Genomic DNA, 951,934 nt, shown 5'->3' on the forward strand with positions numbered 1-951,934 from the left:
TTTTCGTCTCTTGGATTGCCTCAGCTCTGCCCTTTGTCTTCCTGCTTCCGCCTGCCCGCTTTCCTTACCTCGTTCTTGCTGCTGGGCTTCCCGTTATCAGGACCCCGTTTTTGCTTACTGGACTCCTTTTGCCTAGCGACTTGAACACTACAACATGTGGCGGCTTGACCTTCCGATTTTGTCTCCACGTTGCCTGCACGCTGCCAACCCATTTCTGCATACCGGACTGCCTCTGACCTCTGACTTATGATTCTGTCCTTCATTGCTCGAACGTTACCAGACCCATTAAACCTATGTCAGGACTAGCAGACTGTCCTACTGGATTGACCATGGGGTCTGTAATGTCCTCCCCTTCACTTGAATAACAGAGCTCCCCCAAGGTACCTTCCTCCTCCTCACCTGATGAAGTGGAGTAGTTCAGCTTCTTCCTTCGGGGGTGTCGTGCTTGAGACTTCTTTTTTGTGAGCAGATAGGGTCTGCCTCAAAAGGAAGCCACCGTGACTCTTATGTAGAGAAATTCATGATGAGTTCTCTCCGCGACAGCCAGATACGTTTCAGGGGAAAAAGCCACAAGGGCACAAAAAACCCCTCGATGTATAGATGAGGACTGTCGAATGGCTGGTCCGCAATGATGAAACTTGCAGAGATGGAATGTAGATTCACCGGAGGAGTAAATCAAAAGTCGGACGAGTATAGCGGAAAAACAACTGCAATGTAAATAAACGTTGCTGGAGGAGGAGTGATAAGGAAACAGGAAGCAAAAACTAACCGGGAGGAAGGATCAGAATAGGAAAAAAAAACTAAGGAATACGGGAATAACAGGGAAAGGAAAGAAGCAAGGGAGGAAAGGATTACTGGAAGGTAATAAGGGGCGGGCAAAATGACTGCAGAAGGGAACACAGTAACGAGCGCTAGCAACATGGAGAAACAACAGTTGCAACGCGCTGAGCCGTCGCAATTCAAAAGATGAAATACTCGACTAGTGACCATGTTGGAAGAAAGACTAGACCGCAAAAGGCGTTTCCAAAGAAACATGGCGGAACAGTCTAAAGGCGTCTGAGTTTCCACCTCCGCCAGACTCGCCAATTGCCTGTGGCCATGACACCCTAATGGATTTCTTCTGCCTGCTCCTACTTCCATCTTTGTGCCTTGCTTGGGACCAATCCTTCCACAAGGAACCCACTAGCCGCCCTACCTGCAGAAATACCAGCCTCCTTAACCAACTCCTTTGGACCCTTGGAACCTATTTCTCAGGGACCCGCCTCCGACATCAACCGCTCTGGAGAATCAAAGACTAGAGACCTTTTGCTACACTCCTAGGTGTCCTCGTGCCGTCGGATTAGGCTGTGGATATTGGGACTTGCTGGAAATACTCTCAGGCGTCCTCGTGTCGTCGGGGTTGGGCTTTGGACCTTTGAACCTGGGATCACAGAAAGACTGCAAAACACCTAATGGTAAGAACCATTGCCCTTCCATGTATATTGTACTTTGAGACTACTTATGCTTAGGTTCCTCAAAAGGTTCTTGTTTTGTTCTTGTACTTGCTTGATTAGGGATTCTCCGGACCCCACTGAGGATACCTCCACTACCCTTCTGTGAAGTCAGCACTGACTGTTGCCATTCAGGTTGGTGAAGTTCTAGTATTCTGATACTTCTGGTCATACGCCAATACCAACAGTACTGATCCTGGTTTCTTCTCTGTTGGTCCCAGTTGGCCTCAACGGGTGTGGGTGTCTCCTCTTCCAACTATTTGATCCTTCTGTCTGTAACTTTTACACAGCAGAAGGTTACAGTTGTGGGAAGAATTCTTCAGCAACTCTCAGGGTTTTGCAACCGGTGCTCTAGTTGCGTTTGCATCCCAGCTGTGAGTCCTAACACAAACAAAAACCATGCCTATTCCCCCTGCGGGGGGCTACTGCAATATGACACCCGGGATTTACCCGACCTAGGGTTGCAATGGGAGGTTAACACGTTTCGATAACTGGGGATAAATGTAGCCCATACGCCAGAACACATGCACACCAGGAATACCGTCAGGGTGGTGGAGGGGGTGAAGCAATCCATGATATTCTCGGGGAGATTACCACTGTCTCTTTTGGGACGGATCACATTAGTGAGAATTATAGTATTACCATGACTGCTGTGCCCTTTTGCAAATGTACACTATTAAATACCTGCTGGCTTCTTTCATCGACTGGACACTATGCTTGGAGAGTTCCTGTGGGGCCAGAGCAGACAGAAAATGACCCTGACCACTCTATGTATGCCATTTGGGGACGGGGTAGTGCAGCTCCCGCATCTGGAACTTTATTACTTGCCAGCACAACTGCAATATGTGGCATGCTGGCTATCGGATGACCCTACTATGGAACTAGGGTTGCTGCAAGAACTCATCCATCCGGCGTTACTGAAAGAGGCCCTATGGGTGGCGGATAGTTGTGGCGGCCACCAGACACTGGTGGTTAATCTTGGGAGGCAGGTTTGGGCTACGGAATATAAGACTCAAAGGGCCTCATTCCGAGTCCGGTGGTAACCCTGCCGGTGCTACTGGCGGGTTGCCACTGGACTCGGAATGAATTACTGGCATCGGACTTCTGGGCGCCACCGGGCCATTTGAAGTCCGGTTGCTGGACAGTCAGGCGCCGGTAATTTTGTTAGTCCCCATTCCCATAGAGTCCTACAGTGCTAACGGTGCAGGTACATCAGTGAAAACACTGCGTGCCGGTGCCGTCCCGCCCGCCTGGTCTGACCTGCCGGGCGGGAGGGAGGGCACCCACCCGGCACACTTATAATGAGGAGATGGATTTGGGGCAGGAGTTGAATGATGCCCAGTGGAACGCTGCCTTTCTCTTTGTCAAAAGGGTCTCACGCAATGCTCGATTTTGCCTCTTACAATTGAATTTTATTCACAGAACCTTCACGCCTTGAAACACTTGTGTAGAGGCGTGTTATCAATGCCATATCATATCATATCATACATGACACCCAACACAATTGGTAGATTCAACCCTTGTCTGTCTTCCCTCTGTTCCCCCTCCCTTACCGCGTCGCGCCTTGAAACACTTGTGTAGAGGCGTGTTATCAATGCCATATCATATCATATCATACATGACACCCAACACAATTGGTAGATTCAACCCTTGTCTGTCTTCCCTCTGTTCCCCCTCCCTTACCGCGTCGCGCCTTGAAACACTTGTGTAGAGGCGTGTTATCAATGCCATATCATATCATATCATACATGACACCCAACACAATTGGTAGATTCAACCCTTGTCTGTCTTCCCTCTGTTCCCCCTCCCTTACCGCGTCGCGCCTTGAAACACTTGTGTAGAGGCGTGTTATCAATGCCATATCATATCATATCATACATGACACCCAACACAATTGGTAGATTCAACCCTTGTCTGTCTTCCCTCTGTTCCCCCTCCCTTACCGCGTCGCGCCTTGAAACACTTGTGTAGAGGCGTGTTATCAATGCCATATCATATCATATCATACATGACACCCAACACAATTGGTAGATTCAACCCTTGTCTGTCTTCCCTCTGTTCCCCCTCCCTTACCGCGTCGCGCCTTGAAACACTTGTGTAGAGGCGTGTTATCAATGCCATATCATATCATATCATACATGACACCCAACACAATTGGTAGATTCAACCCTTGTCTGTCTTCCCTCTGTTCCCCCTCCCTTACCGCGTCGCGCCTTGAAACACTTGTGTAGAGGCGTGTTATCAATGCCATATCATATCATATCATACATGACACCCAACACAATTGGTAGATTCAACCCTTGTCTGTCTTCCCTCTGTTCCCCCTCCCTTACCGCGTCGCGCCTTGAAACACTTGTGTAGAGGCGTGTTATCAATGCCATATCATATCATATCATACATGACACCCAACACAATTGATAGATTCAACCCTTGTCTGTCTTCCCTCTGTTCCCCCTCCCTTACCGCGTCGCGCCTTGAAACACTTGTGTAGAGGCGTGTTATCAATGCCATATCATATCATATCATACATGACACCCAACACAATTGGTAGATTCAACCCTTGTGTGTCGTATGCCTGTTCATGGTGTGGTGTGAACGGGGCATACACGATTCATATGTTTGGAACGGCACGCAGGTGCAAGCCTTTTGGTATCAGGTTAAAGTAGCTTGTGGTAAGGCGGGGGTCACGCGCTATGGATGGGAGCCGGCAAAATACTTGTTAGGGGCATACCCCAGGCCTGAAAAATACAGACATGTGCATAAATGTATGGATCTGGCATGCATATTGGCTAAGCAGCGCATAGCAATGGCCTGGAGGTCAAAGGGTTTGTGGCATAAGGACTTTGTGAGATGGAGCGAGGAGAAACAACTGCGGGGCACCGGGCCCAGAGAGCCGGGGTTAGGGAGACCACAGATAATATTGCGGCATGGAACTCCCTCCTACTGGCGTTGTTCCATCCATCAGATGACAAACCCCAGTGATTGTAAAGCCACTATGCTCATTGTTCCTATATGAGTCTAAGCCCCTATCTGTGGGTAACCTCCTTGCATGACCTCAGTTGCTCATCTGTTTCAAATGGGATCGTTATGAGGACCGCTCATGGACTACGGAGACACTGTGAATGATAGCTAATCCCTGGCTAACCACTGACCTATAAGCGCCTAGATGCCAGGTTTTTGTCAAATGTTTGTTTCCTGTTTTGATTTGTTTTCATACACTATGTAAAACATAACTTATTCACACTGTTGATGGATCACTTATACTATGGTTTTTTGCTTTGGGATTACGTATGTCAATAAAAAAGATTTTAAAATAAATGCTGATGGGCTTGGTCCAGCGTTCTTTGAGTGGCTTTGCAGCGCCTGTTCTCTGAATCAGGCTATGGCATCCTTAGCCCCCCACCTCCGATCTTTCCGTTCTGTAGTATCCAGCGGGGTCTGCTTCAGCGACATGCTAGAAGTTGTGGATGGGGGTCTGAATCCGAGCACTTTGGCACCGGGTTCTTCCAGCTTCAATGGCTGCTTCTTCAGCCCACCTGAGAAGCGCCTCTAGGGACTGCAGTTGGGTGGGCTAGATAGCTTGGTTATCTTTGAGGCACAGGACATTGGGTAGCAGGTAGTCAGCATGACCCCTTCGTTTGAGGGCTTTTCTCTCACCAGTGAGCCTAGTTCATTGGACATAGATCATAGTGGGGGGTCCAAGTCTTAGGAGCCCTGGCCTTCTTTCCTGCTTCTTTGGGGGGTACAAGCCCTGGTGCTCAATCGTCACCCCCGACCCTGGCAGCACTTTGAATCCCTTCGGTTCCCCCTTTCAACAGTTGGGGAGTTCCTCTCTTGGACCGCTCAGCAGATGTCAGTGGAGTGTTCTTGGGTCGGGGTCCTTCTGGAAGACTCTTTCTGATCATCTAGCTCTGGCAATAGGGTTGTGGTTGTTTCCCTTTCATGTAGTGGGGAGTGCTGGGGCCATGTCTTGCTCGGTTGCTCCTCGGGGCTCGGCAAGATGAGAGTTGGCCTACGGTTGCTTTCCTCCCTGGTCTTTCTCTGGATTTTATGTGGGGGTCCTGGGTTTGGACTGTTCAAGCCTAGGGCTGTAGGTCTGTTGAATGGTCTGCATACAGGTCCGTTCATTGCGCGTGGATTCTGACCCCTCTCCTGTTGGTCTCTGTGAGGGATGTCTTCCACGCCTCCCTTTCTCTTGCATGGGGCGGGGGGGGGGGAGGGGATGCTTGTGACTCTCATGGGATGGCTACAGCTCCCGTTATGCTTGGTAGAGGTCATTCCTTTGCAGTCCAAGTATTTTGTGGGTCTGATCTTTAAGTTTTTGGTATGCTTCATAGAGTAAGTACAGTGATGAGGAAGGGGGATGTGGAGGTTATGCTCGGATTACAGTTGGGTAATCTTTATTACTCCTAGTCATGCTCTTCTTTGTCACAGCACTGACTGACACAGCACTGACTCCCTCCCCGGTGGTACGATCATCTTAGTTCCTTTGGTTTAGACAGCTGGATTTTGGGATTGGTCAGGTGCTTTATGCCCCCGGCTATTTGGGGAGGGGCTAAAAAAAGAAGAATCTTTGAGAAGGGGTTCTGTCAGAAGGCGGAGCGGCTTCATAGAGTAGGACGAGGAGTGATGAAGATTAACGGTAAGTAGTCTGAGCATTTCACTCCAAGGTGTGGACATCTCTCCTCCTGGCTAGCTGCTGTAGACATGGAGGAAGGGCACCCGGGAGCACCTGCCTGCTATTTGCATAGCAGATTGGGGGGCCATTGACTGCGCTCTGCCCTACTGACTTGTCACGGCCCCTAGTGCAACTCTTTTGGTTTAATTATCTTAATTATCTAAGCTGTTATAGAGGGGAGATGAGAACCAGTTGATCCCAAAAGCCAATTAGGCAAGCAATGGGAGGCTGAATTAGCAACCAGCAGCGATCAGGCAGCCAATCATGTTGCCCGGTTTCATGCACATTACCTACAGGTACATGCATGTGTTTTGCACAACCTGATGGGCTGCTTGGCCTTTCACAACCACCCATACCACCCACTCTGCTAAAACACCCCTCCCCTCCAGCAGCAGCCCACCCACATGGCACTTCTACCTACCTGTCCTTCCTCCTCCAACTAATGCCATCCTCCCCACCGCATAGGCGCCTCCCATTGAGACTCAAGGAGGACTGCACCACCTGTGCCTGTGTGTCATTATTCCTCACCCTCCTATTCCTCATCCCAGTCTATACATTATGAGGAGTGTCAGCCCAATAAAGATAGTTAGCCATTTGGGCAACTCAGTCTTGTCAGTTTTCTTCTGTCTCAGTTGATGATGTGGTGGGAACGGTCTGTGGCCTGTTGGCGATGGTCTCAATTGGCAATGGACATAGTGGAGTTACCCCTTCTTGGCTGGAAGTTTTGGGTGTTCTTTCTCTTCCTGCTGGGCCTCAGTGGTTGTGATGCCTGCCATTGACATATATTTTTGTTTTTTGATCTCTGCCTGGTATGTTGTCTTATTGTGGTGTTAGTTTCATGGACGACTTTTTTGAGCGGTTTGTTTTGTTGTGCCTACGGTGGACAGTGGCAAGATTTTTCTAGATACGGGTGCCTATCCCACGTGTGGGTCTCTTTGCACATTTTCCACGCAGTGGCTGGCTGGAGGTCCCCTTTTTGTTTGACGGTTCTGGGTGGTGGTTGCAGTGTTTTTCAATTCCTACACTCGAGATTAATGGCGATGGTCTGTGTTGCCACTCTAGTAACTGGTTCTCTTAATTCAAGTTGAGCTTGCTAGGTCCTCAAAGTACAGACTGGCACGAGCAAGATGGAATGAGGAGGTAATTCCCCTATTACTTACCGGTAATCTTCATTGCTCCAAGTCCTCATCTTCCTCGTCCCAGTCTTCTTTCCTTGCTCCCTCCCCTGAGGCTTGTGCATTTAACTAAGATTGGGCTTGAGGTGTGCAGAATGGGGTGAGGACGGACTGGGTATACATATAGCCCACCCTCCAGGTGTGGCTGGAGCTACAAAGGAGAAAAGGAAAAAAACTTTTCCTTTAAGCTGTTAAACAATGGTCTGTCTGGGGCCGACGCCCCTCATAATGTATTGACTGGGATGAGGAAGATGAGGACTTGGAGTAATGAAGATTAGCGGAAAGCAATCGTGGCGTTTCCCTGGTGGCCATTTCTGTGCGTGGGCCTTATAGTGCTCTGTGTGGAAGCAGAAGTTGCACACGTGCTGCCGTGGTCTGCGTTTTCACACAAAATGAAGCTCTATTTGTACCCCGGACGTAGGGCCAGGGTGGCAATAGTGATGACGCTGCCTTAATTCAGCCTAATAACTTGCGCGACGGTCCCTTACCAACCCGCTTGGCCTACCAAACACTCGACCATGGCTATAGTTTCATGGAGCAGCACGTGAGCCTATCAGTGTGGCCGCACAAAGAGCAGCTCCAGCAAAGGGAGGAGGACAGCAGGAAAAATCATGCATAGCAGGAAAGCATACTGCATGCATGCCACGTGACCATTATTTCCATCAGGGCAACATCAATATGTCTTGCTTTCATTAGTCACCAAGAACAGCACAATGCTAGAGGTTACAATTGTAGGCAGTTTACACAGTTTTCAGTGTGATTTGGATTTAATTGTCATTATGAATAAGGTTTTTGGACAGTATACTCTGAATTTACTTCATGGTCTACGGCTTCGTTCTACCAGTTTGGCAAGAATGGGCACAACAGACATTAGGAATGTGTCCCCGTTGCGTAAGTGCCTGGGATCCACAAATTACTTGAACTATGTGTTGGGCAGCTTTGAGGATAGGGATCAATCTACGCCTGGTCTTCATATACAGAAGAACATTTTCATTTGTCAAACCATGTTTCCAAATCCTAATTCTAGCTGGCAACAGTGCTCTCTGCAAGGAAGCGGTCCTGTGAAAGGAAGCGATCCTGTGAATCAAGCAGCAGAGCTCTCTGCAATGGGAGATTCAGGAAATGAGGCAACAGTGCTCTCTGCAAGGAAGCGGTCCTGTGAATCAAGCAGCAGAGCTCTCTGCAATGGGAGATTCAGGAAATGAGGCAACAGTGCTCTCTGCAAGGAAGCGGTCCTGTGAAAGGAAGCGATCCTGTGAATCAAGCAGCAGAGCTCTCTGCAATGGGAGATTCAGGAAATGAGGCAACAGTGCTCTCTGCAAGGAAGCGGTCCTGTGAATCAAGCAGCAGAGCTCTCTGCAATGGGAGATTCAGGAAATGAGGCAACAGTGCTCTCTGCAAGGAAGCGGTCCTGTGAAAGGAAGCGGTCCTGTGAATCAAGCAGCAGAGCTCTCTGCAATGGGAGATTCAGGAAATGAGGCAACAGTGCTCTCTGCAAGGAAGCGGTCCTGTGAATCAAGCAGCAGAGCTCTCTGCAATGGGAGATTCAGGAAATGAGGCAACAGTGCTCTCTGCAAGGAAGGGGTCCTGTGAAACAAGCAGCAGAGCTCTCTGCAATGGCAGATTCAGGAAATGAGGCAACAGTGCTCTCTGCAAGGAAGGGGTCCAGTGAATGAAGCAGCAGAGCTCTCTGCAATGGCAGATTCAGGAAATGAGGCAACAGTGCTCTCTGCAAGGTAGGGGTCCAGTGAATCAAGCAGCAGAGCTCCCTGCAATGGCAGATTCAGGAAATGAGGCAACAGTGCTCTCTGCAAGAAAGTGGTCCTGTGAATCAGGCAGCAGAGCTCTCCGCAATGGCAGATTCAGGAAATGAGGCAACAGTGCTCTCTGCAAGGAAGGGGTCTTGTGAATCAAGCAGCAGACCTCCCTGAAATGGCAGATTCAGGAAATGAGGCAACAGTGCTCTCTGCAAGGAAGCGGTCCAGTGAATCAAGCAGCAGAGCTCCCTGCAATGGCAGATTCAGGAAATGAGGCAACAGTGCTCTCCGCAAGAAAGGGGTCCTGTGAATCAGGCAGCAGAGCTCTCTTCAATGGCAGATTCAGGAAATGAGGCAACAGTGCTCTCCGCAAGGAAGGGGTCCAGTGAATCAAGCAGCAGAGCTCTCTACAATGGCAGATTCAGGAAATGAGGCAAGAGTGCTCTCCGCAAGGAAGGGGCCCTGTGAATCAAGCAGCTGAGCTCTATACAATGGGAGATTCAGGAAATGAGGCAACGGTGCTCTATACAATGGGAGATTCAGGAAATGAGGCAACGGTGCTCTTTGCAAGGATCAAGCAGCTGAGCTCTCTACAATGGGAGATTCAGGAAATGTGGCAACAGTGCTCTCTGCCAGGAAGGACCCTGCTCTCTGCAGGGAAGGGGTCCAGTGAATTAAGCAGCAGGTCTCCCTACAATGGCAGATTCAGGAAAAGAAGCAACAGTGCTCTCTGCAAGGAAGGGGTCCAGTGAATCAAGCAGCAGGGCTCCTACAATGGCAGATTCAGGAAAAGAGGCAACAGTGCTCTCTGCAAGGAAGGGGTCCAGTGAATTAAGCAGCAGGGCTCTCTACAATGGCAGATTCAGGAAATGAGGCAACAGTGCTCTCCGCAAGGAAGGGGTCCAGTGAATCAAGCAGCAGAGCTCTCTACTATGGCAGATTCAGGAAAAGAGGCAACAGTGCTCTCTGCAAGGAAGGGGTCCAGTGAATCAAGCAGCAGAGCTCCCTACAATGACAGATTCAGGAGGCAACAGTGGCATATTCAGGAAAAGAGGCAACAGTGCTCTCTGCAAGGACGGACCCTGCTCTCTGCAACGAAGGGGTCCAGTGAATCAAGCAGCAGAGCTCCCTACAATTGCAGATTCAGGAGGCAACAATGGCAGATTCAGGAAAAGAGGAAACAGTGCTCTCTGCAAGGAGGGGGCCAGTGAATCAAGCAGCAGAGCTCTCTACTATGGCAGATTCAGGAAAAGAGGCAACAGTGCTCTCTGCAAGGAAGGGGGCCAGTGAATCAAGCAGCTGAGCTCTCTACAATGGCAAATTCAGGAAATGAGGCACCAGTGCTCTCCGCAAGGAAGGGGTCCAGTGAATCAAGCAGCAGAGCTCTCTACTATGGCAGATTCAGGAAAAGAGGCAACAGTGCTCTCTGCAAGGAAGGGGTCCAGTGAATCAAGCAGCAGAGCACTCTACAATGGCAGATTCAGGAAATGAGGCAACAGTGCTCTCCGTAAGGAAGGGGTCCAGTGAATCAAGCAGCAGAGCTCTCTACAATGGGTGATTCAGGAAATGAGGCAACAGTGCTCTCCGCAAGGAAGGGGTCCAGTGAATCAAGCAGCAGAGCTCTCTATTATGGGAGATTCAGGAAATGAGGCAACAGTGCTCTCCGCAAGGAAGGGGTCCAGTGAATCAAGCAGCAGAGCTCTCTACTATGGGAGATTCAGGAAATGAGGCAACAGCGCTCTCCGCAATGAAGGGGTCCAGTGAATCAAGCAGCTGAGCTCTCTACAATGGCAGATTCAGGAAATGAGGCAACAGTGCTCTCTGCAGGGAAGGGGTCAGGAAATGAGGCAACAGTGCTCTCTGCAAGGAAGGGGTCCAGTGAATCAAGCAGCAGAGCTCTCCACAATGGCAGATTCAGGAAAAGAGGCAACAGTGCTCTCTGCAAGGAAGGGGTCAGGTGAATCAAGCAGCAGAGCTCTCCACAATGGCAGATTCAGGAAAAGAGGCAACATTGCTCTCTGCAAGGAAGGGGTCCAGTGAATCAAGCAGCAGAGCTCTCTGCAATGGCAGATTCAGGAAATGAGGCAACAGTGCTCTCTGCAAGGAAGGGGTCCTGTGAATCAGGCAGCAGAGTTCTCTATAATGGGAGATTCAGGAAATGAGGCAACAGTGCTCTCTGCAAGGAAGGGGTCCTGTGAATCAAGCAGCAGAGCTCTGTGAAATGGCAGATTCAGGAAATGAGGCAACAGTGTTCTCTGCAAGGAAGGGGTCCTGTGAATAAGGCAGCAGAGCTCCCTACAATGGCAGATTCAGGAAATGAGGCAACAGTGCTCTCTGCAAGAAAGGGGTCCTGTGAATCAAGCAACAGTGCGCTCTACAAGGTGAGATCCAGTAAATCTAGCAATGGTGCTCTGTACAGGGGGACATCCACTAAACCAAGCAATGATACTCTATACAAAGGGGATTCCGTAAATCAAGCAGCAGTGCTCTTTAGAATGGGGGATCGAGTAAATGAAGCAACAGTGCTCTCTACAAAGTAAATCCAGCAGTGGTGTTCTTTACAAGCGGACATACACTTTTGGATCAAGCAATAATGCTTTTTTTACTTTTTATTTTTTATTTATTTGTGTTTGGCTCACATGAACCTTTACAAATACATATTCTTATATAACAGTAGAAATACAAAATTTACAAAACTTGTTAAATGCAGAGCAGATTAAAAACTAACAAACGCAATCATCTTTATACTTTTGTTATGTTAAGTCACGCCCATGATGCGGCCACCGCCGGTCATAGGGGGTTTCACACAACACTGGAAATCTTAAGAGAGGTTGCATACTGGCCACACATGGGGCAGGACCTCGACCAATACTTGAAGGGGTGCCTTGTGTGTGCACAGTTTCAGCCATCATCCCTCACACACCATGCGCCTCTCCAAAAGAGGGGGATGACACTGCCATGGTCAGATTTGCAAATCGACTTTGTAGGCCCTGTAATTCGCTCGTCTAGAGGAAACAAGTACATGTTGACCGTTACATACTTGTTTACCAAGTGGGTGGAATGTCTCCCGGCCCCAAACTGCAAGGCAGAAACAGCAGCTGCCCTGATGATTAACCGCATCTTTTCCCATTTTGGTCTACCTCAAAGGATTAAGTCAGACAGAGGTAGCCACTTCACCAGTGAAGTAATGACAAAGATGTGGGAGATACTGGGGGTTAAAAGGAAGCTACACATTGCTTACAGGCCAGCTTCTTCTGGAGCAGTGGAGAGATACAACCGAACCATTGTGAGCATATTAAAAAAATTTGTGGCAGATTCTGGGCCAAGTTGGGATATCCGATTACCTCTGGTCCTAATGGCCATCAGATCTACCCCTTCATCTGCAACTAAAATGTCACCATTTGAGTTGATGACCGGATGCAAGATGGTGCTTCCCCAGCATTTGCTCTACAGGACCCAAGAGCAGACACTGATAAATGCCTCCACAACTCATGAGTATGTGGAGAATTTAAGGAAACACCTCCAACATGCTTTTGCCTATGCTCAGCGGAATCTAGAAAGATCAGCTGAGAGTATGAAAACGCACTATGATTTGAAAACCACCAGGAAGGAATATGATGTGGGAGACCGGGTCTATCTATACAATTTCCAAAGGAACCAGGCCAAATAGCAAAACTGTTTGCCTACATGGAAGGGACCCTTTGAAATTATAGACAAGATCTCCCCTGTTGCCTACAAAATCCGCATCCCCAAAGGTAATTTGGCAGAAGGGGAAGATAAGTGGGTCCATATTAATCAGCTGAAGTGTTGCCATCCCAGGCACACTCTGCAGCAACTAGAGGAGTCCTCTGCAATACCAGAGGGGGCCGCTCCAGAGTAATTCAGTTCCAACCCTAAAATATCCCATATGTAGTCTCTAAAATATTATGACGCTTGTAAGCCACTGTCTCTGAATTATATCTTGTTTTTAAAAATTGGAATGCTACGTCTATTAAAGTATAAAATGTATATGTCGCCCCACTATATCAATAGTGGGGGAGAAATGTCTATGAATAGGTATTGCCGCTTTCCTTTGTCGTCCTAGGAGAAAGAAAACATGGAGACTGACCACGGAAGGCGACCTGGGGACCGGGAGCGAAGATCCGAGGGGCCCGGGGTACCACCCAATCCTCCCATCAGGACCAGCTAGGAGAACTGATTGATCGACTGGAGGGAGGAAAAGATGCTGAACTGTGCCATCTATGGAATTGGAAGAAGAGGAGGCGAACATCCCAGATCTTGCGAGTTCCATCAGTGAAAGGACAGAATGACCATCGCAAGAGGGGGGGCTTGTGGGATGTTTTTACCCATGCATCCAAGCCCTACCATAAAACTGTGCAGTACTGGCATGGAAAACATCATGATGGGCAGAACTCCCCAGAGAGTGCACAGGGAAAACATGAAGAATAGGCTGCCACCCATTTTTGCCTATGTTGTGAGCACAGGAGGGCACTGCCTAAAACCACCATTGGGCTACACACACAGTAGCCTGAAACCATTGGGAATGGCAATGCTGATTGCCAAAAAGCAACTCAGAACTGTGGGGAATTCATTTTCTTAATCCCAAAAATGGTTGCAATACCGGTACTCACCACTATCAGAAAGCCGGCATTTTAAAACCACCAGACTTTTGTGTAAAACTGAACAGAGGAACCCAAACCAGACCAAGGAAAGACTTGCTAAGAGGTGGATACAATGTAGAACTATATTCTGAAATGACTTGAAGGAAGTAATTATTTAATGTATAGGTAAAAATTGTAAGTTTGATTTAAACTGGGAACTAAAGTGAGATTTAGCTGAATTCTGCCTGACAACTACCCCCAACAGGAGAAACCTGCTCAGCCACTCTTCCCAGGCCTAGCTGCATCCTGCTTCCCCACCAAAAGGAGTTGACACCTCTCTGATTGAATTACCTGGGGACTGCAAGAAACTGAACAATGGACTCAGGCAAATGTTATATTGGGGGGGCCATAAAGTGGCTTCCTCTTGGGAGAAGTGGGAGGAGAAGTGCGTCTGGGAGCCACCCGAGCTGGAGGCGGGGGCAGACAGAAGCTTCCCCCATGTGCTTTGGAACCTAAACCACACCCATCTGGGCCAGAGCATAATTTTAAAAAGATAGATAACTCATAGTGCGGACTTGTCAGAATTATATAAGTAATATCATTATTCTTGTGATTTTTCTGTGCACGTTTTAAGAGGCGTTAGGACCCTGTGGTGTATTCTGGGGGGTTGCTAGCGGAAAATAGGGTCTCACTCCAAATGTCTGTATGTTAAAAATCTGACACTTCATCAATTAATGTCCATACTCCTTGCGCACATGTGTGTAATTTTTGGTAAATGTCCGATATTGGTAAACCAGTCAAAAAGCGCAAAATGTTGTCATTTTTGAATGCAAGCCCCCAGGAAGATCAGAGGCGGACAAGCATGGACCATAAGGAATATATAATGTGTACATGTAATTTCAACAAATTGTGTATCTGGGAAATATGTATTTGAATCAAATATAGATTTGTGGGCAAATTGACCTGGGGAGGATCCTCTGACCCATAAACAGACCTCATCACTCTGACTCACATTTCCTTCCCCCAATCATGGGAGAGGGGAGAATTGGGCCAATGACAAGTAGAGAGGGGCAGGCTCAGTTATGCCACGCACACACCCACTTCCAAAAGACATAAAAAGAGACTGCTGGGACAGGTAGAGACATTCAATTCCATTTTCTGCGGGACGCTCTGCAGGGAGACTCCAGACTTCACATCCATCAATCTTCAGAGACCAGAAATTTACTTCAGAACTTAAAGCAAGGGCCTAAACCCACAAACTGAGAACTCTTCTCAGCAGGCCTCAGCATCCTTAAAATCATTTGCAAACTATTCCACAGCTGGGCGAGCTGTCTGAATTCTTTTGCCAAGAACTTTTGCCAGTACCCAGAAAGCAGTGTTACATCCAGAATCCACTTGATCCGGACCGGAAAGCAGAGCAGTATCCAGAACCAGAGGCCGCTGTATCCAGAGAGGCTAGACCAGCAGAACAGAGCTGACCCAGACCGCTGTGAGCAGAACCAGAGATCCGGATCGCTGTGAGCAGAACCGGTGCCTGATTGACCCGCCGAGCAGACAGAACCGCCACCGGACGTGTTGACCAGATCCGTGACGAGGCCTAGTTCAAATTTAAATTGTGAGTACCTAGCAGAACTGTGCAGAACCAATCTCTTAGTTAAAATAATCTAATTCAAGCTATTTTAACCTAAGTAGAACTGCCTCCTAGAAATCGTGTCATCTGTCATTTTTAAAGCTGCACAACTGTGACCTGTCAATTCTGCAGCTGCAAGCTGTCACCTGTCATTTTGAGTTTTACTTTAAATCCGAAAATCGACCTTTATTAAATCGTCCGTATCTCTGGAACAGTTTGGGCTAGGAACGAAATGTAACTTTCATTTGTTTTACGCACTCGCAAAATTTACCGCGATTTGCGATTTTGGCTCAATTTCTCCACTTGTCAAAATAGCAGCTCCATTCTTTCCTTTGTTAAAAATCCGTTTGCAACCTGGTAATAACTCATAGAGCATTGCTAAAGTGAGCCTGAACTAATACCAACAAGCATCTCTCACTCACCCTGAATCTCTAGAGGGAATTAAAATCAGTTAGCACATTTTCCCATCCATTGCCATCACATTTAAAATCATTTTGGGCCTGTGTTTCAAAATTCTGCCTGTTTCCTCTAAGCTTGCTGGGGGGGAACTGAATTCCATATTGTATTTGATTGTATTCCTGAAGACTGTGTGTGTTATTTCCATCTCCTTGCATTGCATATAGGGGGGTGAATTGCCACCAGGGGAAAAGTGAACACATTATTTCTTGTGAAACCATATCAGTTTATTTTCTGTACTGCATTTCATTCATCATTGCGTTTCCTTGAACCATATAAAGCATTCTTTCCCACCTTATTCTTCTGTTCCTATTCATAAGTTACCTCTTGCTGATTACTGCTCATATTCACAAGTGTAATATCCATTATCAATTTATTTATAGAAGTGTGATATATATATATATATTGTTTAAATTTTCAAATAAACCTTTTAATTTGCAAACCAAAGCTACTTCTTGGCTCAGTGGGGTCAGGGGGATTCTAAGAGGGGGGTGTTATATAAGGGTTGTCATCCAGAGTACTGAACTGGACATAAAAATACATCAATAAGGGTTTTCCTCAGCATCCCAGACTAGGCATTGACTTAGCTGTAGTGTTGATTGAATATCGCTTAACAGCTCGAGGACTCCTTAAGTAGGGAAACAGAGCGGCAAGCAGGAAGGCACCAGGTGGGCGGGGCTTGCTAAGTGGTGAAAAAGAGCGGGTGCTACTCGTTTAAAGTCTCTTTGTTTCTGTTCTCCATCGGGCTGCTCGCTTTTTGTTGGTTGTATTCTCTGTTGTTTTGATTGATCTATCATCGCATTAAGCAGTTTGCGTTGTTTAGTTTCTAATTTGTTTTTTTCTTCCAAGTGAGCTCTTTTTTCTTGTAGCGTTACGAATAGGGAGGTATTGCTAAACACACCTTCTAGTATATCTTTCCACGGGCTGTGTGCGATTCCTCTTGATTTTCTTGACTTTCCATCTCTAGCAAACTGTTGTTCTTGTGCACTGAAAAGAGCAATGGGGAAGCTTGTTTACTATCAATAAATTCATTCAGGTCAGCTTCCCTGATGGTAATGGCTGTGATGAATTGTCAGGCTCCTTCATGTTGTTTCTTCGATTCAGGGGCCCTGTTCTTGTCTGGGAGTTCACTTTGCCTGGCTTCTTTTATCTTAGTTTCAAATGGTTTGAGGTTCCGAATGAAATTGCGTGACGCATCATTTGATGTCGCCTTCGAGTTGGGCACATTTTTGGTCTTTTTATTTTGATTCTCAGGTTGAATCTTTTTTTTAATTATCTGGTCTTTTTTTTCTAGCTCCCAGGTCTTTCTATTTTGAGTCATTTAAATTCTCTGTGTTGAATAGCGGGAACAGATCTTTATTTTGTTTAGAGATTTCTTTCTCCTCTACATGACCTGTTAAAGTATTGATCATAATAGGGTGCTTTCCATGACTGTTCTCAATGTGCACTGATAGATTTGTATCTGCAGCTTCCTCGCTTGAATTAATCTGCGTCGATATTTTGGACGCTCTCGCAGTATGATTTAAGCATGGACTTGCCACCTCTTTTCCTCTTGCGAGCTCTCGCTCCATGGGCTGATGCTACTGATTACGTTCCATAGAAGTGCTTTTTTCTTGGGTCGTGTTGCTTTGTTTATTGGTTTCAGTTTGTAAGAGATTGATGGTAGCACTGAAACAATGTAAAACAGATATTTTGTCTTCTCGTGCGTCCTCCATCAGATCAATGAGAGTCTTGAATATAACATTTTCCAAATCTTTTTCTCTAGCTCTCCTTTCGTTTGTGGTTTAAAGGTAGGCTTCTACATATATCAATTTAGACTGCATTAGGGCCAGCAGGGTGGTTTGATCTTTTCGTGGAGAGCTTCATAAAGCTTGAGGAATGGTGCTAGAGTTATTGTTAGCATCGAACCGACTGCTGCTTGCATGTTTGCACATAGCTCAGTATTTGCCTGGTGGAAATTCTGGAAGCAGCCTCTTGTCCGTTTTCCCCTGTTTTCTGCTTTGGAGATGCTTTGTTTAGAAAACTTTCTTCGTCTTCAGTCTCGCTCTCTGACGATAAGGAGGGAGCACTTTGGTCTGTTCCTTGCGTTCTTTTTGCTCTTTCACGTGGATGGCTCACATGAAGTGAGCTTTTAGTGCCAGATCGATCATTCCTCGAATTCTGGACTATTTGGCGAAGTACATTCTTCCACTTTGTAGGGTTGGATTTTTTTTCAGGTGCCATTTGCAAGGTTGATTTATTGGAGTCCACCTCTATGATGCTACGCTTGGCTCTCCTATGTTGAGGGGTGGAGGTTTTAGATGGTTGTTGAAAATCCTCCAAGTGACCCTCTTCTTGGTCATTACTGTTTAGAATTAGGTTTTGGGTCCTGTCTTGCTTACTCATTTCATTTCTCGAGCAGGTTTCACTCCTTATCTTCTCTTGCCGTGCATCCTGTCGCACTGTGGTGTTTATGACGTTAGTGCCCAGAGGGACCTTTTGGGCCATGATGTTCGTTGAAGGCTCGTGATTGTGTAAGAACACTACCAGTTCACAGCGCCCCAAAACTAGCAATAGCTCAAGGTCAGACACTTTGTGACCCCTTTGCTGTTCACCGCTTGTCATTTTGGTATTGTCTTGACTTGTCTCAATGTTACTTTTTTTCTTATAAAGGGCCATTTTATTGATTTTATTTCTGTTAAGGAGTTGGCTCTAGGTCTAATTCTTTGGCCATGTATTTGCTTTTGTAACATGCCTGTGCTAGTAAGTATGTTCATGGATGTTATGGTTTGGTCCAATGCAGGCACTTTGCATATGGGGCCCTTTACTTCCCTTATGGAATGTTTTCAGTGTATCTCGGTTCAAGGTATTCTGAGTTTTTGCTGGAGTTAGTAACTTTACTGCTACTATTTATTCTCCATCTTTTAGGTAACTAGTAGCTTGTGGTGGCTGATGATTTTGTTGGGGTTCTGAAAAGTCGCCCAGGGCATCTACATATATTGGCGAGTCCAGGCTGTCTCGATATTGGCAAGCGTTTTTGAACTCCTGTATGTCACTTACAGCAGACTTTTCTAGGTTAAAGCGTGCTTCCTCGCCTGGCAGACAGAATACTTCCTCCACTTCCTCCGCGCGGCTTCACACCCCTCTCCCCCCGCACTCCCAAGATGATTCAGCTAGCAGCCATCGTTTCACTCGACACTCCCAACTGCGCATGCACGTACCTCTCGAACAGCCGCCCCGCCAACGGCGACCGCGAAGGACCAGCGCAGAGAGCAGAGATTTCGCTCCTTGTATCAACACCGCAGGCAACAGGTGAAGGAAGGGTGAGTTGGTAGGGTAGTGATGGTCTGAATTGCACATACCTTTGTCTTTAGCCGAAGCTTTGTCCATATAAAGGTCATGAGGTGGTCACAGGCTTCCTTGCTCTCTTGGCTCCGTAATATCGGAGCAAGCTTCTACTTCAGCTCCACTCCTCTCCAGTGGTGTCGGGGTGCTCCGCTGCTCAGTGGCATTCATTATATGCATTTCTTCTTCCTCGCAGTCTATGCCCGCACCATTTTCCCTCACGCCCGGCAACTTTGTGCGACTCCGTGTGTAGGGGGCCTGAGTATTTGGAATGTTTAGACTACTTTCCATAACACCCCTCAGCACCCGCATTTGCGAACACTCTGCAAACACTCCGCGGACGCTCCACGTCCAAAGTGTGGTTTTCAAACACAGGGTGCGCCTCCAACAACAGCAACAGAAGAGTTACTGAATCCAGCAGGGTGTCTCACAGTCCACAGGTCAACACACTCTGCAAACACTCCGCAGACCCTCTGCTTCTGGAGTGTGGTTTTCAAACACAGGACCCCCCTCCTACAACAGCAACAGAAGAGTTACTGAATCCAGCAGGGTGTCTCACAGTCCACAGGTCAACACACTCTGCAAACACTCCAATACAATAAAATTATACAATACATAAAACAAAAATAATTTACCTAAACCAACAGAATAAGAATAAAACACCAAAAGTTAATATTCCTAAAAAACACAGGACCATCTGTTTAAAAATCAAAACCATAATGTTCCTAAAAATGCAAGATAAGAATAAGACACATCAGCAAAGGTTAATATCCCTATAAAATCAAGTATTCCTAACACCGAGATTAAAAGTTCATTCTTAAAGGAGCAGCAAAACAAAGAAATCGTTTCAATGGTGTTCTACATCTACTTGAATCAGAAGGTAACAAATTCTCATAGTAATATGAATTAAGGTAATCAATGTTCCAGCTCATATAGCTTTACTTGAATCACTGTTAAGAATCGTGTGAAAGATTGTGTCAATTGCCGGTCAAGTGGCATAGCGAGTAGGAGTGTTCGCTTTGACATCGGTGCAGAGCTTGCTAACACAGGTTCGAATCCCGGCAGGGCCAAACTCCGCCTTTCATCCTTCCGAGGTCGATAAATGAGCACCACACACCGCGGGTAATAATAAGCAGCGCTCAGATACCTGAGGGTTCGTAGCGCTATATAAGTGCCAAATTATTATTATTATTATTATAGAATAAGGGACTGTTGGGTGCCCCACATGCATTCCATCGACAACATTTCACCGGAAAATCAAGAATCAGAACAGAAATATTTGCCAATGTATATTTGTCTTTGGTTTTCCCATATATCACAGAATATCACAAGATTTTTTAGCATTTCTGGGACATCAAACCTCTTACAGAATCTACAAGAACCGTCAGATGTTGCATCCTTTGAATTGTGCCAATGCTTCAACCGAACATTTGTGTTGAATAAATCTAATTTAAATCTAAGATAAAGGTTTCTGGCCTTGTTGCAAGGAAAAACTTTCAAGTAAGATAGGCGAGGAAGTTGCTTATGGCTAAAGCCTGCAAATTCATGATAAGATTTATACGCAGCATTAGAATCAATGATGTTCGCCCAGTCGAGTTCAAAGTACCTTTTTTTTTTACAATACTATCAGTTGAAGTATATATTGCATTTTTGTAGCAAATCGAACGACTGAAGCAGGATATGCATTATACAACATTTTTGCAAGGTCTTCATATAAGAAATTCATTGGAGGGCAAAACATTTTAGAATAATTCATTAGCATCCTCCAGTAAAATTTCGAGGCCAGGGAATTAAGACCAAGCTCATGCAAAAAAATGGAATTGGGTAATGAAATCGGAAGCCCTAATACTGATTTCCAAATTTTCCCTTGCAATTTGTTCAGTATTTTACTTAGAACCAGCAAACAAAGATCCAATCCGAGTAGTATGATTGCTTCAATCTTTAAGACGTGAGAATCTATTATAGGAAGTAGCGAGAATTTGCAGTACTTGTGATATATGATTTTCATTTGCAAAATCAATTGAATAACCTTAATATTTAAGGTCTTTTCCCACATTGAAAAAGAGGTAGAATCGCAAAATCTCCCATTCAAATCTGCAGATTTTTTTCTTGTTGGAGAATACAATGATATTGGATTTTGTGGGATTAATTACAATATTATGTGGCATGGCATATGAGGTAAATAGTCTAAGTTTATTTTGCAGTCCGTAAGGAGTACGATCAAACAGAATAACATTGGCTGCGAAAGCAAGCCAATGTATCCTGAAGCCTCCACGTTTTACTGGAAATATATCTGGACTGTCCCAAATTTTGTCAATGTCACATACATACAAATTAAAGAGAATTGCAGCAAGATTGCAACCTTGTTTGACTCCAATTTCTGTTAGAATGGGATCCATCAAAAGGCCAGATCGATTGATGCGAACTCTATAACTGGTTTGGTCATGTAATAGCGCTATCATTCCAACAATATAGTCAGGTATGCCATATGTTAACATTTTCTGCCAAAGAATCGCTCTTATTACACTATCAAAAGCTGCAGACATATCCAGCGATCCCATGTAGATCGGGCCGCATTGAGTGTTATGTGAGGTTTCTAGAAGGTGAGCAAGGGTGGTGGTATTCAAAGTAGTGCCCATCGAATTCCGGAATCCTACTGGAAATCGAGACAGCAGTTGTTTGGTTGTAAAAACTGCTCAAGTTCATATAGTAGGAGGGTGGCAAATACCTTCGCAGAAACATTGATGAGAGAAATAGGTCGACTAATGGGCCCTTTCTTATGTAGTGCAATAATAATAGCCATTACCCATGAAGGAGGAATAATCTTAGGTTCAAAAATCAAATCAAATCTTTGTTTTAATGTTTTAGCCCAGAAAAACGGGTCATCCTTCAAGACACATGGAGGTAAGCCATCTGCCCCTGTGGCCTTGGGGAACTTCAATATTTGTATTGCCCATTGCAGATCTACCAGTGACCAAGGACATTTCAATGGAATATTTGAGGCAAGGGAGTTTATGTCAGCTGGAAAAAAGCCATTTGGTACGGTGTACATAGTTTTAACATATTGTGACCAAACATCCCCCGAAATGGCAGCTTCAAAAGATGAAAATGTGCTACCAGTTGGTTTTCTCATTATTGTCCTGATATATTTAACATAACCAAAACATGATCTCCCATCTTTGTAAAGGTTATCTGCCAGAAGTCGAGCACATTTTATCCTTTTGAGCTGGTTTTTATATTGTGATCAAAGTTTTTTTTGCAGTACTAAAAGGAGGACAAACTGACAGCTCCTTTTTTAGCCGCTCTAATGCCCTTGTTTCTAAGGGATTAAAGTTAACAATTTCTTTGTTGTATTTTTTTAGGATGCACGTTACGCAGAATCATCTGCTCCTGCTTAGCTAGATGATGAAGGTGAGATTCTATCATCTGCCTGTTCCATTTTTCCACACTCTCCATAGACACTCTCAGTGATCTAGGATCATGTAATACCTGGAAGTCACAATTAACCAAATAAGATAACTGCCTGCATAATTTAGGGTTCCAACGTATTGAGAGAGAATGCCTATGCAGTTCAACTAAAGACAACGCCGGAGAACAGATATGTTAATAGTAGTTTGCAAAAGCATGTGATCTCTTGTACCGAGATGAATTATGCAAATAGGCAAGCTAGCACCAATCAAGTTGCGTGACACCCCATGTAGTCAATCAAGGAACTGGAAGGCCCTCTCTTCCATGTAAAATGCAATTGTTCAAATGCAATAGGAATAATATGAATATTCCAAGCAGCTAAAAATTTGATCCAACACAAGCCTCTATAATAAGACGATGAATTATGGTTTTTTTTGTCCAGAGTCCTGTTTGACCACATTCGTTCTTTGATTATAGAGTTGAAATCACCACCAATAATGATCTCATATTCAGGATTACGTATCAAAGCTTCTTGTAGTATTAAATTCAAATTTACAAATATAGATGCCTGAGAGTTGGAATTTGGGTTCCAATTCAATGAAATAATTAGGAAGTGAAGCGGTGGAACTTGATTGTTGCTAGCCTCAATAGCCAGTAAGTCATCGGATGAGTAGATAAGGTGGGTAGACATTCATATGCTATTATGAACCAAGATGGCAAGGCCACCCGACGGACGTCCTAAGGGGCTGCGTTTAGCCGGATGACAAAATTATGTAAACCCATCTAGGTTGATTTCTTTTAGAGCCATGGTTTCCTGTATGAGAACAATACAAGACATATATAAAGACTGATATGAGGAATGCAAATTAAAAAGGTTTCTAAAGCCACAGCAGTTCCAACATAAGATGGACAAGGAAATATGTTATGACTGTCCGTGAGTAGGATCATAGGAAGAGACCGTTTTCATATAGGGCTCCAGCCATGCTAATCCTTTTATGGCATTCGCAAATGTAGCTAATTGCATTAACATTGCTTGTTTAAGGGAGTGATTGAGGTGCCTGCCTGTCCCATATTACCATTAATAGGAGTAGAGGGTGGTTGAAATTCAAGAAAACTAGAGGAGTCTTGCATGTTCGCAAATGCGTATAATTCATAACCAAGCAAGGTAAAATTAGCCCTTTGGTCCCACAACATTTTGAATATAATTTGTGATTTAATTTTACAAAGAATACGATTGTTATTATGCAATGAAAGTTTTATCCATTCGAGGTCATCTGAGATTAAACTGCAATGGGAGGGAATTTGTTGAAATATTTTAAGGAGCTGAGAACGATTAACTAGATTGTTTCCATTTAAGACTACATCGCTAGTCCACCCAATAATACATTTCATACCATTAGGTACCTCAGCAACAGTGAGCGGTTGGGCAGGAACAAGGGGAGGCTGATTCCTGTTCTTAAAGTGCTTCTATGTTAGGGGATACAGAGGGCATTTTCTCAACTTCCTCACAATTTATATCGGAGGTCGCGCCAAGATTTACTGGAATACCTGACATCATATTCTGACATAAAACAGGCAACCGTGTATCGTTTGAGCCTATAGGATGTAAACCAATTTGGTTAACAAGTGTAGCAACAGTCTGTGTAGCAAGATCCCAAGAAAGTGGTCTGTACACAAACCCTCATAACAGGTCCCACCAGGGAATACCAAGTAGTCGACCCAGTCTCAATAATCTCACCTAGAGTGGATTTTGTATTTTGCGTTAATTTATAGAAGTTAGATAGGTTAGACTGTTTCAAAACTCCACGTTGGGAGTTTGTAAAAACAGTAGATGGAGTCTGCCTACCAACTACAGCCACTGGTGCGGATTTAACATTCTGGTCTGACGGGAGTAGGGATCCTGTTGATTTTGATAGCGTCCTGATGTAGGTGTCAGAGTGATGATCTTGTTTCAGAATGTCACCACCCTTAACATGCAATAGGACTTTAACCTCATCATCTAACTGATTTAGGTCGAGGACTGGGTCGTCTGAAGACAAGATGCAAGCATTTAGGTGGATCCAGTAAATCAAGCAACGGTGCTCGCTGCAAGGGGAGAGCAGTAAATCAGGCAGCTTTGCTGTCTACAACAAGGGGGACCAGAGAATCAAACAATAGTGCCCTGAGGAAGGGGGGGGGTGAGTTAGTGAATCAAAAACAGTGCTCTCTACAATGGGAGACTCAGTAAATGAAGCAACAGTGCTCTCTGCAGGGTGGGATCCAGTAAATCAAGCAGCAGTGTGCTCTACAATGGGAGATCCAGTAAATGAAGCAACAGTGCTCGCTACAGGTGATATCCAGTAATTCCATTAATGGTGCTCTGTACAAGGGGACTTCCACTAAATCAAGCAATGGTGCTTTCTACAAATGGGGATCCAGTAAATCAGGCAACTTTGCTCTCTATAAGGAAGGGGGGGTCCAGTGAATCAAGTGAATCAGTGAATCAAGTAATAGTACCCTTAGCAGGGAGGGTGGGGGTCCAGTGAATCAAGCAACAGTGCTCTCTACAAAGGCGGATACATTTATTCAAGTAACAGTGTTCTCTATAAGGGGAGATCCACTAAATCAATCAATGGTGCTTTCTACAAAGGGGGTCCAGTAAATCAAGCAATGTTGCTCTCTACAAAGGGGGTCCAGTAAATCAAGAAATGGCACTCTTTACAAGGGGGCATCCATTAAATGGTGTTCGCTGCAAAGGGATCCTGTAAATTGAGCAACAGTGCCTTCTGCACGGATGGTATCCAGTGAATCAAGCAACAGTGCCCTCTAAAAGTGGAGATCCACTAAATCAGTTAATGTTGCTTTCTTTACTTTTTACTTTACTTTAATTGATTTGTATAGCGTGGCCATAGACCCGAAGGTGTCAGGGCGCTACAAGACAAATAACAATTACACAAGAACAAAAAGGAGGTCACACGCAGAAAAACAGAAATAAGAGAAGTAAGATCTGTTCACTGACATATAGCAACTAGTTAGTTGGCATCTTGGAACGAATAAGAGATGTTGGGAGTTAGATCTCAGAGCTCTTATATTAGTTCTGGTGGTAAAAAATTGTTGTAAGTAATCCAGCATTTTGCCCTGTAGCGATTTATATATAGTCATCAGGGTTCTGAACCGGATTCTAGACTCCACTGGCAACCAGTGTAGGGCCCGTCTAGCTGATGTGATTTGGTCTCTACGCTTAAGTTTCATAACAACTCTAACAGCGCTATTTTTACACATTTGAAGTTAATTAAGGCTAGTTTTTTCCAATCCTAGTAGCAGACTTGAGCAATTTTGGAGCCTATTATAGCTCTAGCAATAGTCTCTGTATTTTCTTGAGATATAAAAGGTCTTAGGTGTGCTAGTACTTTTATATAAACGGCACATGAAGAGACTAAGCTGCTCACATGTTGCTTCATCGATAGTCTCTGGTCAAACGTAACACCTAGCGTTTTCACTTTTTTTAGCAGAATGATGGTTTCATCTCCCATCTGAAAACTATCATAGCTAGGACCAAGTCTTTTTAATATCTGTGAGGAGTCGATAACAAGAAGTTCCGTTTTAGATTTATTTCATGCTAGCTTATTTATGACCATCCAAGATTCGATGATGGCAAAGACTTTTTGAATGGCCAATTCATCCACGTCATGTGAACCAAGTAATGGGATGTCACATTGCGTGTCATCCGCATAATTTGTGAATATATTGTTCTCATGATATAACATGGCAAATAATGGAGCCGTAAAGATGTTATAAAAACATGGGGAGGTACAGGCCCCTTGTGGAACACCACAAGCAGTCGTAATGGGCTCAGACTCTGCCGTACCACAAAACACCCTGCTGTATCGATTATTGAGAAAAGAGGAGACCCAATCAATTGCGTTAGATGAGAAGTTAGCGACCTCGAACAACCTGGTGGACATGAGTTCATGATCCACCAGGTCGAATGCTGCAGAGAGATCCAGCAACATTAGTAAAGAAGCCTCATTGTGATCCATGCGGGTTAATAACTTAGCTTTAAGTTCTAATAAAGCAATTTCAGTACCAAAGCCAACACGAAATCCAGACTGATGATCATTAAGGATAGGATATTTATTAAGATGTTCAGATATCTGAATATAGGCCACACAATCAAGGATCTTAAGCAAGAAGGCAGTATTGGTGATAGGCCAATAATTGTTAGGAAGATCCACTGATAGACCTGGCTTCTTTAAAATTTCTACAAAGAGGGATCCAGTAAACCAAGAAAAGGTGTTCTCTGCAGGGACAGGTCAGTAAATTAGGCAATTTTGCTCTATACAAGCTGGGGGGTCCAGTGAATCAAGCAATAGTGCCCTAAGCAACCAGGGACGGTGGAGTCCAGTAAATTAAGCAATGGTCCTCTCCACAAAGTAAGATGCATTAAATCAAGCAATGGTGCTTTGTACAATGGGGATCCAATAAATCAAGAAATGGCACTCTTTACAAGGGGGCATCCATTAAAAGGTGCTCGCTGCAAAGGGATCCAGTAAATTGAGCAACAGTGCCTTCTGCAAGGATGGTGTCCAGTGAATCAAGCAACAGTGCCCTCTAAAAGGGGAGATCCAGTAAATCAAGTGACAATGCTTTGTACGGTGGGAAATCCAATAAATCAAGCAATTTTACTCCCTATAAAGGGGGGTCCAGTAAATCAAGCAACAGTGCTCTCTACAAGGAGGGATCCAGTGAATCAAGCAACAGTGTCCTCTAAAAGAGTAAATCAAATGATGGTGCTTTGTACAGTGGGGATCCAGTAAATCAAGCAACAGTGCTCTCTACAAGGGGATCCAGAAAATCAAGTGATGGTGCTTTTTACAGTGGGGATCCAATAAATCAAGCAATGTTACTCTCTACAAAAGGGGGAGGGAGGTCCAGTAAACTAAGCAACAGTACTCTCTATAAAGGAGATCCAGTAAATGAAGTAACAGTCCTCTGTACAAGGGGGTTTACAGTACATCATGTAACTGTGCTCTCTACAAGGGGGGATACAGTGAATCAAGCAACAGGCCCTCTAAAAGGGGAGATGCAGGTAAATCAAGCAACAGTGCTTTGTACAGTGGGGATCCAGTTTATCAAGCAACAGTGCTCTCTACAAGGGGATCAATAAATCAAGCTATGGTACTTTGTACAGTGGGGATGCAATACATCAAGCAATGTTACTCTCTACAAAGAGGGTTCCAGTAAATCAAGCAACAGTAATCTCTATAAGGGGGATACAGTAAATTAAGTAACAGTCCACTGTAAAAGTGGATCCAGTGAATCAAGTAACTGTGCTCTCTACAAGGGAAGATCTGCTAAATCAAGCAATATTGAGACCAATCTCTCCATGCTTTTGTCCCATCAAATTATAGAACTTCCACTTAAGTTCTAAGGGGCATCTATGTTCATCCTGAATTCCCATAAGTAATCGTTGTAGGCTCTGCCCACTCCTACTGTTCCTATTGATTTTATGGGACAAAAGCAAGGAGAGAGTGGCCTCAATATGTTACATAAAGAGCTATTGAAGTTTAATTTCACATATGAAAAAAGGTTTGGCAAAGAGCTGAACCAATACATAAGATGTGCCCGTAGGAGAATGGGTGTGTCTTGCAAGGCTCTTCTCAAAGAGTTCTTCGGTAAGAGTATGATAGGGGTATAATTGTGCGGTTTCTCAATGAGACTTGGGTAAATACCAGAGTAATCTAATTGTCTACACCTGATTAACGTCCGTTAAGTTTCCTTTGCAGTTGGAGCTACAAACCAATTTGTGCTCAAAGTCATTTCTTGTCATACCACAGAAGTCCCACGCACTAGGCACCACTTCTTTCTTCACTTCCCAACAGGCGGCAGCTTCTTTTGGAACTCGCCGTGATGTGGTTGAGCAGGGCCCGCGCTGCCTCCATGAAGACCGCCTTGATGCCCTCCTGGTTCAGCGCCGAGCACTCCATGTACTTGACGGCGTGGATCTGTTGGGAGAGGCTGGTACCTTGCTGCTGGGTGATGGGCGCCTGGTTCTGCTCCTTGAGCTTCTTCACGATCTCCGCATTGTCCCGTAGATCTTTCTTGGTGCCCACCAGCAGGATGGGCACTTTCGGGCAGTGCTTAGAGACCTCTGGGTGCCACTTCAGCTTCACGTTCTCGTAAGACGGAGGGCTGGCGATGGAGGAGCAGAGGATCAAGATGATCGCCCCGTGGTAGCAGAGTACCCTCAGCCGTTCATACTAATCCTAACCATGTGTGTCCCAGAGCTATAGGTCGACAGTCCTGCCACGCACTTCGATCTTGACGCTGCAGTTGGTAAAGCAGGGGTAATAGTCTGGGAAGCCATTTTGCATATAGCAAATCAGGAGGCAGAATTTGCCCACATCTGCGTCTCCCACCACCACGCAGTTGGCACTCTGCATCCCGTCTTCATCCCGGCAACCTGTAGCACAACAGAAAGGGTTGTGTAGACAAAGGGTTAGTGCGTTTTGCCATTTTTCATTCTCTTTATGGTCCTCCCACCTGCCCACATCTTCCTGATCGCAAAGGGTGGTTGTATATATTGGTCAGTGACAGGGTCTCAAAGACAAAATATGCAATGCCATCACTTCTCAATGGTTAATGCAAAAACACGTCTGCAGGGGCGCTTAAAGTTAGAGCAGTGTAAACAAGTTCCAAGCCAATGAAAGCATGCTCACATAACTGGTAAAATAAAGTAGGGTCAAGTTCACAAAACAATCTCTTATTCCTTAGTGGGATTTAACTTGCACATCAAAATGGAAATCAAGTGTAACAGGCGATCTGATATGGGGTAACTTGCTGTGGAGAAACTTACTATGTGTCAAACAGCAAAAAAAGATAATTATTTTAGAAAAAAAAATATTACAAACTTATTATTTCTCTTTTCAGTATTTTCCCAGCACTTATCATTACTTAGACATTTAAATGCACTATCATTAATTCCTCATATTCATAACTTACACCTGGAATGTTCAGGCGTAATTTAAGTGTGCTCAGAAACATTTCTAAGACGTTGACACGTGTTTCTGTGGAAATATGTAAAGCTACACTATTGTGGTGTGTACTGAGGCGTGGTGACTCCGGGTAAGCGTGTAAAGGCAGCGCCTTCTTTATTGTATCAAGTGCAGGACAGGCAGCAGTACAGATGCAAGTTAGATGTTGAGGGAAGCCGGCACCACCAGCCAGGCAGGTCCTCCTAACTCAGCACCGAAGGCTCAACCGCCTAGAATGGAACACAGCTAAACTCTGTCCTTGCATTCTGACCTGTCATAGGGTTCCACAGCATCACAAGTATGAGGTCACAGGATGGTGACAACAAGACACCTCAACATATAACCCATTCAGGCTAGCACTCGGCACACCCAAAACTTCCTAACAAACCCCTGGAGACCCCACGTTTGCTGGCTTTGGAGTAAGGAAAAGTGTGATAAGCTACATTTTCAAGGTGTACGTTGAAACTTACTCCTGGGAATGGGTTTGTGAAGCAGCCCAAAATAGTTGTCTTACTGACCTGGAAATCAAAAGAAAACCCAGCACTTATGTTATAGAGTAACACACTACCGAGAATGAACACAGCCAAATGACCTGTTCTATGGGATATACATGGTTGCTGTTGGTACTCTTGTTCAGGAGAGAATTGCCTAGCATTGCCCTGCCCAAGTGGGTGGGACCAGACTGATATGCAAATTGTAATAATCATTTATATAGCGCCCTTTCCCCATTTGTATGGTCTCAATGCGCTTTGTGGTTGGAACGCTCTCTGGGACCGAAGTCCATGTATGGGAGATTTTAAGAGTTAAGTTTAAGATGCGAGCGTGCATTCTGCTAGAACTTAGGACTGTTGGCTAGGCCCCAGTAAGCAGCCCTGAGGTCAGGCACATGGGTGGGTGCTGTTGGTGGATAGAGCGCTAGTGCAGGAGATTCGATGTGTGCCCAGCTAGACCGAAATTTTTCATAGGTTGTCGCTGTATACTAATGGCAGAGGTGTTGAGGTACGTCAAGGGTTTCAGTGTTGACGGTTATGCGAGCTGATAGACCGGATTAGCCTAGCCATAACTGCATTCCAGAGTGCATGGATGGGGAGCCGTGCCTGCGGCATGTGCCCACAGACATGGTGCGAGATATACATACCTTAGTCTCGGACAGATTTTCGTTCAGTGTCGTTTTCTTAGGTCTCCCAAGCTGATAAATTGGTTGTTCGAGTGCATCTTTGGTGTTGTTAGCATACTACCTTGGTGGAGGACGTGGCTGGTGTCTTTCTTTGCGTGCAATAGGAAATAAATGAAATTAAGAAGATCTTGCCACCTATGGCCGAGACCAGTTGCATTGTTTCTGTCCCTGAAGGAAATAACTGACTAAGTGCTTCTTAGTGTGTCTCTGTTCTTACCCCCACAGCTATTAAAGGAATAGTGCGCTCAAAATTTTTATGGGCTTAAAAGACGGGGAATAATAAAAAAAGAAAATAATAAACATCTTTTTAATTAAAGTTTCTATGTAAAATGTTTCACGCATAATGTTCAAACCCCTTTAAAATCAAGCACTAGGAGGCGTCCATTTTGTGAAATGGACGAGCCTCCTGTGATTGAGTTAATCTCTGCCCTTGTGGCACTAAAGAAACAAAAGCCACCTGCTGGTAACTTTTATTACAGCAGCTGCTTTTTGCTTCATTAGTGAGCAGAGGCAGAGAGGATGGGGCAGCGGCACCTATTGGGCGCCCTATGGTTCACAGCGCTATTTGAGGAAATTCCTTGAACAGCAAGGCCTTCCTTTCTGTCCAGAACTGGGATTGTGATGGAGCCATTTGGAGGTAGGACCACTATGGTGTTCCATAGTGCAGGTGCAGCATTGTTTGTGTCCACTCTCCCATTACTGCGCCTTCTGGAAGTAAGCTGGCCTCTGGAAGGACTAGATGTCCAGCTAGCTAGGGTGCCATTTGGGTGGACACAGCCATGCATGTGTATGTATTTAAATAATGATCCTGCTTGGTGAGGACAGCCGATGTACCTCCCTCCACAGAGCGTGGGAGATAGGTGGACTTTTCTGATACTGGCCATTAGCCTTCCTGAGGCATGATGCATAGCTTCGAGTGGTGCTGTGAAGTGGATGCCAGAGAGGAATGTGTTTTCATCAAGGTGTCGTAGCACCTGGGTTTATGTGGTTGCCTGAACTCCAAGGGAGAACAGAAAAATGTCATTTTTCATATCAATGTCAGTCGAAACCAGGACTTGCGGACAGTTCCGACGATGTGATATTTAAAGGAGGAGTCACAGTCAGGGAAGAAGCCTAGTGATTTGGAGTTTAGGACTAGTGTTAGTGTTGCACCCTTCCAGACCCATGTGTTTCGATGGCTAGCTTGACGAGAAGCACAAACTCAGTTTTCATTGGGTTAAGTTTTAAACATGTGCTTGTCATCCAGAATTCAATGAGTTTAAGAGAGCCTTTCAGCTTTGGGAGTCGGGGTGTCTTCTACATGGCTGACCTTCAAGTACAGTTGTGTACCATCTGCTTATTGATTCACAGTGATGTTTGGGTAATTGGAGAGAGAGCCTAGAGGATCTGTGTAGATGTTATGTTAAAGATTCTTATACCGCGCACTGTCGCCATTTGCATGGTTTCTTGGCGCTCTGGCAGATCTGTAAAGCAAGAGGGTTGGGGTAAGCTAGCAGGACATAGCAGGAAAAAGGTGCAAGAGATCTGGGATGTGCCGAGCATAGGTATGTTTATCGGTTGGTCGCTGTCATCTGCTGTTGTGCAAGGCTATGTGTGGTTTGTTTCGTTGTGGTGTGGTGTAGTGAAGTTTGTGTGGCTTGTTGTGCCGTAGAGGTATGGTGCTGTTTAGTTAGGAGTTTGAGAGGTGTATGCAGAAGGATGTTTTTTTTTAGTAGGGTTGGTTAGTGGCGGTGCCTTATTGTACACCGTCCGTTTTGATTGACTGTAGCATGTATCCCTTCCCCTGCCGTGTTTTCTGGTTTGCTATACTTGCATTTCCTATGTTGTGTGCAGGAGAGTGGATCCTCAAAGGGCTACATCTTCCCCTCCAGTATATTTTCGGTGTGCCGCAATTACCACCCCGACGGGTTCCTCGTGATTGGGATGTGTTCCCCAGGCGTAGTGGTCCATTAGTTCCGATCTGTGCGCCTCTTTCTCCCCTTTTTAAGCAATGCTTTGTATCAGTGGTCCAATAAGTCAGACCCATCCCTCTCCCCTGTTTCCTGTTTGACCCTCTATCTGGAGGGGTACACCAAGGGCTCCTTCCCATTCAGACTGCTCTCTTCTTTCCTGCACTTCATTCTGGTTCAGCTTACTCTCCAGTCTTTCTCCGTTGTGTGTTAATTTAATGGCGAGTCGATGTTGTTCATTCATTTTCCGCCCATTCAGAGTTGAAGGTGGTCCTTCATAGTTCGTATTTCTCTGCAGAGGGAGTTCCAAAGTTTTACGGCTAAGCAGGAGAATGCTAATCTCATATACGGCTTAGGTGTTTAGGTTCTAGGCAGATGTTGTCCCTGGATCGGAGTGTTCTAGTCTGCTTGTAGACAGCGATTTGCTTTTGTAAGAATTCCACTCCTAGACCCTGGATTGCTCTGTGTGTTGTGCTCATAGTTTTGCAGGTGATTCATTTTTTGACTGGGAGCCAATGTAGAATCCTTAGCTCTGGAGTGATGTGGCCCCTTCCCAAGAGTTTGAGGAGAAGTCTGGCAGCTGCATTCTGTATTAGTTGCAGTTTCCTCACTAAGTAGTCCGGCATTCCGAGGTATATGTTGCTGGAGTAGTCTATCCTGGACATGATGAGGGAGATGATGGCTTGTGTTTTGTGCATGAAGGAGAGGAATGGCAGAATCTTTTTGACGGTGTGTAGATGGAAGAAGCGTTTCTTAATTACCGCGTTTAGTTGCGGTTCTAAGGTTAGCTCGTTGTCAATTAGGATTCCAAGGTTTTTGACAATTTTGGATAGTATGGGTGCTGCTCCCAGTTATGTGGGCCATGGGATGTACTGTTTGCATCCTTGGTTGTTGGATGTAATCAGGATTACCGTCTTGTCCAGGTTGTTAGTTTTCATCCATTGGTGGAGTTCTATTAGGCAGTTCATTAGCGCTGTGTTCTCCTCTTGTTCATTGCTGAATTTGTAGATGATTTGGGTATCGTCTGCGTAGTTGTAGCAGGTGCAGCCATGTCTTTTGATGAGGTTGATTAGTGGCATCATATAGATGTTGAAGAGGAGCGGGGATAATTATGATCCTGTTGGTACTCCACAGGTGGTGTCCTGCAGTGAGGATTGGAATGGTCTTACCCCTTCTAGTCTCTTTATGAAGATTTTATGGTTGACTGTGTCAAATGCTGCAGAGAGGTCGAGTAGTATCATGCTGAATTTGTTTTGGAGTCTGCGTTGGTTTTTAGGTCGTCCCATACAGAGAGAAGTGCAGTCTCCCTCCCTCAGATGGGTCTGAAGCCAACTTGTGCCTGGTCCAGTTTTTGGTTGTTTTCCACATATTGCGCTCTTTGTTCGTAGACATAGGTCTCTAGTAGTTTTGCTGGATAGGGGATGTTTGAGAGCAGTCTGTAGTTTGAGAGGTCTTCCACATCGCCCGTTGTGTCTTTGAGGAGTGGTTTCATGTAGGCAGATTTGAATTCCCACTGTACTCTCCCCGTTAAGAGTAATAGGTTGAAAAGGTAATGGTAGCATTCCGAAGGTGTTCCCTGTGTAAGGATTGATTTATAGATGTCTGGTGGGTTGGGGTCCATTGTGGAGCCTGCCTTGCTGCTTTTAATCACCTGTCTGATGAGTTTTTCTCTTGACCTTTGGGTGAAACTGTTCAGTCTGTTCTGTGGACCCAGGATAGGTAGGGAAGGGGGCTTTGTCTGGTTAATAGGTGCACTTTTTATGATCTGGTCTATGTTGTTGATTTTATTCTTAAAGTGATCTGCAAGATCATTGCATAGTTTCTGTGAAGGCACTGATGTGTTATTGCATCCAGTGGGATTTCTTATCTTGTTTTTTTTTAATTTATTTTTTATTTAGGTGCTTTAACTTAATTTAAGTATTTCACTTTCAAAGAAAATAAAAAAAGTAAAATAAAAAAGCAAAATGAGTTCTCCTCACACAGGGGGCTCGCCCCAGGGCCATTGCTTATGGTCTCATGAATAGTTCAAATCATTTCCCCAAGGCAAATGTCAAGGTGATGATTAGGGAAGTCCTTTCCCCCTGGATGAATAATGTCCACTGTCCCTCAGCTGAGATTGTTTTGCTCTCTTCAAAAAACGTGCCCAGAATCTGTGCTCTAAGTCCTGTGACAGCTCTGCAGAATAGCAAGAGGAGTTTCAATGTTTATTTTTCACCCACCTTGCAAAGTCTACATCTGTCACTGCTTTCACCTGTTTTCTTCCTCTATCGTCAAACCTTTAGAGTAGGGTATAGGTTCATCCTGAATCTCATGTATTGTGACCTAAGGGTGGCACTAGGGCATTTTCTCAGATATTTTGAAAGGGTATTGAAAGACTTCCCCGCCGAGACACCATCCGTGTATATTAACCTGTTGTGTTTGATCTTGAGTCACAAGTCGCCAGACCTTTTCTTTGTATCAATGCTGGGTTGGCCAACAATTGAACCTCCATTGTATCAAGACTATTTAGGACTTCCAAACAGGCACATTTCCAGGTGCAGAGGGGTTGATCGTGTCCCGTTTCAAGTGCTCCTTTTAACAAGGAGAAGCCTCTTGGTGGTGTTATCAATAGGCATTTCTGGTACAGCGCCAAGCTCTTCCATTATACTAGCACCATTAACGAAATCAAGCCTAGTTCTCGAAGAATCACTATTGGGACTCAGTTGGGCAGGTACTGCGCTTTTATCCAAAAGAGACTTTCCAGAGCATTCCACACCTTAGCAGGAAGGCCCACTGAGGCCACCACCCCATATGTGAAGATAGGCGCGACCTTCATTTTATAGAAGGTCACCACGGGCATGACTGACAACTTGCCATAATTTTACGGGAGCAATCTGCCTTGTGATGCGAGGGCTTTGGCTTTATTCCGTAGCATAGCTTCCGAGGGGGCATCTCTCAGAGCTGTATTGATGGCCACTCCTAGGTATAAGAACTAGTCGACCAGGGGCGGCTCGTCCATAATGGGCGAGGGGGCGTCGACCCACTGGGTCTTGGCCCCCTCTAAACCCATTATGGAGGAGCCAACTGCGAGAAACCTGAAGGTGTCCCACCTGCTAGTCCCCGGAGATCTGTCATCCAGGTGGCCAGGACAAGGCCATCGCTTTTAGATCCAGTCCCTGAGGGTGGACCAGTGGGCAAGGGATCACTTGGATGGGGGATCTGTGGAGAGTGGAAGTTGGACACCGACAGGTGAGAAGCGGTAACCCCTTCCCTATAAAACCTTTTCCCCATCCTACCCCATAGGATATGGAAAAGTTCTACCCCCAACCCCCTTTTCCAAGACAAACACCTTCTTACACTATGAAAGACAACAAACTAACACCAGAGCCGTTTACCTGACATGTCCCAACACAAGGGTCAGGCAGAGTCAGGCAATTGACAATAAGTACGCACACTTGACAGCCCTTTCCCTTCCCAACAGGGATAAAAGGCGGAGCAGAAGAGCACACTTTAAGCAAGGCCGAACGCTCAAGGAAACAGCCATTCTGGACCTTCAGTTCAAACGGAGGAGAAATCTGGAGATCTGGAGGGATCTGTGGTATGAGAGTGCATGATGGGTGATGGTGTAAATGAAAGAGTGCTTGCAGTGCGTATGTTGTCTAAATGTGTGTGTTTGTGTGTTCATGTATTTATTTAAATATGTGTATGGATGCTTGTATGCTTGTGTTTTGAGTGAGTGCATGATGGATGTTCGTGTGAATGAATGAGTGCTTGCTGTGTCTAGGTTGTGTGTTTATGTTTTGTAAATGTGTGTGTTTGTATGGTTATTTATTATTTATATCTGTGTTTGGATGCATGTATGCTTGTGTTTTTGAGTGAGCGCATGATGGGTGCACGTGATTGTGAATGAGACAGCGAGTGTTTGCTGTGTGTATGTTGTGTATGTTGTGTAAGTGTGTGTGTGTGTGTGTGTGTGTGTGTGTTTGTGCTGGTCCAAGATGATTTTGGCTAGTGGGGGTAGGAGGATTGTACAACAAAGGCATTTTAAAAATGCCTTTGTTGCACAAAACCCTCCCCACTGGCCATAATCAGCTCTCTGTCTGAGGTGCTGTGGGGCCCAGAGGACAGGGATGGCATTATTTTACTGGACATCTATCATAGATGCACCTTGCCCCCCTGCGCCTTGCATACACACATAATCACTTTGTTTGTGTGCCCGTGGTTGACGCTGTGAGGCCTAGGTGACAGGCATGGTATTTTCTTTACTGGACAAGATGTCTACTAAAAATACCATACCTACCCCTTTGGTCCCCCAGCACATTGCATACACACATAATCACTTTGATTGTATGCGTGTTTGGTGCTGTGAGGCCCAAGGGACAGACATGGTATTTCTTTAATGGACATCTATGATAGATGTCCAGCAAAAAATACCTTCCCCGCTCCCTCGTCCCCCAGTGTCTGACATACACACATAACCACATTGATTGTGTGCATGTGTGAGGAGCTCAGGACCCATCTACGATAGATGGCCAATAAAAAAACATGCTTTACCCCAGTGCCCCCCAGCACCTCGCAATCACACATAATCACATTCATCATTATTGTGATTATGTCTGACTGCAAGTCACTGGCACACCATAGAGTAGGCATGGCATGTTTTACTGTGCATGCTTGATAAAGCAAGCATGAAAAGTGTTATTATGTTGCTAGACTTGCATTTTAATGCAGTCTGTCTTGCTATTTCTTATTGTGGTATGACATTTTGTACTGGGCATCTTTGGTAAAGCAAGCATGATAGTGTTATTATGAAGCAAGACTGGCATTATTTTATGCAACCAGTCTAGCCATTTCTTACTGAGGCATGACATTTTGGATTAGGCATCTTTAGTAAAACAAGCATAAGTGTTATTATGTAGCTAGACCGGCATTCCAATGAAGCCATGCTAGTCATTTCTTATTGTGGTATGACATTTTGTATTAGGCATCTTTGGTAAAGCAAGCATGATAAGTGTTATTACGAAGCACGATATAAAGCTCTGAGTTCCCATGATGACTGACATCTCTTGATGTTCCAGTTGTTCCTTTAATGAGTTTCCAGTACATCTTTTATGTTTCTTACGTCAAGTTCATCTGAGCTCCAGGCAAACATGCACCGGCATCCTCCCAGGTAGGCTACATCTCACCAACTCGCTCACTCAGAACTCTCAACCATACAACAACATTCTCACCAGCAAGATTCCATGTCACTCACTCAGCATTCTACTCATTCTGCAAAGACAACATGGAAACCTAAATCACTACATATCTCTCTTCCTTACACAACAACAACAACGCCTACCAAAACTGGTCACACTCACAACACACAGTACACACACACACTCCAACACATGCGCGTGCATCTCAACCACAAGAACTATCACCACACCCGTACAACCTGAACGTGTCACCAGTTCAAATGGTACCATAACGCAATACTAACAATGCCCCTCCCCTTTTCTACACAGTAAAGTAAGGACACCTACCAATGAACATTGTACCACTAGCAATCAATCTTCAACAGCTCAGGTATCTCTCTAACCTATCTCCTCCTCTACCACACCAAAACTATAACCAATACTAACCTCATAGCCACACCACACACACATCTCCGAGCTGTGCACCAGACACCAAAGAACAAGGCTGGGCATTCCCAACACTCGAGTGAAACGACACAATAACACATTGGACCCTAAGGTACCTATGCCACACCCCCACTTCGTCGCCTGTGTCCTAAAGATCCACCTAAAGACCAAACACAACTATGAGAAAGCATCATCACACACAACATATAAATAAATACATCACTTTCACCAGAACAACAGTACTCTTCTTACACTCAGCCACCCATAACTTCACAGCCAAATAAATACACAACACTATGATGTGCACCTCACACTCAAAGAACCAGGTTGGCTGTTCCAAACGTCAGAGTGAAACAACATCCAAACAGCACAAACAGTGCGATATTGCCACCCCTTATCCGTCACCTGTGTTCCTTAAAACAAACAAAACCAACACCACTGCTCCGAAGAACCACTTAGAACACACCATGCACTAGGCCACCAAGCACACAACTACAAAAATCACCAAAATGCTAAAACTCTAGCACACCACAAAGACTCCCACATGCAGATCACTGCACTGCAACAAGCTAACACTGCTTAAAATTAATAACATTTCTGCAAAACTCTAACAAATATTAAAGGTCTTACTAAGCTTCTTAGCTGTCATCAAACTTATAGTCCCACCTGCAAAGGAAAAAATTAGTAAGCATGTTCCATTTATCACATTTTCTGTGCCATGTACTATAACTATATCAGTCCACTTTGCCTATTGCATTGAAAAGTCCATCTGTGAAAAGAACATGTGTTAAACACATCTGCTTCAAAAAACTAACATTGCTCACATCAAATATATGTCTCTCAACAAAGGCCACAGAACCACACTCTCCCATCCAGTGTACATTCTCTCATAAGTGATCATGTTGCAATTATAGTGTCAAAATATCACCACTATCACAGGCGTCACATGACAATTAAAACACAACATGTTAACTTAAACTCTGTTGCATGCTATCTAATGCACCCATATAACCAAAAGTAATTATGTAGCCCTGTTCCTTCTCCTGCAAAGTAATTCTGTAGCCATGTTCCTTCTCCTGCCATCTCCATCCATAGGAAAAAGTACCTTAGGGGACACAGCTCCGATTTGCAATGGGCTCTAAACTCCACCAAATTCACTTTTGACTCTCATAGAAACACAGTTCTCATTGTGGGCACCTAGCCCCTCTGCCAGAGAGCAGCGGTCCCCTAGTCACTCCTTGTCACAGCTCAGGCTCAAAGCCTCTCCCAATGCTGCGGTCTTGGGCTCCAAACCACTCAGTTGCACAGCATGACCTCTGGATTCTTCAATCCACAGGCGCAGTTTAGGCTCCAAGCCTCTCCTACTGCTGCTGCCCCGGGCTCCAAGCCCCTCAGCTGCACAACATGACCTTCGGATTCTTCAATCCCCAGGCGCCGCTTAGGCTCCAAGCCTCTCCTATTGCTACTGCCATGGGCTTCCAGCCCTCCATGTCGCAGCTTTGGGTTACCAAACCCCTTCAAGACAGTCAATGGGCCCTCAGCCTTGCCACTGTTGCTATGCCAGTCTCTTGGCCCTCTGAGTTTAACCTGTCCAACTACCGGTTAGACCTTCCAACCCAGATGGCTCTTGCATGGCACAGATCACTACATCCTGCGCCAGCGGCCCCAGCGCTGAGCCCTACTGCGCCTAAAGCCAATAAGCGCCTGCCCTACCAGGCAGTGTCTTCTTCTTGGTTTGGGGGGCGGTGCATGTGCCATCCTCAGTGCTGTCCCCCCAGCACAGCCTCGTCACCAATACAAGCTCTGGGTTCCCATTGATGACTCTGACATCTCTTGATGTTCCAGTTGTCCCTTTAATGAGTTTCCAGTACATCTTTTATGTTTCTTATGTCAAGTTCATCAGGGCTCAAGGCAAACATGCACCGGCATCCTCCCAGGTAGGTTACATCTCACCAACTCTCTCACTCAGAACTCTCATCGCCTGATGTTAGAACGAATCGACTCTTCCGACGACTTAATTCTAAATCGCCACAATGTGCTTTGGCTGTGTCATCTGATCCCCAGCCTGAGAGCAATCGAATCGGAAGATCTGAAAATTGAGGAATTGTTCAACGAAAAGAAAAACGATGCTGTGATTCTACACTTACAGTCCAAGCTCATAGCAGATGCGCTGCTCGACGCTGGATCGATGCTGATGTCTCTGGGGTTCGATATAGCCAAAGCTGATGGTGGAGTCTGGCTTGTAGCTCCCAAAGAGGTGGCCTGCAGCAAAATAGACCTTGCAGCCAGCCGGAATCCAGAACAGGAAATGGAAAACAGAACTGCAATTGTCGCGACAGAGGTTCTTGGGTCCCGAACTCACTGCATCTCCGAACGTTCAGCGTCTTTCCACACGGGCGAACTGATAAGAATAACAGTTCATGGAATGGTGAGCCCACTCACCCCACGAGATGACGCGAAGACTGAAGACACTATGATCTACAAAGCCGACGACTGGTCCTGGCCAGTGGTCGAAGTCTACGAAAAGAAATAGTGGAACTTTGTTCCCTGCTGGCCTGCACCCACTCCCTACAAACCCCATCACCACGTCCCCTCCCACACACAATACACCCCCCCAAACACTTGCACCTGCTGTTTAAGGGAACGTTCGGTGCAGTGCACTGAAAGTGCAAGTTTCAACTTCTTCCTACACTTTTATTTTAAAACGAAACCATTCCGGAATAAAAGTATAGGAGCTGTGAAAGGTAATTTAAAAAAGTAGAGCAGCACCGCTCCCGACCACTCCCGCCCACTTCGACCACTGGTCCTGGCTGGCTGCAACCTTAAATATTGAACCAAAGAAGTAACGCCAGGACCTGGGGGCCAACAGCGTCTGCACTATGGGCTCTTGGAACACCAGAGGTTTCATGCACCTGTTCGAAACATTGTGGGCCACTGACTTACACCTCTTGTGTTTACAAGAAACTTGGCTAACACAAAGTCCGCTTCTGGAAGGGTTCGAAGTAGCAACTAACCCAGCGATAAAGCAGCCTAAGGGCAGACCTATGGCTGGACTTCTTTTGGCTGTAAGAAAAGCGTGTGGACTCCGGATCCTGAATTCCCGCAACCCATCACCATTCATTCAGGTCTCTACTATTAGTGTTCCAGAGAAAGGCAACAACAAAGACATACTCCTGCATGTCATCAACCTATACTGGAACCATCTGTCCAATGACGAGCTGATTTTCATTGATAAAGTAACAGCGTTGATCGATGAACTAATCATAAAGGACCAGCCGATGGACTTAATCTTATGTGGAGACCTAAACATTGTCTGTATTCCAAACACAGACCGAACGGATGGCAAGAATAGGGGCCTCAGCAAACGCGAACAGGCTGCGTCCCAATGGGGTTTGGAAAAGGACCTTTGTGGGTTTTCAATGCTCAATGGTAATACGGCAGGCGACATTCCGGCCTGCCCAACGTGGAGACGACTTGAACAAAACTCGGTTCTCGATTACATATTTGTATCCGAAAACATCCACAAGAGATCGATGAAATTAGAAGTTATCAAAATGAAGCACAGTGACCACGACATGGTACAACTTTCTATTGACTACTTCACCCCTTGTGCTCAAGCATGCTGGCCGTTCCCGGTGATTACGGGCTCTGGTAGGATACGACTAAACCTCCTGGATGTAGAAGTAGCTCCCATCACAAACAACTTCCAGCAGGCATCGGAGTCCTTGGAATACCAACACCTCTTGGCCAACTTTGAAGAACGCAAACACGACTGAAACACGTCGAGTTCCGGCCAAAACATAAATCTGACGTGATCGTTCAACAACGAAAAAGAGCCATGCGGCAAGAACTAAGGAAGCTAAAAGGTCTAAGCAATGCCTCCGCGCGAGAGAGCAAAAGGATGATTAAACAAAAACACAGGAACTGGCTTAAAACACACACAGCCACTATGCTGCAAAATGACTCGGTAGACATGTTGCTAAAAATGGCTGGCAAAAACTCAGCCGACTACTGGAGACTGATAAACAACATCATGACACCTCAACATGCTTTACAGGCCAATGCAGTCACAGAAGCAGAATGGGCCAAGTTCTACATAAACTTATTTCGCGGAGATGCATCAACCACACCTTGGGAACCCACAATGCTAAACCAATGGGACCTTGTGTTTGAGCGAGATGACATACTACACGCAATCAAAAACGTGCGTGAATCTTGAGCTCCCGGGCCCGACGGATTAACAAACTATACGATTAAGAGAAATCCAGAACTCTGGACAGACTTCTGTGTAACTCTGTTTGACAGAGTCATCAAGTGTCGATCTACCCCCAAGTCTTGGGAAAGTTCTGTGGTGGTCCCAATTTTTAAAAAAGGGGACCGAACCAATCCAAAAAACTATAGACCTATAGCGCTCCTCGACGTCTTGGGGAAGATCTATGCCACCCTTCTACAACAAAAACTCTGAAAATGGGCCAAAGTTTCCAATCACGTAGACCCTAGACAAGCTGTGTTTGTAAAAGGGGTTGGATCGGTCTAAATTTGCTATTGCTGAACCTATTAAAGATGGAAGCAATTAGATCCAACTCTAAAATCTACCTGGCCCTGATAGATCTGTCACACGCGTTTGACAGCATGAACAGAGAGATGCTGTGGAAAAAACTCACCAGATGGAACTGTCCTCCCAGTATAGTGGAAGCAATTCGTGAACTGCATACGGGCACCTCCATCAAGATCTGCTTGGATGCGAAAGGCACGCTGTCTGCCCCTATCAGTACACATAAGGGTGTGAAACAAGGCTGTCCTTTGGCAGCCATCATCTTCAACCTTTTCATATCCGATGTAAATAAGATTTTCAACGCTGCAGGCACGTTTCCTCCAAGACTTCATGGATCACCCATTGACTACCTGGTCTACGCTGATTATCTTATTCTGATAGATCTGACTCCCATAGGTCTTCAGCGAAAACTGAACCTTCTTGACACCTAAATAACATTGAATGGGCTTCACATTAATAAACAAAAATGTGAAATCTTAATTCTTGAGAAACTACAAGGAATTAGTGGCCGAAGAAAGAAGTTCAGTTGGTGCATCGCTAATGATCAACTGTAAAAAATACCACATACCTAGGTATGAGGATCAGCGCCAATAGAAACGATGCCCCATGGGTCGAAATTACGAAAAGTAAGTGCCGGCAGATGGCATGTCAAGCATCCTTGATCAATAGAAAATTCGGGAAATTCTCATTAAAACCAATCATTACGTTTTTCCAGCAAAATGTTGTTCCAGCTCTAATTTATGGCGGTGAAAATGCCTTTGGTTGCACAAGTGATCAGTGGAATTCACTAGAAAACATATTCTGGTCACGAGTCCTACAGCTACCTAAGGGCACCTCAACTGTATGCCTACGGTACGAATTGGGTCTCATTTCAATCCATGCAAGAGTTACATGGAACCTACTGAGCTTGTTCAGAAAAACGATGTTGAAAGCTCCAGTGGCACAATTCCAAATACTGCACAAGCCCGATAGCGACAAAGCATACACCATCCTTTCCAAATGGAATCTCCTTTGTCAAGAAACCTTAAAGGAGTATGACATCAACCTTCAAACGCTAACAGAAAACTCCGATCTGGCAAAGTTGAAGATTTGGAGAGCAGACTGGATCAACACCTGCGATCTAAGAGCGAAATCAAAACTGATGCATGAGGTCCCGGGAGAGGCTAAAGCCTACGGCCAGCAACACACCCATCTAACCCGCCTTCTGGACCAGCATGCAAGATCCTTGTACATGTGCTTCAGGCTAAACATGTCGGCAACGAAAGAACGATTGGGTACTTGGTCGAAGTATGCTGAACACAACCTCACGTGCAGATTTTGTGGCAAAGACAAGGAGACCCTAAAACATCTGACGGTGTATTGTCAGGCATTCCAGCAACAAAGAGGAATCCACTTTGGGCCGATGATCAACGAGGGCCACCTTACGTGTGCTGAAGACTGGTGGGAAGTCCTCTTTGAGGGGTCTAACAGAGCAGCCTTATTCGCACTAATAAACTTTCTTCGAGTGCTAAAAGGCTGCTTAGAGGAGCAGAAAGTAAACTCAGGGTCTAAATAAAACTAGTGAAACTTGGCACATGAGTTATTGGACCTGTAACTGACTATGATGTGCCAACTATGACCACAGGCTTGATAATCTGAAGAGGAGGGAGGGAGGGATGGGGAAAATGTTGTTTTGTTCTCTTTTTTAAAGGTTTGAATAAACCAAATAAAAATAAAAAATAAAAAAGAACTCTCATCCATACAACTACATTCTCACCAGCAAGATTCCATGTCACTCACTCAGCATTCTACTCATTCTGCAAAGACAACATGGAAACCTAAATCACTACACAAGACTAGCATTTCTTATGCTACCAGTCTAGCCGTTTCCTACTGAGGCATGATCTTTTGTATTGGGCATCTTTGATAAAGCAAGCAGGACCAGTGGTATTATTCTTACTGTGGCATGACATTTTGCATTAGGCACCTTTAGTAAAACAAGCAAAAGTGTTATTATGTATCCAGACTGGCATTTCAATGCAGCCAGTTCAGTCATTTCGTATTGTGCTATGACATTTTGTATTGGGCATCGTTGATAAAGCAAGCATGATAAGTGTTATTATGAAGCAAGACCGTCACTTTTATGCACTTAGTCTGGCCATTTCTTATTGCGGTATGACATTTTGTGATGGGCATCTTTGATAAAGCAAGCATGATAAGTACTATTATGTAGTTTGACTGCATTTTAGTACATCCAGTTTGGATATGTTTTCATACTTTGGCATACATTTTTAATGGTAAAGCCACCTGGGGTATGTTCTTATGTGGGGATACTGCCATACATTGGTAGAACAAACCTGGACATGTTTTCTTATTGTATCATTACTGGCATTGTGCACAAAGCAAACCTGAGTAGGTTCTTATATGGGAATAATAGAGTACATTGTTGCAGTCAGCATGGAAATGGATGGGCACAGCCAGTGCGAAAATGTTCTATACTGGCACATATTGTGGTAAAAGGCATCATGAAAATGTGTTGGAGAGATGCTGCTCTGCACTGCTGGTGACTTGCATCTATTGGATTTTTTTCATGAGTTACCCTGTACAACCCAATTGTAAACTGTTTGGCCTTTTACCCAATTGTTCTGAAAAGTGTGTTCTAAAATGCACCATTTTCACCTATTATTTAAAAAATGATTATCGGGGGGAGAACTCCCCTTGAGTGTTGCGGGCTCCCTCGCTACGCTCGTTTGCTCTGCCATATCAGGGACAAATATTTATGCCCCTCCAGTTAAAAAATTCACCAGCCGCCACTGGAGTCGACTCTGGTCAGTCTTTCGTTATTCAAATGCCACAATGATATGTTAAATTTCCTACCTACAGCAAACTGCAATATCAGAATGCTTGATTTCCCCACGTTGATTTTTAGGGCATTGTTCTCACTGTAGGTGTGTAGAGCATTCAGCGTTGCAGGCCTACTGAAGTTTGGTACATTAAGACATATAGTAGGTGATCCAGTGGTACTCCTGCGATGAGCAGCGGGAAGCTCCTGACTCTCTTCAGAGCTTCTGGCAGGTCGGATATAAATACATTAAACAAAGCCGCAGCCAGAGGGCAACCCTGTTTCAACCCTCTTGATGTCTTGATTGCACGAGATAGTGTGCCCCTTTGGTCCAGCTTTATTTGGAGAAAAGTTCCAGTATGGAGAACTCTGATGGCTTCCAAAATGTCATTTGGGCATTGCCACCTCTTCAGTTTACGCCAGAGTAGATCCCCATCAATAGAATCAAAAGCTGTGGTCAGATCGATAAAAGCTAGATATATTTTGCTCTTTATCTTGAGAACTTGGGCTTTCATAAGGTTTAACAAGAAGAGGTTCAATGAAGTCCCAATCTCCCTGACAAAGCCTAACTGCCACAAGTCGAAATGGCCCAATCTGCTTGTCCATTCATCTAGTTCTCTTAGAGCCAGATTGGGGGGGGTATCTTTGCTACGAGGACTAGAAGTGTGATAGGTCTGTATTTTCCCAGGTCTGACCTATCACCCTTCTTAAAGATCGGAACCACAATAGAGCACCTCCAGGAGTTCGGCACCTGCCTTCTTTTGATTTCTTTGAACAATGTTCTCAGAAAGCCAGTCCATAGTTCTGGTTCCTCCTTTAGAAACATCTTGGACAGGCCGTAAGGGCCAGGTGCTCTTGAACTGCTCGCTTTATAAATACACTGCAGGATTTCTTTTCCATCAGTCGGGATATGCCACGTTTTCCCGGTGTATCCCACTCCTCGCTCATACACCAAGCTTCCTAGACTAAACAATCTGGTGAAATATTCAATCCACAAGAATTCTGTCACTGCATTGCTCTGGAGAGCCTCCTGAAGGTTGTTTATCAAGTTTATCATCTTCCAGATGTCACCCGTATTCTTGGTTGATATCCTTTGTAGCATTTTCTCTGAATCTTCCTGAAACTATTGGTTTTATGACCCATGAGCCAGTTTTTAAATTGTTATTTCCGTCTAGTCGCCAAATTGGCATAGCCTAGTTTACTTCCTGCTTTTATCCCCTTTAGGTCTGCACTCAGCTTTTTCCCTTTTGCGACTAATTCTGTGCCATAGGAGTGTCTATGGAAGAATTTTGGTTTATTCCCCATTTTCCAAGCTTCTACGAAGGTTCTTAGAAGTTTAGGCGTCCATCTTTTAGCAGTGTTTGAAATAAAGTTACTGTACTGGGTCGTTAGAAGCAGTAGGTCAGATCTGCTTATTCTTAAGCAATTTGTTCCCTGAGTGATCTCCATGCGAAATGGGTAGATTCCATTCAGTGGTTTGGTGCTCATCGTACATGTGAGTTTCAGGATGTTATAATCACTATGTGTCATCGGTATTACCTCCATTGACAAAATTTGGTGATGAAAGTTCTCTGACACATAGAAAGAGTCCCCTCGTTTCCATGTCGGACATGCTGGAATGTCACCCCTGGTTTGGCCATTAATCATGTGCAAGTCTCGTATACCTGCTTCTTCTGACCAAATAGCTCCGTTTTTCCGATTCTGTTAAATTCATGTTTTCTTCCCATCTAGAAATTGTTATTTTTTCTGGATGGTCATATGAAAGTCCCCACATATCATAATTATCGGATCTTCCAACGCTTAAGGAGCGTTTCGATCAAATCAGTGATCCCCTCTATGAAAGATGTATTACTAATTACAGGTGGGTTCCAATATATATCGCAAATGATCAGCCAGTTTCCAGTTTTTCTAAGCCGGCCACTCATCCAAAGCTTTAGTACAGGGATGTAGGGGTTTGATTCCACATTTTAATTTTTTCAATGTTAACCGCCCCGACAATGGTCTACCCCTCGGCCCTTTCCTAGCTGGATTAAAGGAAGCCACAAATCCGTCCAAGAGTGGTGTTGTTCTTAGCCAAGCCTTTTGTAAACACATAATTTCATACTTATCCCACATTAGCTCTTCATTTGTGAATAGGAGCCCAAAGCCTCTGGTGCTCCAGCATCTTATAACCCCCTCCTCTTGGATTTCGTGTTTTGATAGTTAAGGCCTCTTATTTGAGTTGCAAGTGCTTCGGCCAACCAATACCAGGATTCAAGCTTGTCATCGCTTAAATCATTTTTCTGATGTTATGTGACTTCACTTTTTACTGCAGTAGATTTCCCCACTGTGATTCTCTGATGAGTTTTAACAGTCTTCCTTCTCCCCCCCCCCTTGGATCATAAGGCTGGCCTTGGTTTCTCTTTGGGGGCAGGCAAGGTTTTGTCTCCTTTTTCTGAGGCAGTTTTTCCCCCTCTTGCCGTCTAGCGGCCACTCTCATCTCCTCTAGGTTTCCCATCAGATGAAACCCCAGGGGCAGGAAGAGTAGGGCCTCATCTAGAATTGCTTGCTTGGTCAAGTTGGATTCTAAAGTGACTGCTGCTTTATCTAAACGGTCCTCCTTGAGGAATTCCACCCTTGCAATGGCCCTAGACCTTAATAGTCTTAGTCTGGGTATATGGTGGAGCAGTCTTAAGACATTTTTCCTATTCAATATCATGCCGTCATCGATGTGGAAGATTCTTTCTAAGATTATACACCGATCTTCATCCCCTGGCGTCATTCCTCCATCACCAGTGTTTCTCCTTAGACCACCTGGTTTAAGAGCCTTATCGTTCTTTCAGGCTCAGTGTTAGTCCTCACAGATTGGGCTTTCAGGGGCCTAGTTTTTATCATTATAGCCTTAAAGCCCTCTTTCTCTGAAGCTAATATCAGGCGTTTTTATTCAAGGGTTTTAAAGTCCTAAAAATATTCCACAACCCTTCCACCCCTAGAATCCTCCTTGTTATTTATTGAGAGGTACTTCTAGCCCTCTACCTGTTCAACCAGCCCTCTAGGGCTGTGAGTTTCATAATCGTCTCTAGTTTCCTCCTCACCTGAGTATACCAAGAGCTCCAGTAACTCGTCCCTCGTTTATTCCTATTGAGGGGAGTCCATTAGCTCTTCCTTTAAGGAAGGCTCCTGAACCAAATTCTGTCGGATGGTGGTTGCTTTATCTTCACACGCCGTTCTTTGTGACTCCAGAGGCTTTTCCAAATCGTTGCCCATGTTCTTTCTTGGGCTCAGAGGAGTACTTAGGTTCTTGAACAAATAGCAGGATTCATTAATTTCCATTTGGCATTTTTTTGTTTACCGTCCAGGGGTGCCGATTGCTGAGGTGGTTCCCTCCCCTCCCCCCATTTGCTTTTTTTTGTTTTTCATTTTAACCCTAAAAACATTGGGTACTCTTTGATCTTTTTTTACAAGTGGGAGATCAGTGATGTTGCAACTGTCCTCCTCCTGCTCCAATGTTAGGCACCCCTTGACCCTCTGATCATCATCAATCTCTAAAACTATAGGGGATCTTTGATCCATGACGATCCCCAAGTTAATGTTGACTGGGACTATAAATGTTTTTTTCAGTTTGGGAAGTTTTCCAGGAAACATCCTTTGACAGGCTTGTCATTCCAGCTATAACAGGAAGTTGGGTTAGCTGTTCTTGCACATCCCGGACTGGAGTTTTTAGACCCCCCTACAGATATTGATTGTAATTGCTCCTGTAAATTGGGGAGTCTCGACACAATGTTTAACCCATTATTCAGTAAGGGAGGAGCACCCACAAGTCCCTGAGCGCCTCCATCTTCTCTCGCTCTTGATAGCCTTCTTTGCTTCTTATCCTCTGTTATAGGGTCTAGGATGCTACGCAATATCGCTGTAATTTGTTCCCTGTTTTTATCCAGTTTATCTTGTATTGTATCTTATGCTTACACAAAGACCATCTTGGAGTGGAGCATAGCTGTCCAAGTAGACTGATCTTTCAATTGGTCATGAATTGTTTCGTAATGTTTTATAAAAGGGGCCAGAGTTATGGATAACACCGCCACTGTACCAGCATTTATCCCTGACCAACATGAGCCCTTATTAAGTTCATTGATGTCCACCCCTAATTCCACCTGAGTATTTATGGTAGTAGTGGGGCCATTGGGCAGCGTATTTGATGATGGGTTAAAGGGGTCCTGGGAGCCTCCACTCCCAGTGTCATTTCCTCGACGTTTCCTGGGATTGCCAAGACTTAAATTTGCCATCATTATTCATTGTTTCATCCTGGTGGGATCCACACTCATTGCGGGCTCCAGTCTTGATGTGATTCTCAACTTTCCAGTTTATCCCAGGCCTTGCGGTCACTGGGTAGTTTGAATCCCTGTCAGGCAGCCGCTGGTCTTTGTACCATTGCATAAAGGCCCCTTCCTCCAGATCTATGCCGGAAGTACTACTTGCCTTCTTGGTAATCGCGACGGGTATATTCGTGCAAGATTTCCCCACATGTAGTACCAGCAAGTTCCAGGTTTCCAAGAGGGCAGAGTCTTCAACTTCTGTGCCAAAGTCAATTATTTTCATTTCGTTGGGGGCTTGACGAATGCTCACTTTTACCTCCAGTTAAGGGTGTTCTGCATTGAAATCTTTTACTGCCCATTCTCCCCTCAATCTCCAATCGAGTTGGTTTCCAACAGTTGGCCCCTTTGGAAGGGATACCAGAGGGAAGAGTGAAGTACCCCTCCCCCCTTTTGCGTCTCCCTGAGACTGTGGGGGTCCATTGTTGATCACCTCCCCTAGGGTTACCCATGTCACCCTTAATAGGCATGCACCTAAGGGCTTGCGTCCGTAGGGTGATTTGGATAGTGACCTTTTCCAATCTTTCAACTTCCATGTACTGGGTCTAACTAGCAGCTAACTGCAGACAACTGCTACCACTCTGCTCCGCGAAGGCGCATAGATTTTAAATCTCCTCCCAGTGGCCAGTGATTGATAGTGAAAGCAGAGTCACAGCCACAGTAGAACATTGCAGACAACTGCTACCACTCTGCTACAACTCTGCTTCGCTCCCTGAAGGTGCAGGGATTTCAAATCTCCTCCCAGTGGCCAGTGATTGATAGTGAAAGCAGACTCACAGCCACAGTAGAACGTTGCAGACAACTGCTACAACTCTGCTTCGCTCCCTGAAGGTGCAGGGATTTCAAATCTCCTCCCAGTGGCCAGTGATTGATAGTGAAAGAAGACTCACACGACTCTGCTTATCTTGTTTTTGATGTTCTTTCTGAGTGTTGGTGTCTTATGTGATCCGATCATCATAGTATTTCTTTTTTGCTTTAAGGATTTACTTTTTGGATGCTCCGATTTGTTTTTGACAAATTATTCTTTTGGTTTGGTCGTAGTTTTTCCTCCATTCTTGTTCTAGTTTCTGTTTGTTTTCATTTTTTATTGTGTTAGTTTAATATAACACTTTTACAAGAAAGTATCCCACGTTTCCCTTTCATTCATTAATGTCTGAAGTTTCATCTAACATGACCAAACGAGAGAGCTAGGCTTCTTTTGATTTTTTTATTCAATCCTGTTAAGGATGTCTTTTAATCTGCAACCCTTTTCAGCTCAGGGGGATTCCCCGCATAGGGTCCATTTCTAGGACCTTGTTCATGATGTTCACAATAGAAAGGACTCAAGCAACCTTTTCTCCATCTGTTAGAGCAATCCACCAGAATCCTCCAGGCACAGCAAGGGAACACGCTTAATCAAGGCACCGAAATGTAATGTTCTCAACTCGGCAAATCCAAGACAAATGGGCAGAAGATGTTTTAAATACTCTATTTGTTCGGTTTCTGCGCAGAACCGACACTGGCTTGTAGTTTTCCTATCTCACCGAGATCTTGTGACTAATATTTCGTTCATTGGGAGAAAGTTTAGTGTTATCCGCCTGTACTGGTTTCTGAAGTGAGAGTTCGGAAATTGTCTGAGATATTTAGGATGAAAGCCCAATGTTCTTACTTCATGGTCCAACTGATGTTGCAATTTATAAGTTAAAGCTTGGTCCAGAGTTGTTATCCAGTACAGTTCACATAATTTCTTTTTTACTCTACCTGGGTTTGTAAGGAGCTTCTTATCAGTACAGCCTATCTGGTGTAGTTTTAAGACGTTTGCACTCACCCAATTATTTAGCGGTACGTTTGGACCTTGACCCATCTCCTTATTAATCATTTCAAAAATGTGTGGTCTTGCCACTCCTACACATTTCCCATATAGTGAGAGTATTGTCCACTCCACGGCTGCTTGTAGGGAGGGTATACCCATTTCTCTTCTCAGAATGGACATGGGTAAGGATCGAGGAACTCTCATGACCTTCTTCCAAATGATCCCCTCTAACCACAACCATAATTTAGGGGGTATCTTCAAGATTGCCTCTGAGGCATAGGTCAGAGTTGGCACGACTTTCATTTTGTAAACGTCCTGGCCTGGGATTAATGTAAAATGCCCATATTTCCGATTTAAACTACAGGCCTGACTCGCAAAGGCTTTTGCTTTGTTATTCAGAAAATCCACCAGCAGGGCCTCAGAATCACTGTTGTTAATCCAAGTTCCTAGATATTTGAAGGTTGATACTTGTTCGATCTTTGTGTGCCCCAGATACCTTGCGAAAGTATGGATTTTTTGGTTTTCTCAAAGACAAGCATTTTCTCTATGTTGATCTGGAGCTCGTTCTCCTCCACGTAATTACTTAGTTGGTCAAGCTGACGCTGAAGAACCACTGGGGTTTGATCTAGTAAAACTAGGTCATCAGTGTATAGTAAAATCTACCAAGCTGAGGACCACCAAAATGTGGAGGAATAGATTTTGCCATGTCCAGTGCACCACTGACATCGGCCAAGAAGAAATTAAGGAGCTCCAATGCTAGAGGGCAGCCCTGCTTTAACCCTCTAGAAGTTTGTATTTCTGCTGATAGGAGGCCTGATTGCTTCAATCTCATTCTCTTCGATGTGTTCAAATGTAGTGTTCTCAAAGGGCGAGAATAATTTGTTTTGGCCAATTTGCCACACAATCGATTACGGCCCACCTGGTCGAACGCCTGGACAAGGTCGGTGAAAGCCAGGAAAATCATGGTCTTGCCCTCCCATACCTTTGCTTTCAAGCTGCTCAATATCAAAATGCTGGCACCCGTGCCAGCCCCTCGTCGAAACCCCATTTGGAAATGGTTGTTACAACCATGAGTCTTCAACAAACTAGTAATTTGGGATAGAAGAAAGGAACCAAAGATCTTACCGATAACATCAAGAAGAGTGATTGGGCGGCAGTTCTTAGGATCTTCCCTATCACCCTTCTTGAATATCGGCACCACAATAGCTCTCCTCTGTGAATCTGGTATTGTTCGAGTTTCCAGGATACGTTCCAGGGGGCGTTTAATAAACCCAGCCGACTCCTTCAGATGTTCTTTTAATGTTGCATTACTGAGACCATCTGTCCCTGGGGCAGGCTAGCCAGACAGCTTCTGTATTTTCATCCTTATGCTATCCATATCAAATGGGTGCATTCTTCACAGTTGTGTCTATTGTTAGTTTTCCAAATTCTTTATACAAGGAGCTGAAGTGAGCAATCCAGACATCTTACTGAGATGCTATTTATTTGAGAAATAAATGTCAGTGTTCCCCAAGGAGGAGTTAATGGGAGAGCAAAAGTCTCCAAGTCGTCTACCGCATACTATTCTCAACACCGATTCTGCGTCATGTTGGTAGAGATTGTGTCTTTAGGCAAAAAGCCATTTTTGATCGTTCCTTCATGCTATTTTAGCTTCAAGCGTGTCCTCTTATTTCTTCGCTTGCCTCGCTCGTTGGTTTATCTGCCTCATTGCCTTCCTTTGTTCCACTATCCTTGCATCAAAGGCGTGCAATGCTGTTGGTTGTCTTTTGCTTCCTGCATGGTTACTAGTGGTGAAGCATGCAAATAGAGGTAAATAATCAACTGTAGGTGCCCTCTCGGCTGACTCCATCTCCGTGTATAATTCAGAGAAGTTCTTCGAGAGATTTGCAATTGCCATTTTAGACAGCCTCAATCTTGTGTGTCCATTACAGGTCTCTGCAGGTTGCTCCCATAGATGGACAGGCCCCTGGAGTTCTGCCTCCCATGTCATTCCTAACAGTGTGTGGTCACTATGGTTTGCCTCTATTACTCTAAACAATTGGACAGCTGCCAGAAAAGTACCTGAGACAAGAATATAATCGAGCACAGCCTTTTTCTCCTCACATTTCCAAGTCACGCGAGGGGGAGTGTCCTGTGCCATGTTGCCAGTGCAAGGATCGGTCTGCCATTAAAGATTTTAACATTCGGCTTCTTATATCAGACGGGGCAAGATTCAGGTCATCCTCCAAGATGCCTAGTCCTAGTTTACAAGTTGCATTTATGTCTCAATAGAATATGAGGCAAATGGCTTCTTGGTTGTTGAATGCATCATTGATTAAAGTTCCCACAAGGTTCATAAAGGGTTTGTTCGTAATGGCCGTTGGGTTCCAGTAAAGATCTATAATAGCCAATCATGTTGGCTTAGGCTGGCGTGAATCCCTCACCGCAGGAGACAATTCTACAACAATTTCCTGGGCAAAAAGGTTCAAGAACACCATTCTAGCCATCTTCAGGCCACTGCCTGATTTATTTGCAGTCAAAAGTCCAGAAGAAGGTCTGCCCTTAGGTCCCTTAGTTGCAGAGCTCAGAAATAGTTCAAATCCATCCAAAGATGGTTTCTGGCAAAGCAAGGTCTCTTGGAGACACACTAAACCGTAGTCTCCTAGATTCACGTCGCTTTTAGTTGTTAGGTGTGTGAAGCCTCTCGTATTCCATGAAGCCATCTTTAATCGCCTGTGGGCCATTTCTCCTAACGGCTATGTGGTCTGCTTGGGATCCAAGCCCCCTGATAACCATGACCATGAGTATTTACCAAGGTCGTTACTTTCGTTAATCCTAGGGGCCAAGATCTGTCTTCTTGGCTGAAGGGGGTTTTCTACCTGGAAAGTGATAGTAAGGTTTGTTTTTTCCTGCACCAAGTGGTCCGGGCAACACTTTTGGGGTAGTAGGCGAAACCCTGTTGGGTTACACTTTCAATCCATTTCGGTTTGTTGGATTGTCTCTCGTTATAGTGACTTGTCTTCCTTTTTTCTTTTGTTCGATCGGAAGTCAGCGATTTGAAGTTTCATGGACATTCTCTTCCTTTTCTCCTCCAGGGTGTGGAATACGGGGGGAATACATTCTATGAACGAAATTCTCTTTGAATAAGTAATGTATTTGTATTTGTATTTATTGTGCTTCTATAGCGCTTTAATCCAAAACACTTTACATTATAACAACAAGATACATAGAAATGTATAACAGTAGAAGCAATTTACAAGACATGAATCAAACCAATAAAAAACTAGTTAGGGCAATTAACCTGTGAGGGTAAGTAAGGGAAGGAGGTGGGGTGAGGAAGAGAAGGCGGAGGGAACAGAGAGGGTGTTAGGATGAAGAGGTAAGGAGGGAGAGGTAAGGTTGAGGGGAAGAAAGGAGCGGGTAGGGAGAGGCAAATAGGGGAAGAAGTGAGGGAAGAGAGAGAGAGATGAGAGATGTAAAGAGTATCAGGGAGGGGAATGGAGAAGGAAAGATTTCAAGGAAGAACGGAAGGAGGAAAAGGTGGGGATGGAACTGATGGAGAGAGGTAGGCAGTTCCAATGTAGAGGGGCTAGGAGCTGAAAGGAGCGGAAACGTGAGGAGGCACATGGGGAAGGGAGGACGGTGAGAAGGAAGAGATCAACAGATCGAAGGGAGCGGGAAGGGGTGTAGAAAGAGATGAGAGAGGAGAGATAAGGGGGTGCAAGATCATGGAGAGATTTAAAGACAAGACAGAGGAAATGAAATTTAAGTTGGGAGTGGAAGGGAAGCCAACCAACGTAAGAAAGCAAAGAGGAAATGGAGTCGTGAGGAGCAAGGAGACAGCGGGTGCGGGTGGCTGAGTGGTAGTGGGATTTTAGGGGGCGAGATGAGATGCAGGGAGTCCAAAGAGGATAGAGGAACAATAGAAGAGGCGAGAGAAAATGAGGGAGGATATTAAAAGTTTAGTGGTGTGGAAGGTGAGAGAGGACCGGACTTTGCAAATGTTGGAAAGGTGGTAGCGGCAGGCACGAGAGGAAAGAGAAATATGGTGGGAAAAAGAAAGGGAGGAAGAAATATCCCAAATTCTTTGTATTTGCCTCTAGTTGATTTTGTACCTACTCAGTCCACTTCATTGACCAATTCAGCAATAACGATGCCGTTATCTGTTGAGCTTACTGCCTGAGGCCCCCCCACTATAGCACTCTCTGAGACTGAGGCTCGTCCCAGTCCAAGGGCCTTAGCTGTGTCTGCAAGGACTGGTCTTTAGAAAGCTTGTCCTAGTTTACTGCATGACTTCTTGCTGTGCTGGAATCTTCGAGTAAGTTCTTAGACCTGGTTTCTATGCCTGTTATGAACCCCTCAACATATGACAATTTTGTGTGGACCATCACCAAAAGGGTGGTGTGGCCCTTCAAAGTGTTGTTTAGTGACTCGTAGTGTCACTAAAGTCTTTGGTCTCATAAAGACTAAATTTAAGTAAATCACTCCTTGGAACACAACATCAGACAGACTAAACTTTAAACTTTTTCTGGCTCCGAACGTGACCCTGAAGATGTTGATGAGTTCAGTTGGTGCCTTATAGAAGCAGGGCCTTGGATTCCAACTCTTAAGTGAGCGCTCGAGCTTACTCCTTTAACCCTAACTTTTCAGGAACTTCCCTCCTGTTCCGGTGACTCCACTGTGACGTTGAGGTTGTATTCCAGCTATCTATTTCTGGATTAGGTCTGCTTTTTCGTCTAGGTCAGTTGCTTCCAAGGTTGCGATCGACCGCTTTGAGGATTCTAGTTGTTCTTCCAAGTTGCTCTTTTTGACACTATTCCAATTTCCTTTCCTGATTGAGGGGTACTTTAGGGGCTGTTTGGATGGTTTTGATGGTAGTTGGAAAACGAACGGTATAATGAGGTGGTCGCTCCTTGGTATTTGTATTGGTGGCGCAGTTGAGATTTCTTTTGTTGGCGAAGATTGCATCAAGAGTGTGTCCTACCGAGTGTGTCGCTCCCCATCACCATCTGCCACAGTCTCATTGTCTCAAGCTGCTTAGTTAATGATTTCTGTGAGTTTGCATTTTCTTCTTCGAATCATATGTTGCACTCCATGAGGAGGATCAGGTGATCATGTTAGATGCTATAGATGACTGGTGATATGATGGAGCCTTGGGGGACTCCCTTTCAACTGGATGGTAATGATCTAAAGCTCCTTCCCACCCGGACTATGTAGTGTCTGTCTGACAGGTCGAGGCACAGTCTGTGAACCGCACCTGTGTACCGATTGGATGAGAAGAGTTGTGTGTGTCAAGTGATGCAGCAAGGTTGGGCAGGACTATGAGACCAGGCTATTCGAGGCAGCGTCCAACTGCATTGTCGCTGTTGCGATGCTGCGTCCTGGCCTGAACCCTGACTGGCAGTTGTGTGGTAGATCCTGTTGACTAGTTGTGTGTGCAGTTGGAGTTGTTTTCAAATAGCTCTCCCAGGAAGCAAAAGTTTGTGATTGAGTGGTAATTTGTGAGAACCTCTGGATCTAGATTGGCTTTTTGAGATGCGGGCATATTAGGCCTGTAAGAGTGATGTGAGGGTGTATCCCGTGCGAGGGATGAAGTGGCAGGAGCGCTTCGAACTTCATTGATGTGATGATGGAGGACGGGAGGATGTCATCTCTGCATGTGGTGTGTCTGACCGAAGTAAAGATAGCATAAAATGAAGTGTAAAAGTAGTGTAAACAGCTAATGTTATATCCCCTGTACATTTCAAGACATATCTAAAATGACCATCACATGAGAGAGACTAAACTTTTACAGCAATGCTTCATAGACCTCCACTAACATTTCCCACATTGGCAATGGTGCACCACACAGACAGCACATCTTGGAACAAGACCACCCTTTGCAATGCACCTCACCTATGTGCGGACTTTCAAAATATTTAGCGTTTACTCGCACAGTTGGCGAAAAATAGTTGGTAGATGCTCCAAACATAGCCTAAAATATCATTAACTTTGCTTTCTGGCAGGATGGGGGGCAGGTGGCGTGAGAGAGGCGGGTTGGTGGCCAGGTGGAGTTAGGGTGGGAGGTTGGTGGTGGGCAGATGAGTTACAGAGGGAGGTTGATGGGCAGATGGTGGGCAGGTGGAGTGAGAGATGCAGGTTGCTGGTCAGGTGGTGGGCAGGTGGAGTTAGAGAGGGAGGTTGGTGGGCAGATGAGAGAGTGAGAGAGGCAGGATGGTGGGCAGGTGGAGTTAGAGAGGGAGACTGGTTGGCAGTGGGTGGCCAGGTGAGAGAGTGAGAGATATAGGATGGTGGGCAGGTGTAGTTAGAGAGGGAGGTTGATGGACAGGGGATGTTCAGGTGAGTGTGAGATTCAGGATGGTGGGCAAGTGGAGTAAAAGAGGCAGGATGATGGGCAGGTGATGTGAGAGGCGGGATGGTGTGCAGGTTTAGTGTGAGACAGGATGGTGGGCAGGTGGAGTTGGGGAGGGAGGTTGGTTGGCAGGGGGTGAACAGGTGAGAGATACAGGATGGTGGGCAGGTGGAGTGAGATGCAGGATGGTGGGCAGGTGGTGTAAGCGACAGGTCGGTGGGCATGTGTTGGGCAGGTGGAGTGAGAGAGGCAGGATGGTGGGCAGGTGGAGTGAGAGGCAGGATGGTGGGCAGGCGGAGTTTGGTTAGGAGTGGGTAGGTGGAATTGAAGAGGGAGGTTGGCTGGCAGGGGTGGCAGGGTGAGAAATACAGGATGGTGGGCAGGTGGAGTGAGAGGCAGGATGGTGGGCAGGTGGAATTAGAGAGGGAGGTTGGTTGGCAGGGGGTGGCCGGGCGAGAGAGTGAGAAACACAGGATGGTTGGCAGGAGAAGTTAGAGGCAGGAAGGTGGGCAGGTGGAGCGGGAGATGCAGGATGGTGGGCAGGGGGGCCGAGAGGCAATATGGTGGCAAGGTGGAGTTAAAGAGGCAGGGTGGTGGGCAGGTGGTGTAAGAGAGGAAGTCAAAACACATATACAGGTTAAAGTAAAAAAGGGTTTTACTTTTATGCAAAAATGTTTAACGTAAATAAAGTGTGTCCACCTTTTATTAGTCTCTCACTGGAGTCAAGCTTTTGACCATCACAAACGTCGGTAAGCCATTTTTAAAATGTATTATTCAGAACTACTGCAGAGTTTTTTGTGACATGAGTAGGATCTACACAGGTAGTTGGTAGACGAAGATGCTTTGTGCAGAGAATACAGCTGTACACTGAATGGCAAAGCGTTTGCCATGCAAACAGGCTTTTAACTGTGAGAAAAAATAAATTCCCAGAAAGAGGCCTCTATATGTTTCACATGAATCAAGCCTCTGAAATGTGAAGCAGCAGCCCCTCCAGCAGTGGGCGCCCCATGCCCATTAATGCTTCAGACCTTTGCTGATCATGATACCAAAGTCCTGTCTGCTAGGCAACCCTTATTTCTTCACTTCACAACAGGCGGCAGCTTCTTTTGGAACTCGCTTGGATGTGGTTCAGCGCGGCCCGCGCTGCCTCCATGAAGACCTCCTTGATGCCCTCCTGGTTCAGTGCAGAGAACTCCATGTACTTGACGGCGTGGATCTGCTTGGAGAGGTCGATCCCCTGCTGCTGGGTGATGGGTGCCCGGTTCTGCTCCAGAAGCTCTTTGATGACCTCTGCGTTGCCGTGTAGGTCATTCTTGGTGCCTACCAGCAGGATGGGCACATTGGGGCCATACTTGCAGACCTCTGGGTACCACTGGTGCTTGACATTCTGGTAAGATGTGGGGCTGGTGATGGAGAAGCAGATGATCCAGACCTTGACATTCTGGTAGCAGAGTATCCTTAGCCTGTCGTACTCCTCCTGGGGGGCTGTGTCCCAGAGGTGTAGACTGAAAGTACTGCCATCCACTGTGATTTCCACGATGGTGTCGCAGAAGCTGGGCCGGGTGTAGACGGGGAAAACATTTTTTGTGAAGCAAACCAGGAGGCAGGATTTCCCCACTTCACTGTCTCCTAGCAACACACACTTTGGAATCAGCATTGCTTCTCGAGTGGCTGCTGAGCTACTGAGCTACCACCACCACCTGTAGGGGAAGGAAGACACAGAGAAAAGCAGCTGTAGAAGAAAGGAAAGGGCATTTTGGCATCATCTTGATCTCATATAATTTTCAGCTCACTCCCCACTTCCTCCTAACCCGTCAGGCCTTATACATTTCTAGGCTAATCATGGTCTCACAAAACAGCAAGAGGGCAGATCCCAGAAACACACTTGAATATATTCACAGAGCTGCCTGTCGTCAGTGCAAATGAGAACCACTGGGGAGAGGAGATGGACACATGGTACTTGGTTCAGTAGCAGGTGCAAAGCTGGACACTAGAAAATATGCCCACCATGGGTGTAATTTTAGGGGGGGACAAGGGTGTGTGTCCTCCCAACTTTCGTGGCACACCATTTTGTCCCCATTCATTTGGCAGGATCACCTTTTCCTTTAAATGTCATGTCCCCCCCAACATTTTCAGCAAAGTTACTCCAATGATGCCCACATATTATGGAATAATCATTGTGTCTTTTGGGGTTTGGAGTAATCAGTAACTGCACATGGGTCGATTCCTAAAGAGGAATCCTACGGGGCAGGAGAAGTTAAAAGGCTAGTAGAACCACAGCCTGTCACTGTGCTCCCAGACTTTAGGGCTTAACTCTGCTGTTTCTCTGGTTCTCTGCACGCGGCTAGATGCCCTTGGTCTTGTTTTTTTGGGCTTTATATATATAAATACATACATATACCAAGTCTTTTTAAGAGTTATTATTAACCTTTTTTGTTAAACTAAATAGAACGCGTCAGGATGGCAGTGCCTCCAAGTGTAAGGGTGCAATGTGTGGGAAGGCACCGTCTCTCAACGGATGTATACGAATTGACCTTTTCACAACTGATCGTGGGTGAGTTGCCTTTTCACATTTGATGGTGAACTGAAGGTCAATTAGGACATATGTGTGGGGGGAAACCCCCCGGAACTCCCCACTCAATCCAAAGCCCCCCGCGTCCCCCTACCCAATCCCATTATATTATTTATTACCCCAAGCCCACCCCAGACATATATATATATATATATATATATATAAAGTAAAATAAAGGTAAAGGTCAATTGTGCAGAAGGTGAATTAGGACCACTATTATTAGGTCAATTAGGACAAAAGGTTAATTGTAAAAGGTCAATTTGGCTAATACCCTCTCAACAAATGGTCAACAGAACAGGGTTTCCTCCATCTTGAGCCAATAGAAATGTTTAGTCTCACCAAGTTCCAGAAATGAAAACAAATCAATCCAAGTCAGGTAACGGGTGACGCAAAAAGTGTTCCAAACGTTCCTCCAAGTTCAACAAAAGATAAAGGGGCCAATCAAATGGTTCTCTCCTCAAGGGAGATGTCATCTCTCCTCCCGGTGTAGGAGCGATGGTGATCATCCAGTCCTCTGACACTTGGCTCGAGGCATACATTTTTTCATGGCTCTCGGGCAGCCAACTAATGGCGTGCCCTCTTGCTTCTTGTTTTCTGCCAGGGGAATTGCTTGGGGCAATCTCTGGTAGGCCAGTTAGACTTTCTACCATGATGGGCCCAGGTTTGCACTTCTGGGTTGGTCTGGTGAACTTTGGTGGGGTCTTACCTTCCACCCACTTCTCCTCATAGCCTTCTCCTGGGACCCCTCTTGCACCCCGACTTCTTCTAATCTGTGGTTCCTTTCCCCCAGCATAGTCATGCTATCTGGTTCTGACACCGGTTTCTATCCCCTCCCCGGGATCATCATGGTTTTCTGGGTGCCCTCTAGCTTTGCTAGCAGTCATTTCCTAATTCTCTACCCTGCCTTAGATGACCCAACTCTATCCACCTCTCTAACTGTTCAGGCTCTTGTGTCTTGCCCTGATGGTACCCCATTTCTTCCTTCTGCCAACACCACCTCCTCTGTGGTTGCCTCTCCGTGTCACTTTAATCTTCTCTTACCTGCAAGTCTTCTCCTTTCTTGCCTCTACACCAAACCTCTCCTCCTAGCTCCCTAGAACAGATCTCTAATGTTGTCTCCTTCAACATATCACTCTCCTCCATGGTTGCCTTCCAAGTAAGGCTTCTCACCTGCACAATAGTTATCTCCTCCTCCTTCCAGATGGTAGCCCCACTTCCTCTCCAAAGTGATACCACTTCCTCTCCAAGGTGATACCCCTCTGTCTCTGCTGCCAACCAATTCCTTTCTCTCTCTCTCTCTCTCTCCAACAAGCCAGGATTTCCCTCCTTCTTCCCACGGGTACTACTCCCCTCCTCTAACACAACAAGTTCTTACGCCAACCCAATTCCTCTGCCCTCTCTATATTATGCTTCTACCTCCTTACCACATTACCAATATGTCCTCCTACCTAGTCTCTGCTGTCACATTCCCCTAGAACAAAGGATCCAGGGCATGGGCCGTCATTGTTGTTTTCTGCTCTCCTCGTGCCGGCCCTCCCAAAGCTTGCCACTGACTGATTGGTCAGGCAGGTTTTTAAAGGCCTACATCTCATCCACTTGGGTGGTGTTTAATGATATAGGTTGTTCTTGGACTGTGTGGAGGCTGGGCTGGCCTTTGATTGGGCCATGTGTTTGAGGTCATGCGCTCTGCAAAGGGGCTGGCTGGAGATTATATTATATTATTTAACAAGGCGAGCCGCTATTTGTTAAATCTTAATGGCACTGGAAATGCAGGGTTTCTCCTTGCACCCCCCTGAATGATCTTCTGATGTTGCCATCTCAGAATGGAGTCTCTTTATCTGGCAGATCAGAATCAGGAGACAGACAAGGAAGCATGATCCTGAAATACCCTTATTCTTTCTTTAACATAATAACATAAAAAGGCCTAAGCTCTTCTTAAGCATCAGAGTCTAAGCCCTATTCTAAAATGAAACAAGTAAAAAGGTTCTTGTCAGGATGTCTTACTTAAATGAAGGCCTCAGTCCAGAATCCTATTCTAACCTAACTATTTTACCTACTTCTAAAAAGGACAGTACACATACAGCCCATACGATACTCTGGGACATTGCCCGATGAAAGGGATGTCTGATGGCTTCTGACCCACACCCATTTTGGCTCTTTATCATAGGCCCTTGCCTAGCCTATGGTCACAGTTCCAGTTTATATAGAGTTTGTGTAATGATGGAGAGCTGTCCCGGGACTCCAAGTAGGTCTTTCTCAGCTTTTCCTTCACATGCAAGTCTCACAGTCCTCCTCCATTTTTGGGGAGACTTTCATCTCTCTTGCGTCTCTCTTCCCCTCCCACACAACCCCCAGTCTGGGGTTCTCTCCATCTCTTCCTCTCCAATCTGGGGCTCTACTTCTTCTTGTTCCCACTCTAGGATTCTTTACTCCTTTCCCCATACGGAGGCCATGATCTTTTCCATGCCCCACGCGGGGGCAGGTCCCTTTCTTTCTCCCCCTTTGGGGATCAGCCATTCCTTCCCCATCCTAGGGCAGGTCCCTTTCTTTCTCCCCCCTCTGGGGATCAGCCATTCCTTCCCCACACTGGGGCTTGCCTTTTTCTTATTTGCCATCTTGGTGTCTCTGCTCTCTCTCCCCACTCAAGGGTTTCTCTCTGTCTTAGTCCCCACACTGGGGCACCTCTATTCTTCCCCCACTCTGGGGTTACTCATTTTCTTGCATCCCACTCTGGAACTGTTATGTTCTCTCCCCATTCCGTGGCTCTTTCCCCCACTCCAGGGTTCCTTTCTCTCTTGCTCCCCACTCAGGAGCTTCTCTGTTCGATCCCTGCTCCAGGGCTCTTTTCACTCACTCTGGGTTTTCTCTCTCTCCTGCTGCCATCTCTAGGGATTTTCTGTTCTTTCCATGTCCTGGGTCTCTTTTCCCCCTACTTTGGGTTTTCTCTCTCTCTTGCTCGACACTCTAAGGCCTATCTGTTCTTTCTCAGCTCTGGGGCTCACCCCCCCCCCCACTTTGGGTTTTCTTTTTCTTTTGCTCCCCACTCTGGGGCTTCTCTGTTCAATCCCCACTCTGGGCTTTCTCTTTGTCTTTCACCTTGCCACCCTCCTCCAGTTCCTCGGAAGCCACTGCGTACCTGTTCCTGTGGAGCAGTGCTCCCTGGGAGGCGGCTCTCCATTTACAGCAGAGCCGCATACATGACTTGTCAACTGGACTCTGCATCCACGGGTGATGACTCCTCTTTCCTGCTTGCTTGACGCGGGGCTCTCCACGCTCCTTCTCCACAGAGCGTTGCCTCAGGCGTCTGAGATACTCCTTCCTTGTGGCTACACCAGACGGCCCCTGTTCTCATCTGCGGCATATGGCTACACTTGCATGGTGCATGCCACCGGCTGGGACGCAGCACCTGGAGTTCTCCCTCACCTAACAGCCACACCTATATGTGCTGTGGCGCAATTGTACTCTGCAGACATCGTGGAATCTTCCTCCTGATTGGCTCCTTCAATGATGCTCCCCTTCGAGGATGATCCCTTCGTCTCTGTCGCTGTCTTAAGTGAATACTGGCTAAGGTTTGGAGTTAGTCATTGAAAAGGGGCTTAGAGGATTCGCATACCCTGTAGTAACTACATAGCATATAAAGAGGTTAGTGATTGGGGGGGGGGTTGAATGGGATTTTCCTGTCCCCTAAGGAGACGTCACCTCCAAAGGGCCAGCTTAACCGGTCCCTAGTGGGTGTTAAGTGTAGTGCGCTCCCCTCCCTAGTCTCAAAGGGGTTGTCTCCCACTTGGGGAGAGATGACAAACTCTTTGGCATAATGAGGATACTGTGGCAAATCTCATCAGTGGTCTACAATTCCTCCAGGAAGCATGGGAACCCCATTGTGTACCCATTTTAGCTCCTGCAATGGTTACCGGAGTGGAAGAACAATGAATGTTTAATTCAATCAGCCTGCAGGAGATGACAGTGTGTTGCTTTCTCTTCTATGTCTTTCTAACTTGCAACAATGTATTTGCAAGGATCCTCTGAACAGCGTGTTACCCGCAGACATGTAAAAGTGATTTCCTCTGGCAATGTTGCCAGAGGTATAAATGTATCTAACCAATTGTATTTGGATTCAAAATGTTGTAACTTTTTTCCAGTTAGGGTGATTTTCTTCTTGCAAATCTCACCCTCTCTGTCCTGATCCTCCCAGTACTAAGGCTGCACTCACTGGGATTTGTTCATTGACTCTGAAGGTGAGTGAGACTTTGTTATCTCTCTCCCGTCCTACATTTGCTTCTGTTCTGGGAACACTGGACCCTTCTTTTAAGGTTGCAGTTTGGGGAGACATGTCCCCTTAGTTTTGGCTATCATGCTTTCCTATGGCAGCACCCTCCACCTTATATGGTGTGATAATCCCTTTTGCAATGTTGTTTTGGATTCACTGATGAGTCCCTAGACCTGTCAGCGCAGGAGTGGTCATCATCCTTTTGTGACTTTTGTATGTTACTGTTTGCAGCACCAGCCATCTTCCATGGAGTGCTGTAAGGACAGTTCTCTTTATCCTTTTGCCTTAAGCCTTATGCCTGGAGAGGTGGAGGAGGGCCCCCTTTCTTCTTGCTCCTCGGCGGCCTTCTTGCAAGAAGCCCGGGAAGGCTCTTCTTCTTGTGTATGCCGCAGGAAGTAGGGAGGGGCCTGTATTCCTCCATTCAACATTCCGCCAGGGCTCGTATGTTGCTGGCCAGATTCTGAGAGGCAGGCTGTCCACTACTGTATAGCCGCCTCCAAATTCGAATGTTGCAAAGTGTCCCTATTAGAGACTGGGATCGTCCCAGCCCCTTTTCTGGATATAAGGAGATGAGCTGAAACCAGGAACCACAACGACCACTGGAGACGAAGAGACCTGAAGAAGACTAGACAGAGGGACGCTGCAGAACTGCTACAGAAACCAGCCTTGGCTCAGATAAAGCACTGCATTGCGAACCATGACCTTGTAATCGACAGGGAAGACTTCTATGAGGTGCCTTCCTCCCGAAGACTGGTGGGACCAACCGGCCACCGGTCCTGCTAGGGGTACTTTGTCTGTTTTGGGTCATGTGAGGGTGCATCTTTGCCTTTCCTCTGCAAGGCCTGCAAGCAGCTGTTCATTGTTGCAAGTACTTCCAGCTGACCTAACAGCAGTAACTCTTTGTGTGAATCCTTGAGGCTCTGCTGGGCCTCTGGAAATCCACTGTGCTGTGCTTGTGTAGTAGGAACATATGCTGTAGGAGCGTGTGTCCTAGGAGTGCAAGTAGTAAGAGTGTTATTAGTGTAGATACCCAAATTGTTTATTTTACACATGTACATTGTGTAGGGTTTACATTTGAGTTTTACAGTTTGTACTTTAATGTGCACAAACTGTACAAAGAGGCATATGAGTTTTACAGTGTGACCATTACACAAAGCTTGTTGTGAAATGTTGTGGTGTGAGGATGTTTTGAAATAATGAGTGTTGTAGGAGTGTGTAGACAGAGGGTTTCTTGTAAGAGAACATGAGGTTGGAAAGTGTGTTATAGGAGCATGTTTCCTAAGAGTGTGTGTCAAAGGTGTGCGTGTTGTAGGAGTACTTGTTGAAGGAGTGCACGTTGTAACAGTGTGTGTTGTAAAACCATTTTTGTAGAAGCATGTGATGTAGTAGTGTGTGGTAAAATGGTGTGTTGTAGGAGCGTGTGTTATAGGAGCGCGTGTTGTACGAGCATTTGTCATAGGTGCACATGCCGTAGTTCCTCTTTTTGTAGAAGCATGTGTTGTAGAGTGTGTGCTGTAGTACCACATGTCATAGGACTGCATGTCGTAGGATTATGTGGGAAGACGGTGTGTTGTAGGAGCGTGTGTTATAGGAGCGCGTGTTGTACGAGCATTTGTCATAGGTGCACATGCCATAGTTCCTCTTTTTGTAGAAGCATGTGTTGTAGAGTGTGTGCTGTAGTACCACATGTCGTAGGACTGCATGTCGTTGGATTATTTGGGAAGACGGTGTGTTGTAGGAGCGTGTGTTATAGGAGCGCGTGTTGTACGAGCATTTGTCATAGGTGCACATGCCATAGTTCCTCTTTTTGTAGAAGCATGTGTTGTAGAGTGTGTGCTGTAGTACCACATGTCATAGGACTGCATGTCGTAGGATTATGTGGTAAGAGGGTGTTGGAGGAGCACTTGTCCTAGTAGCACTTGTTGTAGGAGCATGTGCTTTAGAGCGCTTATTGTAAGAGTGTGTGTCAAACAACTGTGTGCCATAGAAGCATGTGTCCTAGGAGTGTGTGTAGTAAGAATGTTACAACGTAAGTGAGACGAATCCCAGGACATCGTCGCTGCTTCCATGGGGAAGAGTCCCTTCCCATGCGACCACAGAGGTTAGATCGCTCAGCGAGTGGATCTCGTGGGGAGGGAAATCCCTCATGGGACCTGTAACGATGGCCCTGGGAGAAGGCAGTATCCATTTACCCACTTGCCGTGCGCACTCACCTCATCCACCCTTTAGGTCCCTCGAGTTCCCCATACTGCTATATGTTTATTTATTTTATTTTTATTTATTGGTTATTTGAAATGTGCCTATAATGGGGGTCATTACGAGGTTGGAGGTAATGGAAAGATGATGCTGGTAAAGGATTACCGGCATCGCATACCGCTCCGGTCTATTCCGACCTAAGAACCCGGTATTAGAGGCACCGCTAATAGCGGCAAGGGTGCGGGCACGCGGCCCTTCAGGCCGGAAATACCAGGATGCCGGTAGCACAGGTGGAGTCAATGGAGTCTGGGCCAGCACAAAAGGAGCACACCCACACACCACACCCCTTCCCACACCAAAACGATACCACTAGTAGTAGCAATACTGGGGATGGAGGACATGCTTGCATTGATACACCAGCAACAACAACAACAGCAGGCACCACAGAGGAGACGCAGGAGGAGAAGGAGGGTGAGACAGGCCCAGCAAGTCCCACCAGTACAGGCAGAGGCACCCACCACTCCCTGGCATCAGAGCCAGTCCATACAACCTAACTCCTGAGAAGATCCACACCCTGTACCGCCTGGACCGGGACACCTTCACCACCATAGTGGACATGATAAACGTCGACAGCGTCAGCCTGATTGAAATCCACACTGCCATCCCCCTCTACAGAAGGTAGTGTCTGTGCACCACTTCCTGGCCACAGGTACCTACCAGCACGCAGTGTGCCAACTGCATGGCATATCACAACCTCTCCTTCCATGCATGCTGACCCAAGTGCTGGATGCCCTCCTGAAGCACGCACACAACCACATATACCTACCACGGACTGGCCAGGAGCTCGCTGACACTAAAGTTGGCTTACATGCAGTGGCAGGCATGGCCAATTGCATCAGTGCCCTCTACTGCACCCATGCTGAATTGGTGGTCCCACATTCCATAGAGGTTGAGTACCGAAATCACAAGCAATACCACTTCATCAATGTGCAGATGGTATGTGATTCCAGCAAGATCACCACACATTGTTGTGTCCGATATCCCGGATCCACACATGATGCATTGGTGCTGCAGAATTCCTTGCTACCCCGCTACATGGAGCGACATGCTGGACGACGTGCCTGGCTACTCGGTAAGTCGCGCGACAGGCCCATGGCAGTGCAGTTGGGGGGCAGGGGGCGGTGAATACTCCACCTCGGTGTGATTGGGAGGTGAATGGAGACAGCACATACAGCATAACACTGTGGACCTACAATTTCCGACCTGAACGAGACCCAACAATGCCTTACATTAGACCAATGGTTCACACCAATGACGATACTCCATACGTAGAAGCAGGCCACATCCCTCAACACGTCCACTGCACATCAACTGAGCATACCCTCTGCGACACAATCCAGCAACATGCAGTGAGTATGCCTAACGCACATGAATGCAGCAAAGCACAACACAGGACATCTGCAAGAGCATGCAAGTGAACACCCTGCAACATCTGGACTATCCACACCTGCAGACCATTGTCAAGCACATATTGCGACAAATGTACCTTTATGCATACATCCAGGGACATGTGCATTTCAACACCAAATAACTGCAGCCATGACAGTGATTACTACAGGTGTAATGCCACAAATTGAGTCACACATACCTCATTGTGCTCCCATGCAGGTGACGGTGGCTATCCCTTGAATCCGTGGCTCCTCACCCCTGTTCGGATCCCGCAGGCCAGGCACGAAGAGGAGTACAATCGGGTTCATACCCGTACCCATGTTGTGATCGAGCAGACCTTTGGCCTGTTGAAGGCACGTTTCCGCTGCCTCGGCAGGTCTGTGGATAAGATCACCATGGTCTGTGCTATACTGCTCAACATGTGCATCCGCTGCAACTTACCCCTGCCACCTGACATTGACCAGCAACCACCGGGTGAAGATGGGGATGCGGATGATGAAGGATAAGAGTAGTACATCAGCCATGTGCCAATGCCCATGAGGGGTGTGCTGTGCGCCAATCAGTGATGGACATTTACCTTTGATGTATTGTGATGAAGAGGGTGCATCAATTCACACTCGCTGTGCACTGGGTTTGGGGGACTCTGGGCAATGTACACTGTTTGGCATTAAATTCTATCACACTCAATAAGCAAAGTCCAGTCATGTTATATGTTTCCAAATGAGATGTAATTATCAATATAACTATTTACATAGATGAACAGCCCACCCACGATGCAACTGAGTCTACCCACCCACCCCCGTCCCCTCCACCACCCTCCACCACTCATCCCTCTAACCCCCCCACAACCCTTAACACCCCCATCCCTTAACTCCCCCACACACCCACATCCCGGCACACATTATGAGTTCTAACAGCCTCCATCCCGCATGTCTGTCCGGCTACAGTCGGCCCCTTTTGCATGGAGGCTGTGGCTCCCCTGGCTGGCGCATGGTGCGTAGCGACCTACGCACTGGGCTTGTCTGAGCTGAGTTTACAGGGTACTGCTCGTGGATGGCAGGGGTTGTGACTCGGCAGGTGCTGCAGGGCATTGTGCCATGGTGGCAGCCAAATGTGTGAGTGCCTGGGTGACTGATTCCATGCCCTGGCGCACCCGCCTAGCAACGCGGTTCACAGCACGGGTGAGTGCCTGTGTGCTGTCACAGTGGGCCTGGCGTGTGGCTTCCCCAACTGTGATGAATTGTCGCAACATCTCGTCCATGGACTGCTGACGCTCCTCCATGCGGGTGATGCGGGCCTCTAGGTCACGTATGTCATTGACTGCTGGTGGTCGCAATGGAGCTGGAGTTGGACTGATTTGAGGGCTGAATACGGGTCCTGTCATCTCCTCCCCGGAGCTACCACCAAACGACCCATGTCCCAGGGAGTGCTGTGGTGTATGCCCCATGGATGGTGTTCCCTCAGTGTCCTCCGACATGCATTGCCCTGCCTTGTCAGCCTCGTCCTGTTGGACATCATCCTCTGCACTATTTGTTGCGGATTGTGCCACCTACTCTGTGTCACTAGTGGGCGGTGACTGAGGAACATCACCATTGCTGGCCGTTGGTGTACCCTCCTGGTCCACATGAGCTGCCTGCAGTGGTGCACGCATCGTTTGGTCTGTGGGCTTGGGAGCCGGTGTGCCTTGTGGTAGGTGTGCAGTGATGGCACCCAATTTCCCAGGCCGGTGCACATTCTCATGTGTCGGGGGTGGATGCTCCTCAGGTCCTATGTCCTGTGACCCCTGTTTATCAGACCGCTGTGGCATGGGGTGGTGGTTTTCATCCGCCCGGCCCTTGACGTGGACGGCCTGGTGCCATCATCTTCCCCTCTGCTTCTGCCTGGTGCTGTTGGCTTTGTTTCTGCAGTGGGCCTGTCATCGCTGTCTGATACTGTGCCTGTGTGGGATGGAGAGGCAGAGCATAAGTCATGGGTGTAGGGACATCCAACATATTGATCTAAGTACATTTTGGGTCCTGTGCATTGCTGTCTGCATGTTGGAGGGGCAGACATGGTGCTTACAGGTGTTGGGTGTGTGGTGCAGTGTCTATGCGTCCTTCTAGCGCATCCATGTTGTGCATGCAGTTTGCTTGGTGGATTATGGGTGTGTCGTGGATTGCGTGCGGTGTATATGCCTCAGGGTGTGTGTGCCATGTGATGTGTCTCTAGGGCTCTGGTGTACACTTGGTCGTGGAGAGGTCTGCACCATGCAGTGGGATGTGACACTGGTGGGGCCTGCTTCTCTGCAGTGCTGCATGTGTGTGTCTGCAAGCTCATGGTACTTGAGTTTGGAATTGGACACTGGTGGTTTGTGTCAGTGGGTTTAGTTGCGTGTGTCCGTGACAGGTGTGTGGCATTTCTGTTGGGCAGTCATTAGGTGGGTGGTGATGGGCAATGTACTTGCTGTCATCAACTTGGCATTTGGACTCAGCCATTGGATTTGGGTTGGTTGTGTGTGTTCACTTTTGTGTAGTGCCAACGCTCACCTTCGTCAGCCGATGATGTCACTCCTGTCTCAGCACGCCTCACCCCTTCAATGGCCTCCATGTGTATCAGGGAGCAGCACGTTTCCTCCCACTGTACTAGTTTGATGGGCGTGGATGGTTCGCTTCATGTTGCCTGGGCCTGCTGACGGTTGGTAGTCAGTATGTTGCGGACACGCAGTCACAGGTCGTCCCACCTTTTCTGGCATTCTTTTGTACTACGTGTAGTTGTCCCCACTGCGGACACCTTCTGGGCCACCTCCTCCCAGATCTGTTTCTTCTTCATTTGTGTCTCACAGCGCAGGTCTGTGCTGAACACCACATCTGCATGCTGGGCCAGGGTGTCAGCCAGCATGTTTAGCTCCTCGTCGCAGAAACGTTGTTTGCGCAGACGAGGTGTGCCTTTGAGGGTGGACTGTGTCATTTTCTGGCAGGCCGGGATCTCGGTTTAGGATTTCAGTGCCTGTAGCCATGGGATTGCAATGAATTGTGATTTTCAAGATGGCCGACGTGCGATTTCCTGTTCCGGCGCGATGACGTTACTTCTGGTTCCGTTTATAAGCGGGCACCACTATTAGTGGGCACCGCTTATAACGGTGCCCGCTAATGCCATATCCATTGATGCCGGTAGTGCTGTCTGCGCTTTCTATGATGCTGCTAAGGGCCATTTTTGGGACTTTAGCGGCATGCCGGTAATGTAGTTACCGGCATGGCGCAAAGCCTATGCACGCAAACTCGTAATTTCCCTCTATTAGCAGGCTCTTTACTACACGGACACGGTATTTGCTCCATTCCGGTAAGGACTGTTACTTCCCTCCAACCTCGTAATGACCCCCAATGTGTTTCAAGGTGCAACAAGACAAAAGTGGGGGGAGGGAGACAAAACAAAAACGGTCCTACTAGGCCTTGTGACATTCGGATTGTGCAAGTGCAGTAAACAAGAAATGCGGGGGAGATGGGAGGGGGAAATGCTGGTCAGGGTGGGAAGGCCCATGGGTTAAAGAGTGCCAGGGGAGGCCAGGTGAACAGAGCCAGGGGAATGCAAAGAGTGCAGTGGAGATCCACGTCCAAAGTGCAAGGTACGGGCTGGAAGGGCTCAAGGTGTGCAGCGCCAGTCAGGCTAGTGCAGGGGAGGGGGTCCGGAAGGGCAAGTGCAGGCTTGGGGAAAAGAGGGTCAGGGGAGACCAAGTGCAGGGGTAAACTGGATGAGGAGGGCCTGGTGCCCTGTAAGTATCTGAAAGAACAAGGCAGCCAGTCAAGAGGTAGAGGGGGGACACTATCAGGGAGGGGGAGAGGGATTGAGGAAGAGAAAAGGAGGGTCTTGAGAAGCTTTCGGAACTTAAGGAGATCTGGCTCAAGTGTGGGAGGAGCAGTGAGGCCATTCCAGAGGGAAACAGCTCCGGAGGAGAGAGATCTACCCCCCCCCAACTCTCTGCTTGGAAAAACTTCTGATCTGCAGAGAGTTGGAGCTAGAAGACTGAAGGGCTGTAGCAGGGAGATATTTAGGGAGAGAGTTGGATGTAGCGGGGTCCCAGGCCCCAGAAAGCCTTGTGGATGATGCAGAGGGTCTTGAACTTGATCCTTGCAACAACCGGGAGCCAGTGGAGAGATTTTAGGACTGGAGGGATGCGGCCCCTGGGTTTGACGCCAAGATAAGTCTTGCAGTCCTGTTCTGGATTAGTTGAAGGGGGTGAAGGAAGTAGCTAGGCAGATTGATGAAGAGGATGTTGCAGTAATCCAACCTGGAGAGGACCAGAGCGCTGGAGACACTGTGTTTCTGGGGGAAGGTGAGGAAAGGGAGAATGCCTCTGAGGAGGTGCGGCTAAAAATGGGCCTTCTTGGCAAGGTCCGTTATAAGAGGAGAGAAGGAGAGAGAGAGGAGTCGAAGATGACACCAAGGTTTTTTGCCTCCCAGATTCAGTCTTAGTGGCATTAAGGCAGAGATCATTAGTTGTGCACCATGCCTGAATAGCAGACAGACAGTAAGGAATGAGAGAGGAAGAGACAGAAGAGAGAAGCTTGAAGGAGTGCTGCGTGTCATCCACATAACACTGGAAGCTAGAAGACAAGGCAGAGATCAAATGGGCTAGAGGGGCAAGGTAGATGTTGAAAAGCCAAAAGGTGAGAGGATAGAGCCCTGAGGGACACCACAGGTGGAGTGTGAGATGGAAGAGAGAAAAGGACACAGATGAACCTGGGAAGGTCGGTCAGAGAAGGAGGCTAACTAGTCCAGAGCCAGGTCTGTGATGCCAAGGGTATCATGGAGCCAATTTATAAGGGTGGCATGATTGACCATATCAAAAGGCAGAGGAAAGGTCAAGAAGGATGAGGATGGAAGGCGAGTTGGAATTGAGATTGGAGAGCAAGTCTTCACGGTTGTTCAGGAGTGCAGTTTCCGTGCCTCTGGCAGCTCTGAAGCCACACTGGTGTTCGGGAAGACAATCAACAGATTCAGTGTGGTGGATAAGCTGGGAGATGGCCAGCTTCTCCAAGAGTTTGCCCAGGAAGGGGCTGATGGAGATAGGACAGTAGTTAGCCGGACAGGAAGGGGCGGCAGAAGGCTTTTTGAGGAGAGGGTGCACAAAGGAGTGCTTGAGGAGTAACAGGAAAGATCCAGTGGAAAAGGAATGATTGTATAAATCAGCCGAGACTGGTGCTAGGGAGACAACGGGACAAGGAGAGTGAGGACAGGATGTCCTGGGTTTTAGTAATTAATTGGGAGGCCAGTGGAGTGCACAGGGACAGGGAAGGCAGAGGAGAAACGGAGACTGCAGCAGGATTGGCGACTTCCTTGACGATTTTGAAAAGTTCAGCCGAGTTGTTAGTGGCCCCAGACATTCAGGTCTGGATATAGGCCCTCTTCCTCAAGCAGATGGTAAGTCTGTATTGCCTTTGGAGCAGGTGGCAGGCCAGTTTGTCAGAAGATGTGCTCAAAGCATGCCATGTCTGCTCAGCAGGTCTGCACTTGCATTTCAGAGAGGCCAGGCCGCAGTCATACCATGTGTTGCGATAGCAGGCAGGCTTCATGCGGATCCTCATGACAGGGGCGAGGATGTCGAGAGTGTTTGAGATGGAGTGTTGAAGGTTAGTAAGGGTTGTGTCAGAGTGAGAGTCAGAGGCAGGAGTTGGAGGGGGAATGAAGCTGGCGGCAAAAGCAGCAACTGCAACTCACTTCATAGGTCAAATGACAGAGGAGACTGGCAGTGCGGGTGGGTGCTTTGCCGGGGGACCCACAAGGTTCAGGTGAGAGGACAGTAGAGCATTATCAGACCATGAGAGAGGAACAGTGAGAGGGTTGGAGATAGGGATGTCAGCAGAGATGAGAGCATCCAAGGTGTGTCCGTCTGAGTGCGTCAGACCGGAGGGAAACATTTATTTTATTTGTATTTATTTATTGTGCATTTGTAAGGCGCTTATACATATAATTAAATTGTATCATGTTATATTAAAGCAGAGGGTATCCTTGATAAGACTGGGAAACAAGCTGGATGCAAAAGAATACTGAGACGAAGAAGATTGAACTAGGAGGCGGAGTCCCACCGCAGAACCAACACACACGTTACAGCTGTCAAGAGGCAGCTTTGATCGTAAAAAGGGAAGATGGACTCAATGGTCCAAGCCAGCCCTGGAGGAAAATGAAACGAGACACTCATCCCGTGGCAGGGGATCTGAAGGCTGAGATCCAGGATGCCGAGAGTTGTGGCAACCAGAGAGATTCAGGCAAGGTGGGCCTGGCCAGCGGCAGGAAGGAAAACAGCCAGGCCGGCAGAAATAGAGCAAGAAGGAAGGTGCGGGCAGCCGGAGACGTGAGGGAGAATCCAGAGTGGTTGAACTGCTAGGAGAAGGACAACGCCGAGCGCGGCCACAGCAGAGAATCTCCGCTCCGCCACCCGAAGAGACCGGAGACCGCCCCGAGGATTCCCAAAGGTAGGGAAAAGGTTGGACCGGTGGCTAGGGCATTATGGGAGCTGGAGAAGCTGAAAACCCACAAAGGTATATCCCAAAGAGCCCAAAGAAATACAATTGGCATTTTATTTGATACACGTTGTGAACCACACAAACATATCCTGAAGAGCACAAGGGAATACAAGAGGCATTACATTTGATACAAAAGTTGTAAACTACGTAAACACATCCAGGGAGCACAAGGGGATGAAAACAGCCTTTCCCAGAGTAACAAGAACTTTGTAAAGCAGATAACCCCATCCCAAAGACCACAGAGGATAACAGGGAGAGTACTCAAGCTGACATCAACATTAGGAAGACAAATATGTGGAAGAGGGCCTGGGCACTAAGTAAAGAAGGGAAGAAAATCCCACAGAAGCAGAATAAGTGTCTGGGACCCACATGGAAGCGGAGAAACCCTGCCAGTGTACAGTACGGTCTGGGACCCAAATGGAATCGGGCAAGGACCATCAGTCTAAGGGTTAGTGAACCAGACTTGGCATACCTGATAAAAGACTGGAAAAGTTAATTTTGTTTAAAAGACAGGAATAGAGGTTCCCTCCAGGGGATTAGAGAACTGTGTGTTTTTTAAAGGTTTTCCCTCCAGAAGATTGGGGAACAGTATGTTGCTTATGAAAAATGTTCCCTCCAGGAGAAGGGAGAACTGATTTCTTTTAAGGTTTAGTAACTCAAGCGGAGAGAGAGGTTCCCTCCAATGGGAGGAGAACCATGTTTTGTTTAAACAGACAGAGGAAAAGGATTCTGCCAGAAGATTTGAGGAACTGTATTACATTCACAAGTAGGAGCAAGTAGGAGCAAGATTCAAGGAAGAGGTGTCTCCTAGGAGTTTGAGAAACAGTGTTTTTTGTTGATTTGAAGATACAAGCAATAAACATGTAACCATATATTCTTTGTACAAGAACAGTGCCTTGGAGCCTACATCCAGAGTGAGAGGGGCCTCTTTCTGGGTAAATAGGACATCCAGTTTTTCGTTAGTTAGTTGAAAGTGTAAAGGACGGAAATAGATTTAGACACAGGACAGTGGACATTTACTTTACGGACATCCTGACTAGGTCCTTAGTATTTTTGTTGAGGTGGGGCCATCCCTCATAGTAAATAGGGCAGGATAGTCTTTTTTTCTCCTTTTGATGATGTCAATAAAAGTTTATATCAACCAATATGCCACCTTTGTGTCAGACTCGTTATCTCACATATGTACATGTAGGCTTTTAATGTGAATTTTACAGTTTTCACTTTAATCTACATGAACTGTATGAAGAGGTGTAGGAGTTTTACAGTTTGTACATTACGCAATTTAAAACTGCTGAAAACTGACATTAAATGTAGCCCTCACTTTCATGTAAGTTTTCAGGAGATTACAATTGTGTAATGTACAAACTGTAAAACTCCAACGTCTCTTTATACATTTCGGCCACATTAATTGCATCTAATAACATGATTTTGATGTCCGTTTTTAGAAGATGCAATGGCGTAATTTATAAACTATGAATTTTATACGTTGTTAGCACAGTCTATATTAGAGATGCACATTCAATCTGGTTGCTCCAAATACAGATCGAGCATGTTTCAGAGGAACGTGTGTCGTATGAGCATGTGTTATAGCAGGGCACATCATAGTGGCAGATCTCATAGGCACACTTGTAGGAGTGTGTGTTGTAACAGTGTGTTGTAGGGCCATGTGTGTGATAAGAGGGTGTTGTAAGAGTGTGTGACATTTTTTTAAAATCATTTATTTAATGCGCACATAGCCGGTGGGCATCTAGGAACTGGTTATAGTGTTACAAGTATAGTTGTGATGAGAGGTACATGAGGTAGAGAAAAAGAAACGTTATTTAATTAAACAGGTGGGTTTTACTTTTCTTCCTGAAGAGGTAGTATGACGGTTCATTCTGCAGAGATGCTGGATCCACCCGCGCTTTTGCAGTTGAATCTGGGAGTGATGAGACAGTCCCTATAAGTAGATCTTCGGGCTATTGCTGAGGTGTGTCTTGTCAGTTTGTGTGCGAGGTAAGTAGGGCATCATTCGATAGACAGCAGTGGGCAATAGACAGGACCTTGAAGTTGATTCTGTCTTTGACTGGGAGCCAGTGGCCAGGTTTGCTAGCTTCTGAGATGTGGTCGTATTTGCCAATGTCCAGTGCAACTTGGAGGGAATTATTTGAAGTTTGATCAAGTTGTTTTCTGAAGTACTGCACATAAGAGCATATGTTATGTTAAGTTATCTTGCATTTGTATAGCGCCTACTACCATAGTTCATATCATTAAAGTGCTTTTGCCTGTCAAAGAGGCAAAGGAGGAGTATGATAGAACATTCAGTAGTGGTAGGATGGAGAAAAGTCGGGCACATTGTTGTGTAGTGAAGCAGGTAAACTTGATGAAGAAAGAAGAACACATCTGCGAGAGCCACACTGTTTATCAATTAAAAGTGGACAAAGTTCATATGAGATAGAGTGAGCAAGTCTCTAGAGGCCAAAAGGTGCAATGGCACCCTGCATAATTAAATCAAATAGCAGTATATGAAAGGCTGAAATGGACAACTTTGTGATCTTTTCACTTGTGAATAAGAAGTTGAAAACAAAGCCTATTCATTAGAGCTTCAAGCTAAGATAGTGGTGTGCTCACCTTCCCTTGAATGTTCCAGGACAGTGAGCGGGCACAAGATCAACTACAAACTGAAGACTTTGGCTTGTGGCCTACCGATGAGAGATGATGGACTAATTGGGAAAATGGGGAGTAGTCTGATGGTCTGATGGGATTCAAACACCTATGTTTTGTTTCACGTACGTGCTGCTAAGGAGCTATAAGTTCAAGGTTGGGATAGCATGCCAACCAATCAGTGGGGCTAGGGGCACTCTAACACACCAGGAGCCAATCCACTGTTATTTTGTACGCTATAATCAGTACTGTATGCATTTAGAGGTAGGTCAAGGCGTGCCCTACAGACAAGGGGTAGCCAATGAAGAACTTCTCTTTATATGTTCTATAAGTAAATATGTTCCCTTCACCAATCCCTACCCTTCACAGGTTTTGTATTTTGCCACATAGAATGACGTCATAGATGACGCATATTGAGGTGTAAGACCTCCATGTAATCAAATTGCTGTGTGAGTGTACACACATCAGTCCGATGGTTGTCATGTCTCCCGTATTATTAAACTGAGAATAAAGTAGTGCTTTGCCATATTCCTTAAGCCTGTCTGGTTATTTGGTTTGTGACCATTATTGTAATTCCATCTAGCACAAGAGACGCTTCAAGGTGCTACAGCACAGTGGGGATGAAGGCGAGGAATAGGTAAGGTGCTCAGGAAAGCATGAGAAGGAAAAAGTGGAAGAGCTATGTGGACAATTGGACCGATTTTATCGAGTGAAAAGAAGTGTATTCTACGGAGCATAGTGCCAAAATGAGAAATAGCTAGAAAGGTGGTGTTCGCTGCACCAGGGGGTGTGCATGGAATGTACTCACTGCATGGTGAGCTGGGGCACGGTGAAACCATTCCCAACACAACACAGGCGGAAAAGCCCTTCTACCTACTTCCCTAGGCCCCTAACTAAATTTGGCAGGGGTTGTATGACAGAAATTCGAAGTTGTCAATTTTTGCAACAGCGCCCTGAAAAGTGAGCAAAAACCCTTGAATGTTTTGGTTTCCTCATTCATGTCTGTCATGGTTACCAAAACCCTAGGGTTGTGTGCATGGTGCTTAAAAACAGCAAGCCTGTCTGTGGCTTAGCCATGGATGAGCATATATGTCATAGGAGCGCGGGTCATAGGATCTTGTGTAGTAGGAACTCGTTATAAGCGTGTATGATGTTGGGGCACGCGTCGTAGGAGGGTGTGGTAAGAGGATGTGTTGTTGGAGCACGTGTTGTAGGACCACTTGTCAATGGACCATTTGTTGTAGGTGCATATGTAGTCAGTTCACATGTCGTAGGCTCACTTACCGTAGAAGCGTGTCTTGTAGGAGAATATTTGGGTCGATTTCCTTTTTCCTATGGCAAAACACCATGTTAAAACGCAGTCAAAGTAAACATTGTTTAAACGTTGAAGCCGCTAATGTAAAATGATTTTGCATGCACAGGCAGCTGCCTAGAAATATCACTGTAGAATATTTTCAGATATATTCATGGAAGGGTGAGAAAGTTATTCAAAAAATTCATTTTCTGAAACTCCATAGAGACTTTGTTTTTAACCCTAACTATGCCTTGTACCAGCAAGAAGGCATACTATGTGCTTAACCTCTTTTCTCCCTACTTGGGTGAATGCATTTATTGTCTATATCACTGCTTGGGATTCTAAAATAGTGTGTGAGCCATAGGGTTACCCAACTGTGAGTTTTTCTCGGGAGGATAGCCCAGGGGCAACGTGCTCGCCTTAGAAACAAGACGTCTTGGAAGAACACAGAGCAACACAGGTTCAATCCCGGGTCCGCGCTTAGAAACCGCTGGGTATTAAGCGTGTTATAAATAACCAATTACAATTGTATATAAGTGCTAAAGTATTTTACTTACCTTGAAATATTTAAAGTGTGCCTTGGTGTAGTATTGTAACAAATGAGTGTTCTTTTTTATAACATACCTGTGTGGGTCTGTGTGGCTCTTTTCATTATCAAGTCTTCAAAGTGTACTACATCCCAGTGCCCCCTTCCTCCTTAATTCAGCCTTTCTGCAGATGGCACACCTGTATCATGGCCTAAGTCAGGGGTCTGCAAGCTGCCGTTCTCCAGATGTTTTGGACTGTAACAACCATGTTCCCACTCAATTGACTATGCTGGCTATGGCTAATAGGAGTAGTAGTCAAACATATCTGGAGAGCCACATGTTGCACAGCCCTGTTCTGTAGTGCTGGCTCATTTTAAGCTTCTACCAGACTTCTTGGTATATTTTATTCCTTGGTTCCAAAAGAAGCCTCCACCTGGATATTAACATGCAGGTCACACCTTGTCTTTGCAGGGAACCTCATCTTCCTTCCAATTCTGATAACAATAACAATTTTGATAATATATATACATATACAATATATATATTTTGAACGGACTGTGTGCGATGCCGTTGAGCTGTAGGCTGTGCTCCGCAAATCCTTTTTATCTCACGTATGTGGAACATATCCCACTCATAGGATTCAATGGTAAAATCACATGTGCCATTGAGTCCTGTGGGCAGAGGGATTCGATTTGTTAGGGGGCAATGTACCAGCTGGGGAGATGATGTAGGAGCTTCTGTGGGCCCTAGAGATGCATGTATAGGTAGATGAGGGGGGTAGGGTAAGTGTGTAAAAGTTAGGGTTTGAACATTAGCACACTAGGAAGACATAGTAAAAAGATATCCATTCATCGTGGGGAACAGAAGTCTTTTTACTATGTCTATGTCTGTGCTTAATGTAATACAGTGCAAGCCCTAATTTACGCATGTTTTCAGCATTGAAAGGGTATCAACAAGGTATGTGGGCTTGATTAACATACCCTTTGTAAAATGACAGCCTATTTTGAATATTTAAAATAAAGCTCATATACCCAAGGAATAAAGTTCTTTCTATTATATCTATGCTTAATGTAATTCAGTGTATATTCTTACATGGAAAAGGGTGGCATATTGTGGCAAAACATTCACAGGTGTGCTGTTACAGATGCAATTACTGGCATGATCAGGCAAAGCTATCAGAGGTGTGCCCTTACAGGGGAAACATTTTGGGCCTGATTCATGGAACGTTTTCCTATGGGATTGCGCCATTATGAAACACTTTAATGAATCAGGCCCTTTGTATGTTGGGGCAAAGTCATCACATGTGTATTCTTACAGGGGCAAATGCTGGCATGCTGAGACAAAGCCAGCAAAGTAGCGTTACTAAAGGGGCAAATCCTGGTCATATTTTGGCAAATCCAACACAGGTGTGTCCTTACTGGGGCTCCACCTATCATTATTTTGTCAAAGCTAACACGAATGGGCTCTTATACGGGAAGGAAGGATGGCTCAGGGGCAATGTGTTTGTCTTGCAAGCAACACAGGTTCAAATCCCGATCCTGCACTTAGAAACCACTCGCTGGTATTAAGCACGTTATAAATGAACAATAAAATAATGAAAAAAATAAAATAGTGGCATTCAACACTTTATATCAACAAAACGTTTCCTCTAACAGCAGAGCACCCATTTGTTTTTCGGCATGCAGAGCGCATGTTTAAACTGTGCAGAATCACCCGTTTCTCTTCGCCCTTGTTTTTTACGCTGATATACTCTCCATTGCACCCCATCAATGACCAGTAATGATACATAACCAGCAATTCAAAAATGTAGTTTTTTTATAACTGAAACTTTTTTGCCTCCACTGGTGGCATTGACTCTTGGATTAAAGGTTATCTTAACACTTTTCTTTTGCCTATGCCATCTTCACCTACATTTATTCATTTTCTTTCACCCGAGCCGTGGCGGTTGACTGGTCGCCTTTCATTCATTAGTTTTATTTGATTTTTGTGTTGCTTCTTTATTTGAATTATTTATCAAGGGTTTTCCTTGGTTCCTTGTACGCCGTTGTTACGGTGGGAGGTGGTCTGGCTTGCAGAGCACTTCAGGGCCCGTGCCCGGTTGATGCTGTTTCATGTTTCCATTATTCCAGCACGCATTCCGCTAGACAGTCTTTCCTCTCTGCCCTTTTCTCAGGAGGGAGGGGTCTGGTCTTGGCGATACTATGTGCCTACATAAGGAAACCGATCCCTGGAAACGCAGCGGGTGGGCGCAGCGGGCCCGCACATATCGTGCCAAAGTTAAGCCATCTATGCCCATCCGGGCATCAGATGGGCCAGGGGCCGATAACCCACTGCCGCTGCCCTCTTTATTTCATATACACACTCTTAGTTGCTTCAGGTAGCTCCTTCTGACCTGGTTTTTCCAACTGCGTGGGCTATCCCCAAGCAGGTATGTGATTCAACCACCTCACACGTGGGTACAGATAAACACAAATGTTTGATGTTCAATGCCCACTCTTTTCCAGCCCATGCGCCCGATTGTCATGAATTATTACGTGATCTTGGCCCGATTTATGTCTGATCGCGGAAACTTGGCGTTGAGACTCCTTTGGGCCTGCACGTGTGCAGTCCCTGCCTCCTAACTAGAACATTCTACATGCATAGAGGGCTTCCTCTCATCCTGGTCGTGGCCTTCCCGTGGTCTTCCAGTCCAATTTGAATTCCTTGCCCCTCACCCGTGACATTATTATGGAGGCCATGCTTATCTGTGTCTCCATATCTGCTTCTAAATCACTGCACCTCCCTCTGGTTTATCGGCCTCCTGGGCATGATTTGCAGTTCTGCTTGGCCTTTCTCAACCTCACAGCAGATCTACAACATCGCTTTGTTGATTTCTTCATATTGGATGACTTCAATCTAAACTCCATTCAGATATCTGCTGACTTGCTGGGTAGTTTATTATCCGCCATGTCCGATCTCGCTCTTCAACAACTAGTCATAGGTCCCACTCAAGTTTTAGGTAACACACATCATACATTTTTTCATCCACTTCTCTCATTAGGACATTTCGATCTTTTAAAGTACTTTGGACTGAACACTTTGTTATACTTTTTAAATTTTATTTCCACCGCCTTCTGTTTTGGCTGTCTTGCCCCAACCATCTAAGCATAAATGTCACTCTTGATTTAACTACAGTCTTGGATTCTATCACTACCTCCTGAACCACTACTAATTGTGATTTGGTTCAGCCTATGTCATCTTTTAACAATACAGCTAACCAACTAGCCCCTTTAAGAACATCTAAACCACATGCTCGTTTGTCAGAGCCCTGGTTTTCCTCCGATCTGGCCGTATTGCAGCTCCGCCGTCAGCAAGCAGAGAGGAAATGGCGCTTGAACTATTGTTCTACAGCTAAAGCTCTATTACATGAGGCTACTCGTACATACCACCCGGCTATCTTTGAGGTCAAGCGCCGCTATTTTACCAATCAGATTGATGCTTCTCTAAACCAGCCTAAGGAACATTGTCAAATTGTTTGGTCCCTTTCCTCTTGCACAACTATTTCCAATTCAGTTTTGCCCTCTCTGGCGTTATGCGAGTCGCGATTAGCCTTAGTTTAAACAAGATTGATCTAATTCGGCAAAACATTTCTTCTTCGAATATGAATCTCGCGGCCCCCATTGGACCTATTTCTTTGTCAATTTCCTCTCGCTCTTGGATGTAATTTCCTTTGCTTATTTCTAATGGCATTATTCAAGCTACTAATAGGTTAAAGTCAGCCTCCGCTTCACATCCCATTCCTCTGTCTATTATTAAATCTATTATGCTGGAAATCACCGCTTTGGTGACTGATGCAGTGAATCATTTGTTTGCCACGAGTTTTCTCCCGTCTGTTTTAAAACATGCTCTTGTCATTCCGCTAATAAAAGAACCTTCTCTTGACCCCTTGCTACCTGATGACTATTGTCTCATTTCTCTTCTCCTCTGGCTTTCAGAACTTTTTTCAATCTGGTTTTCACCCTGGCCATGGTACTGTCTTGGTTTTGGTTTCAGTGGTGGACGACCTAGCCCGGATTTCTGACCAGGGTGGCATTTGTGCGCTGATTCTTCTTGATCTATCAGCTGCATTCGATACCATCAACCATGCCATCCTGGTTGACCGATTAGCCGTGGCTGGGATTTCAGGCTCGACATTGGCCTGGTTTTGTTCCTTCTTAACTGACAGCTCTCAGTCTCTCTCTTTACCTCCTTTCTGTTCTTCTTCCATTCCCGTTCCCTGCAGAGTCCCCCAGGGCTCTGCTCTTTCTCCAATTCTGTTTAATGCATATGTGCAACCCAGCTCATCCATCCCTATGACTTCTGCTGCTACACCTATGACACTCAGATTGTGGTTCCGCTTCATCTTGCCCAATCTGAGGTCGCCCTCAGGTTTAAGACAGGCCTCAAATTGAATTTTGAGAAACCCATGGTTTTAGTGATTGGTCCTCCATCGGCGGTTTCCTTCTGGACGCCCGACTTCTGGCCTCTCACCCTCTGTCCTTTCCCTCAACCTGCCCCGGTTATTAAAGATGTAGGCATTAAAAATCTGTGCATCCCTTTCTATGGAAAAACAAATCAGCTCGGCCTATCAAACAGGCCACTTTAAAATCAAAGTGCTGTGGAAGGTTCTTCCCTTCCTGCCATCTCATCAGCGAGCTCCCGCTCTTTTTTTTGGCCCAGCCATACAAAAAAAATTAAATGTACAAAAGTAAAACATAATATCTAACAGATCTTGAAAGTCTCTGTGTTTTTTTAACAAGAACTGTACACATTAATACATAAAATAGTGATCTAACTTAGCCCCCACTGGACAAAATCCATTCAGACTTTGCAGCGAAACAGCACCAAACTGAACCATGATGTCATCATTGTGGTCATAGGCTGCGCAATAGGGGGCGCGGAATTAAAGTGGTTTTAGCTAAATTTCAGGGGTCTTGTTGCATTAAGTTCTCACCTTAACGTCCCGCAAACAAAAGTTTTTCCCTTGAAAATATATATATATACACACATGGATTTGGTCTAATCGACCAATGTGTACAACCAAATTATAGAGTAGATAGTCTGTGTACTAAAAACATACCAATTGAGACTTGCTAAGCTGCCTGGCCAGGAGTGGCTTGGGGGGTTTTCTAATACGGTTTGCGTTCTTCTCGCCAGGCTGGACTCAGTCTGCCTGGGCCTCCCATTTGGTCTCCAGTGACTATCTTATGGCATGCCCCAATGATCCACAATCTGGCCACTCCTGTTCAACCTTTACAACCAGCCTCTGACGGTGCTCATCCACTTCTAGTTCTTTTGGTTTTATATAGTATGCTGATGACACTCAGAACCTTCCTCAATGAAATCCTCAACACTTTTACCATGTACCTCCAGTTTATGGAATGCCTGTAGCCATTGGTTTGTGGCTACGCACCCATGGTCGTAACGCAAAGAGCGATGAAATTGGGATACTGGTAGCTTGTGGCAGCTCAGAGCTATCAAACACTTCCCTTTGACCATTTTCTGGCCTCTAGACATGTCCCTAGCCCTTCTCCCTGTATGAGGAACTCCAGAGTGAAATATGGTTCCAGACTATCTCTTGCACCCGGTAACAGACACTTTCTAGTTTAGGTCTTTCTTCAACTTAAGCACCTTAAACCAGTTCTTTCTCTCCTTCGCCACATACTTAGAGCCCCTGTGGTTTCCACCACAGTCTAGCTGCAATGTTCTGTACTTGGGTTTACTGGACCAGCTCCTCCAGTCACAGAGAGGAGGGTCACTGGTTCTGGGTTCCAAGATCACAAGCCTCTACTGCTCAGAGCCCATCACTGGATCCCTGTAAATTGTGTATTGATTACGTAAGTGTTTTTTAGGGCAGCACATGTCACCTCCGCAGCCACTTCAAGGTGCTTGTTTGCCAGGGTGATAGCATGGAGGCGAAGGTTTGAGCCGTGTGTTGATTAGCCATCATGATTGCATGAGCAGACGAAAAAGCTTTTCTTCTGGAGTTTGAAGGGGAGCAACCAGAAGGATAATCGTCAATTGGTGGAGAGTCTGGTCTTGCAGACTATGGGGTTGCTCCCGATCTGGTCAGCTAGGGTAAACTGCTATCCTTCAATCAACCTGTCCGCTAACACCAATACCACGTAGAGATGGAACAGTGGATGGTTATCTCAAACCTGTGCATGTGTGCACATATGTACACAGGCATATGAGTGAATAGTAACTACAGGCCAAGGAACCTTACCAAGGGCACCCGTTGTTCTATGAGCTGGCTCCTTTCTTCTGGAACTGTCAATTAAAACTTGGCTGCCTGCTGGATCATTAAGCTCTCACTCTGGTACACCGCTTGCTTTCAAATTCAGCAGACTGGTGCTCCATTGTGACCTTTCTCGACTCTTATTCAAGAACTTCCTCTTCCAGTGCCTCTCCAAACCTGTGTGTGTTTGGCAAATTATGGTTTCCTGATTTAAAGATCCTGTCAATTTCTCTCCTGAAAGTTTCAATGGTCCAAATCTGCCCAGCGGTTTTCGTGCTACAGCTGTTCAAAAACTGCACTTTTTCTCTTAGGGAAAACTGAGCTGTGAAACTGTGGCGTTCTGTTTTCTTAATAAATGTTTCCTTTTATACCATTTTGTTCCCAAAATTTGCAGTTTGATGGTCAGGGGGATTGATAAACAACTTGTTGTGAAGGTGGTTTCACCCAAATCCATCCAACATATCAAAGGTTATTAGCAATGGAACTTTGAGAAAATGGCTGCTTTTTCAAATTCTGAAATGCCTCTCTGCTACAAAGCACCATGGGGGGAGATATAGCTTTTTATATTTTTGGGAGAAGGGAGAAAATATTTTTAAAACTACTGGACGGAATAACCCCAGACCCCTCCCTGATAATGAGTCAACATGTCGTGCCCCAGTTGTTTCGTACCTGGTCCAATTCCATCCTACGGTCTTGGCTGGGCACTGGAGCAAAATGTGGACTTTCTCATCTATGGGAAAATTAATGGGGACTGGGCTGGAACAGCATTTTTTTACTTTCTTAATAACCTTTTTATTTTTTAATGGATCTTTCCCAAAATGTTCACTTGGTGGGGTGGGGGGGCACAGTGGGGGCATAGCTACAATTCTGTTTGCAAATTGTCAGCCAAATCCATCATACCTGTCAAATGTTTAGCAATTCATTTTTCGGGTTTCCTATGGAACTCAATACTCAATTATAGTGCAGCGACCACCATACTATAATATAGAAAACGGTGCCACTATCGTAACACCATAGTGAAAAATTCAACATGACACTTTACATGGGAAACGGACAAATGAGTTTCCGATGCAACTTTCCCTTGTAAATACCATCAAACTCTGGTTATCCTTACTGCCACTCATGATCTGGCGGCAATTGCAGCAATGCTAGTGATGGTAAGGCACAGCTAGTCCCCGTTCTTCGAGTCGATAAGGCACAGTTAGTCCCCGTTCTTCGAGTCCATAAGGCACAGTTTGTCCCCATTCTTTGGGTCCATAAGGCACAGTTAGTCCCGGTTCTTCGAGTCCAAAAGGCACAGTTAGTCCCCATTCTTCAAGTCCATAAGGCACAGTTAGTCCCCATTCTTTGGGTCCATAAGGCACAGTTAGTCCCCATTCTTTGGGTCCATAAGGCACAGTTAGTCCCGGTTCTTCGAGTCCAAAAGGCACAGTTAGTCCCGGTTCTTCGAGTCCAAAAGGCACAGTTAGTCCCGGTTCTTCGAGTCCAAAAGGCACAGTTAGTCCCCATTCTTCAAGTCCATAAGGCACAGTTAGTCCCCGTTCTTCGAGTCCATAAGGCACAGTTAGTCCCCATTCTTTGGGTCCATAAGGCACAGTTAGTCCCAGTTCTTCGAGTCCAAAAGGCACAGTTAGTCCCCATTCTTCAAGTCCATAAGGCACAGTTAGTCCCCGTTCTTCGAGTCCATAAGGCACAGTTAGTCCCCGTTCTTTGGGTCCATAAGGCACAGTTAGTCCCCGTTCTTTGGGTCCATAAGGCACAGTTAGTCCCCGTTCTTTGGGTCCATAAGGCACAGTTAGTCCCCGTTCTTCGAGTCCAAAAGGCACAGTTAGTCCCCATTCTTTGGGTCCATAAGGCACAGTTAGTCCCCGTTCTTCGAGTCCATAAGGCACAGTTAGTCCCCATTCTTTGGGTCCATAAGGCACAGTTAGTCCCGGTTCTTCGAGTCCAAAAGGCACAGTTAGTCCCCATTCTTCAAGTCCATAAGGCACAGTTAGTCCCCCTTCTTCGAGTCCATAAGGCACAGTTAGTCCCCGTTCTTCGAGTCCATAAGGCACAGTTAGTCCCCGTTCTTCGAGTCCATAAGGCACAGTTAGTCCCCGTTCTTTGGGTCCATAAGGCACAGTTAGTCCCCGTTCTTTGGGTCCATAAGGCACAGTTAGTCCCCGTTCTTCGAGTCCAAAAGGCACAGTTAGTCCCCATTCTTCAAGTCCATAAGGCAGTTTGTCCCCGTTCTTCGAGTCCGTCATATCCCATTGGGGATTTGGAGGATTTACCATGCGTGCTAATTCTGCCCCCGGTAAACCCTCCATTTTTTAGAGGTAAATTGGAGGAGCCACCTCCAGCACCACGCTCCTCCTCCACGTCACCACCAACCTCATAGATCTGCACTGCGGCAAAAGTGAAGGTAAATAATAATTTGCTGTTGAAATGGCGCTTTTGCCAAAGTGATGTACATGGAACATTACTCACATACATTATTACTACCCATCCGATGGAAAGATGCAGGGCTGAGTTGGCCTTGCTGGGAGTCAACACTCTGACCTGCATATAACACACAAGTGGCAGCAGCAAGTGCTCAACCCGCTGAGCTATCTTAACAGGGAATTACCGCCACTTACAAACACTCACTCATCAAATGTTATCTCGCTCTAAGAAAAACTTCAGCTGTCACCTTGAATATTTGCTAGTTTGGGTGAATACTATAGAAGATCGAAGAGCAAAAACCTCAGAAGTCACCTATTTGTGATTTAATTGTGATTGCTTGCTGGTCTTTCGCACATGGCTTATGCAAAGGATTGGCGTCTTTTTCCCAGTTTCCCCCCCATCATTTGGATTACAGAGAGGTACAAGCCAGCCGAACCGCTCAGGGATATCTCACAAGATATGCCAAATATGCCTAGAAAATGATGCCAATAGCTGCACATGTCGGGAGTACCTGGGCATGCAATGGCAGTGTCTGGCAGACTCCTATCCAATTCTCATACCAAATCCGAAAACGTTACCTTTGCCAATGTGCTATTTAATTGGCAGAAACAATGTTGTGATAGAATGGGCATCTGGTGAGGCAGGATAGCGCATGCATTTTTGATTTTATTGAATACAATGAATGAGGGTAATTCTGCTGCCAAACAGGTGGTCTACTATTCAGAACCCCCTTTCAGAAATGCTCCATTCCAAAATATAGTGCACACATGTGCCTTTGCTGAAACAGCCTACAGGTGCCCTCAACCTCAGGTTTGAAGTGGCACAGGGCAGGTTCAAATGGCACACATGTATTCTTGGCAGGTGGTGAGGCAGTTCCTGAAGTCCGAGCTGGCTTTTAGTCTTCTACACCTGTTATCCAAATTATGATAATGGTATGCCTTAGTCTGTCTGTTGGCATGGCAATCTTTAAATATAAGCCTTGTCTAGTTGTGACTGTGGCCTGGTGACTGATAAAAGCACACAATTAGACAGCCACAGCAATTAGATATCACACAAGTGTCCGCTTTGTGAGCAGGGCCAGCTAAGATAGGACTGATGTGAATAGGCGACCCATTGATTCTTTCCACTTCAGCCATGTGGAACAAATGCCAGGATACTGCCCCTGTGAACGTCCTGCAGGGCAGGTAGCACCTTACCCCAGGGCACAGGAGCTACCCACAGGAAGTCTCCTGGGAACCTTGCTTCAAAGACACGCACTGATGAAACAAAGGTCTCCCTCACACCAGGATATTGACCTGTGGAGCTTGTTGACATCAGCAGGAATGGAAAGGGGCAGAGTTACAGTAGCCAGAGAGCAGATGTGAGCTATCTTGATGTATTGAAGGCCTCTCTTCCCTTTTTCTGTCCCCTCCATTACACCAGAGTCAAGGTACTCTGGGTGCGATGTCATAAGGCAAAGGGTAATTGTTACAACCACTTGGATTGGATCCCTTGCAGCAGGCCTGATTTGGACCAATACCCTGTGACATTTTGCCTTTAACAAGGACCTGGGCACCCCCTCATTCTTTGATTAATATTTGGACTTCTAAAAGGACAGGAATGATTCACTGAACCTCTGTTGGACGTACCACCTACTTCAAAGTCCTCTGACACAAAGGTGAAAATTGAAGCCATTTAAGGCACAAGAGAGTTCTGTCCCCGAACCACCCCATGGTAATAGGGTGAGGGAGGGCTGAACTGCTGTGGACCTAGGCCACTATCGGCTGCACTGGAACTAGGATCCTCCCACTGGAGGTGAAGGTTCCTCTATAGGTGCCAGTCAGACACCCTTCATTGGGATTACAGACCAGAAGTGCTCACTCACCTTGTCCTGGAGCCCCTAGATTGGGGCTACAAGCAACCAAAAAACTTCCATGGTATCCAAGCTGGTGCACGTGAACTGCCAGAGTCCTCTCCGAACTTGACGCCCAACAGCCTCCGCATGACCAGGTTCCATTCAACACTGTTGCTGAAGCCCCACCTTCTCCTCATCGGAGACACACTGGTCACCAGGTTTATTGAGATACAAACCGACAATGATGTAATACTCCGAAGCTATGTTCAGCCAGCTGAGCCCGAGCACTGCCGAAGGCCAGTCTCTGCTTTCCTGCACCAAGGCTGTTGGGTGTTTGAGCGCTGTTGACCCGACATATCACCTGGCATGCACAGTTCTTTGATCCAGAAGCCATTGCTGCTGTTGAACAGCACTGCATCTTTAGACCTGGCACTGCCACTCCCAGGCTGGTGACGAAAGCACCCAGACTCCCCGGTTTGATGCTGTTAAGCACCCAAGGCAAGAACATATGGTACTGTGAAGACGCCATGCCCCCAGGTCCACTTTTGGGACCATTGTGACTTTTAAGCCCTTCTTCTCTACCAGTTTCTTTAAAAGTTATCCTTTGAAGAGTGGCATTGTGCCAGTCTTGTGCCTGAACCACCCTGCTCATCTACTGAGAGTGCCCTTTAAAAGAAAGTCTGCATTCTCGGTCTTCTTTTGCAGAGATGTTTTTTAGTGGTTTCTGATTAGTTGTTTGCATTTTATTGTTTCATAAACAGTCTATGTTTCAATAGAACCTTGATTGGACATTCTTTTATTTTGGAACCAATGTATTTGCGTTGCTTGGCCTGCTAGTGTTATCAGCTCACACCCCTGCTAAAGATGTTGCCTGCGCTATCACACAAGGCAAACGGAGGTATACCTTTTTGGGATGTGCCGATTTCACCTTCATGATTGAGTCACTGCTGGTTTAGTAGTAGTGTGGGACTGAGTATATGGTTTCGCGAATAGTACGCTCTATACTCCTGGAAAGCACTATTTATTTTCTCCGAAATGGCAATAATAATCATTTATCAAGCTACACCCCCATCCTGTGCAACCTCATAAACATCAAAATCAGACTGATCCCCGACCCTCATGCAATTCAGGAAAGAAATCAAGACCTTCCTTTTCAAGCCGTCCCTTCTTCACACCATGTATGAGAGACCCCCCCTCCGAAGCCACCCGCCCTGGTATCCCCCTAGTGTCTCGGGAGGATAGCTCAGGGGAAGCAAGACGACGCAGAGCAACGCTGGTTCGATCCCCGGGTACGCCCTTAGAAACTTCTGGGTATTAAGCGCGTTAAAAATAACAAATTAACCTTTGCCTCTCCACATGTTTTGTACTACAGGTCCCATAAGCCCTAGCCTGTATAGTCAATGGTGAGGGAGCATGCAATTTGTAGTCCAAAACATCTAAGGAGCCAGAGGTTGCAGACCCCCGAATCTAAAACATGCCCTACCTATGTACAGAACTTTTCCCAAAAAATAAAACACCATTTGCTTTAACGGCGCATTATGAATACCCAATAAGTAAAATAAATAAATAAATGTACAAGGGAAAATATAACAAATATTAAACCAACTGAACAGTAGTTATGTTACTAGCCCTATCAAGTTGTATCGTGTCAGGCATTCAGCTAGTCCTGGGTTTTTGGCACGCGTCACTTTGCATTGTGGTAGTCGTAGTTTTACTTTCCCTAATATGACTATTAGCCCAACAATGGCAAGTGTGGTACTTGACGTTTTACTTTTCGAATACATGTACGGTACTAAAACTATTAGCAGTCTAAGTGCACCGAGCGTCATGCCGTATCTCGGCCACCAAGACTCAACCCATTGAGCTATCTTACCCGCAGAAAACAAGCAGAAGATGCAGAGGGGCAGCCGCGGATCACCTCTCACACGCTTCTGCGGGGGGAGAGTGGGTGGGTCTCTCTGTTCTGCTCCGGGTCAGAGCTCCTGACTTCGCTGCTTGTGAATCTCGGGTGCTCCACCTCCCTCCCTGTAGAAGGGGGAGGTACAAGGCCTCACGCAACAGGAAATCTGCACAAGGAGACAACAAACGCCGTGCCCTGAGTAATTTCGTGAACGAGGGATTGCCTTCTGCCGCACGCCCAGTACGGAGAGGGAACATGGGAGGGCAGCGAGACAAGTCTGGTGGCCAATTCACTCACTACACATATGCCAACCTGCCCAATTTCTTTCAGATGACGAGTGTCCTGTGTCCAATACTGTTTTTATTTTCTTTTTATTCTGGAACATTCAGTCCTTATTTTCCCACTGTCAATCTAGAATGGAAATTGAAAAAATGGACTGGACAAGCGACATTTCTAGTACTGGCTGCCCCTCTTGAATAAATACATTGTGCGATTGTGGGCATGAAATAACATTCTCTGTGCCAAGCGACAAAACTCTCCATCAATCCTGAGACTGACTTGTGTGACAGGGATGTGACCCTGCCAATCGGGGGATGGGGACTCCTCTCAACCTGGGGCAGGAGGCCTACAAGTGTGCTTTCCAGAGCCAGTCCTGCCCCAGAGGACGGTGAGGGAAATTTGGAGGGGCCCAGTCTCGGTCCCTTCTACCAGTTCCTGATTAAATGTAATTAGTACAACTACTTGCCCCATACCTGCTGTGCAACATGCTGTCCAGTGTTCTTTCTATTTTTTCCTCTGTAGGGCCAGCATTCCTTGCGACAGAGACCTGCTCTTGCAGCTCCCCAGTGAGAGAGGTGTCGATGAGCCGAGCAGCAGCAGACTACGCAAAGCAAATCAGCAATCCGACAGTCCAGTAAACCCGAAGCAAACTCTAAAATTGACTAAGATTTTACCAGGAAGCCATAGCAGAAAGCCGGCGGACCCACATAAGAAAAGGGGGTCAGGGCTTAAGTCTTGTTTTATGCTCTGTAATGCCCATTACCTGGACCCTGGGGAAAGGGAGGGCAGCCATGGAGCAAAGGAACCCGCTGACGAGGAGGACGAATGGAGAGAGAGGAAGGAGGATAAAAAGGTCATGTCAGTGTGGGTTGTTTGGGTGAGGTCAAAGGCGGACCAAGAGACCAAGCGGAGAAAGCCCCGTGCAGTGGAGCGTGGAGGAGCACCACAGAGAACATGTGAAGGTGAGGTACTGGTTGGTGAGAGAAAGTTGTACTTGGCTGTGAGAGTGCGTGTAAGGTTAGTGAGTGAGACTAAAGGAGACTGCAGGGGTGTGAGAGGGATTGGTTGGAAAAGGTGACTGGTAGACTGAACAGAGGGTGTCCGTTGGAGAAGTGTGGTTGGAGTGTAGAGTAGTGGGAGGAGAGGGTAGTGGGGAATAGTGGCAGTGGGAGGTGAGAGTAGTGGAGAATATTAGGAGGGGAGAGTAGTGAGAGGAGGGGAGTAGAAGAGTGGTAGGAGATGAGAGTAGTAGAGAGAGGGGTAGTAGTAAGTAGAAGAGAGTGAGAAAGAACATTGAACGGACAGAAGAGGAAGTAAGTAGAGACGGGGAGACAGTGGACAGAAGAGAAGGGAGGAGAGTACATGGGAGGGGACTAGAGAGAAAATATCAGGGCAAGGAGTACCAAGGCATGAGAGGAAAGGCCACATGGATCCTGGGCAATTGGAAGGCACCTTTTCCATTTCCCAAATCATTGTTATTCTTGTGGGACCCCTGGATAGGATGCACCTAGAAGACCCCACAGGGAGTCAGCTGGTAAAGGTGTTTTCCTTTTTGCCCTCACGGTCAGCTATTACATAGTAGGGGTCACCGATCTCTAGTGACCATTTTGGGGATTAGGGACGCCTGGGCTAGGGGTGGCGCTGCCCACCGGAGACGAGAGGGATTTTAATAAAGACCCTTGAACTGTCTTTGAGAGTTGGTGTGTTCTTGAGGCCCCCTGCCACACTTATAACACAATGGATGGTTCATGAGAGGACCAAGAATAATTCTTTGCTAGCCATACCCATTAGACACCGGCCATTACCAACAGTAAGTGTCACATCACGCTGTCCTACAAAACAAGCCCACCTCTTGATAATTAACCTCCCAGTTATGTGTGGACTTTATAAAGGGAAGCAACGGAGTGCTGTAGACACAACCAGAGGGTCACAAGGATGGTGCAGGGGAAGCAGAGAAGCAGGGGATTGGGATAACACCAGAAGGGGAGGAATAGGGTTGACTGGAGCAATCAGCGATTGGCTGGATGTCTGTTGAAGATTAGGGCCTTCAATTCTTCCAGAGGTGTAACATGGATGAGTGAGTGGTGTTAACTTGCTCCAGAGGCAGGGCACATGGCACACAAAGAGATGTTTCCTGTCATTCTCTGACTTGCGCTTCTTGGTTTCCAGCATGCCAGTGGTGTGGCTTCTCGAGGACACCACAAACCAACCACCAACCTAAGCCCCACCCACTCTAAAGGATTTATTCACCCAAAGCCAAACATGTCAGCTAAGAAGGTTGTCATTGTCCAGCCTCACCTCCACACCCCACATAATAAAGAATCTGGTATAATTATAATAATAAATTAGCATTTATATAGCGCTACGAACCCTCAGGCATCTGAGCGCTGCTTATTATTACCCACGGTTTGTGGTGCTCATTTATTGACCTTGGAAGGATGAATGGCTGAGTTTGGCCAAGCCGGGTTTCGAAGCTGCGTTGGCAGGCTCTGCACAGATGTCTAAGCGAGCGCTCTACTCGCTCTGCTATCGGGCCGGTTATATGAAATAAACAATCGGGGCTTAAACAATGACACCACAGCATGGGGAGCAAGCGTCCTACACAGCAAGCATTTGTCCTGCCCCATTGATTTATAGGCCCCTTTCAGTCTCTGTATAACCCCCATTCCACCTCAGGGACAGCCCACCTTATGCACAAGGTGGGTGAACCCCTTCCAGGTCGTGACCACATGTCAAGAACCACCAGGGATCATTCAACGTGGATCCCCATTAGCTCTCTCAACCATAAACCTCGCTCCCCCCCCTTTGTCATAGTCCATTGTCAAGGGCAGTATTCCAAAGGCCGTCACACATGTACAACACTAGTCATACCTTCTTTGTTCTGGACTCCGAGGATCTATTGCTTCTGCACTGGTGGGCAAACATCGAATATTCAGCTAGTCCGACAGTGCTGAGGGTCTGACTGTCTATGAGTTTAACGAAATGACTTCCACCCGCAAGCGTACAGGCGTGAGCAGTGACTAAATCGCCTACTCAACCCTCAAACTGCTACAAAACAAGGGTGATCCCAATCATGAAGGTAAAACAGGCACATATGAGAGATATACCTCCTTAGGCTTTTGTGGTAACACGGGCCAAAGGTAGGCTATACTCTCAAGAGGGGTGTCAATATTATTCAGAAGCGACTCAAACAACATAGTACAACAGTCCAAAATAAAGGGAATGCCCAATCAGAGAACAGAATATGCATAGCTAAGTTTCGGTATATTTAACCGAAAATTATTTTATCGCAGGAAAGCGCTAGAAAAAAAGCTGACCGCATGCAACATCTGGCCGTATTATGTACGGCATGGCATTGCGGAAATGCAAGAAATGTGCTTCGTTCCACCAGCATTTATAAAAAGGGAATAGTGAAGCTTAAAGTAAACTTACTGTGATTGTTAGCTGTGTTTTGGGCTAGTTGCATACGCGATCGGCCATAAGAATGATGCAATGGCAAGTGAAAGTGAAGCATGAACCGGAAGCAAAAATGAAATTAGAAGAACGGATGCAGCAATGAAATCTCACGAGATTTTGTAGAAATAATGTTACGATCAATGCTATGAGGAAAAAGCTAACGAAAACGTTGTCGGACATGAAATGAACGCGCGCCCATTGAATCGATTGCTTTTTCATGTGGATACATTTAACGTTAGCAAACAAATAAGAAAGGTAAGTCTGAATTGTAAAGTGATGTATCTTGGGAGTGGTTAATAACTCAGGCAGGATTCTCAGGAACCACTCCAAAGCCAGGGTTATTAAAAGGTAAGTCTTCTTTATTGTTACAGTATAGTAGGAAAGGTGAGACAGGAGATCAGGTGATGTGCTTCTGCTTTCCTTGGCTCTCTCCCTGCTAGTCCCCAACCGTCCATCCTGGAACCCTCACACTCACCCCATTCCAGGCCTCACACGAACACTTCAAGCTCCACTGCCCACTCACACAGACAGACAGCTCACATAGCAGATAGCATACTAACACTAACCTACATCTAGGCACTAGGTTACAACATAAAGCCACCTGTAACGTTTGGTTCACTTTTCATCAAATGAATGACAACAATGACAAAACAATGCGTGGAAAAAAGATTCAATCACTTGCCTATTATTACTGTTTTTTTAGCAGTCCGTTAGGTAAATCCACTAGTGCTTACCCGTGAAAAAGATGTTCTCTGCATTTTTTAGTCGAGCATCACAAGTAATTATTTAATTGTAAGCCACATTAACATTGTATGAAGCATGTGAAAATAAGGACACAGACAACGATTTGTTAAGTGTTTTACTGTATGTATGAGAATATTCTAACTGCAAACCATGGCTTAAAGTAGTAAAAGTTAAAAGAAAGGAAAACATTGAAGTGCAAATATAACAGCTCACTAAAAAATATTAATTCATTTGTTTAGGTAAAGAACGTAATGGAAAAGGCAGTTTACCTTGTCTTTACCAGCGGGAAAGAACAGTTGAAAAAGAATGGCTATATTTACAATTTGGAAAGATTTAAAGGCAAAAAGAAATGATGGAAATGCATTGAATATAGGAAAATGAATTGTAGAGGAAGAGCAATAACTACTGGGGAAAATATTGAAAAAACAAAAGAACATAACCATGCACCAAACATTGCTAAAATCGAAGTGAAAGAAAAGATACTAGAGTTGGAAATAGAGGCTAAATCAGAAGAATGTACTATTGGACAATTAGACAGGTATTAGGGGAGATCCCATCCCATTTGGCTGGCGGGATGCCCTTTAAGAACTTACTAAAAAAAAAAGAATACTGTACCAGAGGAATTTGGAATCTAGATTACCAATCATCCTGAAAAAAGTGGGAGATGTGGAAATACCAAAAAGCTTACAGAGAACTTTACAGGGTGAAATATTCATGCATTTCGATAGCAAAACAATGGATAACAGATACATTATTTTTGCGACAAATCAAAACTTAAGAGATTTAGAAATAAGCAAAAACTGGATGCTAGACGGAACTTTCAAATGTTGTCCCAAACCATTCATACAGTTGTACAGTGTGCATGGAGAAGTTGATAAATAATTGTTTTCACTAGTATACATATTAATGAGAGAAAAAGGGGGAAAAACTAGGGAAGTGTTTAACAAACTGAAAGAAGAATGCCCAACGCAGAGAAAGAGGGGAAAATATGCTCAATGGACTACAAAATGGTGGCAATAAAAGCAATGAAACAAATATTCCCTATGAAGCCAATACAGGGCTGCTATTTTCACTACAGTCAAGCCCTGTGGTGCAACCTACAGAAACATGGGCTTCAAACAAAATATAGTGAGGATAGTGAATTTCAACATCACATCCAAAAAACTATGTGTATTAGCCTTCATATTGAAAGAGAAAGTAGTGGAAGCATATATGACAATAATTATATAACCATATTACATAAGAAATGAGAATGAAATGAACACACTATTAAATTACTATGAAGAAACATGGATTGGTGGCCAAACCCATTTTGGACAGAAACTTCCCAAGATTAAAATTGACTATTGGAATTGTTTTTCAGCAATAATAAATGGATCGTCAAAAAACGAACAATAAACTTGAAGGGTGGCATCATAGCCTAAATGTGACAATGAATCATGCAACACCTACATTGTGGGAGTTTTTGAGCAAGGGTTACAAGAAAACTTGATATTTCAAAAAATGAGTGGTCAAAATCTGCAGAAAAACAAAACCAAAAGTGTGCAAAACATAAAAAAACTAAAAGCAATTGCAGAAAAGTATGAAACATTAACCATTTCTGATTACTTATCAGGAATGGCCTTCTCAGTAAACTTCATTACAATGTAAATGAAGGAAGACAAAAAAAAAGAAAAAGAAATGATTGCAAATGAAGAATTATATTTTGAATTTATTTTAAATGTTATAATCTGAATTGTTAAGAAATATTGATAAATAAAGAATTCATATATTTTGTTTCACACAGCATCTGTTTTAATTTAAAGAAAAAAGAAAACAAGAAAAACAAGATATAAAGCAAAGCAAGTGAAAATCATACAAACAAAAAAGGTCATCAGGTCAAATATTTTAGGTCAAATAGGTTAATACCCATAACTAGGAAGATGCAGCAGTCTGGATAGTGAATCAGGGGGGAAAGGCAAGTAATAACTACAATATTCTTAAAAAGGATAGTGCAAAAATGGATTAAAGTGACCTGGCCAGTTTCTAGGACCCAACGAAGGACCAAGGGGGCAGTTATCAGTCAATAATTGCTTCTGTGGTGCTTGGCAGTTCAATGGTGTCACAACTGGCTTTTCGTCACTGTCCGTGTGGTTTGAATAAGGCTCGAATGCGCTGATCTCATTGTCCAAGATGGAGAATAGGTGTCAAGCCTGGGTCAAGCTGAAGTTCATTGTGGCTTGAAGAAGTGTAGGTCATGAGGGCCACAAGGGTCAGTGGGACGGTAGGTTCGAAGGTGAAGATGCTGTTGAATGGATGTGCAGTCTGATGCAGCATTGAGGGTTGGGATTCGATGAGGCCACCAGGATCAGTTTGACTGTCGAATATCGACAGTGAAGATGCTGGTGGTTTGAAGGGTGGTTCGAAAGCGGCGGGTGCAAAGATGGGAGCTTCAAGTTTTAGTTAGGCATTGATGTGTGCAGCTGCCACGGTGCGATTCCAGAACAGCGGCGGGAAGATCGGTCAAGTGAAAAGGCAGCTACGGATTGTCCTGGTGGTACACAGCTTGAATCACAGTTCGAAGCGGATCATTGGAAAAAACACAGGGATCCTGGTTGTCTTGACTCCCAGGTTTCTTTGAGTCCCAATGCAAGGACTCTAGGATAAGATTTAGTCCTTGTTCTCTGGTTCCCACCACGGCGAGGCTGGCACACACCTTCAGGTGTCCTGCAACACAGTGAGGTCCCGGATACTGTTGTGGCTGGCAGAGAGGCAGGTCTTGCTCCAGCAGCAGGTCAACCCCCAATTTGCCCTAGGGCTGGTTAAGGAGCAGATCTTCACTTCCGACACAGGGCTCTGGAAAGTCAACTCACCCAAGAGAGATCCAATGAATTCTTCTTCAGGTTGTTGGTCATGAGTGAATTACAGAAGGAGTGGGAGACCCCTTCTTGTAAAGGAAACAAAAGTCTATGGGTGATTGGAGAAAGGCAAGCCTGCTTTAGGGGTCCATTGGGGGACATTGCACCCAAAGTGCTTTGTGCTACAGGAAGTGGAAGGGGCTGGATGGAAAGATAGAGGTAGAAAGAAACAAGATGGCGGAACCTTCCTCCAGCTGTAAGGAGCTCCCCCTGGCTACTCTAAATCCATCCTCTTCCCTTTCCAATAGAATCAAAGCCCTTGTGGTATGCAGCACCCTGGTGAGAGTGAAGCCTGTGGCCCCAAAGGGCCCGGCTAGTAGAGGCTACCTTCTTGTCCCCTAAGGCACCCTAGAAATAAAGACGCATCACCAGGGTATATACAATATTTTATTAGATGTAGTGTGTGTGCGTTTCTTTTTCTGTGTGTGTGTATATGTGTTTCTAAAGTGGAATAGTCTACCCAGACCACCAGGGGGCTGAATGGAATGTTTAAGAAAGGAAAACAGGAGAGCAAAGAAATAGAGCTCCTCTGCCCAAAAATGGGCTGGGCAAGAGAGAAAAGAATCCTGAGAGGACTGAAAAAACTAAGGAAACAATGAATCCAGTGCACACCTACTCTTTCGTATGAATTGTAAAAGTGATTTGGGTGCAGAGGAGGTAACACAACCCTGACACTGGGTTTTACAAACAATCATACAGACAAAATAGTATCCTAATATTAGGACTTCCCTGTCCCATGCACACCTTTGTGCTGTATATACAGCCAACAATTGTATGACACAGACACATTTCCAGATGTCAGACAGATACAACATTGAATAATTCACACTCCAGTCTCCAGAATGTATACAAGCTTCTTTTACTTGTTTAGAACAGGGCCCAACGTGTTTTTGGGGAAACCCCCCTTCTTCTGGAGTAAAACTGTAACTACAATAGATAATCATTCCATTCCATTAATGAAAATCAAGTCAGTGCCTCATTACAAGTTTGGCGGTAGCCTTTCCAGAAAAACCAGCAGGCTGCCGCCAAACATGCAATTTTTCCGGCACCCACGAATGGGCAATTACCGGGTCATTACGGCCCAGCCGGACCCGGAAATTGCCCATTCGCGGGCGCCGGAATTAAATGCTACCCATTCCCATTTGAGCCCCATAGGGCTCAAGGGGAACGGGGAGGTCGGATGCAGCGGCACCATTCATAATGGTGCCGGTCAGGGTACACTTTTTTCAGAAGGTGGACTCAGTCCCCCCCAGATAAAATGAGAAACATGTAATGCCTTTTCTGAATATATTTAATGTCTTCTTTGATTTTATGAAATAAAGCCGACCTTGGGGCTTGAACCGCAGTTGTCAGGATTGCAGGCCAGACACTTCACCACTGCACCATATAACGTGATGAAAAATAGCAAACAACTAAAGGTGAAATGTCTCATTTCGGTACTGCATGTTCCAGGGAAAACATTGGTGTTGGTTCTTGGAGTTTAAAACATGCACAACTTTTAACGTTTTCAAAAACACTATTAGAAGAAAATATCCTCTCTTAGTTTTGTGTGTGTGTTGATTTTATGAAAGGCAAATGCCATTCGTCCTGTGCTATGTGGGTGGTTATGCAGAGCCAATTTAATGAAATGTGTATATTTCACGTTGGAATGCTAATTTCTGGCGATGTCACATCCCATTGTGTTTGTTGATGAGTCCCCCCACTTTTATTTTTAGGACTTGACCCCTGGTGCCGGTGCATCCGACATGCTCTGCTCGCGGGTGCCGTTCCGCCCGCCAGATCAGACCTGGCGGGAGAGAAGGCACCCAAGAGCAGAACTACGTTACCGTCAAGCTTACCGGTACTGTAGTTACCAGACTGGCAAACTTGCCATGAGGCCCAGTGTTTTCTAATGATACAAACAAGTTTATAAATAGAAGAAATATTTCATGCCCATTGCATGCGACCGAGTTAACCAATGTCACAATCGTGAAAAAGTCAGTAACCAGTGTGCAGGTAAAACCTATCCACGAAATCTCCTGTACTAAGTAAAGAATTCATTGGTGTACATCCCATTCATAAAGAAAAAAATCATACTCCCCTTGTGTAGAAAAAGCACTATCACCAGTGTGTTAACCACGAACCAATACCCCTGTGGTGAACAGATGAAAGCTGGATGTAAAGTCAGAGGATAGAACGAAAGAAGTCAAACGACCCAATTGGTTACAGAAAAGTAACTTACCTCAAAAGTAAAAGCACAATCTATCCAAGACGATAAGCCATAAACAGAAGTGGCACACATCTAGATAAAACAAAACCCAAATCCAGAAACCCTCATATGTGATCCAGAGACCCTGTCTATGGACAACAATTCAACAAACATACCTTCATGGTATCGGCCAGTCAGGTACTCTACCCCTCATTTCAGTAACAAAGCTCCAGATAGCCGAACAGCCATGGCAGATAAAAGGAAAACACCCAAACAATGTTTTAGAGAAAATGTTCATCTAATCTGTGCCAACTTTGGTGACTATTTGCTAAAGAATGCGTGTCCCTAAAATCAGGAATTCACACTGAATAGCTGTGCCTATCCAAATGTTCAACCCAATATCCGAGGTCGATATGTCTCAAGTCCTTCCCTGTCAATGAACATTGAGCAGCCGGAACAATAAACAGTGAGAACCTTGAAGTAGCTTATACCGCATTCTCAATAGTTAACACAGAATATCCAGTGCACAACAGGAACGCCATACAATATACTAAAAGTCTGTAAATGCTTACCCTCTCTAAACCGCTCTCAGAACACGTCTCATCGAACCTGCTAGTGAAGGGTTTGCATAGGTCCAGGGGAGTTGCTAGGTCTGGAAAAGACCCGGGGCTAAGCTGATGTCAGAACTGTTGGGACTGGGGGCTAGCTAGTCTTTTGGCTGTAGCTCCTGAGATTCTATCCGGGGCTACAACCAAAAGATCAGGGGCTATAGCCCCCTTAGCCCCCCCCCCCCCTAGCAACACCCCTGCATAGGTCTCTTACCGCCTAAATAGTAGACTGCTGTAAACCCAGATAGCCCATTGAGTGAAGCCCACAGTGCATCCTGTGTGGGTAAACATAGAGAATGGACAATCGATCCCCATAGCTATCCAATGCCCAAGTGAAAGCTACAACCTCACAACGATATTAACCGAACTGGACATACCACTAAACCTCTCATCTAAGTATTTGCTCTCTCTAAAAGAGAATTGTTAACTTTATCAACTGAAAATCCCAGGCCTGTGCCACCCCTGGTAGACTGACACAAATCACCAGTGCCCGTCTAGGGAAACTAGTAAATGCTCTAGTAGAATATCTCAGCAAACATGGAACCATGATCAACAATGACCTCATCATAAATAATGGGGAACAGGGTTCAAGTATGCTAATGTCACTGTGATCTGTATGCGAAGCCACATGGATGCCACATGTAACGGGAAGAGGTTGAGTGAGGACATTAATAGTAAGTTAGATTAGTATCAAAAGAAAAAAAAATCAAGAAATAAACAAAAAACAAAATATGAAAAAAGTATAATTAGTACTGGTTGTGATGTTGGGGAATTACCCAGCTGTATAGAAGTAGAATAAGCATAGTGTAATCTGTACTGTAATGCTAATTTAACCACATGTCGTCGACAAGCAGCTATAGCAAAATCTTTATGCTCACTTATGCACATCAAAACCAAATGAATATATCTTCTGAAGTTAATGGCAATCAGACTCATACAGAGTCATCCATCTAATCTATGAGCCGATATAGATGGGTGGTTCAAAAATATCATACAATTAGACAATAATCGGACTCCCGTGAGACATCTATCCATTGTTTATACAAGATTACATAAATAATTCACAATGATCATATTTAATGAAGACCAACAACACAAGGTCACAGGTAGCAAGACATTTCCAGGAGAAACAGCACAACAACTGATTGGGAGGGTTTGTTGGGTAGGACTGATGAACATCCAGTTCCCAACAGTTTTATCATGTGGTGTTTGGAGACTGCCCTCACTAAGAACTTCTTTAAATGCCAAGATCAATTCTTTCAACTGGTAGAAGGTAGCGCCATGGGCCGGCCATGGCCCACAATCTTGCGATTGTATACATCAACATGTTTGATAAAATTACCATCTATAGTGACACCAAGCCTTCAACTAACAACATAATTACTTGGCTACACTATATTGATGATATTTTGATTATATGGACAGGTTCCAGTGACATGGCTTTGGAGTTTGTTGAATTGCTAAATGTACAGAATAGATTTTTGAAATGTAGTCATTCTATGAGAGCAGTGAATGTGAATTTCCTCTCAACATCACCATTTATAATTCTGAAGGGTCTCTATTGATTCGTCTGTACCATAAATTAATCAACAAGAATACCTTACTTTAATATCAGAGCCATCATGCCATGCATGTCAAAAACAACCCTCCTTGCGGGACAATTTTTATGCCTAAGAAGAAACGGTAGTACCAGACAATCCTTTAAAAGTGAGGCCACTTATTTGAGCAACAAGTTACGAACCAGAGGTTATCCCAAAAAACTGGTTTAGCAATCCATGAAATGAGCTCACAACAATAACCGGGATACATTACTTGATGAAAATCTGATCAGAGAGCGTACATCGTCGAGATTGGTGTTTGTTAATACCTGTACCAATATGTCATATAAAATTAATTCCTCTATTAACAAAAATTGAGGAAGTGTTTTGATAAATATGTACCTGCACCATTGAACCATTGGTGGCTCATAAGAAAGCACCAATATTAGAAATCTGGTGATACACAATTACATAGAGTTTGGTCTTGGCAAACAACGCACCATTACTGATCTGTGGGGACAGGATCCTCTTATCGGGCACCATAGATGCGAGTCCTGTTCTGTGTGTGAGCTAACCATGAATACACAAACTGGGATTGACCAATGTGTGGCCATTGAAGGATTCCACCAACTGTAATACAGCTAATGTAGTGTATATAATTAAATGTCCATTCGATATGAGGTACATAGGAAAAACCAACCGCGAGTGCAAGACACACATTCTTGAACACAGGAGATGCCTCAGAAATCAGATTGAAACAGCACCACTAGTGAAACAATTTATGACTAAGGGACAATCTTACCTGACCTCTGATGGGTTGCGCTGTATTAAGTTGAGCGTCCCGAGGACGAGGCGTACCTGTATCTCCAGGAGTCTTGCGTGCCGAGGTAGCCAGGTCGTGGTAGAGGTAGACAAGTAGCTGGTGAAGTCTTCCGCAAATGAAGAAAAGTGACGCAAAGAACCGACCCCGGACCCGTCCTGTAATACAGGATTGAACTGGGGCCAGCTCCTGACGCCACGAATGACACTTCCCAATATTAACGTGGCGCCAGAACAGTGCAAGCACTGATAGGGAAGGTCGTAGATGTTACTGGCAAATACTGGCAAAGTATTCCAAGCAGCTATCCAGGGTGGTGAAAGTTCAAGGTAGCCAGTACAGGTAAGCAGAATGTTCAAGGTACCTAAATGCGAGTAGCAGCAAGTCCAAGGTACCAATGCAGGTAAACAGTAAGCCCCAAGGTACCGGTGCAGGTAAGCAGTGAGTCCAAGGCACCAATGCAGGATAAAGAACAGAGATCCACAGAAGCCAGAGAAGCGGACCAGGACCACAGGAACCCAAGCAGGAGGCGGGCAACTCAGGCAAATCGAAAAGGAGCAGGAAGGGGAACCAGGGGGGGGGGGTTCCAGGGAACACAGGAGAACAGGTAAGGGGAAGAAGAAGCAGTAAGGCAGCCCTGACTAGAGGAGGAACAGGAGAGGACCCAGCCCAGGACCAGGACCCAAGAACCGAAGGAACAGGGAAGCGAAGCGGGAGGAAACCAACCGCGTTGAGACGCAGTGAAGAACAAAATCGGATCGCTTAAGTAGCGGTCCTGTGTGAAACCCAGGCTTGAACGGCGCTGCAATGCGCATGCGCGAACGGGTGCCTCCGCGCGAACGAGGCTTGGAACGCAAGCTCGCTCGAACAGCTACGTGAACGGCACCCGTGCCCTACACGGGTCAGGACAGAGAGACTCCGCCGGGGAAATGTGCTCAGAGCAGTGCGTTGTCTCCACAACCTGAGACGTGGGTACAACTGCCAGGAACCAGAACGCCCCCTAGGGCCCCGTCGCCCCGCACAGGTAGGTGTTCTAACACTATGCTCCCCACCAGAAAGACCCGGAGCACCCGGTTTCCAGGGATTCCTACGAACAAAATTCACGCATCAGACGGGGAGCATGAATGTTCTCACAAGGCTCCCAAGTACGATCACAAGCAGGGTAACCCTTCCAGTCCACCAAAAACTGAAGCCTACCCCGAGAGAAACGGGAGTCACAAATCTCCTGCACCTCAAATTCCAGAGTGCCCCCAACATCTATAGCCGCAGGTCGGGGATGTGAACGACCGTACGGATCAGACCGGAATGGCTTAAAGAGGGACAGATGGAAGACGGGGTGAATCCGCCAAGACTGCGGCAGATCCAATTTGAATGCCACAGAGGAAATTCGTCTGACCACCCGGAATGGTCCCAGAAAACAGGGTGCTAATTTAGTCGGGAGATTGTGTACTGGTAAATTCTTAGAAGAGAGCCATACCATGTCTCCAACCTGGAATGCTGGCTCACTACTCCTTTTCTTGTCCGCCTGTGCCTTCATACTCTCACGTGCCTTAGCGAGGGCTCCCGTGGCCTGGACCTGATTCTTCTGAATGTCAGCAACCATCTGGTCCGCAGAAGGAACTGTGCTGGAAGGAACAGGATGAAATGGAATCAACTTGGGATGAAGGCCTGAGGAACAATAAAAAGGACTCATTCCAGTGGCAGAGTGTTCAGAGTTGTTATAAGCCACCTCCGCTAGGTCCAGATGTTTTGCCCAGTTGGATTGAGAAGCATTGGAAAACCAGCGTAAGTATTGCTCCAAAGTCTGATTAGTTCGCTCAGTCAGGCCGTTGGATTGTGGATGATAGCCGGAACTGAGAGCACGCTGGATTCCCAAGTGACGACAAAGTTGCTTCCAAAAGGCAGAAATGAACTGAGATCCGCGGTCTGAAATAATCTTCTCAGGAAGTCCATGCAAGCGATAAACAGAATGTAAAAAGGCCTGGGCCATACTACCGGCTGAAGGCACCTTCTGGAATGGAATGAAATGGGCCAACTTAGAAAAACAATCGATGACCACCATGATGCAAGTATATCCTTCCGAGGGAGGGAGGTCCACAATAAAATCGGTGGCAATAGTATGCCAAGGATAAGGTGCTCTCTCGTTGGGTTGGAGAAGTCCAATAGGTTTCTTTCGTGGAATCTTGACCTGGGCACACACTAGGCAACATTCCACATACTCCCTTGTCTGCCTAGCCCATCCTGGCCACCAAAATTGGCGAGAAATCAGTTCCTGGGTGGATCGAATGCCGCAATGTCCCCCAATCCTAGAATCGTGTAAAGCTTGCAGGACGGCAGTCCGAAGTACCTCAGTGGGAAGGTATAACCGATTATGAAAGAAGAGTAGGCCACCGTTCTCCCTCATTAGAGGGTGTTGTAGAAGTAAGGAATATTTGGGATCCTTTAAAGTGTCCTGTAGGATGGTATCCAAGCATTGAGATGTAACCAACAAGAAGTGTTTAGAAGGAAGTAATTGTTGAGCTCGATGATCCAGTTCAACGTTGTTCTCCAAAGAGCGAGAGAGAGCGTCAGCCTTCGAGTTGCGTGACTGAGGAATGTAAGAAATCGTGAAATCGTATTGGGAGAAGAACAAGGCCCAACGAGCCAAACGAGAAGTACGATACTGTAATGAGCGTAGATATTGTAGGTTCCGGTGATCAGTGCGTACTTCCACTGAGAATCTTCCCCCCAGAAGATGGTGACGCCATTCCTCAAATGCAGCCTTTATGGCCAAAAGCTCCTTTTCAATGATTGCATAATTTCGTTCACTGGATGTTAACTTCCGGGAATAATAGGCAACAGGAACCTCCAACCCTGTCTGTGGATCGTCTTGAAGTAGGACAGCCCCAACAGCAAAATCGGAAGCATCTGCCTCCACGATGAATGGCCTGTTCTCATCAGGATGATGTAAAATCGGGGAAGTACTGTATGCCTCCTTAAGTTGCTTGAAAGCACTGGTCGCTGCTGAATTCCATATGAACAGAGTCTTACTGCTAGTCAAATCTGACAAAGGAGCGGTTACTTCAGAATAGGCGGGTATGAAGCGCCGGTAGAAGTTGGCGAATCCTAAGAAACGCTGAAGAGATTTCAAATCATAAGGCTGTCTCCATTCCTGAATCGCCCGTACCTTGGCTGGATCCATGTGTATTCCAGATTCGCTAATGACATAACCAAGAAATTCAATGCTACTCTGATGAAAGTGACATTTCTCGGCCTTGGCATATAAATGATTATGATGTAACCGACCAAGAACCTCCTTCACATGATGTAGATGTTCCTCTTTCTCCTTGGAGAATATCAATATATCATCAAGATATACCCATACGGATACTCCAATCAGATCCGAGAAAATGTCATCCATAAGGCGTTGAAAAACGGCCGGAGCGTTGCACAGACCAAACGGCATTACGCGATACTCAAAATGCCCTGCTGGTGTCTTAAAGGCCGTTTTCCATTTGTCGCCGGGTTTGATACGTACTAAATGGTATGCCCCTCGAAGATCCAATTTAGAAAATATTCGGGCATTCCGCAAAGATTCCATAATGTTGCGTATCAAAGGCAGCGGATATCGATCCTTTTGTGTGATGTCGTTTAACTGCCTATAATCCACACAAGGCCGTAAAGTGCCCTCCTTCTTTTTCACAAAGAACAAAGGGAATCCCGCAGGTGACTTAGAAGGTGTTATATAACCTTTCTGAAGACAGTCATCCAAGTATTCTTGCAGAACTTCTCTTTCGTGGGGTGATAAGGAATACAATTTGCCATGGGGAATTACTGCATTGGGCAGTAGTTCTATGGCACAATCAAAGGCTCTGTGGGGTGGCAAAAGGAATGGTACCAGGTTCAGAAAAGACCTCATGGTACTCATCGTAGTCAGAAGGTACTGAAGACAAGGTACACACTCGGAGCGGTCCTGATCCTTCCGTCTGAGTGGCAATGGTAGAAGATTTGGTACTAAGTCCGAAGGTACAACAATCCCGACCACATCGATTGGAAGCGAAGGTCAAGGTACGGGAGGCCCAATCAATAATGGGGTTATGATGTAATAGCCACGGTAACCCCAAAATTATCGGATATGAGGGTGATTTAATCACATCAAGAGAAATCAATTCACGGTGTTCAGCAATCTGTAGCTGTAGAATTCCGGTATGTTGACGGACCGGACCGGAGGCCAAAGGGGTTCCATTGATTACCTCCACCAGAGTAGCACAACCTTTATCAAGCAGAGGTATCCCGTTCTTCTTGGAAAATTCAAAGTCCACATAATTACCTGAGGCTCCACAATCCAGAAGACCCAATACTGTCACTGATTTACTGTGCCAGGTAACCCTGATCTGAAGAGCCATAAGGGCCACCGGAGTCATGGGTGGATGGGTCGTCACAGGAATGGGAAGGACTGAAGAGATCGAAGGGCCTGTCACTGCCTTCCTCAACCGTGACAGGCCTATTAGTTTTCCAATTTCTTGATTGGTCGCAATGGACAAGTACTGAGAAAATGTCCGGCAGTACCACAATACAAACAGAGACGGAGATTTCTCCTGCGTTTCTTCTCGGCCTCCGATAATGGTCCTCTTAGTGCCCCTAGCTGCATTGGTTCTAGACCCATCTCCGAACTGACAGGTACGCCTCCAGCCTGAGGAAGAGGTCTGGGATAGAACCTCTCTAGCCGACGTCTCTCACCTCTTCGTTCAGCCAGGCGATGGTCAATACGTAGGACCTGCTCCTGGAGTAACTGCAGTGTATCAGGTTCGGGTATGTGAAGTAACTCGTCCTTATATTCTTCTCTTAAACCACGTCTGAACAGAGTCTTTTGCGTTACTTCGGGCCATTGTGAGTCCGTAGCCAATTGGCGGAACCGGCTTATATAAGTGATAATATCGCTGGATCCCTGTCTTAAATCCATCAACTGATTCTGTGCCGTAGCCACCAAATTGGGAGACTGAAACACCTCCAAAAATGCTTTCTCGAATGCCACAAAATCATTAAGAATGGGGCTGTTAGCAGACACCAAAGGAGCAGCCCAAGCCAAAGCATTTCCAGTTAGATTTCCCAAGATGTAGCCAATTTTAGCCCTTTCTTGTGTAAAATGTGATGCCCGGAACAAAAAATGTATCCTGCAATGGTTGCAGAATTCTGGCACACGCCTAGGATCACCATCAAACTTCATGGGTACGGTAGTAGCCATTGGTGTCTCTACTTGTGGATTAGCAGGGGTGCCTTGCATGACCATCTGGCGGAGATTGAGATTCTCCTGACGTAATGCCGCCATCTCAGCTCTTAAGGCTCTGACCTCATCATGGATCTCCTGGGATTCCTCCATCTTAGTTTCAGAACTGGGGGTAAGGCGTCTCAATCTGTTAAGTTGAGCGTCCCGAGGACGAGGCGTACCTGTATCTCCAGGAGTCTTGCGTGCCGAGGTAGCCAGGTCGTGGTAGGGGTAGACAAGTAGCTGGTGAAGTCTTCCGCAAATGAAGAAAAGTGACGCAAAGAACCGACCCCGGACCCGTCCTGTAGTACAGGATTGCACTGGGGCCAGCTCCTGACGCCACAAATGACACTTCCCAATATTAACGTGGCGCCAGAACAGTGCAAGCACTGATAGGGAAGGTCATAGATGTTACTGGCAAATACTGGCAAAGTATTCCAAGCAGCTATCCAGGGTGGTGAAAGTTCAAGGTAGCCAGTACAGGTAAGCAGAATGTTCAAGGTACCTAAATGCGAGTAGCAGCAAGTCCAAGGTACCAATGCAGGTAAACAGTAAGCCCCAAGGTACCGGTGCAGGTAAGCAGTGAGTCCAAGGCACCAATGCAGGATAAAGAACAGAGATCCACAGAAGCCAGAGAAGCGGACCAGGACCACAGGAACCCAAGCAGGAGGCGGGCAACTCAGGCAAATCGAAAAGAAGCAGGAAGGGGAACCAGGGGGGGAGGTTCCAGGGAATACAGGAGAACAGGTAAGGGGAAGAAGAAGCAGTAAGGCAGCCCTGACTAGAGGAGGAACAGGAGAGGACCCAGCCCAGGACCAGGACCAGGACCCAAGAACCCAAGGAACAGGGAAGCGAAGCGGGAGGAAACCAACCACGTTGAGACGCGGTGAAGAACAAAATCGGATCGCTTAAGTAGCGGTCCTGTGTGAAACCCAGGCTTGAACCGCGCTGCAATGCGCATGCGCGAACGGGTGCCGCCGCGCGAACGAGGCTTGGAACGCAAGCTCGCTCGAACAGCTACGTGAACGGCACCCGTGCCCTACACGGGTCAGGACAGAGAGACTCCGCCGGGGAAATGTGCTCAGAGCAGTGCGTCGTCTCTACAACCTGAGACGTGGGTACAACTGCCAGGAACCAGCACGCCCCCTAGGGCCCCGTCGCCCCACACAGGTAGGTGTTCTAACACGCTGATGAGGATAAGGAGTCCTAGTGAGACGGTTATCAATCGCAAACTATTACAACTAGAACAGAAACATATTCTCTGGACTAAAAGCCACAGTGTGGGGCTCAATGACAACATTGAATGGCACCAAGCATAGAAGGAGTATTGCTCAGTATGTGTGCCGTTCCCATGCCGGGTGCCATTAGCCATGTGTGACCGTTCTGGGAACTGATTGAAGGTCCGTTATACTCATTCAGGTGGTTACGTTATCCAATGTTGTAGTCATTGTGTGAGGGGTCATTAACACGAGGCGGACAACTGCTTGTAGTTTTCTCAACTTTAGACATTTTATCAAAGTTACACTCAGATGAACAAGTCTTGCTTGCCCTACTCTATCAGGGAGTTTCCTAACTAGTTAAAGGCTAAGGGGAAAACTCCTTACATAGACAAACTGGCCCTTATACTAAACAACAAAGCATTCAAAGGTAAACAATACAACAATATAAAGCAATAACCAAGACATGCACAGTCTATAGAGGACCTTCACCTGTCCTAGGTAAATCCCTTCCCCTGGATTTCAAAGTCAGCTTCAAGAAAATGTTCAAAGGAAAAGAAAAGTCTTGAACCAATTCTTGTACGTTCCAAGGTGAGACAAAAGTTCATCAAACACAAATCCACTGGCAATGGTTCTTCAGCTTTCAGTTGAAAGGATCCCCTTCCAATTCCTGCTAAGAAAATAGCACCAATGGTAATCCTGGATATCCTCATTCCAGGATTATTTGACACAGTTCAGTTAAAGGGTTAACAATATCTTCTTCTACGACTCTACAATTGGTTAGGACCTCTGCAGTACCTTTGGTATAATTGTCAGGATGCATCTCTTTGGGCTGTTGCTTTCTTCTGGACAACCACCAGTCTACTACTGCTACCGTGAAATAGTTCCCTCTTGGATCACAGTAGTCTACTCCTTCAACCAACGTTAATGTAACACCCGCTGACAGTTTTATACAGCACCACAGTTCAGGTACTTCTGCCTCAACTGGAGACTTCAGGATTATTAGGCAATTAAAGACAAGACTCTTCGACCTCTACAGGAATGCAAGACACTTTTCCTTCCTATGCTCCTAGAAAAGGGGAGCCTCTTTGGCTCTTCTGTCTGCTTTACTGACAGAAGTGAAAAATGCCTCTGCTTCAAGACCAACTCTCTATTACCTTCAGCATTTTTGTAATTTTATTTACAAGAACCCGGTACCCTTCCCCAACTTTGTTCCCCCTTACTAGGTTTCAGTAATTACCCTGAAGCTGTATTTCCACTTTTACAGCCTCAGGTAACAATGTCACACTTGTATCAGAGGGCACCGAACCTTTAACAACTTTGTAGATCAGATGGACAGATCTAAATAGGGCTCGATCCACTTTGGAAAGGGCTTGGCTCTTGGCTCCGGGTTAATGCTTATTCTTCTAGTCAGCACAACATCTTCTGAACTTAAAGAGTAATTGTTTCGAGTTCTACATGCTTCAGTCTTCAAAGGAAAAACAGATTTGGGTATACCCGGCAACTCTTTAAGAAAGATCTTCAACCTTAAAGGATTGCAAATGTTTGCCATATAATATCACAGAGACAGGTAAAACATCCTTTCAGGACATACAATTGGCCTCACACGACTTCCCTTTGATGCTGCTTTCACTTCTAACACTTAGAAAAGTTACTGGTATTCTTTTCCGAAATGGGTTTCAGCAAGTGTTCCCTCTTCAATTAGGGACATGCGACCAGTCCGTTAACAGCAAATGATTCAACAATGGAAAATAATTGACTACTCTTTCCACGCCAGCACTGTTGCTCTCACTAATATTGCACGCGTTACATTCCCAGTGTCAAAGAGAATTTCTACATCGACAAACTGTTTATATTTGCTTGTAAACTTCTGCAAGTGACTTCAGAAGGGTAAGTTACTGGCAAGGCTTTCTGTGTGAATCTGAAAGCCAAGCTTCACGCAACGGCTCCAGAAACACTGTGGTTGCAGACTGTGACCTCTTCAACTGCTGCTACTGCTTCGGGCCACTCTTGAGACCCACACCCTTCTGCAGCACGGGTGTTTGGGGTCTGGCCACGCCAATGGGGACTCTCCTTCACATCTCTGTCCCACGGCTTGCCTTCTGCTACTGGCCTCGGGCATCACACGGTCACGGCTCTGCAATCACAGCTACTCTACACACATGGGGAAAACTCCTCTCTCAACACTTCTTCCTCAGTGCAGGCACAGCAATGCAGGGTTTGAAACCACAGGACCCTCTCAGAGCTTGCAGGTGAAATATGCTGTCTCCACGTTCCGGCGTCCTTTTTGTGATCACACCTCCTCGCAAATTCCCATTCCTGTGCTCTTTTACTGCTACTCCCACTGCCAGCCTTCCAACCCCTGCTACAGCACCTTCTCCGGCTCCTTTCTTGCTGCAGCCTTTTAGGCCTCTCAGGTTTGGCAACTGGCTTCAGGTGTGAGCCATTTGTTTCAATTGTCTGACCCTGGCAAAGGCTATCAGGCTCAATTGCCCGACTACAACATCTACATGCCTCCTCAACCCTCTTCTTCATCTCATTTCCTATAGGATTCTAGGACATGTAGTCTACTACATCAAAGTTAGGTTTTCCTACCTCTTTAGCAGTTTTAAGGGTAGATTTAATTCCCTAACTACTTTTAACAGAGGTGTTGTAGGCCTTAACTTTATCAGAGGAAGATGCTGTAGAGAAGTCAACACTTAGGCTTTTCCTTATTCTGTACCCTTGGTATTGAGGAGGGCATTTGTTTTTAGAAACCAAAATGAATCTTTCTTTTTGTATACTAGGTTTGGGTGTTAGATTTTACCACCTTAGATTTAATAGGAGGTTGAGATAATTAAAATGACAGTAAGCCATATCCTCTTCTGGTGCAGTGATAAGCGTCTCCATATCAGAAGAGAAATACTGTGTCTCATCCCACGTATTCTCCCCACTTCCCTGGGCCTTGTCTCCACCCAGGTGATCCTCCTGCAGTACACGACCCCTAGGGTTGGGATCAAGAAGCGCCTGCTTTCCCCTGGTCGCCTGGGAGGAGACTTTAGGCAGTGCTTTAGTGAGGGATCCACCCGATTCTTCACATCATGTAGGAAACATAGATAGCGACGCTGCTAAGAAATTGAATTGGTCCATGCTGTGGTTACTAGTCGAACGTTTCACCCATGGATGTGATTACTATGTTGTGCATTTGGGGTCGTCATAATAACATATTACTCTACTCCATGTTACCTTTATAATGCAGTTGCGCCTCATTGGTTTGTGTTAGAACTATCATTTGTTGTGCTTGGAGATATTTAGGTGTTTGCTACCCAAGCTTGAGAGGCAAGACTGATGGGGACGATGGGTACTTTTATCCATGTTGCGAACGTGAGGTCTAGTTGTTCTGACGATTCACGTCGCAGATTCTAAAGACCCATCACGTGTATTCTCACATGACTTAGCAGGCTGGTCTTATCACGGGTGTTTTTCAGACCGCATAAGGCAGTTTGGAGATGCAGGGAGAGCCACGGTTCCTTCCTCAGTCCAGTGGTTTCTGGAGATCAAATCCAGGGTCTCAGGGACAAGGCAAGTCCTTTTGTTAACGTTAATGTTGATGTTAAAGGATATTTGTACCGTGCACTATCATCACCGGAGTTGTCCCCTGGTGCACTGGCCGCTCTGAAAAGGGAAGGGGGGGAGAGTTTGTGGGAATAAGCGGGAAAAGAGAGTAGTTCTTACTGCACACCCCAGTAAAAACGGTTTTAGGGAAACACTTGTAGGGTTCTTACACCCCTAGTACGTAGGTTCTTGGGTACCAGTGTCTCATTTTCAGAGTGCCTGCTAACAGCAGCATCACCCCAAATGTGCCCTTTGTGATTGGTAGGGAGAAGAGCCTTCCTCTTCCATGGAGTTTTCTGTTTTCCCCTCTATGACATCGGACATTGTAATAGACTGGGTCAGGATTTCCTCTCATTATAAAGTAAAATGACACAGTGGATTGGTCCAAAGCAATCCTGTTTTCAGGGTCCAATCCTGGCTATTGTAATAAGCACCCTTTACCTTCTGATGTCTTACCCATAGTGATTGGTCAGCAGGGAGTGGGGAAGGGGAAGGAGGTGTAGGGAGCCCCAGCAGAATTCAATGTGGCAGAACCTTCTCGTTGGCCTAGACCTCTCCTGCGGGCTACTTTAACTCCCCCATTCCCACGGCGCCTCCCGCAGAGGGTTTTTGTACCCTTCAGGAAGGTGTCGGCCTTCCTCTCCAGCAGACTAATGTCTGGAGACCCGAAGAAGGACAAGGATAAGTTCTTTGAGACCACTATAGGAGGTGGTTCAACAGATTATAAAAGCTCCACTATTAATGAATGGCGCTATTTTACATGTGTAAATGGTAATGGTGAAAACTGAACAGGGAGAATGGACTGGCAAAAAAAAAGCTGTAGAATATTGGAAAGACCTGCGCCCCTAAATTGGCCGGGTTGTGTGGTACACATGGAGGAACAGTGAGGATGTGGCAGATCGTGGGGGAGGGAATTTTCATCATCACAGTGAACGGCAAAATAAATTCAAAATTGTTTGTCTTCTCCACTGGGATTCAGTTTCCTTCCATGGGACGCCAAGTCGCTCCCCCACCCCCAGTCAAGCCTTTGTGAAGTCTGCAGCAGAGCAGCTGGGCTGGGGCACGACACCTTCATTTTACATTATATTTTTCCATTCGTTTTTTCCCTTTGCTTCCTTAACTGGCACATTGGTTTAAGCTTTGCAAAAGCAAAGATGACCCGTGTCATTGCAGCTATGCCTACATGGGGCGGCTATTAGTTTTCAGCTATTAGATGGTGCTGTAAGCGCTGCCTATGAGCCAAAACTATTGCCATGTAAATGTGATTAGAAAAGAGGATGTGAGGAGGGACACGCCGCTTGTGTCATTTGGTGATTTTCAAACACAAAGGAGTTGAAGGAGGGCACTATGTGTCGTTTCTGTGCGTTAATTATACAATCGTATTGCAATTGTTGAAGTTTTAGCCTGGGGCTACCAGTCTATATAGGTCCTATGGCATAAGGACCCAAAATTATGACCAAAGAAAAATAGAGTGAATTGACTCTATTAGGACTGGTGCTCTCAGTTTGCCCAAGGGACTAAATGAAGAAATAAACTATATGTGTTACCTATGAATAGCCACTTTGTGGATCAGCATCGTTGTCCTCTTCTAATCCAGTATCACTATCCTGTCATAATTTGATTTTGGCCTAACTGTATCTACAGCCCCCTTTTTTGAGTTGACCCTTACATGTGCCTTTGCAATTTTCCTATCTTGCTTACTGATCATTGACTCCCTCCCTTCCTTCCAGACAAGGTATTCATGCCATAACTTTCCCATTTTGTTTGTAGAGTATTGACTCCTTCCCATCCCCCTAGACATTGAACTGGCCCCCTATTTGGTTTCAACCTCTGCCCGCATTAATACCTTTGACAACTTGTCCTAACATCGGGTCCTCCTCTAAGACAATTTTTTGACACCTGGGTATAGTAGACACCCCGCTTTTAAGATGTGTATCACTTTAACTACTAAGGACCTGTTTTCACTGCATTCTCGTATTGCGCTATCAAGATGTGTACCTCTTTAACTATCCAGTACTGGTTTTCACTGCATTCATGCAATGCACAACAAGATTTTTCACCACACACAGGCGTTCGACCGCCGATGAACAACATCCAGTACTACTTCATTAAGGACAGCGTAGTCATGGTGACAGTCCCGCCTTCTGTGCATACACAGAGGTGGGACCCAAGGCGTACGTGTTGCCACACAACGCTTTTGGATCCCCATGGCAATGCATTAATTCTGCTCCCGTCATTTGCGCTTGCGCCCCTGCAGACGCATTTGACCAGCACGGAGCAATTTTGCTGAGTAACGGTAAGAGTGTGTCTCGCGCTCCAGTTTAGAATGTGCCGAGTGATATACCTCAGTCTGATAACTTTTCACATAACATTAACAGGTATACTCAGATTGGACACTTCTTCTACGGGACCCAGAGCCCTTTGAACCATAAGGTACTTTTAACTAATTACCTAATTGCCACACGGTTTAAGTGAATATCGCAAGACGAGTAACATTACCAATCTCTAATAAAGATTTCTCTTTTCTGTTTTTCCTATTCACCACCGCACTGTTGGAACATTTAAAAACACATCTTGGAACGGGTATGTGTGATTGCATGCGTTTGTTTTTGGAATTACTGTCAAATGATTATTTTATGATTATGTTGATTCATTGTTTTGAAATAGAGAACGATTAGGCATAATGAAATAATTGTACGGCCCTGAGAAAGGTTTTAATAACCAAAATGCATTGGCAAACGTACATAGAATTCGAGCCAATATCTTTATTCCAGGCCTCATTGAATATGAAGTAGAATATTCAAGAAAGTCGACACAGCAATTAGATGTGAAATAAAAATATATTATTTAAGAAAATGATGCGCAGTTTCTAATTTGAATCTGCACGAAAATACGAACATACATTGCAAAAGTGGACATTCCCTATTTTTAGGGCAAACTGAGAGCACCAGTCCTAATAGAGTCAATTCACTCCATTTTTCTTTGGTCATTTGGTGATTTTCCCACCCATTGCCTCCCCATGGCCATCCTAGCCCCAATTGCCATTCCTACCACACATAACCCTGGGATCTCTGTGAGATAGCTATGTCCTTTTGAGAGAGTGCAAGTGGTCTTTCTAAACCACCTTCTGAAAGGTAATGGCTTAATTGCAGCTGTAAAGCAGCTTCAGGTGTAATACAAATGTCTTCACCAAGTGTGCCTTCAGCCACTTGATTTATTAGCAAAATGTGGCTTCTTGCATCTGTTCCTTGCACTGAATTCAAGTTAAAACAAGCATTTTGTCTACTGTTAAAGCATAGCATTTCTTAGGCATATGCCAGGCATTTCCATAATATGCCCAGGTACCACTACCAGCACATTTGCCAGCTACTGCTTTCTCATGGTCAGGTGGCACCATTAGGGCAGTGACTGGAAAATGTAGATCCCATGCCTACACACAAACCAAAACTGTTGGCTTTGCTAATGATTGTTTCCTTTACACTCTTTTTTTAAATGTGTTTTTATTAAATTTGTATAGCGCACAAACAGCCCTTGGGCATCGAGACACTGTTACTTGCGGGGAACTTAGTTACAAGGTGGGCACATATGGGAAATGCATTTACAAATAGCACATTAATACATTAGGGTACATAGTCGATATATAAGTACATTTTGAGGCTTACTAGCTTGTGCAGATGATCGTGGGGTACCTCAGGTGAAGAGCACAGTTTTCCTGGCTTTACGGAATGCCATGACTCCAAGCTTTGCTATTCCCCTATACATCAGGACTTGGACTCGCAGAATATAAATGAAAAACCAGGACCGGAGGAGCATCCTCAGAAGGGTACGGTCCAAGCTGAAGATTCACAGTTCGCTCAGTTCTGCACATGGAAACAATGGAATGGCTTCTGTTCAAACCTGCCTGCCCAAACAAACCCCCCAGATTCACGTCATACAATGCCACGCCCGCCCTCATGTAAGACTCTGCACACCGGGTAAAGGTAAAAGAATGATTTCAGGAACCTCAATATTATATGCAGTGTCCCCAGCATGGATTCACTTAAAATTGGACATCAAGTAAGTGGTGTTTTTGAACTTGACTTACACATGTTGCCTACCCTGCAATGCACTGCGTTAGCATACATTTTTCTCTTTGTTGTGCTCCAGTAGGACACAAGGATGCATTATGGTTAATGCAGTCCACAGCTTTCACCCTCTGAAGGAACGTGATCCTTTGAATTTATCATTGAAAGAAACTCCTGCCCTCTGCATCTACCAGAGACGGTAACGAATATATTTCCCTAGCATTACATTTCAGTGGTTTGCTCATATGAATGTAGATGTATCTAATCTCTCGACACATTGTGTTTGATTTGTTTGTCTATAGCTGCGGATTCACTCAGATGACGAACTTGTGCGACTGTGCCCATTAAAGTCCAAATCAAACTGCCCTCCACACTTCAAAGAAATGAACATAAGGTTAGTAGCATTCTTACTCCTTTTTTCAAGTACCTGCCTGTACTGTATGATTCAGCAGAAAGCCTTTTAGACAATTTTCTAAGTCTAGTTCCTAAATCTGGCTCTTTTATTTGCTTGTAGGTCTCACAGATCCGATGCATCCCGATAGTTGATTACCTTTGCCAATCGTTTGCGTCCTGAAGACGGGTCCCGGGACTCCACTAGTAAAATTTGGACTATCAAAGTGTTGTCCCTTGCCTCAGAAACACATTTGAGTGTAGACACTGTCAATCCATGTTTTGCAAATGTCTGTACATGTTTTATGTCACTGCTACTAACATCACGTCACCACAAAATGCATATTGCTTGCATTTGACACAGAAACAGCCGAGATTGTGGGTTTGATTTCATCGGTCATATTCTCTGTTTTTTGTTCTTCAAGTAACGCCAGTAAATATCAGTGTTTTAAATGTTTTTTATGTGAAAAAAGTATCTGAGATATTATAAAATATTTTTTTTTTTGATAGGTGGCCTTTTGGTTGAATATGTAATTTGGTGATATTGAATATCATTTTGCGAGTAGGTTACCTACAACTGCAGTGTGGCTGAGGTGGGTAGCTAGTGGTGTCCCCTGCTGTTTTTCTAAGACTCTGCACACCTGCCACGCACCCGCACGCTGCGCACTCAAGACTCCACCCTCATGTGACACACAAAATAAAACACAGCGCTGTTACTTGGTCTCTTGGTCAGGACGACAGATATGGGTGTGATTCTAGCGCGACGCGGGGTCTCTGCCCACACCTGAATGTGATTGGTCTGTTTGTAGCCAATCACACGAAGGCATGGGTGGTACTGCCGTGAATCACGGAGACTCTGCCCTCTTCCTCGAAGAGCATGGAAAGCCGGAGTCTGCTTCCGTTCCATGCATTTGTACTGGGAATCCACGGTTTGGTTTGTTCATTTTCTGATGCTATGTGAAAGTGGTCTCATGGTCTCTGCTGCCATCTAGCGGACAAAAATAAAGGCACATACGCCCTTCGTTTGAAGCATTAGAGATATATATTAAAAACGTATTGTAGGGGATCCGATTTATGCGTTTCCCGGTGTGTGCCCAAATATAGGAAGTAACATCACCAGTAGTTATATGCCCGGTGTGTGCCCAAATATAGGAAGTAACATCACCAGTAGTTATATGCCCGGTGTGTGCCCAAATATAGGAAGTGACATCACCAGTAGTTATATGACTGCATTTGCACGTAGTCGCAAACTTGGTGCAAAGGGCTCTGGGGGAAGGGAGGGTGCAGAACAGTATAAACATTGGCTAGCATGTACTGCATATACTAAAGTAAAGTAAGAAGGAGATGCAATCCTTCCAGTTGCATTGCAGTGAGTCATCACTGCCCCTACTCTACACCTCTGTAATCATTCAGGTTGTAGTAACCCTCAAAAGGCAGAGCAGCACAACTAGGATGGGAGAACGAAATGCTCGCTAAACAGAAGACACAGCTGCAAGCTGGAGTACCACCACCAACACCCGAAAAAAGTTCCCCATTCAAGGGAAAACAAGTAAAGGAGTTTCCAGATTAAAAGGGACATCAGTACTTTGTCATGATGTACATCATACCATTCATACCGCAGCATGACCATCACCCCAATAGACCGTATTGCTGCACCAGAAGGACCCTCTGGAAGTTAGTCACTGTAGTGCAAGAGACACTACTACCCCCGAGAACCGGGCAGACTTACTATTGGACAGCAATATTGTTTTGGGTCCTCCTTCTGTGTGAAGTGGTGATATCTTATCCACATGACTGGGACTCCGGGGAGGTATCGGCTGAGCAGCAGGTCCGGTAATCAGTTAGTCCCTAAAAGATTAATTTACATCCCACCCTTTAATCATCCCGCTGCCAAATGCTTTCTATGACTATTTATTTTCACCCTGAATGGCTTAAAAACTAAATGCCCAGTGAAAAGCTATCAAGTTTATTTTTGCAATCATAATAGGCCTTAAGATTACCAGGCTTTTATGTTCACCTTTCACCTCGCGCCATCTAAATTTATTTTAGCGCGAAAATCAGGCAGTTTACCAACCTTATTTGCCACAATGACGTTTACATTTCCCCCTTCACTTTCCTAATTAGTCCGTAAAACACCCCGTTTACACAATGTCCACAGTTTAATGGACCAGAAAACTCAAGGGACTGGTCCCATGCCTCTTCACAGCTTGTTCTGTACAGAGAAATACATAAATATTAATACCACAATGAACCTATTAAGTTTAAATATGTGTTTGTGCTGCATTGACCTGCAGCCACATAATGTAACCCGTCAAGGTGCTTTATAACCAAAATGCTTCTCCATATCTTCCTGGAATCCTCCCACAATGGCAAACTGCATGAAGGCCCCAGCGCACCCTTGGATGACATCCCTCAGATTTGAATCGCCTTAAATACCGCATAAATAAGCCATCGCCTAAATAACACTAATCATATGCGCACAGCCTTTAATAAGCTATAACCAGGTGAGGGGGTGCAGACAGCGCGGCGCATTGTCGTCCCAGTTCCTGTTCCTTTTAGCTTCCTTAAAAACAAGGGTGGGCTGGTTTATAGGTAACTCTGGAGATTTCCCAGTAGGCATCTGCACCCTGGGCTTCTTTTGGTGGTATTTCAACAATTTCCCATAGGAAAAGGGTTGGGCTTGGTGCAAATTAGTAATACAGGGGCACTTCAATCATTTATTGCAGGGCCTCTTTTGGTTCTTAATCCACCCCTGCTTAAAAAAAAAAAACCTGCTCTCCTTGCATATTATGCCAGCCTTACAAGAAACGTCGCTGAAAAGCGTGTTTTTTGTCAAACCCCACCTATCGCTGCACCAAAAGGAGGCAAATGGCTATGGAACTCAAAACACCGGCATGTGAAATGTTCCTTTCTGAATGGAAAGTGTATTTGTAACCTCCACCAGCGGGGCCACAGCTTCTGTGAGTAGTTCAGACTCGAGGGAACTGCAGGGTCACCCCATGCAAAAAGAAAGCTGCACAAATGTGCCGCTTTCTTTTTCCGACCAACGCATCAGTAATCTACCCCCCACGCTGAAATACTGCATTACCTCCACGTCCACTATTCCTCGTCCCAGTACTTACTTCATGAGGCACCCGCCTCCGACACAGGACCTTCTTCTATTTCTTTAAATCCCTATAACTCCTCCCCCACATCCATGTCACTCAGTTTAAATTTCTCCTGCCTCTGGCAGGTTGGACTTTTTCTTCCCGGTGCGGGGCACCAGGGAGCACCGATTGCTGGCCCCCTGGGGGGGGCTGTGTGGCGGGGCAACTCGGCTCCCTCAGGTGCGGCACTGCTCCTGGGCCCCCTGCAGGGCTTGGGGTCACAGTTGAGCTGGATTGCCTCGCTCGGTTCTTTGCTGGGCTCCGGACCTCAGCGTGAGCATTGTGTCCCGGGTCCTGCACGGCCCAGGGGAAGGTAAGGAGAGGGGAGGACTGGGCTTGGTGTTTTTCCCCTCTCCTCCTGTTTTGGCCATCTTGATTCGACTTGGCAGTGTGGGCTAGCCTTCCCTTTTGTTGTGAGGCCTCTCTGCTTCTTGTCGTGGGGTGACAGTGGCAGAGAGTCTTTGGGAGTGCGGGGGCTCTGTTCTGTCGCGGGCATGTCACATACCACCCGCTCCTCAGACACACACAGCACAGGATGCACCGGATGTTGGCTGCATTATCTGGGGGAAGGTAAGGAGAGGGGAGGACTGTGCTTGATGTTTTCCCCTCTCTTGCTGGTATGGCCATTTTGACTCCTTCAACATGCCGTTTTCCTCGTGCTTTGTGTGCACATCTTTATTGGAAATGATGGCAAGCACTTGGCAGTATGGGCTAGCCTTCCTTTTTTGTTGTGAGGACTCTCTGCTTCTTGTCGTGGGGTGACTGTGACAGAGTATTTGAAAGTGCGGGGCTCTGTTCTGTCACAGACATGTCACATACCACCAGCTCCTCAGACACACACAGCCCAGTATGCACCGGATGTTGGCTGCATTCCTTGCGTGCTGCCTGTGAATACGGCGCAGATTTTGGACACATCTGCAAGCGGCCGGAAGGGTACCGGCCTGGCATAGTCTACACTTCGGGTTCGAGTCTCAGCGGTGCTGACTCGGTCCTTCATCCTTCCTAGACCGATGCATTGGAACGATTTAGAGCATGGGGCTACCAGCTACTGGATACAGGGCTCAAGCCACCTCTCAGTCATGTGGTGTGTTAGTGGTGTGTTTGGGTCTGTGCTAGCTATGGACGCAGACTCCTTGTCCTGTCCTCTTCCTCTAAACTGCGCAAGGGAAAGTCAAAGGAGTTGATTTGCTTTTCCCTTGTCCGGCATGGGATTATGGAAAATGATCATGGAAGTAACGGCCATGCAGGGGGTTCCCAGTGTCTCTTCTTTTAGGCCCTAGGTCCTCCGGTGCTGACGTGTTGCTTTCACGCCGCCTCTCAGACTTGTGGGAAGTGATAGGGCACATGGTGGCACATGTCTGTGCTTAGAGGGGTTCTCAGAGCCCCTGGTGCCGGTGGAGGGGGATGTCACTTCAGTGGGTTTTCCAGTATAGGCATACCTCAGGTAGGGGGTTGCCCTTGATGTCGGCTATCCGGGATGGATTGCTTTGCCCCGCTTTGTGACAGTACTCTGCCCTTTTGACGCCAGCCTGGTGGCTCCTCTGTCGGCTGAGGGGGCCATAGTCTGCTGGACTTCTGGCCTGTCCAGTATCTTCCTTTTGATAGGTCAAATCTTTTTGTGGGCTGACAAGCATGCTGTTATATTGTGGCGCAGGCCCGTTTCAACGTCCTGTGATTTCCCTCTGGTGCAAGTGCAGTGGCTGGCGGTTTTCCCTGGCTCCTCGTCTCTATCTTCTCGGAGGTGTATGGGACCGGTGGGGTTCGGCTTCCTGGGTAATGGGCTCCTTCTGGAGGGGGTATCAGTTGCCGTTCCTGTCTCCTCCTGTCCAGGTTTGCATGGTTAGGACTTTGGTACCCAGCTCACGGTCCAAGTAGTTGGCCATGGGATCCGTTCTCTCCGAACGGTTGTTGTGGGTTACCGTCTTGCCCGTTCCTCTCCCTGTTCAGGGTCAAGTTTTCTACTTGCGGGTGTTCCTGGTCCCTATGCCTTCTAGGATGTGTCACCTGCTTATGGGTCTCAAGACCCTGCACTGCTTGTCCGGACGTCTGGGGAGAGCGTACTCTGGATGTTGTGCAGGGGGGGCGCTTGCTGGCTGTTCTGGGCTGGGTTCTCAGAAGGCAGTATGTCTCGACTCACCTGTTGCTGAAGTTACGGGGCACGTGGCGTCTTGCATGTTTTCCAGTTCCTTGAGCCTGTCTTCGGTTACGTCTCCTGGTGTCTTATACTCTCTCCCACTGGCTCCCGACATCTCGACTTTCGTAGTTTTGTTTTCAGTGTCCCCAGCGCTGCGAGTGTCCCTGCTATGGTGGCGGGGGGTTTCAGGTCTACAGGCTGAGGTGTGCATGGTCCTTCCTCCTGTGACCTCTCCTACTACCAACACCAGCAGAAAGGGTATACATTGGGGGTCCTCTCAGCTCAAGGGTTGTGAGATCTGGGGAGAGCCGGTGATCATCCAATTGGCAAGAGTTGTGCCATTGTGCAAGCTCTGGTGTACTTCGAGGAGTTGCTGGACGGTCGGCGGTTTTTGGTCCGATCGGACAATACGACGGCCTTGGCATATGTGAACTGCAAAAGGGGTTCCGGCTGTTCCTTGAATGCTCTGGCAGCGCTGATAGGCACCTGGGAGGAATCTCATCTGGTGTATCTGCTGGCCTCACGTATCAGAAGGGTGGACAATGTTCAAGCGGATCTTCTCAGATGCCGGTTTTCACTCCTCTGCAGAACTGGTCCTGTTGGCCCAGGTCTTTGCGGTGACCTGTGTCAGATTAGGGTCCTTGGTTCTAGACCTGTTTGCATCCCCGGCCTCAGCAGAAGTTCCCCTCTTCTGCTCTCAGTTTCAGGTTGAGGGGATTGGTGGATGGACGCCCTCTCTGTACAGTGGCCTTGGGGTTTTCCTTTATGCCTTTCCGCCTATTCCCCTTCTGCCCCGGGTGGTTTGGCGCATCTGAGTGTCCAGGGTGACTGTGTTGTTGTTAGCTCTGTTCTGGTGCCGCCGGAGTTGGCTCCCCTCTCTGTTGGAGCTTCGTTCCTAGGAACCTTGGCTGGTTCCGAGGTGGCCGTGTCCCCTTCAAGGGGATCTGCGGTTAGAATTCCACCGGATGCAATGGGCGGTGTGGCTATTGCTCAGTCTAGGTTGATATCTCAGGGGTTCTCAGATCCTGTAGTTGAGTCCAAATGGATGCTCTTAGACCCTCCACTCTGAAGGTGTTAGGCAGGCATTGGGGCCATTTCCGAGACTGGTATGGGCAGTCTGGGATCCCTCCCCTGCGTTCTGGCCTCTGCTATCCTTCGGTTCCTCCAGGAGGGGTTTTGACAGGGGCCTGGCAGTTTTTCCAGGCTTCGCTCTCAGCGGGCCTCCATGAAATTCCTTTTGGGGGACTCTGACGGTCACTTGGATGGGGAGGTGTTGGTGGGGAAGTTGATCCAGGGTTTTTCTTCTTCTCTTCCTTGTGCTGATAAAGGGTTTTCCTTTTGGGATCTCCCTCTTGTATTACGGTTCCTTCACGGGCCTCCTTTTGAGCCCATTTCCGAGATTGATATCAAACCTCTTACACTGAAATCTGCTTTTCTTATTGCCCTCACTTCTGCCCGTAGGCTTGGGGAGATTGGGGCTCTCTTATGTCACGCTCCTTCCTGAGGGTGCTGCCAGACTCGGTGGTGCCGGGGTGTGGTCCGAAGTTTCTCCCTTCAGTTGTCTCTCGGGTTTCACACCTCTCAGGGTCTGGTTCTCCCTGACTTCTTTCATGATCCAAGAACGCCTGAGGAGGTGGCTCGGCTTAACATTGATGTCCGGCGGAACGCGTTGGAGTATTTGGCTTGGTTTGCCTTTTCCACCAATCTGATAGTCTTCTGATTGCTTGTGGTCTGGCTGGGGCTGGGCATAACGCATCTGTGGTTTCCATTTTCCGGTGGTTCCGGGTTGTGATCTCTAGGGCCTATGTGGCTTCTGGCCTGCCTGTGCCCGCGCACGATCAGGGGCGGACCGCCAGGGGTTTGGCGGCTTCCTGGGCCAATGCAAGGAGGGTTTTTCTCTGCAAGAGATTTGTATGGCTGCCGCCTTGGCTGGTCTAGGCATTTTCATCAACCGCTATGGGTTGAGTTTCTCCCACTCGGGGGTTGGTTCCTTCGTGGTTGGAGTTTTTGTCTGTGGGGATGTGATTTAAGAGTTATTGTGGGTGTGTTTTGCTGCACTGTTTTTGGCTCTGTCTCATTGGGACCTTTTCCCCTTTGATGCTTTGGTATACCTCATGAAGTAAGTACTGGGACGAGGAAGAGTGGACGTGGAGGTAATGCTCTGATTACTTACCGCTAATCTTCATTACTCCTAGTCCTACTCTTCCTCATCACAGTACTGACGACCCTCCTCACCCTCCCTGCGGGGAAGGTCCCATGCTCCGGCTTGGTAATATGAAACTGAGTGACATGGATGTGGGGGAAGAGTTATAGGGATTTAAAGAAATAGAAGAAGGTCCTGTGTCGGAGGCGGGTGCCTCATGAAGTAAGTACTGTGACGAGGAAGAGTAGGACTAGGAGTAATGAAGATTACCGGTAAGTAATCAGAGCATCACTGCTTATGGACCTAAAACAGTGAGGCAAATGCATGAAAATGCTCAGCAATGTTGTGCCACCACCCATGTTTGCAAGTGTTTTCCAATTGCACGCAGTTCTGAACATATTAGCAGCAGCAGGTCAGTAGTTCAAAATGGATTGTGTTCATCTGTGACGTGCAGGATTACTTAAACGAGTGCAGAAACATGTAAGCATCCTAGCACGAGCTTCTATGACGGGGACAGGAAATAATGCATCTCTTCTCTGCGGCCGGGGGGTGCTCAGCCCCGACTTCATTCTGCCGGCAGGTGCCCGTAGTACTCGGCGCCCCTGCACAGTGGTCTGATACAGCGCAGCTTCTGCCACTTTGGTAGCCTCTTGGTGCATGTTCTGAAAGAGGGGATGGGGGGGTGGGTTAATGGGAAGAGGGTCAGAGCCCTGTGCAAACCCTAATGATGCTTGCGTGCCGTAAGTCCCCAACTCTTGACTTGTGTAATGGTATGCCAGTAATCTTCATTACTCCTAGTCATACTCTTCCCGGTCACAGTACTTACCGCAAGAGGCCCCCGCCTCCGACACAAGACCTTCTTCTATTTCTTATTTTCTGTAAAACTCCTTCCCTTTACCCAAAACCCTCAGTTTATTATAACCAAGCCGGAGCATGGGACCCTCCCCACAGGGAGGGAGAGGAGGGACGTCAGTACTGTGCCGAGGAAGAGGACTAGGAGTAATGAAGATTACCGATACGTAATCAGAGCATTACCTCCACATACACTCTTCCTCGTCCCAGTACTTACCTCATGAGGTATACCAGAGCAGCAACATGGAGAGCTCCCAATAAGACACATAGACAGAAGTGCAGGAAATAAAGCACAACTTTAATGACCCCAACGTTCCAACGGACCCCAAAAAAATCATCCCCAGAGGGGGACATATTAAACCGTTAGTGGCTGATCGCCCAGGTGGCAGCCCTTAAAATCTCCTCAAGAGAAACCCCCTGCGTATCCACCCAGGGAGCAGCCATACCCCTGGTAGAAAGACCCTGAAAGTGGTCAGTCACAAGCAAGCTCGAAGCCACATAAGCCATGGTAATGACTGTACGGATCCAATGGCTAATGGAAACCACAGAGGCCTTCCACCCCGCTTGGATATCTGTACACTCATCAGAGAGAACTCAAGTACGTTTTGCTACCAGCATGCATATGGCGATGTAGCCACTGGTCTGGAAGATGGGGTGGTACGTGGCATAATGGGTAGAAGTGTTGTTCCGTTGCCACAGAGATCTCCATGGCTCCACTTTGGCTCCCTCTCCGACAAGTTTCCCAGTTCCATTTGTGATAACTTGAGCTAGTCCTGCTTTTTGCTCTCAATTTCATCCTGGAACTTGTAGTTTCGTTTTTCCCACTGCAAGGAAGGGCCTACAAGTCCCAGCATGCAGTGCAGAAAGAACACAGTCAGCATACATGGGGGGGAGGGTTGTTGCTATCAACCATTGATGTCCTGCGCTTGGTGAGGGTTGTCGACTGTCAGGCAGAGGATTGGAATATGAGAAGAAATTTGGGTTGTGGAAACCCAACTCCAGCTAAGGACAGCGCCAAGTTTAAAGAATACTCCACACAAAGGAATGGTGAAAAGACGTCGACGCTCACGGACAGACTCGTCACTTGCGAGGTGGGATTTAACCCATGACCAGGGCAACCAACAATCTCCAATAAGACTAATTTTGAATGTGACATCCATTAGCCCTGATTGAAAAAGGCGGGGTTATCACCGAAACACGTGTCTCATATAGGGCACTTCAATTACACTTTGAACTTTTCACCATTCCTTTGTGTGGAGTATTCTTTAAGCTTGGCGCTGCCCTTAGGTGGCGTTGGGTTTCCACAACCTGAATTTCTTCTCAGAAAGAACACAGCACTGGCTCGCAGATTCCGCGTGGAACTGGGACACTTGGCGGCTACGGAGAGCAGGCACGCTGGTAGCAGACGATGGGCTGTAGTGCTCCTAAGAATGTATGTGGTGGACGGTGGAAATAGGAAACGGTAAGAAGGTTAGTATGGGGTGTGAATGGGGGTTGTGGCCTGGGCTGATGGCAGGGCTGGACTGGGAACTAAAAGAGGCCCTGGAAATAATTACTGGCTGATGGTATTTATCAGAAAGGGGGGGGAGGGGTCTGGTCTTGGCTGTCCTTGGTTGTGTTTTTATGTTCCTTGTTGGGCTGTGGTGGTTCAAGGGCAGCGACGTCCTGTGCGCGCGGATTTTGAGCGAGACCAACCTGTAGGGTTTGTCTAACTGGCAGGTGTAGTAGTGATATTAGAGATTAGAGTAGACTAGAGGACTTCAAATCTGGTTTCCGATTAAAGTTGCCACCCGCACTCAGTCCTTACCATATTTTTCGAGCTCTGTCTGATTGACAGACAATGTATCCGGGTATTCTACGTCTCCTGGGCAGCAGTCAAGACTCAGGGTGTTGCAGAAGGAGCGTTTACATCTCTATTGTCACAGAAGGGCAGTGGCAGATTTAAGACAAAGGGCCCCGTGGGCAGCACGTGATAAAGGGCCCAAGATGGGTTGGTCATAGAGGCAGATCTTAGGGTGAGCGAAGTTAATTGTGATCACGAGTGCGGAATGGCAAACTTTAGGAACAAAAGCAATTTTTTATAATGTTGGCTTTATTGCGGGAATGTGTTAATTTATTCACGTCTAGCCCATGATGTGTTTGGTCTACTTGGAATAAACTGGGAGGTGAAATGGAAAAACAGCAAATGGCCATCATCTTACGTGATGCCTTTTGTTTAAAGTTCCTTCTGGGCATGGAAGGGTTGTGTATTTGCCCCGCCACCCATTGACACCCAGAGTAGAAATTCTCACCAGGGGGAAAGGCCTGGCTATGGGGAGGCAACTGCTGCTCAGGTGGAGATAATGGGCCCTTGTAAATGGTGGGAGACCACCAACTGCCTATTCACAAGAGGGCACATCGCAAACCTGTTAGTTATGCATTTCTTTGGCATCACTTGAGACACCCCCCTCCCCCCCCCCCCCGCATTCATTAAGAGCAGTTAGGGCACTTCTATGCATAGTGAACTTGGCAGCCCCTCCACTTTAATGGATTCATTGCTCAGTCAGTGTTTACACAGAACACGCGGGGCCCCATGAGCGCTGCTGCCTCTGCCTGACTGTGAAAACAAATGGGAAGGAAGGGAATGGGGGGAGGGGCCCGGTCGCCGTTTGTCTGCCTAGCGACCGCTAAATCCGCCCCTGCAGAAGGGCTGCCCAATAGGCAGCAGCGAATGAAAACTGTGCCACGCCCACCTTCAGTGTCCATTTCATGTTTCAACTCTTTATGCAAAGTGCTAACGTAGGGGCTGTTACATTTGATGGCCCATATGCATTTGCAAGGCAAGTCCAGGAAGCAGGTTTACCAAACTATTTAGCTTATTTGTGAAAGAAGAGGTCAATTTTATATTCATAGAAATGTACAAGTCTGTCTGCTCACTTGAAAGGGCAACAAAAATGTACTTTGTTTTTCAAAACTGCACACTTTATTTACACCTATGCAAAACTATGTGCTGGATGTCTGCTTTAAAAATGAAAAAAACAAGCAACCTTTATTAATACAACTAACCCACAGCAGGCTTCATACAACTCCACGTTGCAATGTCACGTGTGAAGGGAAACCCAGGGCTGCCCCCTTTTTTGCATACCGTCACTTACAGCCCTGCCATGGTAAACGAAAAGCAACACTACAAATACCAGAATGCAGAGAAACACTCAGCCCAGAATGCACCACTCACACCTGACTGACATCACGTGAGGGAATACACATGTCTGCTTCACAGCCGCTAGATGGAGTAAGTGAGCAGCAGTGGGTAAGAAGCTGACTAGTCACTGCTCATTTGTATTTGATTTGCAGACATTTAGGAAAAGCCGCACTACAAGTCCCAGAATGCAAACTGCTGTAGAATGAACAACCAAGGCTGGATTGGGCGGTGTGAGACACGTTATGGGGCCACTTATCGATGCCTAGCGCTTTGTTGGGATGTAGACCCCTCTCTGTACATATATAAGGCTAATCAATTTCATGTGAGAGTTACACCGTCCATGGCCTCCAGGCCCTTTCAAGCTTAAGCCGTCACTTGTAGATCTGTATTTCCATTGGGGAAAGTGAACTTCAGTTAAGGGAGCAAGTTATCAATAATATTGCTGGACGATATGCTTATCAAAGCGTAACAACAAAGATGCAATGGGGAGATTTAATAACAGGCCAGTTTATATCAAAGGCTAGGAGAAACGGGGAAAAGTTAGTCGCAAGTCAGTGTACTTGGCTCACTCTCTCATCTCTTCTGACAAAATAAATACGATTCTCTTGGAAATATTACCTGGTAGGATTTTATAACTGACCTAGGACTCCAAAATGTTGGTAGAGATTGGGAAGAGTCAGCTTAATGTTAGATTTGCCCAGCTTTGAAACTTTATTGTTTCTATAAAATTAATTTGGTTGGGCAATACTGGCAATATTTCTTAAAAATTGCAGCAGACCCTTTTGTTATAGGTGTGCACTTTATAAAATGGTTGCAGAATAACTCTCACCTTTTCTCCCTACTAATTTCTTTCGGAGTATTGACTTGGTGGGTTAACGTGCCAGCTGCAGTGATTTATGTGAAGCCTGCAGCTAGATCAAAACTGCAGGTTCTTAACCCATGGAGCTATTATAAGGATTTACTGGCTTTCAAAGCTTAGAACAAAGCTTTTAGAAATATTTTTACAGCTACCTTTAAAACTACTACTAAAAAATCGAAATTAAAAGATCATTGTTGTTTTATTGATCTGGCAAGATACCCAAGTGGGTTAATGCACATCTTGATAGAACAGCTTGATACAGACTTGCCTAACCTCTGGGATTGGCCCAGTGACTCGGAGATTTTGAGACATTCCTGAGGAGAGAGGGACACCTATGGATTTCTGGTGTGCACAGATAAGCCGTCTCCGTGCGGGAGGGGGAATAAAGCTATAGAGCTTTGATCCCTAACCGGGAATCAAACCTATACACTGCACAGTGTCATCAGAAACATTCTTCTAATTGAGCTATGTCACATGTACACATTGAGGTCTAGTCCATAAGTGGTGGATTGGTCTCAAATCCTAGCTTCATCATCTAAGTAAAGTGTGTGATCCTGGGCAAATCAGTTTATCCAGTCGCTCTATAGTTAAGGTGAAACCCATCATTCATAGGAAGTGTGAAAATGCTATGGTTAATAACTTGTGAGCCGTAGGACAGATGAGCACGGAATTTGTCATTCCTAATCTGGGGACTGCTCCCTCCCTCCCCTCAGCCCCTCAGAGCTGGAAAAATGTGTGCAAATCTGTGTTATGGTTCAAAGGCTATAAAGTGTCAAAAAAAGTCTCTTTTTTTTTTCTTTTTTCCAGTCATTTTCCCATAGGTAAAATATCAAATTTTTCCTGCTAACTGCAGGACAGATTTGTGCCAAATAAGAGACAAATTGGGAATAAAGCACTGGAAAGAAATCCTTTTTTTGTTTGGCAGAAATCGGTGCAGTAGTTCTTTTTCATTTGGCGTAGAGCAGGGTGCCCATGTGCCAGAAATGGTAGTCATATCTCCCATGATGCATTGCTGGTGCCAAGCTTTTTCATTTCTGGAAATCCACCACTACCTGATTGAAGAATCAAGTTCTAGAATCGATTTTGGAGCTCCCCAGAATAGGGTGTAGATAGGGCAGTTTTGAGGCCAGTGAGCATGTGGGCAGGGAAAAAAGGATGATTTGTGAGGGTTTGGGACTTAGGGATAGCATTGTAATTTTTTTAACAAATGTTTTTTCAAGTACGAGACTCGGCACGAAAGGCAAAGAAAAATAAAAAAATAAAAAAAAGAGTAAATTCTTTGAAACTAAAATAGATGCAGCAATCACTGTGATTGTTTGTTAGGGGAAGAGGAGTATTTTTATTTAATTTAGGAAGCAATCTTAGTTTTTCGATATATACAACATTACAGGGATTGCTTCCTAAATTAACTTAAAATGAGTGGGAGAGGGCTATTAGGGGGCTACTAGGGTTTTGGGGATGGTAAATATGTGAAAAAAGCTTATATTTGCTTAATTAGTTAAAAGGAAAGAATGTGGAAAGCCGATGCTTGTCTACTATAGCCTTTGTTTTGAATGGACAAACTTTCCATGTGACTTAACAGTGAAGATATCGATTCATGCCTGACATCAGCAGGGAAGATATGTACATGAGCGTACTTCCCTCTTCTTCGTCACAGTATCTAGTTAATAATCCTACCTCCACTCCTACATCCCTCTTCCTCGTCCCAGTATTACATTTAATCTTACCTATATACCCCCAGGCCCCTCTTCCTCGTCCCAGTACCTAATATGTAATCTGATTTGAACTCCTAAATCCCTCAACTTCGTCCCAGTACACAATCGTAAACGTACCTTTACCCCCACATCTCTCATCTACCGCGCCTCACTCTTCCTCATCAGCCCCCACCATCACCACCACACTCTTCCTCTTCACAGTACTGCACTACCACCATGTCTCTCTTCCTCGTCACAGTCCCGCACTACCACCACCCCATTCTTCCTCTTTACATTACCCACTACCACCAATTCACTCTTCCTTGTAACAGTCCCCCACTACAGCCATCTCACTATTACTCATCACAGTCCCCCACTACAACCATCTCACTATTACTCATCACAGTCCCCCACTACAGCCATCTCACTATTACTCATCACAGTCCCCCACTACAGCCATCTCACTATTACTCATCACAGTCCCCCACTACAGCCATCTCACTATTACTCATCACAGTCCCCCACTACAACCATCTCACTATTACTCATCACAGTCCCCCACTACAGCCATCTCAATTTCCCTCATCACAGTCCCCCACTACAGCCATCTCAATTTCCCTCATCACAGTCCCCCACTACAGCCATCTCACTATTACTCATCATAGTCCCCCACTACAGCCATCTCACTATTACTCATCACAGTCCCCCACTACAACCATCTCACTATTACTCATCACAGTCCCCCACTACAGCCATCTCAATTTCCCTCATCACAGTCCCCCACTACAGCCATCTCAATTTCCCTCATCACAGTCCCCCACTACAGCCATCTCACTATTACTCATCACAGTCCCCCACTACAGCCATCTCAATTTCCCTCATCACAGTCCCCCACTACAGCCATCTCACTATTACTCATCACAGTCCCCCACTACAGCCATCTCACTATTACTCATCACAGTCCCCCACTACAGCCATCTCAATTTCCCTCATCACAGTCCCCCACTACAGCCATCTCAACTTCCCTCATCACAGTCCCCCACTACAGCCATCTCAATTTCCCTCATCACAGTCCCCCACTACAGCCATCTCACTATTACTCATCACAGTCCCCCACTACAGCCATCTCACTATTACTCATCACAGTCCCCCACTACAGCCATCTCAATTTCCCTCATCCCAGTCCCCCACTACAGCCATCTCAATTTCCCTCATCACAGTCCCCCACTACAGCCATCTCACTATTACTCATCACAGTCCCCCACTACAGCCATCTCACTATTACTCATCACAGTCCCCCACTACAGCCATCTCACTATTACGCATCACAGTCCCCCACTACAGCCATCTCACTATTACTCATCACAGTCCCCCACTACAGCCATCTCACTATTACTCATCACAGTCCCCCACTACAGCCATCTCACTATTACTCATCACAGTCCCCCACTACAGCCATCTCACTATTACTCATCACAGTCCCCCACTACAGCCATCTCACTATTACTCATCACAGTCCCCCACTACAGCCATCTCACTATTACTCATCACAGTCCCCCGCTACAGCCATCTCACTATTACTCATCACAGTCCCCCACTAAAGCCATCTTAATTTCCCTCATCACAGTCCCCCACTACAGCCATCTCACTATTACTCATCACAGTCCCCCACTACAGCCATCTCACTATTACTCATCACAGTCCCCCACTACAGCCATCTCACTATTACTCATCACAGTCCCCCACTACAACCATCTCACTATTACTCATCACAGTCCCCCACTACAGCCATCTCACTATTACTCATCACAGTCCCCCACTACAGCCATCTCACTATTACTCATCACAGTCCCCCACTACAGCCATCTCATTATTACTCATCACAGTCCCCCACTACCGCCATCTCACTATTACTCATCCCAGTCCCCCACTACAGCCATCTCACTATTACTCATCACAGTACACCATTACTAGTCCCTTATCTAGTGGACACATAAAATGATGCAATACCTGATATACTGATGTCCCATAGCTGAAGAACAGATATTGATTACAAATTGTATGAAATCAGTTATGTTATCAGAAGAAAAGACAGATTTAACGGTGTTGGGGGGGTGTAGTTAACAAAACCCTTCAACAATCTGATGCAGCAAAACCCTTGAAATTCAGTGGAAAAAAACATTAGTTCAAGTGATGTTAAGGTGCCGATTTATTGCAACAAAAGCCCTGAAATTGGGCTGATGTTGGAAGCTCTGCCACAGTAACTAAGAGGCCCCCATTTTGTAGCCCCTGAACATACTGATAATTACGTCACTTAAGGCATTATCCATGACATCACTGGCGCAGCAGATCCAGCATGAAAGTAAGAGAGATGCACCGTATACTCTAGTACCTTTATCACTCTGTTCTAAAACATTCCCCTATGCAAAGTAAACATTTTGGTAGAGTTGAGAAAGAAATAAACCTTTCCCACCCCCCTTGGCGCTTTAGAGTAAGGTGGATACCATAACCACACTTGCAATGTACCAGGGGGAAGGAGGCAGTGATAAAAAAAACTCTGCACAGACCCAATATTAAATATAAATGCATAGATTTAGATGCCATTTTTGGAGTTATGGTAGATACATTCGGCCCTGCATGGCTGCACAGTAAGCAGATACCTGACAAAGAAACCTGAACAGGCCCACGCCTGATGGTTGAAAGACCTGCACTGCTAATTCCCATAGAAACTTCTCTTTGTGCCTTAAATGTTGCAAACACTTGTTATCCCAGAAAGGAATGCACCCTGCAAGGCCGCAAGACAGCACCGGGTGCCTCACTGTGTGCATCCATCATAGCCAGGCCATAAGCAGAGCTCGAGCCCCCACCCAGCCCACCAGGAGTTATGGCACCCACAACTGCCCCAGTCCAAGACCCCTTAATTCTGCGATAATAGGTGATCTCAGACCACCAATCATAAACACAGTGGTCATAAGAGACCTGAAAGAACACAACCATTTCAGCTTATTTCATAATGACACACTTTGTAGTAGGAGGTACAAGGAGGAATAAATTATAGTCCAAAGCGAGGGTGGAAGCCTTGGGTGCAGAGAGAGCGATATGAACTGAGTGAAGAATGTGTGGAATAGAATAATCTTGTGCCAACCCCTGTGCCAGTCCCCGAGTTTACCAGGTGCACGCCATAATGATAGGGTAGCAATATCTTCTAATAGTAACTAATGAGGAATGTGATCTTCAATCCCTGGAGAGATGAGCCCAGCTGACCCCACGTGATGGAAGACGGACGGACAGGGCTGGGACCAATTGCAGCTTGGCATCCCCTATGGAGCAGGCCGCCCATGTATAGGGTCTCACCAACCAGCCATGCAGATTCTTACTGTATGTATGATGTAGTAATAACGATGTGTTGCTTTATAATCTTCTGCTTGTACTATTTTTCAGCAGAACAGTCTTGAGTAGCAGAGTTCTTTGCTAGCACACTTATTTTTTGTGCTATTGAAACGTGTTGTCCGTGCGAGAAATCTCTTGGCCTTTTTCCCTAGTGCGTTGTATGTTTTCTGGTGTGAACTTGAGGGGCATGCATGCCTTCATTAGTACAATTATTACTTTGCACCAGATTACCAAATAATACAACATACATGGGAAAGAAGAGTTTCCAAAATCATTGTTTCTTCAAATTTCAGACTTTTCACTTACTGTTCACATAACAAATGAAAAGGTAGGCCTTGACCATGCCAAATGGTAAAGGTTAGGGAAGGTGGCCTGCAAGGGTCAACAATGTTACAAAACATTTTTATGTTGTGAGGGCACATGCTTATCAGGACTAGAGTAGTTTATGTACTAGACAGAAGAAGGCTCTAATCATTTTAGTGACTTGCTTTGAAACTGGTAATCCGCTACATGTTTTGGACTATGTGGGGTACATTTACCCACTCAGCAGAATTCCCCTCCATCACCAATCTGCACTTCAGCAGTTACCAGCAAAATGGCTGCACTGGCTCTGCAGACCACCATTCCCTTGCATCAAAACTGCGTTTTGCAGCTACCAAAAATTATGGCTGCACTGTTGTTGCCAAACACTTATGGGGCAAGATGGAACATGGAACACCCGAGAAAGGCTGCCAGTGTGTTCCTTATTTGCACCCAAGAAAAGAATTGACAAGCAGCGCTGCTCTGCTGCTAGCTAAAATGTTCCCATTGAAAAAGGAAATGTTTGACATTTAAAATGACTGTGCTCTTGTCCGCCGTTTTCAACAGTACACAGTTTTGTTCAGTGAGACCCAGCTATGTCCATCCATATTCAGGTTGTACTTCAGGAAGAGGGGGCATTTCTCAATGAATGACAGGCTGCGCCAGGCAAGATCTATGAAATAACAAAGAAACTTCACTCTCAGCAGTACGGAAAAACGCTTGACATTTGGCTACAAAATATCCCAGATAAACTCTTCAAAAGAAGCACTGTCTCTCTGTGCTTTTGTAATTGTCAGCAGACCTTTGACTTGAATAGATTGCTATTATGACCTGTCCTTAGTCATAGGGTTCACTCATCAAGGACACTCAGGATACTCAGGGCAGGTACACTTAGTGGTTACTTTATTAGGCTTTTTTTGTTACAGGATCAGATGTCATCAAGTCATTGAGATATCAAGAGGATCAGGGACAAAGCCCACTGGCTCCCACCACCCAGGCTAACATACTCTAACTGCCTGGGTTAGAACCAATTCAAGTCTAAACATTCTAACCTCACACTCAATACTCACAACCAACATTCTGCAGATGACCTCAGTCCTGGAACAGATATAGGAAGAAGGGCCAACCCTAACAATTGCTGTGTGAGAGAAATTGACTAGGGCTGCAAATAATGTTTGGAATGTAGATGTAAGAAACAAAATGCATTGGAAGTGGCAGCCAAAGTAAAATTCACGACGTGTAAAAATGGTTGCTTTTTGCAAACAAGAAAATGTCTGTTTAAAAGTAAATTGTTGGATTAAGGCCTTATCCTTGCATAGAAGGGTGAGGAGGGTTTGTTTTAAAATATATGTAGGATATTTATTCCCAACAGATTTGCTTCTGGTTCAGGAAAGAAAAAGAAAATCTACTGTGAAGCCACAGAACAGGTTTCTTTCCTGGTCTGGCTTCAAAGGACATTTGCTTCCCGAGAACACGGCCTGCCTCCCCTCAAGGGGACCAGCATCTGGAAACTATGAATAAACCAAGGGGGAGAATGTAACACGGACGTCAGATTTTCTGGCATTCTGCAGCTAAGAGACAAAGGATTTCCAGGACACTTAGGTGAGACTTTGTGAACAGCACCGCCCCTCAACATCAACCGGGGACCCTCAAGGCAAACTCCAGAGCAACCTTGGAAGTTATGCCCTTATTTGGGAGACAATGCTAGCCATTTGGGGCAAAAGACTGTTTTGAATTAATAAACTTTAAATCTTTATTTCTGCAACCGGACAACGCAGTAATGCGAGAGTTTAATGGTTTTAATATGATTTTTGGGGCATTAAAACAAGATATTGTGGCGTTCCCTAGCATGTAGGGGATGCAAATGGTAGAATAATGCCATTCATGGGAAAAGTGTTCATGGGATAACTTCGAAATTTAATGAAAACATGCTCTGTGATAATAGGTACACCTGTATAAAAGTGCAGAATTGTAAGTGGAATATTTCCTGCTGAAAAGCACAAAAGATTATTAGAGGGATGAAACAATGTCATACAGACCTGGGAGTTGGACTGCCATGCTCTGTATGAAATATGTCATTTGTCTATGTGATTTGCAAGAGTGCCACAACTGTAAAAATGTGCAATCCATGTAAGAACTGATTTTTGGCAAATGTAACTGTGGGATGGCTCTATACCTCATAAAAACACACCCCATAAAACTGAGTTCCATCCTTCAGTCCAATCTGCTTCTAGGAAGGAGGCAACATACATAGGCTGACCTATCCAGTTGTTAGAGGCATGTCCAGCCTAAGCCTGCCCCAACAATAAATCCTGTGATGTCACCCACCTTATAAAAGGTGGAAGCTCACAGAGACAAAGGGACACACTCTTCTGAATTTTCCAGCTCCTGCGTATCCAGACATTCCATATTCATACGGCCAGACTCCAGATTCCTGATTTTACTGCCAGGCCAAAGAATAGCTGACCCTATCCAGGCAGGACCATTGATCCAGAAAAAGAAACCCCATAACAAAATCCCACTAACTCAGGGAGAAAGGGGGGAAAGCTGTGGTATCCTTTTTGAGAGTATCCTGTGACCAGACTGGCTTTTTGCCCCACTACCTGCATGCCAGCTGTACCCTCCAGTGACCAGGCAGGCCCAGCTGTTTGCTTCTTGGAGAGCCCCGCTACGGTGACCACTAACCAGCTATTGCCTTGGTGTCCAGAAACCCGGTTGGATGTCCCAAATCTCAAACTCAAGTGCAGATGTGAGTATCACCCCATCTCATAGCAACACATATCCTACCCCATCTTGATACCTTGTCTTTGTGCCACTCTCTAAATAATCCCATCAATACCCTGATAACTTTTTTCCAACTGTCCAAATTCTCGGTGCATCCTGTCCTTGATTTCCAAGTGTTAATGCCATTCTTCCACTCATTTCCGTCATTTGTAAGTCCTTAGTAATATGTTAATTAAATAAGTTAATTCTCCCCAAAAAGAGGCACCCTGCTTGAAGGGTTACAACTGCAGCGTAACAGGTGGCGTTCCTCTTTTCTAACCACTAAATCTAGTTTAAGTGAAACTTGTCCTTTCCTTTCTAAACCGATTTTCTCTGTTAACTGCTTTTATTTTTAAAACCAAATTTACTTTCCCCTTGATAACCTCATCCTGTCATTAAGTTAGACTGACTCTTTCACTTGCATATTATCCCTGTGATGTGCATCTGTCATCCAGCATAAAAACTGCATTCCAATTCTGTCTATTTCACACGTTTTTCAAACCGTTTTTGACATTTAAATCTGTGAAAGAAAGCAACATTTCGATGCGTGTGATTTTGGCTGCACTGTGTTGTCACTTCAAAGTTGATTTTTGAACTGTATGCCCTTTGTTGGTACCTTGCCTTGTATTTTCAATTGTTCTTACATCTCTGATACTGTTATAACTCATATTTACCTCATGTATTCAAATGCACATGTGAATTAATTATTTACCAATTCTGAGCATTATTTATACAATTGCAAAGGTTTTTGAATCCGATTGTGTCTCTCATTTCATGGGGGAAGGTCGGATTTTAGTTCTGTTTGTTGCCTAGTGTACCTGACTCCTTGCTGCTCCTTTCTATGCACTCAAAATTCGATTAATAGGGGTATGAGGGAGCATTGCAGAAGGAAATCTTAACTCCGGTGCTATCTGCCTGAACAGCGAAATTGCTCCCATTCATTTGTGCTTTGGATAGGTTATAGTAGGTCAAATAAGTGTATTCTATCATTGTACAGTGTAATTATCCCCCATTGGTGATTGCAGCCCAATATTACATTTGTGTGATTTTCTTTGAATTTAAAATAAATAAATATTGTGTTACCACCCACCGGCCGGGTTCATGGTCCATTGTGACCCGGCGGATTTGTAAAAGGCGATGTGAGACGGGTTGGGTGCCAGCTCAATCCAAATTCTAGGAAATAAAGAAAAATTATTTTAACTGTGCGCTACCTCCGAGGCTAAGGGCATGAGTCCTGGTCTGGTGTGTGATGCCCTATTGGAATCCTTAACAGATTGGGGGCTGTTGCCGGAAATTGAGAATTGTGTATTCACCCATGGCAGCTTAACACAGCAGGCTAACTTTCAAGGTAGTGATACTTTGTATGGCTAGAAAGCTGTAAAAAGCACCTCCCCAAACATAGACCCTAAGTTCCAGGCCTGTGTATAAAATTAAAACAAAATCAACCCCAAACTAGACAAAAAGCAATAGCACACAGGTTACCATATAAATAAATTAATAAAGAAACAACACTTTCCAAAATGACCAGTGTAGAGATAAATATGGCCAGGGAGCACCTTGTGCGTAAATTATTTGTCAGAGGGGAATGGCAGCAGCATGATGAGGTAGTCTGGCTAGAAGAGATGATGCAACAGGTCACCGCCATGGACATGGATATGTAGCAGGACGGTAGCCTATTACATCAAGCTTTCAGTGAGTTGCACATGACTTTGAAAATTAAAGAGGAGCAGATTAAAAGAATCATAGCCTACATGTATCTCCATATGGGAGTGATGTAGGCAAAACATGAAGAAAACAGAACCCTTGCACAAAACCAATCTGAACTCTTAACTCAAATCCAGACTGAGCTAAAATTGTTGGAAGAAAAATTGCAAAAGAGCCAAGATTCTGGGGTTGGATTGGAAAATTACATTAAACAGCTAAAGAAGGACTTGGCTCTACAACAACAGGATAAATCTTACCAGGGGGCCAATAAGGTGCATTAAAAGTAGAGCGTCAGGAAAAGGTTGACTCTACGGAAGAGAGTCAACAGAAGCTGAATTAACAAATAAAATATAACAGGGCCTGTTCAAAGCAGATAATTACTTTACAAAAACAGGTTGACAAATTGGAAGGGGAGAGTAATGAATTAATAAGTAGAGAGCTTCACCTCCGGACAGACTTTGATCAAGAACGCTAGAAACTAAATACTATCAAGCAACAAAGGGATGACCTGGCTGAACAGAGGGGAACCCTAAAACAGGAAAAAGATGGCCTATGTAAGGAAGTGTGCAACCTAAAAACAGAACTACAGAAAAGAGAGTTAGGACTCCAGAAACTAAATGAACTAAAAGTAGAATATGAAAAGTTATTGGAGCATGCCAGACGAGCAGAAGGTGCTCTGGAAGAAAACACCCAAACTAAAAATGTGCAAACTCAGGAGGTGAATCTCCTGCAACAAAAATTGTTTGGTTGTTCCCAAACCATACAGGCAGCACAAAAAAGACAATGAGGCCCTATGTGAGGAGAACAATGGACTCCATAAACAGGTGGCAGCTCAAGAGCAGGTAATAGAGGCCAGTCAAGCCCTAATAGCGGAGCTAAAAGCTTAGATCTTTGCCTACTATCAAGAGGTAAGGGCAGAGAAGGAGAAACGAGGGAGGTTAGAAAAAGAGTGTGCTAGATTAAATCCAAACTGGAGGGACCCTGAACAAGTAGAGAGGGAAAGGGCAACCCCTGATCACAGTGTGATGCCCTCTGTACTAAGGGCTTCAAACCCACTTACCAATTTGTATCTCCAAAGCACTGCTGACTTCATGTCTACCGGTTCACATGAGCCAGAAACCATGAGGCAGTCAGAATTAAATAGGCCTAGCCTGATGGAACTGACAGGTCAGCGCCCCTCAGAAATTGATGGGTGGGCATCCCTGTATAGATGAAAAATATCAGGGCTGATGTCTCTGACCAGGAAGCCTCCTATGAGGAGAAAATCAGGGAATTAGACCTACAAAAGCACTATCTCCAAAAGGACCATTCGGTTAAATTGCAGAAAAACAGCAACAAATGAGGTCCCAAAAGAACATTCTGAAATCCTCTGCCAACCCTGGAAGCAGGGAGGAGTCAGAAGACTACTCTCCTGTGTGCCACAGGGGAGAAGAAACTAGGCCCCACGGTTCTGCGAGCCCCTCACAAAATCAGGGAGCACCTAGAAGATCATGCGGGGACCTCAAACAGTAGCGCCTCTGAGTCTGAGGGTGAGTGGAATCAGGGGACGCGGAAAAAGAAGGAAACTAAACAAAAGAGAGTACTGGTGAAAGACCCCATTAGGCAGATCAAGGCTATTAGGAATTTCATAAGACTGTACCATAAGAATGCAAAATATATTGTTTGGGAGCATTTGGAACTCTATGAACAAATGATGGACACTTATCACATTAAAGATAGCCAGAACTGCATAGATTATGCCAAATGGAGGTTCTCTCTGGAGTACTCCAGCTTCTTTGCTGGACTGGAAGACGAAAACCATTCAAGATGGTCCACCTACAAGGCAGCCATCTTGAAGCACTTTTCCAACCACAGAAAACCCCAAGAGGCTCTCAAAGCGGCCTACAATTTGCAATGTGGAGAAGATCAGGGCTCCACGAGAATTTGTGCAGGAATAAAAAACGTTTTTTTTCACAAACTACCAGGAGGGTGCGCACGGATAGTAGAGAGTTTATAACTACCTACTTTCATGCGCTCCCAAAATACAGAATGACTGTCATGATCTCTGCTTCCAAAAGATCAGGACTTGCCCGACTCCCTTGGAAGCAGACCCATAACCCCGGTTCCGAGTGCCAGCCAGTCCCAATTGGGACCTTTTGGACCCTGTCCTGGCGCCAGTTGCACCAGGCTCATAAAGATGCCCAGTCCCAGCGCTGGAAGCGCCGGGCTCATAATGCTTGGGTGGACTTACCTGCAGCAGACCATGCTGCTTACTTACCTGCCAGTTGAACCCCTGATCCTCTTCTGTTTGGGACTACTTTTCCTGTTGGGTGGGGCAGGAGCCACTCCCTAGGTTCAGAACACTGGAACTCTTCTGGAAAGCAGGAACTCTTTTCTTACCTAGGCGTGGCTGTGGAAGGAGACACCTAAGCACTACAGGAGGCTATTTAAACCACACCCGATGGATGAATCTTGCTTTGCGTTATTCTGCATTCTCTGCAGCAGAACGCTCATCGTGTCTTCTGCTTCTGATCCTGGGTCTAAGGGAACAAAGGCTTACCATCCTGGAATCCAGTCTTCAGCAGCACCTGTAAAGACAAAGAAAGAACAGGTTAGCACTACGGTCTTCAGTGGCAGTGCATCTCTTACCTGGTCCATCGGCTGTCACCAACGCCTCGCGCTGCATTCCGGCATCTGAAAGACAAAGGCTTACCTACTCTTCGCATGCTCCGGAGGTCTTCGCACTGCATTCTGGCATCTGAAAGACAAAAGCTTACCAGCTCTTCGCACGCTCCGGAGGCCTTCGGCGCTGCATCTCGCATCTGAAAGACAAAAGAAGGTGCGTTTAAAGACATTGGGCAACTTTATTACTCACGTGCCATTACTCCTTCCCACGCCGAATCCAGTGGGTATTCCAGCACCCTTCAGCTTCTCTAAAGCTCCGAACTTGTACCTGCAAGATAAAAGGGACAGTTAGTGCGCATCGTGAAGCAGGCTACAAGCGCTTACTTACGTGCTTCCAGGCGCTTCTATTCCTCACGCGGGTTCGATCCTCAACTCTCATCAGCCCGCCATCCGCCATCGCCGGAACCCTGCAAAACAAGAGATATCATTACAAAAGACTTTTGACATTTGAAGTGCCCAGAACTTACCGTTCGTGCAGTTAACGACGGACAGCAGTCCTCTGAGGTCAAGAGGCCTGCACACTTATCCAGTGAAGAAACTGGTTACGGCACCCTGCCCCGAGGCAGATGGAGAGCTCGGCGTTCACTTACCTAAGGTGAGGGTGTTAACCTTTGGGGTTCTACAGGAGAAGAGAAAGGGAAAAGGAGAGAGGCACCCAATAACCCCAGTTCATTAATCCCATATTTTCTATCTGCAGACATCTTACTCTTCGAGTCAGACATACAGTGCACAGAGGTCCAGCCCAAAGAGCCAACCGTGTGTTACACATCACCTTTGAAGATACGGTATTCGCCCAGTCAAGACCGGCGCCTCTGCGGGAATCAGGTGAGCGTTACAGAACGCAAAGACCATCGCAAAACTCCCACCCAGGCGCTATGGAAACCTCGGATACCGACCAGCTAGCCCAGTTACTTGGGGAACTAAGAGCAGAAGTGCATGCAGCCCGTCAGGAAACGAATGCTCTAAGAAGGGAACTGATTATTTCCAAGGAGCGAACAGACGATCTCGCTAGACAATTGCTACAGTCACAAGCCGGACAAACTCCGTTACCCGCATCAGCGGCAAATCTTCCTTCAACATCCTCTACGAACCCAGTGCAGATCAACCTACCTGGGAATGTACCTCTGGCTCCGCCCGAACGATTTTCTGGTGACCCAAAGAGGTTTGCAGTATTTATTAATCAGTGCCAGTTGCACTTCTTATGCCGGCCAGCAGCCTTTCCAACTGATCAAGCTAAGGTAGCTTTCGTGCTTTCGTACCTTAGTGGCAATGCGGCAGACTGGTCGATCCCTCTAGTTAATCAAGATGATCCGGTTCTCCATGATTTTCAAGCTTTTCAGCTCAGTATGGAAAAACTGTTTGCAAGACATTCACAGGGGCAGGCCTTGGACAATGAGCTCCTTTCATTGCGACAGGGTAATCAAGACCTTTTGGCTTATATTGCGTCTTTCAACAGACTGATAGTGGAAACTCGATGGCCTGAGGACAAAAGGATTACGCTGTTTTATAGAGGTCTACGTGGAGAGCTCAAAGATGTGTTAGCCCAAGTAGTGAATCCTCCGCAAGACTGTTTGGACTATATTGACTTAGTCGTTCAAATTGACCACAGACTGCAGAACAGGAAGGCCGATCGTTCCAAGTTTGATGCTCGAGTATTTTCCAAACCACCAACTTCTACCAAAGGAGTAGACTCCGGGGAACCCATGCAAATAGGGGGCCTGAAAGGACCACTAACACAAAAGGAGCGGGAAAGGAGAAAACAGCTGCAATTATGCCTCTATTGCGGAAACTCGGGGCACTTTCTTCGAGACTGTCCGGTGAAACCAGCCAAGAAGGCAGTAGGAGCTGCAGTTACCAGGGTCACAAACTCTGAGCAGGGAAACAACCTCGCCCGACAAGAATAGAGGTCCTCTTGCCGAGCATTAAAACCAGTTCCGTGACCTCGCATTTCGTGATACCTATGGTCCTCATTAGCCCTGAACATCCGGATCGATTACATGCGATTGAAGCTTACGTCGACAGCGGTGCCATCGGCAATTATGTGGATCATGAAATGGTTTTGAGGATGAATCTGACTCTTTGTCCAAAGGCTGTAAAGGACGTCATTACTACGGTGGATGGTACGGAGATAGCCTCCGGACCAGTAACGCATACCACCCAAGAAGTGACGCTAGTAAGTCAAGATGGACACCATGAGAAGATCGTGTTCGATGTGATCAAGGCCCCTCAGTTCCAGATTATTCTAGGAATTCCTTGGTTAGAGAAGCACAATCCTCAGATCGATTGGCGAGCAAGAACGGTTCAGTTTCCAGAATGTGTCTCTACTTGTCACCCTCGACCTGGTGTTGCACTGGCAGCAATTTCCTCGGAGGCTCCTCAGTTACCTCCTGAATACCTAGAATTCCAAGACGTTTTCCGGAAGGATCAGGCTAACTCTCTACCTCCTCATAGGTCTTATGACTGCCAGATAGACCTGATACCTGGATCTACTCCTCCTTGTAGTAGAATTTATGCCCTCACCGAGCCTGAGAATCTTCACCTCCGACAATACCTGGATCAATACCTAGCAAATGGGTTTATTCGTCCTTCCAAGTCCCCTGCTTCCTCAGCTTTGTTCTTTGTTCCAAAAAAAGAAGGGGACCTTAGAACTTGTATAGATTATCGCGCCCTGAACCAGATCACCGTTAAGAATAGATATCCGTTACCTTTGATCCCTGAACTCCTGGACCAAGTCAGAAAAGCATGCATATATACAAAGCTGGATCTTAGAGGAGCCTACCACTTGGTACGAGTAAAAGAGGGCGATGAATGGAAGACGGCCTTCCGCACCAAGTATGGGCTATTTGAATATCAGGTCATGCCCTTCGGACTTTGCAATGCCCCGGCCGCCTTTCAATATTTTATGAACGATGTCCTCAGAGAGCTCATAGATGTGTGTGTTGTTGTTTACATTGACGACATCCTCGTTTATTCTTCATCGGAAACTGAACATCGGAAACACGTGAAAATGGTCCTCGAGAGATTGCGTCAACACAAACTTTTCGCTAAATTGGAAAAATGTGTTTTCAACGTGACTGAAGTTGAATTCTTGGGATTCATATTATCACCTAGCGGAGTGCGTATGGATTCAAAGAAGGTCGATGCAATTCTCAAATGGCCATCGCCATCCTCCGTAAAAGGTGTTCAAAGCATGTTAGGCTTCGCTAACTTTTACCGCAGGTTTATCCCCGAATTCTCTCGAATAGTCCAGCCCATCACCGCCTTGTTAAAGAAAAACAAACGTTTTGAATGGTCTACCGAGGCGGAACAAGGTTTCCAGAATTTGAAGACTAGATTTATCTCTGCACCGATCTTAAAACATCCTCGCCCAGAACTCCCCTACATCGTTGAAACTGATGCTTCGAGCCTTGCCATGGGGGCAGTTCTATCACAAAAGGACCCAGTAACCAATCAGTTGCATCCCGTGGCATTTTGGTCCCGCAAATTCTCGCCTCCTGAAATCAATTACACTATTACTGATAAGGAACTTCTAGCTATCAGGTCCGCCTTTAAGGCTTGACGGCATTATCTTCTGGGGGCCCGACACACCGTTACTGTGATTACAGATCACCGAAACCTGCAATATTTGAAAACCGCAACAGCTCAATCCTCTAGGCAACTCCGTTGGGCACTATTCTTTGCCGAGTTTGACTTCATAATTACCTATCGACCTGGTACAAAAAACGGTAAAGCTGATGCCCTTTCTCGGATGGGAGTGGAAGAACATTTGATCAATCCTAAACCTGTACCTATCATTCCCGAACAAAGAATTCTAGGTGTAATCGCCACACAATCCATAGAGGAAGTTAAGGATAAAGCCAGGCTACTGGTAACTCCAGCAGACATACAGAATTGGCATCTGCAGGGAAAGGACTTTACGGTGAAGGACAACCTATTATATTTCCAAGAACGGTTATACCTGCCCAGCACAGATTTACAGAAAAAGGTAATCTCTTGTTATCACGATTCTTTAATGGAAGGACATCCCGGTATGACCAAGACCTCGGAAAAGATCAAGCGCTACTTCTGGTGGCCGTCTTGGAAAAAAGATATCAGAGACTTTATAATGTCCTGTGGAGTATGCGCCCAAAACAAGAGTCAAAAGGAAAAACCAGCCGGCCTCTTACGCCCTATTGACATCCCGCCTCGCCCTTGGCATACGCTTTCTATGGACTTCATCACCGATCTACCTCCATGCTCCGGATACAATACGATCCTAGTAATCGTGGACCTATTCTCCAAGATGGCGCATTTCATTCCACTCAAAGGCTTACCAACAGCAGCAACTCTGGCCCGAGAATTTCTCGAAAACATCGTCCGACTGCACGGTTTTCCTTCAGTTCTAATTTCGGATCGAGGTAGTCAATTTATTTCTCATTTTTGGCGAAGTTGCTGTCGGTCGGCTCAAATTGATGTGAGACTTTCGACCAGCCACCACTCTCAAACCGACGGACAAACCGAGAGGACCAATCAAACTCTGGAACAGTATTTGCGCTGCATGCTACAACAAACTGAAAAAACTTGGAAAGATATCCTTTGGATAGCCGAATATGCCTACAATAACTCTGTCCACTCGGGAACTGGGAAGACCCCGTTTTTTCTTTTATACGGTAGTCACCCTCGAACCTCGGAGTTGGATCCACTCCAAGATCTTGGAACACCAGCAGTAGACCACCTGCATTCTACAATCACCCAAGCCTTTAAGGAAGCCGTTTCTCACCTTCAAAGGGTTAAAGAACAATACAAGAAAGGAGCAGACCAACATCGGAAGGAAGCCCCCCAATATCAAGTAGGAGATCAAGTCTGGTTATCCACCAAATATCTACCTCTAAAAGGACCACGCACATTCAACCCAAGATACCTTGGTCCCTATTCCATCACTACCATAGTAAATCCAGTAGCGGTCAAGTTGGACTTGCCCCCTCACATGAAGATACATCCGGTCTTCCACGTCTCTCTATTAAAACCCGTGCAACCTCAAACCCGACTAACTACATCTCCAAAACCTATTCTAGTTGATGGAGAACTCGAGTTTGAAGTCAAAAGCATCCTGGATTCCAAGATCTCCAAATCTAAACTATTTTACCTGATTGACTGGAAAGGCTACGGTCCCCAAGAAAGATCCTGGGAACCTGCAGAATATGTCCACGCGCCTCGTCTAATCAAAAGATTTCATCGAACATTTCCTAACAAGCCCAAACCCCCAGAGAAGCCCGGTTTGGGAGGGGCCTTGAGGGGGGGTGCTGTCATGATCTCTGCTTCCAAAAGATCAGGACTTGCCCGACTCCCTTGGAAGCAGACCCATAACCCCGGTTCCGAGTGCCAGCCAGTCCCAATTGGGACCTTTTGGACCCTGTCCTGGCGCCAGTGGCACCAGGCTCATAAAGATGCCCAGTCCCAGCGCTGGAAGCACCGGGCTCATAATGCTTGGGTGGACTTACCTGCAGCAGACCATGCTGCTTACTTACCTGCCAGTTGAACCCCTGATCCTCTTCTGTTTGGGACTACTTTTCCTGTTGGGTGGGGCAGGAGCCACTCCCTAGGTTCAGAACACTGGAACTCTTCTGGAAAGCAGGAACTCTTTTCTTACCTAGGCGTGGCTGTGGAAGGAGACACCTAAGCACTACAGGAGGCTATTTAAACCACACCCGATGGATGAATCTTGCTTTGCGTTATTCTGCATTCTCTGCAGCAGAACGCTCATCGTGTCTTCTGCTTCTGATCCTGGGCCTAAGGGAACAAAGGCTTACCATCCTGGAATCCAGTCTTCAGCAGCACCTGTAAAGACAAAGAAAGAACAGGTTAGCACTACGGTCTTCAGTGGCAGCGCATCTCTTACCTGGTCCATCGGCTGTCACCAACGCCTCGCGCTGCATTCCGGCATCTGAAAGACAAAGGCTTACCTACTCTTTGCATGCTCCGGAGGTCTTCGCACTGCATTCCGGCATCTGAAAGACAAAAGCTTACCAGCTCTTCGCACGCTCCGGAGGCCTTCGGCGCTGCATCTCGCATCTGAAAGACAAAAGAAGGTGCGTTTAAAGACATTGGGCAACTTTATTACTCATGTGCCATTACTCCTTCCCACGCCGAATCCAGTGGGTATTCCAGCACCCTTCAGCTTCTCTAAAGCTCCGAACTTGTACCTGCAAGATAAAAGGGACAGTTAGTGCGCATCGTGAAGCAGGCTACAAGCGCTTACTTACGTGCTTCCAGGCGCTTCTATTCCTCACGCGGGTTCGATCCTCAACTCTCATCAGCCCGCCATCCGCCATCGCCGGAACCCTGCAAAACAAGAGATATCATTACAAAAGACTTTTAAGACATTTGAAGTGCCCAGAACTTACCGTTCGTGCAGTTAACGACGGACAGCAGTCCTCTGAGGTCAAGAGGCCTGCACCCTTATCCAGTGAAGAAACTGGTTACGGCACCCTGCCCCGAGGCAGATGGAGAGCTCGGCGTTCACTTACCTAAGGTGAGGGTGTTAACCTTTGGGGTTCTACAGGAGAAGAGAAAGGGAAGAGGAGAGAGGCACCCAATAACCCCAGTTCATTAATCCCATATTTTCTATCTGCAGACATCTTAGTCTTCGAGTCAGACATACAGTGCACAGAGGTCCAGCCCAAAGAGCCAACCGTGTGTTACACATCACCTTTGAAGATACGGCATTCACCCAGACAAGACCGGCGCCTCTGCGGGAATCAGGTGAGCGTTACAATGACCCAGCTGGTGAGGGATTTTCATGATAAAAGGATCCTGGACTGTGTAATAGAGCAGGCTACCCGGATCTATGAGGTCCAAAAACCTGCAGAAAATATAAATCAGATAAAAAAAACCCAAACCAACCAAAGCCCCTGCTGCTGCTAAAGTGGTGGAGGTGAAGGTTTCCCCAATTTTGAACCTAGAAATGTGGGGGTCTAAAAATGTACCTACCCAAAACCAGCCAAGTCAGAGGCAAAGAAGACCTCCTGGCCAAACAGCAACATGTGGCAGTCAGGGAGGTAACCCCACCAGTGGGACCCCTAACTCTCCTGATTACATAAGTCCCAGATACAAGGGCAACCGGCCTTTTTTAGGGTATGTATGGACTCCCCTAGCTCAAGGGGGGAGATCCAACCAGGTAAGTATTTTACCAGGAAACTTCCCTCCTAACTTCCCTACGGAGGGCAGTAATCCCTCAAATCCTGGGTTAAGTTACTTTCCCCAGTATCCACAAAACCCCAACCTGCAGGACAACCCTCCTTTCTTTCACTAGACTACCCAATTCGGGGGAGAGGAGGCCAAGGGCAGAGGGTTACCAAAATCCCCAATAACCAGGGTACTCCAGGAGAAGGGATAGTTACTCTTCCCGTGAACCACCTAGGTATAAACAGAGACCCCTGTACCAGATGGAACGGGTGTCCGAACTGGAGTGCCAGGTCCAGAACCTAACGCAGGATCTGAGTCACATGTTGCGGGCTCAGCAGAACCCTCAGCTGAACATGGTGGCCCAGAACCCCTCAAACCAAGGATCTGGCACCCCAGAATAATGACGGGGAGAGAACCCCATTAATTCACAGGTTCCAGAGGAGGAGGCACGGGGGAAGAGGGATGTAAAGCTCTAGAGGAAGCTTCCTTCCTCACCCGTGAAAAGAACCTGGATACACCGGAACCGGAACTAAAATCCCTTGCCCCGAAAATCTGCAACCCAGGGAACAGAGTGTGGGTAGGAGAAATAAAGACATAAAACAGGCCCATATTGTGGAGGAAGTTAGTGTCATTCAGTTTGAAGGGGATGAATCCTAAGAGGATTCTGGGGAAAAAAATCTTCTCCTTCAGGGATGGGGGAATTCCTCCAAAGATAAATGGGTCCCAAGAGATCGGAATGAAGACTGGGTGGGTGTGGTGACTGATTCAGAGCCACCCATCCCTGAACCCCAGAATTGTCATCCTGAGAAAAAAATATTAATGAAGGGATCCTCCCCACAAATTGGTTCTAGTGACTGCCACCAGGTAAGAGGGGGCAGCATAGAGCTAAGGGAAACAGGGGATTCCAAAATCCCATCTATTTCAGGATGCCCACTTTTTATTACATATTCCCAGACTTCGGCACAGAACATTGTCCAAAACTCCACCGTGTCAGAGTCCAAAACAAAGAAATTGACCACCCAGCTTGCCCAAAATGCCCATTACCTTTGCCCGCTTGAGGAGAAGGATGGGAGATTTTATGCCCCGTTCAAGTGTAAGGTCTATATGCATTTTCAGCACTGGTGGATACTGTATCCCAAGCTACTCTCCTGTCAAGAAGGGCCTTTGAGCAGCTCAATTCGGGAAGGGGGAGAGACACCAGATCCCTCTCACCCCTCTTCCTGGAGAACTCCAGAACTTCGGCGGAAATGAAATTCCTGTCGAGGGGACAGCGGATTTGGAAATAAAAATTGGCCGACATAAGGTGAAACACCCGGTCATAGTCGTGACTCCAGAAGCAACCCCCTGTCTATTAGGGAATGCAGGTTATCTCCCCTAATAGACTGTGTGAACAAGGTCCTCTGGACTCAGACTAACCGGCCAATAAAATTAAAACAAAGTGTCAACCATGTTAGTTTAAATGGCACATGCCACATGGTTGAACACAAATCTGATCATATTGAGTTTCATTTCCAGAATAATCAAATACCTGACGTGACAGTAATTGCTGTAGGACAACAAACTGGTGATGGGAACACCTCTCCGTTCCTGAAATTCAACCTTCCTTCCAGTTTCAAGTGGCATTCCACACTGGAAGGAAATACATCGAAATTTTATACCAATTCACAATCTGAAAGTACCAATTCTATAGTCAAAAGTGATGAGAAATCAGCTCAAAATTTAGCTGACATTCAGAAAATTAGAGAACAGCTGTTCCTCCCTATACAGTTAAATGAGGGGACCAACGCCTGAACAACGGAAAGAGCTTAATCAGGAAGCCATGTTCAGAAAGATCCTAAAAGATTCAATCATTCCCACATTTAAATTGATTGATAAATGGGAAATGGGCCTTGAAACTCCCAATTTCAAACATCTCCTGCCTAGCAGGTCTATGCCCAAAATTTCTATAGGTGACAAAAGCATAGAACATAATTTTTGGGTCGTGCAAGATGCCCCTGCTGCTGTAACGCTCACCTGGTATCCACGGGGACGTCACTCAGCCTGTTCTGACCTCTTACGACCTCGAACCTTTCCCTGGAATCTACTCGGCTGGAGACTGGGACTGAAACACTATTGTCTCTGTGTGCTTGAACACCTCCTGCCCCGGGGTCCAACCCTTCCCTTTGATCCACAGCTCACCTTGTTTTCTTGGAAAGTGTGCTCTCCATCCTGCTTTCAGCGCAGGGGCGCGTTGATTGATGCAGGCTCGTTGCTGCCTAGTTACTTCACTGGCAAGAGTCAGACAGGTAAGTATAATGAGTCTTTTGAACAGTTCCTTAACTTTGTTACTGTCCTTCCTTAGATGATGGCCGGCGTCCGGGGATGGCGACGTGCTGCTGAGATGAGTAGCACTGAAGGTGAGTGAGAGGGCGAGGCGCGATGCGTCCCTTTCGTATTTGTATTGAACTGAGTTCTTTTTCTGTGTCTTTTAGGTGCTGTGACGTTTTCAGCGTGGATGCCGGTTATGAAGAAAAAATGCGGTGAGTAAGCGCGGAATGCGGTGCCTCTAGATGTTTCCACACTAACCTGGAGTGTCTTTTCCCTCTTGCAGATGGATGAGAAGTTCCAGAGACAGAGTTCCCCCAGAGCGGCTGGGATTCAGGTAAGCATTTGAAGCTCGTACAGTCTATAAAAATAAGCGAAGACTTGCTGAATGCTTACTAATGCCTTTTTTTCTGTTCTTTTCCCTTTTCCTTAGGAAGCAGCATGCCGGGATGGGAATGACACCGCCGAAGATGCCCACAGAACAGAAAAAGCAATGAATGATGGGCAGAACGGTGTTCTTGTTCTTGCAGGAGCTGAGCGCAGAAGAAAGATGCAGGCCTACTGGAGACCGATCCGAACACGGTGAGTGTCACGCTGCAGGTGCAGGAAACACAAAGCATGTTTCTCAGCATGGGCATGGCTTAAATAGTCTCTGGGTACCCCAGGTGTCTCTGGGCTGAACCACACCCAAAAGACTGGACTGCACATGCAGTTCTGGGAACCAAACTATGTGGGGGCATCCATCTTGTCCCCATCAAAGCACTACAAGTCCAATCCCCAATGTTATCCTATGTGAATGAGTCTGGTGCCACAAGCGTCAAGTCTGACTCCAAGTGGGTCTTTGGAGGGATGGAGAGGCCCTTGAGGGCCATGCAGGTGATTGTAGCCTGGCTCCAGCCTGACATCTTGGAGGGCTGGGGACATGAGGGGCAGGAATCATGACAGCTGCATTCTATTTAGGCAGTGACATTCTCAATTGGTTTGCAATTAATTTGGATCTTACATATTAGAAGGTTCGGTCCCGACTAAGGGGCAATCCCATGGGCTTTGATGATTCTGAAAAAGCATTTTGGTCAGCCCAGTTGCTGCCGTATGCAGTTGAAGTTCAAATTGGAGAGGAGGTCACTATCCCATGACGGACCCGAAAATTCCCACTTGAATTAAAAATTAAAAGAGGATAGAAATTACAAAATCCTAACGCATATGTACATCTCAATGCCCATCTCCAACGGCAGAGGTTAGGGTTAAACACAACCCCATTAGTCAATGTAGAACACAACACCATTCCAATATTGATGGATAACAGCGACCCTAGGAGTATCACTCCGGGCGAAGGCACTATTATTGGATTGGCGGCTGATGACCAACATTTTTCCATGGATCTAGGAAATTAACTGATAGGACCAATCCCCAATGACGGTTATGATAATGACAATGACGATGACATACCACCAGACAGGCTCTTCACCTGGCAAGGGGGCTTTTCCTGGTGTACTCTTCCTGCCCTTACGGGGAGGAAGAAGTGACCTCTGACATCAGGCAGGATGAGGTGATCTTCCAGGTCCACAATGACTGCCTCTCCTTCCTGAAACCCTCTGTCCAGGTCAATACTCTAACCAGAGACCTCTCCACCCAGCTGGAGGAGGCCACAGTGATAACGAAACCCAAAGTCTTTCCAGGCTTCAAGCAAATGGTTGAAGAGCGGGTCTACCTTGCTGATGCCTGTGAGACTGGGGAGCAAAGGCATAAGTTGGAACAGATGTTCTTAGATTTTCAAGATCTCTTTGCTGTGGACTCGTACGACTGCGGTCGCACCAAGATCCATACTACCACAATTCCCACAGACCCTTGAATGACCCCAGTGTTTGTGAAGCAATATCGCTTGCCTCTCACATCTACGGAGTCCCTGACAGAAATAATTAAAAATTTAGAGTCCTGTGGGACAATTCGTCCAGTCCACAGCACTTTTAATAATCCGGTGCTGTGGATTTTAAAACCAATTGGCTAATGGAGACTTTGCGCAGACCTTAAAGAGCTAAACAAACAGGTCCACATGTCCTGATGGCCTCTTCCCTACATTGACCAAGGGCTGGCCCAGATCCAGTGGTCCAAGGTATAAACTGCTATTGACATGACAAATGGATACTGAACCGTGCCCGTCAGTAGGGAGGACCAATACAAGCTGGCCTTCACCTTCGTGGGGCAGCAGTACACGTGGATCCAGACTACATAAACTCCGGCAACAAATTCAACATCCTCTTGCATAAGGCCATGCCCTACTTGGGTGAAAGGGGTAACCTGGCCTATGTGGACGATGTCCTGATAAAAAGCTCAACTGTGGAGGAACACATAGCGGAAATCTGTTATGTTCTGACCCAGTTGAGGGTTGACGGAGCAAAACTGTCCTTCCAGAAGGCGCAGTGGTGCAAGACCCGTGTTAACTTCTTGGGACATGAAATAACTCCTGAAGGTCTATGTTACCAGGAGAGGAAAGTGGAAGCACTCCTAAAACTAAAAGACCCCACAACTCTGCATGACCTAAGAAGCCTCCTTGGACTGACTAATTACGGTAGGAAGTTCATTGAGGATTACGCAGAGGTCACAAGACCCCTGATCCATCTGTTGAAGGGGGGGATCAAGTGGGAGTGGGGTCCAGAACAAGCCGAGGCAATAAAGCAACTCAAAAGAAGTCTCTCACAAGCACCTTGTCTAGCCTACCCCTTCAAAAACAAGTAGTTCTTCTTGGAGACAGGGTTCTCGAATACATGCTTGACAGCAGTATTATATCAAAAGCATGACAAAGTCAATAAAGTCATCTCCTATGCAAGTAAGACTTTATCCTCTGTGGAGGAAAAATTCAACAATTCTGAGAAGGCACTCCTGGCAATTTGTGTGGGCATGGAAAAATGACCGCCCATTCATCCAGTGGAACACATAATAGTGGAGACTTCACACCAGCCGTTGCAATACCTCCAAAGCAACAGAATCCAGGCCGGAAATGTAAGTAATTCCAGAATTACTTCCTGGATTCTGCCCATGCAAGGCTTTCCTGTGGAGGTCAGATATGGCTGACTTGCATGATTGTGCCACAGAAAACTGTTTCGAGGACGAAAGTCTTAAAACCCAGGAAGGGTACCTGAATTCCCTGCACAAAGTCTATGAAGAAGACAAGTGCTCGGGAATGCCCACAGTTTATGTGGACGGGTGCTCCTACCATATTGACAATGGGGAAAAGGAACTGGTGGCCGGCGTTCGGAATGCCTGGGTGAATGATGCCCCAGAGCCCTCCGCTGAGTAAAATAAAATAAAAATAATTTTTAAAAAATCGGTCCCCGCGGTAGTTAGGTGGTGGAGTTGATGGAAGTTCATCAGGCCACCCTCATTGCCATCCAACACCAACTCCACGAACTGGTCACAATCACCGACTCAGATTATGTCCGGAAAGTTCGTGGAGTACCTGGTTAATTGGAAAACCAGAGGCATGATGTGTGCTAATAACAAACCACTTAAACATGGCAAGCTAATTCAAAATATTGATGATCTGGTCACCTCTAATGGGATGACTATCTATTGGAAAAAGATTAAGGGTCATTCCAGAATAGAGGGGCCAGATAAAACTGGTAACGACTTAGCTGATCAGCTGGTCCAAACCAGAGCCATCCAGGGGGGGATCTCCTTGAGATCGCGTACCTGTTGGGGGAAATCAAGGTCGCTGCTGTCACTAGGTCCCAGACAAATGCTCACAATAAACTCTCAACTGCCCGGTGGAGAAAGGAGACCCCAGATGCTGATTTAATCACGGCACAAAAAGGGGATCCGATTATTGGGAAATGTTATCAACACATTGAGGACCCTAAGAAATGTCCTCTGACGGATACCGATTACATTGGGAAAGAGGACCTCAGGGTGTTGATGGAAGTGTCCCAAAATGTTCGGAATCCAAGACGGTTTGTTGGTAAGGAGATCCATCTCTGGATGTGACCAGTGGGTGGTACGCACCTCATTCCGAAGCCTGATGCTAAGTCACGTCCATGACGCATGATGCTGTTTCTTTTGATTATTGAAATAAATGTCATGATCTGAACAGTCTCTAAAATCAAATGGGCTGGCTTTGTTTCCAAATATGGGCAGTCTTTCCCACCCCCAGCCACATGTCAGGCTCTGGTCAGCTTAGCCCAGGGCTGCCATGGATTTGCCTTTGATCTTAGTCAGTTGAAGCTGAGGAGAGGTGTCAACAGGAATTTACACCTCTGTGCCAGGGCAGTCCATTGTGTCATGCCACAGCAATGCCGCTCCGTCTGATGAGGTCACTAGATTCTCCACCTTGGCCCATTCATACTTTGTGGGGGAGATTCCTGTACCAGGAAGGTTTAGTGCCTTTGAATTTCCTGCCAGGCCCTTTTATTCTGCTGTTTTCGAACAAACATTTTTTTCTTACTTTCTTTCACAAAACAAAGTCTTTTTGGGAATAAATATCATGTATAATTCAGAGCAAACCCCAATTTCCCATCACATTTCCATGCAAGCACAGGGCCTCATTTTAACATTTCACTTTCAAAAGGCATTTTCTTGCTTGGCAAAAGCACCATTTAACACATGGGTTAGTTTTTCTTGGATGTCACTTTACAAATGCAGTTTTTCCTCGCATTTTTATTCTGAACGTTTGCATAGCCCTAGTCAATTTCTAATACACAGAAATCTTCTCAACACAAGGGTTCTTTGAAACTGACATGAAGCAAAAGGAGAAAGAGAGCTTTTTGTGAAGAGTTTGGAATGTGTTAGATTGTTGCAAAAGTAAAACGCTTGCCGTACGGCCTTGAGTGAATTTCTCTCTGCCATTTCCCAGATTTTTCTTGCCACATAATGCCTTTCAGGGAGGACTGCCCTCCTTTGCTGCTGTATAGCCTGAAGATAGATGGGCATGAATGTGTCTTATCTGGAACCAAACTGTGTAATGTTGAAGGATGAAAAATAGCACCAGTGAGAGAGCCATTTTAAACGCAGAACATTTCCTTTTTGTTAGTTTAAAGTTTTAAGCTGGCAGTATAGCAGCGCTGCCTTTGAATTCTTTTCTTTGGCGCACATGAAGAAAATACTTGCAGAAACTCTCTGGGTGTTCTATGTTTCATCTCGCCCCTAGGTGCCTGGCAAAGACAGCGCAGCCATTATTTCTGTAGCTGCAAAACACAGTTTTGTTGCAAGGGAATAGTGCTCAGCAGAGCCAGCGCTGCCATTCTGCTTGTGACTGCTGAAAATGCAGTTTGGTGATGTAGTGGTGTTCTGCTGGGCTGATAAATGTACCCCACAACCCCACCTCAACCACTTCACCTGCATTGCCTATATGTTGGGAGCCAGGATGTGAGACACGCGCGGTGCCAGTGAAAATACTGATACCCAAGTGAATCCTGGAGGCAAGGTTCCCATTAAGAAAACTGTACCTGCATACAAGAAAATATGATGGCTGTCTGAATGAAATCCCAGAAGAAGCAGAGCAAATGAACGAACAAGACGAATGGTAACATCACACAATACAGAGTTGATGTAACTAGAACAGATGCAGGGACTAGAGAATGCAGATATTCTCCAAGGCATCAAATAAGTATGCCTGACCTTTTCTTTTTTACTTAATGTTGCAGGAAGCCCGGGTCCTGGAGGCAGCAGCACCGGGGGTTATCATGCCCTCACTTTGAAGAGCCATAATCGTGGTTTTTCTCCCTCCTCCTTGGGTAAGATGTGTGTGTTTGGAGGGGAGTTAGTTCCTGGTCTCCTGAACAAAACATTGTGGCATCACTACAAAGACCAGAATTCCTTGAGACTAATTAAACAAGCAATTGGCAACAGCTGAATATAAACACAGCCTCCCTGAAGAGAGTTGGAGACTCGAAAGTACTTGGAGGAGCAGAAATATTGTGCATATGAACTGGCAGTTGGGATTTAACCCTGGTATATTTCTTTTTGAACATTTTGTGGCAGTTGGGATTTAACCCTGTTATTTTCAAACATTGCTGGGATCAAACCCTGTTATTACTAGTTTGAGGATTAAAGACTGGGAACTAGAGTGCGCGCCTGACCTTTTCTTTTTTGCATCAAATAAGTATCAATGATAAGTGACATCTTGGGATCCTTGGGATCAAGGTGAAGAAGCTTATCCCATAAAATGGATGAAGAAATGCAGTTAGTTTACACATATACAGATGCAAAAGAAACACAAGCAGACAAAGTATTCTTAAGGCTGCCTTTGTAATGAATAGATTGCGGCATGCGCCATTATATACATATATGCATTATTTATTTATTTAATACACATATGGCAAAGAATACTTTCTATATACAACATGTAATACATTAACAAATAATAACTCGTTGTTTATCAACAATTGCTGATTTACAGATGTATTGCATCTTTTGCAATTATCCCACAGAAATTCATCGTATATCACAACTTAAAATACATACTACTGTTAAAAACAGTTATGTCTATTAAAACCACATTAAATCAATAATCTGTATAATTTCAGCACATTTGCAATAAAAAGTTACAATATAAAAAATCAAATTAATATCACAACCATTATGAAAGGTCGGCCATATCATTGTGAGGTCTGCCATATGTATACTATTATTATATGCCTTAAAATATTTCCAGCGTTACTCCTGCAGACTTTCACATTTTATCAATAATGTTCTAAACTCTCAACAGTCTCTGTTCCGCACAACCGACAATAGCGTATACGACGCTGAATCTGCCACCGAGCACCCTGCGTCAATAAGGCAGCACTTATGTGAAATTTAAGCCTTACATATTGCTTTGCAATGGCGCTGTTAGGAAAGGCCTTTATGTATAATGGCATAGTGTCTCTCATTTCAATGTAGTCACAGAATAAGGTGTAGTTTTGCCTGAGAGCAGACTAATTAAATACTGTTCTCTACTATGGTCAATAGGTTTTTTTCTAAAGGCAGTTCTTCCTAAAATAAACAGTGCCATCCTGTCTCATACCACAACATCCTACTTGCCATTTCATACAAGTGTGGAACATCTTACCCAGAGTACCCAGTGTGAGATTGTTATCTAGATCAAAAAGGCTGCCACGAAGGCACCAATCATTGCAGCAGGTCCAATTTTTAACAATTTATCACAAAATAGAATTGTTTTTTTTGTTCCATCATACACAATCACTTACAAGGGGAGGAAGCCCGGTATACTGCTGTCTAATTGAGATTAGCAGTGTATACTTTGTCTAGATCCGGGAGGATAAGAGTCAGTGTATATGGAGACAAAGTTAAAACACAGGTACTAGAGGTGCCAAGCCTTAGCACTCTTAGTAAAACGACATGAGGGACCAGATGTAGTTAAAAGGATATGTCAAATTTTTAATAACGAAAACATCGTAAATTTTTAAAACGTTCAATTGGATTAATTGGTCAGGATTACAAAAACGTATTATTAATATCACTTCTAATGTATAAGACCACACAACAATAGGAAATGCGTAACGGGCTTAGATACCCAGTTTACAAAGATGTTATTCACAAAATACGACCACTATAAGATTTACGATGTTTTCGTTATTAAAAATTTGACATATCCTTTTAACTACATCTGGTCCCTCATGTCGTTTTACTAAGAGTGCTAATGCTTGGCACCTCTAGTACCTGTGTTTTACCTTTGTCTCCATATACACTGGCCATCATACACAATGCCAGCTAATTCAAACTCAAGATACAATAGTTCAATTGGTGTTGTCGGGGGTAGCCCAAGCAACTTGCGTAATACTTTTGCTTCATATTTTCTTAGGGAATCTAAATAATTTCCGCCCCATATTTCCACACCAAAAAACAGAATTTTCGTCTGGTAAAGTAGTCACACTGTCTGAAATGACATCCCACATTCTTTCATTACGAAGAGATTTATCATGTGAACCACTGCATGACATTTACATTTGATTGTTTCACAGTTCTTGCCCCATCTAAGATTGCTTTGTATATGTAGACCTAGATATTTGTAACTATCAACATTCTCGATCCTCTTATCATTCAGAATGCATCGATAGTTTCTTCGGCTACAGGGTTTTGGGGTAAAAAACATCGTCTTGCTCTTCTCGATGTTTATTACCAATCCATTTAGGCTTGCATATTTCCCAAGTGATTCAACAAGACTCTGTAACCCCCTTGGAGTGTGGTGGACCAACACCAAGTCATCGGCGTAGGCTAGCCAGCTTAGTGAATGGCAACCTACTTTGACCGGACATAGAAGAGGATTAAGAAATTCCTGTCCCATATCAGACAAATACAAATTAAAAAGGGTGGCTGCAACCACGCACCCTTGCTTTACTCCACATTTGGTTGTGGATGGGGCACATAGATTGCCATTGCCATCCAATCTTATTCTCACCGTAATGTCAGTATAAAGGAGCATTAACATCTTCAGCAGCCCAGCCAGTATGTTCCATGGCAAAAGTTGTTTTCATAGCTGTCCCCGAAGCACTGTATCAAACGCGGCTGAAAAGTCTATGAAGGCTGCGCATACTTTGACATTCCTACGCACACATGCGTTTTCAATCGAGGAAACCAGTATGAGTAGATGATATGCCGTGTTGGATTGATTAACAAACCCCATCTGATTAAGTGGCAAAATCCCATTTATGTCAATCCAGGTATTCAACTCAATCAACAACACTTTTCCTAATAATGTAGAGGGCACATCTAGCATCGCCAGCATACGATAGTTGGCTGCCAGATTCCCAGGGCCTTTCTTATGTAACGGCAGTATTTCGCTTTCTCTCCAAGTCAGAGGTATAACTCCCACGATGCCGATGTGGACGAAAAGCAAATATAGCCCATGGGCCCATAGATCCGGGTTATGTCTAATCACACCATTGCAAGGACACGGAATTGGTGAACAGGCATGGACACCCATGGCCTCTGCCTGAACGATGATAAGACTGAGTTGATAATCTTGGGCACTCATTCCAACATTAAAAAACTAGGCCAAGAATTTTCCTCATTTAATGTTGACGGGAATATCATCCAAGTCTCCAAGGAAGTAAAAACCCTTGGATTCTACCTTGATTCCACTTTGTCATTTGATAAACAGGTAAAATCCCTGGCCTCCACCACGGCCTACACTTGCAAGCCGATAAGAGCTGGTAAACCATTCCTCTCCAATGACAGCTGCCTGATCCTGGCCAGAGCCTTAATACTTTCTAGAATTGACTACTGTAATGCCCTATAGAGTGGAGCTAACAAAACCACCATCCGGTGGTTACAAACGTTACAAAATAACGCCTTGAGAGGAGCACTCGGCATAAACAAAAGAACCCATATCTTCTCCATCAGACGCCAACATAAATGGCTGTCTACTGATAACAAAACACAGCTAAAGATGCTATCTCTGACCCACAAAGCTCTGAATAACGCTGCCCCTAGTTACCGTCTAGACAAACTTCATATGAAAATCTCTCCCAGACCAACCAGGGCTGGCAACGCTAACTGCCTCGCAATACCTAGATACAGGCTTACCATGATCGGTGCAAATGGCTTCCCAGTGAAGGCAGCCAAAATCTGTAACCTACTGCCGCAAGACCTGAGAGTTGATCAACCGTACCTACACTTCAGAACAAATATAACTAAACATATCTCCACTGACCCTCAGTCGCTCACCACCTGACGCGGCCCACCCCCACATGCCCTTGGTGTCATTGCTTAGATGACTACGTGTTACCTAATCTAGTGTAATACTAACGTATTGTAAATACCTAGCGTAATATCTGGTAAATTCCACTCTTGTATATTGTATATTCTGTATCTATGTGAGATTTATATATGTATATTGGATAATGTATAACTGTTTTATTCTGTAACCTGTAAGCTTTGCATCTTTCTTATCTCTGCGCCCTGTTACCCACGGGTCTGGTGCTCATAAAAAGTGAATAAACAAATAAACAGTCTGGCCAAGAGGTATGGGATTTGTTTAAATGTCTGATGATGTTAGCTATATCATACGGGTCGATTGGCATATCCATTTTTCGTTACCTAGAGGGAAGGTCACATCTTTATTACTCGCACCCAGGGTTTTCCCAATGTGTGCTTCCCACTCAAGTTCGTTAACACCAATGGTGAGAAGACCGCGTGGTTGAGCACTTCGCATTAATTCCCCAAAACGATTGGTATCCTTTTCTAGTGCAAGCAACGCAATGTCCTTCCATTTGTTCCTATTCTGAGTTTTTTTGGATTCAGATAGCCATTGGCTGTGTTGCCATTTAAGAGATCTAATATAATGGGCAACTTCGCAAGATGTATAAGGTCCGAGTTGATGGTATGTGACATTACGAATTGCATTCTTAAGCTCTCATTTAGCTTCTGCTATTTTTGGGTCATAATCAATTCGAGAGTTATATTGTTTATTGCTCATTTCAGCTGTGCTTTTATAATTACGTATCTCCAAAGATGCTTCTTTAATATTGGCAACCATTTTTACAAAAGTAGAAAAATGTCTACTCTCTTGTTCTCATTATTAGGGTTATCATAGGTACCATTAAATGTAGTAATAAGCAAATGTGATAAGTTGGTCGATTTTCCGATCATTCCATCAAATTCGATTCCCTTGTAAATTTGTGGAGATGTTTCCATTTAGCGCAGTTAGTGTTAACTGATTACTTTTGTCTATCGATTTAAGCAACACACATAGTGGAAAGTGCTTGCTTTCACTACGGTGTAAGATCACCATATCCTTAATGTAGTTGATCCCAATTTTATTCACAAATATGTAGTCAAGTGTTGCGGCTGACTTACCACATACACGGGAATAGCCCATCGGGATGTCGCCTATGCAGTTCCCATTTAGTCTCATCATAGTGTACTCTTCCATTAGGGAATCCCATTTCTTACCGTGCCTAATGGCGGCACTTGCTGTGATTGCAGGTTTTGAGTGGAGATTATCACCATGAGTGAAGCTTGCTACTTCAATAAAGGCATTGAAGTCACCTACTATTAATTTGGGGACTGGTTTATGATGTTTTTTCAGAATAGTTCCAACCATTGCTACTTTCATATCTGTGGCACGATTCATCGGTGGATCGTGTACATTTATTAATATTAGATTGGTTGTTCCAAGGGACAGTTTTGTTGCTAATACCGTTGGTACAGTACCCTGAGGTTCTTCAAGGTGCAGCGCCAGATATCATTAAACCGCCCTTCCGTCTCCCCTTAGGCCCTTTGGACGCAGTTTTAACAATAGTTGTAAGTCCATCGAAACTGACAACACAAGGAGAGACTGGGGTAGTTTAATGACTCAAGGGTTTATCCCCAAAAGAACCCCATAGACATTTGTTAACTACATAACCCTCTAGTCTCTGGGTTTTCTCCTACATAACCCTCTAGTCTCTGGGTTTTCTCCTTACAGACTAAAAGGTCATGCAGACAGTTCATCAAACAAATAAAGAACTGTCAAACATTCCTATACCTTAAATGTAAACGTTTTTAATTGTATTAACCACAATGTGTGTAATTCATTTAAAGCACATAAAAATACATTGTACAAATTCATATTACAATTACAATCTAAAATACAATATAAAATCTAACAAACTACATTAAAACACATAGGGCCTCATCACGAGTTTGGCGGTAATGCAGCGGTTTTCCCGTCGAACGTAAATAGCGCTAACGCCAATCCCCCCGGCGGATAATCCACCAGATCACGAGTTTTCGTGCACATGCACAGGGACATGGCGGTAGCGCAAATAGCGTGCAACGGGTAGAACCCGTAAATCCGGCGCAACGTGCGCTACCGCCATATTGCGCTAATAGCGCGCGCCATGAGCGTGCGCTATTAGCGCGCGGGAAACGCGTCACCGCCGGAACGGGAAACAAAGCAGCGGCCATCTTGGAAATCACAATCCGTCGGATATCACAGACCCTGGAAGCCATCCACCCCATTGAACACCAAATCATGTCACAGGAGTGACCTAGGGGCAAGTCTGCCCTGGACAGGATGAGAAAGCCCAAATTTAGCAACCAGGAGCTGGCTGTACTGGTGGAGGAGGCAGAGATCCATCATGATGAGCTACAGCAGCGCAAAACCAGTGGCCAGCGCAGAGCACAGATTTGGCGCAACATCAGCCAAAGGGTCACTGCAGTTGGGCGCGTGCCCCGAGATGGGGAGGATTGCTGCAAGCGCCTCAACGACCTGCGTGTGAGAGTCCGCGGCATCCTCTCACAGCACAGGAGTGCTAGCAGGGGCACTGGAGGAGGGCCACCACCACCCCCACCCGAATTCACACCTTTGGAGAAGAAGATGAGTGCCCTGATTGACATCAGCACCATCGAGGGAATTGGTGGAGCGGAGGCAGGCACTGACATTGATCCGACTGCAGGTGAGTCCCACCCCAAATGCATGCAACTGAAGGTACCACACATTCAGACCCTGAGTGAATGAATGTGAAGAAATGCGTGTGAGGCACTGCAGACACCCATAAGTGACCCCTTGATCCATTGAAACATAGTGCTGCCTAGACTAACCTGCACGTGCAGTGCATCAATAGAAGGGGCAGGGGATAGACATCCATAGCCATGGGACAGCTACGTACAGTGTGAGTGTGCAAGAATACACCCCCAGGACCATGAGCACAGTGCAACCCAACCCCGCATGTAATCTTGTCACATAAACATTCCCATGCAGTGTACATCCACACTCACACCAAGCACCACATGGCGACTGAACAAAATGCAAGTTGAATGCATGATTGATACTGTCTCCAAGCCCACTTGATGGCATGAACTGCTTGATGATACTAATGTAGGTTGCCTTGAGATCAAACCACACCCTATGTACCCCACAGGCACACGGCAAACCCCACGGGATGAAGATGATGGGGAGGAGGCCACACCATCACGGCGCCCGAGGCAGCGAGCCTCCACCAGCACCACCACCCCACAAAGGGGCTGCACGGAAGGGAACTGATGCAGCCCACCTCCCACTTCAGCACAACGCAGCCCTACCAGACTGCTGCAGCACCCACATACCCGCAGGGAGTCCACGGCCAGCTCGCCCCAAGCCACCAGGCATAGCCCCAATGCAGAGGTACTCACCTGTGGATCGGAGCCCGACGTGGGATTGGCACCTCCACGTGCGCATTAGGCAGGACGTCTGCATTCACCCAGAAGCAGTGACGCTGAAGGGAGGGTCACACCACAGGGGACCCCAGGACCAGGCACACAGCTAGCACAAACCCCACCTGTGCATGTGCGTCGTGTCCGCACACCACAGCCAGACCAAGACACGCCATCATATGGTAGCCCTGAAGACTGGCACTCAGAGCCCGGCAGCCCAATCCCAGCCGGCAACATGTCCCCATGCAGGCCCCCCCCCCAACAGCGCACAAGTGGCAGGCTGGAACTTGCCACACCAGGGGTACCCTTTATCACGGGGACAGCAGTGATGGGCCGACTGGACGTGATCAAGGCCAAACAGGCCAAAGTTGAATCTATGGCCAAGGTGCACAGCCGGCACATCAAGGCCATCAGTGCATCCATATGGCATGGATGCAAGTACATGGCGCGCGACAATGCGCGCACACGCAGAGTGGTAGAGAAATGCACCGCAGCCCTGACAGGGTTTGGACAAAGGGTGAGGGAGTTGTGCGAGGCAGTGTCAGCACTTGCCAAGCAGACAAGGGAGGGGAACAACCTTCTCCGACAGCACATGCAGGCAACCGGGTCAGTCCCTTCAACCTCCACTACACCCACAGAGGGATCCCTTGAACCCTCTCCTAGGCTCTGTTCAATGCGCCACCTGAGGTCACACACACCAGAGGGGCCTGGACAAGGAAAGCGCCCATGACCATCCTAGTCGGACATGGCATCGTTGTGGGTGCCCTGATAACAAACATGCACCTACCTGCACTGTTATGGGGAGTTCACTGGGGGGAGGGGGGTTTGTTACACTGAGAATAAATCACATTTCAAAAATCACAAAGCATGGACAGTAGTGATTGTGAAAAAGTGCTATTTAATGTTGAAGTGACATTTGTTAATTGTAGCCGTCACCCGTTTAAAAAAAAAAAACATCAATCAATCCCTGTCTCGCGAACCTCCCCTCCCTCAGCCCAACCCTTTGTGCACGTGCAACACCTTCAGGCACGTCATCACCTTCACTCCCATCCTCAGGTGGCTGCACATGAGCATCAGGGGGCAGTGGCACAATACTGCGACAGCAGATGTTGTGCAGCATGGCACATGTCAGCACAATTTTTCCAACTTTTTCTGGTGCATACATCAATGCCCCTCCCGTACGGTCTAGGCACCGGAAGCGTGCCTTCAGCAGTCCAAATACCCTCTCCACGCAGATCCGTGTACGAGCATGGGCAAGGTTGTATGCCCGCTCCGCTGCAGTGTGTGGATGACGCACAGGGGTTATGAGCCATGTGTACTGGAGATATCCAGAATCACCTGCAGGGGAGAGAAAGCAGGTTTGGGGACAAGGTAAGTTCAGTGGGTGTACAGAGCTCAGTCATCAGTGTCATTTTGCTATACTTGTCATTTGGTCAATAACATTGTGGAGTGTGCTGTGCTACAAGCAGCATTAAATCAATGAGGTACTCACAACTTGGTACGCCTCTGTTTCAGTATGTAACAGTACTCATTCACTTGTCACTGGGTAAGGGGGCCCATCCATCTGCTTGTGCATGCGAGAAGTGGCTACCTCATGTGTCATTGCCATTCCCTTTGGCTGATGTTGCATTTGCTGGTTGTCACTATTCTGTACTGTTCTCCATGCATTTCCTTGGCCATTCAGGGGACAGGGTTTGTGGGATGTACATTGGCATTACTCAGGCTACTTATGTGTGGTGCATTTGTGGATGTGGCGACTTTTGTGTTACATTTGCATGACTGTCGGGGGGCAGGGTGGGATGTCTGTACTGTGTCAGTCTTGGGAGACATAGTCCTACTCACACAGGAGGCTTTGTGGTGGGAGGCCTTCCATATGTCACTATGCTGCCACATGTATTTTACACCCTGAATGGGTGTGTTCTGCTGTGTTGGACATGTCCAAGGTTTCACGTGCAAGGTGCTTGATTGGAAATGCTGCACTGATGGTGCTGCCTATTGTCATTCAGGGATTTCATTGTGTATGACCAGCACCATCAGTTGTGGATTAACATGTATTATGGTATACATTTGTACTCACCCAGCAGCCATGTGTTTTGCCCTCGGTGCCTTTCCATGTACGCTGGCAGGGTACTGTTGCGCAGGACCATGGAGTCGTGGGTGGATCCTGGGTTTCACAGCAGTGGCTGAAGGTGAGGTCAGGACCTCATGTCATCTGCACATTGAGGAAATTGTACTGTTTCCGGTTTCTGTAGGCTGCCTCATGTGCCTGGGCTGGTACGAGTGCTACATGTGTGCATTCCAGGGCTGCTATTACATTCTGGACTTGGGCAATGGCATGGAATGGACCCTTCAGCTGGTGCACCTGTGCCTGTGTGGCTGGCAATACCATGTGCTCATTCACATGATTCAACAGTGCATCCAGCACCTGTCCCAGCATGGCACTGAATGTGGACTGGGCCATGCCATGCATCATGGCAACGGTGTGTTGGTAGCTGCCAGTCCCCAGGAATTGTAGCACAGACACGAGCTTCACTAGCGGAGGTACTGCTCTGTCGATGGCTATGCTGCTGCCGATGTCAGCCTGGATTGTGTCCAGCAACTGGGTGATGGTTGCCCTGTCCAGCAGATATTCAGTCACCATCTGGCCATCAGTCAGGGTCCAGGGTGTTGGCCTGACCCTGGGGATGGCTGGCCGCCTTACTGGTGCTGCTCTCCTCCTTCTCCTCATCCCCACCACCCCATGCACTCCCAGGGCCCTGGCCTGGTTGGCTGGCCTCTGTAGTTCCAGGTGCAGCAGGTAGAAGTCCACATCAAGGCTCCCGGCTCCAAATGGCAGCATGGTGTTTGGAAGTGTGTGTTGTGCATGGGTGGGTCCTTTGTAGGCCTCTGATTTGCATTGGGTTCACCTCGGCCCTTATTGCTGTCTCCTCCCTGCTCCTGCTGGTGTTATGGTGTAGGGGAGGGTGTGTAGTGCATGGGTGGCTCCTTTGTAGGCCTCTGATTTGCAGTGGGTCCACCTGGGCCCTCATTGCTGTCTCCTCCCTGCTCCTGCTGGTGTAATGGGGTTGGGGAGGGTGTTTTGTGCATGGATGGGTCCTTTGTAGGCCTCTGATTTGCATTGCTTCCACCTGGGCCCTCATTGCTGTCTCCTCCCTGCTTCTGCTGGTGTTATGGTGTTGGGGAGGGTGTGTTGTGCATGGGTGGGTCCTTTGTAGGCCTCTGATTTGCATTGGTTTCACCTGGGCCCTTATTGCTGTCTCCTCCCTGCTCCTACTGGTGGAATGGTGTTGGGGAGGGTGTGTTGTGCATGGGTGAGTCCTTTGTAGGCCTCTGATTTGCATTGGTTTCACCTGGGTCCTTATTGCTGTCTCCTGCCTGCTCCTGCTGGTGTAATGGTGTTGGGGAGGGTGTGTTGTGCATGGGTGGGTCCCTTGTAGGCCTCCGATTTGCAGTGGGTCCACCTGGGCCCTCATTGCTGTCTCCTCCCTGCTCCTGCTGGTGTAATGGGGTTGGGGAGGGTGTGTTGTGCATGGGTGGGTCCTTTGTAGGCCTCTGATTTGCATTGCTTCCACCTGGGCCCTCATTGCTGTCTCCTCCCTACTCCTGCTGGTGGAATGGTGTTGGGGAGGGTGTGTTGTGCAGGGGTGGGTCCTTTGTAGGCCTCTGATTTGCATTGGTTTCACCTGGGCCCTTATTGCTGTCTCCTCCCTGCTCCTGCCGGTGTAATGCTGTTGGGGAGGGTGTGTTGTGCATGGGTGGGTCCTTTGTAGGCCTCTGATTTGCATTGGTTTTACCTGGGCCCTTATTGCTGTCTCCTCCCTGCTCCTACTGGTGGAATGGTTTTGGGGAGGGTGTGTTGTGCATGGGTTGGTCCTTTGTAGGCTTCTGATTTGCATTGCTTCCACCTGGGCCCTCATTGCTGTCTCTTCCCTGCTCCTGCTGGTGTAATGGTGTTGGGGAGGGTGTGTTGTGCATGGGTGAGTCCTTTGTAGGCCTCTGATTTGCATTGGTTTCACCTGGGTCCTTATTGCTGTCTCCTCCCTGCTCCTGCTGGTGTAATGGTGTTGGGGAGGGTGTGTTGTGCATGGGTGGGTCCTTTGTAGGTCTCTGATTTGCATTGGATTCACCTGGGTCCTTATTGCTGTCTCCTCCCTGCTCCTGCTGGTATAATGGTGTTGGGGAGGGTGTGTTGTGCATGGGTGGGTCCTTTGCAGGTCTCTGATTTGCATTGGTTTCACCTGGGTCCTTATTGCTGTCTCCTCCCTGCTCCTGCTGGTGTAATGGTGTTGGGGAGGGTGTGTTGTTCATGGGTGGGTCCTTTGTAGGCCTCTGATTTGCATTGGTTCCACCTGGGCCCTTATTGCTGTGCCCTGTGTTCTTTTACCTCCAGCTTTTTGCTGGGTGTATTTTCGGCGGATTATCCACCGCTTTTCTGGTGCTAATTGCGCCTACGCCAGACTCGTGATTGCAATGTTTTAGCGTGAATGGTTACTGTCGCTTTTACAGCCGACGCTTGTACAGCCGGCTGTACTTGCGCCGGCTGTAATGGCGGCGGCGATATTTAGACTCGTGATCCGACGGACCAGTAAAATCGGCGCTGATAGCATTACCGCCGATTTTAAGGGTTACCGCCGACTCGTGATGAGGCCCATAGTGTGCAAGGAATAACAACCACAGGTTGACTACAACCCATAAAGTGCAAAATACATAACCTGTGTTGGATTGCAGATAAAGTGCAGATAATTCTTGCAATGTTTTTATCTTCTCATGAATGGGAACAATTGAGCGAATCCCTTTGTGCAACAAGGGTTCTAACACAATTTAATAATTAATTCAATACACTGTTGATCAGTACAGCGTTCATTAAGCCCAACATGTTTCATTCTGCATTTAGTTATACATATTCAACCAGAACTTCTTCAGAGGACCAACAGCTCTAGATTATTAAGCACTCAATCTTGAGGTAGTGGGAATCGCCACCTCTATTGCAGCATATACGTCCAGACACTAAAGGAGAAAACACAGATCTATAGCTATCATTAGTACTGCTGTCTTACTTATCCTAACCACATAGGTATACAACTAGACCTTGGATAGGCTTACCAAAATTCTTAAACTTTATCTTCATTAACCGGTAAGGAGTGAATGTCGTCTAAATAGACCACAACCTAATGGGGTAACATGGCTCACGGTCAGGTGGTCCAACAAACCGTATGTATTACAAACATCTTACAATCTATTCGGTCACATACTGTTAACACAGTTTTTGCATTCGTTCTAAATTCTTTCTCACAGCAACCTAATGCGACTGCACTTCACACTCAACTACGTGTGAATGTATACAGATCTACACCAGGTCTACACCAGTTTTACTATCCATGATATCATTGTGGTCTTTTCACTTCTCCCCATGAGCAACATATGAGCAACATATTAAGCTGTCCGTCCTCGTCGCCATTGTGGTCATAACGTCCACACTCATCTATTACATTCTGACAATATATTGTTCACTAATACGTTTTAGCTATCAAGTGCTCAATTTACCTTATCCACTTGTCTCATCGACCTTAATATGCATTTAACTGCAGCATGATGGATCCCGACCGGTCCTCTGCTACGTGTTATCATGCATCCGAATCTCAGCTGCACCACATAACCTGCTCAGCGCTGCGCGTCACTGTCAAAATGCAAGAAAAGCACAGACCCAACATACGTGATGAAACCATTCACTTAAAATCAGTCAAATGCTTAAGGCATCAGGGCTCCTATAGCCCATAGGTTTTCCACGGCCGTGTGACACAAAACAAATGGCTGATTACTTAGTTCAAGGTGGAGACACAATCGTTGGTAACTAGATCCACTCCCTCGCCACATACGTCACGTCGTACGGCACCTCACTCTAGACAGCAGCTGCGTCGTACAGTGCACGCTGCTGTTTATAAAGGGCCTTCATCGCAGGAGGAATCAAAATACGCCCCTTACTAATAATGTACACCTGCTGTGCCACATTCTATCTGCCTTCAGTGATCCTACACAGTAACAACCGCGCCCTACCTTACAAAACAAAAAGGTTGGTCGCGCTCATTGCTTCCGACCATGCAAATAAGTGATGTGCTAAAAATCATTACTCTTAAGTTTCACACAAAAATTAGCTCCTGTTTAAATTTGAGATTCACATGCACTAGTAACACAACGTCACAGTAATGGTAAGTTCTGTTTTCACTTGTGTCAATACAACGGGCTCCATCATAAATTCTGCCATTCGACCAGTTCGTTAAGACCGGTTTCTGATGAGTTACACAAAACATTTTAACTACTGCTCTCTTCTATATAACAATTAAGCAGTAGATACGCCATTCAGCATCATAGGGATTTGCAGTAATACAGTCCATTCCAAGGCTTCACTATGTTCCATTGCTAAAAAATGGCTAAATAATGGAGCTGTTAGCACTTTATTCTTAATACAGCTACGGTGCTCGGAAATTCTCACCTTTACTTTCCGCTTGGTCATGCCAATATATATTTTCGGGCATGTGCACCACATCGCGTAGACAACATTACTTGAATTACAATTTGTAAATTGGCTTTGTAACCACAATTGTTTTAAACCAATAAACCCTTCTGTTGTCCTGCTAGTGGATTTACAATTGCTACACAACCCACATGGTGAATGGCCAGTTCATTTAGGCATCCCCCATAATTCTGTAATGCTTCTCTGTTGTGCACCACCAAGGGAGATGTCGTTCTTAGTTAGTAATTCTTTCAAATTGGCCACTCTTTTGAAAGCACACAAAGGTGTTTTCAAGGGGAATTCACCAACATGCAAGATGTGCCAATTTCTCTTAATAATTTTCACAATGTTATTTGATAACAGTGTGTAAGTACTAACAAACACAATACCCGTGTTCTCTGAGTGTCTTGTTTTATACTGTAGGAGAGCCTCCCAATTATTATTAATCGATCTCTTCAATGCATGTTTGACGATTGCTTTAGGATGCTGTCTTTTCCTCAACTTCTGACTCAGGCTGCTCGCTTCAGCTAAAAAAGTTGTATTCTGCAAGTCATTTCGTTTCAACCGTACAAACTGACCAAATAGCAAGTTTTCCCTGGTATTCCTAGGGTGGTAACTGTCAAATGGAAGAAGGGAGTTCCGATCTGTCGGCTTATGAAAAGGCTTCACTTGTAAGGTTTTGTTGGTTTTATCTACCCATAATGTGACGTCCAAAAAATTGACGTCACAATTGCTCTGTGTTGAGGTAAACTTTAAGTAGTGATTCTGTTGCTTAATCCAAAACATTGAATTCTCCAAACGAAACTAATGAGCCACCCCACACAACCAAAATATCATCAATGAAGCGTCTCCATAACGCAATTTGATGGAAGAAGGGATTCAAGATGTTATAAATCGTATGTAGTTCGAAAGATTCTACATATAAGTTGGCTGCTGATGGTGCTACTGGGGACCCCATGGCTGTTCCATGGATCTAATGGTACAATTTCCTGTTAAAATTGAAATATTTTCAGTAAGCGCTAATTCAGCACACCAAAGTACAAAACTATTTGGAGTAATCCCATCCAGCCTTTTGGAGAGTAACACTTCTTCCAGTACACTCAATGTCTCATGTTGAGGTATACAAGTGTATAATGACACTATGTCCAAACTAATCAACAGTTGCTTCGTATGGTCGAAGTGCATCCCTTCAACCATGTTGATAATTTCAGTAGTATCTTGTACATAAGAAAACATGGTTGTGACAAATGGTTTTAGAGACTGATCAGTGAACTTCAAGAGTGGCTCCAATAACGACCCTGTCCCTGACACAATTGGACAGCCCAGAGGATCTATTAAGGACTTGTGAATCTTGGGGAGGTTGTAAAAGTTTGGAATATTGGGTTTCACCACCAGTAAACACTAATATTCCTGCTGGCAAATCCAGCATCTACCCAATGCTTTTTCCACTTTCTCCTGAATCACAGCCGAAAGTCTAGGAGTCAGGTCGTCAAAAATCTGCTGGTAAAACAAGTTATCATCAAGCTGGAGGTTACATTCAGTAATATACTTATCTCTGTTGAGCATTACTACTGCTCCACCTTTACCAGCCTTGCGGATTATGACTTATTTGTTATTGTTGCGATCCATGCCCCTGACCCCTTCAGGTATAACAGCCCCCTGACAGCAGTGGGGCTAAAGCCCTTCACACTGGCCACAAGGGCCTTATAACTCCATCTGAAACATACATGGAGTGAGTCCTGGCGCCTTTGGCGCCAGGCTCATTATCAGGAATAAAGCAATGCCAGTTTTGGACCTTAATCCAACATGGAGGCCTATTACACAGCTCAGTTCCTTAGAACCAAGCCATGTGGTCTAGTGTTTTGAGTGTTGCTGTGCCTATAACTACTTGGCCTGGAACTACTTTACCTAGGTTATTTAAACCACACCCAAACAGCAGAACACGCTTCGTGCTATTCTGCACTCCTGCAGCGTAACACTCACCCTGACCAGCTCCTACTCATCTGCTTCTCCGGTGGCCCGATCTTGAAGCCCTAGATCCAGATTCCATTAATAACCTGGAAAAACAAGAACAGCATTAGCGAGCAAGAACACTTACCTGTGAAGTAACCAGCCTTGAATCCATCCTGCGCTTCGCTTACCTCTCCCATCTTCGGAGTTTGCCGCAACCTGCAAAGGTAAAGAAACAAGCGCAGCATTAATAATAATTCTTACCTGGGCAAGCAGCGAGTCCTGGCAGCACCCTGCGCTTCTCTTACCTCGCCCATTTCCGGGTTTCACCGCAACCTGCAAGGGAGAAGGAACAAGGTCAGCATTAACAAAGCACTTACCTGGGCAAGCAGCGCTTCGATAGCTCATCACTCCGGAACATCCCGCAAACTGTACAAAAAAGAGAAGAGAACACAGGTTAGCAATTAACACCAATATACAGCCCAGCACTCCGCGCATCAATAAATCACCGTGGTCTTCGCCATCAGCGCTGAAACTCCGAGATCGCAACCATCCCTGTGAAAACAAAAAGAGACATTGTTAGGGAACAGCGTAGTGGAGCAAGATGCTGAGAAGACAAAGAAAATGGAGGGAAAGAAAGAGAACATAAAGACGGAAAAGACATTATAACTGGAAGACAGCAAGCAGAGTCGGAGTCACAGCAGGTCTGGACCCGACATAAGGGTACACGGACCAGTGAAGCAACAAGGTCCACATAACGCCTGCACCAATCACACGCCCCTGCACAGAGATGCAGGACGGAGAGTTCAACGCACAAAAACCTAAGCTGAGCAATAACCCCAAGGGAGGGGATTTGGACCAGAGGGAGGCGGGAGTCCACCCACCACAGAACCAGTATCTTAACCCTCCATTATCCTGTTATAGGCGCTACCCAATGTCTGGCACATAACCAAGCCGAGAGGGGTCCAGGATAGCACTTAAACCTCAATCCAGTATTGCGTGGCGCCCCCGTGGATACCAGGTGAGCATAACAGTTATTTGATAAACTTGTCACTGCACTCCTTCCTGCATTACTAAGATTTTGAAAAATGCCCTGTGATGTTTGATGTTCCAGCTGATGTAAATCATGCCATACTCTCTTAGCAAATACTATGGCTTCTGGTGAATAAGTAGCTACATGGGGACAAAACACAGACCGATTCCGCAACTCGCTCTTATTGTGTTTGGAATTATAATCCTTATTATGAAAAAAATTGCTGAAGATGTATTTTTCGCAATAGTTGTTCAATCTCTACTCTGATAAGGAATTTGTCGTGGTGGGACGAGGCACAAAGCCTAATCCTCTATTGAGGACTGCTACCTCATCGACACTATATACGTTGATAGTGTTAAGTATTTCAATCAGGCACACACCCAGGTCTCGCCTAGCATGTAGTGCGCAATGAAACACTTATTTGTTAGTGTCTATAAGTTCTGAATGATATACCACTCATATCACACCCTTCTCAAAATACCCCAAGGTCACAGTGTAGCAGGAATCAGGCTAGTTTGTAAAGGTAAAGATGTATTTATTTATTTAATATTCAAATCACGCATACATTTTAATATATGTATAGATCTGGGGCAGCAATCACCTAGCGGTGACAATACAATTAAAAAATAAGTAAAGCAATTGAATTCACTTATAGTAATGTAGAATAGAAAACAAGGGGAAAAGAACAGTTTTGGTTTGTGAACAGATAGCATTTAGGTTAATATTTCCCCCTGAAATGTTCTGAAGACACAAATGAGCAATCCTACACAGATGTAATTAATCAACAGATATTCAGAAATGGAAGACAATGGGCCTCAGTCTGACTTGGGCGGTAAGGGTTAACGGTCACTGGTAATGATGCCGGTGCCGGAAAACCCTTAACGCCCAATTCTGAGGTCCCTTAGTGGGTCCCAGCAGGAACGGGTGGTCAGACCACACGTTCTCTGCGGTTCCCGTTAAGGGACCTTGGTGTTAATAACGGTACTGCAACTTGCGGTACCGTTATTAGTGCCTTCCACATTCCCATTGAGCATGGTAATGGGGAATGGTACTTGGCATGGGGACTTACCGGGTACTCCAGGGTCAGAATGACCCGGTAAGTCCCCATTCTGCCAGACTGGACCCGGACCCGGTTTGGGAGGCATCCATGGTGCTAATAGCACCATGGCTACCGCCCAACTCGGAATGACCCCCAATGTCTAGAATTTAAATGCAATCTTCCCTCCCCAAACAAGAAAGAAAACTGTTTTTGGAGGTTGACACTTTTAAACTTACAGTTGCAAATGTCTTTATAAAACAAGGCAAAAGGGTGCAAAAATGCTTAAATTGAAAAAAATTCTTAGGAAAGCAACACTAAACAGGTCCTAACGAACATGAGCTACCAGCTAAACAACAGTACACACTTTAAATCAGGATGGGATGGAAGAAGCACTTTGAATGGAAAAAAACACGTGGAAACTTTTGAAAACTGCAAATTCGCGGCAAAGTTTTACTATGCAATTTTTTGATAAAAACTGGTCAAATATACTGTTCTGTAATAAACTAAAGAAGTTATAGAGGTTTTAGTGAGAGGCGTTTTTGAAAAATAGGCACAGACAAAAGCAGATATTCGGTTTTAAAAATGACAGATAGGTTTGATTATACTATATTAATGACTATGAAAAAGAGGATGCCACACATGAATCTTCACAGTTACGTGGCCACCGTAACCCTTCATGTGGTGGAAACTCGATTTCTTTCTGGGATTTCCATTAGTTACTCAAAATCACTAATGACTTATGGTTTTATAACACAGATGAGAGATCAGTGCAAGAATGGTTCTGACAAAATTAAGGTTCTGAAATTAAAGATGGGTTGGTTTGAGATTGGGATAAGACAATGCAAATCTACTATGGGTCACTGTTCTTCATATTTATACTTACAGTCCCTTGTCATTAAAATTGGAAAGTCAAAGTTCTGGTCATCGGATCGGGTCTACCAGCAGCAAGGCATTTCTGGCGGGATTGGATCAGCAAGGCGGTTCTGGTCAATTTTGGATTGCACCTCAGACTGGATTTGGATGGGCCCTTCTGGTCACTGGACACGGTAGATAGCAGGATGCAAGTTTCAGCATGCAAGCCTTAATGGTAGCAAGCCAGACTGAATCAGAATTAAATCCCTTCAAGTTTTGGATGGTTGAATTTGGGTCTAGCTAGCAAGAGTTCAGCAATGCTAAAGTCTGGATTATGCAAAGAAATCTGGAGTAAGCTACAAGGTGAAGAGTTCTGGATAGAATGAAGAAGTCAGGAACAAGACGCTGCGCGGAAATCTGGATGTGTTCTGCAAGCAGTGTGTCCCGTGTGTACTGAAGTTCCTATATTTATCTTATCAAGTGACATCACAAAGTTTATGGGGTGGGCAGAACTTCAAAACACACCCCCACGGCTGTGACTGGCCACAGGCACTTGCCTTGTTTTGGTTGGCAGTCAGAACAGAGCTGTCATCTTTACGATGGGATTTAGGAACTTCCACATTGAATTTGACCAAAACTTAACTTTTGGACAAATGTACATTCCTAAAATGATGTCTCCTAATAAAATCGGACGTATACATTGCTTATTTGATGGGTTATATTTACATTCAATCCCCATCTCTGTGCGAGCTGTCTTTCTCATTCTATGGAATTTTATCAATTTGAATCACAACAGTTTGGATTAATAATTTCTAATTCAGTACATCTCTGGGCGCTTATCACTGGATCATGTATATACAATCTTAGGCTTGCAACATTAATAGTTCTGCTACAATTATGGTTTTTCTGTAACTTTGGTCCCTTAAGTGGTACAGGGTTCAACAATGTCTTCAAAGCAAAAGCCTGAAAATAGGTTAACATCTACCAATTTTCAGATGTATCCTTCTTTAGGTGGCACAGTTAAAGAGTTTCAAACTTAACCACAAATAAAGATTTAAACATCAAAGTTTCTTTGAACAGAGTTTTTTTTCTCTCCTTTCAACAAACAACAGCTGTCAGATCCCTTTGGTCAGGGTGGGGTCTAGAGGGAAGCATCCTGCCCATCCCCTGCAGAGGTCCATGCTCAGCCTGTCCTTTGTTCTTGGCTCAGCCTAAAGACGAATGTCTAATGAAGTCTATAGTGTTCCTTGTTGTCAATATGCGGGTACCATTAAGGCTTCCTGTATCCAGGGGATGTCAAACTGAAGTGTCAAACTTTCCCAGGCTGGCCACTGTCCAATCAGAAGTAAGTAGTTACTTAACTCCAATACTGGGTTGCTTAAATTCACAATAAAGTCTTTCCTTTAACACATATAAAAATCAGCACAGTTTATAAGGGATTTGGACATTTAAAAGAATTAAGCCCTTCACAAACATACTTTAAACAGGCGAATCTTGTAATTTCTTCAGGAAAAAGAAAGACGTTTAAACTGGGTTTGACATCTAGTTTTCTTATGCAGCTGTCAGGCTGTGAGCCCTGGATTCCTCTGACTGCACTGGATGATCAGTGTTTCCAGCAAACTTTTCCTTTCAGTGGCTCACTGGGAAAATGACTTAAATTAGTGCCAAGACAGCACTTTGAAGATTGCAATGGATTAAGAAAACTGGATTTTAAATGCATTTTCGGATTTTAGCCCTTTCGTGGCCTTGCTTCTTGTGACAGGTGACAGCACCCACTGACATTTAGTGATTCCTGTTTTTACAACACCTTTGTGATTTATGAACCCTGCACAGTTTTGCAGATTTGATGTGCACAGGGTTTAACGCCTCCATTTTTGGCAGTTTCTCTCCCCCATTGGCAAAGGGATGTAGTAGGTCGCATTGGCATGGGTTGAAATATCCCACAATAGGTTGACTAGTAAGGATGGTTGCTGCGTGTCTGTCTTTCGGCATACTCCCAATTGTCCAGAGGAGCACGATGTTCTGAAAAAGATGCAGAAGTGGAGGTTGCGGAGGGCTGTTGTTGTTGTGGAGGTGGAGAGCCAGCATTATACTGTTTACCTACAAACCCTCTTCTTCTTTGCCGTGTATTTCTGCCACTTTCCCTCTGAAATCTCCCTCTATTCCTAAACACTCTTTGTCCTCTCTGGTTATAGGAACCATCATCACTGGAACTTCCTGAACTGTGGGAAATATTGCCGAATCTCACTTGCTGCTGTTTAATAGGAGCTCCCTGTTGGTTGGCAAAGGGATCATATCCAATTTTTGTATAATGGAACGCTTTCTCATGCGAGAACTGGAACAGATCGTTTTTCGTTCGAGCAATCCTGTCTTTTGTACAGAGCCTGCTCAACATGCTCACAGAGCCATGTCTCCTGTAATGCGACCAGCGAATAGTTGCTTATATAAAATATGAGGCCTCTGTCACTAAATATGTGAGCAAATCCTCTGGTGTTCCAAGACATGAACATATGAATGTCAGCAAGACATTTGCCCAAAACGATTTTTAAAGATTGACAGGAGCCGTTGCCAGTACCCACTTTCAACATCGTGGGTATCTGGAGGGGCTATAGGTGCCTGTTGTTGGCTCACAGGCAACTCTTTTTTTCTAGCAACAGTATCACTGTGATCAGATGTATCCATCATCGATCCATTTGTGCGAGCACTGATTCTGTGACTGCATTGATGCATGCAGCAAGGGTTTACAGGGGTAGCTTTCCCATTTATTTTGCTAATGTCATTAGGGTTATTCGTGATTTTCGTTGATGATATTCTTATCTTTTGCATTTGTTTTTCCATTGTCTCTGATGACTTAGTCGCCGGGATGTGTGTGGCAATACTTAAGTAGCCCATTTTAAATAACGCATCCTGATATAACAGTACATATAACAGTACATATCTAATAGTTCATTTGCCTTAAAACAGACATTTGAGATGTTATGGTGGCTATGATCTACTTGATAGACGAGTGCTATACCATCCGATACTATTACTCGCAAAGATGCAATATTATGGAATAAGTTGAGGATTGCTAACCTATTCAATGGAGGAGCATAGCCATTTGACGGCAGGGCTTGTAGTTGCAGTACCTTTAGAGAGTTGGCCTTATGATGTATCCTTTCTATTTTCAGGGTTAATATTGGCTGCTGAGGTTTGACGATTTAGAGGTGCCCATAATTCAGTAATTGGCTTCTGTGCAAGGTGTCTATCGTTCATAGAATTCACATTTCGAGGCTTACTACAGCATCATGAATTACCACACAGTTGTTTTGATGTGAGCTGTGTTTCCAGCTCTCTGCAAGGGCACGGTGCTACTAGAAGCATCTGTGTCACTCACTGCTATACCAAATGTCACTAGCGGAGTGGCTAACGCAGTTGCATTTGCTTTAACCTGCTGCTTATCACGTGGCCGTTTAGCATACATTACTGCCTGGGATACAACTTTTGTTTTCCTTTGTTGATTTGAGGATGTTTTTATACTTTGTGTTGATGTCTTTTTTGGGACACCTAATTAGGCAGTAAATATATGGGGTGCAGGATATACCTTGTCATTTGCATTAATTGCACTAAAGTCTGTTTTTGTAGCTTAATCATGCATAGTTTTCCTTCCTAGGTTTATGCTTTTATGCAACAGTATTAGGGATAAACAATGGATGTTTCCACTACGCGTTATAGCAGAGTTGGACTAAAAATTGAAGGCCTCATCTTCAGTGTGGTGCAGTAAGAAAACACATGAATTCAAAGTGAATCTCAGAAAGACGAGGCTGAATGAACCATGAAGTCAAGCCAAGTTCTTATCAGGATGAAGTTAACTAGCATTGGATACAAAATCGTGTGAAAGAACAGCTCCTGTTCAGAAGTCATGAACAAAACACGAAAGCCATCAGAGGTCTATTAAAAAAATTGTATTTTAAAGACAGTAAAAGGCCGAAATCATGGTCTACAGTCACGTGGAAGGATGAGGTTGGACGAGCAAGATGTTCACACCTACGCATGACGGCAGAGCATGCCTTCACTCCCCTGATTCTCCACAGTACTGAACAAACTCAAGGCCGAGCTTCAAAGCCTAATTGACTACACTGAGCACTGAGGTGATATTAGATTGATATGCTAATTGGTGGGAAGCTGGGGTAAGACGAGCTCCCCAGCATCTGGAAGTCTGATCTGCGTGCTGCTAGACATAGGTTAAAAAGTACTGACGAAGGTTAGAGTGCCAACCAATTGTAGGGAACAGCGAAATTAAGGGTCCTATAGTTTGTGTAGCCAATGGGATGTCGTGTATTAAGTGACGTTCATAGTGCCCATTTTGAGGGAAGGGCTTAGTTATCCCACCCAATGTTAAGAAGCCTATCACTTTCACTTACTATCCCATACTAGTATAGATTGTATATGTAGATGTTCACTCAGAGCCTATCATAGTTAGTAATAGGTTCTGTAGTTTGCCACGTAGGATGACGTTGGTAATGACGCAGGTCAATGTCAATGATGACAAGTTTTGAATATAAAAGTAGTTTTTTATTACTTTCGTTGAGTAAGAGGATTGACAAATTCGTAGATGTTCGTTATGCTCCCTGTTTTAGACAATTGAAAATAAAACAGTTATCCTTTTTACTTACTGACTCATTTTGATTATTGATGTTGAGTAACTTCTGCATCCCCATCCATCTCTAGGGTGATTGCTACTCACCTTAAAGGGCTGAGGTTATTCAGTTCATATTCGATCGTACCCGAAGGAGCGATCGTGCTGCGAAGGGCAGGCAACTGTGAGGGATAGTGAGCAATGAAGTGAACGTGACCAGGAAAGGAGAGGAGAATTCACAACGTAAGTATGAATTTACAGAGTGCTCGCTTTCAGGAGTAGCGACGCACAGCTTCCAAGACTGGAGTCCCAGATAACGTCTTGCTTGGCATTCAGGGGCGGAGCAAGGACAGAGAAACTCAGATAGGCTGCATTGCAGTCTGCGTGCAGAGGGGCCATCTTGGGGGAACAAGTGGAAACCAATCCAATAGGCCTCCACCGGTTCCACAGGGACCAACGTGTCCTAGGAAACATGACAACCTCGAGTTGTGCAATTTCTGCGGTATCCTCCAGTTGAGTGAAGAGATCTCTTGTTATGGTGTTGGCCTGGACAGGAGGTTTCAAGGAGGGAAGGTAGTCACTGTTGACTTGAAATACCTTCTCATCCTTCCTGATGTCACAGGTTACCTCTTCCCCACCATAAGGGCATGACGACTACACCAAGAAATTCCCCCCTTGCTAGGTGAAAATCTTCTCCGTAGGTATATCATCGGCACAATTGTAACATTCATTTGGGATCTGTCCCATGATCTCATTCCCTACGTCAATGGAAAAATGTTGGGCATAAACCACCATTCTAATAATGGTGTCTCCGCCCCAAATTGATATTTCTAGGGTTGCTGCTATCCACAAATATTCAAATGGTGTCGTATTCTAGGTCAACAAGTGGTATCGGGTTCAGATGCAACCCTTGCTGTTGGAGGTGATCATTCAAATTTATATAAGCGTCCTGTTTTGTGATGTTCTGTCCTTTATTCTTAGGGGAATTGTGAATTGTCGTACCAGTCCTGGGATAGTGACCTCTTCTCTCGTTTAAACTTCAACTGCATACGGCAGCAATTGGGCTGACCAAAATGCTTTCTCAGGGTCATCAAAGCCCATGGTGCTGCCTCCCAGTCGGGACCAGACTTTGTAATTAATTAGGTCCAAATTAATTGCAAACTGATTGAGAATGTCACTACCTAAGTTAAAGGTGGGACATCTCTGACAGGCCAGCAATTAAGATCTATGCTGTTGTCGCCAATGGACATTTTTAGCATGCACCTGCTAGGGAGAAGATGTTTGGAATTTGGAGTTTCCAGGCCCATTTCCCACTTATTAATCAAATGGGAATGGTCTGATCTTTTGGGAGTTTCATGAATAATGCTTCGATGATGAAGCTTTTTCCATTATTCTGGCATACTCTGGCGAGGACAGGCTCCCCTGCTCCCTTACCCGAATGGGGAAAAACAGATGTTCACCCTTTTTCTGGATGTCATTCAAACTCTGAGCTGGTTTTTCATCATCTTTTGTCATGGGGTTTGGGTTTTCTTCAGATTGTGGATCGGTATAAAGTTTTAGGGTATGTCCTTCCAGTGTGGAATGCCACTTAGAACTGGGAGGAAGGTGGATTTTCAAAAATGGAGAAGGGTCCCATCACCAGTTTGTTCTCCTACTGAAATAACAGTGATGTCCGGGACTTGGTTGTTCCTAACGTGGAATTCGATTTGGTCAGACTGCTGTTCAATCATGTGGCATGTGCCATTTAGACTTTCGTAATGTGTGCTTTGTTTCAGTTTGATTGGCCAGTTAGTCTGTGTCCAGAGGATCTTGTTCACACAGTCAAACAGGGGTGACAACCTCAGGAGGAGGTCATTCCCCAGGAGACAAGGTGTGCCCTCTGGAGTGGTGAAAATCACTGGTTGTTTCACCCTATATCGCCCAATTTTGATCTCCAGATCCGCAGTCCCCTAGACGGAAATGTCATTCCCGTCAAGGTTTTGGAGTTGTCCAGGAAGAGGTATGAGGGGAATTTGGTGACTCTGCCCTCCTTCCTGAATTCATTTGGTCAAATGCCTTTTTGGACAGAAGGGTGGCTTGGGATCCAGAATCCACCAGCGCTGAAAATGCACATTGGCCCTATACCTAGATGGATGCATAGAATCTGCCTTCTCTCTCTTCAAGGGGGCAAAGAAAATTTGCATTTTGAGCCAGCTTGCCAGTTAGTTTCTTTATTTTGAACTCTGACTCTGTGTGATCTTGGGCAGTTTTCTGTGTCGGAGTCTGAGAATCTGTAAAGAAAATTTGGCACCCAGATATTTGTGGGATTGGGAGATCCTCTTTTTCCCCTGAGTCTTTGCGCCCCCCCCCTCCTTTTCCTGGAGCCAGTCACTTGAACAGGTTTGGGGGGAGTATCCCTCATTTATTGTAGAGTCATCTGTGTGACATGGCTGGGATTCAGGAATTGGTTGTTCTGCGTCTGTTTCCATACTTACCCAATCTATGTTAGGGTCTTTTGGGAGCCATTTTTCCTTGGGAGGAATCCCCCATCCCTGAAAGAGAAGATTCTCTTCCCTGAATCCTCCAGGGGTTCTTCCCCTTCACACTGGATGATGAGGACTTCCTCCACGAAATGGGTTTTCTTTGTCCCTTGGTTTCTCCTACTTACCCTCTGTTCCCTGGGTTCCAGCTTTTCGGGCGTAGGAGATTTGGGTTCAGGTTCAGAGGTCTCTAGGGGGTTTTCAGGGGTGAGAAAGGAAGTTTCCTCTAGGGCTTTGCATCTCCCTTCGCCCCAGGCCTCCTCCTCTGGAACCTGTTGGTTGTCAGGGTTTTCTCGCTCTCATTGCTCCGGGGTACCAGACCCTGAGTTTGAGCTGTTCTGAGCTGCCATGTTCATTTGAGGGCCCTGCTAAGCCCTGAACATGCGACTCAGGTCTTGGGTCAGACTTTGGACCTGGTGCTCCAGTTGTGAGATCCTCTACCTTTGCTGCTCTTGGGAAGGGTAGCTGTCCCTTCTCCCGGAGTAGCTCGGGTATTGATGGTTTCCCAGGTAGCCCTCCATCCTTGGTCTCCCTTCTCCCTGATTTGGGGGTCTAGAGTCCTGAAAGCCGGGAGAGAGAGGAGGATTTTTCTGCAAGTTGGGGTTTGGAGGGTACCTGGGAAAGAAACTTAAGTTTGAGGGTGAAATATTTCTTCACTCCTGACGGAAGTTTTGAGGGAAGGTTTCTGGGGCCGTACCTACCTGCTTTAACACCCCTCCCCCTTGTGCCGGGGGAGTCCATAAATACCCCAAGATGGGTATGTTACCCTTGTATCTCTGGCTAATGTAGGTGTCAGAGTCAATGACGCATTTGTTGTATACCCTGCCTGGTTACCACCCAGTTGGGATTGATCAGAGGGTCTCCTCTGCCTCTCATGTGACTTATTAGAGGAAGGAGTATTTGTATGCCCCCCATTTCTAAGTCCTCTGCCACCTTCACAGCAGCAGGAGTGGTTGATGGTTTGGAATTTTTAGGATTCTTTTTTATCTACTGGCTTTTGGACTTCATAGCTCCAGGTAGCTTGTTCTATTACCAAATCCAGGGTCCTTTGCTCATGGAAGTCCCTAAATGGGTCATTAAATACTTAGGGAGGGCATGAAAATAAGTATTAATGAACTCCCTACTATTGGCTCGCACCTGTCTAGAGGTCTCGGCAAATGCCTGCTTCAGTTCTTGCACAAACTCTCTAGGTGCCTGGTCCTCTCTGCACTGTAGGTTGTAGGCTGCCTTGCGGGCCTCCTGAGGGTTCCTGTGCACAGAGAAGTGCTTCAAGATGGCCGCCTTATAGGCAGAACACCTTTGATGATCTTGATCCTCCAGCCCAGCAAAGAAGCTGGAGTATTCCGAGGAGAATGTCCATTTGACAAACTCCATGGAATTGTGATCATTTTGTAAGCCAAATGATATCATCTGGTCATACAGGTCCAGATACTCCCATACTGAGTATTTAGCATTTTTGTGGTAGGGAGCCATGAAGCTTCTGGTGGCTTTGATCTGCCGAATTGGGTCTTTTACAAAAATTCTCTTCTGTTTGGCAACCTTCTTTTTCCGCCGCACCTGAGTCCATTCGCCCTCAGACTCAGAGCTGCTACTATTTGTGGTCCAGTCCCTGTCCTCTAGGTGCTCCCTGCCTCCCTGAGACTGGAAATAGCTCCCAGAATGACGGGGTCTGGTCTCTTCTCCCCCGTGGTGCACTGGGCTCTCTGGGTCACTTCCTTTGGTCTCCCCCTTTTGCACAAGGGAGTACTCATCTTCCTCTTCCCTTCTCCCGGGTGTGGTGCAGAACTCCCCCCATGCCACCAACTGGGTGAAGGTTTTCAAGATGCTCTTTTGAAGCCTGGACTCTGATCCTTCTCTCCTTCTCTGTCTGCAAAGAGGACCAAGTGGTCCGTTTGTAGTTTATGTTTCTGCCAGTCTAACTCCCTGATCCTGTCATCATAGGAGCCCTCCTGGTCAGAGGTATTTGCTGGTGTATTTTTCAATGTGGATAAAGAGGAATATCCATCAATATCTGCTAGGGACTGGCCTTCCGGCTCAGTTATACTTGGCCTTATTGTGTCCAGCTGCCCCATGTTTCTCTGTTTTTGTAAATTGGCAGGCATGAGGTTAGCAGCAGCCTGCGCATAAAATGTGGTGAGATGGCTTGAGGGCCCTGGTAAAGGGGACATCACACCATGGTCAGGGGGTTGCCCTTCCATACACTAACTGTTCGGGGCGCCTCAAAGCCAGATTGTATCCAGCCATTTCCTTCTCCAATCCCTCTAATTTATCTTACTCCGCCCTGATCTCTTGATGATATATAGGGGCCTGAGCTTTGAGCTCTGCTACCAGGGCTTGAGTAGCTTCTATGACCCTGCTTTTTGTCACTACTTGGCCACTGAGTGCCTTGTTCTCCTCACAAAGGGACACATTTTCCCTCTGTGTGGCCTGTATTATCTGGGAATACTCAGCCCCCTTCTTTTGCAGGAGACTAATCTCCTCACGTTGTGCACTTTTGGTCTGTGTTGCTTGCTCTAAATCGAACTCTGCTTGCCTCACATGTCCCTTTAATTTTTCATTTTCTACCCTCATGTCAGTCCGTTCCTGAAAACATGGCTCACTTTTCTCTTTAACTGGCACACTTACTGACACAGGGCAGTTTTTTCCTGACACAATGTGTTATTTTGTTCGCAGAGGTGATCTCTTTTCCGTTTCATAGCACTCAAATTCTGGCGCTCCTGATCAAATGCCAACTGGGAATGGACCTCCCTTATAGCCAATCGGCTATTCTCCTTTTTCAATTGCTTAATCTGCAGTTGAAATGTACATATGTCCTCTAAGCAGGCTCTATTGTGCACCACTTGTTGACTCAATTTTAGTTGACTCTCTTTCAGGTTCTCAACACCTTCTTGACACTCCTCTCTCAGTGCAGAAAATGTGGACTCTTGTTCTAAATTTTGTTTTCTGCTGTGCGGCTAACTCGTCCTTTAGCTGCTGAATGATGTTTTCTAATTTTAACTCTGAATTTTGACTCTGTTGCACTTTCTCCTCTACTTGCTTCAACTCTATCTGTGCTTGATCCAGCAGCTCAGATTGATTTTCTTTTACAGAGGCTACACTCTCCTGGTATCGTTCTTCCATGATCATCATATGGAAGTACATATATGACGTGAGGTGGCCCATTTTAATTTGCTCCTCGCTGGTGATCTGTGTCATATGAAAATCTGTCAGGGCCTGAGGTAACAGGTCATTATCTTGCCACTACACACATTTATAGAGGTAATCTCCTGTATCCTGGCTGAACTCTTTAAAATTGCAAGGAATTGGCCAATCCTGCTGCAGTCTCTATCTCTCCTGTCCCTTGCCAGGCCCTCTGCACAGCACTGGCTTCTCGCTTCATCTCTAAAACTCAGAACATCCTGTCCTCACTCTCCTCTTCTCTCCTCCCTCTACTCCCTGCTTTTCCTCTGGCCCTTCTGCAGCCACCTGTCCTCCGTTCTTCGCTGCCTTTCCCCTGTTCTCCGCAGACGAGGTTTCTAGACAAGTCCGATCTATGAAAGTCTCGTCAAAACAGGTTCACCCCTGTTCTTCCAAAACCATCAAGGACCACATTGACTCCCTGGCTTCTGCCCTGGCCCACTTCTGCAACCACTCCTTCGCCACTGGAGTCTTTCCATCCCTCCTGAAGCACTCCCTTGTGCACCCTCTTCTTAAGAAACCCTCTTCCGAACCCTCCTGCCCGACTAACTATTGCCCAATCTCCGTCACTCCCTCCCTGGGCAAACTCTTAGAGAAACTGGCCATCTCCCAGCTTAATCTCCACACTGAATCTGTTGGTTGTCTTTATGACCATCAGTTTGGCTTCAGAGCTGCCAGAAGCATGGAAACTACTCTCCTGAACATCTGTGAAGACCTGCTCTCCAAATTTGATTCTAACACCTCCTGTGTCCTCATCTTGCTTGATCTCTCTTCTGCCTTTCACATGGTCAATCATGCCATCTTGTTCAAAGGTCTCTGTGATAACCTGGGTATCACCAGTCAGGCCCTAGCGTGGCTGAATTCTTTCCTCTCTGACTGACCCTCCCAGGTCCACCTTGGGTCCTTCCTCTCTGCTATCTTTTTCTCTACCTGTTGTGTACACCAGGGGTCTACCCTCTCTCCCTGGTTGTTCAACCTATACCTGCCACTTCTTTCCCACCGCATTGCCGCTCTCTGCCCCAACTTTCAGTGCTATGCGGATGACACTCAGCTCATTTTCAGGCTACCTTTGGCCACCTCTTCTCTGTCTCTCATCTCAGACTGTGTGTCTGCTATCCAGGAGTGGTGTGCCGCCAATGACCTCTACCTTAATGCCAGTTAAGACTGAGATTGTCCTCATCGGCACACCCACTCCCTCCTTTCCTGTCGCTCTCTGGCTGGCCTCTCTTGGCCCTCCTTCTGCTCCTACCGGCGAGGCCAAAAACCTCGGTTCATCTTCGACTCCACACTCTCCTTCTCTCCTCTCATCTCAGACGTCTCTAAGAAGTCAGACTACCAGCTGCACCTCCTCAGAGGTATTCTACCTTTCCTTTCCTTCCTCCAGATGCTCACTGTCTCCAGAGCTCTGGTTCTCTCTAGGCTGGACTACTGCAACAGCCTCTTTCTAAATCTGCCTGCCTCTACTCTCCGCCCTCTGCAACTCAACCAGAACAGGACTCCGAGACTTGTCTTTGGCCTCAAGCCCAGGGATCGTATCTCTCCAGGACTCAAATCTCTGCACTGGCTCCCAGTGGATGCGAGGATCAAGTTCAAAACCCTCTGCATTGTCTACAAAGCCTTCTGGGACCTGGGACCTCAATACCTTCAACTCTCTCTTCCTAAATATCTTCCCTGTCGAGCTCTTTGCTCCTCCGCCTCCAATTCCCTTAGGGTCAGTCGCTTCTCCAAGCAACAAGTTTTTGGTAGATCTCTTTCTTCGGCTGGGACCTCCCTATGGAACACCCTCCCTGAAACTGGAGGAGAACTATCTCCGGTTCCGGAAGCACCTCAAAACCTTTCTCTTTGCTTCTGCCTTTTCTCCTCCTCTCCCCTGCTGAATTCCTGGCTCAAACTGAATGTGCATTGATTACCTGGCCACCCTCTGTTCTTGGGCCCAGGTCCCTCTCGCGCCAGTCACACACTCCTGCACTGCCTGCCTGGCAACCACCACACTTGATGACTGTTTCTGTATCCCTACAGTCCCACTACCAGCACTTGACACCTGATGTCTGCACTTAACTTTGCACTTGCCACCTGCTAGCTGTTACTTTACTTATTGTTATTATTCTATGCCCATGTACTGCACTGTCCCTTCCCCCTCCCCCCGCACTTTTCCCCTTCCCCCATCCCATGCACTTGCGCAATCTGAATGACACCTGGCCTAGTAGGATCGTTGTCTGTCCTCCCTTTGTTCCTCCTCCCTTGCCTCGTCACGCCTTGAAACACTTGTGTATAGGTGCGTTATAAATGCCATATCATATCATATCATATATATCATATCATATCATTCTAGATTGCCACGCTTCATCCTCTTGTTCTACCCATTCACCTTTGATAAACAGTTTGGATAGAAGGTGCTTCCTAGCCATGTTAATTTCTATGCTGCTAATCATAAAATGTGTTCTGCAACTGATAGGTTCTCTATGCAAGGGCAAAATCCCCACCCTGCTCCTCCTTAGTTTGTATTCATAACAATGATATGATCTGATATGGCATTTACAACGCGCCTATATTCAAGTGTTTCAAGGTGCGATGAGGCAAGGGAGGGGGAACAGAGAGAAGACAGACAATGATCTTACTAGGCCCGGTGTCAGTCAGATCGTGCAAGTGCATGGGAAGGGGGAATGGGAAAAGTGTGGTGGGCAGGGAGGGGAAAGTGCAGTACATGGGATAATAGAATAAATAAGATAAATAAAAAACGGCCAGCTGGTGGCAAGTGCAAGGTAAGTGCAGGCATAAATGCTGGACATAAGTAGAGCAATCATTGGCAAAGCCAACAGTTTTCACTTTTTGTCTAGCCATTGGATTGGTATTTGATTTATTGATTGATTGATTGATTGAGAATTTATTGAGTGCAACACTACAAGTTACCAGACTTGGTAACAATGTACTCACTGATTATTTTCATGTATACAAACAGCCCTGAAACCCAGGGCACAAGTTTGGAAATCGCCTTCACAATGCAACCCAGCTTTCTATCCACTAAATGTAACAATACCTTCAATGTCTAGTCTGCTGTGCTGCACTGCCACGAGCGAAAACACTTCCGCAATCCCGGCTTACGAGCCTCCAATTTATCGTGGTTTATTACACAACACACGGGAGACAGGGATCTCCATCCCCTACAATGAATGTGGCACACAATAAAAATGCTATGATTTGTATACTTTAGGTCCTTTTTGAGAAGGGCTCCAACCCGTCTCGTACACAATCCTAACAAATAACCCATGCCTAAATAGACTAGGAACTAGGCTTGTGTGTATTAAGAAGGTATTTATTAATTTATTATTTAGGTAAAATTAGAATAAACAGCTTACATCAGCCACCAATGTTGTGACAACACAAAGACAAATATCATTTTTGGTCAAGCAGCACACTAAGATAACTCAAAAATATACAGTGACAAGAATTTCCATTTACTTCTCCCACTATTGCAATCGGAGAATAGTTCGGAAAACACACCAAGAAAATGAATGCAAACAAACAGGAAAGTGAAGGTACATAGACCTATGCTTTGGTTGCAGGAACCCTCACCCCGTCCCCCAAACATCCACCAGGCATGTCTCTTTTGGATGGATGTAAGTGGCAAGGAGTGGGAACACAAGGGAAAATCAGATTTTGGATATTGTTCACAGAACAATATGGGGAGCAGGCAAAGAAGGGCAAAATTTGTTTTTAGAGCTCAGAGAAGAATTTATTTTAAATTATCTATCACAATTGCTATGGGAAAGAACTGAAGGGGAGGGAATCCGTTCTGCTTACACTTAAAAGACAGGCAGGGCGTTATAGATTATCAGTCAGCACACAATGGGAAAATCGTATTTTGAAAGACTTGATCACAAAACAATAAAGAGGAGACAGGGATGCAAGGAGAACATTTGATTTGCCACCCCTGGCAGTAACAAACAGGTTTTCTAGGTTTATGGTCAGAACAGGAATTGGAAAACCAATTTTGGGAGGTTTAACACAATTTCAATGGGGAAAGAAAACTGCAAATGGAAATTCGTTTTTTACTTCACAGTGGGGAACTAGGGACAGAATGGGAAAATGGGAACAATTTTGTTTTGCCTTACAATGGTGAAATAGGAACAGAATGGAAAAATGGGAACAATTTCGTTTTGCCTTATTATGAGACACACATGGAAACATGGTTTTTTGAAGTCAGTTCTTTTGCAAATCTTTAGGACTATATTGGCTCACAAAACACTGAGAAAAGATTGTTGGTTTCGAATTCCACCAATACAGATCCTGTGGATTCAATGGGGGAATTAATTGATTTATTTTGACAAATATACTAAGGATCTACACAGGCAAATGAGGATTTTTCAATGGGACAATGACTGAAATACACAGGCAAACAAGGGATTCTTCAATGGGGAAATGACTGAAATATACAGGCAAATGGGGATTTTGAAATGGGGAATTATCTAATGCGAAGCTACAAGAATACCGGGCTAACAGACTCTATGGTTTTAGGAGTTTAGTTCTACGTGCAGGAGAGGTCTGGACTGGACTTCAGGGAGCATCGGGACACTGCTGGAACAGCAAACAGGGGTCAGTCATTGTCTTTGCTGAGTCCTCCAAGGGGTCCTAGGTTAGCTTCTAAATCTCCTGGCTCAACTGCAAGCTAGGGGCCTCTTACTGCTGGGATGCTTCTCCAGATTTCGTCAGCAGATCATCTCCAGGGTTAGTGGGAAAAGCCCTGCTCTGAGGTGGGCTTACTTAGTTATAGGGTACATGACATCACAAATGTGTCATAGTTCCCACAGAAGGGAGTGGTTACTGTTCCAGTAACCCACACACACCTGTGTGCTGATAGGTCTAGAAAATGTGAGAGTGCATTGGGACACCAGGGGAGGAGACCACTTAATCATCTTACTTCGACAAGGGGCTTGGTCAGGTTTGGGGACATAGAAATCTTACTGCATGACAAGTGCCCTTAATCTCCATGTTTTGACACATATGAATGCATTTTTTAATACTATATTTTAATGCAAGTAATAAGCCTCGTCAGGTGTCTGTGCATCATTCTGTGCAAAGATACCGTTTTTCTTCATTTACTCCAGAATTATATCAGTGAAAAATATGGCCATTGGTGGGCAGCATATCAATCGTAGTGGGCCCGCTTTAATCAACTTTTTATAACTCTCAACTTCACAAGGAGGGCCACATTATGTTTTCATTAATAACTTTAGCTGCATTGATCCCACAAACATCATTTTGGGATGACCAGAAGGGGTTAGCTGACACCTTTCCAGGAATCCCGTAACAACTATTGTGGGATAAATATAAGTGATTTTACATGATGAAATGGATTTCCTCTCATTTTACACAATGGACAGCCAAAACAGCTCCTTGGCTCTGGCCCCCACCTTCCTGGAGCACATGACATCAGCAGAGAGGTCTGTGTTTAGATTAGCCTGCTCCTTCCAAGGGCTAACGACCACTAATGCATTTTTTATGGGTTTGTGTGACCTGAATCTCATAAATGCTGTGGACCAGAACTGTCTTATCTTGTCCAGCCTGTGGATTCGATCTCAGAGCCTCTTATTATTTGTATTTTTAAGGGAAGCACTCATGTTTGAAGTTACAGGCCTCTCTAGGTCTCCAAGACAACCAAGGGAAGGAATTCAGTTTCACATCTGAAGAAATCACCAAGCAGCCCACGGCCTTCCCCCACTCAGCCAAATTGCCTGCCAACTCACATTTTACCTTTAAATACGCTTTTTAGAAGCATAAATGATGTCAAGAAAGACATCATTATTACATTTTGAGGGCCTTAGTGAACATCTTGCTTTACAGATTGTCACTTTGGTGGCAACATCAAAATGTCATTTTGATGATTTCACCCATGAAAGGACTCCATTTTACTGCAGCTGCGCATCTTTTTAGTTTAAAGAGAAAAACGCAATTACTCATTTTATGTAATATTCATGAAAGAAAGTGCTCTGCTTCACTGCTACACACAATGCTGACATCCCATTGAGGGTTCTGTGGACTGCTGTTTCCTGGACAGATCATTCCAGCTCTTCACTCTTCAAGAATTTGTCAAACCTTGCCACATGTCTTCCCCTTATGCCAGGCAGTTGGCATCTTTAAGTGTCTTGAACTTTTGAGTCCCAATTTCACCCCTTTTTGTTTTGATTTCATAGGCCGCATTTTCCACATTATTTCAGGGCAGGCCTTTTTTCTTAGGGGCATGTACCCCAAGAAGTCTAGCCTTTTTATTTCTCGCATCCAGGGGCTATTTCATCCCCACAGGAACCCCGTAGGGCTGAGGTTGCCTTGCCGGTAGTGTGTGATGAGGCTGCAGGGGCTCAGTGCCATTTAACTCTGCCCCAGCCTCACTCACGCTGAGGTGAGCGCTTCTCCATGTGTGTGCCCGGGCCAAGAGAGAGGTGAATCCTGTGTGCTGCATAACCAGAGCTCAAAAAGAAAAAGGGAAACAGACTGGATTGCGATCCGTGGTCTGAGCTGAAAACAAGAGGAAGGGAATCCTGGCCGCTCCGTGAGTTGGAGCTGGAAAAAAAAGAAAATTTTTCTCCTGTACGCTCTGTGACTGGAGCTGAAGGTTAAAGGGGGGGGGGAGCTGAAGTAGTGATTGTGGCGTGCTCTGTGAACGGAGCTTGAATAAAACCAAAAGAAGGTGATTCGGTGTGCTCTGTGACCAGAGCTGGTAAAGAAAAAAAAAAGAGAGATTTTGTGCGCTCCGTGTTTGGAGCGAAAACAACAAAAAGGTGAACTAATGATTTTGGCACACTCTGTCAACTGAGCGAAAAGAGAAAATAATGAGGACAGCAGTTGCTTAGAGCCTGCCAGACACGGCTGTGTTTTCTGATACAGGTACGGGAGCGTCTGTAAGGGTTGCAGCTCCACAGTGGACTGCTCTTGCGCCCTGGTCAGTGGCAGTGCACCCATCAGATGAAAACAAATATAACATAAAGCAAATAGGGATCAAGAAAGAAAGTAAGAGTTTCTCTGGATACATAGGAAATGGTGGGCTCAGGCTATTTCCTGCAATTCGCCCACACACCTGCAATGCCCCGATCCCGTTGGGAGATCTATGCAGAGTAACGTGCCAGAGTAAGGCATCGAGGACGCAGTCGTCTATTAGTAGCTGCCCAAGCATAATCCATATGTCCCCTGTGTGGTGCTCACATACCAACTGGCCCCATCAGAGCCTCCGGCATTGCCCCATTGGTTGATGAAGATGAGGAGGTGCCTGTAGCTGGCAGAAAGCCTTGCCAACAAGGATCACTTGCCTTGTTAGCTGTGTTTGTTGTATATGGGGCCCGATCCAGCCTTGGGCCTCGGTGGACCTCATGGGTCAAAAGACTCGAACCTTATTTTGAGGCTGTTGAGATGAATGAATGTGCGAAACAACCTACCATGCTGCACTCCGTGGACCCAGCGGACCAAAAGCTGTTCAAAACACTTCGGCCCAGAGACAACTCCTACACTGCTGCGGTCTAGGCGCTCAATGAATACTTTACTCCCATGGTCGATCTAGATTATAAGCGATTCAGGCTGAGGTCAGCGAGACAGAATATGGGCGAGAGCCTTGATGCGTTTCACGAGAGATTGGGACATCTTGCATTGTCCTGTGCAGTAGGCAATGAGGAGGAAGAAATCAGGCACCAGATAATCTTTGCGGACAACTCTGCCAAAATGAGGAGACAGATCCTTAGGGAGCAAGGTAAAATCCCAGCAAGAATCCTGGAGATGGGGCAATGCCATGAGCTCGCAGATTCATGTTAAAGATGGAAGAAGTTTGTGCCCTAGTGAAAACGCAAGGAGGTAAGACTGTCAGGAAGAGTGAATAGCCCAGAAAAGATGCTGGCGTAGGACGCGCCCCACCCTGCCCAGAGTGTGGATGGGTCCTACCACATGTACATAAATGTCCTGCCAAAGGCCACACATGTGGAAGGTGCAGAATGGCTAGCCATTTCGCAAAGTTTTGTCGAACCCGGTCATTGGCCACCCCATCGAGAGAATATGCCAGACCGAGAGCCTGGGCACTATCAGCAAGTCTGTTGTTCACATCGCGCCAACAGCAAGGGAAAATTCTATGTGGGAAGAAGATATAGAAGTCTTCTTCCTTTTCGGTGTACAAGAGTGTTAGGAAAGATTTCATTTTATATGACACCTGGCCTAATTTTCCCTCCAGTTGTACACCCCCAAACGTTTTGCTGCTGTTTAAATACCTTAGTCGGACTTTGCAAGTGGAGCACAGCCTTCAGCTGCACTCTTCTGGGCTTTCGCTCACTTTTCATGGGGAAACTGACATGCACTTAAGACAGTCGGTACTGGGAGACTTTGTTTCCCTTAGTTCTTTTCCAATGTTGCAACTTTTCTGCAACATTTAACAAGTGCACAATGAGTACAGTGTACTTGGGTCTCATAGTCATTTCCAAAGACCCTAGATACTCTCGTAGGACTTTTTGCGAGATGTGCAGATGTGTCATGGACAGGGCTGGTGGTAGCTTATCTTTTCATGTAATTTTAACCCTTCCCTGCCATTTTAACCGTGCTTACTGCATTTGGCATGAATAGGTGGCCTGGCTCCAAAATGGCCATGCCACGAGGTTCTTTGTCTTGTCCTTTGGCCATCTTGCCCCTTTGCCTTTACCAGGTCGCGTCGACCTGGGTCAGTCCTTATTTGGTCATGCAGTTTCCTGCAGAATGCCAAGCTTTCGTGGGCTTCTGCATGCCTTGTGTGTGTGCCTTTAGGATATGGGCTGGGTGTCTGTCCCCAATACACATCCTGGGTGCCAGAGAGTCTGGAGTGTGGTGAATGCCTGGGACCAATGTGGTCCATGATTGGTCCATGTATGGAGTGTGTGTTTGTGAGCAGAACTCTCATTGGGTCCTCTCCATTAGACGCAAAGGGAACTTTGGATAAGAGGAGGCTGAAAACACCCATACCATGTCGATCTCTGGCGTTCTCACTGAACGAAGGATAGGATCCAAGTATCCTGAAACTAAGAAGCCGAGTCGAGGAACTGCTGGTGAACAACTGAAAGGTTTGGCACCCTGAGCCCGCTTTCATCCCATGGGACCCCTCTGCATCTGGTCGTCCTAGAAGGTCTGCAAAGACGCTTCAACCCATTGGAATAGTGAGACCAACTATTCTCTGCACCTTCACCAAAAACTGCAAGTAAACCTCAGAAGTGTCCCTGGGCGAACCAGTGGACTGGCCAGCTTATGCAGGACCTTTGTTCTGTGTCCGCCGTCGTTTCGAGGAGGTCCTCGAAACTAGGTATACTGATAGCTCTGTGTCCCCGGCACCCTCACACTGAATTTCGAACACTTGGCATTCCCGGGTCTGAAGTGAGACAAGTGTGCCGGGACCGGAGTAAACGTGGTTACCGTGTTGCAAAGGCTGCGGCGACAATCTTTGCAGGTGCGCTGCATCTGTGACCTTCTTGCCCCTGAAGCCTGCTGCAGTGAAACTGGCCTGATCCCTCCACCAGGAGTGGAGAAATCGTCACTGTCCTGTTTGGGAATCATCGCTGTATCTTCGGAACTGAAAGCCGCATAGACGTCCTGTTTGTCGCATTTGAACCTGCAACCGCAGTGGACCCAACTGGCGAAGTTTGGTCCGGAGTGCGCCTGGGGCCGGTGAGTAACCCTAACCTTAACCAGTGGCCTATAACACCTCCATCTGTTTTTACGCACAAGAGGCCCCTGGGGGTCCCTCTCCTTTCCACTGCTAGTGCGAACTATTCCCGAACCTTGGAATCACCTCTGCCTTCAAGTGGAGGCCCGCCTCGAATAGTGGGAATCTATTCTTCATCGCCTCACCCACCTTCCTGAGCTGCTAGAGACCCCTGAAGAGACCCCGTTTTGCCCATTGGAACAACCGCGTGCACCTGCACTACATGTACTATTGAGCATAAGGCTCCTCTCTTCTTAGGGTTTGGACTGCTTCTTAGTTAGATGTGTGTTTGATGTTGAAGGGGACTAAAGACTATCTGCACTGTCTATTGTCCTTCCCCTCTAGGTTGTGAACATATTTCGTGCCATTTAACACTTTAGACCCCAATGGTCTTGTATATATCTTGTATTGATTGTGTTGTGTTGGTTTGATAGTATTGCTGTGATTCTTTTACTGTGTGTTGAGTTACAAAGGCCTTGTAATAAAAGTGTTTATATTTTTAATATATACACCTGTCTGGGAGTAATTTGTAAGTGTCCTTGCTCTCTGTCCTCATTGAGGTCTTTCAGTCACCCTCACCTCTCCTGAGACTTAGTCTTGACCGCAGACCATAGCTACCTTGATTGGTCTGGCTTGTCCAGAGGTTACCCTGTTCCAAGAAACTAGGCTGGCCTTCTGAACATCTGCCCACCAGGTCAGAGTTCAGAAACATGTCTTAACAAAGAGGACAAGCAGGAGTTTAGACAGCCCATGTCTGAAGACTGCAGCTCTCTAAAAATAACCACCTGTGGTGAAACATCCAGCAAAGAACTGGTCACCATCTCTGAACTATGGAACAAGCCTACCATCAAAGACATGCTGATCAAAGGCACACTGTGGCCAATTGTTTATGTGGAGGACGAAAAGGAGAACCCCTATAGGGTTAAATGCTACCATGGCATGGGTGATGGACAGATGAAACATTTGGGATGGGAGCTCCATCCGGCGACTGAGTAAAGACCCCACAAGATGAACTGAGCGATGAATTTTACCCAGCATTAGAGAACCCAGTCCTGACCCAGGGAAGGGTCAAACAAGTTCCAGGGAAGAAGTGTCGAGGACCACCAGTTTAGTCACAGGGCTGTTGTCCCAGATAGGTGGCGAGATGGAAGCAAGGACTGGAATGCACCCACCGCTGTGATGTTGGTTAATATGTTCCATAAATGTGGTTATTTGTTGTTGTTAATTTGTTGTTCTGAAAAAGGAGGAGTGTGGTGATCTCCACTTTAAGAATGTGAGCCATGACCACGTCATGGCATGCTCCAAATAAAAGGAGCCTTCTGCTGGCACGTGCAGTATTACGGCGGCAGACCCCATGAATGGTGCATCCGTGTCCGGCTCATTCTTGTGGTTGACGCTGTGTGATCACAGCACTGTGTTTGTGTACTCTGTGTGATCACAGATCTATTGCTGTTATAAGTTGGCGTGATCATGGCACCCCTGCTGCCCGTGTGGTCACAGCAGCATCATCCCCCTCGTATGCATAGCTCCCACCCTTTTGTGTCACCAAGGCTGGTGAAACACACAGATTTTCTTTTAGGCGGGCGAGAGCCCATAGAAGTGAATGGGCGTATGAGGAACTTGGCGGGTGATTCAGCTGCTTGCAAGGCGGGTGACACCTGCCAAAAGCGGGTGAGTTGAGAGCTATGCGTAGGTGCAAAAATGTTATACAAGTGCACACCTAGTTTTTTCTATGTGTATAGGTAGTTTAGGGTTAGTAGTGAGGTGCAGAGGAGTGTATAGCCTCCCTGACACTAGGTTGCATTAGTCCAAAACAGAAAGAAAGAGTGTCCACGCTCTGCGGAACACTAGTGTCCCCTGCACACTCTGGGTTTTGGCTAATGACAAATAATAATTAATCATTGATTAGTCTGGACTGATGTCTGTTGATCCAGTGATTGTAGAATGCAGAGTATCCACTTATAACATTTGTGCTCAAAATAATTTCATGGAATCAATTGTACATTTTTCTCAAAAATTGCATTCATACATTTTCATACACAAAATAATAAAATGTTGACAAAATGTTCTACAATAATCAATTCATATTGTCTAATTCACATAAATCAATATATGTCATTATTCCAACACATAACAATGAGTTCTACGCGTTTCGGGAATTCTGTTCCCTTCGTCAGGAGCGCTATTTCATCTAATGTTCACATTTCTTATTCATTCTTGTGATTCACTCAGCGGAATCTGTGTAACAAGGTGAGAAAAGACACCAAATGAGGTGTAGTAGCTGTATCCATCTTCGTGGTCAAACGTCATTTATAATTATCACCAGTCGTATAATTGTTCCCTACGTCTCATGGGTGCTCTTTGGAGACCCCTATGTGGGTGTTGGAGTGGTTTCAAGCGATTAAGGAAGACTTTTCCCTCAATACGTCTTGGCCTGGGGAATGGAGTTTCAGAACCAGATAATGAAATGAGTTCCAAACTTCGTTAGAAGAGATACTGTACTTAAGAACATGGATATTATGCTGTCATGGTTCTCCAAAATCCTACCTGATGGCAAGCGTTGTGCCTAGAAATCTTCAGTTATATTCTCATAAAGATCACCATCTGGACTCTATGTGCAGACTGCAGTATGATTATTCACTTCTTTTCATCACCAAAATCATCAAACAATTGAAGGTTTTTCAATAAGGCGTAATGAGTGCGTTCTTTGAGTATTCATCTGTTGTCTATGTGACTCTATGTAAGGGGGGCTTACCTATAACAGCACGCTTTCTCCTTTTCAATTGAAGGATCAGTTCTATTACAGTGGGGATTGTCGGGTAGGAAGGAATCAGCAGTTGCTCACTGCAAGTCTAAAGAAGTCTATATAATCAGGGCCATCTTAAGCACTTTTGGGGCCCTGGGCACTGACAACTTTGGGGCCCCCTCCACTAAACCAAAGGAATTTAGGGATCAAGAATACTGGTCACGCCACCGGCCCCCACCCATCGTGCTCACAACCTATAGGTAGATATGCTGTCTATCATGTTTACTCCCTTTAAGTCCCCTTACCTTCTTCATTCTTGCTCTACTCAGAATGATAAACAAATAGCATTTGAAGACCAACATTAGCAGTCTACAAAGATGTTACTGTTCTAGTACATACAGGATAATTTTTATCAATAATATCCAGGACGGTATGCATCCTGAAGTATTAATGTAGGACTGTATGTAAAAGGTACATGTAACCCATAATAGACACATAACTCACATTAGCTGCCTCACAGAATGCAAAAGTGCTCATGCATGTATAAAGGAGACCAATCGGAAGGAAGGAGAAAGCTACACATACCATAGCATGGATAGTGGATGCAGATTAGAAGCCACCAGGAAGGTGTCTTTATCCAGACAGAATGAGAGGTGGGATATGGTTTTCAAATAGTGTTGCCATTAGATATCAAAGGAACAAATGCTTGTGCTGTGCAATATAAATATGTTCACTATTAAAGTGGAAGCAACCCTCTAGCCAGTGAAACCATGAATAAGGCTTTTATGAAGATCATACCATGAGAATGAGATCACTCTGACAATTTTTAAAGGTTTAGGGACTGCCAATATAAGATTAAATGAGATGCCCAGGATCACGCATTGCTTAAGGGTGAAGGGGTAAAGCTGGGATGTGTGCCAACTCTGCAATTTCTGCATTTGAACACTTTCTTTTCCAGTTCTTACCATGAACTAAAACAATCTCATTTTATACAAATGGACTTGGGAAGTGCACAAATCACATTACCAAACATGATCATTTTTTAACAAAATATTCTAGAAGGGTATTATGCAAAATGGGAGTGGTTCTAGCTTCATTCTCTCCATCATCAAGGGAACTATATAAGTACCAGCTTACCAATCGATGTGATTTAAAACATTTTATCTGGGTTTTTCTTTTGTATTTTAAAGCTTTAAATAGTTGCAAAACAATGGCTTGTGATATTTTCATTCATAAACGTGCATAAAAACCTTTGTCTATTAACAAAAAGCAAACAGTTTTTGGTGTCAAACAAGCAGACCTTAAAATCAGCTTGCCTAAGGCCTGCAACATCTGGTCCGCTCCCTTCTGTCTACCAACCCTTCCACTCAAATGGCCTACATAAGAAGAAAGACCAATTAATAGCCTAAACGATATCAGCAGCATGCAAGAAGGCAAACCTCAAAGAATACAGCAAAATAATGTAAGATATATTAGATGATTTGACCAGGATCACTGTATCGTCTGCTGGCACAGCCAGGATACAAGCATGAACACTTGTTCCATAGTTTTGAATTTGGATACTTATTCACCTCTTGGACTAAGGACCTCATTACAACTCAGGCAGTAAGGGGTTTACGGCGCCGTAAACAGCGCCGACCCTTACCGCCTGAGTACGAGGTCCCTTAGCGCCATGGCGGATTTAACACCTGCTTTTAGCAGGTGTTAATATCCATGGCGCTAAGGGACCATGTTGTTAATTACGCCACCGTAATTTACGGTGGCGTAATTAACGCCTTCCCCACTCCCATTATGCCCTATGGGGCAAAAATGGGAATGGGGAAGGGTAAATGGGGATTGGGGATTTACCGCCCCGCCGACCTCGGAATGGGGCGGTAAGTCCGCCTACCACCATGGCGTAAACATAGTTTACGCCATGGTGGTAAAGTCACGGCCCAGGCGGTAACTTACCGCCTGGGTCGTAATGAGGCCCTAAGAGTTTATGCCATCATTGGAGGAGATTGCCTAGGTTTTACAACACTCCATCTGAACTAATTTCTAGACCTTCACCATATGGATGATACATTCGTTTTTATTGCAACCCCTATCTGGTGCAGGCACATTGCTGATACCAGCAGATGCTGTTCTGCAAAACCAAGTACATATGCAGGCAGGTTTATAAACTTCAGACATAGGAAAGGCTCTGCCAGCCTTGCTGAAATGTGATATTCCTATTTTGCATATGAATACATATCTCTGAAATGGGTGCTTCACACACTGAGCTAACTTCTGAACCATTGTGGCACGCAATTTATCAATATGCATTTCACTGTTGTCTATTGCACATGATCGACATAATTCCCACAAGGAAGAAAGAATGCTACAGAGTTGTGCCGCAAGGAACACACAACCTATGTATACCACAGTGAACACAGAAAGCAATACATGATGCGATCAAGGCAGAATGTACTTGTCAAAACAGAAAGGCAATGGTTTAGAGCCGCAGCAGCACCCCATAAAATATCCTGACGTGTGCTATTTAAGACTGGTGAACAATGGAATCTTACTTTAGATCAGGCAGCCTTGTGGGCCCCCTCCAAGGTGGGGGCCCTGGGCAAGTGCCCCTTTTGCCCTCCCATAAAAACGTCTCTGTATATAATAGAAATAGAGTAAATATGGCATGGTCAGGAAGTGCCGCAGTGCAAAGCCTATTTTCTGTCTAGTGTGAGCTGTAACGCTCGCTTACCTCTTGTATCGGGAACCTTCCCTGCCGTATTCGGGAGTCTACTTGTGCAATCGATGGTGGCAGTAGCACGGCAAAGATGTTAAAAAGAATCTGGGGGAACGGGTTAGTGATGCTGCCGCACGTCCGAGCGGTGACGTCAGATGTAAACAAATGACATCACTGCACGGCGGCCGCGTGTGTTCATCATACCATGTTGATAAATTCAGGAACAGTAAAACGTTGGGACACGATGGGGTACAGATTATAAGGGTGGGCGTCCCAAGGGTACCCATGCTCACACTCTAAACCCTGGACAATGGAATTACTCGTTTCACAGTAGCTGTGGGTAATATTGATGTTAGTGCTCTTTGCCTTCTTTACAATACAAATGTACATTGAATAAAGACCATTTCTCTAGACGACAATTTCAGGTATTGTAAATGCACAATATCCCTTGTTTCATGCCGTGAGCGTACAAGGCTATATATCTACTAAAACATATATAAACATTGTCACGTTGATGTCTCCATGGACACGGGGAGGCGGGTAGTTGGAGTTAGGGAAGTGACGGGCTGGGGGAGGAGGGGAGGGGCATAGTTATGTAGAGTTCAATAAAGAAGGTTGTGAATGCACACACTCCGTGTTGGTGTATAATTTGGAGTGCCTCATCATTCCGGCCAGGCCTACCCACGACTGCAACACTGGCAACTAGTTGGGCTGCCTTGTAGCCGGTGCACAGCATGTGAGAGCGGAGGCAAGAGCGGTCGCCTGGAGGCACCGCTCACCGGCATTGACGCAGGAAAACAGCACAGCGTGGCCGTGCACCCTAAGCGCAGGTGTGCCAGGAGGGCTGTGTGTCTGCCGACCCGTGCCGCAGCAGAGAGTGACAGAGCGCAGCAGGGAAGCCGCATCCTCATCCCCAGGCCGTGGCGGTGATCAGAGGAGGCTGCACACAACGTATTGAGACAGCCCATGCCCTGAATGAAGGCCGAGGGCCACAAATACCCATGGGGAGCGGCAAGTGAGGCCCACAACAGCGGATCCGCCTAGGGTCAATAGGCCCCACTGAGAGCGACATTATCATTGGATGGTGCTTGTGCCTTGGGAAGGCGGCCATCCCATCAAGAAGGGAGCCTGCAGGGGCTGTCAGACACAAGAGGCACCCCCATACACACGAGGACCTCAGTGAAAGGGTCATCCTGAATTTATAGCAAGCAAATGGACAATGTCGGGTCAAGATGACAACCAAGGGGCACAAGCCCTGGGTCAAGGACCACCAGCGCAAGGCCCACAGGTGCTGGATCACGCCCCATATCGCCTGCCGGAAATGCTGGCAGCCCAGATGCCAGGTGCATTTGATGTTACTGACACTACCAACATGGGTCCCAGGTGGACCAGGTGGATAAGAGACTTTGATCTATACATGGGGCCACAGGCCCATAGTTAATGCACGACAAATATGTCTTTTGAAACTGGCAGTGAGCTCTGCGACACGCGACATCATCGACGAGATGCCTCCCGACTCCATCGACTCCATTCAAGACCTGAAAGACGCTTTGGCAGCCTACTTCACCCCACACACCAATGTGGACTATGAGAGGCATCTCTTTCACAGCACCAAGCAAATCAAAGGTGAGACCATGGGCGCCTATGTGATGTGATTACACACAAAAATGAAGCATTGTGACTTTGCTAACTATTCCAACACTGAGGCATTACGATCACAAATTATAGCAGGGTGTGAGTCTCAGACATTCAGGAGGAAACTACTGCAGAAAGCATGCACATTGGATGAGGTACTAGCACTGGCCCGAGCCGAGAGGGCCATAGACTCACAGGTGGAGAGCTTTAACAACCCCACTCCAGGTGAGAACATTCATAGACTCCAATTAGAGAGGAGGTCGGAGGAGCTATTTTGCTACAAATGCGGGTTTGAATACCCCCATGACAGAGTCTGCCCAGCCATCGGCCAGCGCTGCGCTACGTGTGGAGAAGAAGGTCCCTTCAAATCGGTCTGCAGAATCTTCCGAGACAAAGGGAGGGACCGTGCTAGAGTCACACCACCTAGACCCAAAGTGAAAACCAACCCTCCATCAGGGGACCACCCTGGAATCCCATCTCAAGGGTCATCAAGTCAGCCACACCCAGAGAAAGAGACTTGGGAGAAGACAGGCAAAGAAGAGACAATAGAGAAAGGAGAAGATACGTCATGCACACGAGGCCGGAGCGCAGGTCAAGACGCCACATGCGTTATCTAGTGGAACAGTCACCATCTGACTCCGATCCCAGTTCATTGGGAAGTGACCAAAAGACATGTATGCACTGGCCAATCCCACCGCCACAGCACAGAGTCCCGCCCTGATCATCAAGTTGAATGAGCAACCAACTGAATTCCTCATCGATACCGGGGCCAGGGTGAACGTGGTCAATGAAAATGTATTCAACGAGCTGCCCCAAAAGCCAAAACTGAGCCCCGCAACAGTGGACATATATGCTTATGGCACAAAGACACCCCTTAAATGCCTAGGACAGTTTGACGGACTTTGCCGATACAAGGGGCACGAGAGAAAGATGCCAATCCACTTTCTGGCGCCTGAAACAGACAGTGGCTGTGTCTTAAGTTTTAAAGCAGCTGCTGATATGGGACTCATCCACATTCTGTATAATATCATGGTCCACAAGTATATTGACCCTGTCGAGATGATCATCAACCTCTATCCTCGCATATTCCGGGGCATCGGAAAACTAAAAAACAGACAAATAAAGCTTCATGTAGACAAATCTATACGCCCTGTGGGATGTATTTATCCACGCATCCAAGCCCTACCTCAAAACTGTGCAGTACTGACATGGAAAACATCATGATGGCCAGAGCTTCCCAGAAAATGCACAGGGAAATGCATGAAGAATAGGCTGCCACTCATTTTTGCCGATGTTATGGGCACAGAAGGACACTGCCTAAAACCACCAGTGGACTACCCACACAGTAGTCTGAAACCATTGGGAATGGCAATGCTGATTGCCAAAAGCAAACCCATAACTGTTGGGAATTCATTTTCTTAAATCCCAAAAAGGGGTGCAGTACCAGTACTCACCACTATCCAAAAGCCGGCCGTTTAAAACCACCAGATTTTGTAGAAAACTGAATAAATGAACCCAAAACATGCCAATGAAAGACATTTTAAGAGGTGGATCCAATGTAAAGTTATATTCTGAAGTGACTTGAAGGTTTATAACAAGACTGGCTGAGCTGTGGATTTCAGCAGTTTAAGTAAATTTGGACTGAAAGACACTAAAAAAATCTAAATGTTTAAATTGACTGAGTGACCTACTTTTGAGTGTCACATAGGTTGCAATTGTTTAAATGTCATAGTTTTAAACTTAGAATCAGCCTTCTAGCTGCATATGTGAAAATGTTTAGTTTTATTTGAATGCAGAAACTGGGGAACAGAAATGACATGTAGCTAAAAACTGGCTTAAAGAGATTCCAATTTGCCTGGCAACTACCCCCATCAGGAGTGAAACTTGAGTCACAGCTGTGTTCCCAGGCCTAGCTGCCCTTTTGCTGCTCACACCAAAAGGGATATGACACTTCCCTGATTGAATTACCTGGGCTCTGCAGGAAATTGAACAAAGCCCTGTCCTGACTCAGGCAAATGTTTTATTGGCGGGAGTCGTAAATGGAGCTTCCTCTTGGCAGAAGCTGGGAGGGGCAGGGTCTCTGAGCTTGGCAGAAACTGGAAAGACTGGTTTCTGTACCATGTGACATGAAAAGACACACCTCTATGGCCAGAATATGGTTTTAGAAAAAGATGAATAACTCATAGAGCGGACTTGTGAAAATTTTATAAATGACACCATAATTCTTGTGATTTTTCTGCCCACATTTTAAGAGGTTTTTAGAACCGGTGGCATGTTCAGGGGGGTTTTAGCGGAAAAGAGGATATTACTCAAAATGTGTGCATGTGAAAAATCTGACACTTCATCAACTAATGTCCATACTCCTTGCGCACATGTGTGTAAATTTGGGGTAATGTCCGGTATTGCAAACCAGTTAAAAAGTGCAAAATATTGCCATTTCTGAATGCAAGCCCCCAGGAAGAGCAGCGTTGGAACAGGGTATACCTCCTGTAATGCATGATGGGTGCATATGATTTTAAAACAATATGTACCTCTGCAAATATGTATTTGGTTCAAATCTAGATTTGTGTGCAAGTTGACAGGAGGAGTGGACTTTCTGCAGGCTGTAAAATGACATCACTCTGACACTACCTAGCTCCCCCAATCAGGGGAGGAATGAAAGCTTGGCCAATGATAAGTGGAGAGGGGCTGGCTAGTGATGCTGCTCACACACACCCATTTTAAAAACACATAAAAGCAGAGAGACAGGACAGATAGGGACCTTCAAATCCATTTGCAGCTGGAAGCTCTGCCGGGAAAATCCATACTTTACCTCCATCAACCTTCAGAGACCCAGACCAGACCAGCAGAGTAGAGCTGACCTGTTAGCAGAACCAGAGAGAGCTGACCCAGATCACTGTGAAGTGCAGAGACCAGAGTCCAGTCCTAACCCTGACGAGATCCGTGGCAAGGCATATTTCTAAATATAGTGTGAGTACCTAGAAAACTGTGCAGAACCAATCTCTTAGTTAAAATAATATAATTCAATCCTATTTTAATCTAAGTAGAACTGTCTCCTAACTGTCACCTGTCATTTGTAAAGCTGTCACCTGTCATTTTCTAGTTGCAAGCTGCACTTGTCTTTTTGATTGAACTTTAAAATTTCAAATCTGAAAAACGACCTTTATTTAATCGCTCATATCTCCGTAACCGTTTGTGCTAGAGACTTGCAGTAACTTTCATCTGGAAGCTGAGATCCTAGGCTTTCATAGGACCCCAAAACGATATTGATAGCCCTTGTATTTCTTCTGTAATAGCGCCCGGCGCATTCGCGAATTTTGCCGCGATTTGAAAATTTCTCCACTTGCAAAAAGATAGCTGCTTTTGCTTTCCTCTGAAAAAAATCGTTTGCCTCATAAAAACTATTCCTGAATCATTGCAAGAGTGAGCCTGGACTAATATTAACTAGATACCACTCACCCTGAACCTCTAGAGGGAATTAAAAGCATTTTAGCATATTTTTTTTCTTCATTTCCAGCACATTTAAAAGCATTTGGGCCTGTGTTTTCAACTTCTGTAGTCTAAGTTGCTGGGTGAACTGAATTACATTTGAATTGCATTTCTGAGAATTGTGTGCCTTCCTTCCATTTCCTTGCATTGCATAAAAGGGGGGGTGAATTGTTCAAGAAAGTGATTATATTGTCTTTTGCTGAAATCCTATCAAGTTATTTTCTGTACTGCATTTCATTCCACATTGCATCCATTTGAAACCATAAAAGTATTGTTGCTATCTTATCCATTTCATGTCAACTCCTTAGTGATTATCAAGAAGTGTGCTAGTGCCAGATTCTCCGTTGTTAATCTTTATCATCTCAGATTAAGTGTGATATTCAATTATTAATTTATTATAAAGTCTGATATATATATCTATTGTTTAAATTATCAAATAAACCTTTTAACTTGCAAAACAGAACTACTTCTTGGCTCAGTGGGGTCAGGAGGATTCCAAGAGAGGGGTGTTATATAGGGGTAGTCATCCAGAACGCATGAACTGGACATAAAGATATATCAATAAGGGTTTTCATTCAGTATTATAGACTAGGCGTTGACTTAGCTGTAGTGTTGAATTGAATCCTCTTACAAATTGGGGGCTCGTGCCGGACGTTTGGATTAGATCTATCACTTGTGCAGATTAATACAGCGTGCCAGCTGACCAGATACACATATCCGGTCGGAGCACACGCTGTGTTACGCTGTAAAGCACTTCTCAAAGGAACGCTCTAAGAAAAAGGTCTGTTTTGCAAAAATAAAATACAAACTTCTGTAAGTCAGGACAGAGACCAATCTCTAGAATGACGATCTTAGTAGACGTGAAAATAGCCAGAGAGCACTTCTTACATAAGTTATTTGTGAGAGGTGAGTGGACTCACCAGGACCAAACAGTCTGGTTGCAGGCCATCACACCCCAAATCACGGAAACAGGGTCAGATATATGAAGAGACCAGGGTCCCTTACATGTGGCCCTGAGTGAACTATATATGTCCTCTAAGGCCAAGGATGAGCACAACAAGATTGCCAGGGTAGCGGCATATTTATATTTACATATGGGAGCCATGCAGGACAAATGTGCTGAAGGCCAAGATCTGGCGAGTAGGCAACTGCTGGCATTACAGAAGGCCCAATCTGAGCTGGACTCTTCTGAGCAGAGGCTGCTCAGGAGCCAGGAGTCAGAAAATGACAGTAGGCAGTATATCATTAAAATAAAAGAGGACATGGATATACTGCAACAGGAAAAGGCTGACCAGGATACTAGATTTCTGGCCCTGCAGAAGGAGCACCGAGACAGTTTGGACTCCTTACTGCAGAGCCAGAAAAAGCTGGAGCAACAATTAGACTTTAACAGGGCATGCACGGAGCAGGTAGCCACCCTGCAAAGTCATCTAGATAGAGTGAAGGCAGAGAGCAACAAGCTGATTTTGAAAGATCTGGATGCCCAGGCAGAGTTTGATGATGAACGCCAGAAAGTGGGTGCCTTTCAAAGGCAGAGGGACGACCTGGCGGCACAAATGCAGGCTCTTAGTCAGGAAAGAGACGCCTTAGGCCAGGAAGTCTGCCATTTAAAAAGAAAAATGGAAGAAAATCACCTGGCCCACCAGGGACTGGGTGACCTCCAAAAAGAAAACCAGAACTTGGTAGAGCACACCAGAAGGGTGGAAGAGGCTCTGGCAAGAAAGGAGCAGGCCAGTAGGGATGGGACTCAGGAGGTAAACCTCCTGCAGCAAAGACTGGCCCAGTTCTCCAGGACCAACCAGGAAGCACAGAGGGAAAATGAGGCCCTCTGTCAACACAATGATAGGCTCCAACAACAAGTAGCGATGCAGGAGAGACTGATAGAGTCTAGTAAGGCCTTAACTGAGGAACTGAAGGCACAAATGCAGGCTCTTGCATTGCAACAGGGAGCAGGGGCGGATAGAGATGAGGTTCGCTGGGAAAGGGAAGCTCCGGAGCATAACCTCAGGAGCCCTAGTACCAGAGGCCCTCATACCTCCCAGTCCCTGGACTCTACCACCCCCATGTCCCCTGGCGCACATGAGCACAGGGCCACAGGGATGGCAGATTACTATCCAGCTAAAAGTATGGGGCTCATAGGCCAGTACCACTCAGGAATGGAGGGGTGGGCATCCGGGTATGGGCACCCAAGTACAGTACAGTTCAGTGGGGAACCCCAGGAGAGTAGGCCCCTTAAGGGCATCCTGAAAACCTCTGCCCAGTTAGGTCAGTGGGGGGGGGTACCCAGCAAATCCTGGCAGCAAGGAGGGATCTGAAGACTCCTCTGAGCGGTACAGGACACAGGAGACCAGGTCCCCACATTCTGCCAGCCATTTCCAGGCTCGCAGAATCCGGGAAAACCTGGAAGAACAGACGGGAACCTCTGGGAGCAGTGCCTCTGAGTCAGAGGATGAATGGACAAGGGTTACCCGAACCAAAAAGGCCAATAAGGCAAAAAGGGCCTTGCTTAAGGACCCCTTAAAGCAGATTAAGGCGATCAGGAGCGTCATCACGCCTTACCATAAGAACGCTAAGTATTCTGTTTGGGAACACTTGGAGCTCTATGAGCAAATGATGGAGACTTTTCATTTGAAGGACAGCCAAAGCTGTATCCAATATGTAAAGTGGACATTCTCCCCAGAGTACTCCAGTTTCTTTGCAGGGCTGGAGGACCAAAATCATTCCAGGTGGTCCACCTATAGGGCGGCCATATTAAAACATTTTTCTGTTCACAGAAATCCCCAAGAGGCTCGCAAGGCAGCCTACAATTTACAATGTGGGGAGGATCAGGCCCCACAAGAATTTGTGCAGGAGTTAAAGCGTGCTTTTGCACAGACCACAAGAAGGGTGCGCACGGATAGCAGAGAATTTATTAATACGTTTTTCCATGCCTTGCCCAAATACATAATGACCCAGCTCGTGAGGGATTTTCACGAGAAAAGATCTTTAGACTGGGTCATTGAACAGGTTACCCGGATCTATGAGGTGCAGAAACCGGTAGATAGCAAAAGTAATGCCCAGAAAAACCCCAAAGCCAACAGCATCCCTGCTGCTGCCAAGGTGGCAGAGGTAAAGGTCACCCCCGTTTTGGATTTGGAGATGGGGGGGCCTAAAAACCTACCTGCACCTAATAATGCTAGGCCCAGAAGGTCCTCGGGCCAGTCACAGACAGGGAGCCAAGGAGGCAGCCCCACCAATGGGGTCCCTCGCTCTCCTGATTATGTAAGTCCCCGTTACAAGGGAAATCGACCCATCCTGGGTTATGTGTGGACTCCTCCAGCCCAAGGGGGGGGATCCAGCCAAGCACCTAACCCAGGGAACTTCCCTCCTAACTTCCCACCGGAGGGCAGAAATTCTCCAAACCCTGGGCAGAACTTCTTCCCCTGGTATCCACCCAACTTCCAGCCCCAAAACCATCCATCCTTCTTTCCCCAATTCCCTGAGCCCAGACCACTGAATCCGGGAGAGGGGAGGCCAAGGGTGGAGGGGTACCCAAATCTTCCCAACCCGGGGTATTACCAGAGGAGGGACAGCTACCCTTCCCGGGATCAGCCCAGGGGAGAAAACAGGGCCCCGTATCAGCCTGAGCGGGTTTCCCAGTTAGAGCGCCAGGTTCAAAACATGGCGCGGGATCTGGGTCACATACTGAGGGCTCAGCAGAACCCTCAGATGGGCATGCCGGCGCAGAACGCACCCAACTCTGGACCTGGTGCCCCAGAACAATGACGGGGGCAGCACCCCGATAACTCACCGGTTCCCAGGGAGGAGGCACAAAGGGGAGGGGGGTGTAAAGCCTTGGAGGAAGCTTCCTTCCTCACTTGTAAACAGCCCCTGGAAACCCAGGAACCGGAAACAAAATCTCTTGCCCCTGAAAGTCTGCCTCGTAAGGAGCAGAGGGGGGGTAGGAGAAACAAAAGACCCAAACAGACTCAGTTTGAGGAGGAGGTACAGATATTCCAATTTGAGGGAGAGGGATCCTCAGAGGATCCTGGGAAAAGGATCTTCTCCTTCAGAGAGGGGGGAAACTCCTCCCAAAGAAAAATGGGTCCCTAGGGATGCAAATCCAGACTGGGGAGATGTGGAGACTGAGCTACCGCCGCCCACTATCTCATCCCAGAACCAACAGCAAGAAAATCCCCTGGTTCAAACCCATCCTGATGACTGCCTCCAAAAAGGGGGGGGCGGCCCGGAACCGGAGCCAGGGGAACCCACAATGGCTCTGATCTCCAGTTGCCAACGTTCTCTTTCAGATTCCCAAGGCTCTCCACAGAATTCTGCCCAAATTTCTTCTCTTGCAATGTCTAAAACCAGAAAGTTAGCCCACCAGTTGTCCAAAAATGTGCATTATCTGTGCCCCCTTGAGGAGAAGGAGGGAAGATACTATGCCCCGGTACAAGTACAGGGGCAGGGTACAATCTTGGCACTGGTGGACACTGGATCTCAAGCTACCCTTCTGTCCAGAAGGGCCTTTGACGAACTGAATGCAGGAAGGGGAGAGAATTACCAAATTCCTCTCACCTCTCTTCCTGGACAACTGCAGAACTTTGACGGGAAGGTAATTCCCGTTGAGGGGACTGCAGACTTGGACATTAAGATCGGGCGACACAAGTTGAAACACCCAGTCATAGTTGTGACTCCAGAGGGCACCCCTTGTTTACTAGGGAATGACCTCCTGAGAAGGTTGTCACCCCTAATAGATTGCGTAAACAAGGACCTCTGGACCCAGACTAGCCGACCAATAAAATTAAAACAGAGTGTCAACCATGTTAGTTTAAACGGCACATGCCACATGGTTGAACAAAAATCTGACCAAGTAGAATTTCACTTCCAGAATAGCCAAATTCCAGACGTGACAGTAATAGCAGTAGGACAACAGACTGGTGATAGGGGGTCCTCTCTATTTCTGAAAATCAACCTTCCTTCCAGTTTAAGGTGGTATTCCACACTGGAAGGAAACACCCTGAAATTCTTTACTAATCCACAATCAGAAACTCCCACTCCTACAGTCCAGAAAGATGTGAAATCAGCTCAGAGCCTGGCTGATATTCAGCAAATTGGAGAGCAGTTGTTCATCCCTGTTCAGTTAAATGATGGGAAGGACTCTGTTCTCGCTCGAGTGTGTGTGAACAACGGTAAGAGCTTCATCAGCGAAGCCATGTTCCGCCAACTCCCAAAAGATCCAGCCATTCCCACCTTCAAACTGATAGACAAATGGGAAATGGACCTGGAAGCACCTAATTCCAAACATCTCCTGCCAAGCAGGTGTATGCTCAAAATCTCCATTGGCAACAAGAGCATAGTCCACAATTGTTGGGTCGTGCGAGACGTCCCTGCCGCCTTTTACTTAGGCAGTGACATTCTCAATCGCTTCGCCATTAGTTTGGACCTAATAAACTTCAAAGCTTGGTCCCGATTAGCGGATAATCCCATGGGCTTTGATGATCCAGAAAAAGCATTTAGGTCAGCTCAATTGCTACCTTATGCAGTTGAAATTCAGATCAAAGAGGAAGTCACCATCCCAGAAAGGACCCGACAATTCTCCCTGGAAGTGAAAGTTAAAAGAGGACAATATTTGCAAAACCCTGATGCTTACATACATCTAAATGCTTCTCTCCAACAGCAAGGGTTGGGGGTAAACCCAACACCATTAGTCAACATAGAACATGACACCATTCCAATAGAGGTGGATAACAGCCACTTAAAGAGTATTACTCTAGCCGCATGCACCATTATTGGAATGGCGGTTGATGACCGACATTTTTCCATCGACTTAGTAAATGAACTGTTAGGACCAACCCCCAAGGACTGTTTTGACAGTGACAGTGAGGACAATACAACACCAGACAGGATTTTTACCCGGCATGGGGGGAACTTCCTGGTGTACACTTCCTGCCCCTATGGTAAGGAAGATGTGACTTGTGACTTCAGGAGGGATGAGGTGATTTTCCAGGTCCATGAGGGCTGCCTTTCCCACCTGAAGCCTCCAGTCCAAATCAGCACTCTGACCAGGGACTTCTCCACCCAGCTGGAGGAGGCCGCTGAAATAGCCAAACCAGAAGTCTTTCCAGGCTTCAGGCAGATGGTGGAAGAGAGAGTCAACCTAGCTGACGCCTGTGTGACTCTGGAACAAAAGCAAAAGTTGAAACAAGTTTTCTTGGATTTCCAAGATCTCTTTTCGGTAGACTCATATGACTGTGGTCGCACTGACATCCACACAACAACAATCCCCACGGACCCTGGCATGACTCCAGTGTTTGTGAAGCAATATCGCTTGCCTCTCGCATCAATGGAGTCCCTTACTGAAATAATTAAGAACCTTGAGTCCAGGGGAATAATCCGTCCCATCCACAGCACCTTCAATAATCCGGTGCTGGGAATATTGAAACCAAACGGCCAGTGGAGACTCTGCGCCGACCTCAGGGAGCTCAACAAACGGGTCCATACTTCCCGATGGCCTATGCCCTACATTGACCAAGGGCTGGCCCAGATCCAGGGGTCACAGGTATTCACTGCAATAGACCTGACCAATGGATACTGGACCGTGCCGGTCAGTAGGGAGGACCAATACAAGCTGGCTTTTACCTTTGGGGGCCAGCAGTACACCTGGACCCGGACTCCCTTCGGATACCTCAACTCCGGCAATGAATTCAACATTTTTCTACACAAGGCCATGCCCGACCTGGGTGCGAGGGGTAACCTGGCTTATGTAGATGATGTCCTCATCAAAAGTTCATCTGTGGAGGAACACATAGCGGGGATCCGTTATGTTCTGACGCAGTTGAGGGCCGCCGGAGCAAAACTTTCCTTTCAGAAAGCACAGTGGTGTAGAACCCGTGTTAATTTCTTGGGGCATGAGATTACTCCTCAGGGTCTCTGTCCCCAGGAAAAGAAAGTGGAAGCACTTCAGAAACTGAAAGACCCCACAACTCTGCGGGAACTAAGGAGCCTCCTTGGACTGACTAATTACAGCAGAAAGTTCATTGAGGGCTACGCAGAGATCACCAGACCCCTGATTCATCTCCTGAAGGGGGGGTCAAGTGGGAATGGGGTCCAGAACAAGCCGAGGCAGTAAAACAACTCAAAAGAAGCCTCTCACAAGCGCCCTGCCTAGCTTACCCTGTCAGAAACAAGGAGTTCTTCCTGGAGACAGGGTTCTCTAATACGTGCTTGACGGCAGTATTATACCAAAAGCATGACAAGGTCAATAAAGTAATCTCCTATGCGAGCAAAACTTTATCTTCTGTGGAGGAAAAATTCAACGATTGTGAGAAGGCACTCCTGGCAACGGTGTGGGCATTGAAGAATTACCGCCCGTTTATCCAGGGGGAACACATCATAGTGGAGACTCCACACCAGCCTCTGCAATATCTCCAAAGTGACAGAATCCGGGCCGGAAATGTGAGTAATTCCCGAATTACTTCCTGGATTCTGTCAATGCAAGGCTTTCCTGTGGAGGTCCGATATGGCCAAAACAAGAAGAGTCCCCTCGCGCAAGGTCTGGCTGACTTGCATGATTGTGCCAGAGAAAACTGTCTCGAGGACGAAAGTCTAAAAATAAAGAACAACACGGAGGCATACCTTAATTCCCCACACAAAGTCTTTGAAGAAGACAAGTGTGAGGGAATGCCCACTGTGTATGTGGATGGATGCTCTTACCATTTTGACAACGATGGGGAGAAAGAACTGGTGGCCGGCGTAGGGAATGCATGGGTGAATGAGTCCCCAGAACCCTCTGCTGGATACAAAATTGGTCCCCGAAGTAGTCAGGTGGCAGAATTGATGGCTGTGCATCAAGCCATCCTCACTGCTGTCCAGCATCAACTCCACGAACTGGTCATAATCACAGATTCGGATTATGTACGGAACGGGTTCGTGGAGCACCTGGTTAATTGGAAAACCAGAGGCATGTTATGTGCTAACAACAAACCCTTGAAACATGGGAAGTTGATCCAAAACATTGATGATCTGGTCACCTCGAATGAGATGACCATCTATTGGAAAAAGATCAAGGGTCATTCCAAAGTAGAGGGACCAGACAAAACTGGAAACGACTTAGCTGATCAGCTGGCCAAAACCAGGGCCATCCAAGGGGATCTAATTGAGATTGAGTCCCTGTTGGGGGAAATCCAGGTCACTGCTATCACTAGGTCCCAGACAAATGCTCACAACAACCTTTCAATTGCACAATGGAGTAAGGAGACCCCTGATGCTGATTTGATTACAGCTCAGAAGGGGGATCCAGTTATTGGTAAGTTTTACCAACACCTTGAGGACCCTGAGAACTTTCCCCTGACGGATACCGATTACATTGGGAAAGAGGACCTAAGAGTGTTGATGAAATGTCCAAAAATGTTCCGGATCCAAGACGGTTTGTTGGTAAGGAAATCCAAAGCTGGCCACGATCAGTGGGTGGTTCCTAACTCATTCCGAAGCCTGATGTTAAGTCACGCCCATGATGCGGCCACCGCCGGTCATAGGGGGTTTCACACAACATTGGAAATCTTAAGAGAGGTTGCATACTGGCCACACATGGGGCAGGACCTCGACCAATACTTGAAGGGGTGTCTTGTGTGTGCACAATTTCAGCCATCATCCCTCACGCACCGTGCGCCTCTTCAAAAGCGGGGGATGACACTGCCATGGTCAGATTTACAAATCGACTTTGTAGGCCCCGTGATTCGCTCTGCTAGGGGGAATAAGTACATGTTGACTGTGACATGCTTGTTTACCAAGTGGGTGGAATGTCTCCCAGCCCCAAATTGCAAGGCAGAAACGGCAGCCGCCTTGATGATTAACCACATCTTTTCCCGTTTTGGTCTACCTCAAAGGATTGAGTCAGACAGGGGTAGCCACTTCACCAGTGAAGTAATGACAAAGATGTGGGAGATACTGGGGGTCAAAAGGAAGTTGCATATTGCTTATAGACCAGCTTCTTCTGGGGCAGTAGAGAGATATAACCGAACCATTGTGAGCATATTAAAGAAGTTTGTGGCAGATTCTGGGCCAAGTTGGGACATCCGATTACCTCTGGTCCTAATGGCCATCAGATCTACCCCTTCATCTGCAACCAAAATGTCACCATTTGAGTTGATGACTGGGCGCAAGATGGTGCTTCCGCAGCATTTGCTCTACAGGACCCAAGAGCAGACACTAATAAATGCCTCCACTACTCATGAGTATGTGGAGAATTTAAGGAAACACCTCCAACATGCTTTTGCTTACGCTCAGCGGAATCTAGAAAGATCGGCTGATAGCATGAAGACCCACTATGACCTGAAGACTTCCAGGAAGGAATATCAGGTGGGGGACCGGGTCTATCTATACAATTTCCAAAGAAACCAGGCAAAACAGCGGAAATTCTTGCCTACATGGAAGGGACCCTTTGAGATCATCGATAAGATCTCCCCTGTGGCCTACAAAATCCACATCCCCAAAGGTCCTTTGGCAGAGGGGGAAGACAAGTGGGTTCACATAAACCAGTTGAAATGTTGCCATCCCAGGCACACTCTGCAACAACTGGAGGAATCCACTGGAATCCTAGCGGGTACTGTCTCAGACTAATTCAGTTCCAATCATAAAACATACCACATCGAGTCTCTAAAATATTGTGATTTGCATGAAACTGTCTCTTAGTTATACTGTTCTTTTTTCAAAATAAGAATGTAATGTTTCGTTATGATGAAATGCATATGCTGCCCCACTATCTCAACAGTGGTGGAAATGTCCATGAATAGGTATTGCCGCTCTTCCTTTGTCGTCCTAGGAGAAAGAAAACCTTGAGACGGGCCAAGGACGACGATCCGGAGACCGGGAGCAGAGACGCAACGGGCCCGGGGTACCGCCCAATTTTCCCATCAGGACCGGCGAGGAGAACCGATCGATCCGACCGGATGGAGAAAAAGATGCTGAACTGTGCCATCTATTGGAAGAAGATGAGGAAACATCCCAGGTCTTGCGAGTCCCATTCGTGAAACAGAATGGCCATCGCAAGAGGGGGGCTTGTGGGATGTATATATCCACGCATCCAAGCCCTACCTCAAAACTGTGCAGTACTGACATGGAAAACATCATGATGGCCAGAGCTTCCCAGAAAATGCACAGGGAAATGCATGAAGAATAGGCTGCCACTCATTTTTGCCGATGTTATGGGCACAGAAGGACACTGCCTAAAATCACCAGTGGACTACCCACACAGTAGTCTGAAACCATTGGGAATGGCAATGCTGATTGCCAAAAGCAAACCCATAACTGTTGGGAATTCATTTTCTTAAATCCCAAAAAGGGGTGCAGTACCAGTATTCACCACTATCCAAAAGCCGGCGTTTTAAAACCACCAGATTTTGTAGAAAACTGAATAAATGAACCCAAAACATGCCAATGAAAGACATTTTAAGAGGTGGATCCAATGTAAAGTTATATTCTGAAGTGACTTGAAGGTTTATAACAAGACTGGCTGAGCTGTGGATTTCAGCAGTTTAAGTAAATTTGGACTGAAAGACACTAAAAAAATCTAAATGTTTAAATTGACTGAGTGACCTACTTTTGAGTGTCACATAGGTTGCAATTGTTTAAATGTCATAGTTTTAAACTTAGAATCAGCCTTCTAGCTGCATATGTGAAAATGTTTAGTTTTATTTGAATGCAGAAACTGGGGAACAAAAATGACATGTAGCTAAAAACTGGCTTAAAGAGATTCCAATTTGCCTGGCAACTACCCCCATCAGGAGTGAAACTTGAGTCACAGCTGTGTTCCCAGGCCTAGCTGCCCTTTTGCTGCTCACACCAAAAGGGATATGACACTTCCCTGATTGAATTACCTGGGCTCTGCAGGAAATTGAACAAAGCCCTGTCCTGACTCAGGCAAATGTTTTATTGGCGGGAGTCGTAAATGGAGCTTCCTCTTGGCAGAAGCTGGGAGGGGCAGGGTCTCTGAGCTTGGCAGAAACTGGAAAGACTGGTTTCTGTACCATGTGACATGAAAAGACACACCTCTATGGCCAGAATATGGTTTTAGAAAAAGATGAATAACTCATAGAGCAGACTTGTGAAAATTTTATAAATGACACCATAATTCTTGTGATTTTTCTGCCCACATTTTAAGAGGTTTTTTGAACCGGTGGCATGTTCAGGGGGGTTTTAGCGGAAAAGAGGATATTACTCAAAATGTGTGCATGTGAAAAATCTGACACTTCATCAACTAATGTCCATACTCCTTGCGCACATGTGTGTAAATTTGGGGTAATGTCCGGTATTGCAAACCAGTTAAAAAGTGCAAAATATTGCCATTTCTGAATGCAAGCCCCCAGGAAGAGCAGCGTTGGAACAGGGTATACCTCCTGTAATGCATGATGGGTGCATATGATTTTAAAACAATATGTACCTCTGCAAATATGTATTTGGTTCAAATCTAGATTTGTGTGCAAGTTGACAGGAGGAGTGGACTTTCTGCAGGCTGTAAAATGACATCACTCTGACACAACCTAGCTCCCCCAATCAGGGGAGAAATGAAAGCTTGGCCAATGATAAGTGGAGAGGGGCTGGCTAGTGATGCTGCTCACACACACCCATTTTAAAAACACAAAAAAGCAGAGAGACAGGACAGATAGGGACCTTCAAATCCATTTGCAGCTGGAAGCTCTGCCGGGAAAATCCATACTTTACCTCCATCAATCTTCAGAGACCCAGACCAGACCAGCAGAGTAGAGCTGACCTGTTAGCAGAACCAGAGAGAGCTGACCCAGATCACTGTGAAGTGCAGAGACCAGAGTCCAGTCCTAACCCTGACCAGATCCGTGGCAAGGCATATTTCTAAATATAGTGTGAGTACCTAGAAAACTGTGCAGAACCAATCTCTTAGTTAAAATAATATAATTCAATCCTATTTTAATCTAAGTAGAACTGTCTCCTAACTGTCACCTGTCATTTGTAAAGCTGTCACCTGTCATTTTCTAGTTGCAAGCTGCACTTGTCTTTTTGAACTTTAAAATTTCAAATCTGAAAAACGACCTTTATTTAATCGCTCATATCTCCGTAACCGTTTGTGCTAGAGACTTGCAGTAACTTTCATCTGGAAGCTGAGATCCTAGGCTTTCATAGGACCCCAAAACGATATTGATAGCCCTTGTATTTCTTCTGTAATAGCGCCCGGCGCATTCGCGAATTTTGCCGCGATTTGAAAATTTCTCCACTTGCAAAAAGATAGCTGCTTTTGCTTTCCTCTGGAAAAAATCGTTTGCCTCATAAAAACTATCCCTGAATCATTGCAAGAGTGAGCCTGGACTAATATTAACTAGATACCACTCACCCTGAACCTCTAGAGGGAATTAAAAGCATTTTAGCATATTTTTTTTCTTCATTTCCAGCACATTTAAAAGCATTTGGGCCTGTGTTTTCAACTTCTGTAGTCTAAGTTGCTGGGTGAACTGAATTACATTTGAATTGCATTTCTGAGAATTGTGTGCCTTCCTTCCATTTCCTTGCATTGCATAAAAGGGGGGGTGAATTGTTCAAGAAAGTGATTACATTGTCTTTTGCTGAAATCCTATCAAGTTATTTTCTGTACTGCATTTCATTCCACATTGCATCCATTTGAAACCATAAAAGTATTGTTGCTATCTTATCCATTTCATGTCAACTCCTTAGTGATTATCAAGAAGTGTGCTAGTGCCAGATTCTCCGTTGTTAATCTTTATCATCTCAGATTAAGTGTGATATTCAATTATTAATTTATTATAAAGTCTGATATATATATCTATTGTTTAAATTATCAAATAAACCTTTTAACTTGCAAAACAGAACTACTTCTTGGCTCAGTGGGGTCAGGAGGATTCCAAGAGAGGGGTGTTATATAGGGGTAGTCATCCAGAACGCATGAACTTGACATAAAGATATATCAATAAGGGTTTTCATTCAGTATTATAGACTAGGCGTTGACTTAGCTGTAGTGTTGAATTGAATCCTCTTACAGCCCCATAGCGCAACACTAAAGAGGGTTCCCTGTCAACATCCATAAGAAGGTGGAAGATGAGTTGCACAAATCGCTTGAGCAGGACATTATTGAACCTCCTGCTGGTCTCACTGCCTGGGTGTCCCCAATAGTGCCTGTTCCCAAGAAAGCATCGGAAGCAATTCGGCTATGCGTGGACTATAGTGATGATATCCTGATCTTCGGCACAGATGTCAATAAACATGATGAAGCCCTGGTGAAAGTGTGCAAAGCATTAGAAGCAGCAAATCTTACCTTAAACCGTGACAAGTGCGAGTTCCAGAAGAGCACGCTGAGATTCTTCGGACACATCTTTTTGGAGACGGGCATGACACCAGACCCCGAAAAGGTGGCTGCACTGAACGAGACCTCACCCCCGGCAAATGTGTCAGAGCAGTGCTCTTTCTTGGGGCTAGCTAGCTACTGCACACGCTACATCAGGGACTTTGCTACAGTAAGTGAGCCACTAAGACTCCTAACCATCCAAGACGCCCCTTACAATGGATGGATAAGTGCCAGAAAGCCTTTGAAATCATCAGAGAGAGAGAGTCGCCAAGGCAGAAAAAATGTCCTATTATGACCCCAGCCACTAGACTGAACTAACGGTAGATGCAAGTCCCGTGTGACTGGGGGCTATACTGGCTCAAGTGGACCCAGGAGACCCCTCGCAAACTCATTCTTGCGTACGCCAGCAGAAGCCTCTCCACCACCGAGCAGGCCTACTCCCAGGCTAAAAAGGAGGGGCTCGCTGTGATATGGGTGTGTGAGCACTTCCACCTGTTCCTATATGGCAAACCCTTTTCGGGTCATCACGATCATCAAGCTCTCCTATTCTTACATGGCAATCCACAGGCAAAGATGTCACCCCGAATAGCCAGATGGGGGCGACGACTGCAGGACTACGCCTTTGAGAGTGTTCATCGGCCAGGGAAAGGGGAAAACCCTGCAGACTTTCATTCCAGAAGGCCCTGAGAGGGGTGCACGCCAGAACCTTCAGTTGCAGACATATGTACCTTCGATACCTCATACACCAAACCACCCCAGAGGGGATAGACCCCAAAATGATTGCTCGAGAAACGGAAAATGACACTGCTTGACAAATCATTTGCGAGGTTCTCAACTCTGGCATGTGGAGGAGGGCTACAGAGAGAGGGAGAGCCGCGGGAGACCCGCTGCGTACAGAGGTAGAAAGCCTAGTCCATGTGAAGGACAAACTGGCGCTCTCAGACGGTCACCTCCTTCTGAAAGACTGCAAGCTAGTTTAGTTTAGTTTAGTTTATTATTTGTATAGCGCCGCCTGGCCCTAGGGCATCCAGGCGCTTGCGATGAATACAACAAGAGTAATGAATACAACAAGAATAATGCAGCAGAAATGTACAAATCGATTACATATTTACAAATTTACAGTCTTGGTGCATGCTAGTGCGGTAGGGCTAGGCAGTTTCTTTGGATAGAAGCCAAGTTTTGGTGTTGTGTCTAAATCTGTGAAAGGACGGTTCTGATCTCAGCTCGAGTGGAAGTGAATTCCAAAGTTTGGAGGCAAGCACGGGGAAGCTGGAGCCACCTGCTTTTTGGAGCTTAAATCTTGGGATATTTAAGCAGTGTGTTTGAGCTGATCTGGTAGGGCGCGCTGTGGTGTGGTGCTTGAGGTTGTTGGATAGGTATCTGGGTGCTTGGTTAGCTAGGCATTTGTGTGTGAGTGAGATGGTTTTATATTCAATTCTTTGTGGTATGGATAGCCAATGGCAGGTGCGTCTGGCGTCCGAGATGTGTTCTTGTTTGGGTATGTTCAGGGCTGCTCGCAAGGCGTTGTTTTGTATGACTTGTAGTTTGTTGATGTTTTTCTGACTGGTTCCCAAGTATAGCGCATTGCAGTAGTCAACTTTGGAAAGGACTAGCGCTCTGGCTAAGGTGATGCAGTTGGATGGTGAGAGGTAAGGTCTGCTGGCATTGATAAGTTTACAAGTGTAAGCAGTGGCTGATGAGATGGAATTGATCTGTCTTGTCAGTGTGAGGGAGGAGTCGAGGTAGATTCCTAGGGTTTTGACGCTGTTAGAGACGATGATGTTATTGCCGTCTATAGTGAATGCTTGATAGAGTTTGTCGAGTTTATTAAGTCTGGGTTGGGAACCTAGGAGAAGAAGCTCGGTCTTGTCGTCATTAAGGCATAGGCCATGCTTGGCCATCCATTCTTGGATAATGGAATACATGTTGTTGAGAGCAGTGAGGTCGGTGGAGTAGTCGCCTGTTAAAGGGATCAGTATTTGGGTGTCATCTGCGTAGTTGGTGTAGATGACACCCAAGCGGTCCAGTATGTCAAAGAGGGGTTTCGTGAATACATTGTATAGAGTGGGGGAGACGCAGGAGCCCTGGGGGACACCGCAAGTGACTGGGGCTGGGATGGCAGAGGCTGTGGGTGCGAAGACTCTCATGGATCTGTTGTTAAGGAAGGAATGGATCCATGCGTTGGCGTTATCTGAAAATTTGGCTGCTGAGGATAGATGTTTGCAGAGGATGTCGTGGTTGACCAGGTCGAAGGCGGCCGATAAGTCAAGGAGGAGAAGGAGGGCTAGTTTACCATTGTCTTTAATGTTGTCCATCTGTGTCTTAAGGTCAATCAGGGCGGTCTCAGTGCCGTGTTTGGGGCGGAATCCTGATTGTCTGAGTCCTAGTAAGTTATTTTTCTCGAGGTGGTTCTGTATCTGGAGATAGGCAGCTCTGTCGAGGATTTTTAGTAGGAAGGGTACAGTCGTTATGGGTCTGTAGTTGGTGGGGACATTAGGGTCAAGGGTGGGCTTCTTAAGTAAAGGAAGAACCCAGGAGTCCTTGAGGTTGTTGGGCACTATGTTGGAGGTGAAAGATGCGTTGATGAGGGAGGTGATGAAGGGAGCAAGTTGTTTGGCAGCATCTTTAATGATAGGGGCTGGGCAAGTGTCGCCTTGGCATTTGGACGGTTTAAGAGAGTAGATTATTTCTTCAACCTCTTTAATGGTTATGGTGGAAAACTCAAAGAGGTTATTGTCATCATTTTGGGGGGTGGTGTGGGTGTGTGTAGAGGGGGTGATGTTATCGGAGAGGGTGAGGCTTTCTTTCTTAGTCAGGATTTTGGCTTGTAGCGTGGCAATTTTGCCTAGGAGTGCTTCCTGGATGTTCGTGCACCAGTGGATGTCTTTGTTGCAAGTGTCTGGAATGGGGGAGGGTGATTCGAGTTCTCTCAGGATATTGAAGAGCTCTTTGGTATTAGATTTGGCGTTGCTGATTCTTTCATTGTACATGTTTTTTTTAGACTGGATGATGGCTGATTTATAGATGTTCGATGCTAGTGCGTAGGATGTCTTATTAATAGTGGATGGTGACTGTTTCCATGCTAATTCAGCTTGTCTTTTGGCTTTGCGGAGTGTTTTTAGTTTGGGGGTGAACCAGGAATTGAGGTGTGCTCGTGGTTTGGCTTTCCGAAGCTTGAGTGGTGCTATGGTATTTATGGCCTTAAGGATAGTTGTGTTGTATAAATCTACTAATTCAGTAGGGTTGGTCATGGTGGGTGAGAAGTCGATGATGGGTTGGAGTAGCGGGAGGAGTTTCTCTAGTGTGATATTTTTGTTGTTTCTTGTGAGTGTGGGTGGGGCATTGGAGGAGGGCCCTGGTGTTTGAGTGCCTTTGTTGATGGTGAAGGTAATAAGGTGGTGATCGGTCCAGGCGCATGGAGTGTTGGTGAGGATGGTAGTGTTGCAATTGAGGTCAGCTATCCAGTCAAGGATGCGGCCTTTGTTATGTGTGGGTTGTGCGATATGGTGGGTGAGTCCTAATTCTGAAATAGTGTTGGCGATAGTGTGAGCTTAGTCATCTTTCTCATCATTGAGACCTAGATTAAAGTCTCCTAGGATGAGTAGTCGAGAGTTAGGTTTGATATTGTTAGAGAGTAGAAGGGCTATGTCGTCATTAAAGGATAGTATGGGGCCTGGCGGTCTGTAGATGAGGTGGATGGTGATAGTGCTTGTGTGCGTTGTGGATAGTTTGAGGGTGAGTAATTCCGCTGATGTCAGTGATTGGTTTTGTATGTGTCTAATGTTGATGGAACTTTTTGCAATAACGGCTACTCCACCACCTTTAGCTGTTTGTCTGTCTGCACGGTAGATGGTATAGTCATTGGGTATAGCAAGTGATAGAGAAGGGCCAGATGCTGGGTGGAGCCAGGTCTCTGTAATAGCTATGAAGTCGAGATCATTGACGGTAATAATGTCGGCAATGTCTAAGGCATGGGCGACTACAGATCTCGCATTGATGAGTGCACCTTTAATGGTTTCGGTGGTGATGCATGATTTTTTGGTGTGGGTGCAGGAGGAGGGTGCGATCAGGCCGTGTGATATCTGGTCTGTCGGAAGTGTAGGGCATGTGCAGTGAGGGGCAGATTTGGTTAAGGTTATGTTTTGTTTGTTGCCTAGATTGGGGAAGGATGCGGGTGTGTGTGTTCTGGATCTGAGTCGGGTGAATCTCGATAATCCTGAGCAGGGATAGGATCTGCTGGTAGTGAGGTTCGTGATAGTGGGTTGGCCGATGGGAGTAGTTTGTGATGCTTCTTGGGGGCTGGGGGTGTCTGCTATGCGATGAGAGTCAATGGAGGAGGTAGGCTGGAAGGGGTTGATGTTGGGTAGGAAGGGGGTGGGGCAGGGTATGGGATAATGTCTGGGGCAGGCTAGTCTGCTGAGGCCGTTGGGGTGTAAGCGAAAGTGTGACCCTGTACAAGGGGTGTCATGGGGGACCAGGCAGAATGGGAACATAATGAGGAAGGTCCAGGTTATCATGTCTGAGTTTAGAGGGAACTGACGCACAAAATCGTCAGAGAGAAGCTAGTGCGCAATGTTAGTACACAATGGTGCTGCAGTGAGGGTACTAGCGCAGAGAATCGGAGAAATGCTAGTGCACAGTGCTGATACCCAGTACTAATACGCAGTGTACTCTAGGCGACCATAAGGCATTACACAATGTCACAGTAGTCTCTAAGCGACCATAAGGCACTACACAATGTCACAGTAGTCTCTAAGCGACCATAAGGCACAACACAATGTCACAGTAGTCTCTAAGCGACCATAAGGCACTACACAATGTTACAGTGGTCTCTAAGCGACCATAAGGCACTACACAATGTTACAGTAGTCTCTAAGCGACCATAAGGCACAACACAAGTGGTCACAGTGGTCTCTACGCGACCGTAAGGCACTGCACAATGTTACAGTGGTCTCTAAGCGACCATAAGGCACTACGCAATGTCACAGTAGTCTCTAAGCGACCATAAGGCACAACACAGGTGGTCACAGTGGTCTCTACGCGACTATAAGGCACTACACAATGTTACAGTGGTCTCTAAGCGACCATAAGGCACAACACAATGTCACAGTAGTCTCTAAGCGACCATAAGACACTACACAATGTCACAGTAGTCTCTAAGCGACCATAAGGCACAACACAAGTGGTCACAGTAGTCTCTAGGCAACCATAAGGCACTACACAATGTTACAGTGGTCTCTAAGCGACCATAAGGCACTACACAATGTCACAGTAGTCTCTAGGCGACCATAAGGCACAACACAAGTGGTCATAGTGGTCTCTAAGCGACCATAAGGCACTACACAATGTGAGCAGTAGTCTGTGTTATACCGTACTGCGAGAACAGGGTTCAGTGAAGGCTTGAAACAGTTCAGGTTGCTGGCTGGAACAGTTGAAAAGATTGCTGTAAGGGGCGGTATGTTTACCCCAGAGGAGATGGGCAGGGGATCTAGCCCTATGCTCGGTGGTGTATACAGGCTAGAGATAGGCACAGTGCACAGTGCCTTCGAGGTGGGCCGGTTCGGAACCTGCTGGCTTGTGGTTGGCTCCCAATAGAGGAGAGGGGCCAATCACGATGTTTGCAGGGTAGCGGGGCCGGATGGAGGGCTAAAGATGCGGCGGACAGCCATCTTTAAATGGTGTGAACCTCGGGGCTTCGATTGGTGGCTGGATGCACTTTGAGTGCATTAATGGGGCAGATCCTGGCAGGAAGGACCGCACTGGGCAACGCTGGAGCAGTGCGGATATTACTAAATAATTTGCCGCGTGTGCACGCTCGTGCTGTAGCTAGGGACTCGTGACATACCTGGTGTCAGCAGCTCCAGCAGTAGATGGAAGGAGCTCCTGCTCATGGTGGCTCTGGATTGGTAAGGGCAGAGTTTCTGGCCCCTAGCTCCTGTGGCTCCGAACAGGCACCCAACAGGCCTTAGAATGGCCTTCGAGCTGGCCGCCGGCGTAATCCGCCTGCCGGCGGTTCCAGCTGATGAAATTGAGGCTCAGCCTCGGTTTCACGCCGCGCTGCGCCCGGCATGGGCGAGTCAGGCGCCGTGTGGGGACAGGGTCAGGCAGGCCCTGTCCGAGTTCCCCGCTCGGCGCGTGGTTCCTCTGCTGGGCTGGTGGTGCTGGGGGGGCTCCTGCCCTCGCCCCAAGATGAGGAAGGATGGAATGGGGGGTTAGCAGGCACCCAACAGGCCTTAGAATGGCCTTCGAGCTGGCCGCCGGCGTAATCCGCCTGCCGGCGGTTCCAGCTGATGAAATTGAGGCTCAGCCTCGGTTTCACGCCGCGCTGCGCCCGGCATGGGCGAGTCAGGCGCCGTGTGGGGACAGGGTCAGGCAGGCCCTGTCCGAGTTCCCCGCTCGGCGCGTGGTTCCTCTGCTGGGCTGGTGGTGCTGGGGGGGCTCCTGCCCTCGCCCCAAGATGAGGAAGGATGGAATAGTGATTCCACCATCCCTACGGGCGAAAGTCATTGAGCTCGCCCATGAAAATCACAGAGGAATGGTGTCAACCAAGCGCATACTTTGCCAGAAAGTCTGGTTCCCCAACATGAACTCCATGGTAGAGGAAACTCTGTAGTCATGCCCCACGTGCAGCCTCAGTACTCCCAGCCGACACCCGGAGCCTTTGAACATGTCTGAGCTCCCTCAGGTAATATGGGAAGCTGTGGCACCCGATTTCTTTGGGCCCATTGAAGGAGGGAAATATGGACTTGCAGTAATGAACGAATACTCCTGGTACCTGGAGTACCCAACTAATATAATCGACGGCAGCCCATCATGTCATACCCGTGCCCAATCGCATCTTTCCCGCCTATGGGATTCCAAGAGTACTCAAAACAGACAATGGACCCCCATTCAATGGACAGCAGTTCACACAATGTTCAAACTACATGTGTTTTCACCATCGCAAGATAACTCCCTTATGGCCTCAGGCCAATGGCATGATAGAACGCTTCATGGCCAACTTGAAGGAGCGCTCCAAATAGCCAAGCTCACTGGGCAGCCACATGAACAAGTATTGAATCAACTAATGAGGGACTATAGGGGCACTCCCTATAGCTCTACTGGGAAAACACCAGCTGAAGTGATGTTTGGGAGAGACATCCAAACAAGAATCTCACAAGCCAAGAAAGCCAACAACTCCCCTGACCTGGATAGGGAAATGAGGGAATGTGATGATGCTGCAAAGGAATGCATGAAAGCATATGCAGACCTGCACAGAGGAGCGCAGGTGCCCCAGATTGAGGTGGGAGACGTTGTAGCCGTAAAACAACCACAGGCTCATAAGCACACGTCCATCTTCCAAGAGGAGCCTTTGCTAGTCACTCACAAGAAGGGATCGATGATCACCGCGCAAGGCACGGGAAATCCCATCACCCGAAATTCATCCCACTTCAAGGGAATCCCATCGATAGGGTCACGACGATTAAGTGGGCGAGAGGTTGCCCCCATTGACTACGCCTCCGATGATCCATATCAAGGAGATCAGGGAGACACAGAGGACTCAGATCCAGAAAGTCCCTTGGCCTGCGAGGCTAGCGGATGTCCTCCAGAACCCATCAGCTCACATCCACAATGGGCTCGGAACAAGCCTCGCCGGTGGATTGAAGAGATGGGTTAGCAAGCCCCACCAGACGACCACCTGTTGTGAATGGCTGGTGACTGTTTAAAATGGGGGGAGATGTCTCCATGAACACAAGTGTTATGTCCTGGTCGGGGGGCACCCAGAAGACCGTGGGCTGTGGTCATGCAGCACAGTTGTGGGCAGGGATTACCCGGCATATGTCGGGAGCACCCGGTGTGACATCTAGGCTGGAGGCACCCAGCTTGCAGCTCCAGACTTGGGCCACCCAGTCAGCCCATGAGCACACAGGCTTGTACCAGGTAGAGTTGCCCAGCAGGGGCTCTACTGGCCTGGCAGGCAGCTTGGGTAGACGCTGTTGCCCAGCAGGGGCACCATCATGGTGGAGGGCCTGGCAGGGCAGGCCCTCAAGCCACTATGCAGTACCAGCAGGGTGCTGCTGAATCAAGACGCAGCACACCATAGTTGCATACTCCAGGACTGCATGTGACCTCAGCAACAAACGCCTGTGTTGCCCAGCAGGGGCACCGGCTTGTACCAGGTAGAGTTGCCGAGCAGGAGCTCTACTGACCTGGCAGGAAGCCAGGGTAGACAGCGTTACCCAGCGGGGTGCCGTCATGGTGGCAGGCCCTCAAGCAACAACGCAGCAACATAGCACCAGCATGTTGCTGCTGAATCAAGACGCAGCACACCATAGTTGCATAATCCAGGACTGCATGCGCGGGTGTCTGCCCATTCCTTTTTATTGAATATGGTCACGTGGCTACTGCCACGAGCTCCTGGGAGATACCATGCTCCCAAGAGGGGTGACACATTACAATGGGGAGGCGGGTAGTTGGAATAAGGGAAGTGACGCAGGGGAAGGGAAGTGACGGGCTGGGGTGGGGGGGAGGGGCAGAGTTATGTAGAGTTCAATAAAGAATGTTGTGAATGCACACGCTCTGTGTTGATGTATAATTTGGAGTGCGTCATCATTTCGGCCAGGCCCACCGCAACACACATGTATTTCAATCATCCTTCTGTTTCTGTTGCAGATGAAGCCTGTCTTTATACAGTTAGTTGACACATTGTGAACATAGCTTAATAGCATAGCATAATAGCATAGCATAGCATAATAGAACGCTTATTCCAGTATGACCCATGAGGCAAAAATGTGGGGTTTAAGGAGCATGACTCATGGAGGCAAAAATGTGGGGTTTAAGGAAGATAGGAATACAATTGTAACCCGGCAACCAAAAGGGAACATCATGCAGCAAATCAGTGGTTATTTTACATTACAAAGAACATGATACAACTAAAATGTCATGAGGGAATCGAAAAGGCACTTCAAGCAAAAATGAAATGGCGATAAAGCAGCAAGTAAAAAAAATGTAAGTCAGTGAGTGAGTCAAAGGGTAGTGCGAGGTTTCTCTTGCGTAGCCCTTGGGCGTCGTTGTGTGCGTCGGGCCTGTTTCGGGCCTCTTTCCTGGCGGTGGGGCTTGTCCTCGTAGCTGGGTCTGGAGGTGAAGGAGGGGGAGAGGGGCCGCACTGAGAGGAGGGCTCAGGGGAGGAGGAGGAGGAGGAGGCGGAGGCGGAGGCGGGAGAGGAAGCAGCAGCTTTGTCGCAGTCCCGAGGCCGCCGCCTGTCCTGACAGCCGGAGCAGAGCCACCGGGGGCAGGAAACCAGCGCAAGCCCTGCTTAAGAGGGGCAGCTCGGGGCGAGACAGCCTGCCAGAGAAGTGACAGCCCCGGCCCGGAAGAGACAGCGGCCCCCGGGACCGGAGGAGACAGTGCCAGCCCGCAACACATCCGCAGGACAGAGACTGCTGCCGCCCCAGGGAAGAGACAGGCAACTGTCGCACTGGGTGCAATAGCGACTGCTGCCCCCAGGGTGAAGAAGAGACTGCTGCCCCCAGGGTGAAGAAGAGACTGCTGCCCCCAGGGTGAAGAAGAGACTGCTGCCCCAGCGTGAGAGGAGACAGCTGCGCCGGATTGGTTGAGAGTGCTGCTCCAGAGTGCCAAGAGACTGCTGAGCCCAACTCATAAGTCTTATGCCACAGGCTGAGAAGAGGCTGGTTGGCATTGCAAATAGTGCCACCCCGGCAGAAGATTGCAGATAATCCACAGGCGTGAGATTGCAGGGCACGCGCCACTCGCTTCCGGGGGAAATTGGGGTATATACCCGTGTCTTGGTGCAAGTCTGAAAGGAGCTCGTGGCAGAGGTGTTGCAAGGCTCCAGGTCGGCAGGGTCTCCGCTCCAGTGGCTCTTCACTGTGCAGCTGCTTGAAAGGGATCTGGAAGACACATGATGGGTGCTCAATGAGGGACCTGTGTGTGACAGCCTCAAGTCACTCAAAACCCTGTGCGTGACTCGCCCATGCAAAGTGCAGGGGTGGTGGTAGGCCAAGGAAGTCGCTGTGCTCTCTGAACCCACAGGAGACCAGGCCCACTGATGCACACGCAATAGGATCATCAGGTCACTGAAGGGTGTACGTCATCGGGGTGTGAAATCCTCTAGTGGAATGAGGCAGCACCACTGTGGCATCATTAAAAAGTGGTAATGCCATGTTCTCGTCATAACTGAGACCTACATGCACACGGATATCCACCAACTTATCCTTGCACGTCATGCCGCAGAACTAATACCGGACTGTGTGTACCGCTGGGCTGCGACGTGTGGGCCACAACTAGAGTGAGACCACTTCCGATGACTATCGTGACACGACTATGCGCAGAGGGCAGGTGGAGTAACCGGAGAGCCCTGCGTCACCCAATAAGCCAAGGCCTTTGATTGACACTGGGCTGTGTGACCTGTCAGTGGGCCAGCAAGACGAACCTGTTGCTGGTTCTTTGGAAGATATGCAACCTTCTCCTTGGCACTTCGGCGCGGCGCATTGAGGTTTACAGGGATCGGAATGTGCGTCCCTGTTTGCACAGGGAAATAACATGGTTACACAAATAAAGTGCCAGTTTTGAATTCCAGAAAGTCGGTGGGTCCTTCAGAATTTATAAAAAAAAAAAACTTGGAAAAACCTTTACTGGATCTAACAGTATTGTGCACTCTGTTTAATTGTGGTGCCACTGTAGATACATTTGGCACAGAGAAGTTTGCCTACCAACGGTTGCCTTTTTAACAACATTTTGAGTGTTGGATCCTCCCTCGTCTGACATTTTGAAAAAGACAAGATTATGCAGTAAATTTTCTTTTGGGGCTTAGCCCCATTAAATCGAATTTGAGAAAAAGGTTAAAATGATATGCTGCATGCCATGTTGGGTACCTTGTTACGGTACATAAAGGGAGAACAACTTTGTAGTGGCGTTGGACAAATTGTGTTGGCTCCTAGTTAAATTAGGCCTTGACCCAGGATACTGCTATCTTGACACCTCTTCAATATCCCTGGTTGTGAAGGCAATATCCAGGAACCATTACAGACAAATTGGAGACGGATGCTGAAAGAGGATTAACTCACATCAGGGGGATAAAGGCTTCGCTATCTGGTGCAGCACAAAATGGATCTGTGCTCCAGAGTGGCGGTGTGGGTTCTTTGCCTCTCCCTCCTTCATCAGGGCGAAGGCGATAAGCCTCCCAGCTTATCGGACACTGACGAGTCTGCTGTCGCAGGTAAGGAAGGTTGGTCTGTCTTCTTGGCTATGTCTATGTTTTATTGCACCCGGGAGAGGAAGTGGGGAGACGTGCATGGTTTGGCTTGGGTTCAGGGTATCTAGCTGAACCAGTTTTGGGACAGGTCTTGGCGCTACGCCAAGCGTTTCTATAGAATTGCCCTCCCTGAACACCTCTTCCTCCCCCCCCCCCCCCCCAACTCCCTCATATGTTCTTGTAGGGTGATGCACAGAGTGTATCCAGTGTTTTAATCAGGTAAGATATTTTGAGTTACACTTTAGTTGGATAATATTTGACCCCTGGTGCTCTGGGCGTGTAGAGAACTGAGGGGGCAAGTGACTTTATACCAGGCTACTAGCTTGGCATTTGTATCCCACAGACCATCCTAATCTATTTAAAATGAATGCAAGACCAAGCAATGCACAGAAGCCAGCATTCTTTTTGCAACAGTGACCCAAACATTGCTCCATAATCAATGTTAGGGTCATACATTTGTATAATCGTTTCATCATGGTGACACTTGGAGCGCTCAGGTGAAGTGTTCCGGCCGAGTTTCCCGTCTCTTCTCGGCCTGCAGCAGCACATGGGGCCAAGTGTTGTCAGTGCTTGACTGCTGTAGTCTTCCGCCTGCTGGGCTCTTAATGCTGAATGACTGGCAGGCGCTCGTTTATGTCACAGAAACCCAACTGGTTCAGAGGACTCTGTGGCCCAGGTGAACCTGGAGCTCTGTCCCAGATGCAGAGGGGTGGAAATGGAGTTGTTTGAAGTAGAGGGGGAAGCTCGCAGGTAGTCGCTTAAATGGTTAAGATGTTGTGCAAGTTCCTGCCTTTTTTAAGCTCACCAGTCGGCATGCTTTCTTTTTCAATACTCGTAAGTGCATTTTCGCGTTCTAAAAGATGCACTTCAACTACCAGAATGCAAAGTGAGAGCCAGAAAGCGAGCATTGGCTGAGCGCTGTGCATGGGACATATTTATATCCGTGTAAATCTCTTCTACGGGTTATACCCCTCTTGTCTTCACCGTTTCTTAGTCGCTGCCGTTTTTTGTTAGAATTATGGAAATAATATGTGCGGGCCCACAATAAATCCTAACCCGGCATGAGGTTTAGTTGGCATTTGAGATGAGCGGTTCAGACTGCACTACGGTTGGTCTTTTGGATTTTGTTTATGCTGGAGACTGTTCTACCCTTGTGCTCACGTGAGCTTTTAGCTCTGAGGTTCAAACGTGGAGCTCCTCTGCTAATGACCCTACTGCTGCTAATGACCCTACTGCTAGGCCTACTGCAGTCCACAATAAAGGGGGCTCGAAAGGAGATGCTTTAAACATGTAACTACCAGAGCGTTTTAAGGCCTAGCTGGGGCTGCGTTACCTTTGTTAGCATAATTGACCTAAAAACCTTTGACAACATTTTTGTTGACCTTTTTTTCAGCCAAATTTAATTAAATATATATATGGGGTGGGTAAGGGTATAGATTAGGTTGAAGGGAGGGTGCGTGGGGTCTCAGCCCGCATTTTAGACCAAAAACAGGTCAAATCAATTCGATCAAATGTGGTTAGGGCAAATAGACCCAAACCGCGTTACCTGTACACCAGGGTTTGGGGAGCCAGCTTCTCCCACGGACTGAGTTGGCAGCTATGACCGTTGTGGTGAATGCTGCTAGCAGGATTCCAGAGTCAAAGACCACCTGCCTGTGACCCCACATAGCTGCTCTTGCTTTACCCTTCTCACTGTACTCTTCTAATAATTGTGTCCGTATTGGCATAACCTCTTGCTGTCCAGTGCTCTGTTGCTCCCTACCTACCTAGGTTACGCTGCATAAAACCCACTGCATGCATATGTTGCAGCTCCTGCTGGCCATATAGCACTGTTGCAGGATTTCTGCAATAGGGGGCTGGGGAGAAAGAGTTGTGTTGATATGTTGCATTGAAGGGCAACCCCACTGTGGGCCGAAAGACTTGATGCATAACTGGTATTCGGTGTTCGCGCCCCTCCCCTCCCCCCCCCTCCCCTCCCCTCCCCCTCTTTTTGTGGCATTTCAAATGTTCCCATAGGAAAAGGGTGGGCTTGCTGAACATGTGTAATATGGGGCCACTTTGGAAAATATTCCCAGGATGTCGTTTAATTCCCTTTCCGCCCCTCGAATCAGGACGTTTTATGGTTCTAGCACTCGTCCCACCTTTAGGCGTTTATGTCCTGTTTGTGGCCATTCCTTCGGGGTTGCTGGGGTGCCAGATAGCAGCTCTGTGGGGCATGGTTCCGCAGGTTTGGTAAATGGTGGCATTAGAGTGTCGGGTGCAGTAGAGTGTGTTGCTCCATTGGTGATGCACAGGACACGCTACTGTTAGACCCGACAGCCATGCAAGTTGAATGTGTCCTGTTCAGGGCACTGCTACCACGGAAGCCGCTTGCTGGAGTGCGAGCTTTATCAATTCTGCAATTCACAGGCGCATGGCTTTGCCGGCAGGGTGCACCAGCTCTGTACATGCTGCAATGGCTCCTGCCTTTGCCTGGTTGGGCCCCTGACCCCCTCCCAGTACAAGGTCATTCATGGGCGCTGTTGAGCTGCCCTTCTGCCGGCGGCTGTGCACTCTCGGTGGTGGTCGGGAACTATATGCCCTTCCGTGCCGGGCCCCTTTCTTTCACACCATGAATGATGCCTGCGGAGCCTGCCCCTGTATTCCCTTCCCTATACAGGCTCGAGAACCTTGCTACTTGCACGCCCCCCTCCCACAGCACATGTGCTGCGGTACACAATGCCGAGGGTACGGTTTGTGGCAGTCATTTCTGGCTATTTTACCGCCCTACTACAAATGAGTGGTGCGGTTCTTGTTCCTGACCCCAACTGGAAGCACTGGGAGAATTGCATAAGAGGAAGTGCCAATCATGTTTGTTTGTTTGGGGGTGCTCCCACATATGGTTGTGACCACTTTTGTAGTAAAGGGGAGGGCCTTCTTTCATTCTCTCAATAGAAGATGGCAACGGGTTGCCACCAAATGTAGTGGTTCAGACCTGAGATGTGGGCATCGGTCGCACGCGGCAGATGAGTTTTCTGCTTTTGGTTGTTGGTGCGTAACGATACCTATTGATTGAATCCATTTACTGCGGGCGGACATGAGTTCTCAGCCGTGAGTGACTCTTGATCGCCACGGGTCTGGCTTGCATTTGGAAGGCTTCTCTGCCAAGCGCCTGATCTCCCCGCTCTGCATGTTGGTGGCATCGCGTGCAGGCGGCAGATTTCCTGCAACGTGGCATGCTCGAGGCCTTGAATGACGTCATGAGTAGACTGGATATTCAGTCAACAGGGCAACGGAGGACGCTTTGTGCTGCTTGGTGCAATCTTACATCGGGAGAGCTGGGTAAATGCAGGCGGGTTGGTAGTCTAGGCGCTGCATGCAGGGGAGAATACATGGGGGTTGGGGGACTTAATGTGCTTGGCTTCTCTCATGTTGAGTGGAAAGGAAACCGTCCATGATCTCGGGCGTGCTACGTCAAGGCGTGCGCATTTCTCCAGGGGCTGCGCATGCTACGGGAGACCTCACACAATGTTCATTAAATGGTTGTAAATTAGTCGCACACAGCGCAGCACTGCACATGCTGGCAACTGCTGGTGTTTCTTCGACACACACTTTATTTGAGGCTGTGCTTTTCTAAAACTGGGCTACAGCAGACACCACAGTCTGGGGATTAAAGCATTGGGAGGGGGGGGGGGCTCCGATTGTCTGACTAGTTGCTGCTTCTAGTAAGTGTTCATTACTGCTAATGTGCACTGCCTTTCAAAGCCCAGGTTGGAATGTGAATCTCCTTCTTGCAAAGTAAATTGAATCTGAAAGTAACCCTCTTTTTGAAATTTTGGACTGGTGACTTGACTGTAATATTAGCTTATTACATGCACACAATCGTGCTCGTCTATATTTCTGGGCACTGTATGTCCTTCATATCATTTATGGCAACAAGTTGCTTGCATGCATGCAACAAACAATTACTACAAGCAGGTGATGTTATCAGTGTGGATCACATGCCTGATAAGAGTTTGCTACTAGTGTATCCTGCATGTACACACGTGGATTTATTTTGTTTGCTTTTTATTCTGACCAATGTATTTCTGGAAATATCAGCTGGGACTCACGTTCTCTTTTTTTTAATTGTTAAGTTGGTCACTTGGGAGGAGCGCCTGATAGTTGGATTTTTCCATAATCGATTTGATCACACATGCTCGTGTGTGCTGTCTTTACATCTTGAAAGTAGAATAGCCCGTAGGTCAGTTTAGAGCAACCTCATGTTGTCCGGTATGGTCTCGTATCGGGCATGAAGCCATCGGCTAGTCCTATTTCAGGCTCTCTTCACATTACATCACGCCCTTGCAGTCTTTCCTTTATGATGTGAACTAACTTGTATGGTGCAGTACAAGTAAGGGAAGACGCTGTGTGCTTAAAGAAGCTTCGACTGGAGTATGCAGCGTGCATGCTGCAAGCTGTTTCATTACCACCCGCTTGTCCCTAGTGGTGCTATGTGGGCAGTGGTGAGTGGCATTACTAGCTTTCGTGGGCTTTTGCCTTTTATTACCCTAGGACTTCCTCTTTCACCATATCCCTCACGAGCTGACGCCTTGACAGTTTCATAAAACCTCATACCTAAAGGTTTCGTTTCCTTTGCCGTGACATCCACAGCTCCTCCCTTTCCTTTTACCTTTAGGTTTATGGGGTGAAGACATCATGACACATCCTGCCATTTTATTCTGTGAGTAACTAGAGGTTTGACCATGCCTGGGTGTGGCAAACATGGAGCTATTAGGGTGTCCCTTTCATATATTGTGGCACGCGGTAATGTGGGGCTTGGGGACATTGTTGGGCTGTGCGAGCACTTTGTGGTCGCTCAGAATAAGCCCTTGTGTGGCCCTAGCAGCAGGCTTTTGCATTGGACTAGCAACACATGCCTGTCTGGCCCTAGCAGCAGGCTTTACAATGGACGAGCAACACCTGTTCATGTGGCCCTAGCAGCAGGCTTTGACATGGTCAAGCAACACCCTTGTGTCGGCCTAGCAGCAGGCTTTTACACTGCACAAGCAATACATGCTCATGCGGCCCTAGCAGCAGGCTTTACAACGGACTAGCCACACATGCTCATGTGGCCCTAGCAGCAGGCTTTACAATGGACGAGCAACACCTGTTCATGTGGCCCTAGCAGCAGGCTTTGACGTGGTCAAGCAACACCCTTGTGTCACCCTAGCAGCAGGCTTTACAACGGACTAGCCACACATGCTCATGTGGCCCTAGCAGCAGGCTTTACAATGGACGAGCAACACCTGCTCATGTGGCCCTAGCAGCAGGCTTTTACACTGCACAAGCAATACATGCTCATGCGGCCCTAGCAGCAGGCTTTACAATGGACGAGCAACACCTGCTCATGTGGCCCTAGCAGCAGGCTTTGACATGGCCAAGCAACACCCTTGTGTCGCCCTAGCAGTAGGCTTTTACACTGCACAAGCAATACATGCTCATGCGGCCCTAGCAGCAGGCTTTTCAACGGACTAGCCACACATGCTCATGTGGCCCTAGCAGCAGGCTTTACAATGGACGAGCAACACCTGCTCATGTGGCCCTAGCAGCAGGCTTTACAATGGACGAGCAACACCTGCTCATGTGGCCCTAGCAGCAGGCTTTTACACTGCACAAGCAATACATGCTCATGCGGCCCTAGCAGCAGGCTTTACAATGGACGAGCAACACCTGCTCATGTGGCCCTAGCAGCAGGCTTTTACACTGCACAAGCAATACATGCTCATGTGGCCCTAGCAGCAGGCTTTACAATGGACGAGCAACACCTGTTCACGTGGCCCTAGCAGCAGGCTTTACAACGGACTAGCCACACATGCTCATGTGGCCCTAGCAGCAGGCTTTACAATGGACGAGCAACACCTGTTCATGTGGCCCTAGCAGCAGGCTTTGACGTGGTCAATCAACACCCTTGTGTCACCCTAGCAGCAGGCTTTACAACAGACTAGCCACACATGCTTGTGTGGCCCTAGCTGCAGGCTTTAGTGAGCTGGCAGCACAGCAGGGGAGGTACTAGCGCAGCAACCCTATGGCCATGAAGAGTACTTGGGCTTTTTTGTTCAGTGAGATGTTGAAAGGTTCGGGTTTATGAACTTTTGAGTCCCCCGGTACTCGAGGATCTCTATATTTCTATGTTTCTGCTTGCCTGCCAGAGGGGGGGCTGCATGTTCATGAGTTGATGGATACACATTATTGCTCCACTGGGCAGAGAATGAAAAGTGAATGGTCTGTGCTAGGAAGCCATTGTATTTTCTTATTTTGTAGGCCATATTGTAGCCTCGAGAGGATAGCTAGGGGACTATGCGCTCGTCTTGGAAGCATGACTATGCAGAGCAACAAAGGTTCGATCCCCGGTTCCGCACTTAGAAACCTCTGGGTATTAAGCGTGTTATAAAAAAACGATAATATTGACAGCCACACTGCTACTAATTCCCATCCCTGATATTCATTTGATCTTCCGTGGAGGTGTAGCTTGCCCAGGATTCACCTTGTGATGTTGTGACGAATCAACTTCCGGGGCACCAATGTTCCAAGCATGAAAATCGGTTTCTAAACCATCCATCAGCCCCACACCCCTAGTACACCAGAAGAGATCTGAACAGATTGGAAACACAAGCAAATTATAAACCTCCTTGTCCAATTTTGGTAACGTGGACGGAATGGCAGGCTTATCTCGGCAAGGTCACAGCGAAAATACAATTTTAGCCAATGATAAAGGGGACTGTCCTATCAAGGTTGTATACAAATATCTACTTTAGTATTATCACAACAGACCGGTCTAGCACTCTACAAAATACAACCCACCCTGTAAAAGAATGCAGAGGAAAGACCTTTTCATGAAGGAAAAGGGATGCACTCTGGATACTGACAGGTGGATAGTCTGTAAAGTAATTAATCGCAATAGTTCAGATACTTGGTTTCAGCACATAAGGACCAATTGGTCATAAAATGTCATGGGGGCCTTCGGAGAAGGACCAGGGGGACAGAACCATAATGTACCCTTTTGCTTGTAGTAGTTCTTGGTGCTCGACAGGGTCAAGTCGGTTTCTGGGTGCTTTGCAGCTTCTGCGACAGAGTTCAAGATGGGTGACAGTTGCGGGTATCAGGCGGCAGGCAGTTCCGCAAGCGAGGCTGGACGGACAGCTGCAGGTTTGGCTACAGGGCGACTCTGGGTCAGGAATCGTCATCTCAGTGCTGGTTGGCGGGTCTGAAGCACTGGTCGACTGCGGCGTGATAGGTCAGTGGTGCAGTCGGTTGCAGCTCGAGGGGCTTGACTGACCCAGAAAATGTCCCTTAAGGCAGATTGGTTGATGCCTGTCGCTGCACTCCTCCTAGCTTTTTCACTTGACTTGTGTCGTCCTTTACGGCGGATGGCCCAAAGCTGAGGAGAGTGTTGCAGGCATAGCCTTGTCCTTGCTTTGGTTCAGAGACTCTCTGGCACTTTGCACCTAGGAAGCTTGCTTGTCGAGCCTAGCAGGGCACACTGTGTGCTGGCTTTTGTGCCGGTTCTGCAGCTGCTGGAAGGTCCTCGGGATTCAGGATCTCCCTCTGTTCACCAGCAGATGTTTAGGGGAGGAATCTTGCTTCCCTCTTTGGAAATCCTGGCCTTTCTTCACTGGCGGAAGCTGTAAGGCCGACTGTACCTTCAGCCAGGGTCCAAATTAGTTATTTTGTTACTCCTTGCGATGTCTTCAGATGATCTGCCAAAAGAGGGACTCAACCCTCCTTAATGAACCATTCCTTGGTCCCCACCAACATTCTTCTGTTATGTGTGAGGTCCTAACCATAGTGCTTTTCAACAGGCAAGGTAAAGAGGTGAAAACATGTACCATGAAGTCCCACCCATTGTCCTGTCTGTTGTGGATCAAAGGGTCTCTCTGATTAATTGAACTGTCTGCGGTTCCTGATTACAGGCAGGTCTCCCTTGAAGTTGTGGTGAGAACAGACTTTCTGTCTCCATCAAATAGCATATTCCCACCCTCTGAATGGGGTTGCCCTGCAGCGGTTGCCTAGTGTAAACGCATTTGTGCCGGACATGACACTTCACTGCCCTTGATACTGAGGGTCTGGAGCTGGCTTCAGGTTGACACAGTGCACATCAACGGTTTTTAGGGGTTTTCCTGTCTTTAGCTAACATCTCCAGTTAGGCCCCATGTGGGCCTGTTTGAAGTATGCTCTATTAGTCTGCTAATTCTGTTTTAATTCCTGCAGGGCCCACAAAGGATAGGGCAGATCATTGGAGCCTTTGTTATTTAATTAGGCTGGTCATGGCAGGGGAAAGGTTTTGCTCTCCGCCTTTTGACATGCCTTGATGTTCTCTGTTCCACCAAAATCTGACGGGGGCGGGGGGGAGGTTAAGGGGGGTGGCGCATGTAGCCTGTGTCCACCAAGAGTACAACGGTCTGTGTTTGTCGTGCAGTGAGCATAGAAGAATGAATGCTGGTTATCCCCACACATTTTCCGTGGTTGATCTACCATCATTCAATTTCATCCACAATTTTTTAAAAACCAGTGCGGATGGTTGAATTCCTCACAGATGTGCAGGTTGGACACAGATAATTAGAGCAGGGACATAACTGCCCCGCCCCATCTTGCCGGCCTTTGTGCAACTATGTATTGTATGACTTTAAGATGAGGTTTTGCCCAAAGCCTGCCTCTCCAATGAACGCCCTCCTGCACGTGTTCGTGAGGTTGTCTAGATTTGCTGTGGGATTTGATGTTCTCCCTTTCGAATAGAGCAGCTGTCTGCAGTGCAGAGCTGTATGATTGAAGAAGTTGCTGGCAATTTCTGCGTGAGTTATTGTGGTCATGCATGAAACGCCACCCTGTGGATCCTGTGACAACATCTGCCAGGCGGGTCCCATTGCAGGTCTCGCTTTGGTCCCCTGGAGCTCGGGTAATGGCTCGTCAGTGAGCCCCCACCAACTGAAAAGCCATTTCTTGATCTAAGGTGTTGTACTCTCCAGACTCCTTTCCTTAAAATACCATATTTGTATTTCTGCTTGACTGCCCTCTTGTGCACCCCTGGCAGACCCACAGGCTGCCTCCCCACCTATACGAGTGTTTACATCATGTGCTCTTAAGATGCCGTCTCCAGTTTGTTATGTGAAAGTAGGTTTTTTCTGTTGTTGGTACCTTGCCACTGTCATGCGCTAATGCAATGTGCGCAGCGGTAGCCTCTGCCATGCCTCCCTCCCCCACCCCCCAAGCCGTTTGAACGGTGCAGTTTGAGGAGCTCTTAATATTTATTGCACCGGGTGGCCCTGTCTGCACTGCAGGGCTGTGAATGGCCAGTCTTTCAGCAGCGTGCTTTCCTGGGCTCCGTGCCAACGCATTCTAACAAGCTTGCCCTTTACACTAAGCAGCCCGAATAGTGCTCGTTCTGACCAAATGAAGTTTCAATGAGAAATCAAATGTGCCCCTTTTCTAGGCCTGGCTCAAGACACTTCTGGATCCCTAATGCCAACGACCTTTAGTTGATCTAAGAATGTAAGAATGGTGGTCCATGTCTGGCTTTAATGCAGAATGCCACAGACCCTAAGCCGGGTTTGCCTGTTCATTATTCACTGCACATATCCTGTGCCCTCTGTGGCTAGAATGCAATTAATGGACAGACCTCTTTGGATGCACTGAAGTGCGCTAGCAGGTCGGGGACGTCTCATCCCTCTCTTGCACCCCATGAAACCCCAGACAGGCACGGGATGGTGTAGGAGGTTTGGGTCTATTTGACCTAATCAAATTTGATCGAATTTATTTGACCTTCTTTCCTGTCTTAAATGCGGGGGGAGACCCCCGCAACCCCCCGTCTCGCCCCCCCACACTTCCCCTAAACCTAATCCATGCCCTTACCCAATATATATATATATATATATATATATTAAAATTTGACCGCAAAAAGGTCAAAATAATTCGATCAAATGTTTTGGGTCCATTATGCAAATACCGGTGTAGGATAGGGTGGCTGACTGGCATCGAGGTATGAAGGGGGAGTGAGACCATGGCACTATGTGTGCCCAGAACAAGGGGATCTCGCAGATTAAGCTGGAGGAGCGGCGCAGGGCAGTCGTGTTTGGCAGTTCCACTGCTGGCGCCGCCTTTGTTTCCTGGGCAGTAGATGGCTTGACTGCAGGTGAAGTGCTGGAGTGGGGAATGCCGGCTAAGCCCCCCAGGGACTGCTCAGGCTTGCCCTACTACGCTCTTGGACACCAGGAGAAACCATTCTGCATTCCACCGCCTCGGCCAAAGGACCGCGAGCTCCCTGTGCCAACGCTGTGCTGCCTGCCTCATTAAATCCCCTCTTAATGAAGTGTAATCTTCTCATGGCAGGGAGGTGCCCCCCCCCCCACAACTTGATTAGAACGCCGTTCCAGGTACCCGGCGTGAGATGTGCTGCCCTTTTGCCGTGTGTGCAGGATTGGCGTCAGTCAATGAGCAGGCATATTAAACTTCACATTTTCCCGATGTGAATGGTTTCTGCTTGTGGCATGTTCTAAAATAAGTGCATATTCTGTCTGGCTGGGGCACACCATTTGCAGCTTTTTTGCAATCACAAACACCACTGCTCTTTTATTTAAGAACATGCTGAAAATCGGAGCGCTGTAGTATCGATGCTACTCCACAGAATGAGGGCCCTCGGCGGTTCATATGCAGGTCGGCAGCACGGTCACCTTCTGAACAGAACTAGGATGTGCAAACTGGGGTTGAGCCCCGGCGCTTAGACGCTGGAGGATTCCCCCAGTGCTGTCTAAAGATGCAAAGTGCTAGGCCACGTGTGTTCTGTACAACTTGTAAGACCTTGACACGTTTCCTGTTCGGCCGGGATTCTTTCTCACCCTGCCACTGGTCCTCTGCTTCTAAGAAATGCTTCTCTTTATGGTTGGAGGGGTTTTCACGAGTCGGCTCTACGTTTTGAGGCTACATTTACCCAATATTTCGGGCATGTGTGCACCATTTCTATCCATTGTTTAATTCCCAGGTCGGGGCTGAATTGGGCCGTGAGCGTTCATATGTATCGGGCAGCTCAGGCCATGGTGGAGAAACATTTTAAGCCTCTTTGCCACAGATCAAGGGATCCACAAAGCTCAGATGAATAAGGTCTTAAGCGGGTGAGTGATCCACAATGATGCGGTGGGAGTATGACCTGAAACACAGGGGGGAGTCTCGAACAACAGAGCGACTGGCGCAAGGGACAAGTAAACAAGGGGGGCGTCCTACCACTTATATGTTGGACATACTCTAAATCATGTATGTAACACTTTATCTTGTGAGTAGCTGCAGTAAGCCTCCGCAGAAACCTACCCTTCAGGAGGTTTAAAGTAGATGTTAAATATCCAGGCTCGGGGTATAAACCTTGTACCAAAATTTCATGTTGCTTGACTCTTCAGGAAGTTAGTCAAAAAAAGCACTTTTATTTATGTTACCATGTATTGGTGCAATAATGACGTTTCTTCATGTATTAATCACAGGCAGTATTTAAATCTGCTGTTGTAAACATTGAATAAGGCACGTTTTACTGTTTTTCTCAAAGATAATTGTGCATTCAAGACAATGACATATGTTAGTGATACAATCATAAGTGCCAAAGAGAAAATATGCCACATAACCATATAGTTGCACTTCAGTGCTGATGCATAACATTTTGCTATAATCAGTTCTTATAGTACACGATTTAGCATGTTTTAGCAAAGAAACCCATTAATAACTGAAGTATTTGTGTGTGTGTGTGTCATATTTCTAAACCTGACACAGGTCGTATTCTGCAGACAAGGTAGTGACCAATCCTGGGTCTTCGTCAGGTTATTGTTCCCTCAGTGTTGTCTGGACTATATAAAAAAAAAAAAACTGTTGGGGCTGTGTCCATGGACGTTTCGGCTGCATATGAGGCTGCCTTCTTCTGGGCCACTGATCGTGTCCCTCTTGTCGGAGCACCCCGGCGGTGGCGCGTCGTTAGGTTTGTTCTCTGGTACAAGGGACGCGACTGTGATGAGGACCAGGGTCCTGAGGCCAAAGTTACAACAGTTTGTGGTCGGGATTGGGTTTTTTCCTGACGGGGTGTACAATGTTACTCCCATTTTTCTGGTTCTCGTAGATTGGGGAACCCCAGGGTAGCAGTTGCTGGTGGATGGTGGCCCTCTTGGCTTTTACTTACCGGGCTTTCAGATGGGCTGCAATTTCTCTCGCGTCTGTCCACAGTTTCTTAACCTGGACTTCAGTATTTGGCACTACCTTTCTTCCCTATCCTCTGACCTCGTAATTTCTTTCTTTCTCTTGTTCCCCACCCTCCTCCTTGAACTACTCTGCCCCTCCTCCAACACCTTCTTCTTCTTCTTCCCTTTCTTTCCCCTGCCTTCTTTCTTCTCTCTTGGTCTTGCCTCATTTTCACTTGTCTTGCTTTCCTTTCTCCCACCTCCTTCCACCCTCCTTTCCTAGTGCTCTCTAAATGCACCACCACACTGCTAAGCAACTCCAAACTTTCTTTTCTGCGCTGGTAATTGGGACTTGCACTTTTCAGTTGGACAGCTGTGTTTTGGGAATACATGGGGGTCGTGCCCCCCACCCCCGGCCCATGTAAGACTCCATGGAGGTCGGCCAGCGGCTCTGTGGGCAAAGTATTAAACCTGAGGCTGCCATCTTGAACTCAAGCGCAGCTATCATGGCGGCTTCCTCCCACTGCCATGGTTCCGCCCAGCTGCATGTAGATTGATGGCTCTTTGAGTTGCTGCTCGCATGTAGTCCTGGTCTCTCCTCGGGCTTTCAAAAGTTGATGGGTCCAAATGTTGAACGGCTGTGTTTTTCATTCCTGAAAGCTGACATTTGCTGAAATAATATAAATAATGTATTGCGCCCTTCTGCCACTATTGGTGGCCTCCCTGTGCAGGGCTGTGGGGGGTGTTGTTCATTAGTGGGGTAGTGGGAGAGGTGGTATTAATAGGTGTAGGTCAGAAGTACCCGGTTCTTGTGCCAGTTTGCTTATTATGGGTTTGTTGGAGAAATGTGAGTGTTATCCACCTGCGTGATGTGGGCTTGCCTTCCTTTCCGCTAGCAGAATTTGTAGCCTCTCAAGGGGCTGTGTGTGGTGGGTTGCCTAAATGGAGTATTCTTGCTTGTTCTTTAGTAATACACCTGGGAGTGTGGTTGCAAATGCACCAGCCAGCTATGTGTTCAGCATTCACTGTGCGCTACATGTTTTAGGTTTAACGAGAACTTGTAGCAAGGATTGGACCCCGCCCTTACCATGCATCATGCACTCAAGTATACTGATTTATCAATTCTAGGGTGCTTTTGGCACTTCGCTTTTTTTTTTTTTGTCAGGCTGTCACCCATGAGCACACATCAGAAGCACACCCCCGGAAGATGCCTGGGACTCTGCTGAATCCCAAGGATTGGGTCCTGGCTTCACCATGTGACATTGGCTCCTCCCCTATATCTCATAAAGATGGCTACCAAGCGAAGGGTAATTGGCAAAGAGTGCACATGTTAGCCTGGCTTGCCTCCCTCCTTGCCTCCTCCGTAGAATGGCTGCTGCCGTGGCCTTCAAGTGCTCTTAAACCCCCGATCCCTCAAACCAAAATCCTACCCATAAACATCACTGCCTGGCCTACAAACAGCTGACTTTCAAGCACCCTTATCTACGTCACCGCTGGATAATTTCTAGTGGTGGATTTGTATTTTGTTTGCTGCTGAGCTTTTTAGGCGTGTGCTACTGGCCTACAGTGCTTTTGTCATTGGTTTCTATGGATCTGCTATGCAATAATTGCTGCCATACTGTGCAGTCATTGAGTTGCCCGATAGGGTGCGGTTTTCTTGATTAACTTCTCCAAACCTGCCCTGGAGTTGATAGCCATCGCCCTTTGACTGTGCGCTCTTCTGACCTTGTGGTAGTTCGACTACTTGCCAAAGCTTGTTGCACCCTTGCAACTCGCACGTGGATCTGAAGGTCCCTCCACAGGTCCCTGCACACTCTCCCTATCCTATCCGCAGGCCTCTTGCCCACTGTGTACATGGACTTCCCTCCTGGCCTGAGGGGGTCTACATGTTCTTTCATTGCTGGCCTCAAGAGCACGCGGCAATAGTTCTTTTCCCTCCACTGCTGTCCCGCGTGCTCCTTCACTGCTGTCCCGCGTGCTCCTTCACTGCTGTCCCGCGTGCTCCTTCACTGCTGTCCCGCGTGCTCCTTCACTGCTGTCCCGCGTGCTCCTTCACTGCTGTCCCGCGTGCTCCTTCACTGCTGTCCCGCGTGCTCCTTCACTGCTGTCCCGCGTGCTCCTTCACTGCTGTCCCGCGTGCTCCTTCACTGCTGTCCCGCGTGCTCCTTCACTGCTGTCCCGCGTGCTCCTTCACTGCTGTCCCGCTTGCTCCTTCACCACTCCCCTTCTCCCCTCACGTTTCTCTTTCTTTGTGGGAAAGCTCCTCCTTAAAGTGGCATGCCGCCTTCTCATTCCTCCTTCACGCCAGGATAGTTTTATCTTTGAGTCCCTCCGAGGCAACAATTTTTGTAAAAATGTTTTTGTTTTAATATATTTTTATGTTTTTTAGCCATTGCACTTTCCCTATGACTGCTGCTCTAGAACTTACTGTATCATTGTCACCATTGCCCCTTTTATTGCTTACCTTCTTTCATTCTGTTCTTCTCCGGCAGTAATTTACTGCCCATCTGCCCCTTCCATCTTTGGCTTGCACCACTCGGTCGTCTCCATTGCATTACAGTGCTGCCATCATCCAGGTTTGTGTACGAATGTATTTCAGAAGCCGCCTGGGGCCCCACACTGCACTGGCTGTAATCCATCACCCAGAAATCATTGTGAAAAACATCGAAAATCAACATTTTTCTACTAAATGTCTCCTTGTTGCTTCTACACCACAGTGCATTCATATTCCTGTATCATTTTACACCATGGAAAGACAAAGTAACACTATTACACCTTTAAATGCCAGTCATTCTTGGCAGCCACGTGCATTTGGCGGTAGTAGCCGAGGATGGTGGGTGGGGCGAGGTTTTGGAAATGCAGAGGGAAGACCCCTTGATCAGGTGAAATGGCGAGGGCAAGGTTGTGGCAGGGGAAAGGCATCACCTAGATGCTGAAATGATTACATTGCGCTACATCTAGGAGGAAGATTACCCTGACATTGCCTGGCACCAAACCTGCTGATTCCTGCCCCTACCCACGCAAGCACTTATCTCCTGGGTTCTCTTTCAGCTTGTTCTGTTAAGCAGTAAAATCCAACGTTTGCCTGTTAGTGTTCAATCTAAGCATTCTGCTAGGAGTGCAGGCATCAACATTTGCTCTAGTAATTGGCGAGTGATCATTGACTTTTAGCGAGCAAGAAATGATTTGCATTGTATATGTGGGCAATTTGGGGGCCATGTGACTTTTTATCCTTGGCTAGTAGCTTACAAATTGACATTTTTGTCCCAGTGTCATTTGCAGGTGTAAATAAGCGACTGGTGTAAATAAAAATATCTTGACCAAGTATGTCTTCAGTAGATGATTTATATCTGTGCTGTGAAGTGAAGTCCAGTTATAAAGAATCCTCGAGAAAGCCAATGCTTCTGGCATGCGCCTAGGCATTAGATGGGCATTTTCGAGGCACTGCTATCGGGTACCCGCACCGTTTCCCAACTGCTGCCTCCTAAAGACCAGGCAGTGGCATTGTCGCAGCGCCTGGCAACTGCCTAAACAAACGCCAAAACGTTCCGTTTTGCCAATGCTTGTCTTTTTATTTGTGTTCCCCTTCAAGCCCTGGTTCTTGATACGTCGATTTGCAAGCATCACCTGGAGGTGGCCGTTTTAAATGTCATGGCACTTTAAGTGATACCCGTTTTTGTATCTGCTGGTTTATTAGTTATATGATTTCTAAGGATACTAATTGGGCCTTTTTGAGGAAGCACTCTGGGAATGTTCATTTCCTCTATGGTGTTTTTTCGTTTCCCTTTCCTGATGTTTGTGCAGCTCCCACCATTGCCTTATCCGGGATGCTCCTCTGGCACGCTTGGGCAGCGCCTGGAGTAACTAAGCACCCACAGATAACCTTTTCACACATCTGGATTGCATTGCCTGCAGAAGTACAGGAAACTGTGTCTTGTAAAAGACTACGACCAGCTGTAGACCAACAGCAGTGTCCCTGAGGGTTGCATGACCATTAGGTTAGAAACGGTTTAAAATGGCGCTTTGCCAGATTCTCCACCTAGTTATGACCCGAGGATCTCCTTTACCGTTCTTGCTGAAACGTACACAGCACGGTCGGGAAACGTGTTAGTGGTAAAACGCGTTTGCTTCGCTTTTTGAACAGGGCAGGGACATTAATCTCCTGCAAAAGCAGTTCCTTTATATTTTAGCAAGTGACGACTTTGCATAATGTCTAACCAGGGTTTAAAAATCATTTGATAAAGAGGGCCAAGACTGTATAGCCTTTTCACCAACTATCCCATGCCCTTTTACTGTGACTTTCTATATTCACGCCAGGGTGGGTCAATTTATTGGCTCTGTTCGACCATCCAACTTGAGCTCTCTCTGCAACCCCCTTTCACATTTCTCTGCCTATGCTCCCATGCTATCACCTTCCCAATGTCCCGCAACCCTTGCCCCCTTAACTCTGTTTTTTTCGGTTCCTTCAGTACAGTGCTGGAAATGGACACCATTTACTGGAGGAACTCGCCCCCACGCCTGTTTCACGCAAACTGTTTCACGCAAACATCAGGGGGGTGGTTTCTGAGGCGAGTGCAGGACTGGCGCTGGATTGTCAGTGGTGTGGGTGGAACGGGGGTGGAGCTAAATTCGAATGATGTGCATTCCCTGAATATAGGATGCAGGCTGTTTTGCATAAAAACATAGTGCATTTTGGGAACATAAGAATTACCAATTTATCAGACGCGTCTGTGCTAGTCATTCTAACGTGCGTTCCTTCGGAGCATGCAATGCACACTGGGTATGGTGCTCATCTCCTCGGTCCGCAGAGTCCCCCTGACAGTAACATGTGCGGAGACGGTTTCAGTGTTTGAATTTGGGCTGTGGAGCAAGGGACGACTTTCTGATGTCCGATGCAGTCTGTGAAGTCGTTACACGCTGCGGCTGCGCTGCATGCATAGAAACACTGTGTCTGGCACTGTGTCTGGCACTGTGTCTCTGTGCCACATGCTTTGCAATCTTTTCCTTATGTGCCCGATGCTCCAAGCTCCAGCTTTGGGTTCCCTGCCACGGCCAGGGGGAGCTGTCAATAAAACAGCTCTTCTTCCCTGGTCCCCGACACGCGTGGTGAAGCTGGAACACCTTCAGGAAGACACTGCCGCCCCTCTTGGCATGTGGGGAGGTGCAGGAGAGCGCCCTTCGCGTTTCTGGGCCTGCAGTGCCACCACCGGCATTGGCAAAGCGGAGGAAAAACATGCAGCCAGCCCTGGAGTGCATCCCCAGCTACTTGCTGCACCCGAGGGAGTGCGCAGGGCCGGCTCGCCCATAATGGGTGGCAGGAGCACCACTGTACCACATGCAGTCTTCTGCCAGCGTGTTGGTGTGGCCGGACACCTGCCGTGTGCGATGACTTCTTGGTTAGACAGTCCACGCTGTAGCTGCGCAGTGGGAGGCTAGCGGTTGCACAGACCTTTGATTCACGGTTTAGTTGGTTCTGCGTGTGTGGTTGGGATGCAGTCGCTGCTCCGAGCGGTTTCCGTAACTGCAAATGTATCTTTCCAGGATTACTGACATGAATTCCTTTTCTGGTGGAACGGTATTTATTCAGAGAAGTCGCCACGTGCGCAATCTTGGGTTCACGTTTCATTGAGCTCACGCATAATCTGATGCCCGTCTCCATCTGTTCCTAATGTTTAATGGTGGGGTATGCTTGCTGACATGCTCATGCCTTCTCTCTGAGTTCATGTGTTCCCTCCGTGGCGTGGAAATATGTGAAGGGGTAAGGCTCTCTCTTGTACCGCACCACCGCTCATTCCCACTTCCTGAGATGTTTGTTTTAGTTAATGGGAACCTTACTATTGCTGAGCTGGCGTTGCCTGGACTACATTTTGGCTCATGGAGTAAAACAGACCTCATTTTTGCTTGCTCAGCCTTTTTTATGCGCAGTTGGCAAATGTGCAGATGTCTACGGAGGGGGAAAGTGAATTTTAGCATTAAGCTGGCCTCCAATCAAAAAGGGAGATATTCTCGTCAATGCTTTGCTTTAAGTGCATTCAGAATGAGTGACTAAAATATGCTAACTTTTCCTTTGCACCCAACCTGAGCTCCGTGGAGTATATTTCTGTACAATAAAATGATGGCTATGTAGCAAAGTTCCTGGCAGGTTTTTCTTAGAAGCCTCTAGGCAAGTATTGTCCAGTCTAGGTAAGATCAGAGGAAAGTCAGCACCAGAACGATACCTTGTTTGAGTTCCTGCTTGCATCCACCATTTTCCTTACGCTCTAAAAAAGAAGACCACGAGTTACGCAGTGTTGGATAGCGAGCTCACCGTTTGCCTGATGTGATAATCGCCTGTACTTTCGGCTGGTTTTTCTGGGTTTTGGACTGTTTTTCTTCTTAACCAAGCTTAACCTAGTGTCTTCACGGCAGAGGGCGTCCGTTGTTGTGCTCTGCCTTAAGAGCCACTTATTTTGTCATGTGGCTAGGTTTGTGGTGGCCGTTTCTTTGTGCAATGAGGCTTCTACCTCAGAGAAACCATTTTGCCTCATTGGCGTCCTTTTTGATCCGCTTCTCCATGGACGAATTGATTTAGTTTGCCTAAAAGCCCTGAGGGGTCACACGTGTATCTCTGGTCCCTCTTTGTGTGTGTTTGTGGGAGGAAGTTGCTGTATTTGGTAAATGTTGCCTGTATTCCAGGATGGGGGGCTGTATCCAGCCTGAATCCAGTTCTGTCTGGTGTATGCAGATGCCTGTTGGGATGGCGTGTTCTGTCAACATCTGTTTGAATGTTGCATGGTGTGTGATTGGGTTCTGTTTTCACTTGCTGCCTTCTGAGGGGTTATAAAAGCGAGCCTTCTTACCCAGACGCCATGCCTACTGCTGGAACTGTGTACTTGCACTCTTGGAAGGCCTGCGGCCATAACGGACTTGAGCTCCACCGAATCAGAAGGCGGAGTTCTGCCCCTGCAGATGGAACCAGACTTCTGCCCTCCTTCCCCCTGATCCAAAGGGGACCACTGGATCACCTCTCCTACTCCCACGCCTCGTCTGCCTGAAGCTCCTGACTGTGAGTGCATCACTGGAATCCAGAAATGAGAGACACGTCGTTGCGAGAGCCCGGAGAGACTGCACCATCTAGACCTGAGATCTTTATCCAAGGACGCCTGGACCATACCCCTTCCATATGGTCTTCCAAAGCTGACCCCATTCCCGGAAGACTAATCCTGAGCCCGAAGTTGATGCAGGTTTCCTCCATCACTCACTACCACTGACTGCAGCTACCTCGCCCTTTCTGTTCCCTTTGTTTTGGACCTTCAATCCAGGGAGGGTGATGGAATCTTGAATCATTCTTGGCAAGAGTCTTGGCTTGCCTCCTGCATTGGTGTCATCGCTGGATCCTTCAGTGCCCACTGAAGAATGTCCAGAGAGACCGCTCCTGGAAACCGCTCAACGGGCATCTGCAAAACTGCTTCTTGCAGCCGGTGTATTGCTCTTCTGTCTCTCCAGCCCTTCTGGAGGTCCTTTATTCAGAAAGATCTACCTTTGGGGGGCCCTCATCCACGCCAAGGGCCGCCTGTGGCTTAAACACCACCAGAACTGCAGCAACTGCTTTTTTTAGATACTTTCCTGCAAAATGTAGCTATTCACGGAAACACCTGCCTAGAGCCACACAAACTGGTTGCCTTTGCCCACTCTAAAAAGTCTTTACTGCACTCGATAGGAAAGCATCTTACTTACCTACAACTGCATTTTCTGCTCTAGGAAAGTATTTTTAGGGCTCTCGAAAACATTCTGCTTACCGGTTACAAGGTTGCATATTTGTTTTCTATAGTTTACCTGGTTCTATGTTGTTACATCACGAGAGATTTTTTTTCAATTCGTTTTTTGCTGAAAGGATTTTACTCTGAAAAACTCAACATTGTTTTTTTATATTAAGAGGGTGTCCCCCTCCAGCCCCTTCTCCTATTATTTACTTCCTATTTCCCCCTACCTCTTACATCTCATTACTGCCCGCCCCAACCCCTATATTTTTCGATGAGTTCTTTTGTTGAAAACGTTTCAGTAAAAACTCATCGCAAAATATAATGGCGATGTAACAATGTCATAGCATTTACCTACCTATGAATGTAGTGTTTTATCTCTTGTTTCATATATTTAAAAAACTTAGGTTTTTATAAACGTCTAGTGTGTGGAAATCTCTCATTGGGTTTTGGAAGTGTGTGTACTGTACCTTTTTTTTTTTTTTTTTTTTTTTTGGTATTGCCTCTCTCACGCCCTTCAAGTTGATCCCGGGCTGCTCCGTCACTGCCACGTGGAGAGCCTGCTGAAACCTGAGGGAGTCCCTGATACCCAAGGAAGGAAGGAAGGAAGACTTCACTAAAAAGAGTCTGTCCGTAGGGCTTGAGGTAACTCTCCACGACGTACAATAATGCCAATTTTGAGCCAGGACAAAGAGCAAAATTCAGCATCATAACGAAACTGGAAGCCTTGTGGTGGCCTTGCAGCAATTAACAAAGTCATGTAAAGAAATTGGCATTGATACAGTGCCCATTTCCTTTGTAGGGGTCTGCAGGTGCTGATGCTTGCCATAGTGGGTGATGGGTTGCAACACCTTGTTCTTTGGTGGGAAGATGGGGTGGGGTGATTGAGAGGGCATTGGAGAAAATTGTCTTTTTGGAAGAGGAACATTTCTTAGACAGTACACAATCGGGATTCCTCCCACAACACAGCACAGCACAGACACAACAGTTATTTATATTAGTTTAAAAAATCCTGAACTACGAATTGGAGGCAACCCGGCTGCCCTGATCCTCTTAGATCCATCCTCAGTATTTGATACTGTGAAGCACAGTAGGTTCTAAAGATCTCTGGCTCTGCGCTAGCTTGGTTGAAGTCATTTGTTTGTATTATTATTTTTTCTTTTACAGAACGACCTCTGAGGGTCCAGCTGGGCAATTTGTTTCTTTTCGTCAGCCCTTATCCAGTGGGATGCCACAGGGGTCGGCTCCGCTCTCATCTCCCCTACATTTTTATATTTCGTATATTCTCTCTGGCACAACTAATTGAGAAGAAAGGACTGCTCTGCCAGCTGTATGCTGAGAATAAGCACATTTTGTTTGACCTTCACCGTGATTCTAATGATGGCCAACCTGTGGAAGAGTGTGTAGGCGTTGTGCATCGATGCATGCAAAATAATGTTCTATACCTGAATGGTGACAAAACGGAAATGTTATAGTTGTGCAGGGTGGCACACTCCTGTCTACCTTTTGTATGGCCCGCAGGGCTTGGAGCCCCTCCTCTACCGCTGGAGTCGGTCAGACACTTGGGTGTAGTTTTTGATGATTCATTGAATTGTTGTTTCCTATGCACAGCCCCTCTACTTGGATATTTCTAAGAACCCACTGCTCTTTTTATACATTTTTTGCAGATAAATACTGAAAGGAAAGAGTGATTTCCTTCAGTAAAAACTGCAAAGTGGGAGCCTTCATTGTAAGCAAATCCAGTGCGACTCGTGTTGGGAGTGGACTGATGTGCACTCCGGGCTGTTTCTTATGAAACGAGCTCCCATTTGCTTTTCGAAAGTGCTCTTCATTAGCCGCTTTTACATTCAGTTTTAAACCACACATGTTGTCTTTTGATGTACCGTAATTCCATGTAGAGTGTTCTTTGTTGTTTTTCTCGTTTGTGTCTATGGTGGGTATAAGCTGGGTCTTTTAATGCACAGGGTAAGCCAGAACATTGAAAGACCAGGTAGGAGTTTGTATATTGTTTCTTTTATAATCCAGAGCAGTTTAACAATAACGCAGAATTTGACCACAGCTGCAGCCAGCGAGCAGGCAGAGGAAGATCAGGATTGCAGCAGAGGAAATATGTTGCTGCCTAGCATGCCAAACGGGATAGTTTTGGTGCCCTTGGACTTTTCATACTCGCACCCAGGAAAGACGGTCTGACCAATCAGAATATGCTTTTCCTGGGCGCGATTCTGCTTTCATCGCCCGCTGCGGTTAAGAAAAAACCATCCAAAAAAAATGCCCACTGCCATTAAAATGGAAAAGGAACTATGGGTGTGTGGGTTGCAGGTGTTTCTTAATAAATGCGCTATGTAACTTCAGTGCGACTCACTGACCCGAATTCACCACCCTGCCTAGATGAAAACATGCAGCTACGTGGAGATGGTCTGTATTTCTCCTAGAGCTACTTGTTTTTCACGCTACAGTTTTTTTTGCTAAGTGTGAATCATTGCAAATTGGGATTATGTTTGAGTTACTCTCTGCAGACTCCTATCCCAAGGACCATCTAGTTCCAGGAAGGGCCGTGACTTATCCATGCTTTGCCTTTTTATCTCTAGTGAGGCATCTCGCAGCAATGCTGGCAAAACGTGGAGGATAGATGGAAAGTCGGGGTGCAATAGGGAGTACTGGGTTTGACTGGGCCAGTGGCAGTGCAGCGGGGATGCCTGTAAGCAGCTGGGTGGCGTGCAAGACATGCAAAAGCTGAGCAGAGCCATGAAGCCTTTGGCTTCATCTTTTGGGTGGCATCTTGCTATGGGCAGGGCAGCCTTCTGTGCTTTTACTGCATGGCCGCCTCAACGAGCTGAACTGGCTATTCCTTCAAGCGTGCATCATGTTCAAGGCTGGCTGCATCACCTACCAAGCAGTCCTCCTTCTAGTTGCCACCACTGGAGGCCAGCGCACCACCAGAATACTTGACCTCACCAAGCTGGGGGGCCCGTCTTTTGCTGCTTTGCTCCCTATTAGTCTCGGAAGGATAGCTCAGCGGCAACGTGCTCGCCTTGGAAACAAAACGACATGGAGGAACACAGGTTTGATTCCCCGGGTCCGCGCTTAGAAACTTCACGTTATTTATAACGCGCTTAATACCCAATCGTATATTGTATCATTTCTAAAACAAGTTGCCAGTACAGAGAAGATGGGCTCCCTTCACCCGACACTTCAGGAAGGACTTGACCCTATCTTTCACCCAGTCCGTATTGCTCCCCCTGTAGAGCCCCTACTCCACCTACCCAATCGGGCTCCTCTGGTACCCACGCACCCTACTTGTAACCCGCTGGATGGGTGCCCTTTTGCTGCTGCTTCCCAGTTGCACTTTATAAATCCCTGTCATACACTGTACGTCTGTTGCTGGTGCCTGCTAATCCTCTCACAGGTGAGCGATAGCACTGTCTTTTGTTGGAGCACCCCTTTGCCGTCTGCAGGCCGGCCTGGATGCCATTGCAAAGTGCTGCCTTCTGCCCCCAAGTCAGTGGCTGGCACTGCCGCCGACTGCACATCGGTGTCCTTAATACCGAGGAAGAGTGCACTGTAAGGTTCCATCCAGGGCATGACCAGGGCGTGCATGGCTTCCTGCAGTTGGTGGGCGCAGAGGTGGTAGCTTGAGCTTATCCACCAGCTTTAAGGTGGCAAAGCACAGTCGTGTGATTTCTGCTTGTGCTCTGCCAATGAGAGCTGAGAGTTAAAGCCACCCCTCCAGTAATCTGCGTGGTTCTGAGTAGGGACCCAGTGCTGGTAATGTGTTCTCTTCACAACGTTAGATAAACTCGTCTAAGAATTGTAGATTAAGTGTATAACAGTGGACGCCAGCCAGAGGGCTGGCTGCACTTCTAAAATACATGTCATTATATTGAAACAGGTTAACGTGTGTACCTGATCGTGAGCGGCCACGCCACATATTGAAAATACAAACCATTGGGTTTGAGTACGCCAGCATCTACTTGACTAAGGTCAGAGTTTTGTTCACATAACTCGCATATAAACATCTCGCATGCTTTCTCGGCTTAGTCACCATGAGGATAAACTCTCGTTCTAAGCGGTTTGTAAATGTCACTCGTCTTTGAAAGTCTAACTTGTTAAGTTACAACACTATTACTATCAGGCACTATAGCATTTACACAACCGAAAAGGAACTGCTTAGCACACACGCCAACACCCGAGGTGTATTAGTATATCTATAGTTGAACGAGAAGTGGGGCACTTTTCTAGTAGGCAATCATATGCGTATTGGAAGATAAAAAGCTGAATAATTACATGTTTTTATGAGAGAGCTTCTGCATATCCTTGTTTCTTTCTCTCTTTCTGTGTTTATGACGTATGTCTTTATGTACGTGGGTACCCTGTTGTTTCAATATATTGTTTGATTTTATTTGTGATACATTTGATTTGGTTGTTTTTTTCTGCACAATTGGATTAACCAATACCTATGGTTGATGTTTGGCTATAATTCTGGTTAGACAGGCCCTAATGAAGGACTGTAGAGTCCGAAATGCATTGGCCATAATGGGTTGTTTTGCCCATCAGAAAAGCGACTGCTTACTGTTACTTTGAATAAATCACTGAATTTAAGAATCAAAGATTCGCGAAAGTTGATTATTAGAACACTAATCTCCTTTGAAATCCAATCGGGATATAAGGGTTGTGCAGCCCACACCGCAGGCAATACTGCCCAGGTCTTTTTTTCACACAGTTCATTCTCTTTGTGCTGACGCACGGTAGCACGATTTAGTGGGCTGCACCCCAAAAAACAGCAGCATCTGCTTACAAGCTCTCACGTAAAATAACAATAACCAGCGGTGCCCGCTCCAGTTCTCAGTTCTCTCTCAATGTGTTCTCTTCAGTCATTCTGTCCTCTAAACCTTCCACCCTTACTCGTAAAACTGATTTTCTTTTGTTTTTTTTTTTACCATCCACTACTGAGTGCTGATGTGCCGTCAGATACAACCTCTGCATATTATTTCAGTTTGAGATGCTCAGCCAGTAAATAAAAGTACATTTTGTTCCTATTTAGACAGCCAGCTGGCACCCATTCCCTATTAAATGAAACGGAGGCATGCGCTGGTCGTTGTAGGTCTACTGTGGTGTTGCTTCGTTTCATGCCATCTGTGGCAAAGGAGACCACGGTGTCTGAGCAGTGCTATGAGCATTGGAAATGAGAGGAGCTATGACGGAGCCGTGGCGTGACTTGGCAGGTGTGATGAAGTCACATGGCCCTGTCCCTTTGAGGTGAATACCCAGGCTCCTTCCACGTTCCCGTCACCAAACCCTCCAAGACATCATTAAAATCCACTGTATGTCTCGTAAAGTTTTAAAACCATTTTCGAGGCCTATGGGGCAAAGGTATACCCTGGCAGGGGATTTTACAAACCAGAGCAAAGGGCAAAAAAGGCTCAGGATATCTTCTACCCGCCCCACCCCCCTCACCCTACCCCGCAACATCAAGGGAGGTACGGTGGGATCACACCAGCACATGCAATACAGGATTTAAACCCTCTTAGCTGCAGAAAGGGAAGCTTCTTGCACATATTAAAGCGGGTCGGGAAACTGCTACAGGTGTGCCTGACCTTTAAAACAGAGGTAAACAACAAACACAATAGTACACATCCCTCGCCGGAAGTTAATGAGGAGAAGTGCTTACACTGTAGACCTTTCGACCCGTTTACATTCTGGAGATGTTTCTGGGAGTCCTGTGGCAGAGAGGGGGAGAGGAGTTTTGTAAGAGTGTTTATTGGATGAGGAAAGATCTGCAAGGTAGAGGAGAGAAGGAAAGGTTGCTGGTGGAGGAAGGACTGGGTCTTGGAGTGACCAAGCGGGATCCAAGAGGAGTGGTCATGGGAGAGATTAGTGTGCTAGCAGGGAGGTGGGTGGGGGGGGGGTGGAAGTGGAAGGAAGGAAAGGTAATGTAAAGGTGTGCCAGAGAACCGGGGGTTCGCACTACAAAATCCCAGCTTAGCAGAGAACCCAGGGCCCAGCGAACCCTCCCATGGCAATGGACCCTGCACTACAAAATCCCAGCTTAGCAGAGAACCCAGGGCCCAGCGAACCCTCCCATGGCAATGGACCCTCTCTTCAGTAACAGTGGTGGAGATACGTGGATCGAGGGGGTAAGGAAGAGAAGACCAGAGACGTATGGAGGGGTAGAGATGCGGAGGACCACCTCCAGGGGACTGCCAACCTGGGCCTGTAAAGTGGTATGGCCTCTGCTTTGTGGGATGTTTTTATCCACGCATCCAAGCCCTACCTCAAAACTGTGCAGTACTGACATGGAAAACATCACATCATGATGGCCAGAGCTTCCCAGAAAATGCACAGGGAAATGCATGAAGAATAGGCTGCTACTCATTTTTGCCGATGTTATGGGCACAGAAGGACACTGCCTAAAACCACCAGTGGACTACCCACACAGTAGTCTGAAACCATTGGGAATGGCTATGCTGATTGCCAAAAGCAAACCCATAACTGTTGGGAATTCATTTTCTTAAATCCCAAAAAGGGGTGCAGTACCAGTACTCACCACTATCAGAAAACCGGCGTTTTAAAACAACACCAGATTTTACTTTTTTGTAGAAAACTGAATAAATGAACCCAAAGCAAGCCAAAGAAAGACTTACTGAGAGGTGGATCCAATGTAAAGTTATATTCTGAAGTGACTTGAAGGTTTATAACAAGACTGGCTGAGCTGTGGATTTCAGCAGTTTAAGTAAATTTGGACTGAAAGACACTAAAAATCTAAATGTTTAAAAGAAATGAGTGACCTACTTTGAGTGTCACATAGGTTGCAATTGTTTAAATGTCATAGTTTTAAACTTAGAATCAGCATCCTAGCTGCATATGTAAAAAAAATGTCTTGACATGTAGCTAAAAACTGGCTTAAAGAGATTCCAATTTTGCCTGGCAACTACCCCCCATCAGGAGTGAAACTTGAGTCACAGCTGTGTTCCCAGGCCTATCTGCCTTTTGCTGGCCACACTAAGGATATGCCATCTCTTTGATAATTGAATTAAGGGGAGCCCCCACAGAATACAGGAGCTCTGAACAATGCAACCCCCTTCACCCAGGCAGATGGTTTATTGCAGATGTCGTAAATGGAGCTTCCTCCTGGAAGTAAAGGGGAGGAGCACTGCCTGTGAGAGCAAGCTGGCTTGGCAGAACTGGAAAAACCAGAAATTCAACCTTGTGCTGGGGGGAAACCACACCCCTTTGGGGCCAGAACATAACTCTAAAAAGATGGATCATTCATAGAGCGGACATGTGAAAATTTTATAAATGATACCATAATTCTTGTGATTTTTCTGCCCACATTTTAAGAGGTTTTTAGAACCGGTGGCATGTTCAGGGGGGTTTTAGCGGAAAAGAGGATATTACTCAAAATGTGTGCATGTGAAAAATCTGACACTTATTTCATTCCCCCAATCAAGTGGAAGCGGATGAAGTGGCCAATGAAAAGGGGAGAGGGGTAGGGCCTAGGAAGCTGCCCTCTCCACCCATTTTCAAAACACATAAAAGCAGACAGGCAGGACAGATAGGGACCTTCAAATACATTTGCAGCTGGAAGCTCTGCCGGAAAATCCATACTTTACCTCCATCAACCTCCAGAGAGCCAACATAGAGACTTCAATCTATCCACCTTCAGAGACCCAGACCAGACCAGCAGAGTAGAGCTGACCCAGATCACTGTGAAGTGCAGAGACCAGAGTCCAGTCTAAAACCTGACCAGATTCGTGGCGAGGCCCATTTAATTCAAGAATATAGTGTGAGTACCTAGCAAACTGTGCAGAACCAATCTCTTAGTTAAAATAATATAATTCAATCTATTAAATCTAAGTAGAACTGCCTCCTAACTGTCACCTGTCATTTGCAAAGCTGTCACCTGCCATTTTCTAGTTGCTAGCTGTCACTTGTCTTTTTGAACTTTAAAATTTCAAATCTGAAAAACGACCTTTATTTAATCGCTCATATCTCCGTGACCGTTTGTGCTAGAGACTTGCAGTAACTTTCCTCAGAAAGCTGGGAATCGTGGTTTTTCTACGAACCTAGAACCACATTCCTACCCCATATAGTTTTGCCGCAATCGTGAAAAACGCACTCGCGGATTTTGCCGCGATTTGCAAATTTCTCAACGTGTGAAACAGCAGTTTTCTTGCTTTCATTTGCCAACAATTCGTTTAACCTGCCAATCATTCCTGAATCCTTGCTAAAGTGAGCCTGAACTCATCCCAAGTATATTTCACTCACCCTGAACCTCCTAGAGGGAATTAAAAGCATTTTAGTATATTTTTTTTCTTCATTGCCAGCACATTTAAAAGCATTTGGGCCTGTGTTTTCAACTTCTGTAGTCTAAGTTGCTGGGTGAACTGAATTACATTTGAATTGCATTTCTGAGAATTGTGTGCCTTCCTTCCATTTCCTTGCATCGCATAAAAGGGGGGGTGAATGTAATTTTCTGTACTGCATTTCATTCCACATTGCATCCATTTGAAACCATAAAAGTATTGTTGCTATTTTATCCATCCTATAACCACTCATCATTGATTATAAAGAAGTGTGCTAGTGCCAGATTCTCTGTTGTTAATCTTTATCATATCAGATTAAGTGTGCTATTCAATTATTAATTTATTCTAAAGTGTGATATATATATCTATTGTTTAAATTATCAAATAAACCTTTTAACTTGCAAAACAGAACTACTTCTTGGCTCAGTGGGGTCAGGAGGATTCCAAGAGAGGGGTGTTATATAGGGGTAGTCATCCAGAACGCATGAACTGGACATAAAGATATATCAATAAGGGTTTTCATTCAGTATTATAGACTAGGCGTTGACTTAGCTGTAGTGTTGAATTGAATCCTCTTACAGCTTAAAGACCCCAAGAGCAGGTCCTAGAATGATCCTTACCGGGAGCAGTGGCCTGCCATCTGATGGGATTGGCAAGGTAGTAAAAAGAATTGCCACCAATGACCTGACTGGACTGCTCAATGGAAAAAACCTTCAAGAATAGGCAAGGGACATTGGAATGTGGAGGGACTAGCAGGCACCTAAGAGGGTATCAGGTAATATTATCCCCATATATATATGGTCGCCGTACATAATATCGCCGGGAAAAGCTTGTGGCGATATTATATGGGTGACCATATATATGGGGACAGGGGCAAAAAAAAAGAAGATTGGGGTTTGCGGGGGTGTCCGGAGAGACTGCACCATCTAGACCTGAGATCTTTATCCAAGGACGCCTGGACCATACCCCTTCCATATGGTCTTCCAAAGCTGACCCCATTCCCGGAAGACTAATCCTGAGCCCGAAGTTGATGCAGGTTTCCTCCATCACTCACTACCACTGACTGCAGCTACCTCGCCCTTTCTGTTCCCTTTGTTTTGGACCTTCAATCCAGGGAGGGTGATGGAATCTTGAATCATTCTTGGCAAGAGTCTTGGCTTGCCTCCTGCATTGGTGTCATCGCTGGATCCTTCAGTGCCCACTGAAGAATGTCCAGAGAGACCGCTCCTGGAAACCGCTCAACGGGCATCTGCAAAACTGCTTCTTGCAGCCGGTGTATTGCTCTTCTGTCTCTCCAGCCCTTCTGGAGGTCCTTTATTCAGAAAGATCTACCTTTGGGGGGCCCTCATCCACGCCAAGGGCCGCCTGTGGCTTAAACACCACCAGAACTGCAGCAACTGCTTTTTTTAGATACTTTCCTGCAAAATGTAGCTATTCACGGAAACACCTGCCTAGAGCCACACAAACTGGTTGCCTTTGCCCACTCTAAAAAGTCTTTACTGCACTCGATAGGAAAGCATCTTACTTACCTACAACTGCATTTTCTGCTCTAGGAAAGTATTTTTAGGGCTCTCGAAAACATTCTGCTTACCGGTTACAAGGTTGCATATTTGTTTTCTATAGTTTACCTGGTTCTATGTTGTTACATCACGAGAGATTTTTTTTCAATTCGTTTTTTGCTGAAAGGATTTTACTCTGAAAAACTCAACATTGTTTTTTTATATTAAGAGGGTGTCCCCCTCCAGCCCCTTCTCCTATTATTTACTTCCTATTTCCCCCTACCTCTTACATCTCATTACTGCCCGCCCCAACCCCTATATTTTTCGATGAGTTCTTTTGTTGAAAACGTTTCAGTAAAAACTCATCGCAAAATATAATGGCGATGTAACAATGTCATAGCATTTACCTACCTATGAATGTAGTGTTTTATCTCTTGTTTCATATATTTAAAAAACTTAGGTTTTTATAAACGTCTAGTGTGTGGAAATCTCTCATTGGGTTTTGGAAGTGTGTGTACTGTACCTTTTTTTTTTTTTTTTTTTGGTATTGCCTCTCTCACGCCCTTCAAGTTGATCCCGGGCTGCTCCGTCACTGCCACGTGGAGAGCCTGCTGAAACCTGAGGGAGTCCCTGATACCCAAGGAAGGAAGATTTCACTAAAAAGAGTCTGTCCGTAGGGCTTGAGGTAACTCTCCACGACGTACAATAATGCCAATTTTGAGCCAGGACAAAGAGCAAAATTCAGCATCATAACGAAACTGGAAGCCTTGTGGTGGCCTTGCAGCAATTAACAAAGTCATGTAAAGAAATTGGCATTGATACAGTGCCCATTTCCTTTGTAGGGGTCTGCAGGTGCTGATGCTTGCCATAGTGGGTGATGGGTTGCAACACCTTGTTCTTTGGTGGGAAGATGGGGTGGGGTGATTGAGAGGGCATTGGAGAAAATTGTCTTTTTGGAAGAGGAACATTTCTTAGACAGTACACAATCGGGATTCCTCCCACAACACAGCACAGCACAGACACAACAGTTATTTATATTAGTTTAAAAAATCCTGAACTACGAATTGGAGGCAACCCGGCTGCCCTGATCCTCTTAGATCCATCCTCAGTATTTGATACTGTGAAGCACAGTAGGTTCTAAAGATCTCTGGCTCTGCGCTAGCTTGGTTGAAGTCATTTGTTTGTATTATTATTTTTTCTTTTACAGAACGACCTCTGAGGGTCCAGCTGGGCAATTTGTTTCTTTTCGTCAGCCCTTATCCAGTGGGATGCCACAGGGGTCGGCTCCGCTCTCATCTCCCCTACATTTTTATATTTCGTATATTCTCTCTGGCACAACTAATTGAGAAGAAAGGACTGCTCTGCCAGCTGTATGCTGAGAATAAGCACATTTTGTTTGACCTTCACCGTGATTCTAATGATGGCCAACCTGTGGAAGAGTGTGTAGGCGTTGTGCATCGATGCATGCAAAATAATGTTCTATACCTGAATGGTGACAAAACGGAAATGTTATAGTTGTGCAGGGTGGCACACTCCTGTCTACCTTTTGTATGGCCCGCAGGGCTTGGAGCCCCTCCTCTACCGCTGGAGTCGGTCAGACACTTGGGTGTAGTTTTTGATGATTCATTGAATTGTTGTTTCCTATGCACAGCCCCTCTACTTGGATATTTCTAAGAACCCACTGCTCTTTTTATACATTTTTTGCAGATAAATACTGAAAGGAAAGAGTGATTTCCTTCAGTAAAAACTGCAAAGTGGGAGCCTTCATTGTAAGCAAATCCAGTGCGACTCGTGTTGGGAGTGGACTGATGTGCACTCCGGGCTGTTTCTTATGAAACGAGCTCCCATTTGCTTTTCGAAAGTGCTCTTCATTAGCCGCTTTTACATTCAGTTTTAAACCACACATGTTGTCTTTTGATGTACCGTAATTCCATGTAGAGTGTTCTTTGTTGTTTTTCTCGTTTGTGTCTATGGTGGGTATAAGCTGGGTCTTTTAATGCACAGGGTAAGCCAGAACATTGAAAGACCAGGTAGGAGTTTGTATATTGTTTCTTTTATAATCCAGAGCAGTTTAACAATAACGCAGAATTTGACCACAGCTGCAGCCAGCGAGCAGGCAGAGGAAGATCAGGATTGCAGCAGAGGAAATATGTTGCTGCCTAGCATGCCAAACGGGATAGTTTTGGTGCCCTTGGACTTTTCATACTCGCACCCAGGAAAGACGGTCTGACCAATCAGAATATGCTTTTCCTGGGCGCGATTCTGCTTTCATCGCCCGCTGCGGTTAAGAAAAAACCATCCAAAAAAAATGCCCACTGCCATTAAAATGGAAAAGGAACTATGGGTGTGTGGGTTGCAGGTGTTTCTTAATAAATGCGCTATGTAACTTCAGTGCGACTCACTGACCCGAATTCACCACCCTGCCTAGATGAAAACATGCAGCTACGTGGAGATGGTCTGTATTTCTCCTAGAGCTACTTGTTTTTCACGCTACAGTTTTTTTTGCTAAGTGTGAATCATTGCAAATTGGGATTATGTTTGAGTTACTCTCTGCAGACTCCTATCCCAAGGACCATCTAGTTCCAGGAAGGGCCGTGACTTATCCATGCTTTGCCTTTTTATCTCTAGTGAGGCATCTCGCAGCAATGCTGGCAAAACGTGGAGGATAGATGGAAAGTCGGGGTGCAATAGGGAGTACTGGGTTTGACTGGGCCAGTGGCAGTGCAGCGGGGATGCCTGTAAGCAGCTGGGTGGCGTGCAAGACATGCAAAAGCTGAGCAGAGCCATGAAGCCTTTGGCTTCATCTTTTGGGTGGCATCTTGCTATGGGCAGGGCAGCCTTCTGTGCTTTTACTGCATGGCCGCCTCAACGAGCTGAACTGGCTATTCCTTCAAGCGTGCATCATGTTCAAGGCTGGCTGCATCACCTACCAAGCAGTCCTCCTTCTAGTTGCCACCACTGGAGGCCAGCGCACCACCAGAATACTTGACCTCACCAAGCTGGGGGGCCCGTCTTTTGCTGCTTTGCTCCCTATTAGTCTCGGAAGGATAGCTCAGCGGCAACGTGCTCGCCTTGGAAACAAAACGACATGGAGGAACACAGGTTTGATTCCCCGGGTCCGCGCTTAGAAACTTCACGTTATTTATAACGCGCTTAATACCCAATCGTATATTGTATCATTTCTAAAACAAGTTGCCAGTACAGAGAAGATGGGCTCCCTTCACCCGACACTTCAGGAAGGACTTGACCCTATCTTTCACCCAGTCCGTATTGCTCCCCCTGTAGAGCCCCTACTCCACCTACCCAATCGGGCTCCTCTGGTACCCACGCACCCTACTTGTAACCCGCTGGATGGGTGCCCTTTTGCTGCTGCTTCCCAGTTGCACTTTATAAATCCCTGTCATACACTGTACGTCTGTTGCTGGTGCCTGCTAATCCTCTCACAGGTGAGCGATAGCACTGTCTTTTGTTGGAGCACCCCTTTGCCGTCTGCAGGCCGGCCTGGATGCCATTGCAAAGTGCTGCCTTCTGCCCCCAAGTCAGTGGCTGGCACTGCCGCCGACTGCACATCGGTGTCCTTAATACCGAGGAAGAGTGCACTGTAAGGTTCCATCCAGGGCATGACCAGGGCGTGCATGGCTTCCTGCAGTTGGTGGGCGCAGAGGTGGTAGCTTGAGCTTATCCACCAGCTTTAAGGTGGCAAAGCACAGTCGTGTGATTTCTGCTTGTGCTCTGCCAATGAGAGCTGAGAGTTAAAGCCACCCCTCCAGTAATCTGCGTGGTTCTGAGTAGGGACCCAGTGCTGGTAATGTGTTCTCTTCACAACGTTAGATAAACTCGTCTAAGAATTGTAGATTAAGTGTATAACAGTGGACGCCAGCCAGAGGGCTGGCTGCACTTCTAAAATACATGTCATTATATTGAAACAGGTTAACGTGTGTACCTGATCGTGAGCGGCCACGCCACATATTGAAAATACAAACCATTGGGTTTGAGTACGCCAGCATCTACTTGACTAAGGTCAGAGTTTTGTTCACATAACTCGCATATAAACATCTCGCATGCTTTCTCGGCTTAGTCACCATGAGGATAAACTCTCGTTCTAAGCGGTTTGTAAATGTCACTCGTCTTTGAAAGTCTAACTTGTTAAGTTACAACACTATTACTATCAGGCACTATAGCATTTACACAACCGAAAAGGAACTGCTTAGCACACACGCCAACACCCGAGGTGTATTAGTATATCTATAGTTGAACGAGAAGTGGGGCACTTTTCTAGTAGGCAATCATATGCGTATTGGAAGATAAAAAGCTGAATAATTACATGTTTTTATGAGAGAGCTTCTGCATATCCTTGTTTCTTTCTCTCTTTCTGTGTTTATGACGTATGTCTTTATGTACGTGGGTACCCTGTTGTTTCAATATATTTTTTTTTGATTTTATTTGTGATACATTTGATTTGGTTGTTTTTTTCTGCACAATTGGATTAACCAATACCTATGGTTGATGTTTGGCTATAATTCTGGTTAGACAGGCCCTAATGAAGGACTGTAGAGTCCGAAATGCATTGGCCATAATGGGTTGTTTTGCCCATCAGAAAAGCGACTGCTTACTGTTACTTTGAATAAATCACTGAATTTAAGAATCAAAGATTCGCGAAAGTTGATTATTAGAACACTAATCTCCTTTGAAATCCAATCGGGATATAAGGGTTGTGCAGCCCACACCGCAGGCAATACTGCCCAGGTCTTTTTTTCACACAGTTCATTCTCTTTGTGCTGACGCACGGTAGCACGATTTAGTGGGCTGCACCCCAAAAAACAGCAGCATCTGCTTACAAGCTCTCACGTAAAATAACAATAACCAGCGGTGCCCGCTCCAGTTCTCAGTTCTCTCTCAATGTGTTCTCTTCAGTCATTCTGTCCTCTAAACCTTCCACCCTTACTCGTAAAACTGATTTTCTTTTGTTTTTTTTTTTACCATCCACTACTGAGTGCTGATGTGCCGTCAGATACAACCTCTGCATATTATTTCAGTTTGAGATGCTCAGCCAGTAAATAAAAGTACATTTTGTTCCTATTTAGACAGCCAGCTGGCACCCATTCCCTATTAAATGAAACGGAGGCATGCGCTGGTCGTTGTAGGTCTACTGTGGTGTTGCTTCGTTTCATGCCATCTGTGGCAAAGGAGACCACGGTGTCTGAGCAGTGCTATGAGCATTGGAAATGAGAGGAGCTATGACGGAGCCGTGGCGTGACTTGGCAGGTGTGATGAAGTCACATGGCCCTGTCCCTTTGAGGTGAATACCCAGGCTCCTTCCACGTTCCCGTCACCAAACCCTCCAAGACATCATTAAAATCCACTGTATGTCTCGTAAAGTTTTAAAACCATTTTCGAGGCCTATGGGGCAAAGGTATACCCTGGCAGGGGATTTTACAAACCAGAGCAAAGGGCAAAAAAGGCTCAGGATATCTTCTACCCGCCCCACCCCCCTCACCCTACCCCGCAACATCAAGGGAGGTACGGTGGGATCACACCAGCACATGCAATACAGGATTTAAACCCTCTTAGCTGCAGAAAGGGAAGCTTCTTGCACATATTAAAGCGGGTCGGGAAACTGCTACAGGTGTGCCTGACCTTTAAAACAGAGGTAAACAACAAACACAATAGTACACATCCCTCGCCGGAAGTTAATGAGGAGAAGTGCTTACACTGTAGACCTTTCGACCCGTTTACATTCTGGAGATGTTTCTGGGAGTCCTGTGGCAGAGAGGGGGAGAGGAGTTTTGTAAGAGTGTTTATTGGATGAGGAAAGATCTGCAAGGTAGAGGAGAGAAGGAAAGGTTGCTGGTGGAGGAAGGACTGGGTCTTGGAGTGACCAAGCGGGATCCAAGAGGAGTGGTCATGGGAGAGATTAGTGTGCTAGCAGGGAGGTGGGTGGGGGGGGGGTGGAAGTGGAAGGAAGGAAAGGTAATGTAAAGGTGTGCCAGAGAACCGGGGGTTCGCACTACAAAATCCCAGCTTAGCAGAGAACCCAGGGCCCAGCGAACCCTCCCATGGCAATGGACCCTGCACTACAAAATCCCAGCTTAGCAGAGAACCCAGGGCCCAGCGAACCCTCCCATGGCAATGGACCCTCTCTTCAGTAACAGTGGTGGAGATACGTGGATCGAGGGGGTAAGGAAGAGAAGACCAGAGACGTATGGAGGGGTAGAGATGCGGAGGACCACCTCCAGGGGACTGCCAACCTGGGCCTGTAAAGTGGTATGGCCTCTGCTTTGTGGGATGTTTTTATCCACGCATCCAAGCCCTACCTCAAAACTGTGCAGTACTGACATGGAAAACATCACATCATGATGGCCAGAGCTTCCCAGAAAATGCACAGGGAAATGCATGAAGAATAGGCTGCTACTCATTTTTGCCGATGTTATGGGCACAGAAGGACACTGCCTAAAACCACCAGTGGACTACCCACACAGTAGTCTGAAACCATTGGGAATGGCTATGCTGATTGCCAAAAGCAAACCCATAACTGTTGGGAATTCATTTTCTTAAATCCCAAAAAGGGGTGCAGTACCAGTACTCACCACTATCAGAAAACCGGCGTTTTAAAACAACACCAGATTTTACTTTTTTGTAGAAAACTGAATAAATGAACCCAAAGCAAGCCAAAGAAAGACTTACTGAGAGGTGGATCCAATGTAAAGTTATATTCTGAAGTGACTTGAAGGTTTATAACAAGACTGGCTGAGCTGTGGATTTCAGCAGTTTAAGTAAATTTGGACTGAAAGACACTAAAAATCTAAATGTTTAAAAGAAATGAGTGACCTACTTTGAGTGTCACATAGGTTGCAATTGTTTAAATGTCATAGTTTTAAACTTAGAATCAGCATCCTAGCTGCATATGTAAAAAAAATGTCTTGACATGTAGCTAAAAACTGGCTTAAAGAGATTCCAATTTTGCCTGGCAACTACCCCCCATCAGGAGTGAAACTTGAGTCACAGCTGTGTTCCCAGGCCTATCTGCCTTTTGCTGGCCACACTAAGGATATGCCATCTCTTTGATAATTGAATTAAGGGGAGCCCCCACAGAATACAGGAGCTCTGAACAATGCAACCCCCTTCACCCAGGCAGATGGTTTATTGCAGATGTCGTAAATGGAGCTTCCTCCTGGAAGTAAAGGGGAGGAGCACTGCCTGTGAGAGCAAGCTGGCTTGGCAGAACTGGAAAAACCAGAAATTCAACCTTGTGCTGGGGGGAAACCACACCCCTTTGGGGCCAGAACATAACTCTAAAAAGATGGATCATTCATAGAGCGGACATGTGAAAATTTTATAAATGATACCATAATTCTTGTGATTTTTCTGCCCACATTTTAAGAGGTTTTTAGAACCGGTGGCATGTTCAGGGGGGTTTTAGCGGAAAAGAGGATATTACTCAAAATGTGTGCATGTGAAAAATCTGACACTTATTTCATTCCCCCAATCAAGTGGAAGCGGATGAAGTGGCCAATGAAAAGGGGAGAGGGGTAGGGCCTAGGAAGCTGCCCTCTCCACCCATTTTCAAAACACATAAAAGCAGACAGGCAGGACAGATAGGGACCTTCAAATACATTTGCAGCTGGAAGCTCTGCCGGAAAATCCATACTTTACCTCCATCAACCTCCAGAGAGCCAACATAGAGACTTCAATCTATCCACCTTCAGAGACCCAGACCAGACCAGCAGAGTAGAGCTGACCCAGATCACTGTGAAGTGCAGAGACCAGAGTCCAGTCTAAAACCTGACCAGATTCGTGGCGAGGCCCATTTAATTCAAGAATATAGTGTGAGTACCTAGCAAACTGTGCAGAACCAATCTCTTAGTTAAAATAATATAATTCAATCTATTAAATCTAAGTAGAACTGCCTCCTAACTGTCACCTGTCATTTGCAAAGCTGTCACCTGCCATTTTCTAGTTGCTAGCTGTCACTTGTCTTTTTGAACTTTAAAATTTCAAATCTGAAAAACGACCTTTATTTAATCGCTCATATCTCCGTGACCGTTTGTGCTAGAGACTTGCAGTAACTTTCCTCAGAAAGCTGGGAATCGTGGTTTTTCTACGAACCTAGAACCACATTCCTACCCCATATAGTTTTGCCGCAATCGTGAAAAACGCACTCGCGGATTTTGCCGCGATTTGCAAATTTCTCAACGTGTGAAACAGCAGTTTTCTTGCTTTCATTTGCCAACAATTCGTTTAACCTGCCAATCATTCCTGAATCCTTGCTAAAGTGAGCCTGAACTCATCCCAAGTATATTTCACTCACCCTGAACCTCCTAGAGGGAATTAAAAGCATTTTAGTATATTTTTTTTCTTCATTGCCAGCACATTTAAAAGCATTTGGGCCTGTGTTTTCAACTTCTGTAGTCTAAGTTGCTGGGTGAACTGAATTACATTTGAATTGCATTTCTGAGAATTGTGTGCCTTCCTTCCATTTCCTTGCATCGCATAAAAGGGGGGGTGAATGTAATTTTCTGTACTGCATTTCATTCCACATTGCATCCATTTGAAACCATAAAAGTATTGTTGCTATTTTATCCATCCTATAACCACTCATCATTGATTATAAAGAAGTGTGCTAGTGCCAGATTCTCTGTTGTTAATCTTTATCATATCAGATTAAGTGTGCTATTCAATTATTAATTTATTCTAAAGTGTGATATATATATCTATTGTTTAAATTATCAAATAAACCTTTTAACTTGCAAAACAGAACTACTTCTTGGCTCAGTGGGGTCAGGAGGATTCCAAGAGAGGGGTGTTATATAGGGGTAGTCATCCAGAACGCATGAACTGGACATAAAGATATATCAATAAGGGTTTTCATTCAGTATTATAGACTAGGCGTTGACTTAGCTGTAGTGTTGAATTGAATCCTCTTACAGCTTAAAGACCCCAAGAGCAGGTCCTAGAATGATCCTTACCGGGAGCAGTGGCCTGCCATCTGATGGGATTGGCAAGGTAGTAAAAAGAATTGCCACCAATGACCTGACTGGACTGCTCAATGGAAAAAACCTTCAAGAATAGGCAAGGGACATTGGAATGTGGAGGGACTAGCAGGCACCTAAGAGGGTATCAGGTAATATTATCCCCATATATATATGGTCGCCGTACATAATATCGCCGGGAAAAGCTTGTGGCGATATTATATGGGTGACCATATATATGGGGACAGGGGCAAAAAAAAAGAAGATTGGGGTTTGCGGGGGTGTCCCCCCGCATGTTCCATGCAATAATGTTGCCACAAAAAACGACAATTTTTCTGCGATATTTTTGCATGGCGAGATTTTTGTGGCGACATTATTACATGGAACCAAGAGAGATTGTTACACCAAAAGGACGGGTGCACATTTAATTGCAAGTTTAAATCCACATGTAAACTCTGTGTCCACAAAATGACGTAATAGGAAAGTAAGCTCCTGTCCTCCGGAACCCTTTCTGTTAAAATGGCTCTTGGTCCTCATGAGGGGGGTTAGGGTCCTGAGCCTCTACCTCCTTGTTGGTGGCATTACCACCGGGCAGTCCACTCACTCCAGCCTTGCAGTATTGCCCAGAATGCTATTTCCTATCACCTTTTTACCTTTTCACTCTGCGTTTAAACTACATTGCTGACAAAGGTCAATAGCTTTTTGAAATTGCTCATTTACAGTTTCAGCTACCTGCTGGCTGCCTTTTTTCTTTGCTCTGCCTTCCAGAGGCTAATAAAACTGTCCTGTGATAATCTGCAGCTTCTCTTAGTAAGGCAGGCAGGCAGGCAGACAGAGACACACAGACACACACACACACACGCACACACACACACACACAGAGACACACAGACACAGAGAAAGAGACACTGACACAGAGAGAGACACTGACACAGAGAGAGAGACAGACTGAGAGAGAGAGACAGACGGAGAGAGACACACACAGAGAGAGACACAGACACAGAGACACACAGACAGAGGGAGAGACACACAGACAGAGGGAGAGACACACAGACAGAGGGAGAGACACACAGACAGAGGGAGAGACACACAGACAGAGGGAGAGACACACAGACAGAGGGAGACACACAGACACAGAGGGAGACACGCAGACGGAGACGGAGACGCAGACGGAGACGCAGACGGAGACGGAGACACAGACGGAGACACAGACGGAGACGGAGACACAGAGAGAGAGACACACAGACACAGAGAGAGAGAGACACACAGACACAGACACAGAGAGACACAGACACAGAGAGACACAGACACAGAGAGACACAGACACGGAGAGACACAGACACAGAGAGAGACAGACACAGAGAGAGACAGACACAGAGAGACACAGACACGAGAGAGACACAGACACGAGAGAGACACAGACACGAGAGAGACAGAGACACGAGAGAGACAGAGACACGAGAGAGACAGAGACACGAGAGAGACAGAGACACGAGAGAGACAGAGACACGAGAGAGACAGAGACACAGAGAGACACAGACACGAGAGAGACAGACAGACCGACGCACATACACACAGACACTATGAAGCTGCAGAGTGGGGCTAATGGTATGTGCATATTCTCCAGGGGGCTACCCGTGTTTACAAACTAAAGGCTGTGTCACTTTTAATGTGTACGTGCTGGCCAAAGGCTGAGCCTTTTTTTTTTTAAAGGTGCTAACTTATCACACAGTGTTACCCGACTTTCACCTCTTTGGAGTGGGACAGTGCATTTAGCTTGGAGAGTAATGAGGTGCAGTGTGGGTGCCAATGTTATGCACCCTCAGTGATCAAGCCAGGGAAATAGCCCACTGGAGTTTGCAGTAGGAGCCCTCTCCGTTATACTCTATGCATCACACAGCTGATTCAAACATGATTTTCCAGCTGTGGGCAAAGGGTGGGGACCCAAACATCTTGAAATATGCCCCCTACGCATCTTCCATCCAATTTTAGTAAGCTTCATGAATTGCTATTACATTGATGCTGAATTCTGCATCGGGGTGGAGTCCCAACCATAATGTCATTTGTTCATAGCTACATCGGGGATCAAAAGGAAGATTTGATGAGCAGGAGCTGAAAGCAGCTCCTGGGTATCCAGCATTAACCAGTGACCAGGAGCTACCACTGGGAAAGGAGGAGCTAGTACTAAGTGTTCCACAAATCTAACTTCCACATACGAGGCAAACATATAATGTTGTCCTTTATGACCCATTATGCTGTATAGATGTGTCCTAATGGTTATTTATAGATTGACCTAATTGCACAAAGTTCCATTCACATAGGTGTGTTTGTTCGGCAGCAGTTGGACTAGGGAGTCAAAGGTAGCTCTTAGAAGCCTGTGGTATGAAGCTAACTAGGCTTACTCTAGGATATAGACAGGAGCTAAAGCTTCCTAGCTTCCCTCATTGTTGAACCGTGCCACACTATTTACATGCCAAAACGTGTGTATGAAATCCCTACTTATTCCACACCACATGTGTATCCCACACTGTTTGTGCTTCTTTGTGGTTACATTTACTTTGATGAACCTGCAGAGAGTGTTTGGCCAGTCCAGTGGTATTCGGCTTGTGCCCATTCTAAAAGCAAATGGAGATCCTTCTCCTGGGGGATCGATGCAGGCACATTGACCCTTTCCTCATAACGGGAACAGTTCCAATATTTGCACTCGTTCTCGGAGGCCTACTCTCTGCCAAAGTAAAGCAAAGCAAAATGTGACCTTGTAACCGCGCGTTCTTGCGTTTTGACTCTGCAACTGGACATTGCGAGCTCTTTGAGCTGGTGTGTGTCTGGCGGAGGCCTTGCCTTGCGGGTTTGAGCCTCCAGTTTGGAGGCCGGTGCCCTTCATTGCGTTTATGGTCACTGGGGGATTCCTATTGAGGACACCCATTTTTCAAGCTCCGGCCTTCCCTTTTACAAACCCTTTTAATATTCTGCTCTCTTCCAGTTCATCCGACTCCCAGGATGCTTTGCTTTGTGGCAGGAGAGTGTATGGCTGAGCATTGTGTCCCTGGAACTGGGAGTCCTGTCTCTGGTAGGTGAGCCTACTGAACCGTCATGTCTCCATCTCAAAGGCAAGCCTTTCAGAAAGAACTCGGTGCACAGACTACTCCACCAGGAGAACAATGACCCCTGGGCCTCGGGCGTTGCCCGGGGCGGGGGGTCGCATTACGAGCTGTGCAACATACAGTGCCCGCGTGCGGCACGCTTAACTGCTTTCCCACATTGCTTTCATTGGTGTGTATTTTTCGCACACTGCAGAAAAAGCTAGCCTTGAATTATCACGCATAGATTCCAAACCTGAGAAAAGCAGCCAGAACCTGGAATACAAAGGCGGGATTTAATAAGTATCGTCGTCGAAACTTGCATGGAAGAATTTCAACGTGTCCTAAATAAATTCCTTTAGAGCACCGCGGAGTGGTTCCAGTCTAGCAGTGGCCGTACGCCCCCCTCTCTGCTGCCATTGCCACTGAGATTCACTCCCCATTGTGCACTACACACATGAACACGCGCTCACAGTCTCCACATGACCCCATGTGAACGCACGGAGACCTAGAGAGGCCCCCGGGGCCCGGGCAATCCATGACCTGCAGGACGAGGGGGACATAAGCTCGCCCTCGGCCGCAGAATAGAGACGGGCCACGCCCTGCGCGGTTTATTGAGCTCCCTGCCAGATGTTTGTTTAGGAAACGCCGCGTTGCCTTCATAACCATTAGCCAAGAACAGGGCGGAAGGGAACACGAGGCCCATCTGTTTAATTGACTGGCTCGGCGTGCACACCTTGCCGGCGCGTGATGTCACGTCTCTGGCACGCTTTCAATGCACGGCATGGTGAGAGTGTCCAGGCCTAGTTGTGCATGGGACTGCTTTGGCTTTGACCTTACGGGGTGCTTGAGGGAGTGGCATAGACGGTACAGGGTAGTATTTAGGCAGGGTCGGACTGGAACAAGAAATAGTCCCGGACACCCCAAAAAAAGTGGTCCACCCCTCGTCTCACGACCCTTGACCTCTGATGACATCACCGGAAGTGATGTCATTTGACCACACCCCAAAGTGGCATCCCGACATTTCACCTCTTGACAAAACATCAAGTGGCATGACATAGCATTGTTCCTAAGTACACTACGAAAAATATGGTTATGATTTCACTAATGTGATATACATTTCATACAAGAATGGATCCCCATATGTATCATTAATATCTGTGTGTATAGATCCATATTGTCAAATTACTGTGAATGTAAGCAGACGTCCAAGGCCAAATGATATTTTATTGTATAGCACTTACGCTTAAGCTCTTTTTTATAGAACAACTATGCATACAATATCACCCAGCCTGTGTTGGTACTCATTTATCAACCTAAGAAGGATGAAAGGCTGAGATTGCCTTGCTGGCATTCGAGCCTGCAGATCACACACACATCGCAGCAGTGCGCCCTCAACCCACTGAGCTATCATATCGGATACAGTAAAATTAGCAATAATTCTGTAGTGGATACTATTAATCTGGTAACTGAGCTTTAACAGCAGACCAGTCAAGTTCATCTGCAGGTCTGGTGCAAAGTTGGCCACATGTCAAGCCTGCGTGGGTCTACTTTCAGGCTTCAGAGTTTGGCAAAATAGGGAAAGCAGCACACTCACAGGACATCCTGTGCTCGTTACCTCATACATTCAAACCTCCTGAACAGCATGTCAGGGAGATGGGAAAGATAGACACATTACAACAACGCATTTGTTGTGGCACAATGAAGTCAATGGCCGCTTGATGTGCTATGGTCAAATATTTCCACACTGTACAGAAGCTTTTAGGCACAAGGATTTTGTCAAGTGACCGAGGACACAGAGATGGAATGTCTTGTGATGATCGTAACAGACAACGGCAGAAATAAAACCATGCTATTACTGCAACTTGCAAAAGGCAAAATACATAGTCCGAAATGGATGCTTATTCTACTCTAAAATTGGTCATTTATCACTAATATTACTAATACATATTTATCACTAATAAAACAGCAGAGCCCCCTGGAGTGGCTTCACAGTGACAGCCGCTGGCCCCGCGGCGGCCCCGGCCCATCAGCTTTGCACGCTGCAGCTGCATGTGAATGATGCATGCATCACTTATGATGCACACATCATGCATGCAAATCAATCATCAAAGCAAGGTAACATGTGCTGCCCTGCTTTGATGAATTATGCTGTTGCAGGTGTTATTTATTATTATTTTTTTTTTGTTGTTGTCCAAACCAGCCCAGGTGTGGGCAGAAACCAGCCCCCACTCCCCAGGGATTATTTCGGCCTGGCCACGGGCCGAGAGGCTGAGGGGCCAATCCGACCCTGTATTGAGGCACCATCTAGGTTCGAAATTGCTGGGAGCTCAGGGGTATTTAGCTCCTGCTTCTATGCCTGGTTAGCCTGGTTAGCTTGGCACCAACAGCTCCCAGGAGCTACTTTTGGCTGCCGAAGCCATCTGGTGCCATTCAAACATACCTGTATTTCAGGATATGTATTAAGAAGCATTTAAAACCTCATGGATTGCATAAAGTAGGCAAAAGGTTCAAGTTTGCATCTCGCCTAAAAGTTAGGTTTGCAGCATGCTATGTACGAGCTCCTGCCTACGAGGTGATGCCCGATACCCAGGTGCTCGTTTTAGCTCCTGCTCATGTAATCTGAATTTTGTTCCCACTTGACGAAGCGGAAACCGTATTAAAGGAGGCAAAAGGCAACAAGGGTGACGTGAGCTGAAATGGCAGCCCAGATACATGGTGAAAGAGGGGATGAGAAAGTGAGGCACCATAGTTCATTTAGAAATACAACTCAGTTGGTGACACAAGTCCATGGGGGGAAAAAAAGACCTAGAGCGCCTGCTGGGGGCAATAACCCAGATAGTAGCCCAAGTCGGATATTACCCGGCAGCAGAGTTGGAATGTTGGTCTTCTACAGCACACACCCTGGCCGTAGCCAGACTTCACCATGTATCAGAGTTTTGCTGTTGGTCTGCTGGACTCGATGACCCAGATCCTGGCCCAAGCCAGGCATCAAACTGTAGCAGCCTTTGGCTGTTGACCTATGGGTGGGCTACAGCCCAGACCCTGGCAAGAGGCAGTGGCGCTAAAGGAAAGCACACAAGACGAGCCTGTTGTGGGCTCCTGGCCAGCAGGGTGAGCCTTGGCTGGTGGGTGAGTGATTGCATCAGTCTGATCAGCACCCTAGCCGGGGAGAGGGCCATGGTTCATGCTGGGAACAGTGTTCCTCCTAGCTTTGGTGGACATTAAAAGAAGTTTGGCTGGTCGGCAGATATTGCCGCAATCTTCACAAGAGTCCACTTCTGTCTGTACAAGAGAACCTCCTGCTAGAGTGGATATGTGACTGCAGGAATTGGTTGGGCGCAAGGTCCTACTTCATTTAGTTAAACAGATTTATTTCGGGTTTTCACCATTAACAATAGATACAAAATACAAGCTACAGCACAACATAATTGAATGTAAAAACAAGTTAACATTTCCTCACCAAACGTTTAAAAGCTTCAGAAGTATAATGACATCTTTTTTTAAAAAAAAATAATTGTATATTTTCTAAAAAACCTTTACAAAAAAATAAACATCAAATTAGAGAAAGTACAAAAAGACCTTTTTCAAAAAAGAGCTCTAAATCATTAATAAAATGCACATCTACACAAAATTCACTGCATCGAGACCTTCGTGATGTTAGCAATAAAATGCTTTTTGAACTGTGGGGAACTTTGCAGTGCAATCTTGGGTCTCCTGATGAGTGAACCCCGGATGCTTTCTGTTACACCTCCATTCGGGCACTCGCTGGCTAGCGATCCTTCTCGAGTTGCATCGAATCTACGCGCCTTTATACATCCGCTGTCCTGGTGACATCGTGAAGGCGTTCGATCTTCTACATGTGTTGCGATTGGTCTCTTAATCCCACAGCATCACACCTGTTGTGTTGCTATTCACATGTTCGTAGTAGTGGGATTGTTTTATTTGTGTGTGTGTGTGTCTATATAGGAGCACCGCAGTCCTGAGAAAAAGTGCTTTTGCTCTGAATTTCTTTTTATTCTCCTAAGTCCCCCGCCTTCTGCTCATTGGTGTCCTTGCTTGCGAGGCATGTTCTTCAGTGAGGCAAACGCATTCTTTCCTGTTATACTGAATGTTGCCTTGAAAGTTGCAGCGAGATCATGTGGGCAGTCCAGGTCGCCTCTAACCTGTAATTTAAATGGCCTGCTGTCAGGACGAGGTGGGGGGGTCTGTACTTCCGCTCTCTATATGGCAGAGGAAAGGCACAGAGGACCCCAGCCAAGATTCTCTGATATGGTAACGATGGACGAGCAATCAAGGCCTAGCTTCTCAGGAGGTGATGCAGGCTGGTTCTTAAGTACAGTGTATCCCCAAGCCCCCACAAAGGAATGTCCACACACTGTATTACTGAAAACACAGTCTTTATATAATTAATATTCAAAGGTTATGTACACTTATCACAATAATGCACTTTGTGCTCCGGAAAATCAACAATGGTAAATATCTACAATTCTAAAGTGGTACCACTAATATTCGATTAGGTGCATCAACAAGGCGGTGAAAATGCCACACGGATCAATAGCAATGAAACCAGCAATAGAGAGAAGAGAGAAAGCAGACGGATGAAACAATAGGCAGACGACTGGTCCTTGCTACTGGACACAGCTCTGAGTGGAGATCCCCCCCACCTGGGCAACCTGTAAAATAACGATATATAAAACAAGCCCAGTCCATATATTGTTCAAGAGTCTCGTTCTCTCCTACAATGTTTTACCCCCCCAATGTACCTGGTGGAGTAGAGTTCGTCGGCGAGGCGTCGACCGATCCTTCTGGAGTGACTCCCTTTAAGGCAGGAGCCACGGATCGTCGAGAGGCGTCGCGGACTCGGGGGTTCGGTGTCGGGGAATCGGCGGCCCTTCTTGAATGTCGCCCCTTTCAAGCGGGAGACACGGGGCGCCGAACGTCCGACCGTGAACCGGGTAGAACTACGTCGATGAGGCAGCAGGCTTTGATCCGAGCGGTGCTCGTCGACGACAGAGCGTTGGCGTCCTGCAAGGAAGAGGCGTGCGGGGCACCTCGGTGACGATAGTTCTGGACCGCAAAGAGATGAAGAAGAACTGTGGCCCAGCAAGGGCGTCGAGTCGTCGGCGTCTCTGCGGCCTTTGGGTGGCGGGAAACCCACCGGTGGATACTCCTCGGCGCGTCGACGGTCAGGCCTTCTCCCACAGGAGACGGCACGGCGATGCAGACGAGAGCGTCCGTTGATCAAGTTAAAGTTCTTAGGCAAACGGGAGCACGGCGGCTCCGGTCGGCGACGGCGGTCGTCGACAGTGGCGGACAACAGTCCGGGCGCTTCGCTTTGGGATTCCTCAGCAGTCCCCGTATCGGGTCGGCAGCCTGTCGTAGGTCTGTCTACCAGGGAGCGTTGGCAAAGGTCAGCTGTGCACGATGGTCCCTCGTAGCTCGGGAAGAGGGCGCCTTACCAGGTCCTCTCTGGGTCAGTCCTTGGAGACACAGCAGCCTTTAGATCGTGAAGGAGAGCCACGGCAATCCTTCTCTTCCAGCAGGGCCTCAAGGTCAAGCGTCAGTTACTCCAGTTACTCGTCGTAGTGGACTTCAGCTTCCGAACGTTCCTGAACGTTCCTGAACAATTTCCAGTGGTGAGAGGTCCCCAGATATACTATTCTGTCTCTCATCCACACTGCTGGCACACACACTGCAGCCAATCACGCAGAAGGGCATTCATGCAGTCAGTCAGCCAATCAGGCACACAGTGCATTCAGGCCACACTCCTCCCTTTCAGACACTCACAACAAGGAATGTGGATTGGGACAAGTACCCAGCCATTCAACACTACACACTGCATTCAGGCCAGTTTCGGGCAGGGCTGTCTCAGTCTTTGTCTCACATGCCAGAAACCAGACAACCACAACAAGGAGTGCATATTGGTCACACACTCCATTCACCCAGGTCCCACCCACAGGAGGTACCCACAACATACAGTCAGCGGGAAGGCTCCAGTAAGTCTAGCTGGGCCTTCACAACAACACCATATACGGAACTTCCACCCAACAGCCAGTCAGGGGGAAGGGACAGAGTCAGGGCTTCCCAGGACTTTGGGAAAACAAGGTATCAGGGGATAGAAAGCAAGAGGCCACCGGGGCCATCTTGTTTCCTATCACGAATCAACTGATTCTAATGGCAGGGCCGGGGTACCCCAAAATGGCGGATACCCAGCGCACCTGTCAAATTCAGCATGTAGCTGCCACCAGCCCATACCCGGCTCTGTGGGCCACCCACGGGTGCCCAAAAACATACACTAGGGGCTTAGGGTTGTACCCCTACCCATGGGTGCCATAAGGGTATCCCATGGGTCTGTTCACCAAACCAAAAGAGAGAGCTGCACCGCCAGGAGTCCCGCATGGACTTCTGCGCGGAAAACACGACAGAACACACGATAAGAACAGAAAAAGGACAAGGATACGGAGGCCCTGTCCCTCCGATGCATTTCCAGCATCACACCTGGGTACATTGTTTCTGATTCCCAGTACCTCTGTTTTCAACATTAATCATGTCAATTATAATGGATTGATCTGGTGGTTCCATGTGATCCGATAGGGGCCTCATTCAGACCTACCTAGGGTCGTGGTCCACATGTTTCAGAAACACTGGTGTATTCAGGTAGCTTAATTTCCTCATCATGTGACTACTTTAAAACCACCAGAGGAGCAGAGCTCTGTGGCTACCCCATGTCGGGCAGGAATAACCACCCAGCCCCGTTTCCTCTTTGCATTCTGGGACTTGTGCCTTTTGTTTATGCCATTTTAAAAGCAGGACTGCAAGTAAAGAAATTACTCTGCCTGACTAGCGGCAACTCTGGTCCACCTGGGATACGCCTTCCATTGATTGGCTTGTTCACTGCGTATTCTTGATGCCTCAGCAAGATCACCAACATTCCCCACTTGTTCTAATGGTGTTACCTTAGAACAAGCATGTCCTCTTCTTGCAGTTTTGTGTCATTCTCTGCCAGAATTCTGAAATGTTTATAACCAGCCATTCAGATAAGCGATGTACTGGCCACTTTTACCCCATGCAAACAGTCAACTACTTTCAGCAAGAGCAAGCCAGTACAAATACTCCCGGCAAGGAACACAAGAACTTTCCCCAATTCCACCCCCATAGCTCCATGGATATGTTGCCATCAGTGGTACCGGAGTCCAGGATTAGACGAAAGGGGCAAGGCGGGTACCGATTCCTTTCATTCCTTGTGGTTTGAAGTGCAGAGCCTTGCACTAATGCCCTTTGGATGTCCATCGCCACCCCAACACCACTGTTGACCCCTCCTTGCTGCGTGCCCACGCTGGCATGAAGCTGCTATTTGCCACCCATACGTGTGGATCGTCGTGTGGTTGCATTGATGCTGTGTTCATTGGTGAGATCCTACAGTGTGTGCATTGCACTCGGGCATACATGGCTGCAGTTATTCCAAGGCCTGTGGAGCTCTCTAATCCCGCTATTCTAGTACAGTTACTTGGAGACCATTAAGGCACGTTATCCGAGAGGCGCTTAATGCGTGCACCGCAGATTGAATCGGCACTAGGTTTGGTGAGGCTGAGATGAGAGGTCTGAGAATGGGCGAGGTTGATCGAGAGCACATAGAACGCCGGTTGAGGTAGTTCCCATCCTTGGCCACCAGGGACGCAACTAGACTGCGTTTCCTAATCTGTGGACCGGTAGGGGAGGGGCTACCTTAAGAGACTTCATTGGGGCGTGGCAAGTTTCCTTGTATGGTGTCCCATTTGTTGTCCCAAAGGAATATTTGTGGGAGTGAGTGTGAAATGTAATGCACACTGGGCCGATGACATTGTCAAAAACATGATGGACTTTGAATACAAAATGCACTTTTTGATGGCGGCTGCCAGCATGGCAATGCTGTGGCTTTGATCCGGTGAGTGCTTGGCTCTGTGAGTTGGTAGGTGCATGGAATATATCCAGCTGCATTGTACCATACTCCATTCCATGTCTGATGGGCGCTAAAGTTGCAGTGACTCTGCAGCGCCATTTGGAAGTTAGAAGGGAGGCCCCAGGAAACTGATTAGATGCTGTGAGCCCTGAATGTGTGCCGTGAAACAGCCTCCCGAAGCCTCACACATTTTGACACACGAAGACAAATGTCTACACTAAATTTCCCTAAAACACCACAAACCCACCACACATACACCAAGACAACTCTCCACATTCTTTAATTTAAAAAACACTCTGACAACTCGAGCCACCACAAACCATTTACGTTGGCAGCCTGGAGTGCACATCAACCAATGTTCTAGTCACGAAACAGCTAAAACGTCCACACACCCTTATCTTTTGACCTCTGCACACACCAGCGCCGAAATCCAGCATCCTTGCCATGATACTGTTATTTCCCCACCCCTCCACTTACAGATCCTTAAGCTGTAAACCATTGAGAAACCTGTGCAATGCGAGACTCAACCTAGCATACCCGGGCAGCTTCGGCCATTCTCATTTGGGATTGCACTCAGGAAGGCCCAGTGACATTCTGTGACTGGCAGCAATAACGCAGGAACGCCAGCCTGATGTACTGTACTATAATCTCCGGTGCAGTGGCTGGCTGATGAGGCGATATATATGCCTGCCAAATTGCATTAGATGGGAACTGAGGGAGGGTCACTGCAACAATAATGCAATTTGTAGGTGAAGACTTTGGGGGGGGGGCTGTAAAAGAGGAGCACGAGGAGATACCATTTTGTCCCTAAAACCATGAAATCTGCTCTCTTGTAAGGCTTTGTTTATTTTTTCTTTAGTGCAGATTTCATCACTTCTACAGGCTTCTATTTTTGCAGTTAAGTCAAAGTGAAATTAAATGATTTGCCCTGATTCACACAATTTGGTTAAGTAGTTATCCCAGAATTTTAACCCACTCTGCAATTTGCGTGACATTTTGAGCTCTACTCTGTGCAAATATTTAGGTTTTGGCTTTCAAGGACTACAATAACATGGTCCTATTGTGTTTCAAGTAAACATATGCAAATCTCATTGTAAAGCAACTTGGCAATATGCAAATGCGTATAGAAACAAGTTAAGCCTAAAAAATGTCATTGCACCTTCATTATGAATGGAATATTATAAGTCCTAGAATGTACAGTGAGCTGGTAGGCTTTTTCTCCTTATTGACACTCGCTGGTATAGTGGTAACAGCAGGGGATACATGCATGCAGGTGCGTAATGTTCTTTTAGATCTCTCCATGCCTCTAGGCACATTGTTGGAATAATTATAGTTGTGTCGCCAACGGTTCATTAAGGGAAATTGGGGAAAAGAATAGGAAAACCTGAGATGTAACGCCAACAGAATGCTTAAAGGGATGGTCTAGTAAACATTTTTATTTAAAAAATAGATAGGCCACATAAAAAAAAATACTAGCATCCTCCGTTTTAAAACTTCCTATGTAAAATTTTGAGCTATTCAAGCTCAAAATTCGAAAAAGCAAGCACAGGGGCGCCGCCATTTTGTGAAATGGAGGCCCTCCTGTGCTGGCTTTTGCTTTTGCGGCACTAATGAAGGAAAAGCCAGCCAGCTGTAGTAAACAAAGTCTACCGCTGGGTGGCTTTCCCTTCATTAGTGCCGGGACTCGGAGGACGCGGACCGGAGACCAGAGCAGGAAAGCTGCAGCTGAATCTCAGTAAGTGCTATTTATTTTTTTTACAAAAAATAAGCACTAGCTGAGGAGCCCGGAAAACTTAGAAATAAAACCGCAGCTTTAAAAACGTTGTATTTATGTTTGCGGTCGCTTTGGAAGCGACCGCAAACATAAATACAACGTTATTGTGTTGGAAAACGCTGCGGTTTTTCGTTCCAAGTTTCTCAGGCTCCTCCGGCTCAGAGGAGCCTGAGAAACTTGGAAAGAAAAACCGCAGCGTTTTCCAACACAACCGCAAAAGCCAGCACAGGAGGGCCTCCATTTCACAAAATTTTACATAGGAAGTTTTAAAACGGAGGATGCTAGTATATTTTATTTTATGTGGCCTATCTATTTTTTAAATAAAAATTTTTACTAGACCATCCCTTTAATTTATCTCAATGGGTGAATGTTCATGTATTGTTACTATACATAAAAACACACCCTGGAGAACTGATCTTGTTTAGCAGCCAACATAGAGCAAACTCACCGCCCACCCGCGTTCCTAGGGCTACTAGGCAAAACAATGTAATTTCTCTGAGCACCCTGGACCCACGGTGCCAATACTGTTGAACCCATATGCAGCAGACATACATATGTTGTTGTGCGGGATGTGCGTCATGCCTTACGGCCCTTGCCTTCTCCCCCCTGAAAGATTACACCACAACAATTTGGTCAAGTGTTGGCAATAAAAGGGCGTAGGATTTTTATTGATACAAGTATGGTTATAGGAACATAAACAATACACGTTATCATAATAATCATTTTGGGCACCGGGTCCAGAGGTAACCCCCTCTAGCCCGTGCCGCCACTCACTGGCAGGTTCCCGGCTGTGCGTGTTCCCCCAAAAGTTTGCTTATTTGCAGCCCCTGGTAGCTAAGGTGGGGAAGATTTCTCTAAAGAAATGTTCCATGCCCTATTCTGATAGTTGGGTTCCATCCTTGTGGAAAAGGTCAGGGTCCCCAATGTTATGAATGGGTGTTTTATGAACCCCAAGCCCTTGGCAAAGCAGAATTTCTCCAATCCTCTGTTCAATTTCCTTTTGGAAATGTCCACTGCCTTGTAACTGATGGCCCCCTGCCATTTTCTTCTAGGCAGGATTGAAGAGAAATAGATTTCTGTGTCCCTCCAAGTGTGGGAAATGCCTGATAACAAGGTGCAAATTTCTTCATGTAAGTTTTTCCTTCCTACGGACACTAGATCGTTACCCCCTAGATGTAATATCAGGAATTCCGGCGGGTCACTGTATGCAACCGGGTCTGCTAGTTTGTCATGGATGTCCGCCCACAGGAGGCCTCTGTAAACCCACCAGGATGCAATGGTGTTTCTAAATGGAGGGCCCTCCTTGGTTTCTTCAGCCCATCGCCCTGTCCTGAGCACGAACGAGGGTCCAACTATCCATGCTGACCGCAGTGGGGCCTTCCCTCCATCTGGTGTCTCAGTGGTTTGAGGGGAAGAGACAAAATGGGGGTAGGGTGGAAGGAACTAAATTAGTTCTGGTCTGACGTATCTTTTGTAACAATCTGACTTCCAACCCCCTATGCTCTTGAGTTGCTGGGTACTCAGCCCTCCCTGCCATGCAGAGGTCGCGGCCCCAATTCTAAAAGAGTGGGTGCCGAAATCCTTTGGATCCCATCCCGCCTTGCTAATCGCTTTATTCAGTACCCCTTTAAACTGATAGCAGCTTAGAGCTGAGGAGTCTATATGAATTAAAAATCTTCCCCCAACTTTGGGCCTTTGTGCGTAATAGAGATTAGTGATGCACACTGGACAGTTTGGCGCATCGTCAATGCAACAAATGTTAATTGTTCTTTTGGCCACGGTTTTTGACTGCTGTATCTCTATGTTGACGCTGTCCTGTCTAACCCTGGTCTCCATGATGCCCAAGCCATTGTTGGCCTTGGTGCTGGATGCGATGAGTTCTCCTATTCGAAAAGCCCCAAAGTATGCCAGAAAAAATGCTGTTTTAAATAACAAAATCTCGTATGGATGAAAACATATGCTTTCTAGTAGGTTGGTTATTATTACCAGTTTGTCAAAATCTAAAGGGCGGCGGGTGTCTACCTAGTGTCCCTATATTTTGCCCCAGCCTTTCATTGCGTATGAGATTAAGGCGCTCTGGGTAGGATCTGAGTCACCCCGTAGCTTTGAGAAATAAGACATTGCTACCATGTGTCTTTTAGCCCAATCTTTTTTTAAACCCCTGATCGTGTGCCCACTTCAAAAAGATTTCTATATCTTTTATGGTTATTAATTCTACATGATTCATACCGGTTGCTCTAAAAAAACGTTTTCAAGCACTTACTGTACTGTGGTGCGGTGGTGTTGGCCAGCGCTTTTTCTGCCATCTCTGCTAGTAACCCCGTGGCAGAGTTCTGGTTTTCTGTTGGCAGCAAACTGCTGACACCCGTTTCTGAGGTGCCTGGTCTTTGTTGTGCATCCTAGCCTTGGCCCTCTGGCGATGGCGTTGATGCGATTCCTTTCAGTTTCCCATCGTCGACCAACTGTCTGCCAGTATTACCGTCATCAGTTCCTATGCGTGTGGTGCTAGCTCCCGGAATCTTGTCCACTGAAAGCGAGAGAAAGCGTCTGCAATGTTATTATCTACGCCAATGATATGCTTGGCTTTGACAACAATGTTTTCTTGCAGAGTGACTGTTGCAATGGCTCGTAGGACTTTAAGCACTAGCTGGCATTTTGTGGTTCTTCTGTTCAAGATGCCTACTACCGCCATGTTGTCACACCAAACCAAAAGTTTTGTGTTCGCTTGCTGCCTGCCCCAGATGCGTATGGTTAACCAGATGGGAAATATTTCCAGCAGGGTGATGTTCTTTGTCCACCCTGCCATTTGCCATGACTTGGGCCACTGCCCAGCCACCCTTTCCGTGTCTAATATCACCCCAAAACCCCTGCTCCCGGCTGCATCTGTGAAGAAGACCCTTTTTGCCCATGTGTTCAATGGCGTGTGCCAAACCGTGGTCCCATTGAAGTTTTTCAGGAAATTCATCCATACTTTTAGGTCTGCCTTCACCTCTTTGCCCATCCGGATATGTAGGTGGGGTTTGGTGCATGCCTTGGTCTTAAATTCCAGGCTTCTGGAAAATACCCTCCCTTGTGGGATGATTCTGGCTGCAAAGCTGAGACTGCCTGCCAGTGATTGTATTTCTATTAGTGCCTTTGTTCCTGGTGCTCAGTTCTTGGATTTTCTTCAGGAGTTCTGCTACCTTGGTTTGTGGGATTCTGCATACCCCACTGCAGAATCTATCTCTATACCCAGAAAGATAATGTTTGTGGATGGCTTGGTTGTCTTCTCTGGTGCCAAAGGGATGCCCCATTGGGCGGCCATCCCTTCCAACTCCGCCGGGGCCCTCTTGCATTCTCCTGAGTCTGCTGGTCCTATTACCATGAAGACATCGAGGTAATGGACTACCCTGGCCCCTGGTAGTTGTTTTCTTAAATGCCCACTGAAAAAATGGCCTGAACTGCTCAAAAAGGGCGCAAGTCACTGCGCACTCCATGGGGAGGCATCTGTCGACATAACATTTATTTTTGAAGGTAAACCCTAGCCATTGCTGTGAAACTGGGTGAACTGGTAGGAGCCTGAAAGCAGATTCAATGTCCAGTTTGGCCATCAGGGCATTCCTACCACAGTCCTGTACAAGCCTCACTGCTTCCTGGAAATGTGTGTAGGAAACTGCAGATTCAGTGTGGGGAATGCCGTTGTTCATTGATTTGGCCTTTTGGGTATGACAGGTGGTGAATTAACCTCATTTTACCAGGTTCTTTTTTGGGATCCAGGCCTTGGGTCGACACTAGGTATTCTGAAAAAGGCATGGAGTCCCATGGCCCTGCGATCCTGCCCAGGCGTAACTCTTTCTCTGTTTTGTTTTTTTACCATCTCTGGGTTGTCCCTGGCCGACTTTAGGTTTCTTGGGATATTACGGTACCCTGTTCCCATAAAAGGAATGACAAAACCCCATTCGAAACCCTGCTGGATTGCCATGCTGGTTTCCCTGTCTGGGTAGCTCATTAATGCATAGCTGAAATTGTTAGGGTTGATGGGGGTTGTGCCTGGTTTTAACACTGCAGTTGCTATGTTATCACCAATCACCTGTATGTTTGGTTAGTAGTCTGTTGTTGGCTGGACCGGGTTGTTGCTAATCTTTTGTATTTTTGGATGGGCGTCTGGTGCAATTGAGTGATCGCCGTTGCAGTTCGTGCAGGTGTGCTTACACCGACAATCCTTCCCCCATGTGCATAGGTTTTTGCTAAAGTTTCTGCATGGAATATTGGCTTTGGAAAGGTGCCGGTTTTTGTTCTGTCTGTGGGCATTTGACTATGCCGCCCATGGCTGGTTTCTCCGAAAGGGCTGCTCCCCTTTCTTATATTTTTCACTGTCAGCACTTCTGTGCCCTTGTGAATTTCTATTGGTCTTGGAAGTAGCTTGGCAGCCTCCTCTTCCGATGGAGGTTTGGCATTTAATATGTATAAATCATTCTGCACCTCATCCCATTCTATGGCTGGCCTCTCCGACATACTCCGTCTGAATCTATCATATGCCAACCAGCTTTGACCTTTTTGTGCAATTTTAACTTCTCTGACCTTGTCCATGTAAGCCCATAGTTTGGCACCATCGGCGGGAAATTGTTCGAGCAATATGGTGGCTAAAATGGCAAAGGATTTCAACCAATTGTCCGAGTTTTGTTCTACCTGGGCGTTTCTGGCTATCGTCTTTTCCTCTATTTTTTTTTTTTTAGAATCCCTAACGGCATCCCTCCCCCTTGCGTTGGGCTTCTATTAGTGAAAAGATTTCGATAAACTCTTTTACCCATATAGCCTCTTTGATTGTAATGTCAATGTTCCATGCTAGACATCTTTTGTATCTATTGAGAATTTCTGTATGAAAAGATTTAAACTTGAGGTCCAGTTGGGCGGTGCTGATCATCAGAATATCAGATGTGCTGTGGCTGTTTGCTTCTGGCTGCCCTGCTATGCTTGTATTGGGGGCTGCCCACGCTTTTAGTGCACCTGCCAGGTCTGGTGCTGCTGTTGCCGCTATGGGTGCTTGTGTACCTATGGCTGCTGGCGTTGGTGGGGCTGTTGTTGTATGGGTCAGAGCTGTTATTGTATTAGCGGGGGCCACAGCTGTAGGCAATAATGTGGGGGGTCTGCAACTATTATGGGTTCCACCGGTACGTTGAGGGTTGGTGGCCCATTTGTGTCTTTGGGAAGTTGTTGCCCCCCCCTAATTTTGAGTAACATTTGTTGCATCACACTCAGGTTTTCGTATAGTTTTGGCAATTTTATCCCTTTATTACCTTTTCCCGAGGCCTCTGCTGATTTTCTTCTCTTTGGTGGTGCGGGATTCTCTTTGCGGCCGCTTGGCATGGGCACCCCTTCCTTCGGCAGGCCAAATAGATTCTCTCTGACCCAGGCCCAACCATAGTGTTCTGCTGCCTCTGTTGCCGCCAGTAGGTGAGGCGATTTGGGTTTCAGTGGCGGGATGAAAGGTTCCTGCGGTTTCCATTTGGGAGCTATTTAGTTTCTTGAAAGAATGTAGCAAGTCGCTGCGGCGCCGGGTTATTTCCTTGGAGCCCTTCACTCCCCGGGGGCTTGGCGTGTACTTCACACCTTCCCAGGCCTGCACAAACGCTCCTCTTCCTCGAGGGCACTGCCGTGTTTCTTCAGGCAAATCGGAGGGGAAGTTATAGTCTGTTTCCTTCTGCCCAAAGCAAAGCGAAGTTCTCAGAACAGGCCAATGTTCTGTTTAGAGTTTTAGCTGTGACATCGCATACACGGCGAATACCGCTCGCAGAAATACCAATGATGCTGAGTGCACAGCAAACATTGGCAGTGAAAATAGTAAGTAAAAGACCAAGAGGAAGAAAGAAAAAGAGCAGGAAGATGCCGAGTCAACAGCGAACTTCCAGTTACTGTTTGGGTCCCCCTGCAGGGTCGACAAAACAGTTTGTTTTAGGAGCTGCTCACAGCTCATTATATAAGCCCCAGAGAGGCCGTGAATCTTTGTACTGTGTGGGGGGCTGCGCACCAACCCCCCCCCCAGGCCAGCCTGCGGCTGACTAATTTGGCCCCCTCACCCCCTCAGGGGGGATCCCCCTGTACTACCCTGCCTAGGTATCTAGGGTCTCCAGGGTGCATCGCACCCATATATTCTCCTGGAAGGGTGAGTTATTTATTACCTCACCCTTCCTGCGCTTTGATTTGCCAGACCCTGCTGACTGTCTCCCTTATCTGAGAGACAGAGAGAGGCGCTGACCTTGGAGGAGGGCTGCTGCCCCTCTCTCGAGCCTGCTGCCATGTAACATCAGTTAACTGGCCTCGCCTTGGGTGGCCCGGCGGCTTTACCCAGTACTTGGGTTCATCAGAAATCTCGACCAGTCTTGATTCTGGGAGTTTCTTGTGAGTGGCCACCTATTTGTATTTGTAGGCTCACTATGCCCATGCTTCTATTCTGGCATCCTGTGCGAGTCAATCTGTGAACCGATGGCAGGACCATCAATGTCACAGCACTCAGACTTAACCAACTAGTGTAAGTTAGGCCAGGATGCTAAGTCATCTGGGTAATGAGAGGCTTGTGTACAGTGACATGCAGGTTCAAGCATCTCCATATTGCCATGCGACCATTGGTGTGCCCTGCTCCGTGCCACTTGGCTTTGTAAGGTTCACACACTACAGACTGATGGCTGTTTGTCTTCCTCTTCTCTTTGCTTCAGGAGGAAGATCAGACGGAGGACCTTGCCCTTGTCCTCTCCACCTTTTAATGTACATCAGGGCCACCTTGGTCATTGGACACTGTGGGGGGGGGGGTTCAGAATGCGAGGCGGACAACTGGATAAAGGTTTTTACCAAGTAGCCATTTTATTAACTTATAAGGGTGTGATAAAAACACCTCACTGTCCCTAACCTAAAGAGGATTTCCCTGCCTATCAAACTAAGATTAAAGTGAAACTCTCTAACAAAGCAATCTGTCTCTCACACTTATGCATACATCAAACTCATCAAGGTATTAAATGGCAATATAGGTTTAACAAAATGACGGTAACCACGTATCCTTGTAACCAGGGGTTGCAGCCCCTTCCCCAGGACTTTTCAGATCAAAGTTCAAAATAAGAAAGTTCCCTTTTAATAGCCAAGCTCTGTCCTCAATACAACTCACAGTTCTCTCCTTCCAATAGTCTTTCACTTGGCATTTGGCAAATGAAAAAGTATGAATCTCCACATTCATAGTCCATATTTGGACATAAATTCTCATCCTTGAAAAATAAACATTCAACAACAATGTTTTCAGAATGGTTTTGATCCCAGTCTCTACATTGAAAAGGAAATAGTTCTACAATTCATTTTCATCACCAACAGTGTTTTGGTCCGGATGGTTTTCACCACAGTTCATCAAGTACCTTGTTGGCCATGCCACTTTCTTTCATTCTCGGCCTCCAACACCAATGCAGTACTTCAAGGTCTTCCTCCTGGTCCACTAATCTGCCAGGACTACCACCAATAATCCCTTTCCTGGTGTATACTCTCCTGTCAGGATAAAAACTCCTAACTCTGCTACAAGTACTCGGTGCTGAGGCTTGCTTCAAACGTTTAGAACATTCTTTAACTTTCTACAACATTGAGGTTTACACACACCTTCTTCTGTGAGGATGCAATACACATTGGTGATGTTTGTTCCACTGATGTATTTGCCACATGCAATGCAGGTTCTGTTCCTCTCCTCCTTGATTTCCCACTTTCACACCAAGTAACTGCTGGCAATATCTCTGTGACACTTGCACTTCTTTGGTTTAGGCAATGCTTGTTGTTGTCTTGCTTATTTATTGCCTCTTCTTCCCTCTGGGAATAATGGTTACGATCTTTTTGCAATATTGTTCTCTTTACTTTGCCAATGTTGGTTATAGTCTTTTTGAAGGATTGCCCCTCTTTACTTTGACAATACGGGTTCCTCTGCACTTCAGGTTTTCAACCTCGAGGACCCTCTCAGCACTGACATCCTCTTTAAGCTCTGCAGCGCCCTCGTTACTAATGGCCTGCACCTGAAGGTGCTCTATATATATTCAAAGGTCTGAGGGTGATTTCCCCGCCCCCACCCCTGTACCAAATACAGTGGAGTCCTGGTCCAGGGTTGTTTGATGGATCTGTCATAGCCCACACTAAGGACAAGCGAACACTCCACAGTTTTACATGTTCAGCTTTGTCATTTGGTTATCAGTTGATCGAAATGTAAATTTGCTAGCAATACATGTTTTGGTCAGAAAAGAACATTGACTAAAAGTTGTTGTTTTTTTAACTACAAGTAGGGTATTTATTTGAATTTTTTAGAACGGTTGTCATACAGTTTAAAGCATTTGGAAAATTGCAATACATCTTCTGAGATGGTGTTTCCTCATAGGCTATCATAGTCCATTGATTGTCCTCCTCAATCTTTAAACAGCCCCAATGTGGGGTTAATTACCGGTCAGGTAATGGCTATGGGGGAGTGTTCCAGGCTGAGTGGTGCAAGGGCCTTCATGTGAGCCACAGAGCCATTATCTGACTGGTAATGCCACCCACATGACTCCATCGAGGGGTTTATAACTCTTAGCACCCTGGCATGATTTCCAGGTTTCTAATGGCTTTTTTTTTTTAAGTTGAGAAACAGCAGGCTACCGTATCTCACGTTAAAGGCTAAGGGAATTATTTGGTCCCTTCTTCCTTTCCATGGCAGCCATTTTCAGGAGAGTGGACAGATGGATGCTGGCGTGAGGCAAGGTAACTGTGTGCATGGTTTGCTTGAAGTGTGATGGGTGGGTTGTTCCTGATGTGACGGGATAGGAGGTGAGGGCAGCCGGACACATTAAGAGAGGTCTTGGAGCGCAGGCAATAATATGAGGAGGCTTGAAAGGTCCGCTTTTCCTCATTGGTTGGCCGGCACCATGAGGCCCCTCCCAGGTGCTATATTTCTGTGAAGCGTGGCTAACTTCCTGTAGGACATGTTCATCTATTCTCTGGGAGCGATAGGATATCATAATTTCTGCAGTGATGCTCCTGACCTTTGCGAGTAACCCCTCCATCGTGACGTTGATGATGCGCCAGCCCTGGGCATCCAGAATTCAATGACCTTTGTTTTGTCTTCAACTTTTTAACCTAAAAGAAAGGCCGAATTTTTCTAAGCTTTTCTAAGCTGGTACATGTAGGGGTTTTGTTGTCGTGCAGTGCCAGGATGAGTGGAGGAGGGCCAAGGGGGGTCGGGGGGAATGCAAATGTTAGGGGAGTACAGGTGGAATATATAAAGAAAATATATTTTAAAAACACAATTTGCAAAATATAATGGGTTATTACGAAATATAATGGACCTCTCTGCAGCTCATCAAATACTAGAACATGGAAATGATCTAAAAACACTGCTGCTTTGTGACCATGAGATTCCCACACCACCGTGCACTGCTGCTGTGGGTTCTCCTCACTCCCACTGACGGCAGTAAGAGGACATTCTGCAGCGAATGCACTGCTCCCTTAGGGGATTGTACCGTACATTGCAGCATGTTCATGCTTAATCGTTTTCTAAAATGGGTCATTTTTGTATCCCCAGTAGGATGCAGACATTTCCAAATGCGACTAATGCAACCTGCTTTGTAATGAAATGATCTTAGTTTTCCATGTTCAACTCTTCCTTCTGTTTCAGGGTATGGTGTGCCACTGCACCCTAACTAGTCAGCCTCCCATGCTGCTGTTGGGGATACCGTGCCCGTGTGAGGCTGTAGGCATCATCGTGTGACTGCTTTCATTTGTGTGGGCGGCAATCTTGAAGCCATGTCTATACCACTAGAGTGCATGTCCTTTTTGCCATGCGGCCCTTGGCGTAACTGCTTCTTGGTAAGTTTCTTGGAAACGTTTTGATGAGTTATACCCTTAGGGGGTGGGGGATGTTGGCTCAGGGGCAGCAGGTTTGTCTTGGAAGTAAGACAACACAGGTTCGAATCCCGATCCAGCGCTTACAAACCAATCTCTGCTGTTAAGCGCGTTATAAGAGAACAATTATAATTATACACAGGCAACTTAGTCTTGTGTAGAATGGAAACTTTTTCAAACTCTCCAATTAGGGTTTTCATCTATTGGCCTGGCGAGGCAGCTCCTCCAGCCTGTGTGACAGAGGGTGCACTGATAGATGAAGTTTGATCATCCTTGCGTGAATGTTTGACATTATTCTTCCAAATTGTTTTAGCGACTTATGCAATCTTAGTGACGTTCGAGACTCCTCCATAAGTAGATTGCCTCTGTGGCATCGGAGGATCCAGCAACCATGCATTGCCTATTAATCCTTCTTTATTAGATTCCAGGGGATACCATTATATTGTACCTAGCATTAATTGTGAACTCATTGGTGGATCCCATGCCAGGACGAGGCTAGTATTGACATCCGTACATTGAGAAAACTCTGATCGATGTCTTATCTACCTTCAAATTCATTTGATAACTTTTAGGGGTTTTGTAGCATAATCCTATACCCATCCGGTCTGTGAGGAATTTGACCATCCGCACGGTGGGTGTGCACTCGCCCCTGCTTTTTAAAAATGTTTAATTAAATTGAATGATGGTAGATCAACCTCCGGAAAATGATGTGTGGGGATAATCTGCACACATTTTCCTATGTTCACTGCACGAAATACACATAGACCTGTGCACTTTTGGGTGGACACAGCCTATGGGCGCTGTCCCCCCTGTCCTATTTAGTTGGAACATGACTGTCAGGATTCCATGGTATATTTCTAGAGTTTCAAAGGTTCACAATCTTAAGACACACTTATCATACCAATCTCATAGACCTCAATTACTTACATACTTGATTTAGAAATCATCATTTAACAATAAAACCTTTGGACGTAATTCTATTTAGAAGTATGATCAAGTTATTTTTTATTATTAATTAAAAGAATTGTACAAAAACTTCCTTAAGATTTCAGGAATCACTTCTTTCCCCAAGGCAAGATGGAGGGTTAGTACAGCAACAGTTATTGGAGGAAAACATTGATGAGGTAGTTTGGAATTTTGAACCGAGTTCTAAACTGCCTTTCATTTTAGTTGCCTTTGTGGCAGGTTGCAGTCTCTTTGGCTCTGAGAGAAGATTTAAGAAAAATCTATAATTTACTTATATTAAGAAGAATTATCAATTCCAGACTTCAGAAAAGAAAGACTTATATTCAAGGATTCTTAGAAGACAAGAAGTTACAGAAGAAGCAAGCTAAGTTATTCAAATATTGAAGATATATTACATGGAGTGAAATTCGTTGTCTTTTTAAAAGAAAAAACAAATGTTCATAGACAAGAAAGAACTGTATTTATTTAGAAGTTATTTGTTACAATCTGCCGTTATATTCTGCAATTGCAAGTTATTTTTTGTTAGTTTTGATCTACGCGCGATGCTAATCTAATTACTAACTAACGCGCGGTTTGTTCTAAAACTATTTAATATATATATATATATAGAGGTTGAGTTATATTTTTATCCAACTCTATATATTTTAGTCACGAGCGCGAGCGTATCTTGTGCCTCGCGTTTGTCGTTAGTATTAAGGTTAGAGAAAAGAACTTTACGTTTTTTACGTACTACTTGTACGCGTCATCTCAACTCTGGAAAATAGTGCTCGGAGCGGCTCGTACTTCAAGAATTTAGCGTCAGTTCCTGTGTAGCTCTTAGTCAAGGAAACGAAGCGTCGGCAAGTGCGCGGTTCGTTCATTTATTTAAGGAATAGTGCGTCGGATGGATGCGTGGTTCGTTTGGCGTCGGATGGATGTGCGGTTCGTTTAATATTGCAGATACATCGGAGGGATGCGCGGTATCTTCTGAAGGATTAAAAAACATTTATTTATGCGCAATTCTAAAGTTATAAGTTCTCCAATGATAAAGACTGTTCTCAGAGAAAATATGTGAGTGAGAGAGTTTGGCAGCAATGACATTCTATTGATACTATTGAAAAGAAGATGTGTCTGACGTTTAGGAAATCCAAGAAAGTTTACACATAAATGAGTTTCCAAGAAATACAGAATTAATTGTTTCAACATCATCAGAAAAAAATGCCTATCAGCACACAAGCATAGGCAACAGGTATTTCAAAAAGAAAGTAAATAAGAGAGAGACAGAATTATTGATCAGTTATACATAATATATATATGCTATTGTTTTTTCCCTTAGATTTCACAGACACTGAAGAGAGAAATATCCAGTACCAGAGAGCATCAGACATCAGTGTTATCCAGTGAAGATCTGTCTTTGTTTTGTTCTCCAATTCCCCTTTTCCCTTTGGGTTTGCCAGCTTGGTAGGTTTATCTTCTTAGAGACTATTGGGCAGGCATACTTGGGGGGGGGGGGGGGGGGGGGGGGTCTGGTGGGCCAGCATCATTCCTGCAGGAAGATTCGAGATTGGACCTGACAATGACAGCCACGAGTGCATCAAAGCATCTCAGAAGAGGGAAGGCAAAAACATCCTCCTGCCATGACCAGTCTAATTACCTATCAAAGGCTCCATGGATCCGCCCTTTCCTTTGTTAGTTGCTGGTGGCAGCCTCGCATAATAATCATAGTTAATTCAAACAGGCCCACAGAAGACCTGGTTGCAGGACTAACAAAGGACAGGGAACCCTCAACAACCTTTGATATGCACTGTCAACCTGAAGCCAGCTCCTGGCTCACCGTATCAAGGGCAGTGACTTGTCATGTCTGGGACAGCTACTTAAAGTTGTCATTCTGGCAGGGGCATCCCATTCAGAAGGTACAAGTATGTGATTTGGTGGCAACCAAAAGTCTGGTCTCGCCGCAGCTTCAAGGGAGACCTGCCGCTTTAATCGGGAGCCACAGAGCGCTGCATTAACTAGAGAGACCCTTTGATCCACAACAGACAGGAAAGACAGGTGGGACTTAGTATTAAAATTACGAGTTATTTTTTGTTAGTTTTGATCTACGCGCGATGCTAATCTAATTACTAACTAACGCGTGGTTTGTTCTAAAACTATTTAATATATATATATATATATATATATATATATATATATATATATATATATATATATATATAATGTTGAGTTATATTTTTATCCAACTCTATATATTTTAGTCACGAGCGCGAGCGTATCTTTTGCCTCGCGTTCGTCGTTAGTATTAAGGTTAGAGAAAAGAACCTTACGTTTTTTACGTACTACATGTACGCGTCATCTCAACTCCGGAAAATAGTGCTCGGAGCGGCTCGTACTTCAAGAATTTAGCGTTGGTTCCTGTGTAGCTCTTAGTCAAGGAAACGAAGCGTCGGCAAGTGCGCGGTTCGTTCATTTATTTAAGGAATAGTGCGTCGGATGGATGCGCGGTTCGTTTAATATTGCAGATACGTCGGAGGGATGCGCGGTATCTTCTGAAGGATTAAAAAACATTTATTTATGCGCAATTCTAAAGTTATAAGTTGTCCAATGATAAAGACTGTTCTCGAAGAAAATATTTGAGCGAGAGAGTTTGGCAGCAATGACATTCTATTGATACTATTGATACTATTGAAAAGAAGATTTGTCTGAAGTTTAGGAAATCCAAGAAAGTTTACACATAAATGAGTTTCCAAGAAATACAGAATTAATTGTTTCAACATCATCAGAAAAAAATGCCTATCAGCACACAAGCATAGGCAACAGGTATTTCAAAAAGAAAGTAAATAAGAGAGAGAGAGACAGAATTATTGATCAGTTATACATAATATATATATATAAATATATATATGCTATTGTTTTTTCGCTTAGATTTCACAGACACTGAAGAGAGAAATATCCAGTACCAGAGAGCATCAGACATCAGTGTTATCCAGTGAAGATCTGTCTTTGTTTTGTTCTCCAATTCCCCTTTCCCCTTGGGTTTGCCAGCTTGTTAGTTTTATCTTCTTAGAGACTATTGGGCAGGCATACTTGGGGGCGGGGGGGGTCTGGTGGGCCAGCATCATTCCTGCAGGAAGATTCAAGATTGGACCTGACAGAATGAAAGGCCCACGTAATTAAATCCTGCTGAGTGATGATGGACACCGAGTCAGAGTTTAGTCTGGGAGCAATAGGAAAGATGTTAATGGAAATCAAAGAAGACTTAAGGTTAGCCAAAAGTGAGACTTTAACCTTGGGACTTAGAATGGAAGAATTAAGTAGTTTGGTGCATAGATCAGAAATGCCAGGACCATCAAAGGTTAGCCAGAACATAGATCGAGAACCCCCAGTCTTGTATCCTGAGTTAGAATAAAAAATGCAAATAGTTGACAGAGAAGAGAGAAAAAATATACATTTAACTCCCGGAATTTCATTGGTTTCTACTCCATTAGCGCCCCCAGAAAAATTTGGTGGAGATCATAGAAAGTTGAAAACGTTTTTAATGCAATGCGAGCTACACTTTTTGTGTAGACCAGAAGCTTTTCCTACTGGAACAGCTAAGGTGGATTTCTTAATTTCTTATTTGACTGGGGAGGCTTCAGCTTGGTCAGTGCCTTTAGTAGAAAAAGGAGCTAATGAAATAAGTGATTGCAAAATGTTTAAGGAAGAATTCAGCAAAATGTTCGATAGAAGAACCTCATCCTTGTGTGTTGATAGTGAGTTATTGGAGTTACGACAGGGTAACACAGAATTGGTGACTTATATAACTCAATTTAGATCACTTGTACAGGAGAGTGAGTGGCCAGAAGAGAAAAGGGCTTCCATTTTTTATAGAGGTCTACAATAGTAGAGACTACAATAGCGTTGACTACAATAGTAGAGAGACCAAAAGTTTGTGAGGATTAAATTTCTTTAGTGATTCAATTAGACCAAAGGTTATTTGAGAGGAGATCTGAAAAACGAAAAAAAATTTCTGGAGGTAGAGTTTGGAATAGAAGTGATCGTCTCAAGATAGAACAGAATTCAGGAAAGGAAGTTAAAGGACAGGTAATTGAAAGTAAGGTCAGAGGACCTTTAACTAAAGAAGAAAAGGAGAGACGACGTAGGGAGAAATTGTGTTTATATTGTGGAGATGGAACACATTTTGTAGAAAGATGTCCACGTGCTCCAAAACATTTTTCAACCAACACAGGAAAAGGACAAGTGGTGGCGAATACCATCCAATCAGCAGTACCACATATCACTTTAAATGTATCCTTATTTTAGGAAGGTAAGATAAGGTGTGGTGGTCCGTGTGTGATTGACTGTGGGGCCACTGGGAACTTCATGGATTTGGCTTTAGCAAAAAGATTAGGAGTGCCTGTATTTTCTAAAGGAATTCCTGAACAAGTGAGGGCAGTGGATGGTACTCAATTAACATCTGGTTTGATTACACAAATGACGGATATTATAAGAATGAAAATTGGTGAGAAACATGATGAGGACATAGTATTTGAATTCATTGATGCACCACAGTTACAAATAATCTTAGGTATGCCCTGGTTAACATTACACAATCCAAACATTGATTGGGGAAGAACAGTTGAATTCAAGTCCGAATTTTGTAGAGAACAATGTTTGATATTTCAGGATCAGATTCAAGAGGAAAAATCAATGGTTCAGGGAATTTGTTTAGCTGCAGGTGTAGTGCAGGAACATTTCATAGGCGCTGTTTCAGGAAACTTACCTGATTGTTATCAGGAGTTCAAAGATGTTTTTGATGAACAAGTAGCTAGTGAATTACCACCACATCGTTCATTTGATTGTAAAATTGATTTAGAAGATGGTGCACCCATTCCGTGTGGACGTGTTTATGCATTGACTGAGAGAGAGAATGAATATTTGAAAGAATATTTGGATGGGAATTTAGCCAAAGGTTTTATTAGACATTCTCAGTCCCCGGCTGCATCACCATTATTTTTTGTTCCCAAAAAAGACAAAACCTTGAGGGCATGCATTGATTATAGAGCGCTAAATAAGATCACTATTAAAAATAGATACCCCTTACCATTGATCTCAGTGATGCTTGATAGGATTCAAGGTGCAAAAATCTTTACTAAATTGGATCTTAGAGGAGCATATCACTTAGTAAGAATAAGAGAAGGGGATAATTGGAAAACAGCATTTAGAACCCGTTATGGTCTATTTGAGTATCAAGTCATGCCATTTGGTCTTTGTAATGCTCCTGCTGCATTTCAATTCCTTATCAATCAAGTTCTTCGAGAGTTTCTAGATGTGTTTGTAGTGGTATACATAGATGATATTCTGATATTTTCCAAAGTCTTAAAGGAACACAAAGAACATGTTAGTAAAGTATTAATTAAATTAAGAGAAAATCAATTGTTCGCAAAACTAGAGAAAAGTCAATTTCACACTGAAAGAGTAGAATTTTTAGGATTTTTTATCTCCTGAAGGATTGGAAATGGATTCTGCTAAGGTAAAAGCTGTTAGAGATTGGCCTCAGCCTAACTCAGTGAAAGACTTACAAAGTTTTATCGGATTTGCGAATTTTTATTGCAGATTCATACAAGAATTTTCTCAAATTATTTCCCCGATAACTAGATTACTAAAAAAGGGAGTAAAGTTCGAATGGACTAAAGAAGCTGAAGAGGCGTTTCAATTTTTAAAAGATAAGTTTGTGACGGGTCCAATCCTATTGCACCCTGATGTGGAGGAACCATTTTTTCTGGAAGCAGACGCCTCAGATTGTGCTATGGTGGCTGTTATCACAACGACATAGAGTAACTGGACAACTTCATCCTGTAGCATTTTTTTCTAAAAGTTTTTCTTCTGCTGAAAGAAATTATACAATTTCTGATCGAGAATTGTTGGCGATTAAGGCTGCTTTTATAGAGTGGAGACACTATCTTTTGGGTGCCAGACATCGAGTTACTGTTTTGACGGACCACAGGAATTTAACATTTCTTCGCTCTGCAAGAACTCTAACTCCAAGACAATTACGTTGGTCATTGTATTTTGCTGAATATGATTTTGTCATCTTATTTAAACCTGGACGTCAAAATGGGAAAGCAGATGCTCTATCTCGATGTATTCCAGGTAGTTTGAAGAATAACCCTTGTGCACCAACGTCTTTACTTTCTGAGAAAAATTTTGTTATTGCAGCAACTGAGAAAATTCAAGATTTTCGTGAATCTATTCTGTCATTATGGACGGAAGAAGAAGTTTTGAAATGGGTGTCAGAAGATTCAGAACGTCAGATAAAAGAAGGTTTACCTTTTGTAGGGACACGGTTGTATTTACCATCTGAAGAATTGAGGATGAAAGCATTGAAAGATTGTCATGATTCACCTTTGGCTGGGCATCCTGGAATCAAGAAAACATTTTACTATTTGCAAAGAGAGTTTTCGTGGGAAAGAAAGCGAGAAGATGCTGAGGAGTATGTTAAAACCTGTGAAGTTTGCATTCGTTCCAAGTCAGATCATCAAAAGGCGGCAGGGTTGTTGGTTCCACTCACTATTCCACCTCGTCCGTGGCATACAGTGTCTATGGATTATATAGTAGATTTACCACCTGATAAAGGTTATAAAACTATTCTTGTGGTGGTAGATGTTTTTTCCAAAGCAGCACATTTTATTCCCATCAAAGGAGCAGCTACAGCAACTTCTTTGGCTCAGGCATTTTTGCAAAATATAGTCAAATTACATGGGTTACCTAGTCATGTAATTTCAGATCGAGGTTCGCAATTTGTCTCGAAATTTTGGCAGGCATTTTGCAAAGAGTTGAAGATTGAGGTCAATTTAACAACAAGTTATCATCCTGAGGGTAACGGTCAAACTGAGAGAGTGAACCAAGAATTGGAGAAATACATTAGATGTTATCTAGGTTCTGGTCAAGGGTGGTTGGAATTACTTTGGTTAGCAGAGTTTTGCTATAATAATTCTACTAAAGAATCAACTTCTATGTCCCCATTTTTTATCAATCAAGGGTTTCATCCACGTTTTCTGAGGGGTATGGTTTTGAATGAAGTAGAAGTGCCAGAGGTTGAAGCTACATTAGAATCTTTGGGACAAAATTTGAAATGTGCAGTTCAGTCTCTGGAGAAAAGTAAATTAGCCTATAAAAAATTTGCTGATAGAAAATGTCGAAAAGAACCAGAGTATGAGGTGGGAGATCGGGTATGGTTGTCCACAAAAAATGTGTCATTAAAAGGGAGGAATACATTTAGTCCACGTTATATTGGGCCTTTTGAAGTGGAACATGTTTATTCTCCAGTTTCAGTTAAGTTGAAATTACCATCAGGACTAAAAATTCACCCAACATTTCATGTAAATGTGTTAGTTATGTAGAAATGACACAAGAATAAGTGATTCCCCCGGGCCTGTATTTGCTGAAGATGAAAATGAATACGAAGTTCAAGCTATGTTAGATTCTAGAATAGTGCGAGGTCAACTTCAATATTTAGTGGATTGGAAAGGTTATGGACCAGAAGAAAGATCATGGGAAAAGGTAACTAATGTACATCCCCTAGGTTGGTTAGAAAATTTCATCGTTTACATCCTGATAAAGTTGGCCCTGGGACAGGGCATTACAGAGGGGGTAATGTCAGGATTCCATGGTATATTTCTAGAGTTTCAAAGGTTCACAATCTTAAAAGACACACTGTTATCATACCAATCTCATAGACATCAATTACTTACATACTTGATTTAGAAATCATCATTCAACAATAAAACCTTTTGGACGTAATTCTATTTAGAAGTATGATCAAGTTATTTTTTATTATTAATTAAAAAAAATTGTACAAAAACTTCCTTAATAAGATTTCAGGAATCACTTCTTTCCCCAAGGCAAGATGGAGGGTTAGTACAGCAACAGTGATTGGAGGAAAACATTGATGAGGTAGTTTGGAATTTTGAACAGAGTTCTAAACTGCCTTTCATTTTAGTTGCCTTTGTGGCAGGTTGCAGTCTCTTTAGCTCTGAGAGAAGATTTAAGAAAAAATCTATAATTTACTTATATTAAGAAGAATTATCAATTCCAGACTTCAGAAAAGAAAGACTTATATTCAAGTGATTCTTAGAAGACAAGAAGTTACAGAAGAAGCAAGCTAATTTATTCAAATATTGAAGATATATTACATGGAGTGAAATTCGTTGTCTTTTTAAAAGAAAAAACTAATGTTCATAGACAAGAAAGAACTGTATTTATTTAGAAGTTATTTGTTACAATCTGCTGTTATATTCTGCAATTGCAAGTTATTTTTTGTTAGTTTTGATCTACGCGCGATGCTAATCTAATTACTAACTAACGCGCGGTTTGTTCTAAAACTATTTAATATATATATATATATAGAGGTTGAGTTATATTTTTATCCAACTCTATATATTTTAGTCACGAGCGCGAGCGTATCTTGTGCCTCGCGTTTGTCGTTAGTATTAAGGTTAGAGAAAAGAACTTTACGTTTTTTACGTACTACTTGTACGCGTCATCTCAACTCTGGAAAATAGTGCTCGGAGCGGCTCGTACTTCAAGAATTTAGCGTCAGTTCCTGTGTAGCTCTTAGTCAAGGAAACGAAGCGTCGGCAAGTGCGCGGTTCGTTCATTTATTTAAGGAATAGTGCGTCGGATGGATGCGTGGTTCGTTTGGCGTCGGATGGATGTGCGGTTCGTTTAATATTGCAGATACATCGGAGGGATGCGCGGTATCTTCTGAAGGATTAAAAAACATTTATTTATGCGCAATTCTAAAGTTATAAGTTCTCCAATGATAAAGACTGTTCTCAGAGAAAATATGTGAGAGAGAGAGTTTGGCAGCAATGACATTCTATTGATACTATTGAAAAGAAGATGTGTCTGACGTTTAGGAAATCCAAGAAAGTTTACACATAAATGAGTTTCCAAGAAATACAGAATTAATTGTTTCAACATCATCAGAAAAAAATGCCTATCAGCACACAAGCATAGGCAACAGGTATTTCAAAAAGAAAGTAAATAAGAGAGAGACAGAATTATTGATCAGTTATACATAATATATATATGCTATTGTTTTTTCCCTTAGATTTCACAGACACTGAAGAGAGAAATATCCAGTACCAGAGAGCATCAGACATCAGTGTTATCCAGTGAAGATCTGTCTTTGTTTTGTTCTCCAATTCCCCTTTTCCCTTTGGGTTTGCCAGCTTGGTAGGTTTATCTTCTTAGAGACTATTGGGCAGGCATACTTGGGGAGGGGGGGGGGGTCTGGTGGGCCAGCATCATTCCTGCAGGAAGATTCGAGATTGGACCTGACAATGACAGCCACGAGTGCATCAAAGCATCTCAGAAGAGGGAAGGCAAAAACATCCTCCTGCCATGACCAGTCTAATTACCTATCAAAGGCTCCATGGATCCGCCCTTTCCTTTGTTAGTTGCTGGTGGCAGCCTCGCATAATAATCATAGTTAATTCAAACAGGCCCACAGAAGACCTGGTTGCAGGACTAACAAAGGACAGGGAACCCTCAACAACCTTTGATATGCACTGTCAACCTGAAGCCAGCTCCTGGCTCACCGTATCAAGGGCAGTGACTTGTCATGTCTGGGACAGCTACTTAAAGTTGTCATTCTGGCAGGGGCATCCCATTCAGAAGGTACAAGTATGTGATTTGGTGGCAACCAAAAGTCTGGTCTCGCCGCAGCTTCAAGGGAGACCTGCCGCTTTAATCGGGAGCCACAGAGCGCTGCATTAACTAGAGAGACCCTTTGATCCACAACAGACAGGAAAGACAGGTGGGACTTAGTATTACATGTTTACACTCCTTTACCTTTTCTGTTGCTAAGCACTCTGGTTATGACCTCATCCATACAGGAGATTGCTTGTGGGGACCCAGGATTGGTTCATTAAGGTAGGTCTAGCCTACACCAATCACTGTGACCCATTTGGCTTTAACAGTGGGCTGAGCCCCTCTTTTGGGCTGATCATCTGAGGATATTGCAAGGAGTAAGAAAGAACTCATATGGACCCTGGCTGAATTGAGTCTGCCTTACAACGTCCACCATTAAAGGAAGACCAGGATTTCCAAAAAGGGAAGCTAGATCCTTCCCCCAAACATCTCCCAGGGAACAGAGGGAGATACTGAATCCAGAGTACCCTCCAGCAGCTCCAGAACTGGTACCCAGCCAGCACACAGCATGCCCTGCTAGGCTCTGCAAGCAAGCTTCCAGGGTGGGAAGTGCCCAAGTCTGTCTGAACCAAACCAAGGACAAGGCTGTTGCCTGCAACACTCTCCTCAGCTTTGGGCCACCCGCCTTCAAGGATGACACAATGCCGGTGAACAAGCTAGGAGGAGTGCATCGAAAAGCATCAACCAGTGCCCTGAGACCGACTCGACCCTGTCGAGTACCAAGAACTTCTACAAGCACAAGGTACATTGTGGTTCTGTCCCCCTGGTCCTTCTCCAAAGGCCCTGGTGACATTTTACGACCCATTGCTCTCTTTGTGCTGAAACCAAGTATCCTTGAACTATTGCGATTAATTACTTTACTGAATACCCTCATGCCGGTATCAAGAGTGAATCCCCTTTCATTCTTGCAACTGTCTGTCCTCTGAATTCCTTTACAGGGTGGGTTGTATTTTGTAGTGTGCTAGAACTGTCCGTTGAATAATGATAAAGTAGATAATGTTATACAACCTTGACTGAACAGCACCTATCATTGGGTAATTGTATTTTCACTGTGTTGCAACTAACCAACGATCCAGGACCTTGCAGAGATGAGCCTGCCGTTCCGTCCACGTTAACAAAATTGGACAAGGATGTTTATAATTTGCTTGTGTTTCCAATCTGTTTGGATCCCTTCTGGTGTACTAGAGGTGTGAGGCTGATAGATGGTTTAGAAACTGATATTCATCCCTGGCCCACTGGTGCACCGGAAGTTGATTCGTCACAAGGTCACTTTCAAGTGTTAAGGATACAGGATGGTTGAGAAGAGGGATGGCCGTGCTTGACACTCTGGAGCTGTAGGGAGTCCAGAACAGGCACGAGGCTCTTCTAGACTTCAGGTTGTTGGCCTCTTCGAGAAACCAGCAGGTTTGGGGTGGGAAGCATTCTGTGTCTGGTTTGGATAGGTCTGGTTGACTACATATATTCCCTGCTTGGTTGCCTGGCAGGGGTTATTGTCTGGACACAGCAGAAACGTCTTAGATTTAAAAAGACTGAGTTTATTCTGATCGACTAGGCAACACTGCAAGTTGTGGTTGTACTCCTATAGCCCGTCCCCTTTACTCCATACTTGTGGGATGTTCTGTCTTTCGGGACTGGATCTGAACACATTTTGGTAGCATCCCCAAAAACATTATTTTTTTGTTTTTATTTGTTCTATTTTTTTTTTTTTCTTGTTTACACTTAAGGCTCTAGCCCCGTCTTCATGAGCCCCGCCCAGCGCATTGCCCTTCAGTCCTTTTTGATCTTTTAAGGCTGGTAAACATATTGGCAATTAAAGGTAACTTTTAGAGGGGACGGCGGGTGAGCGTATGGAGGAAAGTGGACTATGGACTAGGCGTAGTTTAGTCGCTGCGGTGAGTAACTTTTTTGAAACTTCACTGCGGCGACCCATGCCTATCCATGACCTGCATCTGAAGTTTGTAAGTGTGAAGTGTTGTTTGGATTATAGCTTACGTATGCTTCGAAGGTTGCAAGTGCTTCTCTCTGCCTCAATCTTCATGGATGCATTGGGCCACCTCACATCAAATGAGATCTTTTTGGGTGTTTGTAGGAGTTATTTGTTCCATTGGATAAGAGCTGGCTATGGAGGTCTTGGAGCCTCTATACTTCACCCATGCAGTTTAGTGAATTTGTACCACATTCACAATGCCAACGATATGTGTAACCCGACTTTATGCCCTTTTTCTCTGTTAATATTGTGAAATGAGGCGTGTCACCCGCTAGTCCCTGTTGATCTGTTGTTCAGGTGGCCAGGACACGGCCATCACTTTTGGATCCAGTTCGGGAGGATCTCCTTGGTAAGGGGTCTTCGGGGAGTGGGCCGCCGGATGGCAAGATGCCGTATCCCTCCCCCTACAACACCTTTACCCCATCCTACCACATAGGATATGTGGCAACCCTACCCCCGAACCCCTTTCCCTTCTCCAGCACTTTCACATGGACAGCCCGCTCTGGGAGAAAACACTCACACCCGAGCAGTGTACCTCACGTGTCCCGCTACTATGGCCAGGCGAAGTCTGTCAATTACTGACGATCACTCACACCTGACTTCCATTAAATGTCCCCACATGGATAAAAGCCGGAGCCCAAGAGCACTCTGAGCGAGGCAAAGCACACAAAGGAACATCTGTTTCGAGTTTGCAGCTGAACGAGGGGAGACAGATGGCAAACCCAGAAGGGTTCATAAGAAGGGAAATACCCCTGACCTTTTCGGCAAGACGCTGTTACTTTCAAGAAACCTTCAAGGCAGAAAGCGTATGTCCAGGAAACCAGACTGAAGAATCCTGCATTGTGTGTTGAAGGTATTGAGAGCCCTCCTGTGTAACTAACCAAGGCGGTGAGGAGCAGCAGCATATTTGGCTCCAAGAAAAAGTGTCAGAGAGATCAACACAGCCGGTGAGTTGGGGAGACAGATACAACACTGGTCTGTAAGGTTGCAAGTGGCAATATTGTATAACGTGCACTGAAACGAACGTTGTTGAACGTGTGTGATGAAAGATGCGAGTAAAGCTAAACTGCTGATGAATGTTGATGGGAAGTATAGCTTAGTGGCAACATGCTCGTCTTGGAAGCAAGACAACGCAGAGCAACACAGATTCGAATCCTGGGTCCGCGCTTAGAAATTTATCGGTATTAAGCGTGTTATAAATGGCCAATTATAAATTATTATACAATGTTTGAACTTAAGAAGGCAAGATACAATACCATTGACAGAGTTGTCTGACACTGTGAATTGGTTCAATCGAAGGTCTCTAAGGTATCCCACCAAGGGAAATGAAGGTATAGGATTGAAAACAATCATGTGAAGTGAATTGAAGTGGTCCTGTGACGGTTTAAGCAAAACCCATCGCACATTCTAAAGTCTTTGATTTTGGTAAAAAGGGGATCCGAACCTGAAGGAGGGAGGTCCATGGTCCGAGCCCAAACGAGGGACACCAAATGTAAACATTGAGATATCAAGAGCATCCAAGCCCAAACGAAGGAGATCTGTGGTCCGAGCCCGAACGAGGGATACCAAGTGTGAACATTGTGATAAAAGCAGGTTTCAGCCTGATGAGGGAGACCCGCAGTGAACACTGAAAGCGTGAACTTGTGAATGTAAAAATCCTGATAGGAATGGAACTTTGAAACTTTGTTTGTTACGACAGGCCCTCTGCAGTAAGTCTGTTATTGGAAATGAGGCTTTGACAGAAGGCACTGATGGCTGAACTGTATCCTTGTGGCTAAGAAGCCAGAGTGTGTGCTAAGCTCAAACATGCCTCCTTGCCCCGTGCCTAAAGCGTGGGGAAGGGAAGCCAACTGCTCAACCACCCTGACATATTATTTCTTTAACACTTTTTTTCTTTTTGCATGCACCACCATTGTCCCACACTCTTCTGTATTTAGAAATAAGGATTGGCAATAGGTTTATTAGTATGGGCCCTTTTTATTTGACAAGAGACTTAACTAGGACTCCGATATTTTTTTGTGGTCGTAGCTTGCTTCCATCCTTCGATTTAGGTTTAGATGGGCGTTCAACCAATCCATTTGAAGTTCAATAAACTCCCTTGAACTGTGATCACTTGTATCTGTCTTCACTGTTTTGATACCTTGCCTTCCTTACACACCACATTCACTCTTAAGCCTCTCTCAATGAGGTGCCCATTAACTAATGTCTCCATGCTGTGGAAATGGTAGCTGGATGCCTTTACTGGCAAAGCACATCTAACACAAGGTGCCAAAACCACCAGTGGTCAAAATCTGCATCGAACATGTGACACTGAAGTCAAAGTTTCGTTTGTTCATTTTTATCCGTCTAATGCCACCGTTTTCTTGCGGTTTTGCCTTTACATTATTGGGTATGGATTTTGCCCACTTGGCTGCAGTGATCTCTTTGACCCTACTTTCACATATCTGCACTGACTTCTTGTAAGGATGGGAGGGTGGGCCTTCAAGATGGCCTCCAGTGGGAAGCTCTCTCCAGTGCCGTATGCGGATGCCGTCTCCTGTTTATCGTTTAAGATGGCTAACTTCACTTCATGCCATCGCTCAAAGCTGAGCTCATGTATTTTTCTAACTGTCACATGTATCCACTTTCTTTTACAGTTTGCTCAAGTGATGGGCAGAGTTGTCTGCGTTTGTTAGAATGCATTATAGTGTTGCATGATACCTGGTAAAGCCCGAGGGGGATTGATAGCAAATCTATTTACTTTGCTGACAACAGATTAGTGTTTTAGCAATTAACTAAGGAAATCTGGCAGGAAAGTAGGGGAAATAATCTTGGAATCAATTGTGTGATGAGATGGCTTTCTTTTCCAAACCGGGCTGGGCCCTGGAACCCTCTAAATAGTAAAAATTGAGCTTGAAAAAGATCCTAATTAATATTTATGCATGAAGTGTACACATAATGTGGAGCGCATTTGCATTTTCTTTTCGTTTATTCTGAGAACACAACTGGAATGTCACTGCTCATTGTGTTGCCCAGGCCCAAGTCTAATGATATCCAAGTGATTGTCACTTGGAGTCCGTCTTGCCTAACTTTTCTGCCTCTTTGCTGAGAAGAAATCCGATCGCTATGGAAGGGAGAGGCGAAAGGACCTTGGGGACTACCACACGTGCAGCGTCATTGCGCATGCGTGGGGCGGGGATCTTTGTCGCCAAGCATTTTAGTGCATGATTATTTAAACCTAGCACAGCTGATATCTGGTCTGAATGCTCATACGCACAGGTTCTGCTTATACCTTGAATTTGGAGAGCTCTTGATGAAAAGGCGGGTTGGGTGCAGATGTTCGTGGTAAATGAATAACTGTTACTGTATATTCATTTAAGTTTGTATTTGTCTCTTCCCTCGAGCTTCATTACTTTGAAAGCTTTTCAGCCATGACCCTCAAGTGCATCAAGAGGTGTTTTGTGCAGCATCTCCGTGAGCTAAATACTCAAAATAAAATATATGTCGTCTTTGGCTGACAAATTCATGTTTAAAATGACCCTGTTCTGAGCATTGGATGTGACTCTCCAGATGTCATGGACGACGACTGCCATCAGCTCAGTTATGTATCTGGGATTAATACTGTGCACTGGTGCTGCTTGCGTGGTCCCCAGGCCTAGTGGCGGATGTGGGACTCGCGGGAGTCAGGAAGGGTAACGTTGCTTCTTGGAAGTACCTTGAGACCTGGGTGTGGGTCTTAGTGTAGGTGGTCTCTTCTCGTCCTGAGCACAGAGGCGTTTGTGTTCCAGGAGGAGTGCTTGTGCGGTGGTAAGATGGATCGGCCGGAGGGGTGGGGGTATTGAAGTTGGTGGTAGAGTTGTGGTATGGTGACTGATCTTTGACCTGCATTTAGTACATTTTGGTGTTAAGGTTGAAGATCTTGGCGCAGAGATTAGTGAAGGGGGCCTGGTAGGCGGCTTACAGTGTGAGTTGGGTGCATCCACGGTAGATTGCCGGGGTGGGGGTCTAAGCAAGGTTTAGGGGATTCCTTTGGGAGGGAGTTTCAGCGTTTCTGGATCCAGTGGAGTCGACCCGTTTCGCTTGGCGCAGACTCCAGGGTTGGAATCGCTGACCTCTCCCAGCGACTGCAGACCCAATCCATGCTTTCAGGGGGGTGTTGACTGATCGTGAAGAGTTGCAGCGCTGCCGTGTGGAACGCAGCCTTTCCTGGGGAAATGTAACCCTGGGTTCCCTTTCAGAACTAAAAGGGGAAACTATTTAGAACACCAACGAGTTGTTTCCAACACCGGGAATTGCTGCAACGTTTTAATTGCGAGCGTCCCTGGGGGCAGCCCAGCACAACGAGCAGATCCGAAATGCTGCACACTTAAACCATCGGGGGAAAGTAAAAGCAGGCCGTTCCTCGCAGCCCATCGGCGATGGTCCGAGTGTTTAGGTGCCCCTCAATTCCTCCCTTGAGAATACGGCGGGTCACGCCCCATTGTCTTATTGAGGCAGGCTTGGAGCCAGTAATGAAGTGTTCTAGTTACTGGCAACCTGTGCACACATCTATAAAACTATACAAGCTGCGCTAACTGCCAAGAGTACATGCACCCTTATAAATCCTCGTTCACCAATTGAAGTGCGTTTGCAGCCGCAACTAATTAAGCTGACCTTGAATTAATGGTAGTCCATTGGACAGCGGAGGAGACCCCTCGCCTCCTGTAGCAACAAGATTACCCCTGCCCGCTACCACCCACATATCCTCCAGCAAGGGGCTTGTATCAGGGGTCAACTGTTCGGTATTGTAGGGCGCCAGTGATGGACCCAGAGAGGTGGATCTTTCTTCCCTGGGGTGCCTCAGCGCCCCCAGTTCATTATCGCAGGTATCTCGTAGTTCCATAGTCTCCATAACATTGAAACGGTATTGGAAATCAATGGGGGCGGGGCTTTTCCACTGTAAATGCCCATCACTGTCGGCCCCTTTGCTGTCTGGCCGGAAGCCACGCATCGGCAAACCATCCCTCTCTGGGGCTGACCGTATTTTCATTTGCAAGCTTCCACCCTCGAACACTAATCATAATTGGTTATTTATAATCTGCTTAATACCCGGAGGTTTCTAAGCGCGGATCGAATGTGTGTTGCTCCTGTTTTGCTTCCAAGGCGAGCGCGTTGCCCCCGAGCTATTCTCCAGAGACTGGAGTGCTTCTGTTCCTTCTTCATGTAGTCATGGAACAGCTCAGTCATGTTCTGCCCCTTTTAGGGCAGGGGACTATGACGTGCACGGAGCAGACGTATATTGCATTTTACAGTTTGTAGAAAGAAGCATTTTGGGGCTTTGGGCATTTGAAGCACTCTCATGCCTTTTCCCCTGTTTGCTAGCTTTTCAATATAACCCTGCCCTCTCAAGGCCTACACTCCACTCTGAATCCAAAGTTTTCAATGCAGCCGGGTCCCCCACCCCCCTCCCGTTTCAGTCATATTTGAAACTCGGCGGGGGGGGAGGGGGTATGCGAGTACAGCCTTGCACCCCTCCACTAGTATTTGGAGACGGCAGCAGGTGGAAGCATTCAACCCTCATGAGATGGGGCTTCCTTTCCTCTGCTCCCTCCTTACTCTCTGTATCTCTCGTTCTCTAGTTCCTACAGCGGTTCCCATGGCTCTCTGGGCGCCGTTACTTGTTCGGAGTGGGCTCCAAAACAGGGTGTGGAGCTGGGCTACACAGATGGACCAGCGCTCCATGCGCAGGGCACACAACTCATTTCATGGATTCACGGGTGGCAGGAGTTGGGAGGTGATCAGGCAGAGCTTGTTGGGTCATCTCATTTTATGGATTCACGGGTGGCAGGAGTTGGGAAATGATCAGGCAGAGCTTGTTGGGTCATCTCATTTTATGGATTCACAGGTGGCAGGAGTTGGGAGGTGATCAGGCAGAGCTTGTTGGGTCATCTCATTTTATTGATTCACGGGTGGCAGGAGTGGGGAGGTGATCAGGCAGAGCGTGTTGGGTCATCTCATTTTATGGATTCACGGGTGGCAGGAGTTGGGAGGTGATCAGGCAGAGCTTGTTGGGTCATCTCATTTTATGGATTCACGGGTGGCAGGAGTTGGGAGGTGCTCAGGCAGAGCTTGTTGGGTCATCTCATTTTATGGATTCACGGGTGGCAGGAGTTGGGAGGTGATCAGGCAGAGCGTGTTGGGTCATCTCATTTTATGGATTCACGGGTGGCAGGAGTTGGGAGGTGATCAGGCAGAGCTTGTTGGGTCATCTCATTTCATAGATTCTTCTTCTGTATGACACATGGGAAGCCTCTGATCGAAGTTACTAAACTTTTACCCATAAAAGAAAAAGCAAACTGGGAAAGAATTCGGCCAGTCGTTGATTCCAGGACACATTGGAGGAAGGCTGGGCCCTTGTCTGTAATGGACGACTGTAGTGATGTATATTGGGCTGCCAGACCACATTCTCAAACACCTTCAGCTGGCTCAGTTCCTTCAAAGGGCTGCCTAGATCACACCTGGTCCAAACCTAGCTGCCAGTGCACCATACACACTGTACATCATTCTAGCTGCCAGTTAAGAATGGAAATATGTCCCTGTGAGGAGCCGTAGATCTAATATCTCGGGCCGCCTCTGTTCCCATTGCTAAAACAAAAGCGGTATGCAAACGGGCAAAGGTTTGGTTGGTGGTCTTATGGCACGCTCTGCAATAACTTCCTAGAGCACATGCCACTCCAAAACAAACGGCTCCATTACAGGTAAACACTGAAAACGCATCTGTTACTGAAGACCCATCTTCGCCTTGGTTCTAATATGTGAAATATATATTGACCGGTCCTTGACCCTGCCAGGAGGGTGTATAACGTAAGGTCCATGCAGGTCACTTTAACTTCAGCTGGTTAGCCCACTTCAAGCAGCTCTTATCAAATGAATTTGCACATGACCTTGGGAGTCTCTTCTATCTCTTGATCACTGTCCCCTTTTCGCCCCTTTCCCATCGTAGTGTTCTAACGCGGACTACAATATAGTACAGTCATTGTTGAATAAGAGAAATTGGGTCACTGGAGAAACTAGCACTAAAGGTGTAGAGAAAGGTGCTGGCAGATAATTCTGGGGGTCCCAATTCTCTGCGAAACCTAACTTAGATTGATGCCATTGCCACAAATTGCCTGAGTGTATCCCCTCCCCCGCCCATCCCCCCCTATAAACTGGCCCATCAGAAACGCTTACTTTAGCTTCTAGACCTTGTCATTGCATTAATGGATGGATGGATTGTGCTGTTCCCATCCCGTTTGCAAAGGCCTTGTGAGGCGAATGTGAAGCCTCTGTGTGTGCCGCGTGAAATGCCGCAATGCATTGGTGCATTGGGCGGTGTGTTTGCAGAGTACATTCTTATAGGGAATATTTCTTTTGTATGACCCCTTGAAGTTGATGTTCAGTTGAGACATCGGAACATGGATATCGTTAGGCGACAGTCGCGCTTCAGGCTTCGTTGGTTTCATCTGCTTCAAGAGCCCCGAGCAGGAGGTATGTGTCCGTGGCTGTTGAACAGGTTTGGCGGAGGGACTGCCTTTGGCTTGCTAAATGATGCGGTCTCTGGATCATCTCTCTTCTTAGCCATTTATGGGAAAGGGAGGGTATACCCGAACCTGAGAATTGTGCCTCGGGTGACCAGATGGGCCGGAATTAGGCCCTCTGCACCCCCTTTTCTTTTTTGTTTAATCTAAAAACGCTCTTTTCGGTTTTGTAACAAAGTCAGGGTGACCGTTGTCAGAATCACTGGTGTAATGCATGAATAGTTCTTTATTGGTCAATTCTCAAACAAATTGTAGCAATTTTACATTAAGCTGCTGGGAGATGGTCTCGAACTCTCAAACTTTTGGTTTACAGCAAACTGACTGACCGTGCCACAGAGACTACTTCTGTGAGGGCTTTGTGCCAAGAGCTAGTTGCATTGCTTTGAACATGTTTTCAGTCATAACCAAATGTACACAGTTACAATCTAAGGGGAAATGACTGGACCCACCGCCCGCCCATTATCCTGCTAATGATGTGTACCATGGTAGTCTTTCAAATTCATGTCCTACTTTGATTGGTGGGCCTGTTGTGTTTTTTTTTCTTTTTAAAATCTGGTCACCTTAATGGTGTCAAGTCTCATAGTGCGGTCTCCGCATAAAGACCTGCAGGTGGGTGGTGGGGCTGGGATATGGGTTAGGAACATGGCAGGGGCCACTGTTGGCCACTGGTTCAGGGTATTGGCTTACTTTCCGCATGCTGCCGTTAGGGAGAACCGGCTGTAGTCCATACGCTTCGTCTCTTCCCCACCAAACACCTCCCCTTCACATAATAAACGCCCCCTGCAACAATCTCGACATCTAAATACTGTAATGTTGACATTCGTTTTCCACACACACCTCGGTTTCTAGGAATGGGTTAATGACAGATTCCTGCTAAGAAAGAATGCAGCACAGTACCACTTGAGCTTACAAAGAATGTGCTCCTGCCCTCTGCTGCCCCCCCCCTGCCTTTCAGGCAAACTGCCTTTTGTACTTGTAGAGCCAGTTTGCCCCGTGTAAAAATGACATGCCTGCATTCCTTGAAGAGAGTGAGCCTCCCCTGCTCGAAGTCATGAACTTGGCCATCTTACAGTGGCAGTCCTTGTAGCAATCAAGGCCTTGTTTTGTTTAACCTTAGCAACACTTGTTTTGTCCTTGATATTTGTGGAAAAAAAACGTTTGGCCGCAGATTCGGAAAGAAATTAAATTGCATTTAAAATGGTTGGCTCAAAGCGATCAGCAGACTTCCTGTGGCAATATTGCTAACTCGACCCCATAAATTCAGCAACCCCCTTTACTTTATTACCAAACTTCCAAAAATACCAGCTCTAAGTCCCAAACCTTTCCTGGGCATTCTCTGACCCGTGCCAATCGCCTGGACCTATCTGCTTACCGGGGGACGCCGTGGCATACTCCATAATGTAAGGTTTCGGGGAAGCTGCGAGTCTGCAATGCTGGCCCGTGCTGCCCCTGCCCCTTAGGCCTCCGACGGCCGAGGCCCCTTTCCTTTAATATTTCTAATATTTCGGGTTTCACTCGTCTTCTAATCGGTTGTGAGACCACGTGTTGGACTTATGACAAACATGAAATAGAACTGGCGGGAAGAAACCCTGCTTGAATGGAGGATGGGGAGGGCGGGTTTTTCGACAGGAACTGCCTGACCCAACCCTTGATCTCCAGCTTTTTTGTGCTGAGCTATCCCCTGATTGGCTTGCAGACTCGTGCTTTTATGACCTTGGTCAATTCGGGGTCACAAGGTTTTCCCTGGGATTCTTTGAATTTGGCAACTGACTGCTTCTTGGCTGGAACTGGTAGTGGCAGAGCGTATCCCCCCCTTTCTGTTTATTCTTCCTCCGCTCTGACCCCTGGAGTTCTATCACTGCCTGGAACATCGTTTTCATGTAGTTTTGGCTGTTATGTGCTGCTAATGAGCCACCTATAAGCCGAAACTATTGCATTTGGGTACAGCTTGGGAGAAATGGCATATGAGGAGGGTTACAAAGCTTGTAGGTATTCATTCCAGGGGGTGCTGCGCATTTACCCACCCATTGACTGCCTATGGCCATGTTAATCCTTATATGTATTTCCATGTACTTTCTGCCCCTCCCCACAAAAAAAACACATCTGCCCAGGATCTCTTTGAGATAGCTTTATCAAGCCGGACCATCAGACATTGAGCTCGAAGTGCCTGCCAGTGTTTGTTTAAACAAGCAATCTCCTGAAAGTGTATGACTTCATTGGAGCTGTAAGCACGCTACTGGTGCACGCTACTGGTGTAACAAAAATGTCTTAACCAGGTCTGTCTTCAGCCATGCGATTTTATAAGCGCCTCCATGCCCTTCAAGGAAGTCCTATTAAAAACGAGCATTGGCAAAGCCAATAGTTTTGTCTTGTGTATTTGTATCAGGCATTTGCCAGGCACTGCTGTTAGATGCCCAATCACGCGCACCTCTTTGCAGCTGCTGCCATCCAAAGCCAGTTAATACCACTACGCCTGGAGCATTCCTACACAAAAGCCCATGCCAGTGCTTTATTCTGGTTTGGGGTGGTTTGGGACTTCTCGCATTCACTTTGCCGAGCAGGGATGCAGGTGTAGCGGGGCCGGCATGAGTTGCAGGCACAGAGACCAGATTGGCTCCCGCAGTTTGTAAAATGTAAGACTGCACACATGGGCCTCTGCCGATTAGCCTCCATGTATCTGGGAGGCGAGCTTAGGAGAGTCCTTGCAAAATTACTTGCCACATGTACCTTTGCAGTGATGTGTTGAGACTTGGCAAGGCCGGAGCCAAACCACGCTGCCCACTTTGTGAATTAAGAATGCTTTTAAAATCCCGGTTACGGTGCGACATCGTGAATAATATAACAGTTGGGGAAACACGAACAATCTTCATGGATTGCACCTTGTTACATTGCTAATAAATCTGGCATCATGCGGCGGTTCTTGGGGGCTGCTGCGCTTGGTCCTGCTGTAAAGAGTCCGCTTAGTGCGCAATGCCATGTGCAGCCGCCCGATGCCCGGAGCTGATGGCCGTTGCATGCATGTTGCAGTATCCATGCGCATGTTGTGCAGGGAGTGGGGCGGCAGCGCCTGCGCCGGATGCCGTGAAGCCCCGTGCATTTTCTGCAATATGCCCATTCATTCTTTTCCTTAACGTGTCTTTTTGTTTGTGGGGTGGGTGGGCGAGGTCCATTTTCTTTTAGCCCTACGTTTAAAAGGCACTCTCCCAGGGACGTAATTTCACCAAAATGCCAGGGGTAGCGGAAGTGACAACACATGACCCTTGACCCCCCTGATGACATCACGGGAAGTGATGTCATTTGACCCACCCCGAAGTGATATCGCAGGAAGCGATGGAACACAACCTTTCACCCTTGACAAAACAGGGAGTGACATCACATAGCATTGTACATTACGAAAACTATGGTTCCGATATCACTATAATGTGATGTACATTTCATGCAACAATGGGTCGCCCTAGGTAGCGTTAAGATCAGTGTGTATAGGCCCCTATTACCAAATTACTGTGAATGCAAGCAGACGTCCATAACCAAATGATGTGTTATTATAAAGCACTTACGCTTAAGCGCTTTATATAGAACAAATATACACCCAATATCATCCAACCTGTGGCGGTACTCATCGACCCCAGAAGGATGAAAGGCTGAGTTGAGGCGTTTAAGAACAGACTAAATCAGTGACTCACCCCCTGAATTGTGCCTGAAATAAACCTTTAATGAGTCTAGCAAATTATTGTATAGAATTCCAGAAAGAGACATTATTTGGTATTCCTATTCTTTCTTATTTAGGGTCAGTGCTGAAAGTGTTAGACTTGTGGCACGACTGTTCTTATTTTTCTTCTTCTTATTTTTTTTTTTAAGGGCTTGAACAAGAAAGCCAGCCACTCCAGGAGTTTGTATTTCAAAAAACGAAAAAAAAAAACGTAAACATTTTTTTTTTTTTTTTTTTAGAGGTCGCAAGGGAGACTCAGAGGGGGCAGTTGCGACCCCTGGCGACCACTAAATGACGTCCCTGCACTCTCCTTTATAACCCCACCACCTCGTTGCTTTTTTGGTGTGTACATTTTGGTAAACGTAGTGGCGCTTTTTAAAATGTGTTTAGGATTTGCAACTTTTTCATAGAGACATGGTGTATCTTCGTTGTGTAAAGCCTCTGGTAGTAACATTGAGGGCTGCCCAGGGGGTGAAAGGACATGGCTTTTGTCCATCTCTTCCCCCCAATAATGACTGCATGCGATCACGCGCCTGGGAAGCCCAACGAGGCCCGAGTTATAACGGCACCCTGCAGTGATCTGCTGAGCCATGTTATGCAAGGCTCAGCAGCGACCTGATCTTTCAAGCAGAGCCCTGCCCTTCATGGGCGCTATAACCTGAGGGGCGGGCCGACCTAGTCAGTAACGGCCTGCCGCCCAAGTTAGGAGCCTGATCAAAGTGATGGCCCCTTAATGTGGGCCCCCGCGGCTGTTCCCAGCAGCAGTCGGGCCGCCGCTCAGGTTTATATCGCCATTAGAACCTGTGTAGATCCTACGCGTTTGCTAAGGGTGAGTAGAACTATGGCGCCGTGCTCCATTTTCGGAGTCCGTGTTCTGTGTTGATGACCATGATATCATCAACACGGAAACTGACAACAAAAAGGGCGCACAGCGCTGATCCAGATTTTTTATTTTTAGGTTCGACTCCTCTTTTAGCCCCCGTGTAGGATCTACAGAGGTGCTAATGCGTGCAAGGGAAGCGGGATGGGAAGGAGGAGCGGGGAAGGGAATGGGGTACTGGCCAGCAGCACTAGGGCAGCTTGGAAAGCGTGCTTGTACCATACAATGCAGCCCGTGTTCCGAGCATCCTGATTGGCCAGCGACTCTTTCTAAGGTGCTAATGCCAGTTATTAGAGACTGTGTGTTTCCCAGTCTCCAAAAGTAGCTTCAGCTCAATGGACTATTGCAACATGCTCTCCCTGATCTAACTACTGGGCGTGGAAATGCTGGATCTGGAAAATGCTTTGCCCAGTCTACCCCCCAGGGCAGGGACGCGCTGGATCTGGAAAATGCTTTGCCCAGTCTACCCCCCCAGGGCAGGGACGCGCTGGATCTGGAAAATGCTTTGCCCAGTCTACCCCAAGGGCAGGGACGCGCTGGATCTGGAAAATGCTTTGCCCAGTCTACCCCCAGGGCAGGGACGCGCTGGATCTGGAAAATGCTTTGCCCAGTCTACACCCCAGGGCAGGGATGCGCTGGATCTGGAAAATGCTTTGCCCAGTCTACCCCCCAGGACAGGGACGCACTGGATCTGAAAATGCTCTGCCCAGTCTAGCTTTTGGGCTGGGCATCACTGGATCTGGAAAAGCTCTGCCCAGTCTAGCTTTTGGGCAGGGCATCACTTGATCTGGAACATGCTCTGCCCAGTCTAGCTCTTGGGCAGCACTGGATCTGGAAAATGCTCTGCCCAGTCTAGCTTTTGGGCAGGGCATCACTTGATCTGGAACATGCCCTGCCCAGTCTAGCTCTTGGGCAGCACTGGATCTGGAACATGCTCTGCCCAGTCTAGCTCTTGGGCAGTACTGGATCTGGAAAATGCTCTGCCCAGTCTACCCCCCAGGGCAGGGACGCGCTGCATCTGAAAATGCCCTGCCCAGTCTAGCTTTTGGGCAGGGCATCACTTGATCTGGAACATGCTCTGCCCAGTCTAGCTCTTGGGCAGCACTGGATCTGGAACATGCTCTGCCCAGTCTAGCTCTTGGGCAGCACTGGATCTGGAACATGCTCTGCTCAGTCTAGCTCTTGGGCAGGGCTGGATCTGGAACATGCTCTGCCCAGTCTAGTTTTTGGGCAGCACTGGATCTGGAAAATGCTCTGCCCAGTCTAGCTTTTGGGCAGGGCATCACTTGATCTGGAACATGCCCTGCCCAGTCTAGCTCTTGGGCAGCACTGGATCTGGAACATGCTCTGCCCAGTCTAGCTCTTGGGCAGCACTGGATCTGGAACATGCTCTGTCCAGTCTAGCTCTTGGGCAGCGCTGGATCTGGGAAATCTCAGCCTGGTCTAGCGCCTGAGCACGGACGTGCTGGGTCTGTATGGATTTGTTTTCCTGAGAGCGCTTTATTTGGGTTTTTAATACAGTCGTTGCTCTGATGCCCTCTCGTACTAACGAGTATTTCAACGGAGGAGGGGAAGCTTTAAAGGGCTGCATTTTTAGGACGTTTTATTGGGGTCGGCCAGTCAGAAGCGTGTCGTGGCACGAGGGTTAGGAGCCATTTATTGGACTTCGCGTCATGTAAACCATTTTATTGCATTCTTAAAGAAGCTCTGACCTCGCTTTTTGTGCTCTCCGCCTAGACCAAATCGGCACGCTCATACACTGCTCCGTATCCCACCGTGGGCGAATGCGGGGAGCTGGGGGGGGGGGGGGGGTGGAGCCATGCTCCAGTGCACGCTTTTGCAGGAGGGCGGCCCAGTTCCACCCCCACTGGCGTCTCTGATTGGTTTTAATGACAACAGGTGCATAGAGTTCAGTTCGGGTGACGTTCATTTAAACATATCCAAGCGTGCATTGGGCAAGCGTTCCGCCGTCCAGCACCAGGTTGTAGTCCTTTTTGGGCGCTACACTTCAGTTTCTGAAACATTTATTTTCGTTGGCCACGTTTTCAAACCTTCTTGCTGCAGTATGTATGTCTTCTGTTACACTTATGGTGTTTGCTGACCCTTCACACACATTCAATCTTTAATATGCAAAACATGTGTAGCCACTAAACCTTTTCCCGCACCCATCACACCATGCAGCTCTCCTCGAGCTGGGTGAGCGGGCTTCGCTAGTGTCTTTCTTGGACAGGCAACGCGCAGTGCAGAAAACTGGAGGCCCGAGGTCGAGGTGAGGGCCCGTCACACTGCAGAGCCGGGGGCAGGTACTGGGGCGGGCAGCGGCAGTGCCCGGGATATAGCGGCAGGGCAGAGTGATTCACAGGAACCTCCCAACAGTTTGAGAAGGTGCAGCACCAGGGTGAGGCCATGAAGCAGCGGTCTGACCTACTTCCCTGTGGGTGGATTTGGGGACAGGGCGAAAGGGTGCTGCGCAGCGGATTTTAAAATCTTGCTTCTAATTCAATTATGGTCTAAACGGGTGTGGTTTTGTTTTTTAAGAGCAGGGATACAGTAGCAGTTCTTAAGCCCGTCTTTATTTACATTTAGTTCAGCTTGTTGGGCCAATGTGTGTCTTCTAATAGCCTCAATGTCTTGGAAGGTTGCCAGGTGTGGAAAGTTGCCTTGACGATCTATGCCAGGGCTACCTCCCTTTTTTAAGTTAGCTGTGCCTAAAGAAAATGTGCTCTCTTGCCCAAACAATACATGCTAGCATTGCCACTGTAAAACATTTTGATGGCTTGTGCCCACACACCATCAGGAGGCTTCTGGCAACACTATTTCACGACAACCACTCCACTAAACCGATTGGCTTTGCCTATGAGTTGAGATATAGGGTCTGTTTAGGGTGACCAGATTAAAAAAGTAAAAAACCGGGACCGGGCAACTACCATAAAAGTAGGACTACCTCTTGAAAGTGGCTGTTAAGGCACTACACTTTAGTAGTGGTTGGAGGAGAAGGGGGGGTTTGTGTTACTGTTCAAATAAACCCATATTATAATTAATTTATCACAAACTAACACTATCATAAAATACAGCATTTCTTCTGTGCCAGATTGTGCATTCCTGCCTGTCGGCTATGAAGACTGACTACCAAAAACCGGGACCACCGCAGTTTCCAATGGAAACATAATCTTGAGAAAGGGGGACAGAGCAGCAAAAACCGGGACAGTCCCGGAAAAACCGGGATGTCTGGTCACCCTCGGTCTGTTTGAAGTGGATTGGTCACTTGCTTTGAATAAACTTACGATCACAGTGCTCTTTAGTGCACAGAACTCTGTGATCTAGACCCGTTTTATGCGATTGAGGGGTGTGTTTTGAGATGAGCGTATGACATATGGTCTTAGCGACAAGTTAAGAACCTTGGGTTTTAAGTATTGGCTGTGAAAGTACGCTTGAGGCGTCGTGCTATGTTACTGGGTCGCCCACGTGAGAACAGAATTCTTTTTTTAAGATCATACTTGCAGAAGAAGCCCATACAGGAAAGTACCTGCGTGTTCACTGTAGGTTTAATCTAACCAAATATCAGTAACTGACAACAGCATGGGAGGAAGAATACTCTTCTACAATGATTGATTGGGACTGTCCCTTTGTTTTTTGGCCCGCGTATGGTTTGGTTTAGCACCTACCTTGGGACCAACAGGCCTGGAGTTTCAGCCAGCTGGCCGGACTGAGCTCTTTACCCCCTCGAAGCCCATAGTGCCATTGGAGGGCGTGGCGTAACAAGGGTTACTGCTGTTTATTATTTGTGTTATTTTGCGAGGCCTGAGAAAGGTCCCTGCATATCTTCAAATAAGATGGATTGAAGTATCAAGAGATTCAAATTCTAGATCAAAAAACTCTTTGGAGAAGTTTAAAAGTAGATGATCTTTCAGATGCTCGATAGCGACTGTACCCAAATCTACTGGGGTCTTGCATAGCTCCGAATGAAGTGGTCGCTGCTGAGGCTTCGATTAAACTTGTAGGTCTCGATCATTTAATTCCTATTTGCACATGGAAGGCGTTATCGGAATGCAGTCAGTAAGTACTGGAATTGACTGCATTCTCATCTCAAGCAGAGCAGGAAATGAAAAGCAGTTCTCCGACACAGAACATTAACCGGAGCTAAAACTGCAAACACATAGCTTGCCTGAACAACCATGTTCCAGGAAGGGGCAAGAAATTCCTGTTACTATTCTACAAACTGGTCTTCATGAAGCTATGTCGTACAAAACAATGCCCTCACTTGTCGTCCCTTCAATGTGACAGGCACCATCTAATTAAACAACCCAAAGTGAAAGCTAGACAATGTTAAAAAAAAAAATGCTTTTAGCCTCCTATACAGAAACCATTCATTTTTAGATTACGCCAAATGTATGCTTATATTAAAAACTGGTCTAGAACAAACTAGTTAACACAAAAAATGCTTACCAATTAAACACAATTTTGTAATTGCTACAAGGAGCTCTAGATTGTTATTTGCATTCTGTGTTATTAGCTTTGTGGTCTTCAGGTCGTGCCATTGCTGCTTGGAATAATGACCCTTCCTTTGCTTTATCTCGACCAGAACTTTTATTCCATAATAATGACCTCTCCCTCTGTTTTATAAGGCTGTCTTGTATTGGGTTATCGTAAAACCTGTTATTTGAATTGCAATGAAACATGTGAACTGCAATTTAAAGTGCTACATGTTATTTTACGATTGGGGTGTAGGGGCATGAGAAACAGCCACTCCTTTTGCGGCTGCGTGCCTGTATACTGATTTGTGCTTTGGCTTGAGATGAGAAGGTAGCCTGGACATTGCCTAATGAAATGACCACAGCTATTTGACTAAGACCTGCCTCTGCAATGGGGGATCATACCTGTATTGTGGAAGCCCGGCTAATGTGGTCTCCGTGATAGACCCCAGAAGACCCTGATGCCACATTGAAATAGCCTTTCTACAGAGTAATATGTGAACATCTTTAATGTTAAAAGATGGTGCTGAGAAACTTGATTGAAAAACGTTGCCTCTCAAATAAAGAATTTGTATCTGAGACATAAGTGCAATAAAACCCAACCGTTAAAATAAAACATTAAAAAAATACAGGCAATGTACTTAAACATATGACTCACTTAAACCCGACCCCCCTACCCCCTCAAAACGAAAATGGTCACCAATAGTTAATTCCGACAACAGCTCCTCTGCAATAGTCAGCGTTATTCTAAAGTAGCCAGTCTTGTGATTGGTGCGCTGGTTTGTTTGGCTTAGTTTGACTCTACTATTTGATTAAGCCGAACAATATGGGCTCTGACTTTAAACTGTCTTTTTTGTTCCTCATCAGTGTCTCTTTTTTATGTTTGTCACCTTTGATCCACAAAAGTAACGACCACCAGATAGATGTGTGCCCATGTCCTACACAATTGTATGTGGCTGGACCATGCGGCATGGGATCACCGTATTTTGAAATCGCGGAACCCTACCTTGCGTATTCCACCCTATCGTAACTTGTCCATAGACAGGGGAGGGGGCACCCTTGCTCCTCCTTTACCCTCCTCTCGCTCCACATTTATAATTTCTCTCTGGACTGCCTAAATCCACCCTTGCTCCTCTAAGCTTAGTTCTTCACTCTACAGCTAGGCTGATCTCTATGGCCAGGAGGTGTGACCACATCACAGCAGTGTTACGGCTTCTTCCTAAGGGGATTCCATTCAAGTTTCCCAACTCCCCTATGGATACATGTCTCTGCTTCCAGCTATCGATCCGAGAAGCTACATCGCTAGGCTGGTGCAGCGAGACTGTCGGCAAGGATGTGCAAGGGCAGGTGAGTACCACATTTGCAATGTGTACAGCTTCAAAGTTTGGTTTCTCAGGGAATGCTTCAGTTTTACCATAACTTATTTTGGGGGTATGAGGATCCGTATCTCGCATTTTTTAAGAAAAAATGATTGCACATGGAAGCAAATTAATTTCTATTTTGTAGCTATTTCATGCATTTGGTTAGTCCTGTAATTCAACGTAAAATCGTTTTGTAAATGGCAATTTCTGACAGGTTGGTGGCCTCTTGGTGCTACATTAATGTTGACGTTGATGTTGGAAGCAGCCCACAATGTAATAGTGTGGATATGGCCAGCTAGAAATCCCAGAAAGGAAGCTCTCACTGCTTTCGGCTGCGTACAGGTTCTAATCACATATTCGAATCACGACCGGGCCGATAAAAGGATTTTAATTAGTCCTGGGTTGATATGCAAGGTATCATTTAATTGGCTAATAGCTGTTATTTAAATCAGATTGAAATCACAGTAAAAGTATTGGCAAATGCAGTCTAGAGAGCCATTGTGTGATCAATTTCCATACTGACCACAGACAGATATGTATGTTTGGTTGGAATGGAAAGGAAGATGCAGGTGGGTGGTGAGGGAAGGGAGGTACGAGCCAAGGGGGGCATGGGGACTGGAGGAAAACATTGCCAAAATAGAAATAAACAGCTCATATCTCAGGGAGCTGCAAAAATAGGCATTTCGCATTTCTGACATGCCTCCAATGTGCTTAGAAGAGTTTCCAGTGACTAAAGTCTGTGCAGCGCTGTGCAAAGAGCAGGTGGTCAGTAAAGCGAGCGGTTTTCTGGTTCACACTACTACTGCCATCTGTTAACACAGCTCGGTGACTGCAGTTCTGGAAAATGGCTGCAACGGGTGGTTTATATGCAAGAGGAGCCAGGTCTCCAAAGGACTCCATGATTCCTCCTACATTTGCTTTCAGGGTCCATTGCCTGTTTGGGCAGCCGCTTCAGGCTGCCCATGTAGCCCACATACTGAAAGTCATCCTAAGCAGGAAGTGTCTTCGGGGTCACCCATTTCTCCCTGCTATAGAACTGGCCACTCTGGGCTGAGCGGCCTTCAGTGCTGTGTTTTAGGCTCACTTGCCCTTACATTGTTGGCTGAAAGATTGCCCTCCCTGCTACTCGGTGCTGTGATGTCAACTCACTGTGACATAAAGCGCTATGCGCTATGTTAGCAACATGCTTGCCACAGCCTTATGTGGGGGGGGACCATTCTACCAAAGCAGCCCCATCAGAGAAACCATGAGCTGTGCAGGTACTACTCTGCGAGGCAATATATTATAGACTATTTCTCCTCTTGCTGAGTGTCAGGCTTGCGGCATAACCTAGAAGGCACCCCCAGATCCATAGCAGCCCATCCTATGCTTTGGTTCTCCAACAACCTTTCAAACACTCTAGCAGTCCACATCTGGCACCACAGCCCCTAAAGACTATTCCAGACCTTTCCCTGTGGAACATGTTAACTGTTTGGATATCCCTGAGGCGTCGCAGTGGCGACTCTCTGGACACCCACTATGGTGGAGCGTGGTACAATATCAAATAAAACCTCTAAAACACAAAAGGCCCAGAACATCTGTCATAAACAGTTGTGTTCTCTTGCTTAGCCCCGCCATCAGTGCTTTGAGACCGCTGGAAAGCCTTTTGTGGATATGATAGGTTAATTATAACGCGCTTAATACTCTGAGGTTTCAAAGCGCGGACTCGGGGATGGAACCTGAGTTGCGCCGTGTTGTCTTTCTTCCAAGGCGAGCATGTTGCCCTTGAGCTATCCTCCCGAGACATGCAAGTAAGCGACCTAACCGTGTGTGCTTCCTTGCCCTGTTCTTGTGAATGCTTTCCACCATCCCCTCAGAATACTGACCTGGCCGGCAGGTGGGGGGGCTGTTTGGCACTTACACACCTTCCTGTTTGCAGTGTCAATTGATTTCCCATTTGTTCCACGTTAGGGCAGGACATGGCACCTTGAAATGGAAAGGATGGAGGCGATTATGGCATTTGGTGGTGTGGAGTATATGTGTGTGTGACGGGGTATGTTATGTAATGCTGTGTCTGCTTCAGCCTTCTATTTAACACACAGAAAGCTGCATGCTTTGCTTTCTCGGGTATCCCCTTGAAGGATGGTGGTATTGACAGAATGAGGGAACATGCTCTTCTCTCTGCTGCTTTGCTTGTCTTTAACTTGGAACATTGTCTTCCTTCAAAATGTTGCTGTTGCTACCGAAGGCCATTTTCGGTTTTTGAATCTGTTTTGCTCATTTTTCGTTTTGTCTACCTGTATGTTTACTTAACTCCCTTCCGTGTTCTGAAGATAAAAGCGGGTTAGTTACACACGCATGTTTTGTCATGTGGAATTGTACAAGCGTGACCAGAGCTGTGAACCTGCAGGAAGGTGACACGTAGCACTCCACCCTCCAAATAATTAAATGGTCATTCTGCACACAGCACCTTTCTGGCATTTCTGGCTCAACACCTCCATCAGGGGGCTCGGCTTAACGAGAACCTCTCTGGCCTTTTACAGGAGGTTTCCAATATGATTATCTGGTTAGTAGCCACCACAACTGCTAGGAACTCTTCAGCACACCTCGAGTCCATCACACATCTGCAACCTACTTAATGTAATGCCACCATCACACTGGTAATGGCCTACCTAAAAGTCCTGTCTGCCAGAAAGGGAAGCTCCCATCCCTTTTTTTCTTAACGTTTTCTTCTCATCAAAACTCTGGACACCGTTCATTCGTGCCAACAATTGCTGTTATTCACCGTTATGTTTCTATTTCTGTCCATGTTTTTAATTACGTCTGTACATTTTTATCTCCTTTGCTTTTTCTACGCTGCCCCTTTACCGCACTTTCTTTTCACCGGAGTCTGGGGGCCACCGTGGACGGGTCACACTTTTCCTTTTTAAGGACACGGTTCTGTGGTTTAAGACCACTGTGGTGGTGATGTGCACAGTATAGAAGACAGATGACCTTATCGGTCTCCCGACTTCAGCCTTCTCCCTCTGTTAACGAAACAGAAAAGCATGCCCTCATTTTATTCTTACAGTTCATTTAGAAAGTTCTCAAGGAAAAGCATTTCAAAGCCTCTCCAGTGAAATGTATGGGTACAATGAATTCTAGGGGCTCCTTCCTTGGCCTCCTAGGAGGTGGGCAGAAAAGCTGCCCCCTTCCCCCCGTTATCTCGCGCTAGCCCTCATTTGCATGCTGAATATTTTCAGAAATATCCTCTTCGTTGCAGCAGGAACGGAGCTAATTTGTTGCACGGAAATGGCGCTAGGCCTGCAATTACACTTGAGCCCTTGTCATAATATTGTGCTAACAGATGACTCATTTAATCTAGCACTTTTGAACATTAACATAGTGTCTGGAATGTGAATACGATTTACTCTCGGTTTTCTTTGTAGCGCTTTTTAAGGTTCTGGTGGGTGTCGATCTGCGGGGTGTACACCTGTGATATGCACAAGTAGAGGGAGCGCTTTGCTGCCTGGTGTAGTCTTCATTCTGTGTGTACCCCTTTATTCTTTCGCCCCCTTCCTTCATGCGTGTAGGTGATCCTGCTCGCAGGGACAGGACCAGATTGAAAGGAAGTGGCACTATGGACTAGTACAGTAGTGACTGCAGTGAGCCCATCTCTGAGCCTTTTCGTGGAATCTTTGACGCAGACATGCATGTATGTGTCCGTCTGCAAGGGACTTTTCTTGGGGCTCCAGGATTCCTTGTAAAATTTCCAGTGGTGTCAGAGGGCACTGGGATTTTGGGGTGAACAGTGAGTGGTATAAGTAGCATAGAAAAGGAGGGTAACCACTGTAAGGCCTCACACGGGAAGATGGTGTCCAGTTTTGAAACCCCTCTCTTAAAAGTACGAATCTAGATTGCTGTAATTTGGCACTTTCTAAATCTTCAAAATGAAATAAAACTGCTTTGAAGTGCTTATCAGATTAGATTGATGCTTGAGGTGGGACCTAAGCTATGTATGGTGCAAGGTCTGCATCAGAAATGTTAGGTGCAGAGAGTTTAATTGCCTCAGTTCTGCTACAGTAGAGGTGGCTGGGATGGATCACCCGATTTGTGGTTTTTGTAGCCCTTGCCCAGGCACCCCAATGAGTCGAGGATCTTGGGTAATAAGCGGATGTCCCAGCAGGAGAGTTCCAGGGGTGCGGTCGCAAAAAGATGACTGCCCCCTGCCAAAGACAGAGTTAGCGAGCAGGATGGATGGCGTGTCAGTCTTCGTTCATAGTTCCTTTCTGTGTGTCTGGAATATTGACCCTACTTCTTAATCGCCACTTCAGGGTTGCCCGGTTAGGATTAGGTGCCAATTTCCCACTTTTATACACTTAAGTCAGACAAGTCTTCCAGCCGTGTGCGATTGCTCTGCAGGCGTGCCTACTTGGTATCCCAGAAGCTGGCAGAGGGCCACTTCTGTCATTTCAAATGCATGCCCGCCACCTTTGGTGGCGCTGATGAAAAGGGATTGAAAAGGATGGGATCTGATTGCCTGTGGGCATGGTTCATATCAACAATCCTTGTGCTTGGGTAATCTGGCCCTGTTGTGGGTCCACCAGGGTCCGACTCCCCGAGCACACAGACTGCTCCTCCAACCCCAAAGGTGAAGGGCCTGGAGGAGAACTTGGCTTGCACCAATGCAGAGGCAGTCAGTGGGGCAGAGCCGTGCTAAATGCTGCCTCCACTATTAAGCCAATCCGGCTCCACACCCAGGGCACAGTGCCCTTGGAAGAGACTTGCTACTAACCTCTACACTGTGGCAGGATGGGATTTCAACCTGAACACAATCATCGGACTATGTTTGTTTAAAGAATTGCGGTTTCTTTTTTGTTTACTTTTCATTAGGAAATACAAAACATGGTGTTCCTCATACAATTCCACAAAGTTCCACCAATCTGCACCAAATTATGCACATTTGCCTGTTAGGACCCTCCGGATGTCACTGACTACATGACATTTGGACATCCCACCCCTTTCCCTGACTCTGCTCACGTGAGATGGTTGCCTAAAAGCAGCATAACATCTGGGTGGTCCTAGAAGGACCAGACAGAGCTCTTGTCAAGCATCTCAAGGGGAGGAACAAAACTCGAGGTCCCTACGGGACCCTGAAAACCAAAAAAAAAAAAATAATTCCACACCATTCCACCTATATGCACCAAATGTTGCACAGTTACTGTTGGGACCCTCTGGACGTCACTGGCTACCTAACATTTGGACAGCCCTCATTTTTGGATAGCCCACACCTTTTGGATAGCCCACCCTTTCACCGTTTCCCAGCCCTGGCAGGGCTCATTTATGTCTGAGGTTATTTGCGGGATATGTCCCTAATGGCATTCTCCCCTTTTTTCTTTTCCCCCTCCCACTCCTTGCTCTTCCAAATACAGGGCAACCTCCTTTTTGAATACAAGAGATTCACCATAACCAGTAGAAGAAATTAGTAAGCTTTGTCTGAAGAGGATTAAACTTGCTCACGAACAGGACACACATGTAGGTAGATTCCTCCTTCTTTAGCCTCTTAGCTGCTTTATATTTGCCTAGGCCGTGTGGTAAGATGGATGGATGGATCCTTCAAGGACGGCACTGCAGCCTCGGGTAAGGGATGTCATTTACTAGTTGCTAGTTGCGTGTAGGTAGGCACAGGTATATTTGGGGACACAAGTAGGAGCAATACTTAAGGAGACATCCACCGGCATATTCTCTCTCTCTCTCTCTCTCTCTCTCTCTCTCTCTCTCTCTCTCTCTCTCTCTCTCTGGCTCTCTCTCTCTCTCTGGCTCTCTCTCTCTCTCTCTCTCTCTCTCTCTCTCTCTGGCTCTCTCTCTCTCTCTCTGGCTCTCTCTCTCTCTCTCTCTGGCTCTCTCTCTCTCTCTGGCTCTCATCACCCAAGTACACAACATTCTCTCAGCACACAGTAAGTATCCAAGCATTCATTGCATTCCAAGCTCACATAGCAACAGGAGGGAAAGCAAACCAACTTACAACATCGTGCCGTCCACTTGTTAGTAGTATGGCAGATTTCTACCCTACAAATCTGGTAAATAAACTAGATGTGTGTCTTTTTCACACTGGTGTTAACCGACCCTTTACCACTCGAATGATTGAGTAGGTGATTGCTGAGCATTGTACTTAATGGCCGATGTTTGTTTGCTTTGTTTTACAGAACACTGTCATTCTTACTTCTGTCGGCCCTTTGAGACCATACAGCATGCCAGCCGCAGTGAACCAAACGAGGATCGCTGAACTGCTGGCACTTTAGGGCGCCAGTCCCTACACTGCCAAAGGGGGACCCTGAGAAGGCCTGATCCTGCCCCTCACTTTGGCTCGCCCTCAAGCCCTCGTCTGTTAGTGGGATGTCTGGATGGCGAGTCCACTACCCTGTGCGTGCTACCAGTTTCCTGTTAGTATCCCATGGGTAGTGTGAGGACTTTGCCCATCATACACCAGTGCCAGGCTCTTCTGGGAATGGCCTGCATATGCTTCTCCATCGCCAACTGCCTGCCTCTGCTGCAGCTCTCTCTGCGTTACGTTAACACGAGTAGCAAAGGCACTTCAGCTGCTAGGAGCCCTGCCCTTCACAAGAAGAGCAGCTGCGGTGAGGGTGTGAGGAAGACACAAGTGGAACTGGGACTGTATTAGGCCACGTCCCAGAGAGTATGATTTTTAAAACTGATCTTGGACCTTATTTTGACCCTCACGGTGATTGTCGCAATGTTTACGTATTGTTGTAAGCCACTTCCAAAATGTTCTCGGAGGCTTCTTTTTTTGTTCCTGAACTCTTTCCAACAACCGAATGAAATTTTTTTATGACAGATGGCCTGCCATTGCAAAAACATAAGTCTTTTTGTTATTTTACTGCTGTGCAATGCAGACCAAACGCATAGTACCAGTGCAAGCAATGGGCACGCGAATGTTTAATCTAAGCAGTTATAGGCGCATCTCTTTCCCTCGTGCTCTTTCTTGCTCCCGCACACTCTGCCTCCAACGCTGCTTTAAACACTTGTATATGCTTAGCCACAATATACACCCATGCAGCCTTCTACCCAGCAGACAGGCTGGCCAGACAGAACCCAAGGTCGCGCTGTCCAAATCAAACGCTCAAGCGTCTATTCAAAGCCCACACACGCTGGCTGCCCTTCTGCTCGGCCTTCTCATCGGAACAGAGCCGGGAGACCCCATTACCCAAGTCACACAGACTGGACGATGTCCTCGCCTGAGCATACCCCAGTGTAGGCAGCCTCCCCCCCCCCCCAGTGTTGCTCTGAAGTAGAAAGCTTGAGTCTCATCTTCATCCCCAAACTATTTCCGAAGGTATCCTTTCCAACAAAATATTTTAATTATTTATTAAAATGTTTATAATGCGTCAACCGCCCGTAGGCCTGAGAGCGCACACATAAAACGTGATGGGACAAACACCGACTGCTTCTTCATTCAGATCTGAATCTGGAGGGTGGATAATTTGCTACAGCCAGTGCTCTGTGTGGACTGTCCACTAGATCTGTTCCCACCCGGGGTCTTGAACCAGTGCTGCGTGTGGACTGTCCACTAGCTCTGTTCCCACCCGGGGTCTTGAACCAGTGCTCTGTGTGGACTGTCCACTAGATCTGTTCCCACCCGGGGTCTTGAACCAGTGCTCTGTGTGGACTGTCCACTAGATCTGTTCCCACCCGGGGTCTTGAACCAGTGCTCTGTGTGGACTGTCCACTAGATCTGTTCCCACCCGGGGTCTTGAACCAGTGCTCTGTGTGGACTGTCCACTAGATCTGTTCCCACCCGGGGTCTTGAACCAGTGCTCTGTGTGGACTGTCCACTAGATCCGTTCCCACCAGGGGTCTTGAACCAGTGCTGTGTGTGGACTGTCCGAAAGATCTGGTCACACCCGGGGTCTTCAACCAGTGCTGCGTGTGCACTGTCCGAAAGATCTGGTCACACCCGGAGTCTTGAACCAGTGCTCTGTGTGGACTGTCCACTAGATCCGTTCCCACCAGGGGTCTTGAACCAGTGCTCTGTGTGGACTGTCCACTAGATCCGTTCCCACCAGGGGTCTTGAACCAGTGCTGTGTGTGGACTGTCCGAAAGATCTGGTCACACCCGGGGTCTTCAACCAGTGCTGCGTGTGCACTGTCCGAAAGATCTGGTCACACCCAGAGTCTTGAACCAGTGCTGTGTGTGGACTGTCCGAAAGATCTGGTCACACCCGGGGTCTTGAACCAGTGCTGCGTGTGCACTGTCCGAAAGATCTGGTCACACCCAGAGTCTTGAACCAGTGCTGTGTGTGGACTGTCCAAAAGATCTGGTCGCACCCGGGGTCTTGAACCAGTGCTGCGTGTGGACTGTCCGATAGATCCGTTCCCACCCGAGGTCTTGAACCAGTGCTGCGTGTGGACTGTCCGATAGATCCGTTCCCTCCCGGGGTCTTGAACCAGTGCTGCATGTGGACTGTCCGATAGATCTGTTCCCACCCGGGGTCTTCAACCAGTGCTGCGTGTGGACTGTCCGATAGATCTGTTCCCACCCGGGGTCTTCAACCAGTGCTGCGTGTGGACTGTCTGATAGATCTGTTCCCACCTGGGGTCTTCAGCCATTGCTGCGTGTGGACTGTCCGAAAGATCTGGTCACACCCGGGGTCTTGAACCAGTGCTGCGTGTGGACTGTCCGATAGATCCGTTCCCACCCGGGGTCTTGAACCAGTGCTGCGTGTGGACTGTCCGATAGATCCGTTCCCTCCCGGGGTCTTGAACCAGTGCTGCATGTGGACTGTCCGATAGATCTGTTCCCACCCGGGGTCTTCAACCAGTGCTGCGTGTGGACTGTCTGATAGATCTGTTCCCACCTGGGGTCTTCAATCATTGCTGCGTGTGGACTGTCCGATAGATCTGTTCGCACCCGGGTTCTTCAACCAGTGCTGCGTGTGGACTGTCCGATAGATCTGTTCGCACCCGGGTTCTTCAACCAGTGCTGCGTGTGGACTGTCCGATAGATCTGTTCACACCTGGGTTCTGATTGTCTGATCCATTCAGTCAGGGCTCTTTACCCAGTGCTTTGCTGTGTTATAGACCTATTCACAGCAGGGTTCTTGAACCCAGTGCTGTATGTGTGTGCACAGTCTGATAGACCCATTCACACCAGGGTTCTTGTGAGGAATTCGACCACCCCGTGGTGGGCGTGGGATCGCCTGGGTTTTTGCCATTAAGTAAATGGATGATGGTAGACCTGCCTCAAGAAAATGTGTGGGACTAATCCACACACGTTTTCCTGAGCTCCCACCCATTGCTCCACATAAGATTTGGAAGCATGAGTATTTTACTCCCTATTTTTTAAAGTTGGGAGTAAAATGATTTTTTATAGATTACAAATATAAGTCGAATTCCCAATGGGAGTATTTTATCTGCGAGTATAATGATGATTTAACTGAAGCCTGATAAAATATATATATATATTTTTATTTTTTTATTTTTTATTTGTGACTACTACGTGCACTACTAGCCCAACATATCCATGGAGCCGTGTGGGTGAAAGCAGGGGCACCAAGCTCTACCTGTTCGTTTCTTGATTTTTGTTGGGAGTATTTTTCATTAAATTATTCTGGCTAGCATATCCATGGGCAGTCTAACACTGTCCTTTATCGAGTCCAAAATAGCAGCCGTACCCTTGGCAAGCATTCTAGATTTTAACAACCCAGTATTACCAACAGTACTCCTATGGTTAAGCTTCAGGCATTGAAGTGAAAAGTGTCAATTCATCTGGAATCTTGAGAAGCATCTGAAAGACAATAGCAATACTTCATTTCGGAAAGTACATAATTTCCACCAAAGTAGATGGAAAAACATCCGTTCTACATATTGGAGGACATCTTTTCTTTGTATTAAATAACTCTGATTAAAAAATACAATCTAAAACACAAACTGAACAACTATACACATGAGATTTAAAAGATCAAGGGGAACACATCTTCATTGTGCCTAATAAACATTTTGCAACTGCAAAACATATCAAAGTTTCATTTAGCATTAATAGAAGGAGTCAAATTGCTGCACCAGCTTATAATTATTGATAGTTATCCCAGTGGGATTGTGACTTGCTTAATAAAAAGAGACCATTTCCTCATTCAACACTTTATACATTTAGCTTTTCAGGTTTGCCATTTAATGCATAGAAGAAAGTTGAAGGTACGTTCCTCTAGTAAAGCTCCTCGGAGTTATCCCCTGGATTCAGGCAATTGGTTCCTAAGTGCTTTAGCTCCTCTGAGCAAAGTTTGTTGCTTGAGATCACAATCAGTATGTATCAAAGCTTAAATCATTGTTGTGTCCAAAAGGGCTTTCATGAAATGTGTGTTGAAATGTGGGGATTCTCCTTGTAAGGTGGAATGCCCAGAGAGACACTGTTGTACTGGATTTGACAGTCCTGTGTTTTGTGTGCTTAGCGCTGATCCTGCTCCCTCCATTTCAACACAAATTTGCTGAGCCCTTTTGGAAAAATGATTTGAGCTTTGATACTTAATAATTGTGATCGCAAGCAACAAACCTATTGAGATGTGGGCATAATCCTTCCAGAAGAGCCACCTTAATACAGTGGTGAAACGCGTGTAGAGGAATACTAAAGGAATATGTAGAAACGTATCTTTTCTGTATGAAGAGGCAACTCTGAGGAGCTAAAACACTTAGGAACCCTTTTCTTGAATCCAGAGGAAATGTACCTTCAACTTTCTTCTATGTATTTAATGGCAAACCTGAAGAGCTAAGTGTATACATTGATCGCTCTCAAGGCCGTTAAAGTTGAATTAGTACAGCACATCCAATGTGGAGTTTTTTTCTTTCTTTTTATTAAACAAGCCACAACCCCACTAGGATAACTATCGAAATCTATAAGCTGGCGCAGCGATTTGACTCCCAAGTATTACTGACCTTGCAATGGATATTGGGCAGACACAATAGTAGAGGCAAACTTGCAACAGTACCAATTAAAATAATTCAACTATCAGATCTCCTTCGCCATAGGTTTTAGTTATGGCTGCAATTTTGTGTTTACTTTTAATAGAAGTGTATGTGCTCGTCTAAAATCCTATTTCCTCAGAACCGCGTGCGCCGACCAATAGTGCATTGAAAGAGCTTTTAGTTTGAGGTGCGTGTGAAAACGAATGCTTAGTCCAATGTAAGTTTGAGCTCCAGATAAGATTTTGGAGGTGGGAGCCTTTTACAACCTATTTTTATTATTGGAGAGTAAATGCAATTTCAAGAGTAAAAATGGGGTTTCTCCTTTGCAAGAAGGTAAAAAGTGTGGGACAGCCCATGGTTTCCAATTCTGAGCTTGTCACACCACAACTGCAATCACACATAGGCCACCTAGCATGCAACACAAAGGATGATACTTCAAGCCAAGCTCTTAAATATTGGAGTACCAAGATGTGCAACAGCCACAATCCATTACCACAAACAAATGTGCACACAGGCTGTCTCTGTCCCTAAGCCAAACGTGCCCCTTATCTGCAGCAGCATGAAGGCAGTGGCCGGGGTCACTGTGCGCCCAGTCGAGGTGGCGGATCCAGAGATTATGGGGCGTGCGTGTGTAGAGCCCGGCGAGAACACAATAGGTTAGAGTGCCAAACATGGGCCCTGCTGGCAAAAGGCACACGCCAAGCATCTTGTCTCGCCACCTCCCCCAACACAAAGCCCGTGTCTAGTGTTGCAATCATACCATCTGTGACACGGAGATGAAATCACACACTGGTTCTAAGAGGTGTAGCTGGGATTTGACCACAGTGCGCACTTTAACACATTTATATCATTTCAAGTATAGACTATATGTGGTCCAGTGTGTAAATGGCTTACTGCTAGAATAACACTCTTTCGCACTTCTAAGGAGGGCATTCTCCACTCACTGTGGATCTGCCTCCCCTTCCCCCCAACTGAAAAACGTTCTAGTTGGTGTGCTCTGCGGATAGGCGACGCGTTCAAAGGGATTGTATCACTATTTCCCTGCGAGCAAACAAAGGCACTAATCTGTGTTGCAATTAGTGGATTAGTAAGAACAGCACAATAACTACTACTATTATGGTACAAAGAAAGGTAGCTTTGCTTTTCTTAGGGGGGGGGTGGGTTTCAATATATTTATCTTGAAAGGGGTAATTTCAGTCAGAACAGCATTTTATGTGAGGAAATGGGGGAAATGTTTAAATGCAGTACTGACCTTTAGGAATGCATACTGTTTTTTTTTCTTCCAAAATGTGTGTGTAATTCTGCGCGCCATGGATTAGTGACAGATGTGCATCGCTGCGCGTTTTAACCAATGCTCTCATTCATTAGTGAGGGTGCTTTTCAGCTCGAAATGCGAAACTTTTCTATTTTTAATAGTTGAATTCCACATTAATTTCAACGTCCAGCACAGAGCATTACAACGCGAATAAATGATCTACAGATCACCCCAGGTGAATTTTGTTGATGAGGCTGGAAATCAGGGCCACGTGTTTTTCTACGGTAACATGGGATCCTTGGATATCGTTTTGAGTGTCTGGCCACCACTACAGTGCTTTACACCCCCCTCAACCGCCCCCCCCCACCTCATAAACCTCTCTATGGGGAAAGCAAGCCTTGAGGGAGAAACCCTGCCATAAACATTTATTACCCCAGAGCAAGGGAGCGCGCCCACCTTTGGCAAGCATTCCCCAAAGAGAACCAAACGAACAAACCCCCCCTCCCCGCCAGTTTCACAATGAAGGGGCACAGGAGATGCAGCCCGTTTCCGGATGGGGGGGGGGCAGTGAAAAACCATGAACCATGTAATTAGCCAAGACTGAGACATGCAGGCAGATGGGGTTGTGGGGTGCGACGGGTGTTCGTGTCGGCCTCAGAAACAGAAAGCAGTCCAAACGAATGTGTGTGCGGCATCCCCCGATCACACATGTGCAAGATATTGAGGGTGTGCTCAGTGGCTGTGAGCCAGAATGCTACAGGGCGCCACTAGGCTTCAGTGGGGATGAAGCGGTAGGAACAGCAAGAAACCCCTGCGGCTAATGGCATTACTATAGACCTATGGGAGAGAGGAAGTGAGCAACACGCTTGCAGCTGAGGGGTTTCTGCTCTCGTGTGGCATGTGGGACAGCATGGTGTAGAAGGAAGGAAGGAAGGAGGCAGGCAAACTTCTGTGTTGTGCCCGTTTCTCCTCTCTGCATGTTGACCGACACCCACACCCAGAATGCTTTTGTGTCTCCAACCTGCTGAAACCCTTATGGTGAACGACTATTGGTGCGGGATTACGATTGGCAGACGACTGTTTACACACAGCTCCGCCATGGCCGAATTCCTTCCATTCTGCACCGGTGGGAGCCGCCTTGCAGCCAGAGCCCTATAAACCGCACACACCTGGGGTCGCCCCACAGTTCTCTGGTTACCTATGCCACTCGTCACAGAGGACTGGCACATGTACAGCAAGTTATTTGCTTACACCCTCTTACCACCGCCACCCCCCGCCCCCCCCGCCATCCCAAAATACCATTTTATGACAAGATAGCACACTAAGGGCGTTACCGAACACAACAAATGTCCCTTTTACACTTAATCAAGTGTCCAAAATGTTCGGGTATCCAATGAACTAACCAGCCCCACCCCCCTTCTCTGGATTTTATTTTTTGCCCCCCCCTATTTTACGCAGTCTCCTTTTTTGCAAGCGGCATCACCCAATATCCAAGCCACTACCTGCTCCTGGCCGGTGTCCTGTGTGCTGTAGACAGCTGTTCCGCTCTTGTGTCGCCTGACTTCAACAGTCACATTGGGTGCTGACGCCGCAGCAAACTGTCGGTGTATACAACATTAAACCTATTCCAGTATAGGATCGGCCTAATGGACAGGGGTCGACGTTGGAATTTTTGGAGAAGGAGCTGGAAGGACCCCCTGGGTGTTGGGATTTTCACGACCTGGGAACTGTTGTCTCATGAATGGGTTCTCTGGGTGCTGTGCGTTTAATGCATGTCTTAAAATAAATGAGTAGCGATGGGAGCAACGCAGACCATGGAAAAGGTGCCACCTTTCTGTAGTGATTTGCCATTGATGGAGGCTCATATGTCAGAGTAGCTGCTCTTGAGTGCCTGAAAGGTCAGGATGCACCCTAGAATGCACATGGCGTGAGCCTCTTTCTGCTGCTAGAGTGGCCTGTCGTTCGCTCTCCCGCTGACGCCTCATTGGTGTCGATGCCCAGTCTCTTGACATGTTGCCTCACGTGCCTTTCCCTTTTTATTTCCTCTTTACTGTTCTTTCCTTTGACTCCTCCTGTCTTGCCACTCCCTCTCATTTAGTCATTACCCGTCTGTAAGGCTCATAATGTCACTGCAGCGCCCTGTTACTGCCTCGATCTCGATGGCTGTCTCACTGCTTCACCCCTGCTCTGTGATGCCACCTCGCGCACTGCCTCTCTGCTGCTGGAAATGAAGACTTTACACATGGTGTGCCTGCCACAAGCTGAACTTTCACACGAGCGCTTTTAGTTTATTACTGTGCCTTCAATGGCTTCCAGACCCGTCTAACGCTCCCTCATACACAGAATAAGCAGAACTTGGATCTGAAGTTGAGGTCGAAAATATTAAAGTGCATTAGCTGGATATACAATGCCTTAGTACCTGCTCATCTATATATATATCTATATATCTATAGATATAATAAATATATATATAGTGCAATTTAGATAATAATCTACTCCTTTATGGGAGTTCCAGTTCGGCCTGACTGGCACCTCTAGTTGCCAATAGTTAGACCCCAATTAGTTGCATGCATGTATATACAAATGATCTTTATGTGTATATAGAATTATTTGGTGTATTTTATTTAAATTAAGAATCGCATAATGATCGCATTGGAGCGATAAATGGGGGAGGGGGGAATTTGAACATGTGATTCATTCAGGAAGCTTCCACCGCCATTGAAGAATGGAAGTCCGATTGGATTGGGAATTCTTTCCATGGAAGAACTCGTCTATGATCTCTGCTTGCCTCCTTCCAAATAGAATTGCTCCGGGAAGTGCAACACAATTAGTGAATGTATTTACATTTAATATACCTTAAGGACGCTAATAATACAGCTGAATATAAAAGAGCATTGTCTCCATAGGGCCGAGTTTGTGTGGCAGCCGAGTACGACTCCAGCAATGCCCTTCACTGTACTTGAAATGTCTCTCTAGCGCACCAAATTCCCTAGTTGCTTTACTTCTCGGTGAACTCCCTCTGTGACTCCCTTTACTCTCGAGGGTAGATGGCTGAGCTGCTTTTGCGTTCCTCCTCCCTCTGGTTGCTGTCGAGGCCTCTCTTCTTTTTCCTGAAGGATCCCTTGGGTCCCTGAGTGCTGGTGATCCGGGCTTCAACAGGACCGCTCTCCTGCCTTCAGCCATCTTGTCTTTCTCCAGATAGGTACACTGTGCGCATTGCTTTTCTCTCCCCAAGTACACCCCTGCCCCCCAAGTGTATTCCCTTCAACTGTAGTATATGTGGGTCTGCTTTCTCAGCTAATTCTGATGAAGATGGTTTACTCATGAGTTTTAAGTCTTACCTTAAAAGGTGGGTGCACTGCTTTTCGCTTTCTCTAGATATGGATGGTTTTTCGGGTACGTTTGGTCACAATGGCCATGATGAAGTGCCACTTTGTAGCATAGTATATGCATTGTGTAAAAACAAAACCATTACACATTTTAGGCCAGAAATACCTATTAAGGGAACTCGTGGGTTCATCAAAATGAGTTGATGCACCGCCTAAAAAGCTGTGGAAAGATCAAGTAACTCAAAAGGTTGAGTGCAGAGCAGAGGCGAGAGAAATTGGATAGCAAAGAAAGAGCAGTTTTGGTTGTGTGTAAATATCGGAAACCAGAAGTGCCGGAGTCAACAAAAGGGCAACATTGAAATGAAAAGCAAAAAAGGTTGAACATTCTAGGGAACAGAGGGATTAAGAGGATATTTAGGAGAGGGATGAAGACTGCTTGCTTAGGGGAGGTGGGGAAGGAAGGCACCTGATCTAGACTGGAACAGCGGGTGGGGGCTTGCGATGTGGGGAGCGGGTTATAAGATGTTTGGTGGTAAGTACAGAGAGGTGGAACCGATGGAGGGGGCGCGTGGGGGGCGGCGGGTAGGGAAATGAAAGTAAAGTAGATATTGCCAAAATTAGGTGATGTAAGAGTGGAGACAGTGGAATGATTGATGGATGGTGAATTAAGGGTCGGTTGAGACCAATACACATACCCGTGCTGAAAATCTCGGTGCAAGCTCCTAGCCAGCCATAAAAAGTCACTTGCCACCTCAATTCTACATATACATAGAGCCCACCATTTTATACTCTCCAAGAGTCAATTGCCACTAGCCAATGGCTACTGGCGGGTGCACATTTTGACCCTGCGCTTATGACGGAGAATAGAAAGAAACCTTGAGATGAGCTTGTGAACTGCGGCATTATTGCATGTTGTCAAGTGCTATTATCAGCACACTTGCATGAACTGGAAGTGTCCAGGTCTAGGACAGAATGGGCTTCCCCACAGGGTCCTGCAGAGCCGGTGTAAAGATGGGGCGATCCAAGGAAGAACTAAACGGCGGCTCCTGACAAGTAGAAGGTACACTTGATATGATAGGTTATTTATAACGCACTTCATACCCAGAGGTTTCTAAGCGAGGACCCGGGGATCGAACCTGTGTTGCTCTGCGTCCTCTTGCATCCAAGGTGAGCGCATTGCCCCTGAGCTATCCTCCCAAGACTTCATTCATAAGCGGAGGCCCGCACGGTCTAAAGTGATCAACATGTGTATGCCTTTTGTGAGGAAGACTGTCCGATCCGTGCCCCTTGCCGGCTAGAGTGGTCTTCTGGACACGTTTCTACTGAAGATTTCCTTTTTGAAGAGCAGGCCCGAGGCCACGTGCCAAAGCTGTTAATTGCAAATGTTCGCATTCATTGGCTGTTGGATTACCCCACGAGCCCAGAGAGCAACCTATTTGTATTTTGCCTCCCAGGACCGAGTTCAGGTCATCGGTGCCAAAGCATTCAGCATTTTTCTGGGACGTCTTGTCCTATGGGGAAGCCTGGGTGAAGGTATGATGAACAGTGTATCCTACTTTCGCCTCTCGCTTGGGGTGAGTGCAGCGTGTCTGAATGCGGTGGTGTTAGGGCTCCAGAAAAGAATGTGACTATTTTACCACTTACTTTGGGAATTTGGGAGACCGATTTAGTTCATTCCCAACTGGCGTTGTATTCTGCAGGTAAAAAATATGTTAATTCGAAAGAGTATGCAATTTTCTTGCAATATAATAATTTTTTGTAGCTAGCAATGCACATGAAAGATGCATTTTTATGAGCTAGGTCGTGCAGGTGGTATAAAGGGCCATGCATATGCGTATCCCTTGCTCCTCGTTTCTTTTTTTGTGGGAGTATTGGCCCAATTTTGGGGCGTACATCGCTCATCTGGAACCCAGTGGGTTCTAAAGAGGAATGACCCAAATAGCGGTTTTAGGGCATTGGACAGCAATTAAAGTTGGTTGCAAGGCCTGGTACTCTAGACTCCCCATCCCTCACAGGAAACCAACTATACACGCATGTGACAACATGGCGGCTGGCCCACAAGATCATGTTGGCACCTTCTGGGAACAGAATACGACAGCACACAGACATAGTGGAACCGGCCAAATGGCCTACTATGTTGTCCCTTCCCAGCCCCTCCCAAGATGCAACTAGACCTGTCGGCACTCTTCGTCCAATCCCACCTTCTATTTATTTGTGGGCAGATCTACACATCGGGGACAGGACTTCAGCAGTTTTTTCGGCAGAAAAAAGATTGACCTCAGATGATGGACGGGTGTGGCCGTGTGCATGTACCCGCTGTGTGTGCGGTTGTGCTCCTCCAGGTGCTGCCCCACGCCTAGTCCCTCCAGTCATTTTCTTCTTGTCGTTCGGACAGATGCACTTCTTTCCACTTTTCCCCCTCCAGTTCCCCAGTGTTGCGGCGGGCCTTTGCATCCGCTTATGCTGGGTAAAACTGTTATTTCCAGCTGTGCCAGTTGTGACCAGCAGGTTCCCAGGGCAGACTCTCACTCAATGTGCCTGGGGTGTTGAGAGCCACAGCACCGTTTTGACCACTGTTGCTCCTGTCATGCTTTTTCCATTGGATCATTGGGCAGATGTCTTCTAGGCAGGAAAGGTCTTTTTTCCCCCCTGCCACCGCCTCAGCATTTGAAGAACTTCTTGGCGCTCAAGTGTCAGAAGGGTAAGCAATCTCCCATTTTTTGTACCCCAATGTTGTGCCGGATCCCTAGGCCTCATCATTGACACCCACCTATCATTCACACACCACATATAGCTGCCGTTGCTGAATCATGAAACCTACAGGTATGCTTTCCTACGCAAGTTAAGACGTGGCCTTCACCCTTGATGACTTCTGTTCCACTGGCCAGCATTAGCTCTCAAGATAGATGTGGTATCTTGAACACATGAATATGACGTGTGTGTGCAAGCTGGGCCTCCTAGAATGTTGGGTGGAATGTGGAGTGTTGGAGGCCTGGGGGCTCCGAGCTGGACGGTTGGGGACTTGGGGGGAGGGGGGGTATGGAAAGGGACCAGGGCAGATGCTGAAGACCTTCTCTCCCACCTCTATGAACTGTGGCTATGTAACTAAGAGAATAAAGCATCTTGTGTGTTCGTACTCAACTGGGCCAGCCTGGTTCCTGCTCCTTGTCATTCCTGATCCAGGGAAGATCTTGCTAGAGAGCAAGATACATGATTGGACTATGGAAATGCAATCCTCCATGCACTTGCCAAAAAACACCCTACCTCCCCAACAAGCCATACAGAATGCAGCAGCAAGACACCACGCCCCGGCTCTCCCATGGCTCCACTGGCTTCCCATACTCCAGAGAATTACTTTCAAAGGACTCTGCCTCAAATACAAGACCATCCACCTTAAAACCAGATCCTACCTTCACAACAAGTGTACACCCATTACCCACAGAAACGCAATAAGAGCCAACCCAAACCTCCTTCACATTCCACTCTGCAAGCTAACCTGCACACAGAAACAAGCCTTTACTTCACCCTTCGGGCACCCACAGCCTGGAACACCTTCTCATCCTACATCCGTATTGGTATAGCACCTCATCACCTTCCTCAGAAGCCTTTTTCCCCCCACATATAATCCAGCCAGACCACCTCCTCTGCTATTCTTTCTCTATGCGATTCTTAGTCTTTTACGACAACATTGTAAATTCATTTTCACCCCCTCCCCTTTGACCTTTTTATAAAGTGCTCCGAGACTCTCGGAGTAGAGCCAGCACTGTGACAAAGTTTAACGATAACAATATGAGGCAGATCCCAGTACAAAAAATCGTAAAATGTCTGACTTTACGAACTCTGTATAACATACCGGGTTAATGGAGAAGTGTCTTCTGGTATCACACAAACGTGTTTATGTATTTAATTGGCAGGGGAGCTGCGGCTTCTTGTCTTTGGGAGTTGGGTCTGGGAAGTGCTAGATCGAGGATCTAGGTGTAAATATTGATTTTGTTTTTTTTTACTGTGCGGTCGAAAACCTCGAATTTAAAACGCCGCATTATATTTTTTTGTCTAAATTCGTAAAGTCGAGGTTTTCTACCTCGCAGTAATTGTCTGCGATATAATATGGCGATACCTAGTTCAGTTTGGCTTGATTTGTGCTTTGTGGGGGACACGCACTGGGGTTGTGTGGGTGCAGTGGTAGTCAACCAAAGCTGTTCTGATTCAGGGATTGAAAGTAAAAGTTTGAGTGGGAGGTAAAAGCAGCTCCTGGGTGTCCAGCTGTGCCCAGTGAGCAGGACCCACCTCTGTATCCACCTCCCGGGGAAAGAACGCTGCAAATCGGACTGCCACAGACTGCACACCAATACGCTTCCCAAAATATGTCGAACTTATTATGCCAAACCGACGGAGGCAAAGTGGGCCTGGGGGGTGGGGAGGAGCTCCCGGAAGCTGTTGCCATCAGGCTAAACCGGCTCTCCTATCTTTGACGCAGAAAGCTGCTCCAAGCAGTTTCTGATCTGTGGTAAGTCATGGTTGGGATGCAGGTGTGTAAAATGGGGGTATTAAGGACACTGATCGTTTGTAGTGTTTGCAAAGAGTGCCGCTGGGAGAGCTTTACATGCTTCTTTTAAGGCAGTGCAGTGTTTTTCTGATATTTGGGTGACTGCAGGGCCACTCGATGTGTGTTTTTTGTTTTTGTGTCCTGGTCACAGCCAGCGTAAAGGTGTGATTTCCATCAACTCCCCCCCCCCCCCCGCTCGTGGGCTGGTTTTGTTCGACTGGTTTGCAAATTCGCCAAATGTTGTTTGTTTATGATTTCTTTTATTTGAGGCACACTCATTTTAAAGAGGCATGGCCATGACTTTGGGTTTGTAGAATGGTTGGTCTTCATGGGTGAGAAGGAATGGATGTTGATTATAGAACATTAAGCTCCATTTCCAACACACATGCCTTTGCCATGCAAGGTCCTTTGAGGTAACCTCGTGTGTAGGGACCGCCTCCGTCTTGGCCAGAGCTGGCAGGGTGGCTCACTTGGAAAGATGTCTGCACTGCACTGCACTGCACTGCAGCCCATGCTCCCGTTTCACTCCCGCTTTTCTGCATGTGAAGCGATTCCTTTGATAGTTAATCTTCCAGGCCACCTGCACACTTGCTTGCCTCCTTTTACAGGTATCTGATGCTTAAGTGCGGTTTATTAAATTGGAGTGGCCCAAATACAACTCCCAGAATGCATCCTTTCTTACATGAAATCCCAAGACTGGAAAAGTGGTGTCCCGTAGACATGGAGTCACCTAGTAACCTTACATATGCCCCCGCTGGAGACCGCTAGTGCCCGGGGGGCTTTGTTGGGTGAGGAAGTGGGAGCAGCTGTTGCTTGGGTGCTGCGGGCCTGACATTGCAAGGGCCCCCATGTGAGTAGCTATTACTGGAGCAGCCTGTGCTCCCATACCAAGCCGGCCTCCCCGTTTGTGTTCACGCTAGGCTGGGTGAGTCTGCCCTGCTGGGTTGTTTTTCATCTTGTGGTTATTTTCGTGCTCCCGGCCTAACAAGGTGAAATGCCTGAGATGTTTCTCCAGTGCCCGGTGGCCAGACTACAAGGAAGTGGGTGCGTGCCACGTTGGCTTGGTGACCAACAGTGAGAGCTTGAACACCCTGGTCACTAGATGACTCCATGATGCCACTTTTCCAGTATTCTGCTTCCGTTTATTAAACGGGTGCATTCTGGAACCGATCTTTCCGGCTTATAGCGGAAACGCTAGGGGAAAGATCAATGAACACCTTGAATTTGAACCAACTTCCGATACATCTCAGAGCATAACTTGCGATGCCTTTAACGCGGCCCTGAGGAGACAAATTATAGTTTGGAAAGCCCAAGGGTAGAAACAATTGAGGCAGATGGATCCCAAATTGGAAGAGGAACTAAAGTCAATCATAAAAGCAATTGAAAATATCCCCACAAGAACGAATCTAAGGGCCTATAGGGGCACAAGAGGTCAAATAGAGCTCCTAGAGATTAAGTGGGTGGAAAAAGCGCTATTAAACATGAAGCAAAGATATTATTAAAAGTGAATAAAGCGGCCCACCTTCTGGAGAGAATCGTAAGGGAATGAGTAGCAGCTCGGACATTAGAACTGCTTAGAGATCTGGAGGGGAAAAGAAAGTACAGAATACTCAGCATTAATGAGAAAATTCAATATATATTATACAACCCTTTACTCATCGGACTCGCCCTGTTCCAGCACAAATACTTGGACCCCTTACATATTGAAAAGATCTCTCCATGGGAGAAGAAAAATCTAGAAGTGGACATCACCGAAGAGGAAATATTGGAAACCATTAAAAAGCTCCCGGTGAATAAAGCTCAGTGACCAGCACTTTTTTTTGTAAACCAATGGCAAGACCCTGGCTCCAAGATTGACAATTATTTAACACCTTCAAATCATCAGGAGAAAAAACGCCCTCCATGGAACAGGCAAAAGTAGTCCTGGCCCCTAAACTGAAGAAAGATTCCCTAAACCCCTCCATCCAATCAATCTTAGTTGATCATGGCCTTACCCAAAAAGTCTTAGCCCCCACACATATAAAAGGACGGACATTAGATTGGATAGCTAACCGAAACTGCGACACTACCATCTCCAATATTTTACTACAAACGTGGACTGACCACCACCTCATCTGCTTCTCTTCCACCATAGAGCCTCCTAAACTAGATAAGGTTGAAACAGCTCTACCTATGCCTACTAGAAGTAAAAAAAGAAATTGCAGCTGAAAAACTACTTCCACTCCTCCTACCAGCCCTCACCGCTAGCGCTATCAATTCTGACCCTAATATGCTAGTTGAGACATTTAACAATACTATGTCCAAAGCCTTGGATACTATTTCCCCTATCAAACGAGAATCTCATCTTAACTCATGGTTCACCCCCCACCTCAAAGAATTACGGATCCAAAAACGTAAACTCCAAGCTATTTGGAGACCTACACCTTCAGCTGAGAATAAAACCTTATTCAACAACCTTGCCAAAAAATATAAGAAAGAAATAATCCAAACTAAAAAGAATACATTTAATGAGGGAATTAGCAAAGCCAACTCTAATTCCAAAGAACTCTTCTCCATCCTCCGGGAAATGGAAAACCCAATCACACCTGTAGATAATGTCCCTAAGGACAAACATTGGTGCACCAGCATCCAAAATGCTTTAGCTAATAAAATCACAACCCTACAAAGGAAAATTGCAAAGAAGAAGAGTATCCTTGAACTCCACCGGAACCCATACTTCCCACATGGCAGATGCACCTAGTACAGTCACTCAAAGTAACTGCAAACCATTTAGATTTTCCAACATATCCATACTGGAAACTGAAAAGGTGATATTATCCCTGAAACCATTCAACTGCCAAGGTGACAGCTGCCCAGCACAAGTTATTAAGGATGCAGCTAGAGACCTAGCACCCTTTATTTCTAAAATTAATAAATTCCTCCTTCAGATCCAGTACCATATCCACCAACCTTAAAGAATCATGGGTTCTGCCTCTCCTTAAAAAACAGACCCTTGATCCAGCCATCCTGACCAATTATAGGCCCATTACCACGGTCCCATTTCTCCTCAAAATCATTGACCGAGTAGCCTACCGCCAGATCCAAAATAATCTGGAGACAAACCAACTACTAGGATCACGCAAATCTGGATTCAGAACACTACATGGTACTGAAACTGCCCTAATCGACCTTAAGACACAAATCGACGAGTTAAAGGACAAAGGTAAAACAGCTATGCTCCTCCTCCTTGACTTATCGGCGGCCTTCGACCTAGTGGACCATGCAGTGTTATGCAACCATCTGGCGCCTGCTGCCCATTTCTCAAGTGAAACTATAGCCTGGGTACAATTTTTCCTAGACAACCGTACGATCAGTGTGTTCTCCCCATTAGCCTCAGCAGACCCAATACATATCCCATGTGGCGTCCCGCAAGGTTCATGTGTCTCTCCCACAATGTACAATATGTTCACTAAGCCACTCTTCGACAAACTTGACAGATTGGAGGTAACCTACACCAATTATGCAGACGATGCACAGATCCTCATACCACTATCTGGCAACTTTGTTGAAGACACAGCTCTAGTAAACAAGATTTACCTCCTCATTCAGGCATGGATGGCCTCTCACGGCCTCTGCCTGAACAAAGATAAAACAGAGATACTGATCCTGGGTTCCAACTCCAACCTCAAAAAACTCAGCCCCAACTACCGCGCCTTCAATATAGACGGCAATATAATCAAAGTGGCAACAGAGGTAAAAACACTAGGTTTCTATCTTGACTCCACCTTATCTCTCAAAAAACAAGTCAATTCCCTGGCTTCCTCCACATGCAAATTAATCCGGGCCTGCAGAGCTTACTTGTCTAAAACCAATTGTATCACACTAGCCAGTGCCCTATTAATGTCCAAATTGGATTACTGTAACACCCTATATGCGGGCGCTAATAAAACTGTCACAAACAAACTACAAATATTGCAGAACAACGCTCTTAGAGCAGCCCTGGACATACCCCGTAGAGCACACATATCCAACATCAGGAAAGACAATCACTGGTTAAAAATCAGTGACAGAGTTCTCCTTAAAACGCTATCTCTCACACATAAAGGTCTGAACAACACTGTGCCCCCATACATTTCGGCTAGACTGACCAGAAAATCCTCTATTCGCCGCACCAGAGCCTCTAATCACCCCCTACTTCAAACTCGCAGATTTAGACTAAAGCAGGTGGAGCAAGCTTCCCTGCTCGATCTGCCTGTGCCTGGAATGTACTCCCTACGGCATTGAGAGCTATTCTACCCTACTCTAGATTCAGATGTAAAGTGAAAAGTTGGCTCTGGATTAACGACATCTAACTTACTGAACCCGGTGCTATCACGGCGCATAACTACCTTGATTCTGACACCTGATTATCTGATTTGATCTGATTATATGACACCTGACCAATGACAGAGATTCGCACTTTGTATCTCATGTATACTTGTATATTTGTTTTGTATATATGATAGTAGCTCACATAATGTATCGTCTATATGTATCATCTATATGTATGCAACCTAAGCTTAAGTATTCTTGTAACTGCTGCGCCCGGCTACCGCTGGGTTTGGAGCGCATTATCAAATAATAAACTAAACTAAACTAAAGATCCGTGCTTGCGTGGCTTATATCTACCCATTGCTATGATTAACATAGATGCAAAGATCTACAGGAACATTCTAGCAGACAGATTAGAATTGCTACTGCCATCTTGTAGAGAAAGTATCTAAGACAGGAATCCCAGCACTTCTCCTCTCCCTCGATGCCGAGAAGACTTACTATCGGGTATAGTGGTCCTTTTTGTTTTTTTCAATCCCTTGCAATATATGGGCTTCGGAGTGAAATGCTTTGTAATGGTGCAAGTGAACTACCAATCTCCTTGGATTCAGTTATCGGTAAATGGACAATTGTCGGAACAAATATATACAAAAGGGGGAACTAAACAAGGATGGCCTTTGTCCTTGCTCTTATTCGGAATATATTTGAGACCTTTTATTAGTCCCTATTCGGGCGATAGAAGGCATGCAAGGAATACCATTTTGGGGGATAAGAATATATCGGTGTTCGCTGGTGCTGACTGATCCAGTTCACTCTTTTACCTCTGTCATTCAGGAATTAAAGGACTTTGGAGAGGTGGCAGGACTTAAACTGAACTTAATTAAATCTGAAATACTCAGCATCTCTGTTGGGGGAGACTTGCTGGAGAGAGAACAGGTGCTCGCCTTTCCAATGGACCATAGGTGGCATAACCTATTTGGGGATTTTTATCAGGAAATCACTTGAGTCAGTTTATGGAGCGAATTATGTTCCTTTAAAGCAGATCTCCAAAGATGAGGCCCCTTTCTGTCTCTTGGGTAGGCCAGCATCCATTAAAATGGTGATGTTGCAGAGGATTTTGTTTCTTCCAAGCTTTACCTGTACTCTTGTTTAAAACGTTTTTGAAAGCTTTGAAATAGGTTTCGAAGTGTTGAAAGTGAATTAGGAAAGTGCTTTTAAATAAATTACTTTCTGTATTGGCAATTAAAGTTAATTTGAGCAGCTTAAATATAGTGACGGGTTAAAGAGCAGCCACACGAGTGTGTGTGCTACTCTATAGCGTGGCTTATTTCTCTCGCCTTTCCCTACAGGAGTTAGACTCAGTAAATAAAGTACCACAGTAGACAAAGGGGGTGGGTGTGGTGAATTGCCAAGCCTTTGATCCCCAGCAGATTGTGGCGTTTACATTCCCAGCTCTGCTCACATGCAATTCCATTTCGCAAAGAAACGCCAAGTCTCATCTAACCAGGAGAACAAAAGCAGATGCTACTAGTTGGTGGCAAGCTACGCTTTATTAACCCCCACCACTTCAACAAAGGCAAAGTATTTTATTAGTGGCAAAGTGTGAATGCCAGAACTGTCCAGTGAGTGGATGGGTTACAGGTTAAACGCTCTAGGTTGATGACCTGTTTCTAAAAACTGTTATCACAGCGCTTCGAAGCTGCAGGATTCGGCATTCAGGCTTTACAAGAGCACACATTATTATTCATAATGATTGCACATTGTCTTTACATTTATAGACGGTCTATACATAATCGGTGCTGGGGTGTAAATGGAACTGACTATTTTACTGCATTTTCCTTTTTCCATTTGGTCGATCCCCTTCCGGGTCAGAGTTAATTTGACACCGGCTAGCTCGGTAGATGATCAGTGCCCTAGACAGCGGTGTTGCTAGGTTTGTCAAAGATCTGGGGCTACACTAATGTCCAGACTGTCAGGACTCGGGGCTAGCTAGTCTTTTGGTTGTAGCCCCTGAGCTTCTTTTCTGGCCTACAACCAAGAGGCCCAGGGCTATAGCCCCCTCAGGACGCCCCCAGCACTGCCTCTGGCCCTAGAGCTGGAGTGCTGTCCCGTTCATCCTGCGGTTCTGGCGATATAGAGTATGCTAAAGGCTCGGGATCGGGTGCCAGGGATGATGCCCTACTCTGCCGGCTCGTCAATGACCCAGTGAGGGTTTGTATTTTTCTCCAGTTCATGTGGTGGGGAAGGGGCTGTGCGAGGTCGTTTGCCTTGCTTGTTTTTGCTTGTTTTTGCTTGTTTTTGCTTGCTTTTGCTTGCTTTTGCTTGCTTTTGCTTGCTTTTGCTTGTTTTTGCTTGCTTTTGCTTGCAGCTGCATTGCAGCTGTTTCCGTTACAGTCTCCGTGGCACTCGGCCCACTTTGGCCGTATGTAACTAAGTCTTAATAGCAATACCACGTACGCAATAGTCTTCCCAGAATGTTTGGGTGGGAGGTTGCTTAATGGGGAAGGCACTCGTGCATTACTCAGTTTGCTAATGGGTTTTTCCTCCCAACACACTCGGCATCTAAGCAAATTTCCAGCAGAAATAGATTCCAACTCCTTGTTTCCAGACCCAAAAAAGGCTGGGAATCCATATTTGGTGGAGGGCCAGCCCACTTCTCGCAAATCAAATTTCTCTAGACATTGCACCGAGGCCCCCGTCTGGCGCAGGTGAGGGCCATTTCCATTCTTGGGAGTGGACTTTAGCTGAATCTGGTCTGCCCTCTTCCATGACTTTACTATTGTTGTTTCTACTCTACTTTCAAACCCGTTTCGCTCCCTCATGTAGGCCTGAGATTATGGAACAGATTCTGGCATGCTGCTGCAAGGATGGGGGGTTAGTTACCACCCTTTCTGTTCTCACCAAGAAGCACCCCCCACAGGTCCATTTGGGGACATTGCATTCCATTGAAGTGTTCATTTCACTACACTTGATGAGTGTCATGCAGGTGTTACACCGGTGGAGGTATAATTCTGCTCTAAAGCGCACATTTTTGGTAAAGATTGGCAATTTTTTATCATCCCTAAATTTCGGCATTTAGCGGCATCAAAGGTCCCAAACAGGAAAAACAAAACCTGAAACATTTGGTGCGTGCTGAACCAGTGTCCAACTTGCGGTCACATTTAGGACTGTCCCCAATCAAAGGACATTACCCATGTGGGGGTTGTGCAGCTTAGAAATTCACACGGACAACATTAAATTTTCAAGTTAAACGCAGAGAATGGCAGCTCAATTTCCATAACACGTGTAAAAGCTGCAATGTCATGCATGTAATACCATGTCTGCGCCGTGACCTGTATGCAGGCAAGACTTCGCGACCAATCGAGACTACAATTACAGAGATCGGAACAAAAACCTGCACAGCACCACTAGTGGAACATGTTCTACTGGTGGGACACAGTAAGGACGGAATAGTTTGGTGGGTTATTGAAAAGGTCGGTGCAGTGGACAAGACGAGCATTGAACATATTCTGGCTCACAAAGAGCCATATTGGATGTACACCATTGAAAGTTGCAAAAATGGTTTACATTACCAGCAAGAGTGGCATCCTTTGGGCTGCATTTAGTTATTTCTCTCCTTTCATAATCTAACCTATCGGCATTATGGAGTGTATTGTCCTGCTTTTTTGGATTATTTGGGGCATTTCTGACATTGTGTATGTGTTTTTTATTTTTTTGTGTGCATCAATCTATTTGTTTTGCATCAATCTAACTGTTTGATAGATGGGCACGTTGGCGAATTTTAGGTGACTTAACGTGGATTGATTTATGAAATTGAACATATGCCCTTCTTGCAGGCGTTGATGTTATTAATTTGACTAGGGTTCAAGAAACCCTAGGTCTTCCATGCGGGATACTTAATCCGAAAGTTAGCCTCTAATGGAACAGGTTGCACGCAAATGAATTTTGAGCTATGTTTATTGACATAGCAAGCACATAAAGTGTGTTGTAATGTGTCTTACAAGCTGAGTGGATGACATCACTGCTGAATGGAATGTAGTGATGTCAGTGTGAGAGGAGTGTTGGTGTGTGAGGGTTCTAAGCTTGGCAGTTGGAGTTATGCTGATTTGGAAAGGACATGCCAATGTTTTGTTCCTGGCTTTGAACTACAATAAATCTACTTAATAACTTACCTGCTTGCTCGGGTGTTCATCAGCTTCCAAGTTATTACACTACATAGCAAGCACATAAAGTGCACTTTCCCGGTGCCGTGTGGGTGCTTCTATAAGGGGGAACTAACTTATTAGCGTGTCCTTCTTCTGTTGGGTTCTACTTTCAGAAAAGTTGCCTAAAAGTTTTGAGAATCCTCCTCCATAAAAAGTTAGTTGGGAGTCATTCATGGTGAGACCGGAGACCATTGCAAAAACTGATGTTCTATCGGTGCAGTTACAAGAAAGCGGGGAAACGAGTAGCGTCCTTTCTATTTTGGTTTTGTTAGGTCTGGTTGAGCGAATTCAAGCCAACCGGATCCACGCACTTCTGAAAGGTGAGTCAGTAAGCGCGGTTCCTGTCTTGGGACTGATTGAAGCATACCGACATCAAGCAAGGTCATGTCTTAATTTTACATGTGAGCGGTCATTCCTGAAGAAAACGCTGCCAACTTAGTATTGGAGATATGTTGAAACTAGGACGAAGGTGGAAACTGGAAGACCCTTACAAGAGCCCAGACAATAATATATATATATATATATAAAACGCTCTCATCGAGTAGCCTGTGGGTTATCTATGTTTTTCTACTCGGGTTTCGGTTCAATTGATGTGTTGGACCCAAATCGACCGAGTCATGAGGTGATAATTATTGTATTTGCACATTATGTTCAGTTGTCTATATACGGGGACCTTGATATGAACGGGATGTTGTACTTTATGACGTTGATGGTTTGTGATGTGATATCATGTATTCCTTAATTGTATGTGATGCTGTGAAAGGAATGGTGTGTTGCTAGTCTGGGAGCCAGCTCAGACGGCTTGAATGTGATTTCATATGGATCATTGCACCGTGATTCCGCCCCCTTCCGCCGGGCCCGGGAAGGGCTGCTCCGTGCTCTGCCGAGCATGGCTGCAGATTGGGCTGAGATATCCCCGTTTCACTGACCGCTTCTTCTGCCCCATAACTAACAGTTATGGGAACCAGATACAGACAAGCTGTTCCGCATGTCCTGGCCCCTCCCGGGGACACCAACGCGATAACATGCCTTTGCAGAATGTCTTGGTGGTCTTCCTGGAAAGATTAGCTCTGGGAGCACAAAAATGCCTCATTACGGGCACTCGGACACTGCTAATTAAATGTGCCCTTGCTTCCCAATGCCATAAAGCGAACCCAATAATGAGCCGCCTTATACGGGGTTGCTTTTATGAAATGGTAATATTGCAGCTGAAACTAAAATAGAATACTGCCTTTGGGCAGGAGTTGAAAATACCTTTTAGAAGCGAGGGTGAGAGGAGCGTAGACTTGACTGGTACTAGCGGTGGGCTGCTTGAAGATGCTCAGAACAGACTGGTGTGTTTTACTGTTGGCAACCCATTGCCTGCATTAAGACCTGGGGACCATTCTAACCTCGGCTGGTACTAGCGGTGGGCTGCTTGAAGATGCTCAGAACAGACTGGCGTTTTTTACTGTTGGCAACACATTGCCTGCATTAAGACCTGGGGACCATTCTAGCCTCGGCTGGTACTAGCGGTGGCTGCTTGAAGATGCTCAGAAGAGACTGGTGTGTTTTACTGTTGGCAACCCATTGTCTGCATTAAGACTTAGGGACCATTCTAGCCTCGGCTGGTACTAGCGGTGGCTGCTTGAAGATGCTCAGAAGAGACTGGTGTGTTTTACTGTTGGCAACCCATTGCCTGCATTAAGACCTGGGGACCATTCTAGCCTCGGCTGGTACTAGCGGTGGGCTGCTTGACGATGCTCAGAACAGACTGGTGTGTTTTACTGTTGGCAACCCATTGCCTGCATTAAGATTTAGGGACCATTCTAGCCTTGGCTGGTACTAGCGGTGGCTGCTTGAAGATGCTCAGAAGAGACTGGTGTGTTTTACTGTTGGCAACCCATTGCCTGCATTAAGACCTGGGGACCATTCTAGCCTCGGCTGGTACTAGCGGTGGGCTGCTTGAAGATGCCCAGAACAGACTGGTGTGTTTTACTGTTGGCAACCCATTGCCTGCATTAAGACCTAGGGACCATTCGAGCCTCGGCTGGTACTAGCGGTGGGCTCCTTGAAGATGCCCAGAACAGACTGGTGTGTTTTACTGTTGGCAACCCATCGTCTGCATTAAGACCTAGGGACCATACTTGGACCTACCCACAGTCCCTGTACCCGCTCACAAAGCATACCCGTCCCTGCACCTTGCCACAGTTCAAATACCTTCCTACACCTTGTGCCGTCCCACGCTTCATGCACCTGCCTTCAGTCCCTATACGTGCCCACAATGAGTTCTACCTCGATTGTAAAAAGCATCTGAGAAAGTGCCCTGGCCAGCTTGTGTTGTGGGGGAGTACCCCAGTCTCGCATGCCCAATGGGCCATGCAGTGTCGTGGGTGCATTGTCGCCCTAGCCTTGCATGGCCAGTTAGGCACTTTTTTTGTGAAGGGGTGCGCTTGGCAATCCTTGCTAGGAAGGCACGCCCAGGATGCCGAAATTCTGCCATGCAGCAGGCGCAGGAACCAGGACTCTGGCAGGGGTGTCCATTGACGGTTCACTTATGTCTTTACCCGCTGCCTGTGCAGTGCGAGCCACACTGGAGTGCTTGTGGTGGTGGTGGTGGTGGTGGTGGTGGTGGTGGTGGCGGCATAGAGCAATAGAACGGCTGGCTCGTATACTTTGGATACTGCCTGCAAAGTGCTGTTATGGCTAACATGCAAACAATTGGGGAGGCAAGTGCACTGTCTTGACTTGACCCACCCGTGCCCACATCCTTCCAGCAGCTCCATAGCTGCACAGCATCACTTATGTTGGACTGGCAGCACTCGGGCCTAGCTGCAATATTCCATGGGTTGCCCGACTTCCCCACGTCCTCTCCAGAGTTTGCTTCTCTGACCCGGGACTGCTGCACTTGGTTTTTCTTCTAGTCCGTTTTCTGGAGAGGAACCGTAAAGCGCCCTGATGCAGCACACACAGACGCACACTTGAGTGTCTCTCAGTGTTTTGAAGCAGACCTCGGCAGTGTGTAACTGAAGGCCCATGTCCAGTACAGCACATACCTGCCTAACCTCCGGATATTTCCCGGAGACTCCGATCTCAGGAATTTTGGTGAGGGACAGCTTTCACTGATTGCTTTTTTTGTGTTATGTTTGCAGGACTGCGACGCCTCGGACTCCCAGCTTGAGTGTGGCTTTGTCTCTGCAGCAATGACTGTAACGCTTCCAGCGCATTGGCAAAAAGAAGGCAGGTGAAGCAAAATAACACGCGTTTCTTTTGCTTTCGTTCTTTTTGCCCAGGTTAGGCTGGACTCAGCCCCATTGAACCACAGCCATCAGGTTTGCAGGCTGGACAACTCACCACTGCACTACATAACATGATGAAAAACGACTAAGGTGAAATATATTTTCAGTAGTGCAAAATTCAGGGAAAACCTTTGCATTGGTTCTTGGAGTTTACATGCGCACATTTTAACGTGTGGATTTTATGGAAGGCAGATGCATTTTGCCCTATGCAATGTGGTGGTTGTGAAAGGGCAATTTAATGAAATGTGCAAATTTCAATATGAACTGCAAATTTCTGACGTCACATCACATTACAACAGAGTTTACCTTTTTGACATGTGGGCGGAGCCATGTGAAAATGGGCGGAGTTTTGGGTGACTGTGGGCTGGGCATAAATCTCAGGAATTTTGATTTTCAAATGTAGGCAGTTATGGTACAGCAGCACCAATCGGCAGTCCTCGCACGCCAGGGAGGCCGGGTTTCCTCTTCATCCATCCCTGTAAATGGAGTATTCCCCAAGAGGGACTCAAAGCCACGTACGCACGCCCCGACACACGGGCAGCGGTGCCATCTCAGCCCTGCCACATGCACCGTGTCCTGGAGCCAGCCGGAGCCTTAATTGCTGCCGAGCTCAGGACCCACCTGTCCCTTACTGTGCAGATGAACATGCAGCTGGCGGTCAGTGGGTCTTACCAATAGGCAGCCATCCCACGGTGGCGTGTTTGCACAATTTCTGGCCTTTGGGATTGGCTCTGCCCGTACCAGTGTTTCTTAACCGACACTGCTGTGAAACCGCATCCACCCCCCTGTCCACCACGACCCTTTGCCATTTCCTGGGCCGGACTTCCTTCTACAGCATCTCGCAAGCACACAGGAAGCCTGCATGTTATCTGTGTGTGTGATGTGTGACAGCGGAAGTGCCAGTGGCTTGCAGCAGCCGCACCAGTGTTTTCGTGGCTGCTGGGATACTGTGGCCTCGGGGCTGGAAAGGCAGCCCTGGAATGCCTGGGGTTCAGTTATGTTGCTGGCATTTTAACATGTAGCTGTTATTAAGCCCTTACGCCACCACTAGCAGGACTTCCTCACCTTATCAAGGAACGTTCGCACGGACAGGCAAGTTCCGGACAAAGTTCACCTACATCCCGGCAGCACCAACACTGATGGCAAAGACTGGCCAAGCCAAGATCTTTAAAAGCTGGCCAAAAAGAACAAGCGTTGGCAATGCCAACAGTTTGGGCTTTTGTGTAAGCATGGGAAAGGCATTTGCCTGACACTGTCGTAGTGGACAGGGTCACCGACTCCAGGTTTTCCTGTGGGGTGCAGCTCCTGAAGAAAAAAAAAGTCCCATTTAAAGTATAGGGACTTTTACGCAGATGGCCTTTCCCGGCGGGGTGCCCGAGCCCCAGAGCACCCCAGTACTTGGCACCCCTGGTAGTGGAATTAATTGCCCATTGGTGGTAGCTGCTGCAAAATGGTGCGAATACCCGGGCATGTAATAGCAGTGCCTGGCAAATAGCTCATACTGAATGCAAACCAAAACTGTTGGCTTTGCCAATGCTTGTATTTAACAGGACTTCACCGAAGGACCTGCATAGTGCTTATAAATCGAGCGACTGAAGGCAGGCCTGGCTATTACATTTTTGTTATACACGTAGCACGTTTACAGCTCCAATTAAGTCATGTACTCTCAGAAGACTACTTGGAAAAAACACTGGCAGGCACTTAGCACAACCTTTGATGGTGTTAGGCTTCATGAAGCTAGCTCTACGAGATCCAAGAAGGATGTTTGGGATAGGGAGGGGCAGAAAGTGGGTGGGACTGGCCATAGGGATTAGCATGGCCGGGGGCAGTCATGGGTGGTAAATGGCTAAAGCGCATCTACAAGCTTTGCGTCCCCCCTCGAATGCCATTTCTCCCTAGATGTACTCTAGTGCCATTTTATTTTCAGCTTATAGATGTTACTTTAGCTCCACCTAATTGTCAAAACTAAAAATGGCCACCTGTATATCAGACAGGCTCTGCAAGAAACCTCTAAATTCGAAGATTCCAGAACAGAGAAAGAGGACAACCTTTCCTGGCTCTACCTTCAGAACCACATGTGATTGTGGGTCCGGAAGTGGACGCGCCTATTGTAATTTGAGACCGTTTTCATTCATAATGGTATTGTTTTTCTTCTTGTTTTGGTAGTATTATACCTGGTAGCAAGAAACCTACAGATGATTATTCTTAAAGCTGTTCGATTACTGAACACATTCACAGTATCTCTTGTGGTCCTTTTCAATTCCAACTTCAAGTTCGCCGTGGCCCTGCACGAGCAGGCCATCCAGTCCTGGTTTTGCATGGAATTATAGTATTTTTAGTTTTTCTGAATTTCAAATGGGAAATAAACTACTAGTCCCACAATCCAAAGGGGGCGGGGGAGGACTGGGTGGCCTTTTCGCGTATGGTTACCGGAAACTTGTGAGAGCTAGGCAACTCTGAAACAGCATGAACTGTGAATTTTAATCTCTGAAGTCACCCCTAGGGCTCCAGGTATCTTTAGTCCTTCTTTCTCGGTTCCATTGGTGCTCGCTCCAGGGTTGCGTCACGTTCCCACAATCCAGAACTCTAATATCCACCTACCTGGCTAATATCGAGGCCAGTGCAGTGATTGGACCGGTAGGGGGTAGAGTGGGGTGGGGGGGCACGACCTTCATGTTTGAAGCAGAGTAATACCTGCTTGCACCTCTTGAACCCATTGGGGTTTGGCCATCCTATTCGGGTAGGTGAGGATGCGACCCCGTTACAGTATTCCAGGTGAGACGCAAACGTGGCATGGTGGGAGAAGCACCTGACCATAATTCCAATAGAAGCAACTGCTTAGAAGGCATAAGCGTAGCTCTGATTCTGGGCTAGAGCCAAGGTGATGCTCCGGGTCCTCTGCCAAAGCAAGAGTTTGTGCAGAGGGAATCCATGAGGGTGTCAGAAAAGCAAATGGGAGACGCGTCTGGATTCGGCTTCGGACTCTGGCCTACAGCACATGTGGATGTGGTAAAGGATTCATGGATCGGTTACAGATTTGGTCAACAGCGTTGCGTCCTGCAACTTTCCATAGGACTGCATGCATGTGTGGCTCAAACGGCATAGTGTGAGAATATTCCAACATCCAGCTTACAGTATAATTGACATCACCCCTAAACTTAGAGGTGGGTGAGGTTTTAACTCCTAGCTATTGAGCTACTCTGTAGTTTGAATGGGCAATGGCACACTGTGCCATCCAAAGAAACCTATGTGAGATTGTCTGTTTAGGGGGCGCTTGGATAGATATGCAAGCTGTTTAAAGAAGCATTGCGCGGTCTGTATAATGGACAGAAAAGTATCATTTTAATTTCGTGGCAGCTAGATTTGCATATAGTAGCTCCTCAGTCCTAAGTCAGAACCCCTGCTTTGGGGATGATGCCCCAAACACAAGAGCTGCTTGCAACATGTGCACATGAAATGTTGCCTTCTGCCTACATTATCCTGGCTACATTATCCTGGCTGATAGAGTGGCATTAACCGGGAGATCTATGTTTTAGACCACCAAGTCGTGTTCTAACGGGGGCATGCCTGCTCTATCTATTTGCCATATGACCCAATGCGCGGCATGCTTCAGTAAGAACGACGCGGAAGGAGTGCTGGAATTCAGCTCCTGTCCAGCATGGGTTCTTCAGGACTAGGTCTTTCATAGATTCACATGCATTCAATGCTTCGCCGTTGTTCATGCTGGAAATCATTTCTTATAAAGTTTTGTTATGCAGCTTCTCCACCTTGTTTCAGTCCCCTTTGTCTAGACCAGTGAGAGTGAGAGGCTTAGACTCCACGCGCAGAATCCTGTTCAGATTTATTACCTTATGTCGTTTTGTAGGATGTTTTAATCGGGTGACATCCAATTTGGGGGAATTTTCCACCTTCCTCAGACCAGGCGGGTACAATTTTTATTTATTGAATAAAGTTCTTTTAATGAACCTGGGAGAGCCAATTTATTAATATTGATTCCAATCAGTCTCCCTCCCGACTTTCAGAACAGTAGACACGTAGGGCTACACAGAAGGTCTTTTTATTAATAAAAGAGAAATAGTGAAATCCATTTAAACATAAACAAATTATGCATCTATGAAATTCCAGTTCACGGATCAAAACAGCATCTACATGAAAATAAACTTTTAAAGCACATGCATCATATGTACATTTGGTTTAGCCTAAGCACACATCCACCATGCGTTGAACAGTGCATGATGGCTGTGCATAAAAGGGTCATTTTCTAGAAATCCAAATATCCCTGCCTATCTAAATCTTTTTTCTTATTTAAACATTTCCTGCATGAGAAGCACTTACAAAATGAAAGTGTATGTTAGCTAAACTCCCTTCAGTGGTGTTGCTATTGCATTCATGTACAAAAGTGTATCTTTCTCATTTTCAATGGGCAATTTAAAGGTGTGGGAATGGGCAGTGATGAATCATTCCTTTCCCACGTGTTTAAATGGATCAGCACCAATAAGTTGCTTGGTGATGTAACCCTCGGAACTGACTTAAATTACCTTATTTTTGTAGCTTTGCAGACAGTGAGATGACCCTTTAGCTCCCCATATAGCACTTCTGTGGTTGATTATACAGAGGAGGAGTCAGATCTCTGAGTATCCACACACCATAGGACCTATTCTATAACCTCTTTAATTCCAGAAGGACATATACTTCTGTAATATTCCCCTACGTCTCATGATTTACAGTCAATGTATATACTCCACCCCTTAGTGCTTACAAATGAAAGGGGCCGGGATTTCATGCATTTCCCCTTAAGAGTATTTTCCTCTTAACTAAATTTCCCCTTGCCGTTATACCTACAATTTCCTTTAGCTGTCTCACAGGCAGGTGGGTACCTCTTAAGGTCTGTTTTGGTTCTCCCCCTCTGGAAAAGTTGGGCACCAGTCAGCAAGGCAGTGTCGGCTTGCCCACCCAGCCTGGTCTCCTCCTTTCTGTATTGTGGCCTGTCGGCTATCTTTTGCACTAAAGAAGGACTGGGTCTGTAACTTCTGGTAGGCCTATTGCAGGGTACTGCTTGTAATCCAAAAATGTGTCCAAAAGGAAAGCATTCTATTCCATTCTGTTTTTTATTCTCCCCTCATCAATGAGTGAGTCTTTGTCCCGAATCTATGGCTCAGAACTTTTATAGAGCAGAAACCACTCCCTTTAGAGGTGTGTATAATTTGGTTCTTCTAATTGGTCAATGTATGTGATTGGACAGTGCTCCAAGGTGATGGCTCTCTAAACCATTCCATGCATACTAATTGGGCATATTAATGAAGAGGGCAGTCTGATGGGAGTAACTTCCAAACCCAGTTTACTTCCCATTTGATGAGATGTCATCTTCAAAATGTCTACATTAAAATTGTTTAGCTTTCTATAACCTTGTGTAACGGTTTATTGAGAAGCCACCCTTTACAAAGGGATGTCCTTCCTTCCCCACTTAAGGTGTGACACAACAAACTGTTTAACGGAGTCTTTTATCCAGCCCTACTTCAGACACATATCATGCCCCTTGGATCCCTCTCCCCTGAGTTAACAATGAGCCAAGACCCAGGCCGGTGTACGGGAAATATATTGGTATATTTATTCAAATAAAAGTATTATAAATTTGCATGAAAATGTCAAAAACCACTTTATCCGTGGCTCACAATCAACTTCTTATTACTCAAATCAATTACACAAATTAGTTAGCAAAACAGCCCACAAATCCCCATTCTCTACTTTCTACCACTTTCACTGCAAGAAATAAATACACTGATGAATAATGAAAGCAATTATGATGTACAGTTGTACGATTTTGATTTTCCGCAAGCTTAAAAGGCTAGCAGTAGGATTTCAAGATTGTTACTAATACATATTTATTTTATTTTTTATATGTGTAAAGCGCACTACAGCCCAAAGGCATTGAGGCGCTGTTGCAGAAAATGTCTTAGTTACAGGAAGCAGGCTTTGCTCATAGTTACAGGGAGCGAGGCCTACCAAAGTGCAGTATTGGTACATAGGTGAGTGTTATAATAAGCAATACTTTAGAAGAGCGGGTTACAGGCATGAGTAATGTAGCGCAAGTACAGAGGCAACAGCGTGTACGTTACAAGTATACGGCTTACAGTATATTGGTTATACAAAGAAGGCTATTTATATGGCAATTATGTTTTGACCCACACTTTTGGTTTAAAATAAACAGAAGTTGTTTTAGCAGTTTGTTTTTCAGACCCCCCTTACTTTGGTCTGTGTTGGAGAAGTCAGACGAACATTTGAATGGTTTAAGGGATTTTGGATTTCAGACCTCCCCTCTCCCGCCTCTTCCACTGAAAAGCCTGTGTTGTGGAAGCTAGATGAAAAGGTTGGGCTGATTTAAGAACAAAGACACCCCTCTTCTTTAAAGAAGTCTGGGTCAGCAGGACAAAAAGGATTTCCCAATTGAATTATAGGCTATAGTTTTCAGCACACACTGGGAAGTGAGCTTAGTTAATTTCGAATTCTAACAAAATTCACCCCGTAGTGTTTTGCCAAATGGGGAATTAAATTAATATTTTTAGTTAAATAGGCTAACGATCTACACAGTATTGCCCCCGACCCCTGGCCCCTATAAAGGCAAAGGATTCAAGGCAAGCAGACTCCCCCACCTTTTGGTTTCCCAGGGCTCAGTTCTACTTTCATAGAAAGCCTCTGTATTAAGTTCTGGAAAGCGAGCTGCATCTCGGGACACTCTGGAAAGATAGGGCAGGGGTCTGGCCACTCCACTCTCAAAGATGACATCCCGCTCTCCACCATAGGACCTGGTCAGCTTTGAGGCCCTCCTAGAAATAGACAGCTCCACCCAGTTGCACTCTCGGCAAGCTTCTCTGGTGTTTCCTTGAAGCTGTCAAATGGTAAATTTCAGCAGCCCTCTCTATCTGTCCGTCTGTGCCTGTGTGTCGTCGTTGTAGTGCAGTCCCCCTTGTAGCAGCAATGACACCACCAATTTTACAATCTTGGGGGACGTACCCTGCAATAATTCCCGCAACTGGGATTGAACAGTTACCCTTCTCTCTCTCCTCCCAAACCCAGCCTCCAATTCAGGATTCGTTTAGGGATCTGGAGCAACATATGGCAATTTCCATTTGTAATCGCCATTTGTTCCTTTCAAATTGTTGGCTAAAATTCGTTATGTATCACAACTTCATAATTTTACTAGCAACTGCCATAATATACATATTTCTGATTCAGCTTATCGTGGTGAATTAGGTCCGTAGCATGGCCATGTGGCACCTTTCTGCCATTTCCATAAAAAGCATAACAGTTATGAATATGTAAGTTATTATCCATATCCTTAATTTTATTCTCCACCCGCTCACCAACTCTCACATTTGGAACATGTTCAGATCAGCCAGAAACACATCTTAGATAGCCATCACAGTTCCCTGAGTCGCAGGTGGATGAATTTTATATCTCCAAAATCGCCTAGAAATTACCGAACAAAGTGGTAGATAACTGAAGAAAATGCATCTTGTGGATGTTGAAAAAAAGGCCTTAATGATAATAGTCCTTTTAAATTGTGAATCTTCACGTGAGACAAATGGCCCTGCTCCTGCCTTCTGGCCATTTGTTTTTACCAAATCAGCCTGTACCCAGAGTTTTTTTTTTTATCAGTCTTTGTGTTGAGAGGTTGCTCTTTGAATCTGCTGCCCCCATTTTCACACATATTAGTATTGCTCCAGCCAACGGGATGTTTTCTTGCAGTCAATGCCTTCAGAGCCAGCAGGTTTGGAGAACACTGAATTTAGGCACCTCTAGCAGAACACTTTATTGCAGTTGTTCATTAGATGGGAGATGGAACATCCAGACTGGCAGTGGGTGATTTCCTTGTGAGGTTTCCCACAGCCAGCAAAAGGGTTTGTCTTGGGCTGACATTTTTCCGTGAAAACAAAGTGGCTTTTCAAATATCACTGGTGTTTTATATGTGAAGCATATTATACATTGCTTTTTGTCAACCCACACATCGTGTCTTTTCCCTGGCATTTTCTGTTAGCAGTGATACATTTTCACACTTAAACTGCTTTCATTTGCACACACCTGTGCAAGCCGTTTTTTGTGTCACTGTTAAAAAGTTCCTGTTTTCCATGTGAAAGGGATCTTTGATTCCTCCTTCTTTTGTAAAATAAAATGCAGCTATTCCTTTGGCAATGACAAGTAGACCCCTTTTCCACATGGCTCTTCAATGTTACTTGGAAACAAAACAAAGGCCAAGGCTTATTTGTTTGTGTTTTTTAAAATCCTGCTGTTCAGGTGCAAGGGACTGCTGTTTGGGGCCTTTTAATGCACCCCACAATTGTATCATGATCTTGTTATAATCCGTTCATCACTCAGATGAGTCAAATGATGCGATGTTCATCTCTGCCTGACATATGGTGGATGAGTTACACATTTTGGCTTTTAGCACACTGATATATTTGTACACAAATATAGGGACGCTGCTACAGACGTTAGGATATAAATTACTGGTGGGCACCTTTTCTGCTTGAATATTTCCACATTCCCCTAATTAACATAATGAACACAATGTCACATTTAGTTTTACGTTCAGCTGATCAAGCTTTTCGCTCTAAACATTTTGTTTTTGAAATTTACTCTCTGACCTTTTGTTCAAATGTCACAAGTGATGGTGATTTCCAATATAAAATTGAAGAGATGTTTTTTTATCTTTTTTCAAAACTATTACATGGCTTCTCCAGTTTCTCTGCTAGGTAACATAACCTCTGTTATCAGTTTCTTTTGGAGCTGTGGGCTGGGGCGTTATGACTCCTGTGAAGGCTGTTGTCAGGTTAATGTTGTACTGCACACTCTTGCCACTTGTGTGGTCTCGATGCTCTGGCGGATCTTCAATTGAATGTTGGGGGGGTTTGTTAGTGGGATTGAGGGGGAGAGAGAGCAAGGGAGCTTTGATTTGCTGTTGGCAGCTTCAGTTCGGTGAAACCGGTCACTGAGCATTGGTGTGTATTTGGTTGGAAGCTCTTATGTGGTTTTGAGGTGTGATTGTGCATTGTTTGGTTTCATGTTTGGTATTGTGAAGTGTGTGCGGTTTGTGGTGTGGTAGAGGTCTGGTTGTGTTTAGTTCAGAGTTTGTGGCTGAGTATGCTGAGTGGTGAGTCTTATTGTTGGGGGTAGGAAATGTTTTGCTCCTAAGTGCGATACATTTCATGTCCCCAACAATCCACCGAAGTGTGATGCATTTCTTGGTGATTCATGGTGCGAGGTCTTTGAAGTTAGGCTGCTGGCAAGGTCATTTGTGAACTCAGTCCTGCCCCTTTGAGTGATCCCAAGACCTGGCTGCCCCTTTTGTCAGAAATCCAGTCTCTAAAACGGTTAAGTTCCTTCCCTCTGAAAGATGGGGGAGGGGGATTTGATTTCTTGCGCGGACCCCAGCAAAAAGGCCATTTCTTGTATATTTAAGTTCTTTAGCATAGACCCTTTTTCCAGTGGAATTTGTAATGAATACTATTTGTTTTGCTCTGCATGGTCTGGCTTCCTAAGAAATAATGCCAAACAGAGTCATACACTTTTATGGTTGACTTTAAAGCCAATATTCACTCTTTTCTCCTGGGAAAGCCTGCTGTTCCCACCCGCCGCTGTCTTGTTGTTCTGTTGCTATGAGTGGAAGGGGAGGAACACTATTTGGCTGTCCATGCCTGGTTTTATTCAGGTTGATTTCATTCACGATTGCAGCAGTTCCTGGCACCCAAAACGGAACAATGTTATAACGTTTTCTTTGTAATTGAAGTTCTGCCCATGGCTTATAAATTTGATATTTCTGTAGGTTTCTTTCTGCAAAGCTGGTTCCCAGTCCTGTAAAGGAAAATATACTAAATGCAAGGCCCTGATTTGGATTTTGCCTTACCTATCAAATGCTGTGATTTTCATCTCACATTGGACAATTCTTCAATAACAAAATATTGCTGGATTGTTCAAATAATGCCTTGTCAAATAATGTTCGACATCTTCTTTCGTTGTAAATGGGTTGTGAGCATCTCAAATATTCCTTGCACGTGTCCTTTGTTTTTTTTTTTTTATTTACGATGCTGAGCCCAGAGTGCAACTCGCATGTTTGTTTGAACTGGTGTTTTTTCTTTCTTTGCATCCCGTTCCTTTGCATAGATTTCCCTACAATGCATGTGGACCCTCTTCATGTTCTCATCACATTTTATTTACTCTTGTTTTAATTTTAGATGACATAAATAATGTTGTTGTTAAGACGGATTTCTGAACTCTGTCCTGGTGGCGCAGAAGTTCAGAAGGCCAACCTAATTACTTGGAACAGGGTAACCTCTGGACGAGCCAGACCAATCAAGGTAGCGATCGCGGCGGTCAAGACTAGGTCTCAAGAGGGGTGAGGGTGACTGAAAGCCCGCAATGAGCACACAAAGCAAGATCACTTACAAACTACTCCAAACAGTTGTTATATCAAAAATATATACACATTTATTTTAAGGCCTTTAAAACAATGACCGTAGCGAGAAAATCACAATATAACAATAGTAAACCAACACATACCATACCAATACAATATATATACAAATACAACAAGTCTCAAGCGTTATATGCACGAAATATGTAGTCCACCTAAAAGGGAAAGAAAACAGGCAGTGCGAAATAATGCTTTAGACTCAGTTCGCCTTCAGAGGCACCTAACTAGATGGAAGTCCGAACCCTGCGAAGAGTGGAGCCTTGTGCTCAAAAGTACCTGCACGCGCTGGTGCCAACGGGCAAAAGGAGAGTCTCTTCTAAGGAAATCAGGCAGTTCAGTTCAGTGCACAAATGAAGGAGAACAAGTTCCGCGACTCAAGCGCAGCCTCCACAGTGGGCAGAAGCAGAGCGCGAGTACGGAAAAGGGTGCTGTTTTACACAGCGGGGAAAAGCAATGGGCTCCTGCAGGAGGGCGACCAGATCCTAGCTATGCTACTCACCGGTCCCCGATGCAAGCAGACCCAGGCTTCTCCGCGTCAGTTTCAGCAGTTGGCAGGTTCAGAAGAGCAGGGAACGCCTCGTCGTCGTGTTGAGTAAAAAGACGTCCCAATCGAAGAAACCTGCACAGTTTGTTACCACAGCAGGGCAACAGAGCGGCCGTGTGTATCTGAGCCAAATGTACACTACTCACTTCCGACCTGGGAACGCCAAGTGTACGAAGCGTGTGAGAGTGACAAGGACTCGAAATACAACACAACCTGGCGGCGGTTACAGAGCAAGACTCCTGTGTAAGCTGGTCAGTCAGCTGGATGGCCCAGAGACGCTTCCGAAGGCTTACTGGCAGGAGATGATGAAGATGCCGAGAATAGCTGTTCCCGCTATTCCAAAGGTCGAAGTACCAGTACAGGCCTTCTGGTTCGATCAAAGGTGAAAAGGGTTTCACAAGGCGACAGCAGTGCAGAGGAGAAGTCCTTCAGCGGGTCACCAGCGATTCCTCGGTCCAGCCTCTTGGTTGCAGGATACTTGGCTCCTGTATTCCTTCGTTCGTGAGAACTCAGGAGATCGACATGGTAGTGGTGTTTCCAGCCCCCTCTTATCCACGGTTCCCTTCGCGCCAAAACGGAGGGGACCCAATGGGAGATCCGCTCATCAACGCTCACACCATTCGTGGACCAATCACGGACCACGGTGGCCCCAGGCATTCACACCACCCTAGACTCTCTGGCACCCAGGATGTGTATTGGGACCAGACATCCCAGCCCACACCCTGGAGGCGCACAAAAGACATGTAGAAGCCCGCGAAAGCATCCGTGTTTCGCGGGAAAGTACATGCCCAAATAAGGAAGGCCCCGGGTCGGCTCGACCTGGGGAAGGTGAAGGGAGCAAGACGGTCAGCGGACAGGACAAAGGAGCCTCGTGGTCTGGCCATTTTGGGAGCCAGGCCACCATTTTGGGTTAAGCGCAGAAAACGTGCTTAGAACGCCAAAAGGAGCTCAAAATACAAAGAAACGATCGCTGCCACCATTCCCGTCCCTGAATTACTTGCACCGATCAAATACAATCCTAAACGAGTATCTAGGGCCTGTAGAAGGCTAGAGACCCAAGAGAGCTGTAACTTAGCTTACAGTGCCCTCTTGTGTCATGTTGCACGAAAGCCGCAACATGATAAAAGAAACTACGGGAAACAGCGTTCCCCGGTACTGACTGTCTTAAGGGCATGTCAGTTTCCCCGTAAGAAAAGGAGCGAAAGCCCAGAGGAGTGCAGCAGAAGGCTGCACTTCTCTGGCAAAGTCAAGAACAAGGTGAAAAACAACAGCAAAAAGTTTAGGGGTTGCCACATGGAAGGAAAATTACCTACAATTACGAAATCTTTCCTAACACTCGCCCCTCCCAGACTATGGACAGGGGGAACTAATCCACCCCTGGATGAGTCTCTTGTTCAGGTCGGTTAAACATTCTGGACAACCCATCAGCATTGCTATGTTGGACACCTGGCCTATGCTCAATAGTGAAGTCGAAGCCTTGTAGACTTATGGACCACCTAAGCAACTTTGGATTCTCCCCCTTCATGTTCATTAGCCACTTTAAAGGCTTATGGTCAGTTTGCACAGTGAAGTGGGTCCCATAGAGGTAGGGCCTCAGCTTCCTTAGGGCCCACACAACAGAGAAACATTCTTTCTCTACCGTGGACCATCTGAGCTCTCCGTCCTTAAGCTGGCGGCTAATAAAACCAATAGGGTGTTCCTTACCCTCCTCATCTACTTGTGATAGTACAGCTCCTATCCCAGTGTCAGAGGCGTCCGTCTGCACGTTAAAAGGTATTTGATAATCAGGGGCCCTGAGGACAGGGGCCTGGCACAAGGAGTCTTTTAAGCCATTGAAGGCCTTCTCACACTCGTCGGTCCAAGTTACCTTCTTGGGTTTCTTCGGAGTTGTGAGGGCAGTCAGAGGAGCAGCTATGGTGCCATAGTCTGCCACAAAATTGCGGTAATACCCCGTGAGTCCTAAGAAGGCTCTCACTTGGGTTTGCGTAGTGGGGGTAGGCCAGTCTTGTACTGCTTGTACTTTACTGGGTAGAGGCTGTATCCTCCCTCCACCTACTTCATGTCCAAGGTAAACCACTGAGCCTTGTCCAATCTGGCATTTACTAGCCTTTATGGTCAGGTGTGCTTTCTGAAGAGCCTGGAGCACAATCCCGAGGTGTTTCACATGGTCTTCCCAGGTGGCACTGAAAACTGCTATATCGTCCAGATATGCAAGACAGAATTCGTCCAACCCATTCAACACATGATTCACAAGCCTCTGGAAAGTGGCAGGTGCATTCTTCAACCCGAACGGCATTACCCGGAATTGGTAAAGGCCGTCTGGAGTAGAAAATGCTGTCTTCTCCTTGGCATGTTCTGCTAAAGCTATTTGCCAATAGCCAGCAGTGAGGTCAAACGTGCTGAGGTACTTGGAGGCACCCAAAGTATCCACCAGCTCATCTGTTCGAGGCAAGGGGTGTGCATCTGTCTTGGTGACAGCATTCAGAGCCCTGTAATCCACGCAGAACCTCAATTCCGAAGTGCCTGCCTTTGGAACCAAAACCACAGGGCTGGACCAAGGACTACTAGAGGGTTCAATCACCCCAAGGTCTAACATCTTGTTGACCTCGGTCTTAATATAAGACCGTACTTTATCTGACATCCTGTATCCCCTACTTTTGGTAGGTACACTGTCTCCTGTGTCAATGTTATGTTTGCACCAAGGTGTCGAACCAGGCGACTGTGAAAACAGGGGGGAAAACTGCCTAAGCAAACTTTTCACCTCAGCCTGCTGATCAGAAGTCAGGTGAGGGGCCACTCGGACACCCTCAAAGGAGCTATCTGAAGGACCGCTTTGGAACAGGTCGGGGAGAGGTTCAGACTCCTCTTCCTCAACATCTGAAGCCAGTAGCAGTGCTGCGATTTCGACTCTTGGGACGAAAGCCTTCAGCCTATTTACGTGAAACACTTTTGGAGCCTGTACAGGCCTTCCAAGGTCCACTAAATAGTTAACCTCACCCAGGGGCTCCACCACTGTGTAAGGGCCTGACCATTTGTCCTGTAAAGCTCGAGGCCTTATGGGATTCATGATCAGGACTTGCTGACCAGGTGTAAAGTTGATGAGGGAAGCTTTCTGGTCGTACCAATGTTTCACCAGCGCTTGCCCTGCCTTCAATTTATCACTAGCCAAGCCCATCAGAAGTACCATCCGTTTTCTGAGCCCTAGCACATAATCAACTACGTTGGTAGTAACAGGGGGAGTGGGCATCTCCCATCCCTCTTTGACGATGGCTAAGGGTCCCCGTACGGGATGACCGAACAGAAGTTCGAAGGGGCTGAAGCCAACACCCTCCTGTGGTACCTCTCGGTAGGCAAACAGTAAGCATGAAACAAGAAGATCCCATTTTCTTCTCTGAGGCTCCTCCAGAGCCCCAATCATGCTCTTTAACGTCCTGTTGAAACGCCTCCCCAGACCATTGGTCTGGGGGTGGTATGCAGAAGGGAACCTGTAGGTGACCCCACATTCTTTCCACATAGCCTGCCTATACTTCGACATAAAGTTGCTGCCATGATCCGACACAACTTCTTTAGGGAAGCCAACCCTAGTAAATATGCCAAGTAAAGCTTTTGCAACTGACTTGGCAGTTACAGTTTTCAATGGGATGGCCTCAGGATATCTGGTTGCATGGTCGACCAGCACCAGGATAAACCTATTGCCTGAGGATGTTTGCGGGTCAAGGGGACCAACGATGTCGATCCCTACCCTTTCAAATGGTACCCCCACAACTGGGAGCGGTACCAACGGAGCTTGGATTGTCGCGCCAACCTTACCAGACAACTGGCAGGAGGCACAACTCCTGCAGTGACTTTCTACTTGCACCCCCATCTTGGGCCAGTAGAAGTGCATGGATAACCTTTGCTTGGTCCTCTTCATACCAAGGTGACCAGCAAGGGGAACTTCATGCGCCAACTGCAGGAGGAAGGGCCTAACAGCAAGGGGAACCACCAACCTCCTATGGTCTCCTTCTGTAGACTCTGTGGGCTCACTATACAGGAGTCCACCTTCCTGGTAAATCCTATGCATCCCAGGAGGTTCACCCTCAAGCTGGGAGCAGGCCTGTCTCCTTAGGCCTTCCAGAGATGGGCACTCACGTTGGCCTTTACTGAATTCGTCCCTATCAGGACCTCCTTCAACTAACAAGTCTTTTAGTTCAGGATGATCGTTGGGGTCAAATACTTCAGGCATCGCCACCTCCTCGTCAGGCCCGGGCGATTGACCAACTTCCTCCACCGCAGTGGTAGGCGAGCTCGGGGGAATATTCTCTTTCCCTCGTCTTGACTCGTCGACTCCTTTCGCCTTGGGTTTCCCCTTCGGCTGGGGCGGCGTATTGGTCTTGGCCAATGCTGCCCGTGCTTGAGACAGTGTGTAGGGTCTTTCGGCAGTGTCTCCTACGAGCCCTAAAGCTCTGAGATCATTACCTAACAAGACCTTTCCCGGGACGTTTCTCTGAATGCTCACTGGAATCCTGACTGCTGTACCATTTAAAGTAAGATTTACAGGTATTACTGGAAACATACGGAGGGGGCCGTCAGCCAACTTAGTGGGCATCAGAGTAGCTCTGGCAACTTCCTCTGAGTCTACCAAGGTAGAATCCACTACAGTGCGACTGCACCCACTATCCCTAAGAGCTGGAGTATCCACTCCATTGATCAGCACACTGTCTTTAAAGTAGTGCTTGGTATTATCCAGAATCCTAGCATAAGCCTCTGCGACTTTAGGCTCCCAGGAACCCAGGGACACTAAAACTACCTCAGCCTCTATCCCGCTGGGAAATGAGTCTGAGGAGAAGGATGCTCCTGTAATCTCTTCTTCCTCATAGGAGGAGAAGGCCAGATTAGCGGAGTGGACCCCCAAAGGTCTAACCTTACACCGGGGATCCCCCTTCACATGGTCAGTTGCTCCACAAGCAAAACAAGATCCATTGGGTCTGTTTACATAGGGAGGCTTATTGTAACCAGAGTTCTGTTTCGGAGGCTGACCTCCACTACCCTGCGAGTTCTCTTGTGTCTTACCCTTATTTTTCTTTTTGTGGCCCTTATGAGAAGAAGATTTAGCAGATTCTCCACCCTCCATATCTTTGGACTTTTTCCCTTCCTCCTGCTTACCAGGATGAGTTTTGTCCTTATGGGACACTCGATGTGACACCCATAAGTCTGCTGCAATGGCCAGCTTCTTAGGATCTATCTCCTTCGAATCGGCCAAATGCTGCTTAAGCTCCGGGGAAGAAGATGCAAAAATGTGTTCCAGCATGACAAGATTTATCATGCCTTCGAAGGTAGAAACCTTATAACCTTCGACCCAGCCAGTTAAGTTTTTCAAGGATTCAGTGACATAAGATACCCAAGTACCACCTTCCTTTTTCTTATACTCTCTGAAACGTTTCAAATATTGGGCCGGAGTCTTCCCAAACTTTAAAATGAGAGTTTGCTTTAACATTGCGAAATCAGCTCGCTCAGCCTTCGACATTTCCATAATGGCACTACAGCCAGAATGGGGCAGTCTGCTGAGTAACCAGGCAATCTTATCAGCATTGTCAACTTGTTGAACTTCGCATGCATACTCAAACGCATTCAGCCAGTCCATAATGTCATTCCTTTCTTCATACACACTGAGCAGATCTTTCGGAAACCGTGGATGAGAGGAGGCCCCAGACCCATGTCCAGGACCCTTGGACCCATTTGCAAACTGAAGCTTGGCCAGTTCCAACTGGTGATCCCTGTCTTTTTGTTTTTCTGCCTGTTCGATTTTTAGTTTGGCTATGCTGAATTCAAGCTCCTGCTGCCTAAACCGCAGCTCTTGCTTCTTGAATTCAAGCATAGCCTCCCCATCAGCACTGGCAGAGGAAACATTAGACATCTCGTCCTCCCTGTCCTCGTGGTCGCGATGGATCAGTGCAGCGGCAGAACCGTCGGTTCTACCAGTGAGAGCAGCCCCACCACCTTCCGCACTGTCCTCAGAAGTTATAGCGTCAAGCTGCGCTTCTTGCCACGCCACGATTCTTTGGATCATTTCCAATTTCGTGCCTTGAGAGGAAACACCTCTCTCCACACACATCTTTTTCAATGTTTCTGATTTGGAAGCATTTAAAGTTAACAAGGTATTTGTTTCCATACTGTTAGATAGGACTATGGCCTTTTTAAAGTTATACTACAACAACTCACTACGTGTCCTGGTTGGAATAACCCGAAATGCCTTAGTTCGTGCGCAACACTGGATACCTTCAGTCGTATCCCACCGCTGTACACCAATTTGTTAAGACGGATTTCTGAACTCTGTCCTGGTGGCGCAGAAGTTCAGAAGGCCAACCTAATTACTTGGAACAGGGTAACCTCTGGACGAGCCAGACCAATCAAGGTAGCGATCGCGGCGGTCAAGACTAGGTCTCAAGAGGGGTGAGGGTGACTGAAAGCCCGCAATGAGCACACAAAGCAAGATCACTTACAAACTACTCCAAACAGTTGTTATATCAAAAATATATACACATTTATTTTAAGGCCTTTAAAACAATGACCGTAGCGAGAAAATCACAATATAACAATAGTAAACCAACACATACCATACCAATACAATATATATACAAATACAACAAGTCTCAAGCGTTATATGCACGAAATATGTAGTCCACCTAAAAGGGAAAGAAAACAGGCAGTGCGAAATAATGCTTTAGACTCAGTTCGCCTTCAGAGGCACCTAACTAGATGGAAGTCCGAACCCTGCGAAGAGTGGAGCCTTGTGCTCAAAAGTACCTGCACGCGCTGGTGCCAACGGGCAAAAGGAGAGTCTCTTCTAAGGAAATCAGGCAGTTCAGTTCAGTGCACAAATGAAGGAGAACAAGTTCCGCGACTCAAGCGCAGCCTCCACAGTGGGCAGAAGCAGAGCGCGAGTACGGAAAAGGGTGCTGTTTTACACAGCGGGGAAAAGCAATGGGCTCCTGCAGGAGGGCGACCAGATCCTAGCTATGCTACTCACCGGTCCCTGATGCAAGCAGACCCAGGCTTCTCCGTGTCAGTTTCAGCAGCTGGCAGGTTCAGAAGAGCAGGGAACGCCTCGTCGTGTTGAGTAAAAAGACGTCCCAATCGAAGAAACCTGCACAGTTTGTTACCACAGCAGGGCAACGGAGCGGCCGTGTGTATCTGAGCCAAATGTACACTACTCACTTCCGACCTGGGAACGCCAAGTGTACGAAGCGTGTGAGAGTGACAAGGACTCGAAATACAACACAACCTGGCGGCGGTTACAGAGCAAGACTCCCGTGTAAGCTGGTCAGTCAGCTGGATGGCCCAGAGACGCTTCCGAAGGCTTACTGGCAGGAGATGATGAAGATGCCGAGAATAGCTGTTCCCGCTATTCCAAAGGTCGAAGTACCAGTACAGGCCTTCTGGTTCGATCAAAGGTGAAAAGGGTTTCACAAGGCGACAGCAGTGCAGAGGAGAAGTCCTTCAGCGGGTCACCAGCGATTCCCCGGTCCAGCCTCTTGGTTGCAGGATACTTGGCTCCTGTATTCCTTCGTTCGTGAGAACTCAGGAGATCGACATGGTAGTGGTGTTTCCAGCCCCCTCTTATCCACGGTTCCCTTCGCGCCAAAACGGAGGGGACCCAATGGGAGATCCGCTCATCAACGCTCACACCATTCGTGGACCAATCACGGACCACGGTGGCCCGAGGCATTCACACCACCCTAGACTCTCTGGCACCCAGGATGTGTATTGGGACCAGACATCCCAGCCCACACCCTGGAGGCGCACAAAAGACATGTAGAAGCCCGCGAAAGCATCCGTGTTTCGCGGGAAAGTACATGCCCAAAGAAGGAAGGCCCCGGGTCGGCTAAACCTGGTGAAGGTGAAGGGAGCAAGACGGTCAGCGGACAGGACAAAGGAGCCTCGTGGTCTGGCCATTTTGGGAGCCAGGCCACCATTTTGGGTTAAGCGCAGAAAACGTGCTTAGAACGCCAAAAGGAGCTCAAAATACAAAGAAACGATCGCTGCCACCATTCCCGTCCCTGAATTACTTGCACCGATCAAATACAATCCTAAACGAGTATCTAGGGCCTGTAGAAGGCTAGAGACCCAAGAGAGCTGTAACTTGGCTTACAGTGCCCTCTTGTGTCATGTTGCACGAAAGCCGCAACATGATAAAAGAAACTACGGGAAACAGCGTTCCCCGGTACTGACTGTCTTAAGGGTATGTCAGTTTCCCCGTAAGAAAAGGAGCGAAAGCCCAGAGGAGTGCAGCAGAAGGCTGCACTTCTCTGGCAAAGTCAAGAACAAGGTGAAAAACAACAGCAAAAAGTTTAGGGGTTGCCACATGGAAGGAAAATTACCTACAATTACGAAATCTTTCCTAACAGTTGTTGCCAAACAGCTTCATGCTGCGCTGTTGCACAGCTCCCCTGCTGCTTTCTGCACGTTTCCACTCCTTTTTCCTTGTACTGGAGTCCAGCCTTCACACCTGCTGACATGTCGGCATTTCAGTGCTGGTGGCTTGCTCTTTCCAGCAGAGGTTCTGGACTCCCTGTTGGCTGGGGCGGGGCTGTGTGTGTGTAGGCATGTTGTTGTAGGCCGAGTTGAAGCACGGTTTATGATATTTGGGAGGGGGGGGGATCAGGGTGTTCCAATGGGTGATCTTCTCCGCCTGCTCCGTGATTAGCTTAGCCTTGATCCAGTGACATTGGATTACATTGTCCTTGTGCTTTGAAGCCGATCCATTGAAACGGTGTGGCAATGCCTCAGGATCCAAAGGTTACGTGGAACCCATCCACCTTCTTTTCCACCCCCATTGCATGGCCGTTGCTGGTGTGACCGACCCAGGGAGGTGGATTTGCCCTTCTAACATCATGATCCTTCGAATACATCAATTGTCTGTTGTATTATTAGAGTTCCCATTCCATTCAACAGGTGCTCTTTGGGTCGGGTTCTCATCACCTCTGGCCAACCGGTTTATTCATTTTAAGCCCAAACCTTTAAGCACAATGTTTCAAGACGCTAGGATCTTCTCGGAAGCTATACAAGCAGCCATCCTTTGAGCTGTGCCGGCCAATCCAAATGCTGACACAGTGCCAAACCCCGATTGTCATGGGCAGGACCTCTGGAATTCTGCAGAGCACGGAAATGAATCCTGTGGGTGCTGGCAGATGGGCCCCCTTATTTAGAAGTAGGTGCTGTTGCTGTATGTATTGTTTTGCATCTTAATAATCAGCTTTGTAAATCATTGTGTGTATTAATTCGGCTGGCGTCCATTCCCCTCATGCCTGTAGCCCTAAACGTCTCTTTTCGCTGTACTTCTTTCGTTAAAATGTGTAAAATAATCCAGCTTCCTCTCCTTTGGAGGGTGAAGGGGGCTCTGGGTGAATCAATCGTTTTCCCGATATGTTCTCACCGAATCTAAATATTGTAGTTTTGCTATCTGCTATCCAGTACTTCCAAAACTTGGGATTTGTTTTTGAATATCTGTTTCACTGTAGCCTCCACTTCCATTTTTATGAGCTCCCTTAAAATGCTTGTTTCTCCTTTTGTGCCCTGGGCTTTAGTTTTTATAAATGGGCTCTTGACACCTCGGTGATCCGTTAGGCTTCTTTATGCAACAAAAGATGCGTCGGTCTTGGACCAGGGCTAATGGCCAAAGGCGTCAAATTAACCTATCTGGCATGTTCATGGCAGGTGTGTACACCTTTCCAGCCTGATTAGGGAGCTGTGCTGGATGAGGAATTGCGTTGCTCCTGCTTTGCAGTGGAAGCACCAAGCCTCGCCCACTACAGTCCCTGCAGAGCTTCTCTACTCCCAAGATGTCCTCCTTCTTCCTCAAGTTCTCCTCTTCTGTCCACGGCATGGCCATTCCTTGGAACGTGCCTTACCAGGTGTGCGTGTGTATATACACCTATGCACAGGATTCATAAACCGTGAGCCTAGCAAACCGAGAGTTCAAGCAAGAGCTAGGAGGAGGTGAGCGGCGGAAGAGCTTGGGGCTTTCCTGCCTAGAGCAGGGTCTGCAAGTTTAGGATGTGGTGATTGGGGTGGCATAGGTATTTCCTGAGGTAGCACTGCCATTGTAAACCCTTCTGGGTCTGCGGCAGTGGGTGAATCTATTCAGTGAAGGGCACTAACCTCTCCTTGAAATTGAGTGTAGCAAGGAAGCGCTAACCGATGTAGGTGCGTTCGGGGGTGAAAGTGGTTCATTTTCAGTGCCATTCCTTAGAAGAATAGGGTAAGCTCCCTGCAATTTACAAGGAATTCTCTAGGTTTACATAGGAGATGCTCCATTAGATGACAGGTCACCAAAATGTGCACAGACAACATGTTTAGAACACTGTAATGATTCCTGTGTCCACAACGTATGTACGTGTTGCCAAAGCACTACACGTTCATGAATCTGGGCCCTCAATTTAGCCGGCATTGCCAATGTAAATCACTTTCATGAAGCTGCATCCACAATAGCAACCAGCACTGGCCCTTTAAATTATTTTCATGAAGCTGTGCCGGTATAAGTTATGGTAAAGTCACCAGGTGCTCTGCTGGGTCTAAAAGGTCGGGACTGGCAGTGGATATTGGGGGGAGGGAGAGGGAAAAGGCAATATGGCTTTGCTGCTGAGTCAGCAGGTTAGAAGTACCCGGGTGCTGTGTGAAGTTATGTTTTTAGGTGGCCTATGTTTAGGGCATAGACATTTGTGCCCTGTTGGGAGCCTTGTGTGCCCGTGGTGCTGTGGTGCATTGACAGGGATGGTGGCAAGCAAGTTGGTTGTATATATGTAGAGTTCTGTTTGATGTTTGCGGTGGGGGCAGGAGGGAAGGCTAAATTGTAGTGTTTACGCGGCATAGTAGTGTTATAGTGTTTGGGCATGAAGAAAGGGGTGGGTGCACAAAATGTGTACAGTGGGCAAACCATATACGGTGCTAAGGAGCAACAGACAGTGGGGCCACAGTTAAACCAGGACAAACCATTCATACAGTGGTAGCCAACAATGGTGTAGCTATTCCCTCTCCCCCTCACTAAGAACACAAGGAGAGCCTGCTACACTGTGGTGGAGAACACCAAACCTTGCTGGTCTTCATTGGTGTCATTTCCTTAGTATAATCTTATCTTCATCTCATGATGAGGCTAAGCTAGCAGCGGGCCCGGCCATGCAAGTCCCATTCCAATTGGTGGTACATCTGTCCACTCACTTGCATCCTCGCCCACTGAAACACACTTGCATCGAATCTGACATTCTCTCGTTCACATTTACACACTGCAACATTTGCCTCACACTGACGCTCCAATGCACGCTCAGTCTGACACTGCATTCACATGCTTGCTTTCATCATCTCACTCCCATTCGTTGCCACCCTACGAAACCCTTTTAGCCACACTTATTCTCACACTTACACCCTTCCTCCCACACACGTATTGAATATCAAGATATTTATTTTTTTTGGTTCTCCAATATGCAATACAGGAATTGTCAGAACCAGAAATGTATAATGTTAGCAAGTAATGGACTCGCAAGCAGTCCTCACGCCTTGACCATCTGGAACTCAATCCCAGTAGAGGCTTGGAATGCCCCGTCATCCTCCAATTCTGGAAAACAATAAAATCAAGTCTCTTTCAACAATAGCTGCCGGACGAAGAAAAATCCTCTCGCCATCCACCGACAGTACTGCACTACCGCATGAAATGCCAAGGCCGGTACTGGCACCCTCCTGGTGTAAAGCACTCTGCTGCTCTAGAGCTGGAAATCACGCTATAAGCTATACCCATAAAATAAATACAAGTGAAGCTATAAATAACTGCGAATAAATGACTAGAATATATATGCATATTTGAATTGATGGCCTAAACAGATTGCTGTGGCAGGGCCCTCATTTGGATGATTAGGACAGCAGCATGGTGGCTGCGCGCCAAAGATGACATGGATGCTGAAACTCCGAGTGAACTGGCCAGTTGGCGTAGGAAGTAGGAGGGAATGCTGCGTGCTCGCGGGATGTATATGTAGCAGGTCCCCGGGATTGCCCAGCATCGGCATAAGAGACCTAGGGGCCTAATTCACAGAAGCGTGTTATAATGGCACAACCCTTTGGAAAAGGCTGTGTGGATCAGGGCCTAAGCTGCTGCAACTCCAATTTCCTCCTCCTCCCCCCTCCCTCCCCACTCCCCACCGAAAGAATGGCTGCAGGCAGGACTAGAGGGCTGCCTGCGGGGCAGGGGGGAGCACATTGCAGTCTGCACAGACCCACCAAATGGAAGCATCCGCATGAGTCTGTCCACCGTGCCACCCAGGTGTGCACCTCAAACACTCCCAAGCAGCGTACAGGAGGCATGCTGGCACTGCATGCCACTCGCATGAACCTGGGCCCTCAAAGTGTCGGCGTTGCCACTGCACGTCCTTTTGACGTTTAGACAGTCTACTGTAAGCTGGCATGTCACTTTAAATGTCTTTCATCACTCATCCCAGCCCCCAGTCCTTCGCTATGCCAACACATGGAAGCATCCACTCACAAAAGCACACACACCATCTCCTGCTCTCCCTCCCGGCCCCCCCCCCATGTTCGCTCCCCCTCCATTCCATCCACACTCACATGCAGCCTGTCACTCCTGCACAGATACACACAGGCGTGCTCACACACACCTGCATGCACTCGTTCATACGTTTGCACATACCCGTCACACTCACACGTGCACCAGTGAGGCTTCTCTTCGGGCAGAGGAGCAGGGTGGGCAGTGCTCACTGCAGCCTGGTTGCCTTGCCATCATGGGGACTGTGCTGGGCGCCGTGTGCACGCCTGAATGCTCAGTCCGTGGGTTGCTAGCCCTTTGGCAAGTTGGGGCGGGGGTGTCCACTGGCCCTGGAAAGTTGGACTAAGATGCGCGACTGCCAATGGGATCCCCAGTCCGTTCCATAAGTCTAGGACCTTGGACCCACAGGGTGTGCCTGAGTGTGGGTCCCTAAGGGGAGAATTCCCGGCTTCTCGTTCCTGCAGTGTTGTCTCTTCTGCTACTATGGCAACCCCCAGGGATGGCGAGTGGCTCGGCCATGTAGCATGGAGCTTAGTTTGCTCTGTGTCTGTAGGAAGCCAGTTGAAGATTATACAGGCTTGGAGGGGTATCCAGTGTAGCTCTCGGAAGGGTAGTGGTGCTGTGTTTCTCCATCTTCGCTCCTGTGGTGAGACCGGCTGCAGTGCCCCGGACTGTTCTTTGTGATTTCATCAAGGAGATTTGGTTAAATCTAAATCCATTCAATATTTATGTTTTTCTTTTTAAGCCGTTTGGCCGCAGATATATGCGAGGGGAGTCGCCCCACGCAGCCCTGCTCTGTCCCCCGCCTTAATTATTCCCCTTATATATTTGCGACCAAATTCGGCTGGAAAAAAATCGATGGATTTGGCTTCGACCAAATGTCCTCGGATGAAAGCTCGCGATCCCGCGCCGGCCAGCTTTCAGGTGGGGCCCTGAAGCAGGTCGGGGGCACAGGGAGGAGAGTGTGGCAAGTGACCGGGTTCGGGGGGGGGGGGGTGGGGGATGTGACTGGGATGGGGGCTTGATATTTCCCCGTGGTGCTGTCCATGATTAGGAGGAGGATTCAGCTCTGGATGTCATCGGGTTTTCCTTCTGTTGGGTGCTTTGCCAGCTGGCGGAGAGGCCGGACCTGGGATTGGGGGACCTGGATGTGGTGTTTGGAAATGATACCAGTAGGCTTTTCTGCCTCGGGCTTGAACTGGTGAATTGGGACCAGTGCCTAGAATATCCCTTGTTGGGAGGGTTGCCTGTTCTCTCAATACGCAAGTATTTCCTGGTGTTACTATGATCACATATATGTATTGCTGATTTAAGGCACCCATTGCAGGAAAGCTTTTTATTGTGGGATGGACTACCACTGCCCCAGCCGCATCTCCCCACTCTGCTCCCGCCTCCATCCACAACCTCTTTGGAATCATTTGCCATCCCCTGTAGAGACGCCCCTAGCAACTAAACGAATGTAAGAGGCCTTCAACGCCGGAACCTTGCTCCATCTGCCGGGGAGGATGCTAGGATGAAGGGTTGAGTCGGCCCATGTGGGATTTCAGGGTTGTGACCTGCTGACCACAGCTACATCTGTCCCTCGGTTCCTAGACCGAGTGCGATAGCTCAGTCAGTTAAGCGTCAACACATGCTTGCATCTGCCTGAAGTTCACGAATTGAGAACCGTGTCATTCGTTAATAACCTGCTATTTACAGTGCTGTGAATCGGCAAAAACGGAGGTAGCAGGTGCTACATAGTAAAGGGTATTCTCGTCATGAACCCACTGAGCTATCTCCGAGAAACCAACTGGATCCAAGGGATGGGGCTTCTGGTATTTTTATGAGGCCGCTACTAAAGGGAAGGCAGAGTTATTTTCATGGGAGAAATGACGCGGTGTACTTGCATGATACGGGCCGATGCGGGAACCGAGGAAAGGCTCCTTAGGAGAGCCTGTAAACGCGAAAAGCCGCTTTTTCTCCGGGTGAAATCAAGGTCTGTTTATACAGACTCCCCGAGAGCGCATTTTATGGCAGCCCCCTGTTTATTTGCGCGCTTCTCTGCTCGTGTAAATATTGCCATCTAGAGTTTTAGGGTTTGTTGAATTAAACTATTGATGTTAAGTCGGTCGCAGAGAATCCAGCGCAGGTGCCAAGACTGATAGAAGTTCAAAGAGCGGGGCTCCTTCCTTTGCTAAAAGCGCAGGCCGGCGTTTCCCGCCCCCCCCACCACATCCGCGTGTCAACCGCGGTAACTGCATGGGGCCGACTGCCCAAAATGAGCGCAGTGCCCTTCAGAACAAACCCAAAACAATCTGCTTTTCACTCTGGATAGGGATCGCAACCGAGAGACCGAACACAATAGCATAAGAATATATAGATGGTGTGAACACAGCCATTGTATGTTAGAGCAAAAAAGCTTGTATTACTCTGTATTTTTCTGACCATTAGTGTCCCTTCTTTCCATTTCTGTATGTATGGGACTTATAAAAGTGTATATGCCTGGCTCAGCTGCTTTGCTGCCCACCCGGTTCTTGGCGAGTTTCTTTCATTTGGTCCTCAGCTCCTCTAGCCCGTCACCCCTCGGAACCTGGGCTTCCTTGAACAGCTGCCAGGTAGCCAGCCCCACGTCATGTGAGACAACGTGAGGCAGTCGCTGTATTTCTCGTTGAATGCTGGGCCTGGTATTTGTGCAGCTCTTCCCTCTACAAGTATGGGCTAAAAGTACCAGTACGCAAAGGGAAAGTCCTGGTCTGGCTCATGGTGTCACACATGACACGTACGCACTTGGCAGCTCTGCCTGTGTGAGTTGCTCCTCTGGCCGTTCACTTCCTGGGAGTCACTCTACTCTGGTCAGTCACTCTTCTGGGCCTTGGTGGGTCACTGTCCTCTGGTCCTCCGCTCATCTGGTTCATCAGCCTTCTGGTCAATGGCTCCTTTGTGGGTTACTTCTCTGGTCTATCGTCTCTTTGATGCTTGGGATGTGGGTTTTGGATGGCTTTCTCACTTTGATAATTGATGGTGGACGATGCTAGTTCAGCCCTGGTTTTAACTTTGCATTCTAGGGCCATATTATAAATCTGGGACTGCAAGTACCAGAATGCACAGTTAAAACTAGGAGCAGAGTAGCACCTCTTGACTGGAGTGAGGATGTTGCCATGTATGTAATGTTACAATTGGAGTGTCTTTTAGGAGTCAGTGGGCAGTCTAGGCAATCGAAAAGCTTTTTCAGATGGTTACAAACATACACTTAAAAGTAAAATCACATGCGAACAAAGAAAACTCATAAATCCGATGTTATATTAAAAATGGTCGACCTCCATAAAAGCAGCTTTAAGAAACCTTCGAGATATAATGTGAGATTACGATGGAGTGATGGATAAATGTGTGTAGGAATGTGTGCCCGTGTTTAATCAGTTTAGGCGAAAGGTCACGTCCGATCAAAATTCTGACTAGAGTACATTGCAGTCCAGAGCGATTGCACAAGAGAGGACTGTTGGATACGAATGACTGCTGGGGTTTTGTCCGAGGGAGGGAGGGAGGGAGGGAGGGAGGGAGAGAAGAAGGGAGGGAGGGAGGGCTCTAAAATTATGACTTTAAAACTCGGATTCTAGGGGATGATGAACTCCCGGAGGATCCGAGTGTTTAGGTGGGGGGGGCATCTATTGCAGAGAAATTGATACTGAGAGGTTGCAAGTCGAAGTTCTCACCAGAAGTAGGTTTGGACGGATGACATGTTAAAATAAGCAGCGATGTAAAGAGTGATTTATGGTCCAGAGATAAAGCAGATCTGATTTAAGAAGATTTGGGGGGAGGAGGGGGAATTCCTGGATATGTATTGCCCCTATTATTAGGTAATTATTTTAGATGAGTGGGGGAAATTGGAGGGGGGGAGGGGTCTGTTATTTGTAATATTATAGTGGGATAGTTGTACAAATGATTTTGCTGTTCAAGTATAGTATAGTTCATGATTTATGACAATGACTTAAACAATGTAATTGTATTGGAATTAATAAATAATGGAATGTTGATATTATTGTATGTTTAAAATGAAAATAAAGAATAAAAAAAAAAACCTACAAAATGCCTGCAAACGGTGCAATCTTTTTCTGTGATTCCTTTTCTCGTAAGGTTCATGCTTTCCTGAGAAAAGTAGTTCAGGGCGACTGAGCACAATCTCCCAGTGCCAAAAGGAAACCTACATAAATGATGGCTAACATTTACTTTGATTTTGTTTTTTTCAGCAGTCGAAGTAGAACTTTTCGCAAATGCGTGTACATGTGGTTAAAAAAAAAAACATGAAAAGGGTTTTCTGTTGCACCTATAAATAAATAAATGTGCACGTCCTCGGGGCTAAATCATTATCCAGAGCGAACATCTTGGGTCAGCTTGCATTGCAAGGCAGACGTTTGAAACGAAGCTTGCTGATGTGGAAAGATCCATCTATTAAAACAAGGCTTGAGTCAAATACCCCTGAGGCCCTTTCAGGAGCCAAACACATGCTATAGCGGCAATGTTGAGTTCACCTGGGAGGGATTTGGTCGTTAGAAAGTCCACCAGGCTATTATTACCTACTAACCCACTATTATCACTCCCACGTCCCTGGCAAGCATGTTTGTGATGAGAAATGTTGACAATTTGGCTGTAGTTGGCCCTTATTTTCAGGAATAGAATGGTCTTCCACATAGCAGCACAGCAGACAGAAAAAAAGTTCTTGGATTTCTCTAGCACCAGAGGCTCCCATGCCATATGGCACTGCCGCCCTTGCCTTAGCTTTGTGAACTCGAAGCGCTTTATGCTTGGCTGCAAAGGAAAAACTCCCCCCTATGGCTTGTTACTCCCTAGTGTTTTGTTTCTCTACATGTGCAGTGTTGGTCTATTTTTCTGGAAAATGTACGCTCAAGTAATTGTATGATTTGACTCCATTTAAATTCCTGTTGACACTAAATCTCTGTATTTTTGACTGGCCCTTTTCTCCCATAGACTAGTACTGCTGATTCAGCAGGATTGCATGCCAGGACACCCGCCTCCTTTCATGTGTGTGGCATGTGTTCATCAGTCCCTGCAAGGAGAACAATGTGCTCCACATAATATCCATAAAGTGCAGGACATCCGCGTGTGTCCCGCGTAATGTTTTGAATGAAGAGTTAGTGAATACATTAAACAAAAGGGGGGCTAAGGCACAACCCTGTCTTGTCCCCCTCTTAGTCACTCTACCATCTTTGCCATATCCAACTATTGCATTGTTAACGATCACGCAGATTTATTGGAAAGCGGAGGAGGTCCTATGACGCTCCCATTTCTTCTAGAGTCTTCTATAGTGTCAAACACTTCGGCCAGATCCACAAATTTCAATAAAGTTCTCCTCTTTAATATTGATCTGGCTGCCAGCAAGTATAGGTTTAGACTCTGGAGATCCGTGCCCATGTCTGCCCTGAGCCTAGCTGTGTCATGGCCAAATTGTCATTTGCGTCAGCCCAATTTTCTGGTCTTTCCAAAATAACGTTGCCAAAAATGTGGAGAACGCATCATTGTCCAGTACAGATATTGGCCAATAGGTTCGCCAGGCTTAGTTTATTCCCTTTTTTGTAAATGGGACAAATACCCTTCTTCCAGTTTGCAGGGTACTGGTTTGTGTCAGTCATTATGTCAAAGCCCCCACTCCACACCCCTCCACCCCCCCAGTATAAGATAGGAACAGACATCAGATGGCACAAAGTCAGGCCCAGAACCTTTGCCAGTTCTCCTTGATGCTGGTGCCTTCTGGACTTCATTAGCATCAAAGGAGGTCCCGCGAAACTGACTAGAAACCAGGGGGGGGGAGGGGGCGGTGTGTGGGGGGAGGTTGCAGTGGTGGGGAGAGGGGGGCTTCATTGCATATTATAGCATCACGAGCATAAAAGCAGGAGAAAGGCTGCTGGGCATGGATGCAAGCAAATACATGTAAAACAACTGTGATGTGATTTTGCCAAAGTGAAAAAGGTTGTCCCCGTTTGTTGTTGGGTAGTAATTGCAGGTCGTTAAAGGGCTGCCATCACTCCTTCCCGGGACGTTCTGTGGACGGCGGCGTGTAATGGGCTGTGCCATCGAGCACAATTACACGCGCACAATTCTTCAAACCAGTGGACAAAAAACCGCAACAAGCGACCACTAAATATTTTAAGCGACTTTGGGAAAAAACAAGGTCAAAGTCGCTTATAATAGGTGGATATGCCAACTCAACCTGAAAGGGCACTGCTAGACCAGGGCCACTGGTGCTGTAATAGACCAGCTCGGAGGCAGGGGTGGCCGAAGGTCCTCGAGGCCCATTTCAGAACATATAATGGCCCTCCGTACCTTCACCTGAGGAACCCCAGCGCCAAATGGCGGCAAGGAAAATGCATTGGTGGGTGGTTTCAGAAGCAAGAAAGCAGTGGGCAAATGCTAAATCCGTTTTTTGGGGTCACAAGCACTTCGTGCCATTTGGCAACTCCTGTGTGTGGATTTGATTACACAATGCATTTAGAATGATGAATAGGGAGAATTCTGGGAATATGTTTCTCGTTCTTCGCACCATTGTTAATTTTTCCCTTTCTGGATTTCACATCTCCTAGAGCAGCGTGATGAAGACGTGGTTTAGGAATAATAAGGTTGCCCACAGTCTAAGGTTGTACCTTGGTTCTCTGGCAAAATCCCTTAGTAGAGCAAAGAGGGGGTGGGTAGGGTGGGGGGATGAGGATGGGGGAGCAGGGGGAGGGGTCTGTGTGATGTGCATATTATCAAGGGACATGCCTTGGTTCCCTGGCAAATCTCTCAGTAGAGCAGAACAGGTGGGGAATGGCAGACATATCAAGAGACGCGCCATGCTCCTCTTGCAAAATCCTTAGTAGAGCAAAGAGGGGGTGGGTAGGGTGGGAGGATGAGGATGGGGGAACGGGGGAAGGGGTCTGTGTGATGTGCATATTATCAAGGGACATGCCTTGGTTCCCTGGCAAATCTCTCAGTAGAGCAGAACAGGTGGGGAATGGCAGACATATCAAGAGACGCGCCATGCTCCTCTTGCAAAATCCTTAGTAGAGCAATGCAGGGTGTATGCAGGTCACAGGAACCTGTCTGTGCCGGGATTGTAGGGAAATCTATGCGAAGAAAAGTGTGCACAGAAAGTAAAAGCGGCAGTTTAAAAACCAACCCATGATCTGTGGCCTGCGCACAGCATCTAAAACATGACACGTGGGACTGCACAATGTTTGCAGTCCTCTACAATCCAAATGTATGTCCTAAGTAACTAACACGGCTTGAGATAAGTACCAGAAAGTATCCTGCAACTTTTATTAAAATGGAAAACTATCCCATCTGTTATAAGCACAGCATGTCGCACGAAAGGCAGAACACAAATCTGTGCCTTGCATTGTGTTTATTTCCTTTACTGGATTAAGAATCAATATTTTGAAACCTGCAGATGCTGAAAATATGTCTTTAAAAAGTCATTACATTGTAAAGAAATGTATAAATTTTCATGCTTTGTGAAAATGTAAGGGCGAAGTAGAAAAGGAAATGCAATTTTAAAAGCTGCAATTGTGAATGAAAGCAACCTGAATAAAGCTTGGCCTAAACCAGTCAAATGTCATTCAGTCCCCCCCAAGCTACAGTAAGAGGGGGAGACCTTGCCTTATCAAGGAAATGAAACTCCATGCGCTTGAAGCTGAACCATAAAAGTTGATGGATACTAGCTCACAGAGACATGCCTAGGTAATAAAAATAAAGGATGCCCATTCCCAAATTCTGCTTTAGGGTCTGTGTTAAAGGCCTTATCCCCTTTGCAGTGATCCTCTTTCATCTAATCTGATATCATAATCAGCCATGCCTTTCCTAAAGGAAGGAATTTAAGTTTTTGGGACTTGAGGCATGCCTCAAAGGGGCAGCCAAGTCTTGGAAGTCACCCAAGGAGCCTGACTGGAGTCAATAAAAAAAGCCCTGCCAGTTTAACTAAAAAGAACTTTCAACACGACCAAGCATTCACAGGGGGCATACAAGTCCCAGCCCTTTACTAACAGAATGGAACACCATATATTCTGTTGCTTAGCAGATTGGAGTTGATATAGAATATTTGCAAATAATTAAAAAATGCATTATTGAAATGACATTGGATTCTTATTTCTGTTGATAACTTTCACACAACATGTCAGAACTAATTTTTTAAACCATGTTCGGCTTCAACCGCTCTGTTACATGGCTATAAACCAACATTTTTTTGATGGTACCTTCATTATGTAAATCCGGGAATGTGGATATTGTCACACAAAAACAGTGCATGCCACGGATTTATATAGCCTAGTGTCTGTGCTGGATAGCCCATTATTCTGAGATGGAAAAACAATTTGTGTAATAAAGTATAATCGCCAAAAAGACAAAAATGTATAACTCATCCACTATAAATCGTGTTGATCAGATTGGCATAATTTAATTCACCTGAGTGAGGACAATCTGAAGAACCGATAGGTAATTTGATCACCTGCGTTGAATATGCTGTGTTGGAAAGTTACAAATGTATAATGCAGAAATCTCCCAAGATGACCATGCATCAAATGGGAGGAAAACTGGGTTTAGTAGTTACTCCTATCAGACTGCTCCTTCCTTAATATTCCCAATGACCACAGGTGGGGGGGGCGGGGTCAATTCAGTGTGATGTCACTTTTGGAACACTGTCCAATCACGTATATTCTCCAATTCGTTTAGATAAATGATACACCCCAAGGGGTGTGGTTTTTGCTCTTTAAAAGTTAAAACCACAGAATCTGGGACCATACTTGCTCAGTGACTGACTGATGGAGAGTAAGAAGGAGAGAACGGAAAGAAGAATGGAATATATTGCTTTCCTTTTGGGCCCTTTGTATGGATTACTAGCAGAGCACTGTACGAGGGTCCTTTTTGGCGTTAAAAGACCAAGGCCTTCTACAGTGGAAGGACAGCACACCGGTCCAAATACAGAAAGCGGGAGGCCAGGCTCTGTAGGGAATGTGATATATCTGATGGAGTAGTCACTGTTTTCCCGGTGGTGACCTCCTCCCATGTGGCCAGGGGACGTGAGCCGCCAACTGCCCCTAGGGTGGCTGTATGAGGGAGGATCACATGGGGAGGGGAGACAACCCCCAGGGAGATATCCTGACTTCATCAGTGAGAGGTAGTATCCCCATATCCCCTTTCAGGATGAATTCTCCCATTTGCTAACATCTAATGACCCATTGTGTTGTCTTTCCTCCTCCATCCATGGGTAGTAGTGAAAAGCTTTGGACCACCCCAAAGACCAACTCCCATCTAACCAGCCTTGTAAAATTATTAAATACACTTTTCCCAGTTCCACATACTCACCCTTCTTCCAAATCTAGTTTGACATTAAAACCTATTGCAAACATTTATACAGTATTCTCAAAAAGGGGCTACTATTCCCACAACACTGGGAGGAGGAAAAGGCGAGGAGTAACGATGATCACTTCACACCATCAGCAGTTGAGTCCTTCCTGTGAGGTTGGCATCATGGAAGGAGACACAGACAACAGATTCAATATATAACAAAATGCTTTTATGACGGTAAATGTCAGGATGGTGTAAGGTCTAACCTGCCCTATGCCAAGGTGGGATTTCCCTGCCTAAAGAAACTAAGGATAGTCTGTGTCAGAAAGTTCAACTTAAAAGTCTGCGTGTGTCCAAAACCTAAGCTTTCTCTCCCAACTAACATCAAAACAATGTGCAGAGATGTCAACCATAAATGAAACCGTGTTCAAAAGTAAAGTTCTGAGCTATTTCCAGCTTGTTTATTCTTCAGTTACTCTTCCTCAAGTACAAACAAATTCACCACAGGGCTCAAGTTACCTTCTCTTGAACTTAAGGTAATACAGTTCCACACCTTTCTCAGTATTCCCTTCCCCAAGTTCAATACAGTTTCCTTGTATTGAACCTGGGGAAGGGAAGCCCGAGCTGTGAAGCATTGTTGGAACTTCTCTGAAAGACGGAGCCTCAAGATATTCCTTTTTGTGGTAACTGGTGTATTGAACATCGGGAAGGGGACCATGAGACTGACTACAGCAGTTATCACAAAAAGGAATGTCTTGAGACTCCGTCTTTAAGACAAGTTCAATCAGTGTTTCACAGCTCAGGGTTCCTTTCCCCTAGCTTTAAATGCACCAATGGTAGTTTCCCTTTTCACACAAGAGTAGGTTTCCTTTTCAACACGTAGGGGTTCTCTGACCTGGGCACAGTTGTCAGACGACACAGTCCACTCATCACAGGTTGCGCAACCAGGCACCCTTGGTTCTCCTGCTCGTCCCCCCCTCCCTCATGCTTAGCTTCCTCCAAGTATATAGGTTACTGTCCTATAAGCATGGTTTTGGGGTTTTAGCAGTTTGATATGGAACAAACCAATCTCAAATGTAGTTTCAAAAACAAATAGTTTCTTTGACTTGACTTCAACTCTGCAGAGTCCTGTTTGCTATTTCTTTCAGTGCGTGATTCAAGATTAGCAGATTGTTGCTTTCTTTCAGTTCGTTATTCAATATTAGAAAATTGGTGCTTTCATTAACTTCATTATTCAATATTAGCAGTTTGGTGCTTTCTTGTGCCCCTTGCCTTTCCTTTGTTCAAATACCTTTACAGCTCCAACTTTACTCCCCTCGGTGCTGCTCACTACTTTCGCAGGCAACCGGAGCGACCCGGTCTCTGGGTAATTTCCCCAGAACTCACTGGTTATCGGCGTCTTCTTCCGATGTGTCAGGCTGCCTTTCTCCTCTGCTCTGGCTGCTGCTTCGGATTCCGTGCGCTCCGATTTCTGTGGAATTGGAGCTCGGCAGGCGCAGGCACCTTCAGTCCCTCTGCGAGGCCAGACTCAATGTCCTCTTTGCTCTGGCCTCGCTGCTGCTCCATTTGCTCCTTCACATGGGAGGCTCCACTCGGTTTGGGGATATCGACTGACGTCCCATCTGTATCTCTGGTCCCACCACGGCTGCCTCCTGTCTTCTGAGCATTCCTTATGGCCTCTGCCCAAGTTCCCCAGGTCTATCTCACTCCACTTCATGACTTCTCCTTTTATACACCTGTGGTTCTTCAATAGGCTGCAGGTGTATTCCATTATTCAATTTTGCTTGACTCTGATTAAAAGGACATGCCTGACCTTCATACCTTGCAGGCCTCTTCTTCGTCCCAGTATGAAAGTGGTGAAAGTGAGTGGTATTCATTACTCTCAGTTGTTTCTTCCTCATCTCAGTACTGTCCGGTACCCCAAGAGGAGGAGGAGGGGGGGGCTGATCTACAGTAACCCATAAAGGTCAGGGAAGGGTTAGACCGGTTGTCACTAAGATAAGGGGATACCATGTCTCATCCAAAGGTACCCCACTCCCAATCCTTTCCCTCCCCTTTCTAATACGTATGGGTTTATATCTCCTGTCCTCAGGGGAAATGAGGCAAGGGGAACATTATCCCATCACTGCCTCTGGGATAGGGGTTCCTTCCTGAAAGGAAAATGTGGAACACTGCGTCTTACCGAAGGACATTCCACTTCCAATCACCAAGGACCCTCTACCCAGGTGGTCCTCCCTCGCTTGTCCACCCCCAGGGTCCAGCACCACAAGCGATGGCCTTTCCTTGGCCACCTGTGTAGAGCATCCAAGGGCAGTAGGAGTGAGAATACCCTCCGGTTTCTCACATTCCCAAAATCCTATTGGCCCAAGCCAATATAAAAATGATTAAAGACTCTGGAGGTTTGGGAGGGATCATCCCTGGAGAACCTGGCTGCAGGAATCCTGTGCTGCTGGAGAAGGAAGGGTTGTATACTGCTTTGCCAAAAGAAGCCAGGGGTAACCCTTACCTCCCACCAACCTGGGGGGAGCTGGGAAGCACTGGAGGTGGCAAGGAGACCAGTTTACAACCTCCAGGAAGAAAAGGGAACCCTTGGGAATCAGCACAATGCCACAACCCAGAACAGACTGCAGTCTTCCCTCACTGAGGGGGAAACTGGAGAAAGACTTTCTTTGCCCCACTGAGATGAACCCCATTGAAGTTTATGAGAAGATGTCTGAAGGACTTTGCTGGCGTGAGAGAACTGGTCTTCTCGTGTGCTGCTGTTTGGGAGAAGTTGTCTTACCTCTCTGTGAGGTGTGTGGTCCCTGGAAGCATGGACCAGTGTGGCGGAGCCAAGGGGCTGTTGTGCGAAATGTTGTTCCGAGCAGGATGTGCCGCAGACACGTCTGGTACCAAGGGAAGATTTCTGGGCATTTCGCAACCAGAGAAAGCAACGTTTTACCTACCTGGACCTGAAGGAAGGAAGATGTGTTGACTGGAAGCCGCTAGAGGAACCAAAAAAACGACGTGAAAGCAGTCCAGAGTGGAAAGCAACAGGCAAAGCGTTGCAGTGCAAGTCAGAATGCGACTGAATACACCACACAGGGCTGGCAAGTCAACCCAAGCGAAGTGGAGACCCCGGGGAATTTCAGCGGCAGCGCCAAACACCGTTTGTAAACTTTAAAGCCACAGAGACATTAAGGAGACTGTTTGCAAACCAAGAGGGCATATTGCAAATACGAGCCCCATCCATATATGAGTGTATGGAATGCAGATAGGGGGAAACCAAGAGAGCATGTTGAATCAACCAGATATAGAGTACCAAAGAAGATGTATGCAATTGTGGAATTAGAAGAGGAACAGTTACCTATGAATGGAAGAAGACCTCGCAGGTGAGTAAACCAGCAAGTTGCAAATATACAGGAAGTCCCAAGAAAGGACTGTTTGTTGAACAAAAGGCGGAATGTTTGAAAGAAGGATCTACAAGGCTAAGGTGCTTTGTGTGTTTCTGGGTGCACAATCAATCCTTTTTGTTGCAAAGAACTGTTAGACCAAGAATCGTTGCCATAGTGTTGAAGAATCTAGGGGAAGGGAATCGCCCTCTGGAGCCAAGGTTGTTTTACCTTGGAGAACTTATATGTTGGAGCTGTTCTATTTTTCTTTTATGAACTATTTTTTGCAATCACCAGGTTAAAGACATTTCCCTTTTCACGTTAAAATTTGGTTTGTAGCGCGAGGGTCAGGATAGAATGTTTGGAGACAAGGATAGTTTTGATTTTGACATCCTGCACAGACAGATCCTTAGTTTTTGGTTTTAGGTAGGGAAATTACTCTTAGAGCAGGGTCACCGAGGCATTTCCCAACCCGATTTTATGTTCATAAAAGTCTTTAACCAAAAACCTGGCACGCTTGTGGCTGATTTCTGACTCCTCACAGGAAGCTGACCCACCTTGCTGACTGATGCCCACCTGTTCCTAGAGAGGGGGAATTGAGCCAGTGCTTAAGAGTGCCCAACTGTCAGTGAGAAAGCCAAAAGAAGCTGATGTAAATATGAAGGGGAAATAATGCAGAGTGGAGCGATAATATAATTGACAATAGATTAAACCCCCGCACCTGTCATTTGTAGGTACTGAGGCGTCTGGCACATCCGGGGAAATAGCATATGTGTTTCTAGAATTATAGATATATGAAATTGACTTTATTGGGGAGGGGAGGTGGGGGGTGTGTGTGTGTGTGTGTGTATGTATGTATATATGTATATATATATGTATATATATGTATATATATATATATATTGGAAGATCCATTGACTCCTTTTCTGTGCAATGCACAAGAACAGAAGAGCAAAGGACATCCGAGTGCGTACATGCCTAGAACAATAAAGGAATTGAAGTTATTTCCTGCTAACATCACCAAGTAGAGTTGTGTTATGTGTGCTGATCCATTCTAGAAAATGGGGAAAGGGTTATTAACTGCCACCTATTTTCCTGCCTTTTAGTTGCCCATTGAAGATGACAAATGAACACTTTCACATGGCAATGCAATACAAAAAAACACAGAAGGAAATTCAGCAAACATATATTTTTTTCTCTGGTAAGGGATTCACATGCAGGAAGGTTAAGTAGCTTGTCTTGCATGTGATTTTTCTAGAACGCGGTTTGAATTCCTGATGGGTTCACTGTGTGTGGGGGTGGGGCGATGTTTATTTGTAATGAATAAGAAGTAGAGAGATTTAGATGGGCACCGGTGTTTTGATTTCATTTGGTTTTGAATGGAATGATCATTTTAACCACACGCCCTCACAATGGGGATTCGTGCTCGGGAACATTCAAATGTACACATGGTGATGTGTGTGTTTGGAAAGTTCACTTTCATGATGTTGTTTTGATCAGTGAAGTTGGAATTTCATCGATGCATACTTTTTGCATATTTCAATTTATTCCATGTATTTCTATTTTTATTCATATGGACCTTCTGTGCAACCCTTCATGTTTCTTATCCCAAACGGGAAGGGAGGTTGTAGGGAATCAATATTGTTAAATTGGGGGTTCCAGGTTCATAAAAAGAACTTCATAACATGAAGGAAAATTGTGCACAGCTGGTTTGGGGTAGGTGGAAATTAGATGTCGCCCGATTAAAACGTCCTGCAGAATATGACTTTTTCCTTAAATCTATTGTCACCTGAAGCACTAATGATGGCAGTGCATTAACTCCTTCACGCTCAGTGCATGGAGCTGTACTGTAACTGAAGGTTCCATGTACACATGGACTGTGTTGTCCGCATGTTTGACATGCGGGTCCAAGGAACCTATTTGTTCTCGAGTACATTTTCACTAGAACTTGGAACCAGTAGAGCGTGTTCCTATGTTGTGCGAGTTTGTGATCCATGTTCAGAGATCTGCTTATTCATATTTTGAACAGTCTTTCCAACATAAAGCTCATCACATGGGAAATTTAATTGCAGTGATGCTACTTGTATTTTCTCCATTTAAGAATGGTCTCAAGTGTCATTGTATGAAAACCTGAGCACTGTTTTTGAATTGGTAGGCGTTACTTCTTCCCTTTTGGTTACTCCCACATTCGTTAAGGATTGTCATTTCTGAAGGGGGGTTGGGGCATGATATCTTTCAGGTTATTGCCCCTTTTGATGGCATACATATATCGCATGGACTAAACATGTTCCTGCTGGGTTACATTATATGGTGTGAGTGAGGGGTGCCAAAAAAAAGGACCGGATATAGATGCCACTTTTCCTTCTGCCATTGGGCTAGAGAGCTCCTCGACCACCAGCCCACCCCCCCTTAGACTTTGCCCACTCCCAGGAAGGTGCTGTATTGAAATTCCTGCTTGGTCACATCTGGGGGACCCCAACTGGATCTTTTGAAAAGTTGAGCCTTCTGAGACCAGCATTTTGAAAAGTAACCTGCAGTGGCGGGGTGAAAATGCGAGACGGTTGCCCTTTCCTTGAATGGGCTCAAATCCAAGTGTCCGGCGAAAGAAAAAGCAATCGGCTGCTGCGGGACAGAATGGAAAAGCACCAGAATCTGGGAACAGCACCCCGGGGTTACATCTGGTGCTTAGCAAAGGAGAAGGGGAGCAGAAATGTGGGATAAGTGGCGCGCGCCTCTGAGCCTTTCAGGCTCCTTTGCAACCTGCACTTACCTGCATGGGGCAGATCCAGGGCTGCAGTGAGCTCTCCTCGCCTTCCTTTCACAAACCGCCAAAGTCAGATGATGACATTGCTCTGTCATCAGTCCATCCACGAGATTACCTCACAGGTTAATGGGGTGTCTCCCCTTTATCAACTTATAATTGCTGGCCAATTGTCAGCTCGGTGAATTCATCGGAGTAAACTTGAATAGCGCTCGCTGCACCCACAGGTCTCTAGGCACTAGAGGCCTGGAGTTAGGCCGCATGTGACTGCAGTTTTACGGTTTTCCTCTCATTTCGTGCATTTTTCATTTGCTCTCTTCCCGTGACCAACCCGGCCCTAGGCACGGGCAGTCTGTGTGGCCGACCAGGGCCCCGCGGACATGGGGCCTCGCAGGCACCAACTGCCTGCTTCCAGCATAGAAAGAAATCTTTTTCAAAAGCTGCTGTCCTACCTCCATGTACGAGGCTTGGCTCCCTTTTTGTTTGTCCTGGTGAGGCAATGTGTCACCTTTCATCCTCCTGCTGCAACGCTCTCGAGACAAATACCCCCTTTGCAGCTGCCCACTAGGCTCTGCAGCCTCGTAAGCACTGCTTATCACTTTCTTTCTTAAAGCAGAGCTTTCCAAGTGGGAGCGATTTGCAAGTTATGGCCTATTTGGACAAGGCATTATTAACGTTTCCTTGTTAAGAACTACAAAGGGATATCTCTTTTTTGAAAGCACACACAAAGCACCAGTTGGCTGGCTACAATTTGTGCCTTCCTCGAGGACAATTAAACATATCACACACGTGTGAAAGAATCTGCCTTATTTTCACATTTTCATGTTTACCACGTCACAAAACGTTTATTTTAGGTATAATGTAACATTTTCCTCACATTATATATGAAACGTGCCTTTGTCAAACATTGAAAAACAAACCAGTAACCTTTTCCCACATGACTTTTTGTTACGAGTGTTTAATTCTTGAAAGTGCATTTTCAAAATCCACGGGCCATTTTTTGCCTTCTGCTGAATTGCATTCTGGTATTTGTAGTCTTCCATTCAAGGAGAGGGTGGGGGAGACAATGCCACAATTGTAAACTTTTTGCCTAGCATATTTCTATAAGGATTTATTTATTTGTGTGAGTACATTACTTTGGTTTGTGTACTTTTCACGTTCTCTTTATAAAACAGAGTATCATTAAAAGCCAAACATGAGGGTGAGAAGGGTAAGGATGAGAGGGCAAGTGAGTCCTGACTTATATGCCCAGGACGCAGCAAGAGAGGTTGCAAATCTAGAGACTGGAGGGGTTATTTTCTCTGCTTCTGGCCCTGTGCTGATTTTCAGGCCACATGTCGATGATGCATGTGGGTGGACAGTGTCCAGACACTTTTTTTCAGTGGGCCGACCCAACACCTTTTTAGGTGTTTTTGAGGTCCGCATTAAAAATGTTTGCTTGCTGAAGTGGTCGGCTACTAGAATGTCATCCCAGGTTGTCATGTTTCCAGTGCAGACACTTATTCACAATGCGACATAAATGTCATCAAAGTACACATCACCTGTCTGGTTCTTGTTTTCCTTGGAATATTTCATTATAAATTGTTTAGTTTAAAAAGGTGCACACCTTTTAAACCTGACAGCTTAGTTATTTGAAATTCTTTTTTCCAGTGCTGTTTAATTACTTTTTTTGAAAGGCAAACCCTGATTTATCTTGTGCACTTTCTTCTAAAGGGAAAGGTCAATTGAACTAAATTTGCATATTTCACTTTAAGATATAAGATATGTTCACTTACTGTGCATATAATAATTGGTGGCAACTTTTGATTTTTGCTATGGTGCAGGGATTCCAATACTGAGTGATGTGAGGGAGCTGTACCCATCCCATCCCCAGTTAGAAACACATTTTACAGCATATTTTGCACAGCAGGAATGGAAAAAAAGCATCTGATTTTACAGGAAGGTCTAAACACTTAACATCTCGGCAAGTCACCTAACGTGCAGCATTCTGCTATAGGATGCCCCTGCAACGTAGATTTGGCCTGTCAGGTGGTCCAATAATGAGGTTCTTTTCCAAGTGAGCAGCACGTGCTAATTTTGCAGGATGCATTCTAACACGTCACCAAGCCTGAACCCAGCAGGTGAGGAGACGGACCCCTACCACCACCAGTGATTTAGAGGAACATGGCAAGGAGAATGGGTGCACCCTCCACCCTCTGCCCCATATACTGAGCACCTATGCATATATTATTGAGCTCCCTGTCCGTGCCCCGACTTAAAAAAAAAAAAAAAAAAAAATGTTTAGGACTTGATCCCTGTTCATTTTGTTAACATTTGAAGACCTGAAAAATGCTTATGTCCCTGCCTCGAGACCTCCCAGGTAAATGGGCTCTATCACAGTATAAGGTATTCCTGCAGTAGACGCAATCTGCCCCGACTGCCCCAGGGCCAATCCCTGCCCTGACATGACATCCTTGGATCTATCTTGGCGTTTATTTCTTTTGACAGCCAAAATAATCCTCATCTGTAGCTTCGAAATAAAAGCATATTGCTAATTTGGATAATATGGCCAAATATATACACAATACAAATAAAAACAATTGTGAAACTTCTGCAAAAACAGCAGTTAACTTCACTTCACAAAATGCAATCACCATATTTTTGCAATGCCTTCCACAGTCAGATGGTGTTTTCAAACCTCTTTTTCAAAAAGACCTTTTACAAACAATATTTCTACCCGTTGCATCTGGGAAGAGATGTGTTCAGTCTGCAATCAGGAACTTGGTCTGAAATACCAGTTTCTCCACTTAAAGTGTGTGCTCTCCGCCAAATCCTTTTAGCTCACTAGCCCTCATCTTCCAACATTGTCTTTCTAATGTATTCAGATCCCACTCGGTCTTTGCTACTTCAAAAAAAAAAGTCGGACTCCTGATATTTCCACATAGGTAAATATTAATAGTGACCATTAATATAGTGGGCCTCCGTTTGTTTCTCTCCTGCCTTAGTCATGGCAATGTGTTTTTAATCTAACTTGCCCTGATACCGTTGCATATTGAAGATCTATAATATTTTCTGTAATATCACTAATGTCACTATTTATGCAAATAGGGGGGGGCACACACCTTTGGCCGCACAGTGCCACGCCAATCCTAGGGCCCCCTCTGCACACATATTCCCATCCGAATAACCGAAAGGGAACTTCAAGGCTATCCTAATGTGGGCGACAGACCACCTGTGCCCACCCGTGATACAAATATAATGTAATAGTCCAATTTCATCATGTTCTAAAGAGAGCGCAATGTTGAGAACATTCCGAAAGAGACAAACAAACAAACTGATAATGTTTTTGAATTTTCCAATACAGTTTGTAATTTGAAATTCCACAGACCTACGTGTTCGCTTCTGAATACCCCCGACAGTGCGGGGAAAGCCAGCGTGCCAGTAATTGCATTCCCAAAGACCGAAACGTGGAGCTGCCCCTTATTGTAGGTGATTGTCTTGATTGCTAGGTAGAAAGGTCGATTTAAGTCTTCTCTCCCCGTTCACCTGTACCTCCTTCCACTAGTCCAGGACCCCGGGGCGGCCTTGGCGGCGGGTAGCACACCGGGCAGTGCAACAAAAATGTGGCACAAACTGCATGCCCCTGGTCAATGCCAGGAGGGTGGTCCGGGGGGGCGGCGCCACATTGTGCCCGGCGCCAGCACGGGAGCGGGCTGCATTTCATTTCAATAGGGCGCCTTCTCCCCATAGCTGGCGTGGCGGGGGAGCTCATGGTGCTGCGGGCGGTCTCCCGGGCGGCCATGACCTAAGGCCGGCCCTGCCTGCACCTTTTAGTTCCTAGAAGTGGGAGTGACTGCACGCAGTGCTTCACACTCGGACAATGCGAGCCGGCATTATCGGCAAAGCCCGCTCTATAGCGCCACAGAATGTAAACCTGCGTGGGCTGTGCACACCCTTTAGCTAAACATTTGCCAATCGCAGGCGAAACGGTCCTGTTCAGTTACAGGCAAGTCCATTAGTATAGGTAGCGGGTGCAGGGGGGGGGGGGGGGGCATGACGGGCAGCTACTCGCTGGCCCGCTGGTTCCAGCATTCCGTGCTTACCCATCCACATGGCATCAGAGGGGCATTTCATGCAGACGCAGAGAAGCAAGCTCCATGCGCATGCAATGGTCCCAAGGCCTGAAGGTAAACTGGTGCAAAGGTGACCCAGGTAAAGGGGGGCGGTGGCAGCTGGAGGCTTTTTAAGGCAGATCTTTTCCCCGAATTTGCCCCTGCGAGCAAAGCGATCGACCCTTACCCAATTCTATGTACTTGGGCAAGGTTCTAACTTCAGAACATTTGTTTTAATACAAATCAAATGGCAGTGCCACAGGTGGGCACCAAATAATGTCATTTATAATGATTTGTCTTTTTTAAGAGCTATTTATTGTTCACTAGTCCATCGTGGGGCACAATATCTTTCACCAGGAGGTCATGTGGGCGTGGAAAAGACCAGGACACGCGGAAACACGTAACTCTGCACCGAGATAAACCTGCATTACGCGTGCAAAAAGCAAACCCATGCCCGGCCTTTGGGTGGAAGATTTTCTATCTATATTGTATACAATGGAAAAACTGCCAGTGTTGCCACTGTAAGAACACGCTCATGGAAAAAATGCCAGTGTTGCCACTGTAAGAACACGCTCATGAGGATGTTGCCCGGATGTTGCCAGTATTTGCCTCTTTTAAAAACATACCTGTGATGGCTTTTCGCCCAAAATGCCACAAGTTACCCCTGTAAGGATACACGTGTGGTGGCCTTACCCCAACATGCCACCATTTGCCCATGCAAGAAGAACATGCAATGTGTTTCATTCTGCATAGAGATAGTAGAAATACACCTCAGCGGACAGCACCATCGGAAAAGGTGCTATAATTCCACACAAGACTTAAGTAATGTCCATAATCAATCGCAAAAGCATTTGAAGACAATGCAAATTACGGCTTTCCCACCATTACATTAAACGGTCATAATAAAAAGACTCCTATTTTTACCACAGTCAACAGAAGTCCTTTTACTATGTCTGTTTAATTGGTATTGTCCTTTTACCCACATTCGTTTTTACGATGGGTGTTTTGACGCAGGAGTTTTTCCAAAAGACTCAATCTACATTTTTTTGGGAGTATTGGGGGTTGGGGGAACGACAAACAAAGGGTTGGGGGGTGGAATAAAAAAAATAGTTAAAGGGGGGGGGGGCTTGAAGGGACAACGCCCCCCCAAAGAGAATGCACAAACAATTGATTACATTTTTCGTAAAATGACATGGATCTGTTTCATTATGTTCAAACGTGAACTTTTTTTCTTGCCGCCCTTTCCCCGCTCACCCCGCTCGGCCCTCCCTTCCCTTTACATTCACATCCAGGGAACACAGTAGCTCCTGCACCAGCCTCTCCGGTCGGTCGGCACACTGTGATTCCTCGGCCCACAGGATTTAACAGGTGCTCGGATTGTCCCATTTAATGCAATGGCTGGGAAGATCGCCACCGGTGTGGGTAAGCAGAGTTTGGAAAACCACATACGGCTCAACAGCTTCACTCTTGCTGCCTAACAATGGGGCAAACAATGCATTTCATTGCACACATTCCGAGACAAATTAGGTGAAAAGTCAAACTATTTAGGAGCAGTTCACAACTGACATTTTCATGCTGCTTGTTTCTAAAGATAATGGAGGCCTAGCTCAATAAACGATGCCATCATTGCTGCTGTAAAACACATGCTCCTATTGTTTGTTGCCCTGTTGCTGTTAGTAATCTTCCCTCTAGTACTCCTTTGCTGGCCTTCCTTCCCTGCACCCAGATCACACCACCCACCCCGCCACAAACACACACCACACCCTGCTCAGACACACACACACACACACACACCCACACCCTGCTCAGACACACACCCTGCTCAGACACACACCACACCCTGCTCAGACACACACCACACCCTGCTCAGACACACACCACACCCTGCTCAAACACACACACACACACCCACCACACCCTGCTCAGAGACACACACACACACACACACACACACACACACACACACCCACACCCTGCTCAGACACACACCCACACCCTGCTCAGACACACACCACACCCTGCTCAGACACACACCACACCCTGCTCAAACACACACAAACACACACACACCCACCACACCCTGCTCAGACACACACACACACACACACACACCCACACCCTGCTCAGACACACACCCACACCCTGCTCAGACACACACCACACCCTGCTCAGACACACACCACACCCTGCTCAAACACACACACACACACCCTGCTCAGACACACACCACACCCTGCTCAAACACACACACACACACACCCTGCTCAGACACACACCACACACTGCTCACACACACACCCACCACACCTTGCTCAGACACACACACCCACCCTGCTCAGACACAGACACACAGACACACACACCCACCATGCTCAGACACACACACATCCTGCTCAGACACACACCCTGCTCAGACACACACCACACACACACACCCACCCACACCCACACACCCACACCCACCCACACCCACACACCCACACCCTGCTCAGACACACACCCACACCCTGCTCAGACACACACCCACACCCTGCTCAGACACACAGCACACCCTGCTCAAACACACACACCCACACCCTGCTCAGACACACACCACACCCTGCTCAGACACACACCACACCCTGCTCAGACACACACCACACCCTGCTCAAACACACGCACACCCCCACACCCTGCTCACACACACACACACACACACACACACACACACACACACACACACACACACACACACACTGCTCAGACACACACCCACACCCTGCTCAGACACACACCACACCCTGCTCAAACACCCACACCCTGCTCAGACACACACACCCTGCTCAGACACACCCACACACACACCACACCCTGCTCAGACACACACCACACCCTGCTCAGACACACACCACACCCTGCTCAAACACACGCACACCCCCACACCCTGCTCAGACCCACACCCCCACACACACACCCACACCCTGCTCAGACACACACCCACACCCTGCTCAGACACACACCACACCCTGCTCAAACACACACCCACACCCTGCTCAGACACACACCACACCCTGCTCAAACACACACACACCCACCACACCCTGCTCAGACACACACACACACACACACACACACACACACACACACCCTGCTCAGACACACACCACACCCTGCTCAAACACACGCACACCCCCACACCCTGCTCAGACACACACCACACCCTGCTCAAACACACACACCCACCACACCCTGCTCAGACACACACACCCCCACCCTACTCAGACACAGACACACACACCCACCATGCTCAGACACACACATCCTGCTCAGACACACACCCTGCTCACACACACACACACACACACACACACACACACACACACACACACACACACACACACACACACACACACCCTACTCAGACACACACCACACACAACACACCTTGCTCAGACACACACCACACACAACACACCCTGCTCAGACACACACACCCACCCTGCTCAGACACACACCCACCCTGCTCAGACACAGACACACAGACACACACACCCACCATGCTCAGACACACACATCCTGCTCAGACACACACCCTGCTCAGACACACACCACACACACAGACACCCTGCTCAGACACACACCACACACAACACACCCTGCTCAGACCCACGTTCATTCACCTGCATGCTCCGGCTCCATGTTGGAATGTTCATACATCTACCGCTGTACTAGCCCCCCACACTCCTGCCAGGTGGGGATTCTAGCCCTACTTAGGAGGACGTCTCCTGCATAAAGTGGGTCCCCTCACCTTCCCCTTTCCCTGCTTGTGCTCAGTCTGGGAATATTGTGACCCCGCGGCCCAGCCTGTTTCGGACTTGATGGGGGGGGGATGGGGTCAAGGTCCCCCTCTGCCTTACGGGACATGCATATTAGCTCCACCAGGAAACCATTTGTTCTGAACTTGTTAAGCCCATGCAGCACAAGCCGAGAACGAACTCTCTATTTCACATTCTTTACAAAGAGCCCGAATCCATGAGTGTCACGGGCCATGTTAGGTCGCCTCTCACTCATGGACAGCGTCCCTCTACAATGATGGGCGAAAGGTGGTTGGTCGCCTCATCCGCCCTTATAGGCCAGTAGTCGCTGTGGTAGAGTCTGCACAGGGCAACCTCAGAGCTGTGTTTACAACCAGGAAGTGTTTTTTTGAGTTCAAGCAAAGCACAAAAACCTTATTATGGGCATTTTAATGTTTTTAATGCAATCTGTTCTCAAGCCCCTGAGTATCCCCAGCATTTATTTTATTGATTTATATACGGGACGAACCATGCTCTTTTAATTACAATAGATAAGAAATCATATTTCAGGGAAAGCAGTGCGCTTCTTACAATGGGGTGAGTTTGAGGTACATTCTGACCAGGTTGTGGAGGGGAGTAAATGGAACAGTCAACGGGTAATACATAATTGGACATACATAGATTAAGGGCAACCACATTGGGCATATTTTTAAGTACAGGTAGGCGGTACAGCCAGCTGTGCTCGGGACGTGACCATGATGGGTGAAGTGCTAGAGTGGTGGCGGAGGAAGTGAGGGACAGACGGGTTAGTGGCGAGGGAAACATGTTAGCTAGCAGGCAGATGAGAGGCAGGTTAAGAGAGTAACTCTGAGGTAGGGGGTAGACTATTAGTTTGGTTTTGAAGAAATCCGTGTCCGTTTTTCGGATGTCCATGGGAAGAGATTTCCATGCACGTGGAGCAAGAAGGGAGAAGGAGCGGAAGCGAAAGGAATCACATGGAGGGCGAGGAGCCACAGGGGTAGTCGAGGCAGAGCAGAGATTACAAAAAGGATTGTAGAGTTGGAGAAAGGATGCTGGGTACAGTGGTGCCTTACAGTGGATAGATTTGTGAACCAGAAGAAGACCTTTTAATCTGGCCCGCTTTTGCATCGTCCGTCATCCAGCCTGGTGATGGTACGGGGAAGTAGGTGTGAAGCGAGGGAGTTCAAAGAGAGTCCTGGTAGAAAAGCTAATGATCTTATCGAGAGGACACAAAGCACAGCCATCCAGTTTAGAGAAGACGAGAGTGATGAAAGAAGGTGCCTCATTTACCTAACATTTAGGAGGTTGAGGGGAGCTGCTGTGGCAGGTGAATGCAGAGGAGGTCTGAGAAGGCTCACAGTTAATGCAGAGATTTCTATCTGAAGAAGGTAGGGTAGAGTGCCTGGTGGGAACTGGATAGACCGAGAAAGAGATGAGAGAGAGAGAGAGCTATTGGCAAGGAAGAAGAGCACCTCTGTTTTGGTAAAGTTTAACAATCGGAGAGCACAAAGCCATCCAATGTTTAATGACAGACAGTTGGACATTTGGATAGTGATCAGAGGAGAGTTCAGGAAAAGAGAAGAGGTGGGTGTCCTCTTCGAAGAGTTGATACGAGAACCCAAAGGAGGAGATGAACCATGAATTTGCATAAGTAGAAAGATGCTATTTATACCAATGGCATGGCTTTTTTCCCGAGTGCAAACTGCTTCTAAAGATTGTATTCATTAATATGGAAGAGAGATTCTCATTTTGTGGTCTTTCTGATCAGACCATTTCAAAACTTACCTTTTTGTCCTGATGCATTATTGCATTCATGCCCTTCCAAGTAGCCTACCATCCCCACCACAAATATATGTGTGGCGCTTTCATGACATGCTCCCTTGCTATGTTTTGTAATGCATCTGCCTGTGTAGTATTGAAAGATCTAGTGACCGGCAGCAGCTTCCAGGGCCTGCGCACTGGCTTCTTGACATAGTTTGAGGATTCACCTAGCAAACAAATATGATATGATATATTTTTTTTTCAGTAAATTGTATTGAATTTTCAAAAGTCAAGAGGTTGCCACATATAATCTAACCTGCAAAAATATATTAGGAATATGGCAAACAAAGAGTTTGCAGTCCGTTGTAGCTCCGGTCAAAGCATAAAGCAATAGTAAATGGAACTAAAAGCAAACAGTATTTGTCTCCTCAATTGGTGCATCCAACTCCTCTCAGGAACTGTGACGAATCAACTTCCGGGGCACCAGTGGTCCAGGGATGAAATATCGGTTTCTAAACCATCAATCAACCTCACACCTCTAGTACATCAGAAGGGATCCCAACAGATTGGAACACAAGTCAATTATAAAGCTCCTTGTACAATTTTTGGTGACGTGGATGGAATGGCAGGTTTGTCCCTGCAAGGCCGCCAATCTTTGGTTAGTTGCAACGCAGCGAGAACACATTCATTATCCAATGATAAAAGGGACTGTCCAGTCACGGTTGTATAAACATCTCTACTTTATTATTACTAAAACACAGTTCTAGCACACTACAAAATACCACCCACCCTGTAAAGGAACACAGAGGACAGACAGTTTCACAAAGGAAAGGGATGCACTCTGGATACTGACAGGAGGGTAGTTTGTAAAGTAATCAGTCTTACTGTTCAAGGTTATTTGGTTTCAGCACCAAGGAGCAAAGGGTTGTAACTTTCTCTAGGGGCCTTCAGAGAAGGACAGGGGGGTGGAACCACAATGTACCTGTTGCTTAGAAGTTCTTAATGCTAGACAGCGTCCAGGTGGTCGCAGGGTGCTTGGCAGCTCCTTAAACAGAGTTTGAAACGGGAGACAGCTGCAAGTATCAGGCGGCAGGCAGTTCGGCAAGCAAGGCTGGATGGACGGCTCCAGGCTGGCCTACACAGCTGCTCGGGGGCCAAGCATCGCTGTCTCTGTGCTGGTTGGCGGACATGGAGCACTGGTTGAGGCACCTCAGACGTCTCTCTTGACTGCGGGGTGACAGCAGTCAGTGGGGCAGTCGGTCGTGGTTCGAGGGCTCGACTGTCTCGAAAATTTCCTTAAAAGATGGATGCTGGTTGATGCTTGAGTGACACTCCTCCTAGCTTCTTTGCAGGGCTTGTGTTGTCCTTTCAAGGCATACGGCCCCAAGCTCAGGAGAGTGTTTGCAGGCAACGGCCTTGTCCTTAGTTCAGATACTCTCTGGCACTTGGCACCTAGAAAGCTTGCTGGCACAACCTAGCAGGGCGTGCTGTGTGCTGGCTGGGTACCGGTTCTAGAGCTGCTGGACGGTCCTCTGTGTCCGGTATCTCCCTCTATTCACTTGGAGATGTTTAAGGGAGCGATCTTCCTTCCCTCTTTGAACTCCTGGCCTTCCTTTAGTGGCAGAAGATGAAAGGTAGACTGTACCTTCAGCCTGGGTCTAAATGAGTCCTCCTTCTGGCTCCTTTCAAAGTCGTCAGATAATTTGCTAAGTGAGGGGTTCCGCCCTCTTTTACAGCCGAATGGGCCCCAGTGATTGGTGCAGGCTAAGCCTAATTTAAGGACCAGTCCTGGGTCCCCACCAACAATCATCTGTTATGCATGAGGTCAGGACCATAGTGCTTTGCAACAGGAAAAGGTAACGGGTGACAACATATACCCAAGTCCCACCCTTCCTGTCTGTCTCTCTGGTTAACTGAGCCCTTAGTAACTCTTGATTAAAGAGCAGGTCTCCCTTGAAGTAAGTGACGAGAGCCAACTTCCTGTCTCCCCGAAATCACATACCTCTCCCCTCTTAAAGGGGTCCCTCTGCAGGGGTTCCTACGGTAACTGATGGACACAGACATGCCATTCCCTCCCTTTCATACAGAGGAGTGGGAACTAGCTTCAAGTGAAACATTGCATACCAAACGGGTGTAGCCCCACGTTCCCTGTTGTCTGTCTGTTCCGGTAACTAAGCCTCTTCAGGCTTACCTCAATTATCTCTCATTAGTATGCACTGCCACTAGCCGGATTAGACAAAAGGAATGCAGATCCATGGAGCCTTTGATATTTAAATTAGGCTTCCCATGGCTGGAGGAAATTGTGCCTTCCCCCTTCTTGAGATGCTTTGATGTAACTGTGGCCGTCACATTCCAGCTGAATATGACAGGGGGCGACGGCGCCCATAGGCTGTGTCTTTCCGGAGTCCACGTGACTATGCATTTCGTGCGGTGAGTAGATAAAATGGGTGCGGAATGGCCACACACATTTTTGGAGGCTAATCTCCCATCCATTTTTATTAAAAATCAAAATGCCCAAGCGGGCGCACTCTCCCCGTGCGGATGGTCGAATTCCTCACAGGAACCATTCGATAATCTGAGCAAGCGCATCAAGTCCAGTAGGTCAGAGGCCCCTGTATCTGAGAATTTACCTTCACTGGTATATAATCATTTATAGTACTCCTAAAACACCCCATTAATCCCCTGATGCGATTAAGCTACCAGTTTGGTCATAAATATTCGCTATTGTTGACTGCAGAAGTTCCTGCTGTAGCAGCCGTGCTCCGCTTGATCCCCCTCACCATGGACACAGACCATGTATTGGCTATATTCAAACTTGGATAGTGCTGCTTGCAGCTTCTGATGATTCTGCAATTCAAGAGAGATTCTCCCCACCTGTAATCCCTTAGCCAGCTCCCCCTCCCCCTCACTTCCACTTGATTTAAGGAAATATTCAGCATTTCCCTCAGTCCCACAGATTTTGATGTGCCGACCCTCCCCCCACCCCTTTCATGGTCACTTTAAAGGCTTTGCACATTACCCCTATATCTTCGTCTGAGCCTTCATTCAAATCCAAAAGAAAGGTATCTCTTCACTCCTTAACGTCCGAAATGCAGTATCCTCCAAAGACTGTGCCCTTAATCTCCAGTGTGGTGTAGCCGGTTTCTGTGTCCGCAAACCAATGAAAGTATTCCCTCCCCAAAAATGATAATCTAGTCTGGGAAGAGAGCCATGAATGCACTAATAAAAGGAGGATCCTTCCTCGTCTCCATGAGATTTCCGCCACAATTCAACCAAATCCAGAATAGAAACGACCTTATTCAATTATACCGATGTCATTGGTTCAAGTGCCCATCTCTGGGTTTACAAGGCAATTAAATATCGGCACCTATGACCACTGGCTATCTTCAACACCAAAGTATTCCTGATTGTCTACATTTGGTGCATAGGAATGTATAATATTCCTTCCTCATTTCTTCCAACCTGCCTCTCCATATCAGAGTCCGACCCTCCAAATATCCCACTTTTCTTTCCATATTTTATCGGAACCCCCTTTTCCATCCATATCAAGACCCGTCTCGCATAGGAGCCGAGCACCATTTCCCCAGAATTTCGTCGTCTCAGATCTTCCAAATCTTGGCCCAGTAAGTGTGTTTCTTGTAGTAATGCCACCTGTATCCCATTCCATCTCATAAAAGTCACCACTTTGAATCTTTTCCTACTCTTACCCAGTCTCCGGTTTGACAAATCAAGGGAGTTCGTCCCTTTTCCCCCAGTGGGAGCCCCCCCCCCCCTGCAAGGCTAGGAAGATGAGCCCGCTCCACAACACCCTCCCTAGGGGTCGAAGCAAGTGGGAGCTCACCTGGAGAGACTCCCCCCTTAAGGGACAAGGACTCCCGTTCCTGTGAGGAACACCCGTAACCATTATAACATATGATGGCATATATGGGACCCTTAAAATGCCAATGACTTGCACGTTCCAAGACTTGGGTGAAGAGAAGGCCAATATATAACATCAATTTATAAAGAAGAAAGAGAATGTATCCCTTTTCCAATCGACTGAAACGAGTATGTTGAATAGCAAGTAAATGCCAAATAACTTGCATAGTGAGAAACGCATACGCAAGTAAGAGAGTCCACCCTTCCTGTGTAACACCTGAAGGAGGTGGACGAGAAGTGAGCCACGAAGCCCGCAACGTTAAAGCTTGCGCTGAACTGAATGAGGAGACGCCAGAGACGCGGCTTATCCCAGATGCAAGAAGCAGAAAGAGCTTGAGCCCAAAACGAGGTGATGGCATGACCACGAAGTGGCCCACAAACCAACGCCAATACTATCCCAAGAACGAAGCAGAAATCTAACCGGTTACCTGAAGGAACACCGGGACACCGCAGGAATGAGAGAGAATCCTAGGAAGAGGATGTCATTGACAGTGAGCTGATAGTAACGGGGAGCAGGAGAGAAACTTCCAGACAGCCGCAGAACCTGGAGACCTTCCCCTGAGCTGTTTAAGGTAACTGGAAGACCAGGAGACCAAAAGAGAATAGTTATTCAGTTGAAGAAACTCGTCCCAGTAAAAGTAAAGGCAATTTGAATACAATACTGATGAATTTCAATGCTTCTCTTTCTTCCATCAAAGCAATTTAAGTCCCTGAGAGGGAGAGAGAGCAACCTTGGATATAACTAACCTGGGAAAAGGAGAAAGTACCAAGCCTTCAACACAGAAAGAAGAGAACATAAGAGAAAAAGAATATTATGAATGGAAGTACAAAGAAGCCTTTAGGAACGATATTAATGTGAGAAAGAAGCTCATTGAAATCCCAGAGAGGCTGAACATGTACTTCATATATTCTTTCCTCAGCCATCGCCTAACCACATTGAAAGATCTCTGCTACTTTTCTTGTATAAAATCAGGGAATATCAGAATCCCGGCACTGCTCAGTACAAAATGCCCATTTCGGCACGCCTCTGGTAGGACTGCATCTTGATCGCGAACATTTCAGTTTGGCCACAATTGCCCTCGGCTGCGCTCTGGCCGTTGGTGTCCTTCCCTGCACTCTTAGCTCTCTCCACAGTGAACGGTTTGGACGGTCCCTTAAGACTCAAGGTCTCCAAAAGCAATTTCTCCACAAACAGTTCCACACTGTGGCCATCTTCTCACTCCAGTAGACCCACAATCCTAATATTGCACCTTCGGGATCTCCCCTCTGCATCTTCCACCTTATCCTTCACGGCACTTGTGTCCCCTGCCAGACCCTTCACCTGGTTATGCAGTTAAGCCAGCGCATCCTCCACATCACTGACTGACTTGCTCTACGACAGTGACCCTCCCTCACACCTTCCTCAAATCTGTCCGTACCAGGGATACATCCACTCCTACATCTTGGACTTTCCCCTCAGACATCATGGATTCCTGAATCGATGCCAGGAGCCCCTCCGTTGGAACACCCTCCATTGCCTTGCACCTGTCACTACCTCCATCATCCTCCACTGCTCCATGTCTACCATGTTTATTCTTGGCACCCACATACTGTTCCATTTTCTGTTGTCCTTTTAACCATACTAACCCTCCAATGTCAATGCCCTCCTGGCAGGGTGAACGAATAGCAGCAGTCCTCCCTCAATTGCCCCAAGTGCCCCTGGGCTCCCAGCAGAGCCCATCACCTTCCGTTTCCAGAAAGGACTCGGAAGGTTGTATCCTCCACAGTGTTAAAAGTATGCGGCCTAAGCCTGTTGGACACTTTCTTCCCCAGCACACCTAGCCTATTTTGCTCAGTGCCCTCCTTGTTTCACGCCCTGTCCAGAGCCATTGGCCCCTTCAGTTCCCACCAGGGCCCATCACTTTTGTTCCGTGTCTGCGATCAGCTGTCTTGTCCATTTGCAGGCAGACCCCAATTTCGTTTTCAACACGTAGCACTGCTCGGCTCTCCGCCAGGCCACGGAATGGCAGGCTGTTCCCACTGGTATTAAGATGTCCGCTATCACCGTTCTTCGGCAGTTACCACCTCTGTCTCATCGCCGGACCCCATAGCCTGCCATTGCGTGTATTCAATATTCCAGTCCCAGGTTAGTTCCCAGATATCCTTGCGCATACATCTTCTTCAACTCAAGTCAGCCGCTCTCGGGCTCTCCCCCTTGAGCTGCCTCTGTATCAGCGCGGACCCCGTCATGTTAGCTCCCGGGTCCTAGCTTTTCCATCCCTTCATGATGTGGGGAAGTGATCTGTACACTGCTTGGGTCTTTAGCGGTAGGTACCTGCACACTGACTACAGCCGAAATCTTTGTCCTCCTAGGCCTCCTGACAGCACCAGTAGAACCTTAGGCAATTCGTCAGGTGGGTAGACTGCTCTTGCTACCGGTCAAAATGGCGGCCAATTGTGAAAGATCTCTGCCCCTGCTCTGATTCTTGTTGTTCTTTGTGGCCTACGGCATCCTCCCCCGTGGTCAGGTAGTCCTTTTTGGTATTACTGTACCAAAATTCAGTACTTTGCCCGAGATAGTACCTGGATAGCCAGCGGTTAACCACCGAGCCCGCTATCCTCATGTCTTGCTAGTACGGCTCCTGGCCCCACCCTTCCATCTACACCATGATGAAAGGCAGAGAGCGACTATTTCTTGGTTTGCTTCCTAGAGACATCTATGATACTGCTGGAATTTAGAATGGATGTCCCTCAAGGTTGAGGGAGAACAAGATGGAGTGATGCGCAAGACATTTAGACTTCCAACGCATGGGCAACTAAGTAAGCATTTTAGGGAGACAGTATTTGGTTAGTAAGAGGGCCTCTCTTTTACCATTTTTCATTGTATCTGAAATATGCACATATTCTGTGAGGTTGTAGATTTGTGCTTAGTGAGGTTGTAGATTTGTGGTCAGTGAGGTTGTAGATTTGTGGTCAGTGAGGTTGTAGATTTGTGGTCAGTGAGGTTGTAGATTTGTGGTGATTTGTGGTTTGAGTAACCAATCGGTGTCAGCCACTTTGGGCTGACACTCCCTGTCTGATGTCCTCCTGCCTCCACTTCATGAGATCCCTCTCGTGTTGGCAGTGGGCACATGGAGGTGTTTTCCCGCAGGCATCTTTTGATACCTGGACCCTGGTTGGGTGTGCCGGATGCGCAGGGTTTATCTTGACGCAACCTGTTCTCAAGACAGTAAACACAAGCGATGATTGTTCGTGCTCTCAGTAGGCCCAGTGTTTCACAACATCTGTGAGATGCCGCAAGACCCCACTGTTGCATTTACAGATCCTTAAAGGGGACCTAAATAATTACATTACACCAAATGTGAATCATGAATTCACAGCTTCCACACCACAACTCAAGTTAAGTATAAAGGGAAAACAATGCGCAGTGTTGTTATGCAGTAAGGACACTTGTAAACCATTGTGTATTCCATCATTACTCCAGCAAAGAAGCACTGAAATCGTATGTCATTGCAGACTGTGAATCTTCCTTTTTTCAGAAAAACCTGCTAAAAAAGTTGTGTAGACGGGATGAGATTCTTACCATGGTACAGACTACTACAGGTACATGCACGCTGAATCCATTGAAGCTTAAAATGGTACATATGATGGCTGTTTCACTATGTCTAGTAAGTGATTCTTTGAATGAAATAATACTGGAAAAGGTGCTTTCGGTTTGGGTATGACTTCCTACATGAAGGCACGTGCCTTGCCATTGGACAATCCTGCAGCGCATGTGGCAGCGGAAGCCACTTTCAAGCAGTTGGTCGGCCCTGCCAGAATTCCCGCCCTCATACGACAGACGAATCCTCTGCACATCCCCAGACACCCGCCAAGGTGGGAAATGGAAAGAAGATACCCGCATAAACGATGTGGATGATCGCCACAACGCATGCATCGCTCGCCCGACCCCACATATGCATGCAAGCCGCGTCATAAACTGTAACTTGCATCCAAGTCTTAACAATATAACGACTGTGATTTGTCCTCGAGCAACAGAAGAAAGCGCGACTATGTATTCTCGTTATGGAGAAAGCGGGACTATGTATTCTCGTTATGGAGAAAGCGGGACTATGTATTCTCGTTATGGAGAATGCGGGACTATGTATTCTCGTTATGGAGAATGCGGGACTATGTATTCTCGTTATGAAGAAAGCGGGACTATGAAATTCAATGGCTACTGAACATTGGCCAATCCTGCTGCTGAAAATCAAGTCACCTTTTAGAATTCCCGATAACTGATGTTATTGTTGAAGTGGAATACACTATTCTGAAAAGGCCATCATATCTTCCCACCTCCACTCTTGACATTTTTCCATATGGTGTAGCCGGTATTTCCATGTGTCCAGGTATGTTGCCAGCTGCTTGTACGTACAACGAACATAATTCTAAGATTGACATAAATGGTGTATTCTTAACTTCAAAACTGAAATGTCAATAGGGCTAGTACATGACCGACACCTTGGTTATCGGCCATTGTCCCTGTTCCAAAAAAAGGATCAGAACTGCATTCAGTTGATACGAGAATCCAATCTAACGTTACAAAGGGAAAGACACCAGGTTTCAAAGATTACGGATACGATGCATCCCCTCCACGGTGCAAAGACTTTCTCGAAGCTCGACCTAAGCAAGGATTACCACCAATTCACTGGACCCGTCATCAAGATAAATAACCATTGTTGAATGGCTGTGGTTGTGTTTCTTCAGCAGCTGACATGTTTCAAGATGAAATTTGTAGCTGCATACTACATACCCCTGTTGGCCCCAACTACAGTAACCATATTTTGGTCTTTGCGACATCTCGAGCGCATGCCGCCACACTGCGTAGTGTATGCACGGCTTTCCAGGAAGCAACATAACCTTCTTCAGGCACCTCCGATCTAAGGAGGGTATGGAAACTGATCCTGAAGAAGTGTCGGCTCTAACTTCCACCGACTCCCAGTCCTAGGAATGTTTCTTTCCCGTACTCCTTCATGGAGCTGGGCAGTTGTTCTACAGGATACAGGACTTTGCCCCTGTTAGTGCCCCACTTCCACAACTGACCAAATGAGATCAGGAGTTTATGTTGACCCAGCGATGCCCACCTGGATTTGACAGAAGATGGCAAAGCTTCATGGCAGACTTTCGCATGGCTTATCTTGGCCCTGATTTGTGTAGCGACGTCACTGTGGATGCCAGGCCAGGTGTCCTGATTGCTATCGATGCCCAGTAGAGGCGGGGACCAAAACCCCCCCCTGAGAATTCTATTCTATGCTAGCAGGTGCCTCACTGTGACGGAACAAGCGGACTCGCAGGTGGTAAACAGTGTTTAGCATGTGAACACATTCACCTGTTTCTGTATGGCAAACAATTCACGGTCATCACTTATGAGGCCGTCCCAACCATATATGAGAACCCTAGGGAGAAGATGCCCCCTATGATCGCCAGCAGGGGCACAGCTTGACGAGTGAATTTGGACACACTCCACATTTCAGTTACAGAAGCTAATCATGCCCATTACTTATTTAGTCGTTCATAGATACATGAAGAAAATCTCTCACTGGACAGTTGCATTAACTACATTGTAAAAAAAAGCATGCCCTGAATCGATGCAGCGAACCGGCATTGAAAGTTAAACAAAAGCTGAACCAATGCTAGCCTTCATCGCCAATGTCTTCCATCCGGTAGATGGAAGGATGCCAGCCAAACAAAGAGTCACGATGAACGTGAGACTAGACCATGACATTCTGAAAACATTCCTACTAGCAGAAATTGAATGAAACTTGTCGGACTCCAGCAATCTACTGAAAAACAATCCAATATTATTCCCGCCATACTTGCTCCACAAAATCCTGGCACTGGCTCGCGAGGGCTATAGGGACATAGTGCCTACAATAAGGTTATTCGGGCAGAAGATTTGGCTTCTTAAATAGACTTTCAGGTTTAAAGAAATGCTTGTCAGATTGGTCGAAGAATTTCGTCACACATTTTCCCTAGAACCTATGCAGATGACGCTGCCCCCACCAGCTTTACTGGAGGAGTATGCAGTGCTTTTTTTTTCTTTAATTTTTTTTGTATGCCATTCACGTAGAAGCATACATGATGGCATCCACTGCTGCCACTTCAGTCTTGGCAGCGTTGGACAAGATATTTGCCACATATGGTATTCCGAAGACCATTAAATCTGACAGAGGTCCACCATTCAGTGATCCAGATTTCCGATTATTTGCAGAGTACCTCGCCTTGTAACTCCATTATGTAACACCCTTCCCCCTCACCCCCCTTGACCGGGAGCAAATGGGGCGGTAAAAGGTTTATTGGGCAACCTTGAAGGCACTGATCGATCTATCTTCTACCAAGAAGCCTACTGAGCAAGCCGTCTGCTAGCTTTTAAGGGTTTATTGCAACGAACTGTATGCATGTTTGTGAGTAGAGCAGTCTCTCGCCTTCTCACCATGCTGAGGGCCCTCAGCATCTCGGCCAATGACACTACGCACAAAGAACTCGCAAAGAAATATGCAGCTAGACCGAGAAGTTCACGCTTTGACGTCGGGGATGGCGTGCTGGCGAAGCAGCCCGTGACTCGGGGATATCCTTTCAATGTCAACCAGTCGCTGCCAATGGGCAAGGGCGACCTATCGTCCCAGAATGACCAGCAGATATCTTGTTACCATGCCTGGTCACCTGATTGATGGCATAGTGTCATCGGAAGACCATGAACTATGCCATGCCCCTGAGATTCATGTGCAAGCAGATGACTGGTTGTTGAGGCTGGCGCTCGGTCTCGAAGAGTAGGTTGGCAACTCACTGGATTGACGGAAGAAATGGAGTAATGCCATCTGTTTCCTGTTCGGTCAAGGGGACATGTCCTGTCCTAACATAGTCCTCCTTGTTAAATGGCTTGTGTTTGGACAGGAGGTAACGATGTAAAGGAAAGAGGGGCTTATGGGAAGGTTTGTGAAAATAGGAACTCAGTGAAGATAAACTATTGAACCGAACAGCACACAGTGGCGTCTTGCATTTTATTGATCAGGACATAGCAGGGCCTGGGTTTAAGTGGATGACCAAGGGGTGTCTTGCCAAAGGGCCAGTCAACCGGTTTCTGGAGAAGGCACTGCAGAAACAGCAATTTTCTAAAATGCATAGTTTTTTCAGTGTGGCTCCCGTGTCGTTCCAGGGCTCCCCATTCACATTCCGCACAACTTCTGCCGGAACATATGGGGTTCACTAAGTGGCCTCCTCTCCTGTGATGAGTGTTGCTAGGTGGCTAGCTGCTACTGCTTGAACGCACCCAATGTTCAGCTCAGTGCTGCTAGAATTGCATCCTACCGTGCTTGCAGCTCATGCCTTCACAGTTGTGCAGTTGCTGGTGAGGATGTGCTGCTGGGAAGTGTCCTCCCATCGGGGAATGCTAACCTAGCATTTTTGACCTGTGGGGGGGGGGTCTTTCCAGAAGGCACGCTTAAACCCTGGCCATTAAGCACATTCCCAACATCTCGCCTAGAATTAAAACCACGCCTTTTTATGAACGTATGCGCCCGTCTGTCTGTAACAGTAATCCTCATTGCCACACACGGGCCCCACCCAATAGGTCTTCATTCACTCATTCATCCACCGCATTTCCTGTGAGCACTACGCGCGTTTCGCAGTGATTCTAGATCTGAACGTTTGATTAGGACAATGTCAACATGGTGTGTGTTTTGGAAATCTGTGTGTAGTAGGTGCACGTGGGGGTACCATCTGTTAACCTGCTGGTCAGCTCACCATCCTCTTGGCTACAGACATCGAAACCGGTCGAGCAGACCTGTTGTGGCTCCTCCACAACACCTCACGATATCCCCAAGACAAAGAGGGGGTTCTAACAAACTGAACACCACAACCCAGAGAAGCATGGGTTATTGGCACACCACCAGAACCAGTGGGACTGTGCGGTTTTAAGACAAAAGCAAAACGGTTCATTGAAAAACAAAACTTCTCTTCCTTTTTTTACAAAGGTTTTTTTAGACTTTCTTTCTCTTTTAAGTTGGACAACCACCGGCATGCAACGAATCTTGAGGCACTAGGGTGAATAAAGCATTGGCTACGAAAATCCCAATGCCTTCAAACTTTTCATGCTAGCCAAAATTGCTTGGTTCATCACTACGAGATATAATTCCTCTCTCGTAGCAACCCACCACCTTGACGGTTGTCCTCCCATTCCCCCCTTTCCCTTTCCTTACAGGCTCCTGGTGCCGGCACCACAGGTGGGATACCAACCACATGTAAAGAGTTTTATCCAGTTGCTCCCTCCCTCCTAGACAAGGCACCACACGGTGGCCTGTCCACACTCGGGTCACCCAAGATACAATCGCCCTCCCTTCCACCTAATCCATCCCAGGTCTTTCCGTTTCTTCTGTGGTCCTCTACATTGGGGTCTGGAATGTAGCCCTTCTGGCTTACTGGAGAATGACCATGGTCTAAATCATCATAGCCTCTTTTCCTCTGTGGTCTTCTCCCATTGTGATCAATAGTGCGGCCCATCTAGCCCACCTGTGGACGACCACGACCTGATCCATCCCAGGTCTTTCTTTTTTCTGGGGGTTTGATGTCACTGGAGGGGCAGGGAGCAGTCACTTCAATCCAATGACCTATCGTTAATGATTGCTGCCAGGTTTGGTGTTGATGATTTTATTTTATTTATTGCACATCAGAGTTGTCATTTCGAACAAAAATGGCGCACAGAGAAAGCAAAACAGGTTGACTGGGCAGAAATCTCAGGGTAGGGTGCCTTTACAATAGGGGATATCCAAGTGGGAGTTTCCAGTTCACGTAGAGGTAAAATAATGAGACCCAGGCCAGATACTGGGAGTAGAGACAGACCTACATAAGATGGGCAGAAAGGGCCTAGAGTGGCTTAAACCAAACCCAACTGAGAGGGAAGTCGCGGAGGTCATGGCTCGAGGACAGCGATTGGTTGGGTTCTTTTTTGCATCGAGTCCTTGTTTTTCTTTTTTTTCTTTAAAGCCGTATGTGTCATCAAGTTATGGATTTAGGCAATCTGCTCAGTTTTGGATGCTGCAAGTATTGAAGAGCTACAGTAAAAATGGCGCTAGATGGACATAAAAACTCCTCCTCTGCTCTCCACATGCACAGAGCCCACCATTTCCTACTCGCAGAGGGTCAATCAATTCTCCCTCGCCAATGGCTAGCGGCAACTCTCTTACAGTGTATATACCCTTCTCTGATTTCACAGGAAATGAATTGGAGCTGTGCTGCGTTCAGTGAAACGGGTCCAAGTCGAATCTTACTGTGGAGTATTCTCCAGCACGCAGGCTGGCACAAGCCTTTCCCGAAGTCTCTAGTGGGGAGAGGGTAGACGTCAACTCACAATGTATGGTTGTTCAGTTGTCCTCACAAACAGAGGCGCTTTGTTCAAACCCTACCCAATGACCTTCTGGGACCCGCGCCATTTCCTTTTCTAGCCTTGAGTCGTGGGACGGATTTGGCAAAGTTTTGTGATTGTTTTTTCCTTTAAAGCAGTACGCTGATTACAGCTCTATCACACTGGTCAATATGAGTTTTATTTATTTGCTTTGTAAGCTTTGTATGTTCTTTGTAGGCTTTCATGTGTGTGTCATCTGAATTCAGAGATGCGAATGTACATAAAACGCATTACCCTGCATTTAAGAGTGGACTGTTCCAAAAAGAAATGTGCGTCGTTAATGGGTTTCGTGAAATAGTGTCTTTTATACCTGAAAAAATGCTCATGCTTCATTTTTTGAAGTATACTAAAGCTAAACATTTAGTGGTATCTCTTAATTTTGCAACAACTAAAAATAACCTGTGCATTAAGTTGCACTGAGTGTAGACTTTGTTTGGTATATTACCACCTTGATCCTGTTATTGACTGCAGCGGGGCCAATCGGTATGCTGGATAGGCGGTTAATAACTCATGGCAGCACTGGTACAACCCACTTTCTGAGCATTCCAAGTAATTCCACCATGGTGCTCACCTCTTCAGGACCTATGCTCCCACAGTCTTGCATCCAAACACTCCCCCCCCCCCCCCCCCCCCCGCTCTCGCCAGGGGCCTGGAATGTCCCTTGACTCCACCGGGTCCCTCGCTGTCCGACCGACCACCCCTCGGTGGACGCCTACCTATGATATGTCCAAGTGTTCATGTGTGGCCACTGACCGCTGAACGGAATTTGCTTTGTTGCCATTTTTGATTAGCAACTTTTGTTACTTTTGAGTTTTCTTTCTCTAACTTTGGTAGGGTGCACAAAACAATAAATAGAACTCCAATTAAGGGTGTTCATAGAGTCCAAGACCTTTGGGAGGAGAGGGGTCATGATAATGCCCTCCCCCCCCCCCCGGCTTCCTGTGCTCCGCTTTGCCTCCGATAGTAACTTGATGGCTAGCATTATCCCATGATCGGGAACCCACCGTGTGGTCTATAATACCTTAATTAGCCTTCAAACTACATGCCTGAGGTGTATCCCTTCTGCAGACCTCATTAGAAGGTCTGAGTTTGTTTCTTTCAGTGATTAGTTCTTAATTTACTTTTTAATTTTACTGGGAAAGTTGAGCTTTTCTGGGTTTGTATCATCTCACCCCGTGGAATGCCTGCTTGCTTCCCAAAGAGTCGATCCCCGCCATATGTCTTGAGGGCGGGGTTCGGGGCTTGCGGCCAACTGCAAAACTGGCAACTTGAGCAGAAAGTTTAATCGGCCAATCAGAGACCCTCTGTCATTCTAAAAAGGATGGGAGACCCTTTTAAAAGGGCCTGATTTCTTCCTGCTATTCTTTATGGTTTTTCTTTGGCTTTCGATTTAGGAGTGGACACGACAGACTCACAAATTGGCGGTTTTGGATGTGTTTCATAGAGCTTTTGATGAGTTTAGGAGTGTTTTGGAGACGTGTGTTAGTAGTTTGTGGTGCTTTTACGTTTCTTTATCCCAGTTTTTATCACATTTTGTCAGTGTGTTCTTTAAGCTCCCTCTCATCTCCACTTTTTAAACATGCTAAAAATAGAAAACAAAAGAATTTTCCTCTCATACTTTCTCCTCTTCCCGTTTACTTTCCCGCCAAGAATGTGAAAACACGAGACCAGTTTGCAACACACTTATTTTCCTGTGTTTGTAGAGAAACCCTGTTGAATGAACCGAAGAAGACTTATTGCGCTGTTCTCAGCCACCCTCCTACTGTTTGTGTGTTTTGAGAACCCTTTCTCATTGTGAGAGTCTTGTGTGAATCTCTCTGTCTCTCGCTTGTTTTGTGTTTTGTATACCTTGGGCACATTTGTGTTTTTCACTTTAAAATAAAAGGACATGTTGTCTTTGGTCTCAAAGACTTACTGGGGGGCAGAAGATTAGGGGCAGGATCGCTTCTCAGCTTGGTTGAGGCAGTCTGCAAGCAGTGGGCGACCTAGTCATAGGAGGGGCATAGTGGGGTTGAGGAGAGGGAGATGTTGGTTGTGCAAGGCATACATTAGTTTTCAAAAATTGATTAGCAGAATTTGCTAATTACAATCTTTTTGATTAGCAAACAAATGTAATTGATTAGCAATGTTGTACTCATACTCATATTTTAAATGTCACTAGAAATTATTTGTACCCAAGACATAACATTGGGAAAAAATACAGCATTTATATGTATCTCTGAAGTAATACATTAGTGCAATGAGGGCCTGTAAAATGTAAAGGATAGCTGCATAAATAAAATAGATATGATTAAAGTCTTTGAAAACATGTTTCACTGCAAGGCTCTGTGTGGGTGGGTGCCGTCAGTGTTGCACAGGGCAGTGTCCTTCAAATTGTATGCTTGACCCTTCATTTCCTGTGTACGGAGAAGTTCAGAACTTTCATAAAACCAAAAGGTTCACAATGTTAAAGGAAATTCAAAGCCTGAGACGTAGTATAGTTTTGCGGCAGGGAGGGTAATTGTGAACTTCACGTGGACAAGATGGCCCTTGCCTGTCATTGATATCAACTGTTTTCAGTATAGCGTTAATTACCACTTTCAGGGGGAGGGCAGGGCCGCTAACGGTCCTGATGCCAGTCGGGTAAGCACAAGCGCAGCATTCCAGCCCTGCGCATCCATGAAAGTGGTATTTATCGTTATTAGGACTCCCATCCAGTAGGTACAGCTGCAGATCTACTGCTGTACATACTGGATGGAACTATTGATCACTACTTTGCGTAAACGTCTAATTGGCTTTGAGTCTTCATTATGTAAGAGGAAATAAAGTAAGCGACTAAGCAGAGTGGATGGTGTAGCAGACAGAGAACTGGGCAAAATAGGTGAATGTTGTAGTTTTGCGGCCATCTCACTTTCAGGGGAGCTGGTAAACTGGGTAAAATGATAGGAAGACTGGGAACTTGAGCTCAGCTCATGGATTGAGCACCAGTTTCACAGATTGTGCAACCAGCAGGTCCCATAAACTAGGTTTGACATCAAAAGCATTTGGCCATGTGATCATGTACGTTTTCAAACGTTTTCACTTGTCAATATGATGCACTTTCCCAAACAGAATGAAATATAGTTGACACTATGTAATTTAGATACAATTACTTAAACCTTACTGAAAAACATGTAGACCATGCAGTGTCGCAATACTGTAATTATGCATTATTTAACAACTTGAATTTTTAGGAAGGGAATTGCAGTACTGTCTTTTAAAAAAGAAAAAAGATAACACTAGTCTTTGCCACCCAGGATATAGTTAGCTTAATAAAAGTAAAATCCAGATTACTCCTGGTTTGTAATTATTTGAAAAACTGAGACAATGTTTCTTGCCTAGCACTCCCACACAGGACTTTGGCAATTTTAATAGTGCAGCAGAAATCATCTCCACTCTCTCCCATTAGCCTCTTTTCACTTGCAGTGAACAGATACGAGGGTGGAAGGAGCCCTGAGGGCAATAGAGGAATGCCGGGTGAGGTGTTCTTTCATTGAATGAAGTGATTTAAGTGGCTAGCTGCGCTACACAAGTGTCAATTTAATTAGCAAACCTACAGAATTGCATAGCAAATTGCTATGGGAGGCTGCTTATTTTATGCCTTGTTGTGGATGAAGATTTTCACACTATTGCTAGTTCTATGGACAACATGAATTGCTGGATGCTCCATAATGGACTCGAGCTCAATCCAAATAAGACTCAAATATAATCTTAATAACTTGTTTATGGTTGCCCTCGCCACCTGATCATTTTGAACTGCCTACGAATTTGACCAACTCAATAAAGAATCTTGGGATTTTTTTGGTATGCTGATCTCGACATGTCGGGCCAGGTACCCGAAGTAGCTAAGTTACCTTTTGTAAATGAAATGTTGCCAGTTTCACAAGAGTCTCCCTTATGTACTCAAGAAAGATCCTGCCTGCGTGGTTGGTTTACTAATCGACTCATCCTGAAAATGGTAATGCTGTAGATGCGGGTATCCCCTTGTATCAATGACAACGTCTACAGGGAATTCAGCCCACAGCACTTGTTTCATCGTTGGTTTGTCCAAAAGTTATTCCGTCTTCTCCCTTCAAAAATCACTACATTGGCTACTAGTAGGCCAGAGGATATCTTCTAAGATCAAGTGTTTGGCCTTTGAAGCTCTTTATGCCGTTGCACCCAAGTACCTTGAAAGGAACATCAATTGGTATACACCATCTCTATCCTCCTACTGCTGCAGAATTGTAAATAAGCGGTGAGCATCATTGTTCAGCATATGCCTCCCTTCTATGGAACAAGCTCATGCAGCTATTCGAGCAATATCATCTCTTTATTCATTTGGAAAGCCTTAAAGAATCACTTATTCTGTTTTATTTAAATGTCCCTTATTCTTCGTCTGTTCAGATTCTTTCGTGCCACGATGCACTTTATTATTCCCGGCAGTTTGTTAGGACATTTTCAAAATCAAAATGAAGGTGGGCAGGCAGAGCATAAGGAAGAGGATGTGGCTACCATTCTGGAAGAGTTTGTGGTAGGTACATGCAAGTGTCAATCAAGGGGTACCTGCAGAAGGTGGGCGAGCAGCATGTCCCCGGAGTTGACGGGGGGGGGGGGGTGGTGGCTTAAGTGGTACTCCAGGAGCAGTAGCAAGAGGTAGCCATTTTTTATGTTAAATTGAATCTGGAAATAAAATGCAATTACTATTTCATTGCAATATCCTGTTTTTCATTCATTGTGGGTCAACGTAGTAACGTAGTGCAGTCTTGGGACATTTGGGACGTGTGATTTCAAGTGTAAGCATATATGTCAAATAGAAATCGTGGTTGGTTGTCGAGGTTACCCAAGAGGATTTACGATGATTGCAAAATTTTCTAGTGTACAGACACGTCTTAATGTCTATGGAAGGGAAGACTTTACTTCTAAATGGTCACCCTTTTGCCACTTCTTTTAATTATATGTAGCTGGCCACTTTACTTGATTGTCGTTCAGTGTCGGTACCAGCCATATGAAGGGGACTCGCAGCTTCGTGTCACAAAGGTTCAAACTACCAAATAACTCAACTTGGGACTGTTTGACCGAAGAGATTTTCAAGGGGGAGTCCAGAGGATGTGTCATTACTTCCAAACCAAGTTGTCCTGTCCAGTTTTTTTCCCCAAAGTCGATTCCAAAAATTCTAGAAAAAATCTATGCTGCTGGTGGGATGGAAATCGGTCTCTTGACTCCCAAGTTCAAGCTATGAAGAATCACATTTTTTTCCAATTGCACGAACAGAAAAGCATTAATACCTCTAAACGGGCTCAGATAGGTTCTTATATACAACATATGGATTAGTAATGGGTGTTCCAAGCCACCTGCTGGACCAGTTTCCAGTCTTGCAGAATGCAGCCATACATCGGATCTTTGGCATGGAACAACGTGTTCTGCGCACGGATCAGGTCTGCAAAGATCGTTGCGCTGGCTCACTATAAAAGCCAATTTAGCCGATCGCCTATCGGTTTATAAACCAACGATACCAGAATGCAATTCAGCCAAAGGATACAAAAGGGCTTCTAGGCTTTCTTTCAACACTATAAAAGACTCGTAACAAAACATAATGGGAAAAGGTAATCTCAGTGTTTACATGGTTTGACAAAGGCATGCTTCAAATATTGCCAGTGAAATGTGACCTTCTACAAAAAACAAAAAAAAACTTGCCACACCAAAAAGTGTACACATGAAAATTAGCCAGAGATAGTTTACAACTATTTTTGTTTTCAAAGAAGACAGATTTGGGCAACAAACTTTTGTTTGGGTGTGCTTTCAAAATAAAGTACCCCTTTTGAACGCCTTGTCCAAAACAACAATATGATATGCTATTTGTAATGTGTCTATACACAAGTGTTTCAAGGCGCAACTAGGCAAGGAAGGGGGGAGAAAAGGGGGACACAGGAGGAACAGAGGGAGGACACGATCTTACTAGGCCAAGTGACATCGAGATTGCGCAAAAGCAGGGCTATTGCTCATAAAAAGCTTCCACTTGAAACGCTCTGCTAAAAGAAAGAGCGTGATGATAAATCCTGAGGGTCCCACGGGGACTGAGGGGCTGCTGGCCCGCCACCTATAGGACACTTATCAAATGACATACGCATGGCACCAACTAGACTGGAGTTCGGGGTGCCAGCCCACGATCACCCCGAGGCTGTTCGAAATTAAGTTTGAATATTAAGCTTCAGTCGGTCTTATTAGAGAGCCTTGTGCGTTCTCGGGTCAGGAAACGTCCTGCGAAACTCATGGATTTTATATATACTTTTTACATAATGTAGGGTGTCTCATTTTTTTCAACCATTTTATGCTTGCATAAAGCCTTCTTTTAGGTGATGGGTCACTGTGGCCTGGCGTTAGTTTGACACCATCGTGCCTTTCTTAGTCCACGCTGGTGCGAAAACACTTGGCTCGCATTCAAACTGGCACTGTGTGGGTGTGCACACGGTCTGTCGCAATTGGCCTAGTGTGACAGAAAGCCTGAAGCATGCAGTCTGTGCCCCAGACATTCACCAACTGTTGGCAGCAGCTAACCCAGGGCCTGGGTTAAGTGATCCACGGGAGCAAGGAATAAGACCCTGGTTAGCGGCTTCATTTTCGGCCCCCTAATAACTAAAAGGGGTCACACACGGGCCTGAATGGCCTGCCATAGGATGCAAGTGCCTAGGTGCACTGTAAACGGGGCACACAGATTCTACCACAACAATCGCACCCCAAAATACTAGCACCAGTCTTTGTTTCATCTGAATATTCTTTTTTTTAAAAAAATATAAATAGTAAATCAAAAATTCAAGTTGGTCTCCTAACAGCATGCTTGGGAAATTAACATTATTTCTTAAAAATTAGTGCCTGCTACTTGCCTACAGAAAATAAAAATAATCTGCCTACTATCCTGTTGAGTAAGAATGCACAAGACATCCATGCATATGGGAACAAAATCAGAATAATTCTTCCAGATAACTATATTCAATAAACATTCACATTATCGCTGCTTGTCGGCTTCCATGAATTCTGTTTTAATCAGCAGTTATATTGCCGCCCTATCATTAAGGGGAATTCTACCATGCATAGGAAATGCAAACTTTCTCTGGCTATTTAACTTTTGAGCTGTAGGACAGATCAGCATGCCCTTTGACATTCCTGTCCTGGGGCCAGGAACCCCAGAACTGGAAAGTTTTGTGCAAATCCGTGTTACCACTCCAAAGACATGAAGGGTCGAAGGAAGTGTTTTTCACTTTTCCCTTCGTTTGGCCGCAGGGAAAATGTCAAATTTCTGCTCCCAGCGCACCGCCCAAATGGGTGCACGGATTTGCACCAAATAAACAAGTCGGGCACAAAGCGCTCGTAGGAAATCCTTTTTCGGTTTGGCTTTCATCCATCTAGAGTAAGGGTGCACCTGTACCCAAAGGTTGGATATATCTCCCATGATGCATGGCCGGTGCCAAGTTTCCTCATTTCTGCCATAATGCGGTTTCAGATTAAAGCTGTAGAGTCGTTTTTGGAAAGTGCCCTACAATGATATATGGAGCATACGCAGGGCAGTTTGGAGGTCAGGGAGCATGTGGGCAGGGTAGGAAAGCATGATTTGTGAAGGTTTAAGGCTTGGGGTTAGCATAGTTTCTTTGGTTAACATAGTTTTCTTTGTATTTTCAAGCATTTTGGAGTTTCGAGAATTGGAAGAAACAGCAAAAGAAAAGTAAATACTTCAACACTATAATACATAGAGATGTGACAATCCGTAGGATTAAGAGTATTTTAAAATAATTTATGAACTAATTTGTTTTTTAATAAATACAAAAATTACAGGGAATGCTTTCTAAATTAACTTAAAATGTGTGGGAGGAGGGTGTTAACGGGCATTGGAGGGCTAATAGTGTTTTGGGGTATTAACTATTTTAATACGTTTTATATTTGCTTACTTAGTTGAAAGGAGATTGTGTCATCGAGACGCAATGAAAGCAGTCATGTTTACTACAGCCTTTGTTTTGATTGGACAAGGTTTTCACTCGACTGAACAGTGAAGTTCCCGGTCCACTTCTGACATCAGCGGGGAAGATTTCTATATGATCGCACCGCTCTCTCCATCACAGAACATTACCTGAACCCCTACATCCCTCCTCCTCTGTGTACTGAATAGTAATCTTACCTATATACCCCATCACCCTTCCTCGTATCAGTCCCCCACTACCACCACCTCACTGTATCTCGCCGCAGTCCCACACCGCAGCCACATCAGTCTTCCTTGTCATAGTACTGCACTACCACCAACTCACTTTTCCTTGTCACTAGACCCCACTTCCACCACATTCTTCTTCCTCGTTGCAGTGCCACCATGTCACTTTTCTACAGCAGTCTCCCACGCCTCTCTTCCTCATCGCAGTCTCCCACTACAATCACTTCCCTCTTCCTTGCCACAGTGCCCACTACCACCGCCACACTCTTCCTCATTAGTACTCTACTACCGCCATCCCATTTCTCGTCACAGTCCTCCACTATCCCACTTCAATCTTCCTCATCACAGCCTCCCCACTACCCCACCTTACTCTTCCCCATCAGAGTACACCATTAGTAATCCCTCCTTAGTTAGTGATAAACCCAATGTTGCGTAGATTAAGAATGAATATTGATAACAAATGATACGACATTAGCTATGTTATCAGAAAAAAAACGGCAGAATTACAGGTGGTGGGAGTTATAGCAGAACAAAACCCTTGCAATTCAGTGAAAAACACTTTAGTTAAATTGATGTTACGGTGCTGATTTAATACAATAAAGCGCCTTAAATTGAGCTGGTGTTAGAAGCTATGCCACCTTAACGAGGAGGCCCCCTTTGTGCAGTCCCCAAGCACACTGATGACATTGCATATGAAATCACTGAAGACTGCCAGATTCCATCAGTGATGACATTTTATGGGAAATCGGGTAGAATGCCTCCTATGACCTCCTCAATTACCTTACAGGTAAGACCACCCCTTGGGAAACATGTTGGACTGCATTTGAAGATCTAGCACAGACACATTATACCCTGTCTTTTATGAAGGTCCGAAAACACCTGTCAAACATTTTAAATGATGTTTGGGGATCTAAAGAAAGTTGGTCTTGCACATAGCAATCTACAATTTCAGATTCAATACAGCAGAATTCTGCAACCTTTGCATCCCCAGAGGCTTTATATTGCAACTTCTAATAGCCCTACCCAGCATAGGCAAAGGTGAGGGGTCATGGGAGTCAGTCCCAGGCATTCTTAAACCCTGGAACTAAAACGATTGCAACTTTCATCCATCCAGTACATCTGCCACTCTATTCCTGGTAACATTGTTAACCTTTGCAGGAAATCTGCCCTAGTCACGGCCTAGCTCTTGGTTTGTTATACTAACAGTAAGTAGTCTGCCATATGTAGATAAGTTGATTTTGGAAACAGTTACTTTACATATATGATGTAATCATTCGTGGATGGGCGCACAGTCATAATTGTACCACCAACAGATTATTTTGCATAGGGGACTGTTTTTAGAACAGAGGACCTTATCGTGGTAAATGCTCATTCAATACAGAGTAACTCTGGCGTGTCAGAATGCCATGGTTGTAAATTGACCGTTTTTAAAAATGCAAACTTCAATTAAGCTTTGCACTTGAATGCACCATTATATGCAGAACCACACTTTTTTAATGTTGCATCTCTTATTTGCTCATGTGATCTACTGTAACAGTGATGTCACTTATGTCATATGTGATGTCATCAGTGTGCTTGGGGGCTGCACAATGGGGATCTCCTAGTTAAGGTCGCGTAGCTTCTAACACCAACCGAATTTCTCGTTTTTTTGTTGCATTAAATTGACACCTTAAAGTCACATCAACCAAAGTCCTTTTCACTGAGTTTCAAGGGTTTTGCTGCATCAGATTTTTTCACATGAACAGTGATACTCCTATGACCCGTCCCCTTTCCTCCATACTTGTGGGACATTCAGTCCTTCGGGACGGGACCAGAGCACTTCTGTCAAAAAGCATCAAAAATGTAAATGTTTGTCCTTCTGCTATTTCTACGCAAGTCCACAGCACGTGTCCGTAAACCCGCCTTCCTGAGCTCTGCCCGCGAATTGCCCTTCAGTCTGTTTCTCTGTGCGGTCGGGGCTGGACACACTAGCATCTCCGGGAATGTTTTCTTTTTATTCCCTTTGTCCTTCCTTCCTGCTTGGGTTCCACGGTCATCTTGTTCTCCGTCTAGCGCTCGGGTGGGCTTCTGCTTGCCCCTCCCCCCAACACCACCCTTCAACCGTCCCTTCCAGCGGCCTGGGTCACCCTCCCTCAGAGCTGAGGTACAGAAACTTCTAGATCTTAGAGCGGTGGAGCCTGTTCCCCTCAGGGAGCAAGGGGAGGGCTACTACTCCCGTCTGTTCAGTGCCCAAACCCAACCAGGCTGGCCTGCGCACTATCCTCTATCTTTCCCAGTTCAATCTTTCTCTTCTCCAAGAGAAATTCAAGATGATCACGGCCTGCCAGATAAAGACCTCTCTTCGGAAGAACGACTGGCTCAGCGTGTTAGATCTTCAGGCTGCATACATGCACATTCTGATTTGGAGCCTGCATCAGAAATATCTGAAGTTCTCCGTGGGAGCGGAAACACTTCCAGCTTTGTGTACTCTGTTATGGGCTCAGCTCTGCGCTGCTTGTCTTTACGAAGATGTCGGCCACTTTCCTCAGACTGAAGGGGGTTTATGTATATCCATACTTAGACGATTGGTTCCTGCGCAGTGCTTGCCCTCAGGCGGCTTTGACCAATCTTCAGTCTCTCCTTCAGCTCCTGTTCCAGCTCGGGCTGTTGGTGAACTGGTGGAAATCGTCCATGCCGGTCTCCAAGACCTGATCTTCCTGGGTTTCCATTGGAACACAGTCAGTACCAAGGTGTTCCTAACGGCGGACATGATTGCAGACCTATCACTCACGTGCTGGCTCTTCCTCCAATCCTCGCACATGACAGCCTGGTGGTTCCAAAGACTTCTGGGTCTCATGGCCTCTTGCGTGCTAGCTCTACCCCTTGCACGTCTGAGGATGAGGTGCACTCAGCTAGCACTCCAGAGCTGCTGGTCTCCGGCAACGGATCCAGATTCCAAGATGATTTCAATTCCATCCTGCATGACTGCGGATCTACAATGCTGGTCCTCGACCAACAGCCTTTCAGTGGAGGCCTCCTTCCAGGAGCCCTGCCCACAAGTGACTGTCACTACAGACTCCTCCCTTCTGGGGTGGGGAGCAACGTTGCATCACTTTGAAGTTTTAGACTCGTGGATGCCTCTGGACAGGCAGTTTCATATCAATTACCTGGAACTCCTATCTGTGTTCCTGGCGCTGAAAGCTTTCCAACCGTCTATCTCCAACAGTCTAGTCCGTATCCGCACTGACAATTCTGTGGCAATGTTTCACATCAACAAGCAGTGCAGCACCAAGTCACCCCTCCTTGTGGATCTTGCCAAACAAATTTGGGACTGGGCCATCCAGCACAAGGTCTTGCTCCAGGCTGTACACATCCCGGGTCACATCAATGTGATTGCAGATTTACTCAGTCGTCAGCCAGTTACGAGTGGGAATTGAACGGCGATGTCCTCCAACATTTTCCATCAATGGGGGACTCCAGAAGTGGACCTCTTAGCAACTTTGGCAAACGGGAAACTCTCTCTTTGTGTCCAGGGATGGGCTCGGAACGTTCTCCCTGTGAGACGCCCTCGAGATTCCATGGGACAACCTCAAGGCTTACGCTTTACCTTCATTGTCACTGATGCATCGATCACTCTGCAAGCTCGGGACTGCATCCAACTGCACTCTCCTGTTCATGGCTCCTTGGTGGCCAGCCATATTCTGGTTTTTGGAACTTCAGCATCTGTTGGTTGTTGCCCCGATCAGATTGCCACTGATACCCGACCTTCTTCAACAGAGTGATCACCTGCCGTGGCACCCCTCCCCTCAATCGTTAAGCTTGGCGGTCTGGTGCCTGGGTTCAGATCTTTAGCATTAGAGTTCAATCTGTCTGAAGACAATATGCGCATTGTCCAAGCGGCCAGGAAACCTTCTACGAGGGCCCAAAATAGAAGCAAATGGCTCCGTTTTTTCTTCCCGCCAGTGCACACTCCGCATCCCAAGTAGGATTTAAATGTGGTTCTTACCGCTTTATGCCATAAGCCGGTTGAACCCATTGCCACTACTCACCTTAAGTACCTTTCTAGGAAGGTTGCTTTCCTGATTGCAATAACATCCGCAAGGCGAGTAAGCGAGCTACAAGCTCTCACAGTGGAACACCCATTTCTCAGGCAAGTTTGTACTAGGTACTCATCCTTTTTTCCTGCCTAAGGTGGTTATGGATTTTCGTTTGAACCAATCGATCTCCTTGCCTGTGTTTTTCCCTAACCCAGCATCTGATGCTGAGGGTTTTGCATAACTTGGATGCCAGTTGAGCCTTGAAATTTTACCTCGATACGAGTTAATTGAGAGGTTCCTCACAGCTTTTTGTCACATTCAGTGATTCGAATGGAAAGCCAGCTACCAAGGCAACCATTTCCTTCTGGATTGCCTCGTGTATTTTAGAGGCCTCTAGCGTTCAAGGCCTTCAACCACTGAAGGGCATCCACGCACATCTTGTCTGAGGCAAAGCAACTGCTGTTGCCTTCTAAAAGTATGTCCCCTGGGAGTCCATAGCGAAGGTGGCTACATGGGGGTCCCCATCCGCTTTCTGTAAGTATTACTGTTTAGACCTGAGCTCCAGGGCTGATGCCCAATTTAGCTAGGCTGTCCTCAAAAACCTGTTTCACTGAAGGGATTTTTCCATCCACCCGTACTACCTCTGGTTGTGCTTGGGAATCTCCCACAAGTATGGAGGAAAGGGGACGGGACGTAGGCGTATAATAAAGTTACTCACAGTAGAGACTATCTTACTCCTAGTCCATAGTCCCCTTTCCTCCATACACCCACCCGCCGTCCCCTCTAAAAAGTATCCTCTATTATTGCTGAAAAGGTCTCAGACCTGGCGATAGAAAAGGACTGAAGGGCGATGTGTGGGGCGGAGCTCAGGAGAGTGTGGTTACGGCCACATGCAGTACCCCGCGTAAAAATAAAAGGAAACATTTTTAAAATTTGTCATGCTTTTTGACAAAAGTGCTCTGGTCCTGTCCCGAAGGACGGAATGTCCCACAAGCATGGAGGAAAGGGGACTATGCACTAGGAGTAAGATGGTCACTACGGTGAGAAACTTCATTCAACTAAATATATATATATATATATATATATATATATATATTTATTACATGACAGCCTGCAATAAATCTTATTCCAGGCTAGTTGTGACATCACAACTGTTCTGTAATAAGGGAATGACACAACAAATGCTCTGTAATCAGTTATTACGCTCAGTTGTGGCATCAAAATGCCTCCTCCTTCAGCCAGCAAAGGCCAGAACTCAAGATGCCACTGCTTGCAAAATAGTTTTCTGCAACACTTTATAGACATTAATTAACAAGGAACATTTTATGGCAGATTGTTTAATCTGTGCCCATTTGGAATTTAACACATACAGCATTTCATTGTTAGCACCTGCATTCATATGCATTCATTTTTAGGCAATTGAAATCGTGTTGTGGGGTTAGTACTTACATGCCAGGGGAGTGATTGGAAGGGTCAGGAGGTGGCGGGGTGGGGTGGGGGGGGGGCAGGAGACAGATCAGTCTCGCAGCAGTCCTTGAGCGAGTGCTTTCAGGAGAGAGATAACTGGTTGTAACATTGAAGCTGCACTAGAATAGTCGCATCACAATGCGTAAAGACGTTGGATGCCCCTACAGAAGTATGTTTGCCACTCCGCCACCATCTCTGAAGTTAGTGCCTTTGTACTGTGTTTGTGCAGAAAAATCGCCTCTCTGCATATTGCGCTTTAAAATGTACTATTTGATAGTTGGTCCCCACACCATACCTTGGGGTAGAACACTGGGGCGGCGCTTCCAAGTTTGGCCCGCCTGTTTTCTGAAGTGTCCCCTCCCATCACCAGTTACACCCCGCCGACCCACCTGTAATTTAGTTTTCAGTGCGCTCCGATCCACAGTGTCTACAATTCGCACATGGGACCCAATCACTATAGCTAAGGACACCTTGTGGGCTTACCCAACTGCTCAGAGGACGGCCAGCCCCTGGAGGGGGTGCTAGAGGTTCAGCCAGCATAGCGGGCTGCTTGGATAACCCCCCCACGCCCTCACCAGGCTACACAACGCCTCGCCTCTCCTGAGGGAGGCGGAAGGCGCCTTCCCTTGGGCCGGCCGAATGTTTAAAGCTTGGGGGCTGCTGGGACTGCTCCACTTTTTGCAGCCCTGGTCGAAGTCCGCAGCAGAAGGAGGTGCAGGGAAGGCGGGACGGTATCGCTTAAGAAGGAGGAAGGTTGCGATAAAAGGAGCACCAAGCAAGTGAGGTAGATATGGAATTATGGAGTAGAAGGGGCCGAGCGTCAGATGCGGTCCTCAGCGGGAGGCTCAGCCCTACCAGTGCCTCTTCCAAGGTGTTGGTTGTATGGCGGCCGCATGCCGCAGATTATGGTGGTCGGCTCGCCCGTACGATAAATCGGCAGGTATCGGGTGGCAGCCCTTTACAAGCGCGCGGATTTGAAATGTTGAGCCCGGGCAGTTCACACCAACTGGGCGGTTTGGTGGCCGTGCGTGCCTTCTCGAGTCATGGCAACTTGAAGAGTTTTTGTCCCAGGGTGGTCGCTGTGCTGTCTGGGTGGCTGCACAATTATAGTGCTCTATGTGGGGGTGATGGCCGCCGCGTATCTTTTTCACGGAGCTGTACGCTTTTCATTATCGAGGAGCACAATACGATCTGTTTCCAGGACTGTTGGGGTTGTGGTTAGCAGGTGCAGTGCTTTATGCGGCTGTTCTTTATGTGCGGCAGGGCTCAATTTGAGGGTACACGCGGGGGGGGGGGGGAGATGGAGTCCAGCCACTTTATTCAGAGGGTGGACTCAGTCCCCCCAGCTAAAATGAGAAACATTGAATGACCTCTTTGAATTTATAAATTTAAGATGACCTCGGGGATCAAACCGCAATCCAGGCACTTCACCACTACAGTATATAACTTGCTGAAAAATAACAAACTAAAGATGAAATGTCGCATTTCGGTACTGCAAGTCCCAGAGAAAACATTTGTATTGGTTCTTGGAGCTTAAAACATGCACACCTTTTACCGTTTTCAAAATCACTATTAGAGGAACATATCCTCTCTTGGTTTTGAGTGTGTTGATTTTATGAAAGGCAAATGCCATTCGTCCTGTGCAACTAGGATGGTTAGGCAAAGCCAATTTAATGAAATGTGCATTATTGCACCTTGATATGCTAATTTCTGGCGATGTCGCATTCCATTGCGTTTGTTGATGAGTTCCCCCCACTTTAAATTTTAGGACTTGGCCCCTGAGCGGGGCAGGTGTAGGTTTCCCTTACCTGTTTGCAGGACGGCGGGTCATTATTAAATGCAGTTGCGGGTGGGGCCGATGACGGGCGTGCGGAGCCATATGAATGTGTGTTTGTTGCCAGGGCGGGCGGCTCTCTGCGTTGGTCGGGTTGGGAAGGATGGAACCCATTGCTTTGCAAATGAAGGCGCTGGTTGTGCGCCATGTTCCTGTGCTGGGTTAATGGCCACGCGCCGCCATGGCCCGTGGGTGCAGTGGGGTACTGCGGCGGGCACCACGCCTCTCGTTCAGTGCCCAGCAGCAAAAACATGGAGGCTTTGGCACCAAATGCTCTGTAAGTACAGAGCAAAGAGGCTCGGTTTTTTCGTGCCATGTTCATATGCATGCAAACTGTGGTGTGAACGGGGGGCTTGCTCTGCAAATCTAGGTTGCAATGGAACCTGATCCGTTTTGTGCGGTGTTCTTAATGTGCATGCGCTCGGCCTGTCGCTTTTGCACCCACAGGAGCTCGCGTTTGGCGGGACATGGGGTCATCGTTGAATGCGGACTTCCTTTGTTTGCGGAGTGCCGTCCTCGCCTGCCAACAGGAGGGTGTACCCACAAGGGTTCAATGTTTTATTAGCACAGATGCATGTATTTTGCAGGGGGGGGGGCGAGGGGGAGGACAATCCTGTACCTTGTGGCTAGGTAGGCCAACCGTCCCGTATTTATTTTGCAGGACTTACCCGCATTGATGGGTCTTGTCCCAGGATTTGCAGGCACCCTCTGTGGGACGCCAAAAGTACTGACTTTGCCTTGACCCTGGCCTGATCAAAGCCCTTTCTGCCCTGAGCTCACACTTCTGTGTGATAGGTGAAGCTCAGGGCAGAAGAGCAGTTCTGGCAGGGTGCCAGGGTGTGCAGCATCTTAACACGTTGCTCTGTGTCAAGGGAGCATTACAGTGGCAGCAATTGGACATCAATAGGAGCCAGGGGGGATATTTGCAGGGACTTCAGTCCCTTAAGAAATGTGAAGTGGCAGTGCGGCATGCTGTGTTTGAAATGATTTTGAAAGTCAGGTGAGAATGTTTTGTCTCACATTAGTGTGCTTGGTGCTGCTGTGACCTTTCATGCAGGATGGGGGGAAATAAAGGTAAAGTCATACTCATTTTACTCAACATATTTCTATGACAATTTATATAGTGTAAGGTTAGTCTATTGTGAGATGCTCGTTTTTTTTTTGTATGTTATGTTAATGGTATTTATATAGCGCACCGTGATTCACGGAATTGGTCCCCAGGCGCTCTGGCGGATCTGCAAACGAGAAGGTGGGAAGGGTTAGTAAGGTGAAGAGGGAATAGGATAGTGAGAGGAGTGGTATACTGTTGGCAGCTTCAACTCGGTAGACACCGGGTGCTGAGCTTTGGTGGATCGTTGTCAGTCCGCGTGTGTTGTTGGTGTGGTTTATGTGTGTTGCGATGTGGTTAAGTGCCTGCAGCTTGTTGTGCGAGACACAGGTCACCCGAGGACAATAAAATATTGCTGCAAGCCCGGGAAATCAAAAGGGCTACCTTAAAAGGTGCTGTAGGACATTGTACTAACGGGGGCTGGGAATGCCCCCAATTTGTTTGCTTGACTCAAATAAATGTGATCTTTTGTTTCCAAAAAGTATATATTGTCTCTGGTTATTATTGGGAAAGTAATTATTGCCTCTGTGTCTCGGGTAGGGGATGGCCCCGTTAAGTGTGAGGTGCTGTGCGCTGCCTGCCATAAAAAACAAATCGGCTATCCGGAGAGTGCTACCGCATCACCCGCCATTGCCCTAGAGCACGCACACAAGCCGCACTGAAGGTGCTTTCACTGCAGCAATGGCGAAGGTCCTGAAGTTAGAAACATCAAATAAACCAATAATAAAATGAACGACAAAGCATTCCTGTCAAGAGGAAACAAAAAGGCTTCCAAGATGGCGCCCACGAACACAGCGTCAGAGACCGCGGTGGAAGAAAGGGGGTTGCAATGAATCTCCAGGCACTTACCAGGCATGGAGGTCCTCATTGAGGGCAGCGATTCAACGCTCAATAAAATGAACCGCTTACTTTTTTATGACTGTCCGCCTGAACGTTATTTTTTACTGCAACTAAAACACGCTTGCTGTGTAATGTCTCATGGCCACAGACTGGTCCAACTGAACCCGACGCATGCCATCTCTCGGAGAAAACCAGGCCAGAAAAAGGCGATCGGGGAATGCGGCCCATCTCTTCGATGGCCCCCTCATTCCCTAAAGTTTCTCTGAGGTTCAGCCTCGTTTCTCCTGCATTTTTCCGTGAGGATTTCACAAATGTATCCATTGGGCGCGTGGATTGTGGCCAAGGAAATCGCAGACTGCCACCTTTTTAACGCCGGAAGACTCGAAGGTTTCCAGGCACACCGACGCAATTTCAGGGTGCCACCCAGAATGAGGGCATGGCACGAACATGTGGGAGGCCAAGTTTTGCTGGTACCCAGTCAATTTAACGAAAACATTTCAGAGTGGTACATTTCAAAACCGACAATAAGACCGAAAACATTGAATACATGTATGTAGGGTAGTGGGTTAAGACGCAAGAAATGTGACCGATGGGAAGTGGTGGACAGCACGAAACATACTTTGAAAATGTGTACAAGGAAAAGACCAGAAGCGAGCAGCGAAGCGGAAAGCTCTGCAGGGAAGCCTGCTCCCAGGGAGCCTCCAGGCACCTAAAGGTCCTTTCTTCGAGGGCAATTAGGACATGTGAATGCATGTTTGTACCTTTTGACATGCGTGATATGATATTGCATTTATAACGCGTCTGTAGAAAAGTGTTTCTAGTGTTTCATGCATGTTGCCACCAGTTGCGTGTACAGGGAAATCAGCCTGGGTCCTAGAAAGTCTGGCTGGGTTTATACAGACTAACACTAAATACATCCACACAACAGCAAAGTCCCAGATTAAAGAGCACATATTGACTGCCTTAGTGGGCAGCATCTCTTAATCTACTAGGGGGGGCGGTCAACCCAGCTGGAGGGTCATTGCCCACCCACCCAAGCCTGGGGGTGGGCCCCAGGCTGTGCTCCATTCTTAAGCACTGGCTAGTAAATTCCTGCCAGCGTTTCCCCACAATGGTCTGGCCAGTCAGTACCTGGTGGGTTCCTCCGGCGGGAGCCCCCAAATACTACCCCTTCTAGGAGCAGATTTGTCCTAGAGTTGTGTGTGATGTTCTCTGGGTGTCACGCACATGTACTGCCTTTTTCCATTGGAGCGCTGGTGGAGGGGGGAGAAGTGGCTGCATTTGTTTGTCCCACACGCCCCATGCAAATGCGGTGCAGTTCTCCTGTGTCTGGGTTTTTCCACTGCCTACAAGCACCGCTTCTGCTCTGCCCATCCACACGCACAGCCAGGCAGGAACCACTGTCGGCGGCCCCCGGTATTTTACCAGCAGTGAAGTAATGCACGCACAGAAGCCTTGGGCCTGGAAAACCCGCGCAGAGATCGGGGGCGGTGCCAGGTAAGCCCACAAGAAGCCAGGCAAACCCCGAGTCTGGGCACAGATCCGTTTCCGAGAACGTCGTGCTTGCAACGCCCCTTCCCCACCCCCCCCCCCCCCGAAATGACAGCCCGCCAAGGACTCCGAAATGAAGCGAGTCTGTTACAAGGAAACGGGGGAAGGCGGCTCTGTCGCGTGGATCTACAGTGTGCAAACCAGTTTCACAGGAAACTCCACACTGCCTCTGGGGCGTTGACTGCACGCAGGTACAGTGCCAGTGTCCCCTGGGCTGGCGGTGCAGGGGCCGGTCTACTGGGCTGGGCCCAGTTGGCCGGCTGGGGAGTTATGGGCGGCGTTGCAGCAGGCAGGGAAATTGAGAGGGCACACACTCGGGGCTGGACTGGCCTACAGAGAACTCTGGAGATTTCCCAGTGGGCCTCTGCACCCGGGGCCTTTTTATGTATTTTATTTTCCCATTTTCCCATAGGAAAAGGCTTAGGCTTGCTCAAAATGTGTAATATGGAGCCCACTTAAAATTATTTCCAGGGCCTCTTTTGTTTCCCAGCCGAGCCCAGCCCTGCACCTACTCCACGTTGATGTATGTTAGGGAGTGTGAAATGTTGCTTAATGCCCACATTAGCTACTTCAGCAGGGACGGGAATGAGTTGGGCGAGGAAAAGAAAGCATCACCAACCCGTACAGTATTAGCTTAGATTACCTGAGGGTTTTTGTAAAATACTAAAGCACCTTGATTATAGCCTTCGTAGCGCTCTGGACTGCCAAAATGCATTGCTGCACAGGCTGGACTTAGCGAATCCGGACACGACGGAACACGTTGTGTCAGTGAAGTCCAGATGGCTGGCGTTCTCTTGGAGACTGTGGTGGCCCACCTTCGATCACCGAGGCAGGACACACCATGTGTCGGAATCACCCGACAAGGGTATTTTGGCTGCGGGCACACAGTGCGCCTGTTCCCTATCACCGGACGGATCACTCAGCTGGGGGCACCCAGCACGTGGCAGCCTTGGCCTTGGGAGCACCCAGGCCGGACTAACCCAGACAGGCCACGATCACGTGGCAAGACCCACACAACAATAATGCGACACAGACACAAGTTGCTGCTTCCTGGGGTTCTGCTGCACTGCCGTGTGTGTACCAGCAGAGCCCCTTTTATTAGAGAGGTGTCATGACTGTTGGGGGCCTGCTCCGGGTCACCGGGCAGGCCCCATGCTCATGTCGGGGTCACCCGAAGGGGTCCTTTAGGGCAGCGATCATGCTGCAGATTTGTGAGTGGGGGTCACCCCACCCTCTCCAGATCACCAGAGCTACCCACGTGGCCAGGGGCACCCAGAACACAACGGCCCCGGCTCTGGGGGCACCCAGGCCGGGGTCGCTACAGCCGCCATGATCACATGGCCAGTGGATCACCCTGGGACAGCGTTGCCCAGCAGGGGCACGGTCCTCGAGCTGGGCCCCGTCCATGGGCCCAGCGCATGCAGTGTGGCACCAGCATGGTGCACCAAGAACGACACTGGAGCCTTGTGATGGTCTGACTGACGAGCCGGAAACAGCTCGTATCTTTTATTGACTTGGTCACATGGGAAACCATGTGACCACTACACACACACTGGGAGAGACCATGTCCCCCTACAGGGGTGACATGCAACAATGACGATGTCCTGACGCTCTCTGACCTCCAAACACTAGACCCATACACAACAGAGACTAGCCCTTTCCCCTAGTGTAGAGGCCGCAGAGTGGGCGATGCAGGAGGTGCCAGGTCGGCTAGCAAAACAGGTGGCTAGAGGAAGCAGCTGCCTAAAACTGGCTGGGGGCGTGGAGCACGCCCCCCAGGCACCACAATGGGAAAGCAGAAGGGGCCACCGCAACTGTGCCAGATGGAGCCGTTAAGAAGGTCTGGGAGACTGGAGGAAGCAGCAACTCTTCTACTGCTTCATGCGACCCACCGACGCTGTTCGTTGAAACTCCTTATCCACCGCCTGCAAGCAGCTAGAAGCTGCTCCGCCCTGCTGCCCTCTTCATTCTGTACCTATCCCACCCTCCCTTTAAGATGGGAATTGGGGGTAGGGGGTTAGGCAGGTGGCGGTGGACCATGTGGTCATTTATTTACCCATCTTGGTGGGGACCCTGAGGCTGTATGGGCAGTGGCAAGAGCACAGGCTGCCTCTCCCTGGATGGCATAGGGCTGACGGGGGCGTCCAAAGGGGAGGTGGGGGTTGTCAGACGGGTGCCTCCTCTGATTTCTCCCCCCCCCAACATAGGGTATGGCGGGGAGTTCCTCAGAAATTTAGGGGGGGGACCTCACTGCGGTACAACACTTACTTAGGGGGCGGAGTTAGCGGTTCCACCTGGGACCACCTGTCACTCAGAGGAACCACTGTAAATATATGAATATGATTTGATAGCTATCTGTGATAATTATGCATTTTACCTTTCTAGGGTCACGTTTATAATTTGATGTATTGATTCTTTAGAAGTGTTAAATTACACGTGGCCATATAATTCCCGAGGAAGGTGTCTCTGTTTCTTCAGTTGTCTGGTTCTACCTCCCTGCCGAGCCCAGCGGCGCAGCCGATTGGTTGGAGATTTGGATGTGTCCACTATGCGTAATCCGGGTAGAAATGAAATGCTGATCAAGTCAATTATGTGAGAGCTGATTTAAGTGTCAGTAGGAACTATTTGCCATGGGTGGCAATTGCCGGTCGCATATTGACTGCATCACCATTGCAGCTATGGGGACAAGATAGCAGTGACTTACAGCACAGTATCATTCATATCAGGATATAAACCTGGCTAGAGGGATAGCGGATATAAACCTGGAACACAAGATGCTATCAAGCCCAGTAGTCTCGGGAACAGCCACGCAGGAGGAGGAAACGGGGGAACAGGTGTCTTGAATGTCCGCAGGGCGGTGGGTTGGGCCTCCCCCAATCACACCCCCCCACACTTTTTTCAGAGGCCAACTTGATATGCTAATTTCTGGTGACTCCACATTCAACTAATATGTTAATGACACCCCACCACTGTTTTATTTTTTCTAAGGACTTTGCCGCTGGATGTCTGTTACTCTCGCCATCGTCAGGAAGACTTTGGCTAGTTGGATGTCCCAAGAGAAGCCTATGGAAATCAGTTCACTGACGTCTTGGAGCAACATCGAGGTGGAAGTGGAGGCGAAAGCTGCCCCTCTACTGTCTCTGGGGATTGACCCCTTACCAGACAGTCATCCAGGTACGGATAGACATGGACTTCCGGGAAACGGACAAACTATGCTACTGCTGCCACCATCGTCGTCAAAAATCTGGGTGCAGAATTGAGGGCAAAAGAAAGGACTCAATAGTTGAAATGCAATTGCCCCACCGAAAGCCTCAGGAATGTCCGTTGCGGGGACCGTATAGGAATATGTAGGTACGCATCCTTCAGACCCACTGCCCAGGTCCAATCTCCCTCATGTAAGGCAGAGCAGATCTGTGCGGGGGTACTCATCTTGAACTTTTGAAGGGGAAGAAAAAGATTGAAATCCGCCAAGTCCACTATGGTCAGGAAGGCCTGCATGGCTTGCTTTTTGGCACTGAATAGATGGCAGTAGAAACCCTGTCCCGCCTCTGGACTGGACACCTCTGTAGTCTTCATCTTCAGAAGTTTGGAGATCTCTAGCCATAGAGAGGGAGACCCAGTGTGATTTAGAGGTGAGTGGGAAGGGGGAAAAGGAGGCAGAGGAAGCCTGACCTACCTCCTGGCAACTGACAACACCCAGGAATCTGATGCTCTGATCCTCCAGACATCCATGTGTAGGGAAATTCCCCTCCTCCCCCCACCACCACCCAACCGGAGTCCCATTGGACCTAGCCGCACCATCATTTTGAAGTCTTGTCAGCGGATGAAGTGGAAGAACTAGCGGAGGAGGCCTGGTATGAGAAAAAAACCTTTTGCAGATATTTTTTTCTGTTTCTTCCTTTGGGTGCTGGGCTACCTGTCCTGCATCCTCGCCTCTTGCTCCTTTAACCCCTGAAAGCCTGAGAAGGATCTGGAGCGTTGATCAGCTCTAAACGTTGCTGATAGTTTGGCTGAGGTTGGCTTTGTCAGCACAGATGCAGATTTTGTTGCGAGTGGTCTGGCTTTCTTTTTAGCTAGCTCCTCATCTGTTGTGCTATGGAACAGTTCTTTCCTGGCGAATGGCAGGTCCAGTAATTTGTCCTGTACCGCTTTGGTAAATTTGAGCTCATGAAGTCATGCCTGCCTGCCTGCACGCATCTGAGCCAATGGCTACACCCCTAACAGAAGTGTCTACGTGGTGTGCCGCCACTTCGAAGAGATCTTATGCGACCAGTCTGGCATCCGCCAAGCCACCAGGAAATTGAACTGCATGCTCAGGTGGCATGCATTTTTCAAATTCGGAGAGATCTTTGGTTTGCCGCTGTTTCATTAGCTTGCCTCCTGCTGCAGCGCTGAGTTCGCGGAGATCTTTATGCCAAGGGCTTCCAGCACATGGTCTTCTTTGATCAGCACTTGTGAGGCAGCTGAAAACGATAAGGGCCAGGAAAACATGGTACCACCTGCAACCACCAGCGCCGCAAGAAGATAAAGAGACTTCCTCAGACTGAAGTGGCCTGTGCCTGATGTCTTTTCTGTTATTGGTGGGCGTTACCATGTGAGGGTTAGCCCAGGACTTCCTTGCGTCCGCTAGGACGTCTTTCTGAAGCCCCATTACAGTTTTCTCTAACGTCTTAATGGACTGCGTCCCTGATAGCAGGCTTCCCTCTGAAGGTGGAGGCTCAGGTACAGGGATTTCGAGGAATCCCATTTGATCCCAGAGCCTCTCGTGAAAGGCTATTGCAGAAGACAGGATTTCCTCTCCCGCCTCGGCTGGATTAGGCTCCTCGGCTTCCTTTAGGTCTGCAGCCAGTGCCAGAGCAGGATCCTGGGCAGGAGTCATTAGTGGAGCCTATGCAGCTTGCAGCAGTGGTGGAAGGGCCTGTGGCTCCACTGGATGTGGAATAGATAATTCTGGAGTTTTCTGAATGATCTCCTTGAAGATATTGTTGAAATATTGTCTAATAGCACCCAAGTGCGTTAATATCTGCAACCTACTGAAGAAAGTTTTTTCCGACTGGCGTGACCTCTGCAGTTGAGGCAAAGGCTTCTGAGGTGGAATAGGCCTGGATCACGACTTTGTGGAGATTGGTTTCCAAGATGGTCCAGACAGCCGTGGATCCGCGTAATATAGCGGAGGAGAGAGGTGATGGGCAGAGGTGATGTTAGGGACAGACCACTGTACTTTAGGGATGAATGGATCACATTCTAAAAGGAGCTCTGGGTGAAGTCTCCCACAGATCCCCATTTCCCATACTATTCTAAATATATTCCTCTTTTCTCGTTAGACCATACTAAAATCCATGTTTATCCCCTTTCCAGCTACTGCATCGCTATTGCTCTTCTACATAAGCTTTTTATCATTCCCTTTTTCATCTCTGGGGGCCAGCCCTGGCTTTCAGCTGCTCATTCCTTGCTTTTTCCACAAGGATGAGATGCCAGCAAAAGGGACAGCAAAGCTGTATAGTCTGGTATGTAAGAAATGGCATGTGGGTGGCCCATTACTTCCAGTCCTTGACTATTGCGAGCAAGGGCTGGTCATACCTTCATACGCAGATGTCGCACAACCACTTTTTCTAGAATGTTTTCCACAATGAGGTTTGGGGGATGACAGTGAGGACTTTCTGCTTATGCTGTAAGAGATATCATTAGGATTCTTGGGATCGCTTCTTGCTCCAGAAAAAGAGATGTCAACGAATTAACTAAGTGGTGATAGTAACTAATGCTTCGGGGGGATTGGGTCCTCCGACGTATTCCATATCTATGACCGTAATCGCCACAGCTGTGTTGCTTCGGAAAATCTTTCTGCGTCGATGACGTCGATACGCTGCCCTCGAGGACCTCCTCTGACGGCCGACGCCACTGGATGTTATAAGTAGGAAGTACGACGTCCGTAGCCTCAGTTCTGTTTTTTTTCTGCAAACGTGTTCGCTTCGGAGATCTCGGCTCGCTTCGTCTCTTTGGAGTTTCTGTTCTTTTAGTTCTTCGAACCTGTTCATTTTGTGAAGTATTCTCTGGATGTCTTCCTCTTCTTCCACCCCACGTCCGGGCTACAAGAAGTGTGGCGACTGCGGGTCCAAGATGTCGGTGACGGACTCGCACGGCGCCTGCCTCTGGTGCCTCGGGAGGCCCACGACACCGATGATTGTGTCGACTGCCAGTCGCTTACGTCCAAGGCCTTGCGGGAACGTAAGAAGAAGCTGTCAGTCGGTAAGGTGTCCAAGTCCCGGAAGGCGAGGTCCACTGGGCTTTCGACGGACAAGTTCGAGGGGCAACTCTCTGCATTTTAGTCGTAAGTTTAGGGGGTCTCGGTCCCGGAGTGGGTCCCGCCACTCCTCTGCCTCTTCGAGGCACTCCCGGAAGCGCCCTCATCGGTCGCCTTCCCCGTCCTCATCCGAGGACTCCGCCCGTCGGCGGGTTTCTTATCCCACCAAGCGTTCACTCCGGAGGAATGGGCTTCCTTCGGGAAGAAAATGTTGGCGATTCTGATCTAACAGTAATGCACCGCAAAAGATGGATGCAGGCCGAAATCCGGAACAACAAGCAAGGGCCAAAGTCTGAAATAGTGGCAAAAAATATAGTTACGAAACAAGCATATAAAAATTGGCTAAAATGTCATACATTTTTATTATACCAGCAAGATGCGGAGGCCATGTTGAAAACCCTAATAATTAAGAACAGTGGTGAGTTTTGGCGGGTCATTAACCACATGGAAGCACCTCAAGAAGCTTTGCAAATATGCCCAGTAACTGAACTTGAGTGGGTAAACCACTTTTCAACACTTTACGACAAAGATCAGGGGCCACGGACTCTAATAGTGGTTGATACTACTCCATGGGACTTACAATTCTTGAGAGAAGATATTCGCGAGGTGATTAAGAAAGCCAAAAACTCTAGGGCTCCTGGCCCGGTTGGATTGTCGAATGTAATGATCAAACAGTTTCCAGATCTTTGGGCTGACTTATGTGTGGATTTATTCGCCAGAATAAGTATCGCTCGGCAATCGCCAAGTTCTTGGAAAACAGGGATCATTGTTCCAATTTTCAAAAAAGGTGACAGAAGGTCACCTCACAATTACCGGCCGGTAGCCTTACTTGATGTCCTAGGTAAGATTTACGCCACATTGCTAAAAAAAAATTGGTTATTTGGTCTGAAGCTGCAAAAAGAATTGACGAAAGGCAAACCGGTTTTGTTAAAAATGTTGGTTGCTCGCTGAATTTACTTATCTTGAACTTACTGAAATTAGAAGCACAACGCACAAACAGCAAAATCTACCTTGCATTTGTGGATTTCTCCAATGCTTTTGACATGATTGACCGAGAGCTTCTGTGGCAAAAGCTAGGCGGATGGGGTTGTCCGATTGGGTTATTATCAGCCATTAAGGAATTACACACGGACACATCGATCTCTATCCGCCTAGACCAATCGGGCTCTCTATCTGCTCAGATTAAAACGCACAAAGGAGTCAAACAGGGTTGCCCTTTGGCAGCAGCAATATTTAGCCTCTTCATCTCAGACATTGGTGACTCAATAGCATCTGTAAGGGCGTTTCCTCCGAAGCTCAACTTATCACCAATACATTGGATGTTGTACGCTGATGATTAAGTGATCTTGGACTTGACACCAATTGGTCTGCAACGCAAATTAGATGCTGTTCAAAGTTATGTAAATTCAAACAACTTAAAAATCAACACCACAAAAAGCGAAATCCTGATATTTCGTAGCTCAGGCATTACATTGAAATCCCTGGAGACAAAGTTTGTGTGGAAACTTGGCCAAGATAGGTTACGCATATCAAATAATGTGAAGTACTTGGGCATGATGATAAATATCAGTATTTGTGATGACCCTTGGATCCAAGAATCAAAGAGGAAATGTGGCCAGTTGGCATGCCAGGGCCTTTTGCTGCACAGGAAATTTGGAAGATTCTCGACACAACCTTTGAGAAACTTCTACGAACACAAAGTAGTATCGATCCTTATATATGGAGCTGAAAATGCCTTTGGATGCTCATTTAATCATTGGACATCGCTTGAACACATGTTTTGGACCAAAGCTTTAAGTCTGCCAATTGGAATTTCAACTGCATGTATAAGATATGAACTGGCGTTAATTTCTTTACAGGCACGGATCATCTGGAGCCAACTGGCCTTATATCGGAAAACTAGAGCTCAAGAAGGAATTCTGCAATTTAAGATAGTGCACAATGCAACCTCGCAGGGTTCTGATGTGGTCTCCTTCTGGATAAAACGTTGCGAAGATCTTTTACTTGCCTATAACATCAGTTTGGTTACCTTACACGGAAACCCTACGGCAGCAAAAGTAAAGATCTGGCGGGCAGACTGGGAATCTACGTGCAGGGAGCGACTTGCTTCAAGAGCAATGATAAACGCCCCGGCAGAAGCAAGAGGTTTCAACGTTTTACAAAAGTATCTGAAATTATTTCCAAATCCTAAAGCCCGCAGACTCTTCTTGCTGTTTCGTTTACACGCCTTCAGAACTAAAGAACGATACAGCCACTGGGCTTGCAATGCTGAAGCGATTTCTGTGTGTCGATGTTGTGAAAAAGAAGTGGAATCACTTAAACATTTGGTGCTGTCCTGCCCCGGATTAAAGGATATTCAATCAATCCACCTGGGTCGTTGGAATGATGATCATCAACTTTTGTGTGCAGAAGAATGGTGGATGAGTTTATGGAATGGTACTGATATGAAATTAATTTTGCCATTTACATCTTTTTTGGCTTCCATTGAAGAGAGGCTAAACATGGTTGGTCAAACTGCAGAACTGAGAGACCCCAAACAAACAAAGGGAGTGTCATATAAATTGACTTAGACTGGAACAAGAAGTTAAGGGAGGACGGGAGGGTGGAGTTGTTTGGGGTATTTTTATTTTTTTTTGCACTTGAGTTGATGGATTTGTTTTTGTCTTGAGAATTGTTGTATGTAATATTTTAAAGGTTTGAATATAAACCAATAAAATTATATATAAAAAAAAAAAAGAAATCAAAAAATGTTGCAGATTCTTGAATCGCAGGGCTCTGGTCCATCCGCGCCTCCGAGAGGGGTCGGTCGTGACCGTACTGGAGACACCGCTCATATGCCTTCGGGCTCGGGTGGTCGGCATGATTCGCGGGAGAGGTCCCGCTCGGACAAGAGGAATCGTTCCAGTTATGCCCGTTTCAGATCCTGGTCCTCGACGCGCTCGAGCCCATGTGCACCTGTGAAGTCTTCGAAGAAGACGCCGATGGCCCCGAGGTCGTCGACAGACTCTCTCGAGGCTCCGCCTCCGAGGAAGTCGTTGACGCCATCGGTGCCCAGGCTGTCGAAGGACACGCTCGGGGCTCCGCCCTCAAGGCCTGTGTCGAAGCCGTTGATGCTGTTGGCGCCGCGCTCGACGTCGACGCTGTTTCACTTGACACCCTCGACGCCTTTCGAGGCTGAGGTGTCGGAGGTACCCCGTGGAACGGGGGAACCCCCTAGAAAGGCTCTGGCCAAGGCAAAACATGTCTTTCTCCCTTATTCATTGCCCACTTTCCAGCCTATGGAGTATATTTCTGAGGTGGAAGAGGGTTCTGAAGATGGGTTGGTTCCAGACACGGTACCAGATGATTTTCTTTCTGGTCATAGCCAGATTGAGGACTTGCGTCAGTCACTGCATGACGCCAGTGGTTTGGACACCTCTCCGGAGGTGGAGTTTTGTAGGCCTGAGTCTGACACCCATGCCGAGTCATCGTACCGGCGCCTTATGTCGAGGGTCACGGACTACTTGGGGTGGTCGGCGCCCCCAGTTGATTTTGTGCAGGATGACCTGACGGATATCCTCGACCAAGGTCAACCCACTGACCCGGTACTGCCGTTCCATATGGCTCTGCAAAGAAGGGTGGCTGCGGCTTCGACTGCTCCGGAGAGTCTCCCGGCAGTGGGCAAGTCTTTGCCGCGAAAATACCGCCCAGCCAGTAGTGACCCCTGCTACTTGACCACACACCCCACTCCGGAGAGTTTGGTGGTGCAGGTGGCTACGGCCCCAGCAAAGCAGGCGTCGTATCATACCATCCCTCCTGATAGGGACAACAAGCGTTTTGATGGCTGGGCGAAGAAAGTGTTTTCTTCAGGGGGTATGGCTCTTCAGGCGGCCAACTCCGTATGTGCCTTGTCACGTTTCACACACACTATGTGGAACTGTATTTCATTAGCGGCTGAACATATTCCCGAAGGGGACGAACGGGATGGTTTTCTTGCTATTATTCAGGATGGCAAGGATGCCATGTGCGAGTCCGTTCAGTTGGGTTTGGACATGGCAGACTGTGTCAGCCGGTCCATGGCGGCGAGCACCGTGATACACGGGTTTGCGTGGTTGAGGAAGTCGGGGTTTGCTCCTGATGTGCAAGCCAGGCTCCTCAACATGCCCTTTGATGGTAAACATATTTTTGGCAGCAAGGCTGATGAGAGCCTTGAGAGGTTGCAGACCTCCAAAGCTGCAGCGAAGTCGTTGGGCGCTGCAGTCCGCCAACCTCCGCCTTTTCGTCCTAGGGGACAGCAGTGGAGGGGAGGTTCCTTTCGTTATTACTCATCCTTTAGTAAAGCGAGAGGTGCTGCAAGTCAAAGGGGCAACCGTAGGAGTGCCAGAGGTGGAAAACAAGGTACTCGAGGTGCCAAGGCCGCGCGAGCAGTTGCCTCTTTGCCCTGAGGCAACACCGCAGCCGCTTCTGCTCAGTCATGAGGCCCATGCTTCGCCGGTTGGGGGAAGGCTGGTGCAGCATCTGGTAGAATGGCGTGCCATTACTTCAGATGTGTGGGTTCTGGAGATCATAGCCCACAGCTAATGTCTTCCTTTCCGGCAGAGGCCTCACGACAATCCACCAGGGAATCTCTTTGAAGAGTCCGGGTCCGCTCCTTGCGCGGGAACTTCAATCCCTGCTGGAGAAAGGCGCCATAGAACTGGTGCCTGTAGCGGAGAGGAACAAGGGATGGTATGCCCCTTATTTTTTGATTTCGAAGAAAGATGGGGGATTGAGACCCATCATGGACATGCGCGGTTTGAACAAACTCCTCAGGAAGGACAAGTTCAAGATGGTTACTCTCTCTCAAGTCCTCCAGGCCCTTCAACTTCAGGACTGGTTGGTGTCACTTGACCTCAAGGACGCTTATTTTCTTATGCCGATCCATCCCAAGCACAAGAAGTACCTGAGGTTCGCGGTTGGCGACTCGCACTTTCAGTTTTGGGTCCTGCCGTTCGGATTGACCTCCGCCCCAAGTGTTTTCACCAAGCTCATGGTGGTGGTGGCAGCGTATCTCAGGAAAGGGTGTATTCACGTCTACCCCTACCTGGACGATTGGTTGATCAGGGCGCGCTCTCCCGAGCAAGTCCTGGATCATCTGTCCGTCACCTGCCACTCCCTTCACAGGCTGGGCTTCCCCTTCAACTTAAAGAAGTCCCACTTGACGCCAACTCAGCGGCTCCAGTACATCGGAGCAGTGCTCGACATGTCCCTGGGGCAGTGTTTTCCTCCCCAGGTGAGGGCTCATCACATTCTGCAGATGGTGCACGAGTTCCAACATGCCCAGAGTCTCCCTGCGTTCGAGTTCTTGAGATTGCTCGGCCTCATGGCATCCTGCATTCTTCTGGTGCCAGAGGCCAGGTTGCGGATGAGATCTTTGCAATGGGAACTCAAGCTCCAGTGGTCTCAGTCCTCCGGCAGGATGTCGGACCCTGTTCAGGTGCCATCCTCGGTTGCCCAGGACCTTCTGTGGTGGGCCGTCGAAGGCAATCTGAGGACTGGGGCTCCTTTTTGGCTACCCTGGCCGGAGGTGACGATCGTGACGGACGCATCCCTCATGGGATGGGAAGCTCATGCCAACGAGTTGACAGATAGCGGTCGTTGGTCTCCGTTGGAGTCCAGACTCCATATCAATCTGTTGGAGCTGAGCGCCGTCAGGCATGCCCTGAAGGCTTTTCTGCCGACTGTGCGAGGAAAGAATGTCCTGATTCTGATGGACAACACAGTGGCCATGCACTACCCCAACAAAAAGGGGGAGGCAGGGTCACTTCCTCTGTGCAGGGAGGCGATGCAGCTCTGGTTCTGGGCCATCCAGCAGGAAATTCCGATCTCAGCAGTTCATCTGGCCAGAGACGAAAACGAGACGGCGGACGCTCTGAGCAGGCAGAGAACGATCTCTCACGAGTGGGAGCTGGCTCAGGAGATTCTCGCCCTTTGGGGGACCCCTCAAGTGGATCTCTTTGCCTCCAGTGTCAACAGGAAGTGCAAAAGGTTCTGCTCGCGGGAATTTCCTCCAAGAGGAGCCTTAGGAGACGCGTTTGTAGTGGAGTGGTCCTTCCCACTGCTGTACGCGTTTCCTCCAGTCCCCGTCATTCCGCAAGTGCTGCGGAGGTTACGGAGGTTCGGTTCCCGGATGATCCTCATTGCTCCGGCATGGGCCAGGAGGACGTGGTACCCGGACCTTCTCGACTTGTCCATCTGCCCTACACGTCGTCTTCCCTACTGAGACGATCTGCTCTCACGGGAGGGGGGTCAGGTTCTCCATCTAGAGGTCAGATATCAACCTTCACGCTTGGCTTCTGAAAGGTTGAGGTATAAGGATTGGGACCTCCCTGAAGACGTGATGGAGGTGTTGCTCTCGGCCAGACGGCCGGCAACAAAGTCCCTGTACCGTTGCCGTTGGAGAAAGTTCTGCGACTGGTGCAGGGTTCAAAATGTGGATCCTTTTGGTGCAGGGTTCAGAATGTGGATCCTTTTTCATGTGACATTCCCATCGTTCTGTCTTTTTGCTTTCTTTGGCCCACAAGGGCCTGCAAGTGGATACCATCAAATGTTACCTGGCGGCGCTGTCTATATTTAAGCGCTCGTCTGAGGAGTGTTCTTATTTTAAAATTCCTTTAATATCTCAGTTTCTGAAAGGGCTCATTGTGTTCCGTCCGTCACCTTTCCCCGTGCCCGGTTGGGATTTGAACCTTGTTCTCAAGTTTCTGATGGGTGCTCCGTTTGAGCCTTTGCATTCATGCCCTTTGAGACTGTTAACTCTTAAAACTGTATTTTTGGTTGCGGTCACTTCCGCTCGCAGAGCGAGTGAGTTACAGGCACTTTCAGTTAAGCCACCCTTCACTGTTTCATAAAGACAGGGTTGTCCTTAGAGTTCGTCCTTCCTTTCTTCCGAAGGTGGTGTCGGAATTTCATTTAGGCCAGAAGGTTTTTCTTCCGGCGCTTTATCCTCCTCCACATCCTGGTAAGGAAGAGGAGAGGCTCCATAGGCTCGATCCTAGGAGAGCTTTAAGCTTTTATATTTCACGCATGTCCCGGGTCAGAGTGGACGATCAACTCTTCATTGGTTACGCTGGAAAGCGTCTGGGACAAGCTGTGACTAAGCAGACTTTGTCTCGCTGGATTATTCTGGTAATTTCTGAATGTTACCGCTTGGCGGGTAAGGACCCACCGGTCGGCTTGCGGGCCCATTCTACCAGGGGTATGGCTGCCTCTACTGCCCTACAGAGGGGTGTTCCTATTCGTAACCTCTGTGATGCAGCCACCTGGGCTTTGGTCCATACTTTTGTATGTCACTACTACCTCGATTCCATCCGTGGGCAGGATCTGGCCTTTGGCAAGGCGGTCCTTTGCTCCGCAATTTGATTGGGCATTCTAAATTTCTGTATTCTAAATTCTTTTCCCACCTCCTTGCATTGGTACTGCTTTGGGAGTCTGTCATAGATATGGAATACGTCGAAGGACCCAATTCCCTCGAAGAACAAGTTACTCTCTTACCTGGTAATGTAAGAGGATTCAATTCAGCACTACAGCCAAATTAACACCTAGTCTATAATACTGAATGAAAACCCTTATTGATATATCTTTAGGTCCAGTTCATGCGTTCTGGATGACTACCCTTGTATGACACCCCTCTCTTGGAATCCCCCTGACCCCACTGAGCCACGAAGTAGTTCTGTTTTGCAAGTTTAAAAGGTTTATTTGATAAATTAAAATATAGATATCACACTTTATAATAAATTAATAATTGAATATCACACTTAATCTGATATGGGAAATATTAACAACGGAGAATCTGGCACTAGCACACTTCTTTATAATGACTAATGAGTTAACATGAAATGGATAAGGTAGCACACTGGGAAATAGGAACAAAAGTATACTGTGGTAGAGGATGCTTTATGTAGCTCAGGTGGATGCAATATTCACTGAATGCAATACAGAAAATACTCAATGTGATTTCAACCCAACAATGTAATCACTTTCCTCTGGCAATCCCCTCCCCCCCCCTTGATGCAAGGCAAGGAAATGGAAGGAAAACACACAGTTCTCAGAAATGCAATCAACTGTAATTCAGTTCAATCCAGCAAGCTTTAGACGACAGAAAACAGATAGGAGTTTTTGAAATCACAGGCCCAAATTCTTTGATCTGTGCTAGCAATGGATGAGAAATATGCTGGAAACGCTTTTAATTCCCTTACAGAGGTTCAGGGTGAGTGGTATCTAGTTAATATTAGTCCAGGCTCACACTAGCAATGATGCAGGGATAGTTAGCAGGTTAAACGAATTTCTGGCCAATGGAAAGCAAACAGCAGCAGTTTTTACATGTGAAGAAATTGCAAATCGCGGTAAAATTCGCGGATGCGCCGAGCGCTATTACAAAGGAACCGCAAGGACTATCTCTACCGTTTTGGGGTCCTAGAAAAGCCTGGGATCTCAGCTTCCAAATGAAAGTTATTGCAAGTCTCTAGCCCAAACGGTTGCGGAGATATGAGTAATTTAGTAAAGGTCGTTTTTCAGATTTGAAATTTTAAAGTTCAAAAAGACACGTGCAGCTTTTGCAGCTAAAATGACAGGTGACAGTTAGGAGGCAGTTCTACTTAGGTTAAATAGATTGAATTATATGATTTTAACTAGGAGATTGGTTCTGCACAGTTTTCTAGGTACTCACACTATATTCTTGGGTGAAATGGGCCTCGCCATGGATCTGGTCAGGGTTTTAGACTGGGCTCTGGTCACTCTCTGGGCACAGCACGGCTTTCTCCCTCTGGTCTGGTCTCTTAGTTCTGGATAGATTGAAGTCTCTAGTTTGGCTTTCTGGAGGTTGATGGAGGTAAGTATGGATTTTTCCGGCAGAGCGTCCCGCTGCAAATGGATTTGGAAAAGTCCCTATCTGTCCTGTCTGTCTGCTTTTATGTGTTTAGAATGTGGGTGTGTTCTAGCATCACTGACCCTACCTCTCTCTCAGCTTCTAATTGGTCAAACTTCCATTCCTCCGCTTGATTGGCAAACTGAACTGTGAGTCAGATTGATGTCATTTTACAGCCTGCAGAAAGTCCACTCCTCCTGTCAACTTACACACAAATCTAGATTTGAAACAAATACATATTTGCAGAGGTACATATTGTTTTAAAATCATATGCACCCATCATGCATCACAGGAGGTATCCCCTGTTCAAACTCTGCTCTTCCTGGGAGCTTGCATTCAGAACTGGCACATATTTCACTTTTTAACTGCTTTTTCAATTTCCGACATGGACCCAACTTTACATACATGTGTGCAGGGGGTAGGGACATTAACTGATGAAGTTTCAGATTTTTAACATGCACACATTTAGAGTAATATCCACTTTTCCGCTAAAACCCCCCTGAACATACCACCGGTTCCTACCACGTCTTAAACTGTGGGCAGAAAAATCACAAGAATTATGGTATCATTTATAAAATTTTCACATGTCCGCTCTATGAGTTATTCATCTTTTTAAAGTTATGTTCTGGCTCCAAAGGGGTGTGGTTTACCCTCAGCACAAGGTTGAATTTCTGGTTCTTTCCAGTTCTGCCAAGCCAGCTTGCTCTCACAGGCAGTGCTCCTCCCAGCTCCTGCCAAGAGGAAGCTACAATTTACGACTGCGGTAATAAAAACCTTTGCCTGAGTGAAGAGGGCTTTGTTCACCCTCTTGCAGAGCACAGATAATTCAATTATCAGATAGATGGCATATCCTTAGCCTGGGCAGCAAAAGGAAGGTTGGCCTGGGAACACAGTGGTGACTCAAGTTTCACTGCTGATGGGATCCGTTGCTAGGCAAAATCAAGTTCCTTAAGCCAGACCTTCAGCTAACTTTTTGTTGCTTTTAAAATAACTTGTAATTTTACACATGCAGCTAGAATGCTGATTCTAAGTGCAAAACTATGACATTTCAACAGTTACAAAGGCATGTGACACCAAACATAGGTCACTCATTTAATTTAACATTTTCGATTTTGGTGGTTTTAAATCCAGTTGCAGTTAGGCTTAAGCTGCTGACTCCATAGCATTTTTGTTATAAGCATTGTTTTTGGGCTCTTCATTTCCCAGATTTTGTAGGCACACAAAACTCCATTCTGCCAAATGTCTGCTGGTGTTCAGTGAATATTTTGCACATGTTGCAAGGTTTGAAATAGGCATTTTGCTTGCCTTCAGAAAAACACACAGAGTGGTTTTAAAACGCCGGCTTTTGGATAGTGGTGAGTACTGGTACTGCACCCATTTTTGGGATTTAAGAAATGAATTCCCCACAATTCTAGGTTGCATTTGGCAATCAGCATTGCCATTCCCAATGGTTTCAGACTACTGTGCGGGTAGTCCAATGGTGGTTTTAAAGCGCTTTGAAGCTAACCGGCGCTACTGTTTTTCCTTTGGCAACCCATTTCCCTCATGGCAACCCGGCCTTTCATTCTCGCACTGGTGGGTGGCAAGTGAGGCAACCATTTTGGTGGGCGCACAAACTGCGCAGCTTTCCTGGATTTCAGCGCACATGTGGGTTTTCCGCCATCTTGAATTTTCTAAGCCCACAGCACCAAATGTTGTAGCAGGGTAGCTTAAACGTGGGTCAGGACACCCAACAAGTACGTTCATTCGATGGGATGGTCCGACGACGTATTCCATATCGCTCCCTCCCTGCCTTCCCCGCTACAGAATTTCTTATGCGATTGCAGCTTATGTTTCTGCAAGGCTTTGTGTGGTCAGACTGGCAGAAGACTGGTGCCCCACGTTCTGGGAAGGAACTACAACTGAGGCTACGGGCGTTGTGCGTCCTACTTATAACATCCAGTGACGTCGACCGTCGGAGGAGGTCCTCGAGAGCGGCATATAGATGTCATCGACGCAGGACGCAGACGCCGAAAGATTTTCCGAAGCAGCACAGCTGTGGTGATTACTGTCATAGATATGGAATACGTCGTCGGACCATCCCATCGAAAGAACGTTACCAGGTAAGAGAGTAACTTGTTCTACTATGAACACATTACTCCGCTTTTACACTGCGCCAATCACCACCATAGAGATTTTAACGCACTGAGTCTTTCCAGAAGTGTGCTAATTTTTCCCCCACCTGGGACATCCAGATCAGTCTGCAGAGGAAAGGGTTGAGCGGTGGGGGAAAGAGGGTACAGATAACACAACCATGGTGGTTGGTTGCTTGGGAGTATGTCAATCCAGCTAAAGGCTGTCGCAGAGCAGGACTGCAGAAATTAGGAGTTTAAACTCTAAAGTGTCTAAAGGAGAAGGGAATATTTGTGTGAGGGCAGTTTCAGACAAACAGATATTACTAAAAGTAGTGTGTAGTTGTGTGTTGAACTCAAGGTATGCTCAAGGAGCCCCTCGAGCATGTCATGTCGGCCTTAATTGCCCAGGAGTACCTATAATTTCTCCCACAAAACAAACCCCAGAATAGTCCTTCTATTACCGCCAAGCCAAATGACCAAGTCAAGAATAGATTGTAGGCCTTGCAAATTCTTTAAAATCCAGCTGCGTCTCTAGGCCGAGTTTACACACCAGACCCTAAGGTTAATTCACTCGACCCATGGCAATAGATGACAAAAAACTTTACATGTGCTTTCTGTAAAATTGTGCATTTCACCATGCATACACTTCATGTTTGTTGCACTGCTGCCAACAAGAGGCGAGCCACGCAAAGCAAAACTTTTATTTGGAATTTTAGGACATGTCAAATAAAAGTTTCGAACATCCCAGAATTTGCATTGTGCTCGCCAGCAAGGTCGAGTCGCATACAAATGGTATGCCACCTTCATAAAACTACTCGACAATGAGGGTGGCCGGGTAGATTGTGCGAGGCCTGCAGCGTAACAAGGTGAATGCAGAGACAAAATGTGTGGGGCAGATAACTGCCCTTCTGCAAGCAATGACGGCAGTCTGGCACTTTTTTGTGTGCCATGTTCTAGTGAGGTCAGCTCGTCTTTAGGTCGTGGGGCCATCGGTTTTTGAGGCCTTCCACAAGGTCTGCTCGTCATTCTTGGAACAGTAGAGAAATTTCCTTTCTCAATACGTAAGGGCAGGATTGTATTAGTGTGGAAAGCTGTCTTTCTATTGGGCCGAGCCTGGGCTCTTCTGGGAGTTAATAATCCAGCCTTGTTTACCCTTCTGAAATGGTGCTGTAGTTATGAGGACAGCACGCGGTTCTTCGTGGTTGTGGAGTCTGCTTAACCGGTTTAGATGTGCAGGTCTACCTGGGGCGTCGTGGCCCCGTTGCTGAAATGAGTGCCACTTGCACCCAGTATTTATTTATATGGGCGTTGTGTGGAGTGCTATTCGTCCGCTTGCTGCTGTCTCACAATACCTGCCAACCTTGTGCAAAGAAACATGATATTCATGTAAAATGATAAAGTATGTTATTATATAACCTGACTTTACACAACACATCAAGCTCGAATAATAAAATCAGCTTTGTCTAAAAAATGAAATTGGGTTATAAATAAATAAAACAAATGCTAACGAAAATTAGCAAAACTCCCACAAAAAACAGACTTGAGAAATTAGTATTTAAAAGGAAAATAAACAAGAGTATTCTAGGGTTCGATATCTATACAGTGAGGAAGATCAACAGGGGGTGTGTGTGTGGGGGCTGACGGGGTGATGGGTCAGGGAATTAAGACCCCCCACAAAATCAAATTGGTGTAGAATAAAAGCCGAATATCCTGTTAACACTTTTGACAAGGATTCACTTCGGTACAAGACACAAAGATCCTAACCGACCAACATCGCAGAACATGTTTCAGCAGTTAACCATGACACTCGGAAGGATAGCTTAAGGGCAACGTGCTCGCCTTGGAAGCAAGAGGACACAGAACAACACAGGCTCGAATCCCGGTTCCGCGCTTAGAAACCTCTGGGTATTAAGTGTGTTATAAATTACCTATGGTATGATATCCTATAGCAATGCTTGACGTAACATTGTTCAAATCTGGGCCAAGCATAGAAGAGCACAGCCACATAGCAAGAACACTGCATAACCTAGCACACCAGAAAAGCAATAATGTAACCCAGCATAAGGGCACTGCAAAGGTAGCATGTCGAAAATAAGATGGCGTGTACATGGGGACAAGGGCGGTGCCTAGCAAAATGGGGAAAAGAAGCTCCCGGAACCCTGCCCAAACAGCATCAACCTGTCATGCTCCCCATAGCACACATGGTAAATAGTAGAAATAAAAATAAAAAAAAACAAAAATAGCTCAGCTTTGATATACAAGTGGAAAAAATCAAACTAGAGCAAGAGGAACTCCTGGCCGCGTCCAGCATTGGTTGTAGCCAGGTGTCTAGGACACAGAAGACTCGGTATGATGATGCTTGGAGGTTGCAGAGCTGAAGTGTCCTCACATTAGGAAAGCAAACCCTCAAAGCTGGAAATAGCCGAATTAGCAGTGGGGGAGGGAGGGTGGAATCAGTTCTCTAAAAATTACATAATTTGCATAGCATTTTCTTTTTTAGTAAATCATTAATTGTTATTTTGGATTTATTCATTAAACGTGGTTTTTACTGTTTGCATAACTTTCAATGTAGAATTAATGGGCCTAGAACTCCTGGCATCTGATAAACACCCCCCCCCCCACCACCAAAATGTCTGATCATTTGAAGAGAAATTTAGGACATTTCTGTGGGGTTCGAAATGTATTGTCCAAACCGATCATAAACCACAGAGAGAATACAGAAGAAGGGACCAGACAACGTGTCCTCGAGGATTGGTGGTGGCCCTTTAGGGTTATGGATTTGATGTGGAATACGTCCCTGGAATTAAAAAATATATTTGCTGATTGCTTACTCGTCTTCTCACGAGTGGAGAGAATAGTGGGGAGAGTGGAGATCGAAGTGATGGGAATGAATGAGTGTGTGTGTTAAGTATTGCACAAACGCTGCTCTGCTCTATAAAGATGCGTGCAATGTGCGGACGAGGATGAAGCGGCGAGCATGCTTAGAAATGAGAGGAGGGAAAGGGGCACTATATCCAAGGCGTGTGTTGCAGGAACGAGCACGGGCTGTGCACCATTCAAGCGGAGCGGATGTACGTGATTATTTCTTATACAAAAATGCTGAATTCTAAAATCACCAATTCGACCTGCTCATAATGCAGTAATCCCGCACATCAAGCCCCGCCCTCTGTGCCCCCACCCCCTACCACCATGACTTACCTCTGCGGCCGACTAACCTGCATCTCCTCCCCACAGCTCTGTCGCTGCCACGCGAGCTCCGCCTCCCCATTGCGATGCAGAACTTCTGCTGCAGGCTGCTTTTTTCTTCTTTTTTTTAACTTTGTCAGTTGCTTCCCTTTTTAGGGATGCGAGGGGTGGGGGAGCGGGGGAGACACTGCCGCCACCCTGAATTCCCTTGGTCGAGTATGGGGAACATCCCCACAACCCCCACTGCCCTTAATCACATTTCTTTTAAAGCGGTTTTCAACCGTGCCGAATTCGGCATTTTCTTGCGTTCGGGTTTTAAGATTTGATTTTTCCATTTTATACAGTGGAGACTACGTCATGAGGGGTGAAAGGAAGAGGATTGTACACGTTGGGCAGGAGGGTCATCAAGGCATCACTAAGAGGAAACGGAATGTTTGTGCAGACTATTGGTGGCCTGGTTGTCACTTGGAGAAGGAGTAGTGAGCAACTGAATAGTGTGCACATTGAGTGAGAAGGGTCCCGTGACTATTGTCCCTATTCCCTGCATGCCTTGGGGAAGAGTACGTATGGGTATAGTGGGACCGATCCTAGTTGGTGGAGTACTTAAATATTGCACTGTTTTAATGGCTATATTATCAAAGTGGGTGGCCGTGAGAGTAACTACTGACGGACACGGGGTGCAGTTCAAGTCTAACGAGATGGCTGAGAAAGGCAAAGGTCATAGGTTCAGGTCTACATATCATCCCCAAACAAATGGGGTCACAGAAATATTTAGCAAGGTAAGGAAAGATTGTATTAGGTGGGTGTGGGCCAGCCATGAGCACTGGGAAATGACAGTTCAGGATAAGATGGTGGCTTATAGGGTTTCACCTCATGTCGCTACGGGAATGCCCCCTTTTGAGATGAGCAGCAGAAGGAAAACCAACAATAGGTTGTGTCCACCGTGGTTGGACAAAGCGAGCTGGGTTTGGGAGAATGTAGATGAAGCCACATCTGCCATCGGGGGAGCGCAGTTCTGCAGCGAGTGAGGTATGATGAGGGCAATGGATACGAGACGGTGAGTGGGTGAGAGTTACCCTTCCGGGTCCACTTAAGAATGGACCCATGAAGTGGTTCCAAACCGCATAAGGTGGTGGGATCTTACCATAAGTCTGGAATGTGAATAGAGGGGTGAAGCTGGAAAGGTGTGGGAAGAGCGATGAAGCCGGCGGTGCACATGGAAGTGCAGCTCAGGAGACTGTTCAGCCTGAAGCTGTGAGATCCGTTGGATTGGTGAGACGGCCTGCGTGTCTCGAGGATTTCGTGGTTTGTTGATGAACCGGAGGTGTGTAGTATGCTGGCAGCTACGGGTGGAATGGAGTGCAGGGTGGGAATGTGAATGTGGTGTTGGAAAGAGAATGCAGAGTGCAGAGTGAAGAGGAGACGTTGGAGGATTGATACGGAGAGGAGATGGATTCCTGTGCTGCTGGTGGGGTTTCAATGTAATGAACTGAAGGGGAAGCAAATAGCTTCTGAAATATAGCCTGCATGAAGGTGGTCATTACAATGGTCCTCGTGAAGTGCTGGGGAACACTATAAAAAACAATCACCATCCTGTCACCTTAAATAAAAGCTTATGTGACAGTAGCGCCATAGAGGCAGGCGCCAAGTGGTGCAAGGAGGTAGGACAATGGGAAGGATAAATAGCCATGCATGTGCTTCGCCTAGGCCTCGTTTGCTTTTATGCAAATATGTATAAAGATGCAAAAACGCAACGACAGAACTACAAACACAGCCGGAACGCAATGTAAAACCTTTGGTGGCAGAAATGCAATCGCACTATGCAAACAGCGCCTCTGCGTGTTACTCTGGTCTAACAGGGCATAGACATTGAGCGCTCACCCTGATGCGACCACCACCATTACCACGCTGTGACGTTACTCACCCTGCTTTTACATGACAGGTGCCCCTTACCCCTGGAATCTGCCTCCAGCACGTCTCACTTAGCATATAAATAAAATTACAATATTGAACCATCCAAGCTATTCTGAGCAAGGGACAGGGCAGCTGCTCTTTGTAATTAGCACAGCTTTGAAGGAAGCTAAAGCAGCTTGACATCATAGCAATGCTCCACTGGTCGCTCTCGCCCTCCGATATCATTATGGTTCAGTTCACTTAGTCCAGTTCCAATCCCTGCCACGTACCTGCATATTCCCACACCCTTTCTAAATGTCACTGAGTCGCCTACTGATGGAGCATTCTGTCAAATCACATTGAAAGGCAAGTAGAATGGGATAAGCCACCCAGCTGCTACAAGACGCACGAGGCAAGCAGCAGCTTGGTAAATCGGGCATCAGTCTTTAGACTACTGCTGCTTAAAACTAAAACTATACCCTGCAACCCAGATACCTAAAGGGCAAATAAAATCCAGCAACCACATAACTCAGACCTAGGCCTAGACAAACATGCTCTCAAGAGGTCTACGAAGATCAAATTACTCCCAAAGCCTTGTGCCGGCCTTGGAATACCTGTTTTCTGAAGGCCAAAAACATACAACAACCAACCAGACAAAGCCAAACCTTCCGAAGACCCCCATTCTGCTTCCAGATAAGCTGCACACCCAACTATTTTGCTCCCTACAATTAGGCCAGTTGCCCCAACCACGAAGAACTGGGAGCAATAGATATGCATGTGTTTTGCCCGGATCTGGCAGAAGTGTTCGCGGCAGAATTGACCATAGTCCATTTTGCTGCTAAACCAATTTTGCTGCGGCCAAACTCTGCATTTCTATGCCCCCCCTTAGGCCCCAATACATCGCCCCACCATACCTTTTGCACGTCCACTTCCTTCTCCTAACCTTGCAGCGTCAGTTCCGTCCCTCCTACGTAGGTCGTATCCGATGCCGCAGGTTCCCTTTTCTCCTTTTTTTTTTTTTTCGTCCACCGCCTCCAATCCTCAGGAAGTGGGGGATACCCCTGCAACCTCCCAAGGGCATTAATACCGAACATGGGGAGCGGGTGTGTAACGGTTTATTGAGAATCCACCCTCACCACAGGGAGTTCCTTCCCTCCCCACTCACGTGGTTATGCAACAAACTGTTAGCAGATTCTTTTTTAGCCCTATCTGGGACACACCTCATGCCCCTTCGATCCCTCTCCCCTGAGCTATCAATGAGCCAAGAACCAGGCCGGAGTATGGGAAATATATTGGTGTTTATTTAAATTAAAAGTAATAGAAATTGGAACGAAAATGTCAACAAAAAAAACGTTATCCGTGCCACAACACAAACATCGTCTCTCAGCATAAATAAATCACAAAGGTGAGTTAAAAAGAACACAATCACAATTCTTGCTTTCTGCAAATTTCACTTCACAAAATAATTACAATGATCAATAACAAAGGTACTTATGTAACGTTGTGCAATATTGATGTTCCTGCAAGCTTAAAAGGGTAGCAGTATGATTTCAAGATTCGTAAAAATACATATGACAATTATAATTTTGCCCACACTTTTGATTTAAAATAAACACAGGGTGTTTTTTATCGCTTTGTTTTTCAGACCCCCCCCCCCTTTGCTCTTACTTTGGTCTAGGTTGTCAAGTCAGACAGAAAAATAGGAATGCTTAGGGGAATTTCGGTTTTCAGACCCCTCTTACTGAAAGGCATGTGTTGCGGAAGCTGGATAGAAAAGAAAGGTTGGAGATATTTATGAACAAAGACACCCCTCTTCCTTAAAGAAGTCTGGGTCAGCTGGACAACAAGGATTACCCAATTAAATTGTAGGCTATAGTTTTCTGCGCACACTAGGAAGTGAGCTTTGTTAATTTCAAATTTTAACAAAATTCACCTGTAGTGTTCTGCCAAATGGGGAATTAATTAAATTAATATTTTTGGTTACATAGGCTAAGGACCCCCCCCACTATAAAGGGAAAGGATTCAAGGCAAGCAGACTCCCCCACCTTTTCTTTTCCCAGGGCTCAGTTCTACTTGCACAGCAAGCCTCTGTTTAAGGTTCAGTAAAGCCAGCTACATCTCTGCACACTATGGAAAGATAGTGCAGGGGTCTGGTCACTCCAGTCTCAAAGATGGCCTTCCACCCTTCACCACAGGACCCAGTCAGCTTTGAGGCCTTCCTAGAAATAGACAGCTCCACCCAGATACACTCTCAGCAATCTCCTCTGGTTTCCCCTTACAGCTGTCAGATGGTAAGTTTCACCGTCCTTCCCTATGGTCTCTGTGTCATCTCTGGCTGCCTGTCTTTCTTCTTTTTCTGTCCTTCTGTCCTAGTGCAGTTCCCCTTATATAGCAGCGATTACACCACCAATTTTACAATCTTGGGGAAGTACCCTGCAATAATCCCTGTCACTAAGATTGGACAGTTACCCTTCTCTCTCTCCTCTCAAACCCAGCCTCCAAGTCAGGATTGGTTCAAACCCAGCCTCCAAGTCAGGATTGGTTTAGGGGTATGGAGCAACATATGGCCATTCCCATTCGTCATCATCCTTTGTTCCCCTTTTGACTTTTTGGCAAAAACTAGTTATGTATCACAACTTCATAATTTTACTAGCAACTGCCAGACTAAACATATTTTCTTTTTCTGATAATCATGGGGAATTAGATATGCCGACCACCAAATCTGTATCATGTACCAAGGCCATGTGGCACCTTTTCTGCTGTTTCCCTGAAAAGCACAACAGTTTTGAATATGCAAGTTATTAAGCATATACCTAATTTCAATGTCCAACCGCTCACCAACTCTCACATTTGTAACCTGTCCAAATCAGCCAGAAACCTAGTTTAACTGGCCCTTACAGTTCCCAGAGTCACAGGAAGATGAATTTTATATCCTCAAAATCGCCTGGAAATTACATAAAACAATGGTACATAGATGAATCCATCCGCCTTTTGATGGCTGAGAAAAAAGCCTAAATGATAACAGTCATTTTAAATAAATTGTGAATGTTCATGTGGGACAAATGGTCCTGCTTCTGCTTCCAGCCATTTGTTTTCACTTGTTCAGCCTGTACCTTTATCAGTCTCCTTTGTGTTGGAACTTACTCTTTGAAGTGGGGTCCCCCATTTTCACACATATTAGTCGTGCTCCATCCAAGGATAACTTTTGCTTTCAGAGCCGGCAGGTCTGGAGAACACTGAATTTCGACGCCTTTAGCAGGACATTTTTATTGCGATTGGTCATTAGATGGGAGATGTGACATCCAGGCTGGAAGTGGGAGATGTCCTTGTGAAGTTTTGCCCACAACCAGCAAAAGGGTCTGCCTTGGGCTGACATTCTTTCCATGAAGACAAAGTGGCTGTTCAAATGTGAGTTTTGTGGGTGAAACATAATATACATTGCGCTTTGTCAACCCACACATCATGTTTTGCTTTCCTGACATTTTTCTGTGAGCAGTGATATTTTTTCACTTTTACTTTTTTCAAAAAACGTTTTTATTTGCACACACATGTGCAGCCCGTTTTTGTTTTCAATGTTTAAAAATCCTGTTTTCCGTGTGACAGGGATCTTTGATTCCTCCTTATTTTGTAAAATAAAATGCTACTTACCATTGGCAATGACCGGTGGGCCCCTTTCCAAATGGCTCTTTAATTTTACTTGAAAAACAAATGCCAGGCCATTTTTGTTTCAGTGTTTAAAATCTTGCTATTCATGTGAAAGGGACTTATGTTTGGGGTCTTTAAATGCACCCCACATGTGACACCCCTGCAACTCCCGCTCCCCATGTTTGGTATTGATTACCCAATTTGATCGAATCAAATCGACCAAATGGTACTGGCTGAATTCGGCTAGATGTAGCATTTGATCAGATTGGGTAATACCTTTTGCCCAACATGCCACCTGCACGGTTCATAACATCCATTTTATATAAAACTAAAATAAATGTTATGCAAACTATGCTGAGATTCCCAAAGCAGGGCGTAACATAGTTTTACCTAAAATTGTTATCTAGAGCAATAACCACCATTTCAGATGACTTAAATCCATACTTTCTTTTACAGAAAACACCACTTTGCAAGGCAAACTGAAATGGCTACTCCCTGTCCTGAAGGCGGTCTCCAACAGATTCATTTTTTGGCTGAAATGATTATCAATCCCTACACACAAACATACACCGTATGTTGCATGTTAGAGTTGGCTGTGCTTCACATTGAAACACTTAGTGCACGATTATTTCAGTGCCTTGTAGCTCCTGAGCCGAACTTGCAAGAAACCATCACTTGTGTCAACTAATAAAGGGCGCTCCTTTCTAGAGCCTGCGAGGCGTACTTTCCTACCCACACTTAAGTGAATACAATCTGATTCGGCTTTAGCACCAGTCCACCTTGACACGGTCACGTGGAGCACCCCTTAGACATAAAATGCAGTGAAAGAACCGAATTTAAGGCGGTAACGTTTTTCATAAAAATAGGAAGCCGGCAAATTGATTGTAAATATGGAATTCCATTTTGTTGCACTTATACCTTTTGGTTCGCCCGATGATTTGGACTACAACTCCCATCATCCTTAACTAGCATAGTCAATAGCCAGATATCATAGAAACTGTAGTTCGAAACATCTGGAGAGCCAAAGGTTGCAGACCCCTAACTAATGCATTATGGCAGGCCACCACGTTCACCTATTGAGCGTAGGACCAAGGTTTGCTTTTCTTGACACGTGACCCATCTATTAAAGGAAATGAGTGGACACTGGGCACCCACCAACCCACCCTCATGACTTTACAAAGAAAGATCCGGAATCATACTTGCATGCTGGCTAGAAAGCTCAAGTATCTGCGGTTAAACAGCCTAGAATGGTGGGGAGCTGCACACGTGCAGCGAACAGGAAGCTCGTTTCAGATCCGTTTCCTGTCGGAGCCAAAAAAGCACCACATATGAATGATTGCTGGCAGGGGTCCTCTACTACTGCACGGATACTTTCTGCTTCGTTACACATGCTGCACAGCAGCCTTCTGGTTGGCATTTGTTAGCGATTTCTCCAAATATATGTACTTTATTTCGAAAATGCTGGGAGCCATTTAGCTCCTTGTGCTAGCCTAGCCTAGGAGAGCCTGGTTGACTCAACACAATCCGTTACCAGGAGCTACTTTTGGCTCCCCAAGCCAGGTGGGGCTGTGACTTTAAATCTGTAGGTTTGACAATGTGCATAAACTTAGTGTTAGGACACATCTAGAATACATTTAAAGCATAATTGATCATATATCATTGAAAAAGTTATACATTTAATCTTTGATGGGAGTTGCATTTTCGGCTTTCTTCGCTCTCTCCCTGTACCATCCCTTCACCCTGATCTACCCCCACCCCCTGCAATTTTTGAAACTGCACTTGCAGGATCCGAATGTCACAAGGCCTAGTAGAACTGTTATTGTTTTATCCTCTGCCCCCCCCCGCCCTCTTTTTGTCTTGTGTTGCCTGGAAACACCTTTTGCTGTATAGGCACCCTACAAATGTTCAATTAAACCAACGACTACTGGTTCCCCAGAGATGGCTCCTGCCGAATACTCAGGATCTGCTTTTAGCGCCTGCTAGTCGCTTATTTCAATCCTATACGAGTGTAGGAGCACCATTGGCGCACCGTCGCTATGGAGTAGCCCTTTGGCGTAGCTGGCGTGCAATGCGATGGGAGAGGATTAGAAGGGGCAGCTTTCCAACGGAATGTGGGAGACTGTGAAATACTAAGGCCGGGCAGAAATTGATTGCTCGAAAAGAAGAAAGCATCGGTCACCCTTGGAGAAAACATGCAATTTGGAGTAGTTGGATGAAGAGAACAGAGGATACCTTACCAGAGGGGTAAGGAAGGCACCAGAGAGTTAAGGGATGGGTTGCGGGGCGAGGGAATGCAGGTATTTCAAAGTGAGGGGGGTTGATTTAAGGAGGTACGGGTTCTGTAATCAGGGTGCAAAATGTGCACTCGCCACTAGCCGTTGGATGTGATAAATGACTCTTGGCGAGTAAAATAAATGGTGTGTATGTGTAGAATTTGAGGTGGCAAGTGACTTTTTATGGCTTCTTAGTAGCTTGCAACTTCTCTTTTTTTACCCCTGCCTCAATGACCGTTTCTCCTGAATTGCAAACATACGGAAGGAAATAAAAACAGCACTATGCCGAAATGATAGATCAATAATTTAATATCCCCGTTACTTCCCCATTCAGCGTGTGTGTCATCCAGAAGGCTTGTGTTAGCTAAGCGGTGATGTAATGGAGAGAGAATTTTGGGAACAGAATATCTATTATGAAGACTGCAGCAGAATGAAAATGCAGCTGCCCACCTGGAAAGTGGCTGGAGAAATTGTGATTGTCCTATAGTACCGGGCTACTCTTCACTGGCCTCCATGGAAGTCGGAATCCAGCCAAGTGGTGCAGTGCATTGCTTGGAGGGCCAATCACCCTGCGGGTCCTCGCTTTGTTCTAGCCCGATTTCTCTTGATGATTCCACAGCGCCACCTCTGAGGAAAGGTGCAGGATGCAAAGCTACATACACTCTGAACCCTGGCTAGGGGAAACCTCCACAACCTCCTAAAGGGCCTATATGCCTCCCCCTTGCCTGCAGTGTACAGGGGCACTGTGGCGATGGATGCCCTTGCTCACACGGTAGAATATTCAATGCAGAAATGCCAAACGCCACATTTACATTCTGTATCGAGCCAGAGTCTGGGTCTTATTTTGCGTGGACTGCTCCCCAATGTTCAATCAGACGAGATCTTGCAACGTCTGGGAGCTAAGGTTCAGTATCACTCGGAGCACAGATGCTCAAGCAAGATGCCCTGACCCAAACGTGGATCAAGAGGGGGCTTGAAGTTAGTACTCACCCCGGAAGTAAATCCCCGATATATTTTCCGTGTAAGCGTTACAATGGCCAGGTCATTGCAAGTGAGGGAAATATGGTGGCAAGTTTTGTGTTGTGGTTGGTGCTTTTAATTGGGAGGAAACATCGAGGGTGGGCTGTAACAAAGATATTTGGCTTGAAGCGTGCAGCGTGTGACCCTAGGGGGCAGGTGGCTTAGGAAAGGGGCTGCCTGTCGAAAACATCATGAGAACCTGCAAACATGTATTTTGCGTCACTTAGTGAATGGTCCTAGGTGGGCTTGTGTCTATCCAGTCTGCATTTTGTAAATACATTGCAGTCTGAACAACTCTCTCAGTATAGAAACACTCCATTCATTAAGTAAATCACCCTAATTCTGTAAACGCATCTCTTTTGAGAAAGTAGAGTGGGACTTAAATCGCCAATGTCGGCTTCCCACTCGGGTGCATGAAATTAAAGAGTACTCTGGGAACATAAGAATGTGCACTTTATTTATGTTGTCCTTTGTAGAGCGCGCCCAGGCCCAGGCCCAGGGCATCTCCAGAAGGGATTCAAGCATGCAACCCTTCTGACTGCATAAGACAGTGGAGCTGGCGAGGAGTACATTGGTCTTAGCACTCGACCGAACAGTAAAACGTTTGCAAGCCATATGTACCCGTTCCATCCGCTTCAGTGTGTGTATGAGCCTAGGCTGTCCGATGTGAGCAGAGTCCTATTGCCAATTGCCCCGAACTGGTCCCGGTCATCTCCTCGTTCGGCCCTCGCACTCGGGCGTGAGGGCCCCTGAATACGTTGCTTCCTTTCTAGTTGGCCCTTCTCGCTCCTACCAATCCCTACAGCTGTTCCTGATCCTCAAGCAATGTATGTGGGGCCTGTACAGAATCTGAAGGAGCAAACGAGGATCATTTACAAGCGGTGAAAGCAGCTTGCTTGTAAATGAGGCGCACTCCCGCATAACGGGAGCACATGGGTAAAATCGCAAGGGATGGTTGCAGTTGGTGGAACCCGAGGGATCCCGGTATTGCAGACTGCGGGGCCCCGTCCCACTTAAAGTCGGTGCTGGGGAGATGAGCACATGACATATGTGAAAACCCAGTATGCTGGATGAAGTCCTGTGTCGTCCTGTTTCTTGGTCTGTGCTCTGTGACTTAAAGCCAGGAGCGGGCCTCGGCTGAGCAGCTCGTAACACGGGGACAGTGTGCGCGCCCACGCATGGGCGCAGAGACGTCAATCAAGTAGGGTCCTGTCCACGGGCGGGACGTTCCACACCGGAGCGCTGACTCAAGCCTGTGTTATTTGCCCCCGAGCACTCGGCGCTGTGCAGCCTGGCACGCGCAATGTGAGCGGGAGGGAATCGCCGAATGCACGACATGCCCACGCCGCGGGGCGGGCTGCATTTCTCTGGCTGCTTTTGTCTTGGAATGCACCGGATTTAGCTGGAGAATTGCCCCTTTAGGCTCCTGCTAGATTGCACTGTTGCTCCCCGCCCCTCCACCCCCATCCCCGCTGTTTGCACTTTTAAATGATGCCTCTTGGGGGTAGTCATTTTGCACCCTATAGTTTGGATGGAGCCCGTGATTCTGGCGCTGGCACTGCACTGTGCTGCCAGGGAACAGGGTTGACCAGTCCAATGCGGTAGGAAGCGTTTTTTTTTTTATTGGACAGCAGTGTATGTACCCAGTGACATGGGGAAATAATAGAATGGAAAGAAGACCTCTCACTAATCCTAAAACATCGCTGGAGAATGTGGGTAAACAATGGAAACACACACAGGGCCCTTGTACAGGCTTTCACAGAGTGAACTTCGCACTGCTGCAGGGACGAAGAGTGATGCTGTAGGATGAACACGGCTGCAAATCCAACTTGGCTTGTGCAGTCATTGCATATAGCTGGCATTGATAAACACGGTGCTTTGGCAATTTCTTGGGCACTACAGCTGTACCCTCTCGGGCACGCAGGGTGACCCACCCAAGGATAGTTGGGCAGTGCCCGCTTTTTCTGTGTTGCAACATGCAGTCGGCACCCCAGGGGAAGAAGAAAACGAATGAGTTCTCGTGTCACATGAGTGCGTGTAATGAGCGCCACTGAATGACACAGGACTGACTCTTTATATGATCTTTGACCATTAGTTCACTGCGGGTAGCCAGTCACAGAGCTGTGCAGTGATGGCAGAAGACATATTACGTTTAAAAGCTGGATAAGTTCGTAATTAGTGTGTCTCAAGGTTGCAGTGCCATCATTTCTCTGGTTTGGGGTAGTGCAGGTGCTGGTTTGGGAGGGGCCAACAATCTGTCTGCATGGCATCCACAATGGAGATTCAGGATTACTGGATATGGTTTGGTTAAATGCATAGGGGGCCTCAGGTTCACAGTACAGAATGCATGGTAGAGGCCCCACCATACAAGAGCTAACCATGTACGTTCACACCTAAAAGTCGCCCTGCCATATTTGGCTCAGTTGTGCTACGTTTGATGCATTTTCCATCCAAAAGTTCCTCTCTGCACCCCAAAAATGGTCCAATGACCTCCAAAAGTAGTACGTGGTCTGTATGCTTAAAATCCCAAGCGGATCTCGACCACGACTGCAGAAAATATCGCAAATCAAATTCTCCGAAAGGTAGTGCCTTGATTTCCTTCATCTCACTCAGTTAACTCTCACTGATCCCAAGATCTGCATAACTAAATTACTGTATAAACGGCATATGCAATTATGACTTGACAATCTTCTGCTATTACCATTGCTCTGGCTAGTGTTATGCGTATATTGCAACGGTAAACCATCCCATTTCCTTTCCGGAATTTTAGATACGTTTTCTGGCACACCATTTTTATTTAATGGAGTGGAGGCAGAGGGGCATTGCTTTTCAAAAATAATAAGCCAATTTCATAAAGCAGCTGTCCCTGCAAAGAACTTCCAAAATACGTTTGAGAAGAAAATGTGCAATTGAAAATGTGCCAGTTTCGAGTTAACTTACATAATGTTAGTATAATGTGCTTGGAACATCGGTGATGGCGTTCCAACAATTTAAAAATAACTGCTGCTGCTTATTGCCACCCCCAAGTGCTCCCTAACAGTGCTGGAAATGGGGAAAATGTATCTGAGGAACCCTCATCTTTGGAGGGGTGGGGCAATGTGAGAGGAGTGGGTGGGTCTGAGTGGCGTGGTTGCAGGTCAGGTCACACAATACAGTATCTCTTCATAGAGCACAATCCTGACAATTTACATAAAAACAAAGAGCATTATGGGAACATAAGTATGTCCAGAATTTTAAATTTGAAACCTGTATTATTGTGATTCAATAAGAAACCCTTTTGAGAGAATAAAGCAAGCTTGGGGTCTGCAGATTGAATTGGTCACACTACTCATCCTAGGAAAAAACATTCACTATATTGCAGGACATGTATGTTAGTCTGGATGCTACTACAAGTAAATTAGGCTTTGGCTGTTTCTGTTTTCAGTTGCCCATGCAGAGTCTACTGAAAGTGTCGGTTGAAACGTGGGTTGCTCCCACATGTGATAACTCGGCTTCAGGACTGATCTTGCCGGGAGTATCCTGTTCTTTAGCAGAGTTGGCACACACTCGCACAAGCAACCCACGCTTCATCGGGCAGACTGCTTTCACAAGACTTGTAGGCAAGCCCCAGAGTCTGGGGACAGGGCGGCAACACATGTGTAGTCCCTGCAAGTTGGTCCGCTGGTTGAGGTCGGACCCTAGATTCCATCTTTGCAGGACCTGAATGGCCAACAAAAATGATGCACGGCCTAGGGGCCTTTCTCCTTTCTCTAGGAAGAAGCTCTGAGGCCTAGTGATGCCAAGAGAAGGATCACAGGGAGATTACTGAGGCGGTGTAGCAACTGGCTGCACTGGGGGCTCAGTAGCGTTGCTTTCCATGACCTAACATGAAGGCCGCACCATGGGAGATCTGTAGTCAAGATGATCGGATGCCTTCGCTTGCCCAGTAATCCAGCATTGGCCTCGTCCTCGTGCAATTCATTTTGCTTCCTTGCTTCTGCTTAAGACTGATAGCAAACCGAATCATGAACTGCAATCAGACAGTATATACTACTTTTGTAATTTCTGCACCACTGACCCGCCTCGCCCCCTCGGTTCAACAACACGGCAGAACCCTGTGAACTGTAATGCACACTTCAGGTGGGAGGGGGGCAGAACAGGATTTATATCATAACGATGAGTGGACCTAAATGGGGGGGGGGGGGTAAATGACGATGTGGGAGGAGGAGTTTGGGAGAATATCTGAATACTTGAAGTGTCACTCCTTTCATATAAGCCAGAGTGATGATTATTTTCCTTTTAAATCCCAGCGGGCATTGGGTAGGGAAATCATAATTTATCGGTTGAGGTAATACTTGCCCCGAGGGCTCTCTAAATGGACATGTGCTGCAGGACTGCTGAGGCAGCACTTTCAGGATCTCTGGGGAGGAGGGGGAGGTGGGGCGTTTCTGGATGAAGGCCACCCAGTTGCCATTTTTCGGATCCTACCGGTTTCGATTGGTCCAAACAATAGATCTCTATTCTTCACCAGAAGGACATAAGGGGGCGGGGGCTCTGTCCCTCACGTGAAGAGGTGGGCACCGGACATGGTCCGACCAGAGTGACCGACCTGGGAGTAGAGGACCACGTGATGACGACAGACGGGATGGAAATGGAAGACAGACTTTGGAAATATACAAAGAGTGCTAATCTTACGTTGTGGTGGGCGGAGAAGTCAAAAGGACGAGACATGTATTGCAAGGAGCCAGACCATGAGGGAATATAAAGGGAAGGTGAATTGGAGGCAGGTTGGTTTAGCTTCGGTGGTAAGTTAGTCACCTGCTTACTATTTGTTGGTTTGAAAACCTCGAATAAATTGGATCTTGACTTGTTCATAATCAATGAGACTCCCTTTTTTTTAATCCTGTTTTTACATTGACAACCCTCCAATTATCATTTCAACCCTCCAACCCAGCCTGTAGAAATAAACTAACACTGGCAAAGCCAACAGTTTGGGCTTTTATTTAGGCACAGGATAGGCTTTTGTCAGGCATCGTCCTAATGGTGCTATCTGGCATAAGATGGCAGCAGCTGGCAAATGGTGCAAGCACCTGTCCATACACAGTCAGTCCGTGGCAAAAGTCATCTTCTACCTTAACAAAGGCAGAAACTGTTGATTTTGAGAATGCTTGTTTGTAACAGGACTACAGATGCAAGGACACACACATTGCTTATAAATCAAGTGGCTGAAGGCGCATTTGATTAAGGTATTATAACGGAAGGCGCACATTTATAACTGCAATTAAACCACTGACTTTTAGAAGATTGCTTAGAAATAACACAGGCACGGCCTATACAGCACAGTTTGATGTTACTATGTGATAGAGCTAGTCCAAAGAAATCACTGGGGAGTGTGTATAGGATATGGAGAAGCAGACAGTGGGTGGGAATGGCGACAGAGATTAGCATGGTCATTGGCAGTCAATGTGTGCTTAAAAAGCCAAACGCACACAACCTGTTCCCCCTCTCTCCCTCCTCACACCCCATCCCCCCCTCTCCCATTTGTACTTCAATGCAATAGTTTTGGCTTCCAGGTGGTGCTAAAGTGCCGGGGCAAAGCAGTGATAGAACGCTCGTGTCATTTTTCTTTCTACTGCAGTGGCGCAATCCCATGCCTGACTCTACCCCAACTCTGCTAGCATTCCTCATGCACTGTTCTTAAGAAACCTTTTGATTTCCTGAAAGGGCACATAACTACTAAACAAGATCTCCTCAAAAGTAGAGGCTAAGTTAGTAACTGCTCCTTCAGGTGACCTTGGCTTCGGTCTAATCCTGGATAGTCCATCGACCCTGGACACTATGCTCTCTACCAACACTCTAGCTCAGTGAGCTGCAAAACGTGAACAATGTGCTGAATGTCAGTCTGCACATCCGGCAATGAAGCGCACCAGAGGTGCAGCCTCTTGTAGCCAGGGCTGCTTCAAGTCCGCCAACCAGGAAAGACATTCAGGCATGAAAAAGACGACTCTCTGGTGGTCTGTTCACGAGATGCTGCCTGGTGCTGCTTGTCGCCTCTAAACCCCAAGTAGCTATATAAATGCACTCGTAGCGGGCATGTATGAGCAAACAAAAGTCCTCCGAACACAATTCTTTACATACACATGAAAGAGTCCTACACAATTGTCCACACAAACGCTAGAACAACCTTCTTAGAAAAAAACATTTTGATCCTCATTAAGAAATGTGCATAATTCACGAAAATCAAGAGAACTAGCCACTTGTTAAAAATAGAATATACATTTATGAATGGATCTCCAGACAGATCATCCAACACACGAAGACAGGCAATATTCAACACATCCCTCTCAATCATAAAGCACACCAAAGAATACAAGTGAAATATTTTAACGGAGAAATCCCATTAAATCTGGTTTGTGTGGCCATGGTGCAATTCAGTCTTGGCATGTGCCCTTTTATAGACCAGCGTGGCATTACACTGGTCTGCCAACTGCATCGAGCGAACACTTCTGAAGTTCTCAAAAAGTCGTTTCTTCTACGCCACCTTAAGTTTCGGCCATGTTAAAGTTAATTAATTATGTGATTAGTCCTTCCTCAGGGCGGAACAATGCTTCTAGATGATATATTCTGTATGAATGGTAGACTTGCAGTCCACCCCACCAAGCCTCCACCAAGCCTCCATTAATAAGTCCATGGCCCAACACGTATAAAATCATTAAAGGATGGAATCTCCATTCTCTTTCCGTTTGTAACAGGTCAATTAGCGTATTTGGTTTCCTGGCTTTCAGTGTTCCGTGAACAAGGCGCCTTTCGCAAGGGTAGCTGTACCCTTTGCATGTGTGGTCTGAAATGTCCCACAGACATTCCCTTAAATACGAAGAGGCTGAGTTGCCATATGGAAGTACTAATGAGGATTGGAGCCCGAATGGACATATCAGTCATGTGTGACTGGCTGCGCTCCAGCGGCCTTTCAGAGACTGGCCCGGTACAGTTTTCTGCCACCTCCAGCAAGCTTCTATTGCTTGAGACCGGATGTGGTCAAATGAATGAATTGGCGAGTGGTCTTGGGTGATCTGGGGGTTGAGGCCAAACTTCTGCCTTTTACCAGATTGCGTAATCCTGGGCCCATCCCTTTATCTTGCTGCACCAGAGCTAACTTTGGGAGCACTGTAAAGTGAGCAAATGTCAATAGGAGTAGAAGAGTGAATAAAAGCAGTGAAGTTCCATGTGTTCATTGTACTATTCCATTCAACTCTAGGCTGTTTTCCTTCTTTTATATTAAAGGGCCTATTTTTGCACACTGCCCGCACCATAGAGAACACGGAAGTGCGCCTATCGGTTGCACAGCTTCCCCGTTTGACCACAATGTGTCATGCAGGGAAAACAGCCTTATCTCCTTGTGCGCCAGTTTCCTCATAATTTGCCGGATTTGGAACACGTGTTCTTGAGCTAAACGTCGCACGCATAAAGCTGACCTGGACTGCTACATGGCATTTGAGAGTGGGACGGACTAGGCCCACCGCTTGAAGACCACTAGGGTGATGCTGTGCGCAGTATAAATGACAGATATCCTAGCATGAGGAGACGAGCTTATGTTATGTCAGGCTGAAAATGCTTGATGCAATATAGTCTTTTGAGAGTTTGCTGTACGTGCAGTAAGGGGGGATCCTCAAAACTGCCCGGCGCACGTCTTTTAGATGCAGGTCTGCTTCCCGAGGCAGTAGAACCAGGTTCCTTGGAAGCCACCAGTGGAGTAACTTTGCTGAAAATGTTGGGGGGGACATGACATCTGAAGAAAAGATGCCCCAGCCAAATGAATGGGGACAAAATGGTGTGCCATGAAAGTTGTAGGGGGACAAACACCCCTGTACCCCTTTAAAATTACACCCATGGAAGCCACTTGCACTAAAAGTCACCACTCTCCGAGGCTGACCGTTCCTTTGGTCGGTGTGGCCTTGTCGAAGAGATCGCTTGCAGCAGAGCCAAACACTATTTTTAGTAAAGTGGTTGATTATTAAGAAACCATCCAGCTGCTGCTGTAGTGTAGGAGGCAGCAGGACACAGGCAAAGCAAGGAAGGCCAACACGTTGCTTTATGTCGCTGCTTAGTGTGTAGATCGTGCCTGGCAGCATGGGACCGTGGTTCCTGGGACAGCTTCGGTTGCACAGCCAGAAGGACCGGGGTTTTGGCGAATTTGCTCGCCAGCAGCTTGCGGACAGCGCTGGAGTGGTCCAGGGAAAGGGTGTACATGTGCAACTATGGCAGATCTGTAGTCGCCAAGGCATGGTAGGATTATTCTCGCTGCCACATTGAACCGGGTAAAGATGGGCCACTCGCACACGGCCCCATAAGGGCATGAATCGCCGGAGGGGAACACGTCACAGTCGGCACCGGGGTCCGTTCCGCTACGGAGCTTATAGCTCACACACACCAACAGGGAAATGTAATGCACAGAGCTCCTTCAGACGGAAGAAAAACACTGATGTAGGGTTTGGTGGGCTGCAGAAGCAGCTTTTGGTGTGCGGAGGAGGGCAATAGGCTGGCAGCGGGAGGCTGAGCTGTGGGGCTCCCCTTGCTCCTCCACTGGCTCTGCCACTGGGGGTGCAAGATGGGCCTCAGGACTTAGAAGTTCTGTGAAGGGCAGGTTTCAGAGATGTATGGTGGTTATTGGTCCAGTGATTGGGGTCTGATGCCGGCCTAAGGCTCCTTCCTAATTAGGGCTGCATGGAAAGAGTCAACCATATAGAAAAACGTCTTTGACAATTAACACAGACCACGCAAAACTCTCAAGAGGAGGTCCTTTGTAATAAAAAGAAAGTGTTTGATCAACGAGTAACATTCCTCCTCCAGTCACTTCCCGTTGTCAGCTTGTTACTAAATGAGTGCTTTAAAGCGGCTTTTGAAAACGTGGCGCTACAAATACTTGTAACATAGCTTACATACACGCGAGCTACTTGTAGAGGGTAGTCCATTTCAGGACTGCCCACCACAGGGCAGTGGTTGGACTGTAACCTCTCTGTGATGGAAGAAGCCGTTTCGAGGGCAGTGTCGCAGCCCATCTGCCTGGTGGGTTTGGAATGATTTCTACTGGAACATGTCGGTTGTCTTGACTGTTCTACATGCATTTCCAGGACAGTTTGCAACCTTGCTCGTCTGCTCTCGCAGGCGCCACTTGATAAAGCGTGTTCCAAAACATTCCTACTACAGACTTCACAGCGGGAGACGGGAGGACGCCCTGGGCGCTTGCGTGAGGCCTCAAGGCTAGGAAGTATGAGCTGTGTAGGTTCTGGCGGGGCCGCAGACAACACCCGAGACCATTAATAGGAGCGAGCGGGAATGCCTGCACGTGGGATCTTCACACACAGCGTCATCGGTTATGCTCAGAATAAGACCTGCAGCCAATACTTCTCAGTGACATCACACACGTGATTGGACCCAAGCGGGGATGGCTTCCACACTGTGAAAAAAGTGGGGGGGGTGGGAATGCTGTCAAACCACATGTACCCTCAACGTGTATCCTGGAAATCACCAAAAGAGCAGGCAGAGCAACCTCTTCAGTCTTCACAACCATTTTTGGCCTGTCATCCTTTCCCCAAAGCAACCCAATGTTTAGCTTTCAACAATGCTCTTTTTGTTTAGAGGACTTGAAAAGTACACACATCATTAAAGTATTCCAGAAACATAGGAATCTTTATAGAAATGTTAAACGGAAAGCGTACAGCTAATCTTGCACACGGCGTGGAGAGGCGACGGAGGCTGCACAGCAAAGGATGGCGAGGTGGCGGGTTCCAAATTGAGGGGAGCTGCACGTTTTTTGGCTCTTGTTTGTGGTCTAGAAGAGACTGGTTAGCTTGACACCAACAGCTATCAGGAGCTACCTTTGGCTTTGCAGGCCAACTGATGCTGAACAAACCCACCTATGTGAATTTAACCCTGCGAGTTTGGGACAATCTATAAATACACAGGAAATACCCATACACCATTTAAAGCATAAGGGGTCATAAATTAAGGACAAAGTGATAGGTTTGCATTATGCAGAAGTTAGATTTGTGGAACGCCATGTACTAGCTTCTTGTTCCCGAGTGGTAGCCCGTGGTCACTGGTTAATGCTGGATACCCAGGAGCTGCTTTTAGCTCCTGCTCATCAAATCTTAATTTCGATCCCTGGGCTGGGCAATGGTGAGCAGGATGGGCAGAGCTTGGGGATGGAAAGCGATAAAGAAAAGAAAAGGAGAGGTGGAGACTTTGGAAATGAGAGGAAGGCAGTAGAATAGGGAGGAGGTGTAGGTCTGGGCAAGTTCCAGAAGCAGTTCTAAACATCTTTGATGCAGTGCCAAACTGAAGCACGCGTGCTCTGTGTTGAGGCATTTTGGTGGATTGCGCTCGCAGGGAAAAGCATCCGGGTCCAACATGAACGGGGAATGTCCATGCAAATACCTGCAGCATTTAGTCCCCAAAACAGCAGAAATGTAAGAAGTGAAACTGGAAAGATTGCCAGCTTGCTGAGATCAGGGCCAGGTATTGCGCAAACTGTGCACTTGCAGTCTGGTTAACCGTGCTGCGCTGTCTGGCACCAGAGGAGCGACATGACACAGGGGACTACTAGTGCACCGATGGGTGGCACATTGCAGGGGCGCAATGCTCGAATTTGTTCTTGCCCATTTGTTAAATGAAAAGTTGATGAGCTTGCATGTGTGGGCCCGGGGCCCCCTAGACGGACAAGTTCTGGGAAACGCCAGTATGAACCTGCACCAATACACAATTCCTCCAGATTTCATTCTTAGTATAACCCTCTCCCCCACAGTCTGAGGTCCTGAGCGCCTCCTTGAGTTCTCCCCCCTGAGTTTCTGTGCTCCCTTCTCCTCTTTCTAGGGCACCTTTCTGAGGGATCAATTCCTGTTGGTTTCTTGCTCCTGCTCAAGAACTGTAGCAAACTGAATGATGAACTCCCATGAAACAGTGTTTAGTACTTTTCTATCTCGTGAACCACCTAGCCCCCACAGAGCGACACATCACAACGCTCACAATCCCCAACCTCCATCTCACCCTGTAGAAATAAACCAGCGTTAGTAAAGTGAATGATGTAACTCATGGGATAGGCTTTCCCAGGCACTAGCATAATGATACTACTTGACCATAAGGTGACAACAGCTGGGAAAAGATGTGGGGTCCTGGACACATGATGCCAGTGCCTGGCAAATGCCCATCTACCACCGATACACAAGCTGCAGCTGTTGGCATTGCTAATGCTCATTTCTAGCATGACTTCAGTGCAAGGAACAGACATATTGCTTGTAAATCAAGTGGCTGATGGTATGATTGGGTAAGACATTTTTATTTCCCCAGGAGCTAATTTGCAGCTGCAATTAAGACATTTACCCTCAGAAGACAGAAAAATAAATAACACTGGCAGGCCCTGTACAATACCAAGTTTAATGATACTGCATGCTGGCGCTAGCTCCTAGAGATCCCTCTAGGGTGGCTTTCAGTGGGCCAGGGCCAGTTCGGGCACAACCCTGGCAGTCTCCAAAAAACTGCTCACAAACCGGGGCTCCCCCAAGTCCACCCGACGGGCGAAGCACTGAACAGACTCGATTCCTCCTGTTCCTCAGGAGTAAAGAGAGTGCGGGGGAGTAAGCAGATGGTGAGGCCCTGCCTAGAAAGGTGCGACTGCACGTAGCCCCCGGACACTCCGCTTGAGTATATTGCTTTGCAGGGACCTCCATTTCTCATCCGACTGAAGGCATTGGCAGAGGAGCAGGTAGTGGGTGGGACTGGCCACAGGGATTAGAAAGGCTTTGAGCAGTCAAGTGACAAGCACCCACATTCTGTGTTCCTCCTCCCGTTCCATCTCCCCTTCAATGTAATCCTTTGGGCTTCTATGCAGAGTCGTAGTCAGGATTGTCTAACAAGTGGGGTCTGAAGCAAATCTAGTTGGTCCCGCCAGAGTGATATTAACATCTGTAAATGCCCATACAGAGCTGCTTAGTGGGCATATATAGATTTTGGGTGGGCCTTGCCTGCTCAGGCCCTACCCTGTCTATGCCTCTGCTTCTATGAAGCACTAAAGTGCCACCTAATCGCCAAAATAAATGTTTAAAGAAAAGTGTGACGTGAATTTGTTTGGTGGGCTTTCCCTGTCCAGCTGACTCCACCCCAGCAGCCTTGTGGTAAAATTCCTAGTATCCCTGGAAGCAAGGCCCCCACTGTTTGGCTCAGAATCCTTGCTTTAAAGCTGAACACAGCCAGCCATTCATGCCACCCTACAACCCACCATATTTGCCATTTTCTGGTGTTGTAGATGACTCCGTGGTGGGCAGGGATCCGACTCGCCCACACCGGCCTTGACTGCTAATGGTACCACTTCCGGGAGCGCCTGGTTTCCGGTCTGCTGGACTCATGGGTTCCGGAGGTCCTATCGTGTTCGTAGCTCGGCCCAGGGCCCACGCCACCCCAGTCTCTCCTGCCCTTGCAGCTGAGAGAGTGGCGCAGAAACACGATCCACTCTTATACCACACAAATATGACCATCTCACACACCCATTCAATGGTCTCGCGTATTGCTCCACTCGGTGATACTCCTTTTACGAAACTGAGAGGTGAAGGGGTTGTGCGCATGCCCTCCTGATAGGGGTGTTGCTAGGTCTGGAGAAGATCCTGGGCTATGCTAATTCCGGGACTGTCGGGACTCGGGGCTAGCTGGCCTTTCGGTTGTAGACCCAGAGCTTCTATCGGGGGCTACAACCAAAAGACCTGAGTCTATATGAATACCCCCTCGCCCCCCCGCCTGCCCCTCCTCGATCTCCCTCCTAGCAACACCTCTGCCTCCTGATATTTGAACCAGTGACCTGCAGTTCTCTGGGCAGGCGCCAAATCCACTGAGCAATTTTACTGTCCTCTTCGGCCCAGTCTGTATTGTGTTAATCCGGGCAGTGAAGATTTCTTTTAATAGCACAGCCTGGGCTAGAGGCAGGGGTGGGCTGGTCAACAGGGAACTCTCGGTCACCCTCTACATCATGGGCCTTTATTTTACAAATGTTCCTATGGGGAAAGGGGTCGGGCGTGCTCAAAATGTGTAATATGGGGCCACTTTGAACATTATTTCTAGTGCCTTTTCTGGTTCCCAGTCCACCCCTGCCCAGACGGGCATCTGGTTATGTGCATCATTAGTCGATATGACGAATACACGTTGTGGTGGCGTTATGGCAGAACACAAATGCCCAACACCACTTTTTTTTACATAGCATAAGTGGACCGGACTGCTTTTGGTTCGTGTAGTTCTCTCTTGAAAGGAAACCAGGGCCGGCCCTAGAATTTGCGGTGCCCTGGGCGAGACATGATCTGCAAGCCCCCAATGTGTATATGTATTACATCAGTGACATCACAGAAAATGGAGGGCTCCTTGATATTCGAGGGGATTATGGGAAGTTACATTAAAGGAAGTGGCCAGGAGTAAGTCAAGAGTCAAACTTTGTGATGTTCAGTATATGAATGGCCACTGTAATTGTATATGGGTCGAGTAATGCTTTTTTAGAGGAGCCGACATTGTGAGCTGAATTGCTTCGAAGGACACCTCAGTTTGGCAGGTAAGGCAAAGTGAGATGAAACTATTTGCCCTGGAGCACCCATTTTCATTAAGTGGCAATTCAGGGATTTGAGACTGGTTGGCAACTTGGGCACTAAGAGCACTTCTCTTCACAGCTGTGGTTTATCTTGTTGATCACAGGTCCTGTTGCAACTTTGAGTTCTGTTACTGGGCATTTGTACTGCGCCTTTTTTGAAACTATTGGTATGATCTGAAAGCGCTGTGGGCTGAACACCCTCTGGGACCGTAGTCCTGGTCAGTGGAGAGAGTACAGTAGTCAGTAGTACTTGGGGGTGCACTCTGCAGGTTGGCAGCCAAGCCGAATGTTCGTGGTGGCTAGCTGCATTTTAATGCAGGGACTGGTGTGGGTGTTGTGTGGGATCAGTAGTATGTGTGTGTATGTGTGTGTGTGCGCACCAGGACCGGTTTGACTTGGTGGTAGCTGCATTCTGGCAGAGGTGGTGCTTGCAGTTAGGCGGATTCTTCGTGGCGGATAGCCGGGTTCTAAAGATTAAGGTGTTCACGGAGGAGTACAAGTAGATGTGCAGCTAAGCCGAATTAATCCAGGGGTATAGCTGCATTCTATAGTTTGTTGGTGCAGAGGGGACAGCCAGCATATTGGTGTGCGATTGAGTATCTGTGCAAATGGAGGTGGTCTCCTGTTGCTATTACCTTCCAGTGTCTGCCCAGGTAATTATTCTCCCTATTTTAGAGCTTCGGTGCTTTCGTACTCCCAGAGACCACCTCAGTCTGGTTTGGGGTTAGTTCTGTTTACCAAGCTTGGCCGTATCTTTCTCAGCATAACAGTATCCTCAGTGTTTAGTTGGCCGATTCCAAACCTTTACTGTGCCAAGCGATTTCAGGTCTATGGTAAGTAACTCCTGTGTCTTATTGAAGCTGCAATTGCTCATCGGTTAATGCTTTCTCGATGTGCAGTTACACCTAGTTGTGTTCCATCAGAGTTACGAGGACTGGCACTCGGTGAACCTGAGGGTCCAGCATCAAACCAGGCCATGATGTTGGTGTTGTGCCTGTCTGATAATCTTGTGTGCAGCGGAAGTTTGAGTGTTCCAGGTCTGGTGTATGGTTTGAGTATTCAGGCGACAGCCACCAGTGGAAAACGTCACCTTAGTTTGGATACTTTCTTATTGTGTTTTTCTCCCTCACTAAAACTGTTCTTGCAGCGGTTCAATTATTGCTTTTTGCAGATTCCAAAGACCTAATGGGCAGGGTCGGGAATGAGGCAGACGGAGCAAAGTGCCTCCACTGCAGGATTGCCCTAGCGTGTGGTCGGAGCAGAGCCTTATTTCTGTGGGAGGTCTTGAGGCAGCGCGACTAGGCAATTCTGCAGGCCTTCATTGGTTAACAAAATCAGCAGAGAGTCAGAATCGGGGAAAACAACCTCTCCCGGCCAGCAACCTCTCCTTGGACTTCCCTGAACCTGGGAACTGACCAATACCCACGTGCCCCCCAACCCCCCCATCTCTCCCTACTGTTTCCTTTCAACCGTACTCTTGCTTCATGGAGTCGTCTAGAACATTAAACGAATCGTAATAACTAGGTAGACGAATACTCGGCCAAATGGGTGTGTCAGAAAGAGTCGGATTGTAGCATTATTTTCCCAGATCATGAATTGAACACCACACACCGGAATACAGTTCCGCGTAGGGCTACAAAATGGCCTGTGGGGTTTCTAAATATTCTTTGAAGACTCGCAGCAAAGGATAATGCGTGAAAAGGTAACTTTGTTTTTCATTGTTTGACAAAAGCATGCGTCATATATGATGTGCGGAACATGTGACGTTCTACAAAAGAATAAACACTTTTTGCTGTGGCAAATTAGCATACATTAAAATAAAGGTGATGGTGCACAACTTTTTAATGTGTTGCATATTGTAATTGTCTTGAAAGCGGGCATGGATTTGGATAGCTCAACGGTGCTTTCTCTAGGATTTCCAGAATAAAAATGCCCCCATTGCAGTTCTGATCACCTAACCTACGGTCTTGTTGAAAAGAATGGTTACTAAAATAAAGCGTCACTCGGAAAAGAGAGTCTTAAGTACTCAAGTATTTTCAAGGCACCAGTGGGACCTGCTGTGCGCCATTTGCGTTGCCCGCCGGGGAAGTGGTGGTGGTGGTGGTGGTGGCAGTGGCGGTAGTGGTGATTGTGGCATGGCCTGGGGTGTACTTCTGGGTACCACAGTCTTTCTGGGGATTGGCAGGAAAGTCTCACGCTGGAAACAGCACAAAGCGCGCTCAAGTATTCCAGTTCCACGCCTGAGAAAGGTATCCAGTTCTCTGTTCTCCCGTGGAATTCTGGAACTTGTGGTATTGTATTTTCCATAAATAAAGGGACACGATTACCAGAATTCAAAGGAAACAAATAGGACTTTTTCGTGCATGGATCTGGTCATCTTGAGCGCTGCAGAGGCTCTTTGCGAGCACTCTTAGTTGCTATATATGTGGCAGTTCGTGCCTGCAGGGCCCTAGGAGTGTGGGTCCTCAGTGGCGGCCCAGACAGTCCATGCCATCAGAGAAACCTGATCAAGAAACATGTTTGCATTGGTTGAGAATGCCTTACAGAAGGCGGTTCGGGGTGGTAATCGAGGTCCTGGCATAAATGTGGATCGAGAAGACACCGAGTGTGCTTAAAATGCTGAAAAGGATGCTGCCTTTCAGTACTGCACCATACTTCACGGTGGCCCTTTCAGTACTGCACCAGAGGCGTCATTTCATGGTGACCCTCTCAGTACTGCACCAGAGGCGTCCTTTCATGGTGACCCTTTCAGTACTGCAGCAAAGGCGTCATTTCATAGGGACCCTTTCAGTACTGCATCAGAGGCGTCATTTCAAAGGGACCCTTTCAGTACTGCACCAGAGGCGTCATTTCATGGTGACCCTCTCAGTACTGCACCAGAGGCGTCCTTTCATGGTGACCCTTTCAGTACTGCAGCAAAGGCGTGATTTCACGGTGACACTTTCAGTAATGCACCAGGGGCGTCATTTCACGGTGACACGTTCAGTACTGTTATAATGTGTAATGGCTCTTGAGTGGAATTCTACCTCGTAGAATTCCACTCTTGTTCTGATGTCATGCTTGCAGGTTATGAGTTTAAGTGGAGAGCTGTAATGTAGGCTGAGCACTGCTGGGCTCAGGCTGGTTGCCGTTAAAGGATCTTCACTTACCTACAGTGTACGCTTCTTTATTACATACTGCAGCAGAGGCGTCATTTCATGGTGACCCTCTCAGTACTGCACCAGAGGCGTCATTTCATGGTGACCCTCTCAGTACTGCACCAGAGGTGTCATTTCATGGTGACCCTCTCAGTACTGCACCAGAGGCGTCATTTCATGGTGACCCTTTCAGTACTGCACCAGAGGCGTCATTTCATGGTGACCCTCTCAGTACTGCACCAGAGGCGTCATTTCACGGTGACACTTTCAGTACTGCACCAGAGGCGTCATTTCATGGTGACCCTCTCAGTACTGCACCAGAGGCGTCATTTCACGGTGACACTTTCAGTACTGCACCAGAGGCGTCATTTCCCGGCGGGAAGCAGGGAGTGCTGCCGTACCTTTATCAGTAGTTTGTCTGAAGCCGCCACAGCGGCTTTTCCGCCTGAGCCAGGGATGCGTGGCGCTCTCTTCCTAATAATCTCAAATTTTTTTCATTTCTGGACTTTCAGTCAAGCCAATTCTTTCTGGGAACCAATTGGTCTCCATTGTGGCCCTTGTAGTCTGGCGTCAGGGAGTGCAGAGGGTAATGCAAACATCAGCCTTCTCATGCTGTGCGCTGTGCACGCTTGTTTAAGTTGGCACGTGACGATGTGCAACGCGACTTGAGGCTTGGCAGAGGCCCAGTGCTCTACATCAGGATTTGGGGAAGAAAACTCGTGATGCGATGAGGCTTCTGCGATTGCTTTTAATTTAACCGAGGAGAAAGTTATGTTTATATGTATTCCTTTGAGTTGACTCGATGTGAAATGTGCTTGTAAGTGCGTCTAAAGTTGAAACCAGCTCTCGGATGTTGGCCAATAGCCATTGCTGCCAGCCACGCCTCTCTGGTATTTGCAGATCCCTGTAGACCTGCCCTTCATTCCTCTGCCGCCTGGCCTCCTGGTTCTCCTTTGCCGCCTCCCCCCCCCCCTGGTTCTCCTCTGCCGCCTGCCCCCCCCTGGTTCTCCTCTGCCGCCTGCCCCCCCCCCTGGTTCTCCTCTGCCGCCTGCTCCCCCCTGGTTCTCCTCTGCCGCCTGCCCCCCTCCTGGTTCTCCTCTGCCGCCTGCCCCCCTCCTGGTTCTCCTCTGCCGTCTGCCCCCCCCTGGTTCTCCTCTGCTGCCTGCCCCCCTGTTCTCCCCTGCTGCCTGCCAGCAAGAGGGGGGGAGGGCACCCCGCAGGCACCTGCCTCATGGAGTAGGAGCAGAATCAATGCGCATCCTGCAAGCGCATTCATTAGCTCCCTTCGGCGGGCTCTGGCCGACCACAGAGGGCAGTGCCACAGTTGAATGAATCGCGGGCTCCGTGTTGTGAAATCTCCTAAAGCGGCACAGGCCCCTGCTGTGACATCCCTGTGTATCCGAGCCCCCTGCTATCGCATCTCTGAGTGTATCGGACGCCCTGCTGTGACATCCCTGTGTATCCGAGCCCCCTGCTATCGCATCTGAGTGTATCAGACCCCCTGCCGTCACATCCCTGTGTATCCGAGCCCCCTGCTATCGCATCTGAGTGTATCAGACCCCCTGCTGTGACATCCCTGTGTATCCGAGCCCCCTGCTATCGCATCTGAGTGTATCAGACCCCCTGCCGTCACATCCCTGTGTATCCGAGCCCCTGCTATCGCATCTCTGAGTATCAGAGCCCCCTGCTATCGCATCTCTGAGTGTATCAGACCCCCTGCCGTCACATCCCTGTGTATCCGAGCCCCCTGCTATCGCATCTCTGAGTGTATCAGACCCCCTTCCGTCACATCCCTGTGTATCCGAGCCCCTGCTATCGCATCTCTGAGTGTATCAGACCCCCTGCCGTCACATCCCTGTGTATCCGAGCCCCCTGCTATCGCATCTCTGAGTGTATCAGACCCCCTGCCGTCACATCCCTGTGTATCCGAGCCCCCTGCTATCGCATCTGAGTGTATCAGACCCCCTGCCGTCACATCCCTGTGTATCCGAGCCCCCTGCTATCGCATCTCTGAGTGTATCAGACCCCCTGCCGTCACATCCCTGTGTATCCGAGCCCCCTGCTATCGCATCTGAGTGTATCAGACCCCCTGCCGTCACATCCCTGTGTATCCGAGCCCCTGCTATCGCATCTCTGAGTATCAGAGCCCCCTGCTATCGCATCTCTGAGTGTATCAGACCCCCTGCCGTCACATCCCTGTGTATCAGAGCCCCCTGCTATCGCATCTCTGAGTGTATCAGAGCCCCTGCCGTCACATCCCTGTGTATCCGAGCCCCCTGCTATCGCATCTGAGTGTATCAGACCCCCTGCCGTCACATCCCTGTGTATCCGAGCCCCCTGCTATCGCATCTCTGAGTGTATCAGACCCCCTGCCGTCACATCCCTGTGTATCCGAGCCCCCTGCTATCGCATCTCTGAGTGTATCAGACCCCCTGCTGTGACATCCCTGTGTATCCGAGCCTCCTGCTATCGCATCTCTGAGTGTATCAGACCCCCTGCTGTGACATCCCTGTGTATCAGAGCCCCCTGCTATCGCATCTCTGAGTGTATCGGACCCCCTGCTGTGACATCCCTGTGTATCCGAGCCCCCTATATCGCATCTCTGAGTGTATCAGACCCCCTGCCGTCACATCCCTGTGTATCCGAGCCCCCTGCTATCGCATCTGAGTGTATCGGACCCCCTGCCGTCACATCCCTGTGTATCCGAGCCCCCTGCTATCGCATCTCTGAGTGTATCAGACCCCCTGCCGTCACATCCCTGTGTATCCGAGCCCCCTGCTATCGCATCTCTGAGTATCAGAGCCCCCTGCTATCGCATCTCTGAGTGTATCAGACCCCCTGCCGTCACATCCCTGTGTATCCGAGCCCCCTGCTATCGCATCTGAGTGTATCGGACCCCCTGCCGTCACATCCATGTGTATCCGAGCCCCCTGCTATCGCATCTCTGAGTGTATCAGACCCCCTGCCGTCACATCCCTGTGTATCCGAGCCCCCTGCTATCGCATCTGAGTGTATCAGACCCCCTGCCGTCACATCCCTGTGTATCCGAGCCCCCTGCTATCGCATCTCTGAGTGTATCAGACCCCCTGCCGTCACATCCCTGTGTATCCGAGCCCCCTGCTATCGCATCTGAGTGTATCAGACCCCCTGCCGTCACATCCCTGTGTATCCGAGCCCCCTGCTATCGCATCTCTGAGTGTATCAGACCCCCTGCCGTCACATCCCTGTGTATCCGAGCCCCCTGCTATCGCATCTCTGAGTGTATCAGACCCCCTGCCGTCACATCCCTGTGTATCCGAGCCCCTGCTATCGCATCTCTGAGTATCAGAGCCCCCTGCTATCGCATCTCTGAGTGTATCAGACCCCCTGCCGTCACATCCCTGTGTATCCGAGCCCCCTGCTATCGCATCTGAGTGTATCAGACCCCCTGCCGTCACATCCCTGTGTATCCGAGCCCCTGCTATCGCATCTCTGAGTATCAGAGCCCCCTGCTATCGCATCTCTGAGTGTATCAGACCCCCTGCCGTCACATCCCTGTGTATCCGAGCCCCCTGCTATCGCATCTCTGAGTATCAGAGCCCCCTGCTATCGCATCTCTAAGTGTATCAGACCCCCTGCCGTCACATCCCTGTGTATCCGAGCCCCCTGCTATCGCATCTGAGTGTATCGGACCCCCTGCCGTCACATCCATGTGTATCCGAGCCCCCTGCTATCGCATCTGAGTGGATCAGACCCCCTGCGGTCACATCCCTGTGTATCCGAGCCCCCTGCTATCGCATCTCTGAGTGTATCAGACCCCCTGCCGTCACATCCCTGTGTATCCGAGCCCCCTGCTATCGCATCTGAGTGTATCGGACCCCCTGCCGTCACATCCATGTGTATCCGAGCCCCCTGCTATCGCATCTCTGAGTGTATCAGACCCCCTGCCGTCACATCCCTGTGTATCCGAGCCCCCTGCTATCGCATCTCTGAGTGTATCAGACCCCCTGCCGTCACATCCCTGTGTATCCGAGCCCCCTGCTATCGCATCTCTGAGTGTATCAGACCCCCTGCCGTCACATCCCTGTGTATCCGAGCCCCTGCTATCGCATCTCTGAGTATCAGAGCCCCCTGCTATCGCATCTCTGAGTGTATCAGACCCCCTGCCGTCACATCCCTGTGTATCCGAGCCCCCTGCTATCGCATCTCTGAGTGTATCAGACCCCCTGCCGTCACATCCCTGTGTATCCGAGCCCCCTGCTATCGCATCTGAGTGTATCAGACCCCCTGCCGTCACATCCCTGTGTATCCGAGCCCCCTGCTATCGCATCTGAGTGTATCAGACCCCCTGCCGTCACATCCCTGTGTATCCGAGCCCCTGCTATCGCATCTCTGAGTATCAGAGCCCCCTGCTATCGCATCTCTGAGTGTATCAGACCCCCTGCCGTCACATCCCTGTGTATCAGAGCCCCCTGCTATCGCATCTCTGAGTGTATCAGACCCCCTGCCATCACATCCCTGTGTATCCGAGCCCCTGCTAGCGCATCTCTGAGTATCAGAGCCCCTGCCGTCACATCCCTGTGTATCCGAGCCCCCTGCTATCGCATCTCTGAGTGTATCAGACCCCCTGCCGTCACATCCCTGTGTATCCGAGCCCCCTGCTATCGCATCTCTGAGTGTATCAGACCCCCTGCCGTCACATCCCTGTGTATCCGAGCCCCTGCTATCGCATCTGAGTATCAGAGCCCCCTGCTATCGCATCTCTGAGTGTATCAGACCCCCTGCCGTCACATCCCTGTGTATCCGAGCCCCTGCTATCGCATCTGAGTGTATCAGACCCCCTGCCGTCACATCCCTGTGTATCCGAGCCCCTGCTATCGCATCTCTGAGTGTATCAGACCCCCTGCCGTCACATCCCTGTGTATCCGAGCCCCTGCTATCGCATCTCTGAGTGTATCAGACCCCCTGCTGTCACATCCCTGTGTATCAGAGCCCCTGCTATCGCATCTCTGAGTGTATCAGACCCCCTGCTGTCACATCCCTGTGTATCGGAGCCCCCTGCTATGGCATCTGAGTGTATCAGACCCCCTGCCGTCACATCCCTGTGTATCCGAGCCCCCTGCTATCGCATCTGAGTGTATCAGACCTCCTGCCGTCACATCCCTGTGTATCCGAGCCCCCTGCTATCGCATCTCTGAGTGTATCAGACCCCCTGCCGTCACATCCCTGTGTATCCGAGCCCCTGCTATCGCATCTCTGAGTATCAGAGCCCCCTGCTATCGCATCTCTGAGTGTATCAGACCCCTGCCGTCACATCCCTGTGTATCCGAGCCCCTGCTATCGCATCTCTGAGTATCAGAGCCCCCTGCTATCGCATCTCTGAGTGTATCAGACCCCCTGCCGTCACATCCCTGTGTATCCGAGCCCCTGCTATCGCATCTCTGCGTGTATCAGACCCCCTGCCGTCACATCCCTGTGTATGCCTCCATTCTGGAAGAAACCATGCATGGGCAGGAAAACCTATTCTCTGGGGCTCACATCCGCCCGCCCGCCCACTCTGAACTCATGCAGTTGAGCACCAACCATTAGCCCCTGCAGTCACAGGCAGTCCATGGTCACCATCAATTCAGAAGATAAAACCATATCATTAGTACTCCATTCTCAGAAAAGTCAGAATGCCAACGAAATGATGTGTAAATTCTGTTTTGGGCCTTGCATGGCATTGTTTTTGCATTTTTACAACGTGTATGCATTTTGTGTCCCTTCCTATGATGTTACTACATGCAAAAATTGGAGGGGGCTCCACACTTTCTTTTGGCCTGGGGCCACAGCCCGCAGGGCCCTCTTCTGCTTCCTGGCCGCCTGGCCCTCCTCTCCTTCCTGGGCCTCCTCTGCTGCTTGCCCCCCTACTCCCGGCGCTCCTCTTCTGCTTGGCCTGGCCTCCCCTCCCCCCACCCTTCTCTGCTGCCTCCGCTTGGCCCTCCTCTGCTGCTTGGCCATCTGCCCTGCCCCCCTCCCCCCATGGCTACCTGGTCCTCCTTGAATGCTTAGTTGTTTATCAGAAATAGTTAGATGGGTTTCTCGAGGTCTGTTTTTGGGAAAGCAGCATTTGCAGACGTTCGCCTTTCTGTAGCTAATGTATGTTATGTTTTCTCCCTTCTTTCTAGTCCTTCCATATGAAAAAGTCAAATCCCCAAATCCGATGGCTCAGCTGGGGTTCCCCGGAATTCTAAGGGGGGGCGATCCTTCTTTTCTTCCACAAGGTGTGTACTTGTTCCTCTCTCTATTTCTTCCATCCCGCTCTTTCGCTGGCTTTCTCCACCCTCATCCTGTATTCTGTGGTGTGCTTATTGGTGTGTTTTGGGAGGAGGGGGAGGGGGAGGCGGTGGTGGTGTGTTGGTTGCGAGTCATTGGAACCACACTACATGCCTGCTTAGTGAGTTTAGCTTTTCTTGTTTCACCATCTCGTGGGAGAAAGCCAGTGCCTGTCTCCATCTTGCTCTGAACTGACTGCACGCTCACCTTTGTTTGGGATTGGGCCTGGGTAATGCAACTGCCTGGGTTTGTATTGGTTACTGTCTGTGCAACATAAGTCGCAGCCAAAAAAGTGATCCCAATTCTTGCATTTGCCGCAGAAACATCTCTAAATCTTACATGGCGAATTCGGGATCTTTCTGAAGGTCCGTTTTAGAAGAAACTATTATTTCTACCGAAAAACATTCCAATGCAATGATAAGGTTCGAATGGGGCGTACAATCTATGCAGCCACTAGTACTATGGACATCTCTGGCCTTATACCGGAAGTGCATCATGACTAATGCCCTGCCCCCGTTTTAAGATCTGCATCTCAGCAGTCTGGCGACTGGTTACTTAATAATTGGCACAGCAAATGTCGTAACTGGCTAGGTCAATTGAACACATCAGAAGAGACCCTAATATCGAACCCAAACAAAGCAAAATACATCATTCAGACACAAGCTTGGATAAACACAATGAACATAAACTATCCTTGCCTATAGATTTGGAATGTAAAGCAGTGGGAAAATGACCCTCTTAGCTGGCCAAATGTCCATCGTCAGAGTTGAGAGATCTTCTGATGCGATTGCGCCTGAACAGATTACCAACAAGACAGGTGTTGGGCATGCGAAATCAAATGGCAGGATCGGAACTGTGCTGTCGATTCTGTTGTAATCGGGAACGTGTGGAATCTTGGAAACCTCTGCTCCTAGCATGTAGTGCTTGTACTTCACCAAGGACGCTATTTTTGGCAGATTGACTTTAGCTGAATGGTGGCCATTGATATTAGTGGGAGAATTACATGTCGCTGACATTGGCGGGACTGACATTTTTTTAATATATTTTTACCAGTATTTAAATGTTTGAATCTGCCAAAGAATCATATTCAAGAAGACATTAGATATTATGTGATTTAACATGCAAATATGAAAAGTTTGTAATCCTAAATCATAATAAAATGCTAAAAAAAAATAAGTTGCATTAGACCGCTCTCATAGGACGCCGGAGACACGTAATAATGGACCCATGTCTGCGAAAGAGACAGGCGGCTAATATTTGAAGCTTTGATATATTGCTGTGTACAGTCGATATGTACCACATACAAACACACTACATGGACCCTTCTTCTTATTTACTCGCCGAATGCCTTCCAGGGGTGCTCCCCCTGCCATAGTCCATCGGTAGGCACAGTAAGCACGGTGCAGTCCCTATTGACCGAATGCGGAACTCCGTCAATTCCTGTTAATGTCACACATTCTGACTTAAGCAGAAGCCTTATAAGCAGCAGACATTTCCTACATCATTTTTAAAAAAAAGTTTAATTTTAATTTTTAAATTTTTTTACCACAAATGGCCTTCTAGACCCCGGGACGGGTCATTATTGCTCGGAGTAATGAACCACATGTATCGACCCCCATTTCGCCTCAAGAAATAACCTGAGGGATGGCCATTATTCTTCGACAATGATCAATCGCCATCTATAAGACTTTAATCAAATGAAGGTCTACATCTAGCAAAAGTGGCCCTCTGGTCATCAGTGTGGCAAATGCATGCACATTTTGCATTTTTTTTTGATATTGCTCACACAGCCCGGTGGCATAGATGCGGTGTTACAGGAACATGTCTTAGTTAAGTATTTATAACGCGCTTAATACCCAGAGGTTTCCAAGCGCAGACCCGGGGATCGAACCTGTGTTGCCTCGTGTGTGCTTGTTTCCAAGGCGAGCACGTTGCCGCTGAGCTATCCTCCCGAGACAACATGTGCAGAGCTTGTGAAATCTGTGTGGGCCCTCTATGTGAAGGTTTACTTTTTCTTTCAGTTTCCTGGAGGTCGGAACCATACCAGGCTTCGGGTAGCAGATAAGGGGTGCAGTTGGTCGCCTTAGCAATACTGATTCTGAACTGATCATTAGTCACTGCCCCGCCCACCCGCAAGGTGGTTCAGTTTGGTGGAGGATTGGATGGAGTAAGGCTACGAATACCAGGAAAAGCCTGAAACCGGTAATAGAAGTAATATTGGATATGCTTTGGCAAAATGTGGTGTTAAGTCGCCTGGACAAATAAAAAAAATATGGAGTAGGGAAGGTCAACACTGCAAAGAGTCACTAATATTAACTAATAATCCTGTGCGCGGCAGTCCCAATGCATTTGGTACTGACAGGAAATTTGGACTAATGATGCCCTTTCTAATTGCACCTTGATTGTCGATGAGCATCAGTGGTGGACCGAGTGGGGTAGGTACGGGGCCAGGGAGGGCAACTTGCCACCCCCCTGTGGCTCTTTGAGGAGCCAGACCGGGACATTTGGGAGCGGGACACCTCTCCCGTTCTGTGCCGAACGGGAAAGGTGTCCCGCTGGCAGGACAGTGAGGGTGCCGAGCAGGAGCACAGTGTTCCTGCTCAGCACCCTCATTGTCTTGGTAACGGGACACCTTTGCCCCAAGTGCTGCCGATCACTTTCTTCCTTCTAGTAGAGCATTTAACGTGGGAGCGATTTACGCGTGATGGCTCATTTAAGAGACCATTGTTTTGGACAAGACGTTCTCAACTGTTAAGAATTGCAAAGGAGACTTTTTATTTTGAAAGCACACGCAAAGTACAAGTTGGCTGCCTAAAATATATGCCCTCCTCCAGGACAGTTTTGTGTGCTATATTTAATTATCTGCCTTATTTTCACATGCTCATGTTTTACAAACCAAAAAGTGGCTTTTATAGGTAGAAAGTAAAGCTGCTCTCACATTATGAAGCACGACTTTGTCAACCGTTGAAAAACACAAACCGGTAACATTTTACCACATTACCTTTTGTTATGAGTCTTTTAAGTCTTGAAAGTACATTTTCAAAAGCCACAGGCCATTTTTTTTGCCTTCTGCTGAATTGCATTCTGGTATTTGTAGTATTTCATTCAAGGTTGCTGAAATAATGCCATAATTGTACACGTTTTGCCTCGCATATTTCTATAAGGAGTTACAGATTTGTGTAAGTAGTTTACTATAGTTTGTGTACTTTTTAGGTCCTCTTTATAAAACAGACCATTGTTGAAGGCCAAACATGGGCACGATGAGAGGGGAAGTGAGTCGTGAATATTTTCCCGGGGGGTGGCAACAGAGCTTGCAGTCCTGGAGACTGGAGGGGTTAATTTCCCTGCTTCTGCTGCTGTGTTGGTTTCGAGCTACACGTCAAGGATGCATGTGGGTGCGCTGCGTCCGCTCACTTTTTTCAGGGGGCAGACACAACCCCTGTTGGGATGTTTTGAGGCTGGCATTAAAAAAAGTTTGCTTGCCAAAGTGTTGGCCTACCTGGATTTCACCCCAGGTTGTCATGTTTCCACTACAGACGCTTCCCCCTAAAACCACATAGAAGTTGCATTAAAGCACATGTCTTATATTTGTATTTTCTTTTCCATGGAATATATATGATAAGGCATTTATAACGTGCCTATAGACCAGTGTTTTAAGGCGCGGCGAGGCAAGGGAAGTGGAACAGAGGGAGGACAGAGGCAACGATCTTACTAGGCCAAGTGACATTGCGATTGCACAAGTGCAGGGGCGAGGGGAGGGGTAAAATGCCAGGGGATGGGGTTTGGGGGGGGTGCAGTGCTGTACATGGATCAAACAACAACAAAAAGGGCAGGTGGCAGGTGCAAGGGCAAGTGCAGATAGCCAGTGTCCAATAAGTGCAGGTAGGGGGACTGTAGGGTTACATATACAGACCAAAGTGCAAGGGTTGCCAGGAGACAGTCCAGGTGTGCAACTGGGCGGGCAGGGACCTGGGCCCGAAATCAGAGGGGTAGCCAGGTGACCAGTGCAGTATCAGACATGAGATCAACAGGGGAGACGAAGGGAGAAGGCAGAAGCAAAGAGGGAAGGTCCTGGGGTGCTACCGGAACCGGAGATGGTTCTCCTCAAGTTTCAGAGAGGCTGTTCCAGAGGGAGTCCCCAGCCGAAAAAAGAGATCTAGCCCCACCTCGTTGCTTGGAGAAGCGTCTGACCCTGAGGGAGTTGGAGGTGAAAGAGAGCTCTTGTAGGAAGGTATTTATGAAGAGAGAGTTGGAGGTATTGAGGACCCAGGCCCCACAAGGCCTTGTGGACAATGCAGAGGGTCTTGAACTTAATCCGTACAGCCACTGGGAGCCAATGAAGAGATTTCAGTGGTGGAGAGATTCGATCCCTGGGCTTGAGGCCAAGGACAAGTCTTGCAGTCCTGTTCTGGATCAGTTCCAGAGGGCAGAGAGTAGAAGCAGGCAGATTTTTAAAAAACATTTTTAATTCTTTATTTCATTTAGTTTATACAAACTTTTTAAAATAAGAATGAAGGGCATCAAAAGGATGAGACAAGGTAAATCGATCAACAGAAAATCACAAACCCTTTGGATGTCCCCATCCCTCCCTTATCCCTGAATTTCTTTCAGTTCCGTTGGTTCCCTCTGCATAATGAACCTTCCTTGGGGCTTTTCTCTTGTTTTTTTCTGTTACCAGGACACATCCTACTTCACATCTTTGACACCATCCAACTGATTAACTGATTTCAGTCTGTTAGCATTACTTCCAGTTTACGCAAGAATTTATCAAACCATAGACGTCCTTTTCTCTTGGGTTAGCAAATTTCAACCACAACTCTTCTCCGCATAAGGTAGGGTATAGCCTTACCACTTGATTCAAATGTAACGTTCTCAAGGATTTCAACCCTACACAATATAGCGTTAGGTGTTTTAAGGTCTCTGGATGGTTTTCACAAAAATGACAGGTCAACATCAATTGCGTTTTTCTAAACCTCAGTTTTTGACTTACTCTTGTATCAAATAGATTAAGTCGAAATTTCATAAGTCTTTCGATAATTAGCATTTGGAGATTTAACCAAATATTGAGGGAGATTTCAGGTTTTTTTCCATCTTTTGCTGCATTTCCCATTAGATTGTAGCGGTTTCTGTCATCTACAGTCGAACACCAATCTCGTTCCCATAGTTTTTTTTTCACGTGAAGCAGATGTAGAAAGAGGTTGTTGCAGTAGTCCAGCCTAGAGAGAACCAGCGCTCTGGAGACAGTGAGCTTCTGGGGGAAGGAGAGGAAAGGATGAATACCTCTGAGGAGGTGCAGTTGGTAGTTTGACTTCTTAGAGACGTCAGAGATGGGAGGAGAAAAGGAGAGTGTGGAGTTGAAGAAGACCCAGAGGTTCATAGCCTCACAGATGGGAGCAGGAAGGGCCAAGGGAGGCCGGCCAGAGAGTGACAGGAAAGGAGGGTGCAGGTGTGCCGAAGAGGAGACTCTGTCTTACTGGCATTAAGGCAGAGATCATTGGCGGTTCACCACTCCTGGATAGCAGACAATCGGAGATGAGAGAACGAGAAGAGGTGGCAGAGGGTAGCCTGAAAAAGAGCTGAGTGTCATAAATTGTTGTATTTAAAAGGTGGGCACCTTTTTATACTTTGCCAGTATACTTATTAGAAATGATCCTCTTTGATAATTATTCTGGGTTGAATATTTTTTGAAAGGCAAATGCTCTTGTCCTGTTCACTTTTTTCTAAGGCATTGGTATTCAAACATTTTCATACCAAGCACCCCGTTCCCCCCCTTTGATTAAAAATATTGTTACCTATGGGTTGGCCTCCGTAGGGAACCCAAAGGATGTCTTGGGGGGGGGGGGGGGTGGGTGAGGTGGCGGGTGGAGGGGGCACGTTAAAGGTGACTGATTGTGATTTTAATAGAGCATTTAAGCAGTAGAATGAAGAGATGGATGTTGGGTAAGATGCTGCTTGCTTTAAAGGACTGTAGTGGGCCATTACAGAGGCATTGTGTGGCATGAATGAAGAGGTGAATTTAGGGTAGGGTGCTGCGTGGTTAAAAGGACTGATGGATCATTACAGAAGCATGGTGAGGCATAGGGTAAGGGGCTGCCTGGTTAAAGGGACTGTGGAGGGCATTGCAGAGGCATGGTGCGGCATAAATGAAGAGATGTATGTATGGTAATGTAACTGTTTATGGAGAGGCCACACTCAACACAGGGGAGTTCCTTCCCTCCCCAAGCAAGGTGTCACCCAACAAACTGTTAAATGTTGGTTCTTTTTATTCAGCCACATCTCCAATTCATCTAATACCCCTTGGATCCCTCCCACTGAGCTACCAATGAGTCAAGAACCAGGCCGGTGTACAGAAAAATATTTACATTTATTTGAATTAGATGTTACGAAACTCGCACTGAAATTTCAAACGCCACTTTATCCGTGGCACAACACAAACTTCTCAACATAAATCACAGAAGTGAGTTGAAAAGAACACAAATCACAATTCTTAACTTTCTACAAATTTCACTGCAAGAAATAATTAGCGCTGATCAGTGAACACAATTTGCAAATGTAGTGCTGTGAAGTTTTGATTTTTTTCCTGCATGCTTAAAAGGCTAGCAGTTTTGTTTTTCAGGATTGGACAAATGCATGTGGCAATTAGGATTTCACCAACACCTTTGGTTTAAAATAAACACAGGGTGATTTGGCAGTTTGTTTTTAAACCCCATCCCCCTTCTTTGGACTGGGTTGGGGAAGTATGACAGAAAAATTAGGATGATTGAAGAATTTTGGATTTCAGACCACCCTCCACTGTTGGGGAAAGTTGGACAATAAGAGTGGACTGATTTAAGAACAAAGACAACCCTCTTCCTTTAAGAAGTCGGGGTCAACAGGACAAAAAGGATTACCCACTTAAATTATAGGCAATAGTTTTTCAGCGCACACTGGGAAGTGAGATTTGTTAATTTAGAATTTTAACAAAAATCACCCCGTAGTGTTCTGCCAAAGGGAATTAATTAAATTAATATTTTTATTTAAATAGGTGAAGGATCTACAGCTTTCCCCCTCCCCCCACCCAATATAAAAAGGGAAATGATATAAGGCAAGCGGACGCCCCCACCCCACCGAACCCCCCACACTTTTGGTTTCCCAGGGCTCAGTTCTACCACATAGAAAGCCTCTTTTTAAAGTTCAGGAAAACCAGCTGCATTTCAGGTCCCTCTTGGAGGATAGGTCAGGGGTCTGGTCATACCCCTCTCAAGGATGGCCCCCAGCTCTTCACCATAAGAGCCCAGTAAGCTTTTTATGCCTCCCCAACAATGAACGGCTCTGCCCAGATCCAATTTTGATGTTCTTGTTTGGTGTTTGGCATCTGTCAGATGCTAAGTTTCAGCAGCCCTCCCCGATGGTAAATTTCAGCAGCTCTCTCTTCCTCATAGTGCATTCCCCCTTATATAGCAGCAATGACACTGTGAAGTTTACAGTCTTGGGTGAGTAGCTTGCAAGGGTTCTTGCAACTAGGATGAGACAATTACTCTTCTCTCTCCTCCCAACTCCAGCCCATCTCAACGGATTGGTTTAAGCGTTTGGAGCAGACTTGTGGCAGCTTCATTTGCAATTCCCATTTGTTCTCATGTCACATTTTTGGCGAAAACTAATGTGGCAAAACTTACTAGCGACTGCTATAATATATATATTTTCCTTTTGAGATGATCATGGGGAAGTAAATAAAACGACAGCCAGGTCCGCATCATTCTGCATTACTGTTTGGCAATTATTTGTCATTTTTTGCAAAAAGTATAGCCGTTGGGAACATGCAATTTACTCCCTATAGTCTTAATTTCACCCTCCACCAACTCCCAAATTTGGGATTTGTTCAGATCAGCCAGAAACACATTTTAGATGCCATTACAGTTAACTGAATCATAGGTGAATTAATTTTATATCACCAAAATTGCCTGGAAAATATCAAAAAAATTACACATAAAACAAATCCGACTTATGGTTGCTGAAAAAAAGGCCTAAATGATAATAGTCCTTTTAAATGAAGGGAGTCTTCATCTGTGCACGAATGAGCTTCCCTTCCCCCATTTGCCACTCTGGGCCAGCCTGTACTCAGGGTTCTTATTAGTGTCTTTGTGTTTAGAGTTTGCTCTTTGAAGTTGGAGTTTTAGCCTCACTTAATTGTAGCACCCATTTTCACACCTGCTACTTACATTTTGGTCATGCATCAGCCAAAGGATATTGTCTTGCAGAGGCAGCCCAGCCTTCAGGGACAACACCTTTCAGGCAGGCCACATTTGATTGCATTTGTAAAATAGCTGTGGGATGTAAACCAGATTTTCCGTGGGAGGAGTCCTTAGTGACATTTGTCCCACAGCAAGCAAAGGATTTGCCTCTGGCCTACAGAAACTTTTTCATGGGAACAAAGTGGGCTTTTGTTTTGAAATGTATGTTGGTGTTTTGCATGCAAAACTTAATATACCTTACTTTTTGCCAGCACACACCATGTCTTTTCCCTGACATTTTCATGTTAGCAGGGGTACATTTTTCATATTTAAACTGCTTTAACTTGCAAACGCGCATGCAAAGCCGTTTTTGGGTCAGTTTTTAAAAATCCTGCTTTTCATGTGTGAGGGACCGTTTGTGGCCTTTGATTACCCCCCACAGTAAGGTGCGGCTGGATTGTGGTTGGCCGTTCCAGAGGCACAGTGAAGTATGAGTAAAGGGGTGGGCATAGGGCTGGTGGGAAAGGGTGATGTGATATTGTCAGAGATGTTTGGGATGGTGATAGAAGGTGGGTTCTTACCTTGGATGTCGCTGGGGAGCTCGATGTTGAGGGGGCGTGTGCTCCTTGCCGCGTGTCAAGCCAGGACAGGAGTGACGAAAGCTAAAGCAGGAGCATGCTCCTAGGAACAAACATCTTTCATGTGCTTATGAAAAGCACTGGGGCCAACAGGACAATTAAAAGCGTCTCGGAAAGGTGCCCACGTTTGGAAGCCTGTGCTTTTTCTTGCCCGTAAATTGAGAGGTGGCAAGGGGGAAAGTGGTCCTGTCGGGCACAGAGGAGAAAGTGGGGTCCTTGCTGTCCAGAGGTCCTACTTAACTGATATGTACTGATATGTACAGGGAATTCTCCTCGAATTCTGGAAGAACACGGCTTTTGGCATATGGGTGTGGCACTCTCCAGTCGTTTTCTGCAGTTGATGGACTCTACAGCTTTAAACAGTATATTTTGATTAAAACATATGCTTTCAAAACTACAGAGTACATTCTTGCCCCAGCAGCAGCCCGATACATGTACATGTTCTCGAATAGCCAGATGGTAGCTAGTCCTACTAGTGATAACTGGACGAGTTTGGGGGCAGTGGGAATGGGTCTTCGCGCTGAATGCAGACTTTGATTACAGCCGGAAAGGGTGCGCCCCTAGTGTTTGGGGGATTTTCCTGCACGTTTAGGTCCCCACGCTTCTCCAAGAGGCCCGATCTCCCCTCTCACTCTCGCAACCGCTGGCTTTGCAGCCCCCCCTATTCATGCGGGTACTGTTGGGCCCATGCTTATAAGGGAAAGTACTCTTGGTTAAACAGCAGGACTGAATAAAGGCGCTCCTGGTGATACAGGGCCAGTTGCAGTCTCCCAGAGCCTGGCTTTGCGTGGGGGTCACTTTAGCAAGTGCTTATAGGGCACGGTTTCCCCCAGGATATAATGTATGTCTTGTTGCTGTTGCACCTTTGCACTCGCAGGACACGCTGAACCTGCTCTCCCTTTCTTTTGCAGAATTCTGCCGCATTGATGAACTCTTATGTAACAAGGAGGACGAGCTGCTAAGCTTCGAGGCAGTGATGAACATTCACAAGCAGATGGACGACGACGCCAACGGGAACGTCGACGTAGAGGAGAGTGATGAGGTGAGTTCTGGGGGGCTGAGGGGAGGAGGCACACCTCATGGCTTCACTCCTCCCCTCCCCATCACTTGCTATGATGCCGATTCATTGTCTTTCTTTCTTGGGTCTTTGCTCGCTTATGTTCTATGCCCCAGAAAGCACGCCTCAATGCCCTCTTCATGATCTCCCTGGGATCAGTGGCGCTGTTGCCTTTACCCCTCTGGCATGTCAATGGGGTGCCCTCGCAGTAGGTGCAGGTGTGCTGGGCATCCTCCAGCCATGCCAATCATGTGCTGCTCCTGCTCAGCTGCTTGGCGATGATCAACTGTGGCACACACCCAGGGGAGTATCCAGCATTGCAAGAGTGGGGCGGGGGTGTGGACGGTGGCGAGCCACGAAAGAAGTCTTACTTACCCCCCACCCCCCACAAATGCAGTGCACGCAATTCTAGATGCTCATTCGCGCCCACAAACTGGCCACCCCTGCCCCAATCTACTTTTTTGGTTACATTAATGGCAGTTGGTATTTTAACACACAACAAACACAATAAAACAGCAAATCATTACAGATGCAGGGAGCTCGCCTATTAGAGCTCTGTGGGGCAAAATACATACAAACCTCCTAATTTGCATATGGATTGCACCAACGGAAAGGACTTCACAGAAGAGGACGCCGCATCGGTCTTTGATAATTGGAGGCACCATGGAAGTGACTTTAGAATAAGTTGCCATAAGTAAGCCCAAGTGGCAAATAACCTTGTGGTGTAAAATTCTTAAATTGCACTATTGTTATATATGGAGCAACTCTATAGTCAAACCTTTTTAAAATAACATCATCATATATTCACACAAGCTCTGAAGTGAATCACTTACAGAGTTGCAGATAAGACAGTGTGATTAAATGATTTGCCCAGGATCACACTTTTTGGTTAAATGGTGAAACCGGGATGTGGACAATTTAAGCAAATGAGCCCATCTTCCCAGGATTTGGTTGATTCCGATATTTATTAAGGTTTCCCCTTTGCATTTCATGTGCTTAAATAGTACTTTATATGTAGCAATGCATTGGAAGCAAAGCACATCACATAATACACTATCCTTTCATAATTAGCTTTACATTATATACTTCATCATAGAAATATGTTGAGCAATAGGAGTATGGCTTTAGTTTTATTCCCCCCATCCTGCATGCTTAGTCGCAATAGCATCATGCAGGTTAATGTGAGCCTAACGCATCCCCCTTGGGTAAAGCCATGGTCCTTATCTCATAAAATCTGCAGCATTAGGCACCCTTTCCTTCTTACTGATGAGTAGCCCCACCCTCCCCATGTGCATTTCTCAAGGGACACAGGTCCCTGCTAAAAGTTACCCCTCCCTCCCATCAGCGCCTAATGACTCACATTGAAGTGCTTTGTTGACACAGAGCAACGTGAGAGCCCCTTTGCTGCTGCCCGGAGTTCCTTGGGACATTGTTCTGGCAGCGGGACACCTCTCCAATCGGAAAGGGTAAGGTGTCTCGATGACAATTCCTGGCAGGAATTGCTCAGCACACAATGTCCTCCCAGCGGGACACCTTTCCCGTTGAGCACCCTCAATGAGGTGCCAAACAGGCGAGGTGTCCCACTGACTAAAGTCCCGGCCAGGTTCTCAAAAGTGCCTGTGGGGGGGGGGGGAGCAGCTTGCTCCCGCTTGCCCCCCGCTCGGGACGCCACTGTAACGGTTCCATTTCATTTCATCGCGGGATGTTTTTTTCAGTGTTTTTTACTGCAATTTTTTTTTCTTGCAAAAAACCCATCACATTTTTTGTAATTATTTTTGGAAGGGTTCGCCTCAACCCCCCCATTTTCTAAAAAATTTGATGGGTTTTTTCGAAAAAATGTGCGGTAAAAAACCCCACGAAAAAACATCCCACAATGAAAAGACGTCGTACCACTGTAACCACCCTTCCCACGCATGCTCCTATATACAGTGCCACCTCCTCCCACCTAAAGTGACCTCTATTCTTTCATCCTTAAGTGGGGTACCCCTCTCTGCAATACACATCACCTTCTCTGAGTGTACAGCCGTACACCACACACCACCCCTTTTTACTTAGGTAATCCATCATTAGCACTACTAAACTCCTTATTTGACACAAAACACAGTCTCATTGTAGCCATTGCATTCCTTTGCTGTGAAGCAGCCACCCGTTCCACGGCTTGTACTGCAACTCTCCCCACTTCCAAACGCTGGTAAGAGTGTACTCGCGCACTGCAAGGTTTCCGTGAAACGCACACTTCCGGGCCACCAAAGATCTCCGCTTCCTAGGGCCATGCACTAAATCCAGCAGGTGGACACACTCATCCCATGGCTTACCCCACATCATAACCCATCTTTGTATAACCATTTGCATGTCATATTCAGCAGGCACTCCCACAAAATCTCTGTCTCGGGGCCACCTGTCCCACGTACATGCAGCATTGCTCTTCTCTGAAGACACGTACCCACTAATTCTCCCTGCACACCTTACACCCTATGCTACCGCACACACCTGCTCTTCCGGCTGTTCACATACTGTGCAACCCCTCCAAGGGCGGATGTGCTTGTATGGCACGTGCACGATCCGTACGCACCGCGCCTGAATATCGCCGTCTGTTCTTCCTCGTCTTCACTCCTAAATTGCACTGGAAAAACTGCAGAATCGCCGGGCCTATTTAATGGATCTCAAACTGTTAACTGTATTGTATGCACTTACTCTGCCTGTGCAGACTATTATCGTCTCAAAATATCAAGGGTTCTGAGCGACTGTTTTCCCCCATGTTCCCACCCTCCTTGAGCACTTTGAATCACTTGCCTGTGTGTAGGCACTTTATAAATAAACAATACCATGCCACTGTAGAACTATCCTGAATGCCAACCAGTTCAGGAACATGCTCATCTAGTCTGGCAGATAAATGATCTCCTCTGACTGACAGCGCATGCGCCAGGGGTTTCTTCTTCATGCTTAACATGAACCACACCCGCCCGCCCCCACCATAAAATGACGAAAACAAAACGACTGCCACGCACATGCCAGCGTTACTCCCTCGAACGCTGAAAATCTATGTAGTCGAAAGAGTTTCAATATTAGCCCTCTTTTGTGGCATGTGATTATTTACTTGCAGAGTCCATTGAAACCAATCGTGTCTTGTTCGCAAAATTAATGAGGTGTAGTATTTGCAAGACTGATGCCTGTAACTAAGTGATCTGTTATGCCACGTTCATTTATACCACGCACCGCAGCTGTTTTCATGGCCTCCAGGCGCTCATTGGCCATGGAGTACCAATTACAGCCTCTTCCAAACCTCCTTTGGTTCTAATTCTCAAAGAAGCAGGATATCAACTGGAATGTCATTACACTCTTGAACTACTGAAAAAAGTGGTCCATTGACTTCTGAAAAACAGATGACACCTGAGGTCAAACCAAAAGTGCTTCTCTAAGCTCCTCTTGCTATGCTTGCCGAAGACGTCTCTCTGAGCCAATCATGCTACTGGTTCATGCATGTTAGGGTGGAGGGGTGGCTCTTCTGCCTTGCACTCTCGGGAGTAAAGCAAGCACTTGACTCTTTTGTCAGCACAGAAGAGTACTGCCTCTCTGATAGTATTCAGAATGCTCTTTAATCCCCTGCTTGCAAGCACTAGCCAACATTTTCTCTTCATAAGTCCTCGCTCTTGATCTCACCCTGCACAGCATATGCAACACTGTTCCCCTACCCAGTCCTTCAACTGCATTGTATGCTTCTATTTTTTGAACTCTTCTAGCAATCTCTTCTTTGCACCTCTTGTGCCTTCCTTGTAGTCATTTGAATCCCAAAGACAATTCTGCCTCCTGTGGAGAAAGTGAATACCAAGGAGCCCATCAGGAGGGCTTACATAGCACAATACCGTCCTCTGTCCAAACCTAAACTGCCGAACTGGCCCCATCACTCTAAAAAAAGAGACAAAAGCTACTACAGATGTATACTCTGAATTCATTGGTTGTTGGGTGGTGTTGGACACCTCCCCTCTAAATGTATCCTGAAATCTCCTTCTCAGCTTCTTTACTCTGGTCACATTTCCAATACAAATCTAAAATGTTTTTAACAGATTAATTTTACTTTGAATGCATTATTCTGTGTATTTTAATTGAATCCGAATCCGTAAAGAAATGCTTTGTATAACAATTATATGTATCTGTAGTGCTCTTTTTCTCTTAAACATTAACCAATAAAACACAATAAAAAATACACAAATCTAAAAAGTCTTTTACAAAAGTTTCCGTTCACTGTCTTTATACTGCACAGAAAAATAACTGAGATCTTCATTTTAGAGTTTCATAGATCTTAGTCAAAACATTCCTGTTTTTTTTCATACACTCTTGACAACCTTTGCAAGTGTACTTCACCCTTTTTTTTTATTACATTTTATAGCAATGAGGCTAATTTTGTTAGCCCTTTTGGCTCTCGCCTTTGGACCAGTTCACCTTCTCGTTTGGGGTAATTTCTGGTAGTCTCCTGTGGACCTATGAATCCTGCTTCCCAGTGCTGATTAATGTTCTTTTGCTTTTCTAGAATAGTGTTGATCGTTTGGGCGACTCAGACCTCTGCGTATGAGCCATGTGCCACTTTTGGACCAAGTAGCCTGTCCGGCCACACCCTCATTGGGTCCCCTCCTCAGCTCTGTTTGTCTGGCAGCCAGTTCTTGGGTATAATCTTCTTGGACACTCCCCTTTTAGGGGGTGGGTTTCTCCTATGCTTTTTATTCTCGGGTTCCTTTAGTCTTGAGGGATTTTGGCTGCCCTTCATTAGATATCAGGCCAACGCCTTCACCTGGGCCTTTCCACACACGCTGGGCAACCTTTATACGTGTACTTCTCCCTTGTTTTATTAGGTTTTATAGCTTTGAAGTTCCTTTTTGTAACCCCTTTTTGGCTCTACCCTTTGGACCACTTCACTTGTTTGTGGTCATTTCTGGTGGTCTCCTGCGGACCTATGTATTCTGCTTCCCAGTGTTGGTTATAGTACTTTGGCTTTTCTAAATAGCTTTGATTATTTGGTCGACTCAGACCTCTATCTGTACTCTTTCTCTTGCGGTTGAACTAGTTTGTTCACCTAGGCCCCTCTCGGGTCTTCTCCTCTCCTCGGTTTGACGTACACCCACTTCTCGGGTATACTCAATCTCTCAACCTTGGGCTATTTTGCTTATGCTCTTTTATTATAGGGGTCCTTTCAGTACTCCAGATAAGATTTTGAGGTGGGAGTATTTTACTCCCTATTTTCATACTTTTACAGGAAATGCCATTTCAAGGGAGTACAAATGAGTATTCTCCTTTGAAACAAAGTAAAAAGTGTGTGTCATCCAGCCGACGCGTGCAAAAAGCCAACTGTATGGAAATTATTATCACGTGTCAGCAGTCCACACTGTGACAGTAAAGCAGGTTTCTCTCATAGTTAATAAAGCAGAGTGAAATGGCACCAGCTCACCAATGGCACTTTGAATGCACAGAATTTCCTGGTCAAATGTTTGCTGGACAGTAAGTGTCCATCTTTCAGAAGTCGGTAAATTATCGACTGAAGCAATACTAATTACAGTGCTTAGAAGTTGAAGGACGTCTGCATGAACCAATTCATAAAGTTTTATATACCTATCTGGATTACCTCTAAAAGGACATGTCTCGCTTAGTTTCTATTTCAGTTTCAAACGAAACCATTTAATTTGTGTTTTGTACAACGCTTGCACTGGCTGGAGAGCCAGGTTTTGAATGCTGGGATTGTAGTCTTGAAGATTGAAAGATGCTGTGCACCCTGTGATTGGTTTAATGACCATCACTCCAGGGCAAGCAAAGGCCTTGCTGCCGTTAACTAATTATAGTACCACATTGGCTGCAAGTCAAGGTTAGTGGATGTTTAGACATTCCATACTCATCTGTGCATCATATATGGCTTTGAGGTGCAAGTGTTTTACACAAGTGTTACATTGTAAGTGGAAAAATCATTTGCCTAAAATGCATGTGACAAGCAACCAAAACCTGACTAAACTTGAATATGAATAGAGCACATTACATTTGTAGAAAACCTTCTCCTATACATTAATGTGAATGAATGCACCACATGTATGCATCCTGAGGATAAGTGCACACAATGCAGGAATTTCGAAAAATACTTTTGTTTAATGCAGCCATGCATTCACTTGAAGCATACTTTGATTGTTACAAAAGATACTTCCAATGGTAACAGAGATTTCCACCTTATGACTAATGGAACCATAAAATGCTAGGAAAATAAATATGCATGCATAATGCCCCCCTCCATGCATCTGCAGACACAAAACACAGCTGAAGTTGAACAAAAGAAACCGTTAATTATCGAAATGTGTGCTATTTCTTTCTGAAAGTCTAAATGCACACAGATCAAATGTCTTGCTTTCAAGCTGTTTTTTTACGGTATGCAATTTCATTCAGGCAGATAACAATCAAGATGCTCTGGTTTCTGTCAAGTGACTTGACCTTTGCACTGCCCTATGCTCTCATCTAGCGCGTAAATGAAGCGCACAGAAAAATAAAAAGGTGTAGTTTTTACAATATTTTAATGTGTAAAAAGGCATGGGCCGACCCTTATCTGGGTGCCCGAGTCCCTTTGTTCGTGAGGGATATTGGTTCCCCTTCCTTGGGTCTTCTCCACCGCTTGGGTAAACTCACACCCACTTTTTGGGTACCCCTTCTGGCTCACCCTCTTTAGGAATTTCTCTTTTGCTCCGTCTTCTAGTATTCTCTTTAGTTGCGAGGGATTTTCCTTCACCTTCTTTATGGTGTCTTCACTGGGCTTGTCGGGCCTCTAAGTTATGGGATTCTGAACTTCCCTTAACTCGCTATGGAGTCAACTGCCCTCCTCCCTCTCTGGCTCACACACCATGTACCAGCTGTGTTGCAGTCTTCTCTACCGGGATGCTGGTTCCTTGCTTCCATCTTGTCGGGGGAGGAGGGTGGCTCTTGGATGGAGATCCAGGAACATTGCTCCTCCGGCGCTCATGGAATCAGCATTGCACGGGCTCTCTGCCCGCCATGTACGGGCTATGATCCTGCCTCCAGGCAGCATAGGCTCCACACGGCAGCATCCGCTCTTCGCGTCTCTCTTCAAGCTGATTGAATTCATGTCAGCTTTAGTCTCTCTATCAAGGCAAAGGTATGATTCCTTATTTGCGATCTTTTACGGTGAGAGACGATCGCGTTGACCATGGGATTTCAGCTTATGGGAGGGGTCTGCATCCGCACCAGCCATGGGAAAAGGCACTATTAAGTTAACATTTTCCTCTTTTCCCATACATTCTGAGAACACAGGACTGATCAGGTTTAGAGAGACCTTACAATCTTAGGAGATTGAGAGACCTTGTCCCATAAGGGGGAGTCACTCCCAGTGAGAGCCCGCTTGCCCAAACCACTAGGGAGAGGTTTGCATAGTAGGCTCACCTCCCTAGTCTCACAGGGGAAGGCTCATCCCTTGGGGAGATGGGTCGAATTCCCTGGATTTGATGCATTCCAAACAACTCTTGACTCCATTACTACATTATCATGATCCCACAGCAGTTGGATATAATTTCCTCGAATTTAAAATGTTTATCATACATCACCTTTCATGTTATGGTGCAAATTGACTCTGATTTTGCAAGTGCTGCCACCCCTTCAATCCCGACTTTCATAAATGTTCTCTAATTCTTTGCTCATTTTGGCGTTATTAGCCTATTGTTCCATGCACTGCCTGGGTGTTTCCTTTAAAAGCTGTGCGCTGATCAGCAAGGGTTTCACTTTCCTTCTTCTTGTTTTAATTGTTGACAACTTCAGATTCCATTGGACAACCTACCTGCACGGTGGTGACCTAGTCCTCGCAGCAGGAGGCCATGCAGCACCACATTGTGTAACTTGGCAAAAGCCAACTGTGAGTGGCAGACCGGGAACCAGTGACAGTGAAGAAACTGACATGCTTGCAGATGATGGTACTGATTGTGTGTGTGTAGGTGTGTGTATGCGCGCTTGCGCCATCTGTTGAGGGCGGGAAAGCCTCAGCTATTTTGAGGTTTTACGAATACAATTATCCAGATAATTCATTTTCTGAAAGTGAGGTCTGCTAATCAGATACCATTTTCATAACGAACCATGCCAAAAATCATAATGCATTCATGTTCCTTGCTGTGATTTTCTCCCGAAATCCCCAGTGCCTATCCTGCAGTGGCAACCGACCAGTTCAAAGTGTAGAAATATTTAAAATAATTAGTCAGCTTGGGCGGCACAACTCATTTCATGCCCCAATATACAGTTCCACCCCAAATTCTGGGCAATAAACAGTGTATTCTTCTGAATACATTTTGATTTTGAGAAGCCAAGTTAAATTTAAACCAAGGTGTTCTCCAGCTTTTTGCTAAAGAGATCACCATAATGTTACAGAATCTTAAATAATGAATCAACAATACAATTTTTAATGCCCTCCTATTCTATCTAGACAACACAATTTGCTTCAATGCTAGCATTTCCGTTTTTTATCCAGCGTATGGATTTACTGACATTCAAAAGCTCTTGATTTTCTCCAGTATTAAAACAAGTATGATATCGGAGTCCAATTACTTGAACAATTGACATCTAACAATACATGTTTGTTCCAATTGGTTCCCCTTTAGAAGTGTGAGGCTAAGAATGTATTGGTTATGTGTAGGTTATTTAAAGGTAGACAGTGACCATCTTACATATGATTCGGAAAGGTCTGTGTTTGGAAAATAATGCTCCTAATGATTTTTGCACTCTTCTCTGAACACGTGTTCAGTATTCTCGAATATGTACTTGCAGTTCCAAATGAACATGTGTGGGCAATTTTCAATGAACATGTGTGCTGCTTTCAGTCTAAACATGTGTGCAACTGTCAATCAATGTATGCACAGCTTCCAATGTTCTCGTGTGTGTAGTTTCCAGTCTACATATTTTTTGGGCTGGAGATTTACTATTCCAGTAAAATGTACAATGTTAAGTAATCTTTCACTGTCACATTACACATAGGTCTGCCTGTGCATTTAAACAAAGGACTATAGGGGTTTAATACTTGTCCCGATTTTTAAAGAATGGAATTAATCCTTTTTGCTAATTTCATTTATGCAAACATCTAATTTATGCCTAGGCTCCCATTAGACAATAGTGAGTCGTGAAAACACAATTGCTTTTGTGAGTCAGTGCGAACATGAGCCAAGGATTCTTTTTAATAGTGCTCAGTCTTAAAAAACAGTCTGTATTTAAGCTACAGCAAAATGCTGTGAATTTAAATTGCACCACTATATACAGATATGCATTGTCTTTTAAGGAAATGCCATCTTTCTTTATATTCAGTGTAAATTTGAGACACATGGCAACTAATCACACTGCACATTGTTCTTCATCACATTAACATTTCCCTTTAATTCACAGCCTCTTTGATTCTGGGGATTTTACCATTGACGTCTATAGGGTGAATTTGGCGTTACATTGGGGTTTTATTTACCTTTTTAAATGTGGCTTCTGATTTGGGGAAAATCAGCTTGGGCTCTGGCTCTGGAGCTGCCACACTCACCAAGGCCTTTGCTCTTCTGGCTGCTTGGAACCTAGGCTCACCTCTCAGTTCTCACTTGCCATCTCCTCTCAGTTGTTTCCAATAGTAATCTCCCAATCTTCTTTTCTTTACTAATATAATGCTTTTATATCTTCTTCAGCTCCTTCCCAGTCTTGTGACTAGGTGTCGTTTGCCACCAGTCCCTTGACTGCAAAAATATGTAAATATTTTGATTTTGTGACTTAATTTATGATGTTAATGTGTGAGATTAATACAATCTATATCACTGTAATCTACACATAAGTAGGAAGATTTCAAGACGTTAAATGCCCCGGTGTGTTGAACATTTTCAGAGATTAGTGTTTTTCCCATATATTTCAAAATGTTCAATGATACCCCATGCAACTTTTATATTGGGTGAAAATATATTTTCTATCTCGTGTTGTAACCTGCTTCCCTCACAGAGATCGATTTTTCAAATAATTACATTTTGGATTAAAACTGCCAACCATTAGCTTTCTATTGAAGATTTGAGAGGGAAGAAATGTGGTCTTCGGTCTGCAGATGTCCCTGTTGATCCTCCATCTTCTCTTTCCTGATGTGAAAATATATCAAGGCAAAGATTCTTTTGCTTTTGGTCATGGAGCTAGGATAAACTGTCATGTCTTCGGCTAATGGATTTCATGAGAGGCCTGAAATGATCTGTGTGATAGGTCTTTTTGAATCTGTCTTTTAGCCAGCATATGGCAGTGCTTTTATAAGGCATTGCTTTCAGAACCAGTTGCAGTATGATAGATCACATTAGTTCTGTGTGTCCTGTCTTGTGATGTCCATTCATGAGCCGGGAGAAAGGTTCATTTAAGTTGCCCCAAGCTAGATCAGTAATATATACAGGCATGTTCATTTCAAGGTTTAAATACATCTCAGCATTATTCGAAGTGAAAGCATGGCAAAAGGCATTGGTACTTTAAATGAGACTTCGTTTCTACCCTACATTTCACATTATTTTGGTTAAACACCATAGATAGCAAGTACAGTTGTTGAAAAGGAATACAGGTTTCATAATGTAGAATAGCAATTTCTTTTCTCAGTGCTAGGGACCCAGGACATCGCTATGATGAAATCCCGTACTTTTATATTTGTGTCTTGTTCTCCATTAAATATTCTGCAACCTGTTTGGGTCACGGCCCGACATTCGCATCACCCAGCCAGTCTCTATATTCAATTAAAAAGGCCTTGGCAATGGTTGCAGTTCGAAATTCACTTTTACACTGTTGAAAATGATTCTTAAGCATGCATATTTATATACACCTCACATTTTTGGAGGGTACGCTTTCATCATGGCAGCAAGCAAGATGTGCATTCAAACAGCAGGCACAATTTATGAATCGTGCCTCTCTCGCGCTTTCACAAAGTCTTTTCTCAGTTAACTTTATTTAAGGCCATTATTTGAGCTGCATCTTCTCTGACTAAAGTTCCCATGTGCATTTCTGAACAGCTGCTGAATGCAAAGTTTCAACAGGCAGAGCTGGCTTTTTAATCATCTGTATCTCTGATTCAAAACCTAATAATTGTGGTGGCAAGGGAAAATAAAATTGTAAGCCATGTCTAGTTATGTTGTGGCTGCTGAGGTTACACAATTATACAGCTACAGCATTTTGGATGTCATAGTACTTTGAACTTGGTGAAATTATTTTCTCATAACAGGGCTGGGTGTGCATTAGCTCTCTGGCGTGGAAGTACTCACAACAACCATGTGGGAAATGGCCCAGGTAGCTGCACCTTTGATCTACCTGAGGAAGGTTGACACCTTCCTGCAGGGCACATGGAACCAGCCCAGGAGGTCCCTGGGAACCGATGCGTCAAAGACTGCCCTGGCATGGTGATAGCCTTTACACACTAGGTTGCTAATTACTTGAGTCCTTTTGGAATTGGAAGACTGGGGAAGTGGGTACAGTTGGAGTATCCCTGAGGAGGCATTTAGTCCAGACAGTTGTTCCACCATCTTGGATTCAACTAGGGCTCCCTGAACATCCTTTACCCACTTCCTACAGATAAATCCCTCTGGGTAGGACATCCGAAGACAAAGGATACTAGATACTTTTTACAGCATCCTGGATTGGACCCCTGATAACAGGCTTTTATTTTGTACCAATCGGCTGCAGCAGTTTGCCTTCATAAGCGGTTACCCTGCCCGTAGTTGATTCATTTTTGGACTTCAAGACCAGAAGGATTTACCTTGAACTCCATTGGGGATAAATTCTGTTTGAATGTTCTCTGCCATAGAGGGGAAGATGGAAGGCTCCAAGGAAGACTAAAGCTCTTCTCCCTACCCACCCCAAAGGCATATTTGGGGTGAAATTTCTGAGGACAACCGTCTCTCTTCTGCCTGTGCACGGGAACCAGAATCCTGATCACAGGAGATTAAGGGCCAACTTTAGGTGCCACAGAAGCTTCCTGGAGTGGAAGTGCTGAAAAAAAGGACCTTCCTTGTTTCTGGAGACCTTGGACTGGGCCTCGCAGCAGCTCTGAATCCTGTTTACCACCTCCATATTCTTTTTTGAACTATCTTGACTCACCTCAAGCCAATGCAGGATCGGCACCATTGTTTTGGCACTCTACAAACTTTTGAACGCTTAACGCTTTTTGCTGATTTGACCCAATTAAGCTCATCGCTGACACAACGTCGCCGCCGGATCGCCACTCTGGAAGCCTGCAACTCGCTGCATCCCAAGCACTCGACCCAACAGAAGCATTGTCTCTATCTGACTCGACTCTGAAGTGATTGTCTTGCCCATCTTAAACACCTACTCGACCCAGTGGAGGCCTTGACTTGACCCGACTCAACCTGTGGGGAGCCATTGGGTCCACCAGTCACAAATGCAGACTCGATCTACAGAGAGCTATTAAGATGGCTTTCTAAACTCTGACCTGGTGGGAAGAGGTTTAGGAGGCCACCTTAGTTTAGTGCAACAGGTGGGCAGAGGTTTAGGAGGCCACCTTAGTTTAGTGCAACAGAGGGAACCTTCTGGAGAAGCCAGACCAATCATGGTAGGTTGGCATGCCAGCAAGACTAAGTCTCAGGAGGGGTTAGAGTGATCAGAAGCCCACAATGAGCACACACAGTAAAACTTCACAGAATACGCTTAGACAAGTGTATATATAAAATACATGTAGGCCTTAACAGATAAACAATATAGAGGAGGTCCCAAGTACGGGCCGCACTCCAACCGTCAATTTTGAAGTACCAGGAACGTTCATGCCAAAGTATGTGACGTATGATGAGCAAATATACCAGCACAGAGCCGCAGTGGGGCTCTGTCCAGTACCTATCAGAAGCACAGCACCTAGATTGTGGCAAGCGCCACCTATACATATCTACCTCAAAAGAAGCAGGTTATTTAAGTATACTTCCACTATCACTAGAAGCAGAATCAACCAAAAGTTACTAGAGGCCGCATGAGGAGAGCTTCATATTATATAAAAAAGGCATAAGCGAAACTCAGCCAAGACAAATCGTGCCAAAAACCCAAGGTCGTATCAGCTAAATTAGACGAACAGTAGCTACAATTAATGAATCAAGGAACAGAATATCCTGCTCAGAAAGGTCAAGATAAGAAAGCGAAGGCATGTGGTGGGAAAAACGAAAATCAAAACACACTAATTACATGGAGAATAAGGCAATTTTACAGTGTCTGAATCACGTGACCAGCCGAGCGAGAAGAAGTGAAACTTTCACACCCACTCATGGCGGAGTGCCATGCAAAGATATCAGAACTTTTTCCAGACAGAGATGCAGTCTCAAGCCCAACCACAGTGAAATAATTGACACATGACCACTGAAGTGATGATTGATTTTAGCAATTATTGGAGGAAGGCCGGTGGAGCTGACAGGCACCCTGCACCTGGCCGACCATTCTGTACGCTGCTAGGCAAAGTGGAAAAGTATGCGTGGGCTTGGTGCCAATCCAATCATAGTGGACCAAGTAATCTAGGGTCCTATAGTCAGTAGAACCAATGGGACGTCATACTTTTAGTGACGTTTACAGTAGCCATTTTTAAGGTAGGGCTTAGATGACCCACCTGACAGTGTTTACCCAATCCCCTTACTCCGTTACCATATACATATATAGTACCTATATTAAAGTTACCTTTCCTGAACCAATAGAATTGCATGCCAACTTTTAAGCGTTACACATCAGTGATGACAAGTTTTTAGTCTAAATTATGTGTTTTTTATGAAGTTCGTTGGAGTTGTGAAGTGAGAAGGAAGATCACGCATCCGCTGATATTCATGAAACTCCCTGTTTTTTGTACTTGTCATTAAACGGACTCCCTTTGCCAAACCATTGAGTTGTCATTATTGATTTGATGCTTGAGTATTGATCTGCATGCCCATCCATCTCACGGGTGCTGCTATTCCATCTTAAAGTGCTATTGGGTATCCCCCAGCTTTATGAGTCTGTTGGGGTCCTGGTGCACAACACAAATCACCCACAGTAATATAATACAGTTACCACACATGCCTTTCACTATTTAACATATATACAGTTATGTTTTGCCTAATGCGGTAAAGGGGGAAAAACAGCCACAACCTGCAACTGAAGGACATGTTAACACAAATATAGCATTAAGCATTTCTTCAGAGTCGATCTCTGACTTAAGCAGTCCAGCCCTACGAAGCGGGGAGCCTCATGCTGAAAAGTACAATACTGCTTTGAAAACGCATAGCTGTGCATAATGAGAGAAAGCAGGTCCTCTTCAGGGAGCTGTAGCAGTTCAGGAAGGGGCTTGAGGCGATGAAGAACAGTGTCATACTATGCAAAGAGGGTCTACCCGTGCAGATACAGCGACTTTGCTAACCCATATAAGGTGAGTGTATTTTCAGGGATTCTTGTGCGTAAAGAACAATGGCCGTGCCAGTGGGACACCCGTAAGTGATGCAAATACTCACCAGTCCTCGACACAGTCCAGGCCAAACTTTGGCAGTCTAGGCCAGGACGCTTGTAGGTTCAACCCCTGCAGTTACATGTCGCTCGGCTGTCAGCGGCTGCGGGACGGTACGATAGTCCGTCACCGGACAGTAGCCTTTTCTTAGCTCTCAATGAAGAAAGGAGGACAGTTAAGTGCAACACGTCTCAGGGTGTAGGGGGCAGGTAAGCAAGGCTCCTACGACAACTGTCACCACAGCAGGGCGACAAAGGGACCACAAATGCCCGCACTCTCTTAAATCGTGACCTAGAGGCTAAGACTACGAAATATGGCTGGAGAGGGCCCAGGAACACATGCTGGCGAATCCCTAAATCCAGAGTGTCAACCCGGGATTGTGGCGTTCCTAGGTGATACCCCGGGTTCCAGCTTGTCAGTTCGCTGGATGGCCCAGGAACACTTCTGAAGTGGCTCTATAGGAGAGTAATTGGGAAGTGCCAAGAGTAGTTGCTCCCACTACTCCAAAGGGTCTAACCGCCCTGGCAGGCCGCCAGTGATCGATGCAAAAACAGGGTCCGATGGGGCAACAGCGGGCTCAAGGCACCAAACCTTCGAGCATGTTTCTGACGGTTCCACAGGTGTGCTTTAGCATTTCAGGATACTTGGCTCCTTCTGTAGTTCAGTGTGATCTTCAGGTGATCGTCATGGAATGGATGCAGAGCCCCTTCCCTTATCAGAGATTCGTTTGGTGCTGAAATCTGGGATACCCAATTGAAGATCTGCTCTCATGAATGCATGCCAGACGTGAACCAATGATGGTACACATTGCTCCCAGTCATTCAGGTATACCAGACATAATGGCACCAGTAGTGGGGATTGGGATTAGACGGTCCTAATCCTCTTCCTGGGGACAAGCACACGTGACATGCAGGGGCCTGCGAAAGTTGCATTTTTCTCAGGAGGCCACATGCCCAGATAAAACATTCCCGGGTCTGCTCGACCTCGGGGGGAAAGCAAAGGGACAAAATGGCCAAAGGAAGGAACAAAAGACTTTGTGGCACTGCCCTTTTCGGCACTGGCCACAGTCTTGATCCCCCAACGTGATAAACGCGAGGTGGTTCATCAAAAAGAAGTCAAAATACTAAAGTAAACTGCTGCCACCAGTTCGTCCTAGACACACTTGCACAATCCCCAGAAAACCTTAGAGGGTGTCTAGCGGCATAAAACAAAAGGACCCCTATGCGTGGTACTGTAAGTTACTTGGCACATAGATAAAAAGTTACAAAGAAACGGCAATGTAGGCAAAGACTAAGGGAAACATAGTTTCCCAGCACTGACAGTCTGAAGGACGTGTCAGTTTCCCCATAACAGATGAGCAAAAGCCCAGAGGAGCACAGGTGAAAGCTGTGCTCCACTGGAAAAGTCAGGTTAGGTTAGCCAAACAAAAGCAAAAGGTTTGGGGGGGGTCCATAAATGGAGAGAAAATTGCACCTAAGGGAAATCTTTCCTTACAAGGGCCCAATCTCGAAGTGGCCTTGATGCCGACGCACAAATAGAACAGCGCAACTCAACAGTCTCCACAGCAGCTCTACTGCAGAAAAGCGCGAAGATGCCTGGTTCGATGCTTTCGAGCCACCAATATGAGCAATAAAGGTATTTTCAGTTGTCTTGCCCCATTAAAGGGCCTTGCTGACTCTTCACCCTTTCTCTTGATATTTGTTGAAATAATCAATTGCCTACATAACTGTCTTCACCCAGTGTTTACCAGTTGCTCTTAAAGTCTGCATTCTGTTTCCTTTGCAGATGTGGATCTGTAGTGTTTTAATTAGTTGTGTTCATAATTAGTTTTATCTAAATTCCTATTTTTATAGAGCCTTGGTTGGGCAGTCTTTTATTTTGGTACCCCTATACTATTGTTGTTTGTGTTGCATCTGTACCATTCCGCACTCCTCCTGAAGTGTATATTGTTCCCTCGGTGCACGTTACCAAACAAGGTGAAGGAGGTATACCTGTACAGGGCTTGCAAAATCTGCAAACCACTAGCATTGGCAAGTAGTTTTTATGCAGGGCGAGTACCATTTACATGATACTCGATCTTGCTGACTAGTACGGTGATGTTAGAAACTTATTTTTAATTTTTCACTTTGTTTGCAGTAAATGGCAAATACAGGTTTCACTGTGCATGCTTGTCAGCATTGCAGCAAATATGAAGTGTGCTTATGGTGACATCATTTTACAAAAAGCACTGGTAAATATGTTGGCACCATCATCTTGGGCAAGTGCATTTCTTTTCACCTGCCTGTAAGGTGTGCGGGTTTCACCTTTATGATTGGGATCACTGCTGCTGTAGCAGCAGTGTGGGGCTGAATTGGTGTTTTAGACACTACTCCTCCCAGTCCTCCTGCAGAGCAGTAGTCCTTTCATCACAGTGTGGCTGGCACCTGAAGAGATCCATAGTTCTAGTAAGAGGTTCTAAATTATAAGCCTGTACTTATCAACACCTGTTATTTAGTAGAGGCAAGGGTCCCCTCATCCATCAAAGGGCCTGATTCATAGAAGTATTTTATAATAGTGCAGTGCCATAGGAAAAGATTCTGTGAATCAGGCCCAAAATGTTTATTTTATTCTGACTTTTCTGGCTTCCAGTAGCTTTGACGTACTGGCTTTCAAGCGGGCGAGTGCTCTGGCTTACCTATTCTGGCATCAGGCCAATTGGGATCGTGATTGGACAGACTGACTGAAACATGACGCTGAGGAGATGAATGATTGGATAAGGTGCAAAGGTTTCGAAGAACCCCCAGTCTTTTAGAATATGGAAAAGGTTCAATTGAGGTTTGATGGCGCGTGTGGGTTTCTGCAGACCCCCCAACTGTTCCTTCATTTTTGTCCAGTTTTACCCCCATAGTGTGAGTTTAAAAAAACTCTAAAGCATTTCTTTTGGGAACTGTTTTTGTTAATCGGGGTGAAATCTGGCAACTTGACTCCGGGCACAAATCTTGATGGATTGCAATTATCTAGGTGTAGTGGTTATGTTAAACTTTCCGACCACGTCTGCTCTGTTAAGATTCGCTGGCTGTTTTCTGAATGGACTCTTATTTTTTTTTTATTGACGTATGCTGTTAACTGAAAAATCCATTTGAAATCAATCCATCTTCTGTAGGAACCCATTCCTTACATCTGTTTTCTAGCCATGTTTGTAATTGTATAATCCCTGCTGCTCCCACGTCTGCACATGTTTAACCAGGTTTGATATGTAGTTGCTCCTGCTTCTCTGGCCATGGAGCTTGTTGAGGGACTGCATTACCCAGGTGCACTGCGGTTGTGCTGATCAGTTGCATCAGTTGATGTTCACGCAGAGCTCAACTGACTTTCCGCCCGGTCAGAATCGGTTGGCCTTGTTCAGGTTGGAGTGGTGTATTATGCCTTCCATTTGCTAGAGCCAGCAGCTTAGATGCACTTTCTTATTTACCATTCCATGGGTACATTTTGCTTATTTGTCTGCCTGGACATCTAATTTGATCATGTTGTTTAAACGACAACGATTGCATTTGAATGAGGGTGGTGGTAGCAAGCCGACCAGGAATGGCTGACTCCTTGTGAGCTCCGCTCACCGGCTCCCATTAATCCAGGATGTATAGATTCCCAGGCTGCCTGACTGGTAGCAAGCGTGCACGCAGTGTGTGATTAAGGACTCCTCCCCCTCCCTCCCCTTGCTTCGGGAGGCAAATATTGTTACACAAAAAAGGGAAACGGGCTGAGGATTGTGCATCCTACCAGCCAACGTGGACAATAAGGTCTTTGCGAAGGTGCTGGCGAATTGACTTCTCCCCCTGATGCCAGGTCTTGTGCTAGCAGACTAGGCCGGCTTCATGGCTGGGAGTAACACGACATATGGCTTGCGTCAGCCATTCCTGGTCGGCTTGCTGCATCGTTTCTTTGGAGTCTTGGTGGCGCTGGAGCCCGAGGCACAGGCCGCCGTTATTTTTTTTCGGATGCTGAAAATGCATTAGACTCCGTCGGTCTGAATGGTCTTTCTTATTTGTGGTTCTCCGGAAGCTCAGACTCCGTGCCTGGTATATCTCTCTGGTCCCCCGTCTCTTTCAATCTGATGGCGAGAATCGTAGTGGGGCGGGGGCGGTCTGAGAGCTTTGACATGCGGCAGAGTTGCCCACTGTCCCTGCTGCTTTTTGCTCTGGCGATTGAGCCGTGGTTGCCACTTTGCGGGAGAGACATATACAGCAGGCACTGCAGCTGAGGCCAGATAGGCTGATGTATCCCTCCTATATGCAGATGGTGCAGCCTTCTTTCCCAGCGACCCAGAGCGCAATCTGGGCCCATTGATGCCGGAGGTGATTTAGGTTTGGGGAATTTTCGGGCCTGAGGATTAATCACAGCAAATCCGTGATCTTGCCTCTCACAGACAGGCCCGGGGAGTTCACAGATGAGTTTGGCCTTCAGTGGGGGTCTTTAGGGGTCCGGTACCTGGGTGTTGAGGTGTCACGCGACTGCGAGTACCTGCTCCAGGACAACTACGACAGGGCGGTTGGGTCTCTACAGGATAAGATGGCAAGGTGGCGGTTGCTCCCTCTCACTCTGATCGGGCGAATCTTGATTGTAAAAATGATTATGCTCTCCAAACTCCTTTATCTGTTTCTCAGCATTCCACTGCTTCTCCCTGCTGGTTTTTTTCTGTGGCTGCGGGGACTAGTGCTGGACCTCCTCTGGGAAGGGAGGTCAGCGAGGGTGGTGTACTCTGCACTGATGCAGTCCTACGAAAAGGAGGCTAGGCTTTGCCAGATCTAGACCGTTACTACTGGGCGGCGCAGGCACACTACCTGGCGCATTGGTATTCCGTCCAAGTCATCTGGCCTCATTTGCCAGTGGAAAGGGCGCTTTCTGCCCCAAATCTGCTATGCTCAGTGGTTCTCAGAGCTCCAAAATAGGCACTGGGCTTCCTGTGCATAGATGGTCACCTGCACTGCTGGAGGAAGGCGGCGTGTAAAATGCCATTGATATACTGTATTCACCTCTCTTAGCCGTTAGCCATTTGGCTGGGCTGGAGATCACCCAGGGGAGGGCATACCTTAAGTGGGTGGAGAAACTGGGGGTCGCAACCTTCAGGGATTCTTTTTGTTGATGGAGAGTTCCTATCACTGCAGCAGACGAAAGATAAGGGAGGGAGGACCCCCTTAGTAACTTTCATGTATTTCTGGGTGTGCAATGTCCATAAGGCAGAATTTTCATCGTTTCCCGACAGCCTCCCACCTGGGCACCGCTGCATTGGTGATCCAGTCGTAAGGAGAGGGCAGTCGGTCTCTCTGCTTTATAACAGCCTCATGGATGATCTTCCTCGGGAGTGGGGCGTGCCAAGGCAGCAGTGGGAGAGGGCCCTTGCGGATGAGGATTGGCTGTATGTGCTGCGTCAAACCCAAAAAGTATCCTTGAACTCTAGGTTTAAGCTGGCCCACTTTACTTTGTACATCAGGTCCATCATACCACGGCTTGCCTTCATGGACACTTTCAGCTACGCTGGACTCATGTGCTAGATGTAGGGCTGGTCAGGCGGGGTTCCTGCTCTTAGCCTGGTTCTGTGAGGACGTATCACGGTTCTGTGAGGACATTATTGCCAGTGTCTCTAGGATTACTGGGGAACGGCTAGAGCCTGATCCCCTGGTAGCGCTCCTGGGATGCACTAAGTCCCTGTCACGGGGGGGGGCTAGACGCCTGGCTGTGTTGCTCCTGCTGGTGGCTTGCAGGAGGGTGACGATAGCATGCCCATGGGCACCTGCCCAGTATGCAAATGTGGCTGTGGGATGTTGCATATTCTCATGACCTGGAGACAGCATTTATTCAGGCTCTACAACCTTGTCAGTCCGCCTGATGTCTAGGCACTGCATATTCAATATTTGATTACAGCGACTAACTGTTGTATGGTGATGTGGACAGCTTCTTTGCAATGTATCAAGCTATGGGTGGGGTCACTGTGGGACTGGTCTCCTTATTTATGTTGGTTTTAGTTTGTTCGTTGGTAAAATGCAAAAATAAAGTATTACAAAAATAAAAAAATATTGCATTTGAATAACAGTATTCAAACCATTCCAACACGCTTGTTAAATAAAGCATTGATTATTGGTATAGCTAAATATTTTCCTCTTAAGCAGTTTATATTTGCAATTGTTCTACCATGTTCTCCTAATTAGGAGCTGTGATGCAGTTTCCCTTTTTGAGATTAACATCCTTAAATGTATTACTCAAGATTATTCCTCTCCTAGACATGCTCCCAGGCCTGTCTCTTTACTAACTTCAAAATTTAGTTGTACATTGTTAATGATCAGATAAGTGGTTTCAGATGCTTGCATGATTGCAGATTGTTTCAAGTATTGATCTCAATATTACATTTTTGACCAAAATATGGCTTACTTTTGATAACACGACTGTATTACGTACGTTATTTTTTCATTTTTGGAGGTAAAAATCGAACCTTACACAATTTGGAGAAAAAAAGTAAAATTTTACAGACTAAAATAAACACCGAGATTTCCACATACAATGTACAACAATTAATACTTCTATAATTAAGCAAAATTGTTAAAAAAATACATAATATCCAGATAACATTTGATAAATACTCGGTTTCTGAAAATGTGTTATGTGCGTGAAATTTAACTATACAAATAATTCAGGTCAATTTTCTTTAAAATGTCTCTTAAACGTTCAACCACAGCCATACTTATCGATATCCATCTACCCTCTGTTATTCTAGACCATAAATTCCATGGGAGAACCGCGGAAGTATAATGTACTAACTTCCCTAGATGGAGAATTCTCTTTTGCATTACTACTGGTGAGAGGAATCTGAGTGCATCGTCCCTTTTCCCTTAACAGCCTCTTCTCAGGTGGCCAGGGAAAGGCCATTGCTATTAGATTCTGACCCGGGGGTTGGATATGCGAGAGAAAACTACTTGGGTGGAGGTGACTTGGGGAGGGAAGGTGAGACATGGTATTCCACTTTCCCTTGTCAGAATGAACCCTCACCCCCCCCCTGCCTTCATAGGTTGTCATGAACAAATGAGTATTATAAATCGAAACAAAGACGGTTGCCCCTAATTCAAATTTTTTATTTTGGTCAAAGTTATTCAGCCCCACAATTAATTGATACTACAGACTGTAGTGGGCTGCAACAAGGCACATTGATATGACCTAAGAAAGATATTTAATACACCATTGTATTGTATCTAAGATCAATAATGTGTCAGTGAGATGAATTGGCCCTATAGAACATACATAACAGATTCAAAATAAATTTGAAAAAAATATTGCATATTAATTTACAGACAACTTACCGTCTGGCTCTGAAAAGGCAAAATCAAGGATAGTCATCCGCCTTAGCCGTTTTAAATGATAAATCTGTTTGTTTGCTGCCTTTAGACAAATTCCAGGTCTACGTCCCAAGAATGGCACCACAAGCTGGCATATCTGCTTAACTGCTGAAACGTCCACGCCTAGCATCAGGCACCCACTGTGCGCATAGGGTGTGTGGTGCCATTCTTGGGACGCAGACCTAGGCTGTGTCCATAGGTGCAAGCAAACTGATGTATCATTGGCCGTTAATATCTGGACCTCCTAACAACTCCCTTATTGGCTAGATTTATACCGCTATGGGGGATGACTTTTTTTTTGCCTTTTCAAAACAGGGGAGTGGCCAGATGGTAATTTTGAAAGTGTAATCTTTTGATACATGTAATCTCTGTGGGGAATTGTGTTCCCTATTTTCTTCATGTTATTTTATTTTTGTATTATGTTATCTGTAAATGAATAAGCTCTATGCAATACTTTTTTCAAATTTATTTTGAATCTGTTGTATATATGTTCTATAGGGGCAATTGAATACCCCCATCTCACTGACGAATGTTTGGTCTTAGATGCAATACAATTGTTTATTTTGTATATTGATTATCCTTTTTATGTCTTATCAATGTGCCTTGTTCCAGCCCACTACAGTCTGTAGTATCCATAATTGTGGGGATAAATAACATTTACTAAAATTAGGGTTTTGGATGGTCCATTGGACTGGACAGACATGTCCCGCTAATAGATTCAACTATAGTCGGGCAAAGGACTTGCACCTGCAACCTGTTAAAGGTCCACGGGTGTATAAAATGAGAGACCAGCTTGAGAGGAGGAGGCAGACATGGAGCAGGCTGGAGAGGGGCTGGTGAAAAGGACACTGTGTGTTACAGAGAGGGGTGGGATAGGGACGCTGGGGCCTGAGCGTGCCACTGTTGGGTGGAGTCTCCTTTGTTGTGTCCACAGCCAGAGCTGTGGGACACTGAGGGCTCCTAACTGATGCAGGCTGCAGCAGCAAGGTTCGAAGGCAGCGAGCGCAGCTTACCGTAGCTCCTGAAGAGCTCAAGCGGAGTGAGGAGAACCCAAACAGAGTAAAGAAGATGCCCAGAGGAGCGGCCATATACCAGTGAGTGTGAGAAAGGAACACTCATAACGGGGAGCTCTGGGGCTGGAAAGGGGCATATGGAAATGCAACTGAAACCTATGTTAATGTTACGGAAAACGAATTGAGGAATTGTGAATACTGAGCAAGGTGAAAAGTAACTTGAGGATTGCAGCAAGAATGACTGAATACCGAACTGAAGGAAAGATATGAAAAGTGTATGAAAATACGGCACAAAGTTAAAGCAATTGATGAGCACTTATAAACTAAGTGAAAGCAAGTTATGAGTATTTATGAACTGAATGAAAAGCTAGTGTTGAAAAGGAATGGGCAATGTGAAAGCAAAGTGGTGGAAAAGGATGTACACCACGGAGTGAAAAACATGTTGTGATAAAGTCAAAAGACCGCCAAGGAGAAACAGCATTGAATGTTGACTGGGGACACAGATTTAGAAAAAAAATGCATTGGCAGGAAAGCCTGAAGGATTGTATGAGAGATAAGATATGCTAAGAAGAAGCTGAAATACGGAATGCTCCCAAAGATACAAAAGGTATAGGAAACACGTGGTGGCAAAACCAAGAGACAGTTAAAGAGAAACAGAATTAAGTGACAACTCATGATACTGGTGCATAATGAGAGAAGCTGGTAACAACGTGAAGGGGTTATCGGTTGCGTGACCTGTAATGGGTGGACTCTGTGGTCCGACATCTGCGCCTAGACCGAGTGACCCCTACTTGGCAAGATCCAAGATACAGAGGCTGTATTGTATAACGTGCTGAAGTAATTGAAGAAAAAAACAATCTGTATGAACTATTGGGAAACCTGGAAAGTTACAAAGCTGAACTGGAATTATTATTGAAAGCCAAGAGATTTTTGAACTGCTTGTAGTTTTGAATCTGGAATAGCTGACCTATTGGGGAAGGGAACCCTGAGGCCTTCTTTTGGAAATGTTTTGAACTTGGGGAAGGTGAAGCTGAAAAGCAAGCCAGGAGCTGAAAGAAGCTTGAAACTTCATTTTGGAACACTGGTTGTTTTGGTTACTTTTTCCTATCACTCACTAAAATGTCAAACACTTCATACATTTTCTTACTAACCGGACCCTTCTCCCATTCTCAGACAACGAGCTTTAGTATTCCAGTTTGCAAGTCTACTTGAAAATTGCTCTGACTCCAGAATGTTTGCTTAGCCTTCAGCGACCAGGAATCCCAGCAGTTCCTAATAATACAGTTTTTTCTGATTTGTTCTAAATTGCCGGATTCGAGTTCCTGCATTATTAACACCAATGTTCTTAACTTCCGGCTTACTCATATTTTTACATGTGTTGAGCGTGATTGCTTTTCCTTTATATTAAAATCTGTGATATCGCTTCTTTCCAATCCTGGTTAAAAAAAAGATAATCAATAGTTTGGTATGAAACGGGTACAAACCAGGTAGCTTTTTCTCCAAAACACGTATTAAACGTTACCATATTCCACCTAGCCATAAATTATAACCACATCTTTTTCCTCTTGAATCCTTTTTAATTTTAAGCAGCTTCTTGGGTATAATGGTAGAAATCGTAATATTATCATGACTGGTGCTTCTACCAACCACGTTGCCTGTAACATTATCTTATTTTGCTAAGAAAATGTTCTTTGATGGATCTAGGAAGCTATTAAAGCATCTAGTGTTCCAACATAACATGGACAGGTTACGAATTTTGGAAGTCTGGTCATTCAAAGTTTTGGAAGCCCGGACGTTGATGTGCTGAAGACCAGAAAAAACAGAGCCATGTCCAGTCAAAAACACTTCTCGATATTTGTATCAAGCACCACACATCTTGGACTCAACATATATATATATATATTACATTGCAGATTAGGACCCTTTTGCATAAACAAATCCCTCCCTCTGCCGAAGTCAGCCTCTTCCCTCATCCACGCTCTAGATTTATATATTTCAATTCCCTTTTGTCGAAGGTCTGATTGTGCTGAAAGGGTAAGGTTGTAAATTAGTTGTGAATGAAAGACACCTTACATCTTCCCAGGTCATTGTCATTATACAAATCTACAAACTTAATGTCTGAAGAACTGATCTCACTGAGCCCTGAAGACGACCTCAATAAGACCACTACACAAGCCCTGTTCAAGGGAATATCACCCTCTTCTCTAAAAATAGGCTCGAGATAGTCTTTGACATCTCACTGCTGTCATCCCACCCCATTTCTAATGAGTGGAAGTTCCTGGGGGCCTTCTTCAGCTCTGTGCCTGCCACATCATACTCTTCCCCCGTTCTCATATTGGCCCCACACCTGGTTTCTGATGTATCTAACAACTGATATTGTGTAGACACATCCTTCCTATTAACAAGACATTCCCTGCCCTAGATCTTTAGGACCTTCGACCAACGTTTGCGATGCCACTTCAACCAATGTTTGAGTTGCAACTGGTATGCCCATCATTTCTGCACCTTCGGCGCTAACAATAGCAGCATTTACACATTTAATAAGGTCACTCAGTGACTCGTCTACATCAGCACGTGGCAATTCTCTCAAAGAAGTCTCCTTAGTATTAAACAAACTGGGTAATCTTCTTATTCCTTTTGACTTTCCTTTTTTTTCCTGTCTGCCCAATGATTTACAATGACCCCTGTGAGAAACCAGAAGGTGTCTCACCCACTAGCCCCCAGGGATCTGTCATCCAGGTGCTCAGGACACAGCCATCGCTTATGAATCCAGTTCCTGGGGGTGGACCAGTGCGGGAGGATCACCTGGGTGAAGGTCTTCAGAGAATGGGAGTGGGACACCGGATAGTGAGACTGTTAGGGTTGCTTCCTCTAAGTGTGTGTTTGAGGTGTGTTTGTTTGTTGTAGGAAAGGAGGTGTTAGGGTTGGCTCTTATACTTGCATGTGTGCTGAGCCAGGATTGATGTCACCAGCAGAATGTAGGCTGTGAGTCTGGAGTGTGAGATTAGAATGTTTGGGGTTGAATGGGTTCTAACCCAGGCAGTTAGATTATGTGAGCCTGGGTGGTGGGAGCCAGTGGGCTCCTGTCCCTTTCCTCTTTATCTCCTAATAACTATGATGACATCTGATCCTTGTAACAGAAGAACCCTAATAAAGTAACCACTATGCGTACCTGGCCTGTGTATCCTGAGTGTCCCTTGGAGTGAACCCTATGACCAAGAGCCGGTCATAACAATTGGCGACGAGGATGGTCCAAGGTATCGTGAAGGAGGACCTTGATGTGGACAGCAAGTGAAGTATGACAGATACAGGTACCTGTGTGATGTCATGTGAGAGAGGAGAAGAGACTCTGCTGCGGGGGGTGCAGGCAAGAGGACAAGTGAATGAAAGGAGAGAGGGAGAGCCCACTGCCCCCCATAGACTGTTTGCGCCCACCACCCAGGGCTGTTTGAGCCAGTCCACCAGGGCTGGAAGGGACAGCCTGTCAGAGGAGACTCCTGGGAAGAAGGTAGAGTGTCCTGTTTGAGGCCAGGAGTCAATAGAGGCTGTCCAAGAGTCTGGAGAAATGGAAAGCACCCAGGGCTGGAAGGGACAGCCTGTCAGACGAGACCCCTGGGAAGAAGGGAGAGTGCCCTGTTTGAGGCCAGGAGTCATTAAAGGCTGTCCAAGAGTCTGGAGACATGGAAAGCACCCAGGGCTGTTTGAGTCAGCCACCAAGTACTGCTTTAGTCAGCCCCCAGGGCTGTTGCAGGCAGCCACCCAGGGGTGTCAGAAGCACCCTGCCCCATGGAGCCTGGGGCAAGGATGGCCTGTTGGAGTCTGCCAGGAGCAGGCCCCCTGGTACATGAGGAGACATTGGCAGGGTTGCATGAGGCTGCCCAAGTGTGCCACCATTTCCTGAGTGACTATGCCAGCATTATTTAAAAAGGGGAAGTGTAATTTCCATGCCAAGTAAGCGTAATTGTGCCTTTTATGCACCTGGAGGTTAAAGGTTTTAATGAGAATAGACGCTATGCTGATTTGGTCTGAGGTGGGGACCACGCAATGAGAAAATGGTTACTGTTTGGGTTTCGGTATGATAGTAGTTTTTGGGGATGATTAGTTTATGCTTGCAGAAGACATTTTGGAGTTTCATTTAAAAGTAAAATGTCATAATGGATTGAGCAACAATGTGGCAAGTAGTGACTGAAGAGTACTGTTGTGCATTAGTAGTGAATTAACATGAGAAGTATTAGTGAGAATGATGTTGCACTGAGAATAGGAGATGCATTTTATTTTAGATGTAACCATTTTGAGGCATTGCAGGTTGGTTTTAGAGTTGGCCCCAGTTGTCAACATGGACACTTAGGTCTCATTTAAAGTTGGTTTCCACATTTGTGTTGTGACAGGGGTTGTGTGTGAGTGGCATATATGAGGTTGATTGAGGTGGACAATCAAAGGGTGTTGATCCTATTATGCTTAGTATAACGTATTGAGGCATTGTAGGCGTGATGTTTTGTTTGTGCGTGTATGGATGTGCAACCCATGATGACTGCTAGAGTGACTGCAGTGCTCCTTAGCAGTTAACATTCTATGTGGGGGTTGTCTGTATTTTGAACATCCTGTGTTTCATGTGTGTGTTGGAGTAGTATGTGAATGTTTTAGTGTTGGTGCATGACCAGTGTTTGGTTTTGAAATCTTTTGGGGCTTTTTTTTGGAATGTGTTTTAATTGATGTACATGACCAGGGTTGGTCAGGGGACTCTGCGGAGTTGGAGGTGTTTGGTGTTTTGAGGCCCTGTGCGGTTAGTGATGTTACTAGTGGTAGGCTAGTATAGAAGCTAGTTGGAGCTTTGATGAATTGGTTAGTGACTCTGAGGGGTCCAGAGGTATCTAGTAGGAGACTAGTACCATAAGCTTTGCGAAGCTGTGTTGTTGTGATGATTGGTGGCTCTGAGGAGTTCACATGAAACTTAGTGAAGCTTTTATGTTGTTTTGGATTGTGGCTCTGCGGAGCAGTCCAGAGGCATCTAGCAGGGGACTAGTGCCTGAAGCTGTGTGAAGCTTCTATGTTGTTTTTGATGGTGTGTAGCTCTGCGGAGTTTACTTGAAGCTGTGTGAAGCTTTGATGTTTTTGGTGACCTTGGAGTTGTTAAGGTCCAGCGATTTCTTGGAATTCTGAAGCTGCAAGTGACATTGCATTTAGTGTTTTCTTTTAACTTTAGTTGACTTTTGGAATTGTTCTTGAGTCCGCTCTTGATTAATTTCAGAAGCCTGGCAACGTTTAATCTGCAGCTGTGTTCACTTTGGGGTGTTTATTTGGTTTTGAAGGGCTCATTTGTCTGGCCAACATTTGTAGCGTTATGCTGGTGGTGGTTGTTTAGTGACAGCTGGTTGCGTTTCTTTATTGGTGTGATGAGGTGAGTGACTGGTGATTAGGTGTGTCTGTGTTGCTTGAATTTTGGATTGGATTTGACAGCAGCATGAGTTGTGACTGTGGTTCTTGGTGACCCGGGTAGATTGTTTGGTTGTTAGTAAGTATCTTGCGCAGTTATGACAGTACCTGGTTTTTCCCAGTTTTGGGAGTTAGTACTCGGAAGTGGCAGTTCGAGGTTCCTTTGTGGCAGAGAGGAACGGAAGGAGCTTTGTGTTTGGTTGGTCTTGGTAGTGTTGTGGTTTGTTTGCCGAGGTGGGCGGTTAGTGCTCGAAAGTGGCAGTTTGAGGTTCCTTTGTGGCAGGGGGGAACGGAAGGTGATTTGTGATGTTTTGAATGGTTAGGAATGTTAGTTGTGGCGGCTGGGACTGTCATAGGATGTTAGTTACACCCGTTTGTTCAATCTCTGTGGTTAGCGGAACTCTGCTGAGAGTGAGGTGTGTCTTGCTGTTGTGAAAGAGTGTGTTGTTCTTTATGCAAGAGGAGGAGGTGTTAGGGTTGCTTCCTCTAAGTGTGTGTTTGAGGTGTGTTTGTTTGTTGTAGGAAAGGAGGTGTTAGGGTTGGCTCTTATACTTGCATGTGTGCTGAGCCAGGATTGATGTCACCAGCAGAATGTAGGCTGTGAGTCTGGAGTGTGAGATTAGAATGTTTGGGGTTGAATGGGTTCTAACCCAGGCAGTTAGATTATGTGAGCCTGGGTGGTGGGAGCCAGTGGGCTCCTGTCCCTTTCCTCTTTATCTCCTAATAACTATGATGACATCTGATCCTTGTAACAGAAGAACCCTAATAAAGTAACCACTATGCGTACCTGGCCTGTGTATCCTGAGTGTCCCTTGGAGTGAACCCTATGACCAAGAGCCGGTCATAACAGAGACGTGGTATCCCCTTCTCTGGAACACCTTTACCCCATCCTACCAGGTAGGAAATTTAAGAACTCTACCGCAGCCCCCTTTACAACACAAATACTTTCTCAAGGCAGCCTCATATGAGAGAAAACAGACTAACACCTGAGTAGTATACCAGACGTGTCCCAGTGCAATGGTCGGGCAAGCTCAGGCAATTACTGACGAATCTATACGATTACAGCGACCCCCATCACTGCCACCCAGAAATTGCAGTTTTTTTTGTATTCAACCCCTGTTACACCACATCTATATGCTGGGGGAGACCCCCTGCAGTCGTCCTACTTGCTTTATATACCATTTCCCCCCTATATATATATATATATATATATATTAGTGTAAAGAGGGTCAAAATAAATAACAAAGTCGACATTTTTGGGGGTCGCAGTGATGGGGGTGCAGTAATGGTTTAATCCCATTACTGACCATCACACACACCTGACTTCCATTAAGCTTCCCCACACAAATAAAAGGCGGAGCACGAGAGCACACTCTGAGCGAGGCAAAGCACACGAGGAAACAGCAGTTTCGAGACAGCAGCTGAACGAAAGAGTAAAGACGGCCACACAGAAGGGGATTGCGAGGAGGGAGTTTCCCCTGATCTTTTTTACAAGGAGCCGCTACTTTCGGGAGGCCTTGAGAATAGAATGTGTAAGACTGGGAAACCAGGCTGAAGAATCCTGCATTGTGTGTTGGAGATACCCTGGGCCCTCCCGCGTCAATCAAGGCGGGGAAAAGCGACAGCCACTGTGGTACCGTCCTTTGATCTAAGAACAAAGCAGCATCAGTGAATCAAGAAAGCCGGTGAGTTGGGGGAGACCGATACAAGACCGGTCTGTGTTGAAACCAAGGTAGCAAGCAGCAACTAAGTATGACGAGCACTGGAACGAACATTGTTAAAACGCATGTGATAAAAGACGCAAGTACATTTGAACTGCTGATGAGTGATTGAACTTTAAAAGCAAGATACAGTATCTTTGACAGAGGGGTCTGCACTGCGTGGGTGCTCAATCGAGAACTGAGAAAAAGGTTGTATCAAGAAGAGAAGGAGCAATTGTGAATTGAAGTGGTCCTGCGATGGGTCAAGCAAAAACCCGGGCACAGTCGAAAGTCTTTGGTTTTGATGAAGTAGAGAAATGTGGTCTGAGCCCAGCGCAGGGGGGCCCGGGTGAACAGTAAATCACCCGAGAAGATTTGTATGGGAAATACTAAGAAGAAAGTAACTTTAATGTTTATCGTGTTGCATCAGGCCCTCTGAAATAAGAGACTTTGAATGACAAAGAGACTTTGGCACAAAAAACCTTGATATTGATATTTTATTTCTATCGCGCTCATATACCAGTGTTTCAGAGCGCAACAAGGCAAGGGAGGGGAACAGGGCAGAACAAAACCACGATTTTCTTAGGCCCAGTGACATTGAGAACGCGCAAGTGCGTGGTATGATAGGCCCTGATGTTGAAGTTTTGAACTGCATCTTCGTTCAAGAGAAACCAGCGAGTGTGTTAAGCTCGAGTGTGCCGCCTTGTCCCGTGCTGAATACGTGGGGAAGGGAAGCCAATGGCTTGAATATCCGAACATATCGTTTCTTGAACACTTTTCTTTTGCATAACATTGTTCCACAGACTATTTGTATTTATGAGTAATGATTGGCAATAGGTTTATTAGTGTAGGCCCTTTTATTTTGACTCACTCGACTTGGACTGCCTTATTATTATTTGATGGTTGTAGCTTGCTCCCATCTTTAGATTTAGGATTGGATAGGCATTTTTCCAACCCGATTTAAGTCCAATAAACACCCCTGAACTGTGATCACTTGTGTCTGTCTTACTGTTTGGTACCATGCCTTCCTTACACCCCTCTCCCATTTCTTTTCATTCCTACTGCCCACAACTTCAATGTCAAGAGCTCAATGGGAAGGGGGCCTGGAATAGACACAACGTTAGGGCTTTTATTCTGCGCTTTTTTCCTTTTCTTCAACATTGCAATCGCAATTCTTGTGCCTCTTTGCTGACCTAAAGAGGTTGTAAAGACATTTTCCTGACCTATTCTTAGTAGAGCAAGCGCATCATGTCTGATTTGTAGGCTTTTTTGTTGATGGGATGCCGTTTAATGCATCTAATGTCTGGACACTCTCTTGCACAACAGAACTAGCAGTCTCATCACGTAGTTTATTAACAACTATCCGCTTCCTGAGCTGCACGTCCACAGTAACCATCTAATTTTTATCAGCCAAAGTCTCTTTAATGGAATTCCCCAATGATCGCAGTTCCATAAGGGCCCGTGTATGAGATCCTACTTCAAGCCCTAGATAGTTGTACAGTCGAACCAGGTATTGGGGCACCGAGTTTAGTGCTGAAAGGGAACTGCCATTAAATGAGCCCTTGGGTTGTTAAGAATCTTCCCCTGGAAACGGGAGTTAGGAACGGAGTTCCATCCCCTGTCTGCCCTACATTACTGCTGGTATCTCTCAGAACCTCACTCTATACAGAAAATAATAGGCAGTCGTGCAGTACCGCATAGCACCAACACCTTGCATTTCATCCCCAAGCTGTATGCATGCATTTAAAGGAGAGGTGCTGTTTAATTCAGCAGGGGCTTTAAGTTTGCTCATCTTAATGAGCTCCGGCTGAGACTCATTCACTAACCTCTCTTGATCGCCTTCCTTCTGTTGGACCTGTGTTGCTTTCACTGCTTCGCTATAAAGATTATGTGGAGCCTGAGGAAAACCTTAGTAATTTTCCTGGTCGAAGTCCCATATTGACATCGCCCTGCGATATAATGTTGGCCATTTCTTTGTCCAACGGAGTGTCTCCTCGGCTTCTAAAATGATCTCTTGCTGCGCCCCTCCATTCTTTGTAGAGGTATTTTTCAGGAATGGGACGCCTCCTTGATGGGGAGAATGTTCCAAGGTATGAAGGGCCAGGAAATTCTGCTGGTCCAATGACAGCGACTACACACCGCCCGAGCGGCACCACTCGATCAGGGGCTCACTAAGCAGCCTACAAATTGGCGAGGCAGCAGGCAAGTTGTAACGGGCGTGAGGTGTACGGATAAGAAAGTGGGGGCGTCCAACTCGCCCAACTGCTCCAACTGAACTTGTCTTCTCGGCATTGCTCTTACATAACTTAGTTCCAAAAATATTACTTTATTCAGGGCTAATTACGAGCTCAAGAGAGGGGGAAGCTTGGCAGTGCGCTGCCCAGCTCTCCTTGGACTTAACTGAGTCACTGTCATTGAAGTTCACAATAGATGATAACTCGATCATTACCGTACTTCTTTGCTACGGCCCTTTGGTTCCATCCGTCTCATTTTTTACTTGTTTCTCTGTACTACTTTCTTCTTAGACTCCGTTCACACCATCTGATCCTTGGAGACTATTCTTTGGGTGGATATTCCAACTGAAGGTGCGGAGTTGCTGGAAATGATCTCACTTTAGCATCAATGTTCTGCCACCGTGTCTGGATTCGGTCGTTACCAGACACATGGATCTGCAGTATGTTGATGCTGTCTTTGTTTCATTGTGTGACCTTGCCTTAAGGCCTTTCACAATGTCTTCTACCTCTTAGCCCTCCGTTCCCCAGCTAGGTTCCATAGGAAGGACTGGGAGGGCAAACAATACATTTCTGTGTCTCCTATGCCATAGAACACCCCTCAGGAGCTTGCTGTTCCTGAGCCACCCACCCTGTCTTGCATGACCTTTAATTCGCGGACTTCAGCTTTGCCTGAAGTCCTCTCAAATAAATCCTACGTGTAAAACAGCTCCTTGGCTAATTCAAGAACTTGGTTCTGAAGCAGAATCATAGAGGCCTGAGGGGAAAGTTGGGGGAATCCGGGAACCCTCTGACTGTCTTACTGAAGCTGACACTCTTGGTTGCTTACATTGCAAACACAAAGCCTTCCTGCAGGGGAAAATAATGCATTCTGGAATAGCCACAAATACCTGTTCACTAACACCGTCAGTGGGAAAATGTGGGTTGTGGAAAGCTTTCTTTTCCAATAAGCTTATTCATCCAAAACGAAAGCGTTGTGGGCCTCGGTCAAACGTGTCAACGGGCTCCCCCCCCCCCCCATTTCACCTCAAGGCTCCCCTCCCTTCTTTACATCTTCTCCACAGGACAGTCACCTTTGCTGGCTACTCTTCACCCGACTCCTAAATCATTGGATGTTATCCCTGCTCTTGTTAAGAGATAAGATGTTGAGGTTTTAGCACCTTGTCTGTCCAAGTGCATTAACCTTTCATTTCTCACTGGCTATGTGGCTATAGAGAAGAAGCTTTGAGTTTTAACTTTATCCCTTCTGAAAAAGCCTGGCTACGACCCTACAGTAATTTGTAATTTCCAACCCATTGCCCACCTGAGTGGACTTCTGCAGCCTTAGAGAAAAGATAGTAAGCCATTTCTAGACCATCTAGATGTTGCTCAGACTCTGGACCCTTTCAGATCTGGGTTTCGCCCCTGCAGGGGATGGAAACATCTCACCTGTCAGCCTGGAATGAGATCTTGATCCGGCAGATCATTGTCATCTCTCCCATGGTCTTTTAGATCTTGTGTTGCATTTTGCACTGGGAATCGCTTCCTGCTAGCTGCACAGCTTTCTCAGCTAGTTGGGGTTGTTGGTCTAGTTTTGGACTGGTTTCGGTCTTTTTTGGCTGATTGAGAACATCGGGTTCAGTTGGGCTTTTTTCAATCCTCTGCTACATGAGTGTCCTCTGGGGCGCCCTAGGGCCCCCCCTTTTTGGCCCTCCTTTGTTGACACGTATGTGCTCCCTCACTTGAACTGCTCGCTGTTCCACTCGTATAGATGGCACTCGGCTCCTGCGTTGGGTGGATGGCCTGGAGGATTTCACAACATTAGGTTTTGACGTTGATTGTGTAGAACATGGGTCTGCAACCTTTGGATCTCCAGATATTTTGGAATACAACTGCCTTCGCCCTTAGCCAGTATAGTCCATGATGAGAAATCATGGGAGTTGGAGTCCAAAACATCTGGAGAGCCCCATGTTGCAGATCCCCGATATAGAGGGATGGAGGCGAGTGCAAGCCCTGGTCCAAATGGGGCCTGCTTACTGTCCTTCCCGGGAGGCTGTAGGGAAAGAAATGAAAGCGCACGTGCACACCTGGCAATAGCCCTTCACATTTTTTTCAAATGGATTTTGTGATTGTCTATTTGGTTATGTGGAGGACACTGGAATTGCTGGGGACATGATGGGGAGGGATATCTGGAGTGCTGGGATTATTTTTTGTGTACCGGACACTCCTGCGGTATACACAGGCATCCACAGGCGGTGCAGAGAGAAGGTTGGTGGTCAGCTTTTGGAGGAGGAGAAGAGGCAGTCCAGTAAGCCTGGCTTCTGTGATTTGGGGGGGTGGGGGAGGGGACTACTTCCTCGGGTTGCCTACCTATCTCCTGTTCCTCGCGGGCCCCTATGCTGTTCAGACTGACTTCCTGACTGGTTACCCTTTCTAAACGCAATCTGGGGCCCTGTGTTTCCGCTTCCTACTTTCCTGAAACCCTTCTTTTGAGCTAAGCCCCATTGTAAGCACTTTATAATCTTGTGCTCGGAGGCGGTTTAGTTTTCTGAGCCAGTGGATGTCAGCGGCCCATTCTATGTAATCAAATCAAATTCCTTGATGCTAGTAATTTGTTTTTTGTTCCAGCAGCACGTAAACCTGGCGGATTCGCCCTCTTATTGCCCCAGTTTCCTGATCAATGTGGCGCGCCAGTGCGGGGGGGGGGCGGTTCTCTGCGTTGCGTTGCATTGTTGATACTATGCAAGTGCTGTTTGCACGTGGCACAGGGCTTTCACTTTTGTTCTGCTTAATAGAAACTGTGAGGCGTTGAGAGAAGTGGCTGCTCCTGGTGGTGCCGGGCTGTAGTTCGCTCACGGGGCCACTAAGGGCCTTCTATCGTGCCAGGGAATGGCTCGGAGCTGGCAGGCTGGCTGAAGAGCCAGACTCGTGCTGCAGGTATGGTCTCCAGCATCAGACTTTACCACAAATGACCAAGTCTAGCCGCCTTTCACTAGCCTGGAAGCACTTCCTCTGCACTCTAAGTTGCTAGATTTGCAATTGTTTTTAGCCACAACAAACGAACGCATTTATAATATTTCCCTATATTTTTGCTTTACTGATATTCTCTCATTTTGAGTTTTATTTGCTTGCGAAACCATTCAATTGCAAAACATACTATTTAATTTTATAAATTCAGATTCGAAAGCTAACAATTTTATAAGGAAAGGTTTTGTAGGTTCAAGTGGGTCCTTTCGTCAGCAGTACGTTATCTTAAGCTTTCTGCAAATCCTCCGAAATAAAATAAGTGTGTTTCATGTAGCCAAATGCTGTGCGAATCAGCCAGCAATGTAACACTTTGCTGGGTCCGGAGAGCATGTGCGTGAGAAGAGAGATGTGAGTGCGGCTAAAGGGGGGAGCACGATGAGTGAGGGAGTTGTGGAGGATGAAGCCATAGGTAAATGGGCAACCCCTCCTTCAGAGCAGGAAAGGGGGGCGGCTTCCAAGGAAGAAAATGGTTCTGGGTAAGAGCCACTCTGAAGAGAAAGGCGGCATCGGAAGGGGTTACGATCACAGGGCTTGGCCCAGGCAGTCTCCAGAAAGGGCTCCGGGGCCCTGCCGGGGCCAAACCTCGACTAGCCTTAGCCAGCCGACACCTCAGGCAGCAGCCCGTGCAGAGGCTGCCAGTTACATGAGCTGGCTGCAGGTGCCAACACTTCGCCTTTTCTTTTTTCTAAACCGAAGCACTGACCCCTGCAAGCAGTAGGTGTAACTGTATGGCAAAGACCTGTGCCTAAAGACATGGAAGCCTCCAAAATATTCCTGTCTCTTAAGTGCATTTCTTAAGCCTACTGTAATACCTTGCATTTGTCAACTTCCCCTTGAACTTAGCTGATCTGGAAAGCACAAAGGCCATGAGTGATTCCTTCCTTCCCCCGTAACTTCTCCTTGTACTCAGCGTCCCTTCAGTCACTGTATTGCAGTAGCGGCTGTATACATCCACACATAGTACAGTACATAAAGAGCCCATTCTTGCCACAATGTTTGCATGTTATGCCCTGCGCTACACATTAAAACTGCCAACTGGACTGCGTGCACACTTTCTTTTGGACCTGTTGTTGTTCCTTGACAGCCATACCTCCTCTCGTGGTGCTCCACCCGCTCTTCTCTTCCCTGTCCTTCCTTCTCCAGCTCACACTGCTGCCTCCATGGGTGCTCTTTAGCACCGCAGCACACTCTATAGGTTACACAGTTCTCCTCGTGGTAGCAATTGAAGCTTCTAAAGTGTGCTTCTGCTCACTCTTCCTGGAATTTTACAGCGATTTTGCATTCACATTTGACCCCTCGTACTCCGCAAACTAACACGTTGGCATAATCACACACAACACAGCCACGTTTAAATGTATCGCTGCATTGTCTAAACTAGATTACTGCAATGTGCTCATTAGGCTCATCCAACGCAAACCTTGCACAACTACAACTCCTACAAAATAAGCGCTGAGAGCAGCACTTGGCATCAAAAAAACCTGATCCTATCTCAAAGACTAGACGGGAAGGTCACTGGCGTCCTATTAAGGCAAGAATTCTCTTCAAAACTCTCTATCACGCACAAATGTTTAGCCAAGACAGCCCCCATGTACCTCAGCAACACAGTAACGCGAACACCTCGACAAGAACTCTGAGATCTAATAACAGCTCCCAACTCCGCGACCCACGCTTCAAACTCACGAGGGCAGGGGGGAGGAGTTTTCAGGTCTAAGCCCTAAAAACCTGCAACTCACTCCCAGTGATATTGAGAAGCGAACCATCGCACCCTAGATTTTAAAAAATCCTAAACTCCTGGCTTTTCAATAAAGACTAGGCCAACACTTGCTCATCCTGAGCAGTAACTGCACCGACCATTTTCTGTAAATAGATTTCTGCCTGGTCTCCAATAACCACTGTGTTACATATGTATTGTTTCTATCTGCTATTGCTGTGTAACTATTCTTTCACTGTAACCAGAGATGTTAAGCCTTCTGTAACCTACGCCGTGATAACTCAGGGTTTGGGCATATAACAAATACAATAATTAATTGTGAATGCACAGGACATCTTTCCAATATTCTCAGCAAAGTAATCTGCTCCTCTGATTATTACAGCTGTATACACCTCCGCTAATCTCATGATCCCTATCTTAAAAGGTGGTAAAGTAAAACATTCGAAGCCTGGCGCTTTTTTCTGGGCCCTTTTGGATGATACCCAAATTATTATTTTTTAAAAAATCAAACCTAAACACAAGCCCTGCCATGCTCAAAACAACTTACTAAGGCATTAGTGGAGACACCGGGCCTGCTGCAATTTGTCCTTCGCTACTGGGCTCCTACCGACACCCCTTAAAGAAGTAGTAATCAAAAAACGTTCTCATCCACAATTGAAAATCCAGTTTCAGACTGGCAATAGGCATTCAAACAACATTGCTGGATACGGGAGAAGACCTTCTGCCAAAACTGGACATTAAACGATCACTTGCAATCGTTCTTTTGGGGGTCTCAACTGTATATGACGGAGTGGACCATTCTATCCCCCTCTCTGTCCTCGGATCCTATGTAGGAATCTGGGGGCACTGCCCCGAAATGATAGTCAACTTCAAAGATGGTCCAGCGAGGGTGAGGAGGCCATTTCACAGCAACACTGTCCACTCTGTCTTTCAGAGTATCATATGGTTCCTTCCTCCTCGGAGAGCCTCATTGTGCAGCTTTACAGTATCCAGGCGTGGCCCCTCCCCGCCCCCCACGCACGTTCTAGTGCACAGTTGCTGAGGTTGAGCGGCAGGACTCTTCAAAACCATTTCCTCCTACAGAGGCTTTAGTCGTCCAGTAACTGCTTCTCTACCTTCACAAGCAGTCATGAAAACCTGATGGCCATCCTAGCCCCTCAGAAGGCCGTCAGGAGTCTTCGTTCCTTCACAAGAAGTCTGCCTTTGCCAACTTAGCACCCTAGCCCTTGAAGTAAGCCTCTGCACGAACCGGCACTCCTTGCTTCACTGTGTATAGCATATAAACTGCTACCCTCCTGGCCCCCTTAGCACTTGTCTAGCCCCTGCTGCCCCCCCTAGAAACCCCCTTTTTTCACTTGCTTCCTCTCCTCTTTACTTCTCTTCCCACCCTTGCATTTCGTATTACCCAAACCGGACCCCCCCCCCCTCACACTTCTTGTTACTGTACTTTCACGATCTGAATGTCACAAGGCCTAGTAGGACCGTTATTGTTATCTTTCTCCCCCCCCCCCCTCACTTTTTTTGTCTTGTGGCACCTTGAAATGCCATTTGTTTTATAGGCGCAGTACACATAACCAATAAACAGTGCTGTGAACAGGCCCCAGAGCCCACACTTGAGCTCCTGTGCACACTTTCCCAACAACAAATGCCCAGCTGTAAATCATGCCAACCTGCATGTTTTGGGCCAAGTGCCCATTGCACCACAGTCGGTCACTCCACTGTTTTTTCTCCTCGGCTCTTTTTCCTATGACCGAGAGCTCCTGCTTTCAGACAGGGCTCAAATGTGGCTTTAAATGGGGTTTCAGTGCACATTGAGACTCTCCCTTCGTCTCGTGCATGCCAAGGTGGAGTGTGACAATGTCACATTAGATGACCATCTGCAGAGGTAAGGGGGGGTGGTCTCTGGTACCTGGCGATGTCCGCAAGTGCTAGGGTGGGCTATCTGCACGCTGTATTTAGAGGATCTACTAGAGTCCCTCCCCACTTACCAACCTTGTTTTTTCTAACCCAGGAAGATCGAGCTAGGAATTAAGCGCTAACTACACATGGTTGAAGACAACCAGCGGTGCGGCAAGCCCACACTGTAACGCCCTGTGCAGATATTTTCATAATGACTGGTAGAGCCTCGCACCCTTTCAGATACTGATGCCGTTGTGTCTCTGCTCTCCTGGAAGAGCAGGAGCAATCCTGCTTTCCACGGGTCGGCAATGTACCCTTGGTGTGCCACCAGGGAACGCTTGCTCATTCATACATCACAGGCTGGATCTGGGTCCCAGACATTTATTTGCCAGTCACTTAACACTGCCATGCTCACTGATCCAGCCAGGCCCAACTGCAGAGGCTGGTGGCTTTCAGCAGTGCCACACGATTAGGAAACCACTTCCGCCTGACTTGAAGTTACTGGACCAGGGTTTGGAACCATGGGTCAGTGTCATTAGTGTCTGGTGGAGACCTAAACGCTAAAGGGGGAAAGACTGAAGCCCGGCGATGGCTCCGGGGCAACGCGCTTGCTCACCTTAGAAGCAAGATGACGAGGACCAACACAGGTTCGATCCCCGGTCCGCGCTTAGAAACCTCTGGGTATTAAGGGCGTTATAAATACCCAATTACGATATATACAATACTTGAGTACTTTGATTAAGAGACGGAGAAACCCCTGGATAGAGATGACGACGCAAGTGCCAATCCACAGACAAGGGGCAGGGGGTGTAGACGGAGCCAATCCCAGGGATTTTTAATAGGAGTCATTCAAAGCCCTAAGAGCTCGGGGGAGAGCAGCAGATGGCAGTCGGGGTAGAAATCCATGAAGGAGTGAGCCAGAAGCCTGCTGGGGGGTGGGGGGAATCTCTAATGGGCTCATGGAACAAAACGGTGACCAGAAATGGCAAATGCCTGCAGAGGGAGATCTCTCGGATCCTTGCTGGAGGCAGAGCCCAGGAAGGAGATACCCCAGCTTGCTGAAGGCTCGAGTCTAGGAGGGACTTGCAGATAATTACTCATCCTGACAATGACATAAGCAGAAAGGAAAACCGAATTGGTGGTAAGTGAAAGCTAATACCCCGGCAAGCGGGAAGACCGTCTTCCTGGCAAGTTATCTCCTGAAGGAAAGGGGGTGGTGAGAATAGCTGGAAGAATGTACCCACCATGACCATAAAGCAAGGGTGAACAGCAGCCAGACCAGAGGCAAACGAATATCTGTGCAAAGCAGAAACCCGAAACCAAGAAGAATAAATCAAGAACATGTCTGGGCGCTGTAACCCTGCGACCGAAGTCTGGAAGTGAGATGGGCACGATATGTTTTGTATATTTTTAAAATTGTTTTAGTTGAATTAATCAAACTTTCAATAAATACATTATTCAGTACTCAATTACATTCATGGTCTAGAAAAATTGATAAAAATAGATTTAGTATTACAGTATAAAACCAGTTGAGATTAAATAGAGATAAATTCATACTCAAAACTTGCAGTGACAATAAACACTCCACTGTTGCCAGTGAGACCGAGACACGATCCCCTGAAAACACATTTCCCATAATCGGTCAGAAGATTAATACAATCTTTCAAGAAATGCTGTAGGTACAACCTTTGCTGGATCAACAGGTTTTCACAGCTCACCAGCAAGTGCTTGAAACTCTCTGCATTGTTCATGTCTTTACAAAACCGGCAGATCCTCTCTTTCTGGGGGAGTCCTCAACCAAGTACGCAAAACCTCCCTAGTTGGCCAAAGATGTATGCAAAATCTCAAAAACAAGGCCTGGTGCTCGGCTGAGGGAAACTTTAAAAAAAAAAAGAAATGTTATTTTATTTCAACAAACCATACAAACCAAACTTGCAGTGCATACAATAACATTATAAATATACATCTCTGCAACATGTCCACTGCTTCTCCCCCCCCCCCCCTTACGAGCCTATTCCCTTCCGTGTTCTGTTGCTGCCTCCTGTGATGAGGATTCCTCCTCCATGTCTTCCGTTGGGTCTCGTGGTAACCCAAATAACTCCGCTATCAATTGTTTCCAGGCTATCGGGGTCTCAGCCTCTTCCACCTTCCCCCCCCACCATTACTTGCATCCTGCCATACCACAGTTTCCGCTTCGGCCCATTTCTGTAGATCTTTCCACCATGCTTCTAGTCTTGGTCTGTGGCATGCTTCTCCCCCCCCCATAGCAATTCTCCTCTTTGCAAGCGCATACGCTAAGTCCTTTAATTTACTCACATGCTTGAGTTTATGCGGTCTCGGAAACCCTCCCATCAAACAGGCCCATACCGTATCCACCACAATTTTGATTCCTTTTTTAGCCAACTTGTGCACCACCTCGCCCCAAAAACGCTCAATGACTGGGCATGACCAAAACATGTGCACTATTCCGGCATTTTCCTCATCACGTTTGGGGCATGCTTGTCATCCCACATTTTTTAATTTAGCTATTCTCTGGGGCCTCATATACGCCCTATGGGTTATGTACAGTTGTATCTGTTGCAGTCTTGCATTTCTCGACACTTTTTTGTGTTACCTTTGGGCTCGTTCTCACATCCCATCACCCATTAGGGCTCCTACTTCCTCTTCCCAGTCCCGTCTCTGTTGCGCCACTTCCTTCCCCACCTTGGACATCATCAACTCATATATTCTAGATTTCTTGTGTCCCCCCTCTGCAACGACGTATATCGTGTCTATAGTAGTGTTCGGTTCTTCTGCTAGTGCTAATTCGGACCATGTCTCCTTGATTTTACGCACCACCCTGTGGTCTGTAATATACTGGCCCGTATGTAACCCAGTTTCTTCCTCTAATATCGCAAAGTCCCTTATGTCCCCCTCCTGACATATATCGCCCATGGTTGCTATCCCCACCGGTTCCCAGTGTTTCCTAATCATCATCCTTAATTGCTGGTCTTTGCCGATCAACGCCACTAGTGGTACCTGCGGGGAGCACGGGAATGAATTCACCATCAGCTGGCAGGCCCTGCGCCATATCTTCCACCCTAGTAACATCATCTTTGGGTGCCTTCCATGTCTGCCTTAGGCAGCCACATCATTTCCTTTAGGAAGTATGGGGCACAGTCCTGTCGGAACAGCCTGGACTCCGAGGTTGACTCTTCAGAGATCCATTTAGCTACATATTGCAGCTGGCTTGCTATATAGTAAATCTCATAGTTCGGCAGTTTTATTCCCCCTTTTACGTATGAGTTTTGCAGCTTCCAAAGGGCTACCCTATTCCTCGTCCCATGCCAGAGGAAGTCACTGCACGTGCTCTCTATCTTGTCAAAGGTCCTCCTTGTTATAAGATACGGGATATTTCCAAAATAATGCAAGAGTCTCGGTAGGACCACCATTTTCAACATTGCCCCTTGCCCCATCATCGCTAGAGGTAGTTTCACCCAGAACTTCATACTATTTCCAATTTTCCTGATCGCTTCCTCTGTATTATACTGGTGTTCCTCTTCCACCGTATGGTATATATCTATTCCAAGATATCGGAACGTGCGCACCGGCCATGGTATCTGTAGTACCGGTAGCTGTTCTAGCGGGGCCCCTTTGTACCTGCCGAGTGGAAATATGGTAGGCTTTTGGGGGTTCACGGCTATGCGAGACAGCTTTGCATATCTCTCCATCACTTCCAGAATGTACTGCAGGTTTTCTTCTGGATGCCTTAAGTACAACAACATGCCATCCGCATACAAAGAGATTAGATGCGGTTCCCCTCCTACAGCAATGCCTATCGAGTCATACTGTTGCCTCAGGTATATGGCCAAGGGTTCCAGGGCAAGAATATACAACATAGGACCATGGGCATCCTTGCCTAGTACCTCTCCGAAGCTGCCACCTCTCTGATATCACCGACCCTGTTTTAACTCTAGCCAACAGAGCGCTATATAGCATCTTAGCCCACTGTAAGTACCCAGGCCCTATCCCATGGCCAGCCAGGGCCGCCATCAGCCACGGCCATTTGACCGAATCAAAGGCCTTTATTGCGTCTAGCGATACAATTGCCAGTTCGCCTTCATCTTCATTTGCATACTCAACAACTCGGTGGAGTCGCCTGAGATTGTTGGATATGTTCCTGTTTGGAACATAGCCAGTCTGGTCGGGATGTATTAGTTTAGCAATAACCCTCTTCATTCTGTTTGCCAAAACAGCCGTCAATATTTTACTGTCTTGGTTAAGCATTGACAGGGGTCTGTATAATCCACAGTTATGACCGAGCGTATTAGGTTTGGGCAGTGGTATAATTGTCGCTTCTCTGAGGGGCTCTGGCAGCCTACCCACTTCATACGCTTCATTCAACATTTCTAAAAGTAGAGGGAGCACTTCATCCTTATATGTCTTATAAAAATTTGCTTGGGAGTCCGTCAGTTCCTGGGGTCTTACTAGTAGGCAACTGTCTCACTACTTCTTCTAACTCCTCTAAGGTAACCGGGGCATCCAGCTCCTCCCGCTCTTCAGCACTAATCTGCGGAAGTCCTATATCTTCCAGTGTTTCTGCTATTTCTGTGCAGTCACTGTCCTCATCATCTCCATACAGGAGGCGATAATACTCCACAAATTCTTGGTTAACTCCCTCTTGGGTGTCCACTAAGCTCCCATCCTCCCTCGTTATTGTCCTGATTGTGGGCCTGGGGGTCTCACTTTTATATAGCCATGCCAGGACCATCCCTGGTTTATCCCCTCCCGCATGCTGTCTCTCCGTATACTTCTTATAATTAAGATTGCACAATCTCTCCCAGTGCCCCGCGCATTTCTGCTGCAGCTTAAGTATTCTTTCATTATCTTCCTTGGTGTTTCTTCCTTCCCTTAGTGCCCTTTCTAGTTCCCTCTCCGTATCTTGCAGTTCAGCCTGGATCCCTCCATGTAGCCCTTTGGACTTACCTATAGCTACTCCCCTCATCACCACTTTAAAGACCTCCCAAAGCATGCCTGCTGTCTTTACACTGCCAGTGTTTATCTCAGAATAGTTTATTTCCTCCCTCATATCCTCCCGGAAGATGATGTCTTTCAGCGCCTCTGCTCTGAGGCGCCATGTCGGGATCTTAGCCCTCGGGGGTCGATATTGCCATCTCAGGATTAGCGGCGAGTGGTCTGAGAGGACCCTCGCTTTGTATTCTGTTTCCGTTATCTCAGTCATTAAATCTTGCGTGGCAAACATATAATCCAATCTAGTGTGCAAATTTTGTTGAGCTGTGTAGTGCGAATACTGCCTCTACTGGGGGTGATGCGCCCTCCATACATCCACAAACCCCAAAACATCTTAACCGCTTATGCAGCGCTCTGGCGCCTGGGATGGGTCTGTCCGTTTTTCCATCTGACCTATCTACTATAGGGTTTAACACACAGTTGAAGTCTCCTCCCCAGATCACCGCCCCTCTCAAGCATGTACTAAGTTTGTTGCATAAGGTTCTGAAATATGCCGCTGTGTTTTGATTCGGGGCGTACATGTTTATAATGCTCATCTCCCTGTTTTCCACCAGTCCTCTCATCATGACCATCCTCCCGTCTGCCTCCACCGCGGACTGTAACAGTTGGAACGGGACATGTGGCGCCACCCAAATGATCACCCCCCTGGCAGAGGCCGAATATGATGCTCCCGCCACAGTGCCCTTCCATTTTTTCCGGATCATCTCCATCTTGTCTTGCGTAAGATGAGTCTCATGCAGCAGGGCTATGTCTACTTTCTGTCTGCGTAGGTATAGCATGACCTTATTCCTCTTTAGATAACTAGTGAGCCCTCTGACGTTCCAGGTAATTATTTTAAGATCCCCCCATGGCATATCAGGGTCCCTCTTCTTCCCCCACAAGTGCAGTCCATGACCAAACACATTCCCATTCTATGCAGGCTCGTCTCCCAACATGAACGTCCCCAAACAACAAAGACCCCAAACTTCCCCACCTCCCTCCCTTCCGCCTCCCTTCCCTGCCCCAACTCACTCCACTCCATTGCCTCCCACCCCAACACCCTACCCAACTGTCGCCCAACTCTATTCCTGGATCTCAGACACCCCCGCATCTAGCCCTTTTCTGGCAATTGCCTTTACTCACGGCTCAGCAGGGTGAGGTCGCCCTAGTGGCGGCCCTACTACTCTAACTCTTTGGGGTAGGTCATCTCCATCTTGCCACTCCCATTTGCTTCCATGTAAGGGCGCTTAATGCTGTCCAATTTACATTCACATTTAATATTCTAGTCCAACAAGTCCAAATATCTCTTATTTCAGTTTCCAATGTTATCTGTCCTCGGCCGCCTTTGTTACCCATGCGACAATCCCTTCATTTTTCACCAGGGCCCCCTCCTTCTCCATCCTTGCATTCTACATAACATGACCCCCTCACTTATCATGATCCTCGTGGTCTTTCTGCTCGCCTTGTTCCGGATAACCCTGCATATCCAGCCATGCCGCTGCGTCTTCTGGGGTATCGAAAAATTATACCTTACTCTTGTGCAGGACCTTGAGCTTTGCAGTATACAAAAGCATGTACTTGATTCCGGCCGTACGCATTCTCCTTTTGATCACCACATAGTTATAACGCTGTCTCTGTACCAACATGGTGTAGTCAGGGTATGCCGTAATGGTTGCAGATGCCCTTTTGATCGTTCCACCTTTGTGAAAGTCCTCCATGATCATCTCTTTATCTTTGCAGTTCAAGGTCTTTGCTATTATCGCCCGAGGGAGGGCTCCAGGTCGTGGTTTCCTCATTAGGGCCCTGTGCGCCCGTTCAACAGCAAATCCTTGGGAAAGTTTGTCAGCTCCTATTTCTTGCAGGATCAAATTCTCCACGTAGTCAGTGGGGTCCTGACCCTCCTCTCCCTCCGGTAGGCCGACCACCCGAATATTGCTCCGTCTCGCTCTCCCGTCCGCCTCCTCCACGCGGTTCTCCAAGTTGGCGACCTGTTGCTTCAGAATGTGGACTTCCTTTGCGTTACTTGTGCTGGTTTCTGTATTGGTTTTCACTGTACTTTCTAGGCCGCTTGTTCTTTCAGCCAGCGCTTTTACATCTTGACGCAACAGATTGACTTCTAGCCCAACCGCATCTATTTTGGTTTCCAAAGCAGTTCTTCAGTCCGCCATCGCTGTACCCCATGAGGCCTTCAACTCCGTAATGGCTGTTAGAATGAAATTATCCTCTTTTGTCGGGGATATCTCTGCAGGCGCGGCTGCTGCACCCTGTACCGGGGTGGTTGGAGTCTGTTGCGGCTTGGCAAAGATGTCCATGGTGGGTTGCTTACTCTTGGTCTTGCCTCCTCTCACCGACATTGTGCAGTCCTGCCTTTGTGCCGAGGCCCAGCTTTTCTGTAACGTGCGGGCCCTGCTTCCCCGTTCCTCCTCCTCCGTGGTTATAGCACGCTGTGGCACCGCCAGACCTGTGTGTCTCTTGTGCCTTATACCAGTCCACTTCTTGAGGGCTACACCTCTCGCTCTTGTAGGCAATCCGTTGCAGCTCACGCGCGCTGTGCTCGGCTCGTGCACTGTGTTGCGGACCGCTTGCAGCGAACCTGTTCTATAGCGCCAGTGCAGTTCTCTTAGCCGCAGTTGCTTCCCGCTTCACTTTCCACCCACTGCGCTCTCCTTGTGAACCTCTGTCTGCCGTTGGGCTGTTAGGCCTACCTCGGCCTCCTTTGTTCTGGCGCGCCGGCCATTTTGTCTGGGGTGTCGCACCGCAGCCACAAACTTTCAGTTGATCTTGCCAATCTTCCTGCAGTCATCGATGACTCAGCTCTCCATCAAACTTGCCCCTCGTCTTTACACATCCAATAGTATCATTTTGAGCACGAACATGCCTTTTTTAGCTTATTTTCATGCAGCATCATATCGGATCGTCGGGAGCAGCTCGGAAGACACGTCCTACTCCATGGCCGTCTAGCCACGTCCCCTGGCTGAGGGAAACTTAATCCGATAAGATGCAGGTCGATTAAAAGATTTAAACTTAATACTCTCCCTTTTAAAAGAGTCATACTCCATAGCTTGCGCCCACGTCGGTCTCGAATCATACTGCCACAATTTAAGCTTGGCTCTATCGGGATTAGTCAGAAGGTCTAGCGAGATATCTGCCTCAGCCACAGTCGAGAGATATCTGTGTTTCCACTCACGTAGAAGTATATCCTGATCAGAGCTGAGTAACAAGGTGATTGCAGCCAGTACCAAATTGTGTGAGTCTTCTGATAGCGTACATTTTCTATAAAAGGCCATGATGCGCCATACACAAATAATATTCAAAGATAGGAGACCCAATTTAAATCATATAACTTGTATGGGAAAACTAGATGGCAGACTCAGTACCTTCTTCCAAAAAATGCCCTCCAACCTGTTCCAAGACAGGCCCAGGTCTGAAAGCTTACATTCAGCTCCATACATCAGCATTGGAACAACCTTTTGCTGATAGAAGTTGAAGACTGGACTGTAAGAGAATTTCCCATGTTTTCTATGAATTATTAAGGCCTAGGAGGCAGCCAAGGTTGCTGTGTCGCAAAACCTGTACACGTGGGTCATCATCTATTCGGTTGTTCATGTTTATGCCCAAGTATCGATACTCGTTGACCATTTAAGAGCCATCTAAAAGAGCTGGTCTTGGGGACCCCTTTGCCTCTAAAAACGAGAATCTTAGCCTTCTCAACGTTAATAGTTAGATGGTTCTCGGCAACTGATTTTTCAAGAGCCAGTAACAAGGAGGCCTCTTGGCGTCTTGTCAAGTATCACAAGTTCGTTCACATACAAGAACCAAGGGAGGGGAAGACACTATATTCCTTAGATTGATGTCAATCGAGAAATGAACTGGGTGCTGTAACAACGAGTCTGTGGGTATTGATTGGCATGAGAAATCCTGACAGACATGGAGTGCTTTTATCCAATGAGTTCTCCATCCTAACATTTTGTATTGCTGTCATATTTTGGGGTTGAAGCACTAGGTCCAAAGCAGGACTTCATTTGGCTAAATGAGTTAGCTAAACGTGTTGAACTCTCTATGGTGGTTTCAAGTGTTCTTTGTGCTAGATCGCGTCAATAGCTTCAAGGAGGGCACGTGTGACGGACAGAAATATGGAGTCGTTTATTAGAGCAATCTCGCAAGCGATGTTCTGGCCACCAGTGTGTCTCGGTGCCTCCGTAGTAAGCAGCCCCAGTAGTCCATAAGAGCCTTTCCCTCCTGTCCCATGCACACATCACACTAACTTTCCCTTGACCCACCAGGATAGATTAACACGAGGGAGTAGGTGGCAGAAGCTTTCATCTTCTTTTCCAGGTGAATTTCCCATTGATGCACACTGTGGCTTAGCCTGAATCACACATCATGGGCACCTCGTCTCCATTCACCTCCCTTTTCTGAAATGAAGCCTGTGGTGCAGGGGGGAGGGGTTTGTTAGATTTTTTAATTGCATACTGCTTCTTGCTTACAATTAATGCACCATGACAATCAGTTGATGCAAGCCATATGGCTGTGAAGACTGAAATAATCCAGTTGGGGAATTGTTTCCAGTCCCCTCTCCTTCAGTCGGTACATCACTGAATATTTTAGGAATGGTGCCTGATGGCCACCTATCATTGGCACCACAGGTCTGAGAAGCGTCGACGTGGTCCCATTCCCTGCTCCGCGTTCTAAGGCACGTCCTTCCTCTTTTGAAGGATGCAGGTGACAGCTTCTATGGTCCCACCACGCCTGGACTACTGGAACAAGCTTCTTTTGGATGCCCTAAACATCTCACTCTTCAACTCCAAGTATGACAGGCTAGGTTGCCTTCTGTCAGCTCGGTGTTGATTCTGCGAGGCTACCGTTCTTATCCTAGGCAAACACGCTGGTTAAGATTTCCTTGGCTGGTGGTAACCTTGGGGGAGCAGTCAAGCTGAACTGTGAGGAGGAAAGTGGGGTAGGTAAGAATATACAAAGTAACACAGAATCACTTTGAAGTAAGATGTCCAAACGGCTTTATCTCCTAAAATGTTAAGTAAATGGCTTTGGGTGCAGTGCACTGGTAAGAATTGCAGTTCAGAAACGGCAGAGTAAATGTCAACTTGGATCTTTGAGGCAAAGTCTACACCCCTGTGAGGATAACCATGAGGAAAGATCTTGCCATCTACCCCTCCACATCCCAAAAATGAGCCTTGGCCAATCAGTCGGCCTACCGATGGATGGAGACATCCATTCACTTAGAAAATCTCCAACAACTCCATGTATAAATTAAATAATGTAGTAGAAAGGGCAGCTACCACAGTGAATGGCCGAGAAAACCTGATCTAGTTTGGGAAAGTCGCCACATAACCACGCCAGTGCTGATTCAGCAAGGAGGGTACATGATGTCAATCACGGTCGGGTGATCCACCATTTCAAAAGCCTTCAGCAATCTAGACCAATAGGCAGAGCTAGATCAACACAATCTGCAATCCTGAGGAGTTCACCCATGCCGTGTAGTGTAGCACTTCCTGTCTTGCAGCCCGGTCTATCCCTGTGGTGTAGCACTCTCTGTGCAGCCTGGTCTATCGCCCGTGCCAGTAGTGTAGCACTCTGTACTGCAGCCTGGCCTGTCGTCCATGCTGTGTAGTGTAGCACTCTCTCTACGGCTGCCTGGCATATCGCCCATGCCATGCAGCGTTGCGCTCCCTATACTGGTCCTTGGCCTATCGCCCATGCCGTGCAGTGTAGCACTCTCTGTACTGCAGCCTGGCCTGTCACCCATGCTGTGTAGTGCTTTCTGTACTGCAGCCTGGCCTATCGCCCATGCCGTGCAGTGTAGAACTCTGTACGGCAGCCCGGCCTATTGCCCATGCCTTTACAGTGTAGCACTCTCTGTACTGCAGCCCGTCCTATCGCCCATGCCGTGTAGTGCTCTCTGTATGGCAGCCCGGCCTATCGCTGATACTGTGCAGTGTAGCACTCTCTGTACGGCAGCCTGGCCTATCGCCCATGCTGTGCAGTGTAGCACTCTCTGTCCGGCTGCCCGGCCTATCGCCCATGCTGTGTAGTGTAGCACTCTGTACTGCAGCCTGGCCTTTTGCCCATGCCGTGCAGTGTAGCACTCTGTACGGTGGCCTATCGCCCATGCCATGTAGTGTAGCGCTCTTTACTGCAGCCTGGCCTATCACCTATGCTGTGTAGTGTAGCACTCTCTGTACTGCTGCCCAGCCTATCGTCCATGCCGTGCAGTGTAGCACTCTCTGTCCGGCAGCCTGGCCTATCGCCCATGCCGTGTAGTGTAGCGCTCTGTACTGCAGCCCGGCGTATCACCAATGCCGTGTAGTGTAGCACTCTGTACTGCAGCCTGGCCTATTGCCCATGCAGTGTAGTGCTCTCTGTACTGCAGCCTGGCCTATCGCCTATGCTGTGCAGTGCTCTCTGTACTGCAGCCCGGCCTATCGCCTATGCCGTGCAGTGTAGCACTCTCTGTACTGCAGCCCGGCCTATCGCCCATGCTGTGCAGAGCTCTTTGTATTGCAGTCCGGCCTTTCGCCCATGCTGTGCAGTGTAGCACTCGCTGCCCGGCCTATCGCCCATGCCGGGTAGTGTAGCTCTCTGTACTGCAGCCCAGCCTATCGCCCATGCCATGTAGTGCTCTCTGTACGGCAGCCCGGCCTATCGCTGATACTGTGCAGTGTAGCACTCTCTGTACGGCAGCCTGGCCTATCGCCCATGCTGTGCAGTGTAGCACTCTCTGTACGGCAGCCCGGTCTATCGCCCATGCCATGCAGTGTAGCACTCTGTACTGCAGCCTGGCCTTTTGCCCATGCCATGCAGTGCTCTCTGTACTGCAGCCTGGCCCGTGCAGTGTAGCACTCTGTACGGTGACCTATTGCTGATGCCGTGCAGTGTAGCTCTCTCTGTATGGCTACCCGGCCTATCGGTGATGCCGTGCAGTGTAGCACTCCCTCTACTGCAGCCTGGCCTATCACCCATGCCGTGCAGTGTAGTGCTCTCTGTAGGGCAGCCAGGCCTATCGGCCATGCCGTGTAGTGTAGCCCTCTCTGTACTGCAGCCCGGCCTTTTGGCAATTTGAAAATGTGCCTGAAAGGTTTTGTTTCCGGATTAGTGTTTGGAGATGGATAGAATCATCTCCCTCAGGATATTTGCGCCCAAGGAACTGAGATTGACCCTTCCCGTGCCTTAATCCAGGGGTATATCTCAGGCTTTCATAGACCCAACCTTCAGCCATTGAAAAGATATCTATAGTAAGCGCGAAGGCAGGGGATTATGTGGGTGCTACAAGGCTGGGGCACAGGTCATTTAAGAGAGTGTAGCAACAGCAGTGTCTGCTTGCTTTTTAAATACAAAACGTACAAATGCATGTTCCAAAAAGCTATGCGGAGTGTGGGGAGCCCAGGACTAGGTGAACATGTGCCCACTGGGCTCACGGACCCCTCCGCAACATAGCTCTGTTTTCTGGGGATACAGGGAGGGAGAAAGGTTTTGCATGACCTGGCTATTTTCATGTCTTTGTAGTTCTGCAGATGTCTCCTTCTTTACTTCCCTTGTGAGACCTTGGTCTGTCTTTGTGTTCACCCTCTGCCACCGGGACCAGGGAGGTAGCCGGCCCAGCGGCGGGCCTATTTTTGGGTCTGGCCCCGCTCCCACTGTTTGACAAAAACTGCATCAGATAATGTGTTTTTTCATGTAGATGTTCAGTAATTCAGTGTTTTAATGTGCAGTCAAATACCTTACCAAGTATAGACTCGAGGTCGGCAGGTTTGCAGTGCCATGGTCTGATCCGAGTCGTTCCTTAAAAAGCGGAACCATGTTGGCAGCGGTCCAGGCCTCTGACGCAATCGCTGTTTAGAAGGATTCCTGAAATAGTCGGGCAAGGGGTTAACCTCGATGTGTGGCCGTGCCTAGAAGCCAATGCATTCACCTGCACTTGATCAGCAGTGCACTGTACTGTGAACATTTGACAATAACAATAGTGTTAATTTTATATAGTGCCCTAGGCCCGATATCGCCTGCTTCTGGGCGCTGTTGTACCAGGTGGTATTGCCCAATTTAATGTCACTCACTCTATTGATGCAGGAGCTTCGCGAGCAGTGGGTGCTGTATAATTTCTGGCGAAGTGGAGAATGGAGCCCTGCTCCCAGGTCATCAATCTACATCACATCGCCTCCTTTTTCCCATATTGCACAGAAAAGAAAGGCACTGGGCTCTATGAACTACTCGTGCCTGATACAGGCCCACTTCACACCTCTGCAATATACTCTATCGCACTAAAGCTCCGTCGTTCCTGGCTCTATGAACGCAACCGTGGGCACAGGACCTTGTGTGGGTCTGTCCCATTCTTTCTTTATTTTATTTCTTGTAAAGCGCCACATGACCATGGGCCTGAAGGCGCATGATCGGCTACTTGCGTACCTTCTGCACGAAGGACACGTTCGTGTTGATGTCACTGTATGTCCTGATTCTGTTCTTATCTCGGCTCTTCTCCGGTTTTAAAACTGATGGCAGCCTATTCACCATCAATATTATGGGTGGTTTGAAAAAGGGGCTAGAAAAAGAACATTCTACCTGCAGTGGCTACTTCAGCTAAAAAAAAACCCTATGCACAGCATCACCTAGTATCCCTCACTGGAAGGTCACCACCAGGTCAGAGGCGCAAAGCAGTGCACTCTGGGTATTCAAGCATGCCCCAATGCTGCAGCCTCCAGGATGTAATCCTGCTAGGCATTGGTGCCCCACAAAGATGTGAAACGCATATGTGGTTGCTTGTTGCATCCTTGAGAGCTGGTGTGATAAAGCTATCTATAAAATAGCACTGCTGTTGCAAGACAATGACATTTTATTTATATGAATCAAAAGTAAGTTGTTAGCTAATTTGCATACCTGCAGTGCATTGCATTGTGGTTCTGATCTGAAGCTGGGCTTCCAGTTCTTTCTACTAGCTGGTGCCGTGCGTTTGTGGCTTTTTAGCTAAAATGGCATATTATACTATTGGCATTAACACCAATAGGAGATATTAAACAAATCTCACTGGATGCCCGTGAAGATGTGCCACACACCACTACCAACATAGCAGGTTAAAGGATCAATCACTGTCCGTCATTTAACCTTTTTATCATTGTGTTCAACTGTACATGTGTCTTTTGTATACCTATCATCGGGGTATTTCATAAAAAAACAAGCCATCTAGCATCTAAAGACTGGGAGAAAGGCAGAGGGGTGTTGCAGAGGTTTAATGTATTGGGCTGAGATGGTGGCTTTTGGGGGAATATAGTTGGTAGGTATTTCTTTCCCCTAAAGCTGTAGGCTTGCTACCAGCCTATAGTCTTCCCTTTCCCCACCCCCTTCTCACTGCCCCCTCTGTATTCATGGGTAATGCAGGAACCTGGCGAGAGGTCAACCAGCAAGAAAAGTGCCTGCATTTGGTGGTATGCAAGTTAGTTGACCAGTGTTTAGGACTGAATTCTACTCAGAATGGACCCTATCATCTTGGTAAGGGCTTGAAGGTAAGTGGGTAGCACAGTAATAGTATTTCATACATCGGGAGCTTCATGCAGGATAGTGAGTCTCCAACTCAAGCGCCTCTTAACATCCTTAACGGGCCTCCTCTCCAGGGACTCGCATCCAATAGAATAAAGATACCCCAGACTGCTAAATGTGGCTACTGGAATGTTTATTCCTGTGGCAAAGGTAAGGATTCAGTGATTCAAAGGGCCGCGTACCCAGACCTCACAACATTAAAAAAAAAAAAAAAATAAAGCAATCCCAGCGAGGTATTGACCACAGTGAGATTTAAACAAAATGTCATGGGAGTTAGACTTTAATACGAAATCATTTTCCTTCATCTGTTCATTTTTAGCAAATTATGTTCAGGAAGCAGTAGTTTCAGGAAACAAAAATATAAGTGACCATTGTTGAATTTTTCCAATGCAAGCGTTTTGCTGCATCATATCAAGGGGAAAGATTCACTCATTGCCACGCTCTCTCAGCAATGTATCAATTGGTTGGCGTTAACTTATTCCTTTATAGTGGAATGTGTTTTAACTTGTGTGGCAAGTCAGATTCAAGAGACAGACACTGTCATTTTCACAGGGATTATTTTATTTTTTCAGGGTTTTAAAGATCTGCCCTTTCCCTGATGTGCAGAGTGCTACCCTAGGAAAACTGAAGTGTGCTAGTCTGGATGGCCTACAAAGTCTGTCGTCCAGAAAACCTACTGTAGTATGGATTCTGTCCCGACCACTTTGAACATAAGAAAAGTTTAACATCAACACAAGAAGGTTCCTTCCCAACCAATAAATAGTGACTGACTTCTGACCCCCTCGTGACCTCTCCTAGTCACGGGTAGTGCAGGCTCTGGACCCTTTTCAGAGTTCCATTCACTAATACAAGTCTCATTTCCTTCTCTCCCAGGTCTTTAAGGCTATTCCAGCTCTAACATACTGGGCACGAGCGATTGTTAGTTTCGAATTCTAACCACCCTCATCCTGTGATTTTCTGTGTGGGGAATTAATTGATTTACTTTAATCACATATGCTAAGGATCTACATAGTTTGCCCTTTCTCCACGCTTTAATGGAAAGATTTAAGGATGTCTGCTCCCAACACAATGCAGTTTCAACAGATGGGTGGTTTTCTAATTTGGAAATGTTGGATTAAGATGTGCGAAGGGCCTACCCAGGTTCACCCCCTCTATCCACTAATGGAAAGAGATAAAGGCAAGTGGCTCTCCACACAATTGATGGCTTTGGGATATCTACTTACATGGGAGGCTGTGGTCGGGGGAAACAGCAGGGCTCCTCTGAGGACAGAACAGGTCTAGCCAAAGGCTTTCAGTCAGGAATTTTTCTCCTGCACCCAGACTCCTTCTGTTCCTCTGGTTTGGGTCCCCATCTAGCTTGTCTTATGTCCCAGCCACTGTCCCCATGTCTCCAATGCAAGGATTGAGGCATCTCTGCTAGTTGTTTCTCACAAGAGTCCAGCAGCAGCTTTCTCCTGGAATAATTACAAAAAGCTCAGTTTTAAAGCACAATTGCCTTCTTATAGGGCAAATGACATCACTATTTAATCAGAATTCCCGTGGTTTGGATTGGTTGGTTCTCTCCACCCACCTGTATGCTAATAGGACAAGGAGTTGAGGGGTGTGGGTTACGAAAGCTGAGGGAGGAGAAAGCTTTGTCATCCCAAACTAACATGTGGGTTTTGCATGTTTAAACTCTGAAAATCTATTAACATGGCAAGTACCCTGATTTTTCAAATCTTTACATGTATGGATATTTTTTTTTAAACTACATTTCAAGGCAAATCAGATGATGCTAATCTGAAGTCGGCAGGCCCTTCCTATGCAGAGGTACCGTTTTTTCTTTACTCAGGAGCTACATCAGTGAAAAATATGACACTATAGTCCCCATGTTACTTCAATGACTGATCACCTCACCAAATTTCAATTTTCTCAGAATTATGGAAAGAACTTAATCAGATTTTCCTTAACTTCCGTTGTGTTTTTCTCACAAATATTTTTTTGGGATGGTTCTAAAGCGATTTCTGTCATCTTTAATAAAAGTCTGGAACAAGGTTTGTGGCATATACGCTGCCCTTTTCATGCAATAAAATGTATTTCTCTATTAATTAAACCCCTGCCTCACTCACTTCCCTAGCCCCCATCTTTTCTTAGGTTTCGATTCCCAAATGCACTTACAGGGCATGTGGCATTGAGAGCATGTTGATTTTAGCTCTCCTCATGGCGTCAAAGGACTCTGCTTTTATGTGTGTTGTGACCTCAAGGTTGCTTCTGCTGAGCCAGCCTTATCTATTTCCACTGTGGTTCACATCTCGGGCTATGTATTTCTTTGTGTTTTTAAGCAATGAACCTGATAGATTGTTGACAACCAGACCTCCCTCTCTGGGACAAGCAGAGGAAAAGTCTTTGAGGTTAAAGTTCCAGTTCAGTAGAAACACCCAGCAGTACCCATACCTTTGAAAGTGCAGCTGTGATTCAACTGACTGTTTACCTTTTGACATTTTGCATGGCATGATGTTTAACCATTTGTATAGTAAATGACATTTAGACCTGTTGGTTACAACAATATACTTTTCTCCCACAATATTAACACAGATGCATTACACACAAATAGTCCAATTACAGAGAGCAACAGTGTTCACTTCTACCACAAGTAGGCCTCTCCTTGTCACACATGTCATTTTAATGTTGAAAGGTATGTGTTTTTATTAGTGACAAATGCACAGGGCTTGGTTTCACTTTAGATTTCTGGATCACAGTATTGTGTTGCATTGAAGATAATGTACATGCTGCTATCTGTCTCTTTAAGTAGAAACGGTAGCTTTCCATGCATTTAATAAAACAGCATTTTCAGCCACAGATGTCTTTTGCCATGCATTGGGCAAATCCAGCACTTTTAGTTTCCAAGGCACATTTTCCTTCACTTGAGCGCCTGTTCATTTTGGTAAAATTGAGAGGCCCATTTCTGTTCATGCCACTTTTCCTTAAGTCAGAAAAACGTTTTGGACTGGCCTGCATTTTCCAATGGATAGCATCAGTCAGCTTCCCTCTTGTATACAGGTCAGGCCTCTTTATTTAGGGGCTATATATTTTTCTCCACAAACTCTACTGGTGTACAGCAGGTCATGCACCCCTAGAATCATACACGGAAAGCTCTGGGAGTTTTCTCTTTGTCGGAGTGCATCATTTCACTTACTTTTCTTCACCAACTTTGGTTACGTTTTGGGGTTGTATCACATTTCCCATTTTGCTGCGTTTGTACAGTTGCCATCTTTCTCTCAAACGCGAAAGGACTTTTCCTTATGGTCTCCCATCATGGAGTCCTGTCCCTGGGCTCCTGTGCTCTGAGCTTCTTACTGGTGCAGCTTCATGGTAGTCGGCCTATGTTGCATTCTTCTAGCTTTTGTGACCTCTAAAGTGCCCCCTTCCTTCACTGCTTCGGGCCCCGTCTATCGCTAGAGGGTCTCCTTATTGACGCCAGGCCCTCCTAGTATCTGAGACCTTTCACCCCTCTCGCTCCTGGGTTTCCTTTTGGATAACTGGTACAAAATTCTCATTCTCTAGTCTCCTCATTATACTCTTCCACGATCTGGCTGCTGCCACATGCCTCACGCTCTCAAACCCTCTCACCTGCTTCGTTCCTTCCCAGCCTCTGGTACCTGTGCTTGTTTATGTGCCCTTACTCGCCGTCTCTGTTTCAGATGTTTTCCAACTGACTGCTGTGCTGCCCTTGTTCAGAATGTTCTGCTACTCAATGGCCTGCCTTCTCCCCAATTGACCACCCCTCTCTGGCTAAGTCTCCAACTCCTTAGCACATTTTATTTGCGGCTCCTGTCAGGTGTTTAACCACATGAAACTTGTAGTCCTCCAGGCTGAGATTACCCCCCCCCCCCACCCTGTTAGTCCACTGTTGGTAGTAGTTGTAGTCGCTATACAGCTGCCACCAACCAGGGAAGCCCTCACAGCTCCTGTAGGGAACTGGGAACCCGGTGGGCCCCCGAGCCTTGCTTGGGTTAATAAAGACCTTTCACAGCACATTCGGAATTGTATGCTCGATAAGGCCCTTGATTACGAAGTTGATGAAGCTGGAAGGAAAGCAGTACAAATGCAGGGTCCTCGCAACAGAAGTGACTGTCGCACAGACACACTAACTACCCGGATACTCTGTCTTTTGCGTGGAACCAGGAGAAAGATCAAGGGCTTTGTTTTTCTACAGCAATGGAGGGATTTTAACCTTGTGGCCATGCAGCTGAGAACCGCAATGGCTACCCATTTCTCAAGGAGAAGATGAGATCATTGTTCTTGTGTTGTGCTCTTCTCTTGAGAAGTAGAAAATCACTCCTCCCACAAGCCTGTGAAGGGAACATTTTCAAACCTTGCTTGCGAAGCAATAATCTGGAATCCAGATAAATTGGCATACTTTAGCTATGAACCCTTGCCAGCTCCAAAATGTTTGGGTACCCCTGTGCACAGACTGGCAAAGGCAGACAGCATATGTCTCTTGTCTCCCACAGTCTGATGACTCGCTTGGCAAAGAGCACAGTCATAAGGGCACCTGCTTGGGTGGGGGGGGGGCTATTATTACAGTTAAGGAGTAAATCGGTTATTCAATTCAATCAAGAGGGGCTTCTCGAATGCACGCTTTCTAGACAGTGCACTGGTGTATCTATCCTGCCCTTATTTGTTTATTTATTTGGTAATGCGCACCGAACCCTTGGGCAGCTGCGCGCAACACAGACAAGTATACTTGAAGCTTAGTTACAGCATCTGAATAGATACAGTGAATACAGATGAATTACTTATAATTAATTGTGTTGTTTGTTTTAGTAGCAAGCGTCTCCCTTTTCTCTGACGTCGCTCAGCCAAAGTGCCGTAGTTCCCATTCACTTTCTGTACTTTTTAGTTGGCTTTGCATGATGTGGGAGCCATCGGTTGCTTGCTGTGCTTTAATCGTGGGCTGTCCTTTGTTCGCACTGTAATGGGCGACCTTCTTTTCAGCTCAAGTGGTCAGCATCGCGCCAAAGATAAGCCACCATCTTGCGGGAAGTGCTCCCCCCCACCCCTCCCCTAAGGTCATTATAATAATGCACTCCCTCAGTCATCGCTTGGTGTCGTAGGAGCCCCCTTAATATCTCCCTTGGGGAAGAGTGGGGTCTTTATTGCGTTTCATGCTGGCCCATCTCTTCTCTGATGCCCACAAGGAGAGGGTGGCCTGCTGAGGGACCATGTGTTTACATTCTCGCAGTTCTTTTTTTTTCAAGGTGATTTTAATTTAGACTGACCTAATCCTCCATATGAAAGCATGTCCTGATCCCCAGGATTACTTAATTTTACTCGGCTTCGCTCCTTCCCTTCTAGTTTAGAACACGTGGAAAATCCTTGGTCTGTTTTACACTTTCCTACTGTTCCTTATAGTTGATTGGGTCTATTACTGGTCTCTTTAAACTCGGGCGCAACTTTAAAAAAAGACAAAGAAATCTAGCCACGATTGTGGAAGCATTATTTGAGAAACCATTGATGCCGTGGATTCTGCTATGCCAGAGCTTAACTTAAATGACTCCTGGGTCTTAATATTCTCCGTTGTGAAGAATGTTGAACTAAATTGGTCCCTGTTCCCTAAAGCATTCGTCTTTTACTCCCTCTGTAAAACAGTGGTAAATTTATCAGAAGAGCCCTACTGAGTTTCACCTCAAACCGTGCAGCACCCATATTGAATCTTAGAAATGAGCCATTCTGAAATCGGATGTGAACTGCCTTGCTGTGCAGCTAAATGCCGCTGCCAATAGGGCCAAGTCCTGTTGTCTTTATTAAAAACCCAGAAAGTCACAGTAAGAAAGCAGTTAATGTTTTCTTGACAGAGGGGCCACGTTTTCATTGTGGTTTCCCGTTAGTTACTCACAGCGGCTGAGTTCATATTAAGACCAATCAGGCCTGGACCGTGTCCACTCCTGTTTCTTGTGTCGAGAAGGCATCCAAAGTGAACTCCTATGAAGGCCTCATTTTCTCTCCGTTCCTCTTTTGCGAAAGCGAACTTCTCACTGTTGGTGACATGTTGGGGTTTGACGAATGTTTCTGGGAGCCAGATACTGTACCATACCATACCACGCCACTCACCAGGAAGGCATTCTTAGATCAGTGGCATTCTTTATGGGCATCACTTTGGCAGTTGCCCTGCACCACCTGTCCGCTTGGGTCTACTGGCAGCACTGATGCCCTGAACCACCTGTCCCCTTTCCAGTCTGGATTTGGGTCTGCTGGCAGCACTGATGCCCTGAACCACCTGTCCCCTTTCCAGTCTGGATTTGGGTCTGCTGGCAGCACTGATGCCCTGAACCACCGGTCCCCTTTCCAGTCTGGATTTGGGTCTGCTGGCAGCACTGATGCCCTGAACCACCTGTCCCCTTTCCAGTCTGGATTTGGGTCTGCTGGCAGCACTGATGCCCTGAACCACCTGTCCCCTTTCCAGTCTGGATTTGGGTCTGCTGGCAGCACTGATGCCCTGAACCACCGGTCCCCTTTCCAGTCTGGATTTGGGTCTGCTGGCAGCACTGATGCCCTGAACCACCGGTCCCCTTTCCAGTCTGCATTTGGGTCTACTGGCAGCACTGATGCCCTGAACCACCAGTCCCCTTTCCAGTCTGCATTTGGGTCTGCTGGCAGCACTGAAGCCCTGAACCACCGGTCCCCTTTCCAGTCTGGATTTGGGTCTGCTGGCAGCACTGATCCCCTGAACCACCTGTCCCCTTTCCAGTCTGGATTTGGGTCTGCTGGCAGCACTGATCCCCTGAACCACCGGTCCCCTTTCCAGTCTGGATTTGGGTCTGCTGGCAGCACTGATCCCCTGAACCACCGGTCCCCTTTCCAGTCTGCATTTGGGTCTGCTGGCAGCACTGATGCCCTGAACCACCGGTCCCCTTTCCAGTCTGCATTTGGGTCTGCTGGCAGCACTGATGCCCTGAACCACCGGTCCCCTTTCCAGTCTGCATTTGGGTCTACTGACTGAAGTCAACACTCTTTAGGAGCTGCATGATCTCTGTGGCCGGAAGTTGAGGTCATCTGCCCTTTGCTGTTAATTGACCTCTTATCAGCATTTGACAGGTTTGCGGAAAGGGTTTTGTGCTTGCCTACTTTTCCTGCTTCCTCTTTCTCATACAGCCAGCAAGTGGATTCAGAGTATGCCTGCGGTTCCAATGTTGATGTGCATTATGGGGCATTGCTGTGTTTATTGCATCGAGACCCTGCCGGCGGATCTAATTGAAGCTCTACCAACATCCAGCTGTTGCTGCAGTTTTAGATTCATGCTATTGTATGCCCTACTCCGGTCTTCCTGCCGACTAACCTCGAAGATCTCCAACCCCCTTACACTACACACAAACCCCCACCTCCCAAACAAGGCCACCACAGGCCTTGCCATTAGCACATCAACACCAACCAAGCCACGATTAATCTCTCCTTTTTAGCTCTGTCGCACTTTCCCACATCAGCGACTAACCAGACCCAAAGTGCTGAAGTCTATAAGATGTTGGGCTCTTCCCTATGCATAACATACTCCCAAGTTTCTTCCACCAAACCCAAAGAAAGCAGATTGGCACTCTGGTACTGGCTACTTCCGACCTGCACCCATCAACAGCACAGCAGTCTCAGCTGCCTTTCCCACTGTTCCACTAATGAAACCTTCTCTTCTATTACAGAGTCAAGCGCAGAGAGGACACCAATAGTGGCAGACATCCGTTATATAAGACCACTTGGATTACACGCCAACATTATCCATTCCATTTGGGAGACCCTAGACCAATCCTGGTTTTAACTTTGTGTTCTGCGACTTGCACTCCTGAATTTCTAAATTATTAACCCTGGGTTTCAAGTCCTTCAATGCAAAGCTACCACCATGACAGGATTATCATCTCCCACATGGAATGGATACATAAGGCATGTATGGCTTAAGCGTTAAGTGCTGAAATGCTTTGGGCTTTGGACATGGTTGGCCAATCATTTCTTAATGTATTATCTCGAAGAGTAATTTGTATTTTTGTCCAATCTTTACTCATTTGCACAATTCTACATTTTATCTTGTCTAATAAATGTTTGGGATTCTGATTAGATAGACACCAGTCCATGAGAATTAATTTCCGAATACTTGCCTCGACTGCCAGCTTCCATCTTTGCTTGTTTCCGCACTCAAATCTTGGTTCTCTGGCTCATTCACTGGTTATTTCTATGATGGTCTCTGTGAACTTGGTCTTGCCCCTCCATGATAAATCCACTCTCATTTGATTGTAGGTAATGATGTATGTTGCCTGCCAGGCACTTGTGCCAGGATTGTGCAGGTTGGATCTCATCACCCTAGTCTATGGAAGCACGGATCCAGCTCAAAATTGCTTGCGTGGCCCATGAAGTGTAACATGCCAGTACTCTGAGCTATCTTGCTAATGCACTGAACATTTCTGGGGGCTCTAGGATTCATAGATGTGGTATAGTAAGGGATGGCAAGCAAATATACCTGCCAAGCAATGTAACCGGTACCGCTCAGCCCTTGCTTCATCAATCCTGTACCCGACCAAAAGGCACCCCCTGAAGCAGGGCACATGTAAGGAGCTCTTAGCCACTGCTGGATAATCCAGCACGTTGCTGAAGTTGTCTTGGGCAGCCATGATGCAATCCCAGTCAGACATACTTTTGACCATTCAGGAGATGTGGCAGTTTAAAATCCTTGCAAGTGCATCTCACGCGGATCCCATCATTGTCATTCTTCTGAAGGGTTCCGTGTAAACGAGAAGATGAATGGTATTTGGGCCTTGCCAGTGGTTGATGATTATGGCAGTTGGCATGTCGGTCCATTGTGTGATTGGGTGGTGCACAGGTCATTAAGACAGAACTACATGACCACTAATGATTCTTTAAAAAAAAAAAAAAATATTTACAACTTCTCCAGCATGGAGTCTGGCATAGATTCACATGCTCCTGAATATTCCCCCTCGTCAGGCTGGGAATCATTGGTAAAAGAAAAGAGTTTCACTTCCAAACTGTGTTTCTCCTCCTAAACCAATCACTGTACTCTTGTTCATACTGCCCCCAGCCAATTACTGCCCTCTCTCTAAGCCTTTCCTCTGGCAGCCATCTTCAGATTTGGTAAGCACGTAAAGTGGCAGTGTGACAAGGAAGGGCCACAGAGGGGTAGGAGGGAGGGTTCGCATGTGAATCCATGCCAGACCCACGCAGGAGAACAACAGTTACAGGTAAGTAACTTGTTCCTTATCCAGTATGGGGTCTGGCATGGATTCACATGTGAATTAATAAAGAATACATAGCAGTACAACATTAGACAACCACGGGAGGTGGCAAGGCTCAACAGAAGCAATTACTCTTACCTCTGGAACCGGCTCACCTTCAAGCGAACAGGTTGCGTAGCACTGTTTGGCCGACCCTGGACTCCTCTCTGGAATCCATGTTGATGCATTAGTATCTCGTGAAGGTCTGCGTGGACCTCCAAGTAGCATCCCTGCAGATGTCCAGCAGAGGTACACCAGACAGGAATGCTGTCGTTGCAGCGAAGCTCTGGTGGAATGGGCTCTCGGACAGCCGGGCAGCTGTCGGTTCGCCAACCGATGAGAGTGCGTGATGCAGCCGGAGAGCCACCTTGAGATGGAAGCCTTGGACAAGGCCTTCCGATGGTTCACAGGGCCAAAGTTCACGAACAGTTGAGACGTCTTTCGAAAACTTTGTGCGTGCCACGTAGACCTTCAGAGCATGAGCAACATCCAGCGAGTTCAAAGTCCTTTCAGCCGATGACTAAGGTTTCGCAAAGAACACGGACAACACCAAAGGCTCCTTGAGGTGGAATTCCGACAGAACCTTTGGCATGAAGGAGGGGTGACCCCCCCTGGATTCTTTTAAAAAAATATATATGGCTGTTTGCAAGACAGGGCCTGGATCTGACCCACCATCCTGACAGAGGTGATCGCCACGAGGAAAGCCGTTTTCCACGAGAGGAACTTGAGAGGGGCCTGATGCATAGGCTCTAAGGGAGCTACCATGAGCCTCATCAGCACCAGGTTGATTTCCCACACCGGGCAGGGGCCTTCACCGGCAGGAACGATCTAAACAGTCATTTGGTCACACCGTCCCATGCAGTGGTCGAAGTGTACGAAAAGAAGTAGTGGAACTATGTTCCCTACTGGCCTGCACCGCTCCCCACAAACCCCATTGCCACACCCCTACCATTCTCAATACAAACCCCAACACCATGCACTTGCTGTTTAAGGGCATGTTCAGTGCAGTACACTGAAAGTGCAAGTTTCAACTTCTTCCTACACTTTTATTTTAAAACAAAACCGTTCTGGAACAGTTTCTTTTTAAAATAAAGTATAGGAACGGTAAAACTTATTTTAAAGAAGTATAGGAGCACCGCTCCCGACCGCTCCCACCCACTTCGACCACTGGTCCCATGAAGGAGCTCCTCAAAGAGATGATCGGCCTGGAGACCTGATGTAGCGAGAGATAGCCGCCAGATGCACCTTGATAAGAGGCATGGGTCAGCCTCGCCTTGGCTAAGGACAGCAAGTATGGAAGAATCTGTGGGGCCGTGACCCTCAGAGGGTTGATCTTCTGCGACGGGCACGACGTAGAGAAACGCTTCCACTAGTGTCCGTAGCACTTAAGAGTCGACGGCGCTCTGGCCTTGGCAAGGGCCTCCCTGCAGTCCACCAGAAAATTGTATCCTCCAAACTCTAGGGCTGCGGGGGCCAATCCCTCAGGTACAGCAATCTTGGGTCGTGGTGCAGGATTGTGCCTCCTTCTCTGGTGAGCAGATCCACGCCCACTGGCAGCTTGATCGGAGACGACGTTGACAAGCTGAGAATGTCGGGTACCAAATATGCCTCGGCCACGCCGGGGTGATGATTATCATCCTGCATTGGCACTGTTTGAGTTGATTGATGCCTCGCAGCAGCAGAGGCAACAGAGGGGTGGGAGGAATAGGGAAATGGGGGAGAGATTAAGGGGGCAAGGGAGGTTGGGCTTTGAGTGGGTGAGGTGAATACAGGTCTCAGAGCAAATGCCAAACAAAATCTGGATCAAGTGTATGAATTCCTGGTCGTTGATGCAGGAGAGTGTCCTTGGGAACCATGGAATGGGTCCACCGATGCAGAGTCTATTCTCTCCCCGCCTATTTAGTAACAGGAGAGGGAGCAATTAAACAGGGCAGGGGCGGCTTATGGGTTTTATCACTTTATTTTTCCCCAATCCGGACCACACACACAGGAGCTGTGTAGGGCGACAGTAAGGAAGCATTTAATACATGATTGGGTCGAGTGTGCGACAAGGCAAACATCAGATTTAGCCAGGAATAACAAAACATGCGTTTACCTGCAGTCGTGTTGTGTCTTCCCTGAACCATCCGAAAAGGGGGGGGTCTTGTTTGTTACACAAGATGGGTTCCAAGTACTAGAACAGCAGTAATACCAAGAAGGGAGTCGAGTGTACTTAATTTCAGGACAGGGTACTCCTTTACTTGATTCTGCACATAAAACAAAGTCAACTTTAGACAGCATATAAATGATGGCTCCGGGAGAGCTGAAAGGAAATGAAATCTTCAGAGAAGCAGTTTGAGCGTGGAACTACTAACCCAGAACAAGGAATCGAACATAAGATAAACATCTCAAAGACAACCCTCCTTATTACCTTACTAATTGCCTAAGGTTTGTAACATGAAAAAGGCATGGCCGGGTTCTTTGACTTAGGAAGTTTGCAAGACGCTGTGTGCTCTTGTCTCTGCTCTTTTATGCATGTTTGTCAGGATGACTTAGCATTTCCCGGCGGCCATCTTGGTGGAATACTAGCCCTGCAACAACTGAATACGACAGTGTCTCACTCAGCAGCCATATTGGATTCCAACGATCCATGCTTGTGTCACCAGAGCCACACCTAATGGTATTGAGTGGAACCAATGCAGGAAACGAATCGCGTGAAAGCAGGACAAATGGTGCTCATCATAAGATTCACCAGGGACCCCATGGGAGACCCTGGCAGCAGTGAATCCACATGGGCTGTCGCAACCTCCAAGGCAGCAAGGGGGAGGTTCGTCCATGAACCCTTACATCAAGGGAGCGGTGCTAGAGCGAGGAATAGAACCCAGGCTTATACTGGCCGTTACCAGCTGGTTTCCCAAGCCTCCTGATTGGCTTGCATCACTACCCTGGGCGATAGTATGGTGATGAGGCATCCTAGGTGGGCGGTGTCATCTGGTAATGACCCACCACGGAAGGTAATGGCCGGAGTGGCTTGAAGTAATTATGGCGGCAGCAGGCCCATTACCAGGTGTCTGACCCACCTTGGAGACCATTAACAGCGTTTCTGCAAGTACAGTGTGGGCAGAGGAAAAAATACATTGAAAATGAAAGCGGACTGGTGGCTGCTTGCCACCTGTGAGGGATGGCGGCTGCGAAGGTGGGGGAACAGTGCAGTGGCAAGAGGGCAAAAGGCCAGCTGAAGGAAAGAGCAAATTTGGCGTTGGGTAACATCCTATTGAGGGGTGGGGAAGCAAGGCACAGTGTAGGGAAAAGCACGAGAGGCAAGTGACAAGATAACAGCCAGGTTGGAACATGGCAGAGGCGGCAGTGAGGAAAGAAGGCCGGGAACACCCGCTTGCCTCTGCAGATAATGCACGCATTCCCCTGTTGTGATTGGCTCTAGCGCTACCACGTGGCACTCATTAATATTTATTTCCTTCATGCTGGCATTTTGCTTCCATACATGTGACATAGTTATCCATATGCAAGTGTTTGTCCACATCATGCATGGACATCAGCCCAAGCAGGATGTTTGTCAACGTTCGGAACATGTACGGCACTCTGGGGCCTCTGATTCAGGGTGGCCCTAGGTATTGCCCGTGCCAGGTTATGGACCTGGGGATGTTGGAAGCAACACAGCACCAGAGATCACCAGTATATTGTTGAGATCTGTTTCCAAAAGCCTGAGGGAATGCTGGGTCCATTTGCAGTTATAGAAAGAAGACCTTAAGTTCACATTATCAAGACGGCTCCTGGCTTGGAGCTGATGCCATACCGTGGTGGGCGAGGTTTGTGATGTGTTCTAGATACTTATTGTTCTAGCTTGGACGGTTTTTTGAACATACCCTCTTTCATTCAGTGGCTGACACATTGAATGTAAGCAGCCAGCGATGGCGTGGAGGTGCATCACAAAAGCTTTCTTTCATTCAGTTGGTGGCCACTGGCTAATTGCACAATGAGTGTGCAGTGCAACGGATACATAGATTTTAAATTGGTCGATACCAACAACATGTATAGTTTGTTCTGAGCAAACGTGGAGAAGAACAAAGCTCGATTTTACTGTGCTGTCATTTAGCCCCTTCAGGTGATGTTATAGAGTAACCTAGACTGCAAGACCAAGAAGGGACCTTTAATGTGGTGCTGGAGTGGTTATTTGTGGGAAAGTCTTTTTTTCCAGTTTGTATGTGCAGAGGAGGAGCTCCAATGACTGACCCGGCTGCCCTGAACACAGATAGCTACTTCCCACACGGAGTGCAGTGCAGGAGTGGTTATTTGTGGTTGTTTGGGGTTGATGGTGAGGCGACTACCTACTTCCTACCATTTCCTCGAGACACTCTGGTCTGGAAGCCTTGACTGGAATTGGAACGGGTAGCAGTGTAAATCACTACATAGTTAATTTCGTTGAGTGATAGCTTGGTTGACTTATTGCAATTGACTGTTGTGAACTGCGTAAACAATCGTGAAGGCACATAGGGGACGGAAATCGGGTCTCCCTAGGACAAGCTCACTGATTGGGAAGAAAATCAATAGCCCTCCTCTAAGTGGACTCCATGCTCAGTCGAATAATGCGGCTGATCAAACACAATTACAGGCTATTATGGAGTGTCATCAAGGGGAGAGACGGGAGAGACTTCAGCTGCTGCCAACAAGTCAGCCCCACCCAAGTACTGTCTCCTCACATAGTAGGGCCGTCGTTGTCTATCATGGAGACTATACCTATTGCGGCTAACAGTCAAGCTCCCCCGGCAGCACTCTATGAACAAGCAGTGGAGCAGAAGACCGAGGATGGGTTTAAAAATGGTTTGGCACCACCCCTTGAAGTGCTGAATGAGAAAACTGACTTGTTATCGCCTCCAATTGATAACAATTCCTTTTGTTTACAGCGGAATTCAGCAGGACCACCATAAAGGAATACTTTTTTGAACTCTTCGGCCGCACATAACAAAATAATTGGAATGCAACTCTCAGCAACTCTCGTCCTTTAGAAGTTGATTTCCACATCCAGTTCCTCAAGCTTGTATGATATTGAGAGTGATAGTGTGATCGGCAAAGCTCATAGTGTGGCTGTTGAGGCTGGACCCCTGCTTTTCTCCAGGTTCGGAGTAAGTTGGGGGCCGTGTGCAGACTACATTGAATGCGATTGCTTCATCTATCGAATCCATGCTCATTCTTTGCACAAACATGGCCAAGGAGCAGTACGAAATGAAAGTAATTCTGCCCAAGGTTGTGGATGTTATTTTGGACTTTCAAGAGAAGAACCACGTGCTCCCTGAGTTCGATCATCATGTTGAGGAGATTGCACCAGTGTGTGGAAAGAATGACCAGATTTTGGTAATGCAAATATCAGACTCCGATAAACTGATTGCAGGCACTCGGTGCTCGACTATTGATTGTACCAGTCAAACGAAGTTAACGTCATGTCAGAGCATGCAGAAAATGTACACAACCCACTGCTGTCTGACAATGAGGCTCAAGGCTCACAGAACAACAATAATGACAACACTCATCTACCTAATTCTAAGAATGATGTGATGAAGAAAAAGAGACTAGGTTGCCATTAACCTATACTTCGAGGAAAACTTGCTCGGCTGGGCATTAATGCAAAGCCTCAAGTGAGCCATATTTACCAGATATTTCGACTAGATTACACAAGCTCCTCCCAGATTATCTATGCATAATGCTTATTATTGGAAGAGTTATTTCCGCTGTCGACCAGTCCATTTATGAACAGAAGTTTCTTAATGGAGCTGTTTCATCGTATGCCTTCTCTTGGGCACATCAATAGGCAAGACATCACAAGAATTGTTCTTCCCGATATTTACAGTCCCACTAACTGGGTCATAATGGAATGTATAATGCCAGCTATCACAGCCCTATTGAGTCTTCAACACGAGTTTAAAAAAGATGGGATATCAACTGTTTGTGAGAAGCAAGTTGATAGTGCACCTGACTGACTCGTCTTCCTGTGTGAAGGACTTTACAGCTCCTATTACTTGTATACCAGATCACTCTAATTTGTTAGTTTCCTCTTCTAAACCTAGGGCTTCACATGCTGAACAGAAAATGACAAACTTCTGGTCGTTGGATACATTTAAACACACTTCCTATACTTATCCTGTATGATTCCCGAGAGTCTGGTCCAAATTAGTTGGACCTCTTGGAACTCTTGTGGTTTCAACTCGTTCATGAAAAATCCTGTAAGTCAAAAAATTCTATCACTGTTCGACGTATTTTTATTACAAGAGCACTGGCAGATTGATCTCTTTTAAATGGATGGATACAATATCATCTGTACTGCAGCCAAGCAGAACGCTAGAGGCCGCACTAAGGGTGGTCTGGCCCTAGGCGCAAGCGCTTTCTTACACAGAACACATAAGCTGAAAATTAAACCAATTGAAAATAGTTATCAGTCATTCTACATGATATTTTATTTGCAAACACCAGTTTTGATTATTAATATATACAGCCCTCCTGCGGGGAATACAGCAGTTCCATGTGCAGGAAAGTTGATGAGCTACTTGTCTATTGGTACAATCAATACCCTTTGGGGATGGTAGTTATTGCAAGGGACTTTAATGAGTAAATCCTTTTGAAAGATGGTGGTATTGCCGTTTTAGATATAGTTGACTCCATAAACTCACTGTCGTGCCCTATAGTTATTCTAAAGTTAATGAATGGAGTCAATCATTGGAAACCCATAATTTGGTATGCCTCAGTGCAAAGGTGAGAGGGGATTTACCTTTGGAAAATATGTGGACCTATGGCACATTTTCTTCTTGTATAGATTACGTGTTCAGCCAAGAATTATGGCCTCATTTTAGCTCCATTACACATATTCAACCTGATCTTAGTGATCATCTGTTATTAATTTGGGTATGCTCATTGGAAAGGATAGGTTGCCCTCTGGAAGATCATGTTCGAAAGTCTCGGTTAATATTCACGGCAATCGAATCTGTTGGTCAGAGACTAATATAGAGAAACGTAATTCTTTTCTTTGTAATCCTATATGGATTGAGGGTAGGTTGCCCTGCTATAGCTGGGACATGGGTATTATATTATCTCATCTCTTCGATCAATTGAAAGTATGCATAGTGAAAGATGGGTGGCAGAGGTCTGTGCATAGTCTTTTTGATGTAGTTATTCATCAAAGAAAGAAAGAACGAACCTTGGAGCGATCATACAGAAATTATGAAATGTCAAGACCGCTCGAGCACTGCCCGTTTGACACTCTTGGTCTCATTAACTACTAAGTATAAGAACTGGATACGTCAACATCGAAGCTGACTGCATATCGCCAAGTGGCAACATACGTTTAATTTACTTCACACCAACGATAATAGAACGTTTTGGTCATTCTTTAGGGCCTATTCGGCTGGTTTGTCTGTACAGGAATTGAATCCCATTCCTGAGGCATCTTGGTTTTCCTACATGGGATTATTGTATTGTGATTCTTCAATAACGTATCCTACGGCCCTCACTTGTCCAAATAATTTGTGAATGCAAAACGATTTTGAAGCTGAGGATATAGAAATGGTATTTAAGGGATTAAAGACCTCTAGGGCCCCTCGATTTGATGCCATACTTAATGTGGTGTGCAAAACAAATCCTTCTTTTTGGGCGAGGATGTTAGTTTTCTGGTATGAAAGGATATCAACATCTGGTCAGATACCTGATAGTTGGAGGGATTCCATATTGATTCCCGTCTATAAAAAAGGTGGGGCAACAGATCCCTCCAACTACAAGCTCCACGCGTTTGCTAAAAAAACGAACTAATTGGGGGGAAGGGACGGTCCGGTTACATACATTTCAAACTGGTTTCCGCAAGACACACAACACAGTTCATAATAATTGTGCTGTGCAGTACTTGCTTCATGTTACAATCTCATGTAAACAAAAGCTTTGTGCTTTGTCGAATTTCTCCAAAGCGTTTCATTTTCTCATCAAAGACCTTGGTATATATTTTCGCATTGGGGACTTGATCCAGTCTTACTGCACTATATAAAGGCTTTGTATAGTGATAACTGTGGTGTCCATACGCTTGACCCAAGAGGGAGAGATTGCGCACCAAATCAAAACTTAATGTTGGCCGAAAGCAGTGGTGTGTGCTTGAACCCCTCCTATTCAATCTATATGCTTCTGATTTAGACAGGAGTTTGATTGCCGTACAAAATGTTCCTCCACGTATTGGTAGACCGCAAGCACCAAGGCTAATGTACCTCACGCCAATCAGACTACAGCACTCTATTGATGCCTTAACCTCATGTGCCAGGTCTAATAATTTGAGTATTAACTCTACTAAAACCAATATTATGGTCCTTGGTAGTAAATCTAAATATCATGGCACATTTGTATAGAAACCGAATGATACCAACTTGGAAGTTGTTGACAGTTATATGCATTTGGGATTCCCTTTATGTGCCTCTCCAACCTACTCCTATTATGGTGACTATATCTCAGTTCGTCTATTAAAGAAATGGCTCTTAATAAAGCGATTTGTCACTAGTTCAGGTAGTATTAACCTGGAAGGCCTAATAAAAATACATGAAACTAGTATCATTCCAGGGTTAACTTTTGGCCTTGAACTATTATCAGAACCATATGTTCTGATTATATAACAGAACATATCATAACATATGTAGGTAGGGTGGATAGCTTCGAAGGGAAAATCCGTAAAGCTATCTTAAATGTACCTAAGGCAACTCCAGTGGAGACCCCAAGATGTGAATTGAGCCTACGTTCGCTACCGCTTTGGTTATTAAAACAATGTAAACTGTATGTTTCCTTAGGACACCTGACGATAACACATTAATGGGTATCGTAGCATCAAGGTTAGATGTAGATTTTCCTAACCATTTTTTTGCGGGCACTGATGGACACTGTTCTCCGACATTCTAATGATATCAACTTCTCAGTAAATAAGATATCCGAAATGTCGGATTATGTAAACCAACTCAAAAAGAAGACCTGGGCATGGGACAGAGCTGACACTATTCAAAAGTGAAGCAATAAACGGGGCTATTGTGAATATAGCCAGCAGGGATTTAATGTGAATAGTCCGTGTTCATATTTATTTAAAACGTGATGTAAAAGTGCGGAATTAATTTATCTTCGTCTGAATATTCTTCCTGCTATGGATACATTGGGAGTTGGTCTGGTCTACCATATGAAGACAGACTATATCGACTCTGTTAAACGTCTGTGGAAACAAAACACAGTTTTTTAATGTTTTGATTTAAAAGTGCAATATCTAAAGGCCTCTTCCTCATTTGTAAGCAAGTTCGTGAATATACAGGAAGATATATTCTGGGGCCCACAGTATAGTGCAGCCTCATTGGTTCTCGCTGGAGCAGGTTTTTATATATGGAAAGCTCTTGTTAGGCTCGTAGCTTTTTGACCTAAGTATGTATATTATATTGGGTTTTGTACTACAAGACCACAAAGGGACCTTTAATGGGATCTGGGCAACATTAATAGACGGCTTAAGAATGAAGCCATGAATACAAGAAGGGAATGTGCTGGTTGAACTCGTGAGGTATGGCCATGAATCGGGTTAGTCAACCCACTAATTGAACTCTGACCCAACAAATCAGTATGCTTTTACGTTGTGAAGGGTTTGTGTACTCATGATTGTAATTTGTCTTCCAGGTGTATGGCTTTTCTTTTCCTTTGTTCTTACACGTGTGTTGTAAAGTGCAATAACCACTATACCAAGAAGAGGCCTGTCACCTGAAAGAAGCGCTTGTGAATGTGCACCTGTCTACAGCTTTATTGTGGTGTTTATGCTGCCTCCCCTAGAACCTCCATGCATCTCAGATCCCATTACATCTATACATGCCAATGCTGGGGACAGTATTACTACAAAGGTGTAGTATGCACACCATTTACTACATTGACTGTCCCCGCCATTGGCATGTATAGATGTAATGGGATCTGAGATACATGGAGGTTCTACGGGAGGCAGTTGAAATGGACTTGACAGGAGAGAGCTACCTGGATGGATGCTAACAGTACAGCTCTCCTATGTACTACCTTAACCTGTAACTAAATAAAAGAAGTTTCCTTTTTTACTTCATGTCTCCTGTCCATGGGTATATGTCCTATCAGAGTTAATTCTACTATTGGATAGCCACATCTGGTGGCTCCTCCTGGGGCCACCTCTACATGTTTAAATCTACAATGTTGCCGGGTCGCAGGGAGACCATTGGCCCCTGAAACATATTCTATCTTCATGTGAAAGGTGACTCTGAATTGGGTAGAGTGGGTCCTCTCAGCCCTGGGACCCTGGACGATTACCAGGCAGAGTGTACCTTCTCAGGGCAGTGGGAATGAGCATAGACTGGCTGTGTTCCCTAATTTTGCCACCTATGTTCACGTAAGCCTGGGGGGGTGTATTCAATTATTCAGTTGGCATCTCGTGAACAACAGTTGTATCGTTCCACCTCTGATTTAGTGGGAACAGCTTCTCTCTGTCCACCTCGATTGAATGTGCTTTGTCTTGTTATTCTAGGTCACGTGTTGAGACCACGAAATGGAGCTCTCTTGCCTGTAATTATGAGGATTTTAGTCTAAATTTCTCGCAGGTTGTTTATCGCCTTGGTTACCAGGAATGTTCCGTCTCCACTCGTCCTTGGCTGGCTGCAGCGATCATGCCAGCCTTTCTATGTACTCGAAGATTGTCTCCCCTTCCTCATTTGTTTCAGTGGGCCTATAGCTTCCATATTTGTCCTTATGGCTTTTCCATGTTAGTGGCAGTCAAGCCTATGAAAGCTTGGCATAGGTATAATTTGGCATCTTGCGGGTCAGCTTTGGTGAGGAATGTGACCATATGTAGAGATATCTGCGTGTCTGTCCTCTACCCGCGTGAGTCCTAAGCATGTGTTTTGTGTCTATATGCAATAAGCTAATGCATGTTAGTTTTGCTTGGTAAATGGATAGCTATGTACTTTATGTTGAAGTGCAGCTATTTTGTGATGTCCGTGATGACGTCATTGATTTCTTGATTTGCGGTCAGTAGACTTGTTTGATTGATGGCATCCATCTCCTCCAGATCATCGACTGGGTATGGCCTGAATGGCTCTCTGAGAGAGTACAGTTTCTCACATCTGCGATACATCGCCGATGGCGGTGAAGGTCATCTGTTGTGCCTCAGTCTTTGGGCTGAGAGTTGAGTGGGGGTTATGAGGGCCATACGCGGACCTCAGGCTTCAGTATGCACACCCTTTACTACATTGACTGTCCCCACCTTTGGAATGTATAGATTTAATGCAACCTGAGATACATGGAGGTTTTACGGGAGGCAGTTGAAATGGAGTTGACAGGAGAGAGCTACCTGGATGAATGCTAACAGTACAGCTCTCCTATGTACTACCTTAACCTGTAACTAAATAAAAGAAGTTTCCTTTTATACTTCATATCTCGTGCCTCATCCTGTTGTATGAGAATACTTTTGTAGAGGCAGTGTGGGTGGGCTACATGTTCTGGCGGACCTGTCCCAGCTGACATCCAGGTCATATGTGACAGTGGCGGTCGTCAGGCCTAGCCGAAGTAGTGAAATCCTAGACTCAGCGGCCACCGGTGACGTCCGCTCCAGTTTTCCATGACTTTGGTTGTGCGCTGCTGTGATGCCCTAGCCATGCGCAGCACAGCAGCCTTTGTTGCTGGTCTTGGGGCCGAGTTAGGATTGCACACCCAGCAGACTACTTGGACCGCATCCCCACTTCCTCCTTAGCAGCTGCATTTCCACTCTCCGTGTGTCATGGCCCCTTCAGCCCCCCAATAGCCCTCCCTAGGGGAACCTGGTTGCTGTGTACATGCACACAGAGCTGTGCTAGCTAGTCCCAGCCGCCGCTGCTTCCTTCCGGGCAGGGGGGCTGCCGCCCCTTAGCAGTCCTTGGGGAGTGAGTGTTACGATGGCGTTCTGTTTAAGGAAAACAAAAAAAGGATATCACTTTTCCTTTCCATCTCCCTGTGCTAAATATACTGAGCAACAGCTGGGAGGGGGCAGGGGACGTGGACGGCCGAGGGGGTTGTGTGCAGTCGCCCTCAGCGACACACTGTGGTCACTGCGATGACATTGCAGCGGCGCCTGTGTAGGTCACAAGCTGGGAAGACGCTGGAGTGAGTCCTCCCAATGCTGCCTTGTTTATGTTGCAACTTTTGATCTTTTCCAAGCAGCAGGAAAGACGGGGGTTTCTGGGCGTGGTCAGATAGGGGGTTTGCCGCGTTGCAGTAGGAAACTCTGTAGCTAAAATGGAAAATGTATTTCTTGGCATAAATTCCTTAGAAACGGTGGTGACTAATTTTCTAATGTTTTATTTACTAGTATGCACCGAGTTAAAACATCCTTTGGCTAGGTTTGCTCTGGGATGGAAAATCGGCCTGCACACCCCCACTTTTTCAAATGCCAATTGTTATATTGTGTGTGTGTTTTGTGGTGTGTGTTTTGGTAACACTTTTAACAAAAGGTACTAGTCACATTAGACAACACTGCCGGCTGCACAGTGCATTAAGTGATCAAACTGGTCCCCATTTTACCAGGACACCACAATACTGGCTACCGGTTGGGGCGAGCCTTAATTTCTGTCTATGTTCAGACTCTCAGTTGTTTTCTGGTTGGTGGTGACATCACTTCAGCCACCCACGCCCCTCTCCCGCCGCACAAGAAAATGTATTCCCTTCCCAATTTTCCATGCCCTGCATCTCTCTGCCTGGCACATGCGTAGAGGAGACCTAGTTGTCTAGAGGAAGTTGAATCATTTATTTTATAAGTCGTCTGAGCAGACTGTGAACTTATTTCGGCTGCTGGTCCAGATGTGCGCTTGACTACTCTGCAAGGCCTAGTTGCTCCATTCACAGTTCCCCCGCCATTGAGCTGGACATCTGTGCCCTTTTTATACCCTCATCAAGGGTTTAATAGAGAGGTTCACATGACGCCAAGATCCGCAGGATAATAAATATCTTGCGTTGAGTAGAGAGAGAGATGGGGGGGCTGGGGCTGGTGGGGGAAGAGTCTGGATTTAAGAAGCCATGGACAGTGGCAGCAAGTAAGATTGCTTGCATCTGTGGTGGGGAAACGAGGTTGAGCAAATGGTGACATGGTGGCGCATGGATAAGAGGCTTTTGGGGGAGTCAGGAGATTTTGGGGTTATCTTAACCTTTCCAGACAGTGTGCGAAGCAGGGATCCATAGAAATTGTAGGTAAGCATATTTTTCACCCTACTTCAGGAATTTGGATGTAAAACAGTAGTTTTCATTTCAGACTGACATAATTATTGTTCTTGTAATCAAAACATTCATATTATTTTCATTGTATTTAATTTAGAAATGTAGAAGTGCTAAATTTAATTTGCTTTCGAGCGCGGGGGAGCCCAAAGGGAAGATGGTCGGGGGAGGCGTGGTCGGGAAGACAGTGTAAGGTGCAGGTTCATAGTGAGAAGAGCAAGCCATAATATTAATATAGAGGCAGAGGAACGTGCATCACCTTGCAGATGGAGTGAATTAACCCTCTTCCTGCATGGCAGGAGATTGTTCACTCCTGGGCGCCCTCTGTGTTTAATTTAGACCGAATACTCTGTTCCTTCTTGGACATGGTCACCTTCATGGTTCCAAATAATGTCCCACGCAAAACAAGAGGTGATGGCTGGAAGGTTTGGAATTAATCCCATCCTCTGGCATTGCTCTGGGCAACCCCCCAGACCATCGGTCTTCACCTGCCAAGCCATTACAATAGGGCAAGACCATATGCATATCGGGCTTGATCTCGCCCCAAAAGGGGCAGTCCAGCCTGAACCGCTTGGTCACATCCCTTCTGCACGAGACCACAAGCATCCCCAGACATGTTTCAGCCTAGTTGGGCCTCATCTGTGAGGAGTAGCTTGGGTCTCTAGGCTAACCAGCCATCACCTCTTTTGTTTTACCAAATAATGTCCCCAAATTGCAGCCACTTACCTTTTTAAAGATGTTTTTGCTAAACCACATGCCCGGCACATGACATATCCAAAGGGCTGTCCATTTTGGCCTTTGGGGTGTTTCTGGCACCCCACAAACTGTCCCATGTCCTTTTGAGAAAACTAAAGCTGATCTTAGACTGTTTAGTGCCGGAGCAGAGAGAGGGGTGCAGAAGGGAAAAGAGCATTGGTTCCTAGACCAAACACTAAGCAACTCACGCCTAAGATTGGTTATTCTGCTGATTGTAATATGCTGTGGAGAGATTCAGTGACTTCTGCTATCGACAGAGAACACACATTTGCATTGACGATTCTCCTGCAGAGGACACGGGTTTGTGTTCTGCTTTACAACTCTGTACCTGTACTGGACTCAAATTATATGGTATCTTCAACTATTTCCACTGCAAGTCTTTGTGTTTTTGCAATCTTGAAATGATTGACGGAGAGATGTTTCCTGTATGTTTTAAGGGTGGAGGAGGCGAGCTGAAATGATGGGCCAGCTAGAGATAAATATGTTTCCTGTATTGTTCCTGAGTTTGCAGGCAGCAGGTGCATGTAAGCAAGCATGTCTTGAAGCACAGGAAGCTGTGCATGCGTTCTTCCACAGTGACTGTATAAGCAATGGTGAAGAAGAGCGAGTGTGGAGTGTAGACGGCACCTCTGAGCGAGAAGACTTTGCTCCATCTGTACATTCCTCATCACCACCAAATGAGCATCCTGTGGAAATGCCTCTTGGTCCACATGAAGGAAGTTCAAGAGGCAAACCTTTGGAAGGAAGTGGTAGACCACGTGGAGGTGGGATGGCATGCTTATCTGATCCTCTCCAACCATGAACCTCTTGGTGATGCAGATACCTTGGAAGGCAGGAGTGGGGAGAACAGGCAGACTACTCCACAGTAAGTGGACTAAAGAGCAGCCAGAGGCACCGTTCATGAACCAAAGTTGAACTTTTCGGAGCTTCTCCTTTGGCGCAAGATGTTTTGGCACATCCCTTTTGCCATAGCCAGCAGGAGGCATGGGTCCATACACATCGGTATGGTTCGCTCAATTTACTTTCATTTTTTAAATGAAAATAATCTATACAGTTTTCAAAGGTCCACAAAGAAAGCTTTAATCACTTGGAACCATGATTCATATCCCGACCATGGCACCACCAAATTTACTTTTTCTTTTTAAAGCCACATAAATTTACGTTTTTAATTAATTTAAAATTGGTTTCCCCTCATTTAGCATGGGGGCGCTTTACAGAAGGCTGCAATGTCCCCCGCTAAATGCTGACATTTAGCAGCTATGTCAAAATCACCCTCTCGCCAAATGAGGGGGCTAAGTTGCTGTCCTGCAGCTGTGACTGCTCCAAATGGGGCACAGCGGCTAAAGTGGCACGCCGAAAGGCTTGTACCCAAACAGGGCTCAGCATGCATGAACATCTAACTCCAAAGTGGAGGACCAGGAAAGACCATGCTTGAGATACCTTATTCCCACTGAACCCTTTCTTAGCCTCATAATCCATGAAGCCAACAGAGAGACCCAGCGGGTAACCACACAATGGACTAGGAGCAACCGTAACAAATCAATCAGTGGAAGGACATTGAGATTAAAGAGTTCAAACCTATATTGGACTATGGCTTCTGGGGAGGGTGTACCGTAGATGACATGAAGTCCTGGCTAAACTTTGAGATTGAACTTCAGGGCCTCCTACTTCAGAGCAAGTATGAGCCTCAGAAGATTTAGTAAAGTCACATGGTTCATGACGTTTGATAATAGGGCAACACAGAGCGACTCCTAGAGCTACGGACAAGCTCTCAGCCTTGCAGAATATTTTGAATATGTTTGTGGAACAGCTACCCAAATGGTACACAATAGCGACATACTACACTGCTGGGAAGCATCTGGTGGAGTTCTGGGGGTCAGTGTCTGGCAAGCAAACCTGGCAAATATTATGGTGGTGCTACGATGCTGGGACGTCCTCTCCTCTTCGGGCATATGTTACCATAGGCAAACTGCCTAGAGCACCACCGGAAACACGGCTTGGAACTCCATTTACACACTGGGAGAATTAGTTGGGGTACAATATATTAACAAGTACTGAACTGACTGAAGCATCGGTAAGCATAGACTTACCTTATGTAGGTGCACTGAGAGAGTATATATACTATGCATCCCACCCAAGGTGCAGCCACATCCACATCAACAGAAGGACCCACTGTCGTCTCTCTTTGCTTTGTCTGTGGCCATACTTTGCTATCGATTGTTACTACATACAGTAACACTGTCGTGTATCTCTCCTCAGTGCATCAAGAGGTTGTCCATATGGCGTTTTAAAATCTGAAAGTGTAAACAAAGCGGGGTCGATATCCTTGACTTGTGAGAAACTTAATCTGTGATTTTAAAATTACCTTGTGGCCAGGGTAGTATGTTAATATGCTGAACATTGTAGCCATTAACTGCTCTGTGTTGTGGGTCTACAGACATCCTGAGTGGTAGAGGGGCAAATCTGAGAAAATGTATGTTCCTCAGGGCTCTCAGGAAAGAACGGCTACATCCTGAGATGCAGTAAGTATGCAAGACACACCAAATCTTAGTGCAGGCATCCAGTTTGATGCACATGGTATGGGTTATGTTATACCAACCTTTTCCTGCAACCTTACAATCGTGTATGATGTCGCGTCTGTGCTGGAGGAGTAGATAGACACGAGACAGTGTGCCTGGTATGAGAGGTTTTCTGAGCGCACTAAATCGCTGTCGTGAAGTACTCTTTGTGCCACTGGCTGTCCCCTCTCCAATGAGAAGATATTGCATCAAATGACGCAGAATGGATGGAATTTATTAAGTATTTAAGACCAAACACACAGGAAGTAAATGTAGTGCATGGGAAATTTGCAAACAAAGGGAGCTTGTCCAACAGGAGAGGTGCTGATTGAGGTTCCGCCTTGGACGTGGCTGATTGGAATCCCTCTTCAGAAGGCCTTTTCCAGAGGGAGGCTGATGCAGAAGCCTTCCCCAAGACAGATCATGTTTTCCATAGAAGGATTTTCAAAGCAGCGGGACAGTCTGGGAGCAGAGCAGCCAAGAGCTGTTGCTGTTCCTGCCTATCCTGTACCATTAAAAGGCAAACCAAAGGTTTACAGAACAACTAATGTGCGTTTTTATATATATAATGTCCCAGGAATTAGTTAAAACCCTTCATAGCAATTAAAAGTATTTTAGGAGAATCCTTTACCAGCGAGGCTACTGAATGGGGACTAGGCTGTATGGGAAACTTTGTGGTAGTGTATTTGAAATGGTATACTGTATCATGTTAGATTGTGAATGACACACAATGCTCTCTGAAAGTAGCTCATAAATCCCAGTTCTCACATGGACAATGTATGCCCACATTGTACAATGTTTCACAAATTTGCATGAGTTGGTAGACTGCTTGACCAGTAGACATCATAGTTTACATCAAGAGAGGAATCCTTTACAGAGCTCTACCCCTTAAACTGGAATAAGTATGCTAGTTTGTCCACTTTATCACCGAGAAAATGTCCCATTTTAAAAACCCATTTCTTTTTTCCAAATGCCATCGCGCAGAATAGAAAGACTGTGCCTTCAGTGGACTCCTGATGCTAAGTAGAGATGAAGTGTTGATTCAGGTTTTATCTCAAAGCTTTACTCTCACGCTTGTGCGACACTTGAAATAAACCTAGATTTTGTGCACTCAAAAAATAAAAGCATCCTTCCTAAACTGAAGATCAAATGGTCCAGCATTACACCCTGTATTTCATAAATATATGCACAGACTCGAAACCGACACTATCCCCCATGTACATTACAATTACCCTGAGAGTAAGAAAGTTATGTGAATCCAGTGTTTTTCGCTGATGCCAACTCTTGATGGTTGTAGAGAAAATTAAGCAAAATATATATTGTACATTTTGTTATGAGAATATTGAAAGGTGATGCTGACATGCTCCTGGAGATGATTACATGTATGTTGTCAAGAATAGTTATTTAGGTTTGATTGTATACAATTGTGTGTTATTGTGAATCTAATTATTATCCAGACAATAGCTGGCAGGGGGTGTTTCTTTTTTTCCTGTAGGCAAGCTGCCTGTTTTTGTAGAGAACATTGTGGTTGATTTCCCAAGCAAAACGTTAGGCAGTTACCATTATTATTGACTTATTATTAATTTAAATAAAGCAGAATATTCAGATCAGAAACGGCCTGTTTCTTGCCCCAGAATACTGGGGTGGGATTATCGTGGTGGGGGGGGTGTTAGATTGGGATGTTTATATCTGCAAAACAAATCAGAATTCTTTTTGTATTTTATAGATAGCATTATTTGCCATGGTAATGTAAAAGACTATTTGTTAATTGGTGAAAACAATTATTTTTATTTAATTTTTTAATATGTTTTAAAATAAATAAAACTCTTTTTGGTCTGGCCTGGTAGTGGCGAAGTATTCAAGACATTTCACGTTTCTTGCTTCAGAACAGTTCAGGTAAGTAACTCTTTTAAAACAGGATAGCATGAGGGTAGTACCTGGGTGTTTGGGAGGCTTGACGAATAAAAGGCATTAGTCCCTTGTCCCCAATGGGGAGCCACCCCCTTTGAGGCTAGGGAGGTGAGCCCCCTCCACAAGATCTGGGCAAGTGGGGCCTTACTGGGAGTGAGCTCCCCTCCCCCCCTTCACTTAGGGGACAAGGACTCTCGTTCCCATGAGGCACTCCCTAGACCAAGAACCAGATAAGCATATATGGGACTGCCTACTGGGAAGAAGAATGTAACATGAATGGTTGTAGGCAATGCTGAAGCAAAACCATCAGAGATCCTAAAAGGAGATGTCCCTTTAAGAGTCTTACACTTAACAGAGATGAGGAGAGAGAGTTTTGGATTCAGGGGAAGCCCCCTGATGTGATCGCCCCAAGACGGGGTGGAGTCGAGACTAGTTGTGGAGCCTGCGACTTTCAAACGGGTGAGGATCATCTAAGGGAGACTCCGAAAGACCGCCGAGCAAGGCACCAGGGAAACTGCTGCCTGAGAGAGAAGGGGTGTCCAGGACTCGGTGTGGCACAAGTATGCCAAAACCAGCACTACTTGGAGCGAGCAGAGCGCCCTGTCTGGGTCCAAAGAAGGAAGCAACCCGAGGGGAAGCAGAGCTCACAATGCCGGCAAAAGCCAAGCAGAAGGAAACCGAGCACTGAGAGGAATACCCGAGCGAGTGTCGAGCTGTTAGAAACCTGAACGTGATTCACCCGCTAGTCCCCGGGGATCTGTCTTACAGGTGGCCAGGACATGGCCATCGCTTTTGGATCCAGTTCCTGGGGTGGACGAGTGTGGGAGGATCACCTGGATGAGGCGGCTTTGGCGAGTGGAAGTGGGACACTGTACAGCGGGACGTGATATCCCTTTCCCTGTAACACCTTTTCCCCATCCTAGCAGGTAGGACACTTAGGAACTCAACCACCCGCACCCTTTTTCTGACATGAATACTGTCTCACGGACAGCTCACTATGAGAGAAAACGGACTAACACCTAAGCCGTAAACCTGACATGTCCCAATACAATAGTCAGGCAGGGTCATGCAACTACTAATCATTACACACACCTGACTTCCATCACACTTCCCCACACGGAAAAAAGGCGGAGCATGAAAGCTCACTCTGAGCCAGGCAAAAGCGCACAAGGAAGCACAGTTCCAACATGGCAATTCATTACAAGGCGAAAGACGGCAAAACCGGAGAGGGTTGCAAGGAGGGAAGTGCCCTTTACCTTTTCAGAGGAAAACCGTTATGTTTCTTATTCTAGAAGGCTCATGAAAGTAAGACCCGGAATCAAAGCTGAAGAAACCCGCGTTGTGCGTCGGAGGTACCCAGGGCTCTCCCGTGTCAATAGCCAAGGTGGGGAGGATTGTTTGCCGCTTTTTTGGCTCCTACAAAAAAGCAGCGCCAGTAAAATCAGCACAGCTGGTGAGTTGGGGCGACTGATACCAGACTGGTCTGTGTTAAAGCCAAGATTGCAAGCAGCAACATTGTATAGAGAAAACTGAAGAGAACAGTGTGTGCAGCGTATGTGACCAGCGACGCAAATATAACTAAACAGCAGATGAGTGACTGAACTTTTGAAGCCAAGATCGATACCGTAATCTGAGTTGTCCGGCACCACATGGATGCTCATTCGAAGGCCTCTGTTAGTTATCCAACTGAAAGGTGGTAAATGTGAAAAGGAATTGTGAAATTGAAGTGGTCCTGCAACGTGTTGAGTCAAACCCTGTGCACATTAGAAAGTCTGAGATAGTTGATGCAAACTGAAATTGGTTCGGACTTGGCTGAGGGAGACTAATTGTATTAAGAAGGGGGATCTGAGCCCGGGTGAGGGGGATCCGGGGTGAACCGGGAGTCACCCTAGAAAGAATATCCTATGAACATTGTGAAAGAGGATGTGAGCCTGGTTGACGGGGATGAGTACTTGTAAAAGGAAGAGAACTTTTTGTTTGTTTTATCGTATCAGGCCCTTTGCATGAAGAGACTTTGATAGGCAAAGAGACTTGGGCACAGAAGGCCCTATGCTAATGATTGAACTGTATCCTCGTGCTAAAGAAGCCAGAGATTGTGCTTCGCTCGACGGAACCGCCTTGTCCCGTGCTGAAAATGTGGGGAAGGGAAGCCAACTGCCTGAACATCCTGACATATCATTTTTGTGAACACTTCTTTCTTTTTCATAAACACTACCCCCATACTATTTGTATCTAGAGGTAAGGATTGGCAATAGGTTTTATAGTATAGCCTGTTTTATTTTGACAAGACACCCCTAGGACTGCATTATTTGATGGTAATAGATTGCGCCCCTCTGTACATGTAGGATTAGATAGGAGTTTATTATACCCTTGTTGAAAGTTCAGTAAACACCCTTGAACTGAGGTCACTTGTGTCTGCTTACTGTTGATAAAATTCCTTCCTTAGTGTCCTGCAAGGTTCCCGTACTCACCTGAAGGTACCGGGGAACACAGGAAAAGCAGGAGGCAACCGGGGAAGGAGCACATGAAGAGTACCACTCGTCCCAGTCATAAAGACGAGTCGAGAGGAACCAAATTGTTGAATTACCAATGCCAAAGGTGTCTACAGTCCCTAGCCAACAATCCTGTGAGGGGAATAACTGCATGAAGAGAGTAACTCTCATCTTTGTCCCAAAGATGAGACACAAGGACTAAAGTTGTTTAACTGGCAATGTGGAGAACTCCTAGAGCGAATACAAAATAAACCCAAATGGGTAATAGAGAGAGACTTGAGAGAAATACCCCGGGAGGAAGGGTTACAGCCTAATAAACCAACAGAGGAAGACTGAAGAAAACAGGACCCAAAGCTGTGTCTTAATAAATACAGCAACATAGTACAAAGAGCACATGAGAGTGAAGAGAAAATAATGAGGAGATCCCGAGAGAGAGGCATTTTACAAGGGGATCAAGTCCCCCATAATACTCAAGGGTGATTTGAGAAACCATAAGAACAATAAAATAAGAGACAACCGTGGGCAAAAGTATGTGAAGACTCATTGGCCACAGCATATCCTTTAAAAAAAAAAAGCACACAACCTAGGAATGTTGTCCAAATTTCAAAGAGCTCATGGATGCAGCACCCAGACTTTATTGAAGAAGATTCTAAAAGTTTGAAACAGGCGAAACAGACATTTCATCCAGAAACTATTGAAGAAGCCACCAACCCAAGAGAATAAGGATCTTCTCTTGGATGAGTTCAAATTGTTTATCTTTGTGATAGGGTCGCGTAGTTATGTTTGGACCGAGGACATATTAATGTAAGGACTTCCTAATGCCTGACATGCACCATTAGTTCCATTAGATAGGTAGGGTGGACCCTTTAGCGATAGGGAATGTTAGGCTGTATATTTAGAATTTAATTAAAAAATATTGTAAATAAAGTCGTCTTCTGGCAAACCAAAGAGGGTACTAGTAAAATAACAATGTTCATTGCACAAACAGTTGATAAATGCATGGCTGTGCCTCCCGGCTGGTTGGGTGGCAAGACAAAACGAGGATGAAGAAAGACTGAACTACTATATAGACAGTAGACTTCCATGCCATTGGTGCATACCCTCTTGCACTTCTCTTTTAAAAAGCTCAACACGTTGAGAATTTCTACTGATGGATAAGGGGTTGCAAAAACTTGCTCGCCCAGAAAGAGGTCATCCTCATTTAGACATTCAGATCGCCCCCACTTTGAGCCACCCACTGGGCAATGTGAAGGGCAAAGAAATGCTCATTCTGTTTAGAAAGCAGAACACTCAGATTGGTTTTCTAATGCGTCCAGTTTTGTTTACTATTGTGTGATTAAATGTTCTACCATTGACATGTTTTCTATTCCAAGTTTTCATATATAATTTACAAACATTTAATAGACTAAAGTTTGATGAAGTGTGTATCAAAAGCGACAATCAAATATGCATTGAATGTATCTGTGAGTTGGTCTTTTCTTTGGCACTGGTAATCATGGTGCAAAATGTGCACTAACAACGCACAGAAATCAAGCCAGCGGATATAAACAAGTCCACTATAAACAACACAATCCCACCAGTATTCGGGGCGGTCCCTCAATCAACCCCTCAGATCACTACACGTAATACATAGACAAGTTTATTTTCAAAAATGTATTTATTTTTCTTTATTTAATTAGAAACATTAAAATGATTATTAAATAGATCAGAGCTCATATCAGAGTAAGTATAAATATAGGACATACAGTTATACAACATAAATAAAGTGCAAAATGTGAAGAAAAATGCTAATATCACAATAGAGCTGCTGGGAACTTGTTGCCCAATTACAAGCTGGGTAATAATCACCATCGTCCAAAATAAGTCCAAGTCAATGTCGAAGGATAAAATCCACTCGAGAGAAGGGAATCCCTCGGGTGGAAAAAATCCTAGTCAACCGAATATAGTCAGGATGGTTTCGAAATGAATTCGAAGATGGATTAAATCCTGATAGTGGCAGCAAAAAAAGTCATTAGTTCCGAATCTAGCAGTTTGAACATTGCAATAGACAAGAAACTGAAAGGTCTTCACAAAAATAATATTCATAAACCCATAAAAAGTCTAACATGGGATGCTATACGTCAACTACTAAGGTGACATGCGAAATAAACCACAAATACGTAAAACAGTATTGTGAGCATGGCGCCTTAAACCAGGTAGTTTTCGATGGAAAACACATCTAGCTGGATTACAGATGATGTCCATCTTCGTCAGGAGGTAGCATTCCCGTATAAACATTCATGAAGATTCATCTGGGTCTTGAAATTACCTACACAAATGTTACAAATTAAAAAGAGACACTAAAAATGTATGTTCTCCAAACAGTGAAATAAAGAAAAAGAAGCGAGAAAATAGTAATGCTAACATCAAAGCAGCCTTTCATATAGGCCGCACAATCATTCATACATAATGACCATAAAAACAAGTGATCTGAGGATCCCGATGAAGGACCCGGTCCCCAACACTGGGTTGGGACGTGTATAGTGGCTAGTAGGGGAGAAAATCTAATTACCATGATCTCAGACCCTTTGGTGGTGGGCCCAGACGCCTGACAAAAAAGTCCAGGAAATAGCGATCCGGCCACACCAAAACAAATCACAATTGAATTAGATCTGTAAAAAATGAGAGAAAAGAAGGCCACAAATTGGTCATGAATTTCTCTGGTTAACAGATTCGAGCAAGATACAAGCAGCCAAAGAGAAAACCAGAAGTAGAAAAATAGATAAATATAACTCTAATGAAATAAACATACAAAAAAAATACATATGTATAGAAAAGAGGAGCCCAAAAATGGGACTGCCCATATGTTGAAGATAAATTAAAAGAAATTGAGAATTAAAGTGAAAGACACAAATGAGTGATGCAGTGGTATCCATAAAAATAAATAAAGGAAGATCCTGCACCCAAAGAAGAAGGATAGAACCAACATCATAGTTGTCATTATGCTCACCATTGATCAAGCCCAGATCTGTCAATCAAGAACCATCAACAGATGATTCCTTAATGTGTAGAACGACCTCAACTACATGTACAGAATCGGATGTCCGAAGGTTCCCCAGAAGGGTGAATCTCCAAATGTCATTAAAGGATAGGCGAAGTCTGTGGGGCAATAGAAAGTACAACAAACTAGTAAGACATCTGTAATGTCCCAAAGTATCACATACATAGAATGCAACACTGCGCTGTATGGAATCAAGTCATGAAGCATAATCTGAAAGTTCATGAAAAAACTGAACTTACATCAGTCCAAACAGGATCTGTGTGTCTGTTGTATAGTCTAAGTAGCAGTACTACAAGGTCCCAACATATAGGTAAATCCATATAGATGTTTGACCTAATCTTGAAAATGAGAAATAAAACAAAGCCAAAAGCGTAAAAGATTCCACCTAGCTACCCTTTCAAAGTTACTTACCTCAGCGGCAAAGGCCATAGACACCAAACCAGGAAGTCGGTAACCAAACTTCCTGTGTTGGCATTTGTCCGGGGTTAAATACGTCAATGGGCGTATCAGGACTGCCGTCTACAACGTCTCTAGTGGACGTGACTATTGACACAGAAAGGCATGTATAATCTCGGGCCACGTACCGTGCAATGGAAGGGAGCTGAATGGATGTAACCACGCCCCTGAAGGTATACAGGCGGCCCAGCCTTACCCGTTCCACCATGGGGTCAAGACAACAAAGGAAAAATAAAAATAAAGGAAAAAATAAGTTATAATGCACCCCATGCAGTGGTAGATCTCTACCAGTATAGAGGTAGACTTAACAATGGAATGCAACAGGCTAATAACACCTGAAAGCCGTATCGAAGGCACCAGGAATAACCAAAGCCTATAAAGGCGAGTCCAAAAGACGTCACGACATAGAGGATCTATTGAAATAGCGCATGCCATTCTTCATGGGCATTCAGGCCCAGTATATGGCTTTGGGTGTTAAATATCCACCACTGTTCCCTTCGGGACAAATTTGTGGCTATGGCATAATGGTCTGGTCCCGTAACTCTTAAGTTTTCACAGTCATGTTGGTGTTCAACAAAATGAGCAACTAAGGGAGAAGAAAGATTGCGAGTCCTGATTCTAGACTTGTGCTCAGAGATTCTCAGTTTAATAGGTCTAGAGGTTTTTCCTATATACGATTTATCACATGAACACATAATCACGTAAATCACGTTTTTAGAATTACACGTAGTGTGATCCCTCAGTTTCCAGACTCTGTGGTTAATGGTGACAGTGTTGGTCACTGTAGTAGATCCGCACTGACAAAAATTGCCACAGGGATAGTTGCCAGTAGCTCTTTCCATACCCCACATTTCAGTGATGGTTTTGGGTGCCTGGCTGGTCTGCAGTCTATCTGCCTGAGATAGCCAGCTCTTCAAATTCCTGCCCTTTTTGAATGCATACATGGGATGTTCCAAAATCGGGCATGTTCATTTGAAGTAAATGCCAATGCTTAGCAATAGTCTTCTTGATTTTGGCATGGTGGGTGTTGTAGGTCATGGCACAGACTATACGTGACTGGTTCTGGGTGGTGCGGATATTTTTAGTCAACAGGACTTCGCGATGTTGATATCTCGCCCTTTTACGGGACTGTCGCAATATGTGAGCTGGATAACCTCGCTGGGAAAGTCTGTTTTCTATGATGTTAGATTGGGACATAAAATCTTTCTTGTTGGTGCAGTTCCGCCTAGCCCTCAAAAATTGACCGTACGGAATACTTTCCCTTAAAGACTGCGGGAGAAAACTATCAAAGTGGAGGATAGTATTTCGATCCGTAGTCTTACGGAAAAGGTCCACAATGATAACACCATTCTGGTGTTGAGTATTAGATCCAGGAAAGAGATAGGAGATAGACGCACTGTCCACCGACATGGTAAACTTGAGATGGTCATTCAATGAGTTAATCCAAGTCAGGAATTCTTCATGATCTCCCGTCGTTTTGTCCCACACAATTATGATATCATCTATATATCTTTTATAAAAAAGAATAGATGACAAAAAGGGATTGGAGGTATCAAAGATAGAGACCTTCTCAAAAGCCCACATAAAAAGGGTTGCGTAATTGGGTACAAATGCTGCACCCATTGCGGTACCTTTGACTTGTAGGTAGAAACTTTCTTTAAACCTAAAGTAATTCTTGGTCAGGGCAATTTGGAGGAGATCCACAATGAATTCGCTTGGGACAAACTGCGGGTCATCTCTGAGATCCAAGAAACATTTTATAATGGGCAATGATTCTGACTGTGGGATATTCGAATAAAGGGATTCGACATCAAGAGTGATAAACAAGTTTTTGTCTGGATCAAACGGAAAATTTTCCAAATGGACAATAGCATCGGTGGTATCGGCCAGATAGGTCGGTGTACTGGCTGCCAATGGTTTGAGAAAATAATCAATGTATTTTCCCAAAGGTTCTAAGATAGAGCCACAAAGAGACACTATCGGTCTACCTGGAGGATTTAATATATTCTTGTGGATTTTTAACAAGATATAGAACAGAGGTATGCATGTTCCTTTACCAGTAAGAAATGAAAATTCTTTGGTACTAAGAATATCCGCATCTTTAGCCCGTGTGACCAGGGCTAAGATTTCACCTTGTATAGTCTCTGTAGGGTCCCCCTTGAGTTTAAGATAGAAGATCCCATTGTCCAATTGTCTAAGTACCTCTGAATCATAGAAAGTTGCGTCACAGTCTACCACTCCTCCACCTTTGTCTGCCTGTTTAACGATGATAGAAGTCTCTCTTTTAAGGTCTTGCAAGCAGGACCATTCTTTTTTAGAAAAGTTATAACATCAATTAGAAGTGGGATTAGCCTGTGCTGAGAAAATGGAATGGAAATCACGAAGAACGGCACGTTCAAAAGTGATCGTTTCGCTAGAGACCATCTGTGATGTGGGCATAAAAGTCGATTTGGGCCTGAACGGAGTATAGTTGTTTTCTAAATCACAGCCGTTTGTGCCAAAATGGTCTCTAAGCCGAATTTTTCTAAAAAAGCTCCGAAGTTCTAATTCAAAGTCCATCTGGCTTGGATTGCGCATAGGAATGAAAGAAAAACCTTTCTCATGTACTGCAGTTTCGTTGGTGGTAAGTATCCGTTTCGAGATGTTGTAAACTGCCGATGTGTTAGTTAACGTTGGTAAGACCTCCTTCTTGTCTGAAACATGTTCTCTATAGGCGGAGGTCCTACTTCGGCGGGAGGAAAAGGGAGGTTTGGGGGAGGAAAGGCCTGATAAGGGCCTTGGGGTACAAACATGGGCATCTGCATGTATTGTTGGTAAGGCCAATGTTGGCGTCCTCTTCTCCCTCTACGTGAGCCTCTATTCCATTGGCGACCTCTCGGGCCGCGTGTATTTTGGTTAGGAAATGAACCACTCCCGTCTGAGGAACTATCTGAAAAGGTAACTCTTTTTCTATAATGCTGCGGACCCTGATTAGGATGAGACGGATCATCCCAAAGGCCTGGACCCGCATAATCGGGACTCAGATACGGATAGGCAGATTCCTTAGAAAAAGTAGAAATGTCTTTCTTGAGTTTATCCATTTTTTTAGCAGTAGTAAGTTTGATACACTCTTTAGTATGCTTGTCTATTAGGTCAAGCTTTTCTTTGATATTAAGGATTGTCGTATCAAGGGCAAATACGGCTTCAGCTTCATCAATTTTTGCAGACGAGTATGCTTTTCTTGAGGGCCGTGTTGATGGTTAATAGCATCCAGTCTCGGCTGCATTTAGTACCTACCCCAGAGAAAGCTGTTTTATATTCTAGATCGTCGACAAAAAGACAGGGTTCGTTCCTCACTAGGAGTCCCTGTGGTATAATGTTTTTCTTGAGATATTCAGTCAGTAAGTGCCCGTGCATCTCGGTCCTAAATTTCTTCTTTTTCAGTTTAAGGATGCCTAACTGCATGTCCTATATTTATACTTACTCTTATATGAGCTCTGATCTATTTAATAATCATTTTAATGTTTCTAATTAAATAAAGAAAAATAAATACATTTTTCAAAAAAAACTTGTGTATGTATTACGTGTAGTGATCTGAGGGGTTGATTGAGGGACCGCCCCGAATATGGTGGGATTGTGTTGTTTATAGTGGACTTGTTTATATCCGCTGGATTGATTTCTGTGCCTTGTTTCTGGTTGTTTCCCCTCTTGCAAGCGATGTAGGGGGTACCCATCTATTGTATTGCTGCAAAATGTGCACTAGCCATTGGCTAGTGATAATTGACTCTTGATCAGTAATAAGTGCTATGCTGTGTACATGTATAGAATTCAGGTGACAAGTGCCTTTTTTTTTCATTGCTGGCTAGTAGCTTGCAGCTTGAAATGTTCACCCTGATTGATATTAATTTGCTTCTGTGATTGGCATACAACACTACTCGGGCCAATAGTAATAATAGATCAATTTAAATATCAAGAAGCCTTGCTGACTTAAAAGCAATGTAGTTACCTGTACCTTTGCTATTTGGCCAACAGGTCAGTGAGATTAGTGAAGTAGAGTGTGAGAACGGTAGCTTCTAGCCCAGTAGCTGACCTCTAATGGTCATGGCCATGGCAACTCCGGTCTGAGGTAGGTAAATTGGCAGATTGATGGGACCGCCACTTTTCCTCTTCCATCATTTTTTATGCGTCCAGGGACGTCATTTCACCAAAATGCCACGGGTAGCGGAAGTGACATCACATGACCCTTGACCTCTTATGATATCCCAGGAAGTGATGTAATTTGACCACACCCCAAGTGACATCACGAGAAGTGATGGCACATGACCTTCACCTGTGTTTCCAGCCAGAACATTCAAGCACACTATCACATTTCACCCACCATTCACTCACTCACACTCACTCACTCATACACCTTCTCTTGCATCCTCCACTCAGGCACACACCCACACAGAACATTCAAACACACACTATCGCATTTCTTCTCATTCACCCACCACTCACTGACGCATAGCACATACATTTGACACACACTTGACACATGCAAAATACACATCACATTTTTTTTTAAAGCCTTCTTAGCTGTTTTTCCAGCTTCGGTCCGTCACTCTAGGCCACCCACGGCTCCTCTGGGCTGCTCACAAACAGGAACCAGGAAGCTGGGAGAGCTTCTTGGTTCCTAACTATGAGCCACAAGGAAGCCGGAGGAGAAGGGGCTGGATCTGAACCTGGCATGTGACCCGTGCCACGGTCAACTAACCCTACTGAGCGCTTCCTACTTGCGCTGCAATCCCCGGCCCAGCCTTCACCCTGATGGGTGAGGTCAGGGCTTGCTCCACCCCAGACCTCGTTTGGTGATGGGGCCCCGCTACTCAAATGCCCAGGAGCTTCCATTTTAAAAAACAAAAAACAAAAAAAAAATGTTTTTCTGTTATCTCTGATGGACTGGCAATATCCTTGCGTTCTTACTCTTTGGGGGTGCAGCCTGTAGAAAACAGAATACAGGGGTGCCTTACATTCATGGACTTGGCCCACTCTTAAGGTGCTTAACCTCCGCTTCCCACCCTTCCTTCTTAAGCCATCCTAAATCGTACAGTCCCCCGTCTTCTCCCTTTTATAATCTACCTCCCACTCCTTCACCCAATGTGCGCCACATTTCTGGACTTCACTGCCTCCAGAAATCAAAAAGAACTTCTGGTCTCCAAGAATGCTCTAAAAATATTCCTCCTATCCAAGGAAGGGGCACAGGGGATGTACAGAACATTCATGGCTCCCATCTGCATTGAATCTAAAGGCCAGTAGCTTAACATATTATTTACCTGCATAAGATGTACGAAATGTATGTGGCCAGTCTGTGTTGTGCCCATTCCATGGTCCCATTGGTATCTTTCCGCCTCCACTCCCTGGCGTACAGCCTGGCCGGTTACCACTATGTCCTTTTGGAGCGCACCACGCGATTGCTTGCTCACTGTTGTACAGCGTTCAGAACATTTGGCTTCTTGTGGAATTGCAATCTGTGACTGTTGGAACTGTCCCAACCTGAGCCTGTTGTAACTCTGTGTGTTCCCTCCTTAGTTCCTGAGGGAAGACTTGAATTACCATGACCCGACCGTGAAGCACAGCACCTTCCATGGCGAGGACAAGCTGATCAGCGTGGAAGACCTGTGGCAGGCGTGGAAGACCTCAGAAGGTGAGGGGCCAGCATCCTCAACACACGCTTTCCAGGGAAAGTTCTGATCACAAGCACGATCTCGCTTCAAGTGGCATGTGTTCTATTTAATGTGACCAGCTTTGTTCAAGGCACACATTGCAACACGAAACAGTAGCTTGCCCTTTGTTTGTTTGTTTGAAGTTAAAGATGATTGGCTGTTCAAACGGATGAGGTTGGGCACAGAAGCAGCTTTGATTGATTGATTCTAGATGTGGTGTATTCTCTGGTACCCTTCCCCCCTTTTCATGCTTACTACGTTGAGGTCCTGGAAGACAGCAGAACACTGTGTATCTGCTCCTGTGAAGCCTTCTGAAGCTTCCAACCAGAAGTGTTTGCTGCTGTGCAGCTCTGAGCTACCTACCTTAGCCGCGAGTTGGACTAAGACTACAAGCCTCTATTTAGTTCTACTTAATGCTCGAGTGGAGTTTTTTTGTAAATCGTGTGCGTAGTTCTCGATTTTCAGTAAATGTTTCTGTGAATGTGTGTGCCCTGTAATGAAATAGGTACACAGGATCCTATTTATATGTACCACATCTTACTCCACCAATAGGAACATAGATTATATTATAAAAGAAGGATAAGATGGTAAACTTTCTCTACTTCCACCCCTCATTCTCCCCCAACGATTAGACACCTCTGACAGATTCTCCGGCACTACAGGTCTTGACAACATAGACTGCGTGCAACATTCCAAATTTCAAAAAACATTTTTGTTTAATACAGAATATTTAAATTAAAACATAAGATACTTCCCACACCTAACACAGTGTACAAAACTACCACTTTTACCTAATCTGAAATGGGTGTGTAATGAAATGACCAACTGTAACACATTCAATGTTGTGTATTTAATCACATGCCCCTGTGGCCTATATTATGTAGGCAAGACTAACAGACAATGTAAATTCTGTATGGTGGAACATCGGAGCTGCATCAGAAATCAAGTGATTGCAGCTCCTTTAGTGAAACATTTTCTTGATATGAAACATGGCTGCAATGACTTTACGTGGTTTATTTTGAAAAAGGTGCATGGCCATAGGAAAGCCGAGACAGACCAGAAATTATTGAACCTGGAACAAAAAATTATTTTTAAATTGCAAAGTAATGTTCTGGGGCTCAATGAGAGTATTGATTGACATCTGGTCAGCCAAACATAAATGTTTTTTGCAATCTGATTATTGTTTGCAATTTTGGCTGTGTTTTGAGATATTTTTTTAATTTTCCTTATTTTGTGCCATCTATTTTTGCAAAAATTTGACTGTCTGTTGCTTGATTTTTGCAATGCTGTGTCAATTTCTTTTGAATTGTTTTGTGCCCCCCAGTGCACTTTCTTCTCAACACTGCTTCCCCTTGTTGTTGGGTGGTTTGATGCAAAGATGGCCGCTAGTTTTTTCTTACCGGCTAGTACCTAACTGAAGAGTGTAGTCCTTCCTTAGTGTTCACTAGGAAGATTGCATGTAAAAGATGGCCGCTGTATTTAATCGAAAAGTATAGTCCTTTCTTAGTGTTTACTAGGAAGTGGTGAGCGTTTTGCTGCACTTGGTGAAAACACATGCTGGTGCTGCACGGTCTTCTTTCAAACCCCGCGAGTCATTAGCGAGGAGTTTGTTTGTCCTAATCTAGAGGTGAGCATGTTGTTCTTGAACTTTAGTAGCTACATTACTTTTAGTGATGTTGGGGGCTATTATCCCTTTTCTGCAGTTTTTTACTTACTGAACGTTGAGGTGTTGTGTACTATCTCTCACTACTTGGTCACGTTCAGCATGTTTTTACACATTTAATGGCTGTGAAGACCGCTGGTGTATGACACTACTGTTTGGAAGCATGAGCTCTAATGCATGACCTAGGCTGGGCTTGAAATGGTTTCTTTTCTTCCCCTTTTTTTACCCATTTGGGAGCCGTGGTGTATCGGTGCATTTGAATGCTCTTTGAGATGGTTGGTGACCGCCCTTCTTATATTACAGATTGGTTCTGCGTCCTCTTTTGTAATCATCTGCAGACTTGGTTGTCATTACAAGGGATTTCCTCCCCTTGCCCCACGTTGTGGGTGGCTTCACTTGCGTGAAGGTAATTTTTATTTAATATATCCTGAACAATTCATGACTGTTGTCCTGTAGTGATCTGTGGCTCATTGGTAGTGTGATGTGTCCTTTCTAGGTGTGACGATATTTTCGGCGGATTGAGACGCCTTTTGAAGTATCTTGGTTTTTCAATGAAGAAAAATTAGCCTATCTGTCATTTACAGACGTGCGTTGAAGATTCACCACATTAAGGTCAATCTAATTGGTTTAATTTCTAAACCTTTTTGTGGAATTGTTCTCTTGACTGAGTCAACTCCACTTTTACATTTCCCTCTGTTTCTCTTCTTTGCAGGCTGGTTGCCTGAAACTACCCATTCAACACGGTGTTGAGAAGAATAGTGGATGTTTTAAAGGTTCCCCTGAAGAATGTTCGCCCGAAAGGGGCTTTAAAGAACAGAAACATGTTGGGATTATATGTTGTTTTAGTGACACATTTAGGTTTTTTCTTATGTACTGTGATATGTGATTTTGTCTGTGTCCATTTGTAAGTGGTTTATTTGAAATTTAGCTTTTTAGATTTTGTAGGTTTTAGTGGTAGTTTTGTACACTGTGTTAGGTGTGGGTAGTATCTTATGTTTTAATTTAAATATTCTGTATTAAACAAAAATGTTTTTTGGAATGTTGCACGCAGTCTATGTTGTCAAGACCTGTAGTGCCGGAGAATCTGTCAGAGGTGTCTAATCGTTGGGGGAGAAGGAGGGGTGGAAGTAGAGAAAGTTTACCATCTTATCCTTCTTTTATAATGTGTGTGCCCTGCCTCATAGGCGGTTGGCTTTTAGAACTGCATGGTTTATCCGAGGGTGCACTCCATGGAAGCATTAGGCGGCTACACCACCCCTCCCCGCTTGCCAGTCCCGGGGCTCACGTTCCTAGCAGGCCTCGAAGTCCCATCTGCAGTGTGTGCTTGGTGGCTGGGACCTGCAAAGGGCACCCATCCAGAGGTGGCTGGGACCTGCAAAGGGCCCACATCCAGAGGTGGCTGGGACCTGCAAAGGGCACCCATCCAGAGGTGGCTGGGACTTGCAAAGGGCACCCATCCAGAGGTGGCTGGGACCTGCAAAGGGCACCCATCCAGAGGTGGCTGGGACTTGCAAAGGGCACCCATCCAGAGGTGGCTGGGACCTGCAAAGGGCACCCATCCAGAGGTGGCTGGGACCTGCAAAGGGCACCCATCCAGAGGTGGCTGGGACTTGCAAAGGGCACCCATCCAGAGGTGGCTGGGACTTGCAAAGGGCACCCATCCAGAGGTGGCTGGGACCTGCAAAGGGCCCACATCCAGAGGTGGCTGGGACCTGCAAAGGGCCCACATCCAGAGGTGGCTGGGACCTGCAAAGGGCACCCATCCAGAGGTGGCTGGGACTTGCAAAGGGCACACATCCAGAGGTGGCTCGGACCTGCGAAGGGCATCCACCCATCCAAGGTGGCTGGGACCTGCGAAGGGCATCCACCCATCCAAGGTGGCTGGGACCTGCGAAGGGCATCCACCCATCCAGAGGTGGCTGGGACCTGCGAAGGGCATCCATCCATCCAGAGGTGGCTGGGACCTGCACAGGGCACACCCATCCAGAGGTGGCTGGGACCTGCACAGGGCACATGACCACCAATAAGGGGGGGGGGCAGCTGGGCCTCGAAGTCTGGAGGATGGGACGAAGGTCAGAGACCACCAGAAAGCATCGGCTGCTGGTGGTATCCGCTGCTTCAAGGTCACAATGCTCCCAATTCCTTCATCATGGACTCCTGAGTTCCCATCTTCCCCAAACATCTCCAGAACCCCAAACAAATACTCTGGGCTGTACCCCCTGTCTCAAAACCGGGCTGGGAATTGGAAACCTGGTGGTCTGGGGTGCCCGATGGGTGTGAGCAGCACACACTCCCACTGGGATAACACACTTTCCGTACTATAAAGCTTATTTTACATGAGCTACACCCACTCGTTGTGAACTGTAGTGCACGGTTTTGAATGTAAACTAAAGAAAGCATCCCAATGTTAACCTTCCCCTTTCTGTGCCCCTCACTTGCATGTTAATGTTGTTAACCCTTCTTTTTGTCGGATTTAGTGTCTTATGAATGTCGCTACGGGCTTTCAACACCAATTATTCTGTGTTGCAAACGTAGTGCTCATAGCACGTTCGGCAAATATTATCACAACTGCGGGAAATGAATGTGAGCACGTATTATAAAACCGAGATAAAATGCTTTTCTTATTCTGTTTACACGTAACTCTCTCAAGAGGTCTGCCGACGCCGAGTGAAAGGTCTGTGTTCTATCAAAGAGCCACATCTCTGAACATCTAAGCCTCTCTTTACTCGGTACTGCGCTGCCCCTCCCAGAAGTGCAATATTGGCGCAGACTTGCGTGGTGGAATTGGACCTGCCTGGAAAAGTCGGCAAGAAAGGAAGCGATGCCATCCGGATAATGGGCGGCCGGGGGCAGGCCACGTAGGCATGCGTTCCTGTGCCCCGCTAGCCGTGGCCATGCGGGTGAGAAGGTTGTCCACCCTGCCGTCACGCCACACACACCCGCAGAGAGTTCTCGCCCTAGGCCTCTATTAATAGGATGTGGCTTCCTGGACAGCTGTCAACAGAGCCAGCCAGCTCTGACCGGAAATACCCACGCCAGCTCCCCACTGCCCTATCCTCCACAGCGAGTGTAGATGGTAGGGCTAGCCCATTGACGCCGCACTTGCCACGCCCCTGGAGCGTTCAAGGTGCACAGCAATCATGCATGTGTCCGTGGGGGGGTGTGTGCATACAGTGAAAGCACGTTAGTGGAAGTGACGTGAAGGTAATGGTTTAACACAACAAAATGCTTCCAGCATTGGCAGCTCCATCACCTTAACTCTCAGCCACCCCATTGCACTTGTGGCATCTCTTATTTACATCATCAGTGACCTCACTGGAAACGCGAGCACAACGATGACGGCCATGAACATTGGCCACATTGCCTGCTCAGCTCTCCAAAGTAGCCAAAAGGCCTGGCTTAGTGGCCCCTTTCCCCCCGTTGAGAGCCCATGGGCCACTGTCCATAGTATGTGACCATGAGCAGTGGCCACACTATCCAGGCATGACCTTTGGCCATGCCTCCAGACCACCCAAAGTAAAGTCATTGGCGACTTTGTCCCCATAATGGGTTCATGGGTATATTCCATTTCTGTTAGCATGTACTATACATACATCTGCACAATATGTTATGTCTTGGAATATAGACCAAGACAATTTGTACTCTGATGGGTTGTTTCCTTGACATATGCTGTGATGTCATGACTCTGCTCTACCAGTGGCACAGAGCAGATTCTGTGGTCACAGTGACCCATTTGACATCTCTAGTGGCAACCCATTATTTGCAGTGCATGATCTGCATTTAAGATGTGCACCCCTGTACCAAAACCATGATCATTAGTAGCCCTTGATGGTGGCAGATGAAACTATACAGCTATGCTTGAGTTTAGGCATGGTGCATGACACTACTTTTGATCATGGCAGCTACGCCAATTTGATATCACTCGTGTGCCCGCTCTTGTGAGTCAGCACTGCTGTCAAATGTGATGTGTATTCTGGACAGACTGGCTGAGCCTGCCAAATGACAGAACAGGAACCCAAATGGCCATTCCTCTTCTTTAATCACTTTGTGAGTGCAGCTAACACCCTCCACCAGAGACAGCCGCCCACCAGGCAGCTGCCCTGGGCCCAGGCATCAAAGGAGCGCGCCCATTCAAAGGGAGGGTGTCCTCACACCAGCGTGATGCATTTCTAAAGGCCTTTAATCCTAATGAGAAGGGAAGGGGGTGGGGTTAGAATAGTCGGGAGGGCTCTGTTCAGTAAAAGCAGACTTCCACCGTTTTCTTTCTTTCTACTTCTCTCTCCTTCCTGTCCCCTCCGCTTCATCTAGAGAAAAGCACTTTGGGTGTGATATGTGACAATTCATGGAATCCCGTCACTTCTCCCCAGGGGGAGCCCTTCCATGCGAGCCAAGGGAGGAATGTCCGCTGCCCAATAGTCCTCCTAGGGGTTCTGGAAATCGGGACTCCCTTCATGGGGATATGGACTCCCGTTCCATGAAGAAACTCCCTGACCCCTTTTCCCTTGGGACCAAGTCATTGTCAGAAATCCCTGAAAACACTCCTGTCTGTTATGGTAGGGCTTCTTCTAGCCTTGATCTGCGAATCAATATGACAAGAACCAAAGAGATCGGAAAACTAATGGTACTGAGAAGCGTTGGCCCCAAGGAAGCATAACTCATGATCACAAAGGTCCAGTCCCGGGAAGACCCAGTGAAGACACCAAGGGCCCCCGTGACTACTAGCAGGGTCCGTGTCAGGTGCAAGTGTAGGGACGATTTTTACACCAGGGAAGGCTGGACTGTGCTGCTGTGCTGCTGTGCGGCTGGCGCAGGTATGAATGTCACCATTATCTGGACAACGGAGCACTGTTCCAAGATGGCCACCATATTACAGACATTGCCAGGAACTCAACATGGCTGCCGGATGTGCCCCATGCTGCTGTGCAGGTCACACGCTTCAGTCTAACAGGGAGCGGCCCAGGGTTATAAATACCACACCCTGAGGCCAACTACCTGCTTTGCGTTGATTCTGCTTCTATAGAGGAAGCTTAACGCTTACTACGTAGCCTTTCACACGCTGAGTAATCCCATGCAGCTCCATTCTCAAGGAAGAAGGAAAGGAAAGACAGCAGGAGTCAACTAGCGTGTGCCATGGGTGAAAGACTCTTACCACTCACCTCAGCACCTTTTCTTCTTTCTGCCGCTCATCTGCTGAGCACCGTCTCTGCGGCTCAGCAGCAACCTGACAAGCAAGAAGGAAAAAGACAGTTACATTCAGCAGGCTCTGACCGATGCGCTCCGTGCAAAACAGATACTCTCCAGACCGTTCTGCTTCGCGAAACGCAACCCCACGGACCCACCAACCATTCCCAAAAGACTGGAAGAAGCACAGAGGTCATTCTTCTCGGGACCAGGCGAGTCACAGGTGGACTGAACTAGCAACTACCAGTGAAGTAACTGGACACTGGTGTAACTCACAGCCACAACTGATCTTGCAGCAAGTTCACCCAAGGTGATTCCAGCCTTCCCTATTCACACCCATAGCAGAAGAGTGGTCGGGAGGGCAGTGGTCAGCACACTAGTGATTGTCCCATCTCTTCTAGGGGGCACACTCAAGGTCCACAATCTGGGCAATCACCTTTTGCATCCACAACTCTTCCAGCCCCACCTTCCCTAAAGACAACAGGGTTACTCATGCCATTCTGTACAGCTTGTGGGGTGGGGGTGGTGTGAACGACACAGTGGATCAGGTATGTGTTAAAATAATGATCACCTCAACAACTTCTCATACTGAGAAGAGCTGGCCTCAAAGAGGCATAAAGATAATTTCAACAATAACCAAAGAAGGTCTTAAACTCTACGCTGGAGAGGATCCAACCTCAGGAAATAAAGAGTGAGAAAGGACTAGGAAGAAGAGAGTGCAGCTGGCATGAAGCCAGCCCAACCTGTGAAGTTCAAATCTGGGAACGCAAAGCTGCACGAACGTTGATCCCCAGTGGCGCGGATGCCTAAAAACCGGTCAGCAAAGCACGACATTGGAAGCCAAGCTCTTGACTAACTGAAGAGCGGGAGAGAAAGCAATGGTGGTGTGACCTCGAGGAGGAGGACCATGTGATCCAGCAAATGTGTCAGAGCCGTGTTTTCAAAGTCTCTATGGAGCTATAAGGACAAATTGGGGAGCAGAGTTAAGAAACCAGGAGATGCTGAAGCTATTCTAGATGGCCCAATTCCCCAGGAAGAACCAGCGACAGTCCCGACATTCCAGGTAACAGGAACAGTGGGAGACCATGTAGTGGTTTGGGGCAAAAATAGAGCCCAGAGAAGATCAGGAGTGAACTTCCTTATCACTGTAGTGTCTTCACGTGAATCCCTAGTCCAGAGAAACTAGTCACAGTAGTGACACCCAGAGAACCAAGAGTCGAGAGAAGCTTGGGAGTCATCTCTCACATCACAGTAGTTATACCCGCGTATCAAGAGTCCAGAAAAGTTTGAGAGCAACCTCCCTTGTCACGGAGATGATAATCAGAAAACTAAAAGCCAAGAGAACTTAGGGAATAATTTCCCTCATCATAGTGGTGAGATTCTAGAACTCAAGAATCGGGAGTGCATCAAGAGAAGTGTTTGTTGATACAGTGATAATACAAATGGGATTGAAGAGGAAATTAAACAAGTGCTGTCTGGGGGTAATCTTCGCACATCGTAAAACTGGGAAGAAGTAATGGAACTGTACAGCAAGAATTCAGAAACCCTTTGGAGGAAGTAATGAGACATTTGAGGACTATTGCTAAAGAATATCCCAGGGCAGTCCTTAAGACTGCAAAAGGTGGGTCAGGAGAAGGGAGTCATTCTCCTGACCATGCTTTCTTTGTTGAATCAGAAGCTTAAGCAAAGGATTGCTGGGAAAAAGATAGACTGGGCTTGTTCACCAGGAGAAAGGAGCCATTCTCCTGGTATTGTTCTTCACTTGTATGTTGAACCTTTCTTGTAGATTAGTGGTAGGGGAAGAGTAGGTTTTGGACAGAGGACACACACATTTTTCATTTGAAAAGACTTCCTGACGACAAGCACTCGAGTTATTGATTTAGGTAGGGATAACTCTTCAGAGATAGGGATGCGGATAGGGAGAGGGAGAGGTAAATTATTTTCTGCAAATCTTAATAAAGCTTTATTGAAACATGCCACCCCTTTGTCCGACTCCTCACTGGAACTCACCACAGGAGTCAGAAGGGCAAAGTGCACTTCTTTCAAGAACATAGATTGGACCACTAAGGCAGGCTAGCTTTAGTCTCACCTGCAGGCTTTTGCCTTTAATACAAGGGGTCTCCCACCACTTCTTTGATTCACGCTGGAACTACACTTTAGAAGGATTCACTGGACCTCTTTCGGGACAGTTGTACTTTCCAAAGCCCTCAAACACCGAGGGGAAAGAGCAGCCCAAGGCAGAGGAGAGCTATGCTCCCTACCCCACTCCCAGGGGGTGACACTTGCTGCTGTGGACCAGGACCTGCCAATCTGCATCAGAATATCCCAGGGCTGGGAGAGCAGACCCTGAAAGTACTCATCCTCTCCTCAAACCCCTGAATTGGGTCTAACATATCAAAATATTCACCTTGATGTTCAGAAAATAGAAATATACATTTTATTAAAATAGCGTAGATGTTTTTTGAAATTAGAGCATACAAACTAAATTAGCTTCTCCTCAGAGACAGTAAGTACCCCCCAACGTTTTGGTCCTTTGGAAATCAAACCTCTCCTCTGACAAACCAGTGGTGGGATAAGAGCAACATCTAATGTAATGTCCCTAGGATAAAGGGGGGAATTTGGGATAATTGGGTGAGGAAAAGACAGGCGGGAACCAACTGGAGATGGCAGAGCAAGAGAACTGACTCTTAGCAGATGAGACCAGTCCCGGATACTGGTCCATTGAGAGAAGGAAGCCAGGGCAGCCCATAGAGGTGACCAGCCGGCGCTTGGTAATTCATTCCAAAACACCCTCCCCCCCCCCCCCCCCCCCCTCAATTGAGGGTTTGCTGACAAGGGTGATGGTTGCCTGGCTGGGTCACTCGCCAGTTATCCCAAAATCAGAAGTTGAATTTTGAAAGGTAAAATCCAAAGAAACCCGTAGCCCTTCCCCAAAATTGTCCAACTTTGATCAGGGTAAAATTTGGGAAGGGAAAAGGACTGGGAATGCGAAGGGGGTGCACTTTAAAACAGGAATACAGGTATTGATAAATGCATTCCCTGTGGCCACCTTTGCATTTTAAGTGCTTTCCAGAATGAGGGGTGGGAGAGCTTGTAACATGAAGGCATTACAATAACGTTTTGAGTCTTCGTCTGAACGGTTCTCCTGGAGATCATGCCATAATATGGCAACAGGAACCCGGAAGTAGCTGCCCATATCCTTCTCCTGTGTAGAAATTGGTACATAAGCCATGCACATTTGCTACAAGAGTCATCCTCATGTGGAGTCATCCTCATGTGGAGGATTACTATTGGATGTTATCTTGTAGATATGTTGGCGCTGGCCTACATAAGGGCTTTATGGATCACAAATAAAACTTAAAATCAACTCTGGCATTAAAAGGCAGCTATTGCAGTTTTCTGAATACAGCTGTAATGTGTTCTCTGGCAGCGCCCCCTCCGGCTGTGGAGTTGAATAAGATGTGCAAATGGTGTAAAATCCTCTGGGGCGAACCCCAGAATAGCACACTTCAGCGATCTGTCTTGGCCCCACTGATGGCTGGAACAATTAAGGTACTCTTTCCACCCCCCGCAACCCCAACCCCGTATCAAACACAGCTTCTGTTTTATTGTTTGTGCAGGCTAAATGCCCCCACCCAGCAAAATGCTGCGAACTCGTATCACAGCCTTAAACCATTAGACTTTTGAACCACGGTGGACACTTAATGGTGAATTCCATCAAAAGTAAATACCTTTTATGTTCAACCTTTCAAGGGGTGGTTTTTCATGAGGTCCCCTGCAGGAGGTATGTTGCTGTTGTAGGCATACTGCTTTAGCTGAACACCATTTTACCATATGCTTTTTGTGCAGCCTCTTCATTACTGGACTGGTGTTTCCCCAGCTGCCATCCCTAAAGAGCAAAGTTGCCTGAACGCATTAACTTAAGAGTCTGTGATGGCACTGGACATACTTCTGGGGAGTACCTGTGCATAATTAGTGACCACACTGTCCACAGCATGGGCCACATAGCTTTTGCTGGCATCGGGTTGGTTCTTGGGGAATGTCTTGTCCTCACTGGAGAGGATAAACACCCAGCAGCATTTACATCAAAGCTTTGATGGCCGTAAATTGGTTCTTGGCGACCACCATCTCATCCCTGGAAAGAGGGCCTGCTGCAAGGTTTGAAATGCCATCGGGTTGGCTCATGGGGCAACCTCATCACTCAAGGGGTGAAACTTCTGCACTATAAGTATTTGGCCCGACGCTCCCTGAAAGACATGCTGGTCTCTGCATCGCCTTGACAGCCTTTTATGGCATCGGAGCTTTTTAGTGACCATCTTCTAAGAGGAGGCACACTGTTCACAGCACTGACTTGAGAGTTCCTTATGGAATTTGGCTCGGTCCTTTGCTGCTATATAGGCGTTACTGGGGAGAACACCCTGCACACAGCATAGGTAGGCTCATCCCTGGAGGAGTCATGCTGTGGGGAGTTTGTGACAACGCTATTCATGCAATACTATTGAACTCGCAAGATGGCATTGGGCCTAATGATGGTATGCTGGCCATGGCATGGGCTTAAGGGCATGCGACTGCACAAGTGAAGCCCGTGGGGCCACCAACAACATACCTCTGGAGGGGATATGCTTTCTACGCCACATGAGCTTGAGACGACATGATGACACACCTCTGGACAAATCTGAAGAAGACACATTGTCCACAGCAGGAACTCGAGCCCAGTTCTTGGCATTGGGAGGCTAATTGATGGTGTAGCTGTTAACCACTAGCGGGGCTGAGAAGATGGCCTCCATCATGAAAGCTAAATAGAGCTCCTCCAAGACCTCCGATTTCGATCTCATACGGGCTGAGAAGCTCACACACAGCACGGGAGGTACGTGTGACGTTTAGACAGAGGGAATTCGTTTTGTTTTATCCTGCAGGAATGTTGCCTTTTACTTTGGCCCATTTCATGCAGTCTTCTAATGTTGCAGGCCTCGGGGAGCGTTCCAAGGGCACAACTTGCAGGGAGATCAAAATGAAGTCCCCAGCTAGGAAGTTGCAGAAGCGGGACTCTGATTTCTATGCTTGCTACTCGCCCACATGTCGTGCTGATTCCATGAGAAACTCGTTCACTGCTCAGGGCTGCACAACATGGAAATCCACGCTTTGCACTTTCCCCGACAGAGAGTGTAGTTGTGTACCAAAGTTGCTAAAGTTCACCCATTCTCACCTAGCTTTCTGTAAATATGTCTTTATATAGCTGGAAGAGGAGCATGATCCCTTTTACAGTGAGGTCCACCCTATGCTTCATGGCTTTAAGGCATTGAGAGGAGATGCTTAAAGGATTATGGGTTTCTGGGTGTGTAGAATGTTAAAACGCTGTATTCCTGTCAAACGACCCCCCCCCCCCCGCAATCCAATCACCATCCATACAAATAAGGACCCACGGTGGCAAACCTTTACTAAAAGCCGCATGCAAATGTTCAACGGGCAAGATGAAAGAGATGAGTCCAGGGGGGGGCGCACCTTAGCTGTGGGGTCATGCTAGCAATAACTGCTGATGAAAACCCTATTACCAGTGGAATCTGACACCTGTCTTTTCCATAGACCTGCTGGAGGTTTCTGTGGCCATCTTTTTCTGATCTAGAAAAATGCAGTTGGCTACCATTCCTTAATTGCTCCAATTGAAGGTTGTAGGTTGTTTGTACCCCTTTTCCCAAATACGTGTTAATTTGCTGAGTTTTCTTACATAACGTTGTTAAAAACAAGACCGCTCATTTGAGATGTGCATTTGCTGAACAGCTCATTTGGTTTTTGCCGTCAAAGTCGCCTGCACCCCGACCCTGGCTGAATTGAGGGGTTGTCTGTATGGCAGGACACTGCAGAGGACGTTTGCTGTTCGCTTGTGGCGCCTGCAGCATGACTGTGCATTCGCCGTCTTTCTCTTTTTTGGGCCTGCAACTTCGGCTATTGCAGTGTAGGTGATGCATTGCTCTTTGCTTGTTGCACGCGCAGCATGATGCTGGAAATATTTAAATCTATGTTTGAGGTTCATGTAGCCCAGCGGTGCACAGACCTCATTCTTCATACATTGCTGCCATTGTGTAAAGCACAGCTGTGCAGAAACCTCATTCTTCATACATTGCTGCTATTGTGTAAAGCACAGCTGTGCAGAGGCCTCATTCTTCATACATTGCTGCTATTGTGTAAAGCATAGCAGTGCAGAGGCCTCATTCTTCATACATTGCTGCCATTGTGTAAAGCACAGCTGTGCAGAAACCTCATTCTTCATACATTGCTGCTATTGTGTAAAGCATAGCATTGCAGAGGCCTCATTCTTCATACATTGCCGCTATTGTGTAACGCACAGCAGTGCAGAGCCCTCATTCCTCATACATTACTGCTATTGTGTAAAGCATAGCCGTTCAGAGGCCTCATTCTTCATACATTACTGCTATTGTGTAAAGCACAGCAGTGCAGAGCCCTCATTCTTCATACATTACTGCTATTGTGTAAAGCATAGCAGTGCAGAGGCCTCATTCTTCATACATTGCTGCTATTGTGTAAAGCATAGCAATACAGAGCCCTCATTCTTCATAGATTATGTAGTGCACTGTAGTGCAGAGACTTCATTCTTCATACGTTGCTGCTATAATGTAGAGCACAGAGGTGCAGAAATCTCATTCATCGTACATTACTGCTATTGTGTAAAGCAGAGCCGTTCAGAGGCCTCATTCTTCATACATTGCTGCTATTGTGTAACGCATAGCAGTGCAGAGGCCCCATTCCTCATACATTACTCCTATTGTGTAAAGCATAGCCGTTCAGAGGCCTCATTCTTCATACATTGCTGCTATTGTGTAAAGCATGGCGGTGCAGAGGCCCCATTCTTCATACATTACTCCTATTGTGTAAAGCACAGCAGTGCAGAGCCCTCATTCTTCATAGATTATGTAGTGCACTGTAGTGCAGAGACCTCATTCTTCATACATTGCTGCTGTTGTGTAAAGCATAGCAGTGCAGAGGCCCCATTCTTCATACATTGCTGCTATTGTGTAACGCATAGCAGTGCAGAGGCCCCATTCTTCATACATTGCTGCTATTGTGTAAAGCATAGCAGTGCAGAGCCCTCATTCTTCATACAATGCTGCTATTGTGTAAAGCATAGCAATGCAGAGGCCCCATTCTTCATACATTACTGCTATTGGTAAAGCATAGCAGTGCAGAGGCCCCATTCTTCATACATTACTGCTATTGTGTAAAGCATAGCAGTTCAGAGGCCTCATTCTTCATACATTGCTGCTATTGTGTAAAGCATAGCAGTGCAGAGCCCTCATTCTTCATACATTGCTGCTATTGTGTAACGCATAGCAGTGCAGAGGCCCCATTCTTCATACATTACTGCTATTGTGTAAAGCATAGCAGTTCAGAGGCCTCATTCTTCATACATTGCTGCTATTGTGTAAAGCATAGCAGTGCAGAGCCCTCATTCTTCATACATTGCTGCTATTGTGTAACGCATAGCAGTGCAGAGGCCCCATTCTTCATACATTACTGCTATTGTGTAAAGCATAGCCGTTCAGAGGCCTCATTCTTCATACATTGCTGCTATTGTGTAAAGCATAGCCGTTCAGAGGCCTCATTCTTCATACATTGCTGCTATTGTGTAAAGCACAGCAGTGCAGAGGCCCCATTCTTCATACATTGCTGCTATTGTGTAAAGCACAGCAGTGCAGAGCCCTCATTCTTCATACATTGCTGCTATTGTGTAAAGCATAGCAGTGCAGAGCCCTCATTCTTCATACATTGCTGCTATTGTGTAAAGCATAGCTGTGCAGAGGCCCCATTCTTCATACATTGCTGCTATTGTGTAAAGCATAGCAGTGCAGAGCCCTCATTCTTCATACATTGCTGCTATTGTGTAAAGCACAGCAGTGCAGAGCCCTCATTCTTCATACATTGCTGCTATTGTGTAAAGCACAGCAGTGCAGAGGCCCTCATTCTTCATACATTGCTGCTATTGTGTAAAGCACAGCAGTGCAGAGCGCTCATTCTTCATACATTGCTGCTATTGTGTAAAGCATAGCAGTGCAGAGGCCTCATTGTTCATACTTTGCTGCTATTATGTAGAGCACAGCAGTGCAGAGTCTTCATTGTTCATAGATTATGTAGAGCACAGAGGTGCAGAGGCCCCATTCTTCATACATTGCTGCTATTGTGTAAAGCATAGCAGTGCAGAGGCCTCATTCTTCATACATTGCTGCTATTGTGTAAAGCATAGCATTGCAGAGCCCTCATTCTTCATAATTTGCTGTTATTGTGTAGAACACAGCAGTGCAGAGCCCTCATTCTTCATATTTGGCTGTTATTGTGTATAGCACAGCAGTGCAGAGCCCTCATTCTTCATAATTTGCTGTTATTGTGTAAAGCATAGCAGTGCAGAGGCCCCATTCTTCATACATTGCTGCTATTGTGTAAAGCATAGCAGTGCAGAGGCCTCATTCTTCATACATTGCTGCTATTGTGTAAAGCATAGCATTGCAGAGCCCTCATTCTTCATAATTTGCTGTTATTGTGTAGAACACAGCAGTGCAGAGTCCTCATTCTTCATATTTGGCTGTTATTGTGTATAGCACAGCAGTGCAGAGCCCTCATTCTTCATAATTTGCTGTTATTGTGTAAAGCATAGCAGTGCAGAGGTTTCGTTCTTCATACAATGCTGCTATTGTGTAAAGCATAGCAGTGCAGAGCCCTCATTCTTCATACATTACTGCTATTGTGTAAAGCATAGCAGTGCAGAGGCCTCATTCTTCATACATTGCTGCTATTGTGTAAAGCATAGCAGTGCAGATCCCTCATTCTTCATAATTTGCTGTTATTGTGTATAGCACAGCAGTGCAGAGACCTCACTGTTCATATTTGGCTGTTATTGTGTATAGCGCAGCAGTGCAGAGGCCTCATTCCTCATACGTTGCTGCTATTTTGTATAGATAGCACAACAGTGCAGAGGGTACGTGGACATTCGTTAAGCACTGCTCTCATTGTGCAGTACTGTAGTGCAGAGACCTCATTACTCATAGTTCTGTTTTGGTTGTGGCATAGCAGTGCAAATGCTGCATCACTCCTCATGTAGTACAACCATATAGGGTCCTTGTTCTTCTTCGTAGGATGCAGTACTGCAGTGCAGAGGGCTCCTGGGACTACGTTTGCTGTATTGTGTGTTGCAAAGCAGGCCCCATTGCTCGTGGTTATACAATCAGTCAAAAGTGGTCTTCTACAGCGCAGCACTGCCATTTGATGCCCTCACTGGGTAAGGTTTTGCAAATGAAGGGAGGCTGGGGTTGTTGATGGCGGTAAAAGGCAGATGAGAATCATGTAGTGTTGTTGCTTTCAGGTCAATGGCACCGGAATCCTGAGTGGTGTTGGGTTTCTACATTGGTAGTGGCCTGGCAAATGACCTTGGATGTGTGTGTCATCCAGAACAGAGATCCCACGATTGAGTACTTGGTCAGCGCCGCAGGGACCTGATTGGCTGCTGGCGTGTGTGGTGGTGGGGGGGGGGAATGCTAGAGGGCACAGCTATGGTGTTCCTCAATGTGGTGTGCCAGTAGGTAGTTTGCTGCCAAATGCCTAGGTTGATTGTGTATAGTAAGGTGGAGAGGGGTGAGGATCTGAATAGTTTGGGAGGGGAGTGGTTTGGGTAGAGGGAAGTGAGTTCTAGGTGGTTTCTTTTGTGTTTGAGTATGTTTCTATGGCATCTATTGGCATGGTTTCGTCTACCCAGGATTAGGTAATGGGATTGCTGAAATTGACCTGAGTGAGTCCAAACCCCCGTACTCATGGGCTGCGGCTATGCCCATTATATGTCCATGTCCGTATTGGTTTGATTCCGCTTGAAAGGTCACTTGGGGACTGACCCGCAGGAGTCTGAGCTTTCCAGCATTCTTTGCTGATGAATTCAGTTTGTGATCTAGATCTATATTAATGCTTGATTTCCGAAACGTTTTATCCATAAACCAATATGTTGAAAGACAGATGAATGCGTTATCTGTAGCGTCGGCCTCTCCCCCTCCTAACATATCGAAGTTGCAATGGAATGGTCCCCTCGCCACCACCATACCGCAAGCACGAAAGGCGGTACTCAGTAAGACATCCCTACCGGCCTTACCCCAGGACTATCAAAGAGGAAATGAGCCCGCAAGACTTGGCATATATGAACATGCCAAAAGATGACGAAAGCAAGTGCGAATACACATAGCTGCACTAGACAGGAAGCAGATATTCAGATCATCACAAAGTTACACAGACATGAGGTTAAAGGGCTTTTAGACCTGAAGAATGTTACATTCACGTTATAGACCTCATTTTATGGGCAAATACTCCCAAAAAACTAAAGTAGAGATACTCTCAACAAAAAATAGAAAATGGGCCCATAAAGTGCCTGCTCCCCTGCTTTCACGCACACACCTCCATGTATATGTTTGGACCAGTAGTACACATAGTGCCACAGAAAAAAACTATTATTACTGTCTAAACAGGCAATAATATATTTTAATGTGCATAAATAGCGAAGTACACATGATTATTTATGACCAAAGCATTTGTTTTAAAGTTAAAACTCATGTTTACTCAGATATAAAATACTCGCAGTGGGACTTTTTTACTTCCTAAAAATCATTTTACTGCCAACTTTAAAAAATGGGGAGTAAAATATTCCCACTTCAAAATCTTATTTGTACTACTTGCTACTTTTAAAATTTGTATTAAGTGCATTTGGTTAAATTTAGTGACCTTTTACACTACTCATTCATAAAAAAGGAAAGATAAAATACAATACATACATTATATTAAGACCCACATCATATCACGATGGGGCAAATAAAATCAAAGATACAAAAATGTAATAATTAATCCTCTTAAAACAATTAAAACATTTCTTTCGAACTCCAGGGACAGTTTCCTAACGACACGTTGCCATATGTGAAAGTTTGAAAAAGCAGTCACTAATGAAGTTGAACTCCAGAAATGGTCCAAAGTATAGAGTTAATGTTGTAAGCCTTCCCGTATTCCAGACTCAAAGCACCACAATGGGTCAGATTATGACGAGGTGTTTCAACCTGTTAAGCACACAATCTACATAACCTTTCAAGAATAGACATTCCCTCCCGAGCCCCTGTATTTTCAAAGACAGGTAGAATGTTTAGTCAAATCGCCAGTACAAATTTGATTAAAACTGGTAACCTAAGGTTTAGCAAGTAGGACTTTGGTGCGCCTAGAGAAAAAGCCTGATGCGAGAAGGCCTCAAACTTAGAGGTCGGCTAAATAGTTCAATGCTAACCCTGCCCCATGGTGTATGTACTGCTCCTCAGATTTTGCCAAATTAAAGTCCAACCAGCTCTCCGGGAGATTAGATACGCCAGCCTCTGCAAAGTGGGACCTCGCCAACATCACCAGGTCTCTATACCAGACACTTTTAGAGAACCTTCTGGAGTGACCCACCGTCCTGCTCAACACTGAGTCATCTCCCGTACAACCATAATGGATCTTGGCCCAAAACGTACAGGCAGCAATTTTCCAGAGTGCCAGCAAAGGAAGCACACTTAGTTCCACCCTGATCACCTCCACCAGCACTCTACCTGGGAGGGACAGTAAAGAAGGAAGAATCTTTCCCTCCAGTCTAGGCAGCCAAACTTCTGCCCTTAATGGAACAACTTCCAGGGCATACAGTATGCCCGGGATGATTGCAGATCTGTAAGCAATCAAGTGAATGGCCTCCCTGGGCATCAATGATTCTTTTAAATGCAAGCCATTTAACCCAGGCCCCTCAGTCAGGTGGGAAGGCCATAAAGAAGATCTAATCAAAACACCCAGGTAATTATACTCTACTACCTGTTCCAACAAGATACCTCCCACGCTCATATAAAGGACGGAGCACGATATGCCCTTTTCCCACAGGTCATTATTTTGGGTTTAGTTACATTGGGAATAAGGCCATGATTTCTAGCAAAAATAAAAAGGGCATTAAGAGATCTCTGGAGGCCAACTGGTGTACGGTCGAAATGAAGGTATCGGCGTACGTCAGGCAGGGCATGGACTCCCTGCCATACCACAAAAGGTGATGGTTGATGGCCCGAAGAGCCAGAGGCAAATCAGAAATATATAGGTTGAAAAGCAGGGGGGGGGCCAAGGGGCATCCTTGCTTCAGCCCTCGCGTAGTAGAGAATGCACCAGATAGCTCCCCATCTTGTGATAATATAATTCTGACTTGGGTATCGCTGTACAAAGCCTTGATAAAATACAAGAGCGAAGAATCTATGCCCCATCATGCCAACTTTTCCCATAGTTTCACTCTTATTACACTTTCAAAAGCGGCCAAATCGACGAAGCCATGGTCCTGGATAGCTCTGGGTATCAGACATCAAGGTTAGCACAGTCCAAATGGAGTGGGAGGTCCCACACACTTTCCTGAAACCTGTCTGCTGGAAAATCAATAGACCCTTTGTTATAATGTATGTCTCTCTCTGCTCCCTGAGTGTGGTGATGTCAGTGTAGAGTGCATGCTATTCTGTGATGTCACTATGGAGTGTCAGTGTTGTGATCTGAATGTATGTTCCAAGGGGGACAGTTGGAGAAGGAGAGCTGGCTATGAAGGACGTGCCGGTGTTTGCTGTTACTATCTTGAACAATAAACCCACTACAATCTACATGCTGGTCCAGGGTGGCAGTTTGTGTGACCGCAATACATCACTGGCGACGAGGATGGGATCCTGTTGTGGAGGGGGCAGCAGTTGAGCAGAACACTGCCCTCCAAGTACCCACGTCCTGCGTGTTAGCCAGCGTTTGCAACTCTGGGTGTCCGGACCGGAGTTGTTGTCCAGCAGGCCCAGTGATTCTGAAGACTTGTGGCTCTCAAGAGCGATTGAGCTGGGGGCCCGGAAGACATAGGGTCCTGAGCCGTGTTGTTGGAGTTGGAAGGGAAAGTGGCTCCAATTTGCAGCGGCGGTTGTTCTCCTACACTTAGCCTGTTTCTGCAGGGCGCAAAGGAGCGTTCTGTTAGCGGTGTGGGCGAGGATAGTTGTCTCCCCATTGGCTTGGCTGAAGGCCGGGTGGTCCAGCCAGCCAGGAGGCACACCGTTGTTAGTGGTGGACATATGGTGGATGGAGGTGAGGCCAAACGGCCGGCACGTCGTTGCTGTTGGACATCTGCAGCCATGGGGGGTGCTGGCGGGAAGGATTCCCAGCGCTGTCTTCTCCGAGCAGGTCATCTGGATAGAAGGCATCGGAGATGTGAACTTCGCGGTGATGTTGGTATAATGATGACATTGGAAAGTCATCATGTTGGGTCCCGGCGTGAGTGGCTGGACCGTGGAAGGCAACTGGAACACCAGAGAGCCAAGTATTGTGCCCCATGCGTGGTGCGTAATGGACAAGGGGACGCTGATTTCCTGTTCCGCATGTGGAGCGGAACAACGTTGGCCTGCGATGCAAGAAGGAAATCTGTTGCCAGCCCTGATGACAGGGTTGGGATAGCGTGTGATCCAGTAGAGGCGTATTGTGGTAATGCAGAAACGTCACTATGCAGTCCAGTAGTGGTTTGCGGTCCTGAGCGTGTCAGGTGGAGGGAATTAAGGACAATGTGTTCTCTTGGAGCGGCGGACATTTGTTCCTGTCTGGGTGTCTTTTGGGGCTGCAGTTTTCCTTTCGGATCCCTGGAGGCGTCGGGAGTTGATTGAGTGCAGTTCCATGTGAGGAGGACAGCCTGATTTGTTGCGTGATGTTACAAAGGAAGATTATAAGGCTGGACTGAGAGGAGTCGCGTGTGCGTGTTCTGGCCTTCTATGTTAGGTAGTGTTTTCTATCTCAGGCCGGTATGGTGTGTCTGTTCATGTCGTGGCCTGTAAATGTTAAGGTAAAGTGTTATTATGTTTTACCTGTTTTTCTTTCAGGAGGGGTTTGGACTAGGGTGTCGGTGGATTCCTCCCTTTGATGTAATGGCAACATTATTATTATTTTCCGTGGAATTGAGGGCAGTTACAGTTCCAGGACTTGTGGGGGGAGATGTTTAATTGGTGAACATGGAACTTGTGTTCGGGTTCTGTGACAATTTCTAAACATAGTCAGTGAGAGCATGCAGCAGTGTTTGAAGGACTCTACTGTTATTTTGCTCTGTTCTCATGTTCTACAGCAATATATTGTTGTCTTTGTGTCTAAGGTGGGTGTGTGCGTGAGTGGGCGGATGTTGAGTGTTTGTTTCATACCATGTGAGGGTATAACAATGACAATTGTGGTAGCCTGGTTGATACTAGGGGTCCCATATTTAGATGGTGATGTACTGTGAGGGTGGTAGTATAGGGTACTGTGTGTATGGTTACGATAGAAATGGGAGCCTAGTTTGTTCTGGGGTTCCCATATTTAGAGAATGGTGTGCCGCGATGGCGGTTTGGCTGGGTCAGGGGTCCCGTTGGGTTTGGTGTAGTGTTATAGTGCAGTGTAAGAGTATTGTCGTGGTCGTGATATCGGTGGTGTACTGCGGTTGTGCTGTAATGCAGTTGGCAGGGACTAGGGGTCCTGGTTGTGTGAAAGTGTATTGTGTGGAGGTGTACTGTAGGTGCAGTTAAAGGTGCTGGGATGCATTTTGTCAGGGACTAGTGGTCTCATGATGTGTGGTGGTTTAAGGGCGTGCGGTTTGGCGCCCTCAGGTTGGTGTTGGTTGGTGTTGGGTGTGTTGTGTTCTGTGTCGAGAGCAGTTTAGGGACCGATGTCTGTTAGTTGTGCATGTTGTTGCTCTGTTGAGCTGGGTTAGTGCCTGGGGGTGGCAGCCCTGGTGCCCTGGGGTGCAGACCAGGGTGGAAGGTTGTTGGTACACGGATGGGTGTTGACAGTTAGTAATGTACTTTTGTGGAACGCTGGGGCGTGGCAGGCTCTAGGTTTCAAAGGGCAGCTTGAAACAAGTGGAGTGCGTTGTTTATTGTTTTTGTTCCTCAAGTGTTTTTTCCAGTTCAGTTTGAGGGGAGGTGTTAGCCCTTAATCCATTTCAGTGGGTTCCTCTTTTGGGTTGTGATTTTTGTGGGAACAGAGTGGACTTGATTGTATTGTTTGGCATAGTTTGGGGTTTAGATCCATTGTTTGGGTTATACCCATTGGGTTTAGATCCAGTTGTGTGCCGCGTGAGGTTTTATTGTTGTAGTTCAGTGTTTTCAGTGCGCTATTATGCGTTGTGTAGGACATTCTATCTTGATGCTCATTGGTCGTATTTGGGGTGTGAATGGGCTCCATGTGGACAGTTTCCTAGGGTACGGTCACATGTTCATTTGGCGTTTTTGTGTTGGTGCAGCTACGTGGTGGCCACACGTATTTGTAGGGTATGGTGTAGGATTGTACTAAGTGTGGGAGTAGGAATGTATCAATTGCTTAAAATTCTCTAGTTTTCAGAAGTGTAGGGAGGAGGAGGTGTTATAATGTATTTCTCCCTCTGATCCCTGAGTGTGGTGATATCAGTGTAGAGTGCTCTATATTCTGTGATGTCACTATGGAGTGTCAGTGTTGTGATCTGAATGTATGTTCCAAGGGGGACAGTTGGAGAAGGAGAGCTGGCTATGAAGGACGTGCGGTGTTTGCTGTTACTATCTTGAACAATAAACCCACTATAACCTACCTGCTGGTCCAGGGTGTCAGTTTGTGGGACCACGATACTTCACCCTTCTCTCTGGCCCACGAGGATAGCAGTTCCATTAGCAAACAAGCAAATTACTTGGATCTGCAATCCATCATTGCCAGTAGCCTGTAATTGATCACACAAACCCTTGTTGTGGACGGGAATCGGGATTGAGGATTTCCAAGTGGGCAGAATGACACCAGAATCCCAAATTCAATTAAATAGTTGATGTAAAGACGAGGCCCCCCCGTTGCGGGTCATCCTTTAGGACCAGATTGCATAGTCCATCACGGCCACTGTCCTCGGAAGCCTTCAACCTGCTAATACTTGACACCACGTCGTCCTCCCTAATGTGCCGGCCTACCACGGAATCAGACTTGGACTCTGGGGCCTTCTCCCACACAGGGGGACCCCTCCCACCCATACTATTTCTCTATATACTGGCCCCATAGCTTTGCCAATATATCAGAGAGCTCTGGTCCCCTCACCCGCCCCATAGTTGTGGATAAGGTGCCAAAACCTCTTTTGAATCGTGAGTCTCTATTCGGCAGTTAATACGTTTCCAGCCTACATTGTTCTGAGAATCTATATGTCCTCAACCAACTCTTATAACCTATCCTGGTAGCTGCTATAACTTGCCTTTTCTCCCTCCTAGATATTGCACCATTTCTCTTTAGTTTGCGCACCTCCGCATTCAACTTTTTTTTAAAAAAAAATCCTTTTTCCTTTTGGATGTACCATAATCAAATCTACCACTCGATGTAATCAGCGGATTATTCTTAAGTAAATACCTGTGGTCTAGGAGGGGGAGAAGCACCTGTAATTTCCCCAGATCACCACCACATTTCACCAAGATTTCAGCCTCATTATAGACTCACCGTCGCAGAGACAGATTGAATTTTGCGATGTTGGGCTGACCACGGCAACCTATTGCCTTGAATGTTAACCATAGGGATGTGGCACAATCTGGTAGCAGGAACTATTTGTGGTCCCAACCAATTCATTATCAACATACAAAAGTCACTAACCAATGTATGCCGGATCACAAGTGCAGGGTTAAATTTAGCCAGGCGGGGGATTGATAAAGATGAAATCGATGTAACTTCTATACTGTCCGTTTGACCAGGTGGACTGCTTTCCATCCCCAATCACCACCACATACATACGTTCAAATTCAGCCAGAACTCCCCACAAAGGCATAACCCCTTGCCCACCACCCCACTCTCCCTCTCCTGTGTTGGTGTGTTGTGACTTCCTATAATCTACATTAAAGTCCCTTGTCAAAAGGATTGCACCCTTGGGACACTGCATCAGCCAGCCACGAAAAGTCTCCACCAACTCAGCCGTCATGCTCCCACCTGGCAGGTGTTATAACGTGGCCACCAAAGTCTCTTGGCCAGGCCAAAGATCTTTCATACGAGCCGCCAGGAAATTTCCATATGGCCTCGAGGGAGAATATTCAGAAATGCTACAGGCCACTTTAGCCCCTATACACAGGCCACCTTTTGGACGTCCTTTCGGTGGCAGAAGAGAGGGGCATAAAAGCATTGTATATCCATCCAGAACAAAAGAGGAGCATATCCATGTCTCCTGGAGACAAAAACACTATGTCCTCAAGACTGCCAAAGACTCTAAATTATTTTAAAAGGAGTTGTGACCTCTAGAATTCCAGGACAGCAGGGTCCGGTCCCTCACCTCCTCTTGCCAAAACAGTTAACACCATTGGTGCTCAACGTGGAGCCATTGGGCCAGCTGCCGCATTGTGGGTAGATTCCCTTTAAGCTGATTTGTTACCTTTAGAGGTTTAAAGGCTGAGAACTGGAGAAGTAATGGAAAACATAATTTCAAAACCAAGGTGGTGTAGAGTCTCAACATTTCCACATATACGTTGCACCACCACCGGTGAGATAAGTTACTCAAGACCAATTGACCACACTCTCCATACTAGGCAATTCCAATTTACATATGTCCTTGGTCGAAATAGTGCAGAGGTCCGGTAACTCCAGCAACCATGTTCGATTAAAAAACGGTCTAAGTGCTATGGGGTGGATCGCCATAAACTTGATATGTAACAAGTCCTTATACCAAGCTGCATATTTTTTTGTTGTTTTTTTTTTTTTTGCCCAAGTTGTCAAGTGAAGTAGGTCTCAACGGCTCCACTCTCTAGCCAAATCTCTTGGTTGATTGTATGCTGAGCTAATGGCTGGGAAATTGCTGAAGGACCCCTACCCCCTGGTTGTGGCTCCGTTATACCCCTCTGCGTGGACTGAGAATCCACCCTAGGGGCCTTATAACACAGGCATGTGTCAGTTTGGGATGAGTGGCACTGGCCCTTCACACATGATTTTAATACAGGCAGACCAGAAGAGGAGGGGGCCATAGAGGATTTTGTTTGGTCCTGCAATAGGGGGGGGGGCAACGGAAGGGGGAAGGAACAGGTCCGGAGCTGATGGGAGGGAGGCTGGATCCACTGATACGGACGGTGATTGAGCGGACCGCACAGGCATATTCTGAGGTTCATACTCCCCCATTGAAGGTCCAAGCCAGCCATCCAGGGGGCCCCACAAGCATACCTGTCACAATTCTCCATTGCCCATCCCCCTTGTCACCATCTTGCCCCCTTCCTTCAATAATTGGACCTGACATGCTCCTGTGAGGGCTTGTTTACCCCTCAGGACCTTAGTTTGGGTCTTCTGTTGCTGGATAGCCCTTTTCTTACAATGTTAAAATTTGTGCTTTGATTTGATAGGTTATTTATAATGGCTTAATACCCAGAGGTTTCTAAGCGCGGACCCGAGGATCAAACCTGTGTTGCTCCATGTTGTCTTGCTTCCAAGGTGAGCATGTTGCCCCTGAGCTATCCTCCCGAGACTTCGATGCTTGGAGAAGTGGGGAGCAGAGAGGGCTATTAAGCAGCGATAGTTCTGCACAGATTGCCTCCAGAGCAGACTCCGCCTCCACATAGGCTGTATCACTCAGCTGCTCATCCCTTACTGGAGAGGATATGGCACGCGAGGGGCCCAAAGTCATAGCCCCATGTGCCAGATTGAGCTGGATGTCAGGAGGAGCTGCTAGCTTAGGAGCCAAGGGCGGTGAGGTGCTAATCCCCTACTCACTGCTTCCAATCCAACTCTTGCACTCACCTGGCTACCTGCCTTTGAAGAAGCCCGAAGAAATCTCTCAATCGCTTTAGACAGGCCCTCCATTAAGCCTATCTCCTCCTCCGCCATGTTAGCTCTAGCAGGGCATCCATTTTTGCTTCCACCGCCGCTAAGGGGACTACCGCAGTGATACTTGGATTGTGGGAAGCATACCACGGTGAGTCCGGCGACCCCACTGAGTCCTCCTCCTAGTCACTGTCATCGGATAGGTACTCCACAAAGGTAAACGGATTTTCCAAGTCCGGAGTATCTGATAAATTAGATGAGAGCACATTATCAAAAACAAAATCATCCGGGGCCATTGAGTTCCTTTGAATGCCCTGCCATAGTTTGAGGAGGTAGACCTTAAAGATACCATTTTGAGAACCTTCTGCCATTCCAAGTGCTGTATTAAGTTCAATAAACACCCTTGAACTATCAGACAGAGTGAGCGTGGTTAATTGTGACTGGCCCCCACTCACAAGGAATATAAAATAACTGTGTATGCAGCTACATGTAATGTTCGTAAAGTCCCTGAGCGCTGGAGCCCCCTGCAGTGCCCTTTTGAATCCTGGCTTACTTCTTGCTCTGTGTGAACCTAGATGGAGAATTCCATGCCATAGCTCCATAACTCTCTGCAAAAAGCTACATCCGGGTGACACATGGTGTCAACATGTGACCTCCAAGTGGCATGGGCTCATACGAATGTTGCAGGAAACGCGCAGTGTTCTTTCTCAAAATGTAATGTCCTGCAGCAGGTTTGGACCAGTGACCTTCTCAGTAAATGTTCCAACAACAAATATATGCTTGTTTTGGAGTTTATATGTGTGCTGTGTGGTGCAATCTCCAGTGTTGTTCCCAAGGCACCAGTTGGTAAAATGTATACGTTAGACAGTTGCCATTGGGCACTCGGCTGTTTCACTTTTCTTTAGCGGCTGCTGGAGTGGGCGATGCTTACAGTTGCAGTGTGCTGGCTGCATGTCTCTTCTAGTTGGCTGAGCAGATCCAGAGATCATGCATTTATTCATGCTTATTTTGCCTTTCCTCCCCTGCAGTGTATAACTGGACTGTCGAAGAGGTTGTCCAGTGGTTGATCACCTACGTGGAGCTTCCACAGTATGAAGAAACCTTCAGGAAGTTGGAGCTCGGTGGCCACGCCATGCCCAGGTTAGTGCACTATGACCATGGAGCAGTAGACTTGATCCTATGTGTGGCCGTATCCTAAACCTACACATGACTTGATGTCTGGTAAGCATGATGGCCACTTGCTTGTCAGTAAATGCCCACCTCCTGAGGCCCTGCTAGTGTCGATAATACCAAATCTAGCTCTTAAAAAATGCAAAGACAAGTGCTAGCCCTACACAGCATGATGACGTGCAGACTATAGTAAAAGTACTGGATGTGCGATTCATCCATGTTCCTGTCTCAGAATCCCAATGTGTACTCCACACTCCAAGATCAACCATCTCTCTCGAAGACATAAACAAACAAACCAACAAAGGCAAAACTAAAAGGGCACTGTTCCAGTCTTAACGTCAATTTTAATACATACTTGACCACAGCAGCATGAGTTATTCTTAAATCTCAGTGAGGACATTATGGCCTCTGCAGTAGCTAACTAGGACATCATGGCCACTACTGTAAGACCTTTCCTTCACGTTGACATTCCCTGATTATTTTTTTTTCATTTGTGCTTTGGTTTACAAAAAACCTTACACAATTTAACTGATTCATAATCAAACAGTACAAGCGAGAGTGAGCATAGTTAAAATACCTATCAATCAATTTTCTTTCCAATACAAAATCTTATAAATTATAAAGTGCAATGATTAGAAAGACATTTCCCCGCCACATACATCTTGACCAAAACAAGTTAGTAGCAAGTTGGTAGCAAATACAGAACAAAGTTTTTAATTTAGGTACCTTATTCTGGGGACAATACTCAGGGTTTTGATTGAGTCTACGAAAGTACATCATCTACAGCTGGTAGTCAAGCCTATATCCTTAAAAGGCTCCCAGTGTTTTAAAGTACATCATCTACAGCTGGTAGTCAAGCCTATATCCTTAAAAGGCTCCCAGTGTTTTAAAGTACATCATCTACAGCTGGTAGTCAAGCCTATATCCTTAAAAGGCTCCCAGTGTTTTAAAGTACATCATCTACAGCCGGTAGTCCAGCCTATATCCTTAAAAGGCTCCCAGTGTTTTAAAGTACATCATCTACAGCTGGTAGTCAAGCCTATATCCTTAAAAGGCTCCCAGTGTTTGAAAGTACATCATCTACAGCCGGTAGTCCAGCCTATATCCTTAAAAGGCTCCCAGTGTTTTAAAGTACATCATCTACAGCCGGTAGTCCAGCCTATATCCTTAAAAGGCTCCCAGTGTTTTAAAGTACATCATCTACAGCCGGTAGTCCAGCCTATATCCTTAAAAGGCTCCCAGTGTTTTAAAGTACATCATCTACAGCCGGTAGTCCAGCCTATATCCTTAAAAGGCTCCCAGTGTTTTAAAGTACATCATCTACAGCCGGTAGTCCAGCCTATATCCTTAAAAGGCTCCCAGTGTTTTAAAGTACATCATCTACAGCCGGTAGTCCAGCCTATATCCTTAAAAGGCTCCCAGTGTTTTAAAGTACATCATCTACAGCCGGTAGTCCAGCCTATATCCTTAAAAGGCTCCCAGTGTTTTAAAGTACATCATCTACAGCTGGTAGTCAATCCTATATCCTTAAAAGGCTCCCAGTGTTTTAAAGTACATCATCTACAGCTGGTAGTCAAGCCTATATCCTTAAAAGGCTCCCAGTGTTTTAAAGTACATCATCTACAGCTGGTAGTCAAGCCTATATCCTTAAAAGGCTCCCAGTGTTTTAACCGTTCTCTGGTGGGGAGCTGCTTTGACCTGAAATGCGTGTAAAGACTGCAAACCTTACTGCACGGAAATCGTACAAGGTAGAAGGAAAGTTGGTTTCTTTTATGAGGGAAGCGTGCGTACTCCAAATAGGAAGAATATGAAGTAATTGAGTCGATAGTTGACGTCCAGTCGGATCTAAACAACTTGGATTTTACAACGCTGGGTCCATTGATCAATTCTTCCTCTGTAGAACCAATTTCCCCCAAGAGACCCTGCATCTTTCTTTTAAACAGATTAATTGAAGCAATAGAAGAATGCTGTGGCAATTTACCGAAATTGCACTAAAGTGAATTTTCGGGAGGATGAATAATTTTGGCCTGGTTCATTAACTGCCTCCACAGATACCAAGCCTTCAAAGAAATTAGGTACATCTCATGACAAATAATTTAATTGGGAGTCGAGATGGATAAACCCAACACTTCCTTCCATATTTGACCCTGAAGAACATTCAGAAACTCCCCCAGGTCAATAAGAGACTGCTCCAAACCATACAATAGAACAGGTTCACTTTTCAGCAAGTAATATCTAAAAACTGGAAGAATGGAAAACCTGCACAGTCTGTGAAACCAACAGTTGCTATGTGTGTTCGCGGGTGCATTTTGACCCTAAGAGTGGCTTTTCACAGAACATATTACCAACCTGCCACATTATCTATATCGCTAAGGTTTATGTTAAACAATGTGGGTGCCAGGATGTACCCTTGCTTTAAGCCCAATGAAGTATGAATTGATCTAGAAAGAGAGCCATGTTGAGTGATGTAGGAAAGCCACTGGACGCTTAGACCAGAAAAAATACAACCCACTAGGTAGAAAAGGCCAAATGCACCTCTTGCAAGGATAAGGTTTATTTCCATACAAAAGGACAAGTGCCAACAAAGCCCTGCTGCCGCAGAACGTTTTGGCAAAATCTGCATGAGCAGCACATTCTAAAGGTACCCAGCTTCACCAGTGGCATCATTGCATACAGTAGAAACCCGCATGGCTGGTTGGTGCGACCCTACAAATAGGTCCCCTGCTCCATAGGGGATGCCAGGTCATTGGTCCCAGCCCCGTCCGCCCATCTTCTTCCATGTGTGGGGATGCTGCATTTGTCATCAGTCACCAGCCGAGTAACGGGCAAATATTTTGCAAAGTAAACAGCACATCTCCATCTATGTAGCAGTGCACCTGGTACAAGCAGACAGGTGCCCGGGGGAAAGTAGAGGTCATACTAACTCGCATACTTCGCTCGCTCCCAGACAGGCTGGCACCTTTCCAATGACTTCCACCCTCATTCTGGGCTATAATTTCATCCCTCCCTGCACCTCGCAACACACATCACATGACCTAGAAGCGAAGACAGGAAGGCCCTGTTCCTGATCTTTTTTATCGATCGGGGAGCCAACAGGTATGATCAGTGGGTTGGGGCTGGCTGATACTTTGGAATTCAGAGGTCCTAAAGTCAGGGCAATAACTTAGAATTGGGACTGTTGGGGGTTGGTGAATTCACAATATGGAGAGCTGATCTGATAAGTCACTGGAACTTTGAACTATACATGCTATGCTACAACACATTAGACAATGTTATATGACCACATATTATACCATGTTACAATGGAATTTTATATGTGTTGACAGTTATTATTGTGCTCCTGATGAAGGGCTAGTGACCCCGAAACGTGTTGAGCCTCACACTTTATAAAGAATTCATTGATGAGCATAATAGAGTCTGCATCCTGATTGTTTGTTGTTTTGATTTATTGATCTTAGTATCAGGGATATGATTGTGATGGTTCTGTGTGCAAAGGTCAGGTAAGGGAGTAATCTTCTGAGCAGTTATAGGAGGAAGAAGCATTGCATTGACTTGCGGTTCCAGTGATAGTCTGTTGTCCATGAGTATTCCTAGGTTATTTTCTACATGGGTAGTCTGTGGTAGCATTCCCATGCCGATTGGCCAGTCCAGTTGTCGCTTCCCTCAGTCGCATTGTGCGGGTGAGAGCATTATTTCTGTTTTTGCTGGGTTCAGTTTCGGGTTGTTCATCGTCATCCATTTGTAGATGTCTGTGAGGCAGTTGTTGAGGCTGTTATTTTGTTCCTGGGTTCTGTTTGTTTTCAAAATCAGTTGTGTGTCTGCGTAGTTGTAGGCAGTAAGTCTGCGGGTTCGAATGAATTTCATCAGTGGACACATGTAGATTTATATTTTATTTTACTTTATATAGCGCTTTTAACCAAAGCACTTTTCAGAGAACACTGAGCAGTACATTAAAATCAGAAAAAGAGAATGGTGTTCAGGGTCAACCAGTAACAATGAAACAGACGACTGAAGCAAATGAGTTTTTATGGAAGAGCAAAACAAAGAATAGGAGGTAATAGAGCAGAGATGGAGGAAGAAGGTTCCAGTGGAGAGAGGCAACACGTTGGAAAGATCGAACGCGGGATTTCGCACAGGGGGGACGAGGAACATTAAGTTAAAAAAAACAGCAGAACGAAGAGGACGGGAGGGAGAATAAAATGAGAAAGAGATGCCAGATAGTCAGGGACAAGACCGTAAAGAGATTTGAAGACTAGACAAAGGAAGTTGTATTTATTTAAGCTGAGAATGAAAAGAAAGCCATCCCAGTGAGCCAAGAGTAGAGGAAATTGAGTCTCGATAAGATAGAAGACAAAGTGAGCGAATAGAGGAGTGATGGATTGATTTAAGAGGGGCAATACGTGAGCAGGGAAGAGCAAAGAATAGAGAGCAGTAAAAGAGTCGAGAAAATACTAACTAAGAGACCAGAAGTTTAGTGGCATGAAAAGTAAGAAAAGGGTGAATTTTACTTATGTCGTAGAGATGGAATCGACAGGCGTGTGAGGTGAGAAATATGATGGGCAAAGGAAAGATTAGAATCAAAGTAAAGACCAAGATTACGAGCAGTGTGGGAGATGGCGAGATTAGAGGGAGGAAAAGGGATAGGAGGAGGAGATGGGGAGGGAAGGACATAAGCAGGAAAGAATAGGACTTTGGTCTTTCTGGCCTTTAGTTTAAGAAAGTGAGAGGTCATCCACGATTTAATGGCAGTAAGGCAAGAAGAAAGGGTAAGATGAATGTCAGGTGTGAAAGATGAGAAGGAAAGAAAAAGCTGAGTATCAGCATAGAAGTGATGTGATACTCCGAAAGATGAGATGATGGGAGCAAGAAAAGAGGTGTACAAAGAGAAAAGAAAAGGACCTAGAACTGACCCTTGTGGGACTCCATGATTGAGAGAGAGAGAGACCCAGGATACAGCGAAAGTGCGATTAGATAGGTAGGAGGAAAACCAGTATAGAACAGAGCCATGGAAACCAAAAGTGGAAAGAGAGTTGAGAAGCAGAGAATGATCCACCATGTCAAAGCAGCAGATAAGTCAAGAAGAATGAGGACGGAAGAATGTTTCAAGACGCTCAAGAAGCTTAGATAGAAAGGGTAGGAAAGATATAGGACGAAAATATGACACAAGAGAATTTGCTGTGTAGATGATGAAAAGCAGAGGGGAGAGACTGAATCCATGTGGGACTCTGCAGGATATATTTTTCGTGTTTGAGGTAGGTTCGGTTTGGTTTGTTAGGAATGAGGTAAGCCACTTCAGTGCAGACTCGTCTATGCCACATTCTAGCAATCTTTTTATTAGTGTTGCATGGTTGATTGTGTTTGAGAATGTAGCCCTTTTACCAGATCCCCAGAAAAACGTACGAGTTGAAAAAATATAGAATGAGATGGATAGCACACATTCTCCTGGTGCAAAGCAACAGTTTGAGCTTGGCCCATTTTCCTAAGACATATTTCAATTACTGTGTTATGGGTTGTAGGTGCATGCATTCTGAGTAGAGGAGACCCTTACTAGTGTGAAGAGAAGGATTTAAAGGAGAATACTTGCATCCTACCTCTGCATCTTATGACTGGGCACTTTCCCATAGTCCTCCAAGATACTGAACAGCAATCAGCTCGTAGGCTAGAAGCAGATGATCATCAGCCTGCAGCTGGAACCATCCCTTCCTCTTAGTAGTTTCAGTTCAGTGGCCCATCACTGGGACATAGAAGAAGGGGAAAAGCTGGCAGACTTGCTTTCTATACCCCGACCCGATGCATGGCCGCCTACCACTGGTCATGACCAATACTACATAGTGTAGCCTTCTGGGTGGACGCCAGTCCACTGTTCTATTACCAGTGCTGGAAGTAGGTATATTTTCTGAATCAATATTGAAGAGCCAGGAATAGTGTTGTTCCTAGCCTTGGTGCTTTGAGCGACTATGTGCGCCCTATCCACGCACTGCTCACCAGTGCTACTTGTTAATATGCTCACCAGTAGAATTGTATTTTCTCTTCTTAGCAGGTTTGTGTGTTTTTCATCCAGATGCTCACAAATATACATTGTCACATTTTCTCATTTGTACTTTTCATCCTTTTTCGTGAATGCCATTCTGTACTTCATAACAAGTACAGATATTTATTTGAAGTTCCTAACCATTGTTCCACAGTTTGATCCCCCACCATCCCATCGTCTTCTATACATAAGACAAGTGTACGTCCATACCAAGTGGTGAAGAATGGCTTTCCTTTTGACTTGCCTGCAGTGCAATTGGGAGCCATGGAGCATTGGCTGTATGAGCGTGGGAGACGGACTTCTGCGCTTCAGGGGGGCAGGATGTAGAGAACTTTTCTGCACGAAGGAGGAACTCCAAGAGAGGCAAATTGGTCCCTTAACTTGGGTCTAAATGTGGGAGGGGTACACTCTCACAGCGGGAGACACATGTGTCGGTTGTGCGGGAGAAATGCAAGGATGCCAAATGGAGCTCAAATGTTTGTCTTTTCCTTTGGCTTCTATTAATTCCTTAATTCAGAGGCTGTCGACGTACATATCCACTGCAATATGCGTGGGTTGTGGGGGGCATTGACGTCCACATCCTAACGTCACCCTCTACTGTATCGTCGCAGGGCTTTCCTGTGACAGGAATTGCTGCTTAATTGCTGTTAATGTCGGTTTGTGACTTTGATTGGAAGTTACTGACTGTTAACAGTCTGTACATATCCCTTGATGGGGAAACACATGATCTAGGGAGCGCTGCAGGGATTGGCCAGTAGCACACAGCCACCAATCTTTTACCAGGCACTCGCACTGCAGTGACTTCTTGTCCTGTCACCAATAACAAAGAGGAAATGTGAGTTGCCTGCCGGGCTACGAAGGTAGTCAAAGCAATAAGACCGACATAAAAATCAGGAGCCTTGGGCTTTCAAACACATCTTGCATATACACCCAATGCTTATCTTCCAGCCCTTTGGTGCATGTCCCGGGAATAATATCCCTTGTTTATTTATTTCTTACAGGTTGGCAATCACCAATGCCACCATGACTGGAACAGTGCTGAAGATGACCGACCGGAGTCACAGGCAGAAGTTGCAGTTGAAAGCCTTGGACACTGTGCTTTTTGGACCCCCCCTGTGTGAGTGATTGTTCAGTCTCGAATGTGTATTGATTCTGAGGGGAGGCAGTGGAAGCGGATACTTTCCCGTAGTGTTGAGATATTTGCCCTTGTGTGTAAAGACCCATTGGTAACATTATGACTGCCTTACTCATAGTTCTTAAAATGTTTTTCCCACTAACGAGCCTTACAGATAACACATCTCAAATCTGGCAGATAATGGGATGTTCAACATTGATATAAAGGGATATGGTGGTGGAGCGTCTGATCAATGCCAGGGTTTCGCATCTATCGGATCTGATATTTCCCGGGAAGAGAGAGCATCACATGTCGTCTGATACTCGGCATTAGACAATATCAGCATTTTTCCCCTCTCCTTTATCTTGTCATTCAATTCTAGTTCAGTAGACAATTACTCCTAAAAGACAGTTTGTTTATCAAATGCTTAAGTATTATACGTCCATGTTACATATCCAAAACCCTCTGTCTTAGTTTAATAGATTGCTGCACACTTGAGCCTAGATGTCATTTCATACACATCCCTCTGCCCTGGCTGGTTGTGTTCCTTCTGATTAGTTAGGCTAGATATTTCCTTGTTATATTTAAAAATAGAGGCGACAATTGCAACAACTAGCTTTCATTAAATTGAACAAGTCTGAGTGGATTTGTTGAACCCTAATGTAGGAGTTAGGTGCACAATACGATCTTGTCCGCCGTCTAGAATATGCATTAAGAAAGACCTCAAGGCCCTCCTTTTCAGAAAAGCCTCTGACCAGTAGTACCAAGCACCATCCTGGTGAACTTGCTGCACAGTTTCCTTTGCACTTCGTTGTTGCACCTTCTTGCACTCCCCCCCATCTTCCACTTGCTTGCACTTACCCACAGCCCTGCCCCTGTTCTGACTTCCTGATTGAATTTTCCAAGGCTTTGAGGATCAGTCATGTTTTCCATTCCTCCCAACCATTTACCTAAGGTGATACGAATTGACTTACTCACGCGAAACAGAACACCTGTAAATAAATACTGCTTCAAAAAGGGGGCCTTACTCTTGTCAAAGGCTTTTTCTTCATCTGGCACACGTAAAAGAGATGGGTCAGATTTGGGCCACGGCAGCAAGCCAATGAGTTCCCACCAATTCTTCCCCCTCATGGAGCGCAACTACACTAGTCCCCCATATCAGTCACCAGTGTGTAGGTAATGTAGTGAGCATCTTGTAATAAGCATTGAGCCGCAATCCCTCTCCCTTTGATTTGCACTTTTACAGGTTTTGTCTTGCTTGGTTTATGACCTTGATCGCTGCTGTTCTGTTGATGTCCATATCCTACTGAGGCTTGTCAGGGTTGGAATGGACTGACATTAAAGACCTGAACATTTTGTAGAATTCTCTGTTCCATCCTCTCCGACTTGGTGCTGTTGTGGATGTAACATCTTTGATACTTGGTTAATTCTTCAGTAGTAATCCCCTTTGCAATTGGTTCTCCAAACTCCTCTAGGAGTTGGGCCTAGATTATTCCACATTATTAGAATTTATTTGCAGAAAAGTGAAAATGTGTTGCACTTTATTTAATCCATTTTGGTTGAAGTGCCTAAACATAAGTTCTGTCCTTTTTGGGTCGGCTTTGGAAAGGAATGATTATGTGAATGTGTTGGCATACTGTCAACCAAGCACTGGTATGGAAACTGGACTAATTGGTGTCATTCCGCGTTGTATGCACTGCTGAAGTCAAATTGTTCTTTACTTTTATTGAGTTTCCAGATGAAATGTAATTGTTGATTGAACCATACACCAGGCTCATGTGATGAATCCAAGGAATTTGTTCTCTCCCCCCAACGGGGAGCCACCCCCTTTGGGACTAGGCCGGTGTGCCCGCTATGCCCAACACCTCTGAAAGGGGAGGGCAAGTGAGATCCCACTTGGGGTGACTTCTCTTAGAGGACAGGAAATTCAGAGAAAGGGATAATAGTTAGTATCCCTCTCCCCCAAGCCCCAATACCTTTGTTGGCGATGCGGGAGATGAAACATATCATTTAAAACTTCCTGTTACAATGGCTGGTTTGGATTTTGACTCCAAGTGTCTGCCGTTTTCACTGGAAAGAGTGGACAGTGGATGGCCCCGGCAGGATAGAAGCCTGCAGAGCTCGAGGGCACAAGGACCCTCCCCGTTGGAGTTGTGGCAAGGTTGCACACGCGTACACCATATGTGGTGTTCTGAAGAGCAGACAGCACTGTGGAGGGGCTGCAGTGCCCGCCTTGCGGGAAAACCGTTAGGGCCCAGCCTTGAGGAACAGAGGGGAGTGAGAGACCGGTGGGCAGGAAAGCCACCTCCAGAGTCCCACTCTAAGCCGCAGGAAGCAAGCATAAATTGAATTCAACTCGGGACCCAGATGATACGCTGCGTAAATGTCTCTGTCCAACGGCCCGACCAACCCACCCGCACCACCAAGAAGTCACAGGTACGTGGTGGATCCAGTGAACCGGGTAGAGGGCAGTGAGAGTAAAGCAAGGAGTGTACCAAGGACGTTAAAAGCCTGTAGAAGCCACAAGGTGGCGTTGCCCAGAGAGACTGCAAGGCAAGGTTGGGACCTGAGAGACCCCAAGATTGGGTGAGAATCGAGAAGCCCCAAGGAAGGAGAGCGCTCAAGAAGAGCCAGTGGTGGGAAGAGCACAAGACAGCCTCGAAGTGAGGAGAATCCCAGTAAGCCTCAAGGCCGGGACTGTCAGGAGAAAAACCCAGAGTGGGGTAAACCACAGAAAGCCCCAGAATGGGGAACAAGAGCAAGACAAAATCCAGAGTGAGGATATAATCCGGAGGACCCACCATTGGAAAAGAAGAGTGAAAACAACCCCAGAGTGGGTGAACAAGAGACTGAGAATAACTGCGCTGATGCAAACGCCACAGACTGGAAGAGCACTCTGTGTATGTATTGGACTGTGCATCTAGGCAAGGAGCCTATAGTCGAGAGACAACAAAGCGAGGGTCAGATACCAGCCACTGTCCCTTTATTCGGGCAATGACCCAAAGTATGTTTGTGTTAACTTTTGTATTTTCCTTGTAGTGATGGGGAATGAATTCATGTTCGACTAGGTTTCTGGACAGAGGACTTCATTTATGTAAGATGTCCCGATGAGCATCCACTTAAATTCTTTTTTTTTTTAAACTGGGTATACAACTAAAGACTTGTGGACAGTTTAGGCCTTAGATTTAAGGTAACAAGAATAAAGAAGTGTTGAGACAGCATGCCTCCTTGTCAGTCTCCTGATTCTGACTACCACAAGTGGTGTTGGAAGTCTGTTAGACCCACCTCGAATACTGATGTCAAAACGTTGGGACCATCTTCCTCTGATAGGCCAGAGAAGCATGAAACCCTCTCTAATTCTGCTAAAGAAGATAAATACCCTAGGATCTGATGGCTAGAAACCTCCCCTCTCCTCTGACCAGTGAGTAAACCAGTGGTTCATAAGAGACCGGGAGGAGCCTGGGTTTCCAGACCCCGAAACCTTTTCTCCTGCCCTGAAGTCCTGGTAGGAGCTTTCGAGGAAGGATTTTCCAAACAAAGAAATGGCTACTTCCCGGTCTCTGGTAACCCTCCTAAAAACAATCATTGAAAGCCAAGAAACATCTGACAGGAGATTTTAAGAGACTCTAGATAGATTAGGTGGGGTTCTCGTGTCGCTGTCCTCTTCCCCACGGTGTACTGAAGCCCTATCATGATGTGGAGGACTTTAGAGCGTTCTTCGTCAACTTTCATTGCTTGGGGACCCACTTTTATTGGGATGACATTCTTAAGACCTGCTATCTGACCCCCCTACTCAAGGGGGAATTGTACTTGGCCTACCAAAACTCCAACGCCAATGGGGCAACACTTTTTGATGACATTATGAAGGCCCTATTGAGTAAGGCAGAGCACTTCTTGCAATATAAATTGTGAGGTGCCCATGTGCTCCCCAATGAAATCCCTATAGAGTTGGCTGGACGGATTCAAAATCTCATAATCCAACGGTTGGGGAGAACGACACTACACAAGGTCTTGGAAGCATTGGCCCTGGTAGAATTCGTGAACTCCTTGCCAACCCCTCTACAAAGGGCTATTTTACAGAATTATCATCCCTCCCTGGAAACGACATTCACGTTTCACAGGCTCACTCTGAGGCCTTTCAGTTTTTAAAGATAGTTTATTGAAAGCTCCCGAGCTCAAGATAAAATCTAGCTCCTTTCCCAAGGAAGTTACCCTCTGTCCCCTCAAAATAAGAGATTACACCACACCCTTAGCTGAAACAGAAGGACATGGGCATAAGAAGACCAGTTGCTTCATGCACGGTCAAACCTCCTGTGGTAATTGATATTAGCAGTAGCAAAGGCAGGAACATTCCTCCCATCTTACCTGCCTGTTTGTCATGTCGAGAAAAAGGGCACTTTACCTTCTTCTGTCTAAAAAATCAACTGGAGGAACCCATGGAAATAAAATGGGTTGATGCAGATGAAGGGAGGAAGGGGGGGGGGGCTGCAACCCGTAGAGGAAACCAATGTTCGTATGTGTCACACTGACTCCTTCCAGGGCCAAGAATCGATTAAAATTATTCAGGCCTGGGTCAATGCCTTAATCGATTGTGGTAGTAGACAGACGGATGTCCACTAAGGACCTAGTCTGTCCTGACTCCTTCGATTTGAAAGAGGTGTTGCAGAGATGCGGAATTCCACTGACCTTGGGAGATCGGGGAGGGTGTGATTCTGATAACAATACTGAGAGTTCCTGGACTCCCAGCGGAAGTGATGAAAGGCACAAACGTCCACACGTTTCAGGACTTGCTTTCCCTCTCAAGAAAGAAATCTGGTAGGTCTAATCCCCTTTGTCATCCTGGTAGGAATTCCTGGAAGAACATTTGGCTTCAGTCTGGATTTGGCAGGTAGGAGTCCTAACCAGGACAGAGAAGCCCCTAGAGGAGAACCTGAAGCCCCAACGGCGGGGGGTATGTGACAAATCCAAGAGGTTTGTCCCCTCTCCACAAGGGGGAGCCACCCCATTTAGGTCTAGGGAGGGGAGCCCACTGGGGTACAGGGCAACTGCTATACCACTGGGAATGACCCACTCACTCTCAGGGGACAGGAATTGCCCAGAAAGGGATAATAGTTATCCCCCCACGCTCCCAAACCCTAATAACGTTGTTGCCTGTGTGGGAGTTGAAACCTATAATTTAGAAACGTCCTGCTAAAAGCATTGGTTTAATTTCTGACCCCAAACGTCTGCAGTTTTCACTGAAGAGCGTGGAACAGGGGATGGCCCAGCCAAATGGGAGTGCACCAGATTAAAGAGCTAATCTGAAACAGTAGGCAGGAGAGCAGCTGCGGAGCTCAAGGGATCGAGGACCCTCCTTGTGGAAGGTGTGGCATGGCCACACAACCGTATGCCAGGTGTGACATTCAGAAGGTTAGACGGCAACGCGAAGAGGCTGCAGCACGTGTGTCGCGAGGAGCTAGCAGGCCCGGCCTCGACAAACCGAGGAGAGCAAGATACGCTGTTCGAGCCATACTGGAAGCGAGTGCAAATTGAATGCGACATGGGATCCAGTTGACACTCGTCATTTAAGTGGCTCTGCGTCCAATGGTCGACCGCAGAGCACAGCCGAGAAGTTTCAGGTATGCGGTGGCTCCAGGGAACTGAAAGGAGGGCGGCTAGAGCAAAGCCAGAAGAGTTTAAAGATCGGGGAGAGCCCAGAGAGAAGCTTTAAGGCGGGCTCGGACCCGAGAATCCCCAAGGCAGGGTGAGCCGAAAAAAACCCCCAAGATGGTGTGAGAAGTGAGAACCCCCAAAGAGGGGAAGAGCAGAGGACCGCCCCGTGTGAGGAGAATCACATGAAGCCCCGAGGCAGGGTGACGATAGAGAAACCCCAAGGTGGGGACTGCCGGGAGAAATCCCAGTGTGGGGTCATCCACGCAAAGCCCCAGAGTGGGGGACGAGAGAGAGACGCAACCCAGAGTGGGGGATATAATACAGACGATCCCGAGTGGGAAAAGAAAAGTGAAAACAACCCCAGAGTGGTGGAATAAGACTGAGACCAACTACACTGATACGAAGGACAGAAACTGGAAGGGCACTCTCTGTACGCTTTGCACTGGATTTCACGTTGGCATTATTTCGACTCCTTTTCTATGGAAGTATTTTCCCCTTTTTAGGGAGTAAAAATGGCTGATACGTTGCTTATTTGTAGGGCAGGTTGCATTTTGTTGCTTAGCAATTTAGACTGTCTAATTGGGGCATAAAGGTGGGATGCCATAACTAATGGTACAGAGATTAAAAGAGTTGTAATGGCTGTTTATATTTATTTCATTTCTTGATAGGGCCCAGAACTGGAGGCATCGTGGCGCTAGTTCATACTTGGTAACCGGCGATACAATAAAATACAATACAGTCATGACAAGATGGGCATGAATGGTCTTGTACAAATTTTTTAAACACTGCAGTTTTCAGTTCTTTTCTGAAGACAGGATAGGACGGCTCATTTTGGATGCAGTGAGGAAGGGCATTCCGAAGCGTGGGGGCCGTGACCTTGAAGCTAGCTCCCCCTGCTCTTTTTCTTGTATATCTCGGTGTGGCTAAAGCCATGGTTTTGAAATCTAGATTTATCGAGCAGTATACTAGTTTAGCCCTTGAATAACAACTTTGCAGAATGCATTGTTTTGTTTCTAATACTGCAGCTGGCTTTCTGAATTGGAAACTGTGGAACCAGGAAGACAGGGCTCAAATGCCCACCTTCCACACTTCATACTTTGTGTGACTATGAGCAAATCATTTTTCATTGCTGTCTTATTTTCTTTAACTATCTGTAGAGAAAGCCTCACTCATATGGGTTTATGCCCTATAGCGTTACTCTATATTCTAGCAAATGTATATTAACCATATTAGTGAAGAGGAAAACTGACAAGTGTGGGCTTCAGGTTGTGTGGTGTGGGTGTACATAGGGTTTTGTGTTTTGAGCTGGGGATGCAGGAAGCCTGATCTGGGTTTTATGCCATGCCAGCTCATGAGAGAAAACAAAGAGCACGTGCTTCAGCAATGGCTCTGCTCTACCGATGAATTCACTAGCTCTGCCACCTCTTTGCATTGTTCTATAACTAAAGATAAGATGGGATAGGAGGAGAAGTAGCCTACCGCAGGGTTCAAAATTGAGGGGAGCTGGGAGCGTTTTAGCTCCTGCTTCTACCACCGCAGACCCTGGTTAGCTTGAAACCAACAGCTAGCAGGAGCTACCTTTTTCCCCTTTGAGGGCAAATTGGTCCTCTCCAAACATGTAAATGTGACATTAACGTTCAGTATTTAAAAATGTTAATGAAGAAGAATTAGAACACGTCTAATTTACACTTAAACACAATGGTTCATACACAATCTCTGGTAGCTCCTGGTTCCCCTGCAGTAGCTACTGCCTACAGGGTGATGTCACACACCCAGGAGCTGGTTTTAGCTCCTGCTCATCGAATCTCAATTTCAAACCCTGCTGCTGTCAAATTACGAACTGTAACGCATAAAAAACTGGGCTCAAATCTGAACTATGCCATTTCACCAATTATATTACCCCAACGAAATAATGTAATACCTATAATTTAATATGTTTGGTAAGTTTCAGTATTTACAGGCATCTGCGTCTCTAAGAAACTACGATCATAAATAATGTCGATAATATCTACCTACTATATATACTTGAGAATGTGTGGCGGGCGGGTGGGGGGGTTGGTATTGATATGACTTGTTCTTAAAGTTGGAGCTGCTGCTCCGTGGGCTCGGGCCATTGCGGTATGGGCCAGGAAAGAAAACTTGCTCCCCAGGCCAAATGTTGCCAGTCCTCGTCTGCTACAGACTTTATGGGAAATAAGTTTCTTCTGCACTTTTACATGCATTTCGTTTCTGGGTGGCAATTTTAAGATAACTTATCGCTGGTCTTTTGTGTCTGGGAATCGGATCGAGCCAGACCTAATACCAAGAGAAAGTAACACGCCATAGGAACGCTGGAACCCTCCAGCTCCTTCAGAGAGTACAGTATGTCATCCATGACACCCTTAGCCATCTGGGCGATGGTCATAGTCTGCAAACAAACTGTCATGGCTAACGGGGAATCCGTCAAGAGGGAGATTCCCTCCTCAGGAATGCTACTGCTCCCAGGTTCTACTGGTGCTCTACTCACAAAAAGCAGGGTCTTAGCTGATCATTAAGTTTCAGAAGACCATTTCCTTGCTGAAATGTGTAATGCTTTAGGAACAGAGTCTTTTTGTCTTGCCATGCTTCAAATCTGAAATAACAAAGAGCAGCTGCTACTAAACGAACAGATTGTTAGCATTTTGGAAAGCGTTCTCGGTGCCTTGGTTACCATAGAAGCAGCACTGGCTGGCTACAGGGGCAGAGCCGCAGCCTCTTCTTGCCAGCATACTCTGATTTGAAGGGTAGCCTCTATGTTTAGAGAAATCCCTCTGCCTCCGCCCACTCTCCCAAGAGCCCCAGGGCCTGTTTCTGTATGCAGGAGTTCCTGGGGAGGAACCTGAAACCTTTTCCTATGCAGCCTCCAGCAGCCTTGTATGTAGGTCTCACACCTCAGTTGGCTGACCATGGGCCAGGGTGAATTTTGAAGTGGACTGTGGGGTGCAGCAGAAGTGTAACTTTAGTTCAGTCCATCTCTCTCTCTCTCTCTCTGCCAACCTCTGACTGAACTGAGGGAGGGCACCTTATGGGAATAGGGCAGGTAGGTAGCCCGGTACACTCGAGCAGTGCAAAATCAAGTCGCAGAGGGGTTGAGCAGAGGGTTTGTGTGTTTTTGATGCAGGAGATCCCCTATAAGAAATTCAGCACTCTGGGCCACCTCTGGCCCTTGAGGGTGTACGATTATAGGGAGTGGGTGAGGGTGGATGCAAGTATGTGCTGGAATGGGGGAGGGTTGCAACATGTGTAGTGGTGGTTGAGTGGTTGCCATCTTATCTGATGAATGTGTTGATTTTGGATCTTTTAAGGCACATCCTCTTATCTCAAAGGGTCGCTGGGATTTCAAGCACCAAACCCCTGCCCACTAGGTGGTGTCCTACAAGTGAGGTATTGTAGCATAGCGGGAATCCTGAACCGTGGCTGGTTCTGCCAGATCTGGACTTACCATAGGATGAAGAGTAGAACAAGACGCATTGTTCATAAACCCGTTAACGTTGTTTTGCTCACACACTTTTGTAGTGCCATTAAATAGAGTAAGGCTAATGGGAGTGTCATTTGGGATTATTTTGAAGTGAGCCATTCTGAAAAGGCCCAGCCACTAGATGCAGGCTGCCTAAACAGACATGCCGCTCTGTAAATATTTGAATCGCAGAGTAAACCCGGAAGTAGGAATAAATGCTTCTGCTAATGACTCTGCTTTGGCCAACAGTGGGCCTGAGCTGCTTTGGTTGCTTTGCAAACCAGGCTGTTTAATAATGTTTAACCCAGGGAAAGGTATGACTTGCAGTGACAGAGAGATGGATTTAGGCAATGAGAACCTGGCGGGCAGGCCACCCCAGTCGATAGTGGCACATCACCCGAATAATGAGAGCGCTTAGCATGGGCTTGGCAGTGCTTTTACTGAGCGCGACGGCTGGCATGCCAGCTTCAGTAATGAGTCTGCTAATGCGGTTTTGCAATTTCTTTAAAGGTCACTGAAGCAGTGTGGCTTTGTTCTCTTTGCATCCCAGTACTGGTAATGCGTTTTCAGTGTTCATAACAAAGCCGTTAGGAAAAACTGGAAAAGTGGTAGACTACATCAGATCTGTTTCTTAAGGAAAAAAATATGAGCGCACATGTTTGACACAGCAGCTGTTTGTAGCATTCCATGCTATGTAGTCAGCAATCCATGTGAGGTCAGCATGGAGTGTGGAATGCAGAGCATGGAATGAGGCACGAAGGATACCGTTGGGGCTTTTCAAGAGGGCCATATGAAGGAGCTGGTGGGCTAAGAGAGTTTACCAATAAAGGAGGTTTATACCTCACCTGCCTCAGTATAACCTTTCAGTGGCGACAAGGAACCAGATCGGCAGCCCACCGAGTACCTGCTTTGAGTGGAGCCCGACATCTGCATTCTGAGGGAGAGCTGCAGCGTCAGACAGCTGTCCCTCGCACCTCAAAGGAACTAAGCAAACGTGGCTGTCCAACCAGGGACCGAAGAGAGCACCACAGCGGTTGAGCTGCCCAGCAATCCAGCGTGTTCGAGAAGTTTCCAGGGACAGAGGGCTGTGCACAGTGCAAGTGGCAGGTGAGAGGCGCTTCTTCCCCGCATCCGCCCCAGCATCCAAGTGGAATCAGGAGGGGGCCACCGGGTACAGAGGGGCGCATCCCAGCAGGCACAAGCGCAACCTGCTACCAATAAGAAGCCAGTACAAGTTTACAATGAGACAGCCACAAAGACTGAAAACAGTCACATCAATGTGAAATTAAGTGCGTCACTTTGAAACAGAATAAGACAACACCAGCATACAATTCAAAAGGAAAATAACTTCATGACAAGGTACAGACAATGCAAGACATACCTCCTCCTAACTACTTTTTAGATACTATAGGTGAACCAAATGTACCCTGGAAACGCCGGAAAAAGCGTTTTGATCATTGTGTTTGCAGCGCACAGCCTGAACTTTTCTAGTGAAAGGAAAACATGTCTGCTTATGCATTGTTTAGGCAATTATGGTCAGGAACAATTTGAAAATCTTTCACAACTTTCAGATGAAGCATCAACAAACCTCAGAGTATGAGCAATATATCAAGATGCGTGATAAGCCCTTAGTGATGTCAGAGTACTTAGTGATGTCAGAGAGCATCTTGAAGGTGGGGTCAAAAGTAGTGAGATCAAAAAAAGGAACAATGCCTGATGCATTAAGACATGTACTTGATGAATTACTTATAAACAAAAGTGCGATTTTGAAGGGAGACAGTGTTTCCACCCTCAGGAGTCATAACAAATATTTTAGATATATTTCATGAGGGGCATCAAGGAATGACCAAGACCAAACAGATCATAAGACAAGATTACTGGTGACCTGGCATGGACCTGGAAGTAGAGAGGTTAATTAGAGATTGCAACATATGTGAAGATTCTTCAAAAGTGTGTTTTTTGCGAGAGTAGAACCTATGACTATTATTTCCATATCATCCATACCCTGGGAAAGAGTGGATTTAGACATTGTAGGACCTGTGAGGAGTGAAGGGACCTTAAGGTATGGTATCATTTTAGTGGATATGTTATCCCAAAGGGTAGAGATTTTGTGGGCGGAGAATATATGTTCTAAAGATATCATTACATTTTTGGAGGACATGTTTAAGAGGGAAGGTTATCCCACCACAATAGTGATGGATAATTGAGTGCAATTGGTGTCTGAAGAGATGGAAGCATTTCTTAAAGAATGGCATAAAGCACAAAACGAGTACAATTTATCATCCCGAGACGAACAGGATTGTTGAGAGATTCAGTGGGGTCATTAAGAATAGCATCAAGAGTGCCATCACAGAGAATGGCGATTGGAGTAAGGCCACATTATAACAATATGGTTATGAGCCCAAGGTCAGACCCTGGCTACATGCTGCAGGGCTAACTCTCTAGCTCCTGGGGGAACTCCAATTGTATACATATGTAGCGAAGAGAGAAAACAAAACAAAATACAAACCAAAATACAACTATAACCCTGAGTGCTAAAGCCAGGGACGAGCAACGTCCCCGGAGAACTTCTAACAATGAGTGTGGAAGTGTCTTCCCGTTAAGCCTGAGGAGATAGGCTTTAAGATGTGCAGCTTAAATGAATACCACTCAGATCTTTTCACAGCTTGGTTTGGTAGATGGTTTGTTGGAATAGGCAGGGTTCCAATAGTTTCTTAATCAAAAGAGAGGGCGTGTGTATTTTTGGTCCATTTGATAGTCTTTCTTCAAGAGACATGGCTACTGCGACCGTTTGTTAGAGATGGGCTTTTCGGTTATTGAATCTCTGGCCATGCATTCTAATGGGGGTCGGCCCTCAGGACGACAGGTCATCGCAATACGAAAAGCCACTTTCCTGGAACTCGTAAAGTTACGGGTTGACGAACTGGCAATTTTGGCTGCAGTGGCCAAATTTAGAACAGGCATTAACCAGATGATACCAAAATTTATAGTACTGATAAATTTGTACTGGAGCCCCGCGTCCACTCACCTCAGCGAATTCCTGCTCTCGTTAGCGACTCTCTTGTCTAATATACCAGAGTTAGAAGATGGTGCTGGGCTCATTATTGCAGGGGACATACATTCCTGTTTAATCCAGGATGAATACAGTGGTACAAGGGGTAGTACGTCCACAGCTAATGGGAGGATATGGTTGGATTTTATGCAGGGATAGAATCTGAAAATGGGTAACGGCTCCATCTTGGGAGATGTTCCACCCGTGCCTTTTAGGAGGGCAGGTTTGCGAGGGTATATTGTCGACTTTGTGTTCCTCTCTGTTGAGCTATTTGGGCAGTGTAGTCACTTCAAAGTAATCCCCTCGCCTCGTTGTGATCACAAAATGTTAGTAATTAGTTTAAGGGCAGAGAGTTGTAATTTAGAAAAATGTGCATATCCCACGTTAGTGTTGAACCAGGCTGGTTCCCGTCTCTTGAAATTCAAGGGCAATGGGAAAACCTAAACAACAAATTGCATGTTGCCCTAAAACTGGAGAGGAGGGAGAGTTGGAAGTACTCCATAATCCAAAACTCTTTCAGGAGTTTTTTGGTCTCTGGACGTACCATGTCAAGTGTCTGCTAGGAGGAGCCGACACAAACACGATTTCGATGAGGCCATAAACAAATGCAAACGGAATATGAGGAGGGAGATTAGATTGATCAGGAAAACGACATCTTCCATTCGAGTTATGTACAACAGTGCAAAACTATTATGAATGTATAGAAAGGGTTGTCTATGTCATATAGATTTCTATGCCTCCAGAAGGCTAGCAAAGCAATGCTTAGATGTTTGGGTGGTCAATCTTTGAGGAATGTCTGTGATTTGCTAAATGGGGTGTGGAGGTAGTGTGGAGGGGGGAGGGGGATTTCCCAGTCCTCTATGCAGGAAAATGCAATTCCCGAAGAGGCCTGGAGGTTACACTGCCTTAAATTATACAAGAAATCTGATAGTGATAACTTTAAATGGGACAATTTGATTCCATGGGAGGTTAATGTGTCAAGGGAAGACTTCCTCTAGAGCAGCAGGGCCTAGTGGGCTAACTAATTCCATCATGAAGGCAGACCCTGGGTTATGGTCAGAGATTTTGTGGGAACTGTTTAAGAACATTCTTGAGTTCAGAGAGCTACCAGACTCGTGGGAAACTGCATTAGTTATCCCGATTTATAAAAAGGGGGATAGGAATTCCCCCCCCTTAAATACCGTCCTATAGCGCTGGTAGACGCTGACAGTAAAGTCTTTGTAGCAGCAGTACTGAGAGACCTAGAGGCCTGGGCAGAAGATGAGGGCATCCTCCACAGACAACAAATAGGCTTTAGGAGGGGCCTCTCTAAATCTCTTAATGGCTTGGTTACGAACTTGGCCATGGGGCGATCATTGTTGAAGGGCGGTCTTATTCTATATGGTGCATGGCTGGACCTCTCCCACGCCTTTGACGCAATAAATCTGGGTCGCCTTTGGAGTAAGTTACAAGATTGGGGTATCCCACGGGGTCTATTAACAATACTGATCCATTTGCATACTAACTCCAAAATTATGATTCGCCTGGATGGCGAGGGAGCCATTGCACGGCCCATCCCAACAGGCAGGGGAGTAAGGCAGGGATGCAGACTGGCACCCTGTCTTTTTAGCCTGTACCTGTCGGATGTTGAGCAGACTTTGTCATCAAGTGCCCTGGCTAGTCCCAGAATTGAGCTAAGGAATATATTGTGGTTGGCATACGTGGACGATGTGGTTCTATTGGACTACACTCCCGTTGGACTCCAGAGGCCGATTGATGCCTTTGGACACTATGCAGAGGTAAACTAACTCTCCATAAATCCCACCAAATCAAACCTATTCAGATTCTATCTTCGGGGGAAACGGGTCCACAGATTTGACTAGCGGCTTAACGGAACGTCTTTCCCTGTGGTGCCAGAGGTCAAATATTTGGGATTCGTGCTTACCTCATCCCGGTGTATGCTACCATTTGTGAACATGCTGAATCGAATGGCTGACCAACTCTTCTCCCAAATGAAGAGAATAAACAAATTATATTGCAGATTTTCCATACTCCCTCTGATTAGATTTGACAGTAGGAAAGTCATTCCTAAAATTCTTTATGGGATGGAGATAGACCTACGCTCCTGGTCTGTTGATTGGGTGAGGATAGAGGAGAGAATTTGAAAGAGCGCATTGAATCTCCCATTATCACATCGCATAGCTATTTTGAGCTATGAATTGGGTCGAACAACATTGATTACCCACCTGGATAGTAGACTTATTTTATACTATAGGCACATCTTACTTCCGGAGAAGGGCACATTATACCAAGATCTAGCTCTCCACTCACAAATGGGTGCCTCCTCTGTTTTGTCTCAATTTGAGGGCAATTGTGGATAGGATTTTATGCAATATTAAGCGACCACTGGATAATGTTAAGGCAAACCCTCTTGGTGTTAAGAAGGTATTACTAGACTACGATTGGTCTTGCACTATAGATGCAATGCGCTCGTCGCGTTTATCTGCCTTTGAGTGGGAGGCACTCAAGGATAAGCCCAGAGGGAGCCGCCCGGCCTATCTCTCCCGCCTTCCGCGCTCCAGATGGAGATCACAGCTCTTAAGACTAAGGTTAAATCTGATACCTACTGGGGAAATAAAGGAGATTCGAGCAAGAACGTAAGGGGACCAAATATTCTTAAGGTGTTCCCTGTGTAACTCTCAACAAGTTAAAACTTTGAAGCACATTTTAACAGAATGTAATGCGGTCCAAAGTATCTGCATAAAACACTTGCTTTGTACCATCTGACGAATGGCTGGCAACTGCCCCTTTTTGGGAAAGATTAACATCAGGGCATGAACAGGTTTTAGGTTTTATCAAATTGTACGGGGAAATTGTTGTTAATCACTTTTTCTTTTCTTTTTTTCAATGATGAATTAAGTCAAATGTTTTATTCTGAGATAATTAAGTTATTGCGCTGGTTGATTGTCGTCTCTCTTGTCCTTCGCCTTTTCTTTTATTTCCTTTTTTCTTTTTTATTCCCAAGTTGTTGTATTGCTTAGTTTTCTTGTTTTGTAATTTTCTTCCATTGTGTTTTTCTTTGCATAGTGAGTATTCTGTTTTTTGCCCTTTGTATTTGTGAAAATTCATTTGACTATGACACAATAAAACAAAAATTATCTATTGATTGTAATCGCTGTCCCACAAAATCCCACCTAGAAACCAAACACATAATACAAAAACGAAAAACAGATCATACAAATACTTTTATTGTATTAAAATCCTCGAAAGTTTAAAAGCCTGGGAGTAGTTGTAAAAAATAGGACAACCAAAAAGCATCCAATACCATAAATATCAATAAACAATTTGAGAAATCACCCAACACATAGGCCTTCAGATTCAATCAAAAATTGGGCCCCATGTGTTGTACTATACAATGCCTGACATGTTTCAGTCCCTATAGCTCATTCACGGTATCACCTTCAGGGGCTCAAAAGCCACTACAATCTACGTCGACTGACTGATGCGCAGCCTGGTCTCCACAGCATAAACAAATTACCCAAGCACTGCTTTTAATGTTTGGTAAATATTTTCCGTTGCAATTATGCACTCGTGCTCCTCGAAGTAGGGCAGGAAATTGTTCCCAAAGAAAAGGTCTTGTGAGATGACCTCTACCAGAACACTGTTTATCAAAGATCCAAAAAGTCTGGCGCCCAAAGATAGGTAAACGTGTGATAACATCATGGATGCCCTCAGATTTTATTTCCATAAACCATCGATTCACTCCTGCCGCAGTGCTTCCTTTCACACCCGAAACTCTGGGGGGAAAGAAACAAAAAGGATTGGAGGAAGGCAGCAGAAGAGACAGTAGTGGTGGTGGTGGTGGATAGGTTGCCTCCACAATGCCACCACATGTCGCCCTTTGAGATGTTAAGGGGAAGGAAACCTAACACTAGAGTCTGTCCACCTTGGTTAGGCAGAGCCTGTCAGAAGGGTTTTGTTTACGATCTTGTCAAAGAGAATATCTCCAAAAGACAAGCATGTAGTCAATCTCATTTTGACGTGAGGAACGATGTAAAGAAATGTCTGCTTGAAAAGGGTGACTGGGTACGAATAAAGGCTCCTCATGTCAGAGCGGAAAAGGGTGGAAATGTGGAATGTTAATAGGGTTTTCAAGTTTATGATTTATAAATAGAAATAGACCAGTTCATTAAATAAAGAGTTGAATAAGGAAGGAAGATGCTGTGATTAGATTAGTCCAGGAAGGAGTCAGAGCTTGACTCGCACTAGACGTGTGTCTAGAAAACCATCTTATGTGAGAGATTATGTAGATTGAAAGCAACTCCCAATGTCAACCAGTCACTTCTCCACCCACAACCATAACAGATGTTTCATACATATCATTAGAGTTATAGCATTAACTTTGTGTTACAATTTACATGTTTTCTTAGTGATGGTTCCTTTCATCTTTAGAATGTATATAAGCACTTTGTGAACATTCGTTACATCAATAGAGTAAGAAAGTGAGATATGTAGCATTCCATGCTATGTAGTCAGCAATCCATGTGAGGTCAGCATGGAGAGTGGAATGCAGAGCATGGAATGTAAATGGAATGATGCACTAAGATAGAAGGATACCGTTGGGGCATTTGAAGAGAGCCATATGAAGGAGCCAGTGGGCTAAGGGAGAACTTACCAATAAAGGTTTATACCTCACCTGCCTCAGTATATCATGTCGCTGTTTTTTCCTTGTTAGGAGCGGTACCAGCAGTGAAGCTGCACACAACTCTCTGGCTGCTCGGAGCGCAGTCTTTCACCAATCAATAATACACGGTTTAGAGCACTTGATTGGCTGTTGCACCCACAGTGGCTGCTAATGTATTCTGTGCTAGAAATGTGAGGGAAAGCGAGGCCAGTGGGCGTTGTGCAAGGGGCGGGGCCCAGGCGCATCACAAAACACCCTATCTCTTCATGGAACCTAAGACTGGCGATTTGCATAAAATCAAAGAGCATTTTGGGAATAAAAGAGTGCACTTTTTTTTATTTTAATTGAGTCTGTTCTAGTGATTCAGCAATAAAACCCTTTCAGTAATATGTTGTGTTCTGCATGGTGTATTGGTCAAAACACTCACCCTAACAAAAATGTCTGTAAATTGCAAGACATATATACTAATTTGGACAGCATGTGAGACTTCCTCTGGGCTGTTTCTGTATCCAGTCTTGTGGGTCTGCACTGGCTGTCATTGCAACAGCTTGGGAACATCTCAGGGAGTTTCCTGGGCTAGTTCGGGACCTTGGGACGGAGCATACTTCTGGCAGCGCTCAGGCAAGAGAAACTCCTAGTCTTGTTCCAGGCCATTTCTGACACTGAATGTAGTAATCGAGTGTCAACCAGAAGTTCCGAGCATAGGCAGGATTGCCAAAGACAACAGGTCTGGACATATGTGAGTGTTTTCTTCTGATGAGCTTGGATGTTTGGCGTGCACTGGAAATCCTATGAGAGACGTTTTCAGGATCCTCTTCTCCATTTACTTCTGGGAGAAGGTGGTGGGTTTGTATTGGTCAGTAATGATCCAATGACAGATAACCTGAGATAGTGTTGATGCTTTAACGTATGCCACCATCGTGGGAAAACCCTCCTCCCAGTTTTACAGTGTGCACGGAATATTAACAGACACTTTAGCACCTTTAATATTTGCACTAATGTCATAAAAAATCTGAGGAATGTTAGAAGCAAGTTTATAGTTTTATACATGATAAAATAACCCCAGATGAGCCCTAAATAATAGTTTTATATTTTTAAATACAGCAAGTCAAGGCACTATCAGAAATCTTTCCAAGTAAAATTCAAGTTTGTTTTTCTCATTTTACACAATCGTTGTGGCGCAAAATTCAACAAAATGGAATGCAAAATAGATATAGAGATGATTTGGAATTTCAACACAACATTAAGTTACTTTTCTCATTAGCATTTGTACCAGTCAATCATGTTGAGGAATACTATGAACTTTAGATGCAAACAGTTTTTTTTAACGTAAATGAACCGTATTTAGAACCACTTTTAGATTATTTTGACTTTACCTGGATTGGACAATTAACTTGAAGTGGAGCACGGAAAACGCCACGATTTGCAAAAACAATATGGAATTGTTACTCAGCAGTATTACAAGAAAATGCCAAAACTAATAATAAACTCGAGGGATTGCACAATGGAATAAAACAATTGCTCAAAACTTGCAATCCGAATTTACGGAGCTTTTTAAAACATCTAAAGAAGGAACAATCACACATAATATCAAGGCGAAAAAAACAAATACAAAGAAAAAATATAGCGACAATCAACGACTGAAGGACTGTGTGCTAGCATTCGAAAAACATGAAAAAATTGCCTATCTGAACGGTATTGCTTTTAACATAAACTGTTAGAAATCACAATTGTCAAAACTGTTACAAATCACAATTTTCACTTACCACTGCAAACGCCAACTTGCAAAAAACTCAAAATTCAAACAAATTCTGCAGCCAATTCAGAAAAAAACTGTAATCCATCCAAAATGAATGAAAGCACCTTGAATCCAGAGTCAGAAAACACCCCAAAAAAACAGAAAAATAAACACCGAAGCAGATTCAATGCACGGTCCCGGAATTCCATCAAAAAACAAAAACAGATCTGAGGCAAGTTCCAAAAACGGTCCAAATGTTGAAATAGTACCAAAAAAAACTGCCCAAAAAAAGGGAACACCAAAGAAACACTCCATCCCCTCTGACGGGAGAAATCCAAAATGGCGGCGAAGGATCCTATGCATCCTATTGTAAAAAATGGACGAAAGAGCGACACCTACTGGACAAAAGATATTGCAGAAAATGAACATGTTATATTCGTGCATTTAAAAAAAGGTATATTATTAGTAAACATGGTAATTCTATTTAGTATTCCAAGTTTTCAATATTAACATTTTCAATATAGAAGTAATTCGATATGAGTATTTAAAATAAATTCAATCAAAGAGTATTCGGTTATAAAAACATTCAATATAAACACTGTATACCGATTGAATGGGCAGTCCAGAAACACTGCAATCTTGAATTTGCATAATCTCTGGCTGCTTACCAGGCGCTGATCTCTGCCCAGGCTCCCTGGAATGCATAACACAAGTGAGAAATAATGAAACCAGGTCAAAAGCAGTTATGCAGGATGTATCTCAATGTAGGAGCTGTCCTTCCAGAGATGGGAGGTGGAGGGCAGGCTTTCAGTGATTATCATATGCACAAGATGTGACCTGTCCGCACGGAGGTCTCCTGGGGACAGGAAGGAGCCTCATGACCCATCAACAACTGTTTGCACTTCAAAGGTGGGAGAGGGTATGCTTTTCTTGAGTTTGCTGATGGGCGAGTGAGCCTAACATTTACATTGCACACCTTAGTATGATTTCTGGGATGAATGTCAAAAATTGTGTTAGCGTAATTTTGAAGTTATTTCCAAAAGCTGTGAAAAGACGCATACTTTAACCGTTTGGGCTCCTTTTGGTTGTCAGCCTTCTTGTGACACACAGGCCCTTCAAAGGCCCTAGCCTGGTCCTTACCTTTGGTTGTCTACATATTTCATGACTTCTTGACACACCGACCCAATGTGGTCTCAAGCTTTGCTTTTCCTTCTTCAGTACCATTTTTCACTTTTGTCTGTACATACTCTGCCTTTTTTTGACACTCATGCCCTTCATAGGCCCCGGCTTTGCTCTTGCCTGCCTATTGCTGGTTTATACCATCTGCATATTTCCTGATTTCTCCTGACACCGGCCCAACTTGCTCTCCCGATTTATTCTTGCTTCAGTACCATTTCTCTGTTTTATCTGTGCATATTCTGCTTTTTGGTGACCAGTAGGCCTTCATCAGCTCTCTGCCCTTCCTTGCCTATTGCTGGCACACCCCTTAGGCACATGTCCCACCTTCTATTAACACACAGGCCCTATGTGGTATGCAACTTTGCCCTTGCCTCTTCAGTACCGTTCCTCCCTTTTGTCTTTGCATGCTCTGCCTTTTTGGCACATAGGCCGCTGAAGGTCTTCGTGCGATTTGGGTGGATGGCACTGCTCTCTGCAACCTAACATTTAAGGTGCACTAGACATACAGACAATTCTGTTTAGCATGGGTTTCTCTATGAACATCACTAACATTTCAATGGAACATTTCACATAAGGGAAAACTGGTTAAAGCATTTGATTTTTTTCCTGCATCAAGATCCGGATGGTGCTGGAGAAATCAACATCACAGACATTGAATATATCTATGCACCAACTCCCCTGTATATCTGGAAGGTAGTGAATACATTAGCTATGCAAAGGACACTTGGCATATAGGCATTGCCCTCCCAACACAGAACAATGTGTAAAGCCATTTACATGCAGATGGCAACTTGTTTGTGTTGGCTCAGGTAAGTTTGAACTCACAGGGAATGTTCCCTGGAATCTATATGTTCTGTTCTTAGTTCAAATATACACTGTTTCCTGCATGTACGGATGCAGCGTTAACTATTCATACCTAATGTGACTAAGTGAACAAGAACGTATGATTTACAAAGTGTGTGTGTGTGTGTGTGTGTGTGTGTGTGTGTGTGTGTGTTTGTGTGTGTGTGTGTGTGTGTGTGTGTGTTTTTCTAAACCTAGTTATTTATTTCCAATTCATGTACATACGGAATTTTTAAAGGGGCCTACATTTGATGCTTTCAAATCTATTTAGATTTCTGGGCTGTGTGAGAAACCTCAGGGTATCCTTACTTCTACTCCCCCTGGATCTTCTGCGATGGTGGCCAGGGAAAGGCCATCACTCTTGGATCCCGACCTTGGGGGTGGAGAAGTGAGGGAGGATCACCTGGGTGGAGGGTCTTTGGCGATTGGGAACAGGGTTTCCCCGGCGAGACATGGTATCCCCTTTTCCCTGTGAAAGCTAACCTAACCGTCCCCCGGCCTTTATGGGCTATTGTACAACAGTTCCCCTCAATTTTCCTCTTTCAACATACTCTAGTACTGGGACGAGGAGTAGTGAATACTAGTAACCTATTTCACCACTCTAGTACTGGGATGAAGAAGATGCCTGCAGAGTATTTTGAAGGTCAGGCATGTCGTTCCAATTGCAGTCAGGTTGCAGGTGAGTCTTCAGTTAGAATTGCCTGTCAAGTTGTTGCAGGTGTATAAAAAGGGAGTTAACCAGCAACACAGTGAGTAGCAGGGAGGCCTGTGCGGGAGAGTCCAGTTGGGAATCCAGCTTGGAAGGAGGCACCATGGGGAGTCATGCAGTGCAACCACGACCCTGACAGAAGACCCAAAGGACTTGTGGTGTCTAGGAGACAGGCGGACCACGAAGGAACCGCAAGCTTGGGAACCAGTGTTGCTAGTGCTGCGAGTGGAGTGAAGGAAGGAAGCTGCCAATGTCCGCGGAAGCCGAGCATAGCTGACAGTGAGAACCGAAGAGCCCAGGAGAACGAGCAGAGCTTTCAAGCTAAATGAAATCAGCGAGTGAGGCTGAATACAGGCAGCGCAGCCCGCTGGAACGAACGCACAAGACTGGCCAGTGAAAAAGCAAGTCACTCGGACCGATGTGCTCCTGGGCGCTGTGGGAAATGAGAGTTAAGTGCCAAACAAGTAAACTCATGATATTGATGAAACGAATCCAAGGCCGTGGATTGGTTGAAATGGAAACGGCAAAGCAAATGGAACACTATTGAATACCGGACCGTTAACGTTGTTTTGCTCACACACTTTTGTAGTGCCATTAAATAGAGTAAGGCTAATGGGAGTGTCATTTGGGATTATTTTGAAGTGAGCCATTCTGAAAAGGCCCAGCCACTAGATGCAGGCTGCCTAAACAGACATGCCGCTCTGTAAATATTTGAATCGCAGAGTAAACCCGGAAGTAGGAATAAATGCTTCTGCTAATGACTCTGCTTTGGCCAACAGTGGGCCTGAGCTGCTTTGGTTGCTTTGCAAACCAGGCTGTTTAATAATGTTTAACCCAGGGAAAGGTATGACTTGCAGTGACAGAGAGATGGATTTAGGCAATGAGAACCTGGCGGGCAGGCCACCCCAGTCGATAGTGGCACATCACCCGAATAATGAGAGCGCTTAGCATGGGCTTGGCAGTGCTTTTACTGAGCGCGACGGCTGGCATGCCAGCTTCAGTAATGAGTCTGCTAATGCGGTTTTGCAATTTCTTTAAAGGTCACTGAAGCAGTGTGGCTTTGTTCTCTTTGCATCCCAGTACTGGTAATGCGTTTTCAGTGTTCATAACAAAGCCGTTAGGAAAAACTGGAAAAGTGGTAGACTACATCAGATCTGTTTCTTAAGGAAAAAAATATGAGCGCACATGTTTGACACAGCAGCTGTTTGTAGCATTCCATGCTATGTAGTCAGCAATCCATGTGAGGTCAGCATGGAGTGTGGAATGCAGAGCATGGAATGAGGCACGAAGGATACCGTTGGGGCTTTTCAAGAGGGCCATATGAAGGAGCTGGTGGGCTAAGAGAGTTTACCAATAAAGGAGGTTTATACCTCACCTGCCTCAGTATAACCTTTCAGTGGCGACAAGGAACCAGATCGGCAGCCCACCGAGTACCTGCTTTGAGTGGAGCCCGACATCTGCATTCTGAGGGAGAGCTGCAGCGTCAGACAGCTGTCCCTCGCACCTCAAAGGAACTAAGCAAACGTGGCTGTCCAACCAGGGACCGAAGAGAGCACCACAGCGGTTGAGCTGCCCAGCAATCCAGCGTGTTCGAGAAGTTTCCAGGGACAGAGGGCTGTGCACAGTGCAAGTGGCAGGTGAGAGGCGCTTCTTCCCCGCATCCGCCCCAGCATCCAAGTGGAATCAGGAGGGGGCCACCGGGTACAGAGGGGCGCATCCCAGCAGGCACAAGCGCAACCTGCTACCAATAAGAAGCCAGTACAAGTTTACAATGAGACAGCCACAAAGACTGAAAACAGTCACATCAATGTGAAATTAAGTGCGTCACTTTGAAACAGAATAAGACAACACCAGCATACAATTCAAAAGGAAAATAACTTCATGACAAGGTACAGACAATGCAAGACATACCTCCTCCTAACTACTTTTTAGATACTATAGGTGAACCAAATGTACCCTGGAAACGCCGGAAAAAGCGTTTTGATCATTGTGTTTGCAGCGCACAGCCTGAACTTTTCTAGTGAAAGGAAAACATGTCTGCTTATGCATTGTTTAGGCAATTATGGTCAGGAACAATTTGAAAATCTTTCACAACTTTCAGATGAAGCATCAACAAACCTCAGAGTATGAGCAATATATCAAGATGCGTGATAAGCCCTTAGTGATGTCAGAGTACTTAGTGATGTCAGAGAGCATCTTGAAGGTGGGGTCAAAAGTAGTGAGATCAAAAAAAGGAACAATGCCTGATGCATTAAGACATGTACTTGATGAATTACTTATAAACAAAAGTGCGATTTTGAAGGGAGACAGTGTTTCCACCCTCAGGAGTCATAACAAATATTTTAGATATATTTCATGAGGGGCATCAAGGAATGACCAAGACCAAACAGATCATAAGACAAGATTACTGGTGACCTGGCATGGACCTGGAAGTAGAGAGGTTAATTAGAGATTGCAACATATGTGAAGATTCTTCAAAAGTGTGTTTTTTGCGAGAGTAGAACCTATGACTATTATTTCCATATCATCCATACCCTGGGAAAGAGTGGATTTAGACATTGTAGGACCTGTGAGGAGTGAAGGGACCTTAAGGTATGGTATCATTTTAGTGGATATGTTATCCCAAAGGGTAGAGATTTTGTGGGCGGAGAATATATGTTCTAAAGATATCATTACATTTTTGGAGGACATGTTTAAGAGGGAAGGTTATCCCACCACAATAGTGATGGATAATTGAGTGCAATTGGTGTCTGAAGAGATGGAAGCATTTCTTAAAGAATGGCATAAAGCACAAAACGAGTACAATTTATCATCCCGAGACGAACAGGATTGTTGAGAGATTCAGTGGGGTCATTAAGAATAGCATCAAGAGTGCCATCACAGAGAATGGCGATTGGAGTAAGGCCACATTATAACAATATGGTTATGAGCCCAAGGTCAGACCCTGGCTACATGCTGCAGGGCTAACTCTCTAGCTCCTGGGGGAACTCCAATTGTATACATATGTAGCGAAGAGAGAAAACAAAACAAAATACAAACCAAAATACAACTATAACCCTGAGTGCTAAAGCCAGGGACGAGCAACGTCCCCGGAGAACTTCTAACAATGAGTGTGGAAGTGTCTTCCCGTTAAGCCTGAGGAGATAGGCTTTAAGATGTGCAGCTTAAATGAATACCACTCAGATCTTTTCACAGCTTGGTTTGGTAGATGGTTTGTTGGAATAGGCAGGGTTCCAATAGTTTCTTAATCAAAAGAGAGGGCGTGTGTATTTTTGGTCCATTTGATAGTCTTTCTTCAAGAGACATGGCTACTGCGACCGTTTGTTAGAGATGGGCTTTTCGGTTATTGAATCTCTGGCCATGCATTCTAATGGGGGTCGGCCCTCAGGACGACAGGTCATCGCAATACGAAAAGCCACTTTCCTGGAACTCGTAAAGTTACGGGTTGACGAACTGGCAATTTTGGCTGCAGTGGCCAAATTTAGAACAGGCATTAACCAGATGATACCAAAATTTATAGTACTGATAAATTTGTACTGGAGCCCCGCGTCCACTCACCTCAGCGAATTCCTGCTCTCGTTAGCGACTCTCTTGTCTAATATACCAGAGTTAGAAGATGGTGCTGGGCTCATTATTGCAGGGGACATACATTCCTGTTTAATCCAGGATGAATACAGTGGTACAAGGGGTAGTACGTCCACAGCTAATGGGAGGATATGGTTGGATTTTATGCAGGGATAGAATCTGAAAATGGGTAACTGCTCCATCTTGGGAGATGTTCCACCCGTGCCTTTTAGGAGGGCAGGTTTGCGAGGGTATATTGTCGACTTTGTGTTCCTCTCTGTTGAGCTATTTGGGCAGTGTAGTCACTTCAAAGTAATCCCCTCGCCTCGTTGTGATCACAAAATGTTAGTAATTAGTTTAAGGGCAGAGAGTTGTAATTTAGAAAAATGTGCATATCCCACGTTAGTGTTGAACCAGGCTGGTTCCCGTCTCTTGAAATTCAAGGGCAATGGGAAAACCTAAACAACAAATTGCATGTTGCCCTAAAACTGGAGAGGAGGGAGAGTTGGAAGTACTCCATAATCCAAAACTCTTTCAGGAGTTTTTTGGTCTCTGGACGAACCATGTCAAGTGTCTGCTAGGAGGAGCCGACACAAACACGATTTCGATGAGGCCATAAACAAATGCAAACGGAATATGAGGAGGGAGATTAGATTGATCAGGAAAACGACATCTTCCATTCGAGTTATGTACAACAGTGCAAAACTATTATGAATGTATAGAAAGGGTTGTCTATGTCATATAGATTTCTATGCCTCCAGAAGGCTAGCAAAGCAATGCTTAGATGTTTGGGTGGTCAATCTTTGAGGAATGTCTGTGATTTGCTAAATGGGGTGTGGAGGTAGTGTGGAGGGGGGAGGGGGATTTCCCAGTCCTCTATGCAGGAAAATGCAATTCCCGAAGAGGCCTGGAGGTTACACTGCCTTAAATTATACAAGAAATCTGATAGTGATAACTTTAAATGGGACAATTTGATTCCATGGGAGGTTAATGTGTCAAGGGAAGACTTCCTCTAGAGCAGCAGGGCCTAGTGGGCTAACTAATTCCATCATGAAGGCAGACCCTGGGTTATGGTCAGAGATTTTGTGGGAACTGTTTAAGAACATTCTTGAGTTCAGAGAGCTACCAGACTCGTGGGAAACTGCATTAGTTATCCCGATTTATAAAAAGGGGGATAGGAATTCCCCCCCCTTAAATACCGTCCTATAGCGCTGGTAGACGCTGACAGTAAAGTCTTTGTAGCAGCAGTACTGAGAGACCTAGAGGCCTGGGCAGAAGATGAGGGCATCCTCCACAGACAACAAATAGGCTTTAGGAGGGGCCTCTCTAAATCTCTTAATGGCTTGGTTACGAACTTGGCCATGGGGCGATCATTGTTGAAGGGCGGTCTTATTCTATATGGTGCATGGCTGGACCTCTCCCACGCCTTTGACGCAATAAATCTGGGTCGCCTTTGGAGTAAGTTACAAGATTGGGGTATCCCACGGGGTCTATTAACAATACTGATCCATTTGCATACTAACTCCAAAATTATGATTCGCCTGGATGGCGAGGGAGCCATTGCACGGCCCATCCCAACAGGCAGGGGAGTAAGGCAGGGATGCAGACTGGCACCCTGTCTTTTTAGCCTGTACCTGTCGGATGTTGAGCAGACTTTGTCATCAAGTGCCCTGGCTAGTCCCAGAATTGAGCTAAGGAATATATTGTGGTTGGCATACGTGGACGATGTGGTTCTATTGGACTACACTCCCGTTGGACTCCAGAGGCCGATTGATGCCTTTGGACACTATGCAGAGGTAAACTAACTCTCCATAAATCCCACCAAATCAAACCTATTCAGATTCTATCTTCGGGGGAAACGGGTCCACAGATTTGACTAGCGGCTTAACGGAACGTCTTTCCCTGTGGTGCCAGAGGTCAAATATTTGGGATTCGTGCTTACCTCATCCCGGTGTATGCTACCATTTGTGAACATGCTGAATCGAATGGCTGACCAACTCTTCTCCCAAATGAAGAGAATAAACAAATTATATTGCAGATTTTCCATACTCCCTCTGATTAGATTTGACAGTAGGAAAGTCATTCCTAAAATTCTTTATGGGATGGAGATAGACCTACGCTCCTGGTCTGTTGATTGGGTGAGGATAGAGGAGAGAATTTGAAAGAGCGCATTGAATCTCCCATTATCACATCGCATAGCTATTTTGAGCTATGAATTGGGTCGAACAACATTGATTACCCACCTGGATAGTAGACTTATTTTATACTATAGGCACATCTTACTTCCGGAGAAGGGCACATTATACCAAGATCTAGCTCTCCACTCACAAATGGGTGCCTCCTCTGTTTTGTCTCAATTTGAGGGCAATTGTGGATAGGATTTTATGCAATATTAAGCGACCACTGGATAATGTTAAGGCAAACCCTCTTGGTGTTAAGAAGGTATTACTAGACTACGATTGGTCTTGCACTATAGATGCAATGCGCTCGTCGCGTTTATCTGCCTTTGAGTGGGAGGCACTCAAGGATAAGCCCAGAGGGAGCCGCCCGGCCTATCTCTCCCGCCTTCCGCGCTCCAGATGGAGATCACAGCTCTTAAGACTAAGGTTAAATCTGATACCTACTGGGGAAATAAAGGAGATTCGAGCAAGAACGTAAGGGGACCAAATATTCTTAAGGTGTTCCCTGTGTAACTCTCAACAAGTTAAAACTTTGAAGCACATTTTAACAGAATGTAATGCGGTCCAAAGTATCTGCATAAAACACTTGCTTTGTACCATCTGACGAATGGCTGGCAACTGCCCCTTTTTGGGAAAGATTAACATCAGGGCATGAACAGGTTTTAGGTTTTATCAAATTGTACGGGGAAATTGTTGTTAATCACTTTTTCTTTTCTTTTTTTCAATGATGAATTAAGTCAAATGTTTTATTCTGAGATAATTAAGTTATTGCGCTGGTTGATTGTCGTCTCTCTTGTCCTTCGCCTTTTCTTTTATTTCCTTTTTTCTTTTTTATTCCCAAGTTGTTGTATTGCTTAGTTTTCTTGTTTTGTAATTTTCTTCCATTGTGTTTTTCTTTGCATAGTGAGTATTCTGTTTTTTGCCCTTTGTATTTGTGAAAATTCATTTGACTATGACACAATAAAACAAAAATTATCTATTGATTGTAATCGCTGTCCCACAAAATCCCACCTAGAAACCAAACACATAATACAAAAACGAAAAACAGATCATACAAATACTTTTATTGTATTAAAATCCTCGAAAGTTTAAAAGCCTGGGAGTAGTTGTAAAAAATAGGACAACCAAAAAGCATCCAATACCATAAATATCAATAAACAATTTGAGAAATCACCCAACACATAGGCCTTCAGATTCAATCAAAAATTGGGCCCCATGTGTTGTACTATACAATGCCTGACATGTTTCAGTCCCTATAGCTCATTCACGGTATCACCTTCAGGGGCTCAAAAGCCACTACAATCTACGTCGACTGACTGATGCGCAGCCTGGTCTCCACAGCATAAACAAATTACCCAAGCACTGCTTTTAATGTTTGGTAAATATTTTCCGTTGCAATTATGCACTCGTGCTCCTCGAAGTAGGGCAGGAAATTGTTCCCAAAGAAAAGGTCTTGTGAGATGACCTCTACCAGAACACTGTTTATCAAAGATCCAAAAAGTCTGGCGCCCAAAGATAGGTAAACGTGTGATAACATCATGGATGCCCTCAGATTTTATTTCCATAAACCATCGATTCACTCCTGCCGCAGTGCTTCCTTTCACACCCGAAACTCTGGGGGGAAAGAAACAAAAAGGATTGGAGGAAGGCAGCAGAAGAGACAGTAGTGGTGGTGGTGGTGGATAGGTTGCCTCCACAATGCCACCACATGTCGCCCTTTGAGATGTTAAGGGGAAGGAAACCTAACACTAGAGTCTGTCCACCTTGGTTAGGCAGAGCCTGTCAGAAGGGTTTTGTTTACGATCTTGTCAAAGAGAATATCTCCAAAAGACAAGCATGTAGTCAATCTCATTTTGACGTGAGGAACGATGTAAAGAAATGTCTGCTTGAAAAGGGTGACTGGGTACGAATAAAGGCTCCTCATGTCAGAGCGGAAAAGGGTGGAAATGTGGAATGTTAATAGGGTTTTCAAGTTTATGATTTATAAATAGAAATAGACCAGTTCATTAAATAAAGAGTTGAATAAGGAAGGAAGATGCTGTGATTAGATTAGTCCAGGAAGGAGTCAGAGCTTGACTCGCACTAGACGTGTGTCTAGAAAACCATCTTATGTGAGAGATTATGTAGATTGAAAGCAACTCCCAATGTCAACCAGTCACTTCTCCACCCACAACCATAACAGATGTTTCATACATATCATTAGAGTTATAGCATTAACTTTGTGTTACAATTTACATGTTTTCTTAGTGATGGTTCCTTTCATCTTTAGAATGTATATAAGCACTTTGTGAACATTCGTTACATCAATAGAGTAAGAAAGTGAGATATGTAGCATTCCATGCTATGTAGTCAGCAATCCATGTGAGGTCAGCATGGAGAGTGGAATGCAGAGCATGGAATGTAAATGGAATGATGCACTAAGATAGAAGGATACCGTTGGGGCATTTGAAGAGAGCCATATGAAGGAGCCAGTGGGCTAAGGGAGAACTTACCAATAAAGGTTTATACCTCACCTGCCTCAGTATATCATGTCGCTGTTTTTTCCTTGTTAGGAGCGGTACCAGCAGTGAAGCTGCACACAACTCTCTGGCTGCTCGGAGCGCAGTCTTTCACCAATCAATAATACACGGTTTAGAGCACTTGATTGGCTGTTGCACCCACAGTGGCTGCTAATGTATTCTGTGCTAGAAATGTGAGGGAAAGCGAGGCCAGTGGGCGTTGTGCAAGGGGCGGGGCCCAGGCGCATCACAAAACACCCTATCTCTTCATGGAACCTAAGACTGGCGATTTGCATAAAATCAAAGAGCATTTTGGGAATAAAAGAGTGCACTTTTTTTTATTTTAATTGAGTCTGTTCTAGTGATTCAGCAATAAAACCCTTTCAGTAATATGTTGTGTTCTGCATGGTGTATTGGTCAAAACACTCACCCTAACAAAAATGTCTGTAAATTGCAAGACATATATACTAATTTGGACAGCATGTGAGACTTCCTCTGGGCTGTTTCTGTATCCAGTCTTGTGGGTCTGCACTGGCTGTCATTGCAACAGCTTGGGAACATCTCAGGGAGTTTCCTGGGCTAGTTCGGGACCTTGGGACGGAGCATACTTCTGGCAGCGCTCAGGCAAGAGAAACTCCTAGTCTTGTTCCAGGCCATTTCTGACACTGAATGTAGTAATCGAGTGTCAACCAGAAGTTCCGAGCATAGGCAGGATTGCCAAAGACAACAGGTCTGGACATATGTGAGTGTTTTCTTCTGATGAGCTTGGATGTTTGGCGTGCACTGGAAATCCTATGAGAGACGTTTTCAGGATCCTCTTCTCCATTTACTTCTGGGAGAAGGTGGTGGGTTTGTATTGGTCAGTAATGATCCAATGACAGATAACCTGAGATAGTGTTGATGCTTTAACGTATGCCACCATCGTGGGAAAACCCTCCTCCCAGTTTTACAGTGTGCACGGAATATTAACAGACACTTTAGCACCTTTAATATTTGCACTAATGTCATAAAAAATCTGAGGAATGTTAGAAGCAAGTTTATAGTTTTATACATGATAAAATAACCCCAGATGAGCCCTAAATAATAGTTTTATATTTTTAAATACAGCAAGTCAAGGCACTATCAGAAATCTTTCCAAGTAAAATTCAAGTTTGTTTTTCTCATTTTACACAATCGTTGTGGCGCAAAATTCAACAAAATGGAATGCAAAATAGATATAGAGATGATTTGGAATTTCAACACAACATTAAGTTACTTTTCTCATTAGCATTTGTACCAGTCAATCATGTTGAGGAATACTATGAACTTTAGATGCAAACAGTTTTTTTTAACGTAAATGAACCGTATTTAGAACCACTTTTAGATTATTTTGACTTTACCTGGATTGGACAATTAACTTGAAGTGGAGCACGGAAAACGCCACGATTTGCAAAAACAATATGGAATTGTTACTCAGCAGTATTACAAGAAAATGCCAAAACTAATAATAAACTCGAGGGATTGCACAATGGAATAAAACAATTGCTCAAAACTTGCAATCCGAATTTACGGAGCTTTTTAAAACATCTAAAGAAGGAACAATCACACATAATATCAAGGCGAAAAAAACAAATACAAAGAAAAAATATAGCGACAATCAACGACTGAAGGACTGTGTGCTAGCATTCGAAAAACATGAAAAAATTGCCTATCTGAACGGTATTGCTTTTAACATAAACTGTTAGAAATCACAATTGTCAAAACTGTTACAAATCACAATTTTCACTTACCACTGCAAACGCCAACTTGCAAAAAACTCAAAATTCAAACAAATTCTGCAGCCAATTCAGAAAAAAACTGTAATCCATCCAAAATGAATGAAAGTACCTTGAATCCAGAGTCAGAAAACACCCCAAAAAAACAGAAAAATAAACACCGAAGCAGATTCAATGCACGGTCCCGGAATTCCATCAAAAAACAAAAACAGATCTGAGGCAAGTTCCAAAAACGGTCCAAATGTTGAAATAGTACCAAAAAAAACTGCCCAAAAAAAGGGAACACCAAAGAAACACTCCATCCCCTCTGACGGGAGAAATCCAAAATGGCGGCGAAGGATCCTATGCATCCTATTGTAAAAAATGGACGAAAGAGCGACACCTACTGGACAAAAGATATTGCAGAAAATGAACATGTTATATTCGTGCATTTAAAAAAAGGTATATTATTAGTAAACATGGTAATTCTATTTAGTATTCCAAGTTTTCAATATTAACATTTTCAATATAGAAGTAATTCGATATGAGTATTTAAAATAAATTCAATCAAAGAGTATTCGGTTATAAAAACATTCAATATAAACACTGTATACCGATTGAATGGGCAGTCCAGAAACACTGCAATCTTGAATTTGCATAATCTCTGGCTGCTTACCAGGCGCTGATCTCTGCCCAGGCTCCCTGGAATGCATAACACAAGTGAGAAATAATGAAACCAGGTCAAAAGCAGTTATGCAGGATGTATCTCAATGTAGGAGCTGTCCTTCCAGAGATGGGAGGTGGAGGGCAGGCTTTCAGTGATTATCATATGCACAAGATGTGACCTGTCCGCACGGAGGTCTCCTGGGGACAGGAAGGAGCCTCATGACCCATCAACAACTGTTTGCACTTCAAAGGTGGGAGAGGGTATGCTTTTCTTGAGTTTGCTGATGGGCGAGTGAGCCTAACATTTACATTGCACACCTTAGTATGATTTCTGGGATGAATGTCAAAAATTGTGTTAGCGTAATTTTGAAGTTATTTCCAAAAGCTGTGAAAAGACGCATACTTTAACCGTTTGGGCTCCTTTTGGTTGTCAGCCTTCTTGTGACACACAGGCCCTTCAAAGGCCCTAGCCTGGTCCTTACCTTTGGTTGTCTACATATTTCATGACTTCTTGACACACCGACCCAATGTGGTCTCAAGCTTTGCTTTTCCTTCTTCAGTACCATTTTTCACTTTTGTCTGTACATACTCTGCCTTTTTTTGACACTCATGCCCTTCATAGGCCCCGGCTTTGCTCTTGCCTGCCTATTGCTGGTTTATACCATCTGCATATTTCCTGATTTCTCCTGACACCGGCCCAACTTGCTCTCCCGATTTATTCTTGCTTCAGTACCATTTCTCTGTTTTATCTGTGCATATTCTGCTTTTTGGTGACCAGTAGGCCTTCATCAGCTCTCTGCCCTTCCTTGCCTATTGCTGGCACACCCCTTAGGCACATGTCCCACCTTCTATTAACACACAGGCCCTATGTGGTATGCAACTTTGCCCTTGCCTCTTCAGTACCGTTCCTCCCTTTTGTCTTTGCATGCTCTGCCTTTTTGGCACATAGGCCGCTGAAGGTCTTCGTGCGATTTGGGTGGATGGCACTGCTCTCTGCAACCTAACATTTAAGGTGCACTAGACATACAGACAATTCTGTTTAGCATGGGTTTCTCTATGAACATCACTAACATTTCAATGGAACATTTCACATAAGGGAAAACTGGTTAAAGCATTTGATTTTTTTCCTGCATCAAGATCCGGATGGTGCTGGAGAAATCAACATCACAGACATTGAATATATCTATGCACCAACTCCCCTGTATATCTGGAAGGTAGTGAATACATTAGCTATGCAAAGGACACTTGGCATATAGGCATTGCCCTCCCAACACAGAACAATGTGTAAAGCCATTTACATGCAGATGGCAACTTGTTTGTGTTGGCTCAGGTAAGTTTGAACTCACAGGGAATGTTCCCTGGAATCTATATGTTCTGTTCTTAGTTCAAATATACACTGTTTCCTGCATGTACGGATGCAGCGTTAACTATTCATACCTAATGTGACTAAGTGAACAAGAACGTATGATTTACAAAGTGTGTGTGTGTGTGTGTGTGTGTGTGTGTGTGTGTGTGTTTGTGTGTGTGTGTGTGTGTGTGTGTGTGTGTGTGTTTTTCTAAACCTAGTTATTTATTTCCAATTCATGTACATACGGAATTTTTAAAGGGGCCTACATTTGATGCTTTCAAATCTATTTAGATTTCTGGGCTGTGTGAGAAACCTCAGGGTATCCTTACTTCTACTCCCCCTGGATCTTCTGCGATGGTGGCCAGGGAAAGGCCATCACTCTTGGATCCCGACCTTGGGGGTGGAGAAGTGAGGGAGGATCACCTGGGTGGAGGGTCTTTGGCGATTGGGAACAGGGTTTCCCCGGCGAGACATGGTATCCCCTTTTCCCTGTGAAAGCTAACCTAACCGTCCCCCGGCCTTTATGGGCTATTGTACAACAGTTCCCCTCAATTTTCCTCTTTCAACATACTCTAGTACTGGGACGAGGAGTAGTGAATACTAGTAACCTATTTCACCACTCTAGTACTGGGATGAAGAAGATGCCTGCAGAGTATTTTGAAGGTCAGGCATGTCGTTCCAATTGCAGTCAGGTTGCAGGTGAGTCTTCAGTTAGAATTGCCTGTCAAGTTGTTGCAGGTGTATAAAAAGGGAGTTAACCAGCAACACAGTGAGTAGCAGGGAGGCCTGTGCGGGAGAGTCCAGTTGGGAATCCAGCTTGGAAGGAGGCACCATGGGGAGTCATGCAGTGCAACCACGACCCTGACAGAAGACCCAAAGGACTTGTGGTGTCTAGGAGACAGGCGGACCACGAAGGAACCGCAAGCTTGGGAACCAGTGTTGCTAGTGCTGCGAGTGGAGTGAAGGAAGGAAGCTGCCAATGTCCGCGGAAGCCGAGCATAGCTGACAGTGAGAACCGAAGAGCCCAGGAGAACGAGCAGAGCTTTCAAGCTAAATGAAATCAGCGAGTGAGGCTGAATACAGGCAGCGCAGCCCGCTGGAACGAACGCACAAGACTGGCCAGTGAAAAAGCAAGTCACTCGGACCGATGTGCTCCTGGGCGCTGTGGGAAATGAGAGTTAAGTGCCAAACAAGTAAACTCATGATATTGATGAAACGAATCCAAGGCCGTGGATTGGTTGAAATGGAAACGGCAAAGCAAATGGAACACTATTGAATACCGGACTGAATGAAACTTTTGTGAGCAAAGTTATAACAGTGCAGAAATGCATATGAACCTACAACAAAGGTTTTGTGAAAGCCATTTAAGCAGAAAGAAAGATTGTGAGGGAGCATAATGGCAAGGTGGAGAAGGAAGGAAATAACCACTAAGTGAACTCTTGGAATTAAATACAGTGTGGCAAGACCAAGGATTGGTCCATGTTGTGTGATAGTGTGGCAAGACTAAGGGACTGACGAGGAGAGGCTAAGTGAGTGGGAGCATCCACATAGAGGAGAGGTGAGACTGCTCGCTACGGGCCAGTCATTATAAAGCTTCTTGACCCTTCCTTTTTAACATAAGATCTTTATTATGTGGACTATTGCTGCGCTGCCACATTAGTGCATTATTTGTGCTTTTAACATTGTTATTGCTAAACCCTATTTTTCGTGTGAATTTTACTTTCGACACCGCTTAGTGGTTGTCCTCTTTCTACTTCAGTGAGGGGGCGGGCTTAGCCTCCCTTCTCTCCTGTTACCGGCATTTATGTGCCTCATTCACCACCAGCGCAGCGGACGGGCGCAGCGGGCACGCTGCCAGCATGCCAAAGGCGCGCTTAAGGCAAGCCCGTCTGTGCCTGTCCGTGTCGCGGCTGGGGTGGTCCAGCATTGTGTTACTTACTCTAAGACATGCCTAGCGTGCCTCGCCCCGACAACTACCATATTTCCACCAGGATGGAATTGCCAACCTACTGAACATAAAACAACTGCTCTCAAACCCTCATTCAGTGAGTCAGCTAATTTAAACTATCCTTCAGTACTGTTATTAAACACACGCTCGCTCCCTGCACATGCAGATGAGTTACGCTTTCTGCTTGAAGATCGTTGCCCCACATTATTGTTTCTCACAGAGACCGGGCTACAGGCAAGCTCTGCCCCATCTCTTGTTCAAGCTATCCCCCAGGCTTCTGTATTTTGCTTGCAGATCGCCAGCCACCTCATCATGGGGGTGGGATTGCAGTCATATATAGGACTGAAGTTATAATCCGACTGGACTACCCTCATAATGTCCCTATGGTGGCTTTACTGTTTAGATGTGTGATTTCATCCACCAGGATTTGCCATTTTCTGCTTGTATATCGCCCACCGGGCTCTTCCCAAAGCAGTTTCTTTGAACAATTCCCAGATCTAATAGCTAACCTTCATGTCCAATATACTCATCTGGTGGTTCTGGGTGACTTCAATTTAAAATATAGTCTGCCCAGACCACCAGCCCTTGACCTGTTTGATGATAGTCTGGCTGATCTCCAACTCCATCTACATGTCAATAGCCCTACTCACAAACTAGACAATATGTTGTATCTGATTTTTTTTTTTTCTTCACAAAAGTCTCTCAACTTTGCAGTCAGTTGAAAATATTTTGTGGTCAGACCATTTCCTGGTCTCCTGCAGACTGGTAGACATGGGCAAGCTCAAAAAAATCCCAGTAGATAAAATCTGGCAGCGCCCCTGGCGCACTGTAGATATTCAAAGCTTGATTTCCGTGATTCAAGCTAAATGTCGTAATGATACAGCAGTGTCACTATCTCTTTTGTCTCAGTCATTCCTCGAGACTGCTAATACTGCTGCTCCCCTTCGATTGATTCAACCTCGTAGGCTGCCACCAGAACCGTGGTTTACTGATCTTTTGAAAGAGGAACACCTTAAACTGCATCAGTCTGACCGCAAATGGCAGAGAACATATGATCCCATCCTTAAAATACAATACAAAATATGTTCTACCACCCACTCTGCTAAAATTAAAGCAGTAAAAAGGTTATACTTCACTACCAATATAGAGTACTCTTTATCCCGGCCGAGGGCTCTGTTTTCAGCTGTCAAGGCCCTTGCCTCATCAGAGACCCATTGCTACTGTTACTCCCACTCAAGAGTTATGCAAAGCTTTATCACATTTCTTCATTACAAAGATTGACACTATTCAGCAAACTATCTCCTCAATAGTGAATAGGGACGCATTGACTGGCAATATTATCTATCGTCATGCTATTCCTGCTCCTTTTGTAGCCAAGACCTGGTCGACTGTTGCTAGATTCTCTGAGGAAACCATTCTGGCAGCTATTTTAAAAATTAAGTCCTGTTCCCCCTGGGATGCCATTCCATTACGAGTCATGAAAGATATTGCACTGAATCTGCTTTCAGAGATTATGGATGCTATCAATGATTCACTTTGGAGAGGTACGTCCCGCGGGAGTTGAAGTCAGCCAGGGTAATCCCTCTGTTGAAGAAACCAACCTTAGACCCGGCTACTCTAATTTCCACCCCATTTCACTTCTGCCTTTTCTGGCTAAACCTTTAGAGTCACTGGTGTCATCTGCCCTGTACATTTCTGGAATCTTCCAATCTTCTGGATCCTGTTCAATCTGGGTTCTGTCCTGGTCGGGGTACAGTGTGTGTTCTGGTCGCCGTTCAGGATGACATGGCCTGGTTGGTTGATGCAGGTGGAGTGGGTGCTCTGATTTTTTTTAGATCTTTCAGCAGCTTTCGACACGGTCGACCACTCCATTCTGCTATCCCATCTTGTCCAGTTTGGTTTATCGGGGCAAGTACTAGCCTGCATCACGTCGTTCCTTGCGGATCGTACACAGACCCTCTCTATGCCCCCCTTTCTCTCTGCTCACTGTCACCTCAGCTGTGGAGTGCCGCAGGGCTCCTCCCTATCTCCTATTTTGTTTAACATCTATATTTGGGCCCTTGTATGTCTTATCCGCTCCTTCAGCATCAGATGCTACTCGTATGCCGACGACACTCAGATACTGATCCGATTAGACCTCGATCAGGCTGAAGTGTCGTGCCTTCGGGACTGTCTGACAGCTGTTGGAGACTGGATGAACTGCAATTGGCTCAAATTAAATGGAGATAAAACAGAGGTGATGATGGTGGACTATCCCCCTAATCCTACACTCTGGGTGTCCTGCTTTTGCCCTCCTCTTTAGGATCATCTCTTCCGATCCCAGTAAGGAAAGTGAAACATCTGGGTGTTCTCTCTGCATCACTCTCTATGGACCAACAAGTTTGCGCGGTCTGTCTGGCTGGCCACTTCAATACTGAGTAAGGTATTGCCCCTGATTCCTGCACTATTGCGTCCTCCTGTTGTAGCGGCCATGGCTATATTGCGGCTTAAGTTTTGTAACTCTCTGTACCTGGCCCAACCTAAAGGCTTGATTCAACAGTTGCAACATTTATAAAATCTAGCCGCCCGGGTGGCCACTGGCACACCTTTTTGGAGCACATATCTCCCCTGTGCTTTGGCCTCTCCATTGGCACCCGGTGGCCCAGCGGTTTGAATTCAAGGCATTGTGCATAGTTCATCGCGCCCTCCCCAATCAGGGAACTGAATATCTTCAAGCCAAGTTCACCAGCTGCTATCCCACATAGCCTTCGTTCCGCCACGGCCGAACAACTTGTAGTGCCAAGATGCAAACAGTTGGCAGCCAGGCTTTCTCCGTTACCGCAGCAGTTTTGTGGAACGACCTTCCACTTTTCATCAAGAAAACACTGAATATTTTAGCTTTTAGAAGGTTGGTGAAAACCTACTTATTCTAGTCTTGCCTGACGTTAACAGTTCCTGCTCTCTCTCATAGGCCAAGATACTCTTGGGTGACCATGCACTCTACAAGAATTGGTAACATAACACAAGCAAAAGAAACTGTGGGTTAAGAAGCCTAAGGTTGATGGTTGCGCGACCTGTGTTTGATGGACTGTGTGGTCTGACAACTGCACCTAGACTAGGGAACCCCCAACTCTGGAAACCAAAGACCCTGTTTAAGCAAATAAGTAAAGACTACATTGAAAGAGTTGTTCAGCTTATCCAGAAGGAAAAATAACCTTGTTTTGAACACTGAGAGACCGAGGACAAGCAGAGGTTGGCAAGTTAAGTCTTGGAGAAGGGAATCCTGAGACTTGATGAACTTTGATGTTGTCTTGGAGATGGAATCCTCAAGCTCCTTTTCTGTGAAACTGTGTTGCATGGAACTTGGGCGACGGGAACCCAGAGTATTTGTTTAACTTTCTTGAACTTGGGGAAGGGAAGCTGAAAAGGTAGGTAAGAGCTGGAAGAAGCTCAGAACATTTGTTTTATCAGCATTACTTTTGTTATTGACAGCCCTACACATTGTTTAGCTTTAGTTGTGAGATCATGGATAGTTTTGGACACAGGTAGATTTTTAAGTTGATTTTTCGGGCGGACTTTCCTTAGTTTTGTTTGGGTAGGCAAATTCCACCTTGGCATAGGGCAAGTTAGGCCTCACCCACCCTGACATTTTGAGTTCATGAAGCCTTTTTTTTTTTAACTTTGAATCTATTGTCTGTGTCTTCATGATGCCTTAAGAGATGTACTATTCTCCAGTAACAAAATGTTTGGTAAAACATTCTCTGTTACCTCGCACACTACACCTGACTCTGCCTACGCATTGACAATCTGGAGCATGCAAAGGATTTGCACTTTGCACAATTAATGAGCAGAATGTATTCTTTCAGCATGAATTGTATTGCACAAATATCCACTCTATACTATGGTCTCTGCTGATGGCATTAACTGCTTGTTATCATACCAGGCAATAATACTTACAGGGCTCTACGACCAACCGTAATTTGACAACAGTTTAAATTACTTCGTATCTCTCCAACTAATATTTAACTTTACGAAAGCAATCCACATTAAAGTGGCAACAAAAATGTATTCAGTTCGTTTATCACTGCACATTAGAACAGGCCTAAAAGAAACCACAGTTCACATTGTATTTGATAAGTAAATGGACCACAGACCATTGGGGTATTAGCACCTCTGCCCCTAATTTAGAATTAGACCCCCTTTGCATTCCTCTATCCTTTTTCCTTCTAAAATTCTACCCTGAAAAAAGTTGGACAATTTTAGGGAATGGGTTGGGCTTTCTTTTGATTTACCTTTCAAGATGCAATTTCTGACTTTGGGAAAACCAGTTATCCAGACGTTATCCTGTCAGCAAATCCTCAATTCTGGTGGCCTTTTTGGAATGCGTCACCAAGTGCTGGGTGATCGTCCCTAATAAGCTTCTCTATATCCTTCTCTCAATGGACAAGCCTTCCCCTTCTAGGTGGAATCGTTGTTTTTTCTCTCCAGTGTGCACCCTTCTTAATTTTCATATACAAAGTTAATCTTCCATAATCCATCTTTCTGTCATATGGACATTCCATTAGACTTCCCTCTAATTCCCACCCTTAGTTTGTCACAGAGGAGTGGTTTGCTTTCCACATGACCTTAGAGTGGGGGGAACTTACTCTTTCTGAAGAGAAGCTAATTTTGTTTGTATGCTCTATGTTCTGACTACTCTATGCTACCTTGATCAAAATTACATTTTTTGTTTCTGCTTGCCACGGTGAACAGTTTGATGTGTTACATAATGTAATTCTGATAATTATTACAATTGTACACATTTTTGCCATTTTTAAGCCATTTCCAAAATGGCGGCATATAATTCAAGATTCTAATAGAGCGTCCTTTTATTTACAACATATCAAAGGCTCAAATCAGTTGAAGCTTGCATTTGTGACATTCTTTTTCATGCAAAACCTTTGGATGTCTTTGTTGTGCAACTGCAGCGGTTCTTGCCAGAGGGAAAAGATGACCCATCATCTATTCTTTCTCTATATTACCACTATTCACAGTAAATGGTCTTGGTTGTACATATTCTAAATTACTTTTAACTTTGATTAATCTAAGGCAGCTGGCAGATGCTGTGCACTTAAACGTCAGTGACCCCCTCTGCTGACCTCTTCATAGGCTACTAATGTTGAAGGTATTTGACCATGCACCGTCACCACCGGAGTGTACCAAAAAAGTATACATAGTGCTTCTATAAATGCACATATGCATTGTGCAGTGAGAGAACTCCATAATGAAAAGGGGAAGTACAGATGGACAAGTTGGGAGCCCATGAGGAAAGTGCCAAGGGATGCCAAGGTGGGAGGCCACTAGCTAACTGCTGGGGGGACAGGAGTCCCAAGTGTGGGGACATCTTAACCGTAATATCACTTTAACAAAGTTTTTTCTTTCAATTGAATAGGTTTTTATAAGTGGAAATGTTTAATGATGTTACATCACTATATATGTTATTAGTAATTCCTCTTTTAACATATATTAAACATCTATAAACATCCTTTAACAAACATATTTTTGCAACGCATACTTGTGTGTATCGTTCTCAGCAGCGTATCCTGGGGATGCAAGTCATTGTTCAGTTGCCTAGGACATGAGGCATGGCCATGACCCCAGCCCCACCAAACCACCCCTGTTATCCACTGCACCTACCCAGCATCCTAGTTCAGTGTCCACTACACCCTCATAATGTAATCATGGGCCACTGCTCATGGCTTGCATGTTCAGTCTCCACAAGCCATGTGGCATGGGCTTTGGCCATGCCGCATACCCCATAGACAAATCAGAGTAGACATTTATGTCCTTGCCGAGGGCCTGGCCCACTGCCCACAGCAGGAAAGTTATATCCCTATTTTTTGTACTTATGTTTTCGACATATTCAAAAAATTAAAACACAAGACAGATTTGCGAAAGCATTCTTCAGGTGGTCCTTGCTAATGTTCATCGCACACGTTTGCTGCAATCCTGTCCAACATTCCGGGCAACAGCCGCAAGCAGAATTGTATTCCCTAGCTTTGGCCATGCTGCATGCCCCAATAAGTAAATCGGAGTAGGCATTCGTCCTTGCAGAGGGCCAAGCCCATTGTCCATTCACAAAACTTATCACTATTTTTTGTGCTTACATTTGGACACTTTGGAAAAATAAAACACAAAACAGATTTGCAAAAGCATGCTTTCAGAGGGCTCATCTTCACCTGCGGCCGTGGTGGGACAGTGACCCGCTGTGAAGTGGTGGACCCGGGGGTGGCTTTCTTCTTTTTTTCTTTACCCTTGTTGCTTTAGACCCTCTTTCACTTTATTTGCTGCCAAAGCATTCTATTTTCTTTTCATGTATAACATCAGCGTCCTTCCTTTTCTGCCGGCCAGTTTTCCCACTGTCCTTTTTGTTTTTCCACCTTGACCAGCGAGCGGTTTGCTAAACTTTTCATTTTTACCTTTTGATCTCTTTTTGTCTGACTTGCATTGCTGCACCTGCTGAAGAACAGTCTTGTATGGGCACACTAACCAGCAGCCTCTCTCCCCCACCCCCTTACTCCAGTTAGCTTAGCATTCATTTTCTTTTCTAAGGCTGTGGTGTGTCTCTCCAGTCTGGTACCTCCGCCTCTTCCCCACCCCTTGCTCCTCTGCTAGCCTCTTCTCCCTCTCCTCTTTTCCTTGATCCTTCTTTCACTTTCCATGTTTTCCCTTTACCACCTCTGCCTTTCTTCTTCCTCCCTCCCCTCCCTTTTCCATTGTTCCAGTCTCGTACTCGCTTCTACCCACTCTCCCTTCCTTATTCTGCCTGACTTATTCTCTGTGCCTTTCCTCTTTCTTGTCCTCTTTCTCCTCCCTCGCCCACCTCCTCCCCCACTCTTTCTATTTCTCTCTGTACCTCCCCAACTCCCTTTCTTGTTCAAAGGCCCAGCCTGTCTCACTCTATATATCCGTTTTCTTTTAGCCCAATTCATTTCATGTTCCCCTTCTCCTTGACTGCATATGTGAGAAGCACTCAATGCTCCGTACATTAATTCCATCCCCCAGCCAGTAAAACTTCACAATGTCCTGCCAACACTCCTACCAACCCACCTGTTGGTCAGGCCGGGCTCCTTTACCTTTTCTCCATCCCTGGTGATAGTGGACCTTACTGCATTGTTCTAAAAACATTCTGGTGGTCCAGAATGTCCTTGTGCACAACCCCTTCCATATAGGAAATAACCGTGGCGGTCCCATGAGAGCCGAATCCCCTTGTGTGTTACCACTGCAGGGAGCCAAATTAGGATTGGATAAGCAGGAGCTAAAAGCAGCTCCTGGGTATCCAGCATTAACCATTGACCAGGAGCTACCACTGGGAAAGGAGAAGCCAGTACATAGTGTTCCATAAAACTAACTTCCACATAAAATGCACACTTATACTGTTTATGGCCACTTATGCTTTAAATGTTATGTAGCTGTGTCCTAATATTTATTTTTAGATTTTCCCGATGCACAGAGTAATATTCACATGAGTGCATTTGTTTGGCATTGTTTGACCTGGGGAGCCAAAGGTAGTATTGTAACCTGCTTCCTCCCTTGTGCCTGTGGTGCCTCAGGGGCGTTTGACACCTGGCATTTTGTGGGGTCCAGCGGACCTGTACCATTTGAGTGGGGGGGTTGTTAGACACCCAGATGTAGGAGTTGGGGTGCTGGTCACTCTGTAGTTGTCTTTGCAGGCGTTTGACACCTGAAGGTTATGGGCTAGGAGTAGGGTGTGGATACTGTGCACTATTTTTGTGGTTTGTGCCTACGCATTTGGTATGTGGAGTTGGACATCCGGTACCTACCTGGGGCGGAAGCTCATTCCACTCCTTTTGTATGTTGGTGGTGGCCACCCAGTACCCTTTTGCGAGTTAGCTCGCTTTACCATGTTTGTTGTTGGGGGTTTTATACACAGATGTATGTGGCATTGAGCACCTCTATCTCTCTTGTTGGAGGTGTTGGAACCCTAGTATGCTCTGGTGCTCTTAAGTTTTTACAGTTATCAAGTTGTGTTTATTGCCTGATGGATGTTGGTATCTTTAGTCTTTGGCATTGGGTGTACATTTAGTGCACCACCCTGGTGATTTGGCAGTTGAGAGTAGTCGGTTAAGATTGGTGGGGTACTGAGCAATGCAGTGCACCACTTTGTTGTATGGAAGGTTGAAGGATGATGGTCAAGTTGGTTGTGTGATGGAAGCCTTTGGTGTTCACAGTGTTTGGGGCTGGTCCTTGTTTAGTCAGTGTTGATTGTCCCGCTGTTGGACCCACATGGGAGGACCATTGAGTGGTTTGGGATGAGTGTTCATCCTCATGTGTTCTCGCATGCAAGACGTTGAAGAGATTTTCTCCTGTTTGTTGGACTGAATGGAGTTTAAGGTATTAAGGATCTTTGTCACACTTTGCCTGAAATCTGACCTGTTTGTCTTTCGACGTCTTGGACTGGGTCTTTTCCATCTTCCGGACAGCTCGGGACTTGTAGAGACACGGTCACGTATCCTCCGTCACCAGCATGCAGGCGAGTCCGACGGAGGTGAGTATGCGTTCAATTCCAGGGAGGAGCACGAGTAACAAAAGTCCCGGAAGGAAGGAAGCCAGGAAGGAACCAGGATACAAACATGGTAAGGAGCGAGCGCTACGGGCGGAAGGCCCTAGAAAGGAGAGCGCTGAAAGATGGCTTAGGGTAGAGGATGACTATTAGAACCTGGAAAGTAAGGTACGAGCACAGGAAAAGTACGACCACACTTGCCGAAGTTCGGAAGTTAGCGTTGAGACGTGAAGCACCACGGGGGCGTGTCTCTTTTCAAGGAACTGGCGAACTCCTGAAAACGCTAGAGCGGTAATGGCGCACTAACGTCAGCCATGTTGAGTGTACCTTGGAGGGAATGTAGCAATGTCTTATGGACCATGTAGTCCAGAAATGGCTGAAACGTTGAATCATGACAACCTTAGAGTTGGTAAACGTTTGGAAATGTTAGTAACATCTCGCTTTGCTTGAATTCTGCTCCCTTTGGTTTAAGGGAGGGAGATATGGTGTAACCTTTGAGAGTTTTCCTTTGAGTGTTCTGATGAAAGTCGAGTGAGCTGCCTGGATGAGAGGGTGCCGGTGGAGGTCTCTATATGTCTTTAGCCTAATTTACTTGCCTCTGTACCTGCAATCCTTATCGAGTAACAAGAACTGGAGTAAAGGAGTCATTACTCACCTGGACTGCAGCATTTTCCTTTTGTACTTTTTTCAGGTGGCTCCTGGTAGCTGCTGGTGTCAAGCTAACCAGGCTCTTCATGGCCAGAAGCAGGAGATGCATAGCTCCCAGCTGCCCTGCACTATTGCTTGTTCTAGTGGGGGCTTCTTAATCCGCCCCTTTTTTAGGAATCCCGGCTGGATATCTTCAGGCAAAGGGCAGTCTGCAGGGGCAGGTTTCGTCTAGTGAGGGCCTCCTTGCATGGCCGAACCTTTTCGTTGCTGTGCCTCCCTGTTCCTCCTCCTGCCACTATTTGCTGCTCACACTCTGATCAGGTCTTTGGTCCTGCTGGCACCTCTTCTTCCACATCGTTGGGCCTGGTTCCCACCCTGCTTGGCTTCAGTCCTCTTTGCGTTGTGGTCCTTTTTCACACCTTCCCAGAATGTACCCCTCTCGCTATTCTGTACCTCCAGTGGACACATGTCCCGTGACTTTCCTATAGCGTTATTGGGTTTCTGCATACTGCTGTGTGCTCTTTCCTGGACTTGCTGGTTGTATGTGCTCTGTCTACAGTCCCCACTTGTATTCCAGCCTTTAAAGGGTGTGCTGTCTAGGACACAGGGTTCGGTGTTCCCTTTCTCTGGTGATTCACAGGACCCTCAGAGATCTGGCACCCACCTCATGGGAGTGCGCCTTATCTCGCAGTTGGGCTTGGAGGACTGCCGCATGAAGTCATGTCTTTTTCGGATGTCTTGGCCACTTGAGTGCAGCCTTTGAACCCTGGGCGTGCCCTCAAGATCGCTTTGACTTGATTCTCAGTGAAACGTTGCGTCATCATTTGTTTCTTTTGCCATTACTCATGTGAAAGTATTGTTGGCATTGTGTTATTTGTTTACTGGCGGGCTGTCGTGTCTTTGGGGGGGTATGCTGTCCCCTCTCTAGGCCTTGGTCGCAAGACAACAGCGTGCCATGACCGCGGATAACTGTGTCACAAATGTGAAGTACTGTCCATCGCTGGCAATATTTGAATTTATATTTGGCTTGGATTTATTTTACTATTGTTACTTTGCTTCGTCTTTGAAACATTTGTGGTGACTGGAAAAAAGGGGTACTCCAAGAGGAAGGTGCACTTTTCCATAAAAATATGGGTATTTAAACTGTCTGGACCAAAGAGTTCATGACTATAAAATAAGGCCCGGTAAGAAGAGCATTTATGCGGTGACATAAGCGTTCTGCTGTAAAATGAAAAAATAACAGAAAAAGTAATATTGGATAAGCGGCAACAAAAAAGGCACGCGAGACAAACCAGTACAAGAAGCGACAAACCTGTAGAAATTGTCGAAAAAAACAGGGGCACACCTGTGGATGGAAGAAATGCACTTTGTGCAAGAAAACAATGATACCAATCAAATCAATACATAAGTGAAATATAAACAGCCAAATTTGAAACATTAAAATATTTCACCAACATCATCATAGGAAATACACAAGGCAGTAATGAACTAAAACAGGATACCTCACATCACTGCATCCTCACATACAAGGAACACGGGAGCACATGATAGAACCACAATATTACTATTTGGTTTTTATGATTGTGTTTGTTCATCCTTACAGGTTTTAAAACATAGGGTTGGAGCAATCAAAGCCACGGTACTTATTTAAAATGCCATGTGCGAATGACCACAACAAACAAGGCTCGATTTACTGATATCTGCCACCTTTCAATAGATTGGCATCAAGCCGTTGCTGTGTGTGCCTGAGGACTACCATAGATTTACTCCAATGACCAGTATTCTGGCCATCTGCTTCCAGACCCGGGAAAGTGCAAGATGCACCGATACTGAGGGGGGGGGGGGGGGTTCAAACAGTACATCCAAAACTCAGCAGATTTAATGCTGTCGTAATCCTATACAAGATTCTCGTAGGTACACATATAATGGGCACCCAAGGCCATACTCTCTGTAAACAAATGTTTAGATGTGTCCAACTTGCCTTGGTTCTTGCAGATTTGACAAAATGTGTCTTCTGCCAATAGTTTCATCCGGGTGCCCAGTACTGACAGTAATGGGAGTTGGTTAATAATAAGCCTGCGTATTTCCGGATTAGGGCTCAACGGAACATACATTTGGGGTCTATTATACCTATGGACCTCACTGGATACTCGCTTGACACTCTTTAGAGTGGATATATGATCATAGGTTTTGTCCCAATCATATAAATCAAATTTCTTTTTAAATGATGTTTTTAGTATCTTTTAACCACCCGTGGTATTCCTATTTGGGAACCAATTTATCTCCTGAAAGGTAGACATCACAAGATGATTAATCAAACGCATCAGTGTTGATTTTTCCATTTCTCCCACAGATTGCACCCAAAGTTTTTAATATAGGGCACACTGGAGTCCTCTTTGCCTTACGGTATAACTCTCCCCTTTTCCTTTCAACCTGTCCATCCCGTGAAATCAGTCCCACCTCCAAGCATAAGAATTTCACAGGGACTGATGGTCTAAGCTTCAACAACATTCTCCAAAATAAACCCTCCAGAATATTTAGCCACCGCGGGTCCTTCGTTCTAAGGGTCTCAAGGCCTTACGGAATACCCTGGCGGAAGCACTGCTTGGAGAGGATTAAAATACCCTCAAACGAGTACCCTGCCGTATGGTGGGCAAAGTTCCTGAAGAGATGGGTACAACAACGCAGCCTTCCTCTTTTTGCTAGCAATGATGTAGGGGTAATTTAATTCCTGCACTCATCACCACTCCAGGGTACGGGTAATAATCTACATATTCCATGTTCCCCAGCTTGGATTTAGCTTCACTCTGTTTAATCTTTTCCTGGAGATCATCAATGCCTTGGTCTTTTCGATGTTAATACTGGATTTAGTAAGGTGACGTGTCAATGGACAACTCGGTTTCTACATGTACCCTGTATGTACTTGTATGTTATGTACTGTGTGGCCTAACCTGCTGCTGGCATGCCATTTACTGATGGCCAGTAGAAAGTATACATGCAGTGCCTTGTATATGGATTTTAGGAAGTTCAGTTAGGCACCCAACTGCTGGCAAGCCCATCTGCGTATAGAGCCTCCGGCACCAGTTTTTATAACACAGAGCGTTGCTTGAATGAGGCTGTTTAGCAGATCTGACATTCAAGGCAGAATCCATTTACAATTTTGAAGAAATCTGGGAGATTCCCCAGAGCAGATAGAAATCCATCACAGGGGCCATATAAAGGGTATACCATCCTTTGATCGCGGGACTTTTCATCGCAGGGTTTTTTACCGCCAATTTATTTTCGAAAAAATACTCGTTTTTTTGGGGGGGTTAAAAAATTAAAAATATTTGTGTAAGGGAATAAAAAATAAAGTGAACTGTGGGTTTGGGGGGTAACCCCCTAAAAGAAAAAAAAAAAGTGATGGTTTGTTTTTCGAAAATAATTCGCGGTAAAAAACCCTGCGATGAAAAGTCCCGCGATTAAATAACGTAGAACCGTATAAAGATAGATCTCCTTGCCTTGATCTACTAGATTCTATTCTTCCTCCACAAAGTATCACCTGACTCTAGCATCTCACCAAGAGGACATTTTTGAAAATCACGTGCAGATGGACTGGTGGCATATGGGTCAACGTTGTGTTTAAGGGAAGCTGCAATGAGATTTCTACAATCTTAGTGCCCACATGCTCAGTAGTACTTCATTCTTGTACTTTGTGTATGACCGGAAGAGTGCATGACACTTCCCCATTGGGCATCATCAGAGAGGTATAGCTTGGATCTCTAGCTCCAGTGGGCTAGGGAGCCACGTCTGGGCATACCTGTTCTCCATGGGGTGACTAAATCAATCAAAAGGAGGGATGTCTGGAAGGTTTTGAATTAATCTGAACCTCTAGCATAGCTCTGTGCAACTCTTAAGACTCAAGCTACACCTGACTGACGACGCCCAATGTGCCCAAAGCATGCCTGGTGTTGCATCTTACCCCATGTAGAAGGGATGTGACCATTGCCCCCTTTTGGGGTGGACCTAGACTGAATTGCATATGGCCATTCCTCTTCCTGTAATTGCAAGCTTAAGAACGATGGTCTGGAGGATTGCTAGAGCAATGCCATAGGTTGATTCTTTTTAAACCTTCCAGCCTTTGTGTGGTGTGACCCTATTTTTCAGCTATATGATAATCTTGTAGGTATTGTGATTGGGTTTGTTACTATAGGTTGTTATTCATAAAAATTATTTCTGTTTCATGTTTGCAGCATTTGATAAAAAGACTAGCATGTCTCAAAGTGCTTTGAAAGAAAATGTTTGATTTTATTCTCAGCTAAAATAAAATTCCCTCCAATTCAAACAATTTTGAATGAAGATTAATTATTTGAAACTATTGTCTATTCGAGTAAACTGAGTGCAGGCATCCTGTCATTAAACGAATCCCAGGAAGGCTGTAACCCAGATCCTGAGAAAGGCCCGATGCCCTTAATGAGAAGATTTGCAATGTGCCTGCGCCCGGCTGTTGCCCTGACCAAGTCAGTGGGTTACGTTTGAGCGGGAAGAGAAGTAAACTGTTCCTGCTATGAGCTCAAGCATAAAAGGATGACCCTTAGTTGTTGGATGAGAGTAACGTCCTCTGTCAAGCATCCTTGCTGAGGGAGGGAGGGATATTCCTGCTGTAATATTCTTGGATATCCCCTTACACAATGGGAAGTAATACATTCTTGCTGGTTGGGGTTTGCTGCAACAACCTTCAGGAGCCAAGGGCAGTGAGCTGCTGCAGTCTGAGGTTAACAATATGTGACGTAGGAAAATAGCAGAAAGTAGCTACTCGTCCTCTTCCATGATCTTTGGTACTTGGTCCTGTTGAAGTCTAAGAACTTGTCAACTTGGTCCTGATGAAGCCTTAAGGTTTTGGACTCTGACACTACGTCCTCTGTAGAAAGGTCCTTTCACATACTTTGTTTGCACTGTTCTTTTTTAATTCTATTGAGATACCCTTTTGCACAGGAGGTTAGCCAACATATATCCAGTTAAGAATCTGCCTGGATGTTGTTCTTAGGACTGTCTTCTTAGAAGACCTGGGTTTACTCAGAGAACTCAGGAGACAACATTTTGCTCTTTGATGGTGAGGCCATCCTGTTGTTGTCCCGTTGACCTGTCCGTGCTCGTTTCCATCCAACTCCAGCCGCTTCCATGGAATAAGATTGTTAAAGCTTGAACGCTAGTATCGATTTGCAGTTTCTACACAAACTGTCACAGCGGTTGGAAAATGGATAGGTTTCGTATGCTTTCCATTTACATTTTTAGCCCCCATAGGCAGCCTGAGCTCCACTGGGTGCATATGTGCATCGCTGCTGTGGATGTGTTTCTTGTGTTACTTCTGATGTCATCAGATGTCAGAGGTTTGGTTCAAGAGACCATTTTTCCTCCTATATATTTCCAACACTCAACCCTGTAACCCTCCATCTGGCCCTGTTAGGGATGTGCTCAGTGGCTCCTCAACACCATCATCAGCACCTACGAGTCCAGCTCAGCCCCGTGAGTCATGCAGACGTGGTAATTAATGAAATGGATGAAATAAATGTAATGACTAGAGGATCAATGTGGACGTGAGGATTAAAGTGGATAACAATTCAACTAACCCAAACTATTAGATCATAAGAAAACAAATAACAATGCAACCTCAAGATCAATGCGAGAAATCGAAAACTAATAACCTCCAATGTAAACTATAAAGGACAAACAGAATAGAATGAGTAAAGTAGACCAAAGCAGTGAAGTGGATAAAAGAATAAATTGTATGAAAGCAGTAAAGCGGTCGAAATTAATGAAATGGATGAAATGATTGAAATGGACGAAAGGAACAAAATGGACGAAAGGAATAAAGTGAAGAGGATAGAAAGATGAATACAGAAGACGGATGAGTGCACTGACTGAAGGCATGGAATGTTGGAATGCATGGTATAAATGGAAAGTACTGAATAGACGATTCGAGTACATGAGATGGGTGTAGTGCATGTGACAGACGGAGAGCACGGAACGGACCGAGTGCTTGCGACAAGTGACATGGGCTGAACCAATAATGCAGGATGAATGGACGAAGTGAGTGGAACAGGTGAAGTTGGTGGAGCGGATGAAGCGCATAGAGCGGATGAAGCGTGTAGAGCGGGTGAGTGTGTGGAGCTGGTAAGCGGGTGAGCGCGTAGCAACGATGAGAGCACAGAATGAATGAGGGCATGGAGCAGATGAGAACATGGAGCTGATGAACTGGGTGGAACGGATGAACTGGGTGGAACGCATGAACAAAGTGTTGGGGGCGAACAGGGTGAAATAGGTGAAATATGCGGTCGGAAAGGGTGATGGAACGGTTGAAGTATGTGGATGGAACGGTTGAAGCATGTGGATGGAACGGATGACCTGGTGTAGAATGGATGAAGTGGGTGGATGGATGAAGTAGGTGAATGAAATGGGTTGAACCGGTGAAATGGGTGGAACCGGTGAAATGGGTGGAACCGGTGAAATGGGTGGAACCGGTGAAGTGGTGGAACGGGTGAAGTGGATGGAACGTGTAAAATGGCTGGAACCAGTGAAGTGGATGGAGAGGGTGAAGATGTCGTATGTGGAAGGATGATGCTTGGAGAAAGGTAACATGGGTAGAACGAATGAAAGGACCAGTGCATAAAATGGTTGGAGTGCATAAGATGGCTTGGAGAGCGTGGAACGGATTGGAGAGCGTGGAACGGATTGGAGAGCGTGGAACGGATTGGAGAGCGTGGAACGGATTGGAGAGCCTGGAACGGATTGGAGAGCCTGGAACGGAACGGTTCTGAGTTCTGGAAACAGCCGTAATACATGGAACAGTTCGGAGTTCATGGAACGGATGGAATACATGGAACCATTGGAGTGGGGTCGATCTCAAGCACCTAAGGTAAACCACCATATTCACATCTCCACGCTTACTCTTCTTAACACCACCACTCGACTAGAACACAGCGATACTATGACACCATTCGGTATAGCTGTTCTCATACCAACATTTGCCTCATACTCTCCATCACCCTAACTAAACACTGCTGGTTACACACCCCCCAGCCAGGCGTTCTCCTCAGGCCTAACACAGCCAGAATCTGTCTGGATAACAACCTGCCAGAATGAACACCTACTCATGATCTCGCAGCCACCACACCTACCGCTAAGAAGCAGCTATCACACGAATGCCACACCAGCTGCACACATATCCTATGACTCTCTCTATTCTCTCTACTGACTTGAACTTCGGTTCCCGAGCGCGTTCAACCTACCAGCGCCTTGAGACCATACCAATGGTACATAAGGCGCTATATAAATGCAAAGTAACGTAACATAACATAACATCTGCCTCTAGTGCCTTGACCCCGGGCAATGCGACGCCCAAGACCGGCTCAAGCTTCACATACATGGAAATTGTGTTGTCAGGTATAATCTCTCATCTATGACAAACTGCTATGGTCCAGCTGATCAAATGTCAACCCTAAGGTCCATTACCCCCTCTGCGTACCGCCTAGTGTCGTTCCAAGGAATAATTGCATGCAGTATTAGGTTTTTAAAAGCTCAAAACACACATTAAGTATAGCAAATTGGGTGTGTTGTTTTTTTGTTTAGCTCCTAAAGATGTGTACACAAGGTATGGCAGATATGAGAGCCATCCATTCTAGGGTGTGTACTGATGTATTTGTTTAGGGTGACATGCCTAAGTTGTGTACACAAGGCGTGGCAGATTTGGAAACCAAGCTTAGGGTGTGAATGCTGCTTATGCTTGCCAGCTCGCCTGCTCTTCCTGGCATGCACTGAAGGCATGCCTTGTTGGGCATGCTTTGTGGTTTGTATGAAGTACCCTTGTTTTTCTGGACAGTCTTTGCAGCTTCAGACGAGGCCAATGTCTCCTTTCCATTTTTCTTAAATGTTTAACCTGAATCCTGGAGATGATAACGCAGCAATACAATGCCCAATCTACAGCTTTAAGCGGCCTCGGCATTACCTGAATGTATGTAGCAGTTCTGTTGTGAAAACCAACTTGATAGCGCTACTATTTGTTGTACAGTGGGTTTCACTATTTATACACCTATGGTTTTCTGTGTTTGTGTTTAATAGACCCCATACAATAACATATATAAATGGTTTAAAGTGTGAACTGGTTACCAATGGCCTAAAGAATAATACCCAGTAGAGTTCTAGTAGGTTATATGTATACTATTTAGAACTACGTACACATGCCTATTTTCATGACGCACATAGTGATTCATTTGAGGTACACCTTCGGGTGGGGCGTTGGGGTTGTGGTCGTGCGTCTGCATGATTTTAGTAGGCTTCAAAGTGTGCACTCCCCACTAGCAAGTAACAAATGCTGTGCTCTGCTTGTGAAGATTTGAAGGGGCTAGTGTTTTTTTTTTAATGCCGGTCTAGTAGCTTCAAACGTGACATTTATACCCCTAGTTTTAAGATGAAGCCACACTTTTATTTCAGTGCCCCGCTAAATGTTCTACTTTCTTCTCTTCGTGTTGATCAAGGAAGTCACGGTGGGCCGCTGGCTATGCTTGTTAAATTGTGTTCACTGTGTTAAGATGCTTGTTCTGAAGCATGCACACAGTACATTGCTATGGTATATGCCCAGGACTATGTGGTACAGCCCTTATTGGTATGAGTTTGAAATTGACTTACAAGCTGTAGGCCCCATTTCCGCCTGTTCTGAGCCACCATGTTTGGCAGCCCCCATGGGGTAATCAAAGACTTTACTGAAATGGACAAGCTACTCCTTTGATCATTACCATTGCTATAGCGGGCTATGAATATGCAATTGACTTTTTCTATCCATTTTGAGCAACCCCATGTAGCTGTCCTTTTCTACTTTTTGAAAGTTCGCATTATTTCAGCGTTTCAGCTGTTTGAAATTCACTCACTTGTTTGCTTAGCAATGTTTGGACCTTGGCTTTGTAACCAAATATTGTGAATTGTAGAAAGTGGAACGAGTTGAGAAACAAATCTGGAGTTCTTTTTGCAACATTGTAATCATCTGATGTTACTCTGTATGGCAGCTTTTGAGCGTTGCTCGGAGATTTCAATGTACCAGTTGGATAGGTTATATTGCCAGCCTGTATCGAGACAAACCTGGCACACAAGGAAAAAAAACCTGAATCAGTCCTTTTGCTAAATCCCTGCCTACCGGAATACCATCACCATGGCAATCCAGACCACATCAGTGCTCTTACAGTTCACAAAGAAACTCCAGGCCTTACTCTTCATTTAATAGCTAGGTGCCACCTAGGCTCCTTTCCTTCCCACATCCTACCCCACCCGCATGCCTGCAACATTCCATGCCACATAATACAACTGTACCCTTCTCCCTTACCTAATAGGTTACCCACAACGACATGTACACCACTCCGTTGCTTCCTAGCTAGATGTTGTGTTATATAAAAGCTAAATACAAATACTGTACCCACATTCAGTCTGCAGTCTCTTTCGGAACATTCAGGTGCTAATTTCCAGCATCGAGCACAAAACCATGGATAGATCAAGATATATTTTGCAAGCCTACTGAGATTGAGGGCCCAGCCTGTAGTGGTGTGTGTGTGTGTGTGTGTTTGTGCTTCCTTTTCATCATTTATCTGTGTCCCGGATAGTTCAAAGGTCACGTTTCCCCTCCAGCTGTCTAAATGTGTGGAATGCTCTCCCAGGACCGAGTGAACCGAACTATGCTTTGGAAGAAGCTGTCTTTAATGGCACTGCCGAGGGATATTCTAGATACACTGATTTATTTACATGAAGGGTCAATGATTCAAGTTCGTCTGAACTCTGAGGGTCAGCTCTCGAGGCCAATTAAGACATCGAATGGACTCAGACAGGGATGTATATTCGCCCCAATACTATATAACCTGTATACAGCCGACATAGGGCCGGTGCTTGAGACCGCCGCCTTACTGTTTGATAGATCTCCGGTAGGACTTCACCGTTTGTCAGCATTTGCAGATTATATGATAACCAATGGCCTAGCGGTAAACCCTTTGAAATCACATATATTATGCTTCAGTGGGAAGGGGAAATCTTTACCTGTGAAAAGCTGGTAGTCAAAGCTAGCTATAAAAAATTCAATGATTTATCTGGGCTTTTTTGTGAACTCAACTGAAAATGGTGCTGAAATTCTAAATCATTATATGTTAAAAGTTAAAATTTGTATCACTCAAATACGAGTCGTTATTAACAAATTTGGAGGCTTTTTGTATACCCCCGCTATGAGATTCTATAAATCGAAAGCTATCCCGAAAATACTATATGGGAGCGAATTCCCATTTATAAAAGCCAAACTAACTTGTGTAAGTTAGAATCAACTTTGCTCAGAAAAATCATTATTTGTTTGCCGAATTGTGTTCCTATAGCAGCAATTCGCTACGAATTTAGGCTACAATTCTTTAAGAGTATTGTGGAGTGGAAATGCCTCCAATTATTCCAAAAATGTAATTTCTCAATCTGAAAATAATCTTTATAGTGATCTGTCCATGATGTTGAAGCAGGGCACACCTAAATCGAAATTCATAATCAAACTGATGGAATTATGTAATGTATTGTTGGGGTCTGTTGGAGCCTCTTCCTACGCTTTTGGTGACTCCTAAAAAAGTGAAACTACTACAAAATGCGGATTGGGCAATCACTATTTAAAACTTAACTCAATTCAGGTTATATTCTCATATGGTCTCATATTATAAATGTATGGGTGCTATGGAACCATACCTTTCCCAACAGGGGATGGAGGAAAAGTTATATGAGATTTAGATTTAATGTTTTACTCACTGGAGAAATAATGGAGGCAAGAACCAAGTTAGGATGTTATACATCTATTTGTAGACACTGTAACGAACACGAATCTAAAGAAACACTGAGACACTTGCTGCTCGAGTGCCCTGCTTTACATTCTAGGAGACTAATCTACTTCTTAAGATTTGTCCCAGTTGCATCTAAAGTTGATCTAGAACAGGTTTGGAAACGTATATTGTTCGATAAGCAAGTTCCGTTGCAATTAGCAATAGTCAGAGTTTTGAAAGATGAATGCGAATTGTCATAGATTTATACAATTGGGCAGCATTAATTTAAGTGAAATGAATTTCTATCCTCTGAATGATTTATGAGACTTTTGGGTATGTTTTATAGATATGAAATATGCTTTCATTTTAATCTAGCTCTTAAAAGTTTTGCTATTTTAGATTCATAATTTATAGATATGTAATATGTTACATATTTTGTAGAATGATGGTTAGTACGAAATTAGGCATTGAAATTGTGTTTCGAATAAAAATGAAACTAGTAATACCTAGCAAAGTCTTAGATGTATCATGTGTTTTGTCTTTTCTGCTGTTTTTTAATAGCTCCGTAGATATATTTATATACTATTTGGGTGTTTTGATTTGTTAAAGATTACTGTATATGTTTTCTGTCAAGTCTGGTATATGAATTCGTTTATTTATCAACATGTATGTTTCTGTATTCTGTGATTTCTTATTTACATTTTGTTTAAATTTATAAAGGTTTTTTTAAGCCATATATAAATAAATAAAATAAAAAATAAGATGTGGGAGTATTTTACTCCCTATTTTTCAAGGTTGGGAGTAAAAATGATTTCTTAGAGTAAAAAAGTCCGTCCCATTCAAAATGTGACTATTTTATAAGCAATGGAAAAAGTTTGAACTATAAAACATATTCATCATACGTCCCGTCCCCTTTCCTCCATCCTTGTGGGCGTCCCCCAACTTATGGATGGTACTGGAACCTTTGGCAGCGAAACATTGAGCTTCCCCTTTAAATTTCATATAGCATGCAGGGGTGCAGCCTCAGGATGGGAATGCCCCGCCAAGGGCCTGCCCTCCGGCACCTCACTTCTGTCCCCCTTTTCCACACAGACGGTGTCGGACCTGGCAGCCAGCACAGAGATGTTTTTGCTCTCCGCGTGCTACCCGTGTTGGTTTTTCAATCTTATTTAACTCCCTTTGGTGCCTCGCCTCCCCCGGCTCATGTTGGCCGCAGGTGTATTCATGAGATGTGCCTCATGCGACTGCTCGTTCACAGCCTCGGACACCCATCCACTCTGTCTTGAGTGTTTTGGGGCCCGACCAATTCTGAGGCGCATGTGAGGCTTGCAGCACTCTCGGTCACAAGGCATTGAAGATCTTCCACACTTCTCCTCCACCCCACCTTAAGGACTTAGTCTCCAGGATCTCTCATCAAGCCAAAGTAGGCCCTCTGTTCAGCACAGCTCCACAGCTCAGCAACTCCTTCCCCGGGGTCCCCGTGGATTGGGGTTCCTCGGATTCAGGTTGTGGCAGGCCTGATGCCTCTAAGGCTACGGCTTCCAAGCTGAGGGGACCGGGGGCTCTTCCGGTTGCTCCAGGGACCGACCTAGAGAAGTCCTACCAGGCTGTCCTTGGAAGGGTGATCAAGTCGACCTCTTCTTCGACCCCAAGGCGTAAGGTATCGTCGCATGTCACCTCCAAGAGTCTGTCCTTGACACTATCAAGCACGTCGACGGGCACAGGTGCCAAGGGCGTCCAGCCTACCAGAGCTCATTCCGAGGTTATGAGTCAGGGCATTAAGACTACTGGCCGGCCGAGGGCTCGGCACATACCAGAGTGATCTCTGAGGTCGGCGCTTCTGCTTCGGGTGCAAGACCCAAGCTGTGTCCTCCTGTGTCTAAGGCCTCGCTTGACGCTGGGCCGCCACGCCCTACCACCCAGGGAGGCACGTGGCGGAGCATGCCAGGCCAGCAACCATCTTAGATCCAGCTCAGGGCCTGCCATTGCTTTCGCTCATCGAATGGGCTTTGCAAGATGATCCCAGTCCCTTTCCCTCGGGAAGCAGCTGCAGGTTGTACGGTACAGGCATCTGGTCCCCTCAAGAATACATCTACCCATAACAGCCTTACGGCTACACACCCCAGGCGCCTCAGAGCTTTGACCAGGAACGGAGGCCCAGTGCCTCAGACACCCTAGAGACCCCAGCGGCTTGCGAGGACCTCTTCTTCGACAGCTTCCTCTTCCTCATGCATTCCCCTCAGATGAAGGGTTCCCTGAAGGATATAGTTAGAGATCCTCCCGCAAGTGGCGTTGCCACGGCCTAATTCCTTAGGGTACCCCTCAGTTCCTCTTGCGCTGTCGGTTCCAGTTCCGGTCACTCCCCCGGTCCAGTCCATACCGGTCGTTCAGACCCCTCCTCCGGTACCACCACCTCCAGTCTGGCATCTCTCTCCAGAAGGATGTCCTGCAGGTGGCGCAAAAGGTCTGGGAGAAGCCCAGTGCCAACACCCAGATGAAAAAGAAGTTAGATCGAAGGTTCTGACTGTCGGACGGGAGCCAATCATCCTGGCCTCCCACCCGCAGCCTCATTCTTCAGTGGTGACTGCAGCTTCCTTGTATTCTAAACCATTGTCTTTGTCGGCTTCCTCCACGGGAGCCACCTCCAGTTGTCTTTCTAACATGGACTAACGTGGACAAAGTCCTCGAGTCCTTCGCCTGCTCTTAAAGGCAGAACCCTTGATTGGGTAGCAACTCACAATTGCAATACAACCTGCAAAGACCCCCAACCTCAGGCATGGACCGATCACCACATGATCCCTCTTGAGGTCAACACCAATCAGGCACTGCCCAATAAGCACCCCATGGCACCAGCATGTCCCACCAGGAATAAACGCAACATTACTGCTGAAGCCCTACTACCACTGGTCTTACCTAACCTCAATGCTGTCCCAGCCAACGTTCACCTAAACCTGCTGATTGACACCTTCAATAATTCCATGGCTAGAGCAATGGACACCGTTGCCCCTTTTAAAAATACGCAAAGTTAAACCCAAAGCTCATCTGAACTCGTGGTACACCCCTGAGCTCAAAATACTCGGGAAAGAGAAAGCTAAGGCTCATCACACCTGGAAGACTAACCCCACCGCGGAAAACAAATCCAACCTCACTAACTTATCCTCACTTTACAAAAGCGAGATAATCCGGACCAAAAAAGATGCATACAACACCAGGAACACTCAGGCAGGATCCTCCACTAAAGAATTATTGAAAATTCTGAAGGAACTAGAAAACCCTATTTCACCTCCAGAAACCTGCCTGAAAGACGAATCCTGGTGCACCAACATCCAGAACGCCCTCAACAATAAAATTTTAGGACTCCAATCTAAAATTGAAGACAAACGGCAACAACTCTTCAACAATAAGGTCACCAACCTTAGCCTACCCACACCCAACAACACTAGCGCAGGCTTCTCGTTTAAGAAAGTCACCATCCCGGAAGTTCAAAAAATCATCACCTCCCTAAAACCCTCTAACTGTAAGGAATACCGCTGTCTGGCACAGATCATAAAAGATGCAGCCAGAGAGCTATCCCCCTTCATTACCAAACTCATCAACCTATCCTTCACCAATAACTCTATCCCCAGCAACTTAAAACAATCATGGGTTCTCCCACTCCTGAAAAAACAATCCCTCGACCCGGCCATACCCACCAACTACAGGCCCATCGCCACAGTCCCCTTCCTACTGAAAATCCTGGACAGAGTTGCCTACATCCAAATTCAGGAATACCTGGAATCCAACCAACTGCTAGGAATACGTCAATCTGGCTTCAGACCTCAACACGGAACTGAAACCGCCCTTGTTGATCTCAAAAGCCAGATTGATGAAATCAAAGACAAAGGCAATGCCGCATTCCTACTCCTACTAGACCTCTCAGCGGCCTTTGACCTGGTCAGCCACGAAGTCCTCTGTAATCACCTTGCCACCGCAGCACACTTCTCCTCCTCTGCCATCACATGGATACAATCCTTCCTGGCAAACAGAACCATGCGAGTCTTTTCGACTACAGCTGCAGCAGACCCCATCCCCATCACATGCGGGGTCCCACAAGGATCCTGTGTATCCCCCACTTTGTACAACATATTTACAAAGCCTCTATTCGACCAACTGGACCGTCTGGGTGTCGCCTACACAAACTACGCAGATGACACCCAGATACTCCTCACCATCTCTGGTAATTACCAAGAAGACGCCGCCCGGATCAACAAAATATTCTCCATCATTCAGGCATGGATGGCCTCCCATGGCCTCTGCCTGAATGATGAGAAGACAGAGCTCCTAATCGTCGGCTCCCCCAACACTGTAACTAAAGTCGACTCCCCCAACACTGTAACTAAACTCGACCATAGCTATAACAACATCACCATAGATGGCCATGCCATCCCCATAGCCAAAAGCGTAAAAACCCTTGGTTTCTATCTAGATGCCAACACCAACCTTAGCAAACACACCAATATGACCGCTTCAGCCGCTGCCTATACCGGCAAGCTCATTAGGGCCAGCAGACCTTTCCTATCACCCAATAGCTGCCTCACCCTTGCCAGGGCCGTAATACAATCCAAACTCGATTACTATAACAGCCTGTACCTAGGTGCTAATCAATCCGTACTCAACAAGCTGCAGGTAATACAAAACAACGCCTTGCGCGCAGCCCTCAACATTCCCAGACAAGAGCATATCTCCGCTACTAGGAAAGCCTGCAAATGGCTATCCATACGCCAAAAAATTGATCTAAAAACCATCTGCCTCACGTACAAAACCTAGCACCACCATATCTAGCTAATAAATTCACCCTGAAACCCGCCACCAGATCCTCCAACACTCTTTGCTTATCAGTGCCCAGGTTCCACCTAAAAAGAGCTGGAGGGGTAAGCTTCACAGTGCTTTCCCCCCAACTCTGGAACTCCCTACCGCTTAACATCAAAACTGTCGAATCCTTCCAGATCTTTAGGAAGCAGGTCATCAACTGGCTTCTAAACAAAGAATAACGCCATTAACACCAGACCTTGCGGTAACTGGCTTAGACACTGTATTTATATTGAAAACTGTATATTGTACGCATTTGCTCTTGTTTACTGATCACTGTATACATATGTATATATTATAAACTTGTACGAAGTATGCAAAACTAAGATACTTCGCAACGCTTTAACCAAATTCTTAAGCGCCCTTCTACCTCTGGGTTTGGAGCGCCATACAAATATAATAAACAAACAAACTGCTCGGACAGGTCTGGTCTGAACGGACAATTCCACTACAATGTTTTACCTGAACAAGCACGGTGGGACCCACTCCCCACCCCCACCACCCCACCGATCTCTCTGCATGGAGGCGGTATTGATCTGGGAATGGGCCCTCACATTTAGAATTCGGCAGGCCACCTCCCGGGAAATAGCAATTCAGAGGCAGACCAGCTGAGCCGCTTGGGGCTAAAACACCTACAAGTGGGGGTTGCGCACAGACTCCTTGTTGCCCCTGTTCCAGCATTGGGTGTTTGCAGACCTGGATTTATTTTGCATCCCCTCTGAATTCCAAGTTCCCCCAGTTTGCTTCATGGGCAGGACGGGGTCAGGGGTCTCTGGGAGATGCCTTCCAGATGTGTTGGCACGGCCACAGGTGTTATGCGTTCCCACCCACCCCTCGGTGGTTTGCAGCCTCACCCTGGTTGCGTCCCTCTGGCCTTTGAGACCCTGTTTTTCGGATCTGCTGCAGTTGTGCTCCCAGGGTCCCGGCCACCTTCCGATCCCTAGCAGGGGCTTCCTGACGCAGCAGGGTGGGGCAGTGGAACATCCGGTCCCGGCAAAGCTGGCGCTGGTGGCCTGGTTCCTGACCAGCTGAGGCTTCAGCATGCTCAATTCTCGGATGAAACCTGGAACATCTTTCAGGAGGCCCTCTACTCAGTACCAGTATAAGAGCAAATGGACTAGGTCCTGCCATTGGGCTCGCGACAAGGGCCTGGGCCCTGTCACCTGTCCTGGATGACGTGCTGGATTTTTCAGCACACCTGGCTCATTCTGGAGTGCAGGTGGATACTTGGAACACTTATTTGGCAGCCATTGGGGCTTGCAACAATTCCCCTGAGCGTGTGTCTTCGGCAGCCAAACCCCGTGGTTAAAGCCCACCTTAAGGGGTTGTCTTGGCATTTTCCTCCGGTGCATAGGCCGCACCGTGTCTGTGTTTCTTGCAGCTTTATAATGCAAGCCTTTCAAGCCAATGGCCTCTGTGGACATCCGCTTGGTGACACCAAAGACTGTTTTACTGGTGGCTCTCATCTCTGCACACAGGGTTAGTGAGCTACAGGCGTTGTCTTTGTGCGAGCCCTTCACCACGATTCACAACGACAAGGCCATCTTGCACACTAACCCAGACGTCTTGCACCATTACTTCTGAATCAAGAGATCTGCCTGCCGATGTTCTTCCAAAACCCACAGTCGGAGGCCGAGAGGACCCTACATTCCTTGGACCACAAGAAGGTCCTCAAGTTTAATCTCTCGCGGACGAAATCCTTCAGGAAATCTGAGGCATTGTTCATGACTCTTCCCCTGGCTCTCAGTCTTCCATCCCCGGCTGGATGGTTCAGGCCATTTCGGAGGCATACACAGCCATGGTCAAACCTGTTCCTGAGGGGATTCATGCCCATGCTGTCAGGACTAAGACCACTGCCATCACGTTTCAGAGACGTGCTACTTGGGATGTTATCAGCAAGGCTGCTACTCGGGCCACTCCGTCGGCCTTCTGTAAGCACTGCTCACTGGACACCAGCTCCAGACGTGATGCGGAGTTTGGTCCGGCGGTTCTGAAGAACGTTATTGCTTCTTACTAGGTATGAAGCAGGTTTCACAACTCCACCCTATGTTCTTGTTCGGTGGAATCACCCACAAGGCTGGAGGAAAGGGGACGTGACGTACGAGTAATTAAAGTTACTCACCGTAGTGACTAGAGTACTCCTAGTCCTTAGTCCCATTTCCTCCATACGTCCCACCCACCCTTCTCCCATTAGTATGCCACGGGCTAATATATACTAAGAGTAGCCAAGTATCTAAGCATTCAATGTGTTCAAAGGGAACCGAGGTGAGGCACCGGGGACAGGCTGTTTCCCATGCCTGAGGCCCCGCCCACTATACTAAATTTAAAGGGGAAACTCACATTTCTGCTGCCAAAGGTTCCGGTATCGCCCCCATGTTGGGGAACACCCACAAGTATAGAGGAAAGGGGACCAAGGACAATGAGTACTCTAGTCACTACTAGTGAGTAACTTTTGTAATATATTTGTTTGCACAAACGTTAGTCATGCGCATTAAAAGATATATTTTTATCTCTTTGGGTCAGGCAGTAATAATGATAGTTGTGAAGTACTGGTCCAAACATATCCACGGAGTTGTGTGGGTGAGGGCAAACAGGCAAGCTCCTATGGGTCTATTTCCTATTTTTTCTTGGGAGTATTTTTACTCCCTGTTACCATTTTTTGGGAGTATTTGCCTATTTGTAGGGTGTAAAAATGGCTGATAAAACCCTTTTATCTGTAGGGCTTCCCCAGAAGCTTTCTTTTTGAAGACTAGCTAAGAGACTGTTAATCTTTGATATACCAACCCTCGATGCAGCGCGTAACAATAAGGACTCCCGTTCATCACAGAAGCAATTGTTGAAGAGTAATTGACCGGCTCTTAGTAAATCGATTCTCATAAGAGGCCATTACTGTTGGTCTTTTTTCTGCAAACGACTAATGTTTTCTTTCTTTCTTTGTGTCCTCCTTGCAGTGACCCGCCATAACCACCTTAAGGATTTTATGCTGGTTGTGTCTATAGTCATCGGCGTTGGTGGCTGCTGGTTTGCGTACATCCAGAATCGCTACTCTAAGGAGCACATGGGCAAAATGATGAAGGACCTGGAGGGACTGCACCACGCCGAGCAGAGTTTACATGATCTACAAGAGAGGTGAATTTACAGTCTCTCATGCTCCTGGTTAGACCTCTTCCCTTGGCCCAATACCGGAGAAATATTTTTCATTTCTCAACACTCTGCGTTAGCCTAGCCCTATTTCTATTGTATTGCCCCTGCTCTTCTGAAAAACTGTGATCCTTTCATTATATTGTCCACACTTTGATTTGCGCTTCCCTTCCACGTCCCACTCCCACTTCTACTACAAAAGTAGTTTTATTGAAAAGAAGCGCCTGCAAGACAAATATTTTACTGTGGACGTTCATATTTTATAATGATACGCTTTTTTATTAACAAGCAAAACGTGTTTACCAGGCAGGCCAAGGAGTTCTCATCTCATGTTTAATATCTAAATCAGTCATGATGTACACGCCTACAAAGTGGCCATGATGGTGCACCAGACAGATTTCGATATTAGGGATAGATCAGATGCAACCGATGTCTTTCCTGTATCTCACTCCAATTAATTCTTCACTCTCAACCCCTCCTTCCATTTGCTCCCTTCTTTCCATTTCTCCCATCCTTTTAGTTTTCCCTATTACCTTCACTTTCCCTTCTCCTTCCAATGTCCCTCTTCTATGTTATATGTGATATAATCGCATGTGACTCGATATCTTTTTAAAGGGACTATACACCCTCCCCAACATTTTGGGGCTGGTACAATTATATAAACAAACTCCAGTCCTAGGCTATTGGGGGAAAGTGGATAGTGCCTTTAAAAAAATATATTAATTCACCCTCAATGTTATTTTCAGTGATTATATCTCTGGATACCCTCTTCATTACACCATCTTCCCTCCTTCTATTCCAGCATCCCAACACTTTGTCCGTTTCAGTTCCTTTCCTTTTTCCTCCCTCATCTGCCAGTAGATCATTAAGCCCTCATTAACATGTTAAACAACCGTGTGCAATTCGGGAATACTGTCATCCAGTCGTTCATCTCATACCTAAAAGATTGCTATTGCTATCAGTTCATCGAGATGGATGTCACCATGTCACTCACCCTGCCTGCCACCTTCTGAAGTCCCACAAGGATCCATCTCCTCACCCTTGATCTTCAGCCTCACATGCAGCCGCTGGGATCCCTCGTTGCCAGCCACAACATCCATATCCACCAATATGCAGACAATACTGCACTGTTCCACACAAACCCTTGTTTCGGAGACATCCACTAGCTCAAGGCCTGCCTCATCCTGACACAAACCTGAATGTCCAGCGCATACCTTCATCTCACCCTCCCCCGCCCCCCAAAAATGAGTTTCTCCTCCACTCCAGAACACACTCGCATCCAGACTTGGCTGTCTGCCGTGAACTTGGAGGGCTTCAGTCCCTGTGCCACCTTCCTGGGATTCCACACGGACAGCCTTCTCGCATTCACAATATACACACCACAACCCTCCACCACCCCCTCCCCTCCCCCCATGCTCCTCCCCGACAGCTTGGTAACAACTCTGGTGGAAAATCCAGACCTTCCTTCCAGATAATAACTTCCAATCCACAGTGCAGGCCCTCATCCTTTCTCACCTGGATGACAGAAACTCCCCAACACTGGTCTATCCTCTGCTACCATAGCACCAATGACAAACATTCTCCACACCACAGCCTGCCTCATAGGGCCTCTGCAAAGCTGACCACATTACGCCCACACTCCTCAAAGTACATTTGTTTTTCCTACAAACATGCATCACCTGCAAGACCAGCTGCATCATTCATAAGGCAATCATTGTGCATGCTCCCTCCTACCTAGCCCAAAAGATCACCAACTCTGGTGAGATTAAGCCTCTATCTTAATCTGCCTGCCTCCACTCTCCGCCCTCTGCAACTCATCCAGAACAGAACTGCGAGACTTGTCCTTGGCCTCAAGCCCAGGGACCGTATCTCTCCAGGACTGAAATCTCTACACTGGCTCCCAGTGGCTGCGAGGATTAAGTTCAAAACCCTCTGCATTGTCCACAAGGCCTTCTGGGGCCTGGGGCCTAAATACCTTCAACTCTCTCTTCCTAAATATCTTCCTTCCCGAACCCTACGCTCATCCGTCTCCAACTCCCTCAGGGTCAGCCGCTTCTCGATGCAACGAGCTGGGGGTAGATCTCTCTCCGCGGCAGGGGCCTCCCTCTGGAACAGCCTTCCTGCCTCCCTGAAACTTGAGGAGAACCATCTCCGGTTCCGGAAGCACCTCAAAACCTTCCTCTTCACTTCTGCTTTCTCTCTCCCTCTCCCCTGCTAAATTCTTCACCAAAACTGCACTGATTCTGCAACTGGGCCACTCTCACCGACCTCGGTCCTGGGCCCAGTCACTCTTCACTTGCACTGCCTCCCTGGCAACCCCTGCACTGCGGGACTGTCTCTGTATCCCTACAGCCCCCCCCAGCACTTGTCTGCACTTACCTTGCACTTGCCACCAGCTGGCCCTATTTATTTTTTTATTTCTATTCTACTTATTTGTACTGCACTCCCCTCCTCCCCCTTCCCCTTGCACTTTTTTCCTTCCCCCTACCCCTGCACTTGCGCGGTCTGAATGTCACCTGGCCTAGTAGGATCGTTGTCTGTCTTCCCCTTGTTCCCCCCTCCCTGCCTCGTCGCGCCTTGAAACACTTGTGTATAGGCGCGTTACAAATGCCATATCATATCATATCATAAATGCCCCACAAGAAGCCATGACCTTGCCAGAGCTGCACAATTGCAAAAAATAAACATGAAACAGGCATTGTCTAACCATCCAGACGGTGGAACCACATACCTATCAGCATTCCACACACACCCACCCTCGTGTATTTCAGAAAGGAGCTCCTTCTTTACACACCCCTTCTCATTAAGCAGACAACCCCTCACCTCATTACTAGTTTGTGGCGCTTTGAAACACTGTCTTGTTTAAGTGCCTTATAAATATCAAATAAATTAAATACTGCTCCTGTTGATTAATACTATGTAGCTTAGTTTTTCTGTAACTTTTGCCTTCTTGTCTGTATCCCATTGTTGTACAGCGCTCCATTGTTTCTCGAAGCTGTGTCTGCTAAATAAAGTCCCACAATTAATAAATAAATGAGTGTTGTCGACCTCCTGTCTGTCATCCTTCTGTCTCTGGTCTGTCTTCTTTCAATCCCTGCATTTTGCTCCTTCTGTCCCTGTTATGCTCTTTCTGTCCATGCGTTCTCGCTCTTCCTTCTCTGCCTGCATCCCCTTTCCTCATGTTCCTTCTCCACCTGCTTTTTGTGCTGGCCCCCCTCCTTCTGCACCAAAATTGCTTCCTCCTCTCGTGGAAGGTCTGCCTTCTGTCCCAGTAACTCCTCCCACACAACCATCCAATCCCTGTATTCAGGCACACTTTTGCCTTGTTTTAAAGCAATCTTGATTTCTTTTAGACCATTCGCTCCATGTGTTAAACATGCAGTTTTATTGTCGCTCATCCCTGCCCCCCTGTTCACACATTGTCCCTAATAGTCCCTGCCCCCCTGTTCACTCATAGTCCTGGCCCTAAAAAGAGTTAATTGTTTCCTAAAATGTAAATGAATAATCATAGACTTATTCTTGGGCTCAAGCCCAGGGACCGCATCTCTCCTTCCCTACGACGTCTTCACTGGCTCTCGGTTGCTTCACAGATTACATTCAAATCCCTTTGTATCATCCACAAGGCTGTCTGGGGGCAGGGACCACACTATCTGCAACTCTTTCTTATTAAATATTCCCCCTCTAGACCTCTGCGCTCCTGGCAGCAATTCCTTTTGTGTGAAGCGGTTAGCTAAACCGAGGGCAGGTGGTTGATCGCTTTCCTCAGCTGGCTCTCTTCTTTGGAACAGCTTTCCCCTCCCTCTTCGTCTTGAGCAGGACCTTCTTACATTTCTGGAAGAGCCTCCCTTCCACCCCACTCTCCTCTGCTAATCTCATAGTTGCTTGTTTGGTGTGCAGGGCCCTTATGCATCCTTAGGGCCCTGACCTCCCACACCGAATCGCCCCCAGCTTCGGTCTGTCTTCAGCACTTGCCTCGGCACAGCCTCCCCCCTGGAGGCTCGCACCTATCCTTCATTGCACTTCACCTGCTGCTCACCCACGAGCCAGCCCCTATCCCATGCCCCCCTCCCTTCTGCACTAGCACATTCTGAACACTCACAAGGCATAGTAGGTTTGTCTTCCCCTCCCCATTGTATTTTTATATTTATCATTTTTATGTATTGTCATTTGTAATTGTTTATCATCCCGTGTCCCCTCCCTGTTGCCCTGTGGGCGCTTTGAGACAGTATTTGCTTCCTGTATAAGCACCTAACAAGCGAACAATAAATAAATAAATGTGAAATGGAATTCTTAGGTTGACTTCTTGGTTAGTGTTGGAATTCTGTTTAATGGGTAAATCAAGCTTCAGGGATTTAGAGAGGGTAGCTAGGAATAATGAGTGCAGTTGCTCCCCTTCAGCATCTTACATTGTTAAGCCTATCCCGAATAGCCCAAATCTCTCTGCTGCTGCACTAGAGCTGCTGCTTATTGGCTGTGGGCAGCATGACTTTGGTTTAGATATTAAACATGAGAGGAGAACTTCTTGAACTGCCTGGGTAATCACTTTTTGCATGTTCTTCATAGAAAAGTATCTTTGTCTGGGTTCAAGGGTTTGTAGGCTCTACAGTTTCCATAAGACATTTCTAGAGTAAATCCGTCGCTGAGCTGTCTTGCAGGTGCTTTTCCATGGAGCTACTTTTGTAGTGGAAGTTGCCTGTAGTATTGGAAACGGTGATTTGTCTACGCTTGGCCTCTTTTTACTAAGCCAGTGACTACTTAAATGCCTCTTGGTTGGTTGCATGTTTTTTTCCCTTTTATCCGCGTTGGGGGCCATTCTGTGAGTGTTCTCGTCCCCATCTCCCTCTTCATATCTCTTCATATCATATATACTGCCACTAAAGTCAGACGGGCTGCCTTCCTCAGCTGGTGCAAACCATTCTAGAGTTCTTTTACTGCGGCCAAGAGCTCTGCGGATGGAGGTTGGTAACCGTCTCATTCCGTTGCACCGAAAGCAATAAGCTTAAATTAGACTGCATAATGGCCTGGCCTAGCAATGGGATACTTACAGGCTGTGCACATGAAGAATTCTCTTGAAGATCAGGTCAAGGATGTCTCTAAATCTAGGACTCTGATCTAATCAGCTGCTGGGAATTGCTCTTATAAGTTTGCTTTAGAAATGAGGGACCTCAGAGGACTACAGCAGGCCCTCGACCCACTTTTAAAATAAATCCTAATTATATACAGACTACTGCTGTAATGCAAAGGATCGTACCTGGGTATTTGATGACTTTGCAAAATGTATTTCAGACTATCATTACCCAGGAGATTTGATGTTTTTTTAATGGTATCTGCCAAGCTTCAAACCTGGCACCAGAAGGGTAAAGTCTGATCTCTACTCGAGTGTGCAACCTGCTGGGTCTGACTTGGCTCTTGCACTGTGATTGCCCCTCTCTATTCATAGTGTAAGAGGTTGCTCAGCAGTCAAGAGAATGTTCGGATAAGAAGAGCCTGTGGACCTCGTGATTTGTCAATATCCATCTGTTTGTGCGGTTTGTCCTACCAGCACTTCGAACAATGATAAAGTAATAGTCTGTATCACTTACTCCGCCCATACTGCTTTTCTTCGCAATGTTGGGTCATGAGGAATAATGCGATTGACCAGCTCGCCAGGTGCATCCCGCAACTCAATCAAAAACATTTCAAAGATATCTTGTCTTTTCTCAGTCGTGCGAGTAGTTAGACTTTCTACTTCCCCAGGAGCAGAGCTCACACATCAATCGCATGCCTCTGAGGTGGAGCGTGCCTGCATGTTGCAAGTTCAAATCTTGGCAGGACTTCCTCAACCCTTCTAAGGTTGCTACATTACCATTAACTGCTTTTTTGCAGCACTTGGAGGCAGGAGGAATCTGGCATGAAGTGCTGTATAGAAACCGGATATGAAGAGGGGGAGCATCGAAGTATCTTATCTTTTGATCCTTTGTGTAGTTTAGGGGGGAGGATAGGCTGAGACCACTTAAAGGCTCTCTAACAGAATCAAGTTCTTAGGAAGTTGCTTTCTATTAGGGACCGAGTGGAATGCCTCTGTCGCGTGTGTGTATTTGATATATTATACCCATGTTTCTGTCCTTATCATTGGATCCCGCCCTCTACTTCTGTATTAAATATTTTGCAAAATATAAGTGCTGCCTTGTGCATATGTTGCAGAACTGAACAATTGAGAGGTCCTTTTAGAAACTGGATGCTACACACATGCATCAAGAAGCACAGTGTTGTCCAATGTGTATCCATCCGCCTCCTGAGTGTTGTGGAGCGGCCTGGATAGCTGCTTCCGTCTGGGGGCACACTTACCCTATTGCCGTGTCTAGAAGACTTGAACTCATGCACGCTTTCACATTTTCACTGCTTATCATTTTCGCAGGCTGCAAAAGGCCCAGGAGGAGCACCGCACAGTTGAGGTGGAGAAGGTGCACCTGGAGAAGAAGCTGCAGGATGAGATCAGTATGGCGAAGCACGAGGCACAGAGATTGCGTGAACTGCGCGAAGGCACAGAGAATGAGCTGAGTCGGCAGAAGTATGCGGAGCAAGAGCTGGAGCAGGTGAGCCCTTGAACCGACATGCAACCCTACAAAATCCTCCCCGGAAGACGGGGTACCTTTTTATCTTATCCAGTGCCAGAAATGGACAGATATTGGTTAGACGATCAGACTCCATGAAATACTGACTTTAGGGTTCAGCATCAAGAGTAAGAGCTGCAATACAATGATATTGTAGGTTTTTAATTGAAGCTGCTACAGATGTTCGAACCCATTTCCTTATGTTTGGATCTACATCCCAGCCACCTGTGTCTGTGAGATGCTGGAGGCTACAGGCTGCTTAACCTTACCTGCATCTCTTCCCATGCACTACAGTGCTTGGCCAACATCCCTGAGCAACAGAAGGGCTGCCCCCTGCCATGTCTTCAGCATTGACACCTGTGTCTGTGAGATGCTGGAGGCTACAGGCTGCTTAACCTTATCTGCATCTCTTCCCATGCACTACAGTGCTTGGCCAACATCCCTGAGCAACAGAAGGGCTGCCCCCTGCCATGTCTTCAGCATTGCCACCTGTGTCTGTGAGATGCTGGAGGCTACAGACTGGTTAACCTTACCTGCATCTCTTCCCATGCACTACAGTGCTTGGCCAACATCCCTGAGCAACAGAAGGGCTGCCCCCTGCCATGTCTTCAGCATTGCCACCTGTGTCTGTGAGATGCTGGAGGCTACAGGCTGCTTAACCTTACCTGCATCTCTTCCCATGCACTACAGTGCTTGGCCAACATCCCTGAGCAACAGAAGGGCTGCCCCCTGCCATGTCTTCAGCATTGCCACCTGTGTCTGTGAGATGCTGGAGGCTACAGGCTGCTTAACCTTACCTGCATCTCTTCCCATGCACTACAGTGCTTGGCCAACATCCCTGAGCAACAGAAGGGCTGCCCCCTGCCATGTCTTCAGCATTGCCACCTGTGTCTGTGAGATGCTGGAGGCTACAGACTGGTTAACCTTACCTGCATCTCTTCCCATGCACTACAGTGCTTGGCCAACATCCCTGAGCAACAGAAGGGCTGCCCCCTGCCATGTCTTCAGCATTGCCACCTGTGTCTGTGAGATGCTGGAGGCTACAGGCTGCTTAACCTTACCTGCATCTCTTCCCATGCACTACAGTGCTTGGCCAACATCCCTGAGCAACAGAAGGGCTGCCCCCTGCCATGTCTTCAGCATTGACACCTGTGTCTGTGAGATGCTGGAGGCTACAGGCTGCTTAACCTTATCTGCATCTCTTCCCATGCACTACAGTGCTTGGCCAACATCCCTGAGCAACAGAAGGGCTGCCCCCTGCCATGTCTTCAGCATTGCCACCTGTGTCTGTGAGATGCTGGAGGCTACAGGCTGCTTAACCTTACCTGCATCTCTTCCCATGCACTACAGTGCTTGGCCAACATCCCTGAGCAACAGAAGGGCTGCCCCCTGCCATGTCTTCAGCATTGCCACCTGTGTCTGTGAGATGCTGGAGGCTACAGGCTGCTTAACCTTACCTGCATCTCTTCCCACGCACTGCAGTGCTTGGCCAACATCCCTGAGCAACAGAAGGGCTGCCCCCTGCCATGTCTTCAGCATTGCCACCTGTGTCTGTGAGATGCTGGAGGCTACAGGCTGCTTAACCTTACCTGCATCTCTTCCCATGCACTACAGTGCTTGGCCAACATCCCTGAGCAACAGAAGGGCTGCCCCCTGCCATGTCTTCAGCATTGCCACCTGTGTCTGTGAGATGCTGGAGGCTACAGGCTGCTTAACCTTACCTGCACCTCCTCCCACGCATTGCAGTGCTTGGCCAACATCCCTTAGAAACAGATGTGCTGCCCTCTGCCATGTTTTGAATTTCTGTTAGCATTAGCCACTGGGAAACGCCACGACCATCCTGCAGGGCTTGGCCTTCAGACTAATGCTAATTTAAATCCCTTGTAATCAACACTAATTACATTTTCTCCTCACTGCTGATTCAATTCGGCTACTAAAAACTCCAAAACCACCTCGAGAGTTCTGTTATTAAATGCTCTGAATCCTGTAATTTCTAAACCAGCACCATGCTAGGAATACTATAATGCTTTTGTCAATGGGCCTTTCCTTTTGACTGATTGGATGTAACATTGCATCTCTTGTGTTACACGTGTCCCCCATTAGCACATTCGTTCCCAGTGTTGCAGAGCCGCGTTTTATCTTTTCAGCTTTTTTCTTTCCGGCATACTGCGAACTGTTGCTTGGGATATTTCTCCCTTCTGTCTGGCATCCAGGCATAAGAGCCCTCCGAGAAGGTTTCTCTTTGAGCTCTGCTTTGAAACTGTTCCTTCTGGTCCTGTGAATATCTCCCATCACTGCATTAATAGGGTTGCAAGGCAACTCCCCAGGATCCCTGCAAATCAACTGATATTTTAAAAAAAGGATCGTGAACACAAAGGTGAACTTTGTGTGGCTGGCTTCCATCCAAGGCCTGCTGCGCAGGGACTGACAACACATGTATTCAAAGGCATGTGCTAAAACATTTAAGATGGGGGAAGACCTGTAACAAAACTGCGCCCTCCTAGCAGCCGGTAGTTTCTCTGCAATGTTTCCCATTGCTGGGTGTTAATATGCTACTGTTAGTCTTTCTTTACATGTATATTTCAATAAGACTGCATGTGGTATTGCAGTCCCAGCAACAGCCTGTTACTTTTACATGAAAGGGAAAGACTGTAGGAAGAGGGGTTCATGAAGACAAGCCCAGGCAATATGGCGGCGGCCAAGTTGGCAGAGTGGTGGCAGCCGGGCCATGAGGAGTGGTGGCCTCCCCCTCTCCCACATCTTTGCCCTTTGTTGCTGCACAGTGATGTCCTCATCAAGGGGCGAGCAACCCCGGGAGGGGGGTGATGCATTTCCAGGCTTTTGGAGGGTCATGCTGCAGCAAGCATGTCAGTGAACACACCATTTCGAGGGGATTGGGTCCTCCGACGTATTCCATATCTGACAGTAATCACTGCAGCTGTGCTGCTGTGATTACTGTCATAGATATGGAATATGTCGTCGGACCATCCCATCGGGACCATCCCAAACTTTTTGTGGAGTTTGTCAAGCAGGGACTATAGATTATATTTTCTCTTTGCTCATAGATGCCATCCTATTGTAACTTGAACCCATCTGCAATTAATCAAATGGTGTAATTAATACTGGTTATCTTCTATTTATTACCAATATATGGTAGTCTTGCAATCATGTGGCAGGTGCTGACCTGACAAATCAAATCCCAATGCTCAAAGTGTCATTCGAAGCTGTGTCCACACACATCAGCCCAAAATCATGGGCATATCCCAGGCCTATATAAAACATATATACATACTTCAGAGTGTATTCTACATGCGCTTCTCCTATCTAAAGGAGAAAACCATAACCATACCGGAAGGGTACTGTATGTTACGGCAGGATAGGGAGGATGGCAGAGGGGACGTGGGGGTTTGCGCTGATCTTTAAATCCTCGCTTACTATCTGGGAAATCAGTGGCTAAATCATGGATGGCATAGAGTTCTTACATGTTAAAATTACCCTTATTGCTGAATCGTCCATGAATGCCCTTTTAATTCATAGATCTCCATCTATGTCAGATTACTTTATCAGTGCCCTGTCTGACTACCTGCTCTCCTTCCTGAGACCCAATACGAGCTTCCTATTATGGGGTGATCTTAATTTCTGGTTGGGACACAAGGAGGGCAATCTTGCTTCCAAGTTGGAGCTGGCCTTGTCTAATGTGGGTTTTGAGCAAAATATCTGTGTTCCAACCCATTGCTTGGGGCATACTTTAGATTGGGTTTCCACAGGATTTTCAAGTATCGCCCTGTCCGTAGTCAGATCACTATTTTGTGCACTTCACAGTACAGGCGGAATTTCCTAAAAAAGTCAAGGGTGGTAGGACTCAAGGGGCACTAGTGCGAAATCTTAAGAATCTTACACTGGAATAAATTTAAGCCCTGTTGACCCCAATGGCTACTTTCCTCCATCAAAAATCCTCAGAGGAGATGTCGAAATCTCCTCTATTAAAGATGGATAACATCGCAAACTGGTTAGCTCCACTTAAACACAGAAAGGTTAAGGAAGGGGAAGAAAATACCTTGTGGTTTTCTCCAGAATTAAAAAAACTTAACTCCTCCACATTTAAACTTTTTTATATGTGGAAATCTAAACCCACCCCTGAAGTATTGGCAGCCTACAAAGGAGCAGCCAAAACATACAAATTATCGATCATAGATTCTAAAAAATACTCTTAACTCTCGAGTACACAATGCACCGTCTGATGTTAAAGAACTCTTTAACGTTTTGAAAGAGCAAGAAACTATGCCTCCTCCTGACTCTGATCTGTTAGTGAAGGATGTGGCATGGTGCTCGGAGATTCATGAAGCCATGCAGGGCGAGCTGAATGGGATGAGGGTAGATATAGTCTGAAACAAAGAAAACCAAACTATTGTTTTAGGCGAAGGTGTAACTGGGGGTCATGTTAGATGCTCTTCCATCCACCAATTTTTCTTCTATATCAGTTGCCGATTTGTCTATTATAGTGGAACAGTTAAAAGCCACTAAGTGCAAGGGTGGCCCTTGCTCAGCCATTATTAAAACGCGTCCACCCGCTCTGCTGGAAGCCATCTGCAAGTTTGTGAATACATCCCTCATGGAGGGTCTGGTGCCCCAGGAATGAAAAAAGTTGTGGGTAACCCATATTTTGAAAAAGCCTGGTTTACCCACTGATGTTCCGCTCAGTTATAGGCCGATTACCAATACCCCTTTTTTTGTTAAAAATATTGGATTGGATTGCGTATGTACAAATTGCAGATCATCTTAATAAATGTGCTATTCTTAATAATGGCCAATCAGGGTTTAGGCAGGGGTTTGGAACAGAGACTGTGTTACTCTAATTAAAGTCTAGGCTCTTGGAATGCATGGATAAAAAAAAAAGCATCCATGATGATGCTGCTTGATCTGTCGGCTGCCTTCAACCTGGTGGACCACTCCATTATGGTCACCGTAGTTGGTGGAGGTGGCAAACTTTTCGCCAAAAGCAGCTCGATGGATAGCTTCTTTCGTAAGTATTAGGGATAGTAGAATTTATCATGAGGAGACAGTAGCTTCGTTATTTTATAACCCTAAAATATGGTGTGCCGCAGGATTCTTGTATTTCGCCCTGCTCATGCAATATATTTATGCCACTTTTTTTGCTCTCTTTCAACAAGAGGGGCTAGTGTTCACAAACTATACGGATGAAACGCAGTGTTGACTTGATTGCCCCTTAGGGTGTGATTCCCTGCCAGCCCCCATCGACCCCTAGGTAGGGCTGTGTGGGGTGGGCACAGAATCACAAGTCTTGAGTTATGATGGGAGGCGCCTCAGGGGTTCGGCCTAGCGCTTTTGACAGTTACCCGAGTTCTGCACCCCTTGTCATACTTAACAAAAATACAGCCAGAAAATATTGTGTAGTTCGTTGTGACTCAGAGACCTTATTATGAAGCATTACTCAAAAATATGAAGCTGACACTTGAATGTAGCAAGTCAATATATATATTATCACTTCTGTTCTCTACCAGCTTTGATCATCATTATGCCTGCTATAATGACAGCAATAATAATGTAGCATACTATTATATATATGGAAAGCGTTCTTGCATAAGCTAAAAACATAATTGGCGTCTAACAAAGATTAAGTACAATTCATCATTCTTACAACACCCGCTTGAGCACTCTTGGGGTTCATGTTATGTAGTCTAAGCTATGCTATGATCAGGAGTGGAGTGACATAATAAAGCACGCTGTAAGTCTAACATATGCAAAAATGTTCAACCAACACACTTAAGGCCTTGCTGTTCTGCATGCAAAGTGACCACTTGGGGGCCTGCTGCTCTGACCTACTATCAAAATGCTCTTCCCAGCCCCACACGATCTCGTTTTCTCTCTGCTCGCTACCGCCGAGTTCTCTTAGCCTTAGTCTGTGTGCTTTTTATATTAACACGCGTGACTTAGTCTACATATACTATGTGCGTCATTTCCTTGGCCTGGACAGAACGTCTACAGTCTGACCATGCTCTTGAGCTTAGCTTTGCATTACACCCATTATTTACCTATGTGAAAACTCAAGTGACGGCTACTGTCTTTGCTTCTTGTTTATTTCCATTAGAATGCATGGGCTTCCGCTTGACGACCAAGCAAAGCGCTAGTTCTCTTCTGGCCTATTTCAAATGCCATTATATTGGATGCATTTTCTGAAGGGGTTTAAGCGCGACAATAGATTTGGACACTTTAACCGCATATCATGCTTTCTGTTCAAAGCTGCTTATCAGTGCAGAAGCATCTCTTGACCCTGCTATGAGTTCATCTACAACAGAAAGCTGAACAGGAAGCTGTCACTTGTGGTTGGCTTATGTGCACCCGTGTACTTCTATTTTGGTATGGTGTTCCCTGCCTTTGGCCTCTTATCTGATATGCCAGGTGCGAAACTTAGCGGTTGAAGACCAGAAGCTGCTATCCTGTGGCTAGAAAGAGGAAATGATCAAAACATGTTCATCGCATTTGTTTAGAGCCAAGGGACAGATTATGCACTTACTCTTTGCTAACTACGCTTCAGTGTGTGGTCAATAGAGCTTCTGCTCTTTAGAGCATGTTTCGATGCCTGTTCCTTGAAAACGGCTCCTGTACTAGAAGTGACCGTGTGTTTAATACTCTCCTCACACTTGTAGTCTCTTGCTTAAATTCGCCTGGTCTGAGCCAACTTGGCTTAATACGACCATTAATATGACCATTAATTCATGACAGTGTGTCATCCCCATTTCTGGGACACATGTAATTGATGAAGCCGAGCTGAACCAGATTTATGCCCTTATAGAGAGCTGGATGGTTCATAACAATCTGGCTCTGAACAGAGAAAAGACTGAGCTTTTGATTGTTGGCTCCCATGGAATTTTGCAAAAACTTGACCTGTCCTATGAGAGCTTTCTAATTGGAGATGTAAAGATAATTCCTCAAAAGAAGGTCAAGACATTGGGCATTATATTTGACCAACACCTCAATATGAAGGCAGCCTACTGTCTGCATCATCCTACTACATTAAGTTTTTGTCCCACCTCTGACCTTTTATCACTCAAATCAATGCAGAATCCATTGCAAGAGCAAATGTAGTGGCTAAGATAGATTATTGTTGTAGCCTGCTCACTGGACTGAATAAGAAAGACTCTAATAGGCTGCATGTGGTTCAGAATGGGACAGTGCATGTGGGCATGGGATTGGCCCACAGAGACCAGGTTTCATTGGCCAGACAGGCATTGCACTGGCTCCCAGTAGAGGCAAGGCTCCTTTTCCGCCTACTAGTTATCACACACAAATGTAGATAGGGCAAAATGACTTCAAGATCTCCTCACTGAAAAAACTCACAGGAGAACTCTCAGATCCAGTAACCAGGAGCAGCTGATGCTTCCTAGGTGCAGAACTCTAAGGGCCGAAAAGGGCGCCTTTCATTACGCAGCCCCAAAGGCTTGGAACGACTTGCGTCTGGAACGTAGATGCCAGAAGTCTACAGATCTCTTTAAGAAGAAGTTAAAAAACTCTTGTTTGCTTGAATTTGCAAGCATGAATTTCTAAGATCAGTTGGTTAGTCAATAGTTTTAGCTCATTTTCTGTCTTTGTTTGTTGCACTCTGATGCCTACGTGTCCATGCTCTGCGCATTATAAATATATTAAATTAAAGTAAAGTAAAATCCTGCACTCACAAATGCCAATTATTCATGAGAAAGGCATGAATCTACAAAACCCCAAATCCACGTATTTGGTTGGACTGCATAGCACGCTTGATAGTAGACACAACACATAGCATATAGGTACCAGGCACTACCAATTTCCTAGGGCTTAATTGTATTCATACTTTGTGCACTATATAATGATTTGTCCAATTGTGTTGGGAGGGCAGGAACCGTCTGCTCTCTTGGGCTGAACAAAGAAGCAGGCAAACCTCTTGCGTTTGCATTGCCCCAAATATGTGTATGTAAACACAGTGGCAAAGAAGAGATATCAGTACGATTCAAGCACATATCACACGTAGATACTCAGCAACTCTAAACCGGTAAAACAAAATCATGCATTTTATTATAATGACCATCAATCAAAGATCCCAATCTCATGAACTCATAAAACCATTAACGCATTTAAAGTTAACCAAAATATATCTGCTCGAGCTAATGGAGGAGACTTGCAGTTGCTGTTTAAAACCTGTGCTTGTTAAAATGCAGCCGGGTATTTGTATAGTTTCTAAAATAGTGTAACTGGACGTGTGGTCACACAGGTCCAGTCAGATCAGCGCTGGGGCCCCCAGCATATTCTTGAGCAGGCTTGCTCACGGGCACACAGGTTATCAGCTGCTGGGGCTCCCGGACTAGCAGCTGCTGTGTGGTCACACAGAAGGACAGGGGCCTGGGGGCACCCAAGTCACACATGCTGATCTGGGTGCCCCCAGATCAGCAGAGCGGCAGGACCGTGGTCACACAGTGTCAGCCTGCAGGCCTACCATATCGGCTGAGGGGAGCGCTGCTGGAGTCCAGGGGCAAGAGGCACGTGCCGCGACCTGATCTTGTGATCCTCCACATGGGGGAACGATTTGGCAACCATGGGGTGGAAGGACCTAGAAGAATGCCTGGTCGCAGCATTCTCCAGAGGCGTTGCTAGGGGGCCGGGGGAGTTTTGGGGGTTGTAGCCCCTGATAGAAGCTCAGAAGCTACAACCAAAAGGCTAGCTAGCCCGAGTCACGACAGTCCCAACCTTAGTGCAGCCCCAGATCTTTTCCAGACCTAGCAACACCCCTGCCTGATTTCCAGGTTTCGTACTGGGCCGATTATCGCCCCGTCTCCGATCATCCTGAGGCACGTTTCGGGGAATGGAGTATGGCCTGACTGCTGAACGTGTCAGCAAGGAAATGTAACTTTTACAATAGCCTGGTTGGCCGCAGGGCATTTCCGGGCTGTGGCCCAAACATGTTTCACGATTAATGGAGTACATTTGTCTGAGTGCAGGACGTAAAATTCCAAAAAGCTGTTAGTAGAATTAAATTTGATTCAGTTAGTATTCATGTTTGGTTTCATTGATATCCATATTAATTAACCCTGTATAGGTAAAATACACAGTCAACAGAAAAAAGGGGAGAAAGGGAATTTAAAACGTATTTATTTTTGTTGATTTATTTTATTGAGCAAAAAGTCCGAAAAAAAGTGCAAATGATTTGTAGTGAAATCAATACTGGTAAGGACCAAAAAAAATTCCAAACAATACAATTGTTAAATGAACTCAAAATTAAACACTCTTGAGATGCAGACAATGAAAGAGTAAAGAATAAAGATTCTTTTTTAAGAATAAACAAAAAAATACATTTATACAGAGAATTTTTCTTTTTTTTTAAAACGGTTTTGTAAAACGAACCTTTGTAGTAGAAACCATCACAAGTTTTAACAGCAGCAGAAAACAATAAAGAAACAACAAAAAAACAATTCATCATGTTTGTGCAAAAAAAAAAATGTAATTTATTTTTTAAATGAAATGTATATGTAAATACATGATTGCACAAGTTTCTGACCGATATTCGGGCGTGAACTTTTGGCTTTGCTGGTTTGGCATGGAGTCTTGGGAAGCGGTGCACATGAAAACGAATGTTTGATGTCAGAAATATGCCCCTAGGGGGGGTCCCAGTGTCCGGGGTCATGTTGGGAAGTTGGCATGCTGGCACTCATTCATTCATTGTGAAACATCGTTGGGGCACAACCCGGAAATGCCAGCTGTCAACCAGGCAATTTCACTGTAAAATTCCCTTGCTGACGCGTCAAGTATTTGTTTCTTGTGTTCGTCAACGTTCCTATACGGGAGGATAGGTCAGGGGCAACGTGCTTGCCTTGGAAGCAGGACGATGCGGACCAACAGGTCCGATCCCCGGGTCCGCGCTTAGAAACCTCTGGTTATTAAGCGCCTTATAAATAACCTATCATATCATAACGCACAGTCCTCATGAATCGTCCCTCATTACCTAACAGGCCACTGTGAAAAAGAGCTGCTTTTCCTTTATTGAGTTTTTTACTCACGTCTCCCAACAATGGAAGAGTGCAGTGTCCCTGCTTCTCCGGTCTTTGGGTGCTTTGGCCTGCCACGACGTGCCTCTGTGTGCCACCATCTGCAAGTGAAATAATCAGTTTCCTGCTGCTGGTGAAGACTGGAACTGGTTCATACATGTTGTCCATTATCCTGACTGCCACCAGCATTGTCTTTCTGGCTGCTGCCGCTGTGTTTTTCCTTGCTGTGCTCGCTCAGGATTTCTTTGTGAACACATAAGGATGTCTGCTTAGCAGTGAAGAGTTTCTCCCTCCCCCCCAAACCCTCCCCATGCCTTGTTGTGACTGCTTTGTGGGTGGGTGATGCAGCATGTCTTGAAAGTGATGCGTAAATGAAGGGGCAGGCTGGTGCAGCTCCTGGAGGGTGGCAGTGATGCGGTGATATTTCCCTAGCCCTGTGCAAGGAAGGTGGCATATGGAACTCCTGAGAGTAGGGTGCTGCCCCCATCTGCGGGCAGGAATGAAAGGCTCGGCTTTCCAGAGGAGTGCATCGTGGCCATGCTGCTTGAAACACAACCACTTGAAATGACATTTCTAGAATGTTAGACTTCTTTTCGCTCCCAAAATGTTTGAGCCAGTTTCAGACTGAGGAGGCCCATTCATGCAGACACCTAGAGAGTCTGTTAACTAATAATCGCTGGTAGGCCCATGATACTTAACCACAGGTGTGTGTGTGTGTCAGTGGAGGGGGCCTGTGTGTATATTGAGAGGGAGTGCTCATCTCCAATATACCCTACAGTTGACCGCAGCCGCCAGGCCTGGGGACCTGCCTCTAAGACTGCATATGTAATTGCGGAGAAAGAGACCTTTTGGAATGGAGAAGTAACGAAACAAACGGAGGACTTCTGAGAAATAGAATGCGAACTCCAGAGTAGGCAGAGACATGGCCAGCCTGGGTGGCCTGGTGCTGGCAGTCTTGGGCACCAGCTGGATTCTGGACTAGTGCACACTCTTTGATGGTTTTATGTTCCACTCTGAATTGCCCTGAGTGAGAATGCATTTGAAACGGCTCACTTGAGTAACGTGCTTGACTTCTAGATATGAGACGGCCAGGCCGGAGAGTCAGGCAGTGAGAAGTGTTACTGTCAGCAGCTACCCGAGCAAAAAGCGCTTCAGACGCAGTCCAGACACCCAGCCACGCGTAAACACACTGAGCTTAACGATAGGCATAAGCGTTCAAGGCTAATAGCTTGGCATCTCGCTGGCACATCGCCTACTGTCACACTGGGTGTAGATAGGGGGCACCGGCTGCCTGCAAAGGCAGAGGGAGCTTTTCAGAAGGGCCAGGAGCATAGAATTTCACATCCATGTTAAGAGAACGACTACAGGGCGCCTGTCCTCGTACTGTATAACAAAGCCCTATACAGACAACATCTTTGCCCAAAAATCATTTTAGGTTTATATATTGCCAGCCACGTGTTTCTCACTGTCTAACATACAATGTATCTGGCTGACCACTGACGTGCATTCTAAACGTTGGGAACTGCTTCAGAAAGCTGAAGCAGTGGGAGGGCTGCATGATTGGCCCAGGGTTACAGGAAATAGCTGTTCCTTGCTGGGCTATAACACACCGACGTGTACAGGTTAGCAGGAGTCTCTAATCTTGACAGCCCACCCAGCTGGCAATAAAGCTCTGAACAGGACTGCTGTGTGGTGTACCAATGCATCGCGCTGCATGGCTTCCCACACTTGAGGCAAGGACACTTGTTTGATCCAGGATTGTAACTACTTTGCACAGCTGTTTATACGGGGGACCAGTATAGGCATGTATAACTTTTCTGAAGGATCTCCTCCTTTACGATTCATAGTGGCGGTCATTAACAATGATTATGTAACATGTCTACTAAACCGCCCCCCTATGTGTGCAACAATACTGTAAAATGGATACACATTGGCACAGAGACAGATACAGGCATCTTCTTAGGGCTGTCGAACCCATCTTGCTTACCTCCCTTTGTCTCGTGATAGTCACATACGTGAAACCAGTGAACCGGGACAGCCGACCCAGCCCTTTAAGACAGGTTAGCAATACTTTGAGATGTATGGGGAGGCCGAAGATACTCAAACATCAATAATCAAAACGACTCAGGAAGCTGGCACAGTTGACTGTTTTAATGTCAATTATTTAAAACCGGGAGTACAACAGACATCAACAGACCTCTCACAGCATGATCTCAACAAAATGTCACTTATCTTTGATACTTTCTTGAAGCCTTATAGAATATCTACACTCTCTTGTCCCTGCATCTCTTCTAGGAGCGTCAATATTACCTCTTATGATGTCACCAATCTGCTCATTTGGTCCTTTTTTCATGCTTCTTCTGGGATTTCATTCAATTGGCCATCATACTGTCGTGTATGCAGGTATGGCTTTCTCAAAGGGAACCTTGCCTCGACGATTCTCCTTGGTATCAGTATTTTCACTGGTACTGCACGAGTTTCACACTTGACTCCCAACATATAGGCAATATGGGCGAGATACTTGAAGGCGGGGGGGGGACTCTTGGAGCCTGCTGAGATCCTACGTCACCAGTTCTCATGTCAGAACTGTCATTTATTTTCTGATCCAGAATGGGCCATGCAATGTATAGCCTGTGGTGTTCTCAGTGCAGGTATTTTCTTGCTTGGGTTGTCCGTTTACATAGATTTCTTTATCGGTTCTTTTATTTTACAGCCACACTCTGCTCTCCTCCCAGACCTGCCTCTTGGTATTAATTTCCCTTTGTGGAAAATTTTGATGAAGGTGAGCTTTCCATAATATGGTACAGTAGATGAACCGAAGGCCAAACCGAAGGAAATCAAGGACTTCAATAGGTGCGCAGTCTTCTCACTGAAAAATAGACACCTTTCCACTGCAGTGGCCAGAAGAATCCAAGTGACAAGCCCTGCAAGCAACATGGGCCAGGGATGACCCGGGAGAAGGAGAAACCTGGTGATGGAAAAGAAGCCCCTGCAGAAATCCACCACCCCCTAATCCTACTTGGTCAACTCTGACCGTGCTGGAATGATCTTTGCGATCAGCCATGACGTTGTCCTAGATGGGTACAACCATAGCTCCTCTCGACGGGACGTGGTAAGGTTTGGGCACCTCCAAGTACAAGCCTCGGCATATAAGGAAAAGTCATGAGAAACCTTAAGGTCTGCTTTCAGAGTTCTCCCAATGCCCTCAAGTTTCTTCTTTTTATCTTTGCACTACCTGGGAAGGGGGCAACCCTCTGTAACAGGGGATGAATTCCTCTGATGCAGAGTGATGGATGCCAAATTAAAAAGATTACTGATCAGTATCATGGCAAGTACATCCATGGAATCTTTAATTATGTTTGTGGGACAGGTATCTCCTAAACGTAAGTTTAAGTTTCTGTACTATAACACGAATTTCAGCTTCAGTACAAGTTTTGAATTCGAGCACGAGTGAAGTATTGTTGTGGTTGACCGCGGTCAAGGCGTGTCGTGAGTTTACATCTTCGTGAGGATTTCTTAGGGAGGATTGACTATTGGCAATGGCCTGTGGTTTTGTTAACACATTTATTTTCTATTCCCTGGCACCAGGTGTGATCTCCGGTAATGGGAGGAAATGGAGATGTTTTATTTTCGTATTCCTTAAGGATCGTAAAGAGCTCACTTGAGACGGATCTTGCATCTTTAATTCCTAGGTTTTAGTTTTGGCTACTATGATGGTTTGTATAAATGCTTGAACTCCCTCTTTGTATTTACTCAGTGTGAAAGCACCGGGGTTCTTGCACCATTGAAGTTCCAGAGCTCTTTTCACTTTCCTTGCTTGTGGAACACAGTCATTAAACCATGAGTTTTTTATGTTCTGGCATTTGATCTTTTCTGGTGCCAGTATGTCATTGGTGGAGGCAATGGTATGAAAGAGATGTAACACTTGATCTTTGGCGTTGGCAAATGATTCTACTGGGTGCAGGTTTGAGAACATTGATGCAGAGAAGTTGGTAGCCGTCACATTTTAATCATTTCGGCATTCCCTTTCTATTGTTGGATTGTTATCTATTCTAGTAGGTGCTCTGGGAAGCAGTAGTGGCCTGACCAAGGACAAGCCTGAGTAGATTGGGATGTGCAGTGTAGGTTGCGCGTCAGTATCTAGTCTATTGTGTGGCTTCCTTTTATGGGTTTGATCTTCAACCTGTTGGATAAAGCCAGCAGCATCAAGAGCTGCTAGAAGTGACGCAGCTTGTATGTCAGACGGGTCTTCTGCCCATCGATTGACTTCCCTTGCTACAATCATGGGGGAATTAGGGTTGGTCTGTTCAAAATGGCAAGTAATCGCTCTTCAAATGAGAGTAGGTTTTGTGGTGGTTTATAAATAATAGACATGGTCAACGAGGAGTTGGGATTAATCTTCATCTTTACGAGCATACTCTCACACCCTTCATTAGTCGAGATAGTGATGGGGTGACAGCCTAGGTGTTCTTTGAAAATAAGTGCCACTCCTCCACCTTGGTGCCCAATATGGTCGGTTCTTAACATTTTGTACACAGACGGCAGCCAGAGAGAGGTTGATATCTGTGCGGTATCGTGGAGCCATGTTGCTGTGACAGCCAGCATATCAAGATCATACATAATGAGATGATCAGCAACCTCAGTCCCATGCTGAACCAGTGTGCATGTATTGAGTAGGGAGCATTTCACGTTCTGGTTCTGATGCGACTCCTTAACATTGAATGTAAGATCTAAGTCGACTGTGGACGTTGCCCTTGGAGGCAGTTCTATCAGTATAGTGCATCCATTGATTTCTTGTTATACGATTGGGGTGGATCACAGTTTGGTTCAAATGAGGGGTGGCATACAGGGGTCGTGAGTAGCAGTTGGGAGTAGTCATCAAATTAGTTCCCTGTGATCTAATTAATTAGATATGGGCAGTAGTTCCTGAGACTGGAAGCGTTCCAGAATGACTAATGTTTGGTTTGGGTGATGTCTTGTTATCTTAGCATTATTTAAATTGGGAGTGATTTTTTCTTCACCTTGGTTAGTGTGTATAACAGTATTGTCACACATACATTTCCTAAATGAGTAATCTGGTCAAGGGACTGATATCTGGCAAGGCTTACTGCCTGCCTTGTTTGATAGGGAGTTTTCAGTAGCGTAGACATATCGCGGGTCCAGACAGGCAATCAGCGAAACGCTGGCGGTGGCTGCCTACCTTGAATGCAAAAGGAGAGAGAAGGTGTGACCTGGGACAGAGATTACCGGCGAAGAGGAGGGCGGCGGTCAAAAGCTCATTTGCACAAACCGGCCTTCATAACATGCCTCTGGCTGGATTTAAGGCCCAGTTGTTGCTGGTTAATGTAGTTCTGTAGAACTACTAGGAAAAGCGAGTACATGACGTTAAAGCAGACTGTGCACTTTTCCAAATAGCCTAAGCTGGCAAATGAAACTGCAAAACAAAATGACACACGCATGTTCTACCTTGCCGAGTTACCTTTGCAAAAGTCACGTTAGGCAAGTCAATTCTGAAATAAAATCGCCCAAAGACATTCCAGAAAACTCACTTATAACGATGTCTAAAGATGGCCAAATTCTGTAACTTGCAAGAGGTTTATAATAGTATACCAATTCAATAGCCTAAACAGCCTATCAGCAGTCAATACAGAAGCTAGTGATTTCAAAAGCAAACCCACTTTGCTATCTTAAACTGTGAGGGTGTTCCTCCCCCCGCCCCCCTTACACGCACCCTTTTTCTGGTGTAACTGGTGTCTATATGAAGCGTTTTGGGAATAAGTCATGTATCTCAGTCATCCTCTTGAACATTCCTGTAAGCAAGGCACATACACAGGGAACACGCGCATAAGTAATGAAGTCCTTCACAGAGGAGCTTAATCTATGCTACAAATCGTACTGCGAAGCCGCTAAGTCGCAGAACTCTACGACAGATCATCCTATGCAGCGCCATAGCCATTCCACAGATATGGCTGTAGGTCCTACTGTCAGAACCTCTTCTCAAAACATGCATAGTTCTCACCATCCCTACATTGCACATATTATAGACCCCTATTTAGCACAACTCTGCTCTTCACATTTCCTTGTTGGGCTGTGGTCCATCTTGAGAGATGGGCGATGAGCTGGAGTGTGGTATATATGTTCGGTTTACATCTGTTGCCTCTTCTACCTGTCCAGTTTTGTTTGTTGAGGCAATATGAGTGTATGTGTGATTGCAAATCAGTACTGTTTCCAGTTGTTCATGATACATTGGCCTGTGGCAGTCATGCTGTGGTCTAGGTATGTTAGTGGCAGGTCAGGTGGGGGTAGTGTCGGAAAGCCGAGTAGGACCAACACGAGGCAGAGTCCCAAATATAAAGTTCAACAAAGGTCTATTGAGGTCAGTCACATAGATGGGCCAAAATGAATAAAAGGCAAATCAAAACTTTAATAACAATATGGCTTTTCCTCAGATAATACATTTCAAGCCTAAATGTGGCTCTCTTCCGCAGGCAGAAAGTCAATTTAAAGTCACTCAGTTTTGGGATTTTAACTGACACTGCACTTCTTTCTGGTCTCCCAGACTGAAGATTTCTGATAGTCTCCTTCTCGACTCTGTAAAGACAAGGTTGCGGTCTGGAAGCGCGATGTAAATAAAATATCATATCATAAATATCATATTAAGGTACGCCTTCAGACTACACCAAAGGGAAGGGGAGAGTATTGGGCTCGGCAGTGTCTGGGCAAAGCCCCAAAGCGTTCACCACAAGGCTGGCTACATGTCCTGGCTAGTGTCTCACCCTGGTCTTCTTTGCTACCCCAGGACCTGGCCTTATTTCCCAAAGGCCCATCCCTGCATTGCTCCTCGGTGGTCTGCCACACTGCTAGCTAAGGGTACCTCTCTGACAACTTCTGCCTGTTCCACTAGAGTCTGTCCCTCTTTCTGCACCTCCTTGATGCTTCACCATGGCCCCTACCCCCCCACCTATTCTGCGTTGCCCCTGTAGTAGTCATTGGTTTCACTCTAGTGGAACAGGCAGAAGTTGTCCGAATGCAATTATCTGCCTGGGGCGCATAAGAAATGCCTCAAACTCTTCTATAGTCTCCGTATGAGTGTCTGGGATTTCTGATCGTTTCTATGGAGTTGTTGGTGATGCAGTGGCCAGTGAATGGTGAGCTGTGCAGTAATGGAAGGATACTGTGCAGTATCTGGTTTCTGGTATAGTTTAGTGTAATGGCTAAATGATGACAGTATATCCAATTATATTTTTTAGCCCATTAATCTTGACTTGATGTTTCATTTGTCCTCCTAACAGAAGTGATTGTCAAGTAACAGACGTTCAGCTTTCTTGTTTAGATTTTAGGGTTTTTTCATGCCACCAGATATGTGAATGCCTCCACCCTCTTTCAGGCAGGCTGAGGCTCATGAATGAGGGGAGAGAGCGTGATCCGACCTCTTTGAGGTACAGCTTCATCTGATCCTGTGTGGGCACTTTGGCTTGCGTCATTCTGTGGATGCAGCTACATCTGTTCAGGGGCTCTAGATTATAACAGTGGGAGTGTGGCACTATTTGCTTGAAAGCCTTTCATTCTGCATTGCTGTGTTACATACATGTTCCTGCTTCCTCCTCTCCAGTCATGTCTGAGCAGCCTACACTCCTTCGACACAGTGAAAGCTCATCAGGTTCCTTGTACTTGCATTGAAGACTATTGTCAGAAAGGGCGCTACTGTGGCTTGTTATTACATTAAGATCTATCTGTGCTTTACAAGCCTTTTATTTTTATCCAATGGAAAACTCCCTTGGCCCACCTTCTACCCCTGCCTGCGAGGCTAAAATCCTCTGGGTCATCTTCGACTCCACGCTTTCCTTCTTTGCCCACATGAGGTCTCTAAAAAGTCAAACTTCCTACTGCACCTCATCTGAGGTATTCTGCCTTGCCTCTCTTTCCCCCAGAAACTCGCTGTATATCGAACCCTGGTCCTCTCTAGGTTGGATTATTGCAACAGCCTCTTTCTAAATCTACCTGCTTCTACTCTTCACCCTTTGCAACTTATCCAGAACAGGCTTGTGAGACTTGTCCTTGGCCTCAAGCCCTGGGATCCTATTTCTCCAGCCCCGAAATCTCTCTGCTGGCTCCTTGTGGCTGTGAGGATGAAGTTCAGGACCAACTGCATCGTCCACAAGGCTTTCTGGGGCCTGGGGGGGTTGTAGGTCATATGGTCAAAAACAAAAGGATCGAATGCCTTTTGATCGACAGTAAAATGATGGAAAAAAATTGTCGTTTTTATTTTTTTATTTTTTTTTATGGAGGGGGGTTCCCTCCCCAACCCCCCGTTTTCTTTATTAAAAACATTTTGCTACCAATCCAAACTAAAAAAATATATATAAATAAATAAAAAAATTCGACCTTTTTTTTTCCGACCATTTGACTGTCGATCAAATGGTCATTCGATCCATTGTTTTCGACCATTTGACTGGACACCCCTGGGACCACACTACATCCAACTTTCTCTACCTAAGCATCTTCCTTCTCGAGCCCTCTGCTCATCCACCTCCAACTCTGAGGGTGAGACGCTTCTCCAGGCAGAGAGTGGGGGGGTAGATCTCTGTCCTCGTCTGGGGCCTTCCTCTGGAACAGCCTCCCTGCCTCTCATCTCAAACTTGAGCAGGACCACCTACGGTTCCGTAAGCGCCTCAAGAGCTTCCTTTTCGCTTCTGCTTTCTCTCTATCTCTCCCTTGCTGATGTCCCTGTCTGCTGCGTACACTGGTTTACCTGGCCACCCACTGATCTTACGGGACCAGGCTCCTGCTGGACCGGTTGCCCTTCCACTGCCTCTGGGCCTCCCAACCACTTAACAGACTGTATCTGCAACCTTACAGTCCCCTGACTGTCTGCACTTATGAGCCACCTCCCGGCTGTACTTAGTAGTTACTTTACACTCTTGCCTCCCTCCTTCCCCATCCCTTCCCCCTGCACTTGTGCGATCTGAATGACACAAGGGCTAGTAAAATGGTTGTTTTTGTCCTCCTCCTATCCTCCCTTCCTTGTCTTGTCATGCCTAGAAACACATATGTACATGCGAGTTATAAATGACTTATCATATATCATATCACACACAAACACGCAACAAACACTCACACACACAAAACACAAACACCCTCCCCCCCCCGACGGTGCTTCCAGGTCCTGGCGTGCCTGTCAACCCCTGGGCGCACTCGTGTGCGTCGCAGGGGCTGACAGTTCGATTTAGAAATACCGCTCTGTGCGGCCACAGAGCGATCTTTCAAATTTTTTTTCTTGTTTGTGTTTTATAAAAAAGGTAGTTTGATATAATAACGATTTAAATAAGTGGTGGGTGGAGCACCAGACTGCCATAGACCTGGTCACGCGACCAGCGGCCTACTCAATGCTGTCTGCCCGGAGCCGGCCTAGAGTCCTTAAGTAGAGGCTTGTAAGGTGTGAAAACTGGAGGTGGTTGGAGCAGCTGAGTGGCAGGTCCTGATCACGTGACCAGCAGCCTACTCAACTCTTCACTGTATTCTGTTCAGGGGATGAGAAGACTGGGTAGAGCAGTTTACAGGTTGGGAATATTAGTTCTCTACACAGTCGGTTTTCTCCATATTTCGTGCTCTTCATGATTCCCCATCCAGGTAGTTAGCACTCAGGCTTGCAGCAGAGTTGTGGCAGATTTAAAAGATTAGTGCTTATGATGGTTTGGGCATGCTTGGTCTGTATATGTAATCTCGATTTACCTTTAATAGGTCCAGGATTCCTCTTTTGCAAGGGTAGCCTAATTGGTATAATCTACAAATCGAAACAACTTTGTGACTGGTCCACTGATTATGTTGGTTATGATGCTTTCCCTTTGACTTGCAGGTACGCATGGCACTGAAGAATGCAGAGAAGGAGCTTGAGTCCCACAGTAATTGGTCTGCTCCAGATTCCTTGCAGAAATGGCTACAGCTAACCCATGAGGTGGAGGTCCAGTATTACAATATAAAAAAGCAGAATGCAGAGAAGCAACTACTCATCGCCAAAGAAGGGGTAAGAACCAGTGTACAAAGATCTTGCGTAGCTCCTTTACCATTTGTATCGTTGGGGCTGTGGGTCCTAAAGGGTACTTGGTATGGGGTGACTTGTCTGTGTGTAGTTAATTCATGACCCAAGGAAAACCCTTGGATATCCCAGCAGACCCCTATCTATGCCCCATGACTTCCCCAGCAATTACCCATTCAGGAAACCCATCGAAGTAGGAAGGGGGCAAGTACCAGAAGGAGCAAAACGTATGTGATGCCAGAAGGCAGGAATCCTGCATGGAGATGGTGGGACAGGAGGGTGTGGGAACAGAGCCTCATAGGGGCTCTCAAGTCCCATAAATGGAGAGTCAAAATGGTGCAAACTGCTCTAAACGTATAAGGAGCGTTACTGTGCGTTTGCTTCAACACTGTGACGCTGCAGGCACATCAGGGCTCGAAATTGCTAGGAGCAATAAGCTATTCAGCGCCTGATTAGCTTAACACAATCAACCACCAGGAGCTACTTTTGACTCCCCTGGCCAACTGGTGCCATAGAAAAGTACCTATGTGACATTAACCCTGGATGTTTGGGATTGTGGCCACAGGAGTCTTTGGGCCATATTTTGAGAACATTTAAACCATAGTGTGTTTTATAAAATGGAGAAAGGTTTATAGATTTCCTCTCATGTAGACATAAGATTTGCAGCTCACTAGCAACTCTCCCTGTTCCCCTGTGGTAACTCCTGCTTACGCAGTGCAGCCAGATAACCAGGTGCTGATTTTAGCTGCTGCTCACCAAATCCTTACTTCAATCCCTGCACATGACTCGGGACACGTACTTTTCACTCCACGGTTGCAAATGCTCCCTGCAGTGTGCTGCTGCATGCTTGAACCTTGATACCCGTATCCCATTCTCGCTCCTGGCGTTTCTTCCTGCTGCTGCTGTTCCTGCATGGACCAGATCTTGTTTTTTGATTCCTTCTAGGATTTCTGAATCCCTCATTTCCTTTCCACAGTGCCCATGATTGGATCTCTGACTCCTTTGTGGAATCCAGGGCAGGATTTAAACTGCTAAATCCTTTTGGGACACTGCTAAAAATTGAAACCCTAATCTGACCAGCTTTTCACTCAGTCACTGACTTTGGACTTTTTTGCGACTGGAAGTTTTTCTTTTCTTAATTTCAGTTGCATAGTGAGAGGGCACTGTGAAGGCATCGCGGGAGGATAGCTCAATGGCAACGTGCTTGCCTTGGAAACAAGATGACACGGAGCAACATGGGTTCGATCCCCGGGTCCGCGCTTAGAAACCTCTGGGTATTAAGCGCGTTATAAGTAACCTATCATATCATATCATATTGTGAAGTAGACCGACAACTGAATACGATTTTAAGTGCAAACTTTTATTAACTAAAAGTGGAGGGTTGGAAAACGGCCTAACTTGTCCTATGCTAATGCAGGCTTTCCCTACCGAAATAAAATGATTAAAAGCCTGCGTCAAGAAGTCCAAAGTGAATGTCTGTCTGTGTCTAAAACCTATACTTGCCCTCACATCTAACTGTATACAATGTGTAGGAATGTACGCATCAAAAGTGGTCAAATGAAAGTTCAGAGCTTCTTCCAGCTCTCGAAAGGAAAAGGGATTTCCCTTCCCCAAGGTTCATGTAGTTCATTTTACAAGTGAGGGGGGGTCCCTTCCCCAAGATTTCATGTCCATCAAAGTTCCAAAACAACACAATTCTTCAATATTGTCAATGTTCCAAAATAACACAATTCCTTGGGACACTTCCCAACTCTTCAGTTTGGTTACCTTTCACCAGTTCACAAACTACAGTTTCTTCTTTTCAATTTGCACAGGTTTTCCTTTGTTCAATCAAAAAGCGTCTTTTAGGCAGGTGTACTCGGTCTAGGCGCAGTTGTTGGACCACACGGCCCACCCATTACAGGTCACACAACTGACACACCTTACCTGTATCTGCTGTATAAGTATTTTGCCACAGTTCCAGCTTCACACAAAGGCTTGACTGATTCCTTTCCCTTGCCTTTGAAGCTTTGATTGTTTCTTCTTTTCTCACCATTCCCTGGTAGCTTAGCTTTCGCTTGCAATGACCAACACAAGCTTCCCAGTATACTCTCCTGCTAGGAAACTTAGTTTAAAGTCCTTTTTGCACCAGTGATCTTAGATATAGGTTTACTTTTCTTAACCATTCATTTCTCTCAGTAATGTGCAATATTATCTGCTTGACTCTTGGCAATGTTAATCCGTTTAATTCACTTATGCTGGCTTACTGGGCTTTACTTCTTAGCCTTGCTTTCATGTCCATTTACTGCCAATTCACCTCACTGTTATTCATACTTTCTCTGCTTTTATCACAGTTCATTGCTTCATTGATATACTTGTTCTGTAGTTACCCCAAATTGACTTCAATGAGAGATTTCACGCATGTACAGTCTTTCTCTTTATCCGCTTTTCATACAGAGCGAATGTCCCCTTTAAACCTGTGCCGGTACGCCCTGCGGCTCCCAGCACTCCTTAATGCGTGATGTGTTCGACTGGTGGTGTATGGCTGCAGCACTTGTGTCTCCGGGAAGCTTTCTCTGTCCTGCCTGTCCTCCCGCGGTTTCGGGAACAGCTTCTCTCTCGCCCACCGGTCTAGCCGATGCACCTCACTGCCGCTGTGACAGCGTCAGCTCCTTCTCTGCTGCGGTTCATTCGACGGTGCTTCTCCGGCTCTCACCCGGCCTCTTCAGCTGCTTCTTTGATTCAGAGGGAAGCTCCAGGTTTACTCTGCAGAGCGGTTTTGTGCCGGCCTGCTTTCCACCTGGCGTTCCGCTGCGCTTCCTCTGCATCCCTCTCCGGCTTCTCTAGACTGCTCAGAATCTCACTTCCGCATGACTGCTCTCTCCTTCAGCTTCACCTCCACCTTCACCCTCCTCTGTTTCCATCACTGGCCTTTAAATATCCTGCCAGCTGGGATAGGCACTTAACAACTAGACTGCACAGCATTAGTTCTGCAGTCTGTTGTCAGCCTTTGTTGCGTCTGCCTCGTCCCAGAATCAACTTTGCGTTCATGTTTGTGATTTATGGCTCTGGTCCTCCTCGTCCCAGTACCAAAGTGGTGTCCACTGGGAGATGAGTCATGCACAAAATAGGGAAGGGATTTATAATAACCTATAAAGGCCTGGGGCACATTGTGTTCATTAGAGCAGGGAAATGGGGGATACCATGTCTCACCCAAGGGTGCATTATCCCCAAGTCTACTCCACCGAGGTGATCCTCCCTCGCATATCCACTCCCAGGGAGGAGGATATGTTGGGTGTGGGGGGAGAAGTGAGGACGCCCTCTGATTCTGCACAGCACCCTATTATTATTTGGCTGGGGCACTACCTGCCTGACATTAATAGGAAAGGACATGCGTTTGCTCGATGCTACCTCTGCTACTCCTTTAGCAATATAACTGGATGAGTCAATGTTTTACCCGATTGTGTTACCCCACTCATTTTGTTGGTTAGGTGTTCCTGTACACCAGAAGTAGCCCGCCCCGTACCATGAGGTGTGGCTTTGCCAGACTGCGCACCTAGACCTATTTTGTCATGTTGGTCATCTGTTCACCTGAAGTAGCCCCCCATACCATGAGGCATGGCTTTGACTGACTGTGCACCCATACCTATCTTGTCCTTCTGGCTGTCTGTAAACCTGAAGTAGCCCTCGTACCATGGGGCGTGGCTTTACCAGACTGTGCACCCATACCTATCTTGTCCTTCTGGCTATCTTTACACCTGAAGTAGCCTAAAGGAAAAAGGGGGGGGGCTAGGAAAAACCTTCTTTTTTGTTAGAGGGGGGCTTGACTCAAGAAGGCGATATAACATATGAGTGTACAGAAAAGTCGACAGCTACCCCTAGTCAACCGTGTAAAGTAGGCCTATAGAAGGCAGGTAGCTAGTTTTTACAAATACTGGCTATCGTGGTAATTACATTTGTTCATAAGTACAGACACACATCTAAAAAGCTTATAGGTTCACAACAGAAAATAATTGAACCTTTAAAAAGACAAAAGAGCCCTATCAGGCTTTACAAAAAAGAGTTGCAAGCTGTTTTACACCACAATTAAGTGAGTGAGGGTTAGTAACATAAGCATCTACTGTGAATTCGAATACTACTTTGAGACTGGTAGTATGGTATTGTTGTCGACACAGGTTTATATTGGTGTTTCTAGTTCGGGAATGATTAAGCCTTCAGTGTGATGGAAATGTTCACAGTTGAAGGGTCCGAACTTTCATCAGGACGTAGTTCAGGGTGGTGAACGCCTAAAGGAACAGATTACACATAAGAGAGAGTGTCAAGCAAAGGGTGACCTTACAGAGAGAACATTTCTGTGTAGAGAATTGGCTAAGAGCCTACATTTTTAGTGTCAGAAGTTGATCATGAAAAATTAATGGTTCCTGCGTAGGTTGCTTGCAGGGGGTTCGTAGCCAAAGTCTACAAAACTATCTGACAGAGACTGCAGAGAATCCAAAATGTGGTATGTCGCACACTTTTCAGACTTGGAAAGTCCCAACATGTTTCATCGGCACTCTGAGCACTGTTCAGTTTGGCAGTGGTAGCCCACGTTAATTTCCATGTTTTGTGTAAGGTCTACAACGTCCTTTTCTGCTATAGGCACTACCTGTCGCTACAGGAGACCTGGGCTGCTGCCTGTCCATAATCCACTCTGCTCCCCACGTTGTAATTGCCCAGGGCTACGCCATCCCCTAAAATGCATCTTGCATATACTGTACTCGCTGCCTCCATCTATTTATTGAAGGGCAAGGGGCCCTTAACTTGTATTGTAGCAATGCTATACCTCCCACTTTAACATTACCACAAGACTACCAAGGCTGTGCATTGTGTATTGTATTCTTCCTTAAACAAGGCATTTCTGAAACTTCGAAACCAACAACCAATTGCTTGTGACATATACATCCAGCTGGTAAATCCACACAATGACTGGTGCAGCGAGAGTTTAGCTGAGTATACCAGCCATGACTGTGACAGAATGACTACTGCTCTGCAAGAGTACAGGTATGAGTAATGAACGGAACAGCTACTCCGCCCCACGCTACTGCTATAACACCAGTGTTCCCATCGGTCCTGGGTGAGGCATGCCCCTGCTTGCCGCACGGGGTAGAGGCCTTGGCATTGAGCCACACCGCCAACCTACTGTGACGTTCCTTGACGGTGCGCTTGAAGAACACATGGCATATTTCACAATCCGCTTCCCTGTGGTCTGGACGGAGACAGTAGAGGCTCTGGGAGTGTTTGTCGTCCACAAACACGTTCCTCAATCTGCAGCTGGTGCAGAGCTTGAAGAGGGAGCCTCCCTCCTTCTCTTCTGACATGGTCCGGCATGCAGTGTAGGCCCGATGGCCTTCTAGAATCATCAATGAAAATCTTGGTTTCTTGTCCTTGAGGGGCATTGAAAGATGCCGACAAACGGATCCCTGCTTGCCAGTCAAAGGAACGAAAGAGCACACAGGCTCTATTTCATGTTATCGAAAAAGCACGAAAGCGTAGAAAAGCTCTCGGAGCAAAACACGTCTCCTCCCAACACTTGAACGTGCAGTAAAAATCTGAAGATGGCTGCCAGAGGAGGGGCTTTGGGAGAGGGCAGTAATTGGCTGGAGGCAGTATGACCCAGAGCTGAGTGATTGGTTTAAAGGAGAAAGACAGTTTGTAAGTGAAAGTGAAACTGTTTTTTCTTTTACTGAGGATTCCCGGTCTGATGACGGGGAATATTCATGAGCATGTGAATCCATGCCAGAGAACAATAGTTACAGGTAAGTAACTTGTTCCTTCCTCTAGATTACACCACAATCATACAGTACGTATGATGTGCAGCCGTGTTCATAAATTGAAAACATTACTTGTTTGGGGGTTCATATTTCCAGAATAAAGCTTTACTGTAAAAGGCATAACCAGGTTTACTTTAGGGGACCTGATGGCCATGATTTACTAGAGGTTGGTGAAAATAAATTCTCCATGTCACCGAAGACCTTGATAATTTGGTCACACGTGCTACAAAGAGAGAGCAACTGCATAGCGAAGTTTCGTAAACTGTATGCAGTACGTTCTAGGTTCTGCTATTGGAAAGATACTCCACTTCCTGATTGACCACGCACTTTCCTCAAACACTAAATGTTGGGATTCCGAGATGTTGCCCTTTTGTTAGATTCTGGTTATTCAGTTAACTATGTATTCTCTGAAGCCTCTTGTCCCCATGTGGTTCCGTTTTTGATTCTCGAGTCTAACAGTATGTTGCTTAATGCATAATCCCTTGCACCCTCCTGTCCAGCTTCCATTCATAAGGTGGGTGTATCCTCTTAAGAAGAGATGAGATGACTTGGGGATTGGTGAATTGCTTCAGTTGCTTTTCTGTCCTTCCTGGCACGGGTTGGTGAGTCCCAGAACGTGCTTCTCCCTTTTGATGGCACCATTGGTTAATTTGTTTTATCCTTGGGTATTCCAGGCCGAGAAGATCAAGAAGAAGAGGAACACCTTGTTTGGGACATTCCACGTTGCTCACAGTTCCTCTCTGGATGACGTAGATCATAAAATCCTAACAGCAAAGTAAGTCTCTGGCAGATTTCAATCTTTCATCCATGTCAGTAGTTTCTGTTCATTGGACACCTATGAACATTTCCTTGCATATGGAACATGGTAGAGTGGGGTTTTAAACACTATTGTGTCACAGGACATGACAAAAGAAAAGCATATGCCGAGTGTGAGATAGCTATTGGAAAGGTCCTGAATCATTAGGCAGGATACACCATTTCTACAACTCCTGCTACCGTATATACTCTCATAGAACTTGATCCAGCTTGATACATCTGAACCTGGTCCAACGACAGCGCAACACTTTTCAACAGATATTTATTAAAAGGGAACCAACACAATGGGCCTTTCCTGGGTCTGAGCTCTCCTCCTTATTTAGTATAGTCAAGGTTGCAGGGAGAGTGATTAGCCAGAACACCTGCCAAGGGTCCCAAGGAAAATAATGAGTTAGGTGTGTGCACGGCTGGACTGGGAACTAAAAAAGGTCCTGGAAATAATTACTGGGGTCCAAAAGAGGCCCTGGAAATAAAGTTCAAAGTGGCCCCGATATGACGCATTTTCAGCAAGCCCAGTGCTTTTCCTATGAGAACATTTGGAAATACCATAGAAAAGAGGTCCAGAGTGCAGAGGCCCACCGGGAAATCTCCAGAGATCCCCATAGGCCAGTCCACCCCTGAATGTGTGCTTCTCACGTTCAACTCTCAACCTGCACAGGTTTCTTTATCAAATTGACCATTTTTGAATAAACACTTGGTCAAAAGACATACCCATTCCCTCTTATTCTTATAAGGATGTGGGTCCCAGACTCGTAATGTGCTGTTGAATTAGCTTGGTTTACTCCCCTGCTGAGCATCTGCTTCCTTCTGTAATGTCGCTCTGTCTATGGGTCCCAGACCCTCTTACCTTGTGTTCTGCATTTATTCCTCAATTCCTCCAGGACCTCCAGCACCTCTCGATCTGCCAGTGTACCTGTTTATCTGGTCTGCGACTTCCTAACAGCATTGCTTCCCTCTGAGGCTCTGGCAGCGTTGAGCAGATCTCTGCGGTCAGCGGAGTCCCTGTCGATCAGTTTGCATTCAGGTTTCTATTATCGGTGGCAGTCGCTCCGCCATTCTCTTCTCCCTTCTGCAGCTGAGGCTTTGTATCACGGCAGCTTGCTGGACTTTGGGGTGCCCAGAGGTTTGCTCGGGCAGCGTGCAAAGTAGCTCCTTCTCCTTGGACTACCTTTGCACTCCCATTCGCCTCCATGCACAGCGTCTCCCGGTTTTCCTTGTCGGAGGATGGCTCTCCCCATGTTGGTTACCCTCTACTCTTTTTTGTATTTCTCTGAACCAATCAAATGTGGTGAGAAACTAGACCGTTCACTCTGGTTCTCTGGAGTGATTGCCATACTCCTGATCATCATCTTCACAGTAATTGTGTTGGAGTTATTTGGGAAACAGTTGGTATTTATTTTCAGAGAAGCTAGTCAGTTATAAAGAACCAGATTGGTTGACCTCACAATAGAAGACATTGTCACTGATTGGGGGCAGGGAAGAGTTTTGCCTGGGGAATGTGGGTGCGTTCTCTGGGAATGGTCGTCCCTAATCCCATAAGGGGCTTCTTCTCCCATGTGACACTCCCCCGGTACACCACCCTCAGGGGGACTATTGTACTGTGGACGCACCGCCCCGACCCAATGGGAAAGGTCTCCGCCTAGGGGAGAAGGGACAACATCCACAGATACGTCACAGTAGTCTGTGCTCTAAAGGCAATGCGGGAAAGAGTGGACAGGCTGTGCATCTAAGGAACATGGACACAAGTATACTGTGGTCAACCAGATGAAGGGCTCAGACAATTGTGAGTCATGTTTCAACGGTTTTAAGAAATGGAATCAAACACCTAACTTACCCTATTTCAATAAGAGAAGTTCCCGATTCATGAACTCCTTGATTTCTCTTTCATTGATTAATGCACATGGTTACTACACCTCGTAGTTGCACTTCTGTCCATCTGCAGCACCCACCTTTGAAATATTACTTGCTTTGATACTTTGGTATCATAACTTTCATCCCAATCACTTTAAAGAGCTCTTTATATTAAATCCGTTCAGTGATGAGCGTAAGGTTTGCCGGTCAGTCTCACACCACTCGACCACGATGCATACCATAAACCGCAACATTTATTGTTGGCCGAAAATAATGTGTAAAGTTTTGATTGCAGATTGAGCAAAGGTTTTTCATGTTCCCCAAAATGCTCTAACTTCTCGTTACCTCAGCAAGAATGTACAAAACATGCACACATGTAAACGTGTGGGGGCATGTAGGTGTGTGCTCCAAAGAGGTTAATATAGCTTTTAATCAGGCCTGTTATGCTTTGAAAATAACCTATGATACAATGAACTGGAGCGTGCCATAGTACAGTGTTGTCTCCTGCCTCTCCCTTGCACTGGTGCTGTGTGTATGCAAGCTAGATAGAATGCCTGGTGGAAGGATGATCAGTAGAACGATGTGCAAGTGCCTCTGAATGTTCCATGGATGTCGCTGAAGCCGAGAGCCTGTGGGAGTGGGAGCCGATGGATGTTTCCTGTTGGCTTCCTTAATACTTACCTTGTAACTTACCTGCTGGTTATTACCTTGTCCATTGGAACTGAAGTAAAAGAGTTCACTTCCCTACCTGATGTCAGTCCTTCTTCCCAAGAGCACATCTTCACATACAGTTGTGTGGTTTGTCTGGTTTGCAGAACTGAGCTAACTTTGGTTTGTCCTTCAGATTTACCGAAATGAGGGATTGTGGCTCTAGAATGCCTGTTCCAGGCCTTTAGTTAAAGTATTGCGTAAACATTGTGATAGACGAATTGCTGATATTATTTTGCTAGGTGCAGCAATCCACAGTGCAATGTGCATTTCACATGGTAGCACCCACTCGCCACCTCAGCAACCAGGTGATATCCCTTTATCTGGAGAGTTTACCATTTCTGTTGGAAATCCATGCTGCATCGGTTCCAGGGTGCATGGTTTCCATGATAGAACATCATGATGTTTCCTTAGTAAGGGATGTTTCTGCTGTCGAGCAGAAAGCGCATCACCCGGCCTTTATTTTCAGCTGTTAAAAGAAATGGATATTGTGTTAGTTTCGCTCAAGCCATCTTGTGTCGAGATGACCTCCACTGTAGGCGTTGTGCTGTAGAGGACACGCTTGCAGCCCTTCGCAGTATGAGATGGACAGAACTGCAGATTGGAGCTTCATGGTGTCGGGCAGACCCCACCGGGAGAGTATAAGGGTGTGGCTGCCTGTGTCAGATAACAATATGAACATCACAATGCAACTTAAAGCACAAGCAGTGTTGTTCATGAAACCAACAATATATTGTTAACTACCATGGGCAGAATTAAGCCGATGGGGGGGGGTGGGGGTGGAATTACCTAAAGGTCTATTAAGAATGAAAGAAGCACTACATGCAGACAACAACGGTGGCTATCTGAGGAAACAAGCTGGGTTAATGGGTAGATACATACCAACTTACACAGATCTTAGCCACGGTTGTGTGCTTGCACCAACCCGTTTAACCTGTATCTTGCCGCCTGGGACACAGGGCTCCTACAAGTCTCTGCATTTCTGCCTGCGACTGTTAATAGCGGCTGCAAAGGCTTGCCTATGCTGAGGGCTTGTTGAGCTTAGACTGTGCCATCTGAGGTCTGCAGAAGCAACTAACTGCCCTACAGCAATTTGCAGCTCATTCATGGTCAATAAAAACAAAACTAAGATGATGGTCTTTAACGGAACCAAGAAAAACATAACCCATTCATGGTGCATTAATCGAATGGTTACTGCCTTTGCACCACACTATCGATACTTCGGTCTGTACATAGACCAAACATTGACATGGACGTATGTACACACTGTGCAGCACAGTTCTATCAAGCAATCATTGGCAGGTCTTAAGGTTGTCTTTAACAATCATTGTGGACACACTTTAAAACCACTACTTGGCATTTATAAAAGTACATTGGTTCCAACAATACTCTATGGCATGAAATCTGCAAACCAAAAAACGTAATAATAATATAAACACAATATCATGCAGAAAAACTAAAAACAATAAGGAAGTGCAGGTTGGGTCAGGGTTCAATGAAGTGAAGGACCACCGTTTGGCAATGCCTTGCACGATGAGAACTAGAAACACCATAGTTGACAGCAGAAAAACTGGCGCTGGGCAGGTGGCTGGAAACTGGCCACTCAGTGGAAGGAAGAACAGCCTCCTCCTGTAAAGAGTGGCTGCATGGCAGAGAAATACTGATGGGGGAAACTGCTGTGATGGAGCCATTGAGCATCCTACAGACGACCAACTTTGACATTGAAGTGCCTATGTGTGTGTTGCAATCCTACTAGAGTATACTTATCCAAAATGCTTCAGTAAGGAGTACCAGGCACTGAGAAATGGCCACAATGGGAGGCCCAACGAGGTTCATGAGTGCACCTTAGTGCCTGCACACTAGTGGCATTACCCCTGCAAGGTAACAGTTGTAATGTCTGCTATTATCAGCTACTTACATTAAGACTTGAGGAAGTGCTACCAGAGCAATACAGTTGGCCTGTATAGTGCTATGCTGTTATCGGCACAGGGCCTGATGCATACACCGAACCTCTCCATCCATCTTCCAAGTATGCCCCGGCATATATACCAGGTGCTCCTGGAAAACGAGCAGGCCACAACTATTAGGGAAGGGCAGGAGAAAGCAACTCTCACATGTGTATACTTTGGATGAGATCAGCCAATGGGGCTGACGGCAAAGTGAACAGAACTGGTTAGTGCCTGAAGTTCATTAGGCCAGTCTACCTCTGTTACATGCAGACTCCCATGGTGATGGATGGTCCATCAGGCGATCCCACTGGTCTGCTGGAGATCCAGAAATGAGGCAGAGGAATCAAGGGAGCAAGTTGATAGATGGATCCAGTTGAGTCTACAAAGAAATGGTCAAAGTCGCATAGAAGAGGTTTGTAGAACCGAGTCTAGTGCAACAGTTTTAGGATGGTCTCGTAGTGCAGTGTGTGTTGCGGGCGGGTGGCTTTAGTGCCCGAGTGTTGGAGTCATTCAGAATGAAGGATGTTGCAAGGCAAGGTGTGCTTATGGCGGAGCAGGATTATAAAGCACGCCCATTGCTGCAGCTGTGATGGCTCAGGGTGATGACCTGGCTCATGCTGTAAATTGAAGAGTCAACTCTTGCCATGCCTTCGTGGAGCACTGTCACCCTGGAAGCTGAGGATCTGCAGGTGCTTCTATGATTAATGACACTCTGAGAGCAAATCTGCAAACCCCAAAATCCTAGTCCCCTGAGGAGCTACTGGAAGGATTGGTTTTACAGAATTGTTTTCAGAAATTAAAAGGTAGGCATTTGGTCTGCATTGCCTTTGTGACAGCTTAACTACACTAGCACAATTCATTTGGAGTCGGATGTGTCAAATATTTCATGTAGTGTTGCCTCTTCTCAATGCATTTGAGAAGCGACACAATCCCTGTGCTGCCTGCTTTGCTAACTGGTTGAATGTTGAAGAGCGTAAATATTTTGATAAAGGTTTACAGATTATTAAATAGTCCAATGACCGTGGGGTGATCGTTTTATGAACACAGAGTATAGCTGTTAAAGGGTGACATTTGCTGTACCTAAACACAGGAGGAGGAGGAGGAACAAGTAACAAGTAGGGAGACCGGACGAAGCGCAGGATGCAAAATGAGTAGACAAAGGAGGAGTGGAAGAAGTAGAACAATTGGAGAGAGAAGTGGTAGCGGAGGATAACAGGAAGCACACAGGGAGACAGAGAGGTGGAGGGGGAACATCACAGGAGAAAAGGAAGGAACAGAAGACTGACAGTGGGAGGAAGACAAGGCACAAGTAGGGAGATTCAGAGACTAGGATTAAACGGGCTGGAGGCGTAAATGATAGACGGAGCTGGAGAGAGTGTGCAGTGAGGACGGGAGGGCTACAGGTAGGGGAAAGCAAAGAGGTGCCTACAAGTGAGGAGAGGGACTGGAACCCTCATGTTCCACGACTCCTTCTTCCTGCTGGTCTCTTGGCCTTCCACCTCGTCTAACCTCACCTGAATAACCCACACTTCTGCTTCCTGTGGTGTTCTTACCCCTTTCCACCTCCCTGGATTGTGCCTGTCCAATCTTGCCCTGTCTTCCGCTCCCAGGGTGTCTAAAAAGTAGCAAATGTTATAATTAAGGAGCTAAGCCCCGCCCACTTCCTCCATGCAAACCTGCAGAGGAGCTGTGTTGGCTGCCCAGGAGGGCAAATGTTAGTTTGTGTTATGGGGCTTTCTTCCTATGCCCACAGGAAAGTCTGTGTGGTGAAGGTTTGAGTCCTTAGCAGTCTACAGTATTAGTTGGTGGCATGAATTGCTTGCCGCACCATTCCCGCAGCGATGCGTGGTCTCCCTGATCACTGTGAACAGATGTCGCTGCATTGCTTTCTCTTTACCTCTGTCGGCAGGCTGTTATCGGAGCCTGAGGAGCTGCTTAATGGTTGTCAAGTTGCTGCTTCTCCCTGGCTGGTGTGTGGTGCATTCAACACAGTCTCTTGCTTTGCTGGTACTTGACGGTTCTATGTTTGTCACTAAGAGCTAGCATAGAAGACTGGAAAGCATCTGATATAGGAGGTATGGCTGGTGATACAGGTAGAGTACTCGTTAATAGACTGCCACAAGGGCATGAACAGGAATTGGGACCCTCTCAACGCCCGCCCCTTCCCTCTAAATAAACACTGGCTCTGCTTTTTCCTCTTCTATTGGTAGTCTAGAGGATGCCCTATTCTGTCTTGACAAGGCCAGGGCGTCTGCCAGTCACCTGGATCTCTAGATTCTTCTGGCCCATCAATCTATTTTGGCGAATTGGATAAATGAAGACTCCTTCTCAGACAAGGGGGAGAGGGGTTAAATCTCATTTTACACATCATAGTTTGACATCTAACATGATTATTTCTAATGAGGGAGGCCCCCTAAAATACATGGGATGTAAACATCTCCAGTGTCTCCACTAACACCATTCCTCGAATCTATACAGGGTTTAACCATCACAGATCATGCTATATTTGTAAATTAAAATGTTCTACACTTCTGGATCAGAAACTGTAAATGTGAACTTTTTTGGGTTTCATTTACTTTAATGTTTTACATTTGACTGCCATCTTTATGTGTTAGTTTTCTGTTTACAGGCGTTTAGTGCAGCAAGGCATTTGCATTGAATGTGTGATTGTTCTCTTATTACTGTAGTTTCACTTTTTGGTATCATGTGACGAATCAGGCGATTGTCCCTTCTAACCAGAGGGGAGCCTCTCCTTGTGAGACTAGGGAGGTGAACCTGCTATGCAATATTTCCCCTAGAAGTGGCGGAAAGCGGGATCTCGCCGAGAGAGACTCCCATCTTGGGGATCGGGACTCCTGTTATGATAAGCAGCTCCATTTGTATCTCCCTCAAGGGACAAATAAGGAAACCTCTACCTCACCAGAATCCTTCTACAACTATTATTGAGGTATCGCTACTGAGGAGTGTCCATTTGGGACTGACACGCGTAAGCCCCAAAGAGTAATAAAGAATGAGAAACTGCCTGACACTGAAACGAGGAAGCCCAATGGATTGAAGCAGAGCCTGGTCCAAACACAAAGGAAGGGCTATGGCTGGAACTTCGGGAAGCCTCAATGTGGTTGTATAAAGATGGGAGTAGCAAAGTTAACATGGAGAAGAGACCAGGGAGATTTGAACGGGTTGTGTGGAGACAGAGAGGCTAGTCTCTCGTCTATCGAGAAGAACGGGTGTCCAAGAAACAACTGAGGGTAGAGAGCCTACTGAGAGGCTCTGCCACAGACTAGCATCCCAGGACGGATTTTCTCTAAGGAGGACCCAGTCAGAGGTCGAAGAGAGCGGAGAAACATCTCTGAACTAACTTTCTGCATGGAGGTGCCCCATTGGCGGTATCGGCGGAAGAAACAAATGAGAGAAGCACTGTTACCTCACATACAGTGAACAAGGGAGAGAAGGGGAGAAAAGCCTTCTCCAAGCAAGAAGCACCATCCAAGAAGTTTGGCGAGCCATAGTGTGGGGCAGTTTGAAGGAAAGCCTAAAACCATCCTACACTGAACCAACGAAGTAGTAAGACCGGATGCCAACCCAGTGATGCAAACCCATACCCAGGAAGATAATGGGAAGTGCGGGAGACCCAGGGAGAGGGGTGGCTATGCAGAGCGGCTATACCTTAATTGGCAAGACAATAAGAAGAGAACCCATACTCATCCCAGTAGTAACAGAGACAATAAGAGGAATGAGAATTACTATGAGACCCCCTCATTCTTGTCTCAGTAGTGCCGAGAAACCCAAGAACTGTGAAAATAACCAAGGGACTATTTATGCTCATCCCCATAATATCGAAGAGCATAAAAGGAGTGAATCCAAACCCTTGGTACATTACACAGATCTCAGTCGAGAAATGGAGAAACCAGGAGATATAGGATTTAGTCTCTTGGTGCAAGAACCCGTACTACTAGGACAGATAGACAAAGAGACTGTTAACAGGAACCAGACAGAGGAATGTACTGCTCAGCAACCTTGAGGATGGTATAAAACCAAAGGAGCAAGAGATATTATTCAAAAGATAATGGGGTTCAATACCCCCATAGAACGAACTTGAAGTAATCTAAAACGATTATCCAACAGGACATGGACAAGTCTACAAAAGAACTGAACCAACTTGTGGAAAAGATGAATAGCCGAGTGCTACTTAAATATTGCATATTAAAACGGAATAGGTCTAATGGGAAGTGAACTTTCCAACGCCAGGAGATGGGAGTCCTTCTCCTGGTCTTAAGTTGTTAAGAATTAGTGGTAGGGTCAGGAAAAGTTAGTTTTGGGTCTGAGGACAGACTCTTGTTTTGGACTAGTACACTGATGGCGAGTTACCTAGTTTTAGTTGTTAGGTAGCGCTACCCTTAGATTAGGGAAAGTTGTGACTTTTCTCTTTCATTTTAATAAACACAGTTGAAACATGATGTACCCAGGTCTGTCTGATCCTTCATACCTGCAACGCTTACTTAATTTTGTAGTCCTACATTTATCGGTAGGGCATCTGTGATTGGGCGCTTTTTTGTTATGAATTAACACACTTTGGATGTCATGAATTTTAAAAGTAGGGCAGTATTGTATCACTTTCATGACAGCAACCGGAAATCCAGAAGTGTTCTGAATAATTGACGTTTTTAAAAATCCTTAGTTTGGTTGCCCTTCTGTAATTTGCCAACCCTGACCAATCCCATTTTCCATACCCTCACCCACTTCAACCCACTTTTCAAACTAATGGTTCAGTAAGTCATGATTTGGGATCTTGTCTGGTAGACCATTTTTTGTTGTACACTCTTCTAACAGATCTAATCCCCAAACCTGCACTTCATTTTCCAGCCCGTCTCTCGTGAGATCGCCCTTTTCGGATCTCTGATTTTACTGAGCCAAAAAGTTCGACAGCCAAAAGTATTTTTTTATTTTTTTTTTATTTTCCACAAATATATATGTGGGGGGAGGCCTCCCACAGCTCCCCCACCTTACCCATATTTGGGGGCCGAATTTATGGGAGTAGGTCATTTTGTACAATACCGCCCTTTTCATAGCAAGTGTGGTTCTCATATTCCAGACACTCTAAGGTGTTGGATTGTCTGAGGCCTCTACTTTCGCAATATTTTTTCGCTAGCATTGTGACCCTCCTAAACCAGAGCACACCACACTGAAGGGAGGTCTTGCTGATTATTCACTGCTTCCAGTTTGAATGTATCAAACCTTTTATTGATATGCCTATTACCCGCTCAATGACCCGACCAGCACTCTGCCAAAAGAAGTGTAACATGCCATATTGCCATAACGTATAGAGCAGCGACCCAGGAACCAGCACACTGTACCAGTGTTTCTGTGGCCTCTTCCGAACGTCTTCATCAGTGTCCTTTTTGACCTCCAGTATCTTCACCAGAAAACCCCTTATGCCAAGATCTATGGCAGTAGAATGTATATTAGAACCCCACTCTGACCAGTAATCCTGTTATCTTCATAACCAGTTCCCAGGACCACATCAACAGCAACCGCTCCTCTACATGAGCTGCTTCCGTCAACAATTTATTATCCAGGCTAGCAACATGTGGCTTGTTCACCATCTCTTGCAGTGTGTTTTTAAAGCTTCCACAGAGCCCATCTACTTTTCATGGCTGTCCGTATTCTCCAAATATGCATCCTTCTGTTTAATGTTCTTTTCTCAGGGTATCCGATGAAGGCCACCAATTGTCTTTGATACATTGCTAATCCATTTAACCCAACATAGCATTGGATCTTTCATGGATTCACATGCTGTGAATATTCCCCATCGTCTGACTGGGAACCTCGGTCATTTTTAAAATAGCATTTTCCCATGGAAAACTTCGACACTTTTTTTGGGTGCTTAGCCACCACCCAATAGGACGTAGGGTATAAATAGCCCCTCCCCCATGGCTTCCCTTCAGATTTCAACCATCTCCAAAGTGTTGGGATCACCTCATGCTCGTTCTGATTCTACACGTGTGGTGTATTGTGATGTTTTTCTGCGATGTCTTCAGGAAAGGCTTTGTTTCGGCCCAGCACGACATGCGGGCTGAAGAAAGTGTATGGGGGGGATGGGCAGATGCATTGCATATATTGCTTTTACCCTCATCACTCTGTCGATTCCTCCGAAATCTATAAAAGATTCTCTCAGAAAACACTTGAGGACCGCAATCGGCGGTTGGTGTGTTGGCTGAATGAGGGTACCTACCCCTCATCTGAGGTGGGGGTTGGTTCGTAGCCTGGCTTCTGAGAGACCTGTTCAAGCAGTTCCTCGCTGGTCCGTGTCGGCTGAACCACCGGCTAAGAAGTCTCGGCCTTCTGGTACAGAAAAGAGTGGTTGTGCCTCTCTGGGCAAACACCTGCCGAAGAGGGCACCGTCGTCTTCCAAGCATGGTCATTCGGACCAGTCCCGTGGGTCAGAGGGAAGGCCCGAAAAGTTATCTCCCCTAGTAAAACAAGGACTCTTCGAAACACTCCTCGTCAGGAGACCATCGTAGGTCATCCTCCAGTAGAGCCATCGAAGCATCGATCCGGTGGGACCAAGCAGGCGTCATCGCCTGAGAAAACTACGCCACAGGTGGCCGTTCCAACTACGTCATCGTCGACGGCAGTCCCGTCAACTGTTTCGCTGCCAACTACAGTGTCTGCCTCCACAATTGTGTCTTCGGCTCTGTCGCCTGCGATTGAAAAAGACCTGAGGTTCTCGTCGATGGACAGGTTGCAACAAACAGGTGGGGCATGGCAGCCTTCAGCTTTTGAGGCTCTTCTACCTGCCACTCTTCTACAGCATGAGACAGCTCTTTCAGTGGAGGATGAACGGGAGCCGGTGGTGAAGCCGTCGGACCTTGGCTTGCAGTGTGTTGGCCCTTCAACGTCGATGGGGGATGGGGGATCCGGTCATTTTTTTCAAATGCATTTTTTAAAAATGCAATTATCTCAAATATTGTTTTTTTTACTTTTTTGGGGTTTTGGAAGTAAAAAAAAGTGTTAAAAAAACGGGTCTAGGGGAACCCCCCCCATTAAAAATAAATAAATAAACATTAAAAAACATTTTTTCGACAGTGTTTTCGAGATAATGGCATTCGAAAACATGTCATTCGAAAAAATCGCTATAAACCGTCGATGGGAGTAGACTCTGGTCCATCCAGTTACCTGCTGGCGAACCCGGAGGCGATGTTGTCACTCCAGGTCCTGTCTACACTACAGTCCTTGCTTGGTCAACTAGATTCCAGATTGCCTCCTTCGAATGTAGCTCCAGTGGGGTCTATCGTCGACGCTCCAGATGTTCCTCTGCGTTCGACAAGTGCAACTGCGTTGCCACCACCTCTGCCAATAAGCGAAGAGTGCCATCATTCCCATCCTGAAGAGGCTGAACTGCCAGACTCTGATTCGGACTGTGTACCTAGAGACACAATGTCTAATGGCTCTTTGTCGCCGTCGAGAGATCCTGCGTGGGATTCAGATGTGGAAATGGAAACGCCTCGTAGTCCAGCACAGCCATCGCCTCCTGATGATGTGTGGGCTTTCCACGACATGATGGCAAAGGCTTGTATAGTGATAGTGACGCCAGAAGACAGGATGCCTTCGGAAAGAAGGTTTTTTACTGTGGGAGCGACGACGGTGAAGGCAGCTAATTCGTTGGCAATCATGGCTCGCTACGATCGCGAGATGTGGCATCGGCTGGCCACTCTGTTGGAACACCTGCCTGAGGAACACCGTAAAGCTGCCATGCTGTTGGTGCGTGATGGTGAGGAGGCGTCGAATCACAGTATCAACATTGCTGTGGATTTAGAGGAATCTGCTTTCAAACAGATTAACCATGGTGTGGTGCTACGTCGACAAGCCTGGCTTAAGTGCACAGACTTTCGCCCAGAGGTACATTATAAAGTTTTGGACATGCCTTGTGAAGGGGAGCAAGTGTTTGGGGAGGAAATTGATGAGGCCCTCAAGGGTATGAAGGAGGACTCTGACACGGCAAAATCACTGGGGGCTCTGCAGAGTGGATGCTCGTTTCGCCCCTTTCGTGGGGCGTCTGGGATCACCCGTTTGCTTCCTCCAGGGATCGAGGTTACGGTTGGTCTGGATACTACAGGGGTTTAGACGGTCGGCGCAATCGACGCAAAAGAGCCGAGACTTTCAGGCATCCAGGAGGAGAGGGGGACAGGCCTCTTCCTCTCAAGGTGGACCAACTAAGTCACAACAATGACTGTCTTTGGAGAAATGCGCTGGGGGCCAGAGTAGCACTACACGTGGACAAATGGGGCAAGATTACATCAGACCACTGGGTATTGGACACAGTGTGGTTGGGCCACTCTCTAGAGTTCAAGGGCTCACTGGTTCCCATTCCTCCTGTGTATACTGTTCAACCTCATCTACACATTTTACAGCAGGAGGTTGTACAGAAAGGGCTATAGAATTAGTTACAATGGCCAAGAGAGGCCAGGGAGTTTACTCCTGTTACTTTGTGGTGAAGAAACCCCAACAGCAAGTGGCGACCCATTCTGGACCTTCGGGCGTTGAACAAGACTCTGCAATGCCTGAAGTTTAAGATGCTCACACTTCAGGAAGTCATTCGGTCGGTACAGCCGGGCAAATTTCTGGCCTCGTTGGATTTGCAGGATGCATAGTTCCACATCCCCATGCGTCGACGACACCGCAAGTTCCTACGGTTTGTAGTAGGTCAAGATCATTACCAGTTGCGAGTGCTTCCTTTCGGTTTAAAATCGTCCCCCACGATGTTTAGGAAATGCTTGGCACCGGTGGCGGCATGGCTCCGACGAGAAGGTCATCACATCCACCCTTACTAGGACGACTGGCTGGTAAGGGGCTTGTCTCCGGGAGCAACGCAGGCAAGTCTCGATGCTACCATGCAGCTGTTGCAACGACTGGGCTTCAACGTCAACTTTGAGAAGTCCTTTCTATCTCCCGCCAAGGACTTGGTGTTTCTGGGAGCAGAATTTGAGACTCATCTAGGCCTGGTGAGGCCCTCGGTGTAGAGAATTCAGAGGCTCAGGCAGAAAATGGCAGAGTGGAAAGTCAGTACAAAGGTGTCGGTCAGGAAATACATGTCACTGCTGGGAGCCATGGCGTCCTGCATTCCGTTGGTGAAGAACTGTCGTCTCTTCATGCGTTCCTTGCCGCGACCGGTGGGCTCAGAGTCACGGATCGTGGTCCGACAAGGTGGAGGTCAACAGCGACTTAGTGGAAGCTCTTCGATGGTGGCAATGCTCCAACAATCTGGAAAGGGCATGCCGTTGCTATATCTGGAGTTTCAGGTGACAATTGTGACGGACGCCTCTCAAACAGGGTGGGGGGCGCATCTCGAGGACTCCCAGGTCCAAGGTCTATGGTCTCAGGTGGAGTCCAGGTTTCACATCAATGTGCTCAAACTGAGAGCGGTACGTTGGGCCCTGAAATTGTTTCTGCCGCGCATACGCAGTTTCGTGGTGAGGGTGTTGATGGACAATACCACCACAATGTTTTACCTCAGGAAACAGGAGGCACTCATTCCAGAGTGCTTTCGAAAGAAGCTCAAGAACTTTGGCATTGGGCTCTGTTACACAACATCAGTATTGTAGCGTTTCACCTGCCGGGAGTGATGAATGTGCAGGCAGACTCGCTCAGCAAGGAGGTGAGCCAGCTTCACGAATGGCAGCTGAAGGAACAACAGGTGTCTGTGATCTTCCGGAAATGGGGTTGTCCTTCGTTGGATCTCTTCGCCACGCGGGAGAACAAGAAGTGCAAGGAGTTTGCCAGCAGATGGGCTCAGCCCGGGTCTCTAGGGGGTGCGTTGTCGTTCCCGTGGACAGACCGGTTCGCTTACGCATTTCCTCATTTTCCACTCATTCGTCGGACCCTCCAGTGGATTCGGAGATACCCATACCGTGTGATTCTGGTGGCCCCGTACTGGGTCAGGCAGCTGTGATTCTCGGATCTACTTCATCTATCTGTGGCGGAGCCGGTTCGGTTGCAAGTGATGCTGGACCTTCTGTCTCAGGACAAGGGCGCTGTCTGGCACCACGATCCAGGGTCTCTCAGCCTGACGGCTTGGCTCCTAATTTCTCTGAGTTTGGCCTGCTGAACATTTCTGGTGACAGTCGCAGCGTTTTGGAGGCGGCTAGAGCTCCGTCCACGAATGTCTCCTATGCGTGTAAATGGAAAAGGTTTTGTGTGTTGTGTAAGAGCCAGCCTATGGTGGACCCTTTGAACATTTCACCGGAACAAGTACTACCCTATTTATTGCACTTGGCAAATAAGGGCTTGGCGTTCTCCTCCATAAAAGTATACTTGGTAGCAATTTCTAGATTCACTCGGAAGCGGCATGCTATGCCTTTGTTTAGTGATCGTCTCATCAAGCATTTTCTGAAGGGGTTATTTCAAAACTTTCCTCCAGTCAAGAAGTTCCCTCTGGGGTGGAGCCTCAATGTGGTTCTGTCAGGTCTGATGAGGCTCCCGTTTGAACCTCTGTCGTCAACACCTTTGCAGTTTTTGTCGTGGAAGGTGGCATTTTTAGTAGCCATTACTTCGCCAAGAAGAATATGAGTTGCAAGCTCTGGTGGTGGATCCTCCATACTTACGGTTCTTCAAGGACAAGGTGGTGTTGGCCACTAACCCGCACTTTATTCCAAAAGTGCCAACCACTTTTCAGAAACTTTCTTCCATTGTGCTACCATCGTTCTTTGCTTCTGCTTCCACGTCGGCAGAGAGAGCGTTGCATACGCTGGATGTGAAAAGAGCATTGAAATTTCATCTGAGTCGTACTCGGGAGTTCAGACTTTCTAAACAACTGTTTGTGGCAAGGACTGTCTCGCTGGGTGTCATCGGTTATCTCAATCTGCCACACTAAGGCGGGAAAGCCTTTGGAGAGACGTCCTAAGGTACATTCAATGAGGTCCACGGCTTCGTCGGCGGCATTATGGTCAGGGATTCCGCTGGTGGACATTTGCCAGGCGGCCGCCTGGTCGGTGCCGCATACCTTTACTCGACATTACTACCTGGAACAGCAGCATGGTGTAGATGTACAAGTGGGACGTGCAGTCCTGCAACGCCTGTTTCAATAAGGTAAGCCCCTCAGCTTCGAGGTATCTATTTGAACGTTATCACTGCTGTTTTTTTTTTCTGGTCTCGTGTGTGTAATTCTGTGATGTATTGGTTTGCATTGCACACCTCCATGCATGATTGATACTGCTATGTAATCTATTCACAGCATGTGAATCCATGAAAGATCCAATGCTGGAGAAGGGAGTAGTTTCTTACCTGTAACTCCATTTCTCCAGCATTGGTATCTTTCATGGATCCACATGCGCCCGCCGGCCTCCCCTGCATGCAAACCTGGTACGGTTCCTCTTCTTTGGAGGTTAAAATCTGAAGGTAAGCCGTGGGGGTGGGGCTATTTATACCCTACGTCCTATTGGGTGGTGGCTAAGCACCCAAAAAGACGTTGAAAGGACACTAAAGTGTCGAGGTTTTCCATGACTGAGTTTCCCAGCCTGACGACGGGGAATATTCACAGCATGTGAATCCATTAAAGATACCAACGCTGAAGAAATGGAGTTCCAGGTAAGAAACTACGTCCTTACTTAGAGCAGGTGGAGTCAGTCCAGCATAATCATCAGGTTCTACCATACTGACGCTTCTGAAAATCGATACGGGCACACATCCTAATTCCAGACATCTGTACCCAGCAGTTCCTCAAAATTCTCTGAGAGCATTTCTCTCACTTTAAGACATTGTGGAGGCCAAGGACTGTGCCATGCTGGCCCAACTTCTACTGCCTCAGCGTCAGCCTACACAACATCATCATTCTCTTCAAGTTACCTGAAAACGTTTCCAGGGCAGTAGGCAATGTGTTCCCTTTCAATCTCTGGCAGTCCAAGAACTCCCTAGTCTCTGAGTCCCAATCCCAACGGGTTTAGTTAAAATAGAAACTCATTAATTTCTAAGTTCGTCTGCACCTCTGCACCTGTTGTCTACTAATTGACATGATTCCCAATAGGAAATTAAAATTAGCCTTAGTTTCCCGTGGCTTTTGTATTTCATGTAATAGGTACTCTTCTTTGTTCCCTTTAGACTCAAAATAATTACATTATTATTATTTCTGAATTTTTAAAGTGCAGCTAAGACCTTGAGGTATCTTGGTGCTGGGGGACAAAGCCCCTCCCAAGGGTGGGGGTCTCAGTTACAGTAACAACGATAGTCTGCACAGAAGAACCAAGTGGTCTAGTGAAATAAAAAGGTTTTCAGAGCCTTTCTAAAGGCATGAGGTCACTGCTCGCCCGCAGAGAAAAAAGCAGCGAGTTCCACAGCTGGGAAGCAGCCACTGAGAAGGCTCTTCCCCCCAATGGTGGCTCTGGAAAAGTGGGGGACCGTCAGCAGTAAGAAATTGGCTGAACAAAGGTTCCTCAGGGGAGTGTACTTGATACAATTCTTCTGAAGTTATAGGGCTCCTTCCCCATAGTATTCCTGATGGACAATACTCATGGACTTGAACTTAATTTGCGCCTCCACAGGGAGGCAGTGGAGGCTTCCGGAGCAGAACATTTAGGATGACCGGCAGCCAAATGAGCTGCAGAATTCTGAAGTACCTTCAGACGCTGTATCAAAAATGTTGGCTGAAAAAGCAGTTGCAGTAGTCTAAGGTCCCAGCAATATTCGCTGAGACGACAACACTATGCGGACCCACTGGGATGAACTGGTAAATCTTCCTCCGAATCTTCAATTTAAGGTGTCCAGAATGACACCTAGTGGCAACCTACGGAGCCACCGACTGGGACGATGCCATTTTAATCCCTACATTCTTAACAACTGGAACAAGAACCGGCAAAGGACCAAGTGAAGAATGTCAGTAATCGGCAGTCCAAATCCTCTGAGCTGAAGCAGAACGCTCCAGGACTACGATTTCAGTTTTTCCAGCATTGCGACTGAGCCAGTTGGCATTCATACACCTGCCTATATTATCAAGGCAGTTTCTCCGTCTCGCAGCCAAAAAGTCCTGCACCTGGTCGATTCTCAGAATCAGCTGCTTGTCGTCTGCTTAGGCGTAAAACTGGTACCCACGTGCACGAATGAGTCTAGCGAGTGGAAGAACATATATATTGAATAGCAGGGCAGTGATTGCCGACCCCTGTGGAACACCACAGGTCATTTGAGATGGTGCAGACTTAAAAGGGGAGAGAGAGAGCATGTGCGATTCATTGTCATGAAAGGCTCGAAATCATGCAAGAACCAACCCTCCAACCCCAATTTCATCAAAATAAGATGTTCAACAGTGTCAAATGCTGCCACAAGATCAGCAGACCAGCTCTGCCCTGATACACCACCATGCACAAATAGTCAATCACAGAGACCAACACTGACTCTGTTCCCATAGGTGGTCTAAACCCAGGCTGAAATAGGTCTAGAACATTCTGGTGCTAGAAAAAATCTCTAAGCTAGGGGGTAATGATTGCTTCCAGGGTCTTCAGCAGAAACCTCAGCAGGGAAGTTGGGTGAAAGTTGGCTGAGTCCACAGGATCAAGTGTAGGCTTTTTCAGAATAGGAGATACCAATGCCCACTAAAGATATTCAGAAATTAACCCCCCACTCAAGGAGTTCAAAGCCACAGTCAGCATTGACTTAAACCCTGTGCCCAAGCTTTCTATAATTTTTAGCGGGATGGGGTCGGAAAGAGAAGAGGACTCTATCAATGAAACAATTCTCAAAACTTGATCCTCTGTTGCTGGGGAAAATTCAAGAAAAATGGCGCTGCCCACAATATCCCCTCCTTCCGGGAGCAGATCGATAGGCCGCTCCAGGATGCTAAGGGCACTAGAATTCCGAATCTTGGGTATTTTGTCATTCAAAAACGGTGAAAGGGTGTCATATAGGTCTTGAGTTGCTGAAATAGAGTGGCCCCCAATCTCTGAACCTGACAAATCTCTTACATCAGTCCTATGGACTGGTTTATTTTGCAAGTAAAAATGCATACTGAGAAACAGCTGATCTTGGCTTCCCCAACAGCTTTATGATAATGGAGGCGAGCCACCCCAAGGGACACTCTATGCTCTTTGCCGTAGGCTCACCTCCACTGAAGTTCGGCCTGCTTATACTGTAGTTTGAGGTTGCCTAAAAGTTGGGAAAACCATGGAGCCGATAACCTAGATGGCGTTCTCTGCTTATTTTCTGGGGCCAAAATGTCCACAGCTGTGCCAAAAGCAAAGTGCCAAGACTGGAGCAAGTCTAAATTAGGTGTGGAATTGGCATGGTTATATTGTTCCTTTATGGTAGCTAAAAGTGTATTGGTATCAACATACTTCCATGCCCGTGATGCCAATTCGGTGTTGCTCGAGAGAACATTTTCCAATGTCAGTTACTTCATGTTTGTTGAAGCCATGGCTGCTTTATTCTCTAGTGTCCTTTGTTAATGCTCTGTTCTATTCTCTCGTTTGCAGGCAGGCCCTAAGCGAGGTGACGGCAGCACTGCGGGAGCGTTTGCACCGGTGGCACCAGATCGAGATGCTCTGTGGATTCCAAGTGGTGAATAACCCTGGCATCCACGTGCTTGTAGCTGCCCTGAACATCGACCCCAGCCTGATGGGTGGCGCTCGCCAAAACCCATCTCATTTTATCATGTCGGATGACGTGGATGACATGGATGAAGATATCATGGCACCCATCTCCATGCAGTGTATGTAACTGTTGATGGCAAATGTATTCATTTTGTTTTGGGGGTTTTGTATCACCATATCCAACATGATAGCCAGGCTGTTGAGTATTATATAGCACAGGCTGAGCCCTAGCATAAAGAAACATTAAGCAATAGTATGCATGCAGAGTCATAACGTTTCTTTGTTATGTACATATACAAATGTACAGGCTTAACCAGGTTTCGAAGTAAAGATTTCATGGTAAAAAGCACTGCCTGAGGAATGAGTACTTAGTATATGGGATACTGCAAATTCTGCTTCCGCATGAGATGCAAACTATACACCTTTGTCCATAACGTATGACCCATTATACCTTACATGTCTTCTAGAGGTTTCCCAATTACTGTAATACGTCATAAAGCCAATTACAAAAAACACTTGAGTGAATGAATGTCTGTCTACTATGTCCTGTGACCTTATCACCTCCTGGTTTTGCAATTATTGTGAAGGCCCAAAAGCACACTGGATGGCTTGCTAGTTCTAATTCCCTGAAAATCAGGTGGCTTGTGAATATGATTAAGATACATTTTTACACAAACTTACCATCACCCTCATTTAATGTCACATGCGTATATTTGTGTGGCACCAGGTGACCCGACGAGTTGAGTAGAACTTGCAACAGTAGATAATCTAACCAGGCTCTTGTAGGTGTCAAGCAGCAGCCAAAAGGCTCCCACCTGCTCCCAATTAATTTGATCCTTGCTCAAATAAGACCAGCAGGAATTATCAATACCATCAATGGACTGCAAAAAAGGTGCATGTGAAGAGCACAGAAAATAAGTTCCATGTGAGCTTTGAGACGTGTCCAGAGTTATGTTGCTAGAGTGGAAGGTGAGCAGATCTAGATGTGAGATGGATTCTGAAAGTGGAGCAAAGTTTGAGTTTGGTGCAGAAGGTCTATTGAGAGTTGGACGGGCTGAGAGGAGGTTTTGAGGGGCCAGCAAGAACTTGCAAAATTCTGAAACAGAGGTAAAGTGCAGTAGAAGGCAGAACGGTGCTATGGGGTCTGTGACATTTCACAGTGCTATGAAAGCAGGCCAGGTCGCCTTAAAGAGTACACTTCAACTCTCATGTCTGTTTCTTTGCTGTAGAACTTGTTTTTTTCAAATACAAGGATGTCAAAATCATACATTGAAATTTGCAGGATCAAATAGTGGTACAGTCACAATAATCCCCCTGTGGGTAGTTCACCGAGGGAGGATCACATGGGGAAGGAAACCCCTTATGGGATTGGGGATGACTATTCTCAGGGAACGCACTATGACCCCACTTCAAAACACCCAGCCCCTTTCCCAATACCAAATCTTCCTTCCCCCTTTCTAGATACAGACAATGTGCTCTGTTGCCAAGTCAATCTGATATACTGGACAAAATTAAAATAGCCAAGAATACCAAGTATGCAACTAGTTCAATAAAAAGTACTATGAAGAAGAAGATGACTGAGAGTCCGAGGATCATTACAGAAGCAGAGTAAGAAGTCTAGCTTCTCTTGGGAGCTGGTTGGACCTAACCAGCACAACAATCCAGCGTGGGAGCTCAAAAAGAGCTCAGCTGGGAAGCAGAGGGAAAATGATCATCTGAGGTGGAACTGCGGAAGCCGTGCACGGACGAGCAGACAAGAGCTGAAAGGTGAGCCATGAGCAGAGGAGAAAGGGAACCCGGGCGTGGTCCAAGCGAAGGGCTACTCTTGACTATTGCCAAGACGAACCTCTGGGCACTCCAGGCCCTGGCAAAATACCACAAGGAGCCTACACACACACACCCGGGCAGAGTCAGATGTCTACAGAGCCGCTGCAGACCCCGCTGGTCACCCGAATGCTACTGGAGCCTTGAGAAAGAACGCAGCTGCTCGGAAAACTGTCTGGGGAAGCAAGGGGTGATGGCAGAAGCTGGAACAAGAGGGTCTGGGACCCTGAAAGGACATTGCGAGTCTAGGACCCACAACCATATGGAAGTCAAAATATATTGAAGACACGAGAATAACTAAGATTGAGAAAAAGGAATCGAATGATCGGCAGAAGAGTTAACCAAACAGATGCGATAAAGAATTGTGAGTCTGGGGACCCACACCCATATGAGAAGCTGAGAATAAAAGGGTCTGGGACCCTGATTGTAAAGGAAGCTAACAAAGAAGTTGTATGCTTGGCAGGGGAGTCTGGACCCGCACCCATATGAAAGGCAAAAGCCCCAACATAACGAAGAGTAAGAGGGTCTGGGACCCTGTGAAAGAAAGTGTGTGTCCATTAGAGGACAGTTGCTTGGCAGGAGAGTAAACCAAGCCATACAGAATATCGTAAGTCTGGGACCTGCACCCACATGAGAGGTTAAGAATAAGAGGGTCAAGAACCCTGGAACTGAAAAGCACTAATTAAAAGGAAAGCTACGCTTAGTAGGAACGTGTGCTTAGTTGGTGGTAGAAAGAACTGTGAACCTGAGACGTATATCTTTGTGAATTGACCATTGACATTTACCTAACAGGATACAGGGCTCAGAGGTCTCAAAGGAAGGAACGCAGAATAAGAAGTCTAGGGGAAAGGAGCAGCACCCTAGCCTTGGAATCCTGTATTCCGAACATTGTTTATTTCATCATTGTTTTTACCCGAGCGACTGGGGACTTTTCTGTTGGTTGAAACTACTATGAACATTTTCCTTCACGAAGATATCCTTGCATAGTTAGTTTAAATTATTAGTGTTGGGGACAATGGTAGGCTTTTGAGGCATGACATGATTTTGGACATCCTGACCGTTTCACTAGTTTTCTTTGCGTCAGGGAAACCCATCTCAACTTTAGGGCTAGGGAGGCATGTTTCCAACCTTTTCTTGACTAATAAAAGTTTATTCACAAATATATGCCACCATTGTGTCCGAGCCTTACTTCTGCACCCTTACAGAAGTCGGTCAAAAGAAAGAAGCATGTGTACCACAGTGGCCCTTGCTTTAATTTAATACTGTCCTTAGGCATTGCACAGCCAGAAACATAGCCTCTTTCAGTGCCTATCTGTCTGGTGCTACTATGTCAGACACAGTGTGTCCTCTCCACCCAAATATTAAGAGGAACATGGTTACAATGTCCAGCATAAACATTGTACAATCTGAGGTACATTTATTTTTTCAATTTTCTGCCCCTGATTTGGAGTGTATGTTTGCATGAGACACTCCAGAAGAATGGGCGTACATACTACCCTTCTCTCTCAGCAGTCAAAACAAGACTCAGGTCCCAGTTGTTTGATTAAAGTTGACGCACTGTAGTGGACAAGTAAAACCCCTTGGAAAATGGGATGCCTTCACCTCCTGAGTCAGTGATGCACAATATCAGGACCCTAATAAACTCTAGACATGCAACACAAGCATAGTGTGCAGCTACAGTCAAAATGGCCTTTTTTCTATCTCCTTCAAAACCTATGTGGTGTGACAAAGTCCTAAAGTTGTGATCTTGGGGAAGCGAGCCACAACACGCTTCATGATGCAGGCCCCATGGTAGATAGACAGATGAGCTCCCCAGTCCATCACTAGTCTTCGATGTATAGGTCTCCCACCACCCATTAGAAACATAATGATCGCTGACTTCGACTGGGCCAATTTTTGTCAAGGAACAGGCTCTAGGGGGATCCGGCTAGAAATATTGAAAACTTTGACTCCAGGTCAACAGGTAGCCCAATGCGTTGACACACTCCTGCTCCCCAGGAAGTGCAAGGCTCGAATGCTGGCTCCTTTTCCGCAAGGTGGAGCCCAACCATAATTTAGAACATTTTCTACTGATTGGGGAAAGACTTATTCACCAAACCGAGGAGCTATGACACACTTGCCCCAGCTATCTGGGAGTCTGAGCTACGCAGGAATGCTTGCATAGGTGACACATGGCAGCAGCTTTTGGTTGCATACACTTGCATTGCTGGTGTTAACATGTACCTTCATGAGACAACTCATCCCTGCCCTACTCACTGCAACTAAAGAGGAGCTTTGGAATCTGGATTTCATTGTAGCTGCCATGGCCACTCTCCAAAGTGCTGTACCACCTAGGACTAATCTTTGATAGAATATCTGCACACAGGCCCGCCCGGCAAAGAACAGATGGAAAATGGTGGTATTTCTATGGTGGGTGCCCCATCATAGTTCTTGATCAATCACTTTGGGGCCCAGTGGGCTTTTGTAGTGTACACTGAGGTTGAGGTCTATAGTAATAAATTAGACATTTGTTCTAGAAATAAGGTCAAGGCATAAGTTAATTTTGTGTTTTATCCCCAACGCATCATTTGCCACCATTCGTCTCCATTTAGCAGCAGTCTTTCTGCAGTTAAACTTCCTAGATATTGTGTTCTTAGAGTTTTTAAGGCTGGGCAAAATAGGGTTAGATGTCAGAGGGTCTCGTCTGTATCCAGATAGAACCGGCACTTGTCACCTTCGAACGTCCTGATCCTTCGGCTTTTTAGTATTTCGTTTGTATGAAATAAGTTGAAGCAGAATCTCATAAATAAGTTTCGGTGCATTTGATTTGGGAATTTCGTCAGATATTTAGGCAGACTATTGAAGGACTCCACTTCACTGCATATATTTTCAAATAGTCTGTGATGATGTCTTTGTTCTCCTGTTTCAGACCGATCTCGATTCCAGAGTTTTCTTTTCACTGCCTCTGGATTTGTTTTTAATGTTGCACAGGGGGCACCGATGTTGTCCAAGGTTTCCAAGCACTGTTTGGCCCATTCCTTCAGAGTTGGTTCATTTTTCTATCTACAATCGGATTGTAGTATCGTAAATTGTGCTGGGTTATGGTCCACGATTATTTTTGTGTAGTAGAGTGATAATGTGTTCCAAGTTATTCTCGCATTTATGGAGATCAGACCCAGTTTGTATCTCATGATGGCAATGGGGAGACATCTTGGTAGGTGAAGTATGTTTCTCCAGAACCTGTTTTCTAAGGGTGACCACAGACTGCAAAGGCAGCACAAAGCACAATCCGCACCATAAAGCAGAACTGGAACAACTTTCTGCTAATAAAATGTGATTGCCGGTATCAAAGAAAATTGACCAACTTTCTTGTGTATTATTGTGCCGTGGGCTGTCAACAGGTTTATTTTTTGACTTGATGGTGGCTACCCACGGGGAGTCGTTGGCATTTGAATTTATACACATTCTAAGGTATGTTGTTGACTCTACAAAGTTTAGTAGTTATTTCCCTAGGCACCATCTACGGAGCTGCTTCTTCCTTCCTTTTAAATTTTGCATTATCAGTGTCTCTGATTTATCAGCATTGATGCTGAAGCCGTTATGTTAGACATAGTTTTGAAGTAGATTCAATTTTCTTTGTAGACCTATTGGAGTTTGGTCTAATATAACAAGATCATCGGCATAACGGATTTGCCATATTGGTTTTCCATTGATTTTCGGTGGGAATGAGCCAGAACTTTCCAACACTTTGCCGATGTCTGATACAAACAAGTTGAACAATATCTATGCCAGTGGGTAACCTTGTTTTATGGCCCTGGTGTTTTAATCGATTTTAAAAGAGTGCCATACTTATCAATGCGATTATTTCAATACCTGTGTGTAAAACCTTGATGGCTAGCAACAGGCTTGTTGGGCACTTCATTCTTTTAATTTAGACCAAAGTAGTTCTCTGTCAATACTATCAAAATCTTGGGCTAAGTTTATGAAGGTCAGGTAGATTTTATTTCATTGTCTAGTCGCTTTGATCTTTAGTTCATTAATCGGGAATAGGTTAAGCCCAGGGCCTACTCCCTTTACAAATCCTGTTTGACGACAGTCATAATGTTGTGAGGGGTTAATCCAAGTCGTCATTTTTGTTTGTATCAATGATGCAAAGATTTTGCCTAGTACATCCAAGGGTGCAATTGGGTGATACATTTTGGGTCAGTTCTTATCCCTTTCTTGTATATAGGCCCCACAATTGCACTTTTCCATGATTTAGGTATTTCTTTATTTGCCTATATTCGGGAAAATAGAATCACCCAGAATTCAGCCCATTCTTCGGGTGCTTCTTTCAGCATTTGGTTAGTTAAACAAGCAGGGCCCGGTGCTCTGGATTTACTGGCCTTTTTCATTTTTATTAGAATATCATCTTTATCAAAATCGATTTCCCATTTGCCCACATCTGGCAATTCTGGATCTGGTGTCATTCCTTTTTTTCCTGTATAATTCGTCAAAAAGTCTGACCCATTCCTCTTCTGGCACCATGTTCTTTTGTAGTGCTAGATGTGGGTTATTTATTTTGTTTGGGAGCTGCCAGACATCTCTTGTGTTTCATTGATAGTGCTTGCATCATAATCTCTGCATCAAATTGATATGTTATGCTTTTGTGGGAGATAAGCTGTTTTTTTGTGATTCTTTTATCGGGCGAAAAGTGTTTGGTTCATCTAATCTCTTTTTGTAGCTCTCTTTTCTGTATCAATACTTCTGGGTCGTATGCATGTTTCGACTTAAAGCCAAGTCTTTGCTGTCCTTCTTGTTGTCATACGTATTGGTATAGCAAAGGTGAATACTCGACTAGCAGTTTCCCCTGCCCATTTGCTTTCCAGAGTTTCTTGGTTATTTCACACACCTCAGTTGTATTTAATCTGAGTCTGTTTATACCCGACTCTACCACTGATGATTCCCACAGATTTTGGGTGGTGGGCTTCAAAAACGTGCTATTAAGTTCCAGATGGTCGTGGTCGCTGTTCTCCATTGGGGTTACTTGGAGGGAATTTACTGTTTCTATTCCATTTTCAAAGATGAAAAAGTAATCAAATATAAGTTCTTGATAGCCTCTTCTCCAGGATGCTGGGATATCTCCTTTTATTTGGCCATTTGGAATACAAATGCCTCTTGCTTCCATTTCTTCTATCCATATCTGCGCTGTGTTTGCTCTAGCATCTATTTTGATGTGTTCTTTGTTTTTGATCTTTTTGTCTATGCCTGATCAGTCAATGTTCAAGTCACCACATATCAGTATGGTTGGATTAATTGTTGAAAGGTTGATTTGGTCGAGCAGGCTAGTTATTTGGTTGATGTATTGGTTGGAGCCTGTTGCATTATGTGGCCAATAGAGATTCATAATTGCCATTGTTTTTTTTTCGTGTCCTTCGAGTTTTGGCATACTTCAAGTAGTCACTTGTATGTATGGATTTGGATTTTCAATTGATTTTCACCTTACGGCCTATCGTCAGTTTTTTTCATAAGAGTTAGTAGTCCCACCATTGGACAGCCATTTTTGCCTTTTATTGCAGGATTCAAGTATGTGTCAAAGCCCTGCGCATTTGGAGGATCAAGTAGCCACGTTTCTTGCAAACATAAGATTTAGAATCAATTTAAATTGTTATCGTTATTGGATTACAAATTAACAAGCCCCCTGGTATTCCATGATCCAAATAGAATCGTTGTCTCATGTTGCAATTTCTGGCATTGGCTCTTTTTTTATTGATATAGTTGAGATAAACATAAACTTTTCAATTTGTTTTGTTATTTATTCATTATGATTACAAAGAAAAAACAAAAATAGCATCACATTTTTCTCATTTAACAAAGGACATAATTCATGTACACATTTCTAAACGACACTCATATTAAGATTAAACAAACAAAATAGAATGACTAAAAAACCTAAAATCATGCTATCCACTAGCTCTTGTTTCCTGTACAAAGAGCCTCTGCTGACCAGCTCCACATTTCATATTTGTGATAGTTGTTTTATACTTCAGAGTAAATTCAGTGACTCTGGACCATTGTGCGTGATTGTTTACTTCTGTCTTTCTGGTGGATTGTTCAAACTCACTTTGTGGTGGTGTTCTGCCATCCATTTCTTGTATTCTTATCAGAGGTTGTTCTTCTCTAATGTAATGTTTGGGTCTTTCATCTTCGGCTGGACCGTGTCGAGAGTCTGTGATGTCAAACCCTAATGGCAGCAGAAACTGTGAATTGCATAACATTTTGGAAGGTATATGTAGTCTGACCCAATCATGTTGTTTATCTTCGGTGAATTCTACCACCGCAATATCATCTGATTCTGTGGCACATAATGATGGTAAATGATGCAGTAAGCGTGGCACATTTTCTCGGTTCAAAATCAGTCCGTCGTTCACTACCAAAATCCATTCCAGTATGAGTTGGTTGTTTTGAGAGTGATGTTTTTTACGGACACGTTCTTGGTATGATCAGTGCTTCTGTTCTTCTATTCTCCCTTTTTCCTTGATCTGCTGGTAATGAAGGGTGAAATTGGTGGCGAGATTTTCATCTCACCTGATTGTCTCTGAAATTTAGGAACCCTGGCCGCCCGCTGTTGCTCTTCACACAATGTTGTATCATAATGGGGGCTACTCTCATGTAGGCGTTCTTCACGCATTTTATTCAATTAGTTTTCTTTTCTAAGACAAGGTGAGAAAGCAGTCCATTGGAGGAAGATTGTGGTTTTCTTCTACCACTACTCTGCAATTTAAGCTCCCAAGAGCCTCAGCTTCTTCAGAAACTGTCGGTGCTTTTGAGCTCACCACTATCTTGTTATCCCGATCTGTTTTCTCATCTTCTCCTTCGATATCTTCTCATCTTCTCCGTCGATATCTTCTGAGACCACTTTGCGTGTCGTCAAATTCAGCAGGTTAACATATCATTTCAGTTATTCAAGCAGACTGATGGCTTTTCACTCACCTGTCGGCTATTAGGATCTTGTTTGTTCTTTGCTGTGTTTGTTGTTGCAACCTTTTCTCTAATAGTGGTTTCCTCTGATTCTATCGAACAGATTTTTAAATTTCTAGAAGTTTCCGTGAGCCGTTATGTTTATTGTGTTTCTCCTTTGTAATGCTTTTAGATTTCATGACTTGAGTGAGTTTATTTTTGCTAGTAACCAGTTGTAATTTGCTGATACTTTGAAAAATTGGGTGGGTAGCTGCGACTGGCTTGCTTTCTTATTGATTTTGGCGGAGTGTTTAAATCAATTGGATTTCCCACTATTCTATCAGCTTCTGCAGAGTTCGACGGTTCATAAGGTCCAGTTTTTCCATTACAATGTTTTTTTCCAGGTTTCGCTCCCTTTAACAAAATATTTTGACAAGGTTTTGTTATTGCTGCTTCTTTGTTTGTATTCAAGTTGATAGCATGTGCTACTTTGCACTGCAAGATTGTCATTTATTAAGATCAATATCTGTTTGGCTATCAGACTCTTCATTCATACAGAAAGACTATCCAAAAGTGAGAGGAACTCTACCCAACAGGAAAACGCATGATAAACCTTCAAAGAAAAACCGGATCAAAGTCACACAGCAAGTCCCACAAGAACTGAATTCCAGTATCATGTCAGCTCTAACGATATTGTTGTCTCCCTTTTTAAAGATATGAGTACACTAATGATGGCTATAATGATCAAACTACTCTAACATGCATGCATTTCAAACTCATAAACATAGAGATATTCATGACTACGCTTGAAACAAAAAATAAATCAAGACATGGAGAGTACATATTTGGCACAGAAATCGCTGATTGACCAACTCAAAAGGAATGTAGAAGAGAAACTCTTAGCTGAACTGCCCCGAGAATCCCTAATTCTCTTGAAAATGAATAAAATAACAAATAATGATAAATATGACCTTCTGGAATCCCACAAAACATCTCGCCTTTAGTCCCAAGTGTCCGTTACAAACAAATTAAGACACAAATAGCCAAACTGAGATCTTGATCTTAATAAATGTGCATGTTTAACAATATTGATTTTAGTTATTGATTTTAGTTAGAAAAAGGGCAGTGGGGTTGAATGAGATATAGGTCCTGTGCTTTCTTGTTAACATTAGGGAATTAACTATGACTCTGCAGACAGGGAAAACGTATGTCGTGGTTGGAGATCCAATTTACGTTATTTGGATTCAGGAATTCCCTTCAGTTGGGATAAATGAGAGGCTGGGCAGCAACTGGGAGGGACTAGTTCATGAGTAGGGCAGACGTCACTTCAATAGCGATGTTCACTCATCGCCGCTGGATGGAATTCCTGAATCCAACTAATGTAAATTGGGTCCCCGACCCACGTGTGCTTCTCATTCAGAATTTATACACACACGCCTCTTGAATTTACTTCCGACGTGCCAGAGTTCTTCTAGCTCTAGCACCATCACTACCACAGGATATCCCTTAAATGAGACAGCCATCCAAAGTCCCTGTCCTAATGAAGGCCGATGTAATGACAGCACTCGACAACTGCTGGAAAGTCCGAAATGCAATCAGGTCGACAATCCTACCGCAACGCTGCCACCTCAAGCTGATTGATTGAGCATACACATCAGTACACTTCTCCAGATTATGTTCATGGGCTGTTTTGCTTTGACATGATCCTTTTTTGTATATTCGGTTCATAGGTATTGTTGATTTGTATATATGGAATGTATGTTGTCTACTCTCCTGTGCCACATGTTAATTTGTATATTTAAACTGTTGGTTGAACCGTTACCGTTTTGTGAATACAGTAATAAAATAGTGGGTCACATTATATCCAGGCTTGCCCTGATGATTTTTCGATATATATGCCGAGCTGCTTTGGTACAGTGATGCCTATCTAAATAGGGGTAGTTTGTAGAGATTGCCTTTGGCTCTCAGACATTTTTATTTTTATGCTAACTAATGGGTATGCATTTGAAAACGTTCTGCTGGTGGACAGGGGCATTTTTATTTGCATGCATTTCCTACTACAGCATTTCTCTAGTAGGGTGTCTGGTTTCACTCATGACTGCCTCAAAATGCAGGCGATTGTATTTTGTGAATGTTTGTTTTTCCCCTGGTCTTGTCATGGTCTCCTGCAACAAGTCTCAAATGGCGCATCCCATGGACTTGATTCCCGTTGCAGAGGAAATTTACATCTGTACTGCACTGATTGCTAGAAGCTGCGTTGCTTGCTTAGATTACAGAATGGCATTGTAGAAACTGTTTTTGCATTTGTAACATTAATGTGTCTGTGGAATCGCGATTTGGTGAAGTTCCCCTTGCTCCATGTGCAATTTTTGCTTAAATAACCATACTGTTGCCTTTTTACATACTTTTATATATTAACGGCCTACAGGATTCGCTGCTGGCAATCGATGCTGATGTGCCAAGGGTGGACAAAGACATTTTCCGGCATTGATATATGCAGACGATACTGTGCTCTTGGTACGCACACTGCATACAATCCTTGATCACCCCATACATGTTCTTTCTGAATGCTCTTGAACTCCAGGTTAATGCTGGGAAATCTGCCATTATGATTTACCAACGCAGAAAACCAGTTACCAAACTTTGTTCCGTGTATACAATTTTCCACAAAATCCTATGGGTCATAGATTGTGACTATCTGGGGATACGATATGATATTTTATTTATATCACGCTCGTACACAGGTGTTTCAGAGTGCGACCAGGCGAAGGGAGGGGAAAAGGGGAGAAGCAAAAAAACAACAATCTTACTAGGCCCCGTGACATTGAGAACGCGCAAGTGCATGGGGAAAGGAAAAAGGGGGAAAGTGCAGAGGAGAGAAGCAAAATAAATAGTAAGTACATAAATAATTAAATAGTGTTAGCAGTGGTAGTGCAGCCTGTAAGAGGCAAAGGTGCTAGGTTAGTCAGATAGGGTGTATCTGATAAGTGCAGAAGAAGAGTGGGTGGGGAACTGTATGGGTACAGGTACGATCCTCATCGGAGTTTAATGGTAAAGACCATATATTAAAACAAGGCTCAAAAACGCAAAAGGTGGTAAGTGGCATCTATAGATTTGATAGCTTGTAAACATCAACCAGTATCTATGGCCATTAAGGTGTATAAATCAAAACCGGTGGCAATTATCAAATATGGCGCATTCATCTGGGGGTTTGAGGACATTCATAGTTTCCAAGTTATAGAGAATAACTTTATAAAACACTTACTACGCTTGCCCCAGTTTACGTCTAATTTTGTGGCCCATGTGGAAGTTAACCTTTGTAAGGGATCAAGAGTAAGACTCGGAATCACTAATCTATTTTGGTACATAACTTGGTGTTTTGTAGATAAGAAATGAATAAGGGGGGTTGGGGAAATCCTATCTGTCCCTAAACTTAAGAGGTGTTTCCCAGCCTCAACAAAGCCAAAGAACATCTGTGTCTGAATGTTAAACAAAAGATTGTCCCACATCCTGTGTCCAAACTGAGCCTCACACTCTAAACTCAATATCATTTGTAAAAGGGGATTCTGGTAAGCTATATAGCTTTCTTTCAAAGTTCTCAACATAAAGTATTTAAGGTGCAGAATAGAAAAGAATAAATGTTCTAATAGAGAAAGGGTCCTCCCTTCACCGAATGTTTTCTCTGGCTCTTCACTGTCTATCCAGCACCTCTGGATATAGGTCAGTAATGTTCCACAAAAAACAGAGGGGGGTAGGTGGTGAGTGGGTTTCCACCCCTTCGTTTCGCTCTTCTCCCACTGTTTCATTCCACAGTTTTGAAAGGGGCAATTTCTTCCTTGAGGAACTCCAGTTCTTATATTCCCAAAGTTTTAAGGAACATACTTCTTTTCTCTTGACTTCTTCTATCTTTCACATTCAGCACTTTAGAGTCATTCTGCTTCACACCAGGGGAATGACTCTTCCCTTTAAATTCCTCCACTTGTTACATTTTACTTCCACTGTTCAACTTTACTCCAGGTGCCTGTCGTTTTCCCTTTTGAGTGTTCCCTTAAGTATGTAGTTCTTTACAATACAATGTTCAATTTCTCACACTCTGTCCTGCGCCTACACTCGGTATACTCTCCTGCCAGGGTATTTGTACCTTTCTTACTGATCTTTAAAAGGGGTATGAATTCTCCCTTTTGTATTCACAATTTCAGGTTCACTTCTTCTCTCAGTCCTGGTTTACTGTCCTTCCAGGATATTACTTCACTTCTCTTCTCACTCCTGGTTTACTCTCTGAGGATGTTGCTTCACTGCTCACTCCTGGTTTACTCTCCTGCCAGGATGTTACTTTGCTTCTTTTCTTACTCCTTTCCAGGGTGTGAGTCCCAGATGACTCACTTGTTGCCTGGTGCCCTAAACCTGCCAGGGCCTTTCCCTTCACTGTTCACTCTTTCATCCACCTTACAATATGTTTCCAATATTGAGTCCTTGACCCTGTCTTGACTAAGTTCACAACTGTGTTAAATCCTCTTTTCAAACATTGGATCTCCAACCGACCTTTAACACTGTTCGTATATCTATTAAGTATATCAAGTCCTCTTCCCAAGCATTAGATCAGCGCCCCCTTTTCAACATTTTCATCTGTGTCAGTTTCTTTACTGCCTTCAATTCGGCTCTCCCATTTTATCACTGCGACACAGCATTCACCTTCACACGCCCCAGTAACCCATCCGTGCTCTCTGGGCTTACCAGGAAGCTTTGGCAGCCCTCGCGTCTCCTCTTCCACTTCTCTCTCCACTGACTGGGCATGCGTCCTGTGAGCCAGTCAGTTTTCTCTTTTCGTTCCTTCGGTACGGGTGGCTCCAGCTACCCGCGATTATCCAGCCATATGCTTACTTTTGATCAGTCTCCCGGCACACCGTTTGTGCCAGCATATGGGTTGCTTCTTATGACCGTCTCGTCTTTGGAGTCCTGATTGGCGTCAGAACAACTTACATACAGCTTCTATCTCTGCCTCTCTCCCCCACATGGAGCAGCTGTGGCAATTGTAAACTTCCCGGCATTGGTCAAAAGTTTCCAAAGACTAGAATGCAGTGTTGGCTTCCCGCTTCTAGTCCACTTCATTGCACCATTCCTCCTCCTCGTCTCAGTACTAAAATGGGTGGTGGCAAAGGTAAATAGGTTGATTGGTTGGGAAAATCATTATCAATGGCACAATAGTCCCTACAGGTATTTTGTAAAGGCACATGGGTGTCATGTGGAGTTTTGGCTGTAAGGTTATTTTGATGCAATGTTTTCCTACCTCTCTGGAGTTGGTCTTCCCCTACGTGGTCCTCCCGCAGATAGCCACCCCGGGTCAGGGTCGGGTAGCTTTGGCCTTTCCCTGGCCAATCAAGAGAAGCTTCCCTCCAGAGAGTCAGTGACGATATTGCTATATTGTCACACTTTTCTTTCCTGGAAGATGAACACAAGTTAGCGCCTATTTTATTTTGGCTCTTACTCTGGAATAACTTGGAGGCAGGTTTGGCAAAGTTTATCCTTCGATAGGATAGGGTGGTGAAAGCTCCATGGTTTTCTCACATTACGTTCTAGCCGGTCAAGTGGCACAGCGAGTAGAGCGCCCGCTTTGACACCCGTGCAGAGCCTGTTAACGCAGGTTCGAATCCCGGCGGGGCCAAACTCAGCCTTTCATCCTTCCGAGGTCGATAAATGAGCACCACACACCGTGGGTAATAATAAGCAGCGCTCAGATACCTGAGGGTTTGTAGCGCTATATAAAAGCCTAATTATTATTATTATTATTATTATTATTATTATTATTATTATTATTATTATTATTATTATTCGTTGTAAGGGTGTCGAAGGAAGCTGACACAAAGGTTGCACAATTTTGGTTATATACTTTTTTTTTTATCGTATTGAAAGCCTAACTGTCCCTATATCTAAGAGGAGTTTCCCTGCCTCGAAACTAATACTAAAGGGTCTGTCAGAATGTCCATCAAATTAAAGTTCTACCATCCTGTGTCAAAATCCTACTTTAGCCCCTACACTACAACTAAAAAATAAACGAACAGAAAAGTTGCTTCTTCAGGAGAATGACTCCCTTCTCTTGCTTCTTGAATAGTGTCCAAAAGAATGTTCTCTCACAATAGAAAGGCCAGGTGGGATGTCTCCCTTCCCCTGACTTATGGGTTTCACCCAATTGTTATGCAGTTTCACACTCAGGAGAAAGGCTCCCTTCTCCTTGTGTAGAGCTATCCAGGTTCCAATGAAACCAGGGGGAATGACTCCCTTCCCCTGGTGTCTCCAGTAGAACTCTCAGCCCAAGAGAATACTTCCCTTCTTCTGGTATTATTTGGTACAGTTAACCACAAGGCCAGGGGGAATGACTTTCTTCCCTTGGCGTCTTTGTCACTACTCTTAGTCTGGTACCAGGAGAATGACTCCCTTCTCCTGGTATTGCTTGGCACAGTTCTTTTTCACTATTGTGGTCCGAGAACCTTCTCTGGTGGCCAGTGGTTTCCTCGCTACCACTGTGCTGAGGAAGATTTCCTCTGATACTTGCTTTCTCTTTGTTGGGGTCCAAGACCCTTCTATGGACATCAGTGGGTTTTGTGTGTCTCCACTGTGACGAGGAAGCTTACCTCTTATTCCCAGGTTAGTCCCTTCAGGGTCCCAGACCCTTCTCTCCTTATGCCTTGTCTTCACTATTATTGGGCTGATGAAAAGCCACCTTTACCATCTGTATAAACCCATGGGTTCCCTCCAATTCTCGTGTGCCTCCCCTTACGTCTTCCGGGGCTCCGGTAAGTTGCCGGGATTTCCTGGGACCGGGGCACACTTCTCTGGCTCCGTGGGCTTCTCTCCTCTGCGCTCAGGATTCGGTCTGCCTCTACTCGGCAGGCAGAGAACTTCTTCTTGTCACTCTTCGGTTAGCACCCGCGTCTGAATCTCCTGCCCTGGAGAATTCGGATGCCAGCTGCTTTCCTCAACAGGACTAGATACCATTGTGCTTCCTCTTATGGCTGCTTTCGGCTCCTCGGCCTGGCTTGACACATTCAATAGTCCTTTGGTCCTTTTTATACATTGAATCCAGTTCCACCCATGCGTATTGCACAGGTCCTTCTTTGTTACTGACTTAATTCTCACGCCTCCTCTGGGCCACCTCGTACCTGTGTTATCACAGTGAATGATCTTTATGCCTCCTGTGTTCTTCCATGTCCTAGTACTCTTAGCTTTAGGTCCTATGTTACAATAATACATAGGTTTGTTTTCATTGTAGTGGGTCTGGACATTAGGGAGGGCTATGGAATGTCTGGAAGTAACAACATTTAACAGGCTGTACCCCAGGTGATCGCCCTTATCCCCAGAGGGGTGTCCCTCCCCATGAGGTCCTCCCACATTAAACCGTCCCTATGGGGACTATTGGGTAGCAGCCACACCTCCCTAGCCTCATGGGAAAGAGCTCCCCCGTGGGTAAAAGTGACGACACCTTGTGAATAATCACACTGTCCAAGATGCATGCACGTGCACGGCACAGTCGTTTTCAATCACTCGTAAGAGACAACGTATTGCTGTTATAGAAGCACAAAGAGAGCACAAAGAACTAAGCTTACAAACCAGTCGGAACTTTGTGCTTCTTAGCAGCAATACTATTCGCGAGTACCTCTTGTAGAGCAATGTAATTAAGGAAAGATGCTTGATCGCAAGAGCAAACACATTGCTGTTAAGGGCTGTAACTGTTGCATGGTCTAGCCAGGGGGATGCCACTCGTCCATTTTATGGGGCACTGTGTGAAGGTCTTCTCCATTTCATTTTAATAATCCAAGCTTATTCCTCAATTAGAGGAAATAACCTATTGCCTATACTTAGTCTGGGATCCGACAGTGCAGACCGGCCTTATGTTATTTACTGATGGCGACAAAACATAAAGGATGGGCCAAAATTGTTACATACGCTTGAAGTCCAGATTACTAAAGCTTAATGAGGTAACGTCATCCCCATAAATAGACGGAACATCATTTGGAAGATGGGAATGAAAAGGAAACGGCAAGCAGGGAATGGTGGAAGAAAAGGAAAAATACAAATAAAATCCTTACTACAATTTACATTTATGAATGCAGTAGTTTTGTCAGTTTTGATTATTTTAGCTTTTAACCAGTTGATCGTTTTATGATCATGTTGTTTTACTGTATGTTTTTCTTTTATGACATTTTATGTCGAAATAAAGAATTGATTGATTTACATACTTTTTAAACCATAGAAATTTCCGAATCAATGTGTAATATGTTTTCTCAAGTGAATAATAATAAAGGAAGATGAGCAAGCAGCACATGCGACTAGCGCGTTGGCAGAAATCCTGTGGCTACTATTACATTTGAATTCCTTATATGCCTTCCTCTGCATTTTAAAACCTATAGAAACTGAAATGCCATGTTAAAGTTCCAATAACGTTTGTTTTAGATTTCAATAACAGACTGTGGGGTGGCTTTGCCTGTCAATAGAAACGCAACTCAATGACTTTGGACCAAATAACACAGTCCTTCCAGTAAAGGTAGTGTGTTGGGGCACTGGAACCGGAACCAGAGACTTCCAAGTCCTTATGTCCATTTAGTCTTGGGAGGATAGCTCAGGAGCAACACTCCCGTCATGGAAGCAAGACGGCACAGAGCAACACAGGTTCGATCCCCGGGTCCAGGCTTAGAAACCTTTGTGTATTAAGCGTGTTATAAATAACCAATTACAATGCCAATTACATCTCTTAGTGCTCTAAGTTGGCACATGGGTTCTGCAACTTAGAAATGCAGTGATGTTTAACTGCAGCATTTGTGAGAAGCTGCTGAGTCGTGGCCATTTGATAGAATTCAGGTCCAGCAGCCCTGAGGATTTCTACATGTCTGGCAAGGCAAGGCCTTGGATCCGACCTGCACCCAGAGCCTAACATTTACTCCCTCCCGCTGTGCTATTTATCAGGCTTCTGAATCCTAATTCCAGACTGATCTCAGCAATCTGGCATCAAGACCGAAATTGCATCCGGGTGCCTTGTTGGTTTTACATCACCATCATTTGAATGGTGACATCATCTTGTTTGCACATAAGCTGCCAGAAGCACAGTGTCTCATTCCAGTGCTGATCATGAAGGTAAAGTGCACACTCTCAGCCACCAGCCTAGTGTGTTGGTTTGTATACTATCACATGCCACAAGTCTGAATGCTCAGAAAAGACGCACAGCAGGGAATCTGGAGTCCTTAAACTGATTTAGAGCAAAGTTCAGTTAGTCTCAACGGATAGGTGTTTCACAAACGGGTCTCTCGCCCTGAAAATGTTCTGCAATGCCTGCAACATGCAGGGATCATCTTCAGGAGATTACTGTGGACTGCGGACGGAGACTGGATGGCTCCCGTGATGGAGGTGAAATGTTTGTGAACCCAGAAGAAAATGGCATATGTTGCATAGCGGATCTAGTGGTGGCGAAGAAGGCCAAGGACAGTGTAGGGACATGAAGCTGGAAAAAAGATTGCAGCGACCCGTTGTGCCGGCAAGAAAGGGGTGAATCAATTTCAAACATCATGCCAATCCCTGTGAAGAAGACCGAAGAAGGACCTGTCTCCTGTGGCTGGATGAACTGGGGGAGGGTTTAAAGGACTATCAAGAGAAGCCTGAAAGGGTATTTCATGGTTGTTGAGGGTTGGAGCGCCATGACGAAGCAAGATTCTTTACAAGCCGGTGGAGCATGTGGCTCTTGGAAAGCTCTTGAGCGTAAGAGATGCCACAAGCCAGTTGAAGCAATGGAACCCAATATGCTCTGAGAAGTCAATGAAGCATTTTAATGTTTAAGAGGTGGTGGAAACTCCAGAATTAACAGAACTGAAGAGGTGGTGAGAAGCTTCAGTGTAGAAGTTGCAGGAATCCCTGAGAAGCATTTGGACCTGAGAGGCACTCCAACCAGAGAATGAAGCTCTTGAACCAAAGAGGTGCTGGAAGCCCTGTATGTTTCTATGTATGCAAAGGTTGCTGGAAAGCAGTGGTGTGCCGCATAAGGAGTACCTCGTGCAGTAAACGTCAGCTTGGTGGGCCCTGGATGAAGATCGGATGCAAGTTGGCTGGTGCTCTGATTGGAGTGCTTGCTAAGTCACTGTCTAAACAGAAGGGTCATTGTTTTTTCCTGACCTGTCCGAGCACTGCAGATATCTGGTGTGGGATGTTATTCCACTAAGTGTAATGGTAGAAGGGATGCTTGAGAAGCCTTGGAAATCTGTTCAATCTAAGCGCTGTTGGCAAGTCGGAGAAACACTTGAACCCGAGAGATACTGACCATCCGGAACATCACTGGAACTTGAGGTAATGAGAACCCAGAGGACCACCTGAGCAGAGGAGAAAGGGAGGTTTCATGAGCATCTCGTGATTTGCTCCAGTGCAGATCCTTATGAATCAGGCCCAATATGTCTGTTATTATTATACCCTGAACAGGCCCTTGCATGCAACCCCTCCCATAGGCCTTCAGGTGAGCACAAGTTGCCCTCTGTTGGCTGCATGGGATTGAACCAGGCCCTACAATGAGCTGCAAGATGGATCAATCTGTAGCATCCCTTAGATAGAGCTTAATGGATGCAACTAGCTGAGGACAAATGTAAACATAAACTATCTCCTGATAAATGCAACTCTGCTTTCTGCACCCTTTAACCCCATAAAATGATGTACTAGAATGTGATGCAGGTCGGAGGCCAGACCTTTAGATGTGATGTTTGCTATTCTTCCTTTAATTGTCCCTTGGAATTCCCCCTTCATTGCTTCTCTTCTCTTTCACTTGTTGTGACTTCCCTTTTCTCATTATCTTGGCATTCCTTGCTAGTTCTAAATCTCTCTCACACTCCTCTCCTATCCATTCTTCCTTCCCTGCTTGTTGCTGTCCTTACTCTGTATTTTGACCCTTTCGCTCAGTCCTGGTTTCCAACTGTGATCATCTTCATCCATGTTGCACTTCCTGCTGGCTTACCCTAAACTTTCTACATTTATGTTTCCTTTTTTCTTATTTTCCCCTTTGCTGTTATTTAGGTCACATTTATTGCACTCCACTATTGTCTGTGGTCCATTATTGTAGCCTTGTACTCTGAAATGCTTTTCAATTATATATATATATATATTTATTTTATTTTAGTTAATGATTTATTTATCGTGTCTTCCAACATTTGTCTACTGTTTGGCTTTGCACACATTTTCATTTGATTTTTTGATTTCGGGTCTTGCAGACCTGGCCTACGTATACAGGGGCTTCTCCGTCTTTGGAAGATTCGGATATAGAGTTGAATCCTCTGTCACTGTTTAACATTCATGTGCTGAGATCTGATGGGCTAATTACCCTTGGTCTTTCAACCAACCAATCAAACTTTTGTTTCTCCCTCCTCTGCTCCCTTTTAATTGGCTGAAAGCAGATGCAGCTTGGCTGATGGGGCGCGGGGTCAGTGATCGACCGTCTGCCTGTTCGGACAACAATTCCCTCTGGAAATATTCCGGTTTGACCATCTTCCATTTCTGGGTTTTACTTCCCTTTCTCTTTCATTTAAATTTTCCTCCAATCTTGTTGACTAAAATTCACATTCCTTTCCAGCTTTCTACTACTTTGGTGCACCATAAAACACCTAATCCACAATAGCTCAAGCGAAATGTGGGCACATGTTACTAACACTTGGGTTTGAAGTCCTTTGTGAACAAAGAACACGGTGTGCACTATGACACTTGCCTTGTATTATTGTGTTGTTTTTTGTTGGTGACTAAACAGTTTTTTGTAATTGTTGTATTTTACTAATTGTAATAACTGTGTATGAAGATACAGGTATATGGTAAGTGCTACTGGGCAGTAATGGAATCTGCTGTTGTTCATGCAGCCACATGAATTACCGTAGATGTTTCAGCAGTGTACACATCCCACATTGCCTTCATTCTGCTGTGTAGGGCCACGGTTGCAACCCCCTCTATGCATAGAGGTCTCTGGCAGCTCACTGGTTTCCAAACCCTCTGCTGGATATTTGTGTCATATTAGCCAGTTTAGATGCTGATTGCAGGACTAAAGAACAGGCCTAGGATCCTCCCACAAGGTGATACAAATGGGTGATTTGTAGCCAAAGTCATCAAGTAACACATCTGGTGGGCAATTCACACACAATGTATCAAACAGAATAAAAAGTAAAGCACGTCAGAGGAGATAGAAAGGCTGAATCTGTTTTGCGCATTGTAATGAATTTCAAATGTTGGGGAACCGGGTGTTGGGTGATAATTGCCTTTGTTAAAGAGCACTGTTAGACCTACAAGGAGGATAGCTATGTGGTAAACCCCCATAATGCATGGATGGAAAGCCTAGTATTCATGTGTCCGCTGTATTTTCCTCTATACAAATGTTGTCCCCAGAAAGGGGTCTTGATGGAGTCCTCTGCAAAACGCACACTATTCAAAAATTAAATAGAGTAGCCTAGGCCGATGTGTGGCCACCCTCAAGCGTGTTTATCTCCACGCGCACCACCCAGATCCAACCAAACGTCTTTTCCTTTGTTTAGAACTGGACAGGAGGAGATTTCTGGCAACACTGCACAGCTGCCAGATAGCAATTGCTCTGGCAGCCAACACTGCCTGTTGACCTCCAAATTCATTGTTCTCCATTGCACACCTCATGTTCCACATGTAGGGGTCCAATACCTGCCTGCTGTGTGAGCGGTCCATTTCCACCACAGTCTTGCACTCGCTGGTCCTTGAGTATCTGAGACCAGATTTCATCTTTGGGCCCCAGGTAACATTAAACAGAAGTGGGGAGCAGGAGGAACTCCCCACACTCCAGTATGAGTGGAGGACACACGGAGAATGTGAGCCCAGACGGTAGTTGAAGAGGGACTCCTAGAAACCTGGTCCTCCTCTAGGACACTGTGTGCTCAATTAATTTACTGAGCCTGTGTCGCTGCTTTCAGCCGCTTGCAACAGTGGAATATATTTTCAGCAGCCCACAGTCTGGAGAGTGATGGTGTGCTTGACTTGCACGTATAGCACAGATTACATACATGCATGAAGGGTCCTAGAGAGAGGTAGTCATTTTGTTCGTGTGCTAACCCAGCCCTTCATTCAACTTAATGTACTTCCCAGAACAATGCCTGCAGGAGCAAAGAGTGCCATGGCCCATAACAAAAACCTCACAAGATGGGAATAATGCAGGTCTGTGAGCAGCGGGCAGACTCAATCCAGGGACTTCCCAAATGGTGCCACGGACGCTTATAAACCTGCAGGTCCATTCAAGCCATAATAGAAGCCAGTATATCATGACCCAATCACGGTCCTCAACCAAAAGTCAGATCATCAATTAAGACTCCTAGGGGAATACTGTCATGATGCCTACCTCCAAGGAGCCAGACCAGGCCCAGCTACCCCAGAGGCAGACATCATGTCCCCGAGGGAAGTCTCAGCAGCCCCAAGTAGGGGCCCTTTGGACTCAGTCTTTGGCGCCAGGCTCATATTGGACAACAGTCCTGGCGCCATAGGCGCCAGGCTCATAAAAGATGACTTTGTGTTTAAAGGTGCTTGGTGTAAACTTACCTGATGCAGACCATGCTGCAACATCCGGGCCATCTAGAGGCCTGAATGGGACTACTTTATCTTTGGGGACTACTTAACCACTCGGGTGTGGCCGGAGGAAGAATACATACCTGAGAGGAAGGATACATACCTGGAACTACTTCGAAGGCTATTTAAGCCACGCCCAAGCAGCAACTCACGCTTCGCGTTGTTCTGCATCTAGCAGCTGGACGCTCACCGTGTCTGCTCCTGCTTCCTGACTTCTGCCACGCCCGCCAGCATCCTGGAACACCTGCAAAGGTAGAAGAGAAGAGAATAGGGGAAAGAAGAGTCCTTACCTGCCAAAATCCGCATTACGGAGACATTTCGCCGACAATCCTGAAAAGGAAGACATTAATTTTAAAAGCACATCGCATCGATCGCTGCAGCGCCGCATTCCACTCGCCTTTACTAGGCGCCTCCATGTTCATCAGCGACCATCTGGATCCGCAACCACATTTCAGCGCCTAGGGAGAAAAAGACAAGAACAAAGGTGAGCTAGGGAAGAGAATAAGAAAACCTTAATTTGCCATCATAAAACTTACCTGTTGGGTCATTCCCACTTCATTTCGGGTCGGTGCCGCATCCTGGCATTTCCGGACCCCAGCCCCTAAGGGGAAAAAGAGACTTCAGCGTTAGTGAGCGAATGCTAAAACATTACCTGAACGCTCATTGAAGACTTACCTGATATCTACTGGAACTGCACCTTTCACTTCGGGTCGGTGCCATATCTCCGGCATTTCCGAACCCCGGCCCCTATGGGGAAAAAAGACACAAGCATTAGTGCATTATTTTTTATTTATTTATTTATTTATTTAATATTTGTAGTGCGCCGGTAGCTCGCGAGCCTCGGGGCGCAGAGATAGGAACACGATAGACAGACTGACAGTGAGACGGACATATGAAGACGGGACGGAAAATACAAGGAATACTCCGGCTGAGGTTTAAACATGTGGAGTATTATTTGAAGATGTGGGTTTTTAGAGATTTGCGGAAACGGATGTAGTTAGGCTCTAATCTTAGGTGGTCCGGGAGATTGTTCCAAAGGTTGGCAGCAAGGGTTGGAAAGGCTCTGCCTAGGCCACTTTTAAGTTTATGTGGGGCTATAGCAATTTTGCCGAGTAGGGATGATCTCAGAGTTCTGTTTGGGACGTATGAACTGATCCTCGTTTTTAGGTATGTTGGTGCTTTTCCGTGAATGCATTTATGGACGATAGTTAGGGTCTTAAAGTGCACCCTATCTTCAATTTTAAGCCAGTGTAGCTCCCTTCTGGAGTTGCTGATATGCTCTGTCCTAGATTTAAGTTTGACGGTTCTTACTGCGTTGTTCTGTATAACTTGGTAGCTTTGTAGGCACCGTTTGGAGGCCCCCAGAAGTAGGGCATTGCCATAGTCGAGTCGTGACAAGATGGTGGCTCTAGCTATGGTCGCGCAATTATCTTCTGATATGAAGGGTCTGATGGCATTTATTAGACGGAGGTGGTAGGCACAGTTTTTCTTAACGTATAGTGCTTGGGCCTCTGCCCCTAAGGATGCTTCAAGCAGCATACCGAGGGTTTTGACCTTGCCTAATACCGGAATGGGTGTGTCTTTGATCTGAAAGGATGCGTAGGATGTGGGTAGCTTAGCTCGGGCGTGTAATGAGCCAAAAATCATGAGCTCCGTTTTTTTCCCATTAAGGCACATCCAGTTGGAGTCCATCCATTGCTCTACATAACTATAAATCATGTTGAGTTGCTCACTGTCCTTTTGATAATCGCCACTTAGTTCAAATACCAGCTGCGTATCATCAGCGTAGTTAGTGAAGTAGGTGTTAATATGGTCAAGAACTAGGCATAAGTACCTCAGGTAGATGTTAAACAGCAGTGGTGACAAGCTTGCCCCTTGGGGGACTCCACAGAGGATTTCTTTTTCCAGTGAGAACTTGTCCCCCCAGTGCACCCTGGATATTCTATTTTTTAAGAATGACATTATCCAGCTGGTGGCTTCATCCGAACAATTGGTGAACTTTTTCAGAGCAACCTGGAGTAGGTTGTGGTCCAGGAGGTCAAAAGCGGCACTAAGGTCGAGTAAAATAAGAAGGCCTGTCTTACCCTTGTCCATAATGCCGAGCATTTTGGTCTGGAGATCTAACATGGCTGTCTCGGTGCTGTGGGCGGGTCGAAAGCCAGATTGTTGTGGGTGGAGGGCGTTTGACTCCTTCACGTATGTCTGGAATTGCATGGTGGCAATTTTGTCCATGATTTTGAGAATGAAGTTGCAATTAGTTATGGGTCTAAGGTTGTTTGGGTCTCTCTGGTCCAGATTGGGTTTTTTTACCAAGGGGGTTACTGTAACCTTTTTGATGGCATCAGGCACTTTCTGGTCTCTGAATGAGGCGTTTATGATTTTTGTCAAGGTGGGGGCGAATATGTCAATGTTATCCAGTATTATTTTGGGTGGGATGATGTTCTCTGCACAAGTTGTAGGTTTCATTGTTGTCAGTACCTTGATCATGTCGCTACTGTTGATCTCTGTGAATTTGAAAGTTTCAGTACCTGGTGTTGAAATCTCGGCTGGCAGGGTCTCTGTCATTTGTTTGTTAGATAATGAGTTAATAATTGAATCCCTGGCTTTAGCGATTTTATTGAAGAAGGCGGTCTGAGTAGAGTCGCATTCTTCTTGTGAGGGTAGAAAAGGAGGGGTAATAGCTTTTGGTTTTTCTATAGATTTGAGAATTTTAAACAATTTGCTGGTGGCGTTGGCTGCTGTAGAGATCTGTTCATTATAGAAGTTCTTTTTGGCCGTAATTATCATGTGTTTGTATTTTGTTTCACTTTCTTTCCAAAGGGCTTTATTGGCTAACGAGGGATCTTTTAGCCAAGCGTTTTCTCTGTTTCGTTTATCTCTTTTTTGTTCTGCTAGTTCTTTGGAGAACCATTGTTGGTTCTTTTGGATAGATCTGGCTGACTTAGTTTGGAGGGGAGCTACTTGGTCTATAAGTTTATTGAAGTGACTAAGTAAGTTTAGTAGCATGATTTCACAAGTGTCATTCTCAACTTGCTTTTTTTCAACCTCGGCTAAGCAGTGTATGAGATGGTTCCTGTCTATGTTTTTGTAGTTTCGATAGGTCGAGAGAATGGGATTGTTGGGGGTTTTAGATTTAGAGAGGGGTAGGCTGATGTGAAAGGATATGCTGTGGTGGTCAGACCATATGCATGCTTCCGTCTTAAACTCTCGTGTTTCTAGATTGTTGGAGATGACCCAGTCAAGAAGGTGACCGTTATTCATTGTGGGCTCTTGGTTGTTGATCTCGAAGTCAATGTTGTTGAGGGATTTTTGTAAATTTCTAGCTTCTTTATCTTTGGGATCACCGTACCAGCGATTGAAGTCTCCCAATACTAGCGTGGCTGTATTTGGCCCTTTAAGCAGGTTAAGTTGGTGAGTTATTTCGTCGTTAAAATCAGGCATGGAAGTGGGAGGCCTGTAGAGTACTATCAAGTTTAGACAACTGTTGGCCGTGGGAGTGTGTTTAAGGTGTAGTATTTCACAGCCTGTACAGGCTATGCTGTTTGGGAACATGTGAATATGGTCTCTAGCAATGACTGCAACCCCCCCCCCTGCCCTTCTTCTCTGTTGGAGTAAAAGATGGAATAGCCTTCAGGTACTGCAATGTCACAGGTAGGGCCGATGGGGTCCTTAAGCCAGGTTTCAGTGATGCAGAAGATGTCTATATGTTCGCTGACAATCCTGTCGTGAATGCATTGTGCGTGTTTGTTGAGAGAGCGTGTGTTTAGTAGGCAAATTTTTAGGATGAGCTTTGTTGGGGGCTGAGTGGACAGTTTTTCCTTTTTTGCGGGCCTTTTGATGGCAAGTTGTTCTCTAGTGTCCTGACTGTTGCGGTCAAGGACAGAGTCCACTGCTTTTTTGACCAAGTTGATGCGCGCAAGTTTACTAAGGTCTGCTGTGAGCTTGTCAAAAGGGAGCATTCCCATGTTTACCTGTGCAGATGAAACTTATGTTTGGTGCAGAAATGAGCAGCGGTTTTCGCCCTAAACGCCGTGGACGGCGTGGACCGGCGTAGACCGGCTTGCCCCTGAAAGCGCCGGCGCTGAAAGCGCCTGACGTATCTAGATGTAGGCGGCAAGGGCACCTGGGAACAGTAGTTCCAAAAAGGAATGCAGCAAAGTTGCAAAATAAACAAGATACGAGTGCTTGCTCGTTGCGCTAATTATGTGAAAGAAACACTTAAACAAACAAGGCAGTTACAAGTATTTCTGAATAAACAAAAGAATCCGAAATGAAATGCAGTAAAAACACTTTTCCCAAATGGCAAAGTATTCTAGGAGCGTACATTATCACGTTGCCTGGTAGGAAATGGAAGGGAAAAGGGCTGTGCTTCTGACCCACCCACAAAAAGTGCTGTTACCTTTCTAATGGACACCGTGTGTCTTGGGGGTTAATGTAGAGGCCGGCGGGACCGGCGTAGACCGGCTTGCCCCTGAAAGCGCCGGCGCTGAAAGCGCCTGACGTATCTAGATGTAGGCGGCAAGGGCACCTGGGAACAGTAGTTCCAAAAAGGAATGCAGCAAAGTTGCAAAAATAAACAAGATACGAGTGCTTGCTTTAGTGTCCTTGCATTAATGCAAGGACACTAAAGGAACCTCTCATCAAACAACTCACCTGAGTTTCCTTCGTCGGTTCCATTGCTCATCTCGGAATCTTTGTTCTGCACCTGAAATAGAGACAACAGACAATTATTATTTCGGGCTCATACTTATAAACAGAATTCTCACAGTACTTTACCGGGAAGGTCAAGCAAACTTGAACTCTCTACAATCCATGATCCAGTGAAGTAACTGGATTACAACGCGCCCCTGCATCAGAAGCAGGATGGAGAGCTCGTCCTTTCAGACCCTAAGGTGAGACTTCACAGGGAATCGCAGAAGGGTTTCGTGGAGGGTGAGAAGGGAGTGGGAGGCTTACACATTATCCCACAGATTGTTAATACTCCCTTTTCACACACAGAAGGATATTTCTGCGAGTCAGACAAGCCAGATTTGAAGGTCCGGTCCTGTCCATCTTCCGAGTCCTGCGCTTCACCATAGAAGAGGCAACAGCACTCCAAACCAGGCTTACGCCTCCGTGGGAGTCAGGTGAGCGTAACAGAACGCGAAGCCTACCTACAATTTCCCACCCGGGCGCTATGGAAACTTCCGAGACAGACCAGCTGGCCCAGCTTTTGGGGGAATTATGGGCAGAAGTACACTCCGCCCCCGCCAGGAGACTAACGCTCTCAAAAGAGAACTGATCCTATCTAAGGAAAGAACTGATGACCTGGCCAAACGGTTGTTGCAGGGTCAGGCAGGACAAACTCCTTTACCTAGTTCCGGGGGTAATCCCACTTCTATGATTTTGAAGAACCCGGTAAAAATCAATCTACCTGGAAACATGCCTTTGGCCCCGCCTGAACGTTTTGCTGGGGATCCCAAGAAATATGCCGTTTTTATGAACGAATGTCGCTTACACTTCCTATGCAGACCTGGGGCCTTCCCTAATGACCAGACCAAGGTAGCTTTTGTATTATTTTATCTCAGCGGCAGTGCTGCCGATTGGTCAGTTCCTTTGGTAAATCAAGATGACCCAATTCTGCAGGATTTTCAAGGCTTCCAGGCAAGCATGGAAAGATTATTTGCTCGACACTCTCAGGGACAGGCCCTAGACAGCAAACTGCTATCCTTACGACAAGGTAACCAGGATCGCTTATCTTACATCGCCACCTTTAATAGGTTGGTTGTGGAAACTGGGTGGCCAGAGAATAAAAGGATCACATTATTTAATCGAGGTCTGCACGGAGAACTTACAGAAGTGCTAGCCCAAATAGTAAATCCACCCCAAGTCTGCGCGGAGTACATAGACCTTGTGGTCCAACTTGATCACAGACTTCAGAATAGAAAAGCAGATCGATCCAAGTTTGAAACCAGAGTGTTGATCAAAACTCACGCTAACCCCAAGGGTACCGACGTTTCCGAACCTATGCAAATCGGTGGAGTTAAAGGACCGTTAACGCAGAAGGAACGGGAGAGAAGGCGGCAAAAGCAATTATGTCTCTATTGCGGAGCTTCTGGTCACTTTCTACGAGATTGTCCGGTAAAACCACCTAAGAAGGTGGTTGGAGCCACTGACAACAATTTAACAGAACCTGATTCGGGAAACGACCAAGCCCGACAAGCGTAGAGGTCTGCTTGCCGAGCTTGAAAACAAACTCTTTGACCTCGCATTTCATCATGCCAATGGTCCTCGTGGATCCGAAACAGCCTCAGCGGTTGCATGCTATAAAGGCATACATAGACAGTGGAGCTATTGGAACTATGTAGATCGTGAATTGGCCTCCAGGATTAATCTCCCTCTCCATCCGAAAACTAACAAGGATGTCATTACTACAGTTGATGGAACCGAAATAGCCTCAGGGCCGGTAACTCATTCCACTACAGAAGTGACACTAGTGGGTCAGGATGGACATCGGGAACCTATTGTGTTTGACGTAATCAAGGCCCCACAGTTTCAAGTAATTCTAGGAATTCCTTGGTTAGAAACACATAATCCTCGAATAGACTGGCGAGCAAAGAGAATAACCTTTCCTGATTGTGAACAAACTTGTTATCCAAGAAATCCAAATATGGGCCTGGCCTCAGTAACTTCCGCCACTATACAACTACCGGCTGAGTACCAAGAATTCCAAGACGTTTTCCAAAAAGAACAGGCCAACACGTGACCTCCCCACCGGTCGTACGATTGTCAAATCGATCTGGTACCCAATGCTCAACCGCCTTGCAGTAGGATTTATGCTCTTACTGAACCTGAGAACCTTCTGTTGCGTCAGTATTTAGATCAGTATCTTGCCAATGGTTTTATTCGCCCGTCAAAGTCTCCTGTTTCCTCAGCTCTGCTCTTCGTGCCGAAAAAAGAAGGCGACCTTAGAACATGTATTGACTACCGCGCCCTAAATCAAATAACGATTAAGAATCATCCTCTGCCTCTGATCCCTGAACTTCTCGACCAGGTAAAAGATGCTTGTATGTACACCAAGTTAGATCTCCGGGGAGCTTATCACCTGGTGCGTATAAAAGAAGGCGACGAATGGAAGACTGCATTCCGCACCAAATATGGGCTCTTTGAATATCAGGTGATGCCCTTCGGATTGTGCAACGCACCTGCCGCCTTTCAATACTTTATGAATGATGTTCTTCGGGAACTTATCCATGTTTGTGTCATCGTATATATCGACGACATCCTGGTGTACTCCTCTTCGGAATCCGATCACAGAAAACATGTCAGGGCAGTTCTTGAAAAATTGCGCCAGCACAAACTGTTTGCAAAACTCGAAAAATGCGTTTTTCACAAGTCGAGTTTCTCGGATTCATCCTGACACCTAAAGGAGTCCGAATGGACTCGCGAAAGGTGGATGCCATCCTCAAATGGCCATCTCCTAGCTCTGTGAAGGGGGTTCAGAGCATGCTTGGTTTCGCCAATTTTTATCGAAGATTCATCCCGGAATTTTCTCGAGTGGTCCAACCCATCACAGCTCTCTTACAGAAGAATAAACGCTTCGAATGGACTCATGAGGCAGAACAGGCCTTTCAAGACCTAAAGACTAAATTCACCTCCGCACCTGTGTTGAAGCATCCACGCCCAGATCTCCCTTACATTGTTGAAACCGACGCATCCAGCTTAGCCAAGGGAGCTGTCCTGTCTCAAAGGGATCCAATAACTAACCAACTACACCCTGTAGCCTTTTGGTCCAGAAAATTCTCGGCTCCTGAAATTAATTACGCAATCACCGACAAGGAGTTACTAGCCATTAAGTCCGCCTTCAAAGCGTGGCGTCATTACCTCCTCAGCGCAAGACACACCATCACGGTGATTACAGATCACAGAAATTTGCAATATTTAAAGACGGCCAAAGCCCAATCATCACGTCAACTCCGATGGGCTTTATTCTTTGCGGAATTTGATTTTGTAATCACATATCGCCCTGGTTGCAAGAATGGCAAAGCGGACGCTTTATCCCGGATTGGGATGGAAGAAACAAATTCGAGCTTGGAACCTGTACCGATTATACCTGAACAGAGAATTTTGGGTTTGACCTCTTTACAAACTATTGAGGACGTTCAAACTCGAGTTAAACAACTATTAGACTCCACAGCCTTACAAGAATGGAGCCAAAAGGGGTCACACTTTTCCGTTAATAACGATTTACCGTACTTCCAGGGGCGATTATTTCTGCCTAACAAAGAACTGCAAGAACTCGTTATTGCCCATTATCATGATACATTAATGGAAGGACATCCAGGTATCGCTAAAACTGAGGAAAAGATCAAACGACCATTCTGGTGGCCATCCTGGAGAAAAGACATAAAATCTTTTGTGATGTCTTGCGGAGTTTGCGCCCAAAATAAACGTCAAAAGAAAAGACCAGCCGGTCTTCTACAACCTTTGGATATTCCACCGGCACCTTGGCACACCTTGTTGATGGACTTTATTACCGACCTGCCTCCTTGCTATGGATACAACACTATCTTGGTGATTGTGGATCTCTTCTCCAAAATGACCCATTTTATCCCTTTTAAAAGGGTTACCCTCAGCCTCCATCTTGGCCAAGGAATTTCTGGATAACATAGTTCGTATGCATGGTTTTCCATCCATATTAGTCTCAGATCGAGGAAGCCAGTTTATTTCCCATTTTTGGAGGAAATGTTGTCAACTGGCGCAAATTGATGTACGACTATCCACCAGTCACCATCCCCAAACTGATGGCCAAACCGAGAGAACTAACCAAACCCTTGAACAATATCTTTGGTGTATGTTGCACCAATCTGAATGCAATTGGAAAGACATTCTTTGGATCGCAGAATATGCATATAACAATTCTGTACATTCTGGAATAGGACAAACCCCTTTTTACACCTTGCATGGTCATCATCCTCGAACCTCAGACCTGGACCCTCCTCAAAATCTGGAAATGCCTGCAGTAGATCATTTGCATTCCACGATAACCCGAGCTTTCAAAGAAGCTACGACTCATCTTCAGCAAGCCAAGAGAAAGTACAAAGAAAATGCTGATTTACATCGAAGTGAAGCACCTCCGTACCAAATAGGGGACCAGGTGTGGCTAGCAACTAGACATTTACCTCTCAAAGGACCGCAGACTTTCAACCCCAGATACATAGGACCCTATCCCATCAAAGCTATAATCAACCCGGTGGCCTTTAAACTCGATCTACCAGCGAACATGCAAATTCATCCCGTTTTTCACGCCTCACTGTTGAAACCGGTGCAACCAGGAACCAGACTGATTAAACCACCAGAACCAATTCAGATTGATGGGGAATTAGAATTTGAAGTTAAAGACATATTGGATTCCAAGGTGTTAAAGTCAAAACTCTTCTATCTAGTTGATTGGAAGGGGTATGGACCTCAGGAGAGATCTTGGGAACCAAGCGACCATGTACAGGCGCCGCGATTAATACAAAAATTCCACCGAAAATTCCCAAACAAGCCAAAGCCCCCGGAGAGAACAACCTTGGGAGGGGCCTTGGGAGGGGGTACTGTCATGATGCCTCCCTCCAAGGAGCCAGACCAGGCCCAGCTACCCCCAGAGGCAGACATCATGTCCCCGAGGGAAGTCTCAGCAGCCCCAAGTAGGGGCCCTTTGGACTCAGTCCTGGCGCCTTTGGCGCCAGGCTCATATTGGACAACAGTCCTGGCGCCATAGGCGCCAGGCTCATAAAAGATGACTTTGTGTTTAAAGGTGCTTGGTGTAAACTTACCTGATGCAGACCATGCTGCAACATCCGAGCCATCTAGAGGCCTGAATGGGACTACTTTATCTTTGGGGACTACTTAACCACACGGGTGTGGCCGGAGGAAGAATACATACCTGAGAGGAAGGATACATACCTGGAACTACTTCGAAGGCTATTTAAGCCACGCCCAAGCAGCAACTCACGCTTCGCGTTGTTCTGCATCTAGCAGCTGGACGCTCACCGTGTCTGCTCCTGCTTCCTGACTTCTGCCACGCCCGCCAGCATCCTGGAACACCTGCAAAGGGAGAAGAGAAGAGAATAGGAGAAAGAAGAGTCCTTACCTGCTAAATCCGCATTCCGGAGACATTTCGCCGACGATCCTGAAAAGGAAGACATTCATTTTAAAAGCACATTGCATCGATCGCTTCAGCGCCGCATTCCACTCGCCTTTACTAGGCGCCTCCATGTTCATCAGCGACCATCTGGATCCGCAACCACATTTCAGCGCCTAGGGAGAAAAAGACAAGAACAAAGGTGAGCTAGGAAAGAGAATAAGAAAACCTTAATTTGCCATCATAAGACTTACCTGTTGGGTCATTCACACTTCATTTCGGGTCGGTGCCGCATCCTGGCATTTCCGGACCCCGGCCCCGAAGGGGAAAAAGAGACTTCAGCGTTAGTGAGCGAATGCTAAGACATTACCTGAACGCTCATTAAAGACTTACCTGATACCTACTGGAACTGCACCTTTCACTTCGGTGCCATATCTCCGGCATTTCCGAACCCCGGCCCCTATGGGGAAAAAAGACACAAGCATTAGTGCATTAATGCAAGGACACTAAAGGAACCTTTCATCAAACAACTCACCTGAGTTTCCTTCGTCGGTTCCATTGCTCATCTCGGAATCTTTGTTCTGCACCTGAAATAGAGACAACGGACAATTATTATTTCGGGCTCATACTTATAAACAGAATTCTCACAGTACTTTACCGGGAAGGTCAAGCAAACTTGAACTCTCTACAATCCATGATCCAGTGAAGTAACTGGATTACAACGCGCCCCTGCATCAGAAGCAGGATGGAGAGCTCGTCCTTTCAGACCCTAAGGTGAGACTTCACAGGGAATCGCAGAAGGGCTTTGTGGAGGGTGAGAAGGGAGTGGGAGGCTTACACATTATCCCGCAGATTGTTAATACTCCCTTTTCACACACACAAGAATATTTCTGCGAGTCAGACAAGCCAGATTTGAAGGTCCGGTCCTGTCCATCTTCCGAGTCCTGCGCTTCACCATAGAAGAGGCAACAGCACTCCAAACCAGGCCTGCGCCTCCGTGGGAGTCAGGTGAGCGTAACAAATGCCCAATCCCAGGAGGGAATGCAAGAGCCTAAGAGAAAGAACCAATCGGAGTTAACCTTGGAAAAAAGAAACACATCCTCGTGGTTATAAAATTGAATGTTAAAGTCGATTTTGTGTCTTGGGCCTGGCAGAAGCAGATGTACATTTTAAGAGGAGGCTGTTGGAGAGAGTAGACTGGAAGGACTCCTGCCTGAGGGAAGGCAGTGCAATCCTGGTGAGGCTGGAAGGAGAAATTGAGAGATGCCTAGAGACCCCTAGAGGATGACTGAGACCTGTGGCAGGAGGGCCTGAGAATGTCAGCTGCCTGGGGGGGGCGAGATAATTGAAGCCAAAGTCCAGGAGGGATCCTATTGGGAATCCTTAAGCCAAGGTCCACCACACCGGTCAGGAATCCAAAACCAAGGACCTGCTGTAAATCATGGGAAACATAAGGTCTTCGAGAGACATATCATGGAATCCGAGCAACCCAACATCTAACAGAGGCCTCGCAACATCAAAGAGACTTCCCAAGAATTCTGAAGACCTGACTGGGGGGAGAAGCCTATGAATGAAAATGGTCTGGCCCTAGAGAGGTCTAATATGAAAAGAGTTACAGAATCACCTGGGAAAGGTCCTGAGCATGGTGGAAGCAGAGATGCTTATGGAAAGGCCCCTTAAGTGCCTACTACATGAACCTACCAAGGAACCTATGTTTGTTTGATTTGATTAGCTTAAGGATCGACTTTTAGAAAGGGGATTAAGAACAGTTTGCTTTGGCCAATCCTTGGGACATTTGTTTAATTGCTTAGGGTAGCCCAATCGGGAGCTAAAGGCCCTCAAGATTATGTTTGAGGACTTTGTAATGCCACGTATTGTGAATATTGCCTTTGTCGTATGGTGTGTCCCAGGAGGCATGACGGCTTTTAAAGTTTAGACATTACACTGCTTTTTATAGAAGTCCCCATTTCGTTTTAATTAAGCTGCTACCAAATAAAGATCTGTTGGCCTATACTTTAGTTGTGACCTGTTATCATTGTCTCAAATGCTCCACACTCAGGTGTACCTACTGCTTAACAGGTAAGTTCATGACCTTGCAAACTATAAGGTCATGCTTCAGAGAAATGGTAATGGAGGTGCTTCCAACAAGCGCAACTGGTGACGAGACATGCAAGCACCTCAGATTTCTCTTCTGCCCCCTCCTCCCAAGATGACAGTGGAGCCTTCGGCCACTGCACAGTTGCTGCGCTCTCGCCTCTCTGTAACAATGACTGCTACTTTATGTTTTAGGGTCAGTGACGACTGCAGCATGCTGAGGATCCCCAAGACCAAGTGGTCATGAGTATTGCCTCTGCAACATTTCCTTGTATCCCCCACAAGGGTTTGCTAAACAGCGTACCCTAGTTAGAGCTAAGTGGTAAGGATATGCCACATTAGTCACCCCCAGGCTGCAAAGATAATACGGTTAGCAAGAATACTTACACATAGTAAATACATACAGAAATAACCAGGCAGTGATAGACGGGACAGGAAATCTAGATGGTGCGGCCCTGGTACCTTCCTTATGTCCATTGACCGGAGGCGGGCTGCATGATTGATGGAAACAAAGAATAGTCTGCTGAGGATGTAATGCGGTGGCACATCAATGACCACTATCTCCAGGATAGTTAAAGATATGAACAAGGAGGAGATACAACAGGAGTAGAAGATGGCACTTCCAATGTGCACCCATCAATGTGGCGTTCAAACTGTTAGGCCAGTTGGGTGCACGGCACACAAACACTCGAAGGAATAACTAGGTCAGTGCAGAGAAAAGTACCACATGCATCTCAAGTGGTAGGGTGAGAGTCTGGATAGAGCAGCAGGACAGGTTTGGAATGGAATAGCCACAGGAGACATGCAACAGGGAGTGTATCAAGTCACTAAACGGGTGGATGAGCAGACCCCATAAACACCAGAGCAAAGGGCTGGATAGGACAATGCAGGAAGAAAGAGTAGCGCAGCAGACCTACACAGGCAACCGCAGTGTAAAACCAAGCCAGATTGAAACAAGTAGCATATCGGGCTACAGGCTGATGGGTCCGGTACGTGGGCGTCGAGGAGGAAGAAAGATCACTTTAAGTCAAAGGCAAGCAGCATATCAAGTAGCAGGCGTACAGGTTTGGTACATATGTATTCAAAATAAAGCAGATACATACAAGGTCACAGGATCACTCAGGACTACGTGGCATGCTTTGGACTGGTGGCACATCTTCCAAGTGGAAATATGGCACGTCATCATAGTTGAGCATTATGGATCGAACATGTTGCTATGTGTGAACTGGGAAACCTAGTTCCTTGAATATAGTTTTAATCAATTTGCCACCATGGCAAGCACTACGCCCCTCTTCTCATACTGAATGTGGTTTGCATGGTACCATGCCTAACTTCCTGCCTGATGAGATCCTTCTCTGGCCAGCATTCTGGAGGAAGAGAAGGAGCTTCCTTTTTCAGCTTGATTATTCCAAAACAGGATTTTGGGAGTAAAAGACTTTCTTCCCATCATGATGCCTGAACATCCCCTGACGCAAACTAGTGTTCTTGTGGCTGTATTAATGACCAAAGCTGGGAAATCTGACCTCACCCCCCCCCTGCCCCTCCCAAGGCAGATGCGCTGACAAAGGCTCACTTTAGGAGAAGCCTGACCAACAAGCATAGACCTGTTCAAGAGGAGAAGGTATGCATCAGTTCTCCACTTCTGGCTCATTGAGCCATGCATGCAGCTGTGGTTCGACAACACCACAGTGGATCCTTGCATCACTATTTTAGGCATGGAGGAGGAAATCATGGATGATTTCTGGTGAAAAGAGATATCAAAGAAATTCTCCCATTCTTCGAGAGTCCAATTCTCACGACATCCTTGCAACCTTCAGCTTCAGAAGCACGTTGATGAGTTTGCCACTGATTTACCAGAGAATGTTAGCAAGGCTTGTCTTGCGAATGACCAAAAGCCCTGGAAATTAGAGCATCAGCCACAAACCATTCTGATGCAGCGTCATTGGCCACATCTCTTTGCCTTAATATAAGATACCACCTGTGGTAGTCTGGATGCCCAAGAAAAAGTGATTGATCTTCCTTCAAACAGAGAGAGACTTGAATGAACAGTTGATACCGTAAATACTGATGCTTCTAATGCGAAGTCTCTGCCTTCCATTACCAAACAACCAGCGCAGCCCCTTCTCTTGAACCCAGCACAGGGGCCCGATAGCCACAACTTTCAGGCCTACCGAGACTTTCAAACCAGAAGTCAGGAGTGTAGACACTTATTAAAAGTTCTCTTACAAAAAATCTCCAATGACTTCATTTGACTAAATTCAAGGTCTGACTGATTTCAGGTCTCATCGCAACTCTCTCTGGTGAGGGGTGGAGGGTGGGCGGGAGGTGCGTGTACATTTTCATTAACACAACAACTTTTTGCAGAAGCTTCCTGCATCCTTTGTTTGGTGCGCCATGGAAGTCGTCTCCTACAACCTCACCCCTCTTTCGTTTTCAAAACTCTGTGCATTGGAATAGAGTTGAACTCTGAAATACAGCAGTTACTAGCCATGAACGTCATTGAGCCAGTTCCCAATTTGGAGATCAACTGAGGATTTTACTCATGTTTTCGTTTTTGCTATGGAGAAAAATAACAAGGCAGTTCTATGGGCTATCCTCAGTTTCTCACTTTTCAATATCCATGTCTAAGGAGAAATTCAGAACGATGATTCCCTGCTTGGGTCCTAACTTCTCTTTGGCAGAATGCTTGGCTTTGAGCCACAGTCCTACTGGATACTTACTTCCACTTATTACACATTTGTCTTTCTCATCTGAGATGTCTCTGTTTATTGGCTGGAGAACTTGCCAACAATGTCGCGTTCTTCATTTTAGACTCGGACTAGTAATTCAATGAAAACATTTCTACTTAAACTGAGAAAGTCCTATTGATCAGGAATCAGTGGACACATCTCTGGCCCGGATGTTCCTCCCACAGATCCTATTCAAGCAGTACAATCATTGGAGGTCTCGGAACAGACATCAAACAGCACCAGCCATCCTTTTTCAAAGAGTTGTATGCTCTGTCCTCTGTTGCATTTATAGTGTTTTGCACGCCATTTAATTGGATGAAACCAGTTTAGCTAACCCATTTCTGGGACCTGAAATCAATGCCTCCATGGCTCAGAATTCCAATTCTTTGGAAATGAGAGGAGAGTTTGCATGATGGATTCAAGAGAATAATCTCCCCTGCAGGATGGATTCAAGAGAATAATCTCCCCTGCAGGATGGATTCAAGAGAATAATCTCCCCTGCAGGATCCATTCCGGTCGCTGTGACTATTGCAACACTCTCCTTTGAGATGGGGAGGCAATAAGAGACGTGAAAGTACTTGATGTACGGGATGCTCGTAACATGGTCTACTAGGAGCTGAAGGACATTTTCTTGCCACAAAAAGCTGCCTTGTTTCTCTAAAGACACATTATTTCTGATAATATAATATATTATCATAATAATATGTCAGTACACATTGATCAGGTGTACCGACACCAGGGCAGAGTCTCCTCCCTAGAACCCCGTGTGAATGGAAACCCTTCCCTGTGGTCGTGGATCGAATTTTTCATGCATTGGATAAACCTCACATCATGGTTTTGTGATAGAGAAAATAGGTCAAGGTGTACAATCCTTCTATTTTTACCATTTTGGCAACAGTGTTTATCTAAATATCCGCACACATGGTTTTCCTGTGCAGAGTGCTGTGTGCAAAAGGCATTGCGAAGGCCTTTCAATTTGTCTTCCCACCAGTTAAGGCTCGTCGTGACATCAGAATGTGCATATTTCTGTTCTGGCTCCTAGGCCCTATGAACCCTTCACATCTGCCTACATTAAGCTCGTCTTTTGGGAAGTTACAATTTTGATTCCCATTACTTTGGACCGTTGCATTCGCCTATTGCAGGCTCTATGTTCAGAAGAACCTTTCGAAATGTTTCTGAAAGACTACATGCTCTGATAACTCGGCTTTCTAACTGGATATCAGAGATTCACAGGTATCGGGACACCCGTCTCCCTGTTTTGGATGAAGGATTCTTCATTGCCTTGATGCTATTTGGTCGTTCTATTTGACTGTGACCATTTGTGACATATAGGGGCTTGTCTTTTGATCAAAGACTACCTTGCCTGGTTGATTGTATCCTGCATTGCAGAGTGTCACTCTGTTTGGGGTCTTTCCCTTCTGAAAGGTCCTCCTGCTTGATGAGGGCTAAAGCCGCCTCGTGACCTTTTAAAGTCATGTACCACTTGAGGACATTTGCCGTGCAGCAGTTGGTTCCACGCTTCACACTTTCTGCAAGCACTCCCCTCCCGTGTAAGTTTCCCCTCTGCCCGTTTTTGATTTGCTACCTAGTCTGCCATTTGTGTATGTAAAATATGCTGGAAAGTACTGATGTTGGAGCCGGTTGGAGTTCCCAGGTGTGACCTGGCTGCAGTACTTTCAAAGAGGGTTCCTCCCCAGGGATGACAACCCATTTCTGTGGAGGAAAGGGGGCTACAATCTGGGAGTGCAGTATCCACTTTGGCGTCTAGCTTTGCCTAATTATTCATAACACTGGGAGTTCCTCATAGTAGGTTTTCAGTCCAGGGTCTTCACTAAGTAGGGCTTCATCAGTCAGCTGCAGCTTGAGTCCCTATGCACGGAAAGCAAGGCATACCCACATCTGGGCATACCCCCCCACTCTCGAGGAGTCCCTTCTATAAAAACCAAAAAGTGATTGATAGGTTAAAAAATGGTAGCCATTGGGCATCTCGCGCTCCATTGGTTATTAACCATGAGTAAAGTTGCTGTAGATGTTTGGGACAGAAATATAACCTAACGTAACAAATAATATTGACTTACTTTATTTGGGCTTCTACAAATGTTCATGAGGATGTGGGTTTCAGATTGCCCAGTCATTTTAAATTGCTGCGTCGGCAGGAAAAGGAGCATTGCTCCTGATTTGTTGAAGCCCATTCCCCCTGCTGTGCAAGGTTTGCTACAACCCTACCCTATGGGGATGGTCCCAATCTGGGTGCTTTTGCCTTGCATGCCTAGACTCTCTGAAACTTACATGGAACTTCAAAGAGAAGGCCAATCCAGAGAGCATGAACCAGACTGTTGTGGCTTCCAAGCCTCCCCCACCAAGGTACAAAATGTTCCATCTTGAAAACCTCTGTAACTGAGAAGGGAATGCACTGATGTCCTGCGAGCATCTCCCACCACCTCAGTTGTCTCTTCTAACATTCGCAGTAATGCCTGAAGACTTTGTGGAGTCACTTCCTTCTGGAGATCTAGTGCATCATCCTCCATGTAATAGATTTTAGGGAGAACATCTATTGCCTTGCCACTCTGACATATTGCTTTAAGCCCCTCACCACACATACAGGCTCGCAACTGCTGATACAAACTTCAATTTCCAGACTGAGTGACTCTTAGTCAATCAACAGCTGCTAATGTAAAAGTTCAGGACGGGCCAGAGTCACCATGGCTCTCATTTGGGTTATTCTTTCCCCGAGGACATCATATGCCTAGAGTAACAGTGTTCCTTTATAATGATGTTTCAAGAGCACAGCAGGTCCTCTACTTGCATGGGACCGTGTATCCCTTGCTACCAGTGTGTACATTCTGAGCCCAGTTTATTCTGTATTAATATAAAGTGCTAATGCTTCCAAATTGGGAAGAAAGACCGCTCAGTAGTGGCTGCTCACGGGTGGGTGAGTGAGTGTGTGTACACCTTCGAAAAACTAGGTTACCCCACATTTAGACCTTTGCTTTTGTGGGCAATTCTTACAGCAGTCTGTTTGCACTCTGAAATGTGGGGCAGTCTAACACTATTCTGTCTTTTTCTCGTTTCAGCACCCAGCTTGTCGAGCGCGGTTCGCCAGCGCATCGTGGATCCACAGCACGCACTCGGATCACAGAGGTTGGTAGAGAGTTACATGCAGGGGCAAAGTGAGCAAGGCTCGCCTGTCCATTACCGGCCATCCAGAGTGTCTCTCCGACGAATGCGCAGCCTTTCTCATGGACAGTCATTCAATTCCGATCTCCACGGCACCACTCCATCGACTTCATCCTCCACTACTGCCTCATCCTGTTCTTCTTCCACTTCCTCTGCTCCCTCTGCACCTTCTGCTTCTCATGCACATCCTGTCTATTTCCATCACTCCACCACTTACTATGTGCAAATGGACTCCATCCCTGACCTGCCCCCACCAGACGTCACCTCTGGGATGCTGGGCCGCTCGCCAAGCTTTGGGTAGTACGCCATTTTCTCTTCTTTCTTGTTCTTGTGTGCATCTCAAGCACTTACTACTACTAAGTTTGCTGCTCAACATCTTTGCATGCACTCTGCTTTTCCAATCTTTGTGGCATTGAGTTAACTCACCCTTTGTGTGATGGACTGTTTTAATAAACTGCTCCTTTGTTTGTGGCATAAAGGAAACATTGTGGGTACTAGATATATCTTGGTAATGCTCTCCCCCACAAAAGCTTAGTATAATCCTGACAATTTAGTCTCACAATTAATAAATCCAAAATGCTAAATTTCCCATAGCATAATCTTGACAGGTCATCTCCACAGCATATTATATCCATTAGAAGAATTGGATAAACCTACAATCAGACTTTTCAAATGTATTCTATGACTGAGCTCTTTATAAATACCAATAGTGTAATATTTTATATGGCACTTAGAAAACAGATTTCTCGTGCTGTAATACTTGGTGTCAGTACCCACGTAAATGATACTCCTCTTATGGACCTCGGAATGATGCAAGGCTCGGTCCGCTATAACGGGATTAAATCCAGTACCTGCAGGTTGTACTCAGCTCTCTGAGTGCTTAATTTGCTGAACTCTCCTAATGCCTTCTCTTTAGTCCTAGTGTATTTTGGGGGCAACTGCTGTTTAGGTGGACACTGCCACCAAACACTCCCCATTTTATTACAGGGTCGGATTCATTCAATTTCTAACTCCAATCCTAATATATTTGGGGGCAAGTGCATGATAGTGTGTTTTGGATTTGATTTGGATATTTGTAACTTGATGGACCAAACCGTATAGTGGCACAGCTGACATTGAGGGGCGGGTTAAGACGGATGATACCACCTTCAGATTCAAACAGGGTTCATATCATAGACAGATTGATAAACAGTTATCTAAACAAAAATGTTTTGAGTGGCTACGAAATTGATGAAGAGAGTCTAATGCCCTAATCTCTCTAAGAAGACTATTCCACAGCCTTGGGCCGAAGACAGCGAATCTTCTACCCCCCCCGGCCGCTCTATCCAAAGGATGAGGGGATACTCAAACGTAATTGATCCTGTGATCATACGTACCTGGAGGGCTGATAAAGGCTTAACTTATCCCTCAGATAGTCAGGAGATAGTCCATTCAGACATTTAAATAAAAGACATGCCACTTTGAACTTAATATGTTCTTCCACAGCCAGCCAGTGTAGTGCTCGGCGGGAGGGAGAGACATGGGCCGTTTGTCTGGTTTATGGTTGAATGCTTGTAAGATTTTATTTGATTGCTGAGAATGAATTGTCAATGGCTTCAAAGGTTGTGCTTGGTGTTGTCACGTCTATTCCTGATAGCCTCAAATGAGTTGGCATTGATGGGATTATAACCCATGGAAGACAAGCAACCCCTTTTACACGTCTGCAGAAGGAGAATGTCTTTCCTCTCCTCTGTGTGTGCACATGGTAGGTTGTATTATGAGTAAAAGAAGACTATGCAATCTTCTTGGCTCCTCACTCCATAGTCTTTGAAGGCTATGCAATCTTCTTGGCTCCTCGCTCCATAGTCTTTGAAGGCTATGCAATCTTCTTGGCTCCTCGCTCCATAGTCTTTGAGGGCTATGCAATCTTCTTGGCTCCTCGCTCCATAGTCTTTGAAGGCTATGCAATCTTCTTGGCTCCTCGCTCCATAGTCTTTTATGTCAGATGTCATCAGCGTCTGTAGAGACCAAGGCCTCGAGTTTTGGTGAAAGATGGAACAACAAAGACATGAAAGCAACTACTTATACATAATGTCGATTTAGAGATAGAAACCCGGCACCTGCATCATAGAAGGTGGCAAATGCATAAGGAAGAAACATTGAAAGTAAGAAGCCAACCCCGCTACTCCCCACCTGCCACCCCTCAGGCACATCCTATTCAATTGTGTTGTGGTGCCAGGTGCTCATTGCTGCCAAGTGTTATCCAACTGTGCAGGTTATTGTCCAGAAGTATGTGTAACCGTTAGCTCTAGTGCCCTTTCCAAGGCTGTATGCAGAACCAAATACTAGTCACACTCAGCTACTTACCAGGCAACGATACTTGAGTAATCACATTATTTAATTGTTTTTGAAGTATGTTAGTAGAAGCTGTAGTAGGCAATAGAGATCTGCAAATAAATTCACCTGCAGCTGAAATCTTGTCACAGTTGAGTGCTGGGCAGCCACTAAGATGCTGAGGCTGGGAAGCTTTTAACTGCTTTGTTGCGTAATGGTAAATGCTTTGTCTTCACTTAAAGGTTTCTGTGAATTTGCATTAGGGTTTTTAGTGATGTCTTATCAGAGCATTGGGGACAGAACAAAATACTCTGTCCCCAACGTATCACAGCAAGAAACCGAGGAGAACCCAGCAATCAGAATGCAGTCTTAGCATTGATCATATAATTGCCATCTCCCCGTTATGGATTTGCTCCCATGTTTGCATTCCTACTGCAATCAAGGCACTGGGTGTTCTGCTCTGTACTGATAGATATATTCACAGAAATAACTTTGGTTAAAGTTCAGTTGCGCAGTTAATTGAACAAAACCCTTGAAATTTAGCAGATGTGGGAAGTCATGATCAGCTTAACTCGCCACGTCACTGTTGATGTCCCCCAATATGCCATATTTTTATTCCATTGTGAATCCCTCTCTTATAACATGTATGTGATTCACAGCCTTTGGAATGGGAATGCGCCGAGGTACGCTGGTCACGACTTCCCATATCTGCCGAATTTCGAGGGTTTTGTAGCGCTAAATGTGCGCAATTTAAGTGCACCTTAACTAAGGTTTTTTTCAGTGAATTTCAAAGGTTTTGTTATACCATAGTTTATTCAAAGCCACTATCCATGGCCTTCGGCCGTGGACACTTTGCATGTTGCACCAGAAGGATTTCTTTAGGGCCAACTACCCATGACCAGTGGCCAGCCCTCCACCTGTAGGTTTCCTTGGGGCCCACTAGCCACAGCATTTGGCCATGGCCAGTGGCCACAACCTTCGGCTGCAGCCACTGTACATGTTGCACCAATAGTGTTGTTTGGGGCCTTCTGGCAGAAAGACCCATTTACCCCCTGCCAGGTACATGTGATCACGATAGATATCCCCCCGTTTATTTTTCCCCGGTGTACATTAGCCCGATAATAATCGCTGTAATTACTGCAATAATCTAACTACCATTACTGCGGATCAATGTAGTCCCTTTATTGTGAAATAACTGTGCCACCATTAGTGCAGTAATTATCATGGTAATCTAGATTACCGCCATGATACCCTGAGTATGTAAAAACCTTCGAACTGCAACTAGCACCCCAGACCACCTCCAACTCCTCAACTTTGTCCTGTCCTCCTCCCCCTCCCCACCTCTGGCATGATGCAATTTCATCCTTTTTTCCTCCTCCAAATAGCTTTTTTTTCTCCACTTTACGTTTTCACATTACCCCAGCAATTACCACTATAATCTCTTGCATCGAGCAAAATAAAAAATGGTGGATTTTTCATTTCTGAAAAGTTGTGCTGATGTATTTTGGGACACCTATATAGCTATCCTTTTGGGAGAAGGGGGCACTCCCTTCCCCATCAAATATTTTAACTACTAATGGAATAACCCCAGATTCCTCCCGGAAATCAAGTCAACACTTTGTGCCCAAGTTGGTTTATACCTAGTCCAATTCAGTCCAGCGGTTTTTCCTGTGCACTGCGCAGACATTTGGACTTTTTGTCTATGGGGAAATGATTGGAAGTAGCTGAAAACAGCGTTTTTCTACTTTCTTAATAACCTTTTTCATTTTTTATTAAATCTTTCCCACAAAAATACAGATCAACCCACTTTTTCCCCAACCACCTTTTTCTTTTTCACTTTTTCACTCACACACACCGCGACTCCTTCACCTTCCTTCCTTTTTTACCACAACAGACAGGAAGAGAAAATATACAAAAATAATTGACTAAAATCCAGGCCCATTCCTTATACCGAGCCACTACTTTTTTCCTTATATGCTCGTAGTGCCACTTTCTCAGCTTTTTTTTACATGCTGAGGATCCCATTGCTTTTGTCGTCATAAAAGAATTCCGTGTGGCACTTCCTTCTCAACATATTATGGATGAGGCTCCCTTACCTCTCAATCTTTATATACTGAGGCTCCCTTTCCCATTTATAAAAAGTACAAAAACAGAAATATGTGACTATTTCAATACATAACCCACCTCCTATCCAATCTATACCTCAACACATCACCTGAAATCCTATCCAATATATATATATATATATATATATATATATATATATATATATATATAATATAAAAAACACTTCACCAAAGGTCCTGTTCAATCTTTGTGATTGACCTCGTACTTCATCCATTCAAACCAGCATGCTGTCATACACACATGTCCCCTTGTTATCTCTTACAGGAATCTACTCACATGTGCGTATTCACCCGAGTATCCTTCCTTACAAGATCCAAATACTGGCCTGTCTTTCTCTCTGGAGCCACGCCACGCTTCAGTGAGCAGAGATTACTTTTAAAATGGTTTCTTCTAAGACCGCTCAGGAAACAGAGGTTTTTGTTATTTGGGAGACTGGTCGCTGTAGATGGCCGCGACTCCTTCCTTGTGACTAGACCTGTGCATTCGCAAAGTACGGGGGAAAACTGGGATCAGTCACCATTTCTAAGGGTGTCCCTAATTACGCTCACACCAGAATAAATACACCATTTTTGCTTGTGTGCGCGCTCGTGTGCTCAACCTGTACACTCAGCCACACCCACTTTACACTCGGATTGACAAATAACTGCAGAATAAAAGGGCACCTTGCATCATCCTCCAGCATCGATGTGTAAATTGGCTGGCTAAGGCCGACTAGGCAGGAGAAACGGGACAATTAAAAGGCATGGACATTCATTTCAATCCTCCCAGCATTATCATGAGGTTCTTCATAGTCTGCATGCAGCAGTTGAGCAACTCGAGGTAGAAACAAAAGTTCCTTTCCAGGTAGTAAGGAAACCACAGAAACTGAGATGTAGAAATATTTCAAATTTCTGAACAGAGTGAATCTACAGAAATAGCTTAAATTGGCAGGACATTTTCATACGATCCGTTCAATCTGGGGAGTAGGGAGTGTTGTATAAAAGTATTTCCAAAGTATCCCATCCCCCACCCCCCCCCACCCTCCAATGAGACAAAGTAGTTTCGCAAGCTTCTGATTACAGCGATGAAAAGCCATCATTGCAGGTAAGTATTGTGTTCTTCCACCTCTTGGGCAGCAGTCCAGCTTTCCTGAAAATCCACTGCCCTAGCCTGTCCGAAATGACTTCAAAGAAAAGGGAAGAAACCAAGGACATTAATGGGTCTGGTTGAGCAAAAAGCGTTCAGTGAGTTACTCCACATTTTCCAGCAAGGCAGATGTTGTGTACAGTTAAATTTCTATATTTGTATTCAATTTTATAGGCTTGCATTGCAAGTACGGAAATGTGAGGTCTTCAACCTCCTCTGACACATACTTGTATAAAAGGAGTGCAAAAATACGCTATTGGCAGTGTTGCAGTGTTATGTTACCTACAAGATTTATTTAGCACAAACCTAGCTTACAATTTGACTTACTTTAAGGTGATAGTGGTAGATCACCTTACCACCTACACGACAGCAGCTCAACCACTACTCAACTTCCTTTCATATAACTCCAGTTGTGCGCATTCCTGATAAGGGCTTTACTTCCACAAACTCTTTTCTTCATAGCTTAGAAGTAGTGATAAAAGGGCACAGCCTGGGAAGGGGAGATGCAGAGAAGAAGTCATCAAAATTCAGTGCCCAGTCAGGTGTTGGTTCAAGAGCATGGACTTCATCCCTTTTCCAAAGTGCAGCAACAAGGGAGCTTGTCTGATGTGGATCTGCATTTCCAATCTGGAGGAATAGCAGAAGAATGCTTGTTTTCTTATCTCCATTTTGCAATTGGTTGTTTCTAATCTAGCGACGGCTTCGCTAATTGTGTTTCGTTGGTCTGGAGATGGTGAGGTTTTCTTCTAGATAGGATTGGGCTGGTTGCCAGTGCCTTGTAAGTGATGAAGGCTTGAGAGGAAGCCAGTAAAGTACTCTGCAGACGGCTGGGATCTGGTAGAATATGATCTACACAAAATTAGAGGTGATGGATGGAAGGTTTGGAATTAATCCTGACCTCTGGCATTGCTCTGGGCAACCCTCCAGACCATCGTTCTTCAACCTGCCATGCCATTACAGAAGGGAATAGACCATACATGTCTGGAGTTGCTTGTCTCGTGCAGAAGGGATGTGACCATTGTCAGGGTGGGTCCAAGCCTGATTTACATTTGGTCTTTCCCCTTTTGTAATGGCTTTGCAGGCAAAGAACAATGGTCTGGAGGGATGCCCCTCTGGGCAACGCTAGAGGTTCGGATTAATTCTAAACCTTCCAGCCATCACCTCTTTTGTTTTGCTTAGTCACCCTGAGTGGGGGGGGGGGGTATGCCCAGACTGATGAGGCCCAACAAGGCTGAAACATGTCTGGGGATGCTTGTGGTCTCGTGCTGAAGGGATGTGACCAAGCAGATCGGGCTGGACTGCCCCTTTTTGTTGTGGGTCCAAGCCTAATTTGCATATGGTCTTCCCCCTTTTGTAATTGGTTGGCAGGTGAAGGTCAGAGGGTACCCAGAGCAATTCCAGAAGTTAAGATGAATTCTAGCAAAACAAAAGAAGGGTTGGCTGGAAGGTATAGAATGAATCCCATCCTCTGGCATTGCTCTGGGCAACCCTCCAGACCATCATTCTTCGTCTGCCAAGCCATTACAGAAGGGGAAAAACCAGATGCAAATCAGGCAACCATTATGTCATCCAGATCTGGGCTTGGATTTACATGGAAGGTTTCCCCAGGAGCATGAATTCCGACTTTGTGGTATTCAATTTTACTTAGAACATGCTTGACATCTTGGCCTGGATGCGGCTGAGGCAGCCTCTTTGTTTGTGTTTATTTGTAAAGTTGATCTTGAGGTAGAGTTGTCTTGTTGACATATTGAAGAAACATTATGTTGATGCCGGCAAGGAGTTTCCCCAATGGCTCCACACAGAAGGTCAATATGCCTGTCAAAGAGGATGGATCCTCGTTGGACTCTGCAGTACACCGGGGCTTGCTGCGTCTTGTGATCCTATCTGGGAGGCATGAGGTTAACCAGTGCAGCAATGCATCATCAAATCCCAGGTGGGAGGCAAGGATGTTGAGCTGGGTCTTGTGACTGACATTGTCAAAGGCAGCAGACTGGTCCATGAGGACCAGTCGACAGGGGTTATCTGCTTTCCATTATGTGCAAGGTGTGTCTCGTGAACCTGGATGTTGGCTTTTTTCTGTACTGCAGCATAGTAGAAAGCTGGAATGGTGATCCTAGAGGGGTGTCCATTAGATTTTCTGTTTGGAGCTATGGTCTTTTCTGTGTTTTTTCCTGTGAAGGACCTGCCAGGAATGCAGTGGTAGTTTGTCAGGAAATGTGGGCGAAATGTATTTCTTAATATGGGATCTGGCCAGTCTTCAGTGTGTTGGAGAAGATGTCTTGATTGAAGAAGGCATTGATTATATGGATGAGGGGTGCGAGTTCACACCTGCGATTTAGAGGGGGAGGATTCCATTTCAACGAAAGGTGGCCTCGAGTACTGGGGGTATGTTGGGCAAGTCTTCTGTTGTCTTGAACTTGAAACATTTTAAAGTTTTGCTTGCGGGTGATGGGAGGGATATCTGCTAAGTGTTTGGTATTGTTGATGTGTGTGCTGGTCCTGTCTAAGAAGAACCTGCTTATGGCATTGCATTTGTCAGTGGAGTGAGGGATTTCATAATCGGCTTGTTGGTGGATGCAGCCTTTGATGGTTATGTAGAGGGCCAGGCTGTTGGGGGTTGGGTGGCTTTTGCTATTAGTTGCAGATTAGTTTTTGATTTTCCCTGTGGTAATGAGCATGTCCGCCCATTGATGTTCCTGCCAAGCGCCTCTCTTCTGCAGTTCGAGCTTTGGCCATTGGTGAGCTTTTTTGTGTACTCTGGTGCAAAGGGCTCGAGTCTTTGTTTCAGAGGAGTGGGTGGTGTTAGTTTAGTCAATGAATACAAACAAGCAGATTGTTATTGCAAAGTCATGAAAACTCTGTAAGAAGTATGGGCTGCTAACCTAATTTGTTGTAGATTGATAAGTCTTGGAACAAAAGCTGCAGACTTGCAAACTGAACAATCCTTTTTGTCTGCCTTTTTGCCAAAGTTCACATTTTGTGCATGTTTGGAAAGTCTGTGCAGTTTTAAGCTCATTTGAATCTTTAGTAGTATCCAAAGGTGGAGAACGCTGTATAACTTATTGCAATATGTATTGCCTTGTGTCCCAAATATATCAATGCCAAATGCCATCAAGAGCCAAAATCGAAGCCTTAACCTCATCAGAAGCCTTATTGTCTTTCCACAGACTCCCCCGAAGTGATTCAGACAAGAAACTCCAACGCTGATCAGAAATAACATCCCCCCCAAAGTCGCCAAGATGTGGCTTTAGACCTGGGTCCTGCTGGACCATAAGTACATTGAGGAATATTCTGTTAAGTGGGTGGAGTAAAGTCCCACTCGAGAGTCCTGGCTTCCCTCAAGCATCCTGCTTAGGCATGACAGCAATGCAACACTCTGCAACTCTTGTTTCCACTCTATCCATCCAAAGACTCTTGTCAATCTTGTTAATAATAAAACCTTCACACTGTTATAGCACTGTGGTTTGTAGGCCTCCTGTGGTGGCATTGAAAGCCCTCAGTACGAGTATTATTTTATGCAAGTCGTTTATTTGTGCTGCCCAGTTTGCCATTATTGCAGTGCTGTTCATTGTGGGCAGTCTGTGCTGGTGAGTGGCCTGGGTGGATGACGTCCTCCAGGGGACGGTGATGTATGCTAGAGGGGTTAGCGAGTGATCGTTGGTTTTTGTCTGTGCATGGTGGATCCCGTGGTCCAGACCGTGGGGCAGACGGCAGGAGCAGCAGATTTGGAAGATTTAGGAAAAGACTGAGGAAGTATTTGTGAAGGTTGATCTCACCTGGTGAGAATCAGGAGTGGAAGAGGTGCAACAGGCCCCAGACAGATTGGTGTTTGAAAAAAAAATGTTTTAATACTTATCTAAAGGCAAAGGGCTCTTCTTTCTTTTTTTTTTTGATCACTTTATTATTTCAGAACAAGTTGTACAAAAGAAAGGTAACATCAACATATCAATTACATCAGGGATTTGCAATCAAATTACAGAATGCATATATTTATCAAACAATCAAATATAACTGTTACGATTCGTGAAATAAAGTCCTTAATAAACTACTACAAATTCGTATCCCATAGTAAAACTTCTTAAACCCGACTACAACAGACATCAAAAACACAATACACAACACTATACAGAAATCTAAACAATCCCCAAACTACACCATAAAGAAAATAAAGCATGTGATTAATGACTATCAGCTGTATAATTAATTAAAAGAACCCCAAATTCAAATATAATGCTCCTCTCCCTTCTGTTTCCTTAACATAACTTTCTCATAGCAAGACAAAGTGTGGACATCCAACAGCCAATCATCTACATTTGGCTTTTTCCTTGATCTCCAAACTTTTCATATTTGCTTAGTTGACATTACCAGTACCCTATTGATCCAAGCTGTTCTTACTTTGTCCTTCTCTCCTCTTTCTCTGCTTCATAACAAAATTGTCGAATAATATGTACATGGTAGCGAGTCCTCCAGTATAATATCTAATCTAAAGACTTCACTCCAAAAGGTGGATACACTAGAGCATGTCCATAGCAAATGGGATAAGGTACCCCCATGAAGACCACAACCCCAACAGACATCATTATCCAATAGTCCTAGTTTGGCCATTCGTGCGGGGGTTCAACACAATCTACGTAAAATCCTTTGCCTAATGTACCTTAGTCCTAAATCCGTTTTCGATTGCACACCCACACGAAGCAGACTTTCCCATTATTCACTTGAAATGTCCGTAACCAGTTCCTCCACTGAAGCCTGGTGAAGTTTTTCCCACGCTTCCATATGTGAGTCTTCTATTGGCATCTGGGCTTACTTTCATTTCATTCAGTTCAGCAGCATTGCACAGAGTTCCGCAATTGCGAAGCAGTGAGAGAGTGCATCTGGCACTGGCCTCGATATACTTAATTGGTTAGGCTAGCTCTTGAAACTTTCAGCCTCAGATGAAGAGTCGGTGATGACTCGAAACACGTGTCAGCCTACTTCGTTATTAAACTCATTGGACTCACGAGAAATCCCTCCTCCTTTGAATTACTTGGAACACCTGTCACTATTGCACAGTGAGACTGAGAACTGTCTGTGTTCATTCATTTCTATTGGCATTAGTCTCATGTACGTTGACACTGCACATGGAAGAGAACGGATAACCGCACAGCTCGTGGGTCTCTCTATCTCAGGGATTTCCTAGCGTTCCGTCAAAAGAATCTTTAGTTCCCTATAACGTGCACCTTCCCTACTCCCTATTCCAAAAGATACCCTAGGATGTTTAAAGGAAATCAGAAGACCACCTTCCCAGACATCACGTATCCTCAATATACCTCTTCTGATCCAGCTTTGCCAACTTAAGATCTTGTTAGCTATCTGTAGCCCTGCGTTATTCCATAATGACGCATCATAGTATATCCAAATGTTTTCCCTTCTGGCTGCCATAACATTTTGTAAGGCCCTTCTGGTAATACTCATGGTGGATAATCTCATCGTAGAGTTTGGCATATTAGACATAGAGTACATGTCTTGTTAAAGCATAAGGTGAGAATTGATCACTCTCAATAATCTGCCAGTAGGGGACATATTCACTAACTTCAGAGAAATTGAATGTTGATATATTTTTTTTAGAACAAATCCAGTGCAATAATTCACTAGATTAGGGTATCCAAATCCCCCTTCCTTCACAGAGCGTGTTAAAATGTGCTTAGGCCTATTACCCTCCCCCAAAGGAACCCTTGAAAGACCTTATCAGCACTACCGATGACCTTCTTGGTGAATTGCAAAGGGATGGATTGGATAATGTAGAATACCTTTGGTAAAAGAACCATTTTGATGGCATGCATTTTTGCCCAAAGTCCCAGCGTTAAGCGACCCCATTTTGATATGCGTCTCTGGATTTTGATGCGTCTCCCACTGACAATTCCAAGAACCCATATCGCTCCTTGTGTGTCCAACATCTACAGGAAAGACCACTGTCTTTTCCCAGTTTATCTTGTGGCCAGTCAATGTTCCCACTTCCTCAAACATGCGTTTCAACTTTTCGCTCCCTTCCAGCGGGTTTGTCAAAATAATAGTCATGTTGTCCGTATAACACAAGATTTTAATTTCACTACCCCCAAATATAAGTCCATGAAGGCTCTGTTCTTGCTTTATATATGCAATCAATGGTTCCATTGCTAAGTTAAATAGATATGGGGACAACGGGCAGCCCTATCTAGTACCTCTTGACAAGAAAAATGGAGAAGACACAACACTATTGACCCAGACTCTAGCACTAATAGAGGAGTTCAACATTTTAATAGCTCTTATAGAGGTGTCCCCAAAACCCATTTCCCCGAGTGTGCGATCCAAGAAAGTCCAGTTGTCAAAGGCCTTTTCCGCATCCATAAAAATTTGAAGTGCATCTCGAACCTTTTCCTTCGGGAGTCCCATAACATCTATTAGTGTCCGCACATGGTCAACTTGGGAGTGACTAATCAGGTCTCCAATACACTTGTCCTGCTGATTCGTCAATATGCTAGGGAATATTTTGAAATCAATGTTTAATAACGATATTGGTCGATAATTTTCACATTTTTTATGGTCTTTGCCTGGTTTCGGGATCACCACAATGCAAGCTTCCTTCATCGTAGGACATACAATCCCCTCTGGCATAAAACCATTATATAGGGTACACAAAAATGGTGCCAATACATGACCCGGTGCCGGGTAAAACACAACCAGAAGAACATCTAAGCCAGGTGATTTACCTGTATTAAGCTGTTTGAATGCCATCATTATTTCTTCCCCCGTGATGGGTCCATCAACGGTTGTAGCTTGGTCATCCGACAACCTTGGCAGAGTCATTTTATCAAAAAACCTATCAATGACTTTAGACGCTGGGAGTTGTTCTTCCTTGATATAGTGATTCATAAAATTTCCTAAAACTTTCACATATCTCACTTCTCTTAATTTTATATCCTCCCCCATCACCCTCTACTTGCTGGACAAAGGAGTTGTCAATCAAACCATGCAGCCTATTTGCTAATAGTTTACCATTCTTGTCCCCTTGTTCCCAAAATTTCTGCCTCATGAAAAACATGCCTCTCTCGTACTGGGAATCCATCTCCTGCTTAAGGCGTTCCCTTAATCTCTCTGCATCATCCTTATCCTCACCACTCCTTGTCATTTGTTATTTCTTCTGACCGGTATTTAACTCTCAAGCCTCCTAAGTTCAAAAATTCCCTTTTTCCTCATGCAGGCTGTGATGATAATCAACTCCCCGTAATCGCTGCCTTAAAGCTATCCCAAACCGTTATGTTAGATGCAGAACCCACATTTATGTTAAAAAAATTCTTAGTAAACACTTGCAGAGGCTCAATCAATCCCTGTTCCTGTAATATATGTCTTCAGGCGCCACTTAGAAGTTCCAGACCGTTCCATTCCCACATTTAGTGGCATAGAAATTAAGGAATGATCCGAAATGCCTCATTCCTTAATTTCTACATTGGAGGCCTGTTAGGGTTGGCTCTTATGCTTGCACATGTCATCATCAGAATGTAGGCTGTGAGTGTTGAGTGTGAGGTTAGAATGTTTGGAGTTGAATTGGTTCTAACCCAGGCAGTTACAATATGTGAGCCTGGGTGGTGGGAGCCAGTGGGCTCAATGTCCCTTGTTCCTCTTGATCTCTCAATTACCTCACGACATCTGATCCTATAACTATGAAGCTAATAAAGTAACCACTAAGAGTACCTGTCCTGAGTATCCTGTGTGTCCTTGATGAGTGAACCCTATGACCAAGGGCTGGTCATAACAAGGCCTTTACAACAAGTCTGTCCTAAATCAGGAAATAATCCTGGAGTATGAATAATGGACCGGTGAAAAAAAGGAAAATTCTTTCACCCCAGAATGCATAAATCTCCAAATGTCAACTAAGTCTAGACTATGCAAGAACTCATTGAATACTTTGCTCGTGCTCTCCCCTGTGTATCTGCAATGGGCAGAGCGGTCCATTCTTCCATCAAGAACACAATTAGTCACCGCCCAAGACCATGTACTCCCCATTCATCTCACCCAAAAGTGTCAACATCATCTTAAAGAAGTCCCTTCCTCCGGTACACGGACCGTAAGTAGACCCTATTGTGATTAATTCTGCCTTCATATTTGGCATCTATTAGAATTAACCTCCCGTCGTCCTCCATTACTGCTTTCTCTGTGCTCAAATTCAGACCCTTACATAATAATAATCCCACTCCCCTCGACTTGAAACTATGACAGTTTAACAATGTTCTAGTAAATAGTGCTCTCAAGGAGATGTGTGCTCTTCCAAGAGATGAGTTTCCAGTACAAGAGCAATGTAAATATTCTCTTTCCAATCTGGTCAGAACTTCCCTCCTCTTCCTAGGAATGTTAAGGCCCTTAACATTCCATGAACATATGTTTAGCTCACCCATCTATTGCCACTCACCAAAATGTATCCAACCACCTATCTCCATCTTTTTCCTTCGAGACAGGACATACAGAGTTGGATAGTCTTCAGGAGCATTTATCATGATGACATTCCCAAAGAAGCAAGCCTAATTGGAGGTGCCTTTGCATAGCTATGCCCACCTTTAAAGAAGCATTGAAACATTAGAGGATTGCATATCACAACAGTGTATATAAAACGCACAACCATGACATACACAGACAAACCACATTGACACATCAATTGCATGCAAAGCACTACACTTCCCAACCCAGCAAAGTGATTCTGAGCTACAATATATACAGAATCATCACTATTACGAACTATAGTGACTCCGAAGCCTGCACCTAGATGTCTATAATCCCAAAAGTATTTATCCCCACTCTACTATTATTAACAGTTCCTTAAAATGACCAGAATGCGTTGAAATACATTGAGACCAACCAAACAGCAGGATTATTAGAGACCTCAATTCCAGAATATATCAACAAAGCAGTTCAAGCTACAAAGTTGCATCTACAACTTTTGTATATTCTGCTTCTCCACTGTATAGTACATGGTGCAATTCTATATGAATTTGCAGAGGTTTAGATTTGGCCTAATGGTTAATACAGCAATTCCCCCACTGTATTCATGGGTTAGATTCTCTCAACACTCATATAACATGAAGGCCATATCTTCCTAGCAATTTTGCAGATTTTATTTCTGCACACAACTGAGTGTTGTGCATAATCTCTCACCCTATGGTTTAGACAATGAAATATATACATACACATTAGACCCACCTGAATCTGCCCATCAACTTAGGACTAATTGCATATCAGTGCTAAACATCATTTGCTTGTATACACCAATAAAACCACATCGCCCAGTCTGTAGTTTTTCATTTCAGGTCATGTGCAAGGGTATTATGCCATGTTCCATATCAAAAGGAACATGTCGCAACAAATAACATAAGTGACTAAGTTCAGGCAGTGCCAAGTCAAGGAGTCAGAATCCAATCTCAAAGTAACAATGTGCTTTGAAATTGTCTTAACATTTTAGTACCAGCATGAACTATATCTGCAAACTGTCTCGAAAAAGATGTGTGCTTTCAACAGTCTGAAGATGATACATTCAAACACTTAGCAAAGCTAATCCCATCACTTCCTCCAGTCTACGAGAAAGTTAAAAAAAAAAAAACTAATTGGCTAAATTGTTATTGCACATAAGATGCTCTTAACATGGAGTAGTTGTTTCATTCGGGACTAGAGTGTTGTAGAAGAGGTGGGGTGGGGGGGGTCACTCTTCTGTGGTAGTCAATGCAGGAATGTGAAGGCTGGTGTGGAAGAGGACAGAGTAGGAGCCTGGCGGGCAGTGGTGTTGGGCATTAAGGGTAGGCGGGGGGGCCTAGGCATAGCTCGTTCCCATAGTCGAGGCTCGAGATGTCCATGTCTTAGGATCACTGGAACCTTTGGGGGAATACTAGGGGAGGTGCTTGTGCATGCTTGTGTTGTAGAAAGGCCTCTAGATTGTTACCAGTAGACACAGAACCTCATACCATGGAACGGGTAGACTGGCAGCACTGTTAACTAGTTGCAAATTGAAATTTTCGGTGTACAGTAGCAGAACTCGGTGGTAACACACGGAGATCCATTCCAATTGGGCTCCAATGGCGCGCAAAGTGAAAGCGCGAGGAGACCCGGTGTCTAGTCTAGTCTATGCAAGCAATGTTCCAAGCTGTGGCCTTCATAAAGCATGCTCTACCATATGGCATGTCCATCTGACCAATTTTAATACAGTTCAACTTTGTCACATATGTGTGTTTATGGGAAACAATAGAATGTCCGACAGGGCGTCCCTAGTATGCATGAATGCTTGGTGTCCTGGGGTTATAACTACATGCATGCATTTCTTTTCTTTTTTCGCTATTAGTACAGTCAGAACAACACAGATATCTATCTGTCTTGCTCCGAGCTTCTGACTCTGCTCGTGTTCCCGATAGAATGCTTTTGCTCCATGGAAGTCTTTAACCTGGAGAACCCAGTCATTATCCAGACCTTGGCATCTAACCAAAAAATTGGATCATTAATTCTGGGAAGATCAGATTACTTTCGTGTGCCTCAAATTGTAAACCTGTTATATGTATGTATGTATGTATGTATGTATGTATGTATGTAAAAACCACATGTACCACTGTCAAGTATTTCAAGGGCCTGTCCCCATCACATCTCAGCTGGACCTGTTTGGTGTACAGTGCCTCTTGCTTTTCAATAAATGTGTTCTCTCTTAAGTGCTCTGCTGCTCTTCGGAGATCAATGGGCATTATATTGAATACTTATAGATTAATACAATGATGCCAATATCTAATTCGGACAAAAGCAATGACTCTCGTACACAGTCATCGGGGACTATGTAATCTAAAGTGTGCACAGTGTCTATAATTTACTCAATGTACTCTGTTCCAATGCAGAATGAAGTGAACTGGTTTTGCCCCAATCTGTACTACCGAAAGATTTTTGCAAGGGAACAAAATGGTTACACACATTTATTTCCAACATGAGTAGGAATAGTGCAAACAGGGCATGCTCCAAAATGTAACCAGACCTCGATCACCTAACATTGTCGAGGCACGACAACCAAGTGCACAAACTGATTTTTGGTGGTTTTTTTCTGCTTGTGCACTAAGGAACAAAACAGTATTTGTAGCTCCACTTTGAAATCCGACAGATGAAACTTTGATGCACATCTGTTAATGTTCCTATCCTGCAGCAAACCTAGTACAACAAACTTTAGAGAGCATAGATTGGGCAAAAACTGGTTTGCTGCATTCACTACATTCGCTCAACATTTGGGACCATTGCAAAACATAGATGTTCTGGTCCCATGTCTTCTACGGAATGATGTAGGTCCTGGGAATGCTATCATATAGTGCAGGTGTGATAGTTCTGACATCACAGCTGGACACTTGATACATACAGAAAAGTCATACAGCCCCATAACACTTTGAGGCAATCCAATGTTAGTGCACCTATATTTCCTCATCCGACTGGCCACTGCATTACAGGTGAGCCAGATCCTTTTCCACCCTAGGATTAACTTGATCTGCAGTTAGTTGGTGCACATTACCTGTCCCGCGCATACAGATGTAAGCCTGGATCCGATTGATTTATTGTCTGGTGGATCAGGCTACATACTTACTGAGAGTTGCACTAGGTGAACTCCAGCTTACAATTCTACGGTTTGGTGATCGAGATCTCCGTCCAGCTGGGCTTTGTTATAATGAAGTTATGATGGTTACTATTGGACCATGTGTTCCAGCTGGTAAGGAAAATATCCTTTGTGAGAAAATGTCAGTTTCAAGGGGTGGTTGGGGGGGTGTGTGTGTGTGTGTGTGTGTGTGTGTGTGTGTGTATGTGTATCTGCATCTGCAGCAATACACATTTTCTGTCCCGTGATTAGATGCATAATATAAGCCAGGCTGTGCTTCCTTCAAGAAGGCAATCTTCAATTCCTTCCATTGTAACCATGCATTGGTCATGTATAAATTCAGAAGGCTATGCATTTATGTATTGGTATTTGCATGCAGTCAGGTGCTACATGGGTGTGATGTGCAGCTCTCGAGCAGGATGTCCTTTAAACTCTATCGAAAAGAAATGGCTTGCCGCTTCCGAAAGGGATTCAAATTAATAATCTGCAGCTTTCTGTGAAGACAAATGGAGGACTCTTCAAACAGAAGGAAAGATCCCAGTTAAGGTTTTGAAGTAGCAATAGCTTCTGAAAGCGACCATTCCTCTCTTGGACAAAACGGATCTATATGATTACTGCGACCATCGAAAATGACAACTTATTTTATTTCGATACCCCCCAGAAAACCCTACATACTTTATTTACTATACACATCCCCCACATGTAGATGGGTTCTAAAGGGGGATGAAATAAAACAGTCTACATTTTCAGTGGGTGCAGTAATCGTATGAGCCCAACAAAATGGGGAAAAGAAGGTTCAACACTGTCCTGGTCCCTACAATATGCAACACCATCAACCGCTTCTTCACAGACAAGATTAGACAACACATTGACCGCACCGAACACACCACAGACATCCAAACCATACCAACCCGCAACATATAGTAGACCGAATTTTGGACAATTCTCCAGAAGACCTGACCCAATACTCTTGCAACTCATAAACCCACCAACTACAAAGACTACATTCTCCCCACCTCCATTGTGAAGGTCATCAAAGGTGAAGCACTCTCCTCCCTCCTGAGCAGGATGCAGCACACAGACTGCCACCATCCAAGTTATTGATGCCCCTTGACACATGCTGGACAAAATGGGATCTCTGCTTATTCTCCCTCCTCAACCTCTGCTGCCTTCATTACTGTTGACCATGAAGCCCTCCTCCACATCCCTGCAATGCACATTGCCTTCTGCACAGTCCTGCAGTGTTTAACATTTACATCTCAGTGACCAAGCAAATTGTCCAGACAGACTCGAACTGAGTACAGCACCACCCAATAACCTGCAGTGTTCCACAAAGTTCCATTCTCTCATCTTCGATATTTACATGGAACGTCTGGGGGAAATCCTCGCCAACACTCATCAAGATACAACAATAAGCAGATGACGCACAGCTTTACCCAAAGATCAACTACATCGATGACATCTATCAACTCAAGCACTTTCTGCGCCTCATTAAAGCTTAGATCACAAGCTCCTACTTATAGGCCAACTCTACAACATCAAAAAGACCGAATTAATTCTCCTCGGACACCACACAAAGCATGCCTAAGTCCAGAATTGGCAGCCTGAAATGAAGCTTGATGGACTCGCCCAACACCCAGTGCAAAGTCTCTGAACTTTAGCAGCAACACTATCATTCAAAGCATACATTGCCTAGAAGACCGAAGCAGCATGGAACCAGCTTGCACTCCACCACAAAGTCAAGACAATGATCCCTGCCCCGAGTTTCAGAAAAGTTGTCCATGCCCTGGTCATCTTTAGTGCCAATGATGGCAACGTCCTACTTGCAGGAGTCGTCCCCAGTGCCACCTTAACCCCTCTGAAAGCCCACCTGCATGCTCCCAGATGTCACAGGGCTAGGAAACTGCAACCACTTCACCCCCATCTTCAAGGAGATACTTTAGCTATCCTTCCACACACCTCATATTCAAACCTGCCTGCATCACCTACAAAGCCTTCGCAAACACCACTCTACTTGGCCAAAAAACTCTCCACCTCAGAAGGCCAACGCACCACCAGAAGCCACAACATCGCCCTGCTGGAGGCAAAGAACTGCAAACAGACCTTTTGCTATTATGCACCCTGTCTCTGAAACAAGTTACAAATGCTGGTAAGACTGGCCCCCTCCATCCTGCCCTTGGGGATGGACCTGAAGACCCTACTCTTCAAAGACCTTCTCACTGATTGCTCCACTCAACTTGTCACCCACTCCCCTATCCTACCTATCTATCCAGGCTCCTCTGCTACCCCACACTTTAACTCGTGCCCCCTTAGTGTGTTCCATTTGTGCAATTCTCTTATTTCCCAGCTACGTTTGTGCTTTATAAATCCCATACGTACAAAGGTTTGATGGTGTCGGTTCATTTTAAAATCACTCAAAATGCAAGTTGTGATACATTTTATTGGGCTAACTTAAATTATTATGCATAGATGGTAAAATGCATTAGCTTTTGCAGTACAATCAATGTCGTCATAAGATGGTGGTCACACAATGAAATGGGCAACAACAAAAGCAGTGATTGATATTTCTTTTACATGGGGGTGGCTTTCAATTTCAACTCCATTTTCTGCAGGAAGAGTATTCATGGAATTCAGTCTATTAATTAAATGTTCTTGATTAAGACAGAAAGCAAAGATGTCCTTAAACAATTCCATGTAACACTAAATGACTCCCACCACTGCAGTACATTTGCCATAGAAAATTCCAAGGAGAGCCTACACTTTCTGGATACAACCATTTCTGTTGGACGAACATCCATAGAGAAACTGGTGTTCAACAAATTCAATAATTGGCACAAACACCTGCACAGGACAAATTTCCATCCAAGCCACATAACTGATCTATGATCTATAGCCAGGCTTTCTGATACCAACGTATATATTCCAACAGGAAGACCCGGTGCAAAAACAATGTGCCACGCTTCCAATGTCGCTTCTAGTAAAAATGTCACTCAGCCAAACAAATTGTTGGCGAAAATGATCATACAGCTGGAAAGCACTCAGACCACCTGCTATCTATACTGTCACCTACTATCCAACCTAACGCAACTGAATAGGATTGTTAAGCACCTACAATCAATATTCAGAAGGGACGATGAGCTGAGGGACCTTTGTAATGAATGAAACTCCCTTAATTAACCACAAGCAACAGAAAAATCTCGCAGTCTCTGACCAGAAGTACATTTCTCCAAGATGAAGAACAAATAAGGCAAAGAACACACCCGTGCAGAATTGGAAGATGCAAAACCTGCCAATATATCTTCACCAAATCTGCCATAGCCCCAAAGAAACAAACTCTACAGATACACAAAATGGAGACACAACTGCAAATCTTCCAATGTTGTAAACCGCATCCAATACAAAAAAGCTCCCACTATTAAAGTTTGCAGGTGAGACTTACCAGGAACGATGTGAAAGACTGAACCTGCGTAGATATACCATCTCGATCCACAGAACCGAAACACTAGTCAATCACCAGACAGACGCACCCTGCAGGACCTGTTGATGATAGCATTGAAAGGTGGCTTCACGCGTTCAATACAAAGAACAAGGACGCTCAATTATTAGTAGACGTGCAACCTAAAAACCAGAAGTCTGACTATAGCTATTCGGAATTATGATGGACTGTGGCCAACTTTGATCCTGGGACTATCAAGACAAGTACACCAATAGTGCAAGAAGAGAACCTGTCAGTACCACCCAACAGCTGTGGGACACTATGGTTCAAAACCCATGAGGTGAGAACGCAAGATGCCAAATGTGACAGTCTTGGGTGTCTAAGGTCAAATGATTGGCACCCATTTTATAGAGCATGAAGCACACAGAGGGAACAGTGGACATTGTGCCATTCAAATAATTGGTAACGTATTTTGGATTTGCCACTTTGTAAGTATTTTTTAAAATTTTGAAGCATTTGCAACAGCAAAGGTCGCAACTGTGTTTTCACTCAATAGGGGCAGCAGCTCGGCTTGTGACTGTGCAACTGTAGGGTGCTGTTGGGTCCATCCACTCCAACGCTTCTTTAATAGGGTCATTGTACAGTTGACACAGGTGGGGGCAAAATGAATGCCACTGCTCTGTTGGATGCCAATTACTTCTCACCACTGGGTCCTAAGAATAGTTTTCAATGGCTACAGCCTCCCATTCCTGGAATGGCCCCTCACAGCCCCTCTCCTTGTCCTACTCTCACACCTCCCATAGGATATCCAGGTTCAGCAGGTTGCACAACCTCTCAGCAAGATCATCATAAATGGAGCTCTGATAACTCTAGAAACTCTGGAAGGACTGTTTCTGCAGCCCTATTTTAGGTATTTTCCTCTTAAACAAGAACCTGCGAAAGGTAAATACCCAGATCACTCTAGCCCTGATCTCTCTAGACTCATTCAGGGAAGGGTAGGTTGAGCCCTGAGCCGCGGGGATGTGTATTTTCATATACCCATCCATCATGTCACTTGCAGTTTGCATCCTATCTTGTTGGCGGGGAACGCCTCCAGATACTGGCAGTGGTCACGTCGGGGGAGAACACGTTCACGTATGACTGTAGTTGGACAAGTGACTGCTGACTGTTAGGTTTGAGGTTGTCCCGTTTCTGATCTCATGAGGACCTGCAGACTTTTTCTTTCTCTGCTGTTCTATGAACGCTGCCATGCCCCCTCTGAACAAGATCCAGCTCATCAGTGCAGCTCTGGATACTCAAGCTGGGAAGGCAACTATAAGGCAATATCTCCACTTCAATTCACTCTTGAGGGTTTCATAATTCTTCACCCTTAGGGTTTTATGGCCTAGTGCATTTTTCTGGTGCCCCGGATGCATTCATTGAAATTGGCACTCTAGAGACTTAGTGGCCCATGTTGCAGATGTGACTGTCTCCTCCTGACCTGCCTCCAGTAGCACTCAGTTGCTAGTGGTGTTCAAGTGCCTCGGGATAGTCCACCAGATCTCCCACCAACTTACCAATCCACCAGTTTCACCTCATGCTGCTGGCCCTCTCTCTCAAGCACCTTAGAATATTCATGGTGAGTTGTGAGACCACAAGACTGTCAAGAATGATCTTTCCTATTTAATAGCTGTTTACCTCCCGCTGTCTTAGCCTAGCACTGCAGATCACCTTGACCGTTTAAAATAAATGCCAAGCAACCCTTATTTTTACCACAACACAACTGTTTCACCTTTCTAATACGTGGAGAAATAACGACCATAGGATGTGTCTTTGTACGCACTGCATAAACTGCCTGGTAGGCTAAGGCATGCCTGATCTGTAATGTCTTTGCTCAAGTCAAGATCAGAATGTTATGTTAAATGGTATTTGTATAGATCACACTTGCTACTGGTGTGGACTCATAGCACTGTTGGCTTGTCTGAAGATTGTAAGAGTACGCCTGGGTTTGTTGATGGGAGTGGTGCGTCACTACTCAATTATGTTTTGGGTCCTGTGAGGGATGTGTGCCAATGTAGTTATGAAAGATGTGGTATGGGGCATCAGTCCAGCTAGTCTAATCCTATGGGGAAGCCTTGGTGCAGGGTGTGGGGTAGATGTGCCTCCTAAATGGCGCTACTGGGCATCGTGCGGGACGGTCCGAGAAGTACTCAGATCATGCTGCTCAAAGTACTCCACTCAAAGTACTCCACTCTCTGCTATAGGGAAAGCAATGTCCATTTATTTTCACTTGAAACACACCGCATGCAAGTACAATTTGCACAGAGGCACAAGTTACTTTTAAACTACTAAACAAAAGTGCAGAAGCATACAGTTACACCAGTGTCACTAAAGCAATCGAATGCATGATGCCATCCAACAGCCCACGGTTCAATGTGGAAACTGGGATCTCCACCCAACTCCCGAGATCATCGCGTCTGTCAACCCTCAGATACATGCTAAAAGGAGGTGCTCCTAGTGCAACAGTTAAATGCTGGAGCTGTGTGTCTGATACGGTACGATGTCCTTTCATCGCCAGGCATTTCTACGCCTGCATTTTACACGCCCCCCATATTCCTCCTCCCCCACCTATTTTCGAACGGTGTCCAGTTAAAGGGTCGAATGCAAAAGGGTTGAGTGCATTCAACCAAAAACCAAAGGATCGACATTTAAAAAAAAATATATATATTTTCTTTTTTTTGCTCTACTGTAGCTTTAAAAGGGTTTTTTTACCCCAAAAACAGGGGTTTGGGGGTGGGGGACCCCCCCAAAAAAAAAATTACAAAAAAATTCGATCCTTTTTTTTGGTCGAATTAATTCGACACTTTTGTCATTTGACCCTTTTTTTTTGATCCGTTGACCTATAACCTTTTTAACCATACCCGACCCCCTCCCTGCCCCCAACCCCTTATCTGCCCTTACCCAACCCCCCCAAAAAAATCCATGAACTTTCTCGTTATTTTGTACACGTTTAAAATGCAGGCGTAGAAAGGACACGACGCAGTAATAATGGGACTGCATAGTGTGCCAGGAGCTGTCTTTGTTCATACTCCTGTGTGGCAAGTTTGGAAACGGGATACCGGGGATGCACAGCAGAGAAAGGCTACATGTTACCTCTACAATACATTGTTGACCCTTCCACCCGCTTTCAGTTTTCTGTTATGTGTGGGGATCTATTTTGGGACTATTTGGTGGCGAGACTTCGCATCCAAGAGTTTGTAGATCAGTTATGAAGCAACTGTGAATCTCCCGGCATTTGGCGCTCTCCAGTCTGTTGGTTAAAGTTATGAAAAGGCATCTTAAAAAGCAGGGATTGTAGCTCCACCAACTATGGGGTTTTGTTTCCATGGGTGTCCTGAAGCAAAGCCCTTGCTTGTTTGTCGTAGCTTAAACCACTAAAACCGGTGTACAGCAGGCCGCGGTAAGCATGATGTATTCAAGGGTATCACTGCATACCCCCACCAAAAATATCGCCGTATATATGGTCGTCTGGAACGGCCATAGGAGATTTATTTGGAGGGGGGGGGTAATTTTTGGGTTTTTTGGGAGCGGGGGTTGCAGGGGTGTCCTCCGCTCCTTTAAAAATAATGTGGGTGGTGCCGGGGTGTACCCCGCAGGTTCCATGCCTTAATATCGCCTCAAAAATATGGTGATATTTTTGTATGGCGATATTTCTGCGGGGATATTAACACATGGAACAGTATTCACGCTGCCTTGCCGATATGTAGTGAAATATTTTGCTACTGTCCCTTGATTGATCAACCAACCATATAGCTCAGTTATTTGTTTGTCAATGGTGTTGGCTCTTTTCTTACCAGCCAATGACAAATGTCTCCCTCTTTGCAAAGAGGTCCTTCAAATGATTACTGCCCTCCCACAATTGCATTTCAGCCAGAGACACCTTTGTGAGATGAACCTGCCTCTAAGCACCCCATTCAATGCTGGGGAGGAATAGTTAGAAGGCAAATTATACAGAATATTTAAATGATTCAACATATTGGCATTAAAGCCGAAGAAGCCCTCTCTGTATTGCTCTACAGCACTTGCCGTCCTGCCGGCTCAGTGCGACTGGGAGCCTGGCAGATGAGGAGAATAGTCTTGCACTGCAGGGAGAGGGGGATTTAGCTCAAAAGGGTATGGCATTTACTTAAAGGGCCTTTTGGTGAGTTTGATTTTCCAGCAAAACATGTTAAATGGCAACATTCTCATAAACTGCCTTCTCATGTGACACTCAGCATGTTAAATCACATAGAAAGTGGCAAACACGACATCGTGTAGTGCAAGCTATGTGCACAAAGTACAGGTTTTAAACCTAAAAGTTGCAATTTCAAGACTGCCTGTCCTAACAGGGATTGCACATGACCCTTGGCCTGTATATGGGGAATTACAGATACCCTGGGTGTATAATGTATTTTCACCTACTTCCAGTTTAACACACAACATTGAAACTCATTTGCGTGGCATTGGAGAAGATGATAGAAAGATTGTATTGGCACACATGATTTGTGCAATGTCAGAGTGGTAACTTATGAGGAACCTGGAGAGTGAGGCATGTGGCATGTTTGATATACAGCTTTGGGGCTTGCCGATAAAAGTAAGGAATGTGGTCATGTTACAGAAACAAGATTGCTTCATCGGGGTTCCTGCAAGAGGAAGCAAGGAAATAAGTGATCTACCTGCAATCAAGCATACGAGGCCAACATCAACTCCAAGAACTTCACAGGGCACTGTGTAATAGACAATATGCTCCATTTAGCCGAGGCCAACATCAACTCCAAGAACTTCACAGGGCACTGTGCTCCATTTAGCGGGCAGCTCTGCTGGAAAGCCTGTACCTTTTTATAATTTTGCATATGAAGCCCTCAACGATTCAGCATGTTAGTTTTAACAACATAATAGAACTCTATGGCAAATAAACCATTGGAATGTCTCCATGGTAGCAGCAGTCCTTTGGCACGTCCTATTACACTGTAGAGTTTAAGTAGATTAGCTTTTTGTATCCATGGCTACAGAAAACCCACTTCCTCCATTTGCTGGGGAGAGCTTCGCCAGGCGCTAGAAAACAAATTTGAGGAAATTGTCATTGTCATTAGCGTCATGGTGCAGGCTGGTCAATTTCGCAGGGGGCCCGGAAGCATTTATCAAACACTTCCCCTTTCAACTGTGCCATTGCTGAAAAGACCGGGTTGCTACCTGCGACCTTCCGCAGAGTTCCGTCTGGAGAGAAAAGAGGCCTGTACTCGTGAGCCCTTCGATGTAGCTCACTCCATTCCAAGTCCAGATATGCTGGTTGTTGGCTGTTGTTTTCCCTTGGTTTGTGTGCTCTACACAACACTGCCTACCAATGCATTTGTCATATATGGCACTTGAAACAACACCTGCACACAACTGCATGTATTCTGCAGAGTCATCCGCTTAAATCATACCTGCTCTGGAAATTCAAAGCTTAGTCAAGCTCACGTATCACTTGGCTTCTGTGTTGAGACCGCAAGTGTGTTAAGTTGTATACATTTTAGCGCTGTATATTTTCAAAGTTAGCTCCTTTCCTATGTCTCTGGACTGGAATTGCATTATGAAGGATTTTACAAGATCAGTGAGGTAATTGTCAGTGGCACATTGGAGAAAAGCAATAGACTAGATTTAAATTACCCACAAAATGAGCCCTTGAATTGACTTGACCCGTTTAAAAGGAATCTTTGCTACTCTTCAACAACCGTTTCAGAGTGAATGATAGCAATAGACTGTTAACTGGAAGAATACCATTGTTCAGGTGACATTAACTCTTGTTTGAAGAAAAAGAAAACGCAGGGCCACGCTGTATTACAGCGCTACGTAGTAGCCAATATAACTGAAAATATCATTCCTAAATAGGTCTAGTTCGCTATTTAGCGGCGCATGTGTGTGCATGCAGGTGTGTGAGCACAAACAGATGTGTCTCTGAGCAAGGTGTGCGTATGTGCACAAACCAATGTCTTGTTCAGTCAGTGGTTGCAGGTGTATTAGAACTCGTGTTAGTTTGAGCTACCAGTTCAAATGGTGCGCGTTGCTGGTGACAAGAGGCTGCTACTATTTTGAAGTCGGGGGTCCCCCTCCTGGAGACCCCATGGCTCCTCTTCAAGTCTCTCCACTTCTTTGTGGTGCATAGACCTCTAATCTGTTTGTGGTTCTGCTTGAAATCCTGGCAGACCTATTTCTGTATACACAGGTGTACGCGCGAGCCGGCTCTTAGGATAGAAGCTTTGTGTAGAACAACCCTTGTTTCCATTTTAATCTGATCGCATCTGCCTGGAACCCACAAATTCTGGCTGCAGTCACCTGTATGCTAACATCACTTCATGCCGGTCTTGGATCTTCAGAGTGTCTGCGGTGTCCTGCTTTTGGTGTGCCTGGAGCGGAGTTTGTTTGCAAGTTCATGGCCGGTCTGCTTTTTGATATGTTAGTGGTGGGTATGTTTTGTCCCGTAGACTGCTAACCTATACGCTCAAAACCCACCCTCTCTTCCTTAATTGCAATCACCAGAGTGGACACACTATCCAGCTTGTGGACTTCTGAACTGTGCACTCAATGCCCCCCGGCCCCGCTTCTGATCTTTAATTGCAAGCGCCAGAGTGGACACTGTATCCAGCCTGTGGATGCCTGACCTTTGCCCTCAATGCCCACCCTCTGTTACTTTATTGCAAGCACCAGAGTGGAGCCTATCCTATCCTCTTTCCCACAGGGGTGTTTTTTACCCCTCTTCTTTGGTTATCTTATCCTCCCTATCTCAAGTTCTGACCCTTGCGTCCTCGTTGCACAGTGCAGGGGCTCAAGGCACGTACCCTTCCCGAGCCAACATGTGACTTTGTCACAGGATGTAGTTGCGTCAGCAGGAAATGTTGCCCAGGGCTTTCTTTAAGTGGTACATGAGAAGGTAGCAGTGGATGGCCATAGGAGCCAGTGTTCGCATTACACAAAGGCATAATCACGATGGACCCTGCACTGGACGTTCAGCGTTGAGGTAGGCAGTGGTGATGAGGGTGCTATTCCAGTTGGAGGTGGTGTTTGTGGAAGCTTTCCACATTTCTCTGGCTATGGCATACCCTGTGTTGAGGCAGTGGGGGATTGCCAGGATGGAAAATGTACTTCAAGCCCTTAAGACATCACTCAGAATTGATAAAAAATGTACGGAAACTAAAGACGTGTGTTGGGTATGTCTACTCTTATTACTTGCTCAAATAACAGCACTTACTTTTTATTCAATTTGGCAAATGTTTTAAACATTTACAGATTGACACACTGATTTTTAGGAAGTGGTGGGTGGTTATTTTGCTTCTCCGTTGATGCAACATTTAGACTCCTTGAATAAAGTCAAATGTCACAATAATTCTTAAAATGGTTTTGGGTACCTTTACAGACGATACACATTTTTTTGAAAAAAACACAAAATGTCACCATTCTTTTTTTAATCAGACACGTTACTTTGGGGCCAGGATAAGAAGAAACAGAATGGGGTGAGAAGAGGAATAAAGGCAAAAGGATATCCAGTGTGGGGGAGCAAATAGAGTGTGAGGGTGTAGCTGAAAACAGGCAGGAATATGGATTGTGTACAATGGAAAGGGGGGGCGAGGAGGACTGGTCGGTAACATCCACAGTATGGCCCGTCTGTTTTGAGCAGAGTGAATTTGGAGATGGGTGCTATTTCACGGAAGGGATGTTGAAGGGGGAACCACCATAAAAATACATTATGCAAGGTCTGTGGTGGAAGCGGGGGCAGAGGAAGTTTCCGACTGACTTTCTGAGTGGACAGTTATTGGGTTAGTTATTCGCATAGAAGGTCGACCTTCGGAAATCTTATAGGAAAACACTTTGAAGCAACACAACATTAATCATGGAATCTTTTACGAAAAAGATGGATGGACGAGACCATTGGACTTCTGTTCTGTGAATGTAACACACTAGGAAGCAGACATTGCTGGTTTGCCTATAGTGAGGTAGACTAGGGTCTTAAATGTCGGATAGTTTTGTATATTGAATGCATCTGACACAACCACTACATTCTTTTCTAAATATAAGCCATGCCGCATTCCATTCGTTTTGCCTCATTGCTAGTTGCATTTGATTGGGACAGCTATTATAATATTTCAGCAGGAAGGGTGCTCAGTTACACCCTGACATACCATTACTCATGTGATGTAGTTCATGCCCAGTGAGAGAACCTTCAGTGGAAGTGAGTCTCTGCATGCCAGTGTAGTGTGCAAGCAGTCATGGCTTGGTATTGGAATTGTCCATCAAGGCTTTGCTTTGAAAAGAAGATCCCTCTTATTTTCTGATTCTACCCCCACTGCAGAGGTGTGGTGTGTGATATTAACCCGCGTGCAGTGAAAAGAATCAATACCTCTTTGTAAAGTCTGATTAGGAGGAACTGTATTTACTAAACAAAGTGAATGGCTTTTTAATTGTGCATCTCTCACTGAATTCTCTTCTTTCTCTCTTTCCAGGGATTTGTCTCGTTCAGACTCTGAATCCTCCCTCCCTTTCTTGAGCGACCACCATCGGGTCACCAAACTCCCCACCTCCAAGTCTGCAATGTTAGCCAGGTGCCTGGAAGAGTACCCCGCGGCAGGTGGGCACACGCCCAATGGGGGCAACAAGCACTTTGACGCGCCCAGCCTCTGCGCCCTGCAGGCAATCCTGCCCGACAGCCCTGTGCTGGAGAAGAAAGTGTTGCCGCAGCAAGAGATGGAAAAATCATCCAGTTTAGGGGAGATCAGCCTGGCGGGAGTAGCGCAGTCAGACTCTTCCCGATCACACAGTCCAAGCTCCACTGAGCCCGAGACGCCCTCTCCCACCACAGAATCCAAGCACAATAACACGAAAAGCACTCGTATCCCTCAACTAGCGGGAAAGAAAAATCCTGGAGAGGAAGACAGCGGATCAACAGGAGAAGAGACCGACTCCGTACCTGGCAAGAAGAAGTTTCCCTTAAAGATTTTCAAGAAGCCCAAAAAGTAAAAGCAAAATCAAATAGTTAAAGAAAAAGAAACATTGAGGGTCTGGAAACAGCTGCAGCGGGAAGGCACACATGCTCATCTTTACTGCTAACTAGATTGTGTCAAATGGGCAAGAGAGGAGGAGAACTTGAGGAGCAAGTGCTTCTGTCCTGCCCACGCAGTGGGCCTCTGAACTCTGACCTTGCTCTGCCATGCACAGGGAGAGGAACCATTCGCTTGTCTATTTATTCTGGTATTGCCAGCTAAAAATGCCTCTTGGACACGCCGGGCCTGCATCTATCGAGCCTCCTTGCTTTGCTATGCATGGCTTCTGAAAATGGCTGCTGCCTTTGGCGGCCAACGCACGGGTTGTTAGGGTTTTTTTGGGGTGGAGGTTGTATAATTGTGACGCAAGATATATTTACTAATTTATGTAATTTCCGCTTCTGATTGGCATGCACAACAAACAAATGAAAAACTGTATGAATGCAAGGCGACTGGCGACAAACTATATCACAGCTAGTGTGAGCAAACCACTTGTACGACTCAGACCTGTGGAGACAGTGGGGAGTGTTTGGTACTGAAGAGGAGTGGCCACAAAGCAGATTTCACAGAGGTACTCTCCTGTTCTAGATTGGTCTTGGTAATGTTTGGACTGCCACTCCGGCATTCGCGCCTGGCTTCTTTCACTTATAACATTCTTTCTAGGTGGGACGCCTTCTTATCATGATCAATGTGTTTGCTTGATTGGAAGGAGTTTCAATGTTTTATTTTGACTACGGATATTATATTTTAACCTAAATTCCCAAGATAGCCTGAGAAGAGAGGAAAAAAGGTATGATCGTGAACGTCCTAGAATGACTAAACATGCGTGCTTCTCAAATATGCAGATTTTGTACACATTTTAATATGTAAAATATAGATTGTTGTGCCATACTGAACTCTCAGACGGACTAATAATGGTGGACAGACGATTACAAGTCACTCTGCGTTGTTTTGCAATCTCTTTTAAGGGCTCTGAATTACGGTTGCCAGACCATTCATCGAACAGCCGTCTTTTATTGACTTATCCGATTATTCTTTAGAAATGAGTTTATGAATGAAAGGAGAATGTTGGGATGGATGCAACACTAAATATAATACAAAGACTGCATGTGGCGTTGGCGATTAGTAAGTCATGCTGTATGATAAGCTGAATCCTTACTATGGAATTACAATCTCCCAACAGCTAGGTTAGAAGATAAATGCTAATATTTATATATGCAGAACAAAAATGTTCTCTAGTAGTCCGGTGCCTTTAAAAAAAAATAGAACCATATTTTTGCAGATATTATCCTAAAAGTCTGAAATAAAGATCCCAAAGATAATATAGAAAAGCTACCCCAATCCATTATTTCAGTGTTGTGCATTTCCTACCAACATTTGTTACTTAATTGGGCAGTAAACCTTTCCCCTCGTTGCAATAGCTTCCTTTTTTAAACACCTGTTCTAGGGTGATGGGTACCCGTGGGCTGAATTCTAGGTGCAGATATCCTGTCTCATGCTTTCTCTGTAGTCTTTTACTCTGTATCAAGGATTGTACCCGGAAATCTCATCGCAAAAGTTGGAATTCCAAGCGATGTTGAATACTGATCTGGATAGAAGATGGAAGAAACCTGTTTGAACGCCTAGAGTGGTAAAACGCTGTCCACCAAAAGACCCTACCCTGAAGAGATCGCTCACTAGGTTCACTGCACGCAAGGAACATTTTTGGGATTTGTATTTGAAAAGAATTATGCCTGAAATAATGGCAATCTTTATTATTTGAGAAATTTGTGTCCTAGTTATATTCCCTCTCCCAGGTCTAACATGATTACTAGGAATTTCCCATCAGTTTGAAATCTGGAAATAGTGACAGGATGCAGGTCCACTTCTCATTCTGCTTTACGTGTCAGACTCTCACTCTGTGTTCCGTGGTCAGGACATGATGTAGGAGGCTCTTGACCAGATGGGAAAAGTTTGTAGTTCCATCTATGATCATCCTGTAGTTTTCCCTCCCTTGTAGCTGTCTGCACTTATGTCTTTGAAGAAGCTGATTCCATTTCCACCTATGAGCATCTTTGTTTAAGATGTCCTCCCATTAAGAGGGCGTTTCCTCTTAATGGATGTGCTCTCATTACCAGTGCATCTCGACTCGCGCAGAAGTAAAGTTTATCTTAGACTTTATAAAAGTTATCACAATTTGGACAATCCCTGAAAGATCTCCAGGGATTGTCCAAATTGTGATAACTTTTATAAAGTCTAAGATAAACTTTATTCCACCTTCTCCCACAATATTTCTCGTGTATTTTGAAAAGGTCTTCCCTCTCATGAGCTTGATTGTTCAGGTAACACAAGTAAGTCTACCCACTGTCGGAACGTTTATCACTTGGTGGACTTTTTTATACACAGTTGAATGTGTGTGTGTATCTTCCACCAGGTCCCAACTTTATTTCCTTAATGATGGGTCAATTTGTACATGAGACAAATGTGTTTGGCTGTGATTATTTTACTTGCTCTGCTCCTATCAAAACAGGCCTTCAATGTCATCTTCACCATGTCTCAATTTCCTTGCATATAAGTCTCTACACAGTAAGACTCCACCTTGCGCAGTGGCTTGCCTGTCAGCCAGCACATTGTAGGTCTCTAACGTTTTTTTAATTGCAAAATTATTGAGGGCATTTTTTCTTTTGTTTGATGTTTTACTAAAAATAAATTCCAATGGGTTGAGGTATTTCAAAGACTTAGTGTTGTTTTTGTGGATGGTTTTTGGTCGTGGCTGTTAACAATGTATGGATTTTGTTTTGAGGGCACTATCAAGTTCTGGTCACTGCAACAGTTGCTGGATTAAACAGGAAGCAGATTATTCCCTGAACCTGTCATTCTGGGCAAGGCTATGTCTCGGATTTAAAAACTGCAAAAACAGTCAGCAGCACTGGGTTTACCTCTGCCCTAAGCAAATAATGTGCACAAAGCAGTACTACTGAATCAGTAAGATGGTCTGACCTTGTAGCATGAAACAAGTAGTAAAGCAATGAGTTGATGTCCCGCTTAAATATCCTCTGCAACAGACACTCAACTCACTTAAGTTCTGAAAGGGTCTCAAAAACACCCATCATTTTGCAGCATGTGCTGTTCAAAGATCCACGTAGTTGCTTTATTGGCTGCCTCTTGCCATTTCAACACTCTAAGACCCTGATTAACCAATGAGCAACTCAACTAACTGTATCTTGTCAGTGTGACACATTTAATTCACTATAATACGTTCATAAACTTGACTTTTGCCCTCCATGTTTATTGAGAAACGGCAAAGGAAGACCGGGGTTTGGGGGGGGGAGGGCTTAGCATCTGCAGGAACACATTGTTCCACCTTCCATGGACAGTGAATATTTCAGGACTGACTGCGTAAAGTCTGACAACTTCATAATCAAAATGTTGAGGGGATGGTGGTTGAAGAATTTTGTTGATTGAAAGACATTTGATGGGATGAGAGCTCCACCCATGTCTTCTCAGATGAGAGTAGAGTGTTGAATTGGGCATTGTCGTTACTTGTTTGCCTGGATATACAAAAATAGGGTTTCTCATTCATGTTTTCTTTTTAAATGGTGTCTTACATTTTTAACAAAATTCTGGCATCTTCTCAATAAGATATCACGTGCATGCGGTTTCTGTGTTCTGTGGTCTATCTAAGACCATGCACATATGAAATGCATATTACAAGTTCAAAAGTGTACATGGACTACCTGTGTTCTAGAATGCAATTTAAACTATCACTCAGAAAAGGTTGTCCTAAACTATATCAGATTTGATGCTAATCTGGCAAAACTTCGAGTTAAAAATGAGACCACCTCAATAAAATATAATATTCAAGAAGAAAATAGAAAATTGAAACATAAAATAGTAACTTACAAAAATTCTTCTGTTGGAGTGAATTTCACAAATATTGGTTAATTTTAGGGTCTTTAGCGCGCCCTTTCTTTTATTTTCATGCAATGTGTGACAGTACTAAAAATGAGAGGCCTTCCACCAGCAGTAAACACCTCGTTTAGTTTCCTACTACCGGTCTCCTTACTTCCCTGCCAGAGACTTTACTTTCAGAGAGCAGGAGTGGATGTGCACATCTGCGTTCAATACCGTGCAGCCTCTACCCAATGCATAAAAGGCCAATGCCTTAGATTTTCTCTGAGTCCCATCTTACGTGCTGTGGTGGGTCGGCATAAGGAATCTGATTCTTGAGGATATTTCCAATTTACTTTTATTTAAATGATAAGAGAACGGCCTGCCTTTCCCTATCGTAAAGGCTTTTCCTACCTATCTAAAGGAACTACAGGTGATCATCCGTCATCAGAAAGTCCCAAAGAAAGCAAAGTCCTCCAGTCAAAATCTAATTCTACCCGGACTCTACAAGTAAGACACTAAACCTAAACAAAATTCCAGGAGATTGGCTTGAGTCTCCTGATGTACCAGTCTTTTCCGATGGCCTTTATAGTTTATGGGATATGATGGATAGGCCCCTTTCCCTAATTATATACCTGCTGACATGGAGCTTGAAGACTGTTCCACTGCAGTGCCATCTATTTGTTGCTTAAACCCAGTATGGGTCTGCACAGGAACCAGTAAAGAAACATTCCAGCAATGCTATTAAAGGAGAAACAATTCAGATTTGTGTAAGCTTTTTTTTAACCTTTAGTTCAAACATGGTAAGAGTTAACACTGATATTGCTAGAAAACGTGAGCCCAGTGTGTTCCCACTATACATTTATTAGCAATCTTGTACATTATTGACCAAATCTTACAGGCTACTTATTTAGCATGATGCTATCCTGAATCCAGGGAGCATGCGAGCAGTTGTGACAATGAGACTTGTAATGACCTCTCACCAAAACGTAACATCATGTTGACGGACCCGCACCTCACTCTGTTAGTGTCCTGTAAGAGATGGTCTTATGTTTGGAAATGGCATGTAGTACGCCCCACATTGTTTGATAAAATATCAATATTATTGATAGGTAAAATGTTTGGCTATTTTTTTAACCTTCATAAAGGACACCTTTATACCGCCCTCTATTATCTTCGTTGAAAGCCCAGTGTTTTATGTTACCACCATGTTACCAATTCCTGATCAGTTTGCAGTTGACACCTTCAGGGCCAAAGTTTTGTTTTTAGCAAAGAGTGCTTGGGCTACGACATCCTAAGATATTGGTGGAGGCCCAATCATTGAACAGTATTATATTGCATCACCAGTATGCGCTGATCTGCATAGACTTTTTATTTGTGCAAGGAGGTTCTTATTTTGCTCAATTACTTGTCTGACTTTTAGCCGCATCCTATAGCCTACTGCAATAAGATTTACCTTAATTTTGACTTTTAAAATCACAGTACCTTTGAGAAAATTGTTCCCTAAACATCTCTTCATGAAGTGAATAGTTTTAATCTGTACCCTCATGCTTGTTGTTCTTTTCGCTTCAAGTCAATTTCCTGAATCTGTCTTGATATTGCTTCCTGTGTCTTGTGCACTTCTGATCAAAACCCAGAGGCTTTTTATGTGCATGCTCTCATGTCAGCGATAATCTTCTAATTGATCTTGGGATGGTGGTATTCATATCATCCTTTGGTTCCAGGTGGCAACTCCATTATCCTGGAAAGCAGATCAGTGTCTGTTGCTTGTTAATCTACATTTTGCCATACAGTGTGTGACCACTGGCCGGGGTAGGGATAGAGCTTCAAATCTGGGGTCCGCTGTAAGCTTCGCCTGATGAATGGGATATTCTTGACCCCGCTGCTGCAGTTGCTTTTTAATCATTTTCTGAATGACGGTTGCAGTGTCTGGGATTGTAGAATGATTTATTTTTCCTTTTTTTAATTGTGATATTGGTTACCAAAGCAACCTTACGCAAAAAAGAAACTCAGATCCAGAAATACAAAAGGAACAGGAAATAAACAATTCTCACTGTATAAGAACAGAAACGCATAATAAAAATGGATACAAAGAAACAATAAGCGATACATTATGGCCACACATCAGCCGAGACCAAGAAAGGTCAATAGAGAAATCATATTCCCTCAGAGCATTTTGATTAAAACATCTTTCTCTACTTTCCTGAAAGTAAGGACAGGCAGTGACCCAATGTTTTAGGGTTGCCGGTTATCAAATAGAGACTGTTGACCTTTCCAATGGATGATACGTTCTTTAGAGTGAAACTGGTTGAGGCGAAAGCGTAGATGGACCTCACAAACTCTGCTGCAGGGTAACCTCTGCAAATCCCGGGGATCTATTCAATTTTGTGTACACATTTGGCATTTTCGGTGTATTTAGTATACAAATGAATTGTCAACTTTTTCCACACAGTCTAATTTGTACAATTTAGCCTTTACGTAACTTATTCCTCTTCCATTCCACCAATATGAATTGGAATGTCCTGCATTCTTGTAATAAAGGAATTGGCGGAAGGGACTTTGGCTTCTTTAGTGATCCTGTACAGATCCATGTAGAGGCTATTGGGGGATGGACAGAGGATCTTGGAATAGGTAACCAGCATACGGCAAGTATAGTGGGCCTTGCCTTGAGCAAGGTGAGGCAAAGTTCATGCCTGATAATATAATTGGGATTAGCAGTATAAAGACCCAGGACCTGTTTCCACAGTTTACCCTGCACAACATTGAGGTAGTCACCTATGTCTAGTAGGCAAAAGTCGAGTCCATACAGTAACACACATTCAACCTTAGCCAGATAAAAACGCTGAATTGGCAAAACAGAAAATGTGCACACCTTTCTGTAGATACATTTCATTTGAGAGGTCAGAGGGGGGGGGCTGCTCTGTAGGCCTTCCTTCCAGATAACACCAGAGGAACGATTGCTCAAGCTGTAACCCAAATACCTAAGGTAGTCCACATGTTCCAGTCTCACCCCGCCTAGATTCCAGGAACAGTGTTTATCTTTTTTCCCATGGAAAAGATGACCATTTTAGATTTACCCCCATTAGAGTACAAATTGTGGAGGTACAATACTGTGCAAATAAATTTAATTAATGTTGGTGGCCCCTGGGTGTATGATCGACCTGGATAAAATCATCTGCAAAGGCTAACCAATGAAGTCTGAGACTACCTAATCTAGCCAATGTCTTTATCTCACCCCTCCACCAATATTCCACATCCCACACATACAGATTGAAGAGGACGGGGGCAATAGTACAGCCCTGCTTCAAACCCACACAAGTCCGGATACAAGAAGACAACCCTCACGCATAAGGCGCACTCTCAGAGAGGTACCTGAGTGAAGCAGCGCCAAGAACTGAACCAACTTTTTGGGTACGTCTCAGCTTAGGAGTTTGTTCCACAATTGGGATCTCACCACACAATCAAAGGCACTTGAGAAGTCCAAGGAGGGCATATAGACCTCCCCCACATCTTTAGTGTGTATATTAGATAGGATATGCGCAAGAATAGTGGTGTTAAGTGGTGTGCCCATTTATTTCCAAATCCCAACTTGGAATTTTGAAAAAAAAATAACTGTTGCCTAATGTGGTAGTCAAGGTCCCTAAGGAGTAGAATAGAAAAGACCTTACAGGTGGCATCAATGAAGGCAATCGGTCTATAATTGCCAGTGTCAGCAGGATCGCCCTTCTTGTAGATAGGTATGATGATCGACTGAACCCATGAAGGCGGGATAAGATAGTACATAAATACTGCATTGAAGAGGAACTTTAGAAGAGTTGCCCACAGAGAAGGAGAGCTCTTTAGAACAAATGGCGAAATGCCATCCAGGCTGTGGGTCCTCGACGGTTTCAGACTTTTAATAGCCAAATATATCAGACATTTCCCATTGACACTCATCTCTCCCCCCCCTCCCCCCCCGCTCCACCAGTCCCAAATTGTAGTCCGCACAGGAGACCATATGCTCCGGAAGTGAGTATTTAGCCTCAAATAATGCCACCCGGTGACTTCTGAAAAGACAGAATCGATAACCGTGGTTCGCTCCCCACAAGCAGAGGTGAGGTTAGTTCAAAAGCTTGTCTCCTTGCCCACACATAAGCTATCCAGCATGCACAGATTATCTAGTTCGTAAGACTCAACAAACAGGGATTTGACCAGATTTGTATGGGTCTGTGCAACTTTCTTCCTGGCTAATTGATACTCCACAGGGTTGAATTTTTGTTTCTTGAGCCCACGGATAGCTTGTTGTTTGGCTCTCTTAGAGGCCAGAATCCTATGATCAAAGGTATGGCACTTTCTTTGCACAGTCGAAATCCTCTTGAGATGACCCAGAGCGTCAAGACCTTTGTTAGCAATACAGTGGACAAAATTGACCCGCTCATCTGGAGACCCAAGTGGCAACACCCCCTTCCTCATTTCAGCAAACCTCTTGGAAATAAATTGAGTGAACTTGTATACCATCTTGTAGTTCCATCATACTGTAGTTCCAGTATCCAGCAAAAATGTCAACAGTAAATGGTCACCCACACCGGGATCCGCAGGGCACAAAGAACCAACCACATCTAGCTCCCAAACTGGTAGTGACATAAACCTAGTCGATCCTCGATCGAGAATTCCCTCTATTCCAAGTGTATGCGAATTCTCTAGTGGACAAATCCTCCAGTTGGAACATATCGCTTTCAAGACCCCTCTTCACATTCAAGGCCTGGAGGTGTGTACGGATAGAACAGCAGTTCAGCAAGGCACCCTCTGCACAATTGGAATTGAAATCCCCAGCTAGAATAATGTAGGCCTGTTCCCCACCAATCCTCGAGTAGTTGCCTTAAGTTTTGGATTATATCCTCAAGAGACACAGTGGCTGGATTTTGATACGGATTCACCACAAGGTACGCCCCCCCGGATCCAGTGTGAGTCATTTTAACAGCAAATGGCCACTGCGATTCAAAGAAGATCTCAGACAACAGTTTAAGGTTAAGATCAATAGCCACTGCAAGCCCTCCCCTCGGACGTCCCAAACCGGAGAAAGTGGCAGGTCTAGTAAAGGTCTGGTAACAATCCAAATCAAAGAGTACAATAGACATAGTTTCCTGCAGCAATACAATTTTAGGTGCTTCAAGCAGCCAAATGTTTGTCCAAAGCGTAGTTAGGTTGATCAAGCCACAGACCTTCCAAGATATTGGACACACTCCAATGTTGCTAGGGATGTCCCAACCCTTGTTGATTTAGATCAAAGATTTTAAGCCCCCCCCGCCCCCATCCAAGACAAATCATTGGCTCTCTGTAAGAACTTAGAAAGAATATCCTCTGGTTCCACTCCCTCATTAGACCCTAAAATATACCAGGCCCCAGACAAATGGCTGCTTTTAGAGGCTATAGATCATGGCCGAGAGACAATAGGTTGGCCCTCTGTTCCCATACCATATTGGACACAATTGGTGAGTGAAAACAACTCACCATACATAGATTGTTAACTAAGGGCAGAATTATCTGTAATGATAGATCTGTGCTAAAAACATCCAAGATACACAATCTATTCAAGAACTTTATTCCATCAATTGTCTTCCCCACAGCCCATCCCACCAGTATACCACAGGTTTCATCCCTCTTCTTGCTGCCCTCTTCGATCCCAACATTGCCCACTCTTACCCCAACCCCTGTAGTCGAAGAGTGTTCACTTGCTGAATCTCCTTCAACTGTAGCAACCAAACCCCCGCGATGGGCCGCCTGAGTACCGCCAACATTAGCCCCTTCCTACTGCAGATATTCCCATAATGTGTAATTTGCTTTGTTTTGTTGTTGGTCGGTCCATAACCCCCTCAGTAAGACCCTGTAGAGGTTCCAGTTGGACGGACCTTGAAGACCCTGAACAGTGAGCCCCCAGGGGGTTTGTCCTAGAATTCCCCCTCTCCCATACCTTCCATATTAACTGGGACTGGGCAACTCCCCTCCACACATTCAATAGAATCTCCCTCAGTGTCCAGATTGTCAGCAACAATGCCCTTCTCATTGCTCACATCATTCATTCCGTTCACAGTAGACAGACACGCAATGACCCTTAAATTTGTATTGTGACCTTATTAATCCATATGCACACCGTAAATCTAAAATCTGAACCGAGTTTGTAGTATATTTGTATCCTAACCCAGAGCCGTGTCATTTTTAGTTTTGGAACCTATACGCTAAAGCTATTGCCTTGGTAACCAGACAGGAGGCTGTTGGAATGTAAGTAGCGACATGCAACTTGTGGATATTGCTTTTTGTTCCCACAAATTCACCGCAGATGGAGATGTCGATCCCTATGGGTGGGTAGACTCGCCCCTCCTGGCCAAAACACAGACTCCTGGGATCTCTTTGGACTAGCTTTTTCATGCAGGATAATCAAACATTGTGCTGTATGGGAACTGCCAGTGTTATTTGTAAGCAATATTTTGCGAATTCATGGCAACTGTAAAATGGCTTCCTTATGTAATAAAAAACGTCTTAACCAAGTGTGCCTTCAACCATTTGATTTATAAGCAAAATGTCTGTCCCATATGTGTTCCTAGCAATGAAGTCCTGTTTAAAAAAAAAAAAAAAAAGCAGTAGCCAAGCCAACATTTGTGTCTTGTGTATACCTATTAATAATCATTTGCAGGTCACCGACATCAGATTGCCAGGATTCAGCTCCTGCATGTTATGGCAAGGTAGTGCCATTGTTGCAGTGCCTGACAAATGCATATCCCAATGCTATACTAAAGCCAAAACGGCTGCTTTTACCTTTTGAGGACTGATTTTAAAGGTTAGTTTGAGCACACTGAACGTGATTTAGGATTAGCCTTGCAGTTGAATACTTGCTTTTCTGCAAAGTAAAATGTTGGATACAATTGACTATAGCACTAGGACTGCAAAAGTAGCCAACAAGACATCTCAGCTCCATGTTTAATCTCATTCACCCCAAAATCAACCTTTATTGTTAGTTGCCCTAAAGTGAAATTGCAGAATGTGGGTGACTTCTGTTTTCTTAAGTAGGCTTTTTTAAGCGTCCTCAAACTGTGATAGTTTGTTACTTTTGTCCTTGCTGCTTGACTATTACTTTTGAAGGTCAAGCTGTCAGCCAGCCAAGTGATGTTGCATATCGTACCGCCTACTTTCCGGGCACACTTAACACCTGCTCTAGGCTATTGCTTACATAGTACTTAGGCTGCCTCTGGGTATGAGACTGAAACTCCCCTTTTTGATTGGATTCCGTCCTCCCACGTATTCCTCATCTTTCATAAATATTATCCAGCTTCAGCTGCCTCGGAATTTCTTTTTGGCAGAGGGCGCTGTGTTGATGCAGTTCACTCGATGCCCCTCGAGGGCCTCCATCCGAGGATGTCATAAAAGGCATATATAGCGTGTGCAGCGCCCGCTGGCGTCAGTTCAGTTTTTCCGAGTAAGCTTAGGCTTCGAAGAACAACGGCGCACTTCAGTATTTCCTTCATGAAATATACAAAAATGTCTTCGTCTTCGACACCGTCTACCCCGAAGGCCAGGTTTAAGAAGTGTCAAGACTGCGCTTCCAAGATGTTGCTAACCCATCTGCATCGAGTATGCTTGTGGTGTCTCAGGGTGGAGAACAAGACCTCGGCCTGATCGAAATGTCAATCGATGACCAGAAAATCTCTGAAGGAGCATAAGGCGAAATTAGCGGTAGGTAGAAACCCTAGGAAATCCCCATCAACTACCCTGTCGAAGAAACCTTCTTCTGACTATGCCAGAGGCAACTCTGCTCGAAGAAAGAAGGCAAAAAGGTCAAGGTCAGGTCGTGGCTCCCACCCCTCATCGGCATCGGGGAAGTCGACGAGGAACCATAAGTTGCCCACTTCGCCATCCTGAGAAAGCTATATCCTTTCCCAGTAAGGCCTCCACTCCTGCCGAATGAGAAGCATTCAGGTTTGAATCAACAAGCCATGTGCCTACCACGCCTTTTAAAACCAGTAAGGAAAGGGCTCAAACCAAATCCTGGACGCCCTTGAGTCAGAGTTGAAGGCCAGATACGCACCGAGAGCCGTCGATGCCTCGACACAATGAAAAATCATCGAAGAATCCTTCGAGTCAGAAGTAAAAAAATGAGTTGAGGTGGGCGCCAGCTGCGCTATCGACCCCAGCTGCACCATTGATGCCAGCTGCGCCATCGAAGTCGAATACGTCTTCATCGAAGACATCGACTCCTTGAGCATCAAGCTCATAATTCTTTTGATCTTTGACGCACTTACCAGAGAGAACGTTCACTCGTTTACCAAGAAGGGATTACTTTAAGTCGATAACCTCTACTTATGTGGACAATGAGCCATCTGATAATGATGCGCCATTTGGGTTACAGTATGGTACACCAAATGTCCCTGATAGTTTTATATCGGAGGAATCCAGGCTAAAGGACCTTTATGGACATTTGCAAACAGCCAGTGGAGTGGACACTTCCCCAGAGTTAGAGTTTGGAAAGCCTGATTCTGATGAACATGCAGATGCCTCATACAGGCAGTTGATGTCTAAGGTAGTAGATTACCTGGGATGGAGCAGACCTGCTCTCCCCTTAGAGCAGGATGATCTAACAGACATCCTTGATAAAGGTCTGTGAAAGGATCCCAATTTATCTTTCCGCATTGCTCTTCAGAAAAGGGGACCCCCCAGTCAAGTCTGGCAGTAAACAAGATCTTGACAAGAAAGTACCGCCCATATAGTAGTGAAACAAACTACTTACCAAAATACCACACCCCAGAAAGTTTGGTGGTGCAGGAAGAAACCGCAACCTCAAAACTCTCTTATGTTTCCGTCCGCACAGGTTTCATGGGACTTCATCGGAAAGGGCAAGGTCACTTCTCTCCTTGTCACCCTCTCGGTATTCGCCGTCTTTCGCCTCTCTTGAACTGCTGTGCTGAGTTAGCCCTTACATTGTGCATTCTGGCTGGCTCTTCCTGTGCTCTCATGCTCCATCTTTTATCCCTGTGGAGAAGAGACAGGGCAGTCATGTGTGTGTGATTCTGGTCAATTGCCTGACTTTGCCTGACTCTTGTGCTGGGAGGTAAACGGCTCGGGTATTATTCTCTTGTCTTTTGTGTTGTGCAAAAGTGTTAGTGTAGGGAAAGGGTTGGAGGTAGTGTTTTGGAATATCTTACGTGGTAGGATGGGGAAAAGGTGTTGAAAGAAGGGGGATACTGCGTCTCACTTGTCGGTGTCCCACTCCCCAAGGACCCCCATCTAGGTGATCCTCCCTCACTGGTCCAGCCCCAGGAAATGGATCCAATAGCAATGACTATGTCCTGGCCACCTGGATGACATATCCCAGGGACTAACTAGGGAGACACCTTCTGGTTTCTCATAGTAGATGGATGGGCAAGAAAAGTATTTTCTACGGGGAGCATGGCTCTTAAGTCAGTCAACTCCACATGTGCCTTAGCAAAGTTTTCATACACTCTATGGGACTGCATTTCTATGCTGGCTGAGCATATTCCCAAAGGGACGGAAAGAGACGGTTTCTTGGCTATTGTTGGGGACGGCAAGGAAGACATGTGTGAGTCTCTTAAGTAGGATCTGGATTTTTCTGACAGCATCAGCAGAGCCATGGCAGCAAGATTTGCATGGTTAAGGAAATCTGAATGTGCTCCAGGCGTGCAGTCTAGATTCCGTAACATGCCTTTTGATGGGTCTCATCGTTTTGGAAGCAAGGCTAACGAAAGCCTTGAGAAGCTGCAGACCTCGAAGGTTGCAGCCAAATCTTTGGGGGATGCTATTAGGCAGCCTCAGCCTTTTCACCCTAGTGGCCCTTCTTTGAGGGGTAGATGCTTTTGCTACTACTCCTCAGTTGGAAGAGCTAGAGGAATGACTGGTCAAAGAAGCCCAAGAAGATTCCCTCATGGTGGACGAGGGAGAGGTGCAAAGCCCGCTCAAGCAGCATCATCTTTACCAACAGCCACTACTTCAGCCACCTCAAAACCTCTCTGAGGTCTTGGGTCACGACACCCCATGTGGTAGGCAGACTGTCTCAGCTTCTGAAAGGATGACAAGACATTACTACCGATGCTTCAGCATTAGAAACCATAGCCCAAGGTTACTGCCTTCCCTTCATTTAAAGACCTCAGAATCATCCACCAAGGAGCCATTTTTTGAGGTTTCCAGATCCGCTCCTTGTGCAGGAAAATTTGACCCTGCTAGAGAAAGGTGCTATAGAGCCGGTACCTCGAGCAGAGAGGATGGCACTCTCCATATTTCCTAATCCCCAAGAAGGACGGTGGACAGAGACACATCTTGGACTAGGGATACTTGAACAAGTTCCTCAGGAAGGACAAGTTCAAGATGGTCACACTTTCTCAGATCCTTTAGGCCCTCCAACTTGGGATTGGATGGTGTCATTGGGCCTTCAGGTTGCTTACTTTCATGTGCCAATCGATCTCAAGCACAGGAAATACCTGAGGTTCGCTGTTGGTGGTTCTCATCAGTTTCAAGTTCTGCCATTCAGGCTGACCTCTGCCCCGAGGGTTTTCACAAAACTGATGGCAGTGGTGGCCGCGGGTATTCAGAGAGGGTGGATCCACGTCTACCCCTACCTGGATGATTGGCTGATCAGGGCACGTTCTCCTGAACAAGTCCTAGATCATCTCAATATCACCTGCCGCTCTCTATACAGACTGGGCTTCTCCCTCCATACAACAAGTCCCCTATGACACCATCTCAAAAACTCCAGTTCATCAGGGTGTTCTGGATACATCCTTGGGAAAGCACTCGCTACCCGAGGTGAGGGCTCAAGTGATTCTGCAGATGGTCTCCAAGTTTCAGAGTGCCCAGCGTCTCCCGGCCCTCAACTTTTTGAGGTTGGTCGACCATATGGCATCCTGCATTTTTCTGGTGCCAGAATCTCGCCTGAGAATGAGATCCCTTCAATGGGCTCTCAGGACACAATGGTCTCAATTCTCGACTAACATGTTAGACCTAATTCATGTTCCAAGCAGGGTCGCACAGGATCTCCTGTGGTGTGCCTGAGTGGACAACATTATGAAGGGCGAACCTTTATGGCAACCATGGCCGGAGTTACAGTAGTGACGGAGGCCTCACTCACCGTTTGGGGAGCCCACGCCAATGATCTGACAATCAGCGGTTGTTGGTCTGCATCCAAGTCCAAATTACACATCAATCTTTTGGAGCTGAGAGCAATCAGACTTGCGCTGAAGGCTTTTATGTCCTCTGTACAGGGAAAGAATGTCCTGATAATGACAGACAATACAGTGGCCATGTACTACCTCAACGAGAGAGGAGGTGTAGGGTCACTATCACTGTGCAGAGAGGCAATGCAGCTCTGGTACTGGGCAATTCAAGAAGGAATCTCCCTGTCGGCTGTTCACCTAGCCGGAGAGGAGAACACGGTGGTGGACCCTCTGAGCAGGCAGAGCAGAGTCTTCCACGAGTGGGAACTAGCTCAGGAAGTCCTTCAATTGATCTGTGCTTCGCCCTTTGGGGAACCCCTCAAGTATACCTGTTCGTGGCCAGTGTCAACAGCAAGTGTGAATTGTACTGCTCCAGGGAATTTCCACCAAGAGGAGCTCTAGGAGATTCGTTCATCGTGGACTGTGAGTTTCCACTCCTTTACGGGTTTCCTCTGGTCCCCGTCATTCCTCACATGATCAGGAGGTTGAGAAAGTTCAGGAAACACATGATCCTAATTGCCCTGGATTGGGCCAGTAGGACGTGGTACCCGGACCTTCTGGACATTTCCAGTTGTCCTCCAATACATCTTCCACAAAGAGAGGGCCTTCACTAGTGAGAGGAGGGTTGGGTTCTCCATCCAGAAGTCAAGACATTCGGCCTTCACGCATGGTTCCTGAGAGGCTGAGCTACAAGGAATGGGACCTCCCAGATGACGTAATGGAGGTTTTGCTTTCGGCCAGAAGGCCAGCAGAGAAGTCCTTGTACCGCTGCTGTTGGAACAAATTCTGCAGCTGGTGCAGGTACAAGAATGTAGACAATTTACTATGCAAAACGCCTGAGGTGTTATCCTTTCTACTGTACCTAGCTTATCTGGGGCTACAGGTTGGAAGAATTAAAGGCTATTTGGTGGCGCTATCCATCCTTAAGCGCTCGTCTGAAGAAACGTCATATTTTAAGATGCACTGGTGATTCCATTTCTGAAGGGACTTGCCAATGTGTTCCCTCCATATCCTTTTCAGGTTCCTGTTTGGTACCTTAATCAGAGGTTAAAATGTCTTAAGTGTGCACCATTTGAACCACTACATTCATGTCCCTTAAGGTTACTAACGTTCAAGACCATTGTGTTGGTAGCACTAACTTCAGCCCGTAGAGTGAGTGAGTTGCAGTCACTATCATCTAAACCACCCTTTACAGTATTCCACAAGGACAAGGTTGACCTGAGGGTTAAGCCTTAATTTTTGCCTAAGATCATTTCAGATTTTCATGTAGGACAAAAGATTGTATCACCCACTTTCTATCTTCCACCTCATCCTGGCAAGGAGGAAGAGAGGTTGCACAGATTAGATACACGTAGAGCTCTAAGCTGCTTCTACATTCCTAGATTGTCCAAGCTTCGTCTGGATGATCAACTTTTTATAGGTTATACAGGTCACAAACTTGGTCAGTCTGTAACAAAGCAGACCATATCCAGATGGATCATTCTAGCAATTTCAGAATGCTACAGGCTGGGGGGCAAAGATCCTCCAGATGGCTTGAGGGCCCATTCCACAAAGTGACTTGTCTACCTCTTCGCATCTGCAAAGAGGTGTTCCTATTAAAAACATTTGTGAGGCAGCTACATCGTCTACAATACACACTTTCAAGAAGCATTACTGCCTTGATTCTTCCCTAGGTCAGGATGGAAGCTTTGGAAAAGATGTCCTCCATTCTGTTCATGGAAACCATTGATACATTCTTACTTCCTCCACCAAACACTTCTTTGGGAGTCTATCAATGATGAGGAATACATGGGAGGACACAATCCATTTGGAGAACAAGTTACTTACCCCTGGTAACGTTCTTTCGACTGGATGTCCCTGCCACGTATTCTTCATGGCCCTCCGAGCCTACCCTGCAGTAGAATTTCCCGTGCTATTACAGCTTTCGCTCCTTCAGAGCCTAGTACGGTCAAACATGTGTTGATGCGGGTAGTTCGACTGAAAGAAAAAACAGAACTGAAGCCAACGGGCACTGTGCATGCTATATATGCCTTCAATTACATCATCCTCGAGGGGCATCTAGTCGACTGTATCGAGGCACAGCACCCACTGCCAAAAATGTTTTTCCAGAGCAGCTGAAGCTGGATATTGAATGTCAAAGATGAGGAATACGTTGGAGGAACATCCAGTCGAAAGAACGTTACCAGGGGTAAGTAACATGTTCTTCTGCTCTCCTCTTTTCGTATTCGTTCATCCTCTATGGTCCTGCCTTGTCTTTCAGCATGTTTTTGTGTGCGGCCATCTTAAAATATATTTGCTTCGTGGTGCTGAGCAGCAGTCTTCCTGTATTTAGTGCTGGCATGGTTTATGTTCCTATTTTGTTGATGCAGAGCTTAGTGTCTCATTTCTCATTAAGCATCACAGTGGACCAAGCACAATACAGAGCGTTAAGAGGAGTAGTTGAAGTTTAGGGCAATGAGTCTTTCTACACAGATGGTCTAACTACTGTAGCAACTACCACATAAAAACACTCGTAGATAAGCGGAGAAAGAGTATGGCAGATTTGTCATTCAAAAAAAGGAAGAGACAATTGCTAAAGAAATAGTGGATGTGGAACCCGGGTGTCTAAGCGGCACATTTGGCAACGGTGATGGGCGGTTTTGCTTCGGTCAAAAAATATGTAATTTCTCAACAAGCCAGAGCATGTCCTTATGCCATCAAGCTCAAAGAAACCCTTCACTCCCAAATGGAGGGGAAGCCAGACTGTGCAATGTTTGGTTATAGTATTGACACCCATGCAGCACAACTGCCATTACTGTAATGAACACAAGGCGTTTGGTAACATATAAACCTTTATAAATACTGGTAAATTGAACCAAACAGTGCTGCGTAAAAACTATCTGGAGATGGCCAATTCCTGAAGGGCATAATATATTCCGTTAGAGTGCTGCAGTTAAAGTTCATCATTAAATAGCACTCACTGAATCCAGAGCAGTGCTTGCAGATGTCAGGCGAATTATTAAGAAACAGCTGTCATTGTTTTAAAGATCAAAATTGGTTCCAATAATTTAGTCGTACTACAATGTCTGTGGTAAAGTTTCTGATTTAAAAGTCAAATGGGAAGATATGTTATCTAATATTTTTACTGATTTGCAAAAGGAGCTTTTATTATAGTTTATAGCCTACTCTGATCTTAGTTCGATAGAGGTGTCAACCTTTGGTTGGGAACGCTTGTCATCGGGGGAAGTGCTTTGGTATCTGACAGAGTTTACAGACACTCCACATTGTGGAGTCTGCTGATCATTAGGGATTACCTGGATCCATGTAAAAGCAGGATAGTGACAAGAGTCCTTCACAGCGTTGTACATGGTCTTTCCAAAACCTACCCCTCTTTGGTCTTTCAAAAGTTCCCTTGAAAGAGGCAGTGTTGCAGGGCTTGCCTCTGGTGAGCAAACTCTCTATGGTGTAATACAATCCATCTGACACAGGAGAAGTTGGGGTTGAGCAGTCCTTACAAGTGTCATATTGAAGATGGACGCATCTTCACATGTTTCCCCTCAGGGGTCAAAATAGCACATGCACAGTGAGATCAGAAATCTAGTAGCTTAGAGTGAGGCTACCTTGCCTGGTAGTTTGTATATGTAGCTTCTTGCCAAAGAAACAAAAGCAAGGTTCAAAGTCCGGTCCAACTATTCCTTGCCTAATCTCAAACCTATATACTTGGATATTTATGTGGATTTGGGCTACCACGCACATTTGTCCCACTTGGTCTCTTGGTCTCCATTTCTTTTAGTTTCATTTAAATACCCTCTGCGCTCGGGAAACAGTATGTGGTCACTTTCTTCTCAATTTAATCTCTTTCCTTCTCCATTCATCTCTTTGACAGCCTTCATCACTCTCAATGCAAACTTCACTTTTATACTTGAGAAAATAGCCTAATTTTAGGATGTTTTCAAAACCAATAATCTGTGTTATTTGAGCCTCTGTGTGTATTCGATGAGTGGGAGCAACAGTCCCTCCTTTCTCCACAACCCCTTTTTTCCTCTGGCTGCTTCAGGGCTGCTCTCTTGGCATCACTCTCTTTAATCTTGTCAATTGCCTTATCCTCAACCCAGATTTCCAGCTCAACAGGTCTGGGGTTTATTGAATGTTTTCTTTCAAAGGAACATCCTTTTCCAATGTCCATATCTTCTGGGAATATTTCTGAGCCCTCCCACAGTATACGTAAGTCATGTGGGGCTTGCAAACCTGCTAGCCCAAGTCAAGCCACTTTTTCCTGCATTATCCAAAATAAAAGAACACATTAATAACTTAATTAGGCTAATTTAGTAATGTATTTGTGGTATTTTGTGATCACTTCTTTTGGCCATAAATGGAAAGAAGGATTCAAAGGATTTCCCAACCTAACCAGTCCCTTCTGTGATTCCTGATCGGTGCTGATCTGTGTCCCTGATTTGTAGTTTCTTTAGAGAGGCGTGCACTTTAGGGGTTCAGTCCCCGAAACATTGCAGTGTTAAGGTTTGAATGGCCCGCTGAACTATTTGGGGGATGAGGTAGAAGAAGCACTGCTGTGATGGCGTCGGGAAGGCATGAAGAGGTGGAATAGTGTCTGTCGTGGGAGGTGCAGTCCCACTAAATGCCGGTATATGTTTGGCTAGTACTTTTGAGAGATTGGTGGTGGCACAGTCATCCACATATTACTTAGAGGGATGTTAGAGAGGGAGTACACTCAATCATGTGTTAGGCCATTGACACAAGTTGGGTGGGGCAAAGCTGGGGTGAAATTGCCTCAATGAGATTGTGTTTCTGTACACCTCATGAGGAAAGGGCAGATTTACATGAGACAAAGGCCTTCAAAGGGCTCTTGGAAGCTTGTAGGGTTGGGGATTCCAGAGAGTTAATAAGAGTGAGTCCAGCAACAGGACACTGCCTCAGAGGCTGGTGGATCTAGTGAAATGATGGTCGGGTATTGATGGGCTGTGTCGGGCATTAATACCGTAACCACTTCATCTTTATGGGTGGAAAAAGTGAGAGTCTTTCAGGTTAATGATCATGAAGCTGCAATGTCTGTTCAAGCCCCCTGTCAATGCTTTGAAAACGTGTATGCAGTTTAATGCGCAGGTCGGCATGGCTTATTTAGGTCCTGAAATTACTCTTCATTACAGCAACTTTTAGATCAAGGATATGGTTGGGTTCATAAAAAAATACTCTCTAGCTGCGCTGTCCTTTGTGTGTTTCTTAAAGCTTTGGAGATGAATCCACGGTTCTGCAGTTGTTCCTGGTCAATGAAGTCTAATCTCAAAGGTTGTTTGGTCTTATCCCAGTCCCTTGAATCTGAGCATATCTGGTTGTACCTTAGTGCTTGGCTGAATATTGAAGCATGCTATGTGTGCACTGGGTGGACGCCAGGTCTGTTGGTTTGAGGTATACTGTGGTCTGTAGCTGGCAATCTTTTTTGTTACGGAGGTGTCGAGGAAATGTACTTTTTCAGGAGAGTTTGAGGTTGGTTTATCAAGACTTCAATGCCTCTTCACTGCAAAGGCGTGTTTTGGCTTCGTAGCCCCTCCCTTGGGAAGTACTCTTCCAGACTCTGACAACTTTTCTTTTAACAAGGGCCCATGTCGGCTTCTCAGCACTTCATGAGACAAGTGGTCTGCTCGCCTGTTCAGTACGTCATGTGGCAAGGGGTCTTCTCACCTGCTCCGCACGTTGTGTGGCAAGTGCTCCCCTCGTTTGATCAGTTCTCCATGTGGCAAGTTCTTGTCTTGGTTGCTCAGTTATTCATTTGGCGCGTGTTCCTCTGTGGGGAGTCTTTCTCTCGTGTGCTCAGTTCCTCATATAGCAAACCCTCCTCTCTCATGCTCGTTGGCATCAACCACTAGCATGCAGTTTCCAGCATACATGTTCCAGGCCCAAACAATGATCGCCCACTTCATGTCTGTGCAGGCTCTTTTATTCCATCTTGGACTACCTTCCGATCCATGTCTTAGGTTTGCATAGGTCAACCTCCTCTCACTGTGCTACCTCCTTCCTGAGAGTTAAATGCCAATTGTATTTTTCCAATGTTGTTCTGATGGCGTTGGCGGATTCCTCATGGCTCAATCCTTGTAGCTGACTCTTTTGGATACACAGATTGGACACCGGCTACAGGGGTGCATTAGAACCCAGTGGTTATGCTAGCCAACAGTGTCTGTTCCCCCTCCCAGGAATGAGTGCAGTGACTCTTTCCGAGTACAAGGACCCGTTGCATACCACATTTCACTGCTTTCTCTTGACAGTCTCTACCCTAATACGGTCTTTTGTTAATAGTGAATGTCTGGCATTTGTATAAGATTGAATCTGAAGGTCTTTGATTCTCAGCATTGTTACCATTGAGGTCCATGAAGTCTAACCAGCATTTAACAGCTTGGTTTTCTGGGCAATTGTCATGTCTTCAGAAGGCTATCTTGAGTTGAAAAGTACAGTATAGAGCTACTGGATTGGAGGTGAAACCATCCCAGAAGACACATTTGCAAATTCTCTAGCTGTTTATTCACCTAGCTGTTTTCCTCTCTGGCTGTTTTCCTCTCTGGCTGTTTTCCTCTCTGGCTGTTTTCCTTTCTGGCTGTTTTCCTCTCTGGCTGTTTTCCTCTCTGGCTGTTTTCCTCTCTGGCTGTTTTCCTCTCTGGCTGTTTTCCTCTCTGGCTGTTTTCCTCTCTGGCTGTTTTCCTCTCTGGCTGGTTTCCTCTCTGGCTGTTTTCTCATCTTCTGCCTCTAGTCAGTGGTACATTTCTAAACGTTTGTACCAAAGAGCCGACAAATAACGCAAGTTACAATTTGGTGAAGATACCTCTTTGTTAAAATGGATTTCTGAACTCTAGACTGGTCTTCTGAACCTCTGCCCACCAGGTCAGTTTCTTGGAACAGGGTATTATTCTGGACAAGCCAGACCAATCAAGGTAGCATTGGCGGCAGTCAAGACTAGGTCTCAGGATGGGTGAGGGTGCCTGAAAGACCTCAATGAGCACACAGAGTAAAGTACACTTACAAATCACTCCCAATCAGGTATATATATATCTATATATATAAAAAATATAAATACATTTATTCAAGGCCTTTGAGTTTAAACACAATGGTTATTAACAGTAACACTTTTAAACCAATACAATCCTACTAAAATACATATATACAAAACCAAGGGCCTAAAGGGTTAATGCACGAAATGGGTCCACAACCTAAAAGGGAAGGAAGCAAGCAGTGCAAATAGTCTTTTGGCAATTCTGCAGTAATCGAAATTCTAACTGAAAGGCAGTCAGGTCCCAACGATGAGAGGAGCCTATTGCTCAAATGCACTTGCAATGCGGGCGCACACGGTAGTGTAGAAGGGCGAAAACGGGGTCTCTTGTAGGGTCTGTAGCAGCTCAGGAAGGTAGGTGAGGAGATGCAGAATAAGTTCCCACTATTTGAGGAGGGTCTCCGCAAAAGGGCGGAGCAGGTTCCAGGAGTTGGGAATGCTTTGATAGCTCAGGCTATCTGTAAAAAGGAGAGTGGCCCTCAGGGGACACTTGTGCATCACAATGGATGGATGCGCTTGGGGCCAATGAGTAAAGGTTGCAAGTACTCAGAGACCCCCGGCGCATTTTGGACCAAACTTCTCCAGTCTGGTCCACTTCGGTTTCAGATTCAAATGTGGCAATTCTGAGACTCTGCTGCTTTCAGCGACAAAGTTACAGCATTGATTGCCAAACGGGACAGTGGCGATTTTTCAGCTCCTGGTGGATGGATCAGGCCAGTTTCACTGTAGCAGGATTCAGGGCACAGAGGTGCACAGCAGCAAGGCACCTGCAAAGTTCATCACCGCGGCTGAGCGACATGGTTACCATGTGTACTCTGATTCGGGCTCTCTCTCTTTACTCCAGACCTGGGAACGTCAAGTATACAAAATTCAGTGTGCGAGTGACGTGAACAAAGAGCTTGCAGTGTACCAAGTTTCAAGGAGCTCCTCGAAACGGCAGCAGTGCCGGAGCAAAGGTCATGTGCATGCTACTCAGCCCACTGGTTGACCCAGGAACACTTCTGAGAAGGCTTACTTGCAGGGTTTGATGAAGGTGCCGAGAATAGTTGGTCCCACTATTGTAATTGGTCGAAGCATCTTTGCAGACCACCTAGTTCGATCAGATGCAGAGGGGTCCAGCAGGACAACAGTGTGCTCAGGGTGCCAAACCTTCCAGTGGGTCACCAGCTGTTCCTCGCCTTTGTAGTTTCAGGATACTTGAATCCTATCCTCCGTTCAGTGAGAACTCAAGAGATCAACCTGGTATGGGTGTTTGGAGCCTTCTCTTATCCAGAATCTCCTTTGTGCCAAAACGAAGAAGACCCAGTGGGAGACCTGCTCACATACAGGCACACCAGACGTGGACCAATCTCGGACCACGGTGGTCCCAGGCATTCACAGCACACCAGACTCTCTTGCACCCAGGATGTGTATTGGAAGCAGCCAGTCCAACCTACATCCTGGGGGCACATACACAAGGCATGAAGAAGCCCGCAAAAGCTTGGCGTTTCACAGGAGAATGCATGCCCAAATAAGGACTGACCCGGGTTGGCTCGACCTGGGGAAGGTGAAGGGGCAAGATGGCCAAAGGACAGGACAAAGGACCTCGTGGCATGGCCATTTTGGAGCCAGCGCACCTTTCTGTGCCAACTGCGGTAAACACGCTTTGAATGGCAAGAAAGGGTTAAAATGAAGCAAAATGATAAGCTGCCATCAGCCCTGTCCAATGCACATCTGTACTTCTCCTAAAAAAATCAGTTGAGGGTGACTAGGGCCTTTTGAAATTACTTGAAGACCCAAGCTCACTGTACTGTAAGGTACTTTGTGCACATGTTAAATGTTGCAGGAAAGTTGCAACATTGAGTAGGACTAAGAGAAACAAAGTCTCCCAGTACTGACTGTCTTTAAGGGCATGCCAGTTTCCCCATAAGAAAGTGAGCGAAAAGCCCAGGGGAGTGCAGCAGAAGGCTGTGCTCCACTGGCAAAGTCAGACTATGGTGTTTAAACAGCAGCAAAAAGATTGGGGGGGTTACACACTGGAGGGAAAACTTCATATAAATGGGAATCTTTCCTAACACTCTTGCCCCTTAAAGAGTTTGTAAACTAGAGATTCTGGTGTAAGTGGTTGATGTCCACTGACTGTGCTGATCATTTTCGCTGGCATTTCTATATACACTGAGTATGCAGGGTTTACGCATGGAATTTAATGCGGGAGGGTTGGGGTTTCATCTCGGGTTTTGCTGGGTTGGCAGACGCTCTGTTGCTTTCTTCACGACCATTCTTACACTGTCTTCCTTGACGCTAGGCATAGGGGCTCTAGAATCGCTGACCTTCTTGACCCTAGGCTCCTGAGTAAAGCCATTTCCTTTCTTTTAAGCCACCATTGGCTGACCAACAGGCTCCTGAAAGTGTGATGAATGGAAGGGCAGCAGGTGAATGTGAAATGGTCTACCAGAAACCGTGGACAGTCCGCCTCATAGGTCAGTGGCGAGAGACTAAGTGTGAATAAGCATTGCTTAAAACTTAATTTTAGAGTCACACTCGTACTTCAATAAGGGCTTGTGCTTATGTATATGCATTGCAAAGTGTCTGCAATGTTACTATTGAAGGAGAACTGGTGTGCACATTACATGGGCTCCAGAGAAAGTGCTTTCAGGAAAGAATTAGCCTTTGCATTGAGTGCCATCAATTCTGCAGCTGCAAAGACTGTTCTGCACCTACAGATGTATGCACATGGAATTGCTTGTCTCGGGAGAATAGCTCGGGGGTAACGTGCTCGCCTTGAAAGCAAGACAACACCAAGCACCACAGCTTCGATCCCCGGGTCCGCGATTAGAAACCTCTGGGTATTGAACGCGTTATAAATAACCTATCATATCATATGTCATAAAAAAGAACACCCTGCAACTTGACTTAAGTATTCTAACAAATGTTCCTGATGTACCGCACCCGTTCCCACGGAATGACACATGAACACACCACCACAATAAATAGCATGTACACATACAGCCACGGTTTGTGCAACGCGCTTGAGCTATGTGTAGTGGCTCAAAGACAATGTGGCATGCACATACAGTCAGTGGCATAATGTGTGGTCCCCCCGCCCCAAATACCGTCTCACTCCAGAAAGAAAAATAGCTAAGATGTGCATAAATTAAAACATTCTTTACTAGTCCGTTTTCTAGAACAGTTTCCAAGCATTGGACTTTTTCCAGGAGGTTGAATGGTACTAGTCCGTTTTCTATGCCAGTTTCCGAGCACAGGAACTTTAAGGATGTTGTATGGTGGTGCCTGTGTGCCTTTATGCCGTTGTCTGTCGTGATAGCCACGCTGGTGTTCACTAATGTCTACATTTTTTCAGATAGAGAAACCTATGGGCTTGAAAGGAGAGTCTCTCAAGAATCCCAAACTTGGGCTGTGTAGGGAAGCTTCCACCAAGCAGCACTCTGCTTCAGACACAGAAAGGCGTGCGTAAATGCAAGAAGTCTGTAGCAGTTTGTCTGGAGCAGTTTCTACACCGGGTGGTGGCTTGTTGCACTAGTGGCAAGAGGGGTGGTGGCAGTAAAAGGGCTTTAGGGTGAACATGGAATTGGGTGCATCTGGGATGAGTGTTCTGCACGCCTGCGTAACATGGGAGCCTCTTGCAATACTTGGTATGGAAATGAGAGCATCATTGGTCTCTGTATGAGGCAGCGTTGCCAGAACACTGTATGATAGCTGTGCACAATCGTAATGAAAAAACTTCTCAAAAAGGGCTGATGAGGTAATAGTATATTTTATGTGGCCAGGAAAAACATTTCTTACTTAAAAAAGGGATTAAGTGCCTCCCCGTCTTAGTGTTCTGGAATTTCCAAGTGGATCGTTGAGTAGATTTAAGCCGCAACTAAGGCCTTTCAGCCGCTTTTGGGAATGCCAGCAGGAAAGTAGTGCAACCAGGCCGGCATTGCTTTTCAGCTGTTGGTCCCCACCTTGAGTTGACTGTGAATTGGAAATTTCAACTGGTTCTACGGTCTTCATAGACCAGCAGAATGTATAAAACTGGCATGTTCACCGTCAGCGTCAACACTTCTTCCTCATCTACCTCTGGTTCTACCTTTAGGACCACCACAGTCATATCCACCTTTACTGACTTTCCAATCCACAAACTTACGACATGTGTAGACCCCTGATTCCTCACAACCTATTATGGTGAATTGGTATAGGATCCTTCTTACGGCAAGTCTCTGTTCATCATGTTTAGTGAGAGTATGCGCAGCACGGAAAGGCTTTGTGTAGATGCTCCTGCTGATCACCGCGGCCATTAGGATGCACTGAAAGACAATGAAATCTTTCTCCCATGAGGACATCTCTAACTTCCACCTGAGGGTTCGATCCCATTCCGCAGCACCTCCCACTCGCTTTATCACCAAAAGAAACGGCAAAAATGTGGGTTTCGTTTGTGCCCAACCACAAGCTTCAAATACTACACATATGTAATCCTGCTTTGATACCGGGGCAGCCATCCAGCCGGGAAGGGCTTCCATGTTTGGACCTGTGTACCCTGCCTGCACATCTTCTGTCTGCATGGCCCTGGGACTGGACTGCTCCCCGTTACCCAGTTCCTTCTTAATGGGGCTAAGGATGTAATGCGTTTCTAAGGGTCAAGGTTTCATAATGTTGGAGACCTATTTATGTATCTGCCAGTATGTGTGTCTATTTCAAGTTCAATAAAGCATGTCGACTATCAATATATGTTTATTAAAAAAAGTGTCCGGTTTTTATTTTGACATCCATTATCTAAAAGTCTATGGCAGTGTATCTCAAACAATGAACAGGCCTCTACTCAGCATCATTATGTGGCCAGTGTCATAAGCTGAAAAGACATCCATGTATCAAATGACATTTCTTTTTATAATGACACACGTATTTGTATTTATTGTGTTTTATATAGCGCCTTTATCCAAAGTGCCTTACATAGGACAGGCAACAATATAATGAATCGGAATGCAAATCAGCGTTCATAAACAGTAACATTCAGACTGTGTTCATAAATACTAACAATCAGCATTACTGGGAGTAATCAGTCAATCAGTGTTCATAAACAGTAACAATCAATTTTCATAAGAGTAAATGAATCAGTGTTCAAAGCAGATTAAATCAATTGGAGGACTGTAGCAGGTGGCTTCTTAGAGAGGACTACCCGTATAAGCTCTCTACATGTCTGTGCGCGCTTTTTAGAACGGATTATACACGTCATCCTGTTGAAAGCTTTTCAGACCTGGTCATGTCCACTCCCAGGCTACATTTTACATTATGTTGATATTATACGAACCAGACTCATTCTTGCTTTTTCCTTACATTTAAATGTTACCAGCTGGCTCTAGTGTTTTCTTTATATTTTTAAAAACTGTATGTTTGAAAACTGGACATTAGCCTTTTCAAACAGTTTTCTTCAACTGTACAACAAATCCCTCTACCGGCCTGGTAAGGTTACATGTTACCAACAGGCTAGGGAAGAGTGGCGGCTGCTGCACACAGACTAGGGAAGAGTGGCGGCTGCTGCACACAGGCTAGGGAAGAGTGGCGGCTGCTGCACACAGGCTAGGGAAGAGAGGAGGCTGATGCACACAGGCTAGGGAAGAGAGGAGGCTGCTGCACACAAGCTAGGGAAGAGTGGAAGCTGATGCACACAGGCTAGGGAAGAGAGGAGGCTGCTGCACACAAGCTAGGGAAGAGTGGAAGCTGATGCACACAGGCTTGGGAAGAGTGGGAGCTGATGCACACAGGCTGGGGAAGAGTGGAGTTTGATGCACACAGGCTAGGGAAGAGTGGAGGCTGATGCACACAGGCTGGGGAAGAGTGGAGGATGGTGCACCCAGGCTGGGGAAGCGTGGAGGCTGATGCACACAGGCTGGGGAAGAGTGGAGGCTGGTGCACACAGGCTAGGGAAGAGTGGAGGCTGGTGCACACAGGCTAGGGAAGAATGGAAGCTGATGCACACAGGCTAGGGAAGAGTGGGAGCTGATTCACACATGCTAGGGAAGTGTGGAGGATGATGCACACAGGCTAGGGAAGAGTGAGGATGGTGCACACAGGCTAGGGAAGAGTGAAGGCGATGCACACAGGCTGGGGAAGAGTGGAGGCTGGTGCACACATGAACAATGCATGCTGCCCTTGCCTTTCTCATGGAAAGCCCTTAGAAAAACATATATTTGGAAACCAGAGAGATTTGAATGTAATCCTGCCTGGGTTCTGCAAGGGTTTTTGGTGGATTTTCCCTGCTTATCTGTTGGTTTCTAAAGGATTACCCCGCTTATACAATGCCCAAATCCCCATGTATTCTACCAGTGTCAAAGTGCCTAGATCCAAGAGTCCGCTTCGCATTGAAGGTGTTTATGTGAAATTTTTTAAGGCAAACCCGGCTGTTGCATGGGCAACGTTTCCAAGGGTATCCGTTCACCAGATTACCATTTCTCCTGCCTAAGGGTCCAGACTTGGAGCAAATGTAGTTTTGTTTCAAGCCCATCCTCTCCATTCTGGGTGTGAATCCTGTTGAGACTTTGGGCCTGACCATGGTTCAGTGCTGTAGAAAGCACAGGATGTCCCATAAATTGAGCTGTGGCCCCGAAGCTATCCGCGTTTCTTTCTTCTGCCATCTGTTAACCTAACTATGCAACTGCAGCTCAGGGAAGGGCTTGTAAAGGGATGCTACAAATGCAGATTACTCCACGAGGAGCTCAGCAGCCACCTAAGAGGGGACCAGCCTACACAACCTAGAAATCCTTAAATATTTGCTGGTATGGCACGATAACTGCTTGTGCCGGCGCCTCAGGAGTGTATTCTCAGAAGGAAACGTCCTACTAAAAAGCCACCTTAACCTGGAAGTGTCTTCCATGTCAGTCATTCATCCCTACCATAAAACTGCCCGTTCGGGGCAGAAGGGGCCCTTCTATGGTCATTACTCTCTTTCTTGGCAAAATCCTGGAATAGTTGGCCATCTCTCAGCTTACACTTCATTAAAATTCTGTTGGCTGTCTCCATGACCACCAGTCTGGCTTCAGAGAGGCCAGAAGCACGGAACCTGTTCTCCTGAACATCCGTGAAGATCTGCTCTCATACCTAGACTCCAATATTCTCTGTGTCCTCATCCTCCTCGATCTCTCTTCTGCCTTCGACACGGTCAACCATACCATCCTGCTCATCCGTCTCCGCGATAACCTGGGTATCACCGGCAAGGCCCTGGCCTGGCCGACCTCTTTCCTCTCTATTCGACCCTCCCAGGTCGAACTGGGGTTCTTCCTAGCCTCTGTCTTCCTCTCTACCTGTGGTATTCTCCAGGGGTCTATCCTTTCACCCTGGCTTTTCAACCAATACCTGGAAACTCTTGCCCAGAGCTACACTGACAACGCCCAACTCATTTTGAGGCTGCCCTCAGCCACCTCCTCTCCCTCTCTCATCTCAGACTTCCTTACTGCCATTCAAAATTGGTGTGCTGCCAGTGCTCTTTGTCTGAATGCCAGCAAGACTGAGATCCTCCTCATTAGCACACCTTCACCATCCTTTCCACTCACTCTCTGGCCGGCCTCCCTAGGCCCTCCTCCTACCCGTACCTGCGAGGCTAAGAACCTCGGGGTGATCTTTGACTCAACACTTTCCTTCTCCACCCACATATCTAATGTCTCTAAAAAGTCAAACTTCCTACTGCACCTCCTCAGAGATACTCTACCTTTCGCCTCCTTCCCTTAGAAGCTCACAGTCTCCCAAGCTCTGGTTCTCTCTACGTTGGACTATTCTAACAGCCTCTTTCTAAATCTACCTGCCGCTACTCTCTGCCCTCTGCAACTAATCCAGAACAGGACTGCGAGACTTGTCCTTGGCCTCAAGCCCTGGGATTGTATCTCTCCAGCTCTAAAATCTCTCTATTGGCTCCCAGTGAATGCAAGGATTAAATTCAAAACCCTCTGCATTGTCCACAAGGCTTTCTGGGGCCTGGTCCAAAATACCTTCAGCTATCCCTCCTTAAATTCCTCCCCTCTCGAGCTCTTCGCTCCTCTACCTCCCTCAGCGTCAGCCGTTTTTCAAAGAAACGAGCTGGGGTAGATATGTCTTCGGCTGGGGCCTCCCTCTGAAACAGCCTCCCTGCCACTCTAAAACCTGAGGAGAACCATCTCCGGTCCGTAAGCACCTCAAGACCTTCCTCTGTGCTTCTGCCTTTACTCCTCATCTTCCCCTGTTGATCTGCTCTCTCCTGGCACTGTGCACCTGGCCTCCATCTGTCCCCTGTGCCCAGCTGCTCACCATGCCACCCACCTGCGCTGCCTCCTGTCCACCCCTTGCACGTGGGACAGTATCTGTACCCATACAGTCCCCCTCCCACATTTTCGTCTTCTGCACTTATCAGACTTACCCAGTCTGCTGCCGTAAACACAGCACTTGCCACTTGCTGGCTGCACTACCACTGTTTAATGCCTCTATTATCTATTTATTTATTTTGTTTTTGTTTTATTATTATTTGTCTGTTCTCCTCTGCTCTGCACTTTCCACTCTCCCCCTTTCAATGCACTTTTTCCCCTTTCCTATGCACTTGCACGTTCTCAATGTCACTGGGGCTAGTAAGATCGTTGTTGTTGGTCTCCCTTGTTTCCCCTCCCTTGCCTTGTCGCGCTCTGAAACACTTGTGTACGAGCGCGAAACAAATAAAATTTCATATAGCATATGGTCACATTAGTACTTGCATAGTTGGCTTGCAGCCTGAAAGAATCCGTCCGCAGTAATGTGGCCTTACTGTGGCATTAAGCAAATTACACCACATTACTTACTTACCATCTAGGACCAGACATAACATATTTACTTAATTAATTCTGACCATCCCACTCCCTTTTCTTTCGAACACCGTTAACCTCTCGCATATCCTATTCTTGGATTAGGCCACCTTCTGCATTCACTTGGTCGCCCCAGAATTCTTATTTAGAAATTCACCTGAAGTGCCATAATTAGACACATCAAATCTGTTTGTCTCCCAGGATTGTTTGAGCATGCCCTGGAGCCCTTGCCATACCCAGCACTACCTGATCTCTATCTTACAATACTGCCCTTTGAAGGCCAGTGGATATATTATATTATCTCAACACAGTCTTCTGTGTCTCCACTCTCTAGAAGATAGTTCTTATGTAATGTTCAAACATGCATCCATACTAACCTAAACATTTAGCCTTGCCGATCTCCTTTCCTGTGTCTGCAAACCTCTTTCACTACCGCTTACTTCAGCCTTGGACATGCTATTCTTCCCAGCACACCATGCTTTGGTTATCCCGGGGTGGGGGCACTATGTGCCTCAGACAAGGATTGTCCACTTTGATCCCACTACGATGGTGACTCAACATTGTACTAAAGTAGAGTAACATAAGCTATGTAGAGTGCTCTCGCCAGCCATCTTCTGCGTCAATTAGCCCCCAGGCTGCCTGACATGGACACACTGTAGGTAGTGCCCAAGTGTGCCAGCATGGAAATGCCAGGCTGTTGGGCTGCAAGGCTTGGCATGGCAGCCTATATGGAGTTGGTGAGCACTGGCACATGAGAGTTTCTGGGGGCATGTATAGTTCAGAGCCCAGGTATGTGCAGAACAGTGGATGCTGAGGCTCTGAAGTTCAGACCCCTCGTGGCCTCTAGAGAGTCCAGTAGCGAGTGGGTTCGCTGAGGACGCTTGAAGAGAAACAAGTTTGCGTACAGATGGGGGGCAGAAGTCAGAGAGGTTGAAAGAGTTGTGCTGTTCAGTGTCCCACGGGGCAAAACGTGGATCATGTGGAGCAAATGTGAGGGCAATGGAGCAGCTTTGAGAACAATGACATTGCCCGGCAATGAAGCCTGGCATCTGAAGAATCTGAATATTTAATGTTTTCCCTACAAACCTGCTTGTAAATACTATGGCTTTTTAATCTAATTTCACCAAGAAATTGAGCTGCAAAAAGCACACTTTATAAAACATGATCTTCTCTCCAAAAACAGCAAAAAAACCTGTTTTGATTGGTTTCTATATAAAGCTCCTTTTAATCATCGTTAAAGAATATAGGTTAACTGGGTGTTAATATGAATGATAATGTCTGTGAGGCCCCTTATAAAGAAGAAATAAGGTGGAAGGCCAAAACAGCAGCCTCTCTGGGGTTATGTATAAAATGTACAGATGGTACTCATGTGATCCGGTAGTAACCTACTACAAACCAAAGGTAGTGCCTACCCTGATTTACGGGGCAGAAACTAACTAATCCACAGAGATTTGGATTGGAATCGTATAGTGTCTTTTTTTGAAAAAGGTATTGGCCTTCCTGCCTAGTTTTCCAGTCCAAATAATCGGTTATAAATTGGGGCTGTTGTCCTTGGCAAGTATGGTAAAGTGGAGAGCCCTTGCATTGATGAGGAAATGCCTTTTGGGGCACATAACGTCGATTCTGCCTACAATTAGTAAACATTTAGAACCCCAGATTGACTGTCTTCTACAGAAATGGACGGAAGATTTTGTTGAAGTGGCAGCACATATTTCATTAGATACTCTGTTGTGCTTTCCAGATAAAGCTAAACAGAAATGATCGTGGAACAACTGGATTACGACAAGGGATCACTGTAAATGTTAAAATGTTTTTAAGAATTTTGAAGATGAAGTTAAATCAATGCAATGAAAAATTATGAATCATGAAGCAATGCAAAAAATTCAGTCCCACCGCATTACCTATTCGCTTCACAACCAAAAAGCGAACCAAGCACCCAAAAATAAGACCTATCCAAGAGCGGAATAAAAAAAAATACCATCTCAGGAGCACACATCAATGCAAGATCTCTTATTGCACACTCCACCGAAATTGCTGACATACTGACCTCATGGCTGTCATTGAGTCCTGGCTTCGTGATGCTGCAGGTCCTGCACTTATGATCGCCATACCAGACAATTACCATATGCTCAGAGTTGACAGACCTAACACTGGAGGAGGTGGCCTTGCTATTATAGCCAAAACCAAACTGGCATGAAGGCTAACGACCCCCCCTGAAACTAAATCCTGGGAATTACTAGCAGCTAAACTACCCATTTCCAATAATAGCATGCCAACTATTCTCTTAGTGTATAGACCACCCAGACCATTAGGCACCTTTGAGGAAGACCTCTCCTGTCTCCTTACTAACAATATAAAGGACTCCACACAGCTTTTATTACTAGGTGATTTCAATTTGGGCTTTAATGATGCTGAGGACAAACCAGCCCGATCCATTGGAACCATTTTAGTCGAACATGGCCTGACCCAAAATGTCTTAGCTCCTATGCACATAAAAGGGCGTACACTAGACTGGGTAGCCAATCTAAACTGTTTTATCACTATCTCTAAAATAACCCCACAAAACTGGACAGATCACCATCTTATTGGCTTCTCATCCACTATTGAGCTTCAAGAGCCGACAAACCTTGAAACAGCACCTCCACTCCCAACTAGAAGTAAAAAAGAAATCACGGTTGAAAAATTCCTTCCTCTCCTCTTACCAGCCCTGTCAGTTAACACTAATCATTCAGACCCTAACGCTCTAGTTGAGACCTTCAATAACACCATGTCCATGGCCTTGGACATCATAGCCCCAGTCAAACTGCGCAAAAGTAAACAAAAGTCCCATCTCAAATCGTGGTTCACACCACACCTCAAAGAAATACGGCTACAAAAAAGGAAACTCCAAGCCATCTGGAGACACTCACCCACGGTCGAGAACACCACATTACTATCTAACCTCGCCAATAAATATAAGAAAGAAATAATCCAAACCAAAAAGACCACATTTAATGATAGAATTACCAAGGCTAATTCCAATTCCAAGCAGCTTTTCACCATCGTCCGGGAAATGGAAACTCCCATTACACCCTCAGATAATATCCGAAAGATAAACGATGGTGTACAAGCATCCAAAATACCTAAGCCAATAAAATAGTGACTCTGCAAACTAAAATAGCGAACAAAAAAGCATCCTTGTGCTCCTCAGAGATGCCCACTACCCCACTGGTCGATGCACCATGCTTTGACAAACCCTTCAGGTTCACTAATATCGCCATACTGGAAACAGAAAAGGTTATCCTATCTCTGAAACCATCCAACTGCCAGGGTGACAGCTGCCCCGCACAAATTATCAAGGACGCAGCTAGAGACCCAGCACCCTTTATCTTGAAGCTTATTAATGCGTCCTTCAACTCGAGCACTGTCCCCATGAACATCAAAGAATCCTGGGTGCTACCACTCCTCAAAAAACAGACTTTAGACCCGACCATACCCACTAACTATAGACCCATTACTCGGTCCCATTTCTCCTCAAAATCATTGATAGAGTAGTCTATCTCCAAATCCAAAAGTACTTGGAGGCAAACCAACTTCTAGGATCTCGCCAATCCGGCTTCAGACCACAACACAGTACTGAAACAGCCTTAATTGACCTCAAAACACAAATCGACGAGTTGAAGGATAAAGGTAAAACAGCTAGGCTACTCCTCCTTGACCTATCGGCAGCCTTTGATCTGGTGGACCATGCAGTATTATGCAAACACCTAGCGTCAGCTGCCCATTTCCCAAGTGAAGCTATAGCCTGGGCTCAATCCTTCCTAGCGAACCGTACGATGAGAGTGTTCTCCCCCTCAGCCTCAGCAGACCCAATCCATATCACCTGTGGAGTTCCACAAGGTTCCTGTGTCTCTCCGACAATGTATAACATTTTTTTACTAAGCCACTCTTCGACAAACTTGACAGGCTAGGTGTCACATATACGAACTACGCTGACGACACCCAGATCCCGATACCCCTTTCGGGCAACTTTGTTGAGGACACAGCCTCAGTAAATAAGATATACCTCCTCATTCAGGCATGGATGGCCTCACATGGCCTCTGCCTAAATGATGACAAAACGGAGATTCTGGTTCTGGGTTCTGTCTCCAACCTCAAAAAACTTAGCCCCAGCTGTGCTGCCTTTAACATTGACGCTAATGTTCTCAAAGTAGTCACTGAGGGAAAAACACTCAGCATTTACCTTGACTCCACATTATCTCTCAAAAAACAAGTCAGCTCCATGGCCTCCTCTACAGCTTATACCTGTAAATTTATTCGGGCCTGCAGACCCTACTTATCCAAAACTAATTGCATCACGCTTGCCAATGCACTTATATTGTCCAAGCTTGATTACTGTAATGCCCTTTATGCAGGTGCTAACAAAAACCTCCTAAATAAAATAAACAATTCCCTAAGAAAAGCTCTCAATATACCCCGCAGAGAGCATATTTCCAACATCAGGAAAGACAACCACTGGCTACAAATTAGTGACAGAATATTTCTTAATACGGTATCCCTTACATTCAAAGGACTTAACAATGCTGCGCCCCCCCTATATCTCTGCTAGATTTACCAAAAGAACGTCCATTAAAAAAATCCCCAAATAGCAGGGTCTTACGTTTGTTTTTTTTTTTTTCCTGTTCTGCAGTGGTGTCCTGATTGCAACCTCTATGATATTCTAGTATGCTGGGGCATAGCGTGAGAAGGTCTGTTTCCTGGTATTCTCTCTATATGCCAGTTTAATTTCAAGCCTTGCGATTGGCTCCTGGAGGATCGTATGCTGCCAGATGTGGGTAGTTTGGCAGAAGGGTAGGCATCTGTTAATGCAGTGGTTGCCTTTTATTTGATACAGGTAATTTTGAAGAGAATACTGGTAGGCTTAAGTGGCCAATGTAGGTCAGGCAAAAAAGACGTGATGTGGTTGCCTTTCTTGGAACCTGGTATGAGGTGGGCCAGAGCACGATGACCACCTCAAGAGGTGCCAGATGTACAGCAGGGAGCCCAGCTATGTGTGTAATCCGCAGTCTGGAAGTCCTATGATGGTAGGAAGGGCTTAATTTTGCAAAGCGGTGTGAGCGATACCAGACAGTATCAGCCATTTTGTTACCCTGCTAGTGGAAGATGTTACGCTCTATGAAGAACCTTAGGAATTTGGAAGAGGGGTCAAGCTGGGCAGTGAACCCATCCATTTGCATGTCATCCAGCCACTCCTGGATGATCGCCTGTTTGGATGGTTACCCGATGAGAACAAATTCAACTTTTGTCGGATTGAGCTTTAGGTATGTGCTAATCATCCACATTTGAATGGTGACTAGGCAATTCTGGAGGTGTTTGATATCAAGGTAGCAGTTCACTCTGAGGTACAGCTGGGTATCGTTTGCGTAATGGAATGTAAAAATGTTCGGATCCTGAGGAGGGAACCATGCCGTTCTATGTACAGGTAGAACATCACTGGAGAGAGTATTGGGTCCTGCGTAACTCTGCAGGTAACTGGGCGGCACTCTGATCTGAAAGTTCCCATCTGAGCAGCATGAGGAAAAAGGATATCCAATTGAGACTGTGCCTGAGAAGCCCATACTTTGCTCATGGAGGTTGGTCAGTGTGTAGTGGTCGACTGGATTGAAGGCAGCAGAAAGGTCCATAAGCACCAGGAGGCAAGAGTCCCCCTTGCCAATGACCTGGCGAGCATTGTTAATCACCTGGGTAGTAGTTGCTTCTGCGCTGCATTGGGAAAAACCCAGACTGGTAATCCTGGAACCAGCTGTGGCAGCTGATCTGCTCATGGTGTTGATTGGCTACTGCTTTGTCAATGATTTTATTTCCAATAAATGGGAGGCTGGGGATTGGCCAGAAGTTACCAAGGTCCACCAAGAGCTTGCCATTCAGTCCTGTTTCTATGCCGCTTGGGAAGATGTCATGACTGAGCAAGGCTTTAGCTAGTCGGTGTAGAGATCGGAGGGTGGGTCTTCTGATCTTTTTTTAATATGGCGGAAGGTAGAACATTGTCAATATTAGAGATTGGCTTTAATGAGGTGGGATCCTTGGGGTGAGGATGCAAGGCAGTCCAGGGTTGCATTGTGTGTTTTGGGATTGTTCTCGACAATGCCATCACTTTAGATGCATCAATGTGTTGTTCAATTGTATTGATTTTTGTGCTAAGGAAATTGATGCTGTTGCATTACTCAAAGGCCTCTGTTATTTCTGAGTCTCTTAGGGGATTGCGATGGTGTTTGACTACAGCAAAGACGGCTTTGTTCCTGTTAGAGGCTGCCATGATTGGTGGGGTAGTAGGGTGCTTTGCCTTCAGTGATGAGTGCCTTGAAAGTGAGAAGGTCCCCTGGCTGGTGAGATTTGTGCCAGTGTATTTCATGCATGCACTGCATTGGTGTGTTTGTTGGACAGCTCTTACATGGTTTGACTCTGGTGTGACAGTTTTATGGGCCATGTGCATCGATCAACGCTCCCGAAGCTTGGTTGAGAGATTTTAATAGTGTGGCAAGGTTTGAGAGGTTGAGGAAGCTGTTTTCCAGCACTACCATCCAAAGGTTTTTAAAGGTCTAGATCGTGGGATAGGGCTTGGAGCTCCAAACGCCTGACCAAGACTTAATCCTGATGGTGGCAACGACCGCAAGTCACAGTAATGCGCTAGTGGTAAAAGATGCTGGCAACCCACACTCTGGGTGGCCACGACCGCAAGTCACAGTAATGTGCTACTGGTAACAGATGCTGGCAACCCACACTCTGTACAACTGTCCTCTGCTCTCGAGCTAGGTCCATGCTTTAAGCAATAAAATAAAAATGCAAAAAAATGTTGATCTTTGCTGAATAAAAGAATACATTGCAGTGTATGCCTCTGGGTTCATAACTGCATAAGTGTGATATGGATTATTTAATAAACAAATAAGGATCACTAAATGAGTCTGAAGCGGGGCATATTAATGAGTGTGAGGATGGGTGAATGTGGGGGCCGTGTGACGAGGCTGTGTCATGTGACCGCCACCTTTTACAAGCAGTCAGGAAATGTGTGAGTGCGCAACACGGCGCACAATGGCACAAGAGTTCATGGCGTGTGGATGCATGAAAGTCTTTCAACAGCAGCAACAGCCCACTAGGCAGCCCTGCCTGCACCAGTATAACCAATGAAAAGCTTGTAATCATTCCTACCCACTTTAAAACTTAAGGGCCTGTACTGGGTCTAGCCGATGGAATCCTTCCTCTGCCTTGGAAGGAAGAAGCAGAGGAAAAAATACCGGAAGATGGATCTTCTGAGAGAGATGGAAATCCGAGACCACCTTAGAATGGAGGGTCTCAAATTCAATGTCACCTTTTCTTTGGGAAAAAAATATATGGAGGTAAAACAAACAACGCCTGGAGCTCACTCACCCATCTCAGACGTGATGGTGTTAGAAAAGATTTCTCTTAAAGCAACTTTTCCTTCATAGTCTATGGACTCCCAAACCTTTTGCTTTTGTTTCTGTTTCTGTCCTGAGTTTTTACAGTGGAGCCCAGCCCTCAGCTGCACTCCACTGGGCTTTAGCTCATTGTTATTAGGAAACTGACACGTCCTTCAGGCTGTCAGTACTGAGAATCGTTGTGTCTCCTAGTTTAACAGTTTTGTTGCCACTAGTTGGTAACATGTTATCATTGCATAAAGTATCTTAAAGTATCGCGCAATGGGGCCAATTCGTTTTTTGGCCCTAGACACTCTCTAAAGTATGTTTGGTGTTTGTACAATGTGCTTTAGGACAGACTGGTGGCAGCAGTAGCTTTTTCTTATGTTTGTGTAACTTTTTATTAAGCCATACTGCGTTTATCGCATTTGGCCCTAGACTGTGGCTGGTGTCCATGATGGCCATGCCACAGGATCTTTTGTCTTTATCTTTGGCCATTTTGTCCTCTGACCTTCCCACTGCCTTTGCAGGTGCAGGACTTCCGTATTTGGGCATGCAGTTGCCCGCAAAAGATGCTTCTTTTGCAGATCTCTGCAGATCTTGTGTGTAGGCATCTAGGAAGTGGGTTGGGACTGTTGGGTCCCAATCCACATTACTGCTTCCAGGGTGTCTGGTGTGTATGAGAACATGAGTTTTGCCAGTGGTCCCTGATTGGACCGCTTCTGGCGTGCAAGCATGGGGCAGATCTTATCAATGGAGGGCCAGATGGAAGCACTCGCCTGACTTTGGATATGAGGAGGCGTCCTGTGTCCATTCAAGCAGATCAGCAACAGATTCAAACGAGTCTGCAGAAGAAACCAAGTATCCTGAAGAGCTGAGCAGAACAAGGACGATCTGGAGATGCACTGAAGAGGGCTGGCGCCCAAATCTGTTGTTGTCCCAGTCGAGCGAACAGAATAAAGGATACAGGTCCCTCTCCTGGCACCAAATTGAAAATGTATGCCACCTGTGGGCATAAATGGATTTTTCAATGGGCCTCTGAGATAAAAGGAGCTCATTGTGGATGTTGTATAAGTCCCCCTCCTCTAACCGCAGTCTCTCAGTAGCTAAGCAGGAAGGTTCAGGCTGCTGAAGTGCCGGTGGAGGACCCGCTCCGAATGGAAATGAAAGTCTACTCTCGGGAGGTGCCAGAGAGGACAGAATGACGTGTCCAACTCTGGACCCCACGTTCTCCAAGCCCAGTACGGAGCAATCTGGATCATTGTGGTTCTGAACTGGTGCAACCCCCTGAGAACCTGCAGAATGACAGGGATCAGCGGAAACACATAAAGGAGGTTTAAAGTCCACTTAATGATCAGTGCGTTCCCAAGAGCTCCCTGACAAAAAGTAATCCCTAGAGCAGACCATCTTGCATTTCCTCTGGGCACTAGAAGTGAAGTGGTCCACTTGAGGAGTTGCCCTCTCATCCCCCCCCAAAGGGAGATGATCTCTCAAACATCCTGACAGAGTTCCTACTCCTGAGAGGCTGAAGCCTGTCTGTGCAAGGCATTCTCTCGTCCGACCAGATGAGCCACCGTCGGAGAGATACTGGTCTCCAGAGCCCAGAACCACAGTTGCATTGCTTCACTACACAAAGGAAATGACCCCCACCACCTCATTTGTTGGGATAGTGCATGGCCATTGTGTTGTCCATCAGGATCAATACAGTCTTGCATTTCATAGAGGATGGGAAAGTGACCAGGGCCAGCCTGATCGCCCTCAGCTCCAGCAAGTTGATGTGTTCCTGAGACTGCGTGGGAGACCACAGTCCGCTCACTGTTAGGTCTGACAGGTGAGCGCCCCAGCCAGTCAGATGTGTCTGTGACCACCATCACCTGGGCCAAGGTTGGCGAAACAACGCACTTCTCAGCAGGTTGTCTTGCACAGCACACCACATGAGATCCTGAGCCACCTGGTTCGAGACCTGTAGAAGATCCCGACATGTGGCCCTGGAGCTGCAACCATTGGCAACGATCTCAAGTGCAGCCTTGCCTCCAGCACCACAAGGATGCTGGAGGCCATGAGGTCCAGGAGGTGCAGGAAAACAGAGGCAGAGACTCGTTCCTGTGATTGAAGCACATTGAACATCCAAAAGATGTTCACCACTCAATGCATGGGTGGGAAAGCCCTGCCCAGGCGAATGTCCAGGACTGCGCAGAGGAATCTGAGGGACTGGGACAGCGAAACCTGAGCCTTTTTGAAGTTCAGGCAAAAGCCCAGGCCATGTAAAAATGTACAGAGCAGGTGCTCAGACACTGGATCCAGTGAGCCAGATTAGACGATCTAGTCATCCAGGTAGGGAAAAACATGCATGCCTCTCTTCCTGAGGCAAGCCGCTAACACTGCCAGCAGCTTGGTGAAAACCCTGAGAGCTGAGGAAAGACCGAACGGCAGGTCCTTGAACCTGTAATGGTGTTGACCCACTACTAACCTCGGTATTTCCTGTGCCTTTGATGAATCGGCACATGGGAGTAGGCATCCTGAAGGTCCAGGGAAACAAACTAGTGCTAGATTGGGGGCTTTCAGAATCTTGGCTAGAGTAACCATCTTGAACTTGTCCTTGCGTAAGAACAAGTTCACCAACCGCAGATCCAGAATGGGGCGCAAGCCTCCCTCCTTCTTCGGCACCAGAAAATAGGTGGAGTACCACCCCCTTCCTCGTTCTGAGCACAGAAACAGCTTGATCAGGCTTTTTGCCAGAAGCTGAGGTACCTCCTCCAGGAGGTTGGGGCCCAGAGAAGCCAGAGGACCATGTTCTGGGGGCGTTGTAGAAATGGGAGGCAGAGACCCTGTCGGATGACTTATAAGGCCCAAGAGTCTGATGTCTTCCACCATTCCGTGCTTAACAAGGAAAGCCTCTCCTCCCCCCAGAACCGCCGCTCATTTCCCCTTCTGGGATGTACTCTGCCGCATTGGCCATCACTGTTAAGAAAGATTTCTCTAAAAGTAACTTTCCTTCCATGAGATGCTGGAAATGCATCGGAGAGACAGGGCCTCCGTATCCTTGTCCTTTACTGCTTTTTATCGTGTGTTCTGTCATATTTTCCGCGCAGGAGTTCATGTGGGACTCCTGGCGGTGCAGCTCTTTCTTTTGGTTTGGTGAACGGACCTGTGGGATATCCTTATGGCACTCATGGGTGGGGGTACAACCCTGTGCCCCTAGTGTATGTTTTTGGGCACCTGTGGGTGGCCCGCAGAGCAGGGTATGGGCTGGTGGCAGCTCCATGCTGAATTTGACAGGTGCGCGGAGTATCCTCCATTTTGGGATACCCCGGCTCTGCCATTGGGATCAGTTGATTCCTGATGGAAAACAAGATTGCCCCGGTGGCCTCTTGCTTTCTATTACCCATTACCTTGTTTTCCCAAAGTCCTGGGAAGCCCTGACTCTGTCCCTTCCACCTGACTGGCTGTTGGGTGGAAATGCCATATGTGGTGTTGTTGTGAAGGCCCGGCCAGACTAGCTGGAGCCTTCCCGGTGATGTATGTTGTGGGTACCTCCTGTGGGTGGGACCTGGGTGAAAAGAGTGTGTGACGAATATGCATTCTGTGTTGTGGGTGTCTAGTATCTGGTGGTTGACACAATGACTGAGACAACCATGCCCGAAACCGGTATGAATGCAGCTTGGAGTGTTGAATGGCTCGGTACTTGTCCCAATACACATAACTTGTTGTGAGTGTCTGGAGAGAAGTGAATGGCCTGAATACCTTGTGTGCCTAATTGGCTGCCTGTCTGCATGAATGCCTGTAGTCGTGATTGGATGCTTGAGTGTGACCCAGCGGAATGAATGGGCGATCAACAGTATATATGGTGACCTCTCACTGCTAGGAATCGTGTTCAGAAGCTGAAGAACACTACAACGAGTAACTGGAGTAACTGACGCTTGACCTTGAAGCCCCGCTGGACGAGAAGGAGTGCTGTTGCTCTCCTTCGCAATCTGAAAGCTGCTGTGTTTCCAAGGACTGACCCAGAGAGGACCTGGTAAGGCACCCTCTTCCCGAGCTACGAGGGACCATCGTGCACAGCTGATCTTTGCCAAAGCTCCCTGGTAGACAGACAGGCTGCCGACCCGAGACGGGGACTGCTGCGGAACTCCAAGGAGAAGCACTCGGACTGTTGTCCACCACTGTCGACGACCGCCATTGTGCTCCCGTTTGCCTAAGAACTTCCATTGATCGGACGCTCTCGTCTGCATCGTCACCCGCTTGTCTCCCGCTGGAGAAGGCCTGACCGTCGACGCGCCGAGGAGCATCCACCGGTGGGTTTCCCGCCACCTAAGGATCACAGAGATGCCGACGACTCGACGCCCTTGCTGGGCCACAGTTCTTCATCATCTCTTTGCAGTCCAGAACTATCGTCACTGAGGTGGCCCGCACGCCTCTTCCTTGCAGGACGCCAATGTTCTGTCGTCGACGAGCACCGCTAGGAATGAAGCTGCCACTTCACTGCCGTAGTTCAACCTGTTCACTGTCGGACGTTCGACGACCCGTGACTCCTGGCTTAAAGGGAGGGCACTCAAGGGCCGTCGATTCCCCAACACCGAACGCCAAGTTCCCCGACACCTCTCGACGATCCGTGGCTCCCGCCTGAAAGGGAGTCACTCAAGAAGGATCGGTCGATGCATCGTCAGAGAACTCTAATCCACCAGGTACATTGGGGGGGTAAAACCTTAATAGGAAGAAGTGAGACTATTGAACATATGGACTGGGCTTGTGTTATATATCTTTATTTACAGGTTACCCAGGTGGGGGGATCTCCACACAGAACTGTGCCTCGTGGTAGGGGTCAGCATTCTGCCTATTATTTCAAACATCTTGCGTTCCTTCCTATCTCTATTGCTGGTTTCCTCGTTATTAATCTGTGTGACATTTTAACCGTACAGTTGATGCACTTTAATGAGATTGGATAACATTAGTGGTACCACTTTAGAATTGTATATATTTATCATTATTGATTTCCGAGTACAAAGAGCGTTATTGTGATCGTGTACATACCCTTGAATATTAATTATATAAAGACTGTGTTTTCAGTAATACAGTGTGTGGACATTCCTTTGTGGGGGTTCGGGGACTACACTGTACTTAAGAACCAGCCTGCATCACCTCCTGAGAAGCTAACCCTTGATTGCTCGACCACGTACCAATAATAGAGAATCTTGGCTGGGGTCCTCTGTGCCTCTCCTCTACCATATAGAGAGCGGAAGTACAGATGCCCCCTACCATTCTTTACATTCCATATTTATGGACCCTCCAAACCTTTTGCTTTTGTTAGCGTATCCTGACCTGACTTTTTACAGTGGAGTACAACCATCAGCTGCACTCCACTGGGCTTTCGCTCATTGCTACGGGAAAACTGACACTTTGTTTCTCTTAGTCTTTCTACTTTGTTGCCACTTTTGGTAACATTTTATCATTACGCAAAGTACATTACTGTGGCGGCAATGGGATCCTTGTGTTTTCTGGCCCTAGTCAACCTCTAAGGACTTTTTGGTAATTGTACAGTGTACCTAGGAACAGACTGGTGGCAGCAGAGACTTTTCCTTTTATTTTTACAAACTTTAACTGAGCCATACCAAGCTTACCACATGTTTCTCTTTACTGTGGAGAGTGTCCGTCATGGCCATGGCACAAGGTCTTGTCAGTTTCATTGGCCATTTTGCCCTTTGGCCTTCCCCCTGGTCTTCCTGACCCAGGCTTCCTTATTAGGGCATGCAGTACCCTGCGAAAGACGCTTCTTTTGTGGACTCCTGCAGGTCACCTGTGTGGGTACCCAGGAAGTGGGCTGGGAGTGTCTGGTCCCAATCTACACTACTAGTGCCTGGAAGTCTGGTGTACATGAGCACCCCAGTTGTCCCTGATTGGGCCTCTGCTGGTGTGCATGCAAGGGGCAGATCTTCTCAATGGGCTGGTCGGGTGCTGGGTGACCAGCAGATCAGCAACAGGTCAGAACTGACCTAGAGATGGGGCCAAGTATCCGGAAGAGCTGAGTCGAACAGAAATAGATCCTGAGACATGCAGACGACAGTTGGCACACAAAGCCTGCTGTTGTCCCGGTTGAGTCCTGCTTTGCGCTTGATCTCAGAAGACCTGCGAGGGTGCTTCAAACTTTTGGAGTGGTGGTCATAATCACTCTCCATACCTCCTGGTTGCCCTGCTTGTTTGGAAGCATCCCTTGGCCATCCTGTGGACTGTCAAGCCCAAACCTTCGTTACCGTGCAGGAGTGTCGCTGTGTCGAGTTCTGACTCAAAACTTTGGGGAATCCTTGCTTGCCCTTCACCACCAATTTCGTCATCCCAGCTGCTTTGGTTCGTGATATAGGCTGTGCCAGGTCACGGGACTTGGGAGGCTACAGTGACAGTCGCTAATGGAGGTTTTCCTGTGTTTCTTCTTCTGCCCTGAGACCTGCTGCATCAGTGTTTTCTTTCTTCATCAGCCGAATCAAGAAATACAGCTCCTGTTCCATACCGAACCTGCCTCCACACCTGCAGCGCCTGTGCACTTTGAAGCCGAACCGAGGGTGAGAAATTTAACCTACTGAAGTTTGTCTATGCTCAAAAGGTTATTTGTCCTCTTACCTTAGATATATTGGTGCAGTTCTTAACTTTATCGCATGGACTCCAGTGATTATATATATTTTATTTAGGTTGTTGCTTGTGTGGTATTTTGCCAATACTTTACATTATTCATTTGTGTTGATTCTTGGGCCTCTAATAAATACTATATTGTGTTATACTTTTGTCTAATAGTAATTCCTGGTGTTTCACTGTGTGTGCTCATTGAAGACCTTTGATCACCTTCACTCCTCCTAAGACCTAGCCTTGGCTGCTCTCCAAGCTACTGTGAATTGGTCAGAAGTGTCCCCTGTTTCACTAACAATGGTGTCCTAAAAATCGATCAACCAGGGCAGAGTTTAGAAGTCCATTCTAATAACCGCTGTCCAAAGGAAACATTTGCCATGGTGCAAGAGGCATTCACGGCCCCAGTGCCAGACTGCCCAGTCCAAAAAGTCTTCTTAGCCCATTTGTCAAACCTCTGAATCTCCCTGTCCGGTGGAAGGGGCAAGAAAGTAGATGTCTTCAGTGTAGCCCTAGCAGCCTGGACCACCAAGCTCTCCAGTGAGGCATGGGAGGAAAGGTGGAGCAAAACAGCATTTCTTTCCCATGTCTCTGTCCACAGCGGGAACAAAGGTGGGTGCTTCCACCGCCACATTGAAGGGCAGGAGTGCCTCTTTCTTGGGTGCCTCGTCCAGAATGTCACATGGTTCACATTGAACCTTGGACTTGGATGGAGCAGGTCGTCCCAAAGTACTGGAAACTTTAGCTATCAAGCGCTGGAGCGCGGCATGGACCTTTCGCATGGTGCGAGCTGTCCAGAAATCCATCTCTGGTGAGGTGTCGAGGCCACTGGCTTCTTGCAGGTCCCCCGCCAGTGCCGGCACATCCTCACCTTCCCCATAAAATGCTTCTGGGAAATCCCTAGAGCGCAGAGGGTCTAGCCCAAAAGGGACCTGGTCACCCTTCTCAACATAGAGGTCGTACCTCTTTGACATAAAAGATGCCATAGGGGCTGGGGTGCATTCCTGTGGTGTCCACTGCGCGGAATGGCATCAAAGATGGCACTAGTGCTGTCACTGAGGCTGTTGCACCCAAAGGCGGGGCCTGTCAGCGCTGAGTTGCCTTTACTTCTCGCTGGTCCAGGCCACAGCCCAAAAGGCTCTGGTGCAGGCCGGAGTCCTGAGGGTATCCTGCCGGATGCAATAGACATGGTGTCACCCTACAGTGCCAGAGCCGTCTCCGCCTTGGCAAAGATGTCCAACATCTTCAAGCAGAAACACTCCCCTTCTTCCGGTGTGGAGGATTGGGTCCGGAAATGTACCTCTTTAGGCCACCCAGGTGAATCCCTGGAGCGGTGGCTCCTCTTCTCCTTTAAGAGGAAGACAAATGTCTGTGCGCGACCTCACTCGGAGAGCGGTACCTCTTCTGATCCTTCTTCTTTCTCCTCTTCTCCTTTTCTTTGCCTGGAGCTGCCAGTTCCTCAGAGCGCTGATCCGCGCCATGCTACCTCGATCAAGATCCTTGGAGCCTCACCCTTCACCTTGTGGATGAAGGCAAGTATCTTGACCGCCCTTTCCCTGAGGGCCTGGGGTGCATGGACTGGCACAACCCACAGTCCTGGGTGTCGTGGCCCTTGCCCAAACAATATAAACAGATCCAGTGCAGATCCGAAACTTGCATCTGCCAGCCCCAAACCGCACACGGCGAGAATCCCCAGGCCTTTGATGGAGTAAGCATGGCGTTGGTGAAAAAAGTTAAGCTTCACGAGCGTGTTCCTGATTGGCAAACAGAGTGCGTGGAAAAAAGGAACTGAGGTCTCGGGCGCAGAACTGCTATATTTACTTGCCCCAATGTCATATCCGATGCTCGGCATGTACAGTTGTCGGACAGGGGCAATGCAGAGCTGCAGTGCAGCCCCTGGCACTGGAAACGTTTCCAGAGAGAAGCTACACTAGGATAAGGATATCTTGGATGAAGAATCGGTGGGAGGAAGGGAGCAGGGGCAGGCCCATGTGTCTGCTCCAGGATTCCCTCCAACACTGTTTTCTTAGCCCCTTTTATATTCCCATAACTGGTACTTGGCTTCTAATCTGGTTTCTGGTAGGGTATTCCTCATTTCAATTGGAATCTCCCAACCCTATTGGTTTTTCCCTGAGGACTTCGTAGCCTCCCTTCGTTATTATTGGGTTTATTTTAATTACCAGAGTCCTGATTGCTAGTAATAAGGATTGGCATGGTGTTAAAGGTGTGTGTGTGGCACACAGTGCCACCTTGGCATCTCGTAACGCATTGTGAGCTATACCGCAGTTCTGTGACTTCTCTGCTCCGCTAAGGCTCGAATGTGCAAGCCTTCTCTCACTCGTCTTTCTGGTAAGCTTCCGATACAGGTTCTCTGTGACTCACAAAGAAAGCAAGTGCAGGAACTGTATGATGTTCAACCAGGCTTGGTGGTTTCTCCAGTGCCTGGGCAGCTGGTGTGCGCAGCAAGGCTTTCTGGGCTGTGAAATCCTGTGGGTCAATATCTGCAGAGCGTCACCCAATCATGTCTTACCGCTTATCTAGGGGAGACAGCAAGCCAGCAGCATCCCTCAACCAACCTCTAGGCGGTGGATGTATGTCTTTACTTCTTCTAACCCTCACTTCGCCATTACAGGTTGAGACCTCCTATAAACCCCCCTTCTTTTCTAACCCATATTATTGCCCTAACCCATTCTTGTCCCCAGCCCTAACCTTACAGCTAAACTAACCATATCCTTTACCAGCTTGTCAATGTGAAGATGCAGACGAAGTAAAGGAAAGAAGAAGTAAAGGAACAAAGAAGTAAATGTCTAAAGAAATGGATCTAAAAGAAGTAAGTGTAGAAGAGGTTTTTTAGGTCAAGTAAAGGAGGGATACCGTAGGAGGCACATCTGGTAGTGACAGAAACAGCCCAGTCCTTGGTAGCTGGATTCCCCCTCATATAAGGATGACAGGCAACTTGCCACAGGCTCCTAAACCCGTTAACCACCCCCCTGTCCGACTCCAAGTTTAGGCAGGGGAATTTGTCCCAATACCATACTACCACTTTGTTAAAAAGAGCAGCATCCAGCTTCATCAGTACAGCAATTTATGAATAAATTGCCTTCCCCACACACCACTGTGATTGCCTCTCCACTGAGAAGCACTTACACATGGAAAGAAAGCGTCCACACCATTGATCAAATGGCTAAGTCATGAGCTAATGGGTAAATGAGTCCATTCAGCAAGTCAACCCTAAACCAGTAGCAGGTAGCCCTGGAATCTTTGCTGCTGTAGGGCAGCACACTCTGCCTCTTGCACCCCTTTCCACTGAACCAGATAGAAATGGCAAAATGGAAAAACACCATTCAAAGATGGCCACCAGAGGTGACACAAGAATGATAAAGACTTATAACTGGCAGTACCTTCTGGTTAGGTCAGGGAGAAAGTCCTTTATAAATCAGCTGTGAAATGGAGATGATACCTGCCGATCTCACTGCAGCTGTTTCACTGCATGTGAAGGGCCAATTTACCACTTTTCACATTTGTTTAAGAGGCCTGGGCTTAAAGGTATATTTTAACAGTATCCAGTGATGTTACCGAAAACATTTTACTCGAGGCATGTTTTACTGAAAAGAAATTACTAAAAAAATAAATGTTATTAAAAATAAATATAAATTGAGGGGGGTAAAGGGATAAAACAGGTGGGGAAGTGATTGAGGGGTTAAAAACATGGGGTAATTAGGACTCACACTGCCAAATAAAAATAAAAAGAAATCCGCATTTTCCCAGTACATTTATTTTGGTAAAAAATGCCTTGAGTAAAAAGTTTACGGCAAAATCACATTAACGGAATTGAAGGGTAGTGGGGTTGGGGGCACATACATGAGGGTATTGGGGGCTTGCCCCATTAAATAAAAATGCTGTGAGAAAATGCAGTAAAATGGCCACTGGGGTGACCAGATCCACCGAGCTAGCTGCTTGACGGAGAGTTTCCTTCTTGTTCCTGGCTCCGGAATTGCTTTTCTCGGGGCCATTTTTGATTGTGTTCATGAGTTTCTGTTTGGTCTCTTTTTTCTGTTTCTCCGACCTTCCTTTTCTTCCCAACTTTGGCTGAGGGTTATTTACTAACTGGCTAGGTTTCCTGCTTCATCTGGGCACTGCTGATTTCCGGGTCTACCTCCTTTTTCCCTTCACAGCGTGTTTCACCACCTATCCCACTGCGGCCATTCCTGTTTTCCTCTCCTCTCACTGTTCCTCCCTTACCTGTGCTGGTTATTTCTCATTGTTGGTGGCACCCTGTTCCTTGACACTCTACTCTCTGCCTGCTGTTAGCGTGTTTTTTTCCCAAGGCCTCTGCTGTCAAGGGCTTCAAGAGACTGCACACCTTTCTCCCTGTGGCAAGCCGAACCTCCGACATCTCCCGTGCTACCTATCCCTGCACTGGACATATCTACTTCCGGTTTCCTTGACATCTCCGAAGGTTTTCTTTATTGTTTTTTCTTGTCGATGTCAGCACTCTTTGGTTTTGTCTTGTGGTGGAACCTACTCAGAATTGCCAAAGGGGTCACTTATTTTTCCTCTCACTATTGGGAGAGGAATTGTCTGCAGTCCCTACTTCCCTGATTAGTTTGGTAGCTGCTAGGCAGAGGCGACCGGCAACTCTAAGGCTGGTAGGCAGTGTTCGTGGCACAACTTGTCCATCTATAGGGTAGTAATAGCTGTTTTGTGTGTCCCTTGTAGGGTTCCAGTCCTCGCGTCTCCCTGGTCCTGTGGTTTGTTCCCCTTTCCCTAAAGGTATTACTGGCGATTGGTGCAAGTAAGGGCTTCCAATTTCTTTGGGGGAGGCGGTGGGGGGAGGGGGGTGCTTGATGGAGCTGTCTTTGAAACTATATTTCTCAAGCGTAGAAATGATTACTTTGCCAAATCGGAGACAAAGCCCATGAGCTCTTTAAGCACAGAAATCTATGCGACAATGTCAACCTTTTATTGAGTAATTACTGCAGGAGCCTTCTTGCTACAGAAATGTCTCCCTCTTTGCTGAGGATCCTGCCCTGGTTGTTCCTTGTTCTCTGCAGCCTTCTTTGTTTGTGCCACAATAGGGCATTATCCCGGGCAGAGGCAGGGGGTTTAATGAATAGTATTGACAGGTGTTTATTTTTGTTCTCTAGTATTCAAATCAGATTTAGAGTTTTGCAGCCTATGGTGTTTTTGGTCTAATAGTTGTACAAAAGTATAATGCAACAGTATGGCTAGCTGACTTATAGAATACAGAAAGATGATATTGTCAGAAAGGCCCAGACCCATTTTGCATCTTGTAACGCAACAAAAGTCCCATAATGTCCACCTCAAAATAAGTCCGTCTATCGAATTTCTGTTAGATTGTTCCTGATGCGCAAAATATCAGAGCTATATATTTATTTCACTGCGATTCTGTATCAAATATCGACCTTTGGTGCAGGTATAACAGGGTGATCACTGTAAGCTCACCCTTTCTGTGTCTTCCTGTATTCCTCCATCATTGCTACAAGACTCTTTCAGCCAATTCTTTGATTTCTGCTTACTTTATTTGTAACTCATTTCTTTGACTCAAAATCTTTTGTACCCATTTATTTTAAATCAAGAATATCTAGATGTGGACAAAACTGCACCGCTTGTGATTGGGCCCGTGTTGTTTTTCCTGGTTGGATTCCTGATGAGTCCACCTTTAAGGCCTGATCCAAACCCGCGTCTCTGCGTCCTCTAACAACACAGCTAAACTCTTCAGAATTTGCAAGGAGCTGGCCAATCATGCTGCAGTCTCCACCTGTTCCAGGCCCTTGGCACAGCACTGGCCTCACCACTAAAATGCAGGACATCCTGTCCTCTCGCTCCTCTTCCTCCCTCGGCCCCTCTCCGGCCGTCTCTCCGCCTCCTATCTCCTCTTTCCCCGTGTTCTTTCCTGACACTGTTTCTAGACAAGTCCGATCTATAAATGTCTCGTCCAAGCAGGTGCTCCCCTGCTCCTCCCGAAAAATCAAGGATCGCATTGACACCCTTGCTCCAGCCTTGGCCAATTTCTGCAATCACTCTTTTGCCACTGAAACTTACCCTCCCTCTCCCCCTAAAGCACTACCTGGCGTACCCCTTCCTTAAGAAGCTCTCTGCTGATGCTTCCTCTCTGGCAAATAATCGCCGATATCTATTACTCCTTTCCTGGGCAAACTCCTGGAAAAGCTAGCCATCTCCCAGCTTACTCTCGATACTGAATCTGTTGGTTGACTCCATGACCACCACCAGTCTGGCTTTAGAGCAGCCAGAAACATGGAAATTGCTCTCCCGAAAACCCATACAGACTTGCTCTATAATCTCGACTCTAGCCTTCCTGATGTCCTCATTCTCCTTGATCTATCCTCTGCTTTCGACACGGTCAACCACGCCATCCTGACCAATCGTCTCCGTGACAACCTGGGTATCTTGCGTCAGGCCCTAGCCTGGTTGACCTCCTTCCTCTTCAATCAACCCTCCCAGGTCCAATTGGGGTCCTTTCTCTCCACCATCTCTCTCTCCACATGTGGTGTTTTCCAGGGTTCTAACATCTCACCCTGGCTCTTCAACCTTTCCTTGGCACCTCTGGGCCACATGATCTCTACCTTCTCTCCTAACTTTCAGTGTTATGCGGCTGACACTCTGCTCTCCTTCAGGCTCCCCTTAGCCTGCTCTCTCTCTATTTCCTGACTGTCTAACCGCTACTCAGTAATGGAGTGCCTCCAACGATCTCTGCCTTAATGCCAGTAAGACTGAGATCCTTCTCATTGCGTCTGATTGGGACCCCTGCTCCTGTGCTCCCGCTTTCCCTGTTTCACTCTGGCCAACCTCTTTGGGCCCTCGGCCTGCAACTTCCGGTGAGGTAAAAAACCTTGGTGTCATCTTCGACTCCACCCTTTCCTTCTCTCCTCACATCACCGACATCTCTAAGAACTCCCACTACCAGCTTCACCTCCTCAGAGGTATTCTTCCTTTTCTCACTTTCCTCCAGAAGCTCACTGTCTGCAGAGGCCTGGTTCTCTCTAGGCTGGACTAACAGCCTCTTTCCAAATTTGCCTGCCTCTACTCTTCGCCCTTTGCAACTAATCCAGAACAGGACTGCAAAACTTGTCCTTGGCCTCAAGCTCAGGGATTGTATCTCTCCAGCCCTTAAATCTCTCCACTGACTCCCGGTGGCTGCAAGGATCCAGTTCAAGACCCTCTGCATTGTCCACAAAGCTTTCAGGGACCACACTACATCCAACTCTTTCTTCCTGAGCATTTTCCTTCTCGAGTCCTCTGCTCATACACCTCCACCTCCATCTCTCTGAGGGTCAGACGCTTTTCCAGGCAGAGAGTGGGGGGTGGATCTTTGTGCTCGGATGGGGCCTCCATCTGGAACAGCCTCCTTGCCTCTCTCAAACCCAAGAGTTTGCTTTTAGATTCTGCTTTCTCTCTCTCTTCCCTGATGAGGTACCTGTCTGCTGCGCTAACTGGTTACCTGGCCACCCTCTGAACCGTAACAAGCACCAGGCACCTTCATGACCAGTAGCCCCTTGCACTGCCTCTGGGCATCCAACGTACTTATGAACTGTATCTACAACACTACAGTCCCCTGCCTCCTTGCACTTATTTGAGCCGGCCACCCCAGCAGAACTTACTTGAGGTTGCCTATGGCACTCTCCTCCTCTCCCTTCCCCCTGGCACTCCTCCTCTCCCTTCCCACTGGCATTCCTTCTCTCCCTTCCTGCTGGCACTCCTTCTCTCCCTTCCCACTGGCACTCCTTCTCTCCCTTCCCACTGGCACTCCTCCTCTCCCTTCCTTCTCGCACTTGTACGATCTGAATGACACAATGCCTAGTGAAATTGTTTGTTTTGTCCTCCCTTTGTCTCCCCTTCCTTGTCGCACCTAGAAACACTTGTGTACAGGCGCGTTATAAGTGACTTATATCATATTATCAAGAACGTGAATCCCGGACTTTGCGAGTTACAGTGCCCCAAAGCCAACCCCTTTCCAGAAGTGAATGTCCTCACACAGCCAGCTGTGTGTGGGTGCCAATACTTGGTGGCAGCTCTTGATAATTGTAGTTGGGGTGGGGGGGGACAGCCTACCATACTCTGTAGTTCTCGCATTATGGAACTACAGTGTAAACCCAACCTTGGGTCCTCTGAAGCATGAAAACATACAGTCCCCAGTGACTGGGTGGCTGCCTAATGTTTAGATGGTTGCACCCCAGTGACTGGGAGCAGAATTTACATTGAACCTACAACTTGCTACTTAAACGGAGGTTCTGCATCCTTAGTAAGCCCCAGGATGTGTCACAAAGAACAGAAGAAGCCATTGGAGCACAATCCATGAGAAAGTTAAATTGGTCTCACCCATTATGACGGTGAAACGTTGCCAGTGTCTGTGGTCAGCAACTTTATTCAAGCAACTGGGAAGGACCAGCACATGTGTTTTTTTCCATGGACATGATGGCTCTAGCTCAGTGGCATGCTCTCGAGATGCCCTACCAGGTACTGATCCCTGTATGTGGATACTGACATGAGAAGGCAAAGGCGCCCAAAAGCTGAGACCACCGATATCCAGCAATGTCTGTGTCCTGACTGTAGAAGATCTCTCCGTCAGCTACTGTTCTATCCTGGTGGCCCAGTTCATTGTTATTGACCTAAAACCGCAGGCTCTGTAGAAATAAACTGAAATGATCTTTTTTCCATATGCCTTCCCTGCTTTGATCGGAGGCCCATGTACAAGAACTGGGTTTCTACAGAAAACCTTAAAATCTGTTACTGTGGTTAACCCTCTTTTTACCTGTAACAAACTAGCAACTCCAGATCATCTTTTTAAGATGTTCTGTGAATTTAATTTACCCATTACTGTACTTTTCCCTCCAGAACACCTCCCCACCAACCCCCCCCAACAAAGATAATGCATTCTTTTTGATGTGTGTGTCTGCATTCTGTTTCGACTGGTGAAAAGGTTCCCTGTGTACTGAATACAGTACCCGGCGAGATCCTCTTCAGCAGTGACCAGTGACTGCTACCACTATATACATTGTTGAAGCCTTGTTTACAGTGCTGTGTCCATTTCTGGAGAAACCATCTAAAAAATGTGAAACCGATTAGAGCTAATCTGGGGGGGGTGCCCCACAAATCGAGTGTGTCATGAGGACCTAAATGTCTTTAGTCGGGAGGAAAGTGGGAAGACATGATAATCTACCCCAGGTGGATAGACACAATATAGATGTAGTAGTCGTGAAATTAGATTCCTTTGGGCTTGGAAGTAATGTTGGGTGGTTCTTTACATACGCTATATATCTGGAGCCATTCCTCAGGTCCATTAGACAAAACACGGCTATACAGGGAATGCCCTTCGGGGTTGAGGAACATAAGCTGTCAGCCTTTGCGGATGATCTGCTGATGACTCTATCACAGCCAGAAACATAAATTCCAACATTGATACAAGAACTTGCCGAAATGGAGAAGGTTTCTGGGCTAAAGGTCAATATGGCCAAATCGGAAATTTTAAACCTAGGGCTCACTGGAAACCTGCTGGTGACACTGGAGAAGGTCTCCCCGTTTAAATTAGCTATAGACTCAATCCCTTATCTAGGAGTGAAATGAACACATTCAATTTCGACAATGTGCGGGGGAAGTATTCTCTCTACAATTACAGTGGATCTAAATAGATGGACACCATTCAGAATATCCTGGTTAGGCAGGCTAGGCTCAATAAAAAATGTGGTTCTCCCCAAACTATTATACCTCTCCCAAACACTTCCAGTCAATAGCGATGGCTTCATTGATGGCTTCCAGAAAAAAGGGGCTTTTGACCTTCTGAATTTCACAAACTACTATGCGGTGGCCCAGTTGAGGGTCCTAAGGAAATGGTTCTCTAGCAAGGGCACTAAGCCATGAGCTACAATGGACCAAACGGCGGCGGGGGTCCCCCTGTCTTGAATGTTGTGGGTGGACAAATTCGATAGGCCTAAAAACATAAGATTGAGCCACATACTGATGGTGGTGTGCTACCTGGGACAGGTTGATTAGGAAAGGACACCTCCATCTTTATTCACCCCACTCTTTGGTAACCCTCAATTCTCTCCGGGAATGAGCCTTGCCTCCTTTACCGCTTGGCATGCAGTGGGATGTAAGAAGGTGGGGGACATGATGATGCAGGGGAAGTGAGATCCTTCGAAGAGTGTAGGCAGCAGCTGGGGCTATCAGAAAAAGATCGAATGGAATATTACCATGTGGCAGACAGCACAGAGAGCTCACAGTGTTCAAAAAATTCATGACAACACATGTTGGGGACAAACAACTGGTATCGAACCTGTATGCAGTTATACAAGGCGAGGGTCCAGACCACACTTGGCCATATATGACGAAATGGCAGAACACATTGGGTGAAGATATACCGATGCAGCATGGGAATGTCTCTGGGCACAGATCCCCAACCGTACCCGTTCCGTACAAACTAGGGAGCCATGGTGCAAGATGGTAGTACAATGGCATTACACCCTGGAAAGATTACACGCCATGTACCCAGGAATAACTCAGGAATGCTGGACGGGGTGTTCAGGGATTGGAGACACGTCTGGTGGGAGTGCCCGGTGTTGCAGAAGTTTTGGGGGCAGGTCAAGACACAAATTCAGGATATGGTGCAAGGTCCCCCCTTCGTACTCATTGAGGGAATGGATGTGTGCTCTCTTCGATCCATAGTGCCGAATGCCACTAAAACCCCAACACAAAGCATATGCGATACTACTGATAGCTGCATGTGTGGTGTTGGCAAGGAAGTGCAAACCCAAAGCACCCCCACCACTGTCGAATGGCTACGTAAGGTATGGGATATACTTGCCATGGAGTGGATCACTTACAAAATACAGGGCGAGGGAGACACATTTTGCTGCAAACTGGAGGTAACACCACTACTTAGTGCACTGGCTCACCTCCTCTGAAGTAGTTTAAAAAATCATATTGGTCCTTCATGAATTTTGAGTCAATTAACTATTTTGGCATACAGTACTGGAACCAATTGGATGTGGACTGGCCATTACGGGGTATATTTGCTTTTTTTGAAACCTGGGGGGGGGCAATGATTACATTTCATTCCACATGGACATGATTCACCAAACACAGACATAGTGACAATGTTTAACATGCAGTTATAAGACCATAATGTACAAAGCCGCTACAAGATGGATGCCAGGTGTGCCACACACGCGATTGTCCCTCTTCTCCACAATGACTCTATGTATGAGGTTCTTAACACTTACACAACATGGCGTACGCCACTAGCAGGCATCGGCAACCATCACTGTGGTTACCGATGCGACACTCCAGCGACGCCACTGGTAGACAGCGGTCCTCCCTGTACTCCAGTAAGCTGCATGACCACACAGTGGAACACTATCTTTGTGCATATCGTCCAGGAGATCAGATCGTTGAACCTTGTTCACTATAGGCCTTTTGCAGTGTGAACGTGTATAGATCGCATCGCTGCGCGACGCCATTAGCACGTAGTGTATCTCTGACCAAGCGGTATTTAGACATTGTATACTCAGCACTCCCTTGTGCATAGGAATCTACCAATGAGTGTGAGTGATCACCGCATCAGACTAATACGGTGTCTAATATTTGATGATTTCTTGTGATATGTGTTCAATATTCTTACGGGTGACTATTGTTCCATACAGTTGCCGTACTCCGTATTATACTTCTCATCGTGAGCGGCTAAAAGAGTGCTACTCTTTCTGTCTAACAACGCCACTAGCAAAGCACAAGCTTCTCACGAACCCAAATTGAGGAATCCTCTATCCGTGAATAGGAGTTGAAGAGTGGGGTGAGTGGCTTTTAGATTATTTTAATATTGTGCCTGAACGTTACGTGTTACCGAGATATGGGTGAGCATTCTTACCGATTACTGTTGTCTTATTCAGTTGCCCGTATGTCTTGGTGATTATACATCTGACTGTGTATGACACGGGAGGCATTAATCACTTCAGAAGTACCATTGAAAATCGCTGCATTAACACGTGGATTGCGACACTGTGAATGCAGTGAGTTGCCTTACTGTTTCTTTACTCCTTAGCGAGACATGTCAGAGGTGCGTGATACACTACGACTACTATTTTAAGAGTATTAAGTTGGGAATGTGTATATGAAGTGTAGATGTAGACAACCATGTGTCACCTTCTTCCCGCTCATGGCGACATGGACCGCATTAGTTCCTTTAATTCTCCAGGGTTTGCAGTAATACGACACACAGTGGAATACACCCGATTGGTTCTGTCCTCGAACACTGAGAACAATGACGCAATGTATAGGTTTCCCTAGAATGATTTGGAATACATCTGGTTGGTTCCACCCTGGAGAACACTGGGAACAAAGCTGCAGTTTATATGCCCCACTATGATGATGTTGACCTCATTTATTTGGAATAACAACACTATGGACCACTGCTTCTCAAATAAATGCATTGTTTGATCAATAATATCTGTAATTTACCAGAAGTATCTTTTTATGTGCTATTTCTCTACAGTCCAATAAGGCTCATGAAGAAGAGGATTGTTCCTCGAAACGCGCCCGCCCATGACATTGGACGGACAGACAGCTTTGCCTAAATGAAATTGTCTTTCATTAAATTGCTATTTTTTATCTACATCACTTGTCTGAATATACTTTGTTTAACTTGTTGTTGGGAACCTACATCTTGCATAAACCCTGAATTGAATCCTTAACTGTCTTTGACAATACTATATAGTGTGCAGGGGACGGGAGGATTGTACCTTTGGATCCTCTTTCTCCCCTTGTTGACAGTGTTGGTTCTGTGCCAGGACCTTCAAACCTCTTAAACAGCATTACTTGAATAAGAAAACAGCTTTTTGAATAATTGGTGTGCACCAATAACTCTCACCCTACTGGTGAAATGCAATACTGATCCCAGGAGCCTAAAGTTGTCCCAGTAGAGTGAATGTGAATCCGGTATTACCATATATGGCCATGGCTTCTGCCTGCCTTGGATGAACATGGGTTGCAGAGGCGGGATCTTATCTGGTGGGATACTTGAAGGATGTCTGGGCTCCTTGCATTCAATCCATATCTTGGTGAAATCTCATTTACCATAGAGTTCATTGCATACCATTTCCCCTAATAAGATTTCACCAAATATATTTCACCAGAAAAGGTGGTGGAAATGATATATGTGTAATGCATAATAGTTGGGGTGTGGGGTAAGGGTACACGTTAGGGTAGGGAGGTGTTGGGGAGGAGTTAGTGCCTTGGATAGTGCCTTCCTGCACCCCCAAGCATTTTACAATTAGGCAAGACTTCTCTAAGCACTATAGCGCTGAGAAGGCTATTTTCATGCAAAAATAATCACACATAGGCGTGGCCAGGCAGTAAATGAAGATGGTTAGTATTTAAAAATAAGGTGCAAATAACCATTAGTTGAATACACTTGTAAATGTTATTCTATTATTTCATGTGGTTTTAAAATCTCAAAGCACGGTGAATGTAGCCTGTGCTAAAAATAGTCTACAGTCATTGCCTGGTGTTGGCTAACTCTGGTAGAGCACACGAAGTGGCTGAGCAGCTGTTCCCTGTCCATCAAAACACCCAGGCAGGCTGGGGCTCGTATACACAATGTAACAGTATGGGAAAACAGGGTTTTTAGGAGAATTACTGGACCAGATAAAATATGAGTATATTGAGGGAATTGTTGAGAGTATGGCGGGAAGGTGTGTTTATTTATAAATGTTTATAATATAGCAAATGGTGATAGGAGCTACAATGTATTCTTGCATAGGCAGCAGCATGTTAAGTAGTTTGTCCTAAATGGAATCCTGGCCATGCAAGAAGGAAGACTGCAGCGACCCTTGTAAGGCAAGAAGAACCGTTTTGGATGAGCTATGCCAGTATCCAGTAACCAAGTTCAGCAGTATATAAGGCGCCTGCTTGGCATTAGTCTGGAGGAGCTGGCCACGGAAGAAGGACAGAATGCTGGTCGGAGGGGGGCAGAATCCTTTGCTCCCCCATCCTCATTTTTGTACAGATTAAATTGTTATCCTTGAAAGACAAGGCTCTTGGCCTTAATTCCATAGAGGAATTAACTTTAATCTGGTGTGAGCGTGAGTAGGGGTACCCCAAAAAAGAAAAGAGAAAGTAGAAAAAGTAAAAAGAAGATTTGGTTTCTCGGTGAAATGGATTTGGTGAAATCTCCATTTTGACAAATATTTTTGAAGAAATCACATACATCCGAAATCTCAGTGCCTCACACTGCCCGAATGCAGTGAACCCCAGTGACTGGGTAGCTGCCAAAAGGATAAATTAATGTGTCCTGTGAATTTGACCCGTGTTCTCACCCCAGTCCCCAAGAGTCCTGTTTAACCTGAGGGTTGAACAGAATTTGAATTTATGGATGGGTCACAGTCCAGGAGGTGAATAAATCAACCCAAGAGGAATCGCATGATATACTTTGAGTCACCAGAGAGTGGCCTGGTGAGCTTGTCTTTTCCCTTAAACTGGCGGGTCCTGCTAAGTTGCAAATTCCCTTGATCCTCTGCCCCAAGAAGCTTTGCTCTGGCCCTTTAAGGGTTCATGACCCTAGAAGGCAGTGACATCAGAACACCGAGATCAACGGCATCCAATGAGCTCTGCAAGCTGCGGCTGTGATAAGCATTGTGAGAGGGACTGCCAAGATTGTTTGCATGGGAGGGTGCCTTTTCCAGCCCGTGCGGCCTCGGTCTGTGGCCCACGGCAGCATTAAACAGCAGCCAGAGATTTAGGTAAATGCATCTGTTACAGACACCATAGGAAAACACATGGGGTTTTGTTAGGACACCTTGATAATATGGTGGTAACTTTCGCCACCTTGTCTGGAGATCTTGGGCAAACTCGAACATGGGTTTGAGGTTCCAAAGTGGAGCTCTGCATTGATGCAATAAGAATCAGCCCTCCTTTGGAATTGTAGCATATGGCATTCATAGGAATACTGCACTGCTACATTGTGAAGTCTGATCAAAGGCGCGGTTTACTAAAGGAGGAGAAGCTCATCCACTGGTTAGTCCCAACAGCTGAATTGTGGTACAAAACGAGAGCGAGCAAAGGACTGCTGCTACATTTGTATCTTTTTGGCAAAGCACGATTTGCCCAACGCAGGGTCTACTAGTCATGCCACCTTCTAAAGTGATTGCCAGCAAATCTCTTCAAAAGATTGTTGCTATTTTGTGAATACAGAGACTGTTGGAGAACCACAAAGATATCGTAACATTAGTTGTGATCTGAACACTTTCTGACCTGGAGTAAAGGCTGAATAGGAGAAGTGTTGTTTTCTATGCATCCTTGTGTGCTCGTATTTACAATGAACCTGTACTGAGCTGAAGACTATCCTTGCATATTGCTTTCCATTACTCAACATGAAGTCCTTATCTGCTCTTGTTGATCTCCATCGTGCTTACCTACAGTCAGATAAAACATTTGCACCCTCTAAAGACAGATTGACCAATCACAATATTTCTTTCCCGGGCACGATTATGCAATCACTGCCCGCACCCGTGGCATAAAATAGAAAAGAGACTAGATCCCTTTTAGGATGACGGTGGCCATTTTTTCCCATGTTTATAACGGCCGACGTCATGTGAAAAGGGACCTTCAATTTTAATTATGGTGGCCATTTTTGCTTTCTCTTCCTCAGGAGTTGGGCTCGTACACTACACGCTGAGCCCATCTCCCAATGGATGAAAAAAAAAAAACATTGAAAACCATCCACACACTGGTAAATCCTGAGGTGCGAATAGCTTTCACTCGCTTGGTGGGAGGCTTACATGGTTGGTAACGGCCCACAGCCCTTGCCAAGGCCCTCGCTTTGCTCGGGCCTACCTTGTTGAGGGCTGGTGGGCTGTTGCCAGCCATGTCAGCCCCCACCACTGAGGGGTGAAAGCTACATTCTATGTTTGGTTATAGTATAGTGTTCAAGCATTCATTTGTGCAGTACAATAAAGTGGCTACTTGACCAGAGCTACTGTGTGTTAGAGGAGACTATTCAAGGGCAATGAACGCGTACTTGGCTTGGTGAGTTCACCTCCAGGTACTGACAATGGTGCCAAGAGAGCGTCTCCAAGTACATTCCATGAGTCTCTAGGGAGGTGGTGTACAGACTACTAGCACAGAAGTTCCTACGTCGGGCCCTGTGACGGTAACATGTGATTGGTTATTATTGACTATGCACCTGTTAATGGGCTGATCCACTAATTTGATTGTCAATCAATATATGAAGGATCCTGGTGGCAGATCTGACCGCCAGGATATAGTAAAATACTGCAGCATAGACAAGTCAGATATGATGGACTCTAATGCTAGGGGGGGCTCAGGGTGCTATAGCCCCGGGTCTTTTGGTTGTAGCCCCGGATAGAAGCTCAGGGGTACAACCAAAAAGCTATCTAGGCCCGAACCCGACAGTCCCGACATTAGCTTAGCCCCGGGTCTTTTCCAGACCTAGCAACACCCCTGCTCTAATGAGATAATACAGAAGTACTTACAACTTTATGAGCAGACCAGCTGTTCCCGGTGTATCGTACGCTGATCAGGCATGCTCGCCATCCCTCGGCCGGCAGGGGTTGCATCGTCAAGAGGATTATTACATAATTGGTTGTTCAGTCAAAAAAACGGTCCCTTACATGACTCTTGGTTCAAGTATATGATTCCAGATGTGCCCTATAATGGCGGCGAGGGAATTTTAGCTACCAGCGACTACCTAAATATGTCGCCTCCGAATGCGTTGGATGTACCCAAAGAGGTGACGAGTGACTGTGGCCACGGCAGGATAAGGCCTTCGAGTGAGGCTCTTAACAAGCTCTAGCAGAATATCTACTTCTAAAAACCAAAACATCTTTAGATCCAGTAACTTGGTGGGGGGAAACCGGGTGTGATCCAAACTCACCTGCCAATTCTTTGAAAACAAATCATCATGGAATGTGGCCATTATTATAAATGAGGCTTGGGTGATGATTGGGATTTGTACCCGAGAAATGTCGATATAATTCCGTTACAAGAGACGGCTCCCGGAAGAGTTCATTTTGGAGGGCTATTGCAGAGATTCCTCGAATGCGATCCATAGCAAGAGGGGGCGGAATAAGAAGACTGGTGACATTGGTAAGCAACTCGATCCCTTTTAATGTTGAAAGAATACATCAAGATTTAAAATATCGGATAGCCCTCTTCCTCTGTAATAAGATCATGGAAGCAGGTAATGAGGGCTGTGTCCGTCCAGTAGGCTGGACGCGTTCCTATGTATGCAACGGAGATGGAAGGTTTCACATCGTCACTAGGGTTGGAAAGGTATGTTGAGACTTTTGACTCTTCTCTGGATCCAGTAATGACTTGCAGGCTCTACTTCTCTGTTTTTCCCCTGAGGGAGGAACTCAACGGTGGAAAGAGACGAGCTACTTCTGATATCACCAGGAAATGCATTGTCCAAGATGGAGGGTCATGGTAAGGTCACCAGCGAGTATCAGAGATGTACAGCTTGCCTTGGTCGACGCACTTCGAAGAGGGGGTGTGTAAAGGCACAGAAAATGACGCACGGGTGTAGTCAATTTGCGACAAAGAAGGATGTCCTCAGAGAAGAGCTTACAAGGACGAGTTATTGGGGAGCAAGGTGGATATTACACTAGTTCCTCCAGACTAGGAGGACTGGCAGTTCACAGACAGCGGTGGACTGGCCTACAGGGAACTCTGGGGATGTTGCCAGTAGACTTCTGCAGCCTGGGCCTCTTTTGTGTGGTAACCTATTTTATTTCCACATTTTCTCATAGGAAAGGGTTGGGTTTGCTGAAAATGTGTAATATGGGGCCACTTTGAAAATTATTTCCAAGGCCTCTTTTGGTTACCAGTCCGCCCCTGTTCACAGACACTGATAAGGGGCAGAACGGGGCATTTTCAAATATCCCAGAATGGGTAAAAGATTAGTAAAAACCACTCTTAGCGGTCAGGGGGATTTTCATTGCTTTGGCAAATGGGGAATACTTGGGCGTGAGGGAGATGGGTCTCCAGTCAGGCCTTAGCTTGTCGTTTTGTAAGTTGTTGAGGTCCTTTGCAGCAGGGCTATTCATGTATTCAGGCAGTCTGACATCTCAGTAGTAGAAAGACATGACTGCACACTTGATGCTGAGTTTGTTTCCTACTGACTTTGTGGGAAACATAAACCAGAACTACATCAATGAAGTCACTTTGTGCAGCGAGACTTTCCTTTTTAAATTTAAAGATAGATGGATCTTCATCCGTTTATCCGAACATTGCCAACACTATTTGCGTACCAATAGAAATCTGCCCTTTCGATCAAAAACTGTGCTGTGAAATTCAAATTGTAGGCTCTAGGAATATAGCTGGCGACACCTCTGGCGTCGAAAGTATGAGATGAGCAGTATCTGCGCAGTCCCCATCACGGGGCAGCTAGAATGTGAGATTCTTGGCCCATCGGGACCTTTCCTTGGTGTTACTTGGCATGCATTGAAATCTGCCAGAATTTCCTGTTGCACTTTTTGCTCTTAGCACTCTGTCATATCATACAATTTATCATTTGGCGACATAATTGCGTGCAAGGCCATATACATTCTCAACGTGTCCAACCCAGGAATGCTCTTAAGGGCCTGATCACGACTTGGGCAGTATCCCGACGGTAATACCTCCAGGATACCGACCAATGTTAATTGCGTTAGCGCCAGCTGGTCCGGTGCTACAGGCACCCGACCACGGGTTGGGGATTAGCGGGAAATCCCCATTGGGTTTTTTGATACCCCATGGGGCATTTTTGGCACAATTACCATGCGCTAATACCGCTGGTGGTAATTGCCTGGAAAATGGGGCACTAAATGGGATTTTCAGCTCCAGCAAAAAGCTGGAGGTAACACAGCCCATTAAGCGCCCAACTCTAGATCAGGCCAGCCCTTAAATGCAGCCGTATTAGCGTTCCCTCTGTATTTAAGGGCTGCTGCCCAACTCGTGATCAGGCCCTTAGTTAAAAATGCTCCCAGTAAGAAGTGCTCATGTGGCAACTTTACAGCGCCTACATGCTTAATTCCAGACACTAGACAGCGAGAAAAGACCCTCAGACGGTCGGGGTATGTGGATGGGTTGGGTAAAGGAGCTCCTCAAACAGCACAAGCCACCATGCCTCTTCAGCAGGCCCGTTACATCACATTTGAGAAAGAGGAGGGGGACAAATAGCACAACCGAAGACTCATGGCTGGTTTGCATAAAATCGAAGTGCATTTTGGGAACACAATTCTTTATTTGGCAAGCAGCAGTTTTGTAACCCTGCAAACCTCCTTGGCACAAAATGCACACAGGCCCTGCTGCTCAGTTCATTTGTGAAAGCACCCAAGAGGTAAAATACCTGCAAACCGCACGTCATGCACACCCCTGTGCTCCTGTGGACAGCCTGGCAGTTGGCCATTATGGATGCCCGGCTTATTCCTTTGACAGCTTGTTGATGCTGAAGCAACCCGATGACCTTGAGTAGAGCCTAGCATGGCTGGGGTGTGTGTGGGGCTGCAGCCCTTTCCCACTGCCACCCATCGTCCCTGTGCAATGCAAGCCGTGCGCTCACTGCCACCCGCAAACAGTGCCCTCCCTCCCTTGGACATCACCACTTGACCTTGGCCCCGTGTCAAGCATTTTAGGAAAACTTAAACTGAGGCCGCCCGGTCCGGCACAGCTCGCATCACGCGCAACTCTTGCCAACTTTGCTGTTTATAGCTTTCCCCCGAGTTACCAAGGAAATAAAGCAGCGCAGCAAAGCTCGGGCCAGCCCAGGCAGAGTCTCCGAATTCTTGGAGCTTGCAGGAAGGTGCAGCTCAGAACATTTGTGTTTGCTGCCTTAGCCAGTTTTCCCAAAAGGGAGCCTCCAAAAAAGTGTCACTTGGCAGCGCTGCCCACCCATTGAGAGACGCATTGTGACCTTAGTTCAAAAAGAGCAAAAGGCACACCTAAGCACCACCTTGCGACTGGCAGCGCTAGGTGGAGAGAAAGACATGTTTGCCTGGTGACTCCAGGCGCGAACAGGAACTTTCTTATCCAAGTACATCACGGGCTGTATGTAGGGCTGGGCGAAATTGTTGAATTGTGTTACGCCAGCCAGGGGAGTTGCTAGGTCTGGAAAACACCCGGGGCTAAGCTGATGTTGGAACTGTTGGGATTGGGGGCTAGCTAGTCTTTTGGCTGTAGCTCCTGAGATTCTATCCGGGGCTACAACCAAAAGAAAAGGGGCTATAGCCTCCTTAGCCCCCGCCCCTGACGCCAGCTGCAGAAGCAACATCTGTAAGAATTCGATCTATTTTACCGCAATCTGCCTTTCCGCCATCCCTGCGTATCGAAAAGAGCAGTGTGAAGTTTCTCAGGCGATCTCGCAAACTGAAACAAGCCACGCCAAGTTTCTCGTACCGCTGCGCGAAGCTAGCACAAACTGAAAAGAGCGGCACAAAGTTTCTCGTGCTGCTGCGCCAAACTAGTGTGGATCTAAATAAGCCCGCGTGAAGCTTCTTGTGTCGCAGCACGAAACTAGCACGGATCATGGGAAAACCGTGGGAAGTTTCTCATGTCACTGCACGAAACTACCACAGTTGGGAAAAAGACCCGCACAAAGTTTTTCGGGTCGCTGCACGTAACTAGTACGGATCGAAAAAACACCAGCATGAAGTTTCTCTTGTCACGAACCTAGCACGCACCAAAAAAAAGACCCACACAAAGTTTTTCATGTCGCTGCACAAACCTGTCATGAATCCAAAAACCATGCAAAGTTTCTTGTCACTGCACGAAACTAACAGGGGAACGAAACACCACGCTCTGCGCAAAAACTGCACAAGACCAGGTGAAATTTTACTTGCGGTAGCGGAACCGCAATGCCGATTTCATGCACGCGGATTCCAGAGCAGATTCTGCACTCCTCACTTCATAGGCCAACATTTCACTCACCCCTAGGATGGGATTTATAAAGTGCAAACCTAGCTGGGAAGCAACAGCGCACTGCACACGGGGGAGGCCCCCAGGGGGCTGCTAGCAGATGCATCAAGAGGGGGATAAGTAGGGTTGAGTGGAGTGATTGGTGAAACGTTCTTGCTTGGGTCATAATGGTGATGTTCCATAGTGGAAACGCCCATGGGTGAGTTACCTGGGTTTATCATTGAGGGTGAATTACATAAGTGCCACATTCACCTTTATTATTTGCCAAGCATATTCCCTGCTACAGATCAAAGAGCTGAAAACAGGGTAAAACAAGTCAGTGATAAGTTAACACCTTTTAAAGAGGTCCGTCTTTGGCCAGCAAAACCATATTTAAATTGACAGAGCCTATAGTTTAGGAAGACTGATGCCTTTCTGTAGAATACGTGCATACCATCAGACCCATCTTGACTTCATTCTGTGGCAAAGTCGTGGATAACGAAATGGAGGGAAGCCGCAATTCGCTGTGGATTGTCACAAAGCGATTTTATTGGCCTCTGCATAGTAGAACAAAGAATGGCAGCCAGTAGGGGAGCAAACAGCACTTTATATAGAAGCTGATCCTGAGAGAGCTTTATTTACAGTATGGAGACTGGATGCAAACAAGACCACCCGAGCCAATGCGTAGTTACCCAAAAATGCAGTTTCACATGATGTGCTGTTTGGGGCCGGTGGCTTTTGCCCAAGCCATCCACCCCTCCTCTAGGCCACACCCAGCACATTTGGGCTATGCCCATGTTTTGGAGCACACCCCTTCGATTTCGCATCCTGCTTAAAGCACTGTCTACAAACGCCATATACTGCAGCAGGGGCTGTGGATGTAGGCTCTCTCATGTACATGCAGAATGGAGAGAATGAGGGGGGAGCCGGGTTCAGTGGGTCCCACCACAGGCAGTGGGCAGCTGTAGTCTCACTCCGAGGCCAGCAGAGAGGACTGGAGCCTCACCCAGATGCTAAGGAGGCACATGTCTGGCAAACCCAAGGTCTCGCCCGCCTCTTGAAATCACCCTCCAAGCACAACATGGTTATCCTCCCAGAAAACCTCACACAGTGATTAGGGAAATGTGTTGGTGAGATTGGCTATGCCCCTCTTTTCTCCTCTTTCTCCATGCTGTGTTAAGTTCATCTATTGTTATGTTAGGTTATTTTGCATTTATATAGCGTTCTATATATCATTGGTATGACCTCAAAGCGCTGGCATTGGCCAAAATGTTAGAATTCAAGGGTGGCAGGGGGGCTGGGCGGGACATAGTAAGAGCCGTTTGAGCCCCAGAATGACAGAATTAAGTTAACCTACCATGAACAATTGGGGTTCCAATGGGTACTGTATTTCCTCTACAGAGTCATCATCTCTGGAAATATTCCAGATGCCCGCCCACCTGTGGGTATGGAGACCTTTCCCTAGAAGTGACAGAGGGTAGCAGATCTATCCGCTCTACCTTATGGTGCTGTGTGGCTCTATCTTCAAGTGAGTCCCCTACCAAGCCGCTGTGAAGGCGCAGCGCCTGCAAACGCAGTTCCTTGGGACTGTCCCTCCACAGTGGGACACGGAAGATCCTGAGGTAAGAGAAGGAAGCAGGGCAGGTGTGAAGAATCTGCCAGCTCTATCGGATCCTTGTTCTCTTAATGTATATTGGGTGCCTGGCTCATATTCTGCTGAGGTTCCTGATGGCTGCCATTGCTGTTACTTGTGCATTCTTATTGGAAATGCATGCACGGCCCGTGGGGATAGAAATAGAATTTGCCTCACCACTCCTGACATACCTACATGTCCTGGGGGCTCTTCCTCCTGGGCAATTGAGCTCTGTCGCCTTCTCTGCTGCCACTAGAGAAATGGGAAAGGGAATTGGTCCCTTTTCTATTTCTCATGGCAGCAGCCATCTTGGTTAGTTTATTTTTTTCAAAGGAGATTGGGTATGTGCAATATACGGAGAATCCATCTCGTGGAAAAATACTTATTTATTTATTTTTTTAATTTATTTTTTTTATTGTTTAATCAAGAATAAGATTTTTACAATACGTCTGTCTCGTTATGTCCATAGCTTGCCTCTCATATTTTAGTTCATATCAACAGAGGTTGATGGCTGGACGACATTTAATTTCTTTGAGTCCTTATTTGTCTTTTAGTAGGTCATTAACAATAAATTCCAGTAGTTTGGTTGTGATTATTTGCCAGCTGGTTTTGTCGCCTCCAATAAGTCTGCACCACCATGTTTGTTCTTCCATCAGAGGGGTGTCTTTTGAAATATCCGAAAAATACCTTTTTCTCATTGATTGTGTCGCAGGGCAGACCATCAGAAGATGTCTAATGGTTTCATATGTAGGAGGCTCAGTGCTTTGACAAAAGCGACAGTTAGCTGTCGGTGATAGGCCTCGATGTGCAAAATTTCATTTGTTGGTAGGAGATTTAACCGTGCTCTTAAAATCAGATTGCGCGCCTGTTTGCTTGGAAATCTCTTTATGAAGTTTTGCAATTCATTTAATTTTCTTGTATTGCCTGGAAGATGAGAGGTGAGCTTTGAGTTCGCGGCTAATTCAGTCGTTTTTGCCCAGTCTGCTTCCTTCAGTTTTCACAGGATTTTACATGGATTGTGAATGAGGTTGTCTTCGTTCGAGGCAATGGTATCCAAAAGCAAAATGTTTTCTTTTTGTCATGTTGTTAACAACTCGGATTTGCCTCTGTCCATCTCGCGTTTGATCATACTATAAATTTCATTGCCATCTGCCATTCTGCACTTTCTAAAGAGCATTAGTGTGTTGCAGTTTACTGTGCATTGCATGGACTGTAGGCTCAGCTCGCGTCTTATCGCCACTCCTGAGGTAAAAGTCGGGAGCTTGAGCACTGCTTTCCAAAACGAGGCTTCCAGTTTGGGCCAGATGCTTTTTGGGATGGTCGGCATGGCCTCGGTGCCGTATGTCATCGCAGGCACCACCTTCATTTTGTAAAAATGTATTGTTGGTTGCAGTGAAAATTTCCCAAATTTACTATCAATTGTTTTTGCCTGTGCGGCTAGTTTCTTGATCTTCTTGAAAAATGTTGCTTGCATTGTAATTTTGCCTTTTGTGCTGTCAAGTTCTACTCCAAGGTACTTGAAGGACTAGATGATTTCGATTTTTGAGTCACCAAGGGTCCATTTAAGGTTTTCAATTTTCTTTTTCTTGTTCTGCAGTATCAGTGCCTTTGTTTTTCCCTTGTTGATTTCCAGGAAGTTTTTTCTTGCGTACTCTTGTAGGCCATTAAGTTGACGTTGTAGGCCTGCTGGTGTCTGGTCAAATAGTGTGAGGTCGTCCGCATAAATAAGTCATTCTATTGTGGTGTTTCCGATTTTTGGAGGAAATGCACGCGTGGTGGTTGTGCATACTTGAAGATCGCCTATATAGGCTAGGAATAATGCTGATGCTAAAGGGCATCCTTGCTTGACTCCTCGTGTGGTTGGAATTTTATCGGATAAGTCACCTTCACGGCTTAAACGCACCCTCATCGAGGTGTTATGGTGCAAGGCTTGTATGGGGGCCAATATGTCTTCAGGACATTTCCAGCTTCTCAGTTTCGTCCAAAGGAGATGTCTTTCAATGCGATCAAACGCTTGTGTGAAGTCAATGAACGCGACAAACAACCTATGACCAAGTTGTAGGGCTCTACTTTTCAATATACTGAAGATTAGTATGTTGCCTGATGTCCCGGCGTTTTTTTTGAAGCCCGATTGTAGGTGGTCGTTGCACTTGGCTGTTGCCGCCCAATTTTGAAATTTCTTTAGAAGTAATGATCCGAAGACTTTACCTATGCAATCAAGCAGCGCTATCGGATGAAAGTTTGCGGGGTCCTTTATGTCTCCCTTTTTGCAGATGGAAATTATTGTTGCTGTGGTCCACGATTTGGGCACCGAACTTGTCGCTGCACAGCGTCGAAAGATTTCGCTGATGAAGGTGACTCATTCATTTGGGTGCGCTTTAAGTTCGAAGTTGGTGATCCCATCTGGGCCAGGCGCCCGTGAATTTTTGATCTTTTTGATGATTTCTAGAATGTCTTCTTTGTCTTCTAGGTTGGTCCACTTGACTTGGTAGTGGGGATACTCCCCTAGGTTTTCTGGTGTAGCAGATTTGAACACTTCAGCGAAGTGTGATTCCCAAACCACTTGAGAGATGTTATTTGTTATCGAGTTTTCCACTGGATGTTCTGTTGTTTTTAGTAGGACCAAAAGTCTCTTGCGTTATTCGTCGTTAGTGCTTTGATGATGTTTTCTGCATCCAACTGATATAGATTACTTCGATGGGCTCGTACCCATGCTTTGTACTCCGATTACAAGGCTTTTTGTGTGGTAATGCAATCAGCGGTTGGCAAAGTTTTCTTGGCGATCCTCATGGCTCTTCTGTACTCACGTCTTCTTGAAACTAGGTCGCTGTTATAGATGTGTTTTTTAATGGCGCCTTTGTTTTTCAAACATGTTTTTGAGTACGCGTAAGCCATTAGCAGTGGCTGGTAATCGACTGCTTTGATTTCTGCTTTCTGTCCTTTGTCTTTATACCTATGCGTTAGATCTTTGATCGCCGCTGAGCTTAATTTGAGCCGGGTGCCTCTGGCATTGTTCTCAATGTCCAAGCCTGCTTGGGTGTTTTTCGCGCTTTGGATTGACCAGCTGGTCTCCAGTAAATTGTGGTCGCTGTCAATTGTACGTCGTACATTAAAGAAGGTGGTAGCGCTTAGCAGCGGTTTGGAGAAAAATATGTAATCGATTGTCTCACACAAGTCTGCACGTTCCCAGGTGGGTGTTCTGTTTAGTTGTGGGAAGGTGATATCAAGATTATGCAGGTCACGGGAGTGAGTAAGGGCTAACCATGCTCTGCCTCGCTGTTCTGCTGCTGACGGCTGTTTCTTCTCTCGAGTGCTTTTTTTACAGACTGCATTTAAGTCGCCACATATCATAATGTAGGACACTAACAGCTTGGTCATTGCATCATCAATTACCTGTTCGCACATTGAGATGAAACTTTCTCCGCTAATAGCAGCAGGGTTCCAGTATGCGTTAACAATGACTACTGTGTTTTCTGTTTGCTTGGTGTTGATTTTTTGTTTCCATGTGACACTTACTCCCAGGAGAGACAAGTTCGCGATCAGGATGGGACCGATGGATAGTCCACAACCGGTGCGGCAGGCAATCATAAGTCCCGACATTGGTCGTCCTAGGTGGCCCTTGGCTGCTGGGGCCAATACTATCTGGAACCCCTCTAAAATCGGGGTGCCTGTTAACCACGTCTCTTGGAGACATATGATGTCGTATTTCCCTAGGTTGATTTCACCTGGGACTGTTAAGTGCGAGTGCCCTCTTGTATTCCACGAACATAATTTCACCTCACGATGTAGGTTTTCTTCTTGCAGTGTTGCTGTTGGGTGGAGCTCGCTGTGAGCGAATTGCTATTTTTTTATGCATTACAAGGGCTTTAGGTAACCAGGCCCAGAGCCCTTGTTTGTTGTCTGTGACTGAACTCATATCTTGTGGTGTAGAATTGTTTTGTACTGTTTGAGAGATGACCCTTTTTATTTCACATGGTTTGTCCTGCGAGTGTGATTCTCTGTCTATGTGATGGACACTCCCGTGAGTCGGCTTTTTCAGGGTTTCTAATTTCTTGGATTTAATGTTGCTCTTTCGTCGGTCCTGTGAACTGTTGGACGGTTCTCGGACCTTACGTTGATTTTTCAATGTATGCTGTCTTTCTTGCCTTTGTACACAGTTGTTCTGGTTGTTTCTTTCTCTATTATTTATGCGAGAAGTGTGAGTGTCAATGTACCCGCTCATTCTATGCTCTTTGTTTGTATTATTTTCGTGATATGATATCGCATCTAGATGGAAGCCAAGGTTGTAAATTTCCTTCTTACTATTGTATATCTGCTTGTAAATGGTTGAGGACCCAAGATGCATTAATGTTACCGCTTTGCGCCTGTCGTGCCAAGGTTCAACAATGAGTAGGTCGTCTGTCTTTATATCTCTAATATTGGGGATCTCTTGTAGTATCGCCATGACTGTTCTTCTGTTTAACGTGAGTGCGTCCTTGTTACTGGTTCTTTGCACCATTTGCAGTGTCCACTTTGCCTCTTTGCGGTCTTCGTTGCGTCTCACATAGATATCTGTTCTTGATCTATAGTGGACTTCGTTTCTGCCTGAATCTGTTTCTTCTTCAGACCTTGTTCGAGCGTGAGGCTCACATCTTCGTGTCCTTTCAGACTTCTTGTTTCTTTTATTTGGACTTGAACTCTCTGCTTGATAGACATGACGTTTTGCTTCCAGTTCTATTGGTTGTTCATCAGTCAGTACATGGACTCTCTTGTGATCGCTTGCAGTGCGTTTTACGTTCTGAGTGAAATGACATTGTGGTTCCGTTTCTCGATGATTGTCAGGAATGTGTACAGGCGCCTTCTTGTTTTTTTCTTGTAAGGGTGCGTCGGCTAAGCGTTTTCGTCTTTCTTCTAGGGTTTCGAAGTCTCGTTCAGAGTTCTTCATGTTCTTTTTTTTCTTTGGTTATTGGTGGTATTTCATTGTCGGACGGTGATGTAGGCCTCTTGATTTTTGAGCAAGGTACAGAGGCTGTGGCTTGTACTGCGTCGTCGTCTGAATAGACACTGATATTCATTAGATTGTCATCTTTTAGAAAGTCTGCTGCTGATTTGGGCGAGTCTGGTTTTGATTGCGTGAGGTTGTGGTGAATTGCTTTGCTACAAGTAGCACATGAAGCAGTGCTGCTAAGTGCGGGGCTAGTTGGCCGCACTTGAGTCTGTTTGTTAGTTGGCTTGTTTGATTGATCATACTTAAAACTATTCGCACCCCAGGGAGATCCCTAGGTTGTGAATAGCGATCACCCCTTATTCAGGGCGTACATGCCTGGTAACGCTCTGAGCCCTCGACGAGGCCCTTGGTTCGCTTGGATCTACCTTAGGCTCAGGCTGTCAAGTCGTTACCAGCTCTGTAGACACTTGAACATGGGGATGATCACTTAAAAAATATCTTGCAACATTTTTTTGAATATCTACAAATTATTTGGAAGTTCTCTTTACACGCTAAAGGGAGAGTATAATTATCCAGTTGAGCCAAGTCACATATGCCACAGCGCCACCCAGTGACCATCATTGGAAGTTCACCTGCAATTCGGAGCCACATTAGCAAAGCATTGTGGGGTTTGCATATTAGCCCAAATGTAATCCTTGTGCTCCAGAAAATTGTCTTCGTTTTACAGGGCAGTGCTATTTTATACTTGGCTTAATCATCCAAAGAGAGGCCTCGTTTAAAAACATGGGGAGAGCACGAGCAGAATGGCATGCTTTGTGGGCCACCTACGGAAGGGATTGAGATCATTTTCTTTCTGGTCTCTAAGTTACCCATTCAATATATATTTGTTCACATTTACTGTTAATGTTGCTCAAGTTTCTTTTGTTGTCTTCCTATAATTTCCCATGATGATCTGCGCTTCAATCCACTCACTCAAAACTCTGGTAATACATTTTTCCGCTAGTTTTAGAGCTTCATTACAAGTTGGGACAGAATGTAAAAAGGCAGCATTTCATAAACACTGGGGCTTTTGGAGCCTTCTAATGGCAAGGTGTGTACCACCGCGTCTATTAGGAATTTGACTTTGAAGATGCAAATCTGTCAATGTTTACTTTCACCCCAGAGAAGGAGGAAATATTTACAAAATGACCACAAAGTGTTTAAACATTTTCTCTTCCAGAGGATAGCTCAGATGCAACGCGCTTGCCTTGAAAGCAAGACAACGCAGAGCAACACAGGTTCCATCCCTGTGTCCCTGCTTAGAAACCGCGTTATAAAAAACCAATTACAATTACGGAAGGGAAGTGCAAGCACTTCAATTCAATACAGGCAAACCACGTTTTTCATGTGGCCATGCCATTCTAAGACGGACGAAAAAATGTCCAGCCTCTCACCAGCTTACCCATTGTAATGCATAAATGGCAGAAGCGATCCTTTTTTCCCCTTAAAAACGTACCACAGCGTTAAGCACCCTTACTGTACATTACCAAGTTCCACCACCAGTGTTATGGAGGGAATGGAGATGAATATGTTAATGTTAAAGGATATTTGTACCACGCACTATCACCACTGGAGTGATCCTCTGGCGCTCTGTAACAGAAAAAGGAGGGGGGGGTAGGTTAGGCGTGTTAGTAGGACAAAGTTTGGAGAAGAGCAAGGGAGCTGTGAAGTACTGTTGGCAGCTTTAGTTCGGTTAACACCGTTCGCCGAGCATATTGGCGTGTTATTCGGTTCTGAGTCCATCGCGTGCTGTTTGGGGGTCTGTGTGGTGTGGTTGGCGTTGCGGTGTGGTGAAGTGCGTGCGGGTTGCTGCGGCTTTAAGAGGTGTGGTTGTGTTTGGTTAGAGTGTGAGAGGTGTGTGAGGAGTGGAGAGGTTTTTAGTAGTTTTATGGGGTTGGTTAGTATCCTTGTTAGGAGAGATGCATATTCCTGTTGTCTGCTTTGTGGTTTGAGAACGGTTGTTTCTTTTCAGTGGTTAGGTTTCAGCGTGATGAGGGTGTCTCATCTTTTTGTCATTGTGCTAAGTTAGCTACTTTTGTGTTTCCATCTTTGTATTCGGCTAACCCTTTTATCCCAGTTCGTCTTTGCTGTAGCCTAGGTTTGGATTGGTTTGCTTGCCAGCTACGCCCATACCCTACGTTCTGTCTGATTGGGCAAGGTTGTTTGTGGTGTTGGGCATGTAGGTTAGATTTCTGTCCTCATGGGATTTTCGCTTGTGTTCTATTCCACCTAGCGTCGTCTCTCTTGTTCTTGTAGGAGTTTGCCTTAGTTGGTCCTGGGTGTTGTCTGTGACATCATATAATCTGTCAATCTGTTCTTTGTGTTTCCTTTTTGATTGTTTTAGTTGTTTTAATTTGGTTCCGAGTTGTTGAAGAGCCAGATTTATAGAGGTTTCCTATATTTTAGATGGTCTTTGGTGTTTCTTATTTCTTTTGGGAGGTTGTTCCAGGTTTTTGCAGCTAGGTGGGAGAAAGAGGAGCCCCCTAGTTTTTTCTTGACTTATGGTTATGGTTCCAGGTAAATTTCATTGCTTGATCTGAGGAGTCTCGGCTTCTAAATTGTTATTTTCTTTTGTAGGAATTCTGCTTCCTGTCTGCTGATTGCCCTGTGTGTTATGCACATTGTTTTGAATGTGATGCAATGTTTGGTAGGGAGCCAATGTAGTGTTTTTAGTGCTGGAGTGATGTGGTCTCTTCTGGATGGTTTGAGGAGGAGTCTGGCTGCTGCATTCTGGATGCGTTGTAATTTCTTCAGGAGGTGTTCCGGCATCCCGAGGTAGAGGCTGTTTGCATAGTCGATTCTTGACATGATGAGGATGACGATTGTCAGTGTTTTGTGGGTGAAGGAGAGGCAAGGTAGGATTATTCTTGTTGTGTGGAGAAGGAAGAAGCATTTCTTAATTATTGCATTTACTTGTGGTTCTAAGGTTAAGGCGTTCTCCATTAGGACTTCCAGGTTTTTTACTACCTTAGATGGTGTGGGTGTGGTTCCCATTTCCGTTGGCCAAGGGATGTAGGTGTTGTGTTCTTGGTTTTTGGATATAATCACGATTTCTGTCTTTCCTGGTTTGATTTTCAAGTTGTTGCCATTCATCCAGCCAAAGATTTCTTTTAGACATTCTACTACGGTTCAGTGGTCGGCTTCAGTATCTTCGATTTTATAGATGATTTGAGCATTGTCTGCGTAGTTGTAGCATATAATGTTGTATTTTTTGAAGATATTGATTACTGGAGTATGGTAGATGTTGAAGTATAGCAGTGATGGTGACGATCCTTGTGGTACTCCAAAGTCGTTAACTCGTGGAGTAGATTTGAAGGGTTTTATCCATACGGTTTCTGTTCTGTCTGCTAGGAATGATTTGATCCAGAGTAGTACCATGTCTGTTATACATATATCTTTCAGTCTTTCGATTAGGGTGTCATGACTTACAGTGTCGAAGGCTGCGGAGAGGTCGGGCAGAATCAGAGCTGAGGTTGTGTTGGAGTCTGCCTTTGTGTTTAGCTCCTCCCAGATGGATAGTAGTGCCGATTCTGTTCCTCTTGCGGGTCTGAAGTCGACTTGAGCTTGGTCTAGCAGGTGGTGTTTTTCTACATGTTCTTGGGTTAGTTTGTATACGTATGTTTCTAGGAGTTTTGCCGGATAGGGAATGTTTGAAATCGGTCTGTAGTTGGAGAGGTCTTCCACATCGCCACTTGTGTTTTTTAAAAGTGGCTTAATATATGCTGATTTGAAGGATTGTGGTACATTCCCTGTTGTAAGCAACAGATTGAAGAGGTTTCTGTAATATTCTGATGGCGCTCCTTGTGCGAGGATTGATTTGTAGATGTCAGGGGAGGCAGCGATCCATGGGTGATCCTGCTTTCTTGATATGTTTTAACAGGTTGACGAATGTCTCTACTGATATTTCCAGGAGGTTTTGGATTTTGTGCTGTGGCTCCTCATGAGGTCTGGTTGGTTGAGTGTAGGGTTGGTAGTTTTGTATGAATTGTTGGATGTTTTTGACTTTGTTTTTTAAATGGTCTGCCAGGTTGTTGCATAGTTTCTGTGAGGGTATTGGAGTGTTGTCGCAGCCTGTTGGGTTTCTCATTTTGTTTATGATGTTGAACATTTCTTTTTGTGCGTTGGTGGCATTGCTGATTCTGTCATCATAATGCCTTCTCTTTGCCTTTTGAATTTCCTTCTTCTATGATCTGGGTTTTCTTATCTTGGTCATATTCTTTCCTCCATTCCAATTCCAGCTTCTTTTTGTTCTTTTTCGTAGTGTTTAGTAATGGGCTGAACCATTTTGCCATAGCTCTTTTTCTTGATGGGGTGAATGGTTTTTCCGAGGCGATGTTTTCGATTGTATCAGCAATACATTTGTGGAGTAGCTCCACTTTCCCGTCTAGGTCTGCCTTTTCCAGTTCTGCTATTGAAGGATTGGTCATCTCCAGTTGATGTATTAGGTTGCTTGCTTTGAAGGTTTTCCAGTTTCTTTTTGTGGTGGTTGGGATCTTGAGGGGCTGGGACTGACAGGAGTTGGTACTGTGATCACGAATGGAATGATGAGATGGTTGCTCCAAAGTATTTGTATTGGTGGTGCCGTGGTGATTAGTTTTTTCTTGGCGACAATTGTGTCATGGTTGTGTACTGCCAAGTGCTTTGCTCCTTTGACCAGTTGTTGTAGTTTCATGTTTGTTAGCTGCCCAATTAGTGAGTTTTGAGAGTTTGGCGTGTTTTTCTTTGAACCAAATGTTGAAGTCCCCCAGGATTATTAGATGTCCGATGGCTATGGTGGTGATGGCTTCTATGAAGTTGTCGACGAAAGTTGCATCGTTTGTCGGTGGTCTGTAAAGCAGTCTGAATTTAATTAATGTAGGTTTTTGGATTCGTCAATAGGTGTAGGACCATGGATTCGCAGTTCCCGATGTTAAGAGGTTTGTCCTTTTTTTTACTTTCAGGTGTTCTTTGAATGCTATTGTGAGGCCTCCTCCTTTTTTATTTTTCCTGTTTAGCTGAAGGCATTTGAAGTTGGTGGGGAGGCAGCTTTGCAGTTTGATTTTGCAGTTGTCATCCAGCCATGTTTCAGTGATGAATAGAATGTCGATGCTGTTTGATGGATGAAAAGGTCGTAGATCTCTGAGTGTTTTGACATGGATCTTGCGTTTATTAGATTGCAGGGTATTTTGAAGGTATAGTTTGGTTTGTACTTTATTGCCGGCGATGTCTTCTTCTTGGTGTTGATGTTTCCTTCCAAGTCGATCTCTAGTTGGGGTGTCGGTACAGTTGTGTCTGTCGTCGAAAAGCTCTTCAAGGTTCAGTCTTGGGTTTCTGTTTCTTCATGTTCCTCTTCAAAATTCTGTGGGTGTTGAGCGAAGAGTCCTCTTGTTTTGGTGATGTAAGGGGTTAGGGTGTCAATTATGTTTCTGCTATCTCTAGTTTTGTCCATTCTTCTTCTGCGTGGTTGTGTCTGGTTGTTGGTCGTTCTTGTTTTTGTACGTTGGGTCAGCTTGTTCCGGTGAGTGGTTATTTGCAAGCTATGGAGTTGGGTATAGGGACTTTTCTCTTCTCTCTACGCTAGTTCTGTTGTCGTTCTTGTCTGTGGGAGTGTGTTGTGCGGTTGTGAGTCTTTGGTGGTGTTCAATTGGGTTTGTTCTTTCTGCTCTTTGTCTTTCCTTTAGTCCAATTAGTTTTTGCAGCATTTTGAGGGGTTTAGTAGGTTTTTGTTTGGTTCGTTGTAGAGTTGGTCTTCGTGCTTTTGGTCTTTCTGTCTTGTGGTGTTGGGCTGGGTGTGGGGGATTGTCTGATGTAAGCTTGGGCTCTGTCTATCAGAGCGGTTGATCAGGTGATATCTCTAGGGTGGTTCAGTCGTCTCGAGTTTGGGCTGTCCTATTGGGGACGTCTACTAAGATTACATCACCATGGTATTTCAGTGGCTGTCCTTAATGTGGCTATCCCTGGGAGAGACTTACAGCAACAAACACATCTTTTATGGTGTGAAGCAGGGCTCAAATATCCTAGACGGCACAAGCTAATAATCACAGTAGTATCCCAGAAGGCACAAGCCAATAATCACAGTACCATCCTAGAGGGTACAATCCAATAATGACAGTAATATCCTAGAAGGCACAAGCTAAGAATCACAGTACTGTCCTAGGAGGACACGCTAATAATCACAGTACTATCTAGATGTGATTCAACTCAGTATGTTGTAGACTCTAAGGGTGTGGTTCAAGGCAATAATCACAGTAGTATCCTAGAAGGCACAAGCTAATAATCACAGTAGTATCCTAGAAGGCACAAGCTGGCAATCACAGTGCTATCCTAGATGGCACAAGCTAATATTCACAGTGCTATTCTAGAAGACACAAGCTAATAATCACAGTACTGTCTTAGAAGGGACAGGCTAATATTCACAGTACTATCCTAGATGGCACAAGCTGGCAATCACAGTACTATCATAGAAGGCAAAATCTAATAATCACAGTACTGTCTTAGAAGGGACAGGCTAATAATCACAGTAATATCCTAGAGGCCACAAGCTAATAATTACGATACTGGCACAGTGCGCATCGGTTTGTTATGTGCAGGGCTTCCAGAGTAGAGTGATTGCACTACTCCCCATCCTGGCCAGTTGTACCCTGTTTGTCGTTGCTGGTTGACGGCTGGCCACTGGCATACCTTGCTTACACCTGCAGACACAGTTGGAAGCCGCCTCTGTAGGAGCCGCCCTTTGCCTTAGGGCCCTTAGCCGCAGGGGCTGCACGGGCAGAGAGCTGCCCTGGGAAGGTGATTTAAGAGCAGCGGTTGAACCAAACCGGGCAGGGGTGGTGGGATGGGAGGCGGGAGGAGGGTTGGACATGGGTGAAATGGGTCCTGGGAGAGGGACGAGGAGACCAGGGGTTGTCGGGTGGCTGGGGGGCGCTTTTCACTAAAAAAAAGTGGAGGTTCTCAAGGCCCGGGAGGGCCTACACTCAGCTGCTATGCCTTGGAAACAAGAAGCGTGCAGGGAGCAGTACCGGGGCTGGGGCTAGGTGGGTCCAGTCCTATTAACCAATCAGGGCAGGGGTGTTGGATGGGAGGCGTGAGGAGGGTTGCACATGGGGAAATGGGTCCTGGGAGAGGGACGAGGAGAATGAGGGCAGTGGGGCTGGGGATGCTTCTTTTTTTATAAAAAACATTGGAGGTTCTCCAAGCCCAAAGGGCCTGCACTCACCTGTTACGCCTTGGAAACAAGAAGCGTGCAGGGAGCAGTGCTGGGGCTTGGTGGGTGTTAGGGAGATTTCTCACACAAGTGCTTAATTCCCTCTACCTTGGAGCCCTCCAGCTCTTTTGCTATATTTTGGGGCTTTGAACTTTTCATTTGGTGTGTGTTTTACCTTTGTGTTCTTTGGTTATCGAGTTTTAAAACAAACTCCATAGGCATCATCTTTTTCTGTGTGTCACACAGCACCTTCAGTGCAGTGGCACAGGGATGTCTTTTAGACTTCCCAAGGTTTAAATACCTTCTCTGGGACTGACTACCGTCTCCCAGAGCATGTAAAGTTAAATTGGCTTTACTAGTCTTTTTAAATTTACTGACCCAGCACACACTATCTTCCTATAGAGTGCTGGAGGGGTTGCCTAGGGTCAGCCATGTTTTTCAATATGCCGTCCCAGACCTATCTGGAAAAACAGACTGTGGTCATCTTTTTTCGCTATTTCTTTTAGGAAAATTCCTTCTTGTGTTTGGTCTCTGGTCGCCAAACCACGTTTGGTCCCTTTGTTCGTTGGCCTTTGGCGGGCTTCAGTGCTGAAGCCCTTGTCAGGCGCCTGAGTGTCTGGGGTGTGCAGGATGTGAGGGAGGTGCCTGAAACTCCCTGTGCTTAGTCTCCTGGGAGAGCTGAATGCACTCTGGCGTGATTGGCTGGCTGACTGTCCGGCAAGGACAGCCATCCTGCTGTGTGAGTGACAGCCAGGCTGGAATGAATGGGGGAAAACTGTTTAAAAGCAGGTCTCTGGGACTTGGAAAGCAGAGTCAACCACTGGAATGAAAGAACCGAAGACGAGCTGAATGAAGAGGACTGGTGCAACTCCTGGACGACCGGTGAAGCCCTGCTGCAGCAGGTCCGAAATTGCCTGAAACTCCAATCGACAGAGAAGCCCTTCAAGGTTAACTTCTTCCCTTGAGTTTTGTGGGAACAACCAACTCGTAAGCCACCTGGACACATCCCCATTTGGTCAAATTTTCATCAGAGTGCTGCTGAAAACCGATAGCCAAAGGGAAGGAAACCAGTTTGTGGTCTTTAAGGAACTCACACTTTAAAGTGACGTCTTGCTAAGCTTTTTTGCTTCATCCCTGGGCAGTGCAGGAAGCTCCCGACGTCCTCTCTTCCCCACGAGTGAAGCTGAGGAACAGCGAGATCTGCTCGAACTACCAGGAACAACTGTCTCAGCTACAGCTCTTCTTCACTAACAAGGTACTGTGCAAACGCGGTCCGGAAATCTTTTCGGCCATCGCTAAAGTTCGTGGAACTTTGCTCAACTTCGAAGGCTTGTCCTTCGCTAAACATTCGTTATACCTTTCGCCTAGCCAAATTCCTCTAAACTCTGTGGCAAAGACTTAACCGTTACTACCAGAACTGTGCTATCCAATACAAAGACTCTGAACCATTGACTTTGGCCAAGGCCTATGAGATGAATTGCTGGTTGTAGTATACTGAAACCCTTTAACATGCCTATGAATGCATTTGTGCTGCCGATTCTAATAACCTTGTCTTTTTACCCCTTTTAAAAGTATATGAAGTGCCATTTTGCTCCCAATTCACAGGAGAGCTAAACTTGTTCATTTAGTTACCGGTTGCGTATTTGTGGTTTATTAGTGTGTGATATTGAGTTGCTCTTGCTAGTGTAATGTTTTGGAACTGACTGCGTAAATAAATGTATATTCTTTTACCAAGAAGCCTTCAGTAAATGTATATTTGAATCACTGTATTGGTTGGTCCTTTGTGTAACTTGTTCTACTGCTCACTTAAACTATTGAGATAAGTCTGGCTGCTCAGGCATCGCTACCACATTACTGAGAAGTACAGGCTTGTACTAAAGGTGAAATTGTATTGACACTTGTAGTCTTAATTGCATGTAGTGTTCCACAAGGGTACTGCATGTGATTCTACCTACCAGTGGGCCCGGTTCTATTGACCAATCAAGGCAGGGGGTGGAATGGGAGGCGGGAGGAGGGTTGCACATGGGGAAATAGGTCCTGGGAGAGGGACGAGGAGACCGATGGCAGTCAGGGGCTGGGGCGCTTCTTTTTTTTTTTTTTTTACAATAAAAAAATTGAGGTTCTTCAGGCCCAGAGGGCCTGCACTCACCTGTTACGCCTTGGAAACAAGAAGCGTGCAGAGGCAGTGCTGGGACTTGGGCTAGGTGGGCCCGGTTCTGTTGACCAATCAGGGCAGGGGGTTGACAGGTGGGTGGGATGGGAGGTGGGAGGAGGGTTGCACACAGGCAAATGGGTGCTGGGAGAGAGATGAGGAGACCGGGGGCAGTCGAGGGCTGGGGGCACGCTTCTTTTCTTTTTTTCTTTTTAAATAAAAAAAATGGAGGTTCTCAAGGCCCGGAAGGGCCTGTGCTCACCTGCTACGCCTTGGAAACGCCAATGATAAATAATATGCAGAATGGTATTGTTGGAATACCACTCATATTAATGTACATTAAACATCCGTAATGAATTAAATGTGATTTGAGACCTAATACATAACCTTTTGAAGTACTTTAGCAACGACAAAAGGGCTTAAGTAGAGGTTGAACAGTCGAAGGGAGAAAGTGATGGCGTGAAAAATGGCGGCGTAGTCTGTATCGAGTTGAAAGTAGGAAGAGGGATGATTTCGACAGAGGGGAAGGAAGAGATCCAATCCCAAGCTTGGCCTGGTGTCCTCCACTGGGTTAGAGGCCTGATATGGCTTTCATGATCTATTCTGTCTCTATTGCTGTCAGCTTACTTCTTGAGGTTGCCCAGGTAGCTATTAATGTGGCGTTAAGCACCCGTTCGAAGGGCTGGAATGGGTGGTAACGGCCCGGCACCCCAAGTTATAGGCCAGATCGAAGCTAATTAAAAGTATTTTTGTTCTGTGAATGGGATACCTCCCGGTGTTACGTTGACAGAAATAAAATACTATTCGAACACGGCCACCATGAAAGGGGAGGCGGGGCTTGGGATGGTACCCCTCTTCCCTTTCTGTGGCAGCCTTTGGGAGTTGAGAGAAAGGAGCAGCTGCGGCAGGACTCGCTGCAGGTGAAATTAGGTAAGTGGGGTTGAGGGGTGGGAATGATAAAAATGTAAATAAATAAAAGGGACAGAGGGTGGGGGGGGGGAGATTGCGCTGAGTGGAACTGGCCATCAGGCGGATCGGAACTCGGGCTGAGATCCCTGGTTTCAGCCCGTGTTCCTAGCCACCCAAATGGCTGGCTCCCCCCATCAGGGTGCTAATGCCAATTCATTTTCCAGGTGTGGGTCGAAGCCCACTTGTGCATCATTAAGAACATTGTTGGTATTTGAGAGCCGTAGACGTTCAAGGAAGACTTCTATCTCATTGTCAGGACGCAGCCACTGGCAATAGCTCTGTAGTTATCTGGGTCATCAGAATCAAGGTCTTGTCTCTTGAGTAGAGGTTTTAAGGGAGAGATTTTCGGTTTACCTGGGAGAATTCTTGAGCGCAGTAAGGTGTTAAAGATGGTGAAGGTCAGATCTGTTACCCTTGTGGATTAAAGGAATTGCTTGATGAGGGATGGAGGCCAGTGATCTCCATGGAAATCTGATATCATTGCCTCAGTGCTTAGTTCCTGTAAACTGCCAGGAAAGAGGGTGAGAGTGCGCTCTGCAAGGATGGTGTTCCAGCGATGCAGGGCGCATACAGTGAGGGCTTGGTAAAGGATTTCAGTTTCCCTTCTATTCATTTTACAGGTCTTGGGATTTGTTCTGGAAACAATTGCGAAGGGGATGAGACCGAGTTTGTGATCGGGTTCCTGAACTCAGGAGCTTCTGGGGTTTCTTGGATTGTCATTGTGCGGGAGTTGCATCGTCTGCATTCTTCCCTGTCTGGATGACTGTGGCATGCTGGACGACTATGTGCTATGCTGGATGACTATGTGACATGCTGGATGACTATGTGCTATGCTTGTAATTGAGGATATTAGTTGGTTCTAGGTAATTTTACTACAGCCCGTCAGGATATTCAAGCGGCAACTATCTCTTACATCAAATAGCCCAAAAGAAAAATTCTGGAAACTGTTTTAAAAGTTCTCAAAGTATCCAGACTGAAATAGGGAAGATAAGAAAATTTGGAGGAAAATGCTGAATCTTTTATCAATTGTCTTTTAAAGAGTTGCAAAAAAGTGTAAAGTTATCTTCTTTTCTTTTTAGTATGCTTTTTATTTCTTTTCCTTTTTCTCTTTTTGTGCTTGTGAAAAAAAAACAGGTTTGGTTTATACCACAATAAAAAAATAAAAAATAAAAATAAAAAATAATCAAATTCAAAAATAAATAAATGCTGCATGCTAAAAATGTAATCCTACTTTCAGGATAAATCAACATTTGATACAATTTATAATTATTTTCTATGTTCTAATAATTTGGAAATCCTACTCCAAAAGTCCAGAGCTCCTAATGTGGGCAATAACTGTTTTCCATTCATCGCCGTAGTCCAAATTACTCGGTTTTTAAGAACTGCACATTCTTAAGAAATCTTTCCCCATGGTATATAAAGGGCATCGATGATTGCATCACATTCTGTATATACATAGTTTAACGTTTCTATTGTATTGGACAGCGTTCACAACCTACAATACAGTTTGTTACATGTCCAGTGATGTTAATGTTAAAGGGTATTTGTACCATGCACTATCACCACCAGAGTGGTCCCCTGGCGCTCTGGCGACTGTGAAAAAAGTGGATGGAGGGGGTGAGTTAATGGGAAAGAGCTGGAAAAGTGCAAGAGAGCAGTGATGTGCTGTTGGCAGCCTCAGCCGGTGGGTGCGTTGGCTGGGCTTGGGGTGTTTTACGGTCGGTAGTGGTTGTGTGATGTTGTGCGTGTCTATTTGCAGTTTGTTTTGTTGTTGCAGTGTAGTGAAGTTTGTGCGGATTGTTGTGTTGTAGGCTTGTGGTTGTGTTTGGTTAGAGTTTGAGAGGCGTATGCAGATGGGCGAGATTCTTAGTGGATTGCTTAATTGGCATTGCTTTCCTAGCAATTATGCCTAGGTGTGATGCTTGCTATCCTATCTGAGTGTGGCGTTTGCTAATCTTCAATATCCTACCTAGATTTGAGACAGACAAGTGATCATGATTCCATCTAAGTGTGGCACTTGGTAAACTTCACGGTTTCTTTTAAGTGTGGCGCATGCTAACATTCACAGTCCTATCTAGGTGTGATGCAGGCTAAAGTTAAGAATTCCATCTAGGTTTGGTGCATGCTAACATTCACAATCATATCTAGGTGTGACACGCTCTAGGTTAAGCATTTCATCTAAGTGTGGCACATGCTAACATTCGCAATCCTATCTAGGTGTGACACAGGCTAGGTTAAGCAATTCATCTGAGTGTGGCATATGCTAACATTCACAATCCTATCTAGGTGTGACGCGGGCTAGGTTAAGCAATTCATCTGAGTGTGGCACATGCTAACATTCGCAATCCTATCTAGGTGTGACGCAGGCTAGGTTAAGCAATTCATCTGAGTGTGGCACATGCTAACATTCGCAATCCTATCTAGGTGTGACGCAGGCTAGGTTAAGCAATTCATCTGAGTGTGGCACATGCTAACATTCGCAATCCTATCTAGGTGTGACACAGGCTAGGTTAAGCAATTCATCTGAGTGTGGCACATGCTAACATTCGCAATCCTATCTAGGTGTGACACAGGCTAGGTTAAGCAATTCATCTGAGTGTGGCACATGCTAACATTCGCAATCCTATCTAGGTGTGACGCAGGCTAGGTTAAGCAATTCATCTGAGTGTGGCACATGCTAACGTTTGCAATCCTATCTAGGTGTGACACAGGCTAGGTTAAGCAATTCATCTGAGTGTGGCACATGCTAACATTCGCAATCCTATCTAGGTGTGACACAGGCTAGGTTAAGCAATTCATCTGAGTGTGGCACATGCTAACATTCGCAATCCTATCTAGGTGTGACACAGGCTAGGTTAAGCAATTCATCTGAGTGTGGCACATGCTAACATTCGCAATCCTATCTAGGTGTGACGCAGGCTAGGTTAAGCAATTCATCTGAGTGTGGCACATGCTAACATTCGCAATCCTATCTAGGTGTGACACAGGCTAGGTTAAGCAATTCATCTGAGTGTGGCACATGCTAACATTCGCAATCCTATCTAGGTGTGACACAGGCTAGGTTAAGCAATTCATCTGAGTGTGGCACATGCTAACATTCGCAATCCTATCTAGGTGTGACGCAGGCTAGGTTAAGCAATTCATCTGAGTGTGGCACATGCTAACATTCGCAATCCTATCTAGGTGTGACACAGGCTAGGTTAAGCAATTCATCCGAGTGTGGCACATGCTAACATTCGCAATCCTATCTAGGTGTGACGCAGGCTAGGTTAAGCAATTCATCCGAGTGTGGCACATGCTAACATTCGCAATCCTATCTAGGTGTGACGCAGGCTAGGTTAAGCAATTCATCCGAGTGTGGCACATGCTAACATTCGCAATCCTATCTAGGTGTGGCGCGAAAGAGTGGGTATCCATCTTCACAGGGATTTGTGCACCGGTTCATGCAAACATTGACCAATCGACACCACGAATAATGCTCATTTACGGTACGACACAAGAGAATGACCACAGTGTCACTTCTACGTCTGGCAGTAGTTTTGTTGGGTAGTGGTTAGTGGGACACAAGCACTCTCTGAATGATTGAAGTGATATATTGATGAATTCTCTTGTATGTTACACCTCTTTGAACAGAATCCCCTCAAGGCACTTACTTGCAGGAGGCGAGAGGGCGGCAGTGGATCAGAAACATTTTTCAGATCTAATTCTATTTTAAAACTTACTGAAGCACCCTGCTAACACTGAGTGGTGGGCACTGTACAGAACTAATAGTAGATTGGCATCGCAGAGAGGGTAAAAGCCAGAATATGATCAATACAATAAAAACAATGATAAACAGGAGTTCTTTGACCAAAAAGTTTTAAAATGTGTATTTAATTAGAGAAGATCAGGTAAAACTATAATGGAAGAGGGCAGGGATTTCCAGAGTGGTGGCGCAGCAGCAGAAAAGGCCACCCGCCTAGGATTCCAGATGATATGATTGGTTATTTATAACGCACTTAATAACCAGAGGTTTCTAAGCGTGGACCCGGGGCTCGAACCTGTTTTGCTCTGTGTCGTCTTGCTTCCAAGGTGAGCACGTTGCCCCTGAGCTGTCCTCCCGAGACTAAGATGTCATTGTAAAGACTTGTAGGGGGTGTCTGTACTTCCGCTCTCTATATGGCGGACTCCAGCCAAGATTCTCTATATGGTAGCAATGGACGAGCAATCAAGGCCTAGCTTCTCAGCAGATGATGCAGGCTGGTTCTTAAGTACAGTGTAGTCCCCGAACCCCCACAAAGGAATGTCCACACACTGTATTACTGAAAACACAGTCTTTATATAATTAATATTCAAAGGTATGTACACGATCACAATAACGCACTTTGTACTCGGAAGTCAATAATGATAAATATATACAATTCTAAAGTGGTACCACCAATGTTATCAAATCTCATTAAAGTGCATCAACTGTACGGTTAAAATGTCACACAGATTAATAACGAGGAAACCAGCAATAGAGATAGGAAGGAACGCAAGATGGTTGAAACAGTAGGCAGAATACTGGCCCCGTACCCTAGACACAGTTCTTTGTGGAGATCCCCCAACCTGGGCAACCTGTAAAATAAGATATATCGCACAAGCCCAGTCCATATGTTCAATAGTCTCACTTCTTCCTATTAAGGTTTTTACCCCTCCAATGTACCTGGTGGAGTAGAGTTCTCCGACAATGCGCCAACCGATCCTTCTTGAGTGCCTCCCTTTCAGGCAGGAGCCACGGATCGTCGAGGGGTGTCGGGGAACTTGGCGTTCGGTGTCGGGGAATCGACCGCCCTTCTTGAGTGCCCTCCCTTTAAGGCGGGAGTCATGGGTCGTCGAACGTCCGACGGTGAACAGGGTGAACTATGGGAATGAAGTGGCAGCTTCGTTCCTAGTGGTGCTCGTTGACGACAGAGGGTTGGCATTCTGCAAGGAAGAGGCGTGCGGGGAACCTCGGTGACAATAGTTCTGGACCGCAAACAGATGATGAACTGTGGCCCAGCAAGGGCGTCGAGTCGTCGGCGTCTCTGTGGTCTTTAGGTGGCGGGAAACCCACCGGTGGATGCTCCTCGGCGGGTCGACGGTCGGGCCTTCTCCAGCGGGAGACAAGCGGGTGACGATCCAGACGAGAGCGTCCGATGATCAATGGAAGTTCTTAGGCAAACGGGAGCACGGCGGCTCCGGACGGCAACGGCGGTCGTCGACAGTGGCGGACAAGAGTCCGAGTGCTTCTCCTTGGAGTTCCGCAGCAGGCAAAGATCAGCTGTGCACGATGGTCCCTCGTAGCTCGGGAAGAGGGCGCCTTACCAGGTCCTCTCTGGGTCAGTCCTTGGAGGCACAGCAGCTTTCAGATTGTGAAGGAGAGCAACAGCAATTCTTCTCGTCCAGCAGGGCTTCAAGGTCAAGCGTCAGTTAATCCAGTTACTCGTCGTAGGGGACTTCAGCTTCTGAACATGTTTCCTAGCAGTGAGAGGTCCCCAGATTTACTGTTGATCTCCCATTCATTCCGCTGGGTCACACTCGAGCATCCAATCACGACTACCGGCATTCATGCAGGCAGGCAGCCAATCAGGCACATGAGGTATTCAGGCCATTCACTCCTCTCCAGACACTCACAACAAGTTATGTGTATTGGGACAAGTACCGAGCCATTCAACACTCCAAGCTGCATTCATACCGGTTTCCGGCAGGGTTGTCTCAGTCATTGTGTCAACCACCAGATACTAGACACCCACAACACAGAATGCATATTCGTCACACACTCTATTCACCCAGGTCCCACCCACAGGAGGTACCCACAATATATATCACCGGGAAGGCTCCAGCTAGTCTGACCGGGCCTTCACAACACCACCATATATGGCATATATTAATTATATATTAATTATATAATTAATATTCAAAGGTATGTACACGATCACAATAACGCACTTTGTACTCGGAAGTCAATAATGATAAATATATACAACAGCCAGTTGAAATCCAACAGCCAGTCAGGGGGAAGGGACAGAGTCAGGGCTTCCCAGGACTTTGGGAAAACAAGGTAATGGGTAATAGAAAGCAAGAGGCCACCGGGGCCATCTTGTTTTCCATCAGGAATCAACTGATCCCTATGGCAGGGCCGGGGTATCCCAAAATGGAGGATACTCCGCGCACCTGTCAAATTCAGCATGGAGTTGCCACCAGCCCATACCCTGCTCTGTGGGCCACCCACAGGTGCCCAGAAACATACACTAGGGGCACAGAGTTGTACCCCCACCCATGGGTGCCATAAGGGTATCCCACAGGTCCGTTCACCAAACCAAAAGAAAGAGAGCTGCACCGCCAGGAGTCCCACATGAACTCCTGTGCGGAAAACACAACAGAACACACTATGAAAAGCAGTAAAGGACAAGGATACGGAGGCCCTGTCCCTCCGATGCATTTCCAGCATCACATGGAAGGAAAGTTACATTTAGAGAAATCTTTCTTAACAGTGATGGCCAATGCGGCAGAGTACATCCCAGAAGGGGAAATGAGCGACGGTTCTGGGGGGAGGAGAGACTTTCCTTGTTAAGCACGGAATGGTGGAAGACATCAGACTCTTGGGCCTTATAGGTCATCCGACAGGGTCTCTGCCTCCCATTTCTACAACGCCCCCAGAACATGGTCCTCTGGCTTCTCTGGGCCCCAACCTCCTGGAGGAGGTACCTCAGCTTCTGGCAAAAAGCCTGATCAAGCTGTTTCATCACAGTCATGACCCTAAATGACCTTGGATTCACTTGTGACCGTCAACTTATCTGCCAAGTAGATTGGCTGCCCTCAGACGAGCGTCTTGAAAGAACTTAAATTTCATTTGAAAGTGCAAGGGTAACTAGTGGCTCAAATTTAGAAGGTTAGTGGCGTAATAAAACCACCAGGAGGGGTTAATCAAATGAGATGATATATGAAGAAAAAAGCGACAGTGAGGAAAAGAAACCCCGGAAAGACTGATGTGAAGAGTGTGGCCGCCGTCCAGCTTGCGCCATACCAGAAGCTGAACAACGGTATGGAAATCGGAGGGTAGGGTAAAGTATATACGCCTGCGCAATAAGGCTGGGTGTTAAAGGTAGGATTTGGAAATGCTCTTAAAATATATTATCTTTAAAGTACCGATGGCAATCTGATGCGACTCCAAGGGACTTCACAGTAGGGATAAGTGGGGAGCAGAGTGGGGGGGCATGCATGAAGCCAATCTTGACCTGGGAGTTGGGACGTGAAAGACGTGATGAAAAGACATTTCATTTCCACTGGATTTAACTTCTAGAAATGAGAGGACATTAAATCCTCATTGGCATTGGAACTGTCCCACAGAGGCAGGACAACAACCACGCATGACGCTTGTGAACGTACTCGAGCTCTGTGGACCGAAAAGCATTTCATTCTTTATAAGCGACAGCAAGTTTTTAGGATTGGAGATTATTTTTGTCAACTTAGTTTAGGGAGTGTCTGTGGTTGAATCACGTTAGTTTGTTTTTAGTACTCCCCGCCCCCACAGTCCCATTTGCTGCTATATTGCTCTTCTAAGACGAAAATATTCCATTGTTCCTGAGCAAGAGCAGAGACCACACCCAAGAGCAAGGAAAACACCCAGAAACAGGGAAAACACCCAAGAGAAGGGAAACACCCAAGAGCAGGGAAAACACTCAAGAGCAGAAAAAACACCAAAGTGCCGGGGCAACACCCAAGAGCAGGGGAAAACACCCAAGAGCAGGTAAAACACCCAAGAGCAGGTAAAACACCCAAAAGCAGGGGAAAACACCCAAGAGCAGAAATCACCAGAAAGTGCGCAGTGAGAACCTGACAGACAGGCTGCCACCTTATTTTGCCTCTGTCAGTGTTAATACAGGGGACCATTGCCAGCCCCATCCTTTGGCTGCCCACAGAACAAAAGCAGACAAATGAATACAGAGCTGTTCAACAATTCATTTCTTGATTGTCAAAATTGCTAAAATCATGGGCATGAAACCACCAAAAAAAATCCAACTTCTGGTTGGGTGTTCTACATTACTCTACTGCAGAATCCACATCAATACAATGTTAGCAAGGATCATATGCTATCAAGTAAAATCCCCTTTTTGAAATGTATTAATTTAAGGCAGCTGTCAAAAATGGGTGCAATACCTGTGCCCGCCACTGACCGGCGCTAGCGATCTAAATTCTGACAGGAGACTGTATTCCAGGAGCTAAACAGTGAACCTGAGTTAGCTGGGACTTCAAAGGCTTGCTTGTCCATGAGAAGTTTTTCATACCTAGTATTCTCAGCAAGAAGGCAGGAAGTCACGTGGTTCTGTTAATCAGATGGAGAGTGACACCCTGGACTGAAGCCCTGCTAGCAGGAAAAACCAGACAAAGGAATCCTTCAGCTGAATAGGGTATGCTGATTTTGGGTTTGAACTGTCAACACTGCTCTGGGGGAAGGCAAGACATTTGACCTCTGAGCCAAGCCAAGTTTCTAGGGGCGGGGACAAACAAATGGGTGTACTGCAGTGGAGGCAAATGTATGTTCTATTAAATTGCTTATAAAATATTGTATCAAGCTGACAGAAATGTACAATTTGGGGATTCTTAATATGAAAAATGCACCCACAATTTGAGACGAAGCTGGACGTTGTAGGATGTTCTGAGGCCAAGCCCTGTAATTATTAATATTGTAACATCTGTGTTTATGCTAGAGACCTCAAAACTTACTGTAATATGCCCAGAGAGGGTGTGTACCTCCGTGTCAGATTTGATGAAAAACCAATATTGCGAAACCCATCAAAAGCGCAAAATGTTGTCACTTCTGCACCCAAGCTCTTAGAAAGATCAGGGTTGAACAGAGACCTGTCTTAATTCATCTGTGATGTGTACATGTAATTTCAACAACTTGTGTATCTGGGAAGCATGTTTGGTTATGAAAAATTGTTTTTCAAAGTAAATGCTAAGGGGAGGGACTTCAGTCAAGCCATAAACATAGCATCACTCTGACTCATTCTGACTCACTACTCCGTTCTCCAGTTAGAGGACAGTAAATCCTTTAACCTATCAGGATCCTCAGAGGGTTGGGCATAGAAAGTCAGCCTTCCCACCCACTTTCAAAAGACATAAAAAGAACCACTGAGACCCAGATAGGGACATTCATTTTCCACTCTTTAATCGATTCCTACGCAGCACGCTGCCCTACCATATCCACAACTTAGACTCCAGAACTTGAAGCAGAGAGGCCTGAACCAAAAGCTGAATCCTTCTCAGCAGGCCCCAGAATCCAGCAACCTAACCAAACTATTCAACAGCCGGGCGAGCTGTTGATTTTGGCTAGAACCAGATCCACACCCAGAAAGCAGAGCTGTGTCCAGACCCAGAAAGCAGAGCTGTATCCAGACCCAAACCAGACTGCTGTGCAGTGCCGATAGCAGACCCAGACCAGACCGCTGTGATCAGAACCAGTGCCAAAGACCGTCCGGTGGCGGGAGTGCAGTCCCATGCCCATTCCAGTCCAAAACTAGGAGTGAGTATCCAGCCAAGAACTGTGCATAGTCATCTCTTAGTCTAAAGTAGTCTCATCCCATCCATTTCAACCTATTTAGAACTGCATAGAAATCGTGTGTCCATTCTGTGATTTCAAAGCTGCAAAAGTGTCATCTGTCATTCTGAAATTTTGACTTCATTTCTGAAAATCTACCTCCACAAAAACGTCTGTATCTTTTGAATCGTCATTGTAAAGCTAAGAACCTAAGCTTTCCAACAAACCCAAACCCAAAACCCAAAACGACCTTCCAACTCCTTATAGTTTTTCTGTAATCGCGATCGACGCACCCGGAAAAAGTGCAGCAAATTGCAATTTAACTCAATTTCACCACGTGTAAAAATAGCTGCTTCTTGCTTTCCACTGCTGAAATTCATTTTAACTCTGATAATCATTCATGAATCATTGCTAGTGTTGACCTGAACTAATCCAAAGTAGCTGTCACCTACCCTAAATCTCCTATAGGGAATTAAAATCATGTTTAGCATATTTTTCACTTCATTGCAACCACATTTAAAAATATTTGGCCTGTGTTTTAAAATCGTCCCTGTTTCTCTAAGCTTGCGGGGGGGAACGGGAACTGAACTGCTTTTGATTGTATTCCTGAAAACCTGTGTGCCCTCATTTCCATCTCTTCATATTGCATAGGGGGGGAGTGAGTTGTCACAAAGGAAAAAGTGATCAGATTATCTCTTGTTGAAACCATATCCAGTTTATTTCTGTGCTGCATTCTTTCCATCATTGCTTTTCCTTGAAACCATACAAAGTATTTTCTGCTACCTTATCCTTTCTATACCAACTCCTAAGTAATTAAGGAATTGTGCTACTGTAATATTATCCATTGTTGATCACTGTTCATACTCATAAGTGTGCTATCAAATATTAATTTATTCATAAAAGTGTGATATATATATATTGTTTAATTGTTCCAATAAACCTTTTAATTTTCAAAACAAACCTACTTCTTGGCTCAGTGAGGTCAGGGGGATTCAAAGAGAGGGGCGTTATATAAGGGTTTATCATCCAGATTTAAGAACTTGACATAAAAATATATAAATAAGGGCTTCCATTGGGCATCCCAGACTAGGCAATGACTTAGTTGGATTGCTGAATTGAAGTCACTTACAGTACAGTGTGTAATGATAATTATATACTATCATTAGATTATTTTACCGTTCCCAGGTTTCGAGGCCCTCAAGCCGAAAAGCCAGGCCTTTAAGAAAGATGGAGGTCAATTATCTCATGTTAATGTCCCGTCGAATGTTCATTAATGCCAACCATTCCATTGGCAAGAATAAAATATGTTCACTGCTACCTTTTGTTTTAAAATAAGCTCAAATAAACTGTTAGTGTTGTTTGATGGATTAGCTGTTCAATCTTAATATTAAGACAATTCTCAGTTGGGATTATTCTGTAGTACTCTTTAATACTGTTCTATTGGCACCAGCAGAAAACTATGACCTAAAGGTAGTACTTTGATGTTACAGAAACGTGTCTAGTCTTCAGAGACTAATATAAGCCTAACAACCTCTTTCTTTGCCCTCCTAAGAACAGTTTTCTCTTCTGGTACCTCCTGACTGCCTTATGGTGGACATGCTACCTTTTGTGCTGCTCCCCTGGCCATTTGAGCACAGTTTTCTCTCCTGCTACCTCCTGGCTGCCTTGGTGTGACCTGCCGCCTTTCTTGGTGCTCCTCTAGCCAGTTAAGCACGGTTTTCCCTCCTGCTACCTCTTAACTGCCATGGGGTGGACCTGCCTTTCTTGGACCTCCTCTGGCCGGTTAAGCACAGTTTCTCTTCTGGTACCTCCTGACTGCCCTGGTGTGAACCTGCTGCCTTTCTTGTTCCTCCTCTGGCCAATTGAGCACGGGCTTCTCTCTGCTAGCTCCTGGCTGCCCTGGTGTGACCTGCTGCCTTTCTTGTTCCTCCTCTGGCCAGTTAAGCATGGTTCTCCCTTCTCGTACCTCCTGACTGCCATGTTGTGAATCTGCTGCCTTTCTTGTTCCTCCTCTGGCCAGTTGAGCACGGGCTTCTCTCTGCTAGCTCCTGGCTGCCCTGGTGTGACCTGCTGCCTTTCTTGTTTTTCCTCTGGCCAGTTAAGCATGGTTCTCCCTTCTCGTACCTCCTGACTGCCATGTTGTGAATCTGCTGCCTTTCTTGTTCCCCCTCTTGCCATTTAAGCCTCGCTTTCTCTCCTGCTAGCTCTTGACTGCCATGGGGTCGACCTGCCTTTCTTGGACCTCCTCTGGCCAGTTAAGCGCAGTCTTCTTTTCTGGTACCTCCTGACTGCCTGGGTGAGCACTGCTGCCTTTCTTGTTCTTCCTCTGGCCAGTTAAGCACAGTTTTCTCTTCTGGTACTTCCTGACTGCCCTAGTGTGGATTTATGACCTTTCGTGTTGCTCCTCTGGACAGTTAAGCACATCTTCCCTTCTGCTACCTCTTGACTGCCTTGGTGTGGACTTGCAACCTTTCTTGCTGCTTCTCTGGCCATTTAAGCATGATCTTCTCTTCTGCCATGTCCTGGCTGCCCTGGTGTGGACTTGTGACCTTTCTTGGACCTTCTCTGGCCAGTTAAGCACCGTTTGCTCTCCTGCTACCTTCTGACTGCCCTGGTGTCGACCTGATACCTTTCTTGCTGCTCCTCTGGCCTGTTAAACACGGTTTTCTCTTCTGTTACCTTTGCAATGGGGTGGACCTGCTACTTGTCTTGCTCCTCCTCTGGCCAGGTAAGCACAGTTTTCTCTCCTGCTACCTCCTGACTGCCCTGGTATGACCTGTTGCCTTTCTTGCCGCCCCCTTTCTTGCTGCTCCTCTGGCCAGTTAAGCACAGTTTTCTCTCCTGCTACCTCCTGACTGCCCTGGTGTGACCTGCCACCTTTATTGCTGCTCCACTGGCCATATAAGCACAGTTTTCTCTCCTGCTACCCCCTGACTGCCCTGGTGTGACCTACCACCTTTCTTGCTGCTCCTCTGGCCAGTTAAGCACAGTTTTCTATCCTGCTACCTTCTGATTGCCATGGTGTTGACCTGCTGCCTTTCTTGCTACTCCTCTGGTCCAGTTAAGCATAGTCTTCTCTTCTGGTACCACCTAACTAACATGAGGTGGACCTGCTACCTTTCTTGTGGCTCCTATGGCCAGTTAACCACCGTTTTCTCTCCTGCTACCTCCTGACTGCCCTGGTGTGACCTGCCACCTTTCTTGGTGCCGCCTTTCTTGCTGCTCCTATGGCCGGTTAAGCAATATTTTCTCTCCTGCTACCTCCTGACTGCCCTGGTGTGACCTGTCGCCTTTCTTGGTGATCCTCTAGCCAGTTAAGCAGTTTTTTGTCCTGCTACCTCCTGACTGCTCCGGTGTGAACTGCTGCCTTTCGTGCTGCTCCTCTGGCCAGTTAAGCACAGTTTTCACTTCTGCTATCGCCTGACTGCCCGGTTGTGACCTGCAACCTTTCTTGTTCCTCCTCTGGCCAGTGGAGCACGGTTTTCTCTCCTGCTGTCTCCTGGCTGCCTTGGGGTGACCTCCCGCCTTCCTTGGGGCTCCTCTAGCCAGTTAAGCACGGTTTACTTTCCTGCTACCTCCTGACTGCTCTGGTGTCACCTGGTGCCTTTCGTGCTGCTCCTCTGGCCAGTTAAGCACGGTTTTCACTTCTGCTACCGCCTGACTGCCCCGGTGTGACCAGCAACCTTTCTTGCTGCTCCTCAGGCCAGTTGAGAACGGTTTTCTCTCCTGCTACCTCCTGACTGCCCTGGTGTGACCTGTCGCCTTTCTTGGTGCTCCTCTAGCCAGTTAAGCACAGTTTTTTGTCCTGCTACCTCCTGACTGCTCTGGTGTGACCTGCGCCTTTTGTGCTGCTCCTCAGGCCAGTTAAGCACAGTTTTCACTTCTGGTACCGCCTGACTGCCCGGGTGTGACCTGCAACATTTCTTGTTCCTCTTCTGGCCATTGGAGTACGGTTTTCTCTCCTGCTACCTCCCGGCTGCCTTGGTGTGACCTGCTGCCTTTCTTGGTGCTCCTCTAGCCAGTTAAGCACAGTTTTCTCTCCTGCTACCTCCTGGCTGCCTTGGTGTGACCTGCTGCCTTTCTTGGTGCTCCTCTAGCCAGTTGAGCACGGTTTACTTTCCTGCTACCTCCCGACTTCCCTGGTGTGATCTGCTACCCTTCTTGTTTCTTCTCTGGCCAGTTGAGCACTGTTTTCTCTCCTGCCACCTCCTGACTGCCCTGGTGTGATCTGCTACCCTTCTTGTTCCTTCTCTGGTCAGTTGAGCACGGTTTTCTCTCCTGCTACCTTCCGACTGCCCTGGTGTGATCTGCTACCCTTCTTGTTCCTTCTCTGGTCAGTTGAGCACGGTTTTCTCTCCTGCTACCTTCCGACTGCCCTGGTGTGATCTGCTACCCTTCTTGTTCCTTCTCTGGCCAGTTGAGCACGGTTTTCTCTCCTGCCACCTCCTGACTGCTCTGGTGTGATCTGCTACCCTTCTTGTTCCTTCTCTGGCCCGTTGAGCACGGTTTTCTCTCCTGCTACCTTCCGACTGCCCTGGTGTGATCTGCTACCCTTCTTGTTCCTTCTCTGGTCAGTTGAGCACGGTTTTCTCTCCTGCAACCTCCTGACTGCCCTGGTGTGATCTGCTACCCTTCTTGTTCCTTTTCTGGCCAGTTGAGCACGGTTTTGTCTCCTGCTACCTCCCGACTGCCCTGGTGTGACCTGCTACCCTTCTTGTTCCTTCTCTGGCCAGTTGAGCACTGTTTTCTCTCCTGCCACCTCCTGACTGCCCTGGTGTGATCTGCTACCCTTCTTGTTCCTTCTCTGGTCAGTTGAGCACGGTTTTCTCTCCTGCCACCTCCCGACTGCCCTGGTGTGACCTGCTGCCTTTCTTGTTGCTTTTCCATGTGCCTGCTCTTCTTGCATCCTTCCCACTGGACCTTTACCCTGTTCACTGTTCTTTCTGTGCTATCTTGGGGCTTTTTCCTGCTTCAGATATAGGGAAGGCCTCTTTGCTAAAGGTGTGCGGCAGTGCAGCGCCCACAGCTTGCATTAATGTGGCACCCCCATGTCAGACATCAGAAGCACTGTTTAAAACAAAAAAAATAGCAATCATTAAAAATAATATAGAATACAAAATCCGAAAAAAGTGAAACCATCATTGCAGTTTTGACTCTTTGGAATGCGGCACCCTTTTTGCCACATTCCATGCTTAATCACAATGTTAAGTGACCATCCAAAGGCTGTCCAGTCATTTTAGCAGTAGACTCCAAGGAGGCGGAATGTGGGGAGTTGGGGTGTGCTGCGCGAGGCTACATCTGTGGCTAGTGTCGCTTCTATTATGGTACAAAATGGAGGATGAGCCCTCCTGAGGCGTTGGGTGGCACTTTACATAAAGTGCACGGGGTAGCCAGCGGGTAGTGACCTTCCTACCCAGACATTTTCTTGCCAAATTGTGGGCTCTGGCTTTCTTGCTTATGGCTGTAAATTGATTACAGAATATTTTTATTATTTTTTTTAAAAGGAAATTGAATCAGGCTTTCCTTGTCCTGGTCCCTTGTGCAGCGCCCCCTTTATATGCCCGTTTGAGGGGAGACCTGAAGTTCAGGGCAGGTTTGCAAGTGGGCGGGGGGTTGGAGGGGGGGGAATCAAGTGAAGGTTTTGTGAATAGCGAGGTTGAGGGTGGGGTCAGAGGGAACATTTTACTAAAAATATATATTGTTTAGATCATGCTCCTTGCATCATGTACTGTTGGGTAAATTGAGGCTCCCCCACCCCCGCATGGGAAACCTTGTCCCTTGCCACCAGTGGTCGAAGTGAGCGGGAACGGTCGGGAGCGGTGTTCCACTACTTTTATTTGTTTACTCTTCACAGCTCCTTTTAAACACCCAATATCAGTTACAGCTAGACTGAAATCGGTTTCAACTCAATTGGCTGCCAGCCTGCAGACTGCAACCCTTGAAAAATGTATTGCACATTGCCCCTTCCTTCCTACTCTGTCCTCTGCTGGAGTCACAGTTCCATTACTTTTTGGTCCACTTCTACTATCACTGCTTACCACGCGTGAGTGTTACAGCAGCGGCCCATAGGATCACAGCTTTCCTCCTTGTGTTAAAGATGTCCATGAAAGTGTACCATCCATGTCCTGCCAGGTCCCACAGCAGCTTTGTTATTTGAATTAGAACAAGGTCGGGGGGTCTTGGCTCTGATGCGAAATTGCAAAACCTGCACGGGCAGGGAGGCCCATACATAAGCAAAAGAAGGCATGACTTTTCACTTCTGAATGTAAACGCGTAGACAAGTGGAGTTCACAAGGACCACTCAAAATGTCCAACAGGTGATGTGCTCTGGACAAGAAGGGACACGGAGCCAGGTGGAAGCCTGCAACATTATTTGCAAGGGTGGCAAACGTCATGCTAAAATAGCAGGTGTGGTGTCCCCTGCACACCCACCTGGTGTTAACTGGGTGCAGTCAATGTCGGACTGGGGCATACAATTGTCTCGGGAACCAATGAAAAAGGAATTCATTCCTTTTCTGATGGACAGTTTGAATAGTACCCAAGGGGGAGCTTTTTGATAACGTGTGATGCAAATTGTGCTTTTTAAAGATATGTTTTCAGCAACACTGGTGAAAACTAGTAGCCGCATAGTGAATTAACTCATGAAACTGGCCCATATTGGCCAAAATAAGTGCCCCACTTTGACCAAAATAACTGGCCCATACCATATTTTGTGTTTTTGGTCTGGGCACAGCCCGGTTGCCCTAAATGCCAGCCCGAGCCCGAGTGCAGTAGAATGATAAGCAGGCATATAGGTGTATGGCCATAGAATACCCCACTGCTGTTCGTCTTGTAGGTAAGTTTGCCAAAGCTGTTCTGTACAGACCATCTCGGGCACTGATAACAACCAACATGCAAGAATGTCTTGGACAGATGGGCACAGTTTGGGCAAACAGACAACATCTTCGATGAAGACACCAGGGTGTTGGACCAGTGGCTGATCGATAAGCAATCCCCCGCAGCAGCGCTGGTCATATATAGGGTGGCACCTGTATTGCATACGGCATAACACAATAGAGGTTTATATCATTCTATATATTTTTAAAACAAGAACCACCATGTCGGTTCTTGATTCCTGCTAGACAATGCCAAAAAGATGCTTGAGGCACTCGGAATATCTAGTGCCCACCTTTTTATTCGAACCATAGATTAGGTGTGAGTTGTGTGGCAGGGAGTACCGCCCTGGACTTCCTCCCGGTGTGCCATTTTAGGAATTTATAAAAAAAAATCGTGGACATGAAAAAGGCGACTAAAATAAATCATCAAAAAATAGTCATAGGCGCCCCTCTGCGAGAACGAACACAGCTAAATGACCTGTTCTTTGGCAAGGTACACACTCGAGAGTCAGCAGCCACACTTTAACTCACTGTACCTTTCACAGAAGGGAAATACTCATTTGCATATCAGTCTTTGTCTCGCCCACATGGACAGTCCATCACCGAAATGCTATGGAAATTCTCTTCTGAACAAGAGTACCAACAGCAACCCCAGACATGTGTTCCAGCCTTGTTGGGCCTCATCAGTGAGGTGGAACTGTGCCTCTCTGAGGGGTCCACGTCTGCATGACTTTAGGAAACCTAGGTCCTAGTCCCTTATACAATCATAGTCATAGGCACCCCTCTGCAAGAACAAACACGGCTAAATGGCCTGTTCTTTGGGAAGGTACCCACTTTAGTGGGTAAAATAAATATACCTGTGTCCTTTGCCATGTTATCAGTTGCATACATGACACAGTAAAGTTACTACTAACACATAATGGGCCTCATTACAAGTGTGCCGGTCTGGTAACAACGGTGCCGGTAAGCCTACCGGCACCGTTGTTACTGTACGAGCACGCTATGAGTCTGCGGGCGGGTGCTGCCCCACCGCACAGGGTCAGACCTGGCGGGCGGAATGGCACCCACCCGCAGACTTTCACAGAAGCACCTGCACCGTTAATAACGGTTACTTCCATCATCCCCATTCCCATTGAATCCTATGGGACTCAATGGGAATGGGGATTAACAAATTACCGGCATCTGACTTCCCAGATCACCAGTGTCATAATCCCCTGGTGATTCAGGGAAGCCAGGTGCCGGTAAATATTGCAAGTCCGGCAGTAACCCTCCGGCAGCACCGGCAGGGTTACTGCCAGACTTGTAATGAGGCCAAATGACTAAAATGTATGCTGCATATGTACATTGTGTTTGATCAAGAATTCTAAAATGTATTCTTTTCAAGTCAATTATTCTTTGTATCACCATAAATAACATGCACTTGTCCAAGAGTAACATACTAACTTGTTTTACATTGATTTTAATGCGTCAGGGATCATGTGGTGATTAAGCAGGAATGTTTAAAAATGCTCTTATATTTGACTTGAAAAAAACGAATTCACGCCTAAGAGAAAATTATTGTTAACAAAAGTGGGTATGCTTTTGCATCTATCCTATTGGGCTTGTAAACATGTCCTTTTTTGCAATGACCATTAAGTATTATGTGTACAAAGGGCATGCTTTATTTTTTTAAGCTTGCATATTGGCAGCTGTCGCAGTCATAAAGGGGACATGGTTACCCCCTGATCCATACATTTAAATGATTGTTTGAGAGTAGCAGAAGCATTTGTTTAACAGCATTTATTGTTGTGTCTTCCAATATTTAATTCTGCCTAATAGTTGGCTTTTTGCTACCTGCCACCCCGATTGGGCTAGAACCTTGAACCATAGTTCGATCAAGTTCAAATGTCACATATTACAGGCAAAATTCAGGAGAGAAAATTAACCCATCACATTTGTTCCAAGATGCATCGAGACCATGTGTCTTCAATTTTGAGAAGTGTTGAGGTTCAGTCAACAACGTTTTTTTTAGTTTTAATATGGTCTCTCCCACAGAATATCATTTAATTTAAATAACAGTTTTGAGAAGTGTGTGCCATGTCCCCATTTTCTCTCTATAGTATTGCAATGTACATCCTTTCAAAGCACAAGTGGTTCAGCCTGTGCGTGTATTATCACAGGGACAAGTGATTGCAATTGTTGCTAAACCGTTGGGGTCATCAAGATTATTGCAAGTACCATAAGTAAATAAAACAAGGCAGACCTTACATTCTGTGCCTTTTGTGAATCCTTGTCTTGTTTGTGGTCTTTCTAGACAGTTACCTTTTCTTTCTAAAGAGGGTAAGTGGCTTGGTATTGAAATACCTTTTTAAGGACTGTGATTTGGAAAAGGTAATTTCCTTTGTTTCCCAATTTTTGAGAGTGTTCTTTATCCATGTTTAAGATTGCCCAATGTTTGTTGAGGATCTTTTCTGCTGGTATATGGTATATAAACCTGAGAAGATATATCAATGGTGGTGTTATTTTTGACAATTGGTATGCCTGCTCTATATATGCAGTATGCCTTGTTATATGGATCATCTGTTTGGTGTACTTAAGGAATCAAATTGTTTAGTCATTACCTTGGACTGTTTTTGTAACCCTGAATCCAGAGTTTTCATTTTTCTCAGAGAAATTCTTTCAGCAGAAGGATCCTTTTAAGTGGGGTTGGTGGCTACTGTTTCCACTAATAGACTTGTGATGTTGTTTGCTGGGAAACCTTCCCTTTCTCACTTGCAACTTGATATCCAAGAAATGTGATGATTTGTGATTTAAAATGTAAGTTTGCATCATTTTTATTTCAGATGCCATTGTATTCCAAAAGATATAGAACGTGGTCTATTAAATCACACCATGATATTATGTGGTCTATGATGCTATCATAGCTCATATTCCATACAGCCATCTCCTCCCAATACCATATTCCTAAATTGACATACTTTAAGCCAAGGATGACCCCATCGCTGTTCCTTTGTTTTGGACCAAATTCTAATTGTCAAGCAAAAAGCTTTTATTATATAAACAAAAATGTACCATTTGCAATAACAACTTACTATGTATGTTATTGATTGAGAGAACAAATAAAATATGCACTCTGACAGCCCTGCATTATGTACTTTACTTTTGTAAAGGGACACAACACCCACCAGATGACCAACAAATATGTGTCATGCCATATGAGGTCATATTCTGTGGCTAATAGTTGAGTGTTGTATCCTCTAGAGCAATTTAATCCTAACACAAAGGGATATAGATGTCGATCTACATATTGTAATGTTGTTTCATAAAAGGACTTCATCAATGAAACAGTGAGCCTGCCCGGTGTATTCCTGCCACAGGTAAATTGCGAGCATTTAAAAAATCTGATCTCCTCCTGATTTAGCAATTGTGTTTCCAACCATGGAACATGTAATGATGTGCATTTTCTACTTCACTTGACGGATCTTCTTTTAATTGTTACTAACATGTGGCAGTGTTTAACTATCAATCAGCCTTTTCTAGGTATAACATGTATCCCAGATTTCAATTCCTTCACCATTGGCTTTCCTCTGTCCTGCTGTCAAATTAGCCTCATCTCTTCTCTTTGTAAGGTCTTAGTCTTTGATAGTTAGTAGCCTGAACATTCCAATAAATCAGATTTGTAGGGAGAGTCTTATCCTTTGTAGCCGGTCTGCTACCCAAGGTGCAAGCAGAGTTAAAGATGTTTGCATCGGGTGGCAGACAAAACTCCTTGCAGAACCAGCAGCGGTTGCAAATCAATCACCATTTAGCGTGTCGGGAGGTAAAGAAAGAGACCCTTCAGAATAAAGCAGGGCAAGTAGGAGTCTACCTGGGTCAACAAGACCAGTAGAGACACTGAGGCCAACAAGACCAGCATAGACAATTGGACAGAAGGATCAGAGGAGACAGTGTGTAATTACTGTAAGCAGGTTGAGCTTTGGAAGAATGAATAACCCTACATACTGCAGAGGCCTTACGTTCAGGGTAATCTGGGACAAAGCATCACCCAAGCTCAATCCTGTCCCTTTTTCTGACATGAACCAAACAGCTCCAACTTCTTTCCTGAATCTAAATGCCCCGGCATTTGCCCCTGGACCTCCTTTCTTACCCTAGGGTGACCAAGACCTGTTCTGATTAAATCCAGAGAGTGAGGTTCCAATGGATTCCCTAATCCAGATAGATTACAATGGATCATATGAACAATGTTGTGTGGAAGGAATACATGTCTTCCCTTGTGGGCACAGGGGGCAGTAAATCAGCCCAACATATGGAGAGTTTCCATAATGTGCCAGTGTGAACGAGGTAGAACTATCCAATATTCCAGCCATACACTCATTTCTGAGCCCTTTAGGACTGATGACTGACACACATTCTTTCCTGCGGAGCCCTTCAGCACCAGTTAATTTTCTAGGCAGAGACCTTTTGTGCAAGCTTAGGTACACTCTACAGTGCACCACAGATGGGGTATTCTTAAATGTTCCCCACTGTAATACAGAGGCTGTCCTAGCAGCCCTCTAAGTACATCCAGAGTAAGAGCCTCTAAGTGAGGGAGATTGGTCATACGATTTGAAGGCATTGGTTAACTCCACACCTGCTTCTTGTGGTCAAACCATGATAACGAGGTAGCATAGATCACTCTGCTAAAGTCATAGGATACAGTTTGACTCATTCCAGGAACTGCACCACATTCCCTACTACCTCTTAAAGCCAGAGGGAGAGCAGGGAATTACCTGTGTTATAGGGTCACTCCAGAACCAAGGAATAATTGTCCCAACCACCAGTGCAGTCGATATTGCCTGTCAAAAAACCTAGGAAGACTACTCGACGTCTTGTCAAGACCCGAGTGCTGTTAATATCATGGTAGTCCATTGTTCCCGGCCATATCAAACCCAGCAACAATAATGCATTCCTCCCAAAGCTACTACTCTTTTCACAGTAGTAGATCAGTGTTGAGCATTCTTCTCTGTACCCTTAAATAAGGATAGCCAGAATGTATTCACATTTTTGCACAGAGGAATTCAGAAGACGTGGATAAGATTGCCCCAAGGGAACATAGAGTACAACTGAAGAAAGATTTTGAGGACAAGAAATTCCCTGGGAAAATTAGTGTTAGTCCAGTATGTGGATGATTTATTGATAGTTGCACCATTCCATGATGCATGGATGCATGCAGAACACACAGCTCTTGATGACCACCCTCACAGATAAAAGACACAAGACATCTAAGCAAAAATTGCAGTTATATAGACGGAGAGTTCACTATTTGGCTCATTATATCAGGTATCTCTGGTTACTAGCCCCCTGCTGGAAAGGAGCAGTACTCAAATTCCCAAACTATCACACAGACGAGAGCATTTTTAGGTGTCCGGTATCGGCAATAGTGAATTTGAGCGTATTTGAGATAGGTAAACTCAAAGTACACTCGAATCAACACCCTAGAGCCATTGCAGTGACTTCCAGAGTGTGAAGAAGTGTTTCTCAAGATAAAGACCAGCTTAGCCAGTGAACCTGCATTGAGACTTCATGATTACAAGAAATGGTTCACCCTATACTGAATCGAGATAAATAGTTTTGCGTTAGCAGCTCTTACCCAGAGACATGGCATTCATTGTAAACGTGTGGCTTATTGTAGTAAAGAACTCAACCTTGTTCCCTCGAGAATGCCGCCTTGCGGCAGTTGCGGCAGCCCCACTAGCAATGGAACAGTGTGAGGATATTGTGTTTGGATCTTCCTTTGAGGTTACAGTGCCATACTCGCTTGTCTCTCTTGCTGAAAACAAAAATGCAGCATAAGTGCATCTCGGGCTAGCAAATATGAAATCTTTCTTTTGAACTCCTCCAATGTTACTTTAATCAGATGCTTGGTACTGAACCCAGGATCTCTGCTCCCCAATCCCCAGGATGATGAACCACTTTATACTGAATGCCATGATTGTGTAGCTATTACCGATTTCTCAGCAGGATTACACAAATGGCAGCCATGCTGAGACCCTCCTCCCAAACTCATGAAATAAAGCATGGGCTGCACCACACATTGCGCCAGCCTGGACCACAAAGCATGCACAATGCGGACCTATGTGTTTTAATCAACCCTTAAATCATTCACCTAGCGCATAAACGAGGGGGCTGTGCTTGGCTCCTTAGTCCTGACAGCCAAATGTACCAGCCAACTCTGTGCATGGCCAGCAATATTATGCACAGTAATGATACCATGAGAAAACCTGTCCATGCTGGCTCTGCCAGTATCCCCATATATGAACATTCCCTTGCTGGCTTTGCCCATAATGTCAGTAAAGTCTACCACCACAGGAAGAAACTTATAATTAGTGTTGCACAGATACTTGCCCAATTCCCTCACCGCCTTTGGCCTTTGAATAATGGCTTAAAATGGTGCATAATATAGCACACTTTCTGTGATAAATTGGGTAAAAAGCTAGACAGTTTGAAATTATGGTTGGCAGTGTAATTCCAACCCAATAGATGCAATTCACCACCCTTACACAGGTGCATTTCCCAAGGCATTTTCATAATGACTTTGCCCACTACATATGCCAGTATAAAAACATGTTCATGCTGGCTGTGCCCATACATGTCCATGATGGCTGCATCAACATATGCCAGTATTACCACAGAAGAACATACTCATGTTTGTTTTGCTCATAGTGCCTGTAATGATACTATGAGAAAACATGTCCAGGCTGGCTCTGCCAATAAATGGCAGTATCCCCACATAAAGACATACTCCTGTTGGCTCTGCTATTAAAAAGGCCATGCCACAATAAGAAAACATTTCACACTGGCTGCACCAGAAATGCCAGTCTAGCCATGTAATAACATTTATCATGATTACGTTACAACAGATGCCCAGAAAAAAATGCATACCACTATAAGAAATAGCTAGACTGGCTGCATTCATATGCCAGTCTACCCATGCAATAACATATGTAATGCTTGCTTCATCACATATGGCCATTAAAATATGCCATGCCACAGTAAGAAATTGCTAAACTGGCTGTACCCAAATGCCAATATAGCCATATAATAGCACCTATCATGCTTGCTTTATCATCATACCAAGCATTGTTTTTTGCTGATGATGCTGTTTTACTAGCTACTTCTCTTATGGGGATTAAGAGTGTTTTCTCAACCAATGCACAGCACTAGGGTTGAACTTAAATAAAAGGAAGACAAAGGTCCTGGTTTTCAGACCAAGGTGATCCACGTACTTGGTGTCAGATTTACTGACACCGGGGCATGGCTCGCTCAGTTGGACAAAGTGCAGGTTATTTTGTGGAAAAACAGTGGTGGGTTGAGAGTTTTTCCTGGACCACAGTGAAAGGGCTGTGTCCCCTGCGATCAGCATTTATGGAGCACAGTCAGATTCCACAGCTCTCTATGGTTCTGAGCTCTGGGGGTATGTCAACTGCCAGAACCTGGGGGCTACTGAGACCAAGTTCTTAAAAATGCGCCTGAGGCTTCCGTGAGGATCCCCGAATGCCTCTCTGTTGATGGAATGGGGCCTTGAGCCCATAGTCTCATGAGCAGGTTGGAAACTGGCTTTTAATTGGATCCGGTTATGGGTGTTGCCGGCGCTTGCTAAGTTTTGTGAGGCCTATCTTAACTACTTTCTGAACTACCCTGGGGGCTCTGCATTCCCCTCGGTGATTTATGTAAAGTGGCATTTGGAAGCGCTGGGTTTTGGCAGTCTGCAGCAGATTCTCGTAAATTGATCACCTAGCACTAAAGAAAAGGTGAAACTTGCTGTTCAACAACTCTGGATTGAGCCACTTATTAGTAACTGCCTAAAGTTAAACATTGGGTCTGATTATTTACATATGAAAGTGGCAAAAGGCACAGAAGAGAACTTGGACTTGATGGTGCCAGCATACTCTCATACTCTTCTTTTTTGTTTTTGTTTTGTTATGGAGTTTAGAACAGGCACCCTTAGAAAGGCAAAATGTACCTGTGGTTGGAAACCAGGGAATTCAGAACTCTGTCTGCTTTGTGTTGCACTTAGCAAGTGTGTGACCCACTTTTTTTATGCCTATAATTACTTGAGGAGAGCGTATTTACTGCCACTCATAAAGAAGCTGGTGTTACCCAGGCTACGGATGCTGTTGCATTGAAATAAACTGTACTGATTAATGATGTGTACTTTGTTGCAAAATGTATCCATCGAGCCTGGCTACATAGGAATTTTTTAATTAGGCATCTGCACTCTGACTAATCTGCTTGGGGCTTTTTTTCATATTTTATATCCCTTAAATCTTCATGCGTTGCTGTTGTTTTCATGATATAAATTGGATACTTTATCATGTACTGTTTTATAGTATGCTGATGGTATAATGCAGAATAAAGCAAAATGGCTGACTGGCTTTGTCATAGATACCCATTAAAAATGTCATGCCACAGTAATAAATGGCTGTACTGGCTGCACCAAAATGCCAGTCTAGCCATGTAATAACACATATCATGCTTGCTATAGCATGGATGGACAATGCTGGGTGGAAAATGCTATAGTAGCTCCCATGGACGTCATTTCACCAAAATGGCACGGATAGCGGAAGTGACATCACACGCCCCTTGACCTCTGATGACATCACAGGAAGTTATGTCATTTGACCCCACCCAAAAATGACATCACCGGAAGTGATGGAACACAACCTTTCACCCCTTGACAAAACAGGACGTGGCATCACATAGCATTGTTCCTAAGTAGACAACGATAAATATGTTTACGATGTCACTGTAATGTGATATATATTTCAAAGAAGAATGAATCACCATATGTATCATTAATTTCAGTGTGTATAGGCCCACATTACCAAATTACAGGGAATGCAAGCAGACATCCAAGGCCAAATGATAATTTATTATATAGCACTTACGGTTAAGTGCTTTAAATAGCACAAATATACATACAATATCACCCAACCTGTGTTGCTACTCATTTATCGACCTCAGAAGGATGGAAGGCTGAGTTAAGCTTGCTGGGATTCGAACCTGCAACCTGCAGATCACACACACATCACAGCAGTGAGCGCTCAACCCACTGAGACATCTTACCAGCTATAACTATCTTACCGGCTATAATAATAGCTATCCTAGATGCCATTATGTTACTGAGAAGATGGCCATTGTCAAGTGCGCTGCTCATCAGCCCCTAGATGATGAATTCAATTGCTGAAATGTTTTCGCAGACAGGACAGCAAACCTTGTTGCATCTGAATTAGGAAAGACCTCACCCAAAAATGACATACCTTCTCCTTGTTAAATTTGGCGCAAATGCAAGGAAAGGCCCACCTCTAGTGAAAAGGTTAACTGGATAAGAAAGGGTTGTCGATTACATGATGACTCTTTGTGGCAAGATGACCCAGGTTGCTTAGTGGCACCAAAAATATGATTGTCTCATCTTGTCAGGATGTGCCATGGCCAGGCTTATGTGGCAAGGGATGATTGTCATTGAATAAGTCCTGGTTTCCCCCCACGTTCTCTTACGTGGCTTAAGAGCATGATAGGCGTCGCCCCATCTGCCTCCAGAATAATGTGAGGGAAACCGTGCCTGCCATGCCACCCAGGAGCACGCCTCCCTCCTCCTTATTGTCCCTCGTGTAGAGCTGCAGATAGATTTCCTCCAGCTTCCCCATTGCAATAGCTGGCAGTAACTCCTTGATAACCTGAATGTGCTCTTTGGGTGGATGCAGGTGTCCTACTGTGGAAAGACAGATGCCGCAACAGTCGTTATGATATTTGTCCAAGATTATGTACACAGGGTCAGTGTTCCTGTCTCCATTACCAGTGTTGAGGGCTTCACATTTTGTGAATAGTGTGGTGAAAACACTCCAGACTTCCTTGAATGTGCAACACAACATACACTCCCCGTACAATCTTCAAACAGCAGGTGCAGTAGAGAGATGGATTGGTATTATAAGGAACAAGTTGGCCATAGTAAGCCTGAAGTGTCCAGACACCCTTCCCCTTGTGCTGTTCAGTGTACGTAGTATGCCTCGCAGGAAAACGTGGCACAGCCTCTACGAGATCCTATACGGGTAACCCATGAGGCAGCCCTTATCGCCACCTGTAAAACCCACTGATGATAACCTGCATTTGACCAATGACAAATTATTGGAGTATAGGAAGTCTTTCATTTCTTCTGTCAGTTCTGTCCATAGCCTGGGGAAGGGAGATCTGCTGAGGGAACCAGTTCTGCACATCTTCTCTCTGCAAACAGAACCAAAGAAGGTCCATACTGCTGAAAATTCAATTGGAAAAGTACTTAAGTGGTAAGTTATTTGGTTCGTGTAGCAGCAAGGTATCACTGAATTATAGGCTACTGTAAACTCAAAAAGCAATCGAGGTAGTCTCCAGTTAAAAAACATTAAACATGTTTATTTTGCAAGAAGGTATTATGAGCACAAGGTGCATAAGTAATTAGAGAAGTATTTCTTACATATATATTTTATATTTTATATAAGGGTATTGTCAAATGAAGAATACACATGAAAAGAGGCACAGAAGCAATAATCATGATTCAAAAATTGTGAAAAACAAACAAAAAATTAGTAAAACTAAGTGGTGACCAAAACTTAAGCCAACACTCTCCATTTTGACTTGGATTCGGCCATAAAGTTTTTAGGTTGACAAGTTCCTTTAACTGACAGGTCTGCCTACGTGTCTGTGTCCAAAAAGGTAATGAAAACTGAAACTCAAACAGACATCTTAATCACGTTTCGGCAAAAGAGCCACCTGTCTGGCAAGTAATTCCATAGACATGATTAGGGATGCCTTCCTCAGGGCGAAATAGCACACAACAAGTGGACCCTGTGGGGAAGCAGACATAGACAAAAATGAGTGATAAAAAGAGAGAGTCTACCAGGATTGCTCAGAGGAACAGTTAAAAGCCAAGGGGCACATAAATTACCAATGCAGGAGACTGTGGAGGAGTAGAGATAACCAGGCGCTGTACTGGCCGAGGACCGGTGCAAAGCGTCTTGGTAAATGGGCCCGGGGTGACCCTCAAAAGTGCAGCATCATCGAGAGAGGGGGATGCGTAAGGAAAAACACTCTCTAAAAAAAGGAAAATTAAAAGAATAAATATTTGATAGCTGTTGTTTCAGGAAATGGTTTATCAAGGAGAAATTGCTGTAGAGTAGAACAGCTACCTGTGAGTCATAGTCGCTTGAAAGATGCGGTGTGTTGGTCTAACGTATTTCAACGTGTTCGGGAAAGGATCTGGTGTTCACAGGATTTAAATGCAAAGTGAAAAACCTGCAAATAGTTGGAAACGTGTAAGAGTGCTAACACTGAATGTTTGAAGCACTAATATACTTATTGAAACAGTGTTCAGTGGCTCATAACGAGTCACTGAACACTGTGTTTTAATTTCCCTTTTTTTAGAGAGTGGTCTTCCTTACGCATCCCCCTCTCTCGATGATGCTGCACTTTTGAGGGTCACCCCGGGCCCATTTACCAAGACGCTTTGCACCGCTCCTCGGCCAGTACAGCGCCTGGTTATCTCTACTCATCCACAGTCTCCTGCATTGGTAATTTATGTGCCCCTTGGCTTTTAACTGTTCCTCTGAGCAATCCTGGTAGACTCTCTCTTTTTATCACTCATTTTTGTCTATGCCTGCTTCCCCACAGGGTCCACTTGTTGTGTGCTATTTCGCCCTGAGGAAGGCATCCCTAATCATGTCTATGGAATTACTTGCCAGACAGGTGGCTCTTTTGCCGAAACGTGTTTAAGATGTCTGTTTGAGTTTCAGTTTTCATTACTTTTTTGGACACAGACACGTAGGCAGACCTGTCAGTTAAAGGAATTTGTCAACCTAAAAACTTTATGGCCGAATCCAAGTCAAAATGGAGAGTGTTGGCTTAAGTTGTGGTCACCACTCAGTTTTACTAATTTTTTGTTTGTTTTTCACAATTTTTGAATCATGATTATTGCCTTTGTGCCTCTTTTCATGTGTATTCTTCATTTGAGCATACCCTTATATAAAATATATATATAAGGAATACTTCTCTAATTACTTATGCACCTTGTGTTTTATAATACTTTCTTGCAAAATAAACATGTTTAATGTTTTTTAACTGGAGACTACCTCGATTGCTTTTTGAGTTTACAGTAGCCTATAATTCAGTGATACCTTGCTGCTACACGAACCAAATAACTTACCACTTAAGTACTTTTCCAATTGAATTTTCAGCAGTATGGACCTTCTTTGGTTCTGTTTAAGTATTTAGTCTCTCCATTACTGCTGTCTAGACAACTCCCCCTCTCTTTGTGTCGCATCTTCTCTCTGCAGCCAGGAGATTTTGTTCAGCTCAAGATACATCCGAGGAAGGTAGCTCTGGTTCCACGTTTGAAGAGACTGCTAGAGGTGTTTTTGGTATCAAACGTGGCTGTTAAAGTGCATGGACACCCAACGTAGATCTGTGCGGCCTACTGCAAGCAGACTGCAGAACCAGTAAGCTGAAAAACAAAAATGCTTGCCTTCTGCATCTGTTACATTTGGTCTCTCGTGGTATGTAATGTGCCCTGTGTCTCTCTTCCCCTGAATTGATGCAGAGCTATAATGTCTCTAACATGGTCACCCCCCCGCCCCCCCCCCCCATACATTGAGACATGGCCATGTTAAAGAAGGAGGTACATAATCGCCTGGCAGGGAGGGACATGCAGGTTTATGGGAAGCTGGAACTGTGGGGCAGATGTGCTACTACAGTTCCATCCAAAGCTTGCTATGTGTCCCAGTGGAGTTCTTCCCTATCCCTGCGAAGCTCTCCCTGATTGCTTATGTGATGAGGACTCACTCTGTGCTCTAAACACTGAACCACACTCCTCACAATTGAATCCCCACCCCAAACGTAGTGTTAAAGAATAAAACCACTGTTACTAAACCAACTCCCAGCTCGTGAAATGTTCCCAAACCCATCCCATGTCTCAGACCCAACATATTATTACTATTCTGTTTTGCATTCTATATTGGAAAACAAGATTAATAAAACAGTATACTGGTAGCCATAGGTGACAAATCCAACGGTGGTGCAAGCGTTAATGAGAGCCGAGACCCTGATACAGTATCTTTACCTCGTGGTTTTCATCATGTTAATGTGCTGGGAGTGTACATCAATGAGGATCAGAGTTCTGCTAGTAAACAGCAATATAGTTCCATAGAATTATTCTAGTGCTTTCCTAACTGCTTTGACTTCAAGGAACAGTAACGAGTTACAAAAGGAGTGCTCTAATGCCACCAATGCCTTGTGCTCTACAATTTAATGTGTACGGTAAATCAGTATCTAGTTTCGCCTACATTTGAGGTTGTTCAACCATGAAGAACATATAGATGCATAGTCTGTCTCTCTTCTATGCCACTGTGAGTGAGATAGATGGATCAGGGTTTTGATATATTATTCTGAAGACTGCTGTGTCAGCAATGATTTTTACCATCCCATTGTCTGCTTTTCAGATCACAAAGTAGTTTCCCATCTGTACTGATGGGGCCGCTTGTGATGCGGGAAATGCATTGGAGGGACAGGGCCTCCTTGTCCTGTACTCCTTTTTCATGTGTGTTCTGCGTTGTTTTCTGCACAGAAGTCCACGTGGGATGCCTGGCAGTGCAGCTCTTCCTCTTTTTGGTTTGGTGTCCATACCCTTGGGATACCCATATGGCACCCATGGGTGGGGGTACAACCCTGTACCCCTAGTGTATGTTTTTGACCACCTGTGTGTGGCCCACAGGACAGGGTATGGGATGGTGGCAGCTCCATGCTGAATTTGACAAGTGCTCTGAGCATCCTCACTTTTGGGATAAGCAGGCCCTCCAATTGGAATCGGGTGATTCCTGATAGGAGACAAGATGGCCCCTGTGACCTCTTGCTTTCTAGTGCCTGTTATCTTGTTTTTCAAAGTTCTGGGAAGCCCTAACTCTGTCCCATCCCCCTGACTGGCTGTTGGGTGGAAGAACCATATATGGTATTGCGGGGAAGTCCAGGCCAGACTGGCTGGAGCCTTCCCAATGACTGTATGTGTGGATACACCCTTGGGTGGGACCTAGGTGAATGGAGTGTGTGACCAATATACATTCCATGTTATGGGTGTCTGGTTTCTAGTGTGTGACGCAATGAATGAGACAGCCCTGCCCAAAACTGGTATGAATGGAGTGTGGAGTGCTGAATGGCTAGGTGCTTTCCCCAATCCACATTCCTTGTTGTGAGAGTCTGGATGGCCTGAATGCACTGTGAACCTAATTGGCGCCTGCCTGCTGAATGCCCTTCTGAACGTTTGGCTGCCTGGACCTGGCTCAGCAGTGTGAATAAGAGACAGACCAGTATATCTGGGGGACCCCTCACTTACTGGAATTGTTCAGATGCTGAAGTCAAAACTTGATGCTTATTCTCAAAGCCAAGCCGAAGTTGTGCCTTTGAAGACTGATCCCAGAGAGGACTTGGCTAGGAGGCCTCTTCCTGAGCTACGAGGGAACATCGTGCACCAGCTAACCTTTACCAAGGCTCCCTGAAAGTCAGTCATCAAAAGGCTGCCGACCGGAAACCGGGACCACCGAGGAATCTAAAGTAAAGCGCCAGGACGTCGAGGCCATCAACGACCATCACCATTGATCAAGGTTCAGAGGACCGCTGTAACCTCGTCAACCGGAGCTGCAACACTCCATTGCCTAAGACACTTTGACATCAAGTACTACCTTGCTCATCACCATCGACCGTTTTGTCCCGCTGGATAAAGTCAAGGTCGCTGACGAAACCAGGGGAATCTGCCAGTGGGTTTCCCCGCCACCCGAAGTCCACAAAGATGCTGATGAAGCTCTGAAAGCCAGCCGTGTTTGAGTCCCGATCACTGACGCCAAACTCTGATGACCCGACACCCTTGCTGGGCCTACGTTCTTCATTGACTCTTTGCATCAATGAACTCACGTCATCTAGCACTTGCCACTTGCTGGCTGCACTACCACTGTTTATTGCCTTTATTATTTATTTATTATTATCTGTTTCTCCTTTGCTCTGCACTTTCCACTTCTCCCCCCTTCCATGCACTTTTACCCTCCCCCTCTTGCATGTACTTGCGTGTTCCCAATGTCACTGGGACTAGTACGATTGTTGTTTTGTTCTCCCCTGTTCCCCTCCCTTGCCTTGTCGCGCTCTGAAACACTTGTGTACGAGTGCAATAGAAATAAAATATCAATTCAATTCAATCGAGGTGCACCGCATACTCCGCTTCACAGGACGTACGTGACCAATCGTCGATGAGCACCGAGAAGGTCAAAGCTGCCATCTCTACGACATTGTTTACCTTTTCTTTGAGGAATCTCGGCATCCCGTGGCTCCTGCCTTAAGGGGAGTTCACTCAAGAGGCATCCGTCGATGACCCACTGAAAATTTCTGCTAAACCAGGTACATTGGGGTAGTAGAACCTTTTTAGAAGGAAACACGTCTATTTTAAACAGAGCTGGACTGGGCTTGTGAATACACTTTATTTACAGGTTGCCCAAGTGGGGGGATCCTCACACAGAACTGTGTCTTGGGTAGGGACAAAGTATTCTGCCATTTGTTTAACCCAACTTGTCTTCCTTCCTATGTCTATTGTTGATTCACTTTACTATTTGATTTGTATGCCATTGAGACTGTCAGCAGTTGGTGCATTTTAAAGGAGTCAAAACTGTGGTAACGCATAGACATTGTACATATTTACCGTCTTAGTTTGCCTGAGCACAAAGTGTGTTATTGTGTGTGTATATATTTTCTGAACCTTATTTATATAAAGAACTGTGTTATAACTAACATAGTGTGCAGACATCCCTTTGTTGATGCTTGGGGACTGCACTGTACTTAAGAACCAGCCTGCATCCCCTCATGAGAGCTTAAGCCTTGGTTGCTCGTCTATTGCTACCGCGTACAGAATCTTGGCTGGGGTGCTCAGTGCTTCTACTCTGCCATATAGAGGACAGGAGTACAGATAACCCCCCCTCCAGTCTTTACACCGCTATCGGCCTGCTAGGGGCAGTCTAAGGAACGGTGCACAGGATGAAAGAGAAGGAGCTGGTCGAATCTGGGATGGGGCCAATCCTGGCCTTGCAGCGTGGGGTGTGTATAAGGGGCAAATGATGTATGGCCATTTAGACCATATAAACTCAGATTGGGGAGTTTCCAGTGACTGGGACCCATAGCAAGCTCACGAGAGATGATCTGATGCAGTTGATAAATTGAGTAAGTTCCTGTGAATGCTGCAATGGGACCTTGCTCGTGAAGTGGTACAAGATTACCTGAATTCCTGATTATCAGAGAAGATGTGCGGCATAACAATTGGCCGAGAATCCTGGGAAATGATTCAGGAAAAACGGTGGCCCTGGAGAGATGTCTGCCATTACAGCGGTTGGACCTGTGGACATTGAGAGTGCACCTTCACAGCAATGGGGCCATTGAAAAGCATCTGGGCCCCACCAGTAGAATCGTGTCGTGAGTTGGATGCAACGGGGACTGTGTTACACATCAGGAAGTGTGGAGAGTGTGGCCGAGTAACCAAGGCCTGTCCCGGGGGTAACCCCCGATTTATGGTTAGGCAGATCATGAACTTGGACAGTTTGGCCCCTCAGTGCTTGTCCAGCTGCAGTGTCTTAATAAGCTAGGAAAAGGTCCGGTGTTATTAGAACGTAACATGATTCATTGGGATGGGAAGGCAACTGGGATATCGCTGAATGATTTTTTTTTACAGAAAGGAGTGTGACAGCGTAATGTGTATTGGCCAGCAGTACAAAGGACATCGCTCAGTCTCCATAAAGAGCTTTTAGAAGGATGGCCCAAGGTAGTGCCTAGACGCTTTGAGAATCTGGAGAGCTTGATCCCAGAAGAAAACTGCGGATATCCAAAAGAGTATTGCCGATATTAGAGTTAGTGTTTAATGAGCAGAAGATGGCATTTGAAGTTTTTGACTGTACAGACACTCTGTGTATGGATTCCTGGTGCTATAATGTGTGCTACTAGTAATAAACAAACCTATAATTCCAACAATTGTGTGCATAACCGTGTTCTTCTTCCTGGCAGCTATTGGTTCATGCTGCCACAGGTGGTGTAGTAAGAAGGGGTCTGTGGTCCTCATTACAGTGTCCTTCACATCCACTGACCACAGTTCTTTCCTTGACACGTATGTGCTCTTTGTCCTCCAAGAGATGAACTAGGTGTGACATGCTTTACACAATGAAAATCTAAAGTGTGCCTAGAACAGATTGCATTATGGAGGACCCTGAAGTTGATGTCTCTATTCCTGCACGCCTCAACTCCTGTAAGCCATTGAAAAGCAATGTTACATGATTGCTGCACTAGAAGTGAAAAGGAGGTGTGTAAGAATCCAGCCAATTAATGAATGAAAGAAAATAAATAACAAGGGCGTGGGAATTTTTTTAAAGAAGGGTGGGGGAATGGGGAGGCGGTCTTTCTTTGAAGGTCACAAGTAAAAATATATTTTTCAACCTCAGCATGACGTCATCTGCGCCCCTAACCCAAGTGCTTATTATTTTCCTTTAAACTCCTCGGGAACTTTGAGGGATCTCGCTGCTATTTGCCCAGAACAATGTTGCCTTTCGTGAACTGGACCGCGCATGTGCGCTTCAACCACTGACTATAGATCTTCTGGGCTGCAAGAAGTGGGGCAAGAGCGTTGAACTAAAGCCAATGGATCACGCCAGCCACCACAATGGAGCTCTCGTCCACCATGGAAGTCCTCGTGGGGTGGAGGTCCATACTCCTCACCCGAGGGCTGGGCAGGAAGTACGAGCGAGTGGGCGTGTTTACTCAGAGCTGCGACACCATCTGGTGTCCCTCGCCATGAACACAAATGACGGATCACTCTTTTATAACAATGAGGGGTATTGTTTGAGGCAGGAGGCGGGAAGAGGGTGCTGGAATATCTGCTAAGTAACTCGAGGATTCGAGGTATTAGCACCCCAGAAGGTATAAGAGTGGCGGTTCTGGAGGGCTGAGCACTGGGAAATTCAATATGTTTTGGGTTTCCTATGTAAAGTTCAGCCTCATATGCTTCAGTAATGGCATGAGGTGATCTTCATAGTCCTCATCAGCTTCATTCATTCATTTGCTGGCATTGTCATGGCAACAATAAAAAAGGACAACACAGTGTAGTGCAAAACTCCTACAAATATAAGTATACCAACAGATCACCTCACATTTTAAGAGGAACACTGCTCACAATATAATTTAAACCAGCACACACCTTCAATAAGATTATGCATAAATATTCTTCTCCACAATAGTACAGCATTTTAAAAAAGTAAGAACCCAGGCTGTTCCTTCTGCCATATTATGACTTGTACCCTTCCTTTAGCTCATGTCCACTTAACCCTTATGACCCTTTTCCATTCTTCGCCCGTCCTGCTGTAGAAAGTGTGCCACCCTGGCCTGCAATGCCTCCGCGGCCGATGCTCGGATTGCTAGACCGGCCATCTTAATCGATATTAGGTCGGTCCGCCTAAGGGCTAGAAGCAACCCTGCTCTTTTAAGACCACCATAGTGTTGGTATCATAAAAACATTTTAAAAAAGGGAACAGAGGGTGGGGGAGTGGGGGGGGAGATGGGGTGCTGGAAGCCGACATAAGGCGGCTTGGAATGCAGGCTAGACCGGGAGTATCAGCCCGTGTTTCCAGCCACCTGATTGGCTGACTCCCACCCACAGGGTGCAAATAAACGTGTTAGTCATGCAATGCTTTTGTAAGTAAGCTGTGAATCACACAAGTGCCCAAAAGTACCAATGCTTCGTTGCCTGCCTGTATGGCCATGATACCCTCTGAAGGATCTCACTTTTGAAATCTGATTCCAATTTTTTTAAAACATTTTTTTGTATCCATACATTTCCCCCACTAGGCCAGAGTAAGAAGCACATCTTCTAATCACGCACTGATCTGCCTACTAAAGTGTCTGTTTCTGTCATGATCTTCCCCTTATTGTGATACATTTGGGTGGGTTTACTGTGCCTCCAAGCGCTTTGTGGCAGCTCCAAGGCAGCAGCAAGTTGTTGCTGTGTTAAGGAGGAGGGTGGGAAACGGAGGCTGGTGGGTAAGTTGGAAAAGTGGGGCGACAAGGTGGGGAAAAAGGGGAGCCTGCAGTGCTCTGCCTGCGAATGCAGCGACAGGGAGGTTAGGGCAGTACGCAGGGGGGGTGACCGCAGAACATTTCTTCACAGTGGGTAGAAGATGTACCAAAACTTACATGTGAGCAACTAGATTCAGGAGAAACCATTTTACTGCAGTCAACAGGAATGTTTACAGCGGCATCACCATGCTTCCAGGTGAAAATTACAGCAAGTGTTGATTATCTCCATGTCAGCTCCTACTGAATCACTCTGCCTCAACACCTAGGCCATCACGCCGCCTCTCGCACCCCTGACTCACTAGACGCTGCCTGCCCTTCTCCTCCCCGCCACCCTGTACACCTCTGTCTCCTACCCCCGCTGTACATCTGCTCTGTTAGCTCTGAAAAGCATTCCTTTATGTATCTGTATTGTATACCTCTGTAGAGCGCTCCGTTATGCATCTGTACTGTTGTATACCTCTGTAAAGTTCTCCGTTATGCATCTGTACTGTTATATACCTCTGTAAAGTTCTCCGTTATGCATCTCTACTGTTGTATACCTCTGTAAAGTGCTCTGTTATGCATCTGTACTGTTGTGTGCCTCTGTAAAGTTCTCCGTTCTGCATCTGTACTGTTGTATGCCTCTGTAAAGTTCTCCGTTATGCATCTGTACTGTTGTATGCCTCTGTAAAGTTCTCCGTTATGCATCTGTACTGTTGTATGCCTCTGTATAGTTCTCCGTTATGCATCTCTACTGTTGTATACCTCTGTAAAGTGCTCTGTTATGCATCTGTACTGTTGTGTGCCTCTGTAAAGTTCTCCGTTATGCATCTGTACTGTTGTATGCCTCTGTAAAGTTCTCCGTTATGCATCTGTACTGTTGTATACCTCTGTAAAGTGCTCCGCTATGCATCTGTACTGTTGTATACCTCTGTAAAGCGCTCCCTTATGCATCTGTACTGTTGTATACCTCTGTAAAGCGCTCCCTTATGCATCTGTACTGTTGTATACCTCTGTAAAGCGCTCCCTTATGCATCTGTACTGTTGTATACCTCTGTAAAGTTCTTTGTTGATTCTGGAACCTGGGTCTGTGCTCAATAAATATAATAATAAATGTAATAATAATAATTTGCATTTATATAGCGCTACGAACCCTCAGGTATCCAAGCATTGGTGTGTGGTGCTCATTTATCGACCTCGGAAGGATGAAAGGCTGAGTTTGGCCCTGCCGGGATTCGAGGCTCTGCACAGATGTCAAAGCGAGCGCTCTACTCACTGTGCTATCTGACCGTCTTAGTACTGGCCACTGGAGACATTGGGCACTATGCAACACAATCCCCTTTGGAACTTGACTGATGGTCATTCAGAGGACGTCCATAAACCCATATGTCAGCCACTTTACCAGGGAGAATGCCCAAGACACATCCTGCATAGCAGGCACATTTTAAGCACCACTGAGTGGCCTACACTGCTTTAGTGAGTTACTGCAGGCAGAACACTGCCCTCCTGGCACTTACACCAGGAAGCTTTGAAACACAATTGCCCCGACACATTTCTTTGAAACAAGACGACCTTATTAAATAAATAAAGATTATGCATTGCATTCCTCTGTGTTCCTTAAAAGTTACACCCAAAAGTCACAGAAATAGATCCAATCTTCGCAAAGCAAAATTCACACTACGCCGACTCGTAAAAGAGAACGTATCTTAATGTTCCAAAAACTGAACATATTTATTTTTTTATGCATTTATATAGCACACCTAACCTGAAGGTATCTAGGCGCATAACATTTGGAAAGTATGTGATTAGCCTGTTTCACAGTTACTCGTTTTAATTGTTTATTTGCACAGCGCCTATACACAGGCGAAGTGCTTCAAAGCGCACTATTCAGCTACTCCTATTATTCAGCTATTAGTTTCCTTCTTCACCAGTGGCTTCACAACGCTTAATTACATCATTCATTTTTCAATCATCGCCCAATCTGTATTTTTATTGAATTTATATAGCGCTTTCACCAAAAGGCACTGATGCAAGTAAAACAAAAACAGTACAATCTGGAGGAACAATGCCTTCCAGATAAAATCAGAAGACGCAAGAAAGATCGATAGGAGCGGAACAATCTGTATAATAAAACATGTCTAAGTGAGAAAAACCAGTGGAGGGGAGAAGAACACAGTTCAGTCATTAGAAAGAGCAGACAAGAGATGGGCTTTAAGATGAGACTGAAAGATACAAAGAGAGGAAGAAGAGAAAATGGAACGGGGGAGAGAATGACTGTGTTTGGGCCGGAAGCAAGATGATGCACTTTGGGGTTTAGGAACAGAAAGAAGGAACTGGGGCCGGGAAGGGAGATAGGCCAAGAGAGATAAAGATGGCGAGACCCTGGATACACTTAAAGACAGTGGCGAGAACATTTGAAGGAAGACGAGACGCAAATGGGAGAAGTGCATTAGAAAGTAAAGAAGTTGTAATCAAGGTTCGAAGAGATAGAGAGAAGAGGACACTAACAGAAAATTATAAATAGAGCGAAAAGGAAGAAGATGTGAGGCAGGAAGGCCAACGAGAAGAGCCGAGGAATAGGCGATGCGAGAAAAAACAAGCAGGAAAGAAGAAGCTTCGTGGCATGAAAGGAAACATAAGGTCGAGCACGACGAATATTAATAAGAGCATAGCGTCAGCATGGAGTAATAGAGAATCGGAAGAAAAAGAGGGGGGTCAAAGATTACACCCAGATCATGAGCAGAGGAGGAAAAAGGTAGAGAGGAATTGGGAAGAAGAGAGAGGGAGGGGGAAGAGTAGGAGTAATAGTAGTAGCAGGAAAAAATAAGACCTCAGTCTTTGAAGGATTAAGATGAAGAAAGTGTGATGACGTCTGATTTTGAACGGCAGAAACAGTACAGTGTAGAGCAGCATCAAAGGACGAGAAGTGTCATCAACATAAATACGAAAGGAAAGATGGGATAAGAGGTGAAAGCGGAGCAGTGAGAAGAGAAGAGGAACAAGGACAGCTCCTTGGGGGGACGCCATAAAGAAGAGAGCAAGAAGGGCAAGTGTGCTCAGCCCACATTACGGAATCGGATCGCTGGTAGAGATACGGGAACCAGAGAGACCAAAGGCGGAAAGAGAGGAAATAAGAAGAGAGTGATCAACAGTGTCGAACGCCGCTGAAGGATCTACAAGAATAAGCAGAGAACGGCTTTAGAATGGACCCTATGTTGTCCATCATTGTAAGCCTGTTTTCGGTTCACTAAACGCCGACCGGTCCGGCGTCATAAAGGGCAGCTGAGCAAGACACAGAATTACGCCTCCGAGCAGCAGAGTCCGCAGCTAACCATTCTGTAGTCCATGAGCGAGACATACATGAAAAGCTGAATTCAAGAAACAAAGCTGTCTTCAAAACCTTGTAAATCTGAATGGCAGCATAAAGACAACACATGGCAGGTCCTTGTGTGGCTGAACCAGTGATGCCTGCACAGTGCAAGTGTGGAGTGGGACCCAAGCACTGCCTTGCAGGTGTTCACAATTCCATCGGTCCCTCCTGTTATTCACAGTACTCGTTTTTGACTGCAAGCAAAACCGAAAAAAGTGGCCAACAGTCCCATTCCATTAATTGTCAAAATGAACCAGCTGTGGAGTATCAATAGGTGGCGCATTTATTGGTAAAATCTGTCGAAAATTTACATTTCTATGCCTGGGTGTTATAAAATCCTAAAATTGTTGGTGGAGGCTGCCCTCTGGTGGACAACAATAGGAAAGCGTGTGCAGATTAAGATTTCTTCTAAAACATTCTCGCCCGATTCTGAGTTTGTGAGAAAAGTAATGTTGAAAGCCAACATTCCCCCTTCCAGTTTCCAGCACCACCATTCTGTTGTGCTTTACAGTCGCAAAAGCAGCTAAAATCTATAATTGTGTGGGGCTGCGTTGTCTCCTCCACACTGATATGCATATGTCAACATGACAAAAGGGTCAATAATCGCATGGTGATGGGAGGAGATGCACCGCGACCCTGATTCTGAGGCGGATGTAAAAACAGGAAAGTGTTCTTCCTTAAAAGCACCATATTCTGTCAATGTTAAAAATGTGGTGGCCTGGCATCAAAGCCTCGACTTTTGCATGTGCCTGATTTACGGTTTATCAACAGACCTGGCAACGATCGGGAATGCTGGACAGGCATTGCGAGGGGATTCAGCTTCCACAAGCCCTGGTTTTGCACGTCAAATAAAAGGAGTTAAAATACGGCACCTGTGAGGTGCCCTTAAACTGTGCTCTGCACGTTTTCCCTAGGTAAAAATAGAATGTTCCTAGACTGCAGCACCACTTTTCGAGTTCACTGAAAGCTTAAGGACACTTTTGTAAATTAGAAAAGTGGTAGTCTTTTAAGAAATGCTTGCAGTGCCAATGGTGCACATGTTTCTATCAAAACGATAGATTGTAGCAGCTTTTGCTGCGGGAAAGCGGGACATCTCCCCTCCAGGTCGCCCATCCACCTTATAACAGTGGAGCGAGAAACTGGAGGGGAAAATGTCGGCTTTCTTCACTACTTTGATCACAAGCTCAGAATTGGGCCCTGAGATGCTCTAGAATTCTACACCCAACACAAACGTAAATGAGTTGTTACTTCAGGAGCAAATACATTAAAAATCAAGTAGTGGTTTAAGTAGCCAGGCACCCACAGCCTCCAAGCGGTGCAACAATTTCTGTTTGCCGTCATGGCCATTTGTCTCTTATGGGAATAATTACGCATTGGACTTTGAGAAGGCGTTTCTTCTCAGGCGTATTAAAGACCCCCCATTCCGCTTAGGTGTGTTTGACCAATGCCTGTCTGCCCCAACCATCCGGGCATGCAGCTGCTTGGGTGCTGACGTCAATTTGGTGTCTGGGGGGGGGGGGGAGGCCCTTTTTCAGTTGGATTACCTATGACGCCCCCTCCACCGCCAGTAGAAAGGAAATGTTGAGATCTATTCTGGGTGGAGGTGGAGCAATGCTTTGTCATAAGGATATAGGTGTGAAAACAAGAAGGTTCTGGTCTCTGGACTTTTTTTTCGTAAGCATATTGGAGAGCATGAGGCTCCTATCTATGGGGCTTTCATTCTACATGACAGGGAGTGTGAACTCAGGCAAAACAAAAGGGGTGATGGCTGGAAGGTCTAGAATGAATCATAACCACTGGCATTGCTCTGGACAAACCTCCAGACCATCGTTCTTCGCCTGCCAAGCCATTACAAAAGGGGAAAGAACATATGCAAATCAGGCTTGGCCCCACCCCAAAAGGGGCAGTCCAGCCCGAACTGCTAGGTCACATCCCTTCTGCACTAGACCACAAGCATCCGCAGACATGTTTCAGGCCTCATCAGTGAGGCATGGCTTGGGTCGCTAGGCCCAGCAGGCAGGGCACCCACACCTGGGCATACCCATTCCACTCGGGTGACTATATCAAAACAAAAGAGGTGATAGATGGAAGGTTTAGAATTAATTGTACCCTCTGGCATTGCTCTGGGCAGCCCTCCAGACCATTGTTCTTCACTTGCCAAGCCATTACAGAAGGAGAAAGATTGTTGGGCCTCATCAGTGTGGATGCTTTGATTCTACCCGACACTGAGTCTGAACTCGCCACCCTGAGTTGAGTGCCAACGGAACTAATGTGACTTCTGTAATAAGTAATACCTTTTGGGGAGTTGTAGATGATCCCTGAAAATACCTGGACTGGCCTAGGTGAACCATGTATGAGTTAACATACCACCTGCGCCGATGACTCCTTTGCAAGGCCCTGGGTGCGATAGAGGAAGGAGATCCATTGTAAAATCCTCTCCCCAGAGTTTGTTCAGACAAAGAAGAAGGGCTCAGCTCACCCAAAAGCTCACAACACCAGAAAGGGGTGAGCTACCCCTGATCTACAGTCTTGGTGTCCTTAATCTCGGGCGGGATCCTGTTACAGCATGGCATGTTTTGTGAGCAATGTAGGCACAGTCATGTTGCAGCAGGACTGGACTACATGTAGGGCAATATTAAAGGGCAGTGTAGAAATGAGGCTGGCCATCTGAGGAATCTTAAATTGGCATGATCATGTTGACACTTGCATGAGCGTTCTTTGTGGGCATGGCAATGCGGAACTTGACAGGATGGCGTAATGAACTGATTGCGGGCTCATTTCAGAGCAGCCCCTCTTGTAGGCTGGCTCATTGAGTGTCATTTTATTATCAGCACCCTGAAACATTTCAGCAGCACCCTGACATAACCAGAGGAGTAGGCAGGGTAGGGCCACCCAAAATCCAGAAATGCCCACTCGGCAGCACTGTGTGGGCATTTACAGATGTTAATGTCACTGCGGTGGGCCCAACTACATTAGCTTTAGTCCCTTCTTAGTAGACAATACTGTCTACGCCTCTGGACATACCTGACAGCACCTTGAGATATTTAAGTAGCGCCCTAACATACATTGGAAGACTCCATTCTGGCATGTGATAACACTTCAGTTGGCATTTGATTTTTTGGAAGGGGGATGTTGACATGATATTGGTGAACTCAGAAAATGATATGTACCAGAGATCTCGTAGCACAATACTTAAAAGTGGTGTCATGTTTACTGCCACAAGATGTGTGAATGCCATTGCACTGGTGTAGCGGGGCTCCTGCACCCCCTGCAGTGTGGGGACCCACCACATGTCCTGGCAGCCCCCCCCCCTCAGATTTAAATAAAGAAATAGTTTATTTTTGAAGTCACTCACCCTTCATAAAGACATTATTTCTGTTACTACCTTCATAAAGAAATTATTTCTGTTACACCGTAACAGAAATAATTTATTTTTGACGGCAGAATGACTACAAATGTAAACATTCTTTTTGAAGTCCGAGGGCTCCACCCACCACATGACATGGAAGCTTCCAGGCTGGAGGCCTCCATGTCATGGGGTGGGGGAAGCCGGATGACTTCAAAAATAAATAGTTTCTTTTTGAAGTCACTCGCCTTCATAAAGAAATTGTTTCTGTTAAAGTTCAGTCCATTAACAGAAATAATTTCTTTATGAAGTTAGGGTGACTTAAAAAAAGAAACCATTTCTTTTTGAAGTAATAGTGCTCCCTTCCACCCCATGACATGGAGGCCTCCGGATGACGGGAACATGCACTCCTGGCTGCGGCATGGAGCCGAAGGCCTCGTTCCCTGGACCAACGGATTCAAGTTAAGAAAATACATTTTCTTTAAATGTGTGTGCATGCATGTAAGTGTGTGTATTTATGTATATATGTATATAATGTAATGTGCATGAATGGGTGAGTGCATGATTTATGAGTGGCTGCCTGGGTGTGAGTGTATGGTGAAAGGGAGCACACTTAAATGTATGGCTGGATGCCTGGGTGTGCCTGTATGGTGAAAGGGTGGACACTTAAATGTATGAGTGGCTGGGTGTGCGCGCGTGTGTGTGCATGGTGAATGGTGTGTGTGCTTGTGTTCAGGGGTGCAACAAAACCTACATTTCAGAGGGGCTAACCCTTCAAATATTGAGTGAGGCGCTAACTTCAAGGTCTGTGGGGGAGGGGCAAACATATTTGTGTGGGGGCATCTAACTTCTTTACGCATTCTAATGAGACTATTTTAGTACAGCTTCAATGTTACAAGCAGTTAACTCTCTCCATTCAGTCTGAAAGCACCCACATATGAACTGGTTTGAGAATTATGCATTTGAATACAGGTACTAACAGAAAGGGGGTAGTTCATAGAATTCGGCGCACAAGTGGCGCACGCGGCTGGCGCACAGAGTGCACGTGTGGCAGTCTGCGCTAGCAGCGTGCACCAAAACCCATTTAGGCGCACAGCGTATTCATGAATTTCAACACCCATAAGCAGCCATGGCGCAGAGTGGTGCAGCGACCCTGCAGCGCCAATTATGCCCCCAACCCCACACCGTGCGCCAAAAACATTGCACAAATCCAGTACATGGCGCAAAGGCCAGTGGACCAGCATACAGCCCCCCAACCACGAAAACGTGTGTAAAACTCCCCGCGCACTCCCCAGAATACACGTACCCCGCACGTGCCAGGCCTATCGCGTGTAAAACTCCCTGCGCACCCCTCGGAATACACGTACCCCGCTCGTGCTAGGCCAATATCGTGTAAAACTCCCTGTGCACCCCTTGGAATACACGTACCCTGCTCGCGCCAGGCCTATCGCATGTAAAACTCCCTGCGCACCCCTCAGAATACACATACCCCGCTCGCGCTAGGCCAATAGCGTGTAAAACTTCACAAGCACCTCCAGAATACACGTACCCCGCTCGCGCTAGGCCAAAAGCGTGTAAAACTTCACACGCACCCCTCAGAATACACGTACCCCACTCGCGCTAGGCCAATAGCATGTAAAACTTCACACGCACCCCCCAGAATACATGTACCCCGCTAGTGCCAGGTAAATTGCGTGGAAAAAGTACCCCCTGTGGTGTGGGCTGCCTGTGGGGCATGCCCAGGGTGGATGGGCTGCCTGCGGGGCATGGGGAGGGTTTCATACATGATAGGCCTTGTGCGAGCGGGGTACGTGTATTTAGGGGGGCGCGGGAAGTTTCAGACGCGATAGGCCTTTGGCAATCGGGGTACATGTATTACTGGGGTACGCGGGGAGTTTCACACATGATAGGCCTTGTGCGAGCGGAGTACGTGTATTCAGGGGGTGCACAGGAAGTTTCACATGCGATAGGCCTTATGCGAGAGGGGCACCTGTATTACTGGGGTACGCGGGGAGTTTTACACACGATTTTGCATTGTGGCCCCTCCCGGGTGTGGCCTTTCCCCCCTCCACATGCCCTGCAGGCAGCCCACACCACAGGGGAATACCCTACAACCCTCACCATGCCCTGCAGGCAACCCACATGGCACCATGCACTTGTGAGCCCCGACTCATGTCCCCTACCCACCATTGACGGGCACCTGCCAGCAGGCCCCGACTCATGTCCCCCAACCCCATTGACGGGCACCTGCCAGCAGGCCCCGACTCATGTCCCCCAACCCCATTGACGGGCACCTGGCAGCAGGCCCCGACTCATGTCCCCCAACCCCATTGACGGGCACCTGCCAGCAGGCACCGACTCATGTCAAAATCACAGTTAAAAAAAAAAGCAAAGTATTCCACCATGGGTCCAAGAAAATGAAATCCACATCGAAAACTATTTACAAAAGAACATCCAAGGGTCCATGAGGCCAACAATCCAAAGGAAAACTACAAAAAACCCCACCCAATAAATAATTATACACAAAAAGGTGGGGCATAGTCCATCCCAAATGAAAGAAAAATAGAAAGGAAACCTAACACTAATGAACTATATACAATGGCGGCGGGCAAGTCCTACGGCTCACTTGTTGATTTCCCAGCCCAGGGCATCATTGAACTCCTGTTCAACGTCCTGGGGGCGGGCCTGTTCCCTGGCCCAGAGGTCTCGCAGGGATAAAGCCATGTCCACCTCCAACTCCCTGCGAATTTCCTCGAGGCACTCAGCCCGCCTCAACGCCCTGCGCATGGATTTCTCTGCCCTGACCATAGTGAGCCGTGCCTCTTCCTCCCGCCACCGCTCTGCATCTATTTGCTGGCCCAACCGCTGCCACACGGAAGACACTCCCAATCCAGGGTCCTCCTGCCCTCCGGCCGATGCCTGCCCCTCTGATGTTGATGGCCCAGAGCAATCATCGCTCCCACTTTGAGCCTGCTGCTGCCGTGCATGTGCCCTGCCTCTTGATACCTGCACGTCCTCCTCCTGCTGGGGTCCAGTTGTTGGGGTGGCCACCCCTGCTGGACCTCCGACTCCCGACTGTGGCAGGGATGTGTCCTCCACCAGCCTTGACACTCGGTCAGGTGATACATGGCCAGGAAGATGGCACGGAGGATGACTGGCGCATAGGGGGTTCAGTTGAGGAGGGGGTCGGTAGAAGGTCCAGCACACGGAGGAACTCAGCACTGGTGACCCGTCCTAGTAGGTCGACGCAGTCAATGAAGCATCCAAAATAACATGCAGGGTCCTCACGAGAACAACACGGTCCCGGATTGCCACGTCCGCAGGGAGAGTTGTTGTTTGCGCATCCCCTTGCGGAAAGCGGGTCTGGACGAAGGCATCCGTGCTGTTGCAGGATGATGCAGTCACAGGATCCGGGACAGGATTACACACAGGCACCTCCGTGGCCGCCAGTGCTGCCTCCTGTCCCTGCCCCTGCACTGCACCACTAGCACCAGTGGAATCGCCACCTCCAGACCCCATCTCTGTCCCCTGCACAGCCTCCTCCTCCACCAAACCCCCCACCAACTTGGATGACTCCGTGCCATCTTCCTCCGTCGGGCCCTGTGGGGTCTCTGCTGCCCCTTCGGCTGCCGAGGAGTCCAACTCCAACCTCCGCCTCTTGGACCTCCCCTCGGCAGCTGCGACCTGGGACGGGCACCGAACTCCTCACTCCCCGACGAGATGACAACCTGGGAGGGGAGCCGGGCCTTGCGTCTCCGCTGGCGGTGCGATCCCTGCCGCTGTGCTCCACAGCACCATCACCGCCCTCTTCATCATTTGACGCTGCAGACAGGGAGAGACAGAACACCGGCATCAGGGCACTGTGCAATGGTCTGATACACACATGACAGTTGTGCATGAGTGGCAGTCTCAAAATCTCATGGCATCACACTCCCCAACAAACATATCATTTGAACCCACACACATGCGCAAATTAACAGGAATGTTGCAGCAGCCAGCAAGATCCATACACATACAACAGCATGAGCATCCGAAGGTTAGCCTGATGTCAGATGCAACACGGGGAGTGCCAAACACATGCGCACACGCCACCAGACATGCATGCATCTGTACATCTCCACCACCTGTCGCAGTGAAATCATCAGCATCCATGTCACATCTGCCAATCAGCCCCCTACATGCCGGTGTCATATGCATCCATGGTGTATCACAGTGACACACATGTCAAATACACGCACATGTACATTGTGCACATACATGAAGGTGGAACCAGCATCCATGTGTCACACCACAACCATGCCACAGTACATACACATAATTTAAAACGTGTGTACCGACACATGCATTTGGGCACCATGCATTTGAACACATACACCATTGATGTGCCTCACACATGACTGGACTCACATGCTGCAGGCTCATGTCCCTGTACATACACATCCATACATGGGCCTTCCAAGACATATCTCCAACCTGCACACTCCTGCCACACCTCAACATGCACAGCGTCCAATCAGTACGCATGTACACTCACCGCTCGACTCCGGACGGGTCTGCCTCTGAAGGACCTGGAGGTGGAGTGCTGGGCGTATAAGTTCCAGGACCCTCATCTGGTTGTCGATAAGGTGTACCCGGCACCCCTCAGCATCCGATGCCTTCAAGAGGCGCCGGGCCTTGCTGAGGGTCCTGGACCTGAAGTCCTCCCTGCGCTTCCGGACGTGTTGCATGTCGCGGGCTGCCACCCCTCCACGTTGATGGCAGCCACAATGTCCTTCCAGATCCTCTTCAATCCTTCGTTGTTGGCGCGTGAACTTCCAAAGAGGGCATCATAATGCCCCAGGACTTGCTCCACCAGGATGCCAACTTCATTGGCACTGAAGCTGGCAGCCCTCTGCCTCTCTGCTGGAGGGTTGCCACTGGTGCCAGATGGTGTTGTGTCGGACATGGCAGGTGTGGGTGGGCAAATGGGTCCTGGGGCTGGGCTGTGGAGCGATGGAATACCAGTCAGGAATCTTCTGTTCCAGCAGGGTTGGTCACAGCAACTGGACTCCTGCAGATAGCCGACTTGTAGGCACCAGATAGCAAGGCATGTGGCCAGCAGGCAGGCAGGCAGCAGCAGATGGCAAGTGGGAGTGTGCTCAGGGCTCTGGGGGGGCAGGAAAATGGCCTTCTGGGCAGGAGCGTGGTCTTCCGTGTGTTGTCACGTAGCCAGCTTGATACGGAGTGATTTGGCACTTGAAAAAAACTGCAAGTCGGCGTGTAATTCGAGGAAAGGCCCTTAGCGTGTAAGCGCGTCTGTGACATAACACGCACAGGCGTTTCCCTCCACACGGGTGCATGTTGATTGTACACGTGCAAAAACTGCACATCCGGGTGTCACGGCGTGTAATTGGAGGAAACGCCCTTAGCGCGTATAAGTGACGTCGCACGTGTGGGCTTGGTTAAAAGGTACGCGTAGGACACCATTTTCTTGTACGTGCTTATGTAGCGGGTTATTCTTGTACTTCTTGTCGGTTCACACGCGATTACTTCACAACGGTTCCAGTTCGTACTCCTTGTATACTCAGTGTTCAATTCTTTTTTTGGCGGGGGTGTTGCCAACGCGCGTCTTTTTCACGTTCTTTTTCCAGGCAGACGGTGAGTCGCGCACATATTTTTCTACTCTGGTTCCCCCGTGTGTCGCGTACCCATTCAGAGGTCATTGTAGCCTGCGTGTACCACACGTATGCTTATTTTTGTGTTTCTGGGTGCCACAGAGTAGTGCAGGTTCTTTATTCCATGCATGTGGGCTACCAGGGGTCACGTGCACGTTAAATTTTGTTTTCAGGGTGCTTGAGCGCTGCGTGACCTGTCATCTTCCCCCAGGGGTCACAGACAGCCTTGCTAGAGCACTAGGGTATGTATTCCATCTAGTACCCTGCCCCTTTCACCCCAATTGCCCAGGACAATTGTTTACTGCACCTCCCATTCGCACAAGAACATCAGTGCCATGGTTGGGAGGTGACCAAGTGGTAAGGGAGGCAAAGGTGGCCGACCTCCAAGAGGTGGGCGCGGTAGGGGACGTGGCCAGGATGTGCAGGGTGGCCCAAGAGGCCAGTGTGTGGAGGAGCAATCAGGGACACCTATGCCCCCCCCCCAATGGGTCGGGGAGATGCAGCTGACACCATCCCAGCTCAGGCCTGGTTAACCCAGCCCATATTGTCAACCGAACCGGCACAGGATGACTCCCAGGCTGACTTCCATGTCACCAAGTCAAAGCCACGTGTGACGGTGAAAGTTGCTGTCACCACGCTACGTGGATCTGGGACAGCAATCTCATCTGCTGCCCCAAGTAGCCAGGGTGAGGAGGCTGCAGGGGCAGCTGCAGCTCAATCCACCCCAGCTCCGAGTCACCCAGCTGGGACAGTGTTGGTCCAAGTCCATTACACCGAGGTTGGTCCTGCCAACATCACCCAGCAGCCAATGCCTGCAGTAAGACCTTTGGTCATCGTGCCTTTGGCTACTTCCAGTGCCCAGTCCACCTGCTCTTCAGCCCCTACCAACCAGAGCGGCGTAAGCCACTCAGGGTCCGCACCACCTCCCAAGAGGAAGAACGGTGCTCTTGCGGTACAGGCTGGGACCCCAGACACGGCTCCCCCCTCCGGCACGTTAAGGAAACGTAGTTTCAATGATGTGGAACTAGAACTAGACGCACTTGTGGGCTACGTGTGCCATGGCTGCGAAATGCTGGTGACTGCAGGGTACAAGACTACGACTGCTCAACGTAGGGCCCACTGGCAGTGCATCGTGGACCAGATTAGTTCCCTTGGATTTGTGAGGCGCACAGCTGATTAGCGCAGAGCAAAGAACAAACTGGCTTCCAATCATGCCTCTACTCTGGTGACTGGCAGTGGGTCTCCACCAGAGGAGGAAGTACCCACAGAACATGAGTCTATCGCTGGAGGCTTCATCACAGAGGATCAGATCCAAGGTGTGGGAGACATACCAGATCTTGAGGCAATGTCCGGTGAGTGGCCATGCCTGTGTGTGCAAACCATGTGTATGTTGTTTGGGTGATGTGTTCTGATTGAGTGCCAGTTGAGGCTGTGTAGACATGACTGTTATGGGTCACCCATGTGGTGCCTCGAAACCATCCTCCGCCCTTGGGTTTGGGTTTTACAGTATCCCTTCTGACCGCATTTGACAATTTGCACCTAATTACTGCACTTGCCCTTCAACTGCCATCATGCCACAACATTGTTCATAGTGTTTTCCTGCTCATTCTGCCTGATTGATGAAATCCTTTGCATGTTTACCTCACATTTTTGTGCCGTTCTGCCCCAAATGTAACATACTTCAGACATAGATTACACCCCACAATGCCCCACATTTGTTTACTTATTTTGTGAATGATTTCATCAATCAGGCTGATTGAGTAATGTGCACCTACACATGGCCTGAACACAATCACTACGGGCCCCTGTTTGAATATTCAACATGACAATTGTCTTCAGTCATGTCGAAGTGACCAACCATTGATGTATCCATGTGCCTGCCATCACTGCATTAGTGAACACTGGCTTTGTTGCGGCGTGTGGCACATGCATGTTTTGTCACACTCTTTTGCATGTTCTATTTCATGATGTCCATCTCACATGGATGGGTGACAGTACTGATTTGCTACCATCTGGGTGTCCTTGTCAAATCTGCCATGGCTATGCTACGTGCCGTCTGTGTGCTGGCATGTGTCATGTATGTGGATTGTCCATGCCACTCACAGGCTAATGTGTGATGCCGGTGCCATGCAGCATGCAGCACATGTGTTGCTTTCCCATCTTGGAGTCCTCAGTGGCTGTTTTTAGGCTCCCCTTCCACTTCATTGCCAGTGCATGCATGCCAGAGTTATTGTCATGTGTGACGTGTCATTTATGTATTTGATGTGTACTTCGTGATGCCTATGTGTGTGGGATATGCTGCTCATGCCTGTGTTCATTACTTTTATTTTATGTTTTTGCAGATGATGAGGCACGAGATGCTGTTGAGGAGGAGGAGATGGCGCAGGGGCAGGAGTACTCACAGCCCCAACCAGGCACCAGTGGAGGACTTGGGGTGGTGGTTGGTGAAAATACATTGCGCCTACAGACAATCCTGTCCATGGGTGTCACTGGGTGCACCTCCGCAGACCTCTACAGCTCAGGTGCTGAATCTGACATTGAGACAAATGTCCCGTCGCAGGTGAGTGTTTCTGGCAGGGATGCCGTTCTGTCCAACCCACCTGTACTGGGGGTTGACCCTGCTATGGGCCATTCAGTGTTGGAAAGTCCGCCTGTGGTGGTTACGGATGCAGGGTCACACTCCACTATATTTGCTCCTATTCCTGAGCCAGCAGATCAAAAGAGGAATGCAGTCCTGCAGCCTCAGGCAGTGCCAGCACAGCAAGGTGCACATCACCTTGCCCCAAACAGGTGTCGTGCCCGCCAACGCGGTGGCTGTGCGCCACCAGGCAATACTGTGTAGGAGAACTCCATATATACCATTGCAGCACAACAGGGGGCATCATGTGAAATGATGGCTCAGGCCATGGATAGGGTGGCCACTTCCATTCTCCCCCCTGAAAGGCAGGCGGCGCTCCAGCAGCAGGCAACAGAGTCCATGTGCCGCTCACACGGGGAGGACATGTTGTCCTCCAACAGGGACCGATGGGCTGGCCTGGAGACTCTGCGCACAGCCATATCTGAAGAGTCACACGCCCACAGGGATGCCCTGAGGTTAGAACACAGGTCCCTCAGAGATACTCTGGGTGCACTTGAGGTGTCCCAGTGTACAAGGTCAGAACAGCAGCTGGATCAGCTGACACGCACACTCTCAGCTGAGCTCCAGGCAACCCTTGAGGAGATCCGGGCATCACGCGAGGCCTTGCAGGCAGAAATGCGTGCTATTCGTGAGGTGCTGCATGGGGATCTCCATACCATTATCCTGCAGAACCAAACCTTTCAGACCTGCATGCTTGCTGCCATGGAGGAGCATGCCAGGGCTTTGCGTGGTCTGCCTCCCATATCACGGCCACCTTCTAATGTACCACCAGAGGGTGATGACAGTGACGGCAGTTCTCCCACTGTAGGGTAGCCGTGCAGGCCATGAGCCCATGGAAGGTTTTTTTTTTTTCTCAACATCCACGCATGTGGGTGTTGGGTGCACCCTGTACCTTCTCCCTCCTCGGTGCCCCCCTGCCCCCCGGTCGACACATGGCCATTTTTGATTTTTTAAAAAAAACATCTTTGGGTTTTTCATACTTCATTCCGAATTGCAAAATGAAAATAGTATTGAATACATTTATTATGTATTTTTCATCTTTTTCTATTTATTATTTTCATTTTATTTTCATTTGTAATTTGTTATTTTAATTTAATAGATTTTTTTTTAGTTAAATTGTATTCTGAATTTACTTTTATTATTTTATTTATTTGGTTTACTTTACATTTACTTTTTCTTTTCATTTATTGAATTTGCTTTTACTTTTTTGTTCATAACCATTTTCTTTCAGATTGTGAAGTCATGTTACAATGTGTTGCATTGTGTGGCTCCCATAGGCATCCACTGTGTATTCCAGCTGGGCACATGCAGGCTTGTCCTGTCTTTGGGTTAGATACTTGGGTTCCTGACACACACGCCCCTCCTGCTTCCCCTTTCTATGGGCTTGCAAAGGGTGTGACCAAGTGACAGTAACTTACACAGAGGCATTGGGCTCCCATAAGTGGTGTGGCCAGTCTTTAGTCCAAACTGTGTATACATCCCTAGTGGGGATTGGTGTTCATTTCTCCATTGTTGCCAGTGTTGGATCCTGTAGTGATGTTTTGTCTTGCTGGTAAGTATTTGTTCATGTGTGCTGTTTTTTTTTCATTAGTGAGAGGAAATTGTCTCTGGCCTGTTTCCATTTGGGACGGTGCACTTTGTGACACTTGTGTCATGTGTTGTGCATTCATTTGGTTCCTTTCACATAGCATGCCATGCCATGGTGTGTTGGGTAGCTGAGATGGGGTTAGGGAGGGGTTGGGTGACATGCCACTATTTGGATGTAGTATTTTGCTAGGGGGTAGTCCTTCATGCTGCATGAATGTGTGCCTTTTACTCACACAGCATTGGGTGTGTTTAAGTAGCTAGGGATGCACACAATGTAGCACTTCCAGGTAAACAATCTCAGAGTGGTATGGTTGTGACAGTTGACTGTCCCTTTTGTCATCTTCATAAATTGTCAGCTGGTAGCCAGGCCTGTGTGCACGGCGCAGGGGTGGGATTTTAGCTGAAGAAATTTGCCACAAGCTGGGTACGGGCTGCCTCACCATGTGCCCTTTCACCTCCCATGCACAGTGGCCGTGCATGTGGTTGGGGATGTGGGGGCACCACCATGTCCACCGGCACGCCCCGCCGAGTTGCAACGTTGTGCAGGACACATGCTGCCACTATGATCCTGCACACAACTGGGGGCGAATATAGCAGCTGCCCATCAGAGCAGTCAAGGGAGCGAAAGCGTGACTTCAGCACTCCGAATGTGCGCTCCACTATGCCCCGGATTCAACGGGGCATAGTGTTGTTTATGGGCTGTGTTGTCTTACCGCGGGTGGTATGGTGGGGTTCCGTATTGGCATCATCATGTAGGTGCTCAGAGGGTAGACACTGTCCCCTGGGGAGGTTATTAAGGTTGTCATTAGTTGGGTTTTCCCATTTCTCAGTGTCTGACATGCATGCATGCATGCATGCATGTGCAGAGGCATTTATACTCCCCAATTACCCATGTGTCACCATGTCTCCCAGCTTCCAGGTCCCGGTTTAGGGGTGACATTCGGAATATGAAACTATCATGGCTGGACCATGATATTCGGAATATGAAACTATCATGGCTGGACCCCGGATAGTTGGCATATACTGAGGTGATGATTCCCTTGGCATCACATACAACCTGCACGTTGAATGCAGGGGCCTGGCTATCCTCTTCCTCCTGTGGTGTCCCACGACCACGGCTGCGAGTAGCGTATGAGCTTGTTTGTTGTTTGCGCGCACTTTTATGCTGCACAGGGCCGCTTACGCCTGCTTCCTGCTGGCGTACATGTTTCTGGATTAGCGCATCTTTTTTGGCACACATGATTCCCCTGTTCGATTCCATGAATACGTGTTGTTAGCGCGCGTGTGGGCATTGCGAGCATTTACCTGCCGTACTTCCCCCGTAACGCCCACATTTTCATGCGTTGTTCCCCATTCCGCTTGTTACGCCCCGTGTTCCGCCCACTTTTCTTGTGTGCGCTACACGTTGTGCGCTTTCCATGTGTGCTTTGCGCACGGCGTTTGGGACGAGTGCGCCTGCTGCTCCACCCACGGATTTGGCGCACATCCCAGGGTTTACACGTGCAGGGCATTCCATGAATCGACGAACAGCTGCGTGCGTGGCTTTAGCACGCATGCGCTATGTTTTTCTCGCTTGCGCTCCCCTTTTCGGCACACATTTATTCTATGAATTACCCTGTAAATCTAAAAAACTACAAAATTTCATGTAACAGCGCCTCGATACCTCTGGGCTGTAAGTGCGCTATACAAATGCAAATAAATAAATGACTGCAGAATGTACCAATAGAATATTTCTTGGACTGCATCATTCTGTCCTGAGGCTCCAGAGAACCTCCCTGTCAAGCCCACCTCTATGTTGGAGGGGATGCGGGGAGAGAAGTTTTGGTGAGCATATAAAGAAGCACAGATCTATTGTAAGGAGATCCAGCCTAAAATCTAGAAGATCAGTGGTTTGCAGCTCTCTCCGAATCCCTTGGTGTCCATTCTGGGTGATTGTGGGGAGGGGAGGGTTATCGAACATTAGGCCCGCTGCAGGTTATTAGCACACCTGCTCAATGCAGCCAGACCCTCCTTGGAACAGATTTGGAAGGATCCAGCCAGTCCTCAGGGCGCAGTTCGGTGGTGGAAGTGCTGCGAGATGTGGGTGATGGCGAGAATTTCTGTTTTGCTCTCCGATTGTTTCCCGCAAGGTCCTAAAAACATGGAACCCTTTCTCTGAAACTGATTCTCATAGTCCCAGAGCTCGTCTGTTGAAGCATTTTGATGTACACTGAACAGGATATCCGTGATCATTTTTATTTCTTTTCTTTTTTAAATTACAAAAAAATATATATTACTTTGTTATTTTTATAGTTTTTTTTATAATGCAGGGGGAGTAGTCATGCATCCTCCCTTCAACCCCCACTCTAACTTATATCCTTACCCCACCCCTACCTATTATTTACCATATATATATATATACACTAAACTACCTACTATTTTCTGTCAAATAAATGAGGTCATATCTCGGATTCGCACTGAATAGCACATTGGGAATCCCTGCTGCATTGCTGCTGGAGTAAAGCATGGGCTGATCAGCTCATCTGATTTGGATGAGGCTCACCGGTGTCTTTCTTTGCTCCCTCTGGGGTTTGACTGTTGCTATTCTTGAATGACCAGGGAGCCTTCTTGCACGTGCCTGTGCCTTTTGTAATAGTTGTTGCAACTAATAAAGGATTTTTTTTGGTTTCTAGCCAGGGAAGTCATTTCACCAAAATGCCTGCGGTAGCGGAAGTGACATCACATGACGCTTGACCTCTAATGACATCACAGGAAGAGATGTCATTTGATCCCCCCCCAAGTGGCATCAAAGGAAGTGATGGCATACAACCTTTCACCCCTTGGTAAAACAGGAAGTGGCATCACATAGCATTGTTCCTCAGTATACTAAGAAAAATAGGTTTACAATATGGCAGTTGCTACCCCTGGTTACCCCCCAAATGACGAACCTGTTTTTAGCCTACTATGGGCTTACTATTTTTATGTTAATATAATGCGTTTATTGTGCTTCTGTACTGATTCATCGTAACCCTCAGGAAACATCTCTCCAGGAGGAGTGGGCAAGAGCTTGTCATCGTGTGGCCTCAGTCACTGCCTTTACCTCACAGAGTTACTGCCGCATTTATTTATTTATACTGCCCCGAAGCCCGCAGGCATTAAGGGCGCTCATGCACACAAGACAACATAAGAGGGGACGAGACAGGGACGAGACAAAGGAGGGTCGGCCAAATAGAAAGCTAGGACATTATTTGAATAAGTAAGTCTTTAGCCGTCTCTTGGAAGTAGGGGCATTCCTTTCCTGCTGCAGGTCATCAGGGAGCGTGTGCCACGCGCATCGTGCTTGGGCAGAGAGAGAGCTGCCCGTTCCCTCTCACCCGTTTGGTACAGGGGGCTAACCAGTCAATTAGTGGTATGATATGATAGGTTATTTATAACGCAGAGGTTTCCAAGTGCTGGACCCAGGGATCGAACCTGTGTTGCTCCTGTCTTCTTGCTTCCAAGGCGAACACGTTGCCCCTGAGCTATTTCCCCCGAGACACTGTTACTAGAGCGTTGGGCTCTCTTGGGTTGGTATTGCACCAGGCAGTGTTTCCAGTAGGCGGGGCTGTACCATAAAGGCAATTATGTTTCAAGGTGTTTATTCTGAATACGGTCCTCTATCCACCTGAAATAGCGATGTTATTTCTTTGAAAGGTTAGTTAATGCAGCAATTCATTTTAAGGAGGTCTTCAAAGGTGAAATTAAAATATTGGGAGCTTGGATACTTCCATGTATCCCTGCATCGGATTGGCGCAGACAACTGGCCTATGCTTTGTGGAAAAAGTGCGGATGGTTCTGGTCTAATCGACCTAGAATCCTTACCTAGATTCCCGGACAATCGACAGCTCCTGCCATAAGCAAGACGAGCATGGAGTTCCCTGCGGTGAGCAGTGCGCTGAAACAGAATCGTGTGATCATTATATTGTCAGCAGGTCCCCCTTCGAAGAAATTCCTGTTCGGTCCCTGGACGCGAAAGACGAACTGGTTGATTGTGGGAGAGTCGCTGCCAGGGGACTCAAGTTGAGTACCAGATGTAAGTAGACCATCGAAGTTGGTAAAAGCTTAAGGGGGTTGGGGTAAATCGTAATTGTGTTATGTTGTAAATAGGAGACATAAAAAGAAACTGGATTTTTGGGGATCATATAAAGAAGAGAGATAAGGATACCTCAAAATCACATGCTCAAGAACAACAAAAAGGGTGCACACTGTAGTTCCATAGTGGAACACCAAGGATTCCTACTGGCAGAACCAGGAAGAAGAGTATGTGTCAAACTCTCAGAGGGTGGGGGTAAATAAAAAGAGAGGAGAATACATTCTCTAAGGTAGTGGGAAAAGATTTACATAAATGGGATCCTATATATAATATATATATACTCAATGAAAAAAACATTGTTAAAGGAACGTTATGGTTAAGTTGCACTAATAAAAACCTATGAAATTTAATGAAAAAACTTTGTTAAAGGGACGTTATGGTTTCAAGTAAAATCGAAAAACCCCAGAAATTCACCAGTTATAGTAAGCTAAACAACCATAACTTGCGCCACCACCGTGCACTACTAAGACTAACACCTAGGACATCAAAGATGACATCCAAATGTCATTGATGACATCACATGTGAAATAAATTTTGATGAAAAGTCCCTTCAAGGAGTTGTGTTTATATTGTTGGTAACAAGATGTCAGGGGTGATCGGGAGACCTATCATGAACTACTTAATCTATTCAAGAATGTACTCATCTAATATCATTGTATTGGAGTGTTGTCGTTAATACAGAAAGCTAAT

General features: G+C 46.0%; 3 protein-coding genes across 10 annotated transcripts; 1 reads left to right on the forward strand and 2 right to left on the reverse strand.

The window, feature by feature from the left end:
- Window positions 1-28,039: 28,039 nt before the first annotated feature.
- LOC138528583 (rho-related GTP-binding protein RhoG-like) lies at window positions 28,040-28,945 on the reverse strand. The gene is given in 1 exon segment (XM_069640354.1): window positions 28,040-28,945. A coding segment is annotated over 1 exon segment (594 nt). The 5' UTR covers window positions 28,942-28,945; the 3' UTR covers window positions 28,040-28,347.
- Window positions 28,946-58,794: 29,849 nt separating this feature from the next.
- Window positions 58,795-59,804, reverse strand: LOC138528584 (rho-related GTP-binding protein RhoG-like). Its single transcript, XM_069640355.1, has one exon. The coding sequence runs from the start codon at window positions 59,764-59,766 to the stop codon at window positions 59,194-59,196; it is 573 nt and encodes a 190-aa protein (XP_069496456.1). The 5' UTR covers window positions 59,767-59,804; the 3' UTR covers window positions 58,795-59,193.
- Window positions 59,805-230,880: 171,076 nt separating this feature from the next.
- Window positions 230,881-822,682, forward strand: STIM1 (stromal interaction molecule 1). 8 transcript variants are annotated; one of them, XM_069640360.1, is made up of 14 exons: window positions 230,882-232,931; window positions 489,886-489,981; window positions 499,793-499,923; window positions 592,542-592,656; window positions 619,346-619,457; window positions 626,520-626,635; window positions 689,672-689,849; window positions 696,259-696,436; window positions 716,342-716,509; window positions 722,985-723,085; window positions 742,088-742,323; window positions 762,364-762,444; window positions 782,539-782,605; window positions 811,752-814,995. In XM_069640360.1, the coding sequence occupies exons 1-14, from the start codon at window positions 232,811-232,813 to the stop codon at window positions 812,263-812,265; spliced, it is 2,214 nt and encodes a 737-aa protein (XP_069496461.1). In that variant the 5' UTR covers window positions 230,882-232,810; the 3' UTR covers window positions 812,266-814,995. The 8 variants fall into 8 exon arrangements, with proteins under 8 accessions (XP_069496457.1, XP_069496458.1, XP_069496459.1 ...); XM_069640362.1 differs by lacking the exon at window positions 811,752-814,995 and adding an exon at window positions 791,374-795,915; XM_069640356.1 differs by lacking the exon at window positions 762,364-762,444 and having other exon boundaries at window positions 230,881-232,931; window positions 782,539-782,938; window positions 811,752-822,682.
- Window positions 822,683-951,934: the final 129,252 nt, after the last annotated feature.

Source organism: Ambystoma mexicanum, chromosome 7q (assembly GCF_040938575.1).
Source record: "Ambystoma mexicanum isolate Mex_15411 chromosome 7q, UKY_AmexF1_1, whole genome shotgun sequence".
NCBI lineage: Eukaryota > Metazoa > Chordata > Amphibia > Caudata > Ambystomatidae > Ambystoma > Ambystoma mexicanum.

Coding starts and splice junctions, on each gene's coding strand:
- LOC138528584 (XM_069640355.1), bottom strand. CDS start 59,766: ATGCTGATTCCAAAGTGTGTGTTGCTAGGAGACAGTGAAGTGGGGAAA.
- STIM1 (XM_069640356.1), top strand. CDS start 232,811: ATGGATCTGTGCTCCAGAGTGGCGGTGTGGGTTCTTTGCCTCTCCCTC. Junction 592,657..619,345: donor GGCGTGGAAGACCTCAGAAG/GTGAGGGGCCAG, acceptor CCTCCCCTGCAG/TGTATAACTGGACTGTCGAA. Junction 716,510..722,984: donor TACTCATCGCCAAAGAAGGG/GTAAGAACCAGT, acceptor TGGGTATTCCAG/GCCGAGAAGATCAAGAAGAA.